Source organism: Mobula birostris, chromosome 1 (assembly GCF_030028105.1).
Source record: "Mobula birostris isolate sMobBir1 chromosome 1, sMobBir1.hap1, whole genome shotgun sequence".
NCBI classification, from domain to species: Eukaryota; Metazoa; Chordata; class Chondrichthyes; order Myliobatiformes; family Myliobatidae; genus Mobula; species Mobula birostris.
This window is the reverse complement of record NC_092370.1, coordinates 196998085-198090919: the sequence shown is the minus strand read 5'-3', so window position 1 is coordinate 198090919 and position 1092835 is coordinate 196998085. Positions and strand designations below refer to the sequence as shown.

The 1092835-nt window shown below is 40.3% G+C and overlaps 9 protein-coding genes, 2 long non-coding RNA genes and 3 other non-coding genes across 16 annotated transcripts; 9 read left to right on the top strand and 5 right to left on the bottom strand.

The window, feature by feature from the left end:
- Positions 1-74997: 74997 nt before the first annotated feature.
- On the bottom strand, positions 74998-194391 carry LOC140211272 (uncharacterized). The gene is made up of 8 exons (XM_072281005.1): positions 194318-194391; positions 182494-183748; positions 171520-171786; positions 170733-171005; positions 162159-162383; positions 94329-94360; positions 85189-85323; positions 74998-75075 (listed from the first exon to the last, which is right to left on the bottom strand). Exons 2-8 carry the CDS (start codon positions 183692-183694, stop codon positions 75007-75009), a joined length of 2202 nt encoding a protein of 733 aa, XP_072137106.1. The 5' UTR covers positions 183695-183748; positions 194318-194391; the 3' UTR covers positions 74998-75006.
- On the top strand, positions 182635-193621 carry LOC140211367 (uncharacterized). Its single transcript, XR_011889444.1, has 3 exons — positions 182635-182840; positions 190219-190331; positions 193430-193621. It is a non-coding gene; the product is annotated as an uncharacterized lncRNA (long non-coding RNA).
- Positions 194392-222936: 28545 nt separating the features above from the next.
- On the top strand, positions 222937-254704 carry actr10 (actin related protein 10). Its single transcript, XM_072268089.1, has 13 exons — positions 222937-223265; positions 229194-229266; positions 232975-233057; positions 233933-234041; positions 237604-237711; positions 239261-239328; positions 239418-239497; positions 239778-239813; positions 241146-241225; positions 241308-241381; positions 244076-244157; positions 245603-245804; positions 253789-254704. The coding sequence occupies exons 1-13, from the start codon at positions 223189-223191 to the stop codon at positions 253968-253970; spliced, it is 1254 nt and encodes a 417-aa protein (XP_072124190.1). The 5' UTR covers positions 222937-223188; the 3' UTR covers positions 253971-254704.
- Positions 254705-255782: 1078 nt separating this feature from the next.
- Positions 255783-274602, bottom strand: LOC140202772 (uncharacterized). The gene is made up of 9 exons (XM_072268099.1): positions 274542-274602; positions 273366-273484; positions 269991-270142; positions 268450-268522; positions 267646-267757; positions 265925-266049; positions 261997-262072; positions 258841-258956; positions 255783-256940 (listed from the first exon to the last, which is right to left on the bottom strand). Exons 3-9 carry the CDS (start codon positions 270059-270061, stop codon positions 256812-256814), a joined length of 702 nt encoding a protein of 233 aa, XP_072124200.1. The 5' UTR covers positions 270062-270142; positions 273366-273484; positions 274542-274602; the 3' UTR covers positions 255783-256811.
- A 5282-nt stretch (positions 274603-279884) lies between these two features.
- Positions 279885-283681, bottom strand: LOC140211237 (uncharacterized). Its single transcript, XR_011889407.1, has 3 exons — positions 283524-283681; positions 282707-282885; positions 279885-279972 (listed from the first exon to the last, which is right to left on the bottom strand). It is a non-coding gene; the product is annotated as an uncharacterized lncRNA (long non-coding RNA).
- Positions 283682-284022: 341 nt separating this feature from the next.
- Positions 284023-284095, bottom strand: trnak-cuu (transfer RNA lysine (anticodon CUU)). The gene has a single exon. It is a non-coding gene; the product is annotated as a tRNA-Lys (tRNA).
- A 9061-nt stretch (positions 284096-293156) lies between these two features.
- On the top strand, positions 293157-293242 carry trnay-gua (transfer RNA tyrosine (anticodon GUA)). Its single transcript is given in 2 exon segments — positions 293157-293193; positions 293207-293242. It is a non-coding gene; the product is annotated as a tRNA-Tyr (tRNA).
- Positions 293243-293505: 263 nt separating this feature from the next.
- On the top strand, positions 293506-293578 carry trnak-cuu (transfer RNA lysine (anticodon CUU)). The gene has a single exon. It is a non-coding gene; the product is annotated as a tRNA-Lys (tRNA).
- A 9686-nt stretch (positions 293579-303264) lies between these two features.
- On the top strand, positions 303265-339849 carry psma3 (proteasome 20S subunit alpha 3). Its single transcript, XM_072268073.1, has 11 exons — positions 303265-303375; positions 315232-315314; positions 315837-315960; positions 323431-323532; positions 325862-325935; positions 326196-326268; positions 328694-328759; positions 330687-330733; positions 338901-338968; positions 339423-339487; positions 339571-339849. The coding sequence occupies exons 1-11, from the start codon at positions 303355-303357 to the stop codon at positions 339613-339615; spliced, it is 768 nt and encodes a 255-aa protein (XP_072124174.1). The 5' UTR covers positions 303265-303354; the 3' UTR covers positions 339616-339849.
- Positions 339850-372274: 32425 nt separating this feature from the next.
- On the top strand, positions 372275-483207 carry arid4a (AT-rich interactive domain 4A). Of its 3 annotated transcripts, none has more exons than XM_072268042.1 (25): positions 372275-372357; positions 373353-373411; positions 395333-395439; positions 395568-395633; positions 400473-400563; positions 407881-407960; positions 408038-408135; positions 415636-415771; positions 418107-418186; positions 419222-419298; positions 421386-421534; positions 425664-425736; positions 426302-426396; positions 433661-433758; positions 440691-440907; positions 459260-459531; positions 460142-460414; positions 466386-466470; positions 467087-467291; positions 467724-467786; positions 471470-472597; positions 474045-474149; positions 474233-474430; positions 479524-479670; positions 481327-483207. In XM_072268042.1, the coding sequence occupies exons 2-25, from the start codon at positions 373402-373404 to the stop codon at positions 481428-481430; spliced, it is 3957 nt and encodes a 1318-aa protein (XP_072124143.1). In that variant the 5' UTR covers positions 372275-372357; positions 373353-373401; the 3' UTR covers positions 481431-483207. The 3 variants fall into 3 exon arrangements, with proteins under 3 accessions (XP_072124143.1, XP_072124152.1, XP_072124161.1); XM_072268051.1 differs by having other exon boundaries at positions 372333-372351; XM_072268060.1 differs by lacking the exon at positions 372275-372357 and adding an exon at positions 373207-373231.
- Positions 483208-491423: 8216 nt separating this feature from the next.
- LOC140202743 (mitochondrial import receptor subunit TOM20 homolog) lies at positions 491424-510832 on the top strand. The gene is made up of 5 exons (XM_072268012.1): positions 491424-491602; positions 507328-507377; positions 508462-508543; positions 510154-510296; positions 510632-510832. Exons 1-5 carry the CDS (start codon positions 491476-491478, stop codon positions 510683-510685), a joined length of 456 nt encoding a protein of 151 aa, XP_072124113.1. The 5' UTR covers positions 491424-491475; the 3' UTR covers positions 510686-510832.
- On the bottom strand, positions 510615-521598 carry timm9 (translocase of inner mitochondrial membrane 9 homolog). Its single transcript, XM_072268027.1, has 4 exons — positions 521448-521598; positions 513950-514027; positions 513744-513839; positions 510615-511123 (listed from the first exon to the last, which is right to left on the bottom strand). The coding sequence occupies exons 2-4, from the start codon at positions 513986-513988 to the stop codon at positions 510986-510988; spliced, it is 273 nt and encodes a 90-aa protein (XP_072124128.1). The 5' UTR covers positions 513989-514027; positions 521448-521598; the 3' UTR covers positions 510615-510985.
- Positions 521599-521666: 68 nt separating this feature from the next.
- Positions 521667-1073143, top strand: kiaa0586 (KIAA0586 ortholog). Its single transcript, XM_072267986.1, has 31 exons — positions 521667-522356; positions 524301-524383; positions 544336-544411; positions 554501-554567; positions 558428-558605; positions 562743-562979; positions 578857-579061; positions 581344-581511; positions 627467-627587; positions 735137-735293; positions 740781-740819; positions 776489-776715; positions 796223-796295; positions 811216-811479; positions 831818-832004; positions 833747-833947; positions 849350-849531; positions 856212-856328; positions 925470-925553; positions 943989-944179; positions 947720-947832; positions 949393-949580; positions 956603-956765; positions 968012-968249; positions 978373-978617; positions 980871-980947; positions 985896-986024; positions 1002180-1002363; positions 1009831-1009961; positions 1017087-1017171; positions 1072775-1073143. Exons 1-31 carry the CDS (start codon positions 522143-522145, stop codon positions 1072912-1072914), a joined length of 4764 nt encoding a protein of 1587 aa, XP_072124087.1. The 5' UTR covers positions 521667-522142; the 3' UTR covers positions 1072915-1073143.
- Positions 651986-654788, top strand: irf2bpl (interferon regulatory factor 2 binding protein-like). Its single transcript, XM_072267999.1, has one exon. It carries the CDS (start codon positions 652164-652166, stop codon positions 654144-654146), a length of 1983 nt encoding a protein of 660 aa, XP_072124100.1. The 5' UTR covers positions 651986-652163; the 3' UTR covers positions 654147-654788.
- Positions 1073144-1092835: the final 19692 nt, after the last annotated feature.

Below are 1092835 nucleotides of genomic sequence, written 5' to 3'. Positions count from 1 at the left end.
AATCGCCCACTCTATGCACACGCACACACGCTGCTCTATCGGGAAAATCTTCTTTCACTGTGGAAGCGCCGTGCAGACTTTTAAAATGCAAAGCGATATTGACCTTGGATACCTTGACTGTGACACAGGAGACCCTCGCTGGAAGGATTTATTTCATAAATAACATTTTTTTTAAAATTTCAAACTAATTTCGAATAAAGTGACAGCTATTTCGAAATCTTGAGAAACCCTCAAACCGGCCTTGGGAATCAAGCGACCATCAGAAGAGCATAAAACGAAGCAATGGCCACAAAATGTCCAATGCACTGTGATGTTCACAGTGTGCTCCCTTCCGCACTCGGGAAACAAACCTCAGATCGGATGACCGTTTTGCGGAGCATCCGTTTACACGGGAGACCGTGAGCTTCTTTGTCCCCGCCACTTTAATTCCCCATTCTGCCCTCAGCCTGACCTCTTGGCCAGGTGCCTTTCTGCACTGTTAGAGTTAGGCCCCAACACAGGCTTAAGAAACAGTACCTGGTCTCGGCGAGGGCGCATTACAGCCTTCTAGAATTGAAACTGAATTCTACAACGTCAGGTAACTTGACATCTCTGTATCAGTGGTCCATCTGTGGACTTTTTTTTCTCTCTTGGACCCGGAAACATGCCCAGACTGACCTGCAATGTATGCCTTCCTGCTCTGCATTTCACATTTTAAAAGCAGACATTATGTACTCACTCTGTAACTGCTCCCACTCACTCAATCTTAACAACAGTTTGCAGTATGGCCGCTCCCCTGTTACCCAATCAGAGAAATATCAGTCACCCACCCTGCCGGTGGCTAAGCAAGCTTCTTTCCTCTCCTTCCCAGTTTTAACAAAGGGAGTTTGACCTGAAACTTGATTCCGTTTCCCTTCCACAGACGCGTCCTTTCTTGCTGAATATCACCAAAGCTTTCCTATAATTAAATTAGTTGATCTAGTATAGATTTCCTTCATCACAGTGACCTCAATTCACTCCGTGTAATATCAAGAAATGGCTGAGAACATTGGAGACAGCAAAAGCTATGGGGAAAGATAACGTCACAGCTGTAGTATTGGAGACCTACACTACAGAACTAGCAATCCAATATAGTTACAACACTGACATATACCAAATAATGTGGAGAAGTAGTCTTTCCCCAAAAGAACAGTGCAAATCCAGTCTGGCAATTAACACACAGTCTTTCTTCTCTGCATTAATAGAAGCCGTCTGTGACATTGCTGTCAAGCAACACTGTCTTGCTGATAACCTACTCACCAATGCCCAGTATGGGTTTTACTGGGACCACTGCAGACTTCAGACTCTGTCACAGCTTTGTTCCAAAGAGCTGAATTCCAGAGGTACAGCAGGAGTGAGCGCCTTTGATGGCATTAGACTGAGGGTGCCCTGAAGGAGCCCTAGTCAGTTTGAAAGCAACAGACTGCAAAGGTTGGAGCTGCCCCTCACACAAGGAAACACAACTGTTACTGGTGGCTCTCCGGGACGTCCCTGCAGGTGTTGCTCATGGTAAAGTCCCAGCTGTTTTATCGGTGACAGTTCTTCCATTATAACATCAGAAGTGGGAATGTTCACTGATTATACAAAGTTTAATTTCATTCCCAACTCCTCACGTATAAGCAGCCTGTACACGGGTGCAAAAAGACCTGGACAACATGGGCAGAAAGTAGCAAGAAACATGATGCCGTGTACCATCTGCTAAGTATATTGTAGTCACAAACCTTACACCAGTGGGCTCTCCCAAACCCACAACTCCTACCACTACATAGGAGAGGAGCAGCAGGGTCATTACACTGCCATCTATAGGAGATCCTCCAAGTTGTACGCCATCCTGATTGGTCCCTCATGGTCACTTACTCTAATTCCTGGGACTCACCGCCCAATAGATCTGTGGGAGAAACATTACCAGAACAAGCTCAGAGTTCCAAAGAGTGAGCCACCATCACCATTCCAAGCTCAAGTAGGGATGGGTAATCAGTGCTAAATTAATCCCGTTGACCTGTCTCTAGCCTATAGCTCTCCACACCCCTCTCAGCCATGTACCTATCTAAGCTTCTCTTAAATGTTGGAATTGAACCCACTTCCACTGGAGTTTGTTCCACGCTTGAAGCATCCTCTCAGTGAAGAATGTCCCCCTCAGGTTCCCCTTATATAATTTACCTTTCACCCTTAACCTATGATCTCTACATCTGATCTCACCTAACCTCAATGGAAAAGGCCTGTCTACATTCACCCTAACTATACCTATTATATCCCTATACGATCTGTGACATTACGTTCGAGTAATTATGGATTTATATTCCCAGGTCCCTTTGTTCTACCACACACCACAATGCCCTGCCATTCACTGTGTAAGTCTTTACTCCTGGTGTAGTTTGTTCTTCCAAACTACACCACCTTACACTTGTCTGCATTAAATTACATCTTCCATTTTTGAGCCCATTTTTCTAACTGGTCCAGAACATGTTGCAAGGTTTGATAGCACTCCTCGCTTTTCACTACATCCCCACATCCATAAGTTTGCTGCTCCAGTTTACCACGTTATCACCTAAATCATTTATATAGATGATAAGCAACAACAGACTCAGCACCAATCCCTGCAACACACCACTAATCACAGGAATGACAACTCCGAAAATCATTAGGGGACTCGGAGAAGACCCAGGATACACTTGAAACTTTACCTATTTATTACTATCCTGGATATAGATCAATAAATCATGAAATATTGCAAAAAGTCCATTGCAATCTACCATGTGAAATTGGTGTAATCACAAATCGATTTCAGTTTACTTAATTTCCTGGAGTAGGTGAATAAACACGTCTAAAATTCCTAATTTATTATTTTAAATTAATTTCAATTTCAACAGTGACTGAACAAAAATTGTGGGGCCTCAGTTATTGTTTACATTGCAGAGACTGCTTCACTAATAGTGCCCTTTCTTCAGGAGGGATGTCAAAACCACCCTTTCTGTTCTCTCAGATGGACATAAATGATCCCATTACAATATTCATGGAAAGCACCGGGTGTTCTCTCAAGTCCCCTAATCAATATGTGTCCTTTATTTTTGTTTTTGGGACCACTTCATGTGCAAATTGCCTTCTGTATTTTCTATTTACAAACTACAAACTATAAAAACTATAAAACCGTGACTGTGAAGTGCTCTTGTAAAGCTTGGGGTAGGCAACATTGCTAAATACTGTAAATGTATGTGGCCCAATTTTATTTTCTAAAAGAGATGCCTGTCAGAAGGCTTCCAGAATGTAACCGGTCTAAAATATTTTTTTTAAATATGAAATCACTCCTAAATTAGCATTTTAAGAAAGTTTGAAGAATTGCTTTTCATCTTTCCCAATTTGTGGAGCAACACTGCACAAGGGAAAGCATCAGTTCGCTATTCCTTTGCCAAACCCTCCAGGAAGATATTTCATACAAGGCAAACACAATTACCGTATTCATGTGGAATCAGCCTATCAATGTAAGATTCTAATTGAAGGAGCTGAAGAACATCTCATTACAGTAGAATTAAACTTGTTCAAAGACAGGGCTGAAGAATTATTTAATGAACATATACAATAAATGTGTGTGTTTTTCTGTGGAGGAATGGCAATTTTCCAGGATAACATTCTGCTTTCTTTTTCAATCTTGTGGAAATATAAGCCGAAACATGGGAATATGACAGAAGCATAAAACAAGAGAAACTTGAAACGTCTCCTGTTATACAAACCATCAGAATCCACACCAATTGAAAATAAGGAAAAGTGTGTGGGAAGTTGTAGATCAAACATCAATTTCACACCCAAGGTGAAAGCAATTGCAATTGAATTATGTGGTATCATAATCTTAACTTATCCCACTGTGATATTGACATTAAAACTTTTAGACCACTAACTATACATGAAACCAAGTGATGTAATGCAACGACAGTAAGTGGAGTGGTTTTATGATGTCTGTTAAAACCCAGATAAACACCAGAAAGTGTGACTGAATTGATCAGGTGAGATGGATCGGTGACTGCTGTGAAAGACTGAAAATTGACAATACGCAGAGGGTAAAGTTTACTCTACTGAAGAATTAGCACAAAGCAATTGTTATGGTTATCATCAGAGGAGACTCAATGGAACGGACAGTTCTGTAGGGATATTCAACAGGAAGAGAAGTTTTGAAATGTACAGCAGTGTGGATGACAATAAAGACGTGAAGCAGGAGTGGAGAGAACAACGGAGGAAACAACTGGGCCACAGTCATTCCAAATAATCACAGAGAATATTGTTACATTCCCTGTATGTGTATGTGTACAACTGTATCTGTTCAGTGCAGCCCTCCAGTGGGCGGGAGCATGCGTGAATTCTTGCAAACGCCACTGTGGCGCACACGGAAGTGGAATGGGAGTGTTTGGCTTGTAAAGCAGACTTTCACAGTTACCAGGTTTAAGAGAAAGTTAAAGATATAATATTTCTTTGCCCATTTTAACTGTAGGGCAGCGTGGAGGTCTCAGAAGGCGTTTGCTGGGCAGTGTGTCCTCAATTTTCAGCCACTTCTATCACCATCAGGATGAACAGGGCAACTCGAGTTGCTGGGTCCCAGATACAGTATACTAAAAATTTTTTTTTAGCTTATGAAGACACACAGTCCTCTTTTATTGTCATTTAGTAATGCATGCATTAAGAAATTATACAATATTTCCTCCGGTGTGATATCACAAAACACAGGACAGACGAAGACTGAAAAAAACTGACAAAACCACATAATTATAATATATAGTTACAACAGTGCAGCAATACCATAACTTGATGAAGAAGTCCATGAGCACAGTAAAAGTTCAAAGTCTCTCAAATGTCCCACATCTCACGCATACGGGAGAAGGAAGAAAAACTCTCCCTGCCATGCCCGACCACAGTCGGACTCCGAGCCATACAAAACTTTCGGGCTCCGATCAACGCTCCGACACCGAGTACTGAGCGCTACCTCTGTCCGAACGATTTGACCTCAATCTTGGTCGCCAACAGCAGGCAAAGCCGGGGATTTTGAGGCCTACCCTCTGAAAGATTCCCGACCACACAGTAACGACAGCAGCGAATGAGCGTTTCAGAAATTTCTCCAGATGTTCCTCTGTGCTTTCATGTCCCTCTCCATCAAATCAGAATTGTCCACGTCCCCTATTTAACAGATACGATATCATTTTTCACCGGAGGGCTGCGCACGCGCGGTGCGCTGCTCTCTCTCCTCCCGCCGTTCAGTAAAACTATTGCAAATGCAGATTCAGTAAAAATATTGTAAATGTTCAAGTCATTATACAGCTGCTTTATGTCTTTGGGGGGAGTTTCAATTGTTTTCATTTAGATTTCAGATTGTCTTTGTGCCTTTGCCCTTTTTTTGCTGGTAATGGTCTAATAGTGCCTCAATAGGCCTTTGTAGGTGACTTCTCGACATTTGGGAACTTATCCAATAGTGAGCTGTTACAGGAATGCTGCATTAACCGGTTGGTACTTCCACGCGAGAACCTACAGGCAAAGAAGCACATATATCCATGTGGTAGTGTATGTAGTGTTATAATTCATAAAACACACCATGGCAAAATCATACAGGCCAGTAACTAAGTTATTTCCCGGCAATGACACTGCCATAATCAGGCAGGGTCGCAGTACCCTGTATCTATTGTCATCGATATATAATCTTTTTTACATCGGTGGAAGAATAAACAATGGGGGGGGGGGACAGAAGAGTGTGAATGAGATCAGACAACCAATAGCTGCATAAAAGGGCTGTGAAACCTACCAGAAGTGGGATTCTCAAACACTACAGCCTCCTTTCCACAATACAATCATATACAAGAATTATAATCTTTGTCTGTTATTTGTAAGCACCAGAACCAAATTTTGCATTTTCCTTAAGAACGCCCTTTGGAAAAGGGGTTCACCAACAGATAGATTGAGAAATTAAGGAGAGTATTACCTTAAAAGAAGTTTAGAGCACTGCCAATGAATACATTAAGCATGGGGAATGAAAACATTTTAAAACACAGGAACGTCTAGGAAACTGATCATGAGGATTGAGGTTAAATCACTGAGAAACATGAAGAAACTATGGAACAAATCGGTAAAAGGAAGAGGTTAACTATTGTAAATTTTGGTCCCTGGAGAATGATACGATTGATGTAGTGGCTGAGGTCACCAGCTGGGTGCACTATCATGGGGATGGAGGCTCTCATGAGACAAGTCATTATGATTATTATTGGCAAACTGAGGCAGTGATTAAATGCCTGTATGGATATAGTAGGTCCAAAGCTTGGTACAGCTCTTGAGAGATTGCTGTGTGCCGATGCAGTAAAAGTTGACTAGCACCACAGAGGCCTGGGAGAGAAAAAATAAACAGGGGCTTAAAAATAATTCTGCTCAGGCTGATGCTTGAATATCAAAATGACATGCAATAGGAAAACCAAGTAGACGAAGGCTGTATTTGAGTGGCAGTCTGCTCATCAATGCATCCACCTCGAGCGTTCAGTGTCTGAAAGGACACATCTAAGGAAAGTACTGTCTGGCATATGAATCAGAATAAGTGACTGAGCAACAGAGCATCCTTTTGAAGTCATCAGAAGGTCTCCTGACAGAAAAAAATGTCCACAGGCTTATACTGGCATGAACAACCTGAATTTCAGTCTCCATCTCTCAGGAGCCCCAGAGCTTTGTTCTCACAGCTTAGGGACCTGTACTTCAGGCTATCTGCCGTTCCTCCGCCTATGGTAGTCTTTTGCTGCTGGTTATTCTCCCTTTGCAAAGAATTAGTACAGATTAATTAATATTAGCTTAGAAACTGTAATGAGCTTGAAAATGTAGAATAAAACTTAGTGCTGGGGTAAGGGGGAGGGTGTGGGGTTAGGGACAATAAGTGATATTCTATCACTCAAGACCTGAGATGAGGAAGTTCACCAAAGAAACTATGTAGAGACTCATCTATGTCATGTTCCCTCAGCAGATTGTAAAGTCTGGGGAGAAGTGAGATGTTGATTAAATTGGGCCTCGAGAGTGTGGGGGATGGGGAAGGGTTGTCTGATGGGGACAGGTAAGTGCTGAGGATCATATAGGGATGAGGAGAATGCACAGTGAGGTCAGGATTACAACGTAAGGGAATCGTGGATTTAGGGAGAGGCTCATTACAGAGTTGGGGAAAGGATCCTGCTAATGATGATGATCAGGAGGTGTGGTGGGTTTTCGCTCAGTGAGATGGCCATTGTGTAGCAAGTGAATCAAGCAAATGATTGGAGCTGAGGGGTGGAGACTATCAGGGAGGAGAATGCACTGGGGCTGTGAATCAGAGAGACAAGGGGCAAGAAAGGAGATTGCATTTGGCCTGAGAGTTCACCCAATTAAGGAGTAGGGGGGTGGAGAACAACCAAGGAAATATCATGGGGTGGGCAAAAATTAGTAAGGAAGAGGATAGTGATGACATGAGTATCTCAGCAATAGGGTGCTGGGATTGGGGGACAGGACACATCACCAAAAAAAGAAAACTTAAAGAAGGCCAATGGCCCAAATAATGTCAATTTGTACCAGAGCTGACTTCATCAATGCATCCTCTGCAAGCTTTCATTGTTTGAAAGAATACATCTTTGGAAACATAGACTGTTTTTTTTTCATTTCCATAGGTGTTCCCTGATTTGATGAGTTCCTCCAGCGTTCTGTGTGTGTTTCTTTGGAAAGTGCTCTCTGGCACATGTGAATCAGAACAGGTGACTGAAAAACAATGCCAGTTTTTCAAGTCATTGGAAGGTCACCAGCGGGAAAAGAAAACACAGGCTTATACTACTTTGAACAACCTGAATTTCAGAGGCTCCAGTGGTATTCATGGCTTCAAATGGATATTGCTCTTTTGGGCAAACAAATATTGCATCACCTAATTGTCCATGGACCTCCATGTAAATGAAAGAAAATATGAAGAGGACCTGCCTTTGTGAGAACTTGAGAAATAGGAGCTGGAATAGATACTTGGCTCCTCAAATCTGTACTGCCATTCATGAAGATCATGGCCGATCTACGTCAGTACCATTTTCATGCACTATCCCCATATCCTTTGATCTCCTTCATACTCAGAAACCTATTAATCTCTGTGCTGAATGAATTCAACAATTAATTACCCTCTGTGGAGAGGGATTGCTGCTCATCTCAACCTTAAAAGCCTGTTCTGACACTTTGACCTCTAGCTCTGGAGTCCTCACCCGGGGCAACATTGTCCCTGCACCCATTTTGCTGAGCTCTGTAAGAATTTTGTTTCTTTCAGTGAGCCCTCCTCTCTTTATTTTTTAAATTTTATTTAGAGATACAGCTGAGTAACGGGCTGTTCCTGCCCAATAAGCCCGCGCCACCCGAGTACGTCCAAGTGACCTACGTCTTTGAGATGTGGGAGGAAATCCACGTGGTCATGGAGAGAACGTGCAAACTCCTTACAGACAGCAGTGGGAAATGAACCCAGGTCTCTACCACTGTAAAGTGTTATGCTACCTGCTGTGATAACCTTGTCTTATGGTCTTATAACTCATCTACTCCATTTCTCCTCAAATGGAAGGCCACCATCACTGGGTCAAGTCTAATGAACCTTCACTACTCTCCCTCCACAACAAGTGCGGTTTCTTAGGTAAGTGGACAAATCTGTGCATAATTCTCCAGATGGAGTTTCACTAAGGCTCTGCATACATGCAACAAGACATCTTTCCTCAAGTACACCTATCCTCTGAAATATATTGAACTTACAACATCAGAGATGCAGTATTTTTTTAAAACTCACTTAAATAGCACTTATACATTGTGCTACACAATAAAATTTCAGGCTAACGTGTTTTTTATACGCCTCATTATATTGTGCCAATAGCATGGACAATGTAACAGTCTTTCTTTTCTGACTATAGCAGAAGCCCAACTGTGCAGCCCTTAGCTATTTTAGAGATAGCTGTCTATTATGTTGTGTAGGCAGCCAATATTTTCCTTCCCTCTACCAGTCAGGAGTGTATTTTAATGTTCCACTCTATAGATTCAGTGAGGCTCACTAACACAACCTCACACCTTTGAATCATGCAGATAACTAGATGCTTCAAAGCCATTATGTCAAAGATCTTATAAAAAAAAACTTCTTAAACTGCATGATGAAAGTATACATTAGACAAAAATTTCTCTACGGCAAGGGAAATAAAAATATGATTCTGCTAGCAATTCCTTTTAATTAAAGCCATAAATAATTTAAGGAACAATTGTTGAAATAAAATTGATAGTTTACAATGGCTGTCATGAGATCCAGTCCGTGAGGAAATGCTTTTCAGGGGCCTGAAGCACAGAAATAATTATTTTGCTTGCCAGGTCACTGTGCAGTTGTGAAGTTCACCAAATGTTACAATCACTGGTCTTTCTAGAAATGTAGAAGGTACAATATCATTAGACCTGTATGAAAAATTGTGTTAATTGTCAGGTTTGAGAAGACCCGTGTGAGGTTTGTCTAATGAGAACCAATGAATATTTATGTCCCATGATTAGATCAGTTTCAGGCCATGAATATTATAATACAGAGCATACTGATACAATTAAATTAAATAATACTTTATTTTAATAAACTTTGATGAATTAGTGTGGAAAAGAGTTCGCAATAAAAGACACATATTCTGACTAGGTTTAAATGCTGTTGAATTAAATCTTGTTGCATCTGTATTATCACAGCCATTAATTAATTTATATTTAGTTCAAAATAATATATCACACAGAACAATGCATATGTACGTATGTGTGATTAAATGCTACAGTACTATATAATTATTTTATACAAAAAAATATTTCATATTATTACAAAATAATAGAAATACATTATCATTTAAGAAATGAGTTGTATAGAAAATTAAATCATCTCTTTTGAGGCTTGTAATTTTCTGTCTTGTACATTTCCATCATTTGCACTGTTCTCTAATTCTCACATATCCTAGAATATATATAGAATTTTCACTGAGCAAAGGTCAGGAATGCTTTGACCATTTACTTGGGATGTTTTTTTATTCACATTAGGTACCAATAGCAAGCTTTGAACAGTACATCAATAAATGAAGATGTCAGAATCTACCCTGAGAGTCAAATAGCTTTCCCATTCTTGAAGTTGAGGTAAAACTCCTGCACTAACTGCTGAAAATATTATATCAAAACAGTATTACTTCTGTTTGTTTCTTGACCATTAGGTACCAGCTTTTGAAATTTACCAGTGAACCTTTTTGTTTTAATTAGCTTTCACATCTATAATAAACCCCTAGTGAAAAGTGTTATCAGTAATCTAATATAGTGGAATTCAGAAACATGGGAAACTAGAAAAAGATTATCAATACATTAGACAAACCTCAGACTGATTTGCTATAAAAGCTAAAACAAAAGAAGTGCTGGAAGTACTCAGCAGGTCAGGATCAGTGGGAAGAGAAACGTGATCAACATTTCAGTCTGAGGTCCTCTTTCCGTACTTGGTGCTCGCAATGTGGCCTCCTCTACACCTGCAAGACAATGTGTAGACTAGGCATTTGTTTTGCAGAGCATCTTTTCTCTGTCCACAGCAACCATTCTGAGCTTCCAGTTGTATGTCATTTGAGCTCCCCTTCCCATTCTCACACCAACCTATCTATCCTCAGACTCCCTCACTGGAACAGTGAAGCCAAACACAAGCGAGAAGAGCACCACATATTCCACTTGGGTAGCTTATAATCCAATGGCATCGAACACTGAACTTCCCAATTTGAAGTAAACCACTCCCCCCATATTCCTTTCTCTCTGCACCAGTGCACTCAGTGCACTCTCCCTTTGTTCACTTCTCCCATCTCTATCACCCTGCACACCCCACCAAGTTACCACGTTACCAATAGCTCATTACACACTTCCTCTTAGTTCTATTCACCCATCACCCCCACATACATATTCATCTGGGTTGTTTCTCCATTGGTTCTCTTTTACTCCCACCTTCCCATCATTCTTCTATTAATAGCTCCACCTAGCACCTACCTGCCACTGTTTCTGCCCATTCGCTCCCTCCTATAATCTGTTTCCATCTGCTTAATCTTACCTCCATATCTTTATCTACCTAGCACCCATTGTCTCAACACCCCCTTTCACCCTCTCCCACTTGACCTCATCTGCCAATCATCTGCCCTACTGTCCTCATCTAATTCCACCAAACACTACCAGCCTCTCTCACTTCTGTACACTCTCAGTCCTAACACAGAGTCTTGACCTGAGGTAGTGACCCACTTTCTACCCTCAGAAATGCTGCTTGACCTGCTAAGTTCTTCCAGCAGTTTATTTGTTGCTCCAGTTCAGGAATGAAATGAGAGAAAATAAAACTTCACCCAACTGGAAATGAACCTTAGATTCTCTCTCTGGATGCCCCAGTTACTGAGGAAAATCAAGACATAAATCCAGGGAATAAAGTGGAACGGGATTAGTAAAGGAAAGTGATGCCAAGGTGAAAGGTCAGCTATGATGTTTTTGAATGCGAATCAGGTGTGAGAATGTAATCTTGCTTCTATTTCTTATGTTCTTATACACTCACTGATCAGTACTGTAGGCAAAGAGTTTGTGCAGTTTGTGAATATAAACTTTTATCTGACTGAATTGGTCTACAATAACCACAATAATTGTGATAGGAAATGGAATTATCCAAATCATAATAATCTGTCAGATTTAGTTTCAAGGTGGTTCTCTCGCTCTCTCACCTCCAAATCAGAAGTGTGTCAGATAGAATCACGTAGAATAGAAACAAGCCCTTCTGCCCATCAAATCCGCACAATCTGTAAATTCACCAGTGGCACCACTGTTGTCATTAGAATCTCATATGGTGACGAGGAGCCTGACAGAAGTGAGATAGATTAGCTGGTTAGCAACAACAACCTCAGACTCAATGGCAGTTAGACCGAGGAACTGATTCTGGACTTCAGGAAAGGGAAGATGGGAGAAAACAAGCCAGTCCTTCTTAAGGGGTGCAGTAGAAGGGGTGAACAGCTTCAAGCTCCTGGACATCAACATCCCAGAGGATCTATCTGGGCCCAACACATTGATGCAATCACAAAAAATGCACACCAGGGGCTCTACCTCATTAGAACTTTGAGGAGATCTGGTGTGTTAACAAAGATTCTTGCAGGCTTCTATAGATGTAGAGTGGGAAGCATTCTGGCTGGTTGCTTTACCACCTGACATGGAGGCTCCAATAAACAGGATCACAAGAGGCTGTAGAGGGTTGTAAACTCAGCCAGTTCCATCACAGGCTCAACCTCCCCCACCACCTAGGAGTTCTTCAAGAGGTGATGTCTCATGATGCACATGCCCTCTTCTCGTTACTACCATCACAGTGGAGGTACAGGAGCCTGAAGACCAAGGCTCAACAATTTAGGAACAGCTATTAGATTTCTGAACTGTTCATGAACATATAAACCCTACCCTGTTTTTCATTCTTTTGCACTTTTTATGCATTTTTGTAATTTATAGATTATTTTTTTGCAAGGTATTGCTGCCACAGATTTCATGTCATATGACAGTAATAATGACTCTGGTTTGGATTTTGATCCATCAAGCACCTATTTACTCAAGATCATCCCTAATCCCAATTTATTTTCCCCAAATTCCTATCAGCTTCTCCAATACTCTATCACACACCTACACTCTAGGGGCAATTTGCGGTGCCAATTAACACACCAACTTGCATTCTTTGGGATTTGAGGGAAAACTGGAGCACCCAGTGAGGTCCATGTGGTCACAGGGAAAAAAAGTTCTCAGCAAGTGCTGCACAGTTAAATACCGTCTGCTGTCTCATAAATTCCCATGCACTATTTAAAGTAGATCTAGGGAATTTTCCCAGGCATCCTGGCCAAAATTATAAATAAAGTAGATTAATTGGTCATTATTTCATATTAGTGGGTAAATTGGCTGCTGTATACTACACTGGTGATTCCATTTCAAAAGTGCTTCATTGACTACAAAGTGCTTTTGGAATGATTCATAAGAGACACTATAAATACAGCTGTTCTCATTCTTCATATTTTTGCTCATCAATAAGGTATAATGTGTGAGATGTGGGAATTCTGGGAGACCTCCAGCCACCCAAATAACCACACCAGCACCAGGTACACCAAGCTGCTGCTCCTCAGAGAATGTGATAAGAAATTGGAGCTGCAGCTCGAAGATCTTCAGCCCATAGGGAACTGAGGAGATGATAGGTAAAGGTGGTAGTCACCCCTAGGCTGCAGTAACCAGGAAAATTGGTGACTGTCAAGAGAGGTGGGTAGAGGTAGGTCTCTCCAAAAGGAGCTGTAAAGCGCTCCTTCCCTCGGCTAGCCTGCAGGTCACTCTTGGGAAAGGTGTAGCACCTGATTAGCCCCCTGATCAGGGTCACAAGAAGCCATGGAAGCAGGTGGTGGATGGTCGTATGAGCAGCTGGTGCACATCACAAGTCCCAGTTACGCAAACACTGACGCCAGACTGTCAATCTCTGAACACTATTGAAATTGGTAATGGTTGGGGTCACCCATCTTGTAAAGACACAGCCCAGAAAAAAGGCTTCTGGAGAAAATTTTGCCAAGAATAATCATGGTCATGGAAGGAACATGATCACCCATGTCATACAACATGGCACATAATGAACAAATAATGAACATCAGGAGAGGGGAGGGAAATGGACAGCCAGTGCAGAGTAGCCTGGTAGCTGTTCCCCTCAATAATAAGCACCCTGTGTTGAGGGGAACAACCTACATGGGAGGGGCTGCACCAACTGGATCTCTGGCACTGTGACTCAGAGAGGAAGGGAGGAGAAGGGGACTACAGTAGTGATAGGGGATTTCATAGAGGAGCAGACATGAGATTTTCTGGATGTAAAAGAGACACCCAGATGATATGTTGCCTCCTAGGTGCCAGGGTCAGGGACACTGGGATCAGATCCACAACATTCTAAAAGGGGGAGGGAGAGCATGCAGAATTCTTGTTACATATTGGCACCAATGACAGAGGTAGGAAAAGCGAGGAGGTCCTGAAGAGAGAATTTAGGGAGCTAGGTAGAAAGCTGAAAAGCAAGACCTCCAGGCTAGTAATCTCCAGATTGCTGCTTATCCCATACACCAGTGAGGGAAGAGAAATAGGATGATTTGGCAGATGAAATAATGTCTGAGAAACTGTTGCTGGGGGCAGGGTTTCAGACTCCCACATCATTGAGATCTCTTCTTGGGAAGTTATGACCTATACGAAAGGGACGGGTTACATCTGAACCCTCAGGGGACCAGTATCTTTGCGACAGGTTTAAACTAATTTGGCAGGGAGATGGGAACCGGACTGGTAGGGCTGGGGTTAGGTCTGGTGATTTACATGCAGAGGTAGGGTATAGTGAGACTGTCAGTAGGGACAGACAGATGATAGGGCAAAATTGCAGTCAGTGAGATGAGTTGCAGTGTAAATGGGGGACAAAATCAAAAAGGGTGTTGGACACAGGATTGAAGGTTTTATGTTTGAATGCATGCAGTATACAGAATAAAGTAGATGATCTGGTGGAGCAGTTAGAGATTGACATTGGTGGCATCACTGAGTCGTGGCTGAAAGAAGATTGCAGTTCAGAGCTTAACATCCAAGGATGCACATTGCATCAAGAGGACAGGCAGGTAGGCAGAGGGGGTGGTATGGCACTGTTGGTAAAAGGTGTAATCAAATCTTTAGAAAGAGATGACGGGATCAAAAGAGAAGAATCCTTGTGGGTAGAGTTAAGAAACTGCAATGGTAAAAAGACCCTAATGGGAGTTATATACATTCCACTGAACATTAGCCAGGATGTGGGATACAAATTGTGATGAGAGATAGAAAAAGCTTATCAAAAGGGCAATGTTACAACAGTCATGGGGGACCTCAGTATGCAGATAGATTGGAAAATCAGGTTGTTACTGGACCCCAAGAGAGAGAATTTGTAGAATGCCTGCAAGATGCCCCTTTAGAGCAGCTTGTGTTTGAGCCCACTAGGGGATCGGCTATTCTGGATTGGGTGTTGCGCAATGAACCAGATTTGATTAGGGAGCTTAAGGTAAGGGAACCCTTCAGAAGCAGTGATCATAATACAACAGCATTCACCCTGCAATTTGAGAGGGAGAAGCTAAAGTCAGATTGTACCAGTATTTACAAAAACATTTACAAGGGACTAGAGGAGCTGAGTTATAAGGAAAGATTGAACAGGTCAGGACTTTATTCCTTGGAATGTAGGTGACTGAGGGAGATTTCATAGAGGTATAGAAAATTATGAGGGGTATATATAGGATCAATGAAAGCAGGCTTTCCCCATTAAGGTTGGGTGGGACTACAACTAGAGATCATGGTTTAAGAGTGAAAGATAAACAATTTAAGGGGAACATGAGGAGAAACTTCTTCACTCAGAGGATTATGAGTGTGGAATGAGCTGCCAGCACAAGTGGTGCCTGTGAGCGCTATTTCAATGTTTGAGAGAAGTTTGGATATGTACATGAATGGCAGGGGTATGGAAGGCAATGGTCTGGGTGCAGGTCGATGGGACTAGGGCAGTTTAAATTGTTCAGCATGAACTAGATAGGCCAAAGGGCCTGTTTCTGTGCTGTACTTTTCCATCATGACTCAAAGTATTCTAAAAGCTGGATGACACAACTGTGGCTGACAAGGAAAGTCAAAGCTAATATAAAAGCAAAATAAAGTACATATAATAGAGCAAAAATTCGTAGGAAGTTAGAATATTGAGAAATTTTTAAAAACCAACAGAAGGCAACAGAAACCAGGAGGGTGAGGTGGAGAAGATGGAATATGAATATAAACTAGAGGAGACCAGAAGCTACTTCAGATATCTGAAGAGTAAAAGAGTGGTGAGAGTAGATATTGGACTGCTGGAAAATGATACTGGAGAGCTAGTAATCAGGGACATGCAAAATGGTGGATGAACTGAATATGGATTTTTCATCAGTCTTCACTGTGGAAGACACTAGCAATATGCTAGAAGTTCAAGAATGACAGTGGGCAGAAGTGAGTGCAGTTGTTATTTGTAGACAGAAAGTGCTTGGGAAACTGAAAGTTCCGAAGGTAAATAAGTCACCTGGACCACACCCCAGGTTTCTGAAAGATGTAGCTGAAGAGATTTTGGAGGCATTAGTAATGATCTGTCAACAATCATTGGAATCTGGAAAGGACCCAGAAGACTAGAAAATTAGAAATTTCACTGCACTCTTCAAGAAGGGAGGGAGGCCAGTTAGCCTGAGCTCAGTGGTTGGGAAAATGTTGGACTCGAACGTTAAGGATGTGGTTTTGGAGTACTTGGATGCACCTGGTAAAATAGACCAAAATCAGCTTGGTTTCCTTAATCTGACAAACCTGAAAACCTTGGTTTTCTTGTCTGACAAACCTTTTAGCATCCTTTGAGGAAGCAACAAGCAAGATCGACACAGGAGAATCGGTGGCTGCTGCGTACTTGGATTTTCAGAAGGCCTTTCACAAGGTGCCACACATGATGCTGCTTAATAAGACCCTATGGTATTACAGAAAAGATACTTGCATGGATAAAGCATTAGCTGAATGGCATAGACAAAGATTGGGATTAAAGGGAGCCTTTTCCGATTGGCTGCTCATGACTAGTGATGTTCCACAGAGTTTGGTGTTGGGACTTCTTTTTATGTTGGATGTCAATGATCTGAATGATGGAATTGATAGCTTTGTGGCCAAATTTGTGGATGTTACCAAGATAGATGATGGTGCATATAGTGTTAAGGAAGCAGGAGGCTGCAGAAGGACTTAAGAGAATGGGAAAAGGAGTGGCAAATGGAATACAGTGTTGGGAACTGTATGGTCATGCACTTTGGTAGAAGGATTAAAAGCCTATTTTCTAAACGGGGAGAAAATTCAAAAATCTGAGGTGCAAAGAGACTTGGGAATCTTCATGCAGGATTCCCTAAAGGTTAATTTTCAGGTTGAGCCGGTGGTGAAGAAGGCAAATGAAATGCCAACATTCATTATGAGAGGACTAGAATATAAAAGCAAGGATGTAATGCTGAGGCTTTATAAGGTACTGGTGAGGCCTCACGGAGTATTGTGAGCAGTTTTGGGTCCCTTATTTAAGAAATATGTATTGACATTGGAGAGGGATCAGAGGAAGTTCACAAGAATGATTCCAGGAATGGAAGGAGTATAGTATGAGGAGCAATTGATAGCTATGGGCATTTTACTCGCTGGAATTTGGAAGTACGAGGGTTATCTCATTGAAACCTATGGAATATTGAAAGGCCTAGTTAAGGTGGATGCAGAGAGGATGTTTCCTATGGTGGGAGAATCTAGGACCAGAGGGCAGAGCTACAGAATGGACAGACATCCATTTAGAACGGAGATTAGGAGGAATTTTGTTAGCCAGAGGGTTGTGAATCTGTGGAATTCGTTGCCACAGGTAGCTGCGGATGTCAGGTCATCGGGTGTATTCAAGGCGGTGACTGATTAATCAGGTTACAGGAGGTTGTGAAAGGGAGAAGGCAGGAGACTGGGGTTGAGATGGAAATGGATCAGCCATGATGAAATGGCAGAGCCGACTCAATGGGTGAAATGGCCTAATTCTGTTCCTCTGTCTCGTGGTGTTATGGTCTTTGGTAATTGTTGGAGATAACAGTGGAGGGTCATTGTACACGCTGTGCAATGCATTTGGGAGGGACAAACACTGCACAGGAACGCACAATAAATGACAGAATATTGGGATAGTGGAGGAACTGAAGACATGTCCACAAATATCTGAAAATAGTAGGACAGAAAGGTGAAGTAAAGTGTGCATGTAAAATATTTCCCTTTATTAGTCCTAATATAAAATAAAAGTCATGACTGAATTATATAAAATACTTACTGGGCACACATTTTTCCACATCAGATAGGCCATCTGAATTATAATAGAGGTTTTTCCAGTTACACATTCAGAAAGCTCAAGACGATGCACCAGGATCCTTCATAAAACTATTGATTACAGCTCAGTGTTCTACACAATCATACCCTCAGTTCTAATCAACAAGCTCCAAAACCAGGGCCTCTATACCTGTCTCTGCAACTGGATCCTTTACGTCCTCACCGGGAGACCACAGTCTGTGCGGATCAGAAGTAACATCTTCTCCTCGCTGACAGTCAGCACTGGCACACCTCAAGGATGTGTGCTTAGCCCTCTGCTCTTTTCTCTAGACACTCACAACTGTGTGGTGGCTAGGCAGAAGCATCCGTTAGTCTTGCGAGAACATGGATCTGGAAAGTCTTCACTCTCCAGGGCGCAGTCCTGGGCAAGGTTGTATGGAAGACCAGCAGTTACCCATGCTGCAAGTCTCCTCTCTCTACGACACTGATGTTGTCCAAGGGAAGGGCACTAGGACCCATACAGCTTGGCACCAGTGTCGTCGCAGAGCACTGTGTGATTAAGTGCCTAGCTCAAGGACCCAACACGCTGACTTGGCTAGGCACAGCTAAAATGCTAACTATACATTTGCCGATAGCACAACTATTAGCAGAACTTTAGACAATGATGAGGAGGCATACAGGAGCAAGATAGATCAGCTGGTTGAGGGGCGTCACAACAACAACCTTGCACTCAACGTCGGTAAGACCACGAATTGATTGTAGACTTCAGGAAGAGGAAGTCGAGGGAGCACACATCTATCCTCACCAAGGGATCAGCAGTGGAAAAAAGGGTGAGCCGTTTCAAGAAGGCATGACTGTGGCCATATTTCATTGTGTGTTTGAGGAGACTCAGTATGTCACCAAACACTTGAAAATTTCTACAGATATATCGTAGAGAGCATTCTGTCTGATTGCGTTACCATCTGATTCAAAGGACCACTGCCCAGATTGGAAAAAGCTGCAGGACATTGCAAATTCAGCCAGCTCCATCATGGGTACTAGCTTACCCATCATCGGGGACACCTTCAAAAGGCAATAGAAGGCAGCTGTTTTATTCTTCTTACTACTTTTGTAATATTTGTATATCTGGGTACTTTTAATGCTACTGTGACACTGTAATTTCCTCTGTTATAAATAAAGTATCTATCTAACTCACCTTGTTCTGCATTCAGTATAAATGGTTCTACAGGACTTAGTAGTTAAGCCACATGTGAAGACTTGGTTGTCAGAGGCTATTTGAGATACATGTTATTGGGAGCATTTATTAGGCAGTGGGAGCTTATCCAGCCTAGCTCCATCAGCTATGACAACCTTCAGGAAACTTGAAAATATACACAATAGCTCCCCAAAGAAGTCTGAAAATATGTCAAATTTCTTAAAAGGTATTAAGATGTGGGTTACTAGTTCATAAAATCTTTAATCAACATAATGCATAATTAATAATGTAAAATATAGTAAACTCTGTATGTAAATTAATGATAAATGTCCAGATAATTATACAGTGTTGTGAACAGTTCTGTTGGAAGAGAAACTATCATCTACCAAATATTATTTTATTGGCTGTGTCACTAAAAGCTCAATTTTCATTTTGCTTTGTAAACAATAGTGAAATTCTGCAGACAAGGAGTGAATGTAAAATGAACATTTACTGCAGTCCTGCATTTGCACCATTTAGGTCTAATGAGTAGCCAGGCAAGATTTGCTACATTATTATCAAAATGCAGGAATTTGTAAGAGATCTCAATTTAACTTCAATATTTGCATGTTTTCTTGACAACAACCCCACCCCACCCCCAACCACCACCACCAGAAGTCAGAAGAAATTTCACTTAGTACCTCCTTTTGCAGAATCTGATCTCCTCAGTTGAATTGCTTGGGCTGGTGAGAGGAGTATTATTCTTCTTGCTTTTCAATTCCCCTAAAGCAGGCTCCTCCACACTAATGCCTCAGTCTCTTATTGCTTATGGGATAAAAGCTGAATTTTAATCTGATTCATAGATTTATTCCTGCGAGAGAAATGCATTTTTTTTGCAGTTGTGGTACACCTAATGCTGATGGGAAAAGAAAAAATATTAACCCTGGTTTAATGAATAATGTCAGGAGCAATAGTGAGCATGTCTTAATATATTCTAAGAGTTAGATAAAATCAGGTGTGAGAACAAATATTGAAGGAACAGAGGCTGTTTGCAACACTAGGTCCTTGTGAATGGGAACATACAGGGCAAGATAAAAGCAAGCTGATGACAGATACCAGAAGCTCAACACCACAAAATCTGAAAGTCCGTAAAAAACATAGGGATGGAAATAAAAAGGAAATTAAGAAGGCAGATGGTGTGCTTGGGAAAAAAAATATTGGTTTATAAAACCAAGACAAACCTTAAAATGTCAATCAAAAAGCAAGAAGCCAAGAGGATAGAAAGATAGGAATGGGTTCTATTGGAATCTGTATGTGGAACAGAAATCAGGTAGAGGACAAAACAAATACTCTGCATCTTCTAGGAATATGGGAATAAATGAGGCATTGACATTCCGGAGGAAGTATCTGAAATATCGGGAATGTTAAATGTAAAGGATCACCTTTAGGGATCTGTACTCTTTGGAAGAAAATAAAATATCAGCCCTGGATAAAGTATCACCCAGACTCTTAAAAAGAGGATGTGGTGCAGGCACTGACTATAATTTTTCAATACGTTTTAACTGCAAACATAGTGCCAATGGACTGGAAGTTTGTGTCCATTGTTTAACAGAGAAAGATAGAGATCAAGTGACCACATCACTCAACCTGACATCAGTAATGGGCAAATTGTTGGAAGAAGAGTCAGAGAGACAGTATGTTTCAGCTTTTAGAGAACGGCATGTTTGTCAAGGACAGGCTGCATGGATATTTACTGAGGGATGTTCATGAGTTACTAACAAATATCTGAGGAGATAAAGTCTTGAAGAGGGGAGAATATATGATATATGGACTTCATTAAGAGATTTTACAAATCCTATGTAGCACACTGGTCATAAATAAAAACCTATAGATTGAAGGAAAATCCCAAGCTGATAGGAAATACTGATTCGTTGGCAGTGAGCAAAGGGAATTTTCGTAAGTTAATCAGTACATATAAAAGATGAGGCCTTATTTATCAGTACATATAAAAGATGAGGCCTTAAGTGTAGTGTCAACAGTTAAGAAGCGTGCTGATGATACCAAAAGTGCCCTTTTGTTTGTGAGGAAGAAAATTCAATACCACAGAAAAATATAAATGATCTAGTTAGGCAGGCAAGAAAATGGCGAATGAATTCAATCCAGAGAAGGATGTGGTAACACATGTGTGAAGGGCAATAAAAGGAAGGGAACGGAATAAATTACAAGGAACTAAAAATATAGAGGAATCTTGAAGTGTATATCCAAAAATCTCTGAAGGCACCAAGGAAAGTATTTAAGAAAGCATTTCTTATATTATCCCTTATTGACAAGGACATAGCGTTCAAGGGCACAGTAGCATTGTACAGGATTGAAGCTACTGCTAGATTACAATGTACATAATAGATAGATAGATATACTTTATTGATCCCGAGGGAAATTGGGTTTTGTTACAGCCGCACCAACCAAGAATAGAGCATAAATATAGCAATACAAAAACCTCAAACAATCAAACAACAATATGCAAACTATGCCAAGTGGAAATAAGTCCAGGACCAGCCTATTGGCTCAGGGTGTCTGACCCTCCACGGGAGAAGCTGCAAAGTTCGATGGCCACAGGCAGGAACAACCTCCCGTGACGCCCAATGTTGTATCTTGGTGGAATATGGCCGGAGTCCAACAGCAAAAAGTTCAAAATCTACAAACACATTCCTCGATCATAATATGACCAGGATTGCACCATCCGTTGTTAACCAGGTTTGATTTCAGCATTTAAGAGAAATTTGGATAAGTACATGGATGAGACCAGTATGGAGGGCTATGGTTTGTATGCTAATCAGCAGGACCAGGCAGAATAATAACTCAGCAAGGACTCGATGGGCCAAAGTATCTGTTTAGGTGTAGTAGTATTTCATGACTCTCTGAGTATTGCACACATTACTCCAGGTGTGGCCTTATTATAGAAACATAAGAATCAATACACTTGTGGAAGAATGAACTCAATAATCCACAACTGAGGTAACAGATAAGGACCCTGAAGGTTTGCTGCATCTATTTACGAGTGGTGTAAATCATGAAGCAACAAATGAGAGGAGGAAGCTCCATGAACATCCATGAATAATGTAGAGCCTGCATATAGTAAAAGAAAGAAAGAAAAGAAAGTAAAGATAAGGATTAACAAACTCCTATGTCAGAACTGCTCAGTCTATTCTCATCATCCCAGAGGCAAAACATGCTATCAAGAAATAGCTAAGTGCATTGAGTGAAATGCAAAATAATGCTTGTGTCTAACACCAACCCATTTGAAGGGCTTTGGTTACCTAATTTCTTCTGCCAACGTTCCTATCATAGAGCATCCCCTTTCGCTGCCTCCTAAAACATGTTTTATCTCCAATGTTTCAGAACTCTGATAAGAGGTCATAAACCTAAAACATTAGCTGTGCTTCTCTCCCCACAGATGTGCCTGACTTGCTGAGTATTTGTCTCATTTTTCTTGTCTAATTTAAGTCTCCAGCTTTCAAAATAACTTGGTTTTGTTTGCAACACAGTTACAGTACAGGATTCAAAGCTATTAAAATTGCCCTAATGATTCTTGACAGCACCTCAGTCGCAACCATCCTGGACATCCATTGCATGCAAACAACCTCCCCTCCCAGGTGCACACTATTCCAAGTTGGAAATATATTCTTTTTTTAAAATTTTTTTATTCAATTTTCAAACTTGATTACATAGAATAATATCTACCCTCCCCCCTCCCCTTAACCCTTCCCCCCATAACATACCCCTACCTAAAAAAAAATTTTTTTAAAAAGAAAGAAAGAAAGACTGCCTAGATATTGGAAGGTCTCCACATGCTCTATGGGATTCAAAATAAATTTAATATATGCATTTGTTTCTTTCCCCAGAGGACCAACATCTTTATCATCAGAGCACCTATATATACAATCCTATCTCTTGTAAATAAGGGTGCCAAATACTCAAAAATATATAATATTTATTCCTTAAATTATAAGTAATTTTTTCAAGTGGAATACAACTAAAGATTTCATTATTCCAATGATCCATACTTAAATACGAATCCGATTTCCAAGTAACCGCAATAGCCTTTTTACATACTGCCAATGCAATTTTTATAAATTCTCTCTGATATTTATTCAATTTAAGTTTCGGTTTTATCCCTTCAATGTCACCTAATAGAAATAATATTGGGTTATGTGGAAGTTGTGTTCCAATAATATGTTCCAATAAAACTTTTAAATTTATCCAAAAAGGTTGAATTTTGAAACAAGACCAAGTAGAATGTAGGAAAGTACCAATTTCTTGATTACACTGAAAACATTGATTAGATAAGTTTGGATTTAATCTATTTAATTTTTGCAGTGTAATATATAATTGATGTAAAAAATTATATTTTACTAATCTGAGTCAAACATTTATTGTATTTGTCATACTGTCAAGACATAGTCTTGACCAACTTGTTTCATCAGTATTAATATTCAGATCCGTTTCCCATTTTTGTCTTGACTTATGGATTCCTTGTTTAAGTGTCTGTTTTTGAATCAGGTTATACATAAAAGAAGTAAATTTTAAAATTTTTCCTTTTTGAATTAAAGTTTCAATTTCATTAGGTTTCAGCAATAACATTGTTTGACCCAGTTTATCTCTTAAATAAGCCCTTAATTGAAAATAACAAAAGTGTTATTTGATATTTTATATTTATTCTTTAATTGTTCAAATGACATCAATATACTTCCTTCATAACAGTCTCCTAAACATCTAATCCCTTTTTGATACCAATTATATAAAAGTAGATTATCCATTGTAAAAGGAATAAGTCTATTTTGAATCAAAGGTCTCCTTGCTAATAAAGGGAAATCTATTCTTTATCTCAGATGAGTTCCAGAGCTCTCTTCTGCTAACAGATCAAAATATCTTCTCTGCACTACCTGGAGCAGCAGGTTACAAAAACAAATTACCTGCATTTTCTTAAGGGTGGTAAGGGATAGAGGGATGGAGAGTAAATGCTGGTTTTGCCAATGTTGCCTAGATCCCGTGCATGAATACAACAATTTGTTTCTAATGATGTTTTGCTTCCAGTTTGTTTGTCGGAAGTATCCAGAGAAATTCCCTAAAGTGGCAGTTTAGACAGATGGCTAAAGTTAGATTGTATTATCAACGGAAGTACTCATCTCTCAGGTTATCTGCTACTTCCAGTACAAGGTTGTCATGTTCAACAAGACACTTTTATTCTACCCTGTGGGACCATATACTTCGTCCATCAGCTGAGCCTTTAAATGATGTGCACAATATATCACGTTATCGAAATGGTTTTAAGTGGCAGATTATAATAGAAACATAGAAAACCTACAGCACAATACGGGCTCTTTGGCCCACAGAGTTGTGCCGAACATGTCCCTACCTTAGAAATTACTAGGCTTACCTATAGCCCTCTATTTTACTAAGCTCCATGTACCTACCTAAAAGTCTCTTAGAAGACCCTATCTTATCCACCTCCACCACCGTTGCCGGCAGCCCATTCCATGCACTCACCACTCTCTGAGTAAATAACTTTCCGCTGACATCTCCTCTGTACCTACTCCCCAGCACCTTAAACCTGTGTCCTCTAGAGGCAACCATTTCAGCCCTGGGAAAAAGCCTCTGACTATCCACGCAATCTATGCTTCTCATCATCTTATACACCTCTATCAGGTCACCTCTCATCCTCCGTTGCTCCAAGGAGAAAAAGCCAAGTTCACTCAACCTGTTCTCATAAGGCATGCTCCCCAATCCAGGCAACATCCTTGTAAATCTCCTCTGCACCTTTTCTATGGTTTCCACATCCTTCCTATACTGAGGCGACCAGAACTGAGCACAGTACTCCAAGTGGGGTCTGACCAGGATCCTATATAGCTGCAACATTACCTCTGGGCTCCTAAATTCAATTCCACTATCGATGAAGGCCAATACACTGTACATCTTCTTAACCACAGAGTCAACCCACGCAGCTGCTTTGAGTGTCCTATGGACTCGGACCCCAAGATCCCTCTGATCCCCCACACTGCCAAGAGTCTTAACATTAATACTATGTTCTGCCATCATACTTGACCTACCAAAATGAACCACTTCACACTTATCTGGGTCGAACACTATCTGCCACTTCTCAGCCCAGTTTTGCATCCTATCAATGTCCCGCTGTTACCTCTGACAGCCCTCCACACTATCCACAACACTTCCAACCTTTGTGTCATCAGCAAACTTACTAACTCATCCCTCCACTTCCTCATCCAGGTCATTTATAAAAATTACGAAGAGTAAGTGTCCTTCTCAGGATCATCTCTATCAACTAACCAACCACTGAGGTAAGACTCATTGGTTTATAATTTCCTGGGCTATCTCTACTCCCTTTCTTGAATAAAGGAACAACATCCGCAACCCTCCAATCCTCCAGAACCTCTCCCATCTCCACTGATGATGCAAAGATCATCGCCAGAGGCTCAGCGATCTCCTCCCTCACCTCCCACAGTAGCCTGAGGTACATCTTATTCGGTCCCAGCGACTTATCCAACTTGATACTTTCCAAAAGTTCCAGCACATCCTCTTTCTTAATCTCTACATGCTCAAGCTTTTCAGTCTGCTGCAAGTCATCACTACAATCACCAAGATCATTTTCCATAGTGAATACTGAAGTAAAGTATTCATTAAGTACCTCTGCTATTTCCTCCGGTTCCATACACACTTTCCCACTGTCAACTTGATAGGTCCTTTTCTCTCATGTCTTATCCTCTTGCTCTTCACATACTTGTAGAATGCCTTGGGGTTTTCCTTAATCCTGCCCGCCAAGGCCTTCTCATGGCCTCTTCCGGCTCTCCTAATTTCCTTCTTAAACTGCTTCCTATTAGCCTAATAATCTTCTAGATCTCTAACATTACCTAGCTGTCTGAACCTTTTGTAAGCTTTTCTTTTCTTCTTGACTCGATTTATTACAGCCTTTGTACAGCACAGTTCCTGTACCCTACCATAACTTCCTTGTCTCATTGGAACGTGCCTATGCAGAACTCCCTGAATATCTGCCACATTATGATCATCTTCTAGATCAGGGGTTCCCAACTTGGGGTCCACAGACCCCTCAGATAATGACAAGGCTCCATGGCATAAAAAAGGTTGGAAACCCTTGTTCTGGATACTGCTTGTGAAAAGTGCTAATTCTTGTTTAATAATTGCAAAAATTTTATTGTCTATCAAGCTGATCCCCAGTGCCATCAGATTTCTGAACCGCACCACTTCTGGAAAACAGCAGATTTAGCAAAATATGACAGTGATAATAAACCTGAATCGGATACTAATCAGCACCGTATGGGGTAGCCTTTGTAGGCTAGATGGTCTTCTTCCATAGATGAATCAAAGAGAACTTCCACAAAACCCAATGTGGATTGGCATTTTTCTCCTCTGATCATAGACCATGTTTATGGAGTAGAGGAGGACTTTTCTTTTCTCAAGGACAAGGGCTTTACAGTCAGGGGGCAGAGAAACCAAAAGTGAAATCATCAAATTAAGGCATTGTGCAGCATTCATGGGCATTCATGCTGTTGACTTTTTCCTCACTAGAATAAAATATTCACTTTAAGCATCTGAAGGTGGAAACCTGATGCTCTGTGCTTAGGCCTAAAAATGATGAAGTGTAGCTTTGCTGCTATTACAATATTTGCAATCACTGATGACTTAATGTGGATTACAGTTGTTGCATGGTGTGGTTCCAAGGTAATTACGCGGCTCATTTAGTTCCTAAATCTCTGGTCTATAATGAAGCTCAAGGACATTTTCAAGAGGTAGTATATCTAATTAGTAAAATTCATTATCTGGGGAAGACTGGAAATCGTTCTTTAAACTCATCAAACAAGAGAAAGACTACTTTGAGTCATGAAAGGAACTGTAGGAAATTTAATGATGACTAAGTTACTTCACCTTCAAGCTGAAAAATTGATAGAAAAATTAACAAATGTTGAGAGAAAACAGAGAAGTCAATGGAACCAAAGTTACAGTCAATAGACAATAGGTGCAGGAGTAGGTCATTCGGCCCTTCGAGCCAGCACCGCCATTCACTGTGATCATGGCTGATCATCCACAATCAGTACCCCGTTCCTGCCTTCTCCCCATATCCCTTGACTCCACTATCTTTAAGAACTCTATCTAACTCTTTCTTGAAAGCATCCAGAGAATTGACCTCCACTGCCTTCTGAGGCAGAGCATTCAACAGATCCACAACTCTCTGGGTGAAAAAGTGTTTCCTCAACTCCATTCTAAATGGCCTACCCCTTATTGCTAAACTGTGGCCTCTGGTTCTGGACTCCCCCAACATCAGGAACATGTTTACTGCCTCTAGCGTGTCCAATCCCTTAATAATCTTATATGTTTCAATCAGATGCCCTCTCATCCTTCTAAATTCCAGTGTATACAAGTCCAGTCGCTCCGATCTTTCAACATATGACAGTCCTGCCATCCCAGGAATTAACCTCGTAGAGCTACGCTGCACTCCCTCAATAGCAAGAATGTCCTTCCTCAAATTTGGAGACCAAAACTGGACTCAATACTCCAGGTGTGGTCTCACCAGGGCTCTGTACAACTGCAGAAGGAGCTCTTTGCTCCTATACTCAACTTCCCTTGTTATGAAGGCCAACATGCCATTTGCTTTCTTCACTGACTGCTGTACCTGCATGCTTACTTTCAGTGGCTAATGAACAAGGACACCTAGATCTCTTTGTGTTTCCCCTTTTCCTAACTTGACACCACTCAGGTAGTAATCTGCCTTCCTGTTCTTGCCACCAAAGTGGATAACCTCACATTTATCCACATTAAACTGCATCTGCCATGCAGCTGCCCACTCACCCAACCTGTCCAAGTCACCCTGCATTCTCATAACATCCTCCTCACATCTCACACTGCCACCCAGCTTTGTGTCATCTGCAAATTTGCTAACGTTACTTTCACAGTGAGTGAAACCAGATGATATTCAAACACCCATGCAGAAATAATGACCAAAGATTAATTTTTGCTCCTGAGCCCTGATGAAGAGTCTCGGTCTGAAACATGGACTATTTATTCATTTCCATAGATGCTACCCGACCTACTGAGTTCCTCCAGCATTTTGAGTGTGTTGCTCTAGCTTCTTCCTCACTTTCTCTTATTGGGACAAAGGCAGTTGGTGAACTAAGGGCAAATATGTTGGGTTTCTTTGGAATCAGAGGAACTGACCAGCATTAGTTTACAAGAAGATGAAAGATGAAAAGCAGCATCAAATAATGAGAGGGGACCTTATTGAAACAGACAAGCTTTTGAGGTGGGTTGACAGGTTGGATGTTGAGATGTTTTCACAAGTAGGAACGTCTTACATGAAGGGACGTAGTTATAAGATAAGGAGACGGTTGTTTAAAATAAATGTGCATTGACATTTCTTGTTGCAAAGACTGGTGAATTTCAAGAAATCTCTACCTCAGAGCGTTCTGGAAGCTAAATCACTAGAAGCAATTAAAGTGGAGGTAGATACATTTATGAAAAATTGGGAACTGAGGACTATGGGGAACTGGCATAGAAGAGGATTTGGGGCTGTTATGTTTTGTAACCCCAGAAACTAATCAAAAGAATAAGACACAGGAGCCAGGAAACCGTGTCTACTTAGCTTTTTTTTCCTAAGTGAGGTGCTCACATATAACATAGTGGTGTAATGATGTATGCCAATCTTACATATAACCCAAAATGAATTATGTGAATAAACAAAGAATGCTTAATCAAATAATATATTTATAATATTATTCAAATATTACTGAAATATTAAATATACTACACTCCTCCCTGCTTAGATATAAACTCCAACTCATCATAGAATGCATCTCAACTCAAATACAATACTTTGTAAAAGTATTCATCCCCCAACTCTTTGTTCACATAAGTAAGTATTGGAACCAGGGATTTTGATCAGGGGTTGTTATTGTGAGAGTTTTTATTTGTGAATCATATGCTCCATTTTTCATTGTAGAGCCCAAAAAAACAGAGAAATTGTAAAGCATGGAAACTAAAAATTCAAAAACTGAAATGTCAGCAGTTCAAAAGTATTCACCCCCCCCCCCTTTTCTTAGTATTTAGTTGAACCAGTAGCTACTACAGCCAGTGGTCATTTTGGATATGACTCTATTAGCTTTGCACAATGTGATGGAGAAAGATTTGCCTATTCCTCCTTGCAAAATTGCTCAAGCTGTGCCAGGTTAGTTAAGACCATAAGACCATAAGACATAGGAGCAGAATTAGGCCGTTCAGCCCATCAAGTCTGCTCCACCATTCCATCATGGCTGATCTCAGATCCACTCAACCACTTACACCTGCTTTCTTGCCATATCCTTTGATGTCCTGACCAATCAGGAAACTATCAACTTCTGACTTAAATATATCCATAGACTTGGCCTCTACCACAGTCTGTGATAGAGCACTCCACAGATTCACTACACTTTGGCTAAAAAAATTCCTCCTTACCTCTGTTCTAAAAAGTCGCCCCTTAATTTTGAGACTGTGCCCTCTAGTTCTGGATACCCCCACTGTAGGAAACATTCTCTCCACATCCACCCTATCTAGTCTGTTCAACATTCGGTAGGTTTCAATGAGATCCTCACACATTCCTCTAAATTCCAGTCAGTACAATACCAAAGCTGCCAAACACACCTCATATGTAATCCTCTCCATTCCCAGAATCATCCTCATGAACCTCCTTTGGATTCTCTCTAATGACAACACATCCTTTCTAAGATATTGGGCCCAGAACTGTTGACAATACTCCTGTGGCCTGACTAGTGTCTTATAAATGGTCAGGATTATCTCCTTGCTTTTATATTCTATTCCCCTTGAAATAAATGCCAACCTTGTATTTGCCTTCTTTACCACAGACTCAACCTGTAAATTAACCTTCTGGGAGTCTTGCACGAGGACTCTTAAGTTCCTCTGCATCTCTGATATTTGAACCTTCTCCCCATTTAGGTAATAGTCCGCACTATTGTTCCTTTCACCAAAATGTATTATCATACATTTCCCAACACTGTATTCCATCTGCCAATTTTTTGCCCATTCTTCCAATTTCTCTAAGTCCTGCTGCAATCACATTGCTTCCTCAGCACTACCTACCCCTCCACCTATCTTCATATCATCCGCAATCTTTGCCACAAAGCCATCAATTCCATTATCTAAATCACTGACAAGTAACAGCCCCAATACTGACCCCTGAGGAACACCACTAGTCACTGGCAGCCAACCAGAAAAGGCCCCTTTTATTCCCACTTGCTGCCTCCTGCCTGTCAGCCATTCCGCTAACCATGCCAGTATCTTTCCTGTAATGCCATAAGATATTATTTTGTTAAGCAGTCTCATGTGTGGCACCTTATCAAATGCCTTCTGAAAATCCAAGTAAATGACATCCACTGCCTCTCCTTTGTCCACGCTGCTTGTTACTTCCTCAAAGAATTCTAATAGAATTGTCAGGCAAGATATCCCTTTACAGAAACAATGCTGTCTTTGACTTATTTTATCATTAGTCTCCAAGTTCCCCGAAACCTCATCCTTAATAATAGATTCCAACACTTCCCCAACCACTGAGGTTAGGCTAACTAGCCTAAAATTTCCTTTCTTTTGCTTTCTTCTCTTAAAGAGTGGAGTGGCATCTAGAATCTTCCATTCCTCCAGGACCATGCCAATATCAAGTGATTCTTGAAAGATCATGACCAATGCATCTGTTATCTCTTCAGCAACCTCTCTCAGAACTCTGGGATGTAGTCCATCTGGTCCAGGTGACTTATCCACCTTAAGACATTTCAGTTTGCCTAGCACTTTTTTCTTTGTAATACCAATGACACTCACTCCTGCTCCCAGACACTCATGGATTTCTGGCACACTGCTAGTGTCTTCCACAGTAAGGACTGATGCAAAGTACCCATTAAATTCATCTGCCATTTCTTTGTCCCCCATTACTACCTCACCAACATCATTTTCCAGTGGTCCAATATCAACTCTCACCTCCCTTTCACTCTTTATATATAACTGAAAAAAACTTTTGGTATCCTGCTTTATATTATTAGCTAGTCTGCCTTCATATTTCATAGATTTTTAGTTGCCTTTTATTGGATTTTAAAAGCTTCCCAATCATCCAACTTCCTACTCACTTTTGCTACCTTATATACCCTTTCCTTGGCTTTTATGCAGTCCTTAACTTCCTTTGTCAGCCATGGTTGCCTACCCCTGCCATTTGAGAACTTCTTCCTCTGTGGGACATATCTACCCTGCACCTTGTGAACTATTCCCAGAAACTTCAGCCATCTCTGCTCTACCATCATCCCCACCAGTATCCTCCTCCAATCCACCTGGGCAAGCTCCACTCTCATGCCTCTGTAATTCCCTTTATTCCATTGCAATACTGATATATGTGACTTGTTGCTCTTCCACTCAAATTGCAGTATGACTTCAATCATGCTATGATCACTGCCTCCTAAGGGTTCCTTTATGTTAAGCTCCCTAATAAGATCTGGGTTATAACACAACACCCATTCTAAGATAGCCTTTCCCTGAGTAGACTCAAGCACCAGCTGCTCTAAAAAGCCACCTTGTAGGCATTCAACAACTTCCTTCTCTTGCGATCTGACACTAACCTGATTTTCCCAATCCCCTTACATATGGAAGTCCTGCATCACAATTGTGTCATTACCCTTATAATATGCCCCTTCCGGCTCCATTTGCAATCTCAACCCCACATGTTGACTACTATTTGGAGGCCTATATATAATTCCCATAATGTTTTTTTTTACCCTTGCATTTTCTTATCTCCACCCACAAAGATTCAGCATTCTCTGATCCTATGTCATCTCTTTCTAAAGATGTAATTCCATCTCTTACCAACAGAGCCACACCACCACCTATGCCTTCCTGCCTGTCCTTTCAGTACAAAGTATATCCTTTGCTGTTAAGTTGGGGAGGTTAGTTCAGTATCTTTGAAATATTGTTTAAACTCATTTTGTGGAATGGTAGAAGTAGCAGAGCCGGTGTCCATTTTAATCAATCTGCTGTTCACTTCTGGTGTAAGCCTTATTGCTTATCCATTGTTAGTTTTCACATTGTAACTCCCAAGGCTACTTAGTCCTCTGTCACTCTCATTATTATCGGATTTTTCATCAACAGCATGCAGATCAGTGCTCATTTTGAAATTGCATCTTGACTTTTTAACTTTTTTTCTTCCCTTTGCAAGTCATCTATTTTAGTTTGCCTGAAATGCACTTTGTATGTGTCCCACTTTATTGCATTTTCTGTAAGTTTTGCCTTTAAATCTGAATTGGTCTGGTGTATTGAAACACCTTCAATTACTCTAAAAGACTGAGGTTTGGTAAAATACTGAAAGGCTTTTATTCGCTGTACAATACGACCTCCACAGTGAGTGTCTGTCCCCGGAATGAGGGGGAGGGGCAAGGGGAACACCTTTATACAGGACTCTGTGAGAGGAGCCACAGGGACAGTCAGCAGAGGGGTGTGTCCAGACAGGTAACCGAGTTACAACATATATACATGGTTTACCACATGTATCTGAGCCCCTGCCGCAATGGTAACAAAATTTATTCAGCCAGGTAAGTTTCTGTTTAGACATTGCAATTTTGTTCGTGCTTGCTTTCATTCCTGACTACAACTCATTTGCATCTCTGACTGCTGTTTCCAATGATACGGTGATTTCGACTGCTCTATTAAATGTGAGCTGTGCTGCAGTTGGGATCTGTTTTTGAATGCTTTCTTGTAAAATTCCACAAAGAAAAAAGTGTTGCACTTCAACAGGTAGATAATTGTCTCAGGTTTGTTTTAAAACTTCCTCATCGCCACTGTTATATTTTGTAACTCCAGGAACTAATTGAAAGAAAGAATCGCAGGAGTTGGGAAAACATGTCTACTTAGTTTTTTTTTTCTGAAGTGAGGTTCTCACATATAACGTAGTGGCATAATGATGTACGCCAATCAGTACTTCTTACATACAGCATAACCCATAATGAATTATATGAACCAACAAAGAATCCTTAATTGAATAATATATTTACAATCACAAACAAGAGAAAATCTGCAGATGCTGCAGATAGATGTGTGTGTTGCAATATATTTACAATATTATGTAAATATTACTAAACTATTAAATACACTGCAGAGGCCGGCATAGATCACCCTTGATCGTATTGAATGTAGGCTTCAGTGGCTGTATGGGCTACTCTGCTATTTTCTTGACTTCCAGTGTTTTTGTAAACATGGATTTTCTGTGGAACCAAACAGTGTATCTGTGTGGATTTTCTAAGGTAGATTCTAGACCAACAACCTCATCTGTAGTTAGGTAGTTTCTGAAGTGAGAAATTCAAAAAGCTGTCAAATTAGATCTGAATTTTGCCAAATTATTGCCACTTTTAAAAAATGGCATTCTGAACCAGTTTCATTTTAAAATACACTTTATGCAGCTATATATTCCCCATTGTTTGTTGTCGATGTTGTCAGTTTTGTTTATTGTATCATTTTCATTCCTGGGGCGTTCAGTTAGTTTATACAGCTTAAGACTCAAATGCACTTTAAAACCCAATTAATGGAAAATAAATAAATCTTCCCAATAAGTCTGCAAAACCATGTCCAGGGGTGAATTCTAAAGTCAGCAACTTCACTGCTTCCACTGAGAATTTGTGTGAATCTATGTAGGTAACATGACTTACAACAGATTTCTAAATCATATTGATGTATTCAAAATGAGACCTGGTAATCTGATTCATAGTATGATGGGTGGATTAATTATGGCAAATAAATCTGACTCATGAGACTTTATGATTGCAATATCTCAAGAACATTGATCAAAGATTATGACAGCAAAGTATGTGGCAGAGGAAACCATAAATAAAATTAAGCATTCCACCCTATTCTATAATTTCCTGAAAGAAGGTATGTAATCTCAGAATTGCGTCATACTTGTTGTCTTCTGGTAATTGAGCTCTCTAAGTGCTACAGTATATAGTGTAAAATCAAATAATCTGTTATTGATATATTATTTATATATCAATTATATTATGCCATCTATAAATCTGATGGCAATACAACTATCATTGGAAGAATTTCAGATGGTGATGAGAGGGCGTACAGGAGCAAGATATATCAGCTAGTTGAGTGGTGTCACAGTAATAACCTTGCACTCAACATCAGTAAGACCAAAGAACTGATTGTGGTCTTCAGAAAGGGTAAGATGAGGGTACACATACCCATCCTCACAGAGGGATCATAAGTGGAGAGAGTGAGCAAGTTCAAGTTCCTGGGTGTCAATATCTCTGAGGATCTGTCCGAAGCCCAACATATCAATGCAGCTACAAAGAAGCCATGGCAGTGGTTATATTTCTTTAGAAGTTTGAAGAGATTTGGTATGTCACCAAAGACCCTCGCAAATTTCAACTGATTTCAAAGGAAAAGGATACTTGCATAAATGTTAAAATGTTTATCCTTGAAATTTTCATGTCTCCTATTTTTGTAGTACATAGCTGTAATTATTATAGTGTAATAATTATGGGCTGGGACATAGAAACCATGTATTTATTTTCTGTCTGTTTGTACTGTATTTCGTGTTGCGCGTTTATTATGGGTTACGATAATTTGTCATGTGAGCTGGGGCATGGTAGAAGCAAATAAGTATAGTTATGTATTCAACTAGTTAGTTTAATCTAGTTGACAGGGAGTGAGCTGGGGATGATACTTTTTTGTTTACTACTAATTTGAATGCTGATTACTCTTATTTCACGATATCACTAATTTAGTTTTGTTAGTTTAATATCGTTGTACAAGATAATTTGTCTTCACTGGTTTTGTAATAAAGGATTAAACATACTTTTTACGACTTGGAACTCAGTTACTTTGAAATGCATTCATACAGTGTCATATCCCTTGCTCAGTCTCTCAGCAGTTTTGTTTTCAAGTAACTATAGAGTTTTCAAGCTACATATTGTAATCAATTTTTTAAAAGTAACACAATAATACCTCTGGGCATTTTTGAAAAACAGCATTAATATTGTTTTTCCTAAGCCTCTTCAGAAATTCTTCACTCTCTGATTTTCACACCTTTTGAAGTAAATGCAATTCATTTCCCTCCAGCTCCCCCCACCCACCATTTGTTTAATCACTTTGTCTTCTATATTACAGAAACCTTGCTATTTTACACTGAGATACATGGAACTGTTTTTACCATGGAATATTCCAGGAAAAAAGGTCCTTCCCTATAACAAGAACATCTCTATGCTCTGGTTCACATGTTTAGTGAAGGCAATGTGAAAATGGAAACTAATCATTACCTCCATTTACACTTTATCACTCAACTTATTGCTGCATTGCCTCAATCCTCTCAGAGTACACTCCCACCAATGACTTGCACCACAATCTAATCACACCTCAAGTGCTGCTTGAAGTAATGTAGATACTAAAATGTCCTTATTTCATAGAAACATAGAAACATAGAAAATAGGTGCAGGAGTAGGCCATTCGGCCCTTCGAGCCTGCATCGCCATTTATTATGATCATGGCTGATCATCCAACTCAGAACCCCGCCCCAGCCTTCCCTCCATACCCCCTGACCCCCGTAGCCACAAGGGCCATATCTAACTCCCTCTTAAATATAGCCAACGAACTGGCCTCAACTGTTTCCTGTGGCAGAGAATTCCACAGATTCACCACTCTCTGTGTGAAGAAGTTTTTCCTAATCTTGGTCCTAAAAGGTTTCCCCTTTATCCTCAAACTGTGCCCCCTTGTTCTGGACTTCCCCAACATCGGGAACAATCTTCCTGCATCTAGCCTGTCCAATCCCTTTAGGATTTTATACGTTTCAATCAGATCCCACCTCAATCTTCTAAATTCCAACGAGTACAAGCCCAGTTCATCCAGTCTTTCTTCGTATGAAAGTCCTGCCATTCCAGGAATCAATCTGGTGAACCTTCTTTGTACTCCCTCTATGGCAAGGATGTCTTTCCTCAGATTAGGGGACCAAAACTGCACACAATACTCCAGGTGTGGTCTCACCAAGGCCTTGTTCAACTGCAGTAGTACCTCCCTGCTCCTGTACTCGAATCCTCTCGCTATAAATGCCAGCATACCATTCCCCTTTTTCACCGCCTGCTGTACCTGCATGCCCACTTTCAATGACTGGTGTATAATGACACCCAGGTCTCGTTGCACCTCCCCTTTTCCTAATCGGCCACCATTCAGATAATAATCTGTTTTCCTATTTTTGCCACCAAAGTGGATAACTTCACATTTATCCACATTAAATTGCATCTGCCATGAATTTGCCCACTCACCCAACCTATCCAAGTCACTCTGCATCCTCTTAGCATCCTCCTCACAGCTAACACTGCCACCCAGCTTCGTGTCATCCGCAAACTTGGATGCACTCCACATCTTGCTTTCAATCCATTGTGAAAACTTTGGTGTATGCTTTACTGAGGATTAAGCTGTGTTTCAGAAGTCTTAAAGCGGAATTAACTCCCAGAATTAATTTCAAGGAGCATCTGCTCTTCAATAGATGAAAGCAACCTTTAAAAATTGGTAGTCATTTCCCACGATTGAGCATTCTGCCAATTAACGTAGCGGCCATGGAAATTATAAGGCAGTATGAATTCAGTCTTCTCCTAAATTCACAAAGAACAGGTGCCAGTTAATTGCACAGACCAAGTCCCAGGCTATATAGTGGGTCTTATACAATTGAACTTTCCTGGTGGTCAACCTAACAGTATTTGCTTAGCTCTGTGGTTAAAAATGTATTCTGTTATTTTTGTGGTGATTTTTTGAGGTGTAATCCTTTAATGCTGTTCAGTTCATAATACTATACTTACAATACTCAGAATGAATTATTCATGGTGTGTGCAATTCAATCTCAGTCATAATAATGCTTATGTTTATGGTTGTTGCAGCAGTTTATTAATGTGTGAACTGATAAATATTCATGTTTACCTTTAGTTGAGCTGACAAGGTTGTTATGGTGCGATAATTTATAAATTTTATTGCATTATGTGATTCCCTCGACAAAGAAGTATACAAATAACCAATCCTTCATATACCAACGATTTTTGTTGCCACTCACTCATATCAGTACAGTTTTCACTGATTGATTGTGTTCACTCAACCTTCGTTCATCTGCTGAACATAAGAACATAAAAAAGGAGAGCTCTGTGAGGATTGAGGGGCTCCTGCTTCTACTTCAATGCGATCACAGTTCATTTGCCACAAAGGAGCCTTTAATTCCCAAGTCTTTCATAAATATTTTTCAGCCCTACAATGACCTAACCTTCACAAACCTCTAGGGGAGAGTGTTTCAGAGGTTTGCCATCCACTGTGAATGTAGATGTTGCTCTTAGAAGGAAAGACCAGTCCATCACAGGAAAAATCTTCCCCATTATTGAGAAAATCTGCAAGGAGCACTACCAGAAGGAAGCAGCATTCATCACCAAGGTCCCCCACCATCTTCTTGCTGCTGCCATTGGAAAGATGGTATGGGAGCTCTGGGTCCCACACCTCCAGGTTCAGGAACAGTGATTACCCTTCAACTATCAGGCTCCTGAACCAGTGTGGGTAACCTCATTCATCTCAACACTGAATTGATTCCACAACCTTTGGACTCACTTTCAAAGACTCTACAACTCGTATTCTCAGTATTACTTATTTACTTTTTTTTGTATTTGTACAGTTTGTCTTCTCTTGCACCATTTTCCAGGAGCCAGCACTTTTCCCCATCCCCCAAAATGAGCCAGCACAGAGCATGTGCATTCACAAACAGGCACCTTTTTTAAGACACTCCACCCATCAATCGAGTCCCTTCCTGAAACTGAAAGCAACAACAAACAGGACACGTCAAAGAATGCCACTGTCCTGGTACATACAAAAGTGTGCATGCTGCATGTTAGCCTACTGTGTGCACCCAATAAGCATATGTCAGCACTGCCAGACAGGGAAATTGAGAATTACGGGGCTACTGGGGCAGGAAGAGGGGAGGAAGAAATTACTTGTGGCAGACCCGCTCTGTCACAGCTATCAGAGCGGAACTTTAAATGACAACTCACAGGCCATGTTTGCATCCATGTAAGAGATGGCTGCCACCTTGAGAAGATTACATTACTGCATTTTATCAAGCTTGTCTACAACTTCTCTATAGGAAGTACATGGTGAAGGAAATGATAGATTGAAGAATCTTCTCAAAGTTTATCATCATCATCCCCACATCCCCCAACACATCTCATCCCCAACTCTCATACTCGGCACCAAAGTGCTGCCTTAACTAACTGCAGGTGAAGTTATTTTATGAGCTCCAAAACAAAGTTTGCAAGAAACCATTGCCAAATATTTGTCAGGGGGAACAGAAGCATGAGCTGTAATGAGGGGCTTTAATGCAGATTGCATGATCAAGCACATTCAAACCCTCACCAAACTTCAGATCAATTATGGCTCTGTTACACTGGACGGTTTACCATGCCCCAACAGAACCAGTATTTCAGTCAATAATTTAACCCTGTTTCGGGAGTAATCATGATGTGTCAGCTAATTCTTTATCAAATTAAAATTAAGTATTTATTGTCTGTGGGTGAACAAAAGGAATAGATACATGAGGACAATAGAATGGTACACACCCAATGCGCACTGCAGAGACCAACAGCAAGTGGGTGTAAAGTTGTTTTTGTGTCGTATTGATAGTGACAAGCTGACAGCAAAATCTTCAAGGAAATATAAATTCAGAAAAGAGGCAGGATACATTAAAAAAATCCAGTCATGTACTGGAATTATCTGTACAACTAACGTCAACACACTTACAAAATTCATTTCTTTAGTCAAAGGAGAGAGTGATGTTGGAATTGCCATGGAAGGTGACAACATTAAACAACACATGGAAAGTGAATTTATGCGAAAGTCTCTCTGGATCTCTGATTAATGGTGATTAGATCACTCGCAGAGAGAGTTTAACTAGGGTTAGCAATTGAAATGTGGAGATCAATCAAGCTGAGTACTATCAGAAACATCTGTACTATCCAGGTTTCTAGGATGAGATCATCAATTTAAAGCTCCAGTCCCATGTCTTGATTTGCCTCTTGAATGGCCAATATGACTACTTTAATGCAAAAAGTATCAGGAACAAGGGTGATGAACTTAGAGCATGGATCAAGACATGGAACAATGACGTTTTGGCCATGACAGAGCCTTGGCTGTCACAAGGGCAGGAATGGCTGCTGGATGTTCTAAGGATGTTTCAAAAGAGACAGGGAGGGGGGTAAAAGAGGTGGTGGGATACCATTGCTAATCAGGGATAGTATCACAGCTGCATAAAGGGAGTACGTCATGGAGGAATTGGTTACTGAGTCAGTGTGGGTGGAAGTCAGAAACAGGAAGGAATGAATCACTCTATTGGGAATATTCTATAGATCCTCAATAGCAACAGAGACACTGAGGGACAGATTGGGAGGCAGATTTTGGAAAGATGCAAAAATAACAGTTATTGGTCACAAGTGTCAAAATTGCTGGTGAACGCAGCAGGCCAGGCAGCATCTCTAGGAAGAGGTACAGTCGACGTTTCAGGCCGAGACCCTTTGTCAAGACTAACTGAAGGAAGAGTTAGTAAGAAATTTGAAAGTGGGAGGGGGAGGGGGAGATCCAAAATGATAGGAGAAGACAGGAGGGGGAGGGATGGAGCCAAGAGCTGGACAGGTGATTGGCAAAAGGGATATGAGAGGATCGTGGGACAGGAGGCCCAGGGAGAAAGACAAGGTGGGGGGGAACCCAGAGGATGGGCAAGGGCTATAGTCAGAGGGACAGAGGGAGAAAAAGGAGAGTGAGAGAAAGAATGTGTGTATAAAAATAAATAACGGATGGGGTACGAGAGGGAGGTGGGGCATTAACGGAAGTTAGAGAAGTCAGTGTTCGTGCTGTCAGATTGGAGGCTACCCAGACGGAATATAAGGTGTTGTTCCTCCAACCTGAGTGTGGCTTCACCTTTACAGTAGAGGAGGCCGTGGATAGACCTGTCAGAATGGGAATGGGATGTGGAATTAAAATGTGTTGCCACTGGGAGAGAAAGCAGGATCTGTACGTCGACTGTACCTCTTCCTAGAGATGCTGCCTGGCCTGCTGCATTCACCAGCAATTTTGATGTGTGTTGCTTGAACTTCCAGCATCTGCAGAATTCCTGTTGATTGTCATGAGTGTCTTCAATTTCCCTAAGATTGCTTGACAGTTCTTAGTGCAAAAAATGTAGGTGGAACCAAATGTGTTTGGTGTGTCCAGGAAGGATTCCTGACACAATATGTAGACAGGTCAACTGCAGGGGAGGCCGTACTGGATCTGGTGGTGGGCAATGAACCAGGTTAGGTGACAGATTTCTCAGTGGGAGAGCACCTCGGTGACAATGACCACAAGTCCCTGACCTTTACCAAATCCTTAGACAGGGATAGAAACAGATGGTATATAATTGGGGAAGGATGAACTATGATACTATTAGGCAGGAAATTGGGAGTGTAAATTGGGATCAGATGTACTCACACAAATATGAAGGCTGTTTACGGAGAACCTGAATAGGATTCCAGAGAGATTTGTTCAAATGAGGCAGGGAAAAGATGGTAGGGTGAAGGAACCATGGTTGACAAAGGATGTGAAACATCTCGGCAAGAGGAAGAAGGAAGAATACTTAAGGTTTAGGAAGCCAAGATTAGGCAGGGCTCTGGAGAGTTATAAGGCAGCCAGGATAGAGTTTAAGAAGAGAGGTAGAAGGAACATGAGAAAGCCTTGGTGAGCTGGAATAAGGAAACTGCCAAAGCATTCGACATATACTGTATTTTAAGAACAGAAGGATGACCAGACTGAGCATAGGATCATCAGGGATAGAAGTGGAAACATGGGCCTGGAATCGGAGGAGGTAGGGACATCCTTAATGGATACTTTGCTTCAGTATTCAACAGTGAGAGAGACCTTGATGAAAGTGAACACAGCATTGAATCACCTAACATGTGAAATATGTCGACTTTAAGTGTATGTGCTGGAACTTCTGAACAAATTAGGATAGATAAGTTCCAGGGTCATACTAAAAGAGATTGCTGAAGCCTTTGAAGATGATCTTGGTGTGTGCTCACTGGCCACAGATGCAGAACCAGAAGATTGGATGGTGGTCAGTGATATTCCTTTCTTCACAAAAGTTAAAGGGGATTACAGACCATTGAGTCTTACATCAGTGATAGGCAAACTATTGGAGAAGATTTATGAGGAGTTGGTGACAGGATTTATGAGCATTTAGAGAACCATAGTATGATTAAGGATAGTCAGCTTGGCTTTGTGAGGGGCAGGTCATGCCTCATGAGCCTAATTGAATTCTTTGAGGAACTGACGGAACAAACTGATGAAGGTAGAGCAATGGATGTGGTGTATATGGATTTTATTACGCCATTTGATAAGGCTCCCCATGGTAGATCCATTCAGAAAGTTAGGATGTATGAGATCCAAGGAAACGGCTGTGTGGATTCGGAATTGGCTTGGCTACAGAAGGCACAGGGTGGCAGTAGATGACAAGCAGTGCTCTGCAGGTATCTGTTCTGGGGCCCCTGTTCTTCATGATATTTATAAGTGACTTAGATCGGGAAGTAGAAGGGAGGGTTAGTAAGATTGCAAATAATACAAGGGTTGATGGTGTTGTGGATAGTGCAGAAGATTGTCATAGTTCACAACAGGACATTGACCTCAGCCTACAAAGCTAGGCTGAGAAGTGGCAGATGGAGTTCTATCTGAAAAATGCCATGTGATACAGTTTGGAAGATCTATATTGAAGGCAGAATACAAGATATATGGCAGGGTCCTTAGTGGTGTGGAGTAACAGAGGGATCTTGGGTCTAGGTTCATAGATCCCTCAAAGTTATCATGCAAGTTGATAGAGTCATTAAGAAGGTGTAGAGTGTGTTGACCTTCATTAGTTAGGGGATTGAATTCAAGAGTTCTGAGGCAATATTACAGCTCTATAAAACTCAGGTTAGGAGTATTGTGTTCAGTTCTGGTCATCTCATTATACGAAGGACGTGAAAGTTTTAGAGAGGATACAGAGCAGAATTACTAGGATATTGCCTAGGTTAGAGACCATGTCTTATGAGGAAGCATGTGAATAAGACTTCTCACCTGAGAATGAACAAAGATAGAGGTGACTTGATAGAGGTGTACAAGATGACTAGATGCATTGACAGGGTGAGCAGCCAGTCCCTTTTACCCTGGTATACGAGAGAACATATTTTTAAGGTGATAGGAGAAAGGTCTTGGGGGGGTGTCAAAGGTAATTTTTATTACTTACAGAATGGTGTGTGCCTGGAATGCACTGCCAGGGTGGTGGTAGAAGTAGATACTCTAGAGGCATTTTACAGACTCCTTAATAAGCAACTGCGTGAAAGAGAAATGGGATAGAAGGATTTGATTGATCTTAGAGCAGGTTAAAAGGATGGCACAACTTTGTGGCCTGAAAGGCCTGTACTGTTCTGTATATTAACTGCCAGGTCACTCTGTCACTACAAAAAGCTGATCACTCATGCAGCTTAAAGGAGGCAGTAGAACTCTCACGAATGTACGCAAGTAACACAGTGTCAGCTTTAGATGGCTGTAGGGGGGCCATCAGAAACACTGCAGAGATTTAGCAAGTTATACTCCAGAATGCCAAAACTACAATACTACCTAATTAATTATACTCAACAGTTCTCTTCACAATTTACCATTGCTAAAATCAGTCCTCCGTGTTTGCCGATGGGTATCGGTTCCCACAAATTTCAATTTACCCTGCTGCTGAGGTAATTTCTGCTTATTCTATACTCCTTTTTCATCTTGAACTTCGACAAGGCAAAACTGATTTCACCATTCAACGTCTCAGAAGAAATATTCCTCTAGCTGGAAGACATCGAGGTCTAGACTTGTGAGTTTTGTGATGGTTATCATGCAGGTCAGTGCCACCATTTGTTGTCTCTTTTTCAGTATACACTCAGTGGCTACTTTACCGACTCAGTAATGCAAATATCTAATCAGCCAATCACGTGGCAGCATCTCAATGCATAAAAAGCATGCAGACATAGTCAAGAGATTCAATTGTTGTTCAGATCAAACATCAGAATGGGGAAGAAATATGATCTAAATGACGTTGACCGTGGAATGATTGCTGGTGCCAGATGGAATGAACTGAGTATCTCACAAACTGTTGATTTCGCACTGTTGATCTTGTGTGTGTTCACGCACAATGGTCTCTAGAGCAGGGTTTCTCAACCGGGGTTCTGCAGAAACCTAAGGTTCCGTGAGCGATCATGATTAAAACAAAAGTAGACATCGTATTTTGAACTTAGTGCAATGCGTGATGCTAGCGCTCTCAGTGGTGGGTAGTGACCGTGCAGCCCCATCAGCAATCTCAGCCCAGTATGGCAGTGCGCAGTAGGACCAAGTTTATTTGGTTGAGTCCAGTCTCAGTTGTTGATGTGAGATAGGGGAGGCCGTTGATAATTGGTGAGCGCCGTATTGCACGGAGGGAAGGACAGTAGACTGATGAGGAGCATAAAGTGCATTTTCCGAGTACTGACTGGACTTGCCCAACCTGGGGCAGTGACGTCAGCCTCTCCCTCTCAAATTACCTCCCCAACTTTCCCTTACGCACAGCCGACTGACTTATGGGAGTGAACAAACTCTACCAGTGTAGTAGAAAATTGGAGTGATTTTTTCATTCTAAAAACAGTCCAATGTGGCAATTTTTGAAGAGGAGGTGTGAGATAGAAGAGGAAGATTCTAGGCCTTGGCCTACAGACAATTGTGATAAGGTTAATGATGAAGAATTACAATCATCTGAGTCATTTCACTGCACTAGTCCAACACGGACAAAAAAACAGTCCATCTTCACAATGAAAGTTACTTATCAATGGGTTTTACATGGACTGGTGATCCAAATTGTCCTACTCCATTGTGCCTAGCCTGTGACAAACAACTTACAAATGCAGCAATGGCTGCAGCAAAATTGAAAAGAAATTTAACTACAAGTCACAGCTAGATGACACGTAAAAGTGCTGATTATTTTAAATAACTATTGGAATCTTAAAACAAACAGATTAAAGCTTTTGAAAATAAAGTCACAGTCAGTAAGAAGACTCAGAAAGCAAGTTATTTAGTTGCTTTAAGACTAGTTCATCCAAGAATATTTTTAAATTTGTGTGAAAACCTGGACAAAGAGCACACCAATTTCCTGCTACATACAGAAAGGGGTGTGTGCTTAGCTCACTTTATATTCATGACTGTGTGGCTAGGCATAGCTCAAATACCATCTATAAATTTGCTGATGATACAACCATTGTTGGTAGAATCTCAGATGGAGACGAGAGGGTGTACAGGAGTGAGATATGCCAACTAGTGGAGTGGTGTCGCAGCAATTATCTTACACTCAATGTCAGTAAGACCGAAGAGCTGATTGTGGACTTCGAAAAGGATAAGGTGAAGGAACACATACCAATCCTCATAGAAGGATCAGAAGTGGAGAGAGTGAGCAGTTTCAAGTTCCTGGGTGTTAAGATCTCTGCCGACCTAAGCTGGTCCCAACATATCAATGCAGTTATAAGGAAGGCAAGGCAGCGTCTATACTTCATTAGGAGTTTGAAGAGATTTGGTATGTCAACAAATACACTCAAAAACTTCTATAGATGTACCGTGGAGAGTGGGGAGACTACTACAGGACCAAAAGAAGCTGCAGAGGGTTGTAAGTTTAATCAGCTCCATCTTGGGTACTAGCCTACAAAGTAGCAGGACATCTTCAAGGAGCAGTGTCTCAGAAAGGCAGCATCCATTATTAAGGATCTCCAACACCCAGGACATGCCCTTTTCTCACTGTTACCATCAGGAAGGAGGTACAGAAGCCTAAAGACACACACTCAACGATTCAGGAACAGCTTCTTCCCCTCTACCACCCGATTCCTTAATGGACATTGAACCTGTGAACCCTCACTTTTTTAATATATATTATTTCTGTTTTTTGCACAATTTTTTAATCTATTCAATATACGTATACTGTAATTGGTTTATTTATTTTTTATTATTACTATATTATTTTTTTCTTCATCTATATTATGTATTGCATTGAACTGCTACTGCTAAGTTAACAAATTTCATGATTCTGATTCTGAAATCCGGTGGCTTAGCAGAGGAAGAGTTCTCAACAGAGTGTTTGAGCTGAAAGGTGAATTTCAGGAGTACCTTCAAGAAAATAGTGGGCCAGGCTTAGCAGAGTGCTTTGAAGGTGAAGAATGGCTGCAGAAACTAGCCTACTTAACAGTCATTTTTCATCATATAAACCAGTTGAACAAGTCTCTGCAAGGCCCTGGAGAAAATGTTTTAAGACTTCAAGTGACAGGATTCTTGGATTTAAAAGGAAACTGAATCTGGAAAAATCATGTTGCAAAAGGAAATCCTGAAGTGTTTTCACTCTATTTGGGCTTGAGAGTGAGAATGGATATCAGGAAGTCTTGAGTTTTATTGAAAACCACCTGGAAGAACTGCAGAACAAAATTGAACAATATTTTTCCTCCCTTTCAACACAAGTATATGACTGGGTGAGAGACCCTTTCTCTGAATCTTCTGCTCAGCCTGACTTTGAGAAAAGAGGAAGAACTTTGTGAGCTGCACTCTGATCATGCACTCAAGATGAGATTCATTGAGCTGTCCTGGACAAGTCCATGGAAAGTATTCTTAGAGATGGTATGTATAATTATCTGAATAGACAGGGTCTGATTAGGAACAGTCAACATGGATTTGTGTGTGGAAGGTCATGTTTGACAAATTTTATTGAATTTTTTGGTGAGGTTACTAGGAAAGTTGTCAAGGGTAAAGCGGTGGATGTTGTCTATATGAACGTCAGTTAGGCCTTTGACATGGTTCCAAACGGAAGGTTAGTTAGGAAGATTCAATCGTTAGGCATTAATATCGAAGTAGTAAAATGGATTCAGCAGTGGCTGGATGGGAGATGGCCAGAGAGTAGTGGTGGATAACTGTGTGTCAGATTGGAGGACAGTGTATAGTGGTGTGCCTCACAGATCTGTACTGGGTCCAATGTAGTTTGTCATATATATTAATGATCTGGATGATGGGTTGGTAAACTGGATTAGTAAGTATGTAGATGATACTAAGACAGGTGGAGTTGTGGATAATGAAGTAGGTTTTCAAAGCTTGCAGGGAGATTTAGACCACTTAGAAGAGTGGACTGAAAGATGGCAGATGGAGTTTAATGCTGATAAATGTGAGGTGCTACATTTTGGTAGGACTAATCAAAATAGGACATACATGGTAAATAGTAGGGCATTAAAGAATGCAGTAGAACATCGGGATCTAGGAATAATGGTGCAGAGTTCCCTGAAGGTGGAATCTCATGTCGATAGGGTGGTGAAGAAAACTTTTGGTATGCTGGCCTTTAGAAATCAGAGCATTGAGTATAGGAGTTGGGATGTAATGTTGAAATTGTATAAAACATTGGTAAGGCCAAATTTGGAGTATTGTGTACTGTTCTGGTCACCGAATTATAAGAAAGATGTCAAAAAAAATTGAGAGAGTACAGAGGAGATTTACTAAAATGTTGCCTGGGTTTCATCTCCTAAGTTACAGAGAAAGGTTGAACAAGTTGGGTCTTTATTCTTTGGAACGTAGAAGGTTGAGGGGGGACTTGATAGAGGTATTTAAAATTATGAGGGGGATAGATAGAGTTGACATGGATAGGCTTTTTCCATTGTGAGTGGGGGAGATTCAAACAAGAGGACATGAGTTGAGAGTTAAAGGGCAAAAGTTTAGGGGTAACATGAGGGGGAACTTCTTTACTCAGAGAGTGGTGGCTGTGTGGAATGAGCTTCCAGCAGAAGTGGTTGAGGCAGGTTCGATGTTGTCATTAAAAGTTAAATTGGACAGCTATATGGACAGGAAAGGAATGGAGGGTTATGGGCTGAGTGCAGGTCGGTGGGACTAGGTGAGAGTAAGAGTTTGGCATGGACTAGAAGGGCCAAGATGGCCTGTTTCCGTGCTGTAACTGTTATATGTTTATATGATTAAATTCTGGATTTCTGTGAAAGAAGAGTATCCTGCCATTCATAGGAAAGCCATGAACATTTTGCTGGAGTTTTCAACTTCTTACATGAGTGAGCAAGCTTTTTCTTGTTTAACAAGCATCAAGATCAAGGATAGAAATCATCTCATTTCAGCTGAAAATGAAGTATGTGTGCTTATCTCAAGTTCGATCAAGAAATGAGAAATTATGTTTGCCTTATGAATTCTTAAAATTTATGAAAGGGAAAGAATGATATTAATTTCAAGAAAGGTAAGATAAAGTTCATTGTCTACTCGAAATAGCATTGGCAATTATTTTTTGATTATTGTATCTACAATTTACTGATCACACTAACGTACCATGAGCTGCAGATATAATATTTTTAATGCAGGGCTTCCCTGAGACCTGAAAACTATTTCAAGGTTTCCTCCAGGTCAAAAAGGTTACAGTGAAAAACAAAGAACATCCAGTGAGCAGCAGTTCTGTGGGCAAAAGGGTTTTGTTAATGAGAGCGGTCAGAGGAGAATAGCCAAACTGGTTCAAGCTATCCAGAAGGTGACAGTAACTCAAGTAACTATGACAACAGTGATGTGCAGAAAAGCATCTCTGAATGCACAGCACATCAAACCTTGAAGTGGATGGGCTACAGCAGCAGAAGACCATGGTCATACACTCAGTGGTCACCTCAATAGTTACACGGGGTACCTAATAAAGTGGCCACTGAGTGTATATTTGTTTGAGTTTTAGTGGAATTGGAATGAAAGTCACATTTTTCCTGCCACTATTTCGACCAGCTTGAAAACCTGATTAATCAAAGAAGCCAGTTCTTAACTCATATGTTCATTATCTGGTCAAAAGTATTTTTTTTTCAGCCATTTTAGAACATAGAACAATGCTTCACAACATAGACCGTTTGGCCCAGAATGGTGTGCTGACCATTTAACCTTCTCTAAAATCAGTCTGACCCTCCCCTGCTACATAGCACTCCATTCTTTCCATATTCCATGTTCCTATCTAAGAGTTTCATAAATGGTCCTGATGTATTTGCCTCTACTACCACCCTTGGCAGGGCGTTCTATCCACTCATCAGCTCCATCTAAGAAACATAACTCTGACATCCCCATCCTGAATCACCTTAAAATATGTCCCCTCATATTATCCTTTTCTGCCCTGGGAAGGTCTCTGGCTATCAACTCAATCTATGCTTCATATCATCTTGTACACCTCTATCAAGTCACCTCTCATCCTCCTTCGCTCCGAAGAGAAACCCCCTAACTCACTCGGCCTATCCTCATAAGACATACTGAGTTGTGGACACAGCTCAATCCATCACAAAAATGAGCCTCCCTCCATGAACTCTGTATATAATTCCTACTGCTTCAGGAAAGTGGCCAACATAATCAAGGCCCTTTCCTCCCCAGTCATTCTTTCCTGCCACCCCTTCCGTCAGGTGAAAGATACAAGGGCTTGAAAACTTGCCCTACCAGGCTCAAGGGTAGCTTCTATCCTGCTTTTATAAGGCTCTTGTATAATCTCTTGTGCAATGAAAATGAACTCTTGAACTCGTAGTAATATTAAGAGGAATAGATAGAGTGGATAGCCAGCGCTTCTTCCCCAGGGCACCACTGCTCAATACAAGAGGACATGGCTTTAAGGTAAGGGGTGGGAAGTTCAAGGGGGATATTAGAGGAAGGTTTTTTACTCAGAGAGTGGTTGGTATGTGGAATGCACTGCCTGAGTCAGTGGTGGAGGTAGATACACTAGTGAAGTTTAAGAGACTACTAGACAGGTAAATGGAGGAATTTAAGGTGGGGAGTTATATGGGAGGCACAACATTGTGGGCCGAAGGGCCTGTACTGTTCTATGTTCTATGTAGTCTGCTTCAACATCGGTTTTACACATTAATGTCTATCTGCACTGCACCTTCTCTGCTACACAACATGCTGCTTTCGGTTATTGCTTCCCCTTGTACTCCCACAAGGTACTTATGTCTTGAAATGATCTGTATGGATAGAAGGTAAAAAAAAGGCTTTCACTCTATCTCAGTACACAAGACAATAACAGACCAATTACTTTTCCTCTTTACAAAGGATTCTTTGCTGCTACTATATTAGAGAAAAGTAACAATATATAGAGAAAAAAATAAGTTAATTTGTTTTATTGGATGCTGTTCAGCATAAATCTGCAAAGTAAGAGCTACTATTTTCATGACATTGTCTGCTAATGCCTTTACTGGTTTAAAGAATTTCCTCCCCTGCCCCCCTCCGCTCCACCAGTGCCTTTAACCTCATCCTCCCGCCGCCCACCCCCCACTCCATCCCACCACTGCCATGTCAGGCAAATTAGCCAGCAGTCCAAAGATGCTGTTCTTTTTAAATTCTTCTTCTTCTTCTTCTTATAAAGTTTAATGCTGGTTGGCAGACCAATATTCTTCTTAAATTTGAAGCAACTGGCCTTTAAAAAGCAATCTGAATGCTGTCAGTATGGTTACAAGTTATAAACCCTTCCTATTAGCTTACAATGCAAAGAAATTAAGCACTTTTGCTAATTGGAGACAATTTCCCCTCTGCCCTCACTCACCATGGCCACTTACCTTGTGTTTTCAGGCAAATTAACCACCACTGTCACATATCCTCACCCTTCCTCACTATGGCCACTTTTCCTCTCCTCTCCAGCAACTTTTCCCTGCCACTGGAGCCAACTAATGTCGGTAGTTCTTGGTGTATGAGCTCCAACTTCTTAAACTGCCGGTAGAAAATCCAGGAGGTCACCAAGCATCTTGAGTCCTTGATGGGAACTCACAGGAGCGAAGCAGCAGAATAGTAGACAACACTCTAAAACATCCCAACACCCCACACCCAGCCATGAAGCTCCAGAATCTAAAGCTCTCATCTGGGACACAGCTACCTCTCAAATGGAGCACATCCAATTCACGTTCAGTCCACAGGGAATTGCTAATAGGATGGTGAACACCCTTTCATGGTTGAATGGACCTAGAATGTACTTCCTTCCATTAACATGATAGAAAAGGACTGAATGTTTCCCATCTGTATTTGCCCTGTTAAATGTACATTAGTCGTGAACCTTATTACACATTTGATTATTGGTGTCCAATTATCCACTTACAGCGGCCTACTACCCAGTAGCAAAATCACAACTGATTAGCAAAAGGGCTTAATCTCTCTCTTAAACTAATAGGAAGGGTTTACAACCTGTAAACCATAGCTAAGTATATTCAGATAGTTCCTCCTTAAAGGCTAATTCTTTCTATGTTAATGAGAATAGCACCTTTGAGCTGCTGGCAAATTAGCCTGATTACAGAATGCAGTCGGAGCACAGCTAAGGTGATGCAGCACTGTGTGTGTCTGGCATCATGGAGAAGTGGCCTGCACTTGTTAAAGAGTTGTATTAGAGCTACAAATAACATTCACAGCACCTGCCACCAGTGTCAGCACATGCTGCCCTGGGGGGGGTTAAGATAATTAGCTGTATAAGTGACAAGTGAAATATATCACAGTTGCCAATAAGTAGAGTCATAAAATCATAGAACACTCCGGCACAGACACAGGCCCTTCACTCTGCTGAACCATTAATCTGCCTACTCCCATCCACTTGCACCCAGACCACAGCCCTCCATACCCTGTCCTTCCATGTACTTGTCCAAATTTCTCTTAAATTTTCAAATCCCCCACTTGTCCTGGCAGATCATTCCTCACTCTCAGCACCCTCTGAGTGAAGAACTTCCCCCTCACGTTCCCCTTAAACATTTCATCTTTCACCCTTAAGTCATGACCTCTACTTCTAGTCCCACCCACATCAGTGGGAAAAGTCTACTTGCACTTACCTTATCCATACCCTTCATAATTTTGTATATCTCTATCAAATCGCTCCTCCTCCTACATGCTACGGAATGAAGTCCTAACCTCTTCAACCTTTCCCTATAAGTCAGATCCTCAAGTCCTGGCAACATCCTTGTAAATTTTCTCTGTACTCTTTCAATCTTCTTTCCATCTTTCCTGTAGTTAGGTGACCAAAACTAGAAGCAATACACCAAATTAGGCTTCACTGACATCTTATGCAATTTCAATGTAACATCCTAACCCCTGTACTCAGTACATTGATTTATGAAGGCCAATGTGCTAATAGCTTTCTTTACAAACCTATCTACCCATGATGCCGCTTTCAAGGAATTATGACCCTGTATCCCCTGATCCCTTTCTTCTACCGGACACCTTTTTTTCCTTAACCAGTGGCTCAATATCTCTTGAAAACCTCCTCCCTAAACCTGTTATCCTTGCCTTTTATTCTGACAGGAACCTTTGAACTCTATTCTCAAAATGTAATTTTAGAGGCCTCCCAAGTACACCTTTGTCCTGATCCACACTTGCCAGATCCTTTCTGATACCATCAAAATTGGCCTTTCTCCAATTTAGAATCTCAACCTGAGGTCCAGACCTATCCTTTTCCATAATTACCTTGAAACTATTGGCACTAGATGTATCAGATATGATCACTAGCTGCAAAGTTCTCCTCTACAAATGTCTGTCACCTGCCCTGTATCATTTCCTAGTAGGGGATCAAGTATCACACTCTCTCTACTTGGGACTTCTGTGTACTGAGTAAGGAAACTTTTCTGAACACATTTGACAAACTATTTGTCATTCAGCCCTTTTACAGTGTGGGAGTCCTAGTCAATATAACCATATAACAATTACAGCACAGAATCAGGCCATCTCGGCCCTTCTAGTCCATGCCAAACTCTTACTCGCACCTAGTCCCACCGACCTGCACTCAACCCATAACCCTCCATTCCTATCCTGTCCATGTAGCTGTCCAGTTTAACTTTAAATGACAACATGGAACCTGTCTCAACCACTTCTGCTGGAAGCTCATTCCACACAGCCACCACTCTCTGAGTAAAGAAGTTCCCCCTCATGTTACCCCTAAACTTTTGCCCTTTAACTCTCAACTCATGTCCTCTTGTTTGAATCTCCCCCACCCTCAATGGAAAAAGCCTATCCACGTCAACTCTATCTATCCCTCTCATAATTTTAAATATCCCTATCAAGTCCCCCCTCAACCTTCTACACTCCAAAGAATAAAGACCCAACTTGTTCAACCTTTCTCTGTAACTTAGGTGATGAAACCCAGGTAACATTCCAGTAAACCTTCTCTGTACTCTCTCTATTTTGTTGACATCTTTCCTATAATTTGGTGACCAAAACTGTACACAATACTTCAAATTTGGCCTCACCAATGCCTTGTACAATTTCAACATTACATCCCAATATTTGGAAAGCTAAAATCACCTACTGTCACAGCCTTATGTTTCTTGCATCAGTCTGCGATCCTGCTCTAAATTTGCTCCTCTAAATCCTGCAGACTGTTGAGTGGTTATATAATAGGATTATTACATAATCTTAGTAACATGGTCATATCATTTTTATTCCTCATTTACCCATAAAGCCTCACTAGACAAGTTCTCCTGTCTGTCCTGACTGAACACTACCATGACATTTTCCCTTACTAGTAATGCCACCCCTCCCCCTTTATTCCCCGTCCCTCCCCACCACCTCTCTATTACATCTAAAGTATTGAGCTGCTAGTCCTGCCCCTTCTGCAACCAAGCCTCACTAATGGCTACAACGTCATAACTCCACGTGCTGATCCATGCCCTAAGCAGCTCAGAACATTAGTCCCACCATGCTTAACCTTTTGGTTCTTGACTCTGTATATATGCTTAACAACATCTTTCTCCACAATCAGTCCACTATCTGGTCTGGCACTCTAGCGTAAACCCCGTCTCTACCCCCCCCCCCACCCCATGTAGCACTAGCAAACTTCCCACTAGGATATTAGACCCCCTCCACCCCTCCAGTTCAGGTGCAAACCATCCCGCCTGTACAGGTTCCACCTTCCCTGGAAGAGAGCCCAATGATCCAAAAATCTGAAACCCTCCCTCCTACGCAAACTCCTTAGCCACATGTTAAACTGTATAATCTTCATATTTCTGTCCTCACTAGCGTATGGTACAGGTTGTAATCCTGAGAACACAACCCTGGAGGTTGAGTCCTTTAACTTAGCACCTAACTCCCTGAACACACTTTGCATGACCTCATCACCCATCCTACGTATGTCATTGGTACCAATGTGGACCATGATCTCTGGCTATTCACCCTCCCACTTAAGAATGCTGTGGACTTGATCTGAGCTGTACTAAACCCTGGCACCCAGGAGGCAACAAACCATCCAAGAATCTTGTTCTCATCCACTGAACCGCCTTTCTGTTCCCTGAACCAATCTGTATCACTACAGCTCGGCTCTTCGCCCCCACCCCCCCCCTCCCCGCTTCCCTTCTAAGCCAAGTAGCAGCAATCTGTGAGGTTGCTTTTCCCATGAGCCCAGAGCCCTAGTTTAGCAAGGTACAGCAGAAGGAAAATACTGTAGTGAGAAAGTGATTGAGAGAGTGAAATAGGGATAAAGTGACCCAGTGGTTATAAGCAGGCAGTAGAAACTATGGGAAACTGTACAGGGCCAAAGAGTTACTGAGGTGTGGTGGGATTTTAAAATGTCACAAGAATTTTAATTCTGCTGGAACTGTAAAGTGAGAAAAGCAGGTTTTAGTGATAAAAGGGGAAAGGTAACGGAGGAGACTGTCCGTGTTTAACAGCAATGTTCTCTCTAAGGTAGGTGTGTGTGTGTGCGTGCGCGTGCGCACGTGCACACACATCTTTTGCGACTAGTGTACAAATGAATTTAAACTGCACACAAAAGGTTGTCACCCTCTACCTCGTTAGTAATTTGTAAGTGGGAAGAAGTGGAGTGATATTCGGAAACTTGCCTTTTTAAAGCATCATTTAGCAAGCAAATCGCTTATGGTGGTATGCGGAAGTACTTAAGTTCCTATTAACAACATTTTGCCAGCTGTTAAAATGAATACCTCTGTATATAAAATTCAGTGCACACATGTTGTTGTCACTGGGCAAAAAAATTGCACAACACAAGATTTTTGCACACAGTGGTCATTACAAATTAGCAGGAGCATTGTCTAACAGGGAGAAGTCTCCACTCTAAGTGATTGGTCAACTGTGTGTGAGAAACCTAAACTCATGATCGCCACAAGCTACACTTCAGCATCTTTAGGTTTATGTTGAGGTGGCGAACTGGAGCTCAATGGAGATAGATGGAGGAGCATCTGAGTGGACATACGTACTTATACAAGTGCAAAATACCTTCTCCAACTTTATACGAGCTGAAAGTAGTTCTTCTAGCATTGTACTAGCTGTAGAGATAAGGGACCTATGTTGACTCTTCGGGTTCCTTAAATGGAATAAGCAGGCTGAGGAGTGGCAAAAGATGTTGATTGATGGAAGAGGCAGAGTAAGATGTACCTGTTAAAATTGTTTCTGTTTCCCAGAAGATGTTGATATTGAAATGAGCTGCTTTGTGCCAATAGCACCTTGACTTGGAAATACATCATTGGTTAAAATCATGGTTACTCCTTCCCATCAGTTTTCAGTAACTTTACACGAAGAACTCCAGCAGTTCAAAAAGACAGCTATCCACAGCTAGTGATGCACATAAAGTGTCAGCCTTGCCAATGATGCTCAAATCCTAAAAAGGAACCTTTAAAAATGTAAAAATGTTTAATTTTTTGAAATATATTCAGATACAGAGCGTTCATGATCCTCTTAGAAAGAGAATTGCAACAATTCACTTCTCTCTGGATGAAGAAATTCCTTTTTGTCTCTGTCTTGAATGCTTAACCCTTTATATTGAAAATATTTTCCTTGGTTCTGCACACTCTAGTTAGCAGAAAGAGCAATTCCTCATCTGCTACTGCCAAATACCCCTTAACCCTGTAATAATTTTGTGCATTTACTGACATCATCTCAAATTCGTCTGTCCAAGAAAGTATAGACACAGTCTTCTCCTGTAACAAAAAAACCTTCCAGAAACCAATCAGTTGAGCCTTCACTGCGTCCCCTTGATGACAAGAATATTCATTAGTGGGGGAGAGTAAGCAAGTACACAATGTTCTGCATGCACTCTTGTCTGAGCTATATATAATTGGAACAAGATGTCTCTTTTATTCAAATAATCTTGTTATGAAAGCCAATGTATCATTTGCTTTCTTAAATGCTTGCATGTTAAATTGAGGGATTTGTGTAGAACTTCCAGGAAATGATAATGATTTATTCTGGAGTAACAATCATTTTGTTCTCTTTTACACTCATGTACTTGTGGAACCGCAGTAGACAATCTTGAATTTTAAATGTTTCTTCTATCTACCTTTCTTGATAGTACAATGATCCTTTCTCAAGGTTTCGCAATTTATTAAGTGGGACAGATGACCTACCTATTGAAATTTGATGGATTTGATCACTGCCCTGGCAGCAAAGCTGACAGCTACTCACTGCATTTGCCCAAATAATGATAACAATGCCTTTTCATTCTTTCAATCCACATTTTTTCTGAAGAATCTCTCTCAGTTTTCATTTTGCAATCCATCAGTTCAGGGCCCGCATTCATATTTCTGTAATAATCAATATTGAAAAGTAAATCTTGAAAACAGAACATAACCACATTTTTAAAATATATAACTGACATGAATATTAGTTTATCATAAGACAGGGAAAAAAATCAGATCATTGCTTATTTGATCTTTGCCATTTCATTTAAAGCTGATTGAATCTTATACAATGCAATCATGCTTGCTATCCACAGCAATTCTCCGAATGATGTGAAGAAGATGCTTTTTCCTTTAGTGCCAGTGGGTTTCGGGCTTCAGGCAATTCAGCAGGCAGAATTGACATTAGATACTATGAGATAAATGGGGCTATCCAATGCAATGAAAGGTACAACAGATAATGTTGTTTCATTTAATTTTGCCAGACTATTGCTGTCTTCATTCCTGCAGAAAAGCAAAGCTGCAGGCATTTCTTGCAAAAGGGTTCTATAAAAACACTGAAGTTTAGTTTTATGCTACATTACCCAAAGAATTGATTGAATAAACTTGTAGTCTTAATAGAAAGTTAGGCTTTTGGCATTTTTTTAATGGAATTACTAAATATAATTCTGTAGCTGGCAATAAATGTGTCTGCTTGGCTCACCTCATTGCATTTTCTCTTACTTTCTTGATTATGTAATCTAGGAGCAACACTGAAAGAGAGAGGTTAGAGATGAATATCCAGAAATGTGCATTATTTCCTGGCACAAAATCCTACAAAGCCATTTAGCCATAGTGTCCATACAAGGCCTGCGATAGTGATGGTTCAGGAATTAATTAGCTAGATGAGTGATTGTCATAGACAATCCAGAGACCTGAGTTCAAATTCCTCATCGGTAGCTGTGGAATTATAACATTGAAAATTCCAAATAGTCTCCCTAATAGTTTTGAACATAGCTCCCCTTATTGTCTATTTTTCCTGAGCAATTGTACAAGTCTGCAAACCCTCTGTTGAAATAAATTGTTTAATCTCAACAAGAGAGAATTACTCTGTATTTACATATAACTCGTGTTATACTTGTCCTCAATATATATAAATTTGGCAGTGGGTTTACATTAGAACATTTTATTACCGACCTGTTGTTCAATCTTGTGTACATGCAACCAAATCACCATTGTAACTTCCGGGTCCAGGTGAACATCTCGCATTGCCCGCTGAGAACTGAAGTTCTTTATTATGCACACATGATAATCTCTGGGTATTAGAAAAGAGGTCTGTTACCACAGACCATTACAATTAAACAAATCCACTCCAACTTTGAAGTATGGCCTGCCTTTTATAGGGTGTTGTCATGGTCCAGTCCGTGAAATCCGCATTCCAGTTCACGGTCCGGTGCATGTTCCTTATTCCAGGTTTTCTGGTTTTCCCCAGTTTCTGTTGAGGCAGCTGATTCTCGTTTGGGCTGGCTTCATAAATACCTTCAGGATTCAGCCTCTGGCTGCTGGATTGTCCCCCTGTCCCCCCCATCCCGTCGTCCCCCCCATCCCGTCGTCCCCCCCGTCCTGTCGTCCCCCCCGTCCCGTCCCCCCCGTCCCGTCGACCCCCCCATCCTGTCCCCCCCGTCCCGTCGTCCCCCCGTCCCGTCGTTCCCCCCCGTCCCGTCGTCCCCCCACCGCTGTCAAGTTCCATTGCCGGAGCAAGATAAGGAACTGTCTATTGTTGTTTTGAACTGTGTTTGCTGCTACCTAGTGTTGGGATCTGTCTTTGCGTCCACACCTTTTCTAGGTAGGTCTGGCTGTTTGCTGCTACCTAGTGTTGGGGGACTGTCTGTGTTCATGCCTTCGCTAGGTAGGTCCGGCTGTCTGCTGCTGCCTTGTGTTGGAAACTGTCTCATCATATTCTGCATTCTGTGTATGAGTCCTGGCCTTATGTCCTGTTTCCAAGGAGGGGTTCTGGCTCTGTGTTCCATGTTCCTGTCTCTCCCTTGACCAAGGCTCTGTGTTCCTGTCTCTCCCTTGACCAAGGCAAGGCTTCGGGGTCTTGTCCAGTCCTAGCCACAATCCAAGAACCTTGTCCTGTCCAAGCCATGGCTTTGTGCTCTTGTCTTGTCCATGTGTCTCGCCCAGCCCAGGAGTACCTTACCCAGCCTGGTGCTGGGGTTCCCTTGTCCTGTCCAGGAGTCTCACGTTCAGTCCTGTTACCTCTCCTCGTCCTGTAGCCACATCTTGTTCTTGCCTAGTTCTGGAGTCTGAGCCTGAGTCAAGTCCCAAGTTCTGGGTCCTTGCCCAGTCTCTGGCTCGGAGTCCGTACCCAAGCTTTGAAGAACCCAAGCCTCGTCATGTCTTCGCCTAGATCCGGGGTCCGAGCCCGAGTCAAGACCCAGGTTTCGGGTCCTTGTCCAGTCTCTGGTTCAGAGTCCAAGCCCAGGCTCCTAGTTCCCAGTTCCATGGCCTGGTTCCACTATCCTAGTCAAGTCCTAGCCCAGGCCCTGTATCCTTGTCTCATCCAGGCCCTGTGTCATATCCAGCGTCCTTTCTTCCCCATTTCCCTTGCTTCCTTGTCACGCCTAGTCCTGTTCCTAGTGTTTTAGTGTCTGTGTCTTGCATTTGGTTCGGCCTCTCAGCGCACCCCCCCCCCCCCCCTTATGACAGGTGTGGTGTAAGCAGTTCTCTTGCTGCTTTGGTCTGTAGATGAGAAATATTTCATATGAAGCAATGGTCTGGCTGATGTCTTGGTCAGTACATCACTTAATGAGTTCTACATCTACATTTTCCTCACCATCATGCTCTTTGTGTATCTTCTGGAGCATTTTCTTGCGTAGCCACACTGGAATCACAAAACTGTTCCCTTTGAAGACCATATCTTCCACTACTGACAGTTCAGCTCTGCATGCCCAATAATCCCAAACACACATTTGACAGTCATTCTTAGTTGCTGACCATCCTTTCTGTATTTCTCTATGAGTACTTTCATTGTTTCATTTGTCCATGCTGCTCTCCTGATCTTCTCTGTTCTATCAGGAGATACTGGAAAAGAGGTGACAATCATGTCAGCTTAGGCCTGTATATCTATATTAATCTCATGGTCACTCTTTTCTTTCTTGTCGACGCTCAAGACAACACATCAGCAGCAAACCTATTTTCCTGGAGTGCAGATCATCTTCACATCATATTTCTACAACCTTATCAACGTGCACTGTATCCTCATGGGATAGTCATTCAGTTGTTTGGACAGAATTGAGACCAGTGGTTTATGGTCTGTCTCCACTTCAAACGCTTGTCCATAGAGGTACTGATGGAACTTTCACATGCATATGTACTGGCAAGAAGCTTTTTCTCTATCTGTGCATAGTTGGCTTCCACACATGTTAATGCCCTTGATGCATAGGCCACAGGTTGCCATGTGTCATCATGCTGCTGCAGTAGTACTGCTCCAAGACCATGCCGGGACATATCAGCCGAGATCCTCGTACATCTTTCTGGATCATAAGACCTCAGCAGGGGCTCTTCAGTTATGACTCTCCTCAGCATCTGGAAATACTCTTCTTGCTCGTGAGACCAAATCCACTCATTTCACTGCTCAAGGAGTGACCTAATTGGTGCTGACACAGTTGACAGTCAAGGGATGAACTAAACCAGGAAAGTCACTTTCCTCACCTCCTCTGTGTTTTGGGGCCTCTCCATGTTTTCAATGGCTGATATCTCTCTTGGGTCAGGCTGCACTCCTTCTTCAGGAATGACATCTCCTATGCAGATCAGTGTCTTAACACCAAACTCACGGTTCTCTTTATTTAATTTCAAAATTGACATTCCATGTCACGTCAAGCACTTGTCTCAGTCGTGTATCATGTTCATCCTTGGTAGACCCCAGATGATCCATCGTGGTTTTGACACCAGGTATGCCCTCAAAGATCATGTGGATGGTTTTATGGTCAACCTGGTGCGGAGAGGGTCCCATATGGTAGCCGAAGAAAGTGCTATCTTCCTTGTGGTGTATTAAAAGTACACAGTATCAAGCAACTGGTGAGCTAACCCAATCTATTGGTTCTTCAGTTTTCTGTGTGACATTCATCAGTTCCATGTGTGCTAGTTCTTGTTTAAGTTTGTCTCTAAATGGAAATAGAACTTTCCTGCGTGCATAGACAACAGGAGTCACTGTCTCATCTACATGAATTTTGTGTACACCAGGTAAGCATCAGAGCCCCTAAAGACATCTGTGTATTCTGCCATGAGTACTGTGTGGTTACCTTTGGTCTGTGAAGCCACTGTGAGAACTCTATTCACCAGGTTGAGCTTTTCATATGTACTCAGATCTAATCATGGTTGTACTCTTTATTTTTACAATCAGTACCTGTGTCTTTAAATGCTGTCCCTTATGGTTGAAGGTCACTATACAGCCCGCTTTTACTGGAACATTCTCTGCAGTGTAGCCTGTCACTTTAACTTCACTGGGTAAATCTTGCTCTTTACCGTGAGATTCTTGTAATCATTCATGGTCAGCAGATACACCGGTGTCAAGCTTAAATGGAATTACTGTCTCATTTACGGTCACTGGAGCAAAACATTCTGTTTTACCAGCACCAGCAGTCTGTAGAGAATCCACAAAAAAAAATCCTTCTCATTTCCTCAGCAACCATGTGCACCTTTCTCTTGGTAGCCTCAGCTTTGCAGGATTTTGCAAAATAATTCTTCTTTCCACAATTATTGCAGGATTTTCCATAAGCGGGACATAGCATTGGGATATGCCAATCTCCACATTTGCTACATTTGCTGTTTGAGCCTTCCTCTTTGCTGTTGCTTTGGGAAATGCCTTGTGCACTGCTCCTCTGTTTTCACAGCAGCACCATTGTGTTGCCCAATGTGGTTCCTTAGCTTGTACACATGTGGTCTCTGCTGCCCTCCACATATCCACAGCCTTTTCCAGCATCAAATCTTTTTCATGCAGTGGTCTTTCTCTGAGTCCATTACCTGGAATTCTGCAAACTATTCTCTTCTCTAACTAGTGAGTCTCTCAAATCTCCAGACTCTCAGGACTTACTCAGTGGGTGAAGCTCAGGTAAGTATTGTCAAATCTAACACCTTGTTTCTGCTCACAGGAAAAAAAACTACATCTATCAAACATGATGCTTTTACCTGGGACAAAATACTCCCCAAATTTGTCATCAGAGTGTTAACGTAAAAGTTGTCTCACCAAAAGTTGTCTCATTAGAGTTGTTATGGATCTCCAAAGCAACTTTGCCAGTTGCATGCGGTAAAATACTGCTGAAGTTCGGGAACTCCGTTCTCTCTCACCTCGCTGGCCAGCTCCTACCCATCATAACTAATGTCCAACCTCATTTGCTGCTCGCACCTTTCATACTTGACTGGCCTCTTTCTCAGATGTACAGTTTTCATTCACTCTCCACGTTTAGGCCCCATGCTGTCTTCTGGCACCATGTTAGGTTTGTTCTTAATAAAGGCAAGCTTGCCGTGGGTTTATGTTAAAATATTTTATTACTGGACTGATAGTCAACGCTCTCCACATGCAACCAGGTCACCATCGTAGCTTCTGGTTCCAACTGAACCCCTCGCTTTGCTCATTAGGAACTGAAGTTCTTTATTATGCAAATATCATACCACAACCTGAACCTTTAATCCTGGTCTCTGATTACACCTACTCGATAATGACCCCACAGAAGAACTCACCCACTTACATTCTGTCCTTCAGCCAGTCCTCATGAGGGAATCAGAGGTGGAGAGGGTCAGTAACTTTAAATTCCTTGGCATTATCGTAACAGAGGATCTGCCCTGGGATCTGCATGTACAATGAGTGACATTACAAAGAAGGCACAGCAGTCCCTCTACTTAGAAGATTGTTTAGATTCAGCATGTCATCTAAAACTTTGGCAAAGTGGAGCGTATCCTAACTGGTTATGTCGTGCCCTGGCATGGAAACACCAATGCCCAGGATAGAAAAGTCTACAGAAAGTGATGGATGCAGTCCAGTCCACCACAGGCAAGGCCCTCCCACCACTGAGCATTTTCAAAGCACTGCCAGAAGAAAGCAGTATCCATCAACAAGGACCCCCACCATCCAGGCCATGCTCTTCTCTTGCTACAACCACTGGCAGTGTGGGACCTAAGGTACAAGAGCCTTGGGCTGCACACCACCAGGTTTAGAAACAAGTGTTACCCAACAATCTGCAGGCCCCTGACCCCTGAACCAGTGTTTAATTTCACTCGCCTCAATTCTGAGCTAATTCAGAGACTCACTTTCAAGGACTCTACAACTCAGGTTTTCCGTATTTTATTTTAATTTGCAGTTTGTCTTTTGTACCTTGGTTGTTTGTCAGTCTTTGTTTATGTGTATTTTTTTCCAAAAATTATATTGTATTTCTTTATTTTCCTGTTGGGTGCCTGCAAGAAAATGAATCTCAGGGTGGCATATAGTGACATGTACGTACTTTGGCAATACATTTATTTATTTTCATCCTATGTACATAGCTAACATTCCCTTGGCTGTAGCACCAACAATTAGTGCTGAAAGTGTCAAAGTAAGGTTAGGCTATTTAGTATTGACATTGGGAAAACTTCTCTCATAATCCATGGAATTCCCTATTCCTGAGTGCTGTGGTGTCTCACTCACTGATTACATTCAAAATTGAGAGTAATCGATCTCTGAATATTAAAGGAATCAAGATTATGGGGAAAGGGTGGGAAAATAATATTGAGGTCAAAAATCAGCCATGATTTTATTGAATGGTGAGTAGATCCTATGGGCTGAATTGTCTCCTATTTTTACTTTTTCTTTTTTTCTATGTACTTTCTATGTACAACAACCATCACCAAATGGAAAAGATGCCCTGTATTCTTGTATTATTTCATTTGTTACGTACCCCGTAACTGGGTTGCCAAACCAGCAGAAATGGATCACTCAGTTGGAGTCTGGATTACTAGAACTAAGAAAGTTTTATTAAAGAAACAGACAACACAGTACTCTAATCAAAAGGATAATGAATGCAACAGTTCAGCAATGATAAACATACATGTACACAGCATTAAGATAACAGGATCAATCAAGCTCTATCGTTGTCTAGGGGTAAATGACCAGTTTCAAAGTGACGCAAAGTTCAGTTCGCAGACAGTGGGGGGAAGGAGAGAGAGAGCAAAACGAATGAATATTCAAAATGGCTTCCACACACAGACCTTCGCAGTCAGCTTTCGTGCGAGCCCTTTGTGATGTCATCTGAGGTCACCGACCGTGACCCCTCCGTTTCCAGATACGATCATTTCTCTGCGGTGAACCCGGCACCCAGGCAAGGGTGGACACACACCAGGTTCCCACTGATCGTGCCTTTCCACCCTCAGCGTCTATGGCTTGATCCCGCGATCAGCCGTCCAAAAACTTCCCACCGACTTGTGAGAGACGCACGCTTCCAGGGTCTCGTTACCTCGGGGTGTCGTGTGTGTCTTGCCTTAGCGAACCTGTCCCTTTTTTATCCCCCTGCTGGGGTATCGCCTGTCCATCACTTCAAACAGTTCAGGGTTCAAAGGGGGAGCCGATCTTGACAGCTCTCCTTCCTTCATTAACATCTCCAAATGCTGCTCCATTGTTTTCCTTATCTCTCTCTCTCTCCTGAAGACAGGTGGCAGACCAACTGTTGATCCCACTGGTGCCAGCCCAGGCCAGCTAACATCTTAATTTATGTGTATTCTCGTCACACATTCAAGAAAGCACAGGAGAATCCTTCCATAGTTTGAAAAACAAACACATTGGAAATGAATATAATAAATCTAGCAACTGAATAGAAAGTGATTAGTCCCATCTATTAAAGAGATGGTTCTAAGATAACAGAGTTTAAAAACTAAGTTTTTTTTGCAAATCTCCATTTATCAATATAAGACTTGAAAAGGCTTGAATTTCAACATATTATTTGTATGGAAAAAAAAGTTTTACAAAGAATCCAACACCTACAAGGATACTTTTATTGATGACAGATTCTTATTTCTAGATTTAAAATATATATTTTATTTATTCTGCCACCATACGGTTAGAGCTTACATTCTCTAGATTAATGCTCCTGTAACTGTACCAAGACACCCATTACATAGTGGGCTATATTTACTGCTTTGGGAGATTTCCTAAACTTTTGTTTATGATGGATGGAGCATCTCTTAATCTATTCACTTCAAGCACAAGTGGAAGAAATTCAATAACAGTTGAAGTTAGTTGTTGGCTTCCAGCCACTGAAAGGAAAATTTCAAACACTACTCAGAAAGTAGATATGATTCGGTCTGTTTCCTGAGAGTTTTCAGGTTAAGATTTTTTTTAGCAGGTCCCAATCTAACACAAAAAATAAACTTAGTATATTTTGAAAATTCTAAATATTTGGGGCAATACAATAGGTGAGAAATTTCGATAGGGACTGTACAAATTAAGTCCAAAAGGGTGGCCTAAATTTTGAGTTTATAGATTGCATTCAAGATAGTTGAACCAAGCACAAAAAGATAAAATGCTGGAGGCACTCGGGAGATCAAGAGGCATCAGTGAAAAGAGAAACAGACTTGACATTTCAGGCCAAGGACCCTTTGTTGGAAATAGAAAAATGTGAGGAAACAAGCATGTTATGTTGCAGAGGGTGATCAAAGAGATCCAAGGAGATGGCTGGATGCAGGGCAGGTTAAAATTATCAAGGTAATAATTACTTTGAAAACTGACAAGTGGAGACTTAAACATAAAAAGAAACAATTTGAAACAGAAAGGTACAGCCACATATGTGGAGAAAGGAGAAAAAATGCCTGCCTGGTATGGTTAAATTCTATGTGAACGCAGCAGGCCAGGCAGCATCTATAGGAAGAGGTACAGTCAACGTTTCAGGCCGGGACCCTTCGTCAGGACTAACTCTTCTTACTATCTCTTCTTTCAGCTAGTCCTGACGAAGGGTTCCAGCCTGAAACATCGACTGTACCTCTTCCTATAGATGCCGCCTGGCCTGCTGCGTTCACCAGCAATTTTTTGCGTGGGTTGCTTGAATTTCCAGCATCTGCAGATTTCCTTGTGTCTGCGTGGTTAAACTCTATCCTGAGTTTTGAGGGCTTCAACATACCCAGACGGAATGCTGATTCTAGAGCTTACATTGGTCATTGTTGGAACAACTTAGAGCACTAAAGCTGGAGTGGTCGGTGTGTGTGTACAGTGGAGAATTCAAGCGACAGAAGCTCAGGACTGTCCTTGCAGTCTGAATGGAGGTATTCTGCAAAGCAATCCCCTTTTCAATCTCCATTTGGTTTCTCCAGTGTCGTGAGCATCAGATACAGCTGTCTAAACCAGACAAAGTGCTTATGAATTTCTGCTTCATGGGAAGGAGTGCTTAGGTTCCTGGATGGTGTGAATGCAAAACATCTCCCTCAGGTGCATGAGAGACGATGTTATTTATTGTGACAAAAATCCCCTCTGCAAAATATTTACTTCTATCGTGATCATAGAATTATAAACCTAAACATTTAATTTCAGGCTGAACATAGTGTGCATTACATGACAGCTCTCAAACACCAGTGGACTGGATTTGATGCAGTGGAATATATGATCTAAATTATTTTCTCAATTTCTTTTCTATTTCAGTGTGATTTCCACCAAGGGATTAGATTTCTGTTTCTTGAAGATGGAACTTAGTTGCAAAATGTCTTTGGTGACTAAGTAAAACTGACAACACTGCAGTAATCTATTTTTCCTATTCGCTGGACAACAAAGGTTTTGCTTCCTAAGTACTTTTGGGTGTATCATATGGATTTTGGACTGTTAATCATGAAAATCACCTTGAAATTTCCCCATCACACACCATTTTTTTTTAAAAATCGCCTGTATTTGTTATTTCAATTCATAATTCAAGTCAATTAAAATGTTGCACACAATGTAAACTGAGAAGTTTTCTATCTTATCTAGGCATGAAAGTCTATAAAAGCATTACACACACACCATGCTATGCATTGCGTTTACATGTGTATTGGTTTGCGATCACATTGATGCGCCTGCTCTACGCGCATAGCCTATTGTGTGTACTCATTATAATAATGTAATTGTATTTTCAGGAGTATGCATGCGAGCCATGGACTTTGACAGCAGAACTGCAGAAGAATATGCAGGCTGTAGAAATGTGATGCTTCTGACGGCTGCTCGGCATCTCCTGTACAGACCACGTCTCAAGCATTGAAGTATGAACAACCATTACCCAGCAAATAAGACTTTACAGTCCACGGTAAAGAAGAGGGAACTGAGATAGGACAGCCACATAACACGATCAAGTGGACCCCCAAAGACCATTCTTCAGGGGACGGTGCAAGGGAAAAGGAAAATGGGCAGACCACGTTGCAGACTGGACCAGAGAGAGCTCTGTCACAACCCCGGCACTCACCCACAACTGTGAAAGATGGAGGCAACTGATACAGCGCTCATCTGTACAGCCACCCTATGACACAGGCGGGTTGCAGGATTCATAGCCGTAACCATAACTCTACCCATATTTTCAGGAGTATTTGTGATAGCGAAATGTCTCGCCAATGTTGCAGTAGCCGTGATATTTTCTGTTACACTTGTGGCAAGTCTTAAATCTCAAAGACGGAGCACGACTCCTCTTATTAAGAGAGCCTGTGGGTTTAAATTAGACAACCAAAACAAAGCCTGGGCTCCTCACATTTGTTGTGCAACATGGGCTGTCAATCCTAGAGCTTAGAACTCGGAAGTCAATTTCTCGATGATATGGCGAGAGCAGAAGGATCACGTGACAGTCTGCTACTTCTGTCTGACCAATACGTCTGGTTTCTCTGCTAAAAACCAGAAATTTATTGAATACCCCAATGTCTCTTCAGCCATGAGATGTGTGCCGCATGACGGTAGGCTTCCAGTATCAAAGCCAGCAGAAACACGATGCACGAGCCAGGAATGGAAAACAACACTGATACTGATACAGATTTTGAACCCTTTATGTCGGGAGTGAGCCTCATCTGATAACTCAGTGTGAGTAAATGACCTGGTCAGAGACGTTGGTTTGTCAAAGGCAAAAGCAAAATTACTGAGTTCAAGGTTGCAAGGATGGAATCTGCTGTCACCTGGCACAAACATTTCGTGAAGCATTTCAATATTTGAGACCGATGTTTCCCAGAATAACTGATGCCAAGATTAAGGAATGCATTTGGTCCACAAATCAAAGATGGTCATCAATGGTAGGCAATTCAAAGAACTTCTTGTGTGACCAGAGAAAATCACATGGAAAGCATTCAAGGATGTTGTTGAAAACTTTCTTGGCAATTACAGAGCACCGAACTATGTACATCTGGTTGACAACACACTCCAAGCATACAAAACCATGAAGTGTAACATGTCACTAAAGACTCATTTTCTGCATTCCCATTTAGATTTCTTTCTTGAAAATCTTGGCCCTATCAGTGACGAGCATGTTGAAAGGTTTCACCAGGACATTGCAATCATGGAGAAATGGTATCAGGGCAACTGGAATCCATCAATGCTGACTGATTATTGTTGGACACTTAAGTGAGAAGCTTCAGATACTGAGTACAAATGAAAATCATCAAGAAAACATTTATAGGTTAGTCGAACAATTGCAAAGCATAAGCACCAATATGCAATTAAATGCCAAATATTCAATAAAAGTTTTCTTGTTTCTCCAAATTTCTACATGGTACAAGTAGTCTGAAATTATATTTGGTGTTCAGCTTGAAGCAGTCTATCCTCAACACAAAAATATTCTGAGGAAGCAACCAGTTTGAAAAACATTGCTGTCCAGTGTTATTAGTAGATAGGACAATGAGGTTGTGTGGTTAGAAACTTTATAATCCAAAATAAGTTATAAGTAAAAGGTAAAAACACAATAAAATGCTGTCAAGATTAAGGCTAATAATGTCAATAATCCGATGCTGACTAAAATTATATCCAATATGCTTAGGATGGAGAGCCTTTTTTCTTGATCTACTTGAAAAATAGGGTTAAATTGGTGGGTCGCCAGGTGGTGGGGGTCATTAGGCCAGAAGAGCCTGTTCCACACTGTATCTCTAAATAAAATAAAAATACAATAAGCTTTACAACAACCAAAATTGATTTTGTTTGAATTATATCACCAAATGATCTTCAAAATGGGACTAAGTTACTATGCTTACTACAAATCAATAATAACATCTAAGAAGAATTCAGAATTTTTGTATTTGAATAAACGCTACTGACATTGGAAATCTGAATAAAAACGGGAAGATACCTTACTTACCTAACAAAGAAACTTAAAAATTAGCTGAACACAGGTCATGCTCAAACTTGATTGAGCTTGATGAGGGTAAAGCAGTGGACATTATCTACATGGACTTTAGTAAGGCATTTGATAAATCCCTCATAGGGTCATAAGATCAGCAGATATAAGAGCAGAGTCAGGCCATTCGGCCCATTGAGTCTGCTCCATCATTCCATCATGGCTGATTTATTATCCCTCTCAACCCCATTCTCCTGCCTTCTCCCCATAACCTTTGATACCCTGATTAATCAAGAGCTTATCATCCTCTCCCTTAAATATACTCAATGACTTGACCTGCACAGCTATCTTTGGCAATGAATTCCACAGATTCACCACCTTCTGGCAAAAGAAATTCTTCCTCATCTCTGTTCTAAAGTAACGTCCTTCTATTCTGAGGCTGTGGTCTCTGGTTCTAGACTCACTCACGATAGAAAACATCCTCTCCACATCAGCCTTATTTAGACCTTTAAACATTTGCTAAGCTTCAATAGTATTCCCCCTTCATGTTTCTAAACACTAGCAAATACAGGCCCACAGCCATCAAACTCTCCTCATCCGTTAACCCAGTGGGGCGTCTTGCACTCACTGCTGCATCAAAACAACAATTTTACAACATACACATACTCGTGGTAGGTTCATTCAGAAGATAAAGATTCATACGATCTAGGGTGAATTGCAAGTTTGGATTGAAAATTAGCTTGCCAATGGAATACACAGAGTAGGGGTGGAAGGTTGTTATTCCAGCTGGAGGTAAATACTGTAAACAAATTGAAAGGATTTTGTTGTATTAATTATTCATTTCCAAATCTGAAGATGCTGTTATAGTTCTTGTCAGAGGCAAGTGTATTTTTGAAGATAATTCAAAAGATTTTGCTGATCATTACAAAATGCTAGTACTTTGGTAAGTCTATTTTAGACAATCCCTTTTCCTTAAACAAATATAAATTGATAGCTGAATGAACCTTGCCCTGAAACCATAATCTATCAGTATTCAGCACACTAAACAGGAAAGGGAATAATCAGAGAAGATGAATATCATTTACTTCTCTAAATTTCTGCCGAATCATGAAAACATCTGTTTTGCTGTAACAGCCCAAAGATTTCAATCCTGTTCTCCAGGGAAATGAATTTGCCACCTTACTTTCCTACCACATCCTTAAAATTGGTTTTGTGGGTTGGTCAGTCAAAGGTCAGTAAATATTACTCATGACGCATTGGTGGATGGCAGATTCTGGGAAGAATTGATGGGAATGAGACCAGTGCAAAATGAGTGCCTGATGGCTGGCATGGACTTGGCAGGCTTAAGGGTCTCATTCTGTACTGTCTGTGATTCCTATCTGATTTCTCATGTGTGTGATCAGCTGGATGGCTTTGACTGACATATTAGCAACAATAGCTCCACCACAATCACAATCAGCACAGGTACACTACAAGGCTGTGTGCTTAGCCCCCTGCTATACTCACTTTATATAACGTTGAGGCGAAGTACAGCTCCAATGCCTTATTTAAGTTTCCTGACGACACTACTGTTGTCGGCCAAATCAAAGTTGATGATGAATTGGCAGAGAGGAGGGAGATTGAAAATCTGCCTGAATGGGCCACAACAACAACCTCTCACTCAATGTCAGCAAGACCAAGGAGCTGGTTATTGACTGCAGGGGGAAGAAACAGAGTTCCATGATCTAGTCCTCATTAGAAGATCAGAGGTGGGGAGAGTCTGTAACTTCAAATTCCTTGGCATTATCATATCAGAGGATCTGACCTGGGCCAGCGTGTATAATTAATAATTAATTGTTATTTTTTTGTATTTGCAGAGTTTGTCTTTTTTTGCACATTGGTTGTTTGTCAGTCTTTATTGGTGTGCAGTTTTTAATTGATTCTGTTGTATTTCTTTGTTCTATTGTGAAGGTCCAGAAGAAAATGTATCTCAGGGTAGTATATTGTGACGTATACATAGTTTGATAAATTTACTTTGAACTTTGACGTCAGAGACAGCAGCTTTTGTCAATAAATCATATTTTACCACCATTGCCCACAAGTCAAGAATAAAACAAAATTGGTTTTTTTAGAAGTTTTATGGGGCACCAAAATATAACGGACATTGAATAAAGGGGAAAATTAGAGAGCATTGTTATTTTATTACATTTTAATAAAATAAGGTGTCACGTTCCACAATTACATCAATAACTGTTCTGGTTATAACTCAAACAGTTTAAATACACAGGGAATTTCATTCCACAATCATTGTTCATAAGAAGTGATATGGTTTGCAAAGGCAGGGCATGGGCATTTATTACATCAGCTGCATAATGTGCCCCAACTTTATGCTGGAATTCACTGCAACTACTCATTCATTCACTCATTGACGGAAGGCAATAGCTTTTCCCAACCAGGGCACATGATACTGAACCAAATTACGTACTTCTCAAAATTCTTTGTATGTAAACTATGAATGAATAGTGATCTCTTTTCTTCAAAACAGTCCTTATCCAGTGGCTATCTAGCAGGCATGTAAAAAAAAAGCCCCACAATTAAATTCCCAATTAAAAGGAAAAATAATGAAGCTCCCTTCAACATCTTCACACCTTTGTCCTCTCCTGTCATACTTAAAGTTACAATAAAACAATGACTAGAATTTTCCTTGTATCTGGTCTTAATAGGACCTTAATTTATAAGATATGCCAAGCAAACTCCATTTTCATGCATGAACTATTTTTTCTGTGAAACATCTGTGAAAGTATATATAAAAGTGAAAATAATTTGCTTTTGTGTCTGGAGGAGAAAGTGTTCTCTCTGACAGCTCTGCAGACACTGTTATCAAATCCAGCAATTTCATGATATCTATGTGATAATCCAAATGTTGCCCTCAACCCCTATGATCCCAATCTATTCATCTATCTGTCTGTAATATCTGGCTTTTTAATCCTTCCGAAAATCCATCTGCCTTTACCAATGACCCTTCCAACCTCTCAGTCTGCTTTATCAGACAGACTGACAACCTGGAGGGATTGCTCTTGGAAAAAAATCTTAGATCAAGTGCTGCATATCCCTGAGGGTTCCTTATAACTGCAGAGAGTAGTGAGGTTCTGCAACTCACTAACTGAAAGAGTGGCAGTGATCAAGAAGAGCTGTAAACTGCAATGTTATAAGCTAAGAATGAAATGTCCATATCATTATGACTGAAATATAATTCTGTATTTTATTTCCTTCCCACTGACTAGGTTGAGGCCTTAAACCAGCACTATGACCAGTAAGGCTACTGGTAAGGTTACTGAGCTGTGTTCAAGCACATTGGACATCTGTTAAATTCCTCTTTCATTTCTAATTTAATTAAATTTCAGAAGAAAAGGTGAATGTGAGCTGCCATATCTGATGCACCAGATAATGCACTTAGCAACTCAGCACTGTTTGCACAACTACCATCAACCACCATCCCACCCTCTTCTTACATATAATGAGAAAAATACTCAGCTGGAATGATTCCTCCTGGTGGAACTTGGAGAAGAAGAGAAATAGGAATCTTTGTGAAGGAGGCCCAGCAAGTGACTAAGGATGAGGGAAAAAAAACACATTACTTTGGGTGCCTGAACCCAGATATCTTACTGAAGAGGAGAAAATCTCACAGCAAAAGGCCATGCTCTCCCTCTTAATTATACATTACTACCAACTTACTATTAATCAAAACATCTGAATTGAAACCGTTGAATAATCAGGCTTCTGAAAAATTGTATTTCTTTCAAATTCTTTTATCTGTTGATTGGAGATCAGTGAACCACTTGAAATTGAAATTACAGTCAATCACAAATGAGCTCCCTCTGTCTGAAGTTCAACTGCCAATCATGAATGACTTTACTAAAATATAACATTGACTCTCAAGCCTTAAATACTCATGGAAAGTGAATAGTAAATATTTTATAACTACCCCCCCGCCTCTTCCTCCAATCTGTACTCTGACCTTTTACCTCTTCTCACCTGCCTATCACTTCCACTCAGTCCCCTCCTCCTTCCCTTTCTCCTATGGCCCACTCTCCTCTCCTATCAGTTTCCTTCTTATCCGGTCCTTGACCTTTCCCACTCACCTGGCTTCACCTATCACCTTCCGGCTGGCTTTTTTCTCGTGTCCCCACCTTTTATTCTGGTTGTCCCCCTCCCTTCTCAGTTCTGAAGAAGGGTCTCAGCCCAAAATGTCAACTGCTTATTCATTTCTGTAGATGTTACCTGACCTGCTGAGTTCCTCCAGCATTTTGTGTGTGTTGCTATGGATTTCCAGCATCTGCATGCTTTCTCATATTTATAAATATAACATTGCCTCGCATGCCTCAAATACTACCGGAAAGTGAGTAGTAAATATAGTGAAAGTTTTCTAAATTTAGGGTTCACATAGAGATATGTAATTCAGGAGAGCGTATGCAACGCCTGCTTTGTAAGATAAATGAGCTGAGATGACATTTGACAACTAAGCATTTTCAGCAAGAAAAATATCTCTTGCTTTTTTTTCAAAGAACGAAACTGCAAACTTCAGTAAGCAGTACTTCAACAGCTGAGAGGTATGTTCAAATGAAATTTAATGTTTTATTTTAAGCATATGTTCTGGTGTTCAAGTACACTTTTGATTTTACTAGTGGGTGTGAAACAAAAAATCAAAGTTAAAAAGCTGAAATGATAGCTGGAAATTCTCAGTAGGTTAGGCAATGTCTGTGGAAACAGGGCTAAACTTTCAGGTTGAAGACTCTTCATTAGAATTGGGAAAAGCTGAAAGTGAGTTCATTTTAACTATCAGAGAGGGTGGAAGATGGATCAATGGAAAAGGAGAATATTTTTGTTACGGTGTGGACATGAATGAAGAATCAATGTTTCGAGCCAGGACCCATATTCAGGACCGGTCTCGGCCCGAAACGTTGACTGTTTATTCATTTCCACAGATGCTGCCTGACCTCCTGAGTTCCTCCAGTATTTTGTGTGTGTCACTCTGGACTTCCAGCATTTGCAGATTTTCTCATGTTTGTAATTAAGTTAATGGGATAGTTAGAGAAAAAGAGAGAACTTGAACAAAGGAACATGACAGGTATGAAATGAAAAGAGGTAGAAAGGAAGAACAGAAACAAAGCAATGTAGGAGTTGTGAAATGCAGAGCTGAAGAACATGCTCAGCAGGTCGGCTCTACAATTGGAGAAAGGGTGACCGAGTGAATGTCACGGATTGACTGGCAAGTTCTGAAAGCAAATTATATGAAGTAGAATCTGGACTACAGTTTGCATATGGTTCTCCAGTATTGAAGAGACCACATTGTGAACGTGGAATGTAGCACATCAGATTGGACAAGGTGCAGGAGAATTACTGCTTTACCAGGAAAGACTGTTTGGGTGTCTGTATGGAGGAAAGGAAGAGGTGAAAGGACAGGTGTGGAAGCTGTGTGGGAGCATGTCATGATTGAGGAGTTGCTGTTGGGACCAGAATAACAGAGCAGAAAATAGTTAACTGTCTCGTCAAAATGTTGCCAGGGAGGAGGTGGGCAGATATGTTCGGTGATGGAATCTTGAAGCTAACAGAAATTGTGAAGGATGATTTGTTGAATGTTGAGATTGTAGGCTGGAAATTGAAGACCAGGGGAGTGATCCTAACTCTGTCCAGAAGAGATGGTCAGGTCAGAGGTATGGGAGGTGGATGAGATGTAACTAGGATCTCTTTCAACTCTGGTAGGGGAAAAGCAGTGGTTTATCAAAGAGGAAAAGATTTAATCATCAGAGCAAATATAGCAGTGAGGGGAGAACAGAGAGAATGGAATGAAGCCCTACTAGAGGAGGGGTGAGAAGAAGAATAGTCTAGTTAGCTGAGAGTATGTAGGCTGGTGTTTATCATTGGCCTGTCCCTGATATGATGACAGAGAAATCAGAAAGGGAAGGAAAGCATCATACGTATCATGTTAAAATGAAATCACGGTGAAAAACGGCAGAAAAAGTGATGAAATTTGAGTTCTACCTGAATACAGGAAATCACACCAGTGCCTTTTAATGCTCCAGTTGTGTGTAAGAGAACTCAAAAGGAATAAAACAAAAATCTGTCCCACATAAAGTCTGGCTGAGCTTGGGTCCATCACAGTCTCCAAAACTACACCTTACATTTGGAAGAATTGGGCAGAGTTGATAGAACAGCTGTTCAACAAGTGTGAAACAGAATACTAACACAATGCCAGATGGAAAATGACAATCTAGGCCTATGGTTTAAATATAAAACTCATTTTTCTAATAAGCCAAGTTATATGTGGTAAGTATTATATAACTTATATTTAATAATTAAGTAACTTGTTATTTCTGATATTTCCACTAAATAGGGCTGTTAGTTATGCAATGAATCACACTAAAAATTAGTTCTCCTAAATTTGAGAATATTGTAGTCTGAAAAATACGAACAGTGAGACATAGCCTTATTTACAACAACTCCTGGAATCCGTGGCCTTTTTCATAGATTTAACAGTGCAGAGAAACAAAAGGAGAAGGATAAACAATAATTAAATGTGTTACTAATTCATGAACTACTTGACAATGACTGTTTAAAGTCATCATTTTACTAGAAATCTGCCCTGTTCAGTAACTTCAATACACCAATGCTCCAGCATGTTGTTGTTCTGCCTTCCAAATTCGTTCCATTGACTTCAATGGAACTAGTTCTGGATGCAAAGTACAGTGTATTTGTCCGACCTCATAGTTCCCTACCAGCCAAGGTTGAAATACCAGGCACATGCCTCTCAGTAGCGTCATCTCCAAAAGCATGTACAGAATTTAAGTAACAAAATATAAAAACTGCAGTTTTGAAATTACAGCAACCAAGCAATTATTAGATATAACAACATCAACACGTAACATTTGGTTATGTCAGTTCTTCAGAATAAATTTATAGTGAACTCCAAGGGAGGCTGTTGCTGTGAAACAAGTATCTAATAAACAAGGCTTTACAGTATATCACAAATAATTTTAGCAATCTTAATTATTTTTCAACACTTAAAAGAAAACAGAAAGCTAGTAGCATGTAGTAGTGACATGCTGCACCTCCAATTCCAGTGCAGCTTCATGTAGTTGTATAACATCAAAGATTCATTTCAAACTTAAAATTCATCTTCCGAACTATCAGCTAGTAGCATCACATGGTCTTGCATGCTGGTGAAATCTCTCGGCTGCAATTTCAAACAAAGACAATTATAGTACTTTGAGTTACTATATCTGTATGATATTTGAATCTTACAAGAACTTATAGTTAACACAGCATTTATGTCTACAGGACTGGGAGAGGCTCACGATACAGCTATTAGACCTGCTGCCTCACAGTTCCAGTAACCCAGGTTCAATACTGACCTCCGTTGCTGTCTGCATGGAGACTGCATGCTATCCGTGTGACTGCATGTGTTCCCGTTTCTTCTCACATCGCAAACACACCTCATAATACCAATAATGCGGAGCAGGGGATCACAGAGTGAGATGGAGATGATTTCTCGTGGACTTTACAGGCCAGGTTTAAAAAGCAACCAGCACTTTTGGGACTTGTCTGTGGAGTGGGAGATCGCAGAATGGGTCTGCAGAGCACCTAATGGTGTCCCCGATGAGTCAATCAGCAAGAAGTGCACCCAATTTCAATCCTTAGTGACAAGATCAAGGAACCAGATCTGGAGCTGGAGGTACTCAGGGCCGTCCAGAAGGGTGAAAACCTCAGAGATGAGACTTTTACTGAGGTGGTCACACCTAGAGTGCAGGCTTCAGGTAGTAGATGGGTGACCACCAGGAGAAGTAAGGGGTGTAGGTAGTCAGTGTAGGGTTTACTGTGACCATACCCCTCATCAACAAATATATCCCTTTGGATACCACTGGTGGGGGATGACCTACCAGGTACAGCAGCAGCCAGGCCAGCGGCACTTTGGCCGGATGTAAGGCTCAGTAGAGAAGGTTAAAATCAGGTACAGCGATAGTAATGGGAGTCTTAATAGTTGGGGGGGGGGAGCGGAAGCGAACAGGAGATTCTGTGACCAAGAAAGGGAAGCCAGGATGTTGTGTTGCCTCCTAGGTGTTAAGGTCAAGGATGTCTCAGAGCGATTGTGAAATATTCTCAATTAGGGAGGGTGAGCAAACAGAGGTCATGGTGCACATTGGCACCAATGATATAGGTAGAAAGATGGAAGAGATTCCACTCAGTGAGTATAGGGAGTTAGGGAAGAGGGTGAAGAGTAGGATCTTCAAGGTGGTAATCTCTGGTTTACACCAAGAGTCACGTGTTAGTCAGGGCAGGAGTAGGATGATAATACAGATGAATGAGTGGCTGAGGAACAGATATAGGAAGCAGGGTTTCAAGTTCTTGGATAATTTTAACTTTTTCTGGGGCAGTGGTAACCTGTACAAGAGGGACGAGTTGCGTTAACCTGGAGAACCAATATCCTGGCTGAGATGTTCACTAATGCTACTCGGGGGGGGGGGGGGGGGGGGTGTCTAAATTAGTTTGGCAGCGGGATGGGAACCAGAATACAAGGTCAGAAAGTGGAGAGGTGGAGAGAAAGGTAGTTATCAGAACCATTAAAAAAAGTATGCAGGAGCAAAGCAGTAGTGCTAAGAGTATTATGGGTAAAGGTGATAAACATGGAACTATGATGTTGTGGCTATTGTGGAGACTTGGTTGAAAGAGGGATAGAAATGGATGCTTAATGTCCCAGCATTTCAATGTTTTAGAAAATATAGAGAGGGAAGTAAAAGTGATGTTGTACGGCTAATCAGAGACACTATCACAGCTGCACTCAGAAAGGACGTAATGGAAGGTCCATCCACATGGGTAGAATTTAAAAATAGGAAGAGTGCAATCACTCTAATGGGATTGTACTACAGACCCCTCCCCTCCCCTTCCAAAAGCCACCGGGACATTGTAGAATAAATATGCAGGCAGATTAAGAAACGATGTAAAAACAAAAGATTGTTGTCATGGGGGACTTCAACGTCCCCAGTATAAACTGGTGCCTTCTTAGTGCAAGAGGTCTAGATGGGGCATCCAGGAAGGTTTTTTAAATCAATATGTAGATAGTCCAACAAGAGGAGGAGCTGTACTGGAGTTGGTGTTGGGTAAGGAGCTTGGGCAGGTGACTGACCTTTCAGTGGATGAACAGTTAGGGAACAGTGACCATAACTCCTTAAGTTTTAAGATAGCTATAGATGAGGATAAATATGGATCTTGCAGGAGAGTATTAAATTGGAGCTGGGCAAATTATGAGAGCATTAGGCAGGAACTAGGGAGAGATCACTGGGAACAGCTGTTTTTGGGCAAGTCCACATCCAACATGTGGCGGGTGTTTAAAGACATAGAGTACAAAATGGGTATGTCCTAGTGAGAAGGAAGAACAAGGATGGCAAGGTAAGAGAACCTTGGATGTCGAGGGAGATAATGAAATTAGTCAAGAAGAAAAAGGAGAAGTATGCGAATCTTAGGAAGCTGGAAGAGGATTATGAAGAAGCCAGAAAAGAACTCAAGAAGGGGAATTAGGAAGCCAGAAAGGGGCTGTGAAAAGTCTTTGGCAAGTAGGATGAAAGACATCCCCAAGGCATTCCATATATACATCAAGAGCAAGAGGATAACTAGGGAGAGGGTAGAACCACTCATGAATAAAGGGGTGAACATTTGCTTGGATGAGGACGACGTGGGTGAGGTCCTTAATAAGAAACTTACATCATTATTTAACAAGGAGGGGGACGTGGCGGACAAGGAGATCAGTGCTGAGCATATTGATAAGCGAGGGCATTTTGAGGTAAAGGAGGAAATTGTGTTAGATCACTCAATTTTTTTGACGAGGTGCAGGGGTGATTGATGAAGGTACAGCTGTGGATGTTGTCTACATGGACTTTAGTAAAGCATTTGACAAGGTCCCTCATGAGAGGCTCATCCAGAAGATTAAGGTGCATGGGATCCATGGTGAATTGGCTGTTTGGACTCAGAACTGTCTTGCCCATGGAAGACAGAGGGTGGTGTTCAAAGGGACTTATTCTAGAGGGAGGTCTGTGGTTAGTGGTGTTTCACAGGGATCTGTACTGCTACTTCTGCTGATTATGATATATATAAATGACCTGGATGAAAATGTAGATGGATGGCTGAGTAAGTTTGCAGATGATATGAAGATAGTGTAGAAGACTGGCAAAGAATACAATGGGATATAGATCAATTGCAGATATGGGCGGAGAAATGTCAGGTGGAGTTTAACCTGGCCAAATGTGAAATATGGCACCTTGGTAGACCAAATGCAAAGAGATAGTACATAGTTAAGGGCAGTTAAGATCATAGTTAAGATCCTTAACAGTGTTGATAAGCAGTGTGATCTTGGGGTCCAAGTTCACAGCTCCCTGAAAGTAACTACAGAGGTCAATAGGGTAGTTGGCTTTATTAGTCAAAGTACTGAGTTAGGAAGTTATGTTGCAGCTTTATAAAACTCCAGTTAGGCCACATCTGGAGTATTGCATACAGTTCTAGTCGAAGGATCCCAAGGCTTTGGAGAGGGTGTAGTTAAAATGGTGCCAAGTGGCTGCCTCTTCGAGCTTATCAGCGAGAAACAGCTTAATTCATCTCTTTAGTATCTCGCTTTTCAAGGTGATTGGGGTTCTATCGAGGTCCTGATCTGTAAGTGGCATTCAAACTGCGTTTTTATTTAATGGCAGATGAGTTCCCATTCCTGGAGTAGGCTGGGTGACCGTTTTCCCATGTTCTCCAGGCGCAGCTTGGAAGATGGCAACTCTGGTGTGCAGCCCTGTGGACGACAGATTCCTGGCTGGTGTTCCCAACTGAGGTGTTGTGGGAGAACAAACATCAGGATTTCGCTGCGGTGGAGGTATGGAAAAGTGATGTGGCAGACTGTAACATCATAACAGCGACTGTCAGTCTCCCCTTTCACTGTGAAAAAGGGTAATATCTTTGTGTTCCTTGTTAGTGTGTTGGAGGCCAGATTAAATATGCATTTCTCAATAAAAATATTAGGGAGGCACATGCAGGAGCTCATGATTACCCTTCCAAAAGCTCTTTGTCATCATTATGCACCGTGTCATGATGTGGCCGATCACGACCATGATTGTTCTTGGAAATTTTTTCTACGGGAGTAGTTTGCCACTGCCTTCTTGTGCACCTTTACAAGACAGGTAACGCCAGCCATTACCAATACTCTTCAGAGATTGTTTGCCTGGGGTCAGTGGTCACATAACCATGACTTGTACTAATACACCAGCTGCTCATATGACCATCCATCACATGCTCCTATGGCTTCGTGTGACCCTGATCAAGCTAAACAGGTGCCACACCTTGCCCAAGGGTGATTTGCAGGCTAGCGGAGGGAAGGAGTGTCTTGCTCCACCTTTGGTAGAGACGTATTTCCACACTGACACATTTCCAAAAGATATTAATCTTAAATTACTGCACAATCCATAGATTCTGCTGGATGGAAAAATATGAGCAGCCCCTGCAGTTTTTCAGTGTCTGGGGCTGTGGATTCAGCTGGCAATACAAGCACAAAATATTGGCCACAAGTTTTCTCTGGTACGAAGATTCCAATTGTTGTTTTAGAATTTTAACGTAACTGAAAATGTTCAACATACATAGTTTAACTTGTAATATAATCTATTGAACTTGAAGTTAAAATTCTTAAAACAAAATTCTCTTGACAGATATGTAAGCCACCATATTATGTTAATTTAAATGTTAGTGGCTAAATTTCAAGGAATTAAAATAGGTAGAGAATAAATCATGTACATTACTCAACTTCATACCAGCACTACAGCAGAAATTCTGATGTTGCATTACCAGCAACTGTAAGAGTGAACAATGAAGGCAACGGTAAGCAACTTATTGAAAACTGATGCACACCAGTAGACCAGACAAAACTGATCTACCTGAAAATATATACGGAACAGCCTTGTATACCTCTCTGCATACATGATTACACAGAAAACTTGATGAACTAAGTTTTGATCAGAATCAGAATCAGGTTTATTATCACTGGCATGTGACGTGAACTTTGTTAACTTAGCAGTTCAATGCAACACATAATCTAGTAGAGAGAGAAAATAATAATAATAAATAAAATAAAACATAATAAATAAACAAGTAAATCAATTACATATATTGAATAGATTTTTTTAAAATGTGCAAAAACAGAAATACTGTATATTAAAAAAAAAGTGAGGTTGTGTCCAAAGATTCAATGTCCATTTAGGAATCGGATGGCAGAGGGAAAGAAGCTGTTCTTGAATCGCTGAGCATGTGCCTTCAGGCTTCTGTACCTCCTACCTGATGGTAACAGTGAGAAAAGGGCATGCCCTGGGTGCTGGAGGTCCTTAAAAATGGACCCTGCCTTTCTGAGACACCACTCCCTAAAGATGTCCTGGGTACTTTGTAGGCTAGTACCCAAGATGGAGCTGACTAGATTTACAACCTTCTGCAGCTTCTTTCGGTCCTGTGCAGTAGCTCCTCCATACCAGACAGTGATGCAGCCTGTCAGAATGCTCTCCACGGCACAACTATAGAAGTTTTTGAGTGTATCTGTTGACATGACAAATCTCTTCAAACTCCTACTAAAGTATAGCTGCTGTCTTGCCTTCTTTATGACTACATCAATATGTTGGGACTAGGTTAGATCCTCAGAGATCTTGGCGGGGTGGAAATATGTCTCTACCAAAGGTGGTGCAAGACACTCCTCCCCTCTGTTAGTCTGCAAACCACCCTTAGGCAAGGTGTAGCACCTGCTTAGCCTGATCAGGGTCACAAGAAGCCATAGGAGCATGTGATGGATGGTCATATGAGCAGCTGGTGTATTAGCACAAGTCCTGGGTATGCGACCACTGACTCCAGGCAAACATTCTCTGAAGAGTATTGAATTGTTACATTTCTCCAATTATGCTGACTTAATTTCGGTTTTAAAAAATAAGCTTTCATTACATAATAAAACACTTAATTGTCCTTACGTTTAACTTGGCAAACCTAAGTTTTAACTACAACAATAGTGGTGTGCTATAACATATCATCAAGCCCCTGTACCTTGGGACAGACACAGTTGTTTCCCATCTCTCTATTGTTGAACTTTGGCAATGGTTCCCAGTTACCACATCAGCACAAACAACATCCTGTTTGACTAGTTAGTAACCCTTTCTAATTCTACCCCCACGACAGCAAGACAAAGCAAAAAAACATCTTTCCAGTGAGGCGAAATACTACTGAAGAATAATAATTACTGGAATGAATGAAAGACAATCAAGAAGAGAACACAAAGGTACAATGTGATGAATATCTTCTTGCGGCAGTAATGCTCTGAGTAGCTTTTTTTTATCCATTTGAAATCCATTTAAACTAAGACTCCTTAGTTTAACACTTCAGCTGAAAGATGTCTCCTCTGACACTGCATCCCTGCTTTGGTAAAACACCGAATTATCAGCCTGGATTGGGGCCAGATCTTTCTGACAGCTGCCAGTGCTTCCACCTGCTCTTAGATGTGGTAACTGGGAACCAAAGTTCAACAATAGAGAGATGGGAAACGTCTGTGTCTGTCCCAAAGGACAGAGGCTTGATGATTATGTTATAGCATACCACTATTGATGTGGTTAAAACTTAGGTTTGCTGAGTTGGACTGTGTGTAACCCTGTAGCATCTGGCGACCCTGTGATATCTGTCTTAGAGGCTGACATCAGAACATCTTCCACCATCTTGCAAGGCTTTTAGCAGTTGAATACAACTTAATGGCTTGTTAGGCCACTTGAGGGTGTTTAAGAGTCAACCACATTGCTGTGGGTCTGGAGTCACATATAGGCCACACCAGGTAAGGATGACGGGATTCCTCCAACTAAAGGACGTGAGTGAACCAGATGGGTTTTACAACAGTCAGCATGGTTTCATGGTCACTGACTTCAAATTCACCATCTGCCATGGAGGGATTCGAACTCATGTCCCCAGCATATGACTGGGTCTCTGGATTACTGATCCAGTGGTAATTACCACTACACCAAATCTCCCCCAAGGCATTAGCAGGGGACTGAAAATCTGTGCAAACCAACTTTCGGGAGTGTTCAAGGTCATCTTCAATCTCTCCCTGCTGCAGTCAGAGGTTCCCACCTGCTTCAAAAGGGCGATATTCATACCAGGAAGAGAAGGGTGAGGTACCTCAACAACAATTGCCCAGTTGCACTCACATCTACTGTGATGAAGTGCTTTGAGGGGTTAATAACGATCAGAATCAACTCCTGCCGAAGCAGGGATCTGGAGCCACTGCAATTTGGCGATCAGCACAATGCAATCTCACTGGCTCTTTACTCTGTCTTAGATCACCTGGACAATAACAATACTGTACCTACGTAAGGCTGCTGTTTACTGATTACAGCTCTGTGTTCAACACCATCGTACCCTCAATACTAATCAACAAGCTCCAAATCTTGGGCCTCTGTAGCTCTCTCTGCAATCGGATCCTTGACTTCCTCATTGGCCAGATCAGAAATAACATCTCCTCACCGTTGCGACTCAAGAATGTGTGCTTAGCCTACTTCTCTGCTCTCTCCACACCCATGACAGTGTGGATAGACACTCCTCAAATGCTATCTATAGATTCGCCTATGTCACAACGATTCTGGGCAGAATTTCAGATGGTGATAAGGAAGCGGACAGAAATGAACGAGGTCAACCAAATGAGTGGTGTCCCAACAACAACTTCGTGAGTCCAACGAATTTGTTTGTGGACTTCAGGAAGGGGAAATTGAGGGAACACACACCAGTCCTCATTGAGGGATCATCAGTGGAAAGAGTAAACAGTTTCATGTTCCTGGGTGTCAACATGTCTGAAGATCTATCATGTGTGCAAAATAATGACAAAATTACTCAGAAGGAATAGCAGTGGCAATGTTTCATTAGGAGTTTGAAGAGACTTGGTATGTCACCAAAGACTTGCAAAATTTCCACTGATGTACCGTGGAGAGCATTCTAGCCTGCTGCATCACCATCCGGTATGGGGGTAGGAGCCATGCAAAAGATCAGAAAAATCTGCTGGAAGTTGAAAACTCAGCCAGCTCCACCATAGGCACAAGCCTCCACAACATAAAGGGCATCTTCAAAATGCAATGCCTCAAAAAGGCAGCATCTGTCATTAAGGATCCCCATCACACAGGACATGCCCTCTTTTCATTGCTACCATCAAGGAGCATACACAGGGGCCTGAAGACACACAAGAAAAGTTTTGGAACAGCTTCTTCCCCTCTGCCATCAGATTTCTGAATGAACAACGAACACATGAAGTCTACCTCACTATTTTGTTTCTTTTTTGCTCTCTTATTGTGCTACTTATTTAATTTAATTATATATAAAATACATACATACACAAACATACACACATATATAATTAAACTAAATTATATATATACATATTTATTGTAATTTATAGTTTTTAAATTATATACAGTATTGCTGTCACAAAACAAGAAATTACATGACATACGCTAGTGATATTAAACCTGATTCTGATTCTGAATAAATGACACAACCCTCAAGAGCGTTGAAATACAGGGATTCTGAGGGCACATGCCAATTTTTCCCTGAAATTGTCAACACAAGTAGATAGGGTGGTAGGCTTTGGAGTGAGTAGAAAAAAACAGTTCACCAGTTTGTTCCTCAGATTAGAGAGTATTAGCTACAAGGAGAGGTTAGACAAACCTGGGTTGCTTTCTTCTGAAGCATCAGATGCTGAGGAGTGACCTGAGAGAAGTACTGTATATGAAATGATGACAGTTATAAATAGGTGAATGGAATGCACTGCCAGGAGAAGTCATGGAAACAGATATGATAGCAACATCAAAGAGGTATTTAGACAGAGACATGAACATGAAGAAAATGGGGGTGTGGGGAGGGGGGGGAATTATAGTCTCGTGCAGGTAGATAGCATTAGTTTCTCTTGGTATCGAGATTGGTACAGATGGACCAAAGGGCCTGTTCTAGAGCTGTACTGTCCTATCTTTTATGTTCTATGTTTAATGAAGCAATGGAGAAGGCAGCTTTTCTGAAGTTCATGGCATTACATTGAGATCTGCCTTTTATATCTTGAAACAGATTGATTTAAATGGGTTTTATAGAACTATAGACTAAGAGACGTAGTTAAGCATTAAGTTATGTAAGTTAAGTATTTGTTTTTAGATAATGCTTTTTAGCTTTTAATATTATTCTTAATTATCATTGAATTTAAGAACTTTTAATGCTTCACAGCTTTTACAGTCAGCAAGGATGGAGTTAGGAATTACCTTAGATCAAAGATTATGGGACAGACTAGCTAAGAACGTGCCCCTAGAGTCCTGCAAAACTACCTTTCCCCATCTGTCTCAACAACTTAGAAGACAGCTAACTGGCAAGTCAGTTGTTAGTGTTTACAAATTCAGCAGAGAGCTGGAAAAGGAGATGGCAAAGAAACGATAGAGAAAGTGTTACAGGTCGTGCATGACACTTATAGCAGATGAACTTCAGAGATTTTATTCCAGTTGTGTAATTTGTGGGTGGCAGGGTAGAGGTACATCTCTACCAAAGGAGCTGTAAGGTGCTTCTGCCCTCCAGTAGCCTGCAGATCAACCTTGGGCAAGGTGTAGCACCTGCTTGGCCCCCCAACCCCCGATCAGGGTCCCGTGAGGTCATGGGAGCAAGTGGTAGATGGCGACCACTGACACCAGGCAGACAATCACTGTAGAACATCGATCATGTCTGGGGTCACCCTTCCTGTAAAGACACTGCCCAGGGGGAGGGAATGGCAAACCACTTCTATAGAAAAATTTGCCAAGAACAATCTGCATCACCTTGATCACCCACATCATACGACACAGCACATGATGATGATGTGTAAATTGCTGTATCAATATGCACTGAGATGAGAATAAGAGGACATCAGCCACTGAGGCAGTGCCTTAGAAATAAGCACAAACTACAGATAGCGTCAGAAGAATCTTAAAACGGAACACAAAAGCTGACCCATGAGGGAGGATAGGCTCTCTGTACTGAATTGGGGAAAGATTAAAAATTTTGTGTGGCTCAAAACAAAAGAGATAAAATGGGAATTTTGTTAAGATCCACGCCGCGCCCATCTATTTTGTAGTTGGTCTGATTTTCTGCTGGATAACTCAATATTTCTACCATTTGTGATGGAAATAAATGATCCAAATAATAATCAGTGCTCAAATCCAAGTAAGACTGTGAGGGGATCTGAACTATTGCACCATGTAGGTGAATATGCAGTGCAGATTTACTCCCACCAAACCCTAGGATTTACCTTTGTTTCACGCCTTTTAAAAACATTTTTCCTCTTTCGATTCATCACCTTAAGACTATAGAGAGCCCCAAGGATGAAGAGAGCTCCAGCCACACCAACAGCTACAGGCACCAACATCCCTGACATATATCCTGCCTGCAAAACATGCATGATAAACATTAGTGACAACTTCATCTTAGAAAGAGATACTTTTTCTGAATTACATTCAAATTTTATGAAAAGTATAATATGTCAATTCTCAAAAGCAGATTGGCATATATTTTGTGGGAGAAATAATGATGAACATGTGAAATAAGAGAGGAAGCAGGCAAATGGTCTCCAAAAATACAATGCCATTTAATAAGATCAAAGCCGATCTCATCCTTGATCTTTTCTCAATTGCATTGCCAGATCTGTGAAACACTTGATTCACTGTTGTCTAGAAGTCTCTGTCTCAGGTGTGATTATATTATCACAACTCTCAAAAGTAGACCTATCCAAAGATACACAACCATCTGTGAGAAAAGATTCTTCTCCTCCTTGGTTTTAAATAGTTGAAGCCTAATCCTGAGACCATGCTGAAATTGTAGGTTTGCATTTCAGGAAAACAACTTTACGAACATCTATCTTATCAAGCTCCCTTAGAGTTTTATGTTTCATTCTTCTTCTATGCTCTAGACTGTAGAGGCACGTTCTGCTCATATTCAATCTGTCTTCATATTTAATAATAACATACAATATAACTTAAATAATTTTTACTATTCTTCATATCAAAGGGATAATATCAAATTTTCCCACATTATTTTCCAACTGCTATCTTTCTGTCTTCTCCTCTTACCCAAATATATGCCTGCACCAACCCGCTCTCCTAGACTTTAGACATCGTCCTCCAACTAACATGATCGTTAATCACAGCCACAGATGGATCACTTTTCCAAAGGATACTTCATTCCTAAAAAGAATGTATATGTTTTATGAATTATGAGGTTTGTTGTTCAGTCGTTAATTTGTGTTCAACTCTTCGTGACCCCATGGACCACAGGGTTCATAGGTTTTTCATGGCAAGATACGGAAGTAGATTACGAGGCCTTTCTTCCGTGCAGATACTGCTGCTGCCCAGGTTGGGACCCAACTGGGTTTGAATTCAGGATCATCTGCTTTGAGGTCCAGTGCTGATGCCATTACACCACCATTATGAGGTAGCTGGTCCAATATATACCACTACCTAGAGCAGCAGATTTAAAAAATGAGTGGGGCTGTTGAGACTTTCTGCAGAGTTTGAGATCGTTTGGGTTGTTAGGCACTTGGCAAGGGCCAATCAAAAGAAGTTAGGTTTAAGATGAGTGGCCATAGTGCAAGTGGGACAGAGTTAGAGTGGGGAACTAAGGCTTTGGCTCAGGAAGTTTTGGCAAGAAGAGGCGGAGGCTAGAGTGAGGTTTTTGTCAAGTTTCTCCTTTTTCTTTATTAGTGCCTAACTAGAATATTGAGAACGAATCCCAGGTCAGTGATGTGCTCCTCATGCAAGATGTGGAAGATCTAGGAGACCTCCTCTCTCCCTGATTAGTATATATGTAAGAAGTACATCTGGTGCTGTTCTTTACAGGCCATTTTAGCAAACTGGAGCTGGATCTGGATGACCTGTGGCTCATTCGTGATTGAGCTATGTGGATTCAGAATTGGTTTGCCCACAGGAGGCAGAGGATGATAGTACATGGAGCATATTCTGCTGGGAGTTCCGAAATTAGTTTTGCTCCACAGGAATCTGTTCTGGGATCCCTGCTCTTTGTGATCTTTATAAATGACAGATGAGGAAGCGGAAGGGTGGCTTAGTAAGTTTTCAGATGACACAGAGATTGGTGGTGTTGTGGATAGTGCAGACGGTTATCGTAGGTTACAACAGGATGCAGAGATGAGCTGAGAAGTAGCAGATGGACTTCAATCCGAAATAGTGTGAAGTGACACGCACACTTTGGAAAATCAATCTTAAAAGTAGAATACAAGGATAATGCCAGGATTCATAGCAGTGTGGAGGAACAGAGGGATCTTGGGGTACATGTCCTTAGTCCCTCAAAGCTGCCGCACAAGTTGGTAGGATGGTTGAGAAGGCATATAGTGTGTTGGCCTTTGTTAGTCAGGGGAATGAGCTCATGAGCCACAAGGTAATGTTGCAGCTCTATAAAACTCTGGACAACACTTGGAACATTGTATTCAGTTCTGGTCCCCCGATTATAGGAAGGACGTGGAAGCTTTAGAGAGAATGCAGAGGAGATTTACCAGATTTTGCCTCGATTAGAGAGCATTATGAGGATAGGTTGATCGAGCTAGGGCTTTTCTCTTTAGAGCAAAGGAAGATAAGAGGTAACTTGATCGATGTGTACCAAAGGATAAAAGGCATAGATAGAGTGGATGGCCAGAGACTTTTTCCCAGGGCAGAAAAGGCTAATATGAAAGGACATCATTGTAAAGTATTTGAAGGAAAGTATAGGAGGAATGTCAGAGGTAGGTCTTTCACACTGAGAGTGATAGGTGCATGCAGTATTCTGCGCACCACATCAAGGAGGTATTGGATTGTGTAGTGGAAGAGAGAGTTCAAAAGAAGTGAGCAGGGCAGTTCAGATATTCTGCGTGCTATAATTCCTGAGGAAACATTGGATTGTGTATACTTAGGTGCTTTTCAAGGGTCAACAAAAATTGAGTCCTGAAGAAGGTTCTTGGCCCAAAACATTGACTGTTTATTCATCTCCATAGATGTTGCTTGACCTGCTGAGTTCCTCCAGCACTTGGTGTGTATTGCATCTGCGGAATTTCTCATGTTTATGATTTCCCAACAAAAACTGTTTGATTTAAATGGAGCGGCCATTGTGTGAGTGGGCCAGTGTTACAGTGGAGCGTTCGGACTTTGGATTATAGAAGCTTCCATGAGGAGAGGTGTAGGGTGTAGGCAGATTTTTTTCATTTAATTTTTCTTTCTTCATTCTTATTGCAGTTCGAGCAGTGGGGATGCGAGGCAGAATAGTGAAATACTCTTCTTGCAGGATGTGGGGAGGCAGGGAGACCTCCAGTGTCCCTGGCAACTACACCTGCAAGAGGTACAAGAGGGAGCTTCTTTCAGACTCTGTTAAGGAACTGGAGCCGGAATTCCAGATCATTTGGGAGGCTGAGGGGTTAATCAACAGGACATAAAGGGAAGTCGTTACACACAAAGTTCAGGACAAGGGCTCAGGAGGGGGAAAGGGTACAGGTAGCCAGTGCAGAGTACCCCTGTGGCCATTCCCCTCAACAACAGGTATACCGCTTTGGATACTGTTGGTGGGGATCTTCTAACAGAGGAAAGCCACAATGGCTGGGTCTCTGGCACTGAGTTAGGTAGAAAGCTGAAAAGAAGGGCCTCTGAGTAAATCTCTGGATTGCTGCCTATACAATGCACCAGAGAGGGTGAGAATAGGATGCATGGCTGAGGAATTGGTGCAGGGGACAGGGTTTTAGATTTATAGATCATTAGGATCCATTCAAAAAGGGTGTGTTACACCTTAACCCAAGAAGGACAGATATCATTGCTGGCAGGTCTGCTAGAGCTGTTGGGGAGGGTTTGAACTAATTTGGCAGGGGGATGGGAACCGGAGTGATAGGCCTGACAATGAGGCAGTAGATACAGCGTGCAGTGAGACTTTCAGGAAGGACAGGCAGATGATAGGACAAAATTTCAGTCAGTGGGATGAGTTAACGTGTAACACGAGCATAATTTTTGAATGCACATAGTATACAGAATAAGGTAGATAATTTTATAGCACAATTAGACATTGCCAGATGTGACATTGTGGGCATTCACTGAGTTGTGGCTGAAAGATCATAGTTGGGAGCTTAGCATCTAACTTAGTATCAAAAGGACAAGCAGGTAGGAAGAGGGGCGGGTGGCCCTGTTGAATCAAATCCTTAAACAAAGGTGACGTAGGATCGAAAGATATAGAACCCTTGTAGATAGAATTAAGATACTGCAAGAGTAAAAAGATTCCATGGGAGGTGTATACTGGTATTCGAATAGTAGCTGGAATGTGGGATACTAATTACAATGGTATATATAGTAGAAAAGGCATGTAAAAAGGTCAATGTTACAATAGTGATGATGGATTTCAATATGCTTGTAGATACGGAAAATCAAATTGGAGCTAGATCCCAAGAGATGGAATTTATAGAATGTCTATAAGATAGCTTTTTAGAGCAGCTTGTGATTGAGCCTACTAAAGGAAAGGCATGGGGTGTTGTGTAATGAATCAGATTTGATTAGAGAGCTTAAGGTAAAGGAACCCTTAGGAGACAGTGATCATAATGTGATAGAATTTACCCTGCAGTTTGAAAGGAAGAAACTAAAGTAAGGTGTATCAGTATTATTGTGGAGAAAAATAAATTACAGAGGCATGAGAGAGGAGCTGGCCAAAGCTGATTGGAACAGGACACCAGCAGGAATGATTGCAGAGCAGCAATGGCTGGAGTTTCAAAGGGCAAGTCAGAAGGCACAGGGTAAATACATCCCAAGGAAGTAGTATTCTAAAGGGAGGATGATGTAACTGTGCTGACAGAGGAAATCAAAGACAGTATATAATATAGCAAAGATTAGTGGGAAGTTAGAGAATTGGAAAGTTTTTAAAAAGCAGCAGAAGACAACTAAAAAAGTCATACAGAGAGAAAATATGAAATATGAAATATGCCATACAAAGAGTAAAGTGAGGTGAGAATGGATATCGGACCACTGGAAAATGATGCTAATGGGGGACTAATGGTAGTGGTAATGGTAGTAAAGGGGGACAAAGAAATGGTGGAGGGACTTAATAAGTATATTGCATCAGCCTTTACTGTGGAAGGCACTAGCAGTATGCCAGAAATTCGAGAGAGTGTTAGGGCAGAAATAAGTGCAGTTACTATTACTAAGGAGAAGGCACTTGGAACCTGAAAGGTCAGAAGGTTTATAAGTCACCTGGACAGGTTGCACTACACTTGAGGGTCGTGAAAGTGGTAGCTGAAGAGTTTGTAAAGGGATTAGTAATGATCGTTCAAGAATCACTAGATTCTGGAATGGTTCTGGAGAACCGGAAATTGCAGTTTAAGCAGGGAGAGGCAGAAGAAAGGAAATCATAGGCCAGTTAACCTGACTCCAGTGGTTGGGAAGACGTTAGACTTCATTATTGAGGATGAGGTTTGGAGGTAATTGGAGGCACATAATAAAATATGCTGAAGTCAGCAATGTTTCCTTAAGGGGAAATCTTGCCTGACAAATCTGTTGGAATTCTTTGAGGAAATAACAAGCAAAGATAGATAAAGAAGAGTCTGTGGATGTGGTGTACTTCGATTTTCAGAAGGCCTTTGACATGAGGCTGCTCAAGAAGATAAGGGCATATGGTATTGCATGAAAGATATTAGCATGGATAGAAGATTGGCTGGGTGGCAGCAGAATAAAGGGGGCCTGTACTTGTTGGCCGCTGATGACTAGTGGTGTTCCACAGGCATAATTCTTTTCACATTATCATCAATGATTTGGATGACGGAATTGATGGCTTTGTGGCCAAACTTGCGGATGATGTGAAGAAAGGTGGAGTGGCAGGTAGTCTTGAGGAAGCAGGGAGCTTGCAGAAAGACTTGAACAGTTTGGGAGAATGGGCAAAGAAGTGGCAGAAGAATATAGTGTACGGAATTATATGGTCATGCACTTTGGCAGGAAAAAAAGCGTAGGCCTGTGGTTCCCAAAGTGTACGATATCACCCCCTGAGGACAGTGTGAGTTTCTAAGGGTGCAATAAAGATAAAGGGGGCACTCAGTAGCAAGAGGGGGCATAGCTGAGAGATTACAGGTTTATTGTAGGAAATCACTTACTATAAGCATTTGATCCTCAGTGCCTCATAATGGATTACAATGATCACGTGATCACTTCAACTCTTGCAAACCCACTATTCTCTTAGATTTTGCTCAAAGCATGTTATAGTTGTTGAAAAGCAATGTGACAATTTTGTATTTAGCATATCATGAATAATCTGGATTGAAGAGTTTGTGCTATTTCCGGGCATCTTAAGTGACAACACTCTGATAAAGCAAGCAAAAACTGGCTTATTTTCAATAACTTTGTGAAAACTTTCAGAAATGAACAGCACTTCACGTGAAATGTCTGAGACATATTATGCAACATACTTTTGACAACAGGATTTGTTCTGCTGTTGGACGAGTCAGTTTAGCCAGGCAATGAATTTTTGCTTCATGGTTAAGTTTGATTCATAAAAGATGGGTCACGAGTTTTTACTTGCATGGACTAGAAACAGATGTGAAGGGATAGTCTATATTTTGGGTTGTTGAGCAATATCTTAAAGAGAAAGGCATTCCACTCACTAACATTCTTGCTGGTGTAACAGATGAGGCACCATGGACATCACCGTGGGGTTATTACTTCCTTGAAAAAAGCTGTATCTTATCGTTCACCGTGTAATTCACAGACAATATCTTGTCGCAATAAAACTAAGTGGTCAGCTGTGCACATCATTAAATACTGTTATCACAGCAGTAAATAAAATCAAGTCCCATACTCTGAATTCCTGACTATTTGGAGAGCTTTGTATTGAGAATGATGAACTTTTTGAACACTTGCTGATGCACACAGAAGTCAGATGGCTCTCAAAAGGAAACTGCCTGAAACATTTTTATGCAATTTTTGAAACTGTGATATAATTCTTTGAACACTCAAATGCTTCATTTGTAATCAACTCAATTTGAGTAATCAACTCAAGAATATTAGGCACGATGTTGCTTATTTATCAGAATTATTTGCAAAGTTTAATGAAATCAATATTCAATTGCAAGGAAATAATGTGAATCTTATCAAAGTCAAATCAGTCATCTCCACACTTCTTTCCAAGTTAACCCTATTTAAGTGTAACATTGACCTTCGTGATCTTTTCCAATTTCTGAGCCTCTCTGAGTTGGAAGAGAAAGAAAGAATACCAGATGATAACCTTCAAGTACAGTATACTGTGCCCATCTGGGTGATCTGAATAAGGGCATGTCAAAGAAATTCCAGGATCTCCTCTTGATCCAGATTCCAGATTAGGTAATATATCCATTACTGAACACTTGTAATGAGGAATTAACAGGAGGACAGGAGGAAGAGCTAACCTTCTTACAAAACAACTTCGAGCTGAAACCAAAGTTCAGTAGGTCATTATCAAGACTTATTGTTGCAGAAAGAAATCTCTGAATGCTATCCTGCACTGTGGAATAAGATCAAGATGTTCTTTATTGCCTTTCCAATATCATATTTACTGGTATGTGGTTTCAGTGCATTTGCCCAACTTCTTTCAAAGCAAAAAAATAAATTGCAAATTACTGAAGGTAGGGATCTGAAACACCTTCCAACATTCATCCTGATGTTGAGAAGCAGCTATCACTGCACCAAAACCATCCATTTCATTGAATAGTGAAAAAGCAATGAAGTAGTACATGGTTAGACTATTAATATACACTCTAAAATTGTTTTACTGTAATTAAATAAAGAAATAATTTTATTTATAGCTTTAAATAGATTTAATAAATTTTGCAATCAGTTGTCATTGCTTTGAATTTGCAGTTTCCATTCTCTTTCACTGTGCACCTATATCAAAATTCGTTATGGTTTTTATGTAATATCCTGAAAGGGAGAGGGAGATGCTGGGGTGTGGTCTCGGAGCCAAGGGGGTGGTAACCCAATAAAGCTTGGGAACCACTTATGTTGACAACTTTCTAAATAGGGAGAAAATTCAAAAATCAGAGGTGCAAAGAGACTTGGAAGTCCTCCTGCAAGATTTCCTAAGGGTTCACTTGCAGGTTGAGTTGATGGTAAAGAAGGCAAATGCAATGCAGTGTTTGTTTTGAGAGGACTAGAATAAGGATGTAAGGCTGAGGCTTTAGAAGGCACTGGTCAGAATGTACTTGGAGTATTGTAAGCAGTTTTAAGCCCCTTATCTGAGAAAAGATGTGCTGGCATTGGAGAGGGTCCAGAGGAGGTTCACAACAATTATTCCAGCAATGAAAGGGTTAACATATGGAGACCATTTTATGGTTCTGGATCTGTACTCGCTGGAGTTTAGAAGAATGGGGGGGGGTGAAGAATCTCATTGAAATCTATCAGATATTGAAAGGCCAAGACAGAGTGGCTATAAAGAGGATGTTTCCTTTTGTGGGGGAGTCTAGACCCCAGAGGGCATAGCCTCAGAGTAGAGGGATGTCCATTTAAAACAGAAATGAGAAGGAATTTCTTTAGTCAGAGGATAGTCATTCTGTGGAATTCATTGCCACAGACAGCTACGGTGCCAAGTTCTTGATTAGTCAGGATGTCAACTGTTTATGGGATAAAGCAAGATAATGGAGTTGAGAGGGATAATAAATAAGCTATGATGGAATAGTAGATCAAACTCAATGGGCTGAATGGCCTAATTCTGCCCCTGTGTCTTATGGTCTTATGGATTATGCTGTCAAGGATAGTGGTAGAAGCAGATATAGTAGGGACATTTTAGAGACTCTTAGCTAGGGATATGGACAAAAGAAAAACGGAGGGCTTTTGGGAGGGACGGGTGTGATTAATCTTAGAGTAGATTAAAAGTTTGGCACAACGTTGTGGGACGAAGGGCCTGCGCTGTGCAGTAATGTTCCATGTTCCCTGTTCTACGTTACGTACCTACCAAACATTGTTACCTCGCATGCCTATTGGGTCACCTCTACTTTCACAATACCAATGGAATGTGAAATTCTTGCTCTTCCTCAATCTTCCCCAGAAAATTCTTCACTATGTAATCACTGATTAATCTATTCTCATAACACATTAAAATTGGCTGCTCCATGACTAAATCCATGGGAAGGTGAGGCAATTGAATATGGTAATCAGAAAGCTTTAAGATATCAACATTTTGGCATGAGATTCCATACAGAAGAGTATGAATTTTCAGCACATGCCCAACAGGTGCATAGCAAAATGATACTGCACTTTGGAGCATGTACATCTGATCGGAAGTGAATGCTATACGGCAACTTGCAATGTTGAAAAAAGATTGATTTGAACAAAGCAGCCTCAAATAGATAGAGCATAATAAAGTAGGAAACACTTTGGTATTGAATCAAAACACAGAGCATGTCTGTCCAATACTACTTACTTTATTTTTTATTTTCTCTAGCCAGCTTCTAACTGCAAAAAGATATAAGAAAATATTTGTGTTAGAAAGAACAAGTAATCTTTTGATACAAACATGAAATAATTTAATTGAGCCAAAGCTTACTAAATAATTAATTAAATACACCACTATGTCATAGAATTGAAGCAGATGTAGCAAGACCAATGGCAAAATATTAATCCTGGCAAATAGATACTGTAGTTTGCATTCAATTATGAGTTCTATGAAGTCGAATCTGTCAGTAGTCTTGTGTAGACTATCACTTTCTAGTAAAGTGTGTTTTGCAATCTGCATTTATAATCCAACAGAATTACAGGTAGATTCCAGTCTCATCTAATAAATCAAATCATGAAATTTAATGCAATATATAAGTAGTCAAATTTATTCCTTTTCAATTTCTTACTCCACTGAAGCAACAATGAGATTTCCAACAAAGCCAATTCATGCTATTCTAAACAGGTTTCAGATTCATTGTTGCTCATTTATTTGTCCATACATAAAGTCTGGAAATAACAGGGACATAATGCTTCCCTGAACCATTGGCAGGAGATTGATATGGGAATAATTAGAATCTAATGCATATGTAGGAAATCTGATGGACAACTTAGGTCTAATGGTGGTGGTATTCAAGTGCTAAATTCAACAGCAGTAAAGGTTAAGAAATATTCTATTACCTATTGCAATACTCTCTACAGTGAAAATGGTTATTGCAATGGGAATAATTACAATGCAAAATGATACATTTCAATGGCATTGCCTGCTGTGCTGAACTTTCAGCTCCTGAACAGAGATACCATAACTGTGATTTCATTTATAATAATGGTTCTAAGTATGGTTTTCAATTGGTCTTGTGCACACTGAGCATGAATAATAAGGCATCAGAAACAACTATCCTTAATGAGCCCATAAATGACTCTGCTGCCAGATCTACAACATGAATATTTTTTCACCATCTGTACCAGTGAACATTGGCACTGAGTTCATAATCACCAAAGGGTTCCATAAGGATGGAGTTATAATGTGTGCCATTTTGATGATGAGTAACCCAAAAATTCAAGGATACAGAATAGATTAAATATTAATTTTATTAGCACCATCATTTCTTTGTTTCATCAGAAAATAATTTACCCTGTAGGTACACAGTTATAATGTAAATGTGCATAAGATTCCAGAACAAATTTAGTATGTGATTATAGTGACGTCATTTAAGATCAGGAGAGGCAACTGATTTTGAGGATTTCCAGCATCTTATGTGTTTATGATTTCAAGGGCGGTCTATCATGAGGAGAGAGAACGCTCTGTACATTAGAGTTTCAAAGAACAAGAGATCAAGCTGAAACTCACAAAAAACAGGCTGAGTGCAGGGAAAGATGTTTCCCCTTGTTGTACAGTCACATTCTCTGGATATGGCCTAAGACAGTTGGTTTGGGATGAGGAAAAATTTCTTTACTTCAGGCTAGTGAACCTGTGGAATTCTCACTGCAGAGGCTGTGGGGGCCAAGTTGTGGAATATATTTAACATTATGGTAGATCCTTTTCTAGATACAAAATTTCAAAGGTTATGTAATGTAGCACGTGTATTGTATTGCGATAGAGCATTAGCAATAATTATATGAAATGTTGGAGATGGCCTGAAGGATGATTGGCCTTCTCCTGCTCTTGATTTTAGGTGTTGGATCTGGACACAAAACATCAGATGTTCTACCACTGATGGGGCCCTCATCCGCATCTTCTCCATTTCCCAAACAACCATGTTCACTCAATCTTCCAGCGCCTTAACAGGGATAGAGTTCCTCTCCTTCTTTACAATACCACCCATGAGCCTCTGCACCCAACCCATCAATCTCCACAACTTCTGCCACCTTCAATGAGATCCTACTACCAAACACATCTTTACTTCCCCCCACCTCACTCTGCGGTTTTTGCAGACATCACTCCTGCCGTGATTTCTGTGATCATTCATCCCTCTCCATTAACCTCTCTCTTGACACTTATCCCTGGAAGCGAGAGAAATGTTACACCTGTCTATTCACCTCCTCTGTCACCTCCATTCTAGGCCCAATCAGTCCTTCCAGGTGAGGTAACACCTGAAAATCTATTTGGGTCCTCTATTGTATCCAGTGCTCCCAATCCAGCCTTCTCTACATTGATGAGACCTAACATAATTTGGGGACCATCTTGTCGAGCACCTCTGCTCCACCAAAAGCAGAATTTCCCAGTAGCCAAACATTTTAACTCTTATCTGGCATGGGTGGAGGAGTAACAGCTCATATTCCATCTGGGTAGCCTCCAACCTGATGGCACGAACATCGATTTCTCCTTCCAGTAATTTTTTTTCTGTTTTTGTTCCTCTTCTCCTCCCCCTTCCCTCTTCTATTCATCACTCTGGCTTCTTACCTCTTCTCCTCACCTGCCTATCACCTCCCCTTGATGCCCCTCCTCCTACCTTTTATCCCATGGTCCATTCTCCTCTCCTATCAGATTCCTTCTTCTCCAGTCCTTACCTTTCCCACTCACCTGACTTCACCTATCACCTTCTAGTTTGTCCTCCTTCCCCTCCCTGCATCTTTTAATTGTGGCACCTTTTCCCCCTTCCCTTCCAATCCCGATGAAGGGTCTCAGCTTGAAATGTCGACTCTATTCCTCTCCTCAGATGCTGCCCAACCTGCTGAATTCCTCCAGCATCTTGTGCGTGTTGCATCAGATGTTGCTTGTCATTTGTCAGTCAAGATTCAGTTAAAAAAAACAGAAAATGCTCTCTCTCCTAATCTTAACTGAATCAGTATTACTCTTTACCCAACAAAAGGGTGGCCTAATTGTAATCATTCTGGGAATTACCATGGCATAAACAGCACAGGAATAGATCATTTGACCCAGCTAATCCGCACTGATATTTATACCCTAACCAAAGTCAACAAATCAGACAGCATCTGTGATAAGAGATAAACAGTTAACATATCAGGTCTGAGATCTTTTATCATGAAACCAAATGCATTTAGACTCGACTCCTCACTTTACAATATACTGTACACCTCAGATTGACTATCTGAAATGCACTGGTGGCAAAACACCTGATAACAACCTTCAGAAAAGAAGGAGATAAATAGCTGAAAGGATTATATCCAGGACTAAAGAGTAAAAAGGGAATGAAAGTAACTGGACAGCCCTTTCAAAAAGCACAACATACTGACTTGCTGTCTTCTACGCTGCATCATTGTATGTTTGAATGTTGCCACCATGTGCAGCTTTCTGGTATGAATGGGAGTAGGGGTGTCAGGAACAAAGATTCAGATACTCAACAAAAAATATTTTATAGGATTTTTAATATTCTGTTTTAATTGACCAAATGTACATCTGGATTCCCTGAAATTATTCATTCCTAGTGGGAAAGATTTACAGGCACTTTCTACTTCTATTTCTTAGTTGAAAATATTTCAAATCATTGAGTGAGTATGATGTCTTTAAGGAATATAGAACCATGTAGATACTTGCCCAATGAACAGAAATAATGGCTGCTAAATATTGTAATTAATAACCGTGTACTAGCTCTTCCATATAATACTTCACAGTGCTCGTCCCTTGAGCTCACAAAAAAATTTAAGATTGAAGATTCAAGGTTATTTATTGTCACCCATCAGTACATGAGAGTAAAGGAAAATGAAATGATTCTAACTCCAGATCTAGTGCAGCGTTAAAAATACAAGCATAAAGAACATGATTAAGAAAAAAGAAAAGTACAATAAATATAAATATAAAAGAAATCATATAAAACAAAATGTACAAGTAACTGTTAGACTGTGGCCTTATATACATAAGATTAGCTCATATATATAGACCGTATGTACATAAAGTGACAGTAGGTGCAGGAGTATCTGTACACAAGATGACTGAGAGGAAATGATACAGTGACTCTGAACAAGAGCAACTCTTGTAGGTAGCAGCCAGACATATGATCACACAGTAGAACAGTGACTATATCAGTGTCAGAATATAGGTCAAATTCAAATTTTTAAAATATTGATCATGTATCTTAGCAACTTTCTAATGTTAACTCTTTGGTAATGAGGGATGTGCCATTTAAAAATATGAGAACGTCCTTTGGTCGTGGCCCATCAGAAGCAAATTTTGTGCCTTTACCTGCATTCCCTGTCTAATTATTTTTAGTTAGGTTTATCTGCACGTTTGTTACTAGCTTCCAGAGAAGACCTGCACTCTTGGGAGATACCCAGCCGCAGGAGGGAAAGTGAGTAAATATTACCAGCACAGGTACCTGCTACGGAAGAATATTGTTAATGCCTTCTGAAACAGCAGAAAAAAAGAGAAAAGGGGGACTATATTTTTTAAACACAATACTTATTCAATTTCACCACAACAAATAATAGTCCTGTTTTGCCTTTAAAATGTAAAGCATCCCTCCCACAAATCTAGAGAAAAAAAATTATGAATTACCTTGCAATAAACTAACGCATTGATTTAAATTGAAGCATTAATTAATGAGTCTGCATTGGCATCTCTGTGACACTACAAGAAATGGACAATTATATGTATGTAATAGTGACTGAGAAAGAGAGAGCTGTCAAAAATGAATGGAATGAAGATCATCAGCAAAAATAACCAGAACATCGAATAAATGAGCCAGTGTAACAAGATGTACAAAAAACCAGTAGTGTCTTATGGACATCCTTCTTATTTCCCCCGCCATCTCTGTCCTTTAAGAATCATGGCTCTGCAAGCACCAAACAGAGCTGTAGGATCAATGCCTCAAAGTGCTGCTAACACTGCACTCTGCTGAGAAAAAATATCACCTCCCTGAAAGGGTTCAAATCCAATCCACTTAATGCAAAGTTTTCTTATATGGACGGTCACCATGGATTCACCCATCGACAGAGGTAGTGCAGGAGCAATTACAACAAATAGAATTCTGTGGCTTCTGTTTAAATAAAGCACATTCTGAGCATTGTGCAAGGTGCTAGCCAAGGCAATAGTTAATGCTTTCCCACCTGTAACCACCAATATTTATTTGACATTTAGTTAATGTGCTGCTCATGATTATCTTATAGTCTTTCTTCCACCTCTCCTTCCCCTTTATAGTCGGATCTATACAAATCTGCTGAATCGTGGTTTTCAGATCCATATTAAGTGAAATTGATTTTCATTTGGCTTAATTTCCAAAGTGCTTATCCATCATTAAATGCTCCTGACTGGTTAAATACGGTGCTAAATCCCACAATAAACTGCTTGGCTGCTTAGTCTACCTCTCACAAACCCAGCGTTATTGGCATGTTTATTGTGTGTCTATTTCAGGTAACTAACACAGGGAGGTGTCTTCAAACCACCAGCATGATCTGGTCAACTAAGATATAATTTGAGGTATCAGAAAAATATAATACATGTCTTGCACAGTTATGTACTGAGGTACATAAGGTCATTGGAAATGTTTGGGAAATGCAGGATCAAATTTTAGAACATATTGGAATTAGCTCACAGGAAAGCCAGAAGTAACAGCAGCATGTCTCTGCCTGGCTTTTCAACACAGCCACATCTATATTGGTGGTGCTTCCCCACTAGTGAGCAGAGGGGGTATTGAACTGAATTGAATTAACTTTATTTCTTACATCCTTCGCATACATGAAGAGTAAAAATCTTTACGTTACATCTCCATCTAAATGAGTAATGTGCAATTTATAGTCATTTGTAATAAATAGTATGTACAACAGGACAGTCAGTATAACATAGAAATACAATTGTGTCAGTGTGAATTAATCAGTCTGATGGCCTGGTGGAAGAAGTTGTCCTGGAGCCTGTTGGTCCTGGCTTTTATGCTGTGGTGCTGTTTCCCAGCTGGTAGCAGCTGCAACAGTCTGTGGTTGGGGTGACTGGGGTCCACAATGATCCTTTGGGCCCTTTTTATACACCTCTCTTTGTAAATGTCCTGAATAGTGGGAAGTTCACATCTACAGATGCACTGGGCTGCCCGCACCACTCTCTGCAGAGCCCTGTAATTGAGGGAAGTACAGTTCCCATACCAGGCAGTGATGCAGCCAATCAGGATGCTCTCAACTGTGCCCTTGAAGAAAGTTCTTAGGATTTGGGGGCCCATACCAAACTTCTTCAACCACCTGAGGTGAAGGAAGCACTGTTGTGACTTTTTCACCACACAGCTGATGTGTACAGACCACGTGAGATCCTCGGTGATGTGTATGCCGAGGAACTTAAAGCTGTTCAACCTCTCAACCCCAAATCCATTGGTGTCAATAGGGGTTAGCCTGTCCCCATTCCTCCCGTAGTCCACAACCAGTTCCTTTGTTTTTGCGCCATTAAGGGAGAGGTTGTTCTCTTGACACGGTTGTTTTAATGGGACACTCTAAACACACAATTTGATTAGAGTTCAGAACACAATGGAAACAATTGCAGATTGTCTCCTCGCATATGATGCCAGGTTTGTAAGGGAATATAGGGAGATATTCCTCAGTATACACATGTCAGCGCCATCACAGCACACTCTGAAGAAGACCTCCAACGTATCCTGAATGTCTTTTCCAAGACATATAGAGCCCTAGGTCTTGTTTTGGATATAAAAAAGATACATATCAGCCATTTATCCGGCCCTCCATAAAAGCTGACGATATCATCCTTGAAAATGTAGACCACTTTTCCTACTTTGGCAGCATTCTCTCCTTAAAAGCAGACATCGACTCAGAGATAAACTGCCACCTGAGTAGTGCGAGTGGAGTCTATGCAAGATTAAGGAAAAGAGTTTCTGAAGACAGCAATCTACTGGTCCAAACAAAACTTTTGTTCTATAGAGCAGTTGTCCTTTCCACATTACTGAATGAGCTGATTGGACCCTGCAAGAGACACATGAAGCCCTGGAACAATAGCATCAAAGATTTTGATGATCAGCTGGAAGGACAGAGAGCGTATCACTCCTCATAAAAAAACTACCTTGAAGGTACACCCAACCATGCAGGTCAGAAGACCGCCTCACATCCCCAGAAGCTTCATTCACTCTCATATCATACTTCTCCCATGTATCTATATCAACAAATGTTCATCATTTGTCAGAGGTACAAGAGCCTGAGGATGATGGAATCTGGAGCAACTCACAAAACACCAGAGGAACTCAGCTGGTCAGGCAGCATCTGCGGAGGGAAACAGACAGTCAATATTTTGGGCCGGAGTCCTTCTGGACTGCCAGATGAAGGGTCTCAACCTGAAACATCAACTGTCTGTTGCCCCCATGGATGCTGCCTAACCTGCTGCATTCCTCTGGCGTTTTGTGTGTGTTACTCATCGTACATCATCCAACACAAACCATTACTCTCACCTATCCATCTTTTCTTGCTCACACTGCCAATACACCTGAATTGCATAGGACTTCCTGCATCTATAAGGAGACTTGGTTGCCATAAGACAACTGATTTCACATCAAATGCCCGTGATAATAAATCTGATTCTGATCCATAATATTTTGATGTTGGATGTCAATTTTCCTGAAGAGCCAACAGCTGGAAATACCCCAGCCATCAGTAGCTCCATAAAAGGAGATTCATCTTATGTAACTGTGCAAGCTGCAACCAGATTGGAAGCCCTTAACCATGAGGTGGCCAGATTTATCTATATGGAACAAGGCTGCGCAGGTACGGGGACATGCGTTTCCTAATTCAGGATTCAAGTTTATTTATCATGTGTACATCGAAACATACAGTGAAGTACACCATGTGCATTAACAACCAACACACTCAAAGGAGTTTTGGGGACAGCCCACAAGTGTCACCACACATTCCGGTGCCAACACAGCATGCTCACAACCACACAGCATGCCCACAACCACACAGCATGCCCACGACATAACATGCCCACTCTTAACCGCAACTCTTCATAAACTACCAGGAGAGAAGCACCAAAAAGGAATATGGATATTTTGTAGCAGACAATATTAATGTGAGGAACACAACCAATATGGTTAACTTTTTAAGCCATTACCAATTTCAGAGAGAAAGCAATTTCCATGCTGGTTATTCCTGTTGCAGAATACAGGTGCCATATCAAAAAGGGTAAAAATATTAGTCAATTAATTTGCTGTTGTTACCGCCGTAACAAACTAGGGTGTTCCCTTCACTGCAAACTTGCAACCCCTAACATTTCACCCCCACTCCCCCCAATGGGGTGGTCCAACCCCATCAAGGCCTCATGATTTCAGGCCTAGTGTGTAGAAACCAGCTACTCAGCAGCATGTAGAAACCAGCAGAAGCAGTGGATTACAATACACGTTAGGAAAAGGACATAGGGATCACTGAGGCACCAAGGGTCAGTTCTCCATTAACAGACATCCCACCCTGCAAAAACTCATTTCAGGGAGGTAGCACCATCAATTTGCAGGAGACTTCTGGGAGAGGTGGGATGTCTGCAATAGAGTAGCTCCTTAGCAGCTAGCCAGCTAGTTTAAATAACGTTAGCTATGCTAATGAACGAATGACACCTGTTAAACTCACATCAACATGTCTTTTACAGTCTTAACCCACCATGGGCAATAGAAAAGTCACTGTTGCAAACAGTGCAGCGAGCAACACTGTCATTATTTTTGACCCTTATTAGGCAGGGGTACACTTTAGTGTAGTCTGGGGTGACGTACGTTTTATATATTTTTAGAACACTCTGCCATGGCGCACTCTCACTCTCTCTCTCGCTCTCTCGCTTGCTTTCTCTCTCGCTCTCTCTCACTTTCTCTCTCGCGCTCTCGCTTGCTCTCTCTCACGCTCTCTCTTGCTCTCTCTCTCTCGCGCTCTCTCTTGTGGTCACTCTCTCACTCACTCTCAAAAAAATTGATTTCCGTAACATTGTATATAATTTGCTGGCATCAGGGAGCCACTATTCATATGTGGGAGACTCCCGGAACTTCCGGGAGAGGTGGGATGTCAGCATTAACCCGAATTTCCAGGAATACTTCAAAGTGTTACAGAGGCTTGAGAGGCATCAGGTTGTGACAGCATGTTTCACTTGTTTTTGATATCTCCACTTTATTGTGTCAGAGCTGACATTTTTATTTTACAAGCCCCACCTACAACTTTATTCTTATTCTCAGGATACAAGGCTGGCTATTTCATGCTTTTTGCAAAGGCAAACACAGAAGTCAGGGGAGGGACAGAAGATGTGGAGCTGAACCCACCAATCTTTCACAACATTCAGCGGCAGAAGGGAGGTGCTAGGAGTCAATGTAGTGTCAGTGTCTGTGGCCACTGAAGACAGGGAATTTAAGATGGGGAGGCAAATTGTCATGGTTACCTGGTGACTCTGTCCAAGACGCTGCTACAACTCCAGGATTCTCTCCCCTCGGCATGCAATGGACCTCGCCAATACTTTATCCCCCACCGGATCCAAGCTTTCAATCTCCAGTTCTTTGCCTTCCTCACATCCAGCAAGGATTGGAAGATCACCCATCTGCAGACTGCAGAGTCCACCAGTGGCCCTGGGTGCCCCTGGACAACAATCCCTCCAGCTGCCTGCTTGGACTTCAATACCATCACAGACCCCCAGATTATGAATCTCTCTGAATCCATCCCTGGCCCCGGCGGCTCTGGACACCTCCGTACTGGTGACACTAACATCAGTTCCAACGATCTCGAGCAGATTTAGAACTCGTATTCCACTGCTATCAATGCCAGTTCCAACAGCCCCAGACACCTTCAAACTGATAATTACACAACGTCTAACTCCGACTCAAGCCTGGACCTTGATCGTCTGCTCGTCCAGGCCAAGACTTTATGCACTGCTGCTGCTGGAACCGCTGTCTCCCTTCTCCCCTGCCACCGTTCTGCAATCCCATGTCTCTCAGGCCCCACCATCAGCTCTTGGGTGCACAAAGCCTCCATCTTCCTCTCACCCCACCTTCTCTGAACACTCCAGCCCTCCCCTCTCCTCAGACACTACCACCTCACTATACTACACTACTCTACAGACACTACACTACTCTCTCCCACCTCTGATCCTAGCTCTCACCTGTGCTGGGTCTTCACAATTCCCTCCTACCTTCCCCTCTCTGAAACAGAACATTCTGCCCTCATTTAGGGTCTCACCTTTGTCTCCCTGCACCCGCACCTCAGTGAATTCCATGCCCGCCATGACGCTGAGCTCTTCTTCCGCTATCTCTCTCTGGGTGCCTACTTCTTTGGCAAGGAGTTTCCAGCCCGCAACGATGCCCCCTTCTCCCATCTTCAACTCTCCTCCTCTTCCTGGACACCTCACTCTGAACTTCTGCCTGATCACTAGTTCCCAATGAGACATCAACCATCTCAACTTTAACACACCTCTCTCCAATTCTAACCTCACTCCTTCTGAATGTGCGCCTCTCCACTCTCTCCACACTAATCCTAACCTCACCATCAAGCCTGCAGATAAGGGGGGTGCTGTAGTAGTCTGGTGGGCTGACCTCTACCTTGCTGAGGCTGGAGGGCAAATCTCAGACACCTCCTCTTACTTACCCCTCAAACAAGACCCCACTAAGGAGGAGCAGGCTATTGATTCCCACATCATCATCGACTTTATCAACCCTGGGGATCTCCCTCATAGTTCCCTCACCCTGCACATCCCATTCCTACTCCTACTCAAGATCCATAAAACTGACTGTCCAGGTAGACTCATTGTTTCTGTCTGTTCCTGCCCCACTGAACTAATATCTGCATATATCAACTCTGTTTTATCCTCCCTGGTTCAGTCCCTTCCTACCTACATCAGTAACACTTCACACGCTCTTGTTTTTTCCAATGACTTTAAGTTCCCTGGGCCCGATCGTCACATTTTCACTATGAATGTCCAGTCCCTATACACCTCCATCCCCCATCAGGAAGGCCTTAAAGATCTTTGCATCTTTCTGGACAACAGACCCAACCAGTTCCCCTACACTACCACTCTCCTCCATCTGCCAGAACTGGTTGCACTCAATAATTTCTCCTTTGGCTCCTCCCACTTCCTTCAAACCAAAGTCCATGGGCACTTGCATGGGTCCCAGCTGTGCCTGACTTTTCATCAGCTACGTGGAACAGTCCATGTTCCAAGCCTACACCAGCATTATTCCCCAACTCTTCCTACACGACATTGATACCTGCGTTGGGGCTGCTTCTTGCACCCATGCTGAGCTTGACGATTTCTTCAACTTTGTCTCCAACTTCCACCTTGCCTTCAAATTTGCTTGGTCCAGTTCTCTCTCCCCTTTCTCGCTTTTTCTGTCTCCATCTCTGGAGACAGTCTATCTACCGATATCTTTTATAAACCCACTGACTCTCACTTTTATCTGGACTATACCTCTTTCCATCCTGTCCCTTGTAAAAATGCCATCTTTTTCTCTCAGTTCCTCCATCTTTGCAGCAGCTGCTCTCAGGATGAGGCTTTTCATTCCAAAACAACTGAGAAGTCCTCCTTGTTCAAAGGGCTTCCCTTCCTCCATCATATATGCTGCCCTCACTCGCATCTCTTCTACTTCGCATATATCTGCCCTCACCCCACCAAGGATAGGGTTCCTCTTCTCCTCACCTACCATCCCACTAGCCTCTGCATCCAGCACATAATTCTCCATAATTTCTGCCATCTCCAACGGGAACCCACCACCAAGCACGTCTTTCCCTCACCCTCACCCCCACAAACACTTTCTGCTTTCCACAGGGATCACTTCCTACTCAAATCCCTTGTCCACTCATCCCTCCCCACTGATCTCCCTCTTGGCCCTAACATAACACTTCACAGCCCCACCAACTGAGGTTCAATTCTTACTGCTGTCTGCAAGGAATCTATACATTCTCCCTGTGACTGTGTGGGTTTCCTCCGGGTGCTCTGGTTTCCTCCCACAACCCAAAGAGTAGCAAGAGTTAGTAACTTGTAGGCAAGCTATGTTGCCATTGGAAGCATTGCGACACTTGCGGGTTGCCCAGATCACTTGATCAGACTGTGTTGGTTGTTGACACAAAGGATGCATTTCACTGTACATTTAGATATTTTGATGCAGATGTGACAAAAAAAAAAGGCTAATCATGCTGTTAGTTTGACAGTGCTAATTCATTTGATTCCCCCAAGCAGGAGAGTGATGCTGACTGTTCAGAGTACCCTTGTGTGAAGGTGCATCACTGTAAGATTCAAGAAGAGCATGTAGTAGCTTAGAAACTTACACTGAAACCAAGGATAGAAAATCTGTGATTGAACAAACTTGATCAAGACAAATGATCGAGGGTCATGTGCTCAAATACCATCATGAAAGAATCCTGAAATAAAAAGGTCAGCATCATTTATCGTGGCCAGAAACCTACTAGATTAATGCAAAAACCCATCTTGCTTATTAACGTAACACACACAAAATGCAGAAGGAACTCAACAAGTCAGATAGCTTCTACGCAATGGAATAGGGTTGACATATCGAGCCGAGACCTTCCATCAGGACTAGAAGGGCTTCTCCCTTCCTTTCCAGACCTGATGAAGGGTTTTGACCTAAAACGTCAGCTCTTTATCCTTCTCCATAGATGCTACCTGACCTGCTGAGTTCCTCCAGCATTTTGTGCCTGTTGCTCTGGATTTCCAGCATCTGCAGAATCTCTTGCATTATTATTGATTATTAGTGTTCTTTAGAGAAGAAACTCTAACATTTTGACCTGGTCTGGACTATCCAAGATATTAATGTCAATTTTTACTCTCCCTTAAAATGGCCTTAGGAAACTATGGAATGGGCAATAAATGCCAGTCTTAGTAGCATTAAGAAAAAGTTTAGGCAGGTTTTTGAGTTTTCTCCCAAGTGCTAAACAAATAAAGAAGAGAAGATGGTGGAGACAAGAGCTGTTGGATGTTCTTGGCTCTGTATCTATGGAGAGGAATAAACAGTTGACATTTTGGACCAAAATGTCATCAAGCCAGAAAGGAAGGGGGAAGACGCCAGAATAAGAAGGTGGGGGGAGGAGAAGGAGTACAAACTTGGTGAAGCCAGGTGAGGGGGAGGGTGGGTGGGTGGGAGGGGGAATGAAGTGAGAAACTGGAGGTGATTAGAAGAAAAGGTAACCGGCTGAAAGAAGAAGGAATCTGATAGGAGGAGGGAATGGGCCATGGGAACAAAGGAAGGAGATTTACTGTAAGATTTTAGCAGCCTGCCTCTATATCAGCTGAGGCCACAAAAGTTCTAGCAAAGGTAGAGATTTATAATTATGCAGCAAGTTGCAAAGGAATATTATAAATTTAAATTTACTTGTCTAATGAACACTGCATCGTGCTCCCATGTTTACCCTGTGACCTTTACGCAAGCAAGGGATTTCACTGCACCCTGGTGTAGTAAACTGATCTGAAATCTGAATGCTTATATAATGGATCAGAGGTTTAAAGTATATATCAGATTCAAAAATCTCCAAACTATGGTGTCCGTGCCAAAGTTGTCAAAGAAAACTCCAAAGTTTGCAAAGCAACTTTTGAGCATAAACACTAAACTTGAATCAATGAATGATACTTGACAGTTGTGGCAGGTCTTGGATACTATCATCTCTTAGAAAATGAAATCAAGTGACATAGGTGACAAAAGGGCTTTGCTTCCAGATGAGCTCAATGCCTTCTATGTTTACCTTGACCATCAAAACATGGAGGAATCTTCACAAATTCCCACAGCCCCTGATGACCCGATGATTTCCGTTTCTGAGGCGAACGTGAGAGCATCCTTCAGGAGGGTGAACCGACAGACAGCATCCGTCCTAGACAGTGTACCTGGCTGAGAACTAAGGACCTGTGCTGATCAACTGGCTGAAGTGTTCACCAATATGTTTAACCTCTCACTTCAGCTGTCCGAGATGCCCACCTGCTTCACGCAGCCTCCAATCAAAATGGTGCCTAAAGAGAACGTGCTAACCTGTCTCAATGACTATCAACCAGTAGCACTTATATCCACCGTGATGAAGTGTTTTGAGAGGTTGGTGATGAAGCACATCAATTCCTGCCTGAGATGTGACTTGGATCCACTCCAATTTGCCTACCAGCACAACAGGTCCACAGCAGATGCTGTTTCATTGGCTTTTCTCTCAGCCCTGGAACACCTGGACAGCAAAGGTGTATACATCAGGATGGTCTTTCTCGACTACAGCTCAGCCTTCAGTATTGTCATCCCTTCAAAACTAATCAATAAACTTCAAGACCTTGGCCTCAATGTTTCCTTGTCCAATTGGATCCTCGAGTTCCTCACTTGCAGACCCCAGTCAGTTCAAATTGGTGCAACATCTCCTCCACAATCTCCATCAGCACAGGTGTCCCACATGGCTCTGTGCTTAGCCCACTGCCCTGCACTCGCTTTACACTTATGACCGGGTGGGTAACCACAACTCCAACGCCATATTTAAGTTTGCTGACGACTCCACTGCCGTTGGCCAAATCAAAGGTGGTGACAAATCAACACAGGAGGGAGACTGAAAATCTGGCTGAGTGGTGTCACAATAACAACCTCTCACTCAATGTCAGCAAGACCAAGGAGCTGATCATTGACCTTGGGAGAAAGAAACTGGAGGTCCGTGAGCCAGTCCCCATCAGAGGATCAGAGGCGGAGAGGGTCAGCAACTTTAAATTCCTCGGTGTTATCATTTCAGAGGACCTGTCCTGGGCCCAGCTCTTAAGTGCAATTACAAAGAAAGCACAGCAGCACCTCAACTTCCTGAGAAGTTTGGAAAGATTCTGCATGACATCTAAAACTTTGACAAACTTCTATAGGTGGAGAGTATATTGACTGGCTGCATCACAGCCCGGTATGGAAACACCAATGCCCTTGAATGGCCCAGTCCATCCCAGGTAAAGTCCTCCCCACCACCAAGCACTTCTACACGGAGCACCGTTGCAAGAAAGCAGCATCCACTACCAGGGGCCTCTGCCACCCAGGTCATACTCTTTTCTCGCTGCTACCATTAGGAAGAAAGGTACTGGAGCCACAGGAATCACACCACCAGGTTCAGGAACAGTTAATTACCCTCAACCATCAGATTCTTGATAACTTATCCCGACTTCACTTGCCCCATCACCGAACTGTTCCCATACCTATGGACTCACTTTCAAGGACCCTTCATCTCATGTTCCGAATGTATTGTTTATTTATTATTAGTATTTCTTTAATCCTTTGTATTTGCACAATGTGTTGACTTTTGCACATTGATAGTTCGTCCACCCTGGTGGGTGCAGTCTTTCAGTGATTCTGTTATGGTTCCTGGATTTACTGAATACAAGAAAACAAATCTCAGAGTTGTATAGACATTTTTGTACTTTGTACTCTGAGTGAAGCTTTTCACACAATCATTTAGAAGGTTTACTGGCATGCTTCCTGTCATGTCCCTAATGCTGCCATTGTAAACGGGTTTTCACCTTGCATATTCAGGTAATAGGAACCCTGGGTGAATTGTGAACCAACAGCATTATTGCAAATGCTGTGTTAATATTGCTGGAAATTACCATTTTATCACTGAAATCAACAACCCATCTCTCTCATAGGGATTTCTCTCATGCGAGCTTATGCAGGACTGATGCGTCCCTGCTTTTTATCTCACCTCCTGCTGGTACCCCACGCACAGCTATTAGAATTCAGCTTAAAATAAACTCTCTCACACAGCAGACCAGCTACTTGGGACTATCTCAGACAGGCTTTTTGAAACATTGACCTTATTTAATCAGTGGTCATGTTATGTCACTTCGCTTCCAATCTTACCGCCTAGGACTGAATACCTCTAATAGTCTGTCCTGGTCTCACCACATAGATAGCACAGCTCTAATTCCTCAGGAGACTAAAGAAATTTGGCATGTCCCCAACAACCCTTGCCAATTGTTATCGATGCACCATAGAAAACATTCTATCTGATGCATAACAGCTTGGTTTAGCAACTGCACTGCATGTGACCGCAGGAAACTTCGGAAAGTTGTGGACACATCAGCACATCATGGAAACCAGCTCCCCTCCATGGACTTTATCTATACTTCTTGCTGCCTCAGTAAAGCAGCCAGTATTATCAAAGATTGTTTTACCCTGAACTACCCCAGAGCGGTGTAGTGATTTGATCTGTACACAAGACAAGCTTTACACTGTAGCTTGGTACACATTACAATAATGAAGCAATTCCAATCCTAATCTTACCCTAGCTGAAAGACTGAAAAACTCAACCTGCTGACAGCTCACAGAACCACATATTGGCTTCATCATTTATACAAAGTGTACACTGGTGGGGTTGTGAAAGTGTCAGCCTCCCAAAAATAACAGACTTTTGCTCTATAAATATAACCTGAGTTCACCAGAATCTCAGTTGACTGCAAGTAGCCTTCTCACCTTTATCTGTGTACTAATTAACATGAGCAGGCATGTAATTATTGCTTCATTTAATGTACTTGGGGGAGGTGGAATTGTCATTTAAACTGAATTCTCCTTAGATATAAGATTTACTTTTTTCAGCATGAGTTTTCTGATGTGGGAACCTGATATTATATCAAAGGCATAATGGAGTTACAATTCAGGTCAGTATTTAAACCTGTGATTACTGCAGCCCAATTAAATCTATTTTATTTCAGTTTCCTTCCAGAAAATATTTGGCATAGAGTTCTTGCTTGAATGTAGTATTTTACAAACTTAAAGCTTACAAGCTGAGATGAATTCAATGTGTTTGACAGCTCATCAAAAGGAAAAGATTTGCACATACACATCAGTGATAACATGCTGTGGCGAGATTGGCAAATGCACTCGAGGGAGGTACAAAACACCCCTGTGCCTGCCCTCGAGTTCCTCCGAATCTTACAGTTTTCCATTTCAATGATTTATCCAATTCTCTTTGAAGGTTATTACTGACTCATCTTCCACCCCATTCTTAAGCAGTGTGTTTCAGACAGTATCAGGTATCTGCATTTAAAAAGAACCTTCAGCTGTATCCTTCTTTCAACAGACTCCTCACCGTCTCCTTATTGACTCTGCCACCACACTCACAACTTAGCCTTACTTATTCATCAAACCCTTAATGCTTTGGAAATGTCAAATCACCATTTCTATGCCAAAGAGAACAACTCCTGTTTCTCAAGGCCCGCCATATAGATGCAGTTATTTAAATTGGGTAACACTTTAGTAACTCTCCTTGCATTCTTCAAGTTCCCAAACGTGGCACCCAGAGTCTGCTAGAATTATTCAGTTCTCAGCACTTTACAAAGGATCAGCACAACTCCTGTGCTTTTATACTTAATGGCTCCAGTAAATATTCAAGAGTTGGGAATCTACATTACATTATAATTTACATGAAAACTAAAGCTCATTCTATTGAAAAAGACTTCCTGGAAACTGAACTGGAGAAGCAACGTGCCAGTTTTTAATGAGTGAATGCACATAAAAGCTTTTTACCCTCATATCTGGCTGTGACACCCCCCAACCCCATCTCCCCCCACCATTAAGGATATTGCACCAATACTGTCCACAATTCTCGCCCGCACTAGTGCCATGTTACCAATATAATTCTCACATTTCATCAATGTGCATGATGTATTTTTCTGACTTACTGATAGAAATAGACGATGACATTAGTTTTTCAATAACTGTAAATCAACGATCAATCAATGCAGGAGGTCAGGAGCCATCCATTATTTAATGGTTCCCTGCTTGGACATCCATTTTGTCTTTGTTAACTTCACCCTTCATTAATATACATCTGCTGCAGTCTATAGTCCTAATGATCATTCTGCAGTGGCCCAGTTGTGCAGGGGCTTGATCAGGCTGTTCAAAATAGTGTGTGTTGGAGAGGGGTGGGAGAGTGGCATCACACACACCACTGTGTCATTTAACTATTTCACCTCAGTCCACTGGAATTTCCTCCCCATCCCACACCCACACACACTTTCTTCATTTTCTCTGTTTTTCTCATCACAATTGTAGCCTGAGTAACTGCCATGGTAACTACTTTCCACCTGCTCACCAAGTATAAATGTAAAAGTTCAGTTCTAACTCTTATAGTGAGAATACAACTTAATAGCACTTTTTTTTAAATGAAGATATTTTTTGGTGCTACCAAACAGGGCCCAAACAGTCCTTCCAGGTGAGGCGACACTTCACCTGTGAGCCTATGGGGTCATCTATTGTATCTGGTGCTCCTGGTGTGGCTTCTGCATCTCGACGAGACCCAGTGTAGATTGGGAGAGCACTTCACCAAGCACCTATGCACTATCTGCCAGGAAAAGAAGGGTTTCCCAGTGGCCACCCATTTCAATTCTACTACCCATTCCCATTTCAACATGTCAGTCCATGGCCTCCTCCACTGCCACGGTGAGGCCACACTCAGCTTGAAGGAGCAACACTTTCTATTTCGTCTGGATACCCTCCAACATGATGGCATAAACATTCATTTCTCGAACTTCACCATCCCCCACTCCTGTTTCCCTCTCTCACCTTATCTCCTTACCTGACCATCACATTCCTCTGGTGCTCCTCCCTCTTCCCTTTCTTCCATGGTATTCTGCTTTCTCCTATCAGATTCCCACTTATCCAACCCTTTATCTCTTCCACCAATCAATATCCCGGCTCTTTAATTCCCCTCTTCCCCTCTCCCGGTTTTCACCTATCACCTACCACCTTATATTTCTTCTTCCCTCCCCCACCTTCTTACTCTGACTTCTCTTTACTTCCAGTCCTGTTGAAGGGTCTCGACTGTTTACTCTTTACAATGGATGCTGCCTGGCCTGCTGAGTTCCTCCAGTATTTTGTGTGTGTGTTAAATGTTTTTGTCTGCAATTCGGCATCCAGGCAAAATATAGCATCTATTTTGCACACCTAAAGTGAAAGACCAAAGTAGGTTCAAATATTACCATTAAAGATAAGATTAATTAATTTGTTACTGTTTTCACACAATTCTTGTTTCTTGTTACAAATGGAAGACACTCAGCAGCCTGAGTGGAAAACCAGTTCTAATCGACCAGAATGAAGTGCTTTCGTTCTGTGATCTACAACAGCGGTCCCCAACCACCGGCCGCGGACTGGTGCCGGGCGGCAGAGCATGCGCTACCGGGCCGTGAGGAAGCGATATGATTTGGCGATAGGAGTCAGCTGCACCTTTCCTCACTCCTTGTCATGCCCACTGTTGAGCCATTACGCATGTGAGGTCATTACCCACGCGTCATCCATGTCAGCGCGGGAAGGAGATCAACTCCTCAAGCTTGCAAATGACGGCGGGCTGGAAAGTATGTTTGACATAACATCTCTGCCAGCATTCTGGATCAAAGTCAAGGCTAAAAATCCTGAGATAGCCACAAAAGCACTGAAAACGTTGCTTCCATTTCCAACATATCTCTGCAATGAATGCAACGAAAACTAAATTGCGGAATAGACTGGACATAAGGAACCCCCTTCGAGTATCGCTGTCTCCCATCACCCCTCGATGGGATCGTCTTGTTGCAGGAAAACAAGCCCAGGGCTCCCGCTGATTCAGCGATATTGGTGTGTTGCAATGATTTTATATGTTCATACGAGGAAAATATGCACTTCGTGTTTAATATCCAAACGTTACTTAAAATGTTATGATGCTACTGACTTATATAACCATTTAACAAGTACAGCATGGAAACAGGCCATCTCAGCCCTTCTAGTCCGTCCCGAACACTACTCGCACCTAGTCCCACCGACCTGCGCTCAGCCCATAACCCACCATTTCTTTCCTGTCCGTATAGCTATCCACTTTTTCTTTAAATGATAATATCAAACCTGCCTCTACCACTTCTACTGGAAGTTTGTTCAAAACTTACTTCAAGCTCCCCTGACAATTGACTTATCACTATATTCATGCGAGGAAAATATGCGCTGTGTTTAATATTAAATTCGTTAGATAAACCCTTTTAGAAAGGAAATTCAGTGTATTAGCCACTTAACACTGATATTCCGGTCGTGATTAAGATCCCCCGAACAGAATCGCCAAAAACGATTTGTAGAAAAAACCGTACACGCATGCGCGCTGGTGCCCGCGCAAGGCTTCATGGTCATTGTAGTCTTTCTCGGGGTAAACCCAGCGTATTTGACTGCTACTCTCGTCCGTTGGCAACCCTACCACACCCCGCCCCTCGCCCCAGTCGGCCGGTCCGCAAGAATATTGTCAATATGAAACCGGTCCGCAGTGCGAAAAAGGTTGGGAACCCCTGATCGACAACAATCTGCTGCAAAGTGAATTTGGAAGCCATTCAGATTGGGCATGATCGACAACAATCTGCTGCAAAGTGAATTTGGAAGCCATTCAGATTGGGCATGATCGACAACAATCTGCTGCAAAGTGAATTTGGAAGCCGTTCGGATTGGGCATGATCTACAACAATCTGCTGCAATGTGAATTTGGAAGCCGTTCGGATTGGGCATGATCTACAATCTGCTGCAATGTGAATTTGGAAGCCGTTCGGATTGGGCATGATCTACAACAATCTGCTGCAAAGTGAATTTGGAAGCCGTTCGGATTGGGCATGATCTACAACAATCTTCTGCAATGTGAATTTGGAAGCCATTCGGATTGGGCATGATCTACAATCTGCTGCAATGTGAATTTGGAAGCCGTTCGGATTGGGCATGATCTACAACAATCTTCTGCAATGTGAATTTGGAAGCCATTCAGATTGGGCATGATCTACAATCTGCTGCAATGTGAATTTGGAAGCCGTTCGGATTGGGCATGATCTACAATCTGCTGCAATGTGAATTTGGAAGCCGTTCGGATTGGGCATGAAGCCCCAGAACTGTCTCACATTACACTGCAGCCTGCTGGAATCTTACCAAGTGTTGTCAAAAATGTGGTCAAAATCTGCATAAAGAAAACTTTTCCTTGCATCTTTGCAGGCTTTGCATAACCTGATAATGCACGAAGTATGACACACTGATAGACTAGTGTTCCATTCTCTTTCGGTGAACATGAAATCCACAATAAAAATTCCTGAAAACAAGGCAAAGTGTGGGCATGGATTCCATATCTGAAAGACCTGGTTTATATAATTCATTGACTGTGGCAGAAACTTATATTCACATCAATATTTTAGTGTGTCATTATCTCTGGCCACTGCATGAAGAGGGTGTCAGTCTCCCCTGTGAGCATCTCCAGTGATAGCTGCAGCATACACAACTGGGCTGATCAAGACGAGATAGTCTTCCAATTGGTCACTGCTCACAGAGACATTTAAAGACAATTCATGAAGCATAATAACATAATACATGTAAATAACAACACTTTAATGCCTTAGGACTGAAAACGCAAAGGCAAGGAGAAAATAAGTAGATCACCAGCTGTTTTAAGCAACCCATATAACTAATATGAAACAGAGAGACCAGATGCAAAGTGAATCTGGTTCATCAGCTCACTATAACAGTGCTCCATCACTGGATTCAGGGATGAGTCCAATAATGCAGAGGGAGGTTGGACCTGGCCTCTATATCACCTCTAATTTTCCTAGGTAGCCAGCAGCTGTCGACGGAACCACCTACAAGAGGTGGATATGAAGCAACACACACAAAATGCTGGGGGGACTCAGCAAGCCAGGCATCATCTATGAAAAGGAGTAAACAGTCGACATTCAGGCCGAGACCCTTCATCAGCCTGAAACATCAACTGTTTACTCTTTTCCATAGATGCTGCCTAGCCTACTGAGTTCCTCCAGCATTTTGTGTGTGTTGCTTTGGATTTCCAGCATCTGCAGATTTTCTTGTGTTAGAGATGGATATGATCCAGCCCATACAGAAAAAATATTCGAAGTGTCAGTGAAGTCATACTTCATAAAAAAGGAGGGTAGCTCTAGTCGTATCTCAATGTCGGGATATCACTGTAGAAGTTCTTCCTTAGCACAAACAACTTCCAATTATCACATGGCCAAAAATGAAATGCTTGACGATGACTGGTAGTATTCAATTTCATTTACAACTGCTCAGTATGTGAAGCTGCCTATGTTTGAATGTGGCAAGACTTAGTTAATTAAGTCTTGCCATATTCCAGTATGGGCTGATACACAACTGGTTAGATTTGTTCCACAAAGGCTATGACCTTCTCCAACAAGAGGGATCATCTATGTTTGACATTCAATGGCTTTGCCATCACTGAGTACAACCGCTCCCCCCTCCACCCATATCAACATCTAAAGAGACTAATTTTAACAGGACTAACCACACAAATACAGTAGCAACAAGAGCATGTTAGAGGCTGGGGGGGATTTCACTGGAGACTGACGCCCCTAGGTATCATATAGCCATCTCCAAACACAAGGCACAAATCAGAAAGTCCACTTGCCTGGATAGGTACAGTTCCAACAACCCTCAAGGAGCTTGGCATCATCTGAGACAAAGCAGCCAACTTGATTGGCACCTCACCCACATCACAATATTTCATCCCTCTCCATTGATACACTGTGACAGCTGTGTATGCCATCTAGAAAATGCACTGCGGTTACCTTCCCAGGCTACTCTGATGGCACCTCCAAAAATAGCAGCAACCATCACCACAGATAGGGGCAGTAGATGTGTGGGAACATCACCCCTGCTGGTTGTCCTTCATGGTGACACTCCTTCCTGCTTTGGAGACCTATTGGCACTGCTTTGTTGTTGCTAGCTCTAAAGCTCTCGAACTGTGGGAGTCATGAGCACCTTCAGCAGAGGAGCTCTAGATTTGGTTCTAGAAGGTCATTCCCCACCATCTTCAGAACTGCTGTTGGGCAATCAATACTGGCCGTGTTACTGACACCAAGATCTGCACACATATGGACTTTTTAAAAATATAGAGCTCTAACTCAAAGGTGTTTCTGCAAGCCTGGTTTATCCAGGGGAAGCTTCTGTTAGCTGGCCTCAATTAGCAACATACTGAATTATTCTGCAATCGGCATTCGTTAAAGTTTGCATTTTTATTACCTGTTCACTGTTAATGAGCCACTATGTTTAATTATACCATTTACCAGCAAACAGCTAAATGCTGAAGGTTAATGTTTTTGCTTTACTGCAATATAGCTAAGATTAACCAGTTGGAAAAAAAATCATTAGTTTTTGACAGATTAATACAAAGCCAGATGTGTTTGTGTCTCAATGGGCCTGTCTCATCTAATCCTCCACAATCACCATAGCTAATCACCAACTCACATCAGAATGGTACCCTGCAACCTCACCATATGGCCCCTGTACATCACTGACTTCACCTTCATCGCCTCTGGTCCAAATCCCCTTGATTCACATACCAGAGGAATATCACTGGTGACAAAGTGATCATAGACCATTTGGTACCAAACCGCTTGGAAAACATATTGGAGGATGGATCTCTCTAAAGGGTCCAATATCCAATATAGGTGAGGGAGTAGGGAGCTTTGCCTGTCAGCCCTAAGTTCCCCCATCACAACCCTCACCTCCCCATCCTACGTGACTTAAAATGAGTTATCTCAGAATCGGAGGGGTCTTCAGTGGAAACATTCTGCTGAGAGAACATTACAGATTCAGAGAAAATGACACAACACAGAGAGAGGCCCTTCAGCCTAACCCATCGCCACGGATGGGTCAATACCATGCTAAGCAAAGTTAGTCCCATTTATCTGCATTTGGCTCATGATTTCCTACACTTTTCTTATCCATGAACCTGTTTATATATCTTTTAACTGTTGTAACTGTTCTGATCTCTACCAGTTCCTCTGGTAGCTCATTCAATATAGGCATAGAGGCGTAGATTGACTGGATAACCAGAGACTTTTTCCCAGGCAGAAATGGCTAATACAAGGGGGCATAATTTTAATGTGACTGGAGGAAAGTATGGGGGAATGTCAGAGATAAATTCTTTACATAGAGACTGGTGGGAGTGTGAAATGCCTTGTCAGTGTTGGTGGTAGAGTCAGATACATTAGGGGCATTGTTTCCATCCAGGGGGTCAGTGTGATCATGGTAGAGGATTACAAATACCTGGGGATACGAATTGACAATAAACTGGACTGGTCAAAGAACACTGAGGCTGTCTACAAGAAGGGTCAGAGCCGTCTCTATTTCTTGAGGAGACTGAGGTCCTTTAACATCTGCCGGACGATGCTGAGGGTGTTCTACGAGTCTGTGGTGGCCAGTGCTATCATGTTTGCTGTTGTGTGCTGGGGCAGCAGGCTGAGGGTAGCAGACACCAACAGAATCAACAAACTCATTCGTAAGGCCAGTGATGCTGTGGGGATGGAACTGGACTCTCTCACGGTGGTGTCTGTAAAGAGGATGCTGTCTAAGTTGCATGCCATCTTGGTCAATGTCTCCCATCCACTACATATTGTACTGGGTGGGCACAGGAGCACATTCAGCCAGAGACTCATTCCACCGAGATGCAGCACAGAGCGTCATAGGAAGTCATTCCTGCCTGTGGCCATCAAACTTTACAACTCCTCCCTTGGAGGGTCAGACACCCTGAGCCAATAGGCCGGTCCTGGATTTATTTCATAATTCACTGGCATAATTTACATATTACTATTTAACTATTTATGGTTCTATTACTATTTATTATTTATGGTGCAACTGTAATGAAAACCAATTTCCCCCGGGATCAATAAAGTATGACTATGACTATGATTTAAGAAACTGTTTGACAGGCACTTGGATGATAGGAAAACAGAGGGCTATGTAGGAGGGAAGGGTTAGATTGATCTTGGAGTAGGTTAGAAGGTCAGCACAACATTGTGAGCCGAAGGACCTGTACTGTGCTGTAATGTTCTATGTACCATGTGGTTTCGTTAAAGTCTTTCCCCTCTCTACACTCAGTGACCACTTCATTAGCTGCTTCCTGATACTTCATGATCTTCTGCTGCTGTAGTCCTTCCACTCCAAGGCTCAATGTGTTCTGCATTCAGAGATGCTCCTCTGTACACCATTGTTGTAGCATGTGGGTATTTGAGTTACTGTCACTTGCATGTCAGCTTGAAACAGTCTGGCCATTCTCCTCAGATCTCTCTCATTAACAAGCTATTTTCACCCACAGAACTGCTGTTCACTGGATTTTTTTTTTTTTGCGTTTTTGCACCATTCTCTGTAAGCCCTAGAGACCGCTGTGTGTGAAATTCCCAGATCAGCTTTTTCTGAGACACTCAAACCCAGCGTCTCTCTATAACTCAAGCCCTCCAGTCCAGGCAACATCCTTGTGAACCCTTTCTGCCCCTATCCCAGCTTAATAACGTCCTTCCTACAGTATAGCAACCAGAACTGCACTCAATATTCCAGGTGTACAACACCTCTTCAACATCTAATACAGCATCCTTTTAACATAACGTAATATGACGTCCTTTTTACCTGTGTCACCACTTTCAGAGAACTATGTACGTGTACTCCCAAGTCTCTCTGGTCTACAACATTCCACAAGGTCTTGTCATTCCTTGTCTGTGTCCTGCCTGGGTTAACTTCACAAAATGCATCACTTCACCCTCGTCTGAGTTAAATTTCATCTGCCATTCCTTTGCCTACTTTCCCAGTTAATCTACCAAAGATCCCACCAACTGTATTTCCACAACCTATGGACTCAATTTCAAGGACTCTACAACTCATGTTCTCAGTGTTATTTATTTACTTTTTTATTTATTATTTTCATTTGCACAGTTTGTCTTCTTTTGCACATTGTTTGTTTGTCCGTCTTTGTGTGTAGTTTTTATTGCATCTGTTCTATTGTGAATGCCTCCAAGGAAATTAATCTCACGGTAGTTATACATATTTTGATAAAAAATTTACTCTGAACTTTGTAACTTTAGACAGCCTTCTTCACTGCCACCACACCACCAGTTTTGGTGTCACCCAGACTTGCTGATTATGGTACCTATCGTCTCATCCAAACCATTGACATACATATGGCAAACAGGGAAGGGATCCAGCACTGATCTCTATGGCATACCACTTGTCACAGGCCTCCAATCTGAATAATATCCCTGCACTACCTCACTCTGACTCCTACCAGCAAGTCAGTTTTGTATCTAATTGGGTAGATCACCCTAGATCCCATGTGATCTCACTTTCCAGACCAGCTTACCACTGCAGTACCCGAATAATTGCAGTCTACCAACCCGGAAAAGACCCGTTTCTTCCAACTTATTATTTTTGGTCTACTAAACAATTATCAGCCCACAGTCCAAAATATCACACCCATTCCACCTGCTCCAATCTTGGTACCTTATCCAGAACATTTTGAAATCAAACTGCAGAACATATCGAGTTTCTCTTGTCAACTCTACCATTCAATAAAGTCTTTGTCCCAACAATGCTTTCCTGCTCATTCCCCTCATCCCTCCATTCCTGTCAATCTCCACCTTTTATTTATTCAATGACTCCACCTGATTTATAATCCTCAGAGAAGAAATTACACTAATTTTTATCTTGAAGGCTGACTCGTTATTCTAAAGTCTGCCCCTAGTTATAAATATTCAGACTAGAGGAAGCATTGCCTCAGCATTTCTCCTCACTCAGAAACTTGTATGGTTCAATAAGATTACCTTTATCTCTTCTAAATTTAAGTATAGCCACAATCTGCTGAACTCCACCTCAAACAACATCCCTATCATTCTGTAATCAAACCAGTGAACCTCTGCACTGCCTCCAGTGCACATCTTTCCTTAAATAAAGAAGACCAGAACTGAACACCTGGCATCCAGTGTGCTCTGACTGGTATGCCACAGAGTTGCCCCAGAGCTTCCCTACTTTCACACTCCATGCTTCTCACAATAGAGGGCATTGCACTGTAGCACTGGGCATTGGTCCTGAGGAAGCACAGCACAGTGGGAGAGGTCATACCTAGGGAGTGTCACACATTGGGAGGGGCAGCACTGTGAGAGTACCACATTGTAGGAGAGGCCGTACTGAGGGAGTGTCATACTGTGGAAGAGACGATAATGAGGGAATGTTAACTATGGGATGTAATGACTCTAATGATTAATAAGAAAGTTTGAAAAACATTCAAGGAACAAAAACTTCCAGGAAAAGTTTATATTTCCAGTGTATTTTATATTTATAAATTGTCAGGTGCGAACCGGCTTAATGGGCTCCGCAGAGCACAAAGCAAATTAACTCAAAACAATCACAATTTGATCTCCAGTCAAGCATTCTTGCTTCTTCCATTAAAGTTAAATCAATGCTTCAATATTGCACTCAATTATTTTGTAGTTATATATCTGATTTTGCTAATTTTATGCATTTTAAAAATTGTTACACTAGCAACGAACCATCATGTTTAATTATAACACTTTGCCAACAAACAACTAAATATTTGAAGGTTAATAACTTTGCTTTAGTGCAACATTGGTAAGATCAGCCAGCTGGAAAAAGCCATTTAGTTTCTTTTGGACTATGAAATAGGCTCTTAAGCATCAATTGTCCACATGTAATTATGCATTTGACTCATTAATGTATAAAATATACTAATAATTAATAATGATTTTATGAGATCTCACATAATGTCAAAAAGGGCCTATTTTTCAAAAATAATCTCAGGTGGCAATGAGGAGGCTTACAGGAGTGTGACTGATTCATTGGCCGGTTGAGTAGCTTCACAACAACAACCCTGCACTCAATGACAGCAAAATTAAGGAATTGTTTGTGGCTTTCAAAGAAGGGGAAATGTGGAGAACACACACCGTCCTCATTACAACGTCAGCAGTGGAAAGGGTGAACAACTTCAAGTTCCCGGGGCATCAACATCTCAGAGGATTTATCTTGGGTCCAACACATTGATGCAATCATGAGAAAGGCATGCCAGCAGCTCTACTTTGTTAGGAGTTTGAGGAGATTTGGTATGTCATCAAAAAATCTCACTAATTTCTATAGATGTACACTGGAGAGCATCCTGACTAGGTTGCATCACAGACTAGTAATGAAGCCTCCAATGCACAGGATCACAAGAGGCTGCAGAAGGTTGTAAACCCAAGCCAGTTCTTTCCTGGGCACAATACTCGCCACCATCAAGGAAATTGTCAGGAGGCAGAGCCTCAAAGAAAGGAGCATCCATCATGAAAGAACCTCACTATTTAGGACAGGCCCTCTTCCCATAGGAAGGAGGCACAGGAGCCTGAAGACTCAACAATTTAGGAACAGTGTTTTCCTGTCCACCATCAGATTTATGAATGGTCCATGGACATATGAATACTATGTAATTATTCATTTTTTTGCATTATTTATTATTTTGTAATTTATAGATTTTTATGTCTTTGCAGTGTTCTGCTGCCACAAGACAATAAGTTTCATGTCATATGTCAGTGGTAATAAATCTGATTCTGATTCTATCAAGAACAGTTGTTGGAAAGCCTTCAGATGCTTATTTAGTTTGAGGGGAATTGGCTACTGTCAACTTTCTCAAAGTATTTACAGAAACCCATTGTGAACCCACACGGCATACACCATTTCACTACTTGAACAGTGTAAGGGACCAAACACAGTGAAATCACCAGCAGACAACACCACTTCTGGTATGATGGTAGACGGATGCTCAGTAATACCCTGCATCCAAAAACCACAATCATTCTCCTTTGTGCAATGTAAATAAACAAGTTTCTCCTTAATTCCCAATCTACCAATGCTCCTTGATGGCACACTTCATGAAATCTTGCACTGATGTTGACGGCAGTCTTGTTCAACCTTTGGAATATAGCTTTTACATCAAGTTTGTTGATGACCGCAAGAGACACAGAGCTGAGTAATTTGGTAAAATTCAAATAGATTATTGATGACAATATAAATGGACAGTAAAAATGGCGTCTGGGGTTTACCTTCAGAACAAATGTACTCTTTCTTACAAGCTGACATTAACAGGGGAGTTACTCATTCTGGAACACGTACTCTCCGATTCAAAATTTTATTCAAATTCTTATACTATTTCTTACCTATTTTTCCACCCACTATCTCTGGCTTGCATGCGCTCTGTGCATACATAGAGTGAGGTAAGCCTTTCGTCATGTCAAGCTTCAGGACTCATTTCCTATGTGAATTGTGTGCAGTTATGGTTTTACCTAATAAGTACAATGGCAAGCTTCCATCCTGGAGTTTTATGAAGGTGCTAGGCCAGTAGCCAAGCATGAGTTCACTATAGTTCATTTTAGCTGACAGTTTGTGGCTCGGGCCAGTTGAGGCTCTCAGACTTGCACTGCCTGTTATCAGCCCTATCGGAGTTCACTTTATCTCACTTCTACATGTTCATCCCCTGATCTCTCTCTGCTGTGCTACAGAACCAAGAATTCACTATCCCTGCTATGAATTTACTATGCCCTCCTACAACAGCATCGTCAATAAAACACTCATCCCATGCTCATGGTTGCCAGTACACTGATGAGGTGATAACCAGCTGGTTTGGATTTTTCCTGCTATTTGTCATACTTGGGATATTTGCCACATTGCTGGGTGGATGCTTTCGCTCGATGAGCCCAAGTTCTGAAACTCAGCACCTCATCTCAGATTTTGTCATATCCAGACCCTAAGCATTGCCATCTCAGCCCTACCTTGACATTTTTCACATGGTGAATACCTTAGGACACCATTCAGTGCACTGAATTTATGTTGGTTCTCAGCACTTTCATCAATCATACAACTCAAATAATTTCCTTATAACCTATTCTCTCTCAGGGCCATCAACTCCCCTCAGTTTACTTGCCAGAAATTTACAGTAACTAATTAATATGCTAACATCACCCAGGAGGAACTGAAGATGGGCAGCTTTGATGATGGGAATTCAGAAGTCATGCACTCAACATTTCTGGCTGAAGGTGATTACAGATGTTTTAGTCCTGACTTTTGCATTCAGATGCTAAGCTCCAGTAACAGAGAATACCATGAACTTGTCTTTGAGTGTGCCTTAATTTTTGCATTTTTACAGTATTTTTTCACTTTCTAGTAGAATTGCTATATGACTTATATTGTATGTGTGTTGTCTGTACCAATGTACCAGTGATGTTGCTACACACACATTTTACATTTTACTGTACTTAGTACATGACAAGAAGCTCAGTCGACTTGACTTGAAGTTAGTAATTTCAAAAGAACTTCATCAAGTTTTCAATCAATTGTCCAGAACCAGGACAGAAGAGCTTGAGCATATCTGCTAATCGTTGTAGGGTGTTGCACCTGCTGTTCAGTTTCCATTTTGGCCTGCAGCATAGCTATATTAAGTTGGCAGTTCATTTCAGATACACTGGTCAATGTCCTATACCAAAGAAAACCAACCAAGGATAGCTAAGTGAATCAATTACATTGGTGGAGCAAGAGATAAGATAGATGGTGGAACACAAGCCTTCCCATATTTATGGATCAGATAGTCTCACAGATATCCAGTTCTAAGCTGCCAGTTCTGTTCCAGATCTTTCCCATTTACCACAAACATACTGCCATGCAGAACAGAGAATGGGAGATAGGATTTTGTCTCTCTCCTAGCATGTCATAAAGTAACTATGGGGAGAGTGGTAGATTTCTCTCATCTCCTGCCATAGGTCCAGACTGGCATTTGGCTCCCTCAGGGATCAGCCAGCCGGATTGGTAGTGATGTTAGCAAGGCCTTTATGATGATGGACACTGCAGACTTAATTGGTACCTTTGGCTGGCTCAGTGGCAATTGCTGTTCAACAGGGGAATACTAGTGGAGGAAATCCATTTTTGATCATACTCTAAGAGTTAATGGGATGATGCTGAGGACTGCCAGGGTTGTGCTTTTCCAAATGAATCCCAGTTTACTGTCTCTTCTGGAAGATCCACCCTGTAAGTGGGACAGGACATACACGTGGGTAGTGATGAAACATGGCAGACAGAAGGGGACAATTCTGGAAGTATGATTACATGAAACTGTTGCCTGACTAATCTGTGAATAGCTCTCTTGGTTTGACCTAAATAGCTAGAACATCAATGATTCAATAATTCAATGAGGGTGGTTGTCTTTTTGATATCCATATGCAATGCCACAGGTTCACTGCATTTTGATTCCAATTTGAGCTTTACATGGAAGAGTGGCCACAAAGACTACCAAAGCCGAGGAATAAAGAGTCTCAAACATAAGGATAATATAATTCCAGGCACTTGGAACATTACCAGTTAGTACACAAATAGAATTGCATCCATTCATTTTTCTCATCCAGGACTCTACTGAATGAGCCATTCACTTTATAAGCAAATAAGAAATGTCCACCCAAGAAATGGTTAATATGATTAGTTTGTACTAACCTGAATTAAATTTCTCCTCCGTTTTTAAGGGATATCTGCAAAACACTTCTACATATTCCCAACATCTAATGATTGTGGATATAAAACCCATTCTATGATGATACAAATTTGCATCTTGCGGAAGGGGAGCATTCTACCAGAAGCAAAACTACTCTCTCGAGGTTAGGGCTAAAGTCCATTTCTAAAACTGATTATTTCTGATGGAAGTCTGATACTGCATGAGACATTAATTTCTTTGATCAACTTTAGAAACCTTCAGTATAAAGGAGATATACTCCCGGAAGAGAATGATGGGCAGAAGCACAGGACACAGTCACTGAAATCAGATACCACTAGCTGTTTAGCATTATTACAAGTGACAAAGCTGAAGCAGAAGATTCTTGGTTTGTCTTAGGCTAAAATGGAAATTAAAGGTTTTGTTACCTATTTTCCAAAATTTGTTGTTAAGACATCAACATAAAACAGACTTCACAATTAGCTCCATTATAAATGTAATGTTCTGTTATGTTTATATGAGATTGGCAGCTACTAATTTTTGAAGAGATTCTAACAAGCTAAGAACAGAAAATAAAAGATGTCTATAGTACAGTCTTGGCTTTAAATGAATCAAATCTACACAGAGATCTTACTCATGCACACAAAGAGGTAAAAAAGTAACCAACTGGTTATAAGGATACAGATTAACTATTAGATTCACAATTGTGATTTGTTTTCAAATGTTTTTATTGTGAAGCAACATCAGCTTAACCACAACCGACAATGTCCTAAAGTACAATGCTTCTTTTTTCTTCTCTTTCTTATAACAACATAATGAAAGTCAAATGAATGTATGTATAGTAACAAGCAAAGAGCAAAGGAAACCCTACCACTCCGTCTCCCTTCTCCTTTCCCAGCCCTACCCTCCCCTCGCCCCTCCCGTATGTGCTGTTTAGGTCCTACTGCCCCCCACACTTAGTTCAGCTGTCGGTCTCTTCTAACTACAACAGTGATGGCTGCCAGATTTTTTCAAATTCCTTGAGTCTGTCCGTGATAATGTATCTTATCCTCTCTAGATGCAGAGTATCCATTAATGCAGCCAGCCATTGTCTGAGTGATGGAGTTTCCTCCTTTTTCCAGAACATCAGTATGAGTTTCTTTCTATTAAGTATGCCATAGGTCAGGAGTTGTTGCTGGGTAGCCTGGAATTTATTTGACCTCGCAGAAGTTCCAAATTTATTAAAATGGGGTCTGGTATTATCTGAACCTTTAGTACCTTCGATAGGACCTCAAATATTTGCTTCCAATACGCTTGTATCCTGGGACATAAAGCCTAACTACATAACAAATTTGCCTCCGAGGGCTTGCATTTCTCACACACTGGGGACACCTCTGGGAATATTTTATGAATCCTCTCCTTTGAGTAATGCAGTCTATGTAGAATTTTAAGTTGTATTAAACAATGCCTGGCATTGATGGAACAGGAGTTAACGTATTCCAAAGCCTCATTCCATATAACCTCCTCAATCTCTGTACCCAACCCCTTTTCCTACTCTTTTTTAATATTATCCATTGTTGTATGACACTTGTTTTATATGGCATCATACAGATAGGCGATGATGTGTTCTGTCCCTAAACATGATCTTAAATGATTATCTAATTTATCAGGTTCTGTCATCTCAAAACCAGAAAGATGTGATCTTATATCGTGTCTTAGCTGGAGGTACCTGAAAAAATGACTCTTTTGCAATCCGAATTTCTCCTGGAGCTGCCAAAATGACACAAAAATCCCTTGTATGTATAAGTCTCCAACGCTGCGTATCCCTAATTCTCCCCATGCATCAATGGCCCCATCTATACATGAGGGAATAAAGGAGAGGTTCGCTGATATAGGTACAAGAAAAGATAATGTTCTGAGTTTCAAATGCTTCGCCATTTGTCTCCACATCTGTATGGTGCTATGGATAATGGGATTGTCTCTTTAACAGGCTTTATGTAACCGAATTGTGGACATAATGATTGCCCCTATGGAATATGGTAGGCAATCCTCACACTCCATCTCCAGCCACCCGGGAAGTACAACTGTATCATCTATCCAGTATGCTATATGGCTAATGTTAGCAGCCCAGTAATGAAAAATAAAGCTGGGTAGTGCCAGCCCCCCACTAGTCTTATTCTTGCAGAGATGTTCTTTCCTAATTCGATGGGCTCTATAATTCCATATAAAAGGTAGAATTATCAAATCAAGTCCTTTAAAAACGGTTTTGGTAAGATAGAGGGGCAGGTTCTGAAATAGATAGAGCAGTTGGGGAAGAAAGATCATCTTGACTGCATTTACTCTACCCACTAAATAAATTGGGAGTGTCTTCCAAAATTCTATTTTCTTTTTAATCTTTTCAATTAGAGAGATAAAATTTGCTTCAAATAGAGAACTATACTTTTTGGTTATTACAATTCCAAAGTAAGTAAACTTCTCAAGGGTTATTTTGAATGGAAATTGTTTAAGCCCCTCCTGTTCTTCTACTCGGACCGGGAATAATTCACTTTTCCCCCAATTAATCTTATACCCTGTGAAAGTGCCAAATAAATTGACTATTTCCAGCAAAACTGAAATAGTAATATATGGTTTCATTACAAACAACAAAACATCATCCGCATAAAGGGAAATTTTGTTGATAGTATATTCTGTATTGTACCCATAAATTTCGGGGTGAGAACGTATAGTCTCCGCCAGTGGTTCCAGGGCCAACGCAAACAATAAGGGACTTAATGCACAGCCCTGTCTTGAGCCCTTGTGCAAACTGAATGGTTCTGAGATGGTCTGATTAGTTCGTATTTTAGCGCTAGGGTTACTGTACAGTAGCTTAATCCAAGTTATAAATTTGACTCCCATTCCAAATTTTTTCAAAACCTCATAGAGGTATTGCCATTCCACTTGGTCGAATGCTTTCTCAGCATCTAAACTTAATATTATGAGGTCTTCCTTAGGATGTCTTGGGGAATGCATTATATTAAGAAGGAGCCTGATGCTATGGAAAGAATTCCTTTTAGGGATAAACCCTGTTTGATCTGAGTGTACCAATTTATTTATCTGCTGACTGAGTCTCCTTGCCAGCGTTTTAGCCAAAATTTTCTGATCCGAATTTAGCAGTGAAATCGACCTGTAAGATCCTACCTCCTCTGGGTCTTTGTCCTTCTTTGGAATAAGCGTGATAATGGCCTCGTTCAGGGTTTGGGGTAACCTGCCAGTTTCAAACGACTTTCTATACATCCTTACCATATAAGGTGCTAATAAGTCATTAACCTTCTTGTAGAACTCATTACCTATTCCACCCGAACCTGGACTCTTGCCATTTTTCAGGGATCTTATTGTTCTTACTATTTCATCATTTGTAACCCCTCTGCTTCCAAAGCCTGACACTCTGTCAGATTGAGTGAAGGTAATCGACAAGTGTCCAGAAATGAAATGTATGCACGCTCCCCGTCGGTACGTTAGATTGAGATGCATATAATTTTTCATAATACTGACAGAATCCTTGATTAATGTCTTTGTGTGACATCAATGGAGCGCCGAGTCTGATTTAATTTTATGAATGGCCCGATCACTTTCCAATTTGCATTACCGTCTTGCCAGCAATTTGTGTGGTCTATCACCAAATTCAGAGAAATTCTGTTTTTTAAATGTAAAGGCTTTGCACATCCTTTCTGAGAGTATTTGGTTAAGTCTGTATTTTAATGCTGAAGTTCTGTTGTATTTTTCTGCGGATGGTTGTCGCGCATTCTCCATGTCTAGTTTACGTATTTGTTCTTCTAATTCTATTTGTTCTGCTCTACTACGTTTCTTTAGGGAAGACTGAAAAGAAATTATACATCCTCTAACATAAGCTTTAAATGTTTCCCATGGTAGTCCAGGGGGTGCTTCACTATTATCATGTGTCTCAAAAAACAATAAAATTTGCGATTCTAAATACTCACAAAATTTTGGGTTTGTAAGTAGCTGAGGATTAAATCTCCAATTTCTATGTATTAGCGTCGATTCACTCAGCTCCAGTGAAAAAGTAACAGGGCTGCGGTCTGACATGACAATATTATGATATCTTACGTTATCGACCTGTGGCAGTATTTTGCAATCAAGGAGGAAATATTCAATTCTAGTACAGTATATACATTATGAACTCTACAGTGGAATGAATACTCTCTCCCTGTTGGGTTGAATAGTCTTCGTATGTCACACAGATTCATATTGTCTATATATATTTTCAGCAGGTTACTTGCCTTTGATGGTAATGCTCTCTGATTGGAAGATCTGTCTAAATATGTATCCAGAACAAAATTAGAATCCCCTCCAATAATCAGGTTAGTGCTGGAGACTTCTGGTATCAATCCTAGAACTTGTCTAAAAAATTCCGGGTCATCCCAGTTTGGTCCGTAGATATTCAGTAAGGTAACTGGCATAGATTGTATTTCCCCAGTAACTATAATATATCTCTCATCCTTGTCTGCTATTGTTGTTAGGTGACGAAATGGAACGTTCCTGCGAATTATTATTGCCACACCCCTAGATTTCATTGGAAACTTTGAGGAATATATTTGGCCTATCCACTTGCCCCTAATTTTACAGTGAGCTTCTTTCTTCAAGTGTGCTTCCTGCAGGTAGATCACATCGGCCTGTAGTGATTTTAGGTGAGACAGCACTTTACCCCTTTTCACCAGCCCAATAATCCCATTTACATTCCAGGAACAAAAAGTAATGCGATTTTTTGTCCCCTGACCTCCTACCCTCTCAGTATTTAACATCTGTATGATGATGTTTTTGACCTGTTCTGGACCTTGAAATCTATCGGTCATTAGAAATGAATGGATCCTAAACAGCTGTAAGGGGTTTCTTCTCACTGTGCACAGTCACTTCTCAGCATTTCCCAAATGACGTTCCGCATACTGGTGAGCTTCTTCTGGATCTGTAAACACCGCCTCGGTTCCATTAGTTGTCATTCATAGCTTCGCGGGGTAGAGGAGGTCAAACTTGACTCCAGGTCTATCCTGCAGCAACCTCCTGACCAGTGTGAATGCCGCACATCGTTTAGCCACTGTGGATGGAAGGTCTCTGAAGATCTGAATCCTTTGTCCTTGATATTGTAGATTCTTGGTACTTACCACCTTCCGCATTATATCTTCAAATACATGGCAATAACGGATCCTCACGATCAGGTATCGCGGCAGCTCATCGTCCCCCAGGCGCTTCCAAAGTGCTCTACGTGGCCGGTCTATCACCGGAGCTCCTTCCAGGTTTACAGCTTCTTTTAGCATCTGTGCCGCGAAATCTCTTGTCTTCTGCCCATTTTCCTTCCCCTCTCGTGGGCCCGCAATTCTCAGATTCTGTCGTTTCGAACGTCCCTCTAAATCCAGGCATTTTTCAGAAAGTTGTTCAACTTGCCCACAAAGTCGTTTCACCTTGCTTTCCAGCTCCACAACTATGTCCGGAGCTCCGTTAGCCGACTCTGCTATCTCTTTCAGAGTTTGATCTTGTGTATTCAACTGGGCTTTCACTGCGGTATTCGCAGTGTCATTTTCCGCTTTCAACGAAGCAATTTCACTTCTCAAAGCGACTGCTGCCTCTGCAACTTTTGCTTCAATTTTCTTACAGGTGTCTGACTTCACCGTAGTTAGCTCTGCACGTAGCGACTCTATGACCACCAATACCGCATTGTTGTCCATACTCTGTGCACGTGGCTCCAAATTGCCCTCACTCGTAAGCTCCGAGGCGGCAATTGGGCCCGTTTCTTCGTTCGTCTCTGCCTTAGCCGTTCCTCTTCTCGGCATTTTGTAGCGCACTCCTTCGCTCTTTCTGCTTCTGGTATGTATTGAAGAGCAACTCCCCTTCATCTGCCACCCGAAACCTCAAACTGACTTTGTGAAAATGAAGTTTTAATATCAAATCTGCCGGAGCTACAGGAGGGTGCGTCCTGCTTGCTCAGGGCTCAACAGCGCCCCCCCCCCCCCCCCCCAATTGTGTTATTTTCCATTTAGGAAGTTAGACATATTATCCTGTTTGACATTTGTGATAATTTTTGTGAACACTTTGATTGAGGTCTGATAGAACATGTGATTACATTTGATTAAAGGAGCTAGGTTTTGTGAATTTATAAAAATAGTTGGATTAACATAAAAAATAATTGTTGATCAGAGACTACTACTTGTTGATTTTGACTTTTAGCCAGCCCTAGCTCCTGATATTTGAACTAGCTATACACCCCCGATTTGTCTAGCATGTGTGTAGCAGAGCAGATGACTTATTGATGTCAGGAGATGACTTGATTCGAGCCATCAATGGGATATCAGTTTGTTCTGTCTTGCCTATAAAATCAGACCAAGAATGCTATTTAAAATATTGCGTTTCACAGTACCACTATTCATTTTATTGCATTATACTGATGAGGTTTTTGAGTTGAGAGTGTCAGGAATTGTGAAGGCTTAAAGTCATGGCAAGAACATATCAGTATTGTCCCTCAGTTTGGATAGGCTTCAAGTTTCATTATTCCCTACTATCTCAGTCTTACCACACCATGTATAACTTTTCTTTGGTCAATTGTTAAGTCTTGTAGCGTGACGATTGTCGGCAATGATTTACCATGTTACAATCTGTTCCTGGAGCAGATAAGAAATCCTGAAGTAGCACAGATAATGACACCAAATCCAATCACCAGCCCCACCTCATCGTATAGTAAATGAATGTGATGGATAGAATTAAATTGTCTTATAAGAGTGTCCTCTAGCTTATTCACTAATACCTCTTTAATATTTCTGGATGCACTGGGAAGTAACACTTTCTCCAGGGCTGCATTAATATAACAGAGGAGTAGAATTCAGCAGATTATTCATATTAGGGACTGTACCATGTACAGGTTTGGTTGCGGGTCTACATTTGGCAAAACGGGTGGCTTTAAGAATTGCATTTATGTTATGTGCCTTCAATCTGTAAAATATTTCAAAACTCTTCAGAGGCACATTATAAAAGAAAGACTCCAACAACCGATATACTACACTCTGTCAGAGTTGGGGTTTTAGGCAAGGTGATAAAGAGGAAGAAAAAAAATGATGAAATAGAGGCAACTAACCCTTCAGAAGTTTCCAAGCAAACATTGTGTAATTTCTTAACTAGCAAAAATCCAAATTTATTAATCTATGAAATAGACAATCCTAGAGAGCACAGGCACGCCTTAGGATGAAGAAAAGTAGCACTGATCTTGAAGACTCAGGGCTCTGTGGTTAACAGAATTTCCCCCCATTAACATTCACCTAGCTGACAGCCTGTTCATTACAAGTAGTTAGTACAGAGGCCACTTTGGAACAGGTCAGCTGTGGTCTATGCTCATTAGGTTGTAATCAAATTTAAGCCCGAGCTACTTTTGACTTTCCTTTCTTGGTTTATTTCTTTTTGAGGATATAGTTATATGTTATAGGATAATGTTTGAAGTCGATAAGTATATCATTTAGTGAAAGGGATTTACACCATGATATAGGAACAATTTTAAATTTAGTTTTACATTTTCAAGATCCAAGTAGTAACAGCCAGCAATAAAATGAATTGGTAGAAAAGCAAAACTAATACTTTTCACACTTAAGGGTCACAGCCCTAAGGTAGAAGGAGATGAGTTATACAGCTCTCGTTACATGCACGTGCAGTTCAACTCTTTGAGTAATTATGCAGAAAGTTTGAAGTTAATAACTGATCTCCTTCTACCTTAGGCCACGAACTTATCAATCACCCCTGCTGTGGACCACTTCCTGGAGGTCCAAGACGCCGACTTCTACAAAGAAGGGATCCGTATGCTCCACAACCGCTGGACTAAGTGTGTAAATATAGGAAGGGACTATGTTGAAAAATAAATGTGCTAGGTTTTCTAAAATTGAGTCCTTCTACCTTAGGCCACGAACTTATCAATCACCCCTCGTATTAACAGAAGAATATAAGGCAGGAGCAGTAATGGGTCATTCAGTTCCTTATATTTCCTCTCCTGTTCAATACTACTTTCCGTTACTGACCCAAATCCCTCAATTTCCTTAATACCTAAACCTCCATCTTCAATATTCTCAATGCATTAAGCATCTGAATTCCAGTGATTTGGGTGAAGAAATGTATTTTCAATGCTATCCTGAATGGCTGGACTGTTATTCTGAGACATTAATTGCTAGTATGAACATCAGTCCAGGGACAACATCAACAATACAGCAAGCCCTGTAAGAATTTTGCCTAACCGATTCTTCTAAACTCGAGGAAATTTTTTAAATCTGTCAGCTTAAACCCATCTGGCCATTCTCCTCTGACCTCTCTCATTAATAAGGCATTTCCTCCACAGAACTGCTGCTCACTGGATAATTTTTATTTTGTTTTGCTTCATTCTCTGTAAACTCCAGAGACTGTTGTGTGTGAAAATCCCAGGAGATCAGCGGTTTCTGAGATACTCAAACCACCCTGTCTGGCACCAACTATCACTCCATGGTCATAAAGACTTAGATCACATTTCTTCCCCATTCTGATGTTTGGTCTGAATAACAATTAAACTTCTTGACCATGTCTGCATGCTTTTATGCTTTGAGTTGCTGCCACATGATTGGCTGATTAGATATTTGCATTAACAAGAGGGTTTACAGGTGTACCTAATGAAGTGGCCATTGAGTGTACGTCCAGCTCCTGGCCTTCATGTGTGGCTTAGCTTCTAAACCCAGTGAAATTGTTACTACTGACAGGAGAAGGGGTAAAGCCAAGTTACTGGCACCTTAAAACTATTCGCTTTGGGCAGATGGGGCACGTCAGCCATGGTTGGCATCTCATCTAGGAGAACTCTGATTTCAAACCTCTGCTGCCTTGCGGCTATACCCACTCATGGGGGAGGCTTCAGGAGTAAACTCCAAGGAAAAAATCTGGAGGTGGAATCCATAAGATAGTCCCACATTGTGTTCAACTCTGACTGGCAATTCCTACTACACTGCCGGTACCAAACTGTATTGGTTTCTGCCGTTCCTTTGGGGTGATCATTTGCGTGGAGAGGGAGCTTGCTACATGGGTACCAGCTTGCTCTCCATATTGTACTGCCCAGGCTTGCGTATCTAGACAGCTGGGATACAACTCTATGGTCGACCCTGACTGATGGAGGCCTCACTGATTGTATGTTGGAGAGCTTTGGTACTTCCTGGCTGTCATTCACTGATGTTTAATATTTGACAATACGTTATTATCATTAGTAACAATGTTGTCTGAGATATCAAGTGGAAATAAATGTAGATGGAAAACAAAATTTAACTTGGAATGATTTTTGGTAGACTTATCATGTCATATAAAGCGTAATTCAAATTACTAATTGTATTAAAAGATCTATTATGATAACCCAAGAATATATTTCATAATTAATAGTTACTTTTTTTAAAAAGATCTTAAAGCAGATATGTCCCATAAATGTGAATGCTTCCTACTCTAGCATTTTAAAAAGCTCCACCCCCCCCTCTAATTTTGACTATGCACTTCAGAAGATAAGTAGAACTTAAAACTTACAGTATCTCATAATTTTGGTCAGTGAGGGAGGGAGGGATGGATGATGTGAAGGCTAGTAGTGAATTGAATCTTAAATCAACATAAAATATTGCAGGAAACAAAAATGCAAATGATCCTGTACAAGTCTTTGACAAAATTCCAGGATCTTTTATGCTAAATTAACAGAGTCAACACAAATGCCATTGATATAATGAATGCAGAAATTCAGCTTCAGAACTGTGCTTTTAATTTATGACTTACAATTAATAATTCTTGCTCATAGTTATCTTCGTCTTGCATTTCATCTAGTAATAAATTTGTTATATTGTTTATGCTGCAATAGTGGTTTGCAATATTAATGTACTCCCTTGAGACAATAAAAACAAACTGCAAAAGAAAATCTATAAAAAGTTATAAAAAGGTAACTTATAGGTTTTATTTTTCAACTGAATATTTGAAATTCTTGCACAATGAAAACCTGGTCCCAGGGCAGAACTGTATCGCTAGCTGTAACATTAAAGGAGCAATATTGATTAAGATGTTTTATTTTACACACCATTTATTAGTCTAGTCCATTGAAATAAACAGCACCAAACATGAAATGAGAACCTTCACAAGTGTGTTTACTAAAGCAGATATTTGCTTGGAATTTGCTGAAGGAAACGGAGGCTTATAAGAACACATTCTTTCAGCAATCTGCAAAGGATTTGGCAATTTACGGCAAGGAAAAGATACTCTGTTAAATGCACAGGTTTCTGGGTGAGTAATATAGCACCAACTGCAGCTTTTACTACATTGGTTTCCCATAGGACTACGTCGGATAATTTTGAAAACGCTGGTTTCGAGTAAAAACGACAGGCATCCACACTAAAATATCTCCGTCAATGTTAGGCGGATATTTGGGCGAATCTCCTCCTACTGGGCATGCGCAGAACACATAGCAAACAAGCGAAGGGGGAGCGATGTACTTCGTGCGCGTTTGTCCAGTTAGAGTACAAAAACTTTAAAGAAATTGCTCTTGGCTCTCGCACAGGAGGACTTATAACTTAAAAAAAAACAAATACTGGAGCGTATGGAGGCAACCGACAGGGAGTTCATGGACAGTATGACCCAGCTGACGACGAACATTGAAAAACTGACTCTGTTGCATTAATAAAGCACCTTGTTAAATGTATAAAACGTCTGCATCCATACAATGTTACATTAGGCTGATCTATTGTCAGAGAAGTACTTGCATAAATAGGTAAACCACCTTCATACAAGCAAGGACAGAAAACGGCGAGGTGAGTATACTTATTTATTCAGTAAGCTATGGGTCAACTGGCTTCAGTCTCGTCCGTCTGTTCTGAAATTGTTAGGTGGTGGCGTTCAAGAAAACAACGAACATCTGTTCCGGCACGTCATGACAGCGTTTTTAAATAGTCAAAAAAGCTCACTTTACAGTTTAACTCTCACGCCGTTCACACCGACTGCGCGTTATAACAGCTTGTGCAGTACCGCGCAGTACCAAGCAGAGGCAGAAAAAAAGCATTGTTGTTGTGGTGTTGTCATGACAACGTTTTTAAATCTCTCCGGTTACCCCGTACACACTACGCCGGATATTAAGCGTTTTCAGCTTTATTCACTCTGGAGAGTGTTTTCGAAAATCTCCGTTTTCGGGGGCTGAAAACGCCGGCTCAGTGTGGACAGGAAGGCAAAATGAAGAGAAAAAGCTTCGTTTTCAAAATTATCCGGCGTAGTGTGGACGTACCCTCAGATTTGAAGCATTTCAGGAGATCTTATACAAATGGCATTCAATCACTGATCACTCTCCTGATGTGCTTTTGCACACCACTGTTGTAATGCGTAAACACAAAATAATCTGCAGATGCTGTGATCAAAGCAACACTTTCAGTACGCTGGATGAACTCAGCAGGTCGGGCAGCATCAGTCAGAAACGATGAGTCAACGTTTCAGGCCGGAACCCTTCGTTGTAATGTGTGGTTATTTGAATTACTTTCATCTTCCTGTCAGCTTAATCAAGAATGAGAAAGCCAATTCAAGAAAACTATAAATACAGTAACTTTTAACGGAAGTTTTGATACAACTATGGTATTTTACACTACACCAAATAAAACAAAAATCAACCCTAGTTCAATAGACTGATTACCACACCACATCACAGAAGGCCCAGCCCTGCGAGTAAAGCCAAACCATCCGATTCTATTCATGAAATCAATTATACAATATCGGGCATAACAGCATAAATATATTTTTCTTCCCTTCAGTCTGTTTTCTTTTGCCTCATTGTTTATTTGTGCATCTCTTTTCATCCATCCCACATCAGTATTTCTCCGTTCTCTATTTCCTGACCTACATTGTTCCATTGCTGACTACTATATTTTTGTTTTTCTCCTCCCTCCTACCACCTTCCTCTGTTCCCACTCCCATTCCCTATATTTGTGTTGATTTTTGTTTTGCTCCTCGGTTTTCTCTCTCAGGATTCCAAGAGGTTCCAGGTAATCTTCATAGGCATTTTTCTGATCATTGGCGATGAGGTGGTGTACAGTACTTTGTGAAGTGAGTGAACTGCCAGGACTGACTAAACAGACAGCCTGTGCAGCGTGGATGTGTGTGCTTTTGTTGCTACTTTACATCCAACAGACTTCCTGCAGAGCTGGATCGAACCATTGGCACTCAGAGGAAACTATTCTACCCCCTGCAACTGCATTCCAGAACTGACAACCGACAGAGGGGCAAAATATCCGACCACAAGCACTGGAGCTGGGCTATGCAGGAGGTGCTCACATCAACTCAATCACCCAAGCGTACGGGAACCCAGAGCTTACACTCAACAACCCCAAAGACAAAACTCTCTTCCATCCACCCCTACTGCGCCACAATACTCCAATGATAAAAGGCCAAGACGAGGTACTGCTGTATATCCCAACTCTCAGGAGACATCTCTTGGCAAAGGCAGACAGTGATGTTGAAATTCACCACTGCCTTCAATACCCCAGTAAAGTCTTTGGTCAACTGAAGATCAAGACTTCAGAGCCTGACACAAAACCCATGACCTACCAGGCAGCAGAGATCCTTGCCCTCTCATATATATTTGAAACCAGGATTACCTTGAATTGTGAGTGAGATGCATCTGAGGCGAGTGGAACTGTTCCCTCATTGCTCCAGCAGCTAGGGTTCAATCCTGACCTCAGGTGCTGTCTGTGTGAAGTCTGAATATTCTCCGTGACCACGTGGGTTTTCTCCAGGTAGTGTGTCGACAACTGTCAGGGAAGGGGGTGTTGTTGTTGATGGGAATATTTGGAAAATTAATTACAGAGAAAGTTAAGCGGACAAAGGAATTGTTGTGAGTTAGCATAAACTTGAGGCCTTCATGAGGAAATGTGGAAATTGTACTTACAAAAGGCACCGCAATGCCCTGGAAATTTACCACAAACACTTTCTCCACAAAATCCTCTAGAGTCACTGGAAATAAAAGCAAACCAGTGTCCAGGTCTTCTCTCAAGCCAACATCAGTGGCAGTTGAACCCCTAAATACACTGTTAATTACACTGTCAGCTACGTTGGGCAGAACATTTCACTCAAAGGCACAACCGCCAAAATAAACACTTTAAACGGAGCTCTGTCATAGGAAGAGATAACCGGGCAAAGAAGTGTAAAGATGCATGGTTTCCCAATGAAGGGTCTTCAAAATGTTCTGTTTTCTCCCCTCCGCAGAAGCAGCCTGAACTACAAAGTTCCTACTCCATTTTTTCTGTGTTGATCAAGATCTTCAGCACCTGCAGAATCTCTTGTGTAAAGATACACAGATGTATTTAAAGCCTCCTCGAAGAAATGCAATGACTTACTCCAGTCCGTGACTGCTCAGGGTAGAGAAAGAGCTGACAGTAAGATTAATTTGAAATGATTGAGTTATTTTCTTAAGAAAGTAAACAGATGTTCAAATCATCACTTTCACTTATTCATCTGTCACCATGTTTTAATATCTTGGATGTAGCACGGTCACAGCAAAACACCAATTATGCCGAGTTATTTCTTGATCATCCAAGAATATGTTATGGATGTGACATAGGAAAGCTCTAAAACCCCTTTGGGGAACAGGATAAATTCAACATTCAAAAACAAATTTCTCTCCTTGCTACACCACTTACATTGGGCCAACACTTGATGTCAAGTCCCTAACCCATAGTTCATCCACAGCTGCACTGACCTTGTCCAGGAGCAGAGGGCTCATCTCCGTAAGCCAGAATCCAGGACAATGGATCTTCCCTGCTCTACAATATTCAACAGCCAGCAAAGCTTTCCTCAGTCTTCTAATTCCTCGCCTCACAATTGGTGGCAGTTCACATCCAAAAAGACATCCCTCAGTATGATACCAGGAAATCTTACCAAGACTGACCTTCTCCACTAGACTCCATGAGATTGTCAGTGATTTATCAGAGTTTCCACAGATGAATGTACTAAATGGAACTGTTGGCAAAAATCCACACCACTGTATTTCTACTGTGTTTATTCCTCTGGACTAATCTGAATTATTCATTTCTCTTCTCCAACCTGTAACAAATAATAATGATGGGAGCTATATACAGACACCCAAACAGTGGTAAAAATGTGGTCTACAAATTACAACAGGAGATAGAAAACTCATGCCAAAAGGGCAATGTTACAAGGTCATGGGGGATTTCAATATGCAGGTAGATTGGGAAAATCAATTTGGATGCTAGATCCCAAGAGATGAAATTTCTAGAATGACTATGAGATGGCTTTTCAGAGCAGATAGTCGTTGAGCCCAGTAGGGGATCAGCTATTCTGGATTGGGTGTTGTGCAATGAAGCAGAATTGATTAAAAAGCTTAAGATAAAGAATATTATGATAGAATTCACCCTGCAGTTTAAGAAGGAGAAGCTAAGGTCAGATGTATCAGTACTACAGTGGAGTAGAGGGAATAACAGAGGAATGAGAGGGGAGCAGGCCAAAATTGATTGGAAAAGAACACTGGCAGGGATGATGGCAGAGCAACAATGGCTGGAATTTCTGGGGGCAAATCGGAAGGTGTAAAAATAATACATCCCGAAGTGGAAACAGTATTCTAAAGGTAGGATGACACAACTTTGGCTGACAAGAGAAGTCAAAGCCAACATAAAAGCCAGAGAGGGCATATAACAGAGCAAAAACTAGTGGGAAGTTAGATGATTGGGAAGCATTTAAAAACTAACAGAAGGCTACTAAAAAGTCATTAAGAAGGGAAAGATGGAATACAAAAGTAAGCTAGCCAATAATATTAAAGAGGATACCAAAAGTTTCTTCAGTTATATAAATAGTAAAAGAGAGGTAAGAGTAGGTATCAGATGGTTAGAAAATGATGCTGGAGAGATAGTAATGGGAGACAAGGAAATGGCGGGTGAACTGAATAAGTATTTTACATCAGTCTTTACTGTGGAAGACACTAGCAGTATGTTGGACGTTCGATGTGTTAGGGGGCAGAAGTGTATGAAGTTGCCTTAAATAGGGACAACATTCTTAGGAAACTGAAAGATGTTTGTAGATAAGTCACATGGACCAGATGGAAAACACCCCAGGGTTCGGAAAGAGGAGGCTGAAGAGAACGTGGAGGCACTAGTAATGATCTTTCAAGAATCATTTAATTCTGGCATGGTTCCGGAGGACTGGAAAATTGCTAATGTCACTCCTCTCTTCATGAAGTAAAAGAGGCAGAAGAAAGAAAATTATAGGCCAGTTAGTCTGACTTCAGTGGTTGGAAAGATGTTGGAGTTGATTTTTAAGTATATGGCTTCAGGGTATTTGGAGGCACATGATAAAGTAGGCCATAGTCATCATGATTTCCTTAAGAGGAAACCTTGCCTGGCAAATCTGATGGAATTCTTTAAAGAACTAACAAGTAGGATTGATAAAGGAGAATTGATGGATGTTGTGCACTTAGATTTTCAGAAGGTCTTTGACCACACATGAGGCTGCTTAACAGGTTAAGACCATAAGATATAGGAGCAAATTAGGCCACTTGGCCCATCAAGTCTGCTCCACCATTTCATCATGTCTGAACCGTTTTTCCTCTCAGCCCTAATCTTCTGCCTTCTCCCCATATCCTTTCATGCTCTAACCAATCAAGAATCTACAAACTCTGCTTTAAATATGCATAAAGACGGCCTCCACAGCTGCCTGTGGCAACAAATTCCACAGGTTCACCACGCTCTGGCTAAAGAAATTCCTCTTCATCTCCATTCTAAAAGGACGCCCCTCTATTCTGAGGCGGTGTCGTTTCGTCCTGGGCTCTCTCCCGATTGGTAACATCCTCTACACATCCACTATCAAGGCCTTTCACCATTTGATAGGTTTGAATTAGGTTACCTCTCATTCTTCTAAATTCTAGTGAATACAGGCCAATAGCTATCAAATGCTCTTCATATGACAAGCCGTTTAATCCTGGAATCATTTTCGTGAACTTCCTTTGAACCCTCTCCAGTTTCAGCACAACCTTCCTAAGTGGTTCAAAACAGCTCAAAATACACTGAAGCCTCACCAGAGCTTTGTAAAGCTTCAACATTATGTTCTAGTCCTCTTGAAATGAATGCTAACATCACATTTGCCTTCCTCACCACAGACTCAACGTGCAAATTAATCTTTTGGGAATCCTGCACAAAGACTCCTAAGTCCCTTTCCACCTCAGTTTTTTTTTGTATTTTCTCTCCATTTAGAAAATAGTCAATCCTTTCATTTCTTCTACCAAAGTGCATGACCATACACTTCCCAACACTGTATTTCAGCTGCCACTACTTTGCCCATTCTTCTAATCTGTCTAAGTCCCCTGTAGCTTCTCTACTTCCTCAAAGTTACCTGCCCCTCCGCTTATCTTCATATCATCTGCAAACTTTGCAATAAAGCCATCAATTCTGTCATCCAATCCATTGACGTATAACATAAAGAGGATCAGTCCCAACACAGACCCCAGTGGAACACCACTGGTCACTGGCAGCCAATCAGAAAAGGCTCCTTTTACTCCCACTCTTTGCCTCCTGCCAATCAGATGCTAGAATCTTTCCTGTAATACCATGGATTCGTAATTTGTTAAGTAGCCTCATGTGTGGTACATTGTCAAAGGCCTTCTGAAAATCCAAGTACACATCAACTGATTCTATTTTGTCTGTCCTACATGATATTTCCTCAAGGAATTCTGACAGATTTGTCAGGCAAGATTTTCCCTTAAGAAAACCATGCTGACTATGGCCAACGTTATCATGTTCCTCCAAGTGCCCTGACACCTCATCCTTAATAATCAAATCCAACATTTTCCCAGCCACTGAGGTCAGACTAACTGGCCTATAGTTTTCTTTCTTCTGCCTCTCGCCTTTCTTGAAGAGTGGAGTAACATTTGCAATTATCCAGTCTTCTGGAACCACACCAGAATCTAGTGATTCTTGAAAGATCATTACTAATGCCTCCACAATCTTTTCAGTCACCTCTTTCAGAACCCTGGGGTGTACATCATCTGGTCCAGGTGACTTATCTACCTTCACGTCTTTCAGGTTCCCAAGAACTTTGTCCCTATTAATGGTAATTTCATACACTTCTGCCCCCTGACACACCTGAACTTCCGGCATATAGCTAGTGTCTTCCATAGTAAAGACTGATGTAAAATACTTATTCAGTTCATCTGCCATTTCCTTGCCCCCATTACTACCTTTCCAGTATCTTTTTCTAGCCATCTGATATCCACTCTCACCTCTTTTTACATTTTATGTATCTAAAGAAACTTTCTATCCTAATATTATTGGCTACCTTACTTTCGGATTCCATCTTTATCTTCTTAATAACTTTTTTTGTTCACTTCTGTTGGTTTTGTAAAAGCTTCACAATCCTCTAACTTGCCACTAATTTTTGCTCTAGTATATGCCTTCTCTTTGACTTTTATGTTGGCTTTGACTTCTCTTTGGCTTTTATGTTGGCTTTGACTTCTCTTGTTAGCCATGGTTATGTCATCTTACCTTTAGAATATTCCATCCTCTTTGATATGTATAAATCCTGTGTCTTCCACATTGCTTTCAGAAATTCCAGCCATTGCTGCGCTGCCATCATCCCTGTAAGTGTTCTTTTCCAATCAAATCTGGCCAGCTCCTCTCTCGTGCCTCTTTAATTCTCTTTACTCCACTGTAATACTAATACATTGGACTTCAGCTTCTCCTTCTCAAATTTCAAGATGAATTCAATCATATTATGATCACTTTCCCCTAAGGGTTCTTTTACATTAAGCTCTCGAATCAATTCCGGTTCATTGCATAACACCTAATCCAAAATTGCTCATCTCCTAGTGGTCTCAACCATGAGCTGCTCTAAAAAGCCATCTTGTAGGCATTCTAGAAACTCCCCCTCTTGGGATCCAGCCACCAATCTGATTTTTCCAATCTATCTGCATATTGAAATCCCCCCATGACTATTGTAACATTATCATTTTAGCATGCATTTTCTATCTCCCATTGTAATTTGTAGACCACATCCTTACTACTGTTTGGAGGTCTGTCTACAACTCCCGTCAGGGTCCTTTTCCCCTTGCAATTCCTCAGCTCTACCCACAATGATTCAACACCTTCTGACCCTATGTCACCTCTTTCTAACGATTTGATTTCATTTTTAAGAACCCATGGATATAAAGGAATGATACTAGCATGGAGAGAGTACTGGCTGATTGGCAGAAGGCAAAGAGTGGGAATAAAGGAAGCCTTTTCTGGTTGGCTGCCAGTGACTAGTGGTGTTCCACAGGGGCCATACTGGAACCACTTCTTTTCACACTATATGTCAATGATGTGGATGACAGAATGGATGTCTTTCTGACCGTGTTGGTGGACAATATGAAGATGGGTGGAGTTTTGAGGAAGTAGAAAGGTTACAGAAGGACTTAGATTAGGAAAATAGGTAAAGAATTGGCAGATGGAATACATTGTCAGGAAGTGTATGGTCATGCACTTTGATAGAAGAAGTAGAAGTGTAGACTATTGTCTAAATGGTGAGAAAATTCAAAAATCAGAGGTGCAAGGAACTCAGGAGTTCTTGTGCAGGATTCCCTAAAGATTAACTTGTAGGTTGAGTCGGTGGTGAGGAAGGCAAATGCAATGTTAGAATTCATTTTGAGAGGACTAGAATATAAAAGCAAGGATGTAATGTTGAGGCTAAATAAAGCACTGGTGAGGCCTCACTTAAGAGTATGGTGAGCAGCTTTGGGCCCCTTAACTCAGAAAGGATATGTTAACATTGGAGAGGGTTCAAAGGAGGTTCACAAAAATGATTCTGGGATTGTTATGCTTGTAATATAAGGAGTGTTTGATGGCTCTGGGCCTCTACTTATTAGAATTCAGAAGAATGAAGGATGAACCTCATTGAAACTTATCATATGTTGAAAAGCCTCAACAGAGTGAATGTGGAGAGGGTGTTTTCTGCGGTACGGGAGACTAAGCCAGAGGACACAGCCTCAGGCTAGAGGAGCGTCCTTTTAGAATGGAGATGAGGAGGAATTTCTTTAGCCAGAGAGTGGTGAATCTGCGGAATTTGTTGCCACATGTGTCTGTGGAGGCCAAGTCATTCGGTATATTTAAGGCAGAGGTTGCTAGATTTTTGATTAGTCATGGCATGAAGGGATACAGGGAAAAGGCAGGAGATTGGGGCTGAGAGGAAAAATGGATCAGCCATGATAAAATGACAAAGTAGACCTGACAGGCCAAATGGCCTAATTCTGCTCTTATATCTTATGGCCTTAGTACATGAGAACATCACCTGTGCTTTCTGTATAAATATCAGTGGGGAAAATTCAGCAAAATGTTTGTGTAGACCTTAGCTAATGACTTATCAATTTATTCAATGGAGCACAATCACAAGGTTGTCTGTACATTTCTGTTACACCATCACTTGTAATGGAGGATGCCAAGCTACAAGGAAAATCATAAACACTACTCATTGTAAAAGGGTGCTCGTGGCTAATAAGATACTCTTTGAATAGTATCTAGAATGAACTTCCTTTGTTTTTGGTTATTAAAGAAAGAAATGCTTTATTATGATACATTTAGGTCAATAAGATCTCACAAAGATTACATACAAAACCATTAACCTCAGGAAATGCATACTAGTTTCTAATGAAGAACCTGCCTGCTGTATACCATGTTAGCCAAAACAATAACCATTATGAAGTCATTCCTGTAAACAGTCATAAACAATAACTTTGTTCAGAATAATATAATTACCAGGAGCTAATAATAGCATTAGCTCATTGGAATTATGTTATAGCTCCATGGGCTCACACTCAATGTCAGGAAGACCAAGGAGCTGATTGTTGACTACAGGAGGAGAAAACCGGAGGTCCATGAGCCAGTCCTCAATGGGGAACAGAGGTGGAGAGGGTCAGCAACTTTTAATTCCTCTATGTTATCATTTCAGAATGAGTCTAGAGGTTGTCCATTTCAGAGGATCTGTTCTGGGTCCAGCACATAAGTGTCATTACAAAGAAGGCATGGCAGCACCTCTACTTTCTTAGAAGTCTGTGAAGATTCAGCATGTCATCTAAAACTTTGACCAATTTCTATAGATGTGCAGTGGAGAGTATATTGAGTGGTTGGCATTATGGCCTGGCATGGAAAAATGCCCTTGAATGGAAAAGTCTGCGATAAGACCATAAGACCATAAGACAAAGGAGCAGAAGTCAGCCATTCGGCTCATCCAAGCAATGCACTCTTTTTGCTGCTGCCATCATGAGGAGGTACAGGAGCCTCAGGACCCACACCACCAGGTTCAGGAACAGTTATTACCCCTCAACCATCACTGCTAAGACTCCTGCCATCAACCCTGTATTCTGCCTTGAAGTTTGATGTTCCAGAGTGATTCACTTCACACTTTTCCAGATTGAACTCCATCTGCCACTTTTCAGGCCACCTCTGCATCAGGTAAAATGTCCTGTTGTAATCTACCACAATTTTCTACACTATCCACACGTCACTAACCTTTCTGTTATCTGCAATTCAATTAAATTGTAGGAATGTTCAGTAACATTCAACAAAAATATTTACAGAACTTATGTAATTTTATATCACATTTTAGTACTGAGCTATAATCAATTTCAGAATTTCTTCACATTACCTAAAAGGCCAAACATTAAACTCATATATGAAATTGGAAGGAAAATGAACCAATGGTACTGCACCCATGGAATGGCACTGCTCACTTTTAATTTTGTATCATAAATTCTTCCATATACTTAGGAACAGAACATTATCTTACAAGCAGATTTTCTGCATCAGATCTTTCTCTTTGCTTTCCCCTAATCTTTCATCCTATATCATGATTGAAATCCAGACGTAATTGCATTTGAATAACCTGATCCCAAGTCATTAATAATTGAAAGTTGAAATGTTGTAAACATTTGACACCATTAAAAATATCATTAGATTTATGGAGTCATATTCAATTTTTACATATGGACTGGAGTAGTTCAATCAACAAGATCATGGCTGATCCAGTGTTTGATTCAACAATATTGTCTCAGCATCCACCCTTCAGAATCTTATAGGTTCAAAAGGTGAACTCTTCCATAACTCAATGGACCAGGCAGCACTTATAGAGGTAAATCAAATAGAAATCTTGATGGTTGTTTGTGCTAATAGAAATAACTCATAATTCTTTAAGACAGCTTCTAAACTTATATTAGCTTCTTTGACTGGATGCTTTGCAAATATATTATTTTGGAATTTTACGTGTACTTTTAGCTACTATTTAAAGTAGATTTTTGTTAGCGCCCTCCAGTGGTCCCTCTGAGGACTAGGCGTTCTGCTGCTTGCTGACTATTTCCAGACTTGCTCCTAAAACAGGCGCCAGTATCTAGAAATTCAGCCTTTCAGCAGGGCAAAGCATGCTTTTCATTGACTTAAATTGAATCAATGTTGGAGGCAAAAGTTAATACCTTGATATTAATAGCATCATCAATCAGAATGAATTTCTGGTTTCAGATCTCTTACCAAAAATGTGTTAATGACATAGCCTCTTTTAGGCAGCTGGCAAAGGCACTCCAAAATGGGGTAAAGAACAACTTGAATTTCTGGAGTCTTTCACAAAGTCAGATTGTGCCAAAGTTCTTCACAACAAATTAACCACTTCTTTCTTTTGAAGTGCTGTAATTGATTTGCTTTAGAATAGAAATGTGGAGGTTGTTTAGGGAGCAATTGCATGAGGGTTTGAAAACGCAAACACGAGGAAATCTGCGGATGCTGGAATTTCAAGCAATGCACATAAAAGTTGCTGATAAACGCAGCAGGCCGAGTAGCATCTCCAGGAAGAGGTACAGTCGACGTTTCGGGCCGAGACATTTGACGAAGAGTCTCAGCCCAAAATGTTGACTGTATCTCTTCCTAGAGATGCTGCCTGGCCTGCTGCGTTCACCAGCAACTTTTATATGTGTTGCATGAGGGTTTGGATAGGTTTGTCCCATTGAGGCACAGAAAAGGTGGTAGAATGAAAGAGGCGTGGTTGACAGGAGAGGTGGAACATTTAGTCAAGAGGAAGAAAGAAGCATATTTAAGGTTTAGAAAGCAAAGATCAGACAGGGCTCTTGAAAGTTATAAAGGTAGCCAGCAAGGAGCTTAAGGGACTTAGGACAGCCAGAAGGGGACATGAGAAGGCGTTGGCAAGTAGGATTAGGGAAAACCCCAAGGTGTTCTACACAAACACAACAAGAGATGACTAGAGTAAGGGTAGGACCAACTGGGGATAAAACAGGAAACATATGCCTGGAGTTGGAGGAGGTAGGGGAGATCCTTAATGAATACTTTGCTTCAATATTCACCAGTAAGAGCGACCTTGACAAATGTGAGATCAGCATAGAACTGGCTTAGTTAAGAAAGAGGCAGTGTTGGAACTTTTGAAAAACATTTGGATAGATAAGTACCTGGAGCCAGACGGGATATACTCCAGGTTGCTACAGGAAACGAGGGAAGAGATTGATGCACTGTTGGCAATGATCTTTGCACTCTCACTGGCCACAGGAGATGGGAGGATGACAAATCTTATTCCTCTGGTTCAAGAGAAGGTAATATGATAATCCTGGGAACAATAGACAAATACATCTTACATCAGTAGTGGGCAAACAATTGGAGAGGATTCTTAAGAGACAGGTTTTGTCTGATTTGACGTAGTCTGTATGACTACGTAAGGGCCGGTTTTGCCTCATGGGTCTGATTGACTTTTTCATGGAAATAACAAAACAAATTAATGAAGGTAGAATGGTGTACAGGTTTCCCCCGCCATCTGAAGTTAGAGCATTCCTATGAAACAGTTCGTAAGCCGGAATGTCGTAAAGCGAAGAAGCAATTACCATTTACTTATGTGGGGAAAATTTGTGAGCATTCGCAGACCCAAAAATAACTTACCAAATCATGCCAAGTAACACATAAAACCTAAAATAATAGTAACATGTAGTAAAAGCAGGAATGATATGATAAATACACAGCCTATATAAATTAGAAATACTTCTCTACAACGATTGTCTGTACTGTTCCCGTAGCGAAAATCTCACGCAAGCGCTCTTGGCAGAAACACAGCGCAAGAGCACTCAGCAGAAACACGGCGCTAGCACTCTCGGCGGAAAATCTCACGCAAGCGCTCTTGGCAAAACACTCTCTCCAGTAACCTTTAAGCTATGAAGCTGCCAAATCATACCAAATAACACGTAAAAATACACAGCTTATATAAAGTAGAAATGATGTATGTACAGTGTAGTATCACTTACGGGAATCAGGAAGACAGCGCCGAGCACACTGATGATGATGTGTTAGGCTGAGTCGTTAGAGGTTGGGGTGGTGCAGTGGTCCCCACCCTCCGGGCCGCCGACTGATACCGTTCAGCAAAGAATGCAGGGGTCCAGCAGTAGCCAGGAGGCACCCAACACATCTTTAAGGAAAAAGCCGAAATAAACATGCTAATTAATTAGGTGCTGCCCAGTACGTAATTGTCGGCCCAGATCAGAGGCGATTGCCGATTGCGTCGCCTCTGGTCTGGGCCAACAATTACGTGCCGGGCGGCACCTAATTAGTTAGCATGTTTATTTTGGCTTTTTTCTTAAAGATGTGTTGGGTGCCTCCCGGCTAGCGCTGCATTTTCCACTGATTGGTATCTGTCTGCAGCCTGGGGGTTGGGACCACTGGGGTGGTGGGACACCGGGGTCTCATCTCATTGTCGATCAGGGCAGGCAGCTCATCTTCTCCTATGTCTGCCTGCCTCCATGTCGAAGGTCGAGGTTCGTCGTCTGCTGTGGCTGATGTGGAAGGCTTGCTTGACTGCTTAGCCTCGCGCATTTTTCTATCATACAGTTCTGGTCAGTACTCAAACCATCTTGTAAATATGCCCTAAACTGACATACGCTTTCAAAATTAAAGTCATACTTTATTATTGCAGCGAAAATCTCATGCAGTTGCTTCACGTTCAGTTCCTGGACAACTTCAATTTTGGTCCGTTCGGTACTGCATTCGGTTTCGATTGTTATCCTTTCCTCTTCCAATTGCATCAGCTCGTCATCTATCAGTTCTTGGTCATGGGATGCCAAAACCTCTTCAACATCATGTTCGTCAGCTTCCACAAGCCAAATTTACTTTGTCCTTACTTCGTTCACCACGATCGAAACGCTTAATTATGTCTAGTTTTACGCTAAGTGTAACACCCTTACGAGCTCTTTCAGGCTTTTCTGATACCTTAGAACTCATCTTGTTAACGGCTGCTCACAGGCTCGTGTTTAAGCAATGCCAGCGAGAATGCCGTTCCAAATCCAGGGGAGAGTGGCTGATCAGGGCGCGCGCTGCCTTTTTTCGCACGCTGCCTTTTTTCGTAACAGTGAAAATACCTTCTGTTAGCGAAAACAGGGAACTAATGTAGGTCTTTCGTAACAGTGAGGTTTCGTAAAGCGAACGTTCGAAAAGCGGGGGACACCTGTATATGGATTTTAGTAAGGCATTCGATAAGGTTCCCCACAGTACACTCATTCAGGAGTCAGGAGGCATGGGATGTAGAACATAAAACAGTACAGCGTAGGAACAGGCCCTTTAGCCCATAATACTGTGCCAAACCAATTAAATGGCTAGCTAAACTAATCCCTTCTGCCTATATAATGTCCATACCCTTCCATTTCCCTCACATTCGTGTACCTATCTGAACACATCTTGAGAGCCCCTAATGCATCTGCCTCTACCACCACCAAAGGCTGCACATTCCAGGCACCCACAATTCTCTGTGTAAAAAACTTGCCCCTCACAGGCTCTTGCCCTTAATAGTGTACTGTGTCTTTACATTTGACCTACAAGGTGTAACACTTCACATTTGGCCAGGTTAAATTCCATCTGCCAATTCTCCGCCCATATCTGCAACTGATCTATATGCCATCATATTATTTGCCAGTCTTCTATATTATCCATAAGACCATCAATCTTGCACCCATCAATATTTTCATCTAGGTCATTTATATACATCACGAACAGCAGAGGTTCCAGTAAGGATCCCTGTGAAACACCACTAATCACAGAACTCCAGCTAGAATAAGTTCCTTCGATCACTACTCTCTGTCTTCAATGGTCAAGCCGGTTCTGAATCCAAACAGCCAATTCTCCATTGATCCCAAGCATCTTAATCTTCTGAATGAACCTCCCATGAGGGACCTTATCAAATGCCTTACTAAAATCCATGTAGACAACAACCACAGCTCTACCTTCATCAATCACCCTCATCACCTCATCAAAAAAACTCAATCAAATTAGTAAGACAGGACTTGCCCCACACAAAGCCATGCTGGTTCTCCCCAATTAGAACATGATTTTCCAAATGCTCATAAATTCTACCCCGAAGAGTTATCTCCAAAACCATCCCTACAACTGACGTGAGACTCACCAGTCTATGGTTTCCAAGATTATCCCCAATTCCCTTATTGAACACTGGAATAAAATTAGCTACTCGCCAGTCCTCTGGGACCTCACCTGTGGCTAAGAGGGCACAAAAGATATTGGTTAAGGCCCCAGAAATCTCTTCGCTTGCTTCCCTCAATAACTTAGGATATATCCCATCAGGCCCTGGGAACTTATCTGCCTTAATGCTCTTTAAAAGACCCAAAACTACCTCCTCCTTTACTTAACATATTAATACTCTTGTCACTGATCTCCATATCCTCCACATCCTTCTCCTTGGTAAATACTGATATAAAGTAGTCGCTAAGGATCTCAGCCACAATCTTCACTTCCAAGCAAATGCTTATCCTTGTCAATCCCTTTTAATGTTGAGTGGTCCCACCCTCTCCCTTGTTGTCCTCTTGCTCCTGATGCATGTATAGAATGCCTTGGAATCTCTTTCATCCTGCTGGCCAAGGACTTTCCATGGCCCCTCCTGGCTTTTCCAATTCCCTTCTTGAGTTCTTTTCTGACTTCTTTATAATCCTCAAGGGCTCTGTTTGATTCTAGCTTCTGAAGCTTTATATACTTTTCCTTTTTCTTCTTGACTAAATTCGTCAACTCTCTCGATGTCCAAAGTTCTATTACTTTTCCATTCTTGTCCTTCCTTCTGCCTCGACCATACCTGCCCCGTGCTCTGTGCAATTGGTCTTTAAACACCCTCCACATGTCAGATGTGGACTTGCCCAAAAACAGATGATCCCAATTAATTCTCCCGGTTTCCTGCCAAATTCTCTTATAATTTACCCTGCTCCAGTTCATTACTCTCCTGCAATGTCCTTATCTATAGTTACCTTAAACTTAAGGAGTTGTGATCACTGTTCATCCACTGGAAGGTCAGTCACCTGGCTAGGCTCATTACTCAACACCAGATCCAGTACAGCACCCCCTCTTGTTGGACTATCTACATACTGATTTAAGAAGTCCCCCCAGATGCACCTAACAAATTCTGCCCCACCTAACCCTTTTGCACTGAGAAGGTCCCAGTTTATATTAGGGAAGTTGCAGTCTCCTCTGACAATAACCCTATTGTTTTTACATCTTTCCTTAATCTGCCTGCATATCTCTTCCTCAATGTCCTGTGGTCTATTGATGTGTCTGTAGTACAATCCCTTAAGAGTGATTGCACCCGTCCTATTTTTGAGTTCTGCCCTTATAGACTCAAAGGAAGAGTCTTCCATTATGTCCCCTCTGAATGCAGCAGTGATATTATTCCTGATTAGTAGTACAATTCCTCCCCCCCCCACCTACTCCCCGCTTCTGTTACGTCCCTCTTTGTTTTTTCTAAAACATCGTATCTCCAGATCATTAAGCATCCCTTGCTGCCCCTCTCTCAATCAAGTCTCCATAATGGCCGCAAGATCATAGTTCCATGTACTGACCCATGCTCTAAGTTCATCATCTTTACCATAATACTCCTAGCACTAAAATACACACACTTCAAACTATCCATTGCATCGAATCTATTACTTTGCTCCTGCTTATTTTTACTGGCCCTGACATCTACCTTCCTCTGCATCCCTCCTCATTCTAACCTGGTGCTTTGGTTCCCATCCCCCTGCCAAACTAGTTTAAATCCTCCCACGTAGCAGCAGTGTACCTCCCAGCTGGGATATTAGCTCTTCCAGTTTAGGCGAAACACATCCCTCTTGTACAGGTCAGCCCTGCTCCAGAAGAGGTTCCAATGAACCAAGAACCTGAAACCCTGCCCCATGCACCAGTTCCTCAGTCACTCATTCATTTGTACGATCATTCTGTTCCTGCCCTGACTAGCACATGGCACCGGGAGTTATCCAGAGATTACTACTTTGGAGGTCCTGCTTTTCAACCTCTTTCCCAACTCCCCACAGTAACTGCGCAGGACCTCTTCTCTCTTTCTACCTATGACAATGATGCAAAATGAACCATGACCTCTAGCTGCTCACCCTCCTCCTTGAGAGTATTATGTAGCCACTCCAAGACATCCGAGGTCATAGTACCTGGGAGGCAACACGTCAGCCTGGCATCTCTTTCTCGGCCACAGAACCTCCTGTCTGCACCCCTAACTATCTAGTCTCCTATCACTATCGCTTTGCCTGACTTTCCCCTTTCCTGCTGAGGCTCAGAGCCGGCCACAGTTTCACTGGCCTAGACACTGCTGCTGTGTTCTGTTAGGTCATTTCCCTAACCCCACCCTCCCCCAGCAGTACTCAAAGGAAAATTCAGGGAAATTGCTTTGTGGATGCCAAATTGGTTGTCCGAAGAAGGCAGAGGGCAAGTTGTAGATAGAGTGTATTCTGCCAGGAGGAACGTGCCTAGCTGTATTCTTCAGGGATCTGTTCTGGCACACCACCCCCAGCTCCTCGTGATTTCCATAAATGACTTAGACGAGGAAGCGGAAGGGTGTGTTAGAATGGTTGAAGATGACATGATGGTTAGTGTTGTTTTGTATAGTTCAGAAGGTTGTTATCGGTTACAGTGGGACATTGACAAGATGCAGAGACAGGCTGAGAAGTGGAGTTCAATCCAGAGAAGTGGGATATGAGACACTTTGGGAGGTCAAACTGGATGGCAGAATACAGGGTTAATAGCAGAAATCTTAGCATGTGGAGGAACAGAGGGAAGGTGGGGTCCAAGTGCTTAAAACCCTCAAAGATACCACACAAGGTAGTAAGATATTTAAGGTAGTATATAGCATGTTAGCCTTTATTAGTCAGAGGATTGAGTTCAAGAGCCACGAGGTAATGATACAGACCTCGAAAACTCTGGTTGGAGTATTATGTTCAATTTTGTTCACCAAGTTATAAGAAGGATGTGGAAGTTTTACAGAGGGTGCAGAGGAGATGTACCAGGATTAGACAGCATGTCTTATGAAGCAAAGGCTGACTAAACTAGGGCTTTTCAGTTTTGGAGAAAAGGAAGATGAGAGGAGACTTGAGAATTGAATAGGATGATTAAAGGCATAGAAAGAGTGGATAGCCAACACCTTTTTTTCAGTGTGCCAATTGCTAATACAAAAGGACAAACTTTTAAGGTAATAGCTGGAAGTTGGGGATAAGGGGAGAGATGTCAGATGTAGCTTTTTTCAAACACAGAAAGTGGAAGGTGCATGGAATGCACTGCCAGGGGTGATGGTACAGTCAGATATATTGGGGATATTTAAAAAGCCCTTAGACACCTGGGTGAAAGAAAAATGGAGGGCTATGTGGGAGGGAAGCATTAGATGATCTTGGAGTAGATCGAGGTTGGCACAATACGGAGCAGCCAAAGGGCCTGTACTATGCATCTTCTACGACAACAAATTTTGTGCAGCAAAAGCATAAATTAACCTATAAAGAAGGAGGAGATGCTGAAGGTTTGTGAGTCGGGGGTGAAAGGATTCGAAAACATTGGAGCTGCCTTTGAGTCAGTGTTGAAAGGAAGCAATATTAGGAAACAGCCTGTTCTAGTTTCTGTGGGGTAATAAAGCAAGTTGCCCATTCTCCCTGAAGGGCGTAGCTACCAGCAAAATCAAGACCACCAGCTTCATCACTACTGTCTTACTGGTTCTACTATGCTGAGCCTGCCTGTAGATTGAATTGAAGGCATCATTGTTTCTCTTGCCTTTAATCTTCAGGTGGAAGGGAGACGAACAGTTGCTGACTAAGGCTTTAGTTTCCAGCAAATTACTCGGCCATGTTTCTCACTAATATGCAAGTTGTATAAATCAGCTCATTTTAAATAAAATTACGATAATGGGTTCATGTTGGAATGCTGAATCTGAATGTTCTGCTCATTTAAAACTCGTTTGGTGATTTGGAAGTCTGGAAGGTAAAGCCTGAATGCCAAAACCTGGTCTCTGGAGATTGAAGGCCCAGAGGCCTGTCCTGGGATTCAAGGACTGTCCGTGTGTGAGGGAAGAAAGGGGCTTGCTTTGCTCTTGTTGTTTTGTTGTGTTCTACGTTGTCCTGCAGAGCATCATGGGCATGCAGGAAGTGTGGCAACACTAGAGGCCTGCCTCCAGCATACCCTAAGGTTGCATTGGTTGTTAATACAAACGACACATTTCACTGTATGTTTTGGTTACATGTGAATAATAAATTAATCTGAATCTGAACCTAATAATCTGTGTTGATGATGTTTGAGTATAAATACTGGTGGAGGAGTAGAATGAACAGACCTGTTCTATAATAGAGTGCCATGCACGCACATCAAAAATGGAATGTCTCTGACGGTGTGGCACTCCCTTCATAGTGGCTTTTCTGTACTCAAACTTCTGGAATGAGGCTTGACTTTATTTTTACTTAAACAGCAGCTAAAGGAATCCAAATGTTTCTGCATGAATAGTTGGCCCTGAAGTGGGCATCTTTACACCCATTTCTTGCATGAAAGGAATAAGAAGTAATTTCATCCCAAATGAGTCCTTTGCTGATGGTTTATTACTTAAATTAAAAACAAGTTATGAGAACACTGGTAAATCTCTGGATGATATAGGACTGTGTAACTACGCAGTATCTGTCAACAAGTTAATAGCCTCAGGAAAAAGAAATCTGGAATTGAACTGATTTACTGTTCCCTATAACTTGTTGACCTAACTCCTTTTCAAACATGACTGCCCTGGAGGTAACAGTTTAGAATTCTTATGTCATAATAATAATTTAGTAAGATTCCCCACAATGGATGTGTGAATATCCATGATTTGTCAGAAAAGCTAATAAAAGGTTTCTTTTCTTTTGCACGATTTACTTGTAATTTATAGTAATTTATTTTTATGTTTTGCCCTGTACTGCTGCCACAAAACAGCACATTTCATGGCCTATGTCAGTGAAAATAAACATAATTCAGATGCTGATCACAAGACAAAGGAGCAGAAGTAGGCCATTCGGCCCATCGAGTCTGCTCCGTAGCTCCCCCATGAGCTAAACTATTCACCCATCTAGTTCCAATTTCCGGCTTTTTCCCCATATCCCTTGATACCCTGACTAATTAGATACCTGTCAAGCTCCTCCTTAAACACCCTCAATGATCAGGCCTCCACAGCTGTATGTGTCAACGAATTCCACAAATCCACGACTCTCTGGCTAAAAAAATTTCTCCTCATCTCTGTTTTAACTGGGCACCCTCTAATTCTAAGACTATGGCCTCTTGTCCTGGACTCACTCACCAAGGGAAACAACCTTTCCACATCTACTCTGTCCAACCCTTTCAACATTCGAAATGTTTCTATGAGATCCCCTCTCATTCTTCTATACTCTAATGAATACAATCCAAGAGCCGACAAACGCTCCTCGTATGTTAGCCCCTGCATTCCAGGAATCATCCTCGTAAATCTTCTCTGAACTCTCCAACATCAGTACATCCTTTCTAAGATAGGGGACCAAAACTGCACACAGTATTCCAAATGAGGTCTCACTAATGCCCCATAGAACCTCATCAACACCTCCTTACTCTTATACACTATTCCTCTTGAAATGAGTGCCAACATAGCATTTGCTTTCCTTACCGCCGATCCAACTTGGTGGTTAACCTTTAGGGTATCCTACACGAGGACCCCCAAGTCCCTTTGTACTTACAATTTTTGAAATTTCTCCCCATCTAAATAATAATCTGCCCGATTATTTCTTCTTCCGAAATGTACAACCGTACATTTGTCAACGTTGTATCTCATCTGCCATTTCTTTGCCCACTCTCCTAAACTGACTAAGTCTCTCTGCAACCTTTCCGTTTCTTCAACATTTCCTGCTCCTCCACCTATCTTGGTGTCATCCGCAAACTTAGCCACAAAACCATTTAATCCATAATCCAAATCATCGATATACATCGTAAAAATAAGCGGCCCCAACACCGACCCCTGCGGAACACCACTAGTAACCGGCAACCAATCAGAATAGGATCCCTTTATTCCCACCCTTTGCTTTCTGCCTATCAACTAATGCTCCACCCATTCCAATATCTTTCCTGTAATTCAATGGCCTCTCATCTTATTAAGCAGCCGCATATGCGGCACCTTATCGAAGGCCTTTTGAAAATCTAAATACACAACATCCACAACCTCTCCCTTGTCAATCTTATTTGAGATTACCTCAAAAAATTCCAATAGGTTGGTGAGGCACGATCTTCCCTTCATGAAACCATGCTGGCTTCGGCCTATCTTGTCATGCACCTCGAGGTATTTCATAACCTCGTCCTTGAGGATTGACTCCAATATATTTCCAACTACCGATGTCAGACTAATAGGTCTGTAATTTTCTTTTTGCTGCCTCCTTCCTTTCTTAAATAGCTGAACTACATTTGCGACCTTCCAGTCCTCCGGAACCATGCCAGAGTCTATTGATTCCTGGAAGATCATTTCCAATGCTTCCACAATCTCCAAAGCCACCTCCTTCAGAACCCTTGGGTGCACCTCATCCAGACCGGGAGACTTATCTATTCTTAGTCCACTTAGCTTCCCAAGCACTTTCTCTCTAGTAATCTTGACTGTACCTAACTCTATTCCCTGATACCTCTGGCTATCAGGTATATTGCTCATGTCTTCCATTGTGAAGACTGATGCAAAATACTCATTCAGTTCCTCCGCCATTTCTTTGTTATCCATTATAATTTCTCCAGCATCATTTTCAATCGGTCCCGTATCTACCCTTGTCACTCTTTTACTCTTCATAGATTTTAAAAAACTCTTAGTATCCTTTTTTATGTTAATCGCCAACTTCCTTTCATAATTCATCTTTTCTTTCCTAATGACTGATGCATTATAAGATTTTGCAATGGATAGTCGCTAAGTGTGCTGGCTGAATTAATGATGTGATTCATTATTAATCACGCACAAGATGTCAATTTGTAACTACGTTTATATACATTATAGTGGCAAATTTGTGCAGCCACGTTAGTAACCAAATATAGTTACATAGTTACTGTCTATTACAGGGGAATGATGAAACGTAAAGTGCAACTGAATTCAGCAAGAGACCTAACTAACTATGCCACTGATCTGATTAACATCTGCTTTTATATCTTTCATTACACCTTTTATGCTGCAGACAGGAATATTCAAACCTTCTGATAACTTCTTTGTTAATGTCAAGCTGGCAAGAGAATTTCAATGTCAGACTGCAAAACAATATGTCACTGTGATAAAAAGGGATTAATTTGATGGCCAACATAAACCTGCCACGAATTCTTTCTCGTCCAAGTGATCAACAGCTTGAGCTGGTGCCTGGAAGCAATGGAGTGTCTGATCCTGCATCCTCAGGGGGATTGTCCTCCGAGGACATGCTTTCTGTGAATTAATGGGGGAAGAGATGCGAGGAAAGTTGCCCGGGAGACAAGAGGGAAAAACAGCAGTAGCAACCCTACCACTCACTGACATTCTGTCCTGATGGTTCCAGAAAACATGGTGAATATTTAATCTTATTCAGCTCAGCACAATTGGAATGCATGTGAGGACTTTAGCTGGTCTTTGATTGTATAATTTGGCATTTAAATAGAAGTATTCAAATGTACCATCACGATTAATAAAACTAACGTGGAAGGAGCCCAGAGAGGACCCCACCACATGGGAAGTCTTTGACAGTTCTGTAATTTGTGGGAAATCGGTGGCCCAAGGTAACATATTTCATAATTAATGATTCATCCAGATTTTTAGCAGAAGTACAGGCATGTATGGGAATGGAATTGACATAGTGAAGTCACCCAACTGTTCGTTTTTGTTCAGAATCAGAGTCAAGTTTATTGTCATTGACACTGGTTGTGAAATGTGTCGTTTTGTTGCAGTGCTGGCATAACAAGTTACTGTGTTGCAATCAATCAATAACAAATAGTGCAAAAGAGGAAGAGCAAGGTATTCATGGGGTTATGCATTCGTGGGCCATTCAGAAATCTCATGGCAGAGGGGATGAAGCTGTTCCTGAAACATTGAGTGTTTCAGGATACTTAACAGAGGAAATGATTTTTTTTTCTTAGTTGTTACACTAGCCGTGGGTTTTCTAGATTTATGTGCAGAGTCAGAATCATCGAGCACTACAACACAGAAACAGACCCTCTGCCCTTCTAGCAGGTTAAGTCCTAATCTATTCAAACTTTCTTACCACCCAGGTCTTGGTGACAACCTTGTAGATTTTCTCTGAACTTCTTCAATCTTAATGATATCTTTCTAGTAGGGAGGTGGCCTGAACTGCACACAATATTCCAAATTTGGTCTCACCAACATATCCCACAGCTTCAAAATAACTCCCAACTCCTGTACTCAATTATCTGATTCTTGAAGGCCAATGTGCCAAAAGTTCTCTTAATTAACGTATCTACCTTTGACCACCACTTTCAAAAAATTATAAATCAGTATTCCCAGAACCTTTGTTCTACCACACTCCTCAGTGTCCTACTGTTCACTGTATATGTCCTACCCTGGCTTGTCCTCTCAAAATTCAACATCTTAAACTTATCTGCATTACATTTTGTCTGTCAGTTTCTAGTCAATTGTTCCAGCTGGCCCAGATCGCACTGCAAGATTTGATAGCCTTCCTCTTTGGTCACTATGCTCCCAACTTGGTATCATCTATAGATTTGTTGATCCAGTTTACCTCATTACTTTCCAAATCACTAATATAGACAACAAACAACAACAGTCCAAGCACCGATCTCTATGCCAACCATCTACTACTACTCTCTACCTTCTCCCTCTACGACAATATTGAATCCAATTTACTATTTCATCCTGAATGCCAAGTGACTGAACTTTCTGGACCAGCACCCCGTGTGGAACTTTGTGAAAGGCTGTAAAGGTCATGTAGACAACATCCACTGTTTTTATTTCATAAACCTTCCTGGTAACCTCCTCCATAAACTCTCTAAGATTGGTTGGACATGACCTACCATGCACTAAGCCGTGTTGACTGTTCCTAATCAGGCCCTGTCTACCCAAATACTGATACATTCTGTCCCTTAATATACGCCCAACTTATAAAAATTCACAGAAGGTTCTCTTTTGGCGGGTCTGTCTGTGTTGGTTACAGAATAAACCCTCTGCATCCTATTCTCCTGTCTCAGAGCAGAGCCTCCATCCTTTTTCAGCCTTTTTAAGTACTGAGGCCTGGATAAACCATTTACTCTTATTTTCTATCCAAAAATAGAGTCCTTAACCCAAGTCATCAATGACCACTAATGAGTTCAGATGAACTGTACAGCTGGAGCTGTAGAAATATCAATAGAATTCTCAATGATGCTCTATTGTCTGCATGTTAGTTTCTATTATGCTGATGCTTAGCCCTTGTGTCAAAGTGAATTAGATGTACTGCACTCTGAATTATGATCTCAGTGATCTAGTAAAAGTTTCCATAGATGTCCTATTAGACGGAGTTCAGTGCTTTAAACAAACTTATGACATAGGATTTCATACCTTGTTTACCTATACTGATGTGGGCAGAACTGATTACCTTGGCTTTGAGCTTGTAACTTCTTCAGTAAGACATCTTTCATACAAAGAGTTCATACTTAAGGTCTTCTGGAGATCTGTGTGCATTGTTGAAATTTTATGTCGCACTTTTTGAGGTTCAAAGGTTCGTTTATTATCAAAGTATACAACTCCGAAATTCTTCCTCTCCAGATAGCCACAAAACCAAGAAAGAAAAGAACGGCAGCACAGTCATCAACCTCCAAAATCCCCCCTCCCAGCACAAAACAAATGAAGAAAAATGGAACAGGCACATCGACCCGCCCCCCCCAACACCCAAAACTCCCACCCCTACACACAAAAAAAACAAGAAAGATCAAGTGCAAAACACAGATTATAAAATAAACTATAAGATTGAAAAAAGGTCCATAGTCCAAGTCCATATCCAAAACGCAGTAAACCTGGGCAACATTCTACAGGCACAGTAGCAGCCCCTCCCTTCTCTGATAGCAGAACAATCCCACCAGTGATCAAAAGGCTGTCTCCCCTCTCCAGCAGCAGAGCGATCCCACCAGTGATCCAAAGGCTGTCTCCCATCTCCAGCAGCAGAACAATCCCACCAGCAATCAAAAGGAAGTCTCCCATGTCCCATAGCAGAGCGATCCCACCAGAGATCAAAAGGCTGTCTCCCATCTCCAGCAGCAGAACAATCCCACCAGCAATCAAAAGGAAGTCTCCCATGTCCCATAGCAGAGCGATCCCACCAGAGATCAAAAGGCCATCTCCCCTCTTTGGCAGCAGAGTGATCCCACCAGAGATCAAAAGGCAGGCAGCCAGCGCTCACCTTTTGCATTCGCCTTGATGTTTCAATCTCCCTTGTCATTTTAATCAGTGCACAATGGAAGTTTCAATCGATGAAATGGAGTCAAACATCAGCTTGTGCCCTGTTCTGCAGCCTTCTCACCACAAGGTCCATGCTCGCTGCCTCTGTCTCCCAGGATCCTCGTGGAGACTGTGGAGTGCTGAAACACCCAAACGATCTCCAAACTGCAAATCACAGGCTCCAACAATTCCAGAATCACATTCAAGATGAAAAACAAATGTAAAAGGTGCACCTTTTCAAAATAATACATAATTTTCTTTGCCTCCAAACTATATATGTTTGTGTATATATGATTGTGTACATGTGTATGAGTATTAACCATTCTTCAAAGTTGCTTCAGGGTGCAGACTCCAATGTCCAAAAACCTAGAAGTGCATTTTTTTCAGCTTACCATTCATTACAGCATGGCCTCAAGTCATAAACTCTATGAATTATTACTGTACAATACTCTACTTGCCTCCCAGCAGAAATAACGATTGTACACTTGGATTCAGACTACAAAACATGAGCACAGAAATTGTAATGCAGAGGTAGGTCCAACCACAGAATGTGGCAACCAAAATGTAGGTGTCCTCAAATAAGTCATGTTACAGTAAAATTCCAATCTTTTTGCCTATTCCCACTACTTACCATAAAAATTGAATGCAGTCAACTTCTTCCTATCAACATGACATTAAAATAGAAGGAACCAAATAGATCAAAATACCTCGTTATGCACTATATTAGTGTATGACCTAAAAAATGGGACAGGCCCGTGCCATGCAAACTCACATGATTTTGTAGATTAAAATGGTCAAATCAATATTCATTTAGATTTAAATTACTCTTTTTTAATGTACTGTATATCTTCTGTATGTCAGGAAATGCATTGTAAGTGCCTGCTGTTCAACTGCAGATCATCAGCCTGCTGTAAAATTGTTTAATAATAGCACTTAAATAGTGACTCACAGTAAAGGTATATTTTCTTACCAAGAATGTTAGTACCTTGGTCATGCTGGTTCCATTCGAAGGAATCCGGAAGCTGATATGACATCTCCATCATTTTGGTCAAGTTTCTGTTGCCTCTTATGGAACCTCCAGGTGTTATATACGACAGTGAAGGTACCTCGGTATCATAATCCATACTGTCCTCATCTATATCAATGTCTTCATCTTCATCCTCATCATCTTCCTCATCTTCATTATCTTCTTCCTCTACAAAATGGATAAAGAAATGTAAAAGGCAATTCAACCAGCATTGAAGCGTTATTTAAAATGGATGTGACCTGCTACTTTCAGAGTAAAATGCACTTTTAAATGAGCATTAAATCTCATAACTTTTTTATCCATATCTTCTATGATTATTATCTAACTGCAGCCCATATGACAAAAAACAGGGCCAGTATGTCAATTTTTCCCCACATATTACATTTAATAAAACTACAGTGCATTTGATTAGTTGTATTCATAAGATCATAAACCACAAGACATTTAGAAGCATAATTAAGTCCTGCCTTCTCCTTGTAACCCTTAACGATCAAGAACTTCTCAATTTCTGCCTTAAATATACCCAGTTACTTGGCCTCCACAGCTTTCTTTGGCAATGAATTCCACAGGTTCACCAACCACTGGCTGAAGAAATTCCTCCTCATCTCAGTTTTAAGGTTGCATTGCCTTATTCTGAGGCTATGTCCTTAGGTTCTGGACTCTCCTGCTAATGGAATCATGCTTTCCACATCCACTCTAACCAGGCCTTTCGATGAGATCCCCCTCATCATTCTGAACTCCGTTGAGTACAGGTCCAGAGTCACCAAACACTCCTCCTATGTTAAGCCTTTCAATCTAGGATCATTGTTGGAAACCTCTTCTGGGCCAGCATATCAACTGTAGTGATGATTAAGATTTTGCAAGTTGATTCATGGTGGTTTGCGCATTAGGCTTCTGTACCATATGCCCAATGGTAACTGTGAAAAGATGGCATGGGCTGGATGGTGGGGATCTTTGATGATGGATGTTGCCTCCTTGACGCGGTGCCTCCTGTCAACACTGCCGAATGAACCAGTGGAGCATTGGGAAGAGCCCACTGGTCTCGACAGCTTCTTACATTCCTGCATGTTCAAATTGCCGTACCAGACCATGATGCAACCAGTCAGGATACTTTCTTTATAAATCTGCTAGAGTGTTCAGTGACAAGCTGAACCTCCCTAACTGCCTAAAAAAATTAGTGATGCTGGTGAGTTTTCCTCATAATTTCATGGGTCCAGGACAGTTCATCCAATGTGTTAGTGCCTAGGAATGTAAAGCTGCTGACGCTCTGCACCATCCATCCCTCAGAGTAGACAAGCACATGTTCATCTTCCTTCCCCTTCCTCAATAAAAAAAAGCTCTTTAGTTTTGATGACATTGAGATTATGATTGTTGTTCAGCACCATTCCACAGGTTAATCACGATCAGAAGACAGAGCCTTTGCTGAGACATTTATACTCTGCCTCTAAAATGCATTTCATTGATTGAACTTAGAGCATGGTGGAACTATGAATGTTGTGGTCGTAATAGAGACTTGGTCGAGAGAGGGTCAGGAATGGATGCTTAATGATCCAGGGTTTTGACGTTTTAGAAAAGAAGAGAGAGGAGAAAAAAAAAGGAGAGAGTTGGCCTGTTATTCAGGGAGAGTATCACAGCTGGTCTCCGGGGGACTTAATAGACAACTCATCAACAGAGTCTGTATGGGTGTAGCTCAAAAATAAAGGTGCAATCACTCTGATGGGATGATACTACAACCTTCCAATGGCAATTGGGACACTGAGGAACAGATATGCAGACAGATTAGGGAAAAGTGTAGTTGTTTTAGTGGGTGACTTCAACTTCCCTAACGTAGACTGAAGGATTTCCTTAATGCAGGAGGGTTATGCAGGGCAGAATTTGTTAGGTGCATCCAGGAGGATTTAATAAATCAATATGTGGATAGTCCAACAAGAAGAGGGGCAAACTGGGCTAGGTGTTGGGTAATGAGCCTGGCCACGATACTGACTACTTGTGGCTCTGAAAACTTCTGCAAACAACTGATGGGAGTATTCCAGGACATTTTCAACTTCTCACTGCTATGGTTGGAAGTTCCCACTTGCTTCAAAAAGGCACCAATTATACCAGCACGGCTTGGTAATAATATCTCCTCCTCACTGACAATCAACACTGGCGCACCTCAGGGGTGTGTGCTTGGCCCACTGCTCTATATCCATGACTGTGTGGCTAGGTATAGCTCAAACACTATCTATAAAGTTGCCAATGATCAAACCATTGTTGGTAGAATCTCAGATAGAGATGAGAGGGCGTACAGCAGCGAGATATACCAGCTAGTTGAGTGGTGTTGCAGCAGCAATCTTGCATTCAGTGTCAGTAAGACAAAAGAGCTGATTGTGGACTTCAGGAATTTAAGACGCTGAAGCACGAACCAATCCTCATAGGGGGATTAGAAGTGGGGGGGGGAGAGGGAGAGGGGAGAGGGGAGAGGGGAGAGGGGAGAGGGGAGAGGGGAGAGGGGAGAGGGGAGAGGGGAGAGGAGAGATAGATATATCCTGGGTGTCAAGGTCTCTGAGAAGCTAACCTGGTCCCAACATATCAATGCAACTATAAAGAAGGCAAGACAGCAGCTATATTTCATTAGGAGTTTGAAGAGGTTTTGTTTGTCACCTAAAACACTCAAAAACTTCTATAGATGTATTGTGGAGAGTATTCTGACAGGATGCTTCACTACCTGTTATGGGGGCAGGGGAGCTACTGCACAGGATTAAAAGAAGCTACAGAAAGTTGTAAAATTAGTCAGCTCCACCTTGGGTATTAGCCTTTGTAACATCCAAGACATCTTCAAGGAGCAGTGCCTCAGAAAGGCGGTGTCCATTAAGGGCCCCATCACCCAGGACATGCCCTCTTCTCATTGTTACCACCAAGAAGGAGGTACAGAAGCCTGAAGGCACACACTCAGCAATCCAGGAACAGCATCTTCCCTTCTGCCATCCAATTCCTAAATGGACATTAAACCCATGAACACTACCTCACTTTAAATATATATATATATATATATATATATATACGGTATATATAATTTCTGTTTTGCACTATTTTTAATTTAGCTATTATACATACATATTTACATTAATTGATTTTTTTTTCTTTCCATATTACCATGTATTGCATTGAACTGCTGCTGCTAAGTTAACAAACTTCATGACACACGCCAGTGATAATAAACCTGATGCTGATATTTCAGTGGAAAAACAGTTAGGGAACAGAGATAACAACTCAAAGTTTAAGTATGCTCTAGATAAGGATAAGTATGGACCTTATGGGAGAGTATTAAATTAGAGAGGGACATGTTACGGCAGTATTAGGCAGGAACTAGGGAGTGTTAATTGGGAACAACTGTTCTGAGGCAAATCCACATCTGACATGTGGAGGATATTTAAAGACCAACTGCACAGAGTACAGGACAGGTACATTCCAGTCAGAAGGAAGGGCAACAACAGCAAAATAAGGGAATCTTGGATGTCAAGAGAGATGCCAAATTTAGTCAAGGAGTAAAAGTAAATAATACTTAGGGAGCTAAAATCAAAACAGAGCCCTGGAGGATTATAAAGAAACTAGAAAAGAACTCAAGAAGAGAATTCTGAGAGACAGGTGGGTCCATGAAAAGTCCTTGGCAATTAGGATTAAAGAAAATCCCAAGGTATTCTGTACATACATCAAGAGCAAGAGGATAACTAGGGAGAAGACAGGACCACCCAAGTATGAAGGAAGGAACATGTGCTTGGAAGTGGAGGGTGAGGGTGAAGTCCTAAACGAGCATGTTGCATCAGTATTTACCAAGGAGGAGGACACGGAAGACAGGGGAATCTGTGTGTGGAGCATGCTGATTTGCAAGGACATTTTGAGATAAAGAAAGAGGTACTGTTGAGTCTTTTAAAGGACAGTAAGTGGATAAGTCCTCAGGGCCTGATCAGATAAATCCAGGTTACTGAGAGAGACATACAAGAGACTCTCGGATAAGCACATGAATGTACAGGAAATAGCAAGATATGGACATCATATGGGCAGAAAGGATTCGTTTAATTACCTGATTTAATTAGTCTAGCACAACATTGTGGGCCAAAGGGCCTGTTCCTGTGATGTACTGCTCTATGTTCCATGTTCCATGAATTCAATGGAGTGAATTTCATGGTAACGTACAGTGTGCTGGTGCTACTTTACACAGCCATTCTGAACCAGAGCAGAGCCCAAGGGTGTACAACTGTATTGATGCATGACGTAGCAAGGCTGTAGAGCAGGGGTTCCCCACCTATTAGAAGCCACGGACCCCCACCATTAGCTGAGAGGTCCGTGGGCCCCCCCCATGGGAAACCCCTGCTGTAGAGGGAAGAGCTGCCGCTCTGGCTCAGGGCTTCATCAGCTCAACAGCTTTCGATGGACAGCTCCAGGTACTGACATTGGGGCCCTTCCCCTCACATATTGCCCAGTGGAAGGCTCTTTCCAGCCTTACTTCTCATTTGCTCCAGATTCACCACTGTATGTGCCACAATAAATCATGCATATGGCCACCAAACAATGACTGGCAATGATTTATTTATTGATAAATACTGGTCTGTCTCAATCTGACCCTGATCTAAATCATCAAATTTCACTGGGCTTGGCTTAGGTAGCCCATACCTTTCTTACTTTCTCACTTAGTCATAGAACACTACAGCACAGAAAGAGGCCCTTCAGCCTATCTAGTTCATGCTAAACTATTATTCTCCACGGTCCCATCGACCTGCACCCGGACCACAGCCCTCCGTAACCCACCAGTCCATGCACTTTTCTTAAATGTTGAAATTGAACTTAATATCCTTATTTCTTCCAAGTACTTATTGTGAAAAGGAGTCACAGGAGTCAGTCAATGCGAGAATTTGAAGCAAAAAGCAAACTGCTGGAGGAAAACAGACTCAGGCAGCATCCGGAGAGGGAAATGGACAGTACAAGTTCTCGATCAAGACCCATCACACGGATTTACTGTGCAACTCCATTTTAATGTTGCTGTTGTCACTGCATTAACTGTCATGAATAAAGAGTAATCTACATTATGAGATTATCTTGTCAATTTCCCTGTTCTCTTTTCTTCTTTATCACTGAAATTCCAACCTTTTGACGAAAGGTGGTTGATCTGAAACATTATCCGGGTTCCCTCTCCGCTGATACTGTACCTCCAGTCTTCAGTACTTCCAGCTTTCATTACAATGCCTGCCACATTTCGCTTTTATATTAAATGACCAGAAACATCTTAACTCACTGAAAGGGTTCACAGACCATTTTCAGACTCAAAATTCAAAGTTTCAAGATTCAAAATTCAAAGAACAATTGTTATCAAAAAATGTGTAAATTATACACCTTGAGGTTTGTCAGCTTACAGACAGCCACAAAGCAAGAACCCCAAAGAACCCAATTATTTTTAAAGTAGTAATTGTTTTTTTTTTCAACTCAAGTAGTAAATATGAGGACAAATAAATAGGGATCCACAAATTACACTATAAAATCAGTGGCACATTGAACCAGTCCAGGTAATTCACTCCACTGAACTCAGTGAAATGGATTTTGCCTCGACAGATATTTACTTCAGATCATGGAAGGTACTTAAATTATGTATCATTGTATGATTATGTATGGGCGCTCTCCTGAGGAGGAGACACACTAGACGAGCAGGCTGAACTCTGACCTGCCTGTCAGGACTGATCAATACAGCAAATGGGTGGCTTGACACAATTGTGGTGGAGGGGGGGTAGTAGGGGAGATACTAGGCACTGCATTGAATTTCAAAACCGTAAGACTGAATAGTAGTTTGATTCAAATAGGAGCAAGGTTTATGGAAAGGACGACAATGGGCAAGAAAATGTTTTAATTAGTGTGGCAAAAGGAAAAATATATTAACAAACAAGGGGAAATGGCAGAAAGAAAATGAAGAACCATTTTCTTATAAAGCTATCATAATGAACAGGAATAGAAAGATAATGAGATACATAAACAGGACCCTGCTGAGGAAATGCTAAAGCCTTTAGTGAAGACACGGGGATAAAAGGGTAAAAAATATTACTTTAAAATGTCAATGGCAATAAAAATAAGATAATGAGACCAGATCTGGTCACCACAAAGATAGGACAGGCAGGAATGAAGCGAAACAGCATAAAGAGCATGAAGAGGCAACATAATATCCTAAATGTCCAAGTGGAAGAACAAAAAAAAGAGGAATTCCTTTAAACAGAGTAGCAGAAAACAAAATTGAGAATGTTTCCATTTTCACTCTCCATTTTATTTTTGTTGTTTTAGCATGATTACCCTACACATTTTAAATCCATAATGTTATTTTAAAAGGCAATCAGTTAGTGCACTTAGCAATCTACTCGTATAAATTAAAACCCAACCTGACCACAGCTAATCTGAACCAGAGCAGAGCCCAAAGACAAACAATCCTTCAGATGCTTGACTCAAACTGACACAAATTCCAGTCCACTCAGCCTCAAGAGGCATACCAAGGCTGTAAAGGGAAGAGCTGTCACTGTAGCTCAGAGCTTCACTGATTCACCGCTTCCGAAGGACTTTGCTCTGGGCATTGAATTTGGGGCCTTTCCTTTCACATAACTGCCTGGTTCAAGGCCTGCCCCTGCCTCAGCTCCCATATTCTCTCCTGATTCACCACAGTACAGAGTACACACTCCACAATAAATCATGTACATTGTTTTCCTGCAATGAACAACAGAGAATTTGTTTATTGATAATACTGTGTGGCTTCATCTGACCCCGATCTACACAGTGTAACTGGGCTTGGGTAGGGTAGCCAGGCTCTAGAATAATTATCTCCTTTGTTCTTTTGTCTGTAATGGTAAATGTTTCTAGAATTTTGTAACTTATCAAAACATTTGAGAAACAGTTGAGAATTATTTCGAATTCCCAATCTCAAAATAAATGGTATGCAGTCATAAAGTAAGGGTATTGGAGGATTGAGAAGAGGAGAAAGATATTAATAGAGAGTGATGAATCCTTAGAATTCTGCAGTCAGAAGATTACACAGGGCCACTCTTTGCTTACATTCAAAATAGTAATCAATGTTTCCTGAATACTGGTGTAATCAAGGGGTAGGGGACAGGACAGGAAAATGTTACATTGATTAAAAACCATATGGTATGGTGAAGATATTTGAAGGGATGTGGTCTATTCTTGCTCCTCGTTCTTATGCTCTTCACCAAGTGTTTACCACCCCGCCAACCTCTCCGGCCCCTCCGGCTTCGAAGGTTGTGTTACATGTAAACAATTCACAGTGCTGGAAGCAGGATCAGCTCCAGTCGTCACTGACTAGGCTCCAAGTGGTTCCCAATCAGGTCCTAATTTATTTACCTCAGAGCAGAGATTTGTTTGGAGACCTGGTCAACAAAATCAATGGTGTTGAGGTTGAGCTCAAGTTCCTAGGAGTAAATATCACTAATAGATTGTCCTGGTCCAACCACATTGATATCACGGCCAAGAAAGCTCACCAGTGCCTCTACTTCCTCAGGAGTCCAAAGAAATTTGGCATGTCGCCATCGACCCACACCATGGTTGATCGATGCACCATAGAAAGCATCCTATCTGGATGCATCAAGGCTTGGCATGGCCATTGCTTTGCACGTGACTACAAAAAACTACACCGAATTGTGCACAGAGCTCAGCTCATCAGGGAAACCAGCCTCTCCTCCATGCCCATGCTTCTGTCAATACTGCCTAGCCTGTCACACTTCTCTCTGCCTCAGTGAAGCAGCCAGCATAATCAAAGGCTCCTCCCCCACTGGACCTTCTCTCTTCTCCCCTCTTCCTTCAGGCATGTACCATTAGGTTCAAGGACAGTTTGTACTTGCTGTTATAAGATCATTAAATAGATCCCTAGTGTGATAAGTCGGACCGCTAACCTCACAATCTATCTCATTATGTTCTTGCACCTTATTATTTACTTGTACTGCACTTTCTCTGTAGATGTCACACTCTATTCTGCATTGTTATTGTCTTACTGTGTATTAGCTCAATGCACCAACCTGTACGAACTGTGTGTAAGCAAAGCTTTTCACTACATCTTGGTACAGGTGACACTAATAAACCAATTCCCATTCCAAAATCAGTGACTGGCACCTCAGAATCCAGGATGTACAAGGACAGAGATGACAGAAGGGTAGAAAGAAGGAGACTGTAAGTTGGAGAGCTCCAAAAAAAATGGCTAGCTGATAATAATAAAGAAACAGAGACCAAAAAAATGACAAGACATTAAAAGCACATGAAACTAATGGTTTGATAGATTACAGGATGATATAAATCCCTTTTGACTCAGTGAATTAATTATGAACAAAACAGGACAAGTGGCAACAGTTGAATTGGCAAACAAGTCAGCACTTAAACGTATAAGATGCAGGAAAAGAAAGATGAATGTATAAAGTGGAACAAGATTCAGAATGCGCAGTTAAGGTTTGCACGTATAGTAAAGTTAATCCCATCCATTGATGAAGTTTGTTATCATACCTTCTGACTCTGCTGTGTCCAGCATGTACGTTGCTGGTTCCGAATGCCTTATAGGTGGTGATGTAGTTACTCCTGAAGTTGATAGTATGTTATCCCTTAATACAGGTGGTGGTGAAATTGAAGATGTAGTTATCATTACTCCCATTGGTTTTGTGACAGATGTTTGCAATGTTGCATGACTTGTTTCAATGCTTAATCCAGCTGTGGTGGCAGATATATTTTCTCTCAAATCTACTGATTCCTGTTGCAGTAATGCAGTTGCACTAGCCCCTGCTATAAATACAAAATAACTTGTTTTGATACCACAATATAAATTAGCATGACATTAGACAAGGTAATAACAAACAATTTACCAATGAATATTGAATTAAGATGGTCAATGTATTAGGCATAATGAAATTCCAGGCAGGTTTATTATAACTGAAGGTGAAGCAATACAGTTTGTACAATATAGACACAATTATGCAGGTTGACTATGTACCAGACTATAGTGAGTCCATTGATTTGGGCACATTAAATTAAGGCATGAAGCACATTAGAGTAAATAATTCACAGGGAAGAACCAATAGACTGGAGAGTAAAATTCTTAATTTTCATAATTACTCTATTCTTAAATTTAAACAGAAATTCATTCCAACTGCTGAAAAGACATTTTGATTATATTTTATTAGTTAGCACATAATCCTTCGTATTCTTCCTGATTGAATATATGCTCATGTTTTCAATATTTAAAATTATTATTTCCTCAATTGATGCTACAAGTACTGCATCATGAAAATATTTGTACCTTCTGATTCAAGTTCCTCTTCTGTGCTTGATGGTGGCACAGTGACCCCCACAGATGGCCCAGATGTTGTTAGGATTAACTGTACTGTTTTATCTGTAGAATCAGAAGCTTCTGCAGAAGTTTTCTTAGCTTTTCTTGATATGGTTTGTAGTGCAGTGGTTCCTGCTGTAACTGCCTGGGTTATCTTTGTACCTGATGTCATAGCGTGCTGCGGCATCAATTCTGCAGGAGTTATAGACGGCATTTCTTTTGTCGAGTCTGTGGTTACTGTTATGATAAAAGAAAATCATTCTATCTGAAATGGTTTAACATAACATTTATGTTCAAAATACATACAGCCTTACACTATCTCAGAAAACCTGGCCTCAAGACCACATTCCAAATTAAATGTGCAAAACTAACAAATTGAGAGAGATTATTCCACAAATATGTTAATAAAAATTCTACAAATAGGCAAATAAGAAAGGCTCCGAGAAGCTTTTAGGAACTTGTACACAATATAGTAAGTTCTTTTTTCTATTGCAATTTAGCGAGTATTGTGAACAGTCCCCAAGTGTGCAGTATAAAAGCAGCTCAACATAGATAAAAAAAGCTCTTTGTTCTCAAGCCTTGCAAAGAATAAAGAACATTACAACTGCGGACAGAACACACACCACTAAAAAAAAAGTATTTTTAAATACTCATTGCTATGCAGAGATTGACAGAAACAACATTTATACTGCAATTTTCTACTTAATATTGCCACGTGGAACTCCGGTGGCTTCACAGAAACCTGCAGCTGAAGCACAGCAGAAGGCAGCATGTTATAGCTTAGAAATTCAATTCCGTCATATAATTGAAAACTGACTTTCCCCAGTCAAAATGAGTTTGATTTCATCACTCAGGTAATTCAGTCAGGTGTTTAACATAGAAACATAGAAACATAGAAAATAGGTGCAGGAGTAGGCCATTCGGCCCTTCAAGCCTGCACCGCCATTCAGTATGATCATGGCTGATCATCCAACTCAGAACCCCGCCCCAGCCTTCTCTCCATACCCCCTGATCCCTGTAACAACAAGGGCCATATCTAACTCCCTCTTAAATATAGCCAATGAACTGGGCTCAACTGTTTCCTGTGGCAGAGAATTCCACAGATTCACCACTCTCTGTGTGAAGAAGTTTTTCCTAATCTCGGTCCTAAAAGGCTTCCCCTTTATCCTCAAACTGTGACCCCTTGTTCTGGACTTCCCCAACATCGGGAGCAATCTTCCTGCATCTAGCCTGTCCAATCCCTTTAGGATTTTATACATTTCAATCAGATCCCCCCTCAATCTTCTAAATTCCAACGAGTACAAGCCCAGTTCATCCAGTCTTTCTTCATATGAAAGTCCTGCCATCCCAGGAATCAATCTGATGAACCTTCTTTGTACTCCCTCTATGGCAAGGATGTCTTTCCTCAGATTAGGGGACCAAAACTGCACACAATACTCCAGGTGTGGTCTCACCAAGGCATTGTACAACTGCGGTAGTACCTCCCTGCTCCTGTACTCGAATCCTCTCGCTATAAATTTCTTGGCATATGTCACCCTAAATGTCATGGTGTGATTTCCACCAGTTGCATGTGAGATGATTGACATTAGTAAACAAGAAGCAAGCTGGACACACATTAATTCAGGAAACACAATTAAAATATATACTGTATATATACACACTATAGAACAGGTACAAATTGGTTAAAAGAAAGGTACCTGCAAGTGCCTCGAAAAAAAAATGAATAATTTAAGTAGTTACCTACAAGGAGAAGTGGCTTGGGCATTTGTAACTGGGGCTGCCATTTGTTCCCCACTCTCTGTCATCCAATTGACACTGATTATTTTCCATGGATGCTTGATCATAGTGATAAATAAAGCTGACACTAACACTGCAAGATTGTCAGGGAGACATTCTATTTGCCAGTAATAAATAGCGCAGGCACTGCAGTGATTCAAAGATACGAGTGAAATTAAGAACATAAAAGACATGTTGTAATCCCCAAAGGAATGAAAGGATGTGAAATTAAAAGGCGGTGCACAGAGAGCACGAAGATTAGAGATATTAAAAACAACCAAAGGAACAATCAGTGTGATTGTTAGATACTTGACAATGAAAAATTAATTCTCAGTTAAAGCTCAGATTTCTGTCAACTCGCTGCAGTAAAATACTTCATTTCAATGGTGATTGCAAACTCAAAAAAGGACTGCAATTGATAAAAAAAAATTGTCTCAGTGCACCTTAAAAACAATGTATGGTGAAGGGCCTTGTGCTCTGAGAAATGGATCAAAGAAAACCAAGTTCAAGTTTATCATCATAGACATACATAACAAGAACATAAATATCATGAAAATTAGCTTTTTGAGGCAGCACCACAGCGCATGACAAATATACGGTAAGTTAACATAAATTAACAAACTATACAAATGTCACAGAACAAATTAAGCACAATGACATTAGCACACATTGAAAGGGAGAGATAAAAGAAGTATAATCTGATGTAGATTAAGTTAAATTAGTTACTGAGGGTGATTACATAAACTGGTCAATAAGCCAACTCTTTTTGGAAAATATGCATTAAGGGGAACCAATGGTAGCACTAAATCATTGTTTAAATCAGAATGCAGCAGCGCAGACAGCTACACCTCTCGGTGTTTCGCATCAGATGGAATGTCCTCCAAGAAGGACAGGAGAGCCTATTAACATGGTGTCATGAAAACAACCTTTCCCTCAGCGTCAGCAAAGCAAAAGAGCACTGACTTCAGGAGGTGGGAGGGGAGAAAGTCTATATTTCCTGCCTACATCAACAGAGGTCAAGAGGGTGGAGAGCTTCCAATTCCTAAAAATGAACAGCACCAATAGTATGCATTGGTGTAACCCTGTTGATGCCATGGCCAAGAAACCTCACTAGTGCCTCTCCTTCCTCAGGAGGCTAAGAAATTTGGGATGCACCCCCCCCCCCAATCAACCCTCACCAATTTTTATTGATGCACCACCGAAAGCAGAGAGTTGTGGACACAGCTCAGCACATCATAGTCTCTCTTCCATGGACTCTGTTCACAATTCTCACTGCCTTGCTAAAACATCCAGCATAATCAAAGACCTCACCCACCCTAGACATTCTCTTTTCTTCCCTCTTTCCATTGGACAGAAGGTACAAAAGCCTGAAAGTACATAGCACTGGCCTCAAGGACAGCTCCTACCCAGCTGTTATCAGATTACTGCTCAATTCCCTGCTCCAATAAGATGAACTCTTGACCTCAATCTACCTAACACTTCATCAGCTACATACACTGCACTCTCTCTGTAACAGTAACACGTTATTTTGCACTCTGTTATTGCTTTTCTTCGTACTACCTCAATGCGCTGTTGTAATGGGTTGATCTGGATGAAGAGTATGTAAGACAGGTTTTTCACTATACTTCGATGGATGTGCAAATAATAAACCAATTTACCTGTTTCTTGTGCTCCTACTGGTCTCAGTAAGTTTATTACTTTTGCTGCCAGTTTCCAATCTGCTTTTTTCTTTTACACAGACCATCTCTGACTCTTCCTTTACCCTCCCTTTATGGATTTCTCTGTCACACTATCTCTGGGGACTGGTACCATGAGCCTGCAGACTTCCACAACAATCTCAATGTTCAGTATTGCTTTCAACCCTACAAGGAATCCATTCCATTTTCCCAGTTCCTCTAAGTTGGTTGTAACTGCTCATTTTTCCCTAACCATGGTTTTTAAGAGCCCTCAGCCAAGTCTTGTGTATTTCCTTCACTTCTAGCTTCTCTTGCCCAGAGCAAGAATAGGGTTCCTCTGGTCCTCACCTTCCACATCACCATTCTCTGCATTCAACCAATCATCCACTGTAATTTACAAAAACTTCCCCTGCAGCATTCTAAAGGGTCAGTCCTGCTGTGAATCACTGGTCCATTATTTCATCTCCACCAACCACACCCCTTCTTACAGGGCTTTCCCATGCAACTTCAGGAGATACAATATGTGATTTTTTTTTAAACCTCATCTCCTCCCACCAACCGGGGCCCAATCAGTCCTTCCAGATGAAGCGGTAACTTAGTCACACTTCTTTGCTCATAAAATGGTCTCCTCTGCAGCAGAGAAACCAAACACAGATCGAATGATCGTTTTGCACCTCCGTTCAGTCTGTGGGGACAACTCTAAGCTCCCAGTGGCCCATCACTGTAACCTCCCATTCCAGTCTCATTTTGACTTACCAGTGTATGGTACTGTACCAATGAGCCTCAACCCAAATTTGAGTAACAACAAGTCATCTTCCATCTCTACATGTTGCAATTTTCAACAAATTTAATAATTTCAGATAACTCATGTTTCTTCTTTATGTCAGTTACTGACCATTTCTGCTGTATGGTTAACCATCTGTGCAAAATTAACTGAGTTTCTCCTTCACTGCCTGATGTGCTTGCCATTTCCTGTATTCCCCTTCTTGGTCGTCAGGCTTCAGCAGCTGCTCCTACCCACCTTTATTTGTTTATTTCTCTCTCTGCCCTCATTATTCTATTACCTAGACAGTCTGTAAACATTGTAATGGCCTGAGTATTTCTCTCTCTCTCTCTCTCCCCATAGGCCTCATCATATCAGAAGTAAACCTACACATTATCCTCCCCTGTATTAATACTAATTTGCTTTTCCTCCACTTTCTAAGTTCATCAAGAGAGGGATGAATAATTGAAGGAAAAACAAATGTTCATCTTTCTACAGATGTTGTTCGACCTGCAGATGGCTTCCAGTAAATTTCCCACATTTGCGGCTTTTGAGATTTTCAGTTAATAAACCTAAGCCTCTGTGAGGTTTAAATCCACATCCATTAGCTAGTCACAATCCATTTGTTACTGGAGGGCCAACATCTCTTCATTAATAAATCTAGTGGTTCTTAAGAGCCTGCAATCAAGTCTCGTCTATGACAGGTAGGGGAATAAACAATTAAGTGAAATGGAAAGCCAGTGGTTTTTTTATGCAAATATTCCACAATCATTTCAACTGCTTCACAAGTAACTAGGCTCTTGGAACCAAGAAATGTTTATTTCCTCCACTTATGCCTTGCTTCCTTTGACATGAACAAGAGAATGGAATTTTTTGCCAGTTGTGTGAAACTACTAATTAGAGATTCCCCCCCCACCCCCCCCCAACCACGCCTGCATTTGCTGCCTACACGCAGGGTCCAGAATTTGAAAGTTGCCTTCATGTTCAGGTTAGGCAGTGAAGTCTAAATGGTGACCACATTTTGGAAGGTTGAATTCAGAGATCTGCCCTGGAGCGCCCTATTAGGCTTTCACAGAAAGCAAAGCTGAGGACGGAACTTTGTTTTCTGTCAAAGCTGCCATTGATTTGTTTAGAGCTTTGAAATGATGCTAAGGTTATGAGAAATTTCAACATTTCAAGAATAACTTTTTAAACAAGTTATTTAAAGCAGTTAAGCAGAAATAGTTAACGTCAATTCAAGAAAAATACTTTTTTTTAAAAAAGCGTTACTTGTAGTCTAAGAATCCCTATTAAAATCAACAGTGTTTCAGGTCTTGTACCTTACATGTCTGGTGCATGATCTGAGATATGGTTCTCCAGCAAAATATGAGGGATTAATCATCAAACTGGGCCCTGCCACTGGAGGCCATGAGGAACCCAAAAGCAGAATTCAGTGCTGTTCAATCCCTAAATCTGTCTCTAATTCCCAGACTCACAGCATATGGGCATAATGATATAATTCAGTTCGAACAGTTTTGAAATGACAGTGCAAGATTCAACCAACAAGACAATCAAATCCTAATAGTGAGCTAAATCTCAATGTATACTGTACTATTTCTTCAGTTTACTTACTTTAAATATTTTCATTATCACTTTGTATTCACATAAGAACCACTTTGCTTATTTAAAAGGATGGCATTAAGAGCCCGTGCTGGCTATTTGTTAAAGCTAACCAACTAGTTCCATTCCCTCTTAGTTTTTTTTTCCTCCCTCTTGCCTTTTAATTTTTGTCCCTTTCAATTACTTATCTAACGCTTTTTTTAAACCATATCTGCTCCAACAATTCTATTAGGTTGTACATTCCTACTCCTCATAACTCACTGTACAAAATAGTATTTTCTCTAATTGCTTAATCTCTACTTTAAATGTTCCTCTTGATTCTGATCCAACCACAATTTACTTAATCAATGTTGATCAGGATCTAGTGCTTTCCTGGCATATGTGACAAATAAACTCTTCTCGGGCTTCCAGCCAGGTACAGATTATAACCAATGTTTCGAAGATCAACTCTGCCATCTTCATCATGCGCATGTCTGGTCTGGAGGTATTTATACCCCCATAGCTCCTGTTGATCAGTTTTAGCTTTTAAAAATGCGTAATTTATTAGACTAGAATATTAGCATTCATTTAGTACTCAAGAGAGAGAATTTGTAGAATGTCTAAGGGATGGCTTTTTAGAACAGCTTGTTGTTGAGCCCATTAGGGGGTTGGTTGTTCTGGATTGGGTGTTGCGCAATGATCCGGAGGTGATAAGAGAGCTTAAGGTTAAGGAATCCTTAGGGAACAGTGATCACAATATGATTGAGTTCACTGAAATCTGAGAAGGAGAAACTAAAATCCAATGTGTTGGTACTTCAGTGTAATAAAGGAAATTACAATGGCATGAGAGGGGAACTGGCCAAAGTTGACTGGAAAGGGACACTAGCAAGGACAGCAGAGCAGCAATGGCTGGAGTTTCCGCAAAAAATGAGGGAAGTGCAAGACAGATATATTCCAAATAAGAAGAAATTTTTGAATGGAATAAGGACACTACCGTGGCTGACAAGTGAAGTCAGAGCCAAAGTAAAAACAAAAGAGAGGGCATACAAGAAATCCAAAGCTAGTGGGAAGATAGAGGATTGGGAAGCTTTTTAAAAAGTTGCAGAAGGAAACTAAAAAGGTCATTAGGAAGGAGAAGATGAATTATGAAAGGAAGCTGGCGACTAATATCAAAGAAGATACTAAAAGCTTTTGTAAGTATATAAAGGGTAAAAGAGAGTCGAGGGTAGATATAGGACCAATAGAAAATGATGCTGGAGATATCGTAATGAGAGACACAGAGATGGCAGAAGAACTGAATGCGTATTTTGCATCAGTCTTCACAGTAGAAGGCATCAGCAGTATACTGGACATTCAAGGGCGTCAAGGAAGTGAAGTATGTGCAGTGAAAATTACGACTGAGAAGTTGCTCAGGAAGCTTAATGGTCTGAGGGTAGATAAATCTCCTGGACCTGATGGAATGCACCCTCGGGTTCTGAAGGAAGTAGCTGGAGAGATTGCGGAGGCATTAACAATGGCATTGTACCGGATGACTGGAAAATTGCAAATGTTACTCCGCTATTTAAGAAGGGTGGGAGGCAGCAGAAGGGAAACTATAGACCTGTTAGCCTGACATCGGTGGTTGGGAAGTTGTTGGAATTGATTGTTAGGGATGAGATTACAGAGTACCTGGAGGCACATGACAAGATAGGCCAAAGCCAGCATGGTTTCCTGAAAGGAAAATCCTGCCTGACAAACCTACTACAATTTTTTGAGGATATTACAAGCAGGATAGACAAAGGAGATGTAGTAGATGTGGTGTACTTGGATTTTCAGAAGGCCTTTGACAAGGTGCTGCACATGAGGCTGCTTAGCAAGATAAGGGCCCGTGGAATTACAGGGAAATTACTAGCATGGGTGGAGCATTGGCTGATCGGCAGAGAGTGGGAATAAAGGGATCCTATTCTGGCTGGCTGCCGGTTACCAGTGGAGTTCCACAGGGGTCGTGCACTTTGGTGGAAGAAATAAATGGGGAAAAAAATTATTTAGATGGGGAGAGAATTCAAAATGCAGAGATGCAAAGGGACTTGGGAGTCCTTGTGCAGGATACCCTAAAGGTTAACCTCCAGGTTGAGTTGGTGGTGAAGAAGGTGATGGTAATGGTGGCATTCATTTCTAGAGGTATAGACTGCAAGAACTGGGATGGGATGTTGAGGCTCTATAAGGTACTCGTGAGACCACACTTGGAGTATTGTTTGCAGTTTTGGGCTCCTTATTTTAGAAAGGATATACTGACATTGGAGAGGGTTCAGAGAAGATTCACAAGAATGTTTCCAGGAATGAAATGGTTACAGTATGAGGAACGTCTGGCAGCTCTTGGGCTGTATTCCTTGGAGTTCAGGAGAATGATGGAGGATCTCATAGAAACGTTCCGAATGTTAAAAGGCCTGAACAGATTAGATATGGCAAAGATATTTCCCATGGTAGGAGAGTCGAGGACAAGAGGGCATGACTTCTTGATTGAAAGACGTCCCTTTAGAACAGAGATGCGGAGAAATTACTTTAATCAGAGGGTGGTAAATCTGTGGAATTTGTTGCCACGAGCAGCTGTGGAGGCCAAGTCATTGGGAATATTTAAGGCAGAGATAGATAGATTCTTGATTAGCCAGGGCATCAAAGGGTATGGGGAGAAGGCGGGGGAGTGGGGATGACTGGAAGAATTGGATCAGCCCCATGATTGAATAGCGGAACAGACTTGATGGGCCAAATGGCCTACTTCTGCTCCTATATCTTATGGTCTTATGTTTAAAGACTACACACTACTTTTCTCTGATATATGATTTACTACCAGGAACAGAACAAAATATAGATTTTTAATCCAATTTAACTTATTGGTACTCTGTAAAATCTAGAAAACTTTAAATCTGTTTGCTGGAAAAAGGTACGTATTTGATACAATAGGAGTAAATAAGTTTCCCCTCATGCTCCCCTTAAACTTTTCACCTTTTACCCTTAACCCATGACCTCTGGTTGTAGTCCCACACAACCTCAGTGGAAAGAGTCTGCTTGCATTTACCATATCTATTCCCCTCATAATTTTGTATACCTCTAGCAAATCTTCTCTCAATCTTCTATGTTCCAAGGAATAAAGTCCTAACCTATTCAATCTTTCCTTATAACTCAGGTCCTCCAGACCCAGCAACATCCTCATAAATTTTCTCTGTACTCTTTCAACCTTATTTACATCTTTCCTGTAGGAAGGTGACCAAAACTGCACACAATACTCCAAATTAGGCCTCACCAATGTCTTATATGACTTTAATATAACATCCCATCTCCTGTACTTAATACTTTGAATTATGAAGGCTAATGTGCCAAAAGCTTTCTTTACAACCCTATCTACCTGTGGTGCCACTTTCAACAAATTATGGACCTGTATTCCCAGAACTCTTTGTTCTGCCTCACTCTTCACTGCCCTACTGTTCACCGTGTAAGACCCACCCTGGTTGGTCCTACCAAAGTGCAACACCTTGAACAATACTTTGCACTTATCTGCATTAAATTCCATCTGTCATTTTTCAGCTCTTTTTTTCATCTGGTTCAGATCCCGCTGTAAGCCATGACAGTCTTCCTCGCTGTCCACTACACCCCCAGTTTGGTGTCATCCAATGTGCTGATCCAGTTAACCACATTATCATCCAGATCGTTGATATGAATGACAAACAACAATAGACCCACCACCGATCCCTGCGGCACTCCACTAGTCACAGGGCCTCCGGTCAGAGAAGCAACCATCTACTACCACTCTCTGGCTATTCCCACAAAGCCAATGTCTAATCCAATTTACTACCACATCTTGAATGCCGAACAACTGAACCTTTTTGACCAATCTCACATGCAGGACCTTGTCAAATGCCTTGCTAAAGTCCGTTTAGACAACATCCAATGCCTTCCCTTCATCAATTTTGCTAGTAACTTCCTTGAAAAACTCTGTAAGATTGGTTAGGCACGACCTACCACACACAAAGCCATTCTGACTATCCCTTATCAGTCCATGTCTGTCCAAATGCTTATATATCCTGTCCCTTAGAAAACCTTCCAATAATTTTCCCACTACTGATGTCATACTCATCGGCCTATAATTTCCTGGTTTATTTTTAGAGCCTTTCTTAATCATCAGAATAATATTGGCTACCCTCCAACCCTCTGGTACCTCACCTGTCACTAAAGATGACTTAAATATCTCTGCTAGTGCCCCGGCAATTTCTGCGCTTGACTCACGCAGGGAGAGAGGGAACACTTTGTCAGCCCCTGGGGAGTTATCCACCCTGATTTGCCTCAAGAGAGCAAACACCTCCTGCTCTGTAACCTGTACAGGGTCCATGAAGCTGATGCCGCATTGCTTCCCATCTGTAGACTCTGTCCGTTTTCAGAGTAAATACAGATGCAAAAAATGCATTGGAGATCTCCATCTCTTTTGGCTCCACACATAGGTTACTATTCTGATCTTTCGGAGGACCAATTTTGCAATCCTTTTGCTCTTAACGTATCTGTAGAATCCCTTCAGATTCTCCTTCACCTTGTCTGCTTCATGTCTTCTTTTAGCCCTCCTGATTTCTTTCTGTAAATGTTCTCTTGCATTTCTTATACTCCATAAGCACCTCATTTGTTCCCACCTGCCTACACCTGCTACGAACCTCTTTTTTTTCTTAACAGGGCCTCAATATCTCATAAACTGTCCCTCGTCTGTAGGCGAGTGCTGGAAATTGAGGGGAGAGTAGGAGGGAGTTTGATCAGGATGTGTGTAGCATAAAGTAAGATTAGTGTAAATAGGTGATTAATGGTTAGCACAAGCTCAGTTTCTGTGCTGTACACTTTGATGAATGATCCTGCTCCTTTTGAACACTACAACCAAATATATACCTCCACAACTATTGTAAACCTTAGTCCTCTACTGCATTAAAAAATGTTTTGAATCACATTAACAAATCACTTTCATTTTACTGCCTAGTTCTCAACCCATATATCAATAGCAAAAGTTACTTTCTATTCTGCTTTATTTAAAATTTACGCTTGAAATGCACCTTCACAAAAGCCTTCCCAAACTATATGTTCAAAATTAATTTATGCAAGATTTCCATCACCAGATTCATAATACATGTATACTTGTACCTTCTGAAACTGGTTTCGCAGACAGAGGAGTTGTTGGCAAAGCAGATTTGATGGCAGGAATCCCATTTGTTACTGCCAATCTTTCACTCAATCCGTTATCTATTTGTTTTGTTGTTCCAATTATAGCTACAGTACTGGTTACTGGTATTGCTTGAGCAGTCTCTGTAGAAACTGGCGCGACCGTCTCTGTGACGGCAGCCTCCGTGATTGCTGTTGTGATTCTAGGTGTGGTGGTCACCTGAAAAGCGTTTGGAGCCTTGCTGTCTGTTACTGCGCTCTCCGTAGTCGCCATGATCTCACTCATTTCTTTGCCAGCATTTGGACTATTTCCTTTCCAACTGAAGGAGGTACTCACTGGCTCATAAATTACTGTTGTTGTGACTTCTTCAGTTTTTATATTTCCTACATTTGTAAATTCTGAAAAATTTAACATTTCTGAAGTCAATACTTCGACATTTTTTTGAGAGGTACTTACAGTTTGTATTGTTTGATTGGTAAGAGGCAACGCTGTGGTGTCATGACTATTCAGCATAAAGTTCTCACTGGAGTCAGTCGTTGCTGTTGTCTCTTCACTACTTCCATTTTTAGTAATCGAACTGAACAGAGTTGAAGTTGACATTTGTCCACTGCTCTTCATTCCTCCAGATTTTTCGACGTTATGGGTGGTTGTATCGTTCAGTATGACTTCTGTTGTTGTTTGAACATCACTGAAGTCAACAGCATGATTAGGAGTGGAGTTTGTCATTAAACCTTTTTGTTTAGTCTGCAGGTTTTGGTTAATTTGTTCATCTTTTACTGTTGTTTTCAATGGTTTCTGAAATGGCACCACTGTTGTAGTTGTAAGTAAAATATCCAGGCTGGATACAGTGATGAAGTTTCCATTTCTGGTTTTACTGGTTTGCTGTGTTGCTTCCGCAGCAACAATACTGGTATTTAATCCTGCAGTAGCAGTTTCTAAAGAGCTTAAATTATCACCAGAAGCACTGGAGTTTAGTATTTCTCCATTCAGCACTGTGGTGCTCATCACTGTGTCACTGTTTTCATTATGATTTTTAATGTCTTCTAGCTTTGCAGTAGAACCCTCAAACAATTGTATGCTTCTTCTGTGCTGTTTGCGAATAACAGCGCACCTCAACTCTGGTATGCAAATTAGCATGGCCAAGGTAACCACACAAGTGTAAAAATCTGTTGATCTCATCATTACCAGGTGTTTTAAAGTTAAGAAATCAACTTGATGAAATCTATCCACAGGAACCTGAAACAAAAGTAAATCAGTATTATTTCTAAAATATTTGTAGAATACCAGAATATATAACAACACAAACACGAGGAAATCTGCAGATGCTGGAATTTCAAGCAACACACATAAAAAATGCTGGTGAACGCAGCAGGCCAGGCAGCATCTATAGGAAGAGGTACAGTTGGCGTTTCAGGCTGAGACCCTTCGTCAGGACTAACTGAAAGAAGAGATAGTAAGAGATTTGAAAGTGGAGGGAGAGAGGGAGATCCGAAATGATAGAAGAAGACAGGAGGGGGAGGGATGAAGCTAAGAGCTGGAAAGTTGATTGGCAAAAGGGATATGAGAGGATCATGGGACGGGAGGCCTAGGGAGAAAGAAAGGGGGAGGAGGGGAAAACCCAGAGGATGGGCAAGGAGTATAGTGAGAGGGACAGAGGGAGAAAAATAGAGAGAAAAAAATATATATATATATATAATAAATAAATAACGGATGGGGTACAAAGGGGAGGTGGGGCATTAAAGGAAGTTAGAGAAGTCAATGTTCATGCCATCAGGTTGGAGGCTACCCAGACGGAATATAAGGTGTTGTTCCTCCAACCTGAGTGTGGCTTCATCTAGACAGTAGAGGAGGCCGTGTGGGTATATTCCGTCTGGGTAGCCTCCAACCTGATGGCATGAACATTGACTTCTCTAACTACCATTAATGCCCCCACCTCCCCCTCGTACCCCATCCGTTATTTATTTATTATTATTATATTTTTTCTCTCCCTCTCTTTTTCTCCCTCTGTCCCTCTCACTATACTCCTTGCCCATCCTCTGGGCTTCCCGCCTCCCATCCCATGAGCCTCTCATATCCTTTTTGCCAATCAACTTTCCAGCTCTTAGCTTCACCTCTCCCCCTTCTGTCTTCTCCTATCACTTCGGATCTCCCCCTCCCCCTCCCAATTTCAATTCTCTTACTATCTCTTCCTTCAGTTAGTCCTGACGAAGGGTCTTGGCCTGAAACGTCGACTGTACCTCTTCCTATAGATGCTGCCTGGCCTGCTGCGTTCACCAGCAATTTTTAAGAATATATAACAATACTTTTTTTCAGATGCAACACAGCTTTAACCTAGCTGTCACAGAGCCACACAGTGATAGGAAGATGCAGCTCCACAAGGTATGAAAAGAAGTTTTTATGCATGAAGAAAATTCAAATTTCCACTTACAACTAGAATTAAAGTTACATACTCCTGCCCATGACGAATGTAGAAATTTCATCTCAGGAAATATATATTATTCATAATTACAATTTGAAGCCAATTCTCCTGACTACAGTTCTTGTAAAAGTTGAAGAACAGAAGTTAGGTAAAGGCAAGATCCACAGAAGATCTCTGAGAGAGTGTGAAATTAAGTTTGTGTTCACAGTAGTTACAGGCCCAACCTACCAATAAGAAATATAGTGTTTGGTGAACTTGGCTCAAAACTCACCTTATTATTCTGGGGGTTCACTGATGGAGCAATACCCAGACAGGCCTACACAGTGGCCTGTTCCAGATCACCAGTGTAATGGGATCAACTGTTTCTGGAGATGATAAAATGTACCAATATCAGCAAAAATTTATATATTCGAGGCCTCTAGGGTAGGAAGGCTAAGCCTGCACTAATATTCTAGATGTGGTCTCACCAGGATTCTTTTTTGTAATAAAATAGTATCGAATCTTAAGCAATAAAGGCTTCTCCAGTACATGCTGAATATTCATATCAACTTTTATTTCATGCAAGGCTATCACATCAAATAGTACTCCATCTTCTGAAGTTCTCTACAGTTCTCCATTTGCCATTTGCCTGCCAATTCTTAGCCTGTCTATAAACCCTACAAAATTTCTTTGCATCCTCCCATAGCCGGCTTCCAATTATCCAAATTTGACAAAAGTTTAGGGGTAACATGAGGGGGAACTTCTTTAATCAGAGAGTGGTGGCTGTGTGGAACAAGCTTCCAGCAGAAGTGGTTGAGGCAGGTTTGACGTTGTCGTTTAAAGTTAAACTGGACAGCTATATGGACAGGAAAGGAATGAAGGGTTATGGGCTGAGTGCAGGTCGGTGGGACTAGGTGAGAGTAAGAGTTCGGGACGGACTAGAAGGGCCGAGATGGCCTGTTTCCATGCTGTAATTGTTATATGGTTATATGGTTATAAAAACAAAGAGGATATTTCAGCAATGGCTTTAAAAGAACAAGTTGACTTGGGAATCAAATGTAATTTTACCTCCAATATTGATACTTCCTGAATTCTCATGCAGCTGGCAAAGATATCAAAGGTTATTTAGCAATTTCAAAAAAAATGCAAAATAAGAATAAAAAGATACATTTGATTTAGTTACACTTTATTCTGTGCTCTGCTATTGTTTTACCTTGTACTACTTTGATGCTCCATTGTAATGAGTGGATCTTTACGAATACTACAGTATGTAAGACAAGTCTTTCATGGTAGCTCAGTACACATGATAATAATAAGTCAATTTACCAATTTAACCACAATGCATTGGTAGGCTGATTATCAGTAGGAATCTGAAGATCTGGCACTTCATGTGATGGTGAGTACAGTCATTAGATTTACTTTTGCTGTTTTTACATTAATAATTTTGCCTTAAAACATATAATTACAGCAAAAGACATTACTTAAAAAGACAAGAAGATAGCAAATAGATTAGTATTAAAACAACTTATGCATGGAATACTAGACTATGATGTACAGTAATTTGCTGAGCAATTCTCATATAACTAACATACTCATGCAACCAGCAATCTCCCTTCCTCATGGATGCCGGATGTCTGGCAGTACATTGTATCTCAATGACTTTGGCTGTTTTACCCTATATACTGGTAAGGGGTGGAATTAATAAGAGCCATAGAAAATATTTATTCTTCTTAGCTATAAGCAATAGATACAAGAAAGCATGTTGGACAAGCAATCTAACAGCATGCAGACAACGGGGGAAGCAAGGAGTGGTACAGAGCGTTGGAGTTCAGTGTCATCTTGTACGCTTATTTGTTTCGAGATGGGGGTGAAGAGGTCCACATTTCCACTGCTCTTTATGATTCAGCCAACTACTGCATCATATCTTCAGAGCAATGCCATACACCCCAGCCATCTTCAGCAGCTTCATCAGCACCCTTCCTTCCATCATAGGTCAAGAGTGAGATGTTCACTGCTGACAGCACAATCTTCAATTTAATTTACAACTCCATAGCAATTAAACAGCAAGTTTGAGTCAATAGTTTGGCATAGGCTGATAAACAACAAGAAATATTTGTGCTACGAAGGTGGCAGGAAATGATAATCACAGAGTGTCTAACCAACTGCTATTGTTATTCATTACATCACCGAGCCTCCTGCAGTGAACATCTTGGCGATCACAGTGACAATATAGGTCACATCAATATAACATTAAAAGCAACGTTCTTCATTAGTAATGGGGAGATAGAGATGAGCAGGGATTTGAAGTCAGATACACAAATTAGTGGAAGTAATTATGCAGTATAGCAAACAATTAGGAAGGCAAGGGAGATGATTGAAAGAGCATCTGAATACAAAAGGAGGGGCATTTTTCTGTGGTTATATAGGCATATGGTGAGCACTTCTAAGAGTGTTATGTTTTGGTCTGAAGTTTGCAATAGTGGATTGCAATTAACCCAAGATGAACCCAAGGATGGAGTGTGTCATATGATAAGAAATTAATCAGATTAGGCTTATAGACACCTCAATGTAGAAAAATCGAAGGTTATGTCACTGAAATGTGACAAACTCTGATTGAGTTTGGCGAAGATTTGTCTGGATAAGTCAGTCTTTCAGCATTGAGATGTCCTTCACTCAGAGAGTAACGAATCAGAGGTCTCTACCACCAGACTGTGGAGGCTCAGTTGCCAAGTATAATCAATGTAGAGTTTGGCAGGAAAATGGTACGGAGGTAAAAGATTAGCATGAACTTGATGGATGGTGGGACCAACACAAGTGGTTGAAAGGTGCATCCCTGCTGTTGTTCCTTACGTAGAGAAGGGTAACTTATAAATTTGATTGTTTTTACACAATTCAAAAAGGACATTAGAAGAACATTGAAAAGAAATTTGAGAACCAAAGAAGAGATCCTGAAATCAACCCTCTGACAGTATATCAATAAGATTTACCATGTATGTATTTACAGGTTGCAAGCACCAAAGTCTTAAGGATTTTAAATATGTAAACTTTGTGAAAGTTGGAGCTTAGAATCAGAATCAGCTTTAATATCACTGACAAATGTTGTGAAATTTGTTGTTATGTGGCAGCGGTACAATGCAATACGTAATAATAAAAAACTGTGAATTACAGTAAGTGCATATAAAATAGTTAAATTAAATAAACAGTGAACAAAGGGGAAAAAAGTAGTGAGGTAGTGTTCATGGGTTCAATGTCCATTTAGAAATCTTTTGGCAGAGGAGAAAAAGCTATTCCTGAATCGTTGAATGTGTGCCTTCAGGCTTCTGTACCTCGTTCCTGATGGTAGCAATGAGAAGAGGACACATCATGGGTGATGGGGGTCCTTAATGATGGATGCCGTATTTTTGAGGCATTGCTTCTTGAAAGTGTCCTGGATGCTGGGGAGCCTAGTGTCCATGATAGCACTGACTAAATTCACAACTCTCTGCAGCTTATTTCAGACCTGTGAAATACACCCCCCACCCCATATCAGACGGTGATGCAGCCAGTTAGAATGCTCTCCATGGTACATCTAAAGAAATTTGCGAGAGTCTTTGCCGACACACCAAATCTCCTCAAACTCCTATTGAAATATAACTGCTGCCATGCCTTCTTTGTTACTGCATTAATATGCTGGGCCCAGAATAGATCCTCAGAGATCTTGACATCCAGGAACTTGAAATTGCTCACTATTTCCCCTTCTGATCCCTCGATGAGGACTGGAGTGTGTTCCCTCAGCTTCCCCTTCCTGAAGTCCACAATCGATTTGTTGGTCTTACTGACACTGTGCAAGGTTGTTACCGTGACACCACTCAACCAGCTGATCTATCTCACTCCTGTACCCCTTCTCATCAGCATCTGAAGTTCTGCCAACAATAGTTGTGTTATCAGCAAATTTATAGATAGCGTTTGAGCTGTGCCTAGCCACACAGTCATGGGTGTAGAGAGAGTAGAGCAGTGCGCTAAGCACACAACCCTGAGGTGCACCAGTGTTGATTATCAGCAAGGTGGAAATATTATTTCAAATCCGCACAGACTGTGTTCTTCTGGTAAGCAAGTCAAGGATGCAGAAGGAAATCCAAAGGCCCAGATTTTGTATTTGTTTTTAATCAGAATGGTAGGAATATTGTATTAAACTCTGAGCTATAGTCAATGAACAGTAGCCTGATGCAAGTATTAGTATTTTCCATATCGAAATCACTTCCACTGTAGACCTATTGTGACAAAAGGCAAAAGGTCCAGATCCTTGCTGAATCAGGAGTTGATTCTAACCATAACCAACCTCTCAAAGCACTTCATCACTGTAGATGTGGGTGCTACTGGACGATAATCATCAAGGCAGCTCACCTTGCTATTCTTGAGGACTGGTATAATTATTGTCCTTTTGAAGCAGGTAGGAACTTCTGACTTGGTAATGAGAGATTGAAAATGTCTTTGAACACACCCACAGTTGGTTGGCACAGGGTTTCAGAGCCCTACAAGGTACACCATCAGGACCTGTCACCTTGTGAGGGTTCTGATGTTGCCCTGCAGGGAATCTGATAGCTCTAGTTTTATTCTCCCTTTCAAAGCGTGCGTAAAAGGCGTGGAACTCTTCTGGCAGTGAAGCATTATGGCCATTCATGATGTTAGGTTTCGCTTTGTAGGAGGTAATGGCAGGTAAACCCTGCCAGAGTTGATGTCTATCCGATTCCACCTCTAATCTCAGTCGGAATTGTTCTATTGCTCTTGAGATAGCCCTCCGTAACTCGTACCCGGCCTTCTTGTATAGTCCTGGACCACCAGACTCGAATGCCACAGATCTAGCCCTCAGCAGACTACAAATCTCCCGGTTCATCCACAGTTTTTGATTCCGGTATGTATGGTATGTACTCATAGGCACACAGTCATCCACACAGGTTTTAATGAAGTCAGTGACAACTGTCATTCATTCAGACTCCAAGTTGAATCCCTGAATACTGTCCAGTCCACAACTCAAAGCACTTCTCCACCTCTACTGGTGCTGCAGTCTTCAGCCTATACTCAGCAAGTGGAAGTACAGCCGGGTGATCAGACTTTCCAAAGTGTGGGCGCGGAACGGCACGGTAAGTACTCTTGATGGCAGTAGAACGGTGGTCCATTGTGTTGGCTCCTCTGGTTTCACAAGTGTTATATTGGTGATAATTATTTCAAGTCTTTTCAAGCTGGCCTGGTTAAAATCTCCCAAAATGATAGGGAAGGGATCGGGATGTGCTGCTTCATGCCTGTTGATTATGTTGCTCATTTTGTCTAGAGCCTGTTTGACACGGGCCTGAGATGGAATCTACACCACTACCAAGACGATGGCTGAAAGCTCCCATGGCAGGCAAAATGGACGCCATCTGATCAATGGATGTTCCAGGTCGGGTAAGCAGGACAAGGACAGAACTGTCACGTTTGTACACCACAAGGAGTTGATCATAAAGCATACTCCACCTCCTCTACCTTTGAAAGACTCAGCAGCCCTATCTTGGTGCTGAATCGTGAAGCCAGCATGTTGTGTCACTGCATCTAGAATGGCGGGGATAACCAAGACTCCACGAAACAAAAACACAACAATCTTACTCTGAGGTCTTGAAAATGTTGTTGAGGAAAGATAATTGATCACATCAATACCTAAATACATAAGAAATAAGTCTCAAAAGAACACAAGCAAGAAAGGCGTTGTAAATGGAGGGAAACAGTAGTTGAAATAAAAACAAACGAGAAGGAGAAGGATAAGGTGGTCTGTTTTAACACCAAGGGTATTAACGCACGTAGCCTAAATAGTCAGAAAAGCGGTGGATAGAATGGTTCCTCTGCAATCTAGATGTAGTTGACATTCACATTTAGGTATGGACATGAAGAATAGTCACTTGGATATACTATTAGGAAACAATGCCTTCAATGGAGGCAAAAGGAATGGGAGTAGAGAGGAAATAAAATTCTCCTTTCCCGAAGATTTACAAAAACAGCACTTTCACAAGAAGGCAATATCAACAACTAGTATCTTCCAAGTAACACACATCAAAGTTGCTAGTGAACACAGCAGGCCAGGCGGCATCTGTAGGAAGAGGTACAGTCGACGTTTCAGTCCGAGACTCTTCGTCAGGACTAACTGAAGGAAGAGTTAGTAAGAGATTTGAAAGTGGGAGGGGAGGGGGAGGGGGAGATCCAAAATGATAGGAGAAGACAGGAGGGGGAGGGATGGAGCCAAGAGCTGGACAGGTGATTGGCAAAAGGGATACAAGAGGATAATGGGACAGGAGGTCCGGGGAGAAAGACAGGGCGGTGGGGGGAACCCAGAGGATGGGCAAGGGGTATATTCAGAGGGACAGAGGGAGAAAAAGGAGAGTGAGAGAAAGAATGTGTGTATAAAAATAAATAACAGATGGGGTACAAAGGGGAGGTGGGGCATTAGCGGAAGTTAGAGAAGTCAATGTTCATGCCATCAGGTTGGAGGCTACCCAGATGGAATATAAGGTGTTGTTCCTCCAACCTGAGTGTGGCTTCATCTTTACAGTGGAGGAGGCCGTGGATAGACATGTCAGAATGGGAATGGGATGTGGAATTAAAATGTGTGGCCACTGGGAGATCCTGCAGGAATATACCCACACGGCCTCCTCTACTGTCTAGATGAAACCACACTCAGGTTGGGGGAACAACACCTTATATTCCGTCTGGGTAGCCTCCAACCTGATGGCATGAACATCAACTTCTCTAACTTCCGCTAATGCCCCACCTCCCCCTCGTACCCCATCTGTTACTTATTTTTATACACACATTCTTTCTCTCACTCTCCTTTTTCTCCCTCTGTCCCTCTGACTATACCCCTTGCCCATCCTCTGGGTTCCCCCCCCCCCGTCTTTCTTCCCGGACCTCCTGTCCCATGATCCTCTCATATCCCTTTTGCCAATCACCTGTCCAGCTCTTGGCTCCATCCCTCCCCCTCCTGTCTTCTCCTATCATTTTGGATCTCCCCCTCCCCCTCCTACTTTCAAATCTCTTACTAACTCCTCCTTCAGTTAGTCCTGACGAAGGGTCTCGGCCTGAAACGTCGACTGTACCTCTTCCTAGAGATGCTGCCTGGCCTGCTACGTTCACCAGCAACTTTGATGTGTGTTGCTTGAATTTCCAGCATCTGCAGAATTCCTGTTGTTAGTATCTTCCAAGTGACTGATTTCAAAACTGATGATCCAGAATATATTGTAACATATCACAGATCCTGAAAAATAGAAGGTTTTTCTCCCTAAACACTAAAATACGTTGTCACAAGGAACTTCAGAGAGAAAGATGAATATTTCAAGGAAGAACGGTAGAGCTTTGCATCAAGATCCTTTCCTATCATCTTGCTCAAAAATGCGATGATTGTGATCCAAAATAAGTGATCTGACCACCACGTGGAGTAGAGAGACAACACACAGGCAGGGGGTGCTTACATAACAAGTTTCTCACTGAGACTTCTGCCTACAGTTATTTCCTGATTTTATCTGCATTAAGGGGAGACATTCAATCAAGCAACGAGTACTTGTAGCATTTGAGGGACAATCAACATATGTTTATTGTTTCACTTTTGCTAATAATTGCAGTGGTCTTCTTCATTCAATTTCTGAAAGAGAATATTGCAAAGTACATGTGAATCTAAAGGAGTGTCTTTAAACTACTGAAAGCAGCAATGAAATGTGATTGTTTAGCCCATTATTTTGTCCTATGGTCAATTTTTCTACAGTTTTTTTACTTTGTCTGTGATTATTAATTTGTTTTTGAAAACTTCAACCAAGATCATTTGTAAGCAGTGCTCTTTTCTTCTGCATTGCTCTGTGTACCTAAATCTAAAGCTGATGGACTATTTAAATTCCTCCTTTTTTGAGAGGTAGCAGGATCCAATAACTGACTAGTCCTGATGGAAGGTCTTGGCCCAAAAAGTCAACTGTTTTATTCCCCTCCATAGATGCTGCCTGACATGCTCAGTTCCTCCAGCATTTCATGTGCATTGCTCAATGATTGACAAGACTCCTTAGAAACTTTGTTTTAAATTTGAAAAATGACTTTGAAGCAATTGCAATATAATTACAAAGCTAAATTATTGTGTTTTGGGGAAATGGTGGCAATGCTGCACAGCTCCTTTTCTGAAAGAGTTAAAAAGCTTCATCTAAGTACCTTCGATGTCATTACTCCTTTTGGCACCAAATTTCTGAGTACATCATCTCATGATTTAGTTTTTTTCACAAAGTTATTCACTAAGATCAAACCTCCACCCACACACTTATTTTTTCACTTGAAATTAATTAAGCAGTGAACACATAAAAACTAATCATGTGTCAAAATAGGGAGGAAAGGAGACAAAAATACTGAAATATTAACAATTTTAAATTGTCAATATTTCTAAACATTTGAATTAAAATAAAATGCAACTCTGAAATAACTAACTAACTCTGGAATGAAAAGCCATCAAGCAGCTTTTTAAAAAACGTTTGTTTTGACAGGATGGTGCTAGCGAGGAGAATGTCAATTCTCTTGGGAAAGAAACCATGAAGATTGACAATCAATTGGAAGTGAACGAGAAAATCAAAGCCACAAGAACACGTCTTCTATAGGCTCATCATTCAGGAAGCAAAATTAAATGCATAAAGTTGTCATGTGTTAAGAATAAACTGGAACTAAAGCAAAACAATAAAATTATCACCATGAATTTCAGAAGTTCATCTAAAAATTATAAATAAATAATATCAACAATAGAATGACACATGAATACTTTTCTGTTATTGTGGAAAATATTTAATGTATTTCACCTAAGGGGAAGGATAGAGAAGGAAATCTAGCCTTGATCAGTCTGCACTAGAGGCTGCTCATTTCAGGTTACATAGTCTTTGTGCAATTCTATTTAACATATGTAATAAGAACAGCAGGAAAATGCTGCTGGTAAACATGGCACATAGCATGCCGAGCATCTAACACATGCCCATTGCAAGGATACCGTCCTAGGTAACTGAACGTAACGGGACATGGGAACGTAATGGGCAGAGGTAACGTTTCAGAATTGAAACTATTATTTACATTAGCCCCCAATTACTAATGCGATATAACAAGCAAGTTGTTGATAGGAAACAAACGCCAGGGTTATATTTCATTTAAGAATTTGAAGCTTTTGTACGAAGAACAAAAATCTTCCATTGACCATGGAATATTTATTTCCGTCAGAAATAAAACCGCAGGTACGAGATTTCTATTCTTTCTATCCGAATTTATTCAGATGACGTTTTTTTTATCTTAATTCATTCGATGCATGTATTTTAGCAAAACTGAAGATGTGTCCATTTCTGATGAAAAAAATCAAATAATAAATCGGAGAGATGAATCAAATCTCCACCTACCGCTTTACAGAGGAGACTGTTCCGGTCTCGTTTACATTCTTTATTTCCCTGTGAATTCTTCCAGTTTATCTGTTTTGTCTTCGGTGTGGTGCGCTGGGAATGATGCACAGCTCTCGTCACTGGATCGGCTCTTGTCCACAACGTCGTGCGTTTGAATGGAGCAGTGCACGCCCAGTTCCAGCGCCCGTACCCGCAACCGCCCAGGCTGGGAGCGCGGCGCTAACCTCGCCCCGTCGTTAACACACTGCAATGGCTGGAAATATTTCACCATTAACTTAACACGACATTATTCCGCTATGGCAAAACAAACTGCTCAAAGCCAACGTCCCTTTGATTATATACCAGGGAGTCACAGCAACAATAACATTGGCTGTTAATTTAGGAAAGGCGCAGTCTGGTAATTTGGTGCAGCGATTTCCTGATCTTACGGTGGAGTTTGACGAAAACTTAGGATAAAGGTGAGAGAGACATCGCTGAAATTACTGAGGCGGAATATCCACTTATTCCGGATGACAGAGCACAAAGTCATTGAAGGAGACTGTAGCCTCCAGCCATCCGTGGTTTTACAATTATCCAGAAATGATACCCATACATTGAAAGGGGTTGAGGATGGGGCAGAACTGAGCACGAGTGAAGAAAGTCAACCCAAAAAACATGGTTTATCTTTCCACGTAAACTTTCTACCCCGTTCCTCTTCCCTCCTCGTCTCCCATGTCACACCACGAGCAGAAAAGTGCAGGGCTTTCTTTCTCGTTTCCTAGACTTTCCTAGTCTGAACATCCAGAAGTGATTGTTCCAGGGATAACAATCACGAGAAAAGTAAGGAAATGGAAGGATCGTCATCGACTACTAGGATTCAAATTTTATTACCAAGCAAAAAGTGAACAATAGGAAATTGGTGAACACAAGAGATTCTACAGCTGCTAGAAATCTTGAGTGCACATTGGATCTTAAAGATATGCATTTAAATCACATTTCAAAAATATTAGCTTCTCTATCCCAATATGAAATTGGTAATCTGTTTTAAATATAGACCTTTATCATTTCCAACAACATTAATGAAATGGAAAATGTGGGAAAGTGTAAATTGGGTAACTCACTATAACCTGGTTTGCACAGTTTTATTTTAAAATAATTACTAGTTGTATATGTATGTTATAAATGACATATTAACTGTCTTGTTAAGTGCAAGACACACTATTCCATTTAAAGCATGAAAGCATGATGCTAGCTTTCCTTTCCTTTCCTCAAGCAAAGATAATGAATGTTTATGACAAAAACAGAATGACTATTCTGGACTGTGCCGACTGCCACTGAGTCCATCTGCAGGGTTGCTGAAGATGTCACAAGGCTTGACATACTCTACTGGTTTTGTCTGCCGATGTCTCAGAAATTCCTCACACTCATCAAAACGGTAGGCTGCAATGTTACCAGTAGCAACTGGAGCTGGTGAGTCTCTCATCAGGTCTTGAAGCCCTTGGTATTCACACGGGCAAGTCAGAGTGGAGCCACTTGATTGACTTCAGTGAAGGCAAAGTTGTTTCATTGCAGCAGAATACCATGCCCAGGCCACTGGAATACTTATTATTATCTGCTAACCTGATCAATTTTCAGCCAACGGGACCTCTGCAGGTAAAAACATTGTCACAAAACATTGCAAAGTGTCTCAAAGTCACAAAACATTGCAAAGTGCTCTCAACACAACTTCTGTTAATAGATGCAGTCTTTAAACACATCTTTCTGTAAATGTGCATCTTCCCTGGAGCGTAGAAGAATGAGGGGAGATTTGATAGAGGTATATAAAATTATGATGGGTATAGATGAGTGAATGCAAGCAGGCTTTTTCCACTGAGGCAAGGGGAGAAAAAAACCAGAGGACGTGGGTTAAGGGTGAGGGGGGAAAAGTTTAAAGGGAACATTAAGGAGGGCTTCTTCACACAGAGAGTGGTGGGAGTATGGAATGAGCTGCCAGACGAGGTGGTAAATGCGGGTTCTTTTTTAACATTTAAGAATAAATTGGACAGATACATGGATGGGAGGTGTATGGAGGGATATGGTCCGTGTGCGGGTCAGTGGGACTAGGCAGGAAATGGTTCGGCACAGCCAAGAAGGGCCAAAAGGCCTGCTTCTGTGCTGTAGTTTTTCTATGGTTTCTATGGTTTCTAACTCATGTCACAGAAATGTTAATTTCTCTGTAGGCTTGAACTATTGCATTTGCCTAGAACAGAGCTCAGAGACTTATCTTCCCAGGATGTGAAGTATGCAGCGCCCATAGTTCTGACAAAGAATGGCAAGATATTTGTGGTCGTCTGCTGCTGTAGCCCATCCACTTCAAGGCTGGACATGTTGTGCATTCTGAGATGCTCTCCTGCGCAACTCCACTGTTGTAACACATGGTTATTTGAGTTACTGTCGCCTTCCTGCCAGCTGAAAGTACAGTCTGATGCAGCAGTATTTCAGTGGAGTAAGGGAAATTACAGTGGTATGAGAGAGGAGTTGGCCAAAGTAAATTGGAAGGAGCTGCTGGCAGGGATGTCAGCAGAGCAGCAAAGGTGTGTGTTTCTGGGAAAAATGAGGAAGATACAGGACATGTGTATTCCAAAAATGAAGAAATACTCAAATGGTAAAATAGTATAACTGTGGCTGACAAGGGAAGTCAAAGCTATTGTAAAAGCAAAACAAAGGGCATACAACAAAGCAAAAATTAGTGGGAAGATAGAGGATTGGGAAGTTTTTAAACAACCTACAGAGAACAACTAAAAAAAGCATTAGAAGGGAAAAGATGAAATATGAAAGCAAGCTAGCAAATAATATCAAAGTGGATAGTAAAAGATTTTAAAGTATGTTAAAAAGAAAAGAGAAATGAGAGTGGTTATAGGACCGCTAGAAAATAAGGCAAAAGAAATAATAACAGGGAACAAGGAGATGGCAGATGGACTAAATGAGTATTTTGTGTCAGTCTTCACTGCGGAAAACACGAGCAGTGTGCCTGATGTTGTAGTGTGTGAAGGAAGAGAAGTGGGTGCAGTTACTGTTACAAGAGAGAAGGTGTTCAAAAAGCTGAAAGACCTAAAGGTACATAAGTCACCCAGACCAGAGGAATTGTACCCTAGGGTTCTGAAAAAGGTAGTGTTAGAGATTGTGGTGGCGTTAGAAATGATCTTTCAAAAATCATTGGACTCTGGCATGGTGCCAGAGGACTGAAAAATTGTAAATGTCACTCCACTCTTTAAGAAAGGAGGAAGGTAGCAGAAAGGAAATTATAGACCAATTAACCTGACCTCAGTGGTTGGGAAGATGTTGGAGTGAATAGTTAAGGATCAGGTGATGGAGTACTTGGTGACACAGGACAAGATAGTACAAAGTCAGCATGGTTTCCTTCAGAGAAAATTATGCCTGACAAACCGGTTGGAATTCTTTGAGGAGATTACAAGTAGGATAGATAAAGAGGATGCAGTGGATGTTGTATATTCGGACCTTCAGAAGGCATTTGACAAGGTGCCACACAAGAGGCTGCTTACCAAGTTAAGAGCCCATGGTATTACAGGAATGTTACTAACATGGTTAGAGCATTGGCTGATGGTAGGAGGCAGCGAATGGGAATAAAAGGATCCTTTTCTGGTTGGCTGCCAGTGATTAGTGGTGTTCTGCAGGGGTTGGTGTTGGGACCACTTCTTTTTATGCTGTATATAAATGATCTAGTTGATGAAATAGAGGGCTTTGTTGCCAGGTTTGCAAATGATGCGAAGATTGGTGGAGGGGCAGGTAGTTTTGAGGAAACAGGTAGGATGCGGGATGCAGAAGGACTTCGACAGATTAGGAGAATGGGTAAGAAAGTGGCAAATGAAATACAATGTTGGATAATGCATAGTCATGTACTTTGGTAGATTAAATAAATGTGTGGAATATTTTCTAAACAGGGAGAAAATACAGGAATCTGAGATGCAGAGGGACTTGGAAGTCCTTGTGCAGAACACCCTGAAGGTTAACTTGCAGGTTGAGTCGGTGGTGAGGAAGACAACTGCTATGTTAGCATTCATTTCAAGAGGTCTAGAATACAAGAGCAAGGATGTGATGCTGAGGCTTTATAAGGCACTGGTGAGGCCTCACCTTGAGTATTGTAAACAGTTTTGGGCCCCTCATCTTAGAAAAGATGTGCTGGCATAGGAGACGGTCCAGAGGAGGCTCACAAGGATGATTCCAGGAATGAAAGGGTTATCATATGAGGAACATTTGATAGTTCTGGGTCTGTACTCACTGGAATTCAGAAAGATGAAGGGGATCTCATTGAAACCTTTCAAATGTTGAAAGGCCTAGACAGAGTAGATGTGGAAAGGATGTTTCCCATGGCGGGAGAGTCTCGGACAAGGGGGTATAGCCTCAGGATAGAGGGGGGTCCTTTCAAAACAGAGATGCGGATGAATTCCTTTAGCCAAAGGGTGGTGAATTTGTGGAATTTGTTGCCACATGCAGCTGTGGAGACCAGGTCGTTAGGTGTATTTAAGGCAGAGATTGATACGTTCTTGATTGGACATGGCATCAAAGATTACGTGGGAAGGCCAGGAAATGGGGTTGAGGAGGAGATAGAAAAAAAAGGATCAGCCATGATTGAATAGCGGAGCAGACTCGATGGGCCAGATGGCCTAATTCTGCTCCTTTGTCTTATGGTCTTGTGGACTACTCTACTGTTGGAACGTGTGGTTATTTGAGTTACTGTTGCCTTCCTGTCAGCTTGAACCAGTCTGGCCATTCTCCTCTGATCTCTTTCATTAACAAGGCATTTTTGCCCACAAAACTGCCACTTGCTGGATTTTTTTTTTTTGCACCATTCTCTGTAGACTCTAGAGACTATCATCTGTGAAAATCCCAGGCGATCTGCAGTTTCTGAGATACCCAAACCACCCCAGCTGGCATCAACAACCATTCCATGGTTAAAGTCACTTAGATCACTTCTCTTTTCATTTGTGATGTTTGGTCTGTACAACAAATGAACCAACCATGTGATTGGCTGGTTAGATAATTACATTCACGAGCAGGTGCAGAGGTGTATCTAATAAAGTGGGCACTGAGTGTAGAACACACCATGAAACCATTTGACTGCTCATGCATGTTATGAATTTGTAAACAATGTGTAGTTCAGAAATAGTTTTAATAAACTTTTCAACAACTTCAGAAATTATTATTTACAATGCAAATTCTACTGCATCAACAAGTTGGGAGAAAATGTAAGAAGCAGATATGAAATTAAGAGGAAACAACCAATGAAGATACAAAACATGATTGATTTGGTACATTGAGTAAGTGTGGACGTAGCAGGAACAAAATGTGTGCAAACATAATATAAGCAAGAATAGACAGAAATACATTCAAGATATAATCTATAAAATATTGAGGTCCTCCAGCAATTTGTGTGTGTTTCTCTGGATTTCCAGCATCTGCAGAACCTCTTGTGTTCTTGAAAAATATTGTTGTATTCACTCTTTACATACTGTGTTTTAAGAACTACATGTCAGAACCACAAATATCAAAGGCTAACGGAAGTTAGTTTTCATGATTGTTCCCATAAACTATATGCCATTCTGTAATTCATTACTTGTCATGTGATTAAAGTTCATTCCACACAAAATCTTTCTTACTGCCCGTTACACCACCGGCATTTAGGGCAGCACTGAATGTCTTCCACCTCTGCCTGTCCATGCAATTGCACACAGGTATAGAAGGGTTCTTCATGCTGTTTCCGCAACAATTTTTATAAACCACTCAGTGTTATTAGCCCTAAGCTGCACCCAAACCTGGAGGACCAGTGGACCACTCTTAGTCAGGCCTCTATCCTTTGACTTGTTTGGCATGTGTGACCCTACCAAGAGCCAAAGCACAAGCCCCTGACTCCAGCCAACATAACTCTCCAGTTTATTGAGGCATGCAAGCCTCCAAACCCGCCAACAAAGTTGTGATCCTCTTGGAGGACACACAAAACCTACCCATCTCAGTTATTTACCTCTTACACAGAAGCTCATGGGTTAAAGCTGTGTTACAGAAACAAGAACCTAATTAAAGCTGGCCATTTGAGTGTGCATTTGAGCAGCAACTGTGTTGTCAATTGTACTATTTTTTTGATTATGATGACAAAATGAATCTTTCATTTTCAGACATTTCCTTTAGCTTTTCTATCTTCATCATGACAAATAATTATGAAGTAGAACTCATCAACCAACCTCTTTCTTTGGCTTGCATATTTGCTTATTGAAAATAGAATGTAAAACCTAAAATTACATGTAAAGGTTTTGATTGACTTGTCATAACAGTTTTGTTATTCTGCAAAAAAAATGGGTAACACAACAATGAACAGTATTGCAAAGGAGCAGACCCTTCTGTTTATCATGTTGTGCCAAGCCAAGTAAACTAGTAATTAAATTCCTGACTACACTAGTCTCTTCTGCCTGCACAATGTCCGTATTGTCCATTCCTATTCACGTGCATATTTAAGAGCCCATTAAATGCCTCTGTTGTACTTGCCTCTACTACCATGGCCGACAGCATGTTCCAGGCACCTGCCACTCTGTGTAAAAAAAAACTTGCCCCACAAATCTTCTTTCAACTTAACCACCTCTCAACTTAAATCCATGCCCTCAAGTATTAGACATTTCGATCCTGAGGAAAAAAGTTACGGGGGGTGGGGGTTGACTCTATTTATGCCTCTCATAATCTTATAAACCTCTACCAAAGTAAACAACCCAAATTTACCCAACTTCTCCTAAATTCACATGCCCTTTAATCCAGGCAGAATCTGATAAACCTCTTCAAAGCCCCCACATCCTTCTGGCAACTCTTAACTGAATGAAATACGCTCGATGCAGCCTAACTAGAGTTTTATAAAGCTTCCAAATAGCTTCCTGAATATTGGACTCAATTCCACAATTAACAAAAGCAAGCATACCATCTGTCCTTTTTACCTCACTATCAATCTGGGCAGCCACTTACAGGGAGCTAGACACTTGGACCTCAAGAACCCTCTGTACATCAACACTGTTCAGAGTCTTGCCATTGACAGTATACTACCCCTTTGCATTTGATATCCCAAAGCGCAACACCACACGTTTAGCCAGACTAATCTCCATATGCCTTTTCTCCACCCATATCGGCAAATTCAAAGTACATTTATTATCAAAGTATGTGTGCAGTATACGTTCCTGAGATTTGTCTTCTCCACAGACAGCCACAAAACAAAGAAAACCATGGAACCCTTTCAAAGAAAAAAAATCATCAACTCCTCCCCATACGCAAAAAAACAAATCGCACAAATGGCAACAAGAACATCAACCCCCCTCACGCAAAAAAAAACAAATCATGCAAATGGCAAGAAAGATCATCAACCTCCTCCACGCAAAAAAAAAAACAAATCGTGTAAATGGCAGCAAGAACATCAACACCCCCCACTCACTGACGTAACACTACCACTGCCTTTATTTCAAAATGCCCTGGCATATTAGAATGTTCCACACTGAATTCATTATCGTCCATGACCTTACCCTTGATAAATACTGATGCAAAGTACTCATTTAGAACCTCACCCACATCCTCCACCTCCAATGATCCCTCCAGTGGTCCTTCCCTCTCCCTAGTTATCCTCATGCTCTTGATGTATGTGTAGAATGCCCAAGAATTTTCTGTCATCCTATTTGCTAAGGACTTTTCATGGACCCTCCAAATTCCTTTCTTGAGTTCTTTCCAGTTTCTTTATGATCCTCAAAGGCTCTACTTGATTTTAGCTTCCCAAACTTTACTTGTGCTTCCTTTACCCTTCTTGACTAAATTTACTGCCTCTCTTGACATCCAAGGTTCTCTTACCTTGCCATCCACGTCCCTCCTTCTTATGGACCATTCCTGTCCTGTACACTGTGCAGTTGGTCTGTAGACACTCTCTATGTGTCAGATGTGGACTTGCCTCAAAAATAGCTGTTCCCAATTATCTCTCCCTGGTACTTGCCTAATACTCTTGTAAATGTTCTCCCACTGGAAGATCAGTCACCTGGCCAGGCTCATTACTCAACCTCTTGTCCAGAATGGCCTCTCCTTGTGTTGAATTATCTACATCTTGATTTAAGAAGCCCTCCTGGATGCGCAAACAAATTCTGTCCTATTTAACCCTCTCGCATTAAGGAGGCCCAGTCTATATTAGATAAGTTGAATTCACCCAAAACATCTGTCTGGATATTTATTCCTCAACGTCCTGGTGGCTATTAAGGGGGTCTGTAGTATAAGCCCATCAGAGTGATTGCGTTTTCCTTATTTTTGAGTTTTATCCATTATATCTTCGTGAAGTGCGCCTGTGATATTGTCCCTGTTTAATGGTGCAATCCCTCCCTTGCCTTTACCTCCCTCTCCATCTTTTCTGAAATGCTGAAACCCTAGGATTTTAAATATCCATTCCCGTCCCTCTCTTAAACAAGTCTCTGTAATGGCCACAACATCATAGTTTCAGATACTGATCTATGCTCTAAGTTCATCACCCTTCCCCTAATTCTCCTACCATTAAAATAACCACATTTCAACCCACACATCCCATCACGTCTATTACATTGCTCCTGCCTGTTCTTCAAAAACTTTCCAGTCATTACATCTACCTTCGTCTCGATCTCTCCACTTTCTGACCAGGTGCTCTGCCTCCCATTCCTCTGCCAAACTATTTTACCATACTGACAATGCACTAGAGAAACTCCTAGCTAGGGTATTGGTTTCACTCCAGTTAAGTGCAGTCTGTCCCTCTTGTACAGGTTGTCCCTGCTTCAGAAGAGGTTCCAATAGTCCAAGAATCTGAAACCATACCCCTTACACCAGTTCCTCAGCTACACATTCATCTGTTCTGTGATTCTATTCCAGTCCTGACTGGAACATGGCACTGGGAGTAATCCAGAAATTATTACCTTCTAAGACCTGCTTTACACTCTCTTTCCTACATCCCTATACTCACTATGCTGGGTTGTCTCTCCCTTTCTACCTATGCTGGTGCCAGTATGCACCACAACCTCTGGCTGCTCAACCTTCCCCTTGAGAACGTACTGCAGTTTCTCTGAGACACCTTGACCTGGGCACCAGGGAGGCAACACACTATCCTGGTGTCTTTTTTGTGGCTTCAGAATCTCCTCACTGTCCCCCTAACTGTTGAATGTCGTAACTATTGCTCTACCTGTCTTTACTCTTCCCTCTTGAACCTCAGAGCCAGGCATGGCACTACTGTGCCCCAATGTAATTGAATTAAATCTGAGGGTAATACCTTTTTTCATATGATATATAAGATGATATTGAAGGTAATCAATAGGACCCCAGAAACGGGAGTACAGTAATCCCCATCCTTTGTCAGTGATTGCTGAGAACTTGTAAAACACAGGAATCTCATTACTGTACTCCATTCAGAATGGTTGATACACCTTATCTTTTGCAGTTGTGTCTTGTTGAACCTGCTCATGATTTGCTAGGTTTGTATACTTCTGCTAGTTCAGTGCAATTATTCTGTTTGGTTCAGTAATCATGAAGGCAACACATCTCTTTAATAATTGTAATGTTCATACAGTGATCAAATTCAATATTTTCACCAGTTTTACACATTCAGATAGATTGTCAGGAAGCCATGACCAAGGAAGTAAAGCATTTAAGTAATTGAAAAACTCTTTTAAATTCTGCTTTTCCTCCTACTGCTCTACTACGAATGCACAAACTAGTTCAAGAATATGTACAGTACATAAGGAAGGTAGATATGAGTATTGACACATACCTAACAATATCCAAAATCAGAAATCCTTCCCATGGCAAGCACAGTGGTACTGCTTTACTTAGTAGTGAGAGTAGTAACAACAGGAAGGCTTGCAGAGCTATGACATGGAGGCTCCCCCCATGGTTCCACAACAATGTTTTTAATCACCTATGTATTTACTAGTCAAAATTCTATTACCCCCATTTGGATTCTCCACTATAGTTAGCTATAGTAGTTAGCCACTTAAGTACTGGTGACTGCTCTAAACCAACTAGGCTAAGCAGAACACTGGGAATTTTTCCTATCTGTTGCAACTCGTACGTTAGCAAAACAGGGACAGGGCAATGTACAGAAGACTAAAAAAGTGTTGTTGCAATGACACGTGGGCTCGCTTGACATCAGTGTGCAGTAAAGTTGGGATCTTGGTGAGCCCATTGGTGAATTCATGGTTTGCATACTATGACAAAAGCAGATGCAAGATGGGGAGTATTTTCAGTGGACAGACTCATTTGCGAAGGATGCTGTATAATCCCTCTGAATTGACTCAGCTAAAGGCTTCTGAATGGTCCAAAAAGACCATATTACAATTCTTGGTGTACTGCCCCTAAATGTGAACAATAATGATCATTGATGACACAATGATGTCCATTGTGTCACCCACTGAGTGGAATCCACACTGCTCTTTGGAGACCAGACCTTCAGCCACTGCGACAAGGCACTGAGGGGGATTTTGGCGATGACTTTCCTTTTTGCAGATAGCAAGGAGGCTCTTCTGTAGCTATCAGAGTTCGACTTGCCTCATTCCTTAAAGATGTCCATCATTATAGTGTCCCTGAGGTCTACTGCATGTTGGAGTTTGAATTGTAAATCAGTTTCGTAAGTTCTTCCCTGCCATGTTTTAGATCATCAGCAGGCATAAGTCTTCTCCCGGGACAGGGAGAGTCAAAGAGCTTGATGTCAGGACCTCAAATCCATCATGTCCAGGCTGCCCTTGTGGCATCTTTCCATACTTTCCTCATCTCTCAGCACTTGGACCACAGACTGCTATACCACAACAGTTCAAGTTCTCAGCTAAATATTTCTTAAAAAGCTGTGAGAGTGGCTGCCTTCACCATCCTCTCAGGCAGCACATTTCAGATTTCAAACATCCCCGAGATGAAAAAAAAACTTCTTTTTTACATCCTCTCTGAATCTCTTCCTCATTTACCTTAAAACTATGCCCTCTGGTTATAAACGTATTTGCTAAGGGGATAAGTTTCTCACTACCTACCTATGTAAACCTCAATCAGATTCCCCTTCAATCTACAACGTTTGTACTTTATCCAAGGAAAACAAACCCAGCCAATGCAGTTCTTTTACATAGCTTTCTTATAATCATGTAACGGCATGGTTTAAATCTACTACTCTTCTTCAATAAAGGTAGCAAATCTGCTGTCCTTCTGTCACCCAGCACCTCTTCTGTTTCCAGAGAAACTTTCAAAATCTCTTGTTATGCCCCAGCAGTCTCCCGTCTTGCCTTCCAAGGCAACCTGGGGAATATTGCATCAGACACTGGGGTATATCCACTTTGATAACTGAGAAAACATCCAATATCTCTTCTTTTTAAGTGATAATTTGTTTTAGAATTCCCTTTTCTATCTTCAATGTCTTTCTCCAGAGAGAATATTTATCTTAGACTTTGTCTATGCCCTCACACACAGATGCACCTTTGATACCTAATCGGCCATATTCTTTTGCTGGTTACCCTCTTGCCTTTAATAAACATAAAATGCTTTGAGATTTTCCTCCATCTTGTCCACCTGTGCTATTTTGAGCCTCCCTTTGCCTAATATTTACCTTTCTCAGGTATCCAGCTCCCTACCTGAGGAGCCTCATGAGATTTTCTATGCTACTGTGGAGCCTTCCCTGCTTTCATTTCTTTATACGTGCTATATTCTTCCATTTATCCAAACCTTGATAACCCTGACATCCACTATTCCTTGTTCTTGTTCTTCCTACCTTCTACCATTTTGGGAACACAATGGCCCTGCATTTCAGGCCTTAATTTCCAGTTCATCGTCGTCTTCCACCATAATAGAATGGCCATTTATCTTTGTAGTGCTCTCCAACTTCCTACACTTTCCCAGCCAACTTCCCAAAACTATCACCATATGTCTAGTGGCACTATTTATGTACAGACTTAAAAGATTTCCTGGACGTACTGGACATCCTGGAAAATCTACTTTATGTCAGCTCTTCACACTGAGGTGATCACAGTTAATATTAGAGAAGCTGAAATCTTCTACTGTCCTTACCCCATTATTTTTACACTTTTCTGAGATTTCTAGAGTCATAGAGTCTCAGATCTATACAGTACAGATACAGTCCCTTTGGTCCATCGAGTCTATGTCAACCATAGTGTCCCCCCACCAAACCCAATTTCCAGGATTCAGCCTATATTGTTCTAAGCCTTGTCCTTCCATATACCTCCCTCAGTTCCTCTTAAATGATACTATCGTACAAACATGCCTCAACCATTTCCTCTGGCAGCTCATTCCATATAGTCCCCACCCTCTGCATGAAAATGTTACCCCTCAGGTCCCTTTCAATTCTTCCCCTCTCACCCCAAACCTATGCCCCCCTAGTTTTGGACTCCCCTTCCCTGGGGGAAGGACCATCCACCTTATCGATACACTCATAATTTTAAACACTTTTATAGCATCTCTCCTATAAGAGGCTAATAAAAACTGTACACTGTACTCCAAGTACGGCCTCACCAAAGTCCCAAGTCCTATACTCAGTGCCCTGACTGATGAAAGCCAACATGCCAAAAGCCTTCCTCACCAAAAATATTTTTACCTGGGCTGTAATAAAAGCTGATAATATTGGAATTGCTGTTGCATTTTTGCATGTACCCGCCATAAGGATGCTCAGAGCGCCCTCTAGTGGGCAGAATACCCTATTAACTTCTATGGAAAAAATAAAATACTGTGGATTTTGCTTCTAAGCTCTTTATTTTTAGAACCCATAAAAGTTATATTGACATAGTTAGCTTCCATGTCATTTCCAAAATAAAAATCTTAAAATCTGAAGGTAAAAGACCTTCCTTAATCAGTTCCTTGTTTACATATGTGGGGAAATCACAGAGTCATACACCAAAGAAACGAGCCCATTGGTTCATCTGGTCCAGCCTAGCTCATTCCATTTGCCAGCATTTGGCCCATACCTTCTAAACCTTTCTGTTCAATGTCCATGTCCAACTGTCTTTTTAAAGTTGCTACTGTCCTCCATCCGTAACCACTTCCTCTGGCAGCTTATTCCATGTACAGTACACTCCATCCTTTCTTAATAAAGGTTGCCCTTCAAGCCTCTATTAAATCTTTCCCCTCTCACCTTCAACCTCTACCAAGCTCTTGATTCCCCGAACCTGGAAAAAGATGACCTCTTAGTCTCCCACGTTGCAAGGAAAAATGTTCCAGCCTGTCCAACCTCTCCTTATAAAATCAGTCCCTTGAATCCCGGCAAAATTCTTGTAAACCTTTTCCGCACTCTTTCCAGTTGAATAACACACTTCCAAAGCAGAGTGTCCCAAAATGGAACACAATAATCCAAGTGCGTTCGCAGCAGTGTCGTGTACAACCACACCACAACCTCCCAATTTCCGTACTCATTGCCCATGATGCCCTCAAATTGTGTGCCTACGCAGATGGGTACAGTTAAGTTGCTGTGCATGGCTAAAAATTTGCTGAAGTAGAAGAGAAACTGAAGAAAAAAAAAGATTCAGTCAGCCTTGGCCCAAAAAAAAGCGATTGTCATCAAAAGAATAAAAATAGAAGTAGGAGTAGCTATCTTGGATAGAAAATTTCAAAGGTTCATCATCCTCTGTACAAAATTTATTTCTCATATTTTCTGAATGACTAACACCGTTTTGAGACCGTTGTTCTTGATGCTTTACACTCTGCATCAACCCCCTGTAAAGCTTCTAAATTCTAGAAACAATATTCTGCCTTACCTCTCCTCCTAGAGCAAATCTTTTATTCATGGGATCAGTATGATGAACCTTCAGAAGTCAATCTGGTGAAGAACCTGCCCCCCCCCCCCGTAATCCTTCCGTTCCATTTACTTTGATCACCTCTATGGGGCTCCCTATGCAAGGATGAATTTGCACCAACAGGGGTTTCAGGGAGGATTTACCAGATTGCTGGTTTGGCAGGTTTAACGCATAAGGGGAAATTAAACTAGTTTCTCATTCCGGAAGAATATATTTGTATTTTTTCCAGTGTAATGTAACTTTCTCAACTAAAACACTTGGCAATGTATCCAATCTTGGCAGTTCAATTTCACTTACCAGCTGAAGTTTTTAAAGAACATTTGTTTGAACTTTTTAGTCTTTTCCTTTCTTCCTGTGTGAACTGCATGCCTCAGATTTTAGAAATATAGAGTTATACAGCACAGAAACAGGCCCTTTGGCCTAACTCATTGTTGCTGACCAGAGTTTGGCGCAAGCATTAAACTTCCTTGGAACGACTAACAGAAACGTCATGATTAGTACAGATTCAGGCAGTCCCTGGGTTACAAACACCAGCTGATGAGCATCTCAACACGTGAATAAGCTCTCATAAAATTAATAAATTCAAAATCTGATGTATGTACATATGCTCATTCCCATGAAAGGCACATCTAGTTCCCTCTCTCGATCCACCTTTAACATTTGTTTTCTCTTATCAGTCTTGTGAACTTTTGATGCCCCCATTCATTACAATACTGTGAGGTATGGTTGTGATATCGAGTGACATTTGTGTATTTTCCAACTTAAGACAAATTTGATTTATGGATATCTCTAAAAACAACCGATTTGTTACCTGGGGCGGCCTGTAAATAATTATTGTGAAATCTGAGCTGCTCACTGTCAGATACATGATGATGAATGTGCCACCTTTTCTGCTGGACTCAATCAATACCGATTGGAGTAAATTGAAGCTTAGGATCAACTGAGGTTAACAAATGAAATTTGACCACATGAAGGAGAAATAATGACTGAGGCTACGTCCACACTAGACCCGATAAATCTGTAACCGAAGCTTTTTCTCTTCGTTTTGACCCTCCGTCCACACTGAAACAGCGTTTACCTCCCCCTGAAAACAGAGCTTTTCTGAAAGTTGAAGGTATATGGAGGGTGTGAAGACTTAACATGTCATCACCATAAACCAGTATTTAGAAAAGGATTTACAAATGGTCCTGTGGATAAGAAAAGTTACCCTAGAGGAGGATGAAATTTAAATTACTTTTCTGGGATGAGAATTCAAATGAGATTATTTTAGTCTTGGTGTATTGTTACAGAAGATTATCCATACTCAAGGCACATGGCTTTGGAATGAAAAGGTTAAAGCTGATATTGACAGTTTGATTGGGCACTTCAGTTAATCATGGATACTTGAGGCTTGCCTCTTGTTTTATTATCAACAATAAACTTGATCATTTTAATTATTACTGTTTTATTCAAAAGTCTGCATTAAAAACAAAGTTCAAAGTTCAAAAATTCAAAGCAAATTTATTATTAAAGTATGTAAATGTCATAATACACTACTCAGAGATTTATTTTCTTACAGGCATACACAGCAGAACAAAAAATACAACAGAAACAATGAAAAATTACACATTAAGACTGACAAGCTGGCTGCTTGGTTATGTGCAAAAGAAGTCAAACTGTGGAATTGCAAATAAAGAGCAAAGCATAAATAATTAAATAAGTAATACTGAGAACATGAGATGAAGTGTCCTTGAAAGTGAGTCCATAGGTTGTGGAATCAGTTCAGTGTTGCGGTGAGTGAAGTTACCCACACTGGATCCGAAGCCTACTGGTTGAAGGGTAATAACTATTCCTGAACCTGGGGGTGTGGGACAGGAGGAATGGAGACAGACTAGCTCCTATTGGCATCGATGGATCTGGGGTTGAGAGGGTGAACAGCTTTAAGTTCCTCGGCATAAACATCACCGAGGATCTCACGTGGTCTGTACACAACAGGCCTCTTTCACCTCAGACGGTTGAAGAAGTTTGGGGTGGGCCCCCAAATCCTAAGAACTTTCTACAGGGGCTCAATTGAGAGCACCCTGACTAGCTGCATCACTGCCTGGTATAGGAACCATACTTCCCACCATCGCAGGACTCTACAGAGAGTGGTGCGGACAGCCCAGTGCATCCGTAGATGTGAACTTCCCACTATTCAGGACATTAACAAAGATAGATGTGTAAAAAGGATCATTGGCGACCGGAGTCACCACAAATTGTTCCAGCTGCTACCATCCGGGAAACGGTATCGCAGCATAAAAACCAGGACCAACAGGCTCCGGGACAGCTTCTTCCACCAGGCCATCAGACTGATGAACTCATGCTGACACAACTGCATCTCTATGTTATACTAAATATCCTGTTATACATACTATTTATTATAAATTACTATAAATTGCAGATTGTACATTTAGACACTGACGTAATGTAAAGATTTTTACTCCTCATGTATATGAAGGATGTAAGTAATAAAGTCAATTCAATTCAATTCCTTCCCAATGACCAGTAGAGAGATTCTGGATATGAATCATTGCAATATCCTAAATATACTGCTCCCTTTTTAAAATTATATAATGATTTTGCAAATTTTAATCTGGTGCATAGATAAAATTTTATCTATTATTCAACGGTCTGGACTCTTTATCCATCATTATTCAATTAGTAACATTCTCACTTCAGAGCCAAAAACTCTAGGATCAGGTCCCTAGCTGTAGCTTTATGGATGTCTAGACTGGAGTACCGCTTTACAGATGAAGTAATGAACTAAGGCCTCAACTGTTCACTTGGGCATACAGTAATGAGCTCTTGGCAATTTTCCAAAGAGGAGAAGCATTATCCCTGTTGTCTTGCCATTATTTATTCCTCAATCAACACAATTTTAGAAAAATTGAATTTGTCATCTTTCACTTTGTGGGAACTTGCTGTCCACAATTTGGTGGCTAATTTTTATCAACAACTTCACTGTAAATCAATATGGCACATTCCAAAATTGAGTAATATGAATACACATATGATAAACAAAAATATTCAATTTACAAAAGAAAAGTTTATTTAGACATGACTTAATTAGGAAGAAGCTGACCGGAATTGCACTGAGAGCGGTAAGCGTAAAGGAGGGGGGCTTGCGGTTCTGGTAAATAACAGATGGTGCAATCCTGTTCATATTACGATCAAGGAATGTGTTTGTAGCCCGGATATTGAACTTTTTGCTGTTGGACTCCAGCCATATTATTTGCCAAGGGAAATCTCGCATGCAATTGTGGTTGTTGTGTACATCCCCCCCCCTCTGCCAACCCGACGTTGGCATGTAATATCATTTACACTGTCATAGCCAGATTACAAACCCAGCACCCGAGTGCCCTCATTACCATCTCGGCTGACTTCAACCATGTTACCATGGCTAGAACACTGCCCAACTTCACGCAGTATGTGAGCTGTACAACCAGAGGGGAGAGGACTCTGGATTTGATGTACGCTAACGTTAAGGATGCATACAGCTCCTCTCCCCTCCCCCCATTGGGAAGGTCAGATCACAACCTGGTGCATCTAAAACCCTGCCACGTGCCTCTGGTGAAGAGTAAACCTGCAACCTCGAGGACAGTGAGGAAATGGTCAGCGGAGGCTTATGAGGAGGTCTAGGGTTGTTTTGAGGTGACAGACTGGCAGGCACTCTGTGAGCCACATGGAGAGGACATTGATCACTGATTACATCAACTTCTGCGTGGACTGCAATGTTCTGACAAGAACTGTCCTTTGTTATTCAAATAACAAGCCATGGATAACAAAGGACATTAGGGACATCCTGAACGCTAAAAAGAGGGCGTTTAGAGATGGAAATAGGGAGGAGCTGAGGGCAATACAGAGGGACCTGAAAGCCAGGATCAGGAAGGCTAAAGACAGGTACAGGAGGAAGCTTGAGTGGAAACTCCAGCAGAACAACATAAGAGAGGTCTGGAGTAGGATGAGGAGCATCACCAGGTTCCGGCAAACTAGCAACAGAGGAGCTGAAGGTAGTGTGGATAGGGCCAACGAACTTAACCTGTTCTTTAACAGATTTGACATTGTGGCCCCTGCCCATCCCCCACATGAGTCATCTGTTGTCGGCCCCCAACCAACACATATTCCACTTTCCCCTCCTACCCCTCCTCACAGTCCCCCACCCTGCTCTCATGACTATACCCCTTCCCCACACGAAACCACCACAGTGGGCTTCACGGCTGAACAGGTGAGAAGACAGCTGAAACGCCTCAACCCAAGCAAGGCTGCAGGACTGGATGGTGTCAGTACCAGGGTGCTCAAAGCCGGTGCCCCTCAGCTATGTGGAGTACTTCGCCATGTCTTCAACCTGAGCCTGAGGCTCCAGAGGGTTCCTGTGCTGTGGAAGACGTCCTGCCTTGTCCCTGTGCCGAAGATGCCGCGCCCCAGCGGCCTCAATGACTACAGACCGGTGGCATTGACCTCCCACATCATGAAGACCCTGGAAAGACTTGTTCTGGAGTTGCTCCGGCCTATGGTCAGGCCACACTTAGATCCCCTCCAGTTCGTCTACCAGCCCCGACTAGGAGTTGAGGATGCCATCGTCTTCCTGCTGAACCGTGTCTACGCCCACCTGGACAAGCCAGCGAGCACTGTGAGGGTCATGTTTTTTGACTTCTCCAGTGCATTCAACACCATCCGCCCTGCTCTGCTGGGGGAGAAGCTGACAGCGATGCAGGTGGATGCTTCCCTGGTATCATGGATTCTTGATTACCTGACTGGCAGACCACAGTATGTGTGCTTGCAACACTGTGTGTCCAACAGAGTGATCAGCAGCACTGGGGCTCCACAGGGGACTGTCTTGTCTCCCTTTCTCTTCACCATTTACACCTCGGACTTCAACTACTGCACAGAGCCTTGTCATCTTCAGAAGTTTTCGGATGACTCTGCCATAGTTGGATGCATCAGCAAGGGAGATGAGGCTGAGTACAGGGCTACGGTAGGAAACTTTATCACATGGTGTGAGCGGAATTATCTGCAGCTTAATGTGAAAAAGACTAAGGAGCTGGTGGTAGACCTGAGGAGAGCTCAGGTACCGGTGACCCCTGTTTCCATCCAGGGGGTCAGTGTGGACATGGTGAAGGATTACAAATACCTGGGGATACGAATTGACCATAAACTGGACTGGTCAAAGAACACCGAGGCTGTCTATAAAAAGGGTCAGAGCCGTCTCTATTTCCTGAGGAGACTGAGGTCCTTTAACATCTGCCGGATGATGCTGAGGATGTTCTACGAGTCTGTGGTGGCCAGTGTGATCATGTTTGCTGTTGTGTGCTGGGACAGCAGACACTAACAGAATCAACAAACTCATTTGTAAGGCCAGTGATGTTGTGGGGATGGAACTGGACTCTCTGATGGTGGTGTCTGAAAAGAGGGTGCTGTCCAAGTTGCATGTCATCTTGGACAATGTCTCCCATCCACTACATAATGTACTGGGTGGGCACAGGAGTACATTCATCCAGAGACTCATTCCACCGAGATGCAGCACAGAGCGTCATAGGAAGTCATTCCTGCCTGTGGCCATCAAACTTTACAACTCCTCCCTTGGAGGGTCAGACACCCTGAGCCAATAGGCTGGTCCTGGACCTATTTCCTGGCATAATTTACATATTACTATTTAACTATTTATGGTTTTATTACTATTTAATTAATTATGGTGCAACCATAATGAAAACCAATTTCCCCCGGGATCAATAAAGTATGACTATGACTAAGAAGCTGTGGCTGTCAGCTGTAGTCTTGAACACAGTTTTATAGAAGGCCTTGTTTTAAAGATGGAGCCATATCTGTAATATTAAAGGATTATAGTTTGCTAAAATCATTAATGATCTGAATGGCCCTGAATTGGGTCCAATTCACAAACCTGCATTTGCAGAGTTTAACCACCTATCCTAAACTGTTATGGAGATCGAGGCCAAAACAATCTCATAATCTATATCTGGGTGACGTCCTCCCAGACTGAGACTTGGCTTTTGACAGTGTCCTTGCTGGTCACTGATATTTAAAAATTAAAGCTAAAGCTGGAGATTAATTTTAAGAAATCACACTCTAGCACTTAACTTTTGACTCGGGTTTGATAAACCATTGACATGACTGGGATTGTGCTTCTTATGCCAACCACTCTAAATGTAAAACTGAGGGCGAATTGCAGGTTATTATCTGCACTCTGCTCTGGACTCCGTGGTATCGAGAGCAGAAAGAGAAATTGAAAGTTGCATTACTCTCTTGTTTTAGCCAGTTCTCAGGTTATAAGCTGAATTTACATAAGAGTGACCTTTTTCCTTTGAATAATTGGATATCAACTAATTCTAACCTTCCTTTTAAAATTGTAAGAAACCAATTTACTTACTTAGGTATAACAATTACTAAAAATTATAAGTGCTTATTTAAAGAAAATTTTCTTACTCTATTGAATTATGTAAAAAGGACACTATCAAATTGGTCACCTCTTTCATTGTACAACACACATCAAAGTTGCTGGTGAACGCAGCAGGCCAAGCAGCATCTGTAGGAAGAGGTGCAGTCCATGTTTCAGGCCGAGACCCTTCGTCAGGACTAACTGAAGGAAGAGTGAGTAAGGGATTTGAAAGTTGGATGGGGAGGGGGAGATCCAAAATGATAGGAGAAGACAGGAGGGGGAGGGATGGAGCCAAGAGCTGGACAGGTGATTGGCAAAAGGGGATACAAGAGGATCATGGGACAGGAGGTCCGGGAAGAAAGACAAGGGGGGGGGGACCCAGAGGATGGGCAAGAGGTATATTCAGAGGGACAGAGGGAGAAAAAGGAGAGTGAGAGAAAGAATGTGTGCATAAAAATAAGTAACAGATGGGGTACAAGGGGGAGGTGGGGCCTAGCGGAAGTTAGAGAAGTCGATGTTCATGCCATCAGGTTGGAGGCTACCCAGACGGAATATAAGGTGTTGTTCCTCCCCCTCGTACCCCATCTGTTACTTATTTTTATGCACACATTCTTTCTCTCACTCTTCTTTTTCTCCCTCTGTCCCTCTGAATATACCTCTTGCCCATCCTCTGGGTTGCCCCCCCTCCTTGTCTTTCTTCCCGGACCTCCTGTCCCATGATCCTCTCGTATCCTCTTTTGCCTATCACCTGTCCAGCTCTTGGCTCTATCCCTCCCCCTCCTGTCTTCCCCTATCATTTTGGATCTCTCCCTCCCCCTCCAACTTTCAAATCCCTTACTCACTCTTCCTTCAGTTAGTCCTGACGAAGGGTCTCAGCCTGAAACGTGGACTGCACCTCTTCCTACAGATGCTGCTTGGCCTGCTGCGTTCACCAGCAACTTTGATGTGTGTTGCTTGAATTTCCAGCATCTGCAGAATTCCTGTTGTTTACCTCTTTCATTATCATAGATTGGTCGAATTAGTTGTATTAAAATGAATATTTTACCTAAATTTATATATCTTTTTCAGGCATTATCTGTTTTTATCCCAAAATCTTTTTTTGATTCTCTTGATTCTATTATATCATCCTATATGTGGAAAAATAAGTGTTCTAGACTAAACAAAATTCATCTTCAGAAAGCTAAAAAGAATGGAGGGCTAGCTTTACCAAACTTTAGGTTTTATTATTGGGCAGTTAATATACGCTATCTTACATTTTGGTTATATTACATTAATCGTGAGGATTGTCTGATGTGGGTTTCTTTAGAAGCTAACTCTGTTAATAAATTTTCTATTATTTCTCTTCTTGGATCCTCACTTCCTTTATCCCTGAGTAAGTTAACTGCTAATCTGGTAGTTAAACATACTATGAGAATTTGGGTACAATTCCAAAAATACTTTGGCTTATTGAGATTTTCTCTTTCCAGTCCCATTTTCTCTAATTATTTTTTTAAATCTTCTATGACAGATGTGGCTTTTAAAGAATGGGATAGATTAGGTATTAAATACTTCCAGGACTTGTTTGTGGAGGGAAGTTTCCTTTCGTTTGAGCAACTGTCAGCTAAATATAGCTTACCCAAAACTCACTTTTTTCGATACCTACAAATAAGAGACTTATCACGGTCTCAAATATGTACACTTCCTAAAAGTCCTGATAAGAATCTACTAGATATAATTTTTAATTTGAAACCTTTTTATAATGGATCTATATCAAATATTTATAATATGTTGCTGGGAATGAGAAGTGTTCCTTTAGATAAAATTAAAAATCTTTGGGAACAAGTCTTAAAGACTTCAATTTCTGAGGGAACTTGGAATGAGATTTTTAAATTGGTTAACACTTCATCGTTATGTGCCCGTCACTCTCTCCTTCAATTTAAAGTGGTCCATATGACCAAGGATAAGTTGTTTCACTTTTATTTGGATATATCTTCTTATTGTGATAAATGTAATAATGGAGAAGCTTCACTCATTCATATGTTTTGGACATGTCCGAGTCTTGAAAAATATTGGAAAGAAGTATTTCAAACCTTCACGAAATTTTTAAAGTAAATTTTAAGCCTAATCCTTTGACCGCTTTATTTGGTATTGTTGGAAGAAAGGATTCTTTTTGGAGGAAAGGATATTATTTTGGAGAAATCTGATTTGCACATTTTGGCTTTTATTTCTCTTATTGCTAGGAGGGCGCTCTTGCTTAAATGGAAAGATTCAGTCCCGCCCACACACATTCAATGGCTGCGTGATGTGATGTCATGTTTAAATTTAGAGAAGATTCGATGTTCAATTTCTGAATCTAATCAAGACTTCCAGACATTGTGGGGACCTTTTTTGAATTATTTTCAAAACCTTTAATTTGCCGTTAAAGCACAGATGATGTCTAATAATATACTTTTCTTCTTTCTTCTTCTTTACCAATCAGCTTTGGTCTTAGTGGTGGGTTAGATTTTTTTTCCATATAATAAATTTACTATACTGTATTTCAATATTATGAATTAATCAATTTGTATGATTATAGAGTAAAGAGTTTGTATGTGCGATTCTGTATAATATATTTGAGATATTTCTTTCTTGAACTCTGTATTCTCCTATGTAGAAAATCAATAAAAATATTGAAAAAGAAAGTTGCATTGCTGCCACCCCACCTCCAGTTTCCACCCTTCACTGCAAAAGCGTATAAGTGAAGAAGAGATAAAAAACGGAACGTAACCAGCGGTTACCAAACAACCCTAACCAAAGAAATGTAATTCACTCCCATTAAAACTTAGAGAGAACTATTGGTTATGTCAGGATTGCCAATAGTTTCCATTTTGCTCAAACAATGAATGAGGGAATAACTTTCTGCCCTTTCTCTATTTCCCTATATATTATATACCTACATGATTATTTGAATTATCTGCTGCATTAAGACAGCGACTACTTCTGGGCGGCAAAAAACAAATCAATAGAAACTACTATTTGCTTTATTAGTAACACTTTATTAATAATGACCAATGTTAAGGAGGAACATTGCCAATGAAAAGGCAAGCAGAGGCAAGTGGCAGAGGAGAGGGAGGCGCAGGCAACGCATGGCCATGACCAGCAGACACCGAGTGATGGTGGAGGCGCAGGGAAGGTCTGGTCATGGCCAGCAGACTCAAGACAGAGTTGTGGCATCCCCGAGAGCAAGGGAAGTCCTGATATCCCATCGACTTAAACACCGGACTTAATTAGAAAGGTCGGGTAAGGTCCAAGTTGTGGTGGTGGGGTCTGGGCCCCAGAGCAATCTGAGAGCGCGGAAAATCCCAGTGTTTGGACGCTTTAAGTGCTGGGACAGATTGAAAAGGCTTTTGTGTTGGGACTGGAGGCAAAGCGAGGGCCAGTTCTACTCACTGTTCTGCAATGCTTACTCAGCTCTCCGCTGAAGTCTTGCTACTTTTACTTGGCTTTGTGATGAACTAAGGGTGTTGCCCGCACCAGCTGCAGTGATGCCTGGCTTTGTGTCTTTCGTAAAACTCCAGTTCCGCAGCTATTTGCTTTCTTTTATTGTTTGCACGAGTTGTTTTTTTCTCTCTCTGCGTATTGGATGTTTGATGGTCATTTTTTAATCGGTTCTTTTGGGGCTCCTTTGTTTGTGCTGCCTGTAAGGAGACAGATATCAAAGTTGTATAATTATACATACTTTGATAATAAATGTACTTTGAACTTTGAAAGCCATAACTGGCTTAGTTTTCTATCTTAAGAGGCAATGAGTTTATGCATAACAAACTTGAATTCCAAAAAGGACAGGCTCCAGGACAGCTTCTTCCACTAGGCCATCAGACCGATTAACTCACGCTGATCTGAGTGTATTTCTATGCTATATTGACTGTTCTATTTATTATAAATTACTATGATTGCACATTGCACTTTAGACAGAGGCGTAACATAAAGATTTTTACTCCTCAAGTATGTGAAGGATGTAAGAAATAAAGTCAATAATATTCCATTTCTACCATTCTTAATTGCCCATGAAAGGTGGTGGCAAGTTGTCTTCTTAAACTCTTGCCTTTCTTAGTGCTGGGCCATGGAGTGTTAGAGCACAATGGGTGAGTAGCTGCAGTATATTGTTGTCGATAGTATACACTGCAGTATATACAGAGAAGGAAACAAACTCTCAAGGGATAAGATCAGAGCTTAGCTTTCCATTCAAGTCGAGTTTATTAGCATATGTGCAAATATGGTGAGGTACAGGGACAATGAAGAATTTGCTTGAAGCAGTATCACAAGCATTTAGGTTCAGACAACAGTAGATATTCATACATTAATATACTGTATGGCCTGCAGTATAATAAGGGACTACTTTATGTTGTAGGGACATGTCATTGCATGCACTATTAGGCGCGTATTGATCTGTACGTGTGTGCTGAGTTCGGTTTCTGTCAGTAAAGAACCATGAACCTTCACTCCCATCTCCGGTGTATTTATTAGTAGCATTGTTGTGTAACCAGGCCACATACACAACAAATTGATGATGAGGTTAATGAACCTACATGGTATCGGAACGCCGTGTTTTAGTTGATAACGACACTCAGAAGAAGAGTGCGAGGAACGAGCCAAGGAGTGGGAGGAGGAGGCAGAGTGAGGCCATGGGTCTGAAAGGAAGCAGGAGCATCGCTGGGGTTGGGAATGTTGGGAGACTAAGAGACACAGTCGAAGCCACAGCACGTCAAGGCGAGACCACAGCCGGCGCTGACCCCAGGGACTGAGGGTCTGCCCGCCCCAGAGGGGAGATAAAAAGGAACGACACACGTACATCTACACGGAGTGCGCTCGTGGCGCTAGCAAAAAGGACACGTGAGTCAAAAAGGAAAATAAGGGAAGAACGGGGCTTAATTAACATAACAAGGATGGTGATGATTGGAACCATTACAGCATTTGACTGGGCAACTTACATTGAAAGAGTAGAGTTATATTGTGAGGTTAACGATGTTAAGGATGAAAAGAAAGCCAGCGTCTTACTCAGTATTATGGGAGCAAAAACATACGGCCTTCTGTGGAGCTTGTTAACTCCTGAAAAGCCAGCTGACAAAACGTTCAAGCAAATAGTAGACTCTCCAACAACGTTTAAACCTCAAACCACTGGTCATTGCTAAAAGATTTAAATTTCACAATCGGAATCAGAGCAAAAATGAAAGCATTTCTGAATATTGTGCTGAATTGCGCAAATTATCAGAACATTGTCAATTTGGAGCTGGTTTATCAGACGCATTGAGGGACAGATTAGTGTGTGGCATGCACTGTGAAACCACCCGGAAAAAGCTTCTGTGTGAAAGAGACCTTACATTCGAGAAAGTGCTAAACATTGCAATATCAATGGAAACAGCAGCATGGGGTGCTTCCGAGATACAACAAAAATCTCTGGAACATGCCACAAATAAAATGTCACTGAACAGGAACGAAGGAAAGAAATGTTACCGTTGTGGGAACATGTCACATGACCCTGAGGACTGTTGGTTTAAAGACAAAGAATGCAGAAGCTGTGGCAGACAGGGCCACATTGGCAGAGTATGCAAAGCTAGTCAACAGCAGAAAAAGGGCAAAATACAGAGAAACAAGAAACCCCAGAAAGGAAAATACAACAATGTACACAAAATGAAAGAAAGCAGTTCTGATGAAAACGACTCAGACAAAAGTGAATTGTCCTGTCTGCAACTTCACAGCATGAAAGAGACAGATGATCGAAGAGTAATATGGATTACTCCACAAGTGGCAGGCGTGAGACTGAAAATGGAGTTGCACACAGGCTCAGCTTTAACAGTGATCTTTGTACACGACTACAAACGACTGTTTTCTCACATACCTCTGAAACGAACTAAACTACTGCTAAAGACTTAAACACGAGGAATTCTGCAGATGCTGGAAATTCAAGCAACACACATCAAAGTTGCTGGTGAATGCAGCAGACCAGGCAACATCTCTAGGAAGAGGTACAGTCGACGTTTCGGGCTGAGACCCTTCGTCAGGACTAACTGAACTCCCATCGAAGAGAAGATTTAAACTTCTTCAGTGTAGGCATCACGGAAGAGGCTGTCTTCTCCTATCATTTTGGATCTCCCCCTCCCCCTCCCACTTTCAAATCTCTTACTAGCTCTTCCTTCAGTTAGTCCTGACGAAGGGTCTCGGCCCGAAATGTCAACTGTACCTCTTCCTAGAGATGCTGCCTGGCCTGTTGCGTTCACCAGCAACTTTGATGTGTGTTGCTAAAGACTTACACAGGACAGAAAGTGCACCCCAAAGGTAAAATTAAAGTGATAGTGACCTACAGAGACAAAAAACAGCAGCTGAACGTCTATGTACTGAAAAATGGAGGATCACCGTTGCTGGGACGTGAATGGCTCAGGAAAATCCAGTTGGATTGGCACACCATCAAGGCACTAGATGTGGCAACAAAGGAGGGCAGCTCGGTGGGGAAGATGTCCACAGCTCTCCACTCACCTATTGTCGACTATTACAACGATGAGGAGGAGCTAGAGAGCATCGACAATGAGGACAAACGCAGTATCCGTGGCTGCGACTCAAATGAAGATACAGAGGATGCAAGGAAGACAGATATTGCCAATAAGTAGGATGACGAAGACTACCTGGAAGTAAAAGAGCAGATGTACCAGGAGTAATTGACACCTCTCAAAAGACAGCTACAGCAGTTACAGGAAGGCACTTTACAGGAGTATCAGAAAAGGATGAATAAACTAGGTGAATATGAAATGCGGAGCTTTTTCTGCAACTGGAGACAGAACAAGTTGAAAGGAATTATATTAAAGAGAAGAAAGCAGCAGTGAAGGAATCTGAAAATAAAAAGATTGAGTTAGAAGAAAAGAAGAAGATGATTGAGAATGAGAGGCTAACAATGGAACTCACAGGAGATTCTATGGAGGTAAAGCCAATAATGACTAGGAAACTAGGGAGGAGACCTAATGACCCTGTTCCAATTACAGACAGAAGATGAAAACCTGCACCTGCACAGTTAAATTACTCGTTAGCAGATGAACAGATAGTGGAAGATCTGCGACCTCTCAATAAGCTTAAATCTCCGAAAAGACCAGCACCTCCGTCTTCTCCTCTCCCCAGCGCTCCTGCTGAATCACCAGCACAAAGATATGAAGCACGAATAGAAGATGGAAAGTTATATTACGATAGGGGATGGTATCATAAAGGTCGGGCTATCTATTTGGAATCTAGGGAGAATACGAAGATTGGCTGTGTAATTAGCTCAGTTGGAACAAATGAGATATTGCTAAGGAAGACAGGTGATAGCACAAAGATGCATATATATGTAGGACAGCTGCACAGAGGAGTCTTCATTATACGGAGGCGATCTACTGCCTAGAACTCTTAGCAAGTTGGAGGCGCACATCTTCTTAACTCCCTATGCTCAGAGGTCAACTTTTCATTACTTTTATATGGAAATCTGTATTAAAACAAACAAATTTATTGACAGACGTTACCCAGACAGGCAGAGTAGACCCCCCTCCCGAGACTTGAGTTATAAATGAGTCTTAGACTAAAAGTAAAAAAAAAAGGCTTGTTATAATTTGATATTATTATGTTACTTTGTTGTGATTTGATATTATTAAGTTACTAAGTAAACAAATGGTAGGTGTTTGTATGTTAAGGGTAGACATATTTGTTTAGCTTAATGACCCAGTAAAAAAAGTTGATACACTACTAAAATAAAAGGGGAGGAGTGCACTGTACGGCCTACAGTATAATAAGGGACTACTTTATGTTGTAGGGATATGTCACTGCATTCGCTAATAGGCACGTATTGAGCATGTGCTATTAGGTGTGTATTGATCTGTACATGTATGCTGAGTTTGGTTTCTGCCAGTAAAGAACCATGAACCTTAGCTCCCATCTCCAGCGCTTTTATTAATAGCATTGTTGTGTAACCAAGCCACATACACAACAATTAAAGTTATGCAGGTTATACTACATTATACAAGGCAATGAAAGAAATTGAGGAAAACAAGACATTGGTGCAACAAAAAACAGTTAAGTCCACAGTAGTACAAGAGATGTTATGTTGCTAAGGTGTGGTTCGTTTATGGAGTCATTGAACAGCAATATTACTTATAACATGCACTCTGCTAAGCAATCATCACTACCTCACTGATCCAATTCGAGTTATATTTTTTAAAAAATGAAGCCATTTCGTTCGATAAGAAGTGCACTTGTATAAACATAAAATTGCAAGTTACAGCTAAACGTCGAGGAAAATCAATACATTGCTGGTCCTGTACATCCTTCACAAAATAACGCACTGCATTCAGCCATCCAACAACCCGCAGCCATCAGCAGGTTGAACTTGACACTCCAAAACTCCCGTTCCACGTGACGCTCCACACTCGCCTCAGATGCAAAGAGAAGCTGATCTTTTAGTCTACATTAGTGCCTGAAAAAGTCGAAAATTCTCGATAGTTAATCAAAAAAAATCATTGAGAAAGAACGCACACAAAGAGGAGAAGCTCTTGAGCAGTAGTGGAAAACGCAATCAGGCAGTAGGGAAGACAGATCAAGCGGAGGCTGAGGGTCCTGGGTGGGGTGGAGGACGGGGCCTACAGGTTCAGGCGGCTGCTGTTGTGGACGGTGTCTGCGGACCGGGGTGGGAGCGCAGCTGCAGCATGCCGCTGTTTGAAGGGCTGGGCACCGGGGGCGAGAAGACGGCTGTAGTGATCGATCTGGGAGCCGCATACACAAAGTGAGTCGCGGGATGCACGGAGGGTGGGCGCCTGTGGGTTAACACCGAATGGCCAGTACCCCTTTGTTTTCCAAATAATATATTAACATGAAACGTTATTGGAGACGGCGAAATTGGAAATGAATGGTAAAACCCGGGAGCATTTGCCACAGTTTCACCAGAGTGCGTTGTGCACAACTTATGGGCAATTGTTTATGATTCTCCCTGTTTGACACCGGTGTTATTTAACAGAGACCGGTTTAGTAAACATTACTGGATTTTGAATTTATTTTATCATAACGGGGTTTTCCAAGTTTATCGTTTTCTTTACGGAACATTTCGGTCCTGATTTTGAATGCAGTGACAATAGACAATAGACAATAGGTGCAGGAGTAGGTCATTCAGCCCTTCGAGCCAGCACCACCATTCACTGTGATCGTGGCTGATCGTCCGCAATCAGTACCCTTTTCCTGCCTTCTCCCCATATCCCAGTGGAAAGTGGTTGTTGAAAATTTAACTGAAATGTTAATTATCGCGATGAATAGCTATGTCAGTATGCTGTTTATTGACCATAACTCAGCATTTAGCACCATCATTCCCACAGTCCTGATCGAAAAGCTACAGAATCTGGGTCTCCGTACCTCCCTCTGCAACTAGATCCTTGGTTTCCTAACCAGCAGACCATAATCTGCGTGGATTGGAAATAACATTTCCACCTTGTTGACAATCAACACTGGCACACCTCAAGGATGCATCCTTAGCCCACTGCTCTACTCCCTCTGTACCATGAATGTGGCTAGCCATAGCTCAAATACCATCTGTAAATTTGTTGATGATACAACCAGTTTTGGCAGAATCTCCAATAGTGACAAGAGGATGACAAAGCGTGAGCTAGTTGTGTGTTGTAGTAGCAACAACCTTGCACTCAACATTGTGGACTTCAGAAGGGGTAAGACAAGGGAACACAAACCAATCCTCATAGAGGGATCAGAAGTGGAGAGAGTGAGCAGTTTCAAGTTCCTGGGTGTCATATCTCTGAGTACCTAACCTGAATGCAACAATGCTGCAGCTATAAAGAGAGCAGAACAGCGGCTATATTTTATTAGGAGTTTGAGGAGATTTGGGCTGTCACCTAAAACACTTGAAAACTTCTAAAGATGTACCGTGGAGAGCATTCTGACAGGCTGCATCACTGTCCGATATGGGGAGGCCAACTGCACAAGATTGAAGTAAGTTGTAAAATTAGTCAGCTCTATTATGAGTTCTAGCCTCTGTAGTAGCCAAGGTATCTTCAAGAAGCAGTGCCTGAGGAAGGTGGTGTCCATTGCTAAGGACCCCCACCACCCAGGACATGCCCTCTTTGCATTGTTACCATCAGGAAGGTGGTACAGAAGCCTGAAGACGCACACTCAGCAATTCAGGAACAGCTTCTTCCCCTCAGCCATCCAAGTTCTAAATAGACATTGAACCCATGAACACTACATCGACTACTTTTTATTTCTGTTTTTGTACTACTTATTTAATTTAACTATTTTATATATACATATTTTTAAATTTTATATATATATATGCACATTTAATGTAATTCAGTTTTTTCCTATATTTATCATGTATTGCATTGTACTGCTGCTGCAAAGTTAACAAATTTCACGCCATATGCCGGTGATATTAAATCTGATTCTGATTCTAAATAAAGTTTTGAACTATTAGTAGCGACATTACTGGAGGAAATTCTGACACATGTGATCTGCCAGCACTTGGATTGACAGAGTCTGATTAAGAGTCCGCGTAGCTTTGTGTGTAGAAAGCCGTAGGTGGTGAATGTTTCATGGGTTTTCAAGGAGCTAACTGAAAAGGTAGATGACCGTTCGGTCTGTTTGAACATTTGCAATGCTTTCGACTAGATTCTGCTGGTTTGGAAGGTTAGGTTGCTTGTGGATCCAGGGTGAGCTGGTTTGATGGATTGAAAATTGACATGGAGGTAGGAAGTGGGAGGAGGTAACTGAAGACTTTCTCAGAATGGAAGCTGGCAGCTTGTGTGCCGTGGGGGTTGATGTTGGAACCCTTGTTATTTGGAGGTTTTGTTGACCGTGAGCAAGGTTATCGTAAATTACAGGGGGATCTTGATCAGTTAGGGAAGTGGGCTGAGGAGTGCAAGTGAATTTTAATACAGTTAAGTGTGAGGTGATGTGCTTTAGAAGGTCAAACCAGCATAGGACTTACTTGTACTATGAATGGTAATAGGAAGTGTAATGGAATAGAAGGACCTAGGAATAGAAGTGCATAGTTCATTGAAAGCAGTGTCACTGGTAAGGTGATGGAAAAGACATATTTAGTGTGCTGACATTTAGCAGACGGGGTGGGGGGGGGGGAGGAGCAGCATCTTAAATTCAGTCTGGATAGCCTCCAACCTGAGGTATCAATATGATTTTTCCTTATGGTAAACAAAATCCATCCATCCCCCCTCTATTCCCTACTCTGACCTTTTACCTCTTCTCACCTGCCTATTACTTCCCTTTCTCCTATGATCCATTCCAGATTCCAATTTCTCCAGCCTTTGACCCTTCCTACTCACCTGGCTTCACCTATCACCTTCCAGCTAACCTCCTTCCCCTCCCCCCACCTCTATATTCTGGCATCTTCTCCCTTCCTTCTCAGTTCTGAAGAAGGGTCTTGGCCCATAACATTGACTATCTATTTATTTCCACCGATGCTGAGTTCCTGAAGCATTTCGTGTGTGTTGCTTTGGATTTCCAGCATATGCAGACTTTCTTGTGTTTATTGAGTATAGGAGTCAGGACATCATGTTATGGTGGTATAAGTCATTAGTGAGGCCGCACTTGGAGTACTGCATACTGTTTTGGCTACCGTGTGGAAAGAGTGCAGAAAAGATTTGTGAGAATGTTGCCAGGACTAGTGTGCCTGAGATTGGCCAGGTTAGATCTTTCTTTGTAGGAGAATGGGAGGGCAACCTTGCCTATGCCTCTCAAAGTTTTAAACATTTCTGTGGGTTGGATGTTGGCAGACCTTTTTTTTCCCAGGGAGGGGAGTTTAAAACTAGGAAGCATAGATTTAAGGTGAGAGGATAAGATTTAAAAATGATCTGCAGGGCATCTCTTTCTATGCAGAGGTGGTGAGTATGTGGAACAAGCTGACAGAGGAAGTGTTTGAAGCAGGTTTTCTAGGAGCCATGTATCTATTTTATGTCTGTATTTTGTGTTGCACATTTATTATGGGTAATTTGCGGTAGAAGCAAATGAGTATAGCTGCGTGTTCTTGCTTTGTTCAGTTGAGAGGGAGTGAGCTGGGGGTAATTTTTTTTTGTTGACTGCTTATTTTGCTTAGTTATGCATAATTACACTAATTTGAACACTAATTGCTTTTAATTCATTAAATCGCTAATTTAGTTTTGTTAGTTTTATATCGTCGTGCAATTGTCTTTGCTGGTTTCATAATAAGGGATCGAATAGAACTCAGTTACTTGGAAGTGCACTGTGCAGTGTCAAATCCCATACTCGGTCTCTCAGCGATTTTAGTATAATGGTTTTATAATAAGTTTTAGTATAATAGTGTCATTTAAGAAACACTTGGAGGGGTGGGGCTGAGAGAGATACAGTCGGAACAAGAGAAATCGGGACTAACTGAGTGGCACCATAATTGAAGTTGCTGGTGAACACAGCAGGCCAGGCAGCATCTCTAGGAAGAGGTACAGTCGACGTTTCAGGCCGAGCCCTTTCGACGGCCTGCTGCGTTCACCAGCAACTTTGATGTGTGTTGCTTGAATTTCCAGCATCTGCAGAATTTCTCGTGTTGGCACCATAATTGGTATGGACTCATTGGGCCAAAGAGTCTGTGACCATGCTGAATTACTCTATGACTTTATGACCCCAATTGTAACTTAATTAAATTGTCCTATTCTTTACTTTGGAAATCAAGACACCAACTAACTACCTTACCAATATACCTCAAAAAAGAGCTTTGTAATCATGTTTTCAAAAAGCAGTTTTGATTCTGTCAGTCATATTGAACGTTTTCTTCTGGCACCTTCACCATGTCCTTCAGATAACACATTCTAACATTGAAGTGGGAGAGGTGGGAGTTGTGCGAGGAGCAGATGGAAAATTTAGTATTGAAAATCTCCATAACAAATAAGTAGTTCAGAGTTCAGAATAAGGCTATGTATGTGGGGGAGGGAGTTATGAACAGGGCAGATGGAAGATCCAGTACTGAAAATATATATTAGCAAAAGAGGGTTAGGGTATTCATTTTGTTTAAATTGGTATTCTTTTGCAAAGAAGTGTTGTGCCATCACCAGTGTACTGTAATTCTTGCATTGCACTGTTCATGTGTTAGTCAGGTATGGTAGTTAGCAATTTCAGATACAGATTTCCCCCGCCATCCGAAGGTAGAGCGTTCCTATGAAACGGTTTGTAAGCCGAAATGTTGTAAAGCGAAGAAGCAATTACCGTTTATTTATATGGGAAAATTTTGTGAGCGTTCACAGACCCAAAAATAACCTACCAAATCATGCCAAATAACACATAAAACCTAAAATAACAGTAACATATAGTAAAAGCAGGAATGATACGATTAATACACAGCCTGTATAAAGTAGAAATACTTTTCCACGATCATTGCCTGAACTGTTCTCCATAGCAAAAATCTCACGCAAGCACCGTCGGCAGAAAATCTCACGCAAGCGCTCTCCAGTAACCTTTAAGCTATGAAGCTGCCAAATCATACCAAATAACACGTAAAAATACACAGCCAATATAAAGTAGAAATAATGTATGTACAGTGTAGTATCACTTATGGGAATCGGGAAGATAGCTTGCCGAGCACACTGTTGATGGTGTGTTAGACTGAGTTGGAGTTTGGGTGGTGCAGTGGCCCCCACCCTCTAGGCCGCCGAGCGATACATTGCCGCAAAGCATGCAGGGATACAGCGGTAGCTGGGAGGCACACAGCACATCCTTAAGAAAAAAGCCGAAATAAACAAGCTAATTAATTAGGTGCCGCCCAACACGTAATTGTCGGCCCAGATCAGTGCCATTTGCCGATTGCATCGCCTTTGATCTGGGCCGACATTTACGTGTGGGGCGGCACCTAATTAATTAGCATGTTTGCCTGTGTGCCTCCCGGCTACCATTGCATTCACCACGAATCAGTATCTGTCCGTGGCCCGGGGGTTAGGGTGGTGGGACACTGGGGTGTCATCTCGTCATCTTCTATCTCTGCCTGCCTCGATGTCGAAGGTCGAGGTTCATTGTCTGCTGTGGCTGATGTGGAAGGCTTGCTTGGCTGCTGAACCTCACGCAATTTTCTATCACACAGTTCTTTGTAAGGACTCAAACCATCCAGCAAATATCCCCTAAACTGACGTACCCTTTCAAAATTAAAGTCGTACTTTATCATTACTTATTTGGTTTCAATTGTTATCCTTTTTTCTTCCAATTGCATCAGCTCTTCATTTGTCAGTTCTTGGTCATGGAATGCCAAAACCTCTTCAACATCATGTTCGTCAGCTTCCACAAGCCAAACTCACGTTGTCCTTACTTCGTTCACTACAATCAAAATGCTTAATTGTGTCTAGTTTTACACTAAGTGTAACACCCTTACGAGCTCTTTCAGGCTTTTCCGATACCTTAGAACTCACCTTGCAAACAGCTGCTCACAGGCTCGTGTTTAAGCAATGCCAGCGAGAATGCTGTTCCGAATCCGGGGGAGAGTGGCTGCTCGGGGTGCACGCTGCCTTTTATCGCGTGCTGATTTTTTCGCAGGCTGATTTTTAATCGCGCACTGATTTTATTTTTCGTAACAGTGAAAACACCTTCTGAAAGCGAAAACAGGGTACTAATGTAGGTCTTTCGTAACAGTGAGGTTTCGTAAAGCGAACGTTCGAAAAGCGGGGGACACCTGTACATTGAACATTTTTTCTTCAATCTCTAGATGTGGTTTTGCAGGAGAAACTGGACCAAGATGCATTATCCCCAGTGAAATCAAGAAGCCAGGTGTATCCCAGGTAAGTTTTTCACCTCTATATTCTTTTAGTGTGAGAAGTTGCACACAAAAACAATATTTATAGTAACCTTGGAAACTAGACATTTTTAAGTTGCTTGCCATTTCAAACTTTGCATTTTTATCAAAACAACTGTATTTTTAATATCATTAGTTATTCATTTAATTTTGCCTACTCATGTTGGATAACGTTAACATACACACCAGCACAGAATTTGGAAATGTGATTTTTTTTTTTGTGTAGACTTGTGTCAGCAATCATAAAAATGATTATAACCTTGTAACCTACAACAATCTTCTACACCACCACCAACCGTCATGTCATCAGCAAACTTACTAACCCACCCTTCCACTTCCTCATCTAAATCATTTATAAAAATAACAAAGAGCAGGGGTCCCAGAACAGATCCCTGCAGAACACCACTCGTCATGGACCTGTCAACAGAATACACTCTCTTCACTACCACCCTCTGCCTTGTGAACACTTTCATCAATTTGTTTTATCTCTTCCTTGAAAAAAATCAGTCAGGCTTGTGATACACAACCTGCCCCTTACAAAACCATGTTAATTATCCGTAATCAAACTATGCTTCTCCAAATGCTTGTAACTTCTGTCTCTAAGAATCCTTTCCAGTAGTTTGCTCACCACTAATGTAAGACTCACTGGTCTATAATTCCCAGCATCATCTCTATTACCTTTTTTGAACAAATGAATAACATTTGCCATCCTACAATCTTCTGGTACTACTTCAGAGATTCAAAGTACATTCATTATCAAAGTATATATGCAGTATACAATCCTGAGATTCGTCTTCCCACAGACAGCCATGGAACCTATTCACAGAAAACATCATGCCCCCAATACGCAAGAAAAAAGAAACCAAACAAACAGCAAAATACGAGTGAATAACACACAGTATTAAACATCAAACCACAGAGTCCTTGAAACAGTGTGGGAATGTTCAGTTTAGATCAGTGACTGCCGGTCACAGAGCCAGTCCAGCCCAATCAATATCATGCAAAATAGCAGTTTTAAAAAAGGAGTAACCAGAATCACATAAACTGCAGAGTCCTTTTTAAAAAATAATTGAGTCCAATCCACAAACCTTGGCCAAGACCCAAGGCTCCTGCACTTTCCTTTGGCTGCAGATATATCACTTGCGCCTCTCTTTTGCACTTTATGTATGTAAAGAAACTTTTGGTATACTCTTTAATATTATTGGCCAGTTGTAATTTGAAGATCACACCCTTACTACTGTTTGGGGTTCTGTATGTAACTCCCATCAGGGTCTTTTTACCCTTACAATTCCTTAGCTCTCCCCAAACAATTCAACACCTTCTGACCCTATGTCACTGTTTCCAATAATCTAATTTCACTTTCTACCAACAAAGCCACACCATCCCCTTTGCCATGCTGACTGTCCTTTTGATAACAATGTGTATCCTTGAACTTTAAGCTCCCAGCTGTAATCTTCTTTCGTCTGCAATTCAGTGATGCCCGCAACATCAAACATGCCAGTCTTTAACTACAAGTTCATCTACCTAATTCCATATACTGCATGCATTCTAATGTAAAACCTTCAGTCCTGTATTCAGCCTTTTCGATTTTGTCCACCTTTTTGTTACAACTCATTGTGTTGACTGCAACTTTGCCCTATCATCAGCCTCTCTTTGTTGGCAGTCTCACTACACACTGCTTCTGTTTGTAAACCAACTACCTTATCACTCCAGTTTCCTTGCCTTGCCAAATTAGTTTAAACCCTCCCGAACAGCTCCGGCAAACCTGCCCACAAGGATATTGATTCCCCTCGGGTTCAGGTGTAACCCATCCCTTTTGTTCAGGTTGTACATCCCCAGAAGAGATCCCAATGAACCTTACAACTGAACCCCTGACCCTTGCACCAGTTTCTCAGCCACACATTTATCTGCCAAATCATTCTATTCTTACCCTCACTGGTGTGTGGCACCGGCAGCAATCCAGAGATTACTACCCTGGAGGTCCTGTTTTACAGCTTTTTACCTACCTCCCTCAAATCTCTTTTCAGGACTTCCTCACCTTTCCTATCTATGTCATTGGTGCCAATATGTACCAAGACTTCTGGCTACTCACTCTCCCCTTTAAAATGTCATGGACCCTATCCAAGATATCCCTGACCCTACAATCCGGGTGTCTCTATCGCGCCCACAGAATTTCTCCTCTCTTCCACTGAGTATGGAATCTCCTATCACCATAGCAGTCCTCCTCACCTGTCTACTCCTCGAAGCCACAGCAACAGACTCAGTTCCAGAGACCCAGGCACTGCGCCCCCCCCCCCCCCCCAAGTAGGTCATCCCAGACATCCCACCTCTCCCGGAAGTTCTGGGAGTCTCCTGCATATTAATAGTGGCTCCCTGATGCCCGCAAATTATATACAATATCACAGAAATCAATTTTTTTGAGAGCGAGCGAGAGAGAGCACGGTAGCGACCACGAGAGAGAGCGCAAGAGCAAGCAAGCAAGCGAGAGAGCGAGAGTGGAAGCAAGCGAGAGCAAGCAAGTGAGAGAGAAAGCAAGCAACAGCATGTGAGCGAGAGGGAAAGCCAGCGAGAGAGAGTGAGAGCAAGCGAGCGAGAGCGCACCGTGGCAGAGTGTTCCAAAAAATATATAAAACGTACGTCACCCCAGGCTACACTAAAGTGTACCCCTGCCTAATAGGGGTCAAAATAATGACAGTGTTGCTCGCTGCACTGTTTGCAACAGTGACTTTTCTATTGCCCATGGTGGGTTAAGACTGTAAAAGACATGTTGAGGTGAGTTTAACAGGTGTCATTCGTTCATTAGCATAGCTAACGTTATTTAAACTAGCTGGCTAGCTGCTAAGGAGCTACTCTATTGCAGACATCCCACCTCTCCCGGGAGTCTCCCGCAAATTGATGGTGCTACCTCTCTGAAATGAGATTTTGCAGGGTGGGATGTCTGTCATCCCCCTCTACCTAGGGCTGACTACCTCTCTGTAGCTACTGTCTATCACCTCCTCATTCTTCCATGTGAGCCAAAGGTCATCGAGCTGCAGTTCCTGTTGTTTAATGTGTTTTCCGAAGAATTGCAGCTCAGTGCAGCTGGTACAGATGTGTTTATCTGGGAGTCTGGAGGTCTCCCAGACTTCCCACATCCCACACACAGTACAAAACACTGCCCCTGGAGCCAGTCTCACTGCACTACTAGGCCCTAACAGTTGAAGAATGAAGAATTAAGAACAAAAAGACAAACTTACTTCACTGAAGTCTGATGGACAAAAGCCACACTAAACAATGTCCCACTCACAACAATGGCTGCTTTGCCAGCGCTTGCATTATTTTTATTCGCCCTTTCTAATGAATCCCGATCAGCGATTGGTCACAGTCCAAATCCAAAAAGCTGCCTCAAAATTCTGCATTCTTAACCTCAAGTGTGAGCCTGTTTGAAAAGATAGCTCTCTTTATGTACTGTTGTAAACAACAATACCTTCAGTTTCTCACCCAGCTTGTAAATGAGCAGCATTGCAGTGCTTTATGGCTAAGTAGTGGCAGTAATAAAGATGATCTGGTTGAGAGTATTTTAACTGTGTGGAATAGTTCTTCTCTGACCAATTCTTTCGGGACTTTAATCAGCATGGACCTGTAGTGATTTAAAACTTCCAAATAATCTTGAATGTTGGTAATTCGTATTTGTGCGTGCATTTCTGTTTTGCAGGCTATTAAAGTAGTTCAATATAATATCAATACTGAAGAACTTTATGGTTATTTGAAAGAATTTATTCACATGCTGTACTTCAGGTAGGGTATATTAAAAAATTGATTTTACTAAGTTGATGTTTAAATATTATGCTGCATGCAAAACATAAATTTTAGTTCAGAGTAGAATCTTAATAACTGTAAAGTTTTTATCACACTCCAATTTAAAAGATGCATGCTTTCCTAAATCTCTATACAGTATACTTCATCGAGCTGCTGGAGTGTGCTTCGTCTAGCTGCTAGAGCACGTAATAAAATTACAGGTTGGGGTTGTGTGAAGGAAAATCTGATCTCTTGCCACAAGTCCATAGAACATGGATACAAAAGGCCATATAAGATTTTTCTCCAGAGCTGTTTAAGCTATGGAAAAGCCTTTGTGGAATTTCTTCGTCACAATTTTTAAGAGCATCTAAGGACTGAAAACTTGTAATGGAGAATAGTGTTTTAAGACCTGCTCGGCTCTGTACACTACTACTCTCATCTCTAGTGTAAAATAAACAGTAACAACTGAACATTTTTTAATATTCTGGTTACAGTGTACGTCCATCACCCTACTGGGCATAGGCCACTGATAGCAGCTCGCCAGAGTCCTCTGTCCGAGGCCAGTCTTTCAAGTTGTCCCCAGATCTAGCCCATCTTCTTGGGGTATCCTCCCCTCCCAGGGATGGGGTCTCTGGAGCTTCTGTTTGCACTTTTGTAGCTCTAGGTTTTTATGGGATGGGGTTGCTAGCCCCATACCCAACCTGGTTTGGGACCGTCTATGGTGGAGTTAATTACACTGTAGTTGCACCTTAATTATATGTCATCCATTAAATTTTTTTTAACTTTTTAAGCACATTGTTTCTTATTGACTGAGTTTTACTTGATAAGGTTTGTTTCATGAATGGTATCATTTTTTTTCTCCTTTTCCATAACAGACACTTGCTAGTAAACCCAAGGGATCGGCGAGTTGTTGTCATTGAATCAGTTCTGTGTCCATCACACTTCAGAGAAACACTCACTAAAGTTTTCTTTAAGCACTTTGAGGTAGGAAGCTGATGATAATGTTGTTCTAAGACCAAAAGAAGTAAAATGCAGTCAGATCAGTTTTAAAGATGTATTAAAAAGCCACATGTAAAGTATAGCATACAGTTCTGGTCATCCTATTGTAGGAAGGATGTCGAGGCTTTGGAGAGGGTGCCAAAGAGGTTTACCATGGCGCTGCCTGGATTAGAGGGCATTTGCAATAATGAGAGGTTGAACAAATTTTGGTTGTTTTTTCTGGAGAGGTGGAGGCTGAGGGGAGATCTGATAAAGGTTTATGAGATGAAGGGAGGCATAGATAGAGTAGACAGACAGTATCTTTTCCCCAGTGTTGGAGCGTCTAATAACAGAGGGCATGCATTTAAAGTGAGGGGGGTGATTTCAGAGGAGATGTGAGGAGCAAGTTTTTTATGCCAAGAGCGTTGAGTGTTTGGCATGCACTGCCTGGGTTGTTAGTAGAGGCAGATACATTAGGGGCTTTTAAAAAATGTTTCAATAGACACATGAATGTGAGGTAAATGGAAGGATATGGACATTGATTAGGCAGGAGATTAGTTGGTCATTTGATTACTAATTTAATTGGTTTGGCATAACATGGTGGGCCACAGGGCCTGTTCCTGTGCTGTTCTGTTCTATTTTCTATTAACCCTTATGCAGTCATGAGTATGGCATATTTATCTGGAATTATGAAAAAATATTTTTCAGTAGAAGGTTGGCAAGCAAAATTTTGGGGCCACTTGTGTTCTCAAGGAAGTGAGATTTTTAGCATTAGGAACTTCTGAGAACAGATAATGTTCTCAGGCAGGGGATGGGAACCAGAGTGATAGAGCTGAGGATGAGGCAGTTGGCATACAAGTCGATGTATTGTTAGTGAGACTGTGAGGAAGGGCAGGCAGATGACCGGGCAAAATTGCAGTCACTGGGATGAGTTGAAGTGTAACGTAGTGACAAAAATCAAAAAGGGTGATGAATACAGGACTGAAAGTGTTAATATTTAACTGTACACAGCATGCAGAATAAAGTAGGTGATCCTGTGGTGCTGTTGGGGATTGGCAGGTATGATGTTGTGGGCATCACCAAGTCATAGCTGAAAGAAGATCATAACTGGGAGCTTAATGTCCAAGGATACACATTGTATTGAAATGACAGACAGGTAGGCAGAAGGGGTGGAGTGGCTGTGTTAGTTTAAAAAAATCCTTAGAAAGAGGTGAATTGGATAGGGAGGTGCAGAATCCTTTTGGATAAGTACGAAATTACAAAGATAAAAGGACCCTGATGGGAATTATGTGGTGGCCTCTGAACAGTATCCAAGCTGTGGGATACAAATTACAACGGGAGATAGAAAAGGCATGTTAAAAGGGCAGTGTTACAGTAGTCACGGAGGATTTCAGTGTGCAGAAAGATTGGGAAAATTAGGTTGGTGCTGCTTGACCCCAAGAGAGGGAATTTGTAGAATGCCTACGCGATGCCTTTTTAGAGCGGCTTGTGATTGAGCCCACCAGGGGAATGCCAGTTTGGGGTTGTGTAATGAATCAGATTTGATTAGGGAGCTTAAAGTTAAGGAACCTCTTTACCTTACAGGAGACAGTGTTCATAATATGACAGAGCTCACCCTGCAATTTGAGAAGATAAAATCAGAAGCATCAGTATTACAGTGGAGTAAAGGGAATTATAGAGGCACGAGAGAGGAGCTGGCCATCGTTGATTGGAAGGGAACGCCATCAGAGTTGACAGCAGAGCAGCAATGACTGGAGTTCTGAAGGCAATTCAGAAGGTGCAGGATAGATACATCTTAAATATAAAGATGTATTATAAAAGGAGGATGAGGTAACTGGCTGACAACAGAAATCAAAGATGGCCTCAAAGCAAGAGAGAGGGCATATAATATAACAAAAATTACTGGGATGTTAGAGGATTGGGAAACTTTTAAAAACCAACAGAAGGCAACTAAACAAGCCATAAGGAGAGGAAAGACAAAATATGAAAGGTAAGCTGGCCAATATCTTCAAAGAGGATACCAAAAGGTTTTTCAGATATATAACGAGTAAAAGGGAGGGAAGATTGGATATTATAATGCTGGAGAGGTCGCAATGGGGGCAAAGGAATGTTAGGTGAACTTGATAAGTATTTTGTGTCAGTCTTCACTATGGAAGCCACCAGCAGTACTGTATGCCTGAAATTCGAGAGTACTGGGGCAGAAGTGATTGTGATTGCTATTACTAAGGAGAAAGTGCTTGAGAAACTGAAAAGGTCTGAAGGTAGATAAGTCACCTGGACCAGATGGACTACACCCCAGGGTTCTGAGAAAAAAAAAAGTAGCTGAAGAGATCATGGAGGCATTAGTAATGATGTTTCAAGAATCAATAGGTCCTGGAATGGTTCCGAGGCCTGGAAAATTGCAGATGTCACTCCACTCTTTAAGAAGGCCAAGGGTGATTTTCAAATAAGGAAATTATAGGCCAATTAGCCTGACTTCAGTGATTGGGAAGATAGTGGAGTCCCATTAGTAAAGATGAGGTTTCAGGGTACTTGGAGGCACATGATAAAGTAGGCCATAGTCAGCATAGAACAGAGATGAGAAAAAATTTCTTCAGCCAGAGGGTGGTGAATCGTGAATTCATCATCATGACCAGCTGTGGAGACCAAGTCACTGAGTACATTGAAAGCGGAGGTTCTTGATTAGTCAGGGCATCAAAAGTTATGGGGAGAGGGAATGAGAATGGGGTAGAGAAGGATAATAAATCAGGCATGATGGAATGGCAGTACAGATTCAATGGGCCAAATGGTTTAATTATGCTCCTGTGTCTTATTATCAAGTAGCTAAAAAAGATTACAGAAAATTTTAGGTTTTAAAATGGAACTTGTCAGTGGCATTAGTCTGATGCAAGTGCTGATACATGCTACTGCTTTCAAGGAGTTTGCATGTTCCTGTGACCGTGACTTTCTTCCGGTGCTCGAGTGCCTCCCACAGTTCATGGATGTACTGTTTAGTAGGAACAATTGGCCATTGTAAGTTGTCCTGTGATTCGGGGCGGATTGAATCAGGTGATTGTTGGGCAGCGTGGCTCAAAGGGCTGGAATGGCTTGTTCCACGCTGTACCTCAATAAAAAAAAATTAAAAATCAATATTATATTTTATCTTCAAACAACAGGAATTGGGCAGATGCTGGAAATTCAAGGAACACACATCAAAGTTGCTGTTGAACGCAGCAGGCCAAGCAGCATCTGTAGGAAGAGGTGCAGTCGACGTTTCAGGGTAAGACCCTGACGACTGCACCTCTCCCTACAGATGCTGCCTGGCCTGCTGCGTTCACCAGCAACTTTGATGTGTGTTGCTTATATTTTATCTTGCAAGTTGTAGTTCTTTGATGTGCCACTAGATGGAGTGTTGCACATAGTTCCCTACGTGACTGGAATGCAAAACATGGAAAAAAGTTTAAACAATCGTGATTTGCTATTGAGTGTGCTGCACTTATTGAAAAGTAAATATTTCAAACAATTGCATTTGAATTTTCCCTAGAAAGTCATCAATAAGTTGTATTAATTCCCCACTTTGTGTTTTTAGGTTCCTTCAGTGCTCTTTGCTCCATGCCATCTTGTGTCGCTGCTGACTCTTGGTATCAATTCTGCTGTGGTTTTAGATTGTGGATATACAGAAGCACTAGTATTGCCTGTATCTTTTTGAAAACAATCTTATGAAGGATGAGATGATTACTGGTTACTGAAAATAACTTGTTTGATCATCATCAGTGTACATTTTCTAAAAATTATGGTAATGGAAAAGCATGGTTGCAAACTAATGGGATTCTGATGTGGTTTTACAAAAATAGATATTCCTATAATGTGCCCAAACTTCCTCTGATTTTTTAAAAATAAATTCATTTACCCAAAGCAGCTTAATAAATATCCTCCTAGCCACATTCTTAATGCACTGTTGTATCTGCCAGTCACATTTGATGCTAATCGTTCATTACCTGCTTTTCCAGTTCTACAATTTTTTAAATTTTTTTAAAGTTTAAAAATTGTTGAGTACCAATTATTTTAAGAGGAAAAATAAAATAGATTTAGAAAAAGACAATATAAATGTATGAGAATGAAAGAGGATAAGGGAAGGCAGTCATTAGATGTAAAGGCTTTATACAGTATACTTAACTACTATAATTTTTTAATTGGTCTTTAAACATAAGTGATGTCCAACTTAGGAGTGTGCCAAATGTGACTTTTGTTCAGATTAGGAGACTGATCATGCTGAGACATTATGTACTATCCAGTATTTCTTAAATTGGTAAAAATATGTAGTATGAAGTAAAGCTGCTAGGTAGTTCAGAGGATGTGGAGATATGGAGTAGTGTGTAATACAGTGAGAACCAGATGGTACTTACTAAAAGACATTTGTACTTAAAATGCTCTGTAAAGAAACAGGGTAGATGAAGAAAATATAGTTAAAGAGTAAATAGATTTAAACAAGAGCTTCTGTGTTTATAAATAGAACAAATTGAATTATTTGTTTTCTAGGTCTATTGGAGAATGCAGAATCAAGAATGACGAACTTGTGCAACACTATGGTTAACATTATTGTAGTCGTTACTGTTTACATTCCAGTAATTTACATTATTACGGGATAGATATAATAGAAATTTTGGGTGCAACATCATTGGGATGTTTTCAGACATGAAAGATGATAAGAAGAAATGGGGTTTGAGAATTAGTAATTGACTTTTGTGCCAGTGCTCAGAAGATTGAGCAGCAGCCAACTGGGGTTATTTAACATTTAGGAGGCTAATAATATGGATAGATAAAAGGTAATTGAAGGAACATCACAAAAAATATTCAAAATAAATTAACATAACTTAGACAACTAACTTGTTAAACAGTGTGAACTAACTTGCTGAACTATGTGCCACTCATCTTTATTGAACTTCCCATAAATCATTCTCAATGTTAATTGCTTGGAAAAAGAATATTTTAGAGTTTTGGGCAAACTGAGGAAATCATGAAGTCAAGGTGGCCCCTGAGATATTGAACTTTATGCAAAATTAAAATTAAAAGAATTGTTGGAAATCCCAAATAAAAATTTGCTTGGCACAATTGCCTTTATGGTACTTAGAGGGGAAAGATACCCCTGAGTCTGAGGGGAAATAGAAACTATAAAGCAATCAAGAAATAGTAAATAAATGTATTCACATTATATTCAGTACAAAATATAATCTTAGCTTTGTCAGATATATGAAGGAATTCTGATTTTGAATGCATGGGAAGCACTTCCACTGGGAGGAAAAGTAATCCATACGTAAGAATTTTAAATTATAATATGCATTCATTGTATTTGAAATTAGTTATGATTAAAGCTAAAAAAAGTTCAATGTTTTATTACTGAAGGGAGTTACAGTCTCGGTTATTAGAAGAATGCACTGTGGACACTGGAACTAACACCGGAGAAGGCTTAGCAGCTGTGATGAGTAAGGCTTAAGTGACATATTTTGATGGTATATTTTTCATAGAGGTAAAATTTCTAAATTTTAGAATAGAAAAGAGATGTCACTTTTTAATTTCAAAATGTATTGCATCTGAATAATCCATCTTTGGAAGTGTAATTGCAATTTATAATTGGTTAAGATATTAACTCTATTTGCAAAGAAATCAATCTATTTTATATAATTGTCATTCATAATATAAATTTTAAATAGTGTAATATTACACAGCTTGGGTTTAAAATTGCTCTGAAATGTTTTTTAACAGGCTCACTTCCAGAAGATACAATAGAGGATATAAAAGGTAAAAAAAACACGTTTTGGAAAAAACAAGCTGCTAGATGAACTCGGCAGGTCAAGCAGCAGCTATGAAGGCAAAGGGATGATGTTTTGGATTGTAACTTTCAAAAGGCCTGCGTTCCTCTGGCAGTTTGTGTTGTTTTTTTTTCCCTCTAGATTCCAACATCTGGAGTCTTTCGCCCCTCAGTCTTAAGCTGTATTGTTGTTATATCTAGAACATTGTGAGGCAAATACAATTCCTTATCAAGTGAAAAAGACCACAATTATTGTAAATCTAGAATAAATCAATGTGGGGCTAAAAAATCATGATATGAAAGAGAAGAGTAGATAATTGCTTCTGATGTTTTTATTGTGAGTGTTTTGGGCTGACGTAGAAGTTAATATCTGCAGATCTTAAGTTTGGACTTGCTATCCTCTTTCTTCAAATGCATGAAATAATTTCACAGACACGGAGCAATACAGCACAAGAACAGGCACTTCAGTCCATGATATTTGTGCTTATCCCGATATCAAACTAGTTTCATCTTGTCTGTACATCATCCTTTGCCTGTTATATGCCTATCTAAAAGCTACTTAAATGCCATCATCTTATCTGCTTCCACCACCTGTCCTAGCAGCAGTGCATTCCAGACAAAAACCTCTCTCTCTCTATTTTAACATTCACAAGACTTTAAACTTCCCCACTCCCCTCCTTAAAGCTATGCCCTCCTGCATTTAATATTTCTACACTGGCAGGGGAGAAAAGTAAAGCTTCTTGACAACCTACCGTATCTGTTTTTTAAAATAATTTTATATATACTTTTGTCAGGTCTCCCTTAGTTTCTAGTGCTCTAGAGAAAATGATCCAAGTTTGTCCAACTTCTCCTTGTAACAAATACTTCCCAATCCGGGCAGCATGTTGCCGAGCCTCTTCTATACCCCCCCCCCCCCCCCCAAGCCTCCACATTCTTCCTGTTTTTCAGCGACCACCGCTCACACAGTACTCCCTCAAGTATAACCTAAATAAAGTTTTATACAGCTGCAGCATAACTTGGTGATTTTTATGTTCAGTGCCCTGACCAACCAATGAAGGCAAGCATGCTGTACCGCTTTGCCTACTTTAGTTGCCACATTCAGGGACTTGCACCCCTAGTTCCTCTCTTCATCAATGCTCCGACCATTTACAGTATTCTTTTTTTCTTGCACTTGACTTTGTAACATACTGATATAAAATCTGATAGACTAAACAAAAATGGATAAGCTGTATGAAAGTAAAAGTACTCAATAAAACCTAGAATGAAGCAAAGTAGTGTTTTCAAATTTAGTCCCTAATTGTTTCGTTATGGATATTTTACAGTTCGTACTTGCTTTGTCAGTGATCTCCAGCGGGGTCTAAAAATTCAAGCAGCCAAGTTTAACATTGATGGAAAGGCTGAAGTAAGTATTAAGTAGTGGTGAATATAATTGATAAAGTACACGTCTGACTGTTGTTTAATTTTTATTTTGTATTTATTCATAGCGCCCACAACCACCACCTGATGTGGCATACCCATTGGATGGAGAAAGGATTTTGCATGTCAAAGGATCTATCAGGTTGGATCACTTGGTCAAATATTATAAAGTAAATAGTTTTTCCTGTAGGCTTTGATCTTTCAAAAATCATTGGACTTTGGCATGGTGTCAGAGGACTGGAAAATTACAAATGTCACTCCACTCTTTAAGAAAGAAGGAAGGCAGCAGAATGAAATTATAGACCAGTTAGCCTTACCTCAGTGGTTGGGAAGACGTTGGAGTCAGTTGGTAAGGATAAGGTTATGGAGTACTTGGTGACACAGGACAAGATGGGATAAAGTCATCATGGTTTCCTTAAGGGAAAATCTTGCCTGACGAGCCTATTGGAATTCTTTGAGGAGATTACACGTAGGATAGATAAAGGGGATCCAGTGAATGTTGTATATTTGGACTTTCAGAAGGCCTTTGACACGGTGCCTCATATGAGGCTGCTTACCAAGTTAAGAACCCGTGGCATTACAGTAAAGTTATTGGCATGGTTAGAGCATTGACTGATTGGTAGGAGGCAGTGAGTGGGAATAAAAGGATCCTTTTCTGTTTGGCTGCTAGTGATTAATGGTGTTCTTCAGGTGTCAGTATTGGGACCATTTCTTTTTTGCTGTATATCAATGATTTAGATGATGGTATAGATGGTTTTTGTTGCCAAGTTTTCAGATGATACGAAGATTGGTGGAGGGATAGATAGTGTTGAGGAAACAGGTAGGCTCAGACGAACTAGACAGATTAGGAGAATGGGCAAGAGAGTGGTAAATTAAGTATAATGTTGGAAAACACATGGTCTTGCACTTCAGTAATAGAAATAAATGTGCAGACTATTTTCTAAAATCCAAAAATCTGAGATGAAAAGTGACTTGGGAGTCCTTGTGCAGAACACCCTAAAGGATAACTTGCAGGTGGAGTCAGTGGTGAGGAAGACAAATGCAATATTAGCATTCATTTCAAGAGGTCTAGAATACAAGAGCAGGGATGTGATGCTGAGGCATTGGTGAGGCCTCACCTTGAGTATTATGTACAATTTTGGGCTCCTTATCTAAAAAAGATGTGCTGGCATTGGAGAGGGTTCAGAGGAGTTTAACAAGGATTATTCCAGGAATGAAAGGGTTATCATACAAGGAGCATTTGATGGTTCTGGGTCTGTACTCATTGGAATTTAGAAGATTGGTGGGGTGGGGGGGGTGGAGAATCTCATTGAAACCTTTCAAATGCTGAATGCCCTAGACAGAGTAGATGCGGAAAGGATATTTCCCATGGTGGACGAGTCTAGGACAAGGGGGCAGAGACTCAGGATAGAGGGGCGTAAATTTGAAACAAAGATGCGGAGAAATTTCTTTAGCCAAAAGGTGGTGAACTTGTGGAATTTATTACCACAGGCAGCTGTGGAGGCCAGGTCATTGCGTGTATTTAAGGCAGAGCTTGATCGGTTCTTGATTGGACATGGCATCAAAGGTTACAGGGAGAAGGTTGAGGAGGGGGAGAAAAGGATCAGTCATGATTGAATGGCGGAGCAGACTTGATGGGTCAAATGGCCTAAATCTGCTCCTACGTCGTATGGTCTTACAGACACGGCGTTAAAAATGGAATGTAAAAATAGCCAATGAATTTAGAAGTAATTGAAAACAAGGGAATATAGGAACAGGGTTAATATGTATTAATAAAATATGTCTAAAATTCTCAACATAGTAAGCCCATAAAGTACTGGAGGAACTCAACACGTCAGGCAGTACTCATGGAAATGACCAGTCCCAATTAAAAGTCTTGGCCCAAAAGGTCAACGGCTCATTTCCCTCCATAGATGCTGACTGGGAGTTCCTCCAGCATTTTGGGTGTTGTTCAGAGTTTTCAGCTTCTGCAGAATCTCTTTTCTCCCGTATAGAGGACTTGTCTTCTCACATCATATTCAGGTGGAAAATCTACAAATCATTAGAGCAAACAGAATTGCTTTTAGAGCAAACTGAATTCAGCGGTTCCTGCTATGCCATCCATCTACGTGGAATTTGCTCATTCTCTTTATGCCTATATGGGTTTTCCCTGGGTGTTGCAGTTTGCTCCTGCATCCTGAAGATGTGCTGGTCAGTAGCTTAATTTGATGTCTTTGTCATAGTTGGCTAGAAGGAGAATCAGCACGGATTTGATGAGATGAGAGAGAAAATGAGTTGCAGGGAAATAATTCTGACACTTGGATTTATGAGAATGATCTGAGAACGAGCATAGACTTGCTGGGATCATTCGCTGCTTCCCATTCCAAAGAAAAATTTAATAATATGTAAGACCAGGGTTATCTTGCTCGTATTGATCTGTGTATTAAATATGGATTTAAAGAGGAAAAGTAGAAAAAGTGTTTTCCATTTAACTTTACAACTTTAGGGGAGAAATGAACATAATATTTTGATGTAATTGTCTTAAAGATGTCATTTGGTCAACAAAAGGTAACATTTTTATAATTAAAATTCAGTAATCAAATAAGATTTTCAAAAACTGACTGACATTTTATGTCAAGGCAAATTGATTTGTTACAATTAACTTAGGATTTTTGTAACCTTAAAGTAACTCCATAAATGTTTCCTGCATTATTTTTTAATTGTAATTAAGGAATGGTACTGCTTCAAGTTTAATTGTAACCATTGACTTTTGGAGTAATTAAGATACTAGCTTACAGCCAATGTCAGAAGTAATAAGATTGAATCTTAAGGATATTTTTATTCCTTTTTGTTATAGAGATTCTGTAATTGAAATTCTTTTTGAACAAGATAATGAAGAAAAATCTATTGCTGCTTTAATCCTTGACTCACTTTTACAGGTAACATGGTACATTGTGCTGAATTTAATCTTTTACAAAGATTCTCAATTTCTTGATGCTATATTCTAGCTGGTCATTGTAGTATATGAAGAAATGACCCAAGTTAAAATCTTGTCATCAAAGTGACTTGTATTTGGGATAGATTGGGTCAGTAACCGGGGACAAGATGTTACACAATTTCCCCCAAACTTGCTCTTTAGTGATATTTTAGGTTATAAATCTGCATCATAAAGCATCAGCAATGCATTGTACTTCAATAATGATAAATTGTACTGGTAATGTACTTTGGTTACTGTTACTGTACAATAATTGAAGCCTCATGAGCAAATGATTCAGTCATTCACTGAAGGAAATTGTTGCCAGGAATACTGTCTTTCTGATGACTGCCTGGTTTTAATATATCAAATAGTTATAAAGAGTTTTATCTCAGTTTAAAGAGGAACTGTAATTTTTCCCAATCTCCCTTTTGGACAAAGCACCCATTATCATTCCCTAAAATAGACTTTTCTACTTCCCCAAAAATTAGGCTGATAACTTATTTCATTTACTGTTGTTAGATCTGTTCTTTAACACTCCCTACAAAGTAAGTGGTGGACTCACAAATATTTTGCTGGGAGGAGATCTGGGAAATCTTGATGGCATGATAGGTATTATGTGAAAACAGGTTCTTGTAAAATGTACATCAAGCCATACCCTAGAGCAGCATAATGTGGCAAAAGAGCCAAAAAAAAACGGCCTCCACTGTTTTGCTGGGGAGGTACTAGATATAGTAATACTCATTAAGGAGAATACAAATAGCATTTTGCAACAGAAAATAACAAGGGTTTCCTGGATAAATATACATGCATTGAAACACGTCCCTGGTCAATTGTGCTGAATACATGTTCTAGCAATCATCATAATTTGTCCCTGCAGTTTAAATATTATTATTGAAGTCAAATGCATTGCTGCTGCTTTATAGTACACTTAGCACAATCAGCAGGGGATGAAGTAATTTGGGCAATAATATGTTACTAATTTTTCCCCTGTTGGAAAGCATTGTGAAGACTTCAACTTCACTTTACCCCACTACCTTTATGATTAATATTAAGGCTTCCAAGTATCTCTCAGTGGGGGATGAGGACACACAATATAATGAAAGCAGAAGTATGCTGCCTGTCTGTTTTCTAATATAATCATGGTTCATGTGTCCCAAGTGTCAACACCTCCCATAAATTTCCTTATATTCCAAAAATGTATTTTCCTCTTTAAATACCTCCAATAATCTAACTGCTGAATAGAGATGAAGATTTTGAATTATTCTGAGTCTGTTGGCCTCTAGCATATGTATTTCTGCCAGAGTGTGGATTGATCACTCATTTGGGCATAGGCAGAACATAGTTTTGAGAAAATAGAGGGCGATTAATGATATTTCTGTTTTGTTTTTCTTTAAACATTATTGTCAGTGCCCTATTGACACAAGAAAACAACTAGCAGAAAATCTTGTGATCATTGGTGGAACTGCTATGCTGCCTGGCTTCCTGCATCGTATTCTGGATGAAATTCGGTATCTGGTGCAAAAACCAAAATACAAAGATGTGTTGGCTACAAAGACTTTTAAAGTTCATACTCCACCAGCAAAACCAAATGCTGTGGCTTGGTTAGGAGGTGAGAATGAGTTCTGTGTAGCAAATGTATCAATAGACTATTTGTTTCAGAGAATGTAATGTGTGTTCAAAGTGGAAATGATACACAGTTCCACATCTGTCTCACTAACTGTGTGGTTATTTCTGTAGATCTCTGTCCTGCTCAATACTGAGTATATAATAGGGTCTCTTCTTAATGCATTATACGAGGGGTGATTGATAAGTTTGTGGCCTACGGTAGAAGGACATGAGTTGTACAGCTCTCCTTACATGTACGTGCAGATCAAATCTGAGTGATTATACAGAAAGTTTGAAGTTAATAACTCATCTCCTTCTACCTTAGGCCACTAACTTATCAATCACCCCTGATGAATTATTACCATAGAACACTACAGCATGGAAAACAGGTCATTCGGCCCTTCTAGTCTGTGCTGAAACATTCCACTAGTCCCATTGACCTGCACCCAGTCCATAACCCTCCAGACCTCTCCCATCCATGTATCTATCCAATTTATTCTTAAAACTTAAGAGTGAGCCTGCATTTACCATGTCAGCTGGCAGCTCATTCCACACTCCCACCACTCTCTTGAGTGAAGAAGTTCCCCCTAGTATTCCCCCTAAACCTTTCCCCTTTCACCCTAAAGCCATGTCCTCTGGTATTTATCTCTCCTAATCTAAGTGGAAAGAGCCTGTTCACATTTACTGTCTATACCCCTCATAATTTTGTAAACCTCTGTCAAATCTCCCCTCATTCTTCTACGCTGCAAGGAATAAAGTCCTAACCTGTTCAGTCTTTCCCAGTAACTGAACTCCTGAAGACCTGGCAACATCCTAGTAAATCTTCTCTGCACACTTTTCAATCTTACTGATATCCTTCCTATAGTTAGGTGACCAGAACTGCACACAATACTCCAAATTTGGCCTCACCAATGTTTTATACAACCTCCCCATAACATCCCAACTCCTATACTCAATACTTGGATTTATGAATGCCAGGATGCCAAAAGCCTTCTTTACAACCCTGTCCACCTGTGACGCCACTTTCAGGGAATTATGGATCTGAACTTCCAGATCTCTTTGTTCCTCTGCACTCCTCAGTCCCCTACCATTTACTGTGTATGTCCTACTTTGATTTGTCCTTCCAAAATGCAACACCTCACCCTTGTCTGCATTAAATTCCATCTGCCATTTTCTGCCCCATTTCTCCTGTTGGTCCAGATCCCTCTGCAAGTTTTGAAAGCTTCCTCGCTGTCCACAACGCCTCCAATCTTAGTGTCATCAGAAAACTTGCTGATCCAATTTACCACATTATTATCTAGATCGTTGATATAGACAACAAACAGCAATGGTCCCAGCACAGATCCTTGAGGCACACCACTGGTCACGGGCCTCCAGTCTGATAAGCAGTCATCCACTACCACTCTCTGACTTCTCCCACACAGCCAATTTCGAATCCAGTTTACAACCTCTCCAGTGGATACCTAGTTTCTGAACCTTCTGAACTAACCTCCCATGTGGGACCTTGTCAAAGGCCAAGTCCATGTAGACAACATCCACAGCCTTTCCTTCGTCTACCTTCTTGGTAACCTCCTCGAAAAACTCTACAAGATTCGTTAAGCACGATCTACCACGCACAAAGCCATGCTGACTATCCTTAATCAGCCCTTGGCTGTACAAATACTTGTATATCCGATCTCTCAGAACACCTTCCAACGATTTACCTACTACTGATGTCAGGCTCACTGGCCTGTAATTACCTGGTTTACTTTTGGAGCCTTTCTTAAGCAACGGAACAACATGAGCTACCCTCCAATCCTCCAGCACCATACCCGTGGCTAAGGACATATTAAATATTTCTGCCAGGGCCCCTGCAGTTTCTACACTAGTCTCTCTCAAGGTCCGAGGAAATATCATGTCAGGCCCGGAGGATTTATCTACCTTTATTCACTGTAAGGCAGCAAGCACCTCCTCGTCTTTAATCTCTATATGTTCCATGACACTGCTGCTTGTTTCCCTTCCTTCCATATATGCTATGCTAGTTTCCTGAGTAAATACCAATGCAAAAAAATTGTTTAAGATCTCCCCCATGTCGTGAGGCTCCACACATGGACAACCACTTTGATCTTTTAGGGGACCAATTTTGTCCCTTACTATCCTTTTACTCTTAATATACTTGTAGAAACCCTTCGGGTTTACCTTCACATTATCTGCCAAAGCAACCTCATGTCTTCTTTTTGCCTTCCTGATTTCCTTCTTTAGTATTTTCTTACATTTTCTGTACTCTTCAAGTACCTCATTTGTTCCTTGTTGCCTGTCTCTCTTTACACCTGCTTATACACCTAGCAGGTGTACACTATACACTTCTAGTGTATAGAGGTGTATACCGCTCTCTTCTTGTTAACCAGATCACCAATATCCCTTGAAAACCAAGGTTCCCTATGCATGTTAACTTTGCCTTTAATCCTGGCAGAAACATGCAAACTCTGCACTCTCAAAATTTCGCCTTTGAATACCTTCCACGTACTGAACACGTCCTTGCCAGAAGACAACTTATCCCAATCAACTCTTCCTAGATCCTTTCTCATTTCCTCAAAATTGGCCATTCTCCAATTTAGAACCTTAACTCGAGGACCAGACCTATCCTTATCCATAATTAACTTGAAACTAATGACATTATGTTCACTGGACCGAAAATGTTCGCCTACACATACTTCTGTCACCTGACCTGTCTTGTTCCCTAATAGGAGATCAAGTATTGCATCCTCTCTGGTTGGTACCTCTATATATTGATTTAGAAAACTTCTCTGAACACATTTGACAAACTCCACGTCACCTAACCCTTTCACAGTGTGGGAGTCCCAGTCAATATATGTAAATTTAAAATACCCTACTATTACAACTTCCTGTTTCTTATATCAGTCTGCTATCTCTCTACAGATTTGCTCCTCAAATTCTCTCTGACTATTGGGCAGTCTATAATACAACCCTATTGGTGTAGTCACCCCTTTCCCGTTCCTCAGCTCCACCCATAGACAAGCCCTCCAGGCTGTCCTGTCTATGCACAGCTGTGATATTCTCCCTGACTAGTAATGCCACTCCTCCCCCTTTTATCCCTTCCCCTCTGTCACGTCTGAAACAACGGAATCCCGGAACATTAAGCTGCCAGTCCTGCCCCTCCTGCAACCGTCTCACTAATAGCAATAATGTTGTAACCCCACGTGTCCACGCCCTGATTAATTGATGAGTTATTAACTTCAAACTTTCTGCATAATCATTCTGCATGTAACGAGAGCTGTATAGCTCATCTCCTTCTACCTTAGGCCACAAATTTATCAATCACCCCTGCTGTGGGCACTTTCTGGAGGTCCAAGATCCGTATGCTCCACGACCGCTGGACTAAGTGTGTAAATGTAAAAGGGGACTATGTCGTAAAATAAATGTGCTAGGTTTTCTAAAATTGACTTCTTCTGCCTTAGGCCACAAATGTATCAATCACCCCTCGTACATTGTAGTGAACCAAAACTTTGCATAAATGATTTTTAACTACTTGCACATCAAAGGCTGAATATAATAATAAAAGTCCAATAAGATGGATTTTGGATTTTGGATTTTTTGGATTTAGGATTTTGGTGCTGGACTAGCAGATTTTCCTGAATATTAGATGTTATTTCAACCCTATATAATTTTATTGCTTTTTTAGATGTTAAAGTAAGTTCTCCAGTAAACCAGGCATATGGGAAGGATATGGAGGACTTCAGTCTGGGTGAATGCAAAGGGTGTATGAAACCTGGGCCTCAGTAAGTGGGAAAGGAGTGTGATAAACATTACCTATTGAGCTGGGTATCAAATCACTGCACAGCAGATTACGGTTGCTATAAATAATATTTTTGTGACTCTTTTAACACTCAAAATAGAAACCATGGAACCATAGAAACTACAGCACAGAAACAGGCCTTTTGGCCCTTCTTGGCTGTGCCGAACCATTTTCTGCCTAGTCCCACTGACCTGCACACGGACCATATCCCTCCATACACCTCCCATCCATGTACCTGTCCAATTTATTCTTAAAGAACCCGCATTTACCACCTCGTCTGGCAGCTCATTCCATACTCCCACCACTCTCTGTGTGAAGAAGCCCCCCCCAATGTTCCCTTTAAACTTTTCCTCCCTCACCCTTAACCCATGTCCTCTGGTTTTTTTCTCCCCTTGCCTCAGTGGAAAAAGCCTGCTTGCATTCACTCTATCTATACCCATCATAATTTTATATACCCCTATCAAATCTCCCCTCATTCTTCTACGCTCCAGGGAATAAAGTCCTAACCTATTCAACCTTTCTCTGTAACTGAGTTTCTCAAGTCCCGGCAACATCCTTGTAAACCTTCTCTGCACTCTTTCAACCTTATTTATATCCTTCCTGTAATTTGGTGACCAAAACTGAACACAATACTCCAGATTCGGCCTCACCAATGCCTTATACAACCTCATCATAACATTCCAGCTCTTATACTCAATACTACGATTAATAAAGGCCAATTTAACAAAAGCTCTCTTTACAACCCTATCTACCTGTGACGCCACTTTTAGGGAATTTTGTATCTGTATTCCCAGATCCCTCTGTTCCACTGCACTCCTCAGTGCCTTTCCATTAACCCTGTATGTTCTACCTTGGTTTGTCCTTCCAACGTGCAATACCTCACACTCGTCTGTATTAAACTCCATCTGCCATCTTTCAGCCCATTTTTCCAGCTGGTCCAAGTCCCTCTGCAGGCTCTGAAAACCTTCCTGTCTACTACACCTCCAATCTTTGTATCATCAGCAAATTTGCTGATCCAATTTACCACATTATCATCCAGATCATTGATATAGATGACAAATAACAATGGACCCAGCACTGATCCCTGTGGCACACCACTAGTGGCAGGCCTCCACTCGGAGAAGCAATTCTCTACTACCACTGTTTGGCTTCTTCCATTGAGCTAATGTCTAATCCAGTTTACCACCTTTCCATGTATACCTAGCGACTGAATTTTCCTAACTAACCTCCCATGTGGGACCTTGTCAAAGGCCTTACTGAAGTCCATGTAGACAATATCCACTGCCTTCCCTTCATCCACTTTCCTGGTAACCTCCTCGAAAAACTCCAATAGATTGGTCAAACATGACCTACCACGCACAAAGCCATGTTGACTCTCCCTAATAAGTCCCTGTCTATCCAAATGCTTGTAGATTCTGTCTCTTAGTACTCCCTCCAATAACTTACCTACTACCGACGTTAAACTTACTGGCCTATAATTTCCCGGATTACTTTTCGATCCTTTTTTAAACAACGGAACAACATGAACCACTCTCCAATCCTCCGGCACCTCACCTGTAGACACCGACATTTTAAATATTTCTGCCAGGGCCCCTGCAATTTCAACACTAGTCTCCTTCAAGGTCCGAGGGAACACCCTGTCAGGTCCCGGGGATTTATCCACTTTAATTTTCCTCAAGACAGCAAGGACCTCCTCCTTTTCAATCTGTACAGTTTCCATGATTTCACTACTTGTTTCCCTTAATTCCATAGACTTCATGCTAGTTTCCTTAGTAAATACAGGCGCAAAAAACCTAGTTAAGATCTCCCCCATTTCCTTTGGTTCCGCACATAGCCGACCCTCAAGGGGACCAAGTTTATCCCTTACAATCCTTTTGCTCTTAATATACCTGTAAAAGCTCTTTGGATTATCCTTCACTTTGACTGCCAAGGCAACCTCATGTCTTCTTTTAGCCCTCCTGATTTCTTTCTTAAGTATTTTCTTGCACTTCTTATACTCCTCAAGCACCTTATTTACTCCCTGCTTCCTATACATGTCATACAACTCCCTCTTCTTCTTTATCAGAGTTGCAGTATCCCTTGAGAACCAAGGTTCCTTATTCCTATTCACTTTGCACTTCACAATCTGAAAAATGCTGTAAAAATAAAATTGTTTCTGATTAATCCCATATATTAATGAAGTTTATAAATAAAAACCAATAGATTTACTCAGTGATAAATGCAAGCTTACATGTCTAGCAAACTGAAACAGAATAATTCAACCAGTGTATTTCATTTCCTTTGTCTTGTAGAATAGGTCTGTGTGTAGATCAGCTGTTCAAAGTGGTTTTTCTCCATAACCATGCAAGCTTAGTTCTGTTCAAATGGATATCCAATTACCTTGAGAGTTTTTTGGGAATTTTACTACATCACCTGTGCTCTAGCCCGTAAATAGTCTCTACTTAAAATAACTTTGCCTCTTTTCATTCCAGAGCTATTTGGTAATTACTTTATATCTGTGACTGGTTATTAACTCACTTGCAAAAATAAATATTTCTTACTACTTGTTTTATCAAAACACTTTTGAATGTTCTTGCCTGTTTTGATCCTAGGAGAACTTTTCCACCCCTTCAAATCTTTTTTACAATTGTTGCTGATTTACATTCATATTCTAATTTTGGTTTTGCTATCTATCTTATCGTTTCCTTTTAAAGAGCCTAACATGTATGCTGTTATTTTTGGCAGCGTAAGCCTTTTCCTTTAAATTAATACTGACTTCTCTTGTTAGTAATGGGTGCACCACTTTTCATGGAAGCTTTTGTGCTTTAAAGGAACTTATTTGTATAAACTATGTATTCTTTAGATGGCAGCTATACCTTTATGATTTTTACTTTTGCTTTAAAAGTAGGATGTGTTAGTTGACTATAGTAGATTCAGAAACTTCCCAATTTACTATAGTCAACTAATGCTTTATAATTTTATAATTCACTCAGTTTAGGAATTAAGTCTGTGGTTTCAATTGAATTAAATCACTGTCAATTTTATTATTAATTAACCCTCATTGATTCCTCTGACTACAAATCTAAAAATCCTTATAGATACACTATAAATTGCTTCTGTACAATATTACTGCGAACTCAGTCTCTTCCATAATTATTGCATTAACCTTGTTATATGCGCCCATTTCCAGATTTATATTCGATCCTTTGTACCTGCTGATAATGCTATCCACAGATCTGTATGTTCATCCCAGGCCCATATTGATTTCTTTCAAATAAATGTATTTACATATCAAGGAACCGATTTGTAATAAAATGATGTAATGGGTACATTGTAAAGAGCCTTAAAGTGTTTGTTTATTATCTGCAGGAAATTGTGCATCTTTGCTGGCAGATAATAAGGACTTATTAATCAGGACTAAGGATAATAAAGATAATTAGGCCCTAACAGCATTTTCTGTTTTTCTACAGTAGTTCCACCAAACTGATCCTGTTTATTTTTATGAGTGAAACTATTCTTTTTTCATTGCCTGTCTCTATGTTAAATATACTGAAATAATTAAATCATAACTGTCTCAGTCTTAGATATTATATCTGTATTGCATTTCTTCATACCTTCAGCCCAAATACATAATCTCACAACTACTCTTAAATTTCATTTGCCACCATGTCACTGTCACTGATGCAGACAATCTGTATTATGTTCATTCTTTTTCCATATGTCCAAGTTTGCTCTCATTGATAATTTTTAAAGTACTTTTCTGTATACCAGTATTCATTTCATTTTTAAACCTCCTTGAAGAATGCTATTGTTCATTATCCTGTGGTTTTGAGAATTAACCATTGATCATGACTCATTATTTTCTGTCCCTTAAGTCATTTTTTTTTGTCTGAGCTGTCATTGCCTCTCCAATTCCATATTATATATCAGCTTTTGATGTGGTACTTTGTCTTGTTGGTTAGCTTTATCTTTGGTCTTCTAATATAAATGTATTTGTTCATTCCTAAGAGTTAATTATGTCGATCAATATGAAAAAGAACTAATTCAGTTTTTAAAAATCACTTTCCTTCTGCAATTCAGCTATCGTACACTAGCGTATTAATAATTGAACAATATCAGATAGAAGACAGGATAAATGCACTTTGATTTATAAGGCAGAGAATATTATTTTTGATTGAGTTTTATCATTAATCATTATTTTATTTAATTCTAGGAGCCATTTTTGGTGCTCTGCAGGACATATTAGGTAGCCGTTCAGTCTCCAAAGAATATTACAACCAGACAGGTCGTATTCCTGACTGGTGCTGCTTGAATAACCCACCGCTGGAAATGATGTATGAGACCAGTAAAGCTCCTCCTCCATTGATGAAGAGAGCATATTCCACGGAGAAGTAGAGAGCTTCATGGTCTCTGGCAAACTAGTTTCTAAGTTATGTACTGTTTTAGAATTACGTTGTATGCCTAGATTTTCATAATAATATTGCTCAAAATATCTACATATTATATAAATATGTTTGATCAGTTACTTGATATTCTTTAATGTTCTTAACTAAAACATTGCATGTTTCCAAAATGTATGTTAATATCTAAATGCTAAAAGCTTAAGAGAAGTATGGCATTAAATTAATGCTGTAAGTGCTACTGAAGATAATTTTTTTTGGGCCCGGTTGATAATAATAGTTTGAATTTGCAGATGCTTGACTGGAAGTCTATTCTGCTGCATAAATACTTTTTGGGTCCAAAGTTTACAAAAATAAAAGTTCTCAAGGCCACACAAAATTTATCTTAGTTATGAAATGTAAAGCCATGTTTTCTGAATATTTGTTTGTTACTGTTCTGTGGAGTACAACATTTTCTTAATTGGGAAAACCACATTTTAAACAAATACATACATTTACAAGATTTACATTCCTAAAAAATCAATCTTGACTAATCAGTACATATGAGTATTGAAATTTTGCAGATCTTTCCATGACAAAGAAAGTTGGATTCCATTTCCTTATGTTTATGCCCCCTTTTTTCAAAAACCACTTCTTTCACCAAGGTCTTAGTCATGCCCCAGTCTTCTCCTTTGATGTCTATTTTTGTTTTTTGAGCTATGTTGATTAAACCACTGAAGTAACCTATAACATTGTCTTTCTTTCCTTGTATCACGAACGAGGCAGATTTCCATGGAACCTGAGTTATCTGATTTGGTTGACTGCATATGGTATCAGACTTTACAACAGGTGGAAAATAGTTGTGGAAGTAAACAAGCACATTACAATTATCCTTGCTAAAGTGAAAAAACTGGGCAAAGGACAGTTAGATGCTCTTACTTATCCTGATTTCTGTTTTTTTGGCAAACCACAACAGCCCTTTAATTTTGCAAAGTAAATCAGATTTTAGATCTTTAGATTACATATGATACCCATATAGATATTTTTAAGGATTATTGTAATTGTAGCCTAAATGTAAATGAACCCAAAATAACTGATGTGTCATTACATCTTTGAGAAGTTGTCATGCATTTAATGCCAGTTCATCACTAGTCTCACTTCATTAAACTAAACTATAAATTGGACTTCAGCAATTATTTCAGTCAGGACAATTCACTCAATGTGAACCCAATGAACACATTGCTTATAGTAGTACATCTAACAGTATGTAAACAATCATTCTTTCACTGGTTGATACCAGAACAACAACTTCCTGATTATTAAACCGTGTAAATCAAAATAATAGGGCAAATACTATTGTAATTCCTTATCTTGGATGAATGTCAAACTGAGGAAATGCATTTACAGCAGGTTGATCAGTTGTATAAAAATCAAAAGAATAATTTGTTAAGGTTTTTAAAATGTGGAAATAATCTACAAAACTTCAGTTCGTTTTTTTTTTTGTTTTACTGAATTATTCTGATTATATTGTGGCCTGTGTGTTCATCAATATTTCCATTTCAGAATTTCCTAATCAGAGATTTAAAATCACTTAAGTTACTACAGCACTTAAGTGACAAATATGCTTTTGAAATTATGATGTTTTCCCCCAACAAAGTGGAACACCGTGTGCAGGATGGGTACATTTTCATGTTTCACATATTTTCTGAATTAGGTTTGATATATGGAATAATATATTGGGCTGCTCACACTTTGATAACTGAATTTTGGAAATTGCAGTGTAGGCGCCGATAAACTGGACTCTGAAAACTTACACTCGTTCCTCAATCACACTTTATTTACTTGCACACAAGGAGAACAGCTTGGCCCCTGTCACCAAACTGTTCTAAAGTTTAAACAAAAAAAGTGACATTTTTATACAGATATTAATCAATTGGTAGCCTTGTGGATGTTCAAATTCCTTATCTGCATAATCAGTCACAAGTTGCACTATAATACAGGTATTAATAACAAATAGAAACTACAAGCTAATAGCTAATTCTTCCTTAATTTTAGTAAACTAATGACCATTTGTCTGTGTGCCTTGCATCGTTGGCATGTATTCTTATCATGTCTTGGTGTGCCACATAGCTTCAGTCCCCTGCTTTGCAAAGAAATTATGCTTTTCAAAGATCTTTCTTACTTGGATTAATTGAACACTATCTGTAAATATTTTTGCCTGCACATTATCTTAACCCTTGTTTTGCTATAAATTCCACAATAGCTGTACTGGGTGTTTATGCTAAATTTGTGATACAATTATAGCTGAGCAGGAAAGGCCTTGTTGAAATTCAACTTCCATAAGTTATTAATTTATATTGGAAAATTGGTGATGGGGTAAGTGTCCTTCCTAGATTATAGTGGCTAATTAGAACAACATCTGAGATTGCATAGTTGTTTTGGAATAGCCTTCATAATTTATTGTGCTATTTTACACACTCAAACCCTGTTGTTTATTGGAATTATTATTTATGAAAGCCCTGTTGAAGTGAATTAGGAGAAGTGACAGATTTTGGAAAGAATGTTTTCTTGATTTGCATAGCACAAAACTTGAAAGTTAGACTTGTTCAATACTAAGGAAAATAATGAAGGAAATCCACTGGAGTTTTGACACTTTGAATGAAAGATAACTTATAAATATAGATTTAAACAATTCTGTACATTATAGTCATATAAAAGAAAATTGCGAAGAATTGAGGAGGGGGGAAAAAAAGCAAAGCCTGGAAACTCCTTTGGTCTTGTACACAGGTATGTTTAAAAATCCTGTTTTTACAAAATAATTAGTAACTGATATCTCTAAACATCTAACTACAATAATTTACCAATAGCTCAGAATAGTTAAAATCCCAGGTGATTCTGGAGAAGCTGTAATGACCTTTGTCTCATTGACCCAAACTTTATGCAGAAGAGATGGATTTCTATGGATTACGTTAACCAGTTTCCCTTCCTAGGGGGAAAAAAAACATGGAAATCAAGGACATGAAGACAGCATAGAAATACAATAAGTTTCAGGAAAGTTTATGAACCCTCTGCAATTACCTGGTTTTCTGCATTCATTACTCATAGCAAGTGGTCTGATCTTCATCTAAGTCACAATAATAGACAAACTCAATCTGCCTAAACTAATAACTTGTCTTTATTGAACATATTGTTTCATCATTCACAGTTCAGGCTGGAAAAAGTATGTGAACCCTTGTATTTAATAACTTGTAGACCCTCCTTTAGCAGTAGTAACCTCCACCAAACATTTCCTGCTGCTGCTGATTAGCCTTGCACAACGGCGAGGAGAAATGTTAGATCATTCCTCCATACAAAACTGTTTCCGTTTATCAGTATTTTTGGGATACTTGCATGAGCAGCCCTCTTCAGGTCATGCCACAGCACCTCAATTGGGTTAACATCTGGGCTCTGACTTGGGTCATTCCAAAGCACGAGTTTCTTTCTTTTTAAAACTTTCTGTTGTGGATTTACTCTTGTGTTTCAGATCGTCTTGTTGCATCATCCAACTTCTATTCAGGTTTAGGTGACAGAGTGCTACCCTGACATTCTATAAAATGTCTCGATACAATTTTGAATTTATTGCTTCCTCAATGATTGCAAGTGTCCAGGCCCTGAGGCAGCAAAGCAGCCCCAAACCATGATGCTCCTTCCACCATGCTTCACAGTTGGGATGAGATTTTGGTGTTGCTGTGGAGTGCCCTTATTACTCCAAACAAAGGGGTGTGCATTTCTGCCAAGAAGTTCAACTTTTGTCTGATCTGTCCACAGAACATTCTCCCAGAAGTGCTGTGGAACATCCAGGTGGTCTTTTGCTTACTTGACACGTGCAGCAATGTTTGTTTGTTTGTTTTCGGAGAGCAGTGGTTTCCTTTGTGGTATCCTTCCATGAACACCAGTATTCAATATTTTTCTTACAGTGGACATATAAACAGGGACTTTAGCAAGTTGTAGAGATTTCTGTGGGTCTTTTGCTGTTACCCTTAGGTTCTTTTACACCTCCTTCAGTCTTGCACATTGTGATCTTGCAGGATACCCAGTCCTAGGAAGAGTAGCAACAGCACTGAATTTCCTCCATTTGTAGACAATTTGTCTTACTGTGGACTGATGAACACTCAGGTGTTTAGAAATGCTTTTGTAGCCTTTTCTAGCTTCATGCATGTCTATATTTCTACTTCTAAGGTCCTCTGAAAGTTGTTTTGATCAAGGCATAGTGCACATAAGCAGATCTTTCTTGAGAAGAGCAGGCTCTGTCCATAACCTGACTTTGTGTGCCTTTTTTATAGGGCAGGCCACCTCTACAACTCACATGCAATCTCATCTCATTGATTGGAACACCTGACTCCAAATAGCTTTTGTAGAAGGCATTACCCCAGAGCTTCACATTCTTTTTTGAACTAGACTGTGAATGTTTAAATGGTGTACTCAGTATCGATGAGAAGTAGTACAATTGCTTGTGTGTTATTAGTTTAGGCAGGCTGTATTTGTCTACAGTTGTGACTTAGATGAAGATCAGACCTCATTTTATGAGTGATTATTGTAGAACACCACGTAATTGCAAAGCATTCACAAATCTTTTCTTGCAACTGTATGTATTACAATTATTAAACTTGACAATTTAGTATAATTCAATTTGAAGCTAGTCAATTTAGTTAGATGTTTATTTCAGCATCAAAGTATATTCTCTCAGTAAGGCAGCTGAGAATGTATATTATATGAAGTTTCAAAATTAGAATGAATGTTACAGGTTCTTTGAAGGAACCCAAAACACAAAGGCAGGATAATGTAGATCATATAGAATTGGGTAAGATATGCATAAGTGTTACATTTGCACAAAGAAATATATTTACCACTACATCCCAGACTAATATCTTCTTTCTGTCACCTCCACTAACAAGTCGATTTCCATTCAGGTGTAGACTCCTCACCACCCCAATATGTTCAGTCATAATGAAACGACATTTTCCTGAGGAAAGATTGGATATTCTTAAAGTACTTCCCTATTTATGACACTAATGTCAATATCAAAAATTATTTTCAGTGCAACATTTAGTCAATTAAGTGTGAATTAACTCTTTAATATATGAACACCAAATGTTTTCCTCTTTTTGTTAGCAAGTGAAAGGGAAAAGATGGCAATAAGAAATTGTAATTTTCTTTGCTAGGATGAATTCTGAGTTGGTTGGTATTGTTCATCTACAATCAGCAAAACCATAGCTTTAAACTTTCTGTTTTCCTCATCGCTTTGGTTTATGTCAAATAACTACTCATGGCCAAGATAGATGTGACTGCTCTCCAGCCAACTGCAGTGTTTATTTAAAATCCCTTACTTACATAAGAAAATGGCACATGTTATTCATTATCCAGTATTACTGATAATATTATTGTTAAATTCTGATTTTGCTTTCTGGCTGAGATGTTTCATACTAGGACATGAGATGGATCTATATAATGTTTCTACTTACAGATAGCTTTTAAGTTCTTCATGAGCAATAGAAGCAAACGCCGAGGTTCCCTACTCTCCAAATAGCAATTGCACTTATTTATCAGAAATGTTTGCTCACTAGTTGTAGTTATGCAATAACCTACTATTAAAATAATCCCTCTTTCATCTTTTGCGTTTTATTTATGAATATTCTCATCACATATATGTGCAGGAGATCTATACAACGGCTCGGGGGGGGGTGGGGCAGGAGTGGAATCCACATACTTCTAGTAAACATATTCAAAATAAAGGATTAGGAGATGAAGACCCATTTGGGTTTGATCTCAGTATAAATGCCAGGTGACCTCAAAAACTGATCCCATCAACGTGCGAAGGATTAAGCTTTGCCATTGCTAATGGGGTTACATCTTGAAGATCTACCAAAGTGGAGAGGTTTAAACTACTTTACACAGATTTCTTTAGTGATTAAAAATGAAACAGTCTGGGTACTAATGTTTCATAAATGTTAGAACTTTGTAAATCCTTGGATGTCCAGTCCAGGTTAACTGCAGTTGCCTTCTCGTGTATCAATATCTGCACCTATTTATATAGCCCCAGTAATATCAGAGGTTCTCTCCCTAAGTTTATACAAAAAAAAATGATAGAGCAGCAAGGAGCCTAACCAGCTCCTCATATAACTTGCACTCCTTTTGTAAGTTACCGTCTCCATATGTTTAAAAAAAAACAGGAATAATCAACAAAATATTTGGTGGGCAGGGCTCTCCTGCATTCTTATCTTCCTCCAAATAGGTAGCCTCTCTGTTACAGGTTTACAATTGCGAGAAAATTCAAATATGACAATAGAGCTTGAGTATTAAAACACAGGATATTTTCTCTCTGAAAAATGATTTTATAAGACTACTTGTTTTATGTGTCTTTGAGCATTGTGAGATAAAAGTGGAAAATGATGGAAATCTTCTGCAGGTAAGGTAGCATCTGTGGAAACAGAGACCCTTCCACAATTTATCAATTTTGATGAAGGAACATTTAAAATTTTTATCCAGAAATTTCTATTTTTTATTTCAGGTACAATATTTACTGTTTGGGGATTTACAATTTTAAAAACTGAATTGAGATTCTGTATTTTGGAATATTTTAATATTCCCATAAATTAGTTTCTACTGTTATTGGCAGAATTTCTGATCCAATAGATACATTGAGGGGCGACTTGATGCATATGTCTTGCGAGACCATGGCTCTGTGCTTGGAAAGTCTTCACTCTCCAGGGCGCAGGCCTGGGCAAGGTTGTATGGAAGACTGGCAGTTGCCCATGCTGCAAGTCTTCCCTCTCCACAACACCGATGTTGTCCAAGGGAAGGGCAAGGGCTGATACAGCTTGGCACCAGTGTCGTTGCAGAGTTCTGTGTGGTTAAGTGCCTTGCTCAAGGACACAACACGCTGCCTCGGCTGGGGCTGGAACTCACGACCATCAGGTCACTAGTCGAATGCCTTAACCACTTGGCCACGTGCCCACAACATATTTATTGTTTTTGCATATGTATGATAAAATAATAAAGCAAAATGTGAAACTCCTGGGAAATGGTAATTGAGATGAGAATTCATATTAATATAAACACCAATAAAGTGTTTGGGTTTTATTTGTTGTCCTTTGTAATTCTATGATCTTAAAAAGATGCGAGCCCATGGTATTACAGGACATATATTAGCATGGATAGAAGGCTGGCAGGAGGCAAAGACTCAGGATAAAGGAAGCCTATTCTGGTTGGCTGCCAGTGACTGGTGTTCCACAGGGGTCAGTATTGGGACCACTTCTTTTTAACATGAAATCTTGAGAATTGATGGCTTTGTGGCCAAGTTTGTGGATGATATGAGGATAGGTGGAGAGGCAGGTTGTGTTGAGGAAGCAGGGAGTTTGCAGGAGGACTTAGACAGATTGGGACAAATGGGCAAAGAAGTGGCAGATGGAATATGAGGAATGTTTGATGGTTCTGGGCTTGTATTTGCTGGAGTTCAGAAGAATGAAGGCGGATCTCATTGAAATCTATAGAATATTGACAGGCCTAAATAGAGTGGATGTGGAGAGGATGTTTCATATAGTTGATGAGTCAAGGACCAGAGGGCACAGCTTCAGAATACAGGGACGTCCATTTAGAACAGAGGTGAGGAAGAATTTCTTCAGCTAGAAGGTGGTGAATCTGGACTTCATGGCCATGGATGGCTGTGCAGGCCAAGTCATTGAGTATATTTAAAGGGGAAATTGATAAGTTCTTGATTAGTTAGGGCATCAAGGGTTACGGGGAGGAGACATGAGAATGGGGTTGAGAGGGATAATAAATCAGACATTATGCAATGGCAGACCAGTTCTGCTCCTGTGTCTTTAATGGCCTTAGTGTAGGTGCAGAGAAGGAATGAGGCCAAGTTGATCATTGTCAATGTTGCATAGCTTTTCAAAATTGTTCAATTTTATTTTTGGCTAAAATTAAGAACAACTTGCCCTGTATCTCCCATGCAAATATTTATGGCTTGAAGAAAAAGGAACTTGCAATTTTTTTTTTCACACCTGTAAAGTCCCAGACTCGAATGGTGCTATCTGATGAACCAGAGCAGATTGACTTCTCATTAAACTTCAAACAGTACTGCAGGGAATAAAATCAAGAGGTGTGAGAAAGGTCATATATAAATTCTGGATAAGAATTCTGCGATTTTTGGAAAATAACAATCAAAATATCAAAGTATAACAAGGAGTATTTCTGGATGAAACTTAGAATGGAATTCTCAAGCAGAAGATGATAGGGAACAAGTATTTAAAGGATAGGACTCAAAGAAAAGTACACGAAGAAAAAAATCATGCTGAATATATACGGAGTCAGAGGTATAATTTGATGGTAATCATCAAGCAGTCAGTATGACAGATAGAATTTAAGTTAGGAAGCGTACTGGTTCTTCAGTAACAAGGTATAACCACCTGAAACTCAAGGTTCTTCCACTACCATGACATCGATGGACAAAGCTTATAGTTACTGAGGGGTCTTGTTTCTGAGTGATCTGATGTTCCCAAAGACTGGAAGGTGGTGAAAGTTTCATTGTTTAAGAAGGGTAGTAAGGAAAAGCCAGAAAGTTACAGGCTGATTAGCCTGACATTGGTAGTGGGAAAGTCACTGTAGGATAGGATCTATCAGCATTTAGTTCGATGCAGTTTGATTAAAATGAATCAGCTTGGCTTTGTCAATGTCAAGTTGTGCTCAGCAAGCCTTTTAGAGTTTGTTGAAGAGGTAGCCAAAAAGGTAGATGAGGGTTCAGTAAAAGATGTAGTCCATTTGGTCTTTAACAAGAACGTTGACCAGGTCCCACATGGAAGGCTGGTCTGGAAGGTTAGGTTACTTGGAGAGCTAATACATTTTACCTTAACATCTGAAGGTTGCTTCTTGGAATAGAAGCCAGTAACTGGTAGTGTGCCACAGGGGTTGGTGTTGAGACCATTATTTATCTAAGTAATTTGGATGAAATACACAAAGCTTAATCAGTACGTGTGGGTGAAACAAAATTGGATGAGTGCCAGAGGAAGTGGTTGCTGGATCACAGGTGCTTTATGTTTGAAGAAAGAAAGAATACAGTAGTTATTATTATATAACCATCAGGTTTCTTAACTGGAATGGATAACTTCACTCACTACAATTCTGAACAGATTCTACAATCTACAAACTCACTTTCAAAGACTGTACAACTCCTGTTCTCAATATTACATTTTTCATTTGCATGATTTGTCTTTTACACATTGGTTGTTTGTTTGTCAGTCTTTATCTACAGTATGTATAGTTTTCTATCATTTCTATTTTATTTCTTTATTTTTCTGTAAATGCCTGCAAAAAATGAATGTCAAGGTAGCAAATTGCCACTTGCACATACTTTGATAATAAAATTTACTTCTGTCTCTTTGTGGCATAAAATACTACAGGAATCACATAAGACTATGAGTCAAGATAATCTTTAGAAAATCAGTATTCTGAAGACTCCACATGTTGCTGTGCTTCAGCAGTAAATAAGCAGATGCAAGTCCTAAAGTGTGAGCTCAATATTACAGTGGAATGCTGTGTAATGCTTTCATGAGTTGTATTGATGCATACCACCTGCTCTAGGAAAATGCATATGTGATGTCAGCTTGGAGAGTGTTGAGAATTCTCTTTTCAAAACACTGGGGCACTAATTTGGCAACATGATAATATCATGACAACAACCGCGAGAAAGTGAAATCCTTTCTTTATAATGGAAAAGAACAAGTCAGAATGTAGGTCCAAATCAGCACAATTTAAAACTCCTATAACTTCACCACTTTTATAGTATCCTACTGTGTCACTTGTGGTTGGTTGAAAGTCCATATTACACAAACAGATGCATTTTTGACTTTTTGTGTATATCTGTACATAGATTGCTGTATAATGTTAGTGATAGTCCAAATAGCAAGAGTATTATACAAGGAAAACCATGTCAAGGGAAACTCCTGCTTGAGAACTGACTTGCATCCGCTCCAATTTGCTTTACTGGATCAACAGGTCCACAGCAAATACCATCTCATTGGCTCTTCACTCAACCCTGGAATATCTGGACATGCAAAAAATGCATACACCAGGATGTTCTTTATTGACTACAGCTCAGCGTTCAATACCATCATCCCCTCTAAATTAATCAATATCCTTCAAGACCTTGGCCTCAATACCTCCTTGGGCAATTTCCTCACTTGCAGACCCCAGCCAGTTTGGATTGGCAACAACATCTCCTCCACAATCTGCTTAGCCTCTGCTCTTCTCAGTTTACATTTATGACTATGACTAGGCACAGCTCCAATACCATATTTAAGTTTGCTGACAACAGCACTTTCATTGGCCAAATCAAAGGTGATGAATCAGCATATAGGAGGGAGATTGAAAATCTGGTTGACTAATCTTAACCCTATCCCTAATGGATAGTGCCTCAACAACAACCTCTTACTCAATGTCAGCAAGACCAAGGGGCTGATTATTGACTTCAAGAGGAGGAAACCAGAGGTCCATGAGCTGGTCCTCATCGGGGGATCAGAGGTGGATAGCTTCAGCAATTTTAAATTCCTTGGTGTTATCATTTCAGAAAACCTGTCCTAAGCCCAGCACATAAGTGTAATTATGAAGAAAGCACGGTAGTGCCTCTATACTTCCTTAGAAGTTTGCAAAGATTTGGCATGACATCTAAAACTCTGACAAACTTCCATAGATGTGTAGTGGAAAGTATATTGACTGACTCCATCACAGCCTGGTATGAAAATACCAATGCCCTTATACAGGAAATCCTACAAAAAATAGTGGATATGGCCCAGTCCATCAGGGGTAGAGTCACCCCACCCTGGAGCACGTCTGTATTTGCAGTTTGTTGTCCTTTACACACTGGTTGTCCACCCGGTGGTTGCAGTCTTTCATTGATTCTATTATGGTTATTGGATTTATTGAGTATGCCCGCAAGAAAATTAATCTTAGGGTTGTATATGGTGACATACGTACTTTGATAATAAATTGACTTTGAACTTTGAGTTTTGACTTATTCAGTTGGTATGTTAATTATAGTCAATGAGATATTTAGTGTCACTACATCATTGCAATTTCTTTGCAATGCACCAGTAAATTTAGTGATGATGTCATTTCATGTTTCCTCTTCTTATCTGTCCAAGTATTATCTCAAAATGCAGGCTAGTTTTGCTTGCATATTTTTGATCTTGTTTAAGAAATAATTTCAATATAGTGAGTTAATGACTATATTAAAATAGGAATCTTGCACATTATGTTAATATTGCACAGTGTGACTTCACCTTATGAGTGTTTTTGTGAAAATGTGAATGATGCAGGATACTTAATTGGTAATATTTTGTGCTTATATCCTTCATATAAATGTCTATAAATGCCTCAGACAAGGTAAGTTCTAAAATAGAAAGACATTGTGTGATGCCATAGAGAGCAAATTATTGCTACAGGCACAGGGTCAGAATACTGGATTCTCCCTCGTACACTGAAATAAGAACAGAAAATGAAGGAAATGATTGTTAGGTAATACTACTGTCTGTAGAGAAGAAAAGGAGATGAGAATGCTGAGATCAAATGTTATTGAACGAAAATGTTATCTCTCCCTCCAGATGCTGGGGATTTTCAGCATTTTCTGCTAGTACTGTCCTGATTTTCTTACAGCACACTCAGTGACTAGAAATGTGAATTCGTGGCGATATCATTACAATGTAATTTCGAAATTTGGCAGTGCTTCAGTTTTCATGAATACCAGTGGATGAACAGTACGTAAATTATTGGGTCTACAAATGACAACACATTTGACAGTGCTATCTCTTGGAGGAGATGTTTGTAACACTTTGTTTCACGTTGTCTTACTTTGTCTTTATATTCTCTCTTTAAATTTGAGAAAAAACATTACACTAATATATGGTTTTCATCTGCCACCTTATGGAAGCTACTTACCACATCTCCCGTGTGTCCTCGACACCTATGCAGCAATTTTCCACTGTCTACTGACCAGATAAGAACTAAGCAATCCCCTGCTCCACTCACCACGTATCGACAGTCAAATTGACAACAGTTCACCACTGTAGAGGAAAAAGTACACAAAATAACACAATACATTGCATATTTTAGCTTTGATTTTTGTTAAGCTCTTTTCTGTTTTGGAAAAGGATGTGAATTAGTTTAACCCTGAGATTTACTGGCAGAGTTTGCTCTCAGTTTAACTTAATCTCAGATCATACTTCTATGCAAAAGGTGAACTGGTCACTCAAGGCGACTTGATCTTCTAAGGTAAAAGAATAATTATTCCTAAGCTATGTTATGAAGGAATACAATCAAACCCTTCATAAGGAATCCAAGAAATGTTGTGTGGGGCCTTATAAGAATATTAAGTCAAGCTTTCCTCCCAGCAACAAAAAGGCTGGAGGTGCCATTAGCCACTGGAGAACCACAACCACTTAGGACAAGATCCTGTAGGATTCTGTAAGACCATGTTCAACTAAAATCCACAGAAACGTCCATTTTTTTGGTTTTTATATTTTATCATTATTATTGGGTAGAATGTAAATAGACTGTTTGCCATTTGTAATATCGGCTGGTATCTCTTAAAAATTGCATCATGTAACAATTGCCTTCTAAAAAGCTGCAACATTGTTTAGTGTAGAACTTTCCAAAATATCATCTGCCTTTGTGGGGAAAACAGATCGTTTCCATTGTTCACCTATTAAAGCGACAAAGGTGATTGAAGCATCAAGACAAGTACGGAAGTTTGGGGATCATTTGGGTGTTCCAGTGCTCTGCAGTCTCCGAGAGGATTCTGGGAGGCAGCAGCAGTGTGCACGAACCTCCTGGCAGGCAGGACAGGGCGCAAGCCGATGCTTGGCTCCATTTGGCCGACTATAGCTTCCGCTTTTCATTGATTAAAGCGACGAGGGAGATTGAAGCATCATAGTGAGTGCAGAGGGTGAGCGCCAGCCTTTTGATCAGTTGCTCTGCACCAGAGAGAGGAGAGCCTGCCACTCCGCCCAGCAGGTCTTTTTCTGCATTTTGGATGTGGACTTGAATTGTAAACTCCTTTGTTCAGCCTTATAGTTATTATATTGTGCTTTTTCACCCGATCTTCTCCGGTTTTTTGTGTGGGGACGGAATTTGGATGTCGACGTGCCTGATCCATTTTGTTCGTTTTTTTTGTGGGAGGAGGAATTTGGGGGTCAACGTGCCTGATCCATTTTGTTCGTTTTTTTTTGTGGGAGGAGGGATTTGGGGGTCAACGTGCCTGATTCATTTTGTTTGTTTTTTTTTGCAGGAGGAAGGATTTGGGGTTCGATGTGCCTGACCTGTTTTGTTTGTTTTTTTTGTGCAGGAGGAGGGATTTAGGGGTTGATGTGCCTGATCCGTTTTGCATGGTTTTCGTGCAGGAGGAGGAATTTGGGAGTTGATGATCATGCTGCCTTTCTTTTCTTTCTTGGTTTCATGGCTACTTGGAGAACTGAAGAATTTCAGAGATGTTTACTTTGATAATAAAATGAACCTTTGAGCCTTTGAAAGGCACAGTGTTCATACAGGAAGCTTTTCTTTGTTTAGTAAAGTACCCTTGCTGTTGGTAATTTAAACTACTGTAGATTTCCAGCATTTTAGGGAAGGAGATGCTGAAAGAATGCCTACTTCAGTGTAATTACCTTCTGTATGGCCTTTTAGAACAGCTGTACATACTCCTCTCTGTACATTCCATATTCTTACTGTGTGGTCCCAGGATGTGCTGGCAACTAGATGCTCTTTCATCGTCAAGTGCTGTTTAGCGAGCAAGTGGTTAGTACAATCTCAAGCAAACATAAATATCCTCATCAAATGCAATGTAAAATACATTTACATTGGAGTGTGCTTCATAACAGTCCTGAGCCCATGAAGGGACACAGCTGAGAAATATCACTGCAGTTTCTATATCAATCACTAGGAAGAAAACAAGAACATGGAAAATGTTTTAATATTTTAAATATATATTAGAGTTATCTTATAACCCTGCTTAAAATACATCTGCCCTGTTGGCTATTATTTTAGACAAACAATATATAAACATTCAATGTTCACAAAATGATTTACTTAAAATCTCAATGTGAAATACTTTGGAACACTAGAAGACTGAGGAGATTTGTAGAAGATTATCATCAGATTAGGAAGGATAAATAGGAGATTGCTTCCACTTGCAGGTAATTAAAGCTCAGGATACAGATTTAAAAATCTGGAGCAAAATCTGGAGAAAAACATTTTAACTTTGAGAATAGCTATAGGATGTAATTCACTGATTTACAGGGCTGACATATCCACTAGCTGACCAGAGCAGGGTCTAATCTAATCTGTCTCACTGATGATAACGTGTTAGAAGCAGAAAGAGATTTAGAATATAATGAGAACATTTTTGGAAAACATTATTCGAATTTTTGAAATGAATTTGAACTTACATAGTAAATTGATGATGACATTACCTGAATCTCATCTTCATGACCTCGGAGTATTTTCCCACACCGTCCATCCTGAACTGACCAAACTCGAAGAGTTCTGATTATCAAGAGATGATAGGATAAAGTAGTATACATCTTCACAAATTAATATAAGATTTCCAATTTTATACAAATATTCATTGTTGTATTTTGGTAATGGCCTTTTACTTAAAGTTAATAAACATTTTAATGTAATTTGTGTTTACACAAATTTTAGTTGCATTGTACAGTTTATAATATAGCATAAAAAATTAAGTGCCAAGGCCCAATTCCTCTAAAGAGTTAACTGGTACTGATACACACAAAAAATGCCAGTTTTGACCTTTGATCTGTGCACCAGCCCAGCTCATCAAGAAAGGGAAAATATGTCTGGAATTCATGTTTCTGAGAAGCGCATAATAATACTGTATGGAAATATTCTTGTGTGTTTTGTGTGTTTGCAAAGATCCAGCATGACATCTAAAACTTTGACAAACTGTTATAGATGTGTGGTGGAGAGTATATCGACTGGCTGCATCACAGCCTGGTATGGAAACACCAATGCCCTTGAACGGAAAATACTTCAAAAGGTAGTGGATAGGGCCCAGTCCATTATGGGTAAAGCTCTCCGCACCATTGAGTACATCTACACAGAGTACTGTCACAGGAAAGCAGCATCCGACGTTATGGAGCCCTACAAAACAAGTCATGTTCCCTTCTTGCTGCCATCAGGAAGAAGGTACAGGAGCCTCAGGGCTCACATCACCAGGTTCAAGAACAGTTATTACCCCTCAACTAATAGGCTCTTAAACCCAAGGGGGTAACGTCACTCAACTTCACTTGCCCCATCACTGACTTGTTCCTACAACCTTTGGAATCACTTTCAAGGACTCCATCTCATGTTCTCGAGATGTATATTTTTTTGCTTATTTCTTATTAGTATTATTATTATTGCTTTTTGTATTTTCACAGGTTGTTGTCACACTGCTTGAACATCCAGTTGGTTGGTTTTTCATTGATTCTAGTAATGTTATTATTCTGTCATGAGTTTACTGAGTATGTTCTCAAGAAAATGAATCTCAGGGTTGTATTTGATGACTTATATGTACTTTGATAATAAATTTACTTTGAACTTTGTGCATGTGCATAAATTATTGTATAAGTATGTATAATTGATAAGATCAAGCTCAGCTGTAATATTCTCCTCAAGTGTTAAAGCCAGTTATATTGCACGGCTGAGAGAGTAAGAAAGTGGCAAGGCAAGAAAAAGATAGTTAGTTTACCTGACCTACTAGATTTTATAAGGCTGCAAGATGGACATAATATCTATGTCTGAATGTACTATGTTGTCAATTTAAAAGTTGTTTTGTTCATGAATTGCAAACAGCCCTCCAGTTTGGTCTCAGATTGCTGCAAGGTATGAAGAAAAGAAAACATAAAATGAGGTCACATGTTATCCCTTCTGAATTTATGGACCCATTATTAACAACAATTTGTTAAGCTGTTGCACTTGACAATGTTACTTTATTGTAAAATTTGAGTATTACCTATCTGAGCTGGCACTGATCACTTGTGTTCCATCAAAACATAGATGATCAATTCCTGAGCTGTGGCCCATCAATGCTCGTAGACAAGTCCCTGTTTCCAATTGGAAAATTCGAATCAAGCTGTCCGCACAACCTGTTACAATGACCTCTCTCTGAAAAACAGAAATTATTTCTTTAGCTTTTTTTAAATAACAATCATATTCAAAATTGGTTGCATCATAAATGTGAGTATTTTAAAGACAATTTGAGGATGACAGTTTTATTCAGTTTTCACTCTCAACCCATTCATCAGGTTATCAGTGAATTAGACCTGAGAAGGAATTATTTGGTGAGGTTCTGTTGGCCATCAGAGAACCAGGACCAGATGTGAGAAGAGGGGCAGAGAGCATTCCAAAGGTTAAAGGCTATTACAAAGGAAAACGTGCTAGGCAAACTCAATGGTCTTAAGGTGGATAAGTCATCTGGACCAGATGGACTACAGGCAGTGGATGTCAATTACTTAGATTTTCAGAAGGCATTTGATAAGGTGCCACACATGAGGCTGCTTAACAAGATAAAATCCTATGGCGTTACAGAAAAGATACTGGCATGGATAGCGGAATGGTCGACAGGCAGGAGGCAGCGAGTAGGAATAAAAGGGGCCTTTTCTGAGTGGCTGCCGGTGACTAATGGTGTTCCTCAGGGGTCAGTATTGAGACTGTTGTTTTTCATATTGTTTGTCAATGATTTAGAAAATGGAATTGATGGTTTTGTTGCAAAGTCTGCGGATAATATCAATTGGTCGGTACAGGTTTTCAGTGCCCTACCAGATACACAATTAAAGCAATGAAAAGAGTGCTACGGTAGTGTGGCCAATTGTGCAAAGCTATTAGACTTGGAGCATTGGAGTTCGGGAGTTCAATTCCAGCGTCCTCTGAGTGTTATACATGGTAAATGGTAGGGCATTGAAGAATGCAGTAGAACAGAGGGATCTAGGAATAATGGTGCACAGTTCCCTGAAGGTGGAATCTCATGTGGATACGGTGGTGAAGAAAGCTTTTGGTATGCTGGCCTTTATAAATCAGACCATTGAGAATAGGAGTTGGGATGTAATGTTGAAATTGTACAAGGCATTGGCAGGGCCAAATTTGAAGTATTGTGTACAGTTCACCGAATTATAGGAGAGATGTCAACAAAATTGAGAGAGTACAGAGAAGATTTACTAGAATGTTACCTGGGTTTCAACTAAGTTATAGAGGTTGAACAAGTTGGGTCTTTATTCTTTGGAGCATAGAAGATTGAGGGGGGACGATGGAGGTATTTAAAATTGAGGGGGATAGATAGAGTTGACGTGGATAGGCTTTTTCCATTGAGAGTGGGGGAAATTCAAACTAGAGGACATGAGTTGAGAGTTAAAGGGCAAAAGTTTAGGGGTAACATGAGGGGGAACTTCTTTACTCAGAGAGTGGTGGCTGTGTGGAACAAGCTTCCAGCAGAAGTGGTTGAGGCAGGTTCGATGTAGTCATTTAAAGTTAAACTGGACAGCTATATGGACAGGAAAGGAATGGAGGGTTATGTGCTGAGTGCAGGTCGGTGGGACTAGGTGAGAGTGAGTTCGGCACGGACTAGAAGGGCCGAGATGGCCTGTTTCCGTGCTGTAATTGTTATATGGTTATATAATACAACGATAGGTGGAGTGGTAGGTAGTGCTGAGGAAACAATGTGATTGCAGCAGGACTTAGAAAAATTGGAAGAATGGGCAAAAAAGTGGCAGATGAAATACAGTATTGGGACATGTATGGTAATGCATTTTGGTAAAAGAATAGTGCAGACTATTATCTAAATGGGGAGAAGGTTCAAACATCAGAGGTGCAGAGGGACTTGAGAGTCCACATGCAAGACTCCCAGAAGGTTAATTTACAGGTTGAGTCTGTGGTAAAGAAGACAAATGCAATGTTGGCATTTATTTCAAAGGGAACAGAATATAAAGCAAGGAGATAATGTTGAGCCTTTGTAAGACACTAGTTAGGCTGCACTTGGAACATTGTCAACAGTTTTGGGCCCCATATCTCAGAAAGGATGTGCTGTCATTGGAGAGAATCCTAAGGAGGTTCACGAGGATGATTCTGGGAACGAAGAGGTTAACATATGAGAAACGTTTGGCAGCTTTGGGCCTGTACTCACTGGAATTTAGAAGAATGCGGGGGGATCTTATTGAAACCTAGAAAAGACTAGATAGGGTGGATGTGGAGAGGATGTTTCCTACAGTGGGAGTATCCAGAACTAGAGGCCACAGCCTCAAAATTGAGGGCGACCCTTTAGAACAGAGGTAAGGAGGAATTTTTTTTTTAGCCAGAGAGTAGTAAATATGTGGAATGTTCTGCCACAAACTGAGGTGGAAGCCAAGTCTGCGTGTATATTTAAGGTGGAAGTTGATTGTTTCCTGTTCGATCAGGGCGTTAAAGGATATGGCAAGAAGACAGGTGTATGGGGTTGAGTGGAATCCGGGATCAACCATGATGGAATGTCAGAGCAGACTTGATGGGTTGAATGGCCTAATTCTGCTCCTATGTCTTATGGTCTTATGGCTACGGAGGGAAAGATAACTGGTAATGGTCCATCAATAGGAAATTAGGGGTATTGGGGCATCACAAATTAGAACACTGAGACTTGGGGTCATCAAATAGAAGCCTCAAGGAATTGGGAAAGTTTCAATATTTAGGAACAGATGTTCAGGTCATTTGAGGGTCATCCCATCAGAGTAGCAAGCTATTGGGAAGGCAGGACCAGAGATAAAAGCAAAGCCAACTATATAGTTGGAATTGGTGCCAACTGGGGATGTGGGAAGAATGGTGGGGGAGAGGGGTAGATGGGGTGAGATCGATGGATAGAGAAGGGGTGGCTCAAAAATGTAGCTAAGTATGGATTTAACTAAAAATTTAATCTGTCACTGAGAGAACGTGTTTGTTCTTGGTCTAATCAATGACAATCCCTCCTGAGCTTAATCTCTTCAGCAATACTTTACTAGGCAGTGCATAAATTTCCCAAATTACCAGTGGAATTTCCATCCTTACAGTGATTTGGGCTTGAACCCAGCCCTCAAAATGAAACAGACATTGTGAAGCGACAATGATGCCCAACCATATCAATCATCTCTTTTGAAAATTTCTCATTGAATTGTACCATCTCAGAAAAAAAACAAAGAAATAAAAGGAGAGTTTGAAATACAGATCTGTTTGAAACTTTCCACACATAATTTCTCTGTAGTCTTTTAACAATTGTTTTGACCGATTTGACTGTGCTTTGATTCTGCCTTTTGAACAAGTTAAAGCCTGCTATCGTTTTTTTGTTGTATAGCTATTCTTGCAAATAGCTGCATGAGAAATATTATTCTACCTTAATGCAAACACAGGTGACAGCATCTGTATGGTTATCCAGAACATGCAGACAGCATGCAGTGAAGAGATCCCATACACGGGCAGTTTTGTCTGAACTTCCACTAACCAGCCATTTCCCTGTGATAATGGAAGAGGCAGGAAAGATTTAAAATGGAGACAGTGGTGGAAGAAATCACTAATAAATTCAGCACCTTGTTCAAAAGATAGATTCCACATGGACAAGTTTGACATTTTTAATTTGCCATTAAAAGAACACTACACTTAGCAAAGTTATACAGCTATTAATATATCAATGTGCACCTCATGAAGTCATTGCTTTGCATGTGCAATTCATAAGAAAGTTTGACGCAAATTAGACCAGGCAGCTCTTGTGATCTTGTGTATGAAAGAAATTGAAATGAATAGAAAGAATAGTGATATGCAAGGTAGTTGTACTAAAATAAATGACACATATGGAACATTCTTTGCTTAGTGGTGTTATATACTGAAGAGGGAACAGGTAGCATCATCCAGCACATTCAAATTGTAGAATTTATGGACTTAACATCATTGATTGCCAGAACAACATTTTAAATTTATGGCTTTATTCTTCCTTGAAAAAGCATAAGGCACCCAAAACAAAAACAATATACAGTAGTTGTAACTTCTTTTTACTCATTAACTATCCAGCTACTCTCACAGTCTTGGTTCTCATCTGAATAACAACTACTTAGTAAACTTAATTCAGAGTAACCAGTCTCCATGAACAACATACATAAATAAACTTACAAAAGGAACTTACCAGGCCAGGCAGAGTCTAGGAAAAGAGTACAGTTGAAGTTTTGGCCTGAAACATTGACTGTACTCTTTTCCTAGATGCTGTCTGGCCTACTGAGTTCCTCCAGCATTTTGAGTGTGTTGCTCAGATTTCCAGCATCTGCAGATTTTCTCTTGTTTATGATCAGTCCCTTTGAGACTTGTTTTCCAAAACAATTCACATGTGCATTATGTCATCAATTCAACAGCATCGCTTACAATGTGTCAAAGCCACTTATGTTTTGTCCTTAAACAATGCATTCAGTTGAGAGGCTGTTACACTGGCCCAATCCTTCAGTATTTGGCAGACTATGGCTACAAGAAAGAACAGTCCTTGCAATTCACTTCACTGTCTCTGTTCTTGCTGATTATCACTCACCATCACAATCTAGGCAATCCACTCTTTCTTGATGGCCTCGAAGTAAAGGTAGAACCGTATATCTGCCCAATTCCCAGTTTTGATTTAAGTGACAAGCCCTAATGTATATCTCCTTCCATCGACAGGTTGGAGACAATGATGGAAAATCAGAAAAATTAGGTCTGTTGTACCTGGGAGATGTGAGACCTGACAAAATAGAGAAGGAATTAACAGTATATTACTAAATCAAAGAATGAAATACTGTATGGTACTTCAGACTAGGCTAGTCCTGCTGATGTGATGTACTGACTGTCAGTGAAATCCTAAGATTACCTAATCACCGCTGGAAGAATCCAACTAAATAACCAGCTTTGCTGGAATGTTATTAATCTATAATGATATTTTGTTATAAAGTCACCCAGATCTTGACAGCACAGATAATGAGCTTGAAACTGAAAACATGTAATATTTTTGATACAGCCTGGTATAGGAACACCAATGCCTCTGAGCTGAAAATCTTACAAAAGATAGTGGATTTGGCCGAGTACATCTCAGGTAAACCCAACCATTGAGAACATCTACATGAAACGTTGCCATGGAAAAGCAGCATCCATCATCAAAGATCCTCACCACTCAGGCAATACTCTTTTCTCGCTGCTGCCATCAGGTAGAAGGTACAGGTGCCTCAGGACTCACACCACCAGGGTCACGAACAGTTACTACCCATCAACCATCAAGCTATTGAACAAAAGGGGATAACTACACTCATCTAAGGACTCTTTTAGTTTGTTATTTCATGCTCATTATTTATTGCTATTTATTTATACTTACATTGTCCATTGATCCTGTTTACAGCTACTGTTCTATAGATTTGCTAAGTTTTCCCACAGAAAAAGAATCTCAGGGTTGTATGTGGTGGCATGTAGGTACTATGATAATAAATTTTACTTTGAACTTTGAATTTTTTTTGTCACTGGTAGTTTTTTGTATTCTTAATACAAATGCAGATAAAAGCAGCATGCTGTATGCAGGTATAATACCACTGTAATTTGTTCATAGTGAAAACATATTCTTTTCTAATCATCTGACTGCATATCTGATGCTGTGAAACCACTTGCTGAATCCGAATAAACATAGAAAACCTACAGCACGATACAGGTCCTTCGGCCCACAAAGCTATGCTGAACATGTCCTTACCTTAGAACGGCAGAATGTGGGATAACACACTGGAAGATTTGCCTTCTAATGCTGATACAGACAATGAGGTGATTACTTTGTTACTTGCTGTATCTATGGGTCCTTCAGTCTTAAATATGTCACTGTATTTGTTCCGTACTCTGCGGATTACATTAGCAATAGTATTCCATAAAAGAATTAATCTGGTCTGATATTGGTTGATTTTGGATATGAAGAGATTGATCGGCTGGCTAAGTGGTGTCACAACTACAACCTTGCATTCAGCATCAGTAAGATGAAGGAATTGATTATGGACTACTGCAGAGGGAAACAGGGAGAACACACAGCAGTCTTCATCAAGAAGTCAGCAGTGAAAGGGTGAGCAACTTCAAGTTCCTAGGTATCAACATCTCAGAATACCTATCCTAGGCCCAACACATTGATGAAATCATGAAGAAGGCATGCCAGTTGCTGTATTTCGTTAGGAGTTTGAGGAGATTTGGTATGTCACCAAAGAGCATTCTGACTGGTTACACCACTGCGTGGTGTGGAGATACTAATCCACAGGATCAAAAAAAGCTGCAGAGGGCTGTAGATTCAAACAGCTCCATTGTGGGCACCAGGCTCCCCATGACCAAGGACAACTTCAAAGTGTGACGACTCAGGAATGCGGAATTCATAACATAAGAACCGCACCATCCAGGACACATTCTCTTCTCGTTACTACCATCAAGGAAGAGGTACAGAGGGCTCAAGATGCACACTTTAGGAACAGATTCTTTCTCTCTGCCACCATATTTCTAAACAGTCCATAAGCCTATGAACTCCCTCCCTCCCTCCCCTCCCCCTCCCATGATCGCTACCTTACTATTTTGCTTTCTTTTTGCACTTATTAAAAATATATATATTCTTACTGTAACATAGAGTAATTTTTATGTATTGCACTGTACTACTGCCACAAAACAATATATTCCATGATATATGTCAGTAATAATATACCTGATTCTGATTATGACTCAGGCTAACTCATCTCATCAGCAGCACATCATTTGGTTGGAAGCAAAATAAAGTGGTTGGAGAGTGCCCCCCCCGCCTCCATCTAACTCTTGCTCTACTCTAGAATATGCTTTTTCATTGCAAAGACTGAAAGTTTTTAAAAATTATATCAGAGACTTTAAAAGGACTGTATCGTTAATACCATCTGTGAACATACTTCTGCTATCCCAGCTATCACTCAGGAGCAGGATAAATTTCCCAACTCACTGTTGTGCAGGGAATGAAGTAACGTATGGGATTGCAAGGATGCAGACTTAATGAGCTCCAGCATAAAATAAAAGGGATACAAGTAGAGAAGGTAAATATCTTTGAATAAGGTACGCTGCTTCACAGAGCTAAATGTGATATTGGGTCTTTATTATTTTTCCATATCAGCATAAATTATATTTTACTTGAAGATATTTTCAATAATTCAAAATAGCAGTTCATAATATTCAGATATTATGAATATAAGTCATCAAAGTTGCTGGTGAACGCAGCAGGCCAGGCAGCATCTCTAGGAAGAGGTGCAGTCGACGTTTCAGGCTGAGACCCTTCGTCAGGACTAACTGAAGGAAGAGTGAGTAAGGGATTTGAAAGTTGGAGGGGGAGGGGGAGATCCAAAATGATAGGAGAAGACAGGAGGGGGAGGGATGGAGCCAAGAGCTGGACAGGTGATTGGCAAAAGGGGATACAAGAGGATCATGGGACAGGAGGTCCGGGAAGAAAGACCGGGGGGTGGGGGGGGGACCCAGAGGATGGGCAAAAGGTATATTCAGAGGGACAGAGGGAGAAAAAGGAGAGTGAGAGAAAGAATGTGTGCATAAAAATAAGTAACAGATGGGGTACGAGGGGGAGGTGGGGCCTAGCGGAAGTCAGAGAAGTCGATGTTCATGCCATCAGGTTGGAGGCTACCCAGACGGAATATAAGGGGGGGGGGGGGGAGGGAAAGATGTGCTTAGTGGTGGGATCCCGTTGGAGGTGGCGGAAGTTACGGAGAATAATATGTTGGACCCGGAGGCTGGTGGGGTGGTAGGTGAGGACCAGGGGAACCCTATTCCTAGTGGGGTGAATGAATATCTTCCTGATGTACCCACAGTACCCTGAGCGAGTCTAGTCGCATTTCAACTTGACTCACAAAGAATCTCACAGTCTACTGACTCTCACAGTTATCTGGACTATTCCTCTTCTCACCCTGTCTCTTGCAAAAACGTCATCCCCTTCTCGCAATTCCTCCGTCTCCGCCGCATCTGCTCTCTGGATGAGGCTTTTCATTCTAGGACGTGGGAGATGTCTTCCTTTTTTAAAGAAAGGGGCTTCCCTTCCTCCACTATCAACTCTGCTCTTAAACGCATCTCCCCCATTTCACGTACATCTGCTCTCACTCCATCCTCCTGCCATCCCTCCCCCCCCCTGCATTCCGCAGGGATCGCTCCCTACACAACTCCCTTGTCCATTCGTCCCCCCCATCCCTCCCCACTGATCTCCCTCCTGGCACTTATCCGTGTAAGCGGAACAAGTGCTACACATGCCCTTACACTTCCTCCCTTACCACCATTCAGGGCCCCAAACAGTCCTTCCAGGTGAGGCGACACTTCACCTGTGAGTCGACTGGGGTGATATACTGCGTCCGGTGCTCCCGATGTGGCCTTTTATATATTGGTGAGACCCGACGCAGACTGGGAGACCGCTTTGCTGAACACCTACGCTCTGTCCGCCAGAGAAAGCAGGATCTCCCAGTGGCCACACATTTTAATTCCACATCCCATTCCCATTCTGACATGTCTATCCACGGCCTCCCCTACTGTAAAGATGAAGCCACACTCAGGTTGGAGGAACAACACCTTATATTCCGTCTGGGTAGCCTCCAACCTGATGGCATGAACATCGACTTCTCTGACTTCCGCTAATGCCCCACCTCCCCCTCGTGCCCCATCTGTTACTTATTTTTATGCACACATTCTTTCTCTCACTCTCCTTTTTCTCCCTCTGTCCCTCTGAATATACCTCTTGCCCATCCTCTGGGTCCCCCCCCCCTTGTCTTTCTTCCCGGACCTCCTGTCCCATGATCCTCTCGTATCCCCTTTTGCCAATCACCTGTCCAGCTCTTGGCTCCATCCCTCCCCCTCCTGTCTTCTCCTATCATTTTGGATTTCCCCCTCCCCCTCCAACTTTCAAATCCCTTACTCACTCTTCCTTCAGTTAGTCCTGACGAAGGGTCTCGGCCTGAAACATCGACTGCACCTCTTCCTAGAGATGCTGCCTGGCCTGCTGCGTTCACCAGCAACTTTTATGTGTGTTGCTTGAATTTCCAGCATCTGCAGAATTCCTGTTGTTTATGAATATAAGAGTAGAATTACCTCTTTGGCTGCTACTGCCAAACAGACTCAAGTTCACTGTGCTTCCCTCTTGAGGTTCAATTTTATTAGCTATAATAATATGTATAATATTGGGTGTATAATAGGCAATTGATACTCTAGAGCCCATTAGCAATTGAAGATGGATGTCTAATAAATTGTTTTGCTTCATTCAATCAATAGTGCAGTAACAAGATACCACTGACTGCAAGTTATCAGGATTTATGTGTTTATTTTAAATCAAAAATCTTCTTAACTTTTAATCAAAGACTATTTGGGATATTTATCACCTTACCATTCTGTACAAAATAATAGTCATTCTAGAGGTTCCAAAACAGATTCTCAGTCACTATCAACACTTTGTATTTCCAAAATATTTTCTGAATAATTCAACAATATTTAATGCAGTAATTCCCTTTTTGTTATGCTAAAATCCTTTTTACGTATAATTAAATATATCTCACACTTTAAAAGATGGTGGCATGCCTAGCTGCAGTGTCCACTCCTACTCCAACTAATGGTGTAAGTTGTTCGTCCTTTAAGTCTTTGCTATGTTTGTGTCATAACTGTACTTAATTATTTGTTAATTTATTAGTGGTAATATTACTTTATGTGTTGTGTGAGTGGGTTATCTGTAACCTGTAAGATACATCTGTTGTGCATCTTGTTCTGGAGGAACGTTGTTTCATTTGTCTTTATACATGTGGAGGGTTGAATGACAATGAACTGAACGTGAAAATACATCCAGAAGTGAAATTTGACAAAAGTACTTGTCAGTTAATGTATGGTGGTTACCTGTGGGACTGTAACCGTACTGGTTTTTAGAGAAGAGTTGCTCGTCAGTGTCAAAGTTAAGCCAGTTTTTCAGAGCACATAATGGTTGCCTATCAAAAATAATTAAATAGCCAAAGATTACTTATGACAAATTTACTAAAAAGTAAACTTAACATGTAAACTATTTCTTCATTTTCAGTTTTCAAAACTTTATTAGTGCAGAGACAGAATCTATGAATTTGAAAGAAAAAAAACTATTAAAATTCTCCCTATCAAGGCCATAATTTATTCATCTGTAATGTTGTTATTTTCTATAAGGAAAGAACCTCATAGGTTTGCCTGCAAAAAAAAACATAATTATTTTACCTTGATCAGCATTGAACATTTAAAGTATTTCTCATAATACAATATGAGTATCTTAAATTAATAATTTACACTTTACAGTATTAATTGCATATTATTCTTGTGCACATCAGACATGACAGCAACTGACAGAAGCCGCCATAGCGCACTGACGAAATCCCACCAACCTGCCTTCATAAAACTCCAAATTCACTGACAAGACAGATGTAGAAATATCAGCATCCTCTCCCAGACTGACATCACCATTGTTGAGGCTTAGATCGTATTCAACCTGATCCAATGCATAAGCTAGTGTATTGTCTGCATACCTGACACCAGGCTTCCAGAACAGGCAATCCACTCTAATTCTGTCATGGAAAGCAGATCCAAATAGGACAGAGAAATCATTTCAAGACATCCTCAAAATCTCCTTGAAAAAATGCAACACCGTCAGAATCCCAGGCCCAAAGCCACTAAACTGAATGGGAAACAAATGGGAAAGCACAGAGCTCTTGGAAGCCAAATACAAACAGTGGGAGGAACACACAACATCCCAAACATCCAAGCTACCCACTCCATCAAAACCGTACCTGCCTCCCCGATACAATGTGTGGATATCAGACCCCACAGAAGCAACTCTGAACTCTGAGAAACTGCTTGAAAAGAAGATAATATTGTAGAGAGGGTACATTGAATTTGTTTAATTGAAGTCAATGTATTTCAAAACATTTAGGCTTCACCTAAACTACTGTGGCTAATTATGACCATACAAGTATACAATTTAGGAGCAGGAGTAGGTCCATGGATCTTCAAGCCTGCTCTGTAATTCAACAAGATCAGACTGCAACCACAACTCAGTATTCCAATCTATTCCCAGTAATGTTTCATGTCCTTGCTTAATGGCTCATTGCACCTGTGCATATAACAATAAACTCCAATTTGACCTTGAAGAATATATCTGAGACTGCTTTAAAAATATTCAAGCACTCTGTTTCCACTGCCCTTTGTGCAGATGAGTTCCAAAGATCCAACTCATTGTGAGAGAAAGCATTTTGCTTTATATTTTTCTGAACTGGTTGACCCACTACTTTTAGTGGCCTCCAGTTCCAGATTTTCCTACTAGAAAAGAAACATCTCCACATCCACCTTATCAAATCCAACTGAGATCTTAATATTTAAATTAAGTCACCACTTGCTCTTCAAAATAGGTGAACCTTTATTTATTTATTTATTTATTTAGGGCCGAGTAGGCTCTTCCAACCCTTCATACTGCTCCAGTAACCTCCAGAAAACTCTATTAACCCTAACCTAATAATGGGACAATATACAGTTAACCTACTTGGTGCATCTGTGGAGGAAACCAGAAACACATAACCTCCAAACTGATCATAACCTCCAAACTTTCGTTTTCACCACATCAAGGTTTATAAAGGGTGCTGAGGAGATACACCAGAGATAAAAGTTTTTAGCTTGGTGATGACCAAGAGAAGCTGCTATTGCCTTCTTTAGAGCAAAACTGAGATTTAATAGAAGTGTTCAAAATGATGAGTTTTAATAAAATTAGAGGATCTGTAGGCCACTGGTTGGAGAAGTAATAGCCAGAAACCTGTAATTAAAATATATATTTACAAGCAACACACACAAAATGCTGGATGAACTCAGCAGGTCAGGCAACATCTATGGAAAAGTACAGTTGATGTTTTGGGCTCAGACCCTTCGATCCTCCTTCCCCTCCCCATACCTTTTTATTCTGGCATCTTCCCCCTTCCTTTTCAGTCCTGAAGAAGGGGCTTAGTCTGAAAGGTCGACTGTTTGCTAATTGCCATAGATGTTGCCTGGCATGCTGAGTTCATCCAGCATTTCGTGTGTGTTGCTTTGGATTTCCAGCGTCTGCAGAATTTCTTGTGTTAATAATGATTAGGATCTGTATTAATACTGTATACTTTCATTTTGTCTTCAAACTTTGTCTTTCAATAGATGATTTAAATGACCAAGATTCAAACCCAAGTTATCAGTCATCCAGTTATCCTGTTGCTTCAGTTGTGGGCTAGGCATGCTGCCAGATCTAGGGTTGGATCTGAAACACCAAGGGTCACAAACATAGTAGGTTTGTGGCTATTGCAGGAGTCCAGAGTATTTGAATATTCCGATTCTTTTAAATTTGGGTTTATTGGAACATTTACGTCATTAGCATGTAACATGTAAAAAAGATGAAACAAAAATGTGTTTGGGTATTGATAGGAATAATGTCCAATGGTTTGGGAATTCTGCTGATCTGATGTAATCAAAATATCAAGTGTGCTGAGTTATTGGAGTTTTACTGTGTTATAGAACAGGCTAGCATCAAACCCAATCTGTGCTGTTGTAATCTGTCTTTAACTGTCCTTTAAACTATGGTTGAAGAATACAGTAAGTTTTTTTTCATGCTCAATAAGTACACGTGTTTGTAAAAAAAACCCACATGAACATGTAACAATAAAATGCTTAGAGATTTTAATTTACCATAGAATATTAGTGTTTGCGAATTCCCTCCATGATTTGTTACAGCACGCCATTCTGAATAGATCCTCTGCAGATAAATATGAAAATATTCTTTCCACCAACTCTCGGGGTAGCGTTGACACAAAATCAATGGATAACATGGGACACAATTCATTGTAGATCTCTTTCAGCTGTGGCAGCTAGAAAATAAAGGCCATCAGATGATTAGATATTCAAAAGTGGTGTGTTATAAAGTAATATTCAAAGACACTCAAACTCACTTATCTTTCTGTTGTCATGGTGTACACTGACTGACACAGACTTCTAGTAATAGTTCAATTTTAATATTCTCAGCCTTGCTTTAAAATCCCTCTTTACTGCCTCCCCTTCTTTACTCTGCACTCTGCATCACCGAATCAGTTCAGAGTTGAGTGAAATTATCCACGTCGCTTCTGGAGCTGATGGTTGTAGGCTAATGACCTTTCCTGAACTTGGTGGTGTGGGACCTAAGGCTTCTGTACCTACCTCCTGCTTGGAGGTAGTATCGAGAAGAGGGCATGACCTGGATGGTGAAGGTCTTTGCTAATGGATGCTGCTTTCTTGTGGCAGCGCTCTATGTAAATATAGGGAGGGCTTCCCCTATGATGGACTAGACTGTGTCCACCAGTTTCTGTACAGTTTTTATACCTGAGATTTGGTGTTTCCATGCCAACCTGTGATGCAACCAGTTGGGATCAAACGATATTTGTTCAATCCCATTTGTTTGCAAGGTTGAATATGTTAACGACTGTTTTACATTCCGCTATCGATCAGTGCACGACCTGAGCAAGAGCCTCACCTGACAAGAGCGAAGTAACCGCGACATCACCTCACTCTGCTGCTTTACTGTCAGAGAGCTGAATGCAGAAGCGATCAGGTCCATTTTCTCCTCGGGTAACCCCTCCATTTACGGACCCCGCACCTATGTGCGGCCGTACCGCCTCCTGGGCCCAACGACCAAACCACCAACCGCTCCCCTGGCAACGGGCGACTTCGGCCCTGTACCTACCGCAGGCGAGTTCCGGGGCAAATTAACCCACTTCACAAGTAACACAAGTCGCTGAAAGCAATAACTATCTGTGTGACGCGCATTAGATTTTCATTCTGGTGTTTCCAATTAACTTCGATCCAGGGCTAGAGGGAAGGGAGGAATTCATATTTTGTTCTCACTGCCCGGACACAATCGTCTGTCTTTGTATATGAAGGATGTGATCACTGTGTTTCATATAGTGAGACTTTTTATTCAAATGCTAATTTTTTTTATTAAAAGTAGGTTTAACTATTTTAAAAAACCTCAACGCCCAACGTGGGGCTCGAACCCACGACCCTGGGATTAAGAGTCCCATGCTCTACCGACTGAGCTAGCCGGGCTCTGGGACCTTATATTAGAAGGACTTATCTGTGGTATATCAGGCATCTGACTTTTGATTGTATGGAAATATCAGTATTTATTCAGATATTTCACACCCCAAGCAGCTTTTTTCCCCCAATAATTTCTTGTGATGTGAGCATCAGTCTCAAGGCCAATCAAGTACTCTCATGAAGAGGGATATTAGCTGCCGTGAAAAACTGCAAGTCACAAGAGATTCTGTCGACGCTGGTAATTCAGAGCAACACACTCAAAATGCTGGAGTAAACTCAGCAGGTCAGGCAACATCTATGAAAATAATAAAAAGTCGACGTTTCAGGCCAAACCCTTCATCAGGACAAAAGTTGCAATCATTCTGCTAAAGGTATTATCACAGTCTGTTGCACTGGAATTCTAAGACTTAGATCCAATGAAGATAAAGGAAGCGTGATATATTTCAAAGTTGAAAGTAACTTTGTTATCAAAGTGCATATACTTGAGATTCACTTTCCTGCAGGCATTTACAGTAAATACAAAGAAATACAATAGAATCAATTAAGGACCGCACACAACAAGAAGGACAAACAGCCAATGTGCAAAAGACAACAAACTGCGCAAATACAATAATAATATTTTTTTTCTCTCTCAGGGGAAGCCGGTAAAACCTGAGGTACCAGCATAGCCTAGCACACTCAGTTCTCAATTGCTAGGATCTTTTGGACTATTCTAGTGGTTTAAAAAAATCTAGTGGTGTTTAATAGTATTGTGGCTTTCTGAAGATTAACATAAATATTGCTGAGTAGGCCTAATTGTTTAATGCTATTGTGAGGTGACATTAGAATGATAGTAGTTGTAGATACTTCTATTAGGACGATGTTCCAGAGGCTTTCAATTTCCACTTTTAAAGTCAGCATATTTCTGGTGTTTTTCACTTATTAATTTCTGTACGTTGTGTGTGTTTGGAGTGGCTATATCTATTAAGTAAGTTACTTGTTTATCCTGTAATAGTATATCCAGACAGTTTATATGGATTGTCCTATCTGTAATAATGGATTGGTCATAATATAATTTGTAGGACTCTGACTCTAAAATTGGATCAGTTTGTATTTATAATAAGGTATAGTGTCTTTTATGAGTTTGATTCTTAAAGCAAGATTTCGGTGAATGATGTTTGTCAATTGATTGTGTTTGTGTCAGTAATCAGATTGAGTTAAACTGCTGCAGGATCTTTTAATTTGTTAGAGTGTTTCTAGTTCCCTTGGCATTTTTTGCATTTATCATCTTCAATTTGTTGGTCTTTTATTATGTATTTTTGATAGTTTATTTTGTGTTAACCAGCTTCCTGGTCCTGTATTGCCAAGAAAACCCTCTGTTTCTGGGAAGAGGTCTTCAACTCTGAGCCAGGCGTTCTATACTTTGTTGTTGATACCTAGTATGCTCAGATCATGGGGATGTCTTCCATGGAGGGTCATGCTCTTCCATCGGTTAACTTTTTCTTCTCTAGTGAAAATTTCTTCTTTTTTTGGGTTGTGCTTTTATATAAGTTTAGTGGTGTGTACTTCTTATCAGAATTACATATGTTGGCATGGCATGCTGAATCAGGCTGCTCTGTTTTATATTCTGCTAGCTATATTGCACCTTTCTTTGTGTTTAATGTTCTGCACTTATCTAGTCCAAAGTTCATGTTTATATCTTTAGAAAATAGTCGTACTATTTGAATTAATTGCTTCAGCTTAACTGATCAAGGACCGTATAATTTCAGATCATCTGTGTGTAGAAGGTGCGTCAAGGTATAATTCATTCGTTTTTGATTTGATACCCTATTTTTGTCTGATTCAGTAAATTAGAGAGTGGGTTTAAAGCTAGACAAAATCATAGTGGGCTTAGAGAGTCACCCTGAAAATTGCCATGGTTTATTTTGATAATGGTGGTTGTTCTTTTTTGGTTGCCAATAGTTAGAGTGATTATAGTACACCAAAGATTCATCAGATGTTATAGGAATTTCACAAGTCTTGGGTGTAGTTTATATACAGTATATTAAGAACTTACATTAACCATGAGTGTGGGACAGAATCAAATGCTTTTTGGTAGTCAATATAACAAAATGAAAGATTTCTGCTTTTCCTCCGGGCTTGATTTAGAATTGCGGGATCTATTATCAGTTGTTCTTTACATCCTTTCATACCCTTCCTGCTCTTTTGCAAGTATATTGTGGTTTTCTAAATGAGTGGTGATTAGATGTGAGATGCATGATGTTACAAATTTGTATGTAGTTTGTAAGCAAGTAATAGGGCGATATTTTGTTGGGTCATTTGTGATTTCTCCTTCAGATAAAAGATATATTTTACTTTCAAAAATTCAGGCACCTTTTCAGCATTTTTAAGAAAATTGTTGACATGTATTAATAATTATGGATGAAGGCAAGTACATTTTTATACCAATAATTATGAGTATTATTACTGCCAATACTTGTCCAATTCTGGGTATTTTTTATAACCTCTTTTAGTATGTTCATTTTAACTTCAAGTGGTTGCATGTCTTCAATTGTGTGTGTGCATTCTTTCTTCTTCCTAATCCAACTTGCTTCTTGACTGTGTATCTGTTTGATCGGATATTAGACCAAAAGTTAATTATCTTGGTGTTTGTTGGTAATTCTGTGCTAGGGTTGGTAACATTTTGATGCATTGAATTTAGTTTCAATGTTCTGTATAAACCTTTTCTGTATAAAACTTCTTCATTTTTATTTCTGTATAAACCTTTTTCATGTCAATAAAATTGAGAGAATACAGAGGAGGTTTACTAAAATGTTGACGAAGGGTCTCGGCCTGAAACGTCGACTGTACCTCTTCCTAGAGGTGCTGCCTGGCCTGCTGCGTTCACCAGCAACTTTGATGTGTGTTACTAAAACGTTGCCTGGGTTTCATCTCCTAAATTACAGAGAAAGGTTGAAGAGATTAGGTCTTTATTCTTTGGAGCGTAGAAGGTTGAGGGGGGACTTGATAGAGGTGTTTAAAATTATGAGGGGGATTGATAGAGTTGACGTGGATAGGCTTTTTCCATTGAGAGTGGAGAGATTCAAACAAGAGGACATGAGTTGAGAGTTAAAGGACAAAAGTTAATGGGTAACATGAGGGAGAACTTCTTTACTCAGAGAGTGGTAGCTGTGTGGAACGAGCTTCCAGCAGAAGTGGTTGAGGCAGGTTCGATGTTGTCGTTTAAAGCTAAATTGAATAGATATATGGACAGGAAAGGAATGGAGGATTATGGGCTGAGTGCAGGTCGGTGGGACTAGGTGAGAGTAAGAGTTCGGCACGGACTAGAAGGGCCGAAATGGCCTGTTTCTGTGCTGTAATTGTTATATGGTTATATGGTTATATTTTTCCTGAACTGATAATTCTGTTTTCTTCACCTGTTGCATTTCATTATCTATTGAGTCTGGCTTTGTATGCACCAAGCTTTTGTTTTAGTGTATAAATTCAACAATGCTTTAGTTAGGCTGATCATATTTTGTATGGACATTATATTTCCTTAGTATTTCCTGATCTTTTCTCTGAACTTTCTTGCTCAGGTCATCCATTTTATTCTTATCTGGATCAACTTTATCAACAGCATTCTGTGGAGGCTGTACATTTAAGTTGTTGCTATTACCATCAGGTTGTGGAACAGTTGTTGAAGTAATTCTATTTTCATCATTGGGGCAGGGGGGGATAGCATCTTCATTATTTTCCTGTATAGCATTGTCGTTGTCTTCAGGTTGGTTTCTTTCTGGCTCTTGTGCAACTCAATGTATTACTTGGTTTAACATGTCTATAAAGATTAAGTATTTTTTAGAAACATAGAAAACCTACAGCACAATACGGGCCCTTCGGCCCGCAGTGCTGCACCAAACATTAATTATCACTTTATGTTGATCTGCTATTTGTTGTAAGAAAGATAGATACTTTATTGATCCCAAAGGAAATTACAGTGTCACTGTAGCATTACAAGTGCACATATATTAGTATTAGAAGAGAAGTTGAAAGAACAAAAAATAAAAAAATACAAGTTACCACAAACAGTCCAACAAAAAGTGGTCATCATTTCCCCGGCTATAGATTGACTCATTATAGAGCCTAATGACGTCTTATAGCACTGTTTGGAGAAGTGCAGTTGTCTTAGTCTATTACTAAAAGTGCTCCTGTGTTCAGCCAAGATGGCATGCAGAGGGCGAGAAATATTGTCCAGATTTGCCAGGATTTTCCGTAGGGTCCTTTGTTCTAACACAGCCTCCAGTGTGTCCAGTTTGACTCCTATAACAGAGCAAGTCTTTCTAATCAGTTTTTTGAGCCTGTTGGCTTCACCTGTGCTGATGCCTTTGTCTGAGCACACCACCCCATAGAAGACTGTACTGGCAACAACAGACTGGTAGGACGTGTGAATGAGAGGCCTGCATACTCCAAAGGACTTCAGTCTTCTCTGGCCCTTCTTGTATCCAGCCTCTGTGTTGGCACTCCACTCAAGTCTGTCATGTAGGTGCAGCCCCAGGTATGTGTAGGTCCTCACCACATCCACGTCCTCGACATCAACAGTAACACCGAGCAATGCAGGCTCAGTCATCCTAATGTCCATCTCCATCTCCTTTGTCTTACTAATGTTGAGCTGCAGATGATTCAGCTTGCATCATTTAACAAAGTCCTCCACCAGGGCCCTGATTCATCCTCCCATCCTCCATTTATACACCCAACTATTGCTGAATCATCAGAGAATTTCTGCAGACGACATGACTCTGTTGTATTGAAAATGCAAAGTGTGAACAGGAATGGAGCCAATATAGTCCCCTGTGGGACTGTATTGCTATAATATAATAGTAAGTGATCAATTGAGTTAAACTACTGCAGGATCCTGTAATGTGTTGGATTGTTTCTGGTTCTCTTGGCATTTCATGCATTTATCATCTTGATCTGTTGGTTTTTTTTTTGATAATTTTTTATTCAGGATTCAGCACTCCATGCAAGCATATGTAATTCTGATAAGAAGTACTCACCACTGAACTTAAAACGAAAGCACAACCCAGAAGAATGAAATTATCACTAAAGAAGAAAAAGTTAACCAATAGAAGAGCATGACCCTCCATGAAAGACATCTCCATGATTTGACCAAAGTAGCTGTTGATAAGAATGTGTTGAACACCCAGTTCAGAGTTGAAGTTCTCTTCCCAGAAACAGGATGAGTGTCATAGGGCGGTGGCTGGGAACGGGCCCAAGTGCAAGACACAGACACTGAAGGACTAGGGACAGGACTAGGATATAGGGTGAGAGCAAGGACATGGACATGAAAACCAGGAACCCGGAACAGGACTGGACAAGAGAGCTAGGAGCCCGGGCTTGGACTCCGAGCCAGAGACTGGACAAGGACCCAGTACCTGGGTCTTGCCTCTGGCTCGGACCCCAGAACTAGGCAAGGACGAGGCTTGGCTGGCAGGCAGGATGAGGCTGGAGTCTTAGAGACTTGAGGCGAGGCAGGAGGCAGAAGATGAGGCGAGGCTGGAGGCAGGAGGCTGGAGACTTGTCCTGGGCAGGGCACGGAACACCGCCCGTCAGAGGCTAGGGACAGGAAAGGGACAGAACCAACCATAGGTAATGGCAAGACGACCTGACTTACCCGACGGAGGCTAGGGACAGGAAGGGACAGAACCAGCCGCAGGGTAATGGCAAGACAGCCTGACTTACCCGGCAGAGGCAAGTGACAGGAATGGAGCTAGGTACGGGGTGGCTACAGGACAAGACTGAAGGTGAGACGAGGTGAGAGTTACCATCAAGACCAGGCAAGGCTTCAGGCAAGGAAACAGAAGGCAGAGCAAAGGATACAAGGAGTAAGGACAAGAACAATCCAGCAACCACACCCTGGTCTCTGGAGGTATTTATGCAGCCAGCCCCACTGAGCATCAGCTGCCTCAATTAGAACTCAACAAGAACAGAAACAGGGTAGACAGGAAAACCTGGAGCAAGGGTCAATGGACCGGACCGTGAACTGGAATACGGACTTCACGGACCGGACCATGACAATGAGATGGTTAACACAAAAAAACTATCAAAAATACATAATAAAAGACCAACAAATTGAAGATGATAAATGCAAAAAATACCAAGGGAACTAGAAACAATCTAACACATTACAGGATCCTGCAGCAGTTTAACTCAATCTGATTACTGACACAACACAATCAAGTGGCAAGCATCATTCACCAGAATCTTGCTTTAAAATGGAAACTCATAAAAGACACCCTACCTTACTATAAATACATGTCTGATCCAGTTTTAGAGTCAGAATTCTAAAAAATTTAGGGTCTCGCCTCGCCTCGCCTCAAGTCTCCTGCCTTCAGCCGCCAGCCTCACCTCATGTCTCCTGCCTCCAGCCTCGCCTCGTCTCCAGCCTCGCCTCGTCTCCTGCCTCCAGCCTCGCCTCATGTCTCCTGCCTCCAGCCTCCAGCCTCGCCTCGTCTCCAGCCTCCAGCCTCACCTCAAGTCTCCTGCCTCCCGCCTCACCTCAAGTCTCCTCCCTCCAGCCTCGCCCTGCCTCATGTCTCCTGCCTCCAGCCTCGCCTCAAATCTCCAGTCTCCAGCCTCCAGCCTCACCTCGCTTCAAGTCTCCAGCCTCCAGCCTCACCTCGCCTCAAGTCTCCAGCCTCGCCCCACCTCAAGCCTCCTGCCTCCAGCCTCACCTCAAGTCTTCAGCCTCCAGCCTCACCTCACCTCAAGTCTCTTGCCTCCAGCCTCCAGCCTCGCCTCAAGTCTTCAGCCTCCAGCCTCGCCTCGCCTCGTCTCCAGCCTCGCCTGAAGTCTCCTGCCTCCATCCTCCAGCCTCGCCTCAAGTCTCCTGCCTCCAGCCTCGCCTCGCCTCGTCTCCAGCCTCGCCTCGTCTCCTGCCTCCAGCCTCGCCTTGTCTCCAGCCTCCAGCCTCGCCTCGTCTCCAGCCTCCAGCCTCACCTGAAGTCTCCTGCCTCCAGCCTCGCCTCGCCTCAAGTCTCCTGCCTCCAGCCTCGCCTCGTCTCCTGCCTCCAGCCTCGCCTCATCTCCTGTTTCCTGCCTCCAGCCTCGCCCCACCTCAAGCCTCCTGCCTCCAGTCTCCAGCCTCGCCTCAAGTCTCCTGCCTCCAGCCTCAAGTCTGCCTCCAGCCTCACCTCGCCTCAATTCTCTAAGACTCCAGCCTCGACCTGCCTGCCAGCCAAGCCTCGTCCTTGCCTAGTTCTGGGGTCCGAGCCAGAGGCAAGACCCAGGTACTGGGTCCTTGTCCAGTCTCTGGCTCGGAGTCCAAGCCCAGGCGCCTAGCTCTCTTGTCCAGTCCTGTTCCGGGTTCCTGGTTTTCATGTCCATGTCCTTGCCATTGCCCTGTATTCTAGTCCTGTCCCTAGTACTTCAGTGTCTGTGTCTTGCACTTGGGTCCCATCCCAGCCACCGCCTTATGACAGGTATACATTATCCCAATAGTAGTATCTCCAACTGGTATCATTCCAAAGTCACTATACAATAGTATTAGTCAATGTAGTCCTGTAGTCAATAATCAGCTCCTTGTTTCGCTGACATTGAGTGGGAGGTGGTTGTTGTGGCACCACTCGGCCAGATTTTCAATCTCCCTCCTATATGGTGATTCATCACCAGCTTTGATTCGGCCAACAACAGAAGTGTAGTCAGGAAATTTAAGTATGGCACTGGAGCTGTGACTAACCTCACAGTCAAAAATATTAAGCGAGAGCAGGGGGTTAAGCACACAGCCTTGTGGTGCGCCTGTGCTGATGGAGATTGTGGAGGAGATGTTGTTGACGATCCCTACTGACTGGGGTCTGCAAGTGAGGAAATCAAAGATCCAGTTGCACAAGAAGGTATTGAGGCCTAGGACTTGAAGCTTACAGATTAGTTTTGAGGGGATGATACTGTTGAATGCTGAACTAAGTCAACGAGGAGCATCCTGACGTATGCATTTCACTGTCCAGATCTTCCAGCGCTGAGTGAAAAGCCATTGAAATGGCAGCTGCTGGTGATCTGTTGTGACGACAGACACAAGTTAGGATGCTACGTGACTTAAAGAAAAACCCCTATGTAACATTTTCGTGCATCTATATTTCTATCCACCTGCTGCCCGTATCCTGAGTGATGGAGGTGTCGGTATTTTCAGAATGGCATTACTATCAAGCTGTTCTTAGTATTGGAATTTTGCTCCGAAATACATTTCCCGCCCTTTCTACTTCTATTATTGTTCAACATGGATTAGCTCTAACTGAGGAAAGGTAGTAGGTGATAATCAGAGGATATTTCATGGCTCGCGTTTGACCTGACACCATGAAACTTCTTGCGATTAGTGGTTAGTGTTGAGGATCCCAAGGACATTCCTTCCTGCTTGTATACTTTAGTACCATAGATGTTTGCTTGTCGTGTGAATTGCTATCTTAACTTTGAAGCGCGGTGGAGACTCAGTTGAACCCTGTGGAAAATTGGCTCCTGGAACTCCTAGAGGTAGGGGGAGTGTAGGAGATGGAACAACTCACTGAAAGCCTTCATATTATGTATAGTTTATTCGGAAATATTGGCCAGTGTCTGGACTATAGTGGGTTCACACAGGATCTTTTGTCCTTGCCTGTACGATGAGTTGGTTTTGCTAGATTATGCTCCAGACATTTTTTTTGGCAGGGAAGGATTTATGAACCTGTACCCTGCAGATCTAAGGTGTGGCGGGGTGGTGGGGGAGGGGGGGGGAATGGAAACTGGATTAGAATGATCTACTGAAAAAGAATGAGTTGAAGCGGCCTTTTAGTGTATTGGTTTGTGATAATACAGCAACAACAGCAAAATCTACAAAGTATTAGGAAAACAACAATCTTTCGAAGATGGGGAAAATCAAATTTATGTTCGGTATTTAGATTTAAAATTCTAGTAGTATGTACAAAAATAGTGTAATTTGACTACAATTAATTATTAAACGAACAAACAGCAGTTTGCAAAGAGTAGCACATTCTTAGATAAATCAATCAAAAACTATTGTGCAACACACTGAATAGAAATGAGTTGGCTTCATCCTTCTTAAATTCTTCTGAGCAAGAACTTTCCCAGGCCTTCGATAGCTCAGCTGGTAGAGCGGAGGACTGTAGGACGTACAGAGATATCCTTAGGTCGCTGGTTCGATTCCGGCTCGAAGGACTTACTTTTTCTTCCGTGAGAAGCTTAACTACTGCTTGTTTTAAACATTTAATTTTTAGTATTTTTCTCTCGCAATATTTATTTCATGCTCCATCATTCACACGGGCTAAAGACCACCGGCAATATCCTAGCGGCGACATCAGAACAGCTGAGGACACAAATTAAAATTCTGTCCGAATCAGAATCTAAAGATCAGGAAACTATCGTACGCAATGACATCATAAGCATCTTATTAGAATAGTGCGCTGAACTTCGTATTCAGAGCCCGGCTAGCTCAGTCGGTAGAGCATGGGACTCTTAATCCCAGGGTCGTGGGTTCGAGCCCCACGTTGGGCGCTGTTGTTTTTAATATCTTTCATTCTCAGTTTATCGTCTGTATTTTTAAAATGAGAATAAAGAACATTGATTTACTAATATTTAAATATTATTTTAATTTAAGATTTCCAGTATCTATCGTATTTAGAAATCATAAAATACTGAAAACAGCTAATTAGTAGGTATTTGTAGAAAGAGTGTAGGGTAACATAATTGGGAGAAATATACATAATTCACAAACACTGCTATTGAGCTGGGGTTTCGCTTTAAGAGGCTGGTGTCTGACGTGATGACGTTTTACGTAAGAAGTTTCAGTGCGTTTTTGTGTTTAGGTTTTGGAGTTGAATAAAATGTGTTACCGGTTTCATTAAACATAAAACGCCTCACTTCGTTTTATTTGCGAAAACAGGAGAAACAATTGATATTGCAAACTCTTCTTCATGTTAGTTGTCGGTCGCAGAAAAAAAAGAGAACTAAGGAAATATCTCTGATACAGGGAGATCAGATGACCTAATGTGATTAAATAACAGTTAAAATAAAATTAAGCCCGAATAATATGTCGAAGCTTTCTCATATGGCACCTTTGGGGCCTGATTGGTGCCTCAACACAGAAAGTGCCTCGATCATCTTCCTCTAAGCGCGAGAACTGTTTTTAAATTTGTGGGTTAGTTGTGGGACTCAGAGCCTACGTAAATCAAAATGCTGTCAGTCAGCTGAGATTGCAACAGAGCTATACTGTACTAAGATTGGGAATGCCTACCATTCCGTGCACAGACCGCATTTCGGGAAATCTGATCACTGGGTTGTCCTCTTACCTGCATGCAGGCAGACGCTGGGGAACAAGGAACCAGAGTGTGACAATAAAAAGGTGGTCGCGAGAGGCAGAGGGATGGCTACGGGATTGCTTCCAGTCGGTGGACTGAGCCGTGTTCAAGGAATCATCTGTGGATCTGAATGAATACACCACGGTCGTCGCGGACTTTATAAAAGTAGACAAGTGTGTTCCCACAAAATCATTCTGTCTTCACCAACCAGAAGCCCTGCGTGTGCCGTGAGATCGCAATCTGCTGAGGGCAGATCGAAAGCATTCAAGTCTGGTGACTAAGAAGGTTACAAGTGGTCCAGGTACGATCTCCAGAAAGCCATCTTACGGGGGAAATGGCAATTCCAGGCTGAACTTGAAGGATGCTCAACAGCTGTGACAGGGCTTGAATGCTGTCACCTCCTACAAAGTGAAATCAAGCGACATAGGTGACACACAAAGCGCTGGAGGTACTCAGCAGGCCAGGTAGCATCTATGGAAAATAGTCGATGTTTCAGGCCGAGACCCTTCATTAGGACCTGTCGAACGTTTCATCTTTTCCATAGATGTTGCCTGGCCTGCAGGTTTGCATTTTGTGTCTTCCTTTAGGTTTCCAGCACTGCAGGTATTCTCGGGTTTGTGACATAGGTGACAAGAAGACAACACTTCCAGATGAGTTCAATGCTCATTTTGACCATCAAAACGCACTCGCACAGCCCACGATAACCCTGTGATTTCAGTCTCTGATGCTGACGTGAGAGCATTGTTCAGGAGGGTGAACCCACGGAAAATATCCAGCCCAGATGGAGTACCTGACCGTGGCTGGAGTGTTGACCGAGATGTTTAAGATTTTGCTTCGGCAGTCTCAGGTGCCCACCTACTTCAAACAGGCTTCAATTATACCAATGCCTAAGAAGAACTTGGTAAACTTCCTCAATGGCTATCATCCAGTAGCATTTACACCACAGTGAATGTGTTTTGAGAGGGTGGTGACGTAACATATCAAATCCTCCCTGCAAAGCGACTTGGATCTGCTCCAAATTGCTTATCGGCATATCAGGTCCACGGCTAGTGCCATTTCATTGGCTCTTCACTCAGCTCTGGAACATCTGGGCAGTAAAGGTGCACACATCAGGATGCTCTTTATCGACTACAGCTTGGCACTCAATACTATTATCCCTTCAAAACTAATCAATATCAAGACCTTGGCCTCAATACCCCCCTGTCCAATTGGACCCTCCATTTCCTCACTTGCAGACCCCAGTTATTTCGAATTGGCAACATCTCCTCTACATGTCCATCAGCACAGGTGCACCACAAGACTGTGTGCTTAGACCGCTGCTCTACTCGCTTTACACGTATGACTGTGGCTAAGTACAGCTTCGATGACATATTTAAGTTTGCCGATGACAGTACTGTGGTTGGCCGAATCGAAGGTGGTGACCAATCAGCATATAGGAAGGAGACTGGAAATCTGTTTGAGTGGCGCCACAACAACAACCACTTAATGTCAGCAAGACCAAGGTTGTTGACTGCAGGAGGAAGAAGCCGTAGGTCCATGAGTCAGTCCTTAGCGGGGATCAGAAGTGGAGAAGGTGAGCAATTTTAAATTCCTTGGTGCTACCATTTCAGAAAGCCTGCCCCGGCCCCAGCATGTAAGTGCAATCACGAAGAAAGCATAACAGCACTTCCTTAGAGGTTTGCAAACATTCGGCATGACGTCTACAACTTCATCAAATTTCTATAGATGTGCAGTGGCGAGTATATTGACTGGCTGCATCACAGACTGGTATGGAAGCACCAATACAATACTCTTGAACAGAGAATCTTACAAAAAGCCAAAAAGCAGTGGATACAGCCCAGTCCGTCATGGGTTAAACCCTCCCCTCCTTTGAACACATATGCACGTAGCATTGTGGCAGGAAAGCAGAATCCATCATTATGGACCCCTACAACCCAGGTCATGCTCTTCTCTCGCTTGCTGCTGTCATCAGGGAGGTCCAGGAGTCTCGGGGCTCACACTACCAGCATTCAAGAACAGTTATCACCCCTCAACCATCAGGCTCTTGAACCAGAGGGGATAACTTCACTCAACTTCACTTGCCCCCATCGCTGAACTGTCCTCGCAACCTATGAACACAAACACGAGGAAATCTGCAGATGCTGGAAATTCAAGCAAGGCACATCAAAGTTGCTGGTGAACGCAGCAGGCCAGGCAGCATCTCTAGGAAGAGGTACAGTCGACGTTTTGAGCCCAGACTCTTCGTCAGGACTAACTGAAAGAAGAGATAGTAAGAGATTTGAAAGTGGGAGGGGGAGGGAGAGATCCAAAATGATAGGAGAAGACAGGAGGGGGAGGGATGGAGCCAAGAGCTGGACAGGTGATTGGCAAAAGGGATATGAGAGAATCATGGGACAGGAGGCCTAGGGAGAAAGAAAAGGGGGAGGGGGGAAGCCCAGAGGATGAGCAAGGGGTATAGTGAGAGGGGCAGAGGAAGAAAAAAGAGAGAAAAAGAATGTGTGTATATAAATAAATAACGGATAGGGTACGAGGGGGAGGTGGGGCATTAGCGGAAGTTTGAGAAGTCAATGTTCATGCCACCAGGTTGGAGGCTACCCAGACGGAATATAAGGTGTTGTTCCTCCAACCTGAGTGTGCTTCATCTTTACAGTAGAGGAGGCCGTGGATAAACATCAGAATGGGAATGGGAGATGGAATTAAAATGTGTGGCCACTGGGAGATCCTGCTTTCTCTGGCGGACAGAGTATAGGTGTTCAGCAAAACGGTCTCCCAGTCTGCGTTGGGTCTTGCCAATATATAGGAGGCCACATCGGGAGCAACGGACGCAGTATATCACCCCAGCCGACTCAGAGGTGAAGTGTCACCTCACCTGGGAGGACTGTCTGGGGCCCTGATTGGTAGTGAGGGAGGAAGTGTAAGGGCATGTGTAGCACTTGTTGCACTTACAAGGACCTATGCAACCTATGAACTTAATTTCAAGGACTATTCATCTCATGCCCTTGATATATGCACGACCACAGTTTGAGCCGCTTCAGAGCTGTGTGTCAGACATGTCTAAAAGCAGTGCTGGGGCCCCCCAGGGGACTGTATTGGCTCCCTTTCTGATTGCCCTGTACACCTCGGACTTTAGATACAACACTGAGTCATGTCATCTGCAGAAATTCTCTGATGATTCAGCAATAGTTGGGTGTATCAAGGGGGGACGGGAGGATGAATACAGGGCCCTAGTGGAGGACTTAGTCAAATGGTGCAAGCTGAATCATCTGCAGTGCGGCTCAACAGCGATAAACAAAGGAGTTGGTGATGGACTTTAAGAAGACATTATTGAGTATGACTTTACTGGTAGGATGCTGCAGTCAATAATCAAAGAGGAAATAGATGATCATTTAGGAGATTCTAACACAATTACACCTCATCAACATGGTTTTGTTAGGTAAGTTATATTTGGCATAGTTGCTCAAATTCTTTGAGGATGTAACAGGAGGTCTAACACTTGCAGTGCATTTAGATTTTCAAACGGCATTTGTCAATGTACTACTATTAAGCTGGTGCATAAGTTAAAAGCCCATTAGAAGAAGTTTGTTAGTATGGACTGAAAGTTAGCAGTTTGAAAGAAAACAGAATTGGGATAAATTGTCTTTTTCAGACAGGAAGTAAGCAAGTAGTAGAGTACTGTAGCAATCAGTTTTTGGCTCACAATTGTTCACTATTTACCTGGAGGAAGGAAAAGTATGTACATTTTCCAAATTTGCAATGATACAAAAATCAGTGAAAGGGCATGTTGTGACAAGGGTACTATGATTCTGCAGTGGGATTTAATGGCACCTTTATTAGGTAACCGCTACACCTACTCATTAATGCAAATATCTAATCAGCCAATCATGTGGAGGCATTAAAACCTGCAGACATGGTCAAGGGGGTCAGTTGAAAGGGGTCCTTCCTGTTTAGAGTTGGCTTGATGTGTGCTGGTTGGTGGTGTTGGACTGTGAGTGGTGTGGGGATGTTGGAAATAATGTAGGTTCAGGTAAAGGGAGGATCTGGAAAATGAACTGGAAATGGGGTGTTTGGGAGAGTGTGGAATGATGTTGAATCTAGGTCTGGAAAAAGATACATAATATTGGGATGATTTCTAGTGATGGAGGGGAAGGGTGGGAGTTTTTGGAGTGATTGCAGAAGAATTTTTATATATTTCTCATCTCGTGTCTTAATGATGGAAGGGAGGGGTACATGATTTAATGTTCATAGTGGTTCTGAAACTGCTGTAGATTTAACTTTAGTTTCAAACATACTGGCTGGAGTGAGTATGTGGGATGTTATGGGTGATGAAACATTTGGGGAGTGATCATTTCCCTACATTTATAAGTTTGGGTTTGGATTTATATAGGTGCAGGAGGCCAGTTTTAGGAGGTGGAATTTTGGTAAAATAAATTGGGAGAAGTTTAAGGTTTTATGTGAAGAATGTCTCTCGGGGCTGAATGTTGAGGATAATGTAGATTTTTGTAATGAAAGGTTATGTCACATTATTCATCAAACTGATTTCTATTAAAAACGGCATAATAGGTGAAAGGCTGCACTATGGTGGACTGAGGAGTGTGCAGAGGCAATTAGGGAGTGAAATGAGGCATTTAGGAAAGTTAAGAATTATTAATCTCCAAGTGATTCTAAGTATAAAAGTGCACTGGCTGCAGTGAGGAGAGTGATGAAGGTTTACTGGAGGTCATATCATGATAATGTTGGAAGGGATATTAAACTTGGTGATGTTTGGGGAACGATTAAGAAAATGGGTGGGATTCATCAGGATAATAATATTCCAGTATTGACTGATGAAGGTAAAATGATTGGTAATGACATAGGGAAGGTTGTGTTACTGGCTAGGTCATTTGCTGCAATTTATAATCAAGATAATTTAAGTGCAGAAGTAGAGATAAGATTCTAAGTGAATACCTGATGTGCTGGAAGCCAGCTGTAGCAATAATAGTATTACTGATGAGTTCTCTTTGTATGAATTTGAAAAGGCTATTATTAATGCAGGTCAGATGTCTCTGGGAAAGGATGATATATGTTATTGTATGATTAGACATGTGATTGACAACTCTCTTGAGATATTAAAATTTTTGAATCTTATTTGAAAGTTAGGCCATCTTCGTTCCTCAAGGAAAATGGCAGTAGTAGTGCCTAGTCTAAAACCTGGGAAACTTCCATTGGATCCCTCAAGTTATAGGCCTTTTATCATTAATGTTTCATTTATGTAAACTTATGGAATGTTTGGTAATAGAACTTTTGAATTATATTTTGGAAAAGAGGGGTGATATAGCATTTTATCGGAGTGGATTTCAGAAGGGTAGAATGCCATTTGATTCAGTTTTATGTTTGGAAGATGATATTAGGAAAGCACAGGCAAATAAAGAAATTGTAACTGCAGTGCTTTTTGATATTGAAAAGACGTGAGATATTGTGGAAGGAAGGATGTTTGATTAAATTATGGAAATTAGGAGTGAGGGGAATTGTATATCTTTTCTGTGATTTTTTTATTTGGACCGATCTATGTAGGTGAGGGTAGGCAAGGTATACTTGGGTTTCTATGAGATAAAGAATAGGTTACCATAAGGCAGCATTATCTAATATTATGATTAGTGATATTTTCTCTCAGGTAGGTCCTGAGGTCAGTAAATCACTATATGCAGATGATGAAGCTTTATGGAGGAGGTAGAAATTTCTATTTTACTATATAGGGTGCAATTAGTGATTAGCAAGGTTGAACAGTGGGATTTAAGATTTCAGTAGCTAAAACTCAAGTTATGTGTTTTACAAAGAGGATTAATAGGCTTGCGCTTGATTTTAAATTATATGGTCAATCTCCTTAAGTGTCAGTGGTACAATTTCTATCATCGGACTAGATATGTCCAAGCATCATCCCCGAAGAAGATGGCAGAGATTGTCATCAAAATGTCAGTTATAATCCATACCTGTACCTGGCTGGAAGCCTGAGAAGAGTTTATCAAATGATCATTTTGTTAAAGGTGTGTTTGGAGGACTGTTGGGAACATCAGAAGAAGAGTGTTTTTAGTTTTGGGTGGCTAGATTCTTATCATGCTAGGAATATGGGCTTGTTGGATCATGCAATATGTCCCACTGTAGTTTCTCGGTAACCCGTCTTGTTTTTTCCAATGACCTTAGTCGATTTTAGGTTACACAATTTAATAAAATCTAAGGATTCTGTTATGCCTGAATCTGTTGGTTCTTCAATATATTAAGGAAAATTATATTGTTAACCATTCTTACAGAGGGATCAAAAGATAATTTAACTGGGAATGTAGGTGTGGCTGTTTTTGAGCTTGAATTACGGGTAACAATAAAGAAACTACTTACCAACCATATATCAGTATAAACAGCTGAATTGGTTACCATCACTTTGGGCTTATAGTGGATGGAGGAAATTTGTCCTTACAAAGTTGCAATTTCTTCAGATTCCTTTTCAGTTTTGATGAGTCTTAGAACAGGTCATTCTAGCAATAGGTCAGATTTACTGTTGGAAGCTCATCAAACATTATTTCATATTCAAAGTATTAGTTTACATGTTTGCTTCTTGTGGATCCCTGCACATAGAGCCGTTGAGGGGGATGAGCGGGTTGATTATTTAGCTAAAAAAGCTGTTTAAAAACTCAACAGTAGACATAGTCCTTCCACTTGGCAAATCAGAAGCTAAGGGGTCGGTGTGGCTAAGAAAAAGGGGGTTGTAGCAATACATGTGGGGTAGTGGGCATAAGAGGAGACCCCTTTATAGAATACACAAAACTGCTGGGTTGATGGGAAAAGGGGGTAAAACAAGAAGGGAAGGAATTATGTTGACATGACTTGAAATTGGGCACACGATGCTTAATTATTCATTGTATCTTGGGGAAACATCATTCTGGGTTGTATAGATCTTGTCATCATTATGAAATGAAGATATATTATTACAGTGTGAAGCATATAAGGTTGAAAGAAATCAAATGCAGGCTTCATTACAATCTTTGGGACTTGATAGTTTTCATTTTAAAAATTTGTTAAGTTATGGGAATTACTTTAATTCACAGTATCATTTTTCACTACTTACAATCTATAGGGTTTTCTGGGGTAATTTAGCTTTCATTTGAAGAAAGTATTAAGGGTTTTCCCCCAATTCTCTACACCACACTCCAGTCCAGTTGGTGGTGGTAATTGGATTGGATTGCCAACCACCATTAAAAGTCAGAAGAAGGTCAGTTATTGTTCAAACCAAACTTTAAAATGGAAGAAATGTGATCTAAGTGACTGAGTGTAGAATGATTGTTGGTGCCAGATGAGGTGGTTTGATTATCTCAGAAGCTGGTGATTTCCTGGGATTTTCCACACAATGGTCTCTACAGTTTACTGAGAATTGTGCTAAAAACATCCAGTGAGCAGCAGCTCTGTGGGCATAAATGCCTTCTTAATGAGAGAGGTCAGAGGAAAATGGTCAGACTGGTTCAAACTAACAGTAACTCAGATAACCAGTGGTGTGCAGAAGAGGATAAGCTGCAGTAGACCAGAGAGGTTTCACTCTGAACCTGATAAAGTGGCTACTGAGTGTAGATAGATTGAGTGAGTGGGCTGAACATTAGCAAATAGAGTTTAATGTGGGGAATGTGGTGAAATATGAGGTTATGCACTTTGATAAGGGAAATCTAAAAGCAAGTATCTAAATAGTGATAAGAGTATAAAGCAAGTTAAATACAGAGAGATCAAGGTACAGTATTCTTGTGTCTGAAGCACAAAAAAAGCTAACAGGCAGGTCCAACAAATAGTGAAGAATGGAAATGGTGTTTTTCCTTCTTTTCAAAGGGGTTGAAGTTTTGGAACAAGATAATTTTGTTACAATTGCACAGGGTGTTGAAGTTCTACCTAGAATATTGTTTTGGTTTCTTTACCTAAAAAAAAAGTTTAAATATTACAGGACGTACTAAGGAAGCTCATTAGTCTAATTCCTGGAATAAGAGGACTTTCAGATAAAAAGTGACGAAACAATTTGGGCCTGTATACCTTGGAGTTTAAAAAAAATGAGGTGAGCTTATTCAAACATAAATTATCTTAAAGTGGCCCAGCAGCATAGTTATTTCAATATTTTTCACTACTGGAAGAGTCTTAAAGATGTCGTAATTAGAAGTGCCATTTAAAACTGAGACACAGAAATTTTTCCATCAGAGTACTACCTAGATTATTATAAATACTTAAAATGGAGGTGACTAACTATTTGACAGGTCGAGAAATACAGAGGTTTGGAGAACTCTCACAGAACAGAAATAGAGATCAGATGTTATCATAGTAAATAGTGACGCAGGTTTTATGGGCCCGATGTCCTATTGCTGCTCCTATTTTCTTGTGTTCATGAATGAAAACGAAGACGCAGTAACACAAGCAATTTCTGGGAGGAAATAAGTATCGTTTAGAAATCCGAACTATATTTTTCTGAAACAAAATGCAGTTAGAACCCTGCAAGTCAGGCAGTAGGGGAATAAACAGTCGACGTTTCTGGCCGAGGCACTTCATCAAGACTGTGTTCATTTCTCTCCACAGATGCTGCCTGATTCTCAAAGTTCTTCCAGCATTCTGTGCGCATTGCTGCAGATTTACCGCATCTCTGCTGCCTCAGATTTCTCTGAAACAAGGATACCTGCCTGTAAGGTTGTCTAGTTCTCATCGACTGACAATCTTATTCATAAAATTGACTACAAGAAATTGAATGCAGTCAGTACATTTTCCTCCAGAGGATTTCAAACATCGCAGGCACTTTGCTCCGGCCTGGGATTTCCTCCCGTCAGGCGTCAGTTCGGCCCCAGCGTGTACGTGCTGTTAATAGGCGCGGGGGTTTGCGGCCCGCGTCCAATCAGAATGCACGTTATTGGTGAAGCGGTCGGACCGGTGGAAAGGGAAGCGGCGGTTTGAGTTAGATTCTTGTTATATTCTTGGTCCGGAATGAGCTCCATTGGTACCGGGGTGAGTAGATGGGCACGGTGGGTTTATTTGGGATGCAATTGAGCCGTCTAGCAGGGAAATGGTTTTGAGAGTTGGGTGTGGGGGTTGATAATTGGGGTTTGGGCCTGCCGTGGGCATGGCTGCACGGTGCTGGGCCCTGGGCAACCGGGCTTCCCCGGACTCTCACTGCCGTTCTGTTCGTAGTAACGCGGCAGACACCGGCAGATCGGGGAGTCGGGCACCGCAGATAACTTGACTGTGGGCTTGACCCGATTGTCGCGATTCTGCGAATGAAGTTGCTGAGTCACTTAAAGGTCCGTAATGAAAGCGAAATCGAGGACATGGACTCGGCTTCGCTGATGAAGCTAAGTAGCAAATTATTGCTGAGATTGTGAACAGGGTGGAGAAGGCGAACTAATGTTGAACTGATGTAAATTTCATGTTGAAAATTCTGCTTCCCGAAATCTATTCGTGTTTAAAAATTCCCAGGAGTGTTGATGGCATTTGTTTATGTACATTCTACGTTGATAGATTCATTTTTATAGCCCAGTTTATTGTGGCAACTAAACATCTGTATTTTAAAATTATATACATTCCCAATTTTGTATGTTACCAGTTTTTTTCCCACTTGTGTTGGACGTCATTTATGGAATTTTCGTCATCATTTGTTAGGCACTGGCAAAGGTCGATTTAATACTGTTGTATGAAACAGTGTACAAAATTACATTTTTAAAAATCTTGAAAGAAGAGATTCAGCTGACTCTATGCAAGCATAATTTTCTCTGGTCCCTCTCCCTATAGAACTACACTTTTCTCCTCTTAGGTTCTCAGTTTTCTTGTGAATACCTTGATGAATCTAATTCTGCAACATCACTTATGATGGATTCCAGATTCTGAACACTTGTATTAAATTGATCTTCAACTTATAATTAATTTCTTAATGTAAAACTAATCTGCCTGTATTTTTAGTTTCAAAGTAAATCGATGTTGTCTGACTGACAAATGGTACATACTGGAATATTATAGTATTTGTTTCAATAGCATGTAGAAATGTGCTTAGCTGGGAATTTGATAATTGGAATAGCATTATCTGTTTGAGTAAGGAAGGTATTTCGTGCAGAGGAAAAAGGGAGCTTCAATTCAGAACCAAGATCCAGTGTTTGCATGTGCAGAGGCTGATCTTCGATGTTGATTTATTTGCTCCATAGAAGAGAACAGGCCTTGCCCTAAGCATTTCAAAATAAAGTTCCTTAGTGAACCTGCTCCCACAGTATAACTTTTACAAAAATAACATTTGCATTTGTACCTTGGTGATTGGAGGTACTGATGTGTTGTCATGGAAGCCAATTTCTTGGTGAAGGCCGACATTGATGAAGCAGTTTCACTCATCTCTACAATGATGAAGTGCTTTGAGAGGTTGGTTATGGCTAGAATCAATCCCTGCCTAAGCAAGGACCTGGACCCACTGCAATTTGCTTTTGCCACTTTAGGTTTACAGCAGATGCAATCTTACTGGCTTTCTACTCGGCCTTGGATTACTTGGACAATTGTAATGCCTATGTCTGGCTGCTGTTTTTTGATTACAGCTCGGCGTTCAACGCAATCATACCCTCAGTTCTAATCAGTAAGCTCTAAAACCTGGGCCTTTGTACCTCCCCTTACAACTGGATCCTTGACTTCCTCATCAGAAGACCACAGTCTGTGTAGATCGGAAATGACATCTCCTCCTTGCAGTCGATACTGGCATACCTCAAGGATGTGTGCTTAGCCCACTGCTCTACTCTTTCTACACCGACTGTGTGGCTAGGCATAGCTCAAACACCATCTATAAATTTGCCAATGACACAACTATTATTGGTAGAATTTCAGAGTGACAGGGAGGCGTACAGGAGCAAGATAGATCAGCTGGTTGAGTGGTCAACAGCAAATCTTGCACTCAACATCAGTAAGACCAAGGAATTGATTATGGACTTCAGGAAGAGGAAGTCGAGGGAACACCTACCAGTCCTCATCAAGGGATCACCAGTGGAAAGGGGGAGCAGTGTCAAGTTCCTGGGTGTCAACATGGGCACCGTGGTAGCGTAGTGGTTAGTGGGACACTATTACACTTCCAGGTGTCGGAGTTTGAAGCTCAATTCTGATGACATCTGTAAGAAGTCTGTACATCCCCTCAGTGGGATGTATGGATTTTTTCCGGCTGCTCTGGTTTCCTCCCACAGTCCAAAGATATTCTGGTTAGTTGGTCATGGTAAATTCTCCCATGATTAGGCTCGGGTTAAAATGGAGGTTGCTGGGTGGCATGGCTTGAAGGGTCTGTTCCATGCTGTATCTCAAAATCAGGGGTTCTTAACCTTTTTTATGCCATGGGCCCCTTCTCAGAGTAATGTATTTAAATATATCAAATAAATATATAGGATACAAAAGAAATCAATTATATTGAAATATGAGTAACAACATCTTTTCTTTTTTCAATATTTTTATTGATTTTAGGAATACAGGTTTCCCCTGCCATCTGAAGGTAGAGCGTTCCTATGAAACGGTTCGTAAGCCGAAATGTCGTAAAGCAAAGAAGCAATTACCATTTATTTATATGGGAAAATTTTGTGAGCATTTGCGGACCCAAAAATAACCTACCAAATCATGCCAAATAACACATAAAACCTAAAATAACAGTAACATTTAGTAAAAGCAGGAATGATATGATAATTACACAGCCTATATAAAGTAGAAATACTTTTCCACAATCATTACTGAACTGTTCTCCGTAGCGAAAATCTCACGCAAGCGCCGTCGGCAGAAAATCTCACGCAAGCGCCGTCGGCAGAAAATCTCACGCAAGCGCCGTCGGCAGAAAATCTCACGCAAGCGCCATCGGCAGAAAATCTCACGCAAACACTCTCGGCAGAAACACGACGCAAGCACTCTCCAGTAACCTTTAAGCTATGAAGCTGCCAAATCATACCAAATAACAGGATTGCGCCGTCTCTGATCTGGGCCGACAATTACATGTCGGGCGGCACCTAATTAGCATGTTTATTTCGGCTTTTTTCTTAAAGATGTGCTGTGTGCCTCCCGGCTACCTTTGCATTCTCCGCGGATCAGTATCTCTCCGTGGCCTGGGAGTTGGGGTGGTGGGATACTGGGGTGTCATCTCGTCATCGTCTGTTTCCATTAGAGCAGGCAGCTCATCTTCTCCTATGACTGCCTCAATGTCGAAGGTCGAGGTGCGGTGTCTGCTGTGGCTGATGTGGAAGGCTTGCTTGACTGCTGAGCCTCGCGCATTTTTCTATCATGCAGTTCTTTGTAAGGACTCAAACCATCCTGCAAATATCCCCTAAACCGACGTACCCTTTCAAAATTAAAGTCATACTTTATCATTACTCATTCGGTTTCGATTGTTATCCTTTTTTCTTCCAATTGCATCAGCTCTTCATCTATCAGATCTTGGTCATGGGATGCCAAAACCTCTTCAACATCATCTTCGTCAACTTCCACAAGCCACACTCACTTTGTCCTTACTTCGTTCACCACGATCGAAATGCTTAATTATGTCTAGTCTTACGCTAAGTGTAACACCCTTATGATCTCTTTTAGGCTTTTTCAATACCATAGAACTCATCTTGCAAACGACTGCTCACAGGCATGTGTTTAAGCAATGCCGGCGAGAATGCAGTTCCGAATCCGGGGAGAGCGGCTGCTCAGGGCGCGGGCTGCCTTTTATCGCGCACTGATTTTTTTTTGTAACAGTGAAAACACCTTCTGAAAGCGAAAACAGGGTACTAATGTAGGTCTTTCGTAACAGTGAGGTTTCGTAAAGCGAGCATTCAAAAAGCGAGGGGCACCTGTACAGAGTCCAAGAGAATACATATTATAAAACAAAAGAAAAAATATAATAATACCAGGTACAGTATATTGAATCACATTAACGAACTCCTTACTCTATATTCATATAGATTAGATTAATTAGTGTATTAGAATATAAACAATTTTATTTTTTAAAAAATCTACACCCACTACCAAAGTCGAAGCTGTTTGGGGGAAAAAAGAAAAAAAGAACTTATCAGATAATAAAATATACTAATAACCAACTTCTGTACTTTAACAAGAAGTCAAAGATTATGAAAATAATTTTAAAAAGGCCATAACATCTTGTAACCACTGAGCATGATTAGGCAGAACAGCATCCTTCCATTTAGACAAAAGTGCCCTTCTATCCATAAGAGAGATAAAAGCCAGAATGTGCAGATCAGATGTCTTCAAAATGATATCTTTCCTTCCAGCAACACCAAATAGGGCAGTCAAAGGATTAGGCTTAAAATTTACTTTAAAGAGTACAGAAAAAGTTTGGAATACTTCCTTCCAATATTTTCCAAGACTTGGACATGTCTAAAACATATGAATAAATGAAGCTTCTCCATTGTTACATCTATCACAGTAGGGAGATATATCCATATAAAAATGAGATAACTTATCCTTGGTCATATAAGCCCTATGAACCACTTTAAATTGTAGGAGGGAATGACGAGGACATAACGATGAAGTATTAATCGATTTAAAAATCTCATTCCAAGTTTCTTCAGAAATTGAGGGCTGTAAGTCTTGTTCCGAAAGATTTTTAATTTTGTCTAAAGAATAATTTCTCATTCCCAACAACATATCATAAATACTGGATATTGAACTATTATAGAATGATTGCATATTAAGAATTTCATCTAATACGTATATGAGATCGCAGAAAATCCCTAATATGTAAGTACCAAAAAAAAAGGGTTTTTAGTAAATTATATTTAGTTGACAATTGTTCGAACGAAGAAAGATTTCCTCCCACAAACAAATCCCGGAAACATGTAATGCCCAATCTTTCCCATTGTTTAAAAACTACATCAGCCATAGAAGGCTTAAAAAAAAAATTTTTTAAAATGGGACTAGAAAGGGAAAATCCCAATAAACCAAAATGTTTCTAAATTGTATCCAAATCCTCAAAGTATGTTTGACTACCACATTTTCAGTTCTTACTTAAGGATAAAGGAAGTGAAGATCCCAAAAGGGAGATGATAGAAAATTTATTAACCGAATTAGCTTCTGAAGAAACCCACCTGGGACAGTCCTCGTGATTAATATAGTATAACTGCAGTGAAATCAGCTCTGGACTCGGGAGCAAAGGTTCCCGAGTTCGAATCCAGGTCGGGCCACCCCCGAGCACGCTTTTCATCCGTGCTGGGTTGAGTGTCGAGCTAGCCGCTTGACCTCGTAAAAAAACATGGGGGTCGTGTCAGGAATGTTCATAACGTGACCCTGACACCACATGCCAGACAAGAATGGCTGAATGTCTGGTATGACACACTTTTAAAAAAAAACCAAAACGTGAGATTCCGTATATTAGCTGCCCAGTAATAAAACCTAAACCTCCATTCTTGTTAACTTTCTGGAGATGGACTTTATTTAATCGAGGATGTTTATTTTTCCATATGTAGGAGGATAAAATAGAGTCCAGAGAGTCAGAAAAGGATTTAGGAATAAAGACGGGTAATGCCTGAAAGAGGTATATAAATTTAGGTAAAACATTCATTTTAATAGAATTAATTCGACCAATCAATGATAACAAGAGGGGTGACCAACTTGATAATGTTCTTTTTATATAATTTAATAAAGTAAGAAAATTTTCTTTAAATAAGTATTTATAATTCTTAGTAATTGTTACACCCAAATAAGGTTTCTTACAATTTTAAAAGGAAGGTTAATATCAGTTAATAGCAAATTATTCAAAGGAAAAAGTTCACTCTTGTGTAGGTTCAGTTTATATCCAGAAAATTGACTGAAACAAGATAGTAAAATAAAAGCACAGAAGGTTAATGAAGTTTCGACATTAGAAATGTAAAGCAATATCATCCGCATAAAGTGAAACTTTGTGGATAGTACCCTTCCGTTAAATACCAGTGATATCATTAGATTCTCAAAAAGCAATAGCTAAAGGTTCTAAAGCCAGGTCAAAAAGCAAAGGACTTAAAGTGCAACCTTGTCTGGTTCCATGTTGAAGTTTAAATGGTTTAGAATTCTGAGAATTAGTAAGAACCTGAGCAAAAGGGGATAAATACAGTAATTTAAAGTTGGACCCAAAATTAAATTTTTCTAGGATTTTAAATAAATAATGCCATTCAACCCGATCAAAAGCCTTCTCAGCGTCTAAGGATATCACACACTCCGATATCTCCTTAAGAGGAAGAATAAATAACATTTAATAGTCGACGAATATTAAAATGAGAATATTGGTTTTTAATTAAACCAGTCTGATCATCAGAAATGATAGATGGTAAGATATTTTCCATCCTACGGGCCAGAACTTTAGATAAAATTTTAGCATCAACATTAAGTAAGGAAATTGGTCTGTATGAAGAACATTCAGTTGGGTTCTTATTTTTTTTTAAGGATAAGTGAAATAGAAGCTTCATAAAAGATTGCAGCAACCTACCTGACTTAAAAGAATCTGAAAAAACTGAATATAAATGAGGTATAAGCAAAGAAGAAAAAGCCTTATAAAATTCTCCAGAAAATCCGTCAGGACCGGAAGCTTTCCCTGAATGCAGTGAACGTACAGCCTTGGCTATATTTTCATGAGAAATACATTGATCCAGCTGTTTTCGGTCATCAACTGAAAGCGTAGGGATATTTATTTGGTCTAAAAAATTATCCATTACAGTATTATCTTTAAGAAGATCAGAACTATAAAGTTTGGAATAATATTCTCTAAAAGTATCATTTATTTCTAAATAATCAGTTGTCCTAATACCGTTAGCTTTATAAATTTCTTTAATCTGTCGTTTAGCACTAGGAGTTTTAATTTGGTTAGCCAATAATTTACCTGTATTATCTCCATGAATATAAAATTGACTTTTATCCTTTAGGAGTTGAGTTTCAATAGGGTATGTTAATTAAAAAATCATATTTAGTTTTAATTTCAACCCATCTTTTATATAAAACAGGATCTAAAGTCAAACAACACACATCAAAGTTGCTGGTGAAAAAAAAAGTCAAAGCATATTCTTCATCTAATTGTTTCAGCTGATTGGCTAAATTAATTCTCTCTTTATTAGCTTTTTTCTAACATTTGCAGTGTAAGAAATGATTTGTCCTCTAATATAAGCTTTAAAGGCATCCCATATGACGAGGATAGAAGTCTCCTCCACCGTATTCTCAAAATATTAAAAAAAATAAATTTGTGATAGTAAGATATGTGCTTTAGTTACACATTAAATAACAAGACTACATTTTAAAATATAGGCAAGTTTAAATTTTAAATTTTAAAGACTTATCAGTGTGAAGTTATTAGTTTAATAAGAGCAATAAACTGTGAGGTGATCTTTGACAAAGCAACTTGCATGTCATATTTACAAGGTGAAGATAGACTTCTCTCAAGGAACACCAGAATTTTTGAAGGCTCTTTGAGTTAAACTGCAAGAAGTTTTGTTTTGTCCTAAAATCAATGACGTCACCTTTGGCTAGATTAACATTGTCGATACATTTATATCAGAAAGAAAAGGATTGCGGATCCGTGGTTGAACTTTAATGCCATCAAGATGGAAATAACTTTTGAAATAGTTCTAAAGTGTTTCCAGGTGTTCACAGATGTCTCGCTTCTAAGAAATTGACAGAGAATTTTGTTTCTCATCTCTTATCTTGGTAAAGCACTTCTCCAGCATTTCAAAGTTTGCAAAGTGTTAGCCTCTACTGTCTGCTTCCATATTGGCAGCTAGACAAGGAAGATTGTAATTTTTCAGTAGCATTGATAATGGTGACTTCACGACCTTGAATTGACAGATTTATTTCTTTCCCATGGTTAAAAATATCTGCCAGGTAAGCCAACCCATGGATACAGTCCTTTTTTTTTCCAAACTGTTCCAAGAGTGGGTTTTCTTTTTCTTTCAGAAAATGTGAAACTTCTGCCCTTGGTTAGAGGTTAGTGAAAGTAAAGATGTAAAATTTTTCTCCATTAAAATTCATGGGCTTCCAGAATCTATCCACAGACCCCCCCTGTTAAGAACCCCTGCTCTAAATTAAATAAATAAACACCTCTGAGGATCTATCCTGGGTCCAACATATCGATGCAGCAACAAAGAAGGCATGACAACAGCCATGTTTCATTAGGAGTTTGAGGAGACTTGGTAGGTAACCATAGACACTCACAAATTTCTATAACTGTACTGTGTAAAGCATTCTAACTGATTGTATCACTGTCTGGTATGGAGGGGCCATGGCACTGGATCAGAGAAACCGGCAGAAAATTGTAAACTCGGTCAGCTCCCTCATGGGACACTTGCTGAAGAGTCTCGGCTCGAAATGTCGACTGTACACTTTTCCATAGATACTGCCTGGCCTGCTGAGTTCGTCCAGCATTTTGTGTGAGTTTCACAGAGGAAAGCTCTATTTCCATTCATTCAGTTCTGGTTGGTGAGCTAAATCTTCTGCTGACTGATACTAGACTTCTAAATTGGATACTCCAGCACAGCTAGATGTCACTAGGAAGACAAAAAACACTTCAAGGATGTTTTTGTAGGCTCTTTGGAAATGTAATATCTTTCTTACTTAAAGCAATGTTTGGCCCATGAGTGATTACAAATGATAAATGAACATTGATAACCTTGAGTCTTTTCGTTAAGAACACGAAAACCTGGTGAAGAAATGTAATATCTCCCATTGACCCAGTCATCCATCCTCTCCAACAGACACTTGCCCCTATTTTTGGCAGGGGCTGCCCATTCCGTGTAGGCATCCTCGTTTTTTTTCCACCCTTCCGCCTTTTCCTTCTCCCTGGGCCTCCTGTCCCATGATCCTCTCATATCCCTTTTGCCAATCACCTGTCCAGCTCTTGGCTCCATCCCTCCCCCTCCTGTCTCCTTCCATCATTTTGGATCTCCCCCTCCCCCTTCCACTTTCAAATCTCTTACTAGCTCTTCCTTCAGTTAGTCCTGACGAAGGGTCTCGGCCCGAAATGTCGACTGTACCTCTTCCTAGAGATGCTGTCTGGCCTGCTGCGGTCACCAGCAACTTTGATGTGTGTTCCATGTAGGCCTTGTCAGTTATTTCTATGCCCATAAAACTGGAATGGAATCAAATGACCTTCAGTCCCTGTGAAAAGAAAGGAAACTGGTAGGTAACATAGAAATTCATGGCACAGTCTGAAAATTATAATATGCAAATACTTAAGTATCTTGGAATCAGGTTGATTATCACTGGCTTATGTCATGAAATTTGTCATTGAGCTGCAGCAGTACAGTACATGAAAATTACTGAAAGTTACAATAAATAGTGCAAAAAAGGAATAGCAAGTTTGTGTTCATGAACCATTCAGAAATCTGATGGTTGAGGGGAAGAGGTTGTTTCTAGAACGTTGAATGTGGATCCCATTCCTCACCTCTGATGGTATAATGAGAAGCGAGCATGACCCAGATGGTGATGAACGCCATCGTCTTGAGGCAGCAACCTTTGAAGATGTCTTCGATGGTGAGGAGTGTTGTGCCCATGGTAAAGTTGGCTGAATCTACAACCCTCTGCAGCCTCTTTTGATACTGCACATTGGAACCTCCACATCTGGTCATTTACCTAGGGAAGAGATCCTCCTAAATTTAATTCTGACCCAAATTTTAATACCAGGAGCTTGCACAAAAATTGTCAGAAGTGGAAAGTGATTTTAGCATTTGCCCAAAGCGATGATTTTAGGAATAGTGGATTCTGTTTCTTGCCTATTGCAGGAAGGATCTATACCATTGGTAGTAATTTGGTGCACATTTTATGCTGTTTGGAGTTGAGAGGCAAAGGAAGTAGCTACACTTCACCTGAACTAATCTGTTCCCCAAACAGTGAATGTAATGTTCACCGTTTTAGTGGCCACACTACAGGAAGAACATAGTGTGTGTAAAAGTTTTTTTGGGATTTTGTCTGAAATGGAAGGCTATAGTCATAAGGAGAGATTGGGTTTATTCTTACTGGATAGATCTTAAGATAAAATAGGATAAAGGCTTAAAGAAACAAGACGAAGATGATGGGGATCTGAATAGTTACGGACCAAGTAAAGTGCATTTTGCTAAAGTCTATAACAAATTAAATATTGGGTTACCATGAATGAATGTTTAAAGAAAAAACTAAACTAAAACTAAGGTGGTTGTTCATCGTGTCAGATGATGACAAGGAACCTATGTGGGGAAAAGTGGAAAAGCTGTTGTATTGGGATAGTTTCATTCTCTTGACCTTGAAGGTCTGGGTTCAGTGGTATGACCTGGCATCTTCCTTGGTTGCAGTAGATGACCATGACTACTTCTGTGCTTCATCATGTCTTTTGCTGTCCATGGAGCACTGCGGAACCACCTTCCTGACCATTGCATCTCACTGTAGATCTCATCTGCCCAGTCCATTGGAGCTGACTTCACATGCTAGGACAGCTGTGTCCCTATCTTACCAGAGTACATAGCCTCATACTAAGAAATACTAAAGGAGAAAAGGAAAGTCTACTAGCAGTCCTTGTGAAAGAAATGTGCAGTAATTGCTACAGTTTTTTTTAAAAGATAATTTTGCAGACTGAAAAAAGGGATAGAAAGGTAGGAAAAAATAGACAAACCTGTAAATTGAAAAGATAACCCCTTAAGGGCTGATGGCATGCATTCATGAATACTTAAACTAGGGATGAGTTAGAAACACTAGTTTATATTTTTAAGCATGGCCTTTTAGAATAATTCCAGAGGACTGGGTAGTTTGCTGATTTTTAATGAAAGGACTTTGACAATGAAATGTTCACTTGATTTCTTTCTCCATAGATGCTGTTTGATCTGATTTTTTTTTGGTGTTTCCTGTTTTGTTTTTTTACTACCACAGCATTTTTATTTCTGTTTGTTAGCTTATTTAGAAGAAGAGGGTTGGAAGCTATAAACTAGTAATCTATATGTCATTTTGTTAAAATGCTTTTGAATATAGAGTGAATACCAGATTTAACTAGCAGCCGAAAGTACATCAATGGGGGTGAGAGGGGGAGGCTGAATGGATTTCAAATAATAAAGAGATACTTAAGCTAATGGAATTATTTCGGAGAAATGACAGAATAAACATAAATCAGTATCTGCCATGTAGTTGAGTTTCAAAAAGCCTGGTTTGACAGATAAAGGTATGTAAAATTGGGATTACAGCTGAATGGATAGCAATTTGGCCTAAATAGAAAGTGGACAGTAACATTAAATCATGTTGGAGAATGATTTTAAAAAGCACTATTTCGTTATGATCTTGGCACCACTGTTGAACTTACAGAAAAATGATATCAAAATATGTAGACAATACTAAACTTGGCTACTGAGGAAGAGTTATGTAATTCAATAAAATAAGTTTAGAACTGAGCAGTTAAGTAACTTTGAAGTGGTAGATTTTGGTAGGAAGAACAAGCAATGCCTTTAAGTGCAGACAGGGCATAGAAGCAAGGAAGAAAGTGCACAAATAAAGTCTTAAAATGCAGCAAGAGTGAGTGAGAGAAAATTCAGCTATTGGGAAAGATTGCATATGTTGGGCCTTTTTCATTCCTACAGTAAGAGACGGATGATGTGAAAAGTCTTAAAATATTTAATTGAATAGATGTGATGATTTCCATGAGGTTAAAATCCAAAGCCAGGGAAAAAGGAGATGATTTTTTTATTCATTTGTTAAATTGTGGCACCTACTAATTTAAGTAATTGAGGCACTTAGCATATAGCCTTTAGTTGAGACAGTTCATCTAAGGGAATTCTCAGTGGCCTATGTGGTTGGCTTCTGTCCTAATATTCTATGTAAACATTTTGTAATACTTGAATCTGAAGAGATCATTTTGATAGTTTGCTATACAAGTTGTTTTTTTTTAATTTTCAGTATGATTTGTCAGCATCAACGTTTTCTCCTGATGGACGAGTTTTCCAGGTTGAATATGCAATGAAAGCTGTTGAAAACAGCAGGTAAGGAATTCTTGAGATTTAGCAACACTTTCATAAGCTTTACCAAAGGTTAGCTAATTTCAGTTTTATTTCTGAGTGTTGATGTCTTGTTAGGGCATTGTTCCAATAGTGTTACTTTTTACAAGTGGCTGTTGTTTTAACTATGGAGAAGTGAGAGACCACACAATATGCTGTTGCTGCATATTAAATTCTGTATTTTAACCAAGAATGTGAATCTTGGAATGAATTCAATACCTAATTAACTTCAATCTTTTGGCAGTTTAATATCATTGCATCCCTGCAAAAGTTTTAAGCCACTTTGTTGTCTGCTAAATTTGATACAAGTACTTAATTATGTTCATTCTATATGATGAAAGTTGTCAAAGTCTTGATTTTCACCTTGTTAAATTTCTAAATATTTGGTTGATAGATTAGAGTTGATGTTAAATTAGGAGTAATGTTTCCTTTTAAAATGAAAGAGCACACACACATTTGTGATCTCATACTTTAATCTGTTTTTGTCCTGTTTTGTTGATTGCACAGCACAGCCATTGGGATAAGATGTAAAGATGGAGTTGTCTTTGGAGTAGAGAAACTGATTCTTTCTAAACTATATGAACAGGGCGCTAACAAGCGTATTTTTAATATTGATCGTCATGTAGGAATGGTAAGATTTTTTTAAAAACTTCCTTAAAAATAGTACTTTTAATGTTGCAATAATATCCCAATGTTTCATAATGTTATTGAACAAAACATTGCCAACCAGTCACGAACAAATAATAGGGCAAATGGCTGTTGAATGAGGTTGGTCTTAAAGACTATTAAAGGAAGAATGAGCGATGTATATTTTAGAGGAGAATTAAAGTGACAGGCAAAAGCATATTTACGAACAGTGCCAGAATTTTAAAATGGTGAACACTATTGAGGTTAATGTTAGCTGCACGTGTATGACAGACTGCTGGATGGTGTGCAAGACTATGGTGAAATTTGAAAGCAAGGTTCAGAATTTTGAAATGAATGGGAGACTGGTAGGAATTGCCAAATTCAATGGTGAAGTGTGAACAAAACTTGTAGTGGATGTTTTAATTTCCTCAAGTTAACAATAGAGTAAAGCATGCCAGGCAAGAGTGTTTTCACAAATGAGGCACTGACTAGGGTTTCAGTTGCATCTGAGCTCAACAGTGTTAGGGAGATGAAAATAAATTGCCTCATTGATAGTGAGGATGAGGTTTGAAACTCAACGCAAAATGAGATATGACACAAAGATTGGTAAATTGGCTTAGTTTTAAATAATTTATGTGGAAAAGCACAATATGCATAGTTAGAGACTGAAAACATTTTGTTTTCCCAGTATATAACCCGGATGAAACGTCCTTTAATGCAGTATTGCATATTGAACAAGTTTAGCAGATAAGCAATCTAGAATTTTTGTTGGTTGGCATTAGGTAACATTATGTTAGTCTGTAATGTGGAATGAAACATGGGCAACATAGTGGAATGGTTGTGGGAAAAGTAGATGTTAAACCTACACCAAAGACAGGAACCAAAAGATTAAGCATGGCTGGAGTTGCATCTATTTTAATGCAGGGGGTATTGTAGGAAAGGCAAATAGGCTTAGAACATGGATCAGCATGTGGAATTATGATATTTTAGCCATTAGAGAGATTTGGTTGCAAGAAGGGCCAGCACTGGCAGCTCAATGTTCCATGGTTCTGTTGTTTTAGATATGATAGAGAGGAGGTGGGATGGCATTTACTAGTCAGGGAAAATGTCACGGGAGTGCCCAGAAAGGACAGATTGGAGGCCTTGTCTACTGAAGCTATATGGGGGGAACTGAGAAATAACAAAGGGATGATCATGTTAATGTGATTATATTGTAGACCATGCAATAGTCAGTGGAATTTAGAGGATCAAATTACAGTCGGCCCTCCTTATCTGTGAGGGATTGGTTCTGGGACCCCTCACGGATACCAAAAAACACGGATGCTCAAGTCCCATAGTCAACCTGTCTAAATGCGGTGGACCTTAGGACCCAGCGGATCCCCGGACCTTATTTAAACTGTTTCAGTGCGGTGGACATTAGGACCCGGCGGCAGAGCTCTGAATCCGCAGTGTTCCTGTTCATGAAAATAATCACGATCGCGATTTACAATATAGTGGAAATAATAAAGCGATCAGAAAGAGGTGAAACGCCAACAGTCATTTGAAAAGCGTTAGACTACAGTCGGTCAACGATCAGAACAATTTTAAAGGATAAAGTGAGAAAGGCCCTGCCGGATTAAAGCTACAATTATTACTAAGCAACGCAGTGGTTTAATTATTGGGTTTTGGGGTTTTGGGTTTTTGATCCTCCACATCAACCCAGCATGGATGGAGAGTGCGCTCGGGAGTGGTCTGTCACTGGATCGAACTCGGGAATTTCTGTTCCTGAGCCCAGCGCTGAAACATATAAGTGTTTTATATGCATAGAAAGGTAAAATATATACTATACCAAGACAACCGTTTGACTAACTGACACTAAATAATACCGGATATACCTGTTCTCTTACTTAGTAAGAGAACTTCCGTTTTTTTTCCGATCCCGATCCATGATAACCTACGCAGGTCCTCCCGTATATTTTAAATCATCTCTAGATTATTTATAATACCTAATACAATGTAAATGCTATGTAAAATAGTTTGTATACTGCATTGTTTAGGGAATAATGACAAGAAAAAAAAGTCTGTACATGTTTGAACAAGAAGTTCTGGAGGAGCACTTCTGGGTTTTCTCGATTCGCGGTTGGTTGAATTCGCGCGTGCAGAACTCGCAGATAAGGAGGGCCGGCTGTAGTAGAGATTACAGACAGTTGCAAAAGATAAGATTGTGATATTAGGTGATTTTAACTTTCCACATAGACTGGGATTCTCATGTTGTAAAAGAACTGCATGGGATAGAGTTTGTCAGATGTGTTCAGGATAGTTTTTTAAATCAAAATGTAGAGGTGCCAACTAGAGAGAAGGTGATACTGGATCTCCTGTTCTCTATCTGTAGAGGAACACTTTGAATCTAGTAATCATAATTTCGAATTCCGTCATTTCAAGATAATCATAGAGAAGGATGAGACTGGTCTCAGGTTGACATCCTAAATTGGAGAACGGCCAATTTTGATGATAACAGAAAGGTTCTGGCAGGTGTGGATTGGAACAGGTTGTTTTCTGGCAAAACAATGCTTGGTAAGTGGGGAAAACTTTCAAAAGTGGAACGTTGAGTAGAATCTCAAGGGCTTCTACAGATGTATTAAGACCAAAAGGATAGCAAGGGACAGAATTGGTCCACTTGAAGATCAGCGTGGTCATTTGTGGATGGAGCCGAAGGAGATGAGGGAGATCTTAAATGCTCTTCTTGCATTTGTATTTACTTGGGGGACAGACAATCTGAAGTAAAACAGCAGTGAAGTCTGGATTACAGAAAATTAGGTGCTTGATATCTTGAAGCAAATCAGAGTGGATACATCTTCAGGGCTTGACAAGGTATCCCTTTGGACCTTGTGCAGAAACTGCAGCGGCCCCTGCAGGCGTACTTAAAGCATCCTTAGCTAAGGTGAGGTGCTGGAGGACTGCAGGATAGCTAATATTATGTTATTCATGAAAGTCTGTAAGAATAAATCGGGAAGTTAGAGGCTGGTCAGTAGTGGGTAAATTATTGGAAAATATTCTTAGGGATAGAATATATAAGTATTTGTATAGGAGGGACTGATTAGAGGCAGTCAGCATGGCTTTGTGCATGGTACATCATATCTAACCAAACTTGAGAGTTTTTCAAGGAGGTTACCAGGAAAGTTGGTGAAAGAAAGACAATGGATGTTATCGACATGGACTTTAGGAAGTCCTTTGACAAAGTTCCAAATGGGAGGCTGGTCCAGAAGGTTCATTGGCTTGGTATTCAGGATGAAGGAGTAAATTGGATTATCGGGAGAAGGCAGAGAGTGATGGTAGTTGTTGCCTCTCTGACTGGAGGCCTGTTACTAGTGGTGCGCTGCAAGTATGAGTGCTGTGTCCTTCGTTGTCATCTATTTGAATGATTTGGATGGTAATGTGGCAAAGTGGATCATGAATTCAGATTTCTGAATCATTGGGACCTCTTTTGGGGCAAGAATGACCTGTACAAAAAGGACAGGTTACACTTGAATCCCAGGGGGACCATTATCCTGGCAGGGAGGTTTGCTAAGGCCGTTAGGGAGAGTTTAAACTAGGATTGCTGGGGGCTGGGAACCAAACTAAAGAGGTGGAGGAAGAGGCAGTTGGCTCCAAAAACAGAGAAAGCTTGGAGACAGTGCGAGAGGGAGGATAGGTAGGTGATAGAGAAGGGACGCGCTCAGACCAATGGTTTGAGATGTGTCTATTTTAATGCAAGGAGTATTATGAACAAAGCGGATGAGCTTAGAGCGTGGATCAGTATTTGGAGCCATGATGTTGTGGCCATTACAGAGACTTGGATGGCTCAGGGACAGGGATGGTTACTTCATGTGCCAGGCTTTAGATGTTTCAGAAAGGGCAGGGAGGGGGGACAAAAGAGGTGGGGGCGTGGCACTGTTGATCAGAGACAGTGTCACGGCTGCAGAAAAGGGGGAAGACATGGAGGGATCGTCTACAGAGTCTGTGGGTGGAAGTTAGGAACAGGAAGAGATCAGTAACTCCACTAGGTGTTTTCTTTTAAAGACCACCCAATAGTAGCAGGGACAACGAGGAGTAGATAGGGAGACAGATACGGGAAAGGTGTAATAATAATAGGGTTGCCGTGGTGGGAGATTTTAATTTCCCAAATATTGATTGGCATCTCCCTGGAGCGAGGGGTTTTGATGGGGTGGAGTTTGTTAGGTGTGTTCAGGGAAGGTTTCTTGACACAATATGTAGATAAGCTTACAAGAGGAGAGCCTGTACTTGATCTGGTACCGGGAAATGAACCTGGTCAGGTGTCAGATCTCTCAATGGGAGAGCATTTTGGAGATAGTGATCACAATTCTATCTCCTTTACCATAGCATTGGAGAGGGATAGGAACAGACAAGTTAGGAAAACGTTTAATTGGAGTAAGGGGAAATGCGAGTCTATCAGGCAGGAACTTGGAAGCATAAGTTGAGAACAGATGTTCTCAGGGAAACGTACGGAAGAAATGTGGAAAATGTTCATGGGATATTTGCGTGGCGTTCTGCATAGGTACGTTCAAATGAGACAGGGAAAGGATGGTAGGGTACAGGAACCATAGTGTACAAAGGCTGTTGTAAATCTCGTCAAGAAGAAAAGAAGAGCTTATGAAAGGTTCAAAAAACTAGCTAATGACAGAGATCTAGAAGATTATAAGGCTAGAGGGAAGGAGTTTAAGAAAGAAATTAGAGCCAGAAGGGGCCATGAGAAGGCCTTGGCAGACAGGATTAAGGAAAACCCCAGGACATTCTACAAGAGCAAGAGGATAAGACGTGAGAGAATAGGACCAATCAAGTGTGTCAGTGGAAAAGTGTGTATGGAACTGGAGGAGAAAGCAGAGGTACCTAATGAGTACTTTGCTTCAGTATTCACTACAGAAAATTATCTTGGTGATTGTAGGAATGACTTACAGCAGACTGAAAAGCTTGAGCATGTAGATATTAAGAAAGAGAATGTGCTGGAGCTTTTGGAAAGCATCAAGTTGGATAAGTCATCGGGACTGGATGAGGTGTACCCCAGGCTACTGTATGAGGTGAGGAAGGAGATTGCTGAGCCTCTGGCAATGATCTTTGCATCATCAGTGGGGATGGGAGAGGTTCTGGAGGATTGGAGGGTTGCGGATATTCTTCCATTATTCAAGAAAGGGAGTAGAGATAGCCCAGGAAATTATAGACCAGTGAGTCTTACTTCAGTGGTTGGTATGTTGATGGAGAAGATCCTGAGAGGCAGGATTTATGAACATTTGCAGAGGCATAATATGATTAGAAATAGTCAGTATGGCTTTGTGAAAGGCTGGTCGTGCCTTACGAGCCTGATTGAATTTTTTGAGGATGTGACTAAACACATTGATGAAGGTAGAGCAGTAGATGTAGTGTATATGGATTTCAGCAAGGCATTTGACAAGGTACCCCATGCAAGGCTTATTGAGAAAGTAAGGAGGCATGGGATCAAAGGGGACATTGCTTTGTGGATCCAGAACTGGCTTGCCCAACAGAAGGCAAAGAGTGGTTGTAGACGGGTCATATTCTGCATGGAGGTCAGTGACCAATGGTGTGCCTCAGGGATCTGTTCTGGGACCCCCTACTCTTTGTGATTTTTATAAATGACTTGGATGAGGAAGTGGAGAGATGGGTTATTAAATTTTTTGATGACACAAAGGTTGGGGGTGTATTGGATAGTGTGGAGAGCTGTCAGAGGTTACAGTGGGACATTGATAGGATGCAAAACTGGGCTGAGAAGTGGCAGATGGAGTTCAACCCGGATAAGTGTGAGGTGGTTCATTTTGGTAGGTCAAACATGATGACAGAATATAGTATGAATGGTAAGACTCTTGGCAGTGTGGAGGATCAGAGGGATCTTGGGGTCCAAGTCCATAGGACACGCAAAGCTGCTGCGCAGGTTGACTCTTTGGTTAAGAAGGCGTACGGTGTATTGGCCTTCATCAATTGTGGGATTGAGTTTAGGAGCCGAGAGGTAATGTTGCAGCTATATAGGACCCTGGTCAGATCCCACTTGGAGAACTGTGCTCAGTTCTGGTCACCTCACTACAGGAAGAATGCTTGCAAGAATGTTGCCTGGATTGGGGAGCATGTCTTAAGAGAATAGGTTGAGTGAACTCGGCCTTTTTTCCTTGGAGCAACAGAGGATGAGAGGTGACCTGAAAGAGGTGTATAAGATGATGAGAGGCATTGATCGTGTGGATAGTCAGATGCTTTTTCCTGGGGCTGAAATAGCCAACACGAGAGGGCACAGTTTTAAGGTGCTTGGAAGTGGGCACAAAGGAGATGTCAGGGGTAATTTTTTTACGCAGAGAGTGGTGAGTGCGCGGAATGGGCTGCCAGCAACGATGGTGGAGGTGGATACAATGGGGTCTTTTAAGAGACTCTTGGACAGGTACATGGAGCTCAGGAAAATAGAAGCTATGGGTAACACTAGGTAATTTCTAAGGTAAGAACATGTTCGGCACAGCTTTGTGGATCGAAGGGCCTCTATTGTGCTGTAAGTTTTCTATGTTTCTGTGAAATGTATGGATGACGCCAAGATTGGGGGTGTAGTGGATAGCAAGGAAGGGTATCAATGCTTTTAGTGGGAAATGGACTAGCTGGAAAAATGGGCTTAGAAGTGCCAGATGGAGTTTAATGTAGACAAGTGTGAGGTGTTGCATTTTGGGAGGATAACCAGGGTAGGACATAGTAAACACAAGGGCACTGACATCTGTGGTAGAACAAAAGATTTTGGTATACATGTGCATAATTACTTGGAAGTGGTCTCATAGGTAGATAAGGTCATAAAGAGAGCTTTTGGCACATTGTCCTTCATAAATCAGACTATTGAGATTTTATGTTAAAGTTGTATAAGATGTTGGTGAGGCCAAATTTGGAGTATTGTGTGCAGTTCTAGTCATCTTTCTATAGAAAAAATCTCAATAAGATTGAAAGACTACAAAGGAAATTCACAAGGATGTTGATGAGACTTGAGGGTCTATGTTATAGGAAAAAGTTGAGTAGGTTAGGATTTAATTTCCTGGAGTACAGTGGAATGTGGGGAGATTTGATAGAGGTATACAAAATTGATGGCTGTAGATAGGGTAAATGCAAGCAGGCTTTTCTACTAAAGTTGGGTGACACTGGATTTAGAGATCATAGGTTAAGAGTGAAAGGTGAAATACTTAAGGGGAAGCTCGGGGGGGGAACATCTTCATTCAGAAGGTGGTGTGAGTGTGGAACAAGCTGCTAGTGTAAATGGTGGATGCAGGTTCAATAGCAATGTTTAAGAGATGCTTGGATAATACATGGATGGGGAGGGTGTATGGAGTGCTATGGTCGAGGTGTGGGATGATGAAACTGTGGAATTAGTTTGATATGGATTAGATGGACGAATAGCTAGTTTCTGTGTTGTAGTACTGTATGATTCTAGGACCCTAAATGCTATTAATATTGCTTCATCCAACAGGCAGTAGCAGGTCTTCTGGCAGATGCGCGATCTCTTACTGATATTGCAAGAGAAGAAGCTTCCAACTTTAGGTCCAATTATGGATATGATATTCCACTGAGGGTATGAGATCTACTTTGTAATGTTAGCATGGCTCTTAATTTCTCCCAGGTGAACTGCACAATTTAACACACAAAGCTTAAATATTATTGAATGAACAATGTTTTCTCTCAAGTGTGCTTTAAGTCAAGGCAAGTGTTTTTACTTTCCACTAGTCCTGATCAAAATAGTTTTGGCTCAAAATATCAACTGTTCATTTCCCTGCATAAATGCTGCCCAAGTTACTGAGTTCCTCCATAACCTTGTATACATTGCTGAAAATTTCCAGCAACACCAGAATCTCTTGTACCTTTGTTACAGCTATGGTTGCGAGAAAAAAATTTGTGAACCCTTTGCAGTTACCTGGTTTACTGCATTAATTACTCATAAAATGTGGTCTGATCTCCATCTAAGTCACAATAATAGAAAAAACACAATCTGCCTAAACTAACAACACACAAACTTCTTGTCAATATACTAAGTACAGCATTTAAACAATCACGGTCTAGGTTTAAAAAAAGTATGTGAACCTCTGGGGTAATGCCTTCTACAAATGCTATTTAGAGACAGGTGTTCCAATCAATGAGATGAGATCAGAGGTGTGGGTTGTAGAGGTGCCCTGCCCTATAAGAAAGACACAGTCACGTTACTGATAGAGCCTGCTCTTCTGAAGAAAGGTCAATTTATGTGCACCATGTCTCGATCAAAACAACTTTCAGAGAACCTTGAAAGAAGAATAGTAGAGATGCATGAAGTTGGAAAAGTGTTCATCAGTCCACAATAAGAGAAATTGTCTACAAATGAAGGAAATTTAGTACTGTTGCTGCTCTCCCTGGAAGTGGGCGTCCTGCAAAGATCACACCAAGAGCACAATATGCAATGCTGAAGGAGATGAAAAAGAACCCAAGGGTAACAGCAAAAGACCTGCAGAAATTTCGAACTTGCTAAACTCTCTTTTCATAAGAAAAACACTGAATAAGAATGGTGTTCATGGAAAGACACCACGGAGTAAACCACTGGTCTCCAAGAAAAAAACATTGCTTCACATCTCAAATTTGCAAAAGACCACACCTGGATGATCCACAATGCTTCTGGGACAATGTTCTATGGACAGATGAGAAAAAAGATGAACTTTTTGGCAGAAATGCACACCGCTATGTTTGGAGGAAAAAGGGCACTGCACACCTGCACAAAAACTTCATCCCAACTGTGAAGCATGGTGGAAGGAGCATCAAGGTTTGGGGCTGCTTTGCTGCCTCAGGGCCTGGACAGCTTGCAATCATTGAGGGGAGCAATGAATTCAAAATTGTGTCAAGACACTTTACAAGAGAATATCAGGGTAGCGGTCTGTTACCTGAAGCTTAATAGAAGTTGGATGTTGCATTGAGACAATGATCTGAAACACAAGAGTAAATCAACAACAGAATAGTTTAAAAAGAAGAAAATTTGTGTTTTGGAATGGCCAAGTCAGAGTTCAGACGTTAACCCAACTGAGGTGCTGTGGCATCTGAGGATGACTGTTCATACAAGGTATCCCAGAAATATTGATGAGCTGAAACAGTTTTGTATGGAGGAATTCCTTCTCACCATTGTGTAAGTCTATCAGTAGCTGCGTGAAACATTTGGTGGAGGTTGTTGCTGTTAAAGGAGGTTCAAACAGTTATTAAATACAAGGGTTCATGTACTTTTTCTAGCCTGGATTGTGGACGATTAAACAATGTGATCAATAAAAACATGAAAAGTACAATTGTTTGTGTGTTATTAGTTTGGGCAGATTGTGACTTGGATGAAGATCAGACCACATGTTATGAGTAGTTAATGCAGAAAACCAGGTAATTGCAAAGGTTTCACAATCTTTTTCTTGCAACAGTATATAGAGAATTTTTGCATGTACTTTTGGTACAAAAACATAAATGCTGAGTGGCTATTGAACTGTTTTCCAGTTTTGAAATGCATTAGTTATGTTAAGTACCTAATTTGCCTGAGAAATGAAGAATATATATATTTTATAAAGACAATTTTGCTTGTCATTTGTGAAATAAAAGATTGGACTTGCATATCTCTCATCTCCTGCCAAAATGATACTCTGAAAATTAGACTGGAATGGAATGGGACATAAAGTCCAGATCTTGAAGTATAAATATTGTATTGAAATCTGAAATAGTGCTAAAAACTGACTGTTTAAAGTTTATCATTCTAATTTAAAGCAAAAATGAATATCAGTGCATTGTACTGGGTATTTGAAAATAGTTTGAGAGGTCTCTCCTCAGGAATGAGGTACTTGGGCTGATTTGGATCACTGTATTGTAATCTTATACTTCAATTTTATTAAAAGATTACTCTTTCTTTAAAGCATCTGGCAGACAGAGTAGCAATGTACGTCCACGCTTACACGTTATATAGTGCAGTGAGGCCGTTTGGAAGCAGGTAATTTTAATATATGTTTCCATTAAGTGTAATTTTATCTTCTGTTCATATAGTTGATTTAAGCCACTGATTGTATCATTGTGTGGGAGAGTGGGGAATATGGGCCAACAGCTGTAATATTGTTTTGAAATATGGGATGTTTGATAAATATGGAAATGCATACTTAACTGTACAAAAATACTTCAACTATAATTAGATCATTTAAATCAAGTTGAAAATCTTTGACCAAAGTTTATTCCAAGATGTTTTTCTCTTTATAGTTTTATTATGGGGTCTTATGACAAGGATGATGGTGCTCAGATGTACATGATTGACCCTTCAGGGGTGTCCCATGTAAGTGTCTCCAATTGCATATATAAAAAAAAGTACAACTTTCAATATAAACCAATTCTAGGAAAGCAAGTAGATATTATGGTAGTTTTGCATAGCGATGTACAACCAATAGAGCAGCCATGTGCATTTTTGAAAATTTCCTGTATTTGACATGTTTAAGAACTTCAGTCTACAACTTGCACCTTTCGATTTAAAACATGTTCAGTATTGACCTGCATTTTGCCATTTAAAGTAGGTGTAATTAAACTTACTCATTTCAGAACATTGGGGGTTTTGTTAGCATAACTACAAGCAGCATCAAATTTGTAGAGTAAATTCATCCTAAGATTGGGTATACTTTCGGTATAGTGTCTCTGAACTGAGGTGATAGTTGAGAGTCAACTACACCAGTGGATTTGGAGTCAGAAATAGGCCAGACCAGGGAAGGATGGCAAATTTCCATCCTTGAAAGATGCAAGTGAACCCCAGATAGATTGTTAACAATCCAGTAGTTTCATAATTATTGTAACAGAAACTAGGTTTTTGAGTTCCATATTTATTTGAATTTGGACCCCTTAGCTGGTGGGATTTAAACTTGTGCATCCTGATTAGTGGTGCAGTTTTTAAGGTGTTGGTGTAGTTATTTTACCACTATTTCAACAGATAAACCAACTATACTTATTTTGTGTATTTGGTTAAAAAGTTCCAAAGAGGACAAACATCTGGGGAAGATTCTCATCTCTATGCTGAATGTCATATGAGACACATGTCCTGTGGAGACACTGACCTTTATTTTGAGAAAGCCTTTTTAAGGAAAATATCAAGATCAGTTTGCTTAATCTCTCCTTGATGAGGCAGATTCCAACTTGGGGATCTAAATGGTGTGCCTTCTTTACATTATCACAAGCTTATTCTTTCTTCACAACCAAGCAAAGGTTTTAAGTCCTGCCATAAGTGCAGTAAGACTTCTTTACAAAATTTTGTGCAATAAAGGGCTTCATACAGATTAGCTTTTTAGTTGTTTTCAGGACATGGAAGTTAACCTTCAGCAGTTTGTATATAAAGACACCAGGTCCCTCATTACACAAGCATTTTTCAATCCTTTGCTACTTAAAATCTCTCTTTATATCTTACAAACAAAATGGACACCTCACACTTTTCTGCATTAAATTCCATTTGCCATGAGCTCGCCACTTTTACTTAGCTTGTCCACAATCTCTTTAAAGCCCTCTGCACCCTTCTCTCAATCTACAGTAGCCTCAGCTTAGTATTGTCAACAAACTTGGATACATTACATTTGGTTCCTTCATCCAAATACCAATATGGATTCAACCCGTCAGATCTATGCCAGATTCCAACAGGGCAATCCCATTAGTGCTCTTTCCTGGTACCCTCACAACTTACTCTTTCTCACATTTTCAACTCCATTGATTCTGTTTTGTCTCTTCAAAGTACGTTCATTATCAACGTATGTATACAGAATACAGTCTGTGTTTCCTGCTGCAGCCCATGGGGAAAATATGCCAACTCTATGCAGATTGAACCTGGGTTCTTGAAGTTGAGGCAGTAGCACTAGTATACCACCTATTTGTTGAATATGTTTCCCTTTCATAAATACTTGCTGACTCTTCCCTACCCTATTATTATTTCCTGTATGCCCTGTAATCACTTCCAGCATTTTCACTAGTATCTTCAGGGAAGTTGATCTATAGTTCATAAGGTTATAAGAACATGCAAACTCCTGACATGTAGTTCCATGTTTTCTATGCCCTTTTTAAAAAAAAATTGACTGTTTCTAAAGTATGGGAGCCATTCTAGAATCTATAGAGTTTTGGAAATCGATATCTGTGTGCCACGAAGAGGCCACCCTCAGGGTGGAGGAGCAACTGTTGTATTCTGTCTCAGTAGCTTGCAACCTGATGGCATGCATATCGATTCCTCCTTCTGGTTTAAAAAAAAAATTCCCCCCCCTTCCCTCTTCTTCTATTCCCCACTCTGGCTTCTTACCTCTTCTCACCTGTCTATCCCCTCCTGGTGCTCTTCCTTCTCTCCTACCAGATTGTTTCCTCTCCAGTCCTTTACCTTTCTTGTCCACCAGGCTTCACCTATCACCTTATACCTATCCTTCTTCCCCTTTTCCCACCTTTATGTTGTGGCATCTTCCCCCTTCGTTTCCAGTCCTGAAGAAGGGTTTCAGCCCGAAGCATTGACTGTTCATTTCCATGGATGCTGCCTGACTTGCTGAGTTCCTCCAGCATTTTGTGTGTGTGTGTGTGTGTGTGTGTGTAACAATTTATTAACCTGATGGAGCACTTTAAAATCTGTATGTTCAAGATATTGTAAGGTGCTATAAATTATAAACACTTTTGTCCTTGTGATTTCCTTTTAAAAGGTACCGTGCATGAAAACTGAAATGTTGTAACTAAAATGTTTATTGTTTCCACAGGGTTACTGGGGATGCGCAATTGGAAAAGCAAAAGAAGCAGCAAAAACAGAAATTGAGAAGTTGCAGGTATGCCAGAGATTTTGAATGAGTATAATCTTAGGGTAGAGGAACAAACTATCATATACAGTAATGATTTTGTTATTGAGTGACTGATCTGACAAGTAACTGAAGAACTGATACTGTTGAATATCTAAAATGTTCTTAACATGTGACACTGTACCTACTAGATCTGTTGCGTTGTGGAGCCAGAGATTCCAATTCGTGTTCTGACCTTGGGTGCTGTCTGTGTGGAGTATGTATGTTCTCCTTTGACCCTATAAATTTCTCTAGGTGCTCTGATTTTCTTCCACATCTCAAAGGTGAGCAGGTTGGTAGGTTAATAGGCCACTAAATTATCTGGGTGAGAGGTAAACTCTTGGGGATGGAGAGTTAATGAGAATATAAACAATTAAAGTAGGATTATTGTAAATGTAAATTATTGTAAATTGTTTTATTGTAAATGAGTTGTTTCTGGTTAGTGTGGACATAATGGGTTGATGGACTGGTTTCTATGCTGCATCTGACCCTTGTTTCTTTTTTTTAAAAAAATGACGAATCAGAATGCTGAATCAGTTTTACTGATATCACATTAAGCCTTTGAAACTAAAGCAAATCTGAAATTTCTGTGCATGTGTCTGAAAATCTGGTACTCAATGGTGGGCTTGGAACATTTAAATCTGTCAACGAAGCTCAGCCCTCCTGGTTGGCCTGAAGCAGCTTTTGAAACTCTAGTGGTCTCCATTCCCATTGAAACTGAGATTTAGATTCCAAAGTTGGGTGCAAGTTACTTGCTAAAATTGTTTTACTTTATTTTAAGGTTTTTAATTGTTTGTATCATAGTTAAAATATGAAAATGTTATTTATAAATGATATTTAAAAATAGTAAAATAGTTCACAACTTTTACAGCTCGCAAAGCTCCACACCTAGCTTTACTGGCATTTGGTGATGGCAGGATTCTGTTTGCAATGCAAAGGCCACCAAGTCAATCCGTTCAGATCCAGCAGGTTCATTGGGCAGAGTCAAACTATGAAGCAGTGACTTCGGGCATTAGAAACAGACCACTACAATTAGACTTTTAATAATAATACATAGTGTTCTTGGATTCTCTTTTTAAAAATATTACAGAATTCACAAGTTTAATACAGTACATCATTGGGAGAGATAATTACTTGGATTTGCAATGTTATAATATCATGCAACAAGTACTAGATATGTAATTTTGAAAACTAAAGTTTTACCATTCATCAATTATATATAATTGTGTTAAAATATTAATTAAGAACAATTTTAGATAGTTCCCTCAATATCCTTGAAAAGTTAAGTACAGATAAACCTTCTGTGAGAGTAATCAAATTACACAATTTTGCTATCAGGATGTATGTTATGGAAAAATCTAATTTGATTTCTTTTTTTTTGAAGGATACTCTGTCAATTTGTAATAAATTGCTTATGTATGTCAAGTCAGTATACCTTCTGCAAGCTGATGGTTTATTACTAGATTTAAGTCAAATCAAAACATTTCACATTAGAAACACTTAATAATATGGCTTCAAGGTGGAGGATGAAGTATGTTGGTGTCTGGGTTGAATTATCGCTTGACTGCTTCATACAAAGATTATTTTTATTTAGAGATATTGCACAGTAATAGGCCTTGTTGGCCCAGCGAGCCCGTGCTGCCTAATGACACCCATGTGACCAACTAACCTACTAACCTGTACATCTTTGGAATATTAGAAGGAAACTGGAGCACCCAGAGGAAACCCATGCAGTAATGGGGAGAATGTACAAACTCCTTCCAGACAGCTGCAGAATTGAACCTGGTGCTGTAATCGCTTTATGCTAACCACTACACTGCTATGCCACCCTAACTGGACTTGTTTTGGAATGTACTGAAAATCAATGACTATCAACTGCTCACTAGAAATAAAATTTACTTTTCTCAATTGATTTTAGATGAAAGATATGACTTGCAGAGAAGTGGTTAAAGAAGTTGCAAAAATGTAAGTTTGTATTTCAGCCATTCTTAAGAAACTACATAGACATTTTCTGATTTACCTGCAATAGAAAGCTGATTTTTTTTAATTCACGTGTAGGCTTGGCTGGTGCAGATGTACATCTTATTATGTTGTGTGAGGTGTCAACTATGAATTGATCCTTTTTCACAATTTCTGTGCAGAGGTGAAGCAGAGACATGGAGTGTGAAGTTTGTCTCTCAAATGGGTCATAATTGGCTGATATCAGTATATTGGGAATAATAGGTATAAGGCCAGGTTCTCTTTGGCAATCCCTTGTAGCAGAATAAAAACTTGTTCGCCTCTCATGGTATAACATCACTCTATGTGCATATTAAATATACTGTATATCACCAGTGTTTGAAATGGCCTTAAGTTTTTAACACTTAAACAGTCTTTTAAACATTGCTATTGTACCTGCTTCTACACCTCCCCTCACAACATGCTCCAGGCACCTATTACTTTTTAGAACATAAACATGGATAGACCATTCAGCTCACAATGTTATGTCAATCTTGATGCTGACTTATACTATATGTCCTCCTCCTTTGTATCATCCATATCTCTCCATTCTCTTCATATTCATGTGTCAATCTAAAATAGTTAAGTTCCACCAAACTTCCTAATTTGACTACCATCCCTGGTAACCTATTCCAGATATTTACCATTCTCTAGGATTTAACAAAAACTTGCCCCTCACATCACCTTTAAACTTCTCCCCCAAAGTTCAAGGTAATTTATTATCTAAGTATGTATACTATATACAACCTTGAGATTCATCCTCTTGCAGGCAGCCATAAAACAAAGAAACACAAAAAACATTTAAAAAAATCCACACAACAAAGCTAGTTAAAACATCCAATGTGTGAAAAAACTAAATTGTGCAAACAATAAAAAAGTAAACAAATAACGTACAGAAAATAAACTGCAGAAAGTGAGTCCATAGCCACAGAGCCAGTTCACTGCTGAGATAAGTGCCGACCGTTGAAGGCCACAGCTGCAGAGTCTGTTCAGCACGGAAGCAAATAAACGTCATGAAGTAGTGAGCTGAACACTAGTTTGTCCTTTACCCTTGCTTTGATACCTTGATCTTTTTAATCTGGCTTGACACGTAAATCGACCAAACATTGGTTCGATTCTTGCTGTCAGACCTGGGCCCCAGCACTTCAATCTGCCCCAAGTTTGCTCCAGCAAGCCTACAATCCTTAAAGGTGTGTTCTTAGGTGTCTGATGTTTTTGTCTTGCAGAAAAGTTTCTAACTGTCTATGCCTCTCATAATTTAAAAAAAACTCCCCTCAGCCGATGACACTTTAGGGCAGGGCTTCCCAACATTTTTTTTCGCCATGGATCAACACCATTAAGCAAGGGGTCAGTGGGCTCCAGATTGGGAAGCCCTGTTTTAAGGGGAATAATCCAAGTTTATGCAATCTGTCCTTGAAGCCCACAACCTCTAATCTAGCCAGCATCCTTGTAAACCTCTTCTGCACCCTCTCCACCCCCTTGCTATAATGGGGCAACCAGAACTGCAAGCTATACTCCAAGTATGATCTAGCTAAAATTTTATTTAGCTGCAGCATAGCTACCAAACTTTAATGCTGAACATTCCTACCTACCAGTGAAGGCAAGCATTCCATATCCATATGCTTTCTTTACCAACTTGTCCACTTGCATAGCCACTTGCAGTGAACTATGGACCTGGACCCCAGGATTCATCTGTGCCTCGATGCTATTAAGACACCTACTATTAAATGTATACTTTCTCCTTCAGTTTGACCTCTCAAAGTGCAACAATGCACACTTGCCGAGCTTTAACTCCATCTACCACTTCTCTGGGAATTGCAAGATGATTTCTTCTATCTGATGTTCAGTTGGAGATCAAAACAGTACTGTAATAAGGACTATAAGTTACAATTTATTTATGTATATAAGATAATATTACTTTTGAAGATGTTTTCCTTTTGGCATTGAGATCCATAATAGATTTAAGTGACACTCACAACATGCTGGAGGAACTCAGCAGGTCGGGCAGCATCCGTGGAAAAGATCGGTCGACGTTTCGGGCTGGAACCGTCTGCCATAGATTTAAGTGACTTGAGCTTCACTCTTGAAATTGAGCAAAAGACAGCAAGCTAAATCACTTCCTCTCTCATTAAAAAATCATTGTTTCCCAAAACAAACTAAGGCAGCTTTTCAGATGGCAGATGCTTTTGTGTAATCTAAAAGCACCTACTGTTTGATTGAAGATCAGTTTTAACAATGTGCGTAAAATTTTATCTGATGCTCTGGGGAACCCGGCTGATTTTCTCCTCATCACTCCCCCCCCCCCCCAACTTTAGAATTATGTTTGATTTGCTGCAGCTCTTCAGTCTAGTATTCAAGTTTGTGATTTTTCTGGAAAATCTGTATAATGTAGTCAGTACTATGGTTGAATACAGGCTAAATTGTCAGGATTGAAGTAGATTAAGTTACCTGATTAAAGAGAGAGATTATTAAGTCAAAGAGCAAAAGCTCAGTAATGTTATCCTTTCCCCTGAAAAATCTAGGTTATAACTCTCCCAGGCAGAAATTCACGTGTTCATCTCTGCCATTAAAAACTTTCCATTAAAAAATCACTTGTTTATTGGTGGATGACTATCTACAGTACCCAAATCAGGAGCATGATAATTTGGCACAGGAGGCACTGGTTATAAATTGAATAAACAGGTCAGTCCTATGCCTGCACAGCTGCTACAGAATGAATTTGTGGGCTGGTTTAGAGGATCTCTACTACATGTAGTAAATTCATAGATGCTACTTTTTATTCCAGTATCTCTGCCTTTTGCTCAAGAACTAGCTGGTGCTTCCCTTGAGTGATTATCTTGGTCTAGTGGTCTTATTACCAGTAGTCTAGTATTTTTGTTTCAAACCCCTTTATTCCAATAGTTACAGTAGCTACTATGAAAGTGGAGTTGGCAAATGCAGAAGTATAGGTGTGCACGGGTGCAATAAAAAACTTGCAACAACATTACAGGCATATAATATATAAGCAACATTCACCAGAAAAATAATGCAAATTATTCAGTTTTTAATGAAGAAAAAAAACAACCAGATCTGTCAGTGTTGCTAACCTGTAATGGTGATGAGGGTTTTGCCAGATGGGTGAAGAATTGAGTGCATTAAGGAAAGAAGCAGTTCTTGAAGGTGTAAGATTTCAGACTTCTGTACCTCTTGCCCCATGGTAGCTGCAAAATAGATGATGTAGCCCTGATGGTGGGGAACTTTGGGTGTTGCCCTGTGGCAACATGTCCTGTGGATACTAGTGATGGTGGGGAGGTGTTGGGCCAAGTCCACTACTCTCTGCAGCTTTTATGTTCCTGCACCTTGGAATTGCCTGTCCACACCATAGTGCAATCAGTCAGGATACTTTCAGCAGTACAACTATAGTGGTTTGTTAATATTGTCCAACTTTTCATCCAACCTTGAAGGTGATATCGATTATCCCTAGACCCTACTAGTAAAGCCTCTGTTTTTTGTTTTAAGACTTTAATATTCTTAAGTGACCAGAATGGAATGCATTACTATAGTTGTAGCTGTATCTGTTTGCACAGGTTCGTGCTGACTTCCCTCTTTTTGAACTCTACCTTCACCTGGATACCTCCATACACTTTATTAACCACCATACAACCTTCCACTATGATGCAATTTCCATTTAGTTCTGGTCCTGCAGACTTTATAGAAAGTATGCTTTTCAATCTACTCAATCTCACTTAACATTGAATTAAATTTAATCTAACAGTTGCCTGTGCACATTTAGTAGTTGTCATCCTGCAGTTTACTACTGTCACTATTAAAGTTTTGCCTTTCACAAATTGTTTTACTCTCCCTCCCTGCACCAACCAATCCAATCTGGTATTAAAAGGCCTTGGTTTCAGGGAATATAATGTACCATCATGTTAAGAACAGTTTGTCCCTATTGTTTCTTATTATGCTGTATCTCAGTGGTTACTCATTTTGGCAACCATCACCCTGCATATTCATCAGTGTATAATGGTCACAAAAAGCTCACCACAGGCAATATTTTTCAAACTTGTAGGTGTAGCAAACCTACACACCTGGTTCCACCACGGGGATCCTTGTAGTTGCATTACAGTAGAAGCATAATCAGTTAAGTGACTAGGGCATGCTCAGTGAAGCAAAAAAAAATACTGAGCATTTTTGGGGCCACGAGTGCTTAGCTTGCCAGTAATGCCGCTGTCTGTTTATAGTAAATACTTACTGATAGTGGTAATAGAAAATACTGGAAATGGCAGAGCTATGTAAATGAAAACCTGGATGACACAGTAGATGCTATGAAATCCCAGCGTTTCATATTTTCAGCACCTGTATTTTGCTTTTGTATTTTCTAATGAGTGCATAGAGCAGCCTTTCTCAACCTTCTTGACCTGGAGGAACCCTTTAAATAACTTTCAGGTCTCCGGGAACCCCTGCGGTTTAAATAAATAAATGAACAAATAAAAAATAATACAATACCTACAGCTCACGGTACGTTAGTGTGGTCAGTCAGTCAGCTGGAGATACAATAATCCAAAAATAATTGTCAATGCTGTTTGAGTAGAGAATGAATTTTTAGCCAACCTTTCTTGGAAAAAACAGTTAAGCTTATCTTACCTTTCTTGAAATTAATCTCTTTCTTTCCCCTTCATACATTTTAGAAACTTATAAGGCAAACATAATAAATTTCTGTTAAATGACTGGCTTAAGCCAAAATGGGATTTAATTTTTCTAATGGTAGGCTCGGTAGATTTAATTTAAATAAAGGTTGTAAATTGATTTTAATTAATGCTGTTTACAACATGAAAATTTATTGACAATGTTGAATAGTAAAGCTACTAAAAACTATAAGCCAAATCAGTATGAATAAAAATATAGCCTAAGTTAATTTTATGCAAGGTTTTGAGAAAACGTTTTCTTACTAAGTGACATGATCAGGCTCAAATGCAGCCTAGCATGTGAAACCTGTGTTTGGATTTTACTGCACAAATACTCAATTCTGGGTCAGACTTGAGTTAAGCACATGAGTTCTACCTTTTTCTGAAATGAGACAATGTATATCCTTGCTCCTTATGCTTGTTAAACAAGAAAAAAGTTGCTCACAGATGTAAGAGGTTGAAAATTGCAGCTACATGTTCATTGCTTTCCTATGAATGGCAGGATACTCTTCTTTCAGAGAAATCCAGAACTTCTCCAGGAGCAGGTCAGTAAATCTCATCTGGAGTGCACATTCAGACTGCAGCTCACAAAGTTCTTCCTGTTCAAAATCAAGTTCTCAGGCTGAGCAGAAGATTCAGAAAAAGGGTCCCTCACCCAGTCATACACTTGTGTTGAAAGGGAGGGAAAATACTGATGAATCTTGTTTTGCAGTTCTTCCACGTGGCTTTCAATAAGACTCAAGACTTTCTGATATCCTTCCTCACTCTCAAGGCCAAACAGCAGTGGAAACATTTCAAGATTTCCTTTTGCAACATGATTTTTCTGAAGATTCAGTTTCCTTTTAAATGCAAGAATCTTGTCAAGCCAAGTCACTTTTTTTTGTCATTTCGACCATAACTGCTGGTACAGTACACAGTAAAAATGAGGCGTTTTTCAGGACCATGGTGCTGCATGAACAATACAAAAACTACACTGAACTACGTAAAACAACACAAAACTACACTAGACTACAGACCTACACAGGACTGCATAAAGTGCACAAAACAGTGAAGGCATTACAATAAATAATAAACAAGACAATATGCACAGTAGAGGGCAGAAGATTGGTGTCAGTCCAGGCTCTGGGTATTGAGGAGACTGATGACTTGGGAGAAGAAACTGTTACATAGTCTGGTTGTGAGAGTCCAAGTACTTGAAGTCAAAACATTTTCTCCAGGCCTTGCAGAGATTGTTCAACTGGCTCATATGATGAATAATGTCTGCTAAGTAGGCTAGTTTCTGCAGCCATTTTTCGTCTTCAGACTAGCAAAATCTGGCCTACTATTTTCTTGAAAGTACTCCTGGAATTCAACTTTCAGCTTAAATACTCTGTTGAAAACTCTACCTCTGCTAAGCCACTGGATTTCTGTATGTAGCAAGAGATTGGTGTACTCTTTGTCCAGGTCTTCATTCAGTTTTTTAAACATTCTCGATTGAACTGGTATTTGTTTAATAAAGTTAACCAATTTTGTAGCATCATCCAGAACCTTTTATTTCATTTCATCTCCCAAGACTTTTTAATGTCAGCACTTCTCCGTGAACAAACAGTTTGTTGTGGCAATGTCAGAATTTTCTTTTTTTTTTAACAGGAGAAATAAAACTCACATGAAATCAACCATTGATGGGGCAGTTCCTCCAAGACAGACCTATTGTTTCCAGATATGAAAACAAAATGTTAAACATATCTTGGCCTTTGCTTGTTTTGGGCAGTTCTTTGCAACAGAAAAAATTTTCTTTAATTTCATCATCATTTACAAATCTTACAAATGCTACAACATGACATTTATTGGTGAAATCTGTTGACTCATCAACCTGGATAGAGAAGCTGTTGTTCTTCGGTGTATCACACATAACCTCTTCAGCATCATGTGACGCCATTAATACATCGACTTATCCCACTGTTTGAGAGTGAAACCTTTTCAATTTTTTGTACTGCATCTTGTCCTTGCATTTTACCCACAATAATTTTACGTGCTGGCATTATTAGGTTCCCACCAACCATGTGACTTTTCCTTTTCTGTGTAATAAGTTGCTTTCTGCTTTTCTTTTACTGACTGTGACTTTATTAATAAAAACTTTACTCTATTAGAGATTCCAATAGCTGTTTAAAATAATCAGCACTTCTACGTGTCATATGGCTGTGATTTGTAGTTAAATGTCTTTTACAATTTTGCTGGAGCCATTGCTGCATTTGTATGTTATTTGCCACAGACTAGGCACAATGGAATAGGATAATGGATCACCAGTGCATGTAAAACCCGTTGATAAGTAGTTTATCAGTAAATAATCAGCTTGTAAGTAAAGACGGACTATTTTTGTGTCCATTGTTGCACTAGTGCAGTGAAATGACTCATATAATTTTTTACCATTAACATCAGCAGAATTGTCCATAGGCCAAGGCCTAGAATCCTCCTCTTAAAAAATCGCCACATTGGACCGCCTTTAGAATGACTATTTCCTACTGCACCGGTTGAGTTTGTTCGCTCTTTTAAGTCCGGAAGTTGGGGGAGGTAATTTGGGACTCAACCAAATAAACATGGTCCTACTGCACACTGCCATACTGGGCTGAGAGATCTCTAATGAGATTGCTAACGGGGCTGCTCGGTCACTGCCCACCACTGTTGTTTTGAACTTGGCACAACACTCAATGTTAGCACTCACAATTTTTTTTTTAAAAATCATGATCTCTCGCGGAACTCCAGGGTTCCACAAAGCCCTGGTTGAGAAACCCTGGCGTAGAGATTAAAATTGCTCAGTATAGGAAATGAAATCTCTTGCTAATGAAGGAGAGGTTGTAAAGATAATGAACAGTTTAGAATTCTGCACCTATTTTTGTGTTAAAACTGCTTTACACCCCATCATAACATTTCTGCTTTACAAAGAATGTTATTTTAAGCAGTGTTTTTTTAGATTGAGACTTAACTGCTAAATCCAGAAAATTGTTTGATCTTGCAGTTGTTTAATCTCAGTTGATCCAGCAGATGGAGCACTTGCTAATTTGTTCAGACATGTCAGTGGCGCCACGGGTGCTTGTGGCTGAGATTAGAGTTTTCACAATGCATTTCTGTAGGTGAAATTTAAGTACTTGGGGATGTATGATTAGCACCACCACTGTCTATAACAACAAGTTTGACACCATGATTTTTTTAAACTTCATTTGATGATGAAGATGATTGAAAGTGTGTCTGGGACAAAAATCAATTTTAGGACTAATTTTTAAAATGTACTGTAAGTTTTCAACATATTTAAAATTTATCTGGATAAATACATGGATTGAAGAGGTTTAGAGGGCTGTGAGCCATTTCCAAACAGATGGGACTAACTTGTTGGGCACCACAGCTGCATGAATGAGTTGGGTGGAAAACTATGTTGTTTGATGAAACTTTATGCAAATGCACTAATTTAATTTTTTTTATCTTATCTTCAGAATCTACATTGTCCATGATGAAGTAAAGGATAAATCTTTTGAGTTGGAGCTCAGCTGGGTTGGAGAAAGTAATGTAGTTTTCTTAATTCAATCTTTGTAAATTAATAATACTCATTTTGAGTATTCATGTTTAAAACATTAAACACATTTCGAGTTTGGTTCACCAAATGCACAGAGTGACTCTGCATATAATTTTATCCAATCTTTAAGTCTTTAACTTAATTTATATTTTGGAGTCATTTGAGCAATTTTTGTCACTGTACCAGATTAAAGAACTTGCTGCCTTGTAGTACAAGTTCAAATTGATGAGAAGTTTGGATTGTTTTTTGTCAATGCATACACTCTTCAAAGGTCAGAACGTTTACAAACTTAATTCACATGGAACTGGCTTATTTACATGCTTAAAGGCAAAGTGGAATTCATTAATAGCCTCATGTATTATACCAATGATGACTGAATTCAGCAGTATACCTCTGCATATATACTGAATTGTAAAATATATTATTCTTATTTGTTTTGCAGTTACAAATGGCCGGCATGAACTTGTACCTAAAGATATAAAGGAGGAAGCAGAAAAATATGCCAAAGTAATTTCAAATATCATTCTTATAAATTTCAATAAGTGTAGCTTTTTGGAATGACTCCTCACTGGATATTTTTTCTTCCTTAGGAATCACTTGACGAAGAGGATGAATCTGATGAAGACAACATGTAATTAGTTTATTTTCCAAATATATACAGTTTGTAATGACTCCTGACTTTTTATTTTTAAAGTTGAAATCATAGTATCAAGTTTAAAGTGTTTTCTCATGTTTGTAAATTTGAACTTGACCAAATTCCTGTAGAAATGGAGCTGGAGACAACTTCTTGCTGTTTAAAAAAAAGTAATATTATTGGTCAGATTCTGACCAGAAATAAAAAAATTGTCCATTGAGTTGGATTTGCTTAATAGGTCTATTTGCAGTGTGTTTATTGGTAATTTGGGACTAATATATTCAAAATGTGCTCAGTGTGTGGCTAAGCTTAGTATGATCTTTCTACTTGCAGCATATTTCATCTTTGTAAGAAAATTTGTGGTTGTGGGGATAGGAACTGCTTTTTGTGGCAATTGTTACCAGAAATACTTAGAATTCAAGTTAGAATTAACTACAAAATTTAACATGGCAATATTGCTTCATCTTGAAGCTGTGAAACAATATTGCTAGTAAGTGCATTTAGTTTCAACATTAAGGTGTCAAAGTTAAGGGCTAACTGGTGTACTGTGATATACCAGTTAGACATATCAGTCTATATGAAGACTTAATCCAATACAGTATTCCTATAGAACTCTTTTGAGTATCAAGCAATGGCTTTTCTTCAGTCGTCTGCAGTATTATATACACTAGCAGCCCAGCCTTCAGCAGCCATGGCCTTACTTCTGCAATGTTCTTCACAAATGCTGTGGTGCCCAAAAAGTGTTATAAATTAATAAATTTAAAACAAATATTCAAAGACTTGAAGTTATTGGGGAAGATGCATAAAGTGGTTAAAGTAGCATATGAAATAACTGTATTCTGCACTTCAGCTGAAAAGGAATAGAATGCTCAGACCCTATGAAACAATAGTGATAACGTGCATTATGTACAATTCTGTCACCAGTTAGTTATTAAAGAATATTCCCAGAAAAAGGGAATTGATTACAAGAGATGCTAAATATGGAGAGGAAATTTAACTGAGATTATAAAATTGAAAGATGAAAATAGGAGATATAGGAAAGCCAATTTTCCTTTGGCAAACATTTATAGATCAGAAGAAGGTTTTATTGAAATTGGAAATGCAGTAGGGGGTTTAGAACTCACTTACAGATGGAATTTCACAGACATAAAACAAATCTAATTTACAATGTCTCTGGAAGAGAACATGAATCCATTAGGTTAAAGAGAACTGAAAACTCCCACAGCTCCCGATGATCCTGTGATTTCAGTCTTTACGCTGGCATGCAAGTATCCCTCAGGAGGGTGAACCCACGAGTAGCATCCAGCCCAAGTGGGGTAGCTGGCCAAGCACTGAAGACCTGTGTTGATCAACTGGTTGGCGTGTTCCTCTCGCTTCGGCTGTCTGAGGCACACACCCGCTTCAAACGGGCTTGCTTCACTTGTACTGATGCCCAAGAAGACTGGTTACCTGCCTCAGTGACTATCATCCAGTAGCACTTAAATCCACAGTTATGAAGTGTTCTGAGAGGTTGGTGATGAAACATATCAACTCCTGCATGAGAGGTGACTTGGATCCACTTCAATTTCCTTATCAGCATAACAGGTCCACAGCAGATGCCATTTCATTGGCTCTTCACTCAACCCTGTGACATTTGGACAGCAAAGATATATACATCAGGATGCTCTTTATCGACTACAGCTCACCATTTAATACTATCATCCCTCAAAACTAATCAATAAGGTTCAAGCCCTTGGCCTCAATACCTCCTTGTGCAATTGGATCCTCTATTTCCTCACTTGCAGACCCCAGTCAGTTTGAATTGGCAATAACATCTCCACAATATCCATCAGCACAGGTGCACCACAAGACTGTGTGCTTTGCCTCCCCAGCTCCACTCATTTTACACTTCGGACTATCTGGCTAAGCATAGCTCCATGCCATATTTAAGTTTTCTGCCATTAGAAAGAAAGTACAGGAGCCTCAGGATTCACACCACCAGGTCCAGAAACAGTGTTTACCCTTCAACTCTTGGACCAGAGAGGGTAACTTCAACTTCACTTACCCAACACTGAAGTGAGCCCATAACCTATGGACTCACTTATCTCATGTTCTTGATATTTATTGCTTATTTATTTGTTATTATTTTATATTTACACAGTTTGTCTTTTGCACACTGGTTGTGCACCCAGTTGGTGTGGTCTTTCATTGGTTCTAGTCATACTCACACCACCGGGGTCACGAACAGTTACTACCCATCAACCATCAAGCTATTGAACAAAAGGTGATAACATAGTAGTCATAGTCACAGTCATACTTTATTGATCCTGGGGGAAAGTGGTTTTCGTTACAGTTGCACCATAAATAATTAAATAGTAATAAAACCATAAATAGTTAAATAGTACTATGTAAATTACGCCAGGAAATAAGTCCAGGACCAGCCTATTGGCTCAGGGTGTCTGACCCTCCAAGGGAGGAGTTGTAAAGTTTGATGGCCACAGGCAGGAATGACCTATGACGCTCTGTGTTGCATCTTGGTGGAATGAGTCTCTGGCTGAATGTACTCCTGTGCCCAATCAGTCCATTATGTAGTGGATGGGAGACATTGTCCAAGATGGCATGCAACTTGGACAGCATCCTCTTTCAGACACCACTGTCAGAGAGTCCAGTTCCATCCCCACAACATCACTGGCCTTACAAATGAGTTTGTTGATTCTGTTGGTGTCTGCTACCCTCAGCCTGCTGCTCCAGCACACAACAGCAAACATGGTCGCACTGGCCACCACAGATCTTTTAAGGTTATTGGATTTATTGAGTATGCTTGCAAGAATATGAAAGTTACTGTACTTCAGTAATAAATGTACTTTGAACTTTGAGTAATCCCAAGTTCCATTTTTGTCTGACATGGACAAAATGGCTGCCTTCTATGATTTTATAATTTGTTGGAAAGGTCAATTTTTATTCATAACATTTAATTGTCCTTAAGAAGCTGGTGGTGATCTGATGCCTTTAGCTACTAAAATTCTTTTAAGTATGAAATACTTCTATTTTAATAGCACTTTTATTTCTGATTACACCTATAATGAAATGCAAATGTGAGCCCAGGGCACATAGCACTTGGGTCTATAAGTATTCCTGCCAATGGAACACTGCAAGTGGTTTAATTCATGTTAGCAGTACTGGGGTCATTTGCAGTACAGCCCCCATTCCAAAGTTTAAGAGCTTCCACTCAGAGACTTAGCCTCATGGATGGGTGGAAGAGTGATCAATCAGTAGATGGACAAATGGGTGCATAAACCCATTTGTTATAAAAGCCTTTATGTGCAGGCAATTGAGAGTGTGTGTGAGTCATTACATAATATGCCCTATTATATATAATATTTTCCAGTTATGTCAAAAGGCCATAAACTGTTCAATTTTTTTATGGTTTGTCCCTACTCTGCAAAGATGTTTGACAATCTGTTTAAGTCTCAGTAAAGTGTAAATTTTATCTTTTAAATTAATCCAATTAAAAATACTTTGCATTACCTCCCCTTTAAAGCAGTGTTGGAAGGCACCTCTTTGTCACTCCTTTTGCACCCTACTTCTGCCAGGATGGGAAATAGAAATTGTTCTAGTATACATATGCAGAGTTGATTCTTGCTCTATAACTAAAGTGGACCATATATTCTCAAATTACAATTTCTAATCCCTTGTAAATCATTAGATCAAATTAGGTTCTTCAAGTTATTGTAGTTAGAATTGCAGTAATCATCCTAAATGAAAATGTATGAGAATTAGGTTAGGATTATTGTTCAGATACTGAAGCACATAGAAGATCTTATTCTGGATTCAAACACGTACTGTATGCACAATTCTTTCTGGATATTTAATGTCCAGAGAATACCCAAATATAGAAGACATGAGGCTTTCATTTAATTAAACCAATGAGATACTTATAAAAATCCCCTATATAACATTGTTATATTTTAATTACTTTAAATGATAAAATATGTGATGGGGATTGGGGAAATTCAAGGGGCCTGTGCTCTCAAATTGCTTGCAATAAGGTCAGTGTCCAATATCCTGCACATCACTTGTGCCAGCAAGTCCCTGATTTCAAGATTTTTCTGATTTTTAAAAAATTCTTCCACATTTTACTTAAGACTTTAAAAAAACTTGTCTTCAAGTTCCAAAACTAATAAATTGTTCAGAATTTGGTCTAGCCAAGTTCCTCTTCCACACAAGCTGTCCTTTCCACAAATGAGACCACACCCTCAGAATTTACAATCTCACCTGATGAAATTCCTCACTCCTGCACCCTTCATGTGATTGCAGAATATCCTAAATAGTACATCTTGTAAAGTGAAAAGCAGAGAATCTTTTGAGCATGAGGAATATGGTAATGGTGGTGCTAGTTTTCACCTCTAGATTTAGTAGTTTGTGCAAGTTTGAGGGAGCAAGTATTTAAAATTTTGTCTAATGTTTTAGTGCAAGTTAGTGTTTAAAAATATTTTTAGCCTATTGTAAGTTCGTCAATGTTATCTCAAGAATGCTGCTCGTCAGTTCTAGGAGTTGCTAGGAGTGTGTATAGCAAGATTGACCAGAGTTACCATGTTTGCTTAAGTTTCTGCCAGTATACATTCAGCTTATAATACAAAGTGGACTGGAGATTCTATTGACACACTAAGGACAAGAATCAAAAACCAGGCATAAAGATTTAAAGTTACAGGTAGAAAGAAGCAAGAAAGTCGTGAGCTAGTATCTTTTGCCCAGGAGGTCTGCAACTCGCTGCCTGTAAGGATTATAAAATTAGAAATCCAAATTTTTAAGAGTCCCACCTTGGTAAGGCTACTGATTTAGTGTTGGAGGGTAGATTTATGTTGGTCGATTTTTTTCCCCCTCTCCTCACCCTCCCCCCTTGAATGGCATAGATATGACAGGCTGGTTGACATTTTTCCATATTGCAAAATTTCAATTACTTTTTTTTTCTTAGAGGTGGACTACGTGGATGGTTTGATTTAGAACATGCGAACTCTAGGAGAGAGGGAGGATTACTATGGTGTTGGCCTGACTGACAATGAAAGTTACTTAACAGTGGGGTATTATACAATTTGTTGGAGAGAAAAACTTCCAGACAGTTATGAGGGGTATCTTGACCTAAGAGGATATCTTAACACAAGTGGTGGACGTAATCATGATGGCTAACATTAGGATCAATATGGGAAGAAGTAAGCACTAATTCACTAATTCTCAGATGAAGGTTTTCCTAAGCTAAGGCCACATTTAAAAAAAAACACAAGACCTCCAGGACTGTTAAATGCATTTATTACTCAAAGTAGCAGAATGCTAAAATTAGTCTGACAAACAAGGCATAAAGAGGTGTTTAAAAGAGCTACTTTACCACATGAGAAATGGGTATCTATACTTTTAAAAGTGGAAAATGAGGAAATGGAGTTTTATTTTTACAAGTGCATAGAGTAAAAGAAATAAAATGGATTAAGTTTCAGATGTAAGTGTGCAAGATGGTAGGTTTTTAAGAGCCAGCTGAGACTTGAGGGGCAGAATGGACATAAGGAAACAAAAATATTTTTGAAAGGCAGACTTTAACTTTGAATTTTAACTTTCACACAGATTGTGAAAAGTTGACTTGTCAGCACAGGGAATTTCCCCAAGTATGTACATGATATTTTTGTACATATTCTATAATCAAAAGAATAGCATGCCATGTCCAATTTGATAAGCCAATAAACGAGCTCTATAATTAACCTAAAGATGCAATCACATTTAACCGAAGGTGATTACATGACATGAATGTCACGTTTGAAAGGGAGAGACCAAAAATAAAGCAAGCTGATAGGTATTAAAGTAATTAAGGCTATGGGAGATACGCAGAAGGGAATTTAATGAAAATCAGAAAGTTTATACCACCAATAGGTACAACTTCTACTTCCCTAAAAGCAGTACCCCTCCCCCAGATGCAAGTAAAGGAAAATACAAAAAGAAAATGCCGAAGATAGCCGTGAACCTGCTGAAAGCCATATTACAAAACAAGTTATAGTCATACTTTATTGATCCCGGGGGAAATTGGTTATACCAAATGGAGTACAAAAAGTTTGAAAAGATTATCAAAAGTAATACAATTTTAAAGAAACAATAGGTTATATTCACCCTGGGCTTCCTGTAATGAAAGTGAAAATAAGGAAATGAGGCAGGGGAAGTGTGTTCAGGAGACATGTTATAAGATAAGCAGACAGGACAGTGTAAGATTAAAAGGAATACTGAATTAGAATGATGACTTGCAAAAATAAAGGTATGCAAGAAATGCAACAGTATAAAGAAAATAATGAATTGCTTTAATTAATTACCAGGATCAAATAGTTTCCCAGAGTTTTAAATGAAACTAGATACACTAATAAACTTCCAAAATTCTCCTGAATTGGGAATCATTGTTTTAGTTCAGTAAAATCACTCTATTTAAGGCAGGCAAGTAAGGGAAACCAGTATGTTACCACAATTTTACCAAACATTTATTAGAGAGAAATTACTTACGTCTATAATTAAGGGTAAGTTCATTCAACAGCATGAAAAGTTGCCAAGGCAGCATGGATTGAACTTTCTTAGAAGGGTGATAAAATTACTGGATAGAACTTTGATCACAACATTGTGGACCAAAGGGCCTATTCTTATGCCAGTGATATTAAATCTGATTCTGATCATACAGCATATGTTGGGGAATTTTTAACTTTACAGCAGCAGTATAATGAAATAAATGAGGAAAAAATGTTACATTAATAGGTCTATTAAATAGCTAAGTTAAAATAAGTAGTGCAAAAAAACAAATAAAAAGGTAGTGAGGTCGTGTTCATGGGTTCAATGTCCATTTAGAAATCAGATGGCAGAGGGAAAGAAGCTATTTCTGAATTGCTGAGGGTGTGCCTTCAGGCTTCTGTACCTCCTTCCCGATGGTACCATTATGAAGAGAGCATGTCTTGAGTGGAGGGATCCTTAATGATGGGCACTACTTTCCTAAGGCACTGTTCCTTGACGATGTCTCGGATATTACGGAGGCTAGTACCTATGATGGAGCTGACTAATCTTACAAATTTCTGCTCCTTATTTCAATCTTGTGCAGTAGTCCCTCTACACCAGATGGTGACGCAGCCAGTCAGAATGCTCCCGATGATACATTTGTCTCAGTTTGAGTATTTTAGTTGACAAACCAAATCTCAAATTCCTAATTAAGTATAGCTTTCTTGCCTTCTTTATAGCTGAAGCAAAATGTTGTCCAGGTGTGGTCCTCAGAGATATTGACAAACAGGAACTTGAAATTGTTCACACTCTCCACTTCTGATCTTTCTATGGGGATTGTTTGTGTTCCCTCATCTTACCCTTCATATGTTAATATCTACAAATGTCATTTATATGGACTTCCAGAAGGCAATATGATAAAGTCACTTGTAAGAGACACTGTTGCTGAAGTAAAAGCTTGAAAGTTGAAGGGAAATCCATGCCCTGATTAGGAAATTTGCTAGTCGGAATAATGGACAGCCAATTTAATTGGCATATGAATAATGGTGTTCTTCAGTGAGTGGAGGAAGGGAAAAATAGACACTGTGTAATGAAAACCAAGTTTTGCTGATGATATAATAATAGGGAGCATATGTAGCAACCAAATCTGTGGAAGGGAAGATTTTAATAAATTAAACAGTTATGAATAACTTGCAAATTCAATTCAATGCAAGCAAATAGCATTTTACTTCAGTTTGTTCCACAAAATAATAGAACTGAATGCTTTCTAAATGTTGCGAAGTTATAAGCACAAATCCATGTGCATAAACAGAGATACAAAAACATCTAAAAGGCTAATTAAATGTATGTTGGGTCTAATATCCAGAGATCCACGGTTAAGAATCAGTTTTACAAAACTAGTTAATCATGGAAAATACTATGTATTTCTGGACATCATCTCAATACAAATTAGCCAGATGAACCTGACCAAGGGTTAAACAATGACGACCAATTACAAGAGTTGGGACAAATAAAGAAATGCTAGAAGAACCAAGGCAGTCATGCAGTATCTGTGGAAAGAGAAAACTAGTTAATGTTTCAGAGCTGAAGGGTCTTCAATTCCAGCATCTACAATTTTAATTGCTTTCCATTACACAAACTGGGAGTGCATTCCCTGTAATTTGTAAAGCTGTGACTGGATTAGATTAATTTTGAATATATTAAAAGGGAACTGTTAGAATAGACAGAAAATAATACCTGTAGTGAATACAGGGCATAACAGTTAGAGCCAGTCCTTTTAAATTTAGAGGACACTTATAAATGTAAAGACATTTCTAATAAAATTATTACGCACAACCTGAAATGAACTGAAACAGGAATATACTGAGTAGGCAGTGGAAGCATTTATAAATGGGCTCTGTTTATATCGAGGTTCATATGATCTTATCCAGAATTTGGAAAATACACCAAAAAATCACTCCACTGGTAACCATACCTTGAATTGAACTGGTTGCCATGAATGGTATCAAAAGCATACAAGTGATAAGGAAGAACAATTACTGATTTTTATATCTAATTATGGATGCTTGTTCATATGTATGGGTGTCCACAACTCAGTAATTCTTGACCTATATACTGTATTTTCAATCTGGCACAGTGAATAAGGTTCATTTCTGCTAAGTAGTCATTATCAGTGAATTCTGGGCAAAGGAAATCTTTGCTTATTGCAAACTATATTGATTGATTTTCCATAATATAAAAGTTCAAATGTCATCCAAAGAACAACAAATTAAGCTTTCCAGTCTGCATTAGAAAAGGTTTATTTGTAACATTACATTTACTAATATATACAATACACATGTTAAAAACTAATTGACTAAAACAATGGGAGATTAACTTGGCATAATTCCAGTGTAAATACCTATAGCATTTTAACCCTATAACAATATTTATTCCATTTTAATGACAGACTGCAACTTGATCTTTGTGCATCACAATAAAAAATTTCTAGCAAAAATTACTTCTAAAATTAGGATTTAAACAAGTGTAGAAAGTTACAGTAGACATTTTACATTGGAAATTTAATACCTTTAATAAAGTTATTTTGGTAAAGGCCACTCTCCATGAAGCTTGATCATGTACTTTCTCACCCTAGAGCAGAGCTACAATTGAATTAAGCTTGTGTAGAGTAGGCATCTGTAATAAGTACAATTACTCAAGGTGTGTGGGTATTCAGTGAGGAAGGCTATTATGGCTTGCAGAGGGATTTGGAAAAGCTGAAAAAATGACAGATGGAATTTAATGCAAATAAGTGCGAGGTGCTGCAGTTTGGTAGGACCAACCAGCGCAACTCTTAACACAGTGAACAGTAGGGCACTGAGGAGTGTGGTAGAACAAAGGGATCTGGGAATACTGGTCCATAATTCATTGAAAGTGGCGTCACTGGTAGATAGGGCCATAAAGAAAGCTTTTGGCAGATTAGCCTTCATAAATCAATGTATTGAGTATAGAAAATGGGATGCTATGTTGGAGTTGTACAAGACATTGGTGAGGCTTAATTTGGAGTGTTGTGTGCAGTTATGGTCATCTATCTACAGGTAAGATGTAAATAAGGTTGAAAGAGTATAGAGAAAATTTACAAGGAGTTATAAGGAAAGATTGAATGGGTTAGGACTTTATTCCTCAAAACGTAAAAGCTTGAGATTTGATGTATACAAAATTATGAGTGGTATAGATAGAGAAAAATGAAAGCCGGCTTTTTCCACTGAGGTTGGGTGGGACTACAACCAGAGGTCATGGGTTAAGGGTAAAAGGTGAAAAGTTTAAGGGGAAGAGGAGGGGAAACTTCTTCACTCAGAGGGTTGAGAGCATGGAATGAACTGTCAGCAGAAATGGTGCATGTGAGCGTAATTTTAACTTGGATAGGTAAATGGATGGCAATGGTCCTAGTGCAGGTCAATGGGAGTAGCACTTTAAATGGTTTCCGCATGGACTAGATGAGCCAAAAGGCCCATTCTGTGCTGTACTTTTCTACGACTCGATGACTGTTAAGAATATCAATTTCAATCATCTCCCTCCCAACCCTGTTAGACTATGTCTTGTACAATTTTTAAAAATATCTTTAAAACAGCTATCAGATTTTAAGCTGAGGGAAAAATGACATCTATATTGAAGATTTCTTCTACCAGACTGAGAATACCTGAAAAGATTAATCTGACAGAGAAAGAGCAAATAGAACCATTTCCTTCAAGTTCAAATGAGGCAAATTACTTGAAAGCAAAATCTATTTTCTTTACCATGTGAGAAAGGTGACTATCAAACACTACAAAATGAAGCACTGTCATTCTAATAAAGGTCTTAATTTTAAGATCAAGTAAACCCAAGGAAAACAAGATAGCAAAAAAACTGTCATTTTGTGGAGGCAAAGGACGATCAATGCTTTGGGTCAAGCCTCTGCACAATCCTGATGCCTCCACAGATGCTGCTTAACTAGCTGAGTTCCACCAGTTTTTTTCTTTGCTCCAGATTACAGCATCTGTAGTCTGTCTCTATTAAAAGAATGGAACCTGGTGGAATGTTAAGGAGGTCAGTATCCACCTTTCATTTATAGATGAATGATGGGTTTGGTGGCAAGAGCATGGGTCATTTGAAAAAGAAAATTGCAAGGATCGTGGCAAAGGGATAACATGGGTGCCATGGAAAAGAGTTGCCACCACCCAGATATTCATTAAATTCAGTCTTTTAATTCCACTACAAAACACCACTCCTTCAAATGCAAGACAAGTTAAATGAAGAATTTAGGGGGAGAGAAACAGAAGAAATACAGCTTATTTTAATCTCCCTTGTCCACTGATCATACTTACGCTAATAATTAGCTTATGTACAAAGACTATACTTTTTCCTTTCAGCAGTGACCCTATTTAATAAAGTATTATTTAGCTGTTGAGCTTTGAGATAACATGCAAATAAGTATTCATGTTTATGAGTTAAATTTAATTCATCTGCTTAGTCAAGGGCTGATCTAATTCCTGCAAATATTTTAGCTGCATCCTTCCACTCAATCCTCATTAATCAATTTGTTTTTCATAGTTCTTCACATGAGGTAGCACCCAGGCCACACTTTTTCTAATAAATACATCTTTAACATATACATGTCTATGCAAATACAATCATCCCATTTCCAGAACACTTGTGCCAAATGGCTCCCTGCTGTGAGATGTTCTTATAAAAGTACTAATTGAATGTGTCAATGGAAATAGTTAAAAAAAATCTAACTTCAACATTCAAGTATTTTAATGTATTAAAGTTCATTTATTCTTTTAAAACAGCACAAATTTACATTAATTTTGGATTGGGTACAAAGGAGAGGGCCCTGGTTAGATCTACATTGTTTTTCTGAAGAAAGTCTTGTGCTGGTATATTTTAAGATATATATACAGGTCATTCACGTGGATTAAATTAAAGACACTATGATCAGTAAAACGAAGCTTCTTCCAGGTGGAGGACTCCAGAAATGGGAGTATTGCTGAACTATTATACAGAATATGGCACCAGCTTTAAGATTAAATACATAATAAGACTGTTAAAAACTAGTCTGGTATTTTACAACTTGGCAAAATTACTGCTCTTTCAGGGACTGGGCCTCTTACTTTTTGGCCACTGCAACAATTTATTTAAATTTCTTCCCATCTGATCAAAATACAGGACTGCATACATGTATAAAAGTTTTTTTCCAGTTCCAAATTTTAGTAATTTCACTAAGAGTAAAATGTATTATTAGCTGTATTCTATTTTCTTAGACCAGGATCTAATGGAGATACTACTTTGTGAAACAGTTTTTCAATTTTGAAATATTGGTTCTTGGACGTCCAAAATACTCTTCAGTTATAACTCATTAAAAATAGTCTCAAAATATCTCAGCCAAAATGCACTGTGGAGTGAGTGTTGCATCCCTTAGAGGTTAAAAAAGTATACCATTTCTTGGACAGATGGCAAATCATAATTAAAACAACTACACAGAATATGAGAATGTTAAAATGAATCAGGGTGTATAGTTAATGCTCAAATGAAGCAAAAATTACTATCTAAATTTTTGTAGAGGTTCATTTGAAGAAGCAGTAATTTTTATTGCTTATTTGTAGCAAACTACCTTTTAAGTATCCACTCTACATTGTTAAAATCTTGAAGTTGTTGGCAAATTCTGCACAATAGTTCAGCCAAGTGAAACTCTCACTTCCAGGGTACAAAACCCAGAAGGTTTCCTTTTCTGATATACCACAGATTTATTTATTGTCATTAGTAAAATGTCAACAAATGTATTCACAAGCAGGTTTTCTTCTGTTTATAAAGTTAATGATATTAAGCATACCAATTAAGATAGATCACCTCACTGCTGTCAGAGGGCAGCAGTGAGTGTACATGCTATTACTGAGGAGAAGGTGCTTGGAAAGCTGAGAGGTCTGAAGGTAGATAAGTCACCTGGACCAGATGGACTACACCCCAAGATTCTAGAATGTTTCCAGAGGATTGGAAGAAAAAAAATCACAGATGTTACTTCACTTTTTAAGAGAGGGAAGCAAGCAAAGAAAATTATAGGCCAGTTAGCCTGACTTCAGTGGTTGGGAAAATGTTGGAGTCTATCAAGGATGAGGTTTTGGAATACTTGGAGGCATATGATAAAATAGGCCAAAGTTAGCCTGACAAATCTGTTGGAATCTGACGAAATAACATGCAGGATAGACAAAGCTGATGTTGTTTATTTGGATTTTCAGAAGACCTTTGACAAGGCGCTGCACAGGAAGCTGCTTAACAGCCCATGGTATTACAAGAAAATACTAGCATGGATAGAAGTTTGGCTGACTGGCAGGAGGTGCTTTTTCAGGTGGTTGTGGCTGACCAGTGGTGTTCTGCAGAAGTCTGTGTTGGGACCATTTCTTTTTACATAGGTCAATGTTTTGAGATGGCTTTGTGGCTCCGTTTGTGGACGTTTATGAAGACAGGTGGGTGGGTAGGTAGTGTTGAGGAAGCTGGGAGTCTGCCGATGTATGTATATAGATTAGGAAAATGGACAGTGACAGATAGAATATAGTGTAGGTAAGTGTATAGTTATACACTTTGGTAAAAAGAATAAAAATGTAGGCTATTTGCTAAATAGGGACCAAACTCAAAACAGATGTGCAAAGGAACATGGCAGTCCTATTGCAGAATTCCCTAAAGGTTAATTTGCAGGCTAAGTCAGTGATAAAAAAAGGCAACTGCAATGTTAGCATTCATTTCATTGAGATTAGAATACAAAAGCAAGGATGTAATGCTGAGGCTTTACAAGTCATTGGTCAGACCACACTTGGAGGATTGTGAGCAGTTTTCAGCCCCTTATCTACGAAAGAGTCCAGAAGAGGTTCACAAGAATGATCCCGGGAATGAAAGGGTTATTGTATGAGGAGTGTTTGATGGCTCTGGGCCTGTACCCAGTGGAATTTAGAGAAATGGAGGTGGGGAAATCTCACTGAAGCCTATTGAATACTGAAAGGCCTAGAATGATGTGCTAGGATGTTTTCCATATTGGAGGAGTCTGGGATCAGAGAGATCAGCTTCAGAATAGAGGGGTGTCCATTTAGAACAGATGAGGAAGAATTTCTTTAGCCAGAGCGTGGTGAATCTATGTAATTTGTTGCCACAGATTGCTGTGGAGGCCATGTCTTGGGTATTTAAGATGGAGGTTGATAGGTTCTTGATTAATATGGTGTCAAAGGTTACAGGGATAAATCAGGAGAATGGGGTTGAGATGGATATTAAATCAGACATGATGGAATGGCAGACCAGACTCAATGGGCTGAATGGCGTAATTCTGCTTCTGTGTCTTATTATGGTCTGTAAAGGGCATGTGGCAAAATGAAACTAATACAGAAATAGAGGAATTTCAATAATATCACAAATAATGAAAAAAAGTTGCAAAAGCTTAAGACATAGGGAATTACTATGACCCTTCAAAACCACAATTCCAAACAAACTCATCTCCAGACTCCTAAAAAGAGGACCCAGCACTTCCCTTTGCAGCTGGAAACTTGATTTTCCTGACCATCAGACCACAATCAGCATGGATGGGCAGCAACACTCTCAGCACTGGTGTCCCATAAGGCTGCCCACTCATTACCCTACTTTACTCCCTTGTGTTTTCAAGTCTTTGTGGCCCGATTCTACATAATATACACTTTTGGATAGTGGGCTGGATCTCAATGACAAGATGGAGTACAGGAAAGAGAGAGTCAACTGGCATGGTATTATGACAATTCTAAGAGATCCCTTGAAAGGATTCTATCCAAATGCATCACAACTTGATATAGCAATTGCTCTGCTCAAGATGCCAAAAATTGCAGATAGTTGTGGAGTTTACTCTTATCATGAAAACCTGTCTCTACTCCATTAACTGTTTACACATCACTGCCTCAGAAAATAACATAAGACTCCTCCCACCCACTCACTCAATTACACCAGGCAAGATAGAGCTCGAAAATATGCACCACTAGACTCAAGGACAGGTTTTAATCTCTAGCATGTTAAAATTGAAGTTCTGATCTTATATTCTACCCCCACATGGCCCTTACACCTTATTTAGCTGCAGCTCACAATATGCAAACGTAACATACATTCTGCATTATGTAATTGCTTCTCATTTGTACTACCTCAAGGTACTTATGTTTTGAAATGTGTATGGATGGTATCCAAAACTTAAGTTTTATGCCATATCTCAGCATTTCTGACGAGGAAACCAATTCCAAAGAATAGTCTTATTGACTGACTCTCCAAATATTACTTTATTTAGTCTTATACAGGTTGAGTACCCCTCATCTGAAATGCTTGGAGCCAGAAGTGTTTTCAGATTTCAGATATTAGAATATATGATATATAGCTTGGGACCGCCATCATTTCCGACTGAATTAATGCGCTACTGGTAAGCAACCTTTGTCTTGCATTTGCTCATCACACATACAGTTATGTACTTAATAAACATTATTACATATCATTAATATAATGAAAATATAACGTGTGCAGGGTAACAAAAACTGCAACAGGCTTTCAGTCTGCACCTAGATGCCTTGTTTTCAGTAAAAGGTTACAGTACACTATGTATTTTTTTTTAGGTTTTGTGTTAAGAATAAAAACATTCAGCATTGTAGACTTGTTCTGGTTTTAGATATTCATCAGCGACAACCGTATCAATGCATTTCTCTGCTGCTCCATAATCAGCAAGCGCTTTATTTTTAATTTTTTTTAAATAAATCTTTAAAAATTTAATGGCACTCCTTTTCTTAAATTTCTGCAACCAGCCTGCTGAATATTCACAACTGCATTCAATTTTAAGTTTGTTGATAGATCTTTGCTTGTTTCATGATCAGCATACTACTAAGCGGCATATGATCACTCTGACACTGACAAATCCATTCTTTCAATACACGATCAATTTCTTAATTTTTCACTTAATGCAGTGTTTCAAAAACTTTTCCTTAACTTATTATTCATATTAATATGTTATATTAATATTCATTACATACATGAGGTCACTTCTAAGGATTGTCTGTGCTGCGCAGAGACCTGTTCATTGCCTGAGAACCTTCCCAGCGCCTTATGGAATTTTTCATTTGGGACATGATGCAAGCACTCAAAAAAAAATATCAGATTTTGGATAGGGGGTATTCAACCTGTATAATTAAACTTACTTTTGAATTTTTTAGTTCTTTAATCTTAGTCGAAAGAAGGAAATAAAGGTATTACTAACTGCGTTTGAAATACAATTAACTTGTGGCATCATTAGCTGATCAAGCTGTGAAAACAGTTTATGACAATTTGGCCTTAGGCAGTCTTCAAGGATATCATAAAAGGAAACTGATTGAAAAAGAAAAAGTTACTGAAAATGAAACAGGACTCTCTAAAAACATACCTAGGTCAATTTTCTGTTTTTAATTTACTGGAATCTATAAAACTGGCTGAAATTATGCACTTTGTCCCAATTAGGTCATATTTAGAAACCAATCAGTAAAGATTTTCAGTGATCATCCCTGACAGGTTATAAAGAATTATCTTTAAGAAGCTGTGGCAAAGGGATAATAGTCAAACAGAATATAGCAGAAAGCAAAATTGAATCTTTGAATGGAAAATAGGTGGTAATTACTGATTCATGAGAGTCTGCACACTTAAATTATATGGACTTAGGAAAAGACAACATCAATATGCGCCAATGTCAAACTTCCTGAAATTGGATGTTAATTTGTTTATCACAGTGAGGCCTTAGAGCCATCAGGAAAGTGTAAGTTTAATGCAAAATCAAAATATCTCTATTTCCTATACTTTTAAAATGGGATAGAGAAACATTCATATATACAGACCACTAAAAATGAGATAATACAGTTAAATATTTTTAAATTGTTTCATAAAATAGTAATGATAGATACAGGTCCTCCCCACTTTACAAACATCTGACACACGTACAGCCCATACATACGAACAAGTGTTTGGGGGACTGCCAGAATGGATTTGCTGATTGGTGCAGGACTGCAAGCACCTTCTTCCATGTGGGAAGATGGTTTGTGGCCACATTTCTGACTTGCGAACTGCTCGGGTTACAAACAGATCATAGGAACCGAACCTTGTCAATGAACTCTGCTGAGGAAGATCTGTAATAGATAGAAAAAAATTGATAAAACTTCTGGAAATCTGATATGAAAATGAAATGCTAGAAACACTCAGCAGACTACACAGTATTTGTGAAAAGAAACCCGTTTACTTGTTTGACATCGCAGTGAGTTATTATTTTGAAAAACAATGTTTAGAGGTGGAATGTTACAGATCTGGATTAAGATAAAGGGAAAAATTGTTAAAAATTTCATAATCCTTTTTCTCAGTAAAATGCAACATTGGCTAATCTTTGTTACAATTCCAATTCCAAATATATCAATAGCCAACCCCCCCCCCCCATGATGACTCAGGGGTATTAGCTGAGTACTAGATTGGGTTTAGCTTTGATATCCCCTCCAGGGATGTGATTAACAGACCACACCTAGGCTCCTGAAATGAATGGTTAGTATGTCATGCATGTGGACTTTAAAAATTACCACACATTTTCAAATAACAATTTCTTCAGTAAAATTAAGCACTGTGCAATTAAAATAGTGATGGCATAGTGAAAAAAACTAGCAAATAACTGTTTCGCTAGAATGATTCCTTAGGGTTGATGTCATTACTGGTCTTTTTAAACAAATGTTAAACATTTGTATGTAGGTAGGTTAAAGGGCTATATTTCCAAGATTAATGATAATCAAAACCAAGAACACATTATAAATACAAATAATAACAGAAACAAGTAAATTGAAAATGAAACAGAATTTAATGAAAGAAAACATGAAGTAATTTATTATGCTAGAACAAGACTATATAAATTAAGTAGCAGAAAATTAAAATTAACACCAAGTATACAAATTGTTAAAAGCTGACAGGATAAATCGAAAGGCTGTTAAAATGCAAACTGGATATATGGTGTTATAGAGAGGTGGCATAGAAACAAAAAGTTATGCAAAGTCTTCATAAAATAGTGCTACCAGTTAAAGGCTCTTGAGAAGATGTTGTAATTTATTAAATGTACTTTTGGTGCTATTCTAAGTTATGTAGTGGATAACTGGAAAATTTACAGCTTCAGAAGCATGCAATTAAGTTCTGGTCCATTGAAAAAAAATCCAGTAGCAGAAGCTCAGATTACAAGAAAGACTTCAAGTAATTAGAAGGGAAACACTCTACAAAATGTTTTCTTGCAACTCAGGACTGTTTGTTGGTGAGATTCATCCAGGAATGACTTGACTTTCATACAGCTTTTGTTTAAAGCATATTTTCAGAAGCAATCCCAAAGATGATTAAATTTGTTACTTAAAGCTAAGTAGAAGATCTTGAATGATAGTATAAATGCAGATTATATTTGCCTCCTATTTAGATTTGATTAATGAAAGAAAATGCAGGTGTATTTAGTTCAAATTTTCTTGGCGCAAATCCGTGGCATCAAGTATACAAATCTTGCCCTTGGTTCGAGCTTTGTATTTTCCATAGCAGAGTGACCCAATCCTGGAGCGTGACAACTAAGCGAACAAGATTGAGGATTAAGATGTTTGAAGCCCGAAATTTATATCCTGGATCAAATTGTTATATCATTCTCCTATGGCCTCAGTTTGTACTAACTCTTTAAATTCACCTTTTTTTCCCTCTTTTTCGAGGTACCAGACAAGGTTGTCCTCTTAGTCCTTTATTATTTGATATTGCATTAGAACCTCTTGCAATTGCTATTCGAGAATCTCCTAATATTATTGGTATAACTCATGGTTTAAAGTCTCATAAAGTAACACTTTATGCTGATGACTTACTTTTATATATTTCTAATCTTCAAAAATCTATTCCTGCAGCTTTAGATTTATTAGCACAATTTAGTCTTTTTTCAGGTTATAAGTTAAATCTCAGTAAGAGTGAACTTTTCCCAATTAATAAGCAAGTTCCCTTATATCAGAACCTCCCGTTTAAATTGGTTAATAATCATTTTTCATATCTTGGGATTAAAATTACCTGTAAACATAAGGATTTATTTAAGACTAATTTCCTACCCTTAATTGATCACATTATACAACTTTCATTTAAATAGTCTCCACTTTATTTAACTTTGATTGGTCGTATTAGTGCTGTTAAGATGTTTATTCTGCCAAAATTTTTATATGTATTTCATGCATTACCGATTTTTGTTCCAAAATCCTTTGTTGACTCTAAAATTTCTTCATTTGGCAAAATAAAAACCCCAGACTGGGTAGAATACATCTACAAAAAACTAAGAGAGATGGAGGTTTGGCATTACCTAATTTTAGATTCTATTATTGGGCAATTAATATTCGACACATGAAATTTTGGTTACTTGACCAAGATACACTATCCATTCCTAAACGGGTAGTATTGGAATTACAATCTGCTCAAGGTAATGCACTTGGCTCCATTTTAGGTTCTTTTCTTCCTTTCGATTTGAAACGCCATAAACAGGTTCGTAACCCGATAGTTAAACATACCGTACGCATTTGGTTTCAATTCCGAAAATCTTTCGATCTTAATCAATTTGGGCTAGCGATTCCTATTTTAGGCAATGTATTCTTTCCCCCTTCCTCTACAGACCGTGCCTTTCAAATTTGGAAGACCAATGGTATATCACGGTTTTTGGATTTACTTTTAGATGGCTCCCTTATGTCTTTTCAACAAATATAACTTACCAAGAATACATTTTTTTAGATATCTCCAAGTTAGAAATTTCCTAAGTACCATACTTTCTTCCTTTCTGGCATTACCCCCTACATATATTTTAGATACTATAATTAACTTAACCCATGTCAGAAAGGTGTAGCGGCTATTATTTATAATATCATTATGAAACTTAGGAAAGCTCCATTTGATAAGATTAGGTCAGATTGGGAAAAGGAATTGGGCTTCACTATTTTGGCGGATGACTGGGCGCATATTTTACAACTAGTCAATACTTCCTCTATCTGTTCCAAACATTCCCTAATTCAATTTAAAGTTGTTCATAGAGCACATATGTCTAAAGATAAATTAGCTCGTTTTTATTCTCATATTAACCCTCTTTGTGACAGATGTCATGGGGAGATAGCTTCCTTAACTCATATGTTTTGGTCCTGTCCTACTTCGGAAAGACATTTTTAATATTATCTCAAAGGTATTGCATACAGTTATTTCTCCCCATCCTATTACTGCTATCTTTGGATTACCTAAAACTTCCAGTAATCTTGCCCCTTCAGCCCATAGAATGATTGCATTTCTTACATTAATGGCAAAAAGATGTATTTTACAACACTGGAAGGAGATTAATGCCCCAACTACGTTTTTTTTGGTTTTCTCAGACGATACTATGTTTAAATTTGGAAAAAAATCAGAAGTAATCTTTATGATACTTCAGTTAAATTTGAACAGACCTGGAGATCTTTTATTCAACATTTTCATTTAATGTAACTTTTTTTTCTCTTTGCCCATATTTACATTCCCTTCTTGCTTTTTAACTGTTTTTAATGGAGGTCGGGTTTGAGGACGTGATTGTTTTAAGTTGTTTAAGTCTACGTGATACCTAGTTAGCCCATTGCTTTGCTTTTTAGATTAGTTGCACAGTGGGGTTTTTTCCTTCTCTTTATTGATATATATGGAAAATTAGTATACTATTATATTACCTCGTTATTTTATAATTAAACTGCACTGTTTGTACTACTTTATGTATTAATATCTCTTGTAAATTTATATCACAACAGTGTATTAGTTTCTACATGGTCTACCTTTTGTGTACTAATTCAATAAAAAGATTTAAAAAGAAAGAAAAGATGTTTGAAGTCCACTTCAGTTACGCCCATCTATATTAATACATCCTAGCCTGGATCAACAGCTATCCCACAGTGATGGTGGTGCAGGAAGCTTTAAATGTTACCAGCCCAGATATTCACATGGGTGTATGAAGAAATTGAGACATCCAATTCTGAAGTCAGTCTTCCTTAGAATTTAAGTACATTTTTACTTTATTATAAGCAGATTTTGAAACTCCATTTCTGATCCCACATCATTTAAGAAAATAACAGTAGCACCTTGGTGCCTCATCTCTCCTCATCCTATTCTACTGCCATGTCACAATTAATCACATCATCCTTTCTCATCACCTTTTCACTGTTGTCAAAAAACACCTGATCTAGTTTAATTTACCCATTCAATAAATGTATCTCCCTTTCAGGTTGCAATATTTCTCATACTGCATCCTTAGCAATGTAAACTTGCTTAATTGTAGAGTTTAAAGACACAAGGAAACCAGTACATCAAGAATTTGGTTTTAACAGACACTGAATAAAAAAAAATGTAATGTGATATTTTAAAGTTTTTCTTGTCCAACCCCAGAATTGCAAGTAGACAGAAACATCTCATTGCAGACAATACCATTCACTCAAAATTAAGGACACTAGCAGGTGTGCTATTATAGTTAAAAAGTCTGCAGAATCTCAACTGCACCAGCTTTAAACTGATTTATGAAGGCACTTTGAAAGGGGTAACTGGATGAAATCAAATGGAATCAGAATTCTAGAGATTACTTTATACCCATGAAAATGTAATAACCCAGAGGAGACTCATTGCATTCAACACCATCATCCTGTCAGTACTAATCAACAAACTTCAAAACCTGGGACTCTGCATCTCCTCTGCAGCATGATCCTTGATCTCATTGCGAGACCACAGTTAGTGCAGATCAGAAATAATATCTCCCCCTTGCTGACAATCAAAACAGGTGCTCCTCAAGGATGCCTGCTTAGTCCACTGCTCTATTCTCTCTACACTCATGACTGTGGCTACACACAGCTCAAACACCATCTATAAATTTGCCAATGACACAACTGTTGATAGAATCTCAGATGGTGATGAAAAGGCGTATTGGAGTGAGATAGATTGGCTGGTTGACCTTGCACTCCGCATAAGACCAAGGAACTGATTATGGACTTCAGGAAAGGGAAGTCAGGAGTACACACACTAGTCCTCATCAAGTGGCAAGGGTGAAGAGCTTCAAGTTCCTGACTGTAAACATCTGTGAAGATCTATCTTGACCCAAACATATTGATGCAATCAAGAAGGCATGCCTGCAGCTATACTTCATTGGGAGTTTGAGAAGATTGTGTTAAACCCTCCACGAATAATTTAGTTTTTAAAGAATGGGGCAAGTTGGGTATTAAATGTTTTTGGGATCTGTTTGTTGGAGGAAATCTTTTTTCATTTGAGCAATTGTCAGCTAAATATAGCTTAACCAAAACTCATTTTTTTTAAGATATTTACAAATCAGAGACTTAAGATCTCAATTATGCACATTTCCTATAAGCTCAGATAAGAACTTACTAGACATAATTTTCAATTTGACACCTTTTCATAATGGTTCATTATTTAATATTTATGGCATGTTACTGGAGATGAGGAATGTTCCTTCAGACAAAATTAAGAATCTCTGGGAACAAGATTTACAGACATCAATATCTGAGGAAACTTGGAATGAATTCTTTTTTTAAACTGGTTAATACTTTATCATTACGTGCTCACCATTGCCTCATACAAATTAAAGTGGTACATAGAGTCCATATGACTAAAGATAAGCTATCTCATTTTTATTCAGATATATCTGCCTACTGTGACAGATGTAATAATGGAGAAGCGTCATTAATTCCTATGTTTTGGACTTGTCCCAGTCTTGAAAAATATTGGAAGGAAGTTTTTCCAAACTTCTTTACTTTTCAAAGTCAATTTTAAGCCCAATCCTCTGATGGCCCTATTTGGTATTGTTGCAGGACAAGATATCAAGCTGAAGACATCTGATTTACATATTTGGCCTTTAGCTCTCTTATAGCTAGGAGGGCACTTTTGTTTAAATGAAAAGATGTTTTCCCTCCTACTCATGCTCAATGGTTATGCGATGTTATGTCATGCTTAGATTTAGAGAAGCTTCGTTGTTCAATTTCTGAATCTTGTCAAGACTTTCAAACATTGCGGGGACTTTGTCTGAATTATTCTTAAAACCTTCAATTCGCTATTATTATTATTATTTTTTATTATATGAGAAAGTATTTTACCTTTTTTCTCCTTAAGAAACAGCTTCAGTTTTGGTAGGGGTTAGATTTTTTTGTAATAAATTAGTATATTTCAATACAACTACTGATTAACTTACATGAACACGGGGTAATGAGATTGTTATGAATAGATATAATGTAATTGGTAGTTTTTTTAAAAAAATCTTTTTTAACCTTTTATATATACTGGTCCACAATCCCTTACCCGAAATTCTTGGGGCCAGTTGCATTTCGGAATTCAGAATTTTTTAGATTTCAGACCCTCCCCACCCCACCCCACCCCGATACCAAAAAATACGTATGCTCAAGTCTCTTATTTAACCTGTCTCAGTGTGATGGACTTTAGGACCCAGCGGTGCACCAAACCTACACACATCCTCCCATACACTTTAAATCATCTCTAGATTACTTATAATACCTAATATAATGTAAATACTATGTAAATAGTTGTTATACTGTATTGTTTCGGGAATAATGACAAGAAGAAATTTTATTTCCAACAAAAACATTCAATAAAACATTAAAATATACAGCTTCAAACGAACTGAATCAAACACATGGTAAATGACTTATTGGAATAAATGTAGAACGTCACTGTCACTATAAAACTGAAGTAACTTGTCTTTGTTTTTTTAAATCATATACAGTGGTAGTTCCAACACTATTTTCTTCAGTAAGACGCCGCACAGACACACTAAGATCAAGCTTCTGCAATAACTCCACTTTCTGCATTATTGATAAAGATAGATGCTTCCTTCTCTTTTTCTCATTGTTACCCATAGGGGTATCTGCAGCACTTTTTGACATTTTCACAGTGAAATTAAACACAAAGTCAACAGTGAACACAAAGTATCAGTGAACAGCAAATTTTTTTAAAATTTCAAAACATACTTCATTCAAAAATAAAATTATATACAATAAACCATTCAATTAACTTTCCATCCTTTACATACGTTCCCATTATAGTCAGTACATATCCGTACCTATGGCCACTCACGTGGCACTCCATTGGTTCACCTTACCACATCATTGTTGAGGGGTATACTCCCCGCCCACCGACCCCTCCCACTCCCACGGATGAAGAAACCTATACCATGGTCCTTCCCCACCGGGCCCTTGCGGTGGCTGCACCGAGTTTCAGTGCGTCCCTCAGCACGTACTCCTGCAGCCGAGAATGTGCCAGTCGGCAGCATTCTCCCACGGACATCTCCATGTGCTGGTAGATCATCAAGTTTCGGGCCGACCAAAGAGCGTCTTTCACCAAGTTGATGATCTGTCAGCAGCACCGGATGTTGGTCTCCATGTGCGTCTCCGGGAACAGCCCGTAGATCAGAGACTCCTCTGTTACGCAGCTGCTGGGGATGAAATGTGACACTAGCCTGTCCATCCTCCTCCACATCCTCTTTGCGAACTGACAGGGTGCAAAGAGGTGGGTCACAGACTCCGCCTCACTGCAGTCCTCCCGTGGGCAGCGGGGTGTGGAGACGACATTCCGGGCGAACAGGAGGGATCTGACGGGGAGCGTCCCTCTCACCGCCAGCCAGGCGAGGTCTTGGTGCCTGTTGGTGAGATCTGGCAATGAGGCACTTTGCCAGATGAACTGAACGGTCTGCTCAGGGAACCACCCCACTGTGTCCATCACATCCTTCTCCTGCAGTGCCTGCAGGACACTACGTGCCGACCACTGCCTGATGGCCCCGTGGTCAAAGGCGTGCTCCTGGAAGAACTTTGCTACGTAGGACAGGTATGCCGGCAACGACCAGCTGACTGGGGCGTTGCGCGGAAGTGGGGCCAGACCCATCCTTCGTAGCCAGGGCGACAGGTAGAACCTGGGCACATAGTGGTACTTGGTGCCCACATACCTGGGCTCTACACACAACCTGATGCAGCCACATACAAAGCTGGCCATCAGGGCGAGAGCGACATTGGGGACGTTCTTGCCCCCATTGTCCAGGGACTTGCACATGACAGTCCATCTCACCCACTCCATCTTGGATCCCCAGATGAATCTGAAGACAGCTCAGGTAATTTCTGAGCTGTAGGAGCAGGGGACGAGCCACACCTGCGCCAAGTACAGCAGCCCTGAGAGCACCTCACACCTGATGACCAGGTTCTTGCCCGTTATCCACAGGGAGCAGGGAGTCCCAGTTTCTGTTTCACCTTGGCAGTCCACTCCTACCACTTCTTGTTGCATACCTCAGCCCCTCCGAACCAGATCCCCAACACCTTCACGAGATCAAACCTGATGGTGAAGGGGACACTGGATCGGTCGGGCCAGTTGCCGAAGAGCATGGCTTCGCTCTTCGTGCAGTTGACCCTGGCCCCCGACACCAGCTCAAACTGTTCGCAGATGCTAGTCAACCTGCGAACTGACCTCGGATCAGAGCAGAAGATGGTGACGTCATCCATGTACAGGGAGGTTTTCACTTGGGTCCCTCCACTGCCTGGCAGCATCACCCCTCTTATGCCCTCATCCCTCCTGATGGCTTCGGCAAAGGGCTCTATGCAGCAGACAAACAAGACAGGGGAGAGGGGACAGCCCACAGCCCTGCCTGACTCCAGACCTGATGGGGAAGCTGTCTGTTTCCCACCCGTTGACCTGGACTGCACTACGGATGTCCGTGTAGAGCAGTCAGATCCAATTCCGGATTCCCTCCCCAAATCCCATTTTGGAGAGCACGTCTGCCATGTACGTGTGCGATATCCTGTCGAAGGCTTTCTCCTGGTCCAAGCTGACCGGGCAGGTGTTCACCTCCCTGTCCTGCACGTAGGCAATGGTGTCCCTCAGCAGCGTGAGGCCATCTGAGATCTTCCTGCCCGGTACAGCACAGGTTTGGTCTGGGTGAATCACCTGTCCCAGAGCAGACTTGACCCTGTTGGCAATAGCCTTGGACAGGATCTTGTAATCCACATTCAGGGGAGAAATGGGTCTCCAATTTCTAATGTCCTCCCTTTCCCCCTTCTGCTTGTAGAGGAGGGTGATGATGCCCTTCCTCATGGACTCTGACATACTGCCAGCCAGCAGCATAGCATTGTACACTTCCAGCAGGAACAGCGAATGCACGTGTAACCAGTACGAGTGCTGAGTGGCGGCCTCAGGTGGTGCTGCCACGTCACACCTGAGTGACGTCAGCTGTTGGATTTCAGAATTTTGGATAAAGGAAAGCACTTTTTGTAGAAAATAATACAAAAAAATTAGAAAGAGAAGATTTTTAAATTTCTACAGATATATTGTGGAGAGCATTCTGACTAATTGCACCACTATCTGGTATGGAGGCTCCAATGCACAGGAGTAGAAAAAGATGCAAATGGTTATAAACTCAGCCAACTCCATCATGGGCACTAGCCTCCCCACCATTGAGGACACTTTGAATATGTGATGTCTCAAGCCATCCATCATTAAGGACCCTCATAATCCAGAGCACGCAGAGGTACAGGAGCCAGAAGACACACTGTTTTATGAACAGCTTCTTCCCCTCAGCTATCAGATTTTTGAACAGACCACGAATACTACCTCAGTATTTGCTCTTTTGCAGTAATATTTATTAGTGAAAAATACTCATTTAAAAATTTATTTTAACATGCTCATGTATTGCACTGTACTGCTGCTGCAAAACAACAAGTGTTACGACATGCGTCAATGATAATAAACCTGATTCTGAACTGGGATATAAATTTTAACTTCAATTTGTTGAAGGGTTCAAGGGAAGCTGAGGGCCTTATTTTTAATTTTACACCAGTGAGCATCAGGATTTCTGTCTGCATGTATTGTAGGGGTAGGAATTGACAACACTTTAAATGGTACCAAATTAACAGGGGAATTGTAACCCACAAGGCTCATAAATAAATATGTCAGGTTTGTTTGCAATTTTTTTGCATTTATGAACGCACTCTCATATCAAAATCTGTATTCCTATAAGGGATATTCCTAAGGGACTAGATATACAAATATTTCAATAGACATGGACTGATTACAGATGGTCCAGTATAGCTTCGTGTGTACTAGATCATGACTAACCAATCTTAGGAGTTGCTTGAGGAAGTTAAAAGAAAAGTGGATGAAGGCAAGGCAGTGGATGTTGTCTACATGGACTTTAGGAAGGCATTTGACAAGGTAGTAAGTTGGATTAGATATTGGCTTTGTGGGGAAAGGTTGACAGTGGCAGAAGGTTGCCTCTGACTGGAGGCCTGTGACTAGTGGTGTGCCACACGGATTGGTGCTGGGTCCTTTGATGTTTGTTTGCAATCTATATCAAGGTCTGGATGGTGTGATGAACTGGATCAGCAAATTTGTGAATGACATCAAGATTGAGGGTGCACTGGACAGTGAGAAAGGCCATCATGGCTTGCGTCAAATGGCAGATGGAATTTAATGCAGACAAGTGTGAGATTTTGCACTTCAGTAAGACCAAGCAGGATAGATATTCTACAGTGAACAGTAAGGCACTGAGGAGTGCGGTAGAACAAAGGGAACTGGGAACACAGGTACATAATCTGTTGAAAGTGGCATCACAGACAGATAGGGTCAAAAAGATTGACCTGCCTAAATCAATGTACGAGTAAAGATGGGATATTATGTTAAAGTTGTACAAGACAGTATTGTGTATGAAGTATTCTGTGCAGTTTTGGTCTTTCTGAGGCATCACTCCTTGAAGATGTCTTGAATACTTGGTCATTTAGCACAGAACAGTCATTTTGGCCCAACTTGTCCTTACCAGCCAAGGTGCCCATCTAAGCTAGTTCAATTTGCCTGCATTTGGCCCATATCCCTCAAAAGGTTTCCCCACACAAACTTATCCAAATGTCTTTCAATCTTAGTATACACCAAGTTTTACATTAACATGAAGAAAGCCATTTTTTCCTTTAAAGTTTCTGATGCGCAACTTTGAATGCTAATTTAATAAAATTTATGTTGTCAAACAAGGTTATACGTTTCGGTATAGTACCAATGAATTGATCCACAACATGAAACAGGAGTGTGTGGGCCATGGCAGTCAAAGCTCAAACTGGGCAGGGCACCTGATGATGATACATTTCAGTGATCTTTCCTAAGATAAATATTGATCTATTTGAGCGAGACAAAAATCTCACCTACATCTTGGTACCATTGGTCTCTTCTGTTCATATCAGAGGAAGTACTGAATGATAGTTAACAATTTATTTTTGCATTCAGTAAACACTTTACATCTGCAAATTCACAATAAAACTCTGTATTTATTTCAACTTTCACTTCCTTTCATAAGGAATTGCATCCTATTTTTTAAATTACGTTGGTAACATTTGAAACAACTTAACTTAAATAGAGCTAAGTTTATGACTTTCTATCTATAATTTCTCTATAATTTCATTAACATCATGGAACAACATCTGAACTATTATAACAGAGTACTTTCACCACTAAGGCTGTTGGGCAGGAAACTCAGGAATATAAACCAGCAGCTCTGGTGGAACAATACTAAACTTCTACCTCAGGATATTCCACTGCAGCTGTTCTTCCTTCATCTTCGTAAATTGTAATCATACATTCAGAAATTGTTTCTCCAATAGATTGACAAGCACTGAAGTTGCAATACGCACCCAAGTAAACTGACAGTTTTCCGTCACTGTCCAGATTTGTGCCTTGAAGACAGTGTTAAGGTTTCAGAAGTTAATAATAGTCACTTACCAGAACACAATATTAATCCCACCTGTTCCTGAAGGCTCTCTATATGGGTTTGATTGGACTAGTGAACTTCATAAACAGGTGAACCCCAGTATGTGGATGGCCAGTAAGCACCAAGGGGAGATGGCTTGACTCTTCACAGATGGGTCACACTTACTCAGCATAAATGCTTAGTCACCCAACAGCACAAGGCTAAAAATTTCTCGCCTTTCACAATTGGACTGGACTACTTAATTTCTGGTTGAATAGAACCAAACAAAAGCAACAGCATGAATTCCCCTCTTCTGAATTCATGACCTGGAACTCATTAATAAAGCAAAGGTAGTTGGGCTGAAGGCATTGCTCCAAGATTATCTGCAACAAATGCCAATAGAAATAACTGGCCATAAACAACTGTAAAGGCCTTCTTTTATGCTAGAAAGGATTCCAACAATTGTAACATATGCCATTTTCTACTAATTTTCAGAATCAGATTTATCACCAGCATGTGACTTGAAATTAACTTAGCAGCAGTTCAATGCAATATATAATCTAGCAGAGAAACATAAAGCATAATAAATCAATTACATATATTGAATAGATTTTAAAAATGTGCAAAAACAAATACTGTATATTAAAAAAAGTGAGTGTCCAAAGCTTCAATGTCCATTTAGGAATCGGATGGCAGAGGAGAAGCAGCTGTTCCTGAATTGTTGAGTGTGGGGCTTCAGGCTTCTGTACCTCCTACCTGCTGGTAACAGTGAGAAAGGGTATGCCCTGGGTGCTAGAGGTCCTTAATAATGGACGTTACCTTTTTGAGACACTGCTCCCTGAAGTTGTCCTGGGTACTTTGCAGGCTAGTACCCAAGATGGAGCCGACAAGATTTACAACCTTCTGCAGCTTCTTTCGGTCCTGTGCAGTAGCCCCTCCATATCAGACAGTGATGCAGCCTGTCAGAATGCTCTCCACTGTACAACTATAGAAGTTTTTGAGTATTTATTGAGATGCCAAATCTCTTCAAACTCCTAATAACGTATAGCCTTCTTTATAACTACATTGATATGTTGGTTCCAGGTTAGATCCTCAGAGATCTTGACACCGAGGAACTTGAAGCTGCTCACCCTCTCCATTTCTGATTCCTCTATGAGGATTGGGATGTGTTCCTTCATCTTACCCCTCCTGAAGTCCACAATCAGCTCTTTCATCTTACTGACATTAAGTGTAAGGTTGTTGCTGTGACACCACTCCACTAATTAGCATACCTCACTCCTGTACGCCCTCTCGTCTCCATCTGAGATTCTGCCAACAATGGTTGTATCATCAGCAAATTTATTGATGGTATTTGAGCTATGCCTAGCCACAGTCATGTGTATACAGAGAGTAGCGCAGTGGGCTAAGCACGCATCCCTAAGGTGCACCAGTATTGATCATCAGCAAGGAGGGTATGTTATCACCAATCTGTACAGATTGTGGTCTTCTGGCTAGGAAGTCGAGAATCCAATTGCAGAGGGAGGTATAGAGGCCCAGGTTCTGTAACTTCTTAATCGTTCCTTGATACTGTTTCCAATCAAAAACTTTTCTGACATCAGCACCAGAAAGGACAAGAGTTTATAGTATGGAGTAATGTGGTCTTGGAGGAATCCAAATGGGGTGCTTGTGACCAGATAAATGAATGCTGTCTGATAGGTTGTCATGACACTTTCTAGTACTGCTCTGGAAATTGAAAGTGGCAAAAAAGTGGTAGTTACCAAATGTAGGCAAAGCACACCCCATCATAGTTTTATTTTGTTGGGCAACTACCCTGGAGAAATCTGATGAGGTGCAAATGACTCAAGCATGTGTTCATCAAGACAACCAGAACCTTGTCTAACACACAATTAAATCAAGACCACCTTCACAGACAATGGCAGTTTCTGAAGAGAGACGACTGAGATGAGCTATCAGTTCTGCACTTTCAATATATACCACGTGCTCATCATTCCTTCAGAGTCCAATGTTCCTAACTTTCCCAGATGTTTCACCAGCTATACAGTGCAAATAACACCCCAGCAGCTCAATATAGTTCAGACAAGCCATAATTCCATTTTCAATTCATTTACTTGCTTTAAAAAAAACTTTAAAAACTTGAAACCTGACTAAAGATTTACTTACACAGAATATCAAGGACTGTCCAATACATTTTCACTTTTCAGTCACATTTAGAATGGGAGGAATTACAAATCAATCTGCACATATCAAGGCCCTACAATCAGCCATGTGATAATGACTAATTAACCCTCTTTTTGTGATGTTGATTGAAGAACCTGTTTTGGATCCGGGGAAAGTTGAGATATTCATTAAGCATTATTCATTATTCATGCAATTCTGACAAAATGGTTAAGAGTATTGTAGATTTCTGTCTTTTTCACAACTATGAAATATAGTGAACTATGACATTTGGTTGAAACTTAGTCTACCATTAATGTTTATCAGTGTGAAGACAAAAGGGACAACAATAAGTCAGTTCCATACTTCACATTTGGCAAAACTATCTGGCAACAGCTCTCCTCTAGGAAAATATCATACATATGTACATTTAAATACTTGCATGTTCTTTCAGCTTCAGATTTTAAACAAGGTCTAGGCTTACAGATTGGAAGTTACTCTTTTGTAACAAGAATTCCACTAAAACCAAAGTACTCTATGTACGATATAGTACTATCACAAAATAAAACCCCAGGACCTCTCACCGAAGAGAAACTGGCCTGGCAAGTGGAAGGTACATTTTAAAATAGTCTAGGCTCAGTTGGGCAGAATGTTTTACTTCAGTCTAATACAATTACTTCCTGCCACTAAAATTTGACAGAAATTTACATTCTCCTTCACATGCAGCATAGCTTAACAAGCAAAACATTTAGGACTAGGTTAACATTTAGAAGAAATTGTTTCCCAGATACTTAAGTACTTTTTCAATATAAAATTTATATTTAACCACATGACAATTAACCATGTGAACAGAGAGAATTCCAGATTTATTGGCATGATGGTGTCAAGCGTATACAGTTTCTTTCTTAGCCTATCTAGACATAGCAGCTTTTGCTGTATCAGAATAACACTGGTCCTAATCCTGTACTGTGGACATATTGTATAATGAGTTGATAAATCAGGCACCACGACTTCTGTATACAACATTACATGCATCGGAGCAGGACATAAAAAAAATCTATAGCATTCAATCGATAGATATGAGGCAAATTCTCACTGGGATTAGACAGTTATTCTTCAACCACCATAACAAAAACAGAATTCTTTCATGGTTTAATTTATTAGTGTCTAGGAACTTTCTGTACAAGAGTAGACTGCAAAGTTTCCTTATTATATTACGAGTGACTAATGTTAAGAATAATTGACTGACTTTAAAACGCAGCTAAAATATTCAGAGATGAAGACAGAATTTGCTTGTTTCTGGCTTGAAGGTAAAAATTCTTTCCAACTTTCCCCAGTAGACCTGCTGCAAACTCCAGTGAAATATAAGTTTAGGCTGTTTTCTTTCCTTTTTAATTTGCGTAGTGCAAGTACATGAATATCGTCCCAGTTAGGAGAGAAACAAATACCTTAAATGAAGAAACACGTTGATAGAAATACTAGTATTGATCCGAAGCGCTAACCTGTTTATCTTCCCGTATGATACGAGCCGCCCTGCTGAGCACTTGCAGCATTTTCCCCAGTTTTGTTTTTTAGCAATGCTTTCCTCGCTTGAAGTGAGATTGTGGCCCGTTTCATTCCGGGCAGGTTTCTGCAGCGACCGGCCGTAGTAACAACTCTGGCCGGCTGACAGCCGCGAGCCGCGAGCCCCTGCCCCGGCCCGTGCCGCGTGCACACTATTTACAGCGGCAGCTGTTTCCGGGTACGTAACAGCTCAATGACGCATCAACAGTTCCAGACGCCATTGAACCCAACCAACTCCCCAATGACGAGAACAGAAATAGCCTTCGTTTGACCTTTTATATTTACATCTCGTAAGCTTTTTCACTCTCCATCACAATCCTAAAACTTACTTTAGGCAGTATCCTTGCATCCTGGATGGTAAAACGGCAGACAGCGCGACGACGAGCAGCTAAAAGCCGAGAATTTCCTGACCCACCTCGTCCTCCGCGCGCTCGCTACCTCTTCGACAGAACCTCAAACAGCAAAAATCGCCACCAAGATGGCGCCGAAGCGCCTCTCCCCTCTGCGCTTGCGTACGGCTTGAGCGCCGTCTCTGACTGGGGAACATGCGCAGAAAGAGGGGAATGCGCTGCACCCTGGGCCCGAGCCGCCGCTCGGACCCGTTTCCATGTGACCGTGCAGCCAATTAATGAGCTGTGCGGTCGCCTTGCTCAACATTCAGCCAATAGGAGATCGAGAAGGGCAGGCTCGCTCAACAGCTTGTTATTTCGGTTTTCGCTGGGACCTAGGGAAGTGGACGTTAGCGGTGGACGTGTGTGAGTATGTAGCTCCCCGATCTCCCTTTTAGCCCTTACTTCTGTAGTATTAGAGCATAAACAAAACTCCATCTATTAGATTTCGTGTTGTGGGTGGGGGTTTGGTTCTCGGTTCCGGAGCTGAGGTGAATTGACTGGAGCCCTTTCCCCCTTCTCTCGGTTTAAAGTGAACGTAGGTGGGCATTGAATGGCAGTCAGCTCCGACTTCTCGTACTCGCCTGTTCACGCATTTTCTTGCTCCCCTTAGACCTGCAGTTCAATTGAAAACCACGGTTTTATTCTGTTGGGACATTAGAAAGGTGACTTGTACGTTTGCAGAGGTTCCTTGATTTTATTTTATTTATGTGTGAAACCTCGATCGTCGCGATTTTTGTTAAAGCGCCTTTATACGTGAGGGGGGACGGGCTTGAAAGGCGGTCCGAGGTAGCAATCCTCTTTTTAACTTCGCCACTGTTTCCCATCGACCTGTTTTAAAGTACTGGCCTCACTTGCTCTTCCCCAGATGGTACGCTTCTATAATCGCTTCGAACGAAAAGTCGCGCAAAATGAGCGATTTCTGTTCGGAGGGAGGGTGCTGGAGGGGGAGGGCGCGTTTCGTTGTCGATCTATGAGCGGAGAAGGCGACTGATTTGCCGGGACACCTCCATAATTGTACTACAGGATCCGAGCTTGTTGGACTGACATGGTGCAGAAAGCGAGAGAGCAATGGCGACGTGACACAGGATGGAGGAGCAAGCGGGAAGGGGCAGTTAAATTGTCCTCTAAGTCCACTCTCCTTTTTAATTGTATCTTCATTGATCTATAATTAGATTGTAAAATAATTTCAAGGATGTGAACTTCATAGCTTCGCCTTCTTGAGACGAGTAGTGGAGGTCGAGGTGAGCGGGGGATGGGGAGGGCAAAATGTTATTTACATTAGAACCTTGTTCATGTACTTTTAGTTTTTGTAGATTTATTCGTACCGAACGAGTTAAGATCATATCCTTGTCTTAACTGCAGTGATCACCACTTCGAGCTGGAAGGACCCAAGTGAACAGGACACCCGAAAATGAAGGCAAGTTGTTTGCATTGACTCCATTACTTGTTGACTGTTTCATTTTTGACGAACGGATATATGTTGACCATTTTTGTCCAGAGTATAATGTTAGAATGTCTTACGCTGATTAATATTCTTTATTTTGCATTTAGCCGTGGGATGGACCAAATTGTACTAACATTAGGGCAAATATTTGAGCTTTGTCAAAGATTTCAAAATGAATATTGATCATACCCAATAACAGACCAACTCAAGTACACTTAGTGAAACTTACAAAAGCATCTCAGAACAAGAAAGAAAATCTAATAAACTTAGATAAAGTGAAAGAGGAAAAGGTAAGAGAAGAATTGAGAAATTTTGTTGAGGATCTTTCAAGTTTATTCGTAAATTGGGAACTTCTGGTGTCTTTTAAACTATCTCGTCATGTCTCTGGAAAGAACTTACTCTATTTTTAATTTTTTTCCTAATCTGCGTTTGCAAAGTAACAATTGAACAGGTAACTATGAATCCAAATGCTTTCCACTCACCTAAAAGTAATTTTGAACTGGCTATTTGCCTTGTTCTTTGGATTTGGATTTTTGTTTTGTTAAGTTGATGGTGGTGTCATTCAGAATTCTTATAATGGAAGATCATTGACTTGAAATGTTAACCATGTTTCTCTTTCCACAGGTGCTGCCTAACTTGCTAAGTATTTCAAGAATTCTTGTCTTATACAGTTTAGTAGCAGTGTTTATGGGATAAATATTGATCAGCATGCAGGGTGAATGTATGTGCTCTTTCTTTAATAATTGAACTTTCTACATTTCCCAGGAAGATGTCTCCTTGATTTAACATGTTATATAAAAAGGAAGCTTTTACTTTGGAAGATAGAAGAAATTGACTTTGAACTATGAATGCTTTATTTATTTCTACTCAATCTTCTTGTTATCTGTGGATCAGTCTGGTACTGTTATCACTAGGTCAGAGGATTTGTTTTCAACCTCTATTCTTAGCATTCAGCTATTTGGTGCCATATTGGATGAGTTATTGCTGAGTCTTATAGTTAAATAAACCACCTTCTCAGATCATAGAACACTCCTCAAAGCAAGGTCAATATTCTGTCAGTTATCTCTCATTGTTACAGAAACAGATTCTCTTGCAATGTTGTTTGTAGATCCCTCTATTTACAACATGACAATGTTTCCTACACTGATTGTATGTCTTGGTTAAAAACTCTTTGTGGTGGACACTAGAAAAGGTGCAAGATTTTTGGGATTGGAATAGTTTCATTACTGTCACATGTACCAAGATACAGTGAAAAGCTTGACTTGCATGCTGTTAATACAGATCAATACATTACACCCTGCATTGAGGTAGAACAAGGTAGAACAATGCATAATAAGGTGTAACAGCTACAGGGAAAGTGAAGTGCAAGAAAGCAATAAGTTACTGGATCATAACAAGGTAAATTGTGAGATCAAGAATCTTTTTTATCATAGTAGAGAGCCATTTAATAGTTTATAATAGTGAGGTAAAAGCTGAGCTTAAGCCTGGTGGTGCATCCTTTCTATGCTGGAAGGAGGAGAAGAGAAAGTGTCTAGAGTGGGTGGGGTCTTTCACTATGCTGGTTGCTTTGCTGAGGCATCAAGAAATATAGACATGAGGGAGGTTGGACTCCGTGATGTGCTGAACTGTGTCCACAACTCTGCATTTTCTGGTGGTCGTGTGCAGAACAGTTGCCATACCGAGCTGTTAAGTATCCAGATAGTTGCTGTCTATCGTGCATCAATTAAAAATTGGTAAGGGTTGATAAGGACATGCTAAATTTAATTGGCAAATGTAATTGAATTTTCTGGCCCGAGTGTATGGTTACTATTAAGTATTTTGCAGCTGCTAGGGTGATACAAGTAAATATTCTTGCTACCTTTGGACCTCAAGATTGGATTGCTACCAAATTTGACAGGTGATATTTTTCACAGAAAACTCTATTCCTTTTTTAGAATTATGATGGAATTTCATTGAAGCTAACTGTATCTTTCAGATTTTACTTAATTGTCATCAGCTCATGGGAAGTCCTTTTCCATTTAATTTAAGCTCTTAGTCATCTGGTATTTTTATTATAAAAAGAATGAATGATATATTTCATATAATTAGATAATGTAGCCCAGCTGTCAAAATGCAGTTCATTTAGCTTGTGCTCATTTTGTTTCAAGGAAGCACAAATTGTAGTAGTAACAATTCTTTGTTTACAGGTATAATTAGTTGTGTCTGAGGCACTGATTTATGACAATAGATAGATGAGTTTGAGGTTTATTATTGAAAATTTTATTATTTAGAAATGGAATGATGGGAAGTCTTATCTATGGAAGCTTTTGTGCTGTTTTTGGAATTAAAAGTTTGTGAACTATCTTGCAAGAAGAGGATAAAGTAAAATTATCGGGCTGGATATATGTCAGAAAGTGTGGCATAAATACAAACTTAACATTCCATGGAAAATTTACTTAATCATTAATTTCCTTCCATTAGAGACAGACTCCCTCATGATGTTAAATGAAATATTTTGGTTTTAAACAGTAGATTGGTAATTGTGTTAAAATTAATATGGAAAATAGGTTTGTTTTGTTGCCATAAAGACCACAGACATAAACATAAGAAATTCTGCAGATGCTGGAAATCAAGAGCAACACACGCAAAATTTGCTGAGTTCTACCAGCATTTTGTGTGTGATGCCCCACTCACATCACACAGCTTTAGTTTAAAAACCACCTTCAGAAATCCACAAGTTGATTTGGTAGATAATCCCAGGTTACCCAGGTACGGTTAACTCTGGGGTTAGTGCCGCAGTGATAGTTCTTAATAGAATATTTGGACACCAAGTTATTTCTAAGTAAGTCTGTTTTTGCATAAGGTAGAACAGTTGCAATGAATTAGAATATAAAAGTTAAGATAACAAGTGCTGGTAATGTATAATGGGGGGGGGGGGGGAAGAATTTTAGGTCTTCGTTGTAAATCCAGTTGACAGATCTGAGTTTAATCGGTATTTTATCAATTTCTGCATGAGATAGAATCTGATGAATCAGTCAGAAAAAAAACAAAAGGAGACATTTGTTTTGTTTAAAAATAACATTTTGCCAACATCTTAAAGGCAACACTTCTGTCATATTTGCAAAAGCCATGCCATTGACTTAAACTATATCAAGTCTGTGTTCCTCCACACAAGTGCTTTAAGACAACATTTCCAGAATTTCTGTGCTTATTTCTTATGTCATAATTGTTCCTGGATCTCTATAGTTTGAGGACATTGTGAAATGTTGTCCAGTTTTCAGCACTAACAAAAGCAACTTCTGTTGAGATCTGTACATTTGAGTAGAGTGATTTATTTTATTTTAGGACCTATTTTCTGTTGCTTTTCTCAAAAGATGATTGACCCTTTTATCTCATGTAATAATTAAACAACTTGTTGGATTAACGGGGTGCCTGGGGTGTCTAGGGAGGGGTAGCTCCTCTGGTGGGGGGCCTGCCGTGCCCTTTTTCAGGAGAAAAATTGTCCGCCAAGTGGAATTTCCAGATGCAACCTAAAACGAGCGAGTTGGATTAACGATCTATAATAAAAATAATTTGATATGATTAGAATATCTCATGTTATTATGAACATGCATTGAGGTTCTAAAATAATTTATGTGCTTTAACCTCCAGTAAATTACTTCAGATTTTTTATTTGAGTTTCTGGTAAAGTGCATGGCAGATCCCAGTGAAGGAGCTGAGAATTTGTTTGGAAGTACCTTGGATGGCTGCTAGAAAATTACAAACATCTTTGAGAGTGCAGTTGTCCAGATTTGTTCAATAATTAATAGAAGATAGAACGGTATAGCAAAGAACAGGCCCTTCAGCCCACAATATTATGCAGAACAAATTAAATTAGTACTCAGATGCCCAACTAAACTAATCACTCTGCCCACACAATGTCCATATCATTCCATTTCCTGCACATTTATCTGCCTGTCCAAGGGCCTTTGTTGTATTTGCTTCCATCAGCACCTGTGGCAGTGCATTCTCTGTGTAAAAGAAAGCTTGCCCCAAACATCTTCTTTGAACTTGTCCCTTCTCACTTTAAATGCAAACAAAATATTCTGCAGATGCTGCGGGCAAAGCAACACGCACAGCGTGCTAGAGGAACTCAGCAGGTTGGGCAGCATCCATGGAAATGAACAGTCAACGTTTTGGGCTGAGACCCCATCTGCAATTTCTCCACCCATATGTACCACAGCACCAACATTCTTCATGCCATCTGCAAACTTACCAACTCATTCATCTTCCTAATAGCTTTGTATACAATTGTAAAACATTTGTCCTGATTAAGGGTCTCAGCCCGAAACATTGACTGTTCATTTCCACAGATGCTGCCCGACCTGCTGAGTTCCTCCAGCGTGTTGTGCATGTCACCTTAAATGCAAGCTCTCTGGTAATAGACATTTCAACTATGGGAAAAAAATACTGTACTATATGGCTCTTATGATCTTATAAATCTCTACCAGATCTCCCTTCAACCTCCATTGCTCCAGAGAAGGTCTTTCTTGCCTCTCCTGATAGCACATGCTTCCAATCCAGGTAGCATCCTGTTAAACACCTCTCCAAAGCCCTAACATCCTTCCTATAATGGGACAACCAGAACTGAATGCAATACTCCAGATGTGGCATCAATAGAGTTTTTACAAAGTTGCAGTGTTACTTCCTGACTCTTGAACTCAATTCATTGACTAAAGGTAAGCATTACAATACACCTTTACCACCCTAACCAAATTTCAGGCAGCTATGGACTTGGATCACAATATCCCTCTGCACCCCAGCACTGTTAAGAGTCTTGCCATAAGCAGTGTACTGTCCCATTACATTTGATCTGCCAAAATGCTACATGTCCTATTAGGTCAGGTTAAACCCCATCTGCAGTTTCTCCACCCATATGTACCACAGCACCAACATTCTTCATGCTGTCTGCAAACTTACCAACTCCTAGTAGCTTTGTATACAATTGTAAAACATTTTTCTTTTATAGTTATATGCGACAGTGATGGCTCAGTGATTTGCAGCTGAACTATGGCCAAGGTATTTGCCCAAAGACAGAAGAAAGAGATTCTAAGAACTGAAATGCAGCCCATTGAGTTCTGTACTTAAAAAGTATTTGGCATAATAAATTCTCGAGCTGTTTGATGTAAATGCATATATTGACATAACTTGTTATAGGCATAAGTCAACTTTTTGTTTTAGAAGGATTAAGTAACAAGTTAAGTCCTAAATTCAGGCATAACGATTCTCAGAAAACTGGAATAGAAACAATCTTTGGTAACAAATTATTAGTATGATTAAAACATTCATGGCTACAATCATAAAAGGTAATTTTGAGATGAGTTACTTGAAAGGTACTATCACTAGACCATGATAGGTTAAAGGTTTTGCCTCTGTACTGTAGAACCTTACACGTTTAAAACTGTCCACTGTATTATTTTTGAAGGGAAAGTTAAATATTCACATAAGCTGTGAATATTTTGAAAATCAGTACTGTTGATAGCTGAAGGACAAATTTTAGGGATAATTTAAGTATTTTTCTTAACTTGAAGTTTTTTTCTCCCCACAACTGACATTGCATTGGGAAAGTGGGCCAACCTGAACATGCACGTTTTCCAGTTTAAATACATAACTTAATTTTCACTAGCTCAAGTAAACATTAATGTGCAATTATTGCTATCAGTGTAGTGATCTGTTAAGACCATTTTAGCCAGTTTTAACCCCAGTTTTAAAAGTCATTCTTTGATGCATGGAAATGGTCATTTTATTCATGCTCAAATGTTGTTAGATCTCTCCAGAATATATAAGAAAAAGCAATACAAACAAAATGCTAGATAAACAGGTGGGGGTGAGGGGAAGGAAGATAGCTGGACGGTGATAGGTGAAGCCTGGTAGGTGAGAAAGGTAGAGCTGGAGAGGAAGGAACCTGATAGAAGCGTGTACCATAGGAAAGGGGAAAAAGGAGGGGCACCATGGGGAGATGATAGGCAGATGAGAAGAGGTAAGAGGCCAGAGTGGGGAAAAGAAGAAGAGGGAAGATGGAGGGAAAGAAATTTTACTGGAAGGAGAAATCAATGTTATTCTATCAGGTTGAAGGCTACCCAGACAGAATATGAGGTGTTGCTCTTCCACACTGAGAGTGGCCTCGTTGCACAAGGGGCCATGAACCGACATGTCAGAATAGGAATGGAAATTAAAATGGTTGGCCACTGGGAAATTCTGCTTTTGGTGTAAGTGCTTGACAAAGTGGTCACCCAGTTTATAATGGATCTCACCAACATAGAGGAGGCTGCACCAGGGGCATTTGATGCAATTGATAACCCCAACAGTTTTGCATGTGAAGTGTTGCCTCACCCCACTTTTTCCCTTCCTGGAAAGGGGTCTCAGATGAAAAGTTGACTTTATTCATTTCCATTGATGCTTCCTGACCTGTTGAGTTCCTCCAGCATTTTGTTTATGGTGCTTTGGGTTTCCAGCATCTGCAGGATTTCTTGTGTTTATGTAAGAAAAACCTTTGTTATGATTTATCTGATTTTTTTTTGTTCCCATACTTGTAGTATTTCCTGCACAGTAATAATAGAAAGATTTAATGCAGCATTTTAAGGCTACTGATATGTGTGTGATGAATATTGTTGGCTTACTATGTTCTTACATGCACATTAATTAAACTTAAGGAGTGTAGTCAAAACATATATAAATATTTGTTGTTCAGATTTGTGGTTCAATGTTTAGCTACAGTAGTTCACAGTCCTTTGGTATAGCCTGCTTCTTGGTTTATTTTATAGTGTAATAAGCTTTTAAGATGTACTGCAATTGATGTTTTTTAAAAAATTTCAACCCTTTCCATTTGCTTGAAGCTATTATTTTGATAAACGTTTTTATAAAATTGCAGCTTACATGAAATTCAGATTTGGTGGCTTAGAGTTGCAGTGTGAATAAACTGGCAGAGAGAGATTTATGTAGTATGTGAATGCAGATGTATCAAAATCTGAAGGATAAGTTTTGTACATAACTGTTTGAATATGTAGGTGCAATTGTGTGAAAATTATATGATAAGCTTCAGAAGTGCTAATATTACAACAGAATCTAATTAGAGATCCTTAGTTTGGGCATGCAATTGTAAATTTGGAACTTAATTGTTTTTAAAAAATGTGTATTTTTTCCTTGTCAAGGCATGCATTATCGTGTTCTGGGCTAGCTAAAGGTAAACCATCATCATAATCTTCATTATGTGCTGTGTCATATGACGTGGGCGATCATGGTCCCACGACCATGCTAGTTCTTGGCATATTTTTCTACAGAAGTGGTTTTCCATTGCTTTCTTTTGGGCAATTATGAATACTCTTCAGAGCTTGTCTGCTGGCGTCTGTCGTTACATAACCAGGACTTGTGATGTGCCCAGCTGCTCATACAAGCATCTACCTTCTCCTCCTGCCCTATGGCTTCAGGTGACCCTGATTTGGGGGGGGGGGGCATGGGTGGCTAAGCAGGTGCTGCACCTTGCCCACGGGTGACTCATACCTCAGGTAGCGATGTATTTCCACCCGCCACCCAAAGGCAAACCAATTTTTTCATTCCTCCATTATTAGGCATCTTAATCTTTCTCTGTCCCTTCTACTAAATAAAGTTCAGAATTTGAATAAGGTTTATTATCACTGACATATGTCATGAAATTTGTTGTATTTTGGGCAGAAGTAGAGAGAAAAACATAAATAATTGCTATTAAGTTACAATATAAATATAAATAGAGTGAAAGAGGAGTAGTGAGGTTGCGTTCATGGGTTCATTGACCATTCAGATATCTGATGGCGGAGGGGAAGAAACTGTTCCTAACATGTTGAGTATGGATCTATAAGCAGAGGGTCTCCCCCGGGTGGTGAATATCCTTAATGATGGAAGCTGCCTTCTTACTGCACTGTCTTTTGAAGAGGATAAATGCGTGGCTGAGGGATTGGAGCAGGGGGTGGGGATTCAGATTCCGGGATCATTAGGAACACTTTTGGGACAGGCGTGACCTGTACAAAAAGGACGGGTTGCACTTGAATCCGAGGGGGACCAATATCCTGGCAGGGAGGTTTGCTAATACTGTTGGGGAGAGTTTGAACTAGAATTGCTGGGGGGTGGGAACCGAATTGAAGAGACGGAGGAAGGGGTTGTTGGCTCTCAAATAGAGAAAGCTTGGAGACAGAGCTAGGATAGGCAGGTTATAGAGAAGGGACGCGCTCAGACCAGTGGTTTGAGAGGTTGTTTGTTTAAATGCAAGGAGTTTTATGAACAAAGCGGATGAGCTTAGAGTGTGGATCAGTACTTGGAGCCATGATGTTGTGGCCATTACAGAGACTTGGATGACTCAGGGGCAGGAATGGTTACCTAGAGTGCCTGGCTTTAGATATTTCAGAAAGGACAGGGAGGGAGGGAACAGAGGTGGGGATGTGGCACTGCTGATCAGAGATAGTGTTACGGCTGCAGAAAAGAAGGAAGTCATGGAGGGATTGTCTACTGAGTCTCTATGGGTGGAAGTTAAAAACAGGAAGGGGTCAATAACCCTACTGGGTGTTTTTTATAGACCACTCAATAGTAACAGGGACATTGAGGAGCAGATAGAGAGGCAGAATGAGTCCTGATGAAGGGTCTCGGCCTGAAACGTCAACTGAAACTCTTCCAATAGATGCTGCCTGGCCTGCTGCGTTTACCAGCAACTTTGATGTGTGTAATAATAACAGGGTTGTCGTGTTGAGAGATTTTAATTTCCCAAAAATTGATTGGCATGTCCCTAGAGCGAGGAGTTTAGATGGGGTGGAGTTTGTTAGGTTTCTTGACACAATATGTAGATAAGCCTATAAGAGGAGAGGCTGTACTTGATGTGGTTTTGGGAAATGAACCTGGTCAGGTGTCAGGTCTCTCAGTGGGAGAGCATTTTGGAGATGGTGATCACAATTCTATCTCCTTTACCATTGCATTGGAGAGGGATAGGAACAGACAAGTTAGGAAAGTGTTAGTTGGAGTAGCGGGAAATATGAGTCTATCAGGCAGGAACTTGGAAGCATAAATTGGGAACAGACGTTCTCAGGGAAATGTATGGCAGAAATGTGGCAAATGTTCAGGGGATATTTGCGTGGTGTTCTGCAAAGGTACATTCCAATGAGATGGGAAGAATGGTAGGGTACAGGAAGAGTGGTGTACAAAGGCTGTTGAAAATCTAAGTCGAGAAGAAAAGCTTACGAAAGGTTCAAAAAAACTAGGTAATGACAGAGATCTAGAAGATTATATGGCTAAAGGGAAGGAGTTTAAGAAAGAAATTAGGGAGAGCCAGAAGGGGCCATGAGAAGGCCTTGGCAGACAGGATTAAGGAAAACCCCAGGGCATTCTACAAGTATGTAAAGATCAAGAGGATAAGATGTGAGAGGATAGGACCAATCAAGTATGACAGTGGAAAAGTGTGTATGGAACCGGAGGAGATGGCAGAGATACGTGGTAAATACTTTGCTTCAGTATTCACTATGGAAAAGGATCTTGGCAATTGTAGGGATGGATTGAAAAGCTTGAGCATATAGACATTAAGAAAGAGGATGTGCTGGAGCTTTTGGAAAGCGTCAAGTTGGATAAGTCTCCAGGACTGGATGAGATGTACCCCAGGCTACTGTGGGAGGCGAGGGAGGAGATTGCTGAGCCTCTGGCAAGGAGAGTTCTGGACTCCTCACTACAGGAAGGATATGGAAACTATAGAAAGGGTGCAGGGGAGATTTACAAAAATGCTGCCTGAATTGGGGACATGCCTTATGAGAATAGGTGGAGTGAACTTGACCTTTTCTCCTTGGAGCGACGGAGGATGAGAGGTGACCTGATAGAAGTGTACAAGATGATGAGAGGCATTGATCGTGTGGATAGTCATAGGCTTTTTCCCGGGGCTGAAATGGCTAACACGAGAGGGCACAGTTTTAAGGTGCTTGGAAGTAAGTACAGAGGAGATGTCAGGGGTAAGTTTTTTCATGCAGAGGGTCGTGAGTGTGTGGAATGGGCTGCCAGTGACAGTGGTGGAGGCGGATATGATAGGGTCTTTTAAGAGACTCCTGGATAGGTACATGGAGCTGAGGAAAATAGAGGGCTGTGGGTAACCCTAGGTAATTTCTGAAGTAAGTACATGTTTGGCACAGGCGGAAGGGCCTGTATTGTGCTGTAATTTTTCTGTGTTTTTATAGACATGAGAGTGATGTGGGTGAATTAAAGGACAGGCCAGAGTCCTAAGTCTACGCTCTGCTTTTGAAAGTCAGTGACACGGATATGGGACATCTGTAGATTGGGCCAGGATGTCCGGCTGCATATCTAGCTGACAGACTAGTGAAGATGAAGGCTGGTGAGTTGTCCAAGGTCAGCAAGTCCGCAGTTGGAGTTCCACTTGGGCTTGAGAATAATGCCCGATGACCCCCTGGGTTCACAGATCGGTGACACCTGAGTTCTAGACCTGGTGTTCGGGATCCCATTATTGGTGATTCTGAGGTTTGAGGCCTGGTGTTTGTTCAGTGATCAACAGGTCCAGTGGTTGAGCTGGGGTTGGAGGCCTGATTTGATCTGAATCGGAAGTCATAAAGTCAGAACACTGCAGCAGAAATACTGGCCCCTTGGCCCATCTAGCTATTAATCTGCCCAGTCCCACGAGGAGTGTTGGTTGTTAATGTTAATGCAATTTCAATGTCTACGTGATAAATAGATATGAACCTTGAAGTATAGCCGCTGATCTGCCTTCTTTGTGATTGCATCACAATTTTGGGCTTCGGATAACTTCTCTGAAATGTTGACACACAGGAAATTGAGGCTGCACACCCTTTCTTTCCATCACTGATCCCTCAATGAGGACTGATGTGAGTTCTCCCACTTTATCCTTCATGAAGTCCGCAATCATTTCCTTAGTCTTGACATTGAGTGCAAGGTTGTTGTTGCAGTGTTGCTCAGTCAGCCAATTTATTTTGCTCTTGTAGGCCTCCTTGTCATCATCTGAGATTCCGCCAACAATAGTGATGTCTTCAGCGGATTTATAGATGGTGTTTGAGCTGTGCCTATCCACAGGGTTGCAAGTGTAGAGAGAGTAGAGCAGTGGGCTAAGCACCATCCTTAAGGTGTGCCTGTGTTTATTGCCAGCAAGGAGGAGATATTATTACTGATTTGCACTGATGGTGGTCTACCAATGAGGAAGTCAAGAATCCAGTTACAGAGACCCAGGTTTTGAAGCTTGTTGATTAATACTGAGGGGGTGATGGGATTGAACCTTGAGCTGTAATCACTAAACTTCAACCTGATGTCATTATATAGGTTGTCTATTTTGGTCTTCTGCAGTTACTTAAATGAGCTGTGATCCTGCATTTCTCTTCTCTTTACTCTATTGCATTATGTCCATAGGACAATTTAAATGATCCCATTCCCCACCAAACTTCAGATTTATTTTATTTTTGTTGGTAGGAATTGCAGATTATTTCCTAGGCTTCTCCATAATGCTTCTTAAAAATTGTTGTTAATAGTACCCCATATTTGATTTTTCTTGTAAAAATGTGCTCCTTTTTTGACCTAGAACACATAGAATTGTAACAGCAGAAAAAGAGACATTCAGCTGATCAAATCTGGACATATTCTTGGCTTTGCCCTGCATCAGTCCCATCCTCCTTTTCCTTATTGTATTTTTTTTTTAACTTTTTTTTAAAACTTAGAAATGTTTATCTTCATTCTTGAAAGCTATTCTTTTCAAGCAATGCATTTATTTTCACATCAAAATATCAAATGACCTGCCCTGTAAAGTCATATATTATCCATCATTGACTGACCTCTCTTAGCTTCTGGCTTATTCAACCATGCTATCTCTCTCAAGTATTTACTTTTGTTTAATTCTATTCTTTTCTACAATAATGTAGCTGACAATCTCTGGCAATGTTTCTTTTTTTCTTTTAATCACACACCTGCAGTTCCCGAACGACGAGTCAGAATGTTTCTTCACCTAAGTGCTTGAAGGAAATGTTTCCCTTGGAGAAGCTGAGTCAGGTTTGATATTGTACAATGGTAATACCAAGCTTCATCTCTCCATGATTTCCTTCATCTCCTTCACTACAGCAAGAGTTGCAAGAAAAAGTTTGTGAATGATTTGCAATTACCAGGTTTTCTGCATTAATTACTCATAAAATGTGGTCTGATCTTCTAAGTCACAATAATAGACAACAATCTGCCTAAACTAATAACATACAAACAATTGTACTTCTTCTCAACAATACTGAGTACATCATTTAAATTATCACAGTCTGGGTTCAAAAATGTATCTGAACCTCCTGGGTAATGCCTTCTACAAAAGCTATTTGGAGTCAGGTGTTCTGATTAACGAGATGAGATTGGAGGTGTGGGTTGGCGTGGTGCTCCGCCCTATATAAAGGACACACAAGGCTGGTTACTGACAGAGCCTGCTCTTCTCATGAAAGACCTGTTTGTGTGCACCATGCCTTAGAAGAAGAAGCTGGAAAAAGGCTCCAAAAACATTTCTGAAGATCTGAGTGTTCACCAGTCCACAGTGAGAGAAATTGGCTACAAAATGGAAGAAATTCAGTGCTAGGAGAGGACATTCTGCAAAGATCACACCAAGAGCACAATATGCAATGTGGAAGGAGGCGAAAAAGAACCCACGGGTAACAACAAAAGACCTGCAGAAATCTCTGGAATTTGCTGGAATTATGGAATTTCTCTGGAATTATGTCTATTTTCATAAGAAAACCACTGAACAAAAATGGTGTTCATGGAAGGACACTACAGAGGAAACCACTGCTCTCCGACAATGAATTCAAAATTGTATCGAGATATTTTACAGGAGAATGTCAAGTTAGCGTTCCATCACCTGAAGCTTAATAGAAGTTGGATGATGCAACAAGACAATGATCCAGAACACAAGTAAATCAGCAACAGAATGGTTTAAAAAGAAGAAAGTTTGTGTTTTGGAATGGCCAAGTAAGAGTCCAGACCTCAACCGAATTGAGATGCTGTGGCATGAACTGAAAGTTTTGTATGGAGGAATGGTATAAAATACCTCCTTGGTGTTGTACAAGTCTGATCAACAGCTACAGGAAGCATTTGATGGAGGTTATTGCTTTTAAAGGAGGTCTACCAGTTATTAAATATAAAGGCTCTCATACTTTTTCCAGTCTGGACTGTGAGTGATTAAACAATGTATTCAATAAAGACATAAAAAGTACAAGTGTTTGTGTTTTATTTAGGCAGATTGTGTTTTTCTATTATTGTGACTTAGATGAGGATCAGAACACATGTTATGGGTAATTAATGCAGAAAACCAGGTAATTGCAAAAGGTTTACGAACTTTTTCTTGCAACTGTATGTTGTTAGACTGATTTACATTTTGGAGTACGTTGCAGTTTAATCAGGGAAAACATTGCATATTTATCTTTACAAGTAAATGCAGAAAAATTCAACATTCCTCATCACAGGAACTCCTTTTGGATTTTGTTACTCCTTTCCTGGTCTTCAGTGTCTCCTAACTGTCATCCGGTTTTCAGCTCATCTATAAATGCTGCATTAATTCCTGGTTGAGACAGTAATTATGCCATAAGATACAAAATAATATCATATGGCTGAGAGTATCTCAAGGACTGTAAAGGGGATTCATACAAATATTTCTCCCGATTGGCTTTGAGCAACTTCAACTGTTTGTATTGTGATGCCTTATAGCCAAATTACATTTGCCTGAGACAGAGTGAATGATACAGCTGTTAGTTTTCTTCAAGATAAGTTAGTTCAGCACCTATCCCTTACATGTATGTTCTATGTGAGGTTTTGCCTCCACCTCAATTATTCCAAACAACATAACCTTGTATTCTTTTTGTTTGCATGCTGCTCTCCCCATATCTGTGGTGTTTGCCTCAAACATTTAATGGTTGTGGCTTCCATATTCTTGGCACTCTTAAATAAGTTTCTTATGAATTCCTAATTCAATTTATTGGTGATTGATATTAGACAATAGACAATAGGTGCAGGAGTAGGCCATTTGGCCCTTTGAGCCAGCACTGCCATTCACTCTGATCATGGCTGATCATTCACAATCGGTATCCAGTTCCTGCCTTATCCCCATAACCTTTGATTCTGCTATCTTTAAGAGCTCTACCCATATCTTTCTTGAAAGCATCCAGAGACTTGGCCTCCATAGCCTTCTGGGGCAGAGCTTTCCATATATCCACCACTCTCTGGGTGAACAAGTTTTTCCTCAACTCCGTTCTAAATGGCCTAATTCTTAAACTGTGGCCTTTGGTTCTGGACCCACCCATCAGCAGGAACATACTTCCTGCCTCCAGCATGTCCAATCCCTTAATAATCTTATATGTTTCAATAAGATCCCCTCTCAGCCTTCTAAATTCCAGAGTATACAAGACCAGTCGCTCCAATCTTTCAACATATGACAGTCCCGCCATCCCGGGAATTAACCTTGTGAACCTATGCTGCACTCCATCAATAGCAAGAATGTCCTCCCTCAAATTTGGAGACCAAAACTGCAAATATTTGCAAATTCTTCTGGAAAAGAACTAAGGAAATTCAGAATTTCTAAGAGAAATATTTTTTAATGTCAATAAATTTAGATTTCCTTTTGCTCTGTAGATTTTTCTGTTTTTGCAGTTTCTTTTTAAAGCGTCTTACACATCCTTTGCTTTTTAATTGTTCTCTCCTTACAGGTCTTCTCCACAAGATGGTTCATGAAGCCTTTGATTTCAGTTCAAGTTTATTTTTTCCATTTCACTCATTTTCGGATTTGTTTGTTATGCACCTCTGAAGCACTATGCCCTGTCAAATAGAATATTGTGCTCTTAAAGATACAGTTGTTAATTTGAAGATAATTAGTCTTTTCTGTGTTATTCTTGTAAAGCTTTTCTGTTTGTTGCATTTCTTTTATGTACATTGCACTGATCTCAACTTTGATTTAATGAAGGATATATGAAATTTAACAGGAGCTATCTGCTTCTGCTTTCTGTGTCAATGGAAGTGAATCCTAGCACCATTTTTACACTTATATGGAGTTATTTATCTGCACTGCTCTTGCTTGAACAAATGTCTACTTTCATTGTTCTACCCTGTCCATGTACAGGTTTCCTGAACTTATCCATACTGTCAAAATGTGATATTTTGCTTATCGTGCTGAAATTTATTTTAGTAATTTATTTTTATTTTTTATTTTTATTATATTATTTTATTTCAAAACTGTACACCAAATTCTCCCACCATAATCATTAATTTACCTTGCAAAACAATTGAATGTCACTTTTTGTGCATCCATTTCTTTCTAAATAGTAGATGCTTGTTTTTCATTTAGTTGTTGGTCCCTGGATCCAGGCATTCAAATGGTCTCAAATCTTCTGTTTTATTGAAAGCTTTTGAAAAATCAAAATACATTTTGGTGTCTATTACATTTCAAACATCAACTGCCTGAAGAATTAAGAAAAGCTGGTCAAATATTTTGTTCTCTTTTGCTCTGTTTTAATTTCAATCTTTAAATTCTCTGCTACATCATTGAGTGGGGATTGAATTGTTTTCTGTGTCATCATCACCATTAACTCTATCTGCCTGAATGTAGACCTGATTTCCAAAGACATTCTTGGGAAGTATGCTGATGAAGTGATGTTGGTTTTGGCATGAATATTGAGAAGATAGAAACTCTTCCTTTATGTCCTGCTTATCTGAGAAGCCAGATGGTTTCTTGACATAACCTTTCAACCAAAAGGTAACAGTTTTAACATGAAAGATTGCAGATGCTGAAAATCAGGATAAACAACAAAAAATGCTAAAGGAATTCAGCAAGTCAGACAGCATCTATGGAGGGAAATGAATGGTCAATGTTTGTGGCTGACAGTTGAAGAGTCCCGATGAAGGATCTTGGATTGAAATGTAAACTGTTCATTTTCCTCTGTACATGCTGTCTGGCCTGTTGAGTTCTTTCAGCATTTTGTGTGTGATGAGGTATTTTATAACCTGTCTTTCTATCCCACTCTTTCTCTCTCTCTCCCGCTGTATCTCTTCTCTCGCTTCTCTTGCTATATCTTTCCTGTCTCCCAATGTATCTCCTCCCCCCTCATATATACACACACAGTTATGTATAAGTGAGAATTATTTTTTACTCTGGCTCACAATTCTTGAAAAGCGTGGAGTTCTGTTGAGGTTTTCTTGTCAGTAGTTTCTACTTCTGCATCTGCTTAATAAATGATTTAGTCCATAATCAAGAAAACAGTCTGACTTCTTGGATCCTAGGTGGCGTGCAAGAGCAGAATATTTTGTTTATTTGAAATCAATCAGCAACTGCCTGTAATTGTAACAAGCTCCACTAACATGCTGGCTATGACTGAAATTTGCACATACAAAGGCAAATCTGAGTGTTGTCCCTTTAACACAGCATTTAATTGATGTCGATTGCAGACAGTGGTTTGAAATTTACTGAATTGACAACAATAACTTCCTGTTGCCTGTACGCTAAGCTTGGCAGCATACCTAGGTGATGTGTACTTCCAGTTTCCAGTTTTAAATGTATACAGTTCTAAAATTTACAGTCATTAAGTTAATGCATAATGTTCCATTCAAGCATGATTTTTCTATAATGAATTTTACCCTGAGATATAAAATGTTTGATCAGCATGTTTAGATTGTTTTCCAATCTACAGATATGTTTTTGTTAGCTGTTGATGTGTAACCTTCTGGAGTTTTGTCACAATTTAACCATTATATATATCAATTCATTGGAGAAATACAAGCCTAAATCTTAGACTGTCAAACAAGAAATAAGTTTAATTAAGTTAAATACTGGAGTGAACATTAGATATATTGGGGTTTAGTTTGTGGCAGTTTGTTTTGAGTGGTTTAGTATTTCACGAGAGAGTTGTCATTGTTGCGGCAAAGTTCCAATTTTGTATCTATGGTTTCTTTAGTTTATTTGGCTAGTGGGAATTCGATATGGTTCACAGTTAAAGATCTCAGTCCTCATGTTGGTCATTAACTGATGTATGTTCAAGGATATGAATGTTCTGGAGCTTTAGGTGATTGCTTTTGTAAGCTAAAGGAATCCAGTGGCTTTTATTTAGCAGCTACCAATCAGGTCCTGACGAAGGGTCTCGGCCTGAAACGTCGACTGCATCTCTTCCTACAGATGCTGCCTGGCCTGCTGCGTTCACCAGCAACTTTGATGTGTGTTGCTTGAATTTCCAGCATCTGCAGAATTCCTGTTGTAATCATGTTTCACTTACTGTTTTTATTTATGAGTGATGTATTTACTAATAGCAGATGTTTAGGCTTGTTAATTAGGACTGTTTGTTTTAACGAAGAGAGAGCTAGAGAGAATTCTGTTATAATTACATGTTTGATCAGTTTTTTTGGCAAAAGCAATAAAGCATACATTCAACATCTAAAGATCAGTTCTTAACTAGAAGGTAAGCATAGCTGATTTATCTAAATGGTAAACCCAGATTCTGGGCTTGAAGAACTTTCCAAGGAACTTCGATGTATTTTATTTATTTACAAAACAACTAAGATACTTTGATAATTTAGTGTTAGCTATTTTTGGGTTAAATATAGTAAAAGTGTACAAGATGTCATAACAAAATAGCGATAGTTTTCAAATGCAGGTGGGGAAAATGAGAAAGCAAGACAATTTAAAAAAGAAAGTGAAGGTTTTCAATGTGTTTATGTTTCATACAGATAACAATGAATAACAATATAAAGTTAACAACAGCGACTTTTGTCATAACCTTTAGTTCAGGTTCAAGTTTGTTATTCAGCCGTATACATGTATGCTGCCAAACTAACAAACACTCCTTTGAACCTGCATGCACAACACAAAAAGTAATATTACCACAAAATATTAATATATATTCCAGGAGATTGACATTTAGCACAAGGTGCATTTATGTCACAAGTTTAAAAAGTAACTGGAACTTCGTGAGTGGTGAGACCTGGGTGGTGGCAGGGGGTTCAGATGTATCATGGCCTAGGGGAAGAAGCTGCTTCCCATCCTAGCAGTCCTTGTCCTAATGCTACTGTACCTCCTGCCTGTTGGTAGTGTGTCAAAGAGATTGTGGGATGAATGGGAGGGATCATTGACAATTCGAAGGACCCTGTGATACTGATGGTCCTTCAGACCACATTTTATGAGTAATTAATGCAGAAAACCAAGTAATTGCAAAGGGTTCACAAACTTTTTCTTGCAACTGTATGTGCAAATTAGGGACAGCTTGTTCAGATTATTAAACGTTGGTTGTTCTATTTCAAACTACTGGCCACAATTACTAAGATTTAACCAGTGTTTCTGCATGCCAAGTACAGTGGATTCCAGTTAACTGGGACACATCAGGATCAATACATTTTGGCCCAATTAAGTAGCTGCTCCAACTGGCTGAAGTTTCATAGAAATAGTTCAAATTTTAACTGAGTAACAGATTATGTATTTAAGTGAAATACAGAACACAGCCAATACCTCTACAGTACTATAATACTGTGTATTAGTTCCTAATAATAGTTATCAAAGGCGGAATTCATCCAGTGTACACTGCCGTGTTTTTTTGATTAACTGCAAATAAACAAATTGGGCACAGACCCCGAATGTAGATAATGGTCTGCCTTCATACAAGTTTTGACAATTGCACCTCCAAATCTTCGTTTTCATTATAACGTTCAAGATGATTGTCGATTCCTTCAAATACTTCAGAGTTCCTAACCTGTTGAAGTAGTGAAATAGTTCCATTTTCACTCCCTGCCGTTTCTGACATCTCCAAGCTTGAGAGCTTGAAAGCTTGAAAAAGCAGTGAGCAAAACAGTTCTGTATTATCTTACTGCTTATTTCCCACCAACTATCAGTGACAAAATCATTGATTTTTTTTAACACAAGCACATGTAGCTGATGCTATTTTCACTCTTAGCATGGTATAGCGACTAATGGTAACACAAATGCTTATGTCTGATGCCAGTTAGAAACTGTTTGGTAACAATCTCCTGTCCCAATTAAGTGGCATAGTATCCCAAATAAATGGCTGCCACGATGAACTGATGACCGAATTAACCAGGAAACAAAAGTTGTTCTAATTGAAAATGCACTTTGTTAAGGAATTTGAATGCTAAGGGAGGTAATATTGCATGCTGAGTTAATAGGCTCTTCAGTGATAACTGTTTTCCATTTATGTAAGAAATTTAAAATTACCAATAATGTACTCTGCAGCTTCTTAAAGTTGTGATTTGTACAATGAATACACTCAAACTCGGTGCTAATGCAAATTAACTGAACAATGCATGTGTCGAAGACATAAGATAAATTTGAATTGACTGTGTAATATGCGCAGGATTTTTGCAGTGGCATTTTTTTTACACAGGTGAAGAGCTGGTGTGCATATTTATGCTGTTGATTCTTTATAACTTCACTTGCACCTAGATACAGTTTTTGTGTAAAATTGCTGACTAGTGGCAGCTGCTTGAAATGAAAGTTGAACATGATTGGCTGTTTAACTGACAATTTAGGGTCTCTAGGCAGTAGGAGAAAATATAACTTTCAAAGAACAGAGTTACCTCACTCATAACTATTGAGCTATAAGTGAATAGGGAAATAGGGAATTGTGTACTTTCCATTTGTTTCTTCTCCCCTGAAGGCACACTAGTTAGTAAATTGCATCATCTGCCAATTTGTGTACATGTGACATTAGTGTCAGCAAGTGTTGTGTCCATCTGAGGTTATGATAACTGTGTCTCATTAAATCAAAGTTAGTTAGAGATACAACACGGTAACAGACTTAGTGGAAAGAGGCAGAACTAGTTTTAATTTGTGACTTGATGTAAATCTGAGGCAGAATTTGATAAACTGGGCTTCTTTTTACTTCATATAAACATGGAAAATGTTTGAAAACTAATTTGTAGATTTTTCAACCTTTCAGTGGGATCTCTGGAAACATTGTATCATGTATTGCAGGAGTCCCCAAAGCTGACTCATATCATTTCATATCGCCAAATCATGTTGTTTCCTTGCGGCCCAGTAGCACATGCTTTGTGGCCCGGTACTGGTCCGCGGCCTGGTGGTTTGGTTCCACTGATGTACTGTATATGTACTCTAGCAGTCTAGAATTTTAACATACACTATAAATAGCATATGGCATCAAGCTTCTTTGAGGAGAGCAATAGATTTTGTTTTTTTTTTAAATTTAGGGTCAGTTATATTTAGGAATCTATTTTCTTTCCCTTCTTTGAGCAAAGCAGAACTTGTGCATTTACTTTCTCCTGTATCCATTTCCTTGAAGTCTTGCAACATTGTAATGGTCATTATATGTCCCACTCCCATCTGTTGATTTAGTTAATGACAGAGTGAAACAAGAGGCTTATTTCCTCAAGTATATTGACTTCTGGAATCAACAGTGGAAAACGGTGTGCTAGAATTCTGTGCTTCTGCACATTTCAAATTACAGGTTCCCCCGCTATCCGAAGGTAGAGCGTTCCTATGAAATGGTTCATAAGCCGGAATGTCATAACGTGAATAAGCAATTACCATTTTTTTAATATGGGAAAAATTTTTGGGCGTTCCCAGACCCAAAAAATAACCTACAAAATCATGCCAAATAACACATAAAACCTAAAATAACAGTAACATTTAGTAAAAGCAGGAATGATATGATCAATACATAGCCTATATAAAGTAGAAATACTTTTCTGCAGCACTGTCAAGCGCAGCAAAAATCTCGCGGAAGCACTTGTGGCAGAAACACTCTCTCCAGTAACCTTCAAGCTATGAAGCTGCCAAATCATACCAAATAACACATAAAAATGCACAGCCTATATAAAGTAGAAATAATGTATGTACGGTGTAGTTTCACTTACTGGAGTCCGGAAGACTCCGATAAATTACAGTTTCGTCACAGTTAAACACTTGCTTATACGAATAAACACCTGACACAATCGGCAATTGCCTCTGATTTGGGCCGACATTTACGTGCCGGGCAGCACCTAATTAATTGGCTTGTTTGTTTCGGCTTTTTTCTTAAAGATGTGCTGGGGTGCGTTCCGACTACTGCTGCACCACTGCATTCTTCAAGGCCCGGAGGTTGAGGACCACTGCTTAAACTATGAAGCTGCCCTCGCCTCAGAAACTGATCAAACCACCCATGACTACCTTTAAATTCCACTTTCGCAACATTTTCATCACTATCGTCCTGTTTCAGCTTATTAAAAAGACTGACTGATTTCTCCAGAAAACTTAATGGAACACCACACTTTGTACACCCATCAATGTGCTCAAGCAATAGACTTTCCATTTTATCCATTATTGGATGCCGACTAAGAGAGACTGCTTTGCTACGAACAGAACCAACAGTAACATTGGCAGCTTTCAGGGTTCTCTCTCTCCGTGTATAAATAGTGGGAATGGTGGATGCAGGCAAGTTCAACGCGCAGACAATGTCCTTACTTCACTCACCACGATTGGAATGTTTAATTATGTCTAAGTGTAACACCCTTACGAGCTCTTTTAGGCTTTTCCAATACCTTAGAACTCATCTTGCTAACAGATGCACAAAATAAATCGAGATAAAGCACGTGTTTAAGCAATGGCGGTTAGAATGCAGTTCTGGGGGAGGAGCTTGGCTGTTTGGGCGCGCGCTGCCTTTTTTCGTAACAGTGAAAACACCTTCTTTTAGTGAAAACAGGTAACTAATGTAGGTCTTTCGTAACAGTGAGGTGTCATAAAGTGAACGTTCGAAAAATGGAGGCCACCTGTATGCCAAAGCATTTTCAGTAAAGTATAAACACATGAAATTCTGCAGTTGCTGGAAATCCAGAATAATAAATACAAAAAATGTTTAATAAGTATTGTGATTAGCTTTCCAGTAAATTTGGATTTGTGTTTCTGAATTACAGGCAGCTGATGAGCCTGCCTATCTCACAGTGGGTACAGATGTTAGTGCCAAGTACCGTGGTGCCTTCTGCGAGGCAAAGATTAAAACTGTGAAGCGACTAGTAAAGGTCAAGGTATGTGGCTTACTGATAGATGAAATTTCAAGCTTTATCAGCTAATTTTGATTTGAATTTCAAACATAACTTCTGATGAAGGATATTTTATAGTATGCTGAGTCTATTTTTGGTATTCTATTGTCTAGGTGCTCTTTAAGCATGACAATTCTACACAAGTTGTCCAAGATGACCAAGTAAAAGGCCCATTGCGGGTATGTACTGCTTTTTACTGATGCTGTGCAAGAATTCCTCCAAGAAATACACAAAATTTGTACTTGTGCAGAAATCTACTTTATACCAAGGCACCTTCTTCCTCTTCTGCCACATTAGCTGGTTGTATCGAAATCTCTCTGCAATTGCCAATGTGAAAATCTATTCTCCAGATGCTGCTTTTCTCCTAGGATTGACTCTCTTTTAAATTTTCAAAAAGAGCCATGAGAGATATTTTGCATTATCTAGCTGGCCTATAACTGGCCCTCAATGAGCTGCACTTTGAAGTTCTGGATTTAATCAAAGTGAAAATAGTTAATATTTTTCTGTGTTTGATTCAGATTGGAATTGTGTGGGGAAGTAAGTTTCCAGGATACTGAAATAGTGTATTTATGAACAGAGCCCAGTCTATTTATTTGGTAGTCTGGAGCAGAAAGATTTATGTCTCAAATAAAACTAATAGATATAGTGAAATCAAGTCCTGACGAAGGGTCTTGGCCCAAAACGTCGACTGTACCACTTCCTAGAGATGCTGCCTGGCCTGCTGTGTTCACCAGCAACTTTTATGTGTGTTGCTTGAAATTCCAGCATCTGCAGATTTCCTCGTGTTTGTGTTTTGAAATCAAATTTGACGATTTGGTACTGCTAAATTGCATTCAAAATAACACCATTGATTAATCTGGCTTGTGACAATGTTAGGCTATTGAATCCATAAGACGTAGGAGCAGAACTAGGCCATTTGGCCTATAGAGTCTGCTCTGCCACTCAATCATGGCGGATTCTTTTTTATTCTTCCCCAGATCCCGGCCTTTTCCCCACAACCTTTGATGCCATGTCCAATCAAGAACCTATCAATCTCTGCCTTAAACACGCCCAACGACCTGGCCTCCACAGCTGCATATGGCAACAAATTCCACAAATTCACCAAACTTTGGCTAACAAAATTTCTCCGCATCTCTGTTTTAAAAGGACGCCTCTCTATCCTGAGGCTGTGCCCTCTTGTCCTAGACTCTCCCACCATGGTAAATATCCTTTCCATATCTACTCTGTCTAGGCCTTTCAACATTTGAAAGGTTTCAATGAGATCCCCCCTCATCCTTCTGAATTCCAGCGAGTACAGACCCAGAGCCATCATATGATAACCCTTTCATTTCTGGAATCATCCTTGTGAACCTCCTCTGAACACCCTCCAATGCCAGCACATCTTTTCTAAGATGAGGGGTCCAAAACTGTTCACAATACTCAAGGTGAGGCCTCACCAGTGCCTTATAAAGCCTCAGCATCTCATCCTTACTTTTGTATTCTAGACCTCTTGAAATGAATGCTAACATGGCATTTGCCTTCCTCAACACCGACTCGACCTGCAAGTTATCTTTGGGGTGTTCTGCACAAGGACTCCCAAGTCCCTCTGCATCACAGATTCCTGGATTTTCTCCCTGTTTAGAAAATAGTCTGCACATTTGTTTCTACTACCAAAGTGCATGACCATGCATTTTGTGACATTGTACTTCATTTGCCACTCTCTTGCTCGTTCTCCTAATCTGTCTAATTCCTTCTGCTTCCTACCTGTTTCCGCAACACTACCTGCCCCTCCACCAATTTTCATATCATCTGCAAACTTGGCAACAAAGCCATCTATTCCATCATCTAAATCATTTATATATAGCATAAAAAAAAGTGGTCACAACACCAACCCTGTGGAGCACCACAAGTCAATGGCAGCTAAACCAGAAAAGGATCCTTTTATTCCCACTTGCTGCCTCCTACCAATCAGCCAAAGCTCTAATCATGTTAGTAACTTTCCTGTAATACCATGGGCAGTCTCATGTGTGGCAGCTTGTCAAAGGCCTTCTGAAAGTCCAAATATACAACATCCGCTGCATCCCCTTTAGCCATCCTACTTGTAATTTCCTCAAAGAATTCCAACAGCTCATCAGGCAGGATTTTCCCTGAATGAAACCATGCTGACTTTGTACTTTCTTGTCCTGTGTCACTAAGTACTCCATCACCTCATCCTTAACAATTGACTCTTAACATCTTCCCAAGCACGGAGGTCAGGTTAACTGGTCTATAATTTACTTTCTGCTGCCTTCCTCCTTTCTTAAAGAGTGGAGTGATATTTCCAATTTTCCAGTCACTTTTGAACAGGTCATACCTCCCCTAGAAGAGATCCCAATGAACCAAGAACCTGAAGCCTTGCCCCCCTGCACCAACTTTCAGCCACGCATTTATCTGCCAGATCATCCTGTTTCTACCCTCACTGGCATGTGACACAGGCAGCAATCCAGAAATTACTACCTGGGAGGTCCTGCTTCTCAGCTTTCTACCCAGCTCTCTGAATTGTCTTTTCAGGACTTCTTTGCTTTTCCTTCCTATCTCATTGGTACCAATATGTACCAAGACATCTGGGTACTCTCCCTCCCTCGCCAAAATGTTGTGGACATCATCTGAGACATCCCTGACCCTGGCACCTGGGAGGCAACATACCATCTGGGTGTCCCTTTTGTGTCCACAGACTCTCCTGCCTGTTCTCTGCATTATTGAGTCCCCCATCACTACGGCTCCCTTCTTCTCTTTCTTTCCCTTCTGCACCATGGACCCATGCTCAGTGCCTAGAACCCGGTTGCTGTGGCATTCTTCCAGAAGGTTGTCTCCCACAAAAGTATCCAAAGCGGTATACTTATTTTTGAGGGGAATGGCCACAGGTGTGCTCTGCTCTAACTGCCTATTTCCATTTCAACTGACAGTCACCCCAACTACTCGCCTCCTGCAACTTCAGGGTGAATACTTCCCTGTAGCTTTGATCAGTTATTTCCTCAGTCTCCCGTAAAAGTCAAAGGTCATCCAGTTGCTGCTCCAGATCCCTAACATGGTCTTCAAGGAGCTGCAGCTGGATGTACTTCACACAGCTGTAGTTCCCTGGGAGACTCTAGGTCTCCCAGTTCCCCCACGTCCAGCACAAAGAACACATCACAACCATTTAAATAGTACAATACGAGAGAAAAAAAACAAAAAGGAACCCTTAACAGATGCTTTACACAGAGCTGATGCCTCTTCCGAGCTGAAGCCTTTATTGAGCCAAAGGCTGTTGCTCCTACTCTCGCCACTGGCCTCTGCTGCTGACAATGGCCCCTCTGCTTATCCCTTCTGTACTTTTATTTAGTTCACAGAGTTCTGTTGATGCCGCTGATAGGCCCCGTACAATCGACAAACGCCCGCGAAGCTCTCTTTTTAAATATCACTGCTGACCTGCGAGAAGCACCTCTTCCAATCTTGTTATTGGAAGTCACATGGGGGGGCACAATAGACTATATATATTGTGATATGTATCAATTGCACATGTCCATTCATGATAACAGAAAATTGTATTTAAAAAAGTTATAGTGAAACCATATTTAACATCTGGTGATATTATCAAACCACCTTAACTTCTTTTAGATATCATACTTTGCGTTTGAACTTCAATATAATGCCTGAAAACTTGTTGAAGAGATCCAGTTATCAAGTATGATTTTGTTTCAGCCTAATTCTGGGATTAGGTTACCAGGTTTGTTATTGATAAGAGCAGAAAATGGCTTCTGTTAATCATTAGCTTTTTTTAAAAAAGGCAAAGCTGCTTCATGAGTTTGTATGACGTAGATTAATGTAGTGGGTTTATTGCGTTCACTTTCCAGAAGTGGCTGCGTGACCTTGGCTTCACTAGAAGAGAGATCAAGTCAACCAGCAGGGCTGTAGCTGAGGCAGCAGAGAAAGGATCAACATGGGTGTGGACCAAGTATGTCCAGAGGGGCAGATAGTCAGACAGTGTATACATATCTTGCAAACCGTTCAGTAGTTGCGTAGACACCTGAAGAGTAGACTATCTGTTGGATAGAAGTGACCAACAACTCTGATAGAGGCAGATGCCAAGTTTTTAAGCTCACCAGTGGGAGGTGGTGCTTTAGCACTGCTGGCCCACCACCTCGAGGGAGTCTTGATCATAAGTGGGCCGAAACTCCTGAAGACAGGTGGCAGATCAACTGATCCCACTGGTGATAGCACAGGACAGTTAACATCTTAGTCCACATGTATTTTTTAACTGGTGTTAATACATGTGTCCTTTTTACCCACCATGGTCATGACATTAAAAACAACCAAAATTGTACGCGTACACTAAAATGCTTGACCGCCTTTGCCACATTTTATATCTGTTAGTCTCATTTTTTTTTTTTTACCATGCCACCAGATTAGCTAAATAGAAAGAATTCTTGATCTAATGTTTTTCCAGGTCATTTAATTTTCTATGTAGAATGAACTGCCTTTGTGTTGGGATTGGTATAAAAGACAAATTTCTTTCTCACTACAATTATTAAATGCAAGTATTTCGGGTTTACTGAAGGTACAAAGATAGGTGGCGCTGGAAGATGAAAGAGTTGATCTGCAAAGCTATTACAGGTTAAATGAATGGACACCGGCATGAGAAAATGGTTAAGGAGTTGTTCTTTGATTTTTGTGTTAATATGAAGTGATCGGGTACCTAGGCTCTTTGCAATATAACATCAATTCAGTGCTGTAGAAATACTTTAGATAACTGTAAGAGAATGCCACACTTGATATAACACTCATTTCTTTAAAATCGGTAATTTATTTACTGCAGTCCAAATAAAAGAAGTTTGCATGACAATTGATGTAATTTGTAGTGATTCATGTTTTATGTGATGTAATTCTTGAAGGTGGTAATTTTGTTCAGTTTTGGATAATTGTTGGATTGCTTTATATGATATACCGTATAGTTTCATGCATCTCATTGTATGATTTGCATAGTGCATTTTTGTTTCAAAGTGCTTTGTATTATGCTGCAGATTGGAGCTTCAGTCGAGGTGAAAGGATCTGATGGTTCTTACCAAGAGGCTGCCATCAATAAATTGACAGATGCAAGCTGGTATACAGTAGGTGAGGGAATAGTTCGATGATTCTCTGTTGGTTTACTATTATTTGTACATGAATTATGTTTTGGTATTAGAGTACAAATTTTGGACTTGGAAGTATCCAAATTGTTTTGTGATTAACTGTTTTTCAGGGTTGCATGACTAAATTTAATCCATTTTGATTCAGATGTCTGGGCCAATGGGTTTAGTACCTGTTCCATCTGAATTTAACTTAATCTTCCAGAGAGGTGATAATTAGACTAGCACCTGTACCAAATAGGAGGGAGGAGGCGAGAGGTGCTGTAAAATCTGAAACATTTTTCTCTGACCTTGTTAGATTATTAAAACTGGTCCATGGCTCATGCTGCTGATGTCCAGTTTTGAATATGTCGTCCCCTTGTGTTTTTGTAAATGATTTGTTTGTTATTTGTTTAATTGTTTATTGAGAAGATTTACCCAAAGGAAACCTGAAAGTTAACTTCATTATTGTCAAAATAGTATTCTTAGTTCTACTCTGATAACTAGTAAAAATAAGTTATTTTGTTTTAAAAACACATTTAGAATAGAACAGTACAGTGCTAGATGGGCTGTTCAGCCCACAATGCTATGCAAATCTTGATGTAAATTCAATTAAATGCGCTCCTCCTGAGCATCGTCCATCTCCTTCCATTTCCTTCATATTCTATCTAAAAGCTTCTTAGAGTCCACCAATCTGCCTACTTCCACTACCATTATGGTAATCCATTCCAGGCACCCAGTACACTATGGTTAAAAAAGAAAATGTTGCATTTAAATTTCCCCCTTCTAGGGAGAATGGGTTTGAAAGGGGTAATAAATCTGCCATGATGGAGTTGCGGAGCAGACTCAACTTGCTGAATGGCCTAATTCTGCTCCTGTGTCTAATGGTCTTATGGTCTAAATAGTTAAATTTGCACAGAAATGTTAGAGATATTATTTATTCATTTTCCAGAGAAGTAAAATGAATTCATGTTTTGTTTCCACTGAAGTCCACTATGCACTTGATCTAAACTTTTCCAAAGTTTATTTGCTTATGCATTGTCACCAAATGCATGTCTTTTAATCCAACATGAATTGAAGGAACAAGTTAAACATGTTTGTTGTAGCCATGGCATATATTCTGAATTTAATTAATGATAATTCAAATAACTAGTTCCCCTTTTTTGCCCCGTCTTTGCACCTGTATCTGCTTTATAGTTTTTTTAAAAAATATGTAGGTAACCAATCTCAAATCATCCATGATAGCACCGTGACACCGTTTGTGCTATTGGTTGTTCCTTGAAATCTTTTTTACCTTTCGGTGTCAATTTCAATCTGCTCTCATTTCTGATGAATTTTGATGAAAGGTCATTGAAGTGATGCAGAAACTGTCCCATGAGACTAAAGTGTTCTTACAGTGAACTGTAATCAGTTCTCAACAGGAAATTGAGATATATTAGGTAGATACTTCCTTTGACAATAGGATTCTAAAATCCTAGGCTGGCCATATAGTAGTTATCTGTTCTGTATTATGCTATCATTAGGTATAATATTAGAGTTATGTGTTCAAATAGTTACTGCTTTTCACTGCTGCATGTTCCATAAATTTGAGTGGCTGTACAACACCTAGAAATAGATAACTGCTTTTAAGTTCATTATGCAGTGTGGCATTGAAAATATAGAAGGGTAAATTTATAGCACTAGCAGTTCACTGTGATATAATATTACAATATGAATGGGATAATTATATAAATTTCAATATGAGTTCAAGTTTCCATTGGCTTCATTAAACATATTTGTTGCCTTCAATTTGGAAATCTGCACTTTATTAACATTAATCAATGTATTCTTTGTTATCGCTAGTTCTGTTATGAAGACATTTGAGTGCATTTTAAATGCATTGCATACATAGTATGAATAGATTTATGTCTTAATATATTGCTGAAGCCACTTTTCTTTATAATTCCTCATACATAACATTTTTCATCATGCTTTCAAAATAGTGCTGTCATACTGCATTCCAGAAGTACTTTTGGCAAGATTTAAAAGCTTGATGAGACAGTTAGTGTCAAGGTATTTCCTCCAGATGAATAAACTTGTTAACAAATGCCATTTTGCACTTTTAAGCCACATAGTAACTGCGACATTGTTCTGGACCTTTGTTGTTTATGCTGACACTTTCTAGGAACTAAATGGGGATTCTTGACTTTTAACTGATATATAGAGGTAGTAGGTGAAATAATGTTTACTTTGAAATCCACATCAAAGTTGCTGGTGAACGCAGCAGGCCAGGCAGCATCTCTAGGAAGAGGTACAGTTGACGTTTCAGGCCGAGACCCTTCGTCAGGCTGCCTGGCCTGCTGCGTTCACCAGCAACTTGGATGTGTGTTGATTGAATTTCCAGCATCTGCAGAATTCCTCGTGTTTACTTTGAAATCCAGTTGGTTAGTTTGGTTTACATCAAAAAAACTTTGAATCTTCTAAATGGGAGAACGTGCGTGTGAATAACAACTCTGCAGACATGTCATTGTGTGGTTAATGTGTAAATTTAAGGAATTATTTCCAGTTGGTTTTCTCCCCACTCAATTTGGGCTTAGAACTAAAAGTAGGCATTCATTGACCAGCGACCTTTGCCTTCTAAAAGCTGGGAGGTGGGGCTTGCATTCTGGGGGAAAAAAAACCTTTATCATGATTTTCCATAATACAAAGTCCTGTCATCTGCACATTTCTAAAGAAATTGGAATTGAAGAAAAGTCTACTTAATCACTTGTACCACGTAAATTCCACAAGTGCAAATTTTATTGTGTATCTGTAAAATTTGGGTAGTGATTTGTGAATTTGAATTTGTCTGCACTGAAACCTTAATGGGTTGAGCATGGTGTGGAGTTTTCTAAATTTTGCTTTTTTAAAATCTATTTTCTGATTCTTAGCATCTCTGGAAAGCATAACATTTATTGCACATTCCTTATTGCCCATGAGGTGGTGAAGCGCTCCACCTTCTAAAGTTGTTAAAATCCTGCTGGTGACAATGTTGTTGTTATGCTGATGAGTATCTACTCGCAGGGTGTGGACTCGACATTGATAATGATTGGCAATGTTTTGTCCATGTACCTACTGCCCATGTCCTCAAGAAAAATGGTGATTGCCTTTGATAGCACATTGGATGATCACTTGGCTGATTGAGAGTAGACTAATTAGGAAGTTAATAACCTGTGGGTCCTGCCCATAGTGAACTGAACATACCAAGAAACCTTTCCACATTTTAGAGACAAGTGATGAAATGGAACATGTTGTTGAGAAGCATAGCTGATTCTGGACTTGGGTCTTTAGTATTAAAGCTGTGAAGTTGTCTAGTCTCGGCCTTTACTCCACAGACGTTGTTTTACTAAATTGTATTTGAAAACATCCAGTTCATGGATATTTTTTTAAATGTTATGATACTTTAATGTTTCTTCATCATTTCTAAATATCTCTGATCACAGAAATTTATAATTAATGAAAAATGCCTTTTCTCAGCAGGCCATTGTGATGGCTATTGGTAAGAGTTATAATTTTCATTAATTGCAATAGGAATAAGAAAATGGAGTTAGAAAGAGTAGATATGTTGATATTAAGATGCAAGTCATGGCAGTAAGATATGGAGAGCAAGCTGTGGCCCATGCAGCAGGCTTCCCCTTTAAGCGTAGCAGATGATGAATCCAAAGGGATGGCAGAATCTGGCATGACAGGAGTTGCAGGTTGGCATTGAACTCAACATAGGATTGTCTTAGAGACTCCAGCTCAGTCCTGCTGAAGGGTTTCAGCCCGAAACATCAACCGTACTCTTTTCCGTAGATGCTGCCTGGCCTGCTGAGTTCCTCCAGCATTTTCTGTGTGTCGCTGGATTTTTCCTTAGGGTTTACTCTCGAAGCCTTCTCTATGAATGGGTACAATCGTAAGGCAGCGGAGGTTTGAGATCAGAGATTTCCCTCTCCTAGATGAGCTGCCAACTGCGGCTGACAAGCCCCACCTGCCTGAAGTGACTGGTTTTAAGTGCCTTTAACATGCCTTTTGTACCTTCTCCTGTCAGTAGAAACAATTCCACCAGGCTTAGTAACGAAGCCACACATGAAGGCCAGAAGCTGGACTTGGTTGTCAGAGGCTTTTTGAGATGCATACCATTGGGAGCATTTAATGTAGTAGGAGTTTATCCCCATTACCTTCCCTGGCTATAACAACCGTAAGGAACCAGCTATGTCAAAGTTAAAGATGAGGTGGTTGAGATGCTGGGTAGGATAATCAGAATTATTAGATTGTCTGGCAGTACTCTTCTCCAGATCTGAAGGGGATAGATTGTAGTTTGCTTGGGAACGTGGAGACTGAAATTCTGGAGGCACTGGCTACAGATTCTAATTAGAGCTGGAGAAAGGGAAAGTAGCAGACCATGGGGAATTGCAAGTACACTGTGTTCTGGTTAATTCTGTGCCATTAGTTAATCAGGGCAGTTACTTATTTGGGACAATTCTTAAAGAACAAGAACTAATGAAGAAATTAGCCATGATTCACTTTGTTTATTTGAGACACTATGCCACTTAATTGGGACAAGTGACCATTGTGAGCATTTTCTAACTAGTGGCAGTAACCTGCACTTGAGTGGCTATTAGACAATTCACAGTGCTTAAAGTGAACAGTTTTTAAATGGCATCTGTTGCATGTGTTTGTGTTCAAAAAGCAGTGATTCTTTGTCACTGATAGTCAGCGAGAAATAAGTAGTAAGAATTGTTTTGCTCATAGCGGTTTCAAGCATTCAGGCTTAGAGATGTGAGAAACAGCTAGAAGTGAGATTGTTTCATTTTCACTACTTCAAGTTAAGAACTGCAAAGAATTTGAAAGTATCGGCAATCATTTCGATTGTTACAATGAAAATGAAGATTTAGAGGATTCAGTTGTGAAAAGCATTGTATGAAGACAGTCCATAATCTACATTAGGTATCTGCACTGATTTTGTTCACTTACAGTTAATGAAAAGAACATGGTAACGTAGACTGGATTAATTCCTCTGTCAATAACTGTTAGGAACTAATACAGGTTGAGCACCCCTTGTACGAAATGCTTGGAGCAGGAAGTGTTTTGGATTTCAATTTATTTGTTTATTTTGGAATATTTGTATCTCTATAATAAGTTATCTTTGGGATGGGACCCAGGTCTAAACATGAAATCCATGTATATTACACACATAGCTTACACATACAGTACCCTCAAGGTAGTTTTATACAATTTTAATAATTTTGTGCATGAACCATTAGAAAGATAAACTATCACAACCTCGGCCGCCCTGGTGGGCAATCAGTGGTTGTTTGGCATCACCATCATTCCCGACTCTGAATTTATGTGCTACCAGTAAGCAGTCTTTGTCGTACACTTGGTCATCACACATGTACGGATGCAGCCATGTAGCATGTTATATTTTCGTTGATGATGATCTTAGCAAACTCACCAATGGATTTCTTGCTGCTTTGTGATCAGCAGATGCTTTATCACCATGGATCTTTAAAAAATTTAATATGGTGCCTTTTCTTATTTCTTTAATCGTCCTGCTGAATATTCACACTTACCTCCAATTTTCAGTTAGTCGTGATCGATCTTTGCTTGTTTCAGGATCAGCGTACCATTAAGCAGCATATGTTCACACCAACGCTGACAAATCCACTATTTCAATATACAGTCAAGGTCTTATCTTTTCACCTTAAGCAGTGTTTTCTATTTTTCAATAACTTCTTTTCGTTACTTTTGTGAAGTCACTTCTCCGAACTCTCTGTGTTGTGTCTCTGTGTATCGCCTGGAAACCTTCCCAATGCTTGTGAAGTTTTCCAGTTGTGATGTCATGTTAGTGCTCAAAAAAAATTCAGTTTTCAGAGGTTTTCAGATTTTGTAATGTCAGATAAGGCGTGCTCAATCTGTACTGGTAGTGTTCTGACTTATTCTGTATTTCATTTAAATACATGATCTGTGAACAGCTTGCTCTCCAAATCATACTGCCCTGGCTTGCATTTTACGTAGGTATCTGGGACGCAACATCCATGGTCGATCCTGACCAACAGACTGCCTCAGTAGAATATGATACTCAGTTAAAGTTTTTCTTTTCTATACCATTTTAACTATTTCCATGAAATTTTGAGTAATTGGGACAGCTGTTTATTTGAGCTAAAATACACTGGTCACAATGTGTCCCAGTTAACTGGAATCCAATGTATTGAGTACTTCATCAAAAAGGATGTAAGGGTAAACAACTGGAGATGCTCAGGCATCCTGCAAGAAATAATTATTTGGCAAAAAAAGTAGATAAGTACGTATTGAAAAGGAATGATGAAGGTAATGATTAACTAAATTGAAATTTGTTTTTTTGATGAATCAAGATGATTGATGTCTCATAATAATTTGGTCAGTAAATTGATATTAGCACTGTCGAAGAGCAGTGGCAAAATGGGCAAGTTTGTTTTAGGGCAGGAAATACAGTGCAGTTGTCATCTGCGTGTTATTAGTCTGGAGGAAAATATAAAGTGGTATTCCATTGAGTCCTGGGTTAACTTTTTTTGGTGTACAGGGTATCCCAGGTAATGCAAGGGATCCATTCCTAAATTTTCTGTAAGTCAGAAACTAACAATTTTCCCTAAAAACATGATGTGAAATCTTTAGCGTTGGCAGCTCTTGGGGACTGATTTGCAAAGAGTTGACTGAGGGAAGTCAATATAGGTGATAGGAATTGTGACCAGCAGGTGAAATGTGACAGATGTTTGTCTGACTGTAGCCTTGGTGGACTGATCGAGGAGAGAGGGGGTAGGGTTTGGAGCTGATCTGAGCAGTGAGAAAACCATTGGCATTTTAATGATGGTATGCAATAATAAGAGATGGTTCACGGTTCTTAACGTTTGATCTTACCTGAAGGAGAGTTTGGAAAAGGCACTGGCTTTTTCAGTGGATGATCTCTGCATTGCTTCTCAGTGAAGAGGTTCAAGTACTATTTCAGTGACAATATAATTCTCTGAATGGTGTTTTTGGACTGTTTTGTCAAAAATTGAGCTGTACTGTTTAATGTGTATAAACGTGTAACATACATAAAGCAGAAAGATTTAAGTCCTTTATTCTTCACTTATGTTGTTTACAACAACAAAAATGCCAATATAACTATTTTAGATTGGTACATGATACTATTCTTGAATTATCACATAACTTAGAGGAAATTTACGTTAATTTTTTCAATTGATGATAGCAGGAGTTGCAGCTAATCTGTTATATGCAACAAATGCATATCAGGGTATAAATTTGTAGGTTATTTTTGATTCGGTGAATCTTCTTCTTCCTTTAGTGTTTGATGATGGTGATGAGAGGACACTTCGACGAACATCTTTATGCTTAAAGGGAGAGAGACATTTTGCTGAGAGTGAGGTGAGATATTGCTTTCTAGTTGATGCCATGTGTTAATCTTTATAATTCAGAGCAATAATTTTAATACTTGGTTTTAGACCCTTGACCAGTTACCACTTACAAACCCGGAGCACTTTGGCACACCTGTAATTGGAAAGAAAACAAATAGAGGAAGGAGATCATCGTCTGCTCCTGCGTAAGTACAATTTTACTAATCAGTAATGTCTTGTTTTGTACCTCTGCAACATGAAGTAATTAAAGATAAAAATGTTATAGGAAATGTGCTGCAGGAAATGTTAATGAAGATGTATTTAAACTGAGCAGTGATGATAAGAGTGATGTTGATGAACAGTTAGTTTTATAAGATATTCAAAGCAGTTTGGAAGTTTTAGTGGCCTCTATAAATATGCTTGTGCTTTTGCCAATTATTTCTATCATTTCAAAGGTTCATTTAATCATCAAAGTATTTAGCGTACATACAACCCTGAGATTTATCTTCTCCAGATAGCAATAAAATAAAGAAAATCCATGGAGGTTGTTGAGGAGCCCCTCCCTGCACAAAAATGTAAAAGAAACAAAACTTGCAAACCTAAAAACCCCCCCAGTCACTCCCTCGCACAAAAACTAACAGATCTCTCACCCAGACAGGGCAACTAAAACATCAAACCCCTAACCCCAAGCTCTTCCCGCGCAAAAAAAAAAGTGACAATAACATCAAATACCCAACCCCTCCCTTACCCAAAAAAGTAATATATTGCCCACCTGCTAATCGGCAGCAAGAAAGAAAACATAGAAAAACTGAAGGAGACCAATATAAACTACAATCCACATATGTCTCAGAATTTCAAAAACATCCTCTGTCAGCATTGAGAAGAGCAACAGCTCGAACCAATCCTTCCATGGGGCCTCCATGCACCGAGACACAGCCTCCCGTGGGAAGTGACCCCCAGCGTGACCCGGCCTCTTCCGCATTTGCCTGGATGTTTCAATTTTTTTCAATGCTTCAATCAGCGAGAAATGGAGTCAAACATGGTCCTGCATCTCACCTCTGGTCTCCTGTTTGGGACAGCTCATGCTCATGGTCCTCTCCTGGAAATCTTTTAGGGATAGCAGAGTGCTAGATCACTCGATTGAACTCCAAACTTCAAGTCACAGGCTCCAGCAGTTTTGAAACATAACTAAGATTAAAATGTGTAAGTAAAAGGCGTAGAAAATGTGAAATAATTGACTCTGTGGAAGATGCCGCCTGAGGAATTGTTGTTTGTTGGCGCCATCTCCACCAGGTTTCTGCCATAGAATGTATTTGAAGGAAATGGCAGCAGGGTATTTAGAAATCAGTAATAATATTAGTGGAGTCAACATGGATTTATCAAAGAGAAATCATGTTTAACAATCCTTACTTTTTCAAAGTAGTTACTAGTGGAATAGATCAGGGAGTATCGGGGGTGTGATACATAAGTGGATGATGCACTAGTGTGGACAGTGGATTTGTTAACTGACAGAAAACAGTTGGGGGGAAAAACAAGTATTCTTGGGCTGGGGACTCTGATAGTAGGGTGCACTGTAGATCAATTCTGCGTCCCAACTGGTTCCTATCAATTGCAATAGTTCAGATGAGTAATGATTCAACTGTAATATTCGAAGAAGCAAATGGTACAAAGCAAGGTGGTATAATGAGATTGCTGACAGCTTTGTTAAAGGGATATAGACAAGTTAAATCAGTTGGTGAAAACACGGCAGCTGCAATATAATGTGGGAAAACAAGAAATTGTTGACTTTTGAAGAAAGCAGTTTATATATATATATATATTGAGAAACTGATTGTGTCCTTGCACGTAAATCACAAAGTTGATGTGTGGTTACAGCAAGCAGTTAGGATGACCATTGGTATGTTGACTTTTTATGACAAAGATCTGAATACAAAAGTCGAGATGCTTGTATGTTGGAACCTAGGGGGCTGCCCTAGGAATATTGTGTCAGGGCCTGGTCTCCTTACCTATGGAAGAATATATTTGTAACAAAATAAATACATCAAAGATTCACCAAATTGATTCTTGGAATTAGTAGAGTGGAGAGAAGTGTTGAATGGTGGAGCAGACTTGAGGGTCTGAAAGTCCTTTCCTGCTTCTAGTTCTTGAGTATGTGTCGCACTTGGTATGAGCAAGCACTTGCCGTTTGCACCAAGTGAGTTACTTTTCTTTCATCCTACAAGGCTGATTTCACTGGCGAAGATGGTTCTGAAATGGGTGAGCTAGAATAAGTTGGATAGGCAAAATTGTTTTGCAAGCCTTTACCAGTTTGCAAAGTTCATCTCCCATCTTTGATATTTTTCAAAGCTGTTAATGGAGAAACAAAATGCAGACTGGGATAACTGCTTTCCAGAACACCTGCATTGAGTATGTCAGATGACCCTGTTTCTTGTTACTTACCATTCTAATTCTCCTTTAACTTTCCACCATGGCCTATTGTATTGTTGCAATGAGGCCTAACACAAGCTTGAGGAACAGTACTATCTTCAATTGGGCACGTTGCAGCCTTTCAGATCCAGTATCGAGATCGAGTTTTGTAACTTTAGATAAAACTCATATTCTTCTGCCTTTGACTGTTTTCCTCCTTTCCATTAGCATAATGTGACCTGCTGAGCATGTTAGAGAGTCCTACACTGCACATTTTCCTTTGTTATCATACTCAATTGTGCCATTAATGTATTGACCTCTATGTACTGCCTTGCCCAATCACAGTAATCTCCTTTGCCTTATTAATCTTTCCTCCACCTCTGCAACTGAAGAATACTCAGCATGAGGCTTTAAATCTGTTTGATTTCTCGCAAATGTTGCAAAGTTTTGCAATGTTTTCCGTCTTCTGTTTTTTGATGTATTCAAACACTTTGAAAATTGTTAAAAATTTAAAAATAATTTCCAAAATTTTAAGAAATGAAAAAAACACTTGAAATATATTGTAAAAATTAGAGGAAAAAGAAATACAGGTGGACCTTCACTAATTCGACTACCTGTAATCCGGTTCCTTCGATAATCCGGCACTGATTATGCTTAATGTGATCCTTCCGTAATTCGGCATTTTCACTAATCCGGCACTCCTCAGGTCCTAATGGTGCCGGATTAGTGAAGGTTGACTATATAATGGAAAATTATAACTTGTCTAATTTTGCCATTTCTTTCCTGAATCTTTAGAATTCAGAAAGTCTGAATCTGTGAGCATTTTGATTAGTGTTAATGTTGTGAAGTCTAGTGCTCAAAAGTAGGTGAATGGGCAAAGAAGTGACAGATGGAATACTGTGTAAGGAAATGTATGGTCATGCTCTTTGATAGAAAGAGTAGAAGCATCGACTGTTTTCTATACAGGGAGTGAATTCAGAAGTCAGAAGGGCAAAGGGACAAGGGTGTCTTAGTACAGAATTCCCTAAAGCTTAACTTGCAGGTTGAGTTGGTGGTAAGGAAGGCAAATGCAATGTCAGCATTCATTTTGAGAGGACTGAAATGTAAAAAATAAGAATGTAGAAAAGAAACTTTATAAGGCATTGGTCAGACCACATTTGGAATATTGTGACCAGCTTTGGGCCTTGTATCTAAGAAAGGGTGTGTTGACATTGCAGAGGTTCCAGAGGAAGTTCACAGGAATGACCCTGGAAATGAAAGTGTTAACATATGAGGAGTGTTTGATGATTTCTGTCCTGTACTCACTGTAGTTTAGAAGAATGTGGGGGGGGGAGGTGCGGGGAGTGAATATCATTGAAACCTACTAATATTAAAGGGTCTGGATAGAGTGGACATGAAGTGGATGTTTCTGATAGTGGGAGAGAATAGAACCAGAGGGTCATGGCCTCAGAATAGAAGGATGTCCTTTCATCCCTTTAGAACAGAGATGGGGGGGAATTTCTTTAGCATGCAGGTAGTGAATCTGTGGAATCATTACCACAGTGGGTTGTGGAGGCCAAAGCAGAGGTTGATAGTTCCTTGATGAGTAAGGGTGTCAAAGGTCATGGGAGAGAAGGCTAGGAAAATGGGTTTGAGATGCATAATAAATCAGAAATTATCAAATTGTGGAGCAGACTCAATGGCCAAATAGTCTAATTCTCCTATGTCATATGGTCCTAAAGTAGTCAAGAATCCTGGGATAATTGACCTTTAAATTCAGGTTAAGTGCATTTGACAATACTGCTGCCTCTAGATCAGAATGACACCAGTTCAATTTTATTCTTGGGGTTAAATGTGTAATCTAAATTAACAGTAAAATTCATGCCGAATGAGGGAGATAAAATCTTGAGTGCGAGGTAGCAGTCAGCCCTTCAAGTGGACATAGAAGAAAGAACTGCAAATGCATTCTCCCAGTGTCACATTCAACCACTGTCATTTAAGAGTACTATTGAATTTACTAATGATAAAATGACTAATCTTCATTTTATTTCTGTATGAAATATTGTTTAAATTGCTTAAACTTGTCTTGAAATTTATTTTATTTAAATTTATTCATTTACGGAATGGCCAGTATTTATAGCCCATCCTTAGTTGCCCTTGAGAAGGTAGTGGTGAGCTGCCTTGAACCGCTGTAGTCCCTGAGGTGTAGGTACACCCACAGTGCTGTTAGGAAGGGAATTCCATGATTTTAACACAGCGACAATGAAGGAATAGTGATATGTTTCCAAATCAGGATGGAGGATGACTTGGAGGGGGATTTACAAGTGGTGGTGTTCCCAGGTATCTGCTGTTCTCATTCTTCTATATGGTAGGGGTCATGGGTCTGGAAGATGGTGCATTAGGAACTTTGGTGTGTTATTGTAGTGCATCTTGTTGCACTGCTGCAACTGTTTGTCAATGGTGGAGGGATTGGATGCATGTGGAAGGGGTACCAATCAAGTGGGCTGCGTTGTACTGGATGCTGTCAAGCTTCTTGAGTGTTGCTGGAGCTGCACTCATCCAGGTGAGTATTCCATTACTCTCCTGACCTGAGATGGACAGGCTTTGGGGAGTCGGGAGGTGAGTTACATGCTTCAGGATTCCAAGCCTTTGACCTGTTCTGGAAGCTATGGTGTTTATATGGCTAGATCAGTTCAGTTTCCTGTCAAAGGTAATCCCCAGGATGTTGATAGTAGGGGATTCAGTGACGATTTGCCACTGAATGTCAAGGGACAGTGATTAGAGCCTCCCTTGTTGGAGATGTTTATTGCCTGGCACTTGCATGGCTCGAATGTTACTTGCCACTTGTCAGCCCAAACCTGGATATTGTCCAGGTCCTGCTGCATTTGGGTATAAACTACTTCAGTATCTGAGGAGTCACGAATGGTGCAGAACATTGTGCATTCATCTGCGAACATCCCCACTTCTGACCTTATGACAGAAGGAAGACCATTGATGAAGCAACTGAAAGATGGTTGGTCCTAGGACTCTTCCCTGAGGAACTCCTGCAGTGATGTCCTGAGGGTGAGATGATTGACCTCCAACCGCCAAAACCATCTTCCTTTGTGTCAGGTATGATTCCAACCAGGAGAGGGTTTTCCCCCTACTCCCATTGACTCCACTTTAGTTAGGGCACCTTGATGCCATACTCAGTCAAATGTTATTTTGGTCCAAGTTTGGACGAAGGAGGTGATGAGGTCAGGAGCCGAGTAGCCTTGATGGAACCCAAGCTGGGCATTCATAAGCAGGTTATTTCTGAGTAGGTGTTGATAACCCCTTCCGTTACTTTGTTTCTTTGCTGATGATTGAGAGTAGGCTGATAGGGTGGGAATTGTCTGGGTTGGACTTGTCCTGTTTCTTGTGTACAGGCCGTACCTGGGTAATTTTCCACAATGCCAGGTAGATGCAGGTGTTATAGCTGTACTGGAACAGCTTGGCTAGAGATGTGGCAAGTTTTGGAGCACAAGCCTTCAGGACAATTGTGGGATTTTGTCTGGGCCCATAGCCATTTCTTGATATCACGTGGAGTGAATCGGATTGGCTGCATACTGACATCAGGGATTCTGGGGACTTCTGGAGGAGGCCGAGCTAGATTATTTACTCGGCGCTTCTGAATATTGTTGCAAATGCCTCATACTTACCTTCTGCACAGGTGTGCTGGGCTCCTCTCATTGGGGATGGGGTTACTTGTGGGGCTTCCTCCTCCAGTGAGTTATTTGATTGTCTACCACCACTCACGGCTAGATGTGGCAGGACTACAGAGCTTAGATCTGATCAGTTGGTTGTGGGACCACTTAGCTCTGTCAGTTACTTTCTGCTTATGATGTTTGGCATGCAGGTAGTCCTGTATTGTGGTTTCACCAGGGTGGTGTTCTTGGCCTGCCCTGCTGCACTCTTCATTGAACTAGGGTTGATCCCCTGGCTTGGTGGTATTGTTAGAGTGGGGGATATGCCACCACGTCTCATAGATGCCCAGTTTTAGGCTGCTAGATCTGTTCGAAGTCTATCCTATTTAGTGTAGTGGTAGTGCCTTGCAACACGGTGGAGGGTTTCTTCAATGTGGAGACGGGACTTAGTCTTCACAAATACTGTCTGGTGGTCACTTTTACCAATGCTGTCATGGACAAGTGCTTTTGCGGCAGGCGGGTTGGTGAGAATGAGGTCAAGTGTATTTTTTTCTCTTGATGGTTTCCTCATCACCTGCTGTAGTCCCAGTCTGATAGCTATGTCCAGTAGGACCTGACCAGCTTGGTCTGTGGTGGTCCAACCGAGCCACTCTCGGTGATGGACATTGAAGCCCCCACCCAGAGTACATTCTGTGCCCTTGCCACCCTGAATGCCCCCTCCAGATGCTGCTTAATATGGGCAAGTACCAATTCATCAGCATTCATTCGATGCTGGGTTATCCATCCAGGTTCATTCCTCATTATTTTCTTTTTAGCGGTTGGATACAACTGAATGGCTTGCTAGGCCATTTCACAGGGCATTTAAGAGTCAACCACATTGCTGTGGGTCTGGAGTCACACATAGGCCAGACCAGGTAAGGATGGCATGATTCCTCCCCTGAAGGATATTAGTGAACCAGATGGGTTTTTACAACAATCGGCATGGGTTCATGGTTATCAGATATTTTTATTGACTTCAAATTCACCATCTGCCATGGTGGGATTCGAACTAATGTCCCTAGCGTATAATTGGGTCTCTGGATTACTGATCCAGTGGTAATTACCACTGTGCTAAATTTAAGGTTCCTTAAATTTCCAAGATTCTTTTGTCTCTCAGGATTCTTAAAATTACTGATTAATTCATTCTGATTATTTAACATACTGTTACTTGAATTATGAGTGTTGCAATAAGTGATGATTTTTGCCTTGGTGATTTTCAGTAAACAATGAAAGATTTGTTATTGGATATTTTGCGATCTGTGTGCTTTAAAAACTGGCATTTATAGTTTATCATTCTTGTTGAACAGGGTTCTGTTTAGAAATCCTTCAGTAATACAGTAACTCTAATTATTCAGCTGAGTGTAGTTTCAGATGCTGTTGGTAGGTGCTTCTAGTTGTGCTACTTGTATTCCTTAAGTTTTTATGTGTACTGTATTGTTCCTATGTCATTTTTGTACAATGTAATATATTTATTAGATAATGTAATTCTGTATTAATCAGCACTTCTCATTCCTGGTTGCTAAGGGCAGCGGTTTTTACTGTATGTAATTTTAGTATTTCTTAAAATGTAAACAATGATTCATTATTAAGAAGTTCATGACTTAAATATTTTTGCAGACCTGAAGATGAAAGGGAGGAAGAATCAAGTGAAGAAGAAGATGATGATAAGCGACGTCTTAATGATGAACTTTTGGGCAAAGTCGTTTATGTAGATTGCAATGTGGATAAAAGAAAAGGCTGGTATCCAGCTTTGGTAAGTGAGAGTGCATAATTTATTGGTGTTCTTTTTATCGTTGTAAGCTGCACCGTTATTTATAATTTTTAAATAGTTATGTTGCATGATTATTATCATCAGCACATTCAGGATTGTTTGACATTTATACCTTGAATTAAAATAATGTGTGTTTATATTGTATATCAACTTTGTAATTAATATGATATGCACTGTAAGGTTCAGAATGTGTTGCTGAAAATTGTACACTAAAACTAAATTGTAACAATCAAATCCATGTTAGTCCTAAGGTGTCAGCAGCTTTTGGAACACTTGTTGAATGCAATGTGCTTCACATCATGAGTGAACTTTGGGCAGGGGCGCCAAGTAGTACCCATCCTTTTTCCTACAACCAGCCGTCTTGCTTCCATCTAGGCAGGCCTGAGCTTGATTCTCTTCTTAGATCAGGTGTTTGCAGGCTCACTGCTACTGCAAAATCCATTCTCTGAAATAATCTGGTCAGGTTGAATTAGAAGTCATACAAACAAATGAATTAAGAGCAGGTTAGGGCACTCAGTCTTTTAATATTCCTTGAACTTTAAATAAAATGGTGGTTGATGTGATTTTAACCCCAACTCAGCCTTTTTGTCTTCATGTGGTAACATTTCACAGCTTGTTTATCAGATATATATTTGCCTCTACCTTAACAATATTCAAAGATTCTGTTTCCACTATACAGTAAGACAGAGAGTTCCAAAGAAACTCAGTCCTCAGAGGGGAAAAAAGTCTCACCTGTCTTAAATGTCTGATCCCTTATTTTGAAACATTCATTCTAGATTTTACCACAAAGCATATCTTCAGATCTACCCAATCAAGATCAGTCTGGTTCCAATCAAGTTGCCAATCACTCGCCTAAAATTTCATTGGATACAAAGTTAGTTGTATTGTCTTTCCTTGTAAGATAACATGCCCATTCCAGATATTTGGCTTATAAACCTTTACTGGACTACTCCTAGGATACTTTTATATCCTTCCTTGATTAAGGAGGGCATTAGGATATGCAGTATTCCAGACAGCCTTAAAAATGGCTTATGTAATTCAATCATCACCTCACAAGTTTTGTATTCAAGTTTACTGGCAATAAAGCATAAAATTCTATTAGCTTTATTTTTAGCTGCTTTCTAACCATTTGTAAAACCTGTACTAGAATCAGGTCTCTCTGAATCTCAGAGCCTCGCAACCTCTCATAATGTTTTACTTCTCCTGCCAAGATAGACAATCTCACATTTACCCTTATTATGTCCATTTTGCCAGACCTTTACTCACTTAACCCTCTTTGTAATCCTCTTCACAGCTTACTTTCTTACCTGTCTTTGTGTCATCTGCAAATTTAGCAGCCCTACCGTCAGTACATTCATCCGTCTTTAATATAAATTATGAGGTCCCATCCCCAATTCCAGAGTCATGCCAGTCATTACATCTTGCTAACCAGAAAAATTCATAGTTATATCCACTCTTTTTTAATCATCAACCCTCTATCCGTGCCAATATGTTACCTCCTGCATCATGAGCTTTAATTTTTTGAATGCCCTGCTGTTAAAAAAAATGACTTCTCACTTCATTCAGAACTCTCTGAAAAAGAGGATTAAAAACTAATTTCCATTGAAGAGAATTTATTTTTAGTTTGAGGCTGATATACTTCACATGTAGTTGAGAAAATGTTTCCTTTTCCATTTTCCTCTTTCCATCCATCCTAAATATTTTGCAATTAGTAGTGATTTTATTGAGCTGAATCATCACATCAATTAGGAATATGTTGCAGGGCAGGAAGAAAGCCCATTTTCTCAGATCACCATGTTAGATCCTGAATATTTTGCAATAACGTTTTAACTTCCACCCACATTTTCTCACTAATAACATGGGTGATCATTAGAGTATAGAGTACTGCTTTATAAAACTGTGATTACAGTAAATGGCATCCTGTAAGCCACTTATACATTTTGTGTCCAAATTTGATGTCAGCCAATCAACTGTTAAAAAAAAATTCATAAGCTGTCTGTATGTTTTCTGAACAGTGTATGGAAATTGTTTGATATTGGACTAAAACTGAAGGATCAGACTGACCGTGGTTTTGTTTCTGGTTGCTTAAGTTTGAGAAAACTTGGGTAACTTCTTAGAATAGTTAACTTTGACTTGAACTTAGACAGAAGAAAATCGAAAAAACAAAATTCCATTTGGATGATGTTCCCATGGAGAACATTGTATATGAGCAATGATTTTCTTAAAATTATATTTTTTTTTCCCTTAGGTTCTTGGCATTTTGGTTTTGGCTTATTGCAACTATTTTAAATTTCAGAAAAACTTCATTTCATTACAGGTGCTGTCTCCAAGTTGCAGTGATGAAATCACTGTGAAAAAGGATCAATGTTTAGTACGATCTTTTGCAGACTCCAAATTGTAAGTTTCAATGTGAAACCTAGAAAAACAAAAATATTTTCTTTAGCATGCAAATATTTGAAGTCTGTAAACGTATAAAATAATTAATGTTGAACTCCCAAAGTACTCTGTACTGGGTTTAGATTATATTCAACATTGATTTTTTAAAACTTTTGGATTTCTGATTTTCATTGTAAAGTGAAGATGAACTATTGACTTAATTCCTCTTTGGATATTAAACTTTACAGTAATGATTCCTTGTCTCAAAGGAGGCTTATGTAATTCACTAGAAACAAATTTAAAACTTCATGCCTTCTTTTTCATGCAAGGAAAAATATACAAATGATTGCTCATATCTTTTGATAGAATATTTAATGGCAATGACAAGGCTATTCATCAGATTTGTTTACTATTAAGAATCTTAAGGCTTACGTGACATTTAATTATTTTTATCCTCATGCAATTATTTTCATTTTCATACATTTTGGAATTATAATTATTGTTGCTCTCATTTGTAAATGGTTACTTAAAAATTTATTTGGCTGTATTCAACCATTTGGTATACACTCACAACTGCTAAAGCCAGAACTAAATCTATGAAGTTATTCCATCGTAAGGTGCTGTTTGGTAGTTAAGGTAGTTAATTTCATATTGGAGTCCACTTGAATGAGTAAACTAACTAAATTTAGCTCTGTATTTTAAGGTGTTCCACTCTGGGATGTTCATAGATTGATGGGTATTCTGCGCAAATCATTCAGTTCATTGCTAAGCAATACAGTTAGTGGAACACTAAATCTAACAAGATTCTGGTAGGCTTATTTGAAATGTTGTATTGGTTTGCATGTTGTGCTTATTTTTCCAAATCTAAATGTGCATATTAACAGTGTGAAATCACTGACGTTGTTAATAAATGGAGACATTTAGTATAAGTGATTTATTGAAATAGTTTGCTTTGTGGCAGGTACTATGACTGCTAAATCTAGCAATATATTCTGCAACAATCCTTTTCTCTTTATATTAAATTAAATTTTGGTATCTTTCTTTTTAAAACGACAGTTATCCTATAGCAAGAAAGGATATAAGAGAGCTAGATTGGGACAAAGTTTCAAAACCAGATCTCGTCGTTAAACAAGGTAAGGAAATTGACATGTGTAATGAAGTGAATTGCTGTAATTGGAGTTACTTCTTGTGATCAGTAAACTTGAATCCTGCAATTTGAGGGTTATTGCCTTCTTGTCTTATGAAACCTTAATGAAAAGCATTGTTTTCTAGATTATGGTACTGGTTTGATGCATTGTCTGATTTAGTTGATATTGTTTTATTTCTTAAGATATAGGGTTGATCAGTCTTAGTTGACAGTAGTGAATTTAAATTTCTGAAACAAAACTGTCTATAGATATACTATCTTGTAGCTTCATTCAGAAGCAGCAAACAATGATACACCGTTGAGAATAAACGTATGATTCTGGAACAGTGAAAATCTTCTGAGAGGGGTAGTGTATGTATAACTTCAATAATGTCTTCAACCTGCGCAATGTTTGTCATAGGCCCTAAGAGTGTAATTTCTCCAATGGTGACATTCTGCACTTAGTGGGGGAAAAAATTGTAGAGTCTGCTTTATAATACCATATTGTAAATAAAGGCTGGGTAACATTCATTCTTTATGTTAAGGAAGTTGTTGCTGCACATGAAAAGCATCATAAACAAGTATAGCAAATGTATTATTGGCCTTCTCTATGCTTGTACTCTTTGGAACACCTTTAGAAGAACGATCTTTTTTGTTATACGTGGTCTTGGTGGGAATTATGAATCTCTGGAAATTATACCAAGTCATTAATTGTGTTTTAGGCTGGGATGGATTGGACAATAAAATAGAGTTGAAACCAAGTATCAGGTCAACCATGATCACAATGAATAGCACACCAAGCTTGAAGGACTATGGCTTAGTCTTCCTGTTGTATTGTTTTTGTGACTTCTCTAATGGTGTTTTCAAAGAGCATCCGGTAATGTTGATCTTAACATGCATACTATTAACTTTGGATTTGTAAAGTCAAAAAACAAGTAAAACATTTCTAGTGGGATAGAATTGAAAAAGCAGAAAAATGCATGCTATTAAAGCTTAGGTAGATCACGTATGAAATTGTGTATGGTGTTCTGTTCTTTACTATAGAAATGATACAGAGACATTGGCAAAGATGCAATGGTGTTTTTACAAGTATTGTATTAGAACAAGAGGGAAGCCAAATATGCTTTTTATTGGTGTGGCTTCTTGCCATCCTCTTAAGATGTTCACTGATAAATCTGTAAAGAATTCATAATAACCTTTATAGTGATGTGGTCCAAGAAGTAATTGAAATGATCACTGAAGATGGGGGAAAGTTTGATTAAAAATTTATGAGCGAGTACAGCTATGCTGATAGATTTGTTAAAGATATTTGAAGAGAGGTTTGTGTGAAGCATAAAGACTAGTTTGGAGTACTTTACTAAATGACATTTCTCTTTGCCAGTTCCATAGAATGCTTCAGAAAGTAATATTCACAAACATGCATATTTTTTTTTTGGGCATCATGTTCTAAGGTAAATGCAAAATAATTCACAAGAAGTACCCAGTCTCTTATACAGTAAAGTTATATTGGTCTTGTAATGTAGGGAATCATTTCTGTACATGGTGAAACTTGCTTTCTGAATGTGGCTCCATGTGTACTGATATTTGTATCAATACCTCACATGGGTGTCTCACTATGCCTTTAGGCCCACATTGTGTAGAGAGTTAGCTTGAGTATCCCTCCGGCCTAGTTAAGTGCAGATGGGTGCAGATTGTGCGTGGTAAGCACAAACAGTGGGTTGAATCCAGTTTGTTTTGGTCTTTTGGATGTTGGACATCTTTTGGGAGGAGGATAAATCTGCTGCAGGTGTCCACTTGATTGGCATTGGTCCATGATCTACTCTAGTCTGTAGAATCAGATCTCATCAGTGTTATTTCAGAATATTGTTACAAGTGCAGAAGAAGCAGATTTAATGTTGTCTTTCAAAAATTAATTATGTACTTGCATAGGGAAATAAATTGCAAAACTGTGTGGAGCGATTGAGACAGTGGAAATAATTCAAAATCCCTTTCAAAGTATGTGCTTGGGTATGATCAGCTGATTGGCTGTGATGTACTGTTAAGTTCTGTGGTTTTAATGATAATCAGCTACTCCAATAAAAATGTTACTTGTAGCACTGGAAGAAGCTCTCAAATTCCATCAGCAACGGATTGTTCCTGAGAGCTGGAAAGTAGACATGAGTGTCATCTTAGAATCCTCAAGTAGTGATGAAGAGGAAGAGGAAACAGAGAATGATGAAGACCACGAGGAAAAGAAACAAGAGGTAGGCCAGTTTTTCAGTTTGGATTATTAAGTGATTTTTCCACCTAAGTTCAAGATCTGAATCTGTCATGTGAAATCAGTTGCTCTTTAGAATGATATATAAAATGAAGCATCCACAAGTAATTTCTTTCAGTAAAATGGTTTTTGTAGTTGATCCTGAAAATTTTTAAAATAATTTTGTTATCTTTTTATAATTGAAGTTACCATTTGCTTGATTCTGGGCATAAAGAAGCTATTTTATGAGTTAAGATTGGGATTTCACCCTGGAATTTAGAATGGGTAATGATCATAATGACATGTATGAGATCTCAGTGGAGTGAGACTCTGGTTCCCCGAAGAGGCATAGCTGCTAGAGAAGCGTTGCCCTTTAAAACTGAGAGGAGAGGAAGAAGTCTGTTCTTTCAGTTGTCCGCGGAAATCTGAGATTTTTGCGTAGAGATTTTTAGACTCTGGGTTTGTAGGGGTCAGGCAGAAAAATGGAGCTGAGATTAAGAACTAATTAGTTGTGACCTTAAAGACTGGGAAAACGTGCTTGAAGTTTTATAGCCTTCTGTGCTCTCATTTGTTATAATATTTGGCTTGAAGTTTCATTATTTTTGGATGTAGCTGTTGTGTCTTTGAATTACTGTAAAATCTGCAGTCAAGTGGGATGAAGAAATATCACAATGGCATTTCATAAATATTCCAACAATAAACACCCCAAAACATTGAAAGCTACTTCATTTTAAGCCCTTGGCGGTAAAGTTAGCATTTGTAAAATTAGCAAATCCAAGTGGTCTTAATACCAGTGAAGTTCTTAAGTTTAGATTTTCAAATGAATGTACGTGATGATGCGTATTAATTCATATGCACTACATTTTGAAAGTAAAATAAGTTGAAAGCAGAGAAAATGGCATCCATTTTCATTCTCAAGTAAACAATATCGAATTGACTTTATTCTTACATCCTTCACATACATAAGGAGTAAAAATCTTTACATCTCCATCTAAATGTGCAATGTGCAATCATAGTAATTTATAATAGTTTGTAATAAATAGAACAGTCAATGTAATACAGAGTACACTCAAATCAGCGTGAGTTCATCAATCTGATGGCCTATTGGTAGAAGCTGTCTCAGAGCCTTGGTCCTGGCGTTTATGCTGTGGTACCACTTCCCGGCTGGTAGCAGCTGGAATAGTTTGTGGTTGGCATGACTTGGGTCCCCAATGATCCTATGGACCCTTTCTATACACCTGTACTTGTAAATGTCCTGAATCATGGGAAGTTCACAACTACAGATGCGCTGGGCTGTCCGTACCACTTTCTGGAGTCCTGCAATTAAGGGAAGTACAGTTCCCATACCAGGCAGTGATGCAGCCAGTCAGGATGCTCTGTAGAAAGTTTTTAGGATTTGGGGGCCATACCAAACTTCTTCAACCGTTTGAGGTGAAAAGGGTGCTGTTGTGCCTTTTTCACCACACAGCTGGTGTGTACAAACCACGTGAGGTCCTTGGTGATGTGAATGCCGAGGAACTTGAAGCTGTTTACCCTCTCAACCCCAGATCCATTGATGTCAATATGAGTTAGCCCATCTCCATTCCTCCTGTAATCCACAACCAGCTCCTTTGTTTTCGCGACGTTGAGGGAGAGGTTATTTTCTTGACACTATTTGGTCAGAGAGATGACTTCTTGACTGAATTTTGACTAAATTACTTTTTTTTGATTATGTGAAACAGAAGCTTTTATATTATCAATGTAACACCAAGCCTCAGGCCAGGGAAAACCTTGTTCCTTGAATAAAATTATAATCAAGACTGCTCTATAGGAGTAAATTTTTTTTGTACACTGCTATGTGTTCAATCTGCAATAGTTGGGTGTCACTTCCTTTCAGGTTTCCTAAGCAAGTTTGCTGGAATGTTACTGGAGACATTGCAGCAGTTTCGCAGACAATGTGTGGATGTTTGCCATGTTATTAAGTAGTCTTTCTATGACTTCAAATTAATGTTGAGTTCACTTTTGCAGGCCCAAAGAGCAAGACTGAAATTTAAAAAGCAACATTTCTAAGCTAATGAAGAAATGCTTGTGGAAAGTTTACGCTATATATGATTTTGTACAGCTAGATTGCATTTTAACTTTAATGTTGTATAATTTTGAAATAATAAAATATTTTTGTTCTAATTACTTTTAATATGATTTAGCAATAAAATTGTCATTTGTTTCTAGTTACCCTCAGACAATGAAATTTTTACTTTTAACATATTTATCTCATCTCAGTATTGCATGTGCCACATTCTAAAAGTGGTTATACACATATGTCATCTGATTTTTGTAATGTGTTTACAATAAACTGGGTAAAGAGAGATAGCCAATGGTCTTTCCTGAAGTAATAAATTGGAATTGTTTATGCAGTGGTCACTTTAACATGTATAGGGATAACTAAGTAATAGTTCGCCTTGAATTTTGCCAGCACTTCCCTCTGGGGCAGTTGGAGGATCAAATTTCTACTGCAGTCTTGTTAAATATGGTGCAGTTAAAAATAGGCCAATGTCAACTACATGATTTCTACAAGATAATTCCATTATGTCTTTGGGGAAATACCTGTTAAGTTGTAGCTACTCAACTATTTTTAGGATCCATTTTATAATTGGCATGCTGATTATAATCCAGTGCAAACTATTTATGATTAGAGTGGAGGACTAGTTCGAATGCACTTGGAGTATCGTGCATCTCTCGTTGCCACACTATAGGAAGGATCTGGTTGTGCTGGAGAGAGCACTAGGGTGATGCCTGGTCTGGAGGAGTTTAGTTATGAGAAGAGATTGGATAGGATGAGTTTGTTTTCTTCACAAAGGAATGACCTGATAGGTGTGGAAAGAGTAGATAATTGGAATCCTTTTCCCATTGGAGGAGTATCAGAAAATAATGCATAGGTTTAGGGGAGGGAGAGAGGAGTTTTAATGGAAATTTAAAGGAAATAAATTTCACAGAGAGTGGATAATACCTGGAATGTTGTCAGACAAGGTGGTGGAGTCAAATATAATCAGTATGTTTACAAGAGTATAAATATTTAAATAAGCAAAATATAGAAGCAGTTAATGCAGGCAAATGGATTTAGTGTGTGGGTAAAAAGGCCAGCATGGATGCAGTGTTTTCTGTGTTGTACAACACTTGGAATTTGACCAGTAGCATGAGGATCTTCCAATAAAATATAAATTACTGTAACTATAGGCTGTCTGACTTTTAATAATGGTTGGATTAAGATAGTAAGATACCCATTTTGCAATTGACAATTTACACAAAGGTCTGCTTTCTGAGATCAATGCTTACTTTGGTTGGAAAATGTATTTAAACAAGATACTAAGCTGTACCAATTTGGCTACTGAATGCATTAACAGTAAACCTCTGGTAATTTATGTAACGGACTTTCTTTGTGTTTTCCACATCTCTAGACCAAAACAGACAGAAGGGAATTTGCATGTTCTGTTGATGAATCAGCTGTTTGGTTTATGATGGCACATCAATTAAATTATCAGTCCGGTAACCCATATCCCACTTTGGCAACTGGAATTTACACTTGGTTACAGGATCCTTATAATGATGACCATATTGGCAGGGAAACCAATTCGGTAATCCCTCCTAGAGATAGGAAACTCATGTATTTGGTGTTACCAGTATGTGAGTGGAGACCTATAGTATTTTGAAATCAAGCACATTGTGCAATTTCACATTTTCCTGACATCATATTTCATTTGTTGAATGTGGATGTGTAGTTAAACCCCTCTGCGATCTCTATAGCCTGCTATCTTGCATTTCTACTCTGGGATCTTTCCTTGAATTCCATACTTCACTGAATTGTGCAGTTACCTTCACCAGGAGGACTGCAGTAGTTGATGAAGATGGCACATCACCATCACCTTTGCCGATAGAAATGGGTAGATCCTGCTAGCCTTGCCATTGATGCTTAGTATCTGTAAAATAAACTGTAGTGTATTATTTATTTGATTGTTAAACTGTATTCCAGTATCAGCAGAGTCTGATAGCTGTGCAGGATGTTGTAATTGGATTTATAAATACCCTATCAAGTGATAACTTCACAGCACTAGACCAGATGCTTTTTTTTAATATGTGATGGTTAATATGTCTATCACTAGGTAGAGGAGGAGCTAGATCCAGAAGAGAGAGACAATTTCTTGCAACAACTCTACAAATTCATGGAGGATAGAGGTAAGAACTTTTCTTAAAAGTGAAGCCAGTATTTGTATTGTGTGTGCATATTTTTAAGTATTAATGGTACAATGTTTTTAATTTTGTTCAGATAAACAGGTGAAAGTGATGTCAAAAGTACTTTTGTGATTGTAGGGCTTTTTTTGGTTTCCACGTAAGTTTTGTATTTAAGTTTGTAGTTAATTTGTATACATAACACTGTATTCTAGACCTAAAGGAAGCTTTCAACCCATGCTGCTTTTCAATGATACTATGATATCAGTACCATAAATGTTGATAGTGGATCCTATCCAATTTTTAAAAATATTTCATTCACCACAAAATAGATTAATTTGCGAAAACTTAGCTGAGTGTTGTGCTCAGCTGTGGTTTACCATCGATATACTTGGACATTATAACCGTGATGTTTGATGTACAGTATGTGAATACTTCCATCACTATAGTTAGAATAAATACCAATATGGTTGATCATATTATGAACTCTTGGGAACAATATGACAATATGTTTATTTCTTTGTATTCAAAAAATCTCTAAATTGGTAACCAATTGTATTATATTTTCCAGGAACACCTATCAATAAACCACCAGTACTAGGCTACAAAGACCTGAATCTTTTCAAACTCTTCAGACTGGTGTATCAACATGGTGGATGTGACAATGTGAGTTCAATTTAATTTTACAGTGCCTTGAAAAAGTATTCGGCCTCCACAACTATTTTCACATTTTACTGTCTCATTTTCTTAATTTAAAATATATTGAAGTGGGAATATTTGAACTAATTTCAAAACATTGTGCATCATGTCAAATCAAAAGAAAAATTCCAAAACCTGTCATCAATTTACTAAAAATTGAAATCCAAAATTGTGTGGCTGAAAAAATATTAATCCTGTTTGTAATTACAAGCTAATTTTTCTCAGGTGCAGTATGTGTATTAGATAAACAACTCACCTGATCTGTTGATGTAGAAAGTTGGAGGATGACCTGTTTTTCAATGAATTTGTAAGAATAAGTACCCCTTCTCTCTGTAAGCTCTGTATGATAGATTTTCAACAAACAAAACCAAAAGGAAGACAAAAGTGTATTGCAAGTCAGGGAAATGATAATAGAGAAGCACAAATCAAGGGAATGTACAAGACCATCTCAAAGGCATTGAACATATCTGGGAGCTCAGTGCAGTCCATCGTGAAAAAGTGGAAAAAATATGAAACCACAGCCACACTGTTTAGGTAAGGCCATCCCTCTAAACTTAGTCGCCAGAGAAGAATGGCACTTGTAAGAGAGGCTACTATGACGCCAACAATCACTGTGTGTGAGCCACAGAAGTCAGTGGCTGCAACTGGAGATGAATTTCATAGCTCCACAATCACTAAGGCCTTGCACAAAAAGAGTTTTTATGGGAAAGTGGCAAGGAAGAGCCGTGACTTTAAAAAAACATACCCACTGCCCATAAAGACTTTGCAAAACGTCACTTAGAAGATACTGTAAATATGTGGAAGAAGGTCTTATGGTCGGCTGAGACTAAGTGAAACCTTTTTGTCTTAACACTAAGCAATACGTGTGGCATAAATCTAATAGTATCAACCAGGTAATAACATCCCTCTTGTAAAGCATGGTGGGGGTATCATCACGCTATGGGGATGCTTTTCAGCAGCAGGGACTGGAAATCTGGTCAGGGTTGATGCTGGTAAATACAGAGAAATCCTGGATTAAAAACCTGCTAGCCTCTGCCAGAAAGCTGCAACTGGGGAGGAAGTTTCTCTTTTAGCAGAGCAACAGCCCAAAGAACACTGCCAGACCATCCATGGGGTGGCTTGAAATGGAGAGAATTGATGTCCTTATGTCAAGAGTCCTGATCTTAACCCGATGAAACATCTTCGGTAAGACCTCAAGATTGCTGTCCACTGCTGCTCGCCAACTAACCTGGCACAGTTTGAACAATTTTGCAAGAAGAAATGGGCAAATCTTGCTTTATCACATTGTGCAAAGCTAATAGAGATTTATCCAAAAAGATGAATGGCTGTAATAGTTGGTTCAAGTAAGTACTGGGGAAATGGAGGGGGGGGGGGGTGAATACTTAACTGCAGACATTTAAGTTTTTGAATTTTTAGTTTTTCGTGCTTTACAATTATCAGTTTTTTTTGGGCTGTACTGTGAAATAGGAGCATGTGATTCACAAATAAAAATTCTCAGTTAAATTGTTCAAGATCCCTAGTTGTAATACTCATGTGAACAAAGGTTTGGGGGCTGAATACTTTTACAAGGCACTGTACTTACTCAAGTGAAAATGTACTGCTATATTATTGAACTCCAGATATTGAAGATGATTTTTACTCTTAAAAATAGCTATATTTTATTCTACTTTCGACAATATTTTGTGTTCTACATTATATAGAATTATTAAAATAGTAGTTGCAGTCTACCAGCTAATGGCTAAATTTTCACTTTTTAAAAAGTATGTCGTGTTGTGAGCTCTGTCTAATGTTCTATTTCTATTTATTTGAATTATGTGTGAATGCCTTAATACCAAATCATGTCAGCTGTAATCCTTAGCTACATACACCGACACATAGATATGAATAATGGAAGTCTCGTTCCATTTAGTTGGGCTTCGTGTGATCTTGAGGGTTGTCAGGAGCTCTGAGTGATGAAATACAAAATTTTTTTGGATTATTCCATTGATTTCACTCTGTATTTTATGAAAGCCATCCTGGGAGAAAACTATAACAATACAAGTCTTAAATCTGCCGGAGTTTAAAGGGCTGAATCTTACTCGTTTGTTGCATGCACATGCTTTTCATAAACACAAACTAGAATTTTGATTGTTTGTAAAATTTCATGTTCATATCAAAGAAGCCGCAGATAGTGGAAATCTTAAACAGAAAATTTTGGAAACATTCAGCAGGCCAGGCAATATCCATTGAAAGAGAATTCACATGTCAGGTGTGAAATTCTTCATTAGAAAGTTTGAGCTTGAAATATTTACTCTGTTTCTATTTTGTCAGAGACTGCCTGATCTGCTAAGTACTCCTAGTATTTTTGGTTTTCGTTTAGATAATACATGTTATGTTTCATCCTTTTATAAGTATAACAAGAAGTGATAGACTAATAAAGGCTGTCTAGAGAAACTGCTCCGTAACGCATTGTTGATTAATAATTCTTTTTTTTTTCATTTAGAGATATGGCTACACTGACACTGTTTTATCCAAATTTGTATTTTGTTAGTGCAATCTTCAGATAATGTATATAAACTAGACAGAAAATATATTTAATGAATAGACATATGCCAATATTTGGTGTTAATGTTTTCAGTGTCTTACCCCAAAGATTATATTTATGACATAATTGGACACATTGCATCTTGGTTCACTGTTTTAGTTTTGCCCACACTTACAGGCAGCAGTTAACAAATTCAGTACTGATAATGTTAACATTCTGATTTTTTGTGGACCAAGCTGTCTGTTCAGTTTTGGCTGTTTGCAACTATTTTGCTCTGCTTTATTTTATTGAGCAAATGCTTTTCTGTTTAATTAATTTGACTCTGATGACCTTCCTTATAATGGTTCAAAAATATGTTTTTAGCTCTTTAGCGTAGTATTTTAACAGATAACAATAAGAGTAATCATGGAAATAAAGCACACACAAATGTCATAACATCTGTCCATTGCTTTTTTTTTACCCTTAGCAACAAATACAAAAATCTCATCACTAGCATGAACTGCAAATGCAAGTGCTGCCTGGTTCCTGTTCTGCTCTGCTTGCACTTCAGGACACCAGAAAGTGATGGACTACCTAAAGCTAATGATAAAAGATTTCATAAATCAATACCCTCAATAAAATTTCATTCACCAGTAATAGTTAGCCACATTTTCATATTTTTTTTTAACTATACGTGTATATCAAATGATGAGGGGTCTGGACCAAGAGGAAAATGGGAAGCATTTTCTTTTTGGTTGAAGACTAGTGGTTACTGGTAGAAAATAAAGGAGAAAAGAATAAAGAATTACATGAGGAAACACTTTTCATGTAAGGTTTGGTTGGTATCTGTGGTGCACTGCTTACTCAATGTGGCCTTCAAAAGGGAATTAGGTGAATATGATGGACGAAACATTGCAAGGCCATAGAGAAACAGTTAGTAAGTGGAACTAGAGAGTTGTTCTGGTGGTGACGACATTGACATGAAGAGCTGAATGGTCTCTAGTACCATCAAAACCACTCTTTGAAATCTCACAGTTCGCTATGCCTCCCAAGTTTGTGTTATCTGGGGATACAGCTGATAGTGTCCGGGGTGCCAAAGCCCAAATCTTCAAAATCAAGCACAGTAGTAGTTCTAATACAGATCCATTGGGAGCCTTGCATTGTTCTCCAATCTGGAAGTTACTCTGTGCTGTTAGTTTTTTTAGTTCATGAAGCCAGTTTTCTAACTGTCTTGGTGCTGCCCCTTTTATTCCATAGGCGCCTTCTGGAAAAAAAAATATATATATATACTTTTTAAACATCTTCCTTTGCTGAGATTCCAGCAGCATAATTTCCTATGGTATCTCAGCCATATTTTCTCCCCTATGAATAAATTTCCATTTTAGTCTTAATTTGTTTCCTCACCACTCTTTTCCTATTCATGCGCCTATGGAATATTTTTGAATTCTCTTTCATGTTGGTGCTAGTCTTCTCATGTTCTGTTTTCCTTCGTTATTTTTAAATCTTCTTTGAACATTCTATGATCAGCATGGTTTTCATGTAACATCTATCATATTTTTAGCTCTGCCCTTCTGATTATACAGAATTGGGACTTCATTCCTTCATACATAGAAGATTGAGAGAAGATTTGATGGAGATATACAGAATTATGAGGGGTGTAGACAGGGTAAATGCAGGCCGGCTTTTTCCACTGAGGTTGAGTGGGACCACCACCAGAGGTCATGGGTTAAAGGCGAAACATTTAAGGAGAACATGAGCAGAAACCTCTTCACTCAGAGGGCTGTGAGAGTGTGGAATGAGCTACCAGCGCAACTGGTGCATGTGAGCTCGATTTCAGTGTTTAAGAGAAGTTTGGAAAAGTACATGGATGGTAGAGGCATAGAGGGTTATGGTCCGGGTGGAGGCCAATGGGAGTAGGCAGTTTAAGTGGTTTGGCACAAACTAGATGGACTGAAAGGCCTGGTTCTGTGCTGACTTTTCGGACTCTAAAGAGCTCAACCTTTAATTTACCTACTCTTTTCTATCACAGGAAATATCTGAGCTATACCCAAAACATCTTTCACTTAAAGGCTTCTTGTTCAGTAATATCTTTGTCTTCAACCTTTGTTTCCAGTTTATCCAGGTTGTTCTCATCCCAACTAATATGGCCTTTTGCTTTACCCTGGAGTAGTTTACAGTGGTGCTAGAAAGTTTGTGAACTTCTGAGAATTTTCTCTATTTCTGCACAAATGTGACCTGAAATGTGATCAGGTCTTCATGTCAGTCCTAAAACTAGATAAAGAGAACCAATTAAATAAATAACGCAAACAACCATTATATTTATTTATTTATTGAGAAAAATGATCCAATATTACTTGTATTTGTTGGAAAAAGTATGCGAGCCTTTACTTTCAGTAACTGGTGTGACCCCCTTGTACAGCAATAACTTCAACCAAATGTTTCCGGTGACTGTTGATCAGCTTGGAGGAATTTTAGGCCATTCCTCACAAAACTGCTTCAACTCCAGGATGTTGGTGGGCTTCCTTGCGTGAGCTGCTTGCTTCAGGTCCTTCCGCAACATTTCTATAGGATTAAGGTCAGGACTTCGGTTAGGCTATTCCAAAATGTGAAATTTCTTTGTTTTAACCATTTTTTGCTAGGCTGACTTGTGTGTCTAGGGTTGATATCTTGCTGCATGACCCACTTTGTCTTAAGCTTCAGTTCACGGATGGATATCCTGACATTTTCTTGTAGAATTTGAAGATATAATTCAGAATTCATCGTTCCATCTATGATGGCAAGCCATCTTGGTCCCGAAGCAGCAAAGCAGGCCCAAACCATGACTCTGCCGCCACCATGTTTATTAGATGAGGTTCTTATGCTGAAATGCAGTGTTTGTTTTTGCCAAACAATGCTTCTCATTTAAATAAAAAAAGTTCTACTTTGGACTGATCTGTCCACAGAACATTCTTCCAATAACCTTCTGGCTTATCCATGTGGTTTTTAGCAAACTTTAGACAGGCAGCAATGTTCTTGGAGAGTAGTGGCTTTCTCCTTGCAATCCTGCCATGCACACCATTGTTGTTCAGTGTTTGCCCGATGGTAGACTACTGAACACTGAGATTAGCCAATGCAAGAGTGGCCTGTAGCTCCTTAGATATTATCCTGGGGTTCTTCATGACCTCCTGGAATATTACACACCTTGCTCTTGGAGTGATTTTTGTTGGTTGACCACTCCTGGGGAGAGTAACAATGGTGTTGAATTTCTTCCATTTGTACGCTATCTGCCTGACTGGATTGGTGGAGCCCAAACTCTAGAAATGTGGTTTATATTCTTTTCCAGCCTGGAAAGCATCAAGAACTTTTTTTTCTGAGGTCCTCAGAAATCTCATTTGATTGAGGCATGGCACACTTCCAAAAACCTGTGTGATGAAGATCAGACTTTGATAGTGAAGATCCAGGTTTATGTTCTTTAAGTAGGGCAGGGCCTCCCACACTCAACTTGATTGTCATCCCTGAAACACCTGACTCTAATTTTCCCTTTAAATGAACTGATAATCCTAGACGTTTGCATACTTTTTCCAACAAATACATGTAATATTGGATCACTTTTCTCAGTAAATGAACAAGTATAATTTTTCTGTGTTACTTATTCAATTAGGTTCTCTTAATCTAGTTTTAGAACTTAAATGTGAAGATGTGATCACATTTTAGGTCATATTTATGCAGATATAGAAATTCTAAATGTTTCACAAACTTTCTAGCACCAGTGTATATATTTATTTACATAATTATGCTAAATCCTGTTCATTACAATCACCATGTCTTAGCAGTTTCCCCTCTTGGTACCTGTTTCTTTTGGCCTGCCTCATTTCCCAGAACAAAGTCAGGCAATGCAGCCTTTATTTTTGGGAACAGAAGCATACGGAACATTCACCTGAAAATTCTTCAGAAACCCCTTTCGGTTTTTGCCTGTTATGTTATTGCTTCAGCAAATTACTTCTTCATCATTGTTCTAGCTGTGCCATTTTCTTCACCTTGAACTTTGTTACTTGAACGCCTTTTGTGCCAAGTTCTACAAATGAAGTTTTAAAATGAACTAGTGTGCTGCCTAGTTAATTTTGGCAAAAGAAGTGATACACTGACTTACTGGTCCATTAGTATACTGTGATGTGGAGTGTGAAAAGTGACGATAGTTGTCAGTTCAAGTGAATCACTCTGTTAACTAAGAGTGATTAAGTCATCAATAGAATATTTGTATATAGCTCTTCGTGTACTCATGACACTTCTTGTTTATTGAAATCATTTTAGCTGAAAGTGCTTTTGCAATTTTTTTCCCTAATCTACATGTTTTAAAACTTGTATGCAAGACTTCTTTGTATACAGTTTCAGATTGTCTCTTGACAATCTAATGAAAACTGCTACTATTCCTGAAAACTTGGGTGTATATATATGTTTGCACTAACATTAAGAGTTCTTGGTAATATTTAAATAACAAATCCTTGAGCAATATTACCTCTGATATAAAAACAAAAAAACGCTGGAAGCATCTGGCCACGTCTGGGAAAATAGAAAAGAGAGTTAATGTTTCAGGTCAAAAATTTTTTGCTGAAACTTTATTTCCAATTGACTAGAGTCATGTGATTGCTTGTACTGGTGTAGAAAATTAGATTGATTAACTATTTTAGATTTTGACTGTTGATGAAAGATATATGCAATACAGCCATTAAGTTCTGCTTATTTCTGCAGATTGACAGTGGTTCTGTATGGAAGCAAATCTACATGGACCTCGGTATTCCAATTCTGAACACTGCTGCATCTTATAATGTGAAAACAGCATATAAGAAGTAAGTGGTATCGATGGACCTAAGTTTTCCATGTAAAATATGGTTCAGTTATTGGCTTTCCTTTAATGTACAAATTAAAGCATTTGTGGTTCTCATGCACCATTTGCATTTATATTGTCCTCACCAATACTGCTGTAAACCTTGGGATGATAGGGTAATAGTGGTAGTAAAATAGTTGAAAAGGAGGATCACAACAAAGACAAGCATAACTGCAAATGAACTTACTTGAAGCAACACATAATTACAGAACAAATCGTGCTGTTGTGGTCTGATTTGCATTGTGCCGACTTCCCAAACAACACATTCTTTAGAGCTTGCTTTAAGTTTGGTTCTGTTAAAACTAAATACCATTATCTACACTTAAAACTCAGCAAGATGGTCTTGATCAATAAGCAGAATCACAAATATTTTTGCGATTTCTTAAGTTGCATTTTGATGATATGAATAATGTAATGCTTCAATTTATATCTTTGACCAGAAGGACACTAATGGGAGGTAATTTTTGTGCTTAAACTCGCATATTATGCTAAGAAACTCTTCCAAGGAAAATGACATCAAGGGGAGAATAGACGAATACAATAAGTAGTTCCTTTGCTTTTTTAAAAATGTTTCTCCAGTGCTTTATGAGTCCTCTTTAGTACTGTTGCATAATATTTGGATGGCTATTTAGATGGCCAGTTTTCCTAAGCTCTACTTCTTACCATGGGATTATTATTTTCTTGTGCTGATAATAGATAATTCGGTTACAAATGAAAAAGGAACAGTAACCGCATAAACGTAACTACAACTACAACTCTTTTTTAAAAAAAAAGTTTTAAGGCTCCTTCCATAAAAGGTGCCTTTAGCAATATGTTCTGATTTTAAGGGTTGACCATTACGTATCCTGAAGTGGAAAGTAGACTATGGCATAATCTATAAATGCTAAGCATTTTTAGAAACAATATATAGCGCCTTTTATGTCCCAAAGCTCTTTACAAACTGAAGTGTTTGCAACTATCAGCATGAAGTACTAAATGGATGAGCCTTCTCTGCCTCCTCCTGAGGTCCTTATCATCACGGATGCCAGTCTTCAGTCAATTTGTTTCACCCCACATGACATCCGAGAAACGGCTCAGCAAAGGCCATGTGTCCTGACAGCATCCTGGCTGTAGTGCTGAAAACCTGTATTCGAGAACTAGCCACACCCCTAAGTTAACTGTTCAAGTACAGCTAAAACACTGGCATCCACCTGACAATGTGGAAATTTGACCAGGTATGTCCTGTCCACAAAAAACAGGACAAATCCAACCTAACCAATCACTGCCCTCTTAGCCTGCGCCCAGTTGTTAGCAAAATTATGTTAGTTGAAATGATGTGAGTAAAATTCTCACCACTGATTTTGTTCCCAGTGCTCATTTAGGTTAATGGGACCACTTGGTTCCTGGCCTCATTACAGTCTTGGATACAAGGATTGAATTCTGGAGCCAATATAAGGGTGACTGCTCTTGATATCAAGACAGCACTTGATTAGAGGCAGTGCTAAGGAACCCTACTGATAGTATTATCAGTGAGGAACAGAGTGAAAATCCTGGAATCATACATAGCAGAATGGAAGATGGTTATGGTTTTTGCAGGCTAGTCTTCAAAGCTGCCAGAACATAGTCCTTGTGGCAGCATCCTTGGCTGAAGTATCTTCGGCAAGTTCATTAGCGACTTGATTTTCTGTCAGAAGTGAAACTGATTGTAGCTTGAAAATGTCCATCTCAAGGAAGAGAACCTAATATTTTTTAATAACTTGATGTTTTGTGGCATTGCTGCTGCTGTGTTCCTCTTTAGCAGTATTCTGCAATCCACCATCAGCCAGATTGGGCTAGGCAATTAAGTCATGTCTACAAGAGCAGGTTAGAAGCTGAATGTTCTGTGCTACATTGCTTATCTAATGATTCCTCAAATTATTTACAAGGCTTCATTTCTTAGGTGGGCGCAGTTGCAAAAATAGAAATTTGACATTATGGAAGATAAAGCACTTGGTTGCTTACGGGTGTCTCAGCATCTGTCCTGGTCACGGATTTGGACTGCAACAATGTTTCTATCCTTCCCACCCCCACTCCCAGCCCCCCTCCGGCCCCCCCAGAAAGCAACAACTTTCCTTGGTTAGTAAGTCAGTGGCAGTAAGATGATGGGATCATCAAGTTTCCTGCCAAGTCTTTCAGCATCTTGACTTGGACTAGTGTTCCTTTCTGTGATTTTTTGCTATGTTAAAATTCTAAAATTTCCAGAAAACATTGTGGAAATAACAGCAGCTTATGTAAAGAACCGCCATAGTCTTCACCATCTAGGGATCAGCAAAATGCCTTGCCAATGATGCCCATGTCGTGAAACTAATTATTAAGGAATTAAAAGATTGAAGGTAGTAATTGTAACTTTGAAATCAGGCCAGTGAATGGATGTGACAAAAACAATGACTTTAAATTGTTTGCATTTATGGATCCTTGGGAGTACAGAATGTGTGAACTGATTTTTTTTATGCAAAGCTAGAATGTGCCCTAATATTAAGACATTTATCAAGATCTTAAGGCATTATAAGACTCATTTGAGAAGCAGACGTGAATAGTTTATGTATTGTTCACAATTTATCACCGCAGTCACACATTGCTGAGTTACTATCATCTTAGTCGTATTGCATTATTTTAAATTACCAGTAATAATTCATTGTAGAGGATTGCTGATGGTTCAGAAGCTGCATCTAGAAGATATTGAATTTAGTATCCTATGGATGCATTCCTTGGGGGAATATATATGTGTGTGTGTGTGTGTGTGTGTGTGTGTGTGTGTGTGTGTGTGTATGTGTGTATGTATATTAAATAGTTAGATTAAAAATAGTGCAAAACAGAAATAATATATATTTTTAAAAAGTGAGGTAGTATTCATGGGTTCAATGTCCATTTAGGAATCGGATGGCAGAAGGGAAGAAGCTGTACCTGAATCGCTGAGTGTATGCCTTCAGGCTTCTCTACCCCCTTCCTGATGGCAACAATGAAAAGAGGGCATGTCCTCGGTGATGGGTGTCTTTAATGATGGACGCTGCCTTTTTAAGGAACTGCTCCTTGAAGATGTCTTGGATACTATGGAGGCCGGTACCCAAGATGGAACTGACTAATTTTACAGCTTTCTGTAGCTTCTTTCGAAAAACTGTGCAGTCGTTCCCTCCCCCCGCCCCCCCCCATACCAGACAGTGATGCAGCCTGTCAGAATACTCTCCACAGTACATCTGTAGAAGCTTTCAAGTGTTTTAGGTGACAAACTGAATCTCTTGAAACTCCTAATCAAATATAGTCGCTGTCTTGCATTCTTTATAGCTTCAGGTTAGATCCTCAGAGATCTTGATACCAAGGAACTTGAAATTGCTTGCTTTCTCCACTTCTGATCTCTTTGAGGATTGGTTTGTGTTCCCTTGACTTGCCCTTCCTAAAGTCCACAATCATCTCCTTCGTTTTACTGATGTTGCTGCGACACCACTCAACTAGCTGGTATATCTGGCTGTTGTACGCCCTATCATCTCCATCTGAGATTCTACCAACAATTGTATCATCAGCAAGTTTATAGATGGTGTTTGAGCTATACCTAGCCACACAGTCATGGATAATAGAGGGAGTAGAGCAGTGGGCGAAGCACACATCCCTGAGGTATGCCAGTGTTGATTGTCAGTGAGGAGGAGATATTATTACCAATCCGCACAGATTGTGGTGTTCTGGTTAAGAAGTCAAAAGATCCAGTTGCAGATGCAGGTAGGGAGGTCCAGGTACTGTAGCTTACTGATCAGGACTGTGGGGATGATGATGTTAAACACTGAGCTATAGTCAACAAGCAGCATTCTTACATTAGGTGTTTGTATTGTCCAGGTGATCTAAAGCTGTGTGAAGAGCCATTGACATTGCATCTGCTGTAGACCTATTGTGGTGATAAGCAAATTGCAGTGGGTCCGGGCCCTTGCTGAGGCAGGAGTTGATTTTTGTCATGACCAACCTCTCAAAGTATTTCATCACTGTAGATGTGAGTGCTACTGGGTGATAGTCATCAAGGCAGCTCACACTACTCTTCTTACTTTTTTGCCAGCACTTACTGAAATGTTCTTCTATTTGAGCATATTCTGCTCAATTACAGCTACTTATCTGATTTTCTAAGTAATCAGTAGGGGACAAGAAAATAATAAAATGAAGCCATGACATAAGCATTTTTGACAGATCTTCGTGAGTTCAGCATTGTTTTACTAACTTGCCAAATCTAAATTCTAATACCTTCTGATTTCCTTCCATTTACATGTTCTAAGTTTGTCTTGTATTCCTTGCATTTCTTGTGACTGAAAATATATTTAGATCCACCACTGTAATGAATGTTCAAAATAAAAGCTATATTCAATCTCATGTGGAAATGCACTGCTGGACGTACTATCCATCAAGGTCTCATCTGTTCTCTCAGGTGAATGAGAAAGATCCATGACATTATTTTGAAGAGCAGGGGGGCATCGCTGGTTTTCTAAGCCAATATTTACCATCACTCAATACACCTAAAACAAGTAATCTGACTATTATCTTAATACTGTTGACAGGTAAACACCATGCACAATTTTGTTGATGTGTTTCCAACATTGTAATAGCAATTACATTTTTAAAGTACTTCCAGGCTGTAAATTGCTTTGAGATAATGTGAAGGGATATTTCTCAGGCAGTGTACTGGGAATAAAAAGGTGTAATGTATAATGAACTTGAACATTTTACTCAGTGTGAATTAAAGGTTGGAACATAGTTGTAAAGGTAGGACTGAAGCAGCACTATAATAAAGTAATTGTAATTATTGCTCTTGACATAGAGAATTATTAGGAAATGTGAGCATGATGGAAAATCTGAATGAAGTGAATGAAGCAAGTTCAAGAGCTTCATTCTCAATCATGGGTGTTCTTCATGGCATTGCTTACAAATGACTGACTTGTGGAGAAATCTGTTCTCAGCAATGGAACCCTTTGAAAACCTGTACTATTCTCAACAATCTGTCATTGCTTCATACTATATTAAATTAAATTATTGAAAAATTAAGGAAGCATGAGATTGTAAACAAGAAGATTACCTACTGGATGCATGAATTTGGAAATTACACTTTTAACAAGTTGTGGAGGTAAAAAGTAAAATCCCATGTAATGAGTTCAAATTCCAGGAAAGGATTGGCAAGGATGTGTGATCTTGTCTTTGACACCAGTATGCTCAAATTAGTGTTGATATCTTAATCTACCTTAGGACTTTTGCTGTTGAGGAAGCAAAATGATTCTATCTGATAAGTTTGTTTCAACTTCCACTCTTTCCCTTCAGATTCAGGGTAAGTCATAGTCATGCTCCATGGGGTGAACTCTTTGGTCCAGTGTGTTGTTGCCCACCATTAAGTACCAATCAATACAAATCCTATTTGCCAATACTTGGCTTGAAATCTTGTATGCCATTCATATTCAGGCACTTTTTAAAATACCCACCTATTTGGGAAGTGTGTTCCAGATTCCAGCTACCCTCTGCATCAGCAAGTTATTTCTAGGATCCTCTGTGCCTTCTAGTTTTAAGCTGTAATAAAAGCTTCCCACTATCTATACTGTCTCTGCTCCTCAGAATTTTGCATATTACTTTCAGGTCTACCATCAGCCTCCTCTGCTTCCAAGAAAATAGTTTAGCAAGCATTTCCTTTATACTGAAATGTTCCACACCAGGAAACATTGATAAATCTTGTCTTTGCTTTTCTGACAGTGTGGTGTCAGAACTATATGCCGTATTCCAGCTGTGTCCTAACTAATATTTTACAAAGATGTACCATAGCCTTCCTGGACTTGTACTTTGTGCTCTGGCTGATGAAGATAGGCATCTGATAGATTTTCACCAACTTATCTGTTTGTGGTTTAACTGTTGGAGATATCTGGATTTGTACTCTCTCTTCCTCTTCTTCATTATCCTCTTGTTAGGTCTTCCCCTTGTTAGTCCTCACAAATTTGAACACCTTATGTTTATAAAGATTAAACTTCATCTGCTGCTGTTCTATCATTTTGACAATAGATCAATATCATCCTGAAGTTTAACACTGTCCAATTTGTAATAAACATCATCACCAGTTTTTAACTATTCATAAACTTGCTAATCACCCTTGCTGTGTTCATATCCAAAGAGTAAAGATGCTCAAGTTGATTCCTATGGTTCACCACTAGTTGCCAACATCAATCACAATGAACATTCAACATCATCCTCTGCCTGCTGTTACCGTGCTAATTTTAGATTCTGTTTTCCAGTTTGCCACTTGAGTGCCATGTTCTCTAACTGTACCAGACTGATCCCTTTTGCAGTATTTCAATTGAAGATGTTACTTTTTCTCTGACAGCACTGCAGATTACATTACAGCTGATTTGCTGGTTTCTAAAATCACTTAAGGATATTTTCAGACCTACAAGTTATGGATTATTTATGTGAATCTCCACAGTTTAAACATGTCTGTGTAAAATCTAAAGATCGTCTTGAATTGTCAGCAATAAATGTACTTGAGAATATCGATCACTGTTTAAACTGAATATGACGAAGGTGAATATCATGGTCAATAGATACTCTGACATACTTTTAGTACCAACAGCCAAGGACATGCTCTTCCCCTTGAATTTCTGATGATAGTCTTACCTGAACAATACTAGTAAGTCATAATGAAAGCACAGTTCAATCTAATTATGTAGCTGTGAAATGTAGTGACTGAACATGAATTGTGTTGATGCCAAAGTTTTCCTGCAAATTTAACTACAATAGTAGTGTAATAGTTTAGTAACTCTTTATTTCCTCACTATCATTTTTGATGTGATCAGGTTTGAATCTTGGACAGTCATGGGCTTTCTTTAATATCAGTTTTGTGCCTTTCCTTTGTACCTGACTAAATTCTAGGTACTTGTATGGCTTTGAAGAATACTGTCGTGCAGCTGATCTTCGCTTTAGGACCATTCATCATATGGAACCTAAAGGAAAAACATTGGAAAAAGGTGAAGAGAATGGTGCATATGATCCAAAGAAAGTATCTGGAGCTTCAGATGAAGAAACAGATTTTGAGAAAAATGATGAAGCTGCAAATGAAAAAGAGGAAAAAGAAGTCATAACTCCAAGAGTAAGTAATTCGTGATCTTGATATTGCAGTAGAACTAAGGAAAGCCAGGAATATTCTCTGCATGTTTCAGATTGGCATCAGTTGTCATTGTTTGAATCTTTTAACATCCTAATGTGGATTTGTATTCTTAAGTATAAATCACAGTGGTGGTGTACTTTAGCAGCATTTTGTATTGTAATTCTGATTGTACATATTTGCAATTTAAAAGAAAAATTCCTTTATTTGAAACATGACCATAACTTCCAACACCAGCATTAATGTCCGTTCCCTATTGCCCTTGAGAAATTGTGGTGAGCTAGATTTTTTTAAATTGCTGTGGTCATACTGTTGAAATATTCCCAAAACGCCATTGGGCAGGGACTTCCAGCATTGAGATTCAATGTTGATGAAGGAATAGTAAACTGCTTCCAAGTCAGGATGGTGTGTGAGTTTGACAGAACCAGCAGAATGCTGCCCATGTCTGGTGGTAAGGATTTTGAAGGAAAGTGCAGTCGAACGATTGTATATTTTGTAGATGACTTCCCCTTTAGTCACTTTATGTCAGTGATGGATAGAATAAAAGTTAAGTGTGGTGGATTGAATGCCATGTTCCAAATGGCATTGAGCTACTTGCAAGTTGTTTGGATTGCTATCATCCTGGCTATTTGGATGTATCCTGTTGTACTCCTGACTCATTCCTTGTAGGAAATGGAAAGACTTGGGGTATTGGGGGTTAACCACTCACCACTGGATACCTAGCTTCTGAAGTGGTTCTGTTTATTATCAGAGAATGTATACAGTATGCAGACATCCGCGAAAAACAGAATAACCCCAAAAGAATGAATAACAAAAAAAATTTGAAACCCAAAGCCCCCTCCCCCTCCCCTGCACAAGCAGCAGCAGGCAACAACACATCAACTTTCCCCCTTTCATCTCCCACCCATTTCAGCAAAAAGTATCATCGCCTACCAAGCAACAGCAGAGCACCCAAAGAGAGACCATGATCTGCAGTCAACAAAACTATTGTCTACCCAACAGTTCAACATGCCACAGTCTCTCGCTCTCGCTCTCTCATTCTCTCACTCTCTACAAGGCACAGAGATATAGCACCCATTTTCACAGTGAAAGGGGAGACTGACAGTTACTGTTATGATATTACAGTATGGTGCATCGTTTTCCCATACTCATTTGGCAACACTAGCCTGAAATCGGTCATCACAAGGGGAGTACCCCGGAGGCACCATCTTCCAGGACATGCCTGGAGAATGTTGGGAAATGGTCGGCCAACAAGCTCCAGGAACAGGAGCTCATCCACCATAGTAAAAAAAAAAAAAATGCAGTTTGAATGCCACTTGCAGATCAGGACCTCAACAGAACCCCAACCACCTTGAAAAGGAAATAAAGAGACATTAAAGGGAGGAATTAAGTTTGTTTTTGCAGAAGAGCGCAAAGTTGCAGCCACTTGATGCCATCTTAACTCCGCCCACACTGACTTATATTATTATAATTGAGCCTGTTGAGTTTGTGGTTACTAGTGATGCCCAAGATGTTAGTGATGAAGAAGTTAGTGATGTTAATTGAATTGAATGTCAGGGATAGATGGTTGGACTCTTGTTCCTAACAATCATTGCTTCATATACATTGCACAGTGTTATTGATGCTTCCATCCATGTCTGAATGTTGTTAAGGTCTTGCTTTGCGCAGACGTAGACTGCTTCATTTGTTGAGGAGCTGTGAATAAAATTTATCATTTCCTGATCATCAGTGACCATTTCCACTTATGGCCTCGGACAATGATGATTCGCCTTTAGCTTGGAGAATATCCAGGAAACTACTGGCTGCTTAGGTTGTGTCAGTAATATTGAAAGTATAAGGGAAAAATTCTATCAAATAAGATTATGATCACTTTCTAAGGACTGATGATGGAGAAATGGCATGATTTGTGCATGAGAAATTCTGCTTCGCCAATCTGAATTTTTGAGGGACTTTAGTAAGGATTTGGCACCGTCTTACATGTAAGGCTAGTCCAGGAAGCTAGGGCACATGCATTCCAGAGTGATTTGGCCAAATGGATCTAAAATTGGATTGGTAATATGAGGCAGAGGGTAGTTGTGGAGGATTGCTCAGGGAAGTCTATAATCAGTGGTGTACTGCAGAAATTGATACCTAGACCTTTGTAGTTTGGAATATACAGGTTTCCCCCACTATCCAAAGGTAGAGCATTCCTATGAAACGGTTCGTAAGCTGGAATGTCGTAAAGTGAAGAAGCAATTACCATTTATTTATATGGGGAAAAATTTGTAAGCGTTCGCAGACCCAAAAATAACCTACCAAAATCATGCCAAATAACACATAAAACCTAAATTAACAGTAATATATAGTATAAGCAGGAATGATATGATAAATACACAGCCTATATAAAGTAGAAATACTTTTCTACAATCACTGCCTGCACTGTTCTCCCTAGCGAAAATCTCATGCAAGCGCTCTCGGCAGAAGCACCCTCTCCAGTAACTTTTAAGCTATGAAGCTGCCAAATCATACCAAATAACGCTTAAAAATACATAGCCTATATAAAGTAGAAATAATGTATGTACAGTGTAGTATCACTTACGAGAATCGGGAAGACAGCGCCTAGCACACTGATGATGGTGTGTTAGGCTGAGTCGTCGGAGGTTGGGGTGGTGCAGTGGTCCCCACCCTCTGGGCAGCGAACCGATACCGATCCGCGAAGCATGCAGCGGGGTGGCCGGGACGCACCCAGTACATCTTTAAGGAAAAAGCCGAAATAAACAAGATAATTATTTACGTGCCCGGCGGCACCTAATTAATTAACTTGTTTATTTCGGCTTTTTTCTTAAAGATGTGCTGGGTGCCTCCCGGCTACCGCTGTATTCTCCGCGAATCAGTATCTGTCCGCGGCCCGGAGGTTGGGAGCACTGGGGTGGTGGGACACTGAGGTGTCGTCTGTTTCCATCAGAGCAGGCAGGTCATCTTCTTCTATGTCTGCCTGCCTCAATGGCGAAGGTCGAGGTTCGTCGTCTGCTGTGGCTGATGTGGAAGGCTTGAAAAACGACAGGATGCTTGACTGCTAGCCTCACGCATTTTTCTATCATACAGTTCTTTGTAAGCACTTAAACCATCTTGCAAATATGCCCTAAGCTGATGTACTCTTTCAAAATTAAAGTCGTACTTTATCATTGCAGCGAAAATCTCACGCAGTTGCTTCACGTTCAGTTCCTGGACGACTTCACTTTCGGTCCGTTCGCTACTGCATTCAGTTTTGATTGTTATCCTTCCTTCCTTCCAATTGCATCAGCTCTTCATCTATCAGTTCTTGGCCATGGGATGCCAAAACCTCTTCAACATCATCTTCGTCAACTTCCACAAGCCAAACTCACTTTGTCCTTACTTCGTTCACCACAATCAAAACGCTTAATTATGTCTAGTTTTATGCTAAGTGTAACACCCTTACAAGCTCTTTTAGGCTTTTCCGATACCTTAGAACTCATCTTGCTAACAGATGCTCAAAATAACTGGACATAAAGCACAAATGCTCACAGGCACGTGTTTAAGCAATGCCGGCTAGAATGCAGTTCCGAATCCGGGGGAGGAGCGGCTGCTTTTTTTCGCGAGCTGCCTTTAATTGTGCGCTGCCTTTAATCGCGCGCTGCTTGTTTCATAACAGTGAAAACACCTTCTGTTAGCGAAAACAGGTAACTAATGTAGGTCTTTTGTAACAGTGAGGTTTTGTAAAGCCAACATTCAAAAAGCGGGGGACACCTGTATATAAATGACTCGGATTAATCCGTCTTTGATGTACTAAGTAAATTCGTGACATGGAGATTGGTGGAGCTGAAGGTAGTGAGGATAGTTGCCCAAGGATCTTGAAAAGTATAGATAGGGTAATCATTTTCCAAGTGTAGGGGAGTCCAAAACTAAAGGGCATACAACATAGAACAGTACAGCACTGGACCACACATTTAGCCTATGATGTGTTGCTCTTGATGCTAGTTTATACCAAATGCCCTCCTTGTGTGTATCATCCATAGTCCTTCATTCCCTCATGTTCATGTGTCTATATAAGGGCCTCTTAATCTCCATCAAATGGTCTTTTTCCACTGCTAACCATGGTAATCTATTCCTGGCACCTACCAATCCACATGTAAAAATAAAACTTGTCCCCCTTTTCGCCTTTAAACTTTCCCCTCTAACCTTAAAAGCCTGTTTGACATTTCTACATTAGGGAAAAGGTTCAGACTGTCTATGAATGACATAACTTCCATCAAGTTATCCCTCAGTCTCCAACGTTCTTGGGTAAACATCCCAAGTTTGTTCAACCTTTCTTTATAGTTCATACTTGCTATTCAAGCAACATCCTGGTAAACCGCTTTTGCACCCTCTCCACAGTCTCCATGTTCTTCCTTTAATGGGGTGGGGGTATTCCTAGTGCAGCTGACGGAATTTTTATACAGCTGCAGCATGGCTTCCTTTACACCCTTACCAATGAAAGCAGGTGTGCCATATGTTTTTCTTTACCATCTTATCCACTTGCATAGCCATTGTCAGTAAGCTAAGGACCTAGACCTCAAGATCCTTCTGTTCCTCAATTTTGTTAAGGGCTCTACTATTAACTGTATACTTTCTCCTTATATTTGACCTCCTAAAGTGCAATACTTCACTCTTGCCCAGATCAAAGTCTGCCACCTCCCTGCCCATAACCACAACAGATCTATATCTTCCTGTATTTTTCAATAGTATTTAGCACAGTCCACAACACCCCTATTCTTGGTGTCATCCACAGTTTGCTTAACCCACACATGTACATTTTGCGTTAGTCTTCATCAAGGAAGACTCCAGCACTCTGCCAGAAATTCAAGAGTGCTGGGAGTAGAAGTAAGTGTAGTCAGTATTACTAAGGAGAAGCTGCTTGGGAAGCTGAAAGATGTGAAAGTGGATAAGGCACCTGGATTTGGTGGACTACATTTTGGGGTCTGAAAGAGGTAGTTGAAGAGATTATGAAGGCATTGGTGTGATAATTGAAGAATCATTAGTGTCAGGAATGATTCCAGAAGAGTGTAAAATCGCAAATGTCACTCCACTGTTTAAGAAGGGAGGTAGAAGACAGGAAATTGTAGGCTTGTTAGTCTGATTTCAGTGGTTGATAAGATTATGGAGCCCATTGTTAAGGGTGAAGTATCGGGGAATTTGGAAGCACATCATAAAATATACTGATGTCAGCATGATTCCCTTAAGGAAATGTCTTGCCTGACAAATCTGGTGGAATTTTTTGAGGAAATAACAGATAGGATAGACAAAGGAGAATCAGTGGATCTTGTTTACTTGGATTTTCAGAAGGTTTTTGACAAGGTGCTGCACACGAGTCTGCTAAACAAGAAATTAGCTCTTGATATTACAGGAAAGGTATTGGCACAGGCAGAAGATTGGCTGACTGGCAGAAGGCAAATGTGGGGTTAAAGCAGGCCTTTTCTGGTTGGCTGCTGGTGACTAATAGATGTTTAGCAGGGGTTGGTGTTGGGTGTCCACTCTCATGTTATACGTTAATGATTTGGATGACAGAATTGATGGCTTTGTGGCCAACTCTGCAGGTGATGCAAAGGTAGGTAAAGAGGCAGATAGTATTGAGGGAACAGAGCATCTGCAGAAGAACTTGGACAGGTTGGGAGAATGGGCAAAGAATTGGCAGATCGAATACCGTGTAAGGCAGTGTATGGCCATGCACTTTAATAGAAGGAATAAAAGCATAGACTATTTTTTGAATGGGGAGAGAATTCAAAAATTGGAGATGTAAAAGGGCTAGAGGGGTCCCATGCAGGATTAGCTAAAGATTAACTTACAGACTGATTTGGTAATAATGAGGGAAAAACAATGTTGGCATTCATGTTGGGAGGACTAGAATATGAAAACCAGAATGTAGTGCTGAGGTTTTGTAAGGCATTGCTGAGACAATATTTGGATATTGTGAGCAGTTTCGTAGCCCGTGTCTAAGAAAGTACAGTTGCAAAAAAAAGTTTGTGAAGCATTTACCTGGTTTTTTCGCGTGAATCACTTATGATCACTCATGAAATGTGGTCTTATCTTCATCAAAGTCAGAATAATACACAAACACAATCTGCCTAAACGAATTATGCACAAACAATTGTACTTTTCATGTCTTTATTGAACACATTGTTCAATCATTCACAGTCCAGGCTGGAAGAAGTATGTGAACCCTTGGACTTAATAACTGGTAGAACCTCCTTTAGAAGCAATAACCTTCACCAAATGTTTCCTGTAGCTGCTGATCAGACTTGCACAATGGCGGGAAGGAATTTTAGATCATTCCTCCATACAAAACTGTTTCAGGTCATCAATATTTCTGGGATACCTTGTATGAGCAGTCCTCTTCAGGTCATGCCACAGCATCTCAATTGGGTTAACCTCTGGAGTCTGACTTGGCCATTCCAAAACACACATTTTCTTCTTTTTAAACCATTCTGTTGTTGATTTACTCTTGTGCTTCAGATCATTGTCTTGCTGCATCATGCAACTTCTATTAAGGTGACGGACCACTACTCTCAACATTCTCCTGTAAAGTTTCTTGATACAGTTTTGAATTCATTGTACCCTTCATGATTCCAAGCTGTCCAGGCCCTGAGGCAGCAAAGCAGCCCAAACCATGATGCATTCATCATGCTTTACAGTTGGGATGAGGTTTTGGTGTTGGTGTGCATGCCTTTTTTCTTCCAAACATAGTGATGTGCATTTCTGCCAAAAAGTTCAACTTTTGTCTCATCCGTCCAGAAACATTGTCCCATAAGCGTTGTGGAACATCCAGGTGGTCTCTTGTAAACTTGAAACATGCAGCAATGTTTTTTTTGGAGAGCAATGGTTTCCTCTGTGGTGTCCCTCCATAAACACCATTCTTGTTCAGTGTTTTTCATGTGTGCACCTGAACAGAGATTTGAGCAAGTTCCAGAGATTTCTGTAGGTCTTTTGCTGTTAACCTTGGGTTCTTTTTAACCTCCTTCAGCATTGCGCATTGCGTGCTCTTGGTGTGATTGTTGCAGGATGCCCAGTCCTAGGGAAAGTAGCAACAGTACTGAATTTCTTCCATTTGTAGACAATTTCTCTTTCTGTAGACTGATGAACACTCAGGTCTTTAGAAATGTATTTGTAGCCTTTTCCAGCTTCATGTATCTCTACAAATCTTCTTTTAAAATCCCCTCTGAAAGTTGTTTTGATCAAGGCATGGTGCACGTAAGCAGATCTTTCTTGAGAAGAGCAGGCTCTGTCAGTAACCTGATTCTGTGTGTCTTTTTTATAGAGCAGGGCACCTTTACAACCCACACCTCCAAACTCACCTCATTGATTGAAACACCTGATTCCAAATTGCTTTTGTAGCAGGCATTATCCCAGAAGGTACAGAGTTTTTTGCATCTGGACTGTGATAGTTTAAATGGTGTACTCAGTATTGACAAGAAGTACAATTGTTCATGTGTTATTAGTTTAAGCAGGTTGTGTTTGTCTATTAATGTGACTTAGATGAAGATCAGGCCATATTTTGTGAGTGAAGTGAGGCCTCCTTTGGTCAGAGTTGACTATGGATATTGCGTCCTAGCTGTCAAGCCTGGGCTGTATGACATGGAGAGCAAGTTCTCCCTGTCCACGTATCTGATGAAGCCGAAGGAATGGCAGAGACCAATACTGTTTGGTACCAGGAGCATTGCAGGAGTTGCCAGTCAGCATTGAAGTCAATGTAGGACTGCCTTAGGGAACCCAGCTCTGGATTTTTCCCTCTGGGTTTATTCCCAAATCCTTCCACATGAGTGGGTATAGGTGCGAGGCAACAGAGGTTTGAGATCAGTTTTCCTTCTCCTAGATGAGCTGCAAAACACAGTGAGCCCCAAATGCCCAAAACAGGCTGGTTTTAATGCTCCAGTAACCCTCCTTTGCCCTTCCTCCTGTCAGTAGTAATGGTTCTGCAGAGCTTGTAGCTTAGCCACATGTGAAGAACAGGAACTGGACTTGATTGTCAGAAGCTATTTGAGGTGCACGCCATTGGGGGCATTTAATAAGTAGTGGGAACTTGTCCTCATTACCACCCCTGGCTATAACGACCTTTTATGAGTACTTAATGCAGAAAAGCAGGTAGTTGCAAAGGGTTCACAAACTTTTTCTTTCAATTGTATGTGCTGATGTTGGGAAAGGTCCTGAGGAGGTTTATAAGGATGATCCTGAGCATGAAAGAGCTAATGTATGAGGAGCATTTGAAAGCTCTGGACCTGTGCTCATCAGAGTTTAGAAGGATGAGGGGGATGATCTCATTGAAACCTACTATATATTGAAAGGCTTGGATAGAGTGAACAAGGAGAGGATGTTTCCAATTGTAGGAGTGTGGAAGAGCAGAGAACAGTCTCAGAATAGAAGGATGTTTCTTTAGAACAGATGTGAGGGGGGACTTTCTCTAGCTAGAGGGTGGCGAGTCTGGATTTCATTGTCATAGACTGCTGTAGAGGCCAAGTCGCTGGGTATATTTAAAGCAGAGACTTTATGTTGTGCTTGATTATTATGTTCTTGATCAGTGAGGGTGTCAAAGGTCATGCAGAGAAGACAGAAGGATGACTTTGAGAGGGAACAATAAATCAACCATGAGCAGACTTGGTGGACCAAATGGCCTTAATCTGTTCAGATGTCTTATAGCAGGGGCAGGCCAAATCCGGCCCGCAAAGGTATTTTGACCGGCCTGTGAGCAAATATTGAGATACTATGCATATCCGGCCCGCGAGCGATTTTTCCTCATTCTGAGTATTTCACACGACCACACTGATGGACGTACATTGCGTCCTGTTACACTGGCCCCAGGTTCCGTTTTGTTCCAAACCAAAGACTGGTATATTCGAATGACAGGAAGGCAGACTACCTTATTAATATGTATTAGATACTGTCCATGCACGCGCAGATTTTCAGATGGGATCGTTCAAATTTGTAAACAGAAACAGCGACACTGTTTTAACAAGAAATCCACACTAAATATCCAGATATCTACATGTGCTATGATACTTGTTGAATAACTTGCATTTCGAAATAAAATCAAAGAAAAAATTCCAATGGCAATGAATGCAAAACACGGGAAGGTAGACGCTGAATGCCGAAAAAGCAGTGAAAATGAAGGAAATACCCGTGCCAGCTACGAAGTCTCAAAATGTATTGCAGAAAAGATGAAGCCTTTTACAAATGGAGAGTTTGTCAAAGAATGTTTACTGGCAGTGGTGATATTGTTTGTCCTGAAAAGAAATCTTTATTTGCATCTATCAGCCTGTCAGCAAGAACGATCACGGCGAGTTGAAGAAATGTCAGCAGATGTTAAAAGTTTTTTAAGGGATGCCTGCAACGAATTGCATTTTTTTCAATTGCACTCGATGAGAGTACAGACTTGAGACACTGCTCAACTTGCAGTGTTTGTGCGAGGAGTGACCTCAACTTTTCAAATTTTTGAAAAGTTTATTCAATTAATTCCTATGAAGGACACGATTGCTGGAGCAGACATTTTTGAAGCTTTGCTGAAAATGATGTCAGAAATGAAACTTAATGTGTCAAAGCTAATTGGCATCACAACTGATGGGGCACCAGCAATGATGGGACAGAAAAACTAAACTGAGTTCTTTGATTACTAATTGGCATCCTTGGTTAAGCACAAATGATTTTCTAGCCTGTGTTATTCATTAATTTGAGGCAAAACATAACTAGATGTATTTAAATGTATAATTCCTATATTTTAAGTTTTTATGGCATTTATCTGGCCCACTGTCCGCTCATTAATACGCAATCCGGCCCACAGAGGCAAAAAGGTTGCCAACCCCGTCTTGTAGTCTTATAAAACCTTCAGGGGGATATGAGGGACAGATCTTTCGCACAAAGCGTGGTGGGTAAATGAAATACGTTGCCAGAGGAGCTGTTATAGACAAGTACAATCATAGATGGATAGACACATGGATAGAAAAGAAATGGGTTTGTGTTAAATGCTGGAAAATGGGATTAGCGTAACTGGGTATCTCAGTTGGCAGAGACCACTTGGGCCGAAGAGTCTGTTCCTTACCTGCATGACACTGACTTTGATACATCTAATGAGTTGGTCTCCACCACCATCAGAAGCAAAGAAATTTAGAGATTCACTCGCCTCTGAGAAGAAATTTGCACACACATGCTCAATGCTTTTGATTGGTGATTACTGCAATATTTTCACAGTATTGGCAAGATTAGGCGGGAAAAGGAACAGGACAAGCTGACGCATTTAAAGCTGCACAGGAAATGGGAGTGTGTGCTTTTCATTTCTAAAGCAGTCCTTTGGTGCCGACTAGAGGCTGATACAATAACTGTATGAGAGCCTTGAAGATCTATTAGACCAGGTATCAAGTGAGCCTTTGATATTTACAGCTGTTAACTGCTGTAGCCTGCCAGCATTCCAAAGTTATTGATTTAATGGAGGTGTGCACTTCCACTGATCTGGTAGTTTTCTGATTTGCTGATTTCCCCCTTCTAAGATATTGATCTGTCCATCGAGCTCAGAATCTTTGTAAAATTGTTTTTTCTTGGCAGATAATTACAGCTAACTGCAGTTCGGGTAGCAATGCCATAGAGTAAATTGGTTCATCTGGACAGCTGAAAGACAGTCCTGGTGTTGAGTTTTCAGGGTTAGGAATCTGTAGGCTGCTTAATTCTTCACAAAGAAAATAAAAGCATCAAGCTTCCTTTGGAATTACAGAGTATACTTTTTTGTTCACTCTGCAATTAGCCAATTGAAGGTGCCCACACATTATGTTGTATATTCTAATCTATATGGAAGTCGGATTTTAAAAGTTCAGAATAAATTCTTATTTTAACAGAAATTGCATGCAGTACATTATAACTGATAAAATTGAAAGAGCAAAAATAATTAGCTATTTTTAAGGTACATACACATGTACATCCAATGAAATCATCATTATAATTTGAACTTCATCTAAGTTGAGAGGAACTTTGAGATGGGAGGAAACCACAGGTGATGCAAATAACAAATTGAATTATTACATTTTCCGTGAGCTTAATTTAGGAAAAGGATCATTTCTTTTCACTTAATTGATATATTGTGTGAATTTTCAACCAGATTACAAATTAATCCAGCCAAATTTGCTGTTGTTTCTTGGAAAGTTTCATTCTCAACTCTTAAGTTCCAAAGTACTTTTTTGAAAAGGGAAAGTGTAAATCTGCTTCAAATTTCAGGAATAGATCTATTTCTGGTTTTGCATTTAGCTTTCATATAAAATGGTGCATAAATTGTCACTGACTAGCAATAGTGCTAAATATGGTATATTTCTACCTGTGTTGCTTATTGAGAGTGGAACATCTATTCAGGCAAAAAGGTCTCAAGTATAACATTTTTATTTGCCCATTGTTGATCCAATTACAATTAGGGGGAGGGGGAGATCCAAAATGATAGGAGAAGACAGGAGGGGGAGGGATGGAGCCAAGAGCTGGACAGTTGATTGGCAAAAGGGATATGAGAGGATCATAACATATCAGAATGGGAATGGGACGTGGAATTAAAATGTGTGGCAGACATATCAGAATGGGAACGGGATATATCCTGGCCTTCTATATATTGGCGAGACCCGACGCAGACTGGGAGACCGTTTGGCTGAACACCTAGGCTCTGTCTGCCAGAGAAAGCAGGATCTCCCAGTGGCCGCACATTTTAATTCCACGTCCCATTCCCATTCTGATATGTCTATCCACGGCCTCCTCTACTGTAAAGATGAAGCCACACTCAGGTTGGAGGAACAACACCTTATATTCCGTCTGGGTAGCCTCCAACCTGATGGCATGAACATCGACTTCTCTAGCTTCCGCTAATGCCCCACCTCCCCCTCATACCCCATCTGTTATTGCCCATCCTCTGGGCTTCCCCCCTCCCCCTTTCTTTCTCCCTAGGCCTCCCATCCCATGATCCTCTCATATCCCTTTTGCCAATCACCTGTCCAGCTCTTGGCTCCATCCCTTCCCCTCCTGTCTTCTCCTATCATTTTGGATCTCCCCCTCCCTCTCCCACTTTCAAACCTCTTACTAGCTCTTCCTTCAGTTAGTCCTGACGAGGGGTCTCAGCCCGAAACGTCGACTGTACCTCTTCCTATAGATGCTGCCTGGCCTGCTGCATTCACCAGCAACTTTTATGTGTGTTACAGGTTTACTCATAGTTTTTTTTCTAGTATTGAAATGGCACGTAAACATAATAGAAAATTAAGCATTAGCACTTGGATAGTTTTCAGTGTTCTGAGATGCCTTTAATCCTGACACAATGTCATCCATATTTACCAAGTCAGCAATTGTAGGATTCCCCAATGAAGAGTGTTATGTTTTGTAACTTCAAAACATTAAATTAATTCAAAGGAAGACACAGGAGTTCGAAATGTGTCTAATTTGTTGTTTTACTTTAAGTGAGGTGCACCCGTATCACGTGGTTGCATGATGATGTATGCAAGTCACACATTTTTACACATCAAAATTCAAAGTAAAATTGAGAATATAAACATGTCTCCACATACAGCTCTGAGATTTTTTTCTCTTGCGGGCATACTGAACAAATTTATGGAGTGGTAACTGTAAATGGGATCAATAAGAGAGCAAGAGCATAGAATACAACAACCTATTGAAATGCATCTATAAGTAAATTACAATAAATAATGGGAGCACGAACTGAAAAAATAAAGAGTCCTTAAAGTAAAAGTATTGGTTGTAGGAATATCTTACTATTTGAGTATAATTATCTTCTTTTGTTCATAGTCTGATGGTTGAGCGGTAGTAACTGTTCTTGAACCTGGTGGTGTGAGTACTGAGGCTCTTGTACCTTCTGCCGGATGGCAGCTGCAAGAAAAGGGCTTGGCTTGAGTGGTGAGGAATTTGATCGTTTCTGCTTTCCTACGACAGTGTTTCATGTAGATGTGCTCAATGATTAGGAGGGTTTTACCCATGGTATATTGGGCTGAATCCACTATCTTTTGTAGGATTTTCCATTCAAAGGCATTGCTGTTCCCATACCAAGCTGTAATATGCCCAGTCAGTAAGCTTTCCATTACACATCTGTAGAAGTTCGTCAAAAGTTTTTGATGTCCTCCCAAATCTCCACAGCCTTCTATGGAAGTGGAGTCCTGTCATGCTTTCTTCACAATTTCATTTATATGAGGGTCCAGGAAAGGTCCTCTGAGATAGTGACACCCAGGAATTTAAAGTTGCTGACCCACTCCACCTCCGATCCTCTGACGAGGACTGGCTCATGGATCTTTGGTTTCTCACTGCTGAAGTCCACAATTAGTTCCTTGGTCTTGCTGACATTGAGTGGGAGTTTGTTGTTATGACACCATTCAGCTAAACAGGTTGGCATCAATACCTGTTCGTCCTCTGTTGGGCAATGGTTCAAGGTGTACATATAATCCATAATGAATTATTTAAAACAAACAAGAATGTTTTAATCAAACAATATATTTTCAAATCTTACTTAAATATTAAATACTCAACACTTCTCCCTGCTTAGCTGTAAACTGCTCCATAATAGAGATGCATTTCAACTACATACACAGTGTATTATATCATGCAACTAACATATGCTGGCATTCAAAACTGTCCCATTCAGGCCAAAAGATTCAATCACTGTGGGATAACGTCTTTCCTTGACAAAGGTGATCATTCTGCTTGGCTGTTGAGACTTATGGCTGTGAAACAATCTCAGGTTCTGGGGCCTCCTCGGTGATTGTAGGAGTTGACTGAGACTGCAGGAAGTAATTCTGACAGCAGTAGCCACCTTTCTTGTCCTTTTCTCAGCTTTTCTCTCTGGATCTACTTCAATCCTTGTTTCTCTTCTGGCTCCAGCTCTTTCTCTCTCTTTTTCCTTCCTCACATTCCTTCTCTCTTTCATGCCATTTTCTTTCTCAGTCACGTTTGTTCTATCTCTTTCCTCCTTTTCAACTTCTTGTATTTCTTTTTCTTGCCTTCTGTTTTCTTTTTTCTGGGATCTTCTTTCTCGATCTTTGGGAAAGTGTGTTTAGTTCACTGGAGTATTCCCTTGTTAATCCTTCTATTGCTCCCTTAAAGATCTGATCTCTCCCTGTGGTTTTCTCATCCACAACTTGATCTGATGAATCCTCTGTTTTCATATCTCCATTGACTCCTTTCTTTTTGGCCTTTCATTCATCCAGCTGGGCTTTGGTCTTTGCATCTACATTTACAAGCAGCTTATTGTCTTCCACTTGAAATTCATGCAGTAACCTTAATGCATGCAGAGTATATTATAGTTCTTTATACTCACAAAAGGTGAATGATTGCAACTTTCCTGAAGCTTGTTGAACTTTCTTCCAGCTTAAAACCAAGTCACATTTTGCCTGATTAATATATCACAAGCTTTCTCAGATATGTTAACTGCAAAAACTGTTGTAATCGGACCACTGTTTTTGTCACTTTCCCGATTCCAATATGGTCCAATATGTTTTCTCGCCAGAGGCACAGAGGTTGGCACCGATACCTGTTTAGCCTCTGTTGGGCAATGGTTCATGGTGTACAGCATGGAGACAGTTGTAGCATCATCCAGTACCTTAATTTGCTTTCAGTCTCTATTGCAGGGAATGTGGCACGCATCTCTAATCATGTTGTAGTTGTCTCAGCCATTCACATCCCCACAATGCTGGTCCTCCTGTTTTACCACATACAAGATGCTCAATGTGACTTGCTGGTTGTTGTATTTCACTTTTATGAATGTCATTCCCACAGGAGTTATCTTTTCTCCAGTTGGCTATGTACAGGCTTCAGTTCAATATCTTTGTAATGCTGTTCAAACTTATTTTGTGGAATAACTGAAACAGCTAAGCCAATGTTCAATTCTATTTTAATTAATTTTCTGTTCACTTCAGGTATAAGCCATATTGTTTGTGTACTTTTAATTTTCCACACTTATTTATTAAGGCCGCACAGTCCTGTGTCACCTTCATTGTTATCAGGTTATCACAGTGTGCAGATCAGTGATCTTTTTGAAACTGCAACTTGACTTTGTATCTTTTCCTCATCCCTGTGCAGTCCATTTATTTTTGTCTGCCTGACATGCTCCATGTATGTGTCCAACTTTGTTGCATTTTCTGTAGGTTTGGTCCTTAAACCTGCATTGGTCTCATGTATGTGAGCCACTGCCACAACGGTAACACAATTTGTTCAGCCAGACCAGTTTCTGTTAAGACGTTACAATTTTGTTCATGCTCAATTTCATTCTTGACTGCAACTCAATTGCTTCTCTGTCTGCAGTTTCCATTGATACAGTGATTTCAGCTGCTCTTTTAAATGTAAGTTGTGCTTCAGTTGTAAGGTTCCACAAACTAAATGATCTCTCAGCTCATCATTAAGACTATTATCGAACTGACAATGCTCAATTTCTTCAATTCAGCCACATACCCTGAAATGGACTCCCCTTCCTTTTGATTCTGCTTATGAAACCTGAAGCGTTCTGTAAGCAAGAATGGCTTTGGTTTTAAATGTTCCTGTAGTACTCTGCCTCTGACAATATCAGCAATGCTCATTTCTGCTGGTTGGTTTGGAGCAGTCAAACTTTGAAGCAAACTGTATGCCTTCAAATACAGTACACTCATCAAAATTGGTACCGATTTCCAATTGGCTCTTTCATTTGCTTCAGAATACTGCTCAATTTGCTCAATATATAAAATCTATTTTCTGTTGTGTAATCTAACATGTCAGTCTTTCCAAAGTAGGCAGTCAATTCTGCTTTTTTTTAAATGATTACTATTGCCCATTACTCACTCTTTCTGAACCAATGGATTCTTTAGCTTACTGCCTTTTTTAAAAAAAACACTTGATTGTCTCTGCACATATGGCTGTTACTTGCCGGTCCTTGGTGCGTTTCAACAAGTTGGTAATCGTCTTGGGTTCATTTTAAAATACATCGTCACCACTGGCGTGGTTTTTAACTTCAAAACATTAAACTAATTGAAAGGAAGACATGAGAGCCCAAAATGTGAGACTAACTTCAGGTTTTACTTGAAGCAAGGAGCTCACATATCAAAGTTCAAAGTACATTTATTATCAATGTATGTATACATTATACAACCTTGAGATTATTCTGCTTACAAGTAGCCACAAAACAAGAAACCCAAAAAGAAAAGAAACAAATTGTACAAACAAGAAAAGCAATCAAACAGCATTCAGAAAGAAATGGAGTCCGTAGATACGAAGACCAGAGCAGTGAGCAGAACTGGCCAACCCTCACCTCCGGTCCCAACACCCTGCCTTTTCAATCCATTCAGCCTGGCGTTTAAATCATCCAAACATCAAGCCGTTCCTTGCTTAAAGGCCTGAGCCCTGTCGCATCAATATGGTCTGGGGCTGGACCCCACCGCCACATTGGGGCCTGTGTCCAACCTTTCCAAATCGGCCTGGTGCAAAACTCCTCCACTCTGATTTTTCTCCACTTTGCATGTCCAGACTCCATCTCGAACATGCCTTGACCCCTCTCTTCTTTCCAACTGTGATAAGACTGCTGAACGGATCCTGACCCGGATCTGGGCCGTACCCTCCAAATATCCGGACCTGCTTCTCGGTTTTTTTTGCACTACCTTACTTTCCCTTTTCTATTTCTATTTATGACTTATAATTTAAATTTTTAATATTTACTATCGATTTATGCTCCAGGGAGCGGGAAGTGCAGAATCAAATATCGCTGTGATGATTGTACGTTCTAGTATCAATTGTTTGGCGGCAATAAAGTAAAGTAAAGTATTTCTTGCTTTGGGAACCATCGGTAAGCTGTCGCTCATCCTCAGTAGCACCGTCTTAAACATGGTGAAGTATGGCGTATGCAATTCACGTATATTTACATATAAGCAGTTATGAATTATTGAAATGAACAAGAATGCTAAATCAAACAATATATTTACAAGACTACTTAAATATTCAATATACAGCAAAGAGGATGGTTGAATGGGATTACAGGTTTGGCACAGAGAATAAATGACATTGTAATTTTGGAGGTTTCCACTAAAAATGAATGGTCTTGCTCATTTCCTTTTAAAGGCAGTGATGCAACAACGAATGGGATATTTCCCAGTTTTCCACTCTCCCTTCCCAATTTGTTTGCTAGAATAGCAGTCCACAAACACTGTTTCTTCTCTATACCTTTTTCAGGTTGCACTTCTTGTATGAATTCCATGCACAAGGCACGGTTGAAACTTCTCATGTCTCATGTAATGTAAAATAGTTACAAAAATCTGCAGATGCTGCAAATGCCCAGATTGGTCAGCACCTGTTTTTTTTTAAAAAGAGCAATAGTGTTAGCGTTTCAAATTGATGACTCTAATAAATTATTTGATAGCAGAAGCAGAATCAGGTTTAATATCACTGCCATATGTCATGAAATTTGGTGTTTTGCAACTGCAGTACTTTGCAATATATAATAAAAAATATAAATTACAATGAAATGTATATAAAAATTAAATTATGTAAATAGTGCAAAAAGAGAGGAAAAAATATTGAGGTAGTGTTCACTGCTTCATTGACCATTCAGATGTGTGATGGCGGAGGGGAAGAAGCTGTTCCTGATATGTTGAGTGTGTGTCTTCAGGCACTTGTATCTCCTCCTTGGTGGTAGTGAAGAGAAGAGGGCATCGCCTGGGTGATGGAGGTCCTTAATGATGTATGCCGCCTTTTTGATGCATCTCCTTTTGAAGGTGTTCTTTCTTGTTGGGGTGGCTTGTGTCCACTGAGTTTACATAAGAGAGGAATTTTTTTCGTTTTCTATTTTCTTACAAAAAGTTGTTTGTAAGGCTATGTGCAAGCCTCAGCTAATTCCTTGCACCACAAATGGTGAATTTACCCTGAAGTTTTCCAGTTCAGTCAGGTAACTAGTGTCTTATCTGATAGCCATGCATTAATTTCTGCCAGAGCTTAATCTTGTAGACCTTATTTTCATACATTGAATTATTGACACTGAATTACAATATTTGAACATTTGTTTTCCAAATATATTATAACTTAACAGTTCACATCCTTTTAACTGGAGTCTCAATTCCAGTGCTCCCTTTAAACTTCATAGATTCATTGCAAACTATATTATTCCACAGTGTAACATTTATTTTAAAGGTGAATTAAAAGTGTCATGGAATACTGATACAGCAACAGTTTGGCAAATCTGTTGTTAAAAGGATTGTGGAACTTGCCACAAATTAGTGAAGTAGGTTTATTCAACAAATTTCTGTTGAAGTTTTTCCAATAAGTTACAAAATTGACTTTTCATTTTACGAATTGGTGAATTAATTGTACTGAATTTTAATAAACTACTCACCTTTAGGGCCGAAGGAGAAATACTACGCCTGCCAAAAAAGAAATCAAAGAAACAAGTAAAGAAGAAATGTTGAATGAGGAAAACAATAAAGAAAATAAAGACTCTAAAGAAGACTTGAAAAAACAAGAGAAAGAAATGGATGCAGCACAGCAGAAGAGTACATCCGTGTCCAAAAATAGAGGAGAGAAGAATAAGAAAGATGAACCTGAGAAGAAATCTGAGGAAGGAGAGGAATATAATGAAGGCAGAGAAGAAGACCATGGGAATAGACAAAACAAGTATGTGTTGCATTAAATCTTGTTCTTTTGCATGTTAAATGTACATGTGTTTATGGTGAAGTATACTTTGTTCAAAAGAATATTTTAAAAGTGCTTTGTTCAGAGGTAGTATTCAAGAAAATATGAGCTACTTGTGTATTTGTAAAACATAATCTTGTTGCTTGAATTTTCTTGGACAAGAATTTTTTTTAACTTAGGCTGTTGTGAATGATCTTAAAACTAAAAACTTTGGTTTTTTTTTGTTGCCTTTCACAAGGTAAGGATGCCCATAAACATTTCCCTCGCCTTGACTTTCTCCTTCTGTGCAGGGATATGTGGTAAACAATTTGCACACAGCACAATCTCATAAAGCAAGGTAACTGACTCGTAAATCTGTCATGGCATTGGTCAAGAAATATTACGATAGGATGCAAACAAATTCGTGGCAATCCATCAGCCTGAGATCTTTCACATTCTCTGAGTAAACCTGCGTTCTTTGATGCTGAGGCAATTGTTCTGCAGAACAGTAGCACATATAATAATTTTATGATTGTGGAGATCTACAAATACATTTGGCAAATGTGCAATGTCACATTTTTGTTCATAATTTTCTCCCTTTTTCATTAAATAGAGAAGCAGATGAAAGTAAAAAAGATGGCGATGATGAGGAGGAAGATGGGGACGAGGAGGAAGATGACAATGAAGGAGAGGAGGAAGAGGAGGAAGAAGAAGAGGAAGATGAAGAGGAAGATAATGAATTTGAACGATTCCCTTCTGGAACAAAAGTTAAAGTAAAATATGGGCGTGGGAAAAATCAGAAAATCTATGAAGCCAATATTAGAAATTCTGAAGTTGACGATGGGGAGGTGGTCTATTTGGTGCATTACTATGGTTGGAATACAAGGTAATAGAGCTGGTTAAAAAGTTATTACAATTAATTTAATTTATTTCTATATTGTTACAGTAAGGACTAAGTGGAAATTTTCTTAAAACACAACATTGGTCTCTGTTTTAAAACTTACTTGGTTAACCTATAAATATCTCTGCTGCAGTATGAACTAGTACAAGTATGGCCATAAATGGAATTACCAGAACATTACTTTGAAGGTTATGTCTGTGCTTTTTCCCCCTCTTATGAAAACTAAGGTCTCTAATGACAGAAAGTGAAAGGAAAAATAAACAACTTAATATCCTCGGAAAGTTATGAATAAATGTCGGAAAGCTTCCAGATTTTTTTTAAATGTATAAAGTTAAATGGAAAGCCTTAAAATGAACCGACATTATTTGCCATATAAGATGCAGTAAAAAGAAACACCCAGTGTGGCATTTCTGTGGGCAAAATCACCTTATTAATGAGAGAGGTCAGAGGAGAATGGCCAAAGTGGTTTAAGCTGACAGGAGGTACCTAATAAGATGGTTACTGAATGTTTATTACATTACAAGTGTCACCCCAAACAAATTAATAGAATTGGGGCAAACACACGGCTTGGACTGAACATTGATATTGGATAGAAAGCAAATTGTGGAATTAAGAGATCTTTCTGGTCTTGACTTGTGAAGGTCTGCGGGGTCTGGTTCTTTGGTTCCATCTATTCACAATCAATATTAATTATTTTGCTAAGGTGACCAAATGTCATATTTTCAAGTTTCCTGATGATGCTAGACTAGGTGAGATTACAAGTCCAGAGGAGTATGTGAAGAAACTACAGGCCATATGAACAAGCAGAGTGTGTGGCCAAGAATATGGCAGATAGGATATGACGTGGAAAAATGTGAGGTGATCATCTTTGGAATTGGAATTCAATCCTGATAAGAATCATGTTTATTATCTCTGTGAAATTTGTTGTATTGTGGCAGTAGTATTGTGCAAGACACAGAAGTTACTATAAGTTACCCGAAAGAAGTGCAAAAGAGGAATAACAAGGTAGTGTTCATGGATTCATAGACCATTCAGAATCAGAAATCTGATGGCAGGGCGGAAGAAACTGTTGCTAAAAAGTTGAATGTGGGTTTTCATGCTCCTTTACCTCTTCCCCAATTGTAGGGGAATGTCCTGGATAGTTGGGTCCTTTAGTGATGAATATTGCCTTCTTGAGGCACTGCCCCTTGAAGATGTTCTTGATGGTGGTGAGGATTGTGCCCGTGCTGGAAATAGCTGAGTCTAAAACCTTCTGCAAACTCTTTTGATCTTGCACAATGGTATCTCTATACCAGCCAGTGATCCAACCAGTCAGAATGCTTTCCTCTGTAGAAATTTGCAAGAGTCTTTGATCTATCACATCTCTTCAAATTCATAAGGAATTAGTGTACCTGCCATGCCTTTTTCATGATTGCATCAATGTGGTGAAAGAATAAGTCAACATGATAGATCATCACAATAGAATATCAACACCCAGGATAGATCCGCTGACATGTTGATGCCCATAAACTTGCAGCTGACCTTTCCCAACTTGTGTTCTTCCAACTTCTCTTTCCTGAACTCCGTGAACAGTCCCTCGGTTTTGCTGTTGTTCAATGTGAGTTATTGTTGTGATACTTTTGAACAAGCTGATCTATCTCACTTCTGTATGCCTCCTTATCATCATTTGTGATTCTGCTAACACCAGTGGTATCATTGATGAATTTATAGACAGTGTTTGAGCTGTGCCTAGCCACACAGTTATGAGTGCAGACAGAGTATAGCAGTGGGCTGGCTAAGCATGCATTCTTGATTGCACCTGTATTGATTGTCAATAAGGAGATGTTACTATTGATCCACGTTTGCTGTGGTCTCTCAATGAGGAGGTCGATGATCCAGTTGCTCAGGGGCTCAGGTTTTAAAACTTTTAAATTAGCACTGAGGAGATGATGATGTTGAATGCAGAACTGTAATCAGTACAGCACCTTGATGATGAATATACGCCATCATCTAGGTGCTCCAAAGCTGAGTAGAGAGCCAGTGAGACTGCATCCACTGTGGACTTGTTGTAGCAGAGCCAAGCTGCAGTGGGTTCAGGTTCTTGCTCAGGCTGGAATAAATTCTGGCCATTACCCAACCCCTCAATGCATGTCATCACAATAGATGTGATTGCTACTGGTCTGTAGTTGTTCATGCAGTTCGCCATGCACTTCTTGCACACCGGCATGATTGATGTCCTTTGAAGCAGGTGAGAACCTCCTGATTGCAGCAGTGAGAGATTGAACATGTCCTTTTAACACACCCAGCCAGTTGATTGGCACAGGGTTTCAGCACCCAGCCAAGTATACCATCAGGACCTGATCCCTTGGTAATGGTTCACCCTTTTGAAGGATGTTCTGACCTCAGCCTCTGAGACCGAGATTACAGGATTGCCAGAAGCAGTGGGAGTTTACACAGATGTAGCATTATTCTCCCTTTCTAAGGGTGCATGAGAGGTTTTAAGCTATTAGGAAGTGAGGCGTCACTGTCATTTGTGCTGTTAGGTTTGTCTTTATAGGAAGTAAAGGCATGCACCCCTGCCCCAGCTGTTAATGCATCCTTTTCTGTCTAATTTCACATGGAATTACCTTTTTGTTCTCATGATGACCTTCAGTAGGTTGTTCCTGGACTCCCTTCAAGGTTCTGCATCGCTTGTGAACACCAGAGATCTAGCCCTTGACAGAATGCGAATATCCTGGTTCATCCAGGGCTTCTAGTTTGGGAAGATTCACTATATTCTCAAAGGCACATACTTATCCATGCAGTTCTTGATGAAGTGACAGATCTGAAGATAAATTCCTGAATTGTTCCAATCCACTGATTCAAAGCAGTCTTGTAAATGCTTAGAAACACAAAGAATTCTGCTGATAATGGGAATCTGGAGGAAATCAGGTCAGGCAGCATCTATGGAGGAAAATACTGTCAAAATTATTATTTTGCCATGTTATTGGCAAGTTTGGCACCATTATGACTTTTTGTTTGATCATAATTCTTTTCACATGCTATGTCATTGCTTTTGAGTAATGAAAATGCACACCCAATGCATCAGCAAATGCATTTTGACAGTAATTTAGTTTTATATTCCATTTGGATCATTTTGACCTCTTCTGTGTTCCTTGACATGGCTGTTAGGCAAGTTCTTTAAGGTGTATTACCAAGTATGAAACTGGGATGTTGAAATAGGTTTTCTGCTTCTTATTCTTGCAGTGGTTATTGTTTGCCAGTAGATTATTAGCACTGAAGTCTCAGTTCACAATCTTAACTTCAAAAATTCAATACTTGAAACCTTGAGTCTGAGTATATTTTAATTTAAGTAGGTAATACAAATGATCCAGCAATATTGCGTTCAACCTGAGCACAGCTTTCAGTTGAACAACTGCCACTTCAGTAACAGATTATATCTTAAACCCTGAAATGCACTGACAGTTGCTGGAGAAAGATCTTAGTCGAGTGTGTTTAATTAATGCTCTAATGGATGTGAATATTCATTTTTTAGAAGTGGCCTTAGATCAACAGCTACTAAATTTCATCAGCTTTTACCTACAGCAGACATCTCACCCTGCAAAAACTCATTTCAGGGATTCAGGGAGGTAGCAACCCCCCCCCCCCCCCCCCCCGCCCGGCACGTAAATGTTGGTGCGGATCAGAGATAATGCTTGTTTATTTTGGCTTTTTTCTTAAAGATGTGCTGGGTGCATTCTGGCCACCGCTGTATTCTTCGTGGCCCAGAGGTTGGGGACCACTGAATTATAAGTCAATAGCATCATAACATTTTAAGTAACATTTGGATATTAAACACATAGCGCATATTTTCCTCGTATGAACATATAAAATCATTGCAACACACCAATATCACTGAATCAGTGGGAGCCCTGGGCTTGTTTTCCTGCGACAACACAGTCCGATCGAGGGGTGATGGGAGACAGCGATACTCGAAGGGGGTTCCTTATGTTCAGTCTATTCCGCAATTTAGTTTTCGTTGCATTCATTGCAGAAAACTCCGCTTCGTAGTGATATGATGGTGGAAATGGAAGCAAAGTTTTCAGTGCTTTCGTGGCTATCTCAGGATATTCAGCCTTGACTTTGATCCAGAATGCCGACAGAGATGTTATGTCAAATGTACTTTTCAGCCCATCGTCATTTGCAAGCTCGAGGAGTTGATCTTTTTCCCTCGCTGACATGCATGATTCACCGGGGACATTCACAAATGGGTCACGGACCCATTCCTTTGCACATCTTGGGTCACTGATGACCTCGCGTGCGCTAAAATTCAACAGTGCGTGACAGGGAATGAGGAAAGGTGCAGCTGACTCATAACATTTCATATCGCCAAATCATATTGTTTCCTCGTGGCCCAGTGGTTGGGGACCACTCTTAGCACGAAGAGAGACCAATCAGGATGCTCGCTCTCCCTCTCCCTCTCAAAAAGAATCTATTTCTGGGACATTGTATATAATTTCCGGGCGTCAGGGAGCCACTATCAATATGCGCGAGACTCCCAGAACTTCCAGGAGAGGTGGGATGTCTGCTACAGTCAGAGCACAATCTGTAAACTATCTTATTTTCTATTTTTTTAAATTTCAGTTTTATTTGTCTTGCCTCTTTAGAATCTGTGAAAAAAGGTCAATCACATTTGTGTAATCTTTTGTTGAATACATATTGGAGTGATCCTGTAGATATTGGAATGATCCACACAAAATGCTGGAGGAAATCAGCAGGCCAGGCAGCATCTATGGAAAAGAGTATAGTTGATGTTTCAGGCCAAAACCCTTCATCAGGATGACTGCACTCTTCCATAGATGCTGCCTGGCCTGCTGAGTTCCATCAGCATTTTGTGTGTGTTGCTTGAATTTCCAGCATCTGCAGAATTTATCTTGTTTGATATTGGAGTGATCATTTTCAGTGTAATTGTCTATTGAGATTAAATGGAAGTTGTAGGTTGCAAATGTGTGGATCGGGACCTCAAATTCTGATGCTGGAAATCTGTTGTTTGCAATAAATTGAATCTGACCAAGATTTGAATATTCTCAAATCCTCCATCACATATTCTAACAGCTTGGTTTTTTAAAATGTGACTGTCCATATCTGAAATACATGAAAGCTTAAACAGCATAATGGAGTTTTTAAATGGGTTTTCCAGATCTTTCTCACTAGAAAGTTACGTTCTGGCTAGCTTACAGAAAACTTTATTTTGCCTGAGCTGAGGCTTTTGACTTCTAACATTGTCAATTTCTGAGCTGATATTCCTTTCCAATCATTTATGCCTTGCACTGCTTACATCTCTTTATTGCATCTTCATGTCAAATGTACAAACATCTGAACTGTTCTGTTTTTCTTCCTGCACAGACTAAAATTTGTATTTGTCATGCTTAGTAAGAATTGCAATGCATATGATTTGTAGTGCATCAGCATCTTGAAAGGTGGATATTGTGAATAGGTGAGCAAACAAAAAAAAAACAGGGATTCAAAACAAAAAGAGAAGTTGCACTCAAATTTATTACAAAAGCATTTACGTGAAGTCAAATGTATTCAGATAACAAATTTTTTTCACATATAAAGTGGATCAAAAAAAAACATGAAAACCACTGACCAGTAAATATAGTTTTGATGTCTCTTATTTCTGTTTACCTTGGAATCCCATGACAGATTATAATTTCAATGCTTCTGTTCTATTTCTCTTGTGATTCTAAGTGGCTTTTTTTTGCTCGTATTGAGAACTTGCTTGTTCGTTATTTGTCCCTGTTGGTGTAAAACCATATTTTATGTTTAGTTTTAGATTATTATAGTTTCTTCCTTGGAATTTATTTACATTAAATGTGAAAATATAGTTTAAATGGTTGGACAGGTGTAATTAATTCCAGCTATTATATTAGTCTTAATAATTGTATTAACCTTAATTGTATGGTTCTGAAAGTTTAATGTACCTTTTTACATTCAGGTATGATGAATGGGTAAAGGGTGATCGAATTATCTGGCCTGCAGAAAGAGGTGCTCCAAAGGGGAAGCACAGAAGAAAATTGAAGGTAAGTCCTATTCTAATGAAACCATGTGGCCTAATTCTGTGCTGCATTATGAAGAAAATTTATATGTGTTGACAAAAGGAAGTAAATTAATGTAGCTACATGTTCAACGGGTGTTGTTGATTGCTATACAAAATAATACATTTTCACTGTGTTGAATTATTTTGGCCTTTCTTCTGTGAGAATTTAGGAAATCAATCCTTCTGGCCCATTCTGTGTTTCAGTTAGATGAGGAGCTGAAAGGAGCTTGCACTCCCATTTATCTCAGCTATTATATAATTATAAAATATAGTTTTGCAAGTTCATTGTAAAATAGATATTAAATGTGACCTATTCTAAAGTGTTGAAAGTAGTACTTTCAGCAGTTGGAGCAAGAGACTGGGTTTTTCCCATTGTGATTTGGCTTGTGTTCAGCTGACCATTTTTTAAGGTCGAATTCCCTTCCTTATCCGTCTCTGCCTTCCTTTAGATACTGATTAAAATTAATTTCCATCACCAAGATTTTCCTTAGCTGCTTTAATTTTTTTTGTAGCTCATTATTATATTTAAGTTGACAACTCTTTTGTGACAAATCTTCAAATGTCTTATTACACAGAAAAATCCATTTGCTTATTTGCAGAGTAAACAGGATCGTGAAAAGGATGAGAAAAAGGATGATGATAAGCAAAGTAAATCAAAACGTGGTCGTCCTAGTTTGAAATCCACACCAACTGCCAATTCTCAGCGGAGTTTATCCAGGACCCCAGGCACCGAGGGGAAAAGTGGCACCAGAAGTGGGCGGAGTAATGCATCTGAATCTTCACCTCTTCTTAATGGAGTGGAAGGTATAAATTATTGAGTGGCACAGTCTACCCTCTGAAATTTTCAGCTGTCTTGTGTTCATCTTATGTATCATTGCTGAATATCTAATTGGAAATTGCAGTGTAAGTAAGCTGATGGAGGTAGCAGTAATTGTATTATATACTTTAAATTCCATTTTTCCACCTCTTTCCCCCACCTTGTAAACTTGTTCAATGTCATAAACAATTGGGTAAAACTCCACAAATGCAAATAATCATTATTTCCTTCATTGTTGGTCTTCTTGAGAAACTGCTATCAATTAATAATGTTCAATCTTGAAATTTTCTTAAATGGGTTTTGTATGATGCTTTTCAACTGGCAAAGACAAATGTGCTTAGCTTTGTTGTGTTTGAAAGCATTCAAAATAGATTAATTATATTTTTCTAATTGTTTGTTTTGATATCTGCTTTCTCCAGGTCTTCCTCGAAGACGCACCAGGCGTAGTTCTGGAATATATGATTCAGACAAAGCATCAAATGGTACACATAATTGTTTATTAATTTAAAATCTTTTGTGATTTGTATTTTAAATCAACAGTCAACTCATTTCCTACTTTTTTTATTTGCTGGTACTCATTTTACAAACTTGCCTCATTTATTCACTGTACTGGTAATTGTGGCTGTGCTGCCATTTGGTGAAATTATGGGTGATCTGTATCTTAACACCATCCACTTCCCTTGGGTCCATTCCATAGTGTACGAAAATCCAGCAGAAACCATGTATCATAGTCCAGCAGAAATATGTTGATCTCTGATCTAAGCTACCATTCAATGCCTTTTTTTTTTTTTGGTGTGTGCGAGTCTGTGCGTCTGCGTGTGTGTGCGTGCTTCCGTGATGTCTTTTTCATGGGTTTTTACAAGGTGCGGAACGAGAGAGAGAGAGAGAGAGAGACTGGCGCGCCACTCCTCACACAGACACTTTCGCAGTATTTTCCCTTTATTTTACGAGTTTGAGTTGTGATCTCGACACTCAACCCGGCACAGATGGAAAGCGTACTCAGGAGCAGACCCAACTGGTTTTGAGCCCGGGAATCTCCGCCCCTGGGTCCGGCGCCGATGTCGTTGCGCCATCAGCCGGCCCTCAGTGCCTATTTTTAATGAAGACAGCACATGTGAAGGGACGTAATGTTGTACTTATGAATAATCTGACTCTAATTTTTAAGGCTGTGTCTCTATGTTCTGAAATCCTGAGGTTTACTGACACATTATGTGCTCAGAGGCAGCCCTTATTTTAATACATTTGCTAATGTCCACAATATTAACAGTTTGAAAATCACATGTGGCCTGAACATTGAGACTGAGGATTGGCAGAATTAGTTCCTTTGTAATAACAGTGTATTGGCCCTTGGGTGCATTATCCATAAAAGTGAGCAGTTAATTAGCTTATTGGAATTTTACGTTCTCATCATGAAATTGTTAGCTTACTTGCACTACAGCTTCTCATTAGAGACATGCATCTGGAACCAGTGTAGTAATTTACATGCCTGATGTATAATGAAAGGTTATGTCTTTTGAAAGCAATCAGAGGACTGCTTGTAAGGCAAGAGGTGAATTTTGTGAATTTATCAGACTGAAATATTTATCCGTATTTAAGTTTGCTGATGACACCACTGCCATTGGCCAAATCAGCATATAGGAGGGAGATGGAAAATTTGGCTGAATAATGCCACAGAAACAACCTCTCACTCAATGTCAGCAAGACCAAGGAGCTGATTATTGACTTCAGAAGGAGGAAACCGGAGGCCCGTGAGCCAGTCCTCATCGTGGGATCAGAGATGGAGAGGGTCAGCAACTTTAAATTCCTCAGTGTTATCATTTCAGGGATCTGTCTTGGGTCCAGCAAGTAAGTGTCACTATGAAGAAGACACCTCTACTTCCTTAAGAAAAGAAGTTTGCGAAGCTTTAAGGTGAAATCTAAAACTTTAACAAGCTTTTATAGATGTGTGGTGTAGAGTATATTGTCTGGTTGCATCATGGCCTGGTATGGAAACACCAATACCCTTGAATAGTAAGTACTACAAAAAGTAGTGGATACGGTCCAGTTTGTCATGGGTAAAGCCCTCCCCGCCAATGAGCACATCTACATGGAGCACTGTCACAGGAAAGCAGCATCCATCATCAAAGACCTCCACCATCCAGGTTTTCTCTTCCCTTCTGGAAGGAGATATAGGAACCTCATGACCCACACCACCAAGCTGAGGAATAGTTGTTACCCCTCACCCGTCAGGCTGTTGAACCAGAAGGCTTAAGTTCACTGATGTTCTCTTGCCCTATTACTGGACTGCTCCCATTACCTGTGGACTCATTTCAAGGTTCTGCATCTCATGTTCTGAATATTTATTATTTATTTTCTTCTGTATTTGCACAGTTTGTTGCCTTTTGCATGTTGGTTGTTCATCCTGTTGGATGTGGTCTTCCATTAATTCTGTTGCGTTTCTTGGATTTATTGTGTGTGCCCGCAAGCAGATGAATCTTGGGGTTGTGTATGGTGACATATATGTACTTTGATAATAAATTTACTTTGGACTTGACTAGAATGGCTGAAGTGGTTTCGTATTACGTACCCCATTAATTGACATAAGTTTGAAAAACTCGGTAAAATATAACTTGTTCATTTCAAAGCAAACAACAATAAGGCTTCAGGTGGGGCTGATCTGTGGAAAGAGAAAAATAGAAGTTTTGTTGGCACAAACCAAGTGATAGTTTTGATCTTTTCCTTAGCCAATGGTATAGCAATATGTAGAGCACCTTACACAAAGCTGCATGTTTGGCAGTTAGCTTAATGTTGTTCATACGAACATTCTCATTATGTCAATTTCACTTATATTATTATCAATTAATATAGCTCTTGTGCCAGTGGTTGTCACCCAGTGAAACCAGGGCTTCAGATAGTCTCTTATGTTCTCCCGATTGTTAGTGTGGAATGCCTTCTTCAAAGCAAACAGTATAGCAAGATTTTAAATTAAGGGTCAAACGTTTGTCATCTTGGTAAATAAAAAGAGTTCTCCACACTATTGATGGGCTGGGGTTGGGTGTGGGACTGATGGTTTTGTTTTATTATTGTCATGTGTACTAAGATACAGTGAAAAGCTTGTCCTGCATACTATTATGTACAGATCAAATCATTACACAGTGCGTAGAGCTAGAATAAGGTAAAACAATGCTGAAAAAAGTGTAAAAGTGCAGGGCAGATAAATGATAAAGTGCAAGGTCATAACAAGGTAGATTGTGAGGTCAAGAGTCCATCTTACGTACAAGAGGTTCATTCAAAAGTCTGTTACCAGTGGGATAGAAGCTGGTAGTATGTGCTTTCAGGCTTTTGTATCTTCTGCCCAATGGAAGGAGAGAATGAGAAGAGAGAATGTTTGGGGTGGATGGGGTCTTTGATTATGCTGGCTGCTCTACTGAGTCAGTGGAAAGTATAGATAGAGACCATTGAGGGGAGGATGGTTGCCATGATGTGCTGAATTGTGTCCATAGCTTCCTGTATTTCTTGTGGATATGTCAGTTGCATTATCAAGTGGTTATGCATCTGGACAGAATCCAAAATAAGTCAAGATCAATGGGAACATGCAAATTCTTTAGTGTCTTGAAGAAGTAGAGAAGCTGGTGAGCTTTCTTGGCTGTGACATCAACGTGGCTGAACCAGGACAGCCATTAGTAATGTTCGCGGCTAGAACGATGTCACTCTCAACCTCAACACTGTTGAAGTAGACAGAATCACGTGCACCACTTCATTAAGCTCCTTATCTTCTTCCTGTCTTCTATGATTCATCGTAACTTGAGATGTAGCCAACTACAGTGGTATCATCTGCAAACTTGCAGATGGAGTTCGAGCAGAATCTGGCCACACAGGCATTAGTGTGCAGGGAGTAGAGAAGGGGTTTGACTGTTGTTTACTGTCAATGGTAAAAAAGAACAAAAATCTATTTCTGGCAGCTTTTCAGATTTTATCATGAACTAGTTGTGACCACCATGCTCTATGACTTGCTTTTAAATGCCTTTTTGGTTTTGTGCACAAACTCAATTAAAAAAAACGTTCTATCATGTGACTTTGCATGTTTCCTAGATTGGATTTTTAAGATGTATTTAGATGCATATGATCATCCATTTTAGTTTTTCATTCTCAATATAACATTGGAAATCATTGTGTTTTATTATAGGGTCTACCAACTCCTCAGATGAAAGTGAATTGGAAGCTGCAGCAAGTAAGTCTGTGAAAGAAGAAGGTGTTTCCATAAAAGATGAAGAAGAGAAACCAGAGGGGAAGAGACTCAAAGATAGTTGTTTGCAAGAAGCTAAAGAATTACCATGTGACGATGATGTGAAAGCAGTACCTGTGAAGCAGGAGACAGAAGATACACAACCTACAAGCAATGATGAGATAGTGGTGTTTCAAATTGAAGATGTACGTAAAGACTTGATAGAGAAGTCTCCAAAAGGCAAGGGAAGAAGAACTAGAACTCGAGATAATTATTCAGAAAATAACAAGCCTGTTCTTGCTAATCACACAGAAGCAACTACTGAGAGTGAACTAAATACGGAAAAATTGGTAGAGGACAACCAGCTAGCAACCCCTAGTGCACCTGAAGAAGAAATTCCAATTACAGATACTACATTGTCAAATGAAGTTGTAGATGATGAGAAGAAACCAGGGAAAAGAAAATCTCCAGAACAGTTAACACCTGATAAAAGGCTTCGGAGGGACAGTGAAGATGAAATGCAAACTGCAAAAGAGGAAGATACTGAGAAAAAAGAGCTTTTTGGCAGTGAATGTAAAGAATATAAAATGATTGAAAGGTTAGAACTTGAAAATGGTGATGTTTCTCCATCAGACATTGTTACAGGCATGTGCATAAAACAAGAATTGGAAGCTCCCTGTTTAGAAATTGAAGAGGATATTTCATTGAAAACTGATGAAGATACAATGCCACCGATTGGGCCTGAAGCTTTAGTTTGCCATGAGGTAGATTTGGATGACTTGGATGAGAAAGAAAAAAGCAGTAGTGAAGATATAGGTGCAGGAAATTCGAGATCCAATTCTCCTGAATTAGTTATTGCAGTTGTGTCTACATCAATGCAGCAGGTTTTGCCAATTGCATCACCCGCACCTGTTCATCAGGATGAAGTTCGTAGCGTCAAAAGTGAAAGTGATATTACTATTGAAGTGGACAGTGTTGCTGGTGAATCACAGGAAGGATTATGTGAGAGTGAGTCTGTCAACGGGTTTGATGCTAGTACGAGCTCAAGTAGCAGTGTCACAGTACAAGAAGCTGAGAACAAGGATAAAGGTAAGGAATTATAAGTATGCTGCATTATTAATTGAAGATTAAACTGAAAGAAATTATATTTTGGGTTGTCTGTCTTTTGAAGGTACATTTTATTCTGAAATTTCATTAATTCGTATGATTTTTTGAATGAGCAAATGACTTGCACAGAAGCCTATGCCTTAAAATCTTGAGGATCTTCTTTGCAGAATATTCTGAATTTTCACTTCTTCCCAAGAATGAGTTTGGTTTTAATGATGTTCAATATGCTTTTGTCTTTCTTCATGCTTATTAATTTATTTTCATTGAAATCTTACAAATTTATTGTTATTTTGCACATCTCTAAGTATTTTTCTTCCTCCTTTGAATATGTTTAATTAATCTGGGGTATCTAGTATATACACTAGCTTTAAGGATTTGTCATGCAGTGAGAGATGTTGAAGCAAAATTATTAATCCCTGCAGGATCAGATGGCAACTGGAAGCAATAATGAATTATATAAAGGAGGGAAAAAACCTTTGGGAGTTTTTAGAGCCATTAGGTTTTAGAAAACAACTAAATAGGAATGACATGTTAAGCAGAGCCAAGAAGCACAGAGATGATGTTTTTACATGGTTAGGGTTTCAACAAAATAGTAATGATTTGATTTCTATCAGATGTATTAGGAACTATTGAAGATGAAGTTGAATTTAGGTTCAAATGCCAACCAAGGTTTGGTCGTAAAGTTCACTGCTTTTACAAAGTTAATGATGGGATTATTTTCTTTTTAAAGAAAAACTTTTGTTGGCTGAAAAGATCATGAGAGGTGCAGCTAATCTCTATGGGGTTGCATTCCAGAAATTACAGTGAGTCTCAAAAACTGCAAGTACCAAAATCAAGTATTATGTTATAACTCTGGTGCTTCAGTAGTTGACACTAGCTGCCAGCAGCCATGGATTGTGAGTTAAGTCAGACTCGATCCTGTAAGGCTATAGAAGATGAAAACTACACATTTTGAAAGGGATAAATATTCAAGCTGAAACACAAAATTTATTCATCACTTGCCGTTATTGTCACATGGACATACATATGTGCTGAAGAGTCACCCCTCATCTCCCCGCCCCATTTTCTTCTTCGTCATCTTGTCAAAAAGACTTCAGTTTTGCAAGTTTTCACACACATTGAAAGTATTCCCTAAAATATATCCTCCATTATGAATTTGTTAAGTAAATGTTAATTTTCTGGGGAAATCTGTAATTCCTTCCTCTTGTACTCAGTCTAAATGGAAGTTTCACTTTTTGAAAAGTTTAAGAATAAATTTCATTTCCTAAGCTCTTTCTGAAAGAACCTTGTATTTATGGATGTGAATGTGTAGGATATATATGAAACTAGTAAGCTACTGTGAATGATAACTATAATCATTACTCAGTGATGTGAACATGCTGTAGTGTTATCAATTACTTTTACTTTCAAATGTTTCAATTACACATAGGTCAGAAAAGAATAAGCGATAGCAATAATGGGACACCAGCAAAGAAACAAAAGCGTAGCCATAAACGGTCAAATGTATCCAGTAAAAGTGAAAAGAATGGAACTGGTAAGTTTTGAAGCTGGAACTTAGCAAGTTGTAAGCTGTTTTATTGAGACATTTTTTAAAAATAACAATAATATTTTTTGAAGGCAACAGCAGTGACAGTGAAGACCTACCAGTCACAGACAACTCTAATAAATGCACTCCAGTGAAGACTTCAAATAAGTCTCAAAAATTTGGCAGGTCCCCATCAAGGTTGATTTCTCCCAACAATAAAGATGGCGATAAAGAGAAAGATGGAAATGATAGTACGTCACCCAGGACTTATAAATGGAGTTTCCAACTTGGTAAGAAAAACATTGTTTTGTAGTCCAGATTAATTTTAATTTATTTTAGTGTCAGTTGTTTTGAATGCAGTAGCTTTACTTGATGTACCAAAAGGCCTAATTTGCCTATCATTTCTAATTGATGTAAGAGGATAAAAAGTTATACATCTTTCAACAGATTCATTTTTTAGTCCTTTATGGCCATTTACAGTTCCTGTTTGTAGTGGTTGCTTGTTCACTGTAACTTAACTGCCATCTTGAAGCTGCTTTAGTTGCTATGTTGAATGAAATTTTGTAAACTAACGAAGAATTTGTGGTTCTAATCTAATTATTAAATGAAATAATAATTTATGGAATCTAATCAGAATAAGAAATCTTGGGACCAGAAAATTTTGCTTGAGAAATAATTTTCTCAGCAAGATTACTCCTCTGTGGTGGAAGATCTAAACATAGCTATGATTCTCAAGTCGTCTGTTGTATGTGTATCATACGAAATTTGCTGAACACTGTTCAATGTATTTGTAGATGACTAAGAATAAGTTGACCAGCATCAGTGACATCTCCCAAGGCAACATCCCCAGCATTAAGGCCATAATTGTACTCAGCCTGCTCTGTTACACAGACCATGTTGTAGAACATTAGACTCCTGAAACAGATACAGGCAGGCAACTCCTGTATTACAGCTGTTTGGGAAAGGGAAATTCACCCATACAGAATTCACAAATCACTACCCATAAATCTGAGGTATGGAATAAAATTTTCTCTCATGGAAATTATGTGGGATGTACGTAGATGAACATAAAACATTTCTTAACATATGAGCAGATGATGCAGATCATTTTCAAGTAGCATGGAGGTTTCCTCCGCTTTAGTTAGAGCTACATCATAGGAAGAGGTGACCAGATGGATAGAGGAAAAGGTGCAAGGATAAGTTCAAAGTCTCTGTGAAAAGCTGCAGCATCCCAACAGGCTCCTGGCTCTTGACTGCTCAAATTGTACAAAGGGCTATTGGGATGGAATTGAGAACCTCTATCCCATCTGTTGGGAGCACACAGTTACCCTGCATAAATGGTGGAACAAGAGCTCCATTTATAAGCGACTTATCTATATGTCCTTTTAGGCACTTTCTTTCCTATGTATAGAAGAGTCGGTGATTCGCGCATTGACATCATCAGTCATCTCAGATCTCATAAAAAAACTGGAGTGAAAGCAAGGTATCCTAAGGTTTCTAAGGACAGTCTAAGAAGGAGGAGGATAAAATAATATAAAAGCAGATGGCTGGTGGCTTTGGCAATTTGAGGTACCCACCTGCTTCAAACGGGCTTCAATTCCAAAGGGATCTTACCACTAGACATATCTTTACCTCTCTTCTCCCCCGACCCCCAGCTTCCCCTAGGATCATTGCTCCCTCTGGGATTCCCTTATCCTTTCGTCCCTCCCCACTAATATCCCTCCTGGTATTTATCCCTGCTAGCTACCTAAGTGCCACACCTCCATACACCACCTCCATTCAGGGCCCGAGGCAGACCTTCCAGGTGAGGCAACACTACCTGCGAATCTGCTGGAGTTGTCTATTGTGTCCAGTGCTCCTGATGCGGCCATCTCTACAACGGTGAGACACATTGTAACTTGGGGGGAGGGGCACTTCGCTGTGCTCCTCCTCACCATCCATCACAAACAGGACTTCCCAGTGGCCAAACATTTTAATTCTGATTCCCATTTCCATTCTGACGTGTTGGTCCAAGGCCTTCTCTTGTGCCAGGATAAGGCCACCTTCAGGTTGGAGAAGCAAACACATTTCCCTCCCCTTCCTCTATTCCCCACTCTTCTCACCTGCCTATTACTTTCTCCTGGTCCCCTCCTTCCCTTTCTCCCTTGGTCTACTCTCCTCTTCTACCAGATTTCTTCTTCTCCAGCTTGTGACCTTTCCCACCTGCCTTCACTTATCACCTTCCAGCTAGCCTCCTCCCCTTCTCCCCACCTATTTATTCTGGCATCAACCTTCTTCCTTCTCAGTCCAGAAGAAGGGTCTTGGCCCGAAATGTCAAATAGGAGCAGGAGTAGGCCACCTGGCCCGTCGAGCCTGCTCTGCCATTCAATAAGATCATGGCTGGTCTAGCCATGGACTCATCTCCACATACCCCTACTATGCAAAAATCTATCCAACCTTGTCTTAAGTATATTTCCTGACGTAGCCTCTACTGCTTCTTTGGGCAGAGAATTTGATAGATTTACCACTCTCTGAGGAAAAGGAGTTCCTCCTCATCTCCATTCTAAATCTGCTCCCCCGAATCTTGAGGCTATATCCCCTTGTTCAGTTCCATAGATGCTGCCTGACCTGCTGAGTTCCTCCAGCATTTTGTCTGTGTTGCTTTGGATTTCCAGCATCTCAGACTTTCTCAAATCAATTATACCAGTGGCTAAGAAGAACATGGTAACCTCCTGCCTTACTGACTATTGTCCAGTAGTACTTACATCCACTGTAATGAAGTGCTTTGAGAGGTTAGTGATGAAACATATGAATTCCTGCCTGAGAAGCCACTCAGATCCACTCCAATTAGCTACCATCACAACAGGTCCATAGCAGATGCCATTTCATTGGCTTCTTCACTCACCCTTGAAACATTTGGACAGCAAAGATGCATACATCAGGATGCCCTTTATTAATTACAACTTGGCATTCAATATTATCATCCCCTCAAAGCTAATCAATAAGCTTCAAGATCTTGGCCTCAATACCTCCTTGTGCAATTGGATTCTCGATTTCCTCACTTGCAAACCCTTGTCAGTTTGGATTGGCAATAACATTTCTTCCACAATCTCCATCAGCACAGGTGTGCTGTATGGTTGTGTGTTTAGCCCCCTGCTCAAATTGCTTAATACGTACAACTATGAGACTAAGCACAGCTCCAATGTCCTATTTAAGTTTGCTGTTGACACCACTGTCAGCATATAGGAGGGAGATTGAAATGCTAGCTAAGTGGTGCCACACAACAACCTCTCACTCAGTGTCAGCAAGACCAAGAAGCTAATTATTGACTTTGGGAGGAGAAACTAGAGATCCATGAGCCAGTGTTCATTGGGGGATCAGAGGTGGAGAGGGTCAGCAACTTTAAATTTGTCGGTGTTATCATTTCAGAGGAACTGTCCTGGGTCCAGCACATAACTGCCATTATGAAGAAAACATGGCAATGCCTTTACTTCCTTATGATACCCCTTTTTACTGGGCATCTCTGGGGATGCGGCTCCTTAGCCCCTCACTAACAGCCACTGGACTTAGTGGTGAGAAAACCACCTTTCCTAGACTCTGTCCATCTAGGGTCAATGTGACTTGGGTCCCACCAGAACCAGGAAGTTGAGTTGTCTCACCCACCCGAACTCTGATCTGTGTGACTATTGTGTAACTGCTGCCTGCATGCAATTGCCCATCAGCAAGAAATAACAGATTGTACACTGCATACAATTATAAAGAAAGTACATTTATGAACGTTAACTTAATCGTTATTAAAGAAGAAAGGAAAAAAAGAAAAGGTCCCATCATAATTAAAACAGTCGAATGTGCACAAGTTGATCCTCAGATTCACTGATCACCGGTAGGATTTCCCCTTTTGGATTCCATTGAATCCAGTATTCCCGTTGTATCAAATCCTATGGCCGGTTCTCTCGCTTCTTCTCTGTCCATGTCCCACTGAGCAGGACTTCGACCACCCCCCCAACCCCTTCAGTGTCCATAACAAAAATACCTCTGGCCCAGCGTTCTCTTGAACCTTCTCCCAATTCCACCATCTGACTGGATGATATGACATTCCTAAGCATCACAACCCCTTATCTTTAATGGTAACCCTAACACTACCAACAGAACACACTGCTTCTACAGAAAACCATTAAGTGAAACACCTTACAACATTAGCAGTGAGGATAAGATACGTTATTGAGGACAGACTCAAGAAATTTGAAAAAATCTGGCAACCATTACTGTTGTATTTAGAAGAGACCGACAGCTGAACTAAGTGTGGGGGGCAGTAGGACCTAAACAGCACATACGGGAGGGGCGAGGGGAGGGGAGGGCTGGGAAGGGGAAAGGAGACGGAGTGGTAGGATTTCCTTTGCTTTTTGCTTGTTACTATACATACATTCATTTGATTTTCATTATGTTGTTATAAGAAACAAAAGAAAAAAGAAGCATTGTACTTTAGGATATTGTTGGTTGTGGTTAAGCTGATGTTGCTTCACAATAAAAAACATTTGAAACAACATTAGCAGTAAAATCTGTAGATGTGTGGTGGGGTGTATATTGACTGTTTGCATTACGGCCTGGAATAGAAATACCAATGCCCTTGAATGGAAAACCCGACAAAGAGTAGTGAATACGACCCTGTCCATCATAGGTAAAACCCTCCCCACCATTGAACACATCTACACAGAGGTGATGCTGCATCCATCATCAAGGACCCCCGTCACCCAGGTCATGCTCTGTTCTCACTACTGCCATCAGGAAAAAAATTACAGGAGTTTAGGAAGAGTTATTCTTCTTCAACCATCGGGCTGTTGAACCAGAGGAGTTCAAATTCACTTGCCCTATCACTGAACTATTCCCACAACCTATGGACTCACTTTCAAAGTCTCTTCATCTCATGTTCTCAATACTTAGTGTTTATTTATCGTTTTGTTTTTCTTTGTATTTGCACAGTTGGTTGTCTTTTGCACATAGGTTATTTGTCAGCCCTGTTGGATGCAATCTTCTAATGATTCTATTGTGTTGCTTGGATTTACTCTGTATGCCTGCAAGAAAACAAACCTCAGGGTTGCATATGGTGGCATGCATGTACTCCATAATGAATTTACTGTGAACTTTGAGCATGAACTTTGCGATGGTTAGTGCAATTTGTCTGATGTGGCTACAGACAATGATATGGATGAGTTAGTAGCTTAATTGGTCACATGGAGGTAATTGGGCACTGTGGGCTCATTGGGCTGGAAGGGCCAGTTACTATGCTGTATCTCCAAGTAATAAAGATAAGTGAATAATGCACATTCTGTTTGAGATTGTTGACTTGTTTATTTATCACAGTGTAGTTTATTTATGTGCATAAATTTAATATTCTTTTCCTCAGCTGATCTTAATAATCTGACAAGTGCTGAACGGATAGCTTTCCTACAGGACAAACTACAGGAGATCAGAAAATACTATATGTCTTTGAAATCGGAAGTAGCATCCATAGATAGGAGAAGAAAGAGATTAAAAAAGAAAGAGAGAGAAGGTAATGATTAACATGATTGATCCTATTAAAATCTTTGATAACAATGTTTATGATTCATTCTGCTTTTGAATAGGAGTAGGCCATCAAGCTCTTTCAAATCTTCAACATTGTTCAGTATGGCTGAATGATATTTCAAACCCACAAACATTTATTATGCTTCCTTTGATACCCTGAACCAATTAATTTTTCAATCTTTTCAATTTTGAAAATTTCTCTTCACCCAGATCCTTTTGGGGTATGATGTTCTAGATTTTAGATTGTCACTTTTTGTGTGGAAATGTACTCCCAAACTTTTATCATCAAGTTAATACTCTTATAATTCAAACAATTCTATTAGAGTTAATTTTCCTTAGTTGCAGGTGGGTGGAATGTAAAGTAAATTTATATGGATTTGATTTAAAATGTAACTCTATAATATTCCAGGTTCACATTGGTAAGTTTGCATTGCAATCCATACAGGGCCAATATATCCTGTCTTGTGTACGGAACCAAGCTAAGTGCAGGAGTCCGGGTGGGGTCAGGCCATGGCCATGTGCAATTGAGGCATCACTTTATCCCCTATATACTCTGTAGAAATAAAGGCAATTTTTCATTAATGCATTTTGCATACATATGATAGTTTTTAATAGCCTGGGCACTGAAGGTCAAATCTTCTTTATTTCAATTTTTAGTTAGCTTATTGCTGTGATTTCTTTGTTCAAAGAGGTTGTCCTTGTATATTTCAAGAATTCCAAGTGTCAGTTTTGCACATTTCCTTTTCGAGTTTTCCTTCTTTTAGCTCTGCAGTTATTTTGTTTTCTAAGTTACATTTAAATGTGGCTTACATTTGTTCCTTCCATCATGTTTTTATTATGTATGTAAATGATGAAACCCTTTAGAAAGTTGAGTGATTTACTTCTGGAAGACGGTATAGAATATAAGAGTAGGGATGTGATGTTGAGGCTCTATAAGACACTCGTGAGACCACACTTAGAGTATTGTGTTAGTTTTGGGCTCCTTATTTTAGAAAAGATATACTGACATTGAGAGGGTTCAGAGAAGATTCATAAGAATGATTCCAGGAATGAAATGGTTACCGTATGAGGATCGTCTAGCAGCTCTTGGGCTGTATTCCCTGGAGTTCAGGGCAATGGGGGAGGGGGGGATCTCATAGAAACATTCCGAATGCTGACAGGCCTGAACAGATTAGATATGGCAAGTTATTGCCCATGGTAGGGGAGTCCAGGACAAGAGGGCGCGACTTCAGGATTGAAGAACATCCATTTAGAACCGAGATGCTGAGAAATTACTTTAGACAGAGGGTGGTAAATCTGTAGAATTTGTTGCCATGAGCAGCTTGGAGGCCAAGTCAATGGGTGCATTTAAGGCAGAGATAGATAGGTTCTTGATTAGCCAAAGGGCATGGGGAAAAGGCAGGGGAGTGGGAATGACTGGAAGAATTGGATCAGCCCATGATTGAATGGCGGAGCAGACTCGATGGGCTGAATGGCCTACTTCTCCTTTCTCTTATGGTCTTATTGTATTACATTAAACAATTTTGCCTAGTAAGGTTGAAGATCTTACAATGAGCGTCAGTATTAACTGAAGATTGTACTGCCATTTCTAGAATATGTTATATAGATTTTTTACTAATTTGTGTTCTCTTCTATTATCCAGTTACACTTGCAGCTCCAGGTACATCCTCAGCTTCTTCAGAAACTGGAATGAGTCCCACTTCCTCTTCACCAGCCCAAAACAGTGTGGCAGTAGAATGCAGGTGATGATGCGCCTCCATACCCTTCCCTATCCCTTTCCCAGCAGCCTGCTGCCATGACACAAGTGCTAAATACCCTGGAACATTAGCATAGGAAGCACTCAGCTGATTGGACGAGTATTATCAGTAGGATTCAAGCAAAAGTTTCCCACTCTGCCTGGTTAACTTCCAGTTCCTTTAGCACTGCAAAGCACGAAGTTGAATGTAATTTGGAGATGAGACATGCTTCACTGATGACTACTGTCCACTCTATTACATGAAATGGCACTTTGTGGAAGACTCTTGGTGATTGAATAAAATGAATGTGACCACCTTCCTCTGAAGACACTCACAGAACAATAACTGCAATTGAAAAATAGCTTTGTTGGTAATGGAACCGAGGGAGCCTAGCCCAGTCAGCTCAGTTCATATGTTGGGTTAATCGTTCCAGTTCAGTCTTAGTTGTGGGAGCATTAGCTATCTTGAACTGCCAAAGTACACAGTGAGCAGAGTGCCCTATTTTGTGTAATTTGGAAATGGGACAAAATAGATTGTTACAGGAAATTTAGTGTATTGAAAACTGATACTGTAATGAAAAAGTCTTCCGCTATATTGCTGTTGGATTTTGAGCACAGTTATGCAAATGAGATTTCTTATTTAAGTTTTGTAATGTTTACAGTCATCGGAGAAGTTGGTTTTCAGTAGACTAATTTCTGTAGCAAGACTATTTTGTCTCTTTTTATATGTAATTGCAGAGTTTTATTTTATTACAAAAAAGTTTCAAATATATCACAACAATGAAGTTATTTAACAAAAAATTTCTAGACCTGAAAAGAATTTTGTGTAAAATAAAAAAATGTATTATCTTGCAACTTGTGAAGTATATTTATTCAGACAAGGCAATGGACATAATACTTGTATTTTTTATGTATTTTTAAAACAAGAAAGAAAGATATTTTCAGACTTGGTTCGGTTTTCCAGGTTTGTTCGCTTTAATTTACGAGATGTTACAAACCTTGAATTATAATTTCAGTCATTTCAAAAGCAGGTTCGCTTTCCTGAATTACATACCTTGTAGAGTCCAGTTGGCTAGCTTTGTGGTCACACTGCCTAATGGTAAAATGTGTATTATTTGCCCCGTTAAACAAAGTTGGTTGGTCCAACACTTAAGTCTATGCCAAGTTGTCTACTATCTTCAATTCAATTACAATGTTTGGGAAAAACAAATGTAGCACAACTACTACAAGGAGTGACGGTTACCGTTAGGTGGCTGTGTTGTATTTCCAGATCATGGACAAGGCCATGGTGTCTCCATTGCATACTTTGTATATATTAACTCTTCCAGAACCATGTATTTAAAAATACAGTTTGCACATATATTGTGTACAGATGTGATTATTTTATCAATTTTTATCCACACGTACTGTACATTGTAAGGAATTGGTGTCCCTTCCCAATGTTTAATATACTGTAGAGTAATAGTGTGAATGCTCTAGACTGTTTGTATATTATGATACTGTGGTTCAGAACAGCAGTGGGCCTGAGATGGATTGTAATAGTATTCCATAGAACTGCTAACAAATCAATGTCCATTCATTTTATGTTTGAGATTTTTTTTGTATTTCTTGACAGCGTGGAGTTGTAGTAGTTATTACAATGGATTTTTTTTTCTTCCACATGTAACGGAAGAGAATAATTTGACAATGGCTTAACTTTCTAAAAGCAGAGCATTTTTTTCCTCTCCACTTGCAAAACTGGTGTATTGTAATGTGAAATAAAATGGAGCTCCGTACAGAATTTAATAAAGGCCAAGTTTTAAGAAAAAAATTTGATTTTATTGTCACGTTTTCTGCATGATCCACTACTTCTTAGCTGAGAGTGGTCTAGCAGTCTGTTTCCAAAGCCTTCACCTTTTCTGCTTTCTCTGATCAGAAATCGTTTTGCAACAATTCAAGTGGCATTGGTTACTCCTCTATTAATAATGAATCAATTGTGATCAAGATGAATGTCATTTAGGAGCGTGGCACAAATGAACAATTTGACAACTTTAAAAAGAAAGTAATTCTTATAATTCAAACATTTCTAGTTTCTGTAAGTTTGTCCAACAGTCATGCCTCATTTACAGCAATGGCAGTTTTTCCTTCCTTGAGTGCAATTTAATCTATCAAACAATAGTAAATCCCCCCCCCCCGCCCTTTTCTCCCTCCTTCTCTGTGATCAATATTTAGGCTAATGGTAATTTGGCTTTGACTTGGTGTCCACATTCTTTGTAAAATTAAGTATCCTGGATATGACATGCAAAATGCTGGAAGAACTCAGCAGGTCAAGCAGCATCTATGGAAAGGAATAAGGAGTTGATGTTTTGGGCAGAGACTTCATCAGAATGCATTTTGGATATTGCTATGTAAAGTACACACATAAATTTTGTTGAGTTTAGTTCAATACATTTACCAAAAAATTAGAAGCATTGGATATGTATGTGCTGTAGGTTGTTCTGAGTAATTGTTCCAATTGACATTAAGTACTTTGCTGGAAACATTTTTTTCAATATTTGCAGAGAGATGAAGGTAAGGTAAAGGTTCTAACTGATTCTCATAAGTGGGAATTCTTCCAATGATCTCATCCTAACATGAAACACTATTTTGTAATGATGTTTAAAATACTACAGGAGAAAAATAATTTCTCCTGCTTGTTGCAAAACAACTCCACAATAGATGGTTGCAATTCTGGCTGCAAAAGGAGGAGGGGTTGGGCATGGGGCTAGCAACTGCATCCCAGTGCTACAGAAACACTAACAAAAGCTTTAAAGACCACATTCCTGGGAGAGGAAGGATCTTCAATGATGGACTACTCCTGGGGACAATTTGAAAGACTGGTCCAGACAGAAGATTCTGTCGAACTGCTGTTGGCAGCCTATGTCTAATAGGGCTTCAGATGAAGTTGCAAAACAGTTTTGGGATTAGAGAAACTGATAAAAGTTAATTTTTTTTAAACACGGAAAGCTGAAAATTATATTGAATTGTAAATTAATGTCAATTATTTTTAAATGAGTGAAATAATGGCTAAATATTTCTTTTAGTCTGCATCAATCACCTTACTCAAGTATTCATACATTAGATGAGAAAATGCTGGTGGCTGTGATTCTGAACCCTTTGGAACTTCTGCTATGTTGTATGAATTGTCATCTGGTATTTTAGTTTCATACTAAGCAGATTATCTTGATTTGTGAAAGGGTTAAAAACAGCACCAACTGACTACTAACTCTATAAGTTAAAGTGCACCATTACAAGGCTATTTGGCTCTCAGTTCAATCATTTAGGGAGTCCAAGATTATAAATTTTACTTAAAAACAGAAAAAAAGGTGTTAAAAGGCTAAGCTTGTGGTCTGTTGAACAGCCATGACTCATCCTTCAGTTTATGGGTGACATCTACAAACTCTGATAGTTCTGCTATAATATGATACAGTACTTGCATTGCTAAGAAATCTCATATTAAAGAAAATAGCATTATAAAATGGCTATGTCGATGGGGAAAATATGATTAGGGTATAGAGAGGTTAAGGTTTGCAATATTAAAAGCTTTTCCCCCTACACGATATTAAAAAAATAAATATAATAGCTGTCAGTTTATTACTGCACATTAAAAATATTAAAAGACTGAGGGTTGCTTAATAGTTTTATTGCAAAAGTATCAATAAAAGCAATTACTTGTCAATTTCCAATGGCCTCCCACAGTGAAACTTAGCAGCCCTTATTCTTAAGAGACGTGTCTAATTACTGCTGAGAGAGCACACATAAACTGTCAAGAAATTCTGCTCGTGATGGAAATTTTGAGCAACACAAATAGGAAATTACAGACCAGTTACCCTGACATCAACAGAAGAGAAATTGCTATTTTTAATTAATGAATTAGTAACATTTGTAATCAGGAGGTCTGAATTGGAGGGGCCGTGACTGTCACGTGACAGCACTGCCCATTTACCTGGCCGAAAGACATGCCACCTGCCAATCAAGGTTTGACCCCTCCTCGCCCATCAATGCACACCTAACCATTGGCCCCTTTAATTAGCCTTGTACTTGACCTCAGGCAGTTAGCCTTTGTAATCGGCTTAACCCTGCCGGCACCGAGCCATTGGCTTCCCTGTGAATCACCTGGACTGGACTCATCAGTCCTGCTGCACTATAAAGGAAGCCACGTGTGCTTGACCTTTTCTCTTTTTTTTTGCTATCTTCGAGTAGGGTTGGGAGTGTGGATATTGACCCTAAGCAGAAGAGCTGTGCCCGCACAGAGTCAAGGGGTGCGGGTATCGTATTGACTTTTCCCTTGGTTGTGTGTGCGTGTACTTCGTTCCCACGCGATTTTATTAATTGTCCGCGTGCGTTTTATTGCTGATCCGACTACTGTGAATTGTGTGTGTGTGTTGCTTCTGTTGCCACTTTCCCACGTTTGCCTTCTGTGAATAAAATCCTTTACTACCAAGACTGTGTCCAGAGTCCTCGCCTTTGAGACCTATCGAATCTGTTTCCTCACTTACAACAGGGTCGTATTAAGAGTGAATGATATTTCAATGAATTACAAAGAGATCTTGATCAACTGAGAAATGATGCATTATGAACATTCAAACCAGAGTAGGGCATACACAGGGAATGGTTGTCCTATGATGGAAGACCTGGGAGTACAACGGCAAAGTTTGCTGAAACTGGCTGTGCAACTAGAGTGGGAAAGAAGACACTTAGTATGTGACCTTCATCAGTGTGCACCGAGTTTAGGAATAAACTAATGGTCCTTATTCTGCAGGTATACAAATTGGTGATAATGTACTTAGAGAATTGTATACGGTTTTGGTCACCCTGTTGTAGGAAACACACTATCAAGCTGGAAAGAGTGTGGAAGAGATTTACAGGGATGCTGCTGGGACTAGTGGCATGAGTTATAGGGAAAAGTTGGTCATGCTGGATCTTTATTCCTTGGAGCCTAGAAGAATGAGAGGTGACCTCGTAGAAATTTTAAAAATCATGAGGGGTATGGATAAGTTGGACAGATGGTCTTTTCCCCAGGGTTGGTGAGTGTAAGCCTAAAGAGCGCAGCTACAAGAGCGAAGAGATCTAAAATAGACAGGAGAGGTAACCCCTTTGCAGAAAAGTGAGTGCCTGGAATGAGCTTCCATTCATGGAGTTGGCTACAATTGCAACATCTGAGAGGCATTTGGCTAGGTACGGCGCGGAGAGTTATGGGTTAAATGCGGGCAACAGGGATTGGTATAGATGATGCTGTGGTTGGAATGGACCACTTGGGCTCTAGGCTCTATTTCCATGTTGTATGGTTCTATGCTGGGGGAACACAGTGGGTCAGATAGCATCTGTGAAGGGAAATGCATAGTTGATGTTTCAGGCCAAGACCCTTCCTGATGAATTCAAGTCCTGATGAAGGCTGTTGCCCAAAATGTTGACTGTTTCTTTCCCTATATTTATGTTACCTGGCCTGGTGAGTTTATTCAGTGTTTTTTATGTGTTACAGGTAAAGATATTTTAGCAGCAATTTTCCCCGTTAGCTTTTTTAACTGTTTGTCGATTTCCAAAGTAACTCAAGTGATTCTCCAGTTGTCCATCAAAATTGCATTATGGCTAATTCGGCCCGCCTAATACAGATAGTGTTGCCAAATGTATCCATTGCCTTATATCTATTTTACGGTATGGAGACACATGTTATAGCAGAATGACATGCATGTAGTTTAACAACATATAACACAGGTTAGACCTGTCTCTGTAAATTATTCCACTGGCAGGGAAAGGCAGTGATCTCACATGGCAATGTCCCTATATCACTGTCTGATCAGCAGTGTTAGGGGACTCTAGAGTTAGAGGGTCAGACAGGCGATTCTGTGGACGCAGGAAAGAAAGGCGGATGGTAGTTGGCTTCCCAGGTGTCAGGATCCAGGATGTTTCTGATCGCATCCATGATATCTTGAAGTGGGAAGGAGAACACCCAGAGGTCATGGTACATATAGGAAGGAAAAGGGAGGAGGTCCTGAAAGCAGACGCCAGGGAGTTAGGCAAGAATTTGAGAAGCAGGACTTCAAAGGTAGTAATCTCGGGATTACTGCCTGTGCCACATGACAGTAAGTATAGGAATAGATTGAGGTGGAGGATAAATGCGTGGCTGAGCGATTGGAGTGAGGGGGCTGGGATTCAGATTTCTGGATCATTGGGACCTCTTCTGGGGCAGCTGTGACCCGTACAAAAGGGATTGGTTGCACTTTAATCTAAGGGGGACCAATGTCCTTGTGGGGAGGTTTGCAAAGGCTTTTGGGGAGAGTTTAAACTAGAGCTGCTGTGGGGTGGGAACCGAACTGAAGTGATGGAGGAAAGGGAGGTTGGCTCACAAATAGAGAAAGCTTGGCGACAGTGCGAAAGGGAGGATAAGCAGGTGATAGAGAAGGGACGCACTCAGATTGAAGGTTTGAAATGTGTCTATTTTAATGTGAGGAGTATTATGAATAAAGCAGATGAGTTTAAAGTGTGGATCAGCACTTGGAGCTATGATGTTATGGCCATTACAGAGACTTGGATAGTGCAGAGGCAGGAATGGCTACTTCAAGTGCCAGGCTTTAGATGTTTCAGAAAGAACAGGGAGGGAGGTAAAAGAGGTGGGGGCGTGGCACTGTTGATCAGAGATAGTGTCACGGCTGCAGAAAAGGAGGAAGTCATGGAGGAGTTGTCTATGGAGTCTCTGTGGGTAGAAGTTAGGAACGGGAAGGGGTCAATAACTCTACTGGGTGTTTTTTATAGACCACCCAATAGTAACAGGGACATCAAGGAGCAAATAAGGGAACAGATTCTGGAATGGATTAATAAAAACAGGGTTGTTGTGGGAGATTTTAATTTCCCAAATATTGATTGGCATCTCTCTAAAGTGAGGGGTTTAGATGGGTGGAGTTTGTTAGGTGTGTTCTGGAAGGTTCTTGATATAACACGTAGATAAGCCTACAAGAGGAGTGGCTGTACTTGATCTGGTATTGGGAAATGAACCTGGTCAGGTGTCAGGTCTCTCAGCGGGGAAGCATTTTGGAGATAGTGATCACAATTCTATCTCCTTTACCATAGCATTGGAGCGGGGTAGGAACAGACATGTTAGGGAAACATTTAATTGGAGTAAGGGGAAATATGAGACTATCAGGCAGGAACTTGGAAGCATAAATTGGAAACAGATGTTCTCAGGGAAATGTATGTTAGAAATGTGGTAAATGTTCAGGGGATATTTGCGTGGGCTCCTGCGTAGGTACGTTCCAATGAGACAGAAAGGATGGTAGGGTACAGGAAGTGTGTACCCTACAAAGGCTGTTGTATGTATAGTCAAGAAGAAAAGAAGAGCTTATGAAAGGTTCAAAAAACTATTTAATGATAGAGATCTGGAAGGTTATAAGGCTAGCAGGAAGGTGTTTAAGAATGAAATTCGGAGAGCCAGAAGGGGCCTTGAGAAGGCCTTGGCAGACAGGGTTAAGGAAAACCCCAAGGAATTCTACAAGTATGTGAAGAGCAAGAGGATAAGATGTGAGAGAATAGGACCAATCAAATGTGACAGTGGAAAAGTGTGTATGGAACCGGAGGATATGGAAGAAGTACTTGGTGAATACTTTGCTTCAGTATTCACTACGGAAAAGGATTTTGGTGACTTGCAGTGGACTGAAAAGCTTGTAGATATTAAGAAAGAGGATGTGCTGGAGGTTTTGGAAAGCATCAAGTTGGATAAGTCACTGGGACCGGACAGGGTGTACCCCAGGCTACTGTGGGAAGTGAGGGAGAAGGTTGCTGAGCATCTGGCTATGATCTTTGCGTCGTCAATGAGGACAGGATAGGTTCTGGAGGATTGGAGGGTTGCAAATGTTGTTCCCTTATTCAAGAAAGGGAGTAGGGATAGCTCAGGAAATTGCAAACCAGTGAATCTTACTTCAGTGGTTGGTAAGTTGATGGAGAAGATCCTGAGAGGCAGGATTTATGAACATTTGGAGAGGCATAATATGATTAGGAATAGTCAGCATGGCTTTGTGAAAGGCAGGTCGTGACTTATGAGCCTGACTGAAATTTTTGAGGATGCGACTAAACACATTGATGAAGGAAGATCAGTAGATGTATATAGATTTCAGCAAGGCATTTGACAAGGTACCCCATGCAAGGCTTATTGAGAAAGTAAGGAGGCATGGGATCAAGGGGGACATTGCTTTGTGGATCCAGAAATGGCTTGCCCACAGAAGGCAAAGAGTGGTTGTAGACGAGTCATATTCTGCATGGAGGTCAGTGACCAATGGTGTGCCTCAGGGATCTGTTCTGGGACCCCTATTCCTTGTGATTTTTATAAATGACCTTGATGAGGAAGTGGAGGGATGGGTTAGTAAATTTACTGATGACACAAAGGTTGGGGGTGTTGTGGATAGTGTGGAGGGCTGTCAGAGGTTACAGTAGAACATTGATAGGATGCAAAACTGCGCTGGGAAGTGGCAGATGGAGTTCAACCCAGATAAGTGTGAGGTTGTTCATTTTGGTAGGTCAGATATGATGGCAAAATATAGTATTAATGGCAAGACTCTTGGCAGTGTGGAGGATCAGAGGGATCTTGGGATCCAAGTCAATGGGACACTCAAAGCTGCTACGCAGGTTGACTCTGTGGTTAGGAAGGCATGCTGTGCATTGGCCTTCATCAATTGTGGGATTGAGTTTAAGAGCCGAGAGGTAATGTTGCAGCTATATTGGACCTTGGTCAGACCACACTTGGAGTACTGTGCTCAGTTCTGATTGCCTCACCACAGGAAAGATGTGGAAACCATAGAAAGGGTGCAGAGGAGATTTACAAGAATGTTGCCTGGATTGGGGAGCATGCCTTATGAGAATAGGTTGAGTGAACTCGGCCTTCTCCCCTTGGAGTGACGGAGGATGAGAAGTGACCTGATAGAGGTGTACAAGATGATGAGAGGCATTGATTGTGTGCAGACATCCCATCCTGCAAAAACTCATTTCAGGGAGGTAGCACCATCAATTTGTGGGAGACTCCCGGAACTTCCAGGGGAGGTGGAATGTCTGCAATAGAGTAGCTCCTTAGTAGCTAGTCAGTCTAATGAATGAATGATACCTGTTAAACTCTCAACATGTCTTTTACAGCTTTAACCCACCATGGGCAATAGAAAAGTCACTGTTGCAAACAGCGCAGCGAGCAACACTGTCATTATTTTGACTCCTATTAGGCAGGGGTACACTTTAGTGCAGTCTGGGGTGATGTACATTTTATATTTTCTTTTTTTGGAACACTCTGCCATGGCGTGCTCTCGCTCTCTCGTGGTCGCTCTCGCTTGCTTTCTCTCTTGCTGTCTCGCTCGCGTGCTCTCGCATGTTCTCGCTCTCTCTTGCACGGGCTGTCTCTCGTGGTTGCTCTCGCGCTCTCAAAAAGATTGATTTCTGGGATATTGTATATAATTTGCGGGCATCAGGGAGCCACTGTTAATATGCGGGAGACTCCCGGAACTTCCGGGAGAGGTGGGATGCCTGCGTGTGGATAGTCAGAGGCTTTTCCCCAGGGCTGAAATGGCTAGCACAAGAGGGCATAGTTTTAAGGTGCTTGGAAGTAGGTACATAGGGGTTGTCGGGGTAAATTTTTTACACAGAGAATGGTGAGTATGTGGAATGGGGTGCCGGCGGCGGCGGAAACGATAGGGTTTTTTAGAGACTCCTGGAAGGATACATGGAGCTTAGAAAAATAGAGGGCTATGGGTAAGCCTAGGTGATTCTAAGGTAGGGACATGTTCGACACAGATTTGTGGGCCGAGGGGCTTGTATTGTGCTGTAGGTTTCCTGAGTTTCTATATCGTGTGCAGAGAATTCTTAGTACGGGCGAGTCAGATAGAACGCGAAGGAAGATTCACAAGGGAGGATTCGCGCCGCGCACTTCTTCCAGTCATAAAGATGGCGGCGGCCAAACTCTCACGCCGACAGAGGGCAGAGGGCAGCTGGGGTGAGGTTGACGTCCGCCCGGTTACACTTCCGGGCCGGCTACGGGGTTGGTGTCGAAACCGACAGCGGGTCGGAATGTTGCAGGTTGGGAGGACGGGGGTAATCGTGGCCGGAGTCTTTGGGGCTGCATTCATCGGTTACTGCATATATTTTGACAGGAAAAGAAGAAGAGCCCCTGATTTCAGAGTAAAATTGCGCGAAAGTAAGTGTTGCTCCGCCCACTGTTACCAGCGACAACTTGGTATTACCATTTAATGGTGGCGGCCGGGACGTGTGGGAGAAGCCCCGGCGGCATTTCTCAAACTTGTTCTGGTTTCGGCGAAGTAGCAAGATTCTGGGAGAGTAGTGTCAGAGATAAATGCTGGAAATCCGATATCTGCTGGAAGCAGTAAGTAGGTCAGGGAGAATCCTGGTAAACAGTTAATGCTTCAGGTGGAAGGGAACAGGCTGTTTCCAGCATTTTCCATTATATTTATAGCAGCGTACAACTATTTTATAAATTAAATTATGTACCCGATTCAGGATTGAAATAAGCGCGTTTTGCATCAGCATCTACTTTTTATCGTAAATTTTGGCTAATTCTAAAACATACTGTCAGAATTTATTCAATGTGGAAATAGAGTTTATTGCATGAGGATTCACAGGTCAAGGACTGATGCAGCTTGATTAGCTTCGGAAGTTTATACAAGTGTACCGAAATACAAGAAAATATATGAACTGCAAGCTTCAGTTCAATTATCCATAGAACTTGGAGGAGTTGTAGGTGATGCAGCACAGCTAAAGAAAAGTCCCCGGAGGTAATTGAGTGGCCATTCGGTGCATATTCAGGAGACCTACAAGGATTGTTGTGTGTTTAATATTTGAGAAATATTGTAAATATTTTGATGATGTATTCTGTTGTTTACATCATGCGCTGCGGTGAAAGTGCGTAAATGGCATAGGTCATCACGCCGCCACGTCATATGTGCACACCTTGCTTAAAGTACTAAATTGAGCTAAACTAAGACTCATGTCTCTTAGCTCCCTTGTTTTCCTTTCAGTTAGTTTTATGTTTTGGAGTTTAAAAACGTAACAGTGGCGATGGGGCATTTTTAAAACAAACCCGAGACGACAACCTACTTGCTGAAACCCAGCGAGAAACAGTTGAATTTTTTAAAAATCCGCGATTCCATTTCTAAATGGACATTAAACACCACCTCACTAGCTTTCTGCACCACTTTTTAAATATTTAATATACATATATACACTTTTCCCTATACTTATCATGTGTTGTACTGCTGCCGCAACGTTAACATATTTCACGACGTATACCGGTGGTGTAAACTTGATTCTGAAAAAGCGCAGTACTTTTTTTCCCCCATCGGAGCAGCACGTTTCTTTCACAAAAGTAAGGACGATCGAGTTTTAAAAAAAGACAGAAAACGGGTTCATAAACGGTGAGTACCGGGTGATTTTTTTTTAAGAGCAGAAATGGCTGGCTACCTTGGAAAGACTGATGTATTTCATCACACAAGAGATAAAATTAATGATGCACTGATAGATCGTTTAGTTTGTTGAATCTTACAAGAAAACATTCAAAAACGGTTCCTAACTGAAGCACAACAAAAGAGCAGTTGAAATTGCTGCATTAATGGAAACAGCAGACAGCAATTGAGTTGCAGTTGGGAATAAAAGTGAACCTGAACAAAATTGCTGTAGGTCAGACAAAAATAAGTGGACTGCACTGGGAAGAGAAAAAGATAAAAAGTCAAAATTCAGTTTTTAAGAAGAGCTGCTGATAAAATCTGATGAGAGTGACATAGGACTGAGTAGCCTTCAGATTTCAATGTGAAAACTAATAATAGACTATATTAATAAATGTGACTTACACCAAAAGTGAATGGCAAGTTAATTAAAATGGAATTGGACACTGGCTGAGCTGTTTGTCATTCCACAGTGTGAGTTTGAATTGAAGTTTGCAGATATTTAACTAAGAACTTGTACTGGAGCAAAGCTAACTCCTGTGGGAATGGCATTTGGAGCAGTGAGATCTAACAACCGACAAGCCACATTGTGCTTGTATGTGTTTAGAAACAGGAGGGCCAGCAGTGTGGGGACGTGATTGCCAACCACAACTTGATTGGAGCTCCGCTCACTAGTTGCATCCCTTGCAAGAGAGTCAGCTGAATGCAAACTAAGATAGGTACTGGGTGATGTCACAATTGTCTCTGTGCTGCACATCATGAACAGAAGGCAAACGGGTGTTGGTGCCAACCTCTGTGCTTCTGGTTGGAAAGTAAATGGGATCAAGAAAGGAACATGTTGCTCAGAAATCGTGAAAGTGACGAAAGCAACGGTCCAACTACAACAGCTTTTGTAGGCAACGTATCTGAGAAAGCTTCTGATAATAATCATGCAGTTACTTGCAAAATGCAGTTTGGTTTTAAGCTGGAAGAGAGTTTAGGAGCTTCAGGAAAGTTGCAAACATTGTTTTTTTTTGTGAGTATAAAGAGCCAGAATCTACACTGCGTGCATTAAGGCAAGAATTTCAAGTGTGAGACAAAAAGCAAACCATGAAGAGAGATCAGATTGTGAAGGGAGCAGTAGGAGGATCAATAGGAGAATACTCCAGTGAACTAAATGCACCTTCCCAAGATCAAGATGCAGAAAATAGAAAAAAAGAGGATGCCTTAAGTGCTATGGAAATGGAAGAAAATAAACGAGACAATTTCTTGAAATTAGCAAATGCAGAGATATTGACAAGAAAGTAGAAGGAAAAGGAAGACAAGAAATAGAAAAGGAGAGATAGAGAATGAGTGAGAGAGAAGGAATGTGAAACAGAAGTAGTGCAGGATAAAGAGAAAAGTTGTGACTGGGAGAGAAGTGAGGATCAATGTAGATCCAGAGAATAAAGCTAAGGAAAGGTGAAGAAAGGTGTTCAGATCTGTCAGAACCACTTCTGGCAGTCTCAGAGTCAACTCCTACAAACACCATGGAGGAGGCCCCAGAGCCTGAGATTGTATATGTATTATATAGTATATTGTATATGTAAGTTGTGATGCGTTCTATATTGAGGTGGAGGTAATAGCTGAGAAAGGGGAAGAGTTGTGTATTTAATATTAAAGTAATATTTGAGCGACACTAATATATTGTTTGATTAAGCATTCTTCGTTTACATATTATTGGTTAAATGTAAGTACGTGAATGCAATGCGTCATGCTGCAATGTCATATGCGTGCGCCTTGCTTAAAGTAAAAACTGAACCAAGACTTGCACCCCTCGGCTCCCTTGTTTTCCTTTCAATTAGTTTTATATTTTGGAGTTACAAAACATAACAAGGATGACTAGCTTTTATTTTATTTCAGTGGGGTCTAATGTGACTGAATTTATGTAGAATTGGAGTAGGTGTGGGAAACTTTAGACAGAATGAGAGGGTGTGTAGTTCGTGAAGTGCTGCATTATTTTGCATTATTCACACTGATCCTGAGGTATAGTACTGTGCAAATGTGTTGGGCACATGGATATAGCTAGGGAGCCTAAGAGTTTTGCACAGTATTATAATTTTATGTATGAATTGTATGACTACTACTGCTGCAGCAAAAAAAAACTTAATTTTATGACATTCGTGAGTGATGATTGAGAATGGGAGAGGAGCACCATTGTTGGGAAAGGAGGAAGGGAGAGGGAGCAGAGGGTACCAGAGACATTCTAGAACGATTAATAAATCAATTATTTGGAATCAAATGACTGTCTGATGTCTCACAGCTGGGTGTGTCTGCACCTATACCACCCCATTGCCCTGGCACTCCTCTGCCACCTGTCTCACCTCCCTCCTGCGGTGCTCCACCCTGGCTATTCCCAACATGCTTTGCTTCTGCCAGGTTCACAAACTCCCTTCTCTCCACATTGGAAAGTACAGTACTGTGCAAAAGTCTATGGCATCCCAGCTATATGTACCTGCTTAAGACTTCTGCACAGTACTCTATAGATTAGAGAATCTTAGTGCCATGCAAATCCTTTTTCATTTTGAACATTCATAGTCTACCCATTCACAGGATTCAGTGGGAACTGAAGTTTTTTTTTAACCTGCTTGGAGAACATCCTTGCATCTTTTCCACTGTCCACATCTTAATCTTGCATAACAGCTTGGAATAGAAAGTCAGGTGTCAGCTATGTTATTAATGCACCCCAAAAGAGCCTGTTGAGCGCAATTCAAAACTCAGAAGGCAGCAATTCAATATATATTCTGTGGGTTTTGAAAATTCTCTGACAATGAATGTTATGAGGCTATTTGTATTGAAGGCTCCTGATTGCTTCTATGCATCCATAACAAATTTCCTTAACCTTGTACACTCAATGGTCACTTTGTTAGGTACATCTGTAAACCTCATTAGTGCAAATATTTAATCAGCCAAAGATGTGGCAGTAACTTAGTGCATGAAAGCATGTAGACATAATCAAGAGAATTAGTTGTTGTTCAGACCAAACATCAGAACAGGGAAGAAATATGATCTAAGTGACTTTGACTGTGAATTGGTGCCAGATAGAGTGGTTTGAGTATCTCAGAAACTGCTGATCTCCTGGGATTTAAAAGCACAACAGTTTCCAGAGTTTGCAGAGAGTTGGGGCAAAAGAAATCCAGTGGACGTAAACAGCTTGTAATAAGAGGTCAGAGGACTAGTTCAATCTAACAGGATGTTAGAGTAACTCAAATAACCATGCGTTACAATAGTGGTATGCAGGAGGGTATCTCTAAACGCACAACACATCGAACCTTGAAGTGGATGGCTATAGCTGCTGAAGGCCACGAACATGTCCCCTGTACATAACATAGTGGCCTTAACATAGGACATTTCCCCAAGGATCTTCCTTGTAGTCTAATTGGACAAGAAACACTAAGCTAAAGGAGGAGATAATTATTAAAAGAAGCCTGCATTACACACCAGAATCTACAGTTGAGAAAGCTGGATGGATGACCACTTCATCAAGAGCAAAGGGAATCGAGGATGCATAACAGCTGCGGTGATGGAAAACGCAATCCTTAGATTATATAAATATAAGAGGCTTCAGTGACAGTGAAGTCATGAAATGTTATGGAAATGGGAGGAAGAATTTTGAAATTGAATTGGAAGTCAGGTGAATAAATAGATGGTAGTTGGCATGCGTTAGCATATAGCAGAGGATGGGTGTTCCAGTTTAACAAAGACGGCTTCGTTAACCCCTCTTTCAAACCAAACCACCTGTTTTCCCTGACCAATGTGTGCACATTGTTATCATCAAAGGAGTCTCCCTTGTTCTTTAGGATCCCACATCCAAACATAAACAGTGCAATATTGTATATGCTATCCAGTGCAATGAGAACTGTACGGATTGTATATTGGTGAGACAAAACAACCACTTCACAAATGGATGGCCCAACACCTCGGGTCAAGACTCGGCTGTATATCTACACCTAAAGGGCACCTCCATTCATGCAAAGATAAGACTAATGACCCTGTCATTACCTCTACAATTCTCAGCGACCCTCATGTGATTGCTATACCTTTAAACAACTCAGAGTTTATAAGCCGGAAAACTACTCATCATGGATCAGAACTGAAGAAGCCTTCTGGATGAGTGGCAAAATGTTTAGAATTCTAGAGAACACAGCAAGTCCAGTTGCCTTGATTTACTACTACTTGATACATTGGAGCATTCAGGTTTTGAGGTAACGTATGTGGATGAGATTTTCAGTACTTAAGCTATGACAGTAGTGGACATGCGTGACTATGATGATGTAAGAGAAAGCTTACCAACAGAATATAAAAAGATTAGCTTTTATAAATATTAACTTTATTTGTCACATGTACATCGAAACATAGAGTAAAATGTATTGTTTGCATCAGCGACCACCAACAGTCCAAGGATGTACTGGGGGCAGCCCACAAATGTAGCCATGCTTCCAGTACCAACATAGCATGTCCACAACTTAGTAACCCAATCTGTTTGTCGTTGGAATGTGGGAGGAAACTGGAGCACCCACAAGAAATCCATGTATTCACAGGGAGAACCTTGTACAGACCGTGGTGGGAATTGAACCCCAATTGCTGGCACTGTAAAACATTGCGCTAACTGTACAAAACAAGAGCAAGCCTGATAGCCCATGGTGGTCTGTGCTGACCATGATGCCAGTACTAAGGGACTAATCCTATCTCTATGTAGCCTATATTTCAACATTCATTGCCTGTCCTTGTGCCTCAAACATTGCTATTATATATGTTTGTATCACTTCCCTGGCAGTGGATCCAGGCACCTATCACACTCTGAGTAAAACAAAATCCTTATAAATTTCTTTTAAGCTATTTCCCCATTCATATTTTAGTTCTGCCCTCTGATACTTGATATTTCCAGCTTGAAGAAAAGACTGACCATTTGCCCTTTCTCTGCCCCTCATAATTTTAGATACTTATTATTGGTCACCCCTCAGCTTCCACTTCTCCAAAGCAAACAATCCAGGTTTGTCCATCCTCTCCTTATAGCTAATGTTCTCTAATCCAGACAACATCCTGGTGAGCCTCTTCTGCCTTCTACATTCACATTCTTCTTTGTATGTGACAAACATTACTGTGGCCTAACCAAAGTTTTATACGGCCGCCATTTGACTTTCCAGCTTTTATACTCGACAGCCTGACTGATGAAGACAAATATGCTGTGTACCTATTTATCACCCAATCTACTTCTGTTGTCTCTTTTGGGTAGCTTTGAGACTGCTAACTGTAGACTTCAGCTTAAAAGGTGCAGTGAAAACTAAGACAATTTCTTCAGTGAATTTGGGCACGAGTCCCTCAAACACCTTGATTAATTTTTCCAGTGTGTTGACTTATAATATTCCTTTCCTGCTCCATTTAATTTTATTTTGAAAGCTATTTCCTATTCTCATGCTGTGTTATTTGTATGGAATAAGGGCAGAAACCTCTTGTAGGTACCACACTTTTGTAGTCAATGCAACCCCTAAATAACTATAAATGTCCCCTATGATGCCCCAAAAGTTAACAAACAACAATAAGCACATTATAACATTTATATAGCAAAAGTTATTTCCTTGTTGGATAACAAAGTGCCATTTAGTGTAGTGGTACTTACAAGCAGTGATCTGCTGTGATTTCAGAAAGTAAACTGTCTTAAACAGTGCAGAGCAGGGAGCCTCTCGTCATGACTGGTTAAAAATCTGATCAGTAAGTATATAAATTTATATGATCAAAAAAAATTAACATGGACCCTGAGTCAATCTGATTTGTACATGAACCTGTGTATATGTTGATTAAAACATTTTAATGAGCATTGGTAGAGTCGTGCAAGTCGAATGGGAGACAACTGAGAATGGAAAGGGGTTTAAAAACTCATTTGTGATTGCTTGAGCTTGCTAATTCCTCTGTCAAAAGCTGGTTCCATGGAGGTCTAGTCCAATATGATGAGTAGAGAATTTTAATTACAACAATTCCTTCTAAACTTAGATTAGATTATGAGGACATGCAGTCCCCTTTTATTGTCATTTAGTAATGCATGCATTAAGAAATGATAGTGTTTCTCCAGAATGATATCACAAGACAAACCAACTGAAAAACTGACAAAAACCACATAATTATAACATATAGTTACAACAATGCAAAGCAATACCGTAATTTGATGAAGAACAGACCATGGGCACGATAAAAAGTCTCAAAGTCTCATCATCTCACGCAGATGGTAGAAGGAAGAAAAAAAACTCTTCCTACCACGAGCTTCCAGCGCCACAAACTTACCGATGCAGCACCCTGGAAGCACCCGACCACAGCTGATTCGAGTCCATCTGAAAACTCTGAGCATCCAACCAGCCCTCCAATACCAAGCACCATCTCTGCCGAGCGATTCGACCCCAGCCCTGGCAATAGGCAAAGCCGAGGATTTGGGGGCTTCCCCTCCAGAGATTCTGTATTGCACAGTAGCAGTGGCAGCGAAGTGGGCATTTCAGAAGTTCCTCCAGGTGTTCCTCCGTGCTTCTCACGGCTGTCTCCATCAAATCAGGATAGTGCACGGTCCCTAGTTAACACATACGATATCATTCAGAAAGACCGCACGCGCTGCGTTGCGCCATCTTCTCCTCCCTCCGTTATTCAGACTCTGTTTATTCAGACAACAATGGTAGCTTGCCTATTTTTCCAGTGTTTATTTTCTTGTTCCCAACCTACTGCTCATAGTTGCTTAGCAGTTATGAATAAGTATGCAATACTAGCTGACAGGAACAGTACAACACTGAATTTGCAGGCAACATTAGCAAACAAAAAAGGAAACTAATTGGGCAGCTTAGTAAAACCCTATTAAGCCCATTTTGATAATAGGTATTTCGAAATATTTTGTATACTAAAATAAATCAGCTGTTGTGAAATTTTCTTGAATAGTACACAGTTTCTGCTATTGTAGTTTCTGCTATTTTGAAGTAATTCCTTAATTGACCACGAGGGAACTAAAACTAAAAGTAGAATTTCAGTTGACAGGATATAGGTTTTATGAATTTATCTGTTTTGTTTCTTGTAATGGAAACATTAGTTACTTCTAATTTTATATATATTCTAGTGCAACTTTAACACAGTTATGCAACGTTCTTTGTGATTAAAGTTGCAGCTTAATATTTTGGAACTAAATTACATGTCAGAACAAAATAAATTAATAATCACAAATTCGGGGTTCTGAAAGGTGGCAAAATCTAAAGATATACTGGAAGTATTTGTTATTTGACATTTAAGGTCAAATTATGGTTGCTAATTGAATACTTGTTTAATATATGCACTTTCAGCTCTGATAAATTGAAGTAAAACTTTACAGTCTGTATCTGCCATAATAACAACAACTGTGTAAGGACAAATATTTAATTAATGCACCACAATGAAACATTTTGCTTCTCGCTAAGTATCTGCTCAGTTTTAAAGCTCATCTGATTCACTGCTAAGGCAGAGTATTTTTTTTCAATTATTGCCAAATAATAAAAATACTTGAATATTCAACTTGTAAATAATGTTGCTTTATCTGTTACAATTATTCCTTGGCCAAAGCTTTGGGATGACTTTAAAATAAACCAGATTATTTAAAATTTACTACATGGTTAAAGATTTGAACTTTTTTTGTCAACTCAGATATACATAAAAAATAATGAAGCTGTAAATGACCATTGTGTAATTGTGACCATTTATAATGGTGAACAACTTTTGAGCTTCATATAACTTGTAATCCTGTGAGTTAGTCTGTACGGTTCCTCATAAATGTATTCAGCCCGCATTACTTTGTTCATGTAAATGTGTAGTACACCTAGGGATTTTGATCAATTTAACTGAGAATTTTTATTTGTGAATCACATGCTCATTTTTTTTCACAGTAGAACCTCCCTGAAAAACAGGGAAAATTGTAAAACATGCAAAACACTTCATTTAAAAAAAAAACCCTTAATTGTCAGCAGTTCAAAATTACTCATCCCTCATTCCTCGGCTCTTCTTTGAACCACCTCTCACAGCTATTATAGTCAGTAGTTTTTGGATGTCTGGTACAGTGTAATGGAGCAAGATTTGTCCATTCCTTCTTGCAAATTTGCTCATGCTGTGCCAGGTTAGTTGGAGAGCAGCTGTGGACAGCAATCTTGAAGTTTTGCCAGAGATGGTCGATTGGATTAAGGTCAGGACTTTGCCTGGGCCACTCAAAGACATCAATTTTCTTCTTTTGGAGCCACTACATGGTTGTTCTGGCAGTGGGCTTTGGGTCGTTATCCTGCTGAAAGATGCACTTCTTCCCCAGTTGAAGTGTTCTGGCATAAGTGGCAGGGGCTGCGAACAGGAGTGAAGAGACTCAGGATAGGAGGGATGGTAAAAAGCAAAGGGAGCATGCAGTCAGACTGTCAGGAAGGGCAGGCAGATGATAGGACAAAATTGCAGCCTGCAGGGTGAAAATCAGTGCTTCAGGGATGCAGAATCAAAAAGGGTAGCAAGCACAGTACTCAATGGATGATCTTGTTGCACTATTGCAGATTGTCAGGTATGATGTTGTGGCCATCACGGAACATGGCTGAAGGATGGTTGTCGTCGGGAGCTGAATGTTCAAGATTACATGTTGTATCGGATGGATTGCAAGATAGGCAGAGAGGGTGGTGTGGCTCTGCTGGTAAAGAATGGCATCAAATCAGTAGAAAGATGTGACATAGGATCAGCAGATGGTAAATCCTTGTGGGTTGAGTTAGTAAACTGCAAGGGTAAAAGGACCCTGATAGCAGTTACAGACAGACTTCCCAACGGTAGCTGGGACGTGGACCACAGATTACAACTGAAAATAGAAAAGGCGTATCAAAAGGGCAATGTTATGATAGTCATGGGAGATTTCAACATGCAGGTCAATTGGGAAAAGTTGGTAATGAATCTCAAGAAAATGAGTTTGTTGAATGCCGACGAGATGGCTTTTTGGAGCAGTTTATTGTTGAGCCTACTAGGGGATCAGCTACACTGGATTGGGTGTTATGTAATGAACTGGAGGTGATTAGGGAGCTTAAGGTAAAAGAACCCATAGGAGATGGTGATCTCAATATGACTGAATTCAACTTGAAATTTGATATGGAGAAGGTCTGACGTAGCAGTAGAGGAGTAAATGAGTAAATGAAAAAGGAGATGGCTAAAGTAAATTGGGAGGAGATGCTGGCGGGGTGACAGCAGAGCAGCAATGGCATGAGTTTCTGGGAAAAATGATGAAGGTGCAGGACATGTGTATTCCAAAAATGAAGAAATACTCAAATGGCAAAATAGTACAACCATGGCTGATAAGGGAAATTCAAAGCTAATGTAAAAGCAAAAGAGAGAGCATACAACAAAGCAAAAATTAGCTGGAAGATAAGAGGATTGCGAAGCTTTTAAAAATCTACAGAAAGCTATCGGGACTTTGAGACTTTTTTTACTGTGCCCATGGTCTGCTCTTTATCAAATTACGGTATTGCTTTGCACTGTTGTAACTATATGTTATAATTATGTGGTTTTGTCAGTTTTAGTCTTGGTTTGTTCTGTGTTTCTTGTGATATCATTCTGGATGAACTTTGTATTATTTTTTAATGCATGCATTTCTAAATGACAATAAACAAGGATTGAGTGTCCTCATAATCTTAAAAAAAAAGAAGCAACTAAAAGAATCATTAGGGAAAAAGAAATATGAAAGCAAGCCAGCAAACAATATCAAAGTGGATAGAAAAAGATTTTTCAAGTATGTAAAAAGAGATGAATGGATATAGGACCACTAGGAAATGAGGCCAGTGAAATAATAATGAGGGACGAGGAGATAGCAGATGAACTAAATGAGTATTTTGCACCAGTTTTCACTGTGGAAGACCCTAACAGTGTGCCAGATGTTGAAGGGTGTGAGGGAAGAGAAGTGAGTGCAGTTACTATAACAAGGGAGAAGCTGAGACTAAGAGTACACCCTCTCCTCGTTATATGCGAGGGATACGTTCCTCGAAGTTGACGCCTAATGTGAAATCGCTTAATCCTGTGAATAATTATTTAAATAGAGAAAATAGGGATGTGTTCCAGAGAGCTTCCTAAATGTTTTTTCTCTAATTTATTCACATTTTTATACCAATACAACACAAAAGCAGTACTACAAGACAACATTTATATTATATTTAATCAATTTAAGGTAATATTCAATGTAATAAATCATAGAAAGTTAACATCCTCTGGTGTACAGTACTCACCAACAGTGGCAGGTCTGTTCGCTCCCGGAGATGAGTGGTGGTTGTGGTGTCGGGCAGCTTTACACAGATAAGGTGGATGGTTGTGGTTGTCAGGATAATATCAAGCACAGCAAGGGGTGAAGGAAGACTCACAGAACTCTTTGAACTGCTGGCAGAAGGTGTTGCCGATTTGCATAAAATGATGAGGGTTGTTTGCTTGGCAGCATTTTGTTTTAAATTTGCTTGTAGGGAAGAAGGGTTGACGGCAGGGAACGACTGAAATGCTGACTCCATTCGAAACTTGGGTCCATGTCCATTGCCATTTGTGCCAAGTGTTCCGACTTCCACCATTCCCTTACCGTTGGTAAACTCCTGGGATTTTCAAAATTGTCTGTTGCTTGCAGCATCTGAGAGATAGGTCGCCGTAAAAAAAAATACGTACGCCTTGAATGTGGATCACACCGGTCGAATGGTTGAATCAGCAATGTTGCGTTAGGCGGCAGGAAATGCACTGTTATGTTAGGAATGCTGTCCAAATGTTTAGGATAGGCTGGCGCATTGTCAAGCAACAGAAGAACTTTAAAGGCAAGATTCTGTTCTGGGCAGTAGCGTCCCAGAGCTGTGTTACCTTCAGCTGATGCCATGCTGTTTATAATTTCCAACTTTTTTTTCAAGTGTTAAAGCGGTTCTCTGCTGCTCGGCTGACAGCCCAAGACATGACATCGGACGCTTAGGAGGCATAGTTAAATATTTCAAGCGCAAAATCACTGCACCGTAGGTAAAACCAACAGAAGTTTGAGATCGCGCATCCACACCTTGCTAAAACCAATGCGAGAGTGACGGGAGAGAGATTGTGAGGCACGCGCACCTGACTTGTTTGGCGGGAAGCGGTGCTTCTCGTCCCAACAGTGAGACTGTGAGGTGTGTGCACGTGACTCGTATTGGCGGGAAGGCAGTGCTCCTCACATAACTGTGAATCCGCATATAACGAGGATAGGGTGTACATAAGTCATCCGGACCAGATGAACTGCTCCCTAGGATTCTGAAAGAGCTGAAAGAGGTAGCGTGAGAGATTGTGGAGGCATTAGTAAAGATCTTTCAGAAGTCAATGCACTCTGGTATGGTGCCAGAGAATTGGAAAATTGCAAATGTCACTCCACTCTTTTAAGAAAGGAGGAAGACAGCAGACATGAAATTATAAACGAGTTAGTGGTTGGGAGGATGTTGGAGTTAATTGTTAAAGAATGAAGTTATGGAGTACTTGGTGCCACAGGACAGGATGGGACAAAGTCAGCATGGTTTCCTGAAGAGAAACTCTTGCCTGACAAACCTGTAGGAATACTTTCAGAAGGCCTTTGACAAGGTGCCACACGTGAGGCTGCTTACCAAGTTAGAGCCTATGGTATTACAGGAAAGTTACTGGCATAGTTAGAACATTGGCTGATTGGTAGGAGACAGCAAGTGGGAATAAAAAGATCCTTTTCTGGTTGGCTGCCAGTGACGAGTAGTGTTCTGCAGGGATCAGTGTTGGGATTGCTTTTATTTGTGCTGTATATCAATGATTTAGATAATGGAATATATTGTTTTGTTGCCAAGTTTGCAGATGACATAAAGATTGGTGGAGGGGCAGGTAGTGTTGAGGAAACAGGTAGGCTGCAGAAGGACTTGGACAGATTAGGAGAATTGGCAAGAGAGTGGCAGCTGAAATACAGTGTTGGAAAATGCATGTTCATGCACTTTGGTAATAGAAATAAATGTGCAAATGATTTTCTAAGCAGGGAGAAAATCCAAAAAATCTGAGATGCGAAGAGATTTGGCACTCCTTGTGCGGAACACCCTAAAGCAGCGGTCACCAACCACCGGGCTGCAAAGTATGTGCTACCGGGCCACGAGGAAACAATATGATTTGACGATATGAAACAATATGAGTCCACTGCACATTTCCTCATTCCCTGTCACGCACTGTTGAGCTTGAAATAACCTACCAAATCATACCAAATAACACAAAACCTAAAATAACACTAACATATAGTAAAAGCAGGAATATGATAAGATAAATACACAGCCTATATAAAGTAGAAATAATGTATGTTCAGTGTAGTTTCACTTAACAGAATTGGGAAGATTAAGCCAAAATGGATTTGTAGAAAAAAAATCGACACGTACACACATGCACACACTGGTGCCCGCGCAAGGCTTCATGGTCATGGTAGTCTATTTTTGGGGGTAAACACAAGTGTCCCGTATTTGACTGCTACTCTTGTCCCTTATTTGGGAGTGAGAAAGTTGGCAACCCTACTTCCTACTTGAACAACCCCCCCCCCCCCCGTCGGCCGCTCTGCAAAAGTTGGCAACCCTACTTCCTACTTGAACAACCCCCCCCCCCCCCGTCGGCCACTCTGCAAGAATATTATCAATATTAAACTGGTCTGCGGTGCAAAGAAGGTTGGGGACCCCTGCCCTAAAGGTTAACTTGCAGGTGGAGTTGGTGGTGAGGAAGGCAAATGCAATATTCACATTCATTTCAAGAGGTCTAGAATACAAGAGCAGGGATGTGATGCTGATGCCCTATAAGGCACTTGTGAGGCCTTACCTTGAGTATTGTGAACAGTTTTGGGCCCCTCATCTTGGAAAAGATGTGCTGGTATTGGAGAAGGTTCAGAGGAAGTTCACAAGGATGATTCCAGGAATGAAAGGGTTATCATAAGAGGAATGTTTGATGGCTCTGGGTCTGTACTCGCCGGAATTTAGAAGGATGAGTGGGGAATCTCATAGAAACCTTTTGAATGTTGAAAGGTGTAGACAGAGTGGATGTGGAAAGGATGTTTCCCATGGTGGGGGAGTCTAGGACAAGAGGGCACAGCCTCAGGATAGAGGAGTATCCCTTTAAAGCAGAGTTGCAGAGAGATTTCTTTTGCCAGAGGGTGGTGAATTTGTGTAATGTGTTACCACAGGCAGCTGTGGAGGCCAGGTCATTGGGTATATTTAAGGCAGAGCTTGATAGGTTTTTAAATTGGACATAGCATCAAAGATAATGGAGAGGAGGCCAGGATGTAGGGCTGAGGAGGGGAAAAAAGGATCAGCCATGATCGAATGGCAGAGCAGACTGGATAGGCCAAGTGGACTAATTCTGCTCCTATGTCTTATGGGCTAAATGAACAGGTTTTTTTAATCCAGGACACCTCAAAATTTTAGCAGCATTCATATTCTCATCAATTCTGACCATATTTTTACTCCCTTCTTCTGAAAAACATCCCCATTGCATGATGCTGCCTCTACTGTACTTTACACTATTGATGGTGTTATCTGGCTGATGCACAGTATTAGATTTAATGCTGAGGCCAGAAAGTTCCACTTTAGTCTCATCCAATCACAAAACCTTCCACATCTTTACAGTATCTTGGTAATGCTTTGCAAAGTCTTTACAGGCAAGGATTCTTTTTGTGCAAGGTCTTAGTGATGGCAGAGCAATGAACTTCATCTCTAGTTGCAGCCACTGACTTCTGCAGGTCACATAGAGTGACTGTTGACGTCACAGTAGCCTCTCTTACAAGTGCCATTCTTCTCCACTGACTAAGTTTAGAGGGGCAGCCTGACATGGGCAGCGTGGCTGTGGTTTCATAGTTTTTCCATCTTTCACAATGGACTGCAGTGAGCTCCAAGGTATGTCCAGTACCTTTCAGATGGTCTTATTCAGTTCCCCAGATTTGTGCTTCTTTATGATCATTTCCCTGACTTGTCTTGAATACTCTTTTGTCTTAAGTTTGGTTTGGTCTGTTGGAAATCTACCATACTATTGGATCTTGCAGAGAGATGGGGTAATTCATTGAAAACAGGTGATCCTCCAATTTTCTACATCAACAAATTGGGTGAGTTGGTAAGGTAATATAGAGTAATGCACCTGAGGAAAGTTAATGTAGTAATTACAAAGGGGATGAATAGTTTTTCAGCCCCCAGTTTTTTTTAAATTTTAGTATATTGTTGACAGGTTTTGGAATTTTTCTTATGATTTAACATGATGCACAATGTTTTGTAGATTAGCCCAAACAAAATCCTACTTCAATATATTTTAAATGTAGAAAATGAGACTGTAAAATATGCAAGTATTTGTGGGGGCTGAATACTTTTTCAAAGCACTGCAAGTCCCTTTACATTGACTTTATTTGTGCTTACAAATTCTAAAGTCATGTTTCATGTTACATTGTTTACATTTGTTTTTAAATAACTTACTTCAGGAAGAAGAAAACAGAAACAACAGGATAAAGCAAATGATTGTATTGGCAAGGTAATTCACCCTTGTATATTGGCAAGCAGTATAATGCATAAATTCACGAGAATTGTGTATGTATCGTATCCGGTTCTGATGCATCACCTGATCACACTTAAGAATAGACAGTGCTGCTTACAGTAGTTTTATTTGGGATATCCAAGGGGTAGGGGCAGGAAGTACTTAAATTACATTGAGGGTATGCTTTGGCTGAAGTGTGGAGGGACAATACTTGAACTGCATTTAACACTCAATACGTGAATGATGATAATGAAGTAGTGTTTCTAAACAGGCTGTTTGATAGCCAGTTCTGAAAGAGTAGGAATTTCTTCATCCTATTAACAAGACCAGAGCTATTGTATTCAGTCCTTGTTGAACTTCATTTCACTGTTTGAAAGTGAATTATATTTCTCAACTTTGGTGTCAAAGGTGAACCTCGATGTGCTTCAAAAAAAATGCTTCCATGCTCTCACTAACAGCAGTGACTTCCTTTTCCTTAATATCTTCATTTGAGCTTTTTTTTAAACCCTTGGACATGAGTGTTTTAAACTATCTTTATCTTTTCATATTTCAAATTAAAACTCACTTTCCTTTATTTGCATCCGATCCTATCCATATTGCTTCTGAGCTTGCAACATTTTGTTTTTAAAATTCTCAATCTTGTTTATGGTTCCTTTGAGGACCTTCTCTCCTTTTGTCAATTCTATGACTTTGAAATAAATGTCTTCTTCCAAATTTGGCTTCTTAATCACCCCTGATTAATTACTGCATGGTTGCTGACTGTGCATTCAACTGCTTAAAATGTCATGCTCTGGAATAAACCCTCCTAAACATCTTTACTTTTTTCTACTCCTACTTAAAACAGCCTTTGGGACGTCTGCTCATCTTCCCCAGTCTTTCCTCTGATGTTGGAATAATTTGCATATTCATACAATAATTTGTGTATTAATACAGATTTTCATTGTAGCTTAAATTAATGATTGGTTAAAATTTATTACTTACGTGTATAAAATGAAACTTTATATAACTATAATGCACTCTTCACATTTAAGGTAAATATCAGTAGGCATGTATGTTTCTCAATGTCACGTTGTAATTTCAGTTACCTGACTTAAAAAATGTTGAAGCAGTACAGAAGTTTTTTCTTGAAGAGGTCCAGTTGGGAGAAGAATTGTTGGCAAGAGGTAAACCTGGATTGTTATTGTTCATTATCTACTTCAAAAGCCAGAGCAAATTTTGTTCAGATACTGTTTGATTGCCTAAGTGTTGCCCCAATAACACTATCAAAACCATCCAAGGTCAAGCAGGCCACTTGTCTGACACCTCAACCATCAAGTCCAACTCCCTTTCATAATCCATGTACCATGTCTAATTTGTATCATCTGTATTTGCTTATGTGAAAACAGAAAATGCTGGAAACACAGTAGACCAGGCAATATCTGTGGGAGGAGGAAGAGAACTAGAGGTAACATTTCAGGTCAAAGACCCTTTATCAGATGTTAACTGTAGTTCTCTTGCCACAGACGCTGCATGATCTGTGTATTTCTAGCATTTTCTAATTTATCAGATTCAATATCTGCAGTTTTATTGGTTTCTAATGTATTTACTTCAGGTCTTTCACTTTTAAGACCCTGGTTTCATATTGAACTAATCTAAAAAAGTAAACTACAAAGGCATGGACTCTGAATTGATTGTAAAATGACATTTAAAAACATTAAATGTTTTTAAATGTCATTAAAAAACATGCCAGTTGACAAATTGATAAATGTATTGTTTACAAGTCAACGTCCAAGGTAAAGTAAAAATTAAATAAGTGAACTGGTCTATTAGTGGCCATCAAGAGAAGTTTAAAATGTTATTAATGGTAGCAGGAGGTTTATGATATCATTAGGGGAGGACATAGACTTTGAAAAAGGGTGAAGTAGAATCTGACAGTTGTCTCCTGAAAAACAGAGGTGGCCTTTAAGTTTCCGTAAATCACTATAAAGGATATGATTGGTAAAATGTAATGTGAGCCCCTTAAAGATTGAGATAGGAGAAGTTGGTGCCACAAAGATGGTGGATGTACTAGTTGTCATATTCCAAATTTTCATAGATTTTTATCATAAAAATTAGTGAATGTAACTCCAGTACTGAAAAGAGGAAGAGAGAAAGCAGGGAAGCAGGTTAACCTGGCTTCAATAGTAGAGAAGTTGCTGAAATCTATTGTGAAGAATATATTTTAAAGAAGTGACAAAGTAGAGCTCTTGGGGGGAGAAAGGTTTTAAAAGACACACTTAATATTAGATTTCAACATTTTTCCTATTAGTGAAAGAGGCTAATAGCTGCTAGATGCAGTGCCCCTTGTCTACCTGTCTTATTTATCATTTTGACAAAGTGGAAAGGAAACTTCCCTGTTCATCTGTGCAGGTATATTCAATTTGAATCAAGGAGCAGGTGGAGATTTCGTTCCTGTAGTTGTTGAGATTGGATTAGACAGAATGTACTGCAACTCTGATATGGTTGACTATTTAATTTTTTAAAAAAAGGTTGGTTACTGTAGGTGGAGTTGCTTGGAATTCAAACTAGTCTCTTTAAAAATAGTTTTATGGAAATCAATATTATTGTGCTAAAAGCTTAGTCGTCCTACATATTATTGGAATGACCTAATTTTTAAAAAACCATAGAACGTGAAATTGACAGAAAGGGCACGTTATTTCCATTCTCTATTTAATAATTTGACTGGAATTACATCATTGATCATCTTGCAGGACCATGGTTTTAATCAATGCACCACTCTTCACTCATTTTTCAGGTGACTATGAGAAAGGAGTTGATCATTTAAGTAATGCCGTGTCAGTATGTGGCCAACCACAGCAACTATTGCACGTTCTCCAGCAAACGCTACCACATCAAGTGTTCCAGATGCTTATCCAAAGATTGCCAGTTGTTAGACAGGTTTGATGGGATCCCTTTCTTTCTCCATACCTATTCAATTATTTTCTTCAATATCTAGCATTTACTGATTGTGATTTACTGTCTTCTATTTCTTTAAACATCTCGTGATTTCAAAAATGAGTCAACATAATTTAAATCTTGATTCTATTTACCAAAGAAATTATTCTGAATCATGTTGACTATTTTGAATTAAATGGTTATTTTGAAAGCAATAAGTATGTGTCCTATTGATGTCAAGTAGTGTAAAGTGCAAATTGTATTTAAACAACTTTTTTCAAAAGAATATAATGTGTAATTTATGATATTTTTAATAATTTCTCTTTCCCTCCTCACAGCGTTTTCTTGCAGGAATGAATGCACAGAATTTGGTAGATGATGATGTTGAATAAAATATTTACACTTTCTTCGGCTCCAACAAAGTTTATTCCATCATTGTGAACTCCTAACTTCAGTGATTTAATGTTGAATTAAGTTTACAAACTAAGTCAAAACTGTACCATTAACTTTCAAAATAAAACAGAAACCTTGGTCCATCAGTATATTGTATTCCTGTTTCTATCTACTTTCACTTGATTATAACACTCATTTCACTTGGAACCAGCATTGTGTACATTAAAAATGTGGTCATTCTTCAGCTAATACAAGTAGCTTACACTCCATTTATACCCTACCTCCCAAATGGTCCTTTGTTATACACGAGGTTGGCTAATCAGTCCTGCTTTTGCTGCTAATGCTTCATTTTGTTGAATATGATATTCTTGAAAACGCATTGATATTCTTTGGGTCATCTTCAAATATTTTTGAAGGCAGTGTTCTGAACAAGTTACCTGAATTTAAAATAAAAATCAAATTTTGCTCACAAAAATGAAGTTAGCATATTCTGAAACTTTCTGCAGTATATATTTTAGTGTAAAAGTAAAATGTGCACAAATCTTCAGAACAATATTTGTAAATTTTCCCCATTTTTTGGGATTTGGTGTTCATTGGCAAGACAAGTATTTATACCTCATTTCTAAATGTCTTTGAAGTTGTGGTGGAATGCTGCTATTGGACAGATTGCTCAAAATATAGACTCAGGATTGATGAAGAAAGAGCACATTATTTCCAGGTAAGGTTGGTGCTGGACTCAGAAGGGAAACCCTAGGTGATGGTGTTCTATGTGCCGATTGTTTTCTCGGTGGTAGAGATAATGGATTTATGAAGTACTGTTGGAGTAGCCTCAGCAAAGTATTTTTGCAGATGGTACATGCTTCAGTCACCATATCTATGATATCTTCATATATATTGCCTCTGGCGATGACCTTTGCATCATCAATGGGGACAGGAGAGGTCTGGAGGATTGGAGTGTTGCAGATATTGTTCCCTTATTCAAGAAAGGGAGTAGAGATAGCCCAGGAAATTACAGACCAGTGAGTCTTATTTCAGTGGTTGGTAAGTTGATGGAGAAGATCCTGAGAGGCAGGATTTATGAACATATGGAGAGGCATAATTTGATTAGGAATAGTCAGCATGCTTTGTGAGAGGCAGGTCATGCCTTACGAGCCTGATTGAATTTCTTGAGGATGTGACTAAACACATTGATGAAGGTAGAGCTGTGGATGTAGTACATATGGATTTCAGCAAGGCATTTGATAAAGTACCCCATGCCAGGCTTATTGAGAAAGTAAGGTGGCATGGGATCCAAGAGGACATTGCTTTGCGGATCCAGAACTGGCTTGCCCACAGAAGGCAAAGAGCGGTTGTAGACGGGTCATATTCTGTGTGGAGGTTGGTGACCAGTGGTGTGCCTCAGGGATCTGTTCTGGGACCCCTACTCTTTCTGATTTTTATAAATGACCTGGATGAGGAAGTGGAGGGATGGGTGAGTAAATCTGCTGATGACACAAAGGTTGGGGGTGTTGTGGATAGTGTGGAGGGCTGTCAGAGGTTACAGCAGGACATTGATAGGATGCAAAACTGGGCTGAGAAGTGGCAAATGGAGTTCAACCTAGATAAGTGTAAACTGGTTCATTCTGGTAGGTCAAATATGATGGCGGAATCTAGTATTAATGGCAAGACTCTTGGCAGTGTGGAGGATCAGAGGGATCTTGGGGTTCGAGTCCATAGGATACTCAAAGCTGCTGTGCAGGTTGACTCTATGGTTAAGAAGGCATATGGTGCATTGGCCTTCATCAATTGTGGGATTGAGTTTAGGAGCCGAGAGGTAATGTTGCAGCTATATCGGACCCTGGTCCGATGTTGCCTGGTTTGGAGAGCATGCTTTATGAAAATAGGTTGAGTGAACTTTGCCTTTTCTCCTTGGAGTGACGGAGGATGAGAGGTGACCTGATAGAGGTGTATAAGATGATAAGAGGCATTGATCGTGTGGATAGTCAGAGGCTTTTTCCCAGGGCTGCACGAGATGGCACAGTTTTAAGGTGCTTGGAAGTAGGTACAGAGGAGATGTTAAGGGTAAGTTTTTTTACACAGAGAGTGGCAAGTGTGTGAAATGGGCTGCCGACAATGGTGGTGGAGGCGGAAACAATAGGGTCTTTTAAGAGACTCCTGGATAGGTACATGGAGCTTAGAAAAATAGAAGGCTATGAGTAACCCTAAGTAATTTCTAAGGTAAGGACTTGTTTGGCACAGCTTTGTGGGCCGGAGGGCCTGTATTGTGCTGTAGGTTTACGATGTTTCTATATTTTACTGATGCCTGAAAGTATTAGATTGAATTTGATCCACTTTTTCCATTCAGCTAGTGCTGTGAAAATTCTATTGACCCTCCTCCCAGATGTATGGGAGTTTTCCAAAGGCTCACTTAATGTCAGAGAAATGTATACAATATACATCCTGAAATGCCTTTTCTTCATCGTGTGACAGTCACTGCCTTTGTTACAGACTAGACAATTCCAGCTTCTTTCATTATATTCCACATTAACATGTTCATCTAAACTCCGCTTAATGTCGTCCAACTTGTGCTTTATTTAAATTTGTTCATAAAGGTGGGTGTTGTTGGCCAATCGGTGCAAATGAAATGAATAGCTTGATAAAGTATTTTAGACAATTGCTGGCATCAAATTACTCAGGGTCTGGTCACAAAATGGATCAATTAGGTAAGAATGGTAGACATCCTTTCACAAAGTACAAAACTGAATACACAAATGAGATTTTAACATCTCTCTGGTAATTTCATGGTAACAAGACATTTTAATTCCTCTGAAAAGGTATTTTTAAAAATCCCACAAAATTGATCCACTTAAATTGGATGACTTAATGTTTAAAATAAATAGTTTATCTTGGCAAGACTGGCAAGAAGAGATCATTGGATTGCTTCACATTTGTGCAAGTTCAAACCAAAACAAGGCAGATATACCTTAAGCGATTTCATAAAATTTCGACTGAATATCTAAAGTAATTTAAATTGGGTTAACTTAAACCACTCAAGTAATAAATCAATACAGGATGTACCTCTTCTGTTTTCACATCCCTGGTTGTAAAATCCTTTACACAGTCCATAAAACAGTGCTCTGTAAGTTTGTTGTATGTACCCAGGAATTCTCTAAACTGCACATAGAAGAGAGAAAAAAATTATTAAATCCCAGACTGCCTCCATTGGAAACTCACAAATACATCAATTAACTTTCAGTAACAAGAAAACATTGGATGAAAATTACCTGTTTTATCTGGTCTGTTTCTGATATTTGTGCTGCCATTACAACAACGTTTTCAGGTCTTGGGAAACGTCACTGCATCTGGCACCAAAACAACAATTCAATATATAATTGGAAAGAGAAAGATATTAAATCTATGTATTGCCTTGGAGAACCAATTATGTCATTTAAGTAACTGATGATATTGAAAGGTTACCAAAATAGAGGTTAAATCACATGGAAAAAGAAATGAGATTGAATCTCTTTAGTTTCAAAAGGTGAAGGGGTCATGGAAATCTTTCAGATACTGTTTTAAAAGTCTCCTTTGATGCTTCCTTCAGAACAAACAATCTCTGGCTATTCAAATTCTCTCCTGGGTCGAATACCAAAAGATTAGTCATGTATCCGTTTTTGAAATCTAATCATTATCACAAAAACAATTCAGGAAGGATAACTAGAGTTTAGGTATATTCTCACCAATGTTATAGTACCTAATGTCACAAAAATGCTTATAATCTGAAACTTTAAAACAATCTGAAAATTTAAAGGAAAAAGTCTCAGTCAAGTAGCATTTGTGGAGAAATTAGAATCAGAAATCCAGAAAGATCCTACAGCAAAATCTGAGAAATGTCAGAAACAGACCTCATTTTAATAAAGGTATAGAACATTAAAAATAGGGGTGGGGCGGGGGAGGAAGACAAATGGAAAAATAAACAGGAATGGTTAAATGGTGCGGATATCCACCAGAGTGAAGGAAAACTGGAAAAAATTGTCAATTTGACAATAAAGGGGAAGAGTACTAAAGAATAAAGAAAAGTAGGCTGTGACGCTGAAAAGAATTTGAAAGCCTTTTGTATGTAATAGCAGCTGGTCTTTTGAGAGGGTTTCCCCTGCTTTATACAGCAACCTGTTCCCCAGTCACAGCATTAATGTGGAAACTTGCTAGAAACTATGGATGAAATTACTTAGAACCTTTGGAACAATATCAATGGCTAAAGGTATGAGTAAGAAAGAAAGCAGATATTAAATTGAAGATAAATCATATAGGCAACTTTTGTGAAGAGAATACTTTTTTAAAAATATATTTGTCAATTAAGTGATACACAACTTTGTATGACAAGATGAACAATCTAAATAATATAATTACCACTAAGGCAAAATATTGTCAGCACACTATTTTCAGTCATGCATACTGTATTAGGTAAAATAAGTACTTTTTTGCAGTACCTATTGCCTTCAATACCTGCTCACTGGAATACAGACAGTAAAATAAATGAACACCTAAGCTCATACTTTGTCACATTCATTTAAACAAGTTATTTGATGTTCATTAAGTAACATTATTTTTAAACCTTTTAAATCTTATTTTGTTACAAAAGTATAATTTAAATCATTTTTATTCTAAAAGAATGGATTTGTCATGAAGGTACAAGGTAGTGGTAGAGGGATATTTTTATGACTGGAGATCTGTGACTAGTTGTGTTCTGCAAAGTTCAGTGCTGGGACCTCTAATTTTTAATGACTTGGATGTAAATGTAGATGATTGGATTATTAAATTTGCAGATGACAAAGATTGATTGTGGATAGTGAGGATACTAGGTGGAGAAGTGGCAGATGAAGTTTAATTTGGATGAGTGTGAGATGCATTTTGGTAGGTAAAATGCAAGAGGCTAAGTATAGCATAAATGGCTTATGAAACTTGATGTACAGAGGAATCTGGAGGTGCGGAGGTGATTCTGAAAATTGCAACACATGGATAAGATGGTAAGGACCTAAGAAATGATTTCCTTCATCATTTGAGGCACTGAATATAAAAGTTGGGAAATCCTGTTGCAGCTGTATAAAACTTTAGTTATGCCTCACTTGATATACTGTGTGCAGTTCTGGTCACTACACTATAGGAAGGATGTGGAGGCTTTAGGGAGGATGAGAAGTAGTTAACCAAGATGTTGTCTGGATTAGAAAGTATTAATGAAAAGGAAAGATTGTTTTCTGTGGTGTATTATATAGTCGTGGAATACTACAAATAAACAGTAGTCTGTGCCAAACCGTTAATCTGTCTGGTCCCATCCACCTGCACCTGGGCGATAGTCCTCCATACTCCTCCCATCCATGTACCTATTAAATTTCTCTTCAATGTTGAAATTGACTCTGCATCCGCCACTTGTGCTGGCAGCTTGTTCCACATTTTCGCCACCATCTGAGGATGAAGAAGTTTCCCCTCTTGTTTCCTTTAAACATTTCATCTTTCACCCTTAACCCATGACCTCTAGCTCTTGTCTCACCCAACCTCAGTGGAAAAAGCCTACATGCATATACCGTATCTACACTCAATTTTGTATACCTGTATCAAATCTTCCCTCAATCTTCTACATTCTAGGAATAAAGTCCTAACCTATTCAACCTTTCCCTATAACTCAGGTCCTCAAATCCCGACAACATCCTTGTAAATTTTCTCTGTACTCTTTCAATCTTATTTGCGTCTTTCCTATAGGTAGGTGACCAAAACCGGACACAATACTCCAATTTAGTACTCACCAATGTCTTCGACAATTTCAACATAACATCCCAACTCCTGTACTCAATACATTGATATTTGAAGCCCAATGTTCCCAAAGCTTTATTTATGACCCTATCTCCTTGTGATGCCACTTTCAAGGAATTACAGATCTGTAATCCCAGATCACTCTACGCAGACACAACAGAAGTGTTCCCATGCAGGTCTGGCAAAGAGTTTTAAAAACCCAATCTCCATAAAAGAGGTATTGCCTAGTGGAGCAGTCATCGTTGGAGTAGGCTGAGGCAGAGTAGCAAGGCTTTGGTGAGAACAGCCGGAGGCAAGGTAAGTAGGTAAGTTTATTTCTTATTTAGATCTTGAGAGAATAGGGGATATGTCTGCAGAGCCAGTGTTCTGTCCTGGGGTGTCAAATGTGGGATTTCCAGGAAACTTCCAGCCTCCCCACTGGCTATACCTGTGCCAGGTGCTTCGAGATGCAGCTCCTTAGAAACTGGGTTAGGGAACTGGAGTTGCAGCTTGATGACCTTTTGGCTTGTTAGGGAAAGTGAAGCAAGGATAGACAGGAGCTACAGGGAGGTAGTCACTCCAGTTCTACAGGAGACAGGTAAATGGGTGACTGTCAGGAGAGGGAAGGGAGAACGTTAGATAGTGATGAGCACCCCTGTGGCTGTCCCCCTCAACAATAAGTACTCCTTTTTGAGGACTGTTGGAGGACAACCTACCCGGGGGAAGCAGCAGTGGCTGTGCCTCTGGCACTGAGGCTCAGAAGGGTAGGGAACTGAGGAGGATGGCAGCAGTAATAGAGTCCTCCACAGTCAGGGGGACAGGTAGGCGATTCTGTGGACACGAAAGGGAAACATGGATGGTAGTTTGCTTCCCAGGTGCCAGGGTCTGTAATGTTTCTGGATGCGTTCTCAATATCCTGAAAAGGGAGGGTGTGCAGCTAGACAGGTAGAAAAAAGGAGGTCCTGAAAAAAGGAGTTAGGAAGGAAGGAAACAGAAGCAGGACCTCAAGGGTGGTTATCTCAAGATTGTTGCCTGGATAGGAATAGAATGAGGTGACAGATAAATGTGGGGCTGAAGAATAGGAGCAGGGAGCAGGGATTCAGATTTCTGCATAATTGGGACCTCCTCAGGAGCAAGTGGGACCTGTACAAAAGGGACGGGTTGCACTTGAATCCGAGGGGGACCAATATTCTTGCAAACAGATTTATTAAAGCTGTTGGGAGCAGTTTAAACTAATATGGCAGGGGGATGGGAACCAGTATGACAGAGCTGAGGATGAACCAGCATGTTTGTAAGTAGATGATGGGTGTAACATGAATGTAAGGAAGGACAAGCCAATGATTGAGTACAAATGCAGAGAGAGCAAAGAGTTGAATTTTGCCTCTGATACAATTTAAAAAGGCAAGAATGCAGGACTGAAGGTGTTGTATTTAAATACACACAGCATTTGGAGTAAGGTGGATGAACTTGTGGCGCAATTAGATTGGTCGGTATGACATTATGGGCATCACTGAGTTATGGCTGAAAGAAGGCCATAGTTGGGAGATTAACAACAGAGGATATACTTTGTATCAAAAGGACAGGCAGAAAGGCATAGGCAGTGGTGTGGCTCTGTTGGTAAGAGATGGAATTACATCTTTAGAAAGCGGTGACATAGAGTGACAATGTTGAATTTTTGTGGGTTAAGTTAAGAAAGGGCAAAAAAAAATTATAGGAATCATATATAGGCCTCCAAATAGTAGCCAAGATGTAGGGTTGAGATTGCAAAGGGAGCTGGAAAAGTCATGTAATAGGGGTAATGACACAATGGTAATGGGGAACTTCAATATGCACAGGGATTGGGAAAACCTGGTTTGTCAGATCGCAAGAGAGGGAATTTGTTGAATGCCTACGAGATGGCTTTTTAGAGTAGCTTGTGCTTGAGCCTAATCTAAGAAAAGCTATCTTGGATCAGGTGTCGTGTAATAACCCAGATCTTCTGAGGGAAATTAACGTAAAGGAACCCTTCGGAGGCAGTGATCACAATATGATTGAATTATACTGCAATTTGAGAGGGAGGGACAGAACTCACACGTATCAGTATCACAATGGAATAAAGGGAATTATAGAGACATGAAGGAGGAGCTTGCCTATGTGGATTGGAGGAGGATGCTGGTGGGATGACAGCAGAGCAGAGATGGCTGAAGTTTCTGGGAATAGATCACAAGGTGAAGAATAGATGTATCCCACAGAGGAAGAGGTTCTCAAATGGCAGGGGTAGGCAGCCGTGGCTGACAAAGGAAGTTAAGGACTGTATAAAAGCCAATGAAAGAGCACATAAGGTAGCAAAAGCAAGTGGAAAGTTGGATGATTGGCAAGCTTTTAAAATCCAACAGAAGGCAACTAAAAAAGCTATAACATGAAATATGTCACTCCACTTTTTAAGAAGGGAGGAAGGCAAAAAAAAGGAAATTAGGCCAGTTAGCTTAACCTCTGGTTGGGAAAATGTCGGAGTTTATCATTACGGGTTTCAGGATACCTGGAGACTAATAATAAAATAAGTCAAAGTTAGCGTGGTTTCTGTAAAGGAAAACCTTGCCTGGCAAATCTGTTAAGAGTTCTTTGAGGAACTAACAAGCAGGGTGGACAAAGGAGAGGTAGTGGATGTTATTCACTTGGATTTTCAGAAGAGGTTTGATAAGGTGCCATATGAGGTTGCTTGACAAGATAAAATCCTAAAGCATTACAGAAAAAATTACATGGATAATGGAATGGCTGACAGGCAGGAGGCAGTGAGTGGGAATAAAAGGGGCCTTTTCTAATTGGCTGCTGGTGACTAGTGGTGTTCCTCAGGGGTCAGTATTGGGACCGCTACTTTTCACATTGTTTGTCAATAAGTTGGATAACGTAATTGATGGCTTTGTGGCAAAGTTTGCAGATGATATGAAGATAAATGGAGGGTTAGGTAGTGCTGAGGAAAAAATGTGATTGCAGCAGGACTTAAGACAATTTGGAAGAATGGGCAAAAAGTGGAAGTTGGAAGACTGTCGGGAAATGTACAAAAATGCATTTTGGTAAAAGGAACAATAACGTGGACTATTATCTAAATGGGAAGAAGGTTCAAGCATCAGAGGTGCAGAGGGACTTGGGAGTCCACATGCAAGACTCCCAGAAGGTTAATTTACACGTTGAGTCTGTGGTAAAGAAGGCAAATACAATGTTGACATTTATTTCAAGGGGAATAGAATATAAAAGCAAGGAGATAATCCTGACCCTTTATAAGACACTGGTCAGGCCGCACTTGGAGTACCGTCAACAGTTTTGGGCCCCAAATCTGAGAAAGAATGTGTTGTCATTAGAGAATATCCGGTGGAGGTTCACGAGGATGATTCAGGAAATGAAGGGGTTAACATATGTGGAGCCTTTGGCACTTCGGGCCTGCACTCACTGGAATTTAGGACAATGTGTGGTGATCTCATTGAAATCTATCGGATGTTGAAAGGACTAGATATGGTGGATGTGGAGATGTTTCCTGTAGTGGGGGTCTCCAGAACTACAGGGCACAGCCTCAAAATTGAGGGATGACCTTTTAGAACAGAGGTAAGGAAGAATTTTTTTAGCCAGAGAATAGTGAATCTGTGGAATGCTCTGCCACAGACTGCAGCGGAGGCCAAGTCTATGGGTATATTTAAGGCGGAAGTTGATTGTTTTCTGATCAATCAAAGCATTAAAGAATATGGCCAGAAAGGCAGGTGTATGGGGTTGAGTGGGATCAAGGATCAGCCACGATGGAATGGTGGTGCGGATTTGATAGGTTGAATGTCTTATAGTCACTGAAGTTAGGCTCACCGGCCTATAATTTCCTGGCTTATTTGTAGAACCTTTCTTAAACAACAGAACAACTTTAGCTATCTTCCAATCCTCTGGCATCCACCTATGGCTAAGGATGCTTTAAATATCTCTGCTGGGGCTGCTTCAATTTTTGCACTATCCTCCCACAGGGCCTGAGGGCACATTTTCAGGCCCTAGGGATTTATTCACCCTAGTCTGCCTCCAGACAGCAAGTCCTTCCTCCTCTGTGATCTATATAGGGTCCATGACTTTGCAGCTGCATTGACTCTGTATCCATCTCCCAAATAAAAATAGATGCAAAAAAATCCATTCAAGACCTACCCCATCTTTTTTAGCTCCATGGATAGCTTACCAGTCTGATCTTACAGAGGACCAATTTTGTGCAGCAGAGGAAAAGTGAAAGGAATGTTCCAAATCACATATTAGAAATAGTGAAAGTTTTGTTTAGATGTAAACATAGTGGACATATTGAAATTGGATACAATTCATCAATTGCAGGATGGAGGACGATTAAAAGAGAAACAACTGGTTGGTAGGGGAAGGGGAAGGCAAGTGCAAAGGAACGAAAGCTGAACTATTAGATGGAAACTTCAAACTGACAAAAAATCAGTACAGTATAGGATTTTAACAAACGTAGACATTAAAGGAAGTGAACGGATATATCGGCGCTGAAAGTGAGGTATCCAGGGTTTATGCGAAGCGGGTCACTGAAAATATGACTAACTTTCATTACGACTACAAATAGGGAAAATATAACTACAAATGGACGGGGCAGCTACACATAAAGTGGGGTCGTTGTTCTCGACAACGGAACCCTGAACTATTGAGCAGAAGCAGGTTACCCGGACCAGAAACCAAAGAAGTAAAAGGCAATTTGTTGTTAGAACTGAACGGGTCCAACAGCGTCCGTTCGAAATGAACACCAGTGGGGAGAGACCCCCGTGTCCTTCGCTCTCACTCAAACATCTGCAGTCTATCTCGTGTCTCCGGGAACCAAAAGAAGAGATCGTCCTTTGAACCTAACACACAGTTTAAACATGGTCGGCAAGCATGAAACCTCTTCCCCACAGGGCGGCCTTTCGGTGACTGCCGCAAGACGGCGGCCCTGCACCCTCTTTGCTGACCGCGCCAAACACAACCAACGCCGCCTTCATCACCATGACTTACCTAAGTCCTGCTCCCGCCGTAAATCTGGACTCGCGCTCGCACATTCACTACTACTATCGCTGAGGCAGAACAGCACGATCTTGTGTTGTTTTTAACCAGTGATCAAGGAATATTCGGCTAACAATTTTTTTAAACGATTAAAACACGTGAATAACTGGTGGATGATGGAAAGTCACTTTTGAGTCAGGGAGTAACTTTACGTCAGGTTCAAGACCCGGATGCGGCGCGAGACTTTTTTTGAATGTTAATCCCGATCTTCAGCCCAACTGCAGCAGCGGGCAGAAAGGTCTGGCCTTAGCCCCCGGGACTTCACATTGAGGTGGCTGCCCGAGCTGCAGAGAACGATCCGGGACCTAAAAGTGAGGTGCGGCGGTGGTGCTGTCCGAAACGCAGAGAAAAACCCCGCTCTGGGCTGACTGGGCGGAGAGTGTCTATTCCCTGGGCAACGGGGACGGGATGAGCACAGCAACTTCACGAAGCTCTTGGTGGGTTGCTGTAATTGAGAGAAAACTTGCCTCCCGACGCATTTAACAGTCAGCTGGGTACAATGCACTCATTTTGAAACTGCGGTCGTGTAACGCTGAGGAGCGGGAAGAAATCGCTGGGACGCGGGACCCGGCAGGTTTTACCTTGGATCCCATAGAGCCTATGAACGCATATCCACAGCCAAAGGAACTGGATGCTGACAAGGGCAAATGGCGAAGGTATTTGAAGAAAATCGCACCTTCCCTTTTCGGACTGTGAGCGGAGTCCAAACTTCGGCAAAAAACTTATGTCGAGTTACTTCTCCGCAGCATGCGGAGGACTTTGTTTACATCCCACCGGCTCTGCCAGAAAATAAAGCAAGCTTTGAACTTTTAGCACCAGCTGCAGATGTGTCAGAAGGAGGAGGAGGAGGATTTTCTGAAGGTTAATAACAATTCTTCACTTAATGTGTTAGCTTGGATAATTTGGTAAAATGTAAAACATAGAACGACATCCAGTGATTGATTTGCACGATGGGTGATAGTCAGTATACAAGTGTAGTTATTTTGTAACTTGTTATCAGTATTGTCATGTCGGAATTTTCAAGTTTTGCAGTGTGGCAAAATTGATGTTAAAGGTATTCATAAACATACCTGAAGCAATAAGTTATTGATTTGATATTTGCTGATAAATTCCCCAACCTCTGGGGTTATCACTTCATTAAATCTAAAGTTTTCAATAGGATAAGGCAAAGATCAATATCTACTAAAAAGCAAACACATATTTTCCAGCAACACACATAAAAGTTGCTGGTGAATGCAGCAGGCCAGGCAGCATCTCTAGGAAGAGGTGCAGTCGACGTTTCAGGCCGAGACCCTTCATCAGGACATATTTTCCAGTCTTGAAGATGACGTGGTGGAAGTAGGGAAAAGCTTGTAAGGATTAATCCTGTAGCCTCAGACTTGAGGGACTGTCATGCTATTGAAAAGCCAATCTTCATCTTAACACCATTGATCTGTCTTACATAAAACACTATAATCAGGAACAGGGTTTTCAACCCACAATGTGTATACCAATCTTTGTCATTGAAGTCTAACCCAATGTTGTTTGCTCCATATCCTTCAATATTGTGAAATAAATCTGTTTCAGATTTTAAAATGTTAAGATGTGGTGACTAGAACATTCTAGGTAGTTATGGTGTAATCCAAGTGAAACTGCCCAGTTGGAAATTACTAGAATGATCATTGTTTTATATTTTACATTTCTTCTTGTGACTAAAATTCTTTAAAAAATTTTTATTGATAATCTGCTTACATACATAGCTTATAATCTCTTAAAACATCTACCTCTTCACCATAATTATTTTATCACCTGCTCTACAATTAAAAAAAGCCAGGAGAGAAAAGATGAAATATGAAGATAAGCTAGCCAATAATATAAAAGAGGATACCCAAAGTTTTTACAAATATATAAAGAGTAAAAGAGAGACGAGATTAGATATCAGACTGCTGAAAGATGATGCTGGAGAGATAGAAATGAGGAACAAAAAAATGGCGGACTTTGAACTTTGGTTTCATTTCTCATCCGTGCAGCATTACTGGTGTCATACAAGGAGAAATCCTCGATCATATCCTGCATTCTCTTATTTTCCTTCTGTTCTACCTCAGTGTACTTATTTACAGAGTGAGCTGCCAAGTGGCATACAAACAAAAGCTTTGCACTGTATCTTGATATACATGACAATATTAAACCAATTATCAATTCTTCCTAGCTTCCAGTGGTCCCCTGCAGCTAACCTGAAAATGCAGCTACTGTTTCATTGTGCACTTTTTTTGTATTATCATCCAGCTCTATTTCATTGCCATCTGGCTCCTCCATTAATTGTATATTTTCAGATTAGGTGAGCAAATATCCTCACCAGGCAAATACTATAAAGACTAAAAGCATTGTATTTGCTCCAGCATAAAATCTTTTCCATGGCACCAATTTCTTATCTCTTTCACTGGGATTCTCTGAAACTCAGCTAATCTCTGTCTATTCTTTGATATTCTATTCAACTTTAAGATGAGCTTTTGCACTATAAGAAGAAAAGTTGTAACGTAGTCCTGTTATAGGAATTTCTACTTTAGAAAACATTCTTTGAGATATGGTCTTTTACTGTTAATTGGACTCTAATACACTATTTGGATTCTAATGAAACAATAGTATATGGTTTTGTTAGGTTTGTTTTAATTATATCTTGGACTAAAGAAAAAACTTCAAGTGTGCGTAATTTTTGAAAGCTTATTCCTTGTATCTGGTTTTTGTGGATTTTTAAAATTAAATTTAAGATTTGCAACTCTTTTGTGAGGATTGTACACAATCTTATTTGCAATTATTTGATTTCAGTGCATGATTTGTCCAGAACAAAATCAACTAGTCAGCGGGCACAAGGAGAAGGTGGATGTGACCATTACAAGTCATCTCAATGGGTAAAAAAAATCTTATTTTATTACCATTGCAATGACAGCTGTGCTATTTTGCAGTTTTCATAAGGGGCTTTACTTTTCTACGTTGTTTGGTCATATACACTAATATCTCTTGATTGAAAATTCTTGATAATTTTACGTAAATTAAGTGAAAGTGTACTGTTTCAGCTTAGACGAATGACAACAACTTGTATGTTTAGTTTATGTTTAGTTTGGTGTTGACAGGAGGAAATAAGAAATAAAGGAGGAGAATTAAAATTAAATTGTGTGACTGCCATTTTTGCTCAGCAAATTGGCAAATTGGTTTATTATTGTCACATGCACTAGGTTACAATGAAAAACTTGTCTTGCATATTGTCCATACAGATCATTTCATTATGATAGTGCATTGAGTTAGCACAAGGTAAAACAATAACAGAGTGCAGAATAAGGTCATAAGACACAGGAGCAGAATTCAGCCATTCAGCCCATCGAGTCTGCTCCATCATTTGATCATGGCTGATTTACTTTCCATCTCAACCCCATTTTTCTGCCTTCTCTCAAGAATCAAGAATCTATCGACCTCTACTAAATATACCCTGTGATTTGGCCTCCATAGCCATCTGTGGCAGTGAATTCCACAGATTCACCACCCTCTGGCTAAAGAAATTCCTCCTCACCTCTGTTCTAAAGGTACATCCTTGTATTCTGAGGCTGTGCTCTTTTGTCCTAGACTTCCCCCACTATAGGAAACATCCTCTCCATGTCCACTCTATCTAGACTTTCAATATTCAATGAGCTCTCCCCTCCTAACACCTTATTCTTGTCATAAAGTGTTATAGTTACAGAGAGTGCACTGCATGGAGTTAATATGGTGGAGGGTCACATTGAGGTAGACTGTGGGTCAAGAATCCATCTTTCTGTACTAGGGAACCATTCAATAGTCTTATAACCACAGGATAAACACTGTCTTTGAGCCAGTGATACATGTTTGCATGTTTTTCTAAGCAAAGGACCATTGCACTGAAGCCATAATGGACGTTCAACAGATCAGTCAGTACCTGGGCAGTGAGAGAATGGTGGCAAGAATGAAACTTTGTGGGATCATAAAGATTAATAGTTAATACCATGAGCTAATATAGATCAACAAAGATGGGCAATAATTGTGTGGAACTTTGTAATATAATATGCTTTATGGGTGAGAAGGTGAGCTAATATTTTGGAAGGTAGGGTAGCTGGCCAAGAAATTATCAGAGTAGTCAAGTATGGAAATGACAAAAGCAAGGCAGAGTAATATCAGCTTTGGCAGGTGAAGTGGTAGATGATATGAAAGTGGAGGTAGATTGTCTTGTGCTGGGTTAGATATGAGATAAAAAATTTAACTTGTTGTCAAAAAGATTGTTGAAGTGGTGAGTGTTCCTTCTCAGTTCAAGTAGTGACAGGCACCCCAGACAAAATGGATTGACTGCAAGAATAGAGTTAATGAGGGAGATGGGAGATGGTGCCTTTTGTCCTGTTATTAACCAGGTGTCTTACAAATTTTGTAAAGTTGGGTTGAAGGGGTACCTGACAACCTAGGCAAAGGTGGTTCGAATCAAGTGTTGGAGAGTTATGACTTGGATCTTCAATTTTTTACTAAGCTGTCTGTTCCCCTGCCAAATTAGAATGTTTTTAGAGTATGATTGTGGGTAATAGTTGGCATCTATGTCTGGAGTCAAGGTTCTGCAATTTGTTCCAATTTGTTTTCCTTTTAAGGTGGTCTTTAAGTCCCAGCTCAGTGTTTGAACTTTGAATGGATATCTTATTCCATTTGTTACATGGTTTGTAACTTCTCTGTGAGGTGCCTGGAACGTTTTTCTTGTGTGTTAAAGTTACTTTATAAATGCAAATATCCATCGTAAAAGATACTTTATATGGTTGTATATAGTTGTTCTTGCTGTATAATGCATAGCCAGGAAAATATAGGCCACAACTTTTAGTTGATAAAATTAACTTAGTTAACAAATAAATTAGTTAATAATAACCACATTTGCATGGTTCAACATTAAACATTCTGATCCTTAGATCTTATATCGTTTCTCACTATCACCTTGATCTCATCTTTAATTAAGAGTGCTACCCCACCTCCCTTACCTTCAGAATCAGAATCAGGTTTATTATCACCGGCATGTGACGTGAAATTTGTTAACTTAGCAGCAGCAGTTCAATGCGATACGTTATCTAACAGAGAGAGAGAAAAAAATATAATAATAAATAAAATAAAACATAATAAATAAACAAGTCCTGACGAAGGGTCTCGACCCGAAACGTCGACTGTACCTCTTCCTAGAGATGCTGCCTGGCCTGCAACTTTGATGTGTGTTGGTTAAATAAACAAGTAAATCAATTATGTATATTGAATAGATTATTTTAAAAAAATATGCAAAAACAGAAATACAGTCGGCCCTCCTTATCCGCGAGGGATACCAAAATATGCGGATGCTCAAGTCCCTTATTCAACCTGTCTCAATGTGGTGGACCAAAGGACCCAGCGGAACCCCAGACCTTATTTAACCTGTCTCAGTGCGGTGGACATTAGGAGCTCTGAATCCGCAGTGTTTCTGTTCACGAAAATAATCACGATCACGATTGAAAATAAGATGGAAATAATAAAGCGATCAGAAAGGGTTGAAACGCCATTGGTCATTGGAAAAGTGTTAGGCTACAGTCGGTCAACGATTGGAACAATTTTAAAGGATAAAGTGAGAAAGGCCCTGCCCCGATGAAAGCTACAATTATTAGTAAGCAACGCAGTGGTTTAATTATTGGGGTTTCGGGTTTTTGGGGTTTTGATCCTCCACATCAACCCAACATAGATGGAGAATGTGCTCGGGAGCGGTCTGTCACTGGATCGAACTTGGCAACTTCCATTCCCCAGCCCGGCGCTGAAACATAGGTTTCTTAAGTGTTTTATATGCATAGAAAGGTAAAATATATACTATATACTAAGACAAACATTTGACTAACTGACACTAAATAATACCAGATGTAGCTGTTCCAACTTACTTAGTAAGAGAACTTCCGTTTTTTTTTCGATCCCGATCCACGATAACCTACACACATCCTCCCGTATACTTTAAATCATCTCTAGATTACTTATAATACCTAATACAATGTAAGTGCTATGTAAAGTAGTTGTTATACTGCATTGTTTAGGGAATAATGACAAGAAAAAACGTCTGTACATGCTTGAACAACAAGTGCTGGAAGAGCACTTCCGGGTTTTCTGGATTCGTGGTTGGTTGAATTCGCGCATGTGGAACTCGCAGATAAGGAGGGCCGACTGTACTGTATATTAAAAAAGTGAGGTAGTGTCCAAGGGTTCAATGTCCATTTAGGAATCGGACGGCAGACGGGAAGAAGCTGTTCCTGAATCGCTGAGTGTGTGCCTTCAGGTTTCTGTATCTCCTACCTGATGGTTACGTGAGAAAAGTGCATGCCCTGGGTGCTGGAGGTCTTTAATAATGGACCCTGCCTTTCTGAGACACTGCTTCCTAAAGATGTCCTGCATACTTTGTAGGCTAGTGCCCAAGATGGACCTGACTAGATTTACAACCTTCTGCAGCTTCTTTCAGTCCTGTGCAGTAGCCCCTCCATACCAGACAGTGATGCAGCCTGTCAGAATGCTCTCCACGGTGCAACTATAGAAGTTTTTGAGTGTATTTGTTGACATACCAAATCGCTTCAAACTCCTAATAAAGTATCGCCGCTGTCTTGCCTTCTTTATGACTACAGGCAGTCCCGGGGTTACGAACGAGTTCCGTTCCTGAGTCTGTCTTTAAGTTGGATTTGTACGTAAGTCGGAACAGGTACATCCGGTATTATTTAGCGTCAGTTAGTCAAACATTTGTCTTTGTATATAGTATATATTTTACCTTTCTATGCATATAAAACACTTAAGAAACGTATGTATTTCAAAAATTAAATCAGTGCGTTGCTTAGTAATGATTGTATTTTTCATTGGGGCAGGGCCTTTCACATGCTCCATTATTCTCACTTTATCTTTTATCCTTTAAAATTGTTCCGATTGTCGACCGACTGTAGCTTAATACTTTTCCAATGACCGATGGTGTTTCATCTCTTTCCGATCGCTTTATTATTTCCACTTTATTTTCAATCATGATCGTTTTCCATCAACGGAACAGAAACACTGTGGATTCAGCTCCCCTGGGTCCTAAAGTCCACTAGCACTGAAACAGATTAAATGGGACAAGTGGGGGCGGTGCTGACTGGAAAAGGGTGGATAGGGTGAATCTTGCTAAGAAAAATTTAAGCCAAATACAAGGTTACACACTCAACACAGTGTTAATGGCAATGACTTAAAATGGCGGACGGCATCATGATCCGACTTAAAATGGCGGATGGTGTTCTCCTTCCTCTGTTTGTAAGTACGAGTTGTTCATAAGTCAGACGCTTGTAACTCGGGGTCTGCCTCTACATCAATATGCTGGGACCAGGTTAGATCCTCAGAGATCTTGACACCCAGGAACTTGAAGCTGCTCACTCCCTCTACTTCTTATCCTTCTATGAAGATTGGTACGTGTTCCTTCGTCTTACCCTTCCTGAAGTCCACAATCAGCTCTTTCATCTTACTGACGTTGAGTACCAGGTTGTTGCTGCGGCACTATTCCACTAGTTGGCATATCTCACTCCTATACGACCTCTCGTCACCACCTAAGATTCTCCCAACAATGGTTGTATCATCAGCAATCTTGCAGGTGGTGTTTGAGCTATGCCTAGCCACACAGTCACGTGTATACAGAGAGTAGAGCGGTGGGCTAAGCACACACCCCTGAGGTGCGCTAGGTCCGCACAGACTGTGGTCTTCCGGTTAGGAAGTCAAGGATCCAATTACAGAGGGAGGTACAGCGGCCCAGGTTCTGCAACTTCTCAATCAGGGTTGTGGGAATGATGGTATTAAATGCTGAGCTATAGTTGATGAACAGCATCCTGATGTAGGTGTTGTGTTGTCTAGGTGGTCTATAGCTGGGTGAAGAGCCATGGAGATTGCTTCTGCTGTTGACCTGTTGTGACAATAGGCAAATTGCAATGGGTCCAGGTCCTTGCTGAGGCAGGAGTTCAGTCTAGTCATAACCAAACTCTCAAAGCATTTCATCACTGTGGATGTGAGTGCTACCTGGCGATAGTTGTTAAGACAGCCCACATTATTCTTCTTTGACACTGGTATAATTGTTGCCTTTTTAAAGCAAGTGGGAACTTCTGCCCGTAGCAGTGAGAGGTTGAAAATGACCTTGAATACTCCGCTAGTTGGCTGGCACAGGTTTTCAAAGCCATACCAGGTACTTCATTGGGACCTTCTGCCTTGCGAGGGTCCACTGTCTTTAAAGACAGTCTAACATCGGCCTCTGCGACAGAGGTCACAGGGTCATCAAGTGCAGCAGGGATCTTCACAGCTGAGATGTGTTCTGCCTTTCAAAGCGTGCATTGAGGGCATTGAGTTCATCTGGTAGTGAAGCATCGCTGCCATTCATGCTATTGGGTTTCACTTTGTAGGAAGTAATGTCTTTCAAACCCTGCCAGAGTTGTCGTGCATCTGATAACGCCTCCAACCTTGTTCAAGGTTGTCCCTTCACCCTTGAAATAGCCTTCTGCAAATCATACCTGGTTTTCTGGTACAGGCCTGGGTTGCCGGACTTGAATGCCACAGATCTAGACTTCAGCAGACAACGTACCTCCTGGTTCATCCACGGCTTTTGGTTTGGGAATGTACAGTAAGTCTTTGTAGGCACACACTCATCCACACAGATTTTAATGAAGTCGATAACAACTGCAGCATATTCAGCCAGATTCAAAGATGAATCTTTGAATACAGTCCAGTTCACCGATTCAAAGCAGTCCTGTAGGCACTCCTGTGCTTCCCTTGTCCAAACCTTCTTGGCCCTCACTGCTGGTGCTGTGGTCTTCAGTCTCCGCCTATACTCAGGGAGTAGAAGTACAGCTAGGTGATCAGACTTACCAAAGTGAGGGCCTGGAATAGCACTGTAGGCGTTCTTGATGGTGGTGTAACAATGGTCCAGTGTGTTGTTTCCTCTGGTTTTGCAAGTAATCTGTTGATGGTAATTGCTTAGTGATTTTTTTCAGACTAACCTTGTTAAAATCTCCCAAAACGATGGTGAAGGCATTAGGGTGCGCTGTTTCGTGCATGTTGATCCCATTGCTTAGATCATCCAAAGCCTGCTTGACATTGGCCTGAGGTGGAATGTAAACAACTACCAGAATGACCCCAGTGAATTCCCGTGGTAAGTAAAAAGGACGACGCTTTACTGCTAGATATTCCAGGTCTAGTGAGCAGAATTGGGACAGCACTGATATATTTGTGCACCAAGAAGAGTTGATCATGAGGCATACACCTCCACCTCTGCTTTTGAGAGACTCTATCGATCTATCCTGACGGTGTATAGTAAACCTGTCGATCTGAATCGCTGCATCGAGTATGGAAGGGAAGATCCCTGCTGCACCTTGGATATTTAATTCCCAATCCTGACCGCCCTGCAGCCACAGTTCTGTAATGGCCACTAAATCACACGCCCTTGTGCTGATTTGTGCCACAAGTTCACTGACCTTGTTTCGAATACCACGGGCATTCAAATCAAGTGCCCTTACACTCATTGTACTTTAAAAATCTTGTAATCTTGTACTCCCTTGCACTTGACTTTTCTTCACTCCACTCTTACTTTCCTCTTTTTTATCTTTTGTTTTTTCTTTATGTTTATCTACACTTTTCTACTTTACTTCTCCAATCTATTGAACCCATTCCCCCTACTATTTAGTTTAAAGCCCTATCCACAGCCCTAGTTATGCAATTCACCAGGATCCAGGTCCCATCATGGTTCAGGTGGAGCCCATTCCATTGGTACAGCTCCCTCCTTTTCCAATACTGATGCCAATTCCCCGTGAATTCAAACCCACTTCTCTCACACCAATCCTTGAGCCACGCATTTAACTCGCAAATCTTCTTGACATGCCAATTTGCACATGGCTCAGGTAGTGATCTAGAGATTACCACCTTTTTGGTTCTGCTTTTTAATTTAGTCCTTAGCTGCCTAAATTTCCTAAGCAGAACCTTTTCCCTCATTCTACCTGTGTCATTGGTCCCACATGTACCACGACAACTGGATTTTTCCCTTCCCGCTGCAAATCCCTCTGCAGGTCAGATAAGATGTCCCGAACCCAGGCACCAGGCAGGCAACACAGCCTTCAGGACGCTCTATCCTTGCAACAGAGAATTCTGTCTATTTCCCTGACTATGCTATCCCCAGTTACCACTACATTTCTCTTCTCTCTTCCCCCCTTGAATCACTCCCTGAACTATGGTGCCACAGTTAGGTTGCTCATCCTTCCTACAGCCCCAACTCTCATCCACACAAGGAACAAGAATCTCAGACTTGTTGGACAAGCTCAAGGGCTGAGGCTCCTCCAGCGCTGTCTCTTGGATCCCAGTACCCTCCCCACTCACAGTCACACCCTCTTGTCCCTGACCACAGACCGAATTTGAGGCAGCTAATCTAATGGCTGTGACTACCTCCTGAAACAGAGAATCGAGGTAACTCTCCCCCTTCCTGCCACAGTGTTTGAAGCTCATAATCCAGGTCTTCAACTTTGAGCCTGAGTTCTTGACAAGCCAACACTTGCTGCAGATGTGGTCACCAGGAACCACAATGGGGTCCACCAGCTTCCATATCATGTAGCTGCAGCACATCACCTGATCCTGCGTCATCCCTTTATTTAATTAGCTGCAATTTAGTGTCTCTTTTTTCAACCACTACAAAAGCCTTACCTGCTACTTACTTGTGCCTCCTTGCTGAAGCCTCTTGAGCCAAAGCCTCAAGTTCCCACTCCTACACTGGTCCACTCACACAATGGCTGCTCTGCTTTGACCCTGCTTTACTTTTATTTACTCCTGCTAATGAATCGCAAATCGATTGGTCCACCACTAATGCACCAAGCCCTGTGAAACGCTTCTGTTTTGAACTCTTCTCCCCGACCTCTGTGCAGCTCTCTCTCTGTGAATCAGTTGGTCTGACTCTAATGCGCTAAGCCCCGTGAAACACTCCTTTTTAAAATTCTTATGCCTGACCTGTGCGAAGCGCTCCCTCTCCCTCTCCCTCTCCCTCTCCCTCTCCCTCTCCCTCTCCCTCTCCCTCTCCCTCTCCCTCTCCCTCTCCCTCTCCCTCTCCCTCTCCCTCTCCCTCTCCCTCTCCCTCTCCCTCTCCCTCTCCCTCTCCCTCTCCCTCTCCCTCTCCCTCTCCCTCTCCCTCTCCCTCTCCCTCCCCCCCGCCCCGAATTGATTGCTTTGCCACTAATGCTTATTATTTCAAAATCTTTTATTCCTCTCCAAGATTTATGCCTGCTAGTTTTAAATGCATCTATGGCAGGTCACCCCTCAGTCTCTCGTGCTCCAAGGAAAGCATACCAGTTTGTTCTCATAATGTAAATAGTCCATCCCAGGCAACATCCTGGTGACTTTCTCTGCATCCTGTCAGGTGCAATCATGTGTTTATTATAATGTAGTGACCAGAAATGCACATGATATTCTCTGTGGATTGTCACCTTTTCGTGGTGGAGAGGCTTGTGTGGTCCTGAGATCCTGAGAGCAATGCCTCTGGAGCTATGCTCCTGGTAGGGTCACCCATGGTGGTATGGTCGAGGGTGAGGTCCCTGACAAAGAACAATCCAACCAAGACCTCAACGGTGGAACAGGCGGATGAAGTTACTTCGAACTCAATGGCTGTGAAGGCAGATGAAGGCTGCAACAAATCCGTCAGCTCCAATCATCGTTGTTTCCATGTCATTGGAATCAGTTGGTTGATTTGTGAAGTATCGTGTGCTTCTTGGAGTGCAACATCAAGTACACATTAAACAAATACATGCACAGGCGTCTTTGCTCTGTGGGCCACTTCTTCAAGTCTTTCGGTGATCGGGCGATGGTGACAGGAGCAGGCAGTGTGATACTTGAGAGCCCATAAGTAAATCAACAGAACGAAGACCTTCATCCTCGACCTCGAGGGATAGCCATGACAACGACGATTCCGATTACAGCCTAACCTTGTTTATAAAGCTGTACCATAACCTCTTTACTCATAATCTAATCTAATTTTAAGTCACATCTAATGGCAAGTATCCCAGATGCCTTCTCTACCACTTTTTCTACCAGTGCTTCCACCTTCAGGAATCTTTGGACTTGTATTCTAAGGTCCCTCAGTATTCCCTAATGCTCCTGCATTCTTTTGTTAAATGTTATTCTTATTGTTCCTTGGTGCTTCTGCTCGTACTTATGAGGACTAAGTCCTGCCTGCCGTTCCTTTGTCCATCTTGCTAACCAGTATCATCCTAAAACTTACAACAATTCTCACTGTCAACAGAATTATCAATTTTCATGTCATCTACAAACTTATTAATCATTTGCCCTCATTAACAACCATATTGTTAATGCATATGAGACAACAATTGGAATTGGTTTGCTATTGTCACATGTACCAAGATGGAGTGAAACTTTTCTTGCTTGTTGTTCATGCAAATCAGATCTTTACAGTGCATTAAAGTAAAACAATAACATTGTAGAATAAAGTACAATCGTACCATTTCCTTTGGTATGTCATTGGTCATAGGCTTCCAATCACATAAGCAATCCTCTACCGTTAATCTCTATCTCCTGTGACTAAGCCAATACCGGATCCAGCTTTCCAACTTGTTCTGGATCCCATGGGCTCTAACCTTTTCGATTTGTCTCCCATGTTGGACCTTGTCCATGCCTTTACTGAAGTCCTCATCAAAACATGTTGTTACCTCTTTGAAAAATTTAATCACAGTAGACAAACAGGATTAAAAAATTCCATGTTGGATGTCTTTGATCCTCACTTTTCCAAGTGTAGAGTAATCCTGGTTCTCAGATTTTTCTCCAATAACTTTACAATGACTGAAATTAGACTGTAATTACTTGATTTATCCTTCTGGCCCTCTTGAATCTGTTGTCCTTCAGTCATCTAGCATTTTTCATGTTACTTACTGCCCACTACGCCACTTGGATTTACGGTGGCATGTAAGCCCTCCATCTCTGTCTGTCTGTCCTTCGCTATCTTCTCTATTGTGCCCCAGGGATCAGGATCCCCATTTTTGCCTCTACAGAAAAGCACCAAGTTGTCTTCAGTGTCTTGCTTTTCCTCTGTCCTTCAGGAGTTCAATAAAATGCTGTCTTGATGATGTGACCTCTCTTCTTATCCCATTTCCAACCCATATCCAGTGTTTCCTCATGATGATTGTGGCCATGTTCTCTTGCTGACAGTAAAGAGGAGTAGGGCATGGTTGGAGATATTTCTTAGCCAGAAAATACCGAGGATCTTCCAGAGGCTTGGAGTGTGGAATGACGGTAGCTTGGCAAGATCGATCTCTGTCATGCGCCAGCATTCTGACCTGTACAAGAGTGAGGACAGAACACAGCTCTAGTACAGCTTCACCATGGTGTTCACACTGTACTTGGTTGATCTCCGTCTGTTGCTATTGACCTGAAGATCAATGGGTGAATCTGCTGGTGCTGGGTAAGTTAATCCCATATGCCTTGACAGGAGGAGGAGACTTTACATTGAGGGTCGTGGTCTCAGTCTTTCTTTGGCTGACTCTGAGTCCAACCTGTACACAGGCATTGAGTTTTCTCTTGCATGTGCTGGTGTGTATGTGATAGTAATGTGAGATCATCCCAGAGCCAAGGTCTTCTCATGTTGTTTGCCTCATAACCCAGTCAATCACTAGGTTAAACAATATCACCAGTCTGTGCATGATGTTATGCAGTATGAAGATCTGGTCAGCACAGTCTCCTAAAGTCAGCTTGCTTCTTCCTCAGCACACACTAACAGTATCTGTAATCTGTTGGACAATGACTTTGGTGAGAATTTTAATGGGCAAAAGTTTGAAGCCACATTGGATCTTGCAATCATTTGGTGCTCCTTTCTTGGGGATCCTAACAATAACTCCCTTTGTCCAGTTCTTGAGTACTTGTCCTCATTCCCAAATTATAATAAACAGTGTTTGCAGGATGGGTGCTGCAACTTTTGGTTCAGTTTTGGACAGTTCGGCTTTCAAATTGTCATGTCTGATGAAGGGTCTCGGCCCGAAACGTTGACTATACTCTTTTTAATAGATGCTGCCTGGCCTGCTGAATTCCTTCAGTATTTTGTGTGTGTTGCTTGGATATCCTGGAGCTTTGCTGTTCTGTACTGATTTAATCGTAGCAACAATCTCTTCTTCCTTGGGTGGATCTGTGTTGATGCTAAAGTCCTCTGCTGCCTTTTGTACGTCAGATTCTTCCTGTGGTGGTGTCTATTCAAAAATATTCTGAATTACTTTGTCCATCTTACTTTTTGCTCTTTCTCAGTTGTCAAAAGCTGACCATTCTTACCTCTCATGGGCCCACTGGATCTGGTCTGGTACTTTCCACATACTAATTTTGAAATCTTGTGCATATTTCTATGATCACCTTGAATGGCTTCTGCTTTGGCCTTCCCTGTAAGGTCTTCCGTGTAGATGCTCTTACCTTTTTAACAAATTTCTTCACTTTGATGTTAGCTTCAGTATATGCTAGTTGAATTTTCACGTTAATTTGTGTTGACTTTGCCTCTAACACTTTATTCTTAATTTTCTGTCTTTCCTCTAAGGCTGTCCATGGTTCCTACTGTATCCACTCTTTGTTCTTTTTTCTAGCTCTGTATCCTAGACAAGCCTTGCTTCTATCCTTGAAGACTGTGGGAATCTGTTTCCACACTGTGTCTTTCTTGTCTACTGACGCATCCTTGTCAAGGTCTTGCAAGCCCTGAAATCTGTTCTTAAACTGAATAGTGAAAGCAGATCTCACACTGGTCTCACACCTTGAGCTTCTCAACATCGAAGTGTCTTTGTACATGTGTTCTGGTCCCAGTGCTTCTCAGTTTGAGTTTCATCACTGCTACAACGAGGTGGTAATCACTTCCTGTAACTGTTTCTGTCTTCACCTTTACATTCTGCAAGGATTGTCTCCACTTACCATTAGTCATGAAATAGTCCCTCTGAGGATCCCAGGTACTCACATTCAATTGACTGCTTTTCCCACCACATTCTATGCGCCACACTGTCTGCTATGAGGAGGTACTTGGTGTCCCTGTCCCAGTCGCTGCCTCAACTCTGGGATTCTCTCTGCCACCTGCAATGAACCTGTCTGATACTTTCAATCGACGGTTCTTTGCTCTTCTCATGTTCAGCAAGGATTTGAAGACTGTAGAACCTGCCACCTCCAATGCTGGCAGTGCCAGGTGTCCCCAGATCATGATCCCTGCAGCTGACTTCGATGGTTCCAATGATCCTGAGCAGATTAAGAACCCAGATTCCCCTGCCAACAGTGTGGGTTCGAACAATCCTGGACACCTTCAGAGTGCCTATTGTAAAACCTTTAACACCGATTCCAGCATGGACCTTAACCGACAGCACGTCCAGGCAGAGATTTTACGCACTGCCACTGGAACCCCAGTCTCCCCTTCCCCCACTGCTCCACACTCCCGTGTGTCTCAGGTCCCATTGTCAGCTGTTGGGTCCTCAGAGACTCTATCTTACTCCCACTCCACCTTCCCTGAACACCCCAACCCTCCCCTCTCCTTTGACACTACCAACCCTTTCCTCCCTCTGATTCCAGCTCTCATTCGTGCTGGGTCTTCACAATTCTCTCTGACCTTACCCTTTCTGATATAAAACAATCAGTCCTCAGTAAAGGCCTCACCTTTGTCCCCTTGCGCCCGCACTTCAGTGAGTTCTGTGCTCGCCATGACACTGACCCCTTCTGTTGCCTGTCTCTGTGCCTATCTCTTTGGCAAGGAGTTTCCAGCCTGCACTGATGACCCTTTTTCCCGTCTTCAATCCTCCTCCTCTTCCTGGATGTCCTGCTCTGGCTTTCTGCCTGCTTTTTATATTTTTTATTACTATCTGCCAACGGGACATCAACTGTCTTGACTTTGCCACTCCTCTCTCCAATTCTAACCACACTCCTTCTGAACATGCTGCTCTTTGCACTAATCCTAACCTCACCATTAAATCTGCAGATAAGGGAGGGTGCTGTAATGGTCTGAAGGACTGACCTCTACGTTGATGAGGCCAAGTGACAACTCTTAAGACTCCTCCTCTTACTTACCCCTCGAACAGGACCCCACTAAGGAGCACCAGGCTATTGTCTCCCCCACCATCATCAACGTTATTGACTCTGGGGATCTCCCATCCACTGCCACAAACCTCATGGTTCCCTTGCCTTGCACCTCCTGTTACTACCTCTTACCCAAGATCCATAAACCTGCCTGTCCAGGTAGACCTATTATTTCTGCTTGTATCTGCCCCACTGAACTTATGTCTGCATATCTCAACTATTTTATTCCCCCAGGTTCAGTCCGTTCCTATCTACATCTACCACATTTCACACGCTCTGGATCTTTTCAATGACTTCAAGTTCCTTGGCCCCCATCGTCTCATTTTCACCGTGGATGTTCACGCACCCCCCCCCCCCCCCCCCAGTCAGGAAGGCCTTAAAGCTGTCTGCTTCTGGATAACAGACCAAACCAGTTCCCTTACACCACCACTCTCCTCGATCTGGCAGAATTGGATACCCTCTATAATTTCTCCTTCAGCTCCTCCCACTTGCTTCAAACCAAAGGTGTACCCATGGGCACTTGCAAGGGTCACAGCTATGCTTGCCTTTTCATTAGCTATGTAGAACAGTCCACTTTCCAAGCCTACACTGGTATCGCTTCCCAACTCTTCCTATGACTGCATTGGTGCAGCTTCTTGCACCCATGCTGAGCTTGTCAGATTCATTAAATTTGCCTCTAATTTCCACCCTGCCCTCAAATTTACTTGGTCCATTTCCGACACCTCCTTCCTCTTTCTCAATCTCTCTGTCTCTATCTCTGGAGGCAGTCTATCTATTGATACCTTTTATAACCCACTGATTCTCACAGCTACCTGGACTATTCTTCTTCCTATCCTGTCCCTTGTAAAAATGCCATCCCATTCTCTTAGTTCCTCTGTCTCTGCTACATTTTTGCTCTCAGGATGAGGCTTTTCTTTCCAGAACAAATGGGATGTCCTCCTCCTTCAAAGAAAGTGATTTTCCTTCTTCCACCATCAATGATACCCTCACCTGCATCTCTTCCATTTCACGAATGTCTATCCTCCCACTGGCACACCAGGGATGGGGTTCCTCTTGTCCTCACCTACCATCCCACAAGATTCTGTGTACATCATATAATTCTCTGTAACTTCTGCTATCTCCAATGGGATTCCACCACCAAGCACATATGTCCTTCCGCAATCCCTTCCCCCACCAACTTTACACTTTCTGTAAGGACTGCTCCTTCAGCGACACCCTTGCACGTTCATCCCTTGCCACAGACCTCCCTCCTGGTACTCATCCTTGCAAGCAGAACAAGTACCACTCTTGTTTCTACGCTTCCTCTCTCACTAACATTCAGGGCTCCAAACAGTCCTTCTAAGTGAGGTGACACTTCACCTGTGAGTCTGTTGGGGTCATTTACTGTATTTGGTGCTCCCAGTGTGGCCTCCTGTATATCAGTGACACCCGACGTAGACTGGAAGACTACTGTCGAGAACCTACTGTTGACCAGATAAAGCAGGATCTCCTGGTAGCCACCTATTTCAATTTTATTTCCTATTCCTATTCCAAAATGTCACTCCATGGCCTCCTTTACTGCCCTGATGAGGCCACACAGGTTGGAGGAGCAACACCTTGTTCCTCTGGGTAGCCTCCAGCCTGAAGGCACGAACATCGATTTCTTAAACTTCTGGTAATTGCTCCCCACTTCCCTTACCATTCCCCATTCTTGTTTCTCCTTTTCACCTTATCTCCTTACCTGCCCATCATCTCCCTCTCATGATTCACCTCCTTCCCTTTCTTCCATGATCTTCTACTTCTATCAGATTCCCCCTCCTCCAGCCCTTTATCTCTTTCACAGATGGACTTCCCAGTGCTTAACTTCACCCCTACCTCCGCACCCAGTTTCACCCATCACCAACCACCTTGTATTTCTTCCTCCCCTCCCTCACCTTCTTACTCTGACTTCTCATCTTTTTTTCCAGTCCTGATTGTTAGAGTGACTTTTGGGTTCAGCACATTTACATTTAGCAAATGGCTACAGCCACCAATCTTCAAATCTGAATATGAATTGTAGATTTAATTTGAAGTGCAGCTCTGAACAAAGAGTTCCTAAAAGCCTTAAATCACAGACCAGATAATGCTAGTTAAAATTAATTTAGATGTTTGTGGTGTGGCTGTGAATTAGGAGGTGTGAAGTTTGTGTGTAGTTTCATGGAAAGCATTGTGGAAACATTTTAAATATGGAATTGCCCTTTGATGTTTAGCACATAAAATATCAAGCCCCACGTTGGGCCAGACAGACCTTTACCACTGAAAGCGTCTCATGATGCCTGATGTATCTTGTTTTGTGGAATAAAGAAGCTGCTTTGTATCTAACAGTATTTTTTCCAGTGACTTAATTCATGCAGCAAACCTGATGAAGGGTCTCGGCCTGAAACATTGACTGTTTAGTCTTTTCTGTAGATGCTGCCTGGCCTACTGAGTTCCTCCATCATTTTGTGTGTGTTGCTTGGTTTCCAGCATCTGCAGATTTTCTTGTGTTTATGATCAAATGGTTAATCTGGTTCTTGTCACAACCACTGGATGAGTATCATGTTAGTTTGTATATTTCATGGTGCAGAAAGGGGATCCCTTCTGTGATCAGATTGTTCATGGCACAGAATTCCACCAGTCTTCCATCATTGTTATTCATCATTCCACATCCATGAGTGCTCGTGATCTTAGTGAAGTGTATGTTGTTATTTCCCACTTTGGCAGTTAGATCTCCCATGACGATGATTATGTTATGGCATGGTTAACTCTACCTCAGATTGCAGGTGCTCGTAGAAGACATCCTTTTCTTCAATGTCACTATCATTAGTTGGAGCATAGCACTGGATCGCTCCCGTGTTTACTTGCTTCCCTTTCAGCCTACTTCCGCTCCAGCAAATACTTCTCAATGCATTTTTTCAAAATGACAACTACACCATCATGATGCTGACTGTCTTCCCTTCCTGAGATTAAAACCATTTCACCATTTGCTGCCTTTAGTTAGCCAGACCCTGTCATCTGCTTTCATTGACGCCCAGTATTTGTAGGTTGTAACAACACATTTCTGTAATTATTTGTGCTAACTTGGCGGTGTTGTACATGGTTCGTACATTCCAAAAACCAATCTTGGTCTTGATCTTGGTGCCATTTCGGGCTTCCTTCATCATGCCATTAGCTTCCTCTTGGTTTTCACTACTGTCAGCCATGCAAGTTCTGGGTGGAGACCTAGGCATACCATTACACACAGGTGTAGAAGGATTCTTCATTGCTGTTTCTGTAACAATTATTTTTGAACCAGTCAGGGTTGTTAGCCCTGAGTTGAGCACCCGAACCTGGAGGACCAGTGGACCATTCTTCGTCAGGCCTCTACTCTTTTACCTGTTTGGCATGGGTGACTTTACAAGTCCCTGACTCCAGCCAACAAAGCTCTCTGGGTCTTTCAGGCATTCAAGCCTTCAATCCTGCAAACAAATTTATGGTCCTCTTGGTGGTTCTTCCATGCAGTCAGCAAAGATTTAGAAACCTCTATCAGTGCCTCAGCTATCTCGTTCTTTGCAGTTTGAGATATATCTCAGTAGTCCCTGAGGATTTCTTGCTAATACTGTACCATTTTTGTACAGTTCCTTGAAAAAGTATTTTCACATTTTACTGTCTCATTATCTAAATTTAAAATGTATTGAAGTAGGAATTTTTGAGCTAATCAACAAAACACTGTGCATCATGCAAATCAAAAGAAAAATTTCAAAACCTGTCAACAATTTACTGAAAATTTAAAACCAAATTTATGAGGCTGAAAGAGTATTCATTCTCTTTGTAATTACTATGTTATCTTTTCTTAGTTGCAATACTATATATTACCTTACCAATTCAATCAATTTGTTGATGTAGAAAATTTGAGAATCACCTATTCACAATGAATTTGTAAGAATAAATACCCCTCTCTCTGTAAGGTCCAACAGACCAAACCAAAATGAAGACAAGAGCATTCAAGACAAGTCAGGAAAATGATCATAGAGAAGCAGTAATCTGGGGGAGGGTACAAGACCATCTCAAACGCACTGGGCATACCTTGAAGCTCAGTGCAGTCCATTGTGAAAAAGTGGAAAAAGTATGAAACCACAGCCACGCTGCCTAGGTCAGGCCGCTCCTCTAAACTTAGTTGCCTGAGAAGAATGGCACTTGTAAGAGAGGCTACAATGATGCCAACAGTCACTCTGAGTGAGCTGCAGAAGTCGGTGGCTGCAATTGGAGATGAAGTTCATGGCTCCACAATTTCTAAGGCCTTGCACATAAAGAGCACTTATTAAAGAGTGGCCAGGAAGAAGCCCTGGCTTTAAAAAAGCATATCTTTGCCCGTAAAGACTTTGCAAGCGTTACCAAAGATATAGTAAAGTGGAAGGAGGTCTTGTGGTCAGATGGGACTAAAGTGTAACTTTTTGGCCTCAACACTAAGCGATTGGTGGGGCACACATCTAATACTGCACATCAGCCAGGTAATACCATCCCTACTGTAAAGTATGGTGGAGGTAGCATCATGCTACGGGGATGCTTTTTAGCAACAAGGACTGGTAATCTGGTCAGGATTGATGTGAAAATGAATGCTGCTAACAACGGCAAGATCCTGGATAAAAACTTGCTAGCCTCTGCCAGAAAGCTTCAAATAAGGTGGAAGTTCGTCTTTCAGCAGGACAGTAACCCTAAGCACACTGCCAGAGGAAACGTGGAGTGGCTTTAACTGAAGAAAATTGATGTCCTTGATTGCCGTAGTCAGAGTTCTGACTTTAACCTAATTGAACATCTCTGGCGAGACTTCAAGATTGCTGTCCACTGCCACTCCCAATTAACTTGGCACAGCTTGAGCAATTTTGTAAGAAGGAATGGGCAATCTTGTTGCATCACATTGTGCGAAGCTTATAGAATCCTATCCAAAAGGGCTGTAATAGCTGCAAGAGTTGGTTTAACTAAGTGCTGAGGAAAGGGGGATGAATGCTTTTAAACTGTTGATATTTCAAATAAAATTTTAAAAATATTTTATATGCTTTGCAATTTTCCCTGTTTTTGTTTAGCTCTACTATGAGAAAAATGAACATGTGATTTACAAACAAATATTCTGATTGTAATACTCATTTATGTGAACAAAGGGTAGGAGGCTGAATATTTTTACATGGCACAGCATATTCTGGAATTTTGTTGTTTCTTCCTTCTCAGTCATCTCCAACTGCAGTGTCCTTTAGTGAAGAAAGATGAAAAGTATTCATGCAGAACCTTATCTGTGCCTTATGACTGGCATAGGGTTGGTCCACACTGGGTCCTAAAATTTTGTGATTATCTTCTTGCTGTTAATCTACTTATAAAATGATTTGGCCTTTTTCTTAATCTTGTCCACCAATGATATTTCATGCCCCACTTTAACTTCCTAATTTCTTTGATCAGTACCCCTTTATACCTTCTATATTTCTGTAGGCTCCCCTTCTGTTTCAGTTCTCTAGACCTACCATATGCTTCCTCTTTTTTTTTATCCAGTCCTCCATTTCCTTGATATTTAGGCTTCCTTGAAAGTATTCTCCATACCTTCTAACTCTTATGGGAACATGACAGCTCTGAACTCTCATTGAATGACCCACACTTATGTGAAGTCGATCTGTCTGAAAGTAGCTGCTCCTTGTCTTCTTGTGGCAGTGTTGTGGTATTTTGAAGTGAGAAGATGGGAAGTGATAGTTGGAAAATGTAAATGGCTGAGGAAGGTATCTGATAGGAGAGGAGAATTCTCCATGGAAGAAAAGAAAGGAGGATGGGCAGGAGTAAGAGGGGAGCCAGAATGGAAAAGGAGAGAAGGGGGTGGGGGGGGGGAATAACTAGAATTTGGAAAAATTTATGTTCATGCTCTCAGGTTAGAGGCTACTTAGGTGGAATATGGATGTATTGCTTCTCTAACTTTAGAGTGCCCTCATCGTAACAGTAGAGGATGCCATGGACTGACATGTTGGAATGGGAATGGGGAGTGGAATTAAAATGGTTGGCCACTGGGAAATCCTCCCTGTTGTGGTCCCACCCACCTTCCTTCCCCCTCACCTGGCTTCACCTATCACCTTCCAGCTTGTACTCCTTCCCCTTCCTTCTCCTTATTCTAGCTTCTCTCTTTCTTTCCAGTCTGGATGAATGGTTTCAGCACAAAGTGTTGACTCTTTTTCCCTTTCCATAAATGCTGCCTGGCCTTCTGAATTCCTCCGCCGTTTTGTGTGTGTTAAATGTGATGATCCTCAAATATGCATTTTTTTTATTTAATTGAGTTGAGGGAAAGTGATTAAATCTCTAACCATATTGCCAAAAGAAAGATCTTTAGGTAATGTCCTCTGAGCATGGAACATGCACTGATCCCTTGTCGGAGCAGCATCATCAACAATGGTCTAAAGAGTCACTGCCTTCAGGCGCAAGATTGAAGGGCCTACCTGCCATGATATTGTCCAGTAAATGAAAGAAAGGAATTTGCTTCTGTCATGCTGACCTGGGGAGGAAAAGATGTGGGGTGGGCTGGGTGGTGGTAGTGGAGGGAATTGATTGGGAATTGTGGCATAACGTGGAAAAAGGAGGGCAGGTGGGATGTGTCACTTCTCTCTCCCAGTCTCTCTTCACTACTACTGCATCCCATTCTCCCAGCTCCAAAAAGAGGCAGTTTTTCAGAAAATAATTATTGTCTTTTTAGGTCTGATGCATTTATGCAACTTCATTGTAAAATTTTACTTATTTTTGTATTTCATGAAACCAGCGTTCAAATTCAAGTGATGTACATGGAACTGTAGAAAACCTTTCAACAGCAGCAGCAGATGGCAGCAAACTCAAAGGTATGACTAAGACAATTCCTTCCAAGTTGCTTTAGCATTACTTTGACAACGAATCATAAGGACAGGTATTTTATCAAGCAGATATTGATTGATTCACCAAGGAATTACATTCCAGACAAAGTTGTGTTAAGTGACAATGCATAAATTGCAAAAGTCTGTACCTTTAGTCTCAATGTAAAAATTCTGGCTGCTCTCCTGAACTCAAATTATGGTGGGAACACATAAGCTCCTAAAGAAACATCAATGCAAGTACATAAAATGATAAAGTATTGTTTTATTAGTAACTAAAGCTTTGGGTTATTACTAAGATTCAGGGTACATGTCAAGTGAAGCATATAGGATGTCTTTATGTATATCTGTCTCTTTTCCTTCCAGCTTTTGCTCCCCTGGTCATCTCATACTCCCCTAGCTTTTGCTTTCTCTTTCCCCACCTATTCTTCCATAAAGTCTGTATGACCCACTTTACCCTTCAGCTGCAGTTGAGTTTGCTTGCCATGATTTGCTATGATTACTCTTCCTTAGTCCACAGGAAATTCAATATCCCAGGAATAAGGCAGTTAATAACATTCACTACTGCTATTGTGTGTGTTATTTTTACTAAAGATATGGTATTATTGGTGTTGCAATATTTGATTGATTTTAAAAGCTGAAACAGGAATGCAATTAGGTCTTGCAAACCTCACATTAAATTATATTGTTTTCATCTGTGACATCTTCATTTACTCCACCCTAATGAAACCTAATGATTTCTTGATCCTTAATACTTTCCCTTTAAAAATTGGCGAGTAGTTTTGAATTTTTCTATGTACCTACCTGCAACACCATTTAGGTAATCAGTGTTCCAACCTTACACTTGCATGTGAAGAGCCTAGTTTTAATTTTAAGTTTATGCTTCAATGTTTTGAACTCACTCATCCATTACATCCTTTCAAATCATTCATCCCTTTTGAAGAGGTTAATTAGACCTGTCATCTTTTACTCTGAAGCAAATATTTGCAAGGTCTTTTCAGCCTGCCTGTTTGAATCTATTTTTTGCCCTATTGTAATCTGGTGAATAAATGTTCTGTTTCCTATAATGTCAGTAAATATTTCCTAGAGAGAGATCCTCTGAACTCAGTCCAGTGTTCTTAAAACTGTGGCAAAGACTCAGACTATTTATACTGTAAGCCTGTGATATAAATTTTATCCTTCTGCACTGAAAATTCCATGAGAAAAAGGTTAATATTCCATCAGCCTTTGGGAATTCTTGTGCATATGTGCACAGTTTACATTCATTTATATACGTGGATCCCTAAATTTCTCTACTGCTTCAGAATATTTAGTTTCCATCCATTTGATCTACAGCCATTAAATATGACTGTCAACTACTCTTTGAGACCATGAGTTGTAGTCCTCTGAGTGAAAAAAAAGATTTATTTCATTAACACAAAATACTTTGCAGATGCTGGGGTCAAAGCAACACTCACAACATGCTGGAGGAACTCAGCAGGTCAGGCAGCATCCGTGGAAACGATTAGTCAACGTTTCTGGCCGGAACCCTTCGTCAGGACTGAAGAGGGAAGGGGCAGAGGCCCTGTAAGGAAGGTGGGGGGAGGGTGGGAAGGAGAAGGCTGGTAGGTTCCAGGTGAAAAACCAGTGAGGGGAGAGATAAAGGGGTGGTAAAAGGGAAGCAGGGAGGTGATAGGCAGGAAAGGTGAAGAAGGAATAGGGGAAAACACAATGGGTATTAGAAGGAGGCGGAACCATGAGGGAGGTGATAGGCAGCTGGGGGAGGGGACAGAGTGAAATAGGGATAAGGGAAGGGAGGGGGAGGGAATTACCGGAAGTTGGAGAATTCTACTGCCATGATGAGGCTAAACTCAGACCAAATACAAATTGAATAACCAAATAACAATTGAAAACAAAGAAACTTTGGAATGTATGCCCATAGATCCTTAAAGGTAGCAGGACAGGTCAATAAGGTGGTTAAAATGCTCTTATGATGCTTTCCTTTCTTCAGAATGGCTAAGAACAAGAACAGGGAACTTATGCTGCACATGACACAGCTTGAATACTGCAATGATTTCTAGAAACACCATGGTAGGAAAGATGTGTTTGCACTGGAGAAGACGCAGAGGTGATTTAAGAGGGTGTTACAGGACAAAAAAACTGTAGGATTTAAGAAAGACTTGATATGTTAGGGCTACACACACACACAAAATGTAGGAAGAACTCAGCAAATAACCATATAACAATTACAGCATGGAAACAGGCCATCTCGGCCCTTCTAGTCCGTGCCGAACTGTTACTCTCACCTAGTCCCACCGACCTGCACCAAGCCCATAACCCTCCATTCCTTTCCTGTCCATATAGCTATCCAATTTAACTTTAAACTACAACATCGGACCTGCCTCTCCCCCATTTCACGTACATCTGCTCTCACTCCATCCTCCCGCCACCCCACTAGGAATAGGGTTCCCCTGGTCCTCACCTACCACCCCACCAGCCTCCGGGTCCAACATATTATTCTCCGTAACTTCCGCCACCTCCAACGGGATCCCACCACTAAGCACATCTTTCCCTCCCCGCCTCTCTCTGCATTCTGCAGGGATCGCTCCCTACACAACTCCCTTGTCCATTCGTCCTCCCCATCCCTCCCCACTGATCTCCCTCCTGGCACTTATCCGTGTAAGCTGAACAAGTGCTGCACATGCCCTTACACTTCCTCCCTTACCACCATTCAGGGCCCCAAACAGTCCTTCCAGGTGAGGCAACACTTCACCTGTGAGTCGACTGGGGTGATATACTGCGTCCGGTGCTCCCGATGTGGCCTTTTATATATTGGCGAGACCCGACGCAGACTGGGAGACCGCTTTGCTGAACATCTACGCTCTGTCCGCCAGAGAAAGCAGGATCTCCCAGTGGCCACACGTTTTAATTCCACATCCCATTCCCATTCTGACATGTCTATCCACGGCCTCCTGTACTGTAAAGATGAAGCCACACTCAGGTTGGAGGAACAACACCTTATATTCCGTCTGGGTAGCCTCCAACCTGATGGCATGAACATCGACTTCTCTAACTTCCGCTAGGCCCCACCTCCCACTCGTACCCCATCTGTTACTTATTTTTATGCACACATTCTTTCTCTCACTCTCTTTTTTCTCCCTCTGTCCCTCTGAATATACCTCTTGCCCATCCTCTGGGTCCCCCCCCCTTGTCTTTCTTCCCGGACCTCCTGTCCCATGATCCTCTCGTATCCCCTTTTGCCAATCACCTGTCCAGCTCTTGGCTCCATCCCTCCCCCTCCTGTCTTCTCCTATCATTTTGGATCTCCCCCACCCCCTCCAACTTTCAAATCCCTTACTCACTCTTCCTTCAGTTAGTCCTGACGAAGGGTCTCGGCCTGAAACGTCGACTGCACCTGTTCCTACAGATGCTGCCTGGCCTGTTGCGTTCACCAGCAACTTTGATGTGTGTTGATCGAACCTGCCTCAACCACTTCTGCTGGAAGCTCATTCCACACAGCTACCACTCTTTGAGTAAAGAAGTTTCCCCTCATGTTACCCCTAAACTTTTGCCCTTTAACTCTCAACTCATGTCCTCTTGTTTGAATCTCCCCCACTCTCAATGGAAAAAGCCTATCCACGCCAACTCTATCTATCCCCCTCATAATTTTAAATATCTCTATCAAGTCCCCCCTCAACCTTCTACGCTCCAAAGAATAAAGACCCAATTTGTTCAACCTTTCTCTGTAACTTAGCTGATGAAACCCAGCTAACATTCTAGTAAATCTCCTCTGTACTCTCTCTATTTTGTTGACATCTTTCCTATAATTTGGTGACCAGAACTGTACACAATACTCCAAATTTGGCCTTACCAATGCCTTATACAATTTCAACATTACATCCCAACTCCTATACTCAATGCTCTGATTTATAAAGGCCAGCATACCAAAAGCTTTCTTCACCACCCTATCCACATGAGATTCCAACTTCAGGGAACTATGCACCATTATTCCTAGATCCCTCTGTTCTACTGCATTCTTCAATGCCCTGCCATTTACCATGTATGTCCTATTTTGATTAGTCCTACCAAAATGTAGCACCTCACATTTATCAGCATTAAACCCCATCTGCCATCTTTCAGCCCACTCTTCTAACTGGCCTAAATCTCTCTGCAAGCTTTGAAAACCTACTTCATTTTCCACAACTCCACCTATCTTAGTATCATCTGCAGGGTTTAAAGTAATTTGCCAGGGGGACGAGAACCAGAGTGGTAGAAGAAGAGCTGGTTTAAAGGTAGGTGCAATCTGTAGAGAGACTGTGAGGAAGGATAGGCAGTGGTTAGGGTACAATTGCACTTGGATGGGTTGAAATATATTTACTTTAATCCGAGAAGTATCAGGAACAAAGGTGATGAACTTAGAAGGTGGATCAGTTCATGGAACTATGATGTTGTGGCCATTGTGGAGACTTTGATGTCACAAGAGCAGGAATGTTCTGGGGTCTCAGATGTTTCAAAAGCGATAGGGAGAGATGTAAAAGAGGTGTGAGAGTGGCATTGCTAATCAAGTATAGTATCAAAGCTGCAGAAAAGAAGGACCTCATGGAGGGATGATTTACTGACTCAATATGGGTGGAAGTCGGAAACAGGAAGGGAGCAATTACTCGGTTGGGAGTTTTCTATAGGCCTCCCAGTAGCAACAGGGACAGTGAAGAGCAGATCAGTAGGTAGAATTTAGAAAGGTGTGAAAATAACGGTTGTTGTCATAGGAGACTTCAACTACCTTAATATTGATTGGAACCTCTTTAGTATGAGATGGGGCAGAATTTGTTAGATGTGTCCAAATAGGATTCCTGACACACAATATGTGGACAGGCTGATGAGAGAAGAGGCCATACTGGATCGAGTAGTAGTAAAAAACCTGGTGAGATGCCAGCACCCTCTGTGGATGAGCGTTTCAGAGATAGTGATCATAGCTCCTTAGCTTTTAGCATAGCCTTGGATAGGGGTAGGTGCAGACAGTATGGAAAAGTGTTAATTTGGGGGGAAGGCTAATTATGCTATTAAGCTGTAACTTGGAAGTGTAAATTGGGAGCAGATGTCTCTGAAAAATGTACAATAGAAATGTGCATGTTGTTTAGGAAGCGCTTACATGGGGTTCTGAGTAGGTCTGTCCCATTGAGGCATGGAACCATAAGTGAGGGAACCATGGAGGAGGGATGGAAGAAGGAACATACTTGAGGTTTAGTCAGGACTCTTCATAGTTAAAAGTTAGCCAGGAAAGAGCTTGGACTTAGGAGAGCTAGAAGGGGACATAAGAAGGCCTTGGCAAATAGAATTAAGGAAACCCCAAGGTGTTTTACACATGTAAAGAACTGAATGAAGACTGTAAGACTGATCAGAGATAAAGGAGGAAACATGCCTGGAGTTGGAGGGAGTCAGGGAGGTCTTTAATGAATATTTTGCTTCAGTATTCATCAGTGAGAGAGATCTTGACATATGTCAGGTCAGTACAGAACGGGCTAATATGCTGGAACATGTTGTGGTTAAGGAAGAGGATGATTTGGAACTTTTGTAAAATATTAGGATGGATGAGTCCCTGAGGCAGGATGGGATATATCCTAGGTTACTAGTGAAGAGGGAAAAGATTGCTTGGAAGTTGATGATGATCTTTGCTTCTTCACTACTCACTGGATTAGTAGCAGAAGATTGGAGGATGGCAAATGTTATTCCTTTTTTTCAAGAAAGATAATAGGGGTAATCCTGGGAATTATACACCAGTGAGTCTTGGAGAAAATTCTTAGAGATACGATTTACAAGCACTTGGAGAAGCATTGTCTGATTAGAGATATTCAGTGTTGCTTTAAGAGGGGCAAGTCAGACCTCATGAGCCTGATGGACTTTTCTGAGAAAGTGACTAAATTAGTTAAGGTAGAGCAGTGGATGTGGTATGTATAGATTTTATTATGGCGTTCAAGCAGATTCCTTTTGGTAGTCTTATTCAGAGGTCTGGGGGCAAATAATCCAGTGAAACTTCATTGTGTGGACTCATAATTAGCTTGCACACAGAAGGCAGAGTGTGGTAGTAGATGGGGTGTATTCTGCTTGGAGGTCCGTAACTACTGGTGTTCTGCAGGGATCTGTCCTGGGACCACTGCTCCTTGTGATTTTTTATAAATGACTTGGATGAGGAAGTGGAATGGTACGTTGATAAGTTGGCAGATGATGAGAAGGTTGGTAGTGTTGTACATAGAGTAGGAGGTTGTCATAGGTTGTAACAGGACATTGATAGGATGGAGAGTTGGGTTGAGAAAAGGCAGATGGATTTCAGTCTTGGAAAATGTGAAGTTATTAAGATCTAATGAAGGCAGAGTACAAGGTTAATGATAGGATTTTTAACACTGTGGAGGAACAGAGCAGAGGTGTCTTGAGGTTCAAGTCCATAGATTTCTCAAAGTTGCCATGCAAGTTGTTAGGAAGGTTAAGAAGGCAAGTGGTATGTTGGCCTTCATTAGTTGGGGGCGGGGTGAGTTCAAGAATCACGAGGTAATGTTGCAGCTCTATGAATCTCTTGTTAGAGTACACTTGGAGTATGTGTTCAGTTCTGGTTACCTCATTATAGGAAGGCTTTGGAATATTTAGAAAGGGTGCAGAGGAGATGTATTAGGATATTGCCTGGATTAGAGAGCATGTCTTATGAGGAAAGATTGAGCACGTTAGGGCTTTTGTCATTGCAGCAAGGGAGGATGAGAGACAACTAGACAGAAGTATATAAGATGATGAGAGGCATAGATAGAGAGGACAGCTAGCACCTTTATATGGCTCCTTAAGATTGTCATAGTCAGGGGAAGTAGTGGGGATAAGCTCCACTACCTACTAAATGCTCCCAATGGTGTGCATCTCAAATAGACTCTTTCTTAACTTCTGGTTTAAGGTGGTGCTGGTAAAGCACAGTGATGACTTGCTGGTAACAAACAAAAGTATAAGTCACTGTATTAATCAGACTTTTTCTCAGATACGATCACTGCAATCAATAGCCTGTAACTTCCCTTTCAGAGTTGAGCTTTTGAACCACCTGGCATTTTTGTAGTGTGAATTGAAGTCTTGAATGTGCAGCAGTGAAGCTGTCAGGGCCCAAGGCGAGGGACAGGCCCGGTGTTCAGCTCACTGCTCCATGAGGTTTACTCTGTGCGGAATTGAAGCCTGGGCTGCAACTAACGGGCTCCTGGGTCAGCTGCAATGATGACTGGCTTCGTGGATGTGGACTCACTATCGTGAACTTCCGTTCTGAATGTTATTTGCTCATTTTTATTGATTTATACAATTTGTTTTTTTTCTACACATTGGCTGTTTGACGGTCTTTTCAATGGTTTCTATTAGGTTTCTTTGTTTTGTGGATGCCTGGAAGAAGATGAATCTCAAGGTTGTATATAGTATACTGTATGTGCTTAATTTAAACTTTGCACTTTGACAACTAAGTCCAGCTCCTGGCCTTCATGTGTGGCTTTAGCTACCAAGTCCGGTGGAACCATTTCTACTGACAGAAGAAGAGGAAAAGGTGCCTTAAAACCGGTTACTTCAGCCAGATGGGGCTTTTCAGCTGTGGTTGGCAGCTCACCTAAGAGAAAGAAAACTCTGATCTCAAAGCTCCGCTGCCTTGTGGCTATACCCACTCATGGGGAAGGATTTGGGAGTAAACCCTAAAGAAAAATTCTGAGCTGGAGTCCCTAAGAGAGTCCTATGTTGAGGACTGCAATGCCGGTGGTGCCAAACTATATCAGTCTCTGCTCTTCCTTTGGATTCGTCAACCGTGTGGTGAGGGGGAGCCTGCTGCATGGGCATCAGCTGGCTCTCCAGATCGTAGTGGCCTGCCTTGTGCAGTGTCTTGTGTATCACATAGACAGCGAAGATGCTATGGTTGACCCTGACCAACGGAGGACCCATAGGTAAGTTTATGGAATGCACTGCCAGGACATTTAGGAGGTTGTTGGATAGGCACATGGATGATAGAAAAATGGAAGGCTATGTGGGAGAAAATGGCTAAATTGATCTTGGAGTAGGTTAAAATGGTCGGCACAACATTATGAACCGAAGGGCCTGTACTGTGCTCTACCGTTCTATGTTCTGTTCAGTTTTCTAATTTGCCATTTGCAGGCAAGGCGTTTGTTGCCCAGCACTTGTATTCCTGAGGATGGCAGTAAGCTATTGATTTTGACATACATGGACATTTTTTTCCCACACGTTAGAATGTGTATGACTTGGAGAGGAACCTCGAAGTGGTGCTGTCCCCAGGTTTCATGGGCTAGGCAGATACAGATGGAGTATCCCATGTGAACAAATGCACTCAAATTATGTAATATATAATTTGGCAAATTACATATACTAAAGCCATAGTGTACTGGTGAGAAAGGGAATAAATGTTTAGTCTGGCAGGTAGGAGCCTGTCAACCACGTTCTTGATTGTTGTTGGAACTGTGGTTGTCCAAGCCAGTGGAGAGTATTCTGTCATTCTGTTGACATGCTGCTTGTAGGTAGTGAAAGGGTTTTGGGCTATCATGAGATAGGTCATTTACTGCAAGCTACCCAGTTTTTGCCATAGTTTTTATGAGTTATCCAGGTGGGTGATTGTGTTTATATTTGTTGGTAAGCCCAGGGTGTTGATGGTGGGCCTCTTGATAATGGTAATGCCATTGATTATCAAAGACAGGTAGTTAAAATATAACCTGCTGGAATTGGTCATTGCCTTTTTTTTGTTTGTGGAATACACTTTGCATTTATCAGCCCATGCCTGAATATTGTATGGTTTTTAATTTGCTGAAGAGTTGTAAATGGAAATTAACTTTGCACGATCATCAACAACTATATCTATTCTTGCATATACATTGGAAGAAGGCACATTGAAGAAGCAGCTGAAGATTGTTAGGCCACTTCTATGAAGAATCAAACCTCTAGTCAAGTTTATTGTCATTTAACTATATACATGTACACCACCAAACGAGACAACATTTCTCTGGACCAAAGTGTAAAGCACAGTAGTACATATAATGCACAATAACTTAAAAATTAAATTTGCAAATGAATTGCTGGTAGATAAACATAGTAAAGTGCATACATTAAGTATTGTAGGGTACAGTACAAATTATCTGGTGACACTTCGAATGCGATGTTGCAGGAAGTTCAGAAGCCCAGTGGCCTGAGGGAAGGAGTTGTTTCTCATCCTGACTGTTCTTGTGTTTGTGCATCGGAGTCTCCTGCCTGGTGGTAGAATGCCAAAGAGAATGCTGGATGAATGGGTGGGATCCTTAAATGCTCAGTGCCCTCTGTACGCAGTGTTCCTGGTAAATATCCCTGTTGGGTGGTAGGGAGACCCCTATGATCCTCTTGGCCATATTTACAGTCCTTTGTAGGGACAAACGGTCCGATGCTCTGCTGCTGTCATACCAGATGGAGATAGAACTTGTCAGGACACTCTCAATGGTGCACCTGTAGAATTCATTTAAGATAGAGGGGAGAGAAGCCTCACTTGCCTTAATATCCTCAGGAAATGGAGGTGTTGCTGTGCCTTCTTATTCAGAAAGGTGATATTGAAGGACCAGGTGAGGTCGTCCATGATGTGAACTCCCAGAAATTTGGTGCACTTGACTCTCTCTATGGAGGAGCCATGTATTTGCAGAGGTGGGGTGGTTCATCTGAACCTTCTGAAAGTGCACAATCATTTCCTTGGTCTTCTCCACGTTCAGATTTTGGTTGTTTTTCCTCATACCAGTCCTGCTTCCACTCCACTTCCTCGGTGTACTCTGACTCATCGTCGTTGTTGATGAAGCCAAGCATCGTTGCATCATCCAAATTACTTGTTTATAATTTTACCTGCATAGAATGTTTTTACAAGACAGTAGTTGTGTTGTAGACTGAAGGAAACAAATCAGAGCATAGATTGCTGTTGTAAATTTCATTAGTTGTAATTACAATATTTTGATTTTCTTTTTTGCAAACCTTTTGGTTGGCAGTACATGAATTATCAATGACATATGTTGAAGAATAAAATTTTTTGCTATTTGCTGTGGTAGTTGCAAGAGGTATAAAGTGAATTTGTATACCTTTCAGGAAATGATATTTTGATCTCCCACTACACAGGAGGACAAAATGAAGCAATGAAAGCTATTGTTCAGCGGTAAGTTACAAAGTGATCTTTTTTAACAGCCCATCCAATTTTTTTAGGGTGAAAGAAGCAACATAGAATGTGGTAACACACATAAAAGTTGCTGGTGAATGCAGCATATCTTTAGTTAAATTCCTGTTCAGTAATGTAATTTCTGTGAACAGTGTAAGAGTTGTTTCTTAAAATTTAATCACTTTTAATATGCTATTTATGTGCTACCTCAGTATACCAGCAGGCCTACTTTAAACTAGTGTCCTAATTGATTCAAAGTTCATCTCCATTGATGCAAAAACTTGCATTAGGTAAGATTTTTGAGGATCTCAATGTTCCAAATAATTTTTGAACCACTTTAAAATTAATCCATGAAAAATGGTGCTGCTAATTTGTGTATAGCAAGCTCACTGAACAACAATATCCAGATAATTTTATTTGGTTTAATTGATGATTTAAGGAATAAATATCACAGCTCTTACTTGGAGTAGTGCTGTGGATTCTGAAACATCTATGTAGTAGAGCAGTTAAAAGTCTTAGTTTAATATCTCCTCTGAAAGATGATGTCTCTGACAATGGAAGTGTTCTACAAAGCAGTTGTTAGGGAGTATTCTTGAGTTGAGTGAGTATCGGCAGCAATTAATTTAAACAAGAACCACAGCTTCATTTCTTAATGTGGATTGTAAATTGCAAGCAGTAAATTGAAGTTAAAAGTATGCCTTTGCTGTGTCGGTGGAGCACAGGTTGCCCACAGGCTAAGACAGATGGTTTGCAAAATGGTGACCATGAGATGTTTGCATATGCATCAGCCAAACATTAAGACAATGGGAGGTTATTATAATTGGCCCTGCATCAAGCCAAGCAACATGGGCTAAGTTATTTGTACCATTGTGACTTGTTCAAGCTGGCAAACCAGGCTGATGATGTCACTTAGCATATCAAACAATCAATAGCTGTTGGAACAATCAATAGTTCCAATCAATAGCTGATGTATTGTGTACTCTGGTATCTGGCTGTCTGTCTTCATCTGTTTTTAGAATATCTTTGTCAATAAGTTTGTTCTAGCATGGGTGTTTGAACATTAGAGGTTGATATGTAATTCAAAGGAAGCATTGTTAACCCAAAATATTGAAGTAAGTGATGTTATTGTAATTATTGAAATTACATTGTATCAGTTACTTGTTCTGTTTGATTTTAAAGGTATTAAATGTAATGTAATATGAGTTTGTGAGACTCTAGCATGAGTGTCTTCACAAGAATGCCTGCTGATTAAAGATTCCTTCAGTGCCTCTCCAGTGATTTTGATCACAGTAACAACAGCAGTCACCCTATCTGTGCTTGTACTTCCCAGTGTGCAGAAGACAATATTATGAGTAGTGGATATAGTGTACTAACTGAAAGGAGTGCAAGTAAATTTTACTTCTCTTGCATTGATAGTTTGGGATCACGGGTACTAAGAGGGGAGGAGCTAAAATGACCAGTCATGTATTTTCTGTGATGGATTGGAAGAGTGATTCTGATAGTACTAAAAGGCATTATCAATGTAGAATGTTGGAAAAATAAGAGAGGGGTGGTTATGCCAGGTAGGCTTGGAGATATTGGATTTAATTTGACAGGCATGAATCTTTTCTCAGTAAAATTAATATTTAAAAATTAAAACACATTGCAGAATTTCTGTTTTGCTCACATAATTTCTTTTAATTCTCTTTATATCTAAAGCATTTTTTGGATTCTTTGTAATAAATTTAAATATTATTTATGCTACTTGATTGATAAACTGTGTCCTTGCAATGATTTTTGCGTTCATTTAGTTAAGAAGCTGATAGTCTTATTTAGGTGATCTCTTAGAGGAGTTTAACAGCATTGGTTCTAATGGATATTTCCTGCAACTGAGAAGTCCAGTGTTGGGGCATTGTGGAAAAGCTAAGTGCATAATAATGCAGCTTCTTAGAGCAATATCCTTTCATTCAGTGTTTTAACCTGAAGAGGTGTCTTACCATCTATTAATTAATAAAGCAATGCTTAGGGAAAGGCAAAAGCATTTGTACAGTTGGTCTATGTTAATGTCAAGCTGACAATTTATTACACAAAGTGAAATATATTATGTGTAATCAAGGCAGTGGCACAAATTAGTTATAGTTGTTGCCTAAGTTATACTTTTAACTTAACTAGAATAGGAGCAGGAATGAGCAAATTGGCCTTCAAGATTCCACTGCCATTCAGGTACAATCATTACAGCTCTGATACTAAATTAAAAAATACTTTCTTAAAAAATTCGGTGATCCAGTTATGAAATCATCTCATGAAGTAAACCTTGAAATTTAAATTTTGAGTAAACTATATCAAAATTTTAAACTGTAGTTTTATTCATGATTTTAGTTTGTAGGGTGGTATGCAATATATGGATGCATGGTAACATGGAGTTTCGAGTAACGCTTTACAGCATTAGTGATTCTGGTTCGATTCCCCTGTTGTCTGTAAGGAGTTTGTACTTCTCCCCATGACCGTGTGAGTTTCCTCCGGATGCTCTAGTTTCTTCCTATATTCCAAAGATGCATGGGTTAGGTTAATTGGTTACATGAGTACACTTGAATGGCACAGGCTCATTGGACCAGAAGGGCCTATTACTATGCTGTAAGTCTAAATAAAGTTGTCATGTTTCCTCAGTTGAAATGGTAATGAAAAACAAAAGATTTTTGGAAGTGTTGGAAATTATGTTAAAAAATTTCAGTTTTGGAAAATTATAGGTCTGTAATAAAGTATGCCATTACTTTGGTTGAATAACTGATTAAAATCAATTAATTGGAAAATTTAAATTTTCTTAAAAGTAATTCAATTCACAGATTTCACTCAATCCTAGAAATCTGGGCATTTTGACCTTCAGTTGCTAAAACATATAATCTTTACTTGATAACTGCAACTTGTGAAACATATTAATAAACTGCCAATTAGTGATTTGTATTGTCATATTAATTTACCTTTAAAACTTGTAGAAGAAAATTTTGAAGCATGCCTAGTCTACAATGGATGCTACAAGTTAAAACAATTCTTTAAACAAAACTTCTGCAATAGATACCTTTTCCTTAATAAGACCTTTTTCAGCTGATCTTAAATTATTTACTTCAGTGTTGAAATCCCGCAAGTGGAATTTGTGCATTATTGATCTTAATTCCAAATCTATGCTAATTATTTCAGATCTAGCTGTTAATCCTCCTGCTTGTCCATTAGATATAGGAGCAGAATTTGACTATTTGGCTCTGCCATTCAACTATGCCTGATTTTTTTCCAATCCTATTCTTCTGCCTTCACCTCATAATCCTTAAACCCCTTAGCAATTAAGAATCAGAAATGCACCCAATGACTTGGCCTCTGCAGCATTCTGCAGAAACAAATTCCACAATGTCACCACCCTATATCTGAAACAATTCCTCATCTTAGTTTTAAAAGGATATGTCTTTATTCTTGGGCTGTGCTCTCACATCCTAGGCTCTCCTACTAATGGAAGCACCCTCTCTGCACCCACTCGGCCTTTCATATTTGATTGGTTTCAGTGAGATCTCTCCTTGACATTATTGGTAACCATGCTGTACAGACTGCAACCATAAACTTCCATTTCTTTTGCATTTGCTTCTTCGAAAAGACAGTGGTATCCCTTTTGGTAAGTTATGCATGTTGCTGTTTTAAAGTAACCTCAGCTAGCTTTGTATTAATATACAGTATACCTATGTAAATATAATGCTTAAAAATACCGCAGAAGCATTTCCATCACTTATCTCTCCTTCACTCACCATAAAATAGACATTATAAATAGATATAACATTAGATTTAAAAAGTAACAAGTTATATGTCAAGGTTGTTTCTGTTTTCCCTCATTTACACAGAAAACGGCAGAGTAACCCCAAAGGAAAAAACGTTAAAGTACAGCTTCTGCAGAAGCCTTCTTTTGAAGACACAAAGTCATTTATACAGGGTGCTAGAGAGATCAACTGTAACTCCAATTCCATTACGACAGCAGCTGCCACTGCTGCAGCCATTGCTGCAACTGCCCCTCTGATTAAGGTTGGTGAATCTTTAGATGATACATTTATAATGGTAAATAAGAGAAAACCTGCAAATGCTGGAAATCCAAGCAACACACACAAAATGCTGGAGGAACTCAGCAGGCCATGCAGCATCAATAGCAAAGAGTACAGTCGATGTTTTGGGCCGAGACCCCAGGGTATAATGGCAACTTTGTACCTTATTACTTTAGCAATGGTTAATTCCATTGTTCAGCCAATATGAGCTTTAGAATGTTTTTGCGAAAGTCATTGTAAAGTTTTTAATACTGCTATTTTCATAGAAATAAAGAAACAAATTGGCCACTGTTATTAATCATAACCCAGGAGCAGGTTGATTTGCGTATAGAATCATAGTTGAGTTCTCAAGAGGCTGCAAATGCTGGAAATCTGGAGTAACACACGAAAATGCTGAAGGAACTCAGCGTGACAGGCAGTATCTGTGGAGGGAAATGGACAGATGACGTTTCAGGTCAGGCCAATAGATTGGTCTGGGGAGAAGGAGGGGAGGTAGCTAGTATAACAAGATGGAGGAAAGGGGTGGCACAAGAGCTGGGCGGGTGATAAGTGAGAAAGATGATCGGCAGATGAAACATAGAAACATAGTAAACCTACAGCACAATACAGGCCCTTCGGCTCACAAAGTTGTGCCGAACATGTCCTTACCTTAGAAATTACCCATTAGATGAGGAATGGTGGAGACTGGGAATGATGGAGGAATGGGCGAGACAAGGAATGATGTAAGAAGCTGGGAGGTGATAGGTGGATGTAACAAATGGCTGAAGAAGGTGGATGCTGGTAGGAAAGGACAGTGGCTAGTTGAGTTCTTACTGTAATTTTCATATTTCATATTCAAACTGAATCATTAAATATACAATATGATGAAAGTTGGTTGACAACATTTCTGATAAAATTCTTGTCTTGCTAGACATTGATTTTTTTTGCTAAATGCTTTATCCTTATTAAGGTTTAATTGCATAATGACTCTAGTGAATAATTCTGCTGAGATTAAATGGTAGAACTTGATCCTTATCAATAATTCCCAAAATACTGAGTTTTTGTATCTTCACTAGCTCAAGCTGCTCTTAACTTTAGCAGATGATTATAGAATGGCATTGACAGGTGTTATCTATCCAACATATGGGGAGCAGTAAAATCTGTCTAAAGAATGGAGTGAACAAATATAAAATAACTTGGCAGAGAAATTCTAAGCTTTGGGCAGTTTAATCACCTTAAGCAATTAGAACACTTTTGGGTTTGAAGAATTGTTTTCTTTGGTAAATTTCAAATCTTTGAGTAATTGAGTTGAAAAGAAACAGAAGTCAGTGGTGGATTTTTATAAAGTGATGTTATGAACATACACTATAGTTTTGATAGGAATAGAGAAAAGCAATGGTTTACAATACTAATTACCAAGGAAGGTAAGTAAGCAAATTCAATATCAGTAACTTTGTGGTAACAGCAAGTAACTGGTCTTGATGTTATGTACCTGGAATTGGCACGAAGTGTATAGGTGAGAAAGATGTAACTTTAAGTTCACAGGGAATTCTAAGCAAGCTTGACTTGTTGAGGAAACATTTAAAAAAAAGAAAAGCAAAATGTATAAAAAGAACTCCAAGTACAAAAAAATGGAGAGTCCCTTATCCTAATTTGTGAAGGGGTCAGAAAGGTGTGACTTGTCAGGTCAATAGCTAGAAAAAGGATTTTTTTTAAATTTGAGAATGGATTATTAGGTGTATATTTAGGTTTAGATGAAATGTGACATATGGATAAACAATGGATATGTCTTTAAAGGAGAGAAATTTTATTTCCTTTAAGATAGCTTACTTATTAGTTGATATGATTGCAGCTAGGTTAGAGGAAGCATGATTATTCATGCAAATAAAACTCACACTGCCTTTTAAAATTAGACTATCCTTAAATATAACAGTAATCTATTATTCTCCTTCTACACTTGCAAACAAAATTTGAACTAGTGTTTGTCTAAATGTCTTTCAACTGTTGTAATTGTACCCATTTCAATGACGTTCTTTTTTAGCTCATTCCACTTACCTCTACAATCTCTGGAAAATTTGTCCTTCAACACCTTTTTAACTCTTTCCCCTCTCACCTGAAACTTATGCTCTCTAGTGTTTGACTTCCCTGACCTTGGAAAAAGACTGACCATCCTGATTTTGTAAACCTCTCATTCCAAGGAAAACTGTCGCAGCCTATCCTGGCTCTCTTTTTATCTTAAACCCTAAATTCCCAGTATCATCCTTACATTTTCTACCTTCTCTAGTTTAATAGCATTCTTCCTGTATGGCTGTTAGACCTGCTCACAGTACTCCAAATGCAATCTTACAAACACTTTGTATGTCCGTAACATGATGTCCCAAGTCTTGTACTTACTGTCCTGACAATTGAAGGCATGAAAGCCATGCACATTCTTCACCGCCCTGTCTAATTGTATTGCCACTTTCAGAGGACTATGTACTTGTACCCAGGTCTCTCTTCTCTGCAACACCCACCAGGGCCCTGTCATTCACTATGTCTGCCAAGCTTTAGCTTAACATCCCAAATTACGTCATTTAAGGGGATGCAGCACACCACTGATCATGACCTCCAATCTGAAAATAATGTGTCATCTTAAGTTTTTGAAAATCCCAACAATTCAGCATCTGACTCATCAGTAATGGTGCCTGTGGAAAATTTATGATATTACTGTGTAACGTCTAACAAAGTGTGTAGATAATAATTGAGTAGTGGGAGAAATCTGTTAAGTCTGTCCCACTCAAGTCTCGAGAGTGCTAGCTTATTGGAATTTCACTTTATATATTCAGAACTCTCCTATGGCTCACTGCTCCAATGAACTGTTGAGACACAAGTCCAATTAATTGGCTGTTGCACTTTCTTGAGAGCAGTTTGTATATCAGTGGTCCAGTTGTCAATATTTCTACTGGTGAATGACCAATTTACCCTTGCTGACATAGTGTCTTATTGTATAACTGTATGCTGACTGAAGTTCTTGTCCTGAATTTAGTTATTCTGTATATGGTGAAGGACACTTTTAAGGTAAAATATTTCCCTTATCTGATCAACTATTTTAGATGTGTAGTGCAGAGTATATTGACTAGCTGCATAACAGCCTGGTATGGAAACAGCCTTGAATGAAAAATCCTACAAAAAGTAGTGGATATAGTCCAGTCCATCGTGTCCAACCACTGAGCACATCTTTTTGAAATGCTGTCGCAGGAAAGTAGCATCCATCATCAGAGACACACTTTCTTCTCACTGCTGCCATCAGGAAGAAGGTACAAGAGCCTCAAGACTCACACCACCAGGTTAAGGAACCGTTACTTGTATCACCTGAATTTAACTATTAAAATGTAAAAAAAATCATAGCACATTTTCAAATGAATAAGTAAGTTTTTAAACTTCCCAGCACCTGCTTTCTTATGTGAAAGGAGCCATACACAATCCATACCTACTGTATGTCATGTATAAACAAACAACTGCTACTATCAATATTCTCAAAAGCTCTCGAGGATAAAATTCATCCGTAAGATGTCTCTATTTTAGGAAGTTATTGTGCAGGCAAGCTCTTTGGATAAATAAGTACTCCAGATGGCTAGACTTGTTGACTCCTTGCTGTCACACATCTGTTCTGTTTCTCGGAGACCAATGTCTCCATTCAGAGCCTTCTATAAATTTGCTGCTCCCAAAACATGACAAGGAGCTGTAATACTTGGATTTATTTTATACTGCACTCTACTGGCAAAGACTCCAACCTTGTTAAAGTAGATTCTTCTTCCTCCTCTCTGATTAAAAATAATGCAAATGAATTCTGGGGTTTGCTTGAAATCTCATATTGATCATTCATTTACTATGCTGATTGCAGAACCGGAGACTTGGACTCAATAGCATCACCTTAGTGGAGTTAGGAAAGTTTCAAAATGCAGACTTTCACCATAAATCCCAATCCTAAAAATAAAGTACAAACCTCAAACATAACCAAATACCATGGAAATTATTTGACTGATGTCATGAGTCCATCATTTGATATAGTATTGAATATCATGGTTTGTTTGATCTGCACAATTAAATTTTTGAGAATTGTGTTAGGTCTTTGTAGTTAATTGAAATGTATTAAATATAGGCTCAGAGTGACCTTGGAGCTAAGATTGCTACTGTGAATGAGTTGGTGACTAAACTCCAGGAAATGGATCAACAAGTAAAACAGATTGCTGAAGAGCAAGCAAAGGCTTCAACTCAGGATCCAAAGTCCAAGAAGCATACAGAAAGAATCAGGGAATTGGAGGCGCAGTTAAGCATGCTTTTAAATCAACGACTGAGCCATCTGGAAAAAATTCAAGAACATCAGCTAGAACTTCAGGTATTTTTTAAATTCATTTTCCATGGTTTGGGCATTGATGGCAAGGAGAGTATTTATTACCTATCTCTGATTAATCTTGGGAAGGTGATGGTGAGCTGCTACTTTAAAACTAGTTTGGTGAATGTAAGATCTAGGATTTCAACCCTGTAACACTGAAGGACGAGTCATATATTTCAAAATAAGAAAAATGTTTGACTTGAATGGAAACTGCAGGTAGGTATTCCAATCTGGTTATTGTCCTGATTTGAGAGGTAAGGGTTGCTGTAACCTGGTGGTGTTCCTGTGGAACATTTTGTATCCTGTGCCACTAAGGATGTGAGTGATTTAGGGTGGTTAATGAGCTGCCACTTAAATGTATAATTTCTTTCTTGGGTGCTGTTGAGCTTCTTGAAATTGGAGCTGCCTTCATCCAGACAACTGGAGAGTATGGCATCAGACTCGTGAGTTGCAGCATCTGTTGAGGCAAAGGGTGTAAGTTGACACTTTGACACTGTGTCAGGACCAAGTGGAAAGAGGAAAGATTGCCAGTACATAGCAGTAAGTGGAAGGGTGGATGGGATAGATACTGATAGGTGAGGATAGTTAGTTGATAGTTAGGTGGAATGGAGTGAGAAGACAGATGGGAGAGGGGAACAAAGGAACAAGAAAGCTAGGTGGTTAGGTAACTTTGTGTGAAAAGAGAACACCAGGGTGTGTGGGTTACCCAAAATTGGAGAATACATTATTCATGCCATTAAGCCATTCAAATGGTGTATATGATGTTCTTCTAATTTATATTGGATTTTCCAGTTTAAATTTTACTTTGTTGTACAGTGATTTGTTTCCAGTGAATTTAAAGGGCTTGGAAAACTGAGCCCCTGAGAGTTCGGAGGGAATGTATATAGAACATATAGAATAGTACAGCACAGTACAGGCCCTTCGGCCCACAATGTTGTGCCGACCCTCAAACCCTGCCTCCCATATATACCCCAGTAAGGGCCTCACCTTTGTCCCCCTTCGCCCACACCTCAGCGAGTTCCGTGTTCGCCACAATGCGGAACTTTTCTTCCGCCGTCTCCGTCTCCGAGCCTACTTCTTCGGCAAGGACTCCTCCACCCCCACCGATGACCCCTTCTCCCGTCTTCAACCCTCCTCTTCTTCATGGACACCCCGCTCTGGTCTTCTGCCTGCTCTGGATCTCTTTATTGAATCCAACCTCACTCCTTCGGAACGCTCTGCTCTCCACTCCCTCCGCACTAACCCTAACCTTATTATTAAACCCGCCGATAAGGGAGGTGCTGTTGTAGTCTGGCGTACTGACCTCTACCTTGCTGAGGCACAGCGACAACTGGCGGATACCTCCTCTTATTTACCCCTCGATCGTGACCCCACTAAGGAGCACCAGGCCATTGTCTCCCACACCATCACCGACTTTATCCGCTCAGGGGATCTCCCATCCACTGCTACCAACCTTATAGTTCCCACACCCCGCACTTCCCGCTTCTACCTCCTACCCAAGATCCACAAACCTGCCTGTCCTGGCCGACCTATTGTCTCAGCTTGCTCCTGCCCCACCGAACTCATTTCTGCATACCTCGACACTGTTTTATCACCCCTTGTTCAATCCCTTCCGACCTATGTTCGTGACACTTCTCACGCTCTTAAACTTTTCGATGATTTTAAGTTCCCTGGCCCCCACTGCTTTATTTTCACCATGGATGTCCAGTCCTTATATACTTCCATCCCCCATCAGGAAGGTCTCAAAGCTCTACGCTTCTTTTTGGATTCCAGACCTAATCAGTTCCCCTCTACCACCACTCTGCTCCGTCTAGCGGAATTAGTCCTTACTCTTAATAATTTCTCCTTTGGCTCCTCCCACTTCCTCCAAACTAAAGGTGTAGCTATGGGCACCCGTATGGGTCCTAGCTATGCCTGCCTTTTTGTTGGGTTTGTGGAACAATCTATGTTCCGTGCCTATTCTGGTATCTGTCCCCCACTTTTCCTTCGCTACATTGACGACTGCATTGGCGCTGCTTCCTGCACGCATGCAGAACTCGTTGACTTTATTAACTTTGCCTCCAACTTTCACCCTGCCCTCAAGTTTACCTGGTCCATTTCCGACACCTCCCTCCCCTTTCTAGATCTTTCTGTCTCTGTCTCTGGAGACAGCTTATCCACTGATGTCTACTATAAGCCTACTGACTCTCACAGCTATCTGGACTATTCCTCTTCTCACCCTGTCTCTTGCAAAAACGCCATCCCCTTCTCGCAATTCCTCCGTCTCCGCCGCATCTGCTCTCAGGATGAGGCTTTTCATTCTAGGACGAGGGAGATGTCTTCCTTTTTTAAAGAAAGGGGCTTCCCTTCCTCCACTATCAACTCTGCTCTTAAACGCATCTCCCCCATTTCACGTACATCTGCTCTCACTCCATCCTCCCGCCACCCCACTAGGAATAGGGTTCCCCTGGTCCTCACCTACCACCCCACCAGCCTCCGGGTCCACCATATTATTCTCCGTAACTTCCGCCACCTCCAACGGGATCCCACCACTAAGCACATCTTTCCCTCCCCCTCCCCCTGCATTCCGCAGGGATCGCTCCCTACACAACTCCCTTGTCCATTCGTCCCCCCCATCCCTCCCCACTGATCTCCCTCCTGGCACTTATCCGTGTAAGCGGAACAAGTGCTACACATACCCTTACACTTCCTCCCTTACCACCATTCAGGGCCCCAAACAGTCCTTCCAGGTGAGGCAACACTTCACCTGTGAGTCGACTGGGGTGATATACTGCGTCCGGTGCTCCCGATGTGGCCTTTTATATATTGGCGAGACCCGACGCAGACTGGGAGACCGCTTTGCTGAACATCTATGCTCTGTCCGCCAGAGAAAGCAGGATCTCCCAGTGGCCACACATTTTAATTCCACATCCCATTCCCATTCTGACATGTCTATCCACGGCCTCCTCTACTGTAAAGATGAAGCCACACTCAGGTTGGAGGAACAACACCTTGTATTCCGTCTGGGTAGCCTCCAACCTGATGGCATGAACATCGACTTCTCTAACTTCCGCTAGGCCCCACCTCCCCCTTGTACCCCATCTGTTACTTATTTTTATGCACACATTCTTTCTCTCACTCTCCTTTTTCTCCCTCTGTCCCTCTGAATATACCTCTTGCCCATCCTCTGGTTCCCCCCCACTCCTTGTCTTTCTTCCCGGACCTCCTGTCCCATGATCCTCTTGTATCCCCTTTTGCCTATCACCTGTCCAGCTCTTGGCTCTATCCCTCCCCCTCCTGTCTTCTCCTATCATTTTGGATCTCCCCCTCCCCCTCCAACTTTCAAATCCCTTACTCACTCTTCCTTCAGTTAGTCCTGACGAAGGGTCTCGACCTGAAACGTCAACTGCACCTCTTCCTACAGATGCTGCTTGGCCTGCTGCGTTCACCAGCAACTTTGATGTGTGTTGCTCCCATATAAGCCCCCACCTTAAATTTCTCCATATACCTGTCTAGTAGTCTCTTAAACTTCACTAGTGTATCTGCCTCCACCTCTGACTCAGGCAGTGCATTCCACGCACCAACCACTCTCTGAGTAAATAACCTTCCTCTAATATACTCCTTGAACTTCCCACCCCTTACCTTAAAGCCATGTCCTCTTGTATTGAGCAGTGGTGCCCTGGGGAAGAGGCGCTGGCTATCCACTCTATCTATTCCTCTTATTATCTTGTACACCTCTATCATGTCTCCTCTCATCCTCCTTCTCTCCAAAGAATAAAGCCCTAGCTCCCTTAATCTCTGATCATAATGCATACTTTCTAAACCAGGCAGCATCCTGGTAAATCTCCTCTGTACCCTTTCCAATGCTTCCACATCCTTCCTTTAGTGAGGTGACCAGAACTGGACACGGTACTCCAAGTGTGGCCTAACCAGAGTTTTATAGAGCTGCATCATTACATCGCGACTCTTAAACTCTATCCCTCGACTTATGAAAGCTAACACCCCATAAGCTTTCTTAACTACCCTATCCACCTGTGAGGCAACTTTCAGGGATCTGTGGACATGTACCCCGAGATCCCTCTGCTCCTCCACACTACCAAGTATCCTGCCATTTACTTTGTACTCTGCCTTGGAGTTTGTCCTTCCAAAGTGTACCACCTCACACTTCTCCGGGTTGAACTCCATCTGCCACTTCTCAGCCCACTTCTGCATCCTATCAATGTCTCTCTGCAATCTTCGACAATCCTCAACACTATCTACAACACCACCAACCTTTGTGTCGTCTGCAAACTTGCCAACCCACCCTTCTACCCCCACATCCAGGTCGGTAATAAAAATCACGAAAAGTAGAGATCCCAGAACAGATCCTTGTGGGACACCACTAGTCACAATCCTCCAATCTGAATGTACTCCCTCCACCACCACCCTCTGCCTTCTGCAGGCAAGCCAATTCTGAATCCACCTGGCCAAACTTCCCTGGATGCCATGCCTTCTAACTTTCTGAATAAGCCTACCGTGTGGAACCTTGTCAAATGCCTTACTAAAACTCATATAGATCACATCCACTGCACTACCCTCATCTATATGCCTGGTCACCTCCTCAAAGAACTCTATCAGGCTTGTTAGACACGATCTGCCTTTCACAAAGCCATGCTGACTGTCCCTGATCAGACCATGATTCTCTAAATGCCTATAGATCCTATCTCCAAGAATCTTTTTCAACAGCTTTCCCACCACAGACGTAAGGCTCACTGGTCTATAATTACCCGGACTATCCCTACTACCTTTTTTGAACAAAGGAACAACATTCGCCTCCCTCCAATCCTCCAGTACCATTCCCATGGACAACGAGGACATAAAGATCCTAGCCAGGGGCTCAGCAATCTCTTCCCTCGCCTTGTGGAGCAGCCTGGGGAATATTCCGTCAGGTCCCGGTGACTTATCTGTCCTAATGTATTTTAACAACTCCAACACCTCCTCTCCCTTAATATCAATATGCTCCAGAACATCAGCCTCACTCATATTGTCCTCATCGTCATCAAGTTCCCTCTCATTGGTGAATACCGAAGAGAAGTATTCATTGAGGACCTCGCTCACTTCCACAGCCTCCAGGCACATCTTCCCACCTTTATCTCTAATCGGTCCTACCTTCACTCCTGTCATCCTTTTTTTCTTCACATAACTGAAGAATGCCTTGGGGTTTTCCTTTACCCTACTCGCCAAGGCTGTCTCATGCCCCCTTCTTGCTCTTCTCAGCCCCTTCTTAAGCTCCTTTCTTGCTTCCCTATATTCCTCAATAGACCCATCTGATCCTTGCTTCCTAAACCTCATGTATGCTGCCTTCTTCCACCTGACTAGATTTTCCATGTCACTTGTCACCCATGGTTCCTTTACCCTACCATTCTTTATCTTCCTCACCGGGACAAATTTATCCCTTACATCCCGCAAGAGATCTCTAAACATCGACCACATCTCCATAGTACATTTCCTTGCAAAAACATCATCCCAATTCACACCCACAAGTTCTAGCCTTATAGCCTCATAATTTGCCCTTTCCCAATTAAAAATTTTCCTGTCCTCTTTGATTCTATCCTTTTCCATGATAATTATAAAGGCCAGGGAGTGGTGGTCACTGTCCCACAGATGCTCACCCACTGAGAGATCTGTGACCTGACCCGGTTTATTACCTAGTACTGGATCTGGTATGGCATTCCCCCTGGTCGGCCTGTCCACATACTGTGACAGGAATCCATACTGTGACAGGAATCCATCCTGGACACACTTAACAAATTCTGCCCCATCTAAACCCTTGGAACTAATCAGGTGCCAATCAATATTAGGGAAGTTAAAGTCACCCATGATAACAACCCTGTTATTTTTGCACCTTTCCAAAATCTGCCTCCCAATCTGCTCCTCTATCTCTGCTGCTACCAGGGGGCCTATAGAATACCCCCAGTAGAGTAACTGCTCCCTTCCTGTTCCTGACTTCCACCCATATTGACTCAAAAGAGGATCCTGCTATATTACCCACCCTTTCTGTAGCTGTAATAGTATCCCTGACCAGTAATGCCACCCTTCCTCTCCTTTTTCCGCCCTCTCTATCCCTTTTAAAGCACTGAAATCCAGGAATATTGAGAATCCATTCCTGCCCTGGTGCCAGCCAAGTCTCTGTAATGGCCACTACATCATAATTCCATGTATGTATCCAAGCTCTCAGTTCATCACCTTTATTTCTGATGCTTCTTGCATTGAGGTACACACATTTCAGCCCTTCTACCTTACTGTCTTTACACCATTTATTCTGCTTCTCTTTCCTCAAAGCCTCTCTGTATGTTAGATCTGGCTTTACTCCATGCACTTCTTTCACTGCTCTATCACTCTGGGTCCCATCCCCCTCACAAATTAGTTTAAACCCTCCCGAACCATGCTAGCAAATCTACCTGCAAGGATATTGCTCCCCCTCGAGTTCAGGTGCAACCCATCCAATCTGTACAGGTCCCATCTTCCCCAGAAGAGATCCCAATGATCTAAAAATCTAAAACCCTGCTCCCTGCACCAACTCCTCAGCCACGCATTCAACTGCCATCTCCTCCAATTCTTACCATCTCTGTCATGTAGCACTGGCAGCAATCCTGAGAACGTCACCCTTGAGGTCCTGTTCTTCAGCCTTCTGCCTAATTCCCAAAACTCTCACTTCAGGACCTCATTCCTCTTCCTGCCTATGTCATTGGTCCCAACATGTATCACGACTTCTGGTTGCTTTCCCTCTCGTACCAGGATGTCGTGCACCCGGTCAGAGACATCCTGGACCCTGGCACCCGGGAGGCAACAAACCATGCGGGTGTCCTTCTCACGTCCACAAAATCTCCTGTCTGCTCCCCTGACTATAGAGTCTCAAATGACGACAGCTCTCCTCTTCTCTGTCCCACTCCTCTGCACCACAGGGTCAGAGTCAGTGTCGGAGGCCCTGCCACCGTGGCTCACATCTGGTTGGTCGTCCCCGCCAACAGTATCCAGGATGGTAAACTTATTATTCGGGGGAATGGCTATAGGGGTGCTCTGCATTACCTGTCTGCTCACCTTTGCTTCTTCCCCCTCTGACTGTCACCCAACGACCTGCTTCCGACAGCCTAGGTGTGACTACCTCCCTGTAGCTCTCATCTATGACTGCCTCATTCTCCCTTATGAGTTGAAGGTCATCCAGCTGCTGCTCCAGATTCCTTACACGATCTTCCAGATCACTCAGCCGTATGTACTTCTGGCAGATGTGACTCTGCGGGAGAGGGGCGTTCCCCGAAGACTGCCACATCTCACATGAGAGGCACATCACCATCTCAGGAGACATTGTAAAAACTAACTGCGAGCTAGCTTGTCCTCCGCCTCTTCTCATCAAAGCCTCACAGCTCCATTCACGCTCTGGCCGATTCGCTTGAGCTAGCCCTCTATTTATCTGTTTGAGCTTTTCAAAATGTTTGGTCACCTGACCTTGACTGCCCAATTAGCTGCTTTCTGCTGAGTCTGAGCTATTCAAATCTTGATTGTCTAATTAACGGCTTTCTGCTGATCTATTCAAATCTTGATTGACTTGATTGCACAGACCAACTGCCAAAACTGCCAGAATCTCTCGAGTCAAAGTCTCAAAGCTCCACTCCTTCACTGGCCCACTCATGCTCTGGCCGCTCTCCACTGGAATGTGGGAAACAAAAGCATTGTGGATGAGGGTATGGTGTGGGGTTGATAAATTAGCTTGCATTACTGGGGGTGAGGGCCACTTGGGGGAAGGTCAGCTTGTTTTGGCCTCGCTGGACATAAGTTTCATCTACATACTTGGCTCACTAGTAATATGTGATCGACCTTGTTGATATTCAGATCCACAAATAGTTCGAAGTTCAAAGTAAAATTTTTTTATATCAGAGTACATATATGGATAACAAGGGCTTAGCATACAAATGAATGAGCAATTGGATATTAGATTATTACTATTTTACTGTAGGCGGTGGAAAGGCTTATGGGTGCTGGGAGGTATAGGATAACCTACTTTTGATCATGTCTTATAAATGCTGAAGATAGTCCAGCTGAATTTCTGGTCAGTGGAGATCCCCGAGCTGTTGATGAGTTTCAGTGACCAGATCCCAGTGACCCAGGTTTGATACAGACCTTCAATGCTATTCCTTGATTGCCAGTGGCACCATGATGCAGCTAGTAGAGTCACTACCTTATAGCATCAGACTCTTGGATGCAATCCTAACCTCAGGTGCTGTCTGTCAGGAGAATTTTACAGTAGCCAGTTAACCTGTCAGCACACAAAACTTTTGGGGTCTGAGAGAAAACCAGAGCTCAAAGAGAAATACCAAAGTTGCTGTGTTGCACATTCTGTGAAGTGCATGGTTTTGACCTATGTACCTCCAAAGACACACTCCTAATAAATCTCAGTAGATCAAATCATTTTTTGTTTTTTTGTTATTTATTTTTTTATTGAAGTTCATCATCAAACAAACATTTCCATAAGATGTATTTCAGATACTGTACATGTATATCATATAATCATATTTGTCACAAATCTCCACATAATAATTATCTGAGGTATCACTTATAGAAAGGAAAGGAAAGAAAGAACAATTGAAAGAAGAAAATTATGTACAGAGTAGGGAGTGATTTTTTTTTACAACATATTCATTGACTTGTGAGAATAAAATCAGGCCTATGAGGTGTTATGTAGTTAAATCATTTTTTCCAGTACGAATAAAATTGTTCCAATTTAAGATTAACAGATGCTGTTATCTTCTCCATTTTGTAAATGTCCATTGTAATTTCCATCCATACATTTAAAGTTGGGCTCTCCTGAGATAACCATTTCCTGGTAAGGGTCTTTTTACCAGCCACCAGCAATATATTCATTAAATATTTTTCTCTTTTCAACCATTCTTGAGGTATATACCCAAAATATATGGTCTTACTCTCTAAGGGTATTTCACATTTAAAGATGTCTGGTAGGGCATTATGTATCCTACTCCAATAGTCTTTGATAATGGGGCATTCCCAGAAAATATGATAATGGTTTGCATTTTGATTTCCACAATTTCTCCAGCAAGCAGGGGAGTTACTATTATAATAGGATTTCTGACAGGGTGTAATAAAATATCTTAATAAGTTTTTCCACCCGAACTCCCTCCATTTCTGTGAACTGGTACACTTCCATTGATACCTCCAGTCTTCTTCAGATATTATTATCCCTCCTTTCTTCTCCCATTTTGTTTTAATATATGAAGTCAAATGTGTTTTAAGATTTGACAAACCCTTATAAACGCTTGAAATTATTCTACTACTGTTGTCTGAATTATATGCTTTTCTAAATAGCTCTATCAGACATGTACTCGCCTTAGTTACATTTTTAACCACCCTATTAACATACTGTTACATCTGTAAATACCGGTAAAAGTCTTGTTTTTCTAATAAGTGTTTCTCTTTGGGCATTTCAAAACTGAACAGTGTTTCTTTTTTCATTATATTGCAAATAGCTGTTATTCCTTTAGCTGTGCAGTCCTTAAATCTAGCATCCAGTTTATTCGGCATAAAATCCGAGTTATATGCACACTATTTAAGAATTGCAATGTCTCTCTCTAGTTTATATTCTTTTATAATAGTTTTCCATATTTTAACAGTCCATTTCACCCACGGGTTGTCAATATTATTTATGTAACTTTGTAGGTTGTTATCAGCCAAAATTGCCTGTATGGGGATGGAAAGTATCCTCTCCTCAATGTTTTTTCCATTGAGCGCCATATGATGGGTTGCACCAGCATATCACGGCTCTCAACTCTGCTGAAAAATAATAATCTCTGAGAGAAGGTAGGCCTCATCCCCCCTTTTCCTTGGCTAATTGCAAAGTTTTGAGATGAACCCTAGGCCTTTTATCTTGCCATATATATCTTGATAGCATCTTGTTCCATTCATTGAATTAATTTTGGTTAATCTCTGTTGGTAGGGTCTGAAAGAGATTATAGTAGTCTGGGCAGTATATTCATTTTAATAGATTCAATCCTTGAACTGAGACCAAGAAAAGGAATTAGGTTCCATCTTGTTATATCTTCTTTAATTTTTTTATATATAGGCTGATAATTGCATTCTGATAATTTTGCCAAATCTTTTGGCATAATGATGCCCAAATATTTGACGGACTCTGTTTGCCATGCCCAAGGATATCTACTTTAAATTTCTCTTGGTGGGCTATAGTTATATGAAAGTAGTTGGGTTTTATCTATGTTAATCTTGTATCCTGATAATTGGCCATATTGTTCAAAGGATTGCATCAATTTAGGTAAAGAGTATGTTGGTTGCCCTAGATAGATCAAAATGTCATCTGCGTAACAGGCCAATTTATGCTCTGTCCCTTTAGTAGTAATTCCCCTGATGTCTTCATTTTGTCTGATGCATTGAGCTAATGGTTCCAGATATAATGCGAAGAGTAGCGGTGACGATGCACAACCTTGTCTCGTGCCCCTTTCTAGGGTAAATCTATTAAATAAATATGGATTGATTTTAATCCTGGCAGTAGGATGGTCGTATAGTGCCTATATAGTTTTAATATTGTGTCGTGTAGACCAAATCTATGTAAAACTCTGTAAAGAAAATTCCAATTAACCAAATCAAATGCCTTTTCAGCGTCCATGTTTATCACTATTGCTTCAATTTCATTTTTTAAAATATGATCCATAATATGAAGTGTTCTTCGTATATTGTCTTGTGTTTGGCGTTGTTGTATAAAACCTGTCTGATCATTATGTATCAGTGTGGGTAGAAACTCTTCTAATTGTTTGGCCATGATGGAAGTAAATATTCTACAATCCACATTAAGAACAGATATTGGTCTAAATGACCCACATTCCATTTTATCCTTGCCTTCTTTCGGTATAGCTGAGATTATCGCCCTCTTCCAGCTGGGTGGCATTTGCGCCTTTCTTAGAGCCCAGTTCAGTGTGGGGAGTGAAACAGGAATTAACTCACTTCTAAACTCTTTGTACCGCTCTGCCGTAGATCCATCTGATCCTAGTGACTTGCTTAATTTAGGCCTACTAATTGCAGTTTTTAGTTCAGCTTCAGTTATGTCAGCAGTCATCGTTCTATTTTGTCCTTTGCTTAAAGTGGGTAACTCTAAAGAATTTAAGAAGGTGTCAAGTTGTGTTGTGCTTCCCCCTGGAACATTGGAATATAGAGTTTTGTAAAACATTTCAAAAGCTTCTTGAATTTCACTTGGCTTATTTTTTATCTTTTTTTTCCAGTTTCCACGCCAGTATTTTCATAGATTTAGATCCACTTTCGTAGTGTCTCTGTTTCAGAAACATTAAATTTTTTCTGATTTCTTGTGTAGCCAAACTATTAATTTCATTCCTAATTTTTTAATTTCCTCTAGTGTATCCTGTGCCAAGCTCAATTTGTGTTTTTTTTTCTAGTTCCTTCAGCTTATTTTGTAATTCCTCTAATGTTTTAATGTAATTCCTTTAATGTTTCATTTTTTTTTATATGAAGATATCGCTATAATTTTCCCTCTTAAGACAGCCTTCAGAGTATCTGATAGAATGGGAGGTGAAACCTCTCCATTATCATTGTATTCTAAGTAAAGACCAATTTCTTTTTTAAATTATTCCTTAAAATTGGGATCATTGAGTAGACTTGAATTTAGTTTCCAAATAGTATTCTTTGGTTGTAGGTCAAAATCAACAGATAAATATATAGGTGCATGGTCACTTACATCTATTGTCCCAATTCCACAGGTGATTATTTTGTCTCTATGTTTTCCAAATGTTATGAAATAGTCTATTCTTGTATATACGGAATGGGGAGGGGCAGAATAATGAGTGTAATCCCTTCTGTCGGAGAAAAGGTCCCTCCATATATCAATTAGTCCAACATCCTCAAAAAGAGTGTTAACTTTCTTATGTAAGGATTTTTTTTCATAAGTTTTCCTATTGGAAGAGTCTAGCTTTGGTTGTAATTGTAAATTTAAGTCTTCCCCACATATCAAGAGACCTTCTGTTTCCGTTAACCATAATATTAGTAATTTTCTGGAAGAAACTAGTATCACTTCCTGGGGGTGCGTATATATTCAATAAAGTAACTGGATTTCCATCTGTATTCCCCCTTACCAGAATATATCTGCCCTCCTTATCTCCCAGTTTGAAAACTGTTTCAAAATTTAGCTTACTTGAGATGAGAATAGCAACTCCTCTTCTATGTCCTGATTTATATGAGGAGAAAAACAAATTAGTGAAGCCTATTCTCTTTAATTTTCCATGTTCATTATCACAAAAGTGAGTTTCCTGTAAATATACTACATTGTTCCTTTGTGCTTGTTCTTTTTTCATTTTTGATAAAATTTTACTGCGCTTGACTGGATTCAACAGCCCATTGACATTAAAAGAAATGAATTTTACTTTGTCCTTAGCCATGTGTATTTATCATTGAAATTTGCAGAATATAACTTAATTGATCTACTCCCTGAACAAATAAGAGCCAAGAAACACGAATAATAAAAAAAAAGATAAGGAAGGTGTGATTCCAAGGCTGGGTCTCTAGATGACCCTGGGTTGGGCTGGAAGAAAAGTCTAGCTGTGGGGGATAGCCCCTCCTACCTGTGGGTTGAGGGCCCCACTGCAGTACCTATAAAAGTAAGTAAAAAAAAAACTATGTCCATTACACAGAAATGATTTCCCTGTATATTATTCCCATGTATATATTCTCATTTAGGTGGAGAAAAAGGAATGAATAAAGGAATTTTAAAAAATTGAGTAATATAAAATCCACTTTATAACACGTATTTCTCGAGATAGGTATATCACCGTCTATTTTTGCTTCTGTTTAGTTTATCAGCACTTTTAAAGTTAGCCAAACCTTATGGCTCTTCTGGAGGAGGTGAGGGCTGCCCTCGGAGAACTGACAGTCTCTTTCTAATACCCTTCTCTTGTCCTGCTCCCGGTTCCTGCTTTCTAGGTTCTCTTACTATTTCCCAAGCAGCTCGGGACAGCTGCTCAGCCAGACTTTCTTTCCCTTGGTTTGACCACGCTAATGGACAGTCCTCTGTTGTTCATGTCTGTAGTCGCCTCCTCCACCGTCTGGTACAGTCGCATCCCTTCTTGGTGAAATACCGTCAGTTTAGCAGAGTATGGGGTTTGGAATTTAATCTTTTCTTGCTTTAATATTTGCTTCGCTTCGGAATATTCCTTCCGTTTCTGTAGGACCACAGGGGGGTAATCATAATCGAAGTATATTAACTTCCTGTTCCAAAAAACCCTCTTCTTACCCAGGCTCTTCGTAGAATCTCTGCCTTGATCTTGAATCGAAGGAATTTAAGTACTATTGAGCACGGTTTACTTTCTCTGTCTTCAGGAGGCTGTGGGACGAGCGAACGATGTGCCCTCTCAATTTCAATCTCCATAGTCTGGGGAATCTCCAGTGCTTCCCGCAGCAGCTTGCCTACAAAGTCCATCACCCCTCTGCTCCTTCGGGAACATTATAAATCCTGATATTTTTCCGTCGCGATCTTCCTTCCTGGTCAAGCAACTTACTTTCCTGTTGATTTAATATTTTTATCGTCTTACTTAGTATCTGTTCCACGCTTTACACCCGATCTTCCACCTTTTCAATTTGAGTCTCTGCCACCGCTATTTTCTGATTGACGTTGGCGAGCTCTAACTTTATATCATTGAGTTACTGCTTTATATCTTTCTGGACTTCCCTTATCTCTTCCAGAATCCCTATCATACTTGCCGCTTCGCCCAAACGAGGCCCATCGTCAGCTTTGCCGCCACGCGCACGTGTAGGAGAGTCGCGCGCTGTACCTCTCTCTTCCATAGGCTCCGCAGTGGTGCTTTTTTTATCTCCATTCTTTCTCCCCATTCTTGCCCCCCTTATCAATTCAGATATTTTCGAAAGATCTTATACTTGATGGATTAACAGGGCAAAATATGTGTTTTTCTGGAGGAGCTGTTGATTTAAGCTGCCATTCTGAACGATGACGTCACTGGAACCGATCAAATCATTTTTCAATGAAAATGGCAGGCTTCACCCTTGAATGGCTTTAACAACTGGTGAGGCTTTGTCCCAAGGTTGACTGGGTATTTGTCCCCAGGCTGACTGGGTATTAAAATATTATTTTAAATATATGTACACATAGATTAAAAACCTGACTCTATTTAATATAGCTGAAAGCTGCTTTTTGAATTCAAGTGAAATCTATGTTGTGACTTCATTAAAACAGATTTCATTTGATAATTTGTGTTTCCAATGTAGAGTTATGTCATATTTGCCTTGTTCACTGTATTGAATTGAATTGACTTCATTTCTTACATCCTTCATATACGAGGAGTAAAAATCTTTACATTACGTCTCCATCTAAATGTGCAATGTGCAATGAGTAATTTATAATAATTTATAATAAATAGAACAGTCAATGTAATATAGAGTACACTCAAATCAACGTGAGTTCATCAGTCTGATGGCCTGGTGGAAGAAGCTGTCCTGGAGCCTGATGGTCCTGGCTTTTATGCTGCAGTATCGCTTCCTGAATGGTAGCAGCTGGAATAGATTATGGTTGGGATGACTTGGGTCATAATCCCAAGGGTCCTTTTTACACACTCGTCCTTGTAAATATCTTGAATCATGGGAAGTTTGGAACTACAGATGTGCTGGGCTGTCCGCACCACTTTCTGGAGTCCTGTGATTAAGGGAGGTACAGTTCCCATACCAGACAGTGATGCAGCCAGTCAGGATGCTCTCAATTGAGCCCCTGTAGAAAGTTCTTAAGATTTGGAGGCCCATACCAAACTTCCTCAACCATCTGAGGTGAAAGAGGTGCCGTTGAGCCTTTTCACCACATAGCTGGTGTGTACACATCATGTGAGGTCCTCGGTAATGTGGATGTCGAGGAACTTAAAGCTGTTTACCCTCTTAACCCCAGATTCATTGATGTCAATATGGGTTAGCCCATCTCCATTCCTCTTGTAATCCACAACCAGCAGCTTTGTTTTTGCGACATTGAGGAAGAGATTGTTTTCTTGACACCAGTGTGTCAGAGAGATGACTTCTTCCCTGTAGGCCACCTCGTTATTGTTTGAGATAAGGCCAACCAATGTAGTGTTGTCAGCAAATTTAATTAGCAGATTGGAGCTGTCGGTGGTGAAACAGTCATGGTATACAGGGAGTAAAGGAGGGGACTCCGTACGCAGCCCTGAGGGGCTTCTATATTGAGAGTCAGAGGGTTGGAGGTGAGGGAGCCCACTCTTACCACCTGCTAGCGATCTGACAGGAAGTCCAGGATCCAGCTGCACAAGGCAGGGTCAAGGCTGAGATCTCTAAGTTTCTTGTCGAGCCTGGATGGAACTATGGTATTGAATGCTGACTGTAGTCCAAGAACAGCATTTTCACATAAGCATTCTTCTTTTCTAGATGTGTAAGGACAGTATGTAGAGTAGTGGCTATTACGTCATCTGTCGCAATACAGATTCACTGACTGAGATTGAGAATGCAAAACTGCAAACACGAGGAAATCTGCAGATGCTGGAAATTTAAGCAACACACACAAAAAATGCTGGTGAATGCAGCAGGCCAGGCAGCATCTATTGGAAGAGGTACAGTTGACGTTTCCTATAGGTGCTGCCTGGCCTGCTGGTTCACCAGCATTTTTTTGTGTGTGTTCAGGATGCAAATATTGATGGATGTGAGAGCTTTGACTTTGTAATGTTGAGTTTTTTTTGGAAGAGTTTTGCATTACAATGTTAATACCCCAGCAGCAGGGCTCCCAGAGCTCTGGTGGTTAAGGGCAGCAAAACTGGTATAATATATTGCTCAGTTAAAAGAATCATTGCATAGTGACTATTACTGGTTCGAATTTTTGCCTGTCTTTCAGTCACGAATGTTTACCTCAGCATTTACAACAAGCCGCATTCACCCAGATGGTGCATTTCCAGCACATTCTGATACATTGTTGCAATGTTTAGAAACATGTTCTAAAGCACAGACACTGAATCAAGGACTCCAGAAGTTGCCTAGCAACAGCATAAATTACGTATCACTCAGAGATGTGCCATCTGACATCCCTACAGCAACACAAGGTGAGAAGTGCAAACAATTCAATGTGACTTGGAACAATTGCTTCTTTATCTATTTCAGTATTGTTGAAATGGCTTGGAATCTCAGTGATTTTGAAATTTAGCTGAATGTTTGTTAAAGGGTCATTAATGGGAAACTTTATATTAAAATAACTGATGTTGCATATTGTTATAATAGTTGTTATCAAGATAAGGATGCTTTATTAAGATTCATTTAGGTGTGAAAATTAAATTAAGTTTTAGTTTCTTCCAAAATTTGGACTTCCAGGTGAAGTCCACATCCATAAAATAGAAAACAGTTTAGCTGACTAAACTACATTCCTAAAAGCTTATCCAGCTGTCTAACTAATCAAGACCTCCAATTACTTTTTCAATGACCCTGACCTTTCTGAATTGGTGAAACAACTTTAAAAAATCTTACTACTTTAAAATCAATTAAAAAAAGAAAAGTTATTCAAATGCTACATAAATTGCTCTATATATGGTCCCTTGTAACTGTTCCTGTACTTGCAATTTTGCAGGCTGATTCCCTGGTGTAACTGTTGAGGAAATGAGCAATTTTGGGAATTGTAGGAGAATTGGGTTTTACTAGGCTACATGAATGATGAATTTATGTCATGATTTAAGGATTTATGGTTTAGAGCTTTCTGTTTTGATATATGGTTTTGTCAAATAACACCTCAGAATTTGATTTCAATTCACCAGCAAAAATCTCAGAATTTCATATTGACTTGATTTGACTTAAATTTAACTTGATTTCAAATCAGTCAAATTGGGGAAGAAGTATTAATGACAGAACATTCATTGATTGATGTAATTTAGTCCCAATAAATGCGAGGTGTAAGGAAGTAGGGGTAGGGCATACAGTATATAGTAAACAATTGGGTGACAGTGGGATCTGGTTCAAGTCCATCATTCCCTGAAAGTGGTAACAATGGGAATTTTTGGGATTCATTATCCTGCAGGACTGTGGCTGAATAATTGAGTTAATTTTAAACAAAGAATAACAGATTTCTGAATTCTAAGGGAATCAAGATAAATGGTGATAGCACTAAGAAAATCAGCCATAATCCTGGTTAATGGTGTCATCTGCTGAATGAATAGCTCTTGGTCACGTTTCGTAGGAAGTCTTTTAGTCTTAGTCATGAGTTGTACAGCACAGAAACAGGCTCATGCCAACTTTTTGCCACATCTATACTAATCCCCTTTGTTTGAAATGGTATGCATCCTTCTATACCTCGCCTGTTTAATTGTCTGTCTATATGCCTCTCAAACATAGTAATTGTGTGATTCCACTACCCCTGCTGGCAGCATTCTGCAGTTATCAAACACTCTCTCATGTCCCTTTTAAAGTTCCTTCCCTTCACCTTAAAATTATACTGTCTTGTTTTTGATGCCTAAATCATGAGGAGAAAGAAAAAGATTCTGAATATTGATCCCATCTTTGCTTCTTATAGTCTAATATTCTCCTATCAGATCACTTCTCATCCTCCTTCATACCAGGCAAAATAAACAACCTATCCTATTTCTCACCATTACTGAAGTCCTGCAATTTAGGGAAAATTCTGACTAATCTTTCTCTTGTGCAGCCACATCTCCTATTTATATACTGGTCAATATTGCATGAATGTTGTAATTTCTTAAATGGAAGCTTTGCATTCTTGTGAAATTTTTCTTGATGCTTTGAATTCCATTGGCTGCAGGTCTGTTCTGGGTGACTATTATAAACTGGTGGTAACTTGTAATTGTGAAAATGGAAGCTATGCAAAAATTATCTGAGCATTTTTTAAAATTCCAAATAATGATGGTTATAATGTTTAGTAATGCAGGGAAAGAAAGGATTTTGGTTGTTTGCAGAATCATAATGCCACTTTTAATAGTCCTATTTAAAATTTGCCAATCAACTTCACTCCATGAAATTCTTTGTTATATTTGAGTTATAACTTGCTATAATTGATAATGCGATGTAAGGAGTAAGCATCATCTAGAAGATTAAGACCATGGGTATACGTTTAATCTTTGAATCTCCAAAGTTTGGAATACACTTTTTGGAATATTTCAGAGCAATGATATTGAACTTTACAAAACCAAGGACAGTGAGGTGAAAGAGTTGGTGCAGGATTGAATTAGCAAGTGACTGGAAACTCATGGCCCTAATTGCAGACAGACGTGTTAAGCGGTCAATCAAATCCAATTAATATTGCTGTTATGAAATTCAAGGCATTATTTTCTTGGGCTAACACATTTATAGTTTTGAAGCACTTAAATTCTGCATTTAATTTCAGTTTATCAGAGCCGTCCTGGTGCATTTGGCATGGGAAATTCACTGCAGACCCCAGCACCTCGCAAGTCTGCCCCTGTGCCAATGTCTAAGGATGTTCAGGTTCAACAGAAGATAAAGTCTGCTGTTCAAAAATCCAAAGCAAATGCAAATATTTCCACAGCTGGACAAGGTAATAGCAAAAGGATTATTGTAAAAAACAATGTCTATTTAAGTTTAAAACATAATTTTGGTAGTATCAAATTACATTTTTGTGGATGGAACAAGTCCAAGAAGTGTTATTGTTTGATGGCATTGAAGTACAGATATATAACATTAACTGTTTTTGAGTCTAGTAGTCCTGATGTGGATGCTACATAGCCTTCTCCCTAATGGGCATAGGGCAATAAGTCCATGAGCAGGGTGGATGGGATCTTTCATGATTTTACTGGGCCTTTTCTGGCACCTTTCTGTATGCATGTCCTTGAAGGCGGGTAGGCTGGTACCAGTGATGTGTTGGGCAGTTTTAATTATCCATTATAGAGCCCTTTTGTCCACTGTAGTGCAGTTTCTCTACCATGCAGTGATGCAGCATGTTAGGATACTTTCTATATTGTATGTCTGTAGAATGTTGTGAGTTTAGATGTGTGTCGTCTGTCTCTCTTCAGACTCCTCAGAAAGTAGAGGCATTGGTGACTTTTCATGATTGTACCATGTGATTGTGCGAGATGTGCACTCTCAGGAGTTTTAAACTACTTGCAGTTTCCACTGCTGTGCTGCCGAAATTAAGAGGTATGATTGGTATGAGTACTCCTGAAGTCAATAACCATCTCATTTGTTATGTTGACATAAAGGAAGAGGTTATTTGCTTGGCACCAGACCTTGAACTCTTCCACTTCCTCTTTGTAGTGTCTTATTTTTGTTGGTGATGAGCCCCACCACTGTTGTGTCATTGGCGAACATGACACTGTGATTACTCAGGTGTTTGACTGTGCAGTCATGTGTGAGCAGAGTGTACAGCAGTGGGCTCAGCACACTGCCCTGGCCGGGGGGGCACCTGTGTTGAGGATGATGGGGAAGGAAGAACAGTTGTGCATCTTGACTATCTGAGGTCTGTTGGTCCAACACCCAGTTGGACAGTGGTGTATTTAGACCAAGGAGTAGGAGTTTAAGCACCTGCTGCTGTAAATGTCTTGGATAAAGGAAAATTCACATCCAGAGATGCACTGGGCTGACCTTGGTGAACAATGTTGAAAACCAAACTGACATCTAGAAACAGCATTCTGAATTAAGTGTCCTTGTTTTCTCGGTGTGTTAGGACCAGGTGCATGATGGATGATATGGCAGAGATATCTGTCATAGAGCGGTTCTGTCAGTAAGCATATTAGTGAGTGTCTAACATGGCAGTAATGTAATTTTTGATATATAGCTATTCAAAGCACTTCATGTTGATTGGTGTCAGTGCTACTGGGTGGCAGACGTTTAGTTCTGAAGGTGGAGAATACCTTGGTCGCTGATTTGTAGCATGTAGGGACAGCAGCTGGATGAGTGAATTGTTGAGGACGTCAGTGTGTTGGTGTACACACTCTCTGAGTACTTGGCCTGGCCGCCTTATGGGGGTTGACTCTTTGCTGAGTCTTTCTCTTGTCTACTGCTGTTACAGAAAGTGGCTGCTCACCTGGGAGGGGTAGCTTTTGTGGACAGTGTTGCGTTACAGATCTTGAAGTATGCATAAATGTTCTTTAGAGTGTTAGGGAGGGAGGTGTCACTGGTGCACTCAACACTGTTTTTCCTTGTGTAGTCAGCCAAGGTTAAGCAATGTCAATAGTCCACTGTTAATAAATCTCAGATTAATCTGGATCAAATTCTTTGTTGGGATCATCATTAGTGAAACCATAATCAAGGTGAAATGATGGAGCAGTGCAAAAAGCTTGTATAGCTGTAATAGAAAGTGACATGAAATTATAAATAGCTGATGAATTATACCCAGGCAACAATTCATAGTGTGCAATATTTCAGGTTTGTTTAGTTTACATAGATACGTCTCCCAATCAGTGAGTACTTGATAAAATAAGATAGGAAAGGAAATTTTAACTCTTACAATTCAGTGCATACTATTACCCTGTTTGTTCCAAATAGCCATGCAAATTATTTGTATTTGAAGTTATATTTGATTCCCTTTGAAAATATGTTTGGAACCTATCAATAATTCTGCTGCTGTTAATGTGCAACTTTTTATCATTAATGCCCAGTTTAGAATTACTAGGTCGATTTTTAATCCATCTCATTTTGTATGGTAACGATGGTAAGTAATGCAAGGTTGCATAGTGAACTGACTTGCTGGAGGAATGGGGCATAACCAATGATTCATCTGGAACGTTAACAGAAATTTTCTATTTTTCTCCTTTGACTTGTTTGTGTACCAACACTCTCAGTCCACAAATGCTTTTAAGGACTATTTGGCAGGATTGATTTGGCCTTTGTGGCTGAATTAAGGTGCTTGGATTGTTGCAGGTTGACTTAATACAGATATATTTTTGTTATGTTTTGTCATGGCATTTTGGTTATTAAGGCATTGCTGTGTGGTGAAAAAAGCACAACAGTGCTTCTTTCACTTCAGAAGGCTGAAGAAGTTCGGCATGAGTCCCCAAGTCCTCAGGACTTTCTATAGGGGCATCATCAAGAGCATCATGACTGGCTATGTCATTGCCTGGTACGGGAACTGTACTACCTCAATTGCAGGGCACTGCAGAGAGTGGTACGGCCAGCCCAGCGCATCTACGGATGTGAATTTTCTTACATTCAGGACATTTACAGCAGCAGATGTGTAAAAAGGGCCCAGAGGACCATCAGTGAGTCACCCCAACCACAAACTGTTTCAGTTGCTACCGTTTGGCAAATTGTACTGCAACATTGCAGTATTAAGGCCAGGACCAACAGGCTCTTTCACCAGGCCATCAGATTTATCAATACACATTGATCTGATTGCATATCTGACTATACATACATGTATACAAAACAATTATATATACAATCTCCCACATTTCCCCTCTTTATTGCTTGTACGTTGCAAAAGAGACACAACATGAAGATTTTTACTCGCTTGGATATAAGAATAAAAATAAAAAATTTTGGAAAGTAGTTTGAACTCAACCGCATTACAGCTGCATTGGAGCCACAAATGGGATCCCTTTCTTCTCTAAAAGAAATTAGTACCAAAATAAGATTTTGTAATTGTCATCATGACTGACATTTTTGCAATTGCAACTTTTTTTTTGTTAACTAAATTCAAATTTACAGCACCCAGGGAAAGATTTGAATCCATGTCACCGGATCAGGCCTCCAGATTATTAAACCTGTTGCCAGCTGGCCAATACTTTCCTACCTCTTCAGCTTCTTAAAATAACTGCTTAAAAAATCCTGAGTGCTGAAGAGATCAAGCCCAAAAACTCCAGTTTTTTCACTCTGAATTGTAAATTAAGAGTTCTGGTTTAAGAGGCGCTGGTGAAGCTCAACAACTACTTATTGGTGGCAAATAAATTAAAGAATACAACCAAATACTTTATTAATAACCTTTTTTTGGTAAACAATCACCACAAACCATGTAGAGGCAGAGTTGAGGTGAGCAGAGGGGAGGCAGAGATGAGGTGAGCGAGTGTGAAACAGAATTGAGGCAAGGTCGAGGCTGAATTGAGATGACCAGAGGTGAGGCAGAGTCAAGGTGAGCGAAGAGGAAGCCATCCACTAAAACAGAGAGTAAAGAAAGACCCGAGGTTTGATCAATTTAAGCTGTAGGCTGATTTGGAAAGGTCAAGTACGGGCTGAAATGTGGCAACGAGGTCCAGGTCCAGAGTGTATTGATGCAACAGGCCCCAGGTTCTACAGCAAGGAACGATCTGATGTTTGGACGATTTAAATGCCAGGCCAGATTGAAAAGGTAGAGTGTCGGGACCGGAGGCAAGGATTGGGCCGGTAGTGTTCGCTGCTCTGCAACATTTGCTTGGCTCTGTGCTGAAGTGAGGCTGTGGCCTGCTCCAGTTGCAGGGATGCCTAGCTTCTGTTTGTAGACTCACTTTCATTCTGAATGATGCTATTTACTTACTTTCATTTGTGCATTTATTTTTTCTCTCTCTCTGCATTGGTTGTTTGACCAGCTATTTTTTAGTGGGTTCTATTGTGTTTCTTTATGTCTGCCTGTAAGGAGACGAATCGCAAGGTTGTATAATATATACATAATTTGATAATAAATGTAATTTGAACTTAAACTTGTGCTGTTTAACTAGCATTGCTTTCAATTACTCTTAAAGTTCCTCAACCTAAACATCAGAAAGGTCAAAACTACTGTCTTTGGTTTCTGCAATGTGTTTTAAATTATCTATGGCTTTTTCTTATCTGAAGCTAGCTTGTCAATCTTAGTAACATGTTCAATCCAAAATATAGTTACAGATTTTACAATAAGTCCTTTTATGCAACAGCATGCTTTTTCATTTCTCATCTTTTCCTACCACTATTTTTAATAACAGTTAACTTATATTAATCTCCAGTACACAGCACATTAAAATTAAAAGTTGTTAATTTGTTTAAATCCTTCAAAGACCTTGTTTCTTCATCTTTGTAACTTTCATATAGGAGACAATGACCCCTGCTTGGACTCTGCCATTACGACTCTGATCTCTTGTGTGTTCCAATTTTCTTTCGTGCAATTTCCTTTCCATTGGTAGCCATAATTTCAACATCCCAAACTTGGAAACTTTGTTGAACTTCTTGGTGACCACCTTTGATTTTGGCCAACAACAGTGGTCTTGTCAGCAAACTTAAATATGACATTGGAACAGTTATAAGTACAAAGTGAGTAGAGTAGGGAGCTGAGCACACAGCCTCATGGAGCACCTTTGCTGATGGAGATTATAGAAGAGATGTTGTTGCCAATCCAAATTGACTGAGGTCTACAAGTGAGGAAATCAAGGATCCAGTTGCACAAGGAGGTATTGAGGACAAGGTCTTGAAGTGTGTTGATTAGCTTTGAGGGGATGATGGTATTGTATGCTGAGCTGTAATCGATAAAGAACATCCTGATGTATGCATCTTTACTGTCCAGATATTCCAGGGTTGTGTGAGGGGCTAATGGAATGGCATTTGCCATGGACCTGTTGTGCTTGTAGGCAAATTGGAGTGGATCCAAGTTGCTTCTCAGGCAGGAGTTGATGTGTTTCATTAACAAACTCTCAAAGCACTTCATCACAGAGGATGTAAGTGCTATTGAATGATAGTCATTGAGACAGGTTACCATTTCTTAGGCACAGGTATAATTGAAGCCCCCATGAAGTAGGTCGGTACCCAGGTATCCCATCTTGGCTGGACGCTTTCCATGGGGTCACCCTCCTGAAGGATGCTATCACATCAGCTTCAGAGACTGAAATCACAGGCTCAGTGGAGGCTGTGGGAGTTCATGAAGGTTCTTCCATGTTTTGGTGGTCAAAGCAAGCTTAGAAGCTTATCTGGAAGTGAAGTCTTGTTGACACCTAAGTTGCTTGGTTTCACTTTGTAGGAGTAATAGCATTTAAGCCCTGTCACAACTGTCAAGCTGACTTCAGTGATTCGGGTTTACTCCAGAATTGCCACTTCACCCATGAGATGGCTTTCCAGAGATTGTACCTGGACTTCTTGTATCTTACTTGGTCACCAGACCTGAATGCCACTGATGTGATCCTTAGCAGATTGGAGATCACATGGTTCATCCAGGGCTTCTGGTTGGGGAAGATGCTGAATGATTTTGTGGAGAATACTCGTCTATGACTGTATTTATAATGTTTATGACTACCATGGTCTATTCATTCAGATACTTTGATCAGTCCTTGAACACGACACAGTCTGCCAACTTGAAGCAATCCCATAGCCACTCTTCTGCCTCCTGCGACCACCTCTTCAATGTCCGTGCCTCTGGAGCCTTGCTGTTTAGCTTCTGCCAGTATGCAGGTTGGAGAAGGACAGCCAAGTGATCAGATTTCCTGAAATACAGTCTGGGCATGGAGTGGTAGGCATTCCCTATTGTAGTATAGCAATGGTCTAGTGTGTTAGGGTCCCTGGTGCTGCAGGTTATATGCTGATAGTAATTGAGGGATTTCTTCAGACAAGCGTGATTGAAGTCCCAGAATATGATTTGAAATGCTTTGGTGGACTGCTTCTTGTTTGGTGATGACAGCATTCAATATCTCTTTTGGCAGTATGTGAACTGCGATCAGGATCATAGTGGAGAACACTCTTGGAAAGTAGAAAGGTTGGCACTTTATGTTCCAGGTCAGGGGTACAAAAGTATGACAAAATTGCCACATCCGAGTACCACGGACAGTTTATCATGAAACACAGAGCCCACATTTTGCCTTCTCCAAATCAGCAGTTCGGTTCCCCTTGTGTATTCGAGAAATTCTGAGGTCTGGTCACCAAATCTGGGTGAGCCATGTCTCTGGTAAAAACAGAACATAGCAATTCCTTATTTCCCTCCAATACAGCAACCTTGCTCTTAGGTTCTCAATCTTGTTCTCAGTTACTGTACGTTTGATAACAAGATGCTGGGTAGGGAGGGTCTCATCCCTCTGTGTTTCCACCTGGCTTGGAGCCCTCCCCTTCTCCCTCTCTTATGGCCATAGCAAAGTACCTTTTTTCTCTCAAGGGCCTTACTGAAGTCCATGTAGACAACATATACTGACCTCCTCAAAAAGCTGAATGAAGTTCATTGTTTGATAGACAAGATCTACACCAGATAAACTATGCTGACTATAGCTAATAGGCCCATGTTTTTACAAACGTGAGTACATCCTTTCCCTATGAATTCTTTCAAATAGCTTCCCTACCACTGACGTCAGGCCCATTGGCTTATAATTTCCTTACTTATTTGTATTTTCTTTAAACATTGGCTACTCTCTAGTACCCTGGGTCCTCGCCTGTGGCTAGATCGGATACAGAGATCTTTGTCAAGGACCCAGCATTCTCCTCTCTTGCCTCTCATTACCATGAGGTAGATCCCATTAGACCCTTGGGATTTGTCCATCTTGATGTTCTTCAGTAGGCTGAACACCATTTCCTTCTTGATCTCAACATGTCCTAGATTATTAGCACAGCCCACACTGATCTCACAATCCCCCATGTTGTTTTATTTCATGTCAGCTGCTTGTCCAGTCCATCACAGGAAGGAATTTGCATCAAAAAATTTGCAAATGTTTGCTGACATACAAATATCCACAAACTCCTAACGAAGCAGAGCTCCCGTTGTTCCTTTCTCGTGATTGCATTGATAGACCCTCTGAGATGTTGACATCCAAAGATTTGAAGCTACTCATTTTTCCACAGCTGACTCTTGAATGACCATCAATATTGACCTAAGTACAAAGTATATACAATAATCTTTTAGTTCTTTTTGTTTCATGTTTTGTTCTTGGATTAATTAGTGTTTGTTTGGTTTTTGCCACCTCTTATGATCCATGTTGAAACCTTTAGACGAGATTTCTGTTGATCTTGTTTTCACCAATCCAATTTTGTGTAAAGATCTTTTGTAGTTTAACTGAAGTGATTATAAGACCATAAGACAAAGGAGCAGAAGTAGGCCATTCGGCCCATCGAGTCTATTCTGCCATTTTATCATGAGCTGATCCATTCTCCTATTTAGTCTCACTCCCCCCCCCTTCTCACTATAACCTTTGATGCCCTGGCTACTCAGATACCTATCAATCTCTACCTTAAATACACCCAATGACTTGGCCTCCACTGCTGCCCGTGGCAACAAATTCCATAGATTCACCACCCTCTGACTAAAAAAATTTCTTCGCATTTCTGTTCTGAAAGGGCGACCTTCAATCCTTAAGTTATGCCCTCTCGTACTAGACTCTCCCATCATGGGAAACAACTTTGCCATGTCCACTCTGTCCATGCCTTTTAACATTCGAAATGTTTCTATGAGGTCTCCCCTCATTCTTCTAAACTTCAAGGAATACAGTCCAAGAGTGGACAAACGTTCCTCATATGTTAACCCTCTCATTCCCGGAATCATTCTAGTGAATCTTCTCTGTACCCTCTCCAACGTCAGCACATCCTTTCTTAAATAAGGAGACCAAAACTGCCCACAGTACTCCAAGTGAGGTCTCACCAGCGCCTTATAGAGCCTCAACATCACAGCCCTGCTCCTATACTCTATTCCTCGAGAAATGAATGCCAACTTTGCATTTGCCTTCTTCATTACTGACTCAACCTGGGGGTTAACTTTATCCTGTACGAGGACTCACAAGCCCCGTTGCATCTCAGAACTTTGAATTCTTTCCCCATTTAAATAATAGTCTGCCCATTTATTTTTTCTGTCAAAGTGCATAACCATACACTTTCCAACATTGTACTTCATTTGCCACTTCTCTGCCCATTCTTCCAATCTATCCGACTCTCCGTTTCCTCAGCACTACCAGCCCCTCCACCTATCTTCGTATTGTCAGCAAACTTAGCCACAAAGCCATCTATTCCATAATCCAAATCGTTGATATACAATGTAAAAAGAAGCGGCCCCAACACTGATCCCTGTGGAACACCACTGGTAACCGGCAGCCAACCAGAACAGGATCCCTTTATTCCCACTCTCTGTTTCCTGCCAATCAGCCAATGTTCTATCCATGTATGTAACTTTCCCGTAATTCCATGGGCTGTTATCTTGTTAAGTAGCCTCATGTGTGGCACCTTGTCAAAGGCCTTTTGAAAATCTAAATATACAACATCCACTGCATCTCCCTTGTCTAGCCTACTGGTAATTTCCTCAAAAAATTGTAATAGGTTTGTCAGGCAGGATTTTCCTTCAAGGAATCCATGCTGAGTTCTGCCTATTTTGTCATATGCCTCCAGGTACTCTGTAACCTCATCCTTGACAATCAACTCCAACAACATCCCAACCACCGATGTCAAGCTAACAGGTCTATAATTTCCTTTTTGCTTCCTTGCCCCCTTCTTAAATAGCGGAGTGACATTTGCAATCTTCCAGTCCTCCGGAACCATGCCAGAACCTATCGACTTTTGAAAGATCATCGCTAATGCCTCTGCAATCTCCACAGCTACTTCCTTCAGAACACGAGGGTGCATTCCATCTGGTCCGGGAGATTTATCTACCTTTAGCCTATTCAGCTTCCTGAGTACTTTCTCTGTCATAATTGTGACTGAGCACACTTCTCTTCCCTGCCACCCTTGAGTGTCCGGTATACTGCTGATGTCTTCCTCAGTGAAGACTGATGCAAAATACTCGTTCAGTTCCTCTGCCATCTCCTTATCTCCCATTACAATTTCTCCAGCATCATTTTCTATCGGTCCTATACCTACGCTTATCTGTCTTTTACTCTTTATATACTTGAAAAAGCTTTTAGTATCCTCTTTGATATTATTTCTAGCTTCCTTTCATAGTTAATCTTTTCTCTCTTAATGACCTTCTTGGTTTCCTTTTGTAAGGTTTTAAAAACTTCCCAATCCTCTGTCTTCCCACTAATTTTTGCTTCCTTGTATGCCCTCTCCTTTGCTTTAACTTTGGCTGTGACTTCTCTTGACAACCATGGTTGCATCCTTTTTCCACTCGAAAATTTCTTCATTTTTGGAATATACCTGTCTTGCACCTTCCTCACTTCTCGCATAAACTCCAGCCACTGCTGCTCTGCTGTCTTTCCCACCAGTGTCCCTTTCCAGTCAATCTCGTCTGTTCTATATGTAAATCACACTGTTAGTTAATGCACATTTAAGATCATTTGTGTATTATGCAACAAAGAGCCAATGATATTTTCTGTTCTCAAGAGAAGCAGAAGTATTTACTTCAATTATTCTGAAGTCTGCAGACTGGAGAGAGGCCCATTTACCTTACTAGGTGTAGACCATACAATTTTCCCAATTGCACAAAAGATTAAATTACATATTAAGCAGATCATACACTGTCTTCGACTAAAGTATAGACATACAGTTACTGGCACAGAGCTAGTCAGGTACAGGTGCGCTTCTGATCAGTTTTACCTTTCTTCATTAACCCTCCATGGTAAGTCTCCTGAAAGTCCTCCAATTGTGGTCATATGAAGAGGCCTCCATTACTTAAGTATGTTACTGATTACATGGTACCATACCTGTTATTTTTCTTTGTATCAACACACACACTGCTGAATCTTGTACCTCCCAATAGTTGTTAGAATGTCTCTGGTAAAGGACATTACATGTTATTTGTCTTTTTGTTGTTTTTCCTATTGTATTATATGGACTCAACTCATGCCTATGGTTTTGGTTGAGATAGAGATATCATTTGTTGTATTTGGTGTTTTATAACATTATCCTCTAGAGTTGCTTTTCCACCTTTTCAGTGAGCTAGTGATGCCACAGATGAATTATTCCTTAGCCATGGAGATGGCCCTGGTTGTTGCATTTATGCCTTTCACTGTGATCTTGTGTAGAGTATGGTACCTTGGGCTTACTTGTCCGGTACAGATTGATGTTACTGTTATTACTTAGGATTGTCATGGAAGGTATGTATTTGGCACTGTAAATATGTTGCTTTTGTTTTTTCAAATCTGCTACTGCAGAAGCTTTAAATAGTAAATCAAAGTCTTCTTGAACAGATAAATTAATATCCATGTTTATGCTCAATCTTTCTTTAATTTCCCCCAACGTCTATCCCTGTCCCACCGGTATTTTCCAATTTTCCTCTTCAGTCCCCCATTTCTCACTTGTCATTTATATTTTTAAACAGAAATAGGAATATTAAAGTGGGAATTGATTGATTGAACAGTACATATTGTACTGTCATTAGAGACTGCCACTTGGGAAACCATTCTATTAGATAATGAGCTGTGGCTGATGTTCAGTAAAAATCTCCAGCGCATTGTGCCTGGGAAGTTAATTGCTGCAATGACAAATAGTTATATACAATGAAACACTCTAAACTGTCGCCATACTTCTGATTTTTGGCATTATACAAAGATTGGATTCACAAATTCTCATTGCTATTTATATAACCTGTGACCACCTATCTGACAGAAATAAGTTCATCAAAAATTCTGCATCCCTTCTTCTAATTTGCAAAAAGTCTTGTTCTAAGTAAAAAAACTGTGATCACTGACTTAAATCAGCAAATCAGCCCTACTTTGGCAACATTTCAATTTAAAAGTTGTCAAATTTGTTTCATATTTCTCCATGGCCTTACCTCTTCATTGCCCTATATTCTTCTCCAGTTTACAATCCTTTGACTTGCTCCTTTAGTTGTGGTCTCTTGCTCATCTCCTGTTTTTAGTGGCTCCAACACTGGTAATCAAGCCTTCTGTAGTCTAAACCTCCTCACTAGAATATCCTCCCCTAATCTCTCATTTAGGTCATATTCCTTAATATCTAGTTCGGCATTAATGTTGTTTAATTATGCTCCTACAAAATACCTCAGGATAAGTTCACAATATAAAGGGCACTATGCAGACTGTTGTCAACATTCAGATCTAATACACCACCCATTTATCACAGTATCACAGTGTGCTTACGGATATATAACTTGAAGTCATTTATTATAATCCCTCCATTTTAAGACATTTCATTATAATTGCATTCTGATTTAGCAAGGCAAATGAGGGAGTTCCAAAATCATGGTTAATGACAACTATGTACTCTCCCACCACATACTGACGTGTGTGCTAATTCACACCATATATTCCGATATCATTTCTATTCCTTCAAACATTCTTTTGGAAATGATGCTTGACAGGAGAAACAGACTTAATGCTTCCCTGGATGGGGTGTGGAACTATTGGTTATGCTTTCAAAATAAGTTGTTAGTAATCCAAGATAGATTAGCATGAGCTTCACCATCTAAAGGAAAAGGACTCTCCAGAATTCTTCATCCAAGTGGACGGTGGAGGCTCAGATGCTCTGTATGTTTTTAGTTATTAAATAGATTGAGGAATATAGAAGCAGTTCTGTATGCAGGTATTCAGGTATTCCATGGCAGAGCAAGCACAAAGGACTGAATGACCTATACTGCTTCTGTTTCTTACGTTCTTTCATCAGAGTTGTTGCATAGTGAACAACTGGAGTTCTGACCCATGTAATAGGCTTCCATATTGAAGATGATTCCATCTTTGATAAAGTAAACTATTATATTTAAATGTAGCAATAATTTTCATCAAAGTCATGATTTGTCTTGTGGCTTACAGCAGATTTTGTTTGTTTGATGAGTCTTGTGTTCTGTTATCTGTTACTACTAGAAGCATCCCTTGTGCGTTATATAACGTGTAAGATCATATTTTGTGAAGACATTTAAGACTACTGGCAGTCACTGTTGTAGAATAATATGCACGATCAAATACAGAAATCAGGAAACTGTTATCTCATTTGGTCTTTGTTGCTACAAGCGTTGCTCCAGCAATATTTCATTGAGAAATCTAACAACACATAAAAGATCAAGCTGAGATGTAATTGCTCTTCAAGTTCTCTCCAAACAGGTCAGCACAAATTTATCTGTTCAAAATCCGTCTGTGCAAATTGTAAATGGTTTGATAAGTTACTTCTACAAATAACTGACCTGCACTGAAAATGAATTTTTATAAGTGTTGAATTTCATTGCTTCATATTTCCCTTAATCCTATATTGCTAATTATTTTGCTTCCCATGCAAGATTTTAAATTATAGTAGATATTCCACTTTACTTTTCCTGGTTCAGACTGTGCTTGTTTCAGGTGCTGCAGAAAGTTGGAGATATTTCATAATTTGAAGGCCCAGAAAGTCAAATTACTAAATTAATAATGGGATCTTGCTGAAATAGATCTTATGAATTACCAAAAATCTTGTAATTAGTATAAGAGGCTGGACAAAAGGCTATAGAAACTGCTTGGGCAACTGTAAGTGAAATGAAAATTCAGCATAAGCTAATATTTTTTCTATTATTGCAGTGAAATAGCGTTTCCTACACTCTGTTTATTTTAATAGCACCTCACCATTTTAATTGATTATGACATTCAATGGCTTGCTAATCACCCCACCAAAATTCATTAATTACTCCTTTAATGTTCTAAATGCCTATGGAGGTAATCTCATTTTCTTCTATCTTCAGTGCTCTTGTGCATTATCAATCAGATAATGTAATCAGATAACCAGATGATATATATTGAACAGAATTTTTGTTGTGTCATTGCCTTGTAAAAAAGCATGTCATCTTGTATTTTCAGTAATTGTTAGTCTTTTTAGCTCAGATGATAGGTCTCTTGACATTACATCAGAAGCTCAGAGCATTCTGAGCCCTTTTCACCACCTTTTCCTCCACTTGTCATTATGAAGAACTGTTTTGTTGTTGGAAAAGCCTTTCTATGTGATGAAAAGTTCTTTGATTTTTTTTGATTGGATCTATGCCACTATAGAGTTTGTTGGTTGCTATGCTTATCTGCCCACAGTATTTAATTGGTTGAAATACAGACTGGTGTGTTGTTAGGTCATGATTATTTTTTTTAGTTTTCCAAAAATAGTACTATAATATTAATTTGACAATTGAAATATGTTTGTGTATGTTTACAGGGTGGAAATGAGGGATAAGATATGATTCAAGAGGTATGGAGACGAGAGACTACAGATGCTGGAAATCTGGAGCAACACACAAAATACTGGAGCAACTCAGCAGATCAGACAACATCTATGAAGGGAAATAAACAGTTGATGTTTCAAGCTGAGGCCCTCTATCAGGAAGGGTTTCATTCCCTCCCTAGATGCTGCCTGACCTCCTGAATTCCTCTAGCACTTTGTGTGAGTTATATCTACTAATGGCGTGCTTTGTTTTATTTATAGTTCATAGCCTGGAGATTACTAAGTTAACAGAGATTCTGTTTTTACGTCTTATGACTTCCTCATTAATGAGAGCAGTCACTGAATATTGTATAATCAAAGTTGGAAATGAATCTTTTACTTTCCAATATAGAGCTTCTGGAGATATTTTAAGCAAATGGTCTAACTTCTAACTGCAGTATCGTTGTAGAGAATTTGATCACCCATATACAGAATGACGGTTTGATGTATTGCACTGGTTTGCTAATTGCCATTCTGAGCTTCCTTCATATTGGAAGGAACTATGAACACAATGTGAAAAAGTGAATTGATATTTTTTCTGTAGTTTTTTTATGTGTGAACAATTCATTCAGATTCTTTGTACATGTAAAGTTTGTTATTTGTATACTAATTTATTAATTTCATTCACTTATTATTAAACAGGAGTTCTTCAAACTGTTCACTTCAAATCCAATCTCTTTCAGACCTTACAATTAACTGTGTTCTTAAGAGTACCAGCTCCAAATTTAGTAAGTAAATATAAAAGACATTGCCTCTTAATATATAAACTGTTTTTAGAGACCATGGTGACACAGTGAGATTTTGGCATGTCACCATGTAGCTGCCTGCATGAAAGGTAATGTCTATATTTGCATAAACTATTTGAATGCAAAATCTTCAAACTGAATAAAATCAGCATAAAGCAGTTATTTTGCATGCTCCCTTTTAAAAGAAATGATAACTTTATTTAGGGTATTTGTGATTTTTAAAAAAAATATATATTTCTACAGTTGCTTATTCATGTTTTTACTTGCAAAGACTGCAAGAGAAAATTAAGTCTCATGGTTGTGGTATATTCACCAGTGCATATTACATGTCTGTACAGAGGTGTATCTGTTTACTCCCTTCCAAAAGCAAAGGGTTGAATTTGTAATTAAACTGAGGATGCATACTTCACTGACTGATGATCACTTTTTGGATACATATATCTTGTTCCCAGGCAGTTCCGATTTTATTGAAAGGGGCACGCCTCAAAATCACTAACTTATCCCGAATAGCAGATATTAAACCTTTACCCAGTGGATTGATACAAAGAAACAAGTCCAGAACATTTTTCTCAGGCATCTCAGGAAAGTTTGATATCAAAGGGTTAATGAAATGTCTAATTTGAAGATATCTAAAGAAATGAATATTAGGTAGATTAAACTTTACAGACAATTGTTGAAAAGTTGCAAAACGATTATCTATGGATCTTCAAAGTGCCTAATACCCTTTCTATACCAATCATAAAATGTTGAACCCCGCAAATCAATTTTTGGATACACATAGGGTGAAGGCTTAGAATCAAGAGATAATTAGACTCCAGCATAGGTTTTGATAAGCTATACAGTTATTTGAAACAATAACAGACTTAACGAGGGGCTCTTAGTTCAAATTTCTTTATTTTTCAGATTGTATAACTAAACAGTTGAATAGCTAGGGGACACACTATATTTGTGATCCTCTTGTTTGAAAGTAGTTTGAAGAAACAAAATCAATATTTTCTTGGTCTTTTAGCAGTATGTAAGGGAGGTATGGAGGCACAATCACTGAGTTAATTCAAACTCCTAAATCCTAATAGTTTGGCATCTGGTTTACCTAGTTCTTACCAAGCCTAGTTTCCAAACTAGGACCATAAAGGAGTATTAAGAAATAGGTGAAACTGAAATCTTTAATGGCTATAGGAAAATTGCCATTTGGGTACCTAACTACGTAACTACAATTCTAAGGTTTTAATATTTCAGAAATTCAAGAACCATTTGATAGATCTTTCCTGCATCCAGTATTTCATTATTAGTCTGCTGCCTAGAGACTTGAAAACATTGGTGCATTGCTTTATTATTGTCACATATGCAAAGCGAGGCTTCAGTGAAAAACTTCGCTTTCACATGCCATCCATTGCCTCAAAACAGAGCTCAGGTTTCTTTTAAATCCTCTCAAACAAGTTAGTTGGCAATGAAAGACAAAACACTTTATTTAGCTTGCAACTGCAGCAAAAGTAAATCAAATAACAAATAATCACATGAAATGCCAGATCTTCAGAGGGTGTTGGTGCAAATCAGCTTGCAACTGTTACTATTTTGCATAAGGTTTGCAATAAAATTCATTTTTGAGGATATTTTTGTATATAAAAATCATCTTTATTTTTCCCAGTTGCATGAGAATTCCTTTTGAATAAATACTGGATAAAGAAGAGTTACTGCATCATTTTAAAGTCATTCACAAAATGAGTAAAATAGATATACTGTATACTTACCCCTTTACTGTTGCCATCTCAGGTTATAAAAATAACTAACTCTCTCAAATTAACATTGGCAAGAATTTAAATTCAAGCCTTATTAAAATACCATGAACATTTCTGGAAGCATGGAGTACAAACAAATTCAAGGGCATGGGTGACATTAAAGGAAGACTTGTTGTTTATTTAAATGCAAATAAGTCTATTTATGGTGTTAAAAGGATAATTATAACAATTCTGCAAATGGGCAGCTTTCAGCAGAACAACACAGTTTCTGATTCTGCGGCATCAAATGGAATAAATTAACAATGTGTGTAAGATTTGGGATGCTGTTACTTCCTTCTCTTTGTTTTGCTGTCTTGTGCAAAAGAGAGTTGTTTAGTGGCTTGTTTTGGACCAACATATAATATCTGAATTTTTGTTTCACAGACACATGATACAGTTTAATTTTTCTTGTAAACCATGGTTTACAACTGAGAATATTTATAGGTAATAATTTTGCTGCAACCACTTTATATTTCTTAATAAACATTTGTTCCATTAATTGCTTGCATTTGTACCTGGGTTAGTTTTATTCAATATTGTTGCTTTCTATTGGTGTTCCTGGTGTGGCCTCCTGTATATCGATGAGACCTGATGTAGATTGGAGATCGCTGCACCAAACACCTATCCTTTGTTCACCAGAAAAAGCGAGGTCTCCCAGTGGCCACCCATTTTAATACCACTTCCCATTCCCATTCCGCTATGTCCATCCATGGCCTTCTCTACTGTCACTGAGGCTATTCTCAGACTGGAGGAACAATAGCTTATATTCCGTCTGGGTAGCCTCCATCCTGATGGCATGAACATTCATTTCTCAAACTTCTGGTAATGTCCCCCTCCCTCCTTCACCATCCTCCATCCCCTCTTCCCTCTCTCACCTTATCTCCTTGCCTGCCCATCACCTTCCTCTAGTGCCCCTTCCCCCTTCTGTCCTCTCCTGTTAGATTTCCCCATCTCCAACCCTGTATCTCTTTCACCACTCAACTTTCCAGCTCCTTACTTCACCCTGCCCCCTCCCTGTTTCATCCATTACTGTGTATCTCCCTCTCCTCCCCCCACCTTTTAACTCTACTCCTTATCTTTTTTTTCTCCAGTCCTGCTGTCCTGTGAAACTTGACTGTATTCTTTTCCATAGATGCTGGCTAGCCTGCTGAGTTCCTCCAGCATTTTGTTTGTGTTGCTAGGATTTCCAGCGTTTGCAGATTTTCTCTTGTTTGTGATCAAATGGTTAATCTGGTTCTTGTCATGTCCATTGGATGAGCATCATGTCAGTTTCATGTTATGGCAAGGGGATCCCTCCTATGATCAGATTGTTCATGGCACAGAATTCCACCAGCCTGTTGAGTTCCTCCAGCATTTTGTGTGTGTTACTAAGATTTCCAGCATTTGCAGATATTTATCTTACCACAAATAACACAATCACTACAAATTTATGTCAGTGAAAAAATAAAAATCACAAAAAGTAGAGGTCCCAGAACAGATCCTTGTGGGACACCACTAGTCACAATCCTCCAATCTGAATGTACTCCCTCCACCACAACCCTCTGGAGCATGTTGATATTAAGGGAGAGGAGGTGTTGGAGTTGTTAAGATACATTAGGACGGATAAGTCCCTGGGGCCTGACGGAATATCCCCAGGCTACAGCATGAGGCGAGGGAAGAGATTGCTGAGCCTCTGGCTAGGACCTTTATGTCCTCGTTGTCCACGGGAATGGTACCGGAGGATTGGAGGGAGGCGAATGTTGTCCCCTTGTTCAAAAAAGGTGTAGGGATAGTCCGGGTAATTATAGACCAGTGAGCCTTACGTCTTTGGTGGGAAAGCTGTTGGAAAAGATTCTTAGAGATAGGATCTCTGGGCATTTAGAGAATCATGGTCTGATCAGGGACAGTCAGCATGGCTTTGTGAAGGGCAAATCGTGTCTAACAAGTCTGATAGAGTTCTTTGAGGAGGTGACCAGGCATATAGATGAGGGTAGTGCAGTGGATGTGATCTATATGGACTTTAGTAAGGCACTTGACAAGGTTCCATACGGTAGGCTTATTCTGAAAGTCAGAAGGCATGGGATCCAGGGAAGTTTGGCCAGGTTGATTCAGAATTGGCTTGCCTGCAGAAGGCAGAGGGTTGTGGTGGAGGGAGTACATTCAGATTGAAGGATTGTGACTAGTGGTGTCCCACAAGGATCTGTTCTGGGACCTCTACTTTTTGTGATTTTTATGAATGACCTGGATGTGGGGGTAGAAGGGTGGGTTGGCAAGTTTGCAGACGACACAAAGGTTGGTGGTGTTGTAGATAGTGTTAAGGATTGTCGAAGATTGCAGAGAGACATTGATAGGATGCAGAAGTGGGCTGGGAAGTGGCAGATGGAGTTCAACCCAGAGAAGTGTGAGGTGGTACACTTTGGAAGAACAAACTCCAAGGCAGAGTACAAAGTAAATGGCAGGATATTTGGTAGTGTGGAGGAGCAGAGGGATCTCGGGGTACATGTCCAGAGATCCTTGAAAGTTGCCTCACAGGTGGATAGGGTAGTTAAGAAAGCTTATGTGGTGTTAGCTTTCATAAGTCGAGGGACGGAGTTTAAGAGTCGCGATTTAATGATGCAGCTCTATAAAACTCTGGTTAGGCCACACTTGGAGAACTGTGTCCAGTTCTGGTCGCCTCACTATAGGCAGGATGTGGAAACATTGGAAAGGGTATAGAGGAGATTTACCAGGATGCTGCCTGGATTAGACAGTATGCATTATGATCAGAGATTAAGGGAGCTAGGGCTTTACTCTTTGGAGAGAAGAAGGATGAGAGGAGACATGATAGAGGTGTACAAGATAATAAGAGGAATAGATAGAGTGGATAGCCAGTGCCTCTTCTCCAGGGTACCACTGCTCAATGCAAGAGGACATGGCTTTAAGGTAAGGGGTGGAGTTCAAGGGGCATATTAGAGGAAGGTTTTTTACTCAGAGAGTGGTTGGTGCGTGGAATGCACTGCCTGAGTCAGTGTTGGAGGCAGATACACTAGTGAAGTTTAAGAGACTACTAGACGGGTATATGGAGGAATTTAAGGTGGGGGTCATATGGGAAGCAGGGTTTGAGGGTCAGCACAACATTGTGGGCTGAAGGGCCTGTAATGTGCTGTACTACTCTATGTCTAAAACAACTTTTGAACAGGATTCTTGAAATTTCAGTGTGTTAGTAAGTGTACAGGCCAAATTCAGTTACTGTTTTTCATGCACATGTGAGGAATGAAACTTCTTTCAGTTCTTAAAGTTGGCAAAGTGTGTTTTTTCTAACTATTCATTGTTTCCTTTCTTCTGATGTTATCATTAAACAATCTTGAATCTTGAGCAGAACATTACTATAAATAAGATGAAAGTAACTTGGAGAATGACTTCTTTGCAATTTTATGGAAGTTATCAAGTGCTGCAGAGTGTCTGGAAGCTTACTGAACAGTTCATTGGCATCCATCTCCTACTTCAATGTATTGTAAGACTGATTGCAACAAAGAATCAGAGGGGAAGTGAAAATGAAATTGAGACACAAAGCAAATATATGAGAAATGTTAGTTACAGAAATGGAAATCTATAAGTGTTCTGTAGGCATATAAATAGTAAAAGGGTAGTAAATGAAGCCGTGGGGACAAATAAGGATAAAAATGGTAACTTGATGATTGAGGGCATTATGAGACTAAATCAGTACTTGTTATCTGTTCTCAAGAGGAAAGAGTTACTTCCAAAGTAATCAGAAAAGTGAAGAAGGTGTCTGGATGTGTTTAAAAACTCTTACTCTGAGATATTAGGAAAGTTTGCTGAACTTTTAAGTAGGTATGTCACCAGGATGCCCAGATATGATGAATCTGAGGATTTTGAGGAAAATTTAGCAAGAAATCACAAGGTTACTGAATTTAATCTTCCAATGAGTTTTTGGGTATGGGAATTGGTGCCAAAAAACTGTGGTGCTGTGTAGTAGGTGTTGTTCCATTATTCAAAAAAATAAATTGGGGTAAGCCCAACAATTGGCCAGTCAATTTTGACCTGGTGGGGAAGTGTTTAGAGACATTGATTCTGATACAGTTGATATTTATATGGAGGAAAATAGATTAATTAACACAAGCCAGCATAGAATTGTTAATTGTGTATTTAAACAACTTGATAGAGGTTTTTGATGAGGTAACAGTCAATGAGGGTAATGCAGTTCATGTGATATACAACCAGAAATTTTTTGTCAGATGTTAGTGTCGTTTGGAAAGTTTTTTATCTATATTAATGACTTTGTTTTGAATTGCAAACCACAATTTTTAGATTTACAAATGTTTTAAAACATGGTGACCTACAGAGAGGATGGTGAAGGATTATAGGAGGTTATAAGTGGGCTGGTAGAAATAAGCAGATGTATGGCAGATGATTAATGTGAAAAATTGTGAGGGGATTCATTTTGGTAGAAAAAATGAGGAGAGATAATACCATAAGATATAGGAGCAGAATTAGGCCATCTGGCCCATCGGGTCTGCTCCACCATTTCATCATGGCTGATCCAATTTTCCTCTCAGCCCCAATCTCCTGCCTTCTCCCTGTATCCCTTCATGGCCTGACCAATCAAAAATTTATCAACCTCTGCCTTAAATATACATGAACACTTTGCCTCCACAGCTGTCCATGGCAAAGAATCCCACAGATTCACCACTCTCTGGCTAAAGAAATTCCTCATCTCCATTCTAAAGGATGCCCCTCTATTCTGTGTCCTCCCTGTCATCAAGTCTTGTACTCTCCCACCATAGAAAACTCTCCACACCCAGTCTATCAAGGCCTTTCACTATTGGATAAGTTTCAATGAGGTCACCCCTTATTCTTCTGAATTCCAGTGAATACAGGCCCAGTGCTATCAAATGCTCTTCATTTGACAAATCATTCAATCCTGGAATCATTTTTATGAGCCTCCTTTGAATGCTGTCCAGTTTCAGCACATCCTTTCTAAGATAAAGAGCCCAAACCTGCTCACAATACTCTTAAGAGAGGCCTCACCAGTGCTTTAGAAAGCCTTAACATTACATCCTTGCTTTTATATTCTAGACCTCTTGAAATGAATGCTAACATTGCATCTACCTTCCTCACAACAGACTCAACCTGCAAATTAACTTCTAAGGAACCCTGCACAAGGACTCCCAAATCCCTTTGCACCTCAGTTTTTTTGTATTTTATCTCTATTTCAAAAGTAGTCAGCCCTTTCATTTCTTCTACCAAAGTGACTGACCATACACTTCCTGACTCTGTATTCTATCTGCAATTTGTTTGCCCACTTTCCTAATCTAAGTCCTTCTGTAGCCTCCTTGCTTCCTCAAAACTACCTGCCCCTCCACCTATCTTCATATAGTCTGCAAACTTTGTAATGAAGTCATTGATTCCATCATCCAAATCATTGACATTGAAAAAGAATTGGTGCCAACACAGACCCCCCCCCCCCCCCGGTGGAACACTGCTAATCACCAGCAGCCAGTTGGAAAAGGCTCCCTTTATTCCCACTCTTTGCCTCCTTCAAATCAGCCACTGCTTTATCCATGCTAGAATCTTTCCTGTAATCCAATGGGTTTGTCGCTTGTTAAACAGCCTTGTGTGGCACCTTGTCAAGGGCCTTCTGAAAATCCAAATACACAACATGAACCAATTCTCCTTTGTCTATCATGCTTGTTACTTCTTCAAAGAATTCCAACATATTTGTCAGGCAAGATTTTCCCTTGAGGAAGCCATGTTGACTACGGCCTATTTTATCATACAGCTATAAAGAAGGCAAGACAATACCTATATTTTATTACGAATTTGAAGAGATTTGGTGGTATAGAATAATGGACAGTGTTGAACAGAATTGCCTTGGGTATGCATGCACAAAACACTGAAAATAGCATGGCAGATTTAAAGAGCAATTAAGTCATCCATATTTTAGGCTTTATCAACAGAAGAATAGAGATTAAAAGAAGGGAAGTTATGTTGAACTTTTATAAAACACTGGTCCAACCTTAAATAGAGTAACGTGTGCACGTCTGATTCCATGTTCTAGGAATGATGTGAAGACATTTGAGAATGTTCAGAAAAGATTTTCAGTAATGTTCCTGGAATAGGAGATGCGGTTACAAAGATAGTTCAGAGCAGCTAGTGTTTTCTGTGAAGGTGAGAAACCTAATGATAAAAATGATATAATTGTGGTGTTGGGCAGAGTTGATAGAATGCTTCCTTTGGTGGAGAGGACAATGATTAGAGGTCACAGTATAAGATGAAGGGGTAGAGAATATGGAAAGTATTACCTGCAGATTGGTGGGGCCAAGTTTGATTGTGGCCTTCAAAGGGGAATTGGAAAATAAAACAGAGGTGTATAAGACGATGAGAGGCATTGATCGTGTAGATAGTTAGAGGCTTTTTCCCAGGACTGAAATGGTTGCCACAAGAGGACACAGGTTTAAGATGCTGGGGAGTAGGTACAGAGGACATGTCAGGGGTGATTTTTTTACGCAGAGCGTGGTGAGTGTGTGGAATGGGCTGCCGGCAACGGTGGTGGAGGCGGATACGATAGGGTCTTTTAAGAGACTTTTGGATAGGTACACGGAGCTTAGAAAAATAGAGGGCTATGGGTAAGCCTAGTGATTTCTAAGGTAGGGGCATATTTGGCACAACTTGTGGGCCGAAGGGCCTGTATTGTGCTGTAGGTTTTCTATGTTTCTATGTTTCTAAATGTTTTAGAAAAAGGATTTAGAAGGCTATAATGAAAGGATTGGTGAGTAGAAGAACTGGTGAGTTGCTGCAGTTGAGAATGTTGTGAGCATGTCAAATGAATACTGACTGTGCTCTAACCATTTTATGATCTTTGTATTTTACGTTTATGAGAATTTATAGTGCTTCTGTTCTGTTTTCTGTTTAATTTGTAATGGAAATTATTTTACTCATTGGATTCCAGAATTTTATTTGATGCCAAACATTCCTTAATGTGTAACCAACTGACTTATTAGTTCCAAATGAATAACTTGGGCCTTAATTAGACAGTAGGCTTAAGTGTCAGGATTTTGCTCTACTTTGTCATTTAAATATATATTGAAAGGTTAGGCTGAAATTATTCTTGGGTTATCTACCAAAAATATATCAAGTTTGAAATGTCAAATGGATTTCCAAGGAGATTAAACCCAATAGATAGCTCCATGAAATACAAGGTAATGTAAAAATACCTTTAGGTTTAAATAGGATATGATTCTTAATTTTCTTTTATGAAGATTTTCCAGAATCCAAAATATAGCTGGAATTAAGAAGCATTTTGAGAGCTTTTTTAAAGATACTGTTATATCAGTTGAAAAAAAAAGTTGGCTTTAAGGTACAAAGAAAAAAGCAGTTTTGTTTCCTCCATACACTCTGTGTGTTTAACCTAGTTTGATTCTGGGGAAAACCAAATGCTAATCATTTGTATGAAACATTGATAAGTTTGATTTAAGCAGTTGTGATACATTTTCCGTGCTTCATAGCCAGACAAATTTGAATGCTGATTACCTATTTTTCCTTAGCTAAAATTATTGCTCACCAAATTATTTACACCATTTTCCCTTTCTTTCTTTTCATCCTAGAGATTCGATATTAAACATTGATGTTTGGTGAATTTAACTAAATAGCTATTCAACTTTGCTCTAGTAAACAGGAAATAAGAAATTCAAGCCATTGCATGTACATCTTAACCAGAAGCAATATTCCTGGGTCATATTGGTCAATCAATGCTCTCTTTGAAATATGGTGACAATGCTAATTCAATGTATGGGTATTATCTGTATGTTGTTTGCAAGCAGTATAAAGTGTTAAATTTTAATCTGCTTACTGTTATTTGGATGACTGAAGGCGCACAGTAGCATAGCGGTTAGCCCAACACTATTACAGTATGAGACGTCTGAGTTTGGAGTTCAGTTCCAGCACTGCCAGCAAGGAGCTTGTATATCCTATCCATGAACGTGTGGGTTTCCTTTGGGTGCTCCACTTTCCTCCCAATTCCAAAGACGTACCGGTTACTAGGTTAATTGGTTATTGTAAATTGTCCTGTGATTAGGCTAGCCTTAAATAGGCATGCTGCTGAGGCAGGCTCATTGGATTGGAAAGGCCTTTTTCACACTGTATCTCTAAATAAATAAATTGTTCGGAGGCTGATTATCATGACTTTGTTGTTTGACTAGTTGTATCTATTGCTGAATATAGAAATATTGACAACACAAAATTTCCAAGTTGAATGAATCTACTAAGTGAGAGGCTTGGGAAAAATGCGTCAATAATTAAGGAAGTACATCTTCCAGCACTATGATCATGCAGGTCAGTCAATGTTTGCTGGTTCATGAGTGATCTCTGGAAATGCACATTGAAAAGGGAGGGAAACAGGGACTCTATGATCAAGTGGCTGCCTGATGAGAATTTAACCTGCTGATATAGAAGTAGATCTTAGTGCTGATTGGAAAACCAATCTAACACTATTTTCCAGCAACTAACCTGCTATAACTAATTGGCTCCCACAATTGCTTCAGTGATGAACACCTCAGGAGGACAAGGTTTTGACAACACTGTCAGGGTGACAGTGAACAATCTCCACAACGTGAACTTCTTTATCAAGAAGATCCTGGTAGAATGCAGTGAGTTTGAGAAGAAGGACATCTAGAACTTCCACGACTTCCTAGGTAACTGGTGCTTCATTATCTTGAAGCAGCCAGTAGGAATGCAGATAATGCTACAGGAGTTTCGGCTGAAAGGGAGTGAAACTGCACGTTTGCTATCATGAGTGTAATCATTCTTCATCCTCCCTGCCCAAAAGGAGCATATAATAACAATGCTTATGTTTAATCCACATGTGCCAATTGTGAATTGCTTCACCCACTGGCTTGTTTTGATAAGGGAGCAGGAAACTGTGTGGACCTATTTGGGATCTGGATGGTCACGCTCAGTGTGGATGATAAGGGAGCCATCACCTACCCACCCACTGTGTTCATCATCGGAGGGAATCATGGGCACATGGCATATGCAGGACAATCTGGGATATGCTGCATCTGCAATAAAACTGGAAACATGGTGCCCCAATGCATTGCATACATCTGCAAGCAGAAATGCCACCAGACCAATGATTGCAGGGCAAGGAAATATTGCAACTGGTGCAGGGAGGTAGGCTATCTCTACAAGGCCTGCCCAAAACATGCCTGTAGCTATGCCTAGGTAATGAGAAGAGGAAATGGCATCGAATAATTTACTGACGAATGCCAATGCACCCGGACTAGAGCAGAGCTCCCGGCAGAGAACAAGACCAGGATGAGTGAGGAAAGCCCAATGTCCTTAAGCTAGAGACTCCAGCCTCCGAACTCCAGGAGACTGGAAGCAGTGCAGAGGACTTAGGCCCCCTGCTTGGAGGATACACACCCTTCAGGGCTAGAACAGGAATGCAGACTGACTACGCCTCCGCCTCCCCCTCCCCCCACCCGATACTACCAGTAACACCATAAGAGTACCTGAGAGAGATCACTCTCAGTACCAGAGCCCAAAGACGGTACTACATTTCACCAAAACTGTGGGCATGAGGGCTCAGGCTTATTGATAATAGGATGTGTACTTTTGAACCCTATACTCCAAATAACCAAGGAGATGAAATTGGCATCACTAAACGTGCACAGTGAAGTGTATTGTGTGATGTTTTAATGCCTTGAAATATCTTGTCAAGGTCAAGGTGGATGTGACTTTTCGACAAGACTGCAGTCTGTCACACCTCTTTATTTATAAATTGTTGTGATGGTGGTCCCATGGATTGTCTATATGAGCGGGGATGGAGTGGGAAGATTATTGATTGTTGTGCATCTGGCCTGGGTATTCTGCTGTGGGGAGGCAACCTTTGAGCCATTTTAAGCCAAGGAGATGGTTGGTGCTCATCACCTCATGGCAGACATGATGTACCGTGATACTCTTCTCTAATCGATTAACTCCTTTATGAGCTGGCTGTTGCTTCCCTGGTAACTTCAACTGCATCATCAATACAGATGGATGACAGGAGAATGGACAGCAGCACCAGACTCCTCATAGAAACAGTGAAAGATACAAATTTATATGAAGCTTTCAGCGCCTCTGCAGATGGAGCACAGCTGCAACAGAATTGGTCGAGACAGGATGGCTCAGCAGGGTTCAGACAGACTTCCTTTTCCTGTTGAAGGCAGTTGTAGTCAGATCCACCAGCATCATGCCACTGTTCTCTGACCACAACCTCCTTTGGACTTCCTGTCACCTACTGTACAAGAGGACCAGAAGGCAGTCTGGATTGTGGAAGTTGAATATCAAGCTGCTGATTCCAGAGAATGTCAAGGAATTAAAGAGGGATTACACAGGTTGGAGAACCATGAAACCTCTCTTTGACTCTCTCATTCACTGGTAAGAAGTAAGCAGGGAGAATGTCAAGAGATTCTTCATTCTCAAAGGTGTTCAGAAAGCAAGACAGAGTCAGAGGGTATTATACCAATCCTGGACAAATTTTCAGCATTTTCTTTTTCTGTAGGAAAGGGAGACAGATGTGAGAGAGGAACTTCAAAAAGTGAAGAGCTGGCAAGCTGAATTCTTTGCCTCAGAGTCCTCCAAGATCACCTCATGGAGCAGTATGGGACATGCTCACACTTCTTCCAAAAGGTTCTTGGGAAACTCTGATCTACAGCCTTGAAGAAGATAGCTCAGTAACATCTTCACAACGGACATATGGAGGATTTGCAGATCCTTCAATGCCACACTGTATGATAATAGGTCTACAGGCAACTCAGGACCCCAGAACTCCTTTCCTCAGGAAGTAGCTATTTAAGCAAACTTCCCATGCTGCTTGCTTAAGTTTAGATTGTTTCAGGTATCTTTTCCCAGCACTTTCTCTTAATTTGAAGTAATGTGCTATAAGTAATAGAATGATCATAGAATCCCTAAGCTGTTTTTAATTGGAAGATACTAGTAATCAATGTAATAACATTTAAGAATTTCTACCAATACATCTCATACATCATAATGATACATTGGCTAACATTATCAAACAAAGGAGCTGTTTGTGGATTACAGGAGGAATGGAGACGGGCTAACTCCTATTGACATCAATTGATCTGGGGTTGAGAGGGTAAACAGCTTTAAGTTCCTTGGCATCCACATCACTGAGGATCTCACATGGTCTGTACACACCAGGTATGTGGTGTAAAAGGCATAACAGTGCCTTTTTCACCTCAGACGGTTGAGAAAGTTTAGTATGGGCCCCCAAATCCTAAGAACTTTCTATAGCGGCAAAATTGAGAGCATCCTGACTGGCTGCATCACTGCCTGGTATGGGAATTATACCTCCCTTAATCGCAGGACTCTACAGAGAGTGTTGCAGCTAGTCCAGTGCATCTGCAGTTGTGAACTTCCCATGATTCAGGACAATTACAAAGACAGATGTGTAAAAAGGGCCCGGAGGATCATTGGGGACCCGAGTCATCCAAACCACAATCTATTCCAGCTGCTACCATCCGGGAAGTGGTAGCGCAGCATAAAAGGACAGCTTCTTCCACCACGCCATCAGACTGATTAACTCATACTGATTTGAGTGTATTTCTATGTAACATTGACTGTTCTATTTATTGTAAATTATTATAAATTGCTATGATTGCACATTGTACATTTAGATGGAGGCGTAATGTAAAGATTTTTACTCCTCATGTATTTGAAGGATGTAAGAAATAAAATCAACTCAATTCACTTCATTCCACACAGTGGTTTTCATGCCCTTCAATTAAACAAGATTGGGGGTTCTCATGTTATTCTTTCTGTTATATATTTTTCTACAGGAACTAATGTGACATGAAAGGGTTGGCAGAGGGGAAGATCAGATGGCATGCTTGATCCTGTGCAATTTTTCTGCATGAAGCACCATCATAAAAACATGGTGCTATTGGTATATCTGGTATATATGGTTATTGAACGGAATCAAGCTGACTGAAGTGGGTAGTTCTCTAGCAAACACCAAGCTCTCAGATATTCAGATGTTAGCAACATTCTGGGGTTCCATACACGCATGGCAAAATTCAGAATTCTGGGACAAGTGGTATCCTCCATTGTGCTTTCTCACTGGGCTATTCAGTAACTCCACTGGTAGAGCACTAATGTGCTGAGAAGGGTTGGATGGATTCTGCATCTGGTTCAGCTTTACACCAGGAATGGTCAATATGTGAATGCCAACCCTGAAGAGTGTTAAAATGCTTGTGTTTTTTTTAATTGTTTACTTGTCATTTAATAGCAACTTAAATTGGTGAATTGGTTTATTATTGTCACACGTATCAAGGTAAGGTGAAAAGCTTGTTTTGCACATTGATCAACACACACAAAATGCTGGTGGAACGCAGCAGGCCAGGCAGCATCTATAGGAAGAAGTACAGTCGACGTTTCAGCCGAGACCCTTCGTCAGGACTAACTGAAAGAAGAGATAATAAGAGATTTGAAAGTGGGAGAGGGAGGGGGAGATCCGAAATGATAGGAGAATACAGGAGGGGGAGGAAAGAAGCTAAGAGCTGGGAAGTTGATTGGCAAAAGGTATACAGAGTTGGAGAAGGGAGAAGGGGGAAGGATCATGGGACAAGAGGCCTAGGGAGAAAGAAAGGGGGAGGGGAGCCCAGAGGAAAATGGAGAGCAGGCAAAGAGTGATTGTGAGAGGGACAGAGAGAGAAGAATAAAAGGAGGGGGGAAATAAAAATAAATAAGGGATGGGGTAAGAAGGGGAGGAGGGGCATTAATGGAAGCTAGAGAAATCAGTATTCATGCCATCAGGTTGGAGGTTACCCAGACGGAATATAAGGTGTTGTTCCTCCAACGTGAGTGTGGCTTCATCTTGACAATAGAGGAGGTCATGGTTGACATATCAGAATGGGAATGGGACGTAGAATTAAAATGTGTGGCCACTGGGAGATCCTTCTTTCTCCAGTGGACAGAGTGTAGGTGTTCAACGAAACGGTCTCCCAGTCTGTGTCAGTTCTCACCAATATATAGAAGGCCACACCCGGAGCACCAGACGCAGTATATCACCCCAGCCGACTCACAGGTGAAGTGTCACCTCACCTGGAAGGACTGTCTGGGGCTCTGAATGGTGGTGAGGGAGGAAGTGTAAGGGCAGTTGTGGCACTTGTTCTGCTCACAAGGATAAGTGCCGGGAGGGAGGAACAACACCTTATATTCCGTCTGGGTTAGCCTCCAACCTGATGGCATGAACATTGATTTCTTTAACTTTCGTTAATGCCCTTCCTCCCCTTCTTACCCCATCCATAATTGTTGAATAAGATTGCAAGACATACGAGGAGTGATTGATAAGTTTGTGGCCCAAGGTAGAATAAGTCAAATTTAGAAAACCTAGCACATTTATTTTTCAACATAGTCCCCTCGTACATGTACACACTTAGTCCAGCAGTCGTGGAGCATACGGATCCCTTCTTTGTAGAAGTGGTCCACAGCAGGGGTGATTGATATGTTCGTGGCCTAAGGTAGAAGGAGATGAGTTATTAAGTTCAAACTTTCTGCATTATCACTCAAAGTATTGAACTGCACGTACATGTAACGAGAGTGTCTTGGACTTCCAGGTGGTCCATAGCAGGGGTGATTGATAAGTTAGTGGTCTAAGGTAGAAGGAGGTAAGTTATACAGCTCTTGTTACGCGCACGTGCAGTTCAACTCTTTGAATGAAAATGCAGAAAGCTTGAAGTTAATAACTCATCTCCTTCTACCCTAGGCCATGAACTTATCAATCACCCCTGCTATGGCCCACTTTCTGGAGGTCCAAGACGTCGACTTCTACAAAGAAGCGATCCGTATCCTCCATGACCGCTGGACTAAGTGTGTAAATGTAGGAAAAATAAATGTGCTAGGTTTTCTAAAATTGACTCCTTCTACCTTAGGCCACAAACTTATCAATCACCCCTCGTAGGAGCAGAAATAGGCCAGTTGGCCCATCGAGTCTGCTCCGCCATTCAATCATGGCTGATCCTTTATTCCCCTCCTCAGCACCACCACCTGGCCTTCTCCCCCATAACCTTTGACATCATATCCAGTCAAGTACTTACCAATCTCCGCCTTAAATACACCAAACAACTTGGCCTCCACAGCTGCCTGTGGTAACAAATTCCACAAATTCACCACCCCCTTGCTAAAGAAATTTCTCCGCATCGCTGTTTTAAATAGACGTCCCCTGTCCTGAGTCTGTGCCCTCTTGTCCTAGACTTCCTCACCATGGGAAACATACTTTCCACATCTGCTCTGTCGAGGCCTTTCAGCATTCGAAAGGTTTCAATGAGATCCCCACCTCATCTTCATAAATTCCAGCAAGTACAGACCCAGAGCTATTGAATGTTTCTTGTAAGATAACCCTTTTATTCCTGGAGTCATCCTTGTGAATGTCCTCTGAACCCTCTCCAATGCGAGCACATCTTTCTTAGATGAGGAGCCCAAAGCTGTACACAATACTCAAGCTGAGACCTCACCAATGCCTTATAAAGCCTCAGCATCACATCCCTGCTCTTGTATTCTAGACCTCTTGAAATGAATGCTAACATTTCATTTGCCTTCCTCACCACCACCACCAACTCTACCTGCAAGTTAACCTTTAGGGTGTTATGCACAAGGATTCCCAAGTCTCTTTGCATCTCAGCTTTTTGGATTTTTTTCTCTGTTTAGAAAATGGTCATGCACTTTGGTAGTAGAAATAAATGTGCAGACTATGTCTGTAATGATCAGATATTTACAAACACTTCAAAAGCCTCTGACAGTAGTGATAGGGGTATAATTCCTCATGCCTAGTTGTTGCCTGGAGGTCACTCTATATTTCAAAGCAATCTTTGGCCACCTTAATCCAGTTAAAGTAAATATGGACTCGTGGACAAGTGAAGTGCTGGGTGAGGTCTGGTACAATATAGTGCACCATCTTTTAAAATACTGATACTTTAATAGCAATTTCTGCAGCATTTTCATTTAGTTGAATAATATTGTTGTCTTCCATTTTTGTTGAGCAGCTAGATTGACCTATTATAATAAATCTTCATGTATTTTGTAGGTATGATCTAAGCTAATTCGCTTTCATAATTTCCTGGGTTAAATGCTATCCCTTTAATGTTCATGTACTAATTATGTATTCTGTGTACTGATCTATATCTTTTTTTGCTTAATGGGCTCCTAAGGAGTAAGGTATAAGAGGGTTCTCTATATCTGATTAAAATTATTTCGTATTTTCTGCGCTTTAACTTTTCATTTCTGGAATTGAGAATTTTTTTTTGATTCGGAGCAAGAAGGATGTGAGTGAATGGCTGATTTTTCGGAGCGAGGGGAGTTTCTTACTACTTGGGGTAAAAGAGAGGCGAGACTGCGCAGGGGGATGACGTCAGCCAGTAGAGCGCGAAAGGTTTAAAAAGAAGACTGCCATATCCAGTGGGCAGTGAAGTGAGAGGCAACAGAGTGGTAGGGCTTTGGCTCAACGGACTTAGCCGGTAATGGGATGAGGCGAAGTAGGTTTAACTGTGTTAATTGCGGGAAGGAGGTAGTATGAGGGTGAGGCCAGTTTTCTGTGCTCATTGTCAGATGTGGGGGGGTCCTGGAGTCTTCCAGCCTCCCAAATGGCCATATCTGCACCAGGTGTGTCGAGCTGCAGCTCCTGAGGGACCGAGTTAGGGAACTGGAGATGCAGCTCAATGACCTTTGTCTGGTCAGGGAGAGTGAGAAGGTGATAGAAAGGAGTTATAGGCTAATGGTTACACCGGAGCCACGGGAGACAGACAAGTGGGACACAGTCAGGAAGGGGAAGAGTCAGGTACTAGAGAGCACCCCTGTGGCTGTACCCCTTGACAATAAGTACTCCTGTTTGAGTACTGTTGGGGGGGGCGGGTGGACAGCCTACCTGGGGGAAGCGGCAGTGGCCGTGCCTCTGGCACAGTGTCTAGCCCTGTAGCTCAGAAGGGTAGGGAAGGGAAGAGGAAGGCAGTAGTGATAGGGGTCTCTATAGTTAAGGGGTCAGACAGGCGATTCTGTGGACGCAAGAAAGAAACTCTGATGGTAATTTGCCTCCCAGGTGCCAGGGTCTGGGATGTTTTGGATCGCGTCCAAGATATCCTGTGGTGGGAGGGAGAACAGCCAGAGGTCGTGGTACATATTGGTACTAATGACATAGGTAGGAAAAGGGAAGAGGTCCTGAAAAAAGACTACTGGGGGTTAGGAAGGAAGCTGAGATGCAGGACCACAAAGGTAGTAATCTCGGAATTACTGCCTGTGCCACGTGACAGTGAGTATAGGAATAGGATGAGGCGGAGGATAAATGCGTGGCTGAGGGATTGGAGCAGGGGTCAGGGATTCAGATTTCTGGATCATTGGGACCTCTTTTGGGGCAGGTGTGACCTGTACAAAAAGGATGGGTTGCACTTGAACCCCAGGAGGACCAATATCCTGGCAGGGAGGTTTGCTAAGTCTACTGGGGAGAGTTTAAACTAGAATTGTTGGGGGGTGGGAATTGAACTGAAGAGACTGAGGAAGAGGAGGTTGGCTCACAAACAGAGAAAGCTTGTTGACAGTGCAAGAGGGAGGATAGGCAGGTGGTAGAGAAGGGATGCGTTCAGACTGAAGGTTTGAGATGTGTCTATTTTAACACAAGGAGTGTTGTGAATAAAGCAGATGAGCTTAGAGTGTGGATCAGTACTTGGAGATATGATGTGGTGGCCATTACAGAGACTTCGATGGCTCAGGGACAGGAATGGTTACTTCAAGTGCTGGGTTTTAGATGTTTCAGAAAGTACAGGGAGGGAGGCAAGAGAGGTGGGGGTGTGGCACTGTTGATCAAAGATAGTGTCATGGCTGCAGAAAAGGTGGACACCATGGAAGGATTGTCTACGGAGTCTCTGTGGGTGGAGGTTAGGAACAGGAAAGGGTCAATAACTTTATTAGGTGTTTTTATAGGTTGCCCAATAGTAACAGGGATATCGAGGAGCAGATAGGGAAAGAGATCCTGGCAAGGTGTAATAATAACAGAGTTGTTGTGATGGGAGGTTTTAATTTCCCAAATATTGATTGACATCTCCCTAGAGCGAGGTGTTTAGATGGGGTGGAGTTTGTTAGGTTTCTTGACACAATATGCAGATAAGCCTACAAGAGGAGAGGCTGTACTTGATTTGGTATTGGGAAATGAACCTGGTCAGGTGTCAGATCTCTCAGTGGGAGAGCATTTTGGAGATAGTGATCATAATTCTGTCTCCTTTACAATGCTATTGGAGAGAGAGAGAAATAGACAAGTTAGAAAAGCATCTAATTGGAGTAAGGGGAATTATGAGGCTATCAGGCAGGAAATTGGAGGCTTAAATTGGAAACAGATGTTCTTAGGGAAAAGTACGGAAGAAATGTGGCAAATATTCAAGGGATATTTATGTGGAGTTCTGCATAGGTACGTTCCAGTGAGACAGGGAAGTTATGGTCGGGTACAGGAACCGTGGTGTACAAAGACTGTAATAAACCTAGTCAAGAAGTGTGAATCTAGTCAAGAAGGGTGTGAATTGGGATGATGTTTTTGCAGGGAAATGTACTATGGACATGTGGTTGATGTTTAGGGATCTCTTGCTGGATGTTAGGGACAAATTTGTCCCGGTGAGGAAGATAAAGAATGGTAGGGTGAGGAACCATGGGTGATTAGTGAGGTGGAAAATCTAGTCAGGTGGAAGAAGGCAGCATAAATGAGGTTGAGGAATATAGGGTAGCAAGAAAGGAGCTTAGGGGGCGGAGGAGAGCAAGAAGGGGGCATGAGAAGGCCTTGGTAAGTAGGGTAAAGGAAAACCCCAAGGCACTCTTCAATTATGTGAAGAACAAAATGATGACAGGAGTGATGTAGGACCAATTAGAGATAAAGGTGGGAAGATGTGCCTGGAGACTGTGAAAGTGAGCGAGGTCCTCAAAGAATACTTTTCTTTGGTATTCACCAATGAGAGGGAACTTGATTATGGTGAGGACAATATGAGTGAGGGTGACGTTCTGGAGCATGTTGATATTAAGGGAGAGGAGGTGTTGGAGTTGTTAAAATACATTAGGACAGATAAGTCCCCGGAGCCTGATGGAATATTCCCCAGGCTGCTCCACGAGGCAAGGGAAGAGATTGTTGAGCCTCTGGCTAGGATCTTCTTGTCCTTGTTGTCCGCAGGAATGGTACCGGAGGATTGGAGGGAGGCGAACATTGTCCCCTTGTTCAAAACAGGTAGTAGGGATAGTCCGGGTAATTATAGTCCAGTGAGCCTTACGTCTGTGGTGGGAAAGCTGTTGGAAAAGATTCTTAGAGATAGGATTTATGGGCATTTAGAGAATCATGGTTTGATCAGGGACAGTCAGCATGGCTTTTTGAAGGGCAGATCATGTCTAATGAGCCTGATAGAGTTCTTTGAGGAGGTGACCAGGCATGTAGATCAGGGTAGTGCAGTGGATGTGATCTACATGGATTTTAGTAAGGCATTTGACAAGATTCCACACGGTAGGCTTATTCAGAAAGTCAGAAGGCATGGGATCCAGGGAAGTTTGGCCAGGTGGATTCAGAATTGGCTCACCTGCAGAAAGCAGAGGGTCGTGGTGGAGGGAGTACATTTGGATTGGAGGGATGTGGCTAGTGGTGTCCCACAAGGATCTGTTCTGGGACCTCTGCTTTTCGTGATTGTTATTAACGGACGGGATGTGGGGGTAGAAGGGTGGGTTGGCAAGTTTGCAGACAGCACAAAGGTTGGTGTTGTGGATAGTGTAGAGGATTATCGAGGTTTGCAGAGAGACATTGATGGGATGCAGAAGTGGGCTGAGAAGCGGCAGATGGAGTTCAACCTGGAGAATTGTGAGGTGGTACACTTTGGAAGGACAAACTCCAAGGCAGAGTACAAAGTAAGTGGCAGGATACTTGGTAGTGTGGAGGAGCAGAGGGATCTCGGGGTACATGTCCACAGATCCCTGAAAGTTGCCTCACAGGTGGATAGGGTAGTTAAGAAAGCTTATGTGGTGTTAGTTTTCATAAGTCGAGGGATAGAGTTTAAGAGTCACGGGGTAATGATGCAGCTCTATAAAACTCTGGTTAGGCCACACTTGGAGTACTGTGTCCAGTTCTGGTCGCCTCGCTATAGGAAGGATGTGGAAGCATTGGAAAGGGTACAGAGGAGATTTACCAGGATGCTGCCTGGCTTAGAGAGTATGCATTATGATCAGAGATTAAGGGAGCTAGGGCTTTACTCTTTGGAGAGAAGAAGGATGAGAGGAGACATGATAGAGGTGTACAAGATATTAAGAGGAATAGATAGAGTGGGCAGCCAATGCCTCTTCCCCAGGGCATCACTGTTCAGTACACGAGGACATGGCTTTAAGGTAAGGGGTGGGAAGTTCAAGGGCGATATTAGAGGAAGGTTTTTTACTCAGAGAGTGGTTGGTGCATGGAATACACTGCCTGAGTCAGTGGTGGAGGCAGATACACTAGTGAAATTTAAGAGACTACTAGACAGGTATATGGAGGAATTTAAGGTGGGGGGTTATATGGGAGGTAGGGTTTAAGGGTCGGCACAACATTGTGGGCTGAAGGGCCTGTACTGTGCTGTTCTATTCTATGTTCTATGAAGAAAAGAAAAGCTTACAAAAGGTTCAGAGAGCTAGGCAATGTTAGAGATCTAGAAGATTATAAGGCTAATATGAAGGAGCTAAGGAAGGAAATTAGGAGAGCCAGAAGGGGCCATGAGAAGGCCTTGGCAGGCAGGATTAAGGAAAACCCCAAGGCATTGTACAAATATGTGAAGGGCAAGAGGATAAGGCGTGAAAGAATAGGACCTATCAAGTGTGACAGTGGGAAAGTGTGTATGGAACCGGAGGAAATAGCAGAGATACTTAATGAATACTTTACTTCAGTAATCACTATGGAAAAGGATCTTGGTGATTGTAGTGATGACTTGCACCATCCTGAAAAGCTTGAACATGTAGATATTAAGAAAGAGGATGTGCTGGAGCTTTTGGAAAGCAGCAAGTTGGATAAGTTGCTGGGACCAGATAAGATGTAACCCAGGCTACTGTGGTGGGGTCGGGGGGGGGGCAAGGGAGGAGATTGCTGAGCCTCTGGTGATGATCTTTGCATCATCAATGGGGATGGGAGAGGTTCCAGAGGATTGGAGGGTTGCGGATGTTGTTCCCTTATTCAGGAAAGGGAGTAGAGATAGCCCAGGAAATTATAGACCAATGAGTCTACCTCAGTGGTTTGTAAGTTGATGGAGAAGATCCTGAGAAGCAGGATTTTTGAACATTTGATTAGGAGTAGTCAGCATAGCTTCATCAAGGGCAGGCTGTGCCTTATGAGCCTGATTGAATTTTTTGAGGATGTGACTAAACACATTGATGAAGGAAGAGTAGTAGATGTACTGTATATGGATTTCAGCAAGGCATTTGATAAGGTACCTCATGCAAGGCTTATTGAGAAAGTAAAGAGGCATAGGATCCAAGGGGACATTGCTTTGTGGATCCAGAACTGGCTTGCCCACAGAAGGTAAAGAGTGGTTGTAGACGGGTCATATTCTGCATGGAGGTCGGTCACCAGTGAGGTGCTTCTGGGATCTATTCTGGGACCCTTACTCTTCATGATTTTTATCAATGATGAAGTGGAGGGATGGGTTAGTAAGTTTGCTGATGACAAAAAGGTTGGAGGTGTTGTGGATAATGTGGAGGGCTGTCAGAGGTTACAGTGGGACATTGATAGGATGCAAAACTGGGCTGAGAAATGGCAGATGGAGGTCAACCCAGATATAAGTGTGAAGTGGTTCACTTTGGCAGGTCAACTATGATGGCAGAATATAGTATTAATGGTAAGGCTGTTGGCAGTGTGGAGGATCAAAGGGATCTTGGGGTCCGAGTCCATAGGATGCTCAAAGCAGCTGTGCAGGTCGACTCTGTGGTTAAGAAGGCGTATGTGTATTGACCTTCATCAATCATGGAATTGAATTCGGGAGCCACAAAATACTCTGCGGATGCTGGGGTCAAAGCAACACTCGCAACATGCTGGAGGAACTCAGCAGGTCGGGCAGCATCCATGGAAATGATCAGTCAACGTTTCGGGCTGGAACCCTTCATCTCCTTCCCACCATCCCCCCGCCTTCCTTATAGGGCCTCTGCCCCTTCCCTCTTCAGTCCTGATGAAGGGTTCTGGCCTGAAAAGTTGACTGATCATTTCCATGGATGCTGGCCGACCTGCTGAGTTCATCCAGCATGTTGAGTGTTGAATTTAGGAGCCGAGAGGTAATGTTGCAGCTATATAGGACCCTGGGCAGACCCCACTTGGAGTACTGTGCTGAGTTCTGAATGCCTCACTACAGGAAGGATGTGGAAGCCATAGAAAGGGTGCAGAGGAGATTTACAAGGATGTTGCCTGGATTGGGGAGCATGCCTTATGAGAATCGGTTGAGTGAACTCAGCCTTTTCCCCTTGGAGCGACGGAGGATGAGGGGTGACCAGATAGAGGTGTATAAGATGATGAGAGGCATTGATAGTCAGCGGCTTTTTCCCAGGGCTGAAATAGTTGCCACAAGAGGACACAGGTTTTTAAGTTGCTGGGGAGTAGGCACAGAGGAGAGGCCAGGGCTAAGTTTTTTAATCAGAGAGTGGTGAGTGCATGGAATGGGCTGCCGGCAACGATGGTGGAGATGGATATGATAGGGTCTTTTAAGAGACAATTAGATAGGTACATGGAGCTTAGTAGAATAGAGAGCTATAGGTAAGCCTAGTAATTTCTAAGGTAGGGACATGTTTGGTACAACTTTGTGGGCTGAAGGGCCTGTATTGTTCTGTAGGTTTTCTATGTTCTATGTTGTTGTAACTGGAACAAGAGTTTGTTCTTGTTAGCAAGTCCAGTGTTTTGTCTGAAACATTGTCCACTTACCTGGGTCCCAGTACCTGTATTTCCTTTCCATGCCCTGATTTACCCCCACTCCCTTTCCAATATTATTCATCTCAAGCTCCTGAATAAGTGTGGATAACATCACTCACCTCAGCACTGAACTGAATTGATTCCACAACTTACGGACTCACTTTCAAGGACTCGACAACTCATCTTCTCAGTATTATTTGTTCATTATTATTTGTTCTTATATTTGCACAGTTTGTCTTTTCCACATTTTTGTTTGTCATTCTTTCTTTGTGAATAATTTTTCATTTTTTCTATTGTATTTGTTCTTCCATGAATGCCTGCAAAAAATAAACCTTAGGGTAGAATACGGTGACATAAATGTACTTTTATAATAAATTTACTTTGAGCTTTGAAATAATTTAACATTAGAAATACAAGTTCCTTTTTGCAATAATTCATTTTTAATTGGTGGACATCATAAATATATAAAATAGCTTTCAGCATTTGCCTCTAATCCTCTCAAGGTAAGTAGGGTAAAACACTAATCCCATAACAGTTCAAAACATACCAAGAAAATTATGGAAATAAAGGAACAGTTAAAGGAAAAATCTAAACACTTCAATGTGGAGCACCAGCAATGATTGTGGTTTGTCACTTTACGTAATAGGCAAGTGACATCAGTGAAAAAGCAGTTCTCATACTAACCTACATCACTGTGTGGTATGGAAACTACACTGTGGTGGACAGGAGGGTTCTATAATGGGTAGTTAAAACTGCCAAATACGTCACTTAGCACCAGCCTACTTGTCATCAAGGACAAGTATATGGAAAGGTGCTTGAAAAATACCAGCAATATCACGAAGGATCCCAGCCATTCTGCTCATGGATTGTTTGTCCCACTCCCATCAGGGAAGCAACTACGCAGCATCTGTGCCAAGCCCACCAGACTCAAAAACACTAGTTACCCCATGCTGTTGGCTGATTAACACCTCCAACCTTTAACTCACCCCACCGTACCCTCCACTTTTACTACTTTATCATTTTCTTATGGACTGTACCCAGCATCACTTTATGTACATACGAAATCAGTCTATGTTGTGTATTTATAGTTATTGTGTTCTTTATACTTTTTTTATGCTGCATCAGATCTAGAGTAACAATCATTTCATTCTCTACACTTCTGTACTGAACAATGACAATCAACAATCTTGAATCTTCCAACTTTGAAACCATTTATGTCGATTTTGCTGTTAAGAGCAGATCAAATCAGCAGAGAATGTCTCTTGAAATGTCATTTGTAGAATCTACTTTAGAGTGGCACTGTTCTTGCTTGAGGTTCTTAATAAAACCCACAAGCCAAGGCATTTTCTCATTTGAAGTTAAAGGAAGATTTCCAATCTCATACCACCTGTCACATCCTTTAAAGGTAATTGTTTTGATTCAGATGATTGAAATATTTCTAAAATGTGATCACTGTTGTAGTATAGCTTACAACTCATATTTATTTATTTCTCCTATGTACTTTGAAACATCCAGAGAAAGGTGTTGTCTTGTGTTGACAACCAACGCAACCTAAGGATGTGCTGGGAACAGCCCACAATTGTCATCACACATTCTGGCACCAATCTCCCCCACAATGTTCAGTAGAACAACAGAAGCAACAACAAAACAAAATAATAACAGCAAAACAAGATGCTTTCCCACCCTGCCATCCACACACTCACACATACAGACAGGTCTCCAACCCCAGGGCAGGCTACCTTCTGTCTCTGGCCCTGAGGTCTCAGACTACAATCCTGTGTTACTGATTTTTTCCCATCTCAGCAGATTCCCTTCTACCCGATTGAGGTTCTTATTTTATTCTCTATAAGTAAGGCTAATTTATTCAGTCATCTGCTAAAGAATATTTTCCAATTAACTACCCAGTCTGAAAGTTTTCTAAAGTATTATGTTGCATTCCTCCTTGGTGTTAGTTTATAAAAGGAATAGAATGGCACTCTTCCATCGTTGTCAGTTTATTCGTTGTTCATCTTTAGTTTGAAACTACTCTCAAGCAATGTTGCTAAATGGCAACCTGTTAAATTAGTTGTTTTTGAATGAAATAATTCTTGATGAATGACTACTTGCCAGCATCAGACACCACAATAGTGGCAGCCTTTCTTATTAAAAAAATACCAATTTTCTGATAAAAGATACCTGACTAAACAATACTCAAAAATAGCAAATTATCCTCGGATATTTTAGTGATGCAAAATATTTCTATGAAAAAAAATTCAAAGAACTTCTTTCATTATGGAATCCATATATGAAAAATCAAATTCAAAATACCTCTATTTCAGTATAGAATACATTTTCAAGATATTATCTATTTAGCATTTTTTTTTCTTTCCTGCCCTGAATCCAGACAAAACTCCTTGGTTGGCAGGGTTAAGGAAAAGTTAACTTGTTACGTTCTTGATCCAGTTGAGCTGAATTATAATAACGCTAGTTCGATGCCTCTAATCAGATGGTGCATACTCTTGGATCAATGTGATAGAATTGCTTACAAAATAACTAATGATGGGTTTCAGATATATTAAAAATGAACATTGTAACTAACAGGTACTTTTTTAAAAAACTTCCATCAGTTCATTAACAACTTCAGACACATGTTTTGAAAGATTTGGGGTAGGTTTTTTGTAGGAGGATGAAGTTGCATGCAACGGAAAACTGAAGGATGAATGTGAATACCACAAGAAGATACCAAGCAAAACCTCTGACAAAATTTCTTGAATCTCAAGAAGCCAGTTAATTTTTGAAAACTATTTCTGAGAAGTTGGTGGACAGAGAAGAGAAGACAACTTTGAATTCACCAACTTGGAACAACACTGACTTCAATCATTGCTACTGCTCATAAATGGTTGTAGGTGTAGATATCTTCCAGTAGATGGCACAATTCTGTATTTGTTTATTTGCTAACTACAATCCCAAATTGTTCCTTAAAGGTTATTAGTATTTTCTAATACCAGAGCCTTCAAAAGTTAAGAATATGATCTTGATGGGAAAAGTAGGAATAATTGCCCTACTTTCTCTTGCCATGCAATTTTTAAGTACACATAATGACGCAATTATGTGTTTTGGCTTCCTTTAAGAAGTATGCCTAATTGTTATAAATTAATTCACCTCTATCTGCATGTATGAATATATTGATAAAATTTGTATAGCATAATGCAACGTCTGCAGACCCTGCACAGCAAATACAGTTTGTCAACATGGTTGATGAGAGTATTGCCACTAGGAAATCCATTATGTCATAATTGCAAAAGAAAATAATAATTTTAATCCTTTGGTCCAAAGATCCTTGATTAATTTACTATCAATAGGGAAGAAAAATAAGTTCAAAGTTTTTTTTAAAGAAATTCCTGAATATCCTCACCTTTATACTGCTATATAATTTCTTGTATCACCATTGGATGTTTTGCACTGCATAAAATATTAAAGTGGATGGTGTTTCTTGGAAAATGTGAACTTAAAAGTGATATTCTGTCATTCTGTTTAGTGTTTTCCTTGTACATATAATTGGCAGTCATATTAGAGGACTATTAGCATCAATAAAATCTTACACATGTTTTAATGGTTTTCGACCATTTTATGATTATTGTGAGGTTCAGTGATTGGTATGTACATCCTACAAAAAGGCAACAAGTAGAGTGTCGTTATCGAGTCACGGTATCTATAGCACGATAAGACAGAATCTTGGTTGAACAGTTAATCAGAAGGATAGCAACCGTGTCAGAGAGAATCTAGTTTGTTGGTTAATGTAAGAAATTCTGTTTTAAAATGATATATCTCTCTGTATATATTATTGAATTAGACACAATTATTGATTCACTGATGTAATTGTTGCAGAACTACACTTGACTGTCAGAGCTTAGTATAGGTTTAAATCCATAATTAGATATGAGAGTGAAACTAACGGAGACAAGCTCTTCGTAGTTGGGCAAAGTGATGCAGCTGGTAGAGCAGCTGCCACACAGTGCTGTAAACTCATTCAATCCTAACCTCTGTGGATTTTACATGTTCTCTTTGTGACTTCCAGGGAAGGAAACCTGGGTTTCCTCTTGGTAAATCATAGAATTGTACATTACATTTTAATCAACCTTATTCTTATCGCCATGATGCTAATCTGTATTAGGAAGGGCAAAGAGGGATGCAGGCCTATCTAAGTACCTGTCCAAATGTATTTTGAACAGCACACTTTGTGGAAAACTTGTTCTTCAGACCTTTAAATTTCTATCCTCTCACCTTAAACCTGTTGTGCCTTTTTTATTTCCAGACTCCCCAGCTCTGGGAAAATGACTCTGACTATCCATTCTATCTATGTCACTCATAATTGTATGAACTATTATTAGGTCACCCCTTTATGTTCCAGTGAGAATAGGCCTAACCTATCCAATCTCATAACTAAGGTGCTCTATTCCAGGCAACATCCTGTTGTATCTCTTCTGCAGTGTCTTTGCAGCATGCTTCCTGTATTGTGGTAGCCAGAACTGTTCAAATGTGGTCTAACTAATGATTTTTTCATCTGTGACATGACATCCCAACTTACTCAATGCCCCGGCCTCTGCAAAGCAGACATTCATCACTCTTTCAGCAAGCTCCCAAAGTCCCATGCGCATGCTGCTAACTTCTCTGCTATTTACTCTATATGTCGTACTATTAATTGACTTAAATTATCTCACACTTGTATAAATTAATTTCCATCTGTCACCATTCTGCCCAAGTTTACAGCTGATCTATGTCCTGCTCTATCCTTGGACAACCTTCTTCACTATCCATAGAACCAGTTTCCTTCCATGTCCCAACGATATGCTGGTTGGTAGAACACTGTAAATTGTACCTAGTTTGTAGGTGTGTGGTATAATCGGGGGAGAATAAATTGGATTAATACGGAATTAATGAAAATGGTGCATGAATTTGGTGGGCCAAAGGGCCTGTTTCTCTCACCATCTCTCAGTGATTGTTTAATGCATTTCCTGCAATATGGGCAATACCTGCAAGTCCAAACTTAATCATTATTCCTAATTAAGATACTGGTGAGCTCTCTTCTTAATATGTTGTAGTCCTCATGATGATGATACTTCCATGTTTGATAGGGAGTTCAAGCACTGATCAAAGAACAGTAATATAATACCAAGCTAGTATAGCATAACTTGATTAGGAAGTCACAAGGCATTCTTGCTGCCCTTAGTCTTTGAGACGGTAGAATTGTTATTGATGCCAAAAGAAATTACTATGCAGCATTTTGTAAATGGTACACTACAGTGCACTGTGCTTAAGGGAACAATTGTTTAATGTTATCCTCTTGACTTTGGTCCATGTGGAATGGGGAAAAACGGTTTTGGGGAGTTGAGGGGAGAATCAGTTACCACAAGTTACCTAATTCTTGACCTGGCTCTAATTTATCAGTTTAAAATTTTTGAATTAAACGTGTTTTTCTTTTTATTGTGTTATTTTCATAATATTCTGTGTCATCTGGGAAACAATTGGCACTTTTGCAAGTACTTTAAGACAAAACAAACCACACTTCATATACATTCCCATATGAATGTTTTGTTATTCATATCAAATCTTAGTGATACATTGTGACATTAGAGGTTATGGACAAAAAGTATTTTAATTCTACCTTTTGGTCATAGGACCTCTTTTTACTTAATTCCACAGGTACATGATTTATAAAAGTTGGGAGGCCACATTGTGGTTGTACAGGATTCTGCTGAGGCTGCACTTGGAGTATTGTGTTCAGTTTTTTGTTGCCTTGCTATAGGAAAGATGTTATTAATCTAGAAAGTGTGCAGAAAAGATTTACAATTATGTTGACAGGACTTGAAAGACTGAGTTATAGAGAGATGTTGGACATGTTAGGACTTTATTCATTGGAGCATAGGAGATTGAGAGGTGATTTTATCGAGGTGTGTAAAATCATGAGGGTCATGAATAGGGTGAATGCACTCAGGTTTTTCCCCTGGGCTGGGGAATTAAGAACTAGAGGGCACAGGTTTAAGGTGAGAGAGGAAAGATTTAATAGGAAATTGAGTAAACTTGTTTTTCACAACATTTTTATGCAAATTCCATAACCTACATATCACTTTCAAGGACTCTTTACAATGTATGTTCTCAGTATTATTTTTTATTTGCACAGTTTGTCTTCTTTTGCACGTTGGTTGTTTGCCCATCTTTGTCTTGTTATGTATAGTTTTTTGTAAAATTCTATTTATTTTTTCCCTGTAAATACCTACAAGGTAATATATGCATTTGTCTTGAATTTTGAACGAAACGTGGTGTGTGTGTGGAATGAACTGCTGGAGAAAATAGCTGAAGCAGATACAATAACAATTTTTAAAAGATAGTTGGACGGGTACATGGATTGGATGGGTTTAGAAGGTTATGGGCCAAACACTGGCAAACAGGATTAGCTTGGATGGGACATCTTGGTCAGCAAGGACCAGTAGGACTGAATGGTTTGTTTCAATTTTCTATTATCTAAGTTTTTATTATTGTGTAGTGTGTGTGTATGTGTGTACAATTAAAAGAAATATAGAGAGAGGACTCAAATTTTATTTTAAATTAAGACTATTAAAATGGAAGTGAAAATCATTTCAAGTAAAAGTTGATAGAAGCATCGTTTTCCATCATTGGTTATGACACAGGCTGTTTTTAAATTGAGAAGAATATTGAGGTTTATGTTTTATAAACTTCAATGAAAAGGAATCTACTAACCTTGGTGCTAATAAAAATGAAAATATTTAGGTTGCTGCTTCAGTCAATAGGTATTAATTTGCACAATATTTTAAAGATTGCATTCGTGGTTAATGAAAGTAATTTAAATTTTAATCCATTTATCAGTAGATAGTTAATCATAGTGATACCCACAAGAAACTGAGGCCAGGCAGACGGTTCAGATTAAATATTATTAGATGCATTAGTTGGATTAGACCAAAATGTACGAGGATGTAGTAGATGAAGAAGGATGAGGCTGGGGGAGATATTGGGGATGAAAATGCATTCCTGATAGAGAAAGCATGTTTATTGGGGTTAGACATGTATTAAATCTGCTCTTTGGGAATAAGTTTGTTATTGGAATTCTATTTAGTAAGGAAAGTACTAATAGTAATATGGATGCTGTCAATGAATGGGGTTGTGTTTGTTGTAAAGCTGGTCATTGGGTAAGGGTGAAGAATTTGGTAGATGACTTATAAGCCTTGAGATGCCATTTCACCATTTATGTATTTACCAATATGTGTTACTTTTGCATCTCATACTGGACTGCTGCCACCAAACAATAAACTTCACGAAATATGTCAGTGATAATTGACATGATGATGGGGGTCATTAAGGCTGAGGTGGAGATTGTTTTGTTTTATTGATTTGAATGTGTTTCTTTTGCCTAAGTTCAATTCTGGGATTTATTATATATGGAGCTGTTTCTCATCAATCTACTATAGGCTCATTGGTTCATTTTTTTTCAGCTTTACCCTTATCTTGTTAATGTATTTTGTTTCATGTTGGGCAGTATTTTACTATCCCTGCACTGCCACCTACAGATGGAATTAAATTAGGCATGCCTATCCCTTTTTAAAATTCTGGTTTATTGTTGATTAAACAACTATTTTGGAAAGCTTTCATTCTCTTCAGAGCAGGTATCTATGTTTTAGAAGCACAGTGTTACCCTTAGCTGAAATGGTGGTGTTTAGGTAACGTGAGTGACAGCAGGGAGTTTTGCTTTCAGCTGTGCATTTTATTTTGTTCAAGGAAAGCAATAGTCCCATGTGTGTCCAGCTTTTCTCTAATGATATATGCTTTTAAAATTATATTTAAAACGGTATCATTTGTGATTCTTTTACTATTCACTTTTTACTAATGGGGGTATGTTCTATTGACTTAGCATGAAAAGCTAAAACTGATTGCTGAAGTAAAATTAAAGCATGTATGTCATTTTATTTTTGATTTCAAATTAATGTGCTTAGCACTGGTAATTTAAACAAACTTTCATGGTTTTGTTTTCCACGTGGATTAGCTCCAGTACCATGACCTAGATTTACAGAGTAGACAATTATTTGTTTACTTCAGCAAATAGTGCAGGTAACTGCAACTTTGTTTTTCTTTGTTCCATTGCAGGAAATAGGAATTTTTTGGAAGACATTCTAAATAATCAGGAAACTCCAACAAGTGAGATGCATGCTGTACAGAGGTCCAGTGTTGCCATGACGACTGCCGGCAGATATCCAGAAAGGTCCAGGTAAAAAAAAAATCACTGTTAGCTTCATGTTCTCAGCAATGTTTTTTCCATAATAGGAATTAACTGAGTATATATACTCCAGCTGCAAAGCCATAGACTCTTTGGCTTTGAGGCTTTCTAATGCTAAATATGTGTGGTGCAAATACCTAATGAAAGTGAACTCAATTATTTTTTTGCTTCTCAAACCGAGATAGGAGACTAGATTACAAGGCCATTCTGATATCCTGTTTCTATGGTTACCGTAACGGCATTTATCAGTTCCTTATGAGAGAAGGCAAAGCAAATCTGTATGCACGTGGCAAGGTTCCAGCATTTCAATTGAAAAAGCACTTTGAACTGCTGCCAAGTTTATAAGAAGCATAGCTGTCAAGCCTGCTTAATGCTGGCAGTTTGTACTTGGCAAGCTTTCATTTCCCATCATTCTTCATTTGGCTATTCTCCATGTACTTAGCGGAAGCTAAAAATTAACCCATGAAGTTGATTGCACAAACTGAGGTTTTTAATTTCCATTGCTATTTAGTGCAGTTTAAACTATGGTAAGAAACACAAGGTCAAAATAAAATAAATAACCATTTTCAGTTTCTGTTAGCTGATACATTATTTCAAATTTTCCAAAATAGATGTTTCAATAGTGATGTAGATTGTTTTTCTGTTTGCATACGGTTTTAAAATGAGTGCAACAGGGAGATGAGCATTATTTCTCTTAAATGTTAGATTTTTTGTGGACTGTCCACAGTTTCTAGAAACATAATAGGTTTATTATGGGGTGGGAGGGGGGTGCAGAGAGTTATTAAAAAAATATGCTGGCATTTCAACTGGATTAGATAATCCCGTCTGCTATTTACCAGTTTCTGGTATAAATGGATTCAAAATTGTTACTCTGGCAGCTGGAAGGAGCTCAGGAAAATTATGCTTGGCACAGAATGTAAAGAAAGGCTTCTAAAACCAAGTGCATTATCTGCAGGATGTTTGTGCTGCACCATGAGAGAGTTGTTCATTGTTCTTTCCTTTTTCACCAAAGCAAAGTATATTAAGTAATCCTGAATATTTTTATGATGTGCTCATTGAATGGTGATAATTTTCATCCACTGTTTTAAATTATGAAATTTTTCTTCATCCATGGCTGTGTATGTGTGGAATTCAATATACACATTGATTTTAAATACTTGAATTTGTACCTCCAGTGAAAAGTGTATGTTAAAATCAGGTTACTTTATTATAAAGACATCAGTCACCATAATATTGTTTTGTGATTTAGTTTATTCATTGACTTGTAACTGGGAAATACAATTTTCACATTTCCATATACAGAAAGAATATTGAGTTGAACCAAGGAATAATTCGATATAAGAAATGACCATCAAGTTCAGTAACTGAGCAGCATTGTGGCTTTAATTTATTTTCATTCAATTATGTAATTTCTTTTTGAAAGTTCTCTTGAATAAGTTGTCATCACTCTTTTGAGGCATGTATTCCAAATCCATCCTTGTTGCATAAAAATATATATTCTTGTGTTGTTGCATATAATCAATGTAAATCTGTCTTTTAAGTGTCTTTTTTTTAATCACGAACGGTTTCTTCTTATTTATTCTAACATAATTATTTTTAAAATATGCATAAAATCTCTTAACATCTTTAAGGAGAACACGCTCCAAGTTTTTCCTGTATTACTCAAATCCTTCATTCCTGCTATGAATGTAATAAATATCTTCTACATTTTCTCCAAGATGTTGATACGATTCAGTAAGAAGAGTCTAACCCTACACATAACAAATTTGGCAAAGTCTAACATGAAGTTTTACTAGTACTACTTTCACTATATGCTTTTAATTGTCAAGCCAAAAGTTTCATATTTTAATGATCTTCTCAACTTAAAATGCCACCTACAAAGATTTTTCTGAATAAAGTGTTTGTTTCTGCATCCTCTGAAAATAGTAACATATGATTTACAGTCCTTCTGATTCTGCTACCAAAAATGTATTGCTTTACTTTGTGATGTTAAATTTAATTGGCTATGTGCCTGCCAGTTTCATTTGTCTATCTATATCTACCTGAAGTCCATTACTGTGCTTTCCATTTTACAGTACTTTTCTAATTTACAAATTACCTGCAAGTTTGGCATGGTACCCTGCAAGTCATTAATATACACACAAAAAAAAGCAATGATTCTTATACTCATCTGAGTTACCAGTGAACTCTCTCCCTACTGAAACAACTATTCAACCCGGTGCTTTGCTTTCTGATCCTTTAATCCTATAGATTTTCTTTCATTAAATTACTCTTGAATGTGTATATAAAAATAAAATCAACCACATTCCCTCAACAACTCTACAATACCTCAAATTAATCAAATGCAGTTTGATTGCAACAGATGTACTAATTTCCATTGATACATTTGTACTTTTTACAGGTGTCAATTTTTTTTTGTCTCAAGGTTGATCTTTTATGCATCATGCACTATTTCATCTCTTCAATTTTGTCATATACATTGACTAAAAATGTACTCTTCATGTTTATCTACAACATGTATTCTTAAGACATTTGTTTTACCTATAGGCTTACCTCATTTTCAGTTATGAGTGTTCAGATTTTACTTTTTCCTTTGCTTAACTTTTCTTGAAAACGTTATAAAATTACAATAATTTTTGATCTCTTTATAGAAATTTGTTTTTGCAGAAATTGAAAGTTATTGGTTCTTTATTTACTAGGAATAAGTAGTACAAATAATTTTATTATCTTTGCAACATAGTGAATTGCTTTGACTTGAAGGTTTATGCTATGAGAAAGCAAATGCTATTCAAAGCAAAGCCAGATGATTTCATTGTGCGTAGTTTGTAGTACAAATTAAACACACTCAGCTTCCAGGCAATTTGTGCATTAAACATAGGTATTTTAATTTTTTGTATGTAAATGTAATTATTCTTTTCATTCTTTTGGGAAGGCTTGTGTGTTTAGGCATTTAATATTACAGGAAATGAATCTATTTAAGTATCCTTTTATCGTGGGAACCTACATTCAAACCCAACCATACTGATGAGGAAATAAAACCAGAAAGTGATGGAAACACTCGCCGGTCAAGCAACATCTATGGGGAGCAAAACATACTTTAGAACATAGCACATAGAACAGTACATCACAGCAAAAGCCCTTTAGCCCATGATGTTCTGCTGACCTTGTAACCTCCTCCAAGATCAACCTAACCTTTCCTTCCCACAAAGCCCTCCATTTTTATTTCATTCATGTGCCCATCTAGGAGTCTCTTAAATATCCCTAATGTGTAAAGTGAAGGACAAGTTAGTTGCAGTGAGGTTGGTGGAGGGATGAATAAAACACAGAAAATATTCTAATATGGTAAGGCCAGGGATACCATGGTGAGAAACTGGTTGATAGATTAATAAAGACAGATAGAGATGGAGTACAGACACGAAGAGGCATGTAAAAGCTACAAAATACAGGGCTGAGAAAATGCCCACTAGGTCAGGTTGTGTTGATGAAGGGAGAAATCTTAGATTGATGATCTACAGCAGTCCTGCTTACTTTCTGTACAGAACTGCCTAATGTTGCTCAATTCAGTACTGAGACAAGGTGCAACTTGGGTCTTGTTATAATAGTGCTGGAGGCCACAGATGAAGAATTGAACTGACAAATGATGACGAAATTAGAAAAATAAACAAATTCAATTCCTGTACACAGTCTGCGGTTAAGCTGGGATGTGCAACATTAAAACTGCCCATTATTCAACATTAATACATCCATGCTAACAAGAACACCTACGATTGGAAGTAGAAATTTCCACTGATACTGAGTACTCTTATGCTGGGGTTAATGCATATTGTTGTAGCTGAGCAAAGGTGATTTTTAAAAATACATTTAATCCCTACTATAATACAAAAGTGGACACAATGTTATTCCTTAGTATTGAAAACAACAAACATGTTCAACTCCAGGATCGTGAATATTCATGGCTGCACTCAAAATCATGCCAGGCATTGGAAGTTTATTGATAATAGTATGTTGCCTCACTCCCTAGATTTATCTCAATAGTTTTAGTGTAATGTGTATTATATATTTTAGGAGCACTCAAGTTGATTATGGCAGCTTAGAGTCATTGTGTGCAAAGAACCAAAGAGTGTGGTGCATATATAAATGTATATTTAATATTTACTTTGTATAAAATCCAGTGTGTGAGTATGAAATAGCTTGTACCAGCATCAACATTCTGACTCACTGGATCTTTGTTCTATTTTTATTCAGCTATCTAACATCAAAATTCATTTAGGGAGTGCATTAAACTCAAATTCTTTCTGATAATGGCTGATCATTTAGATCGCAACATTTTAATGATCCATATAGCTAATGTGTCCAACAACACTCTCCTGGAGCTGCTGTCTTTCCCAGTTTTTCTGCTATTGCTGTTGTTAACATACACTATACAGTTTTGTCATACTGTACTCCCGTAGAACCATACTCATTATCATGTTATCATTATGAAAGCACCTCAAATAATTGCTCATCTAGCACTTTTCCACTCACCAGGATGCATGACAAATTTTTATCCTGGTTCTTTTTGTGTTCCTCACCGGTACGGAGGGAGATACTATCTGTATGTTTCTCACCCTCCTCTCTCTCATAAAGGATTGTTGTTTTATGATCTTGCCCCTCACTGTTGGATGCGATTAAGTCTTGCAAGTGCACTGGAATGTGACCATCAAATTCCAAGGCAACCTGTTGGGGTTTAATTGAATAATACAGAGCCATAGAGTTCTTGATTAATATGCTCAGCTGCTCACTTGCATGATCTATTTTATTTTCATCATCAACAATATTTGCAGAATACTTTCTCATCCTGTAGGGAATGTTTGAATCCAAAATAAAACATTATCTCTGGGAAATTTTTTTTTGATATATAGATCTGAGTACTAACTTGCTGGTTATATTAAATAAAGTAGAAAATCTCTGATTAAGTGTAAGAGTTCAATACTGATGTACTGTATCAGGCTGAAAACCTCTTGGACAGTGATGTATCACTGGCATATGATCTTTCTTAATTCTGTGAGAATTTTAAATATTCATCTTTCATGATATCAGCTTTAATACATTTGCTTTATTCAGCAGCTTAGAGAATTATTGTCTACAAAAAGCAAGAGTAGAAAAATTTTAGTATGGCTAATATTTTGTGTAAAATCCAGTGTCTGAGTATGAAATAGATTGTATTAGATTCAACATTCTGACTCATTGGATGTCTACTATTTTTATTCAGCTACCCAATAATCAAATTTACATTGTGGCAAGAATATCGGTGTGCAGTTAAGCATAAAGTTGGAATTTACCGTAGTCCTGTAAAAGGTTCACTCTTATAGACCTTGCTGAGAGATTCCAGATTCAAACATATGAAGGGGTGAAGTTGCCTAATTGGGCACTAACCATACAAACATATGTTACATTATATCCATTTAAATTAAGGTAAATTTTAAGATGTCATATTATTAATGCCAATTAACACCTGTGATATTGAAGGTCCAAGTCTCATTCCTACTGACTGCCAAATCATTGTTCATTTTTGATTTTACTCAACCATTTTAATTTATCTTTATGCATATATTGGGCCAAAGCAACCCCACATCCATCCCTTGCAGCATTTAAATTTATGATTGACATGTTTTTATTGCTTCATGGTCTAACCACCTTTCACTGAAACTTTCCCCAGCCCCAACGTCATGAGTTCGTCTGAATGCAAAACAGAGAGACAACTATAGGAAGAGTTTTTTTTTTTTTATTAAAATGTTCTTCATCCTTGAGCAACTACCCAGTGAATGAATTAACTGCTGTAATGCTGTAGTATGCTTTGGCCATGTGAGTGTAAGGTGTTCAAGGAGAAAATCAATTCCATTTCAGTGTGTTGAATTTACTTAAGTTCATTTTGAACTATGAGATCTCCTTTCTCTATCTGGTATTCTCTAACATTTCCATCAATAAAATAGGATGCATAATAGTCTTAGGCACATATATCTATATCTAGGGACTTTTGCACAATACTATATTTCTCAATGTGGAGTGGAGAGTGGGAGCAAAGGACGTTGGGAATGGCAAGGGTGGAGCATGCGGGAAGGGTGCAGGACAGGTGACAGAGAATGTACCAGGAGTTTGTTGGGGGGGGGGTGGGTGTTGGGGGTGGGGAATGGCATGGTACAGACACACCCAGCCTGGAGACACTGGGTAAGGTCATTTGATACCAAACAATAGTTTATTCATCATTACAGAATGTCTCTCTGGTGCTTCCCCTCTCCCTTCCCATTTTTCCAACCATGATTTCCCTTCCCACTGGCCACAACAGAGATCCATATCAGAATCAAGATCATCATCACTCACGTGTCACCATTTATTTATTTTTTTCTTTTTTCTTTTTTTTAAAACACATGCACACTTTAATTTGGCTTTTGACGACCCTGATCCACAGAAAAGACTCCTTCATGTCAAAATGCAAACAAATTTCTACAAATGGGTCTAAATTTATTACAATTATTAAACACAAAATAACTGATTGCATAATTACTCACCCCTTTCAAGTCAGTATCTAGTAGATGCACCTTTGGCAGCAATTACAGCCTTGAGTCTGAGTGGATAGGTCTCAACGGCTTTGCACATCTGGACACTGATATTTCCACATTCTTCTTTACAAAACTGCTCAAGCTCTGTCATATCGTATGGGGATTGTGTATGAACATCCCTTTTCAAGTCACACCACAAATTCTCAGTTGTATTGAGGTCTGGACTCTGACTTGGCCACTCTAGGACATTAACTTTGTTGTTTTTAAGCCATTCCTGTGCAGCTTTAGCTTTATGCTTGGGGTCATTGTCTTGCTGGAAAGCAAATCTTCCCCCTAGTCACAGTTCTCTTGTAGACTGAATTAGATTTTCCTCCAGGTTTCCCTGTATTTTGCTGTATTCATTTTATCTTCTACATTCACAAGCCTTCCAGGGCCTGCTGCAGTGAAGCATCCTCACAGCATGATGTAGCCACCACTATGCTTCAGGATAGGGATTGTGTGTTTTTGATTTACAGTGTTTGGCTTATGCCAAACATAGCATTTAGCCTGATGGCCAAAAAACTCAATTTTGGTTTCATCAGACCATAGAACCTTCTTCCAGCTGACTTCAGAGTTTCCCATATGCCCTCTGGTGGGCTCTAGCTGAGATTTCATGAGTTTTTTTTCCCCCAACAGTGGCTTTCTCTTTTCCACTCTCTCATAAAGCCACAGTTGTATGCACCGTATCTCCCATCTCAGCCACTGAAGCTTGTAACTCCTTCAGAGTCAGCATAGGTCTCTTGGTGGCCTCCCTCACTAGTCCTCTTCTTGCACAGTTAGTCAGATTTTGAGGATAGCCTGCTCTAGGCAGATTTATATTTCCATTTCTTGATGAATGACTTGACCATCAGTAAGGGATATTCAGTGACTTGGAAGTTTTCTTGCTTCTATCTCCTAACTTGTGCATTTCAGTAACCTTTTTGCAGAGCAGCTTGGATTGTTCTTTTTTTCTTCTTCATGGTGTAGTTTTTGCTAGGATACTGACTCACCAACAGTTGGACCCGCCAGATTCAGGTGTATTTTTACTACAATCAATTGAAACACCTTTACTGCACATAGGTGATCTCCATTTAACTAATTATGTAACTTCTAAAACCAATTGGCTGCACCAGTGATGATTTGGTGTGTCACGTTAAAGGGGAGGGGGGTTGAATACTTATGCAATCAATTATTTTGTGTTTTATATTTGTAATTAATTTAGATCACTTTGTAGAGATCCGTTTTCACTTTGACCTGAAAGAGTCTTTTTCTGTTGACCAGTGTCAAAAAATGCAAAGTTAAATCCATTATGATTCAATGTTGTAAAATAATAAACCATGAAAACCTCCGGGGGGGGGGGGGTTGAATACTTTTATAGGTACTGTATATATGTATTCCTAAGACTTTTGAATAGTAATATATCCATGCAAAGTAATGTACAAAAATATTTATTTGTAAATTGCCCAGTAGAAGAAAATTACATACCTTGGAACAGAAAATCCTCTAACTTTGTGGATTGATAGACAGTATATATCTGTATAACTATTCATATTCTCTGTAATGTCCTTTGCAATGTGGATGGCATATTAATGTTAGAAACACTACAACTTTAAGGAGGTTGGCACTAACTTGAATACCTTTTGTAAGGAAGAATTACTTGTACAAATTGTTTATACCAAAAGTAGTGTAGCATTGAGTGAGGAGAGGGCTGGTTTGACTTAATATCTTCTGAGATCAGTGAAAAGCTATTGGTATTGCTACTTGTCATTCTAATTGATTGTACTTTTTTTTGTCTCTGAGCCAATGGATAATTGCTGTTACATTAAATAGACAAATTCTAGATGGATACAAACAGAGTACAGAAATTTATCCATATTCACAGGAGTTTGTTTTAATTCGCTACAATAGGTGTGCCCATCATATATTGAAGATTAAAGAAGATTCTACATTTATTATCAAAGTATATATGGAGTATACATTTTGAGATTCCCCACAAAATGCTGAGTAAAAATAAAATGATTTCTCTACTTCGTTAAGAACTGTGAAGAATTTGCATGTATTACCAATCATCTTGAATATTACAATGAAATTTAAAATTTGAAGGATGCAATCAATGTATGAAGGCAGTCCGTTGTCTGCACTAATTCAGTTAATTTACAATCTTTCAAAAGAACATGGCTGCATGTTGGTTGTTTGTCGGATCTGACATGACAGTGAAAACTGTGTGGGAGAGATTTTAAAAGTAGAAAAACCTTTGCACTCGGACAAAACCTTTCCACTCTCTCACCTCGGAGCTCCGGGTTGTGTGATGCAAGTAGTTGTCTTCCTTGGTTGCAGTGGATTACCATGACTTCTCTGTGCCTTATCATGGCTTTCACTCTCCACGAGGTGTTGCAGAATCGCCTTTTTGGCTGTTGGATCTATTGATCTCATCTACCCATTGTACACTGAGCTGCCTTCACATACTAGGACAGGCATGTACCCCTGTACTAGGTACCCCTATTTCACTGGGGTACCCTCACCTGGTTTAGCCTGCCTGTCAAAGCAGTGTAGCAGGGTGTGGCCACTGTCACATGCAAACAGCTACTTAGAGTCACAGGTGAGTAGTGAGTGTCTGGTGGAGACCAAAGGTGAGTAAGCTGCCCCAGAATGGACACAACAAGCCCCTTCACCAGAGTTGCTACCCCTCCCTGGACACCCCAGACACAGCAGTGTACAATGGATTAATTTCTCCGTCGATAACTATTAGAAATTCATGCATGTTTTTATATTACAGTAGTAGCATTGGTAGTATTCTCATTTGTTCTGTATTTCATTTAAGTACATAATTTGTGACTTGATGTGTCCCAGTGAACCAGAATCCATAGTATATTCCTTCTACATGAATAGTGACCATGCAGCTACATTTACCAACTTGTAGCTATTTTGATTTAGTGACTTAAAAGGAATCTGCAAACACATAGATTTTAGTAATGATTATCATAGATTGTGGAGTATACAACAGACAGCACCACTGGGCTCCATATAATGAAGTGAGTATAGCATTGGCCTCTGTACACTCTCTACGTAATCAGTCTATGGGAATTGTGCGTGACCAGGCCAGACTAATATTTAATACTCCATCTTTTATTGTTCTTTAACTATCGTCAGTTGTTTAATTATTTGATTGTGAAACTGTCCCTTTAAATATGTAGAGTAACACGTACAAAATGCTGGAGGAGCTCAGCAGATCAGGCAACATCCATGGAAAGGAACAAACAGTTAACGTTTTGGACTGAGACCCTTCATCAGATCCTTATATATGTACCCTTTAAACATGTTATTGATTTATGCCCTCTTCCTCTTGGATATTTTTGCATAAAAATTTGTAGAATGTCACAGACCAAAACACTTGGCTGCTGTATTGGTTGCTGTGACGGAACTGTGCTGTGATTTTAATTTTCAATTTCAACTGTAAAGTTTTCAGAAACAGTAGAAATTAATTTAGTTGGTGAAGTAGATAGCAGGTAATTGAATCATAGAGTTATACAGACTGAAGCAAGCTATTTGGCCCATCTGGCCGAAGCCAATCAAGATACCCCATCCTAGCTAGTCCTATTTGCCAGCATTTGGTCCACAACCATCTAAATCTTTCTTTTTCAATATTTTTATTGATTTCTGTATAGAAGAATACAGAGTTCAAGAGAATACGTATTATAAAACAAAAGACAAAATATAATAATACCAGATACAGTATATTGAATTACATTAACGAACTCCTTACTCTATATTCATATGGATTAGATTAATTCGTATATTAGAATATAAACAATTTTTCTTAATAAAATCTAAATCTTTCCAATCAATGTATTTGTCCAACTGGCTCAACCATTCCTCTGATAGTTGTTCCACATAGATACTGCCCATCTTGTAATATTAAAAAATTGTCCCTCTCACCCTGATGCCTGCTAGTTCTTGATTCCCCAGTTCTGGGAAAAAGACAGAGTACATTTACCCTATCTGTGCCCCTTATGATTTTATATACTGTACCTTAATAAGATCACCTCTGTAAGAGTTTTGGAGTTGGGACATTATATTGCAATTGTATCAGTCACTGTTGTGGTCTCACTCGGACTACTGTGCACAGTTTTAGTCACCCTGTTCTTGGAAGGATGTGATTAAACAGAAAAGAATGCAAAAAGATTTACTAAAATTGCAGGGGATTGGAAACCAGAGTGCCAGAACAGAGGTTGTGAGGCTGTAAGAATCCACAAAGTTAGGAATCAAAAGGTTGAGCATGGTGCAACTAATGTCTGGAGCTGCATGTATTTCAATTGTAGGAAAGGCAGATGAGCTCAGGGCATGGATCAACACCTGGAAGTATGATATTGTAGCCATCAGTGAGACTTGGTTGAAGGAGGAGCAGGAGTGGCAGATCAATATTCTGGGGTTCTGTTGCTTTAGAGTGGGAGGGATTAAATGAGGATGGGTGGCGTTACTAGTCAGGGGAATTGTCACAGCAGTGCTCTGTCAGGGCAGACTGGAGAACTCGTCTAGTGAGGCATCGTGGGTGGAACTGAGAAATAAGAAAGGTATGACTACAATAATGGGGCTCTATTACAGACCACCCATCAGTCCAAGGGATTTAGAGGATTTACGTGAGGCTGACATCAGTAGTGGGAAAGTTATTGGAAGATAGTCTAAGGAACCGGATAAGTAAGTATTTGGATAGACATGGACTGGTTAGTAGACATAGAGGTTGGTTAAGAAGGTTCAGTCGCTCGTCTTCAAGATGAGGTAGTAAATTGGATTAGACTTTCACCTTGTGTGAGAGGCCAGAGGGAGGTAGTAGAGGGTTTCTTCTCTGACTGAAGGCCTGTGACTAGTGGAGTGCTGCAGGGATTGGTGCTGCTCTGTTGTTGTTTGTCATCTGTATCAATGATCTGGATGATAGTGTGGTTGACTGGATCAGCAAATATGCAGATGACTTAAGATTGGGGGTGTAGTGGACAGTGAGGAAGACTTTTGTGGATTGCGGTAGGATCTGGATTGGCTGGAGAAATGGACTGAAAAATGGCAGAATGGAATTTAATACAGTCAAGTGTGAAGTGTTGCACTTCGGTAGGACCAACCAGGGTAGGTCATATACAGTCAATTCTAGGGCACTGAGGAGTGTGGTAGAACAAAGGGATCTGGGAAAACAGGTACATAATTAATTGAAAGTGGCATCACAGGTAGATAGGGTCGTAAAGAAAGCTTTTGGCACATCGGCCTTTGTAAATCAAAGTATTCTGTTCAGGAGGTGGGATGTTATGTTGAAGTTGTACAAGACAATATTGTTTTTAGAAGATTGTGTGCAGTTTTGGTCAACTACCTACAGGAAAGATGTAAATAAGGTTGAAAGAGTGCAGAAGAAATTTACAAGGATGTTGCCCAGTCCGGAGGATGTGAGTTATAAGTAAAGACTGAATATGTTAGGGCTTTATTCCTTGGGATATAGAACTTTGAGAGGAGATTTGATAATGGTATACAAAATTATGAGGGTATAGGTAGGATAAATGCAAGCAGGCTGTTCCACTGAGGTTAGGTGGGACCACAACTAGAGGTCATGGGAAAGGTGAAAAGTTTAAGGGGACCATGAGAAGAAACTTCTTCAATTAGAGGATCGTGAGAGTGTGGAACAAGCAAACTTAATTTCAATGTAGGTACATGGTACCCGTGTACCAGAGACATCCCACCCTGCAAAAACACATTTCAGGGAGGTAGCACCATCAATTTGCGGGAGACTCCCGGAACTTCCGGGGAGGTGGGATGTCTGCAATAGAGTAGCTCCTTAGTAGCTAGTCAGTCTAATGAACGAATGACACCTGTTAAACTCACCTCAACATGTCTTTTACAGTCTTAACCCACCATGGGCAATAGAAAAGTCACTGTTGCAAACAGCGCAGCAAGCAACACTGTCATTATTTTGACTCCTATTAGGCAGGGGTACACTTTAGTGCAGTCTGGGGTGATGTACATTTTATATTTTCTTTTTTTGGAACACTCTGCCATGGCGTGCTCTCGCTCTCTCGTGGTCGCTCTCGCTTGCTTTCTCTCTTGCTGTCTCGCTCGCGTGCTCTCGCTTGTTCTCGCTCTCTCTTGCACGGGCTGTCTCTCGTGGTTGCTCTCGCACTCTCAAAAAGATTGATTTCCGTGATATTGTATATAATTTGCGGGCATCAGGGAGCCACTGTTAATATGCGGGAGACTCCCAGAACTTCCGGGAGAGGTGGGATGCCTGGTACCACATAGGTACATGGAGGGCTAAGTGCAGGCTGATGGGAGTAGGTGGTTTAAATGGTTTGGCATGGAGTAGATGGGCTGAAGGGCCTGTTTCTGTGTTGTACTTTTCTATGACTCTATGAGGATGTTTCCAGTGCTTGAGTTATAGTGAGAGGAGAGCCAGGCTAGGTCTTTAATCTTTGGAGCATTGGACAAGATATTATAACCTTCCATAAGGTGACCTTAATAGAAGTTTGTAAAATCATGAGAGCACAGATGAGATGGATGGTAGCAGTCTTCCTGCAGGGTAGGGGAACCCAAAACTATGGGACATACACTCAGTGGATACTTTATTAGGTACTGTACCTCCTGTACCTAAGTGTATGTTCATGGTCACAGTAGGCTTATTCAGAAAATCAGAAGGCATGGGATCCAGGGATGTTTGGCCAGTTGGATTCAGAATTGGCTCGCCTGCAGAAGGCAGAGGTTCGTGGTGGAGGGAGTACATTCAGATTGGAGGGTTGTGACTAGTGGTGTCCCACAAGGATCGGTTTTGGGACCTCTATTCATGATTTTTATTAACGACCTGGATGTGGGGGTAGAAGGGTGGGTTGGCAAGTTTGCAGACGACAGAAAGGTTGGTGGTGTTGTAGATAGTGTAGAGGATTGTCGAAGATTGCAGAGAAACATTGATAGGATGCAGAAGTGGGCTGAGAAATGGCAAATGGAGTTCAACCCGGAGAAGTGTGAGGTGGTACACTTTGGAAGGACAAACTCCAAGGCAGAGTACAAAATAAATGGCAGGATACTTGGTAGTGTGGAGGAGCAGAGGGATCTCGGGGTACATGTCCACAATGTACCTGAAAGTTGCCTCACAGGTAGATAGGGTAGTTAAGAAAGCTTATGGGGTGTTAGCTTTCATAAGTCAAGGGATAGAGCTTAAGAGTTGCAATGTAATGATGCAGCTCTATAAAACTCTGATTAGGCCACACTTGCAGTACTGTGTCCAGTTCTGGTCGCCTCACTATAGGAAGGATGTGGAAGCATTGGAAAGAGTACAGAGGAGATTTACCAGGATGCTGCCTGGTTTAGAGTGTATGCATTATGATCAGGGATTAAGGGAGCTAGGACTTTACTCTTTGGAGAGAAGGAGGATGAGAGGAGACATGATAGAGGTACACAAGATATTAAGAGGAATAGATAAGACTGGATAGCTAGCGTCTCTTCCCCAGGGCACCACTGCTCAATACAAGAGGACATGGCTTTAAGGTAAGGGGTGGGAAGTTCAAGGGGGATATTAGAGGAAGGTTGTTTTACTCAGAGAGTTGGTGCATGGAATGCAGTGCCCGAGTCAGATACACTAATGAAATTTAAGAGACTGCTAGACAGGTATATGGAGGAATTTAAGGTGGGGGATTATATGGGAGGTAGGGTTTGAGGGTTGGCACAACATTGTGGGCCAAAGGGCCTGTACTGTGCTGTACTATTCTATGTTCTATGTCTTCTGTTGCTGTAGCCCATCCACTTCAATGGTTGACATGTTGTGCATTCAGAAATACTGTTCTACACACCACATTGTAACATGTGGTTATTTGAACTACTGTTGGCTTTCTGTCAGCTTGAACTGGTCTTGCCATTCTCCTCTGTCCTCTCTCATTAACAAGGTGTTTTCACCCACAGAAATGCCACTCACTGGATGCTTTTTTGTTTTATTACACAATTCTCTGTAAACGCTAATGATTGTTTTGCATAAAATTCCCAAGAGATCAGCAGTTTTTGAGATACTCAAACTGCCCCATCTGCACAAATAATTATTTAACCTCGGCTTACTTAGATCACATTTTTCCATATTCTGATGTATGGTCTGAAGAACAACTGACTATGTCTGCATTTTGTGCATTGAGTTGCTGCCACATGATTGGCTGATTAGATATTTGCATGAATGAGCAGGTGTTCCTAATAAAATGGCATTGGAATGTAGATTAATGATGAAAGGGGAAAGATGTAAAAGCAACTTGAGGGACCAAATTTTTCACAAAAAATTCTGAGTATATGAAATAATCTATCAGACAAAGTGATTGAAACAGGTACAATAGCACAATAGGCCATACCAGCACCCTGTACAACCACATCATGAGCCCCATACACAGTGCCTTGACTTATGAAGGCCAGTGTGCCAAAAGTCTTCTTCACCACCCTGTCTACCTGTGACTCCATGTCTGGGGAACCATGTATTTGTACTCTGTTCTACAACACTCCCATGACCCTGCTATGCACTGTAAAATTCGTACTTGGGTTTGATTTTCCAAAATGCAACGCCTCACATCATCTGATTTGCCATTTCTTGGCCCAGATACTCATCTGTTCAAGATTCCCCAGTAGTTTTTGTTAACCTTCTTCATTCTCCACTATACCACCTATTGTAGTGTCATCTGCAAATTTGATAACTATGCTTTGGATATTCAAATCCAAATTATGATAGGGATGATGAGCCTAGCAGTGACCCTGAGACACAATTCTACTCATGGGCATCCAGTCAGAAATACAGCCTTCCACCATTCTGCTCTCTGCCATCCAGACAGTATCCAATAAGCCTGCTCTCACTGGAGCGGGTAGTACAGGTCAACAATCCCTTATCCAAAATCCCTAGGGCCAGTTGCATTTCAGAATTCAGATTTTTTCGGATTTCAGACCTCCCCCCCACCCCCACCCCATACCAAAAAACACGTATGCTCAAGTCCTTTATTTAACCTGGCTCAGTGCAGTGGACTTTAGGGCCCGGCGGCGCACCAACCCTATGCACATCCTCCCGTATAGGTTTAAATCATCTCTAGATTACTTAAAATACCTAATACAATGTAAATGAAATGTAAATAGTTGTTATACTGTATTGTTTAGGGTATAATGACAAGAAAATTTTTTATTTCCAACAAAAACATTCAATAAAACATAAAAATATACAGCTTCAAACGAACCAAATCAAACACATGGTAAATGACCTGTTGGAATAAATGTAGAACGTCACTGTCACTGTCACTATAAAACTTCAGTAACTTGTCTTTCTGTTTATTTAAATCATATCCAGTGGTAGTTCTGACACTATTTTCTTCAGTAAGACGCCGCACAGACACACCACGATCAAGCTTCTGCAATAACTCCACTTTCTGCGTTATTGATAATGATAGATGCTTCCTTCTCTTTTTCTCATTGTTACCCATAGGGGTATCTTCAGCTTCTTTTGACATTTTCACAGTGAACACACAATATCAGCGAACAGCAAATGCACGTGTAACCAGTACGAGCGCTGAGCCACAACTGACGTCTGGCGGTCTCTGCTAATGCTGCTACGTCACACCTGAGTGACAACAGCTGTTGGCGAAAAGAAACTTTGGTTTTCGGAGTTTTTTGGATTTCAGAATTTCGGATAAAGGAATGTGCTCCTGTAGTAAATGGTGGCATTAAGAAGGCCTAATTTGTTTTGTGCTGTAGTTTCAGTCATGGGAAACTTCTCTGAGGGTTTGAATCCAATTTCTTGGTTTAATCCTATTGTTATTAGGGAGTTGTATGAATCCATATTGCTTTTGATCAAAATATGCTTGGATTTTGCTGGCAGTTAAGAAGAGAAGCACATGAGTTTCTGACTTCCGAGGCCATGCACTGCGGTGTGGAAATATAAAGCATATCGGCAGGCAAATGTCAGCCCATTTTATCTCCTGATATGAAACTGGAATTGACACAGAGCTTAATGTGAATCCTAACTGTATTGAGCTACAGGGCTAGAAACCCTTCTCATCAGTCCCCTCAACCTAACACCAATCATGTCTGGCTTTTCTAACACTGCTTTGCTAGTCACCTACCCAGATGGAAAAGGTACGTGGTTTGTTTCATTTTTATTTTAATAATTAATTGTAATTTCTGTTATTTAAACTGCATTGAAAACAAATTTAATATAAAAATCTTAATGCTCTTCTTGCGGAATGTGGGAAGGCAGGGAGACCTCCAGAGTCCCTGACGACAAATGCAAGAAGTGCATCCAGCTTCAGCTTCTAATGCTGCATATTAAGGAGTTGGAGTTGGAAGTGGATGAACAGATCATTCAGAAGACTGAGGGGGGGGGGGGCAGGAGGGAAGGTGATAGATAGAACATACAGAGAGTTGGTTACACTCAAGATGCAGGAAACAGGAAACTGGGTGACAGTCAGGAAGGGAAAGGGAGTTAAAACAGCCATTGCAGAGTACCCCTGTGGTGATTCCTCTCAATGGCAGGTATTACCACTTTGGATACTGTTGCGGGGAGGAGGGGATGCGGAGGAAAATCATAGTGGTCTGGTCTCTGGCACGAATTTGACTACTACTCAGAAGGGAAGGGGGGAAGCTGTGGTGATAGTGGATCCGTTCGTTAGGGGAACAGAAAGGAGGTTCTGTGGATATAAATGAAATTCCTGGATGGTATCTTGCTTCCCGGTTACCAGGGTCTGGGATATCTCGGTTTGAGTCCTCAGCATTCTTAAGTGGGTATGTGATCAGCCAGAGATCGTGGTCCAATGACATAAGTTGGAAGAGTGACACAGTTCTGCAAAGGGAGTGCAGGGAGTTAGGTGCTAAGTTAAAGGACCTAAGCACGAGGAATTCTGCAGATGCTGGAAATTCAAGCAACACACATCAAAGTTGCTGGTGAACGCAGCAGGCCAGGCAGCATCTCTAGGAAGAGGTACAGTCGACATTTCGGGCCGAGACCCTTCATCAGGACTAACTGAAGGAAGAGCTAGTAAGAGATTTGAAAGTGGGAGGAGGAGGGGCAGATCCAAAATGATAGGAGAAGACAGGAGGGGGAGGGATGGAGCCAAGAGCTGGACAGGTGATTGGCAAAAGGGATATGAGAGGATCATGGGACAGGAGGCCCAGGGAGAAGGAAAGGTTGGGGGACCCAGAGGATGGGCAAGGGGTATAGTCAGAGGGACAGAGGGAGAAAAAAGGAGAGAGAAAGAAAGAATGTGTGTATATAAATAAATAGCGGATTGGGTACGAGGGGGAGGAGGGGCATTAACGGAAGTTAGAGAAGTCAGTGTTCATGCCATCAGGTTGGAGGCTACCCAGACGGAATATAAGGTGTTGTTCCTCCAACCTGAGTGTGGCCTCATCTTGACAGTAGAGGAGGCCGTGGATAGACATATCAGAATGGGAATGGGATGTGGAATTAAAATGTGTGGCCACTGGGAGATCCTGCTTTCTCTGGCCGACAGAGCGCTCTGTCGGCCAGAGAAAGCAGGATTTCCCAGTGGCCACACATTTTAATTCCACATCCCATTCCCATTCTGATATGTCTATCCACGGCCTCCTCTACTGTCAAGATGAGGCCACACTCAGGTTGGAGGAACAACACCTTATATTCCGTCTGGGTAGCCTCCAACCTGATGGCATGAACACTGACTTCTCTAACTTCCGTTAATGCCCCTCCTCCCCCTCGTACCCAATCCGCTATTTATTTATTTATATACACACATTCTTTCTCTCTCTCTCTCCTTTTTCTCCCTCTGTCCCTCTGACTATACCCCTTGCCCATCCTCTGGGTTTTTCCCCCACCTCCCCCCTTTCCTTCTCCCTGGGCCTCCTGTCCCATGATCCTCTCATATCCCTTTTGCCAATCAACTTCCCAGCTCTTGGCTCCATCCCTCCCCCTCCAGTCTTCTCCTATCATTTTGGATCCCCCCCCCCCGCCCACTTTCCTATCTCTTACTAGCTCTTGCTTCAGTTAGTCCTGACAAAGGGTTTCGGCCCGAAACGTCGACTGTACCTCTTCCTAGAGATGCTGCCTGGCCTGCTGCGTTCACCAGCAACTTTGATGTGGGAAGTTAAAGGACCTCCAGGGTTGTGATCTCAGAATTGCTACACATACCAGGTGCTAGTGAAGCTAGAAATAGTAAGATTTTACAGTTTAACACGTGGCTAAGGATTTAGTGTAGGAGGGAGGGCATAAGATTTTTGGATTATTGGGCTCTCTTCCAGGGTAGATGAGACCTGTACAGAAGAGAAGGTTTGCACCTGAACTGGAGAGGGACTAATAACTAAGCGGGAAGATCTGCTAGTGCTGCATGGTGGGGTTTAAACTAGGGTTGTAAGGGCATGGGAACCAGAATACCAGAACAGTTAGTGGAGAGGTTATGGAGACATGTTGTTGAAAGCTCAAAGTCAGGAATCAAAGGATTGAACATGATGTGACTAGTGCCCTGAGCAGTGTATATTTTCATGCAAGAAGTATCGCAGAAGAGGCAGATGAGCTCAGGGCATGGATCAACATCTGGAATTATGATATTGGTGCCATTAAAGGTCAAAGTTCTAAGTAAAATTTATTATCGGAGTACATACATGTCACCACATACAACCGTGAGATTCTTTTTCTGTGGGTGAGACTTGGTTGCAGGAGGGGCAGGACTGGCAGCTCAGTATTCCAGGGTTCCGCTGTTATAATTGCGACAGAATGGAAGGGATTAAAGGAGTGTTTGTCAGGGATAATGTCATGGCAGTGCTCAGTCAGGACAGACTGGAGAATTTGTCTACTGAAGTGTTACAGATACAACTCAGGAATAAGAAAGGTATGACCACATTAATGGGGCTATATCAACCAACAGTCAGAGGGATTTAGAGGAACAAATTTGTAGAGATCGCAGACCATTGCAAGAAACATAAGGTTGTTATAGTAGGTGATTTAACTTTCTACATATTGACTGAGACTCCCATACTGTAAAAAGGCTAGATGGGACAGAGTTTGTCAAACGTGTTCTGAAAGTTTAGGTAATCAGTATGTAGAAATCCCGATGCGTGAGTGTGAGATATTTGATCTGCTATTAGGGAGTGAGATGGGGCAGTTAGAGAAGTTTGTGTAGGGGAACACTTTGCATCTAGTGACTACCATGCCATTAGTTTCAAAGTAAAACAATAGGTCTGAATTCTAAATTGAAGAAAGCCCAGTTTTGATGGTATCAGAAAGGATCTGGCAAGGTGGATTGGGATAGGCTGTTTTATGGCAAAGATGTACTTGGTAAGTGGGAGACCTTCAAAAGTGAAGTCTTGAGAGAACAAAGCTTCTATGTGCCTGTCAGAATAAAAGATAAAGATAACAGGTGAAGGGAACCTTGGTTTTCAAAAGATATTGAGGTTGTGGTGAAGAAAAGTAATGAGGTGCGTAGCAGATACAGGCAGGTAGGAGCAAATGAAGTGAGAAAGAAATCAGGAGGGCGAAAAGAAGGCATGAAGTTACCCTAACAAACAAGGTAAAGGAGAATCTTCAGGGATACTGCAGAAATGTTAAGAGCCAAAAGATTGCAAGGAACAAAATTGGTCCTCTGGTGACCAAAATGGTAATCCATGGGGGGAGCCAAAAGAGATCAGGGGAGATCTTAAATTATTTTTTTTACATCTGTGTTTACTCAGGAGACGGACACAGAGTCTCTAGAAGTGAAGCAAAGCGGCATCAACTCCATAGACCCTATACAGATTATAGAGGAAAATTAGGGTGGATAAATTCCTAGGGCCTGACGAGGTATTCTCTTGGACCCTAGAAGAGGCAAGTGCAGAAATTGCTGGGGCTTTAGCAGAGATATTTAAATCATTCTTGACAACAGGTGAGGTATCAAAGGATTGGAGGATAGCCAGTGTTGTTTCACAATATTGGAAGGGTTTAACAATAAATCAGGAAATTATAGGTTGGTAACCCTGACATCAGTAGTGGGAAAACTATTGGAAGCTATTCTAAGGGACTGGATATATAAGTATTTGGATAGACATAGACTGATTAAGGATAGTCAGCATATCTTTGCGCGTGGTATGTCATGTCTACCCAATCTAATAGAATTTTTTGAGGAAGTTACCAGGAAAATGGATGAGGGCAAGGCAGTGAATGTTGTCTACACAGACTTTAGCAAGGCATTTTGACAATGTCCCACATGGGAGGTTGATTAATAAAGTTCACTCGTTTGGCATTCAGGATGAGGTAGTAAATTAGATGAGACATTGGTTTTGTGGGAAAACCCAGAGAGTGGTAGTAGATGGTTGCCTCTCTGACTGGAGGCCTGTGACTACTGGAGTGCCACAGGGATCAGTGCTGGGTCCTTTGTTGTTTGTTATCTATGTCAATGATCTGGATGATAGCATGGTTAACTGGATCAGCAGATATGTGGATGACTCAAGATTGGGGGTGTAGTGGACAGTGAGGAAGACTACCATGGCTTGCAGTGGGATCTGGATTGGCTGGAAAAATGGACTGAAAAATGGCAGAATGGAATTTAATGCAGACAAGTGTGAAGTGTTGCACTTTGGTAGGACCAACCAGGGTAGGTCTTACACAGCCAATGGTAGGGCACTGAGGAATGTGGTAGAACAAAGGCATCTGGGAATACAGGGACATAATTCGCTGAAAGTGGTGTCAGAGGTAGATAGGATCATAGGGAAGCCTTCTGGCACGTTAGCCTTCATAAATCAAAGTATTGAGTACAGAAGATGGGATTGTTATACTGAGGTTGTATAAGATGTTGGTGAGGCCTATTTTGGAGTATTGTGTGCAGTTTTGCGCACTTACCTACAGGAAAGATGTAAACAAGACTGAAAGAGTGCAGAGAAAATTTACAAGGTTATTGCCGGGTCTGGGGGAATCTAAGGAAAGATTTAATAGGTTTGGGCTGTTTTCTATAGAATGTAGAGGATTGAGAGGAGATTCAATAGAGGTATACAAAATTTTGAGGGGTATAGATTGGGTAAATGCAAGCATGTATTTTTCACTGAGATTGATGGACTACAACCTGAGGTTATGGCTTAAGGGTGAAAGGTGAAAAGTTCAAGGGGAACATGAGGGGAAATTTCTTCATTCAGAGGGTTGTGAGAGTGTGGAACAAATGGCCAGCGCTAGTGCAGCATGCCAGCTTGATTTCAACATTTGAGAGAAGTTTGGATAGCTACATGGATGCAGGGGTATGGAGGGCTTTGGTTCCAGTGTAGGTCAATGGGAGCAGGCAATTTAAATGGTTCGGTATGGACTAGAAGGCCGAAGGGCCTGTTTCTGTGCTGTATTTTTCCATGACTCTATGTAATTTTTACTTGAATTAAATAAATGCCCAATCCTTTTTAAATATCTTGCTGAAAATATCTTTAACAGCATTTAAGCAACACACCCAAAATGCTGGTGGAATGCAGCAGGCCAGGCAGCATCTCTAGGAAGAGGTACAGTCGACGTTTCAGGCCGAGACCCTTCATCAGGACTAACTGAAAGAAGAGTGAGTAAGAGATTTGAAAGTGGGAGGGGGAGGGGGAGGGGGAGATCTGAAATGATAGGAGAAGACAGGAGGGGGAGGGATGGAGCCAAGAGCAGCTGGGAAGTTGATTGGCAAAAGGGATATGAGAGGATCATGGGACAGGAGGCCCAGGGAGAAGGAAAGGGGGGAGGGGGAGTGGGGGAAAAACCCAGAGGATGGGCAGGGGGTATAGAGGGAGAAAAAGGAGAGAGAGAGAATGTGTGTATATAAATAAATAAATAACGGATGGGGTACGAGGGGCATTAACGGAAGTTAGAGAAGTCAATGTTCATGCCATCAGGTTGGAGGCTACCCAGACGGAATATAAGGTGTTGTTCCTCCAACCTGAGTGTGGCTTCATCTTTACAGTAGAGGAGGCCGTGGATAGACATGTCAGAATGGGAATGGGACCTGGAATTGAAATGTGTGGCCACTGGGAGATCCTGTTTTCTCTGGCGGACAGAGCGTAGGTGTTCAGCCAAACGGTCTCCCAGCCGGCGTCGTGTGGTTTTACTACAAGTCCATTTAAATCATTTTTAATTTGACAAAATATTGAACATTAGCAGAATGGTTTTTTGAACAGGTTATTTTCTTGTGTCCCGGAAGAGACTTTTTCTGATTTAAATTCAACATTGGAAATGGGAAATTAGTTTTAAATTTAGAAATATTTTAAATGAAAAAACAGTTTCAAACAATCAGCAAATTTTTAACAATTTTAAACTGACAAAACATTAAACATTAGCAGAATGGCTTTCTGGACAGGTCTTTTTATTTGGTGTTCTGGACGATATTTTTCCTGATTTAAATTCAACGTTGAAAATGGGGAAATTGTTTTCAGTTCAGAAGTGTTTCAAATGAAACAACAGTTGAATGTAATCCGCAATTTTTAATGGGTTTTGAAAATCGTAAATGGATCCTTTACTTCAGTCCATGACGGAGCGCTAATCTAATGGTGATAGGGAAAATTAGTAAACTATTAGGTTTTCCCGACATTTTTTAATTGAACAGTGCCTAAATGATTATTCACTGTGAAGTGCTGACGTAGCCTTCGAAATTGATGGTTTACGTCTGTATTAATGATTGAACCGTACTGGAAAAACAAGCAGCAACTCTCTCACCTCGGGATACGCATGATCGGACAATTACTTTCATGAGAAGTAAAAACAAATGTTCATTGGGAGACACATTATCATTTTGAATTGCCGTTTCCCCGCAGCAAATTGCACAACAGGGAACTGGCATTGGATTGGTTAGTTTGGGTGGAAGTTGCATAATTAGTTGACAATATGGCATAACGAGCTTTTTACATATTGCAATTTTTCTTATTTTACAATAGCTATTAATCATTTCAAACGTATATCTTTCGGAGTACATTTACTTCGATTTTAATGTAAATGCTTTATGGTAGGGAAACAGCAGATACCCGCTTTGCTAGTGTAGCAATGCTTTTTAAAATGGTTTGTTTTGAATGGATCTCCGCCACTATATTGGGAATTTACAAAGTGGCTTCAACACAATGAGCTAACAGTAGAAAATAAAATGTGGGCTCGGTTTGTGAGTGATATGGCGCAAAACGCCTGAGGAGTTGCGACATTGTGAAAAGAACTGAACTAGAACAGGCCCTGACGTCATGGGGAGGGACTGTAGTTGCTGTTGAAAGCTGCAGCTGAGAGGCGGGGGAAAACCTAGACAACATTGCAAATACTGACATAACATCCCCACAATTTAAATATGCTATTTATACAAGATCTACTTTATTATCAGAAGACTTGTATGTTTATGATGGTTAAAGAAACTCTTCATCGCAATTTTGTTTTCGGTAATTTAAAAAAATGTCCGAAATGTTGTTAGAGGTCACTTGTTCGGCAAAGTAAATATTGTTTAGGCCCTCTCGGGCTGACTTTTAGTTTAGTTTAAAATCTGATTTTAATATGGTGTCGAGTTCCGAGTTAAATGCGCCTTTTATCTAGTGCGCGACGCGAGTTATTAACATTGTACAACCCATATTTATATTAGATGTATAAGAGGGAAAGGTTAAGTATTACCATAAAAATACATGGGCTTGAAATCAAGACACGTCACCTTTCAGCTGAAATTGCTTGGTGAATTCAAGTACAAGCTGATTCACGCGAAACGAGCGTGGGGGAGGGAGGAAGGGGAAGGTGCTTGCGTTGCTACCTAATGCGTTAGGCCTCTGGTAAGCAGAGATTTCAGATTTTACGGACCAGAACACACTAGTGGGAGAGGCAAAGGGGGGGGTGGGGAAGGCGAAGAATGTGGCGGTGCGCCTGCGCGTTAGCCCTGTTACAGGCTGCAGAGCGCGGCTGACGTCACGTGGTGCTCGGAGCAGCTCGGTGGCGCGGCCGAGAGAAGAGAGGAGAAAGCAGAGAGGGAAGGCGAGTGAGCCCGGGCCCGGCCACACTACGGAAGGAAAGGGCCTACACTCCAAATCTAGCGTCGAAAATAATTTAAACATCCGCATCATGTCCGCTGCCCAGGTGTCCTCAGCCCGGAGACAGTCGTGTTACCTCTGTGATCTGCCCCGCATGCCATGGGCCATGATCTGGGATTTTACCGAGCCCGTGTGCCGGGGTTGTGTAAACTACGAGGGGGCCGATCGTATAGAGTTTGTGATTGAAACGGCGCGCCAGCTGAAGCGGGCTCATGGATTCCAAGAGGGCCGCTCCCCGGGACCGCCGCCTGTCAAAGTTCAGTCGTTAGGTGCCAGCAAAGACCCAGGTCAACAGCTCAACCACGTCGACGGTCCGAATAAGGGGCCGCAGCCGCCTCTGGATCGCTACTCTCTGAGCGCGGAGAGACCTCGGTTCGAATACCCGGGGCTCGCCCACGCAAGCAGGCTTCCTAATGGCTTGAATGGACCTAATGGATTCCCTAAATCTGAGGATGTCCCGCCGGAACTGAATCGGCAGAGTCCTAATTCATCCCGTAGAAATCACGGCATCGTGCCCCCAGGCCCGGTGACGGTGCCGCCCAATCTACTGCCTCAGACTACTCTAAATGGCCCGACCTCAGGAGCCGTCAGCTCGCACGGTCTGCTTGGCCGGCCATCTCCCTCCACGAGCCTCGCCGGGACCTCGCTGACCGTCAGCAGCCAGGTCCTGAGCGATGTCAACAAACGGCCGGGCTCGGTATCCAGCAGTGACCAGGAGAGGGAATTGAAGGAAAAGCAGCGTAATGCCGAGACGCTGGCAGAACTTGGCGAGAGCTTGCGGAACCGCTCCGAGGACTGGGTGAGCAAGCCCAAGATCGTGCGGGAGACGCTGCTCACACTGTCCAACTGTAACCCCTTCGACGTGCGCTTTAAGAAGGACCACTCTCTGCTTGGTCGGGTGTTCGCTTTCGATGCCGTTTCCAAGCCCGGGATGGACTACGAGCTGAAGATCTTCATCGAGTACCCGAGCGGCTCGGCCAATGTCTTCTCCAGCGCCTCGGGAGTGGCCAAGCAAATGTACCAGGACTGCATGAAGGATTTTGGTAGGGGCCTCTCATCGGGCTTCAAATACCTAGAGTATGAAAAGAAACACGGTTCAGGGGATTGGCGGCTGTTGGGTGACTTGCTGCCCGAGTCGGTGCGTTTCTTCAAGGAGGTTGTAGGGGCCGACATGTTGCCACAGCCCCACATTGACGCCAATTGCCCCATTTTGCCCACCGCTCTGTGCAACCTGTCGCGTCCGCCTCCCAGCAGTTCCAGGCCTGGGATGCGCAAACGGAAAGCATCTCCCGAGCCCGACTCGGAAACTGGCAGCGTTAAGGAAGAGCGGCAGCAGCAGTGGTTGCCGAACCAAAATGAAGCCTTAAAGCTCACCATGGCGGCATCTGGTGCCTTTGGAGCAGGCGGAGTGGCGCATGGAGCTCCCTCTCTTCCACCGAATCGGACCACCCCTCCTGAATGCAGCCCCCAAAACGGACAGTCCCCCATGGCCGCTCTCATGTCTGTTGCTGACACCCTTGGAAATGCCCACTCGCCAAAAGACGGCAGCAATTCAGTACATTCAACCACTACAACTAACACCAGGCGGAACAGCAACAGTCCGGTGTCCCCAGCGTCGGGAGGCAGCCAGCGCCGCATGGTGTCCAGGAATGGAGATGTTTCTCTATCTGTGGCCCCTCCCAACAGCCACCCCAATCCCAGCATTGATCCCGTTCACCCCCCAAACATTCCAGACTCTCCAATGGCCAGCAATGGCCCCCTGTGCTGCACCATTTGTCATGAACGTCTGGAGGACACTCACTTTGTGCAATGTCCGTCGGTGCCCAATCATAAATTTTGTTTCCCATGCTCTCGGGAGAGTATCAAGGCTCAGGGGGCAAATGGAGAAGTTTATTGCCCCAGTGGAGAAAAATGCCCATTGGTAGGTTCAAATGTTCCTTGGGCATTCATGCAAGGAGAAATTGCTACAATCTTGGCCGGGGACGTTAAGGTTAAAAAAGAGAGAGACCCTTAATTTTTGTTTAAACTTCACTAATTGAAGTCAAATGTGAATAAGAACTAAACATTTAGTCTTATGTACAGACATTTTTCATTTTACGTCGTATGTTTCTATATTTTGAAACAAGGTATGTACTCTTCTTCAATTGAAGGATGACCCTGGTTTTATTAAAGAATATCCGATATTATTGCTTAATACTGTTTTCACTTATTGATGGCAGTGTGTTGGCTAGGTACAGAATCATAGCACTTAGCAATTAACGCTGCTGGTGTGTTTTTGTAAATGTATGCACTTCGCTGAATTGCCAAGGCCAGTGTTGACGCCTGCAGAAATGCAAACAAATTGTTACAAAGAATGGTTACAGTTATGTTACAAGCCCTGGGGATAGTCTCCTAAGTGACGTTTTTTAAAAAAAAGGTGAGGGGTTCTTTTTATTAGTTTCCAAGGGCAAATATTTCATTTTATGATTCAGTGATCTGAATTTTTATAATGTGTTTTTTTTGCTTTATGGATGCACGAATGCTTTAAATAGTAGAGCAAAATGCTGTACTGTATATGAAAAATTGCTCTTGTTTGTTCTTTATACATTTCTGTAGTAACAGAAGACTGTAATGTGCCTTGGAGCTGAATAAATTGTAATAAATTCAATGAATAAGCTCCCTGACTAGTCAATTTCTTTACAGACTACAAAGTTCTAATGCATATACTTGTGAGGGAAACTGGTTGTGTTTATTGCTATAATAATAGCATTTCCTTAAGATGTTAGAGAAGCCATTCTGATCAAATGCTACCATTCCAATATTGGCACCGAGCCCACTAACATTACATGACTGTTTAGGTGCAGTACTAACCTGCTGATTCAGGTTTTACCATTCATTTTTTTTATTGGATTAAATCCTCATGCCTTCTAGGTTATAATTTATTCATTAAAACATGATCTTAAATAATTGTTCTTGGATTAAAGAAGCTTGATTGAATGTTACTTTGGTAGGACTAGCTATCTATAGTGGTCCAGATAATTGTTACAAGATTGATCACAGATGGTGGAGTGAAAAAAAACTGTGACTTAGCTTGAACAGAGACAGCATAAACCCAGTTTCAACTGATAGGCACTTTGAACAGTTCAATATTAATTGCAAATGTTCAAAAATTCTTCACACAAATATGAATAACAATTTTTAAACTATTGGGATTTTCCTCCTTGCATCTACAATGTTGACATTGCTGGTAGGCTGTTATCAATTGTGTTGGTTCACACTATACCTATTAAATAACCTACTATGGTTAATGTTTTCTTAGTTTTGCATAGTGGAGTTTTTGTACTTGAACTGCACTTTCTCTGAATATTAATATGTTTGAATTATTCTCAATTTTGAAAAGTTATTGACAAAAATAAAATGTGTGCCTATTGGCTAAATTAACTGGAGAGATGGAGCAATGTTTGGTATATTTTTAATTGAACCTGTTGTATCTCCAATCTTAAGTAAACTGTCAAGATTTTATCACCTTTTAAATGAAATGTAGGGAAAATGTGAGAGTCCAGCATGTGATTTAATCTTAACTCACTGGAAATGTTACTTCACTTGGCAGTTATACATTTTAATAGTCATAACTTTCTCAACTATGTTGCATGCATTTCTTTCAGTGACTGACAAAGAAAAGTTCCTTGTAGCTGATGATATTTTTAAGGAATAACTAAATCTTTTGTAGATTTTTTAAAATTTGGAATTGTGCAAGTTTGTTTATTCAGCTGTTTTATCAGTTGTAGATTTTGAAGGCGCAGAGTTAATCATGTTCATGTTTTACCTACAATTATTTTTAAAGTTATGGATATTTGAAAAGACATTGTAAACCTTGAACTTGGTTTGTAAAAAAATTGCATGTTTCCAAGAACCATGGTATAGAGAATAATTACCACTAAGATCTTAAGCTGACACCAATGATCATTTTAAGTGTGTGTTTGCAAATTTTCTAGAGTTAATTGGGTAAAGGGACAGAGCCAAATGGGATGTGCCTTGTTTTTATTTCACCTACTAAAAATATTTTCATTTTGTTATATAATAGCCCACTGAAACAGATCTTTAAAATTTTTTTAAAAACTGGTTCTCTCTCTATCTACTTAAGGTTTTTGCTTAGAGCTGTATAAGAACAACTTTTATTTTTAAGGTGAGTTAGTTAACACACCAAACTGTCCAAAGATGCATATACAAGAGTGTTGCTAAACAGGTATCAAGCGTAAGAGATGAGATGAGGACAGATGACCCAGTCATAGATTTTAAGGGAAGAAAGTGATGCAGAAAGGTTTGAGGGGGAAATTGAGCCTTGGCATGGTTACCATTGGTGAAGTAACTGCCTACAGTTGTTTTTAAACAAAGTAAGATTTGTACCTGCATCTGTGTTTTTAATGTATTCAGGATTAATCAGTGCTTTTTTTAAATAGAAGCAGCTACGTGCAGGAAATTACTTGCAGTTTTTGGAGAGTAATTTTTAAAAAATTAATGCAGAGTTTTAAAAATTTGAACAAAGACTTCTTGTGCTTATGTACATATATTTTCATTTGTTGTTCTCTTAAACATCGCTAAACAGAAAAATAGCAATCTGTATTTCCTTCCACGTGTAACATCGTGTTATGCAATGAGATAGCCCATTACTCACCACAACACCAAAACAAATTCAAATAGAATACAAGGGGGCTACTTCTGTAGTATTCGATGTGGGAAAAATGACCTGGTACTTACTGCATTGTAATTCAGATATGTAACCATGGAGCTTGTCGGAATCTAATAAGATAAATTTCTGTAGTGATTGATAATGGAAACTTAAAATTATCAGGAAAGAGTCCTATGGGAACAAAGTTGAAAATCAGCTTAAAAGAGATAAAAGTGAAGGAAGTAAATTTGATCATATTTGGCTATTTTAAGCTGTAAAAATATATAAAAAGGGCAATAATATTTTGTGAATTATTTCATGCACATGAAGTGGAAATGATGAGTGTGTTTAGGTCTTCAAGATTTGCTATGAATAAAATAGTTCCAATAAATATTAGTCCAGTTTAAATCAATAGCAGGTGAACTTTGTTTTATTAGTTCATTTGATCTGAGCATGGCCAGATCACCATTTATTGTTTGTCACTGATCATGAATGAAATCGGGCATTTTGCAGAGCCACTACAGGTCAGGTTAGGTACACCGCTGTGCAGTTACAGTATCGGGTTTTGATGCTATTGCCTTTGGTTTGTCAGTGCAGCAGTTGAATTTTCATGACAACGTATTAATTTAATTATGGGCTGTACAATTGTAACTTTTTTTCAGATATCTAATTGTAAAGTCAATTCATTCATAATTATAGCAATGAATAGTAGGTTTTGAATTTGTGCCTCTATTTGTATTTTAGTAACAGTCAATATGATAGAATAATGATTAAGTTACTAGATTACTACTTGGAACTTCTCACTTGATACAGAAGATTGAGTTAGAGTTTGTATTGGGGTTTGATACAGCTGTGGGCGATGAAAGGCTGGTGGATGCAACTAGGAAAATTAAATTTGAATAATTTAGATTGGTTCAGTAATCATGGCTGTAACTTGAGTTGTCATAACATCCATCTGAATCACTAATGTCCTTTGGGGTAGGAAATCTGCCATCTCTTTACCGGCCTATACGTAACTCTGGATGTAGAACAATATGGTTGACTCTTCAATTGAAGTGCCTAGACGACGGTATGGTATCGTGTGAACAAGCTTATTAAGTTATTTGACTCCAATGTATTTTAGAAATACAGAATAATATTTTTGTAAGAATGTGGCATAATTATACTGCATATTCAGCCATCAGAAACTAGGAACTCTTGCAAAATAGTTACCATGCAAGAACCAGTAAACAGTGCTGTATCAAGGCCTATTTAATATGTGGAAGGATGTTATTTATATTTTTAGTTGATTATTAGGAATATCTGAAATGCCATGTTTATTAATCCTTCACTTGACTTTATTTTCTGTACGTTAAACTTTGAAGTATTTATCTTGGGTATAATTTCTGCTTAGTTTTATGATTCTGCTTTTCCTACTGTTCAAGGATTGAGAATGTTGTCTATCAGCTTTTGCATTTTTAAATTTTAGCCCCAAATTATTCCAATTTTGAAAAATATTATTGTGAATTAGTAATATGTGGTTAGTGCAACACTATTAGAACTCTGGCTTTGGAGTATAGTTCAGTTCTAACGTCATCTGTAAAGCGTGTACGTTCTCTCCATGTGCACGTAGGTTTCCACAGTCCAAAGACCTACCAATTTGTAGGTTAATTAGTTATGTAAATTGTCCTGTGATTGGTTTAGGGTTAAATTTGGGGTTGCTAAGGCTGTGTAGCTCAAAGAGCCTATTCTGTGGTGTATCTCTAGGTAAATCAATTTCTTTATTTGCATCTAATAAAAAGTAGAATAAATGTTTTGGTGTTGTAGATATAACGCATTTAGATTATCATTTGTTCTCCAACTATTCTCGTTTAAGTAGGTTAAATTGATTATTTACTGTGCAAGAAAAAATAATCCAAATACTTGCACTATTCATAAAACTGTTAAAGATGAGTTATTCTAAATCTGCTTGGAACTTGGAGCAATAGGAAACTAACCACGTGCCAGCTCTTTCCATGTAATTTTGTCATTGAGCTTTTTTCAGAGTTGGTTGGCTTATGAACAATGTTCTATGGAGACAAATCGGAGACGTAAAAGATTGCCTGCAGCTCCAAGTAAACCATTATTCTACAGGAACCTACATAACTGCTGATGTATTATGATTTATAGAAGCAGTGTTTTCAAACTTTATGTATAAGGCAATTGCACTTAACGATCAGACCCAATAATTGAAACATCTTGCGTGTGGAATTCATTAAAATTTTGAACTAATAAGCACATTAAAGGTATTTCCTGAAAGCACTCATTTCCTTCAGTCTTCCTATTTCTGTTGAATGTATATGACTAGAAGTGTAATATTATTTATTGTTGCATTTAAAAAAAAATAAATGAAATGGTGTTTTAATTTTTTTCTTAAGAAATGTGCTCTCACCAGCAAACAACTTGACTGATGAGCAGCTTATTGGGAACAGCACTGAGTGCAACTTCTATTGTAAATGCTTCATAAAGATTTAATTTGATGAACAAGCTTCTTGTTTTAACCAGAATAGAGTTAGACATTGTGGACTAATGGAGGCTATTTATGTGCAGTAATTTCATCTGTAGTGATACATTTATTAAACAAATGACTTTATTGTCCGTACCTATTTTTGATATTCTCAATGGCATTTTGGTACAGGTGGATATAGTTAGAAAGGTGTCTGGAGTTAGCATTTCATTAATGACCGTTTCCAACTGTAAAAAAAAAACCCTTCCCTGTGCCATTTTAGTGATCATGTTACTAAATTAATGCATAAGCAAAATGGGGGCTTCCCTTCTTGGATATTACTTCACAGTAAAGTTTGGCATGGCCACTTGGGTATATTTTCCAGATACTCTTAAGGTGCACAAATTATTAACCTAGTTTGCTGGAGGCCTACATGAGATTACTTTCTCAGCTGGAATTGACCCATGATGCATATGAAACTTGAAGCAAACTGCAGAAAAATCTTAAGATAATTCCATGTATTTTTATTATATTTAGCTATTTCAACACTTGCGCAGAAGTAGTTATGAAATGTATGACAGATTCTTTGGTGATTACCTACTTTCCAGTCTAAACATGGAAATTGGTGAATGCTGCTGAACACCAGCTACAAAACATAATAACATTAAGAGTTCTGTTTCATTAACAATATATAAAAATTGCATTTTCCAAGAAAGATTTTCATCAAGTGGTAAATTTAGAGTTAAACTACTTGAGCTTTTGTCTTTTTATGAATAATTCCTTTCCAGAAGTACAGGCTATCCTTACAAAACAAAAAGTTAACCCTGTGGTCAATATATAAATGTTTACATTTTAAGGTTTCTTCCAAAGAAAGAAGAATCACTTTTTTTAATGCAGCAACCAACTTGTAACATTGAATAATTTCACCACTGGGGGACATTGTTGTTTCACCTTCTAGTAATGCATTCTGGGAAAGATACTAATTGTAGCCAGTTTGTGCTCGGCAGTCATACTAATAAAACCTTCCGGAGAGTTTTGGCTTAAAAGCAAAACTATGAACCAGAATTCTCTGTAATGTTTTAATGGCAAAGCCACTGAACATGAATAAACCCAGAATGCACTGCATGAAGGAAGAGTAATGATCTCTGCCTGCTGGTGAGAAGACGTAGCATTTGTAGCAGCTGATTCAGAAGACTTAAGGTGGTGATTAAATATATATGATTTTAAAAACAATCAAAAATATGAAAAACTACAGATGTGTTAATTTTCCATTTTAACTTGATTATTAACCAATATTGCAATTCCAGTAACAGAGAAAAGTTATAATTGGAGAGAGGTATAGGTTAGATTAAGAGTGTAAATGTTTTCATATACTGTTAATTACTGTACTGCCAGTAAACAAGTGCTGTATTTTAAGTGATCCATTAATGTTTAATAGTAGTATTTATTTATTTATTTATTTATTGACATTCAATACTGGAACAGACTCTGAGCCGTGCTGCCCAGCAATCGCCCAATTTAATCCTAACCTAATCATGGGACAATTTACAATGACCAATTAACCTACGAACCGGTAGGTCCTTGGTAGGAAGGACTGTGGTAGGAAACTGGTGCACCCGGAAGAGACCCGCATGTGTCTAAATACAGGCAGCAGTGGGAATTGAACCCAGATCACTGGTACTGCGAAGCATTGTGCTAACCACTCTGCTACCATGCCGCTTAATAAAAGAAAGGATGTAATGCTGAGGTTTTTTTACGGCATTGGTCAGACTGCACTTAAAGCATTGTCAACAGTTTTGGCTCCTTGTCTAAGAAAAGATACGCAAGAGGAAGTTCATAAGAATGATTCCAGGAATGAAAGGATTAATGTGTGAGGAGCATTTGAATTCTCTGTGCCTATACTCGCTGGAGTTTAGAAGAATTGGGGAGGGGGGGGGTCATTGAAACCGATCAAATATTGAAAGGCTGGGACTGAGTGGATGTGTCAAAGTGGGTGAATCTAGGACCAGAAGGCACAGCCTCTGAATGGAGGGACATTCCTATAGAACAGAGATGAGGAATTTCTTTAGCCGGAGAGTGAACCTGTGGAGTTCTTTGCCACAGGTTGTTATGGTGGCCAAATCATTGGATATATTTAAAATGGAGAATGATAAGTTTTTGATTAGTAAGGGCATCAAGGGTTACAGAGAGAAGGCAGGGAAGTAGTGTTGAGAGGAATGGTGAAACAGACTTGATGGGCCAAATAGCCTAGTTCTGCTCCTATGTCTTATTGTCTTATTCCATGGGATACCTAGCAAAATTTTGTAGCTTTGTGAAATATGGCTTAGTTTAATAAGACTTATGATATCACATTTTTAATCTCTCACAATTTATAGTCAAAAGCTACTTGTTGACTGCTCATTTAGGCTGTATTAGGCTAGAATTTGAATTTATAGTGACAGTAGTACTATTGTGTTCATTGTTACACTGAAGCAGACAGCAAATTTTTTAGATTCTTGTGTACTATATTTTGTTTAATTTGTAGTTTTGAAAGTTGATGTAAAATATTCAACATACCTTCACTAACTACAGTCTCTACCTAAATAGCTTGAACTTCCTTCATAGCATGTTGCACCAGACAGTCAGCCATTCTTGTCTGGCGTGTAGTGTCAGGATTGGTCTCCTTTTGGATTGACCGGGTCACGATATGAATGTTCTTGACTCGACCCTTGTTTTTTAAGAGGCCAAGTGGCTAGCTCGACGCTCAACCTGGCACGGATGGAAAGCGTGCTCGGGGGGTGGCCAGACTTGGATTCGAACTTGGAAGCCTTCGCTCTGAAGTCTGGCGCTAATGTCACTGCGCCACCAGCCAGCCAATAGCTTGAACTGATGTAAATGTATGGTTTTATCAAACTGGATCCTCTGCAGAATAACCCTAAAAAGTTAAATTTTTAATGTTAAAACAAAAAATAACAACTGAGTAATCTGTCTGGTTCTGGTTTTTTTTTGTGTATTGTAATTGACATTTTGAAATTTAGGAACTGTAAAATCACTTATGAGAAAATTTGTTTATATTTAGCTTCTACTCTTATGCGTAAATGGATGCTCCAATCCCTGTAATCTTTCTGAAGTTTGTCTTCTATATGTAAGAATTAGTGATTGGCTGCTCAGCCAGCTTAATGACATCACAGTTGCTGGGTGTCTGGGATCATGTTGAAAACTAATCCTTGACAGTAATGGGTGTCAGGAAAGAATTTTTTGCTCCTGATCTCTGGATACAATGAACAAAATAAAATTAATAGAATAAATTAATTGAACTGTTTAGTTTCTGAGACCGCGAGATTATTATAAAATCTTCTCAGTGGTCATAGGTATGCTTCCGAATGTAAGGAAAATCTGCCATTTAGTATCCAGAGGTCTGATTTTAGCAGATACCCTTTTGGGAGGGAAAGGATGCTACCCATGGCCATTTTTAAAAATCGCGCAACAAGATTGTTTTACTCAACTTCACTTGCCCCTACATTGAAATGTTCCCACAAACAATGGACTTGCTTTCAAGGACTCTTCCTCACGTGTTCTCTATTTATTGCTTATATATTTATAATTATTATTTCTTTTTGTATTTCCACAGTTGTCTTTTGCACTCTGAACACCCTAGTTGGGTGGTCTTTCATTGATTCTGTTGTTACTATTCTTATAGATTTATTGAGTATGCCTACAAGAAAATGTATCTCAGGGTTGTATATGGTGGTAACATATATGTACCTTTTACTTTGAACTAATCTTTTGAAATCAAATCTTTCAAGAAGCAGAACTATATTAATTAAGTTATCCTAAAATCTATTATAGAATAAATTTAAGCAAAATATATAGGCCAGACAAGCAAAAACTTTTACAGCTTTGCAATAGCACACAATATTTTCTGAATGTAAAAGTATTGTATCTGGTTTTGGAAGTTTAAGCTGAAAAATCTGGAGTAGACATAACTTCAACTAATTTTGCTAGCTTACGAATAAAAGCCATTTCATTTATTTTATCCAAACAAAAATGATTTTGAAACATCTTAGTTGTATTTTCTATAAGTCTTTCTTTATCACTACTATATCATGAATTCATTCATCAATATATATCCTACATATTTCACTTGTATTATAGAAGGCTTTTAAGAAAAAGCTGTAAAAAATATGTTCTCAATGAGATTTTATTTCTTGGATACTAAGAGCATGACTGTATGTTGTGTTTTTGGCCCAAAGTGGAATTATGTAGGAATGAGTTTGAGAAATATTTTCTGACTATTAAATTTGTTTTTCTTTGATCCTTTATGTGGACTACAGTTTGGAAATGGCTGTTTAGATAAGCAAGAAGATGATCTCAATGCTTAGACAAAATTTAAGTTTTACTACCTGCATTGGTTTCTTGATAAATAATGATTAAAAACCTGATAAGGCAAATACAGGATATTGTTAGCCTGAATTGAAAGGTATTTTTGTATAACACCAAATCAGAGCTCTTCTATTGCTTTTATTTTGGAGTCCAATGTTTCAAGGATCCCCAAATATTGAATGGAAACAGTCCAACTCTGTGCAAAACTTTCCATTAGCTAATTGTTTATATTTGGTGAATGCTATAAGATATGCATGAAGTTGATGCTTCAATAAATGTCTGTCCAAGCCAAATGCTCTTTTAAAGGATGCTCTTTAAAAGGGTGCCCATTAATTGAATCCCAGTGCCAAAAATAGTAAGTTTCTAGCTGGATTGTGCTTCATGAATATTCCCCCCTTTTTTTTGTATTTGTGCATCACATTTATTTCTGCTTGGGAAAGGAGCTGTAGCATGCAGGTGTCTTAAGATGTCTTATTTATTTTCCACTTGTGTTCTTTTAGAAACAGTATATGTTATAGAAGTTAATATTTTGTAAATACTATGTATATTTTTGGCCTGCCAAGTTCTTCCAGCATCATATATTTTTGAATTCCAGCATCCACAGTCTCTTTTGTTTTCAAAATATATTTCAGTTTTGGTGCAACACAAATTAACATTTGAAAGCCTTGCTGTGAATTGGATTCACTTCTAATTGACTCTCTTGACATGTTGTGTAAGATCTAAGAGTTGACCAATTTATTTCTCTATCGTTATGTCTACTTTTGCTACAATCTTTGTCACAAGTTGCAATATATGTAACTGTAGCCTCATCACTTGGCCACAGCCTGAAATTTGAAATTTTGATTTGTTTGCAACATTTTCAAAATTACTTTGTCTTGGGTGTTATAACATCAGAGGTTCTACCTACAGTACACTGCTTACAGTAGTTTAGCCATAGTGGTATAATTGCCACATGAAGTAAGGGGAGGTAAATCTGCAAGGTAAAGCTAATTTATTCATAGTACTAATCCTGCATTTTTTTAGAATTGTTATATGTTAATGTGTGCTGCACTAAAACTAAAATGCATTTTAATGACAAAAGAGACTGCTGATGCTGGATCTAGAGTAAAAGCAATGCTGGAAGACCTTGGGTCAAGCCCCATCTGTAGAGGCAAAAGGTCAAAGTTTGTTTCCAGTTGAGATCCTGTGTCAGGTTGGAGAGAATAGGAAAGATAACAGTGGGGAAAGTGGATGGGGTTGGTTGCTGATAGCTGGGAGCAGATGAGAAGGAGGTCATGCGCAGATGTAATTAGGTGGGGTGAGGGGATGGGAAGAATGAACAAAGGGAGAATTAAACTAAGTGGGTAGGCAAATGTATGTGGAAAGAGAGCACAGGGGTTGTGGGTTTCCTGAAAATGAAAAATTCAAGTCATACATCGGATTGCAAGCTACCCAAGTCAAATATGAGAGCTTCTTCTGATCTACATTTCACAACAAAGGAGATTGATGACTGGCAGGTTGGTTTAGGAGTCTAAAGAGAGTCACAATGACGTGACTGAAACATTGATATGGCTGCAGCAGACACGGTGCTGGTGCTCCACAAAGTAGTTGCTGGATATATATTTTGTTTCTACAACATGGAGAAGATCATGGGCACTAAAGGAAGTTAACCAGGTTGAAAGTGCAGGTGACACTATGCTTCACCTGAAAGTGCTGTTTCACCTGGATGGTTGTGATGGAGAAGGTGAAGAGACAGTTGTTGCAGCTTCAGGGGGAAATGGTGGAATTGCGAGAGGTGGCTGGAGAGAGATTAGTGGATTAAGGATTCTTGAAGAGCACTGTCAGTGCAGAAAGCGGATTGGGAGATTGGTTGATGCGGGTGCAGATGATGTGACCTGGTCGGATTGCATTGGAACTGGCAGGAATGATGGGATGATCTATTGCATAAAGGAGGCAGGTAAGGTGAAAGGCAATCATATTGCTGTTCTTTCTGGGGAATGGTTGGGGTGGGGGAAATCAGAGCAGACATTTGGAGATTTGCTCTGACTTACTAAAATAAAAAAAAAGGAATGACATTGTTATCAGGGGTCTTGCATCCTTCCCACTTGCATTTGACTTCATAGCCTGTGCCATGTCATTAACTTTCAAATTCTTGGTCCCACTGACTCATCTTAATCATAAATGTACAATCTCTGTACAATTCCATCCCCTATCAGAAAAAATCTTATGGTCCTGCATTCCTTTCTTCACCAAGACCCAACCAGCTCCCACTAACATCCTCATCAGTTATCCTTGCCCTCAACAATTTTTCTTTTAAATTCCTCCCATTTTCTATGATCAAAGGGGATAGCCATGAACTTCCAGGTGGGTCCTAGTTACACCCGTCTTGTTGTTGGCTTTGTGAAACAGATTGTGCTTCAAGCATGTTTTGGCAACCCACACACCACCCCCCAGTTCTCTGCTGCATGAAATACTGCATTGGTGCAGAGCTCATCAATTTCACTACCTGGTTTGCCCTCATATTCATCTGACGTATATATGGTAGTTTTTCTGGATCTATCTCCAACTCAGGAGATGGACTTGTCACTGACGTCTATAAACCCAGCAGCTGTTACATCTACCTTGATTATGTCTCCTGTATGCATGCCTTTCCTTTTTTGCAACTTGTGTATTATTTGGTCCTACTTCCATACCAATTTTATATGTATATTAAAAAAATGCTTGCAAACTGATAAGATAGCGACAGAATATGAGGATGTGTATAAAACAAGTAGCAGAGATTGGAAAAAAATGCAACTGTTGCAGTTTCTTTGCACAATTAATTTATTGAAATTTGCCAATATTTCTTCAATTTGTGCAACACCTTTGCTGCTTTGCATTTTTGAGCGTAAAACTTAGGCTTATTTATAAATTTTAGCTTTTTTACTTGTTCCAAAATGCTTTGCATTCGAAGTTTTGATCTTTCACTGAAAGTTGAGAGACCCTATAAAATTGCATGCAGTAGTTTTAGAAGCAGTAATATGATAATAAACTATTTTTGATTTTTGTTGAGAGATAAACATTGGCTAAATCACCTTGGAATATTCATCTACTGACCTCTTACATCTGGCTGAGGTGATTCAAGGGGCATTGTTTTAATACCTTAGTTTCAGCACACTCTCAGTGCAGCACTTGAGCAGCAATCTAGGTTGTGATATGTTGTTATTAGTTTGCTTTACTATTCTTTTACCCTCTCTTTTTGCCACATTTTGTTGCTTAACCTGTGAGGATGTATATAACTGCAGTGCAACCTGGCACATTTTTTTTTCTGCTAATGGCAATTCCTTCTATGTAATTTAAAACTGGGACAGCAAAAGGAATGTCAAGGCATGTGGACACAGATGGAATTAACTATGCTTGACTGATACTGGACTAGACGGTCATGTGATGTAGTTTTCATTCCCAGTGGCATTTCTGAAGGAGCAGTTGTTGTCAGTACATGCTAGATGTCTGTACTTCTGTAAATCAGATAACAATCTATTATCATCAGCCCCCCTCTGTTGAACAAAGATGAATGGCTTGTGCAGTAGTCTACAACCATGCATGTACAGTAGTAACCTCAGATTTATTTCCTGGATTTAAAAAAAAAATCAGAATTGCTATTGGTACTAGTCTGTGTCACTTGGGGTTATCTACTGTTAACCAAGAATGAAGATAGTCTTTTAAATAGAGTTTGAGAACTCACAGATTGCTACGAGGGCATTGGAAATAACCAATGAAAGCAATTAAGCACTTTACTGGAAAAAATATTGGTTAATTTGAAGGTTTTTTTTATTGTATGACTGATGTTGTTTTCTACCGTGCTGCAACAAAATGTGAAATATAATACTTTCAACTGGGTAAATGTTCAGTTATAGTGCTGAGACCATTTGCTTTATTGAGAAGAAGCAAAAGATAAATTTAATGGTTTTTAATAATTTTTTATTCTGTGTATAAATGTATTAATAGAATAATAGCTGATTTAAAAAAAACTGGTGACAGAATGCTCATCAGATTTCAGAGCTCATTGGGTTTGATTATTCCAGTTTGCATAAGCAAACAGAAAATGTAATTCACTTTGAAGTTAATCTTAAGTTAAAATATTTAAAGCAGAAACATTAAATTGGAAGAGTTATTCACAAATTATTTCATTGTTAATTCATGTTTCTAACATCTTCCATGTTTGTATAGTATAAAGTGTAGAAACTGTAGAGCAGCTCTTTTGTGACTGCTATGCTGCGAAGGCTAATTCCATCGGTGGCTTTATTTTTAGCTGCTCTGTATTCTGGCAGCTGTTCTGCCTTTCATTTAAGTTGGCTTTTATTTCTGTGGCATGTGAGTAGAATACTGCACAGTCTGAGAAATTGATTATTCTGCAGAATGATGCAGTGGAGTTTCAAGTGCAGGATAGGTAGGTGTTGAATTTCAAAGATAGTTGTGCTAAACTGGCACACAGATTTAATGGCATCTATTTTGCCCACCTTCACGTAATAAATATATCTTACAAAAATAGGTAGATGGTTGTCAGAAAGAAATACTGTAGCATTTTTTTAATGGTTTGGGTCGTGTTGGTGTTTACACAACACTTTTGAATCTTGTGCTCCCGTACATAAAGAAGTAAGCAAATGTATACTTCTGAAATGTCATGTGGTACAGGGTTTTAAATAGCAATGGTAATTGAACTGATATGTATAAATATTAACAAGTAATGTTGGGACAGTATGAGATGCTGGTTACTGTATTCATGAATACTACCATATTATAATTAATTCCTGGTAATGTTTATCATCAGTAATATTGATAGACACTTCTCTCAAAGCTATTACACAGAAACACATGGCTGTTTTTTTTTTGCCTGATCTAGATTTGAGATCAAGCACCATCTAAAAATACTAACACATTTCTGCTGTATCATATACCAGCAGGGGAATCTAATCTGGAAATGTGTGATTTAATTCCCTAGTGCTGGTACATGGGAAGCAGACTTACAGGCTTTTATTTCACTCATCCTGACAGAAAACCTTTTCAATGCAGTGACGGGTATTGATTTGGGGCTTTTTTCATAATTTTTTTGATAAAGGGAGAACCTTAGGGGGATAAAAAGATGCAACATTAAACTCAACCATCAATGTTCTTACAATAGCAATAAACAATATATGCTTCTGCAAATCCCATTAACACATTGTATATTTCTAAGAATGTAAGTCTAATATTCATTAAAATATTTAAAAGAACTGATTACACTAAGTCCTGATGAGTCTTGGCCTGAAATGTCAACTGTACTCTTTTTCCATAGATGCTACCTCATCTGCTGAGTTCCTCCAGCAATTTGTGTATGTTGCTTGGATTTCCGGCATCTGCAGATTTTCTTGTTTGTGATTACACCAAAGACCCTTTTATCCCCTAAGGGTGAGGCTACTATGGCTAATGCAGACAGTAATACTATACAAAATTAATGAAAGGGGCTAGGTTCTCTTCCTGCTCCCACCCACCCCGTTCTTAAAACAAAATGCATTTCTGAGCTCTGTCGCTGGTGTATGCTTGATTGAGGAAACAGCTGTTCTTACTAATGGAAAATAGTATTTGAGTAAACAAGCCAAGGAAGCTTGAATTCCTGCATGAAGTATGATTTTGTTTTCACATGAAGCTGAAACTGTAAATGCAATATTTTGGCTTACAGAAACACATTTTATAATGCACCAGATTACTGTTCCTGTGCTTGTTATGCATCAAGTTCTCAAAATGTATTTGTTTTAAATACAGCTTTAGAAACTATATAGTAATCTTATGCCACTGTGGGAAATATTTCCAAAATTTCTATTGATGCAAAAGCCATCAAGCTAAATGATGTGTTCATTTAAAAATACTGTATTTAAAGTGGAAGGTAGATATAGGCCACAGCTATGTTTTATTTCTATAAATGTCAGCCATAAAGCTGTGCCAGGCACTGTTGCTATGTGATACTTGAGCTGGGCGTGTTCAAATTAACTGCTGATTCAGATTTGTCGGCCCCTTAAGCAATTATCCCAATTTTTGTTTAGACTTCATGTTCAAGCAGTAGCATGGTTCTTTTGTATTATACAGTTCAAGCGTGAAATGTCCTGACTCACCCATTCTTCAAATGTTTCATGGGCATTCTCTTAAGTATTTGATTTCATTTATATCAAGAAAGGTGATCTGAATTTTGTATCTTCAAATGCTGTTGAGATCAATATTTGTAATGAGGTTTGTCGTGATTCTTACATGCAACTTATCAGTATTAATTGGAGGAGCTTCTCCACTTTGAATTAAAATTAATTCACCGGAGCTTGCTTTCTCACAGCTTCAGCCACTCAGTGTTCAATTCTGACCTATGGTGCTGTCTGTATGGAGTTCACATATTCTGCCTGTGAATATGTGGGTTTTGTCCAGATGCTCTATTTTACTCCCACATTATAAAAGCAAGCTAGTTGTCAGGTTCATTTTCTATAGAAAATTGCCTGTTGTGTAAGTATTAAATTGGGGGAGGGGTTGTTATGGTGTGTTAGTAAATATGTGAGAGAATGGGTTGCAAGAAAATGGTGGGAAATGAGATTGAGAGCTAGCAGATACTCTGAGCCAAATGGCTGCCTCCTTTTCCTTATGAAATTAGCTCAAAGGTTTTGTAAATGCAAAATTCATTCAATTCTCATTCCAGTATCAGTACTACCATTCTCACCAATTTTAGATTGTGCAAATGTAAGTCAGCATTTATGTGCATATTATTTGGACTGTTTTCAATATGAAACCATCTGTGGTGACACTTTGGAATGAATGTTGTGGCGTTAAGTACGAAGGAAAGATTTGATTGGCATTGAGAGAGACAGAAGAAGCTCCTGTGTTTAGAACAGAGATAGTCCAAGGGTTATTTGGTAGTAGTTCAAATTCAAAATTGTTTTTGAAATTCATGTGTATTGTTTATAATGTGTCCGTAACTATAGAGCACCTATTTATAGTTATTGTCAAAAGAACTAAGGGAGCATTTCAGCTCATGCATTGTTAGGATATGGAGAATGCCTTCCTGAAAGGTGCTCGAGGCAAGCTCGTAAGTTTCTTTCTAAAGGTGAGTAAATAATTTAAAATATTTTTAGGAAATTTTTCTGAAGGTTAGGGGAATAGGAAATTGCTAAATTTTCCAAATATTTGGGATTGGAATTGTTGGACCCAAGGGTGGTCTTCCAATCTATATTCTATAACTAAAGCTAGTTAGTGTGATCATTTGCCACATCATTTGTAGAACTTCCCTGCTGCCAAGAATGAAAATCACTCAATTGATCCAAGTTAGTATGAGCCTGCATCATAGCATTTCCTTACATTGGCAGACTTTCACAAAAGTACCATAAAGAAAGATGATGTAGGCAATGGGTAATGACACTTAGTAAATGAGGAGAGCTGTTCTAAGTTATTAGTTGTGTCACAGTAGAAGGGAACCAGAATACATTTGTAAAAGTGTTTTGCTTGGCCAGGAATCTGTTTTTCTGGTGCTCAAAATAGAAACATAAATTCTTTTTCAAGCATTGGCAAACTCTATTTTGTGTTTTTACAAAAACTATTAACCAAGTAATAGTGATGCACAAAGATTGAGTAAATTTGCTCTAAATTTAAAATGTAAATATTGGAATGTGCAATAGATTATTGTCCCTCAAATTCTGAGCCACTTAAAATGTTCTTTTTTTAAACCAAAATATACTTTGCAATGGACCTTCTTAGTTATGGCTTTTGAGCTGTACTTCACATTTTTAAATATTTGCAGGACACTATAGAAATCTTATTCATTATATATCTGGCAGTATGCCAAATAGTTTATGTAAGTAATTCCCAATTTTTTCTGTTGGAAAGGCAATAGTTAATTGCTTGAAATACTGCTGAAGATTCTTAGAGCAGTTTGGATCACATTTGAAACTAGCATTAACTATTGGAGAAAATAAGGATAGTGTATGACAAAAATTATTTGAAATGATCATATGAGACAAAGTTGTTGCTGCAGCCTGCAGCAGTTAGAAATTAATGATTGTAATATTCCTAACTGCCTTCAAGGCACACTCCAAGAGGTGTGCAATATTTTGCTCCATAAATTTCTGCATTCTCATAGCTCTCATTTTGTAACTATCTTTGTTTTTTTTTAACTTTGCAAAAATGAATATAACAGATTTGACTCATTTCATTGCTGTACCATTGCATCTGGCAACCAGCCTTCCAAAGAGGATGGATTTATTCTGGAATGCAAGGGTACAAAAGCTCCAGCAAGAGCACTAGGTAATTAACTTCTCGTGTACCAAAGTTGTTTTCAACTCTGCTACAAAAAGTACCTTTACTGTGTTTATTTTTGTGCATAATTGATTTGGATAATTATACACCATATAGTAGAATGAAAAAGGAGTTGGTCTCCACCTCAGCTGAGAAATATAAATGCATGATTTTTGTGCCACTATTTGCATTAGTTGTAGCTTTATGGCAAACCATTTACTGACAATGATGTCAGCAATCTCCTTTAGAGCCTGGGGCTTCTTGACTGGTATTGTGTGCAATCTAAAGCATTTCATTTGACAGATAAGCTACTCAAGGCTAAGGCAGTGTTTCATGACCTCTTTAAACATGTGGGCAGTGAAAGCTTTTTCCTATTCCTTTTTGGATTAAAAAAAGGTTCTAATTTATTTGATTTGCTACTTTGTTTTTCTTCTATGCCTTTTAAAATTCTGACTATGATAGCTTTTTGCAGATAACCAAAATAATAGGCATTGTATATGGAAGAGTACTTTTATCCGAAACTATATAGCAATTAACATAGCTTCAATGATTGTCACCATTGTGAAGAGGACAAATTGTGCATGTAATCACAGTCAAATAAATTCCATTTTGCATTTCATTTGTAGATGGTATTATCCAGAAACATCCTTTTATTACCTCCTTTTTGACAGAAATTCATATCCTCTTTTAAGCCAGTCTCGTCCCAAGGATTAAAGCAGAATTGTAGAGGTAAATATTTGAATAAAATTTAGGTACTTTATCCATGATAGTATAGATAATATAAGAAAGTACTGTATATATTTTGTTTCTAAATCCCTGTTTTTGACCTTGGCGTAGACAAAAAAAAAAGTTTAGGCATAAATTTGGCTTGTGGAATCTTATTAAGGCAGCATTTAAGTATATATTTTTGCATATATCTTGGAACTTAAACTCATCTTAAGGAGCTTTAGCACCTTTTTCAGAATTGAAATATGCATGCAATTTGGATCATAGGATACAACCATATTAAATTTCTGAAGGGAGTTTTGCCAGTTTCCTGAAGTCATTCTAGGGATTTGGTTGTTAGGTTTTACTATTGAGAGACTTTCAAAAATATTACAGCGTGTTCATTTGACATTTTCATTTTGTATTTCACGAGTTTTGCTTGTCATTTAGTTGGATGGAAAGAAAGCTTAAAAAGCCATTACACTAGTCTAATTCTGGCCCACCTATTACTAGAGAAGAAATAACTAAAACAATGAAAAGCATGAAACATGGTAAAGTCACTGGACCTGATGGAATTTCAGTGGAAATGATACAAGCCCTAGAAGATCTGGGCATAGATATTCTTTTTGAACTATTTAATGGCATATATGAGTCTGGTGTATTGCCTGACGATCTCTTGAAATCAATATTTATAACTCTGCCAAAAATTCCTGGGACTATTGACTGCGAAAATTATAGAACAATCAGTCATGAGTCACATCATAAAAAATTTTTTTGAGAATTGTTCTGAGTTGAATTAAAAACAAGTTAAGACCAGAAACTTCTAAACTGCAATATGGGTTTATAGAGGATAGAGGAACTAGGAACACAATTTTCATACTAAGAATGCTTTCAGAAAGGGCAATTGAATATGAAAATGATATCTTTTTATGTTTTATTGATTTCACTAAAGCATTCGACAAAGTGCAACATGAAAGTTATTTCCAATTCTTGCTAAAGTAAACATTGACGGAAGGGACTAACAACTGCTTCAAAATTTATATTGGAATAAAACAGCGGCGGTAAAAATTGATGATAATACAAGCAGTTGGACTAAAGTTCAAAGAGGAGTTAGACAGGGATGTGCTGCCTCACTGGAATTATTTAATATCTATGGTGAAATGATTCTCAGAGAAATAGATGACCTAGATGGGATAAAAATTGGAGGTGTTAACATGAACAATAAAAGATAAGCAGACGATACCACCCTAATAGCAAGTGCTGCAGAAGACCTACAAATCCTCCTAGACAAAGTAGTACGAACAAGTGCAGATTTTGGTCTAACCATCAACTGTTTTTTTAAAAAAAAACCCACCAAATGTATGGTAATGTCAGAACATTAGGATACTCCCAACTGTGCATCAGTAATCAAGAGATTGAACAAAAGACCAGTTTTGATTACCTTGGTAGCTTTATATCACAAGATGCTAGAAGTAACTACTACTACGTCAACTCAAGCCTAGGGGGCCGGCATCGGGCACGATGACGTACTCTCCACTTCTCCCTCTCCCTCATCAGTGTGTTCAGTTCATCAACATTAGCCACGCCGCTGTCTTCTAGGAGCGTGTTGACCATAGTCTTGGGAGGACACCTAGGGTTCATCCTCCCATGCTTGGGCTCCCATATGACTAGGCTGGCAGGTAGCTCGGGGTGGCGTAGACAGTGCCCTGCTAGTTGTAGTCTTCTTGCCTCGATTTTAGTGGTGAACATCAGTAGGTCATCACAGAGCTCGACGTTTGTTATGTGCTGTTGCCAACTCACGTCAAGAGCCATCCGGAGCATTTGTGTATAGCAACCATCTAGAGACTTTTGCATAGTGTTGGTGAGTATCCACGCCTCACATCCGTATGTGAGAATGGACTCTATGACTGCTATGAAGATCCTCTTTTTAAGCCCTCTGGTCAGGTTTGACTTCCAGATTTCCTTCACGTCGTTCATAGCCCTCCATGCCAGTGCCTTCCGTATCTTTATGTCCTTCTCTGAACTCATCATTCTTGACCTGAGGGACTTGTAGTCAAAGGCTTTCTTAATGGTGTCATTCTTTACGGTCTTGAGAGTACCTTTGTTGCAGTTAAACGCTATGTATTCTGTCTTTTTAGCGTTTAGGTGAAGTTCAACTTTATTGCACTCAATTTCCGCTTTTGTCAGTAGCTGCTGTGCTTCCTCCATCTGATCAGAGAGCAGGACTATATCATCTGCAAAATCGAGATCTGTAAGCGTAACTGGTCTGACCCTTTTGGTTCATCCTGGCTTTATGGTAAAACCAAGCTTGTCATGATTGGTAGCTTGACGTAGAGCGTAATCAAGGACGATTATAAAGATGTAGGGTGCCAGAGTGTCTCCTTGCAGCACACCAGCTAGGAGCTCGAACACTGCTGTTTCTCCATCTGGTGATACAACTTTCGCCATGGTTTTAGTATAGCTGGACTCTATTGCCCTCAGTAGATGGTCTGGCACTCCGTAAGCTTTCAGGATCTTCAGGATTTTACCTCGGTGAATGGAGTCAAAAGCTTTGCGAAAATCGATGTAAGTAAGCGCGGCTGGTAGGTTGTTCTTCTTGACTTCCTCGATGATTCTACGGAGAGCAAGTATTTGCATTACTGTTGTGTGCTTCTGTCGAAAACCATTCTGATTATTATGATGACAGGCTAGAAGTAAAGTAGAAATAAAAAGAAGAATTGCCATTGCCAAAACCAAATGAAACCCATTTTTACCAACAGACACATTTCTATGCTTAGGCTACTAAAATGTTACATATGGTCAATCTTGCTGTATGCTTCTGAAACATGGATTATAACACCAGGATTCCAAAGAAACTTAGAAGCAACAGAAATGTGGTTTCTTAGAAGAATGCTGAAAATATCATACAGAGATAGGGTAACTAATGAGACAGTACTCCAATGTGCTCATATCAAAAGCTCTTTAATGAGAACATTAAATGAGAGGAAACTTAAATTCCTGGGCCTTGTCATCAGAAAGGGAGAAATAGAATGCCTTACATTACAAGGCCGTATGCCTGGGAAACATGGTAGAGGAAGGCAAAGAAGAAAATATATGGACACTGTGAAAGAACTAACATTTAAGTGTGTGAGATATTATTGACGCTGTGAGGGATCGTTCAATGTGGAGAGCCATGATCGCTGAAGCGTGTAACACGCGCAAGGCACATGAAGAAGAAGAAGAAACTAAGCTGATTTAAAAAAAAGAATTTTATTTGCCTTGCATCATCAATTATGGCATTTTGTGTGCAGGATATTTATTTATTTAGAGATATAGCACTGAACAGGCCCTTCTGGCCGAATAAGCCACACTACCCAGCGGCCCATCTACTTAACCCTAGCCTAATTACAAGACAATTTACAATGATGGGTACGTCTTTGGAATGTGGGACGAAACCAGAGCAGCCGGAGGAAATCCAGGAGTACATACAAAATTCTGGTCTGCTTCAGAACTGAAAGCAACCTGTGGGTGAAATGCATTTTGGTCTTGTTGAAATGATGCACTGAAACCTGGGCTGAACGCCTGTTCCTGTGTTGTACTGTTCTATGTTAAATGCTACCATGTAGCTTTTAAAACATTCAAAGAAAACTAGCAAGTATATTAAATAGGGCTTAAAAGTAAATCTGTAAAACAAAAGAAATACTTGCTTGAAAAATATGGTAATACCTATTTAGATTCCTTAAGGCAAAAATCTAAATGTCTGTCAGTACAAAGGTGAACCATTTTAACTAGCTTTACACTAACTTGCCTAAAGATTTTGTTTACCCAGTTTTATGAGCATAAAAACAGCCTGTGTATGAATATAAAGTAATAGCCATGTGGAATTTTTCACACTTCCAGCAGGGGTCATTGAATAATGATCAACAGCTGGAAGTTTGCCCAGTTTTTGCCTCAATTCAGATCACTGGCGTTACTGCCTGAGCTAAAACCAGGTAATCAACCAAAAAGTGGTTTATTAGTACGATAGGCCAGAATTATTTATTATGATAAATTTCATCTTATAACATTTATACACACAGGAAAACAGCCATATAGACAAGAACAGCAGCTTGTATTTATAGTTTCTTGAATAACATTGACTTGTATTTCTATGTGAATTAGCAGTATGTTCTAATAAGTTTCACGGGATTTTTTGTTACCAAACAACTAGTAATTGATGGTTAAGTCACAGTTCAGCAGAAATGACTCTTTGGTCCAACTTGTGCATGCCAAGTATGTATCTTCAATGTACCTGTTTAATTGACTTTTAAACTTTATAGTTGTACCAACTTCTGCCACTTCTTGCAATTGGTTTCATATACATACCCACTACCCTCTGTGGAAAAACGTGCCCTTCACGTTCCTGTTTTAAATACTTCCCCTCTTGCCTTAAACATATGTCCTTTAGTTTTAGGTTCCCCTACTTTTGGAGGAAAAAGTAGTTTGTGACAACCTGTCTCATCTATTCTTATTATTTTATAAACCCTGAGGAGGTCTCCCCTCAACCTCCTTCACTCTAGGAAAACGTCCCAGCATTCTCTGTCCTTGCAATTCTGGCAACATCCTTTTGAATCTTTTCTGTACCCTCTAGCCTAATCACATCCTTCCTGTAGAATGGTTACCAGATGTTCTTGGTGTGGTCTCCCTAATGTCTTGTACAAGTATAACATGACATCATAGTGCCCTGTCTGATGAAGGCAAACCACACTTCTCGACTCTGTCACCATTTTCAGGGAATGATGTACTTGTACCCTATGTCTTTCTGTTCAATAGTACCTTGTATAGTACAGTACAAACCCTTGTCATGCACTATATATATCCTGCCCTGGTTTAACTTCCCAATCTGGATCACTTTGCACTTGACTAATTTAAATTCCATCTGTCATTCCTCAGCCTACTTTCCCAGTTGATCTTCACTATGGTTGGTTGGAGGGTATTTCTCCTGAATTAGTACACGATGTCAGCAAGCAACTTGACAATTAAGAAAGAGCAGTATCAAGAGAGAAGATGGTGAGGTGGAACTGAGTGAGCGTTATCAAGCTAATCTGTGTTTTCGGATTATTTTAGTGAGCAGCACAGGTGGATAAAGGCCAAGAATGCCAGAGGTAACAATGTCAGTTTGGGAAAATATATAGTTGCTTGTTGTTCTCTGATTTCTACTAAGTGAATATATGCGGAACCATGTAAGTGTGGTCCCACCCAAGTTTACAAACAATGAGTAATAAGGCCAGGAGCCAAAAATGACGTATTTGGATTAGAAAGTACAAGGGTGAGCGTTGTAACAATATATTTAAAAAAAATAAGATTTTCATTTCCCTTTGAAGAACTTGGAAGGAATCAAGATGCATCATTTGATCCATTGAAGGCTAGTAGAGTTAGTCTTCAATGGATCAAATTTAGGGCTAAATAAACAATAAAGATATAATAACATTTAATCATATTTGAATTATTTGGTTATCACTTATATTTGACAGTCATAGGCAACAGTTCTAACAAGTAGCTGTTGATGTGATTTTAACTGTATTTTACAAATTAAAATGAGTGCTAAATATGTCATAATTTAAGGGGAACTAAATTTGACAACGTTAGAAAATGTGTATTTGCATGATTAGTGTTCCATTTAACAAAATTACACAAAGATGGTTAACAAAACATTGAAAAATATATCAGTATGTCTTTGATATTTAAACAGTGAGGTGCCATTATGAATGTTCTGGCAAGTCAAGCACTACTATTCCCAGTACACTTCCTGAAGGTGAAAGAGTAGACATAGTTTCAACCCTTTTAAGCCAAATACAGGTTTAATTCCTTTGTGGCTCCCTAATAGAGTAAAACAAGGGGTGGAATTATATTGTGGCAAGTTTAGATTGGAATTTTTATTTTTAGGTGTGAATTTTATCAGAAAATTTTAAATGATTAACTTGTAGTTTGGAAAAGTTAAGGCACATTGACAAGTGACATTGAGAAGTTAAGGCACATCTGCTGTTTCACTGCTCCTGTGACCCAGGTTTAATCCTAACCTTCAGTGTTAATGGTGTGCAGTTTTCATGTTCTTCCTGTGACAGTGTGGGTTTTGTCCAAGCGCTCTTGCTTTTTCCCATATTCTAAAGATGGGGGTTAAAAGTAAATTGCCCCTAGTGTGTAGGTGAGTATAAGAAATTGGGTGGAGATGATGTGAATGTGACTTGTTGGTCAGCATGGGATTGTGGGGGCAAAGTGAATGTAGCTGCTGTATTATTATGATTACAATGACCATGTCCATAAGTTATGAACTATTTTTGAACTGAGTGTTATTTGGAGATAAAGTTCAAAATTTATACCTATTTCATTAAATAAACCTAAAACAGCCAGAGCATTAAGAAATTTGTATGTGTGTGTGCTAACAGTGTAGACAAATTCCTAACGAAATGGACATCAGTAGGAAGACGTGCAGTATACAAAGCAGGAGGGATAGAAAGAGGAATTAATTAATTTTAGGACAGTCTTTAAAAGAGCAGAGATGGCTGAAGGGAGGTTTTTTTTAGATCTGGGAATTTATGATGGTGATACATAAATTGCTACTAATGGGAGGATAGGGTGGAATTGAATCTGGTGACTACAGAGTTGATATGATTCAGGTTCTTTAATGGAAGATATATTTTTGAATGCATGAGTCTTTAGAATTTGATTGGCTTAAACTGAAATGATGGAAATACAATACCAAAAAATGAAATTGTTGAATTTGTGACTGAGGATTATTCTGGCATGGGACTTTTACATTTCAATGCACATTGGACACATTAGTTAATTCAATTTGGAAATAAGGAGTGTTGTGCGCTATAGGGTAGATATTGGCAGGAAAATAAGGCAAAAGAATCAAGTGACATTAAAAATTCTTATTACAAACGGTGTAGGATTTGGAGTGCATTGCAGGGGGATTGTAATGGAAGCACATCCAATTGCAGCTTTGAAGAGGGAATTGGATAAGAAATCTGAAAGGAAAGAATTTATGGGTTTGGGAAATGACAGGAAAGCGAGCCCAGTTGGAGTTGATTGTTTGTAAAGCTGGTATGAGCTTAATGGACCAAATCACCTTCTATAATGCAGAAACTATTTTGAGGTACTATGAAGTGAAATTTGAAATGATACTTTAAGAAACTTGTATTGAATATTTAAAAAGTTGTAGGTGCTGGAAATCTGAAACAAAAGCAGACAATGTTGGAAACATTAAACAGGATAGTGGAGTTTATGGAAGGAGAAGCAGAATTAGAATTTCACATCTGAAGGGTCCTCTTGAAATGTTAACTCAGTTTCTTTTTCTACAGATGCTGTCTGACCTGGTGCGCACCTTTAGTATTTTCTATTTTGTTTCATTAACTACTGTTACTTTCCATATTTGACATAAAACAAAGATTGACTAATGATATTTTAAAATGTTGGTTATTTTGATGAGGCAATTCTTTTCTCAAAAAGGAATTCTTTGTATTTTAAAATGATTAAAAGGCATAAAGGGACAAAATTATCAAATTCATACAATGTTCAGTTTTATTAGTTTTCAGCAAATATCAACTAATTTTATAACAGTGAGAAGTTCTGCCAACTCCTGCACATCTGTTTCCATCAGATTTATATGGAAAAATGGATTCAGGAAATCTGTGCCTTTTAATTTTGGTGGTTTTGTGCAATCTAAACAAATATACAAAGTTTGTACAAAAACATTTATTTATAATGGACACTTAAAACAGAAAATCTTTCAGGTTGACACAGTTGTTAAGTCAGGAGTTAACTACTATGTATGGTTTTGCCCGTTCCAAAGGCGTTTTGTGTCTGTGATTTCATATACCTACTACTGAGTTTGTAGAATTTACAGAATTATGTATTTACAGAATTATGTTAAAAAATAATTTATTTCTATCTATTTAAACAACAAAAGATGTTTCTGCATCTGATTTTAGTGTTTCTTGTAAATGTCAATTTTTAAAAAAATTCAGAGTTTTGTTTTTTATAAAACCTATTTTCCTTCCTTGGCTTTGTTTCAGCTTGACTAGCCCTTCCCCCACCAGTCTCTGGGCCCCTTAAATGATACACTCCTTTGGCTTTGAACTGAAACATGCACTGTTTGATGCCTTTCCAGTTTTTCAGGAGCAGTGTAACTTGGCTTTGTATTCCTGTTTTGTTTGAGCCTTAAATTCAGCAATGACAGATTTTACTCCTGATTCTGGTTTACTCCTGAAAACATGGTGATCGATGGTTACTGAATGAATCTGTGTTGCTGTATAAGCAGCATGAATTCAATTTGCTGGCATTCACGATGCCTCATACACTAATTCTACCACACAGAATTTATAGTTTACAAACTTTTGTACATTATGGTTACAGTACTGGAAACTTAAATAGTGACAAGTGAATAGGAAAAAAAAAGGGAAAATAGAAACCTTATGTTGAGATCATGAGATTAATTGAGACAGCAAGCCTTCATGAATAAAAGTAATCTAAAACTAAAATTAACCTTTTTGATTAAATAGTATTGCTGCTGTGATTAAATAAAGAATGCAAACTCCTTTATTGCTTCAGGCTTGCTTTCATCAAAGGTTGCTAGCCATTTTGGCTTGAGAGACTACAAATTCCATTAGAGCCTCAGAGTTATACCAGTTACTGGTTGCATCATGCAGTCTTTTGCATTTTATCAGGCTGAAATGAGTCCTAATTTCTCCCTTCCCTCATATATAATTAAAGTCAAATCTCTACCCAGTAACTGCCATTTATCATTCGAGTCATTCATACCGATCCTCTGCTTTTTGTATCACATCATATGACCACCTCTGAGACAGTTCAGTCGGTTAATCTTTCATGAGAAGCAGGATGTGAAGCCACAAGCTATGACAGCGAAAGAATTAGAATTACTGAAGGCAAGGTCAGATCTGGGCCATTCATTGTCCACATTCTGGCCTGCAGCCATCACTCAGAAAAAATATTTGCATAACAGGAACTTCAGTAGTTAAGGCAACATGGCTTGTAGGGGGAGGTGAGGCAGTTGCCGCATCATCATTATCTGACAGATTTGTCAGTAGGTGTGACTTGCGATCACTGATTTTGCAAAGCTGTAATATTTTGACTATCCCAAATAGAGTGCTTTCCAAGTAGAAGTTTAAAAACTAATTAATCTGAAATAAAGAAAACTTGCAGAAGTATACTACAGACATTTTTAAAATTTGAAATTGAGAATATTGTCCTTTAATAGACTTTCAAATCTGATTTGTAAGCAATTGTTAAGTAGCTGCAAGGAGGTACTAAGGTAAATAGCCTCAGGTAAGGGAGTCTTTTCCAGTAAGTTCTGTCCCAGGGTTGACTGAGGAGCCTGTCCTAGGCATCAGATGTGTATAAACTCATGATCAAGGTGCACAAAACTAAGCTAAAGAGGAATTTGCAAGATTTGCATGCTAACCTTCAGTTTGAATGGATAGATTGCCTTTTGTTTCTCTAACATCAAAATTTAACACTTCTCTTCCTAGCTTTAAAAAGCTATTTATTGCCCATCACTAATTTTTTTTGCAAAAGCGTTATTTAGAGAAATGCATACATTGTAAGAAAATATTAAATGTGAACCCTTATTCTCTTGTGTGTTAATTATTTGTTTTTTGAGGTTTCTTTTACATCCTCTAACTTGTACATTTGTAATTATTTGTTAGCTGTTCATCACTTGAATTAAGTTAAAATATGATGGTATCTTGATATGTAAGCTTGAGCATGCAGGTTGTCAATAGTGAGTACAGGACACTCGATGTCAATAAGACCAGGGAATTATTGTAGACTTGAGGAGGGGGAAGTTGAGAGAACACACACCAGTCCACATTAAGGGATCAGAAGTGGGTAGGGTGGTTAGTTTCAAGTTCCTGTGTGTCAGTGTCTCTGAGGATCTATCCTGGGCCCAGAAGACATGACAGTGGCTACATTTCATTAGGAGTTTGAGAATTGGTGTGTCACCCAAGGTGCTTGCAAATGACAACAGATATATGGTGGAGGGCATTCTAACTGGTTGCATCACCATCTGGTATGAAAGGGCCACTGAGCAGGAATGGAAAAAGTTGCAGAAAGTTGCAAATTCTGCCAGCTCCATCATGGACACTAGCCTCCCCTGCATCTAGAACACCTTCAAAAAGTGATGATTCAGAAAGATGTCAACCATCGTTAAGGATCCCCATCACCCAGCACATGCCGTCATTTCATTGCTACCTCCAAGGAGAGGTACAGGAGCCTGAAAACACACACTCAATGTTCCAGGAATGGCTTCTTTCCCTCTGTCATCAAATTTCTGAATGGACAATGAACAGTACCTCACTATTTTATCTGTAACTGCTGCTGCCGCAGATCAGTAAATTTCACAACATATGCCAGTGATACTAAATCTGATTCTAAGTAAGGTCATATCTGACCTTCAGTGTATTCCATACTTCTGCTATCTGGAACGTGTTGCAGCTAGCTGGAGTTTTCTGTGGCACCAAATCTAGCTGATTGCACAATCTGAGCCTTGGTTTTTTTTTGTGTGTCTTTTTCATAGTCATACCTTATTGATCCCGGGGGAAATTGGTTTTCTTACAGTTGCACCATAAATAATAGTAATAAAACCATAAATAGTTAAATAGTAATAGTAAATTATGCCTGGAAATAAGTCCAGGACCAGCCTATTGGCTCAGGGTGTCTGACCCTCCAAAGGAGGAGTTGTAAAGTTTGATGGCCACAGGCAGGAATGACTTCCTATGACGCTCTGTGTTGCATCTCGGTGAAATGAGTCTCTGGCTGAATGTACTCCTGTGCCCAACCAGTACATTATGTAGTGGATGGGAGACATTGTCCAAGATGGCACGCAACTTGGACAGCATCCTCTTTTCAGACACCACTGTCAGAGAGTCCAGTTTCATCCCCACAACATCACTGGCCTTACGAATGAGTTTGTTGATTCTGTTGGTGTCTGCTACCCTCAGCCTGCTGCTCCAGCACACAACAGCAAACATGATAGCACTGGCCACCACAGACTCGTAGAACATACTCAGCATCGTCCGGCAGATGTTAAAGGACCTCAGTCTCCTCTACTGTACCTGCTCAAGTATTCCAATACTTGAGCAGGTATTCTGGGCTAAGGTTTCGATGCCGTATCAAAGAAGAATTATGACTTTTAATAAGACTATTCAATTAAACCAATATCTGGAGCAGTGGGAAGAAATGGTTACTGTCCTGGCTTATCTTTATCTCTAAACTAACATTAATTATAGGGTCATCAATCTGCAGTTTGGGGCAAAAATTGCAAGTTGTGCTTTTCAAAAGGCATCTTAAAAGCCTGAAATCTTCTATCTGAAATTTTTATTGATACTCTTTGTACAGATGCTTCCTTTCTTTCTTAATATTTCCTTCATCTGTAGTGTTTTGTCTTTTTCTTCAATCAGAAGTTTCAGTACAAAAGGGTTGAATTTCTCTGGGAATTGTACTGAGGTCTGACTAGAATGGCTGTGGGGAAGAATGTACTAGTCTGTTCGGCATGCAGTAGGATTTGCAGTAATGATATAGTGGCTGTGAAGTGGGACATAAGGTTGCATTGATTAGGATTATATTCCCCGAAATATGGAAGATTAAAAGTTGATTAAAGTGAGGTGCTTAAAATGAAATAATTTTATTGCATAGATGGAGATGAGCTATTTCTTCTGGTGGAAAGCTATTATTATACACCCTTAATATTAGTATTGGAACTTCAGAGATAACATTGATGAATGTTAGGCAACTATCTGGGATGAATGTGGATAGCTAGCATTAAAGTTATGGATTAACCACACTTTAATTCTCTGGCATAGGAAGAGGCTGAATAGTTTATCTGTTTTCATGTTTCAACACTGACTAATCATTTTTTGACTTGTTGGGATTTTCTGAGGTAATAAATCACAATGCCTTATTTGTGCTTTTTAAAAAAATAGATTGATGCCCCACAAGCAGAATATTTTTAAACTTATGATTTGTTTAAAAATAGCACTGGACAGTTTAATAGTAAACAATGGTTTCTGGAGGTGCGAATATTGGATTGAATATAATACTAATGTGAAATTTAAATAGACTTTGAGTTTGTAAGGTTTGAAGTGTCTTTCAGCTTTTTGAAAAATTTCGCTATTTTGATGTGTAAGCTTTTGTGAACAGTGAAGTTGAATGGTTTACAAATGGAGCTAGTAAGCCAATAAAAATTAACAGTCAGAACCACTGATTTGGGTTTTGCATTTGAGAGATTTTTCTGAAGCTGCTGATTGATCCTTGGATATGGTAGCAGATGTAACATAGAAAACCTACAGCCCAATACAGGCCCTTCTGCCACAATGCTGCACCGAACATGTACTTACTTTAGAAATTACCTAGGGTTACCCATAGCCCTCTATTTTCCTAAGCTCCATGTACCTATCCAGGAGTCTCTTAAAAGACCCTATCGTATCCACCTCCACCACTGTTGCCGGCAGCCCAATCCACGCACTCAGCACTGTCTGCGTAAAACAACAACAACATACCCATGACATCTCCTCTGTACCTACTTCCAAGCACCTTAAAACTGTGCTCTTTTGTGTTAGCTATTTCAGCCTTGGGGGGAAAAAGCCTTTCACTATCCACACGATCAATGCCTCTCATCATCTTATACACCTCTATCAGATCACCTCTCATCCTCTGTCGCTCCAAGGAGAATAGGCCAAGTTCACTCAACCTATTCTCATAAGACATGCTGTCCAATCCAGGCAATATCCTTTTAATTCCCCTCTGCATCCTTTCTATAGTTTCCACATCCTTCCTGTAGTGAGATGACCAGAACTGAGCACAGTACTCCAAGTGGGTTCTGACCAGGATTCTATAGAGCTGTAACATTACCTCTCGGCTCTTGAACTCAGTCCCATGATTGATGAAGGCCAATGCACCATATGCCGCCTTAACCACACAGACAACCTGCATAGCAGCTTTGAGTGTCCTATGGACATGGACCCCAAGGTCCCTCTGATCCTTCACACTGCCAAGAGTCTTAACATTAATACTATATTCTGCCATTATATTTGACCTACCAATAATGAACCATCTCAGACTTATCTGGCTTGAACTCTATCTGCCACTTCTTAGCCCAGTTTTGCATCCTATTGATGTCCCACTGTAACCTCTGACAACCTCCACACTACTCACAACACCCCTAACCTTTGTGTCATCAGCAAATTTACTAGCCCATCCCTCCACTTCCTCATCGAGGTCATTTATAAAAATCATAAAGAGAAGAGGTCCCAGAATAGGCACACCACTGGGCACCGGCCTCCATGCAGAATATGACCCATCTGCAACCACTCTTTGCCTTCTGTGGGCAAGCCAATTCTGGATCCACAAAACAATGTCCCTTTGGATCCCATGGCTCCTTACTTTCTCAAGGTGCCTAATTGGCAAAACTTAGTCATGGGCTAGTTATAACTGAGAACTTTTGAATGCATTATCCTAGATTCATTATCTGTGGGGATTTTTGATTTTATAGATGTTGCCTCAAGTTGATACTTTCAATGGTGGTGATGGATATGCTCTTGTTATATTGGGCTTTTGTTTTTACTGACGTTGAGTAAGAAACTGCTGTTGCTGCACCATCTGTGTATTGTTCAACAACAGTGCTGTTGTTGGCGGATTTGTATATGTCATTGGAATTGAGCTTAGCCACATTTTCATGTTTCTAGGGACTAGAACAGCAGGCTAAGTGCACAGTCTTGAGTTGCCTGCACCAGTGTAGATGGTCAGTGAGGATTGGTAACAGCATCTCCTCATTGACTGACATCTGCCTATGAGAAAGTATAGGATCCAGTTGCAGAGGGGAGGTAGAGAGGTCCAAGTCTTGAAGTTTAGATGGGATCATTGTTTTGAAGGCTGAGCTGTAGTCAATAAACAGCAGCCTGACTTGTGTTTCTGCATAAAATCGTGAGACCACCACCAGCTGGAAGTTTTCCTCCAAGCCACAGACCTTGGAAATGTATTGTTGGGTTAATATAAAGATTCATTTATTATCAAAGTATACAACTCTGAAATTCTTCTTCTCCAGATAGCCGCAAAACCAAGAAAGAAAAGAACGGCAGTAACGAAAACCAATTTCCCCCGGGATCAATAAAATATGACTATGACTAAATCCCTCCTTCCTGCACAAAAATACGAACAAAAACGGAACAAGTACATTGATCCCCCTCATACCCTCTTCACCCCTGCACATAAAAAAAAACCAAAGATCAGGCAAAAAACACAATATAAAAAACTATAAGACTGGGAAAAAAGTCCATAGCCCAATCCATCCCCTCCTAACAGTTTTGTGGATATATAGCAAATGTTGGAAGAATTCAACAGGTTGAGAAACATGTTTGGAGAGAAATAGTATCAAAGAAGTCCTGATGAAGTGTTTTGGCCTAAAATATGGACCGTTTATTCCTCCCCGTAGAAGCTGCCTGTCCTGAGTTCATCCAGCATCTGGTGTTTGTTGCTCAAGATTTCAAGCATCTGCAGAATCTCTTGTGGATATATCCTCACCTTGAGTACTGTAGTGGTTCAAGAAGACACCTTGCCCCCACCTTCTTGAGGACAGTTTAGGATGGGCAGTTAAATGCTGGATCAATCTCAAAGCCTGTTTCATTTGAATGATTTAAAAGAAAAGATTCCTGAATTTTTTTTTACCTGCTTATTTTATGGTATTAAAGTATGCTGGGAGGATATATTAGATATGCTGGGAGGATATATTAGATATGGTAAAACTCATGCAATAAATATAATTATTTATATCAAATATGTGGGTTTGAAGTGAAGTATTTAGCTAGGTATGTTACAAAGCATTCTATTAACAAATCATTATGTTGACAAAATTAGCTACAAAGAGACCAGTTGCTTAAAATGTGTTGTGTGTTGCAAATGCATTTGTATTATTTCATCCATGATGTGTGACCATCGAGATATTCTGCGTCCATTGAGATATTCTGTGTCCTCTGAGGGGACAAAAGAAAAGAGTATTAAATAAAAAATCTACAGGTCTAAAATACTTTTCATAGTAAAACAATGACATATTCCTTGCTTTTTATTCAAGAAAATCATCATACAATCTTGCAATCTTGGCAACATTATGCATACATAATTTATCTTGCAAGCCCTCATGCGTATGTTGTGTTGTTTGCTTCTTAAGAATAATTACGCCAAGTCTGTCATGTGTTGCCAGGTGTTTGAAAGCCTTCAGGCTATGATCTTTCAATGCTTTGAGGATCCAAAAACAGAATTTTCAATGTTTATCATTTGCTAGACATTGAGACTGATCTTTTAAAAAAAATAGATTGTGTACATTTTAATGTAATTTTATTTTTGCAGATCCTTGGCACTGTAAAATATTAAACTGATGGGTTTAACTTAATTGATTTTATTAAAATCAATTAACTAATTCCTTTTGCTAAAAGGAAAATTCAGTTTTTTTTTGTGGAGATATATTGGAGAAGCAGTTGCTTTGGAAAAAGGTATTCACAAGCATGATTTATTTTAGAAATTCCTTTTAAAATAGTAGAAATTGGTCATTAAAATGTGAGATTTGTAAAATTGTGCATCTTTGCATCAGTTCCTAAAATTTTTAAAGAAACAAATACATGAGCTGGATGTTTGTGCAGAGACTAAATGTAGATTCTTATTGTTCACTATCAGAAGAAGTATTAGAATCATTTAGTTTTTTTATAAACCAATCATTCATTTTACAAGAGTGTCTTGACACTAATAAGAACCAACTCCAAAATACTAATAAAACAATTTTTAGGTCTGCTAGGATTTATGATTTGTGTTAAGCTGTTTTCCTTTGACTGATTACATATATATTATCTGCAATATGCTCTCTTTTTGTTGTTGAGAATCCATCAGTTTTGTGATATGTGATTTTTAGTTTTAAGGAATTCATTTTATTTTTATTTGACTTTTAGCATGATGGACATTGCAGTTTCACTTTTAGTTTTTTCATTATTTTAGTAAAAACTTTGTAAGGATTTATTTTTACTCTTGCTATGTTCACTTAGACTACTGCCAGAAAAGAATGTTCTGGATGAATGTATCACAGGAATTTTAAATGTCTTTGACAGCTAACTAAATTAGAATTCAGGCTTTCCACATGTTAAAATCCTGTTCAGTTGTGTCTGTTGAAGCTTAGGGTATTATGCATGCTTGAGTGGTTATTTATTGAATGGAGGGGGAGGGTGTTTACTGGAAAAGGATTGAATGTCACTGTGATGAGAGAGCATAAATGAAGGAGGTTGAAATATTGTGGCTCTGATGTTCTTGTGACTGGTCATCAGCCTGAAGAATCTCAGCTGTTCTTACTTGTGAAAATCATGGGTATGGTTGCCTAGATACAGATGCTTTTGATTAGCTCATTCTTCCCCTGAGATTTTGCACCACCCCATTAATGGAAGACAGCAGCAATAGAAAGTGAGAAAATGGCCTCCCATAAATGTATTTTTGTCTGTACAGAAGCCGCAGCAAGGATGAAAAACACTGATTTGCACCCCCAGGTTGACTTTATTATTCTAGAGCTGACATTGAATGTAAACATTGGATGACTCATCAGTCAGACAACAAATGTCACTGTCAGGGATTATCTTTAACTGAGAATTCAGAACGCCCACTTGTCATCTGCTGTGTGTATTGAATTATGAATTATTTACCTTTGCATGAAGTGAAATGAGTGTAAGAGTAAGATTTGTTTCTTTTAAATAGGTGCTAATGTATTCTGGAAAAATAACAGTTTATAGAATATTTCACTAAATCTTCATCTACAGAAGCATATAGTTTGGTTTGTAATACATAGCAGTGGTTTGTACAACTGCTATTTTGCTATGACAACATTGAACATTGATCATTGTAATATCACCCCTATAACAATTCAGAAATTCATATAAAAGGATTATTAATGCAAATATGCTTATTACACAGAAAATGCAAGTATTATGGAGCAAAAGGTACAGGATTCCAAATCTCTGGGAGAAAATATGAATATGAGAGCTGCAGAGCAGCTTTCCATTAGGGTAATTATTTGTTATATTCACATTTGTATTAATCATTCCAGGACAAGAAGGGGAAAATTAAAGGTGCACATAACCATGAAATGTAGTTACATAATAAGATACCAATGCAGAAAAATCCCTTCCTCCACCATCAACTCTGCTCTCAAACGCATCTCCCCCATTTCACGCACATCTGCTCTCACCCCATCCTCCCATCACCCCACTAGGGATAGGGTTTCGCTTGCCCTCACCTACCACCCCACCAGCCTCCGGGTCCAACATATAATTGTCTGTAACTTCCGCCACCTCCAACGGGATCCCACCACTAAGCACATCGTTCCCTCCCCCCCGCCCCCCCCCGCTTTCCGCAGGGATCGCTCCCTATGCGATTCTCTTGTCCATTTGTTCCCCACCCGCCCCCATCCCTTCCCACCGATCTCCCTCCCGGCACTTATCCTTGTAAGTGGAACAAGTGCTACACATGCCCTTACACTTCCCCTCTCACCACCATTCAGGGCCCCAGACGGTCCTTCCAGGTGAGGTGACACTTCACCCGTGAGTCGGCTGGGGTGATGCACTGCGTCCGGTGCTCCCGATGTGGTCTTCTATATATTGGCAAGACCTGACGCAGGCTGGGAGACCGTTTCGCTGAACGCCTACGCTCTGTCCGGCAGAGAAAGCAGTATCTCCCAGTGGCCGCACATTTTAATTCCATGTCCTATTCCCATTCTGACATGTCTATCCACGGCTTCCTCTACTGTCAAGATGAAGCTACACTCAGGTTGGAGGAACAACACCTTATATTCTGTCTGGGTAGCCTCCAACCTGATGGCATGAACGTTGACTTCTCTAACTTCCCTTAATGCCCCACCTCCCCTTCGTACCCCATCCGTTATTTATTATTATTTTATATATATATTTTTTCCTCTCTTTTTCTCCCTCTGTCCCTTTCACTATACTCCTTGCCCATCCTCTGGGATTACCCCCTCCCCTTCCTTTCTTCCTAGGCCTCCTGTCCCATGATCCTCTCATATCCCTTTTGCCAATCAACTTTCTAGCTCTTAGCTTCATCCCTCCCTCTCCTGTCTTCTCCTATCATTTCAGATCTCCCCCTCTCCCTTTCAAATCTCATACTATCTCTTCTTTCATTTAGTCCTGACAAAGGGTCTCGGCCCGAAACGTCGACGGTACCTCTTCCTAGAGATGCTGCCTGGCCTGCTGTGTTCACCAGCAATTTTTATGTGTGTTGTTTAAAACTGACAACCCATCTTTTTAATTTGAAAATTGGATGTTCTTGGGCTGGCTGGTGGCGCAATGACATTGGTGCCGGACCTGGGAACGGAGGTTCCCAGGTTCAAAACCAGTCGGGTCTGCTCCCGAGTACGCTTTCCATCCGTGCTGGGTTGAGTGTTGAGATTGCAACTCGACCTCGTAAAATAAAGGGAAAAATACTGTGAAAATGTCTTTGTGAGGAGTGGCGCGCCACACAGTCTCTCTCTTGCTCTGCACCTTGTAAAAAGCCATGAAAAAGACATCATCATGGATGCACACGCACAGACATGCATGCAGGCACACGCACGCCAAAAAAAAGAATGGGATGTTATTATCTTTTTGTTCTACATAGATGCTCTACATATTATGATTGATAGAATGGGTAGCTCGGCTGCTCCCCAACCCAAGATTCTTGAAAAAGATATTTTGAGATGGGCTTAATATCAGTAGTTTTGCCACCAAGCAATGAGTTGTAAAGAGTCTATATGATATGATAATAATGCTGAAAATCCACAGGAGCCCACTTTCCAGTGTTACATACCCCGTAACTGGGTTGCCAAACCAGCAGAAATGGACCACTTAGTTGGAGTCTGGATTACTGGAACTAAGAAAGTTTTATTAAAGAAATAAGTAACACAGTACTCAAAACGTAAGAATATAAATGCAACGGGTTAGCAATGATAAAACACACATGTACACAGAACTAGGATAATAGGAATCAATCAAGCTCTATCGCAGTCTAGGGGTAAAATGATCGGTCTCAAGTGATGCAGAGTTCAGTTCAGTTTAGTTCAGTTCGCAGTAATCGCTGTTGAGCCGTTGGGGAGAGAGAGAGTGAGAGAGCAAATGATGATACTCAAATTGGATTCAAACAGACCTTTGATATTCCTCGCAGTTAGCTTTCGGGCGAGCCCTTTGTAATGTCTTCTGAGGTCACCGACTGTGACCCCTCTGTTCCGGATGCGATCGTTCTTCTGCGGTGAACCTGGCACCCAGGCAAGGGCGGACACAAACACCAGGTTCCCGCCGATCGTACCTTCTCACCCTGTGCGTCTATGGTCGGTCCTGTCACCAGACCTCCAAAACTCCCACCAACTTGTGGGGGGGGCACACCGCACTTCCAGGATCTCGTGGTGTCATGGTGTGTCGCTTGCCTTAGCGAACCTGTTCCTTTTATCCCCCTGCTGGGGTATCGCCTGTCCATCAAACTTCAAACAGTTCAGGTTCAAAGCAACTGGTCTGACAATACTCGGAACTGTGTCTCTTTTCGTTAATCTCTCTCATCTCTCATATTAACATTTTGAATGTTTCCCCATTGTCTCTGTTATCGGCATCAATCTTCTGATAACTTGGTCTTTTGTCACACCAGTGTAAACGTTAGGATGTTCCCACCCTTGTTTATTGCTACTGAGCCTATCTATCTGAAAAAGGAAATTGGAGGATAAAACCATTTTAGCACAAAATCAACAACTGTAATCAGTATCCTTTTTATTCTGCTATTATAGTTGGATTCCAGGTGCTCTACAATATATACTGTACATTCTAAGTTATTGATCTTTGCTACTAGTTATGCTCAGAGTTTTGCAAGTTTTAAAATTCCATACTTCTGGCATCCTAATTACATGTTTACTGACATAGCTGAACCGGAAAATTCAGGCTATATGGCACATTTTTAATGCCTTTCAGAGGGTTATACAATGGATTCCAGTTCACTGGGACACATCAGGATTTTGGCCGAATTAAATGTCTGTCCCATTTAGCTGAAGTTTCATGGAAATGGTTAAAAAGGTATTTTTTAAAAAAAACACAAACTACCATTTACCTGAGTGACAAATTATGTATTTAAATGAAACACAGAACTAATTAGAACACTACCAATACTACTACAGTACTATAAAACTGTGTATTAGTTGCTAATAGTTATCAACGGAGGAATTTATCCTTTGTGCACTGCTGTTTTTTTGACTGGCTGTAAATGAACAGAATGTGCAGACACCTAGGCAGGTGGTACTACCTTCATACAATACTTTCAACGATTGCATCCGCCAAATCTTCATATTCATTGTAGCATTCAAGGTGATTGTCGATACCTTCAAATTCTTCATAGTTCCTAATTTGTTGAAGTAATGAAATTGTTTTATTTTCACTCCCGGTGTTTTCTAGCATCTCTAAGCCTGAATGCTTGAACTCAGTTCTGAATTGTCTAACTGCTTAAAAAAGGATTTGGTGCTTTCCGGATGTATATGACGAATAAACTCCTCTCTGGTTTCCAGCTGGGTACAAATATTGATTGTAACCGACATTTTGATGATCAACTCTGCCATTTTCATCAGGAATGATACCTGGGCATATATAACCCAGTGGTTATTTATGCCCCCATAGTCCATCCCTCCTGATTAGTTGGTACTCATCCCATCAGGTTTCACTCTCTCACCGTTTACAATTGACTTTCAGTTCTTACTTAGAGCGAGACCTTCATCTTCGTTAAGAATCTTTCCCTCTAGTTTTATTTCAATGGCTTCCTTTACCAGGGAATTCCAGCTGTTTTGTTTTTTGAGTTGACCCAAATAAATGGCAGCCCCAATTAACTGGAATCCGCTGTGTGTGTATATATATATATATACACACACACACAGCCGGGCCTCCTTATCCGCGAGAGATTGGTTCTGGGATCCTTCACAGATACCAAAAAATGCGGATGCTCAAGTCCCTTATTCAACCTGTCTCAAATTGGTGGACCTTAGGACCCAGCGGAACCCTGGACTTCATTTAACCTGTCTTAGTGTGGTGGACATTAGGACCCGGTGGCGGAGCTCTGAATGTGCAGTGTTTCTGTTCACGAAAATAATCACGATCATGATTGAAAATAAAGTGGAAATAATAAAGCGATCAGAAAGAGGTGAAACGCCATCGGTCATTGGAAAAGCGTTTGGCTACAGTCGGTCAACGATTGGAACAATTTTAAAGGATAAAGTGAGAAAGGCCCTGCCCCGATGAAAGCTACAATTATTACTAAGCAACGCAGTGGTTTAATTATTGGGTTTTGGAGTTTTGGGTTTTTGATCCTCCACATCAATCCGGCATGGATGGAGAGCGTGCTTGGGATCGGTCTGTCACTGGATCGAACTCGGGAACTTCTGTTCCCAAGCCCGGTGCTGAAACATAGGTTTCTTAAGTGTTTTATATGCATAGAAAGGTAAAACATATATACTAAGACAAACGTTTGACTAACTGACGCTAAATAATACCGGATGTACCTGTTCCAACTTACTTCGTAAGAGAACTTCCGGTTTTCTCGATTCATGGTTGGTTGAATTCGTGCATGCGGAACTCGCGGATAAGGAGCGCCGACTGTATGTATAGGTATGTGTGTGTGTACGTATGTGTGTGTGTATATATATGAAAAGTATATTCCCCATATCTTTCTCTTATTTGTTCAGAAATTTGTTTTTTTTCATGATTTCTAGTCCATCCCAAGTTTCTGTTCTACAGTACTGATCTCCAACAACCCCACATAAATGCTGCCAAATCTCAGTGTCATTCTTTCAGTGCTATCAAATGATTTTGCCTGTAACGTTAAACGCCATTGATTTATCTCAGTTTCCTACTCACAATAGTAATAAACATCAGGTAACTATAACTGACATATCTTGTGTACTATTCTCAGTTTAAGAATATAATGGCCTAAATATTAAAAGTGTAGGGAAAATGAACATTAAATAAAAATCAAAAATACTTAACAGCTGATGTAGAATTTGAAATATATATTGTGTTACCTATATAACTTTGCAATTGGTTGAATCATCAGATCAGCATTCCAAGTGATTGTTCAGAACTTAATAAAAATAAATTATGTAACAAAAAATGATTTATGGAAGAATGTTTAAGGCTGTAATTCCTTCTTTTCTCTGCTGAGGTTTATAAAGGTTTCAAGGTCTGTTAATTTGGTTTATGACATCATTGTAACTGTTCAGTTGAATTACAGTCAACCATCAGTTACACCAGCAATCTTCTGTTTCATTCTTGTCTAAGCAGCTCTCATGTTTCTTGAAATGCTGCATATGGATAATTTGAAGTCACTGTTTTATCAGTGTAGGCACCACTGAGCCATTTTGTTTCTCTTTAGCTTGAAGTTGTCTTCCTTATCCTTGTTTATGACTGGATTGAGTTTTCCAAACTAATTCTAAGATGTGGGAACTACTGATGGGGCAGCAAACTTGGCGCTCCTGAGATAATGGTGAACCTTTTTTAAGAACTGCCTATTGTGTTTTGTTACAACTTTGTGATATGGACCTGTTTTTTCCCCCTAAAGGACATCGGTAAGATTTTCAAATCCCCATGATAGCATAGTACAGTATAGTGCAGGCCCTTCAGCCCATGGTGTGGTGCTGACCTTTAATCTACTCCAAGATCAATGTAACCTTTCCCTCCCACGTAGCTCTCTATTTTTCTAAAAGTCCGTCTATCTAAGGGTCTCTAAAATATCCTGAATATATCTGCCTCTACCATCCCTAGCTGTACGTTCCATGCACATACCATTCCCTGTGTTTTTAAAAATAACCTACCTCGCCCATCCTTGCTATACTTTCCTCCAATTACCTTATAAGTATGTTCTCTCATATTAGTCATTGCTACCCTTGGAAACAATTAACTAACAATTACTTTAACAATTCAGTTAACCAGTTTTTGCCTAAGTGATCGTGCAGGGCACCTCTTAATAGAGTGGGGCAAATCCATTTATTTTCAATTCTAACAGCATGTTGTGACTTTACACTTTATTCTTTTGAAGTGAAGTAATATGTGTGTAGTATTAGTGACACATCTGTTTGGGTTAGAATACTCGAAAGTCAATCAATCTAGTAACTGTTCTACTATATTATTTTGCTGAAATACTGAAAACTCCAGGCAATATAATGAATAATATCTGACAGTTGGTATTGGGCAATACTTCATAGAGTGATTGAATTTAACATCTGTTCTTTATGACATCATATTTCTTAAAATGTGTAATAGCAGCAATTGCTTCCAAGTTCATGTCTTTAGTAATTTGGATTGGCGTTAGTTCTATGTTTAGTTGATAGAGCATATAAGAGTGAACAATCTGGCATATCTATTTCTAGTTTTCATGGTGGATGGAAATTAGGTTTTTCAGTTAATCAGTTCCTATTCTAGATCAACTATCTTTATCTTGTATTGTTCAGAATTCTTTATTACCATATCCACCCATGCTTTAATTTCATCTATCCTCTCAGAACAGAAATGGTTAATTATATTGTTCCAGTCCAATTCTGTCTTTTTCCACTGAGATTAGTTGTCTGCGAATTTAAGTTACACCACAACAGTTTTGTTGCAGGAATATCTTGCCAAATGACTCAGAAGTCAGCAAGACTATGAAGCTGAGGTCTGAATGTAATTTATTTTTAATTTAGGAATCCATTTTCAATTTCTTTTTGCTGCCTCTTTCATCCCTCTCTTACATTTCTTATGTGTGTGATTTCTTATTAAATCTGCTATTGATATACAACTGGGGTTGGTGATGAGCAGAAGAGAGATACTGTCCTTCAGCTAAGAAGGAATAAAAAGGTTTCTATAATGAAGCCTTGGCTGTAGCTGTTGAATGGTCAGCTGCAAACTTTCTACTGTGCCCTCACTGTCAGTACTGAACATGCTTTCATGAATTAATCATTACACAACACTTGGGAGAGGTGAATAAACTCAATACATTAGTGAGTTAAAAGACCTGTATCTCAACAGTTTGGGGTGGGGGAGATGGAAAAGGAGCAGGGGTGTTTCTAGCTGTATAACGTGTATTGGCGAACGCTAAGCTTCCCGAATAGATGGCTTAGGCTTTTAAATCACCTGGTTGTAGATATGGCCTCCACAGATTTCCCAGCTAGCAATGACAAAGGAGGTGGGACTGAAGGTCAGTGTTATCTTTGTCTCACTAGCCATCAATGACGAGTACCACCTTGCTATCTTATGATGTGATTAAAACATACCATTGACTTGAGCAGTCATGCTGAACGTGACAACAGTGGGTGAAATATCACTTTTAAAAGGCAACATTTTTAACATCATTACGGATTGTGTCATGATTTTCTATAATGTGATGCTATCTTGTGCGTCAGGGAATGTCAGCTAAAAAAACTGTTGAATGTGTTTATTTCCTTTCATATTCATTCTATGGGAGTAACTTTTATTGAGCATCTTAAATTTTGGATACTAATTTGTGAATTCTGTAAGGGTGAATTTTATTAATCTAAATGGCTGTAACACAGGGGTCACTTGAATTCTTTCTTTCACAGTCTTTATATGTGCTGCAAGAGTCTGTGGATCCAGTGGACAACTAATCTCAGAAGTGCAAACCATTCATGGTTTCGGTACCATAGTATTTACTTATACTAAGCATCAGCTCAGGTCCACACACTGACGGGACCTGTCGGACAGGGAAGTTGTTTTTTTTGATTATTCGCACTTCACGTGAGCAACAGCAGGTACTCGTGGCAGGCACTGCTGTGGAGAATGTCTGCTCAGCTATGCACAGTATGCTGATAAGTCTTCCAAGAATCCTTACTCTCACTGCATTCTCCCACTTGTGTGAGTGGGTTGATATTGCAGTATACTGCAATGATATTTTCGTGAATGGAGATCTAATCCATGAGATAGCAAATGGGACCATGCCTTGATCATACAGCTTATAGACTTGATGTCAACATGTCTAGTACTAAAATAGAAAGACATATATCAGCTTAGTCTTGTGACACCACACTGTTCTATGCCAATGTGTTCTCTGGCAAAGCAAAGCTGGTCCATGGAAGGGATGATAATGAAATGCGATAGTTAAAACAGAGACTAGATTGAAACCAATTTGTATGTTCTGGCTGGTGCATACTAGAATGTCAGCAGCTGTATTTGAATTGATCTCATCAGAGATTAAACTTATATAATTCCTTGTCTTATTTAACAGTTTATTTATCACCCATGTATATTTGTGGGTGATTGATTGGGCATCCTCAGCGTCTTCAGAAGAGCTTTAGACATAAGTCATTTTGGTATCTGCTCACAAATTCTGGTCCATTGCATGAAACTGATTTTCTACTTGGAGGCTGCACACAGTTGATGTGACAACTTGAACCTTCTGAAACACTACTGTTTGGCATAATAAGGGAACCTGGCCTTTCTTCACATTTCCTGTGTAGTGGACAATGTTTCTTGTAATATGAAGCCCTGATTTGCCTCTGTTTCTGATGTTAAACTGCAGGCTTCTCACCGGTACATTTCTGCTGATATTCTTGTTGCTGTTGATCATTTTGCTTAATGTCTATGATCCAGTTTAAGGCTTTCAAGCTGCCATCAATGCTAAGTGATTCAGTAATTTACAAATAAAAGTGCTGTGATTATACCCATTCCCACAAATAGAGTAAATTATAGCTGAGAATACTTAATATTTATTACAATTCTTGCATAACTTTTTAGCCATACTGCCCAAAATTACTGTTGAAATCGTTGATTAGTTTCAATGATGAGTGTCTGGAAACTAGGGAAACCTATGAATGAGATGATAAACTTAAAACTTTTGCTCTGAAAGCTTGCACAACCCAGTTTGACATTAAGTGTTGTACAGTGCCTATAAGAAGTATTCATCCAGCTTGGAAGTTTTCATGTTTTATTGTTTTACAACATTGAATCACAGTGATTTAATTTGGCCTTTTTGACAGTGATCAACAGAAAAGATTCTTTCGTGTCAAAGTAAAAATAAATTTCTACAAATTGGTCTAAATTTACTACAATTATTAAACACAAAATAATTGATTGCATAATTACTCACCCCCTTCGAGTCGGTATATAGCTGCACCTTTGACAACAATTACAGCCTTGATTCTGTGTGGATAGGTCTCTATGAGCTTTGTGCATCTGGACACTGCAGTATTTCCCCATTCTTCTTTACAAAACTGCTCAAGCTCTGTCATATTGTATTGGGATCATGAGTGAACAGCCCCTTTCAAGTCCAGCCACAAATTTTCAATTGGATTGAGGTCTGGACTTTGACTTGGCCACTCTGGGACCTGTTGTTTTTAAGCCGTTCTTGTGTAGCTTTGGCTTTATGCCTGGGGTCATTGTCTTGCTGGAAAGCGAATTTTCTCCCTAGTCACAGTTCTCTTGTAGACTGCATCAGGTTTTCCTGTATTTTGCTACATTCATTTTATCCTCCACCTTCACAAGCTTTCTAGGGCCTGCTGCAGTGAAGCATCCCCACAGCATGATGCAGCCACCACCATGCTTCATGGTGGGGATGGTGTGTTTTTGATGATGTGCGGTGTTTGGCATATGCATATGCCAAAGATAGCATTTAGTCTGATGGCCAAAAAGCTTAATTTTGGTTTCATCAGACCAGAGAACCTTCTTCCAGCTATCTTCAGAGTCTCCCACATGCCTTCTGGCAGACTCTAGCTGAGATTTCATGTGAGTTTTTTTCAGCTTTCTCTTTGAGCTGCGACTGATAAAGCACCTGGGCAACAGTTGTTGTATTTGCAGACTCTCCCATCTTAAGCTTATAGTTCAAGTCTGTCCCGAGCCTTGTGGCCCATCAGGCCGGTGTTTATGCCGGTTTCTGTGGCATGAAGCGACTGAGAGTATGAGACTCCCACCCCCCCGGATAGGATGCCAGTCTATTGCGAAGTTAACCCCCAGCATTTGCCGGTACCCATTTTCAGCTAGGTGGACTGGCGCAGTGTGTGGTTAAGTGTCTCGCTGCCTTGGCCGAGACCCGAACCCACGACCTTCAGATCGTGAGCCCAACACCCTAACCACTTGGCCACGTGCCACACACTGAAGCTTATCATTGGTCTCTTGTGGCCTCCCTCACTAGTTCCCTTCTTGAATGGTCACTGTTTTTGAGGATGGCCGGCTCTAGGTAGATTTACAGTTGTCATATTCTTTCCATTTCTTGATTGACTTAAATGTACTCCAAGGGATATTCAGTGTCTTGGAAATTTTCTTGCGTTGATCTCCTGACTTGTGCTTTTCAATAATCTTTTCACGGAGTTTTCACGGAGTTGCTTGAGTGTCCTTTTGTCTTCATTGTGTAGTTTTTGTCAGGATGCTAACTCACCAACAGTTGGACCTTCCTGATACAGGTGTATTTTCACTACAATGAATTGAAACACCTTGACTGTACACCAGGTGATCTCCTAATTACATGACTTCTAAAACCAATTGGCTGCACCAGTGATGACTTGCAGCATCATATTGAAGATGGTGAATACTTATGCAATCAATTATTTTGTTTTTTTATTTGTAATTCATTTAGATTACTGTGTAGAGTCTGTTTTCACTTTGACCTGAAAGAGTCTTTTTCTGTTGATCAGTGTCAAAAAAATGCCAAATTAAATCCATTGTGATTCAATGTTGTAACACAATAAAACATGAAACTTCCAAGGGGGTGGGGTGAATAGTTTTTATAGGCACTGTATGTGGAATTTAGTTGTGGAAGATGGAAGGCTGAAGTGGATTCCGACACATTCATTTGGATGTAAGTGGACGTAGTGGTGGGCTGCTAGGTTCAACCAACCACCATCATCACCTGCATTCATATATATTTGCCTCCGCCTCCCCCACTTATCCCCACACCACAGCTAGCCCAGTTCTCTCCCTGGCATGAGCTACTCTCTTTACTTAGGTTTATTTTAACATCCACAGAATGTGAATGTCTAAGCATTGTGAATAGCTATTGCTTTTCTTTAATCCCTCCCCTGTGCTGATGTACTTTGTTGCTAAATTCCTCTCACCATTCTTTATTTCTACTATCATAAGCGTTAGCCTTGTATGTCAATCCTCTCATTTGTTAGTTTCAGATATTGTAATAAATAGTTAATACTCAAAACAAAATTGTATTACTCAATATAAAAAAAAAACATTTATTTTGGACAAATGTATAGACTGGATGTGGGTGGTGTGTTTCGACCTGACAAAAGTACAAGGACTTTGGCAAACCAGTCTCAAGTTGCCTGCATCTGGGCTTACCTTGAATACTTTAAATTATAACAACTGAACAAAGATATTCTATTCAATTGTAGGTTTGTGCATTGGTTTATATTTTAGCTGTAGAATTGATTTCATTGAGTTACAGCACAGAAGCAGGTCCTTTGTCCCACAACATTATCGCTGATAATTGAGCACCCATCCACAATATGGTAGATAAGTGTTCCTTTGACACCCCCCTCCTGATTCTTTTGTCACTCATCTAGTCTATGTCTAATTGCCTGCATTAGGCCCATGTCCCTCTACTTCTTTCTCATCTGAATACCTGTTCAAATGCCTTTTAAATGTTGAATTTATGTTTGCTTCCACTACCTCCTGTGGCAGCTTATTCTACGTAACTGGCACCCTCAAGGTGAAAAAATTTGCTCCCTAAGATGTAGCAAGTGTACAATGATATTAGCATACAATTTTATTGGAAACTACTAATGCATTTTGAGTTATATCTTTAAACACTAAATAATTCACTTTTAATAGTATTCACAAATAAATTGAGATACCAAATACTGCATTTGTTTTTACTATGGAAGAAGACACAGAACTAAAGAAAGTAAATGGGGATGTCTTGATAGTTCGCTTTACAGTAGAGGAGCTGCTGAATGACTTCAAAGGTACGAAGGTAGACAGGTCTCCAGGGTCTGACTAGGTATATCTAAGCACACTCTGGGAGGCCTAGCTGAGATATTGTTAGGCACAGGTAAGGTGCCAGTTGATGGGAAAGTAGTGCTTTTATTTAAGAAGGGAACAAAGAAAAACTTGAGCTATGAACCAGTAAAGTCTAACATCTACTGTAGGTAAGTTACTGGAGAGGATTCTGAGGGATGTAAGATATACATTCACCTGGAATTACGGGTTGATTTGGAATCATCAGCATGGCTTTGTGTGTGACAGATCATGCCTTACAAATTAGATTGAGTTTTTTTGATGTGACCAAGGAAGTTGACAAGGGCAGTTTAATAGACATGGTTTATATGAACTTCAGTAAGACCTCTGATGCAATACCACATGGGAGGTTGCTCTGAAAGGTGAGTTCCATATGGAATCCAGGGAGAGTTGGCTAACTGGGTACACAATTGGCTTGATGGCAGAAAGCAGAAGATGGGTGTTGGAAGATTGTCATTCAAACTGGAGGCCTGTGGTAGGTGATCTGGCTTAGGGCTTGGATTGAGCTGGGCCCGTATATTAGTTTGTCATCTATCTGACTCCTTTTTTTTCCCCGAGAGATTTGTACATTGTCCCAATATATAGACAGATGAAATGTAATGCAGCTCAGGTTTCAACTTTGCCTGCACCATTCCAGTGTATGTTCAAAATGTTCTTCATGAGAACCAGATTCTTTTATCCAGTGGAGAAGGAACAGCCCCAGTTCTGCTTCACCTTGTTTCCATATCTCATCCAGTTCTTGATTCTTGCCTGGGCTCCTCTAAACCATATTCCCAATGCCTTCAAGTTCTTGGATCAGATAGTAAAGTGAACGGATGGTCACTTGCCAAAAAATGGATGGCCTCACTTTTGCTGGATGGAAGTTAGCCTGATCCTTGGGGGCATTTCATACAATTTACAGATACTCATCAATCTGCAGACCATCAATGGACTCAAGTAGAAGGCAACAACATCATCCCTGTTTTAGTGAATGATATCTGTCTACATCCATGTATTGCAGATAATATTAAAACAGATGGTGTTGTAGATAGTGTAGAACGTTATGAAAAATTGCAGGTGGATCTTGGTCAGCTGGGTGTGTGGTGTGGACTGAGGATTGGCAAATGGCTTTCAGTGGAGATAAATGTAGCATATTGCATTTTGGGACATTAAACCAGGGTAGGATTTGTACACTGAGTGGTAGGGTCCTGGGTGATGTTAAAGAACAGAGGGAATTATAAGTGCAGGTGCATAGTTTGCTGAAGTGGCATCAATCACAGGAAGACTGACTGGTGAAGAAGGCATTTGGCAAGCTGACCTTCATACCTTAATTAATTGGAGAATTGAATATCAGAATTGGAAAGTTAAGTTGCAGTTATACATGATGTTGATGAGGCCACACTTAGAGTATTGTGTACAGTTTTAGGCATTCTGTTATAGGAAGTATGTTATTAAACTAGAAAAAATACAGAAAAGACTTACCAGCACATTGTCTCAACTTGGGGCTTGAGTTACAAGGAGAGCCTGTGTAGATCAGGATTTGATTTCCCTGGAATGTAGGAAATGGATAAATGACCCTATTGAGGTTTAAAAGATCATGAGGGGTATAGGCAGAGTGAAAAAATGTAATCTTTTTCCCTGGAATCTGATGCTTAAAAGAGGGCATGCATGATTTAAGGTCAGAGGTGAGAGGCTTAAAAGGGGTATCAGAGGCAGCAGCTTTGTGTAAAGCATGGTGTGTATTTAGAATGGGCTCCAGAAATAAAGATTTAAGATTTTTTTTTGTCACATATACATCAAAAGGTTGTGCCTTCCTCCATTTGCCTCCTCAGCACCCAATTTTGAGTATATAGTATGCATAGCACCTTTGACGGTACAAACGGTCAGTTTTAATATGTGTATTTGTATTTTAAATTACATCCATTAATTCTTTTTGTATTTGTTATCTATTGTGAGTATTTAATATTATGTTTAACTATTATGTAGTGTGGTATTCTGTAACTTAAGTTCCATGTTGTCCTTTTACCACTACACAAATGAAGTTCCTCACGAAAAATAAAGTGAATTGAATTGAAATATGTGTCATTTGCACCAGTGACCAACACAGCCTGAGGACATGCTGGAGGAAGCCTGCAAATTTTGCCATGCTTCTGGCACTAATGTAGCATGCCCACAACTTACTTAACCATAAGTTGTATGTCTTTGGAATGTGGGAGCACTGGAGGAAACCCATGCAGGCACAGGGAGAATGTACAAATGCCTTACAGACAGCTGTGGGAAATGACCCCGGATTGCTGGTGATGTAATAGTGTTACGCTAACCACTATGCTATCATACATCTAAATGCTCTCTAGTTAAGTACACTATAAGGATAGGGGAGGTTTAGAGAGTAATTGGGTAAATGGGGTCTAGTTCACTGGGCAATACAGTCTGCATGGACAAATTGAACTGAAGGGCCCATTTCCATACTAAATGACTATATGGAACTTTTGACCTGAATGCCTCACACTACTAGTGTCGTTAGGGAGCATTCTGGAGTTATGTGAATATAACAGATACTAATTCAAGCATGAACTAGTCTTCAATACTTATTGAAAATATAAGCAAGTTCAGGAAGCTTACAGTTAGCTTTCCCAGATTGAAGAGATTACGTATATGATAGCCAAATGTTAAAACAATGGGGTTGTGTTAACTGGCCTGTATCAAACCATACAAGATGGGCTAAGTTACTTGAACCATTGTGACTGAGTTCAAGCTGCCATACAGATGGATGTTGTCACTTAGCATATCTAACATGGTCGCAGGTATAGGCAATCAGTAGTTTTTGTGTACTTATGATATTTTTGTACTCAGACACAGCCCTGACAACATTAATTTTGGCTGTCTGGCATTTCTATCTCCAGAAGCTTTTGGACTATTTGTGTGAATTACTTTGCGATGAAGGTGTTTGAACATTCAGAGTTGTCTGTCACTCTAGATATGCAATTCAAAGGAAACATTGTCAACTCAAAATATTGAAGGAAATGATGTCATTGTAACTATTGAAAATGTATTGTATCAGCTACTGTTACCCTCGATCTTAAAGGTATAAAAACTATGATGTAGCTTTGGGTTTGTGAGCCTCTACTGAGGGTGTCTCCAGAATGATTCCTACTTGTTGTGATGAATAAAAACTTCTGTTTCATCAGCTTCAGTGTTTCTCTGGTGACTTTGATCATAGTCAGAACAGTGTCATCATCCCTCTTATGCCTGTATCCTTCCTGGTTCTTGTGGCAAATGTAATACCTCTTCCAAAGAAAACATAAATTTGTTTCATTTATTCCAGGAACTGGACAATGAGTTACTATGGTGACCTTGGAATCCAGTGACCTGAGTTCAAATAACATCATAACAGCTAGGGAATATAAATTCACACATCGGTCAGGAATTTGGACAACTAAAATACTTCAGTTAGCATTGGAGCCCTTCTTAAGGCTGATTTATACTTCTGCGTCAAATGGTCGCTGTAACCTATGCAAGTGGCCTACACGCGTTGTGAGCATTTATACTTGTGCGTTGGTGTGTCTGCGTCACTCTGTAATTTGTGCATGTCACGCATGCGCACACATCCCCGTGCAAGGCTTCATGGTCATGGTAGTCTTTCTCAGGGTAAACAAGTTTAAAGCGAGCGTCTTTTTTCGTAAAAGCGAAATGTGTCCGCCATAATTTCGGAGGTCTGTAAAGCTTTATGGAAAGTATTGCAGCCAGAGTTCCTTCCCTGCCCTTCAGTCGCCCGATGGGAAGCTAGGAGGAAATGTGATGCTACCAAGCGGACCAATCACAGTTGTTGCGGTCTGCATTGCTGCGAGGCGTAATTACATTGTGGGAGAGGTGAGTGTCAGGCTACGGTGTAGGAATCCACGTGGGCTCTGCGTAGCGTTCGCGGCTATGCCGTACCTACGGTGCCAATTTGACTCAGAAGTATAAATCAGCCTTTAGTCTAACCTATAATGCAACACCAACCCACTCCATGTTGTTGACTTTTAAATTCCTTCTGAAATTTCTTAGCAAGTTCAAGAACAGTCAGGAATGGGCAATAAATAAATACTGACCTTGCCAGCTAACACAGAATCCAAAAGGTTTATTTAAACAAAACTTTGACCCTGTGCCACCTCTAACTTTCTATGCAATCATAAACTTCATTCATTTCATTGGGGACACACTCTGCATGTGAAGTGGCCGAGGATAAGGGACAAACATGAAAAAATCTGCAGATGCTGGAAATCCAACAATGCTGGAGGAACTCAGCAGGCCAGGCAGTTTTTATGGAAAAGAGTAGACAGTCGATGTTTTGATCCGAGACCCTTCCTCAGGACCGAGAGAAGAGGAGCAAGAAGGAAAAGGATAAGAGATTTTTTTGAAAAGCTGAAAGGCTAGCTTGCTTAAATTTAACACTCTTAACTGTTTTTAAGTGTGTTTATTTTTGTTGTTGATCTTAGATTTTAGAGATGTCTAGCTTATAAGTATTTCTAAATGTAAGAATTATTTTATAATCCTTGAAGTAAAATTGCTGTTTTGGAAGCCAGATCTCTTTAATCCAGCCCTGTCTGTTTGTCATGGCATCAGAGGGACAATTCCTCTGCATTTCATTGCCTGAGGCTCAGTTACATCTGGACCCTGCCACTTGACACAAGGGTAGAGAGCATATGGTCTATTTAGTGTAGGCATATGGGGGCAGTGGATGTTGACTCTGGGAAGCAGGCTGTGCCTAGGGCAATCTGGGGCAACATTTACCAATTTATAATTGTTTAGAGACTTCACTTTGTGCAATTGGTTTTGGTGATTTGCTACATTATCACAGTGACTGTATTCCAAACATGCCGCAATGATCATAAGATCCTTTGAAAATGTTCTAAGGTCAACTGGTGATGTAGTTATTTATTTCTAATACTGTAATTTTTTTGCAACAAGTTCCAAAATAGCACATACTGTAACTTGTAGATTTTCTTTAATATTGCTGCAGCTGCAAGGGAATGATTCATACCAAGTTGCTTGTAAAGAAGTGTCTGTAAAACATACAGCATGTTACTCATTTTACTGAATGAATGGTTGTCTTGAAATGATCATATTGGTTATTCACGTTCCATATTCAAGCTCTTCCCTTCAACCTCATAGATTTTACAGAAATATGTTGTTTCTATTTTTATGAGATGTAATTGCTTATAAAATAATTATTTGCCCGAAAAAATGAATATTCAATTTCTAACCTGAAATTTAGATACTTTTCTCACAAAACAATCTGTTTATATTAAAATTCCAGCACCTGCAGTCTTCACTTCTTGATCACTATATTCATGATTCATGGACATATCATTTGACAGCAGTTGTGCCAGCTTTTTTGTGGTTTAGTGTACCAGTCAATATATTATTTTCAGCACTGCATAGCATAGCACTGTATATAGCAGGCAAGAAAGATCTCTGACCAGTGCTGTTTATCTAGTCATAGAAGATCAGTTGACTTTTATTACAATTCTATAAAGATGCATGCTCTGAAGTGGAGTTGTTTCTGGTTGCAAAAGCCTACATGTGGTAATACAGTTGGTGCTGAAGGCCTCTATGCTGATAGCAAGACTTTTAGACAAAGTAGTTGTTCCTAGATGCAGTGTGTCTGTTAGCATTGCAGTTGGAATGCAACATGACTGCATGAATGAGCAGAGATATACAGAGCAGGAGAAGCTGTGAAAGAGAAAGGGAGGACTGTCAGCTAGAAACTATATCTGCCCAGGCAATTCAAAAAGCAAATCTCTTAGGTTGAATCTCTGAGAACATATTGCAAATGGCTTTAAGGTGACAATGATAATAATTGTTTTATGTCTGACTCATTTCTGGCTGGAACTGGGGATAATTCCAACATCTTGAAATTTGTGATTCTATATTGTGCATGGAAGGTCACAATTCTCTTTATTTGAAGTGTTAGTTAATCCTCATTCTCTCTTGCTAGAGACAGCAGTCAGAGAGTGAATAATCCTTTATTAATAAATCTGCATATTCCTAGATTGTGTGAAGTGCCGTTAACTCATTCAAATCACCTTTGATTTCCAACTGGTGCTGGACCATAGGTAACACATCATACAAGGTGATTTTTGGCAGTAATTATGACTGCATTTTGTATTTGTCTGCTGTGCAAACAAAATGGTGGATCATGGTGGTGTGGGTTAGCTGTAACAAAGTAGCTGTTGCTTCTCAAACAAGAGAAAACCTGCAGATGCTGGAAGTCTGAGCAACACATACAAAATGCTGGAGGAACTCAGCAGGCAGCATATATGGGGAGAAAAGTACAGAGGCAGGTGATGGGTGGGCAAGGAGATAAGGTGAGGGAGGGAAAAGGGTATGGGAAATGGTGAAGGGGGGGGGAGTTGAGAAACATTACCGGAAATTTGAGAAATCAATGTTCATGCCATCACGTTGGAGGCTACAGAACAGAATATAAGGTGTTGTTCTTCCAACCTAAGTGTGGCCTCATCACAACAATGGAGGACATTATGGATGGACATATGGGAGATCCTGCTTGCTCTGGCGGATGGAGCGTAGATGCTCGGCAAAGCGGTCTCACAATCTACGTCAGGTCACACCAATATACAGGAGGCCACACTGGGAGCACCAAACACAGTATATGACCTCAACAGGCTCACAACTGAAGTGTCGCCTCTCCTGGAAGGACTATTTAGGGCCCTGAATGGTAGTGAGGGAGGAGGTGTAGCACCTGTTTTGCTTGCAAGGATAAGTGCCAGGAGGGAGATTAGTGGGGAGGGGTGAATGGACAAGGAAGTTCTGTCAGGAGCGGTCCCTGCTGAAAGCAGAAAACAGGTGGGAGGGAAAGATGTGCCTGGTGGTGAGATCCTCTTGGACGCGGAGGCTGGTGGAGTGGTAGGTGAGGACAAGAGGAACCCTGGCCCTGGTAGGGTGGCGGGAAAATGGAGTAAGAGCAGACATGCATGAAATGGAAGAGATGCAGTTGAGGGCGGTGTTGATGGTGGATGAAGGGAAGCCCCTTTCTTTGAAAAAGGAGACCATCTCCTTCGTTCTAGAATGAAAAGCTTCATCCTGAGAACAGATGTGGCAGAGACAGAGGAATTGCGAGAAGGGAATGGCATTTTTACAAGGTGCAGGGTTGGATGAGGTGTAGTCTGGGTAGCTGTGAGAAACTGTGGATTTGTAATAGACATCAGTGGATAAGTTGTCTCTGGAGATAGAGGCAGCAAGATTGAGAAAGGGAAGGGAGGTGTCAGAAATGGACCAGGTGAATTTGAGGGCAGGGTGGAAGTTGGAGGCAAAGTGGAGGAAGCAGCACCAATGCAGTTGTTGATGTGGTGTAGGAAAAGTGCGGGACGGTCACCAGTGTAGGCTTGGAACATAGACTGTTCCACATAGCTGACAAGCAGGCAGGCATTGCTGGGACCCATGCAAGTGCCCATGGCTACCCTTTTGTTGAAGGAAGTGGGAGGAACTAAAGGAGAAATTACTTAGATTGAGTTCAAGTTGCGCTAGGCAGAGGAGAGTGGTGGTGGAGGGGAACTGGTGCCCAGAAAAAAATTGGAGAACTTTGAGGCCTTCCTGGTGGGGGAATGGGGGGTATAGGGACTGGACATCCATATTAAAAGTAGGATGATTGGGGCTAAATAACTTGAACTCCTTGAAAAGATCAAGAGCGTGTGAGGTGTCACATATATAAGTAGCTTGTTTTAGCGAGCTGTTGCTTCTGTTGCGTAGCTGCACAGAAATGTCAACTATGTCACAAGGTGAAATCTGATAGAATAGAGCATTGATCTACTGAAATTCTCAATTTCACTGATACCCAGCAAGAGTTGACAGCGCGTCAGGATTCAAGATGCTATTTTTCTAGGGGTTACAGTGTTCCTTTATGCAAAGCTTGACTCTAGATACTGTTTTTTTCTCCCTTAATGCCCATTAACTTCAATTTCACCAGGGCCTCCTTATGTCACACTCTAGTCCCCTTCACTCTTAAACCCAAATTTTGACTAAAGCTGTACTGAACTCTGAAATTATTTAGTCCTGATTAAACCAAAATGGAGCTTTATGTTGTGGATAGTAGGGGAATAAGTACTGCTTGATAATTGCGATCACAGAACGAAAAATGTAAAAAAGAATTTTTTAAGGAAATTGTAGTGGTAACTTCATTACAGCAATATATGTTCATCATTGTGATTTATAGCTCCTTACATACTGAAGATGCATTAACATCTAATTTGCCTTTCCCTAACCAAGAAGTGCTTAGTCTTGCAATTTCTTACTGCTGTTGCAATTAACACCTGCTATTCTAATACAGAACCACAAATGAATTGTTGACTATCTTCTAGTTTCCTGTACAAAAGGGACGGATTACACCTGAACCTGAGGGTGAGCAGTTTCCTTCCTGGCAGCTTTGTTACAGCTGTTGGGTAGGGTTTACTAAATTGGCAGAGGGATGGGAACCACAGTGATAGGGCTGAGGATGGAGTGGATGGGGCAGTTGAGGCAGTGTGCAGTGTGACTGTCAGGAAGGACGGGCAGATGATGGGGCAAAATTGCTGTCAGTGGGATGAATTGCAGTGTAACATGGGGAGAAAATCTAAAAGAGTGTTGAATACAGGACTGAAGTGTTAAGCTTGAATGCACACAGTATATGGGATAAGGTATATGATCTAAGCTTGGTAGGTATGATGTTGTGGGCATACTGATCAATTTCAAGTTCCTGGGTGTTAATATCTCGGAGGACCTAACCTGGTCCCAACATATTGATTCCGCTATAAAGAAAGCAAGAAAGTGGCTCTATTTCCTTTGGAATTTGAGAAAATCTGATATGTCACCTAAAACACTTGGAAATTTCTACAGATGAACCATTGAGAACATTCTCATGGGCTGCATCACCATCTGGATGGGGGTGGGTGTGTCTACTACATAGCATCGAAATTGATCAGAGTCAGCTACATCAAGGGCACTAGCCTCTATAGTATCCAAGACATACAAACATCTTCAAGGAGCGGTGTCTCAAAAAGGCGGCGTCCATCAAGGACCCCCACCACTCTGGACATGCCCTTTTCTCACTGTTACCATCAGGAAGGAGGTGCAGAAGCCTGAAGGCACACACTCAGCGATTCAGGAACAGCTTCTTCCCCTCAGCCATTCAATTTCTGAAGGACATTGAACTCAATAACACTACTTCACGACTTTGTTTTTTGCACTAATTATTTGATACTTACTGTAATTCACAGTTATTTCCCTCTATTGTTATGTATTGCATTGTACTGCTGCTGCAAAGTTAACAAATTTCATGACATATGCTGGTGATATTAAACCTGATTCTGGTGTTGATCACTGAGCTGTGGTTCAAAGAAGATCATAATTGGGAGGTTGACATCCAAGGATACACATTTCATCAAAGGACAGCCGGGGCGGGAGTGGCTCTTTTGGTAAAAAATGAAATCAAATCCTTAGAAAGAGATGACATACTATAGGATCCGAAGATGTAGAATTCTTATAGATAGAGTTAAGAAACTCCCAAGGGTAAAAAGACCCTGATGGGGATTATATACAGGCCTTTGAACAATAGCCAGGTTGTGGGCTACAAATTACAGCGGGTGATGGAAAACACATCTTACAGGCAAAGTTACAGTAGTCATGGAGGATATTTTTTAGTTTTGAACCAATTGACCTTTGACTCAGAGACACTGAACCAAAATTAATGCTCATTTTCAAAGGTTCATTTTATTATCAAAGTATGTATACAGAATACTACACCTTCTCCAGGTAGCCATAAAATACAGAAAACATTGAAGTAGTTGAAAGAAAGACATCAATCACCCCCTCGCACAAAAACTAACAGATCATCCAAACTGCAGCCCGCCAATTGGCAACATGAAAGAATGGGCAAGAACATGAGAGAAAAACATAGAACTGAAAGAAACCAATATGAACTACAGTCCAGTCCATAAATCTCAAGAGTTTCAATAACCTCTCCAAGAGCATCAAGACCCAGTGGTCTCTATTTCAATATGTAGGTAGATTGGGGAAATCAGGTTGGTGCTGGATCTGAAGAGAATGAATTTGGAGAATGCCTACGAGATTGCTTTATAGAGCAGTTTGTGGTTGAGTCCACTAGAGGAAAGGCTAGTCTGGACTGGGTGTTCTGTAATGAACCAAATTTGATTAGGGAGCTTAAGGGAATGGAACCTTTTGGAGGCAGTGATCATAATATGAAAAACTTCACCCTGCAATGCGAGAGGGAGAAGCTAAAGTCGGATGTATTAGTATTTCAGTGGAGTAAAGGGAATTATAGAGGCATGATAGAGGAGATGGCCAAAATTGATCAGAAGGGGACACCAGTAGGGATGATGGCAGAACAGCAGCGACTGGATTTTCTAGGAGAAATTTGGAAGGCGCAGTATAGATACAGCTCAAAGAAGAAGTAGTATTTTAAAGGCAATATGGTACAACCATGACCAGAATATACTTTACGTTACACTTTATTGTCGCCAAACAATTGATACTAGAATGTACAATCATCACAGCGATATTTGATTCTGCGCTTCCCACTCCCTGGAGTACAAATATTAAATATTAAAAATAGTAAAAATTAGTAAATATTAACAAGTTAAATTATAAATAATAAAAGCAGGGATATAATGCTGAGGCTTTATAAGGCATTAGTGAGGCCTCACTTGGACTATTGTGAGCAGTTTTGGGTCCCTTATCCAAGAAAAGATGTGCTGACATTGGAGAGGGTTTAGAGGAGGTTCACAAGAATGATTCTGGAATGAAAGATTTATCGTATGAGGAGCGTTTGGTGGCTCTCAGCCTGTACTTGTTGGAATTTAGAAGAATGAATGGGGATTTTAATGAAACCTATCAAATGTTAAAAGGCCTAGATAGAGTGGAATGTGCAAAGGTTGTTTCCTATTATGGGGAAGACTAGGACCATAGGGCACTGTCTCAGAAGAGAGGTGTGTCATTTTAGACTGGAGATGAGGAATTTCTTTAGCCAGAAGGTGCAGAATCTGTGGAGGCCAGGTCATAGGGTGTATTTAAGGCAGAGATTGGTAGGTTCTGGATTAGTCAGGGTGTGGAAGGTTATGGGGAGAAGGCAGGAGAATGGGATTGAGATGGAAAATAAATGAATCATGATGAAATGACAGAGCAGACTCAATGGGCTGAACAACCTAATTCTGCTCCTTTCTCTTATAGTCTTTTTTGCACTACTTAGTTAATTGATATATATATACTATAAATTGCAATAAGTTTGCAAAGAGTAAGTGTGTGTGTGTGTGTAAAATTTATTGTAATTTATAGTTTTTATTGCTATGCATTACAATGTTCTGCTACTACAAGACAACAAATTTCATGACATCTGCTGGTGATATGAAACTGATTCTGATTCCATATTTTGTTGTGTGTGTCATCTTGACATCTACCTATGCTAGCTATTGGTATTCTTTTAATAAAGTATGATACCTGCAAGCAAATCATTTATAATTATTTACTGTTTTCATTATATCTTTGAATAGCAATTTCTGGCATTGAGAGGGGATATCATAACTGGCTGAACTGGTTTTATTTGGACCTTCTATGCACTGATAATTTTATAAACTAATTCTTTGTTGGAGTCATAGATATGTATCTATAGAGAATAAATTTTAAATGACTTGCTAGGGAATTTAAGGGGAAGTTAGACAAACAAAATCTAACTTCCACAGAGCTTGTCTAGAATTTTAAGTTTCTGCCAGAAGATTTTTGAAGTGGAATTATTAAACTTTATTTTAAAAGGCACTGGATAATTTATTGTAAAAGAGGATTCCTTAGTCTTGCTTGCGTTAGTAAAAAAGATTAAAATGAAGTTTAGTGAATTGATGTGTTGAAAAAAAAAGCAAGTAATGATGATTATGTTTTAGAATTTAATAAAAATATCAGTGAATGCATTGGTATTAAGGTGAATCATTAGATGCAGTAATGAAACGTGCCTGCATTATTTGAATTTGAAGGCCAGTTTATATCTAATCCTCTACTCAATAAAATTTTTTAAAAATTCAGATGATCCTTCTTTAATAACTATCCATCTCACTATGTATCAACTGTTTCATATAATCCAATATTGTAGAAATATTTTAAGTGATGGCAGTGGAAAGTAAAAGTAAGAAACTGCAGTTTGAATATGAGGACAGCAGTTTGAAATCAAAGTCAAAAGAAATATATGTCTCTGAACAAATTGAACTGGGAAAAATAAAAAATTGCACAAGGTAGGATTTGGCAAGAGGTTTTGCTGGAGTTGGAATGGATGTGTGGTCATTAGTGTTATGGTGCATTGAGGAGAGAGTTTGGCGAAACTGGGCCTGGCAAATGCTGAGTTGTAAATGAGAATCTCAGCAGTGGGCATGGAAGTGGAGTTAGCTAATCTAAGTGATTGCTGTTCATAGGATTTAAATTCAGTTTGGGAGAATACAGGTTTAAAATAATTTTGCTTAGCTCGAGTAAGTAGCTGCGAGCAGCAAAAGAATCGGTGGCAACTGCTAGCATTTCTTGCAGGGATAAACAGGGTTGGTCCTGGTAATTGAGCTGGAGGAAATTCAGCATCCTGTCCAAAGCAAAATAGCATTATAAAAGAGAAATATCACAGAGTAATTCACTTCCCTTTTAAAATTCCACATGATTGTCAATGATGTATGTGTATTTTCAATAAATATTTGTAAAAGACTTCAGAAATAACGGATATCCAAAACTAGCCAGAGCTTAGGAAAATCAAGTGGATCTTAAATTGCTTTCAGACTGTTAGCAAGTTCTTCCAGATGTATGAGAGGCTTGTGGTATACCTTTAATAATAATACTCAAACAACATGTTGTAATATTTTCCATTTTATTAACTAGTCCTCACAAATGAATGTACATTTTTAAAAAAATGACATGATGTGAACATCATGACTAGAGTTAATTTTTAGTCTGGGTCTTTCTTTCTTTGTAATCAGACAAATGGAATGAAAGAGTTTTTGGCAACTTGGATAAAAAATTGGCTAAAGAACAGAAAGTAGAATATGTAATGGTGAACAGTGGTGTTCCTCCCTCCTCAGTCAATGCTTTAACCACTGCTTTTTATTTGAATGTGCATTCCTTACTTGAAATTGGGTATGCAGAGTAAATTTTCAATATTTTGCAAAACAGGGAAGTATGATCACTGGAGAAGAGAATTATATTGATTGTAAGATGACATAGAATGTGAAGTCAGGTAGCAGATGAGATTTAATCCAGGAAAGGGCAAAATATGGCTCCAGACGTTGAAGAGTTTCCCATTGCCATTTACATCAGTTTTGCCAGGACGCCTTTATGTCACATTGGGTCAAATATGTCTTGATTTCAAGAACTTTCATTCTTATCTCACCCAGTTCCAGTACATGTGTGGGCTAAGACTGTGATGAGCTCTACCACTAAGTGAGCCTGGTGAAACCCAAACGTAATACGGTGGATTCCAGTTAATTGGGACACATGGGACCAGTACATTTTGGCCTCGTTAAGTGCTGCCCCAATTAGCTGTAGTTTCATGGAAATAGTTAAAAAGGTATAAAAACAAGAGAAACTACTGTTTAACTGAGTAACAAGTTATGTATTTATATGAAATATAGAACAAATTGGGACACTACCAACAAGATGGTGGTTGTCCGTCATATCCAACGATGACAGGAAATCTGTGTGGGAGAGTTTTAAAAGTAGACAAGCTATTATGCTGGAGCATTGCACTCTCTCAACCTTGGAAGTCCAAGTCTGGTGTTATGAGTAGATGTCACAACTGGCATCTTCCCTGGTTGCAGTGGATGACTATGACTGTTTCTGTGGCTTGTGCCTTCGCTCTCCATGTAGTGTTGTAGAACCACCTTCCTGGCCATTGGTTCTCACTGTAGATCTTATCTGCTCAGTCTGCCGGAGCTCAGTTTGCATTCTAAGACAGGCATGTCTGTCCTTATCTCACTGGGGTATGAGACCCACCAGCTACCTTCACCTGGTTTGGCCTGCCTCTTGAAGTGGTGTAGTAGGGTGAGGCACTGTCACATGCACACAGCCATTTGGAGCCACAGGTGAGAGCTGAGTGTCTGGTGATGACCAAAGGTGACATTCAGGATGATTGTCAATACACCCTATCCTCGTTATATGTGTCTTCAGACAATGCGGATTCACAGTTATGCGAGGAACCTATTTCTACCAACCTCTCGTTATATGTGTCCAAAACTCAGTTATGCGAGGAGCACTGCTTTCCCGCCAATACAAGTCATGTGCGCACGCCTCTCAGTCTCACTCCCGCCAGTCTCGCATTGGTTTTGGCAACGCGTGGACGTGCGATCTTGCGCTCTTAAACTTTTGTGTTTTTACCTATGGTGCAGTGATTTTGTGCTTGAAATATTTAACTATGCCTCCTAAGCGTCCGATGTCAAGTCCTGGGCCATCAGCCAAGCGGCAGAGGACCGCTTTAACACTTGGAAAAAAAGTTGGAAATGATAAACAGGGTGGCGTCAGGTGAAGGTAACACAGCTCTGGGACGCTACCCTGTGCAGTTGCGGGCTATGATAGCTGAGTTAGGCATCACACCAAAGCAGGTGTTTAATGCAGACGAAACCGGGCTTTTTTGGAAGTGTATGCTGAAACGCCACTTAACATAAGTAAGGATAAAAAAACTGCATCAGTCTTCAAGGCAGCAAACGATAGATTGACTTTGCTTATGTGTTCCAATGCCGAAGGAGACTGTAAGATGAAGCCTCTCTTAATTTACCGTTCATTAAACCCCCGTGCTCTTAAGGGCTTGAGTAAGAATATGCTTCCTGCCCATTGGGCAGCTAACAAGAAAGCATGAGTCACTGGTCAAATCTTTGAAGATTGCTTTGCTAATCATTTTGCTGTTAAAGATCTTTTGTTGCTTGACAATGCGCCAGCCCATCCTAAACGTTTGGACAGCATTCATCCTAACATAACAATGCGTTTCCTGCCGCCTAACACAACATCGTTCGACCAAAGTGTGATATCCACAGGTGTATTTTTTACGGCGAGCTGTCTCTCAGATGCTGCAAGCAACAGATGATTTTGAAAATCCCGGTAATTTACCAACAGTGAGGGAATGGTGGAAGTCCTTCAACATCAGACATGCCATCAACAACACTGATGAATCATGGAAGGAGGTCAGGTCTTCCACTCTGAAGCGACTGGCAGAATTTTTCAGGCTGCGGAACACTTGGCACAAATGGCGATGGACATGGACCCAACTCTAGAACGGAGTCAGCATTTCAGTCCTTCCCTGCAGTCAAGCCTTCTTCCCTACAAGCAAACTTATGCTGAAAAACAAAATGCTGCCAAGCAAACAATTCTCACCACTTTCTTCAAACCGGGGTCATCTCCTGCTGCCAGCAGTACTGAGAATTTTGTGAGTCTTCCTTCACCCCTTGCTGTCCTTGATGATCCTGACGACACAGGACCATCCACCTTATCAGTGTAAAGCTGCCTGACACCACAACAACCACTCACCTTCCAGAGCGAACACACCTGCCACTGTTGGTGAGTACTGTACACCCTAGTATGTTAACTTTCTATGATTTATTATGTTGAATATTACCTTAAATTGATTAAATATAATACGAATGTTGCCTTGTGGTACTGCTTTTGTGTCATATTGGTATGAAAATGTGAATAAATTACAGATAAAACATGTTTAGGAAGCCCTCAAGAACGCATCCCTATTTTCTCCATTTAAATAATTATTCACATTATGCGTTTTCACATTATGTGTCGACTTTGAGGAAAGTATCCCCCGCATATAACGAGGATAGGGTGTATCTTCAAATTCTTCGTACTCCTAACTTGTTAAAGTAGAGAAATCATTTCATTTTAACCCCATGCCATTCCTGGTATTTCCAAGTCTGAATCTTGAAACTGCAGTGAGCAAAGCAGATCTGATTTGTCTTGCTGCTTATTTCTTGCCAACTATCAATGACAAAAATCACATTTTTAAACACAAACACACTCAGCTGACTCTATTTCAAAACTGTTCGCTCGAAGCATGATGTACGACTGACGCTTGTTGGAAGCCATTTGGCAAATCTGCTGTCCCAATTAAGCAGAGTAGTATCCCAAATAAACAAAGGAAATCCCAGCTATTTTATCGATTAGATTTCGTTCTTTGAATTATCCCAAATAAGCGGCTGTCCGATTAACTGATGGCTCAATTAACTGGAATCCACTGTATCGGTATAATGGGAGAGTTGGTGTCACTTGATAGCATTGTTGACAACAGCTTCCATCACTTTACTAATCATTAATAGTACACTGATGAGGAAGTAATGAGCTGGATTAGATTTATCCTTCCTATGAGCAGGCCATACCTGGGCAATTTTCCAAATTGTTGTAATAGTACTGGAGCACTTGGCTAAAGGCATGGCTAATTCTGAAGTTTAGTACCATGTACAGAATATTGTATCCTGAGGGATAAATTCAGAAAAAATCAGTCAAAAAAAAACTGCAGGGCTACAGAATAAAAATGGAGGAATGGAATGATAGGATTGCTGCACAGGGTGCTGGCATAGAATCAATGGAACAAATATTCTCCTTTTGTGCTGCATCAACTTTATGATTCCATATACTACCTCAACAGCCTGGTAGATCTCGGTCGTTATTTTGAAAACCAAGGGTGATATTTAGATTGTCTTGGTGTCTTGCTGGAATTTGTGTTATGAATCAATCATTTGACCCTTTGAGGATTTTTTTAAAAAGGCAGGCTTGGGTCATAAAAGGGATAAATAGCACCGAAAATGATAACCAGTAATCAAGTGCACTTCGAATAATTTTCATCAAAATTTGAATTAAATAATGGACAATACATACTTACAGAGTCAATAAGTGTTTTCCTTGTATTTATAGAACATAGAATAGTACAGCACAGTACAGGCCCTTCGACCCACAATGTTGTGCCGACCCTTAAACCCTGCCTTCCATATAACCCCCCCACCTTAAATACCTGTGTATACCTGTATGGAGGTATATACAGGTATGATCTTTACTATGTGTGGAATTCTTTAAGTATGTTTTGTATTTTCATAAAAAATAAAAACTAGGTAGCTGTTATCCACCATTTTTGTTACTTTCATCTTTACAGCGTAGGAGCTGAATATGATTTCATCAGTGGGAATAACATTTAAAATGTTAATTAGTCAAAGAAAAATGTCAGTAAAAATGTGTTTCCTTTCCTCCACTAAGATTCTACACTTCCTTTCCTGTTTCAACCACATGCTAAATTTCAAGCTTATGTTAATGGATAATGAACTAGGATCAAGAACCTACCAAGTAATTCCCTTTGCAGTGAAATCTTCAATTGCCTCAGCCCAACCTCTGGATTTTTCCTGCTCGATGTCCTTACAGATGTGTAATCATTTAAGATGTTGATTGAAATCTATCTTTGATCAATCTTTTCCTTGTCATCTCTATAGCTGCCTCCTTTTTTGGTCTTGGTGCCCAAACTTGCTGAGATGAAACAGGGACGTTTTACAATATTTACAGTTTTGTATGGCTCAGATGTTCACTGGACTTATTTACTGAACCATCTGCTGGGCATGACAGACCAAATAGTTAAAGCAAAATACTGCAGCGTTTTGCCTAACCTAAATCTGGAATTTTTTGTGGATGCTTGTAATATAATTGAAACTATTTTTATGAGATTAAGCTCAACTCTGGCCCCCAAAAAGAGCAGACATTTACTTTCATTGCTGAGTTGAAATGTTGTGCTCACTAAAATTCAAATTCTACCTAAGGGAAAAGAAATCAACTTTGTTTTTACATTATTCATCGCTATAGAATGAAAAAAATTGAACCCACCTAGGAATAAACTAGAAGTTCTGAATGTTGAAAGAATCCATTTTGCAGTACTATAGCTTGTGGGTTTTGCAGTGAATTTTGAGTAGTATGACCTGCCCATGAAGTAATCTGCAGTTCCAACAAAGGTTTGCTTCAAAAACAAGATCGAGAAATATAAAAACATCTTGTATTTTTTTAAAGTCCGGAACTCAAGCTCATAATTCTTTACATACATATGGTTATTGTAGCTTTGTATTTGCTGGACACTTTCTAAAATAAATTCTCTAATTGTATTGAGGTTTGTCTTGTGCTTTGACTTGCAAATATTTTAGGGTTCTATTTATTGTCTGATGGAAGCACTTTTTCTTTGGCAGTTATGACAATGGAGAAAAATGCTACATCCATCCCTACTGGGTAATTTCGTTAAGCTTTGTTTGAAATCTCAGAACACAGAAACACACATGACTGTCATACAGAATTAAATTCAATTCTGAAAGAATCCATTTTTTCTGCAGAATTATTCAGGATAATTTCATTTTTCATTACATTTATTTTAATTTGCTTGGCTTTTGCTGGTACCCTGAAACATGATACAGCATATTGTCTAGATTTGTATATTGCCACCACCTAAGTTTCATTTATGCAGATACAGTGTGATGAGTGTCGTAGAGCTAGCTGATGGCTTCAGACAGACAATCTGTTTGATGCTTAGATATACAGCATATATCCACAAAATGTTTTTCGTGACTGAAGTGTAATGTGATATGCAGGACTTAAAACCTGGATTCGCTGACTGATGAACCATTTAACATGCAGTAAGTAAATTGTGTATAGAGGATTGCAAGGCACATTTTAGTCTGTTATTGGAAACTGCTTCCAACTGAGTGGAAATTCCCCTGAGGCAAAAGCTGTTTACTATTTGCAGGGGAATTGAAAGTGCTGATTTCAATCAGATTTCCACAGCAATACACTGATGCCTCTGGATTTCTTGTATCGAAAAACAAATGAACAGAAAAAGGCAGGCAACAATATTGCAGTTAAATATTTTGTTGCCTACAACTGGCTTGGTAAAATTACATTAAATACAACTAAAAACTTAGGTAAATAATCAGTTTCAAAGAGATAATTGAATGTAAATTGTTGGGAATGCAGCCTAAATACTATTTTTAGTATGCATGTTTTCTCACATTTTTATATTCTTTCCTCTCCATAGAACATTGAATACCGTTTCTATAGGAACCAGACATGTGCTCTGAGCTTCAATGAGCTTTTCAGTTGTAATGGGGGCACTCCATCGCTGAATCTCATTGGGTATGCACTCACATTAAATTCCAACAGGAGTTGCTTGATAACCATTAAAATAAGAATCATGGTCAATTTCCAAACCTCTCATTATTTAGATTTTCAAACTACTGGCATCTTGTAAATCTTTAAGATAAAATACAGATACCACAGATTTTAGTAGCTAAACTTTCCATGTAATTGAAAAAAAAACACTTGCTTTTCTAATTGACCCAGAATTATTGAAGGAAACAACTAGTTTTGGCAGGGTGTGTTTTCAGTATTTCAATGTATACAACTCAAAGGTGACAAACTACATAAATGGTTAATTCCTTGGTACAAGTTATACTGTAACTGCAACTGAATACCAATCAATTGCTGGAGGAACTCAGCAAGTGACATAGCATATATGGAGGGGCATAAACAGTTGATGTTTCCAGCTGAGACCCTTCATCGGACAGGGAAGGAAGGAGGCAGAAGCTAGAATAATGATGGGGGGGGGGAGAGGAAGGAGTAGATAGTTGAGACAAGGTGAGGGGAAATGTGTGGGTGGAGGGGGCGGTATGAAGTAAGAAGCTGGGAAGGGATAAATGAAAGAGGTAAAGGACTGAAGAAGAAGGAATCTAATAGAAACTGGTCTTTGGAAGAAAGGAAAGGAGGAACGGAACCAGAGAGAAGTGATGGGCAGGTGACAAGAGGAGTGGTGAGAGGGGAACCAGAATGGGAAATAGAAGAAGAGAGAAGAAGAGAGGGGGGAGAAATTGTCAAAATTAGAAAAATCAATATCCATGCCATCGGGTTGGAGGCTACACAAATGGTATTGCTCCTCCAACTTGAATTTGGCCTCATTGTAGTAGTAGAGGAGGCCATTGATTAATGTGTCAAAATGGGAATGGGAAGTCGAATTGAAATGGGTAGCCACTGGGAGATCCTGCCTCTTGAGGTGGGCAGAGCAAAGACACTTGACAAAGCGGTCCCCCAGTCTATATCGGGTCTCACTGATGTAAAGGAAACCACAATAGGAGTACCAGATACAATAGACATTCCTGACAGACTAACAGATGAAGTGACGCATCTCCTGAAAGAACTATCTGAGACTATTTGGGGATCTAAATGGTGGTGGGGGAAGAGGTGTAGGGGCAGGCAAAGCACTTGTTACATTTGTCAGGATGAAGATCTGTTAGGAGGGATGAGTGGGCAAGGGAATCCCTAAGTGGGGAGGGGAAAGATGTGCTTAGTGGTAGGATTCCGTGCTGTAGATGGTGGAAGATATGGAGAATGATGTGCTGGATATAATGAGGCTTGTGGAGCGGTAGGTGAGGACACGACGGACCCTATCTCTGTTTTGATAATGGGAGGATGGAATGAGGATAGATCTGTGGGAAATGGAAGAGATGCAGGTGAGTGCAGCATTGATAATGGTGGAAGCGAAACACTGTTCTTTGAAAAATAGAGGTCATACTAGACGTTACAGAATGGAAATCCTCATCCTGAGAACAGATCCAGCAGAGACTAAGGAAATGAGAAAAGGGAATAGCATTTTTACAAGTGACTGGGTAGGAGGAGGTATAGATAAGATAACAGAGACAGTCGGTAGATTTGTAAAAGATGTTAGTGGATAGCCTGTTTCCAGAGATGGAGACAGAGATTGAGAAAAGGGAGAGAAATGTCAGAGATAAACCAAGTAAATCTGAGGACAGACAGTGTTAATGTTGGTGAAACTGACGAGCTCAGGAAGCAGCACCAGTGCAGTCCACTGTAGTGGAGAAGAAGTTGGGGGGCATTGCTAGTGTAAGCTTGGAACATGGGCAGTTCACTGTTGCTAACAAAAGAGCTGGCATTGCTAGGATCCATGTGAGTGCCCATGGCTATAGCTCTGGCTTAGAGAAATTAGGAGGCACTGTAAGAGAAATTGTTGAGATTAAGATCCAGTTCTGCCAGATGGAAGAGGGTGGTTAGGTTTGTTCTTCTGAAAGAGGTGGGGAGATTTAAGGCCTTGTGGATGGGGCGGGGTGGAAGTGTCTAGGGACTGGGCCTCCATGGTGAAAAGAAGGCCAGGAAACTGAAAGTTATTGAAGTGATGGAGAGCATGTGAAGTGTAGGTTAGATGGTATTGAACCAAGGGGGACAAAATTGAGATGAGGTATGTAGACATGAGTTCAGTGGGGCAGAAGCAGGCATAAACAATGACCTTACTGGGACAGTCAGGTTTGTGGATCTTGAGTAGGAGATGAGCAGTGTAGTGTATGAGAATTTTGAGGTTTGTGACAATGGATGTGAGATCTACAGAGGCAATGAGGTTGATGATAGTGTGGGAAAAATGGCCTGGTGCTCCTTGGTGGAGTCTTGTGCAAAAGGTAAGCAAGACAAGTCTGAGAGCTACTGCCTGGTCACAGAGAGGTAGAGGTTAGTCCACCAGACCATTTTAGCAAGAGACGCTACTGACAACACCACTCTTGTCCGTGGGTGTGATGGTGAGGTTGGGATTGGCACAGAGTGAGTGGAGGGCAATGCATTCATAAGGAGGTGAGTTTAGAATAGATGAGAGGAGTAGTGATGTTGAGACGGTTAAAGTCTCATCGGTAGTTAGAGATGAAAAGATCCAGAGCAGGGTGTCCAAGAAGACAAAGAGGGTTGAAAATGGGACTGGGTTTAACTGGACAAAGATTTGCCTTTGAAATTTTTAGCAAGAGATGTGACTGACAGTTCTATGACTTTAAAGGTCATCGGTCTCCAAACTTGCTTGTGTACTTTTGCTGATCATTTTTGTATGAGAAATTTTGTAATTATACAGTACTTCATCCATAATCTGAGATAAGCCAACTTACAACAATGGTGATTTCTATATCCATTAGGTTTGTCTGCCTGTGCCTCAGCTTGATTTAAATTCTGCTGCAATCGTTTCATTTTTCTGAAGGCAAGTAATACTTTTGAAGTTTGACCTTCGAATCCTCCTAACAGCTCAGTGTGGAAATATCCAGGTCAGCCTTCTCTGGTACTGTGGGGCCTGTTAACAAAATCTGTGAAATGACAGTTTGTTGCTGAAGCTGTCAGTTGATGCTGCCAGGAATGTTTTCAATCTGTGCACATGAATCTATTTTTCTTCCTTGGAATGAGCGCACAACGCACCTAGCAAGGTAGAACTTCAGGGCAATTGAATATAGAAGATGTAATGAGATTTAGTTGCATTGATGGTTTTCATTTACGTTTATGAGCTTTCATTTTTAAATGTATAGGACAGGTGACCTCATGTTTCAGTCATTTGGAAACAGAATTCACCTTCACAATATTCATAAATCACTGCTGAAATTTTTGAGATAAGGAAGAAAATTGCTCTAATGGAATTTATGAAATAAAATAAATAAATGAAAGAGTTTTTGGCAACACATACAAAATGCTGGAGGAACTCAGCAGGCCAGCCAGCATCTATGGGAAAAAGCACAGTCGACGTCTTGGGCCGAAACCCTTCGGCAGGACTGGAGAAAAAAAAACTGTGGAGTAGATTTGAAAGGTTGGGGGAAGGGAGAGAGAAACACCAGGTGATAGGTGAAACTTGGAGTGGGAGGAATGAAGCAAAGAGCCAGAAAGTTGATTGGTGAAAGAGACAGAGGCCATGGAAGAAAGAAAAAGGGTGGGAAGAGGAGGAGCACCGGAGAGAGGTGATAGGTGGGCAAGGAGACAACATGAGAGAGGGAAAGGGGATGGGAAATGGTGAAGGGGAGGAGGCATTACTGGAAGTTTGAGAAACCGATGTTCATGCCATCAGGTTGGAGGCTACCCAAATGGAATATAAGATGTTGTTCCTCCAATCTAAATGTGACCTTATCACGACAGTGGAGGAGGCCATGGATGGGCATATCGGAATGGGAATAGGAAGTGGAATTAAAATGGGTGGCCACTGGGAGATCCCGCTTTTTCTGGTGGATGGAACATTGATGCTCGGCAAAGTGGTTTCCCAATCTACGTTGGATCTCACCGATATACAGGAGGCCACACCTGGAGCATCGAACACGGTATATGACCCCAACAGACTCACAGGTGAAGTGTCACCTCACATGGAAGGATTGTTTAGGGCCCTGAATGGTAGTGAGGGAGGAGGTGTAGGGGCAGGTGAGTAGCACTTGCTCTGCTTGCAAGGATAGGTGCCAGGAGGGAGATCAGTGGGGAGGATTGAATGGACAAGGGAGTCGCATAGGGAGCAATCCCTGCAGAAAGCAGAAAGTTGGGGGGGTGGAGGGAAAGTCGTGTTTAGTGGTGGGATCCAGTTGGAGGTGGCGGAAGTTTCGGAGAATTATGTACTGGGCGTGGAAGCTGATGAGGTGGTAGGTGAGGACAAGAGGAACCCTATCTCTGGTAGGGTGGCAGGATGATGGGGTAAGAGCAGACATGCATGAAATGGAAGGGATGCGGTTGAGGGCAGCGTTGATGGTGGACGAAGGGAAGCCCCTTTCTTTGAAAAAGGGGGACTTCTTCTTTGTTCTAGAATTGAGAAAAGGGGTGGCGTTTTTACAAGTACCAGAGTAGGACAAGATATAGTCCAGGTAGCTGTGAGAATCTGTAGGTTTATAATAGACACCAATGGATAAGCTGTCTCCAGAGATAGAGACACTGAGATCAAGAAAGGGAAAGGAAGTACCAGAAATGGACCAGGAGAATTTGAGGGCAGGTGGAAGTTGGAGGCAAAGTGGATGAAATCGATGAGTTGAGTATGGGTGCAGGAAGCAGCACCAATGCTGTTGTTGATGTAGCGTAGGAAAAGTGCGGGACGGTCACCAGAGTAGGCCTGGAACATAGACTGTTTCATGTAGCCGACAAACAGGCAGGCATAGCTGGGACCCATGTGAGTGCCCAGAGCTACCCCTTTTGTTTGAAGGAAGCGAGAGGAGCTAAAAGTGAAATTATCTAGAGTGAGGACAAGTTCCGCTAAACTGAGGAGAGTGGTAGTGGAGGGGGACTGGTTGGGTCTGGTGTCTAGAAAGAAACAAGGTCTTTGAGGCCTTCCTGGTGGAGGATGGATGTGTATAGGGACTGGATATCCTTAGTAAAAATAAGATGATGGGGGCCGGGGAACTTGAAATCCCTGAAAAGATCAAGAGAATGTGAAGTGTCACAGATGTAGGTAGGAAGGGTCTGAACTGGGGGGAATAAGATAGAGTCGATATATGCAGATATGAGTTCAGTGGGGGCAGGAATAAGCTGAAACAATGGGTGTACCTGGACAAGCGGGTTTATGGATCTTGGGTAGGAGGTAGAAAAGGGAGGTGCGGGGTGTGGGAACTATGAGGTTGGTGGCAGTGGATGGGTGAACCCCAGAGTCAATAAGGTTGGTGATGGTGTGGGAGACAATGGCCTGGTGTTCCTTCGTGGGGTTCTGTTCGAGAGGTAAGTTAGAGGATGTGTCTGGGAGTTGGCACTGGGCCTCAGCAAGGTAGAGGTCAGTATGCCAGACGACTACAGTACCTCCCTTATCTGCGGGTTTGATGGTGAGGTTAGGATTAGTGTGAAGGGAGTGCAGAGCCAAGCATGCGGAAGGAGTGAGGTTGGAATAGGAGAGAGGAATGTTAAAGTCTAGATGTTTAATCTTCCATCGGCATTCTTCCAGCATTTTGTGTGTGTTGCTCGGATTTCCAGCATCTACAGATTTTCTCTTGTTTGTGAAAGAGTTTTAAAACCGGATTGTATTAACTCATGACCAGATTATGTGGCTTTTTTAGAATATTGTGATAGGGACCATTTTCCAAAAATGCAACTCTTCCCTCAGCAATCGTAATGCAGTGGTTGACTGTACTGAACATACATATGGGGCAGCACAGAAGCATGGTGGTTAGTGTTACACTGCCACAGTGCCGGTGACCTGGGTTCAATTCCACCACTGTAGTAAGTAGTTTGAACATTCTCCCCGTGACTGCGTGGGATTCCTACAGGTGTGCTGGTTTCATCCCACATTCCAAAGATACACAGGTTAATAGTTTAATTGGTCACATGGGTGCAATAGGCAGTGGGATCTCAGACTGGAAGAGCCTGTTATCTCTAAGTAAAATAAAATAACTATATATTTGTATCATCTTAATCTTCATGTCGTTGCACTAAATAAATACTATTTCTGCAGGAGGTGAAATGTAGGTTGATAATTGTTACAAGCTTAATTATAACTTGATTTCCCCATTAAATGTAGTAGAGCAATAAGTTGGACATTTGAAAAATAGGTTGATATGGGCCAAGCACAAGCAGATGGAACTAGCCCATTTAGAAATCTTGGTCAACATTGAAGAGCTGGGTTGGCCGCCCTATTTCTGTGCTGTGTGATTCTATGACTAAGTTAGGGTGAAAGAAGCATATTTTTGACAGGTACCCTAGCTGGTTTCTGCCTTTCTTTACATTGTTCATTTTAGAAGTTCACATTATATTCTCAGTTCTGATTTTTGCTATTTCTCCACAATCTTTTTGGCTTTACTTCATACATATTCCAAAGAATAAAGTTGCTCTACTATGCATTATTGGGAAATGTGTTGGAACTTCACCATTATTGAGCTACTTAATATTTTATTCCCATCTGTACACCCTGTCAAATCCTAATTACTGCCTTTTTTTTTGGAAGACTTGAAAAACCGTGAGCTTGAAATGCAGTAAGCTGTGGACGTGGATTTTGCACTTTATCTTTCGATTGAAGAGTGTTCGTTGTTGTTTGAGACAAGTTTTTTTCATTCCCTTTGCATTTTCAACTTTGTCCTCATGTGAGCATTTACTGCATCATTTATTTTACTACTCTCAGCAGCTGAACTTCACTTAACTCAGCTTTATTAGACTTCGTCAAAAATATTAATGGTTTAAAACTGGAAAATATTGGAAAAGTACATATTAAACCACCTGAAAGAGAAAAAGCCAATGTTTTATATTTTATAAAAGTGAAAATCTTTATTCCACTGATACTATTGAAATAAATTGCTTTAAGTAAATAAAGCCTTAATGGATTTAACAAAGCTCATGTATTATATGATGTGATGAGTTAAGCTTTCATTGATGATGTGCAACAACATGAATTACTTGTAGTTGGCCCAAAGAAGTATAAGACATTAGATAGCTGTTCAACATTCCACTGATTCTGTAGCTGTTCAAACTTTGTTGACATGGATTGGATTTTATTAATTAGTCATTATAAATATAAAAGTGGTCAAAAGATTTAGCATAATAATTCAGGAAATTGATTCATTGACTGAAAAGAAAGGTTGTAATTGAAATGGGCTATCTTTATTTTGCAGTGATGCTCAATGTTTTTTCTTGGAAATCTAAATACCTGTAGGTTCTTGAAATCGGAAATAAGCACAGAAAATGCAGGAGACAATCATCAGGGCGGGCAACAAGAGAAACAGTTAATATTTCAGATTAAAGTTCCTTTGTCATAACTGGGAAAGGAATAAAATACATTAGTTTTCAGTAGCAGGGAAGGCGGGGGAGGAATAAACAAAGAGAATATCCATGTGGAGACAAGGCCAGGATTGATGTGGCGAGAAATTGTAAACAAGTTTTTGTGGTCAATAGGTTAATGTGTGCAGCTAGTGAGAGAGAACATGAGCAAAGGAACAGGAAAGCTACGAAATGAGGCAGTTAGTAATAATACAAACAATTGAGTATAAGTTGCTGCAAAATGTAGGTTTGTTGATCATGCCTAGAAGTTCTGGTTGAAGGTAAGGTGGAGAGAATAAAATTTACCTGATATCTTATAGATGGCCTGTTGTGGTACAGACAGAAAATAAATTACTTGAAGTTGTAGGATCTGTATTATGTTTATTAGCACTGACATATGTTGTGGAATTTGTTGTTTTGCAGCAGCAGTACAGTGCATTATAAGATAGTGAGCAAAATGGTGAGGTAGTGTTCAGAAATTTGATGGTGGGTGCAAAGCTGCTCTTTCTAAACTATCAAGTGTGTGTATTTAGGCTCTTGTAGCTTCCTCTCTAGTAGTAATGAGAAGATGGTGTGTCCTGGATGGTGAGCAACTATTGAGTCCAGCAATTATTGCCCAGAGGATGAGGTGCTGTTCCCCAAGGTTATCTTGAATCTTGTAGAATTGCAGAAGGCCATAGACACTTATAGGACAAGGTATTAGTGAATGGAGGATGAAAGTGGCAGACAAAAGGAAGCTCTTGGTCATTGCTATGGACTGAATACAGATACTGCACAAAGCAATCAGCCAGTCTCAATATATTGCCTTCTGTACATTGGAGAAAAGAATACAAAGACTGAATGTGGTACTCTAGACTCTAGAGTCCAACTAAATTGTTGCTTCATCTGGAAAGAAAATTTGGGTTCCTGGATCTTGAGAAGAGGTGAATGATAGGTGTTGGATCTTCTATGATTCCATGGGTAAATAACATGAAATGACAATGCCAGATAGAAATAAAAGCATAGGAAAAGGAGTCACAAAGAGACTGATCCTTTTGAAATGCTGAGAGAGGTCACGAGAGGAATATGTGTATACAGCATAAAGCAATTTTGTTGGAGCTGGCAGAAATTGTGAAAGATCTATTGAATGCAGAGGGTGATGAGACTAGTAATCTCTGTTCTGTCCCGGAGAAGAGGAAGTAAGACTGGGGTTGCAGAAGATGGTTGAGACAAATCCAGGACTCTGGTAAAGGGAAAACCACAGATCTGAAAGGAGGAAGATATCTCAGAGTTACCTGTGTGGAAAGTTTTATCATTAGAGCAAATACAAATGATAGAGGAATTGGGAGAATGAAATAGACTCATGGGAGAAGGTAGTGTTGGAGAAGTATCCAAATGCTAGCTGTGGGGAATTGTAGACTTGTAATGGACGTATGTTGCCAGTCTATTCCCTGAGATCAAAATGGAGAATCCAGAATAGGAAGGAAAGGGTCATGGCTTGTTCCTTGTTCCAAGTAAGAGCAGAGTGGAAGTTGCCAGCAAAAGTAATGAAAATTTTTAAGCTCTCTGATTGATCTTGAGGAAGATTGAAATAAAGACAATGGAGAGTGCGGATGCTGTCATCTGGAGCATCACACAAAATTCTGGAGGAACTCAGCAGGTCAGTTGTGTCTTTGCTGGAAAATGCACAGTCGATGTTTGGGTCAAGACCCTTGATGTAGACCAGGGGTTCTCCAACCTGGGGTCCACGGACCTCTCAGTTAATGGGAGGGCTCCATGGTATATAAAAGGTTGGGAACCCCTGATCTAGACTGAAACATAGATGGAAGTTGTCCAGTAAAAGGAAATAGAGAGAAGAGTTTGAGCAAGAGCCGGTAGGCAATAGGAAGATCCTTGTGAAGAGGGTGATAGGCAGATAAAGTGGTGGAGGGGGGCGTAGAAGAATGGGAATAGTGTGAGAAGGTGAGAGGTGATTGATATGCGGGAGTGACAAAGGATTGAAGATGATGGACTCTGATAAGAGAGGAAGGTGAAGCATGGAATAAAGGGAGGGAGTTGACACAGTTAGAGGGGAGTAGTGGGGAAGGGGAGCCACTGGAGGAGTGTGTGAATGATGTACAAATGGGGAAGCTGTGGAGGAGAAAGAGACAGTACTAGAGTGGGGAAGAGAAAAAGGATAGATGTTTCTTTCACTGTCTTCCCCCCCCCCACACCCTCTCCCATCTTCACATTAAGTACACACACCTCCCATTGGTTTCCCTCCCCATCTTCTCCCTTCTCTTCTCTCCAACTTCCCTCTCTTTATTCCATACTTCACCACTCCATCATTCCCATGCCCCCACCTGGATCCACCTATTACTTGCCAGCCCTTGCTCCATTCTCCTATTCATACTGGCTTTCTCCCCCTTATCTTTCACTCTAGGTGAAGAGTTTCAATGCAAAGCATCAAATGTCCATTTCTCTCCATAGAAGCTGCCTAAATTGCACTAATGTTTTGTTGTGAACAAGGACAAGGTTAGCTTGGTCCACATCCTTGCTGATAGAATCATAGAACATTACCGCATGGAAGCAGGGGCTTTGGCCCATCTAGTGTGACAGTGTGGCCCCTGTCCATCCCACACATGAGCCATCTGTTGTCGGCCCCCAACCAACACATATTCCACTCTCCCCTCCTACCCCTCCTCACAGTCCCCTACCCTGCTCTCATGACTATACCCCTTCCCCACACAAAACCAGCATGGTGGGCTTCACAGCTCTACAGGTGAGAAGACAGCTGAAACGTCTCAACCCATGCAAGGCTGCAGGACCGGATGGTGTCAGTACCAGGGTGCTCCAAGCCTGTGCCCCTCAGCTATGTGGAGTACTTTGCCATGTATTCAACCTGAGCCTGAGGCTCTGGAGGGCTCCTGTGCTGTACAAGACGTCCGGTCTCGTCCCTGTGCCGAAGATGCCGCGCCCCAGCGGCCTCAATGACTACAGACCAGTGGCATTGACCTCCTACATCATGAAGACCCTGGAGAGACTTGTTCTGGAGCTGCTCCGGCCTATGGTCAGGCCACACTTAGATCCCCTCCAGTTCGCCTACCAGCCCCGACTAGGAGTTGAGGATGCCATCGTCTTCCTGCTGAACCGTGTCTACGCCCACCTGGCCAAGCCAGTGAGCACTGTGAAGGTCATGTTTTTTGACTTCTCCAGTGCATTCAACACCATCCGCCCTGCTCTGCTGGGGGAGAAGCTGACAGCGATGCAGGTGGATGCTTCCCTGGTATCATGGATTCTTGATTACCTGACTGGCAGACCACAGTACGTGTGCTTGCAACACTGTGTGTCCAACAGAGCGATCAGCAGCACTAGGGCTCCACAGGGGACTGTCTTGTCTCCCTTTCTCTTCACCATTTACACCTCGGACTTCAACTACTGCACAGAGTCTTGTCATCTTCAGAAGTTTTCGGATGACTCTGCCATATTGGATGCATCAGTAAGGGAGATGAGGCTGAGTACAGGGCTACTTTAGGAAACTTTGTCACATGGTGTGAGCAGAATTATCTGCAGCTTAATGTGAAAAAGACTAAGGAGCTGGTGGTAGACCTGAGGAGAGCTAAGGTATAGGTGACCCCTGTTTCCATCCAGGGGGTCAGTGTGGACATGGTGGAGGTTTACAAATACCTGGGGATACGAATTGACAATAAACTGGGCTGGTCAAAGAACACTGAGGCGGTCTACAAGAAGGGCCAGAACCGTCTCTATTTCCTGAGGAGACTGAGGTCCTTTAACATCTGCTGGACGATGCTGAGGATGTTCTACGAGTCTGTGGTGGCCAGTGCTATCATGTTTGCTGTTGTGTGCTGGGGCAGCAGGCTGGGGGTGGCAGACACCAACAGAATCAACAAACTCATTCATAAGGCCAGTGATGTTGTGGGGATGGAACTGGACTCTCTCACGGTGGTGTCTGAAAAGAGGATGCTGTCTAAGTTGCATACCATCTTGGTCAATGTCTTCCATCCACTACATAATGTACTGGTTGGGCACAGGAGTACATTCAGCCAGAGACTCATTCCACCAAGATGCAGCACTGAGCGTCATAGGAAATCATTCCTCCCTGTGGCCATCAAACTTTACAGCTCCTCCCTTGGAGAGTCAGACACCCTGAGCCAATAGGCTGGTTCTGGACTTATTTCATAATTTCCTGGCATAATTTACATATTACTATTTAACTATTTATGGTTCTATTACTATTTATTATTTATGGAGCAACTGTAACGAAAACCAATTTCCCCCAGGATTAATTAAGTATGACTATGACTCTGACTAGTCCGGGCCAAACCACTAATTTGCCTAGACCTATTGATCTGAACCTGGACCATAGCCCTGCTTTTCCCTTCCTGTCCATGTAGCTATCCAAATTTCTCTTAAATGTAGAAATCAACACCATACCCACCACTTGAGCTGGCAGCTCATTCCATATTCCCACTATCCTCTGAGGGTGAAGAAGTTTCCTCTCATGTTCCCCTTAAACATTTTACCTTTCACCCTTAACTCATGATCTCTAGTTGTAGTCTCACCCAACCTCAGTGGAATAAACTTGCTTACATTTACCTTATCTATACCCCTCATAATTTTGTATAACTGTATCAAATTTTCCCTCAATCTTCTACATTCCAGGGAATAAAGTGCTAACCTATTCAATCTTTCCTTGTAATTCAGGTCCTCAAATCCCAGCAGTATCTTTGTAAATTTACTCTGCACTCTTTCAATCTTATTTAAGTCTTTCCTGTAGGTTGGTGGCCAAAACTGAACATGGCCCAAATTAGGCCTCACCAACGTCTTATACAATTTCAACATAACGTATAGACCAGAACCTCTGGCCGCTCACCCTCCCACTTAAAAATGCTATGGACTTGTTCTTGTCCACAGAATCTCCTTTCTGTTCCCCTAACCAGTGATCCCCTATCACTACAGCTCGCCTCTTCTTCCCCTTTCCCTTTTGAGCCACAGTCAGACTCTGTGCCAGAGACCTGACCTCCTGACCCCCCCACCCGCCCCCAGTGTCTGTAACTTCAAAACATTAAACTAATTCAAAGGAAGGCACAGGAGTCTGAAATGTGGGGCTAACTTTGTGTTTTACTCTAAGCGAGGCTCGCACCTATCACGAGGCTGCCTGATGATGTATACAATTCACGTATTTATACATATAACCCATATATGCATAACCCTGCATAAAACTTTATAATCCTACTATTTTATATATATATACACACACATACATACACACTCACACAAGATTACTCAAATATTGCTGAAATATTAAATACACAACACCCCAACAGCATCCAAAGCAGTATCTGTGTTGTTGAGCGGAACAGCCACAGGGTACTTTGCACTGGCTGCCTTTTCCCTTTTGTCCTACTGACAGTCACCCAGTTACCTCTGTCCTTCTGTTTGAGTGTCATGTCTATCAACCTCTCAGCCTCCCGAATAATCCAGAGGAGTTCATTCAGTTCCAGCTCCAAATCCTTAACATGGTCTGTTAGAAGCTGGAGCTGGATGTACTTCTTACAGATATTGTCATCAGGGACAATGGAGGTGTCCTTGTCTTCCCATATCCTGCAAGAGGAACAGCTGCATTGCTTTAAGTGTGCAATAACAAACACATAAAGGATAAATAGTGAAGAAAAAGAACTATCTATGGCCTTTGCCTTTCCTAAGCCTTGATGAGCCAAAGCATCAATTCCCCACTCTAACATTGGCTTACTCACACAATGGCCATTCTGCTTAAGCCTAACTCCTTTCTATTGGTCCTTGCCAGGTGCCTAATTATGTGCAACGCAATGTCTCTTCTGGAACTGTGGCGTGCAAAAATTGCTGGTTACCCCCGCTTGCTTCTTTTAAACTTTCTCGCCATCTACTCAATCTGGTGCCTCCTCGAGACTGTGGCGCGCAAAAAATGCCGACTGCTCTCACTGGCTTCTTATAAACTTATTCCCTCTATACAATCCAATGTCCCCTTGGGACTGTGGCAAGCAAAAAGTCTGATGTGGGATGGAAGTATGGAGGGATTTTAACAGCTGTGGTTGAAGATTAGTCTACTTACACCAGGAAATTGGGAATATGAAATGATGGAGACTGTTTGGGATGTCACAGATACAAATGGAAAGGGACTGGACTAGAATGAAAACCAGAATGCCAGGTATAGAAACAGCAATGCCCTTGAACAGAAAAGCCTACAAAAAGTCTTGAATACAGCCCAGTCCATCATGAGTAAAGCCCTCCCCACCTTTGAGCACATCCTCATGGGGCACTGTCACAGGAAAGCAGCATCCATCATCAAGGACCCTGACCATCCAGGCCACGCTCTCTTCTCACTGCTGTCATTAGGAAGGATGTAGAAGAACTTCAGGACTCTTACCACCAGGTTCAGGTACAATTATTACTTCTCATCCATCAGGCTTTTGAGCCAGAGATGATAACTTCACTCAACTTCAGTCAACCCAACACTGAACTGAACACAATCTATGGACTCTGCATCTTTCAAGACTCTGCATTTCGTGTTCTCAATATTTATTGCTTTTTTTTTGTTATTGTTATTTTTTGAATTTGCAGTTTGTTGTCTTTTGCATATTGGATGTTTGCCCATCTTGCTGTGTGCTGTCGTTCGCTGATTCTATTGTGTTTATTTGTATTTACTGTGAATGCCCACAAGAAAATAAATCTCAGGGTTGCAGCTGGTGACATATACAGTATATAATTTGATATGAAATTTACTTTGAACTTTGAAGGATGGAGTCAACATTGATAAAAGGGCACTTGGTGATCTGGAATAGGATGAAGCAACAAAACTGACAGACAGGCCTATTCCTATTTTTTTTGTGTAATAATTATGTTTATTAGTCAATCACTATTTGTAGTTAGCATGGTTTTAATTTTCTTCAAACATTGTAATATTTATAAACATGTTAAAAGTGCACTAATATGTTAGGGGTTAATATGTACAGTATCTGTATATAACTGATGTCAGTTTTCAGATGGTGAATGTCATTTGCTTTTTTTTTTAGCTCAAGCAACCCGCTGACTGAATCGTTTGCAACCTTTGTAGACCCCTCTAGGGGTTCTCGATCAGCAGCATGCAAAACTAAACCAGATGTACAGAGAGCTGCTGATGTACTGCATGACCTTGGAAAACTGAATGGAGAAATGCACAACATTCTACAGGTAATGAAACAATGACAAGCACACGGCCTGAAATTACAATCCTTTACTGCAAGATCTTGTTAAGAAATATGAAAACAAATATAAAAAATGCTGCAGTGGAATCTTACAAAAATAGCTGGACAGGATGCTCTTGATAATTGATAATGATTAAAATGATTAAATACTCATAGGATACACTCACCATGTATGCTAGCAATGATGTAAAAAGTTGATTTGCATTTTATATTCTTTCATGTTCCTTTCATGGTGTCTCAAAGCCTTTTACTGACAATGAAATATTTTCAAAGGGCAGTTTCAGTAGCATTGTAGGAAACATAGCAGCCCGTGTGGGCACTGCAACTCCTAGATACAATAATTTTCAAATGGCTCCTTAATCTATTACAGACATGGTTAGATTATCTATTATAGTAATGGATGCCTCAGTTTTTTCTGAGAATGATTTTATGGTGTTTTGACATAAACTGAATAGCACCATCATTTCCTTAGTTTAATGCCTCTTCCAAAAGAAGGCACCTCTCACAGACCAGCTCAAGTATAAGCACAGAAATCTGTGCTCTGGAAGGGGACTTCAAATAGCAATTGTCCAACTCAAAGACAAAAATACTGCAGTAAGTGCCGCAGATGAAAGAGGTCAAGACACAGCTGAATGGAGTATTAACATTTTGGGTCAATATTTTGTCCAATTAACATTAACTGTACCTTCAGATGATGCCTGTTGAGTTTCTTCTGCATTCTCTGTCTTAATTTCTGAGTTCCGATATCTGCAGCTGTGTACTTAGTTACAAACTTTAAAATTCACAAGGCATCTATTCACATCTGTAATTTATCCTCCAGCTATTTGTCAGTTAAAAGAAAATAAATATGATTATATTATTATAAACAAGAGAAAATCTGCAGATGCTGGAAATCCGAGCAACATACTCAAAATGCTGGAGGAGCTCAGCAGGCCAGGCAGCATCTATGGAAAAAGTACAGTTGACGTTTCCGGCTGAAACCCTTTCGCAGAACTGGAGAAAAAAGCTGAGAAATAGATTTGAAAGGTGGTGTTGGGGGGGAGGTGAAGGAGAGAGAGAACCACCAGATGATAGGTGAAACCTGGAGGGGGAGAGATGAAGTGAAGAGCTGGGAAGTTGATTGGTGAGATGAGGTGAGAGAGGGAAGGGGGATGGGAAATGGAGAAAGTGGGGGGCGTATTACTGGAAGCTTGAGAAATCGATGTTCAGGCTACCCAAATGGAATATAATGTGTTGTTCCTCCAACCTAAGTGTAGCCTCATCACGACAGTGGAGGAGATCATGGATGGACATATCGGAATGGGAATGGGAAGTGGAATTAAAATGGGTGGCCACTAGTAATCCTGCTTGTTCTGGCGTACAAAGCGTAGATGCTCAGCAAGGCAGTGTCCCAGTCTATGTCGGGTCTCACCGATGTACGGGAAGCCACACTGGGAGCACCGAACACAGTAAATCACCCCAGCAGACTCACAGGTGAAGTGTTGCCTCAACTGAAGGACTGTTTAGGGCCTTGGATGGTAGTGACGGAGGAGGTGTAGGGGCAGGTGTAGCACTTGTTCCGCTTGCAAGAATAAGTGCAGGAGGGAGATCAGTCGGGAGGGACAAATGGACAAGGTAGTTGTGTAGGGAGCGATCCCTGCGGAAAGCAGAAAGTGGGGGAGGTTTGGTGGGGAGGGAAAGATGTGCTTAGTGGTGGGATTCTGTTGGAAGTAGTGAAAGTTTCGGAGAATTATGTGCTGAACGCGGAGGCTGGTGGGGTGGTGGGTGAGGACAAGAGGAACCCTAACCCTAGTCGCATGGCAAGAGGAGAAGGTAAGAGCAGATGTGCATGAAGTGGAACAGATGTGGTTATCCACTGATGTCTATTACGAACCCAAGGACATGCTCTTGATCTTTTCAAGGGTTTCAAGTTCCTTGGCCCCCGTCATCTCATTTTCACTTTGAGTATCCAATCCCTCTACACCTCCATCCCCCACCAGGAAGGCCTCAAAGCTGTCTGTTTTTTCTGGACACCAGAGCTAACCAGTTCCCCTCCACCACTACAACACAAGCTGACTTGTCCTCACTCTAAATAATTTCTCTTTTGGCTTCTCCCACTTCCTTCAAACAAAAGAGGTAGTCAGGGGCACTCGCATGGGTCCCAGCTGTGCCTGACTGTTTGTCAGCTACGTGAAACAATCTATGTTCCAGGCCTGCTCTGGTGACTGTCCCACACTTTTCCTATGCTACATCAACGAAAGCATTGGTGCTACTTCCTGCACCCATGCTGAACTCGTCAACGTCATTCACTTTGCTTCCAACTTGCACCCCGCCCTCAAATTCACCTGCTCCATTTCTGGCACTTCCCTTCCCTTTCTCGATCTCACTGTCTCTATCTCTGGAGACAGCTTATCCACCGATGTCTATTACAAACCCATGGATTCTCACGGCTACTTAGACTACACCTCGTCCCACCCTACTACTTGTAGCAACGCCATCCCCTTTTCTCAATTCCTCCGTCTCCACTGTATTTACTTTCAGGATAGAACGAAGGAGATGTCCTCCTTTTTCAAGGAAAGGGCTTCCCTTCCTCCACCATCAATGCTGCCCTCATCCGCATCACTTCTATTTCATGCATGTCTGCACTTACCCCATCGTCCTGCCATCCTACCAGGTACAGGGTTCCTCTTGTCTTCACCTACCACCCCACTAACCTCCGTGTCCTAAACTTACACCACCTCCAATGGGATCCCACCACCGAGCACGTCTCCCCTCCCTACCCCCCCCACTTTCTGCGTGATCTCCTTGTCCATTCCTCCTTCCCCACCAATCTCCCTCCTGGCACTTATCCATTCAAGCAGAATAAGTGCTACACCTGCTCCCTCACTATCATCCAGGACCCTAAACAGTCCTTCCAGGTGAGGTGGCACTTCATGTATGAGTCTGTTGGGGTCATTTTCTGTGATCATTGCTCCCAGTGTGGCCTCCTGTATATTGGTGAGACTTGATGTAGGCTGGGAGACTGCTTTGCCAAGCATCTATGCTCCATCCGCTAGAACAAGATGTAGCATGAACATCGATTTCTCCAACTTCTGATAATTTTTTCCGCTCCGCCTTCCCACTTTTTCTCTCTGGCCTCTCTTCTGCTCACCAATCTGTTATCTCCCCTTGGTGCCCCTCCTCCTTTCTTTTCTCCCATGATCAATGCTTCTCTCATATCACATTCCTTCTTCTCCAACCCCTTACTTTTTCCACCCATCACCTCCCAGCTTCTTATGTAATTTCTCTTCCCTCACCTATCTGGCTTCTATGCCCTTTTAGCTTGTTCTCCTTCCCCTCCCCCTACCTCCTTAATTTGGCTTCTTCCTGCTTCCTTTACAATCTTGAAGAAGGGTCTTGGGCCAAAACATCAGCTGTTTATTCATTTCCTGAGATGCTGCCAGACCTGCTGAGTGCCTCCAGAAATTTGTGTGTGTTGCAATAAATTGAGGAGAATATTAATGATCTGGGTGGTTTTAATAAAATTAGGGATTTGAAACTGCCTCACATATAATGTATAATAAAAATACAAGATTTTGCTTTCATATTTTATGGTAATAATATATTTTCATTGTGTTTCCATTGATGTACAAATCTACATCACAAATATTTTGGGATTACTCTCTGCTTTAATCACATAGTTTTGAGCAATTTTCAAAAAATTATTAGTATTGTGGCAAGCATTTGGTCCATAATGATAGATGAGGAAGCTCATTAACTCAATAACAGTTTTATTTTTTATTAGCAAAATATACTTTATTCAAAAATAAAATTATGTACAATAAACCATTCAATGACTCTCAGTCCTTTACAGACGTTTCCACTACATTCTATACATTTCCACACTTTCAGCCACTCACGTGGCAGTCTGTTGGTTCATCTTTACACACCATTGTTGAGGGGTTTATTCTCCGCCACCTGACCCCTCCCACTCCCACAGGAGAAGAACCCTAAACCGTGGTCCTTCCCCACCGGGCTCTTGCGGTGGCTGCACCAGGTTTCGGTGCTGTTTTTTAAAATTTTTTTATTCAAAATATACTTTATTCAAAAATAAAATTATAGACAATAAACCATTCAATAACTTTCCATCCTTTACATACTTTCTATTATAGTCTGTAGATATCCATACTTTTGGCCACCCACGTGGCACTCCAATTGTTCACCTTACCACATCATTGTTGAGGGGTATACTCCTGGCCACCCGACCCCTCCCACTCCCGCGGGTGAAGAAACCTATACCATGGCCCTTCCCAACCGGGCCCTTGCGGTGGCTGCACCAAGTTTCAGTGCGTCCCTCAGCATGTACTCCTGCAGCCGAGAATGTGCCAGTCGGCAGCATTCTTCCACGGACATCTCTTTTATTGCGATAAACACAAAACTGACTGGGCACCATGACCTGGAGCGTGAGCCCAGCCAGTCTCACATAGATGGGGGAGGTGACCATCACACAGCCCAGTTAGAGTTAGGGTGACCCACGAATACACAAGCAAATAACTGTATAACCTAAGCTAAGATGTTACAATAAATGATCTGGAACTTCCTACCGTCCTACCATAATCCCACAAGAACAATAAACAGTGCTGATCATTAGAAATGCAAGGGTGGGCGGTCAACCACCCCACCCCCCAGAGCGTCACAGTATGTAGCCACCAAATCAGCTGAAAAAAATGTTGACTGTCTGTATAAGGGTGTTACTTTCTTCACACTCTTGAGATAGCAATTTGACTTATTTCTAGTTATATATCAGATTATTTAAATTCTTTGTAATTCTCTTGCAAATATGTTAAATTACATAGATGTGGAAACTTGTTAGAACCCAGAATTGAAGTGAGTACACCCTGGTCTTAATTGCCCTCTATGCTTTTCCTTGTCAAGTTCAGAGTTCAAATTAAATTTTATTATCAAAGTACATATATGTCACCATATACAACACAGAAATTAATTTTCTTGTGGGCATACTCAATAAATCTATAGAATAATAACGATAGCACAATCAATGAAAGACCACTCATAGAGGGCGTTCAACCAGAGTGCAGAAGACAACAAACTGTGCAAATACAAAGAGAAGAAATAATAATAAATGACTTAATTAATAAACTAATATCGAGGACATGAGATGAAGAGTCCTTGAAACGAAGTCCATTGGTTGTGGGAACATTTCAGTGATGGGGCAAGTGAAGTTGAGTAAAGTTATCCCCTTTGGTTCAAGAGCTTTATGCTTGAGGGGTAATAACTGTTCCTGAACTAGGTGGTGTGAGTCCTGATGCTCTTGTATCTTCTCCCTGATGACAGCAGTGAGAAAAGAGCATGTTCTGGGTGTTCGGGGTCCTTGATGATCAATGCTGCCTTCCTGCGACAGTAATTTACTTAGAAATTTAGAACCCAGCAAGCTGTATATTAAAATTATTCTGTTTTTCTGGAAGACTTAACTATAATCATGTTTTTTTTCTTTCAGGAGGCAGAGCAGTGGCAGTCTTGCATGCAAGGCATTAAGGTTTGATTTCTGATTTTTCTTAAAATATTCACAGTATTTTTAGCTGCTTGGTAATGCATTGAGACAGGAATGAAAATCACAGAAAAAGGTCATAAGATTTAGTGGTGTTTTAGTTATTCCTCCTCTTCATTCCCTTTCTCACAAATCGAGTGTGAGTGCCAATCAGAGCAACAGCTGCAAGCCTATTGACTCACCACCTCTGCAATATCATCTGGTAGGTTGCCATGGAAATTACTACACTGTTCATCACCACTGTATGTTCAGCCCTGACTTCTTCCCCCATGAGATTTCTTGCTTTTCATATTGGTATATCTCCAGTACATTTCAGTATCTTTATGCTGTACATGGGACTATAAATTTGCATTGAAGAATTCTCCTAAGTTCTTCTTAACAAAAACTGTGTGCCTTCTCAATTTTTGATAATTAGCTGCAAGTTATTTTTAAGGCATGCACTTCTCGTCATTGTTAATCTCCATAAAGGCCTTTGAAAAGGTGCCGCACATGAGTCTGCTAAACAAAATTTAGAGCCCATGATATTACAGGAAAGGTACTAGCATAGATAGAATATTGGCTAGCTGGGAGGAGACAAAGAGTGGGAATAAAGGGGGTCTTTTCTGGTTGGCTGCCGGTGTCTAGAGGTGTTCCACAGGGGTTGGTGTTGGGACCGCTTCTTTTCATGTTATATGTTAATGATTTGGGTGACGTGGCTTTGTAGCCAAGTTTGCAGACAATAGGAAGATAGGTGAAGGGGCAGGTAGTTTTGGGGAAGCAGAAAGGTGGCCACAGAAGGACTTAGACAGAATAGTTGAATGGTCAAAGAAGTGGCAGGTGAAATATAGTGTAGAATGTATATGGTGAAGCAGTGTGGTAGAAGGAATAAAGGTATTAGCTATTTTGTAAATAGGGAGAAAATTCAGAAATCGTAAGTGTAGAGAGACTTGGGAGTCCTCATTCAGGATTCCCTAAAAGTCAACATACAGGTTGAATCAGTAGTAAGGAAGGCAAGTGCAATGTTAGTGTTCATTTCGAGAGGACTGGGATATAAGAACAAGGATATACTGCTGAGGTTTTATAAGGCATTGGTCAGTCTGCACTTGGAGTATTGTGAGCAGTTTTGAACTCCTTATCTAAGATAGTTTGTGCTGGCATTGGAAAGGGTCCAGAGGAGGTGCACGAGAATGATCCCAGGAATGAAAGGGATAATGTATAAGGAACATTTGATGGCTCTGGCCCCTTCTCTCTGGAGTTCAGAACGATGTGGGGGAATCTCATTGAAACCTATTGAATGGCCTCGATAAGGGTGGATGGGGGGAGGATGTTTGCTCTAGTGGGGTTGTCTAGGACCAGAGGACAAAGCTTCAAAATAGAAAGGCGTCCCTTTAGAACAGAGATGAGGAGGAGCTTCTTTTGCCAGAGGTTGGTGAGTCTGTGGAATTCAATGCCACAGATGGCTGTGGAGATCAAGTCATTTGGTATACTTAAAGTGGACGTTGATAGATACCTGCACTAGGTGCCTGCGCTGATTTTGTTCATTTGCAATCAATGAAAAGAATGTCAGCATATGCTGGATGAATTCTTCCACTGATAACTATTAGGAATTAATACACAGTTTTATAGTATGGTAGTTGTATCAGTGGTGTTTTAATTTGTTCTGATTTTCATTTAAATACATAAGCTATTACTCAGTTAAATGATAATTTGTCTTCTTTATACCTTTTTAACAATTTCCTTGAAACTTTGGCTAATTGGAGATGCCATTTAATTGGATGTACTGGTCCTGATATGTCTTTGCAGCATCTGTAGATTTATATGTATATGACCATATAGAAGGTCATAGATCTTGAAACTCATTTAACGGTGAGGCTACATCTCGGTTTTCAAATATCCTCATCTTCAATTGACAAAGACTATGCTTTTGCATTGAATTTGATGATTAGTAATGTCATACATATCTGCCTTCGCATGAGGTGACTTTCAAGGTACCGTACAGTGCAAAAGTCTTAGGTACTGTACTGCTGCAAAAGGAATAAATTTCATGATATATGTGAGTGATGATAAGTCTGATTCTGATATGGGTCATCATTGTGGACTGAGAGTGAGAAGGGTGCAGAGAGAGGGGAATCATGGTTGGGAAAAGGGGAAGGGAGAGGGGAGAGAGCAGAAAGCACCAGAGAGACATTCCGTAATCGTCAATAAACCAGTTGTTTGGAATCAAATGAGCTTGACTGATGTCTCAGGGCTGGGTGTGTTTGCACCCATGCCATCCCCCTGCTCCTGGCACTCCTCTGCTATCTGTCCCACACCCCTCCCTTGGCGTTCCACCCTCACCATTGTTAACATCTTTTGCTCCTGCCAGATTTGCAAACTCTCTTTCCACTCCATGTTTACAAATACGGTACTGTGCAAAAGTCTCAGGCACCCAGCTATATATATGTGCTTAAGATATTTGCACAGTTCTGTATCAAGGAACTCAAATTTATAGTTTCCTGATTAGTTGGTGAAGAGAATGTATCATATGCATACTTGCCTTTATTGGTTGGGACATAGAATATGTAAGTTGGAATGTTCTACTGCAACCTTACCAAATACTCACTTGGAGTTAGCCCTCACTTGGAGTTTCATGTGCAGTTCTGCTTGGATTGGAGAGATTCACCCAGAGAGTGGTAGATATATGGAATGCGCTGCCCCAGAAGGCTGTGGAGGCCAAGTCTCTGGATGCTTTCAAGAAAGAGATGGATAGAGCTCTTAAAGATAGCGGAATCAAAGGTTATGGGGATAAGGCAGGAACTGGATACTGATTGTGGATGATCAGCCATGATCACAGTGAATGGCGGTGCTGGCTCGAAGGGCCTATTGTCTATTGTCTATTAACAACAGGGAAATTCACCAGGATGTTGCTTGGTTATTGGGAGAGAGTGTTTAGCCTTGTTTTCCCTGGAGGCAAGAAGACTGTGTGGTGATAATGAAAGACATATTTAGTGTGGATGGTCAGAATCTTTTATCCCCATGGTAGAGATCAAAAAGATGAGGTCATAATGTTAAGGTGAAAGGAAGACATTTAAAAGAGGATCTGAGGGGTGAATTTGTTACACTGCATTTGATTGATATCTGGAGCATGTCACCTGAGGAGGTAGTAGAATCAGATAAAATTACTGTGTTTGAGAGGCATTTGAATAGGCACTTAATTAGACAAAACAGTGAAGGATAGCGATGTAAGCAAATGGGATTTGTGTCGATGGATAAAACCGACCTGGCTATGGTGCGCCATAGGGCCCATTTTTGTTCTGTAAATGCTATGACTGTACAGGAAGTAGTCCATGTTTTTCAGTGTGCTGCTATGAACCTTTATTGTCAAAGTGCAGTGTAGTGCTGTGGGGGCAATTTGGTAAAGAGGTAATCATATGGAAATTGAGTTTAAAGCCCATCTTTTACCTGTTAACACTGGCTTGGAGCTTGGCCTTCCTAATATGTCTAAAGTAAGCATCATGTGCAAACTGCAGATGGAATACAGGGGTTGGAGTAATTTTAGTTCTTGAGTGTAGCTGCCTGCAGGTTGAAAAGTACATGTTTTTAGATCTAGAGTACTTGTTGGCACCTTAAGGCACTGGAAGCTATCACTAACAGTGTGTCTGCAACATCCTCCAAGATCATTAGAATGTGAGTAGCTAATATCAGGGTCTTCTCCCAGGCCAACATACCCAACACTGGGGTCCTAATTACATTGTCAGCAGCCATAAGCAGGCTACTTTGTTTTTATGCCTACACCAGAATTTGGGAGCTGCCAACTATTCTGGGCTCATATGGGGAAGAGATTACCAATCTTTCTTGAAGACAGTACAACATTCCCACTCATACTTAGGAACCTCTGGCTTATGACCAGTCAAAGTGCAGAAGTATTTTTAATTGCATTGATGCATTCAGAAGGTCTGCATCAGTGGGAGCAGCAGCATACCACCTTAGGGGCTACCCTTTTGCTTGAACTGTCGGCACCTTGTGCCTCAGAAGACTCAGACATAAAAGAATCTGCAATTTCCATATTCTTAGTATGAGAATTTACACAATCAGAATGGAAATGTAATCTTCATTCCTTAGGGACCACCTAAGTAGAAACTATTCACGTATTCTTTTTCTCTTTGAGGAATCAGATAATTTTACTATTTAAAATTATAGTTACATCCAAATTTTAAGTTAAGCAGTTTATACAAATTCAAAATCCAAGTTACACATTACTGTGTTTAAAAAAAAGCTTGCCATGAAGCTCCATAATGCACAGTAATTGCATTCATTACTGTGTTTCTTGGCACATTCTAAAATCCATTAAAAGTTTAACCTTTCTTTAATTCTGCTAAAACTGTAAGGAAGCTGTTGCTTATTTGGGTGCCATAATTATATGAAATGTAAGACTTAAGTCTTGAGTTCAATTTGAGGAAAATTATTCACTTGGCCAAATACCAAATATGGAAGTTAACTTGCTTGCAAGTAACTGACTTCCCTTCCAAAGAATTGACTGTGAGCAATTCAAAAAGACACTAGTTTAGCCATGCAGAAGCTGATGGTGTTTGCACAGAAAGCAGGTGCATGCTGTTTTGTTTGCAGGTGTTGTAAGTTAAATGCTCAGTCACAAAAATGGTATTTTCTGCACCATAATGTTAGAACATAGAACAGTATACCATAGGATAGGCCCTTCAGCGCCTGATGTTTTGCCAAATTAACTAAACCAATGACTCTTAATTAATCTAATTCCTTTTCCCCACGCATTGATCATATCCCTCTCTTCTCTGCATATTCATGTGCCCATCTAAGAGTCTCTTAAATGTTCCTGTGCTTACTGCCATCACCACCATTCCTGCCAGTGTATTTCAGGCCCCCACCTCTCTGTGTCAAAAAAACTTCCTTGGAATATATAGATCCAGTTTGTATCCAAAATCCTCTATTTGAAAATTGAAGGAAATAGTACAAAAGGGAAAGATTTCCTTAATGCAACAAGGCCATGAAACTGTTAATTAAAAAAAAACAGGGTTGTGCTTCTTAAAACGGAGTACACGACAGATTACTCTCTCTGCAATGACCAACATAAATATTTCATGCAGAATGAAAATGCCTTGACAACTTTTAAAGTAGCCAGAAAAACTAAGAAGCAGGAATATACAGTTAAACTGAGACAAAAAAGTGGTTGATTCAAAATGCTATGCAAATGATTGTATCTCTGCTTCCAATAATAACCATCAGCCGTTTTTTCATTTCATGTGTTATCTTGTGCACTCGTGTGCCAGCAGTCTTTACTCGGAGATAAGGTGGATCATTGGATAAAAATCACAAATAAATAGCCTCGGTTTGTAAAGGTGGAGATTTTCTCAGGTTTGTAAATAATGAAGTAACAAATAGATGTTGATATTCCCAAAAGGATTAACACCTTCAATTGGCTCCCAAAATGGGGGAAGGATTAAAAGTGTAGTGGAAGAATTGGAAAGTTACATGTAGCTATCTCTATCAGATTTTATTATTAGCATAATGAAAATTTAGATTACCAGGTAAAAGAGTTTGTACATTATCCAGATTGAGCAAGTATGCTGGTCTGCAGATGTATTGATCTGTTAAGTTGTTGTGGTAACTATTAGTTATGAATTGGCTTCCTACATGAAACTGTGGACTATCTGTTTTAGCATTTGCTAGTTGCTGAATAACAAACATGGAGGTAAACTACTCCATTAAAAGTGCATTGAATTTTCCTGCCTGCTAGCATAGACAAATTCCTGGAAGAATCTTGCACTGGGATTTAAAAGCGGCAAAAGTCTAAACTAGCCATTCTGGAGAATAGCCTTTAAAGGCCATGGACTCCTAAGGTTGTCTTCATCTTGAAGGGTTGCAATAACTAACTTTATTAATGCTTTTGCTCTATTTCCACATTATCTTTTATATCCATTGTCATAATTTGGGTGTTACTGTCAAAGCCACCATTCATTGCTCATCTCTGATTCCTCTGGCGAAGACAGTGGTGAGTCAGTCACCTTCTTAAAGTTCATCTGGTGAAAGTACATCACTGTTTGAAAGTGAGTTCCAGGATTTGGAGCCAGCAATGATGACAATTATTGTACAATTTGAACCAGAATCTGCAGGTGTTGTTTCCAAATCTCAGCTCCTGCTCTTCTTAGTGGTAGTGGTCATGAGTTTGAGAGAATTATGCCAGAATAGCAAATTTCAGGAGTTTGGTGTTGAGCAGGAAGTGATGTGAAAGGCCCAACAAAGATAATTGACTGGCCCTACATAACTGATTGAGAATAACTAAGGCCTTCATGCTGTCCAACCTTTGAAGTACAGTAACTCAGAGTCTACTGGACACAATAGGGACAAAATTTGTACAGGTACTTCTTGTCCTTAAAAACGAAGATAAAATCTTTCAGTCTAATTACTAATCCTTCGACAATGTGTTCAGAGATATTGTAAAGTGTGGTACCAAGAACTATTTAACCACCAGTAACCTATAACCTGTTGATGGTTGCTCAGCATTGGTTTCACTCAAGTTTGCCTGACTTTAGACCTCATCATAGCTTTGGTATTGCATGGACTCGAAGGCTCTTTTCCAGAGGTGAAGTGAACATAACTGTAATTGACATTAAGACAGCATTTTAGAAGCTGTTGAGTGGAGCTAAACCTCATATAGAACATAGAACATGGTTTTGGTTGTTGGGTAACATTCATCCTTCCCTCAAAGCAATGTTGCAAAAGTTCATCAGGACAGTTTTCCAGCTCTTTTGATCATGGTCCTTCCATCATAAGGTCAAAACTTGCTGATGAATGCATAATGTTCCATTCCACCTGTAATTCATCAGCAAGTGAGGCAGTCTACCCCTGAATGTAATTGGGCCTCAAACATCTTGGGCTGATAAATGCCAAGCATCAGTCACACCCTTCTTCTGGCACGTCCCTTCACAGTACTTGTCCTTTTGCGTTTTCTCTTTCCATCACCCATGTATCCAAACAGTCGTTACAGGTGAAGCAGAGATTCTCATGCATTTTTTTTTGCAATCTAGTGCCCTGCATTTAATATCCACAGTGTTGTCTCTATTACATTGAAGAACCTAAATGCCAATTGGGTAATTGCCCCTGTAGTCAGTCCTCAGGGGTGACGGTGAGCTTCCTGTAATCTGTCACTTCAATTCGCATCTCACACTCACTCTGACTTGCTGATCTGTGGTCTCCTGTCCTTTTATAATGAAGTCCCATGACAGTTTGAAGAACACTACTTCTTCTTCTGTTCTTCACCTTTCCGTCTCACCACTCCCCTCATTATTCAGACTCATCATCCTCACCCACCTGAATCCATCTGCTCAGCACCTATATAGTCATTTTACATTGCATCTTGTTGTCTTCCTACACTGCACTTTCTTTGTAACTGTAATACTTTATTCTGCACTCTGTTATTATTTTACCTTGTACTTCCTCAAAGCACAGTTGTAATTAATTGTCTGTATAAATGGTATACTAGAAAAGTTTTTCACCATACCTCAGTGCATGTGATAATAATAAACCACTTTAGCAATTTACCTGGGATTCTTCTATCAGTTCACCTTTCATGCCCATCATCCTTCCTTCATTTAGTTTCATCCACCACCTACAAGTTCCTGTCTCTACCGTCTGCCTCCCTCACCCTGAACCATCTGTCCATTGTTTCCCTTTCATCTGGTTCCACCTGTAACCTACCAGCCTCTATCCCACTCCACCCTCTTACTTCAATATACTCGCTCTCTTCTTTCCACACAGTGTCCTGATGCAGAGTCTCATATTGAAACATCAACTTTCCGTTTGTCTCTACAGATGCTGCCTGAGCTGCTGAGTTCTTCCAGCATTTAACTTTTTGCTTTGTTACAACATCTGCTATCTTGTGTATCTCCTGTCTTAATTTTTTCTGTATCAGTTCCCTATCTGTGATATTAGCTCACCTTATTTGTGTATTTTCACCTCATTTGTCATTTTTCTTCCTCTCTGGGAGTGGGCGACAAGCCCAGCTTATACACATGGGCATGTCTTCCTGTTTGTTCCTCCATTTTACTCTACCACATTATTATTTATCTAACTAACTGCATCTATCTCTCAATGACCAGATGACGTAATGCAGTGGTCCCCAACCTCCGGGCTGCGGACCGATAGATTGCCGCGAAGAATGACTCGGAACGCACCCAGCACATCTTTAAGAAAAAAGCCGAAATAAACAAGCTAATTAAGTGGCTCCTAATTAATTAACTTGTTTATTTCGGCTTTTTTCTTAAAGATGTGCTGGGTGTGTTCTGAGTACCGCTGCACCACTGCATTCTTCGCGGCAATGTATCGGTCCGCGGCCTGGAGGTTGGGGATCACTGACGTAATGTGTGAGCTTATCCCCACACCTCTTGCCAATGCTTAAGAAGTTTCTTTAGTCTCCTTCTCAGTTCTGATGAAAGATCTTCAACCTAATTTGTTAAGTTTGTTTCTCTTCCCACAGATGTGGACTGACCTGCTGAGTGTTTCCTGCACTTACTGTTTTTACATTTTCTACATTTTTGAATTTTCAAATAAATGTACTCTGGTTTCCTTCCACAGTCCAAAGACATACCAGTTAGTAGGTTAATTAGTCATTGAATATTGTCCTGTGATTTCGCTAGGGTTAAATCGGTGGGTTTCTGGGCAGTGGGGCTCGTAGGACCAAAAGGGCCTGTTACGCAGTTTCTATAAAAATAAAATAAAGTCAGGCGATGCATTTCTCAGCAAGGAAAAAAATTAATATTGAATGGTAGTACAAGTATCCCACCTACACCTTAGACTGAGAAATGGATGAGGATGGGTACTAATTAGGAGGTGGGGATTCTTACTATTGGCAAAAATATTTAACAGGATCAGCCACATACAGATGACTCTGCGTGCAGGTTAGAAGCTGTGTATCTGCAGCAAATGCTTGACTCGCAAAATTTGCCAAAAATTTTCCATAATCCTCAAGGCAAATGTCAAGTGTGCAATAGACTATTCTTCACCTCCAACAACACTCAAGAACCACAAGACCACTGAAAACAAAACTCCTTTTAGAAAAAAGTACCCTCAGTTCCTCTAATCTCTCCCATATTCATGTGTTTCCCAATCTTCTTTCTTGAGAGATCATTGAAAATGTTTGCTTCAAATTAAATTTCTATTTGACTTCCATCCAGCCTGTGGAATTGAAACTGAGCCTAACAATGCCATAAATTACATTCTTTGCAACTGTAATTAGGTATCTTAATCTATTCTACTCAATTTCTGTGCCTATGACACCATAAACTAATAGTAGAAACACTAATATTTGTACATTGCCTTTCACTGCCTCACAAAGTCCCAAAACCCTTTACAGCTAATAAATTACATTTATTTGAAATGATATCTCCTTGGGAAGGCCCACAAATGGGAGGGAATGCAGAAATAGGCCATTGTGCCAACTAATCTGTGCAGGTGTTTGCACCCCATTACATTTTCCTCATTTCAGACTAGCAGAATCAATGAAAGATCGCCCAACTTGAGTGTTCAACCAGAGTGCAGAAGACAACAAACTGTAAACACTGAATAAATAAACAAACAAACAAACAAGCAAGCAAGCAATAAATCTGGAGAACATAGATGAAGAGCGCTTGAAAGATAGTCCATTGGTTGTGGGAACATTTCAATGATGGGGCAAGTGAAGTAATCCCCTTTGATTCAAGAGCCTGATAGTTGAGGGATAGTAACTGTTCTGAGCCTGGTGGTGTGAGTCCTGAAGCTTCTGTACCTTCTTCTTGATGGCAGCAGTGAGAAGAACGCATGTCCTGGGTGGTGGGGGTCCCTGATGATGGATCCTGCTTTCCTGCGACATTGTTTCATGTAGATGTGCTCAGTGGTTGATCCTGTTCCATGATCCTCTCATATCCCTTTTGCCAATCACCTGTCCAGCTCTTGGCTCCATCCCTCCCCCTCCTGTCTTCTCCTATCATTTTGGATCTCCCCCTCCCCCTCCCACTTTCAAATCTCTTACTAGCTCTTCCTTCAGTTAGTCCTGACGAAGGGTCTTGGCCTGAAACGTCGACTGTACCTCTTCCTGGAGATGCTGCTTGGCCTGCTGCGTTCACCAGCAACTTCGATGTGTGCAGAAGGAGTTATAGTGAGAGGGACAGAGGGAGAAAAAAGAGAAAGAGAAACAAAGGGGGGAAAATAATATATATATAAATAAAAATAAGTAAGTAAGTAAGGGATGGGATACGAGGGGGAGGTGGGGCATTAACGGAAGTTAGAGGAATCAATGTTCATGCCATCAGGTTGGAGGCTACCCAGACGGAATAATCAATAATCAGTTCCTTAGTTTTCCTGACATTGACTAAGAGGTTCTTGTTATGGCACCACTCAGCCAGATTTTCAATCTCCCTCCCTGACCGGAGGCTCGAAGTTTTCAGACGACTCAGAGTCGGACTGTGGTCAGGCATGGCAGGGAGAGTTTTCTTCCTTCTCCCATCTGCGTGAGATGTGGGACATTTGAGAGACTTTGAACTTTTTTACTGTGCCATGGCCTGTTATTCATCAAATTATGGTATTGTTGCACTGTTGTAGCTATATGTTATAATTATGTGGTTTTTGTTAGTTTTTCAGTCTTGGTCTGTCCTGTGTTTTTGTGATATCACACTGGAGGAATATTGTATCATTTCTTAATGCATGCATTACTAAATGACAATAAAAGAGGACTGCGTGTCCTCATAATCTAATCTAATCTAATGTGGTGATTCATTATACAACAGTGGTGTTGTCAGCAAACTTGAATATGGCTTTGGAGCTGTGCTTAGCCATATAGTCATAACTGTAAAGTGAGAAGAGCAGGGGTCTAAGCGCACAGACTTGTGGTGATGCCATCTGCTGTGGACCTGTTGCTCCAGTAGGCAAAATGGAGCAGATCTAAGTTGCTTCTCAGGCATGAGTTGATATATTTCATCACCAATCTCTCAAAAACTTCATCACTGTGGATGTAAGTGCTACTGGGCGATAGACATTAAAGTAGGTCACCATGCTGTTCTTGGACACTGGGTAATTGAAGCCAGGTGGGTACCACATACTGCTGCAACAAAAGGTCTCACTCAACACTGCCGCCAGTTGATCAGTACAGGTCTTTAGTTCTTGGCCAGGTTCCCTGTCTGGGCTGAATGCTTTTCGTGCTCGCACATTGGCCTCAGAGACAGATGTCATAGGATCATCGGGGGATGTGGGAGTTCGTGATGGTTACTCCGTATTTTGATGGTCAAAGTGACTATAGAAGGCATTGAGCTCATCTGAAAGCTAAGTTAGAACATAGAACATAGAATAGTACAATACAGTACAGGCCCTTCGGCCCACAATGTTGTGCCAACCCTCAAACCCTGCCTCCCATATAAGCCCCCACCTTAAATTCCTCCATCTACCTGTCTAGTAGTCTCTTAAACTTCACTGGTGTATCTGCCTCCACCACTGACTCAGGCAGTGCATTCCACGCACCAACCACTCTCTGAGTAAAAAACCTTCCTCTAATATCCCCCTTGAACTTCCCAACCCTTATCTTAAAGCCATGTCCTCTTGTATTGAGCAGTGGTATCCTGGGGAAGAGGCTCTGGCTATCCACTCTATCTATTCCTCTTATTATCTTGTACACCTCTATCATGTCTCCTCTCATCCTCCTTCTCTCCAAAGAGTAAAGCCCTAGCTCCCTTAATCTCTGATCATAATGCATACTCTCTAAACCAGGCAGCATTCTGGTAAATCTCCTCTGTACCCTTTCCAATGCTTCCACATCCTTCCTTTAGCGAGGCGACCAGAGCTGGACACAGTACTCCAAGTGTGGTCTAACCAGAGTTTTACAGAGCTGCATCATTACGTCGTGACTCTTAAACTCTATCCCTCGACTTATGAAAGCTAACACCCCATAAGCTTTCTTAACTACCCTATCCACCTGTGAGGCAACTTTCAGGGATCTGTGGACATGTACCCCGAGATCCTTCTGCTCTTCCACACTACCAAATATCTTGCCATTTACTTTGTACTCTGCCTTGGAGTTTGTCCTTCCAAAGTGTACCACCTCACACTTCTCCGGGTTGAACTCCATCTGCCACTTCTCAGCCCACTTCTGCATCCTATCAATGTCTCTCTGCAATCTTTGACAATCCTCAACACTATCTACAACACCACCAACCTTTGTGTCGTCTGCAAACTTGCCAACCCACCCTTCTACCCCCACATCTAGGTTGTTAATAAAAATCATGAAAAGTAGAGGTCCCAGAACAGATCCTTGTGGGACACCACTAGTCACAACCTTCCAATCCGAATATACTCCCTCCACCACGACCCTTTGCCTTCTACAGGCAAGCCAATTCTGAATCCACCTGGCCAAACTTCCCTGGATCCCATGCCTTCTAACTTTCTGAATAAGCCTACCGTGTGGAACCTTGTCAAATGCCTTACTAAAATCCATATAGATCACATCCAGTGCACTACCCTCATCTATATGCCTGGTTACCTCCTCAAAGAACTCTCTCAGGCTTGTTAGACACGATCTGCCCTTCACAAGTTCTGCCACAACTTTTGAACATCCTTCATTGATTCAGGTTTAGTCTGGAATTGCCATTTTGCCTGTGAGTTTGCTTTCTGGAAATCATACCTGGACCTCTTGCACCGGATTTGAATATCTCTGATCTGGCTGTCAGCAGATTGTGGATCTCATGGTTCATCCAGGGCTTCTGATTGGGGAAGACTCTGAATGATTTTGTGGGGACATATTAGTTTACAACTGTTTTGATAAAGACCATAAGACATAGGAGCAGAATTAGGCCATTTGGTGCATTAAATCTGCTCCGCCATTCAATCATGGCTGATCGTTTTCTCCCCTCCTCAGCCCCGTTCCTTGGCCTTCTCCCTATAACCTTTGATGCTGTGTCCAATCAATAAATTATCAAGCTCTACCTTAAGTACATCCAATGACTTGGCTTTTATAGCTGCCTGTTTGTAATAAATTCCACAAATTCACCACCCTCTGGCTAAATAAATTTCTTCACATCTCTGTTTTAAATGGGCGTCCCTCTAGATCTTCCCACCATGGGAAATATTCTTATCACATCTACTCTGTCCAGGCATTTCAACATTCGAAAGGTTTCAATGAGATCCCCCTCACCCTTCTAAATTTTAGTGAGTATAGACACAGAATTATCAAATGTTCCTTGTATGATAAGCCTTTCATTCTCAGAATCATCCTTGTGAACCTCCTCTGAACCCTCTCCAAGGCCGGGACAGCTTTTCTTAGATGAGGACCCCAAAACAGTTCACAATACTCAAGATGAGGCCTCACCACTGCCTTATAAAGCCTCAGAATCACATCGCAGGTCTTGTATTCTAGACCTCTTGAAATGAATGCTGATATTGCATTTGCCTTCCTCACCACCGACTCAACCTGCAAGTCGTTTAGTGTGTTCTGCACATGCACTCCCAAGACCCTTTGCATCTCAGATTTTTGGATTTCTTCCCCTTTTAGAAAATTGTCTGCACATTTATTTCTTTTATCAAAGTGCATGACCATGCATTTTTCAACATTATATTTCATTTGCCACTCTCTTGTCCATTCTCCTAACCTGTCTAAGTCCTTCAGCAGCCTACCTGTTTCCTCCACACTACCTGCCCCTCTGCCAATCTTCATATCATCTTCAGACTTGACAATAAAGTCATCTTCTTCATCATTTAACATAAAAACAACATAAAAAAACATAAATAACATAAAAAAAGTGATCCCAATACCGACCTCTGTGGAACACCACTAGTTACCGGTAGCCGACCAGAAAGAGATCCTTTTATTCCTACTCGCTGCCTCTTACCAATCAGCCAATGCCCTAACTATGCCAGTAACTTTCCTGTAATGTCACAGGCTCTTAATTTGGTAAGGAGCCTCATATGTGGCACCTTGTCAAAGGCCTTCTGAAAGTCAAAATGTACAACATCCGCTGCATCCCCTTTATCTATCCTACGTGTAATCTCCTCAAAGAATTGTAACAGGTTCATCAGGCAAGATTTTCCCTTAAGGAAATCATGCTGACTTTGTACTAACTTGTCCTCTATCACCAAGTACTCCGTAAGCTCGTCCTTAACAATTGACCAGCATTTTCCCAACCACTGAGGTCAGGCTAACTGATCTGTAGTTTCTGTTCTGCTGCCTTTCTCCTTTCTTAAAGAAAGTCTATTACAACCATGATATATTCATTCAGATGCACAGATGAGCCCTTGGACAAGGTCCAGTCTACTGACTCAAAACAATCCTATACCTGCTCCCCTGCCTCTCATAGCTCTCTGGAGCTTTGTTTATTAGCCTCTGTTTGTGTGCAGGTTGGAAAACTACAGCCAACTGATTTGATTTACCAAAATGTGGTCTGAGCATGGAACAGTAGGCATTCCTTATCTTAGTATAATAATGGTCTAGGTGTTTGGACCTCTGGTGCTACAGGTTATATGCAGATGGTAATTGGGCAAGGTTTTCTTCAAACAAGCCTGGTTGAATTCACTGACTATGATTTTAAATGGTCGGGATGGACTGTTTCTTGTTTGGAGATGTTATTGTGCAGTATCGCAAGCATATCCTTCTGTTTCTTTTCTCTCATGTAGTTGTCTAGTTTCCTATTGAAAGCATTTAACCTGTGTGTCTCAGCCATACCTTGTGCTGGTCAGTTCCATGCACTAACTACTCTCTGAGCCAGGAAATTATTCTTATTTCCTTATTGGATGCTTTGCTAAATATTATGCCGCACTTAGCCTCTGGTTTGAATTTCCCCACAGGTGGAAATATTTTCTCAAACTTGATAATAATTTTAAAAATTTCCATCAGCCCATTTCTGAGGTTTTATGTACTTACTTTAACCACATTAAATTAGCCGGTCCCAGTAAAATATGCAGGTCCCAGTAAGTGATCCCATTAGACTTGTTAGGCCTCTCCTTATTTCCCTGTTGTTTTTGTAGTTTAGTCTCTTCCTAATGACCATTAGCTAGCTTTTCTGAACTGGATAGTTCCACCTCTTAAACTTTTCCACGGCTGTAATTTTTAACTTCTAGCATTATCTTTCTAATTCTTACTTACTTTATCATAGTGTTGCTGTTTCCTACAGTAGCACAGGCACCAGAAATATGCACAGCATTCTAAGAGTAGACTGACTGAGGTCTTACATCAGTTCAATGTTTTTCCTATTATATCCTTAGAAATAAATCTCCTTGTTAGTTGTTTAAATTACTTAGCTTAATTTCAATATCGCTTTCAGAGATTGGTTTACTTTTAATCTATTAGTAAGGACCCCTACCATCTCTTCTCCTTGCTACCATCAGGTGTACAGCAGCCTAGAGATGCACATTGAACAGTTTAGGATCAGCTTCTTCCCTCTGCCATCAGGTTTCTGAATGGCCAATGAACATAAATTATCTCACTATTCCTCTTTTGCACTATTTATTTCTTATTATAACTTATAGTACCTTTATAATGTCTTGCACTGTACTGCTGTCACAAAACAGCAAATTTCATGACGTCAGTGATGATAAACCTGATCCTGATATCCCCTTAGTCTTCATGTCCCTGGCTGCTTATTATTCAAGCTATTGGTAATGTTGCTATTACTTCTTATTTATCTCTCTGAAAGTTTACTTCTATACAGAATGTATATTTTCCAATATTATTTTGTAGAGCATTCTATTCTTTTTCAGTATTAGCTACACATACCCACTTTGAAATGATCTGCAAATTTTGGTATAATGGTATCTTTTCCCATCAAAATTGTTAACATAAATTTTAGTTATTGGTCTGATCCTTATAGAGTCCTGCTTTCTGCCTTCCTCCAATCTGAATAATAACCCCGTATGCCAAACTTTTGCTTTAGATTCTTAAGTCAATGTGCTGCCAATACTCTTGTCACAGTGTGCTCAAGTCATGAGCTAATTGTGTGGTATTCTTCTTCAAATGCCATGTTCAATGCTTTTCTACCCATGGTTCTCCTGGTTTTATTTGCTTAAATCTAAAGGTCTTGCAGTGATAGCGGAATTGAGAACATATTAATCAACCCTGTAAATTCAAAAATTTGAGCGAAGTAGGAAAACCAAACTGACTAGTCATTTGTCACTTTTAGAAAATTTTCTGTTCCATCCCCATACAGGCAATTTTGGCTGATAACAACCTACAAAGTTACATAAATACTATTGATAACCCGTGGGTGAAATGGACTCTTAAAATATGGAAAACTATTATAAAAGAATATAAACTAGAGAGAGACATTGCAATTCTTAAATGGTGTGCATATGACTCAGATTTTACACCGAATAAACTGGATGCTAGATTTGAGGACTGGACAGCTAAAGGAATAACAGCTATTTGCAATATAATGAAAGAAGGAATACTGTTCAGTTTTGAAATGCTCAAAGAGAAACACTTATTAGAAAAACAAGACTTTTACCGGTATTTACAGATGCAACAGTATGTTAATACGACGGTTAAAAATGTAACCAAGGCAAGTACATGTCTGATAGAGCTATTTAGAAAAGCATATGATTCAGACAATGGTAGTAGAATCATTTCAAGCATGTATAAGGGTTGTCAAATCTTAAAACACATTCGACTTCATACATTAAAACAAAATGGGAGAAGGAAGGAGGGATAATAATATCTGAGGAAGACTGGACAATAATATGGAGGTATCAATGGAAGTGTACCAGTTCATAGAAATAGAGGGAGTTTGGGTGGAAAAACTTGATAAAATATTTTATTGCACCCTCTCAGAAATCCCATTATGATAGTAACCTCCCTGTTTGCTGGAGAAATTGTGAAAATCAAAATGCAAACCATTATCATATTTTCTGGGAATGCCCTATTATCAAAGTCTATTGGAGTGGGATACATAATGCCCTACAAGACATCTTTAAATGTGAAATACCCTTAGAGAGTAAGACCATATATTTTGGGTATATACCTCAAGAATGATTGAAAAGAGATAAATATTTAATGAATGTACTGCTGGTGGCTGATAAAAAGACCCTTACCAGGAAATGGTTATCACAGGAGAGCCCAACTTTAAATATATGGATGGAAATTACAATGAACATTTACAAAATGGAGAAGATAACAGCATCTGTTAATCATAAGTTGGTACAATTTGATTCATACTGGGAAAAATGGTTTAACTACATAATACCTCATAGGCCTGATTTTATTCTCACAAATCAATGAATATGTTGTAAAAAAAAGATCACTCCCTACTTCATACATAGTTTTCTTCTTTTGATTGTTCTTTCTTTCCTCTCCTTTCTGTATGTGTATACCTCAGATAAATATTATGTGGAGATTTGTGCCAAATATGATTATATGATATATATGTACAGTATCTGAAATACATCTTATGGGAATGTTTGTTTGATGATGAACTTCAATAAAAAATAAATTATAAAAAAAAAGAAAATTTTCTAGCCAGACCAAGCCCCAGATTGTTATTTTCCTGCAAAACAAAGGTTTTTAGTTGGACTAAGCCGTCTCCATAATCTATACTCAAAGGCATACTAATGGTCTTTTGTTGTAATTGGAATATGTTGTATATGTAAGGGCAATATACTTATGTTTACCATTAATTAATAGCTCAATAGAGTCTACAATTGTTTATTATGTGGGAGTGATTAGGAATTGTTTTGTCAGAGATATGAATGTGAAAATTAGGAGCAGCAGTAGGCCATTTGGCCCATCGGGTTATGCTTTGCCATTCAATAAACTTATGGCTGTTCTGGCCGTGGACTCAGCTTCAACTACCTTCCTTTTCCCTATAGCTCTTAATTGTCCTCGATTATGTCATCAAAGATTATCACAAATTTCTACAGATATAACATGGACAATATTATTACTGTTTGCATCACCGTCTGTATGGAGGGGCCAATGCACAGGATCGATAAAAGCTGCAGAAAGTTGTAAACTTAGCCAGCTCTATCATAAATACTAGCCGCCCCAGATTCGAGGACACTTTCAAAAGGCAATGCCTCCAAAAGGCGGCATCCATCATTACAGCTCATCATCCAGGACATTTGGTGCCATAGTATCACAGCGATTAGCATGACACTATAGCAGCTCAGGGCATTCCAGAGTCTGAAGTTCAGTTCCAGTGCCATTCTGTGAGGATTCTCTGTAAGTCCTCCCTGTGGAATGCTCGCGTTTTCCCTGGGTGCTCTGGTTTCCTCCCATAGTCTGAAGACGTACCGGGTAGGTTAATTGGTCATTGTAAATTGTCCCATCATTAGATTAGGCTTAATTGGGGGTTGTAGGATTGTTGGGCATCGACTATAGTTCAGCATTTAATACCATAATTCCCACAATCCTGATTGAGAAGTTGCAGAACCTGGGCCTCTGTACCTCCCTCTGCAATTGGATCCTCGACTTCCTAACCGGAAGACCACAGTCTGTGTAGATTGGTGAAGCATATATCCTCTTTGCTGACAGTCAACACCAGCGCACCTCTGCTCTGCTCTTTGTATACACATGACTGTGTGGCTAGGCATAGCTCAAATATCGTCTATAGATTTGCTGACGATACAACCATTGTTGGTAGAATCTCAGGGAGCAGTATCTCAGAAAGGCAGCATCCATTGTTAAGGACCTCCAGCACTCAGCGCATGCCCTTTTTTCACTGTTACCATCAGGTAGGAGATACAGAAGCCTGATGGCACACACTCAGCGATTCAGGAACAGCTTCTTCCCCTCTGCCATCCAATTCCTAAATGGACACTGAAGCTTTGGACACTACCTCACTTGTTTTAATATACAGTATTTCTGTTTTTGCACATTTTTTAAAGCTCTACTCATATACTTAATTGATTTACTTGTTTATTTATTATTATGTTTTATTTTATTTATTATTTTTTTCTCTCTGTTGGATTATGTATTGCATTGAACTGCTGCTGCTAAGTTAACAAATTTCACATCACATGCTGGTGGTAATAAACCTAATTCTGATTTTAAATAACTAGTCATGCCCTCTTCTCATTGATATCATCAAGGAGGAGTTACAGGAGCCTGAAGACACACATTCTGTGTTTCAGGAACCGCTCTCATTTTATATACATAAAATAAATTAAATAAGTAAATAATATATTTAAAATAAATTTGTATATACGTATTAATTTAAAGGTTTTTTTAATGTATTGCAATGTGCTGCTGCTGCAAAACAAAAAATTTCATGGCATATGCCAGTGATATTAAGCCTAATTCTGGTTCTGATTCAGCTATGAAAAGATCTATCTAACTGTGGCTTTGATATATTCAATGAGTAGACTTTACAACTTCCCTGGCTGAGGCTTCTATGGATTTACTACTATCTGGGAAAAGCAGTCTCTCCTCATCTCCGGTTTAAATTTATTCCACCTAAACTGGAGGCTTGCTCCCCTAGTTCCAGTCTCATTTACCAATGGAAACAGCTCTCCTGCCTCCACTTAATAGATTTCTTTCACAATTTTACAAATTTCTGAAGATCCCCTCCCATTCTTCTGAATCCCAGCAAGTATCGTCACCAGCGGCTCTCCTCATAGGCTAACCCCTTCATCTCCACATGTGTTGACTACCCTTTCCGCTTTTTCCTTCACTACTTAAGGCATTTAGAATTTAAAAAAAAATTCACACAGAAACTAGCGGAAAAATTTGAAAGCTCAAGGGAAAAGTATAGATTTTAAAGGCATAAACCTGCTTATGATTTTTTTGGGATATGTGGTACATTATCCACATTCTCTTGTGGTACATTCTGATTTATTTACATTAGTTTTCTACTGAGCAATTACAAAGAGGATAATACTGGAATTTTCAGCAACCCATGAGATCATTGTCCTTCTGCATGGAACCCAGTCAATTTTTCAAACTGCTTCATATTAATTCTCCACTTTTTCACAGAGACGATCTTTTAGCCCTGCATGTTAATACTGATACTTGAAAATAGCCTGGCATATTTCTTCCTCAATTGGATTACATCTATGCTAGCATCACACTCAAACTTATAATTTTATATCATTTTTATTTGTCAAACCTGAACTTTGTTTCGGTTCCACGGTCCAAATAAAACTGGTATGTTTTTCCTCTCTGAATTTTTTCTGGTTTTGTTGGCTTTCTCTTTCAGCTGTCATTGATATCCCCATCCCTCCTTCCCCATCCGCTACCTGTTCATGCTTCTTTACTTCCTACATCTTTAAGCCACTTTCTTAACTCTTATGAACCATTCTTAAGAATCTTTCTTGTCTTCACTTCTGTCCAGTTCTGTTCCTATTTCGTTTGTTACCATTTGTTTTGTTTCTCTAAGTTCTCACACTTCTGAGTAACACTCTCTAAATGCCTACACCTCTGAATAACATTCTATTGGTGTTAAGAAGGTAATGCTAGAAAGTCCTTTCTTTAGGGGCCAAGGTGGAACATTGATCCATTCAATTTTGTGACCCTACTGGAAGGTAGATTGCTAGGTACCCTATAAGGCTCTTTTATTTTTGTCGTATATAGCCTGTGTGTGCAGCCTTGAATGAGTACCATCTCTGATTGCAGGACAGAAGTCATAGCTTCCACTACAGCACCCAGATAATGGTTGGCTTCCGTTTATGCTAATGTGGAAAATGAGTGCAGGCTTTTGAGTACTGCATTATGATTGGATCTACAAGTGTGCTAATGTAATTTCTTGCCATTTTCAAGTTGGAGAAGATGAGTACCAATCTCTGTACAAAGTCCTGTAGGTGCTAGGCTCGTCCACCCTCCAGATGTTAACTCTTTCATACCTGTTAACAGGACCCAGTCTTCCTGGCAGGCCCAGTACTGTACCAAGCATTTTGATACCTTAAACCATCCTCGAATAAACTCTTCTCGGGCTTTCAGCTGGATACAAGTGTCAATTTAACCACTGTTTCGATGACAAACTCTGTCACCTTCATCAGGGATGATGCCCGGTGGTATATATACCCCCATCGTCCGTCCCTCCTGATTGGTTGGTCCTCATCCAATCAAATTTCTGCTTATACCACCTTGTTTACAATTGAATTCTAGTTCTGACTTAGAATGAGACCTTTGTCTTTGTTAAAATTCTTTTTCTCTAGTTTTATTTCAATAGCTTCCTTCACCAGAAGGTCCCAAAAGCCATTGGTGCGGCACAGTAGTTTTGTGCCATCAAAGTCAATCCTTTGGCCGTTGCGAATACAAAAGTTCTGCTAGCACTGATTTCTTCAGGTAACCCAAACAGAAACACCTCCTGTGCTCTTTGATACGTGTTTCCAGCGTGTGCCCCATCTGGTCGATACATGCTGCTCCACATTCAGCGGGAATTCTTTAAATGCCAGCCATCCTGAATCCCAGGTCATCTTTGACCCGCATAAGCCTGTCTTGCCTATATTTCCACGGTTTCTGAAAGGATCACCAGGATCTTGAAAAAATACCAGATTAATACCATCCACAAACCTGTAAGGAAACTCAAATCACAGCTTATGTGGCTCAAAGGTGGTTGCTGGAAGCCCGAGAAAAGTTTATTTGTCATATAGGCTGGGATCCTTTTCTCTTTTGCCATCCATTTCTCCCACTGAAGTGAAACCAGAGTTGGAATATTATATTGGTTGTCTTGCTGTAGGAAGGATGTAAGTAAACTGGAACATGTGCAGAAAAGATTTACAGGAATGGTTGCCAGGACTATAGGACTTGAGGTATAAGGAGAGACTGGATAGGTTGCAATGAAGGAAGCTGAGGGTGACTTGATAGAGGTTTACAAAGTCTGAGGGAGGGACACAGATGGATGGATAGTGAAATCTAAAACTAGAGTGCACAAGTTTAAGGTGAGAGGGGAAAATTTTAGAGGACATGAGGATCAAGTTTTTCTCGCACAGGATGGACTGAGCTGTCAGAGAAAGGGTAGGAGGTGGGTATAATTGAAACATTTAAAAGGTATTTCAACAGATAAGGGGATAGGAAATACTTGGTGGGTATGGGTTAAAAGTTGACAAAGCACTTTGGTCAGTACAGCCAAGATTGACCAAAGGGCCTTTTTCCATGCTGTGTAGGAGTATTTTAGGTCATGATGTGCAGTAGCTAAACTTGTTTTGCATGTCAGGCAAAGGAGAAATTTGAGTACAGAAAAGGCTAGTGGTACTGATTGTAAGGTAAAGCTATAACGTTTCCAGGGCACTCAAGGTCAAAAGGAAGTGCTGACCACTGATATGCAAGTACAAGCCTCTCATTTGATCTTACCAGTTATATAAAGTTGTTCTCTTACAATGTTAAAAATAAATCTTTCTACATTAAACTTTTTTTAAACCGCAATGTAGTTTCAAATGACAAAAATAGGAGAAAATTACCAGTGTATCCCATAAAGATTAGTTGCAATATTCTCCTACTGTAGCTCCTTGCCAAGACACTTTGTTTCCCATGGGTGCAGCATATCTGTCTAGTTGACTTTCATTACTCTCAGAGCTCCTTTGTACTTCAGGAACCAGCCTCAGACTAGTTAGTGCATAGTGCACACTGTGCCAAGTTATGACAAGCCAACAGTGTATAGATCATCCTTTGCCAAAATTGAAATAAGACCTCTCCTGACCTTTATTGGAAAATTTCATATATTCTTTTATCCATGCAAAGGCTTTTAGTAATATTGGCTTGCTTTTATACTGTTCCATGCCTGGTGACTCATTCCCTTTCATTTTTCCTATTATTATGCTTTCCATCTCTACAAGTTCAATAGCATATTCCAATATATCCAGTAGGGATTGCTATTCATTTGGAATCAAGAACTGAATAAAGCAGCCACAGTCAGGAACTCCTGCCAGGATTTAGACTGTTGCTGAAGCTTGTCAAATTTCTTCCCTATGTTTACTCAGACCTGACTCTAGTCCCTTCCTATTCACAAACAATATAGTAAAAGTTGTTTCTGTGTGCTGAATTTATCAAGTCTACAGTCCTATCTTTTCACAGGCTGGATCAACCAGGTTTCCTGTTCATAATTTCTGTCGCCTACTGTAGTTTTAAGGTATGCAGTGATTTCTGTAATTGGGCCATCTGTTAATTGAGGCAGCCGCTTATTTGGGATAACTCTGAAAAAACAACAACTAATTGAGAAAATAGCTGGGAGTCCCTTCATTTGTTGGGGAACACTATGCTGTTTAAGAAACTTTGGCAACAGGAGACAGTTAATGAACAGTTTTTAATGAGTGTCACTCATGTGTACTTGTGGTCGTTAGGCACTACACCAAGCTTTTAAATGGTGTCAGTTGCGTGAGTTTGTGCTCAAAAAGCAGAGATTTTTGTCACAGATAGTAGGCAAAATATAACCAATAAGACAATTCAGAACATTTTCGCTCACTGTCGTTTCAACCATTTGGGTTTGGAGATGCCAGAAAGGGGCAGGAGTGAAAATGAGATGATTTCACTGCATCATCTACGAAGAGTTTGAAGGTATCCACAATCATCGTAAGTGTTACAATGAAACTGAAGATCTGGAGGATGCAACCGTCGAAAGCATTGTATGAAGGCAGTTCAGTATCTGTTCTAGGTGTCTGTGCTGATGTTGTTCATTTATAGCGAATTAAAAGAACACTTCAGTGTACACTAGATGAATTCCTCCATCAATAGCTATTCGAAACTGAAGCACAGTTTTATAGTATTGTAGTGACATTGGTGGTGTTCTAATTTGTTCTGAATTTCAGTTAAATACATAATTTGTTACTCAGTTAAACAGTGGTTTATCCTTTTTATACCTTTAGTTAAGGTATAAAACTAAAGGTAGTTGGGGAAACTTTGACTTTATTGGGCCAAAATGAACTGGTCCTGATGTGTCCCAATTAACCGGAACCCACTGTATCTTTTGACAAGATTGGACATGGGTTGCCATGAGTAATATCTTCTGCAGAAATTCTCTGATGACTTAGCAATAGTTGGGTGTATAAAGGGAGGACGGGAGGATGAATACAGGGTCCTGTTGGAGGATTTTATCAAATGGTACAAGCCGAATCTTCTGCTGCTCAACATCCGCAAGACAAAGGAGATGGTGATGGACTTTAGGAAGACTAAGCCTGTACTGCTCTCTGTTACTATTGATGGTGAGGACGTGAGCTCTGGAACCTGGGCCTTTGCACTCAGATCTGCAGCTGGATCTTCAGCTTCCTCACAGACAGGACCCAGGCTATAAATATAGGGGACAAACTCTCCTCTACAATCACTCTGAGCACCGGTGCCCCTCAAGGCTGTGTACTCAGCCCCCTGCTGTACTCACGGTACACCCATGACTGTGTAGCCAAGTTTCCATCAAGCTTAATATATAAGTTCGCTGATGACACAACAATTGTGTGGCCGTATCTCGGGTAATGATGAGTTTGAGTACAGAGAGAAAACTAAGGACCTGGTGGCATGGTACGAAGACAATAACCTATCCTTCAACATCAGCAAGACGAAGGAATTGGTTGTTGACTTCAGAAGGAGTAGCGGACCGCACGACTCCATTTACATCAGTGGTACGCAAGTGGAACAAGACAAAAGCTTTAAGTTCCTCGGGGTCAATATCACAAATGACCTGACTTGGTCCAACCAAGCAGAGTCCACTGCCAACAAGGCCCACCTGCGCCTTTACTTCCTGAGAAAGCTAAAGAAATTTGGCCTGTCCCCTAAAACCCTCACTAATTTTTATAGATGCACTGTAGAAAGCATTCTTCTACGGTGCATCACAACCTGGTATGGAAGTTGTCCTGTCCAAGACCGGAAGAAGCTGCAGAAGATCGTGAACACAGCGCAGCAAATCACACAAACCAATCTTCCATCCTTGGACTATTTTACACCGCACGCTGTCGGAGCAGTGCTGCCAGGATAATCAAGGACACGACCCACCCAGCCAACACACTTTTTGTCCTGCTTTCCTCTGGGAGAAGTCTCAGGAGCTTGAAGACTCGTACGGCCAGATTTGGGAACAGCTTCTTTCCAACTGTGATAAGACTGCTGAACGTACCCTCCAAATATCCGGACCTGCTTCTCGTTTTTTTTGCACTACCTTACTTTCCCTTTTCTATTTTCTATTTATGATTTATAAGTTAAATTTTTAATATTTACCATGTACTTGTACTCCAGGGAGCGCGAAGCGCAGGATCAAATATCGCTGTGATGATTGTACATTCTAGTTTCAATCGTTTGGCGACAATAAAGTATAAAGTATGTGGTGAGGACCTACACGTACTTGGGGGTGCACGTGGATGACAGGCTTGCGTGGAGCACCATCACAGAGGCTGTGTACAAGAAGGGCCAGAGTCGCCTCTACTTCCTGAGCAGATTAAGGTCCTTTGTAGTATGCAGGCCTCTCCTTCACATTCTACCAGTCTGTTGCCTTCTATGTGGGGATGTGCTGGGGAAATGGCATCGACACGGGTGATGCCAACAGGCTCAATAAATTGATTAGAAAGGCTGGCTCTGTTATAGGAGTTAAACTGGACACACTGGAGGCTGTGGTAGAACAAAGGACCCCATGGAAAATCCTGGCAATTCTGGAAAATGTTTCTCACACTCTGCATGCCATCTTGGCTGAACAGAAGAGCACTTTCAGTAATAGTCTAAGACAACAGTGCTGCTCCAAAGAGCACTATATGAGGTCATTCTTACCCTCAGCCGTAAGGTTCTATAATGAGTCAAACTGTAGCCAAGGAAGTGATGATCCCTCATCTGTTAGACTGTTTGAGGTAGCTTATTTTTTATTTATTCTTCTTGCTTCTCTTCTAATATTTATATCTGTGAACTTGTGATGCTACTGTGACACTGTAATTTCCTTTGAGATAATTAAATATCTATCAATCTATTTATCTATCTATCTGTCTATCTGTGCTTTTACAGTTATAGTATGATATAGCATAGAAGGAAGTCTTCAACCCACAAATTCTATCCAGAGTAATCTATTTTACCATTACCTGGTCAGTGTCTTGATGATTTAAGTTTTCTGTTAAATATTTTAATGTGAGACTCTCTGCCTCTATCATCTCTTGATTGAAAAACTGTTCCTCTTGCCCCTTAACCTAAACCCATCTCCACTGGTTTTAGTCACCTATGTTATGACAGAAAGTTTCCTTTCATCCATTCGACACATGCCCCTCCTTTAATTTTGTCCAATCAGGTCTCTCCTTAGCTTTCTCTGCTGCTGGGAAAGTAAATGCAGCCTATACTGTCTCTCTTCGTAAGTCAAACACTCTATGCCAGTTGATGGAGACAAATATTCCATGTACTACTTTAACATCTATGTAGGTTTCCACATTTAGGATTCCTTGGATGTATGCATCCCAAGATCCCTCTGGCCCTAATACTCCTCCGGGCCCTATCTTCATTGTGTATACCCTATCCATTTTAGTCTTCCCATAATACATTCACTTATCAGGATTAAATTTCATTTCCATTTCTCTGCCAACCTGGTCAATATCCCCCCCATAAACTAAAACTATATTCCTCACTATCAGTAGCACCACCAGTTTTTGTGCCATCTGCAAACTTACTAATTGTACCTTGCACGTTTGTACCTAAAATATCATGTAGGTAACAAACAGGAAGGGTCCCAGAACTGATCCCACTGGTCACAGGCTTCCAATAATGAAAGCAACTTTCCTCCATTATAAAGTCAATTTTTAGAGTATATTAAATGTGTGTAAACCACATTATAAAGCAGTCTAATATCCAATTTGCCACCTTGATTGGATCCCTTGTGTTCTAATCTTATTGAGCAATTTCTCATGTGAGACCTTGTCTAAGGTTTTACTTAAGTCCAGTGAAGAAATCAACTGCACTGCCCTTATTAATATATTTTATTACCTCTGTAAAATTCAGTTAACTTGGTCTGAAGATCTTCCCTAACAAAGTCACGCTGGATACCTTTGATTTACCCCTGCCGCAGAATATTGTCCAGCTATTTCCTTACCCTACTTGACATCAGGCTTTGTCTGCCACAGTTCATGAGCAAAGGTGATGCATTTGTTGTCCTCCAGTCACTTGGGACCTCACCTTGGCCAAAGAAGGTGTAAAAGTCTCTGTCAGGACTTCAGCAATCTTTTCCCTTACCTCCCAGAGCCTAATCAGGCTGGGGTGATTTACCCACCTTTCAGTCTGCTAAGTCATCTAATAACTCCTTTTTTAATGATAACTAGAATCTCACTCTGCTCCTCTCTGAATTCTCCAGCTACATTTTATTTCTCTTTAGTTGATATATATACAAAGTATTCATTTAAAACATCACCAGCATACTGTGACTGCATACATGGATTGCCCCTTTGTCCAGCTATCTTCCTGGCTATTCTCTTGCATTTAATATAAAATACTTGTAAAATGCTTTGAGGGTTTCCTTCATCCTGTAGTCCAATGATGTTACGTGTTCCTCGTTGCCATCCTAAGTTCATTTGGAAGTGCTTACTGAAGGGCCTTCCGATTAATATTTGCTATTGGCTTCCTCTCATGTTTTATTCAACCCTCAATTTCTCTTAGGATCCCCTGAATTTGCTGACTTTACCTTTCACCATTACAGAAAAAATCTTTGGCCCTGAACTCCCTTTATTTCATTTTTGTATGAGCCTCGCTAGCTGGATTTCGGCGAGTTGACTTTGCTAGGTCCTGTATTATTATATTAAAATTTGTCTTCTCCCTATTGAATAACTACCTTGAAACTTGCAGTGAGATAGTCACTATCCCTGAAATGCTTTTCCAGTGACACATTATTACTTGTCCTTCTAGTTGTAATCCCCAACTACTACAAGCCCATTGCTCTTACAAATTGTCCTCGTCTGTATGCTGCAGTAATAGAATCCTTGATCAATACTGCAACACCAGCCCTTTTACAACCCTCTCTGTCATGCCTGCAAATTCTGTACCCCAGAATGTTGAATTACCCTTCTTTCACCCTTATGTCTGTAATTGCAACTGTATAATATTTCCAAGTGCCTATCAGTGCCTTCCATTCTCTATTCATAGCGCTGTCTGAAATGCCTACTTAACTGACTCAAGTTTTGTTCTATATATGACACTACCTCCCCACCAGCTGTACCAACTCTGTGTCTTATCTTTGCCAAATTAGTTTAAACTTTCCCCAACAGCCCTAGCAAATCACCTGCAAAGATGTTGGATACATTCTTGGACAACTGCCCAAGATGCCAAAGAGTTTTCTGCCAAAACCTGAAAATGTGCCTGTTGGCAGCAATGCAAGTAAAACTGTACACCAGCCAGATCGAAAAAAAGGGGGGCGGGTAACACCTTCCATACAAAAATAAAATATTTTTCATGACACCATATGTCATTTGTTTTGAAAAGGCATATTATTTCCAGTGCTTTCTTTGAATAAAGTATATGCATTTAAAAAATTAGTTCATGTAATTTAATAAGGATCGCTTTGGACTTCTGTTAACTCAGAACTCACCCTTTGCCTTTGTATTCACTGTTGAGACAGTTTCTTTTGTAATTCTTCAGTTGTTTTCTCGAGAGAATAAAATTTTCAGTGGCACTTTATGGAAGTTTGAAATTGCAGGATTCTTTCAAGCCTTTTTTACTTGAAGAAAGGGAATTTATGTTCATATAAATATTTATCACAATTCAGAACATATCTGTACATTTTGAGAATAGTAGCTTTCTATCACAGTTTAGAAAATAGAGCTGTTAATAATGAATTTCATCATAATTTTCCATATGTTTACCATTTATTGAAGATTTGAAATACAGTATAGTTTTGTGCATCTTCAGTGCAGCATTGAAGTACCTTCTTGCTTCTAGAATTCCAAACAATGGTGAGCATGAATTCAGAATCATAAAATCATTTTGGTACAGAAGAAAGCCATTTGAACCATTAGTTTTATGTCAGCTCTTGACAGAGCAAACAGTCTCATTCCCCACTTTTTCCTTGTGCGTCTATAGAATAATTCCTTTGAGGCCTTTTTAAATTCATTTTTGAAAAACCCTAGGGTCTATTCAAAGCCTTTCATTTTCCTGATATTCTAGAAACATAGAAAACCTACAGCACAATACAGGCCCTTCGGCCCACAGAGTTGTGCCGAACATGTCCCTACCTTAGAAATTACTAGGTTTACCTATAGCCCTCTATTTTTCTAAGCTCCATGTACCTATCCAAAGGTCTTTTAAAAGACCCTATCGTATCTGCCTCCACCACCGTTGCCGGCAGCCCATTCCACGCACTCACTACTCTCTGCTTAAAAAACTTAACAAGATCACAAGACAAAGGAGCAGAAGTAGGCCATTCGGCCCATCGAGTCTGCTCCGCAGCTCCCCCATGAGCTAAATATTCACCCATCTAGTTCCAATTTCCGGCTTTTTCCCCATATCCCTTGATACCCTGACTAATTAGATACCTGTCAATCTCCTCCTTAAACACCCTCAATGATCGGGCCTCCACAGCTGTATGTGGCAACGAATTCCACAAATCCACGACCCTCTGGCTAAAAAAATTTCTCCTCATCTCTGTTTTAACTGGGTACTCTCTAATTCTAAGACTATGGCCTCTTGTCCTGGACTCACCCACCAAGGGAAACAACCTTTCCACATCTACTCTGTCCAACCCTTTCAACATTCAAAATGTTTCTGTGAGATCCCCTCTCATTCTTCTATACTCTAATGAATACAGTCCAAGAGCTGACAAACGCTCCTCATATGTTAGCCCCTGCATTCCAGGAATCATCCTCGCAAATCTTCTCTGAACTCTCTCCAACATCAGTACATCCTTTCTAAGATAGGGGGCCCAAAACTGCACACAGTATTCCAAATGAGGTCTCACTAATGCCTCATAGAGCCTCATCAACACCTCCTTACTCTTATACACTATTCCTCTTGAAATGAATGCCAACATAGCATTCGCTTTCCTTACTGCCAATCCAGCCTGGTGGTTAACCTTTAGGGTATCCTGCATGAGGACCCCCAAGTCCCTTTGCACTTCCGATTTTTGAATTTTCTCCCCATCTAAATAATAATCTGCCTGATTATTTCTTCTTCCAAAATGTACAACCGTACATTTGTCAACGTTGTATTTCATCTGCCGTTTCTTTGCCCACTCTCCTAAACTGACTTAAGTCTCTCTGCAACCTTTCCGTTTCTTCAACATTTCCTGCTCCTCCACCTATCTTGGTGTCATCCGCAAACTTAGCCACAAAACCATTTAATCCATAATCCAAATCATTGATATACATCGTAAAAAGAAGCGGCCCCAACACCGACCTCTGCGGAACACCACTAGTAACCGGCAACCAATCAGAATAGGATCCCTTTATTCCCACCCTTTGCTTTCTGCCTATCAGCTAATGCTCCACCCATTCCAATATCTTTCCTATAATTCCATGGGCTCTCATCTTATTAAGCAGCCTCATATGCGGCACCTTATTGAAGGCCGTTTGAAAATCCAAATACACAACATCCACAGCCTCTCCCTTGTCAATCTTATTCAAGATTACCTCAAAAAATTCCAATAGGCTGGTGAGGCAAGAACTTCCCTTCATGAAACCATACTGGCTTGGTCTATCTTGTCATGCAGCTGAGGTATTTCATAACCTCGTCCTTGAGGATTGACTCCAATATCTTTCCAACTACTGATGTCAGACTAATAGGTCTGTAATTTTCTTTTTGCTGCCGCCTTCCTTTCTTAAATAGCAGAACTACATTTGTGACCCTGCAGTCCTCCAGAACCATGCCAGAGTCTATTGATTCCTGGAAGATCATTTCCAATGCTTCCATAATCTCCAAAGCCACCTCCTTCAGAACCCTTGGGTGCACCTCATCCGGACCGGGAGAGTTACCTATTCTTAGTCCACTTAGCTTCCCAAGCACTTTCTCTCTAGTAATCTTGACTGTACCTAATTCTATTCCCTGATACCTCTGGCTATCAGGTATTTTGCTCATGTCTTCCACTGTGAAGACTGATGCAAAATACTCATTGAGTTCCTCCGCCATCTCTTTGTTATCCATTATAATTTCTCTAGCATCATTTTCAATTGGTCCCGTATCTACCTGTGTCACTCTTTTGCTCTTCATATATTTAAAAAAACTCTTAGTATCCTTTTTTATGTTAATTGCTAACTTCCTTTCATAATTCATCTTTTCTTTCCTAATGACTTTCTTAGTTTCCTTCTGTAAGTTTTTAAAGGTCTTCCAGTCCTCATTTTTCCCACTAATTTTTGCTTCCTTGTACGCCGTTTCTTTTGCTTTTATTTTTGCCTTAACCTCTCTCGTTAGCCACATTTGTGCCATTTTTCCATTCATGATTTTCTTTTTTCTTGGAATATATTTTTCCTGCATTTTCCTTATTTCTTGTAGGAATTTCATCCAATTCTGCTCTGCCGTCCCTCTATTTAGCTTACTTTTCCAATCGACTTGGGCCAGTTCCTCTCTCATACCACTGTAATTTCCCCTGTTCCACTGAAATATCGATACACCTGATACCAGCTTCTCCTTTTCAAATTTGAAACTGAACTCAGTCATATTATGATCACTACTTCCAAGGGGTTCCTTTACCTCCAGCTCCCTAATCGCCTCAGGTTCATTACACAGCACCTAATCCAAAACAGTCCCCTGGTGGGCTTCTGGACAAGCTGCTCCAAAAAGCCACCCTGTAGGCATTCTACAAACTCCCCCTCCTGAGATCCATTACCTTCCTGACTTTCCCAATCCACTTTCATATTAAAATCCCCCATAATTATCTTGACATTTTCCTTCTGACAAGCTTTTTCTATTTCCAGCTGCAATTTGTAGTCCACATCCCGGCTGCTGTTTGGAGGCCTGTATATAACTGCTATTAGTGTCTTTTTACCCTTGCCATTTCTTAATTCTACCCATAAGGATTCTACCTCTTCTGATCCTATGTCCCTTCTTTCTATTGATTTGATATCGTTACTTACCATCAGGACCACGCCACCCGCTTTACCTACCTTCCTATCTTTCCTGTACACTGTGTATCCTTGGATATTCAGCTCCCAATCACATCCATCATTTAGTCATGACTCGGTGATGACCACAATGTCATATCTTTTAACCTGCAGCTGTGCAGCAAGGTCATCCACTTTATTTCTAATGCTGCGTGCATTTAAGTACAGTACATTTAGATCAGTATTTGTTGCCAATTTTGCTATATTTCTAACTTACCCCTGACATCTCTGTATCTACTCCCAAGCACCTTAAAACTGTGCCATCTCGTGGCAGCCATTTCAGCCCCTCTGACAATCCACACGATCAATGCCTCTCATCATCTTATACACCTCTATCAGATCACCTCTCATCCTCCATCACTCCAAGGCGAAAGGGCCAAGTTCACTCAACCTGCTTTCATAAGGCATGCTCCCCAATCCAGGGAATATCCTTGTAAATCTCCTCTGCACCCTTTCTATGGTTTTCACATCCTTCCTACAAAGGGGTGACTAGAATTGAGCACAGTACTCCAAGTGGGGTCTGACCAGGGTCCTATATAACTGCGACATTACCTCTCGGCTCTTAAATTCAATTCCACGATTGATGATGGCCAATACACGGTACAGCTTCTGAACCACAGAGTCAAACTGTGTAGCTGCTATGGACTTGGACCCCAAGATCCCACTGATCCTCCACACTGCCAAGAGTCTTGCCATTAATACTATATTCTACCATCATATCTGACCTACCAAAATGAACCACTTCACACTTATCTGGGTTGAACTCCATCTGCCACTTCTCAGCCCGGTTTTACATCCTATCTATGTCCCACTGTAACCTCTGACAGCCCTCCACACTATCCACAACACTCCCAACCTTTGTGTCATCAGCAAACTTACTAATCCATCCCTCCAATTCCTCATCCATGTCATTGATAAAAATCACGAAGAGTAAGGATCCCAGAACAGATCCCTGAGGCACACCACTGGTCACTGACCTCCATGCAGAATATGACCCGTCTACAACCACTGTTTGCCTTCTGTGGGCAAGCCAATTCTGGATCCACAAAGCAAGGTCCCCTTAGATCCCATACCTCCTTACTTTCTCAATAAGCCTTGCATGGGGTACCTTATCAAATGCCTTGCTGAAATCCATATACACTACATCAACTGCTCTTCCTTCATTAATGTGTTTATTTGCATCCTCAAAAATTTCAGTCAGGTTTGTAAGGCACAACCTGCCTTGACAAAGCTATGCTGACTATTCCTATCATATTATACCTCTCTAAATGTTCATAAATCCTGCCTCTCAGGATCCTCTCCATCAACTTACCAACCACTGGAGTAAGACTCAGTGGTCTATAATTTACTGGGCTATGTCTACTCCCTTTCTTGAATAAGGGAACAACATCCACAACCCTGCAATCCTCTGGAACCTCCCCCGTCCTCATTGATGATGGAAAGATCATCACTAGAGGCTCAGCAATCTTCTACCTCGCCTCTCACAGTAGCCTGGGGCACATCTCATCCGGTCCTGGTGACTTATCAAACTTGATGCTTTCCAAAAGCTCCAGCACATCCTCTTTCTTAATATCTACATGCTCCAGCTTTTCAGTCCACTGCAAAGTCATCACTACAATCACCAGCAAAACACTTAAAAGTTGCTGGTGACGCAGCAGGCCAGGCAGCATCTCTAGGAAGAGGTACAGTCAACGTTTCGGGCCGAGACCCTTCGTCAGGACTAACTGAAAGAAGAGCTAGTAAGAGAATTGAAAGGGGGAGGGGGAGGGGGAGATCCAAATTGATAGGAGAAGACAGGAGGGGGAGGGATGGAGCCAAGAGCTGGAAAGTTGATTGGCAAAAGGGATATGAGAGGATAATGGGACGGGAGGCCCAGGGAGAACGAAAGAGGGGAGGGCTAAAGCCCAGAGGATGGGCAAGGAGTATAGTGAGAGGGACAGAGGGAGAAAAAGGAGAGAGAGAAAAAGAATATATATTTAATAAAAAAAAGCGGATGGGGTACGAGGGGGAGGAGGGGCATTAACGGAAGTTAGAGAAGTCAATGTTCATGCCATCAGGTTGGAGGCTACCCAGACAGAATATAAGGTGTTGTTCCTCCAACCTGAGTGTGGCTTCATCTTAACAGTAGAGGAGGCTGTGGATAGGCATATCAGAATGGGAATGGGACGTGAAATTAAAATGTGTGGCCACTGGGAGATCCTGCTTTCTGTGGCAGACAGAGCGTAGGTGTTCAGCGAAACAGTCTCCCAGTCTGCAGACTTCTCTAACTTACGTTAGACTTCTCTAACTTCTCTAACATTGACTTCTCTAACTTCCGTTAATGCTCCTCCTCCCCCTCATACCCCATCCATTGTTTATTTATTTATTTATTTATTTATATCTATATATATTCTATTTCTCTCTCTCTCCTTTTTTGTCCCTTTGTCCCTCTCACTATACTGCTTGCCCATCCTCTGGGCTTCACCCCTCTCCCTTTCTTTCTCCCTCGTCCTCCTGTCCCATTATCCTCTCATATCCCTTTTGCCAATCAACTGTCCAGCTCTTGGCTCCATCTCTCCACCTCCTGTCTTCTCCTATCATTTTGGATCTTCCCCTCCCCCTCCCACTTTCAAATCTCTTACTAGCTCTTCTTTCAATTAGTCCTGATGAAGGGTCTCGGCCCGAAACATCGACTGTACCCCTTCTTATAGATGCTGCCTGGCCTGCTGCGTTCACCAGCAACTTTTATGTGTGTTGCTTGAAATTCCAGCATCTGCAGATTTCCTCGTGTTTGTGTTTTTAAAACTACAGTCACCAAGGTCCTTTTCCATAGTGAATACTGAAGTAAAGTATTCATTAAGTACCTCTGCTATTTCCTCCGGTTCCATACACATCTTCCCACTGCCGCACTTGATAGGTTCTATTCTTTCACGTTCTATCAAATTTTCTCAAGTTTTGCTGCAATTACTACATCCAAATCTCTTCCAGTCTAACCCTTTGCTTAATTTTCCTCTCCCTTGGAACTATTTGTGTAAATCTTCTGTGCTCCCACTGTGGCATCATGGCGTTTTTTCTGAGGTTAAGTGACCAGAATTGGACCCCGTAGTCTAGTTGTGGCCTAACTGGTGGTTAATAAAGATTGAACAATGCCTATATACTTTTGTATCTTTTCTCTCTATAACATAAAAATCTTACATGCTTTACTAATTGCACTCTCAACTATTTTGTCATGCTCAAATACATACAGTATGTACTTAAACAGCCAGTGCTGCCTTCTGTTCTTTCTTTTAAATATATATTGTATCTCCACATTCTTTCTGCCAATGTGTGTCATTTCACACTTCTCTGTATTTATTCTCTTCTGCCACTTGGCTGCCAATTCTGCCAGTTTATATGTGCCCTGTTACGATTCTGTTTTGCTTTTTTTCACAGTTTCAGGCTTCAATGAAAAGTCTTTAACCTGAAATATTAACTATGTTTCTCTATCCACAGATGCTGCCTGACCTCCTAAGTGTTTCTATCATTCTGTTTTTTTAAAATTGTTAATGAATTTTCAATGATATTTTGTTAGGTAGCAGTGCAGTTTTACCATGCAGGTCACTGACAGTGGTATTTAGATTTCTGTTAATGTCATCACTGAAAGGAAGGCGCTTTAGTTGTTCTTTAGGCTTATAAAAGTAGGTATTTTATTCTTGAATAGGTGTAAGATATATAAATTTCAGTTTTTATTTCTAATTCCATTTTAATCACTAAAGCATAATCAAAATTATTTTCATTTTTAGCTGAAGCAACCTACACTCAGTGCCAAAGGAACAGAATCTGGTTGTTCACAGAAACCTTCACTGATTGAGTCAGTAAAAGCACCAAAATCAATGTTTGAAGATGCTGAACAAATTTTGCGAAAGGTGCAAATGAACAAGAAATTTATTGAAGAAAATCTTGAAGCAATTGTTAGAGCAAAGGACCATTCTTCATTATATTCAATAATTGACTCCTTAACTGCAAACAGGTATGGAATTACCAGTGTGATGACTTGGAGCAATGTAGCTTTGATGCTTTGTTGGTAAAGGTGTTTTTTTCTGCCTGGTGAAAGTTGCTGATTAACGTTTGCTATTGGTAGAAACCTACCAGACTTAGATTATGATTGTCCAAATTTAGTTAATCAAATGTTCTTATAGTGTATAAACTGGAGATCTTCCTCTTAACATTTGAAACCAGGTCTCTGAGAAGAAAACAACCGTTTAACATTTTTATACCCTTAATTAATCCTGTGGGAGTTTAAGAAAAAAATCAGAACTGTGATACTGTTGTTACCAATGATTGCTTCTCTCACTGATACAGATTTCTTTTTACATTTTCTTCTCCACTTTGCCCCAAAATATATTGTTTTCCATTGCTGTACATTGATTTTATTAGCCACAAAGTTGACTGTGCTTGTAGGTAAAAAGCTAACAGAATGCCAAGCATGAATGTAGCAAGCTGTAGCAAACATAAGCTGTAGATTAGGTTCTAGAAGCTTTCCAGAATTATAGTACTTTGAGCTTTATACTCTCTGGAAAGCAATGTAGGGTAATGTAAAGGGTGGAAGCATATGCATAGTTCACAACCACTGATACTGAGTTGGAGTTCACTTTAAGAGGCAGTATGACTATAAGAGTGTTTAGGTATGGTGAATTTCTGTTGAACTTATGCTCCCCTTGTATGGTGCCCTTGAAGGCAATGCTCCTGGTCACATGCTTGACTGGTCAGCGAACATGAGTAGAGCATTTGATGATGACATCAACAAGCTCTTTCCAATGTGACCCTACTGGTGCACTCGCTCCCCAATGCCACTACTACTGATGCTTCACACTATGCTGTGGGCACTGTGCACAAGCAATTGGTTGGAGGCATGTGGTAGCTGCTTGCCTTCTTCAGCCAGAAGCTCCGTCTCCGTGAAAAGAGTACAGCACATTTGACTGCGAGTTTCTCTACCTCTATCTGGTTGTCATTTTTATTTTCTACTAGTGGATTACCATTTCACAATATTTATTGACCACAAACCCTTCATGCACGTGTTGGCCAAAATATCAGACCCTTGGTCTGCACGGCAGCAACGCCATCTGGACTACATACAACACATCTAGGGAAAGATAATGCCATGGCTGAATGCCTCTCGTGGCCAGCTGTTGAGGCCATACACATATGGGTTGACTATGCTGGCATGGCAGCCGACCAAGCTACTGACCCAGATGTCCAGGCTTACTGATCAGCAGTCATGGGCAATTCAGGGAAGCTGGCGTCTCTCTCCTGTGCGATGTCTCAACCACTTTCCCTTGCCCCATAGTGCCCGCAAACTGGAGGCACAGTGTTTTTAACTCCTTTCATGACCTCCCGCACCCAGCCAAGGAGGCCTCAGAGAAACTGGTTTGTGTGGCATGCCCTTAGAAGGGAAGTGTAATTGGACTGCAGCCTGTGTTGGGTGTCAGCAGGTGAAAATTAATTGTCATGTTTGGGCACCATTGGCACCTTCTGAGGTCCCTCTGCGACGGTTTGATCATGTCAATATGGACCTTGTTGGCCCTCTTATCCCTCCCATGGTTTTTTGCACCTCCTTAACATGGTGGACTGGAGCACTAGGTGGCCAGAGGTCATCCTTCTAGCATCGATGAGGGCTACAAATGTGGCTTAGATGTTCATCAGCACCTGTATTGTTTGGTTTGGCACCCCATCTGATTTTTCCTCTGATCGTGGTCCCCAATTCACATCAGACCTCTGGGCTGTGATGGCCCAGAGCCTTGGTGTTAGTTTACATCACACCATGGCATATCACCAACTGTCCAATGGTTTCTGTGAGCAGTTTCACCGCTCCTTAATGGCTGCTCTGAGGGCATCCCTGATGGATGAGTGCTGGCGTGATCTTCTTCTGTGGGTCTGTTGAGACTTAGAATGGCTCCAAAGGAGGACCTGCGGTCACTTGCGGCTGAGTTGGTATACGGGGATCCGTTACAAGTGCTAAGTGATTTTGTTTCTGACACCTGATTGGTTGGTCAGCCTGTCGGCAGTGTTCAGCCGTGTCCAGTGAACTCAGTTCCTTTTTACCTCTTCCCAGCTTCCATCATGGCGTACAGCTCTTTTTGGTTCCTGTTAAACAGCTTCCGTTTTCGTCCGCCATGATGCACATTAACATCCCCTTAGTCCCTGTTACGTACCCCGTAACTGGGTTGCCAAACCAGCAGAAATGGACCACTAGTTGGAGTCTGGATTACTGGAAGCTAATGAAGTTTTATTAAAGAAATAAGTAACACAGTACTCTAATCGTACAGATATAAATGCAACAGGTTAGCAATGATAAAACACACATGTACACAGAACTAGGGTATTAGGAATCAATCAAGCTCTATCGCTATCTAGGGGTAAAATGATCAGTCTCAAGTGATGCAGAGTTCAGTTCAGTTTATTGCAGTTCGCAGTAATCGCTGTTGTGCCGTTGGAGAGAGAGAGAGAGAGAATGCAAATTTGATTCAGCAGAACTTTGATGTTGACAGGTGGTTTCGGGCAGACCCTTTTTTGTCTTCTGTGGTCACCGACTGTGACCCCTCCGTTCCAGATACGACCGTTCTTCCGCGGTGAACCCGGCACCCAGGCAAGGGCGGACACACACACCAGGTTCCCACCGATCGTACCCTTTTCACCTTGTGCGTCTATGGCCGGTTCCCGCGAACCGGACCTCCAACTCACACCAACTTGTGGGGGCACACCGCTCTTCCAGGGTCTCGTTATCTCGTGATCTCATGGTGTGTCGTGCCTTAGCGAACTTGTTCTTTTTATCCCTCTGCTGGGCTATCGCCTGTCCATCAAACTTCAAACAGTTCAGGTTCAAAGCAACTGGTCTGTCAATACTCTGAATTGTGTCTCTTTTCGTTATCTCTCTCCTCTCTCATTAACATCTTGAACGTTTCTCCATTTGTCTCCCTTATCTCTCTCATCAGCATCAATCGTCTGATAACTTGGTTTGTCATCACATCCCCCTTATGATGGTCCACTCCACATTTTGAAACAGATAGAAAAAGTCTTTTATCATAGATAGGAGGGGTAAACGGGAATGCACTTCAGTAGATCACCTTAAACCAGCCCACCCAGAGTGGGAGGATTCTGCTACCATGCACTTGGCATCATGACATGACCATGAGCATGTCAACGCACCTGTTCAAGCCAGAGGCACATGCTGTTCCTCCACCCATGGATCGTAGGACTCAAGCCGGCCTGCTTGTCTAAGTGCCGGACAGGCTCACAATGCCGGTTTTAGTGAATTCTGGGGGGGGGGGGGGGGCTGCGTAAGGTGGAAATAATGCATAATTCACAACCAACGACGTTGAGTTGGGGTTCACTAGGAGGCCGGTCTGACATGATGACTTAATGACGTGGTTTTTTACCGTGCTTTATGCTCTGCAATTGGTTGACAATAAAGTGAATTATTATGGTTTCCCTTAAACTTAAAATTCCGCCATTTTATTTATGAAACCTACAACAATAACAATGCATGACGTGTGATTGGCAGTCATCAAATGCAACATAACCACATTTTGTGTAGCTGGGTGAGAAAATAACCAGTCTAATCTCTCATGGTTGCAAGTATAATTGGAAACCAGAGGCTCATCCAACTATAGTTTCCCTGTATCAATGGCTATTCTCAGACACCTGGTATACTTCTTACCTCTTGAAGGTAGTTGATCTCCCTTGTCCTTAGTTCATCTGTGTGGCATGGCTTTTTGTATTGATGTGTCTCTAAGGAGTTCATTGGAATGGAATTCATCCACTGACCATCCTTGGGTTAAGAACGCCCAGCTTATGAACGCTTATGTATAATAATATACTCCCATAATATTATTAAATTCAAAAATATGACATGGATGTGTACATTTATTCCAATGAACATCAGAACTAGTTTCCTCTGCTTCTTCATTTATAGTGATTGTTCTTTCTCATCAGTCCTGTGTGCCTCTAATGCCATTCATCACAATACCTTGGGGATATGATTACTATTTGGAGTTATTTTTGTCTCCTTTCCAATTTATGGACAAAATCAACTTATGAATATCTATAAAAATGGAACATGTTCATTAAAAGGATGATCCTTTGTCACCTGTCTCGAGGCTGCCTCATTTATATCAATAAGACTGTTGGCCAAATGATCCAGATGGCCCAGTGTTTATGTTGCATTTACTCTATCCCACTATTGAACAACTGTGTCTGTATATATGCACATGTTGAGAAACCGATCATTGTATTGTATATTATAGTACAGGCCGACCTTCACTAACCCGGCACCATTGGGACCTGAGGAGTGCCGGATCAGTGAAAATGCCGAATTATAGAAGGATCACATTAAGCATAATCAGTGCCGGATTATCGAAGGAACTGGATTACAGGTAGTCGGATTAGTGAAGGTCGACCTGTAATAAGTTCTTAAGCCACTTTTGTTGAGTGGCTACCTGCTGGGAAATGACTGTGCAGATTGGTGATAATATCTCTTCCTCGCTGATGATCAACACTGGTACACCTCAGGGGTGTGTACTTAGCCCACTATTCTACTCCCCCTATACCCATACGACTGTGTGGCTAGGCACAGCTCAAATACCATCTATAAATTTGCTGATGATACAACTATTGTTGGTAGAATCTCAGATGGAGATGAGAGGGCATACAGGAGTGAGATATACCAGCTGGTTGGGTGGTGTTGCAGTAACAACCTTGCACTCATTGTCAGTAAGATGAAAGAGCTGATTGTGGATTTTAGGAAGGGTAAGAAGAGGCAATTTAAACCAATCCTCATAGAGTGATCAGAAGTGGAGAGAATGAGCAGTTTCAAGTTCCTGGGTGTCAAGCTCTCTGAGGATCTAACCTGGTCCCAACATATCAATGCAGCTATAAAGAAGGCGAGACTGTGGCTATATTTCAGTAGGAGTTTGAAGAGGAACATACTGGTGATAATAAACCTGAAAATTCTGAAAATGTAGCAGTTACCTCAGTATAGAGTGATCCTTGTTTGAACCACTGCATCTTGTGATTTCAAAAACATTTGAATCTTGATTCTATCACTTCAATATAGGTTGGTTCTTGTTTATAAATATCCTATATAGATTTCCTAACATAGGACTATCAATTGCAGATTCCTCTTCTTCTTACAACTTATTTGGTATTTAATTAAATTTAGTCAGTTTTTTATGATTTTCCGTTGATTCAGATTCCCTAGTAATTTTCTATAAAATGTAAATATTTCTAAAGCCAACAAAGCAATTTATTGGCAGAGTTTGGCTATCCAAATATTAATAAGATTTCCACACCAATGACAACTGTTTAAGTGTTCAAAAATCGGAGATCAACTGTGAGTCTTAGAATTGTCATTGTATATAAAATGATATTCCCCCCCCAAAAAAAACAATTGTTTTTATATCTGACTATGTTTTTTACTGTGTGCTTTTTACTTTTCTTTACTCATCTGTATTCTCTTCGGTTGGAAATAAATTCACAAATAGAATTCACATAATGTTGTAACATCCTCAGCTATCCTACTGAATTTTGATTGCCGCACTAGCAGTCTTATTCTCTTAAAAACAGATCCACAGTGTCATCTGAAGCAGTAAATTAAAATTTGGTAATTGAGTTACTTTGCTGTAGCAATTAACTCCTAAAGTACTTTAGATAGTTTATTGCTTTCCTCTTTGAAATGTACAGTCATTTAGTATTTTTTTCTTTCCACTTATAACTTGGATTAAAAAGTCCAAGCAGACTTAAGTTAACTTCCATTACATTTGAAAAGGAATTACATTGAAGATGGAGATTGAGTATACTTAGATAACTTGTTAAATTTTGTTGCCCTTATCCTGGTGACAGCAGAAGGTGCAGTACTGGAAGGTGTCACTAAAGTAACCCCAGTGAGTTGTGACATGTTGGTTAAAAGATTTGGTTATAATGCATCTTGAAAGTTTAGCTAAAGGAATGCTTTTAAGGAACATTGAATTCAAATTTTATCACTTCAATGTCACACATGAAAAAGATCTTGCAAACAGTGTTTTGAGGATCACATTTTCTGAATATGATCATAGGAGGAATGTTAGAAAGGATAAATTGGTTGTAGCTTAACAGGAGTTCCCTGCTCAGCCAGTCATTTTTATATTTCCTGAGTGCAGCTGGTATCAGTTGAATTAATTCAAAAATAATTCAAATTTGCCTGCTCAGATCAGTCTTAGAACACTTGGGAGCTTTTTGTAATTATTCTCCTCCAACACTAACATAAATTCATCTTTATTAAAGTGACTGCAGTTTAAATTCCTCTTACATTCCCACAGATTATGCTTACCCGTGAAGCCCGGTTATTTTTTATATAACACAGACTAGATTGACCAGCCAGAGATAGCACTGTTGTTCTTTGTAGTCCAGAGACACTGCTAGAAAAGTGTTTCTTTGCTGTAGCCAGCAGTTTCTGTCTTCCTTCTTTGGTTGATTATCCTAGTGATATTAAACCCTTGTAGTTCTATACAATCTGTAGTTACTGCAATTTGAGGACGCTATCAAACAAAATGCAAAATCTCTTGTAGTTAGTAACTGTTGTGCGGAAACTTGTACCTATGAATTCTATACATTTAAAAATATTCTTGTGATGAAATGTGAAAGGTGGCTGTGATTAATCAAAAGGAAACACAAAAAAGGCAAAAATCACAAGATATTGCTTAGTATTGATCTCTGTGAGCCCATATTTTAAATACAGTTTGTCCAAAATCTGGTTTGAAGTCCATTCCAATTGAACAAGGAGCTATGAAGCCCAGTCTACAAGGATAGAAAGTATCAGACACAAAATGCTGGAGGAACTCAGCAGGCCAGGCAGCATCTATGGAAAAAAGTACAGTTGACGTTTTGGGCTGAAACCTGTTGAGTTCCTCCAGCATTTTGTGTGTGTTGCTTGGATTTCTGGTATCTGCAGATTGACTCCTGTTTATAGAAAGTATCAGTTATACTAAGGCAATATCTTATTGAGAATTGTGCTATTACTAAGTTCCTTTTTTTTGCAACTTATAGCTCTAAAACTGTTATCCTATGTTCTTATGTATGTTTACTGAAATCAGTAACATTCATTGCAAATATGGAACCTCTGTAGTTTTCATATTGTTTCAAATGTAGCATGCTTTGGTGCAATTATTTTACATTGCATTGAAAGAGAGAATAGTTGTTTCATCTCAGACGGCATTTACTTTAGCAAGTGGATACAAGTTTTAATTCTATGTACTTAAATTGCTGAAGTCTATTGTAGCTTCCAGTGCAAAAGTTTGAATTTAAGGCAAATAATTGCTTTAAAGTTTGTTACAGTTTGTTGGAGATTTATTTGTCCACAGAGATAAATACCAAAGTCTCATTGGATCACCGTCAGCTAACAGATTAGGAAGTCACTTCAAGCAAAAGCCAAGGAAGGATTGAGTCTTGAATTTGAATAACTCAGTGGCAGCGATATCACCTTCAGTGCATGCCAGGATTGCTTGATGTTTCCCGGCTTAGTCTGCTATTACCAACAATAATGAACTCCAGAAGACGTAAGAGAATTGCTCTAAAGCAAAATAGAATTTCAGATGTTTATTAAATTCAGAAAGAACAGCTTGAATATTTTAATGCACACATGGAATGCAAAGTCTTGACATTAGGCCCAGATGATGCAAATGTTCAAGCAACAATCCATCACCGATATCTGTATATTGATTTGCCATTAGCAAGCTAATACACATGCGCAAATAAAACCAGAAAATGCTAGGGATAATCAACAGTTTTGGGCTGTATCTGTCGAGAGAACACAATTACTTTTCAGGTACCTGCTGTATAAGCCCAGTATGTTCTGCTTTTATTTAAAATTTCTATCATTTATAATTTTGGACATGTCCAAAGGAAGTTAAGATTGCCTCCTTCATGTCAATTCTAATGACTACATACAAACATCTTTACCAGTTTTATTGCCCAGTGACAACATATGCACACTGAGTAATTTCTTCAATAAAAACAGTATAAATAAGCCAATTCTAAAATCTGCAGACAAGTCATTGGAAACTCCATGTTGCCAATATCGTCCACATCAGAAAGCGGAAAAGGAAATGTGATTATGTACGATCGTGAAATATACTTAACGTGCCAATGAGGAGAGGGTGACAACCTTCTGTGTGCAGTTTAACTTCCTTTGTGCGCTAGTAGCAAAAGGTGTGTGTGCGTACACCATACACCTTAGGAGGTACATTGGAGTCTAGGACCCGAGGACACAGCTTCATAGTACAAAGAGGTTCCTTCAGAACAGAGATGAGGAATTTCTTTAGCCAGAGTGCAGTGAATTTGTGGAATTTGTTGCCACAGGTGGCTATATGGAGGCCAAGTCATTGGGTATATTTAGTGCAGAGGGTGATTGGTTCTTCATTTCTAAGAGCATCTATTGTTACAGGAGGAAGTTAGGAGAATTGAGGTTGAGAGGGATGATAATTCAGCTATGATGAAATGATGGAGCCTACCCAATGGACCAAATAGCCTAATTCTCTTCCTATATTACGATCTTTATGGTCCTGATACTTCTGCCACTATTTTCATTATTAAGAGCTGAAACTCACATACGTGAGAGCAAAGTTATTAAATTAACATGCTGCATTACACAGGCGCATGGACTTTAACTCTTTTATGATGATCAAGTATTGTTTTCTCAAATTTTCTCAAAGTTTGTATGATTTCCAGTTATGTATTTTTCAGCGAGCTGGAACTGGGTAAACATCAACATTGACATTGTAGACATTGCTCGGCTAGATCAACCATGTTCTTAATTTTAATTTTTATTTAGAGATACATCATGGTAACAGGCTCTTCTGGTCCAATAAGCCCACACCGCCCAGTTACACCATGTAACCAATTAACCTTATAATCCGTATACCTTTAGAATGTGTGTGGAAACTGGAGCATCTGGAGGAAACCCACGCAGTCAAAGGGAGAATGTACAGACTCCTTGCAGACAGCAGCAGAACTGAATCCAGATTGTCTGCACTGTAATAGTGTTACACTAACCGTTATTTTGCTGTGCTGCCATTATAGAATGGCAGAGCAGACTCGATGGCCTTGGTGGCCTGCTCTTGCTCCTATTTCTTATGGTCTTATGTTCCCCACTTGCATATGTGTGAGTAGATTTATATATGGGCATTTTCGTCAGGTAGAATGTGGGTAGAGAGAGTCTGCTGCTTGGCTAATGAAAGTGGATTGATGAATGAACAGCTCACCAGAGGGGATAGGAGTTCTGGCAGTTTTGTGCCAATCACAGTAAGTAAAATGAGAATGTTTGGGTAGGTAGCATCAGGATAATACAGGCTGAGCACCCCTTATCCGTGATGTTTGTTTCAAAGTGTTTTGGATTTTAGATTTTGCAATATTTGCACTATATAATGAGACACCTTGGGGATGGGACCCAAGTCTAAACTCAAAATCCATTTACACTACATATACAGCTTATACACATATCCTAAAGGTAGTTTGATATAATATTTTTAATAATTTTATGCACAAAACAATAATGTGTATATTGAACCATCAGAAAGGTAAGCTATCACTACATTGGCTGCCCATGTGGGCAGTCAGTGGCTTTTTGTTATCACCATTGTTTCTAACTCTGAAATTATGTGTTACTGGTAAGCAGTCTTCGTCTTACACTTGTTCATCACACAAACAGTATCTACTGACACAGCCATTCAGAGTGTTATATTTTCATCAACGACAACTGTGGTAAACTCATCAAAGAATTTTTCTGCTGTGTTGTGATTACCACAAATCTTTAAGTCTGTTCTTAAATTTCTGCAAGCAGCCTGCTGAATATTCACAATTACCTTCAATCTTTAGTTCATCATGATGGATCTTTGCTGTTTCATGATCAGCATTCCGTTAAGCGACATATGTTCACTCCGGAACTGACAAATACAGAATTGAGAACCTCATTTTTCACTTTGTGCAGAGTTTTTCTATTTTTCAAGAACTTCTGTTATTAAATGTGTGAGGTCACTTCTCAGAACTGTTTGTGGTGTGCAGAGTCCTATGTATGGTCTGGGAACCTTACCAGCACTTAGTGAAAATTTCCATTTGTAACATCAAAAAAACTTTGAATTTCGAAGACCTTTGGATTTTGGGACTTTGGATTTAAATACATAAATTGTTAAATAGTTTAATGTCAGTTTGTGTTTCTATTACACTTTTTAACAATTTCCACGACATTTTGACCTGTTGAGGCAGCTGCTTAATTGAGCCAAAATGTACTGTCCTAATATGTCCCAATTATCTGGAATCCATTGTCCTTTATAACTGCATAAGGGTCCTCTTGCGATGACAGTACCTTAATTTGAACAAACTATTGAATGCCACTTCCAGCAGCTGCTTTGACTGTCTATTTTAGGGTCTTTGCTAATTTTCTGCATATATCACCAGTATGGCCTGGTAGTTTCGATGAAAATGATTACATATCACCAAGGTATAACTCATCCAGGTCTACTGTGTGTGATTTAAAATCCAAATCATTAAGTCTTCTGAAGTTAGTTTTATTGAGACAGTGAAAGTGGAAATGATAGATGATAAAAACCAAATAATTGCTATATTTAAAGGCATCAATCCAAATATGGGTAAATACAACCACGATTAATATGAAAATATTACTGCCACAAGAACATAATAAACCAAAAAAAATCCAGATATTTATTAAATTTCATGATTGACATCACAGAATAGACAGGGCTGTAATAGAACCTTTATATCCAAGTTATGAAAACTACAAATTGCACAGGGAGGTATCCACGTTCCATTCCCATTCTGACATGTCTATCCACGGCCTCCTCTACTGTAAAGATGAAGCCACACTCAGGTTGGAGGAACAACACCTTATATTTCGTCTGGGTAGCCTCCAACCTGATGGCATGAACATTGACTTCTCAAACTTCCGCTAATGCCCCTTCTCCCCCTCATACCCCATCCGTCATTTATTTATATATACACATTCTTTTTTTCTCTCTCTCCTTTTTCTCCCTCTGTCACTCTCACTATACCCCTTGCCCATCCTCTGGGCTTTTTTATCCCCCTCCCCCTTTTCTTTCTCCCTGGGCCTCCGGTCCCATGATCCTCTCATATCCTTTTTGCCAATCAACTGTCCAGCTCTTGGCTCCATCCCTCCCCCCTCCTGTCTTCTCCTATAATTTCGGATCTCCCCCTCCCCCTCCCACTTTCAAATCTCTTACTAGCTCTTCTTTCAGTTAGTTCTGACGAAGGGTCTCAGCGAAACGTCGACTGTACCTTTTCCTAGAGATGCTGCCTGGCCTGCTGCATTCACCAGCAACTTTTATGTGTGAGACTCAGGTTCCATAGCTCATCCATCAGGACTGTAGGATTGATGGTGTTAAACACTGAGCTGCAGTCAACTAACAGCATCCTGCGATAGGTGTTGCATTGTCCAGCTGACGTAAGGCTTTGTGAAGAGCCATTGAATATAGAACATTGAACATAGAAATCTAGGGCCAGCTGGTAGAACAATGACATCAGCGCCGGACTCCGGAACGGAGGTTCCCGGGTTCGAACCCAGCCAGGTCTGCTCCCGAGTACGCTTTCCATCTGTGCTGGGTTGAGTGTCAAGATCGCAACTTGACCTCGTAAAATAAAGAGAAAAATACTGCAAAATGTCTGTGTGAGGAGTGGCGCGCCACACAGTCTCTCTCGCTCCGCGCCTTGTAAAGGCGTGAAAAATACATTTTTTCCGCCAACATTGCACATGCACGCAGATGCACACGCATGCATGCACACACCAAAAAAAGAACATAGAAATCTATAGCACATTACAAGCCCTTTGGCCCACAATGGTGTGTTGACCATGCGACCCACTTTAGAAACTGCCTAGAATTTCCCTGGCGCATAGCCCTCTATTTTTCTAAGCTCCATGTACCTATCTAAGAGGCTCTTAAAAGACCCTATTGTATCCGCTTTCACCACCACCGCTGGCAGTGCATTCCATGCACCCACCTCTGGCAGTGCATTCCATGCACCCACCTCTCTGTGTGTGAAAAACTTACCCATGACATCTCCTTGGTACCTACTTCTAAGCACCTTAAAACTATGCCCACTCGTGTCAGCCATTTCAGCCCTGGGAATGTCTCTGGCTATCCTCACGATCAATGCCCCTCATCATCTCATACAGCTCTATCAGATTGAAATTCAGCTACAGATTGGCAAATATGACATTGTGGCCATCTCTGAAACTTGGCTAAAGGATGGCTGCCACTGGGAACTTAATGTCCAAGGATAGACGGTATATCGGAAAGATAGGTTAGTCGGCAGAGGTGTGGCTCTGTGTATAAGAAATAATATTAAATCATTGGAAAGAGATGATACAGGATTGGAAGGTGTAGAGTCTCTGTGAGTTGAGTTAAGAAACGACAAGGGTAAAAGGACCCTAATGGCAGTTGTATACCATTAATATTATATTCTGTCTTCAAATTTGACCTACCAAAATGAACCACTTCGCGCTTATCCGGATTGAAGTCAGTCTGCCACTTCTCAGCCCAGTTCGGCATCCTATCGATGTCCTCAATCTCTAGACTATCAACAACACCCCCTTTGTGTCATCAGCAAACTTACTAACCCACCCTTCTACTCCTTCATCCAGGTCATTTATAAAAATTATAAAGAAGGGGGGTCCCAGAACAGATCCCTTGTGAGTGAGTGCAACTGGACAATAGTTATTAAGGCATCTCACACTACTATTCTTGGGCACTGGTTTAATTGTTGCCCTTTTAAAGCAGGTGGGAATTCCAACCATAGGAATGAGAGGTCGAAAATGTCCTTGAATACACCTGCCAGTTTGTAGAGACAAGTTTTCAGAGCCTTACCAGGTACTCCGTCTTATGAGGATTGACTCTCTTGAAAGGCAGCCTGACATCGGCCTCTGAGACAGAGATCACAGGGTCACTGAGTGCAGCACAGATCTTCACAGCTGTCATTATATTCTCCCTTTCAAAGCAGGCATAAAAGGCGTTGAGTTCATCTGGTAGGGAAGCATCACTGTTATCCATGCTAATGGAGTTTGCTTTGTAGGAAGTAATGTCCTGCAAATCCTGCCAGAGTTAACATGCATCCAATGTCACCTCCAACCTCTCGGTTTCTTCGCTCTTGAAAAAGTCATCCGCAAGTCATGCCTGGTTTTTTTGCACAGGCCCGGGTTGCCAGACTTAAATGCCATAGATCTAGCCCTCAGCAGACGACGAACCTCCTGGTTCATCACTGGCTTTTGGTTTGGGAATGCACAGCAGGTTTTTATAGTCACACAATCATCCACACGGCTTAATGAAGTTGGTAATAACTGTGGCATACTCATCCAGATTCGAAGATGAACCCCTGAATACAGTCCAGTCCACCAATTCAAAGCAGTCCTGTAAGCTCTCCTGTGCTTCCCTTGTCCATATCTTGGTCTTCACTATTGGTGCTGCAGTTTTCAGTCTGCCTATGCTCACGGAATAGAAGTACGGTCAGGTGATCAGTCTTTTCTGGTGTAGCTGTGGAAGAGCATGGTAAGCACTCTTGATCTTAGTGCAACAGTGGTCCATTGTGGCTTCCTCACTGCAAGTGATTTATTGATGGTAATTATTTAATGACTTTTTCAAACTGGCCTGGTTAAAATCTCCCAAAATGGTGGAGAAGGCATCAGGATGCGCCGTTTCGTGCATGCTGATCACATCTGTCTGATCATCTAGAGCCTGTTTAATATTGGTCTGAGGTGGAATGTGCATCACTACCAAAAAGGTCACTGAAATCTCCTGCGGCAGGGAGAATGGACGGCACTTAATTGTGAGGTATTCCAGATCTCATGAGCAAAATTGGGATGTCACTGATCCATTAGTACACCACGAGGAGTTGATCATGAGGCATACACCTCCACCACTCGACTGTCCTATCTTGATGGTGTCTGGTGAACCTGTCAATCTGAATTGCTCTGTCCGGAATGTAGGGGTTAACCAGGATTCTGTGAAGCAGAGGACACATGCTGTCCTAATGTGTGCCTGATACAGCACCCTAGCTCTGATATCATCAGTTTTATTTACCAGAGACTGTACATTTGCAAGCAAGGTAGTCAGCACTGATAGTCGAAAACCTTGTTTTTTTAAATGCACTTGTAGCCCTGAGCACCAGGCATGTTTCTGACGAGGAGCCCTCCTAGTGAAGATATTATGGCCACAGTCAGCGTTATTTGCACTGGTTTTAAGCAGCGATAGATTGTTTTCAATCACATTAAAACATTTATTCTTTATTAACTGTGCAGACCTTGGTTGCAGTTCTGATTCTTAGCTGTAGCAGGCTGAAGCGGAATATTTAATCATATGCATTGAGCTGTACCGCCACGAGTTTGCCTTTTTATAGGTGCCCCAGAAGTAAGACCTAAGAGCTGACTGTGGACTTCAGAACGGGTAGGATGAGGGAACACGAACCCAATCCTCATGGAGGGATCAGAAGTGAAGGGAGAGAACAATTTCAAGTTCCTGGGTGTCGAGATCTCTGAGGATCTAACCTGGTCCCAACATATCAATGCAGCTATAAAGAAGGCAAGGCAGTGGCTATATTTCATCAGGTGTTTGAAGAGATTTTGTTTGTCACCTAAAACACTTGAAAACTTCCATAGATGTACTGTGGAGAGCATTCTGACATCTCTGTCTGGTATGGGGTGGGTGGGGGTGGTCGGACACTGCACAGGATCGAAATGAGCTACAGAAAGTTGTAAAATTACTCAGCTCCATCTTGGGTCCTAACCTCCATAGTATCCAAGACATCTTCAAAGAGCGGTGCCTCAGAAAGACAGACCCCCATTACCCAGAACATGCGCTTTTCTCATTGTTACTGTCAGGAAGGAAGTACAGAAGCTTGAAGGCACACACTCAGCAATTCAGGAACAATTTCTACCCCACTGCCATTCAGTTCCTAAATGAACATTGAACCCATGAACACTACCTCACTTTTATTATTTCTGTTTTTGTGCTATTTTTAATTTAACTATTTAATATAGGTATATACTTACTGTAATTGATTTACTTAGTTATTGTTTTCTATATTATCATGTATTGCATTGTACTGCTGGCGCTAAGTTAATAAATTTCACAACATATGACAGTGATATTAAACTGACTCTGATTCTGAGACTCCCTAAACTTATTTTGGTGGATATTGAAGAAGCCTTTAACTATAAAGCCTGAATGTTATGTACCGAATATCAGGCAAAATAGACATTTTTAGACTATCCAAATCTTAGAGTTTACATGACTGTTTCTACATTGGTGATTTTTTAGTAACATTGATGATTGAACTCTGGAATGGTTGGAAAAGTGTAGAGTGAAACACATCATTATGCGAATCAGTAGTGTGCATAGTATAATTTAGGTAATTAGATTTATGCTGTTTCTGGCTTTTGAATAGCACAGCAATGTTGGTGCCAGTATTCATAAAAGAATATTTTAATGAGATTGAAGATCTCATGTGGCATGGTCAATCTGGCAGCATTTTGTTTTGTTCCTGAGAACTGTAGAATTTGTGTATGGAAATAATGTGGCTTTTAGTGGATTCAGGCATAGTTAACCATTATTTTATTTCAACCAATCCATATTAAGATTAAGAAAAAATAAAAATCCCCTGTTCATTACTTCCAATGCACATATGTCATTTGGGCAATATTTCTACTGCCATGTATTTCCTGGTTTTATCCTATCTAATCTCTCCTTTGTAACACATTGCAGAATTTCTGCACAGTGATAATCTGGATTGTACTTGAAATTTTGAGGCTGCACAGAAATGAGAAGATGTCTTTGGCTTGTGGGATGTAGTTACACTTCACCATCCAGCTTTAAAGTAAATAGCCAGGAGGCAGAGGAGGATAACAAAAATGTTGCATTTCTGATTGCCAATTTTAACGAACAAAATTCTTTGCTGACCAGGTCATATAATTTAATTCATCAAATTAAAGCAAAATAAATTATTTGAAGATATTTTTCATATCAGGGCAGAAAGTGTCTTTGGAAAGGACAACCCAGTAGGTTTGATCATGCCTATGTTTTTTCATTAATTGCTTTTTGATGAGTTGTTCTATAATGGTAAGTTTGGTAAGTTTGTAGATTGTAGAAGCATTAGTTTCGTGGTTTGAGCCTATAGCCAATTTTGAAATTGGAAAGGTTGTACTACAAATCCAGACCAGTGAAATAAAATGCTTTGAAGCTATTACCATGATTTTTACTGATGAGTTGAAACAATGTGTGGCAGTTCACTGTTCATCTTTCTCAGATTATGCTTTTTAATTCAGATAGTAGCTTCTATCACACTCAGAATTAACATTTGAAGATCATATTGAAATTGAACTTGATAAGTCAACTCTTAATAAGTGTATCTTGCAGCATCTAAAATTAATAAATAGCATATGTAATACAGTAATTATTTTGCTACTGTACTGTTGTATGGCCATTATTCTGTTGTTGTATTATGTGCCCATTTCTTTTCAGAAAATGAAAAGATTTTAATGAACATCTGATTATCTTAGCCATCTTTCTCTGCTGCATTTATAAACTTAGCCATGTTGCCATGAACAACAAGTCAGCAGAAGCTGGGCACTGCTCAAGAACTGAATAATAAGTTATACCCAGCCAATGATATTTGATTTCCAGTGCACGCTTATGGTATATATAGAGAGAGATGATGTTGCTTTATCTATTAAAATATAGTGATCATTTTTACAAATGAAAATAAATGATATTTGGTTTTAAATTTTCATATTTAATCTGAAAGTTATTAATGGACCATATTCCTTGTTAACTTTAAATTTGTATTGATTTCATATGTGCTTGGAAATGTGAAATGAGGTGTTGGGGAAAATCCTTCTTCCAACAAATTATAATGTTTGCAATGAATGCTGACATAATTTACTTAAACACTACAATTTCACAAATCAAACCTTACTTAGGGGTTATATTTAGAGCAGATACTCAGCCACATAGGTCGCCAAAGAAGCTGTGCTAGCATGCATTGTATTTCCATTTTATCTCCTGCTTAAAGCCGTTGCCTAGTAACCTGAGCTCAGCTACATTTTAGATAGTTTCCTGAATAACCCGTTGATAGAGCACAATGGAAAAATCCACTCATTAGCATTTAGTGCTTCGAGTGCACGTAAGAAGACCACTAAGTCCATCAAGTCAGTCCAATTAGTTGAACAAGCTATCCAGCAATTTTTCACATCTGCCACAGAAACCATTAATGGCTTGAACTGGTCTAATGTTGGAGTTCAAATCCATTCCTGGGAAAATATTAGCTTAGGCTGCCAAGAGTAGATCAAAGATTTATTCTACTGTAGAAAGTGCTGTAACCTTAAATTCTTTCCTGGAAATGAACGTTTATAGCAATGTATTGTATTTTTTTACTGTCCAGACTAGTCTATTGCTATGCATAAGCTATATTTCAAATGGGCCTTTTTGACTTGTAACAATTTATTTGTGGAAGCTCTGTGCCAGTTTCTAAAAGACTGTCAGATTCACCTTTGTGTTTGTAAGTTGGGCCGATGCCAGTTTTCCTATTTCATTGTTGATGCTCAGTTTCAGAAATTCTTTAGGTCAATAATTGACGTGACAAACCTTACTGCTTAAAAACAAGCAACTAAAGTGTGCTGCTCAGTTACTGGGTCACATTCCCAAAAAATTAATTTGTTCCACTGCCTTCACTTGTATGTGGTTCATTGCATAGAGGAAAAATAATGACGCAATCATAAATTCTGTTTAAACTCACTCACATGTGGCTTGTTCTATGGACCACTGATAACATAACCGCATATGAAGAATGTGTGGAATTGCACATACTTTGAACATTACTCAGTAGTCAGTTTACTTCTTGGAATTATCAAAGAAAGGTTATAAAATGAAAAAGAGAGTGAGGTCAAGCAGCAGATCAGATCTCGTCCTAAACTAATATTTGGAATGGGGAAAACTGATTCAAATGACTTGTCTGGGTTTAGTGAGATCATGGCTGGGTCAGAGGCACCACAGTATTTGCCAAACAAGAGCCTGCATCCGGAACAGATGCCTTTCCAAGTCAGTTTGCCAAGCCAGATGGGACCAGTATGCAATGCATGCAGTTTTTCATCCAGCAAAAGGCCAATCAGAATGCCAATACCTATAAAGTGGAACCTTGAAACAATGACTGCTACTAATGACCTGTTTAAGTGAAGTATGATTAGTTAGCTTATTCTCTTTATATCTTTTACAAACTTATCTTTGAAACATGTTTTGTTTACTCAGCAAAATACAAAAATATACTTTAATGTTTCTCCTTCCTACAAGACATACCTGAATAAGTTCCACAGTAATCTGCCAACTCACTGAGCATGTTAACATGTGGAAATAATTTAGTTTGAAACAAATAAGAAAATGTAGAACATAATGAAGTATCGTTGTGGCTTGTGAATTGGTCAAAGTATAACACTAAATCATTTCTGTCATCCAAACTAGTGTGATCTGAGTTTTTTCTCTGGAGGGTTGTATAACTCCATTTGTAGGTAGTGATTATTTCCTATTCCTTTTAATACTTCAATGGATTATACAATTTCTGTAGTAGCCAAATGCAAGATGCCTGAGCTGTGAATATAGGTTGAAAAGAAATGAACTTGCAAGGAGTAATTTCAGAAATAATATATAAACAACAATTCAAAATAATGAACTAATGAAAAATATGATGTATCTTCTTTTACTTCTTTGTGACATACTAAATTCTCCACAGTGAATTAATGTTAAATAAGAAGTACACCAGCTAATTTAAGCAATATGATATCTCAGAAACAGTGGTGAGATAAATTAAGCTGATTTAGTTTTATTAGTCTCGAGATTGACAGTTTGACAGTGGCATTCAGAAAGCTCCCCTTTGCTTGAAAAATGCCACAAGAAATTAAACTTTTGTTTTCATTAAAAGCAAGCAAGCAGTGCTTTGGTTAAATGTCATTTGACAAAAAACAACCTCCAGCATTGTCCCTGGATATTGAATCCTATTGTCATTCTGCATTATGCTCTCAAGTGTCTGACAAAGAGGTTAAGCATGCACCTATTGGTTCTAAGGTGAGTCCTTCCATTGTGCCAATAATAACCTTGAAATAAGTGCTGTGCTGTCAGTTTTGATCTTTCACAGTACTTGGAATTCAAAACTGATGATTTAAAATAAAATGTTATCCACTATGCCCAATTTATTTTTGAATCTGAAGTAGTTTGCAGACCTATGGCTATGATAAGTTTGATTGAAGACGATTAACAACTGAAATTGTAATCCTGTACACTTTGTGGGCAAAAAGCCATTTTCTATTAATATGCAAACTGAATGGAAAAAAAAGGACAAGCATCATCATGTGCCTTCATTTTATGATTCAAAGAGACTAATATATTAGAGGGGAATGCAGGTAAAAAGCATTATTGATAATTAACTGAATTATCTTTCAGTGATGAAGCCGAGAAGATTCGTATTGGAAAGACTGTTGATGCCTGGATCACAGTTATTAATAAGGATATCCAGGTATGCCAAGAGATGTTGCATATCTTCGGAAGTTTGTTAATCCTTTGATGGCCTAATATTTTTTCTTAGTACAGTATTTTAAAAATTAACTCACTGGTTTATCAAATTATTTTCTGAAAAAATTGGATGATTATGGAAAAGGATTTTTAGAATTAGAATTTTAAAATTGTATCTTACCTTTTTACTCCATGCTGTCTTAAACTGGATATAAATATTTGTGTTGTTTAATTATGTATTATATAATTGCATATTCAGTTTCAAATTATCATTTTGAAGTAATCAGAAATGTTATATTAAAAACATGAATACCTAACTGGCATTTTTCTGCCCAAATAAATTTAGCTTGTTTGAAGGCATCCAATTATAATGGCTCTGACTTGTAAATGGGTCAGATCTAATTTAGCAAGATCTGAATTAACACTAAAGACCTACCTTAACCAGCATTTGTATGTTATAATACTCCCAGCATAGAATAATCTTTAAACAGGGGTTTTGGACATTTACTGGATTATAGTTGTCACGATTAAAATTTCTCACTGAATCAACTAAACTTTTACTGTGCTCATGGACTTCTTTATCAAGTTATGGTATTGTTGCACTGTTGTAACTATATGTTATAATTATGTGGTTTTGTTAGTTTTTTTCAGTCTTGGTCTGTCCTGTGTTTTGTGATATCACACCAGAGGAAATATTGTATCATTTCTTAATGCATGCATTACTAAATGACAATGAAAGAGGACTGCGTGTCTTCATAATCATAAACTAAAGCTACTAGGCTGATAGTACAATGCTACCAGGTGCATTGTCTTTAAAAAAAGTTATGTCAACTGGACAAATAGCCTCCTGACACCTACAGTGGCATGCAAAAGTTTGGGCACCCCTGGTCAAAATTTCCGTTACTGTGAATAGTTACGTGAGTAGAAGATGAACTGATCTCCAAAGGTCATAAAGTTAAAGATGAAGCATTCTTTTCAACATTTTAAGCAAGATTTGTGTATTATTTTTGTTTTGTAGAATTTTAGAGTGAAAAAAAGGAAAGGAGCACCATGCAAAAGTTTGGGCACCCCAAGAGATTTGAGCTCTCAGATAACTTTTACCAAGGTCTCAGACTTTCATTAGCTTGTTAGGGCAATGACTTGTTCACAATCATCATTAGGAAAGGCCAGGTGATGCAAATTTCAAAGCTTTATAAATACCCTGACTCTTCAAACCTTGTCCCAACAATCAGCAGCCATGGGCTCCTTTAAGTAGCTGCCTAGCACTCCGAAAATTAAAATAAATGATGCCCACAAAGCAGGAGAAGTCTATAAGAAGATATGAAAGCGTTTTCAAGTAGCCGTTTCCTCAGTTCATAATGTAATTAAGAAATGGCAGTTAACAGGAAAGGTGGAGGTCGAGTTGAGGTCTGGAAGACCAAGAAAACCTTCCAAGAGAACTGCTTGTAGGATTGCTAGAAAGGCAAATCAAAACCCCTGTTTGACTGCAAAGGACCTTCAGGAAGATTTAGCAGACTCTGGAGTGGTGGTGCACTGTTCTACTGTGCAGCAACACCTGCACAAATATGACCTTCAAGGAAGAGTCATCAGAAGAAAACCTTTCCTGCATCCTCACCATAAAATTCAGCATCAGAGGTTTGCAAAGGAACATCTAAACAAGGCTGATGCATTTTGGAAACAAGTCCTGTGGACTGATGAAGTTAAAATAGAACATTTGGCCACAATGAGCAAAGGTACGTTTGGAGAAAAAAGGGTGCAGAATTTCATGAAAAGAACACCTCTCCAACTGTTAAGCATGGGGGTGGATCGATCATGCTTTGGGCTTGTGTTGCAGCCAGTGGCATGGGGAACGTTTCACTGGTAGAGGGAGGAATGATTTCAAACAACACACTGTCTGTAAAAAAAGCTGAAGATGAAAAGAGGATGGCTTCTACAACAGAATAATGATCCTAAGCGCACCTCAAAATCCACAATGGACTACCTCAAGAGGTGCAAGCTGAAGGTTTTGCCATGGCCCTCACAGTCCCCCGACCTAAAAATCATCGAAAATCTATGGATAGACCTCAAAAGAGCAGTGCATGCAAGATGGCCCAAGAATCTCACAGAACTAGAAGCCTTTTGCAAGGAAGAATGGGTGAAAGTCCCCTAAATAAGAATTGAAAGACCCTTAGCTGGCTACAGAAAGCGTTTACAAGCTGTGGTACTTGCCAAAGGAGGTGTTACTAAGTACTGATCATGCAGGATGCCCAAACATTTTCTTTGGGCCCTTTTGCTTTTTTGTTATTTTGAAACTGTAAAAGATGGAAATAAAAAAGTAACTTTGCTTAAAATATTAAAGCAATGTGTCATCTTTAACTTTATGCCTTTTGGAAATCAGGTCATCTTTTACTTGCTTAGTTATTCACAGTAACAGAAATTTTGAACAAACTTTTGCATGCCGCTATATGTCAAAGCAACTTCAGTTGCAGTGAAATTCAGATGGTTTTCAATATTTAGTGGATTCCGGTTAATTGGGACACATCGGTACCAGTACGCTTTGGCTCAATTAAGCGGCTGCCTCAATTAGCTGGTTTCGTGTAAATAGTTAAAAAGGTATGTAAAAGATAAACTACTGTTTAACTGAGTAACAAACTATGCATTTAAATGAAATACAGAACAAATTAGAACACTATCAATACTACTGGAGTACTATAAAACTGTACATTAGTTCCTCAAACATGAGGAAATCTGCAGATGCTGGAATTTCATTCATTGATAGAGGAATTCAGCATACGCTGTCATGTTCTTTTGATTAACAAAGTCAGTGCAGACATCTGATGTAGATAATGGACTGCCTTCATGGAATGCTATTGACAGTTTTATCCTCCAAATTTTCATCTTCATTGTAACGTTCAAGATGATTGTCGATACCTTCAGATTTTTTGTAGTTCCTAACTTGCTGAAGTAGTGAAATCATTTCATTTTCACTCCCAGCTGTTTCTGGCATCTCCAAACCTGAATGCTTGAAATCACAGTGAACAAATTAATTCTCAATTGTCAGTTTAAAAAAATCTCTGGTTTTTGAACACAAACACATGCATTCATTACTACTTAAAAACTCTTCACTCTAAGCACGGTGTGGTGTCCAACGGCCACACAAGTGCACAAGTCTGATGCTAGTTAGAAACTGTTCAGCAATGGTCATCTGTTCCAATTAAGTGGCATAGTGTTGCAAAAAGAAGGGCATCCCAGCTGTTTTCTTGATAGTTTTTGTTCTATAAGAGTTGTCCCAAATAGAGACTGTGCTGATTAACCAATGGCCCAATTAACCGGAATCCACTGTAATTGTTTTACAGTTGCTCCTACTAACTAAATCCTTTCTTTAAATTTTTACTTTTTCCTTGATGATCACAACTTTTAAAGTAGTTTACAATAAGCAGAATAATATTGTAAGTTACAGAATTACAAAAAGTGAAGTAGGCATAGTTGCAGTTAAAACGGCTCTTCATGGAGCTGATTGCTGTTCGAAATGTCAGCCTGACTGCAAAACTGTATTACAACAATGTCTTTATCACTGTTCTGATCTTTAATGGCAATGTTGGACACACAGATTAACTGCGGGTCTAGATTTTGTTGAAGTCTTGTTCCTGATATTGTTATTTCTCAGTGCCTGATGTCACAAGCGAAGCTCTGGAGGAATTATTAGGCAGGAAGAACATGTCACTATTTTCAAGAAGTCAAGTAGCAGTTACAAATTACTTGCTGGCTTGTCCTTTTTGCCTGATGGTTCAATATCTGGGCATTTTTGACCTGCATCTCACTTCACAATATTAAATTTAATTATGGGGGAAGGATTTCTGGTGCTGCTTCTAAACAATCTGATACCAATTATGGCGGCTTATTTAGGCCAATGTTGAGATTGGAAGAAGGTATTCTGGAAAGCAGAGGGAAGGTAGAAGAAGTAGTGACAGCTTTGAAAATCTGTAAGACATTTGGTGGAGCATGTGTCTATCAACTGTCACGGAGTCACCATATCAAAGTGGATTTATTATTGAAGTGTATATATGTCACCATATATTGTTACGTAACCGGCAACAACAATGAATATTAATCGAGACAGGTTTTATAAAAACAACCAAACATTTTTTTAAACACGTATAAACGATAAGGAAAAAAAAAACAAAGGAAAACTTTAAACGGAGGCTAACAGGTACGCAGCCATTCACCAACTCGCCACTCGGCTCTGGTTCTTAAAGCATTAAATGCGGAAACAGTTCTTAAAGCGATACAGTCAGATATGGTTCTTAAAGCAATAACTTCGAAAGTCCAAAAGTTTTACACATTCAATTGGATGAGACTTCTCTGCAGAAAGATTTCTTCACCAACGCACCTTTACTGCTGGTTCCGTCCACAGGATTCCCGATGCCGAAAATAAACAGTTTAAATCACCTGACTTAAATTCCTTTAAAGAGAGAGAGCACCTTTTTGCATGAACTCATTGCGCTTTTGCAACAGTTATCTTGATACAGGTTCTCTCCAATGAAGACTCAATAAGGTTGATTCTTTATTAAACTGCCAGACGATGCCGACTTCTCTCGATCCTTCACTTCGATGAATTCTTCACTCTCTCTTCAAAACTGTCGGAATTGAGTAAATTGGCACTTCCAGCCACAAATTTCCAGTTCAATAATACAAATCTTGTAAGAGAACGCACCTTCCGTTTTAAAAATGAAATTGCGTCACAAAAACAAACACGCAACAGAAACGGAGGCACAGCACGTTCTACCTGGAAATCTACAAACTCAAAAACTAACTGCGTCACCTGGGTCGACCCTTATATAGTCACGGGGCACATGTCATCACGTGACCTCACATTGGCGGGAAAATCACATCAGGTGACCTCCAAAAGACCATTACATCATTCTCACAAAAAAAACAGATCTCCTTGAGCATGGAACAATATAACCCTGAGATTCACTTTCCTGCAGGCATTTACAGTAAAGAAAAGAAACACAATAGAATCAATGAAGGTGCCCCGAATAGGATGGACAACAACCAGAGTACAAAAGTCAACAAACTAAAAATACAAAATGAAAGTAAATAAATAAATAGAATGATTGATTGATTGAAAAAGCAATAAACAAATATGCATTGGTAACTTGGGCTTGGCACCGCTACACTGCTCCCGGTCCATTACCGTTTTGGTAGGTTTACGAGTCATCCTCCAGCAGTAACATATAAATAAGGACAACTGAAAACTGTTGTGCTTATGTGACAGCTGTTCCAGAATCTAAGATAGACAGCACTGTTACATTGCCTTTCAGACTTCTCATCACCGTGCTGGAATTTTATCAGCTAAAATGATGGTGCCTCCTTAGTTTACTTCTGGTTTGTGACCGTGGTCAGAACATCATGTAGATTCATAGTGGTGCTTAGACAAAATATTCATTTACCTTGTGCCGTTGTCTTCCTGAATGCTAGTATGTGAGACTGCACGCTGGCAGGTGGATGATTAGGACCTTACAGACACTGCTTGTGGCTCCCAACACTATGATATACACCAGGGTTCCCCAATTGGTTTTCCACAAGGGCCAAATTATGTCAAGCATGCCAAGCCAAGGGCCAAAACATCCAGGATTTTTCTCAATGCGCCAGTAAGTTGTTTTATGGGCAGATGTTGTTGTTGCTGCTATTACTATTATTATTATTATTATTAGTGGTGGTAGTAGTAGTAGTAGTAGTAGTAGTGGTGGTAGTAATAATTTAGGCCTGGGATTCTCAAAGCCTGTGTTATGGGTCACACAAGAAAAAAAATGCACTCTTGAAACAGAATAGATCTAAAACCAACCATTTAATTATGACTCTAGCTATCACAACTGTCAGCTGTCACATTGAGAACTCATCTGGGACTTAAAATACACAACACACACACACACACACACACACACACACACACACACACACACACACAGTAAACATGGTAGTCTTCACCACTTCTCTTCCACACAAAGAACACTTCTCCACCACACAGAGTTTTAGTAGTATTGCCTTTTCCACTGTTTCTGTTCTCTCATTTAATCTATTTGCTCTTTTAATTAAACTATATAGCATTTGAAGTATGAAGTGTAGCTATAAATGAAATTATCAGTATTATTGTTGTAATATTATTATACCACAATAAGATGGACAAATGGACAAAAATAAATTGATTCACTCACCAATCAGTGAGAGAAGTGACAGCGACGGGATGAGGCAATCCTACTGATGTCAGACCTGTATTCTGTTGTGGCAATCCTGAGGCACTGGCCAAGATGTGCATTGGAGAGTCTGTTTCGGTCCTGGTTCTTGATAGAGTTCATTGAAGAAAACGATGACTCACATATGTACATGGAGGGGAACAGTGTGAGTAGGAGCATTGCAATAGCTCTCGTGTTTTTGAATTGAGCTTGGGGAACCACGTTGATCCAAAAGTCATTACCCCAACGTCCTTGTGTTGTGCTTTGAGCAAATCAGATGTTCCCATTTCCAAGACCTCCAACTGAAGAGTTGCCTCATCTATGGAAGGCACCAGCCTTTTGGCCTCTGCAGTCCACTGGCCGTCAGCCGAAATGGAGAATGGCTGTCTCAGGAAGAGGAGGATGTCACCTGAGAGTTTAGGGGAGCTTTCAAATCGTTCCCTGAAGTTTTCTGCCAGGCTCGTCGCAAAATCCTTCATCACTGGATCCTCCCACATTTCGTTCTTCTCGCAATGCTCCCACAGACGTGGAAAGTGCAACTTTCTCCCGTGAGTGTCTCTCTCCAGAAGTTTCAGCTTTGACTGGAAAGCGTCAATCGTGTCCGCAACAGTGTGGTTGTTGCCTTCTAATTGCAGATTAAGTTGATTTAGATGGGACATGATGTCACACAAAAAAAGAACATGTGCCATCACCTTGTTGTCACTTAAAAACCTCTTAAATCCTTGGGCTTTTTGGCTCTGCAGGCTGGATAAAAATGACACAACCTCATTGCACAGGTCGCACACCCTGTCCAATACAAGGCCTTTGCTCAGCCAGCGAACATCATTATGAAGCAAAAGATCTTTGTGTTCCGCTGACATTTCCTCCAGCAATGCTCTGAAAGGGCAATGTTGCAGACTAGAACTCTCACGAACGAAATTTACCAGTCTCGTCACGGTATCCATTGCCTCTTTCATTTCCCCACACAGTTTAGTGCACAGCACTGATTTGTGAATAATGCAATGAAATGCCAAGAGTGCTGGTAAACCTGCCTACCAAGCCCTTGTGTTTTACCACCATCAACGGAGCCCCATCGGTGACAACGGACACAATTTTGCTCACATCTAAGCCAGTCTTCCCAACAAACTGCATCAATTCGTTAAAAATTATTTCCCCAGTTGTATGCCTAGGTAGAGGAAGCAAACAAAGTAGCTCTTCCTGGAAGGTCTTCCCATCAAAAAATCTTGCGAACACAGATAGCTCTTCCATATCAGTCCGGTTACAGGGCGAGTAAGTGGCTAGTGATATGGCTTCTGCTTTCTCTAAATCAGTGAGTAGATTGGAAAAACACTCCTCCGCTAAAACTTCTACTCTTCTTGTTGCCGTAGCTGACAATGGCGCCGTCTGTAATAGCTCCACAACAGTGTCCTTGGTTTCCTCATCATGACTTAAAACTTCGCCAACCATATCAATTGCACACGTTTTAATCAACTCGGCATCGCGCGGTCTATGGGGGTGTGGGATGAGGTTAAAATAAATTAGAGCAGCGCACGCTTTACTTACATGTTATGACAGGTGCATTCACGTAAGTGCCAATGGGTCGGCGCAGTCCAGACATTTGGTTCTCACGGTCAGGACCTGGCCCGCGGTCCGCCTATTGGGCAACACACATCAAAGTTGCTGGTGAACGCAGCAGGCCAGACAGCATCTCTGGGAAGAGGTACAGTCGACGTTTCGGGCCGAGACCCTTCGTCAGGACTAACTGAAGGAAGAGTCCGCCTATTGGGCTTGTCTGATATACACAATTGTAAATCTATAATGATTTAATCTATAATGAGATCCCAACTGTGGGCAAAATCACATTCAAACAACAAGCTTTTTATATTCAGAACCATAATTCAAATTACTATCCTCACTACAACTAGTCATCTCTCTGTGGTTCGTTCTCAATGGATTGTCCTTTAACTTCTTATAAATATAGCCTCCAAAAGTAAGTTGAGGACAATTTAATGCAGTAGCCCCTCAGTGAGTGCTATATTAGGTAAGCCTGTATATCCCATTAATGGCACTTTCTAATGAGCCAATCATGTGGCAGCAACTCAATGCATAAAGGCATACAGATATGGTCAAGAGTTTAAGCTGTTGTCTAGTTCAAACATCAGAATGGGGAAGGAATGTAATGTAACTGACTTTGACCATGAAATGATTGTTGGTGCCAGACAGAATGGTTTAAGTATCTCAGAAACTGTTCACCTCCTGGGATTTTCACGCACAGTAGTCTCTAGAAGTGATAGAGAATGGTGCAAAAACCAAAAAAAAAATCCAGTGAGCTGCAGTTTTGTGGGCAAAAGTGACTTGTTAATCAGAGAGATGAGAGGAGAATGGCCAGGCTGGTTCAGTCTATCAGGAAAGTGACAGTAAATCAACAGCCAAGCATTGCAATAGTGGTGTGCAAAAGAGCATCGTTGGACACAGAACACATCAAACCTTGAAGTGATGGGCTATAGCAGCAGAAGGTGACACCGGGTTCCACTCTGTACCTAATAAAGTAGCCGAGTGTGTATTTAACAGTAAAGAGAAATAATTGTGGATCACTATGTTGTAAACTTTAATGTACCTGTGTGTCTTCTGTTTTTCTTTACTCCTGTGCTGAATATCATTTCTTGAACTGCTGCAGTCCTTGAGATGTGGGTCTACCCACAATGCTGTTACAGAGGGAATTCCAAGATTTTATCTTGACAATAGTGAGGGTACAGCAATATTTTCTAGTTAGGATGTTGTGTGGCTTTAAGGGCAATCTCCCAGTGGTGGTGTCACCATGCTTATGCGGCCTTTGTCCTTCTAGCTGGTAGGGGTTATGGGCTTTGGAGATGCTATCTTAGGAATCTTTTTATTTCTTATTTAATATTGCATTATCTCATTAATTATACATATTGATTACAAAGTTCAGATCCTTAAAAATTTATAGCATTTTCCTTTTAATTAATGACATACTTCTATAGATGTACAGTGGAGTGTATCCTGCCTGGTAGAGAAATACCAATGCCTAGGAATTGAAAAGTCTATAGAAAGTGTTGGATACATCCCAGTCCATCACAGGCAAAACTCTGCCCACCACTGAGCACATCTACAAGGAGCACTGCCACAAAAAAGCAGCATCTTTCAAGGACTTCCATCATCCAGGCCATGCTCTCTTCTTGTTGCTGCCATTGCGAAGGAAGTACAAGAGCCTTTGGTCCCATGCCCCCAGGTTCAGAAATGGTTACTACCTTTCAACTATCAGGCTCCTGAATCAGTGTGGATAGCTTCACTCATTGAACGGATTCCACAATCTATGGGCTTACTTTCAAGGACTCTACAACTGATGTTCTCAGTATGGTGGATACTGGTTAACTGGGACACCTCGGGACCAACACATTTTGGCCCAATTAAGCGGCCACCCCAATTAGCCAAAGTTTCATCGAAATAATTAAAAATGGTATTAAAAAAAAGTGACCATTTAACTGAATAACAAATTACGTATTTAAATGAAATACAGAACAAATTAGGACACTACCAGTACTACTACAGTACTATAGAACTGTAAACACGAGGAAATCTGCAGATGCTGGAAATTCAAGCAACACACATAAAAGCTGCTGGTGAACGCAGCAGGCCAGGCAGCATCTCTAGGAAGAGGTACAGTCGACGTTTCGGGCCGAGGCCCTTCATCAGGACTAACTAAAAGAAGAGATAGTAAGAGATTTGAAAGTGGGAGGGGGAGGGGGAGATCCAAAATGAGAGGAGAAGACAGGAGGGGGAGGGATGGAGCCAAGAGCTGGACAGTTGATTGGCAAAAAGGATATGAGAGGATCATGGGAAAGGAGGCCTAGGGAGAAAGATTTTTCTCCCTCTGTCCCTCTCACTATACCCCTTGCCCATCCTCTGTTTTTTATCCCCCCTTCCCCTTTTCTTCCTCCCTAGGTCTCCTTTCCCATGATCCTCTCATATCCCTTTTGCCAATCAACTGTCCAGCTCTTGACTCCATTCCTCCCCCTCCTGTCTTCTCCTATCATTTTGGATCTCCCCTTCCCCCTCCCACTTTCAAATCTCTTACTAGCTCTTCTTGGAGTCCCCCACGCCTGTCTTGCTGCCGGTCATGGTGATGAACGTTTGTCTGCATAAGGGTGCCAGATCTGCTTGGTCCACTGAGGCCTTCAGAAGACAGTGAAATCTGTAGAGCATTAAGTTCATTTTAAAGTACGTTGCTTAAAAGGAAATTACATGCCACAGGTTGCAGTGAAAGTCATTCAAAGGAAGTATATTTTGAAGTTTTGTACGTAACCTACAGAACATTGCCGTGGTTCATTGCAACAACCTTTGCTATCAATGCACCTGTCCCTGCAGTATACCACTTGTTACAGTCTTGCAATCATTTTAAAAAAAGCATCCATTGCTATCCTCTGCCTCCTATCACCAAGCAAATTTTAGATCCAACTTGCCAATATTCTTGGATCCTTTGTATCTTAACCTTCTTGGTTAGACTACCATGTAGAACCTTGTCAATAGCCTGTCTAAAGCCCCTGTAAATCATGTCTACTCTGTCTTCACTTTCTTAGTTGCCTCCTCAAAAACAATCAATCAGATTCGTGAGACATGATTTCCTGTACATAAGCTTTTCTAAAGCTTCTTTCATAACACATTAAACACTATTGTAAACTAATTGAGTGATATTTGAACATAAGGGGGTGAGCTTTAAATTACTTGGTGTTTCATTTCAGAGGATCTGTCCTGGGCCCTGTATGTAATTGCCATTACAAAAAAAGTACAAGTAGCACCTCCAATTTCTTAGAAGTTTGCGAAGATTTGGCATATCATCTAAAACCTTGACAAATTTCTGCAGATGTGCGGTGGAGACTATATTGACTGGCTGCATCAGGGCCTGGAATGGAAACACTAATGGCCTTAATGGAAAAGCCTACAAAAGGTAGCGATACAGACAGCCTAGTCCATCATGCTTAAAAACCCTCCCATTTTGAGCCCATTTAAATAGACCGGTGTTGCAGGAAAGCAGCATCCTTCAACAAGGACCCCTATTATCCGGGCCATGTTCTCTTATCGCTGCTGCCATCAGGAAGAAGGTACAGGAGTCTCAGAACCCACACCGCCAGGCTCAGGAACAGTTATTACCCACAGTGGAAATAACTTCTCTGAACTTCACTTGTCCCATCATTGAAATGTTCCCAAAATCTATGGACTCATTTTCAAGGACCCTTTATTTCATGTTCTCGATACTTATTGCTTATTTATTTAATAATATTATTTTTCCTTTGTTTTTGCTTTGCACAGTTCGGTATCTTTTGCACACTGGTTGTTTTGTCCCGTTGAGTGCAGTCTTTCATTGATCCTGTTGTGTTTTTGTATTCGCTATTAATACCCACAAGAGAATGCATCTCAGTATTGTATATGATGACATACATGTACTTTGATAATAAATTTATTTTGAACTTTTGAGCTCTTCCCCATGACATCCATACTAAACCCTTTTAACCTTTCTACATTTTTTCGTGGATCCTTTTCACATTAACATTTACTTCCACTCCTGTTTTTTGACTTTTGACATGGCCAATGAGACCAATAAGGGCAACACGTACTCTTTCATATATGGGGCAAGATGTGTGTGAGGGGGTATGTAGTGGTCAATTTGTGTAGAAGTGCATTTATGCTGCTTCCTTGGGGTTTTTGATGCACTTTAAGCATAGCCAGAAGATCTCAATAGCATCCCAACTGCATCTCTCTTTGAATGGTTGTGGACTAGAGACTCTAAGGATTCAGTAGAGAGGTTACATTTCTCCAAGGAAGCTTTGAGCACATCCTTTAAACCATTTTTTTCTGTCTGCTTGGTATTATCTCATGATGTAGCTCAGAATAGAGTGATTGTTTTTGGAGTTTGGTGCCACAATGCTAAGAACTTTTAACTTTCCCAATAGTGATTAGGATTGCTTTAGCGCAAGCAGCTTAGATGGGGCATAATTTAGTAACTATATCCAAGAAAGTGTTTTCAAGGTAATATGTAAAGTGATGGCAGAAATAGGGTAGAACTAGGACTTATCGTAGTAAATATGTTTGCCTATCCAACAGAGCTACTTGAGGGTAACTAGAATTTCAGTGATGGAGCTGTTTGCCTGAGAGAGGATGGTAATACAGTTTTGCTTGTCTTTCCAGTGAATTTGGAGATATTGTATGGTAGCATTGATTGTGTTTTCCCTGTGCACTGAGATGTCTGGAGGAAAAGGATTGCTACTGCTCAGTAGGCTGTGAGATTTCTGACAAGTTTGAGGTCTTGACCATCAAATACCCTTTCCTAAGAAACCATTGACCTAAGGCAATGCTGAATCTTCAAGTTTGATATGTGCTTCTTAAGGCATGGGAGGTGGTCCAGGATCTAACCATAAACATTTATAATTAAAGGTCAACATTGCTGATAAATAATTTTTTCCTTCCAGGCAAAGTACCTGGGAATCAGGCTCTACAGCTCACCAAGTCACAGTGACCATAGTACACCCCTTACACCATAGGTTTCCAACCTTTTTAATGCCATGGACCCTTATCATTGATACAGGGGTCCATGAACCCCAGGTTGGGAATTCCTGCTTTATATACTCCCTACCATCATATTGACGACCCTGGATTTTACAACTTATACACACACTTGGGGCAAAGTGTAGCAGCCACTTAACCTATCATGTTAAGTATATGCCCCATCCCCTTGTATGATTTGGTGAACGAGCCAATAATGTAATGGAGCTTGTCAACTGAGTGAATGGCAATGCAAGTACCATATATGTTTTGGGCAAATTTGTTTTTGGAGTGTAGTTGCTGTAGGTTGGACATTTTCTGATTTGTTCTTAACAGAGAGGTTTCTAAAGCACCATAATATGTAGTTATACTTTTCAGACACTTGCTATTAATTACAGACATTTTCAAACCTCAAGGCTAGGATGAGTTCATCACTCAATTATTAGAAACTATAGACTAGCTCTAAAATAATTCAAGGCTTTGTTGAAAGCTTATTAAAATTTAGTCATATTTGTAAAAACAAATATTTTTGTTGAAGTGTAGCATAGAAATAAAATATCAATATGGAGTTTCATTTTCAAGAATTAGGCCATTCTGTGTACGTGTTAAAATATTATAAATATATATATCAGATTCAACTTTATTGTCATTATGCCGAGTACAAATACAAAACCAATGAAATGCAATTAGCATCTGACCAGAAGTGCAAAAGAATAGTGTGTCTTTACACACACACAGACACACACACACACACACACACACACACACACACACGCACACACACATATATATGGGGTGATAGATAAGTTCGTGGCCTAAGGTAGAAGGAGATGAGTTATACAGCTCTCATTACATGCACATGCAGTTCAACGCTTTGAGTGATTATACAGAAAGTTTGAGATTAATAACTCATCTCCTTCTACCTTAGGCAACAAACTTATCAATCACCCCGATGAGTTATTAACCTCAAACTTTCTGCATAATCACTGAAATTGTTGAACGGCACGTGTATGTAACGAAAGCTGTATAACTCATCTCCTTCTACCTTAGGCCACGAACTTATCAATCACCCCGGCTGTGGGCTCTTTCTGGAGGTCCAAGATCGGTATGCTCCATGACCACTGGACTAAGTGTGTAAATGTAGGAGGGGACTATATTGAAAAATAAATGTGCTAAGTTTTCTAAAATTGACTCTTTTTCTACCTTAGGCCATGAATGTATCAATCACCCCTCGTATATATGTCTTCTGGTTTGTGTTACAAGGGTTCATGATTGATTTGCTTTTAGATGTTTTTATCACCAACTGTTCATATGTAATTGATTACAAGTAATTTGGAATTCTGATATTAGGTTCTCACTAATTCTTTATTGAACTTAATTTTAATTAGATGTTAACATTGATCTTACTGTATCTTATTTTTCAAATATATTTTCTGTACAGGAAGTTGTTCTGATTATTTTAGTAACATACTGGAGGATGAGTAAACTCCTTATAGCACAGTTGATTTGACTTTGAGTGGATCCTGGGCTTGATTAAGAATATTTCTTGGGTTATTTGCTTTCACATCCATTAGAAATATACACTGTTTTCATCGGATAAATGCTTAGTTATATTTTACATTGTCACATTGAGCAATTTAATCATAGCAGTTCTGTATTTCTGATTGTGCATGGACTTAACAAACCAATGGAAAATCCGAAACTGTTTTATGTGGACTGAAAGCCAGAAGACTTTTCAATCATTTCTTCAATTTCATTTAATAATTATCCTTAAGTAAGAGTAAACATGATGGGATATATTCAGCACCATATGTAACAATATTCATAAATGTATTAATAATTATTCTCCTGACATAATTGCAACACAGTTTTTTTGCTGATGAATCCTAATGGCTGTTTTTATGAAAGAATTCCCCATACTAAATTTCAACAGGTTTGGTGAACTGATAAATGCCTTAAAAGTGGAGAATTAAGAAGTTGAGTGTAGTCCCACTCATATGCTCTGATATTACTTGCATTGAGTATGGCCTTGGGTGATCAATAAATAGTGATTGATAAAAAGTGGAACTGCATATCAAAAATAAAAATGAGACTATTTATCACTTTTCTGTCCTAATGTTTATTCTAAAAGTATACCAGCTCTTAGGCAGAAATATTTTATTTTTCATTTAGGGTGAAATTGCAAGGAAGAATTATCTTCAAAGTAAATCAAAACAACAAGAATTGAGTCTTACAAGAAAAGAACATGATGTCAAGGCTATCAAATTTAACAAAGATATAAAAGAGAAAGCACAAAATAAACCAGAATCAAATATAGAAGGACCCAAAAGCACAGCAAGAACAGTGTGGAAGCAACTCAAGGAGGATTATGGAAATAGGAATCAGGGAAACATGGCTGCCACACAGTCATTGCAGAAGAAGGAACAGAAATCAAAGGTGAATGTTATAACAAATATGAGAAATACTTTTTGAATTTTATACAATCGTATTACAAAAATATAATATAAAGACCTAGTATAAAGTTTTTTTTTACCTGAATCACATATAATGTAATTCAGCAATATGAATAATTCTTGCAACTGGTTTTGTTGCAATTTTAAGACGGACAGTAAAACTTCAATAATCTGTTATCATCTCTCTTACTATTTGCCTGAGTTGCATACTCTTTTCTGTGGGGAGTTCAGTTGGAGGATAAATGCACTCAAAATGCTAGAATAAATTCTGAATTTAAAATGAGCTTGGATTACTACATTAAAGCAGCCACCCTCTGAAGTTGCTGCTTACTGAATTTAGCAATCTTAGTGAGAGAGATTTGATTCCAGCTGTTGGGGACTATTCTTCATTTCCTCTTGTTTTCAATATTTTAGAGCTTCTCTATAGGTATTCCTTGGCATTACTCTCACCTCACCTCTGAAGTCAACATGTTCTAATAGAACCCAAACTGATAGTCATTTGATGAGAAACTATCACTTCATCACACTATCAATCTATTATGCTTTCCATCACATTATTTGCAACCAAGTATGGACTGATGGAGCAGTAACTGACAAAATGGATTGATTGAATAGCATGTATCTAAAGAATGTTCGAAGTTGTTAGGTCAATATCAGTTTTAGCCACACAGGAACAGTTTGATGAAAAGAATATCTAGTTCAGGAGAATATTTTCAGTAAAAGGACATTGTTTATGACTATAGTTATTGCTTTGTCCAAAGCCTTCAGATGTTAATTGATATCTTATTGAGTGACTAGAATTAGATGCTTTCTGTGATGATGCAGTTCTTGATGAGCCTGAGGTGAATCTGTCCAATTGGCACTTCTGGCTGAAAACAGTTGTAAACATTAGTCTTTATTCTTTGCATTTGTGTATTGGGTTCCACAGTAGTAAAGGAAGTAGAACTTCGAATCTCATCAAAGTCAGATGGTCTTTTCATGTCTAGTCCTGCAAAATGCTAGATAATGAACAAACAAATAGGATGCTATAATAGCATAAATACAGAGTTCAGACCTGTCTAAGAAGCTCCCAGTGTGGCTGTGCTGCCATGTCTGGTGGGGCTGTTTTGCTGGTGGGACAGGAAATTCTTTGTCTCCTGCAAGTCAGCCAATCTTCTATCCATGGTAATTTCTTTTCAGGCTGTTATCTTGTCAAGCAGCCTTATGTGCAGCACGTTGTAAAAGGCCTTCTGAAAATCCAAATAAACAGTATCCACTGACTCTCCTTTGTCTATCTTGCCTGTTATTTCCTTAAAGAAATCCAATGGATCTGTCAGGCAAGATTACCCCTTAAGGAAACCATGCTGTCTTTGGCTTATTTTATCATGTGCCTCAAGTACCCCAAAACCTCATCCTTAATAATGAACTCCCAACATCCTGCATAAGGACTCCCAAGTCCCTTTGCACCCGGATTTTTGAATTTTCTCCCCAGTTTGAAAATAGTTCACACCTTTATTCCTTCTAGTCTATCTATCAATTCCATGCCCATCTTGTCTATGTCCTTCTGCAGCCTTCTTGCTACCACAACACTACCTACCCCTCCACCTATCTTCGTATCGTCCGCAAACTTGGCCACAAAGCCATCAATTCCATCATCCCAATCATTGACATACAACATATAAAGAGGTGGTCCCAACACTGACCCCCGTGGAACACCATTAGTCACCAGCAGCCAATCAAAAAAGGATCTCTTTATTCCCGCATTTTGCCTCCTGCCAATCAGCCAATGCTCTATCCATGCTATTACATTTCCTGAAATACCATAGGCTCTTCTCTTGCCAAGCAGACATGTAGAGCACCATGTCAAATGCCTTCTGAAAATCCAAGTGCAGAACATCCATGGATTCTCCTTTGTTTATCCTGCTTATTATTTCTTCAAAGAAATCCAACCAACTTGTCAGGGAAGATTTTCCCTTAAGGAAACCATGTTGACTTAGGTCTACTTTATCATGTTCCTCCAAGTACCCTGAAATCTCATCCTCAACAATCAACTCCAACATCTTTCCAGCCAATGAGGTCAGGCTAACTTGGCCAATAATTTTCTTTCTTCTGCCTCCTACCCATCTTGAGCAGTGGAATGACATTTGCAATTTTCCAATGCTTTGGAACCATGCCATTAGTAATGATTCTTGAAAGATAATTTCTAATGCCTCCATAATCTTTTCAGCCACCTTTTTCAGAACCCTAGAGTATTGTCCATCTGGTCCTGGTAATTTATCTACTTTCAGACCTTTCAGCTTCCCAATCACCTTTTCCCTGGTAATAGCAACTGCACTCACTTCTGCCTCTTGACATTTGAACTTCTGGCATACTGCTAGTATCTTCCACGGTGAAGGCTGATGCAAGATGCTTATTCAGTTTGTCCGCCATTTCCTTGTCCTCCATTAATACCTCTCCAATGCCATTTTCCAGCGATTTGATATCCTCTTTGATATTATTGGCTAGCTTCCCTTCATATTTCATCTTTTCCCTCCTTATGGCTTTTTAATTGCCTTCTGTTGGTTTTTAAAAGCTTCCCAATTCTCCAGCTTCCCACTAATTTTTGCTATATTATATGCCTTCTCTTTTGCTTTTATTTTGTCTTTGACTTTCCTTGTCAGCTATGTTGCATTATCCTTCCTTTAGAATACTACTACTACTTTGGGATGTATAAGACCATAAGATATAGGAGCAGAATTAGGCCATTTGGCCCATTGAGTCTGCTTTGCCATTCCATCATGGCTGATCCAATTTTCCCCTCAGCCCCAATCCCTGCTTTCTCCCCGTATCCCTTCATATCCTGACCAATCAAGAATCTGTCAACCTCTGCCTTAAATATACATCGCAACTTGGCCTCCACAGCTGCCTATGGCAAAAAAAAATCCACAGATTCACCACTCTCTGGCTAATGAAATTCTTCTTTGTCTCCGTTCTAAAAGGATGCCCCTCTATTCTGAGGCTGTGTCCTCTGGTCTTAGACTCTCCCACCATAAAGTGTGCACTTCCCCCCCATCAAGGCCTTTCACCATTTGCTAGGTTTCAATGAGGTCACCCTCTCATTCTTCTGAATTCTGGTGAATACAGATCCGGAGCTATCAAATGTTCTTCATGTGACAAGCTCTTCAATCCTGGAATCATTTGCGTGAATTTCCTTTGAATCCTCTCCAGTATCAGCACATCTTTTCTAAGATAGGGGCCCAAAACTACTAACAATACTTCGAGAGTGACCTCATTACTGCTTTATAAAGTCTCAACAATTACACCTTTGCTTTTATAGAAACATGGAAAACCTATAGCACAATACAGGCCCTTCAGCCCATAATGCTGTGCCGAACATGTACTGTAGAAGTTACCTAGGGTTACCCATAGCCCTCTATTTTTCTAAGCTCCACGTACCTATCCAAGAGTCTATTAAAAGACCCTATTATATCCGCCTCCACTACCGTCACCGGCAGCCCATTCCATGCACTCACCACTCTGCATAAAAAACTTACCCTTGACATCTCCTCTGTACCTACTTCCAAGCAGCTTAAAACTGTGCCCTCTTGTGTTAGCCATTTTAGCCCTGGGAAAAAGCCTCTGATTATCCACATGATCAATGCCTCTCATCATCTTTTACACCTCTATCAGATCACCTCTCAACTTCTGTCACTTCAAGGAGAAAAGGCCAAATTCACTTAACCTGTTCTCATAAAGCATGCTCCCCAATCCAAGCAACATCCTTGTAAATCTCCTCTGCACCCTTTCTAAAGTTTCCACATCCTTCCTGTAGTGAGGTGACCAGAACTGAGCACAATACTCCAAGTGGGGTCTGACCAGGGTCCTGTATAGCTGTAACATTGCCTCTCGACTCTTGAACCCAGTCCCACGGTTGATGAAGGCCAATGCACCATTTGCCTTCTTAACCACACAGTCAACCTGCGCAGTAGCTTTGAGTGTCCTCTGGACATGGACCCTAGGATCTATCTGATCCTCCACACTGTCAAGAGTCTTACCATTAATACTATATATTAATACTATTTTTTGCCAACTCTTAACTAAAGATGAGATCAGGGCAGTAGTGGGAGAAGATGTAAGATCTAAGGAGCAGAATGTTGAATCCATCTGGGTAGAGATTAGGAACAGCAGGGGGGAAAATCACTGGTGGGAGTTGCCTATCACCCACCGAATAATATTACGTTAGCATAGGCAATAAACAGAGAAGTGTCTGAGGCATGTAACAATGGAACAGCAGTTATCATGAGGGAGTTTAACTTGCACACAGATTGGGTGAATCAAGTTGGTTGAGGCAGTCTTGAGGAGGACTTCATGGAATGCATCCGTGGCATCTTTCTTGAACAGCATGTTACTGAACCTACAAGGGAACATGCTATCTTAGATCTGGTCCTGTGCAATGAGACAGGTAAAATTAATGATCTTGTTGTTAGGGATCCTCTTGGAAAGCGTGATCACAGTATGATTAAGTTTCTCACACAGATGGAGTATACAATAGTTTGATCTAAAACCAGTGTATTATGCCTAAACAATGGAGACTACAGTGGGATGAGGGAGGATTTGTTTAGTGTAGGCTGGAAACACAGGCTATATGGTGGGATGGTTGAAGAACAGTGGAAGACTTTCAAAGAGATTTTTCATGGTGCTCAACAAAAGTATATTCCAGTTAAAAGCAAGGACAGTAAGGGAGGGGAGAGCCAGCCTTGGATAACTAAGGAAATAAAAGAAGGCATCAAACCATAAGCTCGTGCATATGAAGTCACCAAGAGTAGTGGGAAAGTGGAAGATTGGGAAAACTTTGAAAAGCAACAAAGAACCACTTAGCGAGTAATAAAGGAAAGCTAGATTATGAAAATAACTAGCACAAAATATAAAGATGGATAGTAAGACCTTTTATAATCATATAAAGCAGAAAAGGATAGATAAAATAAATGTAGGTTCCTTGGAGGATGAGAAGGGGGAATTGATATTGGGTAATGAGGAAATGGCAGAGACTTTGAATGACTATTTTATATTGGTCTTCATGGTGGAGGACACATCTAACATGACAAAGAGAGATGTTATGGATATGATGGGAGGTGAGGATCTTGATACATTAACTATCACTAAAGAGGTAGTGCTGAGCAACTTGTGGTCCTGAAGATAGACAAGTCCCCTGATCCTGATGGAATGCATCCCACGGTAACTGAAAGAAATAGCAGAAGCTATAGTAGAGGCTTTGGTGATGATTTACCAAAATTTACTGTACTCTGGATAGGTCCCAGTGGATCGGAAGATAGCAAATGTCATGCCACTGTTCAAAAAAGGATGTAGACAACAGACAGGTAACTATAGGCCAGTTAGTTTAATATCTGTAGTTGGGAAAATGCTTAAAGCTATCATTAAAGAAGAAATAGCGAGGCATCTGGAAAGTAATAGATCCATCAGACAGGCACAGCATGGATTCAGCAAAGACAGGTCCTGTTTGACAATCTTACTGGAGTTCTTTGAAGATATAATGAGCTCAGTGGATAGAGGGGAACAGATGGATGTTATTTACTTGGATTTCCAGAAGACGTTTGATAAGGTGCCACATAAAAGACTTATCCATAAGATAAGGATACATAGAGTTGGGGCTGATGTATTAGCATAGATAGAGGATTGGTTAACTAATAGAAAGTAGAGAGTTGGTATACATTTTTGTTACTCTGGTTGGCAATCAGTGGAGAGCGGTGTGCCGCAAGGGTTGGTGCTGGGCCACAACTATTCACAATATACATTAACGATCTGTAAAAGGGGATTGAATGTAGAATATCTTAGTTTGCTGATGATAATAAATTGTGCAGAAGATATGGAGAGTCCGTAGAGAATGATAGGTTAAGTATGTGGGCAAGGGTCTGGCAGATGGAGTACAATGTTGGTAAATCCACTTTAGAAGGAAAAATAAAAGAGCAGACTATTATTTAAATGGTAAAAAATTGCAGGGTGCTCCTATGCAGAGGGACTTTGGAGTGTTTGTGCATGAATCACAAAAGGTTGGTTTGCAGGTGCAGCAGGCTGTCAAGAAGGTAAATGGAATGCTGGCCTTCATTGCTAAAGGCATTGAACTTAACAGCAGGGAGGTTATGCTGCAGCTGCACAGGGTACTGTTGAGGCCACACCTGGAGTACTGAATGCAGTTCTGGTCTCTTTACTAGTGTTAGAGGAGGTTCACCAGGTTGATTCCAGAGATACGGGGGTTAGACTATGAGGAGAGATTGAGTCGCCTGGGACTGTACTTGCTGGAATTCAGAAGAATGAGAGGAAATCTTATAGAAACATATAAAATTATGAAGAGGATAGATAAGATAGAGGCAGGAAAGTTGTTTCCACTGGTAGGTGAGACTAGAACTAGGGGACATAGCCTCAAGGTTCAGGGGAGTAGATTTAGGATGGAGATGAGGAGGAACTGCTTTCCCCAGAGACTGGTGAATCTGTAGAATTCTCTGCCCAGTGAAACAGTGGAGGCTACCTCAGTAAATATATTTAAAACAAGGTTGGATAGGTGTTTGCATATTGGGGGAATTAAAGGTTATGGGGAAAAGGCAGGTAGGTGGAGGTGAGTCCATAGCCTGATCCGCCATGATCTTATTGAATGGCAGAGCAGACTTGACGGGTCAGATGACCTACTATATGACCACCCAGGAACATACCGATTTAACCCTAGCCTAATCACAGGACAATTTACAACCACAAATTAATTTACTAACCAGTGAGGATGGGGCAGTTGGTATACAAGCAGGAGCAGTGTGTCGTGAGACTGTTAGGAGGATAGGCAGATGATAGGGCAAAATTGTTAGCCAGTGGGATGAGTTGCAGTTTAACAGGGGATCAAAATCAAAAGGGGTGATGGATACAGGACTGAGGAATGACCTATTTCTTATGGTCGTATGTTCTTACTTTGTGCTTACCTTCTTAATGACTTTTTAGTTGCTTTCTGTTGGTTTTGAAAAGCTTCTCAATCCTCTATCTTCCCACTAATTTTTGCTCTATTTGCCCTCTCTTTGGCTTTTATGTTGGCTTTGACTTCTTTTGTTAGCCACAGTTATGTCTTCTTTCCTGGAGAATACTTCTTCCTCTTTGGGATGTATTTATCTTCTGTCTTCCGAATTGCTTCCAGAAATTCCAGCCATTGCTACTCCACTGTCATCCTTGCCGGTGTTCTTTTCCAATCAGTTCTGTCTATCTCCTCTCTCAGGCTTGTGTAATTTCATTCAGTCCACTGTAATACTGATACATCTGACTTTAGCTTGTCCTTCTCAAATTTCAGGGTGAGTTCGATCATGTTATGATCACTTTCCACTACAGGTTCTTTTACCTTAAGATTTCCAATCAATTGTGTTTCATTGCACAACACCCAAACCAGAATAGCTGATTCCCTCATGGGCTCCACCATGAGCTGCTCTAAAAAGCCATCTCATAGGCACTCAATAAATTTCTCCTCCTGGAACCCAGCACCAACCTGATTTTGCCAACCTGCACATTGAAGTCCCTATGACTGTTGTAACATTGCCCTTTTGGCATGCATTTTCTATCTCCTGTTGTAATTTATAGCCCACATACTGGCTACTGTTTGGTGGCCTGCATATAACTCCCATCAGGGTCCTTTTACCCTTACAGTTCCTTGACTTTATCCACAATGAATCTATACTTCTTATTTGATTTCGTTTTTTACCAACACCCCCTCTGCCTACCTGCCTGTCCTTTTGATACAATGTGTATCCTTGGATGTTCCGCTCTCAACTATAACCTTTCATCTGCGCCTCAGTGATCCCCCCCCAACGTCATACCTGTGAATTTCTAACTCTGCTATGAGATCATCTTCCTTATTCCATATACTGTGTGCATTCAATTATTACACCTCAGTCCTGTATCCATCACCCCTTTTGATTTTGATCCCCTGTTAAACTGCAACTCATCCCACTGGCTAACAATTTTGCCCTATCATCTGCCTATCCTCCTAACAGTCTCACGACACACTGCTCCTGCTTGTATACCAACTGCCCCATCCTCACTGGTTAGTAAATTAATTTGTGGTTGTAAATTGTCCTGTGATTAGGCTAGGGTTAAATCGGTATGTTCCTGGGTGGTGCGGCTTGTTGCGCTGTTCTAGGCTTTATCTCTAAATAAATAAGATCATACCGTAATGGGCTCCTGCAACTTCTTTGCTAGCATACATAGTGTTAATCACATCTGCTAAAACATCCAGAAGATTAGCTGCTGCTCTCGTGGCATCCTTTTACTTGATACCCCAGGGGTTTACCATCTGTGTTCTGCTGAACAGAGCTTGCCCTGTACTGTTTTTTCCAGTACAAGTTTTATGCCGTGTTCCTTAAGTCTGTTCTTGCTTATGAAATGCAAGTTACAAATTGCAACTCATTTCTATCTCACAAAATGCTTCAAATTGTGAATAGAGCTAAATAGGTGGAGCATCCTCAGTTTCGGAAACTTCCTCTGAAGAATCATTATTGTTGTCTCTGGGCAAGTCAGATTGTTGAGATAAGAATGTTAGTTATCATTTTGCACTTGTTGCTGACTTGAGTTCACAAGGATGAGTGCTGAATGAATGTAACTAAGGGTTATTAGGGTCCCATCTCTAATGTCCATGTTACCTCTAAGGGTAAATTGTTTTTTTATTGTCACATACCCAGAATGTGCCATTGCACTCATTTTTACAGATCTTCCGCACTGATTCCACAATAGTGTGATTATCTTCCTACATCCCACTTATGTAGTCATGTTCTCTTGGTCTCATTATCCAGCGTCTTCCTCTGATGAGGAAGAAATATCGGGGCTACATTACCTGACCTGCCTCTTGCTGGCTATTATCTAGGTAATTTTAACTGCAGTGCAAGCAGTTCCTTAGTGTCTTGCTGGTAGTTTAGGCTGTATTTACAGCAGGGCACAGGCATCATCAATGTTTAAAGAAGACAAGATAATTATCCTTCATAAATGAAATTGTAACAGCAACCATGGCAACAAATAGAAACAAAAGTAAAGAAAACTAAATCATATAGTCAAGCAGGTAGTAACGGATACGTAACTAGAATTAGATTATTATAACTGATATATGACTTGAAATTTGTTGTTTCACAATAGCAACACAGTGCAACAGCATAAAAACATACAAATTACAAAAAAACTGCAAAAATGAATAATAAGGTAATGTTTGTGGGTTCATAGACTGTTCAGAAATCTGATGCGAAGGGGACAAACCTAAATTGGTCCTAAAACATTGAGTGTGCGTCTTCAAGCTCCTGTACCTCCTCCCTGATAACAGTAATGAGAAGAGGGCATGTCAAGAATGGTTAGTGTCCTTAATGATGGATGCCAACTTCTTGAGTCACGTCTTGAAGTTGATGATGGAGAGGGTTGCGCCCATGATGGTTTAGGCTCTCTGCAGCCTCTTGTGATCCTGTGCATTGGATGCTCCATATCAGGCTGTGATGCAAGCATTTAGAGTTTACTCCACCTTACATCTATTGAAATTTGACATACTGATCCTAACAAAGTAAAACCACAGGGATGCTTTCTTCCTGATTATCTTGAGAATGATGCAATCATGATGAAGAAGTGCTGAAGACTGTGGTAGTAATCTGGAACTTTTCCACAAATATTAATGGATTTTTCAAGATTCAAGTTTATTTATTATTTGTACATTGAAACATATCGTTTGCATTAACAACCAAAGTTAATTTAAAATCTAGAATAAACAGATACCTGTTATTTGTTAATCAAATACAGGTGTATATGAGGGTATAGATAAAAGGCACATGGAATAGAAGACTCAAGTTAACTGCCATCTTATTAGATTGTAGAAGAGGCCTTCTGTAATTTAATAGCGTACATCAACTTCAGTGTTCCATCTTCTTCAAAGGTTCGAAGGTTCAATTTAATGTCAGAGAAATGTATACAATATACATCCTGAAATGGTTTTTTTTTGCAAACATCCATGAAAACAGAGAAGTGCCCCGAAGAATGAATGACAGATAAGCATAAGAACCCCAAAGTCCCCATCAGCTCCCCTCACTCCAGCGCGTAAGCGGCAGCAAACAATTCCCCCTCCCCCTCCAGCAAAAAAGCAAGCATTGGTACTACCACCGAGCACTCAGTGTGAGCAAAGCAATAGCAAAGACACAGACTTACAGTTACCCCAAAGATTTGGCATTTCATCCGGCATTCGACATACCACAGATTCTCTCTCTCCCCAATAAGGAAGAAAAAAGCGACTCCATTTTTCACCAGTGAGCAGGGAGACATAACAAACAACTCGTTGGTTTACGATCTTACAAGTCCATTACGTCGCTTTTTCAGAGCTCTGTGCCCGAAGATCATAAAGATCTCGGGTCTTCGGTCCCACAGCAGAGATCCTGACTCCCCTGACGCCACACGTGTCTCCTGCCATGACACTGACCCTCGATCCGCCCGTCTCCAGAACTCCGAGATCTTACACTTCCGAATTTGAGCCGGACTCTCAGGCTGAACCCTTGATGTGCCAGACAACGGCCAGTTATGGAACCCCGAGAATGCGTCCCATTCCTGCAAAGAACCGAAGTCAGCGTGTAATTCCAGGTCAGGGTCTTCAAAAGAACCCTGACAGAGAAAAACAAAGATATTAAAGATGGAAATAGAGCTGTTTCCGAAGATGCAAGGAAAGGAGTCGCCGTTTAGCACCATCTTAACTTCGCCCTACCTTAACTTCTTAGGCTGTGTAGCATGTGTTTATTCAATATTTTTTTATTTTAAATATTAATTTATAACATTAAAAGCAATAATAAACAGCACTGCGTGAACAGATTTGTTCCTTCTGAAAAACTTCTTATTACAAATTTAACTGGAAGGAAGAAGGATCAAAGTTTTTCATTGCAAAACTTAATTCTCCATTCTGTAATGTACAATATGAGTTTGTAAATGTTGTAACTAGGAAAATGAAAATGGTGATTTATTTTAATAAAAATCTATGTACGGCTTACAGCCTTAGTATATACAAGCATACTATTAAAGCAACCAAAATCAGTCATAGAATCCAATGTAACTGGAATTACCAGAAAACATGATTGTAATTATAATAATAATTAAAGAACAAAACAGTAGTTGCTAAAGAATTGGACAATGAGTTCCATACCTTTCCGATTGCCAAATACACTGAAAAATGTCCAGACTGACTGGAATGGTGTTAATGGAAGATATCCTAGTGATAGGAAGATACAAAAAATTATGATGATATGCTGAGTTCCAACGGGAACATGGCAACTTGGCAAGGGGCTCGTTTGATTAATGTAGGAAGTGCAAGTCAACTACTCAGTGACCACTGAGTCTCTCACCAAACTGACCTTTTCTAACCTGAACATCCACGGTTATAATATTCATGACCAGTCAGTGGTCGGACATTCTGATCAACCGTGTCTGTAAAATCTTGAGATGGACTACCAGATCTGAGGACAATTGGCTTATTTGCACTGATCTGCTATTCTGAAACCCCTGAATCTGTCAATTGATGTTTGTAGTGTCCTTAGTGGACCTGAACCTCAGCCCTGAGTCACTGACATCCAGCCTTTTCAACTTCATTAGCTACAAAACTTGGAAGTGTATTAGTGCATGGCTTACCTTTAATAATAAGCAATAGTTAAAAATGCAAATTTTTAAGATTTGGAATTCTTTATTAAAGGCTTAGCTGCTTTGCCCAGTCTGAATATAGCCTTTGCTGAGTGTACAGAAACTTTTGGATTTGAACTACCTCATTATCCACTACCTATGTACATTGAAATGTTCAAAATTCAGTGTTGCTGTCATCCGAAATCATTTTAATAAGTTGTGCTAATTAATAAGTTAATTTTCTACTATATATTGTGGTGGGGTGGAGAAGTGGGGTGGGATTAGTGTAATGCGTGATTGATGACCAGCGCTCTTAAGTTGGGATAAAGATGCAGTTTTTGCACTATGTGATACTATGACTGTGCACTCAGCCGAGGTGGACAAAGGCAGCCTGAATGAAGCTTTCAAAAAGTTAAAATTTATTAAACTTTTCATTTTGTAAAAGATTTTAAATGTAGTAGTAGGGATAGTCCCCGTAATTATAGACCAGTGAGCCTTACGTCTGTGGTGGGAAAGCTGTTGGAAAGGATTCTTAGAGATAGGATCTCTGGGCATTTAGAGAATCATGGTCTGATCAGTGACAGTCAGCATGGCTTTGTGAAGGGCAGATCGTGTTTAACAAGCCTGATAGAGTTCTTTGAGGAGGTGACCAGGCATATAGATGAGGGTAGTGCAGTGGATGTGATCTACATAGATTTTAGTAAGGCATTTGACAAGGTACCACACGGTAGGCTTATTTAGAAAGTCAGAAGGCATGGGATCCAGGGAAGTTTGGTCAGGTGGACTCAGAATTGATTTGCCTGCAGAAAGCAGAGGGTCGTGGTGGAGGGAGTACATTCAGATTGTAGGATTGTGGCTAGTGGTGTCCCACAAGGATCTGATCTGGGACCTCTACTTTTCGTGATTTTTATTAACGACCTGGATGTGGGGGTAGAAGGGTGGGTTGGCAAGTTTGCAGACGACACAAAGGTTGGTGGTGTTGTAGGTAGTGTAGAGGATTGTCGAAGATTGCAGAGAGACATTGATAGGATGCAGAAGTGGGCTGAGAAGTGGCAGATGGAGTTCAACCCAGGGAATTGTGAGGTGGTACACTTGGGAAGGACAAACTCCAAGGCAGAGTACAAAGTAAATGGCAGGATACTTGGTAGTGTGGAGGAGCAGAGGGATCTGGGGGTAAATGTCCACAGACCTCTGAAAGTTGCCTGACAGGTGGATAGGGTAGTTAAGATAGCTTATGGGGTGTTAGCTTTCATAAGTCGAGGGATAGAGTTTAAGAGTCGCGATGTAATGATGCAGCTCTATAAAACTCTGGTTAGGCCACACTTGGAGTACTGTGTCCAGTTCTGGTTGCCTCACTATAGGAAGGATGTGGAAGCATTGGAAAGAGTACAGAGGAGATTTACCAGGATGCTGCCTGGTTTAGAGAGTATGCATTATGATCAGAAATTAAGGGAGCTAGGGCTTTACTCTTTGGAGAGAAGGAGGATGAGAGGAGACATGATAGAGGTGTACAAGATAATAAGAGGAATAGATAGAGTGGATAGCCAGCGCCTCTTCCCCAGGGCACCACTGCTCAATATGAGAGGACATGGCTTTAAGGTAAGGGGTGGGAAGTTCAAGGGGGATATTAGAGGAAGGTTTTTTACTCAGAGAGTGGTTGGTGCGTGGAATGCACTGCCTGAGTCAGTGATGGAGGCAGATACACTTGTGAAGTTTAAGAGACTACTAGACAGGTATATGGAGGAATTTAAGGTGTGGGGGGGCTTATATGGGAGGCAGGGTTTGAAGGTCGGCACAACATTGTGGGCCTAAAGGCCTGGACTGTGCTGTACTATTCTATGTTTCTATGTATCAATTGTAGGAACAAATTTTAGATTTACCATTCCAGATGGAAATTGAGGAGCATTAATTTTTGCCATATTTAGTTGAATAGTTTGGAAGTATTAAGTTGAAATTGACTTTGTTGTGTAAAGAGTTAAACATTTGGTGCAGATAATCAGGATTTGGAAAAAATATATATGGTGGATAATGTACAATGACTACTGTTTAAAGCATCATCATGTGATTTGCAACAAATACATACTGTATTCCCTTAAGATACAATAAAATTGAACAGGAAAAGTAGAGTATCTGTGGCTAGTAAGATAAATATACTATGAAAATAAAAAGAAAAGACTTAAAGTATTGCCAAATAGAAACCCCGAAGATGGAGGAAATTTTAGAATTTAGTTCTGTAATACACTCTCTTTAAGAAGAAAAGGAAAGTGAAGTGTTGAGAGTAATCTGGCAAGAAGCATAAGAATGGATGGTAAAGGCTTCTGGAGATATTTCAAAAAGGAGTATGAATCCTTTGGACTGAGACAGGTATTGCGGAAACTGTAAAAGGTGGAAATAAAAGAAGTAACCTTGCTTAAAATATTAAAGAAATGTGTCATCTTTAACTTTATGCCTTTTGGAAATCAGGTCATCTTTTACTCGCTTAGCTATTCACAGTAACAGAAATTTTGACCAGGGGTGCCTAAACTTTTGCATGGCACTGTATAAGCAGCCAATAACATGTTAGAGTAAGGAGTATGGTGTAAAAATATGTAGAACTCTTTTTGAATGATGTATTTGATATAGAGGCACAGATTAAGATGGAATTTTCATTTTAAATTGCTTTGGAATATTGTATTTTTATGTTACCCAAAATAAGTGTAAGAACTTAAGAAGACTATAGGACCATAAGACGTGGGATCAGATTAGAGTATTTGGCCATTTGTGTCTGCCCCACCATTTTATCATGGCTGATTTATTATCCCCCTCAATCCCATTCTTCTGCCTTCTCCCCATGACCTTTGATGGCCTGACTAATCAAGATCCTACCAACCTCTGCTTTAAACATACACAATGACTTGGCCTCCACAGCCGTTGCAGGCCGTGATTTCCACAGATTTACCATCTTCTGGTAAATTCCTCCTCATCTCTGTTATAAATGGACTTTTCTCTATTTCGAGGCTGTGCCCTATGGTCCTAGACTCCCCACTGTGGCAAACATCCTCTCCACGTTCACTCTATCTAGGCCTTCCAATATTCAATATGTTTCAATGAGATTCCCTGCATTCTTTTAAATTCCAGTGAGTACAGGCACAGACCCATCAAATACTCCTCATACATTAATCCGTTAATTGTTGGAATCATTCTCATCAATCTCCTCTTGGCCCTTTCCAATGCCAGCACATGTTTTCTTAGATAAGGGTCTCAAAACTGCTCACAATACTCACAAAGAACATGCACTGACTCTCCTTTTCTATCTTGCCTGTTATTTCCTCAAAGGGTTCCAATGGATATGTCAGGCAAGATTTCCCTGTAAGGAAACCATGCTGTGTGTATCATGTGCTTCCAAGTACCTCGGCAACATCTTGCCAACTACTGAAATCAGGCTATCTGGCCTTTAATCTCTTTTTTTTTCTGCCTTCCAACCTTCTTAAAAACTGGGGTGCTATTTGCAATTTCCCAGTTCACCAGAACCATTTTAGAATTTTGTGATTCTTGAAAGATCACTATTGAAAGAATAGCAAATCCAGAATTCCTCTACAGGGCTCAGCAAGCTGCTCTAAAAAGCTATCTTGTGGGCATTTTACAGATTCTGTCTCTTGGGATCAAGCACCAATCTGATTTTCCCAATCTACCTGCATATTGAAATCTCCCATCGCTGTCTTAACATTGACCTTTGACATGCCTTCTCTATTTCTCCTTGTAACTTGTATCCCACATCCTAGCTACTGTTCGGAGGCCTGCATATCACTCCCATTAGGGTCTTTTTATTCTTGCAGGTTTTAAACTCTATGGACAAGAATTCTACATCTTCCGAGCCTATGTCACTTCTTTCTAAAGATTTGATATCTTTTACCAACAGACCACCCACCCTGCTTACATACCTGTCCTTTCGATACAACGTGTATCTTTAGATGTTCAGCTCCTAACCAATATAATATTCTTTCAGCTACAACTCAGTAATGCTGACAATGTCATGCCTGCCAATCTCTAACTGCTACAAGATCATCTATCTTATTCCATAATTGGCGTGCATTCAAATATAGCACATTCAGTCTTGTTTTCATCGCCCTTTTTGATTTTGTCTCCATGTTATACTTCAATACATTACACTCACTACAATTTTGCCCTACCTCACTACACACTACACCTACTGCCCCATCAGTCCAGTTCCCATCCACCTGCCAAATTAGTTTAAAACCCCTCCCCAACAGCTCTTACTCACCTACCTGCAAGGATATTGGTGCCTCTCGAGTTCAGGTGTAACCTGTCCTTTTTGTACAGGTCATACCTTCCCTGGAAGAGATGCCAATGATCTAGAAATCTGAAACCCTTCCATAAAACCATAGCACATTACAGCACAGAAACAGGCCTTTTGGCCCTTCTTGGCTGTGCCGAACCATTTTTCTGCCTAGTCCCACTGACCTGCACCTGGACCATATCCCTCCATACACCTCTCATCTGTGTACCTGTCCAAGTTTTTCTTAAATGTTAAAAGTGAGCCCGCATTCACCACTTCATCCGGCAGCTCATTCCACACTCCCACCACTTTCTGTGTGAAGAAGCCCATCCTAATGTTCCCTTTAAACTTTTCTCCCTTCACCCTTAACCCATGTCCTCTGCTTTTTTTCTCCCCTAGCCTCAGTGGAAAAAGCCTGCTTGCATTCACTCTATCTATATCCATCATAATTTTATATACCTGTTTCAAATCTCCCCTCATTCTTCTACGTTTCAGGGAGTAAAGTCCTAACCTATTAAACCTTTCTCTGTAATTCAGTTTCTCAAGTCCTGGCAACATCCTTGTAAACCTTCTTTGCACTCTTTCAACCTTATTAATATCCATCCTGTAATTTGGTGACCAAAACTGCATGCAATACTTCAAATTCAGCATCACCAATGCCTTATACCAGTGGTCTCCAACCACTGGGCCGTGGACCAGTACCGGGTCACAAAACGTATGCTACCAGGCTGCGAAGAAACGATATGATTTGGTGACGTGACCGTGTTGCCGACTTGCTGGTTGGCGCCTTCTTGCCCAGACTCTTGGCTGCAGAAATATTGCCAAATGTAACTGACCAAAACACATTTTTCTTAAAGGAAAATGTTTTAGAAAAAGGATGGTATGTAATTTCTGTGCAGATAATTTTAGCATTTAAAAAAACCAGGAAAAAGCCAAAAAGCCAAATGACTTTTCAGATGCCAGCCAAATTGGGAAAAAGCCAGATTTCTGGAATTGGTCAGCCAATCTGGTAACCCTTAATGAGTCAGCTGCACCTTTCCTCATTCCCTGTCACGCCCCTGTTGAACTTGAACGCACGCATCATCCATGTCAGCGCAGGAAGAAGATCAACTCCTTGAGCTTGCAAATGACGGCGGATTGAAAAGTATGTTTGACATAACATCTCTGCCGGCATTCTGGATCAAAGTCAAGGCTAAGTATCCTGAGATAGCCACGAAAACACTGAAAACGTTCCTTCCATTTCCAACATCATATCTCTGGCAAGCGGAATAGACTAGACATAAGGAACCCCCTTCGAGTATCGCTGTCTCCCATCACCCCTCAATGAGACTGTCTTTTTGCAGGGAAACAAGCCCAGGGCTCCCACTGATTCACCGATATTGGTGTGTTGCAATGATTTTATATGTTCATACGAGGAAAATGCGTGCTGTGTGTTTAATATCCAAATGTTACTTAAAATGTTATGATGCTATTGACTTATAAGTGACATAATTGACTTATCACTATATTCATGAGAGGAAAATATGTGCTGTGTGTTTAATATTAAATTTGTTAGATAAACTTTTTAGAAATGAAAATGAGTTTATTAGCCACTTATAATTTACTTATAGTTGACTTATCACCTATATTCCAGTCGTGATTAACACCCCCCTCCCCGCCCCCCGTCGGCCGGTCCACAAGAATATTGTCAATATGTCAATATTAAACCGGTCCGCGGTGCGAAAAAGGTTGGGGACCCCTGCCTTATACAACCTCACCATAACATTCCAACTCTTATACTCAATACTTTGATTTATAAAGGCCAATGTACCAAAAGCTCTCTTTACGACCCTCTGCAACAGTTCCTCAGCCAAACATTCATCTGTCAAATTATTCTATTCTCTTACCCTCACTGGTGCTGTCACAGGCAGCAATCCAGAGGTTACTGCGCTTGAAGTCCTGCTTTTTAGCGATCTACCTAACTCCCTATTTTCATCCTTCCAGACCTATCTCTTTTCCTACCTACAGTATGTCACTGCTACCAATATTTGCCACAACTTCTGGCTGTATACCCTCTCCCTTTAGTATGCTGTGGACCTGAGCTGAGGTATCCCTGATCCTGGCATGTGGGAGGCAACGTACCATCCGGGTTTCTTTTTCACATCTACAGAATCTGCTGTCCACTTCTCTCACTATGGAATCTCCTATCGCGACTGCACTCCTCTTCTCCCCCTTTCCCTTCTGAGTCACTGAGCCAGACTCTTCCAGCCACCCCTCCTCCCCACAAAGAATATCCAATGCTGTATACTTGTTATTGTGGAGATGGCCACAGGGATACTCTGCACTGGCTGCCTATTTCCTTTCCCTCTACCAACAGTAAGCCAGCTACCTGCCTCCTGCAACTTATGTGACTACCTCCCTGTAGCTCTTGTCTATCACCTCCTCAATTTCCTGTACGAACCGAAGGTCATCCATTTGCAGCTCCACTTCCTTAACACTTTCTCTTAGGAACTGCAACTGAATGCACTTCTTGCAAATGTAGTTATCAGAGAGATTGGACATCTCTCAGAGTTCCCACATCTTACACAAAGAACATATCATTTACCCTGGATACATCCTCAATGCATTAGCTATGTACGAATAGACAAAGAAAAAAACTTACTAGAAGCTTACTTAGAGTCTCCGCCTATTCTTGCTGAAGCCTTTTGAGACAAAGTCTCCCACTCTAAACCTGGTTCTTTCACAGAAGATAAGAGCAGACTAAGTTCATGGGGTACGTCAATATTTACCCTGCCAATTAATAAGATCGTGAATAATCTGCCTCTTATCATGTCCAATTCTGCTAGTTCTACATAGCCGTCAATTAATGATCATTCAAAATTTATCAACCTCTTTCTTCTATATCTCCAATTTTCTTGTCACCACAACATTTTAGAGAAGAGAATTTCAGAAATTTATCGAGCTCTGTGATAAGAACTTCTTGTGCTTCTCCATTTCAAATAACTGCCCCCTTATCTTGCAGCTATGCCCCTTATTTAAAATTCTTCCATTAGTGGAAACATCTCAACAGTCACCTTGTCATGCCCTCTGAGGATCCCTTAGGATAAGTTGGCTGCTCATTTTCTCTAAAAGAAAATGAGTACAGGTCTAACATTTTTAGTCATCTCTCAGTCTGTTCATTCCAGAAGTTAACGTAGCGAATCTAGTACGTAATTCTCTTACAGCATCTGTAGTGCTTGTCTATCTTACATTAAGTATGAAGACCAAAACTGAGCACAGTTCTCCAAGTGCAGCATCTCCATTACCCTTTACAATTGTAACAATGTTTCTTTACTATTGTCCTTCCCTATAAAAGACAATATCCTGTTTGCCTTCTTAATTACTCACTTCATCTGTATGCTAACTTAGGTTTTGTATATAGGAACATTTAATTGGTTTTGTACTCCACTGATTTGCTGATTCTCTCCATTTTGATTCCTTTTACTAAAATGCATGACTTTCCAACATCAAACTCTGTTTACTCTGTTTTTGTCCGTTCACTCAATCTATTATATCCTATAGCAGAATCGGGATATCCTTATCACAGCATGACCTCCCACCTATTTTGTTTTGTTCAAACTTCAATATCCTGCACTATGCTCCTTAAGTCAATATAGATACCGAGTGTTTGAAAAGGTAAGAATAATAGAATGATAACTGAATAAGTAAATAATTAAAGGCTGAAAACACTGAGTGTTGGAAATAGTTAGCAGTGCAGGCAGCATCTATGGAGAGAGAAAAACAATGAATGATTCAGGTCAAATGACCCTTTCTTCAACTGGAAAAATGGTGTATTTGAGGCTGCAGAGAGAAGAAGAGGTGGGACAAGCATTGTAAGAAAGGTTTGAAGCTTCAAAGGGATATTTCTAACTGAAAACAGCATTAATGACAAAGAGAAGTAGTATTTTCTAACTCCAGAAGTACTAATATTTGAATTTAGTCCAGCAGAACCAAAGAAAAGCAGTTGAGGGAGTTTGTGGCAGGAGTGACAGTCACATCTTTGCTTTGAAGCCAAACATCTATTCTTTCTGCTTTCTACAAGTGCTGTCCCCTTTCTGACTATTTTCCCAACCTTTGATGCAACTGGTAAAGAGTGATGGAGCTTGTAATTATCCTTCTTCCTCATAATAATTTATCTGCAGGTTGGTGAGTAGCCAACATTATTCATGATGATTGCAGATAAAAATATCTGCATAATTTGAAGACAAAAATTCAACAGGTGCTCTGCACCTACATCACTAAACAGATGTATCTATTTCCTTTGCATTTGCCCACCCGCAGATTCACATTTCTAGAAATACTGGCGAGGAGTAGAATAGATAATTGCTTATGACTTTTGTGAATAATTACCCCTGGAAATTGACAATAATGCACAAAGCTAATTTTGTATTTTCTAATACAGATATCTATGGATGGGATTATGCCACCTACCCCAGTGTTAAAAGGTGAAGATTACCTCCAAAAAGTATATGGAAAGGCACTTTATCAGGGGCATCGCAGTACATACAAAAAAGGGCCATATTTAAGGGTGAATTCTCCAGTCCCTAAATCCAAAACGCAAAGGCCTAAAGTAATTGAGAATACTAAGGGTGAGTGATTTGTTGTAATTTAAAGTATGTTTGATGTTTTACCAATGAGATTGTTTCTCAGATTTGTTCTGCTATGTGGCTTTAGCAAATGTCTTGCAAATCTGATTTTGTTTAATCATTCAGGCAGGACTTGCACATTTCATTCTGATTCTCATTCCAATTTGAATCTGCATTTAATTAAATGAAGAGACGATAATGAAGCTGATTTACCAGTAAGTAGGTCATTACCAGATGTGTTTAATTACAGCAACAATGAATGGCTTGGAAATACATGAGGATGTCTGCAGTAATTTATTCATTTTTTCCCCTAATCATGTACATATTTATGTTCTGGGGAGAAAAATATTGCCAAGTTCACTTCAAGGGAAACACAAATGGATGCACACTTTCCAAATGTTGCTGAGATTCATGTAATCTATTATAGTACAATTCATTTTGTATTTTTAAAGTAATTTATGTATGCTTGGGTTGTACTTACTGAGAATTTTTATCAATTGAAACCTCTTGTGAAGAGTAAGTAAAACACTACCGTGCAAATACATCAATCAGGATTATTTCTGGTCATTTTAAGGTTGAAGGAAAATGTAGGGCTAAAAATCAGACTTCTACCAATAACAACAGGAAATTGTTTTTATGTATGTATAATTTAAAAAACAAAGCAATGTAGTTAGAAACTCACCAGAAGCAGGCTGTTAAAGGAAATGTGGAATAGATTATTATCAGATCAACCATGCTTTACTATGTTGTGTAGCAACTCATTAGTGGAGGTATCACCAAAACTAGTTCAGCATACCATTCATATTGCAACTGCTGAGAAATGTAGCATTTTCTATGTATATTTTCAAGTGAAATGGGCTGGATCACCCTGAAGTGATCTATTGCCCAGACTCCCTGCCTGCTCACCATATTTACATTTTCTGGATATGGAGAGTTAGAAAATTTGACCCTCCATTTGAAAAGCTGGATAGACTCCAAGCAGTTTTCAGGTCTCAAGTATTTTATCCTGAGCCCCTGCCCCCAAACATCCTGTCAGGCAGACATTATAACTTAAAAACTTAAAAATAAAACTTAAGCTTTAGAAGATGTAATTAATACAGCAATGTAATTGAAAACATTTGAAGTAGTGTGATATAATTAAAATGCTCACTTCACAACTTCCCTTGCCTTTTACCATACAGTCAATGACTCCGATTAAGTGAATGGAGTTGTCATCCTGATGTTAATGTTCCTTGTTGTAAAAACTTTTTTCACCATTCCATCACTGTGATCCACGTTGACTCCAGCGAAGGAGCCATGTCATCTTCTGACCTTAGAGTATCTCAAACTTGCATGTTTGGCCAAACAAGTCCAAAATTTTCTGGTCCATAATCAGCTTAGGGTCTGATATCAGTACAATTTGACCATTGATTCTATGGAAATAAATGAAAATAGTTGTGAAATTCTTAAATGAGTGTTCAAATCTTCAGTCATAATGGTAATTAATAGGAAAAATGGGAAAATTAAAATGACTTCAAACATTTACTCTTCATATATGAATGAGTTTGGAATGCTAGTATTTTGCTTAGTGTGAAACTGCACATATGACCTCTGGGATACTGCACCAAGTATTCAGAAAAATATTTTTGTAATAATAGTCAAGTACGTAATGAAGAAACACCTATGCCCTTTGTAAGGAATTCTTTAAACTAATGTACTGTAGTTACTACAGAAGTTTCATACCTGTTTTGTTTCTATTTTAATAGGTGTCAAGGTGAAATCTGCAAGAACACAAACTATTTCCTCTATATTCAAGCCAGACTTAATTCTCCCAGTAAGGCAGCAGCCTCCTGCTCCACATTTTCAGAGCGACCAGTATCTTTTTAGTCCATCTCATCAGATAATGTCTGGATCCATCATTTCAGGCCCAGTTGAAGGGCATCTTGTCCCAATGGCAATTGCCTTAGGTATGTTCAAAATTAAACAATGACAAGTCTAGATTATTATTTCAAAATGTTAAGATCTAGCTTGTCACACAAACACGAGGAAATCAGCAGATGCTGGAAATTCAAGCAACACACATAAAAAATGCTGGTGAACGCAGCAGGCCAGGCAGCACCTGTAGGAAGAGGTACAGTCGACGTTTTGGGCCGAGACCCTTCGTCAGGACTAGCTGAAAGAAAGTTAGTAGGAGATTTGAGATGTCGATCCTAGAGCTTGGCCAAAACTCGGAAGTCAATGCCTTTCATTGCCCCAATGATATGGCGAGAGTAGAAGGATCACGTGACAGACAGCTACTTCTGTCTGACCAGTGTGTCTGGTTTCTCTGCTAAAAACAAGAAATTTATTGAATACCCAATGTCCTATCAGCCATGAGACTGTGCCGAATGATGACAATCTTCCAGTACTGCAGACACCAGAGACATGGAGTCTAGAAGAGGCAGACGAAGATGTCACGATGCATGAGCCAGGAATGGAAAGCGACACAGATTTTGAACATTTATGTCAAATGAGCCTCATCTGATAACTCAATCTGAGTTAAATGATCTGGTCAGAGAATTGGGTTTGTCAAAGGCAAAAGCAGTATTACTGGGGTCAAGACTGCAAGGATGGAATCTGCTGTCACCAGGCACAAACATTGCTGTGAAGGATTCCGATATTCGAGATAGATGTTTCCCAGAATAACTGATGCCAAGATTACGGAAGACATTTTGTTGGTCCACAAATCAAATGGTTATCAATAACAGGCAATTTGAAGAACTTCTGGTGGAACTGAAAAAAAGGCATTCAAAGATGATGTAGAAGATTTTCTTCACAACTACAGAGCACCAAATTATGTGCAGCTGGTTGACAACATGCTTCCAGCATACAAAACCATGAAGCACAACATGTCAATAAAGATTAATTAATGAATTCCCATTTAGACTTCTTCCCTGCAAACCTTGGCACTGTCAGTGACGAGTATGGTGAAAAGTTTCGCCAGAACATGGTCATAGAGAAATTGTATCAGGGTAACTGGAATCATTCAATACTGGCTGATTACAGTTAGACACTTAAGCAAGAAACCTTAGACACTGAGTACAAATGAAAATCATCAACAAAATATTTTTAACTTCGTTAAACTATTACAAAGCGCCAGTACTGTTATGCAATTAAATGTATTATATTCAAAAATAGTTAATTTCTTATTTCTCCAAATTCCTACGTGATACAAGTAGTCTGAAATTATATTTGGTGTTCAGCTTCAAGCAGTCTGAAAATATTTGCTGTCCAGTGTAATTAAAAGAAGAACAACAAGGTGGGGAAAGGGAGTTGAAAAAGGAAATTGTAAATTAATTAGATCAACGTAAATTTTATGTCAGGGACAAAATGTACTGAATAGGACAAAATAAGTTAAAAGGGGATGCAGGAATTAATTGAAAGCATCAATGAAGGGAGGAGGAGATTTAAAAATGTATTTCTATTGCTCAGTGACTTCAGGCATCCGATAACAGGAGATTTATTGATGTTTCTTACTTTGAGTGTTAATATTATGTTTCAATGTGGAATTTTAAACACTTTACCAGAAATTATTTTATTGTGACAACTTTGCATTGAAGATCTAAAGCAGTAACATTCAGCCACAGATTTAGCCTATGTTGACACAATTCCCTTTTCATGTATATTTTCAACTAAAGTTACTTTTCAAATGTGGGTAAACACTGGCATGTTTGATAATAATTTGGTCTGTTAGATTGTGTAGTTCAGATGCTTCCAGCCCTCTTGAACTTCTGCTGAAATGCGTCAAGCATTCTTGCTAATCCCGATGGTAGCATAATTCAAAAGTTGTTTTGAGAGGTGGAAAACAACTCATGTGGCATTTTGGCACACCATTTATCTTCTTTAGAAAAATAAGATAAACTGCAGAATATTTAAGAAAACCCTGTTGAGGCATTGCCCTCATTAAATGCAATGGTAAAGTGTTACTGGTTCCAGCTAATGCTGTGCCATTGAAGGTCATTCAGCTACCCTGCTGCCGAGCTTCATTGAAGAGCCATTGAACTTTAGTCTTAAGCATTAATACAGAGGCTCCCTGTATGTACACATGAAATTCATGAAGGATATTAGAAGTAATTGAAGTTTTAAATAAAAAAAAGAAGCAAAGGCATGTTAAATTATCAAATTAAATACTAATGGCAGGAATTTGAGTAAGACACGTTTGCATTTTTAATTGTTTGTACTGAAGGATTCTCTTGCAGATAAGTGTTCAGGAAATTTCATTTTTTAGTTAGCAACAGTAATAATCAACAGTAGAAACTTTGGAAAATCAACACTTTTTAGTTTCTTAGGATTTCAACTTCCTTAATATAAACTGGGGCCTTCTTATTGCAAGGAGTTTAGATAGGGCAGAATTTGTTCAGTGTATCTAGGTGGGTTTACTTAGTCAACTTGCAGATGGTCCAACGAGAGGAGGACCTATACTGCACTTGCTGTGGGGTAATGAGCCTGGCCAGGTGACCAACCTTTCAGTGGGTGAGCAGTTGGTGAACAGTGACCACAGCTCCATTGCTTTCAGGATAGTGGCAAGTAAGGATAGGTATGGTCCTTGCAGGAGAATTTTAAATTGGAGTAGGGCAAATTACGAAGGGATTAGGCAGGAACTAAGAAGAGTTATTTGGGAACATCTTTTTTTCCGGCAAGTCCATATCAGACATGTGCAGGGTGTTTAAGGATCAATTGCACAGAGTACAGGAAAGATATATTCCTGTTAGGACAAGGATGGAAAGATAAGAGAACCTTGGATGTCCAGAGAGGTGATGATTGCTGGGCCCTTGACCAGTATCTTTGTGTCCTCTCCAGCCATAGGCAAGGTCCTGGAGGACTGGTGAGTGGCAAATGTTGTACTCTATTTAAGAAAGGAACAAGAGAAAATCTGGGAACTATAGACCGGTGTGCCTCATGTCAGTTGTAAGGACTGGAGAAAATTCTTAGTGATACGATATATGAGCATTTGAAAACCCATGGCCTAGCTAGGGAGTGCTAGCATGGCTTTTTATGTGGCAGGTTGTGTATTACCAACTTGATTGAGTTTTGTGATAAGGTGTTGAGAGAGATTGAAGAAGGTAGGGCAGTGGATGTTGCCTACATGGATATTAGTACAGTATTTGACAAAGTCCCTCAGGGGAGGGTAATCCAGAAGATTAAGATGCATGGGTCCACGATGAATTGTCTGTGTGGATTCAGAACTGGCTTGCCAATATAAGACACAGGGTAGTGGTTGAAGGGACTTATTCAAGCTGAAGGTCTGTAATTAGTGGTGTTCCACAGGGATCTGTACTGAGACATTTGCTCTTTATGATGTATATAAATGACCTTGTTGAAAATGTAGGTGGGTTAGTAAGTTTGCGGATAATACTAAGATTGGTGGTGTTGTGGAAGACTGGCAAAGAATACGGTGCAATATAGATCAGTTGCAGATACGGGCAGAGAAATGGCAGATAGAGTTTAACCCAGATAAATATGAGGTGTTGCACTTTGAGGTGTTGCCAATGCAAGGAGACAGTGCATTGTAAAGGGCAAGATCCTGAACAATGTTGCTGAGGAGAGAGATCTTGTGGTCCAAGTTTAAAGCTACATGAAAGTGGCTACACAGGTCAGTAGGGTGGTTAAAAAGTCTTGTGAAATGCTTGCTTTTATTAGTCAAGGCATTGAGTTCAAAAGTCCAGAGGTTATGTTGCAACATTATAAAACTCTGGTTAGACCACGTCTGCAGTATTGCATACAGTTCTGGTCGGCCCACTATAGGAAGGATGTTGAAGCCTTGGATAGGGTGCAGAAGAGGTTTACCAGGATGCTGTTGCTTTAGAGGGCATGTGCTATCATGAGAGGCTGGACAAATTTGGGTTGTTTTCTTTGGATTGGCGAGGCTGATGGGAGGTCTGATAGAGGTTTATAAGATTATGAGCGGTTTAGAAATGTCTAATACTAGGGGACATGCATTGAAGGTGAAAGGGGTAGGTTCAAATGGGATGAGAAGGGTAAGATTTTTTTACTCAGAGAGTGGTGGATGCCAGAAATGCACTGTCTGGTATGATGGTAGAGGCAAATATGTTTGAGGCTTTTTAGAGGCATTTAGTTCGGCACATGAATGTGAGGATGATGGAAGGATATGAACATTGTGTAGGAAGCAGGGATTAGTATTTGGGAGTTTTTGATTTACTTTTTAGCTGGTTTGGCTGAACATTGTGGGCTGAAGGGCCTGTTCCTGTGCTGTAGAGTTTTATGTTTTACGTTTCTAACCCTGAATGAATGAATTGGATTAATATTCATTTTCATTGAATTCAATTTGATTTACAAAATAACTCAAGCTGCACTTAGATTTTTGCAAAACAGGATCTCGAATATATGTTGTTGAAGATTCTGTAACTGGAATTTTTACTATACTTGTGTACAAGTACTCTACTATTTTACATTTCCATTCTGTGTAAAAAGATTCTTACTATGTATCCTATTTATGGCACTCATAATTCTATTAAGTCACCCCCCAGCCTCCAGAGAGAACAGTCCAGCCTCTCCTTATAGCTAATACTCTCTAATCCAGAGAATATCCTCATAAGCCTCTTCTGCATCCTCTCCAAAGCTTCCACATCCTTGCTGTGATATGGCGATCACAAGTGCATGCTATACTCCAAATGTGGCATAACTCAGGTTTTATACAGTGCACTGCAGATTTAAAATACCTCATTTATCATATGAGCAAAAAGAATCTTTATAATATTTACTGCTTAACTCCTAAATAAAACTACTACTACTACGTCGACTCAGGCCTAGGGGGCCGGAGTCAGGCACGATGATGGACTCTCCACTTCTCCCTCTCCCTCATCAGTGTGTTCAGTTCATCTATATTAGCCGCGCCACTACCTTCTAGGAGCATGTTGACCGTAGTCTTGGGAGGGCGCCCGGCTTTCATCCTCCCTTGCTTGGGCTCCTATATGATGACTAGGCTGGTAGGTAGTTCGAGGTGGCGTAGACAGTGCCCCACTAGTTGTAGTCTTCTCGCCTTGATTTTAGTGGTGAGCATCGGTAGGTCACCATAAAGCTTGACGTTTGTCATGTGCTGTTGCCAACTCGCGTCAAGAGCCATCCGGAGCATTCGTGTATAGCAACCATCTAGAGACTTTCGCATAGTCTTGGTGAGTGTCCACGTCTCACATCTGTACATGAGAATGGACTCTATGACTGCTATGAAGATCCTCTTTTTAAGCCCTCTGGTCACGTTCGACTTCCAGATTTCCTTCAAGTCGTTCATAGCCCTCCACGCCAGCACCTTTTGTATCTTTATGTCCTTCTCCAAACTCATCATTCTTGACCCGAGGTACTTCTATTCAAAGACTTTCTTAATGGTATCATTCTTTACAGTCTTGAGAGTACCTTTGTCACAGTTAAACGCCATATACTCAGTCTTTTTAGCATTTAGGTGAAGTCCAACTTTATTGCACTTAAGTAAAAAGGACCCTAAAATAGTGCAGTGACCAATACAGGCTTTGCAAATGTTCAGCTGCCTGTAGAGGTTCAGGCTACACTAAACATGAGACTGAAAGTTGGTTCCCCTTGTCCTCACCTACCACCCCACCAGCCTCCGGGTCCAACGTATTATTCTCCGTAGCTTCCGCCACCTCCAACGGGATCCCACCACTAAGCACATCTTTCCCTCCCCCCCTCTCTCTGCATTCCGCAGGGATCGCTCCCTACACAACTCCCTTGTCCATTCGTCCCCCCCATCCCTCCCCACTGATCTCCCTCCTGGCACTTATCCGTGTAAGCAGAACAAGTGCTACACATGCCCTTACACTTCCTCCCTTACCACCATTCAGGGCCCCAAACAGTCCTTCCAGGTGAGGCAACACTTCACCTGTGAGTCGACTGGGGTGATATACTGTGTCCGGTGCTCCCAATGTGGCCTTTTATATATTGGCGAGACCCGACGCAGACTGGGAGACCGCTTTGCTGAACATCTACGCTCTGTCCGCCAGAGAAAGCAGGATCTCCCAGTGGCCACACATTTTAATTCCACATCCCATTCCCATTCTGACATGTCTATCCACGGCCTCCTCTACTGTAAAGATGAAGCCACACTCAGGTTGGAGGAACAACACCTTATATTCCGTCTGGGTAGCCTCCAACCTGATGGCATGAACATCGACTTCTCTAACTTCCGCTAGGCCCCACCTCCCCCTCGTACCCCATCTGTTACTTATTTTTATGCACACATTCTTTCTCTCACTCTCCTTTTTCTCCCTCTGTCCCTCTGAATATACCTTTTGCCCATCCTCTGGGTCCCCCCCCCTTGTCTTTCTTCCCGGACCTCCTGTCCCATGATCCTCTCGTATCCCCTTTTGCCAATCACCTGTCCAGCTCTTGGCTCCATCCCTCCCCCTCCTGTCTTCTCCTATCATTTTGGATCTCCCCCTCCCCCTCCAACTTTCAAATCCCTTCCTCACTCTTCCTTCAGTTAGTCCTGATGAAGGGTCTCGGCCTGAAACGTCGACTGTACCTCCTCCTAGAGATGCTGCCTGGCCTGCTGCGTTCACCAGCAACTTTGATGTGTGTTGCTTGAATTTCCAACATCTGCAGAATTCCTGTTGTTTTAATTAAAATTCATTGCCAGTCTGTAATTATATCTGCAATGTCATGAAGTCATTAGTCTGTAGTTGCCACGATGTCACTGTTGACACTTCTGTGCTTAGTGGTGTTGACAGCTTTGAGGCAGCCATGTCTTGGCAAAGTGAAGCATTTCATTTTTTATTTTGTATTGGTCTATATTTAGAAGTTAATTGTAATGCTTTGCCTACATATAAAGCTGCAAAATGACCAAGATGGAATATGATCTATTCCTCTCAGGTTGATTTAGGAACAACTAATTATCATAAAGGAGTAGAAAACATCAGAACATATGATCATAAATTAATTAGCAATACTGTCACAAAGAAAAAATCTTGCAAGTCTTTACACCCCAGTTATGTAAATTCATTTCTTGACAGATGTAATGAAGTGTGGCCTTAGTTGAGGGCTTTTGTTCTGGCTTTGATGTAAGTGTAAGCTCATGATTGACTGCTTTACATCATGCAATTGATATTTTATATTACCTTCCAATCAATTTACTTCAACAAAATTTGTAAGCATTGGAAGTCATATTCATACAATGCAAAATAATTGGTTTATCATGTGATTAAGAACAGCCTAGCAAAATTATAATTATTAAAAGTGAATGATTGGAAAAAACCTGGAGTGAAAAGGCAAAATGAAATATAACAGCGGTTATATTTTGGTCACAATTTAATGATAAGGACCTCTCTTTAGCAAGGACAATATCCATGTGGGGAAGTTAGCAAACCCATAGGGGAAGGGGCAGCATGCATGTGGTTAAGTTACTGGACTAGACACCTGAGATCAGGAGCATTGGTTGAGAATAAATGTGTTTGAATCTCTCCACAACAGCTGAGGCATTTAAAGACAAACAAATAAAAATCTGAAAATGCAACAGAAAGCTAATTTTGATAATAGGAGCTTTGAAATGTTTGATTGTCTTAAAAACTAATCTGGTTAACAGATGTCCCTCAGGAAAGAAAATGTACCATCCTCACCCAAGCCTAAATGTAACTCCAGATCTTTATGGTTGACATTTATCTGCCCCTTTATTTTGGGGCAATTAGGAACGGACAGTAATTGCCAATGTATGATTGCTGGAGGACTTAGAGGGTCAAGCATCTGTGAGACAAAAGGAAACTGTGTCAACCCTTGTTTGAAACTGAATAGAGGGATAAAACCTGAAATTAGAAATCACTTAGCCCAACAGTGGTAGACTAGTGTTTAGAGGCATTAATTGAAACAATATTAGCTGACATTTGGAAAAGTGTATGCTAAGTATTAATATTCAGCTTGTATTTGTTAAAGTCAAATTGTGCTTGACTAATTTAAATGATTAACAAACAGTTGATGAAGGTAGTACAGTTGCTTTTATGTACATGGCCTTTCAGAAGCCCTTACAACGAAGCAAAATTAAGGCTCATTGAGCTGGGGACAATAACAACATGGATATAAAATTGACTACAGAAAACAGTCTCAGTGAACTTATTATTTTTTAATTTACAGGATGAGATGACATTTATTGTACATTTTTAATTGCCCTTGAATTTCAATAGACCTGGTGAAAGTATGCCTGTAGTACTGTTTAGTAAGGTGTTCCAGGATTTAGATCCAGCAGTGCTAGAGGAATGAAAGTATATTTCCAAGTCAAAATGATGGTGATGTCAAGACTTTAAGTTTAAATGTTTAGTTGACAATGTTGCCTTGTGCCTGCTGCCTTTGTTCCCATTGAGGTTAAAGATTTGGGAGAAGCTCTTGATTTAACCAAAGCTAGTAAATAACCACCTTATATGCCATTTTTCATCTTATCAAACCTCTGAAGAAAACAATGTGTTTGTTAGGCTGACCCAGGGAGTTGTCATGCCTTTGAAATGCTAGGCTGGGCTTAGCAGTGTGTTTTTTTCCTCCAATTACGATGGCTGAATTAAACTGCTAATTTCATCTTCATTATGCTGACCTTCCAAGATCCCATTTGATTTTTCTATGTTATCTACTCAAAATAGTTTTCTATATTTTACATTTGCCCCTTTTTCTTATGAGGTTAAGTTAAGAGAATTACAATTCTGTTTGCTAGAGTACAGAAGAATGAAAGCAAAAATTATTAAGGTTTTCCAAGTCAATAACATTTGGGAATAGAGAGAGTAGGTCAAAGAATTGAAAAGAAATTGTAATATAAAATCAGGTGACTTGGCTCAGTCACTCAGTATTTATATTTATTCTTCATCCAAACAGCAGCTCTAATCCCCTGCATTCAGTGTTTTCAATACCTTAATCCACCTCTGCTATAACAGTTTATCTAATTTATTCTTAATGCGGACATGATTATTCATTAATTTAAATAATGCATTCCAGAGCCATACAATGATCTTTACTATGCATTTCATTTATTCCTTTTTCATTTACCTTTATAGCTCATATCTGGTTCATATCTCTCAAGCCCTAAAGCAATCTGTTTATATCTACCCTATCCTGTCACTTCATAAATTTAAACATTTCCATTAAACAAAACCCATAAAATCTTCTAATGAAAACAGTTAGAATTGATATGCCATTCTCCATATTTTTATTTCCTGATACCTGGCATAATCCTGATGAGGGCTTGAGTTTTAAGGAGATTGCTCAGCTGGGGGCATTTTTCTCTGGTGCATAGGAGTCTGAGGAATGTGCTTACAGTGGCATGCAAGAGTTCGGGCACCCCGGTCAAAATTTCTGTTACTGTGAATAGCTAAGTGAGTAAAAGATGAACTGATTTCCAAAAGGCGTAAAGTTAAAAATGACACATTTCTTTAATATTTTAAGCAAGATTACTTTTTTATTTCCATCTTTTACAGTTTCAAAATAACAAAAAAGGGAAAGGGCCTGAAGCAAAAGTTTGGACACCCTGCATGGTCAGTACTTAGTAACACCCCCTTTGGCAAGTTTCACAGCTTGTAAACGCTTTCTGTAGCCAGCTAAGAGTCTTTCAATTCTTGTTTGGGGGATTTTCATCCATTCTTCCTCGCAAAAGTCTTCTAGTTCTGTGAGATTCTTGGGCTGTCTTGCATGCACTGCTCTTCTGAGGTCTGTCCACAGATTCTCGATGATATTTAGGTCGGGGGACTGTGAGGACCATGGCAAAACCTTCAGCTTGCACCTCTTGAGGTAGTCCATTGTGGATCTTGAGGTGTGTTTAGGTTTGTTATCCGGTTGTAGAAGCCATCCTCTTTTCACCTTCGGCCGTTTTATAGACGGTGTGATGTTTGCTTCCAGAATTTGCGGGTATTTAATTGAATTCATTCTTTCCTCTACCGGTAAATGTTCCCCGTGCCACTGGCTGCAACACAAGCCCAAAGCGTGATCGATCCACCCCCGTGCTTAACAGTTGGAGAGGGGTTCTTTTCATGAAATTCTGCACCTTTTTTTCTCCAAACATACCTTTGCTCATTGCGGCCAAATGTTCTATTTTAACTTCATCAGTCCACAGGACTTGTTTCTAAAATGCATCAGGCTTGTTTAGATGCTCCTTTGAACCTTTTGAATAGAACTTTTTCGCCAAGGCCTTCTCATGCCACCTTCTTGCTTCGTTTATACCAGTGCCCAAGAAGAGTGTGGTGCCCAGTAGCACTTACATCCACAATGATGAGGTGTTTTGAGGGGCTTGTGATGAAACTTATCAGCTACTGCCTGAGAAATGACTCAATCCACTCCATTTTGCCTACTGGAGCAACAGCAGTTGCCATCTCATTAGCTCTTCATTCAATCGTGGACCATCTGGAGAGCAAAGATACATACATCAAGATGCTCTGTATTGATTACAGCTCAACACTCAATACGATCATCCCTTCAAAACTTATCAATAACCTCCAAGACCTTGGCTTCAATACCTCTTTGTGCCATTCGATCCTGGGTTTCCCCAACCAGTTCAGATTGGCAACAACAACTCCTCTACGATCTCCATCAGCACAGATGCACCACAGGGCTGCGTGCTTTGCCCTCTGCTCTACTTGCCTTACACCTGTGTCTAAGCACAGCACCAATGCCATATTCATGTTTGCTGATGACATCACTGTTGTGGGCTGTATCAAAGCTGCTGATGAATCAATATTCAGGAGGGAGACTGAAAATTTCGTTGAGTAGTGTCATAACAATAAACTCTCACTCAATGTCAGCAAGACCAAAGAATTGATTATAGACTTCAGGAGAGGAAGCCAGAGGTCCATGAGCCGGTCCTCATCAAAGGATTAGTGGTAGATAGAGTTAGCAACTTTAAATTCGTGGGTGTTTCAGAGGATCTGTCCTGGACCAAGCACATAGTGCAATTGCGAAGAAAGCATAGCAGCGCCTCTACTACCCTAGGAGTCTACGGAGGTTCAGCATGACACCTAAAACTTTGACAAACTTCTACAGATGTGTGGTGGAGAGTGTATTGACTGGCTGCATCACAACCTGTGGTATGGAAACACCAATGCCTTTGAATGGAAAATCCTACAGAAAGTAGTGAATATGGCTAAAGCCCTCCCAACCACTGAGCACATCTTCATGAACCACTGTCATAGAATAGCAGAATCCATTATCAGAGATCCCCACCACCCAGGCCATGCTCTTTTCAAGAGCCGTAGGACAGCCAATACCAGGTTCCAGAACAATTACTACCCCACAACTATCAGGCTCTTGAACAAAAGGGCTTAACTACACTCACTCACCCATCCATTGAGATGCTTCCACAACCATTGATCTCACTTTAAGGACTCTTTATCTTGTTATCTCATGTTCTTGTTACTTATTGCTATTTATTTATATTTGTATTTGCATAGTTTGTTGTCTTCTGCACTCTAGTTGATCTTTCATTGATCCTTTTATAGTTATTGTTCTATAGATTTGCGGAGTATACCTGCACAAAAACGAATCTCAGGGTTGTATATGGTGAAATATATATGCAAGAGATACTGTAATAAAATTTGCCTTGAACTTTGAAATTTACTTTGAACTTTTCAACTTTGATACTGAAACTGCTTTTCTACATCTGGAGAGTACAGTTAAATCTTTACTTTTGCATTTATGTATATAAGTCCTGTGTTCGTTTGGCTGAAAACGTAACATTAAACCTGCATAATCAGTCCAAATCTGAGACCAAGGTGCAGAAAACCAAAGCGGTTTTTAAACTCCCTAAGAGTTTGTCTTAGAGTTCAGCTTAAATTTGACAAATGGCTGGTCTTTGGTTTGCATGCATGTAATTTTTTCTTGTTCTTTACCCAATATCTTAACTATAAGAATATGATTTTCCAGTCCAATCAATACAGATGGTTTCTTGTTAAAGTGTACTTTCCCATCTGCACACCCTTACCACTAATGTTCCCCTAAGGATCTACACATGGCTTCCTGCTAGTTCCTTTATAGTATGTTGGTCCCACCACTGTTGAATCACCCACTTTCCAAACTCTCTAGCTGCTTCTTTTTCATGCCAATTCTGGATGACAAAAAACTTCACCCAACTGATTTTACGGAAGCTTTCATTTTTTGATCTCCATTGCAAACTCAATTGCATAGATACTTTCTCTGCAAGCTGCCTGAGATTGAAATAAGCTAATTGCAACATTGATGTTGTTGTCCACTCCTTAGTGAGCTATGCACCACACATCTGCACCATTTCCATTTTTATAGTATTGCCTGATTCAGAAATCAGAATCAGATTTAATATCACCGGCATATGTATGGCCTGAAACGTCGACTGTACTTTTTTCCATAGATGCTGCCTAGCCTGCTGAGTTCCTCCAGCATTTTGTGTGTGCTGCTCAGAGTTCCAGCATCTGTAGATTTTCTTTTGTAGTGAAATATGTTGTTTTGCATCCATAGTTCATTGCAATACACAAAAAACTATAAATTACCATACAAAATATACCTATAAGACTGTATACTGTTTAAATTAAATAAGTAGTGCAGAAAGGAGTAAAATAGTGAGTCAGCGTACAGGAAGGGAAGGAAGCTGTTCTGAAATGTTGTGTGTTTGTCTTCACGTTCCTGTAACACTTTCTTGATGGTAGCTATGAGAAGAGGGTATGCCCTCGGTGACGGGGGTCCTTAATGATGAATGCTGCCTTTTTGATTGAAGCATCACCTGTTGAAGATATCCTTGATGATGGGGAGGCTAGTACCCATGATGGAGCCGTCTGAGTTTGAAGCTTCTGCAGCTTTTTCCAATCCTGTGCAGTGGCTCCTCCATACCAGATGGTGACGCAAGCAGTTTAGAATGCTCTCCACAGTACATCTGTAGTAATTTGCGAGAGTCTTTGGTGACGTACCAAGTCTTCTCAAACTCTTAATGAAATATAGCCGCTCTCATGCCTTCTTTATAATTGCATCAATATGTTGGGACCAGGATAGATCTTCAAAGACATTGGCAGCCAGGAACTTGAAATTGCTCACCTTTTCCACTGCTGATCCCTTGCTGAGGACTGGTATGTGTTTCCTTGATTTCTCCTTTTTGAAGTCCACAATCAGTTCCTTGGTCTTACTGACATTCAGTGCAAGGTTGTTGTTGCAACATCACTCAACCATCTGATCTACCTCATTCCTGTACGTCTCCTCATCGAGATCTGTTATTCTGCCAGTAATAGTTGTGTTGTCACCAGATTTATAGATGCTGTTTGAGCTGTGTCTAAAGGTGTCGAGGAGCGGGCTGAGCATGCATCCTTGAGTGTGCCAGTGTTGATTGTCAGCGAGGAGGAGATGTTATTTCTGATCTGCATTGATAGTGGTCTCCTAAAGAGGAAGTCAAGGATCTAGTAGCCGAGAGAGGTACAGAGGCCCAGGTTTTGGAGAGTGTTGATTAATACTGAGGGTATGATGGTATTGAACTTGAACTGTATCCAATAAACAACAGCCTGATGTAAGTATTGCTATCATGCAGGTGATCCAAGACTGGTTGGAGAGCCAGTGAGATTGCATCAGCTGTGGACTTATTACGCCAATAGGCAAATTGCAGCAGGTTCAGGTCCTTCCTTATTCTGGTTATTCTGGTCTTGAGATGGGTACCTCAGACTGCTGCAGTGAGAGATTGAGATGTCCTTGAACACTTGCCAATTGGCTGGCACAAGTTTTCAGTGCCTTACCAGGTACACCATCATGACTTGATGCCTTATGAGGCTTCACCCTCATGACTGCTGCTGTATCTGCCATTGTTCTCCCGGAGCTGACCACTGACCTACCTCTCTTGTTCTACCCTTGATAACACTAGACAACAAAGTTTTTTGAAAGTGTTGCTTCCTCAGAATTTTTTTTTGTTTTTGATAGACAGTTTGAACCTGAACACAAACATAATTTCAGACTACTTATGTCACATTGGAATTTGCAGAAACAAGAAATTAATATTTATTGAATATGTGTTTAATTGCATAACGGTGCTGACACTTTGCAATAGTTCAACTAAGCTAAAAATGTTTTATTGATGATTTTCGTTTGTACTCAGTGCCTGGGGCTTCTCGCTTAGGTCCCCAACACTAATCAGCCAGCATTGGTGGATTCCCGTTGTTCTGATACCACTTCTCCTTGACCACAATGCCCTGGTAAAACCTTTCACCATACGCTTTACTGACAGTGCCAAGATTTGCAGGGAAGAAATCTAAATGGGAATGCAGTAAATTAATCTTTAGTGATATGTTACTCTTCATGGTTTTATGTGCTTGAAGAATGTTGTCAACTAGCTGCATGTAGTTTGGTGCTCTGTAGTTGCCAAGAAAATATTTCAGCAGCATCCTTGAATGCGTTCCATGCGATTTTCTCCAGCCACACCAGAAGTCCTTTGAATTGCCTGTCATTGATAACCTGTTTGATTTGTGGACCAACAAAAATGCCTTCCTTAATCTTGGCATCAGATATTCTGGGAAACGTCTATCTCAGATATTGAAACCCTTCATGGAAATTTTTTTTCCTGGTGACAGCAGATCCCATCCTTGCAGCCTTGAACCCAGTAATTCTGCTTTTGCCTTTGACAAACCAAACCTAAGTCTTTGACCAAGTCATTTAACCCAGACTGAGTTATCAGATGAGGCTCACTCAACACAAAGGGTTCAAAATCTGTATCAGCATCAATGTCATTTTTCATTCCTGGCTCATGCATCATGACATCTTTGTCTGCCTCTAGGCTCCATGTTCTGTTTTTCTAATACTTGGCCTGCCATGCAGCATTCGCCCTGCCTAAGCATTTCCAGGCATGCCTGGACAAGATGGAAAACTTTCCAGCTTACATTGTGGGCAACATTTTAACTGATTTTGAAAATGAATGGAAATAACACGTATAGGTGTTTTTTAAAAAAAATGGTACACGATAGGGAAATTTCATGGTGATTTCCATGATCAGCAGCCCAAAATCCTATATTCCTTACCTTCATAATATCTTCTACCTGAGGTAACTCCCTTCCACCCGTGATGTCTGCCTTCCTATAACTCTTATCGAATTGATCCCTGAATTTAATTCTCACCATTAGCAGCAATCTCTTCAGTTACCAATATCTTAATTTCTCCATTTACTTCCTTGAGATTCTCCACATGTCAATTTCTGCCTTGAAGATGCTCCTTAAATGTACTATTTCACCAACCTTTGGATAATCTGCTCTATTTCAAGATCATATCCTTTTGTGGTTTACTGTCAGTTCTTATTTCATAAAAATCTTGCAAAACAGGTGGGAATATTTTGTAACTTTAAGGATGATATATATTTAGAAGTTGTTACTGTTTCTCTCATAGCTGAATTTTCTTCTGTCTTCTAGGTGTGCCCCGGGTGGACCGTGCTGTTCCACGACCTGCAGATTTGATTATCAGCAATGCACATCTAACTACGTTAACAACGGCCTCATCTCATCAGATACCACAGCCTGAGATGAAAAAAAACAACATAACTGTCATACACATGAAATCTGAAAAGAAGGATCCACCCAAGCTAACTGTACAGGTGTGGTGCTACATGAGATGCATGTTGTACTGGACAGCTACCATACTTTAGCCACAAAAAAACAGCAAAACTTGGCTTGAGGATACTCTTAAAGTACAGATTTCTCAAATGTACATTTAAATTTTAGGATATGGGGATGTTGAACATCATGGGATGTGAGGAGGACAAATTTTGTGCTCCATCAAAGCCCATAAGCTTTAGGTCCATTTATCTAATTGATCTCATCCTTCCTGTTCTCCTTAATGGTAGAAATAGATGGGAAATCATCAGCATTGAGATCTTGAAAATTATTTCCACATTCCCCACTCTCCCCCCACTCCTCTGTTGTCTCATTGACTCATCATATCAGTTAGACATTAAGCAGGAATGTCCGGAGTACAGCAATGGCTAGAGTTTCAGGGAGCAATTTGGGAGGCATAGGATAGGTACATCAAAAACATGAATTATTGTAAAAGGAGCACAAGACAACTGTGGCTTACAAGGGAAGTCAAAGACAGCATAAAAGGAAAAGAGAGGGCATATAATATAGCAAAAATTAGTGGGAAGTCAGAAGATTTGGATGCTTTTAAAAACCAGCTAAAGAAACCATAAGGAGAGAAATGATGAAATGCAGGTAAGCTAGCCAATAATATAAGAGAGTATATCAAAAGTAAAAGAGAGGCGAAAGTGGATATCAGCCTGCTGGAGGGGTAGTAATGGGGGACAAAGAAACAGCAGATGAATTGAATAAGTACGTTTGTATTTTGCATTGGTCTTCACTGTGTAAGACACTAGCAATATGCCAGAAATTTGAATGTGACAAGGGGTAGAAGTGAGTGCAGTTGCTAAGGAGAAGTTCTTGGGAAGCTGAAAGGTAGATATTTCACCTGGACCAGATGAACTGCACCCCAGGGTTTTCAAAGATGTAGCTGAAGAGAATGTGGAGGGATTAGTAATGATCTTCCAAGAATCACTAGATTCTGGAATGGTTCTGGAGAACAAGAAAATTGCAAATGCCACTCCATTCTTTAAGAAGGGAGGGAAGCAGAAGAAAGGAAATTCTAAGCCACACTCACAACACGCTGGAGGAACTCAGCAGGTCGGGCAGCATCCGTGGAAACGATCAGTCAACGTTTCAGGCCGGAACCCTTTGTCAGCACTGAAGATGGAAGGGGCAGAGGCCCTATAAAGAAGGTGGGGGGAGGGTGGGAAGGAGAAGGCTGATAGGTGCCGGGTGAAAAACCAGTAAGGGGAAAGATAAAGGGATGGGGGAGGAGAAGCAGGGAGGGGATAGCCAGGAAAGGTGAAGAAGGAATAGGGAAAAGCACAATGGGTAGTAGAAGGAGGTGGAACCATGAGGGATGTGATAGGCAGCTGGGGGAGGGGGCAGAGTGAAACTGGGATGGGGGACGGGAGGGGGAGGGAATTACCAGAAGTTGGAGAATTTAGTGTTCATATTGTTGTGAGTGTTGCTTTGACCCCAGCATCTGCAGATTATTTTGTGTTTAAAATTCTAGGCCAGTTAGCCTAACTTCAGAGGTTAGGACAATGTTAGAGTCCATTATTAGGGATAAGGTTTCAGAGTACTTGGAAGCGTATGATAAAATAGGCCAAAGTCTCCATGGTTTCCATAAGGGGAAATCTTGCCTGGCAAATCTGTTGGAATGCTTCAAGGAAACAACAGGCAAGATAGACAAAGGAGAGTCAGTGGATGTTGTTTACCTGGATTTTCAGAAGGCCATTGACAAGGTGTCGCATCAGAAGGGGCTTAATAATATAAGAGCCCATGGTGTTATCAGAAAGGTACTAGCTTGGATAGAAGATTAGCTGACTGGCAGGAGACAAAGAGTGTGAACAAAGGGGGCCTTTTCCTGTTGGCTGTTGGTACTAGTGATATTCCACACTGGTCAGTATTGGGACCACTTCTTTTCACATTATATGATGGAATCGATGGCTTTGTAATCAAGTTTGCAGAAGATGCCAAGATAGGTGGAGGGGCAGGTCGTGTTGAGGAAGTAGGGAGTCTGCAGAAGGACTTAGACAGATTGAGAGAATGGGCAAAGAAGTGGCAGATGGAATATAGTGTTGGGAAGTTTATGGTCATGCACTTCAGTAGAAGGAATAAAGGTATGGACTATTTTCTAAATGTAGAGAAAATTCAAAAATTATGTGCAAGGGAACTTGGGAATCCTTGTGCCGGATTCCATAAAGGTTACCTTGCAGGTTGAATTAGTGCTGAGGAAGACAAATGCAATATTAGCATTCATTTTACGAGGACTAGAATATAAGAGCAAGGATCTAGTGCTGATGCTTCATAAGACATTGGTCAGACTGCACTTGGAGTATTGTGAGCAGCTTTGAGCCCCTTATATAAGAAAAGATACGCTGGCATTGGAGAGGGTGCAGAAGAGATTCATGAGAATGATTCCAGAGTGAAAGGGTTAACATATGAGGACTGTTTGATGGCTCTTGTCCTGCACTGTTGGGAGCTTAGAAAAACAAGGGGGAATCTCATTGAAATCTATTGAATATTGAAATGTCGGGATAATTGGATGTGGGGTGGATGTTTCATATAGTGGGTTAGTCTAGGACCTGAGGGCTCAACCTCAGAATAGAGAAACATCTATTTAGAGCAGAGATGCGGGGGAATTTCTTTAGCCAGAGGATAGTAAATCTGTGGAATCCATTGCCACAGGCAGCTGTGAAGGCCAAATCATTGAGCATGTTTAAGTCAGAAGTTGTTAGGTTCCTGATTAGTCAGGGCATGAAAGGGTACGGGAAGAAGGCAGGCGAATGGGATTGGGAGGGATAATAGATCAGTCATGATGGAAAGTTAACTAATTGCATGACACATACTGGTGATACTAAACCTGATTCTGAAATCAGCCATGATGGAACAGCGGAGCAGACTTGCTGGTCTGAATGGACAAATGATGCTGCTTTATCTTACGACCTTAGACTGAAAATATCAAAATATTTCATGTACAGTGACTTTTTTTTGAATTGGATGTTTATATTGGTAGCATGGCTTGGTAACTTCACACTAAATCAGGGAAGCTAGGGAGACATAAATCAAAAAGAATTTAATTTTTAATATGTGCTGTGCTTGACATGTTTTGAATCTGTTCATAGTTCCATGTACAGGTATATTTATCCAGACACTAATAAATATTGGCAATAACCACAATCTTTTTTTGTATTTTGAAGCAAAGTAAATGATTTGGGAAAATCCAAATATTATATGGGCCCAAATCTTGCTCAGTCCACCTTCCTTCCCTTCTCTCACCCCTGTGCACTGCTGCTACTCACCAGGCTCGATGCAAGAGGTGTTGTTGCCATGCACTTGACACCATAAAATAAGAAAAAATGTTCAAAACATAAAATGAAATAATGAAAAAAATTTCAATCAAGGTTGGTGAACCCATTTTGATAAATGGGGGATATGCTATATTCACAAGCTTTGATTGGCATAAATCCATAGAGAACATCTGGCCCCTCAGTTCTGTATAAATGTGCTATGCTCCTAATCTTAATACTGAGACTAGGTTGGACAGGAGGTCAGAAAAGTATCTGGCTCCAGCTCATCTCTGAATTCCATGTTGTAACACACCGGAATGAAAAGCATACAAACAGATCCACAGGGCAGAGTTCACTATCATTTATTGCCATGAACCTCCAGAAAAAGATAACTATACTTAGGCCCTATTAACTTTCATGCTTACCCTTTTGGAGTCTAGGAATCCACAGGTTTTGATCTTTACGGGGTTGCTGATAATTGGCTGCAAATTACGTTGCTACAGTTTTGCTCTTTAGTCAGACAACTCTAGAAGAAAACCATTGTTTATTATATATATTTATTTAATTTAACAATATAGAAGTATGTTAACTCGTATCTCTAGTGAATGGAATGAAAAAAACAGTTAGCATTCTATAAGGCTTCTCTTGGTGCCAATCTGTAGCTTGCAATTCAGAAGCGGAGACAGAAAATGGAGACAAGCTTAATTCCTTTCATTCCTACTTCTGCAAATTTTTATATTTTGGGCAGCTTGACAGATTTAAAATTCTCAGATTGTGGACAGTATTACCCTGCAGTGTAAGCGTATTGTATTAGTGTGAGGCTCTATCAGTCTGCCGAGAAGCAAATGTCTGCTTTGTCGTAGTATTAATGGCGTACTTCAGATCAGACATTTAAAACCATTATAATAAATACCTAAAATATTTTTAAAATTTAGCAATGCAGTAAACTTCTTGAAACAAATAAAATAGTTAACAACAGCAAAGTATGATAAAACAATGTTCTCCTTTACCTCATAACCTGCAGGCCTACAAACCCTGCTGAAGTCACCTGGGTCTCAGATCTGACACAAATCTTGAATAACTGCACTTTTTGTGATTTTGTAGGACTGGTGCAAAGTGGTCTGGAAGATGAAAGGGACAACGCCTCAGACAGTGTACATAAAAACATCCTGAAGTAGTAGAGATTAATTAAAATCCTGGCACTGATCTGAGAATTAATTCCCCGGCATGCAGCTGGGGAGTCCCAGCAAAATTGACCCCCTCCCGCCAATGTGCTGGATTTCATATGGAGTTCAGGAGTGGGGCTCAGTGACAGATGTGGCACCATCTGTTAATCACTAAATCCTGAACTTCTGTGCTTGTGAATGACATGCTCAAGTCTGGGACTCACAACCGTTCAAATGGCTGAACACCAGTGGTTCTAGTCGGAACATTGTCTAACCTTATGTATTTGGCAAAGAGACAATCGGATAGACATAATATTGATAGATGAAATTAGAAATGACCTAAAATGAACTAAATTAGAAATGAACTAAAAAGGAGTATAATGTAATAAAATTACTCATTATAGATTTGCAAAAGGCATTTGATTAAGTACATCATTATAGACTAATGCAGAAGACCAGGAGATAAGTAGCTGATGGCTCGTTGGTTACAAGATTGAGAAGAAAGTGGATTGGGAAAGATAATCATTTGTTGTGGAGTAATGTGGGAAGTGGGAACTGGAGTTCCCTGAGTATTCTAGCTTAGAACACTGTGGTAAACAGTTTATATTTAGCAATCTAGGCTTTGAAATTAGAACACAGTATCTTTATGTATATATTTATGCATGCACAGAGGGAAATCAATCAGATAAGGCTCCAAGAATCTGACATCCTCAGGAGCTTGATGTACCATATAGGTAGATTTTGCAGATTATTTGATATTACTCCTATTAATGCCCAACACTTTTTTTTAGAAGTTATACAGTAATTTATTAAACAAATTATATTGGAGCATTATACACTTTCCAGAGAACTCTGAGTTTAAAGGGAGCGTAAGGTCTGGGGCAACCACTCGTTTTAAAGGGAATACAGGAAATAGATCCCTCTGAGGCTAGAGGAACATGAGAAGCTGCTCTGTTTAAAAGGTGTGTGGGAAACAGGTGCTGAACCATTGGGATTTCCAATGAATGGTTTAGTGGATTAGCAGAGTTTTTCTGTGCTGTGTTGCGCTGTAAAATAATTGGAAAATGCACTAATTAATTTTGATGTAGTCAAAATGAGCTATTACATTGGTCAAATACAACTTAGAAAATATAAATCAAAATAGGGTAGTGCATGAAAAGGATCTGAGGCAGAAATATGCAAGTGACTTAAAGCTGAAATGAAGATTAATATGACTATTAGTGGAAGCAAATCATACTAAAGTTTCATTTCTAGAGGGACACAACTGGAAAATATGATGTTTTGAATGAAGGTGAGGCAAACTTGAAGGACAGAGTGCACCTTAGGTTACTCTGAAGGTATATTGAAAAGGATTTGGAGGTACTAGAGGGATACACAAAAAATCAGGTTGGTAGCAAAGCTGTAAATTGACATATCAGTTCACCTGCTGGTTCCTTTGACAAGAGAAGGCTGAGTGTTTGTTTAATAAAGGTTATCAGAAAAATAAGTTTTGATAATGAAAACAGGGAATATTTGCTCTTTTGGAGAAGAGAACATTTGAACACCATCAATATAATAATTAAGCAGAGACTTCAGAGTAATAAACATATGATCAAGGCTATTGTTACTGATTTAGGGGAAACGAGGAATATGAAAGTGAGGGCTATATTGTTCTGCTGATGGAGGTAGGTATAGAAGGAGGTTTGAGCAGAGTCTGAATGATGACATGTGTTGGCTGGGTGATGGACCATCTCTGTTCATTAAATTCAATGAAACATTGTGGGTTGGCACCATAAATGCAATGCCAGAGGGGTTTTCTATATTGATCTTATCTGGCCTACTTACCATTTAAGTCATATATCATGTCGTTGGCACTAGTTGTTCTTGGGTAACGAAGGATGGACAATAAATACTACATTGTGAGTGTTACCCTCAACCCCATAAAAATTTGGTTACTGTAATACATTATTGGTTTTTGGTATTTCTAGAAATCAATAATAACTCTAAAACTCTCCTCATAGCAAATAGAATGTTTTGGATATAAGCTACAAAGCAAACAATAAAATCAGCAAAAAGCAATTTAAGTATAAAAGGCAAATCACCATAATTTACTATAACATTAAAAAGTTGTTTCATAATCGAATTTTCAGCAACTCTTAGAATATGTATTTCAAAGGTTTTTGTACAAAAAGAACCATTCATAAGTTGTCTCATTCTTAATTTTTTCTTCATATAACTGGATGTGAAAATTGTCTTCAGGTATTGCCCAATGTGGATATTGATAGTCTTCCAAGTATTAGTCCAGAAAGAAGCCAGAGATCACCGAGCCCTGAGCAACAGCAGATGATGCAACAGACTGCACCAACTCTAAAACAGGTACCATTATTGTTGTCAGTGTTTGTAAATGTTTTTCTTTCTGATTGAAGGCATACTCCATTTATAGTATAGCTTTGTTCAGAAATATTTCCTTAGAATGAATATTTGGATGGCATTCCACTTGAACTTCCCTCTTAACTAAGACATTAAGCAAAAGGACTGATACCAGAATAAATTGGCACTGGATGTAAAACATAAAAATTTAATTGAAGTCTTTCACATCTTGATGAATAACATTTCTGTGGTCTGCTGGCCAAAACTACAAAACTAAGATAATTATTTGAAGTTTTGTTTGCTTAATAGAGAGAGCAGTTACACTTGCTTGGAAACATACCCACTAATCAAATCTAGAGGATTTAGCTATAAGAACAAAGGCTTATGGCAATCATCCCACTGCATCAACTGTGTTTGAACAGATTAAAATCATATGCATAGAAGGACATATAGTATACATTTTAAAACCATGGCTGGCAAAGATACTTAAACCAATAGGAAGAATCATCCAGTGATGGCTTCTGAACCATGCTATATGGTTATTCACCAGTAATGCCCTGGAAACCTACAGATCTATCTGACTGTCATTCAAAACAATAAATGCTGGAAATCCTCAGTAGATCAGGCAGCATCAGTGGATAGAGAAACAGAGTTAATATTTCAGTTTAATGACCTTCAAAGAAATTCTGATGAAAAATCATAAACCTGAAATGTTTGACAAGGGGCTGCAGATGCCAGAATATAGAGCAACACTGAATCTGCTGAGGGAGCTCAGTGGACTGAGCAGCATTGCTGGAAGGAAAGCAATTGTCGACATTTCAGGTTGAAACCTTGCATCAGTACTGAGAGTGGAGAGAGAAGGTGGCCAACATAGAGAGGAGAAGGAAGTGGCAAGCAAGGAAACTGTGGCAACTTTTTACTATGTATGTCAGTGATTTGGACTATGGGATTATTAGATTTGTGGCTAAATTTGCTGATGATACAAAGATAGGTGATAGTGTTGAGGAAACAGAGAGCCTGCAGAGAGACTTAGATAGTTTAGGGGAATGGGCAAAGAAGTGGCAAATGAAATACAATGTTGGAAAGTGTATGTTCATGCACTTCGGTGGAAGAAATAAACGGGCAGACTATCATTTAAATGGGGAGAGAATTCAAAATACAGAGATGCAAAGGGACTTGGGAGTCCTTGTGCAGGATACCCTAAAGGTTAACCTCCAGGTTGAGTCAGTGGTGAAGAAAGCGAATGCAATATTGGCATTCATTTCTAAGGATATAGAATATAAGAGCAGGGATGTGATGTTGAGGCTCTATGAGGCACTCATGAGACCACACTTGGAGTTTTGGGGAAAAAGGATGCAACCATGGTTGACAAGAGAAGTCAAAGCCAAAGTTAAAGCAAAGGGGAGGGCATACAAGGAAGCAAAAATTAGTGGGAAGACAGAGGATTGGGAAGTTTTTAAAACCTTACAAAAGGAAACCAAGAAGGTCATTAAGAGAGAAAAGATTAACTATGAAAGGAAGCTAGCAAATAATATCAAAGAGGATACTAAAAGCTTTTTCAAGTATACAAAGAGTAAAAGACAAGTGAGAGAAGATATAGGACCGATAGAAAATGATGCTGGAGAAATTGTAATGGGAGATAAGGAGATGGCAGAGGAACTGAATGAGTATTTTGCATCAGTCTTCACTGAGGAAGACATCAGCAGTATACCGGACACTCAAGGGTGGCAGGGAAGAGAAGTGTGTGCAGTCACAATTATGACAGAGAAAGTACTCAGGAAGCTGAATAGGCTAAAGGTAGATAAATCTCCTGGACCAGATGGAATGGACCCTCGTGTTCTGAAGGAAGTAGCTGTGGAGATTGCGGAGGCATTAGCGATGGTCTTTCAAAAGTCGATAGATTCTGGCATGGTTCCGGAAGACTGGAAGATTGCAAATGTCACTCCGCTATTTAAGAAGGGGGCAAGGAAGCAAAAAGGAAATTATAGACCTGTTAGCTTGACATCGGTGGTTGGGAAGTTGTTGGAGTCAATTGTCAAGGATGAGGTTACAGAGTACCTGGAGGCATATGACAAGATAGGCAGAACTCAGCATGGATTCCTTGAAGGAAAATCCTGCCTGACAAACCTATTACAATTTTTTGAGGAAATTACCAGTAGGCTAGACAAGGGAGATGCAGTGGATGTTGTATATTTGGATTTTCAGAAGGCCTTTGACAAGGTGCCACACATGAGGCTACTTAACAAGATAAGAGCCCATGGAATTACGGGAAAGTTACATACGTGGATAGAGCATTGGCTGATTGGCAGGAAACAGAGAGTGGGAATAAAGGGATCCTGTTCTGGTTGGCTGCTGGTTACCAGTGGTGTTCCACAGGGATCAGTGTTGGGGCCGCTTCTTTTTACATTGTACATCGACGATTTGGATTATGGAATAGATGGCTTTGTGGCTAAGTTTGCTGACAATACGAAGATAGGTGGAGGGGCCGGTAGTGCTGAGGAAATGGAGAGTCGGATAGATTGGAAGAATGGGCAGAGAAGTGGCAAATGAAGTACAATGTTGGAAAGTGTATGGTTATGCACTTTGGCAGAAAAAATAAACGGGCAGACTATTATTTAAATGGGGAAAGACTTCAAGGTTCTGGGATGCAACGGGATTTGGGAGTCCTTGTACAGGATACCCTTAAAGTTAACCTCCAGGTTGAGTCAATAGTGAAGAAGGCGAATGCAATGTTGGCATTCATTTCTCGAGGAATAGAGTATAGGAGCAGGGGTGTGATGTTGAGGCTTTCTAAGGCACTGGTGAGACCTCACTTGGAGTACTGTGGGCAGCTTTGGTCTCCTTATTTAAGAAAGGATGTGCTGACGTTGGAGAGGGTACAGAGAAGATTCACTAGAATGATTCCGGGAATGAGAGGGTTAACATATGAGGAACGTTTGTCCGCTGTTGGACTGTATTCCTTGGAGTTTAGAAGAATGAGGGGAGACCTCATAGAAACATTTCGAATGTTAAAAGGCATGGACAGAGTGGATGTGGCAAAGTTGTTTCCCATGATGGGGGAGTCTAGTATGAGAGGGCATGACTTAAGGATTGAAGGGCGCCCATTCAGAACAGAAATGCGAAGAAATTTTTTTAGTCAGAGGGTGGTGAATCTATGGAATTTGTTGCCACAGGCAGCAGTGGAGGCCAAGTCATTGGGTGTATTTAAGGCAGAGATTGATATGTATTTGAGTAGCCAGGGCATCAAAGGTTATGGTGAGAAGGCGGGGGAGTGGGACTAAATAGGAGAATGGATCAGCTCATGATAAAATGGTGGAGCAGACTCGATGGGCCGAATGGCCATTTCTGCTCCTTTGTCTTATGGTCTTATTTTAGAAAGGATATACTGACATTGGAGAGGGTTCAGAGAAGATTCATGAGAATGATTCCAGGAATGAAAGGGTTACTGTATGAGGAACATCTGGCAGCTCTAGGACTGTATTCCCTGGAGTTCAGGAGAATCAGGAGGATCTCATAAAAACATTCCAAATGTTAAAAGGCCTGAACAGATTAGATATGGCAGTTATTTCCCATGGTAGGAGAGTCGAGGACAAGAAAGCACTACTTCAGGATTGTAGGACGTCCATTTAGAACAGAGATATGGAGAAATTACTTTAGTCAGAGGATGGTAAATCTGTGGAATTTGTTGCCATGACCGGCTGTGGAGGCCAAGTCATTGCATGCATTTAAGACAGAGATAGATAGATTCTTGATTAGTTAGGGCATCAAAGGGTATGGGGAGAACGCAGGGGTGTGGGTATGACTGGAAGAATTGGATCAGCCATGATTGAATGGTGGAGCAGACTCGATGGCTGAATGGCCTCCTTCTGCTCCTATATCTTATGGTCTTATGAATAGTGGACTGACAGGGACATCAATTGACTGGTAGGTAGTGCTAGGTATGGGAGGTGAGCAGGTTTGGAGCTGGGACACTATGGTAGATGAATGATAGATAAAGGGAGAGAAAGAGCCAAGAAAAAGAAAAATGATGACATTTACAGCAAGGTTGAGTGGAGGCAAGTGTGAAGATGGGTGAAGGCTGTTGAAATGAGATAAGCAGGAACAAAGTATTTCAAAATTGGATTCAGATAATTGAAGAACATGATAATTGGATTTATTAGAGTAGAAGGGAAAGTTGAACAACATTTGGAACCAGAGCAGGGATAGTCGGTGGTGGAACCTTCTGTGTGAAATGGATGGATGGAGCCAGGAGGAGGAAAGGGACAATGATGGGTGAGGGGATGGTGGGAAGGGGAACAAAATTCAGGATGACTAGAGGATCAGAAGGAGGAGATGGAAGAAAAAAGGGAGAGGGTGTGTTTACCTAAACTTATGAAACTAATATTCATTTCATTGGGTTGTAGAAATAAGGTGTTGCTCCTCTAGTTAACGGTGGGCTTCATCCTAGAAGTGGAGAATGCCAAGGATGGACAGCTACATGTGAGAATGAGGAGGGCAGTTGAAATGCTGGGCAACTGGGAGCTCAAGATGGCCATTGCAGACTGAAAGTAGCTGTTCTGCAAAGCAGTTGCCGAATCTGCGCTTGATCTTGGCAATATAGAGGAGGCACATCTGGAGCTACAGGTGCGGTAGACGGGGTTGGAGTAGATGCATATGATTATCCTCACCTGGAAGTACTATTAGGTTCTTGGATGATGGTGAAAGAGGAGATGTAATGACAAGATGCTGTCTGACCTGTTGAAGGTCTCCAGTATTTTTTGTTTTGATTGAAGATTTTCAGCATTTGCAGTTTTTCCACTTTTTAGTGGCACTGGTATTAAACAAATAATGTCACTAGGCCAGTCATTTAAGAACTAAAATGTGCAGATTAAGCCAAGAACACTTCAGATGTAGCATCACAAACAATAAGCCATAAGGTACCATTTCTTTCCTCTTGAACAAGCACTATACTTCGATTGTTGTTCCAGAGGGCAGTTCAGAACAACTCTTTGTCATTTTGTAATTGAGTAACTGTAAACTGTAAATATACCGGTGTATCTTTTCATGCACACTTTATGTATAAGAAAAATTTATACAAGACAGTCATCTTTATGTGCCAACCATCTTGTATTTTGACTACCATGAATGATTTCTCTTCCAACATGCTAAATGGGTGATTTGTGTAGCTGGAGCTATGTCCCCTTGTAATTGTTCAGTCTAGCCACAAATAATTAAATGATTTATCCTATATGTGAGTCAGAGAAACCTTTCTAGTTAATCATTCTGAACCTTCAAGCAAAAGTGATTTCAGATGGGCTTATACGCTGGATATTTAACCTAATTGAGATATTGATATACATCCTCTGCAGTTCTTCATACACAAATTGTGAAGAATTATTTTCAAACTAATGGTGACATCCACCAGTCACTATGTATCAACAACTGAGATAATATTTCTTGATGGCACAATGAAGTAGAAATCTGTAAATGACAGATTTCTGAGGTTAGAAATGAATGGAAGGTGTTGGAATTGCTGGGCAAGCAAAAAGAATTTTTAAAATATCCTTCTGCCAATCTTGATCTTAACTGTGCATTTCTGACTTGTGCTTTATTTTAGTATGCTTGATTCTTGAACAGAGAACTGGATTACACAGTAGTTGAGAAGTTATTATACAAATTTTAAAGATGAGATTCTGCAGATGCTGGAAATCCAGAGCAGCATACACAAAATGCTGGAGGAACTCAAACAGGTCAAGAAGCATCTTCATGAATCTTGGCCTGAAACATCAACTGTCTATTCCTCTTCATGGATGCTATTTGACCTGCTGAGTTCTTCCACCATTTTGTATGTATTATCCAATTTGTTACAATGTATGCTCTCATAGTTTCAATGTAATCCATGTAATCTGGCAAGAAGCAATCTCTAAAATATGGAAGATTTAGCCATCCTTTTGATACAGGAATCCCAATGCCAATTATTTTAACTGTTCACTGCAGAGGCTGAAATTCTGCACCCCACCATCCCCTTGCCATATTCATATACCGTAGATGAATTAAAATAGTCTAGATCTCATTTAGGCAAATATGCCATGCTCGCCCTTCTCCTGGTCATATGAATTCTACTGAGGCATAATAGTAGCTAACAAAGATACAGTATAGGCCAATGTGTAGCTATTCATTATAGTTTCACCTGTACTCCTTTTTCTTGATGGTATTGATTCATAAATCTTCTTTCTGCTTATGAATATATATATATATATATATATATATATATATATATATAATGTATGCTGGATATAATGCAAACTTAGTGATCTGATATAATATCCAATTTACTGTTTGCACAGAAGCTTAGCTGTAGGCCCTTTGCTGTATATGGTGTCCTAAGTAATTAATATACCAGCTAATCAATGCTTCATCTAGAAAGAATGATTATACAATTAATATATAGTCAGTGCTTTTCATCTCTTTCTTGCCTTATATAATGCCCTTATTTTACAGTTTCTTGGGTTCATTTAGAATATTTCTGTAACTATAGATTTTGATTTAAAAAAAGCAGAATGCTTCAGGCACATTTTGAATGATTCGTTTTAGTGATGCAATGCATCAAGAATTTTTTTGAAATGTTTAAAGTCTGTTGAGACTGCAATAAAAAAAAATCAAATTAATGCATCCTGTTCCATTTTTCTCTAAAATATCTTGCTTACTTTAATGTTATGCGAATCTATACCATTCCATTTCTGCCTTAGTGCAAGACTCCTTTGATCTTCTAACTATAAAATTGCTGATAGATGTGCTTATACAACTCACCAATGTCCTACTGTGTATGTCTTTTTTTGTTTAACTACCTGTGATCTAATAATTATTTTAGTTATGTACTGTATCAGTATAACTAAAATCTGTGGTTGAAGTTTATTCTCTCCTTCATTTTATTTCTTTTTAAATGCTGGAGATATGTTGTCCTTGTTTTGAAATACTAACTTCAATATTGACAGACTTGCTGAGGATATCTAAGCATCTCTGTATTTGTTTTAAAGCCGTGGTGTACAGCATACAGTCTAAACTCCAGAGAATTTTTCCGTTCGGCTCCCTTCGAAGAGCAGTAAGCTGCCCTTAGTTGCACCAACAATTTGGTCCTTAGAACCAGACATAATGAACAATTGCAAAATGACATGTGTCTTTCTATGCAGTATGTACCTATATGTAGTGTCAATAGTGTGCAGTGGAAGAGACCTCTGAAAAGTGGGTTTTCTCTCAAAGGAGCTCCAGTGAGCTCTATATCAATGGCAGATCTATGCTCTTGGAATCAGCTAAAATGTTAGAGGCCAGACATTCAAATTTATGGAGCATTTACAATGTGAGTGAGTTGAGGATTAGTCATTTCAGGTAAATTGATAAATACAGCCTTGCTTTCAAGCAAGTATGAAAATACTGCTCAAAGTCCCCCCCAAAAGTACAAGTTCATCTGCAGAAATGCATTTACAGCAAATTATATAATGGTTTCAGACTAGCTGGCTCTCAACACATTCCAAAGACTTGAATGTACTTTCAAAAATTTCAGATACTATTGAAATGATTTAAACTGGAAAAAGTTGAAAAATCATAAAACACTAAAAATTAAACTATTTTTGAAAGCTTCAAAATAATTAGAACACTAAAATAGTAGTAAACACTTGCATCAAAATATATAACAATATATTGGAAGAGTAGATTACCTGAGGCTTGCCTGCCTCCTTTGGAGCTGACCTTCTCCATTAAAATGATTGAAGTTAATGACACAGTAAAGCTGCTGGGTTCCATGAGGAGACCAATGTTTGACTGAAATAACAGCAGCAAAAGCCTATCATGCAGGACTTGTGCATTCACTTGGGTGGTCTTGCATGTGTTTCAGTCACATAAGCAAGTTGTATCATTTTAAATCATTTTGGAGTTAGCCTAGGTTCATGGTCCTGTTTGTTTATTTGCATTTAGACTAGTCAATCATTTGAGCATGGCCTCATCATTTCTGCCAGTCAGGATTCTGATGGGAAACTGACTGTAGACATCACCAAAAATTATTTAACTGACCAAACTAATTTTTAAGCAACTCGACTTAAGGAAATTATTCTGCTATTATGTCATTTTTGCAGTGAATTCTTCAGAATGTTTAAATATTTTTTGACCTCAGGTACTAAAAACATCAACGAGAGATGTATCCCACTGATTTTTAATGGTGAAATAATGCATGATACCATTTGTAATTTAACAATTTTTCCACAAATTTAGTTGATTCATTTAAGTACAAGGATGGTCACCTTGTAATTTTTTCTCTTACATATACTTATCCAATTTGTTCTTTAAAGCCACAATGTAATCTGCTGCCATTACACGTACAAGTAGTGCATTCCGGATTCCAACATGTTGTGTAAAATGCGTATTTCCTCATATCAATCTTAATTCCCTTCCCCTTTATTCTATACCTGTTGAATGAGCTTCAATCCTTGACCTCTTTGCCACAGGGAACAGCCTCTCCCTTTCCATTCCAATTGACCTCTCATCATTTTCAGTGGTATTTAACTCAGCCTTCTCTTCAAAGAAAACAATCCCATCCCCTCTAATATATCATTGTAATTTTAGTCTCTAATCCCAGGAACCATTATTTTAAATCTAAATCCAGAATGGCCATCTTATAATGTAGCATCAGCATTGAACATAGTATTTCAAATGAGGCCAGGCCAATGATAGTTAAAAGTTCAGCATAATTTCCCTGCTTTATACTCTATGCATCTATTGCTAAAGCCCAGCATCTTGTATGCCTTAAATAAATTGTTTTCTCAACTAGCTTGGTGCTTTCAATGAGTTGTGAACACATATATATCTCCATGAGTCTCTGCTTCTGCACTCCTTTTAGAGCAGCAACCTTATTTTCTAATATTGCCTCTCCTAATTTTTTGTATCAGATTGCATCATCCCTTCTCCCCTGCCCCATTGCATTAAATTTAAATGAAATGGCCATTCAATGATTTCTCATTAGATAAGACACTTCTAGTTGTGAATGTTGAAAGTAAGTATTGGCAGGCAATTCATTATCAGGTTGTTAAAGCTAAACCTAGTTCAATGCTCACCTGATATTCTCATGTGTACATTTTCCAGGTGTGAGAATTGCATTTTTATCTCTGCTATAATCAGAAGGTGATGGAAGCTCTCATCAGCAGGCATATCAAATGGCATTTTCTCATCAGTATGCTAAGCTTGAGCTTTGCCCAGACTATTTAGCCTTGATCTTCAGGACAGTGCCCTGATAAAAATCTGCAGTGATACCCTTGGGCTGGATTAAGGAACTAATTTCTAGAGCTGAAGTGAGAGTGACTGTTCTTGGTGTCAAGGTAGCACTTCCTCAAGTGTAGCTTCAAGGCATCCAGCTAAAACTTTGAAGTCACTGGTCTTTAAAGGGATAACACTCCAGTGGCTCGAGTCATTCTTCACACAAAAGATAGTAAGGAGGTCAATCATCCCAGCCCAAGGGTATCACTGCAGATTTTTTAATCAGGGTACTGTCCTGGATCCAGCTATCTTCAGCTGCTTGATCAATGACCTTCCTTCATAAAGACAGAAATTAGGATGTTTAATAATGATTGGACAATACTCAATTCCATTCAAAACTCATCAGAAAATAAAGCAGCATACTTACTTGAAGATTTTGACAACCTTCAGGTATGGGCTGAATTGCGACAGGTTGCTTTTGCACCATAGCAGTGTCAGACCATGACCATCTCCAACACTCTTGACATTCAATGATTTTGCCATTATTGCTTCCCTTCCACTGATATCCACAGGGTCACCATTCACTACAAACTCAACTGTACCAGTCTTGCTGGCTTATTACTTGCATCCTTCATGAGGAGTAAAAGTCTTTACGTTACGTCTCCTTCTAAATGTACAATTTATGGTAATTTATAATGAATAGTATGTACAACAGGACAGTCAATATAACATAGAAATACAATTGTGTCAGCATGAATACAATTGTGTCAGCATGAATTAAGTAGTCTGATGGCTTGGTAAAAGAAGCCTGTCCCGGAACTTGTTGGTCCTGGCTTTTATGCTGCGGTACAGTTTTCTGGATGGTAGCAGCTGGAACAGTTTGTGGTTGGGGTGACTCAGTTCCCCAATGATCCTTTGGGCCCTTTTTACACATCTGTCTTTGTAAATGTCCTGAATAGTGGGAACTTTACATCTACAAATGCTCTGGGCTGTCCACACCACTCTCTGCAGAGTCCTGCAATTGAGGGAAGTACAGTTCCCATACCAGGCGATGATGCAGCCAGTCAGGGTGCTCTCAATTATGCCCCTATGGAAAGTTCTTAGGATCTGGGATCATACCAATCTTCTTCAACCGTCTGAGGTGAAAGAGGCGCTGTTGTGCCTTTTTCACCACACAGCTGGTATGTTCAGACCGTGTGAGATCCTCAGTGATGTTTATGCAGAGGAATTTAAAGCAGTTCACCATCTCAACCCCATTGACGTTGATAGGGTCTAGCCCGTCTCCACTCCTCCTATAGTCCACGACCAGCTCCTTTGTTTTTGCAACATTGAGGGAGATCTTGACACCACTGTCAGGTTGATGACTTCTTCTCTGTAGGCTGCCTCGTTATTATTTGAGATTAGGCCAATCAGTATAGTATCATCAGCAAATTTAATTAGCAGATTGGAGCTGTGGGTGGCGACACAGTCATGGGTATACAGAGAGTAAAGGAGGGGGCTTAGTACACAGCTCTGAGGGGCACAGGGACAAAAGTGAGGGAGCCCACTCTTACCACCTGCTGGCGATCTGACAGGAAGTCCAGGATCCAACCACACAATGCAGGATGAAGGCCGAAGTCTCTGAGCTTCTTGTCGAGCCTGGAGGGAATTATGGTGTTGAATGCTGAACTGTAGTCAAAGAACAGCATTCTCACATAGCATGCTTCTTCTCCAGATGTTTATGGACGGTGTGTAGAGCTGTGGCTATTGCGTCATCTGTCGATCAGTTGTGTCAGTAGGCGAAATGTAGGGGCTCCAATGAATGCAGTAGCAAGCTGCAGATGTAGTCCTTGACCAGCCTCTCAAAGCATTTGCTTATTATTGAGGTGAGCGTGACAGGATGCCAGTCATTCAGGCATGTTACCTTGGCCTTTTTGGGTATAGGAATATTTGAAGCAGGAGGGCACTCTACGTGGGAGAGGGAGAGATTAAAAAAAAAGTCAACTGTTCTTTTTTCCATGGAAATGTAATTTTGTGTCCCAAAGGGCAGATCAGAGAATGGGTGTCCTGCAGTGAATGACTCATCTCCTAATACCCCAGGCTCTTTCACCATGAACAAGTCACAGACCAGGAACTTAATGGAGTAACTTTCATTTGCCTGGATGAAGGCAGCTCCAACAACTCTCAGGAAGAACATTGTCCAGTACAAAGTAGTCCAGTTGAATAGAATCCCATTAACATCTTTAAAACATTATTATCTCTACCATCACCATGGTTGCAGTTTCCACCATATACGTGATGAACTGCAGTTCCTTGCCCAGGCTTCTCTGACTACACCTTATGAATCTGTAATGTTTACCACCAGCAGATGTGTGTGGAAATTACAATCTGCAGGTCACCCTCCAGAATGGGTACTCCTATCCCGACTTAGAAATATATCACTGGTTTGACATAATTTATTGGTCTTAATCTTAGGCCACTCCACCAATTGGAGTATCTTCACTAAAGGACTGAAATCCTTCAAGAAGCCAGCTCACCACCACCTTCTCATGGATGTTTAGAGGTGGGCAACAAATCCTATGCCAGCTATGCCTACATCCAGAAAAAGAATATATTGTAAAAGTATAATATCAAATACATTGAATTACAGAAAATATCTAGAAGGGTAATTTTGTGTAAAATTACACTTCTATTTTGATGGCCATTGTCCTGGCACTGTCACTTGTAAACATCAATTCTGTTTCTGGTGACACTTGGCTAAAATTAAGGGTGATCATGGGGTTACTTAAGTAGTGCAGAAGAGGAAGTGTTGTATGACTTAAGAGTACAGGTTGCCCCTGCCATCCGAAGGTAGAGCGTTCCTATGAAACGGTTCGTAAGCCGAAATGTGGTAAAGCGAAGAAGCAATTACCATTTATTTATATGGGAAAATTTTGTGAGCATTTGCAGACCCAAAAATAACCTACCAAATCATGCCAAATAACACATAAAACCTAAAATAACAGTAACATATAGTAAAAGCAGGAATGATATGATAAATACACAGCCTATATAAAGTAGAAATACTTCTACAGTCATTACTGAACTGTTCTTGGTAGCGAAAATCTCGCGCACGCGCCATCGGTTGAAAATCTTACGCAAGCGCTGTTGGCAAAAACACGGCGCAAGCACTCTCCAGTAACCTTTAAGCTATGAAGCTGCCAAATCATACCAAACAACGCGTAAAAATACACAGCCTATATAAAGTAGAAATAATGTATGTACAGTATAGTATCACTTACCGGAATCGGGAAGACAGCGCCGAGCACACTGATGATGGTGTGTTAGGCTGAGTTGTCACAGGTTGGGGTGGTGCAGTGACCCCACCCTCCGGGCCGCTGACTGATACATTGCCGTGAAGCACGCAGGGATCCAGCGGTAGCCGGGAGGCACACAGCACATCTTTAAGAAAAAAAGCCAAAACAAACATGCTAATTAATTAGGTGCCGCCCAGCACGTAATTGTCAGCAGCACCTAATTAATTAGCATGTTTATTTCGGCTTTTTTCTTAAAGATGTGCTGTGTGCCTCCGGGCTAACGTTGCATTCTCCACGAATTGGTATCTGTCCATGGCCTGGGGGTTGGGGTGGTGGGATACTGGGGTGTCATCTCGTCGTCTGTTTCCATTAGAGCAGGCAGCTCATCTTCTTCTATCTCTGCTCGCCTCGATGTCGAAGGTCGAGGTTCGCCATCTGCTGTGGAAGGCTTGCTTGACTGCTGAGCCTTGCGCATTTTAGATCATACAGCTCTTTCTAAGGACTCAAACCATCCTGCAAATATCCCCTAAACTGATGTACCCTTTCAAAATTAAAGTCGTACTTTATCATTACTCATTCAGTTTCGATTGTTATCCTTTTTTCTTCTAATTGCATCAGCTCTTCATCTGTCAGTTCTTGGTCATGGGATGCCAAGACCTCTTTAACATCATCTTTGTCAACTTCCACAAGCCAAACTCATTTTGTCCTTACTTCGTTCACCACGATCGAAACGCTTAATTATGTCTAGTTTTACGGTAAGTGTAACACCCTTACGAGCTCCTTTAGGCTTTTCCAATACCATAGAACTCATCTTGCAAACGGCTGCTCACAGGCACGTGTTAAAGCAATGCAGTTCCAAATCCAGGGGAGAGCGGCAGCTTGGGGCGCGTGCTGATTTTTTTTCGTAACAGTGAAAACACTTTCTGAGAGCGAAAACAGGGTACTAATGTAGGTCTTTCGTAACAGTGAGGTTTCATAAAGCGAACGTTCAAAAAAGTGGGGGACGCCTGTACTGAATAAAGATATACTAACTATGAGCTCTGAGAGAATATTTATCATCCAAGCAGGAAAAGACCAATCAAAAGAATTTACCTATGATTTTATTTACACGAGGTTAGCTATGTGAGGGCATTTCACCATTGCACTACATTTGATGTTGTACAAGCCCTACTGGAACACTTGTTCAGTGTCCTTCATTCCTTGGCCCTAGGAACACCTGAAAAGCACAGCATATTTGCAAACTAGTTTCCTTTTCATGTTGAGTAGCATCTGCGGAGGCTATGTAGATGATGCTTTTGGTGCAGAACCTCCATCAGGACTGAGAGTGTTGAGGGAGCATGGTCAGTATAGTGAGGTGGGGGCTTGCAGGTGATAGAACCACCTGAGGAGCTGGTTGAAGGGGAGATGCAGCTCGATGGAGGAGGATTGGAGTTGGGAGACAGCAGCTGCTGGGTGTTAGGTAGAGGAGGGAGAGGGAGAGATTATGGAGCCAGGTTAGGGAAGGTGAAGGATAAAGGTTGATGGGCTGGAAGATGTGGAGATTTAAGAGGCTGCCTATTCTCAAATATGGTGGTAAACACCTCCAGCAAAGGAAGGGAGGAACCAATTGGGGAAGGGGAATAGGAGACTCTTCATCATCTAGCTGTACAATGTGTAGGTGCAGGCAGATGGGAGCGTGGAGAGGTTAGAACTTGGGTAGATCAGGAGAGAGAAAGAATGTTACCGATGATTGCTGAGTTCTAGATTACAGCATCTGCAGTATCTTGTGTCTCTAGTTTCCTTTTCATAGTTTAAATTGCTAGTTAGTGGATGTAAAAGGTACACAATGCACTTACCAAGAAAGTGATTTAATGAGATGAATAGATACACAAATCATCTGTAAAGTCAGCTCTTAATTTTTCCAAATAATTTTGTTCCATGTTAAAACAAAACACTGAGTATTTAATATTTGTTGTCTTTGCATTTTGCTGAGGCGTTTTTTGAAAGTCCATTCTGATTTTCTAAAGCAATATTATCGTACTCTTAAAGTTTAACTTTTTTAGTAGATATTAATTGATTATACATTTATCAGACTGATGAGAAAAAGGCAGAGCAGATCAGTTAGTTTTAAAATTTAGGAGAAAATTGAAAAGCATTACTTGTTTCCATTTTGAATTCTTTGTTACCAGATTTAGTGTGTTTGATATTTGTTATGTTGCATTTTTGGCCTAAACATTTGTCTGGGAATCATATTGCATCATTGACAGTGTCTAGTTGTATATATATTTTCGGATTCTATTTCTATGATCACAGTACCTTCCCTGTACTACACAAGTAACTGTTGCGCACTCAAAGACACTTGATCTTTTCATTGCTGTGAAAGTAATGAAAGGATCTATTATCACAAGATTATAAAACATAGGAGTAGAATTAGGCCACTTGGCCCATTGGTCTGCTCTGCCATTCCATCATTACTGATTTATTACTCCTCCCAACTCCATTGTCCTGCTTTCTCCCATAAAGTTTGATGCCCTGACTAATCAAGAACCTATCAACCTCTACTTTAAATATACCCAATGACTTGACCTCTACAGCCAACTCTGCCAATGAATTCTTCAGATTCACCACCCCCTGGCTAAAGAAATTACTCATCTGTTCGAAAGGGGTGTCCATCTATTCTGAGGCTGTGCCCTCTGGTCCTGGATTCACCCACTATAGGAAACATCTTCTCCATGTCCACTGTATCTAGGCCTTTCAATACAGGTTTCCTCCGCCATCCGAAGGTAGAGCATTCCTATGAAACGGTTCGTAAGCCGGAATGTCGTAAAGCAAAGAAGCAATTACCATTTATTTATATAGGAAAAATTTGTGAGTGTTCGCAGACCCAAAAATAACCTACCAAATAACACATAAAACCTAAAATAATAGTAACATATAGTAAAAGCAGGAATGGTATGATAAATACACAGCCTATATAAATTGGAAATACTTCTCTACAATGATTGCCTGCACTGTTCTCTGTAGCGAAAATCTCATGCAAGCGCTCTCGGCAGAAACACTCTCTCCAGTAACCTTTAAGCTATGAAGCTGCCAAATCATACCAAATAACACGTAAAAATACACAGCCTATATAAAGTAGAAATAATGTATGTACAGTGTAATATCACTTACAGGAATCGGGAAGACAGCATCGAGCACACTGATGGTGGTGTGTGAGGCTGAGTCTCGGAGGCTGGGGTGGTGCAGTGGCCCCCACCCTCTGGGCAGCGAACTGATACTGATCCGTGAAGCATGCAGGGGTCCAGCAGTAGCTAGGACGCACCCAGCACATCTTTCAGAAAAAAGATGAAATAAACAAGCTAATTAATTAGGTGCTGCCCAGCACGTACATGTCGGCCCAGATCACAGACAATTGCCGATTGCGTCGCCTCTGATCTGGGCCAACATTTACGTGCCAGGCGGCACCTAATAAATTAGCTTGTTTATTTCGGCTTTTTTCTTAAAGATGTGCTGGATGCCTCCTGGCTACCGCTGCATTCTCCGCAAATTGGTATCTGTCCGCGGCCCGGGGGTTGGGACCACTGGGTTGATGGGACACGGGTGTCATCTCATCGTCGATCAGGGCAGGCAGGTCATCTTCTTCTATGTCTGCCTGCCTCGATGTCAAAGGTCGAGGTTCGTCGTCTGCTGTGGAAGGCTTGAAAAACGACATTATGCTTGACTGCTTAGCCTCACGCATTTTTCTATCATACAGTTCTTTGTAAGCACTCAAACCATTTTGCAAATATGCCCTAAACCAACGTACCCTTTCAAACTTTAAGTTGTACTTTATCATTGCAGCGAAAATCTCAGGCAGTTGCTTCACGTTCAGTTCCTGGACGACTTCAGTTTCGGTCCGTTTGCTACTGCATTCGGTTTTGATCGTTATCCTTTCCTCTTCCAATTGCATCAGCTCTTCATCTATCAGTTCTTGGTCATGGGATGCCAAAACCTCTTCAACATCATCTTTGTCAACTTCCACAAGCCAAACTCACTTTGTCCTTACTTGGTTCACCACGATTGAAACGCTTAATTATGTCTAGTTTTACGCTGAGTGTAACACCCTTACGAGTTCTTTTAGGCTTTTCCGATACCTTAGGACTCATCTTGCAAACAGCTGCTCACAGGCACGCGTTTAAGCAATGCCGGCGAGAATGTCGTTCCGAATCCAGGGGAGTGCGGCTGCTCGGGGCGCGCTGCTTTTTTTCCACGTGCTACTTTATCTGCACGCTACTTTTTTCGTAACAGTGAAAACACCTTCTGTTAGCGAAAACAGGTAACTAATGTAGGTCTTTCGTAACAGAGGTTTCGTAAAGCGAACGTTGGAAAAGCGAGGGACACCTGTATTTGATAGGTTTCAGTGAGACTCCCTCATTCTCCAGCAAATACAGGCCCAGAACCATCAAGCTCTCCTCCTATGTTAACCCTTGCATTCCCAGAATCATTCTCGTGTACCTCCTCTGGATCCTCTCCAAAACCAGCACATTTTTTTCTTAGAAAAGCGACCCAAACCTGCTCAAAATACTCTAAATTAGTGATTTTCAACCGTTTTTTGGTTACAGCCCCCTCAGGAGCTCTTCTCAGATTCCAGGGCTCCCCTTTCAAACAGGGATACAATACGAACAGATAGACAGAAAATCATTTATTATTGAACACCAAGAAAACATGAACATTTCAAACATAGAGATTTAACAGGTCATTAAATCGTTCTTGCATATCCTTGTGTATCTGCTTGAGATGTTTCACATAAACGGTAAGGTCATCGTCTTTCAGTGCCTCTGCGATCATCTTCAGGTTTGGAAATTGTAAAAATTCCTGACATCCCATAATGCGGCAATAGACTTCGAGTTTCTTAAGGAAAGAAACAATGGCTTCCTTACAATCTGTGAGTTTCTGTTTTTGCCCTGCAAGGTCTTGTTTAACAAATTAAGTTTCTGAAAGATATCTGCCAGATAAAATATGTCCGCCTTAGCATCAACGAGTCTTTCTCCATGCTCTTTATCAGACACGAAGGAAACTGGTGTCCCAGAGTGTAACAAAACATTGAAGAGTTTCCCTTGGAAAGCCACCTTACGTCGGTATGCAGCAGCAACATCCGGAAGACTTCATCTTTTTCTTCACCCAGCTGTCAGAAAAGACGATCCTGAAAGGCATGGGATTTGATGAGCCTTTATGGCAACTGAAAGCAAAAGATTGAGACATCCTCCTAAGATTTAGCTAATAGGTGCTCCCTGTGAATGACACAATGAATAGTAAAGACAGAAGGTGTAACTCTTTTTAGATTGGCGGTGAATCCTCTATCAACCAGCCATAGAAGTGGCATCATCAGTTGCACAAGCAGTTATATTCTCCATTGGAATATTGTTCTCGCTTTAGTAAGTTCTGACTTCTTCAAAAATAGACAGTCCCTTAGAATCTGTTTTAATCCTCCTGACAAACAACATCTCTTCTATCAGTTCGTTTCCATTCCAGAATCTCACATAAGCCATGAGAAGAGCGTTGTTATCTTGTAAAGTAGTTTCGTCTAATTGTAAAGAGAATTTCTTGGATTGTAATGAACTGACCAATCCCTCTTCAATGTCCCGTGCCATCTCATCAATTCTTCTGGCAACAGTAGAATTACTCTAAGGAATTGCCTGAATTGTTTCTTTGGCACCCAAATTCATGACATCAGATATTATTATGGACACTGAAGGCAGGATAAATGACTCAATGTTGTGTGCATTTCCAGTTTTAGCAATCAGTTTACTAATTTTGTATGATGCAACAAGACTTTTCTCTAATTTCTGTGACGTTTGAGTAAGCATTTGTTTCAGCATTGGCCTTCCCTCAAAATTACCTAAGGTTGAAGAAATCTAACTGTTTATCCTTCTTCTCTGTATGCAAGGTATCCAAATGTTTTTTTTCCCCCCCAATTTGCTTGGCGTCATATTTTCATTTGACAATGTAGTCATGCAGTTGAAACACATGGGCAAAGATGGGTTTTTCAGAGATGCGATGAAACCATACGATAAGTATTCTACTGAATACTGCTGACACTTTTTTCACCAAGGAACTCATGGGTAGAATTATTTCTGAAAATAATAAGCACACGAAATAGATACATTGACAAAAAAATGCTGTCACCCGGAGCCAGGGAGTTTTTTTTTTGGTGACTTCATATGCAGTAATAAACACTTTTCACAACCTACCTTAACGTATAATATATCCAAACACATATACCTTAAAATTACTAGGCTGAAAAAGGCCTAGCAAGACATGCTGATCTTCGGAGAATGAAGTATGGCGATAATTGATTCGAGAACCCTTGATTGAATACGTTGACCCGGTGCAGTCTGATTCACCACTGACTCTGAAGTGAGGCTGTGTGGGAGGAGTTTAAGCAATGAATTTACCAGATGTGCTGAATTCATACTGTGTTGGAAAGATATGAAAAATAGGAGGGAAACTATTGACTCCAATGAAAGTTGCTGCTTGGATATTTCATTTCGGTTCAGTTACCAGGGCCCCCATAAACCTTTGGGGCTCCCCTTCTCAGTTTTCAGTTGGTGGCCCCCTTCAAATGTGCCAGGGCCCCCAAAGGGGCCATATGGCCCCTGTTGAGAATGGCTAGAGTCTAAATGTTTTCTGATCAATGCCTTATAAAGCCTCAGCATTATATCCTTGCTTTTATATTCTATATCTCTCAAAATTAATGTTAACATTACATTTGCTTTCCTTACCTCTGCCTCAACCTGCAAGATGAGGGAATCCTGTATGAGGACTCCCAAGCCCCCCTTGCACCTCTGATTTTTCAATTTTCTTCCCTTTTAGAAAACAGTTTATGCCTTCATTCCTTCTACCAAAGTGCATGACCATACATTTCCCTGATGCTGACATATCCTAGGACACAGTGATGTAACAGGGGATTATTGGGTGTTTTGGGTCTTTCAACATCAGACACCCTTGCCCAAGTTGATCAAGCCCTGGCTTGTGTCCCAGAAGCATTGGTCACACCTCTTGATCCATAGTCACTTAGCAGCTTCTGTGATGATCTTGATGGCACTTCTCTTTGCAGCCCTTGTAATGCGTAGGAGAGAGTAGGTTCTTCAGAGTGAGCAGCCAGCAAAACCTGTACACCCCACTTCTATAGGCTTGCATCATGCTCTCCATTTCTGTCTCTGGCAGTGCTCTACCAGCTCTTGGTATTTGGCTTTCTTAAGCACGAACACCTGCTCAATCCTGTCTTCCCAAGGCACTGTCAGTTCTATTGCGATCACCTGCTTCGAGGTTTCTGACAGAATGACCATGTGAGGCCTCAGTGATGACAATGCGATGAAGTCAGTGAACTTTAATTGCTTGCCAAGATTGACTTTTAGTTGCCAGTCAGACACTGTGGTGAGTAAGCCTGCTGGTGACCTGGGCTGGGGCTGAGGCTGTGGTTGGTCTCTGGCTTTGACAAAAGTCATGAGTTTTCTGGGTTGGCGGAGGTGCTTACTGTTGTTAATGGCAAGGAGATACTTGCTGCCACTGACTTCAGCACTTGGGCAAAGCACCAGTGGTAGCGGCCTTCTCCCAGTGCACTGTATTCCATTTGCCACTTTTTTGCCTATTCTCCCAATCTGTATAGGTCCCTGCTTCCTCATACTACCTGACCCTTCACCAATCTTTTTATTGTCTGCAAATGTGGCCACAAAGCCATCATTTCCCTTATCCAAATCGTTGACATATAACATGAAAAGTGGTCCCAATACAGACTCCTGCAGAACACCGCTAGTCACTGGCAGCCAACCTGAAAAGGCCCCTATTGTTCCCTCTTTTCTTCATGCCAGTCAGCCAATCTTCAATCCATGGTGGTATTTTTCCTGTAATACAATGGGCTCTTATCTTGTGAAGCAACCTCATGTGTGCCACCTTGTCAAAGGCCTTCTGAAAATCCAAGTACACAACATACACTAACCTTGTTTATCCTGTGTCATAACATATAGTATAAAGAGCTCTTTTTCTTTCTCAACAAAAATGCATCTGTAATGTCAATTTAGGTTGAAGGAAGGGCATACATAATTGATTCAAATTCAATAATAAGTGATAATCATGCAAAAGTGAAATATTGAAGATATTGAAAATTGGAAGTAAAGCAGGAAATGTGCAATATCTTTGGAGATTAACACAAGTTAACATTTCAGATCAATAATCTTTCATCAGTTGTGAGAAATGTCATACACAAATGACAGCAAAGGTCATTTTAAAAATAAAATGAACAGGTAATATTAATCCATGGGAATCCCAAAGGCAAGGATATATTATATATATATATATATATATACACACACACACATCTAGTAGAACATATTCATGCTTTCCCTTTGTTGAATAAAAATAAATTAATTGATGGCAGATTTTCATGAAACTGTTACCAGGGTAATTTGTCACATGATATGTTTCTAACTGCAAATTGCATATCTTGGTTCCCATTCACTCAGTGTTATTACTGTATTCTTTGAATCAGTATTAGTCATCGTGAATTGGATTAACACCAAATTTTTCAGACATTCCTTTTTGAAACATAGTTATTGGCATAAGTACAAACATGCTTTTTGGATTTGGTATCCGTGGATTATTCATAATTATCCAATTGTATCACTCAGTGGGATAGCTGTGTGTTTATGCTTCTTTCTAGAGACTTGAGATCAAAAAAAAACTTCGACTTACACTAACAAAGTAATGAACTGCAATGCATTCAACTGGATAAGGCACTCAACAGAAGTCCCTTCTTCATTTCCATTGGCACTGTTTAAAGAGTTAAGAAACTAATCCTGAGCTTCTGGTCGATATTTGATTGATAAGCAGAAAGGAACAAAAGTAAAATTTAGGTTACTTGGCAAAAAGGGTAAAACATTCTAATTGTTGGTTGATAGTTGTGGTTGTTAGAAGGCAGTCACCCCAGGCCCAGGACTCTGCTCTATTTCCTCTGCACAGCATCGGATACCCATCTGTTTTCATCAGTGACCCTCCCGTCAACCATAAGGTCAGAAGTGAGGAGTTTCATTGGTTGCACAATCTCCATTTCCTTCTGCAATCTTTCAGCTATAGATTACATTCAAGCATGGACTGATAGAGGTATTAACGGTTACACCATAAGATTTCTGACAATTACTGAATCCAACAAAAAAAGACTAATTGCCTATCAATGATACTCCATTAACAACTCAGGTCTCAGCATGGACAGAAACACAACCATGTAAATACAATACTTAAAAGATTTGTAGAAGCTGAAAGAGCACATTGCAAAGAATTTGCCTCATGATGCTCCAATTGTTGAATGTGAAAGACGTGTATCTCCCATAGCATTCAAGAAGCTCAACATAGTTGAGGATGAAAATGCAGTCTGGGTTGATATGCCACTCACCACCCTAACCATCAACATCACTGCACTATTCTGTACCTTGTACTACCGACACAATGCACTTGGCAGGACACTGAAGCAGGGACCCAATCACAGACCAATTACTGTGAGCACAGTGATATTTGCTGAGTAGCAAATCCAGAGGGGCAACAAAGTTGGCATCAAAGTTCAGGCAGAGATCAAAAATTCCAGAAAAATCCAAAAACACAGAATTAGGGAAACAGGCAGAGTTGATATTTAGACAGATGTGGTTCAGGTATGAATGCTGGAAAGGCTCAGGAAAACTCACTGGTACAATCTGGCAACAAACAGTTGAAAATACAGGACTGAAATACACTGAGCAATAAACAGAGGCAGATGATAGGTGGAGCACAATGAGACACAGGTGGCAGCAAAACAGGTAATAATGAGAAACAGATGAGAGACGGAGTACTCAGTAATACAGGGGCTGGAGTAGAGCAGGAGTGGGGGCAGGAGCACATGGCAATACAAAACCACAGACTGACAGCTATGGGGAGAAACACACGAAAAGACAGAGTTCAACTACAGGTACTGAGAGTACCCCCCTCCCCCCAACCACGGACCCCTCCTGGCATCACGGCAGGTAGAGCTGGGTGCTGGCAATGAAATTCCCTGATGAGAGAGAAGTCCAGGATGTTACAGGCAGGGAGCCAGCACCTCTCCTCAGGACCATAGCCCTCCCAATCCACAAGGTGCTGGAGGCCACGGCCCCAGCGATGAACATCCAGCAGATGATGCACCGTGATGGCCTCTGAATAACTGATAAGCCATGGGGAAGTGGGGTTGTAGAGAAAGGACACAGGGGGTGGCTCATGAAAGGCTTGATGCAGGACACATGGAAGGTGGGACGAACGCTGCGGAGAGTGGACGGGAGCTTGAGACAGACGGTAGCAGGGCTGAAGACTTTAGCAATGGAAAGGGGCCGATGAAGCTGGGGGGGGGGGGGGGGGCGCGATCTTGCAGGAATCCACCTTGGGGACAGGTCTTGGGTTGAAAGCCACACACGCTGTCCCTGGTGGTAACATGGAGTATTGGAGCAATGGTGGTCAGCTTGATGCTTGATCCTAGCAGAGGCACGGAGAAGGGCAGAGCGAGTGTGCCTTCATGGCCGCTGACAACAGCGGATGAATGTCTCAGCAGATAGAATACTAACTTTCTCCTGGGCAAGAAACAGTCGGAGTTGGTAGCCAAGGCAGCACTCGAAGGGGAACAGACTGGTGGATGAAGACAGATGAGAGTTTATGGCGTACTTGGCCCAGGGCAACTGCTGACTCCACGCAGAGGGGTTCTGGGAGACCAGACACCGCAAACTTTTTCTAGCTGTTGGTTGGCCTGCTCAGTCTGGCCATTGGTCTGTGGGTGGAATCCTGAAGGCAGACTTACGGAGGCACCCAGAAGATTACAGAATGCCCTCTAGAAGTTGGACGTGAATTGAGACCCCCTATCTGACACATCTACAGGTAAACCATACAATTTAAAAACATGCAGTACTAGTAACTTGGCTGTTCCTTTGGCCAAGGAATGAATTGTACAGACTTGGAGAAACAATCAACTACTGTGGGAATGGTGGTGTTACCATCTGATGGGGTAAGACCGGTGACAAAATCTAGGGCCATGTGGGAGCAAGGTCTCTTGGGGATAGACAGGGGTTGTAACAGACCAGCAGGTAACCAGTTAGAGTTCTTACCTCGAGCACAGACCGAGCAGGCTGAGACGAAGTTGTGGATGTCGTCTCCCATGGAGGGCCACCTGAACCGCCGACTGATGAAGGCCTGAGTATGCTTGGTTCCAGGGTGACAGGATAACTGGAAAGAATGACCCCACTGCAATACCTGTGAGCGGACAGAGCTGGGAACATGAACACAGTTAGTGGGTCATTGACTCAGGGCTGCTTCACTCTGTTGAGCAGCTTACACCATGGATTCAGTGTCCCATCACGCTGTACCCATGAGACAGTGAGCAGGGAGGATGACATCGGGAGAGGGCATCAGGTTTTCCATTCTTGGAATTGGGGCAGAAGGACAGAGTAAAATTGAATCTTGAGAAAAACAGAGACCAACGAGCTTGATGGGAGTTGAGACTCTTGGCAGTACTGATATATTCCAGATTCTGGTCATCAGTCCAGACTAAGAATGGCATTTTGGTTCCCTCCAGACAATGCCTCCACTCCTCCAGAGCTAGCTTCACAGCCAGCAGCTCCCAGTTTCGGACACCATGATTCCTCTCCGTGGGGGTAAGGCGGTGAGAGAAGGCAGCGCAGGGGTGTACCTTCTCATCTTTGGCCAAGCGCTGAGAGAAAACAGCTCCTATGCCAATGTCAAATGCATCCAACTCCACAATGAACTGCCGGTCAGTGTTGAGTTGAATCAGGATTGGGGCAAAGGTGAAACGTTCCTTCAGGTCAGAGAATGCTTTTTCTGCAGCAGGGGACCAGGAGAATCTGACAGCAGATGAGGCAAGAGCAGTGAGTGGTACAGTCAGTGTACTGTAATTTCTGATGAAGTGGCAATAGAAATTAGCAAAGCCCAAGAAGTGTTGAAACTCCCGACGAGTCGAAGGTTGAGGGCCATTCGACCACTGCCTTGACCTTCTATTGATCCATCTGAATGGAACCGCCTGAAATTACATACCCCAGGAAGGAGACTGTATTGTGATGAAACTCACGTCTCTCAGCCTTCACAAAGAGCTGGTTCTCCAGAAGGCACTGGAGAGCTCTGCGGACGTGACCTGTGTGTTCAGCAAGGGACTTAGAAAAACAAATATCAAAATGTCATTGAGATACACAAAAACAAATTGGTTCAGCATGTCCCTGAGATCGTCATTTACCAGGGCTTGGAAGACAGCAGGAGCATTGGTGAGACCGAATGGCATGACCAGATATTTGTAATGGCCTGAGGTGGTGTTGAAGACGGTCTTCCACTCATCCCCTTTGCAGATGCGAAGATCAAACTTGATGAAAACTGAAGCTCCTTGCAGTAGGTCGGATGCAGAGGTCATGAGCGGAAGAGGGTAACAGTTCTTAACAGTGACTTCATTCAGTCCCCGGTAATCAATGCATGGATGTAAGGACCCGTCCTTCTTTTCAACAAAGAAAAGATGGGCACCAACAGGGGAGGAAGTCGGCCAGATGAACCCTGCAGCCAGAGACTCGTTCATGGCTTCAGTTTCAGGTACGGACAGGGAATACAGGCAGCCCCCCCACCACCACCACGGGAGATGTGCCAGGCAAGAGGTCAATGGCGCAATCATATGGATGATGAGGTAGCAGGGAAGTGGCCCAGGACTTGCTGAACACAGCCTTGAGGTCCACGTATTCAGGAGAGATGGCACTAACGTCTGGAAATTCCTCGGGGGGATCTGGGCTTGGAGACAAAGAGATCTGAGCATGGTGGAGGCAGTGGGAATGACAGAATGGGCTCTAGCCTACAATCTTGCGACTGAGCCAGTCAATGTGGGGGTTGTGTTTAACTAACTAGGGATGGCACAGGACAATGGGAGCTTGAGGAGAGTCAATAACAAAGGGTTAACTGTTCATGATGGTTGCTGTATAAACTGAGACTCACTGGGGCCGTGACATGGGTGATGTTAGCTAGTCTCTGACCGTTCAAGGTGTTGGTCATCAACGGTGACTGGAGAGCAGATGTGGGTAACCCCCACTGGGCAGCCGAGCCAGAATCAATAAAACACCTCTTCGCACCAGAATCGACCAAGACTGAGTCTGCTCGCCATTGGATGCCCCACTCCAGAGAAGCAGGTATGAGAGTGAGTGGTATCGAGGAGGGTTGGACAGGGGTCACGCTCACCAGTACTCCTCATCCTACTGGTGAGTGCTGGGCTTTTACTGGGCAGGTGGAGATGAAGTGGCCTGGTTGGTCACAGTACAGACAGGAGCAGGTGCTGATTCTCCTGGTCTTTCAGTTGGCGTCAGGCAGGTATGGTCAACATGCATAGCCTCGGGCTGTGGAACGGGAATTGTAGATGGGGGCAAATGGCAGGGCAGTGTAGTCTGATGAAGAGCTTGGAACTCACCCAGTGCCCCAGGGACCCCCTGCAGCGCTGAAGGCATCAGTATGGATGGCCAAGACCACCAGGGCTTCAAAGGTGGCAGGAAGGTCCTGGGTGACCACCTCATTTTCAATGTCTTCAGAGAGGCCGTTCAGGAAGGTGTTGTACTGTGCTTCCGAGTTCCAGCTGCTGGAGGTGGCTAGTGTCCGGAACGCTATGGTGTAATCTGACACAGATCTACACACCTGGTGCACGTGCAGCATTCCACAGGCAGCCTCTTTCCTATGTTTGGAACAATCAAAAACTTTTCTCAACGCCTCAGAAAATATCTTAAAACTGACGCAGAAAGGTGAGCCTGCCTCTCAGACGGCTGTTCCCCATTCTCTCACCCGACTGGACAGTTGGGTGATGATGTAGGCTACCTTGGCTCGATCAGTGAGAAATGTTGTTGGTTGTAATTCAAAAATGAGTGTGCACTGGGAAAGAAAAGAGCAGCAGGTACTGGGCTCACCCAAGTACTTTTCTGGAGGAGGCAGACAGGGCTCTTGGACAGGAGGAGTAAGCGAGAACGCGGAGGGCCGGGCAGAAGATGCAGTCATAGAATGTTCATGGGCGCTCTGGAACAGCTGGAGTGACTGAGTCTGGGCCCCGAGAATGGTTGCATCAGTAGAAAGTGACTCCGCTCCCCTGAACACGGACCCCAGCTGGTTCTGGTGACTCCTTAGCATCACTCCCTGTTGCTCCAGAGCAGCTCTCAGACGACCAGGGTCTGCTGAATCCATTCTGGCTAGATTGTACTGTCAAGACAATGAAGCAGGGACCCAATCGCAGACCAATTACTGTGCACACTGTGATATTTGCTGAGGAGCAAATCCAGAGGGGCAACAAAGTCAGCATCAAAGCTCAGACAGAGATCAAAAATTCCAGAGAAATCCAAAAAACCAGAATCAGGAAACAGGCAAAGTCAATATTCAGACAGTCAAATGCCAGAAAAGCTCAAGAAAACTCACTAGTACAATCTGGCAACAAACAGGTGAAAACACAGGACTGAAATACATTGAGCAATAAACAGAGAGGCAGATGATAGGTAGAGCACAATGAGACTCAAGTGGCAGCAAAACAGGTAATAATGAGAAACAGGTGAGGGGCAGAGTACTCGGTAATACAGGGGCCGGAGTAGAGCAGGAGCGGGACAAGAGCACATAGTGCATGAAAACAAACAAGAGCACATGGCAATACAAAACCACAGACTGATGGCTAGGGGGAAGCACACAAAAAGACTGGGTTCAACTGGAGGTACTGATAGCACTACAGTTACATGCCCAGTTTAGATTGACTATTCCCCAAATTCTGACCTCTACTGAATTCTGAAGGACAAGGGCACGGGTGTATAGTAACATCTCTACCTGCAGGTTACTCTTCTAGTCACAAACTATTCTGACTTGGAAAAATATAGTGACAATCTTTCTTTGGCATTGAGTCCAACTCTGGAAGTCCTTACAGAACTGCATTGTAGGGTGACCTTTACCAGATCACCCCATCTGTTCAAGAAGGCTCGCCACTACCTGCTCATGGACAACTAGGGATGGGCAAAATATATTGGCTTTGCTAGTGGCAGTTGCATCATGACAAAATGAACTTTAAAAAAAATACAGAAAGAAAGATCTAGTTATTATCATACTGCTGTTCATAGGATATATCTGTGCATAAGTTGGCTGCCACAATTCTTAGTTTATAAAAGTTTCTGTTTTCGAATTTTTGCTTTAGCTTGAAAACAGTGGGGATGCTGCCAGTATGTGAAAGATGTTGCATAACTTCAAATCTTTTGTTCACTTAACCAACACTGAGATGCACAAAGCATTCTCCAGCATTGTATACTAAAGTAGTAAACTTAGTATCCGTTGAGGTTTGTATATGACAGGTTGTAGCTACTTGAAAATCTCTGGTTAAGTTCTTCACGTGTTCTCATTTGAGGGAAAAATATCCTCTATGTCCAGAGATAAGGTACACTAATACAGTACTTGTTGGCATTGCTGTGTAATCTGCAGTGCCCCAGGTAGATATTGTGCTCCTCAAAGCAACATGATCAACTTAAACTTTGATTCCTGCTAGATTATGAGTGATGCTTTTCCAATAAAGACGTCTGTCTTATTGCAGTAGAAATGATGTGTTGTAATTGGACTGTTGCAGCTGATGTGTTTTCTTGCAATGTGATCTCTGATGTGATTGATTCTTATTTTAGGAGTCTTCTTTGTTGCTTGGTTTGTTTATACAATATTTGTCACTGCCATCTTTGAGGGAGGGCATCTGGGAGTGACAGAAATATGAGAAAGGTTCATAGAGATAAGCCTTGGAATTGAGTCTTACGTCAGTGGTGGGCAAACTATAGGAGACGATTCTTAGAGACAGAACTTACGAGAATGTGGAGAATCATAATCTGATTAGGGATAATCAACATGACTTTGTGAGGGGCAGGTTGAGCCTCACGAGCCTAATTGAATACTTTGTGGAAGTGACAAAACAGGCTGATAAAGGTAGAGCAATGGATGCTATAATAATGGATTTTAGTAAGCATTCAACAAGGTTCCCCATGGTAATCTCATTCAGAATGTCAGAAAGCATGGGGTCCAGAGTTGCATGGATTGAGAATTGGCTCACTCACAAAAGGCAGAGGGTGCTAGTAAATGGAATCTGTTCTGCATGGAGAACTGTGACTGTTCTGTTCTGAGACCCCTGCTCTTTGTGATTTTTATAAATGTAATGGATGAAGTGGGAAATTGGCTTAGTAAATTTGAAGATAATACAAAGTACTACGTTGACTCAGGCCTAGGGGGCTGGCGTCGGGCCTCTCCCTCTCCCTCATCAGTGTGTTCAGTTCATCTACATTAGCCGCGCCACTGTCTTCTAGGATACAAAGGTTGATATCCAATTGTCAGCTGAATGAAACCTGAGGCATTTACCATTTAGACTTCTTTAGATCTTCACTATTGACTACCTTGAAATGAGTTTAAATTTACCTCACTTGGAATTCCATGAAGATTTTATTTTTGCATGGAAGATATATTAGTTCCATTCTAAAAGTGGAGGGTGAGTAGCCGGAAGTCGTGGTACATAAAAGTACCAACAACATGGGTAGGAAAAGGGAGGAGGTCTTGAAGAAAGAATATAGAGGTTTGGGTAGAAAGTTGAGAAGCAGGACCTCCAGGCTAGTAATCTTTGGATTGCTGCATGTGCCACATGCTAGTGAGGGTAATCTACTGCCCATTATGATGCTAGCCTTTAGGGTAGCAATGAAGGTCCACCATCTCTAGCGGTGTTCAGGGCTTCCTTCATCATGTCAATAGCTCAGTTTTCACTACTGTCAGTCATGCAAGTTCCTGGTGGAGACTCAGGAATATCATTGCATTCAGATATAGGATTCTTTATTGCTGTTTCTGGAGCAATTTTGTTTTTTACCTGTCAGGATTGTTAGCCCTGAACTGAAACTCTGAAACTGGTGAACCAGTAGAGCACTGGTAGTCTGGCCTCCACCCTTTGACTATTTGGCATGGGTGACCATACCAAGCCAAAGCGTAAAGCCCTGACTCCAGCCAACATAACTCTCTGGGTTATTGAGGTACACAAGCCTCCAAACCACGACAAGGTTATGGTCCTCTTGGAGGAGACAGGGTAAGATTAGGATGATTTGGCAGATGAATGAGTGGCTGAGAAACTGGTGCAGGGGACAGAGCTTCAGAATTCAGGATCATTGGAATCTATTCTGGGGAAGGTATGACTTGTACAAAAAGAACGTGTTACATCTGAATCTTGGAGGGGCAATATTCTTGTGGACAGGTTTGCTAGAATTATTGGGGAGGGTTTAAACTCATTTGGCAGCGGGATGGGAACAGGAGAGAACAGGCTGAAGATGGGCAGTTTGTATATAAGTACATGCAGTATGTAGTGAGACTGAAGAAGGACAGGCAGATGATAGGGCAACATTGTGATGAGGTGGGATGAGGTGACCTGTAATATGGAGGCAAAATTGAAAAGGATGACGAATACAGGACTGAAGGTGTTATATTCGAATGCACGCAGTATATGGAATAAGGTAGATTAATTTGTAGTGCAGTTAGAGATTGACTGGTATGACATTGAGGACAACATTGAGTTGTGGTTGAAAGAAGATTATAGTTGGGAGCTTAGCAACCATGGATACACATTGTATCAAAAGAACAGGCAGGTAAGCAGATGGGGTAGTGCGGCTCTGTTGGTAAAAATGAAGGCAAATTCTTAGAAAGGAGTGACATACTGTAAGATTGGAATTTGTAGAATCCTTTTAGGTAGAGTTAAGGAACTGCAAGGGTAAAAAGACTCTGATAGGCGTGATATAGAGGCCTCCAAATACCGTTTGTACTATCCAGGATTTAGGATATAAATTGCAATGGGAGATAGAAAAGATATGTTAAAAGGACCATGTTACAATTGTCATTGGGGGGCATTTCAATAATCTATCCGGGTAGATTGGGAAAGTCAGGTTGGTGCTAGATCCCACAAAAGGGATTTCGTAGAATGCTTACAAAATGGCTTTTTAGAGCAGTTTGTTGAGCTTTTGAGGGGCATTCTGTTGGGTGTTGAGTAATGAAAAAATTTGATTAGGGAGCTTAAGGTAAAGGAACCCTTAAGAGCCAATGATCATAATATGATAGAATTCGTAAACACAAAATACTCTACAGATGCTGGGTCAAAGCAACACGCACAATACGCTGGAGGAACTCAGCAGGTCGGGTAGCTTCCATGGAAACAAACAGTCAACGTTTCGGGCTGGAACCCTTCGTCAGGACTGAAGAGGGAGGGGGCAGGAGCGCTATAAAGAAGTGGGGGGGGAGGGGAAGCAGGGAGGGGATAGGCAGGAAAGGTGAAGAAGGAATAGGGGAAAGCACAATGGGTAGTAGAAGGAGGTGGAACCAAGAGAGAGGTGATAGGCAGCTGGAGGAGGGGGCAGAGTGAAGCTGGGATAGGGGGGCAAGGAATTACCAAAAGTTGGATGATAGAATTCACCCTGCAGTTTGAGAGGGAGAAGATAAAGTCAGATATATCAGTTTTACATTGGAGTAAAGGGAATTACAAAGGCATGAGAGAGGGGCTGTCCAAAGTTGATTGGAAAGGACATCTACAGGGATGATGGCAGAAGAGCAATGCCTGTAGTTTCTGGGAGCAATTCAGAAGGAGCAGGATAGATACATCCCAAAGAAGAAGTAGTATTGTAAAGGGAAAATGCCGCAACCGGGCTGACAAGGGAGGTGAAAGACAACATAAATTCAAAAGAGAGGGCATATAATATAGCAAAAATTAGTGGAAAGTTAGAGGATTGGGAAGGTTTTAAAAACAACAGAAGGCAATTAAAAAAGTTATAAGGAGAGAAAAGATGAAATATGAAGGTAAGCTAGCCAATAATATACAAGAGGATACCAAAGATTTTTTTTCAGATATATAAAGAGTAAAAGAGAGGTGAGAGTGGATATTGGACTGTTGGTACATAACGCTGTAAAGGTAGCAATGGGGAACAAAGAAATAGTGGATGACTTAATAAGTATTTTGCATTAGTCTTCACTGTGGGAGACACCAGCAGTATACTAGAAATTCTGGATTGTCAGGGGTAGTAAGTGAGTATAGTTGCTATTACTTAGGAGAAGGTGCTTGGGAAACTGAAAGTCACCTGGACCAGATGGACTATATCCCAGGGTTCTGAAAGAGGTAGCTGAGACATTGGTAATGATCTTCTAAGAGTCACTAGTTTCTGGAATGGTTCTGGAGGACTGGAAAATTGTTAATGTCACTCCACTTTTTAAGAAGGAAGGGAAGTAGAAGAAAGGAAATTATAGACCAGTTAGTAATATGTTGGAGTTTACTATTATGGATGAGGTTTTGGGGTACTTAGAGACACATGATAAAATAGGCCAAGACAGCATGGTTTCTTTAAAGGGAAATCTTGCCTAACAAATGTGTTGGAATATCTTGAGGAAATAACAAGTAGAGTGGACAAAAAAGTCAGCGGATATTGTTTACTTGGATTTTCAGAAAGCCTTTGACAGGTACCGCACATGAATTTGATTAATAAGATAGGAGCCCATAGTATTGCAGGAAAGATACTAGCATGGAAAGAAGACTGGCTGACTGGCAGGAGGCAGAGTGGGAATAAATGGGGCCTTTTCTTATTGGCTGCTGGTGGCTAGTATTTTTCCATAGGGGTTGGTGTTGGGACTGCTTCTTTACAGATTATTTGTCAATGATTTGGATGACAGAATTGATGGCTTTGTGGCCAAGTTTGCGGACTACACAAAGTTAGGTGGAGGAGTAGGTAGTGTTGAAGAAGCAGGGAATCTACAGAAGGACTTAGACAGACTGGGAAAATGGGCAAAGAAATAGCTGATGGAATATTGTGTAGGGAAGTGTCCGGTCATGCAATTTGGTGGAAGGAAGAAAAGACATAGACAATTTTCTAAATGGGGAGAAAATTCAAAAATCAAAGGTGCAAAAGGACTTGGAAATTCTTTTGCAGGATTCTCTAAATGTTAACTTGTGGGTTGGGTTGGAAGACAAATGCAATATTAGCATTAATTTTGAGAGGACTAGAATTAAGGTCAAGGATGTCAAATGCTTTATAAGGCATTTGTCAGATTGCACTTGGAGTATTGTGATCAGTTTTGGTCCCCTAATCTAAGAAAAGATGTGCTGGCATTTGAGAAGATTCAGAGGAGGTTCACAAGAATGATTCTGGGAATGAAAGGAGTGTTTGATGGCTTTGGGGCTGTACTTGTTGGAGTTTAGAAAAATGAGGGAGAATTTCATTGAAACCTATTGAATATTGAAATGTTTGGATAGAGTGGATATGGGGAGGATATTTCCTTTAGTGGGTGATCCTTGGACTGGAGGGCACAGCCTCAGAACAGAAGAACAGAGATGAGGAGGAAATTCTTTAGGGTAGTGGATCTGTGGAATTCATTGTGATAGACGATTGTAGAGTCTTTGAGTATATTTAAAGCAGAGACTGGTTCTTGATTAGTCAGGATGTCAAAGGTTATGGGAAGCATGCAGGAGAAAGGTGTTGAGAGGGATAATAAATCAGTCATGATGGAATGGATGGCAGAGTAAACTAGATGTGCTGAATGGCCTAATTCTGCTCCTATGTCTTATGGTCTTATGATCTTGATATCACTGAAAGTGTATGAACATTATTACTTTGAAACAACCACTATTGATTTTGAGAGCAGACCAAGACAGTTGAAGTTTCAACTACTCTTCACCCCTGCAGAGCGGTGATCCTCCAAGTTATATATTGTTTATTCCCCAACATCAAGACAGTTGGTACGTTATGTACCATGCATCATACATCAGTAAAAAATCTTGCTGTATACTGTAGGGCCTGCCTGATTGATGCAGGCAAGAAAATATGGCCAAGAGGTACACGTGATGTTTTCTTCTTCTGTCCTGGTGCTTTGATGACTCTTGTTGTATTGATGCGCGGCTGATATTTTTTTGGAATTGTAATGCTATTAAAATAATATGGTACATGAATTAACTACGTAAAGTGTCAGTAAAACCTACATAATACAGCCAAGTAAATTGTAAGGGTGTTCTTTGTTACCACCGGATATGACCACAACAGCAGACACTTGGCTAGCCTGCCATCTTACAACCTTACTGAACTTCCACAATTCCTTCATCTGTGTTCAGGTCCATTTCATCCATTAATCTGTGTCTGCAGAATCTTTGAAGAATCTTATCTTTATGTATAAATGTACATAAGCTCATTTTCATACAAGGTTGAGAGTAATATTCATTATATCTGAATATACAAAATGAAAACTTTAAGTGATTGATTATTTTAGAAACTCATGAATTTCATGAAATCATTTTTTCCCTTTGTACATTCAGCTTTCGACATCACAGTTATCCTCGACTTCATAAAAGTCCACCTGCACCCCCACCCCCTCTACTCCTGGCAGCTTTGTGAGGCTGAAGCTCACAAAATATACGAGGGGTGACTGATAAGTTGGTGGCCTAAGGTAGAAGGAGTCAATTTTAGAAAACCTAGCGCATTTATTTTTCCTGCATTTACACACTTAGTCCAGCGGTCATGGAGCATACGGATCCCTTCTTTGTAGAAGTCGGTGTCTTGCACCTCCAGACATGGTCCACAGCAGGGGTGATTGATAAGTTTGTGGCCTAAGGTAGAAGGAGATGAGTTATTAACTTCAAACTTTCTGCATTTTCACTCAAAGAGTTGAACTGCACGTGCATGTAATGAGAGCTGTATACCTCATCTTCTTCTACTGTAGGCCACAAACTTATCAATCACACCAGCTGTGGACCACCCGGAGGTCCAAGACGCTCTTGATACATGCACATGCAGTTCAACTCTTTGAGTGATAATGCAGAAAGTTTGAAGTTAAGAACTCATCTCCTTCTACCTTAAGCCACGAACTTATCAATCACCCCTGCTGTGGACCACTTCTACAAAGAAGGGATCCGTATGCTCCATGACCGCTGGAGTAAGTGTGTACATGTAGGAGGGGACTATGTTGAAAAATAAGTGTGCTAGGTTTTCTAAAATTGACTCCTACCATAGGCCACAAACTTATCAATCACCCCTCGTACAAGTTAAGGATAAATCTGAATGTGATTTGTTAGAAATGATTTATTTTGTTTATTTTTGCCAATTAAAACAACCTTGCACTGTTAAAATTTCTGCATAGCATGCCGCTTTGGTGATGCAGCCTGGAACTATTTTTCCCTTATAAGTGGGGTGCTGTTGTAGTCTGGCGTACTGACCTCTACCTTGCCGAGGCACAGCGACAACTCGCGGATACCTCCTCTTATTTACCCCTCGATCGTGACCCCACTAAGGAGCACCAGGCCATTGTCTCCCACACCATCACCGACTTTATCCGCTCAGGGGATCTCCCATCCACTGCTACCAACCTTATAGTTCCCACACCCCGCACTTCCCGTTTCTACCTCCTACCCAAGATCCACAAACCTGCCTGTCCTGGCTGACCTATTGTCTCAGCTTGCTCCTGCCCCACCGAACTCATTTCTGCATACCTGGACACTGTTTTATCACCCCTTGTTCAATCCCTTCCGACCTATGTTCGTGACACTTCTCACGCTCTTAAACTTTTTGATGATTTTAAGTTCCTTGGCCCTCACCGCTTAATTTTCACCATGGATGTCCAGTCCTTATATACTTCCATCCCCCATCAGGAAGGTCTCAAAGCTCTACGCTTCTTTTTGGATTCCAGAACTAATCAGTTCCCCTCTACCACCACTCTGCTCCGTCTAGTGGAATTAGTCCTTACTCTTAATAATTTCTCCTTTGGCTCCTCCCACTTCCTCCAAACTAAAGGTGTAGCTATGGGCACCCGTATGGGTCCTAGCTATGCCTGTCTTTTTGTTGGGTTTGTGGAACAATCTATGTTCCGTGCCTATTCTGGTATCTGTCCCCCACTTTTCCTTCGCTACATCGACGACTGCATTGGCGCTGCTTCCTGCACGCATGCAGAACTCGTTGACTTTATAAACTTTGCCTCCAACCTTCACCCTGCCCTCAAGTTTACCTGGTCCATTTCCGACACCTCCCTCCCCTTTCTAGATCTTTCTGTCTCTGTCTCTGGAGACAGCTTATCCACTGATGTCTACTATAAGCCTACTGACTCTCACAGCTATCTGGACTATTCCTCTTCTCACCCTGTCTCTTGCAAAAACGCTAACCCCTTCTCGCAATTCCTCCGTCTCCGCCGCATCTGCTCTCAGGATGAGGCTTTTCATTCTAGGACGAGAGAGATGTCTTCATTTTTTAAAGAAAGGGGCTTCCCTTCCTCCACTATCAACTCTGCTCTTAAACGCATCTCCCCCATTTCACGTACATCTGCTCTCACTCCATCCTCCCGCCACCCCACTAGGAATAGGGTTCCCCTGGTCCTCACCTACCACCCCACCAGCCTCCGGGTCCACCATATTATTCTCCGTAACTTCCGCCACCTCCAACGGGATCCCACCACTAAGCACATCTTTCTCTCCCCCACTCTCTCTGCATTCCGCAGGGATCGCTCCCTACACAACTCCCTTGTCCATTCGTCCCCCCTATCCCTCCCCACTGATCTCCCTCCTGGCACTTATCCGTGTAAGCGGAACAAGTGCTACACATGCCCTTACACTTCCTCCCTTACCACCATTCAGGGCCCCAAACAGTCCTTCCAGGTGAGGCAACACTTCACCTGTGAGTCGACTGGGGTGATATACTGCATCCGGTGCTCCCGATGTGGCCTTTTATATATTGGTGAGACCCGACGCAGACTGGGAGACCGCTTTGCTGAACATCTACGCTCTGTCCGCCAGAGAAAGCAGGATCTCCCAGTGGCCACACATTTTAATTCCACATCCCATTCCCATTCTGACATGTCTATCCACGGCCTCCTCTACTGTAAAGATGAAGCCACACTCAGGTTGGAGGAACAACACCTTATATTCCGTCTGGGTAGCCTCTAACCTGATGGCATGAACATCGACTTCTCTAACTTCCGCTAGGCCCCACCTCCCCCTCGTACCCCATCTGTTACTTATTTTTATGCACACATTCTTTCTCTCACTCTCCTTTTTCTCTCTCTGTCCCTCTGAATATACCTCTTGCCCATCCTCTGGGTCCCCCCCCCCTTGTCTTTCTTCCCGGACCTCCTGTCCCATGATCCTCTCGTATCCCCTTTTGCCTATCACCTGTCCAGCTCTTGGCTCTATCCCTCCCCCTCCTGTCTTCTCCTATCATTTTGGATCTCCTCCTCCCCCTCCAACTTTCAAGTCCCTTACTCACTCTTCCTTCAGTTAGTCCTGACGAAGGGTCTCGGCCTGAAATGTCGACTGCACCTCTTCCTACAGATGCTGCTTGGCCTGCTGCGTTCACCAGCAACTTTGATGTGTGTTGCTATTTTTTCCTTCATGTTTTTGAATCAGAGGCTGATTTTATATATTTTTGCCCCTGCTAAAGCTCCAATACCATTTTGTACCCCTGCCGAGACCACCTACTTCCACCTCATTATTATTGCCTATTCCGCATCAGTCTCGACTCATCTGCTGCTGAAATCATTAACCATGTCTTTGTTACCACTAAGCTTGACCATAGTAACAGACACTTGGCTAGCTTCCCAACTTACAATCTTACTGAACTTCCACAACTCCTTCATCTATCTTCAGGTCCATTTTATCGATTAATCTGTGTTTGCAGACTTGCATTAACTTCTAATTTGTTATACCTCAGTTTTAAAAGTTTCCGTCCTTGTTTTCAATTCATTTCACGTTCTATCCCCTCCACATCTACGTAATCTGCCTAGACATTTGTATTCCTTTAATTCTTAATTCTTATGTATTATATTTTAAATAACCTCAACATCGATTTAAATCACTTGAGCTGACAAATCCTGAATCTTTGGAAATTGCTGCCTAAATATCTCATCTTGCTTCCTTTAAGACACTTCTTAAAAACCAACCTGTTTGACTAATCATTTGGTAATTTGCCAGAATATGTGACTCACTGTCAAATTTTGCTTAATAATCCTCCTGTGAAGTGCCGTGAGATGCTCTGTTGCACTGTTGGAGTAGTATTGAGGACAATGTCTGGTATTTTAACACTATCCCTTAGGAAGTAAAGCGATTGAGTGCTTAAAATAGCTGAATGTCATGAGCCATTTTATTAAAACTTTGACTGTCTTACATATTTGCTGCAAATTTGGTAAGATTTCTTTTGTTGTGCCGTATACATTCCTTCATAAAAATACCCTTTCATTATTGAAACTCATATAATGGCAAAATCAGTATGACCGTTCTTTTGATTTAAATTGCTTTTAAACTTTGAATATTTTAAAATACTATCTAATCAAGAAGTGTAATTATTAACAATATAAATTAATCCATGACATTTTATATGAATGGTCATACAGATAGAAACAATAGAAAAATCAATTCAGTTTATTCCAAATCAGCTCAGCTTTGCTAACTGGAAATGCAGAAAGCCAGAATTATACTATAACGTAGTTTCACAGTTACCATAGAAACTAGCATCTATGCTAATTGTGCCTTGAGGCATAAATTGGTCAGCTGTTTAAAACAGACAAACCATCCATGCACAAAACACTCAGTGTACACTAACATCAGTGCCCTTGCACGTACACTGTTTTAATCCTTTTATTATAGTAATTTTTAAAGATTTTATATCTCTGTACATGTAGTATATGTTACAGAAATTAATTATAAACCAACATTGTTCTTTTTTTATTATTTTCTGTATTTTTCTTTAAATTATATGTATATGAAAAATTTTATGGAAAATAGTTACTGAACATATTATGCTGATAGCAGACTAAAATTGATTGAAGTATATTTTGGTTCAATTAGCCATTTTCTTGCTGAATTTGTATCAAAACTGTGTTTCTCTTCAGAATGCTTGTCCAGTGAAAAAAATTAAGCTGAATGGGTTTGCTCATCAGTAGAGCTATTCTAAATTCACATCCTCTCCTTCTGTTGTCTAGCAATGACAAATCATTAACACCTCTAAATGTTTTTCATTTGTAAATCTCAAATACATTATTGTTCAGTTTTTGCCTGAACAATACATATCAGTTCTTTGAGCCTTCCTTCAAACACTTTATCCTCTGACCCCTTGGGTACTTTTACATATGATCTCTCTAGCTCATTCAGTTGATTTCCATAATGGTTTCAAAGATCTATATGTTCCTCTTCATAACATTTGACAAATACTCTATATAATGTCGGACAACAGGAATTCTGCAGATGCTGGAAATTCAAGCAACACACATCAAAGTTGCTGGTGAACGCAGCAGGCCAAGCAGCATCTGTAGGAAGAGGTGCAGTCGACGTTTCAGGCCGAGACCCTTTGTCAGTCCTGACGAAGGGTCTCGGCCTGAAACGTCGACTGCACCTCTTCCTACAGATGCTGCTTGGCCTGCTGCATTCACCAGCAACTTTGATATAATGTCAAATATGTTTTATTTTATGCATATCACAACCAATGTTGACTCAGTGCCTTGAGATAGCCAATTAATATGCATCTCCAATCCATTTGCAGATCCATCTTGGTCAGTGCCTTTTGCTTACTCTTTCTGTTCATTCTCCATATCTGCATTATTTTTCAGTCTACTAGAATAATCTGCTTATACCAAATGATTGTCTGCCTCCCCCAAAATACTTGTCAAATGAGATCATTCTTCATTCCATTAAGCAACCACGAACAATGATATGGATTATCAGGTAGCCTCTTGTAGGTCATTTAATAAACTACCGTTCCAAATACCAAGCTTAGTGGATACCTTCCTAATTTCCAATACACACAAACATTATTTCCTTTTGTCCATTTTCTGTATGCTTTCACCAGTGTTTTGCTAATCTTCAATTTTGAACTCAACATAAAGCATCTTACTGAAAACCAGCTATATAACAAGTATATTCTCACTTATGAAGATCTTCCCATTCAATCATAAAATCTACCAAACTGCATTGAAACTGTGCAGTTTTTTTTTGTTTTCATTTGCACATCAGGAAAAACAAGAATTTTCACAGCATTTTTTCTGTCAATGTGTTTTTTTGTCAATAGATCAAATGATTCTATTGCCTGCATTATTTTCCATTGTTTTGTTTGACAACTGCCATTTGAAAATGTATGCAGGGAAAATTGCTGAAAGTGGATCACTTTGTGATCTTATTTGACTTCAAGATGAAGGAGAAAAATACCAGTTGCATAAAATTATACACATTTAGGATTAGGCACAGATATATAAATAGTGTTTGAATTGTGATAGATTGTATCATAGCTGTGTTTTAAAGGGATGAAGCAACTAAGATAGAGATATTTTTCAGTACAGAGATGGATGCATCTTGAAAAGAACTTGGTGCTATGTTGCGTCATGATGTTTCCATTGTAATTCCAGAAATTTACTGGGACTACTGAAGCTTAGTTTAATGTTATTTAAAGGACTTTACCTGGTCCATTGAGAAGGATTCTGATCAGTTTACCGGTAAATTATTCTTCAAATTTTATTTCCAAATGATGCTCTTATCACAATTCCTCCCTTGTTGCAGATGTCCTGGGACAGTTCCTTTTAATGGTCTTCCCAAATGACCTCAACTAAGTACTTCTAATTATTTCCATGGGGTGTGAGAGTCCATGTCCTGTGATCTCCTTCCCTTTACTCTATTATGATTCTGCCCTTCATATAACCCATTTGCAACATTTATTGATCCTTGTCTTCCTGATTCTTAAACTTTTCCCTGCCAATCTATTGCCCAGTTCTCTTCCTCCTTCATCCCTACAATGGCAAGTTACCATGAAAGGAAGTCCGTTTGTGCTGCAGGCTTGTGTGCTTTACACTAAATTTACCACGTAACACCACCTTAATATGCATGTGCTATACAATTTCTGCATCAATCTACTTTCCTTTATATCAGAGTTATTAATAAACCTTTACAGGTTATGTTTGTTGATTTTCATTTTTTTCAACATTGGAATAAGCTGGTGGGTGTGAACTTGATTTATTTTTGGAATTATCTGAATATGAGACAAATTTTGGTTATATCTGCACCATTAAGACTGAAAGTTATAGACTGCATGGTTTTGTCTTATTAGAGTTCCAGAAAAATAGAATGAGAAAAAACTGTGCAGTCTATCAAATCATTAAGTTGCTCAAATCACAGCAATGAATTTGACCAAACTAGCAGTTAAGGGGAAAGCTTCCATTTGCCCTAAACAAAAATAGAGCATCAATCTTAATCTACAATATTTCAGTTTTCAAGATAAACTTTATTTATTAAAATATACTGTACATATATTGAAACAGTGTATAACATTCCTTGCATTTGTACAATCCAGTTTATACATTGATAATGTTGTAAAGTCTGCATGATTGTAGTGTCATTTAGTTAATAGATTTTATGTATGGGACATCAGGGTCATGCATGTGTCCTCCTTAAACAATACACCCTTCAAGTATCTGAGAGGTTGTTAGATAAGACCCAGTCCTTCAGTGTCCATTGGTGGGGGAGGATGATATTGCTGACCAATATGATAAGCTAAAAAAAGGTTGTAGACAAAAGAATAGCCGTGTCGCAAAACCCAGAGCAGAAAGGTATGGTCCTGACGAAGGGTCTCGGCCTGAAACGTCGATTGCACCTCTTCCTAGAGATGCTGCCTGGCCTGCTGCGTTCACCAGCAACTTTTATGTGTGTTGCAGAAAGGTATGGGTCAGATTGAATATTTCCTCCACTCCCAGAGGCAAAAAAAAGCATAAAGCAAGCTTTCCCAATATCACAGATTGACGACTGGTACAGATAGAAAACAAGATAACTGAAGTTATTAGAAGGCTTACTCTCTGGAATTTAGAAGAATGCAGGGGATCTCATTGAAACCTGCCAAATGTTAAAAGGACTAAATAGGGTGGATGTGGAGAGGATGTTTTACAGCCTCAAAATTGAGGGGCGACCCTTTAGAGCAGAAGTAAGGAGGAATTTTTTAGCCAGAGAGTAGTAAATCTGTGGAATGCTCTGCCACAAACTGCGGTGGAGGTCAAGTACGTGCATATACTTAAGGCAGAAGTTGATTGTTTCTGGATCAGTCAAGGCATCAAAGGATATGGCAAGAAGGCAGACGTGTGGGGTTGAGTGGGAACAGGGATCAGCCATTATGTAATGGTGCAGCAGACTCGATGGGCTGAATGGCCTAATTCTGTTCCTATGTCTTATGGTCTTGTGACTGCAATGTGCCCAGGCAGAGGATGAGGTACTATTCCTCAAGCTGTGTTGAGGCCTTATTGTATCAGTACAGGAGATCACAGACCAGTAGGTCAGAGTTGGCACTGGGATGAGGAATTAAATAACAGGCAACAGAAAACTCATGGTCACCCCTGTGGAAGTAAAGAAGATGATCTGTAAAATGATCATCTGATCTACACTTGATTTTTCCAATGTTGAAGACACCCCATTGTGAACACCAAATGCAACACAGTGGACTGGAAGCAGTTCAAGTGAATTGTTGTTTCACCTGAAAAATTGTTTGTGCCCTTGGATGGTAGGAAGGGAAGAGTTGGAAGGATAAGTGCTGCACTGCTTGCCATTGCGAGGGGAAGTAACAAGGCCAGGAAGCATAGGAGCAGAACTTAGCCATTCGGCCTGTCACATCTAATCTGCCATTTGATCATGGCTAATTTATTTTCTCTCTTCACCCTATTGTCCTGCCTTCTCCCCGTAACCTTAGAATCTCTTGTAGAAGGTGGGGGTGGGGAAGGAGGATAATTGGTGGGAATAGAAGAGCGGACAAGGGTTCACAAAATGGAATGGTCTGTGCAAAATGCTGAAAGGGGAAAAAGGAGAAGATGTGTCTAGAGTTGGAATCTCTTTGAATATGGTGGAAATTGCGAAAATAATCAGCTGAATATGAACAAGCAACACACATCAAAGTTGCTGGTGAACGCAGCAGGCCAGGCAGCATCTCTAGGAAGAGGTACAGTCGACGTTTCAGACCGAGATCTTCGTCAGGACTAACTGAAGGAAGAGCTAGTAAGAGATTAAGTTGGGTGGAAGGTGAGCATCTGGGGTACTCTATTCATGTTCTGTCAAAATATATCACTTCCTTGTGGAGCGTGGATGAAACCAAGGTTACAAGGCCCATGGCATCTCAGCTACAGTGTTGAAGTCATGTGCTGAAGAACTAATTGCCTCCGCTGTCGAATTATTCCAGTGTAACTGCAGCAATATGATTTAACTGACAAAAGTCAGAACAAATCCAATCGAGCAAACAACAGCCCTAGTCTTAAACATATCAGACTGATGGAAAGTGTGCTCTATCACTCATTTGCTTAAACATGTTCAGTGAACCTTTGCTCATTGTAGTCTTGTGAAAAGGTGGATGAAAAAATTGAGCTGAATTCTAAAGATTGATATTGATATTAAGGAAGTATTTAGTTAAGAATGACATCAAAATATACTAGTGAAATTGAAATTGACAGGAATTGTGGAAAAATATCTCTGGTCTGGATTAATACTTAGCTGAAAAACGTTGTTGTGATAGTTGTCAGTCAGTCATCTTTAATCCATAGATAGCATCACTGTTATCATGAGGCCAAAACTGCGGACTCTCACACACTGAGATTTGTAGTGCTTAGTTTCATTAACTAGACTGGACTATCTTCAGGATTAGTGGCAAGTGTCAAGCAGTAACTAAAATCCTACCTGAGAAAACCTTAACTACGTATCGTTCTTATTCCGCATGGTTTCCATTATTGAATCCAATGCCATCAATCATACTGGAGTCAAGATTTACATAGGCCAATCACATGATTTCTTTGGCTACAAGAATAAGAACATAAATTTGGATGAGTGTCTCAACTCACAAATCCGCAAGACAATTCCATAAATTACGATGCACACAACTGGTTTGTGATGAAATACTCTACAGTTATTTGGATACTTGCAGTTCCAGCACTCTGGATGTGTGGTACAATCCAAGGTTGCCAACCTGTGCGTCACCACTAACATCTGTTCCCTCCATGTGTGACATATGTGAAGATATATAGATAACAAGAGTTTTAGAGGGATATGGGCCAAGTGTAGGGAAATGGGATTCAATTCCATATACATCTTGGTCAGCATGGACAAGTATAAGAAGGGGTTTGAAAAACTGGCTGGGTACATTGATGGAACTAGGTGATGGGTAGGGGGTGAGGCGGCAGGGGTCAGGGGGATATAGCTGGGTGGGTGGCAGAAGGGGTATGGGGAAATGAAAGTGGAAAATTCTAAATAAATTGGAAGGGCAGAGAAAGGGAAGGGGGAACGTAATGGTGTGAGTTACTTAGAATTGGAAAATCTTATGTTCGTACCATTAGGTTGTAGACTACACAGGCAGAATATATGGTATTGTTTTTCAAGTTTGCATTTGGCCTCCCCTCACAGGTTGGTGTGGGAGTTGAAATGACTTGTAAACTGGGAGCTCAGGGTGAGTGTTGCAGACAGAGTGTAGATTATCTGCAAACTAGTCCCTTAGTTTGCCCAGTGGACAAGGTTGCAGGAGGTGCGTGTGAATTTTTTCCTCATCCAGAAGAGCTGGATGATGGTCAGTGAGGACAACCATTCCTTTCCTTATCAGGTGTTGCCAGACCTGTTGAGTTCCTACAGCTGTTTTTTTTTTTGCTCCAGATTCAAACATCTTCAGATGCCAGTTTCAGCTTTCCAAACAGAATATGAGCTGGTTTTAGACATCTAAAAGAGTTTTCTATGAGTAATCAATTTAGTTGAGAAAATTGGGTGTGATTTCATGTGATATAGAAACCATATTGGCATATTATCACAAGTTACAGTTATGATTGTGTATATAGAAACCATAGAAAAACTACAGCACAGAAGCAGGCCTTTTGGCCCTTCTTGGCTGTGCCGAACCATTTTCTGCCTAGTCCCACTGACCTGCACACGGACCATATCCCTCCATACACCTCCCATCCATGTATCTGTCCAATTTATTCTTAAATGCTAAAAAATAACCCGCATTTACCACCTTGTCTGGCAGCTCATTTCAGACTCCCACCACTCTCTGTGTGAAGAAGCCCTCCCTTAATGTTCCCTTTAAACTTTTCCCCCCTCACCCTTAACCCATGTCCTCTGGTTTTTTTCTCCCCTTGCCTCAGTGGAAAAAGCCTGCTTGCATTCACTCCATCTATACCCATCATAATTTTATATACCTCTATCAAATCTCCCCTCATTCTTCTACGCTCCAGGGAATAAAGTCCTAACCTATTCAACCTTTCTCTGTAACTGAGTTTCTCAAGTCCCGGCAACATCCTTGTAAACCTTCTCTGCACTCTTTCAACCTTATTTATATCCTTTCTGTAATTTGGTGACCAAAACTGAACACAGTACTCCAGATTCGGCCTCACCAATGCGTTATACAACCTTATCATAACATTCCACCTCTTATACTCAATACTTTGATTAATAAAGGCCAATGTACCAAAAGCTCTCTTTACGACCCTATCTACCTGTGACGCCACTTCTAGGGAATTTTGTATCTGTATTCCCAGATCCCTCTGTTCCACTGCACTCCTCAGTGCCTTACCATTTATCCTGTATGTTCTACCTTGGTTTGTCCTTTCAAAGTGCAATACCTCACACTTGTCTGTATTAAACTCCACCTGCCATTTTTCAGCCCATTTTTCCAGCTGGTCCAAGTCCCTCTGCAGGCTCTGAAAACCTTCCTCACTGTCCACTACACCTCCAATCTTTGTATCATCAGCAAATTTGCTGATCCAATTTACCACATTATCATCCAGATCATTGATATAGATGACAAATAACAATGGACCCAGCACTGATCCCTGTGGCACACCACTAGTCACAGGCCTCCACTCTGAGAAGCAATTCTCTACTACCACTCTTTGGCTTCTTCCATTGAGCCATTGTTTAATCCAATTTACCACCTCTCCATGTATACCTAGCGACTGAATTTTCCTAACTAACCTCGCATGTGGGACCTTGTCAAAGGCCTTACTGAAGTCCATGTAGACAACATCCACTGCCTTCCCTTCATCCACTTTCCTGGTAACCTCCTCGAAAAATTCCAATAGATTGGTCAATCATAACCTACCACGCACAAAGCCATGTTGACTCTCCCTAATAAGTCCCTGTCTATCCAAATGCTTGTAGATTCTGTCTCTTAGTAGTCCCTCCAATAACTTACCCACTACCGATGTCAAACTTACTGGCCTATAATTTCCCAGATTACTTTTCGATCCTTTTTTAAACAATGGAACAACATGAGCTACTCTCCAATCCTCCGGCACCTCACCCGTAGACACCGACAATTTAAATATATCTGCCAGGGCCCCTGCAATTTCAACACTAGTCTCCTTCAAGGTCCGAGGGAATACCCTGTCAGGTCCCGGGGATTTATCCACTTTAATTTGCCTCAAGGTAGCAAGCACCTCCTCCTTTTCAATCTGTACAGTTTCCATGATCTCACTACTTGTTTCCCTTAATTCCATAGACTTCATGCCAGTTTCTTTAGTAAATACAGACGCAAAAAACCCATTTAAGATCTCTCCCATTTCTTTTGGTTCCGCACATAGCCGACCACTCTGATCTTCAAGAGGACCAATTTTATGCCTTACAATCCTTTTACTCTTAATATATCTGTAAAAGCTCTTTGGATTATCCTTCACTTTGACTGCCAAGGCAACCTTATGTCTTCTTTTAGCCCTCCTGATTTCTTTAAGTATTTTCTTGCACTTTTTATACTCCTCAAGCACCTTATTTACTCCCTGTTTCCTATACATGTCATACAACTCTCTCTTCTTCTTTATCAGAGTTGCAATATCCCTTGAGAACCAAGGTTCCTTATTCCTATTCACTTTGCCTTTAATCTTGACAGGAACATATATTTTTCATTTTCTCATATCTAACTGCTGGTCAACCATCAGAAGAATTTAATGAAGAGTTTATTTTCTAAGGGTGCCTGGGAACAACTTCAATACAGTGATTTTATTTTGGGGTGTGGCTGAGCTGAAAATTGCTTGAGCTGTCCCATGAATGTCTATGATGTCATCATGATTGCTGGATAAAAATACTTCCCTTGTAATCAAGCTTGACAGTCATTATTCTATTGTTTGTCAGAAGCAACAATACTGAAGGGAATGCTATAGCAATCTTTAATTGGAAGCTAACAAAAACTTGTATTTCCTTGTCTCCAAAAGGAACAAAGTATATTTAAAATTGCCTTTAATTGAAGTGGACAACAGTAAGTAGTTATTTAAAATATAAAATGCTTGATTTCAATTGGAATGGTAAACAGAACAAAGCATTCTACTGTAAAGCAGCAAAGATTATTATTTTGAATTCATTCTGTCTCTTTTGGTATATGGACTTCTACTTTTCTGTCTTGAAATTATTCTTCTGTTCAAAACAAATGTTTATATATATATATACACACACACATACACTACTGTCTGTTTGTTTGTTTATTTATTTATTCCTTCCTTCCTTCCCTCTTTTCTTCCTTCCTTCCTTTTCCTTTTTAACCAAATAATATCTTCCCAGATGTTAATGTGCTGATTTTAACTACAATAGAAATCTTTTTCTCTTGGCATTGTTCCTGTTAGCCCTTGGGGTGGTCTCTCATCTGCAGTGCATTAATCACAACCACTGCATAAAAAAATGGGGTGTTGGCCAGACTGGTTTCCTGTATTTGGGATATGTATAATTAACAACTAGAGGGTTTGCATTTAGGTTTGATCATCTTCTGATTGTGAAATCATGCTATTGTGCTTTGAAATGTGTTGTTAATTGAAAAAATAGTGCACACAGCTATTAGTATGATGACTCATTAGTTTCCTTGTAACTTGTGATGATAATGCCTTTTCTTTAAAAAACGGTTATCAAAGGTTTAACTCATTAGGTATATGTTTCAACATGACAGCCTGTAAGAGCTTCCAAAGGGCTCTGCCTGCAGCTGCACGGTGATAATTACTAGTCTGCCAGAATTAAGTGCATGGTGAGTTCAATTAGCAGTCCCAATTATTACTTCATCACATTGTGCAGAGTCCCTCCTTATTAACATTTGTGTGTCGATCCGGTGTACGCCCCATGCCTCAGTGAGAGCTGAAGTAAAAGTATGAGAAATTTCATCTCAAATGTAAATGAAAGCAAAATAAAGAAATTAATTTCCAACCAGCATATCAAAGCAACAGATGGCATTTCATGTCTAAAATTTAATTTGGATAATACTCTTTCTTAATATTCTTATCATTCTTTTTACATTTGCATTTCTTCTCTGTTATTACCATAAACCTCCCCTCTCTCAACTCCTTGTCACTTCTGCCTCATTTTTTTCCATCTTCTTGTGAAAAATGAAACATTTCCCGCACCTGCATGTGCATATGTTTTACAGCCAGCCACACTACATTTAATTGTATTTCATAAAATTTGAAGTAAATTAGTTGAAATTCACTTCTTAATTCAATTTTAATATGAATTTGTGTTTGCATTATTTCTCACTTTAAGGAAGACCTCAAGAAAGATATTCATGAAGAATTTATTTTCAACTTAACATAGATTAATTGTAGAACTTGTTGAAAATGTTTTAAATGTGGGTGGGAGTGGGAGGGAGGCATTCTTGTTAAGTAATGCTTTGGTAGTATGGAATAAATATTGAATAAATCTTCAAATGTTCCATTTAGGAACAATCAGTAATACAGCTTTTAAATGACTTGGAGGTTGAGGATTAAGTTGTAGTTATCCTGCTGTTTGTTGAGAGAGTCTATCCATACAACCATTACCCCCTCCCCTCCATAAGCTATGCAATATCAGCTCATGAGAATAAGCCACTGTAAAGTGCCAGCATTGTGATGCTCCCAATGTAAATTTGCTGAGAAACACTCACTGTTGAGGCCTTTGGGTATGGAGGCCATGGAAGTTGTCTTGATAAATGATATAAATGGTCCAGCACCTGGCCGTGTGGTATGCCAACAACAACCTGGCCCTTAACACCCAGAAGACAAGGAGATCATTGTGGACTTCAGGCATGCTAGGAGCCACACTCCCATCTACATCAACAGAGCTGTAGTGGAGCATATATCAAGCTTCAAATTCCTTGGTATCCACATTTCCGAGGATCTCACCTGGTCCCTGAACTCCTCCATCCTGATCAAAAAGGTGCAACAGGGCCTTTATTTCCTGCAGAGCATCAAGAAAGCTCACCTCTGTCCCAGGGTACTGACGGACTTTTACTGCTGTACCATTGAGAGCATACTCACCAACTGTATCTCAGTGTGGTATGGCAATTGTCCCGTATCGGATTGCAAAGCGCTCCAGTGTGTGGTGTAAACTGCCCAGCAGATTATCTGCACCCAATTGCCCACCATTGAGAACATCTACCATAAACGCTGCCTGGGCAGGGCGAAAAGCATTATCAAGGATGCATCGCACCCTAAACAAGGACTTTTTACTCTCCTCCCATCCGGTAGGTGCTACAGGAGCCTCCGCTCCCGCACCAGCAGGCACAGGAAGAGCTTCTTACCTGAGGCTGTGACCCTGCTGAACCTCACATAACAGTGCTAAGCAGTATCGAATCCATATTGTACTGTCTCAGTACTTTTATATTTGTGTGCTGTAGCACTTTTTATTCGCAGTTATTTTGTAAATAACATTATTCTTTGCATTTCTGCTTAGATGCTAACTGCATTTATTTGGCTTTGTATCTATACTCGGCACAATGACAGTAAAGTTGAATCTAATCTAATCTAATATCAGCAGGGTAGGAGGGAAGGGGTTAAAATACAGACAGAGAAAAGAAATTGGTTCTTTACACCACATTACCTCCAATAGGCTATGTGGTTATATAAATTATTCAGACTCAACATACTTAATAGCAATAAAATAGATTCTTCATGATAATGTCTTTCAAGAAAGTGGGCCTTCTTCACGAGAAAACTTCATTTGTTCCATTTATCCTCTATCAGATATAACAGAGTATGAAAATGGAACATGTTTCCCTGAAAATCCACTGGCTGTATCAATGACAATAGCAGATATATTCACTGGAGTTTGCAGAATCTATCTGAAATTAGTGCTTCACGTGGAGTGGTGCTTGCACTTTTGCTGGTGCACGTCCTGCATCAATGTGCCGCTATAGTTGAAAGATATGTATCAGAACCATTTGTGTTGAGGTGGCCTGATGCTCAAACCTTGTTGCTTTTGCCCTTCTGCAGGACTAATATGTCTAATGCTGTGCACCTATTGACATCTTTAAATTTTGCATCTCATTGTATGGTGGACCTGTCTTCAGAAGTATGTTAGGCCCCATCAAGAGAACAGGATATCTGCCTGAGAAATTATAGTTCTGAAAATATTTGTCTTGTGTGGACAGGCTGTGGTTTCAAACCTCTGTCAGGAAGACTGGAAAATTCTTGGAGTGTGATAAACCTACCACAATTAGATTGTGCAGTTTTTCATCTGTGATAGGAGTTCAGAAAAGCCCCAAGGAATACTTTATCAAGGATTGTTTGCAAGAAAAAAAATCCTTTCTTCTTGGTTTTGAGAAGTGTGAGGTAGGGTTAAAGGGAAATAAGACATTTTGTGGTAGTAGCAACTATATTTTTGTTTGTAAAGAAAGCTTATTATATATATAAAAAAAACCTTTGACTCCATCAGCCAAGAGGGATCATGGAGAATCCTCCTGAAACTTATCTGAAAGTTTGTTTCCATCATACATCTGGAATACAATAACAAGTAAACCAACATACACAATCCCAGTGCAAACTGGGGTCAAACAAGACTATGTCATCACCACAACTCTTTTCTCAGTCATCCTCACTGCAGTGTTGTAGCTCATTTTCAGCAGGCTCCCTGTGGAGCTGATCTACAGAAATCGCTTGACATTTGTTGTCGCCATGCCAAAACCAGGGTGAGTCACAGCTGCAATATTCAAACACAACTGGAAGCCAAACTGCAGGTCATCATTCCCTGAGTTTTCAAGAGAACGAACCTCTCAGTAAATATTTGTAAGGCAATCATCCTCTAACAATGCCCCTATTGTACAAAATTACCTCTAGGCAATAAAAATCCTGGAAAACATCGATCTCCTTCCAGATCTCTGGACCATCTGTCAGCAAGAATTGATAAGAATGACAAAAGTCACTACCATCTCTGGGATACCAGTTTGAGGAAAACAGTTTTTGATATGTACAGCAGTTTTATAATCTATTGGACAGCAGTGATCTCTGGCCTCCGAGTCTTTTGGAGACAAGGACCAATTATCTTCAAAGACCAGCAACTTCAAGGCAAAGTCTCCTCAGACAGCCCGCCCTATCAAGCGATCCTGCCCCACCTCTTGCAGAATCTGTGATTTCCTCACGAGCCACAACTGTCACCTTTTAATTTTCAAAACTGAGGAGACACAAGGTCTCCTTAATCACAAGTGCCGCCCAAGGCAAATAAAGATAGTCTATGCAATATTGTAATATTAATGTCGACCTATTATTTAATAATTCCAGACTGATAACCCTTCATTGTTTGAAATATTAAGGAATTATAAGTTGACGTACTAAGGAGACAGCACCCTCAACTGCACACTGATGATGGCTTCTTGACTGGAGCTGAAATGCCTGTAAACATTTTGCCAAGCTTGGTGATCAACCAAACTTCCAACCCTTCATTGTTTCCAGTATTCTGTTTATGACTATCTTGAGAACAGGAAATATTGGCCATGATTCTGTATCATGGAGTAGGTCATGGTGTTTAGGGTTAAATCGCAATTGTGCATTTGTAGCATGCTACATGCTATTTGTCAAATTGAACTATGCAATACTATGTTTATTGGAAATTTGCTGAGAAGACAATTTGTGGTCAAACTTCATGTATTATTGATTTGATGCTTGCCATAATAGATAGGGCCGTGACCAACCAACTAATGCAGAATGTGAACCAAGGAAGAGAAAAATGGCAGGAAGAATTCCCTTTTCTTTGTTTAAAGGGACTATCAATTAGTTGTACATTTGAATCAGAATCATGACATAAAATCTATAAACTACTAAAATAAATAAATAGTGCACAAAAAAGTAATAAAATAGTGGTGTTCATGGGTTCATGGACTATTCAGAAATTTGTTGGTGGAGGGGAAGCAATCTTGGATCTTGATCTTGAAACTTGAGATGCCTTGTTTCTGCTTTCAAAAATGTATAGCAATTTACTCTGATTTATTGCTTTCAGTGGTACTTTATTTTATTGCCTTGACTACTTATTCCACTTCATAGATGCTGCTTGGCCTGCTGAGTTCCTCCAGCATCTTGTATCTGTTACTCAAGATTTCCAGCACCTGCAGAATCTCCTTGTGTTTTTAGCTTTTACTTAAAGCAATCAATGTGTCTCCTCCAATCCACTGTTACAGAAGTGGTAGCTAATTTGTTTGATTGGTAGTCTTCTAATGCCACAGAACTATTGAATGGAATTCATATAAGAAAATTAGTTGACATTTACGATAGAAATTTTGTCATGAGTTGACTTAGTTACCTCAAAATTTTCTCTTAGCTTTTTTTTAAATTGACGAAGGGGACAATTTAGTCTGAAATTATTGTACGAGGAGAAATATTCCACATGCCAATTTAAAAAACGGATATGAAGTCTAATGCTAGAAGTAACGAAGAAGCAGTTTCAATCATTTTCTATGATGCCTCTAAGTCAGCTTGGTCTTAATGTTAAAATCCAAAGGCTGACAAATAATCTAAATAATTTATTTACATAAGCCATGGTTTCATCAATCATTTTTCCAGCAATAATTATTTTTTGTTTTAATACACTTTTGCTTATAATTACAACTATAAAGTTTTAGTAAGTATTTATCATTTCAGTATTTCAAATATAAGATTTAATTGTTGTGCATTTCTGTTAATTATCTGATCAGGTTAATCAACTTTAATTTAAATTGTTCATGCTTTATAATCTTGTCTGTGGGTTGCTGTACAATTTATTTATCTCTCAGTATTATTCTAATTACTATTTAAATAGATTTTATTACCTTAGTCGTGTCGTATTGTTTTTGAAGATAATTCTGATTACAAACTTGAAACTTTTAAATCATATATTTATTTTCTAATATTCAATTGATTCCAGGCAAAAATACAGCATTACACATAATATTGTGAGTATAAAATAACAACCCTTTAAAATAAATATTTGTTTGTTATATCACCATAGTCTAAGTGAGGACAGTGACATGTATACAAATTCTTACCATATGATTCCAATAAAAAGACATCAAAGAATTATTTCCAAGCTCTTCATTTTTCTCTCAAGCATTCCTGATTCTCAGATTATTTTTCTACCTAATTTTTCTCCTGGTTGTCCACTTAATCAAACAAAATGATTAAATGAGTGAATGCACTCAAATTAAAGATCAAAGTTCAAAGTAAATTTATTATCAAAGTACATATATATCACCATATATAACCTTGAGATTCATTTTCTTATGGGCAGACTCAATAAATCTATAGAATAATCATAATGGAATCAATGAAAAATCGCACCAACCAGTCTGCTGGATACAACAAACTGTGCAAATAGAAAAATAAAGAAATAATAATAATAAATAATTGAGCAATAAATATCGAGAACATGAGGTGAAGACTCCTTGAAAGTGAAAGTCCATAGGTTGTGGAAGATTTCAGTGACTGAGCAAGTGAAGTTGAGTGAAGTTTTCCCTTTTGGTTCTAGAGCCTGATGGTTGAGGGGTAATAACTGTTTCTAAACCTGGTGGTGTGAGTCCTGAGGCTCCTGTAGGTTCTTCCTGATGGCAGCAGCAAGAAGAGAGCATGTCTTAGGTGGTGGGAGTCCCTGATGATGGATGCTGCTCTCCTGCGACAGTGTTTCATATACAGTAGCTATGTTCAATGGTGGCATGTGCTTTATCCATGATGGACTGGCCTGTATCCACTACTTTTTGTAGAAATTTCTGCTCAAGGTATTGGCGTTTCCTTACCAGGCTGTGATACAGCCAGTCAAAATACTCTCCTCTACACATCTATAAAAGTTTGCCAAATTATTGTATTGTTAAGCAGTCGAGTAAGAAAAGAACTTGTGATTTGCAATCCATCTACAAAAGATGTGAATGTTGTCCCGTCCCACCTTTCTTGAGGTTATTTACTGCTCTCTGGATACCAATAGATATGTTGACTGTGTAGATCTTGATAATAAATTTCAGCAGTTTCTTGACAGCATTGTGAACTACTCATATAGCTCAATATTTAAATTGACATTGTTGCTGGTTAGCAACCTGTGCCAAATTTTCTGAACAATCATCTCAACTCATAACCATTGAGGACAATTGTACTTTCTGTGCAAACATGAAGCAATATTTTAGCCAACTCAAGCAACATTAGAGTTATTCACTTATTTTCAAGAAATGGTTGTAGAAGGTTAGGGAAAAGTGAACATGTGAACAAGTTGAGAAGTTCTAAATGGGATGCAGAAGCAAAGATCCAGTCATTTGACTTATGAATAGTTACCACATCAGAGTTCTGAAATCAAAGTTTGTTGACTGGTTTTTGACACCAGTATATATCAAACCCCAGTTTTAGTGGAGAAACCTTTTTTTTCTGCTTCATCTGTCATGTCACCTGATCCACTACAGCATGGTAACTGTCACCATGGGGGAATTGACCATAATTGTGTAAAAGTGAAGATCAATGGAGCTCTCAGTGAAATATCAACATTTCAACTAAAAACCTCATGATCCTATGGAATTAGTCACAATAGTAACTCCCAAGAAACTTATTTTAAAGATTTGTTGGCATTTTCACTAAATTCTTTTTAGTTATTGGATAGCATCCTTTGTTTTGGTCCCATTTGAATATTACTGATCCACAAATTATTCCTCCATTTAATTTTTCTCTTCATTGACCGCCTAACCAAATAAAATGATTGCAATATGTCAATGCACTCATATCAGTAACCTGCGCAACAATCTAGTAAGCAAAGTATTTGTAATTGGCAATTCATATTTCCACTTTTCCATTCTTAAGTAAATACTGAGTTTATTCTAAGTACTTCCAAACTTTGTTAATTGAAATCCCTTCCGACGACAGCCATTGTAGATGGAAGATTTCATCCCAACATATAGTTAATTACAACAGTGAATTGTGAAATTAAACTGCACTTTAATTCAATCAAACAATTGCAGATGTTGGAAATTTGAAATAAAAACTCAGCAGATTAAGTGGCATCTAAGAAGATGGTCGTGGAGCACTACTGTACAGAAACAGGCTCTTCTGCCCATCTAGTCCCTGCCAAACTGTTATTCAGCCTCATCCCATCAGCCTGCACCATAGTCCTCCATGTTCTTATCCAAACTTATCTTAAATGGTGCATTTGAGCCCATATCTACCACTTCCACTAGCAGCTTGTTCCTCACTATCAACAACTTCTGAGTGAAGAAGTTCTCCCTCAGTTTCCCTTTAAACACTTTACTTTTCACCTGTAACTTATGACCTCTAGTTCTAGTCATACCCAAATTGGAACAAACACCTACTTGCATTAATCTTCATAATTTTGTGTAATTCTGTCAGATCTCACCTCAGTCTCCTACGCTCCAGGAAATAAAGTCCTAACCTATTCAACCTTTCCCTATAAGTCAGGTGCTCAAGTGCCAGCAACATCTTTGTAAATTTTCTCTGTACTCTTTCAATCTTATTGATGTTCTTCTTGTAGGTAGGTGAACAGAACTCAACACAATACTCCAAATTTGGCCTCACCAATGTCTTATACAACTTCAACATAACATTCCAACTCATGTACTCAGTGCTCTGATTTATGAAAGCCAATGTGCCAGAAGCTCTCTTTACAACCCTATTTAGCTGTGACACCATTTTCAAGAAATTATGGATCCCTCTGTTCTACCACACTCCTCAGTACCCTACTGTTCACTACATAAGTCCTACCCTGGTTTGTCCTTCCAAAAGGCAACACCTCACAGTTGTCTGCATTAAAAATTCCATCTCCCATCAGCCCTAATCTCCTGCCTTGACCCTGTATCCCTTCATGACCCAATCAATCAAGAACCTATTAACCTCAGCTTTAAATATACATAAAGACTTGGCTTCCACAGCTGCCTGTGGCAAAGAATTCCACAGATTCACCACCTTCTGGCTAAAGAAATTCCTCCTTATCTCTGATCTTCAACTCTCCCATCATAGTAAACATCCTCTGCATATCCACGCTATCAAGGCCTTTCACCATTCGATAGGTCTCAATGAGGGCACCCCTCAATGTTCTGAATTCTGGTGAATACAGGCTCAGAGCCATCAGCCATTCTTCATACGACAAGGCATTCAATCCTGAAATCATTTTCATGTACCTCCTTTGAACCCTCTCCAATTTCAGCACATCATTTCTAAACTAAGAGGCCCAAACCTGCTCACAGTACTCCAGATGAGGCCTCACCAGTGCTTTATAAATTTCAACATTACATTCTTGCTTTCATATTCTAGTCCTTTTTGAAGTGAAGGCTAACATTGCATTTGCCTTCCTCACCACAGACTCAACCTGCAAATTAACTTTTAGGGAATCCTGGACAACGACTCCCAAGTCCCTTTGCATCTCAGTTTTTTGTATTTTCTCTCCATTTTAAAAAATAGTCAATCCTTTCATTTCTTCTACCAAAGTGCAGGAGCATACACTTCCTGACACTGTATTCCATCTGCCATTTATTTGTCCATTCTCCTAACCCAACTAAGTCCTTCTGTTGCCTCTCTACTTCCTCAAAACTACCTGCCCCTCCAGCTATCTTCATATCATCTGCAAAATTTGCAACAAAGCCCTCAATTCCAACATCTAAATCATTAACATATAACGTAAAAAGAATTGGTCCCAACACAGATTAGTGATGTAGAACACCACTAGTCATGGGCAGCTAGTCAGAAAAGGCTCCCTTTATTCCCACTGTGCCTCCTGCCAATCAACCACTGCTTTATCCATGCTAAAATCTTTACTGTAACACTATAGGCTCTTAGCTTGTTAAGTAGTTTCACTTGTGGCACCTTGCCAAAGGCCTTCTGAAAATCCAAGTACACAACATTAACTAATTCTTCTTTGTCTATCCTGCTTATTACTTCTTTAAAGAATTCCAACAGGTTTGTCAGACAAGATTTTCCCTTGAGGAAACCATGCTGACTACAGCCTATTTTGTCATGTAGCTCCAAGTATCCTGAGACCTCATCCTTAATAATGGACTGCAACATCTTCCCAACCACTGAGGTCAGACTAACTGGCCTATAGTTTCCTTCTTATGCCTCTCTTCCTTCTTGAAGAGTGGAGTGACATATGCAATTTTCTAGTCTTCGGGAACCATTCCAGAATGTAGTGATTCTTGAAAGATCATTACTAATGCCTCCACGATCTCTTCAGCCATCTCATTCAGAACTTCGGGGTGTATGCCATCTGGTCCAGGTGATTTAACTACTTTCAGACCTTTCAGTTTCCCAAGAACCTTTTCTCTAGTTATTGGAGCTTCACATAGTTCATGCCCCCGACACCTGAAACTTCCACCATACTGCTAGTGTCTTCCACAGTGAAGAATGATGCAAAATACTTCTCAGTTTGTCCACTATTTCATTGTCCCCCATTACTACCTCCCCAGCATTGTTTTCCAGCAGTCCAATATCCACTCTCACCTCTCTTTTACACTTAATGTATCTGAAGAAACTTTTGGTATCCCCTTTAATATTATTTGCTAGCTTACTTCCGTATTTTATCTTTACCTTCTTAGTTACTTTTTTTAGTTGCCTTCTGTTGGTTTTTAAAAGCTTCCCAATCCTCTAACTTCCCATTAATCTTTGCTCTAGTATATGCACTCTTTTTGGCTTTTATATTGGCTTTCATTTCTCTTGTTACCCATGGTTGTGCCATCTTTCCTTTAGAATACTACTTCTTCTTTTGGTTGTATATATCCTGTGCCTTCCAAATTGTATCCAGAAATTCCAACCATTGCTGCTCTGTTGTCATTCCTGCCAATGTTCTTTTCCAATCAATTCTGGCTAATTCCTCCCTCATGTCTCTGTAATTCCCTTTACTAATACATCTGACTTTAGCTTCTCTTTCTCAAATGTCGGGTGAATTCGATCATATTATGATCATATTCCTCTAAGGGTTCTTTTATCTTAGGAGCTCTAATCAATTTTGGTTCATTGTGCAACACCCAATCCAGAATAGCTGATCATGTTCACCAGATTGATTCCTGGGATGGCAGGACTTTCATATGAGGAAAGACTGGATCGACTAGGCTTATACTCGTTGGAATTTAGAGGATTGAGGGGGGATCTTAATGAAACATATAAAATCCTAAAGGGATTGGACAGACTAGATGCAGGGAGATTGTTCCCGATGTTGGGGAAGTCCAGAACGAGGGATCACAGTTTGAGGATAAAGGGGAAGACTTTTAGGACCGAGATGAGGAAAAACTTCTTCACACAGAGAGTGGTGAATCTGTGGAATTCTCTGCCACAGGAAACAGTTGAGGCCAGTTCATTGGCTATATTTAAGAGAGAGTTAGATATGGCCCTTGTGGCTAAAGGGATCAGGGGGTATGGAGGGAAGGCTGGTACAGGGTTCTGAGTTGGATGATCAGCCATGATCATACTGAATGGCGGTGCAGGCTCGAAGGGCTGAATGGCCTACTCCTGCACCTATTTTCTATGTTTCTATGTTTCTATCATCCAGTGGGCTCAACCATGAGCTGCTCTAAAAAGCCATCTCATAGACACTCTAGAAATTACCGCTTCTGTAATCCACTACCAAACTGATTTTCCCAATATACCTGCGTATTGAAATCCCCCTGACTATTGTAATATTGCCCTTTTGGCATGCATTTTCTATCTCCCATTATAATTTGTAGGCAACACCCTTGCTACTGTTTGGGTGTCTGTATACATCTCCTATCAGGGTGTTTTTACCCTTGCAGTTCCTTAGATCTATCCACAATGATTCAACACCTTCCGAGCCTATGTCAAATCTTTTTAATGATCTGATTTAATTTTTTACCAACAGAGCAACACCACCCCCTCTGAATTCCTGCCTCTTTTGATACAATGTGTATCCTTGGACATTAAACTCCTAGCTATAATTTTTCAGCCATGACTCTGTGATGCCTACGACATTGTACCTGTTAATCTGCAACTGTGTTGCAAGTTCACCTACCTTATTCCATATACTGCACGCATTCAGATACAACACCTTCATTCCTGTATTTACCCTTTTTGATATTGTCGCACCATGCTCAAATTTCTGATTCCTAACTTTGTCTGAGGTCTTACCAACATCAGCCTCACAGCCTCTCCACTAACTGTTCTGGCACTCTGTTTCCCATCCCCTGGCACCTCTAGTTTAAATCCCACCATGCAGCATTAACAAACCTTCATGCTAGTATATTAGTCCCCCTCCAATTCAGGTGCAAACCATCCCTTCTGTGCAGGTCCCACCTTCTTGGAAGACAACAATAATCCAAAAATCTTATGCCCTCTCTCTTACACTAACTCCTTAGCCATGTATTAAACTGTATACATGTCCTAGTTCTGGCCTCACTAATACATGGCATGGGGTGCAATCCTGAGATCACAACCCTGGAGGTCCTGCCCTTTAACCTAGCACCTAACTGCCTAACCTCCTTACACAGAACCTCATCACTCGTCCTACCCATGTCATTAGTACCTACATGGACCACGACTTCTGGCTGTTCACCCTCCCATTTAAGAATGCTGAGGATGCGATATGAGATATCCTGGACTCTGGCACCAGGAGGCAACATGCTATGAGGGAATATCAATCTTGCCCACAGAGCCTCCTATCCATTCTCCTAGCTAACAAATACCTTATTACCACAGCGTGCTCTTCTTCCCCCTTCCCATCTGAGTCACAGAGGCAGACTCAGTGCCAGAGACCCAACCACTGTAACTTTCCTCCGTTAGGTCAACACCCCCCCACCCCTCCAACAGTATCCAGAATGATATACCTTTTGTTGAGGGGATATCCATAGGGGCACTGGCTGCTTAAGCCCTTTCCCCTTCCTGACTGTCACCCAGGTTCCTGTGTCCTGCACTTGGGTGTAACTACCCCTCTATATGCCCTATCTATCACTCCTCCTCAACTTCTCGAATGATCCGGAGTTCATCCAGTTTCTAGCAGTTCGTTAGAAGCTGCAGCTGGATGCATTTCTCACAGTTGTAGTGGTCAGGGATACTTGAGGTCTCCCTGCCTTCCCATATCCTGCATCTACTACCATTCCCTGGCTTCTCCCATAAAGCCAATGTTGAATCCAATTTACTACCTTATCCTGTACAACAATTAACTGTACCTTCTTGACTAATCTCCCATGTGGGAACTTGTCAAAGGCCTTGCTAAAGTCCATGTAGACAACATCCACTGTCTTTCCTTCATCAGATTTGCTGGTAGCCTCCTTGAAAAACTCTGACTGGTTATTTGGGGACATCCATCCTAATTTGCCTCAGGACAGCAAACACTTCCTCTTCTATAATCCAAATATAGTCCATGCCCTCACTACCATATTGCCTCAGTTGTATAGACTCCCTGTCCATCTCCTGAGTGAATACAGTTGCAAAAAAAAAAAAATCCATTTAATATTTCCTCTACAGTGGCATGCAAAAATTTGGGCACCCGTGGTCAAAATTTCTGTTACAGTGAATAGTTAAGTGAGTAGAAGATGAACTGATCTCCAAAAGTCATAAAGTTAAAGATGAAACATTCTTTTCAACATTTTAAGCAAGATTAGTGTATTATTTTTGTTTCGTACAATTTTAGAGTGAGAAAAAGGAAAGGAGCACCTTGCAAAAGTTTAGGCACCCCAAGAGATTTGTGCTCTCAGATAACCTTTACCAAGGTCTCAGACCTTAATTAGCTTGTTAGGGCTATGGCTGGGTCACAGTCATCGTTAGGAAAGGCTAGGTGATGCAAATTTCAAAGCTTTATAAATACCCTGACTCCTCAAACCTTGTTCCAACAATCAGCAGCTGCCTAGCACTCCAAAAATTAAAATAAATGATGCCCACAACACAGGAGAAGGCTATAAGAAGACAGCAAAGCGTTTTCAGGTAGCCGTTTCCTCAGTTTGTAATGTAATTAAGAAATGGCAATTAACAGGAACGGTGGAGGTCAAGTTGAGCTCTGGAAGACCAAGAAACTTTCGGAGAGAACTGCTTGTAGGATTGCTGGAAAGGCAAATTAAAACCCCCCATTTGACTGCAAAAGACCTTCAGGAAGATTTAGCAGACTCTGGAGTGGTGGTGTACAGTGTTCTACTGTACAGTGACACCTGCACAAATATGACCCTCATGGAAGAGTCATCAGAAGAAAACCTTTCCTGCGTCCTCACCACAAAATTCAGCGTCAGAAGTTTGCAAAGGAACACCTAAACAAGCCTGATGCATTTTGGAAACAAGTCCTGTGGACTGATGAAGTTAAAATAGAATATTTGGCCGCAATGAGCAAAGGTATGTTTGGAGAAAAAGGGTGCAGAATTTCATGAAAAGAACACCTCTCCAACTGCTAAGCACGGGGGTGGATCAATCATGCTTTGGGCTTGTGTTGCAGCCAGTGGCATGGGGAATGTTTCACTGGTAGAGGGAGGAATGAATTCAGTTAAATACCAACAAATTCTGGAAGCAAGCATCACACTATCTGTAAGAAAGCCGAAGATGAAACGAGGATGACTTCTGCAACAGGATAATGATCCTAAGCACGCCTCAAAATCCACAATGGACTACCTCAAGAGGTGCATGCTGAAGGTTTTGCCATGGACCATACAGTCCCCCGACCTAAACATCATCGAAGATCTGTGGATAGACCTCAAATGAGCAGTGCATGCAAGATGGCCCAAGAATCTCACAGAACTAGAAGCCTTTTGCGCGGAAGAATGGGCGAAAATTCTCCATACAAGAATTGAAAGACTCTTAGCTGGCTACAGAAAGCGTTTACAAGTTATGATACTTGCCAAAGGGGGTGTTACTAAGTACTGAGCATGCAGGGTGCCCAAACTTTTGCTTCGGGCCCTTTTCCTTTTTTGTTATTTTGAAACTGTAAAAGATGGAAATAAATAAGTAATCTTGCTTAAAATATTAAAGAAATGTATCATCTTTAAGTCTATGCCTTTTGGAAATCAGGTCATCTTTTACTCGCTTAGCTATTCACAGTAACAGAAATTTTGACCAGGGGTGCCCAAACTTTTGCATGCCACTTGTATCTCTTTCCAGTCCATACTGATCTTTGTCCCTTGCTATCTTTTTGACTTTAATATATCTGAGGAAGTCCTTGAGATTCTCCTTCATCTTGTGTGCCAGAGCATTCTCATGCCTTCTTTTAGCTGCCCTGATTTCCCTCTTAAGGGTTCTCTTGCATTTCTTATCTCTTCAGGCATCTCATTTGTTTCTTGCTGCCTCTACCTACTATGCAATTCCTTCTTTGTAACCAGACCTCAACAGCCCTCGATTACTAAGGTTCCCCAAATCTGTTAGCCTTGTCTTTTATTCTCATAGGAACATACAAATTCTGTACACTCAATATTTCCCTTTTGAAGGCCTCCCACGTACCATGCATCCATTTGCCAGAAAACAATCTATCCCAATCCACACCTGCAATGTTCTATCGGATGCCATCACCAATTTAGAATCTCAACCCAAGGACCAGTTCTATCCTTCCATAATTATCTTGAAACTAATGCAATTATCACTAGGTGAAAGTGGGGTCCCCCTAGATACGCTTTTGTCATCTGCCCTGACTCGTTTCCTAATAAGAGATCCAGTCGACCACTGTTTATCAGAGCTCTATCTGTTCTTCCTTCTGAAATTTAATTTTCTCTTTTCAAGTATTCTAGATATTTAAAAGATTTGCAGTATTTTCTATCTCAGTTCAATAGCATATAATATCCACATGACTTTCATTGAAAACTCATCACCAAAATTTGAACATTACTGTGTTCCTTCTTACTGTATGTCCAAAAGTGTTGGATATTATATTCCTTCCCAATACAATTGCCAGTGGAAATGTGCACCTGTGATATTGACCCTGATGAAATATCTTTGGCTGGCACAATTAAATATTTGGCATGCTGCCTGAATTACTTCTTCCTGTATCTGGGAACTTGCCAGTGGGTGAACTACTGCTGGGATATTCAGACATCTACAAGGTCATGATAAAGGCAGGACAGAAAAGAAGGGAAAAAATTACAGGCTGTGATGAATTGTTCAATATTCATTTATTACCATTCCTATTCTGATTGTTTAAATATTTGCTTCTATTGTCACTGCCTTAGAACCCCATTCTGTTCCAATTCTTAGTCCTCTGGGTTGTTGAAGTGCTGACAATGGAAACTGTAATCATGTTAGAACATAAGATGAAAAACTGATCAAATGGAAGACACTCAGCTCTAGGTGGATTGTTTAACAAGATGACAATTGGTCTTTTCTGCCCTAATCCCATACTCCCAGTTCATTTACTATACAAAAATCAATTGACCTTTGATTGGAATGCAATTAACGACTGAACATAGCCCTCTGGGGTGGTAAATTTCAAAGACTCAACACCTGCTGAGTAATGAAATCTCTCCCAGTTACAATTCTATATTGACCTATTCCTTTGATCCCTAGTTCTCGATCCTTAGCCAAGGAAACATCTGCCCTTCAAACTCTCAGAATGTATTGTATATTTCACTGAAGTCACCTCACTTTGTACTAAGTTCTGAAGAACTTAGGCTACTGAAACTGTCTACATAAATAAACTTTCTGTAACTTCCAAGTTGGAGTTAAGCTTTTGAACCACCTGTATGACCTGGCATTTTTGCAGTGGGAACTGAAGTCTCAAAGGTACAGGACAGCTACGGCATGGTGTGTATGGGCTGAATTAGATGATGGGGTGTGGGCCGTAGAGGGGAATGAGCCAGTGTTTGGCGATTCCTGGAGTGAACTTGGAGGCAATTCGATTCGGCGGAACCGAGGCGAGATGAGCAGAGATGTTGCAGAGTCGAGGCGGCAAGACCCGGACCCAGGCCTGAGAGTGAGGAAAGTTCCAAAGTTTGATTTTAGCACTAAGCTGAATTGAGGTAGTATGGCACTGACCAAGAACCTTTTGAAGTGGCAGGGTCCAGGTCTGAGAGCAAGGTCTGTACGATTTAATGACCAGGCCAGGGTGCAGAGGAGACTTACCAGGATGCTGCCTGATTTAGAAAGTATGCATTATGATCAGAGATTAAGGGAGCTAGGTCTTTACTCTTTGGAGAGGAGGAGGATGAGAGGAGACATGATAGAGGTGTACAAGATAATAAGAGGAATAGATAGAGTGGATAGCCAGCGCCTCTTCCCCAGGGCACCACTGCTCAATACAAGAGGACATGGCTTTAAGGTAAGGGGTGGGAAGTTCAAGGGGGATATTAGAGAAAGGTTTTTTACTCAGAGAGTGGTTGGTGCGTGGAATGCACTGCCTGAGTCAGTGGTGGAGGCAGATACACTAGTGAAGTTTAAGAGACTACTAGACAGGTATATGGAGGAATTTAAGGTGGGGGCTTATATGGGAGGCAGGGTTTGAGGGTTGGCACAACATTGTGGGCCGAAGGGCCTGTACTGTGCTGTACTATTCTATGTTCTATGTTCTAAAAAGGATAGGGGCGGCAGGGCTGGTTCAAATTACTGCTCTGAGGCTTACTTGTCTCTGCTCTGAACTTCAACCTGTTACTCTACGAGATTAACTCATCTTTGCACTGAGCCGTGACCTGCAACTGTCACAGTGTGAACTCACTTTTGTGAACTTCAGTTCTGAATGCTATTTATTTGCTTACTTTTATTGTTTGCACATTTATTTTCTTTCTTTTTATTCTCTCTGCATGTTGGGTACTTAACGGTCGTTTGTTTTAATGGGTTCCATTGGGTTTCATTGTTTTGTGGCTATCTGTAAGAAGATGTATTTCAAGGTTGTATAAAGTATATATACTTTGTGTTACACGAGCGTGGCGGTGGATGAACCCATGTGCAGAACACGGGCGTGGGGGCAGAGTGTGGGGGCATTATTGCCATAGTGAGCGTGAAAGCGGTTTCCAGGAGAGTCTTTACCCAAAGTCTTGGGTTTGGAGAGAATCCAGGAGCAATACTAAATGAGGGGATTGAGGCCCAATTCCTGAGGTAAATAGTAAGGTGGGGGATTGCGAAAAGGGACCATGACACTTTGATAATAAATGTATTTTGACTTTGACTTGCCATCTCAAGAATCAGTCTTCTGCGTTCCCTTTATGGCAAGTATGTCCTTTATTTAGAAAAGGAGACCAAAATCATATGCAATTCCCCAGGTGAGGTCTTCTCATTGTCCTGAAAAACTGTAGGAAAACATCTTTACTCTTGCACTTCCAAAGTAAAGGCCAACAGACCTCTTAACTTCCTAACTGCTTGCTGCACCTGCAGCTTTCAGTGATTAGTGTACAAGGACAAACATCGCTTTTTGAATATTAACACATTTCAGTCTGTAACTATTTTAAAAAGATTTGGCATTTTTCTGTTTTACTGAAGTGGTTAACCTCATACTTTTTCACATTGTGCTCCATCTGCAATCTCTAGCTCGCTTAAATTGCTTGAAGCCTCTTTCTATTCTTGTACTCACATTCCCATTTAGTTTCGCGTTGTCAGCAGATTTGAAAGTACTTCCCTTAGTTGAAATCATTGATATACTTATGTACTTAAGCCCATTATTCCTACTGGGGTATAGGCCACTGACAGCAGCACACCAGCGTCCTCTGTCCTGGGCCAGTCTTTCAAGTTGTCCTCTGGTGTAACCCATTGAAGATCCTTCCTCTCCCAGGGATGAGGTCTTTGGAAGTTCTGTTGGCATTTCTTTAGGACTGGGTTTTACGGGATGGGGTTGCTAGCCCCACGCCCAACCCTCTTCCTTTCGCCCCTGGGCTTGGGACCGTCCATGGTGGAGGTCATTGATATCAGTTGTGAGAATCTGGAGACAGTGGTACTTCATCAGTCACAGCCTGCCAACCTGAGAAAGATCTGTTTATTCTTACACTATAATTTCAATATCTCTTAATCGGTATTATTTTACAGAAATACACCAGCTTATTTTTGGAGATTTAGCTGAGGCATCAAACAGAAGCAATGCTAGAAAACCAAAAATTTGCATGAGCAGCGTTCACCCAATCTTCCAGCTCCACTACTGAGAAAAGTGGTAGAATATAGGCAGTGCCACTTTTTCAAGCATGTTTTCTTTATCAATGGTCCACAACTTTTTTTTAATGAGGTCTTCACCATTGGCATTCATATTGTGCTCAGATGTTGGACTCCAACTATAGAAGAGTCAGTGTCCTGCAGCTTCCCAGCAGTTGCACTAGGAGATCTGGCCCCAGAAACTATTCTTGGTTAGTTCTGGTGCAGTGATTTCCTTCATTTCAATGGAGCGGAATAGTTTCAGAAGACAGATAAATTTCAAGTAGCTTACCCTTTTGAATTAATCAATATTTAAATATATTTATTCTTTAATTATTGAATTCTTTAACTTTTCCCTGAAGGAGGGAAGTGGGGGTTGGAGAAGAAGGGAGAATGACTGGGGTGGGAGGGGTCTTCGATTATGCTAACTGCTTTCCCAGGGCTGCAGGAAGTGCAGACGGAGTGCATGGAGGGGAGGTTGGTTTTCATGTTGTGCTGCAACTCTCTGTAATTTATTTTATTCTTGGGCAGTGGAGTTGCCATTCTAAGCAGTGATGCTTCCTGATCAGTATTAAGGCTTAAGAACTTCAACATACCCAGTTGAAAGTGCAGTGCTGTTTCTTAAACTTATGGTAGATGTTGTCAAAGTGGAAGTGGGGCAGAGAATTACAGTTTCAGGAATTGGAAATTCAGGGCTGCATTTATGAACTGATCAGAGGTGTTTTGCAAAGTAGTCCCTAAATAAGCAAGTGAAAGACAATATTGTAAAACTTTGTTGGTTCATTCAATTTAAGGACCAAACAGATATGTTATTGCTTTGTACAAATTTGTAAACCATTGATTTATCATTGGGTCAAAAAGCAGATAGTGGAGGGGGGGGGATTTGATTGATTGCAATAACAATACTGAGTTTTTATTATTTACTGACATTGTGGATCTGCATGCTTGCAAGTTCAGCTATGTATTACAGAGATGTCGTCCTTTCCTCCAGTGCCTACTCCTGTGAATCCTGTTTGCAAAAGATGGATTTCATGCTAGCAAATTGTGAAATATCAATAATTGATCTGCACCCACATCTCCTCATCAAGACAGCTTAACCCCCACCCCCACCCCACCACTAATTTGGCCCCAATGATAAACCAGTAGTTTGCAGTTGTGTCCAATGTCTGTCATACGATTAAAGAACCTAGACTGGCTGGCTATTTTCTCATAGATGCAATGTATGTTTTTAACACAACTTTAAAATCACATCAAGCTGACATCTTATTTCTATGATTTTGCATATCCTTATTCACCAATATTTTAGTAAGCAAGTTAAAGAAATGCATTGAAATATGGCTGGTATTGTGGCAAGTGGAAGAATCCAGCATGTTGGTCAGGGCCAGGACAATGGGTAGTTTCACAGCAGGTATCAGGGTGCCTAATTTGAGATGGGCGTGTGGTTGGGGTATGCAACACTGGGAGTAAGGAATATGTGTAGATTTACTGCTGGAATTTTGGAGTGTTGGTAGTTGTGCTGCTTGCTGCTATGGATGGTGAGAAGAGTCAGAAGCTAATCCATCTCTTCCCTGCAAGTAAATTTAAAAAAAAAACTGTGTTTGTTTTGACAAGCTGGAACTTACACAGAAGCTGCCATGTCCTTGGTAGGTGTAGTCTCCTGTATGGCATGGCAGCAGTCTTAGACTTATCCGCATACAGGTTTCCCCCGCCATCCGAAGGTACAGCGTTCCTATGAAACGGTTCGTAAGCCGAAATGTCGTAAAGCGAAGAAGCAATTACCATTTACTTATATGGGAAAATTTTGTGAGTGTTCGCAGACCCGAAAATAACCTACCAAATCATGCCAAATAACACATAAAACTTAAAATAACAGTAACATATCGTAAAAGCAGGAATGATATGATAAATACACAGCCTATATAAAGTAGAAATACTTTTCCACAATTATTACTGAACTGTTCTCCGTAGCGAAAGAAAATCTCACGCAAGCGCTGTTGGCAAAAGCACGGTGCAAGCGCTCTCCAGTAACCTTTAGGCTATGAAGCTGCCAAATCATGCCAAATAACACGTAAAAATACACAGCCGATATAAAGTAGAAATAATGTATGTACAGTGTAGTATCACTTACTGGAATTGGGAAGACAGTGCAGAGCACACTGATGATGGTGTGTTAGACTGAGTCGTCGCAGGTTGGGGTGGTGCAGTGGCCCCCACCCTCTAGGCTGCCGACAGATACATTGCTGCGAGGCATGCAGGGGTCCAGCAGTAGCCAGGAGGCATCCAGCACATCTTTAAGAAAAAAGCCAAAATAAACATGCTAATTAATTAGGTGCTGCCCGGCAAATAATTGTCGGCCCGGATCAGTGCCGATTGCCGATTGCATCTCCTTTGATCTGGGCCGACATTTACGTGTGGGGCGGCACCTGATTAATTAGCATGTTTATTTCAACTTTTTTCTTAAAAATGTGTTGTGTGCCTCCCGGCTACTGCTGCATTCTCCGCGAATTGGTGCAGTATCTGTCCGCGGCCTGGGTGGTGGGACACTGGGGTGTCATCTCGTCGTCTGTTTCCATTAGAGCAGACAGCTCACCTTCTCCTATGACTGCCCGCCTCGATGTCGAAAGTCGAGTTCGTCGTCTGCTGTGGCTGATGTGGAAGGCTTGCTTGACTGCTGAGTCTCGCGCATTTTTCTATCATACAGTTCTTTGTAAGGACTCAAACCATCTTGCAAATATCCCCTAAACCTACGTACCCTTTCAAAATTAAAGTCGTACTTTATCATTGCAGCGAAAATCTCATATAGTTGTTTCACGTTCATTTCGCTAATGAATTCGGTTTCGATTGTTATCCTTTCCTCTTCCAATTGCATCAGCTCTTCATCTATCAGTTCTTGGTCATGGGATGCCAAAACCTCTACAACATCATCTTCGTCAGCTTCCACAAGCCAAACTCACTTAGTCCTTACTTCGTTCACCATGATCGAAACGCTTAATTATGTCTGGTTTTACGCTAAGTGTAACACCCTTACGAGCACTTTTAGGCTTTTCCAATACCTTAGAACTCATCTTGCAAACGGCTGCTCACAGGCACGTGTTTCAGCAATGCCGTTCGGAATCCGGGGGAGAGCGGCTGCTCGGGGCGCGCGCTGATTTTTTTCGCGCGCTGCTTTTTTCGTAACAGTGAAAACACCTTCTGAAAGCGAAAACAGGGTACTAATGTAGGTTTTTCGTAACAGTGAGGTTTCATAAAGCGAATGTTCGAAAAGCGGGGGACACCTGTATTTTGTTAACTATGGAATCCCTGTGTACCCATCTCTTGTGGGTATGGTATATTAGTGAATAGTTAACCAACAATATACTTTGAAGTATTTAAAAGAAGTGAACAAAAATAAGCTTCTTTGTTTGCTCAAAACTGTGAAGAATATCTGTTCTGATCAATTCTTTTCCTGTATTTCTAGTCTCCAGAACTGGTACAAGATGAGGAGGATGACGGCACTGAATTCCCAGGAACCAGTTATATTGCTGTTGCTGATTTATCAAAGGTAAATACAAGCTTGTGTTTATTTATTCACATCTTAATCCAACTTACTCTAATGAAGGATATTATTTCACAAAGTACTGATGAGACAAAAAGATTTGTATTCTTGCACTGCGGCAACATGAGATTCCATGCTGTTTTAAAAAAACAGCAATAGTTAAACTATTGCCAACTGTACTGAAAGCAATCACTGAAAATTGTGCAGAATGCATTCTAACCTCTTCCCTGTGAGATTGCAGTATCGGGAAATCTTCCCAGTAATGTATTTCTTTCTAAAAAACGATAAGTTCTTGCATTCTGGGGAAGAACATTGTGTCATGTGCACCACAGATGGCAGAATAAGAGACCTAGTATATGTTTAGAACATAATCTTTGGTTGAAAATATAGATATGTGGTTTTACTGAGTGAAATGCTTATCACCTCAAGAATATAAATATTGCTTTAATGGAGGAATTTAAACATAAGTAGTACTGCATAGTACATGAGGATTACCATAATGTGATAGAAAATTTGTTCATGCACATGAGATGAGGCGGTGCCTCCACCTGAGTTAATAAGCTGAACGGAACCAACTCCCCATGAGCTGCCAGTGGCTGAAAAGAAATTCAAGCAGCTGTGCACAACTTTCAACCGTGGTGTCAGTGGTAACCATAGCAATAGTCATCCGATAAGTACTGCTGAGTTTTCTACTGCAATGCTATCACACACAAAGCACATTTGTACAACATGGTTGCCGTTAGAGGACACTCAGCCTACCTGTTACATTTTGGTCATAATGTTACATTGTGGAGCTTTGTTTCAGCTAAAATTAAGAACCAGTGCTGTTAATTATATGTTAAAAACCTCCGGTTGGAAATATTTAATATGATATTTGTTACCTTTAGAGGGAAACTCTTAGCATCGCTCTTGATGGTAATGGCTGATCATACACAGACTTTATGTATTGAGTTAATAGAATTTTTAACATCTTCCTGTTGTAGGCAATCTCTCTCTCTTTCCCTCCCCCCCTTCCCTTCCTGCCCCATCTTGTCTGTTCTCCCTTTCCCTCTCTGACTCTTACCTTCTTTTTCCCCTTCTTTTCACCTCTCCCCACAGTTGTCTTGCCCCAAATAAATTTAATGATGCCTTCAATAATCTTGTCTTATTAATTATAGTGTAGTTACAGGCAGGCCTTGATAGGAGCAGATAGCTGCAGTCAGCTCCTGAAGATTCTGAATTCTAGCCCTAAATTGATGACAGGAATATTACTCTGCTATAAATTACCACTGAGAGAAATATCTGAATGTTGATAATGGAATTACTATAAAATAATTTTCTGACTCCTAACTAATATTAGTCACACAACAGAATGGTTGGCAATTAACAGTAAGTCATATTACATGTCATCTGTTTCTAGATGTTCTTCACTTTATGACATTACATTAAATTCATTTAAAGAGCAGTACTGCTCTATAAGTGAACTAAAATCTTTTAGTTCCAAGTGGGTGTGTGTGATCTTCTTCTTTTCCATATTTGGTATTTGCAAATTTATGAGATTTTAACGAAAAGCAGAAGAAAAATGATGACCAAAATGTAAACACTATTAGAATTGTATGGTAATGCTTTATAACTAGAATGTACCATCTTATTTCTTCTGCTGCAAATGGCCTCCAGACAAGCTTTTAATTTTTTTCTCCCTGATTCTCATTATTTCTCAGTCATTGCTTGGAGGAAGTATTTTAATGAAATGCAGCAGTCAGATAGTTATTTTTAACAATTGTTAATGTGTGGGGAAGCAAGGCTCTTCAATCTGCAGAACTCTTAGACCAATCACCTTTACTAATAATACAGTGCAGAGCTCTTACACCAATCAACTTTTATAGTGCTGTTAGGTGGTCGCATAAAGTGAAACTCAGACCAATCAAACACTATGTAGCATTTAGGTTTATCACACAGTGCTGAATGACCGATTGTTTAGTGCGGATACTACAGCTCAGAGGTTCCCATATCCCTGAAATACAGGAAAATGTAGAAGCCGCATAATGCTGCAGTAAAATATTTACTCAGTTACTATGGATACAGACAGTCTGAAAATGCAGGGAACTAAGTGAATCAAACCACAACACTTGTGCCATATCTACAAAATCAAAAATGCTTCCATTTACAGTCCTCCTCCTCCACAGACAAAACAAAACTATTTTGTTGCTCTGTGTCAGCCAGTATTATATTCTTCCTCTTACACTTTCTCAGCAGATTTTGTTGTGTAAAACTGGAGGGAAAGCAGCAGTTACCACTGTTCTTTGGTGATAATACTGGATCAAAATGCAAAATTGCTTTTTTAAAATTTGCTTCACTTTCTGAAGTGTGGAGTTTTGCACAATCTTGCCAGGCATGTTTTCACTGGTGGTCGGGAGCCTCATAAATAACTTTCCTTGATGGCCATTGTTTATGGATGGTCCAATCAAGCTAATTGAACATGGAGATAGCGTATCCTGTTCTCAAACATGGTTCTACCAGAAACTGCTGGATATAGCTCAGAAAAAAGAATGTCCCCCATCTTTCTTACCAACACAAAATTGTCTTTATATCCTACTGTCTCATCATAGACCTTTAGATCAGTTGACAAATCAAATCCTGCATGTGCCTTAAAGCACAATTTGTTTTACTCTGTACAGAAGTACATCTGATAGTAGGATCGTTCTTTTCAGAACATTTAAAGTAGTAAAAAAATATATTTTTCAATTTTGTTTATCAACTGTGTACATTCACATATATCCAACTTTAAGTTGATAGCTTACTTCATCACCTAACAGTTAAAGACATTGACTGTGTGTATCACAGATGTGGTGAGTTAAAGACATTGACTGCCTGCCAGTCCAGATGTCTGCTATCTTTTCCCTAATCAGTGATTAATTTGTGGAGCTCATCAAGGAAGTGAGTTTTCAGTGCCTCGGACATAGGAGTGAAAAATAAACAGCCTAAGTCCCTGCTTATGATCACTGTTCAGTAATTTATACTGGAAAGTGCACATGAAATTTTGTTGAGTTCCCTAGTTGATAAGGTTTGCAACGTTGTCTTGGCTGCTGTTAGAAAAACAGAAAAATGTTAGCTGTTAAGGCTGTGGGTAACTATCAGCATGTACCCCAGCACTTGATGAAATAATTTCAGATTTTAGCAGAAATGTATAAATGTGTGAAGTGGAGTGGATGTAAAAGTCATTTTAAACTTATTTAGTATAGTCACTCAAACCCTGAGAGTGTCAGGTGGACGCAATCTCAATGGGAGAAGATTTGGGCAGTGTTGTGTCTTAAGGTTTAGTTTAGTAATGGAATCAAAACCTGAGTTCTCTGGATGACAAAGAAGATAGTGAATATGCTGGCAGCCCTTAGTTTGCAAAAGGGTACTGTTGCTGAAAATTATTTGTAACCCAAATTGTTTGTAATTTGGAAATAAGCAAAAAGTGTGTGAAAGAGGATCACAGAAACAGTTGTGACAGGAGAATGACAAGCGGGGGAAAAGCAGCTGCCAGCCAGTACTGATGTGGTGAGTAGGTGAATCTGCTGAATGCTCCCAACCCTGTCTAGTTTAACCCAGCCTTTATGGGTGTGGCTCATGGCAGTGTGAGGCAGGGGTAGAAGGAGCAGATCCATCCTCATTTACCTAGCAAGACACTCAGATTACATGGGCTGTTCCTAAATTGGGAAAACAGATTAAACAAAAAAGGGTAGCATGATGGTATAACAGCCTATGGTCCAAGGATGATTTTGAACGATTGGTACAGGAATGTTAACTGTTTATCTTCTACATTAATCATGGTTTTATGAATGTTGCAGGTATGTAGATAACTATGACTGCCATGGACATGATGAGCTGAAGGATGTGTTTCTGTGCTGCATGATTCAGTGGGAACTTAGTGTTTAACAGTTTGGTAAATGTGACGGGAAATTTAATGCAGAAAATTGTGAAGTAGATCATTTTGGCAGAAAGAACAAGCAAGACACTAAAGGTTAAATGCACATTTCTACTGGATACACAGGGTTAGGGACTTAGCTGGACACGTGCATAAATCTTGTGTCCTGACATTGAAAGAGCAGTAAAGCATTGGGAGTCTGTAGTTCACAACCAGGGCCAGGGCAGAGAGTACAACACACAATAATATTGCACTGTAACTTCTACAAGTCCTACAAGGTTCATTTGGATAGTTCCGGAAATGAAAAATTTTGGTTGCCAGGATGGACTGGTGAAGCTGTGGTTGTTCCCTCTAGGGTTAAGAACTTTGAGAGGAGATTTTATAAGTGTTCTACAGGGCATGCTTTGACAGAGTAAATAAAGGAAAGCTGTTCCCCCCATTCATGGTTTGAGGACCAGAGCGCATAGGTTTAGAGTGATGACAAAAAGACTCTAAGAAGGAAGGGAAAATTTAAGGAAAAGCTTTCTTTAAGGAATAAACTCTTCTTGGGTTTCCAGCTGGGTACTAGTATCGATTATAACCAACGATTCGATGACAAACTTTGTCATCATAATGCCAGTTATAATCAATACATGTACCCAGATGGAAGCTCAAGAAGAGTTTATTTGTCATATATGCTTGGAAGCACTAGATCCTTTTTCAAAAGCTTTCTTTGTTCAGAGTGTGATTGCAATTTACTACTTGTAAAAGGCTGGAGACAAATTTGTTAAAGGCCTCTCTGAAAGGGGGTAATTATTTGTAGGTTACAGGGAAAAGTTGGGGAATGGGACTGATGAATCTGCCGGACAGTTTACTGAATTACAATCTTGTGCAAGTGGAAAGAGTGAATGCTTTGCATATATCTGTCATTTTTTCACTCTTAAAACATTTGATGCTGCATTGGTGCAAGGTTGTTGAAACTTAAGTTTTTTTCAACTATTTTGATTGCCTGATTTATAAGCCTCATTGAAGTATACCAACCAGCATTCTCTACTTCTGGAAATAAATTTTAATTGCTTTAAATAAATTTGTTTTTTAATGTGTCTGAATGAACTGAGCAATGCAGAACACAGGCATTTGCAGTCGATGTTTTACTGTGCACTAGTTTAATCCAATCTATATACATCCTGGGAGATGCAGTCTGAATGCTTTAACTTTGTAACAATAAAACCATTGCAAACTTGAGACATAGGTTTGGGAGTATCTCAAAATATTCCAAAGTATCTCAGGTGTATGGTGTATAGACATGTTCACTGAACATTCTGACGGGGTAGAGGGAATACTGGAGATCACAGTGAACACTGGTGCCAATGGCATAGACGGAAAGATGGATGAGGTCTTGCAGAATGAATATATAGAGTTAGGCAGGGATAAAAGGAAGAATCTCTAGGGTCATAATCGAGGGGTGGCTTCCTGATCTATGTGCTAACAAGGCTAAAAATGGGAGGATAGTACAGTTGAATGGTGGCTGAATATTTCTTCCCTCAGGCCTATTCCAAAAATGCATTTGATGGAATGCAGCTGACACTGAAGGAAATAAGAAATGTTTAGGACAAAATATCTTTTTGTATACTCCGTAATATAATACGGATTTGCAAGGGAGCTATAGCCCTGCTGAGTTTTTGTATAAAAGGTTTCACACCAGAATGAAGCCTGTGTATTTAGTGACTACCACAGACTTTGCCAAAAATATAGTTTTAAGAATGTATAACAAACACAGTGCAAGCAGTTTGAAATTGTTTCTCAGGGAAACACGTTGACGTACAACACCTTGGCTGGAATGCTTAATCTAAAGGATTTATTTGGTGGGCCCTAGCAGTCAGGGAATGTATTTTTTTACTATAACATAATACTTTAGTAAGGTAAATCAGGTTTTGTTTCAATCAATGTTGTCATGTTCCTGAGAGCACTGGGGACTAAATCATTAGTTCTCAAAGCTATGTAGTAGGCCTTAACAGATTTTCTGATTTTTTTTAAAGATAGTCTCTAAGATCATATGGACATTTTATTTGGAGGAAAAGCCTTGTGTGGAACAATGCTCTTACTGTGTACTGCACCCTGCTGGGCAGTTGCAAAGCAGTATGAACAGAATTTCTTTAACATCTCGGGAAAAAAAACAGTTTTAGCAGTAATTTGGTTTTTGGACATCAAAATAGTTGGTGATTATGGTTTACTTAACATTTCTGGAAGAAAATTCTGCAGGTAAAGAATTGATTAACAGAAATGTCTTTCAATAACTGATTTCAAGTTATTCCAATTACTTTATAATTACAACAGTTCTTCTTACTACCTAAAAGGATGCTGACGTAAAGAGTCATCAACAAACCATTATTTCTAGAATGTGTTTCATGTTTTCAGATAGTCTCTGACTATTTGATTGCCAATAAATTACTTCAAAAGTACTGTCCAATGACAGTTGCAGTTATTGGCAAATAAGCCATTTATTTAGTGTCCAACAAGATTCCACAGATGATGAATTAATGATGTAGTTTTAATATTGCTGTTATAGGGGACATGTTGGCCAGAACGCTTTTAATATTCATTCAGTAAATATTTTAATTGTGAAATATTTTCCTGCTAAACTATGTGGAAGGTTATTTGTACCAATTGCTAGTAATATTAAAGTAAACATATTAGTTGCATGGAAAGTGAAATCTTTTCCTCTTTCACCATGAATAGAGGAGAGAGCCATAGAGTAATACAGCACAGACATGAGCCCTTTGGCCCACCAAACTAGTCCCATGTGTCTTTATTTGGCCCATGAATATATTCCCTCTCTGTGCCATGCTTCTGGATGAGCTGACCTCTGCCTAGTCTTGTGTCAACAGTTAAGTAAAACAGGAGATAATCAACTGCAATCCAGATCTTCTGACTGGTTGTGCCTCTGCTTACCATCTCATACAAGTAAATATCTTTTCTTAACAGTGGAGTCATGTGACATCAAACAAAAATTATAGCATATACGTCTTTCTATTAATTTTGCTTTTGAGCCTGATGGGGAACAGTAAATCTTTGAGACAGTTATTTCCATTTCATTTGTTGGCTGCTGGCCACAACAGCATGCATGTGCAGTTACTTAAAATTAATTCAAACTGTGTTGCTAGCAAGCCTAAAACTAAACAAATATGAAATAAAAAGATGGTGCATTATGGATTATTAGTTCTTTCCCCAATTACTTCAGAATTACCACTGTACATTTTATCAAATGAAAGATGAAAGAACTACGAGTTTTAGAATGCCTTTCATATCTTTATTCAACCCAGAGTATTCTACTGCCAGATTATTTTTAAACTATTGTCCAGGTATAGTTGCAGTTGCTGTTGTAAGCAAATGTGGAATTTATTTTGTATCCAAGTTCAACAAAAGAAGAATTAATCATTTCCTTTTAATGTTCCTGTATGCTCTAATATGGACTTTTTTGGACTAATTGTGTTCTTTCTTATAAAAATTATGTTTAAATTGTTTTTCTTGTGAATGCTGCCAATGTGATGCTATGTGTGTGATGCTGCTGCAAGTTTTTCATTGCAACAGTAGCACGGAAGTACTGTGCATACGACAGTAAACCTAACTTTGACTTTGAAGGGGAAATGTCTGAAACATTCTGCTGTTTAACTAGAGTAATGGGACCTTTTACAACTAACTGAAAGGACCGATGAATCAATCAAATTGATTTTAGGACTCCAGAAAATGGGGCTACCAACATTGCTTTTTTTTCTATATCTTGATACTACAGTACAATGAAGTATCAAATGGGATTTCAACATTTTTGGTAGAGCTAGTTACTCAAATTCAATGTATATTGAACATATTGCCGTTGTAAATCAGTCATAATTTATTTTTCACCCCACCCTTCACCGGTGACAGAGATGTCAAGGAGTATGCTACAATATTCTGGATCATTGAGCATATTTGCAAATATACTTATAGAACATGCAATATTTTGTATTCTTTGTTTATTTAATTTTCTTAAATTTATACACTGGATTCTGGTTAATTGGGACATATCAAGACCAGTACATTTTGGCCCAATTAAGCAGCTGCCCCAATTAGCCGGAGTTTCATGGAAGTAGTTAATAAGGCATAAAAAAGACAAACCACCTTTTAATTCAGTAAAAATTGATATATTTAATGAAATACAGAATCGATTAGAACTCTACCAAAATTATGACTATACTATAAAACAGTGTATTAGTTCCTAATAGTTATTGACGGAGGAATTCATCCGGTGTTCACTGCCATGTTCCTTTGATTGACTGTAGGTGAACAAAATCAGTGCAGACACCTAGTGCAGATAGTAGACTGCCTTCAAACAGTACTGTCAATGATTGCATCCTCCAAATCTTCATTTTAATTGCAACGTTTAAGATGACTGTTGATACCTTCGTTCTTCATAGTCCTGACGAAGGGTCTCGGCCTGAAACGTCGACTGCACCTCTTCCTAGAGATGCTGCCTGGCCTGCTGCGTTCACCAGCAACTTTTATGTGTGTTGCTTCATAGTTACTTGTGTATTACTTGCCAACTAATTGAAATCCACTGTATGTATTCTTTGCCCACGTGAATTTGTTTGCTTCATTTCTGTTTAATCTTTTCCTTCATTCTGTGTTGATTTTGTAATTTCACATCTTTTAATCTATTATTTGAGTTTATTTTCAATATTTGTTTTCTTAGCAGTGCTTCCGTAGTTGTGGCTGTAGAAGTGGAAAGATATCAGTAAGGGTTTGACAGAATAGGGAGGTTGGCCAGAACTTAGTGTAAGCAGGAAAGGCAAAATTCAGGTCAGGAAAGAATCAAGTCTAAAAGACTGAAAATTTGATAACTTGCTGTATTTGGATGGAACAGTTGCGCAGTGTAGAAACATGTTATGTTAATTGAGACTTGATCACACTGGAAATACCTTATTAATAATTGAAAAAAAACTGACTGTGAGGCTAAGCACAGTTCCAGTGCCATATTTAAGTTTGCTGATGACACCATTGTCATTGGCAGAATCAAAGGTAGTAATGAATCAGCTTATAGAAGGGAGATTGAATTTCTGACTGAGTGGTGCTACAACAACCTCTTACTCAATGTCAGCAAGACAAAGGAGCTGATTATTGACTTGAGGAGGAGGAAACCGGAGGTCCATGAGCTAGTCCTCATTTGGGGGATCAGAGGCAGAGAGGATCAGAAACAACTAAATGCCTCAGTGTTATTATTTCAGAGGATCTCTCCTGGGTCCAGTACATAAATGCTGTTACAAAAAAAGGACAGCAGTACTACTTCCTTAGAAGTTTGGGAAGATTCAACATGACATCTAAAATTTGGACAAACATCTGTAGATGTGTGGTGGAGAATATTTTGGCTGGTTGCATGACAGCCTGGTATGGAAACACCAATGACCTTGAATGGAAAATCTTACAAAAGGTAGTGGATAGGGCCCAGTCCATCATTGGTAAATCTCTCCCCAACATTGAGCACATCTATATGGAGCACTTTCGCAGGTAAGTAGCATCCATTATTATGGGCCCCCACCATCCAGGCCATGCTCTTTTCTCACTGCTGCCATCAGGAAGAGGGTACTCAGGACCCACATCACCATGTATAGGAACGGTTATTGCTCCTCAAGCATCAGGCTCCTGAACCAGAGGGAATAGCTTCGCTCAACTTCACTCACCCTATCATTCATCGCAGACAATCCATGCATAGCAACACAGGCTAACTCCTTCCAAGAAGCTGAAGTACGACTTACAGCAGTCCTCGAAGCAATGTGCATTCCACCTGAGGAATCGAGAAGCAGCTCAGAAACTCAAGATCTTCTGGTGTGGGAAGGAGCTCGAACACCATCCGACTCCAATTTACCTGGGCATGACACTGGATAGGAACGCTCTCATTCGCCACTCACATCCAAAAACTCCGAGGGAAAGTTGGCTCCCACAATTCTCTCTTGAAAAAATTAGCAAGCACGAAACGGGGAGCTAATGCTCACACACTTAGATCAACTGCCATAGCACTCTGCTATGCACCTGCAGAATACTGTGCACCTGTGTGTGGCAGATCAGCCCATGCAAAGAAAATAGACCCGTTGCTTAATGAAGCCTGCCGAATAATCACAGGCACACTGCACCCCACACCCACTAACATCATTTACAGTCTTGTAGGCATTGCTCCCCCAGAGATCCGAAGACACAATACAACAAAAGTTGAAAAAGGTAAACAGAACTCGGATCCACGGCACCCACTACATCATCATGTGCCAGTTTCCAACCAACTAAAATCGAGGAAAAGCTTTGCTACAGAGGAGGAACTACCACACGGAACATCCCCCCCCACCCCTCCCCTGCAAACATACAGGATTGACCTCTGGTAGCAAACAGAAGCCAGAACCCCACCAAACAATACAGTGCAAGACCCCACAGAAGTGTTGCCAGACGGGGCACTGCTTGACAGATGGAAGTGGTGCACTCTCAACAAAGCAAGCGGGAGCTTGTAGGATGGGAGGCAATATGGTGAAGTGGGGTTTAAAGACCAGCGAATCCTGTGAGTGTGGCGAAAGGGTGCAGAACATTGAACACGTTCTACGCAACTGCCCACTCTCACCTGATTTAGCTGACACTGACCTGCTCAGCATCAGCCAAACAACACTAGAGTGGCTGGCTGTCTGGTGTGACAAGCTATGATGATGATGCCTTATCACTGAACTGTTCCCTCAACCTATGAACTCACTTTCAAGGACTCTTCATCTCATGTTCTCCATATTTATTTCATATTTATTATTACTATTATTATTTTCTTCTGTATTTGCACAGTTCGTTGGCTTTTGCGCAGTGACCATTTGTCTGTTCTGTTGAATGCGGTCTTTCAATGATTCTATTGTTTTTCTTGGATTTACTGAGTATCCTGCTAGAAAATATATCTCAGGCTTGTATTGGTGATATATATGTACTTTGATAATAAACTTACTTTCAACTTTGAACTAATAGCATGAAGCATAGACTTTATTTTACCCCAAAATAAAGCGGAAGAAGAAAGTCCTTAACTCCAAGTGGAGTCATCAGAATGCCGTCATGATGGCGTTTTTTTAGCAAGCTTTCTTATTTTTACGAGGCCGAGTTGCTAGCTCGACGCTCAACGCAGCACAGATGGAAAGCGTGCAAGGGAGTTGGCTGGATTCGAACTTGGGAGCCTTTGCTCTGAAGTCCGGCGCTGATGCCACTATGCCACCAGCCAGCACCCCGAAATAAAAGTAGCACAAAAATTAATGCAGTGTTCGAGAAGGGTGCTTATATATAGCAATATATATCAGTGCTGTTTTGCACACTGCTTCAGAGTTAACTGTTTCAATGCAATTGGATGTGGTGATTATGTGAGTTAAAACTAGTTCAACCATAACTTGAGTATTGTGATCAGTTCTGGCACCAGAATTGAGCAAGGTTATAAATGGCTTAGAGAGGTTGTGACAAAATTTTCCAAAATTATTCCAGGGAGGTGGTATTTTAGCTATGTAAACATGTTGGTGGAACTAGGACTGTTCTGCCTGGAGTAGAGGCAGTTGCAAGGGGATCTGATAGATGTAATTAAAATCATGAGGGATATAGATAAAGATGATAAATAGAAACTGGTCTTATTGGCAATGGGTCAAGAACTAGAGGACAAGGAATGAAGGTGATTGGCAAAAGAATAAAAAATGACATGAAACATTGTTTTTTAAACAGCAGCACGAATGCAATGCCAGAGGCAGTTGGCAGAGTTGATAGCAACATACTGAAGGAACTTGGATAAATACATGAATGGAAAGAATTGCAGGATCATAGGGTGCAAGCAAGGCAATAGAACCTAATGGACTGCTCTTATTTAGAGCCAATGATGATTCGATTGGACCAATGGCGTCCTTCTGTACAGTAATCATTCCATGATTCTGTGAATTGAAATTTGAAGTGCTACATATTTGCTCACGACAATGACAAAACTAGTTGAATTGCAGGGATATACAAGACATATATTGAAATGATACTAGCAACAGACCTTTGCATCATGTGATCTTACTTACACTGTGAGAGATGTTGACTGATGTGGACCCAAGGTAAAAGTTATCAAATAAAACCCAAGTTAAACTGAGGCAGCTAACTATGGCTTTGTTTTGCACTGCACTGAATCTTAAAGCTTTCAGTAATAACATAAATCAATATTGTACCAGTAATTACATTAGGTCAGCAAAATAATTTGTTCAAAGCAGATAATATATGCAGAGGATTCTGGTTAATTGGGCCATCGGTTAATCAAGACAGCCGCATATTTGGGACAACTCTTAAAAAACAAAAACAAATCGAGAAAATAGTTAGGATTCCTTTGTTTATTTGGGACACTATGCTACCTAATTGGGGCAGTAGACTGTTGCCAAACATTTTCTAATTGTGTGCATGTCACATGACTGTTAGACACTACACTGTACTTAAGAGTGAACAGTTTTTAAATAGTGTCAGTTGTGTGTGTTTGTGTTCAAAAAGCTGTGATTTTTGTCACTGATAGTAGGGAACAGTAAGTCAATTTAGAACTCTTGCTCATTGTGGTTTCAAGCATTCAGATTTGTAGATGCCAGAAACAGCAGGGAATAAAAATGAAATGATTTTACTACTTCAACAAGTTAAGAACTATGAAGAAATTGAAGGTATCGACAATCATCTTGAGTATTACAACTGCAATGAAGGTTTGGAGGATGCAATCATCAGCAGTACTGTTTGAAATCAGTCCACTATCTGCACTAGGTGTCAGCGCTGATTTTGTTCATTTACTATCAATCAAAAGAACGTGGCAGCAGCACTTCAATCAAAGGAGTGTAGCAGTTTTATAGTACTGTAGTAGTATTGATAGTGTTCTAACTTGTTCTGTATTTCCTGTAAATATATAATTTGTTACTCTGTTAAATGGCAATTTGTCGTTTTTAAATCTTTTTAACTATTTCCAGGAAACCTCAGCTAATCAGGGTAGCTGCTTAATTGGGCTAAAATGAACTGGTCCTGATGTGTCCCAATTAACTAGAATCCACTGTAAATACGTGAGAGGTGAATAATGGATCTGTATGACAGCAAAAATTATGATCTATGTAAAGAGAGAAAGAAGGAAACAGATAAATTATAATTTGTGTATCCATCCAGAATGGAAGATATTCTGAAGAATGCATGCAAAAAGAATGAGTGAATCTCAGACAAGAAACATAACTCTAGTGATGCTGTTCCACTCAGGCAACTGAGGGAAGGCCAACAGGAGTGGAACATGGATATGAAGCAGCAGCAGTAGTTTTACAAAGCAATGAGTAATGTTGGAAATGAAAACATAACCAGAGACTTTTTTTTGTAGGAGACCTCCAGTGATCTCTTCATGGACCATTGGGTAGATTGCTTAAAGCCTGGGAAATCTGTGCACCATAGATGTTGTGCTCTACTCAGCTGTCTGATATACTCCATATCTGATCCTGATATGGATGTTCATAGAGGCTAACACCTGTTTCAACAAGCATCCGTGTAAAGTTGGAAGTAACCCACTTATGTCCCAATTTCCACTTCACACACTCTTCCATCAGAAAATGCAGATTGCTGACAGGTTTTAAGTCTTCGTGTGAACTAATCTTGAACAAGATGTTAAAAGCTGAGTTGGTATTTTTGTCCTCTGCCAGCATGGACAGAAAGGCTTACATCTATTTATATTGTGCTTTTCATCACCTGAGGATGTTTCAAAGTTGTTTTTACCAACGAAGTACATTGATGAGGTGCAACTGTCTTAATGTAACGAAAAAAAAATCAGGGACTAATTGCGTGCAAATCACATTTGAAAATCAGCACCTCACTTTCAGTGCTGTGACTGGGTTGCACCTCTTGAACCATAGCATGAACCAGCACTTTGCAGTCCTCAGAATTTTGTTGAATAGTTAGAGCAGCAAAGTCATGATTGGACCAGGTTTTGTTTAAGTTACACATATGGTGAGAAATATTATTCTTGCTCCCGATGGGTACATATTTTAATTGGTTCAACATGTCACATCCTCTCTGTTCATATGGATGTAACAGATGTGATTGAATGAACATAAGTTATGTTCATGTTTGTTGTTCTAAGTGTGGTTTATTCTTGCTACATAATTGATGCATTCTTCTAGTGTTCCTTTAATTTTGCTTTTTAATTCCTGTAATTCCAATTCATAGTTTTCAATAAAATGGTCATAATGAGTTTCAAATATTAAAGCAAGTATTCCTCTCCCAAAACAAAATCAAAAGCATCTTAATATGTTTGAGAAGCATATGTAAATTTATTTTCCATAGCACTGCAGTGTACTTCATAAACTTTAATAAGGCTATGCTGTAGATTACATTTTCCTCTTAAAAACATTTATTAATCTGTAGCTCATGCCTTTGGCGCAATGCCTTTGGCACAATGCCTTTTTTCCATTGCCAGGCCAATAAAGTATTATGCTGATTCCAAATAGTACGACATGGATCTGACCAGAAAAAACAAAATGCTGTACTGAAGCCTGCGCCAGCTAAAACCACTCAGGTTTCCAGCACCAAGTACAACAGATTGCCCTTTCATTTTGCTTTGTAACTTCAAATGCAGTGTGCTTGGCACAAAAATGTTTGTCTGGAAATCTGTCTTGGCAAGAGGCCACAGCATAAAAATTGTGCAGACCTCATGAAAATCCGCAACCCTTGCCAGGAAAGTTGATCTCTGGGTTTTGCATGGACTGTTGGAGTTTTTGAGTGCAATGTGCATTGGCAGTTCTCCTTGAAGCAGAAGTCTCTGTTACAAATAAATTTTAAAAGTAGGAGTTTAACTTTGAGCAAACTCTGAATGTTAATATCTGAGGTTTATTTGTGGACCAAAGCTGTTTATGAACAAAAGGGTTTAGCACTGTATAAAGTTGAAATGAACTAAGGTTGTAAAATGAATATGTTGTTTCAGTCGGTAGAGAGCACTCAATGTGATCATGAGGCGAAATCAGTGATTGAATCCATCATTCATGCAGCTTGAACTCAGCTTGTCAAGCTCATACAGACATGCCGTAACTTAGCCCCTACTATAAAATCTTTGCTTCAGTTTCATCTTGATATAGTGTTCTTCAGGTCTTTTGTCAAACACAGTGCTTTTTGTTCGGTTACTTTCCCTTTCTCTCCTCCCAACCATATCACTTTAGATGCACCAAAACTATCTCTGAATGATTCCATCCTCTGATTATTCTGTCCAATAAAAGTGCCCTACAATTAAGCAGTAAGGCGTACAGCAAAGCATGTTGAAGCACACAGAAAACTCTTACTTGTGCTGCCCATAAGTAGGTCAACAGAACGAAGACCATCATCCTCGACCTCGAGGGATAGCCACGACGACTTGTGCTTTTCCTTGCTGCCACATGACATCTTTGCCTCAACTTTATGGTCATGTGATTTGATATATGCTGTTGTCATATTCACACTTGAAGAAGTCAGTAAACAAGAGAAAGAGTTTTACATTTAAAGGGGTATTAGCATCTTGTAAAGTGCTTCTTGTAATCATTTCCTAAATTTTTGGTTTGCCCATTGTTAAAAGTGTTTGTAATGATGTTTGTAAAATGGGTTACTTTTTTCGACTACAAATGGAAAGAGGGGAAGATGTGCTTGATTTTCCCCTTTCTTTTCTGTTTGGAACAGAAGCTGCTGAAGAAAGTGCAGCATATAGCTCTACCCATCAGAGTATATTTATCTGGAGTGCTGCCACAAGAAAGCAGCATCCATCATCAAAGACCCTAACCATTCAGGCCATGCCTTCTTCATCTACTATCATTGGGCAGGAAATACAGAAGCCTCAGATTCCACACTACCAGGTTTAGAAACAGGTATTACCGTACAACCATTAGCCTCCTGCACTGGAGTGGATAACGTCATTCACCACTAGTCTGACTATTCTACAGTCTGCAGACTCAGTATCAACTCGTTCTTAGTATTATTTTTCTCTATGCAATTTGTCTTCTTCTGTACAATGGTGTTTGTTAGTCTTTGCTTGTGTATAGTTTTTCATAAGATTCTGTTGTATTTTTTCATGTAAGCACCTGCATAAAATGAATCTCAAGGTAGTATATGGTAACATATACATACTTTGTTTGAATATGGTAACATATATGGTAACAGTATGCTAGAAATGGTGAAATGGCTGTAAGCATATTCTTATGCCATAACGTGACAAGGGGAATTTTATTGTTGACCATGGAAGAGGGGAATAAGCTGAGAGCATCAAAATGGAAAGAACTAGTTGAGGGTGCTGTCAGTTGGAGTGGAGGGGAACCTGTGGTTGATGAGAAGTAAAGGACATTAGAAGAATTAACCATGAAAGATAACATTGTCCGAAAATTAGAATATGCCCTGAATTCCAAATTCCACAGTTGATAGCAAAGATTTAATTTGGGAAAATGTCACTAATTAATCATTTTCATGGCAAAACTGAGTACTGAAACAACCAGACTACTTGGCAGAGCATCTCTATCCATTCTCCAAGGATTATCCTGATCCTCCTGCTGTTTCTCATTTTTCATTTCCATCCCAAATCCATTCTGACTCCTCTGGTTTTGGTTTCCTATGCTGTGCGACTAAGCTTGAGGAACTGTACTTCCTCTTCATCTCAGTTTTTCAGCCCTTGGATCTCAATATTAAATTCATAATTTTATATAACCAGCCTTTCTTGTTTAGACATAGGACATAGGAGCAGAATTAGGCCATTTAGCCTATTGAGTTAGCTACACTGGTGATTTATTTTCCCTCAAATCCCTATTCTCTTCTTTTCACCCCATAACCTTTGACAACCTTACTAATTAAGTACCTATCAACCTCCTCCTTAAATATACCCAATCACTTGACTTTTACAGTCATCCGTGGCAATGAATTCCACAGATTCGCTAACTTCTGTCAAAAGAAATTTCTTTTCCTCTCTGTTCTAAAGGAGCTTACTTGTATTCTGAGGCTGTGCCCACGGTCCTAGTTTCTCCCACTATTGGTAGAAGGAATAAACCCTTAGGCTATTTTCTAAGCAGGGAGATGGGAGAAAATTCAAAAATCAGAGATGCAAATAGACAGGAGTCCTCGTGTAGAATTCCCTAAAGGTTAACTTGCAGGTCAAGTCAGTGGTAAGGAAGGTATTTGCAATGTCAACATTAATTTCGAAAGCAAGGATGTAATGCTAAGGCTTTATAAGACATTGGTTGGAATTGCACTTAGTTATTGTGGGCAGTTTTGAGTCCCTTATCTAAAAATAGATGTGCTGGCATTGGAGAGAGTACAGAGGAGGTTCACGAGATTGATTCCAGGAATGAAAGGGTTAATGTATGAGGAGCATGTGACAGCTCAGGGCCTGTACTTGCAGGAGTTTAGAAGAATGAGGGAGGGATCTCACTGAAATCTATTCAATATTGAAAGGCCCAGATAGATGGACATGGAGAAGATGTTTCCTATAGCAGGAGTGTCTAGGACCGGAGGGCACAGCCTCAGAATAGAGGGACGTCCATTTAGAACAGAGATGAGGAGGAAGTTCTTCAGCCAGAGGGTGGTGAATCTGTGGAATTCATTGCCATAGACGGCTGTGGAGGCCAGGTCATTGAGTATATTTAAATCATAGGTTTTTGATTCGTCAGGGCATCAAAGGTTATGGGGAGAAGACAGGAAAATGGGTTTGGAGGGATAATAATCAGCCATGATGGAATAGCAGAACAGACTCGATGGGCAGAATGGCCTAATTCTGCTCTATGTCTTATGGTCCTATTGTTTTACTGCAGTCATTCTCTGCACGTACACCCTATTTTGACCTTTTATGTCAGATCTGATCAGTTCTGGTGTGAGATGATCTGCCTGTAACATTAACCTAATTTTTTTTCTCTACAGGTGCTGAATATTTCCTACATTTTCTTATATTTTCAGATTTCCATCAAATGCTGTGTTCTGCATCTCATAATTTGGCTTTTTCTCCTTTCTTCTACTAACATTCATCTTCCTGTATTTACAACCCTTAAGCGTTAATCTGCCTGTTTTAGATGACATTAAAAGTAATCATATCACCTGAATATACTCAGTCTCGTCTCCACGCCCCCCCCCCACCATTGTAACTTTAAGCACATTTATTTTTTCACTATTCTTTTGAAGGGCTAATAATGTGAAATGTTAACTTTGTTCCTCTCTCTGTTGCGTCATTGCGCTCTATTGCGCTCTCTCAGGGCGTCATAGGAAGTCATTCCTGCCTGTGGCCATCAAACTTTACAACTCCTCCCTTGGAGGGTCAGACACTCTGAGCCAATAGGCTGGTCCTGGACTTATTTCCTGGCATAATTTACATATTACTATTTAATTATTTATGGTTTTATTACTATTTAATTACTTATGGTGCAACTGTAGCAAAAACCAATTTCCCCCGGGATCAATAAAGTATGACTATGACTATTGATGCTGCCTTTGTTCTAATTATAATTAAGTAAAAGAACTGAGTTTATTTCATGACTTCTATTTAATCCTACTTGTTTTTATGTATTTAGGAATCTGAGATTGATACTGAGTATCAAGGATCACCCGAACGAGGGATAGAGTTAGAAGGCTTTGCTGAGTCCATCTCTGCTTTTAACAAGGGTCCATCGTTTCCTCCCTTTGTTCCTGCTGTTCAGCCAACTGTTGACATTGTTGGAGTAATAGAACGCAACATGTCCTTAGAAGATCAGTTGATCGAGAGGTAGTTAATATGTTTAAGATACTGAAGTGTGAATTGCATATATTGATAATCTTAACTAAATTAGGGGATGCTGTATACAAAAGAATCTTAAATTGAAGTTCCATTTTATATTAACACATTGCTTGCTAACCCTTATTGGTGCACATTGTAATATCCAAACATATTCACTGACTCACTCACATACTTCCATTGCCCAGTCCAATATATGTCAACTGCTTTCCTCCCACCACCCTCCCCATTCCTGAATCAAAGTTTGCTCCGTACCTTCCTCTACTCTCTGATCTTCTTCTGCCCTGCTACAGGGAGAGGTCCCTCTTCCTCTCATGCACTGCCTTCCTTCAGCTGAAATCCACCCACATTCCGAGCCATGATCTGTGCTATTGTCCTTTGTTCCCAACTGCATCTTGAAAAGATTCCCAATCCATTTTGGTTGCAGCCAACTTGTGGCCCAGAGCTTCCAATCCCAGCCAAACCTGCTTGCCTGCTGCATAGCTGGCTGGGTACTCCTTGATGCTCCAGCTGTACATTTGATACCATTCCTGGCCACACTATGACTGCATTCTTGCCCATAGTCCTTCTGCATACTTCCCTCTGGACAGAGTCGCAATTCAACTTGTGATTCATGGCTCGAGCTACACAATTGTATCACAATCTTGGACATGCTTCAGCCCACAGATCCCAGTTCCAACCACTCTCTAGCCACTGGTTCCATTTTCCATACCTGGCCCCAATCCTGACAATGCTCTTTCTCCGTAGCTCATATGCATGTTGCCTCAGAAAAGCAGTAATCATAATCAAAGACCCCACCCACTTTCTCTTTATCCTCTCTCCCATCAGACAGAAGATACAAAAGCCTGAAAGCACGTACCGTCAGTCTCAGGAACAGGTTCTGCCCCGTTGCTATCAGACTTATGAACTCTTGTGCTATAAAATGGACTTTTCAGAGTCTACCTCATTATGATTTGCACTTTATCATTTGTCTGCACTGCACTTTTCAGCAGCTTTTACACTTTATTCTGCATTGTTATTGTTTTACCTTATTCTAGCTTAATGCACTCTGTAATGGTATGATCTGTATGAACAGTATGCAAGACAAGCTTTTCACTGATTCTTGGTACAGCTGACAATAATAATCCAATACTAATATGTGGATCCATTTCCAAGGCATTCGGTCCACACATGAGCTCCTCTTCTCTGTTTGTATATCTGACTCCTTTCCTGGCATCTGATCACCTGCCCACAGACTGCAGGGGAGCAGCAGTGAATGGCGATGGCTGTCAATGTCTATGCAGCTTAAAATGAATAACACTGATACATGCTGGGACACTGGGATGTTATGTCGTAACCGTACAAAACATTGGTGAGGCCACACCTGGAATATTGCATGTGGTTCTGGTTGCCATAATAAAGAAAGGATGTGATTGAAGTAAAGTGAGTGCAGAAAAGTTTCACAAGGATGTTGCTAGAAGTAGAAAGTCTCAATTATAATGAGAGACTGGATATGCTGAGACCATTGTTCCTGGAGGAAAGCAGATGGAAGAATGATCTTGTAAAGGTTTAAAAAATCATGAGGGGTATAGGTAGTGAAACATTCATTTTGTTTTCCCTTGGAGAAGAGAATCTAAAGCTAGAGATAATAGGTTTAAGGTGAGAGAGGAAAGAGGGGACCTGAGAGGCTGATTCATCACAGTGAATCACAGGGTACTTAAGGAGGTGGCTTTAGAAATTGTGGACGCATTAGTAATCATTTTCCAATGTTCTATAGATTCAGGATCAGTTCCTGTGGATTGGAGGGTGGCTAATGTCCCTCTCTTCAAGAAGGGAGGAAGAGAGAAAACAGGGAAGTATAGACCTGTTAGCCTGACGTCGGTGATGGGAAAGATGCTGGAGTCAATTATAAAAGGTGAAATTGCGACACATCTGGATAGCAGTAACAGGATTGGTCTGAGTCAGCAAGGATTTACGAAGAAGAAATCGTGCTTGACTAATCTTCTGGAATTTTTTGAGGACGTAACTATGAAAATGGGCAAGGGAGAGCCAGTGGATGTAGTGTACCTGGACTTTCAGAAAGCCTTTGATAAAGTCCCACATAGCAGATTAGTGGGCAAAATTAGGGCACATGGTATTGGGGGCAGAATACTGACTGGATTGAAAATTGGCTGGCTGACAAAAAACAAAGAGTAGCGATTAACGGGTCCCTTTCGGAATGGCAGGCGGTGACCAGTGGGGTACTGCAGGGTTCAGTGCTGAGACCACAGCTGTTTACAATATATACTAATGATTTAGATGAGGGAATTAAAAGTAACATTAGCAAATTTGCCGATGACACAAAGCTGGGTGGCAGTGTGAAACGTGAGGAGGATGTTATGAGGATGCAGGATGACTTGGACAGGCTGGGTGAGTGGGCAGATGCATGGCAGCTGCAGTTTAATGTGGATAAATGTGAGGTTATCCACTTTGGTGGTAAGAACAGGAAGGCAGGTTATTATCTAAATGGAGTCAAGTTAGGAAAAGGGGAAGTACAACGAGATCTAGGTGTTCTTGTACATCAGTCACTGAAAGCAAGCATGCAAGTACAGCAGGCAGTGAAGAAAGCTAATGGCATGCTGGCCTTCATAACAAGGGGAATTGAGTATAAGAGCAAAGAGGTCCTTCTGCAGCTGTACAGGGCCCTGGTGAGAACACACCTGGAGTACTGTGTGCAGTTTTGGTCTCCAAATTTGAGGAAGGACATTCTTGTTATTGAGGGAGTGCAGCGTAGGTTCACAAGGTTAATTCCCGGGATGGCGGGACTGTCATATGTCGAAAGATTGGAGCGACTGGGCTTGTATACTCTGGAATTTAGAAGGCTGAGAGGGGATCTTATTGAAACATATAAGATTATTATGGGATTGGACACGCTGGAGGCAGGAAGCATGTTCCCGCTGATGGGTGAGTCCAGAACCAGAGGCCACAGTTTAAGAATAAGGGGTAGGCCATTTAGAACAGAGTTGAGGAAAAACTTTTTCACCCAGAGAGTAGTGGATATATGGAATGCTCTGCCCCAGAAGGCTGTGGAGGCCAAGTCTCTGGATGCTTTCAAGAAAGAGATGGATAGAGCTCTTAAAGATAGCGGAATCAAAGGTTATGGGGATAAGGCAGGAACTGGATACTGATTGTGGATGATCAGCCATGATCACAGTGAATGGCGGTGCTGGCTCAAAGGGCTGAATGGTCTACTCCTGCATCTATTGTCTATTGTCTATTATCTATTGTCTATTGAATATATGGAACGAGCTTCCAGGGGAAATAGTAGAGGTGAGACCAATTACAATGTTTAAAAAACATTTGGATGTGTGTATCGATAGGAAAGCATTCGGATATGGCCAAATGCAGGCAAATGGGACTAACTCAAGTAGGCAGTGTTGGCAAAGAAGAGTTGAACCAAAAGGCCTATTTCTATGCTGTATAGCTTTATGACCCTCTCTATGCACGTTGTAATACCTGCCTACACAATATGCATTTTAATGTCATCAAATGTTGAAATTTTTATTCCATTAGAGTTGAACAAGAAGTCATGTCACGGCTTATGAGTAAGATTTGTCCTATACAACCTAAGTTACAAGTTATTCAGTCTGAAAGTGAGGAGAGTATGCTGTCAGACTCAGATATTGGTAAGTCTCACCTTAACATCAGTTTAAAGTACTGTGTTAAATCATATTTACTAATACTTAATTAATGGTTTCTTCATTCCATTATCTATTACGGTGCTCATATTAGGATTTTGTAATTTATCTCTTATTCTCCATCTCTTTATTTTTCTCTACGTTTGCTTTGCTGTTTCCATACAACAAATGGCTTTCCTTGTCTGGATGATGGACTTTAGTAGTGTATCTCTGAAGAACTGCCTCTGGCGAGTAAAAGGACCAGCTTCTGACCTTACATTTCCCCAGTGAAAATTCTTTGCTTTCCATTTTGTGACCAGTGGTGAGAATATGGGTAAATTTGCTAAATACACCATGTGGAAGTCGCAAGTTCAAATTCACATTTTCTGCAACACAATTAGTCATATGCTGGTACATATCCTGACAGCCTTGCACAGCGTTCATTGTTAAGTGTTATCAATTAATCCAAATGCTCTGAACATGGTTTTGGACTTATTGGTAGCTTTTTGGATCAATATTTCTGGAAAAGATTCTTCCCTTGATAAATGTGACATATCCTCATGATGCTTCTGTGGTTTTATGAGAGCCGATATTTTGTTTTCTTTCCCCAAATGTTTAAACCCTCACCATCAACAAAAAGGGCACTTTCATGAAAAAGGAATTGTTATGTGTAAACTAGGCATTTTTCATTTCTCTTGGAGCTGAGTAATTAATATGTAATTTTGTCTGCCTGATGTCTAATGGCGATTAAAGCTTTTCTGAGCAGATTTGGCATGTCAACAAATACACTCAAAAATTTCTATAGTTGTACTGGGAAGAGCATTCTGACAGGCTGCATCACTGTCTGGTATGGGAGGGCTACTGCACCGGAAGCTGCAGAGAGTTGTAAATGTAGTCAGCTCCATCTTAGGCACTAACTTACAAAGTATCCAGGATATCTTAGAGGAGCAGTGTCTCAGAAAGGCAGCGTCCATTATTAAGGACCTCCAGCACCCAGGGCATGCCCTTTTAGACCATAAGACCATAAGACAAAGGAGCAGAAGTTGGCCATTCGGCCCATCGAGTCTGCTCTGCCGTTTTATCATGAGCTGATCCATTCTCCCATTTAGTCCCACTCCCCCGCCTTCTCACCATAACCTTTTCTCACGGTTACCATCAGGTAGGAGGTACAGAAGCCTGAAGGCACATACTCAGCGATTCAGGAACAGATTCTTCCCCACTGCCACTGATTCCTAAATGGACATTGAAGCTTTGGACACCACCTCACTTTTTTTAATATACAGTATTTCTGTTTTCGCACATTTTAAAAATCTAATTAATATACATAATTGATTTACTTGTTTATTTATTGTTTTATTCATTTTTTTCTCTCTGCTAGATTATGTATTGCATTGAACTGCTGCTGTTAAGTTAACTAATTTCATGTCATATGCTGGTGATAATAAACCTGATTCTGATTCCATTTGTAAAAGCAGAAAATATAATTTTCTGTAGTGTTCTGTACAAGTATTCTGTTCTGAGAAAAGTTTCCAGAGCTAAGATGATGAGTGTTACTATTTGCTTCCACAGTAGTAAAGGCTGCTGGTGGAGGAGGCTTGCAGCTGTTTGTTGATGCAGGTGTTCCTGTAGACTCTCAAATGGTTCGACAGATTGTAGATGAAGCACTTGCTGAAACTATTGCTGTAATACTGGGACAGCACCAGAGTGAAAGAAAAGTATTGGTACAGGAACTTACTCAACAAAGAGCACCTTCACCGGTAAGAAGTTCTATTGTTGCACAAAACATTGAAAATCTGAAGACATTAATCTCAATAGAGTGTATAAGAATGCAGTCTGATATTGGGCCTGAAATCTGATCAAACATAAGCGGCTTAGTATGGAACTGGGGAGTGATATGATCATGTCTTTTAGTTTTTTAGCTTGCATTGCGGTATGTGATGCACGTACATTTACACTTATTATTGCTGGAACTAAGCTGCAGCATCAGCAGTTGCATGTTTATTACTAAATCATGCCTAGAATTATGCTGGTGTTTCAGAACAATTATCTACTCCCCCAAGCTATCTGGCTAGATTGATATAAAAAGTGAACATAATTCACATTAAAATCAATGCAGGACTTTGTATTCATGTTATATGTTATATATCAATGAAAATACACCACTGAGCATTTTCTAATGCTTATTCCACTAGAAATACGTTTCAAGCTATCTAGATTAATTTGCCTAGAATCCTTTAAAGAAGAATGCATTAACCATTCTTATTAGAAAAAATCCTCAGGATAAAAATTCTACTCTACACTGTGTTTCTGAATCTTTCTATAATGGTCTCGGGGAGAAAAAGAGTTTAAGTATACCTACAAACATAAATAATTAGGAAGTATTAGAACAGATGGCCCCTTGAGCCAATTCTGCCATTCAATAAGATCATAGCTGATTCAATTTTAACTTCAAACCTGCATTTTCAACTGCCCTCAGTAATCTTTCAGTACCTTCCTGATCAAAGATCTATTTATCTCTGCCTAAAAGTATTCAGAGTATTAGAAGTATTCTAATTCCACTGACATTTGAAGAAGATTTTTAAAGTCTCGTGACCCTGAGAAAGAAAAATATATCATCTGATCTCTGTCTTAAATGGGTGACCACTTATTTTTTTAAACAGTGACCTCTTTATTTTTGTAATACAGCCACAACAGCTATTTCCACACTTAGCATCTGCTGTCATTCCAGTCTCAGCACACTCCCTATGTGTACTAAAATTGACATGGGTCATTTGTAGAATTCAACTTAACCATATTATTGGAAGAAAATACTGCCGTTCTTTGGGGCACTTTTTTAGCCCTTCTACACATGTTCACATCAGTAATATATTTTGGTGAATTGAATTAAAGCTTCCATCACGAGTTTATATTAACAGTCATCAGATTGTGCTGCATTTTGATACTTGGGGTTGAAGGACTGTTCTTATAAATCACAGTGTATCTTCTTTTGCCTCTTCCCAGTCATCAGATTTTGAGATTTGGTGGGGATTATTTTTATATACACCTTATATGTGATTAGTGGAACTAGTCTCAGAATTGTATTATGTTAAAGAATCTTTCTGTAAGGAAGCTAATTGACCTTCATATGGCACTTCTCTGACAATCTAGCTTTGATAAAACACACGGTAGAGTGGAATTGTGAACTTATCATTCAAAACTACACACAAGATAACATAAAATTTAGTTAATTCAGAATATATTCACATTGTTTTCTGGTGACATGTTAAAATTGCACAGACCATTGGATAGAATGTATTACGTAAATTTTGGACTCAATTAAGATTTAGACAGGCAAATATTTAGTAGGACTCACTTTATATATCAATGGAATAATTAATTAAGAGTATTTTTTACTACCATTCTGATATTTTTTCAAATAATATAAATCTGTGTATAAAAAGAGAGAAAACTAGACTCTTACCAGGCTTTTTACTTCAAGTAAAGTGCAGGCAAATGCTTTTCTAACTAACTGCAAGCAAAATCTGTTCATTTCTGATTACTCCAGGCACATTTCCTTTCTTAGAATAGCAAGTTGATGATAGAAAGCAGATAATTGGCCATAATAAACCTGAAATATTTTAGTCTTTTCCTTTATCAATTGATATCTTGGCCACGAGTGATGGAAAAATAAAGGTTTTAAAGTGCAAAATACAGAGTAGCATAAATATAATGTTCATATTTTGGGTATTTTGATTAAACTATGGGTAACTACGGGTAAAGCGGCCAGTGCGTGAGTGGGCCAGTGAAGGAGTGGAGCTTTGAGGCTTTGACTCGAGAGGCTTCGACGAGAAGAGGTGGAGGACAAGCTAGCTCGCAGTTAGTTTTTACAATGTCTCCTGAGACGGTGATGTGGCTCTCATGTGAGATGTGGCAGTTTTGGGGGAACTCCCCTCTTCCGCAGAGTCACATCTGCCAGAAGTGCATACGGCTGGGTGATCTGGAAGACCATGTAAGGAATCTGGAGCAGCAGCTGGATGACCTTCGACTCATAAGGGAGAATGAGGTAGTCATAGATGAGAGCTACAGGGAGGTAGTCACACCTAGGCTGTCGGAAGCAGGTCATTGGGTGACAGTCAGAGGGGGGAAAGCGAAGGTGAGCAGACAAGCAGTGCAGAGCACCGCTGTAGCCATTCCCCTGAATAATAAGTTTACCGTCTTGGATACTGTTGGCGGGGACGACCGACCAGGTGTGAGCCACGGTGGCAGGGCCTCCAGCACTGAGTCTGACCCTGTGGTGCAGAAGGGTGGGACGGAGAAGAGGAGAACTGTCGTCACTGGAGACTCTATAGTCAGGGGAGCAGACAGGAGATTTTGTGGACGTGAGAAGGACACCCTCATGGTTTGTTGCCTCCCGGGTGCCAGGGTCCGGGATGTCTCTGACCGGGTGCATGACATCCTGGTACGAGAGGGAAAGCAACCAGAAGTCGTGATACATGTTGGGACCAACGATGTAGGCAGGAAGAGGGATGAGGTCCTGAAGTGTGAGTTTCGGGAACTAGGCAGAAGGCTGAAGAACAGGACCTCAAGGGTGGCATTCTCAGGATTGCTGCCAGTGCTACGTGACAGTGATGGTAAGAATTGGAGGAGATGGCAGTTGAATGCGTGGCTGAGGAGTTGGTGCAGGGAGCAGGGTTTTAGATTTTTAGATCATTGGGATCTCTTCTGGGGAAGATGGGAACTGTACAGATTGGATGGGTTGCACCTGAACTCGAGGGGGAGCAATATCCTTGCAGGTAGGTTTGCTAGCATGGTTCGGGAGGGTTTAAACTAATTTGTGAGGGGGATGGGACCCAGAGTGATAGAGCAGTGAAAGAAGTGCGTAGAGTAAAGCCAGATCTAACATACAGAGAGGCTTTGAGGAAAGAGAAGCAGAATAAACGGTGTAAAGACAGTAAGGTAGAAGGGCTGAAATGTGTGTCCCTCAAGGCAAGAAGCATCAGGAACAAAGGTGATGAACTGAGAGCTTGGATACATACATGGAATTATGATGTAGTAGCCTTTACAGAGACTTGGCTGGCACCAGGGCAGGAATGGATTCTCAATATTCCTGGATTTCAGTGCTTTAAAAGGGATAGAGAGGGCGGAAAAAGGGGAGGAGGGGTGGCATTACTGGTCAGGGATACTATTACAGCTACAGAAAGGGTGGGTAATGTAGCAGGATCCTCTTTTGAGTCAATATGGGTGGAAGTCAGGAACAGGAAGAGAGCAGTAACTCTACTGGGGGTATTCTATAGGCCCCCTGGTAGCAGCAGAGATACAGAGGAACAGATTGGGAAGCAGATTTTGGAAAGGTGCAAAAATAACAGGGTTGTTATCATGGGTGACTTTAACTTCCCTAATATTGATTGGCACCTGATTAGTTCCAAGGGTTTAGATGGGGCAGAGTTTATTAAGTGTGTCCAGGACCGATTCCTGTCACAGTATGTGGACAGACCGACCAGGGGGAATGCCATACTAGATCTAGTACTAGGTAATGAACCGGGTCAGGACACAGATCTCTCAGTGGATGAGCAGCTGGGGGACAGTGACCACTGCTCCCTGGCCTTTAGCATTATCATGGAAAAGAACAGAATCAGAGAGGACAGGAAAATTTTTAATTGGGGAAAGGCAAATTATGAGGCTATAAGGCTAGAACTTTCGGGTGTGAATTGGGATGATGTTTTTGCAGGGAAATGTACTATGGACATATGGTTGATGTTTAGAGATCTCTTGCAGGATGTTAGGGATAAATTTGTCCGGGTGAGGAAGATAAAGAATGGTAGGATGAAGGAACCGTGGGTGACAAGTGAGGTGGAAAATCTAGTCAGGTGGAAGAAGGCAGCATACATGAGGATTAGGAAGCAAGGATCAGATGAGTCTATTGAGGAATATAGGGAAGCAAGAAAGGAGCTTAAGGGGCTGAGAAGAGCAAGAAGCGGGCATGAGAAGGCCTTGGCGAGTAGGGTAAAGGAAAACCCCAAGGCATTCTTCAATTATGTGAAGAAAAAAAGGATGACAGGAGTGAAGGTAGGACCGATTAGAGAATACTAATGAATACTTCTCTTCGGTATTCACCAATGAGAGGGAACTTGATGATGGTGAGGACAATATGAGTGAGGTTGATGTTCTGGAGCATGTTGATATTAAGGGAGAGGAGGTGTTGGAGTTGTTAAAATACATTAGGACAGATAAGTCCCCGGGGCCTGACGGAATATTTCCCAGGCTGCTCCACGAGGTGAGAGAAGAGATTGCTGAGCCTCTGGCTAGGATCTTTATATCCTCGTTGTCCACGGGAATGGTACCAGAGGATTGGAGGGAGGCGAATGTTGTCCCCTTGTTCAAAAAAGGTAGTAGGGATAGTCCGGGTAATTATAGACCAGTAAGCCTTACGTCTGTGGTGAGAAAGCTGTTGGAAAAGATTCTTAGAGATAGGATCTATAGGCATTTAGAGAATCATGGTCTGATCAGGGATAGTCAGCATGGCTTTGTGAAGGGCAGATTGTGTCTAACGAGCCTGATAGGGTTCTTTGAGGAGGTGACCAGGCATATAGATGAGGGTAGTGCAGTGGATGTGGTCTATTTGGATTTTAGTAAGGCATTTGACAAGGTTCCACACAGTAGGCTTATTCAGAAAGTTAGATCCAGGGAAGTTTGGCCAGGTGGATTCAGAATTGGCTTGTCTGCAGAAGGCAGAGGGTGGTTGTGGAGGGAGTACATTCAGATTGGAGGATTGTGACTAGAGGTGTCCTACAAGGATCTGTTCTGGGACCTCTACTTTTCATGATTTTTATTAACGACCTGGGTGTGGGGGTAGAAGGGTGGGTTGGCAAGTTTGCAGATGACACGAAGGTTGGTGGTGTTGTAGATAGTGTAGAGGATTGTCAAAGATTGCAGAGAGACATTGATAGGATGCAGAAGTGGGCTGAGAAGTGGCAGATGGAGTTCAACCCAGAGAAGTGTGAGGTGGTACACTTTGGAAGGACAAACTCCAAGGTAGAGTACAAAGTAAATGGCAGGATACTTGGTCGTGTGGAGGAGCAGAGGGATCTCGGGGTACATGTCCACAGATCCCTGAAAGTTGCCTCACAGGTGGATAGGGTAGTTAAGAAAGCTTATGGGGTGTTAGCTTTCATAAGTCGAGGGATAGAGTTTAAGAGTCGCGATGTAATGATGCAGCTCTATAAAACTCTGGTTAGGCCACACTTGGAGTACTGTGTCCATTTCTGGTCACCTCACTATAGGAAGGATGTGGAAGCATTGGGAAGGGTACAGAGGAGATTTACCAGGATGCTGCCTGGTTTAGAGAGTATGCATTATGATCAGAGATTAAGGGAGCTAGGGCTTTACTATTTGGAGAGAAGGAGGATGAGAGGAGACATGATAGAGGTGTACAAGATAATAAGAGGAATAGATAGAGTGGACAGCCAGCGCCTTTTCCCCAGGGCACCACTGCTCAATACAAGAGGACATGGCTTTAAGGTAAGGGGTGGGAAGTTCAAGGGGTATATTAGAGAAAGGTTTTTTACTCAGAGAGTGGTTGGTGTGTGGAATGCACTGCCTGAGTCAGTGGTGGAGGCAGATACACTAGTGAAGTTTAAGAGACTACTAGACAGGTATATGGAGGAATTTAAGGTGGGGACTTATATGGGAGGCAGGGTTTGAGGGTCGGCACAACATTGTGGGCCGAAGGGCCTGTACTGTACTGTGCTGTACTATTCTATGTTCTATGTTCTATTGTGTTTGAGTGCTTAACGTTCAGGGCAATAAATTGTAACTTTTTGTTTCCTTTGTAAATCAAAGATGTATTTATTTTTCTTTTTTTGCATAAACTCTTTGTTCTTTGTGAAAGGATTTTAAATGATAGATAAAGCATCACAAAATATTTCAGAAGACCTCTGCTTGTTTGTCAATGGATAACCAAGTCCCCTGGTCTTATTCTAAGTCACGCAATCCTCTTCTTTGGTATGTGCAAGGTTATTTCATCTCATTCAGGGACTTCTGTCCCAGACTGGACTGGACTGAGCATCAGCGAGTACAGTAGTGCCTAGGACCTGGCTTAGATATATTGAGGGGGCAAGGTTGGGGAGAGTATTGCTGAATCCATGAGCCTTTTTTTTTTTACTTAATCATTTGTAAAATAAAATTATTTGAAGTGTTTAAAATAATTTAAAAAAGTGAAATAAAAAACAGTGTTAATTGAAAGGATGTTAAATTCTTTATGATCAAAAAAGTATTGAAATAAAATAAAGGGGGGAAAAAGGATTTAGCTTCCCTACTGAAATGAGAAGTGTCTCAAATTCAACATTCTTAGCTGGAAATCTTGCCTCTGCCATTAGAAATCCTTCATTAGAACAAAGTGCCATATCCAGTGGTAACTCAATAAATCTTATCCTTAAGTTGGTCCATACAAGCACTTCAGACCTGTTGGCCCAATATTTTCTCAACAGTTCTCATTTACTGGATTTATGATAGATTTACTGTCAAATCTTTTATGTCTTTTCTTTGCTACTGTGCTTCCACATGGTCATATTGTTGAGTTCCAAGAAAGAAGATTGATAAACTTATCAAAGAATTAAATTTCAAAAGTCCTGTTACAATTACTCAGAATGAGTTGTCAATATCTTAAAAATGGTTTCCCCAAACATTACCACTCTAAATTCAACTTATCTCTGAACTCAAATCCAAACACTTAAAGAAGTTAAAATCATCACCAAATGTTGATCTGTGAGTCTGGTTCATTAGAACTTTACTATTCTTACAGACAATGCTGATCCCAACACCAGATCCAACCCCCAGACAAACCCCATCACCTCCAGCAAGAGATGATACCCGTATTCAAACCCCAGACATCACACCCCAAGATTCTGTTGAGAATGAATCAGGATCAGAGCCAGAATTGGAGCCTTTGATGAAATCAGCACTGAGTGAGTATGCTGCATGTTTTCCATTAGGTGCAAGTGAGTTTTTTTGGACATTTAAAATTCTCAAGCACATTATATTATATTTGAACAATTATTGTAATAATTATTGCATAATAATTCCTTCTTATTATCAGTCTATTTTTTGTGTATTCATGTCTGCTTGATCCAAGTTTAACTAGATGTGACTGAGTGTATGTTTAGTTTAGGTTGGTCAGGTCTATATTCTAATGATGCCTTTAATTTGGGAGAGGTGCTATTGGTCTGGGTCAATGTTTTATCCAGGTCAGCCTGATAAACTTCCGTGAAGTTGATAGTTTCAGATGGATTTATTTGATATCTTGTTACCAAACAGATTACTACTATGTTCAAGGTTGTTGTGTTTATAATAATAAAGTTGAGCGTGGGAAGTATTACTGCTGGGACTCACATCAGGTTCATATTGGAGTTGTGTTTTAATCTTATAATTTTCCATTCCCCATCAATATGTAAGTATAATTTCCCATGTGACAAAAAGAAGTTTTGGTTCTGTAGAATAGTGAAGTGCTATGTCGCAGCGGCCTTTCTGGATCCAATAAATGGTGCATATATGTGTCTTAAGCATATTTCTTGTGTACGCAAGACCTTGTTAAACATTGGTAATATAAAATACTGCAAGTCCAGTTAATTGGTTCATTGGTGAGTGGGGAGCTGCGTGGCCTAGGTTGTGTAGACCAGGCCCTCATGCTGTGACATCACCTGTTACAGTCATGCAGGGAAAGAGGTGCTAGTGGTGGTGTAGCAGAGAACAGAGGCACAGTGCATGTACTGGAATCAGTGCTGAGTTGGGTACTGGCCTCTCTAGGTTGGCCCCTGCAGGCCAGCTCTCCCACTGGGGATCTTTTCCAGCATTCGTTCCCTGAAAAACAAGTTGGATTGCCTTCATCTGTGGTTGATCAAGCGCGAGACAAGCTGATTTGCCTTAATCTGCAAATGACCCAATGTGAGATGAGGAACTGCTATGTGATTGTTCTTGCAGAAATGTGGCCCAGGAAGATATCCCAGGCATTATCTTCAGGTCTTGCAACTCAAGGACTTGTGACTGTATTAATATTATTTTTGTGACTATGTGCTATCATAACTATACAGTGTGTGCTATGTTCTGTGTGTGGCTGTATGTACTGTGTTTTGCGTCTTAGCCCCAGAGGAATGCTGCTTTGTTTAACTGTCTATGTGTGTATGGTTATGTGTGTATGGTTTAATGACAATTGAATTTGAGGTTGAACCTTTAATAAGCAGTGCACAAATAGGAAGTTTGTTTTTTAAGAGGAAAGAATGTACAGGCTCTCAAATTCACTTGGGATCCTCCTGATTTCCCAGTGGAACACTTATGAGACTCCACCGGAACCTACAGCAAAAGAGCACAGATAGCTTGAATAAACTATTATTTCCCCATATCTCCTGCCATATTTGCAGCCTTTTCATTGATGCTGAGAAGTTAGGTCATTAGTCTGTTGAAACATATTAAGTCTAACTGACAATGCACTTAGCTGGAAAATGAGCTTCGATTCATAGTCTGATTATATTTCTCAACATTTATTCAAGTCAGGACAACATGAGTTCCATTAATGTAAGTATTCCATCAGGTTCAATGCTCCTGTCTATATTTGATCCAGTTTACTTCCCTATAATTCAAATTATTAAATGGAGGACTATTTCTAGCAAATGTAATCTTAAATAATTTTATTTCCTGTTCCTCTTAGAAGCTTACCAGCCACTCTATTTCTTGCCTATTAATTATCCAGCTGAGAGCTGTAGTGGATTTGAAATGTTGTCATTAGCAATCCGCTAAACTAGTGGTTCCCAAACCTTTTGGGTTACTGCCCCCTTGACTCGCAGACCACATCTTCAGCTTCCCCCTCAACCTTTCCAGTCATTACATAAAAACTATAAAGAATTTTGATTTATAATACACAGTGAAAGAAAATAGGAACTGTAATTTCAAAGCAGTGAAAAATAATTGCAAAAATTATTCAAATCTATTTAAAGCTTCAAATAAAATTATTTCTTTATTTAATTAGAGTGAAAATAATTTTTTCACTGTTTTCACTGTACAATGTTAGAGTGCACATTACTAATCCAACTATTCACTACTTCTTTGCTTTTTCATCTTTCAATGAGATGGATAGGCTCGGTGCAGTGATATCAGCTTCTTAACATCAGACTGAATATCACTCAGAAGGAGTATCAGATTGCCATGTTCGGTAATTTGCAGTTTGTTTCATTGCTTTGAAAAAAGTTGGGCGATTGCACTGAAACCATGATCCACTAAGTGTGATGTTGGAAAGGCAATAAAGAACATCTTGACCTTTTTCCACAGTGCAGGACAGCATTTCTTTCTGCAACCAAAAATCTTGATACGATTATTTGAACTTCAGCTGAGTCATTTTGTAGTGAGATCAGGTCTTCATCCTTCCTGTTAATATCTCATTACAAGTGTTCAGGAATGGATTTATTACCCAATCTAGAATTTGGATCAAGAGAAGGTCCTGAAATCTCTCAGTGTCTTTATGCATCTCAAATCTCCCAAATGTCTTTATGCAGCTCACCCATTAGGGATGAATGGTTACGCACATATGCAGACAAATGGCATTAGTGTAGATGGACATCATGGTCAGCGTAGACATGGTGTGTCAAATTACCTGCAATACTTTTCTATGTTATGTTTTCAGAATGAAGATCACTTTTTTTTTAGTTTGGATGAGGTGAAATTTCTTCTTTCAGAGAATTATAATTATTTGGAAGTCTATGCTCTAGAAAAACACACTTGGAAAACTGGAGGAACTCAGCAGATTAGGGAACAACTAATCCCTAGGGGCAGGGAAAGAGGCTAGCTAGAAGGTGACAGGTGAAGACAGGTGGCTAGAGAAGTTCCGATAGGAGAGGAGTAACACACACAAAATGCTGGAGGAACTCAACAGGCTAGGCAGCATCCATGGAAAAGAGAATAGTTGATGTTTTGTGCCAGGACCTTTTGGCAAGACTGCCAAAGGTTTTCGGTCCGAAATGTCGACTGTACTCTTTTCCATAGATGCTGCCTGGCCTGCTGAGTTCTTCCAGTATTTTGTGTGTGTTACTTGAATTTCCGGCATCTGCAGATTTTCTTTTGTTTGTGATAGGAGAGGAGAGTGGACAATAGGAGAAAGAGATGGAGGAGGGGACCCAGGGAAAAGTAACAGGCAGGTGAGAAAGGTAAAAGATGAGAGTGGGGAATGGAGAATTTGTTCACTGGAAAAACTGATATTCATGCCATCAGGTTCGAGGGTACCCAGTCCTCCCAGCTGAGGCATCACTTCACCTGCGAATCTGTCGAGGATATCTATTGTGTCTGGTGCTCATGATGCAGTCTCCTCTACATTGGTGACACCCATCGTAAATTGGGGGACCGCTGCAGCAAGCGCCTCTGCACCATCTGCCACAAGTGGGACTTTCCGGTGGCTTTACATTTTAATTCCAATTCCCATTCTGATGTGTCGATCCATGGTCTCTTCTTGTGCCAAGATGAGGCCACCCTCAGGGTGGAGGACAATAGACAATAGGTGCAGGAGTAGGCCATTTGGCCCTTCGAGCCAGCACCACCATTCACTGTGATCATGGCTGATCATCCACAGTCAGTATCCAGTTTCTGCCTTATCCCCATAACCTTTGATTCTGCTATCTTTAAGAGCTCTATCCATCTCTTTCTTGAAAGCATCCAGAAACTTGGCCTCCACAGCCTTCTGGGGCAGAGCATTCCATACATCCACCACTCTCTGGGTGAAAAAGGTTTTTCCTCAACTCTGTTCTAAATGGCCTACCCCTTATTCTTAAACTGTGGCCTCTGGTTCTGGACTCACCCATCAGCGGGAACATGCTTCCTGCCTCCAGCGTGTCCAATCTCTTAATAATCTTATATGTTTCAATAAGATCCCCTCTCAGCCTTCTAAATTCCAGAGTATACAAGCCCAGTTGCTCCAATCTTTCGACATATGACAGTCCCGCGATCCCAGGAATTAACCTTGTGAACCTACGCTGCACTCCCTCAATAGCAAGGATGTCATTCCTCAAATTTGGAGACCAAAACTGCACACAGTACTCCAGGTGTGGTCTCACCTAGGGCCCTGTACAGCTGCAGAAGGACCTCTTTGCTCTTATACTCCATTACCTTTGTTATGAAGGCCAGCATGCCATTAGCTTTCTTCACTGCCTGCTGTACTTGCATGCTTGCTTTCAGTGACTGATGCACAAGAACACCTAGATCTCATTGTACTTCCCCTTTTCCTAACTTGATTCCATTTAGATAATAATCTGCCTTCCTGTTCTTACCACCAAAGTGGATAACCTCACATTTATCCACATTAAACTGCAGCTGCCATGCATCTGCCCATTCACCCAGCCTGTCCAAGTCATCCTGCATTCTCATAACATCCTCCTCACGTTTCACACTGCCACCCAGCTTTGTGTCATCGGCAAATTTGCTAATGTTACTTTTAATTCCCTCATCTAAATCATTAATATATATTGTAAACAGCTGCGGTCCCAGCACTGAACCCTGTGGTACCCCACTGGTCACCGCCTGCCATTCCGAAAGGGACCCGTTAATCGTTACTCTTTGTTTTCTGTCAGCCAGCCAATTTTCAATCCATGTCAGTACTCTGCCCCCAATACCATGTGCCCTAATTTTGCCCACTAATCTCCTATGTGGGACTTTATCAAAGGCTTTCTGAAAGTCCAGGTACACTACATCCACTGGCTCTCTCTTGTCCATTTTCATAGTTATATCCTCAAAAAATTCCAGAAGATTAGTCAAGTACGATTTCCCCTTCGTAAATCCTTGCTGACTCAGACCGATCCTGTTACTGCTATCCAGATGTGTCGTAATTTCATCTTTTATAATTGACTCCAGCATCCTTCCCACCACTGACGTCAGGCTAACCGGTCTATAATTCCCTGTTTTCTCTCTTCCTCCCTTCTTGAAGAGAGGGACAACATTAGCCACCCTCCAATCCACAGGAACTGATCCTGAATCTATAGAACATTGGAAAATGATTACCAATGCGTCCACGATTTCTAAAGCCACTTCCTTAAGTACCCTGGGATGCAGACCATCAGGTCCCAGGGACTTATCAGCCTTCAGACCCAACAGTCCATCCAACACCATTTCCTGCCTAATATAAATTTCCTTCAGTTCATCCATTACCCTAGGTCCTTTGGCCAGTATTATATCTGGGAGATTGTTTGTGTCTTCCCTAGTGAAGACAGATCCAAAGTACCTGTTCAACTCATCTGCCATTTCCTTGTTCCCCATAATAAATTCACCCGTTTCTGTCTTCAAGGGCCCAATTTTGGTCTTAACTATTTTTTTCCTTTTCACATACCTAAAGAAGCTTTTGCTATCCTCCTTTATATTCTTGGCTAGTTTACCTTCGTAGCTCATTTTTTCTCCGCGTATTGCCTTTTTAGTTACCTTCTGTTGCTCTTGAAAAATTTCCCAATCCTCTTGCTTCCCACTCGTCTTTGCTATGTTATACTTCTTCTCTTTTATTTTTATGCTGTCCATTACTTCCCTTGTCAGCCACGGCCTCCCCTTACTCCCCTTAGGATCTTTCTTCCTCTTTGGAATGAACTGATCCTGCACCTTCCGCATTATTCCCAGAAACACTTGCCATTGCTGTTCCACTGTCATCCCTGCTAGGGTATTGTTCCATTGAACTTTGGCCAGCTCCTCCCTCATAGCACCATAGTTCCCTTTGTTCAACTGTAATACTGACACTTCCGAGTTTCCCTTCCCCCTCTCAAATTGTAGATTAAAACTTATCATATTATGGTCACTATCTCCTAATTGCTGCTTTACCTCGAGGTCCCTGATCAAATCCTGTTCATTGCACAACACTAAATTTAGAATTGCATTCTCTCTAGTAGGCTCCAATACAAGCTGTTCTAAGAATCCATCTCGGAGGGACTCCACAAACTCCCTTTCTTGGGGTCCAGTACCAACCTGATTCCTCCAGTCTACCTGCATGTTGAAATCCTCCATAACAACTGTAGCATTACCTTTGCGACATGCCAATTTTAACTCTTGAATCAGCTTACACCCTACATCCAGGCTACTGTTTGGGGGCCTGTAGATAACTCCCATTAGGGTCTTTCTACCCTAATTTCTCAGTTCTATCCATAAGAGGAGCAATACCTTATAATGTGTCTGGGTACCCTCCAACCTGATGGCATGAATATCACCTTCTGATGAACAAATTACCCCCCACTCTATTCCCCACTCTGACCTTTCTCTTCTCCTCACCTGCCTATTACTTCCCTCTGGTTCCCCTCCTCCTTCCATTTCTCCTGTTATCTCCTCTCCTATCAGATTCGATCTTCTCTAGCCTTAGACCTTTCCCCACCCACCTAGCTTTGCCTATCACCTTCCAGCTAGCTTCTTTCTTCTCCCCACATCTTTTTATTCTGCCATCTTCCCCCTTCCTTCTCAGTCTTGAAGAAGGGTCTCAACCCAAAAGTTGTCTTATCTATTCATTTCCACAGATGCTGCCTCATCTGCTCAGTTCCACCAACATTTTGCGTGTGCTACTTTGTATTTCCAGCGTCTGCAGACTTTCTCATGTTTATGTTCTTGAGTGCTGTGGAGACAGAGACGTCGAATATATTCAAGATGGAGTTTGATCAATATTTAAGCAACAAGTCAAGTAGTCTGGGGAGAGTGGGAAAGTGGTGTTGAGATGACCAGGCTTGGGGGTGAATTGACTATTTGTGCTTCTGTTTCTTACATTTCAATGGAAAAAGTCTATAGGTTCATATGTATATTACTCTTAAGAGTTTAAGATGTTAGGGTTTATTCACGAGTGATGGGATGATAAATGAATAGTCTTGTGTCAATGATATATGCTTTCCACATGTTCCATCAGTGATAAAAAAGAGTTCATAAAATAAATAGAAGTAGGTATTAGAAAACAATTACTTACAGAAGGTGCTTAGAATACAGAATTCTCAAGCAGAAACTGTAGTTGCGAAGGGGATTCCAAAAATTGTTTTAAAAGGATTTGAATAAAGAGGAAGATTAACAACTATGGCAGAAGGACAGGACATGGGGATTAGACAGTGCAGCTTCTCTAGAGAAAATTGCTTGTATAGAGTCTAACTGAATGACAGTTACATTTTATGAATTTTTGAGCAGTAGAACTGTTTTTAATTGAAGACAGCTTTTCTATTTTTTGAATGTAATTTTGCAAAATTTTGTACTTCAGCTATTGTGGAGACTATTCCCAGAAGACTGTGTTACTATGGTAACTAGCTGCTCTATCAAATAGACTGGAGTAGATTGACACCAATAGTTTTCCTTCATGCTTCTCTTCCAGAAGCTTATGAGTTCAGCTAACCTGTTATGGAAACGCCAAGTTGACTGAAGATGCTTCAAAGAGAAAAAGGGGAAAAATTATGTGTAGTTCTTGCACTGAGAAAGAGACAGAAAAATGAGAACAATGACATATATAATCCCTCTATTCAGTGGCTGGAGAAGTAAATAAATAATTTAAGTATCAAGATTTTAAAAAGTAGGACAATTCTTTATTCTGTTACTTAAACAGGTTCCTGGTAACTTGGAAATCACCTTCTGTTTAATACTCTGAAAGAGATATTGAAAAGCTGCAAAGTTAATGAAGGAACAATTGTAATTCATAGTCATTCTGATAGAAGAAAAACTGAAAAAAGATGTGGGTGAAATTACAGGCAGATCAATGGTATCTGTTTCAGCAAAAATGTGTGGGCTTGGTTTTGTGTTCTTTAGTGCAAAACTGATAGCAATGCCTCACTGTGGAAATCTGTAGAATGGCATGCTCTCCCTGTGAAATGTGGGAGATTAGGGAATTGCCAATTGTCTCTGACTACTATGTCTGTAGGATACTTCTTGCGTGCATCTACCATAGACAAGGACATGGAAACTTATGAGTTTGGGTTAAGGATCCATAGTATCTCAGAGCATGAGAACGCTATTTAGGAGGAAATATTGGATGTCCTGAAATGCAAAAAGGTGGTTAAGTCCCTGGGACAGGCCCAGCTATATCACAGATGTTATGGGAAGTAAGGGAGGAAATTGCTGGAGCCCTGGCAGAGATTTTTGTAACACACATCAAAGTTGCTGGTGAACGCAGCAGGCCAGGCAGCATCTCTAGGAAGAGGTACAGTCGACGTTTCAGGCCGAGACCCTTCGTCAGGACTAACTGTTGTTAGAGATTTTTGTAACCTTGTTAGCCCTGGATGAGGTACTAGAAGACTGGAGTGGGGCTAATATTGAGCTTTTATTTAAAAAGGGCAGTGAATATAAACCAAGGACTACAGGCTGGTGAACCTTATGTGAGTGGTGGAAAAGTTATTGGAGAGGATTCTGAGAAACCAGGTTTATTTGCGTTTGGAGAGACAGGAGCTGACTGAGGAATAAACAGCATGGTTTTGTGCATGGGAAATCATATTTTTCAAATTTGATTGAGTTGCTTGAGCTTGCCAATTGGATGCAAAATTGGCTTGATGGGAAGAGATGGAGGGTGGTAGTGGAGTGTTACTTTTCATGTTGAAGGTCAGTAACCAATGGTACATTACCAGGCCGGGGTCCATTGTTGTCTATCATGAGATTGATTTGGATGAGAATGTAGGTGTCGTGATTAGTAAGTTTGCGGACATCACTAAAATTGATGGTATAGTGGGCACTGAAGAAGGATGTCTTCAATAAAATTGGATATAAATCCACTGGGAATATGGGCAAGGGAATGGCAGTGAAATTTAACTCAGACATGTGCAAGGTGGTGCATTTTGAGAAGTTAAACCAGGACAGGGCCTACACAGTAATGACAGGGGCCTGGGGAGTGTTGGGTGCAAATACTTAGTTCCCTGAAAGTGGCTACACAGGCAGACAGGGAAGTGAAGTGTGGCACACTTACTTTCATTGTTGAGGTTCTGAGTATAGGAGTTGGCTTGTCATGTTACAATTGTACAAAATGTTAGTTAGACCATACTTAGAGTATTGTGTGCATTTCTGGTCACCATACTGCAGGAAGGCTGTAATTAAGCTAGGGAGGATGTAGAAAAGATGCACAAGGAGTTGTCTGGATTGGAGGACTTGAGTTATAAGGAGACATCAGATGAGCTGAGACTTTTTCCTGGAGCAAAGGAGACTGATAGAAGTATATAAAATTATGAGAAGCAGAAATAAGGTTGATAGCCAGGGTCTTTTTCCTGAGGTAGGGGTGCCTAAAACTGGAGGGCATAGTTTATGGTGGGAGAGAAGGGGGTTGAAAGGGATCTGAAGAGTACATTTTTCACACAGAATATTTAGCATCTGCAATGGGATGGTGGAGGCAGGTACGTGAATGAGCAAGAGATCTGGACATAATGTAAACACAAAATAATCTGCAGATGCTGGGGTCAAAGCAAAACGCACAACACGCTGGAGGAACTCAGCAGGTCGGGCAGCATCCGTGGAAACAAACATTGTACGAAAACCTCCACAACTTCCACCATCTTCAATAGGACCCCACCACTAAGCACATCTTTCCCTCTCTACTCCTCTCCACTTTCCGCAGGGATCATTCCCTCTGTGACTCCCCAGTCCACACGTACCTCCCCACAGATCTCCCACCCGGCACTTATCCCTGCAAGCGTAAATGCTACACCTGTCCCTACACCTCTTCTCTCACCACCATTCAGGGCCCCAAACAGTCTTTCCAGGTGAGGCAACACTTAATTCGTGAGTCTGTTGCGGTCATCTATTGCATCCTGTGCTCCCAATGCGGCCTCCTCTACATCGTGAGACCCGACGCAGATTGGGGGACCGCTTCATCGAGCACCTCTGCTCCATCCGCCACAACAGACAGGATCTCCCGGTTGCCACCCACTTCAACTCTGCTTCCCACTCCCATTTGGATATGACCATAAATGGCCTCCTCTACTGCCATGATGAGGCCAAACTCAGGTTGAAGGAGCAACAACTCACATACCGTCTGGGTAGTCTCCAGCCCCTTGGCATGAACATTGAATTCTTCAGCTTCCGGTAATTCCCTCCCCCTCGCTTCCCCCCATCCCAGTTTCACTCTGCCCCCTCCCGCAGCTGCCTATCACCTCCCTCATGGTTCCGCCTCCTTCTGCTACCCATTGTGCTTTCCTCTATTCCTTCTTCACCTTTCCTGCCTATCCCCTCCCTGCTTCCCCTCCCCCACCCCTTGACCTTCCCCCTTACTAGTTTTTCACCTGGAACCCACCAGCCTTCTCCTTCCAACCCTCCCCCCACCTTCTTTATAGGGCCCCTGCCCCCTCCCTCTTCAGTCCTGAGGATGGGTCTTGGCCCAAAACGTTGACTGTTCATTTCCACGGATCTGCCCGACCTGCTGAGTTTCTCCAGCGTCTGGACATAATGTAGGCAAGAGGGACTAGCATAATGATGAGCGTAATCCAGAGGGCCGAAGGGCCCATTTCTGTGGTGTACTGCAAGCAAATTCAGAATTCTTGCATAGGTTTCTACATTTGCACCCAAGTTACCCAGCAACTAGTTATTGATAGTTTCACTGCTCGGCTCCATCAATTGTGAAGCAATCCAATGGTAGAATGTGACGTTGTGGCAATTCCCCAACAATTTCACTAAGAAATCGGCATGAACAACTTGCTCAAGTTCAAGTAGAAAAATAGGGAACGTTTCTGCTTTGATACCAATGGAGGAGAATGGGTTTAAGAGATGAGGGTAAGTGTTAGTATTTTTAGATGTTTAAAGATGTTTAGATGGTTTGTGTTTAAACTTTTTGCATATTTGATTTTTCAAATGTTTAAATATATCAACAATTGTGACAGCCAGTAAAGCCAAAGGGCACAGCTTAACATTTTGTCAGTTTAGTTCACTTGGCCATCTCATGGTTTTTTTGTCAATCTAGGTGGCAGGATCCAACTCTGTCACAATCAACCCTGATCCTTCCCTACCTACCATACTGCTGTCCATTTGTTGCTATTTTTATATCATGACACTGTTCAGGGCCTCATCACTATAGTTGTTTAGCAAAGTTATTACTGCTTTGTACAGCAAGGTTTCAGAGATGGATGTAAAAAAAAATGATGCTGATATAGTTCAGAGATCACCATTGATTACAAAATCCAGCCTTAATAAAAGTAAAGGTCTGTCTCAATTGTTCATTATTACTCTTACAGCTGTAACATAATCAATAATACATATTTCTTTTAACAAACAGTCGTGGATGATATTGGACTAAAACCTGCAGAAAAATCTAGCCCTGTTGTTACTCCTGTTATCACGCCAATTCCTACTCTTTCAAGAGTATCCACACCTTCGCCAATATCACATCCAGCCTTGAGGAGCAATTCAGTGCTGTTGCAGAAGCTTCCAAATCCCTGGGGAGATGCAGAGCTCCCTCTAGAGGAAGAAAATCCTAGCCCAGCCCAAGTAGCAGCACCACAGCAAAGAGGCATGTAAGTGAAAATGTAATGCTTCCTACCAGCATATCTTGGTATATGTAATCTTGTTTTTTAAATCTTATTTGCTTATCCTATTAACTTTTTAATTATTCCATTCACATCTGTACTAATGTCATCAAATCCTCTTGATTGATTAAATACCAGAGGGCACAACTGAAAATTGGCACAGACTGTTATAATAAAAATTAAAGTATACAGATACATTTTGACTACAGCCCAAATTCATGAGTATATGTAAAATTAAAAAAAATGTTTAATGGAGCCAAAGGAGGAAGAGAGTACACTGAAGGCAAGATATTAGATTAGATTCAACTTTATTGTCATTGTGCCGAGTACAGATACAAAGCCAATGAAATGCAATTAGCATCTGACCAGAAATGCAAAAGAATAGTACTATTTACAAAATAACTGCAAATAAAAATAAGTGCTACAGCATACAAATATAAAAGTACTGAGACAGTCCAATATGGGTGCAATATTGCTTAGCGCTGTGATGTGAGGTTCAGCAGAGTCACAGCCTCAAGGAAGAAGCCCTTCCCAAGCCTGGTGGTGCGGGAGTGGAGGCTCCTGTAGCACCTACTGGAAGGGAGGAGAGTAAAACGTCCATGGTTAGGGTGAGATGCATCCTTGATAATGCTTTTCGTCTTGCCCAGGCAGCATTTATGGTAGATGTTCTCAATGGTGGGCAATTGGGTGCCGATAATCTGCTGGGGAGTTTTCACCACCCGCTGGACTGCTTTGCAGTCCAATACGGGACAATTTCCGTACCACACTGAGATGCAGTTGGTGAGTATGCTCTCAATGGTACAGCGGTAAAAGTACGTCAGTATCCTGGGACATAGGTGAGCTTTCTTGATGCTCCGCAGGAAATAAAGGCGCTGTTGTGCCTTTTTGATCAGGATGGAGAAGTTCAGGGACCAGGTGAGATCATCGGAAATGTGGACACCAGGGAACTTGAAGCTTGATACATGCTCCACTACAGCTCCGTTGATGTAGATGGGGACATGAGTGTGGTTCCTAGCATGCCTGAAGTCCACAATAATCTCCTTGGTCTTCTGGGTGGTTAAGGGCCAGGTTGTTATCGGCACACCACGTGGCCAGGTGCTGGACCTTGTCCCTGTAGGCTGTCTTGTTATCCCCTCTGATGGTCCCACCACCGTGGTGTCGTCTGCGAAATTGATTATGGAGTTAGAACCGTGTATAGGAACGCAATCATAGGTGAAAGGGAGTACAGAAGACGGCTCAGCAAGCAGCCTTGAGGCACGGTGGTGTTCAGTGTGAGAGTGGAGGAGGAGAGGTTGTCTAATTTAACTGATTGGGGTCTGTTAGTCAGAAAGTCCAAGGTCCAATTGCAGAGGGATGAGCTAATATCAAGCTGGCGAAGTTTGGCGATCAGCTTGGAGGGGATCACAGTATTGAATGCCGAACTAAAGTCAATTAACAGCATTCTGACGTAAGAGTTGGGGCTGTCCAGGTGGGTCAGGGCAGAATGAAGTGCCATGGAGATGGTGTCCTCTGTAGACCTGTTGGTGAGATAGGCAAATTGATGGGGGTCCAGGGTAGTGGGCAGACAGGATTTCAGATGTGATAGAACCAGTTTCTCAAAGCACTTTGCAATGATGGGGCTGAGTGCAACTGGATGGAAGTCATTCAGACCCGTGACAGTGGAATGCTTCGGCACTGGCACGATGGTGGCGATCTTGAAACTTGTGGGGACAATTGCCTGTGCCAGGGACAGATTGAAAATGTCTGTGAAGGCCCTGGCCAACTGCACTGCACAGACTCTTGAATATACGGCCAGGTATTCCATCCGGACCAGCTACCTTCTGTATATTCAGCCTGCTCAGGGTGGCACAAACATCAGAGGTGGAAAGTGAGAGAGGTAGTTCACCAGGTGGGAGATCCACTTTGAGGGTGACCTCCTTGTTCCCTTGGTCAAAGCGAGCATAAAAGTAATTGAGCTCATAAGGGAGGGAAACCGAGCTGGATAAAATAAAGATAAAGGCATCCGTTAGTCTTGCGAGACCATGGATCTGCGCCTGGAAAGTCTTCACTCTCCAGGGTGCAGGCCTAGGGAAGGTTGTATGGAAGACTGGCAGTTGCCTATGCTGCAAGTCTCCCCTCTCCACGACACCGATGTTGTCCAAGGGAAGGGCAAGGGCCGATACAGCTTGGCACCAGTGTCGTCACAGAGCACTGTGTGGTTAAGTGCCTTGCTCAAGGACACAACATGCTGCCTCGGCTGGTCACAACCTTCAGGTCATTAGTTGAGTGCCTTAACCACTTGGCCACGTGCCCACACAGATGGAAGGGAGCACAGTACTGGATGGTTTGAAGTCTGTAATAATCTGTATGCCATGCCACATGCACTGGGGATTCAAGGAGTTGAAATGCTCCTCGGTTCTCTGTTTGTATATGTGTTTAGCCTGAGAGATTCCCCTCCTCAGGCTGGCCCTGGCTGAGCTGTAAGCCTTCCGGTCTCTAGACCTGAAGGCTGAATCTCTGGCTTTGAGCAGGAGGCGAACCTTTCTGTTCATCCATGGTTTCTGATTGGGGAAAAATTTATTTGTTTTTGTGATGTCACTCTATCTATACACTTGTTGATGTGCTCAAGGACAGAGTTGGTCAATGTTAGTCTTAGAGCCTGTGGTGACATGGGCAGCAAACATACTCCAGTCTGTATGCTGGAATTGGTGCCGAAGAGCAGAGTCAGCACCCTCCAGCCAGATCTTAGTAGTCTTCATTGTGGTTTCACATGTTTAATGACCGGGCTATACTTGAGAAGCAGAAACAATGAAAGATGGTCGGACTGTCCCAGGTGGGGGAGGGTAGTGGCTTTGTAAGCATCAGCCACATTTGTGTAGACATGATCTATTTCCCCTTGTGGTGCATGATACATTTTGGTAAAATCTTGGAAGTAGGTTTCAATGGTTAAAGTCCCCAGCGACAATAAAGGCTCCGTCTGGATGCAATGTCTGCAGTTTGCTAATGGTGGCACTGAGGTGTTTCATGGCTACTTGAATGCAAGTCTGCAGTGTCCATACTAACTTCGGAGGTAGTTGGTTGAAGTTGAATGGATGGTCCAAAACTGTGTTGGTGCATCGGTAGTTAATGACCAAAAGTGACTGTTTGTTGTAAGTGTAGTTTACATAACTGAATCGAGCGAACACGCAGGAAACAAGCAGATAAATTAACACTATTTTTCGAAATCCGGTAAGACACTGAGCCTCAGGATACACACGCACCGCTGCCATTTTAATACCGCACTGGACAGGATATTGACATGCAGAGTGATTATCTTGAGTGCTCAGAGTTTGGCTAGACAGTTTAAATTTACCACTGGTCCCAAGAAGGAAAAGATGCATCAAAGCATTTATGAAGGGCACAAGGGTATGAGAACTTAGTGGCAAAATACATGGTGACCAACAAAGGTGTCTGGGTCCAAGAGATCAGAATCAGAGAATGAGAGGACTGGATGATGGGAAAGGGAGAAAAAAGATATTGGTTAGGAAGATAAAGGTTTAAAAATGTGGATACACACTAAAAAAAATGGGGTTCAGGTCATCAATAGAAATAGCAACAGAAAGTGACCCAAAGTTCTATGAAGAGTAGAAGATGCTGCTCTGGACAGGGATGCATAAGAATGGTGGGTACCAAATTTGTAATTTCAGCATCAAAGGAGAGAAGAGGAGATTGCCTGTCGAGGATAAAATATGTTGTCTGGCCTATATTACCAATGTACATTTATTTTTATGCAGAACAAGCCCTGTGCAGAGGTAAATGTTGTCACAGAAGTGGATGTAGCTAGCTACATTTCTGCAGAAGGTGTGCAATTGGCTTGATGATGTAAGCAGATGAAAGAAGAAGTTGGAATTGATGGGAAGGGTTTGGAATTGTGCACATAGTCAAAGATTTTTTCATTAGTAATCTAGATTGAATTTAGACTAATTCAGCACTGAAAACCAGATGAAGAACACAGACAAATAATAACATTTATTTATGTAACAATTGGAAGGGTCTTTAATCAGTGCTGATGTTTATACATTTAAAAAAAATTTATATCTTCCTTTGAGGAGAAATTGCAAATCTTAATATGGTGTTTTGTCCTAAGACTACTTCATTCTTGCTAATTTCTCTTGAATATACTATTTGATGATAATTTTTTTTCAGAATCAGGTAAATTGAAGGAAAAATATTGCATTCTACTAAATTTGAATGTGCAAATGTTCACACATCATCAATATTCATAGAATTCCATTGCCTGCTAGTCTTACAAAGCTTTGGCATTTTAAAATTCACATTGAACCATCTTTTGTTCCTACATCGTTTGTGCTCTTCTATTTTCAGGCCTTGTATACCATCCAGATTCACCTTTAAAGCTTAGAATTTTTCTGGTAAATGGAATGTAAAGAAACTGAAGATATGCTATGATGTAAAGAAGTGATGTGAATGCAAACTGTTGCTGTATTTATTTTCTGCTGCCTATTTCTTCCCATTTCCTTTCCTCTTTAATGCTGGGTGGTGGAAAATGTACACCTTGGTTCAGCTCAGTTTTAAAGAACACAAACCAGTTAACAACAGCTGGTCTTTTACCTCCTGTCCAGTTTTATTTCCATTGAGCTTAATGGGAATGAAAATCACGTGTAGTGTTTGACCAGCTGTCATGCAGATAGCAAACACTTTATGCTTTCAACAAAGTTTAAAATAACCACAATATCTCAAGTTGAATGTGCTGTATATTTGCTCTTTATATTGTGAAGGTCACGGGAAAATAGTTTTTCCAGCTCTTTTATGTTCTAACCAGTATTCATCTTCACTTAGCAATCATCTCTGGAATATTACTACTGCAGGTAGTTGAAAGACATGTTGTGATCTGCTATTGTATACTTAGTGAAAAATGAAAATTAAGCATTTTAACAATATGATATCTGGCTGTAAAATTGGTCTTTGTCAATGTGCAAAACATATAGGAGCCACCATCTGACAGTTTTTGCTATGTTGTTGTGGTGCCACAATGGCAGTAAACTCTGAGTGACAGCTGGTACTTCATCCATTTTACTAATACAATTTAATTCCATAATCATTTGTGAATTTATAGTATCTGCCATGTTTGTCAAACTCCTGTAGCTTGTAGTAACATAAAATCTAGTATCATGACAATTCAAACCATATGTTACAAATCAGTTTGGTACACATCATATGATCCAATTAAAGGAGCTTTCTGGCCATTATTATGCATCATCTGCAAAAACTGAATAAAAAATGCCCTGTAAGAAGTGCCTTAAATATCATACAGAATAATAGATTGATGAGCATAATTTAATACATCTTATTGCTTATGTGATACTGGTAAGCTCAGTTCTGATCGCTTCACTACAGGAAGGATGTAGAAACTATAGAAATGATGCAGAGGAGATCTACAAGGATGTTGCCTGGATTGAGGAGCATGCCTTATGAGAATCGGTTGAGTGAACTTGGCATTTTCTCCTTGGAGCGACAGAGGATGAGAGGTGACCTGATAGAGGTGTATAAGATGATGAGAGGTATTGATCGTGTGGATAGTCAAAGGCTTTTTCCCAGGGCTGAAATGGCTAACATGAAAGGGCACAGTTTTAAGTTGCTTGGAAGTAGCTACAGAGGGGTTGTCAGGGTAAGTTTTTATGCAGAGAGTGGTGAGTGCGTGGAATGGGCTGCCAGCGACTGTGGTGGAGGTGGATACAATAGGGTCTTTTAAAAGACTCCTGGATAGGTACATGGAGCTATGGGTAACCCTAGGTAATTTCTAAAGTAAGTCATGTTCGGCACAACATTGTGGACCAAAGGGTCTGTATTGTGCTGTAGGTTTTCTATGTTTCTCTGTTCTATGTCACTACCAGTTTATCTTGATACCCTGAGCTGTTACTGCTTTCTGACACAGTCCAGCCAAAACTTTCTCCTTCTTTAGTGTACTTAGTGTGAGAATTGGAATAGTATTTGTGATTTAAAGTACTTTTTTAGATCTTTACTGGTTAATTGATCACCAGAAGATGAAGGAACTGAGATCAAAGGTGGACATAATAGGTCTGGAACTCACAGGACAACTGAACAGTCAGAATTGGAAATTGTGCAATAGAACAACTGTTAGGAGACGAAACATAGGAGGGCTCATCCACATTTTGGGTGAAGCTCCAAATTAAAACAGGTAAAATTATGCTGATGGGATTATACGATAGGCCCACTAATAACCACTAAGGAGTAAAGGAACAGATATATAGATATATTATGGAAAAGTGCATGAACAACAGAGGATTGTCATGGTGGGGGACTTTAACTTCCCCAGTATTAATTGGAACATCCTTAGTGCAAGAGGCTTAGATGATGTGGCTTTTTTTTCCAGAAGGGTTCTTGAAACAACATTGGACAATCTAGTAGAGTTGAAAACAAGCAAGAATTGTTTTTGGGAAATGAGCCAGGCCAGGTGACAGACCTGATAGTGGGTGATCGTTTTGGGAATAGTGACCACAACTCATTATGTTTTAACATAGATATGAGTAAGAATAAAATCAAATCTTACTGGAAGGTACTAAATTGGGAGAGGACAAATTACTACAGGATAAGACAGAGACTAATGGATGGTGACTAGGAGCAGCTGCTGTCGGACAATTCCATGTCTGATATGTGGGAGTTGGTTTGGGACCACTGATCAGAGATCAAGGGCAGTATGTTCCAAGAAAGAGTAAGGACGAGGACGATAATGTAATGGAACCCTGGAGGACCCAAGGGGTCCTAAATTTAATGAGGACATATACAGGAGGTTTAGAAAGCTAAAATCAGACTGAGCCCTTGTGGAGTATGATAGCTGAAAAGTGCTAAATTAGGTGATTGGGAGGCCACAAAATGTCCTTGGTGAGTAGGATCAAGGAGGATCCCAACATATGTTACACTTATTTTAAGAAAAAGAGAATAACTAGAGAGAGGGTAGATCCACTCAAGGATAAAGGAGGGATTTTGAGCTTGGAGTCAGGGAAAAAAAATGGCTGAGGTATTAAATGAGTACTTTGTATTAAGAAGGATTTAGAGGATAGTGAAGGTAGAATGCCAAATGTGCTGGGGCATTTTGAGATTAAGGATAAGGTAGTGCTGGATCTTTTGAAGGTGTTAAGTTCCCAGGGCCTGATGGCATGTATCACCAGAATATTGAAAGAATCAAGTGAGGAGACTGGGGGCTTTGACAAATATCTTTGTTATCACTACCAACTGGCGATGCTGGCAGGTAACAAATGTTTTGTGTTTCTTCAAGAGAAGGAGTAGAGATAATTGAGATACCTCTAGGCCAGTAGCCTCACATTAGAAGTAGTGAAGCTGTTGAAGAGGGCACACAGGATTGGATTTATGCACATTAAAAAAGGCATGGCCTGCTTAGGGGCAGTCAGCATGACTTTGTGCGGGGCAGGTCATGCCTTACAAACTTAATAGAGCCTTTGAGGAGGTGACAAAGGAGTTTAATGAGGGTAAGGTAGTAGACATTATCTACATGGACTTGGGTAAGGCACTTGATAAGATCCCTCATGGTAGGTTGATTCAGGAGATAAAGATGCGTGGGATCCAGACTGAATTGCAAGTTTGGATTCAAAACTGGTTTTCCCTTAGGAGACAGAGAGTTGATGTGAAAGGTTGTTATTCTGCCTGGAGGTGCATAAAGAATAGTGTTTTGCAAGGACTGGTGCAAGAACCTCTGTTGTTTGTGATTTATATCAGTGATGTTGATGATAACGAGATGAGTGACTTGCAAATTTGAAGATGACACCATGATTGGTGAAGTTGTACACAGTGTAAAGGACCATCAAATAATACAGAGGGATGTACACACTGGCCGAAAAGCCACAGATAGAGCATAATTTGGGCAAGTGATGTTGCACTTTGGGAAGTCAAATGATAGGAAAAGGTATATAGTTATGACAGGCCCTTTAATAGGTACAGAGGGCTTATGGAGTTCAGGTCCATGGTTCACTGAAAGAGACTACGCAAATGGATTATGTGGTAAAGAAGGCATAAAGCATACCTGCCTTCATTTGCTGAGGTGTTGAGTATAATAATAAGAAACCCATGTTGCAACTATATAAAAATTCAGTCAGCCTGGACCTGGTGCATTGTGTACTGTTCTAGGCACCCCGTTATAGGAAGAATGTGGAGAGGGTGCAGGCATGTTTCCCTGGATGCAGCCTGGATTAGGGAGTATGAACTTTAAGGAAAGGTCAGACTGATTTGGGTTGTTCTCCCTAGAGTGTCAGAAGGTTAAGTTGAGATCTGACAGAGTTTCTTATGAGAAGTATAGATAAGGTAGACAGCCAGAATCTTTTCCTCAAGGTAGCAATGTCAAACACCAGAGGCCATGCTTTTAAGTTAAAGGGGTAAAGTTTAAAGATGAAGTGAGAGGCAAGTTTTTTTTCAATGCAGATAGTGTTAGGTACCTGAAATAAGTAACCAATGGTAATGGTGGAATCTGACAGTATGGTGGAGCTTAAGAGGCTTTTGGATATACACATGAATATGAAGGGAATGCAGGGATATGGATGATAAACAGGAGGAGGACATTTACTTTAAATTGGCATCATGATTGGCGCAATATCATTGGCTGACACTCCAGGGAAAACAATCCCATTTTGTCCAATCTTTCCTAATAACCACGACACCCCAATCCAGGTAACATCCTGGTGAACCTCTTCTGTACCCTTTCCATGCCTTCACATACTTCCTAATAGTGACCAGATAGTCAAAATATTCAATTATAATAATCCAAATATGACTGATCCAAAACATTATACAGCTGCTACATGACCTGTCAACTTTCATACTCAATGCCCCAACTAATGAAGCCAAGCATGCTGTACATCTTCTTAAAAACCCCAACAACTTGTGTAGTCATTTTTGGAACTTTTCATGCATCTCACCATTGTAACATTACTCAAATTATTTTTCTCGTCTGTGTTCCGCTTTTGCTTTTATTATCTTTACTTGACCATTTGTCATAAATATTTTATTTTGCTCATTAAGTATACATCATTCAGGATTTGCACAAGCCACACTACTAGTTTGATATGATTTTACTTGATCTTTAATTGTAAATTCTATTTTGCTATTATGTTCTATTTCACTTTCTCACTGGTGAAATAATCTAATCACCGAAAGCTCACTTATGCAATTATTTGTTTATGCTTTTGCCGCCTTGTGTTTATTCACAAAATCGTATTTGCACAAGCATCTCACCTTTGTCTAAACTGACTTTTTTGGTAGTGAATTGCAAGCCAATCATCAACAAGTCTTTGTGTATGTCCTAATGGTTAATCCTTCAGAAAAGATGAGGTCACACATTAACTACATGCATGTCCCGGCTGTCAGCATCTGTCATACTATCAGCCATCAACAAAGAAATTTGGAGACAAGTGTGTTCCTGATAGTCTTGTGATCTGAGAAGGGTCAAAAAGAGTACTTTAAAATAGCTTGATGCATGTTAGTGAGTTGCAATAAATGTGTCTTGCATGGTATTTTCAAAATTTCTGATCAAAAAGATGTGCTCCTTTTGCCATTATCTTATGAAAATCAGAAGCCTTTGTTTTCCTTTTAGGTGATCAATGTAAAGTTTTTTTGGCATAAGATGAAGTCAGCATAACAAATATATCACCTCACCATTTCAATTGTCCTAATACATGTCAAATCTATTTAGTTTATGTCAGAGTCCCCTTTTCTATGAATTGCGAATATAAGACTTTGGAATTATCACTTCATTTGAAATCAATCTTAATGTCTTATGATTTTATATTTTATGATAGACTTGGTTTAGAACTAATAAGTGGCTGTGTTAGTCCTGTCCCAGTGGCAGGAAGTCCCAAGCAGTTAGAGATCAAAGCAGATAAAGGTATGACATGGGATAATGATGAACCACATCAACAGAATTTGGTCCATTAGGCTTTCAGAGTTCAGGTTTCTCTCTTGAAATAAGTATTTATTTCTCATCTGGATTTATATATTTATAAGAGACATTACATTTATCTATTTATACTTACAGTTCTGAGCTATTTCATGAGCATTTTAATATTATTACTGTTTGTTCATTAATTTTTATTATGATCTGTTTCAGTATCATGTCAGTAGCAAAAGATGAAGAACCTGAGAACTTAATTCAGCCTCCTCTACATTCAGCTGCCCCTGAGAGTCTTCCATCACATGTGCAAGCTCCAGCACCCCCTTGTCAATCACTGGCTCAATCTGCGTCCACTGAGGAGAGTAGCTCAACAATCTCTGTTACTGAAACCGAGACTGCTGATCGAAACGTTTCTGAAGGAGAGATCCTAGTAAGCCATGAACAGATGGCTGCAGCAAACGGTATGACTATTGAAGACCATTAACAGACCATTAATTATGTAGGAAGTAGAATGTTACACAGTACTGTAGAAATAGAATTATGTGCCATGTTGAAAAATGCTAGCCATAGTTCACTGAAAGCTAAATAGATTAGAGACCTGGATGGTGCAGGGTATAAGCTATCTTTTCGGCTTATCATATGCTTGAATTGCATGCAGATGAATGGGTTGAAGGTTTAGTTTTTTGGTTGAGAAATGCTGAACAATTTCATCCATATGGTAGTGAAAGTAGATACATGATCTAAGAGTGCCCAGTTAAGGATAAATTACACTACTTCAAATCAGCCAACTGAGAGAAACCAAAACACTTGAACACATGTTTTTGTGCACCAGATAAGCATAACAGATTGAGCTGTACGATTCAATACAATAGATAGGATCATAACGTCATACAGTATGGAAGCATGCCATTCTGCCCATAACATCCATGCTGACACATGGGCACCCATCCATTTTAATTTCCATCTTCCAGTACTTGGCACATATCCTTCAACTTGTATACTTTTCAAGTATTTGTCCAGGCATCTCTAATGCCGTTGGTGACTCTGCTTCCACTGTGCTCTCTCTCTGACATTGTATTTCTTTCCTAAACTATTCCAATATCCTTTCGTCCTAGTGTTTATGACATTGGTGGCTCCACTAAATGTAGAGGGAGTTTGGGAATTTGAGGGAATCTGTTGATATGATTTTATGTCAGAAAGTGGCACCATTGATCAACTGTGGTATATTTGAATGGTGCAGTAGGCATGAGAAACAATGTCCTGTCACTGTTTCTATTTCTTATGCACCTTTCCAGTACTTCTCTTTGCCTATATTCTCTGTAGAAGTTAATAAGTACATTGCAGTTCACTTTTCCTTGCCTATATGGGCATGGTGTCTAGGTGGTTGAAGACTTCTAATACGGGGTGACAGCTAATATAGCCAACATTAACAATGCTGCCTCACAGATCAAATAATCAAGTTCTAATTCTGACTCAAACAGTTTGCACATTCTCTCTGTGATTATGTAGGTTTCCCAGAAGGATTAAAGTGTCTTCCCTCTTGTCAAAGATATGTAGGTTAATTGGCAACTGTAAATTGGCCCAAGTGTAGATGAGTGACATAACAACCAGGAGGGTATTGAAAAGGTGACAAAGAAATAAATGCGGGACTGGGATTGATGGAAATGTTGTGAGAACGAGCGTGGACTCAATGGACTAAATGTTTTCCTTTGTGTCATAAAGGATTATGGGAATATCAAAAGAGAGGCAGATGTGCACAGGAGGCCAGAGTCTGGAGGGGTGAGATCATTAAGAAACTTAAGATTTTGGATGAAAGTTAAATTTAAGCACTGAGGCCAGCAAGAAAGGAGTGAAGGATACATTGTTCTAGACTGGTATATGATAAGGTAGGCAGAAGTTTCTATGATCTGAATTTGATCAAAATTAATGCTCTTGGAGAATGGGAGATCACCTAGAAGAATAATTCTCCCAGTGGCCTTAGTTACACTTAGCATCAATGGCAGGCTATTATTTATATATTTGACACCAGGCTACAAAAATAGACACTCCAAGCCAAGCTTTGTCATGGCAAGAGGTTACCAGTGGACATTGATAATGCTTCATGATGTTCTCCAAATTTCCTTAAATTATGTAACATCTTCACTAACTCAGGGAATCCTTGGTCTTTGACCACTTCAGTGAAGATAAAACATTCTGGCTGGTATTGATACCCTTGAGTCCATTTATTGGGAGAAGAATCTCACAAACTACTCACCTGTCCATGCTGTCGAGTACCTTTCATGCCATTTTTGGCAGAATCTGTGGGACTCACGTTAGCCTATCAGCCATTTTAAAACCCAGAGAATGGAGTGGAAGCAAGCTGTCTTTGATTCCAAAGAGCCACCTAGGAGAGGAGAGGCAGAGGCAGAGGCAGAGGCAGAGGCCTTAATACCAACTGAATTGAATATTTAGCAGATTGAAAGACTTTCAGTAGTCTGTTGGGATTAGATCTTAAATCAACACCAAAATGGTGTGACAGGCACTGCAGGAGTTTTACCCTTGTGTTTTCCAGTGAGTACTGAATAGACAATATATGTAATTATGGTTTGTGTAGGAGGGAATCATTTTCATTGCAGAGAATCATTATAATTTTGAATTTCAAAATGAGTAATTCTTATGCCTGTGTGATTCTGAATTTTCTCTGTTCTGGTGTGTAATTGTCATCATTTTTTCAGCCTTAGCAGAAGGAGGTATATTTCTTCCAAACCTCAGTGATAGTCTGTCTAGCACACTCCTTGATGCTCAAGAAATGGTAAGTTTGCAAAACATTTTTTTTACAATTTGCCCACTGAATTCTTTGCATTAAAATTCACTGCTATCCTCACTATTTCTTAATTTTATTTCCTTTGTTTTTCCTCAGCATTCTGTTTCAATGTTTTTTCTATTACAAAAGAGGAAATCAGCCAGTGTCTCAGCTACTAATTGCTACCTAATGATCCCCCACTAGAAATGGAAGTATCAATGTCAACAGCGGACAGGAACAGGCTCTGTAAAGAAATGCCTGTCTGCATTCACTGTATTAATTATGGTTAAATAATGGCAATGTGGCTGAAGTGTTGCAAGCTATAGAGCAGCTAAGGTACCCCCCCATCTTAAAATTAATGTATTCAGAAAAAGAACAGGACACAGAATTAGCAAGAGAAACAGAGGAGTAAAATAAGATCTGAAATCTTATCCCTTTCCATTATCAACTCTAAGTGTCATAGAGCTTAAATGCTAGACGTTCTTTATTTCTATTCTGACTGAATATTGAAAATTATTTATATACCAGGCTGTGTCTTTTAGATGCATAAACAAATGGTGAACTCTGTTCTAGACAAAACTCTATTTTTGAAATGTGAATACATGCCAGAAATGAGGAGCTTGGTTTTTTAATGTCATCAATGAATGAGATCATAATCAATAAATTGCCAAATTATCCCAAAGAATGTGAATTATCAGCAACACTTGATTATTACATTACCCTCAGAGACTAGTCAGTAAATGTAAATTGATGCATTACTGTCATTAACTGTTTTTGATTGCATTCATATTCTTAATATAAAATGTCAAGAAAATAGACAACTTTACAATAAATGTAATGGATGTAAAGGATTGCTGGGGGCAATATATGGGTAAAATCTAAAGGGAGTTTTATATGCATTTAATAGATCTAATGTTCTATTTAATTGGAATTTGGAGAAGTCAAAAAACAGGTAGGTATCATTGATCTCCACAGGGCTCCAATCCCCTTATTCAACTTCCCTCAGTGTTCTTCCTAGAGATCTTTTGTACTTCTGCAAGTCCTAAATGCCACCGATGTGGTGAAGGCAAAGGACAGACAACATGTTACCACATGGTGCTCAATAATCACTGCAAACAATTGTCACCAGACAAACTTATAACACTGATATGCTGATTTAGAATAGCACAAAACCTGCAAGTTCATTTAATTTTAAATGTAATTCTTGATATATACAGCAGGTGGTGTTATGAGTTCTCTTCTCACATTTTGATATCTTCCCATGGTTCTTTTTTCATTTAACTTGGTGACTGGAACATCAGAAACCTAAACATCCAAATGTAAATTACTGCAGGTACAGCAAAATAAAATGAAAGCAAATATGCTAGAAGAAAATGCTCCTCTAACTGAAATAATTCTAGTATTTACTCATTTCTAAAATCCAGACATTATGAAAATAAACAATTGTTTTAACCATTTTATTTTTCTTCTGTGTGTCATCTCTTGAAATTTATCCATTCCATCCCTCCATTAGACACATCCTCCTCCATCCCAGCTACCCAGTATTGAATGTATTAGCCAAGGCTCACAGGCCACCCTGCCAATATTTCAGCAGCCAGAAGCTCAGGAACAACAGGATGAATATGAGTGGTGCTGGGGGGGGGGGGGGGGGGAGAAGAGAGACACAGTGGGGAAGGATGCAAGGTAGATTTATTTACTAAAATTTTTTTGCAGGCAGCAGGAAAGTCAGTATTCCAACCAAATTAATTTGCATTACAGGTATTCTCCCTCCCCCCCCCCCCCCCCCCACTTCTTTCATTTATGATGGACCAAACAATAAGTGGTCAAAACTTCTTGGTTGGTGATTTTTTGTTATTTTTGCTCAGGGATATAGCATGGTAACAGGCCCTTCCAGCCCAATGAGCCTGTGACCCCTATTACAACCAGTGACCAATTAACATCCTTTGGAATGTGGGAGGATCCATAGCACCCAAAGGAAGTACTTTGGGTCAGGCAAAGAACATATAAACTTCTTACAGACAGCAAGTCTCTGGGTTCTTGAGCTTGGCTGCAGGACCCTCGAGCCTTGGGTTCTTGAGCTTGGCTACAGGACCCTCGAGCCTTGGGTTCTTGGAGCTCAGACAGACTAGGAACTGAACATTAACATAGAGCAAGGACTTATCCTTGGACAAGCCGGGACTCATCTTTAACATGACACTAACCTGAGACAGGACAGAACATAAACAGAGTCAGGACTTATCCTAAGACAAGCCAGGACTTAACTTCATCTGCACACCAAGGTGGGACAGGTCTCTCCATCAGGTAACAGCAGAATGGCCAGACTTACCCAACAGAGGCAAAGCCAAGTCAAGACAGATCTCCCCCCCCACACACACACACAGCAACAGCAAAACAGCCTGACTTGCCTCAGAGGCAAGGACAAGACAATTCCCCCCCCCCACAGGGCAACAGCAAAACAGCCTGACTTACCCCACAGAGGCAAGGACAGGACAAGACAAGACCCCCATAGGGCAATGGCAAAACAGCCTGACTTACTCCACAGAGGCAAGGACAAAAGACAACACCAAAGAACAACAGACAGATCCATCTCTGCTCCAGGGTAGCTCTGAGTCTCAGTTCAGCCAGCAACCTCAGCTGGCTACAGATACAGCCAGATTCCTACCTAGCTCAGAGTAGCAGGCAGCCACTCAGCTGGCCCAGGAAACAACCAAATCCATACCACAAAGACTACACCAACAAGTGGCAACAAAGCTCCATGAAGCAGTGGTCCTCCAACCAAGCCTAGAGATCACAAATGGTTTCACTAACAGGTTACTCCAAGGGGGACTGACAGGACAAACCAGCAGCTTACACCCAACCCCCACCCCCAAGGCTACTTATATTGCAAGCCCAAAGATGGGAATCAGGTGCCTATGATTAACTCAAACAAGGGACAGCTGGAAGACCCGGAGTCCTGAGTCCACGGACCAGACCGTGAACTGGAATGCGGACTTCACGGACCGGACCATGACAGTACCTTAATATTGTGAATCAGGACGTACCTGCAGAATGGGATAATGTGCAAGAGACAATTAGGAAAGAGATCAGGCATCAGAAAGAAACAATGAGGGAAAAAAAGTGATACATTCTGACAATCTGGTGACTTGCATCCTAAGGTTTTTGTTGAGGATGGCCATAATGTCAAAGTTCAATAGATTCTAGAATGGTTCCCACAGATTAAAAGGCAGCAAATGATATCTCATTATTTAAGAAAGGAGAGAAGAAGAAAATGGAGAACTACAGACCAGTTTGACTCAGGAGTAGGGAAATGCTATTAAGGAGTACAATAGCATTAAGATTGGGCAGTATTAACATGCTTTTATGAAAGAAATTCCTGTTTTGCAATTCATATAGTGAGTTCTTGAGGTTGTTACTGGCAGTGGATGTGGTGTACGTGAACTGACTGAAAGCCTTTGATAAGGTGTCATACAAGTGATTATTAAAGAAAATGAGACTATATGGCTTTTGGGGTAATATACCGATTTGATTTCATGACAGAAAATAGAGAGTGGGAACAAAAGGATCATATTTGGCTTGTGAGACTGTAATGAGTGAGTGCTGCAGCTATTCATAATCAATGTCAGTGATCTAGCTGAAGAGAGCAAAGATGATGTATCCAGTTTTACCTGATGCAAACCTGGTAGAGGTTGGGTTTGTGGTGATTGCAAACAACAAGTCAAGTGAATGGCTCAGGGTATGGGAAATGAAGACAATGTGGGGAAAATGTAAAGTTATCTGTAATGGACAAAAAATAGAAAGTCATAATATTTTTAAACTGATGACAGATTGAAAGTTCCTGAAATTAGAAGTGACTTGGTGTTCTTATGCTAAAATATTTAGTGATAAAATTTGCAGGTATGGTATGCAATTAAAAAGGCAAGCTACATGTTAGTCTTTATGGCAATAAATATTTGAGTACAAAAATAAATGCATATTAGTAGAATTTTATAAATAGCTGGGGAGACGGTATCTGGAATATTTCGTACGTCTGGTCTCCCTTCTTAAGGAAGGACATACATGTGACAGAGGGAATATAATAAAGATTTACCAATTGATTCTTGGGCTGGGATCTTATCCTTTGAGGAGGCGTTGATGAGACTGGGCTTATATTCTCTAGAGTTCAGAAGACAAGGGGGTAATCCATTTGAAATTAGTAAATTCTTACGGGGCTTGACAGGATAGATTCAGGGATAAAAAATAGAAACTGCAGAAAAATAGCTCAGCAAACCAGGCAGTTTTTGTGGGAACAGAAACAGTTAATGTTTTAGATTGAAGACATGTCATCAGAACTGACCAGCGTTCCGATGAAGGGTCTTCAACAGAAAAATTAATTGTTTCACTTTCCACAGATGGCCTGATCTGTTGAGTTATTTTCCTGCATTTTCTATGTCATTTCAGAGTTGCAGCACCTGCAACTGAGGAGAAAGGAACTGGGAAGATTTTTTCTTTGTCCTGAGGAAATGTTCCTGGATGAAAAAAAGAAGCAGCATTCATTCAAAGGAGAAAAGGTGGAAGAAATAGAAATTTAAGAGCATCTCCACCCTGAGCTAGAGAGCACTAGATTTTTTTGGTATGTGCAACCTGTAATTCTGTGAATTGGTTGTTAAACATGGAATAACTGTCGGGATTTTTGAATCATATGTCTTAAATTTATGTTCAGTGTTATCATGGTGAACTAGGCCTCATAGCTAAGACCAAAAATATCAAAATAACTTGTTACTTTACGCCAACAAAATGAGGATGCTCAATCTAGTGCTTTGTACAGAAACCCAGAATTACAACTTGTTAACTGCAAATTATCTTGAAAATATAGTTCAAGCATGAAACAGGATGTTATTAAGGATATTATAGGAGTTATAAAAATGCTAACAGTTTATTTGCATTTCTCTCTTACATTTAACTATTTTGGTTTGCTCAGGATGAAGATCCTCCCAGTGAGGGACAAGTTATCTCAAAGCCATGCAAAGGACTACACAAGTACTCACTTGGCAGAATGTTACCCAAAGTTAGCCAATGTATATATCCTCCACAAGTACATCATCATGAGGTAAAATGTAGTGTACTTTGTAATAGGTTTGTTGCTTTGTATGGATTCTTCATTAACTACGTACTACACCAAAGTAGAGTCTGGATGCTACATGGAAAAATGCTTCAAGGATTCTGATGATTACTGAGAAAGAGAAAGGCCATTAAGAATCCATAATATTGCCTCCAGAAAAAAAAGCCATATTTTATAAACTTATTTAAATTTTTCTGAGAAAGTCATCGGGGGCAGGGGTGGGGGTGTTGGTGGATGAAAAAAATTCTGGTCTATCTGGAGGTCAAAGTCTGTTGTCAATAGGAATTTGACTCATTGATTAAAGAATTGGCTGCATTCTTGTAGGCAAAAAGTTGCAGAAACTCAACAGTTCCATTACTTCCAAATTTAAATTTTCAGATTAATTTTTTTCACATTCTAACCCTAAGCTTTTTCCTTCCCAGGAGTTTGCATTGTTGCTAGAAGGTAGAAAGTCTGATTACATACAAATTAAATGTCCTCCATCATTTAATAATGTTTGTGACTGATTGAACTGTAACATCAACACTGCATTGCCATCAGTCCACAGTAACATTCGATCCCGTACTTATCAAGCATCTTTTTTTTGTTCTTTAAAAATATTAATGTTCAGCAACTTCTCTATTGTACTTTGAGGCAGTAGTGAGCTCTCTGAACCTAAGTAAAAATACTTCTGTAATAGATTGATTCTTGGGATGGGAGGTTTGTCCTATAAGGAGATTTTAGGCATACCAATTTAATTATCTCTAGTATTTAATAGAATGAGAAGTGATCTAACTAAAACACAGAATATTTATATGAGGCTTGGCAGAATAGATTCAGGGCTGATGCTTCACCTAACTGGGGTGTCTCAAAATAAGTGGTACCATACACTACTGAGATTTCTTCACCCTGAAGCTGTTATTACTGAACCTTTGAAATATCTTTTCCCAGAGAAAATCAAGAACCAGTCAATGAGTATATTCTTGACAAGGCTTGGTGCTTTTTTTGAATGGATATATACAGTGCCATGCAAAAGTTTGGGCACCCCTGGTCAAAATTTCTGTTACTGTGAATAGCTAAGCGAGTAAAAGATGACCTGATTTCCAAAAGGCATTAAGTTAAAGATGACACATTAATATTTTAAGCAAGATTACTTTTTTACTTCCATCTTTTACAGTTTTATAATAACAAAAAAGGAAAAGGGCCCGAAGCAAAAGTTTGGGCACCCTGCATGGTCAGTACTTAGTAACACCCCCTTTGGCAAGTATCACAGCTTGTAAACGCTTTCTATAGCCAGCTAAGAGTCTTGTTTGGGGGATTTTCGCCAATTCTTCCTTGCAAAAGGCTTCTAGTTCTGTGATATTCCTGGGCCGTCTTGCATGCACTGCTCTTTTGAGGTCTATCTACAGATTTTTGATGATGTTTGGGTCGGGGGACTGTGAGGGCCATGGCAAAACCTTCAGCTTGCGCCTCTTGAGGTAGTCCATTGTGGATTTTCAGGTGTGATTAGGATCATTATCCTGTTGTAGAAGCCATCCTCTTTTCATCTTCAGCTTTTTTACAGGGTGTGATGTTTGCTTCCAGAATTTGCTGGTATTTAATTGAATTCATTCTTCTCTCTACCAGTAAAATGTCTTCCATGCCACTGGCTGCAACACAAGCCCAAAGCATGATCGATCCACCCCCCGTGCTTAACAGTTGGAGAAGTGTTCTTTTCATGAACTTCTGCACCCTTTTTTCTCCAAACGTATCTTTGCTCATTGCGGCCAAATGTTCTATTTTAACTTCGTCAGTCCACAAGACTTGTTTCCAAAATGCATCAGGCTTGTTTAGATGTTCCTTTGTAAACTTCTGACGCTGAATTTTGTGGTGAGGACGCAGGAAAGGTTTTCTTCTGATGACTCTTCCACGAAGGTCATACTTGTGCAGGTGTCGCTGCACAGTAGAACAGTGCACCACCACTCCAGAGTCTGCTAAATCTTCCTGAAGGTCTTTTGCAGTCAAATGAGGGTTTTGATTTGCCTTTCTAGCAATCCTACGAGCAGTTCTCTCGGAAAGTTTTCTTGGTCTTCCAGAGCTCAACTTGACCTCCACCGTTCCTGTTAACTGCCATTTCTTAATTACATTATGAACTGAGGAAACGCCTACCTAAAAACGCTTTGCTATCTTCTTATAGCCTTCTCCTGCTTCGTGGGCATCATTTATTTTAATTTTCAGAGTGCTAGGCAGCTGCTTAGAGGAGCCAATGGCTGCTGATTGTTGGGGCAAGGTTTGAGGAGTCAAGGTATTTATAAAGCTTTGAAATTTGTACCACCTGGCCTTTCCTAATGATGACTGTGAACAAACCATAGCCCTAACAAACTAATTAAGGTCTGAGACCTTGGTAAAAGTTATCTCAGAGCTCAAATCTCTTGGGGTGCTCAAACCTTTGCATGTCACTGTATGTGTGTGTGTATGTGTAATGTAATGATGTAAAGATGATGTAATGTTAGTAAGCCTCACCTGTGGAGGGGTAAAAACGAGGTTTACCAATTTTTTAAATAAAAGAACTTGGAAAAAAAAAGCTATGCAAGAATGGGCGTGTCTTATGAGGCATGGACAAGCGACTGAAACGCAGCAAACTGTAGAAACTAGCTAAAAATATAAACTGTTAAAAATGGAACTAGTAGTTAATATCTCTCCCTACTTAGTGGAAATCCTCAGGGTGAAACCCCTGGAAGAGAGATGATTTCAATAAAAGATTTATGAAGCTATTGCTATAGCAAGCACCAGCAATAGCGAGACGATATCGGCAGAGAGTAGTTTCCAAGATCTCTACCATGCAAGTGGGAATTAGTTCTGTTAAATCATACCAAGGGATTTAGTCGTTTTTTTTTGAGTATATATTGTGAATCGTCTTTCTGTGGATACCCACCATTTCATCCAACAAAGCAAGAAACAAGACAGTGAGCCACCTAAGATCGAAGAACCAGTGCGGTAACGAAATGCTTCAAGATGTAGAGGATTTAATTCGGCTGGATGTGTAAGTTTACTTCTCATGCGAAGGATCTGAATTTGATTTTCAGGAAGAACTGATTTTTTTTGAAGACTTTGATAAGTGACTGAATGAGATTAATTTTTTTTAAAAGTTGTGATATTGGAGAATTTGTTGTGAAAGGAGTTAAGCTGTATATATTTTTTTGAATTTGAATTTGTAGACATACTGACCTGAAACTGAAACTGAGGTTAACCATAATACTAAAAAATAATAGGAATTCAGTAAGTTTCCTAACTAACTAGAGATAAATAAAAAGGCAGCTGTTAGTCTGTAAACTTTTAAATAAGGAATCACATTAGATCTAATTAGTTAAAGAAATTGGAGTAATAAAGGTTATTCTAATGAATCTCACTGATTCTAACTAAAAAGGAAGTTGGTTTTTGTTGATATCTGACATTTGGAACCTAAGCAGAATGTTTAAATTTTGAATGGTGCCTACTCATGTAAATATTTTGTTTATATATCTTTTTATAAACAAAACTTACCTTCAGAAGTATGTTTTCTATTCACTGCCTCCTTTCGATACGTAGAGCTTCTGATCAACCACTAGCACCTAGATTAGTACTATGTAATTAGATTTTCTCATAAAGAATGCAGCGACCAGTTGCAGGAGATAAGACAAGCACTACACAGGTGTTATAGATAGCTGGCGAGAAATAAGCAGTAACACAATTCAGAACTGTTCTGCTCAGTGTGGTTTCAAGCATTCAGGCTTCAAGAATGGTAGAAATGACTGCGAGTGAAAGTGAAACAATTTCAATACTTCATCAAGTTACGAAGAATTTGAAGGTATCAACAATCATCTTGAATGTTACAATGAAAAAGAAGATTTGGAGGATGCAATCATCAAAAGCACTGTATGAAGGAAGTCTGTTATCTGCACTCGGTGTCTGCGCTGACTTTGTTCAGTTGGTGGTTGTCTGTCATATCCACCGATGACAGGAAACCTGTGCGGGAGAGTTTTTAAAGTGGAGAAGCCGTTGCACTGGGGTAGTTCCACTCTCTCAACCTCAGAAGTCCTGGTTCAGTGGTCACAAATGGGGTCTTCCTGGTTGCAGTGATGACCATGATTTATTTTATGCTTTATTATTTGTTCTCCATGGAGTGTTGCAGAACTGCCTTCTTGGCAGTTGGATCTCACTGTAGATCTCATACACCCACTCCACCAGAAATGACTTCACATGCATATCACCTATATCACTGGGGTATAAGGCCCACCAGATATCCTCAGCTGGTTTAGCCCACCCATTGAAGCAGTGTACCGGGGGTGTGGCCATCGTTGCATGCAAACAGCTACTTGGAGCCACAGGTGAGCGCCGAGTGTCTTGGGGAAGGGGAGAACCAAAAGTGAGTGAGCTGGCTCAGACTGGACATGACAAAGCCCTTCACCAGAGGTGATGCCCCTCCCTGGATGCACCGTACATGACAACATAGAGTGGACGAATTCCTCCATGGATAACTGTTAGAAATAGCACACTGTTTTATAGTACTGCAGAGGTATTGGTAGTGTTCTAATTTGTCCTGTATTAAACTTAAATACATAATCTGTTACTCAGTTAATCAGAAGTTTGTCTTTTTTTTAATACTTTTTTAACTATTTCCATGAAACTTTGGCTAATTGGGGCAGCAGCTTAATTGTGCCAAAATATACTGGTCCCGATGTGTTCCAACCAGAATCCACTGTATATCTTAGAGTCATAGAAAAGTACAGCATAGAAACAGGCCATTCAGCCCATCTAGTCCATGCAAAAACCATTTAAACTACCTACTCCCATTGACCTGCACCAGGACCAGAGCCCTCCATACCCCTACTATCTATGTACTTATCCAAACTTCATTTAAACGTCAAAATCGAGCTCACATGCACCACATGTGCTGGCAACTCATTCCACACTCATGACCCTCTGAGTGAAGAAGTTTCCCCTCATATTCCTTTTAAACTTTTCACCTTTCACCCTTAACCCATGACGTTTGGTTGTAATCCCATCCAACCTCAGTACGAAAAGCCTGCATGCATTTACCCTATAAAATCTCCTCTCAATTCTCTGTATTCCAAGGAATGAAGTCCTATCCTATTCGATCCCAGGTACTCCAGACCGGGCAACATCCTTGTAAATTTTCTCTTTACTCTTTCAACCTTATTTACATCTTTCCTGTAGGTAGGTAACCAAAACTGCACACAATACTCCAAATTAGGCCTCACCAATGTCTTGTACAACTTCAACATAACATCCCATCTCCTGTACTCAATACTTTGATTTATGAAGGCCAATGTGCCAAAAGCTTTTTTTATGACCCTATCTACCTGTGATACCACTTTCAATGAATTATGGACCTGTATTCCCAGATCCCTTTGTTCTACCACACTCCTCGGTGCCCTACCATTCACTGTGTAAGAACTACACTGGTTGGTCTTACCAAAGTGCAAGACCTCGCACTTTGTCTGCATTAGGTTCCATCGGCCATTTTTCAGCCCATTTTTCCAGCTGATCCAGATCTCTCTGCAAGCCATGGTAGCCTTCCTTACTGACCACTACACCCCAATCTTGGCGTCATCCGCAAATTTGCTGATCCAGTTAACCACGTTATTATCCAGATCATTGATAAAGATGACAAACAACAACAGACCCAGCAGCAATCCCTCCAGCACACCACTAGTCACAGGCCTCCAGTCAGAAAGGCAACCATCTACTACCACTCACTGGCTTCTCCCACAAAGCCAGTTTACTACCTCATCTTGAATGCTGAGCGACTGAAACTTCTTGACTAACCTCCCAATGGGACCTTGTCAAATGCCTTACCAAAGTCCATGTCGACAACATCCACTGCCTTGCCTTCATTTACTTTCCTGGTAACTTCCTTAAAAAACTCTATAAGATTAGTTAGACATGACCTACCATGCATGAAGCTATGCTGTCTATCTTTAATCAGTCCATATCTATTCAAATACTTATATATCTGTCCCTTAGAATACGTTCCAATAACGTTCCCACTACTGATGTCAGACTCAGTGGCCTATAACTTCCTGGTTATGTTTAGAGCCTTTCTTAAACAGCAGAGTAACATTGGCTATCCTCCAATCTTTTGGTATTTCTCCTGTCCCTAAGCATGTTTTAAATGTCTCTGCTAGGCCCCCGGCAATATTTACATTTGTTTCCCGTAGGCCCTGGGAATTCATCCACCCTGTTTTGCCTCAGGACAGCAAGACATCTCCTCTGTAATCTGTATAGAGTCCATGAAGTTGGTGCCACTTGGCCTCACTTCTATAGACTGTTCTGAGTAAATCCAGATGCAAAAAATTTAAGATCTCCCTCGTCTATTTTGGCTCCACACATGGATTACCATTCTGATCTTCCAACATATGGAATACCATTCTTCTCTTTCATGTGTGTCTAACAAACAGAATAACAGGGCATGTATCACCAGACTCAAGGACAGCTTTTGAATGGACATCTCATGCATTAAAGATTAATTCTTGAAATCCCTATCTACCTTGTCACAGTCCTTGCACTTTATTTGTTGCCCTGCATTGCACCTTCTCTGTAGCTGCAACACCATATTTTGCATTCTCAATCTTTTTACTACCTCAGTATGTTTACATATGGCATTGTCCATCTGAGTGGCATGCTGCCGAAGTTTTTCTTCTCAGTGCAATTGACAATAAACCAATACCAATGGTGGAAAGTTAGGAATAGAAGCTTGTCAGCCTCGACATGCTTAGCTGGAGGACATCAGCATCTTTTTGTTGTGATGAATTTGTATATCTGGGATTGGTTGTGAAAACAGGAAGGCTGGTGGGAATTGCCAGTCATGTGATCTAGATTTATTTTCAGGCTTATCATTGATGAACCAGGTTTCAGTAGCCAGGGCCAAAATACAAGAGTATCATGTTATTGTCCTCCAACAAAATTAGGATACCAATCCTAAACTTCTAAAATAGCCCCAGAATTGCAATTTATTAAGTCGAAATTATACTGAAAATATTGTTCAAACATGAACCAGGATCCCATTAAGGATAAAAAAAAGTTATAAATTCTAACCATGTCTACTGAGACTTCAAGAAAGCATTGGATTTCACAAGTTAAAGTATACTATCTCAGCAGGAGTTTGACTCATTGGTTTGGGAATTGGTTCCATTCCTATAACCCAGAGAATTGCCCTCACTCAGTAGTCCTTTGCTTGTTACATCTCCCAGACTAGTTTACATTACATGAGGAGTTGGGCAATAACTTTCCAGTATAATTGTTCACATTATGGCCTTGAGTTCTTTTTCTTTCTCCAGTAGTTTGAAAGAGGAAGTTACATTGTACAAAAGTACAAGTTAAAGCTAATGCATCATTTAATATTTGCCTGCCACCGAAACAGTTCTATGGCTAATGTCATCTTCCTGGCCCTACACTCATTTCTGGAGCATCTGGGCAGTAAAGACACTAATGTTAGAATACTGTTAATTGCCTACACCTCCACCTTCAATACTATAATTCCACCCAAACTCAACTCCAGACTCCTAAACCTGGGACTCAACCCCTCGTTTTGCAACAGGATCCTTGACTTCCTGACCAACAGACCACTAGCAGTAAGGACAGACAACACCACAGCCACAATTATTCTCAACACTGCTGCCCCACAAGATTGCATTCTACTCCCTGTAGATTCACAACTGTGTGACCATATTCTGCTTTAACTTCGTCTGCATGTTTGCAGATGATAATACCTCACTGCGACATATCTCAAATACTGATGAGTCAGAGGACAGAAAAAAGAGAGAAAGCCCAGTGATATAGTATGAAGACTGCAACCTTTCCCTCAATGTCAACAAAACAAAGCACTGGTCAATGACTTAAGGTGTGGGGAGTTGTGTTGCAACGAACGAGGCGAACCCAAGCGCAGGACACAGGCACGGAGGATGTGTTTGGATGCAGACGCGGGCGTGAGCGTTGAGTGGCAAACAGGAGAGTGTGCAGGAAGGCAGGAGACAGGCAGAACTGATCTTGACACTGAGCGACTGAGTTTCACAGGTAAACCTCGGAACTGGAGTAGAACTTAGAAAACTTATCTTGACACGAAGAGACTGGGTTTCGCAGGTAATTCTTGGTCCTGAAGCAAAACTTAGAACACACAGTCCTAAGCGGCCGGGAAACGTTAATTACCACACAGGCAAAACCAACGATCTGGCAACTAGTGGATGTAAAGCTGGGGTTCTTAAGCTGCAGGTCTTGATGAAAACCAGGTATGCCATCATCAAAGGGAATTAGCAGAAAATGGGGAATTAACGGTCGGGACTGTGTCAAGTTGTAGTACACATATTTCTGTACTTGGTGCTGAAGTTGAGAGGTTTAAGTGTTTCAAGTCACTAGGAGTGACCATCACCAACAGCCTGTCACCAGCACTTTTGCTTTCTTAGAAGGCTACAGAAATTTGACATATCTCCTTTGATCCTCACCAGTTTTTATCAATGCACCAATCTGGATGCATCACAGCTTGGAATGTCAACTGCTCTGCCCATGACCACAAGAAACTGCAGAGGGTTGTAGACAACAGTTCAGCACATGATGGGAACCAGCCTCCCCTCCATGGATTCTGTCTATACTTTTCAGTGCCTCTGTAAAGCGGCCAGCATGATGAAACATCCCACTGCTCCAGACATTCTCTCTTGTTTTACCTTGTACTACTTCAGTGCACTGTTGTAATGAATTGATCTGTATGGATTGTCTGCAAGATTAGTTTTTCACTGTACTTCAGCACATGTGACAATAGTAAATCAATTTACCAGTTTGATGCTTCATTTGATTGTAATGTCAATTATGGCTTAACCTTGCACCTCTCTGCTCACCATGTATTACACTACTTTAAGAATATGCAAAGATTTCTTCCACTTCTCTTTGAGAAAGAGAAATTCAAAGACTCACCACTATCTAAGAGAAAAGAAGTAATATTTCTGTATTAAATGGACAACCCTTAGTTTTGAACAGTGACCCCTAGTTCTGTGTTTTCACACAAGTGAACTTGTCCACCTTGTCAAGATTGCTCAGGCGTTCATATACAAACGCTTGTATTTCAGTTTCACTCTTCTAAACTCCAGCATTATTCATCTTAGCCTGTGTAAATATTCCTTGTAGGACCATGTGCCTACTCAAGGTGTTAGTCAATTTCATTTCTTCTGAGCTGCTTCCAACACATTAAAATCAATCCTTAAAAAAGGAGATGAAGGTGATGTAGCAGTGATTGACCGGTGTGTTGTCTGGGATAGAAGGGTTCAGTTAGGAGGAGAGACTGGATAGGCTAGGTTTGCTTTCCATGGAGCAGAGGCTGATGGGTGCCCTAACAGAGGTACACAAAATTATGGGGGGCACAGATTCAGAGGAAAGTAGAAAAGATTTCTCCATAAGAAAGATGTCTAAAAAAATGAGGCATTGGTTTAAATTGAGGAGTAAGGGGGTTAAAGGCAATCTGGGGAAGTTTTTTTCACTGGGATGATGTTTGCAATCTGTGTACTGCCAGAAATAGTAGTGGGGGGGTGGTATTTCACAACATTTAGGGAACTGGCTGAGCACGAATTAACAAGGCATAGAAGGATACAAATCCAGTGTTGGTATTGTGATTAGGATAGATGGTACTCAATGGTTAGCAAGGATATTTCTGCACTCAGAGTATTACTGAGACCACACAGTCTTTGTACAAACTCTCTACTTTGATTCCCTTAGTGATAAACAATGAAATTCTCTTTGCTCTCCTCAGTACTTGCAGTACCTGCGCAAAAACTTTTTTTCAAATCATGCACTGGACCACTCCAATCCCTCCATATCTCTGAGCTCCAAAACCTCTCACCATTTAGGTAATATGCTTTTCTTTTCCCTGCCAAAATAGAGATTTGCACATTTTTGCACATTGCCAGATTTTAGCCCACTTTGTGACCTCTTTATATTCTCTTTACCACTAATTTTACCATATGTAAAAAAGGATGTGCTGGCATTGGAGAGGGTCCAGAAGTGGTTTACCAGAATGATCACAGGAATGAAAGGGTTTAATGTATGAGGAGCATTTCATGGCTCTGTACCTGAAGTTGCTGGAGTTGAGAAAAGTGAGAGGGGATTCTCATTGAAATGGTGCAACTATGTGTCTTAAGTGTTTTTCTCGTGATCTTTGGACACTGGTAATATAAAATACTACAAGTCTCGTTCATTGGTTCATTGGCGTGATTGATGGTGGGTGAGCTGCATGGCCTCGGGTCCTCATGCCATGGTGTCACCTGTGGCAGCCACCCAGGGGAGGAGATGCCGGGGCGGTGGGGGAGAGAATGTAGGTGCGGCAGGCATTCTGGAATCCGTGCTGGGTCAGGGGTTGTCCGTTGCCGTCTATCTCTGCTGTCGGTGCTGCCCTCCAGTGTTCGCTCCTTGGGAGACATGGTGGCTTGCCTTTGTCTGCAGCTGGCCCAGAGCGAAGAAAGCTGATTTGCTTTCGTCTGCAGCTAACCCAGTGTGAGATGAGGAATTCCTTCATCCTTCTTGCAGAAATGTGGCTTCAGGACAACATCCTATACGCCATCAATCTTCGGGCTACGCCATTCAGGGACTTGTGCTAATGTTATTTTGTGACTGTATGTGCTATTGTAACTATTTGTGTTGTGTGCTGTGTGTGATACTGTGTACTGTGCTTTGCACCTTGGTCCTAGAGGAACACTGTTCCTTTTAGCTGTATACATGTGTATGCTTAAATGACAATTAAAGTTGAACTTAAACCCTGCCGAATATTGAAAGGCCTTGATAGAGTGGGCGTGGAGTTGATGTTTCCAATAGTGGGAGAGTCCAAGACTAGAGGTGACAGCCTCAGAATAAAAGGAAGCCCCTTCAGAATAGAGATAAGGAAGAATACCTTCAGCCAGAGTTTGGTGAATCTGTGGCATTCATTGCCCAGTCATTTAAAGTGGAGGTTGATAGGTTCTTGATTAGAAAGGGCATGAAAGGTTACAGGGAGGAAGCAGGAGAATGTGGTTGAGAGGGAAAATCCGCCGTAATTGAATGGAAGAACAGATTTGTTGAGCCAAATGTCTTATTTTTGTTCCTATGTCTTGTGAATACCCAGTCATCGTAACTGTTGGGCAGATTTAAGAATGTAACAAGATGTGTAACACAGCAGGATGCTATCCAGCCCTGCAAGTCTGCTCCACCATTTGTCAATGTTGTGACTGATCTTCTACATCAACATAATTTTCCTTTTCACCACCCCCACATCACTTGATTCTCTTAGTATTCAAATATCTTTTGATTCCATTTTGAACAAACTCGATCACTGAACTTCCGCAGTTGTTGGGGTTGTGGAATTCCAAAAACTCACCACCCTCTAAGTAGAGAAATTCAGATTCCAATCCAGTTTGGTTAATTATCACGTACACCATGAAATCTCTTGCTCACGTGAAGCGCACAGAGTAACAGGATACAGGATAGTAATAAATAGCATAAATAGAGTAATGAGCACAAAGTAACAGAATGATGCAAGATTGTAGTGTGATTTGAAGTACCACACTAAAGCAAATCAGCTTTCCTCGCACTGAGTCAGCTGCAGACAAAGGCAGTACTGATGGCAGAGACGGTCTGCAGGAGCCAACCCCTGACGCAGCACAGATTCAAGCATGACCACTGCATCTGCAAAAGGATATGCTGAAGTGACAACGACAAAGTGATGGAGAGAGGTAGGATTAATAATCCAACAACCTGGCAGCTCCATCAGGAAGGGGAAGTGAAAGAAGTGATTAGTTCAGAAGTCTGAAAGTAGTGGAGAAAGAAATACTCCTTCATCTGGTCATCCAGGCTTTCAAACTCCTGGAACTTCTTCCAGAAGGTAGAAGAGAGAAAATGGAATCCATCCATCCTTGATGGGACTATTAGCCTTCCTGAAGCAGTGCACTGTAATGATAGACTGGATAGAAGGAAGTGAGGACTGGACTCTGTTTACCTCACTCTGCAGGTTTCTCATCTCAAACCTAAACAGTCCACAACTTCTTCAAAGACTTTGCAGGAAGGGGAGACCACTTTCCTATATCCAAACTGTCAAGCCCTGTATAAATTTTCACATTTCAAATGGATTTCCTCTCATTTTTCTAAACATGAATATGTCTAGTCTACTCAATCTCCTCATTCAGTGTACCTACAGTCCATGGAATCAATCCCATGAACTTTCACTTCAAGAACAGCCATTCTTAGCGAAGGAGACTAAAACTGTACTTCAGCTGCATTGTCTGCAAGTGCAGCAAAAGGTCTGTCTTTCTGGACCTAAACTCTAAAAATGAATCCTAATAGCTTGTTTCATCTATATGTTGGCTTTAAGTGACTTGTGTCAAAATACATCTAAGTTTGTTTTTGAGCATCAGCACCACCCAGTGTCACATTTAAAATATGATTTTTTTTCCAGCTTGTACACTCAAGTAGTTAACTTAATACTCTTTTTTTCACATTACATACTACTTTGTTCTTCACCATTCGCTCAGTTTGTTCATATAATCCTCAAAACCTCTTTACACCCTCCCTTGTACTCACAATCTCACCTGGTTTAATATCATCAGCACACTTGGAAATATAACATATAGTCCGTTCAGCGTGATCATTGATACAAACTGCGAATAGCTGGTAGGCACACAGGTGCTGATACCCATAATGCCCACAAGCCTCTGCCTGCCATCTGATAAGGATCCATTTATTCACGATCTTTGTTCTTTTTTCATTCAGTAGGCAACTCTCAGTCCATGAGAATATATTATCCCCAATTCCATCCAATCCAATAGTGCAAGATTTCCAAAATCTTAAATACATCATATTGCCTTCATCCTCCTTATCTATACAACTAATCACATCATCAGACTGAGTAGACTAATCGAGCATAATTTTCGTTTCGTAAATCCTTGCCAATTCTGAGTAATCCTATGATTCTTTTCAAGGTATTCTGTTCCTATGTCCTCTGTGTTTTCTCTCCTAATGATAAGTTAACAGATAGATACTTACATGAAATTATGGAGTTGCTCTTGCTACCCCCAGTTGAAACAGAACCTATTGAAGAATATAGAATTAGGAAGATGACAACTGAAGCATTCAATGTCTCTTTGAACACCTCTTTCAAAATTCTGGGTCATGAGTTGTCAAACCATTGCCTTTCAACTTCACTAACTATTCAGAGTGATTTTTTCTGGCAAATACTTAATACCTTCAATTCCTTAGTATTGCTAGACTTTTGATTCTTTAATAATTCTGGGAGGTCTTTTTGCAATTTCTTTCATGAACTATGTGGCCTTTCCATGTCAACCATACATATGTTTGTGGTATTGTGTACGTTGTTAACAGTAAGTGCCCAAACCAAGTTACTTCATTGTATTAGTAATGCATAATATCATTAAGTTAACATCATTGCAAATTGTACTTGATTCAGGAGCAAAGTTAATTCATATAAATGGCATCGAATGACTAAATTACGGAAGAAATACAATTCTAAATACCAATATAGTGCATTGGGAGTTAATCTGAATTATAATCTTGGAAGTATAAATAAACAATTCAAATAGATTTGCAATAAATTGTTTTCTTTGGATAGATTTTAGCCGCTGATATATTTCCACCACCACATTGTTTGATCTGTGTATTTTGTGTGTACTTATAATTTACAAAACTGTCTGGAGATCACCCATTTCATAAACAACAGGAATTCTGCAGATGCTGGAAATTTAAGCAACACACATCAAAGTTGCTGGTGAACGCAGCAGGCCAGGCAGCATCTGTAGGAAGAGGTGCAGTCAACGTTTCAGGCTGAGACCCTTCGTCAGGAGACCCGACACAGACTGGGAGACCGCTTTGCTGAACATCTACGCTCTGTCCGCCAGAGAAAGCAGGATCTCCCAGTGGCCACACATTTTAATTCCACATCCCATTCCCATTCTGACATGTCTATCCGCGGCCTCCTCTACTGTAAAGATGAAGCCACACTCAGGTTGGAGGAACAACACCTTATATTCCGTCTGGGTAGCCTCCAACCTGATGACATGAACATCGACTTCTCTAACTTCCGCTAAGGCCCCACCTCCCCCTCGTACCCCATCTGTTACTTATTTTTATGCACACATTCTTTCTCTCACTCTCCTTTTTCTCCCTCTGTCCCTCTGAATATACCTCTTGCCCATCCTCTGGGTCTCCCCCACCTTGTCTTTCTTCCCGGACCTCCTGTCCCATGATCCTCTCGTATCCCCTTTTGCCTATCACCTGTCCAGCTCTTGGCTCCATCCCTCCCCCTCCTGTCTTCTCCTATCATTTTGGATCTCCCCCTCCCCCTCCAACTTTCAAATCCCTTACTCACTCTTCCTTCAGTTAGTCCTGACGAAGGGTCTCGGCCTGAAACGTCGACTGCACCTCTTCCTACAGATGCTGCCTGGCCTGCTGCGTTCACCAGCAACTTTGATGTGTGTTACCCATTTCATAAAACTTGTCAAAGAGCACATTAAGAATGATTAAATGCTGAGTTCGCACATTTTGTGCATCATAATAATTTCTCAATGACCTGTAACTTAAAAATTTTGGCCTGGTGTGTGATCATTGCTGTGCTCTAAATCCAGATATTGCTCCGACAATTGCCCTGTAAAAATATTAAGAAGTATGTGAAGCCTCATTTATAGTGGTACATTAGTAGCGTAGTGATTAGTGTGACGCTATTACAGCTTGGAACATCGGAGCTCGGAGTTCAGTCCCAGAGTCTTCTGTAAGAAAATTTGTACGTTCTTCATGTGTGCACAAAGGTTTCTTCCAGGTGCTTCAGTTTGCTCCCACACTCCAAAGGTGTGCTGTTTAGTAGGTTAATTGGTCATTGTAAATTGACCTGTGATTAGTCTAGGGTTAAATCAGTGGGTTGCTGGGCAGCGTGGCTTGGTGGACCAGAAGGGCCTGTTCCGTGCTGTATCTCTAAATTAAAACGTGTAATGTAGACTAGGAGCAGTACATGACTTATCTCTGCCGTACAGCGAGGACATAATCGTCTTATGTGACTGAGTGATATCTCTGGCAAATTTTATGTTTGCTCTTGGGATATTGAAGGTGATATGTGTTTTTATCAAATAATGACAAATTTAATATGTAGTTACAAAAGGTATCAATTTTTAGTCACAAGAGGTACTGCAGGTGCTGGAAATCTAGAGCATACACACAATGTGCTGGAGAAACTCAGCAGGTCAGGTAACATCTATGGATGGGAGTAAACGGTCAACGTTTCAGGCCGAGACCCAACATCAGGACTGGAATTTTTAGAGTTTTTTCAGGTGTTTCCATTGTCAATGACAGTCAAACTGTAGCCAGCTGCATTTTCTTCAGAGAAGTGACTATGTTATCAGATCAGTGTAATTTATTCTACATAGTATTGGTGTGGGCGTTTAATACTTCTATTATTAACCAGGGAGAACAGCTATAAATGATCTTAAACTATGATAAAATGATCAGACATTTAGAAACTGTTGGAAAACAACAATAATTAAAAACAAATTTTAACAATGATAAAATAAATTCAATATTTAACAAACATAATTTAATAATTGAATGGCCTAGTAATACAGGTATGCATCTAAGGTGATAAGGGGGAAGTTCAAAGGAGATGTGCAGTGCTGTTTTTTAATACTGAAAGTGATGAGTACCTGGAATACACTGCCAGGGTTAGTGGTGGAGGCAGATACAATAGTGGCATTTAAAAAGCTCTTAGATAGGCACATGAATGTGAGGAAAGGAGGGATATGGATCCTGTGTAAACAAAAGGTATTAGGTATCATTTGCTTAATTAGTTCATAGATTGAAGAGCCTGTTTTCATGCTGTACTGGGTTAACTTCTATGTTCTAATACAATGCAGATGTTTTTTTTCTGTGGTTAAACTGTATTACTCTGACAGTGCAAATAGGAATTTATGTTATGAGCTGTATATGAACATCTGATAATGATAAAATAATCCGTTTTAGAAATGTTTCATGCCCACCATAAATGATGCAGTGTGAACTATTAATATGAAACTCAACACTTTATATCTATGGTTACTGAGGCTGTTACATTGTGCTTCGGTTTATTATTTCCCCTTCAAGATTTTACTTGTGTGTTATTTTCTTTTTGTCACTTAGAACTCTGATAATGATAGCAGCACAGGACAGATTAGTGAAGGCCAAATGCCCAGACTTACGAAAGCAGCAGAAAGCATCCTGATTGGACAGCCACAAAACATCAATTGCTTCTCAATAAATAATTACGTAAAAATGCCACAAGCAAGACGCTCACCATCACCTGGGCAATTCAATACTCAAACAGGTAATCAGTGCAAACTAGCTATTTTTTGAATATGGTCATTTGGAAAAAGTAAATTCTGTTCTACTTATCTATTGTCTGGCATGCATCAAAACTGTGTTTTGTTTATTTCTTCGAGCTTCGGAGTTCAATAAACAAGATATCTTTTCTCATTTGGATACTGATTGGAGCTGAGTACATTGGTAGAAATGATTTCTCCATTGTAATTTTACCCCTACTTTACTACACTTGTTTGACATCTCTTAGTGCATCCTAGCTAGAAGGTATGCCTAGTAACCCAGAGTAAGGCACTGTTCTTTGCCAGTTTGTATATGAAAATTGTGCCTTAGTTTGTTTTTGTATTACTACGTATTCAGTAAGGAAGTAACAGACAAGGTTAAATGCTTTTGACAACTTTCACCATTCTCTTCTCTTGAAATCACTAATAGATTACCTTGAAACCTCCAGTAGATTCCATGTATAATCTCAGGAGGTGCAGGCAAAACACTCAGTGACCACTTTATTAGTTATAATAGAAGTCATAGAACACTACAGTACAGAACCAGGCCTTTCAGCCTATCTAGTTTGTGCCAAAACATTAATCTACCTAATCCCATCGATCTGCACCCAAACCATAACCCTTCATACCCTTCTCATTCATACACCCTTCCAAATTTATCTTAAATGTTGAAATCAACCCCACATCCACCACTTGTGCTAGCAGCTTGTTCCACGCTTTAACCACCCTCTTAAGAAGTTCCCCCTCCCTCATGTTCCCCCTTAAACATTTCACCTTTCATCCTTAACCCATGACCTCAAGTTGTAAACTCAAATAACCTCAGTGGAAAAAGTTATTTTGCATTTACCCTATCTATACCCCTCATAATTTCAAATAGCTCTGTCAATCTCTTATCAATTTTCTACATTCCAGAGTATAAAGTCCTAGCCTATTCAAGCTTTCATTCTAACCCAGGTCCAGAAATCCTGGTGATTTTCTTGTAAATTTTTGCTCCACTCTTTCAATCTTATTTACATCTTTCCTATTGGTAAATACTCAAAACTGCACACAATATTCCAAATTAGGCCTCACTGATGTCTTATACAACTTCAACATAGCATCCCAACTCCTGTAATCAATACATTGATTTATGAAGGCCAATAAGCCAAAAGATTTCTTTATGACCCTATTCACCTGTGACACACCTTTCAACGAATTATGGATCTATAATCCCAGATCACTCTGTTCTTCTGCACTCCTTAGTGCCCTCAAACTCATTGTGTAAAACCTACTCTGGTTGGTCCTCCCAAATTGCAACACCTCACGCTTATCTACATTAAATTCCATCTGCATTTTCTAGCCCATTTTCCCAGCTAGTCCAGAGCCTGCTGCAAGCTTTGATACTCCTCCTCACTGTCCACTCCCCCCTCCCCCGCCATCTTGGTGTCATATGCAAATTTGCTGATCCAGTTTACCACAGGTTGTTGATATAGATGGCATGAAGGGATATGGGGAGAAGGCAGGACATTTGGGCTGAAAGGAAAATTGGATCAGCCATGATGAAGGCTTGATGGGCCAAATGGCCTAATTGGGCTCCTATATCTTATGGTCTTAAGGTTATAGATGAAAAGCAACAATAGATCCAGCATCGATCCCAGTGGCATATCACTAATCGCAGGCCTCCATTCAGAGAGGCAACCTTCTACAGCCACTCTCTGGCTTCTTCCGCAGAGTCAATGTGAGATCCAATTTGCTAGCTCATCTTGAATGCCAAGTGACTGTACCTTCTTGACCAACTTCCCATGAGGGACCTTGTCAATGGCCTTGCTATGGTCCATGTAGGCAACATCCATTGCCTTACCTGATCAACCTTCCTAGTGACTTCCTTGAAAAATTCTAAAAAATGAGTTAGATACAACTTACCATATGCAAAGCTGTGCTAACTATCCCTAATCAATCCCTGTTTATCCAAATACTGAAATATCCATTCCCACTACTGATGTCAGACTCACCAACTTTTAATTTCCTGGCTTATTTGTAGAGCTTTCCTTAAACAATGGAACAATTTTAGCTGTTCTCTAATACCCCAGCACCTCACTCATGGCGAAGGATGTTTTAAATTTTGCTGCTAGGGCCCCTGCAATTTCTGCACTAGCCTCTCACAGGGTCCACGTTGTCAGGCCCTGGGGATTTATTCAAGCTAATTTGCCTCAATTCAGCAAGTACCTCCTCCTCTGAAATCCGTATAGGGTACTTCACCCTGCTACTGCATTGCCTCAAACCTATCGTCTCTGTGTCCGTCTTCAGAGTAAATACAGATGCATAAAAGCTGGGCCTCAATATCTCTCGAAAACCCAAGGCTCCCTAAAGCTGTTGTCCTTGCCTTTTATTCTGACAGGAACATACTAACCCTGTACTCTCAAAATTTCACTTTTGAAGGCCTCCCACTTATCAGTTACATCCTTGCCAGAAAACAGCCTGTCCCAATCCATTTGATGTCATCAAAATTGGCCTTACTCCAATTTGGAATCTCAACCCAAGGACCAGACCTTTCCTTTTCCATAATTACCTTGAAGTTGGTGGCATTATGATCACTGGATGCAAAGTGTTCTTCTGCACAAACTTCTGTCACCTTCCCTGTCTTATTCCCTAATTGGAGATCTAATGTCACCACTCCCTCTAGCTGGGACTTCTATGTACTGATGAAGGAAACTTTCCTGAACACATTTGACAAATTCTTTCCCTTCCAGCCCTTTTACAGTTTGGGAGTCCCAGTCAATATGTGAAAAGCTGAAATTACCTACTATCACAACCCTATGTTTCTTGCTATAGTCTGCGATCTCTCTACAAATTTGCTCCTCTAAATCCCATGGACTGTTAGGTGGTCTATAATACAATCCCATTAACGTGATCATACTTTTCTTATTTCTCAGTTCTACCCATAAAGCCTTAATAAATGAGCTTTCCAGTCTGCCCTGATTGAGCACTACCAAGACAATTTCCCTGACTAGTAATGCCACCCCTCCCCCTTTAACCCCTCCCATCTACCCTGTATAAAACAATGGAACCCTGAATTTTTAACTGCCAGTTCCACCCCTCCTGCAACCAAGTCTCACTAATGGTGTTCTTCTGATTGTCATAATTCCACATGCTGATCCATGGTCCAAGCTCATCCACCTTTCCTGCAATACTCCTTGCATTGAAATACAGTATATGCAACTCAGAACATTAGTCTCAGCATGCTTGACCTTTTGATTCCTGACCTTGTATGTAGGTTTAACAACATCTTTCTCCACAACCACTCCTCCATCTGTTCTGGCGCTCTGGATCCCATCCCCGTGCAACTCAACTAACCTGCCTGTGCAACACGCGCAAAACAGTGCAAACCATCCGTTCTGTAAAGAATCCAATCTTCCCTAGAAGAGTGTCCAATGATGCGAAAATCTGAAGCCCTCCATCCCGCACCAACTCCTTAGCCACATGTTAAACTGTATGACCTTCCAATTTTTGGTGTCATTAACACATGACATGGGTAGCAATCCTGAGATTACAACCCTGGAGGTCCTACACTTTAAATTAGCATCTAACTTCCTGAACTTACTTTGCAGAACTTTGTCACCCATCCTTCCCATGTCATTGGTACCGACATGGACCATGACCTCTGGCTGTTCACAAACACTTAAACTCTACTTAAACTCTAAATTGGGCCACTTCTCAGCCCACTTCTGCTTCCTATCGATGTCTCTCTGCAATCTTTGACAATCCTCTGCACTATCTACAACACCACCAACCTTTGTGTCATCTGCAAACTTGCCAACCCACCCTTCTACCCCCACATCCAGGTCGTTAATAAAAATCACGAAAAGTAGAGGTCCCAGAACAGATCCTTGTGGGACACCACTAGTCACAATCCTCCAATCTGAATGTACTCCCTCCACCACAATCCTCTGCCTTCTGCAGGCAAGCCAATTCTGAATCCACCTGGCCAAACTTCCCTGGATCCCATGCCTTCTAACTTTCTGAATAAGCCTACTGTGTGGAACTTTGTCAAATGCCTTACTAAAATCCATATAGATCACATCCAGAGATCACATCCAATTTAAATTTGTATTTGTAAGTTACACCTTACCATTTTCACTGTATGTGTTCAGCTCATTGAGGAAACTGTCATACTCGGTTCCAATAATTAATGCATTTGTGTTATCTAACACGCTTGACATCAGTCTAAACTCTCTTGTGACCATCAATCCTGACAATGCCAGCAATGTCAACACACAAAGGAGGTATGAGAAACTTAGCAAAACAGGTCAACCTAAAAATCCATTTATGGAAAAAGCCTTAGTGGAGTATATTTATTGGAAGGAAAGAAGATTAAATTCAAAAATGATCCAACCACCTTCCTCCCCTCCCACCAACTCGCATGTTATAGAGTAGATGTCCTGGGTCCTTTCCCAAAGGAAAGTATATTGCACATTGCAAGTAAGAGGACATTGTAGCTGCATTTTAAACTGCATTTGTCATAAAGTTACTGGCTCTGCTGTTTTCAAAGAGCAATATATCAAACTACTGGCTATAGACACTTGTTTAAGGTCTGAGGGGTATGTCTTTAAGAACTAACAGAATCAGTAAATGCAAGGATGTGTTACGTGGTCTTCAAGGCCAGCAGCATGGTATGAAAACCATTCAAGTTGACTGCTGAACTCCATCGGGAATTCCTCAGGTACGCTGAGAGATGGGTAAATTGTATGTATGACAGTTGAAACTACTTACAAAATAGCTGCTGACCATCCCTTTGGTAGTTCTGTCCAATTGCTTTAAACATGTTAGAGAATTTTCACAGCAGCACTTGACTTTAAGAGAGTCAAGAGAGGATAAAAACTGTTCTTATGTTGTAAAGCAGATTATTAAATGCCCACTATACCTGTGGAAATTCCTGTTTTTGTAACAAAGTTATTCACTTCTTATTGTAAAATAGGATTTATAATAGCCCAATATGATTCTTCAACTAACCATAGTCCGTGCCCAAACATGTGTAACTTACACAGTGCAGTTAAAGCTAATTAGATATATCACGGAGGAAATTTGTTACAATAATAGTGGGACTGAGGCTTTATTAAGCTGTCTTCTGCAATGTGAGTTATGGAATTTCTTTGATCAGGAATGTTTCAAAACTTCTGATGGGTAATTACACTGATCTTATGAAAAGCTATGCATGCTAAAATTTCTGGAATCTAATCAGCATGGCATAACATTAAAATCTAATTATGGCCATTGAAAATCACTAAGCAATTTGGATAGAAGAAAATGAGGATCGAATACAATCAAGATTCTAAAAGTGATTATTTTGGTTAATAATGTGCCAAAAATAAAGTTTGATGCTGTGAAGCAATTGTCCTTGCATGTTTTCAAAAGTAAATTTATGGAAATGTTTCTCTTTTCAGATAGGTATTTTGAAAATATTGAGTTCAAATAATGACAATGAAAAGAGGCTATAAAATACAAGAAATAGTGACATTAGGATGTCCTGTGCCTCAAGTCCCGATATAGAAATCTAAAGATGTAGGAAAATGACCTCTAAGGTCTCTTCTATTTCATCAAGGCAAAGCTAAGGGGGCTTTGGTTTATACAACTTGAGAATAGCTCAAAAAATTTAATTCATGATCAGTAATCTGTCATTGTAAAACTGATCCATTTTTGGCAACGTGCATATTTTCTCAAAAGAAAACAGCATAAGTATTACATAATAGCTGCACCAACCCTACCAATAAATTCATGGCCTGTTTGCTTTTCTTTCCAAGCTATGTCCTTTCCAATGTATTTTTAATGAACTTATGATGCCAGAGCAAATGTTGACTAAAATTTGATGCACATTTTAATCATGCCTCCTATATTAGTACAGATGTTGCTTCATGTTTGCAGTAATAAATTTTTGTCCAACGTATTGTAGTAAAAAATGCGTTCATTAACAGCACTAATTAAGGCGATTGTTAATCTGCTTTAAATTCAGTTGTAGCTTTGCTAATAGTGAATTCTGGTTAATTGGGTCATCAGTTATTCAGGGCAGCTGCTTATTTGGGACAACTTTTAAAAAACAAAAAATCAATTGAGAAAATAGTTGGGATCCCCTTGGTTTTGTTTGGAATACTATGCTACTTAATTGGGGCAGGACATGTTGCCAAACAGTTTCTAACTAGTGTTAAACGTGTGCACTTGTATGGCCGTAGACATCACATTATGTGTAGAATGAACAGTTTTTAAATAGCATCAGTTGCTTACATTTGTATTCAAAAAGGAGTGATTTTTTATCACTGATAGTTGGCGGGAAATAAGTAGTAAGACATTTCAGAACTGTTTTGCTTACTGCATTTTCAAGCATTCAGGCTTGGAATTGTTTGTAACAACCAGGACTGAAATGACATTATATCACTACTCCAACAAGTTAGGAACTTTGAAGATTTGGAGGATGCAATCGTGAAGTGTATTATGTGAAGGCAGTCATTATCTACTCTGGGTGTCTGCACTGATCTTGTTCATTTACATTCAATCAAAAGAAGATGCATTAGATGAATTTCTCTGTCAAAAACTTTTAGGCACTAATACAGTTTTACAGTATTGTAGTTTTCTAATTTGTTCTGTATTTCATTTAAATACATAATTTGTTGCTCAGTTAAACAGTCTTTTGTATACCTTTTTAACTATTTCCATGAAACTTGGGCTAATTGGGACGGCTGCTTAAGGAAGCTGGGGCAGCAGGCTGAGGGTAGCAGACACCAACAGAATCAACAAACTCATTCGTAAGGCCAGTGATGATGTGGGGATGGAACTGGACTCTCTCACGGTGGTGTCTGAAAAGAGGATGCTGTCCAAGTTGCGTGCCATCTTGGACAATGTCTCCCATCCACTACATAATGTACTGGTTGGGCACAGGAGTACATTCAGCCAGAGACTCATTCCACCGAGATGCAATACAGAGTGTCATAGGAGGTCATTCCTGCCTGTGGCCATCAGACTTTACAACTCCTCCCTTGGAGGGTCAGACACCCTGAGCCAATAGGCTGGTCCTGCACTTGTTTCCTGGCATAATTTAAATATTATTATTTAATTTTTATGGTTTTATATTGCTATATTTATACTCTATTCTTGGTTGGTGCAACTGTAACATTTGTATTCAAAAAGGAGTGATTTTCCTTGGGATCAATAAAGTATGACTATGACTATGACTATGACTATGACTTAAACGGGCCAAAATTACTGGTCCCGATGTGTCCCAATTAACTGTAATTGGCAACAAACCATTGTAAGTTAGACTGCTACATCTCCAATCTTCGGTAAGAATTTATGTCGCAATTTGTTAGAATAACAGCAGATGTGGGTAGTTTGGGAGATGCAGGATTTGTTACTAATTCAGCAATCCAGTATTTCATCACACAGTATGCTATATGATTTTTGATACTTTGAATTATTTTTATAGTACGAGTGGTTCTTTTTTTTAGAAAAGAATGGAAGAGAGTCTGAAGCCAGCTATGGACCTCTGACCTTGGGGGATCTTGAAGTATACCCAGTCTCGGCACAACAGGTGAAAGTTGTGCCCTGGAAGACTCTTGTGGTGGGCAATCAGGGACAGGTAACGATCCAAGAAGCCTTAAGCCTCTTATTCCTGTTGTAATTGGATATTTAAACAAGAATTAAGTATTATTTGGAGCAATTTGAAAGTCATTCAGAGATTTAGGATTTAATGTACTTTCAGCATACAATGAACAGGCAAAATTTAAATAACACTGTGAAATGTTAGCAAACAACAGGAATTCTGCAGATGCTGGAAATTCAAGCAACACACATCAAAGTTGCTGGTGAACGCAGCAGGCCAGGCAACATCTGTAGGAAGAGGTGCAGTCGACGTTTCAGGCCAAGACCCTTCGTCAGGACTAACTGAAGGAAGAGTGAGTAAGGGATTTGAAAGTTGGAGGGGGAGGGGGAGATCCAAAATGATAGGAGAAGACAGGAGGGGGAGGGATGGAGCCAAGAGCTGGACAGGTGATAGGCAAAAGGGGATACGAGAGGATCATGGGACAGGAGGTCCGGGAAGAAATATACCTCTTGCCCATCCTCTGGGTCCCCCCCCCCTTGTCTTTCTTCCCGGACCTCCTGTCCCATGATCCTCTCGTATCCCTTTTGCCAATCACCTGTCCAGCTCTTGGCTCCATCCCTCCCCCTCCTGTCTTCTCCTATCATTTTGGATCTCCCCCTCCCCCTCCCACTTTCAAATCCCTTACTCACTCTTCCTTCAGTTAGTCCTGACGAAGGGTCTCGGCCTGAAATGTCGACTGTACCTCTTCCTAGAGGTGCTGCCTGGCCTGCTGCGTTCACCAGCAACTTTGATGTGTATTGCGTGAAATGTTAGCAAATGCTTTTCTCTCTTAACCTTGATTGTGCATTTTATGGTGGCTAAAAATTCTAAATAGACCGGAATAAGAAACAGAAAGACATTGAAAGTTAGAGCTGGGTGGGGGTGGGGGGGTTGCTACAAAATATCCTATCTGACATGATTTTTATTAATTTGTTTTGTGGACATGGATGACTTCTATAATAAAATTTTATTGTAACACAAAAACTTACAGAAACTTCATTTCCGATGAAAGTCACTCCATGAAATCCCATTTGTGCTGAAATGCCCATCATTGGTCCCTTTTCAATGCAAAGAAGTGTGCAGGTTTGTGAAAACAAGACCCATGAATGTGTTAGCTTTAGGGTTGCAAGACATTTGAAAATTGTGGCTTATAATCTGACATTTGTAATATGTGGTAATTCATTTTACTGGTTCCCTGCTGTTACAAGTATTTCGCCCTGGTTTTTAATTATTTCAATATTAGGGTTAGGGTTAAGTTTGTTTCAAAACATCTATTGAATCTCTCACTGTTTTTTATGTCTATGTTGAATGAAAAGCATTTGGTCTCATTAGGTTTAAGAGGATTCCTGTTTGGGTCTAATATTTAGGGCGTCGTGTGTTAGTTATAAATTGTGCTGGCAATGCTGCATAAAAGGTAATAGACAGAGAGTCAATCCATGTTCTGTGCAAACAGTTCTACTGCATTGAGATTTGTATTGACTGGAGGACTCTAGGTTGTAGAATCAGTTTAAACGTGCACAAAGGCCTTGACTTGACTGCTTTCACTTTTTGTGGAGCAAATGGAAGAAGTCTGGTAGGTCACAGGTTAGGTTATTGGGGTTCATTTGAAAGGGAATTGTCATGGCATCGACTGGAGGGATGAGGGAAGATCAGCAGCATAAGTATTCAAGAGTCTAATAATAGTAGGATAGAAGCTATCCCTGAGTTTGGTGATTCATGCTCTTAGGCTTTTGTGTCTTCTGCCTGATGGAAGAGTGAAGAAGAGAGAATGTGGGAGAAGTGGAAGGGGTCCTTAATTATGTTGGCTGCTTTCCCAAGACAACAGGAAGTGTAGAGGGAGTCAGTGGAGGAGAAGTTTGTTTGCGTTTGGACTGAGTTGTGTTGACAACTCTCTGCAGTTTCTTCAAGGATTTAAAGTACATTTATTGTCAAAGTATGTATGCATTTGATAAAGTGAAGCACAATAAGTTATTTGAAATATTACAGAAAACTCTAGATCTAGATTCAAAAGACCTCCGCCTAATCAGAAAACTGTACTGGGAACAAACTGCCGCTGTAAGAATAGATAGAGAAGTGAGTCAGTTTATGAAAATCAAGAGAGGTGTTAGACAAGGGTGTGTTTTCTCCCCTGATTTATTTAATGTGTACAGTGAAACAATATTACAAAAAATAAGAGACATCTTGGGAATCAAAGTTGGCGGTGAAAACATCAATAATTTAGATATGCAGATGACACTGTGTTAATTGCAGGTATGGAGGAAGAACTACAAAACTTAATTGATATAATTGTTGAAGAAAGTGCAAAAATGGGTCTATCTATCAATTGCAAAAAGACAGAATGTTTGGTGATATCCAAAAAAGGAGAATCCTATCTGCAGGCTGAGAATAAATGGAGAAGACATAAGACAAGTAAAGAACTTTTGCTACTTAGGAAGCTGGGTGACATCAGATGGCAGGTGCGACTTGGACATCAAAAGAAGAATAGGGACGGCAAAAGACACCTTTACGAGAATGAAGAGTATACTGACCAATACTAAACTAGGCGTGACAACCCACCTCAGGGTACTGAAATGTTACGTTTATCCTGTTATGTTATATGTCTCAGGATGTTGGACAATATCTAGTAATATGAGGAAACAAATTGTAGCAGCAGAGATGTGGTTTTTGAGGAGGATGCAAAGAATATTATGGACGAAATCTAGTGTTGAAATTGCGGGGGCCCTGGCAGAAATATTTAAAATGTCGCTGTCTATGGGTGAAGTGCCGGAGGATTGGAGAGTGGCTCATGTTGTTCCGTTGTTTAAAAAAGGATCGTAAAGTAATCCGGGAAATTATAGGCCGGTGAGTTTAACGTCAGTAGTAGGTAAGTTATTGGAGGGAGTACTAAGAGACCGAATCTACAAGCATTTGGATAGACAGGGGCTTATTAGGGAGGGTCAACATGGCTTTGTGCATGGTAGGTCATGTTTGACCAATCAGTTGGAGTTTTTCGAGGAGGTTACCAGGAAAGTGGATGAAGGGAAGGCAGTGGATATTGTCTACATGGACTTCAGTAAGGCCTTTGACAAGGTCCCGCATGGGAGGTTAGTTAGGAAAATTCAGTTGCTAGGTATACATGGAGAGGTGGTAAATTGGATTGGACTTTGGCTCGATGGAAGAAGCCAGAGAGTGGTGGTAGAGAATTGCTTCTCAAAGTGGAGGCCTGTGACTAGTGGTGTGCCACAGGGATGGGTGCTGGGCCCATTGTTATTTGTCATCTATATCAATGATCTGGATGATAATGTGGTAAATTGGATCAGTAAATTTGCTGATGATACAAAGATTGGAGGTGTAGTAGACAGTGAGGAAGGTTTTCAGAGCCTGCAGAGGGACTTGGACCAGCTGGAAAAATGGGCTGAAAAATGGCAGATGGAGTTTAATACTGACAAGTGTGAAGTATTGCACGTTGGAAGGACAAACCAACGTAGAACATACAGGGTTAATGGTAAGGCACTGAGGAGTGCAGTGAAACAGAGGGATCTGGGAATACAGATACAAAATTCCCTAAAAGTGTCGTCACGGGTAGATAGGGTCGTAAAGAGAGCTTTTGGTACATTGGCCCTTATTAATCGAAGTATTGAGTATAAGAGCTGGAATGTTATGATGAGGTTGTATAAGGCATTGGTGAGGCCGACTCTGGAGTATTGTGTTCAGTTTTGGTCACCAAATTACAGGAAGGATATAAATAAGGTTGAAAGAGTGCAGAGAAGGTTTACAAGGATGTTGCCGGGACTTGAGAAACTCAGTTACAGAGAAAGGTTGAATAGGTTAGGACTTTATTCCCTGGAGCGTAGAAGAATGAGGGGAGATTTGATAGAGGTATATAAAATTATGATGGGTATAGATAGAGTGAATGCAAGCAGGCTTTTTCCACTGAGGCAAGGGGAGAAAAAAACCAGAGGACATGGGTTAAGGGTGAGGGGGGAAAAGTTTAAAGGGAACATTGGGGGGGCTTCTTCACACAGAGAGTGGTGGGAGTATGGAATGAGCTGCCAGACGAGGTGGTAAATGCGGGTTCTTTTTTAACATTTAAGAATAAATTGGACAGATACATGGATGGGAGGTGTATGGAGGGATATGGTCCGTGTGCAGGTCAGTGGGACTAGGCAGAAAATGGTTCGGCACAGCCAAGAAGGGCCAAAGAGCCTGCTTCTGTGCTGTAGTTTCTATGGTTCTATGGAAACGAATATCTAACGAGGATGTCATGAACAGAGCAAACACAAAAAGAGAAATGATGTATGAGATCATGAAAAGGCAACGTAACTTCATTGGACATGTGATTAGGAAAGAGGAGTTAGAATGCACAGTAATTATGGGAAAGATTGAAGGGAAGAAAGCAAGAGGAAGACAAAGACAAATGATGATGGAGACAGCAGCCAGAGAATTGGAAATGAATACCAATGAATTGATCCACTTGACCTGAAACTGGAGTGTCTGGGCCATGGCAGTGAAAGCTCAAACTGGGCATGACACCTGATGATGATGATGATGTATGCAGTACACAACCCCGAGATTCATCTTCCCACAGCCAGCCACGAAACAAAGAAAACCATGGAATCCATTTAAAGAAAAACATCAAACTTCCAACTCGCTAAAGAAAAGAACAAATTGCACTAATGCCAAAAAGAGAGCAAAAAACACAGAATACTAAACACCAAACCACAAAGACATCAAAAGTGTCCAGGCGTTTTCATTCAGCTTAGTTCAGTTCAATCCAGTGCCACATCGCTTGCTATCTGTAGGCTGCAGCAGCTGCCCACCCCAATCAAAATCGCACAAAACAGCAACAAAAAAGAGCAATCAGAAAGCAAAAACAAATCATAACACGAACAACAAAGTCCAATCCACAAACCGCATCAACTAAACCTACCCAAGGCCCAGGACTCCAGCAGCGTCAAACGAGAGGCAAAGACAGACCATTCATATGCAGGCATTTTTCTCCGGGACAAGTATGAGACCGGTCACATGCAGATAGATGGCACTGAACACCCGCCCACCTTCCGTCCTTAACCTCACTGTATATCAATCTTCCTTGAAGCTTTAATCAGCGGGATTGGCAAGAAGTGGAATCTATCATAGGCTCAGACCCCATCTCCAGCCTTCTTTGCCTCCAGGCCATACACCTTACTCAAAACCTTGTCGAACTCCCTCGGAGACAGAAAAGCTCCAAATTGCTTAATCGTCTTGAAAGCGCACCACCAAAATGTAGATCGTGGTCTCCAACAGTAGCACAACCGCATTTGAAAGGGAAAGATGAAATGAACAAAGTGAAAGAAGTACTTCCATAAACTGTCTGAAGGATGTTACCCTTGTTAGTTGGTGCCATCTTGTTCCGAATTTCTCTTCTTGAGGTCCTGGGCGTTTAAAGCTGTGATGTACCTCAGTAGGATTTTCTATGGAAAATCTAACAGACACCCACACTGAGCAAAAATTAATAATTTGGAGCAGACCCTGGGCATGGGCAGTTCTAAGCTCCAGACTGGCTGGTTTGTCCAAAGTTGTTTCCATCATCGTAGCTATTATTGACATTCTCTGTGATGTAACATGGAACTTTAAAGACATAATATATGGAGAATGTGGTTTTGATACTCCAGTATATTAGTGAGATGGATTTTCAACTTTACTTGAGTGATAATCTGACAAAATGGATAACCTGCTCTTTAAGAAGTAGAATCAATGAATATAAGGCAAGTTCTGTAAAGGTTTGGTAATCTGCTGTGTGTAATATATCCAGAACTCTGTAGACAAAAGAAATCAGTCTAAATATGTTCACTAGGAAATGCAGTATTCTTATAATTTTCAATCCATCAGTTAGAAAAGATAGATGAACAAAGAACCCAAGGTGAAGGTGCAGTAAATAAGTTCTGTGCAATCCAGTTTCAGAGATCTGCTGTAGTTCACTGGAAATTCACAGACTAAAAGTAATGCAATTCGAAAAGGTAGCACACTTTAGAATCTCAGAATCAGGTTTGTAATCACTGACACATATCATGATACGTCTTGTTTTATGGCAGTAGTACAGTACAAGATGTAAAAAGTTACAATGTTACAATTCAAAATGAATGAATAAATGGTGCAAAAGAGGTAGTCAGGTAGTGTTCATGGACCATTTACAAATCCAATGGCTGTTAGAAAGCTGTTCTTAAATTGCTGAGTGTTGGTCTTCTTGGGATACCACCTTCAGAAAGTCCTCAGTGGTGGAGAGGCTTGTGCTTATAATGGAGTTGCTGAGTTCACAACTCTCTGAGGCCTCTTTCAATGCTGTGCATTGAATCCTCCATACCAGGTGGCGATGAAAACAGTTAGAATGCTTTCCATGGTACATCTGTAGAAATTAGTGAGCCTTTGGTGACCTACCAAATCTCCTCAAATTCCTAATAACGCTTAGCCACTGGTGTGCCTTCTTCATGATTGCATCAGAAATCCATATTAGTGAGCCAAGTTCTACATGGAACAAATCTAAATAATTTTTTATATAATCTATTCATGATGTAATAATCTAACTTGACCTTAAACAAGTCTCCAGTTCTGGGGCAGGGGCGGTTCATCTCATTGAAAGGGTGTTCTACTGATTTAACTAAATGTAAGGGAATAATTCCAAAGTTGACCTGTACTTCAATGAAAAGTGTAATGCTCTCTGCAGTTCTCTATTCTTATAATTTTAGATTCCTTGCTGTGCAATTACATTATGTACATAATTAAGCTATATTACAGAAAATTTTGTATTCTTATTACCTTGTCAATGAATCAACCATTTTACCCTCTTAACTCCACTGCAATAATAATGGAACATGATAATCTAACCTGACTTGATGACATTCTGATCATGCTTTTATTCAGACAGTCAAACAGTAGATTTTCCTTTTGTTATGCATTGCAGTGTGTGCGTGTATGTGTGTATCTTCAATCTAATGTGATTTTTTTTTAAAGTGAGGATATTATTTAGCCTGCATAAATGAACAATGTATGAGATTGACATGTAAAATATCCAAATCAGAATCGAATTCTTAATAAAAACCACTTTTTTATTCAGAGCGTTTGGAAAAGTGATTTAGATCACATTATTTTTGGACATTGATTTAGGGTGATGACGTAGCGGTAACAGAGCAGAAACAAACAACTGCGCGAGTGATACAAGTGGAAAGTAGGACCAAGGATTTATGGCCAGGTAAAACAGTTTATTTTTTCTTATATTGACTAAAGTTCTGGTAGTAATAATAAATAATCTTACGTGCATAGAAAGCTTTAAAAGTATTGAGCAAAATGCAGGTGAGTATGAAAAACTTATGGATTTATTTATTGCAGAGTTCAGAACTATGTAGTTACTATTGCTGCATTAAATCTTATCTATTCTTGTCTTGTCCATACTGCACCAACCGCTGCCGCTGGGCTATAAACGTGCAGGAGCAATGTGTAGTTAAGTGCCTTGCTCAAGGTCACAACACGATGCCTCAGCTAAGGCTTGAACTGACAACCTTCAGATCACTAGTCCAACACCTTAACCACTTGGCCACCCACCAACATTCCCATAACAGTCCTCCATCTTTCTGTTGTTTCCCCATGACTCGCCTGCTCTCTCCACCTTTTGCCATGACACAGCTGCTGCTCCCCTTGGGCTTTGTTTCTCCTTCTTATCATATGCTAAACGCCATTGTCACTTGTTCTTTTTCTCTTACAAATCATCCTGCTCTCCATAAAGGCCAACTGTTACCATGTTGTCTTGACTTTAATGTTGGCACTCACCTCCAACATCCCCTTGGTCTCCAAAGTTCATGAGAATGTCACCACCACCCATTTCTCTGCTCAATATTTAAAATTCCCCTTCACATGGCACTGCAGTAGCCCTAAGTCAAATTATGAACAATATCCTATTGGAGATATGCTTAATATGCAAATATGCTTAAAGTGTCATGTCAACCCCAATGTATCTAACAACATTTTTGAATAACAAAGCAGGTACATGATCTTATTCTTTATTCATAATAAAAACTGATTCTGATAATTATCTGGGTAGAATGTAGTCTTGCATAATCTTTATTTTCTAACTGCATTCTTCAAAAATACAGAAAGCATGTGTCAGCATGTCTAATATATACAGTAATTTGTTTACAGATTTAAAACTGCTTTGGTATGATTCTTATGTCACATGGTAATTCATTTAGATATAAGCAAAACTTACATCTCTGGATCATGAAGGATGAAAAGTAACTTTACAATGGAGACAACATCCTCAATATACCAAGCTCCTAAGTTAGAATATGTAATAAGCACATTTGATTGTATTAGTGGTAACTTTTGGGAATGGATTTCATTACGTACTGTCTAATTTTTTGTTTACTATCCAAATCCAGATCATTTAAGAATCAATAACTGATTGCTTTTTTTACCCATTTATTCTCTAGTTTTCTACTGTATATGAAAATCAATTCCAGTGATCCCATTCCCCCAGAATTTCCATTCACTTAACTAAACCATGTCGGCTGGAAATAGAACTGAACTCTTTTCTGGGCTTCTTAACTCAAAACCACACCAAAAGGGAATCTACTTACAGATCCAGTTAGAGGTTCAATCTATATTCAATTAAGAATGTCAAAATTTCAAGTTATTTCTCAGTGCTGGATGATTGAATCAATTAACTTCACCTCTGCCTCAGTATAGTGTAAGGCCGCTGATCTTATTTTAAGTGTAGGTGAGCTGCTGTGTGCAACATGTACATGTTGCAGAAAATCCTACAAAAGGTAGTGGATATGGCCCAGCCCATCCTGGATAAAGCCCTCCTCACCAGGGAACACATCTACACAGAGTGTTGTCACGGGAAAGCAGCATCCATCATCAGAGACCCGCACCACCCAGCTCATGCTCTCTTCTCAGTTGCTGGTGAACGCAGCAGGCCAGGCAGCATCTCTAGGAAGAAGTACAGTCAACGTTTCAGGCCGAGACCCTTCGTCAGGACTAACTGAAGGAAGAGTTAGTAAGAGATTTGAAAGTGGGAGGGGGAGGGGGAGATCCAAAATGATAGGAGAAGACAGGAGGGGGAGGGATGGAGCCAGAGCTGGACAGGTGATTGGCAAAGGGGATATGAGAGGATCATGGGACAGGAGGTCCGGGGAGAAAGACAAGGGGGGGGGAAACCAGAGGATGGGTAAGGGGTATAGTCAGAGGGAGAAAAAGGAGAGTGAGAGAAAGAATGTGTGTATATAAATAAATAACAGATGGGGTACGAGAGGGAGGTGGGGCATTAGCGGAAGTTAGAGAAGTCAATGTTCATGCCATCAGGTTGGAGGCTACCCAGACGGAATATAAGGTGTTGTTCCTCCAACCTGAGTGTGGTTTCATCTTTACAGTAGAGGAGGCCGTGAATAGACATGTCAGAATGGGAATGGGATGTGGAATTAAAATGTGTGGCCACTGGGAGATCCTGCTTTCTCTGGCCGACAGAGCTTCTTGACTCCATCCCTCCCCTTCCTGTCTTCTCCTATCATTTTGGATCTCCCCCTCCCCCTCCCACTTTCAAATCTCTTACTAACTCTTCCTTCAGTTAGTCCTGACGAAGAGTCTCAGCCTGAAATGTCAACTGTACCTCTTCCTAGAGATGCTGCCTGGCCTGCTGCGTTCACCAGCAACTTTGATGTGTGTTGCTTGAATTTCCAGCATCTGCAGAATTCCTGTTGTTCATGCTCTCTTCTCGCTGCTGCCACCAGGAAGAAGGTACAAAAGCCGCAGCACCCACACCACCAGGTTATTACCCCTCAATCACTAGGCTGTTGCAACAGTGGGGATAACTTCACTTGCCCCAATCAGTGGACTGATCCCACAGCTCACTTTCAATTCCTAAAAAAGGGAAAGAGTGTGGGACTGGCAGAAGGTAATATGGCTTTCCATATAATAGGAGGGACAAATAGCAGTTCTAGGGAAATTGTTGTATTAGAAGTAGGCTACACTGAGCACACAGCATCGAAACAGATCATTTGGCCTAACCAATCTGTGCTGGTTACTTTGCTTCCCTCAAGCCATCTTCTATTCTTTTTAATGTCAGCCTATCAGCATTTCCCTTGTTTTCATGTGCTCTTGAATACTTATCCAACCGCAACATGAATGCATCTAAACTGTTTACCTTAGCCTCTCTCGGTGCTAGTGAGATCAACATTCTCATTGCCCTTTTGATGATGCTTTCAGTTCACTCTGTAGAATCATACAGCACAGAAGTAGTCCCTTCAGCCCTCTATGTCAATGCTGACCATTCAAGTACCTGTCTATACTCTTCCCACTTATTAGCAGTTTGCCCTTGCTTATCTTTAAGACAATTGAATGACTTGCCAAATGCTTCTTAAATTTTGTAAGGGAACTTGCCTCCACCCCTTTTTTGGATTGTGTGTTTCAGATTGTAGCCACTCTCTGTGTGGGGAAAACAAGACATTTCTCAGATCCTCTCTAGATATCTTACTTGCTTAGACCTATGCCCTCTGGTTTTAAACACCTCTGTTTGGAAAAATGTTTCATATCATCCACCTATCTATTCATTTCAAGATTTTGAAACCTTTACTTCTTCTCACCTGCCTATTACTTGCCCCTGGGTGCCCTCCTCTTTCTCTTTCTCCTATGGTTCACTCTCCTCTCCCATCAGACTCCTTCTTCTCCAGCCCTTGACCTTTCCCACGCACATGGCTTCATCTACCACCTTCCAGTTAGCCTCTTTCCCCTTCCCCTATCTTTTTATTCTGGCCTCTTCCGGCTTCCTTTCCAGTCCTGAAGAAGGGCCTTGGCCTAAAATGTTGACTATCAGTTAATTTCTATAGATGCTGCCTGACCTGCTGAGTTCCTTTAGCATTTTGTGTGTGTTGCTTTGGATTTCCAGCATCTGCAGACTTTCTGGTGTTTATGATTTGAACCTGAATCAGGTCTGCTCCAAGAAGAGCAAACCTATCCCTTCTCATAATTGAACCATTCCATTCCAGGGAACATCCTGGTGAATCTCCCTGCAACATCTCCAGTGCAATCACATCCTTCCTATAGTGTTATGGCTAGAACTGCATTCAAAAGTACAGCACCAATGTTTTTATAAAGTTGTTCAAGACTTTATTATATTATATGATTGGACTAATGAAGGCGAGCATCCCAAATGCTTCTTCATCAGCCAACCTACCTGTGCTGCCACCTTCAGGGTTCTTTGGACTTAGACTCTCAGGTCCTTTTGCTCCTCAGTGCTCCCTCCACTCATGGATACATATATGTCCATTACCCTAGTTAGACAGGAAAAATATCACTTGTGACCTCATTGAATGGTGGAGTAGACAAGTACGGCTAACCTAAGTTTCTTACATTTTACCTTAATTATTTTACCAAAATGTAATACCTAACACCCATGTTTAAATGCATTCATTTAAAGAAGGCGGGGAGGGTTGGACCACCTTCTTTATAGGGCCTTTGCCCCTTCCCTCTTCAGTCCTGACGAAGGGTTCCAGCCCGAAACGTCGACTCATCATTTCCACGGATGCTGCCCGACCTGCTGAGTTCCTTCAGCGTGTTGTGAGTGTTGCTTTGACCCCAGCATCTGCAGAGTATTTTGTGTTCTCTTAACCGCTTACTGCTGTTATCTGTTTTGTATCCTGAAACCAGACAACTATTCACTCTGCTGCGTGCCTCAAAACTTTTACATGGGACCTTATCAAAAGATCTTGAAATAAAGATAAAAGTACATTTACAGAATTACTCACATGTATTTGCAGTTCTGTGTGGTGGGGGCAGAAAGCACAAAAGAAACTGCAGTCGTGGAACAAAGTATTTCTGAATGAAGACTGGTCAAAACACAATAAACTTGTTAAAATGTCATTATTTTGATTCTCTATGTGTTTTGGATTATTTAAATTTGATATTTAACTATGAGCATCAAACAAATGGCCTATAGGATATGTTCCAGTACAGTATGTGTAAACTGAGATAGTTTCAAGGGGATAGCTTCTGCCTTGTCGGTAATGTTTTTGTTTGAGTTCTGTATTTTAGCTACAAATTATTGTCTCCACTCACACACTGAACACTGCAGGTGTGAGACTCTGTAAATACACATCCATAGGCCACGGTGAATACTTTTATTTTCATAAGAGTTAGACGGATTAGAATCTAGCCCATGATAAAAGGCATACTGCTGGAGATTCCCCATTTTCTTTCTAAAGTTAAATTGTTTATTAAAAAGAAGTTTAGTACAGCTTGACTGATTTAATGCAAAGGAGAATTATTACTGTTCAAACCATAAATTTAATTGTGTTTTCCATTTTCCCTGTTCATTTAAAGCTTATTAATTTATCCAATGCAAAAACAAAAAAACAGGCTAGGCAGTATCTGTGGAAAAGGAAATAGAGTTAAAGTTTCAGGTTGACAATTATTCATTAGAATCATCAACTCTTTTTCTTTCCAGAGATATTGACTGACCAACTCTCTGTAGCATTTTCTACATTGTTCTAGCATCCGCAGCTTTTTATTTTTATACATTGCTGTGATTTATGTGTTAAATAATTCAAAACTAATGACAGCAATGGCCCATGTGCCACCTAGGCACTAAGGGTTCAGACGACACGAATGACAGCAATTCTGAAACGTATTGTTTTATCATTCAAGAAAATTAGTTAGAAATTCATTTGTCAGGAACTTCTGCTGCTGGTGTTAGTAGGCATTCCAGAATTAAGCTAATGTTCCTTGATTTGCATTGATGCTATATCTGGAACATTGCCCTAAATAGGAAGGTCTGAAAATAAAGCATATGAATTCCACACCCATGTCAATATTCTTTGCCTGAAAAATCTTATGTCATCTTGGACATATCTCTGCTGGGTTGTAATAAACTGATACTGATTTGACACTGTTTGTGTTGCACTAATTTCCTACGATAGCCACAGTCATGCAAATTTTTGATTCACAGAATTCAATCAGCTTTGCCTTTTTATATAATGCTTATTTTGACCAATTATAAGATGTCTTCACCTATTAGACAAGTGGATGCAAGATAGGGACTATAGGCATCCGTTAGTCTCGTGAGACCATGGATTTACACCTTGGAAGGTTTCCAGGACGCAGGCCTGGGCAAGGTTTATGGAACACCGGCAGTTGCCTATGCCGCAAGTCGCCCCTCTCCATGCCACCGATGTTGTCGAAGGGAAGGGCACTAGTGCCGATACAGCTTGGCACCCGTGTCGTCGCAGAGCAATGTGTGGTTAAGTGCCTTGCTCAAGGACACAACACACTGCCTCAGCTGAGGCTCAAACTAGCGACCTTCAGATCACTAGACCGATGCCTTAACCACTTGGCCACATGCCAAGACTATGTGAACTTCAATTCGGAATAAGAATCACCCTTATTATCAGACATATGAATTTAAATTTGCTGTTCTACAGTAACAGTAGAATGCAAAGACAAAATCTACAAATTACAAAAGTAAATAGTGCAATAAAATGAATAATGAGGTAGTGGTCATGGCTTCATAAACCATTCAGAGATCTGAGGGCAGAGAGGAAGAAGCTGTTCCTAAAACGTCTTCAGGACCTCCTCCCTGAAGTGGTAATGAGAAGAGGGCATGTTCCAGATGGTGAGGGTCTTTAATGATATGTGCCACCTTCTTCGGGCATTGTCTCTTGAAGATATCCTCAATGGCATGCTTGGTCGTACCAGTGATAGAGCTGGTTGAGTCTACAACCTTCTGCAGCCTCGTGTGATCCTGTGCACTGGAGACTCCATAGCAGACAGTGATGCAATTCAATCAGAATGCTCTCCACCTATTGAAATCTGTAAGAGTCTTTGGTGACATACCAGATCTTCTCAAGGTCCTACCAAAGTAGAGCCATTGGTGTGCCTTCTTCTTGATTGCATCAGTGTGTTGGGTTCAGCATAGATACTCCACGATGTTGATATCCAAGAACTTGAAGCTATTCATCCTTTACACTGTTGACCCCTAGATGTGGACTAGTATGTGTTCCCCTGACTTCACCTTCCTGAAGTTTACAACTAGTTTCTTGGTCTTGGTGACATTGAGTGCCAGGTTATTGTTTAGACCAACCAGCCAAACAACCTTGCTGCTGTAAGCCTCTTCATTGCTATCTGAGATTCTACCAACACTGTCACTGGTGAATTTATAGAAGGAGCTTGAGCTTTACCTAGTCACACAGTTTCAAGTGCAAAGAGAATAAAGCAGAGGGAGGTATACCTGCTTTTCTGCTGATTCTTATTAATTTCTAGGTAGTTAAGATCAAAAGTAAGTAATTGAAATACAAATTAGGAACAATGCAATTGAACTGGCCTGTAGCATTCATGAGTTTATATTTATGTTAACATCTTTGAAATGTTCTTCTACAAGTCCTCCCCAGTTTATGAATGCCCTGTGTATCTTCATTTCATAACATACGTTTGGGAGAGTGGTGAGATGGATCGGCTACCTTTCATGCGAGGGGCCAGTTCATGGCGGCATTTCCAATTTATAAGCTGTTAAATTTACAAGCTGAGCCCAGCCATAACGTAAGGAGGGCCTGTATAGTAATGTTTGAAACACATAATTTTAATTATATTATGATTAAAAGATTCAAATTTATATCTGTGCATTAGTATTTTGTTAGAAAATTAAAACCAGCCTAACAAAAATTTATTGCAAGTTGTGGTAACTTTGTTTATTCATTCAATGGCGAATATTTTCATTTGCTATTTTCTGCATGACCACAAGATGGCAGGTGTAGTCAACCATAATGTTGGATATCACAAAAATTCCCAAACCCTGATTTGATTACCATGTGAATGGCAAGATGATTAAAATTTCTATGAGGTAATCTTTCACTTAAATTCTGATTCTTTGCTGTTCTATGGTTTTACTAATCCATCCTTCTAGTAAGGTAGTTTCTTGTCAGCACTTTGTTCGTGCTGGTATCTGACGTGCGGAATTAGATTCTGAAAATACTACAGCTGACCCCTCTGCAATTCTATTGAGCTTAAAATTTAATAAATTTTTATTAGCTTTTGTGAATAACAGATAGATAATGTTGTCTACTATTGGTGCAACAGGCTTCTAAGTTTAGCTAGTAACTTTTCATAAGCTATACTGGTATCTGTCCCCCACTTTTCCTTCGCTACATCGACGGCTGCATTGGTGCTGCTTCCTTCACATCTGTTGAGCTCGTTGACTTCATTAACTTTGCCTCCAACTTTCACCCTGCCCTCAAGTTTACCTGGTCCATTTCCGACACCTCCCTCCCCTTTCTAGATCTTTCTGTCTCTACCTCTGGAGACAGCTTATCTACTGATGTCTACTATAAGCCTACGGACTCTCACAGCTATATAGACTATTCTTCTTCTCACCCTGTCTTTTGCAAAAATGCCATCCCCTTCTCGCAATTCCTCCGTCTCCGCCACATCTGCCCTCAGGATGAGGCTTTTCATTCCAGGACAAAGGAGATGTCCTCCTTTTTTAAAGAAAGAGGCTTCCCTTCCTCCACCATCAACTCAAACACATCTCTCCCATTTCACGCACAACTGCTCTCACCCCATCCTCCTGCCACCCTACTAGGAATAGGGTTCCCCTTGCCCTCACCTACCACCCCACCAGCCTCTGGGTCCAACATATAATTCTCTGTAACTTCCGCCACCTCCAACGGGATCCCACCACTAAACACATCTTTCCCTCCACACCCTCTGCTTTCCGCAGGGATCGCTCCCTACGCAACTCCCTTGTCCATTCATCCCGCCATCCCTCCCCACCGATCTCCCTCCTGGCACTTATCCTCATAAGCGGAACAAGTGCTACACATACCCTTACACTTCCTCCCTCACTACCATTCAGGGCCCCAGACAGTCCCTCCAGGTGAGGTGACATTTCACCTGTGAGTCGGCTGGGGTGATATACTGCGTCCTGTGCTCCTGATACGGCCTTCTATATATTGGCGAGACCCGACGCAGACTGGGAGACCGTTTCACTGAACACCTACGCTCTGTCCGCCAGAGAAAGCAAGATCTCCCAGTGGCCACACATTTTAATTCCACATCCCATTCCCATTCTGCTAAGTCTATCCACGGCCTCCTCTACTGTAAAGATGAAGCCACACACAGGTTGGAGGAACAACACCTTATATTCCATCTGGGTAGCCTCCAACCTGATGGTCTGAACACTGACTTCTCTAACTTCTGTTAATGTCCCACCTCCCCCTCGTACCCCATCCGTTTTATATACATATATTTAAAAAAAAATATATATATATATAAATAATGTAGTAACTCCAAAAACATGTTCACTGTTTTCATGAGATTTGGTGGCTTTTAGCAAATCAGTCTTTAAAGGTAGTTCTGAAAATGCTAGCCATGGGTATTTCACCATCTGCTTCTACAATACCGTGCCAAAATATTTACCTCGAGCAAAAAATATTAATGTCTATTGAGTCAACCAATAAATAACACAATTACTATTGACAATCTAACAACGCAGCATCACATCTGTGTAAAAACTTTAAATCGGCTTATTAATTTAAATAGAGAGAGAGAGAGAACCTGTGGATTGCTGAATACCAGATGAATTGCGATAGTCTTTGGGGTAACTGTAAGGTCTGTGTTTCTGCTATCGCTTACCTCACTCTTGTGCTCAGTAGCGGGTGCGTTTTTTGTTTTGCCAGTGGGGGGAGGGGAGATTGTTGCTCGCCGCCGCTTATGCGCGGGAGGGAGAAGCTGGGGGTACTTTGGGGTTCTCACATTTAACTGTCATTCATTCTTCGGGGCATTTCTCTGTTTTTGTGGATATTTTGCAAAGAAAAAGCATTTCAGGATGTATATGGTATACGTTTCTCTGACATTAAATTGAACCTTTGAAATGTTATCTTGGTTCCAATCTTTAGAAATGTCATCAAACTTAAACATTAATAATATTTTGCTCTCCACATATACTGCTTGACCTGATGAAAGTATGCAGTAGTTTCTGATTTTAAGTCAGATTTCCAGCATCTGCAGTTTTTATCTACTATCAAACATGAAACAGTAAAGAAAGTGAAATAAAAAGGAAGAAAGGTGTCATGCTTTTGCAGAGATGTCAGGACACTCCAATGGGCACAGCAATATATATATATATATTTCTTTTTCTCTCTCTCCTTTTTCTCCCTCTGTCCCTCTCACTATACTCCTTGCCCATCCTCTGGGCTTCCCCCCTCCCCCTTTCTTTCTTCGTAGGCCTCCCATCCCATGATCCTCTCATATCCCTTTTGCCAGTCACCTGTCCAGCTCTTGGCTCCATCCTCCCCCTCCTGTCTTCTCCTATCATTTTGGATCTCCCCCTCCCCCTCCAACTTTCAAATCCCTTCCTCACTCTTCCTTCAGTTAATCCTGATGAAGAGTCTCGGCCTGAAACATCGACTGTACCTCTTTCTATAGATGCTGCCTGGCCTGCTGCATTCACCAGCAACTTTGATGTGTGTTAACTTTTCATAATGCTGATCTAGATCTCAGCACTAACAGAAAATGGATAAACAGGAAGAAGGCAACCTAACTAATCTCATGCTCCTGTGTGTTTAGTTCTGGAGTGTATTTGGAAGTACTGCTGTAGCAAGTATTTTACTTATTCTTTTAATTGGGGAATAACTAAGAAAGTAATATTTAAATGGAAAGAAGGTACACAATTGATGGATGAAAATGTATTTTTTGTGAAGCTAGATGCCATGCATTTAAAGTTGCTGATGGTGTTGATTGAAGAAGACTTGCAGATTAGGGTGGTGAAAGATCTTTTTTTTGTGTTTAGTAGAGTCACAATTCTCATTGTTTGCTTGAATCATCAGATTGACAGAGGAGGTTTGGGTAATTTCATTAACAGTCCTTCTGACAATACTGTGTGCCATCACTGCAGAGTGGCTCGTACTGAACAAAGGTCTATGTGAAACCCTTCACAATTTCAGGACACCCAGAAACATATTAGCTTTTGCAGCTAATTAAGTACTTTTGAAGTGCAGTCAATGTTGTAATGATGGAAACATGGCAAATTTATACAGTGATAATGATCACATAATCTGTTCTGGTGAAGTTAATTGAGCATTAAATCTTAGCCAGCACACTTTGGAGAACTAATCTGCTTTCCTTGAAAAAAGTTCCAGTCGGATCTTTTATGTACACACGTATGGGAAACTGGAATCTTGATTAGCACTGAATTAGAGTGTCAGCGTAGATTTTTGTGCTCAAATCTGGACCCTGAATACACAACTCTTGAACACAAGGAGTGTGAGTACTTCCAACTGAGACACACAAAATTATAAGCTCATATTCAGAGGTGAGCTTGAACTCGTGCTTTTCTGGTTTAGAAAGTTAAGCTGGAACAAGAGTTGCTTTCTTCGTACTTATTCATTGTTGAAATTGTTTATCCTAGACTTTGGGATAAAATCACAACCATCATAATTGTACTTCTTATATCCCACCTGCACATGACCTTTCAGGAAATAATCACCATCAAATGTCCATGAAAGATGGTCAACAGGTAATATGCTTAAGAAGACTGGGAAGGCCTCCTTTTATCAAGTTCCATTTTGCAACTTGCACTATATTTGTAAAATTCGTTGCTGGAGGATATCAGACCATTAATGTGGGTCAGGGCTGTGACTTGAGGAAATTCATCAGTTCTGTAGCTCCAGAAAGGGCACAGAAAAGGAGAATGTGATTCAGTAAAGCAGGAAAATGACTACCTCTGATCCTAACTTATACTCAGTGGTTGATTACACAGACCTATAAATTTCTGTTTATTTCATCAAATAATGTGTTCTTTTGGTTGGGTGAAAGAAACTATTGGATTGTACAAGCAAACTGCAATCTGACAGAGAGTTTCCTACTTTACAAATGTTGAATATTTTGCCTGCAAAATACTTGCTTTTACAACACAGAGGGGCCATTCAGCTCATCAGAGCAATTGAATCATTTTGATTCGCCCACTTTGTTTTTTCACTATGGCCGTACAGCTTACTTTGTTCCTCATTCCCATCAACTCCTTGTTGATTCTTTTGCCACTTACTTATACTCTGAGTAATTTGAAGTAGCCATTTAACCTACCAACATGTCTATGGAATGTGCAAGGAATTGTGGAATATGCATCAAAAATCTTGCAAACTCAATGTAAACATTACCCAAGGTCAGAATTGAAGCTACCTTCATTGAGCTGTGAGACAACTGTGCTAATTGCTGTGCCCATTGGAGTGTCCTGACATCTCTGCAAAAGCGTGACATCTTTCTTCCTTTTTATTTCACTTTCTTTACTGTTTCATGTTTGATAGTAGATAATCAAGCAAAAAACAAAACTGCAGATGCTGGAAATCTGACTTAAAATCAGAAACTACTGCATACTTTCATCAGGTCAAGCAGTATATGTGGAGAGCAAAATATTATTAATGTTTAAGTTTGATGACATTTCCAAAGATTGGAACCAAGATAACATTTCAAAGGTTCAATTAAATGTCAGAGAAATGTATACCATATACATCCTGAAATGCTTTTTCTTCGCAGAATATCCACAAAAACAGAGAAGTGCCCCAAAGAATGAATGACAGTTAAATGTGAGAACCTCAGAGTATCCCCAGCTTCTCCCTCCCGCGTGTAAGCGGCGGCGAGCAACAATCTCCCCTCCCCCCACTGGCAAAACAAAAAACGCACCCGCTACCGAGCACAAGAGTGAGGTAAGCGATAGCAGAAACACAGACCTTACAGTTACCCCAAAGACTATCGCAATTCATCTGGTATTCAGCAATCCACAGGTTCTCTCTCTCTCTATTTAAATTAATAAGCCGATTTAAAGTTTTTAGACAGATGTGATGCTGCGTTGTTAGATTGTCAATAGTAATTGTGTTATTTATTGGTTGACCCAATAGACATTAATATTTTTTGCTCGAGGTAAATATTTTGGCATGGCATTGAAGAAGCGGATGGTGAAATACCCATGGCTAGCATTTTCAGAACTACCTTTAAAGACTGATTTGCTAAAAGCCACCAAATCTCATGAAAACAGTGAACATGTTTTTGGAGTTACTACATTGACAATGTTGTGCTTCACTGGATTAAGATAGAGGAGAAGTAGTCTGGCATAAATTGAATTGAATTAACTTTATTACTTACATCCTTCATATACATGAGGAGTAAAAATCTTTACATTACGTCTCCATCTAAATGTGCAATGTGCAATTTATCGTAATTTATACTAATTAGCATGTACAACAGGATAGTCAATATAACACAGAAATACAGTTGTATCAGCATGAGTTAAACAGTCTGATGGCCTGGTGGAAGAAGCTGTCCCAGAGCCTGTTGGTCCTGGCTTTTATGCTGTGGTATCGTTTCCTGGATGGTAGTAGCTGGAACAGTTTGTGGTTGGGGTGACTCTGATCCCCAATGATCCTTCGGGCCCTTTTTACACATCTGTCTTTGTAAATGTCCTGAATAGTGGGAAGTTCACATCTACAGATGCGCTGGACTGTCCACACCACTCTCTGCAGAGTCCTGCGATTAAGGGAGGTACAGTTCCCATACCAGGCAGTGTTACAGCCAGTCAGGATGCTCTCAATTGTGCCCCTGTAGAAACAGATGTTTATTTACCTTATAATTTTTGTACTGCAAGTTAGAGACTTCCATTTTCATTATAAGAAACGCTTTCAAATGGGAATAATGTAGCTTTAAGGATTTTCAATATATTTTTATTAGTTTTCCAAGCTGTGGTAAGTTTTCTTTAACAAATGCAGCAAAGGAATGTTAATGGAAGCTTTCCATAGAACTCCCATCAGTGTCCTGTTTAAACTCTGGTGACTTCTCACAATACCTGAAAACGTGTATGTATATATATCAGTGTGAGATTGTAGACTCCATATCAAATGCTGATAAAGGTTTATCCTGACTAAAAATCCACAATCCATAGGAACAAAACAGTCTTTTTGTTTGAAGTAGTTGAGATTGATACTGCTGTTGTCCTTTCTTGATTGACTAAGGTTATGGGCTAGTCATGTGAATGACTTGATTGTTTCTTTGTACTGGCTTCATCTAAACCTCATCTGTTTTACATCAGTAAAACTTCACAGCCAAACACTCTGCCCTTCCTCAATCCTGACACTTGTAGGCCCCTCTATTATCAAAGTAAGAACAAAAGGACTGTTTGGGTTGGTCTTACAGTTGTGCTTTGCAGCTTGGAACTATTAACAGAAAACAAGCAACATAGAACTTGAACCAGTGCATATTCACATTAGTTCCATATGTGCTGTGAACTCTTCCGTCAACAGGTTTGAGATTAAACACAGTGTGTTTGGGTCAACATATAAAATCATTCAATGACTAATTGTTTTTTATATTTCAGTTCATAAGAGCTGCAGTTCAACATGCTTCTATCTTTGTTTACAACTTCCTTATTTGCTTTTGCCACTTCCTTAATTTTCTCAGACTGCACAGAGTTCAGCACAGAGCCAGACTGCAAAGCACTGCTGATACCTCTCAACTCAGCAACAAAAAGAACACCTTGTGCAATGAGATACATGGCCCAGGGTATGTGAAAGCATTACTGACTGATTTTTCATGATGGTGCATTGACAATTATATTAGTGATGTTCCTTGCACTTACACAGATTGCAAAATATTGTCATTTGCTGCTTTCTGTTCTGCTCTTACCTTTGAATCTTCCACTTCTTGGTTCCTCTGGCTTGGTAAAGTTAGTTATAAGCATTCACAGTAAGCCCACAAGCTCCCACAGCAATCTCAGCTATAGTTATTCCCTGCCCTCCCCACCAACCCAACCTCTCATAAGTTCTTCATTCCTATTCCCTGTCTCCGTCTCTTTCATATCTGCGCCATGATTGGACATTCCCTACAAGTGTCTATGAGGTACCTTCCTTCTTCCTGAACTATGCTTCTGGTTTCCCCTCAAAACAGAGTCCTTGTTTGATTTCCCTCATTTCTGCCCTCATACCTCTCTTCTAGAAAGAACAAAGATAGGATTATCCTCACTTCCCATTCCACTGTCCACTGGATTCAGTGGATCACCCTTTGCAACCTCTGCCAATTTCAATAGTATTCCACCTCTAGAAATACATTTCCTCCTCTGACACTTCAGCATTTTTAATGGATCCACTTTTCCACCCCTTATAATCGCACTTGCCCATCCATCCATAAGAACTAGAAGCAGAATTAGGCTATTCGGCCCACTGAGTCTGTTCTGCCATTCCATCATGGCTGATTTATTATCCCTCTCAACTCCATTCTCCTGCCTTTTCCCTGTAGCCTTTGGTGCCCTGACTAATCAAACTCCTCCTTAAGTACACGCAGTGACTTGACATACACCAACGTCTGTAGCAAAAAATTGCACAGATTCATCATCCTTTGGCTAAAGAAATTTTCGCTCATCTCTGTTTTAAATGGACGTCCCTCAATTCCAAGGCTGTGCTCTGGTTCTAGACTCCCCCACTATAAGAAACATCCTCTCCACATACACTTTGTCTAGGCCTATTAATATTCCTTAGGTTTCAATGAGATCCCCCCCCCCCCCGTTACTTCTAAACTCCAGTGAGTACAGGCCCAGAGCCATTTAACAGTCCTCATATGGGATCATTCTTGCAAACCTCCTCTGGACTCTCTCAAATTCTTGCATGTCTTTTCTTAGATGAGGGGCCCAAAACTGCTTGGAATACTCCAGGTGCATTCTGACCAATGCCTTATTAAGCCTCAGCATTGCAACCTTGCTTTTGTGTTCTAATCCTCATGAAGGGAATACTAACATTGCCTTTGCCTTCTTTACGCCGACTCAAACAGCAAGTTAACCTTTAGGGAATCCTGCATGAGGATTCCCAAGTCCCACTGCACCTCTGAATTTTGAATTTTCTCCCCATTTAGAAAGTAGTCTATGCCCTTGTTCCTTCCACCAAAGTGCATGACCATGCATTTCCCTACACTATATTCCATCCACCACTTCTTTGCCCATTCCCCCGATCTGTCTTTCTGCAGACACCCTGCTTCTTCAACACTATCTGCCCTACCTATCTTTGTATCATCTGCAAACTTGGCCACAAAGCCATCAACTCCTTCATCCAAATCATTGACATACATCCCAAAAAGAAGCAGTCCCAACACCAAACCCCTGCAGCACATTTCTAGTTACTGGCAGCCAACCCGAAAGGCCCACTTTTTTCCCATTCATTGCTTCCTGCCAGTCAGTCAATCTTCTATTTATTCTAGTACCTTTTTCATAATACCGTGAGCTCTTATTTTGTTAAGCAGCCACATGTGCAGAACCTTCTGAAAATCCAAATAAACAACATCCATTGACTCTCCCTTGTCTATCTTGCCTGTTATTTCCTCAAAGAATTCCAAAAGATTTGTCAGGCAAGAAAACATTTAGAAAACCATGCTGACTTTAGCCGATTTTATCATACACCTCTGAGTACACTGAGGTCTCATAACAAGCTCCAATTGGTTTTGTTCCTAACAACCTCACATGCAGTGAGTTCCAGATCACAGCCACTCCTGCACTACATTTTTTTTGCCCATCACTTTGAAATCTCTCGTCATTGAACCATTTTTTTTAGATTATGAGGACACGCTGTCCTCTTTTATTGTCATTTAGTAATGCATGCATTAAGAAATAGAAACCATAGAAACCATAGAAACTACAGCACAGAAACAGGCCTTTTGGCCCTTCTTGGCTGTGCCGAACCATTTTCTGCCTAGTCCCACTGACCTGCACACGGACCATATCCCTCCATACACCTCCCATCCATGTATCTGTCCAATTTATTCTTAAATGTTACAAAAGAACCCGCATTTACCACCTCGTCTGGCGGCTCATTCCATACTCCTACCACTCTCTGTGTGAAGAAGCCCCCCCAATGTTCCCTTTAAACTTTTCCCCCCTCACCCTTAACCCATGTCCTCTGGTTTTTTTCTCCTCTTGCCTCAGTGGAAAAAGCCTGCTTGCATTCACTCTATCTATACCCATCATAATTTTATATACCTCTATCAAATCTCCCCTCATTCTTCTACGCTCCAGGGAATAAAGTCCTAACCTATTCAACCTTTCTCTGTAACTGAGTTTCTCAAGTCCCGGCAACATCCTTGTAAACCTTCTCTGCACTCTTTCAACCTTATTTATATCCTTCCTGTAATTTGGTGACCAAAACTGAACACAATACTCCAGATTCGGCCTCACCAATGCCTTATACAACCTCATCATAACATTCCGGCTCTTATACTCAATACTTCGATTAATAAGGGCCAATGTACCAAAAGCTCTCTTTACGGCCCTATCTACCCGTGACGACACTTTTAGGGAATTTTGTATCTGTATTCCCAGATCCCTCTGTTCCACTGCACTCCTCAGTGCCTTACCATTAACCCTGTATGTTCTACGTTGGTTTGTCCTTCCAACGTGCAATACCTCACACTTGTCAGTATTAAACTCCATCTGCCATTTTTCAGCCCATTTTTCCAGCTGGTTCAAGTCCCTCTGCAGGCTCTGAAAACCTTCCTCACTGTCTACTACACCTCCAATCTTTGTATCATCAGCAAACTTACTGATCCAATTTACCACATTATCATCCAGATCATTGATATAGATGACAAATAACAATGGGCCCAGCACCCATCCCTGTGGCACACCACTAGTCACAGGCCTCCACTCAGAGAAGCAATTCTCTACCACCACTCTCTGGCTTCTTCCATCGAGCCAAAGTCTAATCCAATTTACCACCTCTCCATGTATACCTAGCGACTGAATTTTCCTAACTAACCTCCCATGTGGGACCTTGTCAAAGGCCTTACTGAAGTCCATGTAGACAATATCCACTGCCTTCCCTTCATCCACTTTCCTGGTAACCTCCTCGAAAAACTCCAACTGATTGGTCAAACATGACCTACCACGCACAAAGCCATGTTGACTCTCCCTAATAAGCCCCTGTCTATCCAAATGCTTGTAGATTCTGTCTCTTAGTACTCCCTCCAATAACTTACCTACTACTGACGTTAAACTCACCGGCCTATAATTTCCCGGATTACTTTTTGATCCTTTTTTAAACAACGGAACAACATGAGCCACTCTCCAATCCTCCAGCACTTCACCCGTAGACAGCGACATTTTAAATATTTCTGCCAGGGCCCCCGCAATTTCAACACTAGTCTCCTTCAAGGTCCGAGGGAACACTCTGTCAGGTCCCGGGGATTTATCCACTTTAATTTTCCTCAAGACAGCAAGCACCTCCTCCTTTTTAATCTGTACAGTTTCCATGGTCTCACTACTTGATTCCCTCAATTCCATAGACTTCATGCCGGCTTCCTTAGTAAATACAGACGCAAAAAACCTATTTAAGATCTCCCCCATTTCCTTTGGTTCCGCACAAAGCCAACCACTCTAACCTTCAAGAGGACCAATTTTATCCCTTACAATCCTTTTGCTCTTAATATACTTGTAAAAGCTCTTTGGATTATCCTTCACTTTGACTGCCAAGGCAACCTCATGTCTTCTTTTAGCCCTCCTGATATCTTTCTTAAGTATTTTCTTGCACTTCTTATACTCCTCAAGCACCTGATATACCCTCTGTTTCCTATACATTTCATACAACTCCCTCTTCTTCTTTATCAGAGTTGCAATATCCCTTGAGAACCAAGGTTCCTTATTCCTATTCACTTTGCCTTTAATCCTGACAGGAACATACAAACTCTGCACTCACAAAATTTCCCCTTTGAAGGCTTCCCACCTACCAATCACATCTTTGCCAGAGAACAACCTGTCCCAATCTACACTTTTTAGGTCCTTTCTCATTTCTTCAAATTTGGCCTTCTTCCAGTTCAGAACCTCAACCCTAGGACCAGATCTGTCCTTGTCCATGATCAAATTGAAACTAATGGTGTTATGATCACTGGAACCAAAGTGCTCCCCTACACAGACTTCCATCACTTGCCCTAATTCGTTACCTAACAGGAGATCCAATATTGCATCCCCTCTAGTTGGTCCCTCAATATATAGATTTAGAAAACTTTCCTGAACACATTTTACAAACTCTAAACCATCTAGACCCAATGATACAATGTTCCTCCAGTATGATACCACAGAAACACAAGACTGACCAAGACTAAAAAAACTGACAAAAACCACATAATTATAAAATATAGTTACAACAGTGCAAAGCAATACTGTAATTTGATAAAAAAAACAGACCGCGGGCATGGTAAAAAAAGTCTCAAAGACTCTCGAAAGTCCAGTCATCTCACGCAGACGATAGAAGGGAGAAACTCTCCCTGCCATGAACCTCCAGCGCCGCAAACTTGCCGATGCAGCACCCTGGAAGCACCCGACCACAGCTGACTCTTGAGTCCGTCCGAAAACTTCGAGCCTCCAACCAGCCCTCTGACACCGAGCACCATCTCTGCCGAGCGCTTTGACCCTGGCCCCGGCAACAGGCAATAGGCAAAGCCGAGGATTCGGGGCCTTCCCCTCCGGAGATTCTTGATTGCACAGTAGCAGCGGCAGCGAAGCAGACATTTCAGATGTTCCTCCGTACTTCTCACGTCTGTCTCCATCAAATCAGGATTGTGCACGGTACCTACTTAACAAATATTGATATCATTTTGGAGCGTCCGCGCGTGCTGTGTCGCGCCGCCATCTTCTCCTCCCCTCCTTTGCTTATGGAAACAGCTTTTCTCTCTATGTAGGATTTTAAATAACGGATCATGAATCGTTAAAGTACTAGAAATTCTAAGTGGGAATACTTTGTGCTAATTGCACCATTTTCAATTCTATTAGTAACTTTTCAAAAGCTGAAGTGTAACTTCAATTACATTCATTCATGGACTGCACAGATGTCAGGCATTCCCATGCTTAATCATCTATAAGTGACTTGTTACTGATGTCCTCTTCACCCAAGTCTTCCATCATCAACATCCTGAAAGGGGTCACCACTGACCAGAAACTCATCTGGTCAGCTGTGATCACATAACAACCCTCATAAATACTGTGGCTACAAGATCAGATGAGAGCCTGAGCATCCCGTGACAAATGACTTGCATTACCTTTCCATCATCTACAAGGTTCAAGTCAAGAGCTGGATGAATGTAGTTCCTGCAACACTCGAGAAGCTCAACAACACCCAGGACAAAGCAGTTTGCTTTACTAGTACCACTTATACCAACTGAATCATTTCCTTCCACCATTGAGAAATCATGACTAAACTGCACCATTTGTAAAATTCACTGGACTTATTAGTCAAGACACCTCCTATAGCAGCTCCCATATTTATGATTCCTACCACTAAGTATGACAAAGGTAGCAAATGTATGGAAACACTAACATCTCCAGGGTCACTTCTAAGTTTTACGACATCAGGACTTCAAAATAAATCATCACTACTGCTTTATCATCAATGATTCTAAATTCTGGAACATGCCAGTTAGCAAGACCTTCACTACTAGGGTTGCAGTATTGCAAGAAAGCTGTCTTCTCAAGGGTAGATAAGGATGTACAATAAATATTTAACATTCCCATTTATATTCTGAAAAATTATTTAAAACATATTAGACTACATAATACAATTTATTACTGCGTAAATGCTGTAATACCTATTATCTGGTATTTGTAGCTAGACAGACCTTGAAGGAAGTGGTATGTAAGGGTGAGAGCAAAAGAAATTGTGTTTTTAACTTAGAAGTTTCTTAATTTTTAAAGGCTTTGAAAGGTGATTTGGAACTGGCCAAATTTAGTAGTACCAGCATTGCCCCCAATCCTTTGCAAAGATATATTAATTAGCTATAATGTGCACTAAAGAGAGAAAGCTTGATTCTGGTTGACACAGTGAAACAAATTTGAGCAAGGCCAGAAATGAGCAAAGGATGTATGGTCAAGGAAGAGCCAGCTGGAGTACCTGTCGATTTGTATTCGATCTGGATCATTTATGGATCCAGCGATTGAAGTATTTAAACTGGTATGTGAGGGGAGAAAAGGAAAGCAGACGATTTTGATCTTTCCGAGATTTCCAGTTCCCTGTCTTAACACCTTGATTAGATCAAGAGGATGTTGGAGTAGAACACTATTGTAAGCTACCAAGAATGAGCTGTCCACAGTCTATAATTATATTCTGATATTTATGGTAGCATTTGCAATTCCCAGGTAAACTGCTGGAATAGTGTTAAAATCTCACACCCACAACCTCATAGTATCTTTTTATTGAGTTTTTTCTTCCAAGAAATAATACCAGTTCTTCCTGTTTAATTTTGTAGTTTAAATCCCTCATGCCTGGAACTGATCCATTAAAATTTTACTGCACCCTCTCTCAACATTTACATCTTAAATTCCGGTAGTGACAAGAATGAGGCATAGGACACCAGCTCAGGCATAACTTGTCTGATTTCTTTGCTTTCAAATTGATATTAGTTTGCACAAATATTCTCTGTTGTTAACTCTTCAACAGTAATTCCAATAATGTTAACATAATTGTGATCAAGTGTTTTATTGCTTAAAGGCATAGACAAAAAAATCACATTTCATAGGTTAACTACTTCTAATCTGGTGAATGGTCAGGGACAGAGCAATGTGCATCAGCAAGGGAGATGAGGTTGAGTACAGGGCTGCAGTAGGAAACTTTGTCACATGGTGTGAGCAGAATTATCTGCAGCTTAATGTGAAAAAGACTAAGGAGCTGGTGGTAGTCCTGAGGAGAGCTAAGGTACCGGTGACCCCTGTTTCCATCCAGGGGGGCAGTGTGGACATGGTGGAGGATTACAAGTACCTGGGGATACGAACTGACAATAAACTGGACTGGTCAAAGAACACTGAGGCTGTCTACAAGAAGGGTCAGAGCCGTCTCGATTTCCTGAGGAGACTGAGGTCCTTTAACATCTGCCAGACGATGCTGAGGATGTTCTATGAGTCTGTGGTGGCCAGTGCTATCATGTTTGCTGTTGTGTGCTGGGGCAGCAGGCTGAGGGTAGCAGACACCAACAGAATCAACAAACTTATTCATAAGGCCAGTGATGCTGTGGGGATGGAACTGGACTCTCTCACGGTGGTGTCTGAAAAGAGGATGCTGTCTAAGTTGCATGCCATCTTGGTCAATGTCTCCCATCCACTACATAATGTACTGGGTGGGCACAGGAGTACATTCAGCCAGGGACTCATTCCTCCAAGATGTAGCACAGAGCATCATAGGAAGTCATTCCTGCCTGTGGCCATCAAACTTTACAGCTCCTCCCTTGGCGGGTCAGACACCCTGAGCCAATAGGCTAGTCCTGGACTTATTTCACAATTTACTGGCATAAATTACATATTACTATTTAACTATTTATGGTTCTATTACTATTTATTATTTATGGTGCAACTGTAACGAAAACCAATTTCCCCCTGGGATCAATAAAGTATGACTACTACTACTATGTGACTGCAAAAGATGAAGGTGAGTGATTCCAGAGGAGCTTCAGTCTCATCTGATAGGTATAAGGCTCCTGCTCCTTGTGTGGATGAGGGTGGAGGCTTTTGAGAGGATGTGCAAACATAGCACAGGGGGTTATTCATGTGGGGAGGGGGAAGATAAACATAGCAGGCACAGTTAGGGAACAGTTAATGTTCCTGTCACAAACACAAAGTCCCAAAAGTTGTGTCACCTGCCTGGTACTAGGATTAAGGACACCTCATGTTGGCTGAAGTAGAACTTGGGATGGGAGGGGGAGGATCCAGTGGTACTGTTTCACATAGGCTCTAATGATAGATAAGAAAGAGGTTCTGTTGTGGCGCTCAGGGCAAAATTGAAAAGCAGGACAATAAGGGTGATTGATAATTTCCAGATAACTACCCGAGCCACATGCAAATTGACAAATGGTAAAGAAGAATAGAGAAGTAAATGCAGGGCTCAGAGTGTGATGTGATAGAAAATAGTCTTCAGGTTAACGGATCAATGGCACTATTGGTGGGGAAGGAAAGAGCTGTTTTGTCAGGATGGACTTCATTTGAATCATGCCGTGGCTAGTATCCTGGCAAATCTTGTAGGGCACAATCCTAATCATTACAGCTCAGCAGCACTGTGACCATTTTGATAATTTTGCACTAAAATTGACTTCTAATTGTGTTCTTTCTTCTAAAGTTGTGTGCAGTTATGTTTGATTTCTGGGTCTTGTGAATGTTGCCCATGTGATGCTGTATGCCCATGATGCTGCTGCTAGTAAGTTTACCTTTGCAGTATGCATACTTAACGAGAGGGGTAGGGCTTCAAAGAATGGGATTTGTAATAAATCAAGAGGTTATGTGAGATTGGAAGCATAGGATAATAAAGGGAAAAATTGACGAGTAAAATGTGACAGACTGGGCAGAAATAAAAGAATGTAGTATGGAACAAATCCAGAGTTTAAAAACTGTAAACAAAGCATCCATGCTTATATTTAAATACACACTGCATTTACAATTATATAGATGAATTGACAATACTGATACCAACTTGCATGTATGATCTAATAGCTACATATATTGGAGATGTAATTGCACAGTGAGTAGGACTCAATATTCCAAGTTATTTAACGCTCCAAAAGAATGGGTCATAAAGCAATGGAGGCAAGGTAGAGTTGTTCATCCAAGAATACATCACAATGGCATTGGGTTGTGATTTAGAGTCGGGAATGGTAATATATAGTCAGATTGGGTTGAAATCATGAATAGCAGAGGAAAGAAGACACAAATGACAGTCATCTGCAAGCTCCCAAAGTGTGACCTCTTCAAAGGGTGAAGTATAAATGAGAAGCAGTGGCCACAATATGATAGTATTCCTGGTTTGAGACTGAACATCACAAGACCAAAACCACTGCCTTCATTTTAAATAAGCGCAATGTCTCAGGTGGACTGGGAAAATAAACCAAGAGACAAGTCAGTAAATGAACAATGTCAGATATTCAAGTAGCTAATCCATTAGCCTCAGCAGGAATTGATCCTAATTAGTTCAAAGAATTCCACAAGAAAGGTGTACAATCTGTGGTTAACAAAAGAGATCAAAGATCATGTTAAATTGAAAAGTGCAGCATAGAAAATGGAAAAGGATAGTAGTATGCCACTGGGCTGAGATTTTTTAGAGTCTTGCATTGAAAGTCCAAAAGGTCATCAGAAGGGAAAACAGTGACTTTGAGAGAAAACTTGAATGTCATATTGAAATAAACAGTAAGAATTGTTGTGGATATATAAGTAAGGAGAAGGTGGCCTAGGCTGGTGTGCTATATTTAGAGACTGAGCTTGATGGATTAACAGCAGTAAGCAAAGAGTGGCAAATATGTTACATTTTTACATCACCATGAGGAGAGCTACAAATATGCTAATAATAGCAGAAGGGCTATAACGTATAGGGAGGAACTTGTGAAACCACAATCACGAGGGAGAAACTCATGGAGCTGAAGGTAGTCAATTTGCTTGGACTTGATGACCCATACCCAGAAGTTTTAAAGGAAATGGCTACAGAGCAGTGGACCTATTGGTAGAAATTTTTCAAACTTGCTAGATTCCAAGAAGATACCAGATGATTGTAAAATAACCTATGTGACTCCCTTGTTGAAAAAGGGAGGGAGACAGAAGCTGGGGAACTATAAGTCAATTAGTTTATTTTCTATTGTTGGCAAGGTGCTGGAGTCAATAATGAAAGAAAAATTGCTGGTCTTTTAAGAAAGGTGAATGTAATCAAATCTGGTCAACAGAGACATGTGAAAGGTAAATGACAAATTTGCTCTAATTCTTTGAATATGTGGTTTAAAAAGATAAAGCCCAGGAACTGGTCCTTCAGTCCAAATCATCTATGCCAATCAAAATAAACACCTAGACTCTAGTTTCATTTCTCTGTGTTTAGACCATGTCCATCTAACCCTCCTCTATCCAGGTACTTGTTCAAACATGTTTTAAACAGTTTAATTGTAATTTGCCACTGCTATCCTGTGGCAGCTCGTTTCAGATATTTACCATTCTCTGTGTGAAAACTTGCCTTCAGATTCCCTTTAAATATTTCCCCTCTCACCTTAAATCTACGCCTTCTAGTTTGAGAATCCTCTACCCTAGGAAAAAGCCTGTGACTATCCAATCTATACCCCTCATAATTTTATAAACTTTGATAAGGTGACCCCTTCAGTCTCATTTGTTCATGGTAAACCAATCCAGCCTACTTAATCGCTCCTGATAACTCAAGTCCTCCAATCCAAGCAACATTGCTGTAACACACATCAAAGTTGCTGGTGAACGCAGCAGGCCAGGCAGCATCTCTAGGAAGAGGTACAGTCGACGTTTTGGGCCGAGACCCTTCGTCAGGACTAACTGAAGGAAGAGCTAGTAAGAGATTTGAAAGTGGGAGGGGGAGGGGAGATCCAAAATGATAGGAGAAGACAGGAGGGGGAGGGATGGAGCCAAGAGCTGGACAGTTGATTGGCAAAAGGGATATGAGAGGATCATAGGACAGGAGGCCCAGGAAGAAGGAAAGGGGGGGAGGGGGGGGAACCCAGAGGAGGGGCAAGGGGTATAGTGAGAGAGACAGAGGGAGAAAAAGGAGAGAGAGAGAAAGAATGTGTGTATATAAATAAATAACGGATGGGGTACGAGGGGGAGGAGGGGCATTAACGGAAGTTAGAGAAGTCAATGTTCATGCCATCAGGTTGGAGGCTACCCAGACGGAATATAAGGTGTTGTTCCAACAACCTGAGTGTGATTTCATCTTCACAGTAGAGGAGGCCGTGGATAGACATATCAGAATGGGAATGGGATGTGGAATTAAAATGTGTGGCCACTGGGAGATCCTGCTTTCTCTGGCGGACAGAGCATAGGTGTTCAGCAAAACAATCTCCCAGTCTGCGTCGGGTCTCGCCAATATATAGAAGGCCACATCGGGAGCACTGGACGCAGTATATCACACCAGCCGACTCACAGGTGAAGTGTCGCCTCACCTGGAAGGGCTGTCTGGGGCCCTGAATGGTGGTAAGGGAGGAAGTGTAAGGGCACGTGTAGCACTTGTTCCGCTTACAAGGATAAGTGCCAGGAGGGAGATCATTGGGGAGGGATGGGGGAGACGAATGGACAAGGGAGTTCGCGTTGGGAGCGATCCCTGCGGAAAGCAGAGAGAGGGAGGAGGGAAAGATGTGCTTAGTGGTGGGATCCCGTTGGAGGTGGTGGAAGTTACGGAGAATAATATGTTGGACCCGGAGGCTGGTGGGGTGGTAGGTGAGGACCAGGGGAACCCTCTCATATCCCTTTTGCCAATCACCTGTCCAGCTCTTGGATCCATCCCTCCCACCTCCTGTCCTCTCCTATCATTTTGGATCTCCCCCTCCCCCTCCCACTTTCAAATTTCTTACTAGCTCTTCCTTCAGTTAGTCCTGATGAAGGGTCTTGGCCCGAAACGTCGACTGTACCTCTTCCTAGAGATGCTGCCTGGCCTGCTGCGTTCACCAGCAACTTTGATGTGTGTTGCTTGAATTTCCAGCATCTGCAGAATTCCTCGTGTCAACATTGATGTGAATCTTTTCTGCACCCTCATCACCCTCATCCTTAAATTTCCAAGAAGGCAATTTACAAGGTGTCTCTTAAGAAGTTGTGCTCAAATTAAAAGTCCACTGCACTGGAGGAATTGTGTTAACATAGAAAACTAGTTGACCCATAGAAAACAAAGAATTGAAATAAATGGTCCTTATCAGGCTGGAGAGATATAACTAATTAAATATTCCAGGAAGGAGAGAACAAAACGTAAGGTTTCCAAGTTTGCTGAAGAAATGAAAATAGGTGGAGGGGCATGTTATGATGAGGACTTTGTTATTCTCAGAATCAGAATCAGAATCAGGCTTATTGTCACTGGCATACGTTAGGAAATGTGTTGTTAGTCCAAGACATAACAAATTACAGTAAGTTACAATAATAGATAAATCATGCAGAAGAGGAATAGTGTAGTGAGACAGTGTTCATGGGTTCATGAACTGCTTTCTGCACAGGATATAAATAAATCAAGTGATCATGTGAAATCCGGACAAATGGAAGTTAATGTGTGCGAAGTGTGAGGTCACGCACTTGAATAAGAGGTATCATAAAGTGGGCTATCTAAATGGAGAGAGACTGCAAATGAGTGAGGTTCTGAGGGATCTAGATGTTCTAGTTCATGAATTACAGAATGTTAGTAGTCAGATCCAACAAATATTTAAGAAGTGACATATTAGCCTTTATTGTGAAGGGGTTGGAATTTAAGAAAAGGCTACACAGTTGTGGTTCTCTTTCCGAAAAGACAATATAATTCCAGGGATAGAATCAGCTGAAAAATCTATCAAGAGAGGACAGACTATTTGCTTCCATATTCCTTGGAGTTTGGAAAAGTAGAGGATGACCTTATTCATTCGTATAAGATCCTAAGGGGCTTTACAGGCAAGATATTGAGATTTTTTCACTAGTGGGGTAACCATAAATAAAGGGGCATAGCTGGAAAATAAGGCCTGGGAATTCTAAACTAATGTCTGTGAAAAGATTACAAGTTTGCCAGTGATACTAAAATTCACTACTCTCCTATGGTAATAAATCTCTGGAATTCTCTGCCCTCGAGTGGAACATGTTTCAGTAGAAGCCAGTTCATTGGATATAGTTAAGGTGGAGATAGATAAATATTTGAAAGCTAAGGAATAATGGGGAACTGGCACAAAAGATTGATTAAAGCCAGCCTAGGCCAGCCAAGTTTATATTGAATGACAGGACAGACTTGAGGGGCCTGCTTCTTAAACTCTGGACCGCACCTGGACCCAACCAACGAGGCCCACCACGTTCCCGGAGACCCACGGTCTGCTACCGTACCGGAGCGCTTGGAGACACGGCCCATTCTGACCAGCACCTCTCCGGAGCAGACGAAGTGACAGCGGAGACCTCAAGGTGCCCCAGACGCTTCCCCGAAGCAACCACTGTAAAGCCCCGTTGGTGGCCATCCACAGCTGCCGGAAGTGAGGCCTCCGCCGCCGACCTCGGAAATCGAGCCCGAGGCTCGACTGGAGCGGAGGCCTCCGCAACCGTGACTCGGCTTAAGGACTTGTTTCAGCAAGGAGCCCAGCCATCTGGGATTAAGTGTCAGCTCCGGGGCCCATCCCAATCGACAGCCCGGGCCCCCGGCAGCTGGAAGTGGCAGCGGAGCCTCCCCCGTTACTTGGCCCGACCCGGAGCGCACGACAACGCAACCCGCTGATCGATTCCACCTACGCGTCCACCTACCTCAAGGAGCTGACAACAACACACTGCATCGATGGAAACCTGGAAAGATGCACTATTTACCGAGGAAGCGTGGGAAAAGAGCTGGGCTGCTGGTCAGATTGAAGCTGAGGGGCTTCAGGGTCCCTATGCCCACCAGCCTACTAGCTAATGTGCAAGCCATAGAGAACAAGGTGGATGATCCTAAAGGGAGACTCACCTACTGCAGGGAGATGCAGAACTGCTGTGTATTCTGTTTCACTGAGACCTGGCTCTCCCCTGCCACCCCCGACTGTGCCATTCGACCGGAGGGATTTTCGATCCATCGGATGGACCTCACAGCGTCTTCAAGCAAGAGGAGGGGAGGTGGTGTAGCCTACTGATCAACACTGCCTGGTGCTCGGACACAGTGGCACTGACAAGCTCCTGCAGCCCGGACCTGGAACACCTGCTGGTGAAGTGACGTCCCTACTATCTGCCACGGGAATTCACCTTGGTCATACTGACATCGGTCTACATTCCCCCCCAGGCAGACGAGGAGTGTGCTCTGAACATACTGTACGCCAACATCAGTGAACTTGAGACCAGGTATCCGGAGGCTTTGCTCATTATAGCCGGAGACTTTAACCAGGCCAACCTCAGAAAGGCGCTGCCAAAGTTATACCAGCATGTCTCCTGCCCCGCTAGAGGCCCGAATATACATGACCACTGCTACACGGCAGTCAAGGATGCCTACTGTTCTGTCCCACGACCTCACTTTGGAAAATCGGACCATCAGGCCGTACTCCTCCTCCCGGCTTACAAACAGAAACTGAAGCGGGAGGTCACGATGTCAAAAGTAGTGTCGCGTTGGACAGAAGAAACAGATGAGGTCCTCCGTGACTGCTTTGAATGAGTGGACTTGTTAGTATTCAAGGACTTGGTAGCTAACCTCGATGAGTATGCCTCAGCTGTCATGGACTTTATTTGGAAATGCACGGAGGACTGTGTGTCTCGCAAGACGATCCGGGTATTCCCTAACCGGAAACCTTGGATGAATTATGAGGTCAAGTCCATTTTAAAGGCTAGAGCTGCGGCTTTTAGGTCCAGGGATACCAGTCGCTACACGGAATCCAGGCGTGAACTCTGAAAAGCCATTAAGAGCGCCAAGAGGCAATATCGAGCCAAGTTGGAAGCCCAGGCTAACCAAAGGGATGCCAGTAGACTATGGCAGGGTCTAAATGAGATCACTGAGTGCAAAGAAAAGGCTGGGAATATCAGTAACTGTGGCGCTTCTCTTCCTGATGAATTTAATGTATTCTACGCAAGATTTGAACAGAAGAGGAGCGTCCCGCTCCCTCCGGATGAACCGGACCTGGTGACATCGAAATTCATCGTCACCGAGGAGGACGTCAGAAGGGCCTTCTTGAAGATAAATCCAAGGAAGATGACAGGCCCAGATGGCATCCCAGGACAGGTTCTCCGGGCCTGTGCAAGTGAGCTAGCTGGAGTGTTTGCTGACATCTTCATCTGCTCCTTGCTTCAGTCTAAGATCCCCTCGTGTTTTAAGAAGGCAACAATAATCCCAGTGCCGAAGAAGAGCAGGGTGGCACGCCTGAATGACTATCGACCTGTGGCTCTGACATCAATTGCTATGAAGTGCTTTGAGAGACTGGTTATGGCACACATCAACCACAGCCTGCTGGTCAACCTCGACGCTTCACAATTCGCCTACTGGAGCAACAGGTCAATGACAGATGCCATCTCTCTGGCCCTACATTCCTCCTTAGAACACCTGGAGAATAAAGACGCATAAGTAAGGCTCCTTTTCATTGACTACAGCTCTGCCTTTAATACCATCCTTCCAAATAAACTGATTCCTAAGCTCCAGAACCTGGGCCTTAGCACTCAGATCTGCAGCTGGATCTTCAACTTCCTCACAGACAGGACTCAGGCTGTAAAAATAGGGGAGAAGCTCTCCTCTACAATCACTCTGAGCACCGGTATCCCACAAGGCTGTGTACTCAGCCCCCTGCTGTACTCACTGTACACCCATGATTGTGTAGCCAAGTTTCCATCAAACTCAATGTATAAGTTTGCTGATGACACAACAATTGTAGGCTGTATTTTGGGTAATGATGAGTTTGAGCACAGAGAGGAAATTAAGAACCTGGTGGCATGGTGCGAAGACAATAACCTATCCCTCAATGTCAGCAAGATGAAGGAGTTGGTTGTTGACTTCAGAAGGAGTAGTGGACTGCATGACCCAATTTACATCGGTGGTGCGCAAGTGGAACAGGTCAAAAGCTTTAAGTTCCTTGGGGCCAATATCACAAATGACGTGACTTGGTCCAACCAAGCAGAGTTCACTGCCAAGAAGGCCCACTAGCGCCTTACCTTCCTGAGAAAACTAAAGAAATTTGTCCTGTCCCCTAAAACCCTCACTAATTTTTATAGATGCACCGTAGAAAGCATTCTTCTGGGGTGCATCACAACCTGGTATGGAAGTTGTCCTGTCCAAGACCGAAAGAAGCTGCAGAAGATCGTGAACATGGCGCAGCACATCACATAAACCAATCTTCCGTCCTTGGACTCACTCTACACTGCACGCTGTCGGAGCAGTGCTGCCAAGATAATCAAGGACACGACCCACCCAGCCAACACACTTTTCGTCCCTCTTCCCTCCGGGAGAAGGCTCAGGAGCCTGAAGACTCGTATGGCCAGATTTAGGAACAGCTTCTTTCCAACTGTGATAAGACTGCTGAACGGATCCTGACCCGGATCTGGGCCGTACCCTCCAAATATCCAGACCTGCCTCTCGGTTTTTTTGCACAACCTCACTTCCCATTTTTCTATTTTCAATTTATGATTTATAATTTAAATTTTTAATATGTACTAATTTTAACTATTTTTAAAATATTTTTAATATTTAATATTTGTAATCCAGGGAGTGGGAAGCACAGAACCAAATATCGCTGTGATGATTGTACGTTCTAGTACTAATTATTTGGCGACAATGAAGTATAAAGTATGAAGTATACCTACTTCTATTTTCTTGCACTGTTGCACCGAGTTACACTGATGTGCTCAGTATGCCCAGCCTCTTCTCCCTTCCTTTAAGATTTCAAGCATCTTCAGTTTTTTGCTTCACTGGTTAAAGCATAATCTATTCACTTTTGCCTCTTGCATTTAAAAGCATACCTTCTTAACTTTGGCCATACAGAAACTACTGAAAGAATCAATAATACTATTTCCATTTTACAGACCTAATGCAAAAGTAGAAACATATAAAATACCAGACGTTTTTACATTCTAGTAGAGACCGCAACTGAGCTATTCAAGACTTGTCCTGAAATAAGCTTTAGATCATTTATATGGACAAATACAGGGAAGCCTAGCATGCGTTGGTATCCCTTGAACAAAGCAGTGTTCTTTGCAGCCAGTTAAAACTTTGTCTCACTGGAGGCTAAGCAACACATACAAGATGCTAGAGGAACTCTGCAGGCCTGGCAGCATCAGTGGAAAGGAGTACAGTCAACGTCTTGGGCCAAGACCCTTCATCAGGACTGCTGTTCCTTCAGTGTTTTGTGTGCGTTGATTGAATTTCCAGCATCTGCAGATTTTCTCTTGTTTGTAAGACCCAATGAAGGGTCTTAGCCCAAAACGTCAACTGTACTATTTTCTATAGATGCTGCTTGGCCTGCTGAGTTCCTCCAGCATCTTGTGTGTGTTACTTGGATTTCCAGCATCTGCAGATTTTTTCTTGTTGGAGGCTTGAAAATGCCCATTTACTTTCTCTGAAGATCCAGAGAGCTCCAGTGTAAATTTGTAGCCATTACATTCAAGTAAAGGAAATTGTCAATACATTACAGGTAAAGAAATAGAACTGTAAATTTGCACTTATCAGTAAAAAAATTTCGAGAGGTTTAAAAATATGTCCTAGAACCACAGAGTACTGAAGAAGTTCAATGAGAAAATGTTGGATGGGTCAGAGAACTAGAACCAAACGAGAACCCAAATTATTATGAATGAACATAAAAAATGCATTAGAAATTATGTTTATGAAAAATTGAGAAAATTAGGTTGTATGACTTAAAAGGAAAAATAACATGAGAGGCAAAAGATAAACTGCTGGAAGAATTCAGCAAATCAGACAGCATCTCTGGAGGTAAAGTTATGATTTGACTTTTTAGATTGGGATGCTGTATTAAGATTTGACTCCAAATCTTGACCATCCCTTTGCCTCTACAGATGCCGATGGACCTGCTGAGTTCTTCCAGCAGTTTATATTTCACTCCACGTTCCAGCGGCTCCAGTCTCTCATTTAACATAAAGTAAGAATATTGGCAGCAATGGTAATCAGTCAGCCCCTCTTTGCTTGCTCTATAATTCAGTTCAGCCAGACCTTATTCTGAATAAATGCATGTTGTTGCATTTTTGGAGCAGGGATTCCCAACTTGGGGTCCTGGGGTCCCTTGCTTAATGATATTGGTCAATGGCATAAAAAAGGTTGGGAACCCTTGTATGGAGGTAAAATGTAAGGAAGGAGTATTTTGGTAAATTAATTGGTATTGTCACATGTACTGAGGTAAAAAATTACTTAGCGTGTCATCCATAGAGATCATTTTATCACATCAGTGCATTATGGTGACACAAAGGAAAACAATAAGATATAGATTAAAGGGATACAGTTACAAAGTATGTGCAGTGCAGGCAGACAATGAGGTACAAGACCAGAACATGGTAGATTGTGGGGACAAGAATCCATGTTACCAGACTAGAGGAACGTACAATAATCTTACAGAAATGAGCAAGTGTACTCTCTTGACCATGGTATCTATGTGGTTGGACAAACACAGTCTATTGGTGATATTCAGTCTTAGGAACTTGAAACTCTCAACCATTTTGACCTCAGCACCAATAAAGAGGAGTGTTGCATGTATACAACCCGCTTCTTGAAGATTGTTGTCATGACACCCAGACCACCAGGCTCTCAATTTCCTTCCTATACTCCATTTGAGATCCAGCCCACTATGGTTTGTGTTATTAGCAAACTTGTAGGTGGAGTTAGAGCAGAATCTAGCCATACAGTTGTGAGAGTATTGGGAGTAGAGGTTAAGGATGCAGCTTTGTGGGGAACCAGTGTTGAGGATAAACAGTAAATGGCAAGCCCCTTAGGAGCATTGAGGTAGAAAGAGATCTATGAGTTCAAGTCCACAGCTCACTGAATTTGCAGTACAAGAAGATGGGGTGATAACGAAGGCATACGGCATTCTTACCTTTATCAGTCAGGGCACTGAACATAAAAGAGGGCAAGTCATGGTGCATTGCATGGAGCTTTGGATGGGCAACATTGGGAGTACTGTGTGCAGAGCTGCTTGCCACATTACAGAAAGGATGTAGAGGCTTTGGAGAGGGTGCAAAAGAGGTTCACCAGGATATTGTCTGGATTACAGAATACTGTATTATCTATAAAAGAGGTAGGACAAATTTGGATTCCAGAGTGTTTGAAGCTGAGAGGTGACCTGATAGAAATATATAAAATTATGAGAGGCATAGAGTCATAGAACACTACAGCATAGAAATGGGCCGTCAGCCCATCCAGTCTGTGCCAAACCATTAATCTGCCTGATCCCATCAACCTGCATCCAGACCACTGCCCTCCAAACCCCTCCCATCTATGTACCTATCCAAATTTCTCTTCAATATTGAAATTGAACCCACATCCACCACTTACGATGGCAACTCATCCCACTCTCACCATCCTCTGAGTGAAGACGTTTACTCTCATGTTCCCCTTAAACATTCACCTTTCACCCATGACTTCTAGTTGTACTCTTACCCAACCTCAGTGGAAAGAGCCTTCCATTTACCCTATCTGTACCCCTCATAATTCTGTATACCTTTTATCAAATCTCCCATCTTCTATGTTCTTGGGGAAAAAAAATCCTAACTTATTCAACCTTTACCTATAACTCAGGTCCTCAAGTCCCAACAACATCTTTGTAACCTTTCTCTGCATTCTTTCAATCTTATTTACATGTTTCCTGTAGGTAGGTGACCAAAACTGCACATAATACTCCAAATTAGTTCTCACCAACATCTTATACAATTTCAACATAACATCCCAACTCCTGTACTCAGTACATTGATTTATGAAGACTAGTGTGCCAAAAGCTTTCTTTACAACCCTATCTACCTGTGAAGCCACTTAAAAGGAATTATGGATCTGTATTCCAAGCTCCCTCTGTTCTACCATATTCCCCAGTGCCCGACTGCACACTGTGATTGGCCCTCCCAAAGGGCAACACCTCACATTTGTCTGCATTAAATTCCATCTGCCATTTTTCGGCGTATTTTCCAGCAGATCCTGCTGCAAGCTTTGATTGTCTCCCTTACTGTCCACTACACCACTAATCTTGGTGTCATCTATAAATTTGCTGATCTAGTTTACCATAGATTGTTGATGTAGATGACAAACAACAATGGACCCAGCCTCGATCCCTGCAGCATACCACTAATCAGAGGCAACCACCGACTGCCGCTCCTGCAAAGCCAATGCCTAATCCAATTTACTACCTCATCTTGAATGCCATGCAGCTGGAACTTTTTGACCAGCCCTCCATGCAGGACCTTGTCAATGGCCTGGCTAAATTCCATGTCGACAAACATCCACTGCCTTGTCTTCATCAACTTCCTCAAAAAATTCTACAAGATTGGTTAGACACAATCTACCATTCATAAGTCCATGTTGTAAAAGCAAGGATGTAATGTTAAGGTTTTATAAGGTGCTGGTAAGGGCTCACTTAGAGAATTGTGAGCAGTTTGGTCCTGTTATTTAAGAAAGGATGTGCTGACATTGGAGAGGGTTCGAAGGAGGTTCACGAAAACGATTCCAGCATTGAAAGGCTTGTCATATGAGGAGTGTTTGGTGGCTTTGGGCCTGTACTCACTGGTACTCAGAAGAATGAGAGGGCTTTGAAACTTACTGAACATTAAAAGACCTCAACGTAGTTGATGTGGGAAGGATGTTTCCTATGGTGTGAGAGTCTAAGACCAGAAGACACAGCTTCAGAATAGAGGGACATCCATTTAAAACAGAGAAAAAGAGGGATTTCTTTAACTAGAGAGTGGTGAATCTGTGGAATTTGTTGCCACAGCCAACTGTGGAGCCAGGTCATTGGGTATGTTTAAGGTAGAGGTTGATAAATTCTTGATTAGTCAGGGCATGAAGGGCTACGGAGAAATGACAGGAGACTGGGAGAGGGGGAAATGAATTAGCCATGATGAAATAGTGGAGAAGACTTGATGGGCCAAAATCTGCTCCTATAGCTTATGAAATATATCATGTATCATATATAAGACTATATATCTTTATGGTCTTACCTATCCCTAATAAGTCCCTGTCTATACAAATACTTATATATCTGGTCCCTTAGAATACCATCCAATAACTTTACCACTACTGATGTAAGGCTGACTGGCCTATAATTTCCTGTCTTATTCGTAGAACCCTTCTTCAACAATGGAACAACATTAACTATCCTTCACTCCTCCGGCACCTCACCTGTGCCTAAGGGTGTTTTAAACATCTCTGCTGGGGTCCCTGCAAATTCTGCACTAGCTTCAAGACAGCATACACTTTCTTCTCTGTAATCTGTATAGGGTCCATGACTTCGCTGTTGCATTGCCTCATATCTATAGACTCTGCGTCCATCTGCTGAGTAAATTCAGATGCAAAAAATCGATTTAAGATCAACCCCATCTCTTTTGGCTTCACTCGTAGATTACCACTCCGATCTTCCAATTTTGCCCCTTGCTATCCTTTTACTCGTAATATATCTGTAGAAGCCCTTAGGATTCTTCTTCACCTTGACTGCCAGAGAAACCTCATACCATTTTTTAGCCCTTCTGCCTTTCAAGTGTTCTCTTGCATTTCTTATACTTCTCAAGTCCCTCATCTGTTCCTGCCTGCCTTTACCTACTACGCACCTCCTTTTTCTTAATCAGGGTCTCAATATCTCTCAAAAACCAAGTTTCCCTGCACCTGTTATCCTTGCCTTTTATTCTGACAGAAACATACAAACTCTGTTCTCTCAAAATTTCATTTTTGAAGCCTTCCCACTTACTAAGTACACTTTTGCCAAAAATCAGCCTGTCCCAATCCATACTTGCCAGATCCTTTCTGATTCCATCAAAATCAAAGGACCTACACAAACTTCTGTTAGATGCCCTGTTTCATTCCCTAATAGGAGATCCATTTTCACACTCGCTCTAGCTGGGACTTCTGTGTACTGATTAAGGAAACTTTCCTGAACACATTTGATAAACTCTTTCCCAAACACATCTGATAAACTCTTTCCCTTCCAACCCTTTTACAGTAATGGAGTCCCAGTCAATACATAGAACGTAAAAATCACCTACTATCTGAACCTTTTGTTTCTTGCAACAGCTTGTGATCTCTCTACAAATTTGCCCCTAAATCCCACAGACTGTTGGGTGGTCTATAATATAATCCCATTAAAGTGGCCATACCTTTCTTATTCCGCAGTCCTACCAATAAAGCCCTACTAGATGAGCTCTCCAGTCTGTCCTGACAGCATTGACGTAACATTTTCCCTGACACATTTTCCCTGTCCCCCTTTAATCCCTTCTGCTCTATCACGTCTAAAGCAACGGAATCCCAGAACGTTGAGCTGAGAGTCCTGCCCGTCCTGCAAGCAATCCTCACTAATGGTTACAATGTTATAATTCCACACATTGATCCATGCCCTAATCTCTTCCGCCTTTCCTACAATACTATTAAATATATGCAGCCAGACCGCTAGTTCCACCATGCTCAACCTTTTGTATGTAGGCTTAGGAACATCTTTCTCCACCACCACACTACTATCTGTTCTGGTGTTCTTGTTCCCATCCCCCTACAACTCTAGTTTAACCCCCCCCCCCACCCCCACTCCCACCCACAGCAACACTAGCAAGCCTTCCCACTAGGATATTAGTCCTCCTGTAGTTCAGGCACCAACCGTCCTACTGTACAGGTCCCACCTTCCCTAGAAGAGAGCCTAATGATCCAAAAATCTGCAGCCCTCTGCACCATCTCCTAAGCCTAATGTTAATCTGTATGATCTTCCTATTTCTGGCTCATTAGCACATGGCACTGGTTGCAATCCTGAGATCACAACCCTAGAGGTCCTGTCCTTTAACTTAGTACCTAACTCCCTGAACCCACTTTGCAGATCCTCCTCACCCCTCCTCCCCATGTCATTGGTACTGACGTGGACCACAATCTCTGCCTACTCATCCTTCCACTTAAGGATGCTGTGATCTTGATCTGAGATGTCCCTGGAATCATTTTCACAGACCTGGCATCCAGGAGGCAACATACCATCTGGGAATCTTGTTCTCGTCTACAGAACCTCCTTTCTGTTTCTCTAAACAATGAATCCTCTATCACTACAGCGCACCTCTTCTCCCCTCTTCTCCCCGCTTCCCCCTTCCCTTCTGAGCCACAAAGCCAGACTCAGGGACCTCACTGCTGAGGCTTTCCTCTGCTGGGTCATCCCACCAATAGTTTCCAAAGCCGTATACCTGTTGTTAAGGGCAACAGCCACCTGGGTACTCTGCACTGACTACCTACCCCCTTTCCACCTCTTGATTGTCACCTGTGTCCTGTAATTTGGAAGTTCTGTCTATCAGCTCTTCAGCCTCCTGAATGAAGGAGTTCATCCAGTTTCAGTTCCAACTCTTTAACACAGTTTATTAGAAGCTGCAGCTGGGTGCACTTCTTGCAGGTGTAGTCATCAGGGACACTTCGGGTCTTGCTGTCATCCCACATTCTGCAAGTACAGCATTCCAGTATTCTGCCTGGCATCCCCACTGGTCTAAATGTGCAATAATAAAGAAAGAAAGAATAAATAACAAAAAAAATCTAACTATGGCCTACACCTCTCCTTGCCAAAGCCTTAACTCCCCACCCTATCGATGGCCGCTCCACTTAAACCTAACTTCTTTTTATTGGACCTTGCCAAGTGCCTGATTATGTTCAATCCAATGTCTCCTTGGGAACTGAGATATGTAAAGTGTGCCAACTGCCCCCACTCGCTTCTTTTAAACTCTCTCTCCCTCTACGCATTCCGATGTCTCCTTGGGATCTGTGGCACACACAGAGAAAGGATAGATAGTCAGAGTATTTTTCCAGTGTGGAAATGTCAAATACTAGACCGCAAAAGCTTTAAGGTGAGATGGGGAAAGGAGATTCCCAAAGCAAATTTTTTACACAGTGTGTGATAGGTGTCTGGAATGCACTGCTTGGGGAAGTGGTGGACGCAGATACAATAGAATATCAATGTTTAAGGGGCACAGACAGACACATGAACAGGCAGGGAATAGAGGGATATAAACAATAATAAGGAAGATGGGATTGGCTTTGACTGGCATCTGACTGGCTGTATTGTTTTATGGTCAGTGTTCTATGTGCTGTCATGGCTGATCTTTCAACTCACCTCTATCTTCCTCCCCTCTTACCCTATCTTTTGTTCTTCTTTAGTATTCAGACTTCTATTGATAAGAGCAAGGCCCTAGCCTACTCAGTTTTTTTCTCATATGGTAGATTAACCATCCCAAAAACTAGCTTGCAAATCTTAGTTGCACTCCTTTTATAGAAAGTACACCCTTCCTTAGGAATTGGTTACAATACTCCAGATATGGTCTCCCCAAGACACTACGTAATTGCTGTAAGATACATCGAAAATGTAAATTTGTACTCAAATCCTCTTTCAATAAAGTCCAGTTCACTGTTTGCCTTCTTCACAGTCTGCTGGACCTGTGTGTTAATTTTCAGTGACTTCTGTACAGGACATCAAGGTCCCTTTGAACATCAACATTTCTCAAGCTCTCAATATTGAAATAAATATGCAGGTTTTCTGTTTCGTTTACTGAAGCTGAAAACTTTGCATTTTTCAGTTTGTTCTCCATCTGCCCTATTGTTGTCAGTCAGTATCCCTCTCTCTCAGTCAGATCGGTCACGATGCATTGGCTTTAGAGTAAACATTGTGAGTAAAATTATAAAGTATGTGTTTTGCACAGTCATAAAGCAAAGATCCAGTTACACAGGAGTGAAACTGGACTGAAAAAATTGGCTGCTAAGTATTAAAAGGAGATCTGGGATTGGGGGCGGGGGGGAGGGGAGGAAATTGGAAAAGGATGCGAAAAGTACAGCACTGCCAGGAAAAAAAAACAATATGAGGGGTGTGATTTAATGGGGCTTAATACAACCATGCTACTAATCTGGGGAATGCAAAGCAGAAGTTAACAGAACTATAATAAAAGTGACCGTGTTGACTATAATTCATTTAAACGCTAAACTGGCAGGAATCCTTCTTGGTTACACAGTGAATGTTTGTATTTGTAAAATATTCAGCAGTGTGCTCATTATTAATTTGTGGAGGCCCTGTTGCATGGTTCATAATAAGTTGGTGTCTACTAGTGCTGCCCTGACTGTCCATTTTGTCTTCATTTTTTTGCTTGTATTCAGCTTGGGCTTCTTGCCTCTCTCATGTTTTTTCTCTCCCTTTGCTGTTCTTGCCCTTTGTTTTTAACTGCTTTCCCTCCAAGCTTTGCTTATATGGATTTCATTTTTGAAGTTTTCTTAAGCAGCATGTCTTTCATGGTTTCTTCTTGAAATTAATTTAATATGTTTTCATTTCCATATAATTTTCCTGTATTTATTTCATTTGTTTTCTCTTCATATATAACAGATGTTATACATTTTAAGCAAAGTAACAGCAGGAGAGGCAGCAGCCAAGGCAGTGTTAGCCCCTTTGAGGCTCAGAGTGGAAAGTCATGAAAAGTCTATAAAAGGTTTTTGGAGTAGAGCCAAAAATACAGGAGGCAGTGGGAGACAATCTAAGAAGCAGGCAGGAAAGCCTAGGGCTACAAATGCAGCCTAATGTTAAATCCTTTGCATATAGTCATGATGCTGCACAGATCTCAGTGTGTTTATTGTTAAGTTTTGTCTGCACAATGCCAAGGCCAATATATATGGTTTATACTACGGCCTAACTGCTCCCCGTGGATATAAAGAATGTGAATTCTTATTTTATTTTATTGAGATGCAGTGTAGAATAGGTCTTTCTGGCCCTTCGTGCCGCATTGCCCAGCAATCTCCCAATTTAATCCTACCCTATTTACAGGACAATCTACAATGACCAGTTAACCAACCAATGTCTTTGAATTGTGGAAGGAAACTGGAACACCCAGAGGAAACCCACAGGGTCACGGGTAGAAAGTACAAACTCCTTACTGGCAGTGGCAGGAATTGAACCCGGGTCAAGTCAAGTCAAGTCACTTTTTATTGTCATTTCGACCATAACTGCTGGTACAGTACACAGTAAAAACGAGACAACGTTTTTCAGGACCATGGTGCTACATGAACAATACAAAAACTACACTGAACTACGTAAAAAACAACACAAAACTACATTAGACTACAGACCTACCCAGGACTGCATAAAGTGCACAAAACGGTGCAGGCATTACAATAAATAATAAACAAGACAATAAGCACAGTAGAGGGCAGTAGGTTGGTGTCAGTCCAGGCTCTGGGTATTGAGGAGTCTGATGACTTGGGGGAAGAAACTGTTACATAGTCTGGTCGTGAGAGCCTGAATACTTTGGTGCCTTTTGCCAGATGGCAGGAGGGAGAAGAGTTCGTATGAGGGGTGTGTGGGGTCCTTCATAATGTTGTTTGCCTTATGGATGCAGCGTGTGGTGTAAATGTCTGTAATGGCGGGAAGAGAGACCCCGATGATTTTCTCAGCCTACCTCACTATCTACTGCAGTGTCTTGCAATCCGAGATGGTGCAATTTCCGAACCAGGCAGTGATGCGTCTGCTCAGGATACTCTCAATACAACCTCTGTAGAATGTGGTGAGGATGGGGGGTGGGAGATGGACTTTTCTTCGCCTTCACAGAAAGTAGAGACGCTGCTGGGCCTTCTTTGCTATCGAGCTGGTGTTGAGGGACCAGGTGAGATTCTCCGCCAGGTGAACACCAAGAAATTTGGTGCTCTTAACAATCTCTACAGAGGAGTCGTCGATGTTCAGTGGAGAGTGGTTGCTCCGTGTCCTTCTGAAGGCAACAACCATCTCTTTTGTTTTGTTCACATTCAGAGACAAGTTGTTGGCTCTGCACCAGTCTATTAGCCGTTGCACCTCCTCTCTGTATGCTGACTCATCGCTCTTGCTGATGAGACCCACCACGGTTGTGTCATCAGCGACCTTGATTTTGTGGTCGCTTGTACTGTGTTGGGCTAACCACTATACTATCATGCCATCACTAAGTCATGGATTTGGTTAGGACTATATTATTAGATTATGTCTATAGTGTATCAGAATTATTTTAACCAGCATCTGGATGGACTTGGTAGAAGTACACTTTCATTATGAATGGGTTCAACTATTTCCAAATGTTCAGCAATTTGGGAACAGTATTATTGATAAACCTGGCTTTACTGGCATGCCAATTATTCATGTTTTAATTTCATCACTCTGTATTCTTAATTATCCCCTTGCTGTCTAGGTGTCAGTGATGGTTACCCTCCACTGATAAATCCAAGTATAGGTGACTGATATACAGCTGAAGCCTTGATCCCATCCTAATTTGTGTAATTTTATGTGAAATGTGTAATTCTGTGTGTACATAATAAAGAACTTCAGTTCCCAGTGGGCAATGTGGCTGATTCACCCGGAACTGGAAGTGATATTGATGAAGGGGACACACATGCTCTTGGCAGGCTAGAAGGTCCTGGAGTAAAATGTGGTCAAGCTGAAGCCATTTTGAAAATCTGTTAATAAAATAGTTCTAGTGTTTTTATCCATGCAAGTTTGTCTTTGGTAAAAAAGATACGTAACATGGTGTCAGAAGTTGGTGTGAGGTCTAACTATGAAGCGCAACTGAAAACCCAAGCGACTAAGAAAGAGATACTAGGTTCCAACGGAGAGAAGCTGCTGGCAAGAGAGTGCGCTGTTTTGAAGTTCACAAAGAGATTGAGGTGAAAGCCCAAAAATCCCCTCAATGGATAACTGAAGTCCCCCTGCAGCTATGCAGTTTACTGGCAATTTAACTGATAACTGGAAATGTTGCTAACAGCAGTTCAATATATATTTAGCAGCAACCAGAGCCAGCGGGGCAGAGGAAAAATTAAAAGCGTGTATCTTTCTACACGTAAGATGCTTTGGATATCTACAGCGGCTTTCAAGTTGATGAAACAGACTTAAATTTGGACACTCTGATGAGTATTTTGAGTATTTTGTCCCAAGTTAAAACATCATGTTTGAAAAATATTAATTATTTTCCTGTGAACAGAAACAAGGTGTTAGCTTTGACCAATACTTAGCTGAGCTTCACATATTGAGTAAGTTCTGTGAGTCTGGAAATTTGAGAGACTCACTAGTTAGAGACAAAATAGTTTGAGGAATCCCAGATAATGTTCTCAGAGAAAAATTGCTCCATGAAGAAAATTAATGTTAGAAAAGGCTGTGAACATGTATGGGACAGCAGAGCCCCCACAAAAAAGAATGGCATCAAATCAGTAGAAAGATGGGACATAGGATCAGAAGATGTTGAATCCTTGTGGGTTGAGTTAAAAAATTGCAAGGGTAAAAGGATGTTGATGGCAGTTATATGCAGGCCTCCCAACAGTGGCTGGAAGGTGGGCCACAGGTTACAACAGAAAATAGAAAAGGTGTGTCAAAAGGGCAATGTTATGGTCGTCATGGGAGATTTTAACATGCAGGATGACTGGGAAAATCAGGTTGATAATGGATCTCAAGAGAGTGAGTTTGTTAATTGCCTAAGGGATGGCTTTTTAGAGCAGTTTGTCATTGAGCCTACCAGGGGATCAGCTATACTGGATTAGGTGTTATGCAATGAATCGGCGGCGATTAGCGAGTTTAAGGTAAAAGTACCCTTCGGAACCAGTGATCTCAATATGATTGAGTTCAGCTTGAAATTTGATAGGGAGAAAGAAAAGTCTGATGCAGCAGTATTTCAGTGGAGTAAGGGAAATTACATTGGTGTGAGAGAGGAGTTGGCCAAAGTAAATTGGAAGGAGCTGCTGGCAGGGATGTCAGCAGAGCAGCAAAGGCGTGCGTTTCTGGGAAAAAATGAGGAAGGTGCAGGACATGTGTATTCCAAAAATGAAGAAATACTCAAATGGCAAAATAGTACAACCGTGGCTGACACAGGAAGTCAAAGCTATTGTAAAAGCAAAAGGAAGGGCATACAACAAAGCAAAAATTAGTGGGAAGATAGAGGATTGGGAAGTTTTTAAAAACCTACAGAGAGCAACTAAAAAATTCATTAGAAGGGAAAAGATGAAGTATGAAAGCAAGCTAGCAAATAATATCAAAGTGGATAGTAAAAGTTTTTTCAAGTGTGTTAAAAATAAAAGAAATGAGAGTGGCTATAGGACTGCTAGAAAATGAGGCAGGAGAAATAATAATGGGGGACAAGGAGATGGCTGATGAACTAAATGAGTATTTTGCATCAGTCTCCACTGTGAAAGACACTAGCAGTATGCTTGATGTTTCAGTGTGTAAAGGAAGAGAAGTGGATGCAGTTACTATTACGAGAGAGAAGGTGCTTAAAAAGATAAAAGACCTAAAGGTACACAAGTCACCCGGACCAGATGAACTGCACCCTAGGGTTCTGAAAGAGGTAGCGGGAGAGATTGTGGTGGGCATTAGAAATAATCTTTCAAAAATCACTGGACTCTGACATGGTGCCAGGGGTCTGGAAAATTGCAAATGTCACTCCACTCTTTGAGAAAGGAGGAAGGCAGCAGAAAGAAAATTATAGACCAGTTAGCCTGACCTCAGTGGTTGGGAAGATGTTAGAGTCAATAGTTAAGGATGAGGTGATGGAGTACTTGGTGACACAGGACAAGATAGTACAAAGTCAGCATGGTTTCCTTCAGGGAAAATCCTGCCTGATGAACCTGTTGGAATTCTTTGAGGAGATTACAAGTAGGATAGATAAAGGCGATGCCATTAATGTTGTATATTTGAACTTTCAGAAGGCCTTTGACAAGGTGACACACATGAGGCTGCTTACCAAGTTAAGAGCCCATGGTATTACAGGAAAGTTACTAACATGGTTAGAGCATTGGCAGATTGGTAGGAGGCTGCGAATGGGAATAAAAGGATCCTTTTCTGGTTGGTTGCCAGTGACTAGTGGTGTTCCGTAGAGGTTGGTGTTAGGACCACTTCTTTTTATGCTGTATGCAAATGATTTAGATGATGGAATAGATGGCTTTGTTGCCAAATTTGCAGATGATACAAAGATCGGTGGAGGGGCAGGTAGTGTTGAGGAAACAGGTTGGATGCAGAAGGACTTGGCCAGATTAGGAGAATGGGCAAGGAACTGGCAAATGAAATACAATGTTGAAAAATGCATGGTCATGCACTTTGGTAGTAGAAATAAATACATGGACTACTTTCTAAACAAGGAGAAAATCTGAAAATCTGAGATGCAAAGGGACTTGGGAGTCCTTGTGCAGAACACCTAAAGGTTAACTCGCAGGTCAGGTTGGTGGTGAGGAAGGCAAATGCCATGTTAGCATTCATTTCAAGAGGTCTAGAAGGATGTGATGTTGAGGCTTTATAAGGCACTGGTGAGGCCTCATCTTGCTTATTGTGAACAGTTTTGGGCCCCTCATCTCAGAAAAGATGTGCTGGCATCGGAGAGGTTCACATGGATGATTCCAGGAATGAAAGGGTTATCATACGAGGAACGTTTAATGGCTCTGGGTCTGTACTTGCTGGAATTCAGAAGCATGAGGGGGAATCTCATTGAAACCTTTCGAATGTTGAAAGGCCTAGACAGAGTAGACGTGGAAAGGATGGTTCCCATGGTGGGAGAGTCTGGGACAAGGGAGCACAGCCTCAAGCACCCTATCAAAACAGAGATGTGGAGAAATTTCTTTCACCAAAGGGTGGTAAATTTGTGGAAGTTGTTGCCACATGCAGCTGTGGAGGCCAGGTCGTTGGGTGTATTTAAGGCAGAGATTGATAGGTTCTTGATTGGACATGGCATCAAAGGTTACAGGGAGAAGGCCAGCATCTGGGGTTGAGGAGAAGAAAAAAAACAAGGATTAGCCATAATTGAATGGCGGAGCAGACTCGATGGGCCAGATGGTCTAATTCTGCTCCTGTGTGTTATGGTCGTACGGTCTAATCTCAAGCTAAAGAGCTGCACAGGGCAGAACCAACAGTGCATGCTATGAAGACAGAGGGGCAGAGCACAAGGTGTTTCCCAAAGCAACAGCATAGTAAAGAAGTGGGATCAAGTGGTAACTGCAGCTAATTGGGAAGAGGAATCATTTCGTAAAGTGCAGCAAAGCTACCAAGAGAAAGGTGCACACAGTTGCTGAGGAGATGGAAGAACTCTTTGTAGATTCTCTGCAGACTGTTGGTGAGACAGAATGGATTGTTCCAGTGACTGCAAATGAGACAATAATTCCATTCAAGCTTGACACAGGAGCCCAGGTGAATCTGTTATCCATGGATGATTACAAGACCCTCAAAGTAAAGAGCAAGATTTACCCAGTGAAGTTAAAAGTGACTGTCTATAATGGAGAGAATGTTACAGTAAAAGGATTTGTATAGTGACCTTGAAGCACAAGGGGCAGCACCTAAAGGCATGGCTACTGGATGTAGAAAAGAGAATCCAGCCAATATTAGAAAAATGTGAAAAGCTTAACTTTTTGTGAAGAGTTTTTGTAGGGGCTTAACAGACTAGAGATGACCAGGCAATACTCAATAAAGAGTACGCAGATGTCTTTGAAGGGCTCAGATGCTTACCTGATTTAACTCGAGAAACTCATAATAGCATTCAGGAGAGATCCAGAGGGGTTGTACAGGAGAAGCAGAAGAACTCTACCTTCCAGAGACATCTGTACCAGCTACACCACCACGACAGTCAGGATTCCAGTGTGGAACAGAGTGATCATGATGAAGAAGTCGCCGGTTTTGCTACATCACGCAGCTGTAGTTTAAAATCTGTCTCTCATCAACTCCAGTTTAAGACTGGAAATCAAAAATACCTCCACGATTCTCTCCGAAGTTGGAGAGGAAAAATAAAAAAAGATGGGGAGAACACACAGGTCAGAACTATAGCAACAAGTCAGCACAGACCGACAGGAGGAGTTGCAGTCTATGATATACAGCCAACAGAAGGAGCTCCATTAATTGAGACAGACTCAGTTGGAACTTGTGCAAAGATTCACTGATGACATGGATGTATTCCAGGGCTCCATTATGAGGCAAGAACAACAAGAACAAAAGCAAAGGCGAACAGATAAAATCTTGGCAAAAGGATGTGAAAGAATTGAATACATAGATCAGAGTTCTCAAAAGGACACTGGTATTAATGCAGCAAGTGAAAGCAAGATATCAGTGGAAACAAGTAACAATCCAAAAGGGTTCGTTAAGCCGCCACAGTGACAGATTGAGAGTGGCTGAGTGAATGGGGGACTGTATTTGCTTATTACAATTGAAGTTAATGTAAAAATCTTAGGAAAACATTATTATGCTTTGCAGACTTATGAGGACATTGTATTGTGTTTGTTTTCCTTTAAAGGGTGATGGTGTGTTATTATGTGTGTACATGGTAAAGAACTTCAGTCAACACATACAAAATGCTGGAGGAACTCAGCAGGTCAGGCAGCATCTATAAAAGAGTGTAAACAGTTAACATTTCCAGCTGAGACCCTTCATCACGACTGGTTGTGGGTTTGGGTGAGCATATGGTCGAAAGTCGGAAGGCAGCAGAGATTACGGGGGGAGCAGTGAGAGAGGGTTTTACTGAAATCCCGTCAAAGGGAAGAAACTTTGCAATGTAGCAGTAGTACAAAGGTGAGAAAATCTGCAGATGCTGGAAATCCAAGCAACACACAAAATGCTGGAGGAACTCACCAAAACGTTGACTGTTTGCTCTTTTCCTGGCCTTCTGAGTTCATATAGCATTTTGTGTGCAGATTTTCTCATTAAAGAACTTTAGTTCCCAGTGGGCAATGTGGGTGGTTCACCCGGAACTGGAAGTGACATTGGTGAAGGGGACACATAGGCTCTTGGTGGACTAGAGAGTCCTGGAGTAAAATGTGGTGAAGTTTAAGCCATTCTGTAAACTGTAAATAAAATAGTTGCAGCATTTTTACCCATGCAAGTTTGTCTTTGTTAAAGAACAGACATAACATAAATGACTGGGCAAACATGGTTTGGTTTTATTGATATGTATATTCAATGCCATGGCCCAACAGTAAAGGAAATCTCCGTGGAATGTAAGGAATTTAAATAATTTGATTGCATTACTCCCAATTTTAAGTTGCATTGATTGTGTTTAAAATGCTCTGTCCATTTTAGCTAGACTAGGATCAGTATTCAAAATTGCTGTTGTCTTTTTCAGTTTAGCTATCCCGTTTGCTGTAAAAATGAAGAAAATGCCTTTTAGTACTATATTCTTCCTAGTTTACAGAAGTATATGCAGCATGTTACTGCTCAAGGCCAGGTGGGATGGGAAACGGAGTAGTCAGCTCCAACAACTGATGTATTTATTTATTTATTAATTATTATTATTTTTCTTTTTCTCTTCTATATTACGTATTGCATTGAACTGCTGCTGCTAAGTTAACACATTTCATGCCAATGCCGGTGATAATAAACCTGATTCTGATTCTGAATTGCAAAACGTACAATGATGTTTGAATAAATCATAAATCCTTATGCACTACGTCTAATATATAAAATTCAGAAAACTTTTAAAATGCATTTCATCACCTGTGATATAATTTGTATTTTATGCACAACAGGGAAATCAGTTTGTAAAATCAAAGTTAATGCAGAATAGCAGTTTTCATCTTAACAAGTGACACATATCAAATGTATATGAGCAAAATGCTTTTCTTGTAACATAACTAAGGAGAAAATGTGATCATCAAAGAAATGCAAATTGCATTGAGAGAGATGTTTTGAGGTGACCTGTTCTACTTCAGAGTGCCATCTGGCTTTCAAAAATATCTTGTAATGATGAACCACATATCAGCTAGACTTAGTACGCTCAAGGAACAATCTGTCAATGATCCTTGAAAGTTGGATAATGTTGCGTTAAATGGCCCCAGGTGCTCCATTCAAGCTTAAGAAGATAGCATTTGTACTTCGAGAACACCATCTGTGACAACAGGTTTGTTAGGTATTTAAAGTGTGTAGTTGAAAGCGATTGATGTCAAAGTCAGTAGAATCGAGTATTAAGAGAAAACATGTAAATAATATTGTTCCAAGTCTTTCAGAGTGGGAATGATGCACAATTTCTCACAGGTGCTAGTAATTTGCCTATTTGTTTGCAGGAAGTTGTAGCCTTAGATAATTTTTTTGATTTATGAAACATCTTGACAAGTGACAGCATAGCTTAGTAAAAGAGTTTTTAATGCCTTCAAGATTGTAGGTTTTTAATGGATCGGACAGTGATATAAACTTTACAAATAAACAAACTGCTGGAGTAACTCAGCAATCAGACATCATCCATGACGGTAGAGAGATACTCAATGTTTCAGATTGAGACCCTACATCAGGAACTCCCTGACCTGCTGAGTTCCTCCAGCAGTTTGTTTTTTTTCTCTCTCTTTGCTTCAGATTCCAACGTCTGCAGTGTCTTGAATCTCCATATAAACTTTGCAAATATTTTTGTAATCAAAGTGTTTGGACCTTTGCTCTTGCACCTTATATAGCCGTATTGAGCCTGGATCTGGAGTATTGAGCTCCTTACCTGATGAAAAGGGAGTGCAGCAAAGGTTCTCCAGGCTTTTCCTGGGATGCTGAGTCCATCATATGAAGAAAGATTGAGTAGGATGGACCTTTATCCTCTAGAGTTTAGAAAAGTGATTGGTCTCCTTATGTGACATGTTTATTTAGTGGACAACCAGATGACTTCGGGGAGAATATTTCCTCTTTCTAAGGAGTCTACCACTAAGTGTCACAATCTCAAAATACAGGTTAGGCCATTATGGAACAAAATGAGGAGAAATTTCTTCACTCAGCTAATGGTGAATCTTTGCATTATTTGGATGTTTGTGGAGTGAAATGGGGACTCCTCTTTTTCCCTTATTAGGGAGAGAGAGAGAGCCTGTGGCATGTCGAATTACCCGGTGAACAAGTAGTCTTTGGGGTACTGCAAGTCAGTGTTTTTATTGATGCTTTGCTAAATGCCTAAGTGCTCGGTGGAGGGTGCAGATGCTGTTTTGCTGCTGGGGGGGGGGGGGTCGTCATTTGCTGCTGCTTATGCATGGGAGGGGGAGCTGGGGGGCTTTGGGGTTCTAACATTTAAATGTCATTCATTATTTGGGGCACTCCTCTGTTTTCGTGGATGTTTGCAAAGAAATAGAATTTCAGGATGTATATTGTATACATTACTCTGACATTAAATGTACCTATTGAAACCTATTGAATTAATTACATTCAAAACTCAATATATTTCTGAATATCAGTCATCAGGAGATTTGCATGTAGGATAGGAAAATGACACTGCGATAGAATATTGCATAAGATCATGTTGAATGGAAGACTAGGTTCAATGGACTGAAAGACCTACTCTAATTTTTACACCTTTTGTGTCCCTGTTATGTTCTTATTTACCTCCATCATTTTCTGAATAAAAAATTATTCAGTCATTTTATTTAGTAATCAATGTAGCAAGGTAAAATGGACAATCAAAAAGTAATTGAGTTAAGAGTAGAGTGCTTCCACCAGAACAATTGTATTAGCTGAAAGGATATTTAGGTGATTAATTTGGTCAATCCATAATGGATAACCACAGATCTTATTTTTACAACTTCCAGGTGATCCATTATGCTCAGATGCAGGAACAAGGAAGTGCCTCCAAATATTTATCTGTCCACTTTCAGATCTCTGTAAAAAGAACAGTCTAGGTGCTTTTCTTAATGGAAGCAGAGATATGTTTGCTTATAAAAAATAAAATAATTCCAATTTCTTGTTGCTGAATAGATAATTGAATTCAAGTGCAATTGAAAATGCTTCAGGAGTTTGATTTTAAAATTCCAGTTTTTAATCTAATACTTTTGTACAAATGCTACCATTCTGCATATTTATAATTCCGGCCAATTTTTCATTTTTCCATTCTATTTTTTTAATCTTTTCTACAATTAGAAGTATTAACTACTTTCAAAATTATTTTGATAATACTTGAAATATCACAGCTTCCTGTCTCATCTTTGCAAAGGAATATGGAAGTCTTTAGGGTGTCTTGAGAAAGGGGGACGGAAGCAAGGTTTACTTCCTTAAGTACTCCCTTTGAAGTTGGTTTTCTAAAATGAATACAGGTTGAGTACTCCTTATCTGAAAATCCAACTCCGTAAACTTCCGAAATCCAAAGTTTTTTTGGGTGTTAACGTGACAGCACAAATTCCACAAAACACTAGGAAGGCTCCCAGGTGATGCGCAGGTCTCTGCACACCACAGACATTTCTGAAAAGTGACCTTATATATATAATGAACAAAAGTTAATGAAAAAAATGTAAAACATTGCATTAAGCAAAAAATGAAGATCTTGAAATGTGTATTTGTCAGCGTCAGAGTGAACATACTATATGGTGGGACAGTTGAGGAACGGTGGAAGACTTTCAAGGAGATTTTTCACGGTGCTCAAGAAAAGTATATTCCAGTTAAAAGCAAGGACAGTAAGGGTGGGGAGAGCTAGCCTTGGATAACTAAGGAAATAAAAGAAGACATCAAACTAAATGCTCGTGCATACAAAGTTGCCAAGAGTAGTGGGAAAGTGGAAGATTGGGAGAACTTTAAAAAGCAACAAAGAACCACTTAGCGAGTAATAAAAGAAAGCTAGATTATGAAAATAAACTAGCACAAAATATAAAAATGGATAGTAAAACCTTTTATAATTATATAAAGCAGAAAAGGATAGATAAAATAAATGTAGGTTCCTTGGAGGACTAGAAGTGTGAATTGATATTGGGTAATGAGGAAATGGCCGAGGCTTTGAATGACTATTTTGTGTCGGTCTTCACAGTGGATGATACATCTAACGTGCCAAAGAGAGATATTATGGATGCGATGGGAGGTGAGGACATTGATACAATAGCTATCACTAAAGAAGTAGTGCCAAGCAAACTTGTGGGCCTGAAGATAGACAAGTCCCCAGTCCTGATAGACTGCATCCCAGGGTACTGAAGGAAATAGCAGAAGTTACAATAGAGGGGCTTTGGTGATGATTTACCAAAATTCTCTGGACTCTGGGCATACCCTGGCAGATTGGAAGATGGTGAATGTAACACCACTGTTCAAAAAAGGATGTAGGCAAAAGTCAGGTAAATATAGGCCAGTTAGTTTAACGTCTGTAGTTGAGAAAATGCTTGAAGCTATCATTAAAGAAGAAATAGTGAGGTATCTGGAAGAAATGGATCCATCAGGCAGATGCAGCATGGATTTAGCAAAGGCAGGTCCTGTTTGACAAACTTACTGGAGTTCTTTGAGGATATAATGAGCGCAGTGGATAGAGGGGAACAGATGGAGTTATTTCTTGGATTTCCAGAAGGTGTTTGATAAGGTGCCACACAAAAGACTTATTCATAAGATAAGGATGCATAGAGTTAGGGGTGATGTATTAGCATGAATAGAGAATTGATTAACTAATAGAAAGCAGAGAGTTGGGATACATGGGTGTTACTCTGGTTGGTAATCAGTGGTGAGCGGCGTGTCGCAGGGCTCGGTGCTGGGCCCACAACTGTTCACAATATACGTTAACAATCTGGAAGAGGGGACCATATGTAATGTATCTAAGTTTGCTATTGATACTAAATTGAGTGGAAAAGCAAATTGTGCAGAAGATATGGAGAGTCTGTAGAGAGATATAGAAAGGTTAAGTGAATGGGTAAGGGTCTGACAGATGGAGTACAATGTTGGTAAATGCAAGGTCATCAACTTTGGAAGGAAAAATGAAAGCAGATTATTATTTAAATGGTAAAAAATTGCGGCATGCTGCTGTGCAGAAGGACTTGGGAGTGCTTGTGCATGAATCACAAAAGGTTGGTTTGCAGGTGCAGCAGGCTGTTAAGAAAGTAAATGGAATGCTGGCCTTCATTGCTAGAGGGATTGAATTTAAGAGCAGGGAGGTTATGCTGCAACTGGTCAGAGTACTGGAGTACTGAGTGCAGATATGGTCTCCTTACTTGAAGAAGGATATACTGGCTTTGGAGGTGGTGCAGAGGAGGTTCACCAGGTTGATTACAGAAATGAAGGGGTTAGACTATGAGGAGAGATGGAGTCACCTGGGACTGTACTTGCTGGAATTCAGAAAAATGAGAGGAGACCTTTTAGAAACATGTAAAATTATGAAGGATGGATAAGATAGAGGCAGGAAAGTTGTTTCCACTGGTAGGTGAGACTAGAACTAAGAGACATAGCCTCAAGATTCGGGGGAGTGGATTTAGGACGGAGATGAGGAGGAACTTCTTTTCCCAGAAAGTGGTGAATCTGTGGAATTCTCTGCTCAATGAAACCTCAGTAAATATATTTAAGACAAAGTTGGATAGGTTTTTGCATAGTACGAGAATTAGGGTTATGGGAAAAAGGCAGGTAGGTGGAGATGGGTCTGTGGCCAGCTCAGCCATGAACTTATTGAATGATGGAGAAGGCTCGATAGGCCAGATGGCCTACTCCTGCTCCTATTTCTTATGTTCTTGTACACCACTTAAATGTCTGCTGATCATGAAACAAGCAAAGATCTATCACAATGAACGAAAATTGAAGATATTTGAATATTCAGCAGGCTGGTTGCAGAAATTTAAGAAAAGGCACAGCATTAAATTTTTAAATATTTGTAGTGGTAAAGCGTCAGTTGATCATGAAGCAGCAGAAAAATACATTAATGAGTTTGCCAAGATTTGTCAGTGATGAAAATCTAACATCAGAACAAGTCTATAATGCTGGTTGTTTTTATACCTTACATAAAACCTAAAAAAAAGTAAAACACAAATATAGTATAGTGTAACCTTTTAATCACAACATGACATTGTAGTGGATGCTGAAAGACCTGTTTGTTGTTTGTTGTTGTTCAACAGCTGAGTCCGATGCCGCTATGCTGCTTTTGTTACCCTCCACACATTATGTTTGCATTATATTAATAGTATGTAATAATTTTTACCGTTAAGTACAAATGTGTGATGTGTATAAGACTGCTTAAATTCAGAGTCAGAAATGATGGTGCTCCCAAGCTAGTCAGTATATACTCCAAAATCCAAAAACAACTGAAATTGAAACACTAATGCCCTCAAGCATTTCAGACAAGGGCTACTCAAACTGTAATACTATTGTAACATGAGGCAATATCCATACTTCGTGGTTTTTTTTGTTTTTATTAAATTCAAAAATAGATCTTGTCTTGTGGAATTTAAGTATCACATGAAATCCAAATACTTAAAATTAATTGTGACTAGCAACACAAATCTGATGATTTGATAACAGATCTTGCCCTTCTGGCATGATATTTAATGAGTAAATGTCCATAAGAAGCTTTGTGCATTTTATGTGACATTTTTGACAAGAGTCAAGATTTTTCTAATGATCCACTCCCTGTAATTAAATGTTCAGCTCTACACTAGATATTGACAAAAGACTATCATGGAATTTTCACTATCTCTGCAAAAATCACTGGGAAGCCAGTGTGGTCACAAGACAATGCCATTGCATTTTGCTGGATTACTAACTGTTCTACTTTGTCCAGTGTTAGTTCAGTGAAAAAAATTCTTTAATAGGAATGATAATGATGATGATAACAATAATAAAAATTTAATTACAGGACCATATGTTAGATAGTGCAAGATCGTCATCAGAAGCAATGAAGAGTTGGTTAAATAATATCTGAGCTACTTTCTGATACACTTGAAACAATTTTACATATCAAACACCTGGTGCTGATCAAATAAATGCTTGCTAGTAGAGAATATACTGTTTCTTCTCTATGTTGCTACACGTGTTGAATTATGGCGGCAGATAGTTGGTGATTTTGAATTTACAGAATGCTATATCTGAATTATTTTGACATTTCTTTTAACATAATACTACTTTCTTTTCAGGACAGAATTTATGGTTTTTGGGTGTGGGAGATGAAATAAAGAATGGTTAAAATTGTTACATTTTAAGAGCTCTTCTACTTAAAGCATTTAATGGCTGCAATGAAATCTAACATTTACAGCAGCACCACACCCTAAAAATCATTGTGTTGCCAATGAGAAAATGTGCCAGGGTTGCTTAGTTTTTCAGATGTAATACTGTCAATTTTTTTTTAATTCTTTGACATCTGGTCCTAATGCCTGGTTCACTACTGCACATCAAAAGCAACTTTATGTCAGCTACCTAGACCATGTTCCATTCCATCTGGACCTAATGGGGAGTGCAAGATGCAACAGCTGTGGGGCCATCAGTTTATCCTCAAGCAATTACCCTACTGGCCATCCAGTCCCAGGAACATCGGTGCATGAATCAAGCCTGGAGACTGATTTTTTGCACATGCTGCCCATCACACCATACCCCATTAGGCCATAATGAATGACCATTTGCAAGACAGCAGCTCTCCTGGGAAAAATGACTATCAAATATTTGTTTTATCATCTTATGAACATATGTCAATGATGTAGAGTATTCATAATGCTCATGATCCTGATGTTCCTTTGATAATTTTTGGTGTGCATCTGCTGAGGTCAGTAATGATCTACTTCTCCTCTCTTTGGACAGTAAACAAGAAGTAGCAATCAGTTTTACATTGCTACCTTTCACAGATTTATTATACTGCATATTTTACGACTGTTGTAGGACATAGAACAGTACAGAATCATACAAGCTCTTCAGCCTACGATGTTGTGCCAACCTTTTAACCTACTCCAAAATCAGTCTAACCCTTCCCTCCCAGATAGTCCTTCATTTCTCTTTCATCCATGTGGCTATCCAGCAGTATCTTAGATGTCCCTAATGCAGAGGTTCCCAACCCTTTTTATGCCATGGACCAATACCATTAAGCAAGTGGTCCATTGGACTCCAGGTTGGGTATACCTGCCCCAATGTATCTGCCTCTAGCACCACCCCTGACAGTTTGTTTTATGCACTTGCTGGTCTCCATATAAAACCTATCTCTGATATCCCCCCCTCTACCTTCCTCCAATCACTTTAAGAGGATGTCGTCTCATATTAACTATTGCCATCCTGGGAAAAAGCCACTGGCTGTCTACTCGATCTATGCCACTTATCATCTTATACAGCTCTCTCAAGTTGTCTCTCATCGTACTTTGCTCCAAAGAGAAAAGCCCTAGCTTGCTCATCCTTTTCCTCTGATCTGTTATGTGATATTCAGGTGAAAATGGCCAAGAAAACCTTATACATTTTCTCCATAAACTGGGCTCAATCTCAGCCATCAAGTAGGCGTACAATGATCGTAGAGCTAAGGAATTCTCATTTATTTCACGCATGTAGATAAGGAAATGTGTATCAACCTAAGTATGTTTAGTTTTTCATTTATATGGAATCTGATAAGTTCTTTTTCTCCCTTTATTCCTAAGGTACAGAAGTTGAAGGGTCTCCTGAACCTCAAGCGGGTCCTTTGAAAATGTCTGTAACTCTGCCCTCCATGAATGAAGACCAATCTGGCAGCATAAGCACAATAGATGGTGATGATACTTCCGGGGCTGAAATATTTTGATGCTTGGCAGCATTTTCTTATAAAGCACTTCTAATACTTTCCATTTTTCTAACAATTGTTTAAAGACAACATAGATTAACATTTTAATATGCAGTTTTGATAACCTATTTATCTTGCAATCTCAACTTATAGCTACACTGCTAAATTATTTTCTTAAATTGAGGATTATGATTTATCATGTTAGAATCTATGTGTCTAATTGTGTTTTGGTCACTTATGAATAATAAATTTGGAGTTTTTTTATCAATGGAAAGATTGATAATATTAGTCTTTGTGGAAAAGCATTAAACTTTAATATAATGTGTGTTAGTAGATTTCCTTTATTCTGTCTCAGATCAATATATTTTTAGTAGTAAAGTACCAATACCAATTGCCACTTAAAGATGGTGAGAAAAGCAAACAGATGTCTGTTGCTGCTGACAGTTCACACATTCTGTCGACAAGCTGGCAGAAATTTATTCAGGAAACATGTTCATCTTACAAATCATTTTAAATTCATTAATTTTTTGACCAACAATCATTATTACAAAAATTGAAAGTTCCTGAATATCTGTGCATCAGTAAAAAACTAGTACACTAGACATGACCAAAGTATTTCTTATTGCCATAGTCTATTCTTTTATAGTTGGTGTAGCTTGCAGACTAATTGCACTCAGATACGTTTTGTTGCTTTAACATTGGAAGATGCACCTTGTATCAAGTACTGACCATAAAAGAGGCTTTGTAGCATATGCATAGATCTGTCCAGCATAACTTCGGACACTTTGCGCATAAGAATTATATATGCCTTTATTCAGACATTTTGCAATGCATTGCAAAACTGGTGTGCTTGTAATCTTCCTGTATTCTACAAACTGTTTTCTCAATTAAGATCATTTGAGCATTATGCAAAGTAATGATGTTGATAAATTGCATATATTGTAGGATGAAGAAGAAAAGTAAAGTTTTAAACTAGATTGGGAAGATGATTTTAAAAACATTGTTATACAAAGCTTACGACTTAAAACATCATTCAAAATTAATCAGAGGAACTCTTCAGAATTGAGATAAAACGAACTAACTTCATTAAAATTGTAAGAACAGCCAACAGGCTCTGATTTCAGCATTCAGTAACAAAGCTGACATCGTCACTGCAGCCAGCGTTGTTATTTCATGGAAAATCATTGGCACCGGACACCCATGTTCTCTTAGAAAACTTAGGAATAATGCAGAAGTGATTTTAATTTTAGATTTTAGTAATACAAAACTTTCATGACTAATGAAGAAAATTCTAATTTCACAGTACAACGTGCAAAAGGATCTAAAAGTTCTCCACGATGCAGCTTCTCTCTCAACAGAACCATAAATATGGAAGATAAATGACAACTAGCAATATCTGTTTACTGTGTTTTTATGATGAAAATATGAAAGAGGAACATCGGACCTGATAAAATAAAAAAACAACTTCCAGTACAACATGCTACAGCATTGTTGTGATAGATACAATTTCTTCTGTATCTTTGCATCATTTATTACAAACATCTCACAAGTCGATAGTCGAAATAGGAAGAAAAGGGTATTTTTATTGACAATTTCACCATTCAAGGGGATGGTTCATTGAACAAAAGTCTGATGGAATAATGAGAACTTGAAGGGAAACCAAGCACTGTTTAGTGGTTATTCTATAGAGGTTTTGAACCAGTGTTTTCTTTGAAGATAAGCAATGTTTGCAGGATATAGCAATCTGCAGATCCTCAAATTGATACTCTAAGAATTATGCTCAGTGGCTATTTTATTAGGTATCGTTAATGCAAATATCTAATGAACCAATCATGTAACAGTAACTCAATGCACAAAAGCATGTAGATGTGGTCAAGAGGTTCAGTTGTTGTTCAGACCAAACATTAAAATGGTGAAGAAATGTGACCGTGGAATGATTTTTAGTGCCAGATGGGGTGGTCTGAATATCTCAGAAACTTCTGATCTCATGGGATTTTCATACACAACAGTCTCTAGTGTTTACAGAGAATTATGCAAAAAAACAAAACAAAAAGCATCCAATGAGCAGCAGTTCTGTGCCCGAAAATGCCTTGTTAATGAGAGAAGTCAGAAGAGAATGGCCAGAATGGTTCAAGCTGACAGGAAGGTGACAGTAATTAAACTAACCCCACTTTACAACTGTAGTGTGCAGAAGAGATTCTCTGAATGCACAACACATCGAACTTTGAAGTGGATGGGCTACAGCAGCAGAAGACCTCGCACATATACGCAGGCAATCTTTGGCCTGCAAAACAATTTAGAGCTTCTACAAAAGACATGATGTCAAGCATCTTTATTCATTTTCCCACCTCAAGAGTAAGGTTAAAAGAAACACCAGAAATTTAAGTAATGGTTTATTGAGGTACAGTGAAAAAATTTAGTTTTGCAAGGCATGCATACAGATTACTTTAAAATACAAGTAATTTGAGGGCAAAACAATAACAATGCAGAATTTAGTGTTACAGAGAAAATACAGTGCTGGAAGAAAAGAAGGTGAAAAGGCTATGATGAGGTAGTTTATGTGGGATAGAAGCTGTCTTAGAGCCTGGTAATAAATATTTTAGAGCTTTTGTATCTCCTGTACAACGGACAAGGAGAGAAGAGAGAATGCCTACAGTGGGAGGGAGTCTTTGATTATGCTGGCTGCTTTTCCAAAGCACTGAGGGGTAGTAGACAGAGTCCGTGGAGGCCAGATTTGGTGATTCTACTATTTACTTCATGTATGCCAGTCTACAAGTGATGAAGGTAAGTCTGATTCCAAAAATTGTAGTTGCAGAAACAATTACTATAAAAATGAAATCATTGGAAATCTAGAAGGCTGAGGCTGCAATAATCCCAGACTGTGATCTTATTCTGGAAGGAAGTGCCAGAAACAAATTACTCACAAATCAATTAAAACTGGTTTGCAACATAGTAATTTTAGTACAAGTCACCATAATGGTCTGTATTTCATGATGAACTCCCAAAATTTAAATATTGTGTAGCCTTACAAATCAACAGCTTGCTGAAGTCCTTCATATCACCTTGATATGTACCAAACAGATTTTTAAAGACTATTGAGTAGGATGGAGTCCAGAAAGCCACTATCTCTGGGAATAATTAGTTATGATGCAGTGCATGAGTTTAGTATTTTTATATAGATTTTACAAAGTGGATTGTTAGCAATAAAAATACATGTACTGAAGTTCTATGTGTTTCGTAACACTCAAATTTCTGAATGTTTTCTTAGCTACCCCTCTCCTATATCTTTACTGATATTTTAATGAAACAGCAATGAATAGTTTAAAGCATCAATACAAACTGTAGGAATCTATACCTACCATTATCATCTATGTAAATCCTTAGATACACCTGTATTTAGGTCTTAAAATGTATGAGTAAAAATCATCATTCTGTATGTAACTTCACTTTAGGCTCTCCAACACATAAATGGAGTTAAATGAGCTTGATCTAAAAGTCAGAACAAAGATGTGATTGTCTTGTGATCAAGGTTCAAAGTTAAATATTTCAGGGAATAATGTTTCGAAAGGACAGACGAAATGCAAGAAGAAAGATGCCACTCATGATAATTAAGGATGATAAACCAGCACTTGTGGAAAGTGATCTTGGGATAGAAGATTAGCTAGTAGTAGTTGAAGATAAAAGATAAAAAGGTACAAAAAATACTGTTGCGACTAGTTTATAGGCCTTTTTAACCAATTAAGAAACAGACTGTTTTAGATCTTGTTTTGTGTAACATGATAGGTTTAATCCTCTAGAGAAAAGTGATCGCAGTATGAAAGAACATTACACTGAGTCGAGAATGACCCACCAAAGTCAGAACTAGAGTTATAAAATTGACCTAAGGCAATTGTATAAAAATAAAGAATATTTGGCTGAGGTAGATTGCAAAATTAGACTAAAAGGAGAATATGTAAAGAACAATGGCTTTATTTTTATCATCTGCCCATTTGATTGAGAAATAAAACTCTATCATAAATGTAATCCAAATGAAATGACAAAAGAATTTTAAAATAGTTAATTAAAAGGGATGTATGATGTTTCCAAGCAGTGTTGTAAGCTGAGAATGAGGACCAGCAAACAAGAACCAAAAAAATGATGACAGAAGTCAATAAGTAAGAATAAATTAATAGAATTCTTTTTTTAAAATTTGTAGTGTTAATACCAAGTTTACAAACAAAAAGTAGCAATGTAAAAGAATTGTTTGGAGGCGTCAGGATGGATTCTAGCAGGGTCTAGTAGATTGGAACGTGAAATATGAAGGACAGAAACAGGCCACTTGGTCTTTCAGATTGACTCCACAGTTTAATATGATCAGTGTTGATCTGCTATCTCAATACCATATTGCTGCCCACTCCTTAAGTCCCTTGATATCATTTGAATTTAGCTATCTCTTTCTTATATTCAATAACTTAGTCTTTACTACCTTCTATGTTGGAGAATTTCACACATCTGCTAGTCATTGAGTAAAAAGAAATCATCTCAGTTATAAAGCCTTGTTACATATCCTCAAATGTAACTTCTCCTTCTGGATTCTTGTCTAGGAGAAACATCTTAGCCTCGTTAAGTCAGTCTAGCTCTGTCAGAATTTTGTTTATTTCAATGAGCTTACCATTTATTCTTCTAAACTCTAATGAATACAGCCCTAGTTGAATCAATCAGTCTTCATTGAATTCTATATCTACGTATATCTTTTCTTGGGTAAGGGGGCACGAATTAGACACAATAATCCAGGAAAGGTCTGACCAAGGCCCCGTAGAGTTGTAGCAAGAATTTCTTCTGCGCCCAAAAGATCTTGCAGTGAAGATCAGCATACCAGTTACATTCTTATATGCTTTGTTTCGGTAACAAGTGTGCAAGGATTCCCACATGCATCAAAATTTATGAGTCTGTCACAATTTAAATAATATGCTGCCTTTCTGTATTTCCAACCAAAATAGATAACTTCACATTTATCCACATTGTACTGCATCTTTCATCTATTTGTTCATTCACTCAACTTGACCTTGATAAATTTAGAAATATTAAATTTAGTTCCCTCATTCAAATTATTGATACATACTGTGAATAACTAGGGCCCAAGCTTCAATTCTTTCAGAACACCTGTCTCTTCCATTTATTCCTGTTCTTTTTGTGTCTTACACCAACTAATTGTCAATCCATGCAAGTATAACACACCCGATCCCCATATACATTAATGTGGGGCCTTATCAATTGACTAATGAAAATAAAAACATGCCACATTCAATGATATCAGGTTATCTATTACCACGTACATCCTCAAAAACCTCCTGTGGGTTTATCAAACACAGTCTCATTTACATAAGTCCAGGTCCACTTTACCCATTCTTTCTGAGTATTTTATAATTACTCTCTCTCATCCCATCCTTTATTATTCCATTTTTTTCTGATGTTAGGCTGAACAATCTACAGATCTCTGTTTTCTCTTTTTTAAGTAGTGGAATTACACTTGTAACCCTACAATGAGCAGGAAATTTGCCATAGTGCACAGGATTTTGGAGGATAACAATGAATGCATTTCTTGTTTCCTTGGCTACTTCTTTTAGCACTTGGGGTAAATCCCAGGGCCCAGTCTGCATCCCCACTGTACCTCTAAATAAATAAATGTAATGGTTTCACCACTTTTTGCTTTCCATTATAATTTCTCCTGCTTCTCACTTTAAGGAACCTGCATTTACCTTCAATAGTACTTTCTTTTTTAAATACATGTAGAATCTTTTGTTCAAAGGTTCAGAAATTATCAAAGTATACAACTCTGAAAATCTTCAGTTCTCCGGGTAGCCATGAAACCAAGAAAGAAAAAGAAAAGAAAGGCAGCACAGTCATCAACCCCCAAATCCCCCTTCCCGCACAAAAACCATACAAAACTGATCAGGTACATCGACCCCCAAATCCCCCTTCCCGCACAAAAACCATACAAAACTGATCAGGTACATCGACCCCCAAATCCCCCTTCCCGCACAAAAAAAAACATAAAACTGGATCTGGTCCCACTTTTTACAGTCCCACTTTTATGTTTTTCCAAGTTTGCTCTCACATTCTGTTTTCCCTCAATCAAACCCTCAGTCCTTTTCAGCTGAGTTCTAAACTGCACCCATCCACGAGACTTGCTGCTTTTGACGGGAACTTTAAGTGCCACCTCCATGGATCTAAGACTGTCTAATGTAAGCCATAGTTGGGTCACTTTTCCCTTTGTGTCTGTGGCAGAAAGGTATGTATTGCTGTTGAAGTTCCTGCATTCATTCCTCAAAGTAATTAATATAATTTAAGAATAATTATATTTATATAAGATGTTCCTTAAATTTAGGAATATGAAAGTAAAGTTTTCAACTTCATGACTTTTAATCAAGCGCCCCAGTCAATTATAGGGATACCTTCATAGCTTTGCTTAAGCTCAGAACTCAAATTCTGGATTGAACAACATCAGTTTTCATTTTGAAGAATTCTATCATGTTGTGATCACTCTTCTCTAAGGGAACTCACACAAAGTTATTAACTGAAAATCAAAAATGTCCAGTTGCTAGAAAGCTGAAATAAAACAGACAATGCTAGAAACAACATGTCAGATCAGACACAGTGTTTGAAGAAGAGAAACTGGAGTTAACATCTCACTCAAAGACCCTTCATCTCTACAGAACTAATGAAAGGTCTTCAACTTAAAATGTGAACAGGTTCTTTCTCCACAGAAGATTACTAAGAAACCCTTTCTCTGAATAATATCCAGTGTAGGATAGCCTGTTGCCCAGCTGACTCCTCAGTGTATTAGTCTAATAAAATCATTTGTACACACTCCAAAAAATTCATCCTTCACACTACTTTTCATTATAATTAATTATGGCCATTCAGTGCGTAGATTGAGATCAGACATTATCACCGAATTACTCTCTGTACGTGACTTTCTAACTTCCTATTATGATACTGTTCCCTACATAAACACTACTGTAGCCTGTGGACAACACAAGGTGTCAAATGTAATACAGTACTACTATTGAAGAAAAGTGGGAGAGGGAAAATAGGGAACTATCCATCAGCTTGCCTGCACAAGCTTGCTGAAAAATTGCAGTAATCCATTGTTAAACTAGTAATAAGAGAGAAAATCATAATACAACTAGACAGTATAACATGATTTTTTACAACAAAATCTGATAACTTTCTGAGGATATAGTGTTGAAATGTGTTCAAGGGGAACTAATGAATATACAATATCTGGATTTTCAAATGGTACTTAAAACTATTATTGCAAAAGATTGGAAGATAAGAGATTACAAGGTTGGGATTGTAAATTGACAAGCAGAGAGGACTAGTTAAAAAATAAAATAGAGATTTGAATAAGTTGGTCATCTTCAGATTGATTATTCTTGCTGGGGGGTGTTTAATTTGAGAATGATAATAAAAACATAGAAACATAGAAAATCTACAGCACAATACAGGCCCTTTGGCCCACAAAGCTGTGCTGAACATGTACTTACCTTAGAAATTACCTAGGGTTACCCATAGCCTGCTATTTTTCTGAGCTCCATGTACCTGTCCAGAAGTCTCTTAAAAGACGCTATCGTATCCGCCTCCGCCACCATCGCTGGCAGCCCATTCCATGCACTCAGCACTCTCTGTGTAAAAAACTTATCCTTGACATCTCTGTACCTACTTCCAAGCACCTTAAAACTGTGTTTGTGCGAGCCATTTCAGCCCTGGGAAAAAGCCTCGGACTATCCACACGATCAATGCCTCTCATCATCTTGTACACCTCTATCAGGTCACCTCTCATCCTCCACCACTCCAAGGAGAAAAGGCCGAGTTCACTCAACATATTCTCATAAGGTGTGTTCCCCAAACCAGGCAACATCCATGTAAATCCCCTCTGCACCCTTTCTATGGTTTCCACATGCTTCCTATAGTGAGGCAACCAGAACTGAGCACAGTACTCCAAATGGGGTCTGACCAGGTCCTGTATAGCTGCAACATTACCTCTTGGCTCCTAAACTCAATCCATGATTGATGATGGCCAATGCACAGTATGCTTTCTCAACCATGCAATCAACCTGCGCAGCAGCTTTGAGTGTCCTATGGACTCAGACCCCAAGATCTGTCTGATCCTCCACACTGTCAAGAATCTTACCATTAATATTATATTCTGCCATCATATTTGACCTACCAAAATGAACCACCTCACACTTACCTGGGTTGAACTCCGTCTGTCACTTCTTAGCCCAGTTTTGCATCCTATCGATGTCCCGTTGTAACCTCTGACAGCTCTCCACACTATCCACAACACCTCCAACCTTTGTGTCATCAGCAAATTTACCCCTCTACTTCCTCATGCAGGTCATTTACAAAAATCATGAAGAGTAGGGATCCCAGAACAGATCCCTGAGGCACACCACTGGTAACCCACCTCCATGCAGAATATGACCCGTTTACAACCACCCTTTGCCTTCTGTGGGCAAGCCAGTTCTGGATCCACAAAGCAATGTTCCCTCATATCCCATGCCTCCTTACTTTCTCAATAAGCCTTGCATGGGGTAACTTGTCAAATGCCTTGCTGAAATCCATATACACTACATCTACTGCTCTACCTTCATCAATGTGTTTAGTCACATCCTCAAAAAATTCAGTCAGGCTTGTAAGGCACGACCTGCCTTTGACAAAGCCATGCTGACTATTCCTAATCATATTATGCCTCTTCAAATGTCCATAAATCCTACCTCTCTGGATCTTCTCCATCAACTTACCAACCACTGAAGTAAGACTCACTGGCCTATAATTTCTTGGGCTATCTCTACTCCCTTTCGTGAATAATGGAACAACATCTGCAACCCTTCAATCCTCCGGAACCTCTCCCATCCCCATTGATGATGCAAAGATCATTGCCAGAGGCTCAGCAATCTCCTTCCTCACCTCATACAGTAGCCTGGGGTACATCTCATCCGGTCCCAGTGACTTATCCAACCTGATGCTTTCCAAAAGCTCCAGCACATCATCTTTCTTAATATCTACATGCTCAAACTTTCCAGTCCGCTGTAAGTCATCTCTACAATCGCCAAGATTCTTTTCTGTAGTGAATACTGAAGCAAAGTACTCATTAAGTACTTCTGCTATCTCCTCCAATTCCATACACACTTTTCCACTGTCACACTTGATTGGTCCTATTCTCTTACGTCTATCCTCTTGCTCTTCACATACTTGTAGAATGCCTTGGAGTTTTCCTTAATCCTGTCCGCCAAGGTCTTCTCATGGCCCATTCTGGCTCTCCTAATTTCTTTCTTAAGCTCCTTCCTGCTAGCCTTATAATCTTCTAGTTTTTTGAACCTTTTGTAAGCTTTTCTTTTCTTCTTGACTAGATTTACAACAGCCTTTGTACACTGATAGTGTAGGTGAGAGCACATGACACATAAATTTAACATTTCACAATGAATGGTAGTGCCCTGGGGAACATTGTAAAGCCGAGGGACCTATGACTGCAGGAATATAGTTTGTGGAAAGCAGTATCACAGGTAGACAGGTAGTGAAGAAGCCATAAAAGATACTGCAGATGCTGTATTCGTGAGCAACACTTACAAAATGCTGGAGGGATTCAGCAAGTCAGGCAGCATCTGTAGAGAGGAATAAGTAATCAATGTTTGAAGATGAGACCATTAATCAGGTGAAGTAGGGGTTTGGTATGCTGGCCTTCATAGTCAGGGCACTGAGAATAAGTGTTAGGACATTATGCTGCAGTTATACAACATGTTGCAGTCACATTAAGAGCATTGTGTGCAGTTTTGGTCACCTCGTCATAGAGAGTGTGTCGCTTTGCTGGAAAGTGTGTAAAGAAGATTTACAAAAATGTTGCCAGGATTTAAGGGCCTAAGTTATAGGAAACAATGGGAGAAGCTAGGAGTTTATTTCTTGGAACAAAAGAGATTGAGGAGACCTTACAGAATTGTATAAAATCATATGGGACATAGATAGGGTAAATGCACAAAACCTTTATTCTCGGGAAAGGAACTCAAAAACTAGCGGCTTAAGGTGAGAAGGGAAACATTTAAAAGGGGCCTGATGGACGTTATTTTGTTAGAAGGTGGTGCATATATGCAATGTGCTGCCAGAGAAAGTAGTGGTGGCAGGTACAATAATGACATTTAAGAGACATTCAGCTAAGAATATGTAGAGGAAAGATTTAGAGGCATACTGGCCAAACGCAGCAAATGGGCTTAGATAGGCATCTAATTATTATTTTCTGTAACTCAACATAGAATTATCTAGCTCTCTCATATTCCCTCCGTTCAAATGAATGGAGAAGAATACTTTGCTCTTCCTTTGATGTGGTGTAGAATCTTAAGGTAAGTTCACTAACCCAGGTGGTGAGAAATCACTGTGACATTGCTCTTTTGCTAAAGACCAGTGCATCCCACAGCCTACTGCTCAGCAGAAAAACAGCAACTTCTTGGTTTTCCACATTCACATGTCCAGTTACCCTCAAGTGGCTATCATTGTTGCAGAGTTACAAAAACAAATGCTGAAAGTTTAGCTGTTATTCTAAAAAAACAGGTATCATTCACTTAAACGAGAATATATCCTCATGTAGGGTGTACAACTACTAGAGGAAGAAAACTAGAAATACACTTTGGTGTTGAGTGACAGGATGAATCACAAGTTCACACTTTGGTAAACATTTACTTGTAAGGATAATTCAGCTGTCTGAGATTTAAAAGTATTCAATCTGATAGTAATTATGTATATTACTGCACGCTGTGAGAAATTTTGTGATAATGAATTTTGCTGTTCAAACTATCCGCAAAACATAGAAATTCAATTCCAAGTTTAATTGTCATTGTACCATACATGAATACCGTAAATGAAACAGCATTACCAGCATTACTCCAGGGCCATGGTGCAAAACACAGTACTGTACCAATAGTCATACACAGCACAAGACACACATAGCACATATAACACAGCAGTAAAATACAGTCACATAAAGAATGAGGTATATAGTCCAAGTCCCTGAGCCCATGAATGTTGCAGCAGTCTACAGTTGAACACAATACATCTTGTCTTCTGCCGAGCAAACACTGGAGGGCAGCACTGACACCAGCCTGTAAGCTGCTCCACACCGCCTCCGGCACTCTGGTATGCCTCTGTGACACAGGCAGAAGCACGATCCGCACCACCCAGCTTCTTCAGTTTCTCCACCAACAAGCAACTTACCGATGGGGTAAACATGTAGTACTTTAAGTTCTTAATATCCAGCAGGGTCTTGCAGTCGTTAAGTATATGTTCAAAAAAGACAAAAACACCTTTGGTTGGCCCCGTAAAATCAGCTATGTCTGAGCTGCCCCCATCATACCAGAAGTTATAATATAAACTATGTTTAAATTGACCACATGCACCTCTTGATTGGACTATCCATAAAATCACACCTGCTCTTTTTTATCTAAATAACTTATTGTTCCTAACTTATTTCATTATCTAAGAGTAATTTGGAACTAATGTTATCCCCCTTTTCCTCCAATAACCTCTTCTTCCTAATCTTATAAAAGTCTTGTCCTTGCAAATCAGCGGACCAGTATGGATACATACATAATTATTCAATCTATTAAGATATCACAACAGCTATTGTTGCTTCCATCACTGCAAAGTATTTATTATACCAATCTAGCAATTCAATGGTTCAGTTTAATGTCAGAGAATGTATACAGTGTACAACATGAAATCATTACTTGTCACAGACATCCACGAAAGGGAAAGAAAAAAAAGAATGAATGATAATAATCACCGGACTGCAAAATATAGTTTTAATGTGTTGAGATATTTTTAGCAATACAATAACTAAATACAAGTCTTCCTCTTCTGAGAGTGGAACCCATCGAAATCAATGTTCAGGTTTCACATATAGTTGCATAAACAGAACTACTGTACATGTCAACTGCAATGGAAAATGTGACCCTAGGAATCATCACAGCAAAGTTTTATATTCTTCATTCAGAGCCTACTTCTGGAAAAAGCTGGACAGGAATTGGTAGCAGGGACTCCGGCTGACTTCACTCTTCCTGGTTAGACATGCTGAAGCCTTTTCTAGTATTCTTTGCCTGAACACTCCTGTTTAATTTGTTTAAGCCCAACACTGACCAGGAGTTGAGACCCAAGCTTTCCTGCTTTTTATTGGGTCAGGACCATTACAGCTTGTGCATTTAACTACCTAATCAATATACTAGATATTCAAAACTATTGTGGCTAATTTGGAAGGTTAATGTATGTGATACTCTTAAGCCTCATATTGACGGTATTACGTTTGATTTGCAACATGCTAAGTTATGGTACATTTCTCATTGTTTTGCTTATTGATAGGCTGAAACGACCTTAACCAATTTTATTGCAGTATTGCTATTTACCTTCTTATTAAGAGAAGAGCCTTTTAGATTTTTGCTCTGCATGAAGCAGTTGTAATAAACATCACACACAAAATGTTACTGGTTAAATTCAAAGTATTAGTAATCCGAACCATCCTTAGCCCTAAAAACCATGGTGTTGATCATATATTGTATAAAATGTTCTTGTTAAAAGTCATGAGATAATCTATTTAAAAGAACAGGTTTCAATTTAAGGAATTACTTTTTCTTGTTGAAGGTACAATCATATTTTTTCAACTCAGACATATACTATCAGGTTGTTTTAATTAATATCTCATAAGTCCATGCAGAATCTAACAGATGAGCTCAGATCATTCTTGAAAAGCTTGTGTTTTTACTGCAGTAACTGGAGAAGAGGATAGAACTGATGCAAAGAGGAGAGGTCAGGAGATCAAAGCAACCCATTGAATGGTTTTACTTCAAACCAAAGTGACATTTAGCTCAGAGATCATATTTTACTGCTCACTGCTTAGGGGATTTCAAGGCAGCAGCTAAATGCGTCTGAAGAACTACACAAGCTGTCTCGTGTGATTTGTGTAAAGTATTGATGCACCTTCCATAGAGCATTGTCACTTTTACAAACTCATAAATATTTAGAAAGCAGAGCCTTTCATTTCAGTTATGAAGATTTCTTTGCTCCTGCAGCTGAATTACAGTCAGTCATGCTGTCTTACTAATGGGTCCTTTTAAGTATGGATATCAATGAAGAGGTGAATGAGATCAGCACTTTTTCCATATTTTTGCACTTTGATTATCTTTGAGTTCATACGAAAAGGCTAGCAATAATCAACCAGAACAAAGGGAAAATAACCATCAAGAATTGTTAGACACGTTGAGAGCTATTTCTTCAGAAATAAGATGAAGCCTAAAAAGAGGTCCTAAAAATAAGTTTAATGTTGAGAAAATATTTCCATTTTGGGCCAAATCAGAAGAAAACTGCCAGTATTCAGCTGCTCCTGTGTTCAGCTTTGCCACGTTCCAGTGTCCAGACACTGTTGAGGTCTCCTTGGACCTTTTGCATGTGCCCAGGGTACTTGCAGGCATGCAGGGGCAGTGGAAGCTAGACCAACTGACAAGCAGAATGCAACTCATTCAGAACAATATCAAACAGATTCATTAATGCTAGGGAAGTCTAGATAATAATTAGTGGGCAGGTGGCCAAGTGGTTAAGGCATTCAACTAGCGATCTGAAGCTCGTGAGTTCAAGCCCTAGCCAAGGCAGCGTGTTGTGTCCTTGAGCAAGGCACTTGTTAGAGTGGATTTCTTTTGGGTAGATGAATTGTTTACACTTAAATGACTTTGGCTACCAGACTTCTATTTTAACGGTTTGACAAGGGACTATGGGTTGAGTCCACCACAGTGGGCTTCCTAAGAGGTGTGAATACCAGATGCTTCTGGTAGTTTGACCTGATGTTGTAGTTTCAAAGGCAGTATCACCTATACATTATAAATATTAATTGTCTTCTATGTTAGGACGGGATATGCCAAATAAATGTATCGTAGACTTAACCTACATTCCTAAAGGCTGTGGATACCAACCGAGACATGTTGGCGCCGGGAGGAAAGGATGGAGTGATATTTTGTATGTAGCTTCAATAGGAAGCATTGTCTATGCATTGTCTATAACTTTTAAGTAGCGATTGCCTTTGTGTTTAGCATATAAATATCGAGCCCACATTGAGCTAACAGACCTTTCTGCGGAAAGCATCTCGGTATGTAGATACCTGCTGTACCTTGTTGTGTCAAATAAAGAAGCTGCTTTGTATCTACCAGTGACTGTCTCTCTGGTAATTTCATCCACGCTACAAAAGCACTTAATCACACATTGCTCTGCGACGACACTGGTGCCAACCTGTATGAGTCCTAATGCCCTTCCCTTGGACAACATTGGTGTCGTAGAGAGGGGAGACTTGAAGCATGGGCAACTGCCGGTCTTCCATACAACCTTGCCCAGGCCTGCACCCTGGAGAATGAAGACTTTCCAGGCTCAGATCCATGGTTTCGCAAGACTAACGGATGCCTTAAAAAAGATAATAATTAGAAACTGAAGGGGATAATTGTAGGGTGGGAAGAGATTCATGTGGAGTATGAATCTAGTAAAGACCATCTGGGCCATATTTCTGTGCTCTGAATTCTATTTCAGTGGAGTTTCACTCATGAGGATGTTTAGCAAGCATGTTATTTCTGCGCATTATGTATTCCCCATTAACAAATACTTAGGCAATTTTGGTTATCAATCAATTGAAATATATTGATGCAAATGTTTTATTTTCTACAGAGGTGCTGCTGCTGGGAGATGATAATACTCGCAACACACATCAAAGTTGCTGGTGAACGCAGCAGGCCAGGCAGCATCTCTAGGAGGAGGTACAGTCGACGTTTCAGGCCGAGACCCTTCGTCAGGACTAGCTAGTAAGAGATTTGAAAGTAGGAGGGGAAGGGGGAGATCCAAAATGATAGGAGAAGACAGGAGGGGGAGGGATGGAGCCAAGAGCTGGACAGGTGATTGGCAAAGGGAATATGACAGGATCATGGGACAGGAGGTCCGGGAAGAAAGATGGGGGGGGGGACCCAGAGGATGGGCAAGGGGTATAGTCAGAGGGACAGAGGAAGAAAAAGGAGAGTGAGAGAAAGAATGCGTGTATAAAAATAAATAATGGATGGGGTACGAGGGGGAGGTGGGACATTAGCGGAAGTTAGAGAAGTCAATCTTCATGCCATCAGGTTGGAGCCACACTCAGGTTGGAAGAACAACACCTTATATTCCGTCTAGGTAGCCTCCAACCTGATGGCATGAACATGGACTTCTCTAACTTCCGCTAATGCCCCACCTCCCCCTTGTACCCCATTTGTTATTTATTTTTATACACTCATTCTTTCTCTCACTCTCCTTTTTCTCCCTCTGTCCCTCTGAATATACCCCTTGCCCATCCTCTGGTTTCCCCCCACCCCCCTTGTCTTTCTCCCCTGACCTCCTGTCCCATGATCCTGTCATATCCCCTTTGCCAATCACTTGTCCAGCTCTTGGCTCCATCCCTTCCCCTCCTGTCTTCTCCTATCATTTTGGATCTCCCCCTCCCCCTCCCACTTTCAAATCTCTTACTAGCTCTTCTTTCAGTTAGTCCTGACGAAGGGTCTCGGCCTGAAACGTCGACTGTACCTCCTCCTAGAGATGCTGCCTGGCCTGTTGCATTCATCAGCAGCTTGATGTGTGTTGCTTGAATTTCCAGCATCTGCAGAATTCCTGTTGTTTGAGATGATAATACTCATTTTTTTTGTCCTACGAGAATCTGTGATTTACATAAAATATTTATAGCTAATCTGAAATTTATAGCCTTCTTTAGGGTTTTGATGGGTAGATTGAGAGTAGCTGCTTCCTTCTGGCCAAAGTCTAGAGAATAGGGTCAAAGATTTGGGTAAAGGGATTCTGAGGGATAGTATCGCACACCCTGGAAGTTTGAAAGAGAACTGAAAGTGCTGGAAACACCCAGAAAATTCAGAGAAAATATTTCAGGGCAATGTCTTCAGAACTGGGATAAGGAGTCTGCTGTTTAGGACAAATATATTGAGATTTTTTTCACTTAGAGGTGAAGAAATTCCTATCACAGAAATTCTAGTCTTCAGAAGCTGAGAATGTTCAGTACTGAGATGGTTAGATTAGTATTTAGAAGATTCAGGAATATGGAGTGGAAACGTAAAGTTGATGAGGATAGTCAACCATGACTTTATTGAAAGGAGTAAAAGGTGAATAGCCTAATCCTACTCCTATCTCTGTTGTTTATAAGAATTAGTCATATCCTGTATATGGCAGATGCAAGTGCAGGACAGAGACTGACAATCATTGAAACCATAGAAAAACTACAGCACAGAAATAGGCAACAATCCTGCAATATGTCTCACTTTCTGACACTTCAAAGCCCCTCTCACTATCTTGAGAATGCAAGTCAGGAGTGTAATGTAGTACTCATCACTTGCCCGAAGTACGTATATCTATTCTCGCGTCATTCTGTGGATACGCACTAGAGAACATCCTAACAGGCTGCGTCACTGCATGGTAAAGAAACTGCACTGTGGCGGACAAGAAAGCTTTACAATGGGTAGTCAGAGCTGCTCAATGCATCACAGGCACAAGCCTACCTACCATCAAGGACATATATACACAAACTGCTGGAGAAGGACCAGTAACATCATAAAGGATCACACCCACCCTGCTCAAGGACTGTTTGTCCCACTCCCATCAGGGAGAAGGCTACAGAGCATCCACTCCAGGGCCACCAGCCTCAAAAACAATTACTTTCCCCAAGCAGTAAGGGTGATCAACACCTCCACCCAGTAACCCACCCTTCCACACCCCCAACCACCATTGCTTTATCATTTCCTGTCAGAGTCACCTTATGTACAGACACTCCTGTGCCTAGCGTCACCTTTTAGACATACAATCAATATATGTATATAAGATATCTTACATATTTATATGTATTGTGTTTATTTTGTGCTGCATCAGATCTGGGGTAACAATTATTTCATTCTCCTTTACACTTGTGTACTGGAAATGGCATTAAACAGCCTTGAATCTTCAATCTTGAATCTTGCCCTGATTTCACTTAATTTAGAGCTGGCAACAATTAATAATCTTAACGCCATTCAGGACAATGTAGTCCAATTTATTTGCTCCTAACACATCCTAATAAGCACACCTTCCCTCCGTCACCTCTATGCAGTGCGTACCATGCATTTGCCGGCCCAGTCCATCTGGGGCAAGCGCCACAAGAATTGCACTGATTCATGAAAGCAGCTGACCACTAGCTTCTCAGGGGCAATTAGGAACGGTAATAAATTCTAACCTTCTCAGCCAGGTCTGCCTCCTGAAACTGAATAAAAAAATAACTATTTTTGTACCAAAGCCACTTCCAATTTCTGTTTCGGTGATTGTTTTACAGAGTATCCAAGCAAAGCAATTTAATTAGTATTAGTTTTCTACAAATAGATTATGTATTTTGTTACCACTGAATCTATATAATAACCTTGAAGCAAGCCGTATCAGGGAAGCTGCATCCTAAAAACTCCAGCAAGGTGTCCACAATCCCAAAATACCTCTGACACATTTAATTTTTTTTCTTTTGTTTGTTCTCAGCATCTCTGACACAGCCAGTAGTTTATGACAACTGCCAGTTATCATTGATAACATGGTGGGTGAGCCACATTCATAAACTGCTGAAAGTGAACTGCTGTGGTGAAGATACTCCCACAATGCTCTTGGGTAGGGAGTGTTAGGATTTTGACTCAGCAATAGTGAATCGATGATGCTTTCCAAGCTAAGATGATGTGCGACTACGAGGATATTTTAGATAGTGGCATTACCATGCACCAGGAGCCCTTCTTCCCAGTGGTCAAGGTCATAAGCGTAGGAAAAATAGACAAGGTGACAGATGTTGGGTGGTTGCTACAGTGCTATACGTTCTATACATGATATACATTCAAGTAATGCTGTGGCACTGGTGGGTTGAGAATGTTGATGGATGCCAGTCAAACAGTTAGTTTTCCTGGATGGTGACAAGCTTCCTGAGGCTGCACGCATCCTCCAGTCACACAGAGAATATTCCTGCACTTGCAGCTTGGAAGTGATACTTGGGCAGTCAAAGCATTTTCATAAGAATGACAATATTGAGGTAACTTTTCTGACAGTGTCAGCACTGTTGCAAATCAAAGAGAGTTGGTCAAATACACTGAGACTTCCATGACACAAATGTTACTTGCCACTTAGTGTATGCAACAACTTCCAATAGCAATTGCAACAACACTGCACATGGCCCTATTTTGACCAAATTTCTAGTCCAACAGATATAAATTGTGCAAATAAATATTATGTTTTTAACTTTACATTCACCTTTTAAAACAAAATTAAAGCATTTTCCACAATCTGCACTCTTAAGTATTCTTTATTATCCTGCTACACTTTTGGCTTGGCCGTCGTTCAGCATCACATTCTAAGATATTGCTCAAGTTTTGATCATTATTGCGTCAGCCACTGTTAATATTGGGCTGACTCAGAAAAACAAATCTGCAACATTTTGAAACTTTCCACTGATATTGATAAAATAGGAGTTTCACAATGAATGCTACCAATCTTTAGTTGAAATAAGTTTGGAATTCTTTGAAGATCAGCTCACACATTTGGTTGTGGTTACTTGCACTGTATTTTCACTTAATTTAAATCGAACAAAAAAATAAGGAAAACTCTTTAATCTTAGAGCATAATCATTGGTATGGATCAGTTGGACTGAACGATTTCTGTACTATAAATTCTTCATAAGTTATTTTGATTAAAAAGCACCCTGTACTGCCTGTTCTGGGAAACCAGATTCTATCATAACTTTCTTTAACCCCTCCCAGCCTATAAAAAGACGTCTCTTTGGTTTGGAGTTGCAGTAAATGGTGTAATTATTTTTTTTAATTTAAAGGAATTCATATAACATGTTGCACCTACCTATCTAGCCTTCAATGTTTCTGTCTACCTACCCAATTAAATAGCAACCTCTACGTTGGTTGTCCTGGCAAAAAGATTTTAACTTTGCAGAGTGCATACATATTTACCCCAGTTCATCATGTTTTTAACTGTAATCAGCCTTGTCTTGAAGTTAAAGGTCTTATCTGAATAAATAATCTTATCACTTTGCTTCTGGACAGCGAGTAAGGTTATGTGAGGTGACATTGAAGCTTCGAGACTCATTAAATGACAATATCCAGTGAGCTACCGTGGCCTAATGCGATGCTGCGTATGACTGCTACGAAGATGTCGGCCTTGGCTAAATGGAAGCTGCTGAGCCAGGATTATGAGAATAATCTCCACTACAGGGACTTGAGCCTTCAATAGAGACAATTTCTCTGGTGCAGTAGTCAGGGGCTGTGTGTGAATATCAGTTCCATCTCCATATGGACGCTGTGCCGCAGATAAGCAGGCCTGCTCTGTTATACAACATCCACATTGTGATGGAACAGATATACTTTATCTTTTAACAATACAAACAAAAGGAAGTAGGAACAAGGTGCATAGGGGACCTTTCATGAACTCAGGATGTTCCAATGCATTCTCACCTGCAAGCTACTTGTGTGCTGTGCTGTCTGCTCTTATGGAGGAGAACACGGTGTCAAGTTTGCTCACAAGCCACCACAACCTGAAATATGAAAATAAGCTCTTTTACAGATGCTTTCAAGGAATAAAGGTTGGCCAGAGCAATGTGGTTATTCCACACTCTTCGAAAGACACCGTACCATAACTTACATCCAACCCCTGACTACTGCCTCTATCAAAGGCTTAAGCCCATGTAGCGCAGATTGTTCTCATAACCTTAACGACTCCCATTTAGCCAAGACTGACATTTGTGTAGCAGTCGTACACAGAATCACATAAATCTCCAACACTACAGTCTGATCCCATAGATTTTGCTGTACCCGGGAACTCTAGCATCCCTGAGGTCACCTGGAATGAATAA

Excerpts from the sequence above, each read along its gene's own strand:
- LOC140211272 (XM_072281005.1), bottom strand. The coding sequence starts at position 183,694 with ATGATGAGATCAACAGATTTTTACACTTGTGTGGTTACCTTGGCCATG. Across the intron at positions 171,787-182,493 it reads TGCGAAACCAGTTTCAGAAG|TAACCACAGACTCGACAAAA; the intron begins GTACAAGTATAC and ends TTATCATAACAG. Across the intron at positions 94,361-162,158 it reads CCAAGGTACTAACATTCTTG|TTAGAAGCTGGCTAGAGAAA; the intron begins GTAAGAAAATAT and ends ATCTTTTTGCAG.
- actr10 (XM_072268089.1), top strand. The coding sequence starts at position 223,189 with ATGCCGCTGTTTGAAGGGCTGGGCACCGGGGGCGAGAAGACGGCTGTA. Across the intron at positions 237,712-239,260 it reads CAGAAGCACTAGTATTGCCT|ATATATGAAGGAATTCTGAT; the intron begins GTATCTTTTTGA and ends TAGCTTTGTCAG. Across the intron at positions 244,158-245,602 it reads TCCTTGACTCACTTTTACAG|TGCCCTATTGACACAAGAAA; the intron begins GTAACATGGTAC and ends CATTATTGTCAG.
- LOC140202772 (XM_072268099.1), bottom strand. The coding sequence starts at position 270,061 with ATGGGCCACAGCTCAGGAATTGATCATCTATGTTTTGATGGAACACAA. Across the intron at positions 268,523-269,990 it reads ATCAGTGCCAGCTCAGATAG|AACTCTTCGAGTTTGGTCAG; the intron begins GTAATACTCAAA and ends CTTGATAATCAG. Across the intron at positions 262,073-265,924 it reads GAGGACACACGGGAGATGTG|TACTGTTTGAAGTTTAATGA; the intron begins GTAAGTAGCTTC and ends TATTCCCTGCAG.
- psma3 (XM_072268073.1), top strand. The coding sequence starts at position 303,355 with ATGAGCTCCATTGGTACCGGG. Across the intron at positions 315,315-315,836 it reads AAAGCTGTTGAAAACAGCAG|CACAGCCATTGGGATAAGAT; the intron begins GTAAGGAATTCT and ends TTGATTGCACAG. Across the intron at positions 330,734-338,900 it reads GTTAAAGAAGTTGCAAAAAT|AATCTACATTGTCCATGATG; the intron begins GTAAGTTTGTAT and ends TCTTATCTTCAG.
- arid4a (XM_072268042.1), top strand. Across the intron at positions 419,299-421,385 it reads AGATCTCGTCGTTAAACAAG|CACTGGAAGAAGCTCTCAAA; the intron begins GTAAGGAAATTG and ends TGTTACTTGTAG. Across the intron at positions 474,150-474,232 it reads AAGTGAAAAGAATGGAACTG|GCAACAGCAGTGACAGTGAA; the intron begins GTAAGTTTTGAA and ends TATTTTTTGAAG.
- LOC140202743 (XM_072268012.1), top strand. The coding sequence starts at position 491,476 with ATGTTGCAGGTTGGGAGGACGGGGGTAATCGTGGCCGGAGTCTTTGGG. Across the intron at positions 491,603-507,327 it reads CAGAGTAAAATTGCGCGAAA|GAAGAAGAAAACAGAAACAA; the intron begins GTAAGTGTTGCT and ends AACTTACTTCAG. Across the intron at positions 507,378-508,461 it reads CAAATGATTGTATTGGCAAG|TTACCTGACTTAAAAAATGT; the intron begins GTAATTCACCCT and ends TTGTAATTTCAG.
- timm9 (XM_072268027.1), bottom strand. The coding sequence starts at position 513,988 with ATGGCAGCACAAATATCAGAAACAGACCAGATAAAACAG. Across the intron at positions 513,840-513,949 it reads AAACAGACCAGATAAAACAG|TTTAGAGAATTCCTGGGTAC; the intron begins GTAATTTTCATC and ends TTCTATGTGCAG. Across the intron at positions 511,124-513,743 it reads GGGATGTGAAAACAGAAGAG|GTAACTTGTTCAGAACACTG; the intron begins GTACATCCTGTA and ends TTTTAAATTCAG.
- kiaa0586 (XM_072267986.1), top strand. The coding sequence starts at position 522,143 with ATGGCGAAGGTATTTGAAGAAAATCGCACCTTCCCTTTTCGGACTGTG. Across the intron at positions 986,025-1,002,179 it reads CACAAGTACATCATCATGAG|AACTCTGATAATGATAGCAG; the intron begins GTAAAATGTAGT and ends TTTGTCACTTAG. Across the intron at positions 1,009,962-1,017,086 it reads TGGTGGGCAATCAGGGACAG|GGTGATGACGTAGCGGTAAC; the intron begins GTAACGATCCAA and ends ACATTGATTTAG.
- irf2bpl (XM_072267999.1), top strand. The coding sequence starts at position 652,164 with ATGTCCGCTGCCCAGGTGTCCTCAGCCCGGAGACAGTCGTGTTACCTC.